This window comes from Homalodisca vitripennis, chromosome 8, assembly GCF_021130785.1.
Source record: "Homalodisca vitripennis isolate AUS2020 chromosome 8, UT_GWSS_2.1, whole genome shotgun sequence".
Lineage (NCBI taxonomy): Eukaryota > Metazoa > Arthropoda > Insecta > Hemiptera > Cicadellidae > Homalodisca > Homalodisca vitripennis.
In genome coordinates this window covers 125,106,360-126,259,792 of record NC_060214.1, presented here as the reverse complement: position 1 = coordinate 126,259,792, position 1,153,433 = coordinate 125,106,360, and the positions used below count along the sequence as shown (strand labels likewise).

Here is a 1,153,433-nt window from a genome sequence, read left to right as displayed (position 1 = left end):
CAGTGTCAACACATCAGGGTGCGTGCAGCAGAACAGTCTAGCACTTGAGATCCTGCCCGTGGCGGCTGCCAATCTCTGTCTCCATAATCAGTGTCAACACATCAGGGTGCGTGCTACAGAACAATCTGGCCCTTGAGATCCTGCCCGTGGCGGCTGCCAATCTCTGTCTCCATAATCAGTGTCAACACATCAGGGTGCGTGCTACAGAACAGTCTGGCACTTGAGATCCTGCCCGTGGCGGCTGCCAATCTCTGTCTCCATAATCAGTGTCAACACATCAGGGTGCGTGCTACAGAACAGTCTGGCACTTGAGATCCTGCCCGTGGCGGCTGCCAATCTCTGTCTCCATAATCAGTGTCATCACATCAGGGTGCGTGCTACAGAACAGTCTGGCACTTGAGATCCTGCCCGTGGCGGCTGCCAATCTCTGTCTCCATAATCAGTGTCATCACATCAGGGTGCGTGCTACAGAACAGTCTGGCACTTGAGATCCTGCCCGTGGCGGCTGCCAATCTCTGACACTCCATAATCAGTGTCAACACATCAGGGCGCGTAATACAGAACTGTTCGACACTTGGGCTACCTGCTCGTAGTAACTGATAATCTCTGTCACTATCACCGTTGTTAACAAGCTAGGGTGCGTGCAGCTGAACAATGTTTTACAGAAAAACTTTCTATTAAATCCTTCCTCTTTCCGACAGCAGAAGCAGCGAGAGAAGGTTGTTAAAAAAGCCGCCTAGAAGTATTGCCGCCATTAGTTCTACCAGATCCTGGTTTGGGTTTATCAACTAACAAACCCATTTTTAATGTCAGTTCAGCTTGAATCTTCTTTTTAGTTTCCGTCACTGCTTTTTGCTCTTCACTTCTTATTTTCTTATTCAAAATTTCGAATCATGCGTGTAGCGAGGATAACCCATAGTCAAAAAGGTGCTCATACAATTGGAGATTCTTGACGTGGTTTAAATCATTCATGACTTTCGGTGTTGCGCCACAAATCCCGCCCCTTGTGATGAAGAATCCGATGTGCTACACTGAAGGTTTTGCCATCGATCATTTTAAACCTAAAGATATGAGCTACTTTTATGGTTTTATCAAACATGTCAATGCTAGTCGGTAGTATTTCTTATATCTGACAATTTATATTCTCGGTTTCCTTGTTGATTAATTACAGAATAATAATGCAGAACCGTATGGGCCATGCAAGTCTGAGGAAGTTGGAAATAAAATTAGTACTAAATTCCTGGGCATAACAATTGATCAACACCTAAATTAACAACCATATTAGTGAAGTGGAATTTATTCACTTTATGGAATGTCTTTTTTTGTAATCAGAAAACGGTGAGTATAAATGTTTTGAAAATATTCACTCTCGCTTTCTTCTCACTGTCTTTCGGTGTATGTCTTTTTGGTTCGGCAACATAGAAAAATATAGATAGCATTCTAAAACAAAACAAAAAATAGCAATAAGAATTATACTAAAATTAAAATATAATGAAATAACAAAAGAACATTCTAAAACTTTACAAAGTTTAACTGTGTACGGACAATACATCCTTGACTGAAATCCTATTACCAAAATAATCTAATCACTCAAGAGACCCACCTCACCCTTACAATACTAAAAATAAAAGAAGAATTATCACAACAATTTGAAAATGTACGGAAGAAAACCAAGCTTGTGGGAATTAAATTTATGAAACAATTACCTCAGAACATTACATATGAAGCAAACTGGAATATTTTTAAAAAGAGACGGAAATGTTTCCTATTATATAAAATTATATGCTCTTTAGAAGAATATTTTCCACCACCTCATGGAATCAAACGATAAAGTATAAATACTTGAGATTTATTAAATGTGTATAGTTTGCTAAATAGCTTTAAATTAACGCAAAATTAAGTTTAATAATATGTAAATAGTATAGTGCATGTATGACGCTATTCGATTGTATGAATAGTAAGAATAGTAGATTCAGAATAAAGAGAATTTGAATTGAATTCAATATTCAATCTTAAAATAGTTGATACATATTTTAAAGGTTCATTCAGATCCTTTATTAATTGGTTATTTCACACATGAATAATCGTTGCATCAATCTAACTTGAAATAAAATCATTAGAGTTAAAATATCTCCAGATTTAAATTGAAATACAATTTTCGTTGTCTTTAGATCGTTATTACCGAATTTCCTCTTATATTCAAATGAGATTGTTATTTGACTTTTAATATTTTTGTTTTCTTTCAACATGTTTACAATAAAATGTTTCATTTCATCTCTTTGAGTTTTTAGATATGGAGAAATATCAACAACTGATTCATTTGAATTAGGTAGAACAAATTCTTGAAAATATACTTTTATAGAAGATAATATTTGAACATCTACATTATTCTCTTTAGGGTTTTGCTTGTTTCTCAAAACTTTGTATTGTCATCGATCAATTATTTTTGAGATTCTTTTGTACTTTACCACGATTTTGTGGCGGCACTGAGACGTTTGTACCATGAACGGTTGGTCGGGGCGGGTCCGTCCTAGGGGTCTGTAAGTGTGTGGTGCTGGCATTGTGTGTGAGGAGTGTGAGTGAGATAAAACACCATATATATTATTTATTTCTAAAATATTCTGATTATATATTTATATATTATTGTTATTAGGTATTAATTATAGTTTTTGGTTCTTATTAAAAAATGGAAGTTGTAATATTATTTTGTGTTATGATTGTATAATTATATTTTTATTTATTTTTTTAGAAGTATCATATTTATAATTTTTTAGTGTTTAGATTAATGTATTTAGTAAGGTAGGTTAGTATTAATATTAATTTGGTTAATATTTGTTAATAATTATTGTTCAGACAGGTTAAGTGTAAGAAAGGGCCATGAGGCCCTAACTTTGCCTGTTTAAATAAACGAATTTTCATTTCATTTCATTTTGAACATTTAATATTTTCATGTATTTTTTAATTCTTAAACTAAGAAGATTAGGATTTTTCGAACTTTTTATACGTTTTATCAAAGATTCTTGTAATAATTCATGAATTTTTGGAACAGATAATTTGCCAGCCATGCTTTTTTAGTAATTTTTCAGTACTAAATATATGCAAATTAATTTGTTTAAAAGATTTCTTCAGTTCTTTGTGTTTCTACATTTTTCATAGTTATAAATTTGATTTTTTTTAGCCCGATTTTTTAAATTTTGAATTTATTTTCTTTTATGTTTTATTTTCAAGATGTTTCTCAAAGTTGTAATGTCTATTTTAATGTTAAAAACAATTTTTATGGCAAAAAAGGGCAATGAATTTTGATATGGTCCATTTATTTAGAAGAAATTACACAATTTTAATAGTAGTTGGTGAATTTTAATAGGCAATTAAATTTTAATTCTTAAATCGACGTGTTTTACAATTAAAAGTGAAGGAATTTTTACAAGAAACATAAATCTAATTTACTCTGAATATTGTTGTTATTAAATTTATAGAGATTTCGACTATAGTAAACAAAATTGTTATTCATTCGAGAATTTACCTTTGTTTTTACGAACGATGTTGATTTAAAATTTTCAATATTTAGTCATTAGAATAATAGTTTTGTCACAATAACATATTATAAGATTTTCAGTTCTTTGCTGTAGCTTCATTTATGGTATTTTTAACGCATTTTTTTGAATTACAATTAATTACAACAATCCACTAGGCTGTATTGCACAATCCTGTACGAAACTTGAGGTGAGCGAGCCTTAGTTAGTGAAATTAACATAGTTAAGTCAGATTGTATTATGGTCTGTCCTAAACAGACGATCCAGACCAACATTGTATCAAGTACAAGTTTAATGCTACAATATTACAGTGAAACATTTCCCTCTATCTTAAATTTGTAGTAGTACAAATTAACTGAAAATGAAAAGAATTGCCTAAATGTTCAAAAAAGTGTAATAAAAACTACCAAATTTAAATCTGTTTAGTAAAATAACCACATTAATGATATTAATTGCCTGGTTTATGTTACTGTGATTATCTAAACTATTTGATGTTATGAGAAATCCTAAGATTTTATCGAAATAAACTTCTACTTATGATTTGATTAATTAATGTTCCAGAAAATACTTAAAATTGCAAGTAACTCAATTTCATTTATTTTCTAATAATGTAAGACAAGTTTTTTATTAATACAAAAGAAAACATCACATAATGATACATCTTTACACTTCCCACGAAGTACAACACGTAACTATGTAGTTGAAATTATGATATACGATAATCTAATAGTCATTTATATACTGGTAAATTATATGGAGTACTTCCATGTAGTATAATAACCTGTAATTTATTCCTAAGGATTTCTCAATTCGCCTTTGCGCTCCAGACTCTGCCAGACAAAGTCAGAGAATATAGCCGAATTAACTACCGCTCAAGTCGGCTACATGTTCCAGACTGCAGAAACAGTGTTGAGGTTAAGAGAGTGGGTTGGTACGCCTGAAACTAACTTTAAAATAATGTATAATCGACGTTTCTTCGCTTAGTTCGATATTGAACGAATGTTAAATATACCATATATAGTTTTAATATAACAAATAATTAGATTAGATAGTGCGTAGTTATAGTGAATATGGACAAAGATATTGCCTGTATAAGTAAGTATTGCTTGTATAAGTAAGTATTGTCTGTGTAAGTAAGTATTGTCTGTGTAAGTAAGTATTGTCTGTATAAGTAAGTATTGTCTGTATAGGTAAGTATTGTCTGTACAAGTAATTATTGTCTGTATAATTGATTACTGTCTGTATAAGTAATTATTGTCTGTATAAGTAAGTATTGCCTGTATAAGTAAGTATTGTCTGTATAAATAAGTACTGTCTGTATAAGCAAGTATTGTCTGTATAAGCAAGTATTGTCTGTATAAGTAAGTATTGTCTGTATAAGTAATTATTGTCTGTCTAAGGACGTGTTGCCTGTATAAGTAAGTATTGTCTGTATAAGTAAGTATTGTCTGTATAAGCAAGTAGCCTATTGTCTGTATAAGCAAGTAGCCTATTGTCTGTATAAGTACTGGTGGCGAGAGAAAAGAAGAGACCTGGCCGTGCCGGCGCACAGCTGTGTACTAGTGTGTTGCCGCGCGGTAATTTCAGGCGCTTCGCCCTACAGCCAACCCTGCGAATTGTTTATCCTAGCAATGGAGTTATTTGTTTTCAGTAATGTGGCATTCCTGCAGAGTGTGACTCATCTTAGACGCGCCCATTATTTCAGTCTTGTTAATTTCAACATTACTAACAGTAATTTTTTTATGTTATCTTCTGAAACATGCTTACCATTGGAGGATTAAACTGTGTTCTCTCGGTTTCATATTCAACAATTTACAACTTTAGAAAAATATAAATATTTTCTTTTGACGTGGTATTTGTAAAGCTGTTGAAGCAAATTTTTTTATCCAATTACAAATGTTCCTATATTTTTGCGTAAGAGATTTTTTGTTTACTGTATATTCAATATTGTGTTAGTCAGTAAGGTATCAATGTTAAATTTTATATACATAAAAGCAATACATTTATATTATACATAATTATATGAACATTAGTAATTGTTATCTTAACAATAAAAAACCTTCAATTTCAGCAATTCATTCCTTCAATTATTGTTTTCTTTACAACCACTGTAGAGCCTAATTATTAGAATGTATTACAAACATAATTTTTTCTAAATTTTAATTGATCAAAACAGTACCGTCATTTAAATTATCTTATAAAACATAACGATTAGACCGCAAATCAATCAAAACAGTGAAAAAATAATGGAATTACGAAACAAGGCGCGGCAACATAGTAGTAATAGCGCCTGCAATTTTCTGATAGGCCAGAATCCAGGTCTCTTCTTTTCTCTCGCCATCAGTAATTATTGTCTGTATAAGTGATTATTTTCTGTCTAAGTAAGTATTGCCTGTATAAGTAAGTATTGCCTGTATAAGTAAGTATTGTCTGTATAAGTAAAGTATTGTCCTGTATAAGTAAGTATTGTCTGTATAAGTAATTATTGTCTGTATAAGTAAGTATTGCCTGTATAAGTAAGTATTGTCTGTATAAGTAAGTATTGTCTGTATAAGTAAGTATTGTCTGTATAAGTAAGTACTGTCTGTATAAGTAAGTATTGTCTGTATAAGTAAGTATTGTCTGTATATGTTAACCATCCGACTACCACGGTTAACCTCGCACACACTAACGGTACAGTACAGCGATGCTCTTCCACTTAACTACGGAGCGCCTATACTTATCACAGCTGCGGTGGAGTTATCGTTAACGTCTCGGCCAGTGACACTATAGTTCATCTTTCTATTATTAGCATCTGAAGAACTTTCTATTTTTCTATCTTTCTATTTTTTACCATCAAGAAAGCATATTTTAACTTCTATAAGTTATTGCTTGTCGATTTCTTTCTGATTTTTAAAATTTTTATTGTTGTTTTAATTTTATTGTTATTGTTGTTATTTTTATTTACACTTCTTTTATATCTGAATTATTTATTATAGAAAAGTTGTTTTCAATTGAAAAACACAAGTCTGATAAACCCTGCACCCTCTTATTCTCTACTATTAAGTAGGGAATTTTGGCAAGTACTTTGTTATTTTGTATTGAGCGTAAATCCTGCAGGATAAAATTAAATTTTGATCGCTTTCTGTCCGTTTGTTTAATCATCGAGGTTTTAAATCGTAGTGCACATTCATAGAATAGAGCGTATACTTGAATAACTGTTATGTCATTTTAGGTTCATTATATCACGAAAAATAGGTGATTCTAAATATGGCGCTGGTATGTTTTATACAACAAAATTGTACCGTCTATCGCCCATCTTGAGTTAGAATTAATACATCGTAAATTGAATTCTCGTACAGTATACTGTTTAATAGAAGTGACGGAGCGGCGATGGCGGACATTATAATTTGATAGCAGTGCTGCCAACCGTGAACATAAATAGTCTCACGTCTTACACTAGAGGTTCTCCAGTTGGTACGCTGGTCCTATCTTAGAACCTACCTTTCAGTTATAAAGGCTTTACTTATAACTAAATTATTTATTTATGAATATCACATATTTCTTATAAAGATTTCAATATAAATGGTGTAGGCAGTACATTTTTATTTACGATTTCATTTAATTATGCTGAATGATAATAAAGCAGACTAGTTCTAAAGTTGGAATTTCTATTATTTTATAGTGAGGTTTCGTAATCCACAATATGAGTGACATTACATATAATTGTGTATATAAATAAATAATTGACGATAAAAACAAACTGTGACCGTACATTCCAATCTTGTTTTAACTTCGATGTTTTCAACATACTATAATAATAATTTTAACACAATTAATACGCCTTTTAAAAGTATAAAAATGTCTATAATTTGATGTTATGTTTATGTTAAGAAGAGACTGTAAAGTGGGTGGAACACGCGCTGCGCTGTCTGACTCAATATTGACATTTTGTACATCTTAGAGCATGATGATATGATGAAATTGTTTTATAAATGACAAATGTTAACATTTATTCCGTAGAACTGTAAAAACTTGTAGAAAAACACAAGTATCTCTAAATATTTATTGTGGTGTATGTTATTATTCGAAATACTGTAAGAGACTGCATACATTATAGATGGTATCTTCTTAGTTTAAAGACTAATGGGTTTATATGATTTTTATATCGATTTTTCTCCAGTACAATAACATTACAGTAAATGTAAATCACCGGAACTGATACCAATATTAAAACATTATTTTATTATTATTATAACTTAATAATACTAACTTACATAACGGATTTAGTTATAAACTCTAAACGGTTTAAATGCTAGTAAAAGTTATTTTTTAAACAAATATGCTACAAATATGTCAAGTTTGCTGTGTTTTTGAGACTGAAGCTAAACATAGTTATTAATAGTAATTCAGAATGAGTAAAGTATAATTTCTTGTCTTCAAAGTTGGCAGCCCTTTCATTTGCTGTTAAGTTCTTTGATTTAAATAATTTTTTGGTCTGGTAAAAATCTGGATCAGCATACTGATCAGCGGTTCTATTTAAAATTTTTACGCAACAATAATTGAACAAATACAATTTTAAAAATATTCTCTTCTTGATTAATTAATTTCCTTTTACAAACAGTATTAACAAATATAAAGCGTGATGGAGCATGTGTTAAGATACAACTATTTGTCAAAAAACTTAAATTCTCAATATTAAACTTAGGCGAAACTGCAATATACCAGATCAATGTCATTTTACCGAGAATTTGCATTTTCCTAAAGTAAAATAAGTACAATACCGAATTTTCAATTAAATAAACGATAGTTATTATTTCTTTGTAATTAAATTATTTGTTCTCATTTTACTATGTACATGTATTATCGCAACCCTGTTACTCGTAAATAAAATCTTGGGGAATAGTAGCCAAATTTGCCACTGTTCAATGATACAAAAATCAGTAACACTACGTTTCGAGATCTGCAATCTGAACTCTTCTTCAGGTAAATAACTAACTTAACACATAATTAAAATCTACGTTAAAATAGAAAATCATACCAGAGCTTTGTGACACGCATAGGTCAGTAATCACTGCCTTCTGGTCAGTCGTAGGTGGTTAGTCGGCGAATGCAGACGTATTGTGACCTGTATTCTGTAGTCCAGTTTTAATAATTAGTGTTGTGTTTTGTTTTTATTAAGTACATGTTATAGAGTTATTGAAGTTGACATACAACATGGTGGTTGTATTATCTGATTTATGCGTGTCACAATGCTCTGGTATGATTTCTTTATTTTAACCTAGATTGTAATTATGTATTAGGTTAGTTATTTACCTGAAGAAGAGATCAGGTATTGCAGATGTTGAAACGAAGTGTTACTGATTTTTTGGGATCAATTAGCGATGGCAAATGTCCGGAAAATCCTGTTTCCTTCACAATTCTTCCATCTTCAAAAACAAACTTCAAACAAATGAGTAATCTAATTGTCGCGCGTAGTAATCTTTTCTAGATTGAACTTTGTAACCGACAACTGCCTACCGGGACAGACATCGCGCGCATTGTCCGCAATTAATTAATATTTTGCGTATCATAAATTGACATATATTTTAATGCTAGACATATATTTTAAATTTAATCTTTATATATACATATATATATATATATATATATATATATATATATATATATATATGTATATATATATATATATCTTGTGGTATGTGACTGAACTCCTCCTAAACGACTGGACCGATTTTGATGAAATTTTGTGTGTGTGTTGAAGGGGATTCGAGAATGGTTTAGATTCACAATTAGGACGACTGGAAAATTTTTTAAAATTAATTTTTAATTTGTAAGTAGTAGTTGTAGATTTTGGAGTGTTTTACCCTCGATACGGCAGATTGCGCTACGACACGTAATACAAAGTGAAATGATACTTATCAGCTGTGAATACTTTCAGCTGAAGTTCATCAAAGAGGCATACAAATTTGTTTACATTTAACATTTCGAAAATTATTATTGTAAAGTGCTTGGTGATTAGTCCAATGCAGATTGCATAGAAAAGTTATTGCCTAATTTTAAAATTTGATTGCACCAATTATCAATATACTATCTAATGCAATAGAAATACTATTAAACGCTATTATGAAAACAACCTCATTGTAAAAAAGCCGTGAATGTTTGCACATAAGTTAATCGAATTTGGTTAGATCGAAGGTAAATGAAAAGAGCCGAAAGAAGACGCTTTATGATCGAAATTGGTTTCGTTGATAGACTACATTTTCCACAATAATACTGGAAATGCACTAATATACTGGTAATAATGGAAATACACAGACATTTTAACAGGCCGAATTTGATTATTTATATAACATAATTAGTTTATCAAGATTCATCCATATATTGTACTGAATAACTTCTCAACACCTAGCAAAAACCACGAAATATAGAGGCAGGAAATGTGGTACATGTCTTCATAATGCGCCCAAGAGGTGCATTACCTTAGGAGTGCTTATAACGTGATAGAAAAAGAATAAGTGAAAATAGAGTACTGTTTTTCAACAGGAAATTGCGTGCGAAACCGCGGGCAACTGCTAGTATTAAGTAAATTTGTAAATTAAATTATTTTTGTTAGTCTGTTATTTACCAGATTAGAATAGATAAAAGTTGTGGTGATGTCCTTCTGACAAGATCACGTTACCATTTTGGAAAAGTTGTCTCGATACATGGTTAATCATTTAGACCAGTTTAGTTCTCTTTTCTCCTCACTTCGAGTCCACAAACTGATGAGCTCTGATGTCTGAAGTCGATGTCGAGCCCAGTTTACCAACTTCGTAGTTTGCCAGTCAACGTCTTCATTAGAGAGGCATCAATTCTCGTGTTTTGTTAATGATTAAGTTTCGTAGATAATATTATAAAGAGCATTGGAATCACTGGACCCACCCTCCAGATAACATTTGAGTTAATTTTTTCTGTTTTGGCAATAGGGTGCTAGTTATATTTTTTATTTAAGACCTCGTAATGGTGCGTGTAAATTCTCTTGCCAAAATTTCATTTGTATGTAAAATTTGCAATTTCAAGTATTTATTAATCTGATCTCAGACATCACCACCTCATGTTTTTCGTCCATTCGGTACAAAATACAAAGTACTTGAGAAACTCCCCTACTATTATCCCCTAAGGTTAGTAAGAGAAACGATCAAAAGCGAAAATAAATTAAATTAGGAAGATAGTGTGAAAACTGGCAACCAGTTATACAAAAGCCATATTGATCGGAACTGGTCGGAGGTAAAGCTGAAATTGAGAGTAATGGAATAACCTATTTAATTACTTTTTCTAACAATTTAACAGAAATAAAGTGTTATTTATAATTCAGTTAGTAATTTACTCGTCTTCAAAACTGGATGTTAAAGACTGGTTTTGTATCTTACTCGTAAAATTGCTTATTAACGAAATTATAATTCTTCTCATTTACTTGGTTTATCAACGTTTGCTCTCAAACTAAACATATGTACTAATATTTTTGGTTCATCTGTTGAATTTCTACTGAAGATAGAAACATTTATTATAAAATATACACAGTTGATAGAAAGGAGTATTATTATTACACTGTTTTTCAGTTTAGGACATAAGTATACAAAAAATTTGCGTTAGGTGGTCACCATTACCGCAATATGTGGCCAATTTATAATTAGTCAGACTGCCAGAAAAGAATGAGGAGAAGTTAGCTACCTTGACTGTTGAGCGAAAGTAACTTTTTAACAATATTTAGGTACTGGATGCTGACGTGAAGTGTCTGAAGGAGGAGATAGTGCAACTGGAGTCGAGGGCAAGGGAGAATCAGGCCTATACAGACCTATGCTCTGCTACTGTACTGTATATGCCGACCGGCGACATTCTACACACAGCACCTACGTGCCGACCATATAAGTACTACTACCCCCCATTGAGGAGTACTATCTTCGATCAGCTAGCAGTGGGGTCAGCTTGCCAGCATCTCAAACCACTACAGTTTTATCCTCTACATGCCGACCATATAAGTACTACTACCCACTATCATCAATCGGCTAGCAGTGACATCAGCTTGCCAGCATCTCAAACCACTACAGTTTTATCCCCTACATGCCGACCATATAAGTACTACTACCCCCTTTGTGGAGGATTACCATCGATCGGCTAGCAGTGACATCAGCTTGCCAGCATCTCAAACCACTACAGTTTTATCCCCTACATGCCGACCATATAAGTACTACCAACCCCATCGGGGAGTAATATCATTGATCGGCTAGCAGTTAGTCAGCTTGCCAGCATCTCAAACCGCTACAGTTGTATCCCCTGCATGCCGACCATATAATCTTATGTTATCTTCTTCAACACTAAATACCGGTATAGAAAACGTTTTAATAATCGGGAGACCCATACTTGCGCTATGCAAATAGGAACTGTCTCGTTAGGGGAGTTAATTTGCAAAGTTTCCGGGAGGATGATAATAGATATTAAGGGCAGATTTTTGTACAATATTATTACTAAACCGTCAGTAATTTATTTCTATATACAAACAAACAATCTGAAGATAGGGACAAAACGATCAGTGGGTTGAGGTATGGAACACGGGGTTGGGTATAAATAGCATTTCAAAATCCAGAAATACTTTTGAACAGTGTCTTATTCGGCGTTATATCGGTTATTACGCCCTCTTTAACTTTAATTTTCAGTTGGAGTTAATGTGTAACACTTGTGTTGTAATTTATTTAGAGGCAAGTAGTTCTGTTTAGCTCCCGAGATGGCATCCATTTGAACGGTAAAGGGGTTTCTCTGCTCAGTTTGATATTCCAAAACGTTATATATACTGTCTTGCAGAGTCTGGATGCTGTACACCGTACAATCAGGGTAAGGTCACGTCAGGGCCGGTTTGTTCCTGAGAATGAGTATGAGGTATCCATCCTTGTTCTTGTTCCTTGTGTTAGCCAACTTTCCCCTCATCTCTCGGGATAATTCCTGTCCTCGGGGGGAAAATAACTAAGTGAGAATCTCTCACCTAAATGTAAGTTTCCTTAATACGGGTTTTGATGAACTGAATGCATTGGTGGGTTTGATATATTTGGTGTAACTGAAACGTGTCTGCAACTGACACTCCTGACAACTACTCTATGCCGGGTTATAATATCTCGCAATGCGATCGCAATTACCGGGCTGTTTGTTATGGCGGTCGGGTAGGCGGTGGTGTCGCTATCTAATCAAGCGCGCTGTTGTGTTTAAGTTGCATTTCTTGTCAGTCGATATTGACCCTGGTATGATCTATATATCTGCGATGTCTTAAACTTTAGTGGAATAAAGATCGGTGATTGTGTGAGCTATCGACCTCCGAATGTGATAAAATCTTCTTTTTGGGTGACACTATTATAGATATGCTCTCGAAGTCAGACATCAAGACTAAGTTTTTAAGCCGACTATTGAGAGAATCGAATGTAGTTCAATTGATACAAGAGCCCACACGAGTCACAGCTTATTCGGCCATTTTGATGGACCGATTATAGTGGATCGGTCGTTCGAACGAGTGGAACAGCATTATTGATGGATCAGACATTACCGACCCCAGAGGTGTAAAGATTGATGTATTAAATGGATTTCTCCAGGTTTGATGTTTACAAAGCGATATATTGAACGATATGCAAGATGTCGATGAAATAGAAAAATGTTTTACTCTTAATATAAGAAAGGTTTTTGACGAAAATGCTCCAAAATCATTTGCAAGAGAGTGACAAAAAGAAAAGCATCTTGCATAAACAGTGAAATTGTAAAGATGACCAAATTAAAAAAAAAACGCGAAAAAATATTGAAAAATACGAAATGTTGAAATTTGGTAAGAACAAAAGCGTATTAGAATTAGAAATGAGGACTGATATGTAGAGCTAAAATGGCGAACTTTGCAGAGAATCTGCTTCCTCTAAAAACCACTGATATTCTAGAAGTGTTTAAAAGAATTTGATATCGTACGCAATACTAATGGAAGTTTTTATATCCCCAGGTTTGACGGTCGGTAAAATAAACTAGTTTTTTTATTCGTATGGGGAATAATGTAGCCTAATGTCAACTAAAATTGGTAATACAGGGTGTTTATAATTGAATATCAGAGCTTTAAAACTGCAGGTTTTTCATGTAACTTAAAATAATAATTCATACATCAAATCAAAGAGCAACTCAAATAGTTTTGTTTTTTTGCCATCTGAACGCAAGCGGGCGCAATGTTTCCTCCGCTATCCGTTAGAAAGCGCTAGCAGCAAAAATAACGAAACGCAAACAGAAAGCTTTTTTGTGTTGTGCAGTTTGCTAAGACCGAATCTATAATAACTGTGCAAAGTGCATTCCGTATACATTTCTGTTGTGATCATCCAAGTGATAATGACATACGTAGATGGTATCATCAGCGTGAAGATACTGGCTGCCTTTTGCAAAGGGAAGAGTACGGGATGACCAACGGTTAGGGAAGAGAGTGTTGAGCGAGTGAGAAAAACATTTACGGGTAGCTCACGAAATCAGTTCGGAAGACTAGTCGTAAATTAGAAATTTCAGTGTCAACTGTTGGGAGAGTTTTACGGAAACGCTTACAACTACGTCCTTATCGTTTGCAGTTGTGTACAATTACAGCGAGACTTCCCTAAATTGAATGTTTTGTGTGTCATCGGAAGGTGGAAAGTTAATGGGTTTAACTTTTTTGGAGAAGGAACTGTAACTGGTATTTCATATCTTGATGCTCTAAAATTACGGATGTTTCCTGAATTGGAAGAAGATGTACCACAGAAACTCCATTTGGCAGCAAGATGGTGCACTGGTGGAACTCAGTAAGCGATCGGTCGAACGTCACACTATACCCGACCGCTGGTAATGACAGAGCTTGTTTTGCATGGTCTCCACGTTTACCCGATCTGACGCCTTGGGATTTCTACTTTTGGGGATTCATAAAGGATTGTGTGATGTGCTTCCACTTCCAGCTGACCTACTCGACTTATGGAACAGGAGTGAAGCACCTGCTACAACAATCTCTCCATCTCAAACCATTAAACAACATTGACTGGACTATCCACTTAAGTGTGCTGTGTGACGAATGAAGCTCACATTGAAAACTTGTAAGCTTGTAGGTATAACTATTTGATTTGCTCTTTAATTTAATATATTAATTGTAATTTTAAGTGTTATATAATATATACTAAAAAACGTTTAAAACTTATATGTATTTAACACCCGGTATTGAGAAATAATTCCAATTTAAAGCTGTGACTAACACAGGAATTAATTTAAAAATGAATGAGATAAAATCTAGTGCGGTTGGTATTGACAGTATTTTAATAAATATGTTAAAAGCTGTGAGCCCCTTTATTCTTGGAGCGTTGACCTATTTAATCACTACGTCTCTTAAAACTGGACATTTCACTACAAATTGGAAAACCAGAATTGTTTACCCGTTGCCAAAAGTGTCGACCTCTGCAAATGTAAAGTATCTGAGGCCTATTTCAATCCTTCCAACTATATAAGTTTCGGAAAAAATAGTAGTTGACCATCTAAGCAAACATATCAAAACGAATGATGTATTGGCAGCATTGCAATTTAGATTTAGAGAAACTCATAGTACCAGCACTGCCCTCACAAACATGTTTAGTGATCTGGTGGATGAGAGGGGCAGAGGTAGAGTGAGCTCTGTTGTTTTCCTTGATTATTCGTAAGCTTTTGACTCTATCAGTCATGAATGTTGTTGGCTAAGATGAATTAGAATTGTTTTGGACAAAATGTCTTGAACTGGATACGTTCATATCTCGGTGAAAGACAGCAGATAACCAGAATTGGTATTGACTCGTCATTGCCGCTTGCCAGAGATTGAGGTGTTTTCCAAGGCGTCTTTATAGGTCCAATTCTGTTAAATCTGTACACTTCTTACTTTCCCAGGTGTGTGCAGTATTGTACTCCTCATTTATTCGCGGATGATTGTCAGCTGCACTTGTCATATGACCCGGACAGGTTGTGCGAGGCTATTGGTCACCTCAACCCAAAACAGTGTGGGCCTTTGGTCAGTGACTCAGCACACCCCCGTGCACACTTCATCACGTGGCCACTCCCACTTTTGTACAGATCCTTGGTGAGAACAATCTACAGATCAGGCTTTGTGGCAGTAGTCTGGCAGTGTGTGACAAAGTGAAATGTTTGGGAGTCATACCGGATTCAGGCCTCATGTTTAGTGACCATGTAAAAATGCTACACAGCGTGCCTTGGGTGGACTGAGAGGTCTGTATAGACTTTAGGCATATGCTTCTAAAGTCAACATGGGAGATTGCTTCTAGAATTTCAAAGTGTAAAACTCAGCTGTTAGGGTCATGTTTTGCCTGAATCGGCAGGAACACACACACACACAAACAAACACACACACCTTTTTTAGAGAGAAAGTCAGTTTGGCTCAAATGGAAGGCGCATGCAGGGTCATAATAAACTGCATGACTCACAAAGTCTTGGAGAGCCTCGATGTCTTGTAAAGAAGCTCTTGTCGTATTAGGAAGAGATCACTCAAAGGAGCACCGCCAAAATCGAAAACATCACTTTCCTCAAGTGCGGCTTGAGGTCAGGAGGAGAAACTTCAGCTACTTTGGCCTCCTTGACGCTTTAGAGACTCATGCTATTAGCATGTTCTAAATTAAATATAAAAATTTATACAACAGCAGTATGAAACTTATGATGAAACTTAGGGACTTGCTTGTTAAGTAGGCATTTTCTTAATTATTTTGTAGGTTTCCGAACGTATATATATTATTTACAATAATGTGTATTTCTGTTTCTATCTTTGACGTAAATACGTTTAAATCACAGTGTTTTAAATGTTTGTATAATATTTCTTATAGTTGGCATGCTGTTATGTATGTTATTGTTATTTTGTTGTTAAGCATTTATTAGGCATCTACCGAAAAATCGTATTTAATTACTATGTTTATAGTATATGTAACTGTTTTATTATTGAATTTATATTTACAAAAGTTATTATTTATAATAATAATAATAATAAATTATTTATTGCGTAGAACATAAAAACAATGTTATAGCAATCGTCACGTATATCGAGCTAAATTTTCCACCCGTTCTACCATCGAAGTCCCTTCCATACATACAATTTTTGCGTTCACTCTATCTCACTCATTCGAATTGATCCACCACTTCCCCGGTCAGTCAGCCAATTGAGAGGTCTCCCAATTGTGTGCCATAAACTCGTCTATACTGTAGAACGCATGTGTAATCAATGTTGTTTTTAGACGAGCTTTGAATGCCTTCAGCATGGGGACACATTTAATCGAGTTCGGCAAGTTGTTGACAATTCGAACTCCTGCCTGAGAAGGCAAACGCTCGTGAGCTACCGTCCTGTGTCTTCCAGTTCGGTAGTCATCCCTGCCTCTAGTTGCATAAGAGTGTAAATCACTACCTCTTGTGTGTTCGCATTTGGATTTGAAAAAAAGACACGTTTCCAAGACGTAGAGGCAAGGTAATGTCAACAATTTTAGATTTTTGAAAGCTGGCCTGCACGACTCTCTCCATTGCAGTTTTGCAATTGTTCGAACTGCTTTTTTTTGAAGGATGAAAATTCTGGAAAATTTTGCGGTTGTGCAACCTCCCCACAATGCCAATCCGTAAGAAAGGTGTGGGTAGATCAGTCCATAATATGCCGTCATCAGTACCTGCGTTGGGCAGTATTCGGACAGCTTCCTCAAGACATAAATGCCTGAGGATAACTTTGAACAAACATAGTCTACATGACAATCCCAAGTCAAACCTCGATCTAGGTGTATTCCAAGGAATTTCATTGAGTACACTTCAGTGATTTCAGATTCGTCTAACATGACTGTAGGACTACAATCTGAATCTGTTTGTCGCAAACTAAATTGAATGAATTTTGATTTCAAAGGATTTGTTTTGAGATTGAGCTCATTGAAATGTTGAACTGCACTGTTTAGCTCAATGAACGTAATTTTTTCAAGTTCTTCTTGTGATTTTGAGTTGAGACAGAGAGTCGTGTCATCTGCGTACTGGACGAGTCGCCCTTGTTGTACCGATGAACCAACATCATTTACGTAGATCAAGAAGAGTAAAGGGCTAAGTATGGAGCCCTGAGGAACACCATAGCTCAGACCCTCCTCTCCCGATTTGACGCCTGAAATGCCTACAAATTGTGTTCGATCACTGAGATACGATTTGAGCCACTTGAGCGACACTCCTCGCATCCCGTAATACTCCAGTTTGCGAATGAGGATTTGTATTAAAGTTATACATTCAAGTATTGTATTATTATTGTTGTGTTTTAATATGTAAACCACAATCATACTTTTAAAAATCTATTCGTGGGTTTTTTTTACATACTTAGTATTATGAACAGTTATTTAATTTATATAAACTACGTGGCATGTTTTTGGAAGGAAGGTCATTGGAAGCCACAAAGAACTTATTAAAGTTCGATTTTGAAACATTTGAAACAGGACAAAGAGACTGCGCTAGAAGAGCCGCGGGGTTTCCGATATCATTAAAGTCTCTACAAAAGCGAAGAAACACAAAAGATATATTCTCTGCTGTTGCAGTATAAAGCCTTTACCATTGATGGCTGGAAAACCGTAGCGGTCTGTGTCATTAGTGAACATGAATCATCTGGCAGAATAAACAGTTAAAATTGTAATTATATTAAATTTATATAATAGATTTTGTAAACCGAATTAAATTTGTCAAGAAGCTACTGCGTAAACTTAAATATATTTTACGTTTAAACAAATTTAATATATGATAATTATGTGGAAATATTCTTATCCACTCCTAGGTGTTTAAATACTCTTATGGATTGCTTGAATGAAACACTTGGCTAATATTGAATCCATCAAGTATCCATTAACGTTACAAATAAATTAAAATATAATATGTACTTAAAACTAACGTATCATTTAAATAAATTCCTTGTTTAAATAACTCACTAACTTTCTCTAATCTCTCACAATCCTCTATTACCTTAATTACCAATCTAACTACACATGAGTCTATTTAACACTGACACAGTCAATAGTTATTAAAACAAAACCATCTTTCACGAGTATTATCACTAGTTCTATCACTTCACAAGTTCACTTCTGGAGCGCAACTCGCTTTACAGTACCTTATAAGCCCACTGGCACTTCCAGAACATTCACGTGGAAGAGTCCAGAACCCACTAGACGAGTACAGAAGGATCACAGCACACGGCTGGTTCAGCAGTGTAAACAATAAATCTCAGTTGGCCATGTACGCTACCAACTCGGTGGATAATTGAGTGTACGCAAGTAATCCCAGTTGGCCATGTATAAACAACAGTAAGTTTGTATCCTTCGATATAACAATACAGTACAAATTTTACACAAATGTTCCAATCCAAGAAACAATGCTTATAATTAAAAATAATTTAACAGAACAGAACATTCTAAATACACAAGAAATTGAAGAAATACTTGAACTCACAAAAGTAACTCTAAGACAAAATTACTTTACATTTAACAACAATTACTACATACAACATGAAGGATTACCAATGGGATCACCACTATCCGGATTATTGGCTGATATATTCCTTGACAACATAGAAGACAAATTCATACTAAGCGATAAAAACAAACATCTAACACAAATCATTTATTATTACAGATACGTTGATGATATAATATGTCTATTCAAAGGAAATGAAAGACAAATAGACATGTTCAAAAACTACTTAAACCAAATCCATCATAATCTAAATTTTACCAGTGAAATTGAAGAAAATAATGCAATAAACTACCTTGATTTGACTATAACCAAGATCAATAAAAAACACAATTTCAAAATTTACAGAAAACCGACATACACAGATTTAGTTATTCCTTCCTCATCGAATCACCCATATCACCAAAAAATGGCTGCATTCAAATCAATGATCGACAGATTACACAAAATTCCAATGACAACTGAAGATTTTTATAAAGAATTAAACATTATTAAATACATAGCCCAAAATAATGGATATAAACCAAGCATGATTGATATATTATTGAAGAACTACAAAAAGAAAGAAAACAAGAAGAAAGAAGAAAGAGATATCAAATACATTCAATCAGACTACCTTGGTAAACATTGTCACAAAATTAACAAATCATTTTATAAACAAGGATATCAATTGGCATTCAAAACATCGAACAACATTGGACTTTTAATCAAAAACAAAAGCAATTCAACAAACCAAAATCAAAATTTAAAATTCAACAATAGTGGAGTATACAAATTAAATTGCAACGATTGTCAATCCCACTATATTGGACAAACCGGCCGATCATTCAAAATTAGATTTAATGAACACATAAAGGCATTGAAAACATCATCAAATTCAAAATATGCAGACCATTTAAATAACACCGGCCATACATACACTAACATCGAAAACAATCTTGAAATTTTACACACAAGCAAAAAAAGTCGCTTATTATCTACTTTAGAACATTTTGAAATTTACAAAAGTGCCAAAATTAATCATAATATATTATTAAATGACAAAGATTTTCTAACAAAAAATTTATTATTCGATAGACTTTTAAACAATATACAATGATCTCACATAAAATTAAATACAACAAATTTAGCCACCAAGGTAGTAAAAGACACATGACAAATTGATTTTAATTATTTATTTTTATAATTAACTTAACCTTATTTTGTACCTGAAGATGGAATCAATGATTCCGAAATGTACATAGTAAAGAAAAATAAAAGTTTAAAAGTGTTAAAAGTTTATTAATATTATGTTATTTATTTCAGAAGTGTCTTGCCACTCTGAAAAGGATGTGCAGAGCGTTCTGAAACTGTACAGCCAGTGCCTCCTGCAGCCGCAATAACACTTACATGAACTATATAAAGACGAGTGTAGCCTACATGAGCCGGGGAGATAACTGGGCTCAAGACTTTGAACCGACTCTACTTGTATTTGTTCTATATTAATCTAATTCTCTTAAATATAACAACTACATCAATTAATTATGGAATAAGAATCAAAATATTCTCTAATGCTATGAAGCACCTTTGGTTTTCATGAAAACTTGGAATATTTTGAATTGTCAATCAAAGAATTATATTCTAACGTAAACTTCGTCTCTCAAACAAAATATGTCAATCTCTTTGGATCGAATTTCAATATTTTAAAAGTACAGTGTACTCTCCAATAATGTACAATAACAATTATGATTGTCTACAGCAACAAAAATTAAGAAAATGTTTCATTATACCAACGCAAAAGAAAACTCATGAATTATAACAACACTGAGACCATTTGTTCAGCAGTGGGCAGGCTTGTGCATGACCGGAAACTATAGAAGCAATAAATATAACTTTTTTCCTGCGCAATGCGTATTTTTAAATATATTAGACGACTAACCAGTCGTCAACCGAAATGTTCCAGAATAGTTTCGCAATTGATACATTCACTATTTTTTACAAAATGTATCAGAAACATATAGCTTTGATAGTTCAGTGAATAACGTACCGTAATAATGTAATTAGCAGTACCAACCAACACTAAGAGGAATTTGCGGTTTCTCATCATAGTTTGTGGTACACCGACAGGTACCTATGCTGTAACACTGGCTTACTTGCTTGTATCGGAGAGTATCCTTGTAATCTGCTGTTTCCATAAATTCTACGCATAACATAAATAAACCATAGTTAAATATTGTAACTATAGCTTATATAATTTTTAAACACAACGATAATAGAAGCTCTTTCTACATGCTCGTTTAAAGTATTTTTTTGCAAAGGGATTGTAAAAATGCATGTAAGGAACTTTACTGCTGGCTTTCTACGTATCTCCACTCTTCCAGCTTGGAGTTGGATGGCTTTAGGTATTATTTCCCGTGTGAGCAGAACCAACTCATTTCAGTCGCTATTGTTAGCCCATGTTCTCGTAGCTATGATCCCACCATGTTCAGCACCAACTTTGCATCTTCTGTGCTAGGAGCAACAATGACTGCAGCGATGTCATCTGAATATCCGACCAGTAAAATCTCCGGGGGCATCTGCAATCTCAAAATTTCATCCTAGGAAACATTCCACAGGTCGGGGCCCAAGATGGAACCCTGAGCAGCCCCGCTTGTAACCTCCCTCCTACGTTCGCCATCTGGTATCATAAAGACACCAGCTGCTGATCTGTCTGGTAAATTTGCACACCCTGAGTAGATATTCCAGGATCCTGAAATGTTTCCAAGGCTTCCAGCATGTCAATCCATTCTTGATGTCCAGAGTAGCCAACATACTATGTCCCTGGAATAGTAGTTTCTCTGCGGTGCCATCTGAAATGTACTTCCCACTTCTTTGATGGCACCAGTGGTTGGTTCCCCTGCCTGAAGTCATACGCGAGGTCACCAGCTTCCTTTAAAAGTAATAGAAAATTTAAATAGAATATCCTATGTGAAATTCACAATCGATCAAAATTTTATATACGTGGAATAGGCAGAAAACTCCCTGATGGATTACTGAATACTGTGGGTTATTGAAATCCATTCTCCATCCTCTATTGCTAGCAATACGCAAATCAAGTAACTTGGATATATGAATTTCAGTCTAAATTACCTAAGCATTTGATTCATCCATCATTATAGAACAAATTTATGGATAGTGATATAACAACAAAGTGATTTCTCTTTAAGCTCCTTTTTAGAAGTTAAACATTCTAGAATATTTTTTAAACTCTATCTATATAAATAGGTTTTCAGAAATTTCCCCTCGTTATGATAAAGAAAACACTGAATTTTTAGAATTGAAATTCGTCAATTTTTCAGGTCATAAGCCCTAAATGTAGGGTTTTACAGACTTTGGTGAGATAACCACTACATGTAGATTTTTGCTTGCTTAGCTTAATGAATTTTGAAACTTTACAAAGATGATACATTCCAATCTTCGAAACATATTGTTCAATTTTTTTAAACATATATAATGATGGCAAATGAAAAATCACGTGAAGAAATCATGTATTCTGTATTAAACCGTCATTCAAAGAATTAAATACAACCATCGACATTAATAGTATAATGCATCTAAAATAGGCCAAAACGTCTTAGACCAAATAAGAAGAAGAAAATCTTTCACTTAAAACACTTCAGACAAGAAAAATATCCATGTGAAAATAACACTAATGCAAGTAAAATGATGTGTTAATCATTCACTGTAGGCCTACTGTGTGAAACTAAATAAGCTTCTGAAACGAGTTAATCTTTGGAGAGAGTAAAAGTCTAGTAAATAAAATTACTAGATTTTGTAGCTGTGACTGTCGGTTGTTTCCTAGTTACTTGTGATACAGAATTATAGGCTCATTTCTTACTGAGGAAAATGCCTTCCTCCAAACCCAGTTTTAATAAGAAGGAATACAGCGCTGTATCGTTCCTTGAGGAAGGGGACACAATCAAATTGCTGCTGTCAGTCAGACCAAGAATAACACTGATGTACCAAATACAGAATCTTCTCTAATATTGACTGAATTAATATTTGATTCATATAAATAGTAGTTCTCTCTCCACTTGCCTAACAAATATCTTTTTGGATGCATCTATTGTAAGTAATATCCATTTTTACAGTCCACTTTATCAAAGGAAGTACTTAAATCCACAATAATCAGTACAGTATTTCAATTTTCAGTCAAATCATCAGAAACCTATAAAAAATTAATACTTATTATTTAACAGACTAAGAGCTTATTAGTGCTCATACACAAACGGATATGACATTACAATATGAATTGCATCTCACACAGGATGTGTACTATCATTATCTCGTAAATATGTGCTAAACTGAAGATACAATACATAAATATTTACTAACAAAAAGATAATTAAAATTACCCCTAAAAACCTAGAGATAAAAGATTTTTTGCTAAACCCTTTATGTTCTGGAATATTATTGGAGTAAATTTGAAAGATATTAACAACATATAAAGTTAGAAAAATTAGCCTTAGGCAAAACATTTTAATAATAGCTTAAGGGCACAATGTCAGTATTTTTCTCGCATCCTCGTATTAATTGGGATGAAGGTAATTCACAGTTTGGTATGGTTTGTTTATTTTAACTTGGTATCTTTATTTTACCACGGACATAAGAAGCCTAATATAGATCATATCTTTAATTCATTATATTTCAGTGATGGTAGCTATCAATACCTAAAATAAAATATTTATCTGCAACGCTAAGTAAATAATGATACTTAGTACTACATGTGTATTAAAACACCTGTACTTAGTTTTACAATTTTAATGGGTGAAAATATTACAAATTGATACATTCCTTGTAAGCTACCTAAGTAATGAAGGTCTCTTATGGGTGTAGCAATATATTGAAAAATAGCTAATAGAAATAAAAACATAAAGAAATAAAAACTGATTACGTAAAAAAGAATAAAACTTGTGATGGCTCTAGTTAACCGATATATAGACTCATTCTATATAATGAAAAATATAACGAGACTGTACCAATATCAGAGTTGCTGAGACATAAAGAATTAATTAATTAACGCCTCAATGAGATCCTTTTACACCACAGAAAGTTTGAAAGCATTTAATTACAAAGTGCGAGTAAAAGCGGCTGGAAGCTCTTTGGAAATTACTTATAAATTTTCTTGATTCTCTTTACTAATATCATGCTTTAAATTCAAGTTTTTTACTTAAATGTTTGTAGCATAAGGATATGAACCAAAAATTCGTTAAGGTAAATGTTTATTTACCTAATTATCAATGACGAATACGTTTAAAATTTTAGTTTGAATTACAATTAAGTATAATACCGTTTTTAATTAAAACACATATACATTGAAACTTGTGTAAACATGTTTGATTACAAATTCAAATTAGAAAAATCGAGACCTATTTATTTCATGACCAACTTGGGCGACATTGTACTGAGACAAGTTCTGTCAATTATTAAAGTAAAATAATATAAATAACAACATATCTTTCATCTCAAATTTTCTAAAATTAGCTGCCATACAGCTTCGTTATTATTATCACAGTCAGTTTAATAGTCAAATATCAATATTAGATAACATTGCAGCTGAAATTGTCCGTATTTTGTGCTTGTCCTGAACATATTTAGGTAAATATTGGAAGGGAAGAAGATAAAATATTTGTTAACTTTTTCAACCACATTATCATTTCTCAATCGAAAGGGTTTTGTTAAGGTACAAAATTAAAACTGTTCCTGGTTGGAAATTCTCAACAAACTCCAACCAACAGTGTGGTTAAGGAAACCTCAAGGCGCAAGTAACAACAATACGATCAGGTAGACAGGGTGAAAATAACTTGTTAGATAATTCATTCAATTATAAAATAAATTATTTCTCATGGACACTGGGTGAGTCACAGAAGAAACTCTGGATAGTAAAAGGATGCAAGGAAGAAAACCTTGTTAAAATAAACCAGATCTGGTTATCTCGGTTGATACGTTCAGCTGACAAGCAACTAAAATGTTTCAGACGGCCGCACCGAGTAGAGATACGCAAGTTAATAGACTGTCACGTTATCATTAATTCATTAAAATGTTTTCGAATCTTGTTAGTTCATGTGACATGACATATACGAGGGCTATCCAGAAAGTTATTATAAGTTAATATTGACATAACGTTTCGTTATGTAGCCGCTAAGGATGGGACTCGCAGCCATTTTAATATCAGGGCGTTTCTCTGTTCAGTGGCGTGCAGCCGTGCTAGTGAGAGGTTACTGTCGCTCGTTGTTGTAAAATACCGGTTTAAAATGTGTAACAAAGTTGAAAATCCCGTGATTTGTGAAGGTCGGTAATATGGTTTTAAGCACAATAAACCAGTTGAAATGTATCGCGAACTCGTGCAGTTTATCGGAACGATGTGAGTACTGAGTGCGTCAGTGGTGCATTAGGTTTAAAAATTGTTCATGATAAGGAAAGAAGTGGACGGCCAAGCATTGTGACTGATGAAATTGTCCCGTGAGTCGATGAGAGCATTAAAGAAGACAGTTGATTAACAATAACATTACTTAGTTTTCCACAAATTTCAAGGAGTTTGGTACACGAAATTGTTTCGCAGAATTTCTGTTACTCAAAAGTTTGTGCAAGATGGGTACCGACCACACACGGTAAATCGAACTGTTTTTAAGTTACACCTTACAGTCCAGACCTTGCACCCAGCGACTACCTCCTGACTCCAGCAGTGAAGACATTGCTTGTGAACCAGCGCTTTGAAAACGACGTGGAACTGCAGGAGGGTGTGACTACCTTGTTGAAGTCTCTGGCGACAATATAACGCTGGAATGTCAATGCTTGTTCACCGCTATGACAAATGCCTAAATTCGTATAGTGACTATGTTAAAAATAGTATTTTAGTGTCATTTTCAAATGTATGTAGTACATTTTTTCTAATACATTGTTTTGAAATGTAATATACTCTCTAGATAGCCCTAGTATAACAGCATTTTTTAAATCATTGATGTTCGAGTTTTTAGCTTGTTATTGCTATATTGGTCATAAACCATAAACTGACGTGCGTTTCGCGTCGGTATATGTTCACAATTATTGCAAACGGGATAAGTGCGCATGCCTAGTAAATATTAATTAACTCGAAATAATAGAACTACTCGTATATATATATATATATATATATATATATATATATATATATATATATATGACTTTAATTCGATGGCTCTAACTCTCTCAATACTTTATCTGAACTTATTGCTATAAATTAAATTTTAATTATGCCATCGCTTACGATCTTCTAGTTGAAATCGTTGAAGAAAACGTTTTTCAATAATTACTTTTTCTTCTAGGTTAGAATATAATATTGACATACGAGACAACGACGGAAACTGGTGTCAGTAGCAGAGGTGCCGTGGCACTTGTGACACAGCCGTGGCCTCAATATATATAAACCAATACTCTCGATACAGTTTAATTAGCATATACTATTTGTGTCTAAGACTCATTATGAATTGCATCGCACAAAATTTCGTATAGATTATTTTTCACCTATTAAGTTATAGTAATGTAATTCGAGCAGTGATCTGTATTTATTGTGAGGTTCAAAATAAAATTTCTGCAAAATAAAGTACAGAGCCAATTTAAAAATTAATTTTTTAATTGCAAGTTAAGATAATATTAATGGTTTTACGTTGTCAGTTTATGATTGTATTATTTTAACTGCCTTTTCTATTTAAACTACCTTCATACTTTAATGTATTTTTAGACTTACTTATTAAATTAGGATTACTATTAATCTCAACGTAGCTGTTTTGAAAAATAAATCATACTTATATTTACGTACCTACGCCATCAAGAGGACAAGAGCTCAGAAGCTGTTCGCGAGGTGCTGATCATGTGTCGTACCAGCCAACCTCCTCATTGTAGATTTGGCTGATCATTTCCAAACATTGAAATTGTTTTTAAATCTCTGTATTCCGATATTTATTCAGCTTATCATGCTTTGTTCAATGTTTCCCTTTTCTGAATTTAATTTGAAGAAACATAGGTGATATAATATCTGGATTTTCAATGTCGTTATGCAAAAACTAAAATGTATCTACAGATTTCTTCAGCGGTGCACAGACAACACACATCTTTTCATTAATGTAATGCAGTGTTAAACACACATTTAACCCATCAATATTTATGGAGGTTTCCCAATTACCGATAAGCGTGCAATATTTACTAAATCATGACTGAAGCAGAGAGCAGGCTTACAAAATTTACATGATTAATTACAGTACCTAAACCCACAAAAATTATTAGCTATTGGGACTTTTCAGCACTTAAAGTTTGAACATTCATGTACATGAACATTCATGTAGTATACTATGAACATTTAAAATATTGCCTATCATATTCAGTATATCATTTCAAGACTAAATACTATTGAGAAAAAACAAAGTGATGATTAATGAAACAAAAACGTTTAATCATAAATGTTTATCTCACACCTGAAATCTAAAACTTCTTCTCATATTTTACATGTATCACAGATTCAATTATTCAACGTCTAATGTTTCTCAACAATTAGCACCAGCCCGCGGAAGGAGTGAGATGAAGCGTGCAATAGAAGGGGGTCAAGTATTCAAGAAGCCATTAGCTGCACCTGCAGTCGCGTTTTGGTAATAAAAACGTCTTAAAAGATTTGCTCTGATTACACCATTTAATGTCCAATGTTAACAGAAAAAGTTCATGCGTGTCATTTATCATCGTTCAATGATACAATACAAACAGTAACGCCTACGTTTCGAGATCTGATCTGATCCCTTCTTCAGATAATCACGAAACTAATGCATTACTACAATATAGTTAAAGTAAACCAAACATATCAGAGCGTTGTTAGATTAGTCAGAGTGTTTTATTATATGGGGGAGTTATTAAGACTCTTACAATTCAAAATAATTTGATCGCAATATCCATTGTTTTATTACTTAACTTATTACAGTAAAACACATTTATTTCGATTGATAATATCTATTTCAGTAGAATGTAAAACAATGAAATGAATCTCTAAAAGTTCGGAATTAGTTCGTTATTAATTTAACAACCAAATGTCTTGTATTATTACACGAAGTTATAGCAATCATAATAACTTAGCACTTGTCATCCCGACTCGCAATAAGCCCATCGTACAACTGACCTGGATAACAAGCTCTTTGTGTTTCATATCTCCCTACAGATGAAAAGTTACAGGAGGACTTAGCGTTGTTCATTACTAATGTAATGCTTGTTGTCACGAAATGCATTAGTTTTGGATTTGAATCAAGCTATTTAATTACTCAGATAATTAGGTTTTCTGGACATTTTTTCTAATTTTTCCAAATCGTGTAATTTCCCTCTTCTGTAGCTCTAGACTTGCGGTTACAAGAATCCTTCCTGGCCTATCCACGGGGGGTTTTCATTCATGCCAACCATTTATAATTTCTTAAATCTCTGATTGGATACCAGTATGACTAGTTTGCTTTTTAGGTATGAAGCCTCTGGCAGGATCTTTGTATGCGACCTGTAGTGACAAGAATCCCAATGTTCTCAGCTTACAAGGGTCTTGTAGTACAAATATATATATTCAATGGTTTTTGCACTCAGTAGATATCCATTTACTTCAGTCTTTGAACCTCTACTTATCTTAAATCTCTTATGAGTAGTAAAGGTTCACGAAAGTTTAGAGTAAAAGTTTAATCACTAAAGTCTTATGCTGAACCAATACTCCCTGTTACTATAGTTCGATTTCTAAAATTTCAGTTCGACACTCATTTCTCATTTTCTCTACTCGTCCTTGGTTGAGTTTGTATAATTCACTTTATTGACATTCATCACACCTAGTGGTCACAAATATCTTGTTCTGCTTATGTTTAACAGTGCGTGGGTAATAGTGTAAAACAATATTTCTCTTTCCATTAATTTCTTTAAAAAAGCGCTTGCTTTGTAACATAAAGTCTTAATCGGGCCCCTCAGTCCTAGGAACATTAGTTATTAATGTAAAATTTTTTGCAGCTCCAGAATGAGGTATCTAGATTTTCAGTCTTTGAAGGAAATGAACACATAAAACTTTCTTCCACTATATAATATTATTAGATTTAATATTACCAGCCAATAAGATAAACAAAAGCACAGTGCATGAATATAACATTTATTTCAACACATTTCACGTTGTAAACAACATTTTGTAAATGTAAGGAAATTTAATCAAAGACTGAAATATTAATATTAAGCTTTTTACATGTTATCCTACAGTTATAATTTTAGCTTTACGCACGTTGTACAACAAATAAAGTTCGTTAAACCAATACATCTCAGGAGTTTACTTTCTGCGATAAGTCTCAATAGCTTATAACGAAGTGGATTTGTTTAGTTTCGAGATTCTTCTTGATCATACTTCGTTCATAGCGCACTGTAGAACATTACTTAAATGGACCATCTATATATATAAAAATGAATGTTTGTATGTTTGTCCTTTATGGAATCGTGAACTATTTGACCGATCATGATGAAAATTTGTACGTATATGTATTTTTCCACGGAGAAGGTTTATAAGCTATGCCCATACCTTTCCCGATTCAGGATTCCGCCCCACTGGTTACAGAAATACCCATAAGAAATGCATTGCAGCAAACATATGTTAACGTCTTTTCAAATTTTTAATCAGCTGTTCTTTGTAAACATATATTACACTTATAGTTTTAAAGCATAGAGTAAGCTTAAGAGAAACGACAAATTTTGTTTAAACTGTTTTTGCAATCACTGTTAAACATAGACTTTACTATCCAGATAATACAATTCAAATTTGACGTAAAAATTCACCTTTAACTGCAATATTTATTTAATATAAACCATGCTCATGCTTGATCAGAAGAGTAATGCAGATATCATAATTACTATCTTACGTTGGCTACAAATATAAAGAATGTTATAAAATCAACCTTAGTTGTTTTTTTTGACAGAAGTATGGTTCTCAAAACTCCGTGTGTACATATTCTCTCGATCGAGACAACAAAGCAAGCTCAATCGTGGCATCGGAGATATAACTAATTTAATCTAAAATCTATTTATTATAGTAAAAAAAATTTACTAAGTAATATAAGGACTTCGGTTCTTAAGATTTGCGTGCGAAGCCGTGGGTAACAGCTAGATAGAGGCAGGAATATGGTACATACCTTCATAATACGCCCAAGAGGCTCACGATGGAACGACTATCAATTATCTCAGCAATGTTTAGAATGTGATAGAAAAAGAATAAGTGAATATAGTGTACTGTTTTCAACGGGAAATTGCGTGCGAAGCCGCGGGCAACTTTTGCAAAAAATTATTGAAATGCGCAGCAAAGCGCGCCGGGCCCGCTAGTAAGTTATAAACTAAAATTAATCATATGTTGAAATAGAAGCACACTATACCCTCTTAACTATTCCTTTAGCAACACAACAAATAGACGGTAATTGATAAAAATAACACACTTTATTTAATTAGTGGTAGGGGAAAATGTGTGATACATTTAAATATTGTACAAGATAATGTGGAAATTTAATAACTGAATGTATAAAATATTTTACAATTGATATTAAGCATACAGTAATTTAATGTTCATGTTATAAACAACATGAACATTATGGTTATTAATACGTGCAGCGAGTATAGAATGGTTCCAGTATAAACTAACGTTGTATTAAATAAATATATAATTCTTACAAGGAAATGTTTTATGTGAATAAAAGGTGTACGAAGTCGTTGCATTATTTTTCGATCGCCTTCCCTATGCTCTTTTTAAATGTACTTATTTCTTCTTCCAAAGGGTATAATTTATGAACAACGTAACCATTTACTTGAAAAAAATATTATATTAGAAATACTATTCTAACTAATTTTGGTTATCATATATGACTTACGAAACACCATTTGGTGTTGGCTGAGCGTTATCAAAGGCTACCAATTAATTGTAGGGCTAGAAGTAATCAAATGTCTGTAGGTCTGATTACCTTTCTGCACGATATCTCAAGAAGGAACTGACTTACTTGAAATTTTGCATGAAGCTTCATCTACATATACGCAACATCCATTCTGATGGTGTATATCACTCCATGGCTGAGCGTAAACGAAATGTTTACATTGGTTCTATGGGTAATTCATGATGACAATACGAAAATTGCAGAATCAATAAATTAATACAAACGCTAAAAAAAGTTCTATAAGTGATGTTATTCATAGTAACAAAAGTAGTTTAACTATTGGCAAGGCATCTGGAGAAACTGTTCATTTGTAAACGTTAAATGTAGTATTTTATTTCTACTTAGATAAGAATGGATTCGATAATAGTACACGTCCATCCATGGAATTTGGCTGAGCGTCATTGAAGTAGACTCACATCACTCAGTAGACTGGGCAATTCTCTGTTTTGTCTGAGAGGAATGATGTAAATATTTCTTGTCTCTATGATTGTCTGCATGTCTGTCCGCAAGAATGAAATTGAGTTACAGTCTTGTAATATTGCATGCGACCTAAGCGAAGTCTGTGGCATGGCATTCTTCCAGTACTTTTATAATACGCTACACTAAGAAAAACTAATTTAATTTAATCAATTATTTTGAAGTTTATAAACTTAAATTGTCATAATCAGTAGCACTTTAACCTAAAATCTCTAGTCTTTGCATTAAATCAACGTTCAACCCATTTTTTCTAACCGATCTGGAACACAGTGATCGTAGTATTAAATATTCGCTTCGCTAGTTGGCTGAGTATAATATTATATATAAATAATTACTTTTATTTTCAGTGAATTTATGTTAATAAGTACATACTTCCAAGAAGAAGTTCTACATCAATGGACACAACAACAAAACATTGCTATATCATCTCACGAGTTATTCAATAGTAAATAAATATATCCTACTGGTACCCGAGGTGTTACTGTCATAAAATTATTATCTTGTAATATTTAGTTTTCATGTAAATTGCGTAGAGAGGCTTTAATGTAATAATTTAGTCTAAATTAGGAACTAATTAACTTGCATCATAAAATCTAAAAGTCCCAAATCGGTACCTATATCAGAAATATTACATCATAATATAGTTGAAATTAAGAGCAACTCGCAAAATTATTGGAAATGAGGGCAAAGCATCTGAACCCCTTACGCGTGTAAGACATGTATGTCCCTAAATTGGTTGTTCTGAAATTGATTGAGTAACATTTATTTCCAATTAAATGCAATTTTAATAACGCTTGTTCTAATATGGGCTCATTGCATTATAACTTTTCATAAGAAATAGATAATGTTTTTAGTCTGTAGGTTCATCCCAATTCCAACCAGTTTAAAGAAAGTATTTTCAAATGTGAAAGGTTTTCCATACAAAATTGGGTATATCCAGTCGTGTAGCTGGACGCTTCATTAATTGGCCAGTTGATTGGCCCAGCACTAATGATGCCGACCGCTAGGGCTTGTCCCACCATCGCCAATCACAATTGTTGAGACTTTAGACTACAACAGCGGCAGAAATTCCATCCTTTGTGTTTCTTCGCTTTGTCTAGACTTTAATGATACCGGACACCCCGCGGTTTTTCTAATGCAGTCTCTTTGTTTCACTTAAAATGCAGTACAAGAAACGGAAAATTATCAAGTAGTAGTATCTCATTCCCTTCACGAATACTTTACTGCTCATTTTATTTTGAAACTGTTTGAAACTTATAAACATGAATAAAATGTAATATATTGTTTACCTCTAAATCTACTTGATATACACACGTCCGTACATATTTACTTACCATATAAAATGCATTATTTACTGAGTACATCATTAATATGATCAATTTCAATGATGGAATTAATAGTTTTTTCAACAATTCAATTGTTAACATTATATTGTAAAAACCTGTGTCCTCCATCGAGAATAATAAAGAGAATAGATCAGACAAATTATCCCTCAGTACTAGTAAAGGCTTCCTCACTAATAAATAACTATTACTGACTTTGATATTCCGGTACGTTATCATAAAGTTGACTGACAACTAAATAATTATATTTTAATGTTGATTTTAGTTCCAGTTCATCTTCCTAACTGAACCTTGAGACCTTGCAGCATCTGGTATGTGACGCCACCTCAGACTTGACTCCTGGAATCTGGAGTCATGTTCGTCTGAAGAGATCCAAGGAAAGGAAAGTCGATGACGACGAAGCTCAAAATGAACCTGCATATTGTTTCGACATCAAAGACTCAAGTCAAGTCAGATACCAGACGCTGCAATAACAGGAAGGAGAACTGGAGCTAAAATCAACATTCAAATTGAATGAACCCTTCCTACCATAGCTAAGTTATGTGTAATTAATTGTAAGTGCAGTATAATTTAAAAAAGGTAAAGTGATTAAAAATGTTAGAGTTAATCTCAATGACAGAATATCTTGTAAATAACACGTTCAAAATTCAGCTATACTTGCTCGCACGCACATTTTATACGCTTAAAGATTTTTGCCCAGCAATAATCCTTCACCAAATGTATTTTCTCTTATGCATTCTAAACTAGAATATATACTTTCTGTTGTGTTCATAAATTTGAAGCCTATTATTAATATTCTCGTAGCTTTTTGGGGGATTATAAGTGGAAAGTGGCAGACTTACTTGCCATCCATTATTATTATTCTTCAAATTTCAACTTTTCTGCATTACTAACACTCTGCACTGTACAAATTATGATGTACGGTTAATACATCAATCCTCACATACTATAATTACACACATTATGTTACATTACTATTTTATACACTGAATCCCCGTAGTTAGAGTAGTCATGTATAATCCTCACATACTATAATTACACACATTATGTTACATTACTATTTTATACACTGAATCCCCGTAGTTAGAGTAGTCATGTATAATCCTCACATACTACCTATACTTACACACATTATGTTACATTACTATTTTATACACTGAATCCCCGTAGTTAGAGTAGTCATGTATAATCCTCACATACTACCTATAATTACACACATTATGTTACATTACTATTTTATACACTGAATCCCCGTAGTTAGAGTAGTCATGTATAATCCTCACATACTATATTTACACACATTATGTTACATTACTATTTTATACACTGAATCCCCGTAGTTAGAGTAGTCATGTATAATCCTCACATACTATAATTACACACATTATGTTACATTTTATACACTGAATCCCGTAGTTAGAGTAGTCATGTATAATCCTCACATACTATAATTACACACATTATGTTACATTACTATTTTATACACTGAATCCCGTAGTTAGAGTAGTCATGTATAATCCTCACATACTATAATTACACACATTATGTTACATTACTATTTTATACACTGAATCCCCGTAGTTAGAGTAGTCATGTATAATCCTCACATACTATAATTACACACATTATGTTACATTACTATTTTATACACTGAATCCCCGTAGTTAGAGTAGTCATGTATAATCCTCACATACTATACTTACACACATTATGTTACATTACTATTTTATACACTGAATCCCCGTAGTTAGAGTAGTCATGTATAATCCTCAAATACTATAATTACACACATTATGTTACATTACTATTTTATACACTGAATCCCCGTAGTTAGAGTAGTCATGTATAATCCTCACATACTACCTATAATTACACACATTATGTTACATTACTATTTTATACACTGAATCCCCGTAGTTAGAGTAGTCATGTATAATCCTCACATACTACCTATAATTACACACATTATGTTACATTACTATTTTATACACTGAATCCCCGTAGTTAGAGTAGTCATGTATAATCCTCACATACTACCTATAATTACACACATTATGTTACATTACTATTTTATACACTGAATCCCCGTAGTTAGAGTAGTCATGTATAATCCTCACATACTATAATTACACACATTATGTTACATTACTATTTTATACACTGAATCCCCGTAGTTAGAGTAGTCATGTATAATCCTCACATACTACCTATAATTACACACATTATGTTACATTACTATTTTATACACTGAATCCCCGTAGTTAGAGTAGTCATGTATAATCCTCACATACTACCTATAATTACACACATTATGTTACATTACTATTTTATACACTGAATCCCCGTAGTTAGAGTAGTCATGTATAATCCTCACATACTACCTATAATTACACACATTATGTTACATTACTATTTTATACACTGAATCCCCGTAGTTAGAGTAGTCATGTATAATCCTCACATACTATAATTACACACATTATGTTACATTACTATTTTATACACTGAATCCCCGTAGTTAGAGTAGTCATGTATAATCCTCACATACTATAATTACACACATTATGTTACATTACTATTTTATACACTGAATCCCCGTAGTTAGAGTAGTCATGTATAATCCTCACATACTACCTATAATTACACACATTATGTTACATTACTATTTTATACACTGAATCCCCGTAGTTAGAGTAGTCATGTATAATCCTCACATACTACCTATAATTACACACATTATGTTACATTACTATTTTATACACTGAATCCCCGTAGTTAGAGTAGTCATGTATAATCCTCACATACTACCTATAATTACACACATTATGTTACATTACTATTTTATACACTGAATCCCCGTAGTTAGAGTAGTCATGTATAATCCTCACATACTACCTATAATTACACACATTATGTTACATTACTATTTTATACACTGAATCCCCGTAGTTAGAGTAGTCATGTATAATCCTCACATACTACCTATAATTACACACATTATGTTACATTACTATTTTATACACTGAATCCCCGTAGTTAGAGTAGTCATGTATAATCCTCACATACTACCTATAATTACACACATTATGTTACATTACTATTTTATACACTGAATCCCCGTAGTTAGAGTAGTCATGTATAATCCTCACATACTATAATTACACACATTATGTTACATTACTATTTTATACACTGAATCCCCGTAGTTAGAGTAGTCATGTATAATCCTCACATACTATAATTACACACATTATGTTACATTACTATTTTATACACTGAATCCCGTAGTTAGAGTAGTCATGTATAATCCTCAAATACTATAATTACACACATTATGTTACATTACTATTTTATACACTGGATCCCCGTAGTTAGAGTAGTCATGTATAATCCTCACATACTATACTTACACACATTATGTTACATTACTATTTTTATACACTGAATCCCCGTAGTTAGAGTAGTCATGTATAATCCTCACATACTATACTTACACACATTATGTTACATTACTATTTTATACACTGAATCCCCGTAGTTAGAGTAGTCATGTATAATCCTCACATACTATAATTACACACATTATGTTACATTACTATTTTATACACTGAATCCCCGTAGTTAGAGTAGTCATGTATAATCCTCACATACTATAATTACACACATTATGTTACATTACTATTTTATACACTGAATCCCCGTAGTTAGAGTAGTCATGTATAATCCAGTATGAAGCATGAGGTGAGCTTTAGTTAGTTAGCAACACAGTTTGTGTTACGGACTGTCCTAAACAACCACCCGGGTCTCACTTCGTAACTAATATTAATTTCTCTCCAAAAGTTCATTAAAACCTTTACCTAGACCACACTTCGTAAGAAGTACACATCAATATGTATCACACTTTAGTTTACTGTTAAATATGTTACACAGAAACGTCTAAAAATAAAGTTTTTATCAATTATTCATCTGTTAGCTGGGAAGTCGTGACAGTTACCAAGATTACCAGTTTCCCTGCCGAGAGCCTGCTGATTCTACTTTCTATTTTCATACATTCAGTCTGTTTCTTTACTTTTATTGATCTTTACAATTTTCCAATTTATACCCACAATTTTGAAACTAGGCAAAAGAGTAATCTTGTCAAACCTGTGTTTTGGACTAGCATATTTAAAAAATCAATTCAGTGCCTTGGACCCAAATTTTTCAACAGCTTTCCTGAAACAGTAAGAGATTGCGAAAGTGCAACTTTACTCAAAAAAGTCTTAAAGATGTTGTGCCGTAAAGGCTACTACTCAATAGAAGAGTATTTAGGAGACTTATGCTAGCTTAGTTTTCTTATTACACTCCTTAGCTCTTTCATAGATTATAACAGTCTGTTTTAAATTCTAAAGTTATGGTGAATTAATGTGTTCGTATTTGTTTATTATCGTACAACTATGTTCTATGCAGTGTTTTGTCTATGATTCAATATATTATTTGATTTTGACTTTGAATGGAAACAATTGCTGACGTTATTTATTTCATTTCTGATCTAAAATCTGTTATTCGCCAACACTTAGTGTTAGCATATCATATACAGCCAATAAGGTTGGGGAAATTGTATTCACAGAACGGTGATTTTCAGAACGTTTCTGCCCTGTCTCAAGAAAGTCAAGGAAGAAGTCAAGGAAATTAGCAGTAACACGAGTTTAGTTTATTTTGAAGAGTACAAGAAGACAAAGCACTAATATGACAAACAAGACACGTAGATGAACGTACAGAATGGCGGTTAATTACAGTGCTGAAAGCTGGCAGAGAGATTGGCTTCATCGCACAGAAGCGGTTATATCGTAACAAATTGATATTACTTACGTACAAGCACTGTTGGCAATAATTACTACAGTTTGAAACGTAAATATAAAAGACATGTCAATTAAATTTAAAATCAAGAACGCAATATTTAAAGATTCTTCGAGCATTGGAAAGATATTAATTTATTATCACTAGTAAATTATTACACATTTTCCAATCTAAACTATATTCCTGCGAGGCCTTTCAGAATCGAAGATTCCATCATCAACTTTCCAAACAATAAACATCAAACTAACATATGGTAAAGGATTTGGAAATATAGTTAGCCAGTACAGAATTACATTTTAAATTTGTTGTAAATTGTGATGAGAGTAGAATTGAATTTTGAGTAGGTCCATCTTCATTATTGATAACTGTTTTTTGGTTTTTGTTGATGTAAAATGTTTCTCAAGCAATAAAGTTTGCTATATTTGTAATTTCCCATAATTTAAAGAGAGACTGAGATGTCTCATTTCCAAACTCATCGACATGCTGCATTTCGTCTAAATATGATTTTATCACTCCCTCATTAAATCCATAATAATTCATCTATATATAATCATTATTTCATTATTATTTATCATTATTTCATCTTTGCTAGTGAACCTCATGACTATTGAGATTCAAAAGTTAATAGTAATTTAGCAAAACAAGAGAGCTGATCTGTCCTTTATCTCTTGCTTCAATTAGTCCCTAAATACGAGCAAGTTGGTAAGAGTTGTGGATATGCAATAGTTTCGTCGAAATATTTTAATTTTGGTAAGAAAAGTTCTTTTTTTAACATAGTCAGTGATTGGCTTATCGGCTCTATTTCCGACAAGCATTGATCTTGTGGGTAATATTAATATAGGTCTCAACTGCTCTTCTCTGTTTGGTACGGTAATTTAGTGCGTTGTTAAAAATTTAAAATTATGTACTCAATTAACAGATATCAACCAGGGAATTCCTAATATTCCTACAGGGAGTTTGCCGAGAGGAAAATGAACAACGAGGAGCAGAAACAGGATTACAACTAATTGGGAACTCATCAGCGAGACGATTGGATTCCTTTCAGAAAAACTGAGTTTACAATCAACAGGAATTACTCTGGCTTGTCTCTGTTGGTTGAAGGAATTGCGTAATAGAATCACTAACAGAATCATTTGATTGTGTTAAAACACAGGAAACGTGCTATAAAAGCAGAGGGCCGACAGCATAAATACGTTCTAAAACTTGTAATTGTTACAAATACATATTACAAAACCTATTTGAAAGAGAAACACTTACAAAGGATCTGTCTACCGATACAATATTTAAACTGGGTAACTTTGGAAGGACACTAAAATAATATTTATACTTCTTAGGTTTAAAAGGTGTGTCCAAACACATGTACACACCAATAGATAAACTACTGTGATTGCAAAGAATCTATGTAGGCTAGTATTCACAGATTACTGGTTATGACAAACTTAGTCATATTATGACAAATTTGAAAAAAAACGCGATATACAGGGTGTCCCATGAAGAAACGTAGAAACTGTCAGGACTTGTTCTTACGGTGAAAATAACGAAAAAAGTTTATATACACATGGGTCCAGAAACGCTTAGTTAGCGAGCTATACAGGGTGAAAGATTTCGCCCAGATTTCAGTGCCACCGTTAAAAGGGAGCCCTATTAAATTATTTTGGACGTTACCCAGGACGTAAAATTTAATGTATATTATGCAAATTGAACTGAAAAATTGAATAAAATTGGTACCAGACCTCTAGCTGCAGTAATTTTTAAGATATCTGAAGAAATACGCAAAATTCGGTGTCCAAAAACAAGTTTCATTTAGGTTTCAAGTAGATTAACTTTGTTAAATGTGTAACAAACACGTAAAATTCTTTAACAAAACTTGTAAAGAATTCATTTCTTAAGATAATGATGTAAAATAAGCCAATAAAAATTATACGTAAACTTTAAGAAAATCAAAAGTCCTGACAGTTTCTCCGTTTCTTCATGGGACACCCTGTATTTTACGAGGATTTTGTATAAATAATCAGCCAATTGCAATTGACCCGAGAACCACCCCTGTTTAAGTTACATACGGGGTGAATAAAAAGTCAGAATCCCCTCTATACTTTGTTATAAAGATTATATAAGGAGATATTTTTGGGTAGTAGTGCAATGTGGAAATGAGGTTCCATTTGGTGATTTTGAAAACTTTTTGTTTCCCCCAAAAATTTGGGATTTTGGGAGCAACTTAAACATTTTAAACGTTAACACCTCGCAAGAGACTCCTCATTTTGAAGAGCATAAGAATACTTAAAGAATTGTGAACTAGATATCGCTATCTATTTCTCATCCAAAATAATAGCCAGAGTTACCAGAACAATATTTCTTAATAACTCGCCGCGTTGCCTAGTCAAACCAAATGTTCAAACTGAAGTCCTCCTACTATTTGGCAGTGAGACAAGCGTAGTGTTAGCTCATCTCTCACGTTTTCAAGAGTCTGAAGTTGTATTCGGTTACAGGCCTCTTCAATCCTTAAATCTTCTTTTCGCGTTTCTTAAAATAATATTCAAAGTTTTCTACTGGTGTTTTGTAAATTATGGATTTAATGTGACCCCATAGAAAAAGTTAATGGGTGTAAAGTCCGGGTACCGAGCATTCTATTCTATTAGACCACGCCTACCAATCCACTGACCGTGTAGTTGAGTTCCTAGGCAATGTCGCACAGCACGATCAAAATGTGCTGAACCACCATCCTGCTGGAAGTGAACGATGTCTTCATCAAATTCAAGTTTATTTTCCTTAATAACAGTAGTTATTGCGGAGAAAATTGATTCTTGTAAGAATTGCAAATACAGTTCTGGATTAAGTTACTCAATAATAAAAAAAATTATCCTAACACGTGATTCCCAAAATTCACCGGCCCACACATTTACTTTTTCTGGGTATTGGGTGCAGGATTCACGAATAAAATGGGGATTTTACATGTACCAGTACCTACACTTGTGTTTGTTTGCATCCCCATTGATAAAATATGCATTCAACACAAAGTTTCTAACAAAAATGGATGAGCAGAAATGAGTTCTTCCATTTCCTCTCAAAATTGTACACGACGGGACAGAATGGATCGTCTTCATTTAAGTCATGTACAAGCGGAATTTTATAAGGGTGAAATTTATATGTTTCAGTAAGCGTACCACAGAGCCTGGGAAACGTCACAAAGATTTGCTACTCATCTGGTGGACTGCTGCGGATCTCCAATAAGTTGTGCTACAATTTTAAACTGTTTGTCTTCGTCTAAAGGAGGCCGTGGAGCATCTGAAATGGATCCAGATACTCAAAACTTATTTACTAAAGTTCTTAAGTATTTACTTCTCACATGTCTATCAGGATGTGCAACATTAAACCGTCATACTGCCTCATGATAATTTTCATCTGTACCGTTATTTAGTTGTACTTCATATAGTACATATTTTCGCAACCCAGTTACTTGTTAGTTTAGTATAAGTTACATCCGATGTTCTTGGAACTAAATTCTTGGCGGATTGATAACCTAATTGGCACGCGTGTTAGTTGTCTCGATAAATGGCTAATACCATAAATCCAATGTATAAATCAAATGAATTTACAATCAAATCTAACTACAGGCCTATTTCATTATTGAGCGTTTTCACTAAGGTAATTGAGAAGATAGTAAACGAACAGTTAACTGAATATTTAAATACCAATAATATATTAACAGACTCCCAGTATGGTTTCAGAAAATCTAGAAACACTGCAGATGCACTTTTTTGTTTGAATAAAGATATCAACGAGGCTGTTAGTAGCAACAGGCGTTGTCTGTTGGTGTTTCTGGATCTCGCAAAAGCGTTTAATTCGGTAGATAGGGTCAAACTGCTAAGTAAGTTAGAGTTAATTGGAGTTAAAGGAAATTCATTGAATTGGTTTAAATCTTATTTAGAAAATAGGAAGCAGTTTGTTACAATTAATGGCGTCAATAGTAGGGAAACCACCGTAGATTATGGCGCCATTAAAGGGAGTACGCTCGGCCCTACACTATTCCTCATATACGCGAATAACCTTGCTAAAATAAATATAACGGGTAATCTTTATCTCTTTGCCGATGATACAGCAATATTCTTTGATGGTAAGAGTTGGGAGGAAGTGAGAGGCAAGGCCACCGAAGATATTGAGTCTGTTAAAAAATGGCTAGACCACAACCTACTCACACTTAATGTTCCAAAAAACAAAATTCCTGCCGATATCATTAAGAGGCAGAGGAGACATACCTATCCAAAACATTAAACTACATAGTTGTGGAAATTTCGACAACAAAAACGTGTAAATGTGAGGAAATTAAAAGTGTGACGAGTTATAAATATCTGGGTGTTTTTTGATCGCAAGTTAAGTAAAGTTTAGTAAAGTTAACAGAACACATAGATTATTTAAATAAAAAAGTTAGAAAATTTATTTATGCGTTTAGACAAATTAGTCACTTTTTAAATTAAGAGGAAATTAGAATGGCCTATTGCGCGTATGTACAGTCTATTTTAGAAAGTGGAGTGATAGCATATGGTGGAGCTTATAAAACAATTATACAACCGTTGTTAGTAACACAAAAGGCAATAGTTAAAGCAGCTCTAAGAGTAAATAGGCGATACCCTACAGATGCCGTTTTTGACAAAACACATACGACAGTTATTTGTTAGGACATTTTTGATGCATTCGACGAAATCTTCGAGGAAGTAACTCACGACTACAACACTAGAAATGCGGAAATTGTTGGAATACGTGTACTTTCAAGGTTGGAAGGCTTTCAAGGACTTACTCGACCACTAATCCGTTCATTATAGCCCACTATTTATACAGAAATATACCTGAAGACCTACAGCACAACAACTTTTATACAAGCACGACATATAAAAAAAGTTAATACATGGTTACTGAAGGTTGGAAGGGACAGAACTGAACAAATTATAACATCAATCTATAGATAAAAAACAATTATTATAAACTTAACTTTCGACCTACCGTAGTACAAATGTGTTGTGCGCGCGCGCGCGCGCGCGTGTGTGTGTGTGTGTGTGTTGGGTGTATGTGAGTGCGAGTGATTGGGGACGTACGAGTTATTAGGTAGGGGTTGGGGGGTGGGGGGTGGGAGGGTTGCAGCTGCCATAGTGTTCTCCCGTGTAACCAAACAAATCTTTAGTACATTCTTTTTAAATTATTAAAAACATAATCAATTAATAATTTTTGTTTTTGAATATTTATATATTTATTTTTACAGAAATTTTAATTATTTTTATAGAAATTCTATTTATTTTTTGTTGTAATTAAGCTACAGTAAAATATTGAGTAACAATGCGGTACATTACAAGAGACTCATTCTCAAAACAGAAGTTTTTACTTAGTTTGGGAATTAATTTCTAAATTTTATTTTATAAAGTTTTATAGCAACCTAACCAGTTATTGTAGTATATTTTATTTCACCTAAGGAAATGCATGTAAATTAGATGGAAATGTTTTTTGATGAAGAAATAAATACTTTTTGACTTGACGTGACTTGAGGAACAATTAGCTAAGAACTTGCTACCAAATGTGGATGTAGGACATCTTAAAGAACTAGAAGCTAGATTAAATAACTCAATACAAGAGGATGAGGCTATGGAGGAAGCAGTAAATAAAATCTAGGACAGCTTGCCCCAGAGGAACAAATAGAACAAATAGGCCCCATTTCTGTGCAACAACCAACAACTAACTACGCAGCCTACTGCCAGTACTCCCACATCACCTTTAATACCTAATTGTAATGCAATAATCATGGTATAAGTCCTACTATGTATAATTTAAATATTTTTAATAAGTTAAACAACCCTGTAGAACGTTACTTACAAAAGTTCACAGTAACAAGTGGTCTAGTAATCCTTGACCTGATACATTTTTTGAAACTTAAATCAGAAACCAGCTTATCTGATAATGAAATATTAGCTTTGTTACCATGCTATGCAGAAGTTCCCCTGTTAGCCAAAATAATACAGTGTAAATCCGTCAGGCCAAATGTCAACTACCTACACAGGGAAATAGTAAATTCATTCACCCTGTAGGTCCACCCTTGAAAGAATTAGACTAGATCTAATATTTAAACCACAAAGGCATGATGAGCCTCTTTATGAATATATTTACAGTGTTAAAGAGCACAGCCAAGTATTATTGTGTAACATAAGTGAACAGGACTTGGTAACTTGCATAAAAAGCGGGCCGTCAAATAGAAATAAGTTGATTTTTGAAAATAACCCTATTTTTTCAGTGATTTGGAAAATTTATGTGTAGCTAGTATTAACATAGCTTTTAATGACAACTTAAGGGAAACTTTAAATAAGACATATGATAATAACATGTACCCACAACATGTTCAGCCTAAAATAGGTACTGTACAAAATTCAAAATTATGTTTCAACTGTAATAGGCCTGGTCACTTGGCCAAAAATGTTTTTAAAAAGCCAAAAAACTAGTTTGTATTAGACAAGTATTACACACAACAAATCAAAATATTCCTACCCGGTTTCAGAAGTCTAAAAATAATAAGTTTGTAAATAAGCATGCAGTGAGAAAAGAAAAACGCTATTTTATGAAAATGTATGCTAATGTAATAAAACATTGGAATAAGCTAAATAATAGAAAACCTAATCTAAGACTAAATGTAAGAGATTGTAACATCATGCCTTTAATTGAAGCCACGATAGTGGGTAAAAATGTAAAAACTAAATGCTTATTAGACACCGGAGCTACTAGAGATATAGTGAGTAAAGAATTTTATGATAGCCTATTATTAAACAAATGTGTGTAAAAGTTAATGAAGTCAAGTGAGAGAATGTTTGCTGACAATAACACTGAAATTAAATATTTTCGTTACTGTTATGTTAAATTTAAAATTTCCAAATTTGTTGGAAAATAAAACTTATTGTATTAAATAATTTAAAATGGGACATTGTATTAGGGAACCCATTTATAACTAACAGTAAAAAAATCTTAAATCTTAGTGGAGACTCCTGTTATTTTTTGAATTAAATTGTAATGGAAACATACATATTAGGGGAGACCACTGCCCGAAACAGCTGATTGTGAGTCAATGACCTAAATAGAACAACTTATTGATCGCCGAATGTAGGTCAAACTATTCTCGACGGCGAAAATCAAAACAAACAATTTTTTTAAGTTACATTCTTTAGTGTGGATAAGAACTCAGTACTTAAGTAATAAAATAGAAAAATGTAGTGCAAATTAGTGTCTACGTATAAAGGAATTTATAGAATTGTATACTTCTTAACTTGTATAATTCAACACACTGAAAATATTTACGATGTCAAAAAGGTGCATATTGTAGATCTGAAATTAAATTAAGAAATTTGTATTGTTGTTAATTAAATTGCAGCGTTTATAGTTTAATGAACCACTTGCTGCCAAGGTTAAAATTAAAATAAATAAACCCTAGAATGTTAATGATTTGGTAACTTCTAACCAATAAGTCAAAATGAAATGAATTAAGGGAAATGAATTTTGAAATAGATTTTGTAAAAAGAAAGGAAACAATAAAATCCTGCCTGTTTGTCAAAGGAAGGAAACGAACACGAAAAGTTTTGTCTGTCTTTTGTCTGTATGTTAAAATGAAAGTTTTGAATTTTGAATATTGAAAGCGGTAATAAATGTCATAGTTGTAAATATTTGAATTGTATGATATATTATACTTGTAAAATGTAATACTTAACTTCCCAGAAGTGTAATACTTAACATCCCAGAAGTGTAATACTTCTGTAATACTTCCATCAAGTAGTATTCCAACTGAATCTGTTTCTCTGCCATGATATCGAGTCTCAGAGTAACTTAAATGCGAGCGAGTTTTGCACTGAACACTTTACAAAAACACTTGGAATGAATGTATACACTGTATGAATGCTGGGCCCTAATTACACGAACATTACACTACACACATCTACGATTTTATCGCTTGCTTTAAATACAATGATCCACGCGAACTGTAGCGAAATGGAAACTGTACTAATCGGTTCTGAGTGGTATATTTTGGGAAGTTTCCTATACAGCTGGCTCGATAACAAAGATAGTGGCAGTGATTAGAAAAGTGCATTGCTATGCCATCTATCGTAAATTTGTTGAAGCTCTAGTATTACCCGCGCTGTATGATTATTGTTATTATATTTGAATATGGGTAGTGTATTAAAGTAATTTTTATTTGATTATTTAGAATGTATGTATGTATTTTAAAGTAACCGGGTTTGCGAAAACAAAAAGCGGGAGAAATCTGTACAGTTATTTAGTTGTACTGTATATAGTACATATTTTCGCACCCCAGTTACTTGTTACTGGTTAGTATAAGTTACATCCGATGTTCTTGGAACTAAATTCTTGGCGGATTGATAACCTAATTGGCAAGCCTATTAATTTTTTCTCTCGGGAACTTTGTAGCCGCCGAATCTTACTACCGAAGCTACATATCGCGCGTCTTGTCCGTAAGTAAAAATTAATATTTTCGTATCATAAGTTAGCCCTTTCATGCGAGACATCTAAATTTGAATGTAATGTAAAGTAAAATTATAACTTGTAATGTAACTTACCTTGAAAGTATTTTATTTGCAGATCAACTTGGATAACATTTATGGTGATGTCCTTCTGACGAGACCACGTTGTCATGGTTATAAGTTGTCTCGATAAATGGCTAATACCGTCGCGATTTTGTTTTAGACGAGTTGGAGTTCACTCTTCGAGCTCACTTCTTGAGTTCAAGCCCAATTACTTTATGTTTTAGACTTCCAGTCTACTAATCTTCCCCTTTTTCCCACTACAGCTGCATTGTCGAGCCAAGAATGCTGACGCCCACGTTTGTGAGTCAAGTTCGCTGTAAAGGGAAGTTATTTTTAAAGTTTTAATAATTATTAACTTCGAGGGTACAATCCATACAACATTGGAATATTTAGACCCATCCCAAGGTATCATATTTTAGTTCATTCATACTCTATTTGGCAGCAACGTGACAATACTATATTTTATTTTACCAACTAGAAGTGGTGCTTTTATGTTTATTTGCCAGTATTAAACATATACGTAAACTTCGAATTTCGAGTATTCATTATTACGACTTCAGCCGTATCCAACCCCATGTGTATTGTCCATTCGGTACACATTCAAAGCCCTGGAAAGAAATATCAATTCCACTTTATTGCTGTGACTACGGGGTATTATTATTCATAGGCAGTAATAATTTCAGAATGTTATTTAAAAGTAAAAATGACATAAAGTGATTCAAAATCAATAAAGGTAATAATACTAAAACACACAAACATTTCTCAAAACACTTTACGAAACAGTAACGACACAATAATGATGCCACTGAATAATAATGATCCACTGGATAATAATGATCCACTGGATAATAATGATCCACTGGATAGTAATGATCCACTAGATAATAACCACTCTAAAAGTATGATCTGTTCTGACAAGATTGAAACAAAGAAGGGACTTGTTCGTACTGATTCGTAGTTGGAACCAGGAAAGCCCGGTCACTCTTTAAAGAAGCAAATAAACTTCTTATCAGTGCACTTTATAAACTTCATTTGACCGTTCATCCATTGAATTTCTAATTGATTCAGAACACAAACGACCGATAAACCGGTTTCCACGCAGTCAGTAACTTTACAACAAAAAAGGAATTTTAAACACCTAATTAAAGTTTTGAGGACCTATTATTTTGTATTGGAAAGGGATAGTGGTTTCTGGTTTTCACCATACTTTATTTTTTTAATGATCTTCAAAATGAAGGGTCACTTGAAAGGGATTTATGCGTTAAAAGTTGTTGTGTTGCCTCCAAAATCCCACATTTTCAAAATCACCAAATGAAACTTGCCTTATACATTATACCATTATCCAAAGGATATCTCCTCATGTAAAATTTAGAACAAAATTTAGTGAGGGGGCAGGCTCCTGATTATTTTCACCCTGTGTATACAGAATGTCCATAAATTACTATATCAAACTTTACCTTTTGATTTTTCAGGTCAAAATAAGTAAAATATCGTATAAAGTGTAGTTGTATCTTACTTAGTTTTCCACATATGTCTCTTTGTGTTTTTAGTAAAACATTAAATCTTGAAACGGAATAAAGGTTTAAAAATCAAACTTTGCTCAGTGTTTTCTAATTAAGGACTGTTTAACTTTGAACAAATGAAGTTTCAATAAAAAATCGGGAGATTCTGTGAAAACTTTAGAAGAATATTGTATTACGTGTTACCTTTAGATGACCATTTTGGTGCCAAGTTCATTTCGCTTCATTAAATGAGCACGGAGCAGTAAGGTTTTATTGAGCACTACCTATAACTGACATACGCTAATACATACTTTACAGTATATACGTTATGTTTGCTCATAAAGCGTACACAACCTGACTATTATTATTATAAGGCCAAAACGCTACGTACTTAGTCGTTTATTTTTAGGGATTACTATAAAAAACAAAATAGACAGTTGGATATGTACAAGCTGTGCGTTTAAACTAAAAAATAGTAAAGTAGTTTAGATGATGGTGTTCGTATAAATACCTCAAAGCCGCTTCAACGATTAAGGGTAACAATTGTATTATTATCAACCTATAAATTTACTTAATTTGCCTAATTCGAGTTGTTTTCCGTATACAGTCACAAGGAAGTAATCATATTCGTTTTTCTAATCGTATTTTAAGGGTAAAAAGCTGAAGCGATGTAAATTATCTAGGAGTATCTAGTAGCTCCTTGTTTAATTTAATAAGAGAGGGAAGCAAATGACAATACTGCTTGAGTCATATAAACAGTTTAATTCAAAGAAATATTTGTAAGCATTTAAAACAAAAAAAACAGAGTACAATATAAACCACGTAAACTTAGCAGTTCATCTAAGTTACAGAGAACAGCACTGAGAATCGTTTATATCATAGCACCTGTGTTGTTTCAAGTAACAAGTTTATACTAAAATAATATACCAAACTCATTAGGTTTTAGTCAAGAATAAATCTGGGATAATTAAAATCTCTGATTGTATATTGACACTAACCTGAGATAAAATTTGAAACATAAATGTTTATAACTCAACTCATAAAATATTTTTTACACTTTAGAAAACGTTGTTTGATGACAATTTATTGAAATTACTAAAATGCAGCATAGTATATAATATTTCATCTTTGTATATATGATGCAATGTTAGAATTTGTTGTACTTCAATATAATAAGTATTCTTAAAATTTCCTATAACCCTTGCAAGGGTTTAAAAATTATTAATTACGAAAAGGAATGTTAACAAAAACTTACATAAACCCCAGTTAACCCAGTTTAATAAAAGTAAAGGTTTGAAAAGATTAAAAACCAATTAGTTGCATAAAATACAACCTAAACCAGCTTTGATGTTATAGGAGTACTTTTTGATGTTCAATTTTATTAACGATAACTAAATAGCCTAACATCTGAAGGAAGTCTAATTGTATATAGAGTTCGATGATGGTTCATGTCTCTAATAGAATCAGTCCACATTACATCCCGATAATTATATAAGCCATAGACTTGAGCAAAGGCTAGTACTCGGGTCCTTTGATACTCGGTTGTACGGCTTAATTGTATATAGAGTTCGATGATGGTTCATGTCCCTAATAGAATCAGTCCACATTACATCCCGATAATTATATAAGCCATAGACTTGAGCAAAGGCTAGTACTCGGGTCCTTTGATACTCGGTTGTACGGCTTAATTGTATATAGAGTTCGATGATGGTTCATGTCTCTAATAGAATCAGTCCACATTACATCCCCGATAATTATATAAGCCATAGACTTGAGCAAAGGCTAGTACTCGGGTCCTTTGATACTCGGTTGTATGGCTTAATTGTATATAGAGTTCGATGATGGTTCATGTCCCTAATAGAATCAGTCCACATTACATCCCCGATAATTATATAAGCCATAGACTTGAGCAAAGGCTAGTACTCGGGTCCTTTGATACTCGGTTGTACGACGTAATTGTATATAGAGTTCGATGATGGTTCATGTCCCTAATAGAATCAGTCCACATTACATCCCGAGAATTATATAAGCCATAGACTTGAGCAAAGGCTAGTACTCGGGTCCTTTGATACTCGGTTGTACGGCTTAATTGTATATAGAGTTCGATGATGGTTCATGTCTCTAATAGAATCAGTCCACATTACATCCCCGAGAATTATATAAGCCATAGACTTGAGCAAAGGCTAGTACTCGGGTCCTTTGATACTCGGTTGTACGGCTTAATTGTATATAGAGTTCGATGATGGTTCATGTCTCTAATAGAATCAGTCCACATTACATCCCCGAGAATTATATAAGCCATAGACTTGAGCAAAGGCTAGTACTCGGGTCCTTTGATACTCGGTTGTACGGCTTAATTGTATACAGAGTTCGATGATGGTTCGAATCAGTCCACATTACGATTATATAAGCCATAGACTTGAGCAAAGGCTAGTCCTATAATAGAATCAGTCCACATTACATCCCCGATAATTATATAAGCCATAGACTTGAGCAAAGGCTAGTACTCGGGTCCTCTGATACTCGGTTGTACGGCTTAATTGTATACAGAGTTCGATGATGGTTCATGTCTCTAATAGAATCAGTCCACATTACATCCCCGATAATTATATAAGCCATAGACTTGAGCAAAGGCTAGTACTCGGGTCCTTTGATACTCGGTTGTACGGCTTAATTGTATACAGAGTTCGATGATGGTTCATGTCCCTAATAGAATCAGTCCACATTACATCCCGATAATTATATAAGCCATATAGACTTGAGCAAAGGCTAGTACTCGGGTCCTTTGATACTCGGTTGTACGGCTTAATTGTATATAGAGTTCGATGATGGTTCATGTCTCTAATAGAATCAGTCCACATTACATCCCGATAATTATATAAGCCATAGACTTGAGCAAAGGCTAGTACTCGGGTCCTTTGATACTCGGTTGTACGGCTTAATTGTATATAGAGTTCGATGATGGTTCATGTCCCTAATAGAATCAGTCCACATTACATCCCGATAATTATATAAGCCATAGACTTGAGCAAAGGCTAGTACTCGGGTCCTTTGATACTCGGTTGTACGGCTTAATTGTATATAGAGTTCGATGATGGTTCATGTCCCTAATAGAATCAGTCCACATTACATCCCCGATAATTATATAAGCCATAGACTTGAGCAAAGGCTAGTACTCGGGTCCTTTGATACTCGGTTGTACGGCTTAATTGTATATAGAGTTCGATGATGGTTCATATCCCTAATAGAATCAGTCCACATTACATCCCCGATAATTATATAAGCCATAGACTTGAGCAAAGGCTAGTACTCGGGTCCTTTGATACTCGGTTGTACGGCTTAATTGTATATAGAGTTCGATGATGGTTCATGTCCCTAATAGAATCAGTCCACATTACATCCCGATAATTATATAAGCCATAGACTTGAGCAAAGGCTAGTACTCGGGTCCTTTGATACTCGGTTGTACGACGTAATTGTATATAGAGTTCGATGATGGTTCATGTCCCTAATAGAATCAGTCCACATTACATCCCCGAGAATTATATAAGCCATAGACTTGAGCAAAGGCTAGTACTCGGGTCCTTTGATACTCGGTTGTACGGCTTAATTGTATATAGAGTTCGATGATGGTTCATATCTCTAATAGAATCAGTCCACATTACATCCCGAGAATTATATAAGCCATAGACTTGAGCAAAGGCTAGTACTCGGGTCCTTTGATACTCGGTTGTACGGCTTAATTGTATATAGAGTTCGATGATGGTTCATGTCTCTAATAGAATCAGTCCACATTACATCCCCGATAATTATATAAGCCATAGACTTGAGCAAAGGCTAGTACTCGGGTCCTTTGATACTCGGTTGTACGGCTTAATTGTATATAGAGTTCGATGATGGTTCATGTCCCTAATAGAATCAGTCCACATTACATCCCCGATAATTATATAAGCCATAGACTTGAGCAAAGGCTAGTACTCGGGTCCTTTGATACTCGGTTGTACGGCTTAATTGTATACAGAGTTCGATGATGGTTCATGTCCCTAATAGAATCAGTCCACATTACATCCCCGATAATTATATAAGCCATAGACTTGAGCAAAGGCTAGTACTCGGGTCCTTTGATACTCGGTTGTACGGCTTAATTGTATACAGAGTTCGATGATGGTTCATGTCCCTAATAGAATCAGTCCACATTACATCCCCGATAATTATATAAGCCATAGACTTGAGCAAAGGCTAGTACTCGGGTCCTCTGATACTCGGTTGTACGGCTTAATTGTATACAGAGTTCGATGATGGTTCATGTCCCTAATAGAATTAAAAATATTATATTATTAATTAACTTCATCAAAAATATTGTTAAATTAAAGGTATTTATTCGTAAGTTACGGTGAGGGCGAAACTTTTGGGTCCCCCTGTGTAAAAAACTGAGCCTTTCACACATTTAAAATAACCAAAATATATCCCTGTAATAACTATAATATAGTACAAAAAATAACTTCTTACATATTTACGTGAAAGTTTGTTACGGTGTATTGCGTGTTCTTTAAATTATATAAAGTGAAATATTGAGAAATATGTACATATTATAGAGATAAAGTTACCATTGACGATTTTCAAAACCTTGTGTTACTGTAGGAAGTAATAGTATAGAGTTTGTATACTGAGAAGAAGTGGGGAGGGAGAAACAATTTATTATTACAACCATTAATTTCTTAGAGTGCATCTAAAGATTTATCTTACGTCACCCCATCCTTTGGTCTAAAAATAAGTTATTTGCTATTTTGTAAATTACTTGAGAAGAGCGAAGAATTTGATTAAACTGTATAAAGTCAAAAGATAATAATTACAATACTATTATCTTTGTTGCAAAAGAACTGCATACAGATTAAATAAAGATCTGCTATGAGTTATTCACTTATTGTTGTTTAACTTCATTGTTATTATCAGCAATGATAAATAAAAGTGAAAGATTAATAATTAAATATTAATTTTATACGTAAAATTTTAAGGACTTTGGTGTACATTTACCTGTACAGAACTAAATATTGCCTAATTTAACCTTTTTTACGAGCCACACGCACAAGTATTGCAAGCAATAAGAAGTCAAGAGAGGAAAACGATCCTTATTATTTATATCTTATCCTTCAATTTTGAAGAAAAATTATTTCCTATGCCGTTATTTTCTTGTGGTAGGTGATTAAGAATTATGTTTAATGTGTTTTGTGCATGGTTGGATTCAAGGTCACTAACCGAGAGCTCAGGATAAGGGATGGAATGTCTGGAAGTTCTGGTACAAGGTTCGTGTCCTCCAAGAGGTCCCAGCTATGTTGCAAAATGAAACCGAATAAATTTGTTATGACCGAATATTAAAAGTGCTAAGCACTCTAGATTAACACTCGATTAATATTACTCGATGTGTGGTGCTACTCTCATAAAGAGTGAGAATTTCCCTTTATCATTTAATATTTTTACCCTAAGTACAGATTTAATTTTAGGTAGCTCCTCGGTTCACATCCGGAAAGGAATTCGACCGAATCTTACAAGTTCGGTTCCGAAGGTAAAAGCGGTTACATCTCCGTAAAAGCCGTTGTGTTCGATATTTGTCGCATCACTTAAATTCAAGAATCGATTGTTACATATTGCTATCGAAACGTTGAATGGCACAGTTCCCGTCACAGCCGTGACTCTAGGTCCCTGAAGGCTACCTCCAGAGAATGAACATCATGTCACGTGACAAGCACCATGTGACTAATGTGATGAGAAATGTTGGAAGACATCTCGATCTCGGACGCACAGCACCACCTGTCGGTTCTGAAAAATCATTTAAAATTTGAAGTGAGTTAATAATGAGTTACTTAGAGTAGGTTCTTTGACATGCTTAGTTTTATAGCTATTTTAGAAAATATTAAGGTTGTTTGAATATCCCATGTTTTAGTCATACGTATTATGGTTAGTTGACAAATAAATGATATGTATTAAATGTCGTGTTACAGCTAAATTTAGCTACATTACGTGATGCAAACATCGCACCGAGGCTTGGAGGCGCTGTGGGGCCGAGGACCGGCGCTATGTGAGGAGTGTCCTCGTGTATGTCGAGCTCGGCACTGCGCCGGTACAGAGTGTACTGCGTCGCCACACAGCGCAGGCGCAGTCGACCGTCGTGGAACAGCCTGGGCATCGCCTCAATCTCTAGCCTCAACACAGAGGTGTCCATGTCCTCTAGCCTCGTCCCGGGCACTACTACGAACTGGACCCGGGCTGTCGATGAGGGCTTCACCTGTATACAGACCTGCATCGTAGCACTACCGTCTGTGTCGACTACCGAAACTATACAAATTAGATGTGCGTTTTAGCACTGACAGGAAATATAAACACTGAGCGTTATGAGGAAATAGGAAAAAATAAATACTAAAATAATAAAATTGGTCAAATTTTGGGTTTGCAACTTTTAAACATACTTCACATTCATATTTATTGTGACATCTCCAAACACAAAGATAAATTTAAAATGGCTATGTATATATATAAATGTGTGTGTGTGTGTGTGTGTGTGTGTGTGTGTGTGTGTGTGTGTGTGTGTGTGTGTGTGTGTGTGTGTGTGTGTGTGTGTGTGTGTGTGTGTGTGTGTGTGTGTTTTATATAAACTAATAACATCAACATACATTAATAGGTTACAATATATTCAAAACTTTTACGACACTTCTCAAATAAAGAAATACAAATTAAACAACAGGCCTTGTACAGTAAATTACATCGCAACAATGTCCAATTAGTAGAGGCACTGCTGTCCAAGAAAAAACATGTACATGACACTTCAGAGAAAACCAATCAAACGAGTATAGTGTACATAATTGAACATATATGTACTATCATCAAATTAAGTCTATTATTAATAAGACATTATTTCATAATTTGTTGACCAATTCCATTATTTCATAATAAATAGTCACACATATGCATTATGAACTTGTCAGTGTTTACTTGAGAATATTTTACCCACGCTACTTTGGCAATAAATTGTTGTGAGATTGTATTCTATTTTACAAAGTATACTATTTTCAATACCGTTCCTTCAATTTCTTTGTTTTAATTAGTTATATGTTTCCATAAATTTCTTAACATTTGTTTGGTCAATCCCAGAATACAAAACGTTAAATGAATAGCGGAATACAGAATAAAAAACGTTAAATGAATAGCATAATGAACAGAAACGGACCGCGTAATTTATTTATGTTATAAATATAATAATTTTAAAAAGTAATATAAAACTGAGTTACCAATTCATCAATTATAATTTTGAAATTTGGGCTTTCAGGTCATTTTATGAGTAAAAGGTTAATTATTTAAGAGTAAATTCAAAATTTCAAAAAAGATAAAAATTGTAATAAGTAAGAAATACATTTCAAAAGTGGTTTATTAAAGTAAATAAATAAAGTAAAAAAAAGGTTTTAAAAAAGCATTTCTATTTTTATTAAATTCTTTACCTTAAGGTGCAAACATTGTGTAAATGACAATTGATTTAAAGAATAAGTGTGCTTGTGTTATATTGTTGTTATTTGTCTCCTAGACTATACGTGTAATAAATATGTCAGTACAGTTACCTGTTTGCCGTTGATATACCACGTGAGGTTGGCGAGAGGGTAACCTCCTAGAGATGTACAGTTAGCCCGTATCTTGTCTCCTAGACTATACGTGTAATAAATATGTCAGTACAGTTACCTGTTTGCCGTTGATATACCACGTGAGGTTGGCGAGAGGGTAACCTCCTAGAGATGTACAGTTAGCCCGTATCTTGTCTCCTAGACTATACTTGTAATAAATATGTCAGTACAGTTACCTGTTTGCCGTTGATATACCACGTGAGGTTGGCGAGAGGGTAACCTCCTAGAGATGTACAGTTAGCCCGTATCTTGTCTCCTAGACTATACTTGTAATAAATATGTCAGTACAGTTACCTGTTTGCCGTTGATATACCACGTGAGGTTGGCGAGAGGGTAACCTCCTAGAGATGTACAGTTAGCCCGTATCTTGTCTCCTAGACTATACTTGTAATAAATATGTCAGTACAGTTACCTGTTTGCCGTTGATATACCACGTGAGGTTGGCGAGAGGGTAGCCTCCTAGAGATGTACAGTTAGCCCGTATCTTGTCTCCTAGACTATACGTGTAATAAATATGTCAGTACAGTTACCTGTTTGCCGTTGATATACCACGTGAGGTTGGCGAGAGGGTAACCTCCTAGAGATGTACAGTTAGCCCGTATCTTGTCTCCTAGACTATACTTGTAATAAATATGTCAGTACAGTTACCTGTTGGCCGTTGATATACCACGTGAGGTTGGCGAGAGAGGGTAGCCTCCTAGAGATGTACAGTTAGCCCGTATCTTGTCTCCTAGACTATACTTGTAATAAATATGTCAGTACAGTTACCTGTTTGCGTTGATATACCACGTGAGGTTGGCGAGAGGGTAGCCTCCTAGAGATGTACAGTTAGCCCGTATCTTGTCTCCTAGACTATACTTGTAATAAATATGTCAGTACAGTTACCTGTTTGCCGTTGATATACCACGTGAGGTTGGCGAGAGGGTAACCTCCTAGAGATGTACAGTTAGCCCGTATCTTGTCTCCTAGACTATACTTGTAATAAATATGTCAGTACAGTTACCTGTTTGCCGTTGATATACCACGTGAGGTTGGCGAGAGGGTAGCCTCCTAGAGATGTACAGTTAGCCCGTATCTTGTCTCCTAGACTATACTTGTAATAAATATGTCAGTACAGTTACCTGTTTGCCGTTGATATACCACGTGAGGTTGGCGAGAGGGTAACCTCCTAGAGATGTACAGTTAGCCCGTATCTTGTCTCCTAGACTATACTTGTAATAAATATGTCAGTACAGTTACCTGTTTGCCGTTGATATACCACGTGAGGTTGGCGAGAGGGTAGCCTCCTAGAGATGTACAGTTAGCCCGTATCTTGTCTCCTAGACTATACTTGTAATAAATATGTCAGTACAGTTACCTGTTTGCCGTTGATATACCACGTGAGGTTGGCGAGAGGGTAACCTCCTAGAGATGTACAGTTAGCCCGTATCTTGTCTCCTAGACTATACTTGTAATAAATATGTCAGTACAGTTACCTGTTTGCCGTTGATATACCACGTGAGGTTGGCGAGAGGGTAACCTCCTAGAGATGTACAGTTAGCCCGTATCTTGTCTCCTAGACTATACTTGTAATAAATATGTCAGTACAGTTACCTGTTTGCCGTTGATATACCACGTGAGGTTGGCGAGAGGGTAACCTCCTAGAGATGTACAGTTAGCCCGTATCTTGTCTCCTAGACTATACTTGTAATAAATATGTCAGTACAGTTACCTGTTTGCCGTTGATATACCACGTGAGGTTGGCGAGAGGGTAACCTCCTAGAGATGTACAGTTAGCCCGTATCTTGTCTCCTAGACTATACTTGTAATAAATATGTCAGTACAGTTACCTGTTTGCCGTTGATATACCACGTGAGGTTGGCGAGAGGGTAACCTCCTAGAGATGTACAGTTAGCCCGTATCTTGTCTCCTAGACTATACTTGTAATAAATATGTCAGTACAGTTACCTGTTTGCCGTTGATATACCACGTGAGGTTGGCGAGAGGGTAGCCTCCTAGAGAAGTACAGTTAGCCCGTATCTTGTCTCCTAGACTATACTTGTAATAAATATGTCAGTACAGTTACCTGTTTGCCGTTGATATACCACGTGAGGTTGGCGAGAGGGTAGCCTCCTAGAGATGTACAGTTAGCCCGTATCTTGTCTCCTAGACTATACTTGTAATAAATATGTCAGTACAGTTACCTGTTTGCCGTTGATATACCACGTGAGGTTGGCGAGAGGGTAACCTCCTAGAGATGTACAGTTAGCCCGTATCTTGTCTCCTAGACTATACTTGTAATAAATATGTCAGTACAGTTACCTGTTTGCCGTTGATATACCACGTGAGGTTGGCGAGAGGGTAACCTCCTAGAGATGTACAGTTAGCCCGTATCTTGTCTCCTAGACTATACTTGTAATAAATATGTCAGTACAGTTACCTGTTTGCCGTTGATATACCACGTGAGGTTGGCGAGAGGGTAGCCTCCTAGAGATGTACAGTTAGCCCGTATCTTGTCTCCTAGACTATACTTGTAATAAATATGTCAGTACAGTTACCTGTTTGCCGTTGATATACCACGTGAGGTTGGCGAGAGGGTAACCTCCTAGAGAAGTACAGTTAGCCCGTATCTTGTCTCCTAGACTATACTTGTAATAAATATGTCAGTACAGTTACCTGTTTGCCGTTGATATACCACGTGAGGTTGGCGAGAGGGTAACCTCCTAGAGAAGTACAGTTAGCCCGTATCTTGTCTCCTAGACTATACTTGTAATAAATATGTCAGTACAGTTACCTGTTTGCCGTTGATATACCACGTGAGGTTGGCGAGAGGGTAACCTCCTAGAGATGTACAGTTAGCCCGTATCTTGTCTCCTAGACTATACTTGTAATAAATATGTCAGTACAGTTACCTGTTTGCCGTTGATATACCACGTGAGGTTGGCGAGAGGGTAACCTCCTAGAGAAGTACAGTTAGCCCGTATCTTGTCTCCTAGACTATACTTGTAATAAATATGTCAGTACAGTTACCTGTTTGCCGTTGATATACCACGTGAGGTTGGCGAGAGGGTAGCCTCCTAGAGAAGAAGTGTAGCAGTAGCAGTACAGTTAGTATCTTGTCTCCTAGACTATACTTATTAAGTATATATGTCAGTACAGTTACCTGTTTGCCATGATATATGAGGTGGCGAGAGGGGTTGCCTCCTAGAGAAGTTACAATGTTAGCCTGTTTCTTGTCTCCTAGACTATACTTATATATGTCAGTACAGTTACCTGTTTGGCCATTGCCACGTGAGGTCGGCGAGGTAGTCTCCTAGGACTATTCTTATAATAAATATGTCAGATACAGTTACCTGTTTGCCCATGTGATATACCTAGGTTGGCGAGAGGGTAACCTCCTAGAGAAGTACAGTTAGTCGTATCTTGTCTCCTAGACTATAGTTATAATAAATATGTCAGTACAGTTACCTGTTTTGCCATTGATATGCCACATGAGGTTGGCGAGAGGGTAGCCTCCTAGAGATGTACAGTTAGCCCGTATCTTGTCTCCTAGACTATACTTGTAATAAATATGTCAGTACAGTTTTACCTGTTTGCCATTGATATATCACGTTAGGTTGGCGAGAGGGTTAGCCATCCTAGAGAAGTACAGTTAGCCCGTATCTTGTCTCCCTAGACTATACTTATAATAAATATGTCAGTACAGTTACCTGTTTGCCATTGAATTGATACCACGTGAGGTTGGCGAGAGGGTAACCTCCTAGAGAATTACAGTTAGACCCGTATCTTGTTTCTCCTAGACTATAGTTATAATAAATATGTCAGTACAGTTTACCTGTTTGCCATTGATTATACCACGTGAGGTTGGCGAGAGGGTAACCTCCTAGAGATGTACAGTTAGCCCGTATCTTGTCTCCTAGACTATACTTATAATAAATATGTCAGTACAGTTACCTGTTTGCCGTTGATATATCACGTGAGGTTGGCGAGGAGGGTAGCCTCCTAGAGAAGTACAGTTAGCCCGTATCTTGTCTCCTAGACTATACTTATAATAAATATGTCAGTACAGTTACCTGTTTGCCATTGATATATCACGTGAGGTTGGCGAGAGGGTAGCCTCCTAGAGAAGTTACAGTTAGCCCCGTATCTTGTCTCCTAGACTATACTTATAATAAATTATGTCAGTACAGTTACCTGTTTGCCATTGATTATATCACGTGAGGTTGGCCGAGAGGGTAGCCTCCTAGAGAAGTACAGTTAGCCCGTATCTTGTCTCCTAGACTATACTTAATAATAAATATGTCAGTACAGTTACCTGTTTGCCATTGATATATCACATGAGGTTGGCGAGAGGGTAGCCTCCTAGAGAAGTACAGTTAGCCCGTATCTTGTCTCCTAGACTATACTTATAATAAATATGTCAGTACAGTTTACCCCGTTTGCCATTGATATACCACATGAGGTTGGCGAGAGGGGTAACCTCCTAGAGAATTACAGTTTAGCCCGTATCTTGTCTCCTAGACTATAGTTATAATAAATATGTCAGTACAGTTACCTGTTTGCCATTTGATATGCCACATGAGGTTGGCGAGAGGGTAGCCTCCTAGAGATGTACAGTTAGCCCGTATCTTGTCTCCTAGACTATACTTGTAATAAATATGTCAGTACAGTTACCTGTTTGCCGTTGATATACCACGTGAGGTTGGCGAGAGGGTAACCTCCTAGAGATGTACAGTTAGCTCGTATCTTGTCTCCTAGACTATACTTGTAATAAATATGTTAGTACAGTTACCTGTTTGCCGTTGATATACCACGTGAGGTTGGCGAGAGGGTAACCTCCTAGAGATGTACAGTTAGCCCGTATCTTGTCTCCTAGACTATACTTGTAATAAATATGTCAGTACAGTTACCTGTTTGCCGTTGATATACCACGTGAGGTTGGCGAGAGGGTAACCTCCTAGAGATGTACAGTTAGCCCGTATCTTGTCTCCTAGACTATACTTGTAATAAATATGTCAGTACAGTTACCTGTTTGCCGTTGATATACCACGTGAGGTTGGCGAGAGGGTAACCTCCTAGAGATGTACAGTTAGCCCGTATCTTGTCTCCTAGACTATACTTGTAATAAATATGTCAGTACAGTTACCTGTTTGCCGTTGATATACCACGTGAGGTTGGCGAGAGGGTAGCCTCCTAGAGATGTACAGTTAGCCCGTATCTTGTCTCCTAGACTATACTTGGACTTTTCTGCAGTGAGGACAGGCAGTGTCCAGGGTTCCTCTAAAACACAAACTTAATATCTCAAAACTTTCATCAACTAACCTTATTTTTATAAATATTAAAATAACTCTATACATTAAATAATCTTGAAAAACTTTCTAGTAAATACGTGTGCGTTTATAATTATCATAAAACATATTTCTACTCTTGCAAGAAGCACAGGAAGAACAAAATGTAGAAAGCCTATTTGAATTAGACTAATTAAATAAACATAGTTACACTAAACACTTAAACCAAATTTATTTTATGATAATGTTGTATTTAAATTTGGTTTGTATTGTGTCTTTATCAACTTTGAGCTTAATATCATTATACAATTTTTATATTGAAGTAATGAAGATTATTACTATTAAGTTATTATTGAAGAAGAGCTTTCTTATTTTTTTTTTTTTAGACGATTTTGACATTAACAACTACAAGTACGAATTCTTATACTTGTTAATCAACTAGAACCGATGTAGTCTATATTTAGAAATGTGCTATCAAATGAGTAAATGAGTAAATGTAGTATGTGTAGTAAATGAGTATTTTAGCCCTTGTTGTAAATATTCATACGAAGGGTAATTAATTTCATTTCACTAAAATTTAGTCCATGTTGAACCATCACTTCCTGTAGTGTGTTTGGCCAGACAAAATGTCTGTGTTTATGTGATGTATAATCAAAAATGTTCTATCCGTTTTCGTTTCGTGCCTTCGGTTTTTATAGCACTGATCGTAATCCACTGAAACGCTAATATTTTATAGGATTGCGCAGACCAAGACACTTCTACAGTTAGCTTCGTGCTAACAAACCTGAAGTAGTACGAATTTACAGTATGAAAAATCACTTCAAGCGTTTCAGGAAAATTGAATTAATTATGACATTTTATATATTGCGAGTACAACAATACAAGTTCTTTTTTGAAATTAGAATACATTACGGGACACACAATAAGGGCAGACGAGTGTGCCGCGGTTTTAATGGACATTAATAATGCAGAACAATCGAGATAGAGTTGGCTGACGGTTTACATTTACTACTCGGGGATTGACACAGATAATGTTCCGCTTGTCATACAATGGGGCTTCACGTCATCCCACAGGGATGGAACGGCATATTGCCACTAGGGTTTGATTGCTTTGGGAACTACAGCTACTTCTACGCTGGGCTAATCACTGTAATTCAGGGAGAACATTAGTGAGCGGAATGGATCACATATCGTCATGATTTTCTTACACTAGGAGTGAACGCATTAAGCAGTAAATGTACACAATACACTGCGGATTATCTAATAAATTTTAATCTTCAGTTATTTTAAAAAGCAACATATTCGTTTATTTATGAAACGAATCATTAATATATTTTCGTAAGAGATTTGAGATTTGTAGATTTGTAGATTAAATTGTACAGTGAAAAGTACATTAGCAATGTATTTATTTCTTTATAAACTGAACAATAATTTTAATATTTAGAACTGGAGATGGTACATCAGCTCAAAAGAACAGTCCAGCGAACTTTCATCAAGCGTAGTTCTTGCCGACTACTTCAAGGGAGTCCTCGGAGTAAAATGCTCACCATATTATGTCCTAGAACATTTTCCAATGTAGAGTACTTACAGAATCGCTGCAATCTAAAAACGGCGTGAAAAATAATGGTTACTCCTTAGAGAATTGACACACTATAAATGTAAACAAATTGAAAATAGTGAAAAAATTTACTTTTAATGGTTGAAAAGTGGTGGCAAACACTAATTTCCAAGACGTTTCATTGCATTTAATACGCCGTTGTGTTCCTTTTCCTTTATGGACATTTTATTAAAAATTCATACCTAGCTATTAGATTTGTTTAAGTTTTACTTGTTTGAAATATTCAAAATGTTAACTATTTAAAAAATTGGAAATGTGAAGAAAAGTAATAACTGTATTATAGTTTTAGAAAGAGTATTTCTATAACGAGGTTACAGTAAAAAATTTTCATATACTTAAAATATTACAAAAATTACCCCTATCCCCCCAAAATGGCATTTTGGGGAATGTTTTGATGTTTAAAATTATTTTCCGCTATACATCGCGGATGGGTGGTTTGCCTCACACTGTATACATAAATAAAAGGTGTACATAATCCCTTTAAAATGTAAATTCTGGGAGGTTTATTCTTTTTCAAGGATATATACCAATTTTTTGCGAAAAAAATAGTTTGAGTTATAAATAAAACGTTACTTAAACATGTACCAAAAGTTACAGTTATCTGACTACATTGAATATTTCACTCAAACTCTAAGAGATTAATTTCTCTGTTATAAATAAAATAAAAAAATAAACGCCTATCGTTTATTTAATGTACAACAAGTATTTATATCATGTTTAAAACATCATAATTTTATCTTGTAAATTGTGCTACTGTTTCAAAATGATATTTACGAAACTATTGGACCTACATTAGCTTTTAGGCAAATAAATGTAGTAAATGACTACCCACAAATTGTGGATTTGTCCATAGTACAAAACGCTGTCATCCAAGCAGTTGAAATATTTGTTATTGTCATCTGGATTCTAAATCTAATTATATATGAGCGCATACGCTAGATTGAATGGGATATTATAATGCATGTATTATAAAATAATAACTGTGAATAAAGCATTTTCGAATAGAAAGATGAAATGATATTTTTCAGAAATTTTTATAAGTAGAATATATATTCTTGTCAGTTGTATAAGGCTTGTTACAATGTTTTGTGCATATAAAGTACACTTACCTGCCACAGTTACGTAAGATGTTTTAATACCGGTGTGGAAAAGAGGAGCATCAGCTGAGACCTCACATTTGTAGTATCCCGTCATGTCTCTATGTACATCACTGAGAGTAACTAATGAGTTGTTAGATCTGGAGATCTGAAACATGTTTTATACCTTTGCTGAAACATCACTTCTAGTATCGCATCATATCAGTATAGAAGAGAGGAGCATCAGCTGAGACCTCACATTTGTAGTATCCCGTCATGTCTCTATGTACATCACTGAGAGTAACTAATGAGTTGTTAGATCTGGAGATCTGAAACATGTTTTAAACCTTTGCTGAAACATCACTTCTAGTATCGCATCATATCAGTATAGAAGAGAGGAACATCAGCTGAGACCTCACATTTGTAGTATCCCGTCATGTCTCTATGTACATCACTGAGAGTAACTAATGAGTTGTTAGATCTGGAGATCTGAAACATGTTTTATACCTTTGCTGAAACATCACTTCTAGTATCGCATCATATCAGTATAGAAGAGAGGAGCATCAGCTGAGACCTCACATTTGTAGTATCCCGTCATGTCTCTATGTACATCACTGAGAGTAACTAATGAGTTGTTAGATCTGGAGATCTGAAACATGTTTTATACCTTTGCTGAAACATCACTTCTAGTATCGCATCATATCAGTATAGAAGAGAGGAACATCAGCTGAGACCTCACATTTGTAGTATCCCGTCATGTCTCTATGTACATCACTGAGAGTAACTAATGAGTTGTTAGATCTGGAGATCTGAAACATGTTTTATACCTTTGCTGAAACATCACTTCTAGTATCGCATCATATCAGTATAGAAGAGAGGAACATCAGCTGAGACCTCACATTTGTAGTATCCCGTCATGTCTCTATGTACATCACTGAGAGTAACTAATGAGTTGTTAGATCTGGAGATCTGAAACATGTTTTATACCTTTGCTGAAACATCACTTCTAGTATCGCATCATATCAGTATAGAAGAGAGGAACATCAGCTGAGACCTCACATTTGTAGTATCCCGTCATGTCTCTATGTACATCACTGAGAGTAACTAATGAGTTGTTAGATCTGGAGATCTGAAACATGTTTTATACCTTTGCTGAAACATCACTTCTAGTATCGCATCATATCAGTATAGAAGAGAGGAGCATCAGCTGAGACCTCACATTTGTAGTATCCCGTCATGTCTCTATGTACATCACTGAGAGTAACTAATGAGTTGTTAGATCTGGAGATCTGAAACATGTTTTATACCTTTGCTGAAACATCACTTCTAGTATCGCATCATATCAGTATAGAAGAGAGGAGCATCAGCTGAGACCTCACATTTGTAGTATCCCGTCATGTCTCTATGTACATCACTGAGAGTAACTAATGAGTTGTTAGATCTGGAGATCTGAAACATGTTTTATACCTTTGCTGAAACATCACTTCTAGTATCGCATCATATCAGTATAGAAGAGAGGAACATCAGCTGAGACCTCACATTTGTAGTATCCCGTCATGTCTCTATGTACATCACTGAGAGTAACTAATGAGTTGTTAGATCTGGAGATCTGAAACATGTTTTATACCTTTGCTGAAACATCACTTCTAGTATCACATCATATCAGTATAGAAGAGAGGAGCATCAGCTGAGACCTCACATTTGTAGTATCCCGTCATGTCTCTATGTACATCACTGAGAGTAACTAATGAGTTGTTAGATCTGGAGATCTGAAACATGTTTTATACCTTTGCTGAAACATCACTTCTAGTATCGCATCATATCAGTATAGAAGAGAGGAACATCAGCTGAGACCTCACATTTGTAGTATCCCGTCATGTCTCTATGTACATCACTGAGAGTAACTAATGAGTTGTTAGATCTGGAGATCTGAAACATGTTTTATACCTTTGCTGAAACATCACTTCTAGTATCGCATCATATCAGTATAGAAGAGAGGAGCATCAGCTGAGACCTCACATTTGTAGTATCCCGTCATGTCTCTATGTACATCACTGAGAGTAACTAATGAGTTGTTAGATCTGGAGATCTGAAACATGTTTTATACCTTTGCTGAAACATCACTTCTAGTATCGCATCATATCAGTATAGAAGAGAGGAGCATCAGCTGAGACCTCACATTTGTAGTATCCCGTCATGTCTCTATGTACATCACTGAGAGTAACTAATGAGTTGTTAGATCTGGAGATCTGAAACATGTTTTATACCTTTGCTGAAACATCACTTCTAGTATCGCATCATATCAGTATAGAAGAGAGGAACATCAGCTGAGACCTCACATTTGTAGTATCCCGTCATGTCTCTATGTACATCACTGAGAGTAACTAATGAGTTGTTAGATCTGGAGATCTGAAACATGTTTTATACCTTTGCTGAAACATCACTTCTAGTATCGCATCATATCAGTATAGAAGAGAGGAGCATCAGCTGAGACCTCACATTTGTAGTATCCCGTCATGTCTCTATGTACATCACTGAGAGTAACTAATGAGTTGTTAGATCTGGAGATCTGAAACATGTTTTATACCTTTGCTGAAACATCACTTCTAGTATCGCATCATATCAGTATAGAAGAGAGGAACATCAGCTGAGACCTCACATTTGTAGTATCCCGTCATGTCTCTATGTACATCACTGAGAGTAACTAATGAGTTGTTAGATCTGGAGATCTGAAACATGTTTTATACCTTTGCTGAAACATCACTTCTAGTATCGCATCATATCAGTATAGAAGAGAGGAGCATCAGCTGAGACCTCACATTTGTAGTATCCCGTCATGTCTCTATGTACATCACTGAGAGTAACTAATGAGTTGTTAGATCTGGAGATCTGAAACATGTTTTATACCTTTGCTGAAACATCACTTCTAGTATCGCATCATATCAGTATAGAAGAGAGGAGCATCAGCTGAGACCTCACATTTGTAGTATCCCGTCATGTCTCTATGTACATCACTGAGAGTAACTAATGAGTTGTTAGATCTGGAGATCTGAAACATGTTTTATACCTTTGCTGAAACATCACTTCTAGTATCGCATCATATCAGTATAGAAGAGAGGAACATCAGCTGAGACCTCACATTTGTAGTATCCCGTCATGTCTCTATGTACATCACTGAGAGTAACTAATGAGTTGTTAGATCTGGAGATCTGAAACATGTTTTAAACCTTTGCTGAAACATCACTTCTAGTATCGCATCATATCAGTATAGAAGAGAGGAGCATCAGCTGAGACCTCACATTTGTAGTATCCCGTCATGTCTCTATGTACATCACTGAGAGTAACTAATGAGTTGTTAGATCTGGAGATCTGAAACATGTTTTATACCTTTGCTGAAACATCACTTCTAGTATCGCATCATATCAGTATAGAAGAGAGGAGCATCAGCTGAGACCTCACATTTGTAGTATCCCGTCATGTCTCTATGTACATCACTGAGAGTAACTAATGAGTTGTTAGATCTGGAGATCTGAAACATGTTTTATACCTTTGCTGAAACATCACTTCTAGTATCGCATCATATCAGTATAGAAGAGAGGAACATCAGCTGAGACCTCACATTTGTAGTATCCCGTCATGTCTCTATGTACATCACTGAGAGTAACTAATGAGTTGTTAGATCTGGAGATCTGAAACATGTTTTATACCTTTGCTGAAACATCACTTCTAGTATCGCATCATATCAGTATAGAAGAGAGGAGCATCAGCTGAGACCTCACATTTGTAGTATCCCGTCATGTCTCTATGTACATCACTGAGAGTAACTAATGAGTTGTTAGATCTGGAGATCTGAAACATGTTTTATACCTTTGCTGAAACATCACTTCTAGTATCGCATCATATCAGTATAGAAGAGAGGAGCATCAGCTGAGACCTCACATTTGTAGTATCCCGTCATGTCTCTATGTACATCACTGAGAGTAACTAATGAGTTGTTAGATCTGGAGATCTGAAACATGTTTTATACCTTTGCTGAAACATCACTTCTAGTATCGCATCATATCAGTATAGAAGAGAGGAGCATCAGCTGAGACCTCACATTTGTAGTATCCCGTCATGTCTCTATGTACATCACTGAGAGTAACTAATGAGTTGTTAGATCTGGAGATCTGAAACATGTTTTATACCTTTGCTGAAACATCACTTCTAGTATCGCATCATATCAGTATAGAAGAGAGGAGCATCAGCTGAGACCTCACATTTGTAGTATCCCGTCATGTCTCTATGTACATCACTGAGAGTAACTAATGAGTTGTTAGATCTGGAGATCTGAAACATGTTTTAAAACCTTTGCTGAAACATCACTTCTAGTATCGCATCATATCAGTATAGAAGAGAGGAGCATCAGCTGAGACCTCACATTTGTAGTATCCCGTCATGTCTCTATGTACATCACTGAGAGTAACTAATGAGTTGTTAGATCTGGAGATCTGAAACATGTTTTAAACCTTTGCTGAAACATCACTTCTAGTATCGCATCATATCAGTATAGAAGAGAGGAGCATCAGCTGAGACCTCACATTTGTAGTATCCCGTCATGTCTCTATGTACATCACTGAGAGTAACTAATGAGTTGTTAGATCTGGAGATCTGAAACATGTTTTATACCTTTGCTGAAACATCACTTCTAGTATCGCATCATATCAGTATAGAAGAGAGGAGCATCAGCTGAGACCTCACATTTGTAGTATCCCGTCATGTCTCTATGTACATCACTGAGAGTAACTAATGAGTTGTTAGATCTGGAGATCTGAAACATGTTTTAAACCTTTGCTGAAACATCACTTCTAGTATCGCATCATATCAGTATAGAAGAGAGGAGCATCAGCTGAGACCTCACATTTGTAGTATCCCGTCATGTCTCTATGTACATCACTGAGAGTAACTAATGAGTTGTTAGATCTGGAGATCTGAAACATGTTTTATACCTTTGCTGAAACATCACTTCTAGTATCGCATCATATCAGTATAGAAGAGAGGAGCATCAGCTGAGACCTCACATTTGTAGTATCCCGTCATGTCTCTATGTACATCACTGAGAGTAACTAATGAGTTGTTAGATCTGGAGATCTGAAACATGTTTTATACCTTTGCTGAAACATCACTTCTAGTATCGCATCATATCAGTATAGAAGAGAGGAGCATCAGCTGAGACCTCACATTTGTAGTATCCCGTCATGTCTCTATGTACATCACTGAGAGTAACTAATGAGTTGTTAGATCTGGAGATCTGAAACATGTTTTATACCTTTGCTGAAACATCACTTCTAGTATCGCATCATTCCTACGTGTCGTCACTTAAACAGATAAAACCATGTATCCTGCTTTCAAACTGATTTGTCCCATTCAGATCGTAATTCAAATTTGTAATAATAATTTTTTATAGATATGAAAACATTTCTAACACTAAAAAGGAAAGATGTAGGCTATGAAACTGATAATTAACAACCATGCATCCCACACCGTTTTGTTTCAGATGTTACAATGTGAGAAACGTCTACTAATCCAGTATCCCAAATTGGATATTATTGCAATGTCATCCAGTTTTCAGGTATGTTCAAAATTTCAAATCTTTAGTTCTTCACTACAAATAAATTACAACATTTATACTTAACAGAGAGAATAGGAAAATAATTAATATAGTTTTCGCTTTCGAACTATTTGGAATGAGATTAATACTCCGACCATCCAATTTTCCTCCAAATAATGAGAATGGACTGGGAAAGAAAAGAAATATAAAGATAAAGGTTATCTCATCCATATAAGTTTTACCTTGTTTACAATCAGTGGTAGAAAAAGATATAGAATGTTGTTGATTTTCAAACATTCAGATAAAACCCAATGTTATAGCCTAAGAGTTTAATTGAATGTCTTTCTGCTAAAACTGTTTGTATTGTTGAACTCTACACTATTTTTGTCATATTTCATAATACTGTACAAAGTTAAATTGTATTTGTATAGTTGTAATTCATTAAGGATTTGTTTACTGTGCTTTCACATGCATATAATAATTATCATGCGCCAGTAAAAAAAGTATTAACAAAATATATTAAGAAAAGTTGTTGGCGAGTTTTAAAGAATTTCTGATTTTCCCAGAAAGACTGACATGTTGGACACTGTGTGATTTGACTGACTAGAGTGAGATTTGGTAGTTTCGAGTTATTTACAGGTAAATAAATAGCAGAGAAAATGCAGAAGTGTTTTAACACCGAGGTTTATCCATTGTAACGAATTTTTATGTGTGAAAACATTAGACAACTGTGTGAACCAATTCGAGTTAAACCAAAGAACGTTACAATGTTAGATTTATGTTGAAAACGTTAAATATTGTAATACCTCGAAAACAATAAATGTTTACATGCCATGTTTTGGTTATTTAGCTACACCTGGGGGTTGCTACCTCTGTGCTTATGCCTGACTCTAATTTTTGGGACAAGTAAGTAGTCTCCTTATACAACATAGGTACACATCGTATCAAGTATAAAACTAAAGCATAGGTAACAGAAATTTTTTAAATGTTAGCCTATATTAGACGATCCTTTTTCAATATATATAAAATTTGGAAAAAAACCATAAATATTGTACATTAATTGTTTTTTTTCTTGTTACCAGTATGGTATTAAAATACATTTAAATATACCAAAAAAGTGACAAGTGAGCTTACGTCGACTTTGATCCCATCAAGAGCGAAAACTCTCGTGGGCGGCGTCTCTCCCGGCACGAACCTGTAGAACTCCGTGTCTCCTTGGTAGAACTTGACCGAGTAAAGGCGTTCTTGCTCTAGACTGAAGTCACATGAGAGGGTGAGGCTCTCCCCTACTCTGACTGCGACTGGGACCTTGAGAGTGACGTCTCGCAGACACCAGTGACCTGAAACACGCAAGTGGTGAGGTATGATCAGGAGTCGCCATACTGCACATGCTTTTTTTATATTCCAGACAATGAATTTTACAGTTCATTGGGGTTACATTGAGTTCTGAGATGTGGCATCAATAGGAGTCTTACTAGTATTTTAAAACCCTAAGGAGAAAGTACAAATGTAAATTCGAAAGAGTTTAAGAAAAATTAAAAACTTATTTATAAAATCATAAATTACGAAAATTGATTTCAAATTTCCTTTTGATTAATACAAAATAAGTAGGTCGTTCGCTAGAGAAAGAATAAGATGTTTCATTGTGAGAAAACAAATTTTAAGAGCGAATTCAGTCATAGATAATTTTACCACTATCTTCTTCGTCTGTCTTCGTATTGTTAATCAATTCGTAGGCAGAGGCCAGCCAACAAACCAACATCTTGTAGCTCAGATTCCCTACTTCATCAGGGTTGACATGAACTAAAGAGTGTTGGTCACTTCCTTATCTCGAGTCACGTTAATCCACGGTCTTACCCTGTCAGGTATCTTAAGTTTGTTGAATATTTTTATTAAATATTTTATTAATATTTTGTACATTTTTCATTCATTTTTGAGTGGTTCCACTTTTAAGATTTATTTTTACTCTACTATATATGGGATGTTTCATTAATGTTTTGCTGCCTCCGAAAAGTCGTACAAACATGATTATTAGGACTGTATATTGTATTTTAGACAGTAATTATTTGGACAGAACTTTTAATGGCTCCGAAGGTGGCGTTAGAATAACAACTTTAAAATAATACACACCCTAATTTCTTAGAATTGCTAAGTTTACATTTCCCATATTCCTTAACACATTTTATACAATATGCAACATGCTAAATGGTCTTATTCGCCTACAAAACTAAAAACTCTAAATTTTGAATAGTATCTGTTCATTATGTACTCGTAGTCTATAATGGCAAGTTGCTTTATTTTTTCTAAACGTAGATAAAATTAACTCTTTGGTATGTAAATTAAATTAAACAAACAACCAATCGCAATGTAAGCATTAAAACAGGTATCATGTTTGAGATTTAAATTTAACCTTTGATCATAGCTATTTTGTCTTATCAAGGTATCTGAACTGATATATATATATATATATAACTTAAACTATGTTTACAAGCTAGTCGTGGGATAACCCTGAGCATCCTTAACAGTAACTGGTGATATAATATCATTGTTTTACGTGAACCATAATCTCCAGGATCGTGTATCACCATCCCAGAGTCGTGTACCCTTATCACCAAGTCATGTACTATATTTCCAGAATGGTGTACCACCATTTCCAGAGTCGTGTGCCATCATCATCAGAGTCGTGTACCATACCTTCAGAATCGTGTACCACCATTTCCAGAGTCGTGCCCCGTCATCACCAGAGTCGCTCACCATCACCACCAAGTCGTGTACCATATCTCCAGAATTGTATACCACCTTCGCAAGGGTCGTGTACCATATCTCCTGAATCGTGTACCACCATCCCAGAGTCGTGTGCCCTTATCACCAAGTCGTGTACCATATTTCCAGAATTGTGTACCACCATTTCCAGAGTCGTGTGCCATCATCATCAGAGTCGCGTACCATCATCTCCAAGTCGTGTACCATATCTCCAGAGTCGTGTAACATATCTCCAGAGTCTTTACGTTTGATGAGTCGGGTTTCTTAGCGATGGATTAGATTCTGCTGTACATAAAGTCAATAGTTTTTATTCGATGACAATACCGTATTTTTAACTCTCGTAATATACCTTTTGTATATGCAATTACATGATAAATCACTTTCCCTTTGTATTTGTAACATTTACTGTAAGCTTGGTATATAAGAACAAATAAGAATGAAATAGACATGGGGTGATCTAAAACAACGTCTCAAGGCACAGCTCGTAGTAACTGAAGAAAGTCTCAGAAAAGGCTATGTTTCCCTCCAACCATTAGCAAACTGTGTACAGAGTGGCAAAGCTATGACGGTGAAAATCGAAGTGCGAAGTCTGGAAGCCACGTGATTATTGAAACTTTTCATTAGTTCGTGTTTATCCGACGAGGCAGGAACTGACTGTATCGAGTTTTAATTAAACTCGCATCAGTAGCGTCATTATAATAATAGAGTCAGTCTCGTTTGTGATAATCGTGGCAACATTTCTGTCTCATAAATCATTCTACAGCACAGTGTGTTTGAAAACTAGCAGTATGTTTCAGGCTGTAATGTATAACATAATTTAAAAAGTAGTGCTCACTTATTACAAATCAAAGGAATAAAATCTCCAATTAGAGAAAACTTATTTTCTCAATCGCAATACAGAAATTACGGTATTGTCTACGATTAGTTCCATATATTATTCACTACTAATAGTTTACTTACCCGTTAGTTGTCTACGATTAGTTCCATATATTATTCACTACTAATAGTTTACTTACCCGTTAGTTGTCTACGATTAGTTCCATATATTATTCACTACTAATAGTTTACTTACCCGTTAGTTGTCTACGATTAGTTCCATATATTATTCACTACTAATAGTTTACTTACCCGTTAGTTGTCTACGATTAGTTCCATATATTATTCACTACTAATAGTTTACTTACCCGTTAGTTGTCTACGATTAGTTCCATATATTATTCACTACTAATAGTTTACTTACCCGTTAGTTGTCTACGATTAGTTCCATATATTATTCACTACTAATAGTTTACTTACCCATTAGTTGTCTATGATTAGTTGCATATATTATTCACAACTAATAGTTTACTTACCCATTAGTTGTCTACGATTAGTTCCATATATTATTCACAACTAATAGTTTACTTACCCATTAGTTGTCTACGATTAGTTCCATATATTATTCACTACTAATAGTTTACTTACCCATTAGTTGTCTATGATTAGTTGCATATATTATTCACAACTAATAGTTTACTTACCCATTAGTTGTCTACGATTAGTTCCATATATTATTCACAACTAATAGTTTACTTACCCATTAGTTGTCTACGATTAGTTCCATATATTATTCACTACTAACAGTTTACTTACCCGTTAGTTGTCTATGATTAGTTGCATATATTATTCACAACTAACAGTTTACTTACCCATTAGTTGTCTACGATTAGTTCCATATATTATTCACTACTAATAGTTTACTTACCCGTTAGTTGTCTACGATTAGTTCCATATATTATTCACTACTAATAGTTTACTTACCCGTTAGTTGTCTACGATTAGTTCCATATATTATTCACTACTAATAGTTTACTTACCCGTTAGTTGTCTACGATTAGTTCCATATATTATTCACTACTAATAGTTTACTTACCCGTTAGTTGTCTATGATTAGTTGCATATATTATTCACTACTAATAGTTTACTTACCCGTTAGTTTTCTGTTACTTTAAGTGAGCTGAATTACTGATTACATATTTTTAAATTGTAAAACCATCGTGAGTGGCAAAGGGTTCGCAATGTAAAATTCTTAAGAAAAATATAAAATGTAGCTTTTCTTATATGCATGATATTTAGATGTGTAAATCAAAACTTTTCAATATCAGAATTGTAAGACGTACAATTTGTGAACAATGAAAATGATAAGTACTTTTCATTATGGTTAATGTCATAACAAGATTAAATTAAAATTATTAAAAAATTTGAAATTTAATCCATTACTGTCGAAATTTAAATGTATGATCTCTGAGCCAAACATTGGCTTTAGAGTGAATAACACTAATGTACTTGAATGAGGGTATTAAATTGAATAAACATTATGTATGTATCAGCAGTATTTAAATTGAATTAATTACCTGTCATGTTGAAATAATAGCTTGTGAATACTGGGGACTGAATTTTAAAGGTGCTTTTAAAATCAGAAAATCTTTGAAAATCTTTTTAATCTTAGTTTTTTTAAACCGTATTTTTATTTCCAGGACTCACTAATGTACACATTTTTTATGCTTTCTAATAAATTTAATTACGTTGGAACATTTCTCAATTGGACATTCAATAAAATATACAGTAATAAAGGCCTGAAAGAGTGAGAAGCATTGAAGTGTTTTAAAACATAATTGATCGGAATATATAATTAGAGCTGTACTCTCTCAACTACCGGAGGCCTTTTATTGACATTATTTTTATTTCGTTAATCTATTTAAATAAGTTTATTAGTTTTGGTTCAAGAGTACACGATGCAACGGTAGTACCTACCTACACTCTAAAAAATAAAACCGTAATGCAGTAAAAACATTACAAGTCATATTGTATCGTAATGTCCTTATTCAAACATTTAAGCTTCAAATCCAATAAAATCAATTAATAAATGACTGATTTTTCCCTAAGTATGATAAGTTAAAATAAATAATCCACAAGCCTACTTGCCAAGTTTCATCAAAATCAGTTGTTCAGATTTTTACTTACGTTTTTTTACTTTAAATGGTCAAATTTTCCATTATTATAATTACCATTGTAGCACAGAATAACAATGCTTTACGAGTATTAGTGAACGTAGAATATACCGCTTTTATAATGGTATTAGGATAACAGAATATTCAGTTGATAGTACAGCTAGTATTGCTAAACTGATTTGAATCTCTCTAAACTAAAATGCTAATAATTAATGTTTAATACCAATCTTTAAGTTACAAAAATCATAAAATATCTTCTGTGAAATTAATAAAAACGGAGAGGTGTTGTCAAAAGTTATATATTTCGGTAATATATTTAGATAACACTACATAATCAGACTACGGTACACAATGAACCAGCAGGATGGCTGTTCTATGCTGTTATATCGCTCAAACACACACTCAGATAACAACGACACATAAAACTTAGTAGATGTACAACTCCCGCCACAACAACAGACCACGACATGTGCAATTAGGCTGAGGTTACGTAATCCTCACCCCCACAATAAACTCTACGTTATCAGTTGTGACGGTAGGAATATCTGACATCTGATCCTGATTGAAGATGGTATTATACTTATGTTGAAACGGAAATATTAAATTTTGCATCTGTGTACATTTGGTATTCCTCTAATATGTTTGCGCATTTCCTTTCCCACAAATGTGTAGTACTTTTAGACTTTAGTTTGTTTCATGATTTGTTTCGTATTATAAAACATGACTTTGCTCACACTTTATCGATGTTCTTTATTACGTGTGTTAAACAACTGACCAGTCTGTCGTATATACATTATTTGGGTAACTTGAACATTCAATTTGACATAAGCCAGTTTTTAAATTTTTCACTTTTATTTTGTGTAGTTTATCAGTCAGAATGTTACGTGTTGTATTTCTAGTTCTATAAGCAAGACCATGAACCATGTTTACTAATTCCGTATGGAATACTGTTTTGTACGGTGTGGCCTGTATTCAACGCATATATTTTTTCTCTTGTTGAGTTTAATTGTTTTTCATTTTATTATTGATCTAATTTACAAGCTTGGCCTCCATACTAGTTTTGTAGTCATTGGATCGTGTTATATCTTTTATTACATTTAATGGTTACTATAATTCCCGGGACTCAATGGGACTTAACTCTTAAAAACGTAACTTGTGACACAACTGCACCAGTTACTTTTTCATTTAACGGAGGTAAATATACCTCATTATTTATCAATGTAATCCATTATTAATGAATTTAAATTTTAAATTTACTCTTGTCTAATATTACAAAGAATGTCTACATAAGCTATTGATTGTTGTATGAGTACTGATTGATATCAAACTTTTTTGAATATTTGCATGTACAATGTAAAGGAGAGTGGCCACACCACAACCATAGATTTTGTTCTAGTGGTGTAGTACAAATTGTTCTCTATTTTTTTAATTTCTCTTCCCTACATTGTCTAAATTAAGAATCCTGTAATATAGATGGCAAAAATATTCTTGTCAAAATACAGAGAGAGAGTAAGAAGAACATTAAAATGAATTAAAAGTAAAGTATCAAAAAGAGTATTATTATTTTTTTAGTTTATACAATACAAATTATTTGTTACTGTAAACTTTCGTGATAAGTAACAAACTTCGATGTGTAACATATTTGGCATTAGAGTACCCACTTTAGACAACAGCCAGCGCGCCTAGACCGTCACAGACATGGTTCATGGACTCTTTGTGTCTGAGGTTCCCTGCCGCCACAAGCGCAGTTAAATATCGAAGCCTGGACGGTCAATATCAGTTAATGTCTTCTGCTTTTACATGAGACAACCGGTTTATCGCTTTCGTGAAACGCGTCTGAGGATCAGGTCACTCGGTACCCAGCAGTTCATGATATATGAACTATCTTTCCACCAGTTACTGACTATCTGACTTAATATCACGATGTCTAAACTATCCACCAGTAACTGACTATCTGACCTCATATCACGATGTCTAAACTATCCACCAGTAACTGACTATCTGACCTCATATCACATGTCTAAACTATCCACCAGTAACTGACTATCTGACTTCATATCACGATGTCTAAACTATCTTTTCACCAGTAAACTGACTATCTGACTTAATATCACGATGTATAAACTATCCACCAGTAACTGACTATCTGACCTCATATCACGATGTCTAAACTATCTTTTCACCAGTAACTGACTATCTGACTTAATATCACGATGTCTAAACTATCCACCAGTAACTGACTATCTGACCTCATACACGATGTCTAAACTATCCACCAGTAACTGACTATCTGACCTCATATCACGATGTCTAAACTATCTTTTCACCAGTAACTGACTATCTGACTTAATATCACGATGTCTAAACTATCCACCAGTAACTGACTATCTGACCTCATATCACGATGTCTAAACTATCTTTTCACCAGTAACTGACTATCTGACTTAATATCACGATGTCTAAACTATCTTTTCACCAGTAACTGACTATCTGACCTCATATCACGATGTCTAAACTATCTTTTCACCAGTAACTGACTATCTGACTTAATATCACGATGTCTAAACTATCCACCAGTAACTGACTATCTGACCTCATACACGATGTCTAAACTATCCACCAGTAACTGACTATCTGACCTCATATCACGATGTCTAAACTATCTTTTCACCAGTAACTGACTATCTGACTTAAATCACGATGTCTAAACTATCCACCAGTAACTGACTATCTGACCTCATACACGATGTCTAAACTATCCACCAGTAACTGACTATCTGACCTCATATCACGATGTCTAAACTATCTTTTCACCAGTAACTGACTATCTGACTTAAATCACGATGTCTAAACTATCCACCAGTAACTGACTATCTGACCTCATATCACGATGTCTAAACTATCCACCAGTAACTGACTATCTGACCTCATATCACGATGTCTAAACTATCTTTTCACCAGTAACTGACTGACTATCTGACTTAATATCACGATGTCTAAACTATCCACCAGTAACTGACTATCTGACCTCATACACGATGTCTAAACTATCCACCAGTAACTGACTACTATCTGACCTCATATCACGATGTCTAAACTATCTTTTCACCAGTAACTGACTATCTGACTTAAATCACGATGTCTAAACTATCCACCAGTAACTGACTATCTGACCTCATATCACGATGTCTAAACTATCCACCAGTAACTGACTATCTGACCTCATATCACGATGTCTAAACTATCTTTTCACCAGTAACTGACTATCTGACTTCATATCACGATGTCTAAACTATCTTTTCACCAGTAACTGACTATCTGACTTAATATCACGATGTCTAAACTATCCACCAGTAACTGACTATCTGACCTCATATCACGATGTCTAAACTATCTTTTCACCAGTAACTGACTATCTGACTTAATATCACGATGTCTAAACTATCCACCAGTAACTGACTATCTGACCTCATATCACGATGTCTAAACTATCTTTTCACCAGTAACTGAATATCTGACTTCATATCTCGATGTCTGAAGTATCTTTCCTCCAGTTACTGAATATCTGACTTAATAATACGATGTCTAAACTATCTTTTCACCAGTAACTGGCTATCTGACTTAATATCACGATGTCTAAACTATCCACCAGTAACTGACTATCTGACTTAATATAGATATTATATATTATAGACCCTGTCTAAACTGGGTCACTTGGTACCCAGCAGTTCATGATATATGAACTATCTTTCCACCAGTTACTGACTACCTGACTTCATATCACGATGTCTGAAGTATCTTTCCTCCAGTTACTGAATATCTGACTTAATAATACGATGTCTAAACTATCACCAGTAACTGACTATCTGACCTCATATCACGATGTCTAAACTACCTTTTCACCGGTAACTGACTATCTGACCTCATATCACGATGTCTGAAGTATCTTTCCTCCAGTTACTGAATGTCTGACTTAATAATACGATGTCTAAACTATCCATCAGTAACTGACTATCTGACCTCATATCACGATGTCTAAACTATCTTTCCACCAGTAACTGACTATCTGACCTCATATCACGATGTCTAAACTATCTTTTCACCAGTCACTGACTATCTGACTTAATATCACGGTGTCTAAACTATCTTTTCACGAACTGGTGTCTACTTGACCCCTATCACGACATCTGAACTAATTTTGCACCATTTTCTGACTGCCTGACCTTGCCAACTATCACAATGTCTGAACTATGCTTGCACTGGCTGTTTTATCTTAACTTGTGGTTGAGCAGGGAACCATACACGAAACGGTGGAATGTTTATCAGTTTCTTTACGAGCATATCTTAAATGCCTTTGATTCATCACTTTTGAACACACTCACACTGTAAAATCACTTCCCATACAACTTTTAGAATTTTTCTTAGGTTTTAATAGTTTTAAAATGTATAAATAATTGCTACACTTAAAATAAATTACTATTTATTGATTTTTAATTAATTTATTATCACTTACACAAATTGAATGAATACAATGACTTGTTTGACAAATATTATTGGTCTTCCGATCACATCATAGTTTGGTTATTTAAAAACGTGTGACAGACAAACAACCAAATACAGAATACTAGAAGGACAAACAAGGGCATTCTTGAGGGCAAGGGAAAGATCCGGGTTGTGATCCCAGTGCATAAAGTAACTTTTGTTCCTGAATATGATTGGCATCTAATAAAACTAAGCAGAAGTTATAAGCAAACTTTGTAACAGGAGATCAGTAACTTGTACAAAAGCAGTTATCATTTTGTAAATACTGTACAGTTATATAATATTGCGTAGACTATTATTATTATTATATCATATGCTTTAGAATATTCCCAAGACTGGTGAATACTCGTATGCAATGTTCAAGATTTTTGTTCACATGTATCCATTACCGGTCATAATTTATATAAAAATGTTTGCTTCTTTTTTTTAAGAATTCCATTTTATGTAAACTCATGTTCAGATTTTAAGATTTAGCTTTTAGATATGTTCTAGCTGCCATAAAAGACTTTAGACCTCAATAAATATCACAAGTAACAGGCTATATCAATTTTTTAAGCAATTCCTGTACGAATAAACTTATATCTCAAAACCATACAGTCTAGTAAGTAAAGTAATTAAACAAAAAATCTAAAGTTGATGATTGATGGATTTTATATGAACTTTTTATTTGTAAGCGGCTGACAGCGTACGTATTGAGTTTAACATGTTTTAATTAAACATAGAGACAGTAGCTTTATTCCATTTCCAATCGAAACCTATCATTAGTGACTTTAATGGCAATTACGTAATGGCGTTATATTGAATAATAATGATTACCGTACCACAGCACTTTCTATTCATAATGTTTTCGACTAAATATATAATCCCAATTAATTTCTATGAACTAAATACTAAATATTTAATCATTTATTAGTAGTTTCAAATAGAACTAAAAAAATAATTATGAGAAACGTGTCGTTTTCTTGCTTGCTAAAGCATAAAGCTTACTAGCAGGAAATGAAAAATTGTATAAGACAACGTTTATACAGGGTGTCTCGTAAAGCGCGGAGATAATATAAGTGGTTGTAAGGATTAAAGTAGAGTAAATTAATTGTATGATAAAGGACTTAGAACTCATAATCACGTGGTATTAACTTAGTTTTAAAAAAGAACTTTGTAATTTGTTGAAATAAATTAAGAAAACAATATGTTTTGTATTGCTAGTTATCTGTTAATTTGTAAAAATTAACGGCTCGACCAATAAGGATAACTCCATTTATTAATATTCGTTGAAGTCCGAGGAAGGTTTTGATGAAGAACAATTAGGAAAAGGTTACAGAATATTTAATACTTTGGGAAAATAATTTAAATATTTACGACACGTAACCAAAAGTGAGTGTCCCTAACATCTATTGACACTTTTAGCTGAAGTTCATCAATGATGCAGAAAGATTCCTTTAAATTTAAATAGTGCCTGATTAGTAGTGTAATGCAGATTGAAGGCGCACTAGTAGATAGAAGCGTTACTAGTTTTTAATTTAGAATGGACCAATGACGGATAAATCATATAATGCATTGGAAATACTATTTAAACGCTGTTATTGTACCGTTATTTAATTGTATTTTATATAATACATATTTCCACAACCCTTTTACTCGTTACTGGTTAATATAAGTTACATCCAATGTTCTTGGAACTAAATTCTTGGTGGCAATGTGGCAATACATTATGTTATTTTTAACATCTAGACTAGAAGCGGTGCTTTATTGTTTATTTGCCACAGTAAAACATTTAAGTAAACTTTGCAAATCGAGTATTCATTACTACAACCTCAGCGGTATCCAACCCCATGTGTTTCGTCCATTCGGTACATTATAAAACCCACATTTACGAACAAAGTTGTGCATGTTTACACACAAGGTAATCGAATCAAAGAATGAAAGCATTTATTCGTTCAAAACACATTTTACAAGTGAACAAGTCATAAATACAATGGTTGGATTAAACAATGCTAGTTAAAATAAAGAATAGTACAAAAAACATATTGACGTTATTAAATGTAGTAAGTTGCTACAAACATAGATCCTCAATCGTGTATGGCAATATTTACAGGAAGAAACGCAGGCTCTGAATTTTCAATCTTGATATCAGAAGGCAAGACGTTATAAATCCTTACGCATAGGTGATAAAGCCCTTCTCCATACCCCGTGTACCCCGTGGTAGAATGCTGTGAACTGCCAACATGGTCCTGCCTCTCGTATTGTGCGAGTGATAGGATCCTTCTTCATACCCCGTGGTGGAATGCTGTGAACTGCCAACATGGTCCTGCCTCTCGTATTGTGCGAGTGATAGGATCCTTCTTCATACCCCGTGGTGGAATGCTGTGAACTGCCAACATGGTCCTGCCTCTCGTATTGTGCGAGTGATAGGATCCTTCTTCATACCCCGTGGTGGAATGCTGTGAACTGCCAACATGGTCCTGCCTCTCGTATTGTGCGAGTGATAGGATCCTTCTTCATACCCCGTGGTGGAATGCTGTGAACTGCCAACATGGTCCTGCCTCTCGTATTGTGCGAGTGATAGGATCCTTCTTCATACCCCGTGGTGGAATGCTGTGAACTGCCAACATGGTCCTGCCTCTCGTATTGTGCGAGTGATAGGATCCTTCTTCATACCCCGTGGTGGAATGCTGTGAACTGCCAACATGACCCTGCCTCTCGTATTGTGCGAGTGATAGGATCCTTCTTCATACCCCGTGGTGGAATGCTGTGAACTGCCAACATGGTCCCTGCCTCTCGTATTGTGCGAGTGATAAGATCCCTTCTCATACCCCGTGGTGGAATGCTGTGAACTGCCAACATGGCCCTGCCTCTCGTATTGTGCGAGTGATAGGATCCTTCTTCATACCCCGTGGTGGAATGCTGTGAACTGCCAACATGGCCCTGCCTCTCGTATTGTGCGAGTGATAGGATCCTTCTTCATACCCCGTGGTGGAATGCTGTGAACTGCCAACATGACCCTGCCTCTCGTATTGTGCGAGTGATAGGATCCTTCTTCATACCCCGTGGTGGAATGCTGTGAACTGCCAACATGGCCCTGCCTCTCGTATTGTGCGAGTGATAGGATCCTTCTTCATACCCCGTGGTGGAATGCTGTGAACTGCCAACATGGCCCTGCCTCTCGTATTGTGCGAGTGATAAGGATCCTTCTTCATACCCCGTGGTGGAATGCTGTGAACTGCCAACATAGCCCTGCCTCTCGTATTGTGCGAGTGATAAGACCCTTCTTCATACCCCGTGGTGGAATGCTGTGAACTGCCAACATGACCCTGCCTCTCGTATTGTGCGAGTGATAAGATCCTTCTTCATACCCCGTGGTGGAATGCTGTGAACTGCCAACATGGCCCTGCCTCTCGTATTGTGCGAGTGATAAGACCCTTCTTCATACCCCGTGGTGGAATGCTGTGAACTGCCAACATGGCCCTGCCTCTCGTATTGTGCGAGTGATAAGATCCCTCTTCATACCCCGTGGTGGAATGCTGTGAACTGCCAACATGGCCCTGCCTCTCGTATTGTGCGAGTGATAAGATCCTTCTTCATACCCCGTGGTGGAATGCTGTGAACTGCCAACATGGCCCTGCCTCTCGTATTGTGCGAGTGATAAGATCCCTCTTCATACCCCGTGGTGGAATGCTGTGAACTGCCAACATAGCCCTGCCTCTCGTATTGTGCGAGTGATAAGATCCTTCTTCATACCCCGTGGTGGAATGCTGTGAACTGCCAACATGGCCCTGCCTCTCGTATTGTGCGAGTGATAAGATCCTTCTTCATACCCCGTGGTGGAATGCTGTGAACTGCCAACATGGCCCTGCCTCTCGTATTGTGCGAGTGATAAGATCCTTCTTCATACCCCGTGGTGGAATGCTGTGAACTGCCAACATGGCCCTGCCTCTCGTATTGTGCGAGTGATAAGATCCTTCTTCATACCCCGTGGTGGAATGCTGTGAACTGCCAACATGGCCCTGCCTCTCGTATTGTGCGAGTGATAAGATCCCTCTTCATACCCCGTGGTGGAATGCTGTGAACTGCCAACATGGCCCTGCCTCTCGTATTGTGCGAGTGATAAGATCCTTCTTCATACCCCGTGGTGGAATGCTGTGAACTGCCAACATGGCCCTGCCTCTCGTATTGTGCGAGTGATAAGATCCTTCTTCATACCCCGTGGTGGAATGCTGTGAACCGCCAACATAGCCCTGCCTCTCGTATTGTGCGAGTGATAAGATCCTTCTTCATACCCCGTGGTGGAATGCTGTGAACTGCCAACATGGCCCTGCCTTTCGTATTGTACTAGTGATAAGACCTACTGACAGTGAAGAGTCTAGGGTTCTTTCTAACAAAACTGCAGCACTCACAACCCATCAAGCCTACAATGGTCATATTTTAAGTGATTTAAAATGAGGCCTGTTAAGCTTTAAAACAGTTCTAATGCACAATTTCTGCTTTCTACAAATTCTAATAACATTCTTGCCATTTGGGAACCCCAAAATATTACCCCATATCGTAGTATAGATTCTACGTTGGAGAGGTATACGCTAAGGAATACCCGAAGACTACAGACTCGGGAGAGGCGGTCCAGAGTAAAGTACATGGAACGAAGACGCCGAAAAACGTGTTCTACGTGGTGTCCCAACTGGGTGACTTATCCACGTAGAGACCAAGAAGCACGGTAGAAAAGTGACGATTTATCGGTAGGAAATTGAAGATGATCCACTACGTTCTGCTACAGTTCAGGGATAGCCCACTCAATTTTTCTGACTGGATGACTGAAGAGTATGATGACTGAGGTACCTGAAGCGTGCAGTCATCAGCGTACGTGACCATTTGGCCCTGTTTAATATGTAGAGACGGATCGTTCATGTAGATCACAAAAAGTATTGGCCCAAGAATGGAACCCTGAGGAACTCCATGACTAAAAACTCTAGTTTCTGACTGATACACACATTTTTATCACTTGCGAGTTGCACAAGTTACATAGTCAGGGCGGTGCCACGCACACCGTAACGCTCAAGTTTGCCCAACAAGACTTCGTGTATAACGCAATCGAACGCCTAGCTGAGATAAAAAAATATTCTAACGGAAACCATTTTGTTGTCTCACGAAGTAAGGACAGAGTTAATGCATTGAAACATGGCTGTATTTAGACTTGATGAAACCGTACTGCTGAGGGCTGAAATAATTGTTTCTCTGAAGAAAAGAAACCAACTTTTCACATATAACTACAAAACTTTAGAAAATACGGACTGAACCGAGATACACAGCACAAATACATACAAAAACCGTACATTAATTAGACTGGAAGTAAGTTTAATCGGCTGAAACAGTCTCTTTATTATCGCAGTATTCTTTTAGTTGTACGTAAGTTATACATTTTCTTCATTGGGACAAAAAGGCAAACTATCACTACCTATGGCGTTTGAACAATCTTGCGCAGAAAGTACTGTAAATCAAAAGAGCCGAAAGTAGACGCTTTTTGATCGTAATTGGTTTTGTCCGTATGTATTATCATGATTGAGGCTCAAGGCATTTAGAAGATCACAGTTTTCAAAGCGCCTACATATTTGAAACTGCAAATACGAGACAGTTCGTTTGTTATATAGCCAAACACTATTTGAAGGCGCTAAGTTAAGATGTATATTTTGTGTTAAAAAAAATATCTATGGTTGAACTTAAAGCTTCAATTTTAGATCACTTTATAATAAAATACATTTTTTATTCAACCATAAACTATTCAAGCGACTGCGCTGCAATTTGATATGGAGATTCTTAAGGTCCCTGGGATGAATATATTATGGATATTCTTATTTCTAAAGTCCCTCCGGGCTACGCCCCACTGGTCTTTTAAGTAGCCACATAATCCTCTAAAGTTTTGAAATATTAAGTAAAAGAGCATTTCTAATGTTATCAACTGTTCTGTGTAAACATTGTTTATTATTTTAAATTTATTTACATTTATAGTGAGAGAAAATATTTTTTACGTCGTTTTAGATTCCAGCGATTAGGTAAGTACTTATCTATTTTACAAAACATCCCAAAACATAAGATGGTCAGAATTTGACTCCAGATACTCCCTTTCAAGCAGTCGGCAAGAACTATGCTAGATGAAAATTCGCTGGACTGTGCTTTTGTACTAATGTACTAATTCCAGTTCTAAATGTTCTGAAATATTAACAGTGTTTTTCAGTTAAAAAGGAAACAAACGCGTAGTGTCATTATTAACGTACTTTTAGTTGTACATTTTAAGCAAATATCAAGTATTAGATCTAAAAGATAATGTTACTATCTAACAAAGTAAATTAGAATAACCATAACATAAATATAAACTTTTAACGTATTTTCTTGATCGTGACAACAAGGAAAACTCAACATCGACATCGGAAATCAAATTTACTCAAACCAGTAGTGGTCATACCCGTGCAACGCCTACTAAATTGCGTACAAAGGAGCGGGTAACTGCTAGAAGTGCAGATATAAGAGACAATGTAGTCTGGCACTTACTTTACATTTAAACACTGTTATTAAACCTAAATTATTTGTATTTTTACAAAAGTGGGGTTATCAGAGCTGTGTATGTATGTATAATTTTTGATCAGAAAATAGGCTAAATCAGCAATGAAAAAACACTAGTATGAAAGTACATTACAATTACCATAAATATACCAGTTTTAAAATCTTTTCTTGATCTAAGGAAGAGGGGAAACTTAACATTAGCATCGGAAATATAATTCACACGAACCAAAAGTCTTCATACAGGTTTGCACCGTAGGTTGTATAAAAGCATCCGTGTAGAAGTATTGCTTTTCACACGGGCAATTAAATGTGGCATGGTCTCGAGTGGGCAGACCATTCAGTTTGTTTGTGTTAGCTAAATATTGGCTAGCAAACAATATTGTAGTATACACTGCGTTAAGGGATTGGTGTTGTAATTAGTAATATTATCATTTGGATCATATATGATAATTATTTATACAGAATAAATTATATTAAATGAGAAATTATGAATGTTTAATGTTTTGTAATTTTTATATTCCGTCATTATTTGTAGCGCTCCTTCTTCCACTCATACACCACGTTCGCACATACTAATAAAAATTTATATGGCAAAACAACATTTGCCCGGTCAGATAGTGTTTTATAACTAGACATTTGTATAAAAATTACATTTTCTGGTAGAACGTACAGTTTATTGTAACTAGATCGTAAAAATTCAAATTCAAATTAGTTTATTTTTATCATATACTAGCTGTTTCCCGCGGCTTCGCACGCGTCTCTTAAGCTTTGCCCGTATATTTCTTTGCCTTCAAATAGTGTTTGGATATTTTAATATATGTAACTACTGTGTTGTAATTGCAGTTTATAATGTGCAGGCGCTTTGATAACTTTTATATCTTGCAGTACAGCCTGGTGGTTAGTTACATCAATGGGCATTGCGTATAAACCTTCTACATAGAAAAATACAAATTTTCATAGTGATCGGTCCAATAGTTTCTGAGTCTATAAAGGACAAACACACAAACATTCATTTTTATATATTATGATTGCAGAAACAGTTTAAACGAAATTTGTCGTTTCTCTTAAGCTTACTCTATGCTTTAAAACTATAAGTGTAAAGAAATTTATATATAAATATATTTTTTGTCGCATTATATATGTTTACAAAGAACAGCTGATTAAAAATTTGAAAAGACTCTTTCACTTAATAACATATGTTTGCTGCAATGCATTTCTTACGGGTATTTCTGTAACCAGTGGGGCGGAATCCTGAATCGGGAAAGGGATAAAAAGTATCCTATAACCTTCTACAGATCAAGACGAACAAATTAAAAAAAAAATTAGGCGAATCCGTCCAGCCGTTTGTGAGTGATGCTGTTACACACGAACAGTTTCATTTTTATATATATAGATAATGTACAAAAGGGCGAATTTAGAGCCATAAGGCCCTGTATTACAATTGAACCTGTAGTACAATTGACCCTGTATTACAATTGACCCTGTAGTACAATTGACCCTGTAGTACAATTGACCCTGTAGTACAATTGACCCTGTAGTACAATTGACCCTGTATTACAATTGACCCTGTAGTACAATTGACCCTGTAGTACAATTGACCCTGTAGTACAATTGACCCTGTCTTACAATTAAAAATTACAACAGTAAGAAAGTGGCTGTGAGGTGTTTTTCACGATGCAGATTTAGCGGGCCAATTTCACTAATATCTCATGACCACTATATGATATGATATGATGTTGTATCAAAAATAACTACAAACTTACACTATTACTCCAATTTAAATTGAAATAATAATATTTGTAGATAATGCAGTTTGAGTTATTTTACTTAGCATTTAATGAGCACATGAGTAGTTTTTCATATCGATATTGAAAACTATAATGGTCATTTTGTGAACAATCTGTATCTTTAAATATTACTAAATGTTAATAAAAACACTACTTTTTTCAAATTGTTTATTTTTTGGACGAGGCCTTTCGAAACCAAAGGTGTCATCTTCAGGCAACTCCACCTGAAGATGAAACCTTTGGTTTCGAAAGGCTTCGTCCAAAAAATAAACAATTTGGAAAAAAAGTAATGTTTTTATTAACATTTAGTAATATTTAAAGAATTTTCCAATTGCTCCAAGAGTCTACAACCTGTATCTTAATAAAACTCAATGTTTAGTTTTTTAAAACCATTAAAGATATATTAAAAAATAATTGTACCTGATTGATTGTAACCTTTATACAGGAGAAATGCCATTAGAGTAGAACAATTAATGTGATTCTCAGTTATGCTTTTTTATGCGTGAAGTATAAAATTATAATAATAATGATTATTATATTACGTACTTACATCTGCAATAACAATCGGAATGTAAAATCTGAGCCATCAATCAGACAAACAGAGAAAGATAGACTAAAATAATAAAATAAATTTCTTTCTAATTTCACACGTGCTTTGTGAAGCACATGAAATGTATAAATGCATGTAATACAATAAAATTATTGAATAAAGACTTTCTGAACTTTGAACTATGACTACAGACAGACAGACAGACGGGCAGAGTATACTTCTCTCTATGGCATTTCTATGTTTGTAATATTTGAAGAGTGAAAACATAAATACTTTTAATTTAATTAATTTTAGCGCTGTAAAGGCGTAGGAGAGTAACAATCTTGATAAGCCTCATCGCCTGTTATTGCTAGTGAGAATAACATCATGCAGCAAACTCACCCTGCACTGCGAGTATCAACAACCAAAAAACTTCCATGAGCAAAGTTTTGTGGAGTACCCAGTTTCAACAAAACTTCATTAAACTCATAGTCTGACTTGGTTGAAGAGTTTAGCAGTAGTATTGCAGACAAAATTGTGTTTGCGTATTTATAAATGCGTAACTATATTGTACCACACTAACCACGTATTTGCCCCCACTTTAAATAATCACACATAATTCGTCACCTCATGCTGAGGGCGCGATACACGAAACCTCCCCTCCGACATCCAGTGTTCGACTGAGAAGTGAAGAGAGGAACAGAGGAGAGTACAGCAGCTCTCTCTCCTCCCCCAGACCCACAACCACCCTTCCCACTAACACGTTCTGTTAACGAGACACTACTTCTCACGCACGGCTAGCGCTCAAACAAGCGATTCCAGGAGCGTTCGAATTAAAACCTGTCGCCGATTTCCCATTGTGGTATGGCGACTAGGGTTCAAAAAGTGTAAATAAATGATCTCGCTGAATTTGAGTTTAAAACATGCGTTGTAGTGTATTTCATTTTTGAGACTTTTATTTGGCCACATATACTCTCTGTCTGCTATGGGTATTTGAATTCATTGGCTGAGCGGCAGCAAATCCTATCACTTAGTAGGACATATCGAGAACGAATGTTGAGATAGACATTTTGCAGGCAACTCCATTTAGTATGCAAGATGAAGTTTGGAAGGACGTGGCTCATGCTGTTCATAGGGAAGCAGCCTCTTACTAAAATTTGTGATCTGGTGAATTCCTTTCTTGCATTAGAATTTCACGGATTAAAACAATACCATAACGTGAAAAACTCGTGTCAATCCGTTGAAGATTTATAATTTCAAATACTGAAAATATAAGAGGCTTCATAATTACAATAAGGTAAATATTTATTTACGATTTCCATGAATAAAACATTAAATGTACCAATAAAAGTCGTTAATTTATCAACTACCTCCTTCTCCAGAATGTTGGATAAGATGGTAAAATTGATATACGCCTAAAGTGGGATACGAAATGGGGGTTCTTTGAGTATGGGTGTAATGATACTGTGCTTCCAAGTTGTAGGAAAGAGACCTGACATAAGCGACAGGTTGACCAAATGAGTAGCTAGTATATAAATTTATTGTTGTAGCTTATACAACGGTGACTAGAGGTTACAAAATTATTGTTTGGAAACGTGACCGAAACTACTCGTATAAAATCATGTGTAAACTACAAAGAATAAGAACTTATTTGAAATGCGTGAAAATAGATTGTGAATGGCTTGGGTACAAAGTTTTGATTGCATACAAACCTGAAATGTATTTATACGCAATAACACGTGCAATAAACATTATTCGCTAAAGTTTTTAAGTGTAATATTCATAGCATTTTATAACTTACAGTGTAGTATGGCAAAGCTGATATCATTTATTTCAACTTGGCCATTCGACGTCTGGTGGAAAGAGGCGTGTGTTTACAGCCTGGTGTAAATTGTGAGTTATCGTCTGACAGCAAACATATAGCAACCCAAATATATCAAAAAGTTTGTCCAGTTGTTTCAGACAGTATAGCAACCGAAATATATCAAAAGGTTTGTCCAGTTGTTTCAGACACCATGGCAACCCAAATATATCAAAAGGTTTGTCCAGTTGTTTCAGACACCATGGCAACCTAAATATATCAAAATACTTGTCCAGTTGTTTCAGACACCATGGCAACCCAAATACATCAAAACTTTTGTCCAGTTGTTTCAGACACCATGGCAACCCAAATACATCAAAAGGCTTGTCCCGTTATTTCAGACACCATGGCAACCCAAATACATCAAAACGTTTGTCCAGTTGTTTCAGGCACCATGGCAACCCAAATATATCAAAAGGTTTGTCCAGTTATTTCAGACACCATGGCAACCCAAATACATCAAAACGTTTGTCCAGTTGTTTCAGACACAATGGCAACCCAAATACATCAAAACGTTTGTCCAGTTGTTTCAGACACCATGGCAACCCAAATAAATCAAAACGTTTGTCCAGTTGTTTCAGACACTATGGCAACCCAAATACATCAAAACGTTTGTCCAGTTGTTTCAGACACAATGGCAACCCAAATACATCAAAAGGTTTGTCCAGTTGTTTCAGACACAATGGCAACCCAAATATATCAAAAGGCTTGTCCAGTTATTTCAGACACCATGGCAACCCAAATACATCAAAACGTTTGTCCAGTTGTTTCAGGCACCATGGCAACCCAAATATATCAAAAGGTTTGTTTAGTTGTTTCAGACACCATGGCAACCCAAATAAATCAAAACGTTTGTCCAGTTGTTTCAGACACTATGGCAACCCAAATACATCAAAACGTTTGTCCAGTTGTTTCAGACACAATGGCAACCCAAATACATCAAAACGTTTGTCCAGTTGTTTCAGACACCATGGCAACCCAAATACATCAAAACGTTTGTCCAGTTGTTTCAGACACAATGGCAACCCAAATATATCAAAAGGCTTGTCCAGTTGTTTCAGACACCATGGCAACCCAAATACATCAAAACGTTTGTCCAGTTGTTTCAGGCACCATGGCAACCCAAATATATCAAAAGGTTTGTTTAGTTGTTTCAGACACCATGGCAACCCAAATAAATCAAAACGTTTGTCCAGTTGTTTCAGACACTATGGCAACCCAAATATATAAAAAACGTTTGTCCAGTTGTTTCAGATACCATGGCAACCCAAATATATAAAAACGTTTGTCTAGTTGTTTCAGACACCATGAAGTAGTAGAAGACTTTGTTGGTTTCACTTCAATCCACTTCATATGAAAATCAACTATGATAAAAACCACAAGGACTCGGTCCTACTGGGCTGGTGTCTGTATCAAAAGAAAGGTTTCATATACTTTGATTCCTTTTGGAGTGCTCAAAAACATCGTTTTAGATTTTCTGTATTCATAGAGGCGATAATAAACTATTATAAATTTAAAATAAAGAAATAACTTCACCACCGAAAATCAATAGTACCAGCTTAAAACTATGTAATCGAATGCAAAATAATCTGGAAATCGGTTATTAGAACTGAAGATTTGTAACTATCAGAACAAAGTAGACCTATTTTGTTTGGAAATAAATTCGGTACAGTTGGACGAAATCAGTGAACTAAAGCGTAGTCTTCGTTACGACGACAAACAATGAGGAACTGCTACTCGTGTGAGTGAGACTCATCAGCTGACTTCCGGTTACGTCTCGCCAGTTTCTCTCATTGTTTCCGGTTTCTCGTGTTAGAGTTTCTGTTTATATTATGTTTTATTTCTCTTCTGGATTTTACAACAGTATTGTATTTCTATCTTTAAAATGCAACGACATATTTTTAGAGAAATAATATTTAATTCCTTAACAAAGCCATTTCTAACTATGTTTAAAACTAGCAGTTGCCCTCGGGTTCGCACGCAGTTTCACAAGTTTTGTAGCAGTACGAGCATATCTAGTTCGAGTTAATTTTATTTTTAACGCCAATGTTGAGTTTACCTTTTTTCCACGACCAAGAAAATATGTTTAAAAGTGTATATTTATGGAGATTTTAATTTACTCCTTTCTTAGTATTTTTGTTCCATAGCTTGCATAGTTTTGCTTTGCCTCTTTTCCGACAAGTTAGACTATATTGTCTCTTATATTTGGACTGCTAGCAGTTACCCGCAGTTACGCGCTAGTTAGTAGGCGTTGCACGTGTATGGCCACTGCTGGTTCGAATGAATTATATTTCCGACGCCAACTTTGAATTTGCTTTGTTGCCATGGTCAATGAAATACGTCAAAAAGTTTATAGATATGGCCATTGTAATATACTTATTCTTATTATGATTTGTTCTATACTTGATTTTGCCTTGTTTCCTGATTCCTGATATATATATATATATATATATATATATATATATATATATATATATATATATATATATATATATAACTGATCGGTGATGCCCTCTTCTGTCAAAAGTGAATTAAGATGAATTTTATACCAGTTTTTAATTTACAGTAAAAGATAGGATAGTAACATTGTATTTTAGATATAATACTTATTATATGATAAAGATGTACAGTTAAAAATACATTCACAATGAAACCACGCTGTTTTTGTTTCTTTATAAAATGAATAATATTGTTAACAGTTTTGAACATTTACAGCTGAAATTGGTACATTAGTTCAAAAGCACACTCCAGTAAACTTTTGCCAAAGTTATGTTTTACCAAACTGAAATCAAATTTTGTTCATTGCAACTGGTGGGAGAGGCTTCTCTACACACTCCAACAAGTGTGTAATAATGTACAAATCTCGCAGCTTTACTGTCGAGGAGCGGAAATAAATCTAATATTATTTTATTTTGATGGTTCGTATTCTAGAACTGGATTAATATTTGATTGGATAATTTCATTTCAGTGAAATACTGTTTAATATGTAAAATCAATGAAGTCCCATTCAATTAAATAAGATTATAACCCCTATTCCTCTTAAAACTTAATTGAATCACACACACACACACACACACAAAATAGATAGGGATTTAGCTAAGGTGTCAGAATGGTTAATTCAAAACAGATTGTTATTAAATGTATCCAAGACTAAGTGTATTTTGTTTTTTGATAGTGATAAGCCCAAGTCGGATCTACATGATATGTTTAACTTATTTTGTCATAGTCACCAATGCCTGTATGAATGTAAATGTTCCAATATAGAAATAGTTGACAGTGTTAAATACCTAGGCATGTATGTTGACTGTAAGTTAAAGTGGGAAACTCATATACAGTATTTAGCAAAGAAATTGAGAAAAATAAATTATTCCCTATACCACATGAAACAGTTTATAAAAAGTGAATATTTGAAACAGTTATACATGTCATGGTTTGAAAGCACATTGAGATACGGCATTATACATTATGGGGGTACTTACATTACCCTACTTCAACCTTTAATAATGTGTCAACGGCATGCTGTGCGAACAATCTATGGTCTAAAGCGTATGGATAGAGTAAGTTATCTGTTTAATGACAATAATATTCTATCATTTACTCAATTATATAAGTTGGCCGCAATCATGTACATTCATAAACATTTGCAAAAATATCCTGTGAAAACACTACATAGAGAAACAAGAGCTACCCAATTCTATCGTTTGCAAGTACCTAATTATTTTAAAGAAACTGCTAGACATCAATGTTCCTATCTTGGTCCAACATTATTTAACAAACTGGTTGAAACATATGGTAACAACATACTGTTTGAGGGAAAACCTAAGTTTAAGATGAAGTGTTTACAATTTGTTCTAGACACCGTATAGTGTTAACAGAGTTTTTCCCATACCTACCAATGTTTTCTCACATCATTTTTTTCATTTGTATTTTTTAATTAATTATTTATAATGTTTTGCTTATTTATTACTGTTAATACCATATGCATGTATGTGTGTATGTATATATGTATATGTGTGTATATATATATCGTTATCATTTTGTTATTGTTAGTTAATTCTTTTTTTATGATCTAGATGTTATTTATACTGTTATTTTATTATGTTATATTTATGATTGTTATCTATTCAGATATTTATTCTTGCTATTGATTGTTTAATGTATATATTGCTGCATTGAGGTGCACTGTTATTGTACGATTGATGGTTGCTGTTTCTCATAAAATGATCATAATAATGTGTTAAGGTTTTTAATCTTGGTTAACTGCCTCTTGTGACTGCCAAATTTAAAATTAATGCCAACTTGCCTCCCGCACGCGCCTTTTCGGGTGCATTGGGAGTGTTTTTAAGCTGCATAATGTATTAATTGATTTAAAGTAATGTACTAATTTGATTACAGTATCTGCATGAAATTGTATAATAATGCATGTATTATTATAATATTTTTTTCTGAATAAAGATGTTTGAACTTGAACACACACACACACACACACACACACACACACACACACACACACACACACACACACACACACACACACACACACACACACACGCACGCACGCACGCACACGCACACGCACACGCACACGCGCACACACACACACACACAGTTATATACTTCAGTCTACAAGGTATAGCGCAACAGTTGCCGGAACTCGTTGTCTGGAACTGGCCGGAAATTGGCCGGATGTATTCTAAGCTTGTGATCCTTTTGCACTGGGCCGAAAGGAATATCATTAGCCTCGTAACACGAAAAATCTCTAAACCTAAAATACAAATAATTAATAATATCACATGTTATAGTATTCTGTACGCAATAACATTCGTTACTTAGACCCTAATCATTTTCGTTACAATACCCATTAGAATCGAGGTTTATAAAATGATTTTACATTTTCAAAAAATATCTCAATCTTATTTTACGTTGTGAAATTGTCAGCACAAAGTATCTGGATGGTTTAATGTATTTCTACTAGGTACATTGGCTAAATATCCCTAGGCTTGCATCAGTACTATCTCGTACCATGTTGAAATTGAGTAATTCAGAAATCAAGGCATTTATTGCGTGAACTCATACTATGTCCTCTTATTGTTGCCTATAGCTAAATCTGTTGAAGCACCTATCTCGAAAGCTTATGCAAAACAAAACTACTCATAATAATAAGAGTTGTAAATGATTTCACTATCCTATAACTCTTTTTTCAATCATGATCTATAATCCTTAAAAGCTGAGATATTATCATTATTTGTTCACAATTTCACAAACACCTACCAGCTTGGAGCTGACAATTTTTTAGCATTGTTTTACATTTCAAATAAAATATTTAATTGTTGGTCTTTATTGTGAAATAACTGAGTTACAAATATTTCATAAAGGATAATGCTGACACAATGAAACTTTTGTTAATCGATCGACTTTGTCTAAGGAACTTATGCGAGATTTCACTAGTCCTATCTCTGTAACAGGTTCAGTTATAGTATTTATCTTGTTCAGATTCTATAGTTGTATTACATTTCTTTGTTCAGCAATACCTTTAATTTTAATTTTTTATAGGCTATTAATTGTATTTTTAAAATATTCAGTTACCTCAATCCCCAATGTTGTGTGTGGAGAGAGATAACTGTGAAATCTCTGAAAGCATCCCCACTGATGATATTACACATCCTAAAATAAGACTTTTGTAACATCCTGTAACAGTACATTATGGCGAATCATGTGTAAAAACACATGACGTAACAACAGTAAGAGAGTAACTTTTTGTAATTTGAAGGGCATTTGGAAGAATAAAATTACGCATATTACATCATCAAAGTAGAAATTCGTCTAAAATATTAATTATATTTAAATTAACATATTAAAAATTACCTTGAGTAAACCATGCACAAACAGAATTTTGTAAGACATAACGATACCGAGTTTACAAATTTTGTAAGACATAACGATACCGAGTTTACAAATTTTGTAAGACATAACGATACCGAGTTTACAAATTTTGTAAGACATAACGATACCGAGTTTACAAATTTTTGTAAGACATAACGATACCGAGTTTACAAATTTTGTAAGACATAACGATACCGAGTTTACAAATTTTGTAAGACATAACGATACCGAGTTTACAAATTTTGTAAGACGTAACGATACCGAGTTTACAAATTTTGTAGGACATAACAATACCGAGTTTACAAATTTTACACGTTTCGGGCGATAAAAACCTGGATACATTGCTTTACAATCAATAAAGTAAAGTTTACATCCATAAAATATACGGAGTAGCCATGACCTAGTGTTAAAATGTTTATGGGTGGTACAATATAAATGTGACTCAAATACTAAAATTAAAAGTTTCTACTACTGGCGCGGTGTTGTACTGATGATTAAAAACGGAACTACAGAATACAGGTCGCAATACGTCTGCATTCGTCGACCAACCAGCTACGTTGCGAGAACAACCGTTCTGCTTAAACAACTGAAATATAAATCTAAATTAAGAAATTAGTCTTTATTTAACAGTCGTAGGTGGTTTGTCGACGAATGCAGACAAATTATGACCTATATTCTGTAGTTCATATTTAATAATTTGTGTTGTGTTTAGTTAGTTTTTTATTAAGTGCATGTTTTAGAGTTAGTGAAATTGGCACACAACATGGTGGTTGTGATTTCTGACTTGGCGTGTAACAACGCTCTAGTATGATTTGTTTATTTTAACCTAGTTTGTAATTATGTGTTAGGTTACTTATTTACCTGAAGAAGAGATCAGATTGCAGATCTCGAAACGTAGTGTTAGACTACTGATTCTTTGATTCACTGAACAATAGAAAATGTCCGGAAAAAATTATATATTTTTATGTTAAGAAGATAGCAGATTTTACATTTTTAAAGAGTACTTTTATGGAACAAACCTATAACTTATATAATGATTCCATCGCTTACACTGTTGCCGAAAGTGTTTCCGTTTTAGAATCTTTAAATACTTAACGCCACAAAAGTATATATCAATCTTATTTCCGTGATTATTACGTCGTTAATCTATTTTGTTCCAGTATATTTGTATTTATAGTTTGTGCAAAGTATTTATAGCGTGTTGAGAGTTGTGTATTTACAGTTAGTCATGCAACCTTTTTTGATTAACAGCAATTCAAACTTAAACATGTTTCTACGGTCTAGTTTACAGATATGGCAACCAATATTATCACTAATCTAATCAATTTATACCATGAAATCCGTCTGCAAGAAGTTCCGTTAGGATTATTATGTAAATAAAAACAATTTATTCCAATAAAGTGTATAAATGGAAGTTCCCTCCGTAAATATTTGAACGTCAAATAGAGTCCCTGGAGTCGAGGTCGGCCAAGCAGTGTTGACTTGAACTCTAACAGTCTCTCAGATGTTCCCATATATAAATATTCTTCTTCAAAATAATTTATTCTTTTTGTTGAATACTATTAGGTAATTTTTTTATATAAAATATTAGTACAAGATAAGCACATGTTGACACGAGGGCTGTTTAATTGTTTTAAGCCTAACCTTTTACTTATGTTTTTACAAAAGTATTTGTAATGAAAATTAAAAACGTTTCTTGTTGTTTTCATTTCTCAGGTGTGATCGCGCCTTATCCTTGTTATTACTTCAAAGGGTTTGTAATAACTAAATCAAGAGGAAGCATTCCAAAAACCTAAAAACAGATTAGACAGTGGCTGATTCTAATGACAAGATGTACAATTACTCGAGTATATGTAATCTATACACCTGTCACTTTAACAGGCGTTAGTTTTTTCTAAAATGAGTTCAATTTTCAATTACTTAGCTTATAACAATTTAATGCGAACTTTAACTAGATTATATACGGTATACCCTTAGCACTGACACTCCTTAAAGATATGGTAAATATCTTTATTGTTCTAGTGTATTTTGCGATTTAATAGGATATATATATTAGATCAGGGGGAAAACACGTTCCATAAAGTACAATTCATTGTAATTCAATTCGTTTATATATTTTAACTAGCTGACCTGACCATGTTTCGCTGTGGCTTGATTATTGTATGTATAACTTATTGCGCGGATGATTTTCCGTCTTTATTGGTCTTATTCTCTACAATATGTATTTACATGCTAGCAGTTACCCGAGGCTTCGTACGCGATTTTATACGCTTTGCACGTGTATGAGCACTTTTGGTTTGAGTGAATTATATTTCCGTCTCTAATGCTGAGTTTGCCTTGTTGTCAGCATGATTATTGCATTTTACTCTGGCCTTTGCATGTTTGTTACATAGTCGATTTGACTCGGTTTCCCAATCAAGAAAATATATATTAAAACACAGAAAAGAGAATCCTGTACTTCTGGCAAAAGACAAATAATATGGATTTTATAACAGACTTTAAGTACTGTGTATTAAAAGTTAGATAGTAACTTTGTATTAAAAAAGCATTACAGTATTACATTAGTATTTTAATTGAAGTGTGGATAATCACTTCATATTAAAATGTCCAGTTAAAACTATAGTATTATTAATATGTTTAATGTTCTTATCTGGATATTTTCTAACTCTATGCTAAACAGTGGTTGCAGGAAAGGTTGATATAAGAAGTACTGCTACTGCTTACGCCATGCTTTCAAAATTATACATGTAAACAAATTTGAAAATAATACGGTTGTTATGTTTATATAATGTAATGTTTACACAGAACAGATAATTACATTTGAACAAGCTCTAGAAGAGAAATTCAACCCTTTATTTATTAAAAAAAACCTTAAATTCGAAATAAAACACTGACGTTTATTCATCTAGATAAAAACTATCCTATCTTTTACACAGGACCAAACAATATATCTATTAAATTTCATTGAAAACGGTTAATTGGTTTTGGAATTTAGCGTAAACGAACGTCGTGACACGATATTTCTGTACATACAAATATTTATCTTATTATGGAGATATTCAAACTTCGACACTCAGTTTCTAAGATCAATTGGTACGTTTTCATTGATCTCCCGTAATGATTGAAGTTCCTACCCCATTTTCAACCATTTATCTTTCTGATACAATAGTATTTTGATTTGCAATAGTTTGGGTATAATCATCATTATTTACATTGTTTTCAATGTTACACTTGTTTGTTTTCATTTGACAACTGTCCCAAAGCTTCATGTACCAGTATTTTAGATGTTTCATAATACATCGATGGCACCTCAACGAAGGAGCATTTTTTACTTTTATACTGATTGAAAGTTGGCATTGCATCTAGAACATATCTTGCAGTTACAATAATTATACAAATTTTTCTACACCAAGGATTTAGCCACGACGTGCTAGGTCCTCTTTTAAATTTCGTAAGGGAAAAGGGGAAGGAGGAGTAAATCCTAAAGGGGGAGAAGGGAGGGTTGTAGGTCCTGTGGGGAACTGTAATATTTAGTGCTAATATCTGTTGTACCAAAATACTGCCCAATTCGATATGTTGATTAGAACTTCACGATCACTGAGACTAAACCAAACAAGTGCCCGCAATGGAACTTTGTACACAGGTGCTCAAAAACATGAATTTGAATATACCTGACGTTGGTATACGCTCTCAGGAGCGCGTTTTAGTCGAGAACGCACGTCTAACGGTGCATTTAATTTATATTAGACGATATGACCTCTGACAGTCGACAGCACGTTTTTGACGTTGATATAAATTCAGGTTATTGAGCACCTTTGTACAAAGTTTCATTATGGGCATTTGTTTTGTTTAGTTTTAAGACCGATTTTAAATCGAGAACGCTTGTTTAACGATACATTTTCTACGGTCGAATTCTTATATTTGGGGTTTTTATTTAGTATACATCTAACAGAAAACTTTGTGGAAAATTTTTAATACGAAAAAACTGTGCAGATTTTGTGAAAGATCGCTTTTTAATAATTAGTTTTTTATAATTTATATCAGTATTTGAATTTTTGGCAGCTCCTTCAGGTTGAGTACTGCAACATTGTCGCACAGACTACAAAGTACCGATAACTTGACGGTCTTAACGATAAAGTGACGCTAGCTACTACGCTTCACGCTAACCTTTGTTACTCTGAACTGTTTACTGTCATTTTTGTGTTGTTTACACTATAGGTTATGTTGTGTTTGAAAAATTGTAAACTGCTTTTTTAATGGATTTGATTAGCTTCATTAAACAGACTGAAGGACTCGAAAATTCCATAAATTTTGCAATTAATCATGGTCTTATTCCTGACAAAACACCAAAAGATTGTGTAAAATGTGGTCTGGAAGGTGGTTTGAGATGGACAAAAAATTCCAGGACTGTGAACATTCCGTTTATGTTTGTATGTGTCCAAAGAAATTGTAGGTCAACAATTTCAGTCAGCAGAAATACATTGTTTGATCATCTTACATTCTCATTATCACAAGCTTTGAGGTTGATATACTTTTGGTTGTTAAAAATCTCTGTTCAAGAAACAGCTAGCCAATTAGAGGTGGGTATGAGATAGGTTACAGCTTTTATAGTAGATAGAAGTAACTCCTTTATCTAGAGCGACAAAAAAGTTTTCTGTGACACACATTCAGTGTACTTTTATCTGGTTCATTTAAGGCCAATAGCATTTTAATTGAATGTAGGCTTCGGCTACCAAAATTTGGGAAGGGAAAACTGTTTAAATTTGCAAATTTTTGTGTTATTTATTGCTTCCTTATTGCCTAAAATGATTTTAAATAACAGTTAAAAATGTTCTATAATTGTATTTCTAGGCCTATTACTACTGCAAATTATAGGCTACTTAAGGCACAATTTGTAAACAATTTCGCCCTAACATTTTTATTTTGTAAATATGAAATCAATGACTGGTGTGGCAAAATAGAAGTTATATGTTATGAATCTATTGATGTCGTTCTGTGGATCAAGACAATAGCCTATAAGGCTTCACACAGTGGAAATGACAAATAACAAAGTTATACAACATTAAAATTGGAACTATTTTTGTCGCACAACGTAATATTTCCTTGTCCATCTATGGTGTTGTAATCGTGAGTTAACCTCATATGGGTTGCTGCTGATGTCAGCGATTGTGCTATCTTTGGATACGTAAAATAACAGTAATACGAACTCACGAAAAACATCCTTCTACATAGTAGCCAACCTATCGCTGAAAGATAAAATTCTGAAGGAACTGACCGCAAATGCCTTTGGCCATTACTGCTAGCTAGGAACACAACTTGACAAAGCAAACAAATATTGTGGTATCAATTTACAATAACGTGACCAAGGAAAGGTATGTTCATTTTTTTTTCCTGAAAACTACAATTTTTCCTGAAAACATAGTGAAGAAAAAATTCGTCGGCAACGAAAATCAAAGGAGTTACGATTTTTTGAAATCCTCTGAAAACTCTGTTTTTGACAGTACCTCTGGCAATTTTACTGAAATGATGCTGACTAGTACGTTAATCCTGTCAACGATGCCTGCCCGCTGCGCAGTGCTGCACACTGCTTGCTCTTTTAGAAAAAAAATTAACTCGAGCTTGCAAAAGTCGAATCCCAGATCACGTTCGATGCCCCTGCTCCTTAATCCTCCAAGTGTTGTTCGACAAAATTTTGTCGGTTATTTTCCATCCTTAACGCAATAATGCCCGAAAGGCATCAATATAATACAATAATATACTTTCCCCCCAGTTTATATGCACCTGTGATAATAATACTTGGCTATAAATGCTCAACCCATGAAAAAAGTCCATTTTCCATGGTCACGCTATTGTAAATAAATACCAATATTGTAAATACATCTGACCATAACTTCCTAATATCTTGTAATAAAAGTATTTCTACCTGTAATGGTCTACTACTTCATTATTTGTAATTTTCATCCCTTAACTCTGGATCTTGCAGTTAAAATTCCTGTAATGGCAGGCACTATCAAGGTAGTTGTGAACACCTTCATTCAAACCTATGTAGAATGTTAAATATTGAAGTAAAGAATCAAGAAATCTTTATTGTCTTTAAGCACTTATGACAATGCAATGGACAACGACACTTTTTGGCCTATTCCTATCACACCTTTAAAATCCCATAAAACAAGTGTAATGATTAGAAATATTCATAATAAGTAAAAGTAAATGTTATATATACATGGTAAATGTGAATAATGCCACAATTTGCTCATTAAAAAGAAAAAAAGTAAATATGGTGTTAGGAGCATCTCGTTAAATGTATATAACATATCAAAAACATTATAAACCATATAAATTAAATAATAAATAAATAAAAATAAATATAGATAACAATAAAACAAATAAAAAGTAACAATAAATAAATAATAGTACAACAAATAAAAATAACAATAAAATAAATTTAACAACAATAAATAAATAAAAATAAATATAACTATTAACAAAATTTTAATTATTAAAAAATTGAACTACTAATATCACAGGTTATGTAGTCATTTAAAGAATAAAATGTGTTATCAACAAGCCAATTACTTACAACATTTTAAAATCTACTAATAGACACATGCCATACTTTTTCAGGAAATTTATTAAAAAGTTCAATTCTCATATAGATAAAAGTGCCATTGGTTTTCTCCAATCGAACATTCATCTGTTCCAGCATATAATTTTTTTCTAGTACAGTAGGAGTGTATTTCTTGTCTACTAATAAAACTGTCTAATTTTTCTTTGATGCTAAGAATAATACAATAAATATACAGGGATGGAAGAAAATTCGACAAATAAGAGTCAAGAAGTTAATAATACTTGCATGTCTCCCAGAGAAATGTGGCATTAGAAAAATAATGCGGGAATTGAATGCACTAAATTATATGGTCAGATAGGCAACAAAAATATTAAAAAAAAGGTATTTTAGAAAGCCTTAACATAATTTAAATCCTAAGTAATTTAAAAAAATTGAAAATTTAAGGGGAGGGGTCCGGACCCCCTCGCTGATTACGCCTTGACCAGATTCATTGGACCAAATGGCCAGGAGAGATTTAAGCCTATAGGTAGACTATATCAGTCAATAAATAAAGTTCATGTACAGTTGTAAATGAATAATTAGCAGTATTTAAATCACTTCAATTTATTAATTAGAATAATTCTGTTGTTTCAGTTGGCAGAAAGCGTGGTGAATGTCTGGTTCCAGTTCTTCAGGGAAGTATGTGCGTTTGTCATTATAAACTACACAAAGGCGATTGGGGGGCCAGGTCACATTGTGGACATTTGTGAGCATCAGCTCCAAAGCGAGGAAGAATCTTACGATGTTTGGATGTTAGCAGGAGTCGATCGAAACACGGGACAGAACTTCGCTATCCACGTTGAAGATCTAGATTGCGAGACTTTGCTGCCAGTTTTAAAGAACTACCTTCTGCCTGGGACAGTGGTGGCTACAGAGAGATACGAAGAGTTTACAAACAACGGCTCTCTAACTTTTGTCCACCCCAATAAGTATCCTGGAAGTGATGGGGACTATCGTCTTGACGCAATGTGGGACGCTCTTTCGCAATACATAGCGAGCGAAGTGTCTAACAATGGCAAGATTTGCAAGGAGCTGTTTGCTTACCAGTTCTTGTACTTTCACAGGGATGGATTTTTCAACAGACCCGTCAGCCAGCTCATTTCTGTGTTCTTTGATGATGTGAAGCACGTATATCCGGGATTTAATAAGTGAGACAATGTGCAGTTTAAAACTTGGAAAATCAAAGTTAAGGTTAAAAGTGACAAAACTTAGTATTTTTATTCTTAAGAAAATTAAAAAAATCTATTCTGTTCTATTGAGTTCTATTTCTGTGTATAAATGTTAAAAAATACAGTATATATTGTACATACAGTAAAATAAACAAACGCTTTGGTATCATTTGTTTATTTTAACCTAGTTTGTAATTATGTATTAGGTTAGTTATACCTGAAGAAGAGATCAGATTGCAGATCTCGAAACGTAGTGTTACTGATTTCTTGTTTCCACTGAACAATTGTAAATGTCCGGAAAAATCCTGTTTCCTTCATAACAATTAAAGTTGATCACACATAGGACAGAGCCTATAAGAGTGCTACAGTTTGTAAAGACCTATTTCCGGACCAACTATGTTGTATTTTTATTTAGCAACTGCTGTAACCACAAATCACACCTGGTTCCTTTGGGAACATACGTATTGGTTATATAACACTTTCCACCAATTTACTCCGGCATTAATTTACTAGCACTGATTTTTACTAGTGCAACCAAAGCTTTAAGTCCATAATACAACTTACATTTATGGTATTTAGTTCAAATATACAACTGCTGCTTTTGCTCATATGCTGCTGTGTTACCATTATTTCATATGGCCAGTGGTTCCTTTATCATCCATCTTTTTGTCCTTCAGTAAATTAAGTGAATATTCAAAGGCTTCAGATATTTTAAGTAACAACCCTACTGTTTACTACTGAAAATATGAACAGAGTATATACTGTTAGTTAACACCATGTTATCTAGATACGTCTACATTGTTCATAACTAAAGTAAAAACTCAAATTACCATACTTTGTTGTCTGTAATAGACATGCTCCTCTACCACAAGTATGTTGTTTTTTGCTGTTGCCAGGGTTTTGCAAGAAAACATCTCAGAATTTTATTTTTCACTAATTCTCTCTATTTTGCATACCCACCTCATTTAAAATTTACGTTACATTCCCTGCTCCGTAGTAATTAGCCAGAAGTGTAATATAACACAGTATTTTGATTACTTTAAAATTGTGCTCTTGTCTCTTCATTTCAAAAACATCCTGTGCAAGGCAACAGGGTCATATCTAATTTTTACTGTAACAAGATCATTTAATTTAACTGTTGTTGCAAACTCACATCCCTCGATATTTTGCTAGTCAGTGTTTTTAGAGACAAAGTTTATTATTTTTATTAATGATTTGTTAAAACAAAATTTTAATGGCACAATCAGTGCCTTTGCTGACGATGTTGCTTATTTATATTTAGATACATGTAGAAATAACTTATGGGAAAAAATAAATAATGATCTTAGACTGTTAAGAGCCTGGTCTAATAAAAATAAAATGTTAATAAATGTAAATAAGACTAAGTTTATCAATTTTGATTTTAAGGGCTTTGGTTTTGACGTGCCTGTGAAGTATCACGAAGAAACTTGTACAACCTTTATTACATGTAAATGTATTGAATTAGAAGAGGTAAATTTTTTTAAGTATTTAGGTGTATATTTTGACCAGAAAATAAATTGGAAAAAACACATATTTTTCATCCAAAATCAAAATTAGAAGTAATGTTAGGAAGTTTTATTTTTTGAGAAATTTTTGTGACGAAAAGCTGTTACGTACTCTGTATTATGCACTAATTTACTCTAGGTTACAGTACGGTATTGTATGCTGGGGAGCAGCTCCAAAAACAAAAACAGACGAAATTAGAGTAACACAAAACACTTTTATACGTTTAATCTTAAGGAAAAAAAGGTGCGACTCTTCTTATCCTCTTTACCAACAATTACAAACTTTTCCCATACATTATATTTTTATTTATAAAGTATTAAGATTATTTTTTATAAGAAGTGGAAATAGAAATAATATTGAACAACAAAAACAATATGTCACAAGAAATTTGCAAAGAGGTCTTATCCAAAAACCCAAAGTTAATAAACTAGCTTTCAGGCGTTCGTTCGTTTTCCTACATGGGTCCACATTTGTTTAATAAAATTCCAAATAAAATTAAAAAAATTAAAACCTTAAATTCTTTTTGTAATGCTATAACTAATTGGTTACTTAGTCAAACTGAACAGATAGATATTATACACAACAGATTAGTCTAAAATATTCTTAACTGAATTCTTTCTTTTTCTCATATGCAAACTAAAATTCGTTCCCTTTATAGACAATTATTTTATTTTATTGTATTCTCTATTAATTAGTAACCAATATAACGAAAACATTTTGTAGAATCTTAATATTATTTCCATTAGTCTAAAATGTTAAGATAATATTGTCATTAGATAAATTGTATTTTTTACATAGATGATTTAAAGTCTTCAATATATTAGTCTTTTATGTATATTTAAACATTGTATGTAAGAATAAGATTGACTAGAGTTTAAATTGATTAAGTTGTGCTCTTATCAACGTTAATGTATTTTTATTTTAACGTTAATTTTAGTTAAATATAGTGAGAAACTTTCAGTATACCGCAGTGATCTGCACATCAAGTCCTTTTCAGAGAAAACCGGACTGTTATCAGACCTTTCCTTGTTTATTGTTTAGTTTTATCTAACCACGCAACTTGTTAATGTGGTTAGATTATATTCCTTAATAATCTTGTTTGTAAAGTTTATATTTTTTTGGAATAAATCTCACTATCTCAGTTGTCTCAATCTCAAGCTGGACACGATTCTGGCACTTTGCCTGCTAGGTGGTAAGCCACACCTGGTTGTCAACTAAGTCAATTGTCTCGATTAGTCGTAGAAACTCAGTAGTTTCCTTGCTTAGAAGATATAAGTCTATGCAGTTGTTTATAAACTGCTAGTATCATCCACAAACCAGAAGAAAATGTAGACAAACCTAACAGTTTAGAAACACTCTAAAAAAACTAAGTGAATTGCTGATCTCTGCCTTTTGAGGTAAGTGGATTGCTGTTCTCGGCCTTTGAGGTAAGTGGATTGCTGTTCTTGGCCTTCGAGGTAAGTGGATTGCTGTTCTTGGCCTTCGAGGTAAGTGGATTGCTGATCTTGGCCTTCGAGGTAAGTGGATTGCTGTTCTTGGCCTTCGAGGTAAGTGGATTGCTGTTCTTGGCCTTCGAGGTAAGTGGATTGCTGTTCTTGGCCTTCGAGGTACTTGGATTGCTGTTCTCTGCCTTCGAGGTAAGTGGATTGCTGTTCTTGGCCTTCGAGGTAAGTGGATTGCTGATCTTGGCCTTTGAGGTAAGTGGATTGCTGTTCTTGGCCTTCGAGGTACTTGGATTGCTGTTCTCGGCCTTCGAGGTAAGTGGATTGCTGTTCTTGGCCTTCGAGGTAAGTGGATTGCTGATCTCGGTCTTCGAGGCCTCATGTCCTGTGAGGTAGCAAACTGGAAAGTTCATTGGCAGAATAAGGATATACGAAATAAAATAAAACACGAGAAGGCTCTTTAAGTGCACTGGTAGGTGGGAGAGTACCAAAAATCCCTTACCAGCTACAACCTTGAATTGAGAGGGTCAAATAGGAGGACCTGGCTGAGCTTCTGTGAAAGTGTTAAAAGGTCAGATTACTGTAGCTCGTCTCCAAAAAGTAATCTCAGAAAACTCTCAGGATGGAATTTCCACTGAGAGCAGCCGGGAGAATGGAGTCACTTCTTAGTATTCACTTTTCCAGCCCGATTTTCACCAGCAACACGCCTACTAATGGATTGGACTGAGTATTGGATGCACATGGCCCACCAGTAGAACGTTAGTCTGGGGAGGAAAGTTTTCTGTGAAGACAAGATAAGATGGGCAATTCTATCTTTTAAACCCTACTGATCTCCCGAGGGGATGGTATTTTTTCAGCTATAACACAAAATTGCATTTATGACATTGTTCAAATAGTAATAAATCTGCGCAAGGCAATTCTAGTTTTTGGCTATATTCCCAGCGACTGGTGAAAAGTTAATGTCGTCTTTATAGACAAGGCAGGAAGGTGTTCTAGCAACCTACCAAAATCGAGCCCAATCACTGTTATCTCCTTCATGTTGAATGGCATGGAGAAGGTGGTAGACCAATTTATTAGTGGGACAATATGACTCGGCTAATATTCTGTCCATTAGTGACTGTAAATATGTTTAATGCTTTTCTCAATTTTTTTTATTGGATAAGTGTTTTTTCACACCAGAGAAAGCATTTTCCTTCTCCTGCCACCAAACGCAAAAACTGGTACACTCCGGAGCTTGGCCAGATGAAGGATTTAGTGATGGCTCTCTTTAATCGCGATTCACTTACAAACTCTCCTATTGATAGACAACTACTTCAGGCTGAGGAGTGAGTATAAAAGGAAACTTTCTGATGCCAAGTTATTTGCCAATAGAATTTTTATTGAGAGTGCCTCTAACATCAATAATGCTGTGTGGTAGGTCATCAAACAAGAGACTGGATCCTCTACTACCCCTGTTGCTCTTCCGGTGGCCGAAGAGTTCAGCAAGTATTTTCCAACATCGTTGAAGAGGTACGACATAAGATACCAGATACTGACGGGAATGATCCTTGTGCCTACTTTGTAAATAGTAGTTTTAAATTTAGTTGGAGTAATATTACCAGCAGTGAAATTGTAAATATAGTGTACAGTTTCAAGTTATCAAATTCATCGGATGTATATGATATATCTAATAAACTAGTCAAGAATGTAATTAGTACTGTGGCTCAACCTCTTGCTGATTGTTTAAACACTTGTGTCAAGGAAGGGAAATTTCCAGATTGTCTTAAGATAGCCAAAGTGGTTCCTATTCATAAGAAAGGGAGCAGGGAAAGTGTTGACAGCTATGTGGTTCTTGTTTTCTCAAAAATATTTGAATTGGCATTACAAATTCAGGTGAGTGAATTTTTTGAATCCAACAACCTCTTTTCTCCACACCAGTTTGGATTTAGCCCTGGCTGTCCACGGGGAATGCAGTCGAGAGACTTGTATCAGCCATCATTGCTAGCTTTGAGGAAGGTTCTGTAACAACTGCTGTTTTATGTGATCTGAGCAAGGCTTTCGACTGTGTCGACCATGCATTCTGTTGAAAATACTCAAGTTTTATGGAGTAATCGGCAGTGAAATAGATTTTGCTGGTTACTTTTTAAATAACAGACATTAGAAGGTTTTTGTTAATGGCATTTTCTGAAGTGCCACTGAAGTGGTTTATGGTGTTCCACAGGGATCGGTCCTTGTTCCATTTCTGTTTCTTGTCATGATCAATGATTTAATTGGTATCGTGGCTTCTAAATCTATTATGTTTGATGATGATTTCCTTAGTTAATTTGAATCTGTTTATGAGTAATGTTCTTGATAAAGCAACTAGTTCAAGTTTTTACTTAAGACGGACAAGACTCAAATTATTAGCTTTGCTCACAAACAGATATGGATTATTCTGTAGACAATATCAAACTTTTAAGTATAACATTGGATAGTAAGTTAACATAACTACCCCATATTGACAACCTTTATAATAAGTTAGCTCGTACTATATATTTAATTAGACATTTGAGAAATTGTGTCTCTGACAACTACTTAAAAAATGTGTACTTCGCTTTATTCCATAGCTACTTGTCTTATGGATTACTCTTTTGGGGCAATGCTCAGGGAATAGAAAGAGTTTTGTTACTGCAAAAAAAACATTATTAGAATCTTATTATTCTCAGCATTAAATGACCATTGTAAGCCTTTGTTAGAATATTAAGAATCTTAACTGTTGTAAACCAGTATATATTGTTACTTTACTGCGTGTTAAACGTAATTTACACACACTTAAACTCAATAGCAACTTCCATTGTTACAATACTAGAAATTCTCACTTAGTCCACCTAGAGTACAGTAAACTCAGCCTAACCCTGTCCTCCTTAGAACATGTTGGAATAACTTTATTTAATAAATTGCCTCTAGTGGTTCATAAAGTAGACTATGACAGGTTCCAAAAGGCACTTTATATGTGGTTGACTGATAATCCTTTCTATAACTTGAAAGAATATTATCATAGTGGCATTGGTAGCATTGCCTGTTGAATGTGCTTAATGATCAGATAAATTTGAATTCAAATATTAGAAGTGAACTCAAATCAAGCTCACCGCTTCATAAGTATAATTATTTATTAGCTTCACATGTGTTTAAATACACATGTAAATGTGAATTTTTAGTCAGTATATAAATAAATATGTTATATCTGGTATATACAATAACCATAAAAACTCTAGAAACTAATTTACACAAACTAACTAATTATCCATAATTTAAAAATTCAGCCACAGAGCAAAACTTTTTGCTTATGAGACAGTGTCTGAGGGAAGCTTTAAAATATCTCAAATTGTCATCACACTTCTGATGGATTGGAAGACTATTAAGAAGTTTCATGGTGGACTAATGAGTTCCTTACTTGTATAGTTTAAGTGTGTGTATTGGATACACAACAGAACTGGATAGGAACAGCAAAAAACAAAAAATAATTGAATCGCAAAAAGTAAGAACCCTGTAGTGTAGTGGTAGCGCAATCTCCTAGCAAGTGAGAGATCCAGGTTCGAGTCCCGTTGGAGCAAGTACTTTTTGTGACTCAATATATATTAAAATTAAATTAAGCTATTGCCATTTATATAAATTTAATGAATGTATACAGTATATTTAGTGTATTGTGTAACCAGTACCATTATAGGGAAACAGTTTCAATGCTCTCTTTCATTTAGGCAATACTAAAAATGTCGTTCATAGTAAACATGATTAGAAAGTGTATATCAAACTTTCAGTAGAATAATCGTAATTGCTAATGACGAAAATTATTCCAAACATTTGCAAAATTAAATTTATTCATTGTTATTTGGAAATTGCCTGTGAAATTTTAAGACATCCACAAACTGTTTTGATGAGTTACTGCAACACAAGACATTTCAATAATGAGATTTGAAGTAAGCAGTCTCAGCGATGTTATTGTTAGTTAGGACTCAGGGAAACTGTAGCGATGATAATTAGAAAAGTGTGAGTGGTGCACCGCACAGCATTAAGGTGAGCCGTGTTGCCACCGCCTTGTTATAGTTCCTCTATGGTGGTGGTACAGACAGTGATCCAGCATCCTATGTACGAGGGCTATCCAGAAACTAGATTACGTTTCGATATAAACAAAATAATAAAGTACAAGAAAAAAATTTGTATTATATACATTTGAAAGTGACACTAAAATACTATTTTTCAACATAGTCACGATACAAATTTATGCACTTATTATAGAGGTGAACTAGTTTTGAAATTCCAGCATTATAAAAATCTGCCGCCTGAGACTTCAACCAGATTGTCACATCCTCCCGCAGTTCCACGATGTGCCGCAATTTCCCTTTTTACCAAAGTCTCGTCTCCTGTAATGATTCGATCCAGCAGCCATACGCTGACTTTTATTGGTTTCTGTTCAGATTTTCGGTACCCATTTTGCACAAAATTTATGGTAACCTAACTTCTGTGCAACAGTTTCGTGTAATAAACTCCTCCTCAAACAACGTGATCGTTCTATTATTGAGAATCGAAGGTCTTCTTTACTCTTCTTATCAACTTTAGAGACAATTTCATCGGTCACAATGCTTGACCGTCCACTTCATTCGTCATCATGCACATTGGTTTGACTATTTTTAAAACCTAATGCACCACTGACGCACTCCACCTTCAGTAATCACATCGTTTCCACAAACGTTACGATAAATCTCAATTGGTTTATTTTGCTTAGCCAACACAAACCATATTATCGACTGCTTTTCACAACTTGTGGGGTTTTCAACTGCTATTTTCACACATTTTAAAACATCTATTATAAAACAACAAAAAGCAACAGTAACCAACCTCTCACTAACAAGGCTAGATAGCCACTGAACGGAGAAATGCCCTGACATCAAAATGGCTGCGATAGTCCCACTCCCTTTTTTTTTCTTCCTTCCTGAGGGAAAAGGACAGTTTGTCCCCGCACTTAGTCCTAAAAGGACCTTTGCGCCTCCCTTACTTTAATTTTGTGTCCTCAAAGTCCGAGGCTTTTGCAAAAACCAGTCAGATTTGAGGACTCCTGTTCTCTGATATCCTTGGGGCTGAGGAGATATGCTCCCAGGAATCTTTTCAGAGTTTCTAAGATGGCAGGACAATCTAACCAGATATGCTCTGCTGATTCCTCCTCTTCTCCACAGAGTCTACTTTCGTCAGTCTGGCTAAGGCCCACCCTCATAAGATGTTTCCTTAGGGGGACATGTCCTGTCAACATTCCTAATAATAGTCTTGTATCTACTTATTCTGAACTAAGAGAGCTGCCCACCCTTTAACGTAAGGAGAGATAAACATTTTGGATAGTCTTAATCCTGAGGCTCTACTCCAATTAATGTTTCTTATCCTCTTTTCCCAATCTTTGACCAGAGCTTTACTGTTGGAGAAGGCTATCCTGCAACCTGGCTCAGGCCACACCGTTATGGACTCCGCTCCCTTTTTGGTGAGGATGTCTCCTTTTTCATTACCATGAATGCCTCCATGACCCGACACCCAACCGAGTGTTACTCTGTTATTCGTTGCCAGCTCAACTAGAGCATTCTTACATTCCCAGACTGCGTTCGAGTCAACCGAACAGGTATCTAGTGCCTTTAGTGCAGCCTGACTATCAGAAAGTATTAAGTATTTTAATCCTTTTGTCCTCATTTGTATGAGCCTTCTGGAACATAAGTCTATTGCCATGACCTCCGCCTGAAAAATCGTGGCATGTCTTCCCAGGAGAACAGCCATGTCAACTCCTGGTCCGTAGGGTAGGCCACCTTTTTAATCCATTTCTCCCTACTTTTCATCATTCAAACCTCAACAACTTATAAGTGATGTGGATGTAATGAATCAGAAAGACTTGGGAAACGCGTTCACTTCAGAAAATGGAAGACCAGCTTGAACAGTCACAAAACCTTATCTACAGAAGAAGTTGGCCTCAACATAAATAGATATCATAAAATAAAAAAATATGTCATGTTATATAAGTAGTAAAAATGTAATAAACATTACACCACTTAATTTAGTTCACTTAAATATTCAGTCATTAAGAAAAAAAGTTGGAATTTTAGAAGTAATGTTGAATGAATTTAATTGTAATGTTGTCAGTTTAAATGAGCACTGGCTTAACTCATATGAAAAATTACTTTATGTACCTGAAGGTTTTGTTGTGGCTGACATGTATTGTAGAGAAGAACCTCATAGAGGTGGGGGCTGTTCCATATTTATTAATGAAAGCATCGATTTTGAAATACTAAATGTTAATTGTTTTTGTGTTTTAAGTATTTTTGAAGTAGTTGCTATTGTTTTAAAAAGTTACCACATAGTTTTAGTTAGTATATATCGTACTCCTCAGTCTGATAATAACTTATTCTTGACAAAATTAGACAATTTTTTAAGTTTTCTTACCAGAAGGTTTATGCCTGAATATGACTTAGTTATCACAGGTGACTTCAATGTAAATATTTCAGAAAACTCACAAGAGTCTCAAAATTTTCTTAACCTTCTGACATCTTATAATTTATTTTGTTTAACAAAAATCCTACCAGAGGATTGGCTTGTATTGACAACATCATAACTAATGTACATAATGTAAGTGAATGCAAAGTTTTCAAACCACATATATCAGATCATGATGGCCTTTATTGTCAGATACTTAGGGAGAATATAGAAAGCAAACAGAAAGATGCATCACCTTGTAGTTTTAGAGTGCTATCTGTAAAGGCTATCAATTCTCTTAAATACATATTAAGTGAGACTGACTGGAGCTATATGATCTGTGAGCGGAATGTAGAATTGCTATTTACAAATGTGTTAGGTTATCTTAGAAATACCTTTGAGCAATGCTGTCCTATAAAAACTAACAAATTCAAACATAATAAAACAAAGCAAACAAATAAGTGGTACAACAATGAGTTGAAAAAAATTAAAGAAAGAGTAATTTGTACGCTATAACTTATATGTCCAATGTAGTAATGATGAGTTGGACAAAAAAAAAACAATTAAAAGAACTGTATCAGAAGGAAAAAAACATTACAGATATAAAATGAATGAGGCTAAAATGTTACACAATAATGAATTTATTGCAAATTCTAAAAACAAGTGCAAAGCAGCATGGAAGGTAGTTAAAGAAGAATCTGGTGGAAACAGTAGAAATCTTGAGTGTCCAATTAAGTCTAATGATTTTAATGACTACTTCATTAATGCACCAACAGAAATGAACATTAACAAACCTATTGATGTCATGGGAGCAACCTTACTTGTAAATCAATACTTACATAATAATAATCTAATAATGCAAAATAAAACATTTTTCTGGCATGCAATAACTGAACAACAGGTAAAAAAGATTGTCAGTAATTTTAGCACATCTAATAGTGAAGACATAATATGGGTTATCAAATAGAATAATCAAAGAAGTGATTTTAAGTGATTTTAATAACATTGAATGTTGAATTTTAAACTAGTTTTAAGGAATTTTAATTAGTTGTAAATGTTGAATTTTAAACTGGTTTTAAGGAATTTAAATTAGTTATAAGAAATGTGACAATTGATGTAGCCTAACTCATACCAGCTCTGACATTGTTAATACTTTTAAGTGGGACAACAATAAAGATTCTTGATTCTTGAAATCATTGATTTTATAATTAAGCCATTGGTTTTCTTGTTCAATCGAGCCTTAACTGAAGGTGTGTTCCCAGATGTGTTAAAATTTACAAAGGTAATACCAATCTATAAGAAAGGAAAAAAGTCTGATCCATCAAGTTACAGACCAATATCATTAATCCCCATAATAAGTAAAGTTTTTGAAGCATGTATTAAAGATCAATTATATAATTTTTTTGTTAATAATAATTTGCTTTGTGTTGAACAGTTTGGTTTTATACCAGGTTTGAATACAATTAAGGCCTTTGAATGTGTTGTTAATTATGTTTTGAACGGTTTTGAAGATAAAATATTGACATATGCTACTCTGATTGACCTGACCAAAGCTTTTGATTGTGTCTCTCATGAAATATTATTGGAAAAATTGCAATGTTATGGTTTGGCGGGTGTGGAACTTGGCTTAATGACATCCTACTTGTGTAACAGGAAACAAATGGTATATCAAAATAATGATGGATCTAATTTTCAATTAATTAAATCTGGTGTTCCCCAGGGATCTGTCTTGGGACCATTCTTATTTTTAATAGCAATAAATGATTTCCCAGGTAATATACCATGCAAATCGGTATTATATGCAGACGATACTACTTTAGTTTGGAGTGGAAAAGACATGAGAAAATTGCAAGTAGATCAGAATGTATCAATGAATATTGCAGAGAGCTGGTTTAAAACAAATTATTTAAATATAAATAAAAAAAGACATAATCAATTATTTTTTCACTAACTAAATTAACTGAAGCAGAGTCTATTAAACTACTTGGCCTATACTTAGACAGCAGTTTGAAATGGGATGTACATATAAAATACCTTTGCAAAAAGCTATCTAAAATCATTTATTTACTAAGAAAACTTAAACTGTGTGTTAGTGGTGATATGTTGATCAATGCGTATTACGCTTTTTTTCACTCTCAGATTGTATATGGTGTTACTTTATGGGGAAATAGTACTTATATGGAACAAGTTTTTAGATGGCAAAAAAATGCTTTATGGACCATAAAAGGACTGGAAAATCGTGAATCTTGTTTTCCCATTTTCGAAGAATTAAAAATAATGACACTCCCATGTTTATATATATATATATATATTTCTGTCTAATAAACGTAAAAGAAAATTTGCATAAATATAAAATTAGATCTGATATACATAATTATAACACAAGAAATAACTATGCCCTAGATTTACTACCTGCTAGACTTACAAAAAAATAACAGCATATTTTGCATGAAAAATCGATTATTTAACAAATTGCCACAATCCACTCACACTGTCACTGTTAATAAATTCAAATATTGCTTGAAAAAGTGGTTAAAGGAACAAGTTTTCAACAAGGTTGATGACTATCTAGCTACTGATTATGGTAAACTTAAGGACATCTTAACACACAAAAGGACAACTTAAGGACACTGTGTGTGTGTGATGTGAAAGTGACAATGACAGTTTAAAACACAGTGCCAGTTTTTTTCGCTTAAAAAACACCTTTCTTGCAGGATATATTATATTAAAACAATGGAAAAAGCTTGTGATAAGTACTTAGAATAGACAGAAATATAACATTTCATCTTAACAGCATTAATAGTCTAAATAATATAAAAAATAAATACATACATTTTCAGTGTGTTTTAGGCACATGTTTTTTTCTGCAGAGCAAAAACTGGTAAATAATAGCAAAAAAGCACTGAAAACAAATAAAACCACAACAGATGAGTGACTATTTTGTTACAAATTAAAATAACAACCAGGTTGTTGTATGAAAGACTGCCTCAAATAATTTTTTCTGAAATGCAGAAGGCAGTAATGTATGATAACCTGAGATTGACTGCAGTAGTCTTTTCCTGTTGAGAACTGTCACTCCCACCACTACCAAACCTGCCCAACATTGCAGCTGCAGACAGCTTTTACCAACTAGGCTCTTATCCACCAGCTGTCAATCAACAATGTAAACAACAACTTACTGGGCCACAGATAAGATCATTGCATGCTATATAATATTGATGCTTGACTCCAATAAGTTATGATAATTATTAAGTGTAATATACTGTATATTATATAGTAGTAACAAACTATGCATATACTATTTATTATCAGCAACTCATGATTAAAAGAATATTGGCAAAGACTCTCAATTAGCCTAGATCTCCTCTAAAATAAATTGATACATTGATTTTTCAGCTACTCTACTCTGCCTTGTGCACAGTTCACTGAACACAATGAGTAAATACCCTTGTGGTATTTGCAAAATTGGTTTTGCAAATATAAATCAATATGCTGCTTTGCTTGCTTCGAATTGGTTTCATATAAAATGCATCAATATGCCTGATGATGAATACAAGAGGCTATTAAAAAAAGAAATAAAGAATTGGGGAGTGCTGCAGTTGCATTTACAACTCAGAAAATCAGTGGAGCTAGTCCAGAATACAGTATATGTGGTAGAGAGGAGGTATACTCCAACCATAATCAGTCAAATGAGTTTGAACTCAGCCAAAATATTATTGAACTCTCAGAGACAATTAATCAAATTCAGTTTGAAAAGAAAAACGCTGAAACATCATTACAACATTTAGCCGAGGAAGCGGAACAACAACATTTTGAGGCTACAAAGGGAGATTGAAAGCACTGAAAAAAAGAGATTTTATTTATGAAAGAAAACAATAGACAAAAGGATAAAGAGATTGAACAACTCAAACTGGAATGCTTAACTAGAAGTCAAGTAAGTGTGGCCGCTCAATGCCAACTTAAACAATGAAACAGATTATAAGAATTTACATTTTTTTATTCAAGAATGTGGTAACAGTGTGAAACAAATAGCACAACTTCGTAACAAAATTGAAGTGCTTGAAAAAGAGAAATGTTTGATAATGGAAACTATTCAGCCATATCCTCCTTCCAACCAACCCTGAATTATTAAATACAATAGATTTTGAATGGATGAAAAATTTGAAAAACTTGAGCGCAAATACAAAGAAGATACAGAAAATTATTTTTAAATTATTGAAGCCTTAAATTCTGAACTGGCTCGCTTAGAAACTGAAATTGATAAGCTTCATACCAAAAATCTACCTGAAACTAATTTAGTTGATAATAAATCTGAACGTACACTGGGATTTAATGAGGTACGGAATAAAAAGGGAAAATTGCACAAACAACATAATAAAACATCAGAACAAAACAACTTTGAAGAGAATTTGATTCATTCAAATCGTTATCACTGCCTGATAGAATCTTCAGACACTTCAAGCCATGTACCTCGTGATCCAAGACCTGCAAAACATAATTCAAGGCTGGCTAATAAGCCAACCTTGAAGCCTAAAAGTAAAACAACCAATGGTCCTAGAAACCATAAAGATAAAAACTCGGTTGGGCTACCAGTTTTGGTTCTCAGCGATTCAATGCTGAAATACATTCATTTCCCAAATGCTGACACCAGGGTTTACAGAGGAATAAAAGCCAACCAACTGTGCTCTGAAATAAAGGCTCAAGCTAACTCAGAATTGAACCCCGAGCTAATTTTTTTATCAATGTGGGCACAAACGATTTGGCTGTCTCACAGAATCCTGACGATGTTATGGGAGCACTTTGTAATTTACTTAACACAACAAAAAAAATGCTTCCCTAAATCACTTATTGTTGTAAACAGTATAGTGAAGAGACGTGACATTCAACACACATTGATCGAGAAAACCAATTCTAACATTAGATGGATATGTCGTCAACATCTGGCTATTTTCCTAGACACAAATAAATACTTTAATTTTGCTTGCTTGGCCAGGGATGGAATACACCCAAACCGAAGAGGGACTACAGTTCTGGGTAAGGTCATGACCAATGTGTATTCTCTATTCAAAAATCAAAATACTGATAAAATATCAGGGACTGGCCTTCATTACAATCAACCACTAACTAAGGAAAGTATAAATAGAATAAGGTCAATGCAACCCCTGGACCGACAAAAACAGAAGGCTGAACATACACCTGACAAAACTAAAAAATCATCGACAGCAGCTAAGAAGCAGACTGACAATTCAGGCTGCATTTTAGACATTTCGACAAATAAAAAATAATTTTTTAGTACAAAACAAAGCAAAGAAATCCCGCTACAAAAGTTTATCTGAATACAAAACTCAAAAGAAATTGAAAATCTTTTCACCACAATATTGACAGACTTAAAAACGAAATCGACAGATTGAATCGCTTTTTAAAAATCGAACAGCCGGACATAGTTATTCTTACAGAGCATGGCCTAAGCTCTTCTGAAGTGCAAAATGTTCGCTTGATTGATTACTCACTTGTAGCTGCGTATTGCAGGAAAAAACCATCTAAAGGGAGGCACAGCTATTTACAAACACCACAAATTGGCCAATGAAGTGGAATGTCTCAACACATCAAGTCACAGCATTGAACTTATGTGCGAAATGGCAGGGATAAAAATATCTGTTAGCAAAAAACAGGTACTGAATGTGATTGGGGTATACCGTTCCCCTTCTGCACCATTAGACGAGGCTCTCACACAGTTGGCCAATGCACTGGGGGACGTTCCAAGCATGAACTGTGGATCTGCATCTTAGGGGACATCAATGTCAATAGTCCTTGTGCAAACAAAAGAAAGCACTGCTGTTTGGTGAGTTACTTGCCTCATTCAGCATTTCAAGAGTTTCTTTGCCTCCAACAAGAGTAACTCCAACATCTGCTACCTCAATCGATATGGTATGCACAGACCTCGATGAAGACAAAATTGATGTAAAAGTATTACAAACATATCTTTCAGACCATACTGGCCAAATCTGTGATTTAGACATATCGTGTGAAACAAGAAAACCTCAGATGGCACTGACAAGACATTTTGGACAAGAACACCTGTTGAACCTTAAAAGACTCCTTGATTTACAATCCTGGGAAAAAGTTTATTCAGCACCTGACCCAGAGGAAGCCTACTCTACTTTTATTGGCATTTTCACAACTGCACTTGATGTCGCCTGTCCACTGAAGAAAACCCCGAAACAAGAAAAGGAAACACAACAACTGCGTGGTTAGCAATCCAGAGGCTGATAACTTAAGATCTTATTTTCATTATAGCCCACAACAAATATTTGTTAATTGGAAAAGTAGAGGATAAAGTTGATGCATTTCAAAAGAAAAAGGCATATGATCTTAAGTTAAAAAACCTCAGGAAACAAGCAAATGAAGAGGCTATTGCCCAATCAGATAACAAAAGCAGGACGATCTGGAATATAATCAACAGTGAAAGGGCATCAAAAAGACATGTCTCAGATGTAATGTGGCAGTTAAACGTTGCAGATGAGACCATTTGAGGATCTGGGAAAAATTGCAGAATATTTTAATAAGCATTTCATAAATGCTGCAGAGATGACCCTGTCCAACAACATCCCGATAAGGGCTCTCCTGCCGCCCATAAACCAAAATTCCATGCAGCAACAACATTATTCGAATATCAACCTTCCAACAATAGAAGAAATACTTAAAATAATTGTATCACTCAAATCAAAAACATCTAGTGGGATTGATGGGATAAGTTCTAAAGTACTGAAGTTTTCTGTAGAAGTGAAATCAGTCAACCTCTCGTCAATATTCAACAAGTCGCTGACTCGAGGTGTCTTCCCAACAGAATTTAAAAATTTCAAAAATCTATCCTTTACACAAGCAAGGAAGTAGAAAGGAATTAAAGAAATTCAGGCCCATTTCCTTAGTTCCAACAATATCGAAAATAATTGAAAAGGTAGTGCTTTTCACGTCTCTTGCAACACCTTGAAACAAACAACCTCCTACCTCCAAGGCAATGGCTTCATCTCAGGAAGATCAACTACGAGTGCTCTTATTGATCTAATTGAACATCTTATGGACAACCTGGAAGATGGGAATACGGCTGCTGGTGTTTTCTTGGACCTGAGCAAGGCTTTTGATAGCCTTGACCATGCAGTGCTTCTGTCCAAGATCAATTCCCTAGGTATTGTAGGAACACCACTCAGGAGGTTTCAAAGTTATTTGCACGAAAGAAAGCAGATCGTTGAAATAAAAAAAGTTGTTGAGGAAACTTGAAAAATCTAAGCCAATGACTATGAGGAGAGGGGTTCCACAGGGGTCAGTGTTGGGACCTGTGTTATTTGTACTTTTCACTGGTGACCTGCCTGACTACTTGGGGAACCACTGTTACCTGTCTCTTATGCAGACGACACAGTTTTAATAAGCAAACAGCAAGTCAGTTCCAGACTAGAAATGAACACCATAACATCTGTAAATATGGCTCAGGAATACTGCCTTAGGAACGATTTAATTTTCAACGCATCAAAAACAAAATGCCTTACTTTTGGTAAAAATAAGGATGAAGTTCATGCTCCACCCAACCTTGAAAGAGTACGAACCACAAAACACCTTAGGGTAGTGATCGATGACCGGTTTGACTTGGAACTGCCACATAGACGGCTATGCAAAAAAACTCAGCTCAGCACTCTGTGCTAAAGAGGATAAAATCAATTGGTACACCTACTGCAACAAGAACCGCATACCATGCTCTGTTTGAGACCCACATTCGTTATGGTAATAGTACTGTGGGGTGGATCATCTGCAGGGAATCTCCAGCGAGTGTTGGTTTTACAGAAGCGTGCAATACGAATCATGGCTGATCTAGACTTTCGAGATAGCTGCAAAGAGGCTTTCAAGACCTTGGGAATTCCTACAGTGATAACTCTGTACATTACTGAAGTGATTTCTACACGCCTACACACAACGTCCCGAGAGGAATGGTGACATCCATGATTACAACACAAGGCGGGCCAATGACTTCAGTGCTTCCCTTACATCACTCAGCTCTTTTTGCCAAGAAGCCGTCTTATGCTGGAGCGAAGCTTTATAATATGCTTCCGAAGAACTTCAAAACCAGCACTCTGCAGGTTCTGAAGAAAAGACTTATTAAGTGGCTTGTTGGAAGGTCAATATATAGTGTTGAAGAGTTCAAGAATATAACCAATGTAAATATGTAAATTATATGTGTATTTTGTAATTGTTATTTTGGTAAAACTTTTATCATGTTTTAAAGAAATAGCTACCTAAACTGTGTCATTAAACATGTTAATTGTTAATGTAGTTAGCAACTTTTATCTACAATTAATTGACTATATGTCTTATCATATTTGACGCAATTTCTGTTCTTAATGAATACGAAAATAAAGCAATTGTCTATTGTCCATCTCTTACTAATTTTGAATCAAAGCTAAATTCAGATTAGATAGTTAAATGTATGTATTTTTATAAATTTTGATGTAATGTATATACGCTATTCATTGTTCATTGTTTTAAATTTTATTAGTTTATTTTTTTAAATGTTTTTAACTGTTGTCTAATTATTTATTCATAAATGTATGTCTTTTAGTCTATTAATAATTTACGTTTTTAATGTTGAATCTATTACAGTGTAGTTTATATAGTGTTATAACTATTTATAATGTTTTATATTTGTTTTAGTTTTCACTTAAATATAGTGGTTATATAGTATGTCTTTTAACCTATTGATAATCTATGTTTTTAATGTTAAAACTATTACAGTGTACTGTATATAGTGTTGTAGCTATTTATTATGTGATTCTACATTTATTTTTCTATATTTATTTAAACTTTCACTTAAATATAGTAGTTACAAACAACTCAACAAGCAATAAAAAAGTAAAATTATGTTGTATTGCTATTGAAGAAATCTATTGCATCACTGTATGATTAATGATGAATAAAATCTTGAATCTTTTGATAGAGACCGTATATAGGTTATCAAAGGAGTATTTCTTAACCATTGCATCTGACACATTGGTTAGCATTTCAGCATCAGGAAATACCTGCAATATCTTCATGTGGCCTTCTAAGGAGGTAGTATTTATTACCTTTGTTCATTGCACTTAGAGCGGCTGTTCTCATCACCTTCTGCCCCAGAGGAGTGTATCCCAGAACCGCTTTAATTGCTAGTGTTGGGCGGGAGCTCATCGCTCCTGTGATGCTTAAGCAAGCTAGCCTTTGAAGACTGTAGTCTTTTAGCAGATGTTATTTGTTCTACTTTTGGCCACCACACTAGGGCAGCATATGTGACCATTGGTTTTATTATGGTTTCATAGATCCAATATATCATTCTGGGTTTCAATCCCCATTAAAATCTAAACAGTCTCTTACAGGCCCCAAGGGCCATTGTCGCTTTGGATATTCTGTTTTCAATATGTGAGTTCCAAGTGAGCTTCTGATCCAGGATTAAAACCAGGTATTTCACTTCTTTTGATTGGTTTATGCTGATTCCCTCCAGGACAGGTTGTGTAAGCTGGAACTTTCTTTTTCTGGTAAAGGTTATCATATTTGTTTTAGATGGGTTGATCCGTTGACTTTCCACATGACAACAGTTGCTTATGAGGTTTAGTTCTTCTTGAATTAGGAGTTCCAACGTGCCTTTGTTTTTTCCTTTGACCATAAGCACTAGGTCATCCGCATAACATAGTAGCCTTGTTCCCCTGTCTCTGCTTTGCTAAGAAGATCATCTACCACCATCGCCCACAGGAGAGGAGACAGAACTCCCCCCTGGGGGCAGCCTTTCTGGGCCATGATTGCGGGAGATTTGTCTCCGTACTTTGCTTTTACTTGTCTGCTTTTTAGGAGGGCTACTATCCATTTGACTACATCTGGGGGAAATCCAAAACGTTCCATAGCAGTCTCCATGGATTGATATGTTACTCGGTTGAAAGCTCCTTTAATGTCCATGAAGACGCTGACTAGGGCTTCCTTTTCGTCGAAGGTGTTCTCCAGCGCTTCCGCTAATCTATGTAGAGCGGTGGTAGTTAATTTACTTTATATAAATTACTTTATAAGCGTGTTGAGTGGGACTAAGTGGGTAATATTACATCCCTTATGTGTAGGCAGTTGTTAGCCTAGACATGAGGTCGAGATAGTAAGGTGCAAGGGTGGATCGATAGGTCTAGTCTACTGTGGTGGATGACTGTTGGAGTTGATGGGGCTCCCTCACTGTTGTAGGCAGTTATTAGCCTGGACATAAGGTCGAGATAGTAAGGTGCAAGGGTGGATCGATAGGTCTAGTCTACTGTGGTGGATGACTGTTGGAGTTGATGGGGCTCCCTCACTGTTGTAGGCAGTTATCAGCCTGGACATAAGGTCGAGATAGTAAGGTGCAAGGGTGGATCGATAGGTCTAGTCTACTGTGGTGGATGACTGTTGGAGTTGATGGGGCTCCTCACTGTTGTAGGCAGTTATTATCCTGGACATAAAGTCGAGATAGTAAGGTGCAAGGGTGGATCGATAGGTCTAGTCTACTGTGGTGGATTGCTGTTGGGGCTCCCTCACTGTTTTAGGCAGTTGTTAGCCTGGACATAAGGTCGAGATAGTAAGGTGCAAGGGTGGATCGATAGGTCTAGTCTACTGTGGGTGGATGACTGTTGGGGCTCCCTCACTGTTTTAGGCAGTTGTTAGCCTGGACATAAGGTCGAGATAGTAAGGTGCAAGGGTGGATCGATAGGTCTAGTCTACTGTGGTGGATGACTGTTGGGGCTCCCTCACTGTTGTAGGCAGTTATTAGCCTGGACATAAAGTCGAGATAGTAAGGTGCAAGGGTGGATCGATAGGTCTAGTCTACTGTGGTGGATGACTGTTGGGGCTCCCTCACTGTTGTAGGCAGTTGTTAGCCTGGACATAAAGTCGAGATAGTAAGGTGCAAGGGTGGATCGATAGGTCTAGTCTACTGTGGTGGATGACTGTTGGAGTTGATAGGGCTCCCTCACTGTTATAGGCAGTTATTAGCCTGGACATAAGGTCGAGATAGTAAGGTGCAAGGGTGGATCGATAGGTCTAGTCTACTGTGGTGGATTGCTGTTGGGGCTCCCTCACTGTTTTAGGCAGTTATTAGCCTGGACATAAGGTCGAGATAGTAAGGTGCAAGGGTGGATCGATAGGTCTAGTCTACTGTGGTGGATTGCTGTTGGGGCTCCCTCACTGTTTTAGGCAGTTGTTAGTCTGGACATAAGGTCGAGATAGTAAGGTGCAAGGGTGGATCGATAGGTCTAGTCTACTGTGGTGGATGACTGTTGGAGTTGATAGGGCTCCCTCACTGTTATAGGCAGTTATTAGCCTGGACATAAGGTCGAGATAGTAAGGTGCAAGGGTGGATCGATAGGTCTAGTCTACTGTGGTGGATGACTGTTGGAGTTGATGGGGCTCCCTCACTGTTGTAGGCAGTTATCAGCCTGGACATAAGGTCGAGATAGTAAGGTGCAAGGGTGGATCGATAGGTCTAGTCTACTGTGGTGGATGACTGTTGGAGTTGATGGGGCTCCCTCACTGTTGTAGGCAGTTATTAGCCTGGACATAAGGTCGAGATAGTAAGGTGCAAGGGTGGATCGATAGGTCTAGTCTACTGTGGTGGATGACTGTTGGAGTTGATGGGGCTCCCTCACTGTTGTAGGCAGTTGTTAGCCTGGACATAAGGTCGAGATAGTAAGGTGCAAGGGTGGATCGATAGGTCTAGTCTACTGTGGTGGATGACTGTTGGAGTTGATGGGGCTCCCTCACTGTTGTAGGCAGTTATCAGCCTGGACATAAGGTCGAGATAGTAAGGTGCAAGGGTGGATCGATAGGTCTAGTCTACTGTGGTGGATGACTGTTGGAGTTGATGGGGCTCCTTCACTGTTGTAGGCAGTTGTTAGCCTGGACATAAGGTCGAGATAGTCCTGCTTAGATTGCTACATTTGTTAATTTGGTTACGTATCTACCCTTTATTAAACACCAAATATTTTAGCAGTCAGCAATTTGCGAAATGCTGATGAGACTATAATCAGTAACACAGCCTATATCTGCAGTTTGACTCTTGAATGTCATCGATAGATTCTTAAATCTGAATCTTTATTGAAGTTTCGGCTTAGACATATCACTAACTCCCAGTGTCCTTAGACATTATATGGATTTTAAATGCTTAAGGCGGTATATGAGGGGAAAATACGATGAAAGATCCTAGTTTGCTTACAATGTTTCCTTAGCAAGTTATGTTCTCCATGTTGTTATTTTATACGGATAAGTAAAACAGGTTGTATGAAGTAAATTTCACAAAGTATAATGTATTACATTAACAGATTTACGATGGTGTGGTCCACCACCTTCTATTGAAAACGTGTGTTGTGATCCACATGTGAGAGCAATGAAATGTAAAGGCTAAAAAATGGTAATGAAAACCACAGCAGTTTAGTATTATGAGAAGTTCCTACTAAGTCATTATCAGGTGATCAAGGAAAAATAAATTGACAAATACAATAAAACATTATATAATTGACTCCTGAGCAAAAATATACTATGCAACAAATAAAAAAATGTTCTATGATTATTTATAAAACTAGTTCACACTATACAGAGGCTAAAAGAAGTTTATCAGTGAAACAGAGAAGACTGAATACGTGAATTAGGCAATTAAATGAGTTTTCATGCTTTTAAAAAGTTTAAATAAATTTGTACTAGCAAACAACAAAGGGTAATGTTTAATATAAAACAGCCATAAGGTTGGTGTTGTGTTCAGATATCTGACTTAGAAGTACACTGTGACGACCAAAACAGTTCAACGATATAAACACGCTCTGTATATCATGAGAAATGGTAAAAAAATATCTGAAAACATTTCAGCCCTTATAAACAACATCACACTAACATCGATAGAACTACTATAGAATAGAAGTTTGCCAGTCAGAATAAAACTACAGAAAATATGAAGGGAAATTTTAAAGTTAACATGCTGAAAATAATTAAGTATAATATCCTGGGAAAGCTGCTTAGAAGACACAACAATCAAAGTTATTTACTGGGTAAACTAAAAATATAAGAATAAAATTACAATAAAGGAGATCTCTTAACATTAACTTACAACTCTGCTGTCTACTAACTTACCGTTACTGTACAAATTTGGCACATTTACTAAAGTAATGTTGATTCATTCAAAATAATGTACATCAAAAAGCTAATGTAGGTGCGAAATCAGTATGAGACTGAATGAATAAAAACGGCATTGATAAAATAAACCGATCCAATTAAGGTGCTAATAAGACTTCACACCAAATTGAGGCGTTGATAATCTACTATAATGTTAATGTACAATATTTTTTGTTGTGAATTACATATAAAATTTATATATAGTCCTTACGACTCACTCGTAACATACGAGCGGTTAAACTTAACGTAAGATTCTGAAAAGTAAAGTATTTTATCACAGCACAAAAATTCCCATATCACTGACGCTATCCTTTCTTACAAACAAGCAGACAATCCTGATGTGATATTTATTACTTGCTCTTAAAACGCTGGTAGTAAATATTCATAAATCACACGTATAATTAAAATTTGTACCACCATACCAAATAACAATACAGTAAATAACTAATTAACCATATGTATAACAGTTACAATAACTTTTACTATGACTAAAATATAATCTGTTATTTAAAATCATCTGTTAAATCTCAACAAATAACAACGTATTTAGAGAGATACAAAGAATTAGTTCATTGACAACGTAACTGGCACAACGTACTAAAACCAACAATTAATAAACAACGTGAATATGTTCAACCAATTAAAAAAAGAAAATATAATAAAAACATTGAACAAACTTAACAGTTCCAACTAGTGCTACGCTACACAATGTACTACTATTTTACTCATATACATGTATAAAATTACAAAGTCATACATCAGAGAAATCGTTAACCAGGTTCCACTTGTGGTTAACTCATAAGTAATAAAAAAACAATATACTTAAGTAAAATATTCCATAATATTTACTCAAGAACTGTGATAAAACTGTCATGAAACAAAAATAAAATTCCCTTCCTTTACTGCGTACTTGGTATTAGTAGAAAAATAAATCTTTAATAGCAAAACGGGTTTGTGATCATTTAGACCTTATTTCTGTTACGATTATATTGAAATCATATTTATTAAAACAACATATTTTTTCTACATTCTCAATAGTAGGTTTTGCAATTTAATGTACTGAAGTCCTTAATGTATAATCGTTGTATAAAACAATTTTTACGTCCTACTATCATACTACTATTTGTAACCTCGGTCTTTGTACTTATGTATGATACTCGATAATTTAACAACCAACTGAAATCATAATCTGTAACAATAATGTATAAAAATTATACCTATTATATCGTGGTAATATATGTATGTGTTGTGTTATTGTAGAAGAAACACAAAACAGTAAACAGGACCTCCATATTCTTTTGTGGAGGTCACATAGTTACTGGTGATAAACAAACTCTCTTAGAATTGAAGACATATATTATACTTCCACATAATTTATACATATAAGTTTTTTGGGAAGATAAACATATTTTCAATTCTACAACCTTACCATTTCCATCAAGAATGCAATGCAGAAAACCAAAATTCTCAATAGAATTCAACAAATTGGGATTCTTCCTATCAGATTGAAATAAATCCTAATAATTTATACTAACTTGAAATTAGATTTATAAAAGCGTAAACCACAAAAAAAATGTATTTGAAATCTCTGCAGAATGGATGCGTGGAAACGTATTTTAAAATCAGCTGATTCCTGCTCAATTGACTAAAATAATGGCTAACAGAAAATACTTAACAGTGCACAGGAAACAGTATTCAAGAATAATTAAAACTTCTGATATGGTAGACGTATCACCTAAATTTAAAATTCCAACAAAATAGAAAAATTGTAAGTGTAATATTTTTTACTTATTCCTTATTATTGGTATTCTACGTTAGTTTAACGTCCTCGGACATATTTTTAGGTGGAAGCCTGATGGAGGTTAAAATTTACAAACTGCATAAAGTACCGTACCAAGGGATTGTAAGCTCTAATTTAAAAATCTGCGTCGACTCGGTGATGACCAGCAACAAACTGTTGTTACGGTAAACTCGGCCGTGTCGATGAGGTGTGGTGGAACCGTAGTGAAATGCCCAGCGGGTCGTGACACGATACTAACTGGAGGGAGGCCGACCAGATGGCTTACTGACCGCAGCGCGCGCTTCCGCAGGCAACCGGCTCGGATCTGTCAGCATGTCCGTCGTCGTACACAGGTGCCGCAGGGCGTTCGACATAACTATAATAAATACAACAGTTAGGTTCTACGATAGTATTATCTATACTACTTTATACAAATCTAATCGTGTCAGTCTGTGTGTATGTGTTAATCATGTAAAAACTATTGGACTGAATGAGTTAAAATTTGACATGGACATTCTTAGGGTCCCTGCTTAACAAATGTGCATATTTTTATCTCAAAAACCCCTCCAGACTATCCCCCACTGGCCTCTAAATTGCAAAAATATTCCATCTTGATCTTTGAAGTTGCTTTACATCAAACAAATGTTATGAATTGAAAGTGTTAAATGTATCAACTGTTCTCTATAAACACTGTTTTATGACAGCACGACCATATGTTTAATTAATTTAACCACTATTTTGAATGTGTTTACATTTATAGTTTTGAAACATAGAGAAAGCTTGATATTAACAACACTTCTTGTTGAGCACAGAGTAAGAAAAATATCCAATAAGAAAATTTAAAAGTTTTCATTTTAGCAAATATTAAGTAGGCAGAGCTGTAATGCAGACATCATAGAAAAAGTTCTGGATTTGGCCGTCACTATTCCACACTACTCCAGTAATAACTTATGATGGTTGTAAGCAATATTGTGTCTAATGTACTAGACAGAAATTGTACACAGTTGTCTAATAATTTTAAATTTAATAAATAAGGCCTATCAACATCAAAAGTGCTATCGTAAAGTGTTAATCGAAAAAATTTGAAACTATAAATATTGTTACAAGTTAAAAACAATGATCATCTGAATAAAAGTAAATAAAATATTTGTATCAGTAGAGGTCCTTATCACTCAAAGGTACATGTAAAATAAAGGTATATCTTAATTTGAAGGTTTAGAGTTGGAACTAGTGATAAATAGTGGAATCGTAATAGTTGAGTTAGAATAACTAGAGTAATCACTTCAAGCATATAATGATTGATATAAAAAATATCAGATTACAAAGAATAACACAAATTGAGAATTTTCTACTGTCTAAAATTCTGTTGAATTTTTCAAATCACCCATTTTATTTCAAATAGACTTACTGATAAAAAATATAAATATGCATACAATGAATAATGTCATTACCGTAAATCGTACATCAGTGGCTTTAAATCAGGTTATGAATATGCCGAAAATTTAACAAACTTTTGGGATTTAATTTAAATAAGACTGTTGAAAAATGTTTTAGATTCTAGAACACTGCAACTTGGCTTAAAATAATTTGGTGCAACCTGATAAGTTTGATGTCACACTGCAGTTTACATCCAGATCGTACAAATGATAAAAAATAAACAGAATGGAGCCCAAGCCTGATCCCTGGGGTACACCCCACTATGTACTCACGTGGCCTGAGAACGCTGAGAGTGCAGTGCTGCTCCACCCAGCCGAGAGTGGTGCGGTACATCTCCTCCAGACTCTGGGTGGAGACCTGTGCATTGAATGAGGCCAGAAGTGGCTCACAGAGGAGGCTCAGCTGGAGAGGAGGTTAAGAAACAGTTGCTGACAGTTTGGTAATGAACAAGTTACAACAAGACCCCGAGGAGTTATGCAAGTCCTTTTAATAAAACAAGATTTTTTACAATCCAGCTATTTTAGATTATTTAAATTATTTAATACGATAAAGCTAATCTGGATAAATTTTATTTAAACCAAATACACTAACCTGCTAAAATCTGCATCCTTCACTAGACTTTCCATTTATGAATATGGATCTCATCATACAGCATTAAAACTCTTTCCTCACATCTATTCAGACATTGAAACGGTTTCTTAAATTAGCCCTACATCATTACCTACTTGACTAGACATACTGTAGAAAATTTTTTTAATTAACCAACCAATTTTAACATGTTTATCATTAAAAATAAAAAATGTAGGATTTTTATTTTGTAACATATAAGTAATCTTAATAACATTCTCCATTATAATCTCTTTAACCCTTTAACTAGTAATCCCACAACGCAAATGTAAGCGCCTGCAATAATCCCGATAGCCGTGCGGGAAGCGCTATGACGCTAAGCAGTCTTCATAATAATGTTTCTTGATGAATAATCTCTCGCTTGAATACAAATGCGATCTAGCAGAATAAATAAGAAACATTCTAGTAGTTTTTTTTTATCCCACTAGATCGCAGTTGTTCTTTTATTTATTTATTTCAGACTGAATTGACAGTATTCAGGCCTTATAACAGTATCCAATCAGTTGTTCCAAGTAATCAGCGGATTCTATTTCTGTTTGTGTAGTGAATACAGGTTTTAATCTCACGTTTACGTTACCGGTTGCCTTGATTGTAAACGTTTTGTAGTGTTTACCATGAGTAAATAAACGTGGCTGTTTGTGTAATTACTGATTACGTAAAATGGCACAAGAAAGACTTACAGACAAATTTTTGGTTAAGATGCTCCCCTGAGAGTTACTGCTCGGCAATTTTCCACTACCAAACCTCCTACAGATAACAAGGACAAGCCGAAGAGAGCATGCCACGTAATCAGATAGACCAGCGTCGACGAGCAGCGGTGCCAGGACACAATGTGCCGGGACTGCACCATTCCGCTTTGTGTGACCGACTGTTTTGCGCCTTTTTTACCATCAAAGATTTTTGAGACCAGTGTTTTTACTAACTTGTACCTAACCTGTACTTATGTTAATGTTTTGTATGTTAATGAGAACATGCTGAATATTTTATTTTATGCTCATATTTTGTAAATATAACAACTTTTATGCATAATTAGATTAATTTCTGTAAAAACAAGAAAAAACATCAAAAACGTTTAATTGAGTGTTTTTCATAACACATCTACTACTGTAGTAAACCCAAAGCACCTAAAAAAACAAAATTTAAAATTTAAAAAACTCACTTTTTAGTGCACTGAGGAAAAACCCATCAGTAAGAGTTAAAACAAATTAATTTTCATAGTAGGAGAAAAGTAACAAAAGAAAATTGCCTAAACTTTTATATGGAGAAAAGACTGGTTTTCAGAGGAGATAATCATTATTTCAACTCATTTTCATATTGACCACAAACAACATATTGACAATCTTTAATAGTTTAAATAAGAAATCATACTACAAATACTAATTTTTACAGTTGAATTTCAAAGCTTTTCAGAATCAGAAAATCTTGTAGGACACATACAAAAAGTTTGATAGCAAAAGGATACGAGCCAGAACTTCCAGTTCTCCTGTGTGCGGATGCGCACGTACTCGTCAAACATCTCCTTCATTTTGTTGTTACGGTGGCGAGATATGGGCGCCCCAGTGGCCGGTAGCAGTGCTTGACAATTGCTGTAAAATGACAAATTTATTTACAGGCTCCACTAACAGATTTTTTTTTATTACTTAAAATTCCAAATGATTAAACAATATTTTATCAACTATATGAAGAATCTAGTTGTTTTACTCTAATGCCAAAAAAACTAAATGAAGTAAATGAAAGTAAACTAAATAAAGTTTTTAATTAAACTAGATTCAATATAAAGAGTGGCTTTTATAAATGAAAATTCTGTTTAAAAATAGCTCTTTACAGTTTAGAGCAATCAAATGATATCTATTTAAAATGGCATTTTCTCAATGTTAAATTCCATAAGGAATCTCAACACTTTGAGGTCTTATGTCTCCGCTATTGAGGAGATATAAAGATTGACATGAGTAAAAAAGACTTAAAATTACTTTTGCTAAAAAAATACTAATAAAATACATGGTGTTCCATAAGAAAAACAAAGTTGACCGCCTTTTGATTTACTTATTTTTAAATGTCTCTAAAATCAACGAAAGGTCCCCCCCTTAAAAAATGTCAGATTTATATTTTCTAAGATCACAATGGTGGCCTAATTAAAAAAGCCGCCCTGTAGAAGCAAGATGTTACCTGATGGCAGAGTTGAGAGAGTCCACCTGCAGACGGAGACTGTCTATTTCATCCTTGAGAGCCATTCTCTCGTTGCGCAGCTGTCGTATGTACTCAGCTCCCTTCTGTAGCATGGCCGCCTTGCTCAGCTGAAACATGTTCCTCACCATAAACTTACGTAAAATAGTACCTAAATGTATTACTTCATCATAATGAAGAAAATATAAAGAAACATACGAAAACTGATATTTAAAATAAGACAGGAAAGCTGTATGCTATATAATACGAATTAACATTATTGATAAACTTATATTAGAAGGAATGCCTACATGGGCAGCATAGCATGTGCAATGGCATGAGTTGTATAACATTGACCTCTACAAATATAACTACACTTAAAAAATTGTGTTAAATTCCAGATATACCATTTTTACATTTAAAAGTGTGAGTCGTTCTCGATGCTTAAACTGGCTATCAATACGCTATCCGATAGAGATACTATAAAATCAGTAGATGGTATTGTTGATTTTAAATATGTTGAACTAGTAAATACCATGCCGAAAGAACAAGTGTTAAGTTTGCCAACAACATTTATGAAAATAAGTGATGAACGTAGTTGTTATCACAATACTAATATAAATGTGAAGCTTGCTGCACAAACCCTAAGTGCTGGTGTTGCTAATGCAATTGCATTTCTAATAACCACACAGAATTCAGAATTTGTTGAAGCAAAACCCACTGTTTAATATTTTAGAGTCATAGATAAGTTGTTTGAGTTTCTCAACAGCAGAGACCCGAATGGACCACTCATAAGAAACAAAAATGAGAACTGTTAAAATGAAATGTTGGAAAAATGCTCCCAATACTTAAAATGATTTAAAACTGAAGGGATTAAGATTCTGCTGCATCCCAGAAAAACCTTAGCGTTCGGTTTTATAATGGTGAAAATTCTATATACATTATTACTTGTTGTACAAACTTCTAAGTTGCACCAATGAAAGTATCCATTTCTGGAACGAATACGGACAATTATATGTTTTTATGTAGGAGTTATATAGTTTACATGCAACACATTTTCAAATTATGTCTTTATTTGAAAAATTTCAAAAAAAAACAAAAGTTTCATCAGTTGGAAAACTGACCAATTTAATTTGATTTAGTGCATCTGATATAAAACAGTTTTTAGTAATGTTATTTATATTACAATAAGATCTGAACTCTTGTTGGCCTATCTTTGTAATAGTTGTCAGTCAGCAGACATAATGACACAGCTGTTAACCTGTTGAGTCCCGGGTTATGGCAGCACAGGGGCATCTGCTGGCCCGGGTTTTTTTCTGGCACTTGGTTACTACTTTGCATTATAGTTATTTTTTGCATCTGCATAATCATATACTCATAAGTTTTATTTTTATGTTTATTTTTATTTTATGTTTATGTTTATTATGTGCGGAATAAAGTTGGTATCATTCACCCAGGGATAGGTAATTGGAGGTAGCTTTCTACGTTTGGGGTTAGGCCTACATTCAGTTCCTTCATTACCAGTAAAGTCATTTCTGGGATTATAATTTTGAACTACCTCGTTTATTACCAAGTCAACACTATCCAAAGTAGGCTTATTTGGACGATTATTAGAATAAACAGTATCACCTGATGGTCCTGGTACTGGTTCATCGAGATAACCTAAATCGTGGTTGAAGTCTGCATCACGAACTAGTTCACTAAAAATAAAATCACCACTTCTTACACGACTGAAAATATCCACATCACTTTCGTCGTCACTATCAGATAGTTCACTAAACTCACTGCCCAATAATTCATTAATATCTTGATCAAACAACTCATGCTTACGCGAAGCCATAATTATTGTGTACAAACAACAGCAACCGGCTGAAACGCCTCGACGTTTAGAGTAAAAACAGGCTGCCAAGTATCGTAGCGCGAAACAAAATATACCTCACGAGAAAGCCAGTGTTCTCCCGAGTAACCCGGTATATTGAACGTCATTTAATTTAGCGAATTGAGTTGAAGAAAACGCAAAAATAAAACGCTCTGCGCACGGCCGCAACAGTACGGCAACGGGCCACGACTGCACACTTGCCTCAGTCGCAACTGTGCGGCTACGGGATCCAACAGGTTAAAAAGCAACCATTTTGTTGGTGGTTGCAATACCCTACGCAAAAACTTCCGAGTCAGTCCGAGTTCTTTATTGTTTGGTGCGCCTGTTGATGTTGTTATAAAACAGTAATTTTCTTTTATTATAACACATAATTTAGAGAATGAAATCATATTGTTCAATATATTCAGTGTGTCCACAGTCACAGCACACTTTTAATTGGTTATAGCTACTTTAATATTTATCGTAGGTCTATAAAACAGTTGAAAACTAAAACAATTGTTTATAATGCTTTGTTTTAATTAATTGAGTTACCCATTGTTTTCATCTGTAGTTTCCGTTTTTACGAAAACAGCCATAGTGGCAACTTTGTAAAGAAGAGTTCAATATATTTTGTAGCTAGCAAAGTTTTTACTGTGATTTCAGTGCAACGTATCATCGAGTGTTTCATGAAAATTCCCTTGACAGATACATAATTTATTGATGGGATAAGACGTTTAAGAAATCAGGCAGCTTATTGGACAAAACGCGGACAGGTCGGCTATAAACATAAGATCAAAGCGCCAAAAACATCAAAAAATGCTTTGTAAGAAGTCCAAAAACATCTGAGCTGCAACATAGACGTGGATGTCCCTGAGAATGCAGTTTAAAAATTTTTGAAGAAAAGATAAATTTATTCACTAAAAATCTAAATTATTGCATGCTTTAAAGCCAGATGAAAAATTACAAGAGGTATGATTTTGCTGTTGTTATTCTGTATAAAAATGGACTGGATCAGCATTTTTCAAACCAAATTGTTTTTAGTGTTGAAGGTACCTTTCACTTCTCTGGAAATGTGCATCATCATAACGTTCTTATATTGAACACTTAGAGCAATGAATCACAGCTGGGATTGAATCAGTTACATCAGAAGTACCCCAAGAAGGAGATCAAAGTTCGCTACATCTACAGGGTGATTCATGGTGCTCATGTTGAGCTCAGATAATCTGGTGGAAAACTATTAAAAATACTCTTTAATCCTTCTTAAACTGTGTATACTTTTGGAAATAAATTTATTTAAAAGCATGACATGAGTTTATGGACACATTGTATTTATAATAACTGTAAGGGTTTAGTAGGGTACTGGCTCAGCTGGGGTATCAGGCTGTGCAGCATGTCAAAGCCGTTCTTGATGTTACACCTTCTCTTCTGCTCTGCTCTTACTAAACTTTAAATTCTATTCTGTTAAAACTAGGGATTCAGTAGTGTGTGTTACCTTGGCATTAGGATTCTGGCTCAGCTGGGGAATCAGGCTGTGCAGCATGTCAAAGCTGTTCTTGATGTTACACCTTCTCTTCTGCTCTGCTCTTACTAAACTTTAAATTCTATTCTGTTAAAACTAGGGATTCAGTAGTGTGTGTTACCTTGGCATTAGGATTCTGGCTCAGCTGGGGTGTCAGGCTGTGCAGCATGTCAAAGCTGTTCTTGATGTTACACCTTCTCTTCTGCTCTGCTCTTACTAAACTTTAAATTCTATTCTGTTAAAACTAGGGATTCAGTAGTGTGTGTTACCTTGGCATTAGGATTCTGGCTCAGCTGGGGAATCAGGCTGTGCAGCATGTCAAAGCTGTTCTTGATGTTACACCTTCTCTTCTGCTCTGCTCTTACTAAACTTTAAATTCTATTCTGTTAAAACTAGGGATTCAGTAGTGTGTGTTACCTTGGCATTAGGATTCTGGCTCAGCTGGGGTGTCAGGCTGTGCAGCATGTCAAAGCTGTTCTTGATGTTACACCTTCTCTTCTGCTCTGCTCTTACTAAACTTTAAATTCTATTCTGTTAAAACTAGGGATTCAGTAGTGTGTGTTACCTTGGCATTAGGATTCTGGCTCAGCTGGGGAATCAGGCTGTGCAGCATGTCAAAGCTGTTCTTGATGTTACACCTTCTCTTCTGCTCTGCTCTTACTAAACTTTAAATTCTATTCTGTTAAAACTAGGGATTCAGTAGTGTGTGTTACCTTGGCATTAGGATTCTGGCTCAGCTGGGGTGTCAGGCTGTGCAGCATGTCAAAGCTGTTCTTGATGTTACACCTTCTCTTCTGCTCTGCTCTTACTAAACTTTAAATTCTATTCTGTTAAAACTAGGGATTCAGTAGTGTGTGTTACCTTGGCATTAGGATTCTGGCTCAGCTGGGGAATCAGGCTGTGCAGCATGTCAAAGCTGTTCTTGATGTTACACCTTCTCTTCTGCTCTGCTCTTACTAAACTTTAAATTCTATTCTGTTAAAACTAGGGATTCAGTAGTGTGTGTTACCTTGGCATTAGGATTCTGGCTCAGCTGGGGTGTCAGGCTGTGCAGCATGTCAAAGCTGTTCTTGATGTTACACCTTCTCTTCTGCTCTGCTCTTACTAAACTTTAAATTCTATTCTGTTAAAACTAGGGATTCAGTAGTGTGTGTTACCTTGGCATTAGGATTCTGGCTCAGCTGGGGTGTCAGGCTGTGCAGCATGTCAAAGCCGTTCTTGATGTTACACCTTCTCTTCTGCTCTGCTCTTACTAAACTTTAAATTCTATTCTGTTTAAACTAGGGATTCAGTAGTGTGTGTTACCTTGGCATTAGGATTCTGGCTCAGCTGGGGTATCAGGCTGTGCAGCATGTCAAAGCCGTTCTTGATGTTACACCTCCTCTTCTGCTCTGCGTTGATGTGACTCACTCGCCGGTGTTCCTGCAACCCAGCTACAGTTTAAGCTTTTGAGCAGTTCTACTCGCCACAGGATACCATTCTAAAATCCCCTTCCTCTCTCCAACTTTATAATGAAATAGAGATTTGGTTTTTCTTTTGATTTGCTCAATGCCTGATGTTGAATTTTGAGAGACACCGATAAAGTCTTTATAAAGTATTTATTAATCCTTTTAGGATGACAAAAAATTTGGTAATTTTTTCTGGGACATGCTTCTGTAGTTACTACTTTTTCCTGATGGGTGTACTGAAGAAAACAAAGAAAAAAAATATGGAAAACGCAAAAAGATTATTATTCTATTACACTAGAGATATACGTGCAAAATAAGTGCAGTGATAAATTATACGATTCTGTTTGAATATTTCACTAAGAAACGTAGTGTTGTTTCAATACAACAAACAGATTCAGTAATTAATTGCATAATATTCATAAATAACCTCTGGGATATTAAATAACATATAAATAAGTATAGTACTAAAAATGTTTGACATATAATGTTTTTATCCTATGGTTCACAATCAAATTGTGCACAAATAACATTGTTTAGTAATCATTTTATTGGGTATAAAATTCAAAACACTTTTCTTTGCCCTTTTCATTTTAAATTTTTGTATACCATTAAATTACTAAAAGAACAATAATTTTACTGTGTGGAACAACACTTTTCAGTTTATTATCTATATGAGAAGACAATTTGATGCTGATTGGATGGAAAATAAGGATAAAAACACAATTACACAACACAATCATATGTGTGATGACATAGCTGAAGTGAGATGAAGCGATAGAAAATCATGATTTTAAGATTTTTTGTGACTTATAAACTTTAAAAAGTGGGCTATGGATAGACCTTTGGATAGTCCAGTTCTGCTTGGAGAATGAACTTTGCAGGCTATAAATAGCCTGCTCATCCTAAAAGGGTTCATAATTTCTATAGGTATTTACTAGGCATAGCCTCATCTCAGAGCTTTGAACCGCTGGACCTGACATTTGAGTCCCAGCAAAACCAGATATGAACCAGAATCCACATAAACAAATTAGTTAGTGTAAGGCAGGAATTTTAACATGAGAAGAAAATTATAAAAAATTCTCAAACTAACTACTAATTAATAATCAAATGATTTCCACAAACAATTTTTAAAATGCCTCGAGGCATTGGGATAATGAAAAAGAACTTTGGGTGATATGATACTTGAAATAGCCTATATAGACACAAATTTTGTTATTACCCATTTCATTATAACCGGGTAATAAATAACAAAAACAAAACTTTCAGTATCCTCTAAAACATAAATATGTCTAGAAACTTATAAAGGGTGAAAACTTTATTTCAGACTCAAGATATTTGAAGGTCAAAGAATAACACACATTTTCATAAATTCACTTCCATTTGGTTTAGTATTTTTTTTTTATCTAAATATTTCCTAAAAATAAAATTTGTTTCTACAAAACCCTAATACAACAGCACATTTGACACTGTGTGTCACAAGATAATTTAAGGGTAAAGAGATATATTGTAACAATTTTTATTTGAAAAACAATATAATAAATTATCCAACAAATTAACACACTGACTGCGGTTGACACACATTATTAAGAAGAAAACTACAAAATGGAAAACAGGCCAACTGAAATATGTCTCAAGAGTGTTCATAAACTCAGCTTTAAAAAAACATAAATTGTCCACCAAAATGTTGACCGTCTCAATAACAAGATTGAGAGACTAAATCACTTTCTGACTCTAACGAAACCTCATATAACTGTTCTTACTGAACATGGCCTAACTCCATCCTCCATTGCCAACACAAGACTTACAGACTACTCACTGGTGGCTGCCTTTGGTGTGTAGCCATCTACAAACTCAATAGCCTGGCTAATACAGTTGAGAGTCTGAACATCGAGGGACTTAGCACAGAACTAGTGTGTGAATCAGCAGCAGTAAAACTATCAATCAGTAGGGGACGACACTTGTACATCATTGGCATTTATCGGCCTCCAAGTGCTCTACTTCAAAGGGCACTTGATCTTCTGTCCAGTATTCTAGACACCATGCCTGCAAATAACGGTGGCGTATGTATTGTTGGAGACCTCAATGTAGATGGCTTGGAACACTCAAATAAAAAAAACGACAATATTAGTTTGAGGGAAATGTTGGCCACCTACAACATTAATATATTTAACCTTCCACCTACAAGAATCACCAAGATCTCCAGAACATCAATTGACATTGTGGGCACTAATCTCAACAACCGTATGGTTCATGTTGACGTGATAAACAACGGGATATCTGATCACACTGCGCAACTAACAAGTATTGATGTCCAGTCCAAAATAACAAAGAACTCCTCTTCTTATAGACGTCACTTCAGCACACAGAACCTAATAGCACTTAAGAATCTTCTAGCTGAGCAAGACTAGCTTGAGGTTTACGACACTGAAAGTGCTGATTTAGCATACAATAGCTTCATTAACACATAACTCATGGCGCTGAACACAACTTGTCCCTACAAGCTCACCCGAAGAAAGCAAAACAAACGAGGTATTACTGAACCAGAGTCCGAAGAACTAAGGAAAACATTTATTAGAGTCCAAGAAAGGTTTATCATCAGTGGCACTCAAGAAGACAAAATAGATGCTTCCCTGAAGAAAAAGGAATACGACCTGAAGCTGAAATTGATCAGACAAGAAGCCAGTGAAGACCTTATATCAAATGCCACAGATAAGAGTAAAGCAATATGGAGCATCATTAATAGTGAAAGAGCACCACGCCGAGAGGACAGGAACATGAATTGGGAGTTAGAGATCATAGGGAAAACTACACAGGACATCAATAAAGTAGCAGACCACTGTAATGACTTCTTTGTTAATGTTGCTGATGCCACAATCAGAAATGCTAGCCCTATTGACGGTTCAATGTCTGTTGTAAGTACCATAACTGATCTTAGGCCCAACATAATACTCTCCATTTTTCAGCCGACAAATACTGAAGAGGTAATTAAGACCATTAAAGCACTGAAACCAAAGCTTTCTACAGGGTTCGATGATATCTCGTCTAAGTTGATAAAGATCTGTAAAGAAGAAGTCTGCTTGCCACTAACAAACATAATAAATAAATCCCTAGTCCAAGGTGTTTTTCCATCAAAATTAACAATTTCAAAAGTGCACCCTCTTCACAAAAAGGGAAGTAAAAAGGAATTACAAAACTATAGGCCAATATCACTTGTCCCGGTGGTATCCAAAATTATCGAGAAAGTAGTGTTATCCAGCTACTAAACCACCTACAGCAAAATTCTCTTGTTCCCAAAAACCAACATGGTTTCATTTCTGGAAGGCCAACAACGACTGCCCTGGTGGATCTGGTTGAGTGCATTATTGACAGTTTGGAAGCTGGAAATACTGTGGCTAATGTATTCCTAGATCTTAGCAAGGCCTTTGACTGCCTCGACCATGTAAAACACAGAGAAAAAAAAACAGAGACAACAAAAACAACAAACAGTAGAAAAACTTAGATCACTGGGAATAACAGACACAGCCTTGAACTGGTTTGGAGATTACCTTCACGACCACAAACAAATAGTAGAGCTGAAGCAACTCAAAAATGGACAAACAAAAACAGCTAGATCATCTCCCCTGAGAGTAAATAGGGGTGTTCCTCAAGGTTCGGTACTGGGTCCAGTGCTGTTTGTGCTCTATACTGAAGACCTTACTAGATACTTAGAGGCCTTCTGCCTCCCTATCATGTATGCTGATGACAACGCCCTGATCACTAACAACAGATCAGTTAAAGCATTGGAGATATCAACCTACATTGCGATGAATATGGCACATGAATATTGTATTAATAATGACTTTGTACTTAATGAAGACAAAACAAAACAACTGTCAATAGGGCGACATAAGAATGATGCATCTGACCTACCCAACTTACAATCTGTAACATCCATTAAACACCTGGGTTTAATCTTGGATGACCGGCTCTCATGGCGTAGCCAAATCGACTCCTTATGCCAGAAGCTGAGTTCCTCTCTATTTGCTCTAAAAAGAGTCAAAGCAACCTGCACCAGTCCAGCGATTCGAGACCCACATCAAGTATGGGATCATTCTTTGGGGTGCCTCCTCTGCCAGTAACCTCCAGCGGGTGATGGTACTCCAGAAGAAGGCAGTTAGGTGCATGGCCAGTCTTCAATATCGAGAGAGCTGCAGGATTGCTTTTAAGCAATTAGGAATTTTAACTGTTACATCTTTATACATAATGGAAGTCATCCTGGATCTGGTCATGGACAAGATCAAGTCACAGACTGATGGCTTCGAGTCTGCTCGCTCCCTCTTGCCACAAGGCTATGAACAAGCCCACTCCAGGTACCAACAGATCAGTCCATTCTAGAGCCTTGGGTTGCCCAGGAACGCCAATGCTCACAACCACAACACCAGATTTGCGCATGATTTTGTCCTTCCAGCACACAGAATGAGCCTTTTCGCCATGAAACCGTCCTACGCTGGTGCAAAGCTATACAACTTACTACCACCTGAAATCAAGAAGGGGAATCACATTTCCTTAAAGCAGAGACTACGTAGCTGGCTCATGTCCGAAACCATCTACAGCCTGGATGAATTTGTTGAGAGAGCAAGGAGTGCATATCTCAGATGAACTTTTCCAAAATTGCTCTACTTATCTCTTCTAAAGTTTATATCTGAGTTATGACTGTTTTAAATATTTGACGCTATACTGATCTTTACGATCATGTAAATAAAGAGATTTGTCTATTGTCTAATATTCCGGTTGTGCCAAAGTCGGTACATGACTCGTGTCACAGTGAAGGTGTGTTAATAAAAAGATTAACAGAGCTCAAAACAGAATAAAATATTAATATATAATGAATTAATCTTGTAACAAGCCCTAAATTATACAAAAAAATTTAAAAACATTGGGTATCTACTTAACACTTATATGGCCATAAGATTTGTTAAATGTTTGACCTTGTTATATAATGTTAGATATTATGATGTAAATTTTACGGATATCACATGCTCCCAACCATGTTATAAAGCAAAATGAATTGTTAGTTTTAAGCAAAATCTGTCTACAAAATCTCTACTTATTCAATATATAACCAAATACGTAACTAATCAAATCACAAAGACTGTTTAATGTTTTATAATTTAATTTGATTATTAACATAAAATTAAGAAAATATCACAAGTAAGATTCAATCAAAGTTAAAAAAATAAAGAGCAAACTTGTAACATATTTGTATACAATTTTCAAAACCGAAATAAGAGATTAGAAATACAAATTAACTATGAAACACAAATATGATATATGTAAATTAAAAAAGTATATGTTGTACAGAGACACTAATTACAAAATGGTCTTGTTCAAAGAAACACTACAATACTACATTAAAAATATCTATATTTTGTAATCAATTTTACATTTATGAAATAGTTGATTTAAATTTGGCTACACCTGCAAAAAACAAAAAAAGCAGCATAAATAGCACTTGTTTTACAAAAAGCTATTGTGTTACTCTACAATAATACAGTTATTTCATAAAATAAGTTTAGAAAACAGTAAAACTTTTTGGTTGAAAAGTGTCAAAATGCATAAAAAATATATTCTATAGAATACTAGAATATTACTAATAATATTAATGGACAAGTCATTTTACCCCTTATGCAATAATAATTGTTTTAATACTTGGAAAAATTAAATGTGATTGGTGTTCTCATTTCATATGTCAGATATATTGAGGCAAATAGAATATGGAAATGATCTAGTAAAGCTAATGGAGTGTCAATATTAAAAATTTGCAGCCAGCTGAATAATGTCAAAATAAGTGAAGTTTATAGGCTTGGTACAGTAATTTTGTATGTGAATGTGCACCATATATTTGTTTTGACGGTTTCACATAAAAATTAAATTGGTATGGTTTTGTTTTAACCTGATGGATGTATCCGCAAATCACCAGCTAAGAACATAGTCTTTAGCGGATGTATCCATGTCTGTCCGCAAAGGGTTAATCACAAAAGAGTAGCAATGTGCAGATGTGCCGATCTGTGGTGCTTGGCCAGAATAGGGTTAACACATCGAATGGAACGCAAACTACTTGTTAAGTTAAGTTCATTGGATTGTTATGTAACGTGAAGGTTGTGAGTGCAAATTACCTTATAAATACCAACCGTGCCTGAGGGTGACTGAGGACTACCCACGTTGACGTTGAGGGGTGACAAGCTGAGGCAGTCGTTGGTTCCGGGTGAGTCGGGATGCTTCGGACTGTTACTTGCACTGCTGATTACCTGTACATAGACACAAAACCTTTCGTTGATATCCGTTCACATTAAAACTCATCAGAGCAACATGGTTACACCTTTTCCGATACTGACTAATATCCCTAAGCCTAAAAAACAAAATTGAAGAAGCTTTTTATGATTTTAACTTTTATGGCTTTATCCATTTGAAAAATAATTATTTAAGAGATTAATGTTTTAGTGCTCATCTTATTCGTATTCTAAGAAAATGTAAAATTTTAGCACTTTGGAACTGATGGTTGACTTCATTGTATTTTTCATCAAAAGCTAGAATGTCATTAATCTACCCCTAATTTGGAGCAAGCAATTAAGAGGACAAATACACCCTTACTTGGGGTTGGCAGTTGACTTTATGTCAATCACAGTATTTTTTCATCTTCTAATGGTTTGAATAGTATTCAAAAATTATAGTATAAAGCTGTGAATTAACTGAATGTAAACAACATTATGCAATGAAACCTTAAGATTAAACCATTTGACTACTTTATTTCATATCATAGAGTTTTGCAAGATATCTTGTTTAAAAGGTATGAGTCATACCCATGTAACTAAATTTTAGTTTTCGTGATACTGTTTTGGTTGTTAACACACTCCCTGCGGGTGACGACAATTGTTGTCATGGAAAACTGGCGTGCCATGCGGATGATAACAATAACAGCGTGCCATGCGGATGATAACAATAACAGACATCTTCTCGCTTGGCCCCCATTGTCTCAGTGTGAGCCTAGCAGTGGAAATGTTCCGTTTGCCGCGTGTTGTGCCTATTTCATACGTTGTTTATTCCCTTTCCGTTCGTGGTCCGCAATTTTCGTTCGCTGGCTGTGCTGTATTGTTTTCTGTGTGGTGTATGGTGTAAGGTGACTGTGTATGTGTGTTTATTATTGTATTTATGCAATATGGAGGACAACAATGAACTAGTGAAAGACTATGAGTGAATAGGACAATTCCTATTCAAGATCTATTTTTCCATGTTTATGGACTGTTTTCAGTTTTTTACACAAAACAATTTTTTTTACTATTTGTGCAATGTCTTCCGTGAGTGACAGTGCCATTCGGGAGTAATATACCCAGTGTCCTACAGTACTGACTAAGCGGGGACCAGCGCCAGGTACAGCTGCCAACAATTGTTGTTACAGTTATAATGTCACCAAATCTGGCAATGGGGTTTACCTGGACAACCTTTTTGGCTGCTCTGACTTCATTTTGGGTAAGTTAAAAAAATATATATATTTTCTCGCATTAACCATGACCAGTCAAATTTGTCTCAGCAGCGGGTGTGTTAATAACAATAATCAGAAGTATATTTAATAAGAAAATAATATAGACAAAAAATGCAACATTGAGTGAGCAGTTTACCTGTGATGTGTTTGGCGACATCTGCTGTAACATCATTCCACTGGTGGAGGGGTGGGGCAGCATCGCCACACTGGACTTGCCCTTCCTGCCAGCGCTGCCAGGCGTCGCGGTAAATGTGAACGTCTCGTAGATTGGAGCTATCCGGTTGTCTGGCCGGTTTGACGATAGGTTCAGAGATCCGTTGTCCCTGCAAGAAGAAATATGCATCCTGATCCACTTTTGTTCCATCATTAACACAGTGTTGAAACTCGCACACACAAAAATGTGTACACTGCTGTACAAATAGATCCGCATTAATTTAATATGCACAAATGAGATCTACAGTAAACAAATTTAACCCTAGATCTGTGCAATGTTAAATGTTCAAAATTCAAAATAAAATAATAAATATGAACTTTAAAAACTGTTAACACAAGATAAATGAAGTTTTTTTTAATTGTACATAAAGTTCTTTCTAGCATTATTTTAGTATCATCATAAATGTTTTAAAGGAAATCTAAAATATATAAAAACTGCCCAATTTTATAAGGAATACAGAGATATAAATGATTTTGTAAATATACTCAAACAACCCATCAAAGTTTGGCAAATTGTTAACTGCGTAGCGGTAAAATTTAAAGGTGAACAAACTTTTCTTACTATTTCTTTAAAAGAAACACAAAAACCTCCAATACTTCTTAATTTTGTACACAAGGCCTTTCAACATCTAAGATGTCATGGTTAAGTGTGAATCAAACAATATGAAACAGTATAAATAATTTTACAATTTAAATACAGTTATCAACTGAATAAAGTTTAATAAAAGATTTGTATATTTAAAAGCGTAGTAAATATGTATAAAAGTTTGGGTTAAAAACAATTTAGTTCTATTTGAAAGGAAAGGTGAATTTTGAATCTGTCCAAAATTATTGTTTAATATTTTATCTTCATGTTTTTTTATGTATAATGTTTCATAAGCGTCAAGTTCTTCTTGTTTGCAAACTGATTTTTTATAATATGACATTTTTAGAGGGGTGATTCGTTTCTAATGCATTTTTGACAATATCTGATTTGTGAGTTTGTCCGTATTTTTTAATTTGTCTTTAAAACTTTTTTTAATGACTCTTTTTGTTTGGCCAAAATTAGCTAAAGAGTTGAATGTGTATAATAAAGTAGCTGTAAAAGATACGTATAATGTACGTATATTAACGTAACTTACGTTTGCGTAGAGTATATCACAGAACGATGTGTGCTCTTCTCCATGTGCCTGTCTGTGGGCTTGTAGTATGGAGAGCTGAGGGAGGGACTCGACCCAGGCATTTTCAGACTTTCTGGACCACTGTAGATGGCACCCTGGTTGTTGTACGTCTGAGTCACTGTGCTAGCTTTGGGCAGAAATATCACATTAGCCTAGTCGCTGTGGTAGCTTTGAGCAGAAATATCACAGTTAACCTAGTCACTTTGCTAGCTTTGGGCAGAAATATCACATTAGCCTAGTCACTGTGCTAGCTTTGAGCAGAAATATCACAGTTAACCTAGTCAATTTGCTAGCTATGGGCAGAAATATCACATTAGCCTAGTCACTTTGCTAGCTTTGAGCAGAAATATCACATTAGCCTAGTCACTGTGCTAGCTTTGAGCAGAAATATCACAGTTAACCTAGTCAATTTGCTAGCTATGGGCAGAAATATTACAGTTAGCCTAGTCACTTTGCTTTCTTTGGGCAGAAATATCACATTAGCCTAGTCACTTTGCTAGCTTTGAGCAGAAATATCACAGTTAACCTAGTCACTTTGCTAGCTATGGGCAGAAATATCACAGTTAGCCTAGTCACTTTGCTAGCTTTGGGCAGAAATATCACAGTTAACCTAGTCACTTTGCTAGCTATGGGCAGAAATATCACAGTTAGCTTAGTCACTTTGCTAGCTTTGGGCAGAAATATCACATTTATCCTATTAGTTACATAACACATATACAAGACTTAATAAAATTGGCAACAGTGATAGGTACCAACAACACTTCAAATTAACGAAAATTGTATAACAGTGATAGGTACCAACAACACTTCAAATTAACGAAAATTGTATTTTGCCACTTCATCAACAGCTTTTAAAATGTATCCAAAGTGCTTCTTTTTGTATTAATTTAATAACTTAAGCTAGCAATAAGTGTAGAAATGTAATTAGTGTTAATAGCCTACATTGACCATAATAGAACAATGCTTTATCTTTCTTTAATTTATTGGCATGTTTAGAAACTTATAAGAATATGAAAACAAATGTATTTACAGCTGAATTAAACACTACATACAACTTCAGCAGCTGTGTACCATTATTAATAGTAGCAGTACTACTAGATATTTCAGAAGGGAACAATGTAAAGTAGTAAAGTGTTTGTATATCACAGTTACAGCACTGGTAGCGCCATTTCCACTTCACTGTATTGGCATCAACTGCCATACCCTAGTTCTTAAGTTTACATAACCAATATATGAGTTCTTTTTAATGGCATATTATTACGTGACTGGCCTTCTCAGATTGATTTTGAGGATAGAGGGGGGACTCTTCTTCGTAGACTACCGCCAGACATTCCCTACTCTCGGACCTGTCCGTGAGTAACAACACTCTGCTTTGTATGTTACTACCTACGTGCTAGTGTCACATTTCACAATGAGCACAGAGTTTGTAGAACCTGGTTCAGAGATAACATCCGTGATACTCAAAGCTTTTGACGTTAACATGGGTGGTACTCAGATAAAAATAGTGGTTTGGGTGATTCAAAATGGCTGCATTTCAGCGGAGAATAAACCACGGTCTGGTAGGCCTGTAATGAGCACGAGTACTGAAACACTGATCATTTTCAAATCTTCATAATAATTTTGTAATTAAAAATCTTGTAAAAATGCCAAAGCAAAAATATGAAAGTCTGCTAAGAAAAAAATTAAACAAGAATACATAACAAATAACATTTTGAATTCAAAAAACTTAAATGCTGATACGTAGAAAATCATGCATTTTTTTAATCTCAACTGTTTTATGGTATTGAAATATAGTTAAATACATTTAAAAAGATCATTAATGAAGTTGTATTAATACAAAAAAAAAGCAGTACGTAATATTTCTGTTATTGGTTATAAAGATTCATGTAAACAAAAATTTCAAGAATTTCATATTACAACAGTCCCTTGTTTAGTTGTGTATAAACTGTTGCTTTATATGGCTAGGTCAAACAACTTAACACATCAAAACATCCATAGTAAATATTGGCTATATCCAATATAACACAAAAACTATATTGTAATCAAAAAACCAACTTCCAAACAATATTCATTAGCAAAATTATCTCTTGGACTAAAATTATGGAATGCACTACCAAATAGATTAAGATCACTGCCATTTGGTATATTCAAAAGACAAATTAGCTTTTTCCTCTTTGAACACCCATTTTATGAAGTGGATGAAGTTTTTGGGATTAATGATGACCGTTGTTGATTATTGTTGATCCTAGGAAACTCTTTTATCAGTGTTGTAAAGATGTTTTTAATTAACTTGTTTTAATTGATTTTTTAATTTATTTTATGTATTGCTTCTTTTTTTAAATTTGGACAAACATTGCTCTTAATGAAGGAGGAGGAGCTCTTCTTATTGGAATATAAATTTTCTATTATTTCACAAAAGAAAACTCACAATTATCCAATAAATTATTGATAATTGTGAGTTTTCTTTTGTGAAATAATAGAAAATTGCTCTTAATATTAAAAATGTATAATAAGTGTGTGTTCAATGTGACAATGTATGACAAATTGCCATGTAATCTTTACCAGTAATAAATGTGTATCATTCTTGTGAAATGTGACAAAACGCAGGTTTGAGATCCCAAGATCTTTTTCCGACTCCCGTACAATCGGATGTAGATTACCGGACACACAACTTCAGTTTAGCCATCACTGGACGTTAATGCGTGCCAGATCACTGTCCACTCTCCACTCCAATGCTGCCATCTTAGGACTGCCTAAATTACTCTTTATATCAATATAACTGGTAAACGCATCACCTAAAGCTTTTTGTATCATAGAGATTATATCTGAAGCAGATGGCCAAATTTATAGCAAAACATCAAAGAGTTAGTTCTTTGCGGAATGTGTTCAGTTGTAGTGACTCACTGACAGGCCGGAGCACAGCAGTTTGCTAGTGGTGGTGTTAGAAGAGCTCCTCCTCCACCACCCTCAAACTATCTGAGATGATCAGTTCGTGCAATAATAGGCCAGCAAACAGAGGTAATATAACAGAGGTTATATTTTTCAAACAAACCTTGTACGAATTTCTTCTGAGTTTTCCTGTTTACACCACATCAAATCATTGCTAATACAATCACAATCTAATAATATATCGGTCTCACTGTGGAGAGACATGTTCAGCCAATAGATGTTCAATTCATATTAGGTGGGTCACAGAATTTTGTGATCCAATGATGGGCGCTCCTAAATTCCCAAGAAATATGAATTTTTACAGTTTGTGTGACTTTTTAGCACAGCCTATGTTGGTAACTAGAATACATCTCAGACAGACATTGGAATTGTATAACAAATAAATATTCAGTAAATATTTTGGCAAATCTTTCAGTTTGACATTTCTTAATGGAATCCGTCCAGAGATCCACACCACATTGTGTTACACATATTGTGTAATACTTCACAATACAAATCAAATTTCAAGATTTATTAATACTACTCAATTAAGAGTAAATTTCTTAAACTAAATGTCCTTCTTTAAAAAAAAAAAAAAAACATTACAAACTAACAGAATTACTAGTAACCAACATGTAGTTCTTATTTTCTTAAAGATTAATTCATAACAACTACATTCTATAATATGAATACAAATATATGAAAGGTAATATAGTTGGTTAATTACACATTACAAACCAATGCATTTTGGAAAATACATTATTGTTGGGAACGTTTTTTTATAATTTGATATTACAGGTCTTTGAACTACTGTAATGTTTAACTTTAATTGTAGATTAACTGATGTAGAACTTGAAATATATAACAAAAAGTGGCTGAGCTGAATGAAAACAGATTGTTTTTTTAGCACGACCTGCCTGATACTTTGTTACACTACCTTAAAGCAGAGATCTATATGGAACGTGCCCAGTCGAACCCAGACCTCAATGACAAGATTGTGTCAGTTCAAGAGCAGACATCATTTCCCTAACTGAAGTAATTTTTATCTATTTTCAGAATTGATTCAATCTGTGTTTTATCAGCTGAGAGACACTGTTGATATGCTCATTAAGAGCCAGAGCTATAATAAAATAATCTTGAGTTTTCCCAATAAGAACAATCTTAAGTTTTATATTTTCACCTTCAGTCATAGAAGGATGGGATATCTTGTTTTAAAGATTTAATCCAAACGTCTTTAGTTTCACTCGTTATTTTTTATTGTTATTTATTAATAAAAAATCTAAACTTTGCTATACCTCATTGTTTAAATATTTAAATATTAACAAGTGTACACTTGAAAAAAAAAAACTAAATAGCGTTTCAATGCATATTTAATCAATCAAATAATCAATCAAGCTTTATTTGTCGGTCACATTATTTCAACAATGTATGACAAGGTTCAAAAGATTTTACATTAGGCTACATTATTTATTTCAGCCAAAGTCACTTAAGCCTAAAATTCTTCTATACTCTACAGTATTCTATAACTTCTATTCTTCTATAGATAAAGTTCTTTAATAATATGTTTTAAACATTGCTTGAATATGTTCAGAGTATTCATTGTATACATTCTTGAACACATTGCAGTGTAAGAACTCCAAGTTTGATAAAATGTGGTTTACAATGTTCACAGGAATGAATATTACAAATTATTCTGTTATCCTGTTTTTTGTAAAATAGAGTCTTTTGGCAGATAGAGAATTTCCCCATAAAGAAATTCCATAACTTAAATGACTAAAAATATGACATTTTTATGACAAATACATTATTTTTCAACACTCTTAACAAAAACAAACCCTTGGCCACTCGAGTAGCAACATGGTCAATATGCGTAACTCATCTTAAATTATCTTGATTTTCTGTAGAATCTGTTAATACATGTATTTATTGTTGATTGTTCATGCTTAGTTAAACATAAGATATTATTGTTTCATCTCGGCCAGTCAGGTTTTCACTTGAATTAACAGTTAATTTAATATATTGTGACCTAATATTCTATTTAAGCTTTGGTGATGATGTGAAGATGAATTATGAAGATCAATCTGTAAAATTGTTGGGTTTTCATCTTGACAGCAAGCTTAATTGGAAATCACACATTGACCATGTATGTAGAAAAATATCTAGAGTCTTGTATCTAATGTGGAAACTGAGGGATTTTGTTAGCTGTGAATATTTGAGAGTGGCATATTTTGCCTTTTTTCAATCACACATTTCCTATGGCATTGTTTTGTGGGGTCACTCCAATGCTGTGAATGATATTCTTCTCATTCAAAAAAAAGTAGTTAGAACCATCAGTAGAAGCAGCTCTCTAGAACATTGCAAACCACTTTTTATCAATCTCAAATTCATGACAGTTATTAACCTTTACATTTTTCATATACTAGTCTATACAAAATTACAAATTACAGATTTCAATACCAGACAAGATTTTCATCAACACAATACCAGGGGTAAAAACAAATTAGATCTCCCTCAGCACAGGCTAGTCAAAACCGGCAACTCTTTTAAATTCAATTGCATAACTTTTTATAATAAGCTGCCTGCATCTGCTACAATGACTCCTTTCAATATTTTTAAACTAAAGATAAGTAACTGGCTCATATGCAATCCATTATACTCTTTAAAAGAATTTTTAGATTCTGACATAAATATCATTTTTTGATTAGTTTGATTTGTAGATTTCTGATTTTTTCTATACTGTATTAGCTATAACGTAATTAACAAACCATGTGCACACTCTTCATAGATTATATTAAACCTGTTACTTGGTCATAAAATTAGTATAATTATAGTACAATATTGTAATAACTAATTTTGTTGTTGTAAATATCAGTGCTGTATATTTTGACGATGCCTATTTCATATTGTTGTGACCAATGGCTAATAAACTTCTTGACTTCTTGACTTCTTGACATGTCAATGCATTTTAATGATGTTTTGATGACTAATAAAGATTTTTGATTCTTATCTTGAATATTGATACCCAGAAACTTTGCGGATTTAAAATTACTTACGTTATTACAAATAATAAATTCAAGATCAATAATTTTATATTGATTCAAACAAAGTTTGTTGGCAGCACACCAATCAACAATCTCACCAGTTTGTTATTCATTAATCTCTAATTATCAATTTCCAAGTCACTACAAACATTCAGACCTAGATCGTCGGCAGACATATAACTGCTGACCCCCTAGCCAATGAGGATAGTAGGTCATTAACTTACAGTATGAAAAGAGAAGGCCCCAGGATAGAGCCTTGGGGTACACCTTGTGACACTGGAATAATTTTTGAAAAACATCTGTTTAGAAAGACAGACTGGTGGCGATCAGCAAGATAGGGTATAAAAAAAAGTAGAACAGTAGCAAAACCATACTGAGATAGCTTAGAGACTAGTATGTTGTGGTCAACAGTGTTGAAAACTTTTAATAAATCAAGGGACCTAAAAATAACACTATTTTAAATTTGAATATTATTTAAATAATTATTTACAAACTTTAGGCACATTGATATTACATCGGTTTTTTTCTAAAGCCTTACTGAGAATACATTATTGTCCTTCAAAAAGGTAACAACTCGTTTATATAGCAGAATTTCAAAACTTTTGATATCATAGGTATTACAGATATAGGCCTAAAACTTACTTTAAAATTCATAGGATCTTTCTTACATACAGGTACTACTTTGTTAACCTTCAAGATTTTTGGGAAGTTAAACAAGTATGCAAGTACTACAGCAATATCAGTGGAGGCTAACTTTATAGGACCATTCAGACCATACAGACCCAAGCATGTAGCTTTGTATACATCATCAGACCCAAGCATGTAGCTTTGTATACATCATCAACACAGAATTGCTTAAAATTAAAATTATTTAACATTTCAATTCTACAAGAAACATGTTTTGTCAAATAAAAGTTACTATCGTTGTTTCCAGCAAGAATATTGGAACTAAACTCGTCAACACTACTAATAAAATATTCATTAAACTAGTTTGTATTCAAATCTCGGTTCATTTCATTCTGTACAGGTTTACTATTTTTGGTTTCATGGTTTTATTTATAAGACTCTGTGGCCTTGGTTTTCTTAGATAACTTATTTATTACATTGTTGTTGTACTTTGGCTAAGCAAATCTCTGCTTTTGTATTCTTTTTTGAGTCATTTATACTTGTTAAGTTGTAGAGGAGGAAAAAATACCTTAAGTGTTTACAACCTAGTGCCGGTTTTGCGCTTTGATATGCCCTCAAAATTGAGCAATTATTATCTGAAATTGCTGTTATGGAACACCCAAAGTGTAACTAATAAACTTGACCTATTTCACTACATTGCCTTCTTGCCATGATTGCAATGTTTTGTGCTATTAATGACCAATGAAAATGTTGTTTTATTAATTATATATTTAAAATTAAACAGGTCCCACAGTGCTACAAACCGAAATAAGAGCATAAATCTTCACGAGGTTTAACATTGTTTTCATAGGGGAATACTGAAGATAATTTTATTGCAGCCTACACTAATAGAGTCATAGAACTCAAACTGATCTGATCCTTCTGATTTAAAAGTAAAATCATTTTACGAAGCACATTAGTTTTAAAATAAATATTCTTATTATTACTGTAGATACAAGAGTTAATCACATTTTACTTCAATATATTTGATTTGTTTGTTCCTGAACTCTTTCTACTAAAGAACGCGAGAAAGCTCTGATACACGACAATAAAATCATAATCAATGATGCCGGGCCACTCATTACTCGCCATTTTAATGCACTTTGATTGTATTTAAATAAACTTAGTTCCTTATTTTACATCTGTTGCAACCTGCAGATTGTTTCTAGTTCCTCGTTATATCTGTTACCCCAAAGAGATGTTAGCTCACAATGACACTGTCATCTTCATAGTGAGATGTATTTATTGTTTACATACTCTAATAGAACTTTTAATTCTTAATTCAGTTCCTATTTATTTTATTCAGCTATAACAAGAAAATGGTTTTTGAGTATGGAATAAAACGAGTGATGAAATCAACAGTTTTTCATAAAATCACAAACTTGCCAATAAAACTTTGATTTTAAACAGTGATTTTTATGTTCTCTTTAAAACATTTCTTTAACTCATTGGTCTGCCTCTTAAATAGAAATTTTGAAATAAACGTTTTTTATTATGTATAATTGCAAGATCTAAAAAAATTACATTTCTCACCAGTGTCAATGCAAATAATGGTGTTACAAAACAACCAAGTAAAAGAAATTTGGTAGTTGATTTTTCTTTTGCAGGTTTTAATAAAACTTTAATAAGAATCCATTTGTCTGCATAAAAAACTAAGAATAAATATATTTTATACATTTTTGATGGATTTTTTTTTCATAGAGTAGTTTATGCTATTTTGTTCACAATTAATGAAGTTATTATATAAACAGTGGAAATTAATCAAAACCTTAAGTTTTTGTACAATATTTATGTCTGCCTATGTCATATATGTCTTATTTTATATAGCTCCAATAAGCTACATTAACTGGCACACACCCAACTGCATTGAGCTGCCATAATGCAGCTACTATTGAAACTGCTAATGGAAATATCTATTAACAGCATTGTTGTCCTCAATCATTGAATGTTTTTATTCCTATGAATGCTATCTAGGAGTAACATACAAAACCCTTTATCAATCTCTTCATTGGCAATGCTTTGGTCGTTTTTCATCATGACTCCTTTTAAAAAACGACATAATACACCTGTTTGTTATAGCTTAACATAATTATTGGAAACTATTTGTAATTTTCTGCAACTACTATTTTACTGATGTCATATTGTTATGTTCTTTTCACAGTTTGCTGTTAGTTTATTCATTATTTACTACTAAGATGGCAGGTCCAGTCAGAGTTTGCATAATAATGATAAAACTTACAAATTTTTCAAATATCAGTATATAGAGAATGTAATAATCTTTACAATGTTGTATCGTAAATAACAGTTTTTTTTTTTTATAGGGTTGTCAAAATTATAAAAACGGAATACTGTTCTCCCATTCGTAGAGGAGGTGAATCAATTCAGCTCGGTAGCACCAGAAGCCACGATTGGGAGAGGGTTAATATCCCATTTATTGTGCTTCAGCTGATGAGAATAATCTAAAACAAACAAAAATGTGAACCAGAGTAGGCACCTACTGGATGTCAGCAGTTTGGCGAGCAAGGCACTGGAGTGGTGAGGGTGGGAGGACTGTGAAGGCACCGACAACTGGGGGTCACTGTTGGCGGACACTAGAGGCGGGGGGTGCTTGACCGTGCTGGACAGACATGAGCCGCTGCGAGATCGGTTGAAAGCCTTCACCTACATACAAGAGCAAAAGGTGTGAATGTAAAATTAGGGAAATGGCACAAGGTTCACCTACACACAACGTGGCTATAGTTGATACAATCTGAATGTTGAGTTCAGCTACATTTCACCTTCCACTTAGCGCAGCGTCTGATATCTGACTGTGAAATCCGAAAAGTCAGCCTGATTCCAAATTCCAGGAATGAAATCTGTGACAGCATCAGATTTCGGACGCTGCACTAGGCGATAGATGACATGGAGCTGAACCCAACATTTGCAAGGTTCAAATGTTGTAAAGATTAGATTAGTGAAGGAATGAGATATCCTTCACTTCCATTGAAATAAAATTATAAATTAGTTTGGAATTTCTAATGGGTATGAGTATTTACAGATTCTATATGGGGAATCTGTTTCACATTTTCTGAAAAAGCCTCAGGTATCTTCCTGGATTTTTATAAAGTTCCAATTCTCATTTAGTAACGGAAACCGACATGAATTTAGTAGGGCTGCTTTCTATAATGTAACAATGCCTACATTAGTCTATCTTGGTTGAGAAATTCAAATAAACAGACTAATCTTTATTTATACTCATAAAATTCCCAATTTACCAAACAATTTATGAATGATTAAAATAGAATTTTGGTTTCTGAATAAAGAATATTTATTATAATTGATAAATGTTTTGTGCAAACTTAATGCGATGCCATATGTTTTTGGCATTAAATTTGTTCAGTGGAAGAAAAATCTCATTTAAAATATATACAATTTATACTAGATTTGAATTTTTTCAAACCATTTATGAATTTGAATTTAATATTTATTATAAAAACTTCACATACGTTTTTCAAAGTATTATGGTTGACATTTAAAGTATTTTATGAAGAGGTCATGGATTTGAATCACATGGAGGGCAATACAAATTTTCATATGGCTTACATTTGCTTTCCTTAAAAATATTAAAAATCCTAAATAAACATTGCCATTAATGTAGAAAACTCCTCCCCTACATTTGTAGTTTTCATCAATAAAACAAAAGTGGTTGTTTCAGTAAGCAATTGTGTTTTACAAACAAGTAAAAGCCAAGGTCATAGAAACAAATACATGTGTCAAAAGAAAGTTTTCTGTATGGTGACAGTAATTTTTATCAAACGGAAAACAAAATTTAAACTTACACATTTTGTCTGATTTTTATTAAATAAAAACTGAGCATAGTCATAATGTCAAGTTGACGAATGAAAAACGGCTGTTATTTTACTTATTCTAAAACAATGTGAACATTTTAGATTAACTCACTAAAGAGCTTAAATTGTGCACCACATGATTTTTCAGATCCCTGTCATAAGGTAACAAAAAAAAATCACTTCATAGACCAACTAAAGTATCAATAACAGTGGTTTTTGAGCGTTATGATAAAAAAATTGTGGTCATGTTTTAACTTTATTTCTTCCTTGAAAGTCATCTTATCTGGTTTTAAAAGCCAAAATGAAATAAAATTTTGATATTATATAATAGGAGAAATATTTATATTGGTTGTTAAATCTTTGTTTATTGATTACTTAACACGTTTAAAAATTTTACCCAACAGACTAAAGGGATTTTAAGGGAATTCAGAGTAAATGGTTACACCACTTCAATTTGAAGAGGATCTAGTAACAATAGAAAGCTCTGAGTCAGTTCTCTGACTTAACAATCAACGTTTCGATAGTCACGATTGCCAACTAAACATTTTTTAGTGAATGACTGACGTTTAAAAAACGTAAACTAGACCACTCAAGATTCTGTGAAAGTTATTGTTATTTAAAATCTTATCTTCATAATTTTTAAGCACTCAGAACAAAAATGAAATTCCCTTGAAAATGTACACACTGGCAGACATTCTGTCTTCGTTTATCTTATCAAAACACATCATAAATCAAGAGGAATAATACATACTTGAGGTGAGATAAAAGTATCGCAAACTGTTCTTAACTTGCAAAAGACAAAAAAAGAGGATTAGATCACCTATTTTCATACCAGTTCAATCCAGTTCATCAGGTAAAAAAAGTTGAGAAAATTCCAAATAGGGACTAGCATTATTACAACATTTTGGATATTATAATATGTTTTAGTTTAGTTATAGTGTTATGATAATAGATCTGTACCTACTATTGAATATGAATATGAATTTAAGTATGTTAGTGACATGCCAATACTGCTAAGTAAGGATAACTTTGTCAATGGTTTTGTAAGTCTGAACAACAATAAAAATATTCTTATTCTTAATAAATTAATTTTAAGCCCTGTTAATAAGCTTTTTCTAAGCATGATTGAAAATTAGTAATACTAAAACCAAAAGCACTGTAATACCTGCAATAAAATAATACAGTTTTGCCAGGTTTATTGGTGAATATAAATTTGACATTACAGTTTGAAGCAACTAAAATGCCACCAACTATGCTTGGCTACAACGTTACACGTTCAGTTTGAAATATCAATAAAATTTCAATTCAACAAATTAATTAATCAATTGTAAATAAAAGTAAAATTTCAACAACATCACACTGCATATTATCTAAAATTAAAACCTTTATCACAAGATTCCTTTATTGAATTCAAATAAATCTGATTTAATTTTAATTAAACCTTCCATACTACTTTATAACAGTAATACAGTGACAGTGCTATATAAATATATATCAACAGAGAAAGTGTGATGCCCATTCAAAAAGATATACATATATAAAACTTTAGTAAGTGGTACAAATTAAAATTAGTCAGAATATGAGAAGTTTACGATAATTCTGAAGTGGTAAATGCTATTTAAGTTGATTGATATTGTTGTTAATATACTCTCACATAATACACAGTGATGAGTACAAACTGAATGTAGAATTGAAATGTTTAGGTGAACAAAAAATTGGTCTATAATATGTATCTCTATTATCCACAGTTATCTATTAATAATTGTGTTCCCCTTATTTGTATACAAATAATCACTCTTAGTCATTGTGATTTCTTATGATCCTTTATGAAAAAAAAAAACCAAGAAAACTTTATGACCCAACTAGTGATTGCAGATTAAAAATTGGAGATTTGGATATTAGAATCATGAAAGGTGCAGGGCAGAAGGAAATCTTTTTTCCAAAGGCATTTCATAATTTTCAAAATGTGGACCAAGTCACAATGAAATACCAATTATGTTACTTTCTTGACAGTGTTAACATTACATGATTGCTCTTTATTCTGCAGGATCACAACCACAAAAATGTTGCGGCCACCATTTCTGTGTTCATTGAGAGATGTGTACAACACGGTCACATACGGACTATATGAAAGTGTCTATATGTTCAGAATTGAGTACACAAATAAATTTACGAATTAATACAGTAAGAATGATGACACACATGGAACACACAAGTAATACACTGATCATATTCTACTAAAATACTAGTGGGGATTATAAATGATCTATGAGATTCCAAATCTAGTTTTCTACTTAGGATGCAAAATGGATGTGAGCAAAAGTTAAAAATGAATGAGAAAGTCACACTGACTGATGATAATTTGGACTAGAGACAATGACGTATGTATATAACCACTTTTTACCGCCAAAGCGTCCATTTACACATAACCCCTCAAGTTTTATGGTTACCTTAGGCATGGCGAACAGTTCCTCCTCTCGCCGCTGTGGTGGGTTGCCCGCCAATGGAAGACTTTTGGACCGCATAGGCACATGGGGATAGGTGATGGCAGGGGTGGGTGCAGGTGGTGGGGGATGAGGCAACACGTACTCCTGTCGTGGAGGTGAGGGTGAGGTACGCTGTGGGGGTGGCGGGGGAGACAGCTGCTGGTATTGTGTGGGTATGTTGTACATAGGGTAGCTGGGAGGAGGCGGGGCGGGCTGGTGGGACTTGGGCGGAGGCTGGTACTGGTAGTAAGAGGTCGGAGGCGGGGCAGGTGGTGACGGAGTCTGGTACGATGAGGACATCTCTCGTTTGGGTTCGGACAGGTAGCTCGGACCACCCAGACTGCGATACAAGTTCTCGGCAGTAAGGGTCTCTTCAGGCACTGGCGGTAATTTATTGTTAAAAAACTCTGAAAATAAACAAATCAAAACTTAAGTGACACATTAAAATATACTACAAAAAAGGAATTAAAAAGTTAACGCTAATTTAGAGCTACTTATAATTATTATATATAAATAATGTGTAACAGTATTTCAGACTTTTGCCATTGTTACAATATGTTATAAAAGTAGAACACTATATAGTCTATTAAGTGTTGGATTTGGAAACATTTTTAATCGTTTGAATGCTAGTACCCAAGGCAGCTTTACTACCCAAAACCGCCATGGCTTACTTACACATTTTACAATGCCTTACGTTTTAAAATGCATTACGTTTCACAATAGACTTTGTTTTTAGGCAAATCCAATTATTTTTATTTTGTTTTGTAGCTAATTATATGTAGTAGTAAATACGAGGCAATGCGAAACAGAATCATTTTTTTTAATAGAAATTTACTTTAGACTAACAAATCGGTACTAAACAAAGTTTTTATAATGTCGAAAACATATTTATTCTATAGAGTTCTGCAACACTCATCATCAAATTTGAGAACTCTATTTTGAGAAGCAGTTCAACAATTCTTTGGAAGGAGTTAATATTGGACAAATGTATATTACAAGAACTACGTTTACAATAGCACAGATGTTTTAATACTTACATGTTATAACATGATACTGTATTATAAAATTATTAGACAATGGCCATTCCACTATTAATTGTTATTTTTAGAGTTTCCATATGTTTAGGACAGCTTAATGGATGGGAAATTTTCTTGTAGCTTTTGAAAAGTACCTTAGTCTTCTATCTTTTGCCTGCCTTGGGCTGTACTCACTCTACTGCATACAAAACAATTTTGTTAAATAATTTTCATAATTAAAAACAAACAGCTGGTACAATGTAATCTAAACTGGCAACTTAATTATTGTTTACAAGCAGTCTTATTTACTTTAATAGAAGTTCAAAACAGTAGAAACTTTAAAAGTTAATAAATGAATGTTTTAATTTGTTTGTTACTGAATGACTGATGAGTAGGGTGTTGGTGGTTTTCGTCTAAACCTTAGTCATTTGACCAGTTTAACGTTGGTGTTGTCCGACTGAATCTCATCGGTCCAGTCAATCGGACGTTGGCGGATGAAGGGTTAATGGAAATTGATACAAGTGGGTCTGTTGACTAAAATTAAATCCTTGAGTAAATCATTTTTGTAATTTTGTGATGTTTTATGACAAAACTGAATTGTACACTTGCTACAAGATTTTTACAATAAAAATAGTAATAAAAAGATACAATGCTGGATAAAAAAAACTGCCAATTTGTGTTTCTTCGTCAAAATGTAAATAAATGGTTTTGAAATTCCAAAATGAAGCACATAACATCATATATTTCTGTGTTCATAGTAAAATTGTATTAAATTTGCCAAGGCTAAATATTTTGTGAAGTTAATATACAAGGTGTGGCTATTAAATAACAAGACTGACATCGTAAACAATTGAATTTTAACTTTATATATAATCACTTATTGTCACCTTTAATATACACTTCTTCTCTATCTCTACAATGCTCCATATGAACTTTCCATTGTTGGAAATAGTGCTGGAAGTCATCTTCAGTCAGCTCCTTCAGGACACATGCCCCTTCTCTTTTAGAGTTTCTCTACAGACTCAAATATTGTCCCTTTTAATGCTGATTTCACCTTAGAGAACAAGTAGAAGTCACATGGTGCAAGATCTGGTGAGTAAGGTGTATGTTCTAACGTTGGGATGCTGTACTTGGTTAGGAATCTCTTGACAGAAACCCCAGAATGAGCTGACGCATTGTCTTGGTGGAGAACCCATGATTTGTACTTCCAAATTTCGGAGCATTTTTTCCTTAATCTTTGGCATAGTTTAGAAAGTACCTCTAATTGTTTGACCTTCAGAAACCCAGTGAAGCTGCACAATCCTATGGATATATAAAATCAATCATCATTGCTTTAAATTTTGACTTGCTCATTCAATATTTTTTGGCTCTCAGCACTAAGAAGTTGGGCTCTTCCAGTGCATGGATTGGCATTTCAATTACGGACCATAAGCAAAAAAACCACATTTTATCGCATGTTATTATCGTTTTCAAAAATTTTGGGTCATTTTTAATAGCGTACAAAGTATTAGTAGATAAATTTTGGTGAATTTCTTGCTATTCAAACGTTAGAACTTTAGGCACCATTTTCCCACATACTTTTCACATGTTAAAATTTTCATATCAAATTTTCCGTACATTCTTTATTAATACCTACAGTTTTACCAATTGCATGAATACTTAATCGATGGTCAAACCAAATCAAATTACCGACTTTTTCAACATTTTCGTCTGCTTTTAATGTTGAAGAGCGATATCGCCACAAATCTTCATCTTATCTGCCATCTTTAAAACACTTAAACCATTCAAAAACATGTGCCAGGGATAAACGTTCACTGCCATACACTTTTTTCAGTAAATTATTAGTTTAAGTAGCAGTTTTTTCAAGCTTAAAGTAAAATGTCACAATAATTCAATGCTCTACTATTACACTAACCATTTTATCCGGCAAAAAATCACGTGAACATCGGCTCTGATTAAACGGTGCTGTTTACAGAAGCGAGACTAGCTGCATAGTAAAGAGAAAGGTTCACACTAAACAGCTGTTGATTAATGGCGGTTGACACATGCCTCCTAGATCCACAGCAGCATTAGCCTTGTTATTTAATAGCGCACACCTCGTATGTATATGTAGCACTCTGGTTTGCATTTATGTTAAAGTTTTCAAAACTTAACAAAAAGTTGAAAAAAATTAAAGTTTGAAATTTGTATGGTTTGACTCTCTAAGTCATGAGAAGAAAAATAATACAAAATACTTTATATAGTACATGTAAAATCTAAAATTTAAGAGTTTTTTTTAGAAAGTGAGTCTGTAAACCAATTTCTAAAACAGTGCACATTTTATAATTTGTCTAATAGTCTAATTGACAATTATAATTTGTCTAATTGACAATCAGTCTATTGCCTATTTCTTACAAACGCTTGAAAAAATAAATGTATTTCTTGGCCTTTCACTCACAGCATAATGTTTTACTCCTCATTTACCTTGCAGAGGCTCTAAGGTATCCATGAAATCGTCTAGATTTGGTTGAAGTTGCACTAAGCTGGGCTGGATGAAGTCAGCCAAATTTGCTCCCCGGGCTGAAATTAGAAAAACAAACCCTTAAATTTTAAATATGTGAACCTAACATATACTCATATATGGGAAACACAATAAGTAAAAGGGTTCACCTTACAATTAACATAAATCAGCTGTATACTTAATTAATGCTGCATATGATAAGTTAAAAAAAAAAAAACTGTTGATTCAATGGCATTTAAAGATTCAAATATTGCAGAATCATTTATCAACAATATTTAACCTAACAGTTTCATTCAGTCACACAATCAATGCATAAACATCTATAATGACAAATTATTGCAATAAACAAATTTGACCTAGAAGAAAATCTAAGTTTTTTTTTCTAACAGAAGTTTTTTTTAAGTTACAAACACAAAACGTACATTATGTTACAGATATTTATAAATCAATATTTTAATTACTAAAGCAACAATTGTTGATTGTGAAATGTTCTGCTTCAACCATTTTTCTCTGATACCTGAAAAAACAATGCCTTTTGCTATGTTTACTTTGTTGAGGAGATGTAAAAAGTGTACATGTCAATTTGTATACATTTCATAAGTTCCCAACAAGTTGGCAACTTCACAGCAAAACATTCTATATTAGTTAACGATAGTTATATTTTACAATGAAAACGTTACTTTTTTACATTGCAAAATATATGTATGAAATTTTAAAATGTTGTTATTTACAGTCATTGAACTGTAAACACATTCAGCATTAAAACATAAAGTATTTGTATTCCATTTTCAAAAGTTTCTGTCCAGGATGAAATATTAATAATTAGAAGACAATGTCAAGGTGAATTCAAATATAAAAATAATAAAAGTGAATTGTTTTGGATATTTGCCATACTTGTATAGTGGTCCAGGAGCTGAGAGCTGATTTACTATGTTTTAGCACACAACCTGAATTTGCTTCAACTTGAAGTTTTGGTGGGGGTTAAAATGGGAAGTTATGAAAAGGGTTAAAAATATTTGTCTCAGATGATCACATTGTTTTCTTAGTGTGACACAATATAAACCAATCGTCAGCACATCAAATAACCACAGTCTCTTTATCTGGCTGGCTGATAGTAATATAACTATTACACAGGGTGTCACTAACTTCTGTGGGTGATAGTAATATAACTATTACACAGGGTGTCACTAACTTCTGTGGATGAAAGTATTCTTCATTTCAAGTAAAAAGTCCTATAAATATAAATTTAAAAATGTGTTGTTTAGCCGCTGGTCGCCATTTTGTATTTTTTATAAAAAAAGTAATATCTCTAGAACTATTTAAGCTAAAGAAACCAAATTTGGCACATAGGTTTGAATAGATAAAAAAAAACAATAATTGTCTTATTTTCTTTGATATTAACAAAATGGCGTATATTGAAAATATTTAAAGACAAATAAAAAAATCCATATAGTTATACAAAATATATAAAATGGCAGCTAGTATCTAAACAAGACATTTTTTGACCTATGTTTGTATGACATTTTTTGTTTGAAATGATCAGTACTATCAGCCACATAAGTTTGTGACACCCTTTTATAAACACCCTGGTCTGTATACATATACACACATGCCTGACAGTCGGTTTAAAATATATCAAGATAGGAAAATATAATCTGAGAAAAAATATTATTACATCTTCTTAAACCTTTTGATACCCCCATTTCGTCTTCTACCAAAACTAGCACACTATTTTCAGTGTACATTAAACCTCTTAAAATAAATAAACAAATGAGTAAATGGAACATCCAAACATATGTTTAATTTCTCCACTTTAAATTTTATAATTATATCGCCTCCTGTCTGCATTCTCCATAGTCAATATTGCTTAAATATAAAGATTACATGTGTTTTGCCTCTCCAGTGAAACAAATGAAACACGTAACTGCATATAAAAAAAAATCAATACGGAAAGGCTATAAATTAAAACTTTTTTTATCGAACATAAAGCAGGGAGAATTGGAAAGTGCGTCCATTTGTGAGTGTTTATAAAATAACACCCTACAAAGTGCTTTAGGACTAATACTACCAACTTCCCAAGCCAATATTTCACTCGTACGATTCATAACTGTCATGCAAATTGACACTCATCTGGAGTGGACGAGAAGGCGAAGGTACAAAGTGCTAGGTTGTAGTTTATTAGAAGATTAGTGATATTACATAGGGAGAGTAGACATGCGATAGCAGTTATCAGGAGATAACGTTTACAGAGCTGTCGAGAATATTGGCTATGCTGGCCACGTGATCATGCTTTACGATCAAGGAGCTCTGAAATGCCCTCAACCTCTCCGCAAATTAATTGATCTTGTATATCCAACTTGTCCGTAATTAATTTTCGAGTACTCGATTTGAGTAGTTTTATTTTAATATTGTTAATTTTAATTGTTATAATAAAGAGGGAAAGTACCAGTAGGAGATGTAAATAACAATAAAAGAAAATTAGGACTTATTTTTTATGCTCATTATAGATTACCTAATCCCCACTACAATATCAATAGCGAAATAGCTAATACCTAAAGAAACTCTTAGATTTTCCTCTACAGTTAAATAATATTAATTCTTGAATACCAAATAAATTTTAAAATATGACTAGCTGTAGAGGTCCAAACATTCGAATATCCTAACTTTTATAGTATGATGAATATTTTTGGGCTGAATCTCAAATTCGCTGTAGTAAAATGACTTTTGTTATTGTGTGTTATTGTTTTGTTATGTGTCTCTACCAGACAACCAGTGCAATATTTTATATTACTAATGTTGTAACAATCATGATCATTGATTTTCTACCATAACTGACCAATATAATACAAAAAAATTGTATGAAAGTGTCCCTTAGTAGATTTAAAAAGTTACCACCATAATAAGCTGACAGCAGAAACTGACAAAGTTTCCATTTAGGCACTGAAACAAGTTCGTCAATTGTCCATGTCTGTCCATGAAATAAGTCCTAAGCTTCAAACTTGCATTAAAGTAAGCATGTGAATGTTGAGTTTAACTCCAGTTCACCTTCCCCTTACCTTAGTGCATCGTCTGGAATCTGGAGCCATGTTTGTCTGAAGAGATCCAAAAAAAGTCGGCAACGAAGGTCAAAATGAACTATCTACATAGTTTCAATATCAGAGACACCAAGACTACAAAATATAGTGTAATCTAGTTTTCATTAATTCATTTTGAGCTTCATTGTCACCAACCTTTTAGTTCTCTTCAACTAGATTACACTATATTTTGTAATCTTGGATGTGAAAACGAGGGAGATAGTTCATTTTGAGCTTCTTCGTTGCTGACTTTTTTATGGATCTCTTTAGATGATCATCGACTACAGATTCCAGGATGTCTGTGATAGCATCAGATTCCAGACTAAGAGGAAGATGAACTGGAGCTAAACTCAACATTCACATTGAATTAACCCTTTCCACAATAGGTAATTTAAAATAAAACATATTCATTTCAGCTTTGTGCGGTAGTTGTTTGTAGGATTACTATGATTAAGCGTTGTATCCATATTAATAAAAGCATATGCACCTATCCATCAATCATTATATTTCTTGTGTATTTAAAGTATGAAGAGTGTTAATTATGTTCGGAACCAACTCTACATCAGTTTTAATTGTTCTTGTTATAAAATTGAAACTTAAACTCGTGTGCTATTGTTATATTTTACAATAATATTCTATTACTATTCTTCTATAACATAATGTACTCTAGAACATAGTATACTATAGATTTACTTTAGTGTTCCTATAGCATAATACTAATGCTTATTCTTCATCTCTAAAGATGAGTAATAGTATTATTAAATTTATTATGAAATATTAAATGAAAGTATAGAACAAGCTGCATGTTAATCTGAACATCATAATGACAAGGAAAGCGTGACTAAAATTAAAATAACACAATCAATGACGCAAATTTAATTTGAACCACCCTGAATAAATTATTATTATTTAAATGTTTAGGATACCAGACATAAATTAGACCATATCATTCTGTAAATACAGATTACAAAAGTTTGAGTTGTAAGTAAGTGCGGATGCTAGAGACAAAAAATAAATAAAACTAAAAAAAGAGAACAAAATGCTTCCATTTAAAATTGTCTACTAACACCTAAATGGTTGTCACATTGAGGATGAAGAATTATAATAGCAAAAGAAATAGTACGTAAATCATAGAAGTGATCTGAAGTAAATCATAAGAATTTAATTTTCTTTCATAATCTACTAGCTACTGATGTAAACCCATTTCAAAACAAAAAAAATTATCCAACTTATTATTGTCACAGAGTAATAAGGTACTTATTACTCTGTGTTATTGTTCTATACATTATTATAATAACAAAATCGTACCACTGTACTAAAAAATATATTTCACAACATCTTATGGCGGTAGACAAGTCACAAATAATTGCTGCTAGAAATCAAACTCAAATGTTTCCATAAACAGCCAAACTTTAGGTTATTATTTTATTATTATTATTACATATTATTTTACAAACAACATTTATTGTTGAATTTTTATAGAGACTACTATGCATTTTTTCCTTTGTTGAAGCCTCTTGAAGAAAGTGTTCACATAGAAAACAAAACAAAATTTGAAAACACAGTTTTTAAAATATATTATTAGTATATTCCTGAAAACAAAACAATATATAAAGAAATACACACCTTGACACCAAAGAATTCTTAATGGACATTACAAAAAAATGTAGTAGAGGAATGGAAATTCAACAACTGCATCTTGAGTTACTTGAAAACTGTGCCTTTATAACCAAAACCATGTGGTGAGTCTTAGATTTCCGCATTTTTTAGTGTTAGGCCGCATGGTCTTGTAGACCCCTTCTTGGCTTTCAGCTCTCCTCTAGAGGTACTCTGCATTTTCCCAACTTTTTTAGTTTCTGAGAAGAGGCTATTGCTGTGAATAATGATCAAAGCTGGCGTTTGTGCTTCCTTAATGTCCCGGCATGGGGTCCATGTACCTCTATGAGTCAATTATCACTTCTACAGTTTCCAAATTCGGTGCACTTTATACCCTTTGATGCTTAACTGTATCATCCTCATGGTTCAACTGAGTCAGACGTAAACTTATTTATGTAATATCTAAAGGTAAAATTACCCTTCTAAAACCTATTTCACAATTTGATTTATTGAAAACCTGTAAAAATTGCACACAGTCCAGATAAAAACTACAAAGTAATTAAAGAATGCAGAGGAGTGTCACAATGATTCAATAAAATGTATATCAGATAGTTTTATTGGACGTTGTACCCTCACATGAAAACATACAGACACACATACACAAAACGCCTTACGGTAATAGCAGCTGAAGGCAACCGGACGTCTGCTCAGAGTGTCCATAGAAACTGGTGATGATAGATGAGCCGACGGCACTCTGGTTCATCCACTGCAAGAGAAGAAATTGTTAAAGCACCAGCAAAAGGAAAAAAATGTAAGTACTATTTCAAAACTATTGAACTATGACAAGTCAAAAGGAATTGTTATAATGGTTTGCTGTACTAGAAATTTCACTTCCAGGAGTTGGCAACACTAGTGGTGAAAGTTTGTTCCTAACCCAATTCTATGTTTTTTGTTAAACTTTGAAACCTTTCATAGACTGATGTTTTGAGTGAGTGTCGTAAGGAAACTCGATGTTTCATCATTTGTTAACACTTACTTTAAGAAATTGTCATCTTCATCTGCCACATTGATCACGTCCTCGAATTTATTTACTCTCACTACTTGTCAATCAAGTAGTAATGTGGTGCGAAGCCAGCGTAAAAAGAGTGCATTATGAAGAGTACTGTAAATGCACACAGTACAATTTCCTCATGACATTCCAAGTCATTGATGAAATTACAGTTCAAAGCGAACAGCATCAATAGTATTTGACTGTTTGAGCAAACGATTCTTGAATAGATGAACACCATCATTTGTGGTGGAAATGGCACTAGCATCCGAGGTCATCTTGATATTTGTGTGACCTTTACAAAAACATTAATGCATTTGAAAGCTTTTTTTGCACTCTGCTATGTTTTGTTATTATATTCTTTTCCTCTGTTCTCTACGCCACACGATCTTCCCTCAGATGGTGGTTTATAATGTAAATAACAGAACACTATAAAAATTACATTTCAAAATTTGACAAAAAAAACCCAGATCTATCAGACAATACCTAAAGATTTCAATGGTAATAATGGAAACTGACATGTGGCTTGGTGCTTTTACCAACAAGTTCTGCCAATTTCAGAAAGAGGTATGTCACTCCTACTTTAATAACATCTCCAGAACTCTTTTGAATTCAATTCATACACAAGTTTGTCTCGAATTAAAAAGTAACGGAACCCAAAAGATTGTCCAAAATAAAATTTAAGTGTGCTTTTGGGAGTTAGCTGTTAAAATTTTACCAATTTTGTGTCAATGGAGTGTGAACAAGAAAGGTTGAGTAATTAATAACCTAAATATCATGATTATCTTTTTAAACGTAGACATGTTTAAAAAAATTGTTGCTGTACTATAAAAAAACCCTTGCTTTATAGTATTACACTTTTAATAACAATATAACTGAATGTTAATGGAATTAATAAAAAAAAATCTTATTATTCATATATCCTTAAGAAAAAATAAGTAACCTCACACCCCCACCATAGAAAATTCCCAAAACCAGTATATTTTAATAAACAGTGGGATTTTAAATAAATTAAAATATGCTATATTATAAATCCTGTCAATTAATGTCAAAATAAGCACATTTAAAACATTTCCATAACAATTAATGGTTTACTTGATAGTTACAAAAAATAAAGGCCTGTAAATCTCTATAAATAAAACATACTAGATTTTTAAATTGACTGATGATAACTTTTAATGCAATATTTGCTTTGTTTTTAAAATCTGATTTTAAATTTTATATAGATTTTAGATTATGGATTTATTCAAATCGCTTGATATTTGTAAAGAAGGCACTGCTATTAATATTAACCAAGGTTTAACTTGTAGACTTTGTCTTAAACAAAGAAATAGTCAAAATTGATACTTGTAATGAAAGTATTGCTATTAATATTAACCAAGATTTAACTTATAGAATTTGTGTTAAAAAAAGAAATAGTACAAATTAGTGACAGTTTTCAATGCTATATTTCTGTCCCATGATCCCGTAAAAGAACTGTAGGAACTGAGGAATAGGCACAAAATGTCGGTTTGTCAACGATAGTTCACTATGTATTGAAAACCAATACTGTGTAAATTTGTATCTTTACTAAGTATCCATAGTTATATTCCATCCGGTTGTCTTAATGCTGCAACCTTTGTTTTCCGTAGCACTTAGCCAAGGTGCTTCATACCAAACCACACGGTTGGCTGCCAGTTTAAATTCGAAAGACGAGATCCAATTTACACTTTATAAGGACATAATCTAGTTTTTCATAAAATCAATGGGGGTATTTCCTTAAGAAAGGGATTGACCGTAAACTGCACTAATTTTGGTGTTGGTCGTAATGGAAGTTTTACAAAAAGGTTAAAAGCAACCAAACGATCAATTTCTTTGTTAGTCACATATTTTACCTTGATAACTTAAACCCAGTTAGCTGACACATACATAATATTTTATCGGAATCAGCTAACAAGGTAAAGGGACTAATAGTCACCATTTTCATTTTTTTATTTATCTTGTTGGTTTACAACATCTTTAGCCATCCCACAACAATGGTCACCAACATTAATACAGCTGTCATCAATTTATTTATATAGAGGATATCTTTCGATTGACTACTACTCGATTGACTGTGTAGAAAGTTTTAAATATTTGGGTGTAACAATAAACAGCAAAAACGTGGAGGATATAGAGATACAAAGCAAATTAGCTAATGCAAATAGGTGTCTTGGGGCGTGTACAAGACTCTTTACGTCAAGATTGTTGTCACAATGCTCCAAAATAAGAATTTATAAAACAATCATTCAACCAGTCCTAATGTATGGAAGTGAAACATGGACATTAACGAAGAAAAATGAGGGGCGGTTGATTGTTTTTTGAGAATAAAGTTCTCCGAAAAATATTTGGACCAATATGTGATGAAGGGGTGTGGCGAATAAGAAAAAATAGAGAATTACGCAATGTATACCAAGATCCTGATATTGTGGCTTTGGTGAAGGCAAAGAGAATTAGCTGGCTAGGACATGTACATCGGAGACAGGAGGGCACAAGGTTAAAAGAGGTCTACCAGGCGGTACCCGACAGGAAGGCGCCCTTTGGGTAGGCCAAAGATAAGATGGTGCGATCAAGTGGTCGAAGATGTGACCCGGTGTGGAGGGTCTGTGGATCTGGCGGAAGACAGGGTGGCGTGGAAGAGGCTCATAGACGAGGCAAAGAATCGACTGAGATTTGTTACGCCCCGGCAGTAAGTAAGTAAGTAAGAGGATATCTTTCTCTTGATTCCTTGAAACGGTAGGTTGTTTATCATATACAGCGCAATTTAGTTTTCACGTCTCAGACTATTGGCTTTTCTCATTATTTATCTCAATGTGCCACGTTCATTGGCGATTAGTTGGTAATTTATTACCATAATACCATGCCATGTTTGTTAGCTGCCCGTTTGCCGCCGCATAATTTATTACCATAATACTATGCCATGTTTGTTAGCTGCCCCGTTTGCCGCCGTGTAATTTATTATCTTAATACCATGCCATGTTTTTTAGCTGCCCGTTTGCCGCCGCATAATTTATTACCATAATACTATGCCATGTTTGTTAGCTGCCCCGTTTGCCGCCGTGTAATTTATTATCTTAATACCATGCCATGTTTTTTAGCTGCCCGTTTGCCGCTGCGTAATTTACTATCATTACACGATGCTGTGTTTTTGCCGCTCGTTTGCCGCCGAGAACTTTATCATCATTACTCGGTACCATTTTTGTTGGCTGCCCGTTTGCCGCCGCGTACTTTAATATCATTACACAAAGCTGTGTTTTTGCCGCTCGTTTGCCGCCGCGTACTTTAATATCGTTACACGATGCTGTGTTTTTGCCGCCGCGAACTTTATCATCATTACTCGGTACCATTTTTGTTGGCTGCCCGTTTGCCGCCGCGTACTTTAATATCATTACACAAAGCTGTGTTTTTTGCCGCTCGTTTGCCGCCGCGTACTTTAATATCGTTACACGATTCTGTGTTTTTGCCGCCGCGAACTTTATCATCATTACTCGGTACCATTTTGTTGGCTGCCCGTTTGCCGCCGCGTACTTTAATATCGTTACACGATTCTGTGTTTTTGCCACCGCGAACTTTATCATCATTACTCGGTACCATTTTTGTTGGCTGCCCGTTTGCCGCCGCGTACTTTAATATCATTACACAAAGCTGTATTTTTGCCGCTCGATTGCCGCCGCGTACTTTAATATCGTTACACGATGCTGTGTTTTTGCCGCTCATTTGCCGCCGCGAACTTTATCATCATTACTCGGTACCATTTTTGTTGGCCGCCCGTTTGCCGCTGCATCATTTATTAGAGCCAGATTTGTCTTGTTCGCTGTAATTAGAAAATACACTGGTTTGTTTTCCAAAACTCAGGTTTATTTGTAATTTTATTTATTTATCGACTGGAAATTATTAACATCAGAACAAAACAATTATTTGAACATAACTCTTTACTTTCTGGGCAACATAATTGGGTTTGATCAATTTGTAATTGTTTACAATAATTTAGAATTTTAAGAGCATTTAATTTTTGTGTATTTCATATTTGTATTTTGGTTGGTAACTAACGAAAGGATACAGTAGAGCACATTACTTACTATCATATATTTAATATTGAAGAGTCAACATACCAAAACTAATAACTCATCCATTTAAATTATAAACATTATTGGGTTTGATCAATTTGTAATTGTTTACAATAATTTAGAATTTTAAGAGCATTTAATTTTTGTGTATTTCATATTTGTATTTTGGTTGGTAACTAACGAAAGGATACAGTAAAGCATATTACTTACTATCATATATTTAATATTGAAGAGTCAACATACCAAAACTAATAACTCATCCATTTAAATTATAAACATTATTGGGTTTGATCAATTTGTAATTGTTTACAATAATTTAGAATTTTAAGAGCATTTAATTTTTGTGTATTTCATATTTGTATTTTGGTTGGTAACTAACGAAAGGATACAGTAGAAGCATATTACTTACTATCATATATTTAATATTGAAGAGTCAACATACCAAAACTAATAGCTCATCCATTTAAATTATAAACATTATTGGGTTTGATCAATTTGTAATTGTTTACAATAATTTAGAATTTTAAGAGCATTTAATTTTTGTGTATTTCATATTTGTATTTTGGTTGGTAACTAACGAAAGGATACAGTAAAGCACATTACTTACTATCATATATTTAATATTGAAGAGTCAACATACCAAAACTAATAGCTCATCCATTTAAATTATAAACATTATTGGGTTTGATCAATTTGTAATTGTTTACAATAATTTAGAATTTTAAGAGCATTTAATTTTTGTGTATTTCATATTTGTATTTTGGTTGGTAACTAACGAAAGGATACAGTAAAGCATATTACTTACTATCATATATTTAATATTGAAGAGTCAACATACCAAAACTAATAACTCATCCATTTAAATTATAAACATTATTGGGTTTGATCAATTTGTAATTGTTTACAATAATTTAGAATATTAAGAGCATTTAATTTTTGTGTATTTCATATTTGTATTTTGGTTGGTAACTAACGAAAGGATACAGTAAAGCACATTACTTACTATCATATATTTAATATTGAAGAGTCAACATACCAAAACTAATAGCTCATCCATTTAAATTATAAACATTATTGGGTTTGATCAATTTGTAATTGTTTACAATAATTTAGAATATTAAGAGCATTTAATTTTTGTGTATTTCATATTTGTATTTTGGTTGGTAACTAACGAAAGGATACAGTAAAGCACATTACTTACTATCATATATTTAATATTGAAGAGTCAACATACCAAAACTAATAGCTCATCCATTTAAATTATAAACATTATTGGGTTTGATCAATTTGTAATTGTTTACAATAATTTAGAATTTTAAGAGCATTTAATTTTTGTGTATTTCATATTTGTATTTTGGTTGGTAACTAACGAAAGGATACAGTAAAGCACATTACTTACTATCATATATTTAATATTGAAGAGTCAACATACCAAAACTAATAGCTCATCCATTTAAATTATAAACATTATTGGGTTTGATCAATTTGTAATTGTTTACAATAATTTAGAATTTTAAGAGCATTTAATTTTTGTGTATTTCATATTTGTATTTTGGTTGGTAACTAACGAAAGGATACAGTAAAGCACATTACTTACTATCATATATTTAATATTGAAGAGTCAACATACCAAAACTAATAGCTCATCCATTTAAATTATAAACATTATTGGGTTTGATCAATTTGTAATTGTTTACAATAATTTAGAATTTTAAGAGCATTTAATTTTTGTGTATTTCATATTTGTATTTTGGTTGGTAACTAACGAAAGGATACAGTAAAGCACATTACTTACTATCATATATTTAATATTGAAGAGTCAACATACCAAAACTAATAGCTCATCCATTTAAATTATAAACATTATTGGGTTTGATCAATTTGTAATTGTTTACAATAATTTAGAATTTTAAGAGCATTTAATTTTTGTGTATTTCATATTTGTATTTTGGTTGGTAACTAACGAAAGGATACAGTAAAGCACATTACTTACTATCATATATTTAATATTGAAGAGTCAACATACCAAAACTAATAGCTCATCCATTTAAATTATAAACATTATTGGGTTTGATCAATTTGTAATTGTTTACAATAATTTAGAATTTTAAGAGCATTTAATTTTTGTGTATTTCACATTTGTATTTTGGTTGGTAACGAACGAGGAAGGATACAGTAAAGCACATTACTTACTATCATATATTTAATATTGAAGAGTCAACATACCAAAACTAATAGCTCATCCATTTAAATTATAAACATTATTGGGTTTGATCAATTTGTAATTGTTTACAATAATTTAGAATTTTAAGAGCATTTAATTTTTGTGTATTTCATATTTGTATTTTGGTTGGTAACTAACGAAAGGATACAGTAAAGCACATTACTTACTATCATATATTTAATATTGAAGAGTCAACATACCAAAACTAATAGCTCATCCATTTAAATTATAAACATTATTGGGTTTGATCAATTTGTAATTGTTTACAATAATTTAGAATTTTAAGAGCATTTAATTTTTGTGTATTTCACATTTGTATTTTGGTTGGTAATTAACGAAAGGATACAGTAAAGCACATTACTTACTATCATATATTTAATATTGAAGAGTCAACATACCAAAACTAATAGCTCATCCATTTAAATTATAAACATTATTGGGTTTGATCAATTTGTAATTGTTTACAATAATTTAGAATTTTAAGAGCATTTAATTTTTGTGTATTTCATATTTGTATTTTGGTTGGTAACTAACGAAAGGATACAGTAGAGCACATTACTTACTATCATATATTTAATATTGAAGAGTCAACATACCAAAACTAATAGCTCATCCATTTAAATTATAAACATTATTGGGTTTGATCAATTTGTAATTGTTTACAATAATTTAGAATTTTAAGAGCATTTAATTTTTGTGTATTTCATATTTGTATTTTGGTTGGTAACTAACGAAAGGATACAGTAGAGCACATTACTTACTATCATATATTTAATATTGAAGAGTCAACATACCAAAACTAATAGCTCATCCATTTAAATTATAAACATTATTGGGTTTGATCAATTTGTAATTGTTTACAATAATTTAGAATTTTAAGAGCATTTAATTTTTGTGTATTTCATATTTGTATTTTGGTTGGTAACTAACGAAAGGATACAGTAAAGCACATTACTTACTATCATATATTTAATATTGAAGAGTCAACATACCAAAACTAATAGCTCATCCATTTAAATTATAAACATTATTGGGTTTGATCAATTTGTAATTGTTTACAATAATTTAGAATTTTAAGAGCATTTAATTTTTGTGTATTTCATATTTGTATTTTGGTTGGTAACTAACGAAAGGATACAGTAAAGCACATTACTTACTATCATATATTTAATATTGAAGAGTCAACATACCAAAACTAATAGCTCATCCATTTAAATTATAAACATTATTGGGTTTGATCAATTTGTAATTGTTTACAATAATTTAGAATTTTAAGAGCATTTAATTTTTGTGTATTTCATATTTGTATTTTGGTTGGTAACTAACGAAAGGATACAGTAGAGCACATTACTTACTATCATATATTTAATATTGAAGAGTCAACATACCAAAACTAATAGCTCATCCATTTAAATTATAAACATTATTGGGTTTGATCAATTTGTAATTGTTTACAATAATTTAGAATTTTAAGAGCATTTAATTTTTGTGTATTTCATATTAAATTTGTATTTTGGTTGGTAACTAACGAAAGGATACAGTAAAGCACATTACTTACTATCATATATTTAATATTGAAGAGTCAACATACCAAAACTAATAGCTCATCCATTTAAATTATAAACATTATTGGGTTTGATCAATTTGTAATTGTTTACAATAATTTAGAATTTTAAGAGCATTTAATTTTTGTGTATTTCATATTTGTATTTTGGTTGGTAACTAACGAAAGGATACAGTAGAGCACATTACTTACTATCATATATTTAATATTGAAGAGTCAACATACCAAAACTAATAGCTCATCCATTTAAATTATAAACATTATTGGGTTTGAATTTTTTTATTTAGTCAAGTGTTAAGCTAACCTAAGTGTTAAGTGTTAACCTTTGGAGTATGACCCTAGACTTGAAGTTAAACATTGTGTTAGTTGGCCGTATCTCAAACTGTTGACAAAGTGACATTGGCCTCAGAGCTGCTATGTGGAATCAGATTGAATAAGTGAGATTCTGTTACATACTATTGTTTGAAAACATTCTCTTTCTTTCTAATGAACATCAGATAAAATAGTAGAGTGGGTCTCTTCCATAAACAACCAACAGAGAAATTTGTTTATCCAACTGTGACCAATATGAAGAGGTTAACTTGTTAATGACCAATTAATGATAACCCTGTTGACTGGATTAAGGGCTGCTTATCTTTGTAGAAAACCAGTACAAATATTTATGTCCGTTTTTATGCTGCAAACAAATCAAAAGACTCCTAAGACATTTGAAAAGTGATGAACTGTCAATCATACCAAAAGAAAAAGCCAAATTCTGTTATAAGGAAATTATGTTTGTTTCTATGTTATTATTGTTCACAATACCCTCTAAAGTTCCTTTGCTGTGTTCAGTTCAAGTAGCTTTCAATGCACAATTTATCAACTAATGTGTTCATTTATAGAAACTAGTAAAAGTACAATAAATAAATTTAGAAGTGTATCAGTACTGGATGAATAAAATGACAACATAAAAATTGAAATTGGTAGATACAGTTTTGCTTTATGACAAGATCAAAATATAACAGTTCAAATTTTGGAATTCCTTTTTCACTTAATGTCACATATGGTTATTTTAGAATCCAGAAAATGTTTTAACTGACGAGTTTGATCAAATATTTACCTAAAATTCCAGTAAAAGATGAATTATGAAAAATATTTGGCAAACTATATTTTTTTAACCCATCTTTCGAAAATTTCAATTAAGATTTTCACTCTTAAAATTGTGAACACTCTTCACAATAGTTAAATCAGGAGAGAATGTATTTGACACCCGATTTTGGAAGGTGAAATAACGTTTTCAACACTCCAAGAGATTATTTATGTGTGGGATAAAGTACACTTCATTTTGTTCAACGGTAAGATTCACAGCCACAAATAAACAAAAGATTAGATTGAAAAGTGACCTAAAACCGTCATTGTTTCTGGAAACAAACAAAGAAATTGCATACAATCTTTGTTCAGATAATGTAGGGCAAACAACTTTGTCACAAGACTGTTTCAGAAGTGAGTCACTCAATCTCATTTTGAAAACTGCTACAATCATAATAAGGGAAAACCAGAGTATAAATTTTGTATTCAATAGCTAACAAAATAGAAATTTTTAAATATACTTTTCATTTATAAAAGTGAAAATCCAAATTTTGTGACACCCAATAAATTACATGACAACAAAAGAATATTTTTATCCAATTGGATTGAAGTTGTCCAGAAACTAATAATGAAACACAAGATAAAAACACGGTCTAGTTTTGTAACATACAATTAACAACATTAAATTATTAAAAAATGTCATACTATTTAAATACACTTAACTTGAAAAAGTAATAATAATACAATAGTTAAACTCCCATTGTATGTTCATAGTACTTTTTATTGTTATATTAAAAAAATGTGGTTTTTATGTCAAAATTATTCTGAGTTTTAACTGAAAGTAGAGAGCTTTACAGTGAAGTAGAATAACTGACTGAGTTTTTAAAAACTCAACTCAAGTATTTGTTAAACTCATAAAAAAACTGTATTTGTTTTAAACCTAAAATTAATTTTTATTTTATACTTATTTATTACACACTAAAGGATACAATTTTGCAAGAATTTAATAAAAAATATTTTATTAATAACTTAAGTGAGTTTTAATTATTTTATTTAAGAAAGATATCTTCCCTTACATTTTTTTACACAAATAATATATGTGTAAGTACCGGCAATTTATTACGTACTTGTATCCTTTCCTAACGACGGTGTAAGTCTTTTAATTCGTAATACATAGCAAGAAAATAGTTTTAAATCTTAGTTTATTTAGTGCTTGCAAAACCACTTAAGTGCTTTATTTACTATTGTTACAGACAACAAGTGAATGTTAAATAAATTGAAAGGTTTTAAATCTGTCTCCTCATAATGTGCGAAACCAACAATGGAACCTAAACCAGTATTAGCACTCAATTTGAAACAACTTTAATTTACATTTTCTGACAAATAAATCCGTTAACGTAACTAGTAACTCGTCTGGTACTTACATCTGAAGATGGAAGGTTGTCTTGATCTTCAGAAGTGCCTGGAGCCGCTCTAAAGACACCAGCAACGGTGCGGAACTGTCACAAACTTTGCAGTTGACGATCAAACAGAGGTTCAAAAAGAAACGCCTTAATGGCATTACTTGCAATTACTTTACCACCTGGAAGAATCAAATGGACAGTGGCCACTCGGTAAGAACATTGAATGTCGACAGAGAGGGACTTTGGTCCTGATAGCAGCTCAGCTCACTCTAGACTGATAAGCTCTGACTCCGCTCTGCTCTAGCACTGCAGTCAGGTGAGCAAACATTCAACTTTTGTCCCCACAACTGACACTTGACATTCTCTAGTGTTCTTTATTGGGAATTGTTATATAAGGCAACTAAATTATAATCAATTCAACTTATGACAATACACAGTGCACCATGATTTATTTATTACTTTCAAAGAACCAGTAAATTATCATTTAGACCTTTAAATCTCAAGAATCAAGAATGTTTATTGTTGTCCCACATTAAGCATTAACAATGTCACAGAATTGACATGAATTATGCTACATAATTTGTCATATTTCATTAAAAATAGTTTCTTATAACTAAATTAAAATTTCTTTATAACTAGTTTAAAGTTTCCTTAGAACTAGTTTCTTTCACCTAGATAAAAATTTTGTTATAACTAGATTAAAAATTCCTTATAACTAGATTAAACATTCCTTATAACTAATTTAAAATTTCCTTATAACTATTTTAAATTTCCTTATAACTGGTTTAAAATTTCTTTAAAATTCAATACCATTAAAATCATTTAGGTGAACCTCTTCAACTGAATAAAAAGCTTTCATTTTCAGCCACTTAACATTCCTAAAGTTCTTAGTGCACACTGTTTTGGCATTATGAGTTAACTTATTGAAGACATTTGTACCAATGTGGACAAAGCTATTTTGGGACTTGCTTACCAAGTGGTTACCAAGTGTATCTCACATCAATTAGATTTGCAGATCTGGTATTATCAAATTATATCTGCAGATCCGGTATTATTAGAGTGTACAGAACTTCTTAAACCCAACGAGGTCAGATTTTCTTTGATATAAACTAGGCTCTGTAAATATAGATACTAGGCAATGTTAGTATGCCTAATTCTATAAAGAAAGGTCTGCAAAAATCTCTCTCATTAATGTTCATGAGACAGCAGATAGCTTTTTTTGACATTTAAAAACTTCCTTTGCACCAGTAGAGTTGCCTCAAAGAATAGTGCCATACAAAAGGTGACAGTGAAAAATAGGCATTGCTAAGTAAACTAGAACTTGTACATAACTTAAGTTTCTTTAGACAAAAAATAACTCTGAAAAGGCGGGAGCAGAGAGAGTTGGTTTAAGCACCACAGATAAGTGTACAATCTAAATTCCTATCTGATATTATAAAGTTATAAAAAATGTCACAAAAAATACACAAGTTCTACAATTTTTAATGAACCAGTAAACTATTATTTATAACCAACATTATACCAAATGTAATTTATGAAAATATAAATATTCTATAGTTTAATTAGTGTTTTAAAATTACCTAGTAGAATAATTACCAATTACGAGGATCTAAGATTATATAAAAATATAGTAAAACTAACTTATGATAATCAATACAAAGGTTCCACAATTTATTATAGTTTTTAATCAACCAGTAAATCATCACTGTATAAAATTATAAAAAATTAATTGTGTCCAAAACCTGATATCATTCAGTCATATATAGAAGTACAAGAAGTGCAAAACACTTAAAGATTATTTAAAATACAAACCAATATGGAATACTGTAGCACTCACAATAGTGTTAGTTATTGGGGCCTATAATTATTTTATACATTATCAAAGGATATCTGATCTTTGCCTTTAAAAAAGTTAAGATCAATTTTAATATCTACATGTATCTACAATGTCCAAGATTATTATAGTGTTAATTTTAATTAACTGTAATTTTATTTATTGTCTTGTTGACTTTGTAATGCAACTTTTCTATACAATACAGATACTTGATTGAAACGTATTTTTTTAACTCATTTTCATAATATAGATAGGATATACTGAATGTATACTTATACTTCTCAGAAAGGTAGACCTCACTTGCATTGCTTTTTACGTATAACAAACACATATGTGAATGTTGAGTTTAGCTCCAGTTCACCTTCCTTTTAGTGCAGTATCTGGAATCTGACGCTGTCACAGACTTGACTCCTGGAACTCAGTCATGTTCGTCAGAAGAAAACCAAAAAGCGTTGGTGAGAAGAATTTCAAAATGATGCTCTTTACATTGTTTTGACATCAGAGACGAACATGATTCTAGATTCCAGGAGTCAAGTCTGTGACAGTATCAGACTGCAGACACTGCACTAAGAGGGAGGTGAACTGGAGCTAAAATCAACATTCACACTGAACCAACCCTCCCACCATAGCGACACACATATGGCTGTAACAGGGCTAACAGATATACAAACCGATACACATGCACAAGAGTGGATGTTAAATAAATGCTTTACTTTGAGGATGCCCCTACCTCTAATCCTGCGGAAGCAGCATATGACACCATTCTAATCTTGAAGATTATGAATCAAGAATTTTGTCTATTGTCTATTGTCTAATCTGACGATTTTGATCCAAAACATTTATTTGTCTCACCTAAATGTTGAGTTGTATGATATAATTTCAAACTAATCTTTTTCGCCAAACAGTAAGAATGTTGCAGCAATGGTTTTCGTTTATGTTCATTCATTCTCAAGATGTTATTAATTTAAGACAACAATAAACTTTGCTCTATATTATTACCAATAAAATTGGTATAATTTGTATATATTTAATATAATTATAATGATCATAAAACCAATAGTTTCATACATATATGCCTAAGACCATAAAGTTTAAAAATTCAACCGCTGTAGAATAAATCCTCTTGATTACTGTTAACAATAATACGTATCTTTGTAGGACTGTTTAACTGATAGTACTTGGAGTACTACGATGCACGTTGATTGTTAACTCACATCACGTTTAACAAGTGGGCAAAGTAGATACTGAATAACATGATTACATTACAATAACAATGCAACAATAAAACTGTATGAGTTCCTAAAAGAAAAGAAAATTACCTTTAAAATAACATATTTGAGGATGACAAAGGATAAAAGATGATCTTCTGTATCAAATGTAGAGTGAATTCATGTATCTCTTATTTAGCCTAATACATAAGTTACTTTTAACATGATTGATCCGAAATAGTGGTTGAAAATATTAAAATTTAAAAAGTAAAGTACCTCAATAAATGTAACAAAAGTAGGGACGGATCTTTTTAACCCTTTGACTGGTGGGGGCCTTCTCTTTAAGAGTGCCCTAAAAAGTGAAATATTTTTAGATTTTAGATTTTGTTGCGTTATGAAAAAAAAAAAATTTAACACGTACGAAGTTTTTTGTGTATTTATAGAAAAATTATTCCAATTATGCACGACAGTTATTATATTTACAAATATGAATATAAAATAAAATATTGTTATGTGAAAAATATATAACCGGTAACGTAAAAGTAAGGTTACAACATGTATCCAGAATTGTACACAAGCAGAAATAGAATCAGCTTATTACTTGGAACAACTGATTGAATACTGTTGTATGGTAGTAAATTGGGCCTAAAAAGAAATAAACATAAGAGTAACTGCAATTTACACCCAGCAGGGATCACTTCTGGCTGGTTTATACCTACCAGTTAAACCCACCACTGGGCACAGCAAAAACCGATGTGCCATTTCAATCTGGGCAACCTTATGGATGTCCAGTAGCGGTACATCACTAACCGCAAATGTTGAGATTCTGGGGTTCATTGGCAATTCGATAGGTCTAGTCTACTGTGGAAAATGACTGTTGGAGTTGGTGGGGTTTGTTCCCTTACCTCAGAGGTTCTTGTTAACCTCAACAAGGGTGTGACACCCCCTGCCTACTTTGACTGGAGAGGCTGGTTCAGAGCTGGCCTCCCCTTCTTCCGGGATGACTTTGAGATGTAGTGCCCTAATTCTTCCTCATGGATCTCGATAGGAGGCGGCCCCTACTCCCTAACCTTACCTATCCTGAATATCCTATCACTCCGGAAGCAGCCCAAAGGTTCTTACAGGACTAAGTGCAATTTATAAGCTTCTTGTCCTAAGAGAACAAACAAAAAAAAACTGCAATCTAGTGGGAACAACGAAAACTACTAGAAAGTATTTCTTATCTATTTTGCTAGATTGCAACATATTTAGGTGAGAGGATATTCATCACAAAACATTACTGTGAAAACTGTTTAGCAACATAGCGCTTCCTGCACAAATATCAGGATTGTGAAGGAAACAGGATTTTTGTGGACATTTGCCATTGTTCAGTGATACAAGGAACCAGTAACACTATGTTTCGAGATCTGCAATCTGATCTCTTCTTCAGGTAAATGACTAACCCAACACATAATTACAAACTAGGCTAAAATAAACAAATCATACCAGAGCATTGTGACACGCGTAAGTCAGGAATCACAACCACCATGTTGTGTGTCAACTTCACTGACTAACACTAAAACATGCACTTAATAAAAAACTAAACACAACATTAATAATTAAAACTAAACTACAGGATACAGGTCACAAAAGATCTGCATTCGCCAACCATCCACTTACGGTTGACTAGAGGGCAATAGCAAATGGCAATCGTTACGGCAGAAACAAGATGGCAACAAAAAAAGGAAGGGAACAGGAATGGGCCCTTATTTATTTATTTTTCTTTTATTATTGGTTCATGCTAGATGAACTTCTTAAAACTATACTGTGATTTCGCATTGGTTTATTACAAATATCTGATCTGTTTGATACTTTTGGTTTTCTTTTTAGTTAATTTTCCAGAATTTGGCAACCAAAGCAGCCTAATCTCGACTGATGGTTGACTGATTGGTTAGTCTGCCAAGTTAATGTACGTTGCCTCTATTAATTTCCTAGCTAATAGCCCACGACCTCTCCCTTAACTGCTAGGGAAAAATAATAAATTACCCTGACAGTTTAATATATAATGTTTTTAAGGAGAGGCTGATACAGTTTTTAGCCTTCTTCTGCCCATCCTCATGAATACTGGCCTGAACAAGGATCTTTTGAAACAGAATAAGGAGAAGATTCAATACAGTACAAGGTTGATAATGTCACAGACAAACAGAATTTGAAGGTGCTATCAGTAACTCGGATCCAGGACTGTGACACCACTGTCCTACCTCACACTGATAATGTCAAGTGTTAATCAAAGTGTGCATTGAATGCATTTCAAGTTTTTTATCAAAAATTTACATTTGTAGTGGTTACTTCTATTCAACCCTAAGAATGAGAAAAATCAGCTGAGATAGTAAAGTTGTGATCTACTCAGAAGTACCCAGATGTGCGTGTTGACTTGTAGTTTTTCAACATAATAAAGGAATAAAGTATGCTTGTGTATTTAGTAATTGTGTCAAAACCCTTCCTTTTTACAAACTACGGGAGGGGTTGATTCAATGTGAATTTTGAGTTTAGCTCCAGTTTACCTTCTTCTTAATCCAGTGTCTGGAATCTGACACTGACACAGCCTTGATTACTGGAATAATGGAATCTGGAATAATGATCGTCTGAAGAGATTAAAAAATTTAGCAATGAAGAAGCTCAAAATGAACTCTTCACGTCGGAGACATCTAGATTACAAAATATTGTGTAATATAGGTGAAAAAGTATTCTCAAAGTACGCCTACTCAACTAGACTACACAATATTTTATAGTCTAGATGTCTCTGATGTCAAAACACTGTAAAGAGTTCATTTTGAGCTTCTCTGTTGCCAAATTCTTTTTTATCCTTCCTTTCATTATAAAAAAATTAGTATGGATATAATAGAAATAAATTTAGATAATAGTTAAAGTCTACTGATCTCCACCCCTGTTTGCTCATTGATAATTGCAACGCTTAAAAGTTAAAAGGAAATGCCTGGGTTGATTACAAAATAAAAGATTAGGGGAAGTAACTATGCTAGTTTTGTAGTTCTTCATAACAGCAGATAGTAATTTAGTTTCAAATGTATTGTCAAACAGATTATGATTTGTAAAAATAATTAAAGAAACATTTTTTTAACAAATTCATTTAACCACTTCATGAAGTGTTTGTTAAATGTTTTCGTAACATTGTGGGCCTTTACCGTATAGAGCTAAAAAGTGATAAATCTAACCTTTTCTCCCTTGCCACAAAATACAAGATTATGGATTTGGGCCACCCAAAAACAAATTCTGGATATGCCACTGACCAAAAGTAATAAATGTTAAAAAATAATAAAATCAAAGAGAACTGCTGGTTTCTCAGAAGAGTGCATACTGTAAGTCAAATTAAGATTTTATTTCTGTCTATTAAAAGTGTTTTACTATAGTTAATAGTGTGTATTGGTAAACAATTTTTATTCTTTATTTTTTCAATAAGGAATACTTTGTTTTGCTGGCTGAAAGTTAGCAAAGGCTATCACTTAAGAGACCGGAAAAAATGCATTTTGGTCTGTTTGTCTATAAGCACGATATCAAGAAAATGACCTACCTATAGATTAGAAAATTTGCGTGAAGCTACATTTTTATATAGGCAACACTGAGTTAGATGATAGTGCATGTCATTCCATAGGAATTCGCTGAGTGTTAGCGAATATTTTTACATTGCTCTTATGGGTAACCATGATGGCAACAAGAAAATATCAGAATAAATAAATTTGTAGAAAAACTGAGTCCAATCCTATAGGATTTAAAACAAGCGACTTTTATTCATAGACTAAAACGAAAAACATAATACAATGAAAAGTCCATGTTTGAAAAGTAAGTGATAAGATTTGATTTCAATGCTCTTGTTTCTTATCCTCCCTACCACACCAGAACTTTTATTATATTTAAACACTCTGTTGTGAAACCTAACTTAATAAACAAAAATATTAATGTATCATACGGCAAAACATCTCAAAAAAAAATTTCTACTGAATTTCAGACTGGAAAGTTTCTATTGAATCCCAGCAAAGCCTGTTACATGACACAGTGTGGTGTACTCCTACCTTGAATAAAGTGAAGAAAGAAAAATTTTAAACTACTAACCACTAAAAAAAAAGAGTTTAAAAAATGCTCTATATATTCAGATATGGAGTAAACTATAAATTAATTGTTCTATGGAAAGAGTCATTGATTACGTAAACATTTAAGCAATTACAAAGTTAAAATATTGCAAATGTCAAGTTCAGCTCTATTTAAACCTTACTCTCAGTGCAGTGCCCGAAATCTTAAAAATATTCTAGAACATAAACATGTTACACCATAAACATTGTATTATGTTGCAATACTCTCAGAGTTTTCTATCAATTAAAAAAACATTTTCTTGTTAATAAGATTGTTTACACCAACCTCAGTAAAAGAAAACTGAGTATTTGAGAGCAAATGGATACACTGTAGTGGCAAACCAGTTAACCGAAACTGTTACTTCAGTTATAATCATGAGGGAAAGGAGAATGAGATAAACTGGCTTTAACTGGATACAGGAAACCTCTCAGACAAAAATTACCAAATTAACTTATTTATACTGTATGGGAGTTCCAACAGTATCGTAACTTGAATAAAACGTTAAAACGTTAAATGCCAGTCAATATTGACAACACAGCACATTACCCAGTCAACAAAACATCTACAATGAAGATGTAACTGTAATGTGTTTGTTATATAATTATTGGTTTAACTGTTTGTATGTGACCATTTCCAAGAAATGTTACAATCATATGCGTTTACAATAGTAACAAAGCATTTTTGAATCATTATTGTTAATTTGGTCTTTAAAAGAAAAAAAAAAAAAAACAATATTAGCCAAAACAAAATTTTGGCTAAATATTAGTTAACTGTACTGATCATCCTACACACAGTGTTATTATTGAATTATTTTTGTAATATTTCTCCATAAATCAAATTTGTATTTTTAAAACCACAAGTAAATTTAATTTCCTATTAAATAGACGTGGAAAGAAAAAATTACAGTGCAACATCAAGAGATATTGCAAAATGTCTCAACATTCAAATAATTGAATTTATTACCACTTGAAATGTATTGTAGGCACTGTAATATCCATGTGACTAAATTCTGTTATATCATTGAAAAGCTGTAAAGTAAATCAGATAAGTTTATCTGAAGCCTCCCAAGGTGATATAAACTTTTATTTAAACAAGATAACAAGAACAAGATAACAAATGTAAATGAACTCAATTAAAGCTCAAATTAAATAACAGCTTGAGGTTTAGTCCTACTTAAACTATACTTTTTCTTGAGCTCAAAGAGCCTTTTGATAGAAGATAACATAATACATATTTATATAAGAAGTTGAAGGTAGAATAAAGTAAAGTTCTTGTACCTTTTGCTTCTTTACTGTATGACGAAGAGACATAATTTTTATGGGCAACTTAAAGCAAGATAGCAGAGGTTAGCAACATGAGGCCATGAGGTTTTCCAGCCCCATAACCTTCCCAACAGTTTTATACCATAAAAACATTACTGCACAAAAATCTTGTTCAAATAATCAAAATAATTTTTACAATATTGATTTACATTATTACTATTTTTATTAAGATGATTGATTGTTAGGCCAAGGACAACATTAATTTATAGTGCAAAATGTACCTACTCCAGTTGCAGGTCTAATACTCTCGGATAAAAAAGTTTTGATAAACTAGTTTGAAAGAAAATTAACCACAAACTAACCAGTTGAATGCATCAGTAATAGAAATCTTAGATCAGTTACAATTTAGATTTTCTTACATCTGCATTTAGACAAATAAAATAAAGTAAATTATTTACAAACAATAATTCCTTGTTGATAACAATGATAAAGGGTTTTTGGCGGTTTTCAACCAAACTGCAACTGTGAGAATTTATAACTCGGGAACTTATGATCCAATTAAGATCCAAATTTGAATACTAGATAGTTACAAGGGTACTGCTTTTTAATATGAAATGTTGGAGTTATATAAAAAAGTTATCAAATTACCATCTTAACATTTGTTTTTGACCGGCACGGTTAACAAATCTGGCATTGGTCTTGTTATGGACCTCTTAAAGCTATTTATTATCTTGGGCATGTAATTTTATAAACCACTATTATGTAAAATATTTAATTTTTAATACTGATATGATTGATTAAGTTTTGTTAATTTACCTGCTTGTCTGAACATGCAAACCACCTGAATATCCACAGCAGTGTTGCTTCAACCATGATTTTAATTTCTTTCCTCAACCTGACTATATAGCCTTCAAGCTCAAACCAAATCTTAAATGGCCCTTTGACTTTCAAAAGTTGCTGATCCCTGCGTTAGTTATGTGTTTTGGTGAGAAAGGAGTAGCGATGTACCGATATCTATTTGCATGGCCTAAAGGAGTGAAGACGTAACGAGACGTCTTTAAAAGTAATTTGAACAGCTGTTGCTTTATTCATATTGAACAAGAACAATATTTTTGTTGAGGATTGGCATTGGTTGGGGAGTCGGCATGTCTAATCTGTAATGCACTATCACAGCTGTTGTCCACTACTTGTGTTTGGTGGCATGCATAGTAACAACCTCAGTTCACTTGTGACTGGCAGACGTAAGTATATGCTTGTGTATTGAAAGTACTACTAGGAAACTCAGTGTGCTAAAACATTTCTTTCTGTATAATAATGTGGACAACCCACATTGTATAGAGTTTATACAATAGCCACTAGTTTTGGGAGGAGTAAAAGTGAGTGGACACAGAAACAGACAGACAGATGCACAAAACGACTCCTCAGCTAATCAATTGTGCCAATGCACACAGAAATCCATTTCAAAGTAAATCATTTAACTGCTGTACATCAAACAAGTAGGATTGCTGCTATACAAACATTTGTAATTTTTATAGGGAAGTTGGTGGGAGGGGTTCTATGCTGCCCCTCATCCCGTCACCCTAGTTACACCACTGAATCTAAAAATATATGATCTGTGAAAAAGTGTATTATTTGAAATTTGTAAAGTTTCCAACATATCCCCATTTTGATCTTCACCAAAACTAGAGAGTTTTTAAATATTGTAATTTGAATACGCCAGCAACTGCAAGTTTAGAATTTTAAACCAGTATGTGCTCTCAGCCCAAGTCTAGAGTATGGAGTATTCACAAGTGCTCTCACATTACACACATTTTTCACTGAGAACAAGCAACTTTCCGCTACATCTTCGACAAAAAACACTTGGCTCTATATTTAATGCTAGCTTCATCTGGTGCTTCCCAACACTCAAACTCATCTTACATCCCTCCTCCTCCTCAGGTAAAGTGTTTTTACATTTCGCAAGAAGCTCTGAACAATTCATGGCCATTCTTTATGTCAAAATTGCTGTGATCTGACAGGATCAGCTAATCCAGCTGTCAAGTATTAAATAAAATAATTTAAAATTAAAAGTATAAGATAATAATAATTTAATTTCAATAAACACTGAATCACAAAAAATACATGAGAGATCCGGGTTCGAGTTCTGGCGGAGCAAGTATTTTTTTGTGATTCAATTTTTATTGAAATTTAATTCGGCTATTGCCATTTGTACAAATTTAATTCATGTAAATAATGTATACTAAATTAAATAATTTAATATTATCATCTTTATTTTCCAATTATCATTTTTATCTCATGGCCATATATATATAAATATCCACACTACACTATTATAATATGTATCTAACTTGCTCTCACTAATATTTATTGCGTCACTATCTGTGTAAGATGTGTGGTATTCGATAATCTTCTCATGTAAAGGATGATTACGGAACATCCTCCATCACATTGTCACTTTCACTACATCTACCAGATAAATAACCTTGAGGAACCCAAGTCATGACTCGCCTACACAGCCAAGACGTGTCCAAACACACCGATAACTCCATAATTTCAGATAACCAGACAGAATAATTTTTTAGAAGGTTTTCCATTGTTCCTCTTCAAGAGTAGCAAAATTCCTCGGATCTTCAAGGATCACATAGAGTTAAGTCATGGTGTTATTACGCCTTCAACGATGCTTTTTTTCTGTTGTAATGGCCTACCACACTTAGGCTTTACATATATTTCTCATTATCACAGAGTTATACTATTTTGTATATTAGCCAATATTTTGGTGCAATCCAATATTTTTAATTCAAAATATTTCTTTACTAATTAGCTAAAACACCAATTGAAGCTACTGCAGTTTGGTATGTGAAAGGATAAATCGATAAAGATAAGTCTGTCCTTGGTTTAAGGTAAGGCTTACTTAAATTTAGGCCGTCATTGGACTACCTTTATAGATGGAGTCTGCGTGATGTCTACTTATGGTTCAATGGGACTAAGAGTGAGTAATCATAGTAACCATGTCCTAATTGTCTCCGACAACCGAAGCAGTTCAGACGACTTCACCCAGATTGCCTAAATTTCAGCATGTTCATTCCTAAATGATGTCAGCCCATCTAGCTGTGATAGTTACCTGATCACAGAATTCACAATGGCTGGCCTTCTAGCCTAAATAGAAGCTCCGACAATCAATACCAATAATAAATGAGCTTATATAAAATGTGAAACAGAATTGGGCTATAATATTATTATTGGGCTACAAACTTTAAAGATCGTTTCTTGACAGTTTCAATACTGTATTTGCCCTTTTATTGTGTGATCATAAGAACTGACCTACAAAGAGTTAACTAGACGTAAGATCTGATCGGCAGATGGGATTTTCAGACCAATGGATCCACACTATCTATCTTGAACAGTCTGAACCAAATTAGGTTTCACAAAAGTCCGATGATAATCTGGATGCAATGCAAATAAATTAGGCTCTTAAGTAATAAAACTGTAGTTGGGACACAATTAGTCCAAATATTATTATAATGTGAAGCTGGCATTTGTGTAGCGACGTGTGATCACAAAAATGGATCACACGAGTAGAGGGATAGAGTTCTTGCACAAGTAGTTTTTATTGACATTGCCTCACATGAGGGTTGGTAAGTCAGACAAAAAGATAACAAAAATTCAATTTTGTAGAAAATTCACCCTATTTCTCAACATGAACTCTGTCCGTGGATATTCACTTCAGCGAGTTTTCAATTTTTTTTTACCTACCAGAAGGAAAGATTTTGTCACCCTCACAAAATATTCTACCATAACCATGATTGCTTCCTTATCTGAGGAAAATTTCTCCCTACGAGCCAAATTTTCTAGTTCGGAAACAAGATGAAGACACTTAATGTTAAATCTGGTGAATAACGTAGACAAGAATCCAATTTGAATCTCAACGAGTGCACTTTCACCATTAATACTGCTGCTGTGTGGACCACAGCTTGTCTTGGTGAAAAAAGCACTTTCTTAGACGCCAATATTAGTCATTTTTCAATGACGTTTTATTTCAAATTATCCAAAAGAACAGCAAAATAAAGCCTAATTATGGTTCTGCCTTTATCCAAGAAATCTATTAGGATTATACACTGAGAATACCAAAATACAGTGGCTGTCTGCTAGTTGATGAAATGGTCTTTTATTTGCACTTTCGCCAGAGTTTGTCCACTCTATGCTTTGACTGTTCTTTGGGCTCTAGAGCGTAGTGACGATCCAAGTTTCATCAAAAATTATGAAAAAGCGCAAAATGTATTGGGGAATATGACTGAACATTGCTAGATTCATGTTTAAATGTATTTTCAAATCAGTTTCAGTCCAATGTCAACCATCATGGAACGTATTGCACACAAAGATTGTTCATAGCAGTTTAACATGTAGGATGAAAAAAAACTCTTTCAGTTGAGATATCTAAGGCATTACTTATAGTTTTCGCACTTTTATTTTGCCATTAATAAACTTAAGCAATGGTTTCCTAAGTGGTGACCACAATTAATTGATCGTTTCATCTTCTGAGTGAGCTTCTGCGATCATGTTTAAACTCTTTAATCCAGAAGTAACTTGCCGACATACGAGTGGTATATGTTTCAAACAAGTGACACATATTCAAACTTTAAGTACTAGATTTAAAAAGAATTATGTTTACCAGCAACGGTGTCAAAATAAAAAATGCCCTACTCTTTCATAAAAATGTACGAGACTTAACGAACAGCCCTCATAATACGAGTCCATTTATTTCATAACTTTTGATTTGTATACATTTTTAATATGTTAACCTTCAAAATGGTAATCCTTTTATTGATATACACTCAAAGCACAGCCTCATGTGCCACTAAAAATTCGACTAATTATGATGCGACTAATATTGAGGATTCATGGAGAGCTAGAAAGGAGTTGTTGGAGATGATGGTTGTCAGTCTACTACCATCTTTCTATTTAGATTGTTGAAAAGGCACACATTGTAGTACGATTTCATATACAACACAATCATCATGTTCTTTCAGGAATTGGAATGTAGACGTAGATAAAACCTTGAAACAAACTTGAACAATTTTGGGCTGACCTCAGTGTTGTGGAAAACAGTTATATAACTGTTTTTAAACAGCGTAATACCAATCTCAGTTATGCAACTTGTCACTCTGGATTCTCAGCTAGTTATGTAAAAAGCAAAGACAAGAACGGATGCTTCAGAGACACTCTCGGAGAAGGAATAGAGACACTCGCAAACCTTTATTGAAGGTGATCACGCAAAGAGAGACAGAAGGGTGCTCCAACTGGCCACAAATGCAAAGAGAAAAGAAAACACCTCTTAATTACCTCTGTAAATGGGTTTTGTACGAAAATCATCAAATTAGAAATTTATACTTGAAGTAGCTACAGTACTAGTATAAATTCTCATCTCATTCCCATTATCTGCAATGTCCTGATTCACAAATTTCATCACTAAAATAACCGAGTCAAGCAACAACGAGATTGAGTCACACTTGAATTGACAATCACTACGCTATACATAACATTGCTATGGTAGGAAAGTGATTCAATGCAAATGTTGAGTTTAGCTTCGTTTCACCTTCCACAGAGTGCAGCTTCTTTTTTTGCATCTCTTCAGATGACGTAGATCCAGGAATCCACTCGGTGACAGGGTTAGATTTAAAACACTGCACTGAACGGAAGCAAAAAATTAAGCTAAACTCAATATGCACCAAGCTAGCCTGTCCTTGTAAGCAGAGGTTTCGCCTTTGGTCTTTGAAATAAGTATTGGAAAACATGGTAATTGTGAACAATCACACTGTCACTTTTAAATCTTTTCATACTGAGGTGTTTTTAACAAAGGAAGAATATTATACATTACAAATCTGTTAAGTGCTGAAAGTTTATTAATTACAGAGCGATGTTAGTCAAGAAGATATAGGTACACTGTGTGCTTATTAAATATTGTAAATAGTAAATACATACGGTAATAAGTACTCTTTAGTAATATGGGGTTGATGATCCATGCAAACTACACAAAATCAATATTTAGTCTATTGTGGTTAGAATTATTTGTGAAAAATGAAAATGTAACTCAAGCAAGTGTATTTTGAAAAAGAACAATATATTGACATTTCCCTCAATATATGTACTGGAAGCCACAATTGTGTATAAACAAACACCGCACAATTTTCTATAACACCACCAAACAAAGAAATATAATCTACATCATCATTAGAAACATAATATACAGAACCAATTAATATAAAAAAATTATCCTGCAATAGCATAAAATTATACAAGTAAATTTCTGATTACATAAAAACGACAACAAGTTGAATAAATTAGTCTACAAACTTTGGGATCATTTTATTTGCTTCCATAGTCTTTCCGCTACGCAGGATATCTTGTACAAAAATTTACCAGAAATTAGAAGGAAGTGTTACAAAATTAATTTGTCAAATCAGTCGGAATTGAATTAAATATAGGATTCAAATGTACTATGTTTCATTTTTTAACAATACATAGCTCCATTTAGAGACATAACTATATATGTATGACGTTACTAAAATGAAACTTTCAACACTCCTTAAACTGAGTCCAGATCCAAAAATATCAGGATCCAAAAGATTCTGTATCTGTAGAGATTAGCACATATCTTCGACTAGACCACTTTGGGAATCACTTGACAAAGGTATGTGAAAACAAAGATTCTTTTGTCCATGTCAATGGAAAACTGAATCTGCAAAATATATCCTCTCTATAACTGCACATCAGTTGCATCATAGAGTTCAGTTGCAGACGCTCTTGGAAGTTCAATATCCAAGAGTGCACCTACTCTGAGAACTCATTTTTCAATGTTGAGAGAACTGAGCCCGATATCCGCTCCAGATCATCTCTTTGCAATGATATATTTGCTACATGAGTTTTTCAACTGAAGAAGTAATACATCCAATCTTTGGACAGTGAAAGGATTTCATTTAGAATGTCTTCAACCTGTCTTATCCTTAATCTACACTGTTAATTTGTTACACAATATTGAATAACTTAAACTTAGAGCTTATCTATTTAGAAATTGTAAAACAAGTTCCCCACATTTCCTTATATTGAAGAGTGCCTCACTGAAAAATAATAACAATTAAAACCATGTATATATTTTTAGTGTTCTACTTGATTTCAACTCTATTCATCCAACACTGGTCTTCTACTTTTATTATAAACCAAATTCGAAACTGAGCACAACTAACTTCGATAAAAGTCAATTTAAATGCCATTGAATCAACATTATTTTATATAATAAAGTTTTTTATATAGATCCACAAAATATTACTAGACACATATCTTACAAACTTAACAGAATAAATATATACAAATACCATAAACGCCAAAAACTCTTTATATGTTTTCAACACTTTCTGTTTGGACTTTGGGGATGACAAGAGGAACGCCTCAACACGTAACAATGGTCTCTGAAAGGACTGGGAGGGATTTTAGGGGTGGATCTCTAACCCACACCTCTAACTGGAGGATGGTTGGAGATTAGCATGGATAGGAACCGTCCCATCTGTCTAATGTCGACACCACACCTGTGGATAACATGGAGCGGACTTTAGCTGTGCATGTGGTCGTAATGTGCCATTTTATGCCTGGGGCATCGACAGTATTTGTAGGGTTAAAGCAACTACGGATGACACTTCTACAATGCGGATCAAAGTCCTTTCAAAACTCAAATATGACAATTATTTAAGTTTGTGTGATTGTCAAGCTAAATACAAACTTCAGAAAACTGTTAAACTTTATCAATCTATAACGACAACCTATTCATTTATAAATAAATTTACACCTGTGAGATTCGTGTAAACTTTCTTTTTGTATTCCACCATGTCAGCCTTTCTTGAAAGCAAGTAATAATCAGCAGTAGTTAAATAAAATAACGGTGGGAGCAAATAAATACGGTTTTAATATCTTTAGTCAATAAATAATTGCACAAGAAACAATTACGTTTCAAACATCACTTAAAATTTGCACTGCATAAAATATAACTAATGTGTCAGTAGTAAATCACTTGATTTTTCCTTGGAGAGCACATTCTACACTTTTCACCTAATGTAAAGTGCTGGGAGCAACCCGCACACACAGCTTAAGTCTTCTGGGAATCCATGTCATCCTTGGGTATGGCAAGGGTTTAATGCTAATATTGGAAATTGGATTTATACCCAAGGAAATCTGCGGTTCATTGCCGATGTAAACTAAAAGACTACTTACGTCAGAAGTGTGACAATTAAAGACTCACTTTAGGAAGAAAGACACTCTGATGATACAATAAAAATACGAGACTAGTTCTAAAGCAAGAAAGCAACTTGGGATGCAAGACTACAACTATAACTTACCAATTTCCCTAGTGTCCGGAAAGGCGAAAGGCTGGTTGGCAGTGATCGTGGAGAACAGCGTGTCTGTCATGAACTCCATGTAATCCTCATCCACCATCATGTGACAGTCGTCCCCAGGTGACTGCCATTCCAGCATCTCCAGGTCTGACAACTGTACAGAGACAAATATATGACTGCAATGATCACGGAAGCTAGCAATTCACTTGTGAAATTCATCCACTCCTTGTTCACCATCATTCTAATGCCTCAGTCAACTGCCACTCGAGCATCTCCAGATATGACAACTGCAAAAAATAAATAAGATATGAAATGATTGTAGAGGGAATTGTGTCTTTCATGAGCTCCATTCAATTCTTGTCCATTACCAAGTCTGACAACTGTACAAGTATGTAAACGAGTATGTATAGCTCATTAAAGGACATTTCCTTAAAAGATTCACCTTATCCTTGTTACCATAATGTAACTCAAATCAAATTAAATAAAATCAAAATCAAATCTTTTTTATTGCGAAGACAATATTTACATTGTATGGCAAACGTCATGGGGTTTTTTTTAAAATTTCTAACACTCATACAACAATACACACTCACACATACAATTTTACAGTTACGCCTCTTTCATCCATCACCAATGCTACCCACTTAGTACAGCGGAGGCAGTCTTCTAATTGGGCGGTCTCCCAGTCGAATGCCAAAAACTCACCTGCATTATAGAATGCTTGTGACACCAATAGGCGTTTAAGGCGAGTCTTTAACGCCTTAGGCGTTGGGGCATCTTTAATTGAATTGGGCAGTCTGTTGAGGAAATGAACACCCGCCTGCGAGAGCAGGCGTTCATAAACCACCGTTCTGTGTCTCCCAGTTCGGTAGTTAGCACTCCCACGTGTCTCATACATGTGTATGTCTCGGCCTCTGGTTAAGGCACATTTACTCATACAAAAAAAAGTTGTTTCCAAAATGTAGAGGCACGGCAGAGTCAACAACTGCAATTTCTTGAAAGCTTCCCTGCACGACTCTAAATTTGATTTTGGCGATTATTCGAATTGCTTTTTTTTGAAGTCTGAATACTCTTTGAAACTGTGTGTTTGCGCAAGCTCCCCAAAGGACCACGCCGTAAGACAGATGGGGGTAAATCAGTCCATAATACGCCGTAATCAGTACCTGACTCGGGCAGTATTTGGCTAAAGATCTCAGAACAAAAATTCCAGAGCAGACTTTGGCGCAAACATAGTCAATATGCTCATTCCAAGTCAGCCACATGATATCCAATTACGGTTTTTGGTCATTAATACTGAAAAATACGTCAGCAAATAAAAAAGTGCTGAATATCGGTCATTACGAACGTGTTAATACCGTCACTTGTCAATTGAGACAGTAGGAAAGTGAGGAAAACCAATGTTTTGATAAGCAGAATCATCATGTGGTAAACTAGAAAATGTCTCTTCTGCATACGAACTGATGGAAATATCTTTTCAGCATATCTATAAAAGCGTATTAGTGACCAACAGAGAGGTGTTTTCCTGCATCTACAATACAGTCTGTACTTGGTGTAAACGTTTTCTTTTGTTCATAGATATGAAAGCGTAGTTTCACTTTAACGATTTGACATCCCACAATGTTATAAGACGCTTAGATCCCACCCATGTAACAACTTTCGTAAAACATCTACATGCTTGAATTTTTATACTAACAAATACAGTTGTGGTTCAACCTCATTCAAAAGTACTAAATGGTGTATTGTATTTCATCCATGCCAAACCAGGAATCATCAAATAGTCATCTGAAACCAATTCCAATGGGTCTAGACCAACAGATTTCCAAGCTTAAATGGTTTTACAGAAACTTAAAAAGAATTAACTTTTCAGAAGTGACACTTAGAATGGAACAAACACATGTCTTGTCCTACATAAAACAAGACCAAAACATTACTTTAACAAGTAAAAATGATAGAAAATATAACACACTGTTTAAGATGATTTGATAGTAACTTAAAAATGTAGCCAGTGAACCAGTTAATAACAAAAGCGAAATGAAGACTAAAAATAAAAACTAAAAAATAAATAATAAAACCTAAAACGTTCATGCTAGCAGATAAACATGAGAAAACCTCAGTACTCTGGTACAACAATGGTACCTATAAAGGATGTACGTTCTTAAGTAAGATGTAGAGTGAGATTTCGACAGATGAAAGGGTAAGTAAGAAGAACGCTAAAGATAACAATTTTGAGTTAATAATCACAAGGTTCATGGAAAATATGCAAAAAAAAATTTTATAAATCAATAAATAATACAAAACACACAGACTTCCAACTGCTTACATTACCTACCAGAGTGCAGGAAACTGTATTCAAAAACTGCAAAAATTGGGTCTAATTGAGAGCTTTGTTGAAACTGACAAAGATATCTTGAAACTTCTCCCTCTTCCTATCTGCTACATTAAACCTGTTTGCAGCACAGTGATCAAATATATAAAGAAGAAGTAAAATATACGCTTAAAAAAACAAAGGCTCGTTATAAAGCAAGACATTGTCCGAAGCCTTCTTGACTACAGCAGAAGAGAATTGACAGACATTTATGTATATTTTTATACAAGAGAGATCAATACTGAAGAATGGTGGCGTCCAGTCTGGTTGGTTTGACATCCTCCCGAAATTGAACTTCCAGCAGTCTCTTTCTCTTGGATGCCAGTGCTACATAGTCCGAGAGGATATGCTCAAAAGTTGCAGTTTCTGGGCTGCAAAGACGACATAAGCATTCATTGTTATAGAAACTTATATTTGTCAAATGCCTTCTGAAGTGGCCTTGTCCAGTCAGGAAAGCCTTGACGATACTCACAAGGATAGCAGAGTTTTTGGAGATGATATCTCTCATATCAAGTGTTTCTGAATTATTAATAATGATTTTTATTTTTACCGAAACAAAAGTTAAGTTAGTTCATAATATCTTCCTAATATATTAGAGAGTTAAAAGTTTTTCACTGAGTCTGTAAAAAATGAGGGCTATCCAGAAAGTAGACTATGTTTGCTCTGTAGCCGCTAGGGGCAGGACTATCATGGCCATTTTGATGTGAGGGCGTCTCTCCATTCAGTGGCTATCCAGCCGTGCTAGTGAGAGGTTACTGTTGCTCTTTGTTGACTTACAATAGCAGTTTAAAATGTGTGATGCAATTAAAAATCCACGAGTTCTGAAGTGCAGTCAGTAATACAGTTTTTGTTGGCTAAGCACAATAAACCAATTGAGATTTATTGCCAACTCTGTGAATTTTATGGGAACGATGTGAAAAGGTGCGTCAGTAATGCATTCGATTTTAAAATGGCCAAACTAATGTATATAATGATGAACAAAGTGAACGGCAAGCACTCTGTGAAGTGTCTCTAAAGACGATGAGAAGATTAAAGAAGACTGCAAGAAGTTATGCAGGATATTGACCACACATGGGAAATCAGACTCGAGAAGTCCTGGATGTTTCCAAGAGGGAGGTGTTTCCACATCCACCTTACAGTCCTGACCTTGCACCCAGAGACTACCACCTGTTCCCAGCAATGAAGACCTGGCTTGCGACTTAGCACTTTGATGATGACATGGAATTGCGGGAAGGTTGCACCTGGTTGAAGTCTCAGGCAGCAGAATTGTATAACGTTGGAATTTAAAACCTTGGTTACCGACATGATAAGTGCCTAAATTTGTATGGTAACTGTGTTGAAAAATAGTATTTTAGTTTAACTTCCAAACATATATGATAAAATTTGTTTGTACTTTGCTTTTTGTTTATATCTAAACGTAATCCAACTTTCTGGATAGTCCTCATAGATTCATCCCCCCAAAACCAAGTCCTAGTTACGCCACTGCACCTTACACACTAAATAAGCGCAATTTACCACATCATGAGGATCCTGCTCGTCCTTGTGGCCCCAACCGAGCAGACGATTCCTGTAGAAGAGTCGCCATTTTTTGTACTCTGCGGTGACAGCATGTAGCTTCCGTTTCCAGTATTTCCCTTCCAGAACTATGGCCTGCAACACATAATGTGTGAGTTTTTATTCAGAATATGTAGGTTTTCACACTTTCTTAAACATGTTCTATAAACACCCTTGGTTGCTTAGGAAATGAAACCGTCATAATCTTTGGCATAGTTTATTAAATTATCGGAAACGTTATTTTTATTATATTTTTAAAACAATTAATTCAGAATGGTATAAGAGTGTTACACCTGCCTACGTACTATACTAAATAATGTTGGAATTGAAACATAAGCATTCCCCTTATGAAATTTTCATAATATTGATTATTTTAATACACATTCTTGGTACCAAAATTGCTTTTTTTCTCTTCACCAACATCATAAATACTAGGCTTCCTATTATTCCTGTGTTTAAAAATCAATTTGGAAGCAATGTTACTGTTGATTGCTGTGGAAGGAAATTTTTTAATGGACAGTTCTTATCTGTAGTTTCTGCGTTGCATTTGATATTTTAGCAGTCTGTTTTTATTGAATTGTAAAAGAAAAACTAAGTTACAAATTGTCAAATAAAACAATTTTTCAAATCATATTTTAAATTTCACTATAATAAAATCAATATATTACGTAAGGTTTTCTTTGCATTTTGAAAGCATGAAAACATTTATGGCTTATTTATAGTAATAATCAATAACTTCAGTATTCACGTCCAACAAAAAGTTTCTCATAAGACAGTTATACCCCAAAACTCTCAGAGCTATAATTTCTTCTTACGGATTATGACCATGCAGGACTATACAAAAAAACAACAAGTCTACCACAACCACAATATGAGCAGCTGAAAGAAGAGGAACTCAAAGGTCATTTCTTTAAATCTACTACAACCAGGTCAGCAAACTTCCAGATAATCCACAAGAAGAATTTCCTCTGCACAGTGCACAGCATCAAATGCTGCATTTTTATAGACTTGATCCTCCATTTCAGACAACAGTGTTCCAGATAAGACTGTGTTGGAATTAGTTTCTGTTAATCATTAACAAGAATGTCATTCTTGAAAAAAATGGATGATCCTCATCGAGTGAAATGGTCTATTACTTCAACAATTAGAAGAGAGATCTTAATATTATAAACATGAAGTTGGATGTCACAGTGTTGTCATTAATGAAAAACAATAAAAACAGAGTGCCCAAATTGGAGCCTTGAGGCAGTCCTGAATTTACTATTACACTCTCAGAATTACACTATGCCAAATTGTTCTCTAAATGTCATGTCTGATGGGAAAGGATTTGATTCCAGCCAATATGATCAGACAAAATCCTTAACCCTTTGGCTGCTATGCAACGATATGTCGTTTTTGGTAATCGTGCCGAAACATGCTATGCAACAATATATCGTAGTTGGCCTTTGTTCCGAAAAATGCTATGGAATAATATTTCGTTTGTTGTGAATTTTTTTTTCAGCGCTAAATATTACGTTATTTACATGCGGATTGCGGTAAATGACAGTTGAATAAGTTTACTTTTCCTTAAAAATAATAACAACACTTGTATTTGCTAGTTTTTTGTGTTTTTTTCATTATATAAGTAAAAATCTATATTTTTGCATGAAAATTTCAGTATGTACTCAAAACAACATATGGTTTTAGGTAAAAATGTATTTAAAAAATAAACGTTAAATTTAATTATGTTTTTTGTGTCAAAGCTGAAAAAAAAACAAAAAACAAACAAAAATATTTATTTATTTGTTTACATAGTTTTGTATTTTTCAAAATGTATTATTTTTTATTTTCTTACATATATTATACTACAAAACAAAACATAAATCAATGAAATAGGTTAAAATTTGAGGAACTTATGATTTTTTAGTAAAACTCTACAAATTCACCATGACCCCAAAGCACTTTTGGCTTAGCACTTTTGGGATAAAATCCGATAAAAACCTGAGCACTTTTGGGATAACATGTCAAAAAATTCTTAGCAGCCAAAGGGTTAAGGTGGAAGCTTTCTTAAAAAAAGGGATGGAAGAGATTTTCAAATGCCTTTTTGAAATCAGGGTATCAAACTAATCTCGTTGCTCAACCACAGGAGCAGCACTGCTACAAACAATATTGTTTGTCAAACAAGCTCCGATGAAGCTGTGCTGGTGTGGGAAGGTAGGATGGCAAACCTTGGAAGACAAAGACAAATATTGCACACCAAATTTTTAAACATCTCTTATACAACACACAAACAGAAATTAGTCTAACATTTCTAAATTTAAGTTTTCCATATGGACAACGAATATTCAATACATTAACTTCATATGAAATATGACTAAAAAAATATGTAGAAACTACGATATCAGATATAACTTTCATAGTACTTAGGACTATTGTTAATCCCATAAGATTTTATATACTTAGCAAACTGAGCTGCTTTAATAGATACAGGCGGAATCTTAACAGTTAATATACAGATATTCACTATCTCAGATTGTTGCTCACAACTCTTTCATAAAAACATTGCTATACGGAACCAAAGTACTCTCCAAATTTAACAGGTGCATCACTCTCATCAATGGTGGTGACAACTGAAGGAGAATCGTAACACAATATGCCTATTAATAAAATTCCGAACAACCACAAGCCTGTTAATTTGACAAACTCATCTAAAATGTGCAAATTACATCACGTAACTTAATGAGTTCACAGCTTTGGACTCAACAAGCTGCGAAATACTAGCAAAACTCTTCACGGGATGCTTATCTAGTTTGAGCTCAGTTCTCTTTTCATACTTCTTTCCTTAAATTACTCAACCAATTTGTTCTTATGTGTTTCTGAAGATATTAAATTGGAAAAACTCAAAATAACATAACAATAATATTTAAACATATAGCAATAACAGATATAGAAATTCATAGGCAAAAGAAAATATTTCAAACAACTAATTCAAAGTGTTAAGATGTTAAATAGATTTCATTTTTAATTAATACTCTTTATTATAGAGTTTTCCTGATACTATAGATTGCTTAAAACATTCAAGACTTAAAAGGGTTCTAGCCCTTTTTGCGCCATCACTTATTTGGGTGGTATGGCCAAAAACGCCAAGGCCTATTTTAGCCAAAATGCATGGTTTTACATTAACCATTATAACTTTTTTATTTTTAGAGATAATTTCAATAAGTTTGTTTTGTTTTTTAATTTAATAAATTGTATTTAATTAAATACCATAAGACTACATACATTTTCAACAAAAATAAAATAAAATAATAAAAAAACTATAAAAAAATAATAAAAAAAAATTTTTTTTTTTTTCAATTTAATTTTTAACTTGGATTGGCACAAACATATTTCCAAAAAAATATGAGCCAGGCTTGAACAACTTCCCTTTAGTCCTAACATACTTTCTAATATGGTTACCAAATTTGAAGGCCTTACCTTGAAATATTCAGCAGATATTATGGGTTTTGTAAAATCAGTCCAAAATTGAAATTTTTGTCAATGTCAGGATATTCTTGAAAATTTCACTGATTGAATACACAAGAATGAAATAAATTTATTTACACACTATCACTATGTACAGGAGATATTCAAAAGTATTTACACTATTTTACAAGACTATTTTTAGGATTAACACTTATTTTAAACATTTGTGACGAGCAAAGCACACTACGTGAACTCCCTTTTCACAGCACACACAAATGGTTCTGGATCTTATATATAAATATTAATATATATGGATAAATATATAACCTTATACTGCACTAACAACAGACGAAATAAATCGCTATAGAAACTCCAGCCAATCGGAGTCAGAGCAGCTGGGCACAGACCAAAAACAAAACTTACAAAGCTGTCATCTAAAGACACGAAAACCAAAAGGGGTGGAAATATTTTCTCCATGTAGCCCGTATCCTTGTGTATCGATTCATGTAATATCACGTTATTTGAGCGGCAGCAAGTATGAAAATAAAAATAAAAGCGAGCGATTCGACATATCGGATTGCAGCGTTTTTTGAAGGTATAGGGTGGTCCGATATTTCGGACCGTGGCGCTAAAAGGGCTAGACATGTTTTAAAATGTTGGTTTTGTATAGACGTATACAGCATTAATTCAATAACAGTTTGAATAAAGAAATAAAAATTAAGAACCATCTCATCATTCATTCTCAATTTCTTACATTTGCATCTTTCATTTTCTTTTGTTTTTTGTCAGAAAATGTTTACAAAAATATGCATATTTAAAAAGTATATTTCGAACTTAGCAAGTATAAAACCATTAAAAAAAAATTTATTAGTAAAATATAATAATTTTTTAACAAAAATTAAATACATTGATTTAGTTTGAACAGCCTTTAAGCAAGAGGAGAAACTCTTAAATCTTAATAGGCTGGTAATTACAGTAATTGTGGGCTATGAATTTTCGACTACAAGAGACTTTTGTGCAAACAAAGCTAAGAGTATGAAGTGCCAGTTTGCAAAATAATTCTTAAGTAAAATGATCAAGATTTTACTCTTTTTAAAATTACTCTAAATAAACCACAACAGTGATGGTGGTTTATAAACCTCAAAGAAATCAAAAGTTAACTGGAATACTTCTAGAGATTTGCATATACTTCAATTTAGTAATGTTCAAAAATTAAAAACTTTTTGAGATAGCAAATATTATTTTCCTTATTGATTTATTTTGGTTGCAGCATAAAAAGAATAGACAAAGTGAATCTCAACAGGAAATAGATCTAAGTAATATCTTCATGATGTGTCAATCCATAAAAGTTTTAATTAGTATCTAAAAGTAGTAGGAAGCCCCTCACCATTGTTTACGTCCGCCCACTCTTTCTCGACTGGACTTCACTCCTCAGAGTGAACACATCATTATTATGTGTCTATCTACACACCAATGTCATAAAAACTATTAATAGAATCAGAATCTATTACTGTCGGTCAAGATATTGCAGTGCACCGACAGACATGATTATTTTGGCCACTGATGCCAAAACACTAATACAATCAGAGGTCATTATTGAAATTCAACAGATTATGGCATTAAATATATCACACCATGTAACTGTTCTTCCCTTTCTTATGAAATAAATTTTAATTTTTCCTGGGGTTTTTATCTGTGTACAACCAAACAAAGTTTTCTCCAGTATCGATCATTTCTCTTTTGCCAGCCTAAACAACAATACTAAGAATACAACATAACTGCCACGACAATTGTAAACTTTTTACTTAAGTTCCAATCCAAAGTTGGAACAACAAGTTGAGCAACAAGTTTAGAGCAATACTATTTACCTTAACTACTAAAGTGTTTTTTTAAGTTCTCACGTGACCTCATTTTGAGTAAACCTCCAGTATTGAATACATTTAAATACATTTTAGTGCAGTACATTTTGAGGGTTTCATTGCCAGTTCAGAAGTGCTTCAAGGCTTCAATTTGGGTCCTCTTATTTCTTGTTATGTCAATGATAAAGTAAGTAACATGAACATTAACCTCAAACTTTATGCTGATGATATTCAAATTTCTATAACGATTGTGGTGATGACTAATCATTTAGTTCTGCAATCAGCCTATGCTTCTGCTGTGGGATAGGCTGAAATCAGTCACATATCCCTGAATCTCAACAAAACAAGTACATTTACTCCTAAAACAAATGCTTTGTTCCTTTCACTATGAGATTACAGGCAGTAGGATTTAGGGAAGCAGATCGTACACGTGTTGATGTTATACATTCCAAGTTCATTTTCAAATATGTTCTTTTAAAAGCTAGGTGGAACTTAGATCTTGTAATTTAGATCGCCAGACTTTATAAGAACATAATTTTTTGTACGATTCATAGTTGATTTTAAGTATATCATCACTAAATTGAATAAGGACAAAGATGTCCAGATTTAGTGACTGAAGGTGTGCAGCGGAGGTTTCCTTCAAGATTCATTCTGATTGGATCAACTAATTGATACACCTTCCCTAAATTCAAACAGCAGTTGAGGCAAAATAACCTTCCCCAAGGAACTTCAGGCTTATCTAAATCAGTCCAAAGTTATATGAAAGAGAATTCAGACACTAATTTCAGTTCTTTATTAAAAGGTACATTACAATATCATTGACCTTGCCTAAGTCTACATGTCTTCAAGACATTTCTTTCTTCAAACAAAACTGTTTTATGGAAGTACCAACAGGAAAAAGAAGTGAATTTTCACATTCAAGATTTTATTTTCATATGAAAATGAAATTATTATTTCATGTACTTTAACCTCACAAGACTAATAATTGAGTTAATACCACCACATCTCAGAGATTTCAATAATCTTAATACTGATATACGACGTGAAACATTTCATTTTGAACACACAATAGCTGCCTGCACTGTGCGACTACAGCGAACTCACCAAGGTGCAAACACTCATGACAGAGGACCAAGAAAGTGCTGACATCTAGTTGAAAACACCAGAACTACTTGCGCGACACACGGTTGTTATAGAAATGCTTCTTGCACAATATTACAGAACAAAACAGGAACGATATAACGATTAGTTATATTACATGAGTAGCATACTTTAACGCAATCGTCACGAAAATAATGTTACGTCAAGACCAGTGAAGGAGTTAAGAAACTTACCATCCTTATCCACAGTGAGAAAGATGGCAAAACCATCCTTGGCTATGTAATATACATTTATAGTCACTAATTGAAACATCAGAACAAAGAAATTTCAGTACCTCTGGTTTGTTGTGGGTGTCCGTGTCCAGAGGTGACGCGAACTGGCACACCAGCGAGTTCTTCTTGGTGATGACTGTAACATCACGACATGTAACGTCACGACACATTGGGATTGTGTGCTTATGCAGAATACAAGTATTAATACAATAATTTTAAATCACAGATAGTACAACACATAATAAAGCTAAAGACCAATTATAATAATAATAATAAATCTTTATTGTTGTTCACAAATTTAAGCAAATTGTATACAATCGTCAATATACATGTATTAAAAATGAATTAAACTAATAAAATAAATCAATTTAAATGCAAGTCAATTCATCATTAAAAAGTTTTCAGGTATGCTGATTACAATTTAGAACAGAACTAAAGGACTAGCCCAATTTATTTTCAATTAACTTCAAATTTAATCCCAGCGGCTCATCATAAACTCTTCAACAGAGTAGAACACCCTCGACACCAATAGGTTTCTCAATCGAGCTTTGAATTTTTTAGGATCATTTAAATTTTTTATCTCATCAGGGAGCTTATTTATGAACCTTACGCCAACCCTCGGATGGTAGACGTTTCGAACATGGCAGTTCTGTGCTGTGCTGTTGAATACGAAATTGTCCCCGGCCTCTAGTCCCGTATTGGTGAACGTCCCTGCCCTTGGACCAACTCACACTTGAATCGGCAGTACAGAGCAACCTCAAGGATATAGAGACAGGCAAAGTCAGTAATTCAAGCTCCCTAAAGGAATTTTTTACATGAATCTCTGAATTTCATATTTTGAAATTAGTCGGACCGCTTTCTTTTGAATTGTAAATACTCTTTCAAATTTGTATTTAGAACAGCTGCCCCACAGTCTCAGCCCGTATGTTATATGAGGATATACAAGGCCAAAATAGGCCGTTCTTAGTAAGTCCAAGAGCAAAACTTGGAGAGATTTCGTAAAGCATAAATGCCCGAAGAAACCTTTGAACAGATGCTTTCTATGTGATCGTCCCATGTCAGGCCTCGATCAAGGCACATCCCTAGGAACTTGGGTAGAATCATTTTCCTCTAGGAGGGACATCATCCACCATCACAGCAACGCAATCCTCGGGCTCATATTGTCGAAGGCAAAAATTTAACACATTTGATTTGGAACTGTTTCGCTCTCAGATTCAATGTTGAGAAATACTGAATACATGAATTCAGTTCTAAAAAAGTATTGATTTCTAATTGGGTTCTTTGTTTTAGCTTTGAAACAGAGCGTTGTATCGTCAGCGTATTGAACCATTTTACCTGTTAGGAGCGACGAAATTCAACCCGTTGACGTACACAAAGAAATAGTACTGGTCCAAGGACAGATCCTTGCGGGACACCATAGGCCATTTTTACCTCTTTTGACAGGGAATTCGCAATCTGCACACACTGGCTCCTATCTCTGAGATAAGACGAAAGCCATTCGTGCGGCAGAACCTCGAACACCACATGTCTTCAACTGGCACAACAATGTCTCATGATGTACACAGTCGAATGCTTTGGAAAGATCAAGGAATATGCCTTAGCACATGTTCCCGTCTCTCCAGTCCATCGACAACGGTTTCAATTAAATTTGTGACGGCATCGATAGTGGATTTATTTTTTCTGAAGCCGAATTGATGAGAACAAAGAACATCAAAACGCTCAAAGAACCCCTCTAATCTCGACAGAAAAAGCTTTTCAAAAATTTTGCTTATGACTGGAAGGATTGAAATAGGACGATAGTTTGCTTGCAAGGCAAGGATCGTCTTTTTTTGAAAATTGGCGTGACTTTCGCTGTTTTCAGGGTGGAAGGAAAAATGCCTTGAGCGAAAGACATGTTGATCAAATTTTTCAGTGGAGTCAAAATGTGCTTAAAGCAGCGTTTGAGCAGCCCACATAGACATGCCGTTAATGTCACATGAATGTTTTTGGTTTGCATCTCTTGTATCAGACGAGACACCTCCTCCTCACTCACTGGAGACAGTGCCATGGAAGAGACCGGTCCCCCACCAATGACACTTGGTTGGAGCATTTGAAAGATGGATCGGATAACGCAAACCGACGAAAAAAAAGCGTTGAATTCACCTGCTACTTTTTAATGGATCTGTAATTAATTCATTCTGTATTAAGAGTTTTGGAATTTTATATTGTTTTGATTCATTGGGCTGTGTCGTTAAATTTTTTATGATGCTCCAAGCAGTTTTGGAAAAATTTTCAGAATTTGATAGCTTCTTTTCGATTTCAAGTACTTTTGCAGTATTTTATTGCTTTTCGATAATTGGTCTTGAAATTTCTATAAAAAGCTTTGAATTGTTCGTTTTTTTTGTTTGCACGTAGATGGAATTGTAAAATTTCAAACGTTCACGTAATTTCAAAATATCTTGAGTCATCCACGAATTAGATTTTGTCTTTTTTCGCTCTCTAAAGTATTTAAACGTGCAAGCTATGTTCAAAAGAAAAACAAAACGTTCGTGGAACGCGGAAAAAGCTTTATCGACATTTTCAATTTGATCTAAAAACGTCCATGACTCATTTTTTAAAAATGAATTCATAAGGGCGATGTTTTCCGAACTCAAGTCCCTTTTCATTTTTGGCTGAATGAGTTATAATTTTGGGCCTGAAATTATTAATATGGTCTCCTGAGCATAGTGGTCAGATATGGCTACATCCAGTACAGAGATTGTGGCGTTTCGAATGTTTGTGATGACGTTGTCGATGGCTGTGCTCGATGTGGTGGTCACTCGTGTTGGCGTGTTTACTGACCAGATTATAGCAAAAGAATTAAGAATATCACGTAGCCGCTGGGTTAAGGGGTTAGTGTGGTCCCAAAACGTCGATATTGAAATCGCCAGTTATAATAAACTTGGACGACTTTAAACTGAGAGAATTTAGAAGAATTTCAAATTTTTCAAAAAAAGGTGTTGCTGCATCCATTGGGGAGCGATATAAAACCAATTATGATAATTTTGTTTTCGGGATTTAGGTTGATTTTTACTCCAACCACTTCAAAATCTAAATCACAACTATGATCGATCCTGAAGGGAAGGAATTCCATACCAAGTTTTACGAAAATTGCCACACCTCCCCCTTTAAAAAGTTCTCGATTAAAAAGATGTTGCCAATTCATAGTTGTCAATCCTGAAATTTCCGACTGTTTCAGATCTGAAACTGTGCTCTGTAATTACAAAGACATCAGGACTCAACTCGCCTGCCATAAAGTGACAACTCGTCAGCTTTATTGGTGGCACACTGTGCATTTTGGTGTACCACCGATAAATTTTGGGTTGAATTTGGAATTTGGTTTTTGTTTTGATTTTGACACTTTAGTTCTGCTTCTACCTTGTTTTTACATTTTTTATGAACATACAGTTTTTTTGTTCAGGAATGTCAGTGTTCACTATGTGGCTTTTTAGTGCCTCAGCATAAGTTTCAAAGGAATATCAGTATACAGAATGATATCCGGTTTAACGTAAAAATGTCCCATTTCTTGTATTTTATTGTACATATTGAAAATTCTTTAAAACTTTTTTCACAATAGTAGCAGCTTGAGAGATTGCCTCGTCCGTACTCATAATTTTAGACATCATCATTTTCGTGTCGCCAATGGTTATATTTTTCTCTTACCCAACACTAACTTCGTAACGGTTCCTTTCATGCAAACTATAGTAGCATAAATAAAATCATTAATTCATAATATTTTACAGATCTTATTTTGCATTCTATTCTCTACTATACGAGGGGGTACCCAAAAAAAACCGGAATTATTTTATAAAAATTATATATTATCAAATTTTTTACAATAAGACCTTATCTCCTTCAAAATAATCTCCATTACAACTAATACACTTGTCCCAACGGTATTTCCATTGATCAAAACATTTTTTGTAGTCATCTTTAGAAATGGCTGCAAGCTCGAGCTTCGTTTTTTTCTTAACCTCTTCAACGCTGTCAAATCGTTGACCTTTCAAGCCTCTTTTCATGTGTGGAAATTAAAAAAAAGTCGCATGGAGCGAGGTCAGGCAAGTAAGGTGCGTGGGGCAGTGGAACCATACCGTTTTTGGCTAAAAACTGCCTAACTGAGATGGCTGTGTGTGCCGTTGCGTTGTCGTGGTGGAAGAACCAGTCTCCTGTCTGCCACAAATCGGGTCTTTTCTGGCGAACACTGTTGCGCAATCTTCTGAAAATCTCCAAATAAAATGTTTGGTTGACAGTCTGACCTGGGGGAACAAACTCAGAATGAACAATGCCTTTAGCATCAAAAAAGCAAATCAACATGGTTTTGATGTTTGATTTGACTTGCCGACATTTTTTTTGGACGAGGTGAAGATGGCGACTTCCATTGGCTTGACTGTTGCTTCGTTTCTGGGTCATAACCATAGCACCATGACTCATCACCAGTAATTACCTTTTCCAGAAAATCGGGATCATTTTCGAGATGTTCTTTCAGAAGGCGGCAAGTTTCAACTCGATGTGCCTTTTGATGGTCAGTCAGAAGTCGAGGAACAAATTTGGCAGCAACCCTTTTCAGTCCTAAATCTCCTGTTAAAATTCGCTGAACCGAGCTCCAAGTTAACCCACTACTCTCTGATAGTTCCTCAATTGTCTGTCGACGGTCGGTGAGCACAAGTTCACGAATTTTCTCAACATTTTTGTCCGTTCGAGAGGTTGATGGACGTCCAGAACGAGGTTTGTCTTCAATCGGCATGTCGCCATTTTTAAATCAAGCGAACCACTCGTAGACCTGAGTTTTCCCCATAGCATCATCATTGTAAGCTGTATTCAACATTAAAATAGTTTCTGCAGCATTTTTACCAAGTAAAAAACAAAATTTCACAGATGCACGTTGTTCACTTAAACTTGCCATGACAAAAAACGAAACAAGAACAAAACAGGGTTAGCGAAAACAGTCACTACAAACGAACAGAATGCACTAGGACAACGGAACTGGGGTCACTGAGCTCGCAATGGATTGCGCGACACACGCCTAGCGGCAGGAATGTGTACTACACGTTGCCGGCTGCCAGCAATACAATTCCGGTTACTTTTGGGTACCCCCTCGTACATATATTTCTCTATTTATAAACAATCTTTTAAAAATGTTTTAAACACAAGCAGCACATTTCCTACACATTTTTAATTTAATATTTTATTTCACTTGGCTACAAGCTGTTATTTATAGACTTAGTCAGATACTATAAAGTTGCCTCACAATAAGAAACATCACACAATTTCTTTTATGGTGTAAATTTTATATCTCATTGTACAACACTTTTAAGGAATTTCTAATAGACAGAGTTTTACATAGGATATTAATGATATAACTCCATGCAAAAATACAAAGAAAAGAGAATGAAGAGAATTAGTTTTTTTGGAGAGTTTTACCGCTAATAACAAAATTATAAATGATAAAACAGTAAACATGGACAATTTTCCTTTGCAATACCACTAGTGTCCAAAAATGTGTAATAACTCTACTAATTGATTGTATCTAGCACCACTCATTTATCTGATTGTGAGAGAAATTGCTTGCTCACTCTATCAACAATATATTTTGTTGCATTAGCCAATCTATCACAGACAATCTGTCAACTGGATTGATTGTATAACGTAAGATTAAAGTATAGAGTTAGTGAAGTTGACAAACAACATGGTGGTTGTGATTTCTGACCTAGGCGTGCCACAACGCTTTGGTAAGATTTGTTTATTTTAACCTAGTTTGTAATTATGTATTAGGTTAGTTCTTTACCTGAAGAAGAGATCAGATTGCAGATCTCAAAACGTAGTGTTACTGATTTCATGTTTCACTGAACGATTGTTCTTACGTACTTTTTAATATTTGTAATTTTTAATTTATTTATTTATGGATAGCTGCCTTTGTCCCCTATACGATATATATATATATACTGATGGCAAATGTCCGGAAAAATCCTGTTTCCTTCACTTACTTTTTATATATCTAAGTGAGTGATATGTTTGTGTATCGTGAATCTTTAAAAATGTGTTTAAGTATGTTTCCGTAATATACCTCTAAAACTTCATCAAAATTAGGACTGGTGGTATTGTCCTGTAATCTGGTGGATATTGAAAAATCGGAATCCCGTGGTTCAAAATCCACATAAAACTGTATGACAGCCTTTCCCATTGATCTATTAATTATTGACAGTTGCTAAGATACAGTCAATCATAGGACTTGGCTAGAAGAGGCTACACCTTAATAACAAAATATGTTTATCCTTCATTTACATTTATAATTTACAAACATTACTTGGTAATGTATATGTTTCAGTGTGGTGATAATAATGGTTGATACCACATGAAATTATTTTCCAATCTTTCTACTCTCTAAATATATTAGGAGTCAAGGCAAAGAGATTATAACAAGATTATACAAGAGACTATAACAAGAAGTTAATGAAAATTGTCGGGACCAACAATTTAAAAATAACCTTATTTAACCTTTGATAGTGACCCGAGCTGCTTTGTGCCACAGTCTAACAAGAAGCACTATAAGAAAATGTTTGTTTTACATGTTTTAGCATTCATAAATTCATTTGACGAGATAAATTTAGAAGTTTTTTTTTGTTCTTTAGTAAATTAACTGTGCTATATCAAAATGTAACCAAAAAACAATTGTGTTAAATCATTACTATCTCTCAAAATCATTCTAAATTTACAACAAATCTTAAAAAGTTCCAAATCTATTTTCAATTATGAGTAACTTTAGTTACATAAAAAAGATTTTATGCACAGCAAAATATTTAATTTCAATAGATTTAAAACTAAAGTTATTCCATCTCTTTTTATGATGTCTGTTTGACTATTAAAGTATAAAACAGATAAAAAACATGTAAATCAAATAGGTCATACAAAATATTTTAAAAAACATCATTTTTATTTTGTAACATGTTTTGCATTTTATGATATTAAACTTTCTAAATTGCCAATAGAAATTGTGATTTTTAAACTCACGAAAACATGTTTGATATATGTTAATTCTAAAACTAATTAAGAGGATAAAGAATACTAAACAAATCGAACTTTACTTGAAATAAAAGGATACAAATGTAATAGTTTAAACAAAATTTAAAACTTTAAGCTTTAGTTTTTATACAATAATGACAGTGTAATTTGGTAAACACAGAGAGTAAACACATTCATGTCTTACAAATAAAAATATTTTTTTCTTTCTTTGTCCTAGGATGGTACAAATTTGCTTCAATATACTACAATTTGAAACATGGTAACGCAAAACTCAGCTGTTATCTAAGAAACTGATAACTATCAAGGTGATCATCTATAACAATGACTTGTTAAATATATCTGACCATTAAATATTATATACAAAGCCTTATTTTAAATTGAATAGTAAATTACAAATGAAAAAAAATTTATTTTTGTAATAAACTTCGGTATTAAACTTCCTCCTGTTAGAACTAGATCATTCAAAGGTTTAATAAATTAACAAATAGTCTATAAATTAAAGCTGTATCCTACACATAGTAATCTTCTTTACGTCTAAATGTGACCTCATTAGAGGTCATGACATTGATATCGCAGAACCAGTGGCAGTGATAACTTCCGGACTGGACTACCCAGGTTAGTAGTTTATAAACGCCTGCTTTCACAAGCAAGTGTTAAATTCATGAAAAGCCTTGCAAGGCTCAATACAGATTTCTTTAATGCTGGAGACATTTAATAATTGTCAACAAAAACCATTGATTTCAAAGTGTATGTATAACGTACACAGTTTTTAACTAGTAGTGTACAATAATACAAAAACTAAAATATTAATTAATTAATTGTCTTAAAGCCCCAAGGCTGAAGATCAAAATTTGTTCATCCTTGTCACCTTTGTCATGGACACTAAGCAACATCAGTATGCTCCTTTAGATCACTATAAAACAACAAGCCCTAAAATAGTAGAATCACACTCTGATGATAGACAGCTTACTAATACAGACAGTGGTCCAAACTTTGCAATTGAAGTACTTTTATATGATCATATTTTTTAAATCGTTTGATGATATTTAAAAAACACTGTACGAAACAAATGAAAGCTAAGTTAAAAAACCCACTATTAGATGCTGCCCGAGCTGTACTTCAGCTAAAACCCCCAGCATTGGGCTTCTGCCAGTTTCTGGGGTTTACATCCTGACAACTGCAGTGGATTACCATTCCCGAGTGCGTAAGCTATTGCTACTTCTATAGACCTTCAACGTAGTCTAGGTGTAATGCTATGGCCCTATATCCGAGAGGTTACCGCTTTAATATCAGATGAGGTCAATACAAACTTACAAATAGGACTGAACATATTTCCTTTAAAAATGTTCAAAAACCTGAATTTAAATTCTATTGTATTGCATTGTATTAAGCTCTTGAAGTCAAGACGTGCTTTATACTTCCATCAAATTGTAATACAACAGTGATTTTACTGGTTAGGACATCATCGGTTACGAAATATAAACAGAAAAAGTAAAAAAAAAAAAAAAACATTATAACGCAGCATAAATAAAATAAAACTAATTATCGTAATTGTAAAGATAAAAAACTAATAAATTATTAAAGTATTATGTAGTAAAATATAAAAATGGTTTAGGATTAAATTTATAATTTTTTACTTAATTTCTTCTTTTACCAAAATGTAGAAAAATATCACTGAAAATTATAGATAGTCTTATAAACATTTATCTTTTAAAACGCCACGTAATGTATTTTCAATTTGGTTTCTTATGGTGCATAACTACAACTGATGAATCAAAATTGATGTAATGATTTTCTTTTCAAATACATTCCTCTTTCAGTATTTTCTTTTGTATAGTTATAAACATGTTCTTTTATTCTCGTTGGAAAAAGTCTTGAAATTTGTCCAATACAAGATTCATGCATCCTCAGTCACTTTTATAGACCACATGATCGGTTTGTTGTTGGTTTTTTACAGGTTTTAATTAAGTTAAGAAACTTACAGATTATTAAATGAATTAAAAAGAAAATACGGATGTTAAATCTTATACTACTTCCATCAAGAATACAATGCAAAACACTGTTATTATTTCTCACTGATAGAAAGGTCAGAAACTCACACTGCATGTGCCAACACCTCCAGATCACGTTGTTCAGTCTTATCTTGTCCTTCCATCTTAGTCGGATGCCCTTGAAGCGGTTCCATTTAGGCGACGTCAACTTTTGTCTGTAACAATCACAACAACGTGTGAATGTAACTCTATAACCTATAACAATACAGTAATAGGTCTTTCCATTTAAATTTTGTTTCAGCAGATATCACTTACAAAAGCGTTGTGAATATCTGCCATATGAATGTGTTCTAATTTGGTAAAATAGAATATATTTATTGCCTTGACAATATATATTACATTGTATTGCAACAGCCAATAATAATACCAATTTTTTTACTATATTTATATTAAAAACTAAATCTATTGTCTAATCTTTCCATACAGTTGTATGCCGGCACACATACAAAAAAAAAATTTGTGGGATCAACCCGCAGGACTGCAACACTGCCACGAATATCGGTCCTGAGTGTGCTTCATGAACTCGCCAACTGAGTAAAAAGAACAAAACGCCAAGTAGTGTTTTAATCGGGTTTAAAATTTTTTTGATTGGTTTCTAAATTTAGTCTTTCAGGGAGTGTTAATGAGTTTGATCCCAGCTTGAGAAGGGAGGCGTTCAAATGCTGCTGTCAGGCTCGAAAGTACTCTCAAGCTCTTGCTCTTGTTTCATATCTATCATACTTCACTCTTGTGCTTGCAAATCATTCCAGTGTCTTTAAAAAAATTTCAATTCATCACTCACTGTTTTACAATTTCAAACACTAGTAGATTAGATTACATTACAAGAAAGTAACAAAGTCTAGTTCCTAACGTGTCAACCTAGCACACAACCAGGCCTGTCTAACCCTGTACCTTAAAACGAGACCCAAGAGCTTCTGCCCAATACTGATATCAAATTCATCACCTGGCTGTGAGGTTCAAAATAGATTTCTTCTCCTAACTTCAAGCCTCTCACAATACAAAACAATTTGTTTAGCTGTCTCCTCCAACTGGTCACACAGTTTACTCCTAGGGTCTTCAGTAGTGAGTTCTAGGTATACAAGTGTTTCCAGGATTGAACATGTCCAGTAATATGATAAAGAACCTGTGACAATGTAGCAAATGACCCATGTTTTTTTTTATATCTTTATTTATGTTAGTACACAAACAGTATATGAATGGTGTCAAGCATTTACAATCAAATAACAATTTTATATTTTGACTAAGGATTATACTATTATTGTGTATTGACTAATATGTTCTTACGCCATACAATGCAGCAAAAACAAATTCAATAGTACCCTACTTTACAATACTTAAAATCTCATAAACAACGCAAAGCTATGCTTCAAACTCATCAAAATTATATAAAGTTTTGCTAATAAAGTAACCTTGTAGCTTCATCAACCAGTTCATGACCTAGATATTAATGTCTCTGATGATGTTTGCCCAGAGAAAATCTGTCACCGAAGAAAGTGTTTATCTCTAAACAATTTCCTCAGACTTGTTTTCTTTATTTTTAACTCCCTTCTTTGGAATTAATATAGTAAAATTTAAGAAGTTTAAAGATATTAATAAAGAATAATTACATTTTAATTTAAAATACTATACATTTTTATTTTATTATTGCACATATCTCAATACATTTTGTTTTCAACAACTGATTTTTATCTTATTTTAACAGACTGAGATAATATTATTTTTTTGCAATTTGGAAGTTTAATCCAGAATTTTAGTTTGAGATATAAAATATGAATTTTATGGTCCAAATGTTAGCGGTTGTTAAAGACTTCTACCTTGTAAGGGATGTTCCAATTATAATAAAAAGAATAGATAGAAGTTTCTCATCACAGTTACAATTCTGAAACTATTATTAGTTAACAAAGAATTACGTACATGGTATTCAGAGTTAACAATGATAATCAGTGTAAGGAAAGATCAACAAACACAATTTTTACACTTAAAGTAGACAAGCCGGTTCTGGTTGTCAGCTGCAAGTCAGGGCTAACAATGAGACTATTAATTAACAATGTTGGCTGACATGATATATCAACCTATACTGCATATCAACGTGAGATCTTCTGTGAAGACAATAGACAAGTAATCTTCATTCTTCCTCACCAGTCCACACATTGAATAGTATCAGAATAGTAAACTAGTAACAAACACAACTATAATGATAGCCCTATGTCTAACAATACAGTTCATCCAAAGAGTCCAGAGCTTCACAAATTATGTAATCCTTTAACATCTGTGTTAAATGTATTGCCTTTAATATCAGGAATTTATCTAAAAAAATAATTTCTGGAATAAACACTTCTTTTATATAGTATAAATTTTGTTTCTCATATACTACTAATATTGTTAGTCAAGCAACTTTTCAGAGAAATGCTGTTTCTTTCCGTACAAAATACATTCTAAGAAATATAAATCGTAAAATGTAAGTAGAACAATTATTAAAGGTACGTTAGGCGTGTGAGTATACGGATTCAATCAACTCTAGCACACGGGGATGGGTAGATCACCAAGACTTGGTCAGTCAGTTTAAAGAAACCCGAATGATAAGTATGTAGTAAGTAGTATTCTGTTGCTTTAACTCATATATGCCCACCACTTAATAATAAACCCAGAAAGTTACTGGTGTACTGGTATTGTTGAGCAGTGACACAGTGTCAAAGTTTGCCAAAACCATTGATGATTGACACTGAAACCATTCAGACAGCTCTACAGGTTTTTCAGTGTAAGAATGTATTCATGCTACAGCAGAAAAGTGTGGTAAGTTCAACGTAGAGTCAAACTCTCATGATGACTAAATTTAATAAGATTAGAGAATCAACAACTATTTAGGTGTTCTCCATAGCCTAAATTAAATTATGGTGCGTGGTCTAATGTTTCTGATTTATAGAAAAAAAATCTGGCAACTCCAACAGAATGACGTATTTCTGTGCATTCTTTACACCTTACTCAAATCTTCTCGGGCAGAAAAAACAATCCAATGTTATTTGAGTATACAGTATTGAGGGACTTCTGGTTCTACATTTACTTGAAGATGACTAATAGAGTCTTGATTCAGGTGCAAAAGTTGACATCATACTAAATGCAATAAATTGCTTAAAGTCTACTCCAAAAAAGTCATTCCAAACCTTCTTCCAAAATTAGCAAGAAGAGCACTGGACTAGGTATGCAAGCCACTGATCAAAGAAACACTCTGACATCAAAATGGCCACGATAGTCCCGCCCCTAGTGGTTACAGAGCAAAAGGTAATCTACTCTCTGGATAGCCCTTGTATTATTTATTTAAGGACCTAACAGGTCCTTCTTATAATTGTGTCACTGTCTGTCTGTGCAGTAACTCTTGATAGAGACTTGAAAATTGGTACATAGTTTCCTCTTTTTTTCAAAAGAAGGACATTATTAATTTGGGACGGAAAGCTCAAAGATCAGCAAAGTAACAAATAGTCAAATTCTAAAATTTGTATATTGATCTTATGTGTAACCATGAATGTAACAAAATAACCGCGAAATAAACAAAATAGAGAAACAAACAAAGTATACTGTAAAGTTGATCATGATACTTTTCAGCATGTTACTAATAAATGTGATGAAATTTTTTTTGATTGGTTAGAATTATATGGAGATGGAACATTTTAAATTAACCTGCAATGTCTTTAAGTTCTGTCAGGTTCTTTGATGTTCTATTGTATTGGTACATTACTTCCCGATTTATGTTCTTAATCACTTCCATTTCCATTTAAGTTGGTGGCATTGCTATATATGTATCATTGTAAAACTAAAATTTGATATTGTCAAGAGAACACAATTTCACTGATGCTAAGCCATCTACATAGTATATTACAATTGCATTGTGTGGCCTTATATTGAAAAGAAATATTGGAATATTGTTACCAGCTGTATCAACACAAAGCGCTACACACTGTTAGAACATCTCTTTATGAGCTGCTGAACTAACGACACATACCACTCAATACAACCCACGTACTACTTCAGTTCTGTGTTGTTAGAACATTCAAATGTTTCAAAAATACTTCATTTACTAAGTTTATTGGAGATAATATTTATTTAATGGTAACTGACAGTTCCGTTAAGCAAATACAGATTAACAATGCTTCAATAACAAACAGTATGCTACTTGCCTATGAGCGAAAACTCTTCTTCGGAAAGAAAGCTTTATGTAAGAAATTCTTTGTATCAGATCTAAATTATTAGTAAATAGTGGAAAAAGCAAGTTCCGTTCTGTAATGTATCAAAACACACATTATTTTCTGTTAAATATAGAAAGGAATTTATCTCCAGTCACGTTAGTTTTGACAGAGGTCTAAAAAGAATTTTAAAAAGTGTCAAAAATGCCAAAAAAAAAAACAATTTTTAATCTTATCACTTAAAAGCAATTGAGAAATGTAAATTATTAGATGCAGCATCACTAACTAGATAAGGAGACCAAAAGTAATGATTTGCAGTTTCTTTGTCTTGTTTGCTGACACTATTCTGTGCATGTCTGATAGTTGGTTTGAAATATATATTACTAAAAATCTATGAAAAATGTTAATAATTGGTATTTTTAATTGATCCTGTTTAAAACCCTCCATTTTCACTCTCACTAACACTAGTACAGCTGATTTTTTTTTATAAGGGGCGAAAAACGCTGCGGTTATCATCGCCATAGTACAGCTGATAATTCATTCACTTCTTAAGGAAAATTCTCATATATACTGTATTTCATTAATTTATTCTGTCAAAAATAAATTTAAAGATTTATAAATTTTAACTATTTATGTTCAACATATACCAATGTAAAATGTGTAAAAGAACTCGACATACTTTTAACGGGGGCAAGAAACAGGTCTCTTGGTATTAAAAACGATTTTACTGTTGAGTGTTACGGACTTGAACTTTAAAATAGACAAAACCGACCACTATAGAGAAATAGAATTTTTAAAGCGTGTTCCAGATGAACTAAAATCAATTCAATGTTTTCCAAAATTTACATAACAACTAAAGAAATTTCTTCTGGATCATCCCCTATTCTCTTTTGAAGACTTACCGCCAATGTGTGAAAACACAAAGTCACATAATGAGTTCTGTTTTTAATTAATATCATGCTTTTTTGTTGCTCTCTAAGGACAAGAAGTTTAGACATTGCACCTAGTCCTATAAGGACCTTTGCGCTGCTTCCAGAGTGACAGGATGGGTAAGGAGGTTAGGGGGAGGGGCCGCCTCCTGTCAAGATCCACGAGGAAGAATTTAGGGCACTAATCTCAAGTCATGTCTCCTCGGAAGAAGGGAAAGCCAGCTCCGAACTAACCTCTCCAGTCAAAGTAGGCAGGGGGTGGCCCACTCTTTTATGTCTAGGCTAGCAAGAACCTTTGATACTTAGGGAACAAACCTCACCAACTCTAACACATATCCCGCACTAGACTAGACATATTGAATCACCCTTGCACCCCAGAATCTCAACATTTGCAGTTAGTGAAATAAGGTTGGCCAGATTTAAGTGACCACATCGGTTTCTCTGTGCCCAGTGTGGGTTCACCTGGAAAATATAAACCAGCCAGAAGTGACCTCTGCTGGGTAATAATATCATGCTTAGTATGTGTTTTATAAGTTTCCACTTTGTGAGAATTGCCAACAGTATTCACAGAAGATGATTTGATGTAATGTAACTGTACAAAACATGAATAAATACATTTTGAATTTGAAATCATTAGGTTGTGTTGTTGTACAATGGTTTTGAACATAAAGTGTCATTTATATCAAAAGATAATTCATCATTTCTATATACTATTAATTAGACCTCAACATGTACAGCATATATTTCCTATTAACATGCAGCCTTTACAAGGGTAATCTTCATGAAGTTTTCTTTCATTCTAAAAGTGAAGCCATTGCTCTCAGATGAAGCAAAGTCTATAGAGTTTGCATTAACAAGAATAGTCAACAAAATACAAATGGCTGAACTTTCCTGTCATCTCATACATCAGAAGGGAACACTTGTGTTTTTAACCAGTGTTATAAAGCTAAAAATACAGTGATAAATTATAAGCTTTTTCTAATAATCACCTTTTTGTTTCCATTATTAAATAGATAAAGGTGCCACTTTTAAAGAATAAAAGTGGTACCTTTATAATAAGGATAGGGAAAGGTATAAAGATAAACGATAAGGAACAGTACATCCAACTAGGGAATAAAGACTAGACCTAAATAACTGGATATAAAGATACTATTTACCTGGATCTGAATAGAATTATCAGGATGGAAAGAAGAAATAGATTCTGTTCATGAGTTAATTGTGTTAAATTATTATCTGCTGTTATCTAATGCTTTCTGCTTCTGACAGACAACTTCTAAGTAAATGTCTGTTTGTTTACAAACAACTGTATTTTGACAACTATTTCAAGCCTGCTCTATTTATTGACTTGAAATTTATACTTTAATTTTCATTACTAATCTATTAAATTAAGTTGGTTGGTTGTTAATTATTATTATTATTCCTATTATTTTATTAATACAGCCTTATTAAAGACCACCACTTATTCTCAGGGTTATATTTTATCTGTTATCAAATCCAATAATGTGCTGCAATGCAAGAAAAGTTACGTAAATGAATTTTTGGGCAATAACTAGCTAACAGACATCACAATTAATACACATATTATTTTCTTAAACAGAGTAAAAGATAAACAGTGCACAAGACTGAATCCTCTAATTGTTCACAAAATCACAAATATGGATAACGAGGAATACCTAACTCCGTTTAACATCCAAAATTTAAAATATTTTACTATTGCCAAACAATTTTGTCCAAAAGGTTGGTACTCACTGGACAGCCCTTATTGCAAGCCTGTCAATCGAGGGGCTGGAAAAATTTCATTTCTGTCTATCTGTCTATAACATCTACAAAACAAACTGACCGATAGATGAAATTTTGCATTAAGTTTCATTTCTATACAAGCTACACTGTGTTGACGTTTTCAATAAGAAACAGTTACTGATGATAAAATCTGAGCAAAATAGTTTATTAACCTAACTGAACATTACAATGTTAAACAACTTGTTGAGATTATTTAAGAATATTTAATACTAATTAACGATAAATTACTAACCAAAATATTAGGTACAAAAGTTAAAACAAAATATATATAACATTCTTTCAGACTTCAATCATTTTCTCACTACCAAACACATACATTTTCAGATTAAAGAGATGTTCCTTTAAAAGGTTTTGAAGGTCTTGCTTGCATATTGAAATCGACAATAAAACATCATCCATGTTCCTTCAATTCCAAAGTTAATGTACAAATCAATTCACTTATTGTTATAAGGAAATACTATTTAAAAATTGTTTGTTTCATGTATTTTCACAGGGATTGTGATAGTGTATGAATAACGAATGTATCTCTGAAAAATGTATTTATAAACTAAACACAATAGTAATTTTATTATTTTTTCTTTCTATTTATCTGCATAACAATTAGGGTAATATGACTTCAGTTGAAAAGTAACAGTCAACACAAAGTTTAGAATTTATGTATAGTGACAAATCATTTTCAAAGCGATGTTACATGAATTGGTAAAAACCTCCGCAAACAAAGATAACAAGAGAAAGAGAGAGAGGACACATCAATAAAAATGACCACAATAATAGAAACTGTTTAGAATAACATTTGATGAAAATTACTTGAAAATCTATTGCTTATGAGTACGAAGGTTAGTGAGCCGAGCCGTCATGTCTTATCAACGATGACCCGAGCCAGTTCATACAGAGATAACACTTTATTATAGTTGCTCGATTGCAAATTACTTGATCAAAACAACTAACTGTGCCCTCCATTTGTGGACTAATGGAGGCTGTCAATAGTTCATTACGGTTTTAATTGAATACTTGTTGCCTGCTACCGCATAACTATTTTTACACATGAGGTACTCAAACAAAATTACAGACAGCTCATTGTTGAAGAGGCTGAAAGAATTTTCATTGTCTAAACCATGAATGTTTCTTTACAATTATGATACAATAAGCCAACACAAAAAGCATCTATAGTCTATTAATTGAGGCTGTACAAATTCTGGCTTTAACAAGAGAGAAATTTTATAGTGAATCAAATTTACCTAATAAATTATTTTAATTCAACCAATTTTCCCGATTCTGATAAATCTGATTTGGAAAAATTGAAATGCTTTTAGTATATAAAAGATTTTACGTCTTTTCTCTTTTTAATGCTCTGTTGTGAATGTTGTTTTGAGAGCATTAGTCTGATATAGCCTTTGAGATCAAGAGCCATGAGGTAAATTCTTTCACTTATGCTGATAATTCTTTCTCATTTGTTGACCTGAGGAGGGGTCTTTGGACAACTGTGGATCAGGCGAAAGTAAACCAGTAAAAATAATAAAATCAACATGTTCTGTGTACTTATAGCCATTCACCTTTGAGATTTAGGACATGATGTATTTAAGATGATGTCAGATGCTTTTGGTGAATGGTGCTACCTAACTATGGACAAGCTTCCAAAAATGAAGAAAATGTGTGGTTTTTCACCTGTATCTTAATAACATTGCAAAGGCTTCATTGAAACCCCAGGATCATTTAAAGATGTGTCACCTTCCATCAATTGATCACTCTGTCTGTATTTGCTTCAGTTCGGTTATGGATGGCCTGATTGACCATACTATATGGCCTTCACCAAATTTGATGACTGCAAAGTCTTGCAATGACTTGCAAACTGCAAAAAGATTGCAAAGGTTGTATCCTCACCAGTGATTGTAGTGGTCAATCAATCAATGTAAATTGAGAAGAAGATTGCTTAGAAATGGAACATCCTTACTCATGATGGTGGAGATTTACAAAATATCTAAATGAGAAGTAGAGGTCTAGAGAACTTCAGGATCCAATGGACATTTTTGAACTTAAGGAAATCTGAATATTACTGGGTCAACTGTACAGGTTGACTCAAGCTTCCATCAAATTCCTGGCCGAGATTATGAATCACTTCATGTTTAGATAAACAGTCTTCTAACAAGACTAGGCATGACGAGAAAAAAGGTCCTGGCAACCTAGGCAGTTGGCAGACTGCCGCTTACGTAATTCATATGGTCATACTGAATACTACGACCCTGCTTTATAAGATGTTGGTAGGATCGTGGCACTCATTTGTATGTCATTGAAATTCAAGAGATAAAGGAACGCTTATGTTGAGTGGTTTGGATGCTTTAAAGACGGCCAAGTATTAAGACTAGTTCTATCTCAACAGCAAGGTTGGTATCATTGCTTTCTCATAGTGAAATATCTCTTGGCACAGTATCTGGTCATTTTAGGTAGTAACCTCGGTTATAGTCTACAATCTGAGAGCCAGTTTCCATTCTATAAGCAAACACCCTGTTTTTACAAATCAATCGTCAACTGTGTTAAATTGGCGGTAGTCAAAGTGGGAGGATATCGAAAAGGTTAAAAACGCCAAATGATAATTTTTGCTTCAGATTATATGTTTCTTAGCTTAATTAACACTATTAAAACCAACTATCAAACACATAAATAATAGGAATATCCTCATCATACACCTAGATAACGAGATTAATTGAAAGAAGTCATTACTTTCAGTACCTGTATACGGTTAGCTGACACTGATTTAAAATTGATTTGTTTCTGATAGTTGGACTTATGTCTATCAAGCTAAGAAAATGTGAACTGAAAAACATTCATTGTTTCATGTTTTTAACTCTTTTAATACCTTCTCATTTTGACTACCACCAAAATTAGTGCAATCGATGATCAATTTCTTTCTTGGGGAAAATTTGTCTATCAATTTACAAAATACCCCAGATTGTGTGCTTCTATAATACAAATTGGCTTTCAACTCCTAGATTATTGATTTAAATCTAAATTCTCACTTGTTAGTGGAATCATGTAAATAATTGTCAGGAGGAAATGTTACGAGCTATAGGTTGAAATAGATGATCACTTAAGCTCCGATTAATGTGTGTGGTGTAGTGTCTCTTCATTATAATACTTGTTAATTATATTACTCCTGTCTTTTTTTACTTTCACATCTTTTGTCCATTTCATTTCCTGGAAATGTAAAAAGGCAGTAAATATTGACAGAACGCTTATATAAAACGTGTTATTAACAGCTGTGTATACTGGTGGCTTACTTAACCTGTTGACGAGTGCAGCAAAACATACCCAAATGAGTGTGCACGGCATTTGCCGTTTGGTCCCATATGAGGGAGCACGGCATTTTCCGTTGCAGACTAATGACTGTCAGTTCGTTCTCACTGACTTACTGTGACGTCTAGCGGAGATTTTTGGAACTTTTCAGTTGTTCCTAATAGTGTTGCTAGTCCTGTATCGTGGTGGCACCTGGTGATAAGTTTTAAAACTATTTTACGGAGGCGGGACACACAAGACCCGCTACGCCTCCAAGGTCGCCATTTTATAAGGCCACTCCCCCATGATGACACAAAAATGCGTAAACTACTACTCAGGCAGTGCTATGTGTGCAAACACACACCACTCGAACTGGACAAAGAAGAAAAGAAACCAGCTATGAATGTTCAACATGTGAGGTCGCCCTTTGTATATATCCTTGTTTTGAGCAGTATCACACATTAGCAAAAGTTTTAAAACGAGATTATTGCTTTTAACAATCTACAATGTATTTTTATATACATTTAAATTATACTAAACAAGTTTATTAACATTTAAAAGTTTTTTTATTTTACTCCCTAAAAGTCTGTCACTGGTCAATGAGGCACTCAGTATGGACCGTCATTGCTGTGCGCACTCGTCAACAGGTTAACCATGAGATGTTAAAATGTTAAACTAGAAACACGTTCACTACTTTATTTTTAATCACATAACTAAGGAATATTTAATTTCAAGATATAATTAATAATTACACGCACTCGTCAACAGGTTAACCATGAGATGTTAAAATGTTAAACTAGAAACACGTTTACTACTTTATTTTTAATCACATAACTAATGAATATTTAATTTCAAGATATAATTAATAATTACACGCACTCGTCAACAGGTTAACCATGAGATGTTAAAATGTTAAACTAGAAACACGTTTACTACTTTATTTTTAATCACATAACTAAGGAATATTTAATTTCAAGATATAATTAATAATTACACGCACTCGTCAACAGGTTAACCATGAGATGTTAAAATGTTAAACTAGAAACACACGTTTACTACTTTATTTCTAATCACATAACTAAGGAATATTTAATTTCAAGATATAATTAATAATTACACGCACTCGTCAACAGGTTAACCATGAGATGTTAAAATGTTAAACTAGAAACACGTTTACTACTTTATTTCTAATGACATAACTAAGGAATATTTAATTTCAAGATATAATTAATAATTACACGCACTCGTCAACAGGTTAACCATGAGATGTTAAAATGTTAAACTAGAAACACGTTTACTACTTTATTTCTAATGACATAACTAATGAATATTTAATTTCAAGATATAATTAATAATTACACGCACTCGTCAACAGGTTAACCATGAGATGTTAAAATGTTAAACTAGAAACACGTTTACTACTTTATTTCTAATGACATAACTAAGGAATATTTCATTTCAAGATATAATTAATAATTACACGCACTCGTCAACAGGTTAACCATGAGATGTTAAAATGTTAAACTAGAAACACGTTTACTACTTTATTTCTAATGACATAACTAAGGAATATTTCAATTTCAAGATATAATTAATAATTACACGCACTCGTCAACAGGTTAACCATGAGATGTTAAAATGTTAAAACTAGAAACACGTTTACTACTTTATTTTTAATCACATAACTAAGGAATATTTCATTTCAAGATATAATTAATAATTACACGCACTCGTCAACAGGTTAACCATGAGATGTTAAAATGTTAAACTAGAAACACGTTTACTACTTTATTTTTAATCACATAACTAAGGAATATTTCATTTCAAGATATAATTAATAATCATCCTAATAATTACACTATACAAGAAAAACTATCAAGCATTTGGATACGTATTAATCATATTCTTAAAATGAGACATCCCCAAAATTCTAAGTCCAAAAATGAGGGTGTAAAGGTGCTTGAAGTTTATCACTTTTCTCATGGGATTGTTTCTCCACAGCTGTAAGATAAATTATAAGTTAACGTAAAATTTTGGTACATATTTACATACAAGTACTTCACACTTAATGAGCCAAAGATTTTTTATAAAAGGTTGCATTTAGTCCAAACAATCCATCACAAAAATTCTTGATACTCTATGAGCTAACCAAGGACCTTCTTCTATACAAGTTAATTTATATAAAGTGCCACACTTCTCACACACGTGCCACAATTTACTATTTATTTTCAATGAGCATTCAAAATGCCAAGATAAAATCTCTTAACATTCTTTACTCCTCTGTATTATTTCTGGGATATTGTTATCTAATCATTGATTTATTATTATACTAAGTACAAGATCTACAAGCATCACCAGTAAAGGAAGTATTGCTTCATTATGTGACCATAAATAGTATGGAGAATAAGCGAATCGCGCTATCAAAGGTCTCGTGATAGTCGAGTTAATCTACTATCACACGACTTGCCTCTTCGCTGTACTTAACTATAAATTGTGTTGCGTAACCAATATGTTTATAAGTGTCTACGAGGCATCTTAGTCAAATATATAATGGTGTTGTACTGCTCTACACAGTTTTCTTAAAATCAAAGCTGTTTTAAATTAAACATAAATACTCCTATAACGTTAACACTAGAACTTTGGAAGCCCATGGAGCAAAACCTGAAGTATATAAACATATTAATTTTAATTAACTAAAATTGCTGTACAAAAATCAAGAAATTCTTTTAAAAATACAGATTATACAATTTTTAAAGTCAACTATCATAAAACATTAATTTTCTAAATATGAAGGATCTGCAGATAAATTAAAATAAATTTACTTCAATTTAATGAAATCAAATTAAAACTTGTACCATGAATCAAAATATCTTTTACCGTTGGAATATAATTCATCTGGCATGTTTCAGACCTTAGTGATAAATTGTCAGAAATAGAATTATGTTTTATATTTCACATTTTATTTAGTGCTACTCATTTTATATGTATTAAAGTGTATCCTTAACTCTATATCCACGTATAATGTAAAACATTATACACTTAGACCAAAAATTAATCTGTAAATGGTGATCTTGAACTGTGTTTTTATTTGTTTTACTTTATTTTAAAATCCACTTTTGGTGCAAAGGGACTGTTTCTATATGGAATTAAGGGAAAAACTGATTCCTAGTCAAATATAATTCTGGTTCATTTCAGAGCAAGTCCACAAAAGGTAGGTCTAACAAAATTGAATGCATGAAACTGCTCATTTTTAATTGAAACACAGTTGTCTTGTAAACATTTTGTAGTGCAATAAGTGATTAAAATATCACTGTTATTAACATATATGGAATTTGTATTTAACTTTAAGCAATAAATACTATATTACTTTGGTACTCTGACTAAAATTAAAATGAAAAGCCTCAGAATCAATTCAAAGGATCTCAGAATAAAAATCATTCTTATTTATAATATAATATCAGGAGTTGTAATAATTTCTGAGATGTCAGTAATTTAAAAAAAAAAAAACTCATATACAAAATTACATGGCTTATTTAGTTATAGTACGAAATAAATCAATGCAAACCTGAGTTGGATGAAAAACGATGTTGTCTAATGCACTTAGACCTGAGATACATCATTTAAACTTCATATGAGTATGAGTAGAGATAGTTTCTTGCAATAAAACTAATATGAAAACTATATTGATTGCAACCTCTTTACATTATTAACAGATAATAAAGTCAAACAACCAAACTTGCAATAATGTGTTCTGTACTATAATAAGAATCATTCAAATACTTAAATGGTCACCACTGTTTTAAGTTCATCCAAATTTTATTTCTTTATACATTAAATTTTAGGAATATATGTTTTATAATATTTAATGAGGAATCCATGAAAACAATGTATGTCAGTATATTTATCAATCAAACTAGTTAAAATATTATATTTTAAAACATGTTTAAGGTATATTTTATCCAAGAGTATTTAAAAACAAGTAGAAATCATGCATAAAACATAATAACAGAATATATATATATATATATATATATATATATATATATATATATATATATATATATAAAATCGATAACATTTTTTTATTTGTGAAGTTGTCTGAATGGAATATTCAAAATTTGAAATAATTGACTAGTGATAATAACAAATAGTGTTTAAAATGTTCACCTTTAACCCATTTCTAGAAATGTTACAGAATCAAAGCTTTGAACAATAAACAATTCCATTTTTTGTACATTTTTCATGACACTAGCAAGGAAGTGTATCTTTGATTGCAGAATCTTGTTCTGGCAGTGATGATTCACTTTGAGTAAGGTTACATGAAATTTAATATTATTGTTTTCTTGTCACTGTCTCCTAACAAGTCTTTCATCCATTTTTAACTAATATCATATCAAAACAACTTAATACAATACGTTAGCCGACACAACAAAACAACACACAGTTCAAACAGCTTCTGTCCAACAGTTATTTTTATTGGTTATATCTGCAAACAGAGCATGGAAAAAATACTAGAGTTTATCAATAGGCATTTCTTAATGGCATTACAAGCCATTACAGGTATTAATGAGAGAGATTCTGTCTATCAATTATTGTAACATAACAATATTGTATGTAACATTACAATATTGCTACCTGAAATGTTTGTAGATGTAAATTTCCAACACATACGTAAAAAGAGAATTTACTAAACTTTTTTTTCCTTAATTAAATAACCCCAAGAGGTCACTAGAGAATTTCCAAAAAAAACTCTGTACATAAAAATCATTTTATCATCTGGTTAGTGAGGATTAAGTATAGAAAAAGTAGATGAGAAGAGGAGAGATTTTGATTGGTTACAACAAATGTTGGCAACATAAATTTTGCTAACATAAACAACATGATTTATCTTCTTTTAATATGTTTTTTTGTCTTGTGTTATTTTTATTGTCTTGAAAATATTATAACACTTTGCTACCAACCACTCAAGAGTTAAATTCACAAACTGGAATGTGTATATAATACATTAAAAATTGCAACAATTTAACAAATCTCAAAGTAAAAAAATTTCAAAGTATATCTATTGAGATAATTTAGAAAATTATTTAAATTTCAACCATTTAAGAACAGTGATAACATAGAATACAACAATTGCATTGTAATAACTATGTTTGGATATTAATGTTTCCTACAATGTTATTCACCAAACAACAACTAACTGCATTAAAAAATGTCTCATAAAGTATATTAAATTTCAACCATTTAAGAACAGTGATAACATAGAATACAACAATTGCATTGTAATAACTATGTTTGGATATTAATGTTTCCTACAATGTTATTCACCAAACAACAACTAACTGCATTAAAAAATGTCTCATGAAGTATATCAAAGAGAAAATATTACTGAATAGTAAATAGTTATTTTAAAATTAAATTTGTACTATACATTCATACTTTTACTTGTTTGTACCATTCTGGGGAAACAACTGACGCAGCATTGAACCATTACTGAATCAAATTCCAAGTAGTTCTGTTACATTTCCAAGTGGCAGACCGAACTACGGACAGAACAGGTTAGGCGAGGCGAGGTGAGTCAAGGCCTCAGTGTAAACTGTTGACAGCAGAGTGTAAACAGCTCAACTCGCTCTGCCTTAGCTGTTTTCTATCTCGAGTGTGCAAACACTCTCATTCCGCAAACATTCTAAAGGTACACAGTGTGATAACACATGTTACGCTAGTCATAGACAAGTATATCAATTTAATTGTGTACAGTGTGTAATAACACATGTTACACCAGTTGTACATAAATATATCAATATAATTGTGTACACTGTAATAACACATGCTGCACCAGTCATGAGTATATCAATATAACTGTGTACAGTGTGTAATAACACGTTACGCCAGTCATACACAAGTGTATCAATTTAATTGTGTACAGTGTAATAACACATGTTACACCAGTTGTACATAAATATATCAATATAATTGTGTACACTGTAATAACACATTCTGCACCAGTCATGAGTATATCAATATAACTGTGTACAGTGTGTAATAACACGTTACACCAGTTACATACAAGTGTATCAATTTAATTGTGTACACTATAATAACACATGTTACACCAGTTGTACATAAGTATATCAATATAATCGTGTACACTGTAATAACACATTCTGCACCAGTCATGAGTATATCAATATAACTGTGTACAGTGTGTAATAACACGTTACGCCAGTCATACATAAGTATATCAATTTAATTGTGTACACTATAATAACACATGTTACACCAGTTGTACATAAGTATATCAATTTAATTGTGTACACTGTAATAACACATTGCTTACACCAGTTGTACATAAGTATATCAATATAATTGTGTACACTGTAATAACACATGCTGCACCAGTTGTACATAAGTATATCAATATAATTGTGTACACTGTAATAACACATGCTGCACCAGTTGTACATAAGTATATCAATATAATTGTGTACACTGTAATAACACATGCTACACCAGTCGTACATAAGTATATCAATATAATTGTGTACACTGTAATAACACATGTTACACCAGTTGTACATAAGTATATCAATATAATTGTGTACACTGTAATAACACATGCTGCACCAGTCGTACATAAGTATATCAATATAATTGTGTACACTGTAATAACACATGCTACACCAGTTGTACATAAGTATATCAATATAATTGTGTACAGTGTGTAATAACACATGTTACGCCAGTCATAAATAAGTGTATAAATTTAATTGTGTACACTGTAATAACACATGTACATCAGCTGTGCACAAATAAATCAATGTAATTGAGAATGCTATGTAATAACACAGTCATACACCAAATACATCAATGCTATTAAGAAAGCTGTGTAATATCACATGTAAATCAGTTGTACACAAGTATATCAATGTAATTGTGTACACTATGTCATAACATATGCTGCACCAGTGGTACCTAAGTAAATCAATGTAATTGAATACACTGTGTACTAATACATGTTACGCCAGTCACACTCTAAGTACATCAATGTAATTGCGTATGCTGTGTAATATGACATGTAATATGACCAATGACATATAGATTCTTTGGGGGACCTCTAGGTTGTACAGACCCTATTATAATCTAAAGCCCTAATGTTTACATCAAGCTGAGAGGAGCCTGGTGGCTAGGCTAATCAAGTCATTTAAAGTGTGACGTCTGTCTGTGTGGGTCAGAAACGGGTCTAATTCAATGTGCTGCTGACATAAACACCACTCGGCCACCGCTGTCCAGTGTCCAACCTTACTCACACTTCCAACACGACCTGACAATGCTATTCTTCCGTTTAGAAGTCAAATGGTCAAACTAAGTACTGTAGACTTACAAATCAACAAAAACTCACCATTGTGCTTAAAATTTATATGGTATTCAATTATGCATAGTAGCTAGTATACTACAGGGTGTCACAGAACTCTCTTCCTATCTTTTCAGGTTTCACTCATGAAAGAAAGACAAATCAAAATATCATTCAAACTTTCAGAAATTCAATAAATACCTAAACGGCTGCCATTTTGTAATTTTCACTTATTCATTTTTTATTTGAGAGCGGCTTGTTGTAATAAGTTGAAATTTAGTAAATAGCTTTATAACCTCAAGGTATAATTAAGGTAAAGATAATAACTTTTAGACGCCTTATTTTCAAAATGGCAGCACCTTAAAACCTTTAAGTGTAAATATCTTAAAAACAACATATGATAAAAAGTTTACAGTAATTACATTTTATTCTAAACATTTAAAATTTAATACCTAGTTTATGAAAATCGTTTGAGAAATAGGTGAGATAATTCAATTTTAAAAAGCAATGTACTACTTAAACAATATAAAACCACTAACCAAAATTTGATTGAAAAGAACTCTTACAAATTTATTAAAAGTATGATTGTACGATAATACATAGTTATTGGGAACGTATATAAAGCAAAAGATCATCTGAACCTTGGAAAAGATAATCAAATGTTTTCATGAAATCTGACCAGACATTTATTTGGTCTCCATGGCTATGTCAATCTAATTTCAGTCTTCATTCAATTTTTTTTCCTGTTTTAAGAGTATTTTTCCTGAAATTATTAATTTTGTACACAATCTATAAAATGTAACAAAGATTTACTATCAAAACAGTATTTTAGAAATTTTAATTTTTTGACAAAGCTATGATTGTTTGGTGATAAACTAAAAAGGCAAACAAAATTAACAACTTTACATAATGTGCATTTATCAGTCAGTCTATCTACAGAGAAAATACAGCATTATGATAATCAGTTAGCAAATCTGCCAGTGATTGTGGATACACAGACAGACACACAGAGCTAAAATTCCATATAGAAGTGAAACAAAACCATTCTGATATTCTTTGATCATTTTACTGCTAACACATACTATGTGCTATACACACACATAAAACAATATCTATTTTTATAAATAGCATATTCCTACATACAACTAAAAATCCACAAACTTAAATGAAGATTTATAAATAAAAAATTTTAGTTCAGTATTTGCGTTTATATTTTACTATACACAATTTTATCTATTAATAAATCATCTAAAATAACTAGTCAATAACTAACAACTATTTTTAAATTACTGTACAGCTAACAAATATTATTAAAGCTCTCTTGCTACACATTTATTTTATTTATTTATCAACGGTTCCACCATTTTTACATTAAAGTACTTATTTGCTATATATTAACATTTCAAGACAGCTTAAATATCTTACAAAAATTACATAAAACAATGCAACAGTAATAGTTAGATGATAATGAGTAGCACTTATTCAGTGAGTAAACTATCGTAGCAACAGGTGACCAAATATTTATAAATAATACATGGTTATATAAAATACTTAGAGTCTGCAATAATAATCATATACAACTAGAAAACAACAATGAGAACAATAATAATTTTCCTTAGAACAATAATAATGATAATACACTCGTCTGAGCAGTTGTTCCAGCTGAGTAATCAGCGTAAAACCGATACACATAATCATTAAGTAACCCATAATAACTATGTCTATATTAAGTCTTGACTAAAACATTTAATGAATAATATTTAAGTGACTACATCAAGTATTTTAAGTCTAACCTACTGCATTTTATTTATTGAGGCCTAATTCATTGTCACTAATATTTAAGTGGATAGTACATTAGCTTATAACTCCATGAGCCCAAGTTTGAATCCCAGATTGAGCACCAATATGATAATCACGCTCTGGGCTAAGACTTCAGATCATCCTAACTAAAAGCATTTTTACACAATAACATATAAATGAACTAAACCTAGACAAAAACAATATGATAATCAGCTTGTGAGCTAAGACTTCAAATCATCCTAACTAAAAGCATTTTTACACAATAACATATAAATCAACTAAACCTAGACAAAAACAATATGATAATCAGCTTCTGGACTGACAAATCATCCACGCAAAAACTAAGACCAATTGACTACATCTATTGAATAACGTAATAATCCATATATTTATTACACAAGGCAGGTTTTATATGATAGGAACATAAATTAATCTGATGTATTGCGCTGCGCACCCAGCTGTGAGAAACCTGCTGCGATATAAACGAGTTTGTAATGAATCTTCCCATCATCCCTTATGGTATAGGCAGTCTCATTGGGGGGTAACATGTTCAAACAGTTCTTGATTTTGAGAATTTTCTAACTTAAAAAATAAATGACAGTGATTGACAGTTAGACTAGAAGAACTTTTACAACAATAATCAAATGGTATATTGTGGAATTAAAGAAAAAACATACAAAAAGATACATTCATTTGTGAGGTATTTAACTGGAATCCACAACAACAGTTGTATGCGTGATAAAGATACACAAAACGTAATTTACTACAAAACGTAGTTCCAAATAATTGATTTATAAACTGCACTATTCTATAAAGTTTATTTGGCCCAATATGAATCATGTTTGTAAATTAACAAAACTTTGTCAGGACAATGTTTATTTTTTGTTTGATTTACTCCCATTGCTTCATAGTGTTAAATTGCGATAAATATCAATAGTTAGGTCTAAATTTTAATCAGCTTGTAACCAGTTGCACTGATCAGATTTTGTTTAGCCAGATTAAAATGCATTACTGGTTAACAAACAAATATTACAGATCTGATTATTTCCTAAACTTAGACAACAATACTCTGTAGTACCGAGCATGTGAAACAGTAGTAACTGATTTGTGGACTCGGTTCATTCGCTCTATAGTGATAATGAGAGCCATTCAAGAGATGTGGCTTCTCTGCCCATCTGAAACACATAGCCGGTGTTCCTTGTCCAAAATTTACACTAAAAATTTGTCCAAAGTTTACCTTGCATCTTACGGTTTAGTTTGTTTATAAAACTAGTTTTTTATAAATAAAAAGTATATTCCAATTAAATATATTTCAGGACTCAATACATTTGCTTGATGTAAAAGATTTCATATAATAAAAACTTATTTGGATCCTAGATGCATTTAAAGAGATTAAATTTTCAGTATTACAGGCTAACCCAAAGGTAGTTTGCATTAGATAAATAAATTATGGGCTTAAATTTTGTTGTAAAATTTATAGATTAGTGTTCAAAATTTTGTCAACGAAATCCTTTGAAATGACTTTATTACAAAACAAGACACTTCGTTTAGTGGAAAAAACCTAAGTGTAAAAAATAAACAAACTAAAAGTTAAACCAAAATTTTATACAAGTGGTCACGTGATGAGTGCTGTGGGTGTACATTCTAATACCACTGTGTGGCCGTCCGCTCTTCAAACACGAGTACTCCACACACTCACAACTTGTGCCGAAAGCTTTTACCTGTTACAGGTTCTCAGCCTATAACCGTAATGGAAAATTCAAACTATAATTTGTTTTTAGTTTGAGTAAGTATATAAATTTGTTAACAAAGTTTACATCCAACCAACAAAAATTGTTTTAAATTTTATAGTAGCGTACAAAATCTGCTTCATAAAAATATAACATATACAACTAAAATCGTCTTAGAGATCGATAAGTGGAAGTACCGGTACGTAAAAATCCAATTTTCTCTGTGTGTCTCAAAACTGTTGCATTCCAATGTGTTTGAGCTAGGAAGTAAAAAAAAAAATTATTATTGATAAAAGTTTTTTTTTTAATTTTGCTAAAAGAAGATAATTTTAATATCACTCTTTACTCTATAGAAAACAGTGTAACAGATTTTATCTTGCTCGAGTAAAGGGAAAAGTGACTTAATTGAAGTGTTTGTACACAGGCTGACTTGTATCAAAGAGTATCATTTTTAATAAGTTCAATGAACTGCCACTTTACAACCATGAGCGCTGTTTCCAATCTGTCGTCTGATAAAGTTTCACAACAGATAACTACTAAATAAATGCCACCCAGTTTCGTCATGAGTATGAACGTTTACGTTAACTGTTGACGTTACAACTAATACTCCTCATAATGACTAGTGTTATATCTTTATTACATAACCCGAGTGGTGTTTACTAACCGAGCAAATATGTTTACATTTGCGTACTTTTATTGATTGCAGGACAGTGAAGTAAAAAAATTCCTTATAAATCAAGTTAAAAATACATTTTTCATTTCTCTGAAATAATCACAATTACCAAGTATGTAGCAAACACGTATAATTTCCTTATATAAATTGTGTCAAATAATGTAAATTGTAATTACTTGTATATGTTTGCACCAAAGAGATGTACAGTAAACTGAAAACATAAATCACATTTCAGAGACACCATATTTCTTGGTAATTACCTAAAACTGCTCAGACGTATTTATTAATTTGGAATATACAGTTTCACATAAACTACTGAAAGTCATGTAATTTGTTATGAAAACCATTATGTTATTTAACTGTAGGTAATTAAATAAGACTTTCCCAAGAATTCAAAAATATAAAAGGCATTTACCCTGACAGGTCTTACTTAAACCGTGATGACATTGTCTGACCGTCTGTGTGATCTTGACCAAACACGTTATAGATACTTAAAACTTGAAACATAGTTCCTCTTGGTCAAAGAAAGAACCGTACTGTGAATAACTTGTAACATCGTAAAGAAACGCTGTGAAGACATTATATTCTGTCTCATTCTGGGATATTCAATTGTATTTGTTTTTTCTTATATTTAAATATTTTACACACTTTAAAAAATTATGACGTATTTGTGTTGAATTTCTATATATACAAGGAAGAAGTTCACCACACTATGTGTCGTGACAGATATTGCTAATGTTGCACGCAACATTTCAAATCTATCGCTCATTTCACTCTCCAGAAGTCCTGTGGACAGGCAGACAGAAAGACAATCATACAAAAAAAGAAGTTGACATTTAAATGATGCATCATAGAAGTCATTAATGTAGAAAGGAATTTTCATGCTAAATTTAGTCTACACATGAAATTGTCCTCGTCATATTTTGCCATATTCAGATTTTTGTTCATTAAATTCAGTTTCATGTCAGTGTTTAAATAATAAAAGTCTACACACCAAATCACTACAAAATTATGTTCATGTGCTGTAATAGTAAGGCTACTGTGTCAATATGTCACATGTTACCTATGGTTACCATAAGGCCAATGTAAAAATATTCACTAATCCTCAGCTAAATCCCATGGAGAGACTTGCATCATCATCTAACTCAAGTGTTCCTAATATTAAAATAAAGCACCACCCACAATTTCAAGTCTATGGGTCAGTTAAGATATCATAGGGATACACAGACAGACAGACAGACATGACAAATTTATTGCCCCGTGAGCTTCACTATAAAGGTCAGCCAATTAAGGTCTTTTCAAATTACTTTACTAAGGCTACGGATGATATGGAATGTTACGTAAATGTATAACATACTGTTACAAAACAACATATTCACATGTCAATATAGATATTGATTTCTAAGTAATTGTTGTTGAATATACCATAGAACTAATCTGGACATAAATTAGTTTGTTTTACGTGTTTTTACACGTACCAGCAAGAGTTATTAACGTAAAACTGCCTTTGAGAAGCTGACACTGGTTGAGCTCGTTGGTGAAAACAACAACACTTATCTCAACTGATACCACACTCACTGTTATCACCCAGAGTGGGATCTTTCAGGGTTTTATTTTTAGCGAAAACACCCATCAACCAATCCAGTTTCATCTAGATCTCAATAAACATGTATATCGGAACAACCGAGATAGCCACTAGGACATTAATTAAATAAGAGTATAACAGTACAGTAGTTGAGTAGTTCTATTAGGTTTAGATAACGTAAGCTTTATAGATCAATTGAAATTATGAGACTAACACACCACAGAATGTATTTTGACCTCTTGAGAACCACGGAGGCAATACATTGATCAACAAAATGTAATAAAGGTGATTATGTTTATTACATTTTTGTCTATTAAACGGTGGTTATAGTTCAATGGTTATAACCTTATAAAATATCCCTTTGGCTCAGTAAGAAGAAATACACATTTGTCATGTGGCCGTCATCTCTAAATGTCAAAATAAAGATGCATCATTAATTAAGATTTTTAATTTTCACAATACTGATGGGCATTAACTCTTAATGATGGCATGTTAGTACAATCGTAATATTTTCAAACAAATAAAAACACTCCATAATCATGAAACCTTACAAGATAAAAATTGTTGTAAGCATAACATTTTTTATATAAATGTAGACTTGATTTAGTTATCAATTATCCGAAGTTACATTTGTAATTTTACATATCCGCTTACAACGGTTCAATTGTATACTTATATAATTTTAAACGGTCATCGTCTTGAAACCTTAAGAGCTATAGAAAATTAAATAAGAAGAAATGCTGTTGGCAATTTTATGAAAAGTGTAAAATTTTGATTTATGTTATTGAATACCTCAGACAAAATTTACTGCCCAAATGCGAATGACCGCCATCTTGAAACATTGTATTGGTTAACACTGACTAACAAACTTGACCAAACTATGCATAAATGTTGTGTCTGTACCAAGTTTAGTATGAATCTACTATGAACTACGGTACTTAATGTGTTCACATCTATTCCTGCAATGTTGTATACTACTTAAAAATTTGTATACCTGCTATCTGGAAATCTTACGAAATATAAAAAATAAATAAAAACATTATTGTACATTACCTGAGAATTCTATACCACTGCTTTGTTTTGGGCTATAATGAATAGTAACTTATTTATAATCATCCCTCTTCAAAACTTTCAACGGCCAAAATATTGAAACCTTAAGAGATATCAAAAAGTGAAAGAATAAAAGTTTTTTATAATTACCGTTAATACATTTACAAAATTTATCGTTTTTATCAATGTTAGGAATTTGTTAAATTACAGTTTTTGCTGGAATCAGAATGGCCCCCATTTTTAAACTTTTGTTTTTTTGTTTTTGTATTTTTAGACTGCTTAACAAACTCAACCAAGCTACGAGCAAATACTGCCTTTGTACCAAGTTTATTGATATTTTAAAAATTATGGCACTTATCGTGTTCACAAGCTCGTGTTATATTGTATAAGCCCAAACACACACCATTCAAACTAATTTGATACTGCTTCCAAAAAGTATTATGAATACATATTCAGCCTCTTTCTCCCCCAGCTAAACTGACCACACTACACACAAAGTAGCTATGGTGGGAAGGGTTGATTCAATGTAAATGTGAGTTAGGTAATACTGTTGCAGCGGCATTTTTTATTCATTATTACTAATGTAATTTAATGGTACTAATAACTATAAAGAACATAAACTATAATATAAATTTAAAATACTACTTAAAGGTATTTTTTTATTTCAAAATTAATTATAAGGCTGCTTTTTATTAACAAAATCCATGAGGGAATAGAAAAATCTGATAGAGATGTAATTTAGCATTCTATAACAATTTTAGTAAATTATAGAGACTTTTAAAGCCACGTAGACCAGAAGAGGAAAGGTGAATTGGTTAGTTTTTTGTAGTTAAATCCAAGATTTGTCTTTATACATTTGGCAAAACTTCATATGCTACAATACATGTCATTCACTTGGCTGTGCTGAAGACTTACAGAAGTATAGTTACAGTAGTACATCATAAATCTCACGAGATAAGTCATAATTTTCAGCCAATTAGTCGATATTTATCACGTTGGCTGACACTGATTTGACTTTTATTTGTGTATCTGATGGTTGATGGTGTGGCATGCTATAAAAATACTTGTGAAAAAGTTAATTGATATTTTTAAATCTCCAGATACCCTCTAATTTCGAAGCCCATCAGAATTGATTAATGTCTTTCTTAAGGAAAATTTCTTTGTTGATTTCATGAAAAACTGGTTTTTTAGCAAGCTGGCACTCGGGTCTCAGACTATAAACGGACCCAGCTTGAATTAATAAATATTTCTTCAGTGAATTAATTTCATTACATTTATTTTAGTTCAGCGTATTGTGAATTCAGTTTGAATTAAATTATTCAGTCCGAAACTTTTTTTATTACTAACATGTTAATTCTTTTACATTAGTGAAATTTTTAGATATAAAATCAGATTTGAATTTAAATTAGGCCAACGATTATCGCCACTGATTGACTAATACTGCATCTGTTTTAAGTTCGAATGTACTTTCATTGCCTGCAATCTGATCCAGACATTTTCAGAAACAACCATATCTCTCGTAAGATTACAGAAAGTAAACATACTGATTAGTTCACGTTATCCGTCGCAATATAGCAGATATGAATATCTATTGTACAACGTAGAACATGAGAAGGGTATTTTATAAATGTTAAAGAATCATTCCTTTTTCACCATAACCTTGGTACATCGCTCAATGTTTTGTCTACATTTTCAAAATGCCCTGTATTTATTACACAAGCTATTCAGAAAAATATATAACATAGAAACCTTGGTCAAACATATGCTGTTGGCTGTACGATTTTTTCCAGTGTCAGAACCATGGGGGTTGGAAATAGAAATTATAAACTCGTTAAGAAAAGGGGATTTTTAACTCACTTGGCTGACCCCAGTATTTCAAAATCTATTCAGAGATTTGACTTATGAATACCCCAAACCATGGAGAGACACAGGCAGATGAGATTTGTAAGCCTCTGTATTTTTATACAAGGAAGGTACAAATGGATTCATATTGGCCATAGGGGAATGTCTTCGCATCCAGATCAACCAGATCAGCGTCTTATAAAGTTTTTCTCTGTAAATAATTCTGAACGAGCAGGTTTTGGACTATGAGAGAAGGAGTTAGTTGATGTTAGAGTTCAGCCCCATTTCACCTTCTGAGCGTCTGAAACCTGCCACTGTCACAGCCTTGACTCCTGGAATCTGGAGACCACGTCTGTCTGAAGAGATCCAAAAAAGTTGGCAATGTAGATGTGGAATAAACTCTGCATCATTTCAACATCAGAAAGAGACATCTACACTAAAAAATCAAATGTAATCTAGAATCCCTTTTCCAACAGAGAACAACATTTTCCAATCCACACACCATCCGTGATTCAGCTATTAAAGAGATGGCGTTCAGTGAAAAAACATTAGATGTATACCAACAGTATCAGTTATACCCATGTCCTACAGGTAATATGTTGAAATGATGTAAGAACACTTTGGAAGATACCAAGTACTCATTTTATCATTGAAATATTCTTCTTGTGATGTAGCGAGGCTGTTTATCAATTGTTTATCTACGGAAAACAGCTTCAGAAGACAACACTGGACTGCACTAGTGTTGGCGCGAGAGAACTTTACTCGGCATACAATTACTAGAGAGTTATCAATCTCGACCGATATGTACGAGTAATTTTCCAACACTAGGTCTTGAAACAGATAAACAATTGAGATCTCGCAGTAAATCATCACTATTGCAAAACACCACTTTGAGGTCGGGTTCAAGTTGAACCGGTTCTTGATAAATTGAGTACGATAACATTATCGAGGGACTTTAACCCTACAGTGATAGGTTCCAGACTAACGTTACATTAGATGTAAAAATCTTTATGAACGTTCGAGGAAAAATAACGGTCTCAGATTTAAAAATTGTATTTTAAGTTTAAAAAATCAGACGAATAAACAATCTTGGAAATAAATCATTGTACGATTTTTAAGAAATTATGGAAGCAAAATGTCAATCTGAATAATGTGGTAGTTCCTCATTTCATTACAAACTAGAGTACTTGAATAGCACGAAATACAGGAAAAACCTTGTTCCCTTGAATACTATAAGTTGTATTTCGCCACTCCGACACTTTTGTTTTACTCTACAAGATGTCAAATGTTTTTTGCACTAAACAAGAATAAAATATGTTTTTCACAGCATTTTTTTTAATAGTTCACTTAAGATATTCACACTTTAGACTCGAATGTCAAATTTCATCAAAATGGTCATCTCTATATGGTCCAACTATCATGTTAAATTTTTAATATGTTTAATTAAAAATTTAAATTAAATTCTAAATAGGTTTTGACCTCAAATGTTTATAGTGATCAAGCTTGTACCGTTTTGTTATGAATCAAAAGTATATCTAAATTTTGAAAGTACCTAAATACAGATATGAACGTTGAACATTCTCTCTGCTTTTGAGGAAGGTTCCAAAAATACTTCTGGTACTTTGGTAAAATCCCAAGACCCTTTGGAAGAATTGTTCTTATAGCGGACCAAAAAGAAATCTACACTTTCCGACATTAGATCATGTTGGATGATCTGGCACATGATCTGAGGTTTGAAAAGTACTGATCGGAAATGTCCCTGGCCATCATTGTGGGCTTTGGTGGCGCACCAAGGATGTTCTTCTTCTTCCGCCAGATGTATGAAATGGCACCAATGGCCCCAGTGAGAAAAACTTGTAAAAATAGAGGCCTCCGGAAAACACCAATGTAATGGATTGGGACCATCCCAGATATACGGGTACATAGCTTGTTGATGTTCATGTAAACAAACATGAATAATTGTTTAGTAGAAGTTGTGTTTGCTTAGTTTTTTTTTTTATTGTTATGTCATGAACATACCCCACTCCGAGGATGAATGAATCTTATTAGGCAATGATTATGAAGATTCAGACTTTGAAAATGCTATGGTATATATTTATTTTCTTCATTATTTTTTCTAAACTATAATGAAAAATACCTAAATAGTTTTCAACCACAAAAACCACGTAGTTATAAGAAATTCTTTTATATGGCTACATATGCATTATATATTATAGAAAAGTTTTATAGGTAATAAGAAATATTAGAACTCAACTTGTAAATAATTTAATTGTGAAGTAGAAGATGAAAACCAACATTAATTACAACATTCCTGACTAAAACTACAATGATTTCAATAGAATGCTGTTTATTTTGGTCATTATTTTGCCAGGCTTCAAACAACATCCAGGCCAATGGGTTAAACAGAACGGAATAAGCTTTATTGCAGCATACAAAAACAAAAAAACAATACCTTATTTTGTAATCTAAATAGTCAAATCAAACTTTAGAAATGGACTATTACAATACGCAGGAACAAAATCAATTTGACTTAAATAATTACTTCTTGAGAAAAAACAACTAAACACGAACAAACTGTTTATAAACATTCACATGATTGATAACAAACCAGGTTAGATTGTGTAATCATAAAAGTTACAGAAGAGGATCAAGTCTAATTATTAGTAACAGATCATTATAGAAAAAGAAAACTACACTGCAATTATGACATAACCAGTTCAATTAGCACAATGCTCAATTCTTACACTACAATGCTATCATTTCGTTATGCACAGGCAATTTAGCCAAATGTGATCAACTCCAACAATTAATTAAAATGTTATTTAATATACTATTACCAACTAAAATACTATGTCCACTACATGATTTTACAGTTTCTCAGAACTCGCTATCACCAAATTCTAAAACAGTTGTACAATTAATAAATAGGACTTCATTTGGAAAACTAGAATCTCTTTTTATACCATCAGTACACATAATTAAAGTGGCCAATAGGTGAAAAGATGAAAACAAGTGATAGGAAGGACGCACAACATCAACTCAACATGGACAATTTTTAAAGTTCATCCAATGTGACAGAGGAACAACTACTATTGACAACCCACACACATACCACATCCACAAAGTGTGCGAATGGCTGGTGGTGCTCACAGCTACAAAATTATTGGAAAACAAGATTTTTAAAGTTTTTAGATATATCTCTCTTACAAATAATACATGTTACATTAAATTAAGATATTTATTTTCATGGACAATCGTTTTCCTGTAGCACAAAAAGAATATAATTCATTCCATCAAAGTTCAAAACTTTGAATAACATTATTTTAAAACATATATCTTCTCATTGCACATTGGTGGAACAATTTGTGAACCAAAAATGTAACTGGGATAACTGAACTTCTCTGAGCTTAGCCTTTTAAGAGGGACATTTAATGGTTAAAATGTACTTTGTCTTTACACATTTAACATTTTTAGGCTGAAGGAAGAAAATATTTTAAACCCCAGGAAATTATAATAAAGAGATCTCATTAAAACAGATAAAACTTGTTTTATGAAAAATTTTATTAATTTGTATTAATTTCTTAAAATTTTAAACTACAAGACACTCTAAAATAAGGTTGAAAACCACTTATTCACAACGATGCTTTAAAATAGAATTAATTAAATGAAACCGAAAAAAAAAAACATTGACATAAGCAATGGCAACTGTGAATCACTGTTAACTTTGGCTCAGCTTGCCACTCTATTTATACCGACTCATTACAGGTTCTGATAATCTTATGCTATGTTAACACTTCTCCGGGAGCAATGAACAGCTGGTGGTTATTATCTTTTTGTGTTTTATCAATTAAAAGATTTAATCTTAGTTTATAAAACCGAATTGTCAGGAAATATGCTAAACTTTTTAACTAGTATTTCCTACATGTTAATAAAACGGGTTTACTTACTATTTCAATAATTCTTACACATTTAAGTTAAACACAGTCTTTATAGGCAAAGGATGTTCAACAAGCTTGATAGAGAGGCTCTAACAGACATTCTAATTTGCGTGTTTCCCAGTATTTTTAGCTGGTGTTGCCGACAATTCAATAGCTAAATTATAGTTAATGGAGTAGAATATTCCTGGGATCAAATATGGTTGTTGATTCTATTACACGTTAGAAGTACACCACACCACGTGTCGAAACAGGTTTTGCAGAGGTTGCATGCAAAATTTCAAATGTATAGTGATTATCGTTCTCGAGATGTCCTGCGGACAGATAGGCAAAAAGACGACGATCATACAAAGAAAAAGTTGACACAAAACTTACACATCATGAACTTATTCATGCAGAAATGAAGTTTCATGCTAAATATAAAAAGTCTACATATGACATCTTCCCCAACATCTTATCACATGATACCTTCAGAATTTTGTTCATTAAATTAGATTTCATTCAGCATTTAAATACTAAAAGTTTACACACTAAGTCATTATAAAATTATGTGCAATGTGTTGGGCTAGTTGGGCTACATGTTTAATATGACACATATTTAAATCTCTTATGGGTGTATTGAGTTTGATTAAAAATTTAATTATTCTGCAATCATGGTTACCTATAAGTCGATGTAAAAATATTCGCTAATGCTCAACCAAATCTTAAGTAGTGACATGCACCACCATCGAACTCGAATGTTCCTAATATGGAAATAACACTTCATGTACAATTTCAAGTATATAGGTCAGTTCGCTCTCAAGATATCGTGCAGACAGACAGAAATTAAATTTGTCCAACCCAACGAGAGTGATAGGCTTCGCTAAAGCTCAGACAAGTAAAGGGTTAGTTTATTTAAAAAGAATTCCAAAGCAAACCTGTTATCTTCATTTCTCAATAATCACCGCAATTTGGATTATTCTTCCCTCCAAAAAAGTTTACATTTGTCAGTTACAGCCATTCCTACCTAGTTCGACATTCTAATATTGTTGAATTGATGCAATACTACTGCTTAGGAACTGAAGAGCTCCACAGATTATAGCCCCCTTTTTTTGTAGAAACTTTATATCTTCCAAGTGGTAGAAACTGTGTCTCCTTAGCATACGCTTCTAAATCTTGTAAAAACTGACGATCAATGGGTTTGACTCCCGTGCTCCGAAACCACTTCGAAGAGACGAAGAATGCTATTTCCCAGGTACTAGTTAGCTCTCACCATGTTTTACTATAATGTAACACTGAGTATTAATACTAAAATTTGGATAATACTAAAGTTGGCAAAAATAATATTGGAAGCTGCTTATTTGAGAACTCAGTTGAAAAATGAGACCAGCGGTGTCGGCTACATTTTAGGTAGGACAAATGAACAGCTCTCCAAAATTTATCAATCAGAAAAGAAACTCTAGTCATTTATTTTAAATAAAGTTTGGGTCTACCAACAAGCTGTTAAGAATAGACTATTTCTTTTACTAATTTGTCTTCTGATTGGGTAACAGAAAAAATTTATCTGTTCATTTTAATTCAGTTATATTTGAATAATCGATACTATTCTGGGTGTAACAAAAAATACAAAATTGCTTTACTACCAGAGAATAACATATTAAAATATAGCAGTTGAATAAAAGAATGTAGAGGGGAAATTCCACTTGTGAGAAGTCATTTCAGTTGTGAGTCACCTTACACAGTATTCTTATCCAGGGCTTTTTCCTCTATTCCCTTTCCTACTCCTGTATCATTCAGTTACTAAACTATAATACCCAGGATAAAGAATGATTGGAAGGATTTGAATTCAAATATGAATGAGAAGAATTTAAATCTGGTCTGAATATCCAAGTACAGGAAAGTTTTTCTCAAGGCCAACAGAGGTATTTTCTGATACATATAAAGCAGAATATAAATTATGCAACACAGTCAGAGAACTCGAATGAAAATTTCTGTGTTATAGAAGTCTCCCAATGTTTTCTGTTCTTGAAAGATTTTATAACATTCATTTAGCATGTTGCATCTTTTTTTCAGCACTAAAAGTATGGATAAGTTTTTCTAATGTTTCTCACGGATGAAATATCTTCTAATTTTGTTTCTTTTATAAAATAAGGTATAGGAAAATGTTGATTCATATTTTATTCCCTATCCTGCCACCCTTCAGATGAAAGAACACTGAAAGTAAACCTGATTTTGTATCTTGCTCATTCAAAAATTCCACGGGATTAAAAGAAAATTGTATGGAATTGTGAGACCACCACAAGAAACTTGCATTTGAACCTAACTCCACAGCTAGGGTTTGGAAGAGGATATTTTAAAATCTAACATCAGATGACTTTAGATTTAAGAGATAAACAACTTTTTGGAGGCAGTATTGGATTTGGTATTTCTTGACTTGCAATTTTAGTGCTCACAAAAATTTGTTTAAAGTTCCACTCCCATTTTGGACTGTATTCCAAGTATTCTCAATCAACATACATCACAAAAAAATGTTTATATTAATTTTATAAAAATTATAAATTAAAATATTATAAGGGGAGAATGCTTATTTTTAGCTTATATACATTTTCATCAACCTATTATTTTAGCCTATACGCAGTAATTACCGCAAATCATTTGAATAATCCATTATTCCTATTTAATTGTTCAAATACATGTTTGTTCCTTAAATTAAAACAAATGTTTGATCTTCTTAGTTAACCAGCCAGAGTGTTTTTCCCATTGTTTTAATTATCACATTAAACCTCCATTGAGAGCTACATGTATTGAAATAATATCTAGTTTTAGTCTATAAGAACAGTATTAAACATTTAAATATTTTAAAATGAGACATACTATGCAAGGAATAAAAATGTTTAAAAGTTTAGTATTGTATTGTGGGATGTAAATCAATATTTTTGCCAGTACAGCAGTATCTTGACTCTCATACTCAATAAAACCTCTTCTACAACAATAGGTGATTAAGACACGCTTTAAAACTAAGTAATTAGCCAACGTATCTGATTCTGAACTTCGGAACTCCATACACTTTTATTTTATCCTTTCAGCATGAAACTTTTCCAAATATCGGCAGCTAAGGATCAAAATTTTAAAATTTGATGACACTTGGGATACAAGTATTTCTGAAGAAAAGGTTTGAAATAGTGATGATGAGAATTAATTCCTAAATAACCTTGAGAGAGACTTGTCCAAGCCAAATTAATTTAAGAGTTTATAATGTAGAGAACCAAATGCCATTACATTTTGCATGTATAATCACATTATCTAGGAATGTTCTCAATTTGAGAACAGTTTTGTTCTTTAACGTTAAAGATTACCTAAATCTAAGGAAGTCTTTCCTTTTGTCAATATAAAATTTTGCGTTAAGTAAATAATAATAAACCGATACAACAGAGTATCAAAGGATCCCCGTGAATGTAACAAAAGTTATTGCTCAGACGGATGGACTGCCATCCATTACATTTTACTACAGTATCTCTACGGTCTTTCTAAAAGAGTTATCACAAAGGCTGACTACTATTTCATCCTAAAATCAGTTCTTCCTTGGACTACGAGCAACCTATGTACCAAGTTTCAAGTCTTTCAAGAGTTGACAGACAGATGGGCGAAACGACTTTAACACGTTCACAAATTAATGCTGTTGTGTACCCAATTGGATACACAACGGACTTTTCGTAAAAAGCGTTGTGTGGTAGATGGAGTACACCTTGCTATGCATCTCATTATTGAGATTTTTGTTTTGTTTGCCTGTCTTGGTGGTTTGTTAAATGTGATCCTGCACTTTGTGTACACCCTCAGACACATGATTCCTTAACTTTTAAGAGAGATAAATCTTTTAGGTAAGTTAATTTTTTAGGTACCTTTTGGGTTCATGGAGAAACATTGAAAAAAACAATGAAATAATTTTGTTGAGCAAAACTGCGAAGCCTACATACATTTTTGCTATAGTAAGACCTTAAATGCTTAAAAAAGCAGTTACGGCCACTATTAATGAAAAATTCAACACAAATAAATGTCCAGAAATAAGCCATCGTTGTCAACATGTTAAGAAGGCTTGCTGGATGCTTAGTAGTAAATTACTCTAGTAATAGAATAGAGAATTCATGTTATTTCAAAGGTGCTATTACGTTTTCCATTTCCAAAGATCTGAACGCCAACCCACTTGCATTTAAGTTGGATATTCAAAAATCCAAAAGTGGTTCTAGATGAAAAGAAATCAAGAAAGATAACATACAATTGTCAAAGGATAATTTAATTTTGTTGTAAGTTTATGAGATAGGGATTTATTTAAATAACAATCACTCTCAATTTATAGTAAACCTTGTGATGTCATTTTAATAAGTACATGACTATAATACACCTATTATCCTGTGGTAAAATGTGTACAAGACAACAGTAACAGCTTGGAGCTCTTTTCAGTAATGTATGGTAGCTAAAAACAGTCAACTATTTTACTACCAATGCTTGATTATTCAGATGTTAAAAAACTGTGCACAAACTGCCAGCATAAGAAAAATTACAAACGGTAATCCCGTTACCAGGCATCGGTTACTTGTTTTGCCTAAGAAACAAATGTACGTTTAGTAATCAGAGGTATTAAAACCAAACAAAACTACTCTCATAAGATTAACATTGAAACTAGTCACCTATAGGGTAGACCCATATAGTCAGAATTATTTCAAATTCACAAAAGGCAAATCTAGAGCAAAATAGTTTTCAACTGACACCAAATATGTATAAGAAATAATAACTTTAGACACCCAAAATTGCTGTACAAAAATAACGAAATTTTTGTAATAATACAGATAGATTTGAAGTCACTTCACCAGTAATTTAAAACATGTCATGTCCATAATTAAACACTTTATACATAAATAAATCAACACAATGCAGTATCACAGGATCCGACAGAATATAATGAAAGTCTTTACCAAACTGCTTTTCAATAATACAAGTGCATTTCTAAATTATAAAATCAGACCAAATAATTATATTCATGAAACACAATTTGTTTCAGCATAAAACTCTTAATATTGAAAATAAATTAATATTTATGTTTTAGTTATCTTTTATATAACACTGATAACGAATACAAGTGCATTTTAAATTTACAAATGCATGGGACAGAAATTTCTTTGTGAGAACTATTTACTATGTCGTTTACATGTGAATTTTAAAATTGGGCACAAAAATGGGCACAACACGTTATTTAAACAGGTACTGAATGTTCACATTTTTTTTAATAATTTGGAGAAAATATCGAGGAAAATTTTCCATGTTCTGTATCAAGTTAGACCGAAAAAAATTCCAAAAGGGAATCCTATTTCCTATGTTAAACATTGTTTCCAATACTAATTTCGTTTAAAACAAAAGCAAGCAAATTCTGTATTCATTCATGAATAATAATACTGACAAAAAGTTTAGTAAAACTGAAAAATGTCCAAAACTGGACTGCCAGCTAGAAGATGTGTCTAGTAAAAGGCATTTCAGTATGGGAATACATAGTAAGAAAATTTTCTGGCACTAAAAGGGTTAATACGGTTAATTATCTTTACCTCTCCTAAAATCTGTATAAAAATTGTATTCGTTTTACTCACATTATCAGGTAGTGCTCTAGAATAATCAACTTGCCACTTAATACAGGTATGATTATTCATCATCTGTGAAGTCAATACTAATTTATTGTTCTTATTACTTGTATTAATACCTTATCAGTTGTTGCTTTATATCTTTCAAAATAATGAATCAACACTGTTTTCAATATTTTTTTCAAACAACAGTTGTGGAAATAAGGAATGACTCTGATTAAAATAGATGCAAAAAATTAATGAAGAAATTAACATTTAGACTGTAAAAAGTAACAGCTGAATGCTGACCAAGTAATAGCACAACAAATTAGTAGCTACTTTACAAAGTTCTGCAAATTACGGCTAGAAGAGTGTTGACATATATCATGTTCACTGCCTCAAACTACAGCAGTGGACTGTTAAAAAGTTCACAAAAATAGTCACTGCGCCGCTTGTTAGCCAGCGTGTTAATTAAGTGGCACTTTCGGACGGTCTTCACAAAATTATATACTTGTCACATATATTTCTAATTACGTTTCTAATACGTAATTTTATCGTAATAAAGATAATTACATAATACATGATATACTATATTTCATTAAGTTCTTCAATACTTTTTAATAGATAAAAGCACCTTCCCAAAATGTTACTTAAAATAAAAACATCTTTGAGCTATTCTTGGTTTAATGTTTGTAATTGACAATGTATAATTTGATAGATAATACGATACTGTACATTTGCTATTATTATATATATAAAACTATAATTATATAATCTATTTTAATTATTAATTATACGTTTTATCATATAGCAAATATCCTAAGTTCTATTATCTTTGAGCTAGTTTTGCTCAAATATACTACAAATCTAACTGTTTAGTTACAGAATGACTAACTTTTTAAATTGATACTATCAGGAGGTCATGATTAAAGAATGTTGAACAAAAGTGTTTGGTAATGAAATATGATCTCAATAAAAAATATGACCTCATAAAAAATATGATATCAATAAAAAATATGATCTGAAACTTTATGTGAGACCAAAAGGGAGTGTAGGAAGAGCTTAGTTGTACTTCTCACTTTTTACACACTTTTGTTGTTCTGCAATACGGATTTAAAGGAACTAATTTATAGGTTAGCCTCATACTTTATTCCTTGGATTTAAATCATATAAAGTTTTCATTTGACAGTTTTAAATTATTCTTTAGCTGAGTTATTAGCTTCAGTGGTGTAACTATGAGGGTGATAGAAACCCCACCCTCATTCCAAGAAACATTTTTAAAATTTGTAAATCAACGATCTAATTTGTTTGAAGTACAACATGTAATGTTTTTTCTTTGAATTAAACCTGTCTAAATTTTTTTAAATTTATATTTGTTCATATTATTCCATATCACCCGGTGTGGTGTATTCTTCAATTAGATTCAAGAACCCCCTCCCCATCAAAGTCAGGTCCTACTCCGCCATTGGTTACCTTTAGAAGATCTTTTAGACAATTCCCAGACAATATAAATGTTAAAAATACCTATGTTGTAAAGATTTAAAAGATTAAAAAAGACACAGCTAGAGGGCTATATTACTACTACAAAAATCAATAACAAGAGCTTATTTTAAGTTGCTTACCTGCAGCACAGACAAGACTTCGTCTGTACTACTAGCCATAAGCTCATTCTTTCCCTACCCCAATGTCTATCGTCATGGTCTTTCAGAAGGATTCCACTCGTTAAGAATCAATGAAGACAAGATTAAAAGTAAAAACAAAAGATAAGTCTAAAAAACTTAGATAAGTCTTAGCCATAGTCATACTCAAACCATTTTATTCCATAATATGCACAAGGTACAAAGAATACTGTCACTAAAATAAAACTAAATTGTAAAACTTCAACATTATTCACGACTTGATCCATAATTGTTTACGCCTAACTTGCATATTTTTAATTTTTGTAATAGTGATGGACACAGTTAAAAATAATTTAATTTTTCTTGTTCCTAACAACACCGACCTTGAATTTTGGGTAATACCCACAGTAATATTCTCATTAAGGTATATACCCTTGAGTGATCAAAGTTATTTACATTTTGGGATTGGGTTTTTCGATACAAAATATGAGTAGATGAGCAAAACTGTGTACATAGCGCTAAACTTAGAATTCGGCTTGGTCAATATAGGAAGGCATTCCCTGAAAGATGACTCTTCTGGCTGATGATAGTTGTGTCACTCAATTGATCCCAAAGTGGTTAAGTTTGCTATATTTACTAAAACAATCTAAGTGTTCCATCTTTTTCTTACAAAATAGTACAACTGGCCCATCATTCTAGATAATGACACTTATGTAAAACGGAAACATTACAAAATGTTTGCTATTTAGGTTTAGATCAATGTAGATTGTAGAGGCTTCTATAATTGCAGTATTGTATTGTATTGTGTACACCTTATAACAATAATTGGTGATATCAGAGGACGTGACAGAAATGTTACTATGTCACATGATAAAATGTCGTGATTGTAGTCAGTTTGTGTTTATGAATTTGAAATTTCCTTGTTACATTAGAACAATGTAAAAATGTTCAAATTTTATTTTACCTTTAACCTTTTAACTCAAAATCAATAGAGCTGTTCCTTGAGCCAAGAGGAACATGTGTACCAATTTCAAGTCCACAGTACCTTTTTATCAAGAGTTATTGTACAGACAGACTGACAAACAACGACATGATTTTAAGAAGACCCTATTGGATCCTTAATAAGGTTATATTATTCTGTTACACACTCTCACATAATAAAAGGTATATCCCAGAACTGTCAGATATCCAGATGATCCATCAAATGATGCAGAAATCTATATAAAAAGATGCTGAATATAAGAATAGAATATTTATGTTGCTGAAAAATAAGGTGATCCACATAATAGACCCAAGTTACTCGAAACTTTCAAACATTTTTTTAGTTTTATGTAGTGAATTAAGAGCAAAGTAGAAGAGATGCTGTTATCAATTATTTTTTCAAACTTACTAAGCAAATAAAAGTATAGCTGTATAACAGTGCATCTAGCACCAAAATAGGTGGCAAAATGAAAATGTTAAGTACCATTTGTAGAAAGTGGAAAATAGGTTTACACACAAAGTGCTATATGCTTTTTCATACTGTACTTTTATACAATGTTATATTTTTAAATATAACAACTTTTTAACTATATGTTATTTTTATTTAATTGTAACGTACAGAAGAACTTTGTATATCAGGATTTCCAGATTACCCAAATTGATTGTTGGGTGAGAAAAAATGTACTGATATTCTGATAAGGTTTTTAAATATCGGTCAAAATTACAGTAAATTATTGAACGTTAACTAAAGTAATTAAAGTACATAATTAATTTATTATGGAATATAGTACAGTATAACTAACTATAAATAAAAATTTGAGCTAGGAACTGCTTTTAGGAAAAATATTAAATAAAATCTCTTCTGGAATTTTGTTTTAAAAATAAATGTAATTTTTTACAACGTTAAGACATTGAAAACAATACACTTCTCTCTAAATAAAGTAACATACCTGTATAGCCTTATGGTGTTACTGTCAATAGAGCTACTACTAAAACAAACCTAGACAAAATTTTTATTGCAAAAAAAAAACCAATTCGTATTATGCTCGAACTTAAGTGGGATGACTCTGTGGGGGATGCTTTTGTTGATCTTGGCAACATGATATTTATGGCTTGTATATTTATCAAACTATTTTACATTTCAAGGTAAGCCAAGAATAATTAATTACAGAAGTCAACACAAATCATCATCATTATTATAACACTCGAAATTGTTCCTTTGTATAACAAACAAACCAAATTTTGAAAAAAAAAAAACCAACCTATATTGGACAATATTTTCTTATCAAAATTACCAAACATTATAAAAAAAGAAGATAGTAAATATTTTTGTAAAGAAACTAAAAATACATCTTACAAGTCACCCTTTTTATAGCACTGATGAGTTTTTGATGAAGTTAAATTAAGATGTGTGCTTAGTCCTGTTTCAATGTCTTGTCTAGTATAAAAAAAAATAATAATATCTAATTATGTAATATTAGTTTTATTGACACTACTCCTGTACAAATGTATAAACATTGGAATAAAGATATTTTCGAGCCGTCTCCAAACATGCAGTTCATTATGTTGCATAAGTAAATAAAAAGTAGACTACTGCTTGTGCTTTTGTTATCGTTATGAATTGTCGTACAGTGAATTGTCGTACAGTGAATATGGCTACAGGAAATGTAGTGGAAGGAAGGGTGTAGGTTAAGTTCTCATCTCTCAATGATTAGTCTCACTGTTTAGTGCAGTAGTTAGACTGTGAATTACTGAAACTACGCAACAAGATAACTCAGTCCTGAAAAGTTGATATCTAAGACGCATTTATATATGGGTTCTAGATAACAGATGAAGACGTCCTTGCAGTGGCAACATCAGGAGGCAGAGAGCAAAGTGGTGGGGGAAGAAGGGCATGTAATAGTTAGAATTCCAGTTATAGAGATCTAAAGTTGGTCACCTCAGAAAGAAACTGATCAGTACATTTACGTTAGTTCCCATCAATTGACCATATACCTGCCATTAAGTTTAGCCACAACTTTACTTCAGAAAAATTGCGACAACAACAGAAGGCATCAATGGTCTAATACCGTATCTCGGTATTGATCAGGATTAATATGCCAGATGGCTAATTATGTAAGTGGTGCCACCTCCGGCTTGCCTCTGATCCTAATACACTTACAAACAAAATTAATAACCTGATTGCGGTTGGATCAACATGCTCTCGTCAATTTCTAGACTTCAATCTGGAATTTATATAAAACTTCAGAGAATTTTGGTCGAACCAACCAAAAATACTAAATGAGCGGCATTACAACCTAGTGACAATCAAGCTTGGAAGCACCTAATTAGGAATCACCAAAACCGGTAAATCTATTTATAGATTGTTCACCTCCCATCACTCTATAGTAGAATTACTGTTGAACTCCGATCCTCTATGATTCGTTAACACTGATTAAAAGTGATTATTATCATTAATAGAGTCAACTCGACCAGGACAATAAATTTGGATTCTGTATTGGTAAGGTGTCCAAACATCCTGAAAAACCTATATTGTTCCGGTTTATTACCATGGCATACTCTCTAGGAAAATTGCCTCAGGAAACTCAAAATCCAAGAATTTAGTATTTAAATAGGTTTTAACTAATTTTTACCAAGCTGAGTTTTACCAGGTTTCTTTGATTTTTCTGCAGTTTAACTGCACTGTTTCATTGCGATTTTTTATCAATAAACATGTTGACTAGCACCATCTGCTATCAAAGCTCTCATAATCATCACATTCCCGTAAAAACAGTGTGTTGTTGAGATCGTTATGTCAGTCAGATTAGTAAATTCCAAGGTCTTGGAACATTTTTTTGAAAAAAATATTATAATTATATTTATAAATAAAACATATATTGTAATTGAATTAATATATTAGAGTGGTTTTTTCCATCCTATGAACTATCAAGGCAATTGGCCAGAAGAGGGGCAGGGGTTTACAAATTTGGAGGTGTCCCGGTACACTCAGAATGATTTGGTCATTGAATGTATTACAAACCAGTTTATCAGAACAATAAGAGACGAATTAAATAGATGGGAAATGGCATTACATTTTAAAATGTTAATAAGCTGTCTATTTATAAGTGTACATTTATTTTTGTTGTCTTGGAGTTCACGCTTAGAATGAAAAGTTACAAGGTCTTCATTTAAAGGTGGCTACCACAATTAATTTAAAAAGGATTTAAAAATGAAATTTAAGAGTAACCAGTAAGAGCCGAGGCCATTTTGTGCAAACAATGAGACTAGGAATGGAAATATACTATGGAATGTTATTATGCTATATAAGTAGATTTAGATTATGTTTCGTAAATATGTTACTAGTAGTAACAAAGTTACAGATAACCTTTACAAGTGCACATGTGGTCTGAGCTTGAATTTGGGTACTATCTCGAGAGTATTTTTCTTTTTCTTGCTAGAAGTGTAGGGTGGCACCTAAACCCGCACTGATGGTCAGAGGCATTTCCGTTCGGTACTTTCTCGACCTCAAATCACAACCCAGATTGTCCAATTCTCCGACATCACACCAATTTGCACAATCTAGGACATGATATGAGATCAGGAAAGTACTGGTCATTAGCACGGGCTTCAGTGGACGCCATCCCGCACTTCTGGCAAAAAAAGAAAAACATCCTTCGAGGCAGCAGTACCGACAAATTTTAATCAAATTTTAAAAGTTTAGATCAAATGAGCACTTGTAAAGATTATCTTTAACTTTTTATATTTATAATATAAAAATATGTATAGCCTAAAAACAAATAGTACATAAGGATTGAGTAGTGCCCAATAATTAATTTGTATAGTGAAATTTTGAATTAATCCGTTTATAACTTTATCAGTCTAATGTTACATTATAGTACAGTAAATTTCTTTATACTAACCAAGGTAACAGATTACTGGAACGTAATACGTCATCACGTTATTTTTAATAGGTTATTGACAGAGGTATCTGATCCGGAGGTCACTATTTTTTTAACAGTTTTTGTTACCAATGGCCTACATAAACTACATTATTAAAAAGAACAGACTTTATTTGTTACTATGCAAATCTAAACAGGTTTAGATAGGGTTACATAAATATGGTGCTAGTAGTAACAAAGTTAAAAATAATTTTTACAAGCACTCGCGTAATCTGAGCTTGAATTTCGGTACCATCTTGAGGAATGTTTTTTTTGCCAGAAGTGCAGGGTGGTGCCAAGAACTTTCCTGACCTCAGATCATTTCTCGAATCGTTTAACTATCTCCAACAAAAGATTGTGTTAGCCTAGGCGATCTGAAGTCATGTAAGTACTAATCGGAAATGCCCTATGTTCGTATGTATAGCCCTTGATTATGAATCCTTCTGAGGATCAAGGCCTGTAACAAGTAGTAGATAGAGTGCTGCCATCTCGCCGACACTATCATAATGACATGCAATTTTTCAGTAAGTCAAATAAAGTCTGTTCTTTCTAATAATGTATTTTTGTAGTTACTCTGTAACCAAAACTGTTAAAAATTAGTAGTCTCCAGATAATATCAAAGTACCTTAACAAACAACAGTATTTCCATCTCTAGCGGCCATTACTCAAATACCATACACGATTTAACTTTGTTTGAGTTAATTTCCAAGACTTAAATAAGCGGCCTACACTCGTTATTCGATTGCTAGTCTCGAATGGTTCGGTTGTGTTCATCTGAAGGATAATTCGATATTACAATTTATTTAACTAATCATATGATTACAACTTATTAGTTATAGTAATTTTAATGTAAACAATAAACAACAAGAAGTTACTAGGTAATATTCTGAGACTTTGAAAATGGCGATAAATACAAAGAAAATATGCAAGATATTTCTCACAAGTGACGAGATTTGTTTAAGTACCTTCATGACAGTACATTAAATAAATAAATAAACATGTGGGTTTGGCTCCTGATAACACATGGGAAGAATTCCTTCCTCCATTTCACACAAAAACAGTTACTTATTAATATCGAGCTGAGCTAGTTATAAATATTGTAAAGTTTCACTGATATTTATGTCTAGGCCATACTTGGTTTTGTTGTTTTGTAATGTTATTGTAAAATTTGTGTATTAAAAATTGTTAATGTACGAGATTCTTCTTGTTACGGTAATTTATTATAACTCTTATTGTGTACGATTTTTACATACGTCGAAGTTGGATAATATATCGAATTGGGGTAGGGTACAATAAGCAGACCCGGATCCGCTTATCGTACCCTACCCACCAGCCCTTATGAGTTTGAAGGTTGTTGATTAGTAGCCTATTAATGATATCATAAATCGTGATTACTAAAAATTGATTATTTTAGGGGTAGCCTACCCGTTAATAAAGTTAAGCTGCCATGAAAAACTGAAGAACTGCATAATCCCATGAACAAAAATTAATAATAGGTTTTTAATCCAGAGTTTGGTGTAATTTTGAAAAGGATACAAAAATAAAGATTGAGGTTGGAGCAAAATTTCATTTAGAGACCTTACAGGTTTGAAGATTATTACAGAATTGGGGTAGGGTACGATAAGCGGACCCGGTTTTTTATATTGAAGAATGTAACCATCGATACCTAATATTCGCATCTCAAATCCTAGACTATCAATCGATATAAAAGTATCTAGAGTCCTATATGAATACTAATTTAATATTTACAGTGGTCAAACAAATTGTTATAACCAAAATTAGGAAAACTGAAGACGACCATATTTGCTACTCTCACAGTTACAGTTGTTTCTTTCCCACAAATTTCACATAATGGGTTTTTCGGTACGAATAGGTACAACATGTTGAAGCCACGAAAAACATATCTTATTTCAAAGCAATGTGGTGTAGTTTTCTAAAATTGACTGCTATTTTTAATAATCAATTAGGCTAATGTTAATTATGTAAAATTGAAATATTACCTTACGTGTATTATTTGAAAGTGTTTACAGCTGTTGATATAGATTATTTAAGTTAATTATTCAAAATAATTAATCAGATTGATTATATCGATGGTTATGATTAAATAAGGTATCAATTTACAATAACGTGACCATGGAAAGGTATGTTCATTTTTTTCCCCTGAAAACTACAATTTTTCCTGAAAACAATAGTGAAGAAAAAATTTGTCGGCAACGAAAATCAAAGGAGTTACGATTTTTTGAAATCCTCTGAAAACTCTGTTTTTGACAGTACCTCTGGCAATTTTACTGAAATGATGCTGACTAGTACGTTAATCCTGTCAACGATGCCTGCCCGCTGCGCAGTGCTGCGCACTGCTTGCTCTTTTAGAAAAAAAATTAACTCGAGCTTGCAAAAGTCGAATCCCAGATCACGTGATGCCCCTGATCCTTAACCCTCCAAGTGTTGTTCGACAAAATTTTGTCGGTTATTTTCCATCCTTAACGCAATAATGCCCGAAAGGCATCAATATAATACAATAATATACTTTCCCCCCAGTTTATATGCACCTGTGATAATAATACTTGGCTATAAATGCCCAACCCATGAAAAAAAGTACATTTTTCATGGTCACGCTATTGTAAATAAATACCTTAAATAATATCCTTTGCCAATTTCGATATAAAAAACCGGGTCCGCTTATCGTACCCTACCCCAGAATTGTAAAACAACCTGTGCAATCATAGTAAACATTGACCTTCAAGTTATTATAAAATTAGTTATACACACTTGATATGAATAGCTTTCTAGGTGTTAAACTCACTTACCTGTATGCAAGAGACATGCACTGGAAAAGTTTAGTTAGTGATGTTTCAATTGAAATATGTTGAACATTTGTTTTGGTTCTTTGAACCCAGTTTATGGTTGAACCTGATAAACTATTTTCACTTGATGGATTTAAAATAACACCACCAGATGAATTTTTTTGCTTTGCAAATTCTGAATTACTTTCGTACACATCTTCCTCTTCTTCTTCAATGTTTGACACCATAAAATGTCCTGAGTGAATTATTTCCTTCTCAGGGGGTATCTTTGACAATAACCTATCACTTGCCTCAATCAAGCCCATATTTTGAGCCATGATTGTCATAATATGCCTTTGTTTCAACCCAAAATCACTGCACTGCATTTAATCACTTAATAAAGTTAACTTTACACATCAAACATACACAAAAATATGAACAAATAATTAACACATTTTCAAAATAAAGGCTTGCTTATTATTGTTCTTTCAGTAGCACTAAACTAAGTACATGGTCATTGGTCACAAATTTTATCAGCTGGTATGTAGCCATATTTACAATTACATGACGTAAACAAAGTTTGCTACGTGTTTTGAAAAAAAGTGATAAGAGGCTCACTAGTCACTGTAAGTAATGTAGCACTTTGGATTACATAGAATAAAAAAGAGCATATATTGGTTTTAAAATATGTATAACTTTGGGAAATGCTTTGAATAATTAAAAAGTAATTTAATTCAGTATTCATTCTAATGTTTAATATGAACTTTTATTAAAAACTCGAGCTTTAAGATGAGTCGAATAATGAAAAACACAAAAATAGTTGATATTTCTTTCTTAACTTATACATTTAGGCCAATTTTGATACTTGACATTATTCTATGTCGTTACTAATTAAAAAAAGTCATGATATAAAAAGTAAGTGCGTTCAAACGATGTCCTCGCTAAATATTAATGTTATTTTGCCAAATACGACTTTCAAACCGTACACATTTATTTTACTCTGGTCATATATTTGTAGGGTTATGTTGGCAGTATATGGATGGAACAATTAAAGCCTATATTCAAGGACTTGGCAAACGCTGCCCCGCAGATGGTTACATGGTTCAACTAAAAATGCTGCAGAGTCGCTAAATAGCGTAATATGTAAGGGGTGCCAAAAAGCACTTTTGTGTGAAAAAGTACACATGAATTAGGTGTCTATGAAGGCATAGATTAATACAACCAAGAAAACATAATAAATGTAAGATTCGGAAGAAAATAGGAATTTGTCCTGGAATGAACTGCAATGAGCTTATGAAGATATTGTAAAAAAAATGGAAGAAAATCGTTGGCTAAAAGGAAAAATGAGTATTATTACGAAAAGCAGGAGAACCCATTATATGGTCCAAGAATGTAGTTATTTATAGAAATAATAATGGAGGTTCCACATTAGCGAAGGCAATGTTTAAAGATGATCTTGGTTCCCCAAATTCTACAGCAGCATTAGTAGTGATATCATATCCTTTCAGTATATCAGTACATATAGTCTTTCAATAACAAGTAATTTGATTTATATGTAGATTATGCATTTATATATATATATATATATATATATATATATATATATATATATATATATATATATATATATATATATGCATAATCCGGATTTCCGGATACAATTGCTTTAAATAATACTTTGGGTATTACTGCTTATTATGTACCACAACATGTTGTAAAAGAGGCTAAATTTATTTGACAATTTTTTAAGTTTCTTAGATAAACAAACTCTGGGGAGATGGCCAGTTTTAGAGCAACCTTTACAGATACCATCTTTTGCAGGACAATCATCTCTTTAAATGTGTTTTGACCATCCACAAAAGTAACAATTCTGTTGGGAACTGTGTGCTGATACAGCAGCAGTAGTAGAATTGTATTTTTGAGTTCCTAGTTTGTCTGTAGGAATCTTTAAAGCTCTATCAGCATTGTGACAATATGATTAAGGTACACGTGAAATCATGGAAGCGTCTTAATGTATCCAAGCCGTGTTTACGGAACAACCTATTTCTTCAACTTTTTATACTCCAAGGTTATTATAGAATACGTTAACTGATTTGAGATGAATGTACAGGTAAACCACTAGCAAAGGCATTCTGATTGACTCTTCACTATAGATATTAGCATCAACATTTACAAAGTCACAATCCTTACTAAGATCTACAACCCTTACTAAACATCTTCAAATAGTGATTTATTGATTCTCCTTCTTGTTTAAGATTAGCAAGCGTCTAGCAAAGAGTACATTTTTCTTAGGTATGAATGTTTCTAATGTTTTTATAGCATTGTTCAATATTTACACTCACTGATAAATTCATAGGACAGAAAATGTACTAATAGGTACTCCAAGCTTATCCTCTTTAACTCCAGCATTCTACATAAACCGATAGATTTTTGAAAATTAAATTTTCCATTGTTTACAAAGTACGTTAAACTTTAAACCTTACATGTAAATCTTAAACTATTTTCTGTTATTATTTTAATTGGTACGTTGCTTCTAATGAAAGTTACTCCAGATTTCTTTTCTATTGTGTAAGGGAGTGTTATGTTTTAGATCATACACACTGAATGAAAATATTTTATTAGTGAGTAACACCATACAAATGGAGGTATTAGGTACTGGACTTTATTAGCTAAGTTTTATGAAGCAGTGGGTACTTCAACGCACATATGCAATGACTTCTTATTTATTCGACATTTCATAAACTGTCATGGTCAGTACATTTTTGCAAACTATAATGTTAAATTAAAATTGAATATATAAAATTGTCTGTAAATGACATAAGTGATTGCGGAGAGCTTGATTGAGTGGCATTTTGATTTAAAAATTAAAAAATCCATAAATTACATGATTTGTAAAATAATAAATAAAATATTGAAATGCAACAAAGAATTGGTGTCCAGCAAAAGGTTTTTAAAGAAAATAAAAAAAACTTTGTTAATGAAAGCATAATATTCAGTAAATGAATTTTTTTATGACCTCTTCATATAAAATAGGGGTTTTATTATTATTTTAAATTGTAATAGTAGTTTTAGATTCTGATAGTTTATAGTCAAAAATATTAGTGAAGACCTTAAGACTTTATATTGAAATCCATGACAATTCTCTATGTACACTATATATTGACTGAGAAATATATTGTCTATTTGGAATCAATGTATAGAGGAGAGCTACAGCCATAGTGGTCAGAGAGGCCTCTGCTCAGTCAACATGTTAAACTACTGTACAAAAACTGCCTAGCTATAAGACATTCAGTAAATACCTTCACTGTCGGTCCATGCTGAGTTAGACCAGCCACCCTGAATTTGGTGCTGCGCCGTAAGGCCTCTGCGCAGTCAACATGTTAAACTACTGTACAAAAACTGTCTAGCTATAAGACATGCAGTAAATACCTTCACTGTCGGTCCATGCTGAGTTAGACCAGCCACTCTGAATTTGGTGCTGCGCCGTAAGGCCTCTGCGCAGTCAACATGTTAAACTACTGTACAAAAACTGTCTAGCTATAAGACATGCAGTAAATACCTTCACTGTCGGTCCATGCTGAGTTAGACCAGCCACTCTGAATTTGGTGCTGCGCCGTAAGGCCTCTGCGCAGTCAACATGTTAAACTACTGTACAAAAACTGTCTAGCTATAAGACATGCAGTAAATACCTTCACTGTCGGTCCATGCTGAGTTAGACCAGCCACTCTGAATTTGGTGCTGCGCCGTAAGGCCTCTGCGCAGTCAACATGTTAAACTACTGTACAAAAATTGTCTAGCTATAAGACATGCAGTAAATACCTTCACTGTCGGTCCATGCTGAGTTAGACCAGCCACTCTGAAATTGGTGCTGCGCCGTAAGGCCTCTGCGCAGTCAACATGTTAAACTACTGTACAAAAACTGTCTAGCTATAAGATATACAGTAAATACCTTCACTGTCGGTCCATGCTGAGTTAGACCAGCCACTCTGAATTTGGTGCTGTGCCGTAAGGCCTCTGCGCAGTCAATGTGTTAAGAGCCATTGTGTGAACAATTTCAATCATAAGAAATAGAGAATGATGTTATTCTTAAGTGAACTATGAGTATTGTGTTTAAATTAAGTAATAAAACAATAATGTAATTGATAAATCACCAACATTAGTATAAGAATTGTATACTAATAAAATAATGACTTTAATTATGGCCGACAAACAAATCCGGTATACAGGAACAATGTTATAGTTTTTGAACCATTGCAGATGAAACAGTAAAAATCTACTTATAATACTATACCTAAATATCTACTTTTTGAAGGCAAAATATTATTGTTCATCACATTAAGGGACGGCCCTTAGGAGTAGGGAGTCCGAACGAAAATCTTAAATGAGAACATAGTTCAACTGGTATATAAATTTACTGGTCTCTATTAGAATATAATACTATATCGGACCTCAAACAGGGCACTCTTCACAAATTGTAGGCTTATATTGTTTCTTGCATTCAGTTTAGTTTGAAGGGTTTTACTATATAAGCTAATTAAAATAATGAAAACAAAGCATCCTTTGCAACTTTGCTATTAAAAGAAAGAAATTTCAACAAACTGTTGGTCCCAAAGATGAACCTAAACAACCTGTAAGAAATGTTATACCTTATGACTGTAATTTAATAAGCAATTTTTCATGGAAAGCGCTATCAAAATGCTATTGTCTATGTGATCTTTTCTTTAGTGCACAATGGAAATTGATAGCATGTGATTTTAACATGACTGTCTGAAACATTATGCTTGTCGCTAAGGAAAAGGTTTATTTTAAATCCAAAATTACTTTCATTGCAGATATATATTAATTTATTTATTGCTTTTTAGTGCATATCATTTTCTAAATTTCAGTATATCTTGGAAACATTTAGTGTAAGAATTATATTTTTATAAATTTTTCAAATAAAAATAAAAATATGAGTAAGTGTTGAGGTGCCAAACAATGGGAACATACCATTAAAATTAGTTGAACACCATCTTTGACCCAGGAGATTGTATGACTGTCCACTGGCTATGAAACAGATGATTTTGTTTTACATGACACTGATTTCAGGTAATTTATTTTAAGAAGAGTAATGATTGCTCAGCAGTTGTATGACTGGTGTATAGAGTGGGCTCAATTATAAAACCATTGTAAATAATTTCAAATTTAATGTTTAAGAACAGTTATAGCTTTATCTATTACCATACGATGATGCATTGCCTTTAATGTTATGTTCAGACAACAAATTTATATAATAACATTTGAATCTAAATGTTACAATATCAAAAATAATGATTTATTTTTAGCGATTTTAACATAGTCAAAACATCAATGTTATAAAGAAATATTAATTTTTAAACATTTGTAAAAGCGATTTCACTGGTACTGGTATGGTTGTTGTTGAATAGTAAGCAACAATGTGTTTATGCTACATAAGAAAACACGACTATCAAGGATTTGTTATCCTAAACATTCTAGTGCTTGACCTTGGCACGAAGAGGAGTGTAACCAGGTCAGTCCAGTAGGTGACAGTGAAGGGTCAGATGATGTGGTTACAACTGGGGACTTGGTTACTTGTGAATGTGTGTTTCTTCCATGCTTTAGCAGACGAGACGTGCCAACTCAGTGATGAGCCTTCCTGCAGTATCAACCCCGCTCTCTGTTCGTGCCCTCTGACTCCGAGCCACTCCAGAGTCATTCGCTCCACAAAACCGAAGAACTGTTTACATAACTTAGGTTGTGGCAGAGCTACGAGTTGCAATCGACACGACCATTATCACTGTTCAGGTTGTTCACGATTTGCCCGGTCAGTCAATCTCCAGAATTACTATCAAGATCCGGCTTATTCAAAGTTCGTTCAAACTACCGTGCAGAACCAAGATCACTCAAGATTCCAGAGAGAATCTGGTCAGCAGGAGCCTGATGCCGGTATTGAAGCTTCTTTGAGGCAACCAAAATATCCGACTCCTCATCACGGATATGATGACTCGTCTACTAAAGATACACCACAGGAAGACGTAGAGACTGACACAAATAAAAAAGCATCAGCTGTGAATTCTCCTTCAAAAACAAAGTATTATCAGCAGTACAGGAAATTAAAGTCTACACAGCCCGTGATTTACCAACAACAAAGAGATCCGAGGTTACTGCGCCAGTTACCTCAGCGGAGTTCACAGATTTTGCCACAGCCTATAAACACACATCAGCCAACAATTCAGAACTACAATAGATTTCCAAGCACTGAACCAACTTTGAAAAACGGTTCTCCACCCAGCACAGAAGAAAAATGTCCCTACAGCAGTGGTGTACCAGAAGAAGAAGGGGAAGAAGAAATTGTCATTGAAAATTCCCCAAGTGTTGTCATCAGTGAAACAGGTGGCCAGGTGTATAAAGATAGAACGATGGAAGGAAAACAACCAGCTGATCTTGAGGAAGAAGATCCGTCTATTATGGCTGACATGTTTTCAATGTCTCCACCTCCTACTCAGACTCACCCGAATCTGCCTTCAAGACTTCCATCTTCAGCATTACCACAACAAAACCTCTACGCTGCAGAGATACCAAGACAAAGAGGAGAAGGACATTGGTAGAGAAGAAGCCACTGTGAAACACATGTTAATTTGTAAGCTACAGGTACCAATTTTAAACATGTTACAAGATTTTCTGTCTTAATAAATCTTTTAAAAGTGTAATTATTTTTAGTTAGGAAACTAATTTAAATTGAAACAGTCTGAAGAAGGAAATAAAGACCTAAAGAACCTTAAATCCGTGGGCGGATTTAAGTTGTGATCTTTGGGATCCACACATAATGGTCAAAGATGTTCTAGTTTTTAATGCAAACATAAACAGCACATTTTACCTTAAACAGACCAACTAATTTTTAGTAGCATAGATACATGCACAAACAATGTCAGTACAGTCATAACATTATCTACATACTGGTTGTTTTACACACACATCTCACATACATGTGCTGTCTAAAGCATTTGACAGTGTGAATCATTCACTGCTATTGCTGAAGCTGCAAGAGTTGGGTATAAAAAACAATGCATTAAGTTGGTTTGAATCATATCTTTCTAATAGAAAACAATTTGTTCAAATTAACCACATTACTGAAAAAAATTATGTAGTTAAATTTCAATCCAATCTTGAATCAATAAATGTAGGGGTACCGCAAGGCTCCATTTTAGGACCTCTCCTTTTTTTGTGTTATTTAAATAACATAGCAAAATGTTTAAATTTTGAGCCTTATTCAGGACTATGTCTCTATGCTGACGACTCTAACTTGAAAGTTTCAGGGAAGACAGTAGAAGAGATAGAGTTACTGACCTGAATCGAATTGGCTTGTATTGAACAATTTTTTCAAAACCACAATTTAACTCTAAATTCTGATAAAACCAAGCTTGTAAATTTTAAAACAAAACAATCCAATCAAATTTTAGATTTAAATATTGAAATTAATGACAGTGTAATTGAGAGGGTTGATCAGATAAAATTTCTAGGATTATTGGTTGATAGTAATTTGTCATGGGATGAACATACTAAATTGGTTTTAAACAAAATAAATTCAGGCCTATTTGCAATTCGAAAGATGTTAAATTTGTGTAGTTTGGAAACTTTAAAATTGATTTATTATTCTCATATCCAGTCTCACATAGCCTATGGCATTTGTGTATATGGAACAACAAAAATGGAAAACCTCACGGAAATATTGAAAGTCCAAAAAAGAGCAGTCAGAGTCATGTTACATCTGAATTTTAATGATTCTGTCAAAGAAAAGTTCAAAGAATTAAAAATATTGACCGTTTATGGGCTATTTATTTATGAGTGCATAATGTTCCTAAGATACAACCCACTAAGGGATCAACATTATTTTATTCACTCATACAATACACGACACAAAAATGAGTCTAATTTTCCAAGTTACCGTCTGGAGTTCTACAAAAAAAAACAACATTTGCAGGAAATAAATTTTTGAAAAAGTTACCAGAAGAAATTAAAAAAGAGGACAATTGTAATATATTTAAGAAAAAGTTAAAAGCATTTTTGACAGGTTTAGCTTTGTACTCTATAGAGGAATTTGAAAAGGGTATTTCTTAATAATAACAATTGATTTTTAGATTTAGTTTTGGATGTAGTCTTTATTTTATATTATTGAAACTTGACACTATTCTAATGTAAGAAATGTACTATATGTTTTTGAATAAAGAATATTTGACTATTGACTATTGACTATTGCAACATTTTAGATCCAAATTTTGGGGGTGTGGTGCACCCTAATAAATCCCCCATGCTTAACATCTGATAGATTAGTTGAAATATATGAAAAAGGCAAAAATACTCAAGACATATTCATAATATTTAGGATCATGATTTTTTTAAATGAACCTGTGCTTAATTATTTTAAAGACTTCCAGAATGTTCTCAGATTTTGTTTAGTTGAAAAGTAGTCACTATAGAAAATGGTTTTAACACAATATATATTTAAACGATTTACTTCATTCATAATCTTCATATAAGTAAACCATTAGTTCTAAGTAAACGGATATCCTGTCCTCCAGTTTAACAGGATATACCGGTACTAAACTCCTTGTGGAAACTGCATCAAACATGATGCTGTATATGACAAAGTGGTTGGAATGTTTTTTTATGTTCCACGTTCTGAGAGCCAGTTTGCACTGTACACTATACGCACACAACCTGGTTTTTCTTGAAATCAGTAGAAGAATTAAAACAAAACATTTATTGTCAGCAACATTGTTTTGGTAGAGTTCAAATTTTTTTTAAAGGAGAGACCAATCCCCTTTTAAGCCTTATTCTGTCCGTCCCCATGGGCCACTGGCCTGTGCAAGGGTCTTATCAATCAGAATAAGGGGAAGAGTTGATACAGTATGAGATTGATGGTACTGATAAAAAGTGCAACTGTCACAGACAGGATTTGAACCTGCGTTATCTCTAACTCAGACCCAAAGTCCAACGACTTAGACAGCTCGGCCATCGGCACTCCCAATGGAATAGTATCAAAAGGGTAAAAAATATGAAATGATAGTTTTTTCTCAGATTATGTTTTTCTTAGATTAACACATAAAACCAACCATTAGACATATTAATAAACATTACATAAACAATATACAGTACCTTGTGTGACAATCTCCAATGGATTATGATCCTTAACAAGAAAACTGTTAGGATTAAGGCCAATTTGAAGCCACATGACAATAATCGAGAGACTTTAACATCATGCCACCGACTTCTCTATACATCCTGGAAGTGATTCTGTATGCCTCAGGACTTAAATTGCCAAAAAATAAGGACACCCACAGACGAAACACCTGACAAGATAGTGAGTGACTTCTACCTACCAACTCTCAGGACAGCTTTGAGAAAGCCTGGATATGCTGGTGGCTCTTCAATGTACTTCCTATAAAACTAAAAATATAAAACTCCAACAAACTGAAACTATCTCTGCATCACTGTCTCATAGATAAATCAATCTACTGGTTTAGCGAGTTCCTCAACTGTGCAAGTGGTCAAACGCACTTCTAAATAAATTATACATACTTTGACTAAAATTTCTTAAGTTTTACAAACACTAACACGTTCACATTTTTTTATAACACAAACATTCTTTTGATTTGTGTTCTATTCTCCAAGAATATGTTCAATAATGAATCAATCTGATTTCAAGTTCAATCTTCTTTATTTTCTAAAAATACATACAATTTATCTCCCAGTGCACCTCAAGTGGCACGTGCGGTAGTTCAGTGGAATCATACTTTCAATTATCTTTAGTGGTCATTGTCCAATTTATATTCCTATAAAATTGTCTTCACTTAAACTAAATTTACAAACCAGCAACAAGCAGTTTAAATGTAATAAATAATATACCAGGATAATAATATAATATAGCTTAGAATAAAGCAGCATTAACAACAATACATACAGAAACAATGTAATGACAAGCATTACAAATTTACAAGCAATAATAAATAAATATATACAGTAGGTATATATACAAGCAATATAATTTGAAATTTAATAACTAATACATTAACATTTAAATGTATTATGTATTTTTTGTATGTATGTATTCGGGTGGAAGTCGAGGCCGGGAATTCGAAAAGTGAAGTTCGGGAGTGTTTGTGTTCGTGTGCGGAAAAATATCTCTAGGCGTAATAAGTGTGATGTGAAATAAAATGTAAGTAATTTTAAGAACTTAGTACATTTTAGGGTTCATTAATCATTTTCAATTCCATATCTATTTAAATGTTTACAATTTCGAAAATGTAAATTCATGTAAATGTTTAGCTATTTCAAAGAAAGTTTCTCACGTTAGTCCATGAACTCATAATTATTGCAACATACAAAATTTACTAGTAAATGTTATAATGAATTAAATTTAAAATAAATTGTAATGAGTAAATTAATATGAAATATGTCTTCAAAGTATTAAGGTATTAAAATTTGTGCTTAATATATCGGTTGACCCAATCAATTGTTAATTAAAATTTTTAATCAATTTAAAGAGATGTTGTCAAAATAAAATATGTGTTGGCTCATTTGAGGGTATTTGTACTGCCAATCTAACCTATTATTAAATCCTCTCACAGCAACCCTTGCTCATAGTATGTCACAAGCTTAATCTTAAACTAAACCAAACTTAAAAACCTTACAGTGACTACAAACAATAAATAAATAGATATAAAATAAATAATGTAGTGATAATAATAACAAGTAATCAATCTTAGTGTTTACCTAGGCAGCCTAATGGTCTTCAGAAGGTGGAATAAAATTACTACCAGAGCTGTAGGGGCTGCATAGTTCAGGTAATCCACCCACATCTCTCATGTGTGTACACATCTCTTAATGTTTGGAACATGCTTATGTACTTAAGATCTAAGTTATTTTTATTAGCGTTTTTCAAGATAATTTATTTGAATTAGTAACTAGTAAGCTGTAATCAATATTATTTATAATTTCTATACTGAGTTATTTGTGCTTATGATCTGAGAGGAACAGTGCTAACATATTTATAAAATAAGTAATCAGTAAGTGAGTTAGAGAAACTAAGAGACCTACTTTACATTGGCTCCCAACTTCGTTTATGTTTATATATGTCTGATTTGATTGGTCAGTTGGCAGAGCTGACCTGTAATTCTTACTTTGGCCAAAATTCAATTATGCCAATCTGGACATATCAGACTTCTCTAGTAGTATCTGTCCATATTAACTGGAAAGGTTAATCAGACATATAGACATTATGAAGACACAATAGTGATATCTTAATTGTCTTAAATCTGAAAATTAACATGTCAAGAAGGAACATGTTGGTGGTTTTACAATATCCCTAATGGGAAATTATTGGGTTGAAAGCTCTCTTCTAATCCAAATCAGCTCTAGATTTTTCAGCTAGTTGTGTCACACTCCACATGTGTGTAAATATGTCAGATGTGGTGGTTTCACAGTAAAAATAACACCACAAACACAAGCGATAGAGCATATGAAGGATATTCTTCATAGAGCAAATGCTTACTGACCAGTAACTAAATCAACTGTCCTCAAAGTTATGAGGGGTGTTTTTATCAATTTGCTTGCTTTAAAGAGAGTGTAAATTTACAAAGAGAGTAAGGGTCCCATCTACCCAGTAGGGATCACTTCTGGCTGGTTTATACCTTTCAGTTGAACCCTCCTGGGCACAGCAAAAACAGATGTGTCATTTAAATCTGGGCAACCTTATGGATGTACAGGAGCGGCACATCACTAACCGTAAATGTCGAGATTCTGGGGTTCATGGGCAATTCGATAGATCTAGTCTACTGTGGGAGATGACTGTTGGAGTTGGTGGGGTTTGTCCCCTAAACTCAGAGGTTCTTGCTAGCCTCAACAAGGGTGTGCCACCCCCTGCCTACTTTGACTGGAGAGGCTGGTTCAGATCTAGCCTCCCCTTCTTCCAGGGAGACATGACTTTGAGATGTAGTGCCCTTATTATTATTATTATTTGTTGCTTTTTATAAACCTTTTGTGTTATACGATATATATACTGTATATATATATATATATATATATATATATATATATATATATATGTATGATTATGTTATCTTAGGTTTTAGGTATTTTAAGTGTAATTGTCTTAAGTTTTTAATTATTAATTGTTAAATTATCATTGACTGGTATATATTGACTTGCACAAAACACTGAATTTTCAACTGTATGAATAAAGATTCAATTCAACTCTAACCAAAAATGTCGAGATTTGGAATAAATGCGTAATTTTATCGGTAGCTATAGTACATTGATTGTATGTATACTATACTTAAGTGGGACTTAACTAAGATATATATTTAAGTAAAATTCTTTCAAATAGAACTATGAAAAATGTACTATTCTAATTATTTTTTTGAAAATATTTGCAGCAAATGTTTAGTGAAAATTGAAAGAAAGTTTTTCTATGTTATACTTTTGACATTGGTTTTGCAAACTACTTTCAAGTTCACTGCTGTAAGTTGCCATTCTTCACAGTATATTCTTTTCCGAAATTCTAATCAATCTATGACTTCAGAAATTGCATAAGCCTTCAGCTTCAACAACTGTCTTTTAACAAAGTTTTGCTATGGTGACCAAGAATGTATTTCTTATCCATGGGTTTACAATTGTTAATTTTGCAAGAACTCATGAATCATTAATCTTATTAGGTCAGTATCATGCTCATGTAAACATGTGTCTATTAATTTGTATGGATCTCTCAATTAGCGCTGCATCCGTAATTATGTAATAACTTGCCCACCAGTGGATTAGTATATAACTACTTAGTACTAATCAATTTTGTATGCTCATCCTCTTGTCATTACACTTCCAATAATTTTAGTTTAATTCAGCCTGATTAATTATATGCCATTACATTATTTGTTTTAACTGTGTTGAAATATTTTATGATCTTTGATTAGTTTTATAATTTCTTGTTGACTTATAAGTAAGTTGTTTCTATGCATATTATATGAGTAATACTTACAAAATCTTGTATTAAAAAAGTACGAGCATCAACAAAATTTAGTGAAAGAGTTATTGAGCAGAAGATAGATTGTCCTTTGGCCTCTAACTTCAAAATCAATAGACTTTTTCTTGTACCAAAAAGAACCTATATATCAAATTTGAAGTTTCTAGGACCTTTCTACCAAGAGTTATCGCATAGAATGATAGATGAACAGACCTTGCTGAGATTCCATGTTGGAATCTACATTCAGTTTGATGACAGCTACTAATCTACCATTTCACTAGACCATCGAGACATGAATCTCTGATAATCTTAGTATGACTTTACTCAGACAAATGAAACAATTAGAAGTTATAAAATCTGCAATAGAATTAAACATTTCTGAGTTCTGAATTTTACTATTATAATAGTGATAATCTAATCCAATCTTCAATCAGCTTTCTGTCATCAGTAGTCTCCCTGCCTTATTAATTAAGATTATAGTTCTTGATCAGTTTGTATTTCTATAAATATTGTAAGTGCAAAACAATTATATGTACTACCGTATAATTGTTACTAAACTATATTTAAATTTATTTAAATTCTTTATTGAACATATTCTTAGAGAATAGTACAATTTAAAAATTCATTTATCGTGTAAAATGGATGGTCTTGAAGCCAGAGTTTTAGTTTGTGTCCAAACTGCAGCCGGTCTCTCCTCCTCTTCAGTTCTAGTGGGAGGGCGTTCCACAGCTTTGCTCCGACATACGTTGGCTTCTTCTCCGTGGGCGCTAGGCGGTGAGCTGGAATATGGTAGTTTGCAGCATGCCGAGTGTTGTAGTCATGTTGCTGTGCTCCAGTCATCACTTCATCGGGTGATTTCAGGTGTACGTAGGTCACAGCTTCTAGGATGTATAGGTTGACCACAGTGAGAATCTTCAGTTCTTGAAAGGCTTGCCTGCATGATTCTCTTGTGCGTAGGCTTGTAAGGATCCGAATTGCTCTCTTTTGGTGTATTAGGACCCGTTGCAGGTTGCCTAGTGTGGTACCTCCCCAGACTGCAATACCGTATCGAAGATGTGATTCGTAGAGAGCATAGTATGCAGTTTTAGCTGTTCTTAGGTCGCTGATATGTTTCATCCTGCGGATCACGTACAGTCCTGCGCTAAGCCTTTTACAGAGGTTGTCAATGTGGTGTGTCCACGTCAGAGAGTCATCTATTGTCACTCCAAGATACTTTGAAGTGCTGATTTCCTCCAGTTCAGGCAGTCCTCCTACAGTGTCTTTGTGTCTTCCAAAGAATAGCTGTTTTGTTTTTGTCTCGTTTACAACAAGGTCCAATATATTATTTAGATGTCCACAACAAGTAATAATTTTGGTTGGAAATTAAAAGTAAAAAATATTCACTATGCATTTAATTTATGATACATCATTTATCATCTTATTTTAGATTCCAACGGAAATCTCCATTTTTAAAGTTTGAACAAAGCAATTAGAGAAGTAAATATATACAAAATATATTATGGTAGGGTATAACATGTAAAAGAATCCTAACCATTAATCAACAATGCAGATGAAAATTTAAATAGTGAATATTTGGTATGAATAAAGGATAATAAACAGAACAAACAATAAAAACAATGAATACAAATATATAATAATAGAGCAGCGTACTGCTGTAGATAATAAATTATCTGGATATATAAATTGAAGCCTCAAAATAATTTTTCCTCAACTTGATTGTCCTCTTTGTTTGAAGGTTATTTTTGACGATGGAAGGATTGTGAAGGAAACAGGATTTTTCCGGACATTTGCCATCGTTCAGTGAAACAAGAAATCAGTAACACTACGTTTCAAGATCTGCAATCTGATCTCTTCTTCAGGTAAAGAACTAACCTAATACATAATTACAAACTAGGTTAAAATAAACAAATCTTACCAAAGCGTTGTGGCACGCCTAGTCAGGAATCACAACCTACATGTTGTTTGTCATATTCACTAACTCTATAAACATGCACTTAATAAAAAAACTATACAAAACACTAATCATTAAAACTGAACTACGGAATACAGGTCACAATACGTCTTCACTCGTCTACTAACCACCTACGACTGACCAGAGGGTCTAGCCAATGGTGATCGTCACGGCTGGCTAAAACAAGATGGCGGAAATAAAATTGAATGTCCTGCGATTTTTGTCTGGAGCACCGACTCTGCCCTAGAAAGTCAACAACTTCAGCAACACTGTTTCCAGATCTTTGAAGTTGGGCCATCAATCTGCTATATAGTTAGTGCATTGGTGTTGCCTGACGAACAGGTCGCTGGATCGAGTGGATGTTGGAGTTCTGAATTGGACCAGATGCATTAAGTCAGGACAGTCAACCTTGCCCTTAAGGATCTTATGTTGTAGCACACCAGCAGAAAAACTGTGGTTCCCATGAGAGTGGAGCCCCAGATATTGAGACAGGTCTTCAATGGGAACTTGCTGGTAGGGAAACCCCTTCCTAATTCCTACTACGCTGACAAATCTCCTTTGAACACTCTCCAGTTCCTCAATGAGAAATTTCTAATGAGGATTCCACACTGGTGAGCCATATTGGAGCCATAAGTGTCTTGAGAAGCGAAGAATGAATCTAAGCATTCTGTTTGCTCTACTGCAGATCTTCAGTACATGGGATTCAGAACTTAATGAGGGTGTCAATATGACACCAAGTCCTTTACCTCTTAAACACGAGCTATGGGTTCACCACATACTGTATTTTTAAAAATTACTGGAGAGTGACTACGGTGAAAGGTTATCGCTTGGCACTTCTTAGTATTGAGGTTCATTCTATTGGCCTCACACCAGTGATCAAGTTTATATACATCCTCCTAGATCTATAGGCTTGCATAGATATGATATAGAAAATCTTCACATCACCAGCGAAAAGAAGTGAATTCCCCTAAAGTGCCTCGGGCAGATCATTTATGAAAAATGAGAAAGGATATGGTCCAAGCAATGATCCCTGAGGAACTTCCAAGCAAGAAACCAATTCAGAGGAAATAGCTGATGCAAATTATAGTCACCGGTCTGAGAGGTAATTTGTCAACCACTTTAATTCAGTGTTTCCAAAACTTTGGACAAGCATTTTTTTTTAGAAAAAGAGTGTGATCCACTGTGTTAAATGCCTTAGAGAAAACTAGATACACTGCATCCAACTAATGATTAGAGACAAAAGCTTCTTGAAACTTTGATTAAAAAAGTGTTAAATTTGATATGGTAGTTCTTCTATCAGTCAAAACATGCTTTTGAGAGCAGATTATGCAAGCAGTTTGAGCTTGATGAAACTAAGGAGGAGGTCTTTGAAAACTTTGAACGTAGCTGACACAATTGATATAGGTCTGTAATTAGTAATATCATCAATAGGTTCAGTTTTTTAAATACATATGCCGACTTGAAGGCATCTGGAAAAACACCAGTGGCCAGTGATGTGTTAAACAAAACACAAAAATGGTCCAGCTAATAAACTTCCTCAATACTTTAAGACCATTTTTTTGTTCTCTTAGGACAAGAAGCTTATAAATTGCACCTAGTCTTATAAGGACCTTTGTGCTGCTTCCGGAGTGACAAGATATTCTAGATGGATAAGGTTGGGGGCATGGGCTGCTTCCAATCGAGATACATCAGGAAGAATTTACGGCACTAATCTAAAGTCATGCCCTCTTGAAAAAAAGAGATGCCAGCTTCGAACCAGCCTCTCCAGTCAAAGCAGACAGGAGTGACACACCCTTATGTTGAGTCTAGCAAGAACCTCTGAGGTTAGGAAGCGAACTCCACCAATAGTCTTCCCTTGCAGAAATCTTGCAAAATGCTCTTGCATTAGAAAAGCCCAGGTAATTACAGGTTGTAGGTTGCTCCTTGTATTGTTTGTGAGGAATTATTTTTAGTTATCAACAGATTTTTTGAGCTGCTAGGGAACAATCTGGGGAAGAGTGAAGCACCAAACCTCCTCATTGGTGAATCAAGCTAAACTGCAGCAGCAATTGCAGATATAACATTTTCATTTGCTTCATTGAGGTTGGGAGAACTCAGAATGGATGTAAAGTCAATGACTGAAAGAGAGTTGTAGGTATTATGTAAATTGCATCTTTTACAGTCATATTTTGTACTATTTGGAATAGCCTTTTGTAGTTTTCTTCTGCAAGGTATCATACAAAAAGAGGAAGGTGATTCCTCTCTTCCTCAAGCAGAAGAGCATAAATTTACAAAGAAACAACAGGACTTTTATTTGAGCATAAGACTAGGTTGAATATGACATCTCTTTTGTTATAAATAGGGTTAACTTGATAAGGATTATATATCTCCATTAGAGAAAGTATGATTTTCGATGCAGGAGTGTGGACATATTGAAAGGATCAGCCCAATCAACAACAGGTAGAATAAATCCCCAATTACTATAATGCCATTGAAGTCATGATCAGTCAATACTTCCATTAAGGAGTTGGGTTGGGAAGAGCCAGTTAATGTCTTTATAGGGCTCTATCTTGACTAACAAGTGCTCAATATGATTAACACCAGATATCAGGCGATATGACGCAATATTGCTTTTAACAGCAACCAATCACACCGCCCTTGTAGAATTTAGAACTGGTTAGAGAGACCTGCCACAACGATAGTATAGTTGTCATAGTATGTGTACACATCATGTACATCATCAGAAAGATTGGTTTCAGTAACGATTATAATATCAAATCTAGACATGGTTATAGATAATTTAAGTTCAACAAGTTTGCTTTACATTCCTTAGGCATTTTCATAGTAAGCCAAGAGATTTCTGTTGATTGAAGCTAGTTTTTTGAAGACTGAACAATTTTTGGATTAATAAATTATGTTTTCTGAGTATGATTGTATGTGATTAAATGAGTAATAATATGAGATTATACATGAAACTATTTATATATATATATATATATATATATATATATATATATATATATATATATATATATATATATATATATATAAGGAAAGTTGTATTAATTTAAAAAGCCTTGGGAATTATTGTAGACAGTGCTCTATCTTGGACACCTCATGTTGATTTGGTCTGCCCTCAAATTGAGTACTGCCCTGTATGTGCTCAAAAGAGTTAGAGCTGTCACAGACCTCGCAACAGCTAAAGTTGCTTATTTCTCACTATTTGAATCCCACATAACATATGGACTGCTTGTTTGGGGTGGATCAACTGCAGGAAATCTGAATAGAGTCCTAATAATGCAGAAAAAGGCTGTGAGAGTGCTAGCAAGCTTGGGACCAAGAGACACTTGTAGAAGTGCCTTTAAAGACCTTGGTATCCAAACTGTTCCTGCCTTGTTTATCTTTCAGTCCATCATTCACATTCTCACAAGCAATGCTGAACGATTCATTGACATCCATACCCACAACACCAGAAACGCAGTAAATTTCAACCTTCAATCCCACAGACTTGCAATGTTTGCCAAAAAACCTTCCTATGCAGGAGCAAAATTTTTCAATCTACTGCCAAGACATCTCAAAGAAGAGAAGAGACTATTCCCAATCAGGACACGTCTCACCACCTGGCTGGCCGACAAGACATTCTACTCCGTTGAAGAATTTTCAAATTGGAGAGATTTGTCAGCCTAATTTATAATTACTTTTATGTATTGACACATATTCTATACTCTACGTTCACGAATAAAGTTTGCTTTGACTTTGACTTGACTTTGTTCATATTAAGTTTGTTTAAAAATTAATGGACTTGTTTTAATTGTATTATAAAAATATTGATTATGCTAATAGTGTAGTTTTTGTTTTCAAATGTTTAAAATGATTGTGAAGTTTAATGCTATTTCAGACACCTCAGAGAGTGGACAGAATTATTTTATTGAACGCAAAAAGTATTGTATTTAGTTTTTATTAATTCAATACCTAATCATGCAACTCAATATGTGGTTAGGTTATACCTAATAATTTACCGATATAATGTATGTACTTATACATTTATATGAAGGAATAAATCATTATTCTCATTTGTGTAATTAGTTTAACGTTTAACATTATAAAATCAGAAAAATCTTGAAATTATATGATCAAGCAAAGGGGAATGCCAACTAGAACATCCTAACTAGTATATAAATGAAAGAGTGAGTTATACTGAAATGTTACATGGACATTCTTAGGATTCCCTGGTTAACATATAGGATTAATCTTATTTCAAAAATCTCATTGGGCCCACTGTTTTCTAGCATTGCAAAATATCCCATCTTAATCTCTAAAATTGCATTACAGCAAACAATAATATGACCTGAAACTAAATAAAAATAATTGAAAGAGTCTGTTAAAAGTAGTCAACTGTTTGGTGTAAACATTGTTTTATGACAGCACAACTATAATTATGTTTAATTCATTTAACCACTATTTTCAATTTGTTTATATTAATAGTCTTAAAAGCATAGAATAACCTTGATAAAAACAGTACTTTTTATTTCAACCTTTTCTACAACCGCTGTTTTGTACAGAGTAAAAAAAACCAGATAAGAAAATTAAAGTTTTAGAAAAATATACCTACGTTTTTTTCTGTATGTTTTAGCAAATATTAAGTATACAGTTCTTGGTTAGTAACTTAATGCTGATATCAAAGACAAAGTTACTGTCTAACTTTTAGTATAAATTTAAAGATTGTTAAACCCATTAGTTGTCTTTTGGCAGAAGTAGGTTTCTCAAACCTGTAAATCTATATTTTTTTTCTTGACCGGGAAACAAGGTAAAATCATCTTTGCCATCAGAAATATAACTCACTTGAGTCAGAAGTGCCCATACATGTACAAAGTGTACTAAATTGCATACAAAGCTGCGGATAACTACAATAGATTTAAACAATCAAATCAGGTTCTTTTCAGCTGAAAAAACAATCCACATAGTTGTACTCAAAAGACAAGTTCATGTACTTGAAATACTGCACAGTTTTCACTTCAAGTACCATTACTTGAAGGTTTTTTAATGTCTTATCCGTATAAAAATCCCGATAAAAATATTAAAAAATGTAAAATACCTTTGGATGTGTATTAATTATATCTTAAAATGATACATCTCTCAAGCATGGTCAGAGAGTGCCGGGAGCTGAGTTGTCTGAGACATCTGGCTTTTAGTCTAAGTTAGATATACTGCATGTTCAAATGCTGTCTACCAATGCAGCACTTTTGATAAGAACAATTGATTTTGCACTCAGAAATCAGAAATCAGAAAATTTATTTGTCATTTAACACAAGAAACAGTGCAATAGACATCGTCACAGCCTAAGTTATGATTAAAACCTTTTCGTATAAACTACAATGACTAGACTACTTTAAAAACACAACATGTAGCAATAAAACTTTAAAAGACACATAACATATAGACTTAAAAAATAACATCAATGTCAGGCATATTAAAAAATTCTTGTACATGATAAAATGGGTTTTCTTTTAACCAGGCATATAACACTCTTTTAAATCTACTTATAGGCACAGATCGGGCACTAGAAGGTAATCTATTAAAAAATTTGATGCTTATAACTTTATGTGATGCTTGAGTTTTTGCTAACCTAACATATGGTAAATCTAACAGTGTATCGAATATCATGTTTTCCCCTTATTTTGTTGGATAATATCCTTGCTCATTACAATGGTCCATGAACATGGGTAGGATAAGGTTTAAAAAGGTCTCCTCATGTATGGTTTTTAAATAAATAGTTCTATAACTGAAAATAAGGATGTAAAATTGTTTTAAACCTAATATTGTTGTGAAGGGTATACTACTGGTATTAGGGTTGTTGCAGAACATGGCCTCCATAGGAAACAACTGATGAAGGTGGGTCTAAGCCAGACTGATGAATGCAGACTCTGCGGAGAAGCAGAAGAGTCAGCGGGACATATATGGCTAAATTGTCCTGCCATATGTATAATTAGGAAAATAGGGGTGTATCTTATCAGCCCCAAGGATGTCAACCTTTACCTACTTGACGCCAATTCTGTAACTCTATGTACATGAATAAAGAAACTGTCTATTGTCTATTGTCTATTGTCAGAGAACAGGAGCTCTTAAATTTGATTAACTTTTGTAAAAGTCTCAGAGCCCTTTGAGGACTACATGCAGAGACTATTGATTCTTTCTCTCTAGACAGAAAAAAAATTGTTGTTCTTACGGGATTCAAATCAAGATGGCTGCCATTAAGTTTCTTGAGTGGGCTGGAATATTCTGAACTTCTGTCATCACTCAATGGGTTGTGCAAGAAGTAGTTTTAGATGACGTACTTAGTTTTTTGGGACTATCCCTTTTTAATGAATGAAATAAATGAACTACAAGCTTTTGTGCAGAAAACAAATGAGATTAGGTTTATTGAGTAGAGGGTCTACATATACTGAAGTTATACATAGACAATGTTATAATATTGAACAAATGTGGAGGATTAAAAAGAACTATAAAAAAATATTCAAAATTCATTACCTTCAATATTTTATAAATTTGTAACACATAACATAAACAATGAAATAGTATAAAACAGAAGTTATATCAACATGAGAAATGTTTTATTGTATCACTTATGTTTGTTGAAATAATGAAGACACGTAGGGCAGTCTGGAAAGTATTCTCAGAAAGCTATCACCTTTTTAATACTTTTTGTTGGATCTTTAATCCCACACTCATCCATGAATTCTTCATAATAAAATTAACCCCTTTTTCAGGATTTTTTATTGCAATAAATACTACAAATTCATATTGTGTATCTGGTGGGATATCCATTTAATAGCCAAACTATCCTAAAACTATTATTTTCCAACTGAATTTATACTATTTTTGAAAACAAATTACAATTATTTGACATTGTTGGTCGAAATTACTTAATAATAATGATTGTCTCTTCAAATCTTTTAAACTTAAACCTTCTCTACTACGCTACTAAGTATCTTTCATTAAATGCTAAAATTGATTTATACTGTTCAAATTCAATAAAAGGTAAAAGATAAAAATTAAAAAAATTGTCTACTGTGAGTGCTGAGCAGTGTATAATGTATAATGTGAAATAGATGTGGTGACTGGAGGTGAAATATAATTTTTTATTCTAATATACAGGGTGTAGCAACAATCTTTGCAGGCTTCAGGATACTGCTTCATGAACCAAAAGAAGCTACAAACTAAATACAACAAATGATCTATCTATTTTCATTTACGGCCTGCATGTCTGTATCTGTTTTTATTTTTATTTGAGAAATCAGTAGAAATAAAAACTCAAATTTAATACAATTATTTTTCTTACAGTTTCAAATCTATACAAAAATCAATATTATATTATTGTATAAAGTTTCAAGATGGCGAAGTTTTTAAAGTTTAATACCATAAAATCTAATAAGATTATAAAAGTATTTAAAGATTAATGAAAGTTGTTAAATGTAAATAGGCACATTTTGTCACATAAATCATAAAAATCAGCTAGTAAATAATGTATACATAAGCTTTTAACTGTTCTAATGCAGATTTTATGATCCTGTAAAGATAAGAATAATGACAATTTTGAAGTCCATTACAACTGTTGAAAGCTTATATCTACCTTATTTACTGACTGATTTTTACGGTTTAGGTGACAAAATGTGCCTATTTACTGAATAATTTTTGGTATCTAGGGATCAAAATGTTTGTAATCGAATGCAGCAACTTGTATTATTCTTTACAAAGTTTCATAATTGTATTAGTTTTTACAGCATGAAGCTTTATGCATTTTAACCGGTTGTTGTCTTGAAATTTGTATGATAAAGTAATTAAAAATTGTTCTCTTGGTTTGAGACGGCAAGAAAAATAATTGCACAAAATTGCAGTTAAAAAAAAATATCTACTGGTTTCTGAAATTAAAAAATTAAAAAAAGGACAAACGGATGGTAGACAAAGAGAGAAAGACTATTGGTTGTATTTAGTTTGTAGCTCCTCTTGGTTGATGGAACAGTATCCTGAAGTTTTTGAATGGCGTTTTGTTACACCCTGTATATGTGAAACATTTTTCATAGTAACCAATGAAATTAAGACAGGATGTTTATTAAAAATAAATACAGATTGCTGAATGTTTTAATATACATGTCATGGACTAGAGTTAATGTACTGAATAAATATCACAGTATTTGAAAATTTGGTTAGAGCGTTTATTAGTTCAACCGTGGTAACATATACCACACTAATCTTGCGAGTTAAAATTTTATCTCTCCAATAATTTGGAAACAATATTTCGCATGTTAGCCAAACACGTATTTGCATAATGTTACTCTATAAAACTTGTCAAAATAGAAATTAATGCAAACAATACGCAGCGGTGATCACTTGGAATAAATCGGACATTACTGCAGTCGGCTAATATTGACAAATGATGATCCCCTGGGCGACCGGTGCAGATTTGTCAAACACAAATTCATTTTGACACGGCTTCTGTCAGATATATGGCTTACTGTTTCCCCTTCATTAATTAAAACTGTTAAAACCGCTGTAAAATTATTTACTCACTGGAAAATACTTATTAATTGTAAATTTACCTTGGAATTTTTTCAGGCTTGTGTTAGTCCAAGTGAATAAAAGATGAAAATAATTCAGCAATTTTAAAATTATCCATTTGAATTTATTATTTAAATTCTCATTACAAATTTAATTAATTATAGTAAATAGTGTTAAACATGTGTCGCTACAAAACGAGTCAACTCGTAAAAAATTTCCACATTGAGTAAGTTTTTAAACCACTAATTTATTTTTATTAATTAAGTTTCAAATTTAATCAGGTAGTGAATGCCCTGTAGTCAGCAGCAATGTATTACATTACATGTAATTATACTCAGTCCTGATGGAATAGACATGTATACCTATATTGCATCGGAGCTAATCTTATTTGCTAAAACGATCCAGTGAACAGTGGTATGTAAACGGGAATTTTATATAATATTTTATAATTACATATATTACATATGATTATTGAAACCATTTTCAGCTTGTATCTCTCTGTACAGTGTGTTCCAAATTTTATGCAAACTGAAGAATCTTGGAAACTGTAAAAGATACAGCAAAGATTAAATGGACAAAGTTGTTTGTAATAACAAGACTGATTTTGGTCAAAAATGCCAAACTGTAACAGCTCCCTTATAAGTACCTATATTGAAATTATTTTACATAAAATCTGCATAAACTTTCTTCTAGTTAAAATAAATTTGGAACACACTGTATATTAAAAGGGAAAGCCCTCATTCACTCACTCATCACTAAATCTCCAACTTTTCGGTATCTCAGAAAGTTGAAATTTGTCCCACTTATGCCTCACGACTAGCATAGAAAAACTAAAGCGTTTTTATAAAGGTTTAAATGAAGGATTAAAGGCAAGCACTGGATATTTGAGGAGTATATGAATACTGGACTTAATAAATAGTTTTTAAGATAGTAGACATCCAATGAAGAATGGTCTATAAGGCTATAAGGAGTTTTTACCATAAGCTTAGCTCAAGATGTACAGCATTATAAAGGTGTTGTTTAGCACAGAGAATGCTAAAGGGAAAAAAACTGGTATCAGTTATTATTATAGAAAATTCTTATTTTTAGGTTGTGCTTTGGACTTCATGTGATGTACATCTTACATGACACTTTAAAAAAATGTACTTCTTGACCTATGCTTACATTAAATTTTTTTGCCGAACTCCTTGTTTCTTGTAGACCATCCTCCAGTGGATGTGAAGAGTCACTAACTACCTTAAAAACTAATTCATAAGTCTAGTATTCATTTCCTAAGTTTAACTTTCACAACTTGAGCTAAGACAAGAATAGTAAACCATCTAGAACAGGACCTACGTTGTAAATGTTTCAAACTTTAAACCAGCATATTTTTTTAAAGAGTGAACCCTTTGAGGTTGGATTTGTGGCATTGTACTCTACTAATAAAGACTTTTAATTAGATGTACTACATGACCTATGCTTTCCTTTAAGATTTCCTTCTGACCCCTTGAGGGCCATCTCCCTGATATGAAAAAAGGTAGTTATTTTAAAAAGTACATATTTGTAGGTGCAGTAATGATGTACCAAGCTTTATTGTTTTACCTGTAATAGTTCGGGAATCGACCTCTCCAAACCTGGATGACCGAAATCGGCTACAAACCATTGTCCCTCAACAAGAAATGTTCCTCAAATATTAGGTATATCTCAAACATCAGTTTGTAAAGTTTTACATGACAGTGGTTATTAAACGTAAGTGAAGTTTGGTTCCAGCAGGATGGAGCACCTCCACAATATGGCCTGCATGTCCGCGAGTATTTAAACAATATTTATCCAAATCGCTGCATAGGCAGAAGATGAAGTATTGAGTGACCACCAAGATCGCCAGATCTATCTCCACTTGACTACTTTGTGTGGGGTCACATTAAAAACAACTTCTACAAAACGAAACCTGTTGTTTCTCTTAGGACAAGAAGCTAATAAATTGCACTTAGTCCTGTAAGAACCTTTGCGCTGCTTCCGGAGTGATGAGTGCTTCAGGATGGGTAGGGTTAGGGAGTAGGGGCCGCCTCCTATCGAGATCCATGAGGAAGAATTAGGGCACTACATCTCAAAGTCATCCCGGAAGAAGGGGGGGCCAGCTCTGAACCAGCCTCTCCAGTCAAAGTAGGCAGGGGATGGCACACCCTTGTTGAGGTTAACAAGAGCCTCTGAGGTAAGGGAACAAACCCCACCAACTCCAACAGTCATCTTCCACAGTAGATTAGACCTATCGAATTGCCCATGAACACCAGTGCCCAGTGGTGGGTTCAACTGGTAGGTATAAACCAGCCAGAAGTGATCCCTGCTGGGTTCATTAATGACCTTAGTAATAAAGTATCACAAAGTATTTTTGTGATACTTTATTACATTGAAATGTAGTGTTTGGGTGAACAAGAGCGTATTATGATCCTGATTATTGCAAGGCTACGGAGACCGGGTGAGATCTTATGATGAATTAAGGGATTTATTTAATGACATTTATCTCAGTTTGATAGATATTGATATACAAAGAAGAACAGTGAAAACTAGAGCTTTCTATCTCATCCCAGTAAAACCTGGCAGCTCATTGAGATAGAAAGCTCTAGTTTTCACTGTTCTCCTTTTATAAAGACCTTTCAAATGAGGTGTCATTTAACGGGTCTTTACATTTAACATTTTTAAGTCCCCCACAAATCCCATTTTGGGAAATGGGAAAAGTTGTAACAGTTACTAAAAGGTTCACTTCTATTTCCTATAAAGGTGTCTCGAGTTCTATCCCTCCATCTTTATACACAAAAACTAAACAGAGTGTATCCATACTTCTAACTCACACTGTATTACGTTTACCATTAAACATATTTTTGGACCTATCAATACAGTTGTTTGTTGAATCGTTATAATTACACACAAAATTGAATATATAATGCACCGTTTTTGTCAGGAAATTTTACAGTATCATGTACGTAAAAGTCAATTTGTACCTTAAAAGAAACAACTTAGTTTTTCAAAAACCGATAGAAGAATTTTCCCTAAGAAGGGAATCGATTTTCAGCAGCTTACTCGTTAATTCTGGCGAAGGTCTAAATTGAAGGGTAACAAAAGGGTCATATTACCAAAATGTTCAAATTTGTACAGCAAGATTTTGTAGTTGACCAAATGATTGTGAGTTTCGCATATAACAGTTATATTATTTCTCATTGGGGTAATATTAAGTTATATTATTTAATTGTGAAGGCAAAGAAACTTTAAATCACCATTATGTATCTCTTCATGTGTTGTTACAACATGTAACCACAATTTCCGTTTCTGATTATAAGATTTAAGTATGTCCAGGTTAAAAAAATACCTTACAAAAGAATAATGATTTTTTTAGTTTGAAACCCTTTGTTACCACCCCTTTTAGATCCCTCCATAGTTACCGCACTGAGCTACACAGGTATATTCCAATTAAAAAAAAAAAAACTCCTCCTTAAAATTAATGAACAATTGGGGATGTGTACCCAAGGGAAAGTCTGCTTAGTTCATTATATTACTGTTCTGATCTTCTTTGGCCTGTGTATATAACCTATAAATATAAATGTAAATTTAAGTTTTCCACAAATTTTTTCATTGCCCAAAGAGAAAGTGACGTTAATAATAACACATTAGTGACTTTTCCTTTAATATTTTGACGTGCAGAATTAGACTTTCTTGTGCACTTACAAATGGCCAAAAGAAAGAAATGAAAATCAACATCATTCAATTGTAGGGCAAACAATTGAAAGGCGAATGTATGGACAGTTCCCGGATTGTTTAGCGATGAGCAATCACTGATGTCATGCCACCACTGCAGTACAGTCTGAGCTATAAACAATGGTTTGGTCGCAATTCTGATATGCAAGTTATGCACATTACATAACTCATGGCCTACATGTAGGTCCACACTGTGCTGTATGGCAATAGATTCTCGTCAACCACTCCTACACAGACATGTGATCATGACAGCTGTTACGTTACTGTAGTACTGTCTGAGCTATAAACAATGGTTTGGTCGCAATTCTGATATGCAAGTTATGCACATTACATAACTCATGGCCTACATGTAGGTCCACACTGTGCTGTATGGCAATAGATTCTCGTCAACCACTCCTACACAGACATGTGATCATGACAGCTGTTACGTTACTGTAGTACTGTCTGAGCTATAGACAATGGTTTGGTCGCAATTCTGATATGCAAGTTATGCACATTACATAACTCATGGCCTACATGTAGGTCCACACTGTGCTGTATGGCAACAGATTCTCGTCAACCACTCCTACACAGACATGTGTTCATGACAGCTGTTACGTTACTGTAGTACTGTCTGAGCTATAAACAATGGTTTGGTCGCAATTCTGATATGCAAGTTATGCACATTACATAACTCATGGCCTACATGTAGGTCCACACTGTGCTGTATGGCAACAGATTCTCGTCAACCACTCCTACACAGACATGTGATCATGACAGCTGTTACGTTACTGTAGTACTGTCTGAGCTATAAACAATGGTTTGGTCGCAATTCTGATATGCAAGTTATGCACATTACATAACTCATGGCCTACATGTAGGTCCACACTGTGCTGTATGGCAACAGATTCTCGTCAACCACTCCTACACAGACATGTGATCATGACAGCTGTTACGTTACTGTAGTACTGTCTGAGCTATAAACAATGGTTTGGTCGCAATTCTGATATGCAAGTTATGCACATTACATAACTCATGGCCTACATGCAGGTCCACACTGTGCTGTATGGCAACAGATTCTCGTCAACCACTCCTACACAGACATGTGATCATGACAACTGTTATGATACTATAGTACAATATAAAATATAAACAATTGTTCGGTCACAGTTTCTGATATGCAAGTTATACACGGTACATAACTCATAGCCTAAATGCATGTTTACACAGTACTCTATGGCAACATATTCTCGCCAACCACTCCTACATAGGCATGTGATCATGACAGCTGTTCCGTTACTGCAGTTCTATCTAGGCTATAAACAATTGTTCGGTCACATACATGATACATCACTCATGGGTTACATGCAGGTCCACACAGTACTGTATGGCAACATATTCTCGTCAACCACTCCTATACATGAATGTGATCATGACAGCTGTTACGTTACTGCAGTTCTATCTAGGCTATAAACAATATTGTTCGGTCACATACATGATACATAACTCATGGGCTACATGCAAGTCCACACAGTACTGTATGGCAACATATTCTCGTCAACCACTCCTATACATGAATGTGATCATGGCAGCTGTTACGTTACTGCAGTTCTATCTAGGCTATAAACAATTGTTTGGTCACAGTGCTAATACTTAAAAAAAATACCATAAAATGATCGAGCTATACTTTTGACGGAAGTAGATTCCTGGAAAGTAAATAGTAATATACGATAAACAGTTATATCTTTATATACATACGGTACTGTTTTATATCCCATATGCAGCCTTTTTTCATGTTGGTATAGATTAAAGACTAATCATAATTTATATTATTGCTACAGATTTGAAAGATCTATAGTAAAATTTTAATTTTTTGTCCTGTTTTCAGAGGTTCAGCCATCATGTACTTCCATATATAATCGTGGCTAAGAAATTGAAAGATCATTAAAATCAAACGCATACCAAGCTTACCAACTTGGAAACGTTTCTGTAAAAATTAGTTTTAAATGATTTGTTAGCGATACTTAATCAACCCCCTACTACTAAAAATTACGTAGTAAAAACGTCATAACAGGATAAGACTGTTCTATCAAATTGAAAGGAAATATAAACAGCCGATTACATATATAGTATTTTGCGGGATTGATTTGCAGATAAGGGGATGAGCACAGTGGCTTTTAAGAAAATTATTTCGGGTGGCTGAAACACTGGATGGTTAAGGAAATATAAAATATCCTCAAAAATAGAGACTCAGGAGTATTCCCATTGGAAATTTTGAGCTTTAAAACCTCATAAATTTGTTCTAAATCGAAAACTAAACCCCCTACTACTAAAAATTACATAGTAAAAACGTCATAACGGGTTAAGACTGTTCTATTCAATTGAAAGGAAATATAAACAGCCGATCAGATAAGATAAGGGGTTGAGCACAGTGGCTTATATAGAAAATTATTTCGGGTGGCGAAAACACTGGATGGTTCTGGAAATATAAAATATCCTCAAAAATAGAGACTCAGGAATCTTTTCATTGGAAATTTTGAGCTTTAAAACCTCATAAATTTGTTCTAAATCGAAACGAAATGCTAATCGTAATTTTAATGCTTGACGTTCAACATTTATGGGGGTGGGCTTGAAACCCTTAGTTACCCCTTATATACGTCATGATAAAGAGCTTAAATTCTTAGAAAAATACAAATGAAGCAACACTATATTACTAGTAAACCACATAAATTATATTTAGTTTTATTGGAAACAGTTGAAGCTATGAGGAAAACACTCTATATCTGTGACCGCCAGCCACAAGCGCCAAAGAAGTGATACTGTCGGGTGTCCGGTCACACTCTACAGATAAGATAAAATGCTGATAAGAACTAAATCGGTTTTTCTCACCACACATGTAGACGGAGATAATGCGCAAAGTGTTTAGAATCAACAGTGAAGGAGTGAAGTGACCGAGGAATTCGACCCAAAATGCAACAAGGCTCTACTTGTCGAACTGAGTTGGCACATGAAAAGTTCCGTGAATACTGTATTCTATTTTTGGATGAACAAACGAACACATGGTAACTCTTTTGAGAAGTCGATAATAAATAGTTGAACCAGTTATTAGTGTTCCTTTCTCAACAATCTTTGCTTGGCATTGTCCTACTATAAGGGAACTCTACAGAGATATTATGTGTTATTTTTTAAAACATCAGGATAACGTTAGATCAGTGGCGTAAATAGACCTTCGTTTTTTTTTGGGGGGGGGGGGGGATGAATGTGATTGAAAAGTTTTGTTTTATTTCAAATAAGTTGTATTTGAGTTTCTGGTTATCCCCACCCCCCCCCCCCATTCATTTCCCCCTTAGTCAAGCCACTGCGTTATATAAACTGCAGTACCTACTGTGAAGGTGAACTCTGAAATACACGTAATTAACCAGGACGTCAATGAAAAATGCATTGAATTACAATGAATGTAAGCCTACCCTACGCGTACGGTTACGTTAAGAATTGCAAAAACTTACTGAAGCATTAATTTTTTCAGTTTATTTAATTAATGAACTATATTTATTATTGAAATTTTAGGGTTGCGTTTTTTCAGGTAAATGTTAATCGAAGAACTTAGATTACAAAGTTGAGAGTGAAATTGATATTGTTCGTATATATATTTACAACATTTAAAAATAAAAACTGTCGGATGTTTAGTATGTTATAAAATTTGGATCATAAGTGAGCCGGAAGTCGCCCGCGTAATGGGTAAGAGTGCCCCCCCCCCTCTACAAGATAGGATTACGCCACACAAAGTGTCAACGCTTCGCTGAGGTTGCTTGTACAGTTTTATATCTCTAGCTCACTTCAGTCTCGAAATATCCTTTGGATGGAGAGACTCACAGAAAATTCCACAGGAAAGACAGTTTTATCACTCCGCCACTGTGCAAAGGACCATGCTGCACTATGGCTTTGTTATGTTTAGTGTGTGAGAGGGGCCGCCGAAACCCGACTAGGGCAGGGATCTCCTTTAGAAAAACAAACTATGGATTTCGTTTTTTGTTCCCAGAACTTCAACTTTTTTCTAGTAAGTTTAGCGAGTTTATTCGTGATCAGACCCTCTAAGTATGTTATCTTTTACGTGAAATATCTCGATGAAGTATGTTTTCCGCCCATCGCCATCAATTTCAAACGTGCTACCATACCCCGCACTGATGGCGAAAAGCATAAGTTTCAACCCTCTATATTCCAAAAGATAACAGTTTGGAAACTAAAATTACGTTCTTTTCTTGGTAAAAGTACCATAAAGATTATTCTGTGTTTTGAAGTTTGTTTTTGACGATGGAAGGATTGTGAAGGAAACAGGATTTTCACCGACATTTGCTATCGTTCAGTGATAGAAAAAAATCAGTAACACTATGCTTCGATATCTCCAATCTGATCTCTTCTTCAAGTAAAATAACTAACCTAACACATAATTACAAACTAGGTTAAAATAAACAAATCATATCAGAGGGTTGTAACACGCCTAAGTCAGGAATCACAACCACCATGTTGTGTGTCAACTTCACTAACTCTAAAATATGCACCTAATAAAAAAACTAAACACAACACTAATTATTAAAACCGAACTACAGAATATAGGTCACAATGTTTGCATTCATCGACCAACCACCTACGACTGTTAAATAAAGATTAATCTCTTGATTTAAATTTATATTTCAGTTATTTAAGCAGTAAAGTTAGATAAAGAGACTGGAAGTCGGCACTTTCAACCAAATAGTCGGTCTGTATTATGGTTAATTTACGCTAATTTAACATACAATTAGCCTACGTGTCGGAAGGTTGCTTTCAGTGTATCAAACGATGAAAGAAGTACCCCGAAGTAAAAGTAATATTTTAACATTTTTTACCCCTTTGGAACTTTCTCATTTCGCTTCCACCAAAACTAGCGTTTGGTCGATTGATCGTTAATCGATTTTTTCTTAGTTGAAAATTCCTCTATGGATTTCAAGAAAGAACCAGGCTGTGTCCTTATACATGTCAACTTGGCTCTCGGACTCCTTGTCTAGGGGATTTTCCCCCCATCCTTGAAACGTTATTAAATCGCTGAACAGCCAGAAAGAAGAGTATACATACGTATGCTGAATCCACATTTATTCTCCGATAGAGAATGTCATCAGAAATATTTACATAAGTATAATGACTGACGCCGATTTAGTTACACAATTATTAATATTGCTTGGATGGAGAGCATCTATTGGGACTGAACCTAGGTCTTATTATCATCATCAATAAAACTAGTCAGTGACGTAACTAAACTCTGGACTCCGGGGGAGGGAGAGGGGTTAGGAGAGGAGATTTATGAATCTGAGTGAATAGCACACCACACCAGGGGTTATTTAATAAATCTGACAAAATCCAAATTTATATCAATTAGATAGGTCTGATTCAAAACAAACTATTTAACTGTATTAACTGCTGTAAACAAGTTGTATTGCTGTTATATGTATATTGTAATGGGGGGTGGGGGGGGGGGGGGGTGGGGGGGGGGGGGGGTGGGGGGGGGGGGGGGTGGGGGGGGGGGGGGGTGGGGGGGGGGGGGGGTGGGGGGGGGGGGACATCCTTGTTTGTCAAGAAAGAAGAGGAGAAGGGCCTAGCCCGGCTGAACCTGGTGAAGTCTCATCGAAGAAACAGGTCTTCACTACACCGCAGACACAAACCTGATTTCCCAGGCGAATAAACCTTGCGAAAGGACTGTTGAAGTCGAAGTTGGTTGAGTGGTATCTTCGACCCAGCAGATCTCGACGATCTTGTGTTTGCCGGAACTCTGAGGTCGATTTCAGCAAGGAGATCTGGACAGTTCATGCGACCATTCACTATCTTCCAGAGAAGGACAACATCAGCCACGTCACGTCGCAGGGCAAGAGGTGACAAGTTCAGATTGCTGGACAGTTCCTCCACAGGCACATCAAGATAGGCAAAACCCAGCCGGACACCAATCAAGCGAAGAAAACACCTTTGTAGAGCCTCCAGTCTCGTCCTATTGCCAACAGTGTAAGGCGACCACACGGGACTTGCATATTCCACAAGCTGTCTCACAAGGGAACAATACAGAGAGCGAAGAGCAGAAGGGTTTGTCGATGCCTCTGGAGAATCTTGCTATGAAACCAAGCATCTTGTTTGCTTTGCTACTGATGTGGTCTATATGTCCAGAAAATCCCATGTCGCTGGCAAATATAACGCCTAGGTCTTTTATACACTGAGACCGTGGAATGGATGTACCAGAAATGGAGTATACGTATTGTTTATAGTATATCAATTGTTTATAAATTCAGACACTGTTCTAATTGTCAAACCCCAATTACTCCGAACAATGTTAAAAATCAGTTCTAAATTAATGTTGGTTTTTGTGAATTTGGTCTGTGAGAATATGGATGATCATTCTGCTTGAATTTTTCGTACTCCGCTAAATAAATCCATTGTTTTCCACATAACGCCAAGACAACTAAAAATTATTTTTTAAGTTCAAAGCTAATTTTTATTATAATAAAGTTATAAAAGGTAAACACAAAAAGTATAAAAGGCTTAATAAATATTTAAATAATGTAGTATATTTACTTTAATTTGCATGCATGACACTATAACTATAATAATCAATGGAATATTTATTGAGCATACCATATTAGTGTTAGTTGTAAAAAGTTTTCAATTTTTAATTTTAGAACCAGTATTGAATTTGTTGACGATTTAAAAGGAAAACAGAATTAAGGACATTTGCCACTTTGCATGTTACAAAATAGTTCACTTCATTTTGAGGACTGAAATCTATTCTCTTCTTCGGGAGTCAAAAAACCTTAAGGCATATGATAAAACAAACACACAAAAATTTAAAACTAATCAATGTACAGTAATGAACATTTTAAATTTAAATTCTATAGGAAAACAAATAATAAGTAAAAAACTTCAAGCATATAATGTCCAATTTGGTAAATGTAAAAAACAAATAACATGTTACTGCTGAAACAGGCACAATGCACACATCAAAGGAGAGAGGCTTGTCACCTTGTCAAATTTAACTTTGGCACATTCATTGTCATACATTGATTATATTTTGACATTTTGTGCTTATCTTATACCTTATCTTAAGAGGATGATTTCCAACCCAGAAAACATAGTGTTCTATTTATGTAACATATAATGAAGAAATTTTTGAATTCTTGTCTTCCTTCCACTATTAAAGTTTAGAATCAAGAAATGCCTACAATATTGTAGCAAACAATTAATTATGTAAAATATTTAAAAAATAAAACTAGTGCTAAAATGCCAGAAGAAAAATTAAAGATAAAACCAAAACTAACTTGAGAACATTGATCTCAGCCGCCAGACTGTTCTCTAGCTGCTGTCTTTGCTGCTGCTCCGCCTCACTCTGGCTGAGGTACAGCTGGGCTTCCTCTCTCTGGGTGGCTGCCACTGCTTCAGCTCTCTCCTGGCCCACCCTTGCTGCGATAAGATCTTCTCTACACTTCAGTACCATCTCCTGTAGCTCCTGGTCACAACAAAACTAACTTGAGAACATTGATCTCAGCTGCCAGACTGTTCTCTAGCTGCTGTCTTTGCTGCTGCTCCACCTCACTCTGGCTGAGATGACAGCTGGGCTTCCTCTCTCTGGGTGGCTGCTACTGCTTCAGCTCTCTCCTGGCCCGCCCTTGCTGCGATAAGATCCTTCTCTACACTTCAGTACCATCTCCTGTAGCTCCTGGTCACAACAAAACTAACTTGAGAACATTGATCTCAGCTGCCAGACTGTTCTCTAGCTGCTGTCTTTGCTGCTGCTCCACCTCACTCTGGCTGAGATAAAGCGGGCCTCCTCTCTCTGAGTGGCATCCTGGTCACAGCTATACATTTTATTATTTCCAGATTTCACACCAGTAGTGATACTGAAAGACTTACATAGTGCTTGTAGTCAGAGTTAAACATATTAACCCTTTAAGGTGCGGTATAAAGATACATCTATAATTATAGAATCACACTAAACGCAACATATAGTAATATCCGTATTGCCTTATTCTAGTTTAATATGTACGTTCTTCTTCTTCTAAGAGGCAGCCTATTGCCATGCACTTGAGCCTCAAGGGCCTTTTTGCATACCATGAAGCCAGCCAGTTTACAGTTAATTTCTACAAACCGCCGAAAACAACTGATCTGGTCCTTCTAGGGAAATTCACCACCCCTTTTAGCCACCAGTAACAAAGATGGCTTAGCGCCTCCTTGCCATTGCAGAACAATCAAATAACAGTTTCCTTTTGTCCGTCACATAATCTAAACAGCGGATCCCCCAGAAGATTGCAGACTCTGTAAAGATGCTTCCTCAGGTTCCTATAACCCATAATTAGACCCACAATCTGAGAAGACACTAATCTATCTAAGGGAAAAAGATCAGTTGCCACCCTGGGTAAAGGCGACTGCAGGACAAATCTACTTATACTCAGACCTGGATACAGTCCCCATCCTCTTTCATGTTCATTGTGAACCTACAAGACATTTCATCCTCCCAAAGGATTTACATCTAGAAAAACCACAGAACGGTTGAGGCTCCAACTTGTAGAATTCTCTGCCCAAGTTAGCCAAGGCATCAGCTCTTTCATTCCTCATGACCAAGTAACCAACAAACAGTCACATCATTGATTCTCAAGGGAAGAAAGAACTTGATAACAATCCAAGACAAGTTTGGAGTTGAACACACAATAGTCCCAACGCCTTCAATGTCACATGGCAATCTGTGAAAATGTGAATTTTTCCTACTCGTATACCGCAGACGAAGATTATTAAGAGCACATTCCATAATGGTTGTGACTTCTGACTGAAAAATTCCAGGATAAGCAAATTGGAGTGTGTGACTCAAAAATAAATCAATAACCTGTGGTTATTTTATTGTCGTTTCATATAACGATGCATAATGCAGCAAGAAGATATGCCTGTATCAGGTGAAGCTTTTATCAAAAAATATGTTATTGTTGATCATGTCTTTTTCCTAAAAGAAAAATTAAATTAAATTTTTGGAAAAACGGATTGTTTGTAAATCTTAAATTCACACTAATTGTAAACAGGACAAATTTTCTCTAGCACTCTATGGTTTAAGAACACCAGCCCATAGAGCTGTGCACAACTCTTATTTATAATGAGCACCAATGAATTTCATCATTCCTAATTTTTTTTTTATTAAAAAAAGCAAGCTGTAACTCAGGGCCTAGTATCAAGGACTGCACCATATTGCCTGCCAGTGTGACCCCCTGGTCACGTGACCGCATACGTCACAGAACCTGAACGTTCTGCCGGCATACTATACCCCGCTTTTGTCATCTGATGGGAGCGCTTACTGGTTTACGAAGCTCATTACACATCACAGATAGACATAACTATAATATAAGGGACATCCTTATATATTCTTAAAACTGTGTGATCTGCCTGAAAACTAGAGCAGTTATAAATATATTTACGATTTATATATCGATTTGAAAATTGTAACAACCCACAAAAAGGCGTGCTTGAAACCTCACGAAATGCAATATACATTGAAAGTTTTTTAAGCCTTATTTTTTTTGTGTTAAAAAACTAAACTTTTAGCGGCAAAGGTTGAAAGGTAAATTAGTTTATCTATATGTTTTTCATTGGAAGAATTGGATAAAAATATTATTAATACTCCCCTTTAGACTTTTCATATCACAAATGAGAATAAATAGAATAAGTTATTAGAAAGAAATAATTATCTAGGTCGAATCTACTTTTTTTCAATTTTCACACAATTCTATTGGTTAATAACTTATTTAAATAATTTGTAATTAGGATATGTTTGAAAATAATTTTGTGACTTAACTTAGGCCAATGTAAATTTCTAGTAGAACCCAATGAACGAAAAGATTGCAAAGTCCAAATAAAATTAGTTCGTTCATTTTACATGCATTATTTTGTTTACTGTTTTTGTATTATAGACGTCAAATACCTAAATCTACAATTTATTGAGCATGTTTAATAGATTGATCACCACTTAATGAGTTACAGCACTCATTTATTCTAGTTCTATACACTGTTCTTCAGTTCTTTTTTTTATTGAATCCACTTCTTAGTCTTATTTTAAGCTTGTTTCCTCTTGCATTCTAAGTTACGTATTAACGTTCTTTAATCTAATATAAAGTTCGTCTACTCTGGCATAGTACGTAGTATGGCTTGCTATTGTCAAAAACAAATTAAAGATTTTTGTCCCTCAGGGTTTAGAAACAGTATTTTGCATGCCATTCTTAAGATTTTTAGAATTGCCATTTTCGCTATTATTTTCGACACATGGGGATGTTATGCAATATATATCATGTTATGTCTTCTCAGATATAGTTATTTTATTTGTTCTAAAACATCAATGGGAAGATTTCAGATTGGTTGTGTTAAATCTTCTTAAATATTCCTCCGCGTTTTTCGCAAACAGACACTCACGGGTTGTATCGAGGTTACTTTTTATTACCGTCTTAAAAAATTCGGTCCTGTATTTTACGCGGAGCTCAATTCGAGGTTTTTTTTGGACTTTAAAACTGGTCTAATTCATTCAATTGCGTTTTTACAAACACGTCGTTTTTCTATCCGTTCATTGCGTACATCAGTCATCTGTCATTACTGATAGTGGGGAAGTTTTATTTGGACGGAAAAAACAAAGGGCTTTAATAACAATTTTCTGAGCCCTAATAAGCGATTTTTCAATGTCATCAATGTAATCAGAATAATGCGATCACTACACACATAGGCATACTTACAATTTAACACTTTGATAACCAATTTTTACAACAAGATCTCACTGTCGCTTTCTTGGGAATACTGTATAGTAACAATACTCGCTGTTCAACAATTTCCTTTAGTACTTTTTTAGAGTTATTTGGACAAGTAGCCACAGCACAACAGACTCATTTTGGACACTGCAATAAATTAGACTAAATCCACATCAAAATCACTGAGGATCAACCTTCAATATAAAATCACTTCGGCATGTGCAGACAGCGTGTAAAACTGAACCAGTGGGGCGCCAATGTAACACATGTTTCAACCGCCAAACATGTGCCAGTCTCCCCCTGGCAAGTTTGCAACGCGGTGCAGAGTGTGAGTGGCGGTATCTTGGCCTGATCAGGCCAGCGACGTCAACGGCCCACCGGGCCCCCTCCCACCAACTTTACCGGCGCTGCCTCGTGGCTAGGCACACGCACGCTGAAGATCAACAGAGAATGGGCTCAAGCCCTTGTTACTCCCAGGGCCACTGGCTGTAACTAGCCTGCTCTAGAATTTTAAAATTCCTTCAGGGGTTATTACTGATTGTACATCTCACTGTTTATCTGCAGATTAATAAATACATTAGGATCACAATCAGCCCATGTCTTTCCCATTATTCCCTTCTCTGCAGTTCTTATTCCTTTAGTTCTCTTCTGAATACATTTTTGGGAATGTAATATTTTTCTAATTCCTTACATACTAAGTTAACAATAACATTTGAATTATAGAGCTGAAAAACCAGGGATTGTTACTAGTGATAGGAAAATCAGCAAGCTTACCTTGAAATCTATCTTTCATGGTCCACTGATTTGAAAGAAACACATAAAAGTATGCATAGTGAAATATGTGTACTTTTATGTGTTCTTTCAAATCAGTGGATCCTTGAAGGTAGTTTTCAAGGTCAACCTAAGTTAATTATGATTTTCCTAAGTTAAACATTACAATTATACAAGTTTTTTTTTTATTAAGTGTAGTTTGATTTAATTGTATTGCTTCAAAAACCGCCCAAAACTGAGAAGAGAACTCACCTCTACTTTATCAGGCAAATCGATGAACGCATCCTGAAGTTCCTGAGAGTGAGCGTTGTAGCGTCCGACCAGTTTCTCATTTTCAAGTTGTATGCTGTAACAACAGTTTTGTACAATAAGCAATAACAATTCAGTTTTTTCTGTAGTTCAGTACATTCAACTGACTTTTCTCAAAGTGTCTTGTAAACCTTATTTTTTAGCAAAACACATGATACCGAAAATATTCACTTCTAGTCTCTAGGTTTGCTATCACTAGGAAAGTGAGAGAGATCCACTCTTGACTCTTATAACTCTTAATATGAGTTCATAATATTTAAGCAAAACTCCAACAAAACTAACTAATTATCAGCAATTTAAACAAATTTTTTAAAGACAGGATTAGATTGTATTGTTAGCCTTATGTTATTAAATTATAGGATCACAGCTTTGAAGCTGAAAAAGTTTTCTGAGTCAACAAGAATAGATCCATAAAGTAAATCTGATTTGGCAAACAATCGGTAACCACAAAGAGTTAATTTTTGCCTAGGTTATATCAATTTGGTACAATATAAACTTGATTCAGCAGAACTGATGCGATTTGCAAATCCTGACAGATAGGTGTCTGTAACAGGTGTGGCATGTTACAAATGTAGGACACTTGGGAAAGGACCACTGTATACTACTGAAAAGTGGATGGGCTTCCTGGAAGAGATGTTTCCTTCCTGTCAACTTTGACTAGTAAAAGCTTGGCATCCTCTCTTTTCTCAAAAGAAGCAAATGGTGGAAAAACACTACAATCTTCTAATCTATACACTTCTTCCTCCAAAAAAGCAATAAAATGTAATCAGTACATGAAATTCTTACAATGTGGTGCAGAAGGAAGACTTAAGGCCAAAATTGAATTAAATGTGTTAAGTCTAACTGCAAAGAATCCCTCAATCAATGAAATCTATACTAGTTCTAGTGCACAATTTGATGGATCCCAAAGTCAAAACTCCAAACATCAGGTCTGACAAATCCTACAATAAAGATGTTCTAAAGTAAACTTGAACATACTATATAAACTAGGTTTTCATTCTTACAATACACACCATGTTAACTGGTGGTAGGCTATTAACAAATTAACGGCATCTTTAACTTTTTTATTTTTAAACTAATTTATTTCTCTCTTTGATCTTACAAATTCTGCACCTTTTTTCACACGAATTACTTAAGTGAATAGATTTATTTTTTTGTAACCATCATTTTACTAAAACAAAAGTAGTTATTGCACAATGTTTTACTGCTTTCTAAGTCTTGGCTCTATTATAACAATTACAAAACAAGACTTTTTGTATGTTTATCAAAATTTGAGTCTCTATAACGGTTTTTTGAGGATAAGTTGAATGTACACGCTACCTGTCCAGATCCCTCTGTGACTGCTCTCTCTGCGCTCGCAGCCTGTCCAGTTCTCGGGTCAGGGAGGTGGTCATCTGACCGAAGTTGGCTTCTCAACTCCTTCAGAGCAGCCTCACTGCTTGTCACCCTCTGCAGCAGCTCGCTCACACCTAGCACAGCACACAATACAAAATAATAATCTTGAAGATGTAAACTCATTAGCAAATAAAAAGTTATTAAATTTACTATTAAATAACATTTAATTTGTCAATTTATTTTTATATTTCAAATACAGTAAATTGTGCTGTTTCTTACTTAAAAAATAACACAATATTTTATAATCAATACAATTCTACTAAATCTCCAGAAAAAAATTGTATTTTGCAGCAGTGTGGTGTAGAGTTGAACTTATTCTCCAAATAACCAAATTTAAGTTTACAAAACAGTTTAGAGAATACTGTTTAGTGCCGTAGTAGCTCCTCCGTGGTAATCAGGAACACTGCTGATAGTACATCTGCATGCTTCTGTGTCATTCTTAAGGTCACTAGCCAAGCACTGTAAAGTTTAGGGTTAAGAGTCAGAGAATAATTGAGGATTTATCAAATTCAGGCAGAAATTTTCTTATTCAGCTCACTGTTAGTTTTGAAAACTCAGAAGGTTTCTAAATCTTATAAATGATCGGTTGACAAACCACATTCAATTAAAAAGATGGACCTTTAATGCTCCCCTTGCTAATCACAGCCTTATGTATCTTTCAGTTTGCTACCAAAGTAACAGTGTGGCTAGGTATTTTAAGAAACTCATAGCTTTATAGAGCAAAAAAGGTATTCCGTGATTAGTTTCACACCAAGTGCAATTGTACTTGTTGCCTTTAATATCTAGTTCTTAGCAACGGAGAAAGAGGATTACCTACACAGATGTGAAAAAAATATTCCCCAACTTAATTAATTAATCTCTAAATAACTTATTGGTGACAAACTAGCCCTACCTGCGCCTTGTGTTCCTCCTTGTTCTCGTTCACACTTCTGTTCCATGTCCTTCCGGTTGGCCATCTCCTTCTGGAGATCGTCACGGCAACGCTCTAACAGCCCCAGCTGCCTTGGTTAGCTCGGCCACTCGCTTTTGCTCGTTCACCAGCTGTGTCTCGTAGTTGAGGCACATATCACACTCGGTAGCCTTGCCTGACTCAGGTGACGTGTCTTAAGGTCATAAGGCATTTATTAGTGAACAACTCCTTAGATAATTAAAAAATCCTTAATAAGGATTTAACTCATTAAGTATTAGAATTATTGTTCCCAAGAGACTGTTTCTAAATTGTTAGTCTAGAAAATTACTGCTCTCTATGTAAACAGTATAACTTACCAAGTTTAAAAAAGTAAGAATCTGTAATACTGAGTATGACTTTTTCTCTAAAATTACTGCAAAATATTAAAAATCTGCACTTGCATAAAAGTTGTCTATAATATTGGCAAATAGCTTTTACCAACTGTAAAAATCAAATCAAGATAAATAATCTATGTTTATTTGACTTATTATGTAAAAAATGAGACTAAGCACAATGAAATATCTCAAAATGTAGTGACAGAATAGTAAATATTTAAAAAAAATTATTTAATCGGCCCTCAGCACTTTCTGATAAAACCCCGTAGGGTAATCACATTGGCTTTCGACACTCAGAGGTAAAGGCATATATTCTGAAAGCCCATAATATATCAGATTAGCGTATTATAATGTATCAATCTAAAGTAGAAAGTAGGGGATATGACTTTGTCTCTAAAATATAGTTATTTCTCTAAACCTATACAAATCCCTTGACAATACTGAGTGCTATTCTTGAGTTACTTTTTACATTATCAGACAGTATCCAAAGGTTTAAAACGACCAAAAACTGGATTGTTGGTGATTTTGTTTAAATCACACTTAGGTTATAAAAGTTGTTAGGACTCAAAATTCAAAGATTCGGAATTGGATTTGAGAATTCTGGATTCACCCTTTACTAATGGATACTTGGTATTACTAAAAATGTTAAAATGTTCACGACAACATACAAGGTCTGTCCAAAAAGTATCCGACCGCTGACCAGTAGGCGGGCGCGGTGTAACCGACCGGCTCGAATTGGTTATTGGAAGGGAGGGGTGAGCCTACTCCTTCCCATATTAGGCATTGAATACGATCCGGTCACTCAGTGAGTCACAGCGCTCTGTTCCGTACAGTACTGCCGTGTGTGTGTGTGTGTGTGTCGCATTTCAATATGACTGAACGTGATGAGCAGCGCATTTGCATTAAATTTTGCCAAAAACTTGGCCATTCAGCATTAGAGACAATTACTATGATACGGAAAGTTTATGGTGACATTTCTATGGGTGATACACAAATAAAAGAGTGGTTTAGGCGGTTTAATAATGGCCGCATATCAGTGGAGAGTGATGACCGATCTGGCAGGCCTTCAACAGCCAGAAACGCTGAAAATGTTGAACGTGTTCGTGCAGCAATTAATGAAAACCGTCGAATGACTGTCCGAGAGCTGGAAGAAGATTTAGGAATACAATCGTCAGTTTGTAACATTTTAAATGAAGACTTAAAAATTAACCGTGTTTCTTGGCTGCTGACAGAAGACCAAAAGAACTGTCGACTTGATATCGCACAGGACAATCTGGATTTGATCAAAAGTGACCCAGGGCTATTTAAAAAAAGTTATTACTGGTGTTGAGTCATGGGTTTATGGCTACGACCCTGAAACAACGGCTCAACCTTCACAGTGGAAAACTCGCGAGGAGCAACAGCCGAAAAAAGCAAGACAAAGTCGAAAGCAATGTCAAGACAATGCTGACAGTTTTTTTTTTACTAGGACGGCGTTGTTCATCATGAATATGCTCCAAGAGGCCAGACAGTGAATAAGGAGTATTATCTTGAGGTCCTAAGGCGGCTACGAGATGCAGTGCGAAGGAAACGACCTGAACTGTGGACAAGCCGTGACTGGATCGTGCACCATGACAATGCGCCAGCTCATTCCTCAATTCTTATTCAGCGTTTTTTGGTCAAACACGACATCAACCAACTACAACAGCCTACCTACAGTCCTGACATAGCTCCTTGTGACTTCTGGTTATTTCCTAAATTAAAAATTCCTTTGAAAAGAAAAAGATTTGAAGATATTGAGCACATAAAACAAAATGCGACGAAGGACCTGTTAGCCATTCTGCAAAATGAATTTAAGGATTGTTTCCGGAAGTAGGAGGAGCGTTGGAATAAGCTAGTGGCTTGTGGAGGGGAGTACTTTGAAGGGGACCAGATTGCCGTTGCCGCCGAGTAACGTCAGTTCATGCCAGACGTCAAGGTCAGATACTTTTTGGACACACCTCGTATACCCCATCAGGTACATGCAATCTTTCACAATTTCTGTTGTGTACCCGTTCAGTTATACACCGGGCTTTCGTAAAGCGTGTTAATATTCATTTCCTTACTGCGTTTTTATTGCTTGCCTGTCTTAGTGATTTGTCTAATTTGGTACCGCGCTTAAATAAATACATCAGATTATCGTGTACCCCTTCGGGTGCACGATTACTTAATTTGAAAGTAAATTAATTTTTTAGGTACCCCGTGCATTTACACAGAAAAACATTAAAAAAACATGTCAAAATAATTTGTTTGAGCAAAACTGTGAAATCTATATACTTTTCTCGTTATTCTTAGATGATTAACGTTAAAAAAACTATTACGGCTTTTTGCCAATATTATTGAGAAGTTCAATGACAATTAAAAAAGTCTGGAAATAAGCTGTCGCTGTGAACGGTTAATAAATGTGGATTAGTGGCAATATTCAGATTGATAAATGAATGTTTAATTAAAATTAACTTTGAGCATATTTATTCTCAACCATACACAGTATGCAATTTTGGCTAATTTATTGCAAACAGTCTGCCAAGGATCAGTGATCTGATACATTAAATAAATGAGGAGAAATTAAAATAGGAGTATCTTTACTACAGTTTATAAACTAGTGTCAAATATAGTAGGCTATATACAATTGTATTAAAAATATGAGACTGTAGCACCTCAGTCTCTAACAACCTTTAACGAATGCAGGCATTTTTAAAAATTAACAAAGATCTGAATGAAATAACCAAACTTACCGAACAGTTTTCCCTCCACTGAATTTCGCAGAGGTGAACTAGGAACTTTGGACTGACTAGACGTTAAATTGTTTCCTTCTGTAAAAACAGCAAGTTTTCCTTTAGGCTTATTATTCTTTCAAAAGTGATTTTTATTTAGATTTTAGGAGGGTTACCTAGAAAGCAAGCTCTGTTTTAAAATAAAAAGTAAAAACAGTGAAGATACAACAATTTTATTACATACATCTAAAAACTATAACTTTTTTCTTCTACATAATCGTCAAACAATTGCAAGTGCTTGTAACATCTTTAAACAGTCTTTGAAATACCGTCTGGTTATAAAAATGGTGCCTTTGAAGAAAAAGCCAAGGTGTCACGGTGTTTAGAATTTCTTCATCACTGAAAACCCACTGATACAAGCCACTGCTTCATGTTTAACAACAGATGAAGCTCGCTGCAAACTAAGCTCGGATTGTTCTTCTCCTTCAAAGTCACACCAAGAAATTTTATGACAGAACTCCTTTTTGTTTTATAGTCGTTGATAAGCGGTTTTGGTACCCAAGAACAAAACTTGTGGTAGTCTAGTTTTTCTGTAACTATCTCATGAGAAGGACTCAGAAAAATTGATTGTACGGTTCCGAAATTGTGAAACAATGGTTTTCATAAACTTTTTCATTTGATCTGATCAGTACTGTAGGTCATATCTGACAAGAATACCTTATAATGTCTGGACCATGAACTGCACACAATTCACAATAAATCCCAACTACTGGGCGATATTTGCTCAAAGAAATCTTATAACACCATGGCACTTCACACTTTGCGGGATTTTTATTACAGCACTTACGTTTCAAGACTGGACAAAACATGAACATACAACGGTCCACCTTGCACAATTAGAACCGTCCTGAAACCACTGTACTCACCAATGTCGACATGGTGCCGTTACCTCCACTACTTCTGCTATGTATAAAAAGTGGTTACTTTCAGGATAACGCTCGTAGATTTTGTAGATTAAGTGGCACTAAGACTGGAAGTAACATAACTCTTTAAAAGTACTCTAAACACTAACTCTAGTCATCTTTTTAATATATTGTAAATTTGTTATAATAAGAAATGTTATCATTTACCACATGGTGTAAAATTTAATATTTAAATATGTAACAAATCAATATTGGTTAAATTTACATTCAAACGGTCCGCACCAATAACGGTATGTGGAAATTGAAATATAACCTGTGAGCAGTAATAAATTTAAGCAAGGATGTTTGTCATTCAAATTAAAGATATTGGTTTGGGTTGGAGGTTAAAGAGCTGCCAGTTTCCCTTCATTTCCGGTTTGTGGACTCCATGTGTAAGCCAGCATGTTGTTGAAAAGATCTCAGCCTGATTCCTTCTTCTGAATACCGAGACCACAAGGGAAGCACGTGTTGAAATTCATTCTGTTACTTTACATGTAATCTATAAATTTTAATTGATGAAATCTTGAATAGTGATAATTGACTGTGTTTGAATGCATTTGGTGTGCTGGAATAATAAGTTAAATATTAAATTTTTATTTAACCCATTGCGGATTGTATTATTTTGGCGCGCGGGCACCAGCTGTCACGAACTAATTTACGGTCAGCGGCTGCACGAACAGCAATGGTGCGCCACAGTATCGCTCGCTATCCTACACTAGAAAATTCAGCTGTGAAGGTGTTCAGATAGAACATGGGCCTGCTGGGGTATCTGTGATGTAGGAACGATAACACGCGAGCAAGGTTCCGGGGTGGCAGGGATGATGTCTGAATCGTAGTCTAAATAAAGCGGCTCGGGCGAAGCGATTACATCATCGGGGCCATTGTCTAGACTAAACCCGCCAACATGTAACGTCTGCGTCTTTTCGTTGTGTCACTAACCTCAAAAGTATTATAATAACAACTGAGGAAAACACCCAATCAGAAGCGCTAAAAAGCAGAGAGTAAACTCATATGAATGATTTTTCAACTTCGACACACAACTGCGATCTGTAGGATATTTATAAAACTTTTGAAAACTCTAAACGTAGACCGTTGTTAAATACTCTTAGTTGACAAGTGAAGACGATCGCCCAATCTATCAGACATTATAAGAACTATTTGGAGGGAAATTTAAAAGCAGACCGCTTTTGCGACCTGGGCTCGTCATCGTGCCGTTAGGCCCGGCCGCTGCGTGACGAGCCCAGCTCGTCAGTGATCTGTAATGGGTTAATTTCAAATTAGAGTGCAGAATCTAAGTTTGGTGTACACATGCTGAGTGTGTTGTATTTAGAACATTTCACAAGATGTTTGAAGTATTCTATTCAACTAATAAACTGATGAGTTGAATGCTGATTTAAAGGCATTGTAAGTGATTTATTTTTGCTGTGAGTGAAATCAGTTCTATGAAATTCAACTGGTATATTGGAATATATCTCCTTTTATAAAACAGAATATTCCAGCAATAGAAAAACTACAGGTGAGTCTTACACAGATAATATAAAGTGTTATTACACTATATAAAACAGTGAACATCATCATATGACACAAACAATGTGGTGCTAAATATTGTTAAAATTTGGCCAACACACACGATCTTCATAAATGACAATTAACTTCTGATCTTTTTCATTATGATACAATAAGGAACCATAAACATTAACACAAAATCCAGATTGATCTACCACATATGACGCTACAATGAGGGGCAATTAACAAAAAATTATAAAACGGATCTTCTTCAAATATACATTTTTAAAAAGATAGTACTAGAGAGAAAACTAACTTCTCTTAATATTTATTACGTATAAAATGTAAAAGAAATACCCAAATAGAAAAAAGAACACCAAAACTCTCCTAATAATATAAAGTGTGTGAGTTCATATCAATGGTGAGATGTTTTGAATCACCTGACTGATGCAGCCCAGTCGATCTCGTTAACTGCCACAACCGGTTTAAAAGACCCATTCAATTGACCCAGTCAATGCAGAGTTACTGAGCCTTCCCGCTAGAGCGTGTCATGCCGGTCATCGTGTGAACTAAATGAACGAGCGAACGGAATGACCGAGTGAACAAAAAGATCTTCCAAAAAACAAGTGAACGAATAAAGGAAGAAACAGCACATGGTACAGTGAATATATAGATAATGTATAGATTAAAATAAATGTATTGTTTCCGGAATCAGTAAATTAATTTTAAAAATTGCACTGTAATAACAAATGAATATTTTAAATAATTAATAAATATTTTAAAATACTAATACTTATGAACAATGGACTTTATTGATTGATATGCCTTTAATTTATTAGGATAGAGTATTAAATTATATTAGGTTAGATTATTCTCTAAAATATGTTTTAAATAAATTACTAAAACATCAAAACAGACACATTGTTTCAAAATAATTTATTTTTAGAAATATCAACATATTTTAGACATCTAAACCCAACACTTTCATAATACCCAGGCTCCATACTTCCCCCGTCACGTATTACGGTTATGGTTTTTATTGAACGAAACAGTGAACGGAAGAATGACTGAATGAAATGAACAAACTGAACAAGATGACCAGCTGAACGAAATGAACAAATGAACGATTTTGGGGACCTATTGTAACCTATAATGCATAGAATCTATAGTTTTAGTTAGCTGAATATAATGTTAGGTATTTTTTCTATAGATAAGGGTTATAAAATAAACTTAATTCTAATATTATAAGTTTTAAAGATTCTTAAAAATAATATATCTGATTTAGAAGAATATATAAAATTGATTCATTTGGCGAGAACAAGTGAACAAAAACGTTCGGGGTGAACAGGTCTTTTGAAACACATTGATTTGGATCACTCGTTCGCCTGGCTGACCTATTCGAATTGAACATTTCATGACCAAATGGCACACCTCTAGTTTATATATAACATAGATTCATACATATAAATTCCTGATACACTTACTTATATTTTCTTGACCAGAGATACTTGCTGTGTCCACAGCAGGAGACTCCAACTGAAAATTAAGTGAAAACCATATTACTTAAAAGTAGTATTAATTTCATATACTCTGTATTTTATATACGTATTACAATATGTTTTGTTTATGATCAGTTTTAAAGAGTGTTGTAGTCCCACGTTGGCTGTGTCTTTTCTCCGAATCAGTGTTTAAAAAATGTTCAAACTTCCAATTCCCACGTCGATGTGTCCTATGCTGTGGAAATTGTATGTAGTGTTGTTGGAAGTATACTGAGTGTTAGTGAAAGTATACGTTATATGTCACTAGGACTAGGCCTATATTCATCTCAGGTTTTAAATAGGTTAAATGATAGTGCAAATTAAATATCACTGCACTGAAGGCTCACACTTCTTCACAGATGGGATAGTCAATCATATTAAAACAAAGCAAATCACTTTGATACGTTAATGTATTTTGATGTAACACAAACAACTAATTGTACTCACTTTGCTTTGTTGTTAATTTATTCACTAAAAACAATATCCTATCGCCCAGTTATAACTTTTAATACACTATTGCACAATTCCGTATTGCATCACTGCCAGGTGGATCTACACGTCTGACGTCCTCTCTCTGCTTCAGGTCTCGAAACAGCAGGAAGATTCTGGGGCCAAAACCTTGTGTACTGTCTCAAAACAATGCTCAACCCCCTCTCCCGTTCAAATTAGCGTCTTCACGATTAAATATAAGTTAATTTTTTTCTCATAATTATCGAATTTTATCACGTTTACTATAATTGATCAATTTAAGTCTTTCTATTTTCTTTAACTATTTTTCTATCACTTTTTATTTAAATTTTTGCAACATGTGCTTTCTGATGTCATCAATACGCAAGTCATTTTATCCCACTATTGGCTTTTTTGAGTAATTTTATTTGGTACTTTTAGTAAAAACAAATTTTGGTTATGTTTAGCTTAGTTTAATTATTTGAATTTGTTCCTGTATAAAGTTTAACATATTTCTCTATTATTAATTAAATAAATCTCAATTCCAATAACATGTGATTTACTTAATAACACGGTCATTTGGTTCACCGTCTGCTAATTCCCCACGAATATTTAAATGTCGTAATTTGACCTGTCACAGTTTAATGTGCACATCAAAAACAATACAAATTTTAAATGTAATTATCAAGACAACACAAAAGACATTGTTCATTAAGACAAACTTCTGTCACAAGCTTATTGGGCTATACCATTTTGACTTGGGTTTTCATCTGTATACAATTACTACAAACCATAATTAATTGTTCTTGTAATGCTTAAAATAGTATTTTTCCATACCTAATGCTTTTACTTTTTTATAAAAATTTAACAAACCACCAAGACAGACAATCAATAAAAACTCAATAGTGAATTGCAAAGCAACGTGTACTCCATCGGGCGCACAAGCTTTACAAAAACCCGGCATGTACATGACCCCAATTGGGTACATGACGGCAGTTTTGAAAGATTGCTAAATCTAAACTTCAGTTCTTCTAATTTCAAAATATATTAGTTTCAACCTAAAAGGGTGTATTCAAACAATGCGACTACTTTATAAGTTGCTAAACCCTAGCGGTAAGAAAGAGAAATTTAAATATCTTTTTGGAATAAGTTAATTCATTTGAAACATGTAGATATCAATTTTGTCTGAATTAAAGTGTCATTTGATGGTGAAATACATCAAAGAATTGGAGATGATAAAGTGATTCAAAATGAGTGGCTGGCCATTACAGAGTGAATCTAGAGGAACTCAAAATGAGTCGCTGGCCATTATAGATTGAACCTAGAGGAATTCAAAATGTGTTGCTGGCCATTACAGATTGAACCTAGAGGAATTCAAAATGCGTTGCTGGCCATTACAGAGTGAAAATAGAGGAAGTCAAAATGAATTGCTGGCCATTACAGAGTGAACCTAAAGGAACTCAAAATGAGTTTGCTGGCCATTACAGAGTGAACCTAGAGGAACTCAAAATGAGTCGATGGCCATTATAGATTGAACCTAGAGGAATTCAAAATGTGTTGCTGGCCATTACAGAGTGAACCTAAAGGAACTCAAAATGAGTTGCTGGCCATTACAGAGTTCACCTAGATGAACTAAAAATGAGTTTGCTGGCCATTACAGAGTGAACCTAGAGGAACTCAAAATGAGTCGCTGGCCATTATAGAGTGAACATAGAGGAACTCAAAAGAAGGAGGGTTAATTTTTGAGTCCTATGAATATCTGTGATTGAGATGGAAATCAATTTTGATTGAGATTTGATTTTCTTTTAAATTTTTCAGACTTAGTTCAATTTTGTATGCGCGAATGTGTTTTGAAAAAAGGACAAAAATTTGTAAACTCTCAAGATTCAAGATTCAAGATGTCTTTATTAGTCATTAAGTAACATAATTAGTTACAATAGACTTCGTCACATTATTGGGCAGTAATACTTAAAAAATTAACAATTTTATAATTGGAGACTTATTTTAAAATTAACAGGAATGTTGCAAGATATAGGAACTTACAAAACTAATAATTGGTATAAATAGAGAGCGGTTGTATAAAAATTATTTAAGAAATAAGAAAGCATTGTAGGGTAAATATATATATAAAAAACACAGACTGGACAAGAAACACAAATAACACATACAATTAAAACCCAATGAAAAATGTAACAATATAAATATTTAAAATATGTAAGTCAGGTGGTTAAAACATAAAATCTCCAAACTATAAAATAAAGGTTAAAAAACTTAAAACTTGACTAGACAAAATTATAAACTTAAGGAACTAATATCACAGGCCAAATATTCATTCACAGAGTAAAATGCTTTTTCTTTAAGCCATTTGCTTACAACTCGTTTAAACCTATTTATATTTACAATCCATCCTCCTTTTGGTAATTTATTAAATAGTTTTATTTTCATATAGATATGACTACCTTTTGTTTTTTCAAGCCTGGTCCTTGGCAGCTCTAACATGTACTTTTTTCTAGTTTTATAAGTATGTATGGTTTCTCTAACAGTATAACTTTGCAGATTTGCTTTCACATCCAGTAAACAATAATATATATACAAACAGGGCAATGTCATGATATTTAAATCCCTAAAAGCTTGCAGGCAAGATTCCCTTTCATTAAGATTTTTTATAATTCTTATTGCTTTTTTTTGCCAGACAAACACTTTATTTGAATGGCAACTATTTCCCCATAAAGAAATTCCATAGACTAAGTGGGAGTGGAAAAAGGCATAGTAGGAGGTTATTAGCATTTCTTCGGTGATGCAGAGTTTCAATTTGCGCAATAGGAAAAATTACTCTCGCCAATTTAGTACAAAGATTTTCTATATGGCTTTCCCAGCTTAGTCTACTGTCTAAAAAGATTCCTAATAGTTTAACAGGCTTAAAACATTTGTAAATTACATGGTCCATTGAAAAAATTATATTTTCTGTTTTGCTATTGTTTACAACAAGCCTGTTAGCCTGAAACCACTCAGTTGCTACCTTCATTGCATTTTCTTGTATTTTTATTAAACCATTAAGTGTACTATGGTGATTTAGAAGAGTAGTATCATCAGCAAACAAAACTGACATACAGGGTAAATTGAAAGGAAAATCATTAAACTGCAACGATAAATAAAAAAGGACCTAAAACTGAGCCTTGTGGCACACACCAATTTGAATTGTTTTTATGAGAGACGAATTAGAACCCTGAACAACCATTTGTTTTCTATTATTCAAATAAGATACCAACAAATTCAATTCACTACCTTGCACACCATAGCAATAAAGTTTACTTATAAGTAACTCATGAGGTATGCTGTCGAAGGCTTTAGACAAATCAATTAAGGTTGCAGATGATGTTGTTTTATACTCAAAATTATGAATAACATTACCAACTAGAGTTTCTACAGCTTTTGTAGTATTCAGTCCTGGTAAAAACCCAAACTGCTCTTTACATAAGAGACCATTTAGCATGAAAAAGTTTTGTAATTGGTTTTTGATACAATATTCAAATATTTTGCTAAAAATAGGTATTAAAGATATGGGACGATAACTGGAAGGGTTTGTTTTATCACCCTTCTTATAGATAGGAACTACTTTTGCTATTTTTAAACATTGAGGAAATGTGCCTTCAATTAACATTCGATTAAATAGATAAGTTAGTGGTTCAGCTATGACACTGATAATCTGTTTAGTAAATCTTATTCGAAAAACCATAGTAATCTTCACTACCCGATAGATTTAATTCAGAAGCACACTTTAGGACATCTTCAACAACAATTACTTTCCAATATAACGTATTTCTTGGAGTACAACTATTTACATAATTATTTACTAAGCTAAGAGCTACACTAAAATCATCAGGTACTTGAGTTTTATTCATATCTAGTGCTACATTTATAAAATAATCATTAAAAAACATTAGAATCAATATAAGACTCATTAGATTGCGATTCTGTGCTTTTTTCAGCTTTGATAATATTCCATGCAGCTTTACATTTATTTTTAGACCTCTTAATGTAATCTTCATTTGCCAATAGCTTTTCTTCCTTAATCAAGGCTTTATACTGTTTTCTAGCTTCCTTGTACACTGATTTAGCCAACAGTTCTCTTTCTGTACCTTTACTATTTTTTAAATTGTCATAACAAACTAAAACAAAAACTTCTAAAATTCTTAAGTTTTGGCGTAAACCATTGAATATTTGGCCTTTTGAATTTTTAACTATAACTTCTTTTAAATAACATGTTTCTTCATATAAACTAGTCAATAAATTAATAAAATAAGAAAATGCCTCGTCAACAGTATAAAAAAACTTAAGCCTAGTCCAATCTACTTCAAGAAGTAGTTTTTTTAAAACTATCAATGGTGATAGGCGTCATCACTCTTATTTTTTTGTACATGTCATTCGTTTTTACAGCACATTGTATGTTTGTCAGATTAGATTTATATAAGCTAGCTAAGATGCCAGCATGGTCAGACAGGTGAGGTTCTACTACTTTACATTTAAGTTTTCTTGTATTTATATTAGTGATAATGTTGTCTAAACATGCCTCTCCTCTTGTGTTTTCCAGGTTCAAGCAATACATATTGTAAGTGCGTAATAAATTAAGAAAGGACTTTCCTTTTCAAATGAATTTTTAGTTATATTTATGTTAAAATCTCCTGACAAAACTATGGTTTCTTTGTATGTTTTTGATAAAAAATTGTAAAAGTGTATCCAGTAAACAGAAGAAAATCTTAACATCAGAATCAGGTGTGCGATAAATAGTTACAATTAAGAAATTTTCTTTTTTTAGTAAAAATTGCTGAAGCTTCAAATACAAGAGGAAAACAATAATTTTCCAAGCTAATTATTTGAAATTCCATCCCTACCCTGGCATATACACTGCTTCCTCCTCTTATAAGGGGAGGTTTTCTACAATAACTACTGGCTAAATTAAAACCTAGTGGAGGATATAAAAGTAATTCCTCCTCAACAAGCCAATGTTCATTAATTGTTATTATGTCGATAGTTATATTAAGTTCATTTATCCAAATATTTAACATGTCTAGTTTATTTTTGATCGACTGGATATTCAAATGAAAGATATTAAATCCCATGAAGTCTGTTACTGTGTTGTCATCAGTGGCGAGGGCGGGTGGCGACTTGGGACTGGAGATGGTGAGTTTTCCCGAGTTGTTGACTTTGTTTGTTTGGGCTGACTGCAGCACTGGCGATTCAGTACTTAGAGATGATGTGGGTCGCTTTTCTGGATTGTCTCTTACTGCTTGTATTATTTCATGAGCCAGCCACCTTTTACCACTAACACTAAGGTGTAAACCATGTCTAGTATGCAAGTGTTTATTTGCTTTACTGGCTTCAACTAGTGTCACATTAGGATACTTCTCAGAGAGCTTCTTCAGAATTTCATTGGTTTTCTTTGTCTCTTCATTAACACACGACCACTCAGCCAGGTATGTGTGGTACACAATCATTAAAATAGGGAATAAATAAAGGAGTGACTTTAATACAGGTTTAATTATTACTGTCGTGATTGACTGAACATTTAAAAATTGTGAATTAGTTGATGAACTTGAACACTTTATTTTATTGCTTTAATTGGTGCGTTATCATGAATAAAATTCAATAAAATGCACAAATGATGATAAATTTGTTATTATAACTTAAAAAATCTCAACTTCGCTGTAGTCACCACTGTATCACAGCTACAAGTGATTATTTTTTAGAGTGGCTAACTGATCTAACAATATCAGCTGAGGGTGGTAAAATGTTAGTCTTGATTTTTTATGTTGATGCTCATCAACGGTTCCATCTTTTGTATATTATATCTACAAACATCAGTTTCTTTACTTACACAGGGTTGCTACAGGAGTCCAATAATGAAATTCCCTGACTTTTCCCTGATTTCCAGACCAAATTTTTCATTTTTTCCCTGACTTTTTTCGACGCAATCCCCAGGGTTTTTGGCGTTTTTGGGGAGCCGCCTTGGCTGCCTGCTTCATGCGCCGCGTCGTCTGCAGGCTTGGACTCGGCGCGGCGGCAGTAAGTTTATTTGTGTAAAGGGATTTTTATATTTTTCCCTGACTTGAGACCGGATTCCCTGACTTTTCCCTGATTTCCAGTCCTGTTTTTTCCCCTGACTTTTCCCTGACTTCCCTGACCTGTAGCATCCCTGTTACATGATGAGTCCAAGAGTCAAACAATCTTTATTCGTGATAATCATGTTACATGGAATAGTGTCAAAAATTAGTTTTAGAGTAAACAGTAAATTACATACAAAGAAATAATAATTGTTATACATTATTCAAAAAGATGTATAATATCAAAAAACTCCAAATAACTGTAAATTGGGTTGTTGGTAAGAAATATTTTGAGCTTTTGTCTGAAGTGCTTTAAAGACAACAGTCTTGTCTCAACAGGTAAGAGATTGAAAAGCTTCACTGATACCACCTCAAAACTTTTTTGAGTTCTTGCGTATTTATGAAATTTATTAAGAGATCCTGTCTATGTCTGGTATTATGCTCATGTATATTTTCAAAGGCTGAAAAGTTTCCAATATTGCATCTGACATAACTTAAACAGTCAAGTACAAACATTGCTAGCAAGGTCAAAATTCCAAGTTCTTTGAAGATTGGTCTACAATGTGCTCTAGTTGGGGGCTTCTGTCATTACCCTTAATGCTCTCTTTTGAAGAACCAGTAGACGAATAGCAGTAGAATGGTTTCCCCAGAGAATGGTTCCATATGCCAAGTGGCTATGAATATGGGCATAGTATACGGTAAGCAAGGCCTGAATTGAGATGGTGCGATAAAGGACTCTGAGAGTAAATATTCCGCTACAGATTTTCTTGACGAGCAAACTAATGTGTGTCTCCCATCCCAAATTAGATTCAAGGTGGACACCAAGGAACTTGACAGCTTCAGAATGCATATTTCTAGTGTGATTTGATGTAAATTTGATGTCCACCATTTTAGCGTTATTGAGGCAGAGATTATTGGAAGTATAAATAAAAAAAATTGACTCAAAAACCACTAATTCTACAACACTGTTCACATAAAACATTATTGTCATACTGCATTTTTTTTAGGATAAATAATGCCTCTCTGAGCTCGTTCCTACTTTAAAACCCCCGTTGTTTGTTCATCCCTAAATAAATTACAGATTTTCATGTGTACTTACGATGCTGCTAGTTGTGTCAAGAGACTCAGCATGGGATCCTTCCTCCTGCAAATAAAAAGTACACCTTTTAGACACTCCATCACAAAGTACAGCTGATGTAGTATCAAATGTCAATGTCGTCATGCAACCCTTCAACAATCGCTTCATAGCTCAAGAGCTAATGTCACGTCAGTAATACATTCACTTTCTCTACACAGTAACCACTCTCACTTGGTGAAATTATACAAAATGTTACTTTTTTAAGTCACTCTCTATTACTATAAAAACATCACATGGAAACCACACATAGTTCCTCCCAAGAGAAGCATGACATAGTGAACTGAACCAGACGTAACAAATGATGACAAAATGCAGTTGAACCAACACAAATGATGAAAACAGCTGACTCAAATATTCAGTCATAGATTCTTCAAACACAACACTGACCCAATAGATGTGAAGTTTAACTTGATTTTAATTTAATGAAGTTTAATTTGATTCATTTATTGCTTTATAAAGTACAAGTTCACTGACTAAGTCTTTACTTCTATAGCTGATATCCAAGTTTAAAATAAGATGATATAAGTACAAATTAACAATATCCTATATTATAATAACACATTTATATTGCAACATATTAATTGATCACTACAGAATAGTACACAACGTTTTTTTAAAGCGCAACATGTTTTGTACAGTATAAACCACAACAATAATATCAATACAATTGGAGAGACATACATTGGATTAATGTAACTTAAAATTTAATGGTAATTAAAATTAAACAGATTTTATAGAAAACAATAATATATTTTAATTAATCCTTTTACACCTTTAATTTGAATTCTGTCTACTCATACAACAGTTATTGGCATTTCAGTCTACTAGAGTTTTGTATTGTACACATGTATGGACAGATGAGCAGACAGACACACCCAGTGGATAAACGTATGCACATCGAATCCACTTACTGAATGTGTTTAACTCACTGGCTTTAAGTCATACACTTACATGTTAAATGTAATAAATAACAATCGAGATTCTAGCTTAACACCCGAAAATAAATTTTTCTTGTTTAATTCACAAGAATAATACAAAAATATAGCACTCAGTTTAAAGCGTTATTATAAATTAATTAATGTAATAAAGAAACAGACAGTTACACTGCTACATTTGTGCTGTAAGCAGACAGACATACAGACCTACGTAGATACACTCAATCTATGCATAAGGAACAACCGTATGAAAAATCATATGTTTCCACAAATTTGGCCATAAACACAGACATACAGACCTACATAGATACACTCAATCTATGCATAAGGAACAACCGTATGAAAAATCATATGTTTCCACAAATTTGGCCATAAACACAGACATACAGACCTACATAGATACACTCAATCTATGCATAAGGAACAACCGAATGAAAAATCATATGTTTCCACAAATTTGGCCATAAACACAGAACAGTCAGACAGACAAAATACCAATCAATTTAATAGAGAAACTTACTTTCACACAGAGAATTCGACAGCTGATATTTTTAAATTCAGTACTGTTTAACACAGTACAGTCCCAATTTCATTGTTCTTGATAAATTCATTAACCCCTTAATTCAAAGTGATGCTTATTTCAAATGTGTACTCTCCCCTGGCTGGGTTTTTTGGTCCCAAATGAACTAGCTAATTTAAAAATTCATAATTTTTTAACTTATGATAGAGGCTTTATATAGTTATAAAAATTGTCCTAAAGTTATAAAACTCTGTATTTACAGAAAATTTATTGATATCTCCATTTTTACTGGAATAAAAGCATGTGCCAGTAAAATTTGTTTAATAATCAATTACAAGAAATTCCTGCACTATATTATTCATATCCTCATCAGGTGAAGACACTCATGAAGTTGAAGTTTAATTCACCAAATATTCATTACGTGACTAATTCAATAAAATTTATAGCATTTCAAAACCAATTACTAAACAGTCGTTATCAAAATTTAAGAATGTTGGTTTAGGTAGCTCTTGGATAATCGATTCTATAAATTGAATTAATAGTTTGATCTTAAAAAATATTACACTTAAAGCTTTGTGATACACTTGTTTTGTATTTGTTTATTATTTAAATAAAATGTTAGCTACATAAATATTAGTACAGAATTTTATGGTGATACAGACCTTGTTTATCATTTCAACTGATCTAAAAGACAATTAAAGAATTTTATTTGTTTATTTATGAGTAACTGCAACACTATTTAATAACAACCAACTAATTATACAATTGAAATGTTTTAATAAATCGAACTGTAAAATATTCATTAATTATTTACCATATTAGCTAAAAGTATACGAAAGCTGATTTCTCTCAAAAAATTCTATAAAAAAGTAAAGTAAAAAAACAATTTCTACATTAAAACTTTAAGTTCACAAAGAAATTAAATAATTAATTAAATCTCAAATAACTACATTGATAAAATCAGCTAAACTAAGCATACATATTTTAATTAATAAATAAAAACAATGAATTTTACATTGAAGCACTCTAGATAAGTGATTATCGTAGCGTTATAAATGTAAGAGTTAATCTCAATAATTACCAAGAATCAATCAATTAATAACAAAGCAACAAGCAATCTCACACTGTGAGAACATGTTGCCGGTGAACATGTACATTTCAAACAAGAGTGAACAATTTTATAAGATAATTCGCCCGATATCCCTGCTTCTCAAGTTTTTGGAATTCTTCCCTTTCCAAAATCCGAGCAGCAATAATGGACTGGACCTGAGCTACGATAAATTCAATGGCTACATCCACTTAACCGCTACTGTTCTGATATACACAGTTCCATCAATTTACATCATTATCAATGGTGAAAACTACTACATTTTACTGAGTGTGGCAACGTTAGCGTTGATCATCACAGTTTGGATTCTCGCCTGCTTCCGGACGGATGAGATCCTGCTGGAGATCATACACTGTTTTGAAAAACACGATGAACTGTATATCAAATCTAAACTCACCGCAAACTGCAACCGATTTAAGTACAGAGGATTTGTACTCTTCATTTTCATATTAATTTGGATTATTTTCAACATCAACACAATAGAATACCTGAACGATTACAAGAACATTGTGTTTAAACAAAACGATAATGGTGGTATGGATGCATTTCATCCAGAACGCTGCGTGGCTAGCGATGTTCGGTGGATTTTACGTCGCTCTATCCTGGGAGCTGTCCATCCGCTTTCAAGAACTCCAACAAAGCATCTCAACAGACTTGACGGTGGCAAAGATCGAGGAGTTAAGATTAATGCACGGCCGGCTGAAGGACATCAACGACAAGATCAACTCGTGTTTCGGCTTCAGACTCAGCCTTTTCTATCTCCACTTCCTGCATGGGTTTTCTGTACCAGGTCTACACAGTTGTCGTGGCAACACATACCATCACTGTAGCAGTGCTCCTTGCTCAGCTGAAAATATTTACAGTGCTCTATCTTGTCTGCTACAGCTCAGAGTTGGCTGTTATTCAGGTATGTAGGGGGCAGATGGGGGGAGAGAAAGCAAACAAAGGTCTTTCAATAATATATAGTGAACTCTGCTTAAGTAGCCATGTGCAGCCAATTCCTGATACCTGAATATAACACAATTCCTTCATTAATTTGTATATGCTATACATTGTTTTTTTTTAAATTACAGTTTTAGTTGGATTTTGTTTTAGATCACCTTTTATTTCATACATTTAAAAATACTGGCTGCAAAATTTCTTGAACCTTTTTGATAAAAAGCAAAAACCGAAGAACTAAAATTCAAAAAAACTTAAAAAAGTATAAAATTTAATTGCTGTATTTAAAGAGTAATAATGTTATTATAATTATTTTTATACCTATAAAAGCTTACATTACGGAAATTCTTTATTATTTAGAATTATACACTAAGATTACAAATGCACTAAAGGGACAAGATCACTTCAAGTATTGGGGTGGCTGGCCCAAGATAAAAATCCCCCAAATGTATCACGCATAGGAAGTACAGAGAGGCATTAATAAAAAAAGGCAAAAAACCTATTTTTATTTCCATGCTCAAGAATGCAAAGAGAGGAAGAAGTATGGTTCTCCCACTGAATTAAAAGTATTAAGTCCAAAGATCATTTTATATGTGGTACTTTGAAATCGTAACACATCATTATCTTTTTTTTGGTTTGTTGTTGGCATTCTTTCCTGAGAAATAATGTATGTGTATCGAGTATTAAAATACAAATGAGTGGTTAAGTTTTTTGTTCATTTCTTAATTCATTTGTCGTAAATAAACAATTATTGGTGAATTGAGAAATCACATATTTCAGATTTTCTTGAATAAACCAAGGTGGTTTGTAGGCCTCCAACATCAATTCCTCCATGTCAACAGTTCACATCAACAGGGGAACGGAACTCTTCCTACCTTCATTTGGAACAACACTTCACTGCAGTCTGAAGTCAAAAACCTGCTTTTTGTCATGAGTTGGTTCTAATGTTCAATTCACTGAAGCTGTTTGGTGTTCGTGATGTAGGCAATCAATGATCAGAAGACGTAGCACTTTAGTTACAAATTAATAAAAAGTAAATACACAGAGCACTTTGAAACTAAATAGGCCCAAAACAGTAACTTTCTATCAGTCTTGTATGTTATGGATTTTATAATTACTTTACAATGAACAGCTTATTTAGAAAGTGAAGAACATACACCAGTGCTACCAGGTGTTCAATGACATTAACACTGTCCTATTTCAATCCAATCTGGAGCGGTTCAATATCTCAATGACAGCAAAGTCTCATTCCAGGTCTCGTTTCAGTACCAGAATCCACTGTATCGGCAGCCATTTGTTGCAATGTTCACGTTGTTATGACTGTTACAGTGGAACGTTACTTTATCATTGTTGCTGTTCCCTAACTGTTCCAGTCGCAGTACATAGCAGAGAGTGAGTTCCACTTTCATGCTTCAGCAAAGTCCACTAGTATTTTCTGAAGGTGTTTGAATTGGGAAGGAACAATACAAGTAAAAAAAACAAATTTCTAAAGCACATCTCTAAGGCATAATTGGAGCCATTGTTTGTGGGGTGTGATAGCCTTTGGGGTGAGTGTTGTGAAGGAAGAGTTGTCATCAAATAAGAAAAGTACTTTAACCCTCTATGCCAGGTCTCCAGTCTGGGCCACTCTCTTTTCATTGGTGGACCACCTCTGTCATCAAGGGGTGATTCCACCACTTTAGAGCTTGTTTTACCTTGTTCCTGTTACACTTTGAAGTTTTTACTAGACTAAAGAATTGTAATTACGCAAAGATTTAATATCAGCAAATGACACAAAGTTCTTTAATAGGAAAATATATATATTATTAAAATACTATAATATAGGAATAGATCACAATTATTTATTCTATAATATTTGTTTCAGAACAGAAAACTTCTGCAGCATCTACAGTCTATATCAAGAATTGAAATGACGTCAGCTGTTAAATTTCAGGTTCTCGATTTACTTACTTATAACTATCATTTTTTGTTTTATACTTGCACTAATTTAAAAAAAAAAGTAATTGAATTGTGTTTTAAAGTAATTTACTGATTAATATTCCCTTCCATTTTTATTCGATTATTGCAATGGTGTTTGCTTATAACCTATCTAAACTGGACACCTTCAAGATACCTGCATTAGGCCTAACTGAGAATTGGAAGGAGATAAGTCCTATTCAACCAGAACCTTCCAGATTCAGCGAGGTCGCAAAGGAAAAGATGATATACATATCATATATATACATATTGATCATAAAACTTGCAAAAGGCGTAGCTGAGAATTGGAAGGAGCTGCTTCCTATTCAACTGGGACCTTCCAGCTTCAGAGGGGATCACAAAAGATCAGATGAATAATCTATATTATTGAATACGTTTAAGAAACCTGCCTAAGTAAACCTTGGTACCCGAATAGAAACATGCTACACGTGCCTTCTGGTTTCAGGTCCAATAGTTATGGGAACCTCCAAGACCATTGCATACAATTATAGGGTATTATTATGTAATGTTTCTATCTATTGACTTTAATAAGCACATGACTAATACCAAGTCCAAGATATGTCCAATGTGAAGAGGAAAATGGTAGTAGCTCCTTCCGTTACTTCATCACAAAGTAGGGAAGAGTTACAAGACACCAGTGCCTACCCCTAGCACACTAGAGGTCATCCTTGAGGTATAAGAGGAAGAATAAATTTGATTTGCTCCTGTATAATTTATCCTTGTAACTTTCTGTGATACTTTTATTTTAGTTGAAATTAATATTATAGTTGAATTTGTGGTTTTCTGTCTCTTGAATTTTAGCATGGTAGGTGTAGGCTTACCCATCAACAAGTTAAATTCATTACAGCGATTTTTAGCAGACCTCTTCTCTATTGGTTACAAATCGTCTTGGCCTGCTTCACTTAATACACTGATCCCCTCAGTTAAAAAAATGTAAATGGTTTGAAAATTTACAATAATAAAATTCACAGTTATAGTTTTAGCTAACGAAAGAGTCAAATATATTTTTAAATCATTTAAAGTATAAATGTTTTATGTAATTTCATAGAAATTTCTGTTTTAATCACCCTCTTTAAGAGTTTCTAGGCAACTTATGTATGAGCATGATCGTTTTAAATCCAAGTCAGTCCAGACAGTGACAATGTAAGAGGTCTAAAAAAGATTGTTCTGTTGCCTTATAAATTTGACAATATACATTTTTTACTGTACTATTAAATTTTACAGATGGAACTGTTCATACTGGAGGCAGAAACTACTTCATTCAGTATTTCAGCTTGGGGCTTGTTTAAAGTTGACAGAGAAACATATGCAACGGTAAGTCAAACTTGCGTTAGATCAGTAATTTAAATTACTACTGAGTTTTTGCTTTACACATCAGGAATTATTTTGAGTTTGAGTTCATTTCTGTAGATATATTTTATGAATCAATAAGAAAAAGAAATTCAATAATATATTTATTAATAGCCTAATGAATTATATCTTTACTAAAAAAAAAAACAATATCTGCAAAAACAAGACCTGCATTTACTTAATTCTTTGATGATCATGCTACTGTTCTTTTAAACTCACATTTAAATACTTGTTGCTACTTTGATGATATCTCAAATTTTAATGTATAGTACTAAACACATCTTATGGTCACATGTAGACAAAATTTATTTATATTGGTGAACATTTTTAATTTCTATTTTCAGTGTGACATTTATTTTAGAATCTCTGCCTTTGAAAAAGTATTTTTTTTGTAAAAACTTCTTCTTGAAAACTCCACACAACCATAAAAAAATTAATTGGTGCAAATTTATACTAACATACTAAGTACTAAGTGGAACATACTAAGTTCCCATCAAAATGAATCAGATAAATATGTTTCTATAAACAATTTTTTTCCTGGGCCTTAAAAAACTTATTTATTTTGTTGATATATTGCTGTCCATAAAGAGATCAAATGGCTCAAACCATTCTCATAAAAAAATTCTCAATCTTTTGGACCTCAAACCAAAATATTGATGATAGAAAAAACATACTTGAAAATTGCAAAATGCAATGTCTAATATATTATGGGTTCAAGTTGTCTATGTTGGCATTATTTATTTCATTATATTTTTAATCCATTACAAATTTAATTCCGTTAGGTAATTACCAGAAATGTTGTAATATTTTTAAACAGTAAGTTAAATTAATGTCTGTAAATATGCTTTATCTTTAACTATCTAGACATAGAATAATTGGTTGACTTATTTCAGGTGTTCGTGGTGGTAGTCACTTATGTGATAACAGTTCTGCAGATATCGCCAGAATACAACGAGTACCTTCTGCAGAAACGTCATTGAACTCAGCTGTAAAGATATAATAGGACGTAGTTTATGAATTAAGTTAAGTTAGGGCAACTTAAATTTCAGACCACCGCCTACAATAGGACAGATGAACAGATTCCAAACACAGGATTGCCCAAACGGTCAACTACCCAAGAGAGAATTACTCTTATTTCTTAACATTAGGTATCTTGGACACAATGCAGAAGTTCGCCGCTCTGCAAATCCATGGAGTGACCATCATAACAAGTGTTCTCTGAGTTGCATGCGAAATTTCAAATCCATAGCTCATTTCATTCTCTAGATGTCCAGCAGATAAGACAGACAGACAGTTATAAAAAAAAGAATATGACATGTAAAAGAAGCAATCATTCTTGTAGAAATGAAGTATCAAACAACATTTAAAGTCTACATGAACAATCTTTCTTACATATATTGCCTCAAGATACATTCAAACTTTTTTCATTAAATTGGGTTTTATGCCAGGGTTTAAATAATAAAGGTCTACACACCAAATCACTATAACATGATGTTGTATAAGTTGGGATATTTAGACTACATGGGTTAATATGTCACATGTTTGAATCTCTTATGGATGTATTAAGTTTGTTTATAAATTGATTTATTCTGCTATTTTCTTGTCATCACGGTTACCAATAAGACTAATGTAAAAATATTTTGCTAACGCTCAGCCAAATCCCATGGAGTAATATGCACCATCATTAAACTCAGTGCTTCTCATATAAAAATAAAGCTTCATGCACAATGTCAAGTCTATAGGTTACTTTGTTCACGAGATATCGTGTTGACAGAGAGACAAGCAGACACAATTTTCTGCTTCTTGACCCATTGGAAGTGGAACAATTCAATTAAAAATGTGGAGATTTTCTATACACTTATTTTAAATTCAATTGTAGTAGGTAAAGATAAACTAAGCTACGGGAGGAGGCTAGAATATGCTCTAATTTCTAGAAAGCTAGTGATTATTAATTAATTTAAACCAGCATTATTAGTATTAAACATTGCATATTGATATACAATTTCATTCATTAACCTCAGTTTTAACATCTAAAGTCTTCAGCATCTGGCCAGCCCAGCTGGTTATTGATTATTCTTGTTATTGTAAAGAACTTTCCATGCTTGCTAGCAATGATTTCTGTACAACAAGGACTATAGCCAGTCTGATATGTATCGCAGTCTCATATACACTTTGTAACCGGGTCAGAATCAAATGTTCAAAGTCAATTGTCAAAGTCCATAGCATGTCTCTGACTTACATCCCTACTTTTTTTGTAGTGTTCACATAAACAAAAACTGCTGATAATTTACCATAAACCACTGGTGATGATTGTAAGTAGTAACTAAATATTTAGTTTCAAATTAAAGAACAATAAGACCTTTAAAATTAATTAGAGAAATTTAATACTCTAGAGACCTCAAGAGCAAATTGATTAAATAGTATTATTTTTGCTTTAATTTACTGATTATAGCAATTGCATGTATTTATTTATTACCAGTTTCACTGCCGACAACGTCATTTGATGTCGCCCATGGAATTCTATAAACTGCTGATGTCTTTTAACAGCGCCAACTTTTACAGTAATAAAAAGGCATTTAAACGTATTCAGACTTCAGCATTGATAGTTATTCACTAATTCCATGTTTTATTTTTATTTCTTACTCTAAAAGGATTATGCTTTATGAAATACTTTTAACAGTCATCTAAAGTATCGGAAAAAGTGGTTTGTTTACAAACTCATCGTGTCGCATCGGCTGTTTCCTGCCATTCTGCTAAATCATTGTCTGCGTTGTTATTGTTTTGCTTGCTATTACTTTAGTAAACCAAATAGAACAAAACAAAAACACTCATTTTCTGGGGGTATGACTATTGTAAAAACCTCAGTAGCTAAAAGGTTAAATACACATTTTATTGTGTAATAGCTCCAATTAATATTTAAAAGCAATACAAGTAAAATTCTTTGAAGTAAGTAAAAACACACTTGTTTAAAACAGAAAGATTAAATCATAGAATTTATTAATATTGGTCAATACTGATGTGCCGTAGCCATTCAATTTAATTATACCATAGGCTTTGCACAAAGAAAATAATTATCATTCTACAACAAAGAATCAACTCTAAAAATAATTTTTTTTTTTTTTTTTTTCAAAACATGACAATTTTTAGTTAAATAAACATAAGCATACAAAATTTCAAGATTAATTTAAAGATATTACTTTATGCTTTAGTTAAAGTTTTTAAATACAAAGAAGTTTCATTTCTATATTATTTTAATTACAATATAGATAGAAAAATCTCACCAGATTCATCTTTTTGCAGTTTTTATTTCTTTATGTAGGATACTATAAAAAGGCCAAATTACCCAAATACAGGTAAAATATAAAATCACAAAACCTTTAATTCTAACAATCAATAAGACACATTATACAACTTTGGCAGACAAAAGCAAGTGACACTCATTCTCACTGAATCACATTTCAGTTGAAAAACAAACAGCTGATTAGTCAGTTGGCTTTAGACAACAAAACAATCAAAGGCAACTTGTGTACACGGAGGCATTATCTGATACCAAAACAAATTACATTGACTATATCTGCATAAAAACAAGACCGAGCTCTGCTTGCGACTAACTCTACCTCAATGAATTACACTCAGCAAAATTTAGTATAAATTTATCTTCAAATCTAAGTCTAATTTTGTTCATTTTACCTGGTATTTTCGAAGAAGCAGATCATTAGCTCGTAATTTTTCCTTAAGAGCATTAATTTCTTCTTCCAATGGAATTACCAACGATCGGAGAACCTCAGCATCTTCTTTAGCCTGAAAAATGAAGAGCCGTACGTTAGGTAATAAAACAATGTTATGATGTATCACATTTCTAATTATTTCTCATTTGTATTACCATTCTCTCTTTCTTTGTGAACACTCATTAGATTCTAACCATTCAGAAACAGTATGAGACTGTTTGCTCTTCCACAAAACGAGAAATATGAGAAAACAGATATTTCTGAGCTATGGACAGAATCACTTGACAACACAACAACAAAAAACTAAACACAACAAAAGCATTACTGCAAACTACCACTTTACACTTAACTTTCTTAGCTGCTCGACTTTAATGAATTATAATAGAATTTTTGTATAAAAATATATATTGGCCAATTCAAATCCTAAATCAAAAGATAAATCAATTCTTAGCAGCACCCACTTCATATTCTATTCCAATACTAACTATATTATAGAACTTACTAGTATTCCAACTATAATAAAGGTTATTGATGAGCTGTTATTTGAGGATTTTAGTGTAACCAACCAAACCATTTGTAATTATACAACCACTAGCACAGTTTTTAACATCTATACTGAATATTTATGTACATGCCAATGAAAGAGTGGCAAAGATCAATTTAACTGTATTTATTTATTTTATGTGTAAAATTAATCAAGGTTACTTTTGTCTTCATGGGAATCGGGTTGGTACACTGTAAAGCTTGATTCCTCTTCTTTTTTATTCAACCCAGCTGTACATCTCAAACAATTGACTGAGAAATTGGTGTTCAAAATTTACTTTGAAACCATGACTTGACAGCTTACATTTATTGTTTAACTTTAAAAAAATCCAGTTCAATTGTTCACTGTTGTTATATTTACTTATATTTTAAATATTCTACTTGTTTTGCTAGATACCAATGAGTAATTAATTGTCTAGAGACTATCTCATCGTAATGAAATAATTGTTCTAAAAAATTGATTCCCTTGAAAATAAACATACAATGTACAGTTACAGTAAGAATATTATTGAAATAAACACATTATATTTTTTTTAATACACCAGTAGTTAGAAGGAGACTACCTACATGTTACATAGGTACAATCACACAGACAGCAGTATCTAAGACTATCTGTTATAGATGGATCTTGTGGACTGAGATCCACTTTATGCACACAGAATCTAATATAATGATAAGCCTTTAATGATCATGTTGTAATACTGCTGTTAACACAGTACGACACTCTTAAACAAATTTCACTTGTGAAACCCTCAGTATCCACTTCTATATTCCAAGTGTAGCAACATTTCTACACAGGATACCAACACTCATTCTACACACCACTCTTCCCATACACAGGATTTTGACCATTCCGTGCCGTAAATTTTAAAATATTTGCCTGCACAACAAAATACAAACCAATACTAAAATACATGTACATTGGCATGCAACTATGCCATGTGCGACTTGAACTGACGGCTACATTTGTTTGACAGTTATTTCTGATATTGCCTGAGTTTTCTGGCGGTACAGATTTTTGTTGAACCACAATGAAATAACAATATTTGGTGAAAAAATCAGGTATTCAAAACAACTCAAAAATATAAACAAAGAAGTTTAAAATAGATAGTGATGATGGACTACCACTATGGCCTTTCTTGCATAAGAACTGACTAAGAAAATTCATCACTCATTTACAGCAGATTAATAAATACTGACTTATTTACCTTATGTAAATCCCTCTGTACATGATGTACAAATAAAATCTTAATATGTGCCATAGGTGCCAAAAATTGCTTTGAATCAATAATATAAATTTAGTTTCAAAGTACAACAGTTAGAAAAATTCTGGACTTTTAATACCATAACATTTACCTAGTCATAAACTTTTATTGCAGTAGGGCTACTGATTAATTACCTCATCTTCCAATATGTTTTTTTTTATTATATTCTTTGCAGAGTGTTGCATTTAAATAGCTGAGAATTGTAAATTAGTTTCCTTTTTCACCACAAGATGCCATGGGTTCGTAATTTTGCTTCTAGTGGGTACATGCTGATAAACTTTTATATACATATATATATATAACATACTTGGCATTTACCTAAGAGTAAAGTTTGTAGATCTGAAGTGCATTTTTGATTTGTGGTTATGACCAATACGAAGGTCATTAAATAATTTTATGCTGCAGATAATGTTACTACATATTTAATTTATTCTGCAGTGCAGAATTGAATAAGAAAATCCCATTACTATGATCCAATGTTTATGATTTTATGCTCCATAAAATTGTTTTGTTAGCAGGATTATAACTGCACTTAATCTTAATAAAAGACTTGAAATCATGAGGTTTTCAAATATGGTTTAAAATGATTTAGCGACAACTGGTTATTTAGATTTTAGAAAAGAAATACATATGATCGATGAACCCATCACCAATTAAGCTATATGAGTATGCGAGTGTTAGGTTTTCCAAGTTACAGACTATCCTGGAAGTTGTGCACTACTAAATCGAGAAACATAAACAGATGGTGCAATAATCTTAAAGTTTAGTTTCAATCAAAATACTTAGAAGAATATGACATTTTTAAAGTAGAAAAATCGTATCAGAATTTCTTAATATCATTCAAAACATTAATTTCGTGCAAAGTAGTTAAGAAACTTTCCATCGTTAAAGAATCCATCAAACAAAACATACACTCAAACTCGTCACCATCACCGATTCAAACAGCAAAATACCAAAACTGGATCCAACAGCAGCAAACACAGCGGGTACCAAGAAGCGTAAAAGAAACACAGTGATCAACGAAAAGACTTTCTACAGGCGTGTGGCATTATGTGCGGAGGAGAAATCCAAACGAAAGTAGACTACATTAGTAGTGAGAAATCCAGTGAAAATAATGATGGAGTGCGTACCTACATATTTGTTTACCTTCCTCATGCTCTCCTCGAGGTTGTCGGCTGGCGGTGGCAATGACAGGGGCCGGTGGGGGGGCGGGGGCTGCAGAGTCCGCCCCCAGCTGGCTGGCTACACGGCGAGCCAGAGTGGAGATCATGGCACCGGGAGCTGCTAGCAGTGGAGCCTCATGCGACTGCCCTCGCAACTCCGTCACTTCGGCCTCCAACCGCTCGTTGGTCCTCCGGAGATCCTTCAACTCCGACTCGTAGCGACTTGATTCCTCTACTGTCTCTGCGCACAGAAGTGAACAGTTGACACCCCACATAATACACTTATACAAATCACTGTAAAAAAGTATCAATACACATAGACGTTTAAATTAAAATATTGCATACTAACTAAGGACCTTTTTCCAATGTTTTCCTCCTTAACAATGTAACCATCTTTACAGGATATATTTGTGTATAAGGTTTTTTAAATATTTTTTTATTTATATCTGCTAACACAACTGACCAAACTTACAAGTCTAAATTACGCAGTGTGACAAATATTTTGCACCCAAACCAAGAAGAATATATTACTTAACTGCCTTAATGTTACTAAATAATTTGAATTACTTCTTTGCCAAAATGTTTTAAATTGTATTTATTTAATACAAAAGATGCAGAAAATTAGTTCAATGTTATTTAGTAAAACATGAACCCAAAACGGTAAGCACACACTTTATATAACTCTATAACTTTATAACTCTCAAGATATTTTCATATTTATGACGAACCTGAAGGATAAATACCTATCAATATAAATTACTGATTTCAGACTTTAAGGAATCAAAAACCTTTCTACTAGTTTAAATAGCATTGTTTTAACAACCTTTCAACAGAAATTAGAAGTTAGTAATAATATATACAGTCAAAACTTGGATAATTTTAATCAAAACTACCTACACTCCAAAGTTTTGGATTAGTTCCTTCAAAATTGTATATTATCAATGTAAAATAATCATGGATAATTCAAAGTTATACTTCTTTAATTCCAAGTTTTTTCCTCGAAGTTAAAAGTAAAATCTTATAGAGTAACGCACTGTGAACAAACTTGCCTTCAGAAATTTTCCCACTACCCTAAGTATTTGCCGCATTATTTGGACATATGTTGTCTAGGTGCGCTGTCATTCAACCGAAGCCATTCCGGCACAAGAATCAATCGAGCAATCAGTTCAGCCTTTATTCAGTAATTCGCCTCCAGTTGTCACAGTTGTGTTTTGTTTGTGCGAGTGATCATAATAGCTTTGAGTTAAGGACATGTTCCATTTTTTTTTTAAGTCACTCTTATTCTTGAAGTAAAGCAAAGTAAACTAACTAAAATTGATAGACCATATTTAATACGACACATTAGAGCCTAATCTATAGATTCCATATACAAGCTTTTGATCCAGGACTCACAATTTCATGTAATGTTGTAATACATTCAGAAGAACATATTTATCCATTAGCCTATAATCGCTAAAACTACGATGAATAACCGTTAAATTGGTTTAAATCAATGAAAATTTTCAATAAAATTCGTTTCATCTTACTTCCCGATGTTATGTATCATTTGAATTTATAACAATAAACTAATTCCCGATGTTATGTATCATTTGAATTTATAACAATACACTAATTCCCGAAGTTATGTATCATTTGAATTTATAACAATACACTAATTCCCGATGTTATGTATCATTTTAATTTATAAACATACAATAATTACGTGATTTGATGAACTATATGCAGACTAACTAACTCTATAACTAAATTAATTCAATACTTCTCATCACAACAATCACGACTAAATTGAACTCTACTCTTAATTATTTGACAAACAAATATATATATATATAACTTTTACTATAACTAGTACTCGACACATTCGTAAGCATCGAGGAATTATTATTTTAGATTTCTTTTAATAATTTTATTTGTGAAAAACAGTGAACAGTTTAAAGTGTGTGTTTTGCCATGGCCAATCTTTCTCCTTGTTGACAATTAACCCTCCAAGTGATGACTAAACCACTTCAAAGTGCTAGGCCATTTTCGAGCATATGACATTTATTTATTTTTTAAACAACTTTTTATATACAAATATATGTTCAAATTGCATGTATTACATATGATTTTTTCACAAACATGTGTTCTATAAGATCAAGTAAAAATAAAAAGGCTTATCTTTTATCATAAAAAAATCTGGTCCTTCTAACCGGTTGTGTAGTTTTTTATATTTTTATTTTTCAAAATCCTTGACATATAGTTTTTACAAAATGTAGTAGTCCTAATTCTAAAAACTATGCAAAATGTCCCAAACTTAATGCTGAATAAGAAAAATATCACTTCATAACCTTTTGCACAACATATCACAATATTAATTGGTAAAAAACAAAACAATTTTTTTTCGCCCAAATTTTACTAAAATGTTTACCACATCAAAAAGTGTCGGTAAGTAGTTGAATAGTGAGTATTGTCTCAAAATAAACACATATTTAGTTACTGGTATGAGTAAAAGTAAGAAAAATGACAGATAAAGTATTAAAAATACAGAAAAATGGCTTATATACATATTTACATTAGACTAAAAAAAATTAGTCTGAGTCACTCTCTGGTGGGGGTGCTGCTTTCATCGCTATCATTTCCACTCAAATCGTCATCAAAACAGCGCCTAATAGCACTTGAATTACTAAGTTCACTAATAGCACAAATAATTACTCAATAAACAATAATATAAGTCACTTACAAATCAAAAGAACGAAGCAAAACAACAACGTCACGATCACAGAGCGTCGGCCGCGAGACGACCGTAACAGACAAACACGCATCAAATCAGCTGACTATTCTTCTTACTCTTCCTCGCAACCTTCTGAATTACATAGTTCTAATTACGTTACTAGATAGGGAATTTATTCCTACATGTAGCCTTATAAACCATGTCATTATTGAACGAACCGTTCGTCTGTGATATGAAAAAATCGAACATATCGCACAGTGCGATAGTAGCACTTTGAGGGTTAAGATATGCTTTATGTTCTTTAACTCTCTTTTTTTCCTAGTTGTTTGGCCAATGTATTTTTAATTACAGTTATCACAATTAATATGATGAAATCCAGACTTGTCTTCATCACTTATTGTAGCCTTTGGATTACCAAATATAAGTTTTCATTTAACTTTGGAATTTAATAATACATTAATATTGGCATGATTTTTAAAACTTTCAGTAATTTCTTTAGTTAAATTGTTGTAGTAAACAGATATACATTTTTCAAAATTCACGGTTACTGCCTTTAATGTAATGAAATATAAATTTTTTTACATATGCATTAGACATACTTCCTGGTCTTTAAAAATTGTATCTCCTTCTTGTTTTAATTACGTACTAACTATTTATACTATTACTTTTATCATTTTTATTTCAGTTATGTGGGTCTGATGATGTTTTCTTTGAAAATGAAAGGCCTCCCAGAAATAAAATTGAATTATTATTGGAGTGTTTGTTTTAAAATTAAGTACTAATTTATAATTCACAAAATATAAATAACAGAACGAGTGCCCTAGATTTAGGAATATTCATTTTATAATGTAGGCTCTATGAAATCACCTTCAATATAATTATTTGTACCATTACGGACAGACTTACAATATCAGAATCATACTTCCGTTTGTAATTACTTTAATTACCTGATTAACAATAACACAGATGGAAAAAATTATTCTACGTATTGATTATAGAAGATCAACACACATAACTTTTCGATCCTGATTAATACATTCAATTTATATCCTAGAACTTACCTTTCTTCCATTTTGCATATTTTAAAACATCAAAAGTTTGTGAGTATTTCGATATCATTTCGTCCATTAGCTACAGTGCTGGCCAAATTATTAGACTAAAGTATATTTTTTTGTTTTTTCTTCTCAATTTTTACTAAATAAATTTTAAAATTTCATGTTGGTATATGTTAAAGTATATACCCTCATTCGTGTGTTACTTTAGAATAGTATTAGCAGAAAATTTGGTAATTTTATGTTGGCGGGTGGCAACACTGCCTGTTTTGTTTTTCATCTGCCTTTACAAATCTACCAGCTGCATAAACAAAATCAGGTTACAGTTAATTTTTCATGTGTTTAACATGTTTTAGGTTCAGTAGATCTTTCTATTAGTGTGTTCTGTTATTATTAAAGTAAGTTTAAGGTCATTTGTGAGTATATGAAACCACTTTTTTACTTCCTTATTGGCTATTTATAAAATTATCAGGAAATGGGTAAAAAGAGGACCTTTCATCAAGGAAATGTACTGTGGCCAAGGCTCGTTTGGAAGAACAACATTACACACAAACTGAAATAGCACACTGACTAAATATTTCACAGATGTCAGTTAGTAGGATCAAGAAAACACTTGATATCAATGGTATTTATAAATCCAGCCGTATCGGAAAATGTAACCGGAAGAAAGCGTTAAGTCCAAGGATGGCCAGAAAGTTTAAAAACATGACATTAGTCAATAGAAAAATGACCAGTAAAGGTTCTTATTGACCAGTTAAGAGATTATGGCACAAATGCTTCGCCCAGGACCATCAGAAGAACCTTGAATGAACAAGGTCTTCGCACATTAAGGCCTACAAAAAAACAAAAATAACACTAGCAATGGCTAAGAAGAGATTGGAATGGGCCAAAGGGATTCAGTTCACTGATAATGATTGGAACAAGGTACAGTACCCTCAGGATTCAGTAGTGAACTGAATCCCTTTGACACATTCCAATCTCTTCTTAGCCATTGCTGGTGTTATTTTTGTTTTTTTGTAGGCCTTAATGCGCGAAGACCTTGTTCATTCAAGGTTCTTCTGATGGTCCTGGGCGAAGCATTTGTGCCATAATCTCTTAACTGGTCAATAAGAACCTTTACTGGTCATTTTTTCTATTGACTAATGTCATGTTTTTAAACTTTCTGGCCATCCTTGGACTTAACGCTTTCTTCCGGCCACATTTTCCGATACGGCTGGATTTATAAATACCATTGATATCAAGTGTTTTCTTGATCCTACTAACTGACTTCTGTGAAATATTTAGTCGGTGTGCTATTTCAGTTTGTGTGTAATGTTGTTCTTCCAAACGAGCCTTGGCCACAGCACATTTCCTTGATGAAAGGTCCTCTTTTTACCCATTTCCTGATAATTTTATAAATAGCCAATAAGGAAGTAAAAAAGTGGTTTCATATACTCACAAATGACCTTAAACTTACTTTAATAATAACAGAACACACTAATAGAAAGATCTACTGAACCTAAAACATGTTAAACACATGAAAAATTAACTGTAACCTGATTTTGATTATGCAGCTGGTAGATTTGTAAATGCAGATGATAAACAAAACAGGCAGTGTTGCCACCCGCCAACATAAAATTACCAAATTTTCTGCTAATACTGTTCTAAAGTAACACACAAATGAGGGTATATACTTTAACATATACCAACATGAAATTAAAAATTTTTTTAGTAAAAATTGAGAAGAAAAGACAAAAAAAATGTGCTTTAGTCTAATAATTTGGCCAGCACTGTATTTGTTATGCTTCTTTTTCGAACTCACATGTAATTAAACCGCATTCTAGCAGATCCTAAATAACCCTTCGATCATCCCACCGTATCTACACAGAATCCAAAGGACGTCACACTTCGCACCCTGCTGAATACCACCATCTGAGACATTCAATCTATCATCGTCTGATTACAAGCAGCTCTCCCACATCATCATCAGTATTTGTGAGCTCTATCCTTTATTAATATTAGTATTTTATTGATTATTCAAAATTTAATAATTACTAAAGATTTTTCCATTTTACAAAATTATATATTGGTTCTTTTGCTTAAAAGCCCAAAACCCACAATATTGATGTTGATGTCATATCTTGTTTCTTGTTGTTCAAAAGTGTACCACATTTCACAAGTTTAGGAAATGTTATAAGCATTCTAAAACACTTTTTTCTATATTAAAAATAACAAAATGGTTTTAAAGTTTAGATGGCCATCATAATGGAACAAAATGAAGTTGGCCAAACTGGCCAAAGAACTTAGTAGAGATATTAATAGTGTCAAGTTTTTTATACCAAATTTCAACTTGTTTTAGGATTTCTTTGGAACAGTCATCATTTCCATATACCGCTATATATATCGCATATATATATATACTTTTAAAAGGGTGATTTTGGGTTCTGTGGGCCATGATCATTGAAGTTATTCAGTAATTTTCTGTTAGTGCTACCACAAGGCAATAAATTGATTTTGTATACAAAATCTAATCTACCTAAAAGTATTGGATAGCACCCAACACAAGGATAAAATATTTAACAGTGAGTGGAAAGAACTGTAAAAGAGCCAGATAATGAACACCAGATAATCCAGAAGTGGATGAATGTGAACTGGTTTAAGCAAGCTTTGGATTGAGACAAAAGTGTTATCTGGATCCCTTTATTGAACAAAAGCTGGATTTGCTGTATATTTGGGAAAAAGTTATTTTAAGAAGTGCCAGTTGGTTAGACTGTTTTAAGGAGGGAAACAACATTACATTCATGTCTGTGTGCGGTGGACATGGCAGTGTAAACCACAAAGTTGCAAGTAGGAAAAGCTGTTCTATAAATGATTTTCTCGGTGAAAGAAATTTTTAAAATAGACGAAACCGGTTTGTTTTTTAATGTACTCCGAACAAAAGATGACTGGCAGCAAAGGAAAAAGTAATACAGAGTGAGTAATATTATAAATTAAGAGACAATATGGATGGTACCGAAAAATTGCCTTTACTGGAAATAGGCAAATCTAATAATCCAAGATATTTAAAAACATTAAATCCTAATCAATTTAATTTAAATCAAATAAAAACTTGAATGACATCAGAGCTATTTGAAGAGTGGCTGATAAAAGTCGACAAAAACTTCTAAAACCGGAGAAAAACAATCATCTCATCAATGTTTTCCAGTTGAACATATCATCAATGTCATCTAGTTTGAACATATCATCAATGTCATCCAGTTTGAATATAAGCACTTTCCTAATCTGAGGAAGGCCGTTGACAAACAAAATCCTCCACAACATCCCAACAATAACCAAGAATACATGAAAATTACTTTAGACTTAAGATATCAAATTGATCAACAAATCAAAGATTCAAAAAGCATAATACATGTTGATTTTCAAAATGATCTGTCTCTAAGAACCCTGTCTACCACTGAAAATATTTGGCCTCTAGTCCCCAAATAAAAATACCCAATTTTGGTTCGAGTTGCATTTAGATTGAAAGTTATATTCAGTTCTACTCACTTGAGTAAAAGCATCTTTTTCAAGTATGAAGTTTATAAACAAAACATATAGTAACAGACTGACAATTAACATTTGGATAACTGCATCAAACTGGTGGCTACAACATACTTTCCAAACTTCAAGAAAATACTTGATGGCCAAAAAGAGTTCCACTCTTCTCATTAAAATGTGTATTTGAACTTTTTTGTTACACTTATTATCTATTTTGATTAATACCATAAATAAATGTATGTTTGTGAGCAATAAATGGTTGTTATTTCCATTTTGCGTACTTTCTTTGATCCAATATTTCTTCAGGCTCGGTAGAAGATTTATAAATGCTATGTTGATTCACTGGCTCAAAATTTTGGTGACCACTGGTCTAATACATCACTGAACATTTATAAATGGAATGAAAAGTGCTATAATTTTAATTAAGAATGAAAGTAAACAAGACTTTAGTGATATAAATAAAAGTTACAGCTGATTTTGAGTTTGACTGCCAACCTCTCACATTTTAACTGAATAGCTATTTCGATCTGTAGCATAAAAAAGAAGGTACTTTAAAACTAAAACCTTTTGAGTTTTATATTATTACATACTAATCTTCCATATCACTTATTTCAAATGTTTACTAATATTTTCATTAAAGGTAATCTTTCTGCTATCAATCTGTCTGTATACCAAGATAAAAATAGAAGATCAAATTCTTCTACTAAGATATATTATTGAAGCTACTAAATACTTTATAAAGGAAACAATGTTGCATTATGAATTAAATTTGAATTTTTTAACCCTCAACTCACAGAGAATATCGTACAGCTTTAGATGTTTTGTATACCAGATTGCTACACGGATTGTATTTTTTCATGTTTTAACCTATACATAGATATACTCTGTTAAAAAACATTATTATACTATAACAAATATCATAAATGGCTTTTGAGACTTCTATGCAATAATGGAAATGGGACAATACTGAAATTAATTTTCTTTTAGGTGCAAGGCAACTCGGAACATGTTATCTACAATCACCTGTGACGAGTTGCTGCAGCGAGGCCACCTCATCCTGGAACTTGCGTTTCTCCTCCTCCTCCAAGTCGAGTCTAGCGAGTGTTGCTTGTACTCGAGCCTCGTCCAACTCGCTCTGCAAGCGTTTCAACTCACCGGTGAGCCTTGTCTGCTCCGACGAACCACGCTTTATCTCCTCTACACCGACCAATAAAAAAGAACATACATTACACAAGGATATTTCTAACTCAAATTCCACAACAGACATGAAAATGACTACACTATTTTATGAAAAGCAGTCGATAAGTGAGATTCGATTCTGTTTGAAACACAAATGAGTGCAGTGGTGCTTTTTTTGCATAACCCAGTTCATAACGTGTTTGATAGTGCCTATTACAAGATCAATCAAACATTTTTTGCTCTGTTACAGGCTATTAAAAATGCCAGTTTGATTTTTAAATCCACCAACTGTGTGCAATCTGATTCAATGGGCGATAAAATTGAATTCTGTAGACATCCACTACAAACTATTCGTGCAGAATGTGTAAGGGCATTAACAACGTTATATCTGGGAAAGATGGACAAACCTCCATAATAGAAAAGAAGTCGACTACGATCTGATGTGACAAACGCGTTCAAAAAAATAAATAATAAAATCAGAGAAAATCGTCAGTTTACAATAACAGAATTATTGCACCTTTCATTTTGTGAAATTGTGGGCAATTTTGTACGATATTGTGAATAATGAACCACAGATGGTGGAATTATACAAGAGTATTGAAATGCCCTCACTTAATAACATTACAAGTGCCACAATACACTTGGTAGTCAATAGCTGTGTGTTAAAGCAACAAATTGTATATTTAATTCAAAATCTCTTAATGTATTGACTCATTTTATAAGTAAATTAAACTTATTTCCCAAACAACCCTTGTGGTTAAGCGTTGCAATGAAGGAACATGGTGAAAAAGCTCACAACACAACAAGGAGTTGAAAAATTAAAGTGTAAGAACAAAGAATTGCATATTAGATACATATATGTGTGGAATGTACAGTACACAATGAATGTTACTTAACATGTAAATATTTTATTTCTAATATGCTTGAAAAAAAAACAACTCTTTCATATTTCCAGTTAATACATTGGTTTGCAAATAATTTATTAGCACTAAATCTGACAATCTTATTTTGGATAAAAAAAACAATTAACAGACTAGCAAAATTATACTAAAATTTATCACCATTAACGTCTTAAGACTTTCTGTTTATTGGTCATTGCTCAGAAAAAATATTTTAAACGACAGCAGGAACAGGTATATCCAATTTTATATGTCATAAAATAATTTAAATATGGTGTTTCATGAACAAATAGTAATTTTTTTCCCATTTTTTTAATTTGAAAAATGTACAATATAATGATAAAATCTTCCCTGATACCCAAACAATGAAATAAAAAGACAATATTTTTCTTCAGAAACTCATGTGAAATTACACACAAGACCATGATTTTTAACATTGATACTTTTTTAAAATAATGTAATTATAAAAAATGTTAAAAATCACAGAGTTTTATTTCTTATTTTTCAACTCCAAAGCAAACATCACACAATTACAAGGATACATATCAGACTGTTTTCTAGTTGCAATGACTTAGTTCTTATAATGACTTTTTATGTTTGATGATTAATAATTGTTACAATCTGTTACAAAAATTCCTACTGATTAAAAATAACATAGTTTCCCAACTGAATAAAATAAAATCCCAACTATCATTATTAAAAAGTTCCAAAAATGAAACCACGAGAAAACCAATACTAGTCCAAAAATTAGTGAGTTTTTACCAGTGTGAGTGGTGCAATCCCAAAAGCAAATTGTGCCAAAAGGATAATGAAATATATATATATATATATATATATATATATATATATATAAAATAAAATAAACAGGAGAAGAAGTATTTTATAGAGTCAACGCAATTCCCTTAAGGGATTCATTATATATATTTACAATACTATATGAATGTCAATTGCTATTAATATCTTTCATTTTAAAATACATTATGTTATTAATTTGTCATCATTTTTTCAAAATTTTGTACAAATGTATTAAATATTTGATACACGTAAAACTTATAGACACAATGATAAAATAAAAAAGTAACATAATTATTTAAAACTTACACATTATTTGTAAATAATTACGTACTTACTTGTAGAACTTACTAATAGAAACAGAATAGCTGTGTGACTGTTATGTTCAACTTAAATTTGTAATTGAACTGATAACAACACATACAATCTAACACCGAAACTAACCTCAACACAGTTAACAGTTGACGATAATGAAACCAACAAAGTGATTAGCTCTATGGTTGACAACAGGCCCGAAACAAATGCAGACAAACACACTTTGATCTGCTGGATTGTGACACGACATTAGTAAAGTTTGTTATCAAACTCAGTAATTGTATGCAAGCCGAACGGCCGGGTGGATGTGCCTGTGCCATGCCATACTGCCTATTGTTATCAAGCTGGAGAGATAACAATTCTGTTGCAAAGAGAAAGTGGAATAACAATTGTTGACTATTGTAGACCAACAGCGTGGCATAATTCATCGGAATGTGTATTCCAGCTCATTAACACAGTTTAAAATCTACTATTATACAGATCAATAGAGTTAAACTTTATACACATTAAAATACATGCTCAATAATTTTGTCTATTTAAAAAAAGTAGTAATTACTTTCTTGCAGTGTTCAACATTCGTAGTAACCAAATTGCTTTTTATCAATGTAACATTGTTGGTACCACACATTTTAATTTGTGATGTATGAGAATTGAAAAAGGTCACAATTGTAAAAAACGCACAGTTTACAAAACTGTTATGGATCTTTCCATTTTTCGACGCAAAAATGTAGTTTTGTACAACAGTCAACTGGTGTTCATTTTTATCTTGATTCAAAAGAATTTTAGTTTGAAGCCATTTGAAAGATTAAAATTATTTTAACTTTGGCAGTAGTTTCATTTTAAGGAATACCTAATAAGTTAGATATAACAAATTTTAAAATGATGATCTCGAAGTAAGATGCAGAGTGTTATTTTACATAGACTACAGCTATGTTTCGAATCGAATCTACTATATTGTCTTTAATCAAATTGATGTATTGGCTCGAAGTAAGATGCAGAGTGTTATTTTACATAGACTACAGCTATGTTTAGAATCGAATCTACTATATTGTCTTTAATCAAATTGATGTATTGGCTCGAAGTAAGATGCAGAGTGTTATTTTACATAGACTACAGCTATGTTTAGAATCGAATCTACTATATTGTCTTTAATCAAATTGATGTATTGGCTCGAAGTAAGATGCAGAGTGTTATTTTACATAGACTACAGCTATGTTTAGAATCGAATCTACTATATTGTCTTTAATCAAATTGATGTATTGGCTCGAAGTAAGATGCAGAGTGTTATTTTACATAGACTACAGCTATGTTTAGAATCGAATCTACTATATTGTCTTTAATCAAATTGATGTATTGGCTCGAAGTAAGATGCAGAGTGTTATTTTACATAGACTACAGCTATGTTTAGAATCGAATCTACTATATTGTCTTTAATCAAATTGATTGTATTGGCTCGAAGTAAGATGCAGAGTGTTATTTTACATAGACTACAGCTATGTTTAGAATCGAATCTACTATATTGTCTTTAATCAAATTGATGTATTGGCTCGAAGTAAGATGCAGAGTGTTATTTTACATAGACTACAGCTATGTTTAGAATCGAATCTACTATATTGTCTTTAATCAAATTGATGTATTGGCTCGAAGTAAGATGCAGAGTGTTATTTTACATAGACTACAGCTATGTTTAGAATCGAATCTACTATATTGTCTTTAATCAAATTGATGTATTGGCTCGAAGTAAGATGCAGAGTGTTATTTTACATAGACTACAGCTATGTTTAGAATCGAATCTACTATATTGTCTTTAATCAAATTGATGTATTGGCTCGAAGTAAGATGCAGAGTGTTATTTTACATAGACTACAGCTATGTTTAGAATCGAATCTACTATATTGTCTTTAATCAAATTGATGTATTGGCTCGAAGTAAGATGCAGAGTGTTATTTTACATAGACTACAGCTATGTTTAGAATCGAATCTACTATATTGTCTTTAATCAAATTGATGTATTGGCTCGAAGTAAGATGCAGAGTGTTATTTTACATAGACTACAGCTATGTTTAGAATCGAATCTACTATATTGTCTTTAATCAAATTGATGTATTGGCTCGAAGTAAGATGCAGAGTGTTATTTTACATAGACTACAGCTATGTTTAGAATCGAATCTACTATATTGTCTTTAATCAAATTGATGTATTGGCTCGAAGTAAGATGCAGAGTGTTATTTTACATAGACTACAGCTATGTTTAGAATCGAATCTACTATATTGTCTTTAATCAAATTGATGTATTGGCTCGAAGTAAGATGCAGAGTGTTATTTTACATAGACTACAGCTATGTTTAGAATCGAATCTACTATATTGTCTTTAATCAAATTGATGTATTGGCTCGAAGTAAGATGCAGAGTGTTATTTTACATAGACTACAGCTATGTTTAGAATCGAATCTACTATATTGTCTTTAATCAAATTGATGTATTGGCTCGAAGTAAGATGCAGAGTGTTATTTTACATAGACTACAGCTATGTTTAGAATCGAATCTACTATATTGTCTTAAATCAAATTGATGTATTGGCTGCTCGAAGTAAGATGGCAGAGTGTTATTTTATCCAGACTAAAGTTATGTTTAGAATCGAATCTACTATATTGTGTTAAATAAAATTGATGTATACATTTAACATATAACATTGTAAAAGTATTGTAAAAAAGTATGTAATTCTTTTTGAGTACATATATAACTGTTATTTTAATATCAATTAAGATGGTTGATTATTGCCACTCGTCCTTTTACCCATTACTGGACTGGCTAAATTCACAATTCAGTTTAATTAAATTAAAATTAATTCAATTTTTCCACTAACAAAGAGGAACTATGTTCCAAGTTTCAGTAGGACCTTTCTGTCAATAAATATCTGTCACACAGACGGACAGACAAATGGGCTATCTTCTAATCTTTTAGTGCAAAAAAATACAGTTCTTCTATGTACCCAGAGGACTGAGTTTAAGATTTAAAAATATAAAATAATAGATTATTATATGACAACAGTTGGTTATAGGTGGATGAAGACAGAAAAAAATAAAATGTGAAAACAAGTTTTTCATATTTTAACCCTTTTGATGCCCTTCCATTTCGACCACTATTAAAACTAGCAAAATGAAGTTCGTTTTCATTTTTGGAAAACGTTTTTTCATTTAATGAAAAACTGTGTTGCATGCTTGCTTTACATCGTACAAACTGACTTCCTACGCCTTGATTATTATTTAACCAATAAATCTATACTCACGGATTTCCACAGTGAAAACACAAACTCTGTATTTGCTAATGTGGGCATTACCTCACATTTGTTGTAGAGCACCACACAACTCAATATTGTATTGACAGTGAGTGATTTATTGTGAATATCTATTACCTGAACAGTCTGATTTTTTTTCTTAGGTACTGGAAATAATCTAATTTTAAAATGTTTCAATATTGTGCTTTACAAATCAAGGCAAAAGGTTCAGTGCAGGGGTGTAACCAATGGAGAGAAATAAGGGGAATCAATCACCCTTGAAATTTTGAAATAACTAGGTCAAAAATAATAATTTAGAATCCTAGTGCTGTGTTTATGTAACTTGTACATGTGTGTCTGCGTTGTAATTTGTAAACAACACTTAGTGTATAATTGATCATTATAACAATAAGAACTAATACAAACTAGTTATTACTTAGGTATATTCACTCACCACCCCGTTAAAATTACTAACAATTATATTGGGAAAATTAAAATTCAGACGGAAACTTATTAATGACACCTTTAATACACCGTTGTCATGGTCATCAGTACATCTGCCTGTGACAAATCCAATTTCTTCCTAACATTCAAATGCCTTCATGTCAGCTTAGAGGTCCAAACTTTCCTAATGATATTTACATGTACAGGTATTGCATGCAACATTGTATAAAAATCTTAAATAACACTTTACAATAACAACATTTCTAAATCATTGCCTCAGGGAAGTTGTATGGTGCAGTTATACATTCCAAGTACTGGTGAATATTATTGTTTGGTGTGGAGATATAGCAAAGAATATGATTAATGAAAATTGTTTAACATATTAAGAAACTAAACTTGCAGAGTATATCCAAAAATTTTGTAAAATTGACTTACTAATTTCAGTGTTATAATTTATAAAATGATTTAAATTTCTGTAACTCTTTTAATAGGTTACACTGATGCCTTCAATGCATCTTTAAGTTTTTCTTTCCAATTTGCAATTATTTATTACAACATTAAAAAAAAATAAGATTCACAAAACAAGAAATACTCACTTCAGGCACAGGCAATGTGAGGAACATGCAGTTTATAAAAACGTGTACCTGAATATTTACATGCCTTAATGTATTATGGTCAGTCTTGCTCACAACTATTAGCAACTGACATATGATGTGTGTTGTTGAACGTAAAATGTTACTACCGGTCATAGACTCGGAACTTCAAAATTCCTGGAAGGAGAATAGGCAACACTGACACAGTTGCCTTTCAGAGGGGAGGCTGTTAATGGGTTAAATTATATGTGACACAAGTCATTTAAGATTTAGGAAATCTTATGAGCGAAAGATGGCACAGTACATAGTAAATCTCGATTAACAATTGTAATCCTTAAAAAAGATAAAAAAATTAAGTTTTGATATTTACATTGCAGAGTAAAAATTCTAGAGGGTTGGTTGTATACTTTTATCTTACACAATACTAAATATTTTTCAGTCAAAGTTTATTTTTTCATGAAACTTATTATAATTGCTTTTATCATGTGAAATCAAAACTTTAACCCTGAATTATGTCTATACATAAGTAATATTTACATAAAACAATTCCTAATGAATTATCAAGTAATAAATCAGGAGCTTTTTTAATTTTTTTTTAACTTGGGCAAACAAGCTGAGGAAATCTTTCATGGCATTCAGTCCTAAAATAACCTTTGCGCTGGATCTTCAAGTGACAGGATATTCAGGATGGGTGAGATTGGTGGTAGGGGCCACCTCCTGTCAAGATCCCATACAGTTGTCCTCTGTAGTAGACTAGAGCTATCGATCAACCCTTTCACTCCAATATCTCAACATTTGTGGTTAGTGAAGTGCCGCTCCTAGACACTCATGGGATTGCCCAGATGTAAGTGACACGTCGGTTTTTGCTGTACCCAGTACTTGTAAAAATTGTTGAGCACTCCTTTTTGAGGTCATCCTATTGGAATTTTAAATGTGTCAAAGTAAGTCCTGTTGATCTAAAAATATCCTATGATTTTCTCTTTTTACATCCAATGGTTCAAAAATTGGCAGCAAAGAATAATCTGTTTGATTTTGCCTTGAGTAAATTGCATTTTACTGGTGAGATTTGATACATGAAAAGGAAATTTAAAATAAAACAAAACATCACACTATTTTTTACCTCTAGACTAACGGCCCTAACTGTCGGGAAATAGTACGTGGCCTGACATACCATATATGTAATAAGAACCTTCTATAATTAAATCAAGTAGGCCCTAACCCAGTCATACAATATAACTTTGTCAATTTTGCAGCAGGAGATGGACATTTTTACATTTTTTCAATGTTTCCAGTGTATATAAACTAAATCTTGATGCAGATACTACTCTGTGTATTTCTTAATTGAACTGTTTCCTTTGCCATCTATTTTGGTGCTGACTGAACTGCCCAACAGAAATTTTTAAGACATTTGTGTAGTTTAAAAAAAAGAGATCTAAGCTCCCAATTACTCTAACCAAATCAAACTAAAAAATCATCATTGATATATCAGATGGAAAGTACTGAGAACTACTAACTTTGAAAACCTGTTCATTATAAGTACTCTAAATAATAAGTATATTTTAATTTAATTGTATTCCAAAATATTTGTGAATGTTTTCAAAATAGGATGATGATGTAAACTTGTGATCAACACTTTAATCGGCTTTGTTGAGACAACCTTTACAAAGTAAAAAATAGTCCAGTGGGTGCAATAAGCATGAAAGCAAGGGGTACTCAAGTCTGCAATCTTTAAGATGAACATGGCTTCTACAACGCTGACCCTAAAGTTGAGAGTGTGTCTATCATCATTAAAGTGATGATATATACAAATATCATAAAATAAACAAGCCAACAAAGCTAAATGAAAACGTCAAAGAAAGCAGTGAACGACGAGCAAATTATAGAAGCAACAAAAGCTTTAGGTTTCACTACTTACCCTCTTTCTGGAGATAAAGTTCCTTCATTTTGGCTCTCTGAAGTCCAAACTCCTCGCGCATCTGCTGTTTTTCCGTCTCGTGCTGCGCGGCGCGGTCCGTCAGCTGTTGCAGTTTGAGGAACACATCTGCGTAAAGCAAAGAAAAGTGCAGCTGCAGCAGCGTCGCGTGCAACCCGTCACACCTACATGCGCTCACACTCAGCCAGCAGCCCAGAAACACCTTTCATTTTGTTTTTTGTTGTACGTTTTACAACTTGATTTAATTTTTCCGGTCAAACTACTACATTCATTTCTTGCAAATTCAACAGTAAAGGTTTTATTTTGTGGTTAAGCATACCATTATATCTGGATTATTATCCTTTAATTACAAAAGAAACCTTTTATTCTGCAAGCCGTTTCCGAGCAATTTATTATAAAAATAGTTTTGTGGTTATTAACATATATGACACTGCTACACCAATAAAAAAAACATCAATATTAAAAAAAAACATGTATATTTTTTGCTAAATGAGGTTTATGAAGTATTTTATAATTAGTAAAAAACAAATTAGATCAAGGGACAACAGAAATAAAAAAATTATTATTGGTTGAATTAATACAAAAATTACACAAAAATTCAAAATTATAAAAATCTATTCAGTATACTGTAATAAGGTCTCTCTGTTTATAACCAATGTGTCCAACAAACGTTGATATCAAAAAATTACTGATAATATCACACGTTTTATACTTTGCTTACTATTAAACATAAACGGGCCATGGAGTAAAATTTTCATTCCCCAATTTTTATGTGTTAAGCCATACTTACTTTTTAATCTCAAATGGTTAATTTTTAATCCTCAATAACAAATACTTTGTAATGGAGATTTTTTTAATATATGATCTTACACTTCATGACAATACCAGTGTGTTTTGAAATAAAATAACAAACATTGATAAGAGAAACTAAATTTTAATAGGCTACGTACATATTTCAAAAAGGCATTTTTCTTAGAAGTGTCCACAACAATGAAGCACTTCCATACCACTGAATTACTTTATCCAATGCTATTACAACAGAACAGTACTGCCTGCAACATCCACCAGAAAAGTAAGTAACTATCCGCCACAAAACTAGCAAAGTTGTTGTGGATAACAGGTTTTCGAACATTTGCTATTGTTCATGTTACAAACATAAAACACTAATTTTCAAGTATTGGAATCTATCTTCTTCTTCAAGTTTCAAAAAAACAAGGACACTTGAAGAAACATCAGTTTTGATACCTGAAGAAGGGGATGGATTCCAGATAATGTTCTATCTTTTTAAACATTAAAGATAGCAAATGCCGGAAAAACCTGCTGCCCTTTCAAATTATCTATTGCCAATAATAAACTTCAATCTCTTACCAGCACAATAGGCTTTACATTTTAATCCACACACCACCACAGGCCAATCCAATAGGCTATCAGATTTGATTCCAAGTGTGTCACTGGCCGATGTGCTCGGTTCAGGCACTCAGACAAAGAAACAGTACGGGCTGATTAGATCAGCTTTGCGCATTTTTTGTGCTATGTGATTATGTATTTCCGATAAACGTAAATTTACACCTAAATATAACTAAAGAACCATTCTAAATAGTTGATTTGTGTAAAATTACAAAATTAACATCCTTAAGACTGAAAAACCAACAAAAAATATGAAGTGCGCCATGATGCAGAAGCTGTATGCTTTAGTCAGCTGATTAACATTATTTGTAAATACGTTTAAATAGAACTAAAAACTATTTTTATCTCCTCATTGTTTTCACTGTATAACTTGAAATTAGGATTGTTTGCTCTTTGGATTATTGGGATAGCAATAATAGACACACTGTAATTTCAAAATGTTAAATAAATGTTACTTTTCCAGACATAAGGTTATAAGTCATTGTTATAAACTGTGTGTTTATATATTTAAATGTAATTTTCATTACTAACAATGTTGCCCCACCGTAGTTTGGAAGTGTCAGAAACATTGTTGTGCACTAAATTGTGCACCTGATGAGACAATGAGATACCTCTTCACCTAGATAAAATTACCCTTTATTTTATAGTCTATCTGTCTCTAATGTTGAAACAATGCAAAGAGTTCGTCACCGATTTTTTTTTATCTCTTCAGACAAACTTGACTTAAATCTGTGACAGCGTCAGATTTCAGACGCTACACTGGGAGGAGGGTGAATTAGAGCTAAACTCAACATTCACATTGAATTAAACCTTCCCACCATAGTTTTGTGAAGTAGATAGTGTTGAACTCATTTCCTTTGGTTTAATATTATAGAGATACAATATACAATAAAACTAACTGACTTAAATAAGAATTAACAAATGTGATAAATAAACATCTGCAACAGTCATAGGGTAGCTCAATCACAAAGGCTGTGAGTACATATGTCAAAGCACTTCTAGCTAACAAGGATCCATTAACTCAAAGATCGCCCTCTGGACTGAATATGAAAACTTTTTTTTAATTCTTCTTTGGGTTAATACAAAATTTAAAAAATAACAGTATTTCCTTTACATATGCATTCCATTGTGTCTAATTTACAACATTAGCTAAATTGTATATGTCACATGAGGTAAATTAAAAAATAATATCACTGGCTTTGAATAGAACAGTAAACAAGAAATAAAAATAGGATGTATCAGATCTATTCGTTTCAGCATAAGAATTTAAGTTTTTGAGATTAAAAAGCGCATATAATGAGATTAAAGGTCAATCTTTGGCTTTAATCATATAGATATGGAGGAAAGCATTACTCAATGGACCTGTCAGGCTTTTATAGAAAGCAACTTCCTTATCACAATATAGTCTTTTACAACATCCATTTAATTAAAGAATGCATGTGATTGTAGTATTTCACCAGTTTGATAATAAAGACAAGTGTTTTGATATCAGCTTTTTTTTAGTAATGCTTGTAAAGCTTAAAGAAAGTTAAAACTACTTTAAAATCTGGTTATACTTGTTTGACTTATTTAAATCTGGTGTAACAGCAGTTTTAGAATAAGTTTTTATATTAGTAGATTCCCGTTAAGTACTATGAGGTAAATTCAAAGTATTACACTCATTTAAAAGCTACTCACTTTGTGGCTACACTCATTTTGCTTGGTAGGATTATTTCATACAAAAATAATTGTAATAATGAAAAAATCTGCAGATCTGCACAACTTCTGGTCTATATATTTTTAAATAACCATTTTACTTTAGGAGCAGGGTGGGGGCATATTATAGAGCTCAAACTGACCAAATTTTAATGTGGGCCTATTGGACAAATATATTGTTTAGGCTAATTTTATAGTTAATAGTTGGTTAAGCTTGAGAACGATTAATGTTTGTTTCTAATAACTTTTTCTAACAACCACATTAATTCTGACATTACAACCGACACAGGCAAAGAAAGTCTCCTGACTATATACAAACAAAATGAAAGGTGTTTCTTTTGCTAAAAAAGTATACTCTGAATTATAACCTATTCAATTTCAATATAAAAACTATATTTTTCTTTCTAATTTGAATATCAGTTTGACTGTGACTGAAAGCTTTGTGTCTCTTCTGGTACTGAAATCTGTTACAATACAGATTTTACAGTACAATACCAACCACTACCTTATTAATTACAGTAACTTTTAAAGAACAACAGTAACTGTGGCTGATTAAAATAATAAAATACAATACTCCACACTTCCTGTACATTAAATTATTAATACAATATTTGTTGGAATTATTACTAATTTTGTTCATAACAAATAAAACAAACCTTCACCGTTCTTAAGTTAACTAATAATAAAGTTAAAGGTTAACTAAATCTTCCTCTAGACTGGTTTATGTTTGTTTCACTGGTACTGTACATAAAACATTAAAACTACTATTTACAGTTGGAATAATGTGAACACTCGCGCAGTGTATCTTTTTAATTGGCACATATGCCTTATACAATTAGTACGTAGAGATAAAATACTGAAAGGAAGAAATCAGTTTGTTGACACCTGCTGCATAATAACGTGTTAAGCATTGACAATGCTTTTTTCTTATATCCATTTTAAGTAAAATTTACACAGTACCTAGAAATAGAAATTTTCACCGATTACACATTTGTTTTACCATTTGTTGTAGATTTATACTTATATTTTTCTTATAATGAAATTTTAATTAAAACTCAATTTCATCACCATAAGAATCAATATAAATCAAGTTGAGTTTTTCCTAAATGAGGCAAAAAGAGTTCAAAGCAAGGTCTTAACTGTCTATGTGACAATATATACTGTTTAAGCAAAAACACTATCAATGTAAATTTACCTCAACAAATCCATAAGCAAAATAACTTCAAATTAAGAATAAAATGTTTTAGTCTTCTTACAAACTTTTGGTTAACTATTTTATTAATAAGATAAGATGAAAATCAGATATAATAATATTCAACTAGGCTACATGGCACATTGAAAAGAAAAATCACTATCAAGAGAATATCACATTTGAAAGACATCACTTGAAAATTGAATTTATTCATATTAATTTACAGACGCAATGAATCACAACTGAGTCAGAAGTAACTTTTACAATTACTCTAGGGCAACTGAAAATTTTTCTAAAGATCCCTGATAGAGCCGGGTCCCCGCGACCTCTCTCACACTCTAAATATCTCACTTAAAACGTACAACATATAAAATATACACTTAAATTGCCTCGAAAATAATTTTTTGCTGATTGGGTAGTATTCACCCATGTATTCGAGTAAAAGAACAACAATTAATAAAGTAATTAAAACTACCTACCCTACCCCCCCCTACCACCCTACCTACCTAGTAGGTAGTATTTAGCTACATAGTAGTAGTAGTATTAGGTACTTAGTACTTAAGTAGTTAAGTTAGGTAATTTTGTGTGTTATTGTGAAATATGGTAACCAAAAATATGAAGAAAAACACGATTGTCTGTTTACAATTTAAGCTTTCTCCAAGTTTTAAGTGAGATGTTTAGTGTGTGAGAGAGATCGCCAGGACCAAGCTTCGCCAGGGATTTTCTTTAGAAAAACAAACTATAACGATTTCATCACTATAAAGAACTGCACTAAAGAACTAGGGGGAAATTTTGCTATAAATTACAGTAAATAATGAAACTACAATAAAATAAAACAAAATCATGCAATTTAAAGCTTTGAACTGTATAGACTGATTTTTTTAAATTTCAACCTATAATATTGAAATATATTTGAAGCCTACTTACAAATTAACTTCATTACCACTAACTTAAAGGTTATGAAAATTCTACAAAAAAAGTTTAGATGCTTTAACTACAATCCTACACCAAAAAGAAAGGAGAAAGAGCTACAATTGCCCTACACCAAACCAACAAGCTGTACATTATAATAAAAAATCTAACTTAATGATGAGATAAATGGATTTTTACATTTACCTAACTTATTATATATTTAATTTTTTAGGTACACTCAAGCGTCAAATCATAAAAAAATACGAGATGCTGAAAGGATGTTTTTGTGCACACTTTCCTCATCGCAAGATCCTCTGTTACAATGGTGCGGACGGTTCCGACTGAAAGCCCAGTCTCCTCACTAAGAAAGGCAATTGTTAAACGCCTGTCAGAGTCCAAAACTGTTTTCACTTTGGCCACATGAGCATCGGTTCAAGTAGTCGTTGGGCGTCCAACGCAGTTAAATAATCGCCAATATCGTCATCCCCATAAGCCCGTTTAATGAGTTCAAGGTTCTCAGACATGGATTTCCTGAGTTTAAAGTAAAACTTCACAGCGTGGCATTGCTCGAACAGTCCACTCCATGCTGGCGCAATGATACCATAAAAAATCTCATTTCACAAAAATCCACCTCCTGCCTCAACACTGCTCGCAGGCGACTGAATTAAAGTGTGCTTGAGTTGTGGTGGACCCCCTACCGAAGCCAACCGCTCGAACCCCCCTCCACCGCTCCATTGAGGAGACAGTGAACCAATCCTGATACTTATTGAACAGACCCTGTATTGCTATTATCTACGAGTTTTTTCCTATTTCAAGTTCTAATTGTTTGTTTGATCATTATGGTTCATTTGCTATTTATGAGAATGTCACTGTGTATATTACATTATTTGAATTTTTTTCAATAAAAAACCAAAATCATGAACCAAATTACGCTATAGGTACTTCATAATATATTATAGTATAGTATGGTTTTATATCTAAAGTATCTAATAATACTTAAATGAGTTAAAAGGTATCAATGTTTAAATTATTTACTAAATGCAACAAAGCAATGTAAAACTTACTTACAAATAACGCATGTTCAAAGCCGTTCTAGTAGCGGCCATTTCTCAAATACCACACAAACGATCTTATTTTGTTTGAGTTAACAATTTGTTATAATGGATCAATTAAAAATGGGTATCAATATTTAATTGTAGATAATTATAATTAGAGTGTTTTAGTCCTTGGCTGACTCTGCTATTTTAAACAACAACCCTCTAAAGAACAGAACTCCTAGTCCTATTCAGCAGCTTGACACTTGCTCTTTTTATCTCTATGACACAACAATTGAAGAAGTCATCAAAACGATCAACTCACTGCCAGCTAAAGTCTCTGCAGGTATTGACGAAATCTCACCAAAGTTGTTGAAGGCTTGTAAACATGAAATAGCCTACCCTTTAACCACTCTAATAAACATGTCCTTCCAATCTGGTAGATTTCCACATCAACTAAAACTATCTAAAGTAATCCCCATTTTTAAACAAGGTGATCAGTCTGAAGCATCAAACTATCGCCCAATCTCGCAAATTTCAACATTCTCTAAAGTTATTGAAAAGATTGTGCTTAATCGTCTCCTAAACTACATGACATACAATAATCTGCTTACTGATCAACAGCACGGTTTCACCAAAAATAAATCTACATCGACAGCTTTAATTAGTTTTATTGAATACGTAATAGATCAAATAGAAGCTAAAAATACAACAACAGCAATATTCTTAGATTTAAGCAAAGCCTTTGACACCCTTGACCATGAACAACTGCTGACCAAACTAAATACCATGGGAGTACGGGGCACTGAAGCTGAGTGGTTCAGGAGTTACCTAACCAATAGAGAACAGGTAGTTGAAATCCGGCATACTCAAAACAATAAAATTGCACACATCAGATCCAGTCCACTTCCAGTTCTAAGGGGCGTCCCCCAAGGATCAGTTCTGGGTCCTGTACTCTTTACTCTATTTACGAACGATTTACCTAAGTACTTAGATGAATTTGCTACAACTCTGATGTATGCAGATGATACCGTTCTACTTTTAGCCGATAGAACCCCAGAAAACCTGGAGATAGAGTCATTCACTGCAATGAACATGGCGGTACAGTACTGCCATATTAATAACCTGGTAGTTAATGAAGCTAAAACCCAGCAACTCATATTGGGCCCAAAAAAGGAACAAACTGTGCACCTGCCTAACGTCCAAGCAGCATCAGAGGCAAAGTACTTGGGAGTGACAATAGATGAAGATCTCAAATGGACAACGCACATTGACAACCTGTGCAGGAAATTAGGTACTGGACTGTATGTTGTTAAAAGAATAAAATCAATAAGTGATGTACCCTCTGCAAAAACAGCCTACTTTGCTTTATTTGAATCGAACCTTCGCTATGGTCTCCTGGTCTGGGGTAATTCATCTGCAGGAAATCTCCAACGTGTGCTGGTAACACAGAAAAAAGCAGTGAGAACACTTGCTGACTTACAGCCAAGAGAGAGTTGTCGACCAGCTTTTATCAACCTCTCAATTCTGACGGTTGTATCCTTGTACGTGCTGGAGGCAGTAACCTGTGTGCACGAGAGAGGTTTTCCCAGAGGATGTAACACACATCATTACAACACAAGACGAGCGACAGATTTTCATCTTCCTGGGCATCGACTTTCTCTATTTGAGGAGAAGCCCTCTTACATGGGTTTAAAACTGTGGAACCACCTGCCAGAAGACCTGAAGGGACATGGTGCGGCAAAATTCAAGAAGGAGGTGAAGCTGTGGCTGCTGCAAAATCCATTCTACTCGTTAGAAGAATACCTGAACAGAGAGAGCAAAACTAACAACCAAACTGGACATTTACCTGTAAATTCATTGTTTGTAAACTACGCAATTGTATTTATATGATCTGTAACAAATTTTGACGAGTTACAATTCTCAAAGAATTTGTAAATAAAGAATTTGTCTATTGTCTATTGTCTATTGCCTTTGATCACTTATGAATTTCTAATCAATACTTTGGTTTCCTGATTCAATTGTCATGGTAATCACTTATTATACTACAGCCATAAACTGAATCATGATGATAAATGGACTAACCCCAGACATTTTATGTAGCCATAGATATCATTCTCTTATGTGTTACTAATCAAATGGACAGAATTTGTTCTACTGATAAAATAAAATCAATAAAAGGCATATAAAAAATAAACTTTCACTCTAGCTTAACATACTAATATGCACGTTAGGATTGCTATGTAGAATTGATACACTGATAAAATTGTTTAATTAAGAAACTTCATACTTTCTTTATACTAAACAATAAAACAAAATCTTCTCATTTTGGGGATAATGTACACCAAATCATCCTTAATCCACAAGTTTTCTATTAGAATTGCCATAATGTGCACAGACTTCACTGATTGAACAAATGCACAAGTTATTCTAGACAGTTTATTAAATCCTTCTCTAATTATAAGCTTTGCCTAATAGCCTCACTTCCTATGATCAGCACTTTGATTCTGTAGGTTAGTTTTAAAACCTAATATTTAGTTTATGAATAATGAATGCATGCAACGGCTGCAGTATAAGTGGCCACCAACACAATTGAATTACAAACGGATCATGATTATCGAACTCATGACCATCTAAAAATACTTAAAATTGAGTATGAGTTAAAAATTTTACTTTGAATTAATTTGGAGCAATAATGCCAAATTGAATTAAGTTTTACGCTTATTGCTTATTACAAAACCGTATTATAGTGAAGCTATACTTTTATATGTAAAAGTATTTGTTTCAAATTATATAAAATAACTAAACTTTATATAAACTACATTTGAGCAGCGCAGTAGGGCCTACTTACAATTACTTTAGCCAATCTGAAATGGTATTTCTGCAGGTACTAATACCGTCAAAAGAACATTCATTAATTAAAAAGTTATAGTTTGACTTTAACTATAACTACATAATTTCCCATTATATTCATAATACCAAATTTAGAATGTTCAAAAAGTTTTCTTAAGTGGGGTTTATGATACGTTGTTTGTGACTTTTCTTGCAGGGAAACATTATTTGATTTCCACCTTTAATTCTAGTTTTAATCTCCTAAAGACTCAACATCTTAAAATCATTTAAAACATTCTGCAATGTTTAACCTAAGGACTGGCGACTAAATTACCTCTAATATTAACCCCCCCCCCCGGGGATTTCCTGGTATGACCTGATAACCTCCTGTACATTCAACCCCCTGATGTGTTAACCCCCCTGGTAACATTAAACCCCCCCAGGGAATTTCCTGCCATGACCTCATGTCCGAATTTTACCAGTCACCAAATCTCTTAACCCCCCCCCCCCTGGGAAGATCCTGGTATGACCAGATAACCCCCTGGAGACTTATCCCCCGGTAACGTTAACCCCCCCTGGGAATTTGTTCATATGACCAGACAATATCCTGACGAAATTAAACCCCCTCTTGTCTTAACCTCCTTAACATTAATCACCCACCCAGGGAATTTCTCTCGCCTTGACTAGATAGTCTCCTGGTGATATTAAACCCCCTGTTCGACTTAAAATACTGCCTTGAGGTCGGTTTTTATTATGTTTATACTAAACAATTCAAGATAGCTGACCCGTGCAGACTTTTCTCCCGAGCTCATTTCTGGCTAAACCATAGGTCGTAGATCAGATCTGAGGGCACAATCGAAAGACAAAATTAAATTTCCAACAAGAAAGGTCCAGTCACTTTTTGTCGTATCTCTAACGGTTTTAAAACCGCCCGAGCTCATTTCTGGCTAAACCATAGGTCGTAGATCAGATCTGAGGGCACAATCGAAAGACAAAATTAAATTTCCAACAAGAAAGGTCCAGTCACTTTTTGTCGTATCTCTAACGGTTTAACCGCAAAATGCCCTCAAAGTCAAAAGTTTTTACGAATCCGGAAAAAAATCTATGAAAAAGGTCAATTTTTAAATCCCTTGTCATTTACTTAATGTCCGGACTTAACCAGTCACCGAATTCCGCTTAATCCCCGAATTTGCAAGCGTTTACTTTGGGGGCCTGGGGGCGTAGCCCCCAGCGAGCCGAAGGCGAGTTACCTCTATTGGCAGACCACTATTCCAGGTTTTGCAAAGGTATTTTCTAAAGAATATAAGAAATACTTAAAGTTATTTTTTTATGCATTGTCATATCATTTTTTCATAAAATGTATTTTATATATGCATGTACTTTTACTATGCATACTTTCATAATTAAATTGTTTTGGTTTTTTCCCATTTTATAAAGAAGTGGTATATTTGTACTAAATCAAAATTCCAAGATATATCAATTATTCATAAATGTTTCTAGTTTCAGAAAATATATAGCTTGATGGACATATTTTATAAACTTTATTTTTATTTTATAAAACGTGCAACAGAGCATTAGTTATGAAAATTAGCATTACTCTGGTAACATACTATATTACAACAATAATAGTTTTCCCTTACATGAAACAGTATTATATCACATCAAGAATTAGTAACAACCTATAATTTATTAATAACAAGTACAAGGGCAAAATTATGTAGCATAACTCATATTCATGAATCTGGAAAACATTAATTATTTCATATAAAACTTTTATACCTTCAAAGTTAGAAGCAATGTTATAATTTTCTTCTCATTTTGAAAAAATAAAATGTTATTTATCCACTAAACACATTCTGTATTGTGAATACATAGGCTAATCACTAATTGTTATAAAAATGTACAATGATAAACCTAGTCTCGGTTGCGGCACTGAGATCTTACAGTAGGCCTAATCAGATTTAATACAGCTGTTATGGTCTACTGGTTACTATTTAACAACTCTCTTACATCACTAGATCGATCTAAATAGTTCCTATCCATTTCAAACGCACATAAGTTGCATTTTACCTAATGTATGTAAAATTCAACATATAAAATAAATAACATTTGCTATAATACAAACTTGACACTTCTAACCTAGGCCTACACAGATTTTGAAACTTGGGTTATTTTGAAACAAAACACTAATTATTTGTTTCACAACATCAGTCCTGTGAAAGAGAAATACTTTTTACAAGTTTATACCACTTGACTAAATAATAACTTCAAATAATAATACATACTTCCAACAAGAAATGTAAACAAACAAACTAACCAATATGTCAACAACAGTAAAGAAATTACAAGAATGAAAATTAAATATAATATTCTTATTCTCTCCGACTTGTATCAAAGATCGAAAAGTACTAAACTTCACATTAATCGATAAATAGATTTATTCGCTATTGAATGACTACCATTACTTTCGTCAAAAAGCATTATAGTTACTTTGGGTTGTGTACGATAAGCACACCTGGTTTTTTGTATTGATATTGGCAAACGATAATACTTAATTAAAATAACTTTCAATATAACCAACTGATACTAATTTTTAACAATGACTAGCATAACTTGTATAAACTATAAACACTTTTTTATATAATAAACGTATTTTTTATGAGTAATAAGAGTCAAAAGCTCATGAAGGACCGTGAAACGAAATTTTAAAAGTGGCATATCAGCCGACATGCTTGCAGATCTTCTCTGTGAGTAGACTACTTGTACAGAAGAGAAGTACGGTTTTCTAGAGAAGATGTTTTCGACTTCTCAAAAGTGGTTAATCATTGCTACCCAGGAGAAAAAATATAAATAATTATGCATACTATTTCATATTTCCTGTTATGAATGTTCGTTATATTATTATAATTTCATTATTATTTATGAGTTCTTTTCTATAATTACAGTTATAATTGTTTATTTGATTTATTATATATAGCATTATAACTATGAGCATTAGGCCTATATAAATTATTTTAATTGAATTATGATTTCTATTATGACTATAGATATATTGATATGATTTATAAACACGTATTCAATAAATGAATATTAAGTATCGTTATCGATGTACTAATCGGTATAAAAAAAGGGTCTGCTTATCGAACTCTACCTGTTACTTAATAAAGTGGCTTTTTTATAGCGATGTTTGACTGTCATTGCAACATAAAATGGTACACAGTTGGAAATAAATTAGATAAACAACAGCCTCGGTTAAAAATACATTTTAAGCTAATAACTGCATGTTCATTGCCATTGTTTTTGCCAGTGTCACTAGCCTACTCACTATGTTAATGAAATCAAACCGCTAGCAATGATGTCACTAGCCTACTCGGTACCTAAATGAAATAAAAACTGTTGACAATTATTAATTATAAATGTTGTATTCAATAGCCTAGTATCGGTATTTATATTTGATTCAATTGTATTGGTGGCCACTTATTATACTGCAGCCCATGCAACAATTCACCCAATGAATATAAAACCCAAATAACATGACATATTTACCATTATCATCAGCAACACTGTCCTTGGAAGGATGGGTAGATTCATTTTCTGGGCTTTCCATTGTTGATATCCTAATTCTAATCAATTTAAGTTTAATATTAGCTTTAAAAATCACACTTCTTAAATTTGTTCATTACATGTAATTAAATTAAGGAGTCTATTAATTTCATTCAAATTAGCCTATCATGCCTAGAATTTTAATAGTGAAAAAATATACAGGCTTAATGCTTCAAATATAAGGCTTCCAGCATTGCAGACAACTGTCAATAAATTGATGCCGACATTATTTAAGAAATAAGTTTACATAACCTTCTTCTTACTCAAGAATGATTCTTAATGTTTTGAAAACCATTTGTGAACACTGTAATTAACAATAAATACACTTAAATATGAATAATTAGGCTGCAGAAACTTCTTCGAATCACTAAATTTGACTACTGTACGAAACTCTCAGAAATGACACTCATTTTGTGATTTTACAACATTATCAGCTGATTCCCAGCCACCTCTTGTGAGGTAGGTCAAAAATACCCACGGACAGTGGAAACAGACAAATATGTATGTATTGTGTTAAATGAGATTTCAACAACAACGTCTGAAATATTCTATCTTGTGTTCTATAATATGTTCCATATATAGTAATTTGAATTATAGCAAGTGGATATAAATCGTCAATTTAAAAAGTTCCATTCCTAATTTTGTCATATTTTTGTAGGGGGGATAAAGTTGTGTTTATCGGTTTTCAGAAAAAATCTTCGGAACTAAAAGGAACCAGAACTATTTAAGCATTTCCTATGAAAACACTAATTTACATTACATTTTAAATAAAATAAGTGTTTGTATGTGTATTTTTGTACTGCTATGCAGATACAAAATTATGAAAAAAGTATAATTACTTTTTTCGAGTTATTGAATTTTTTAAATATCTCATTGTGATGTACGTCCTGAACTCAGACCAAAGCATGATCACCTCCAGGGTATAGAAATAGTTAAAAATCAGCAATTCAACCGTCTTAAATGCTTGGATTGATTTAACCACAATACAGGGAGCTTTGTCGTCAGTGTATTGAACTACTACTCCGTTGTGGACTGATCAGCTCAAGTCGATAACGTAAATGAGAATAAGTATTGGCCTAAGAGTCAACCCCTTGGAACTCTATACGACATGTTGGTATTCTCTGATCGGAGGTTTGTGAACTGTAAATACTGATCTCTTTCACTCAAATATAACGAAAGCCACTCATGAGACAGACAACTACCACCACAAGACTCGAACTAGAGCGGCAATTTCTCATGACGCACAGTCAAAAAAACCTTAGAGAAGTCAAAATTAAACTAAACACTTGTCCCCTCCTTTTCAACCCATCGACAATGGCATCCAAGAGGTGTGTTGCTTCCTCAACCGTTGACCTATTCTACCTGAAACAAAATAGCAGAGCCGTCTTGGAAACTTATATCTCACTAGGAAAACTTTTTCCAAAATTTTCCTTAGCACAGGAAGAACTGCCGTCGACGGAAATTGCTATCTAGGTGTGATTTTAGCTGTCTTTAGACTGAATATATTAGTTCCTTTATGGAAATAAAAATTTATCAATGTTTCCAGTGGCGTTATGTGTGCTTAAAAAGCTTTTTAGTAACCACATTGACATATCATTTATATCACAAGACTTTTTCGGCCTCAGGCCCTGTATCACATGAGCCAACTCCGACTCATAAACTCCACCAATGCTATGCATGACACATGATTTCTAAAAGTACCTGTATGATTGAGGTTTACTTTAAATTACGGATCGGGTTAAGCGACAGAAGGAGCAATCTATTGAATTCCACATCTACATGGTCTACAATCAACTTTATTTGATGGTTGATTTTTATGTGCGCGGAACTATTTTTTATGATTCTCAAAATATAAGTTTTTTTTAATTTTTTTACAGTTCTGCAGTGTTTTATCGCTATCATATGTTTTAGCAGCACTTTTAACTTTTCTATAGATGCTCTTATTATTGCGGTAACGTTTTGTAAAAATTTTTATTATCAGAGATTATATGGATTTTAATGATATAATTTGAGTTTTTCTTCTAAAGGTAAAGATTCCACGCATAATCTAGGCAATGTTTTTAATGTTGTGTTTTTGCTTTACTAAGACACGCAACGTAGAATGCCCTACACATTTCATCTGAGCACCCGAAACCACTTTAAAACCCCAATATTCACGCATCAGGCCATTATTTAGATCTTGAATATTCTGAAGCCGGAAAAACTCTTACTAATTCTGAGAAACTGCGTTCTTGTATAGTCACGCATCCTGTATCCACGACCTCCAGTGTAAAATAGTCAGAGAAAGCAAAATTCAGTTAAGAACCTGAGGTATTTGGCAAGATAGCGATGAGATATTTTTAGGAGATTGTACGTATTTGTAGAATAATATTATACGTACAATAGATAACCGTATTTTACTGCTTTCATAAGCCACCTAAATGTTGAGGTAATGATTTTTCAAATAGTACATTAAACATTACTCTTTCAATGTTTATTTCTAAACTTCAATCCTCGATGTATTACCCAAAATCTTTTGTTTCGATATACCTGTCAGTTAATAATAACCATTAAATAAGTCAATTACATTTTACCTCACCAGTTGCTAGCCTAAAGAAATTTATGGACCTGTTTTGCTTATACAAACTTTCAAGCCGTTGATTATGTGACTATACCTGGCATCCATGACATCCTAAAACCACTAATACACTTGATTGGCGACTCGCTTGGGAAATTTGTAATATGCTACCCATTAACTGTTAAAGAGAATAGACCTTGCATTCTTATGAGGGTTGTGTGTGGCAAACAGTTTGTTCGGTAAGCTAGTTCAGCTCAATGACGTGTAGACAGCGCTTCCATAAAAGATCTATATAAATATTTAAAATAGTTGCATTTCATTTTAAATTCTAGTCATTGTCATGATATGATTGTTAGTAATAACATTTAAAGTGGTGGATGGTTTTTTATTACATTCATATTTTAATGATGTTTAATAATTTTGTATCATACATTTATAAATATCCTATTTTTCATTTACCGTTACGTAAAGCGCAACCACAAGTGACAGCATATTTTAAAATTAGACGCAATGTCTTCTTATATGCCGTTAAATAATAAAAGATATTATGTTGAACTGGTGTAGTTATTACAATCAGATAATGGCAGATGAGAGTTGTCAACAAAAATTAATTTCCAATTTCTTTCAACAACTGCCTTTTGGTTTATATAATATAACCAGCCAACCACAAATATATATATATATATATAAATATATATATATATATATATATATATATATATATATATGTGTGTGTATATATATGTGTGTGTGTGTGTGTGTGTGTATATATATATTTGAAGCAATTTAGATATCACGCCAACAAAATTGCCTAGTTAAATTGTCACATTATTTTTTGACAGCTTGCCTATCCTTAGGTCTTACACCACGTGGCTTGCAATCCAAATTTCCACTAACTGGCTTTCCTTCTGGAATTCAAAGTAGTGTTTCGCCATAAAAACTAATTAACTAATCTAGTTTTGAATTTACACAAGACTCTTGCCCAGCACCATGGAAAACAACTTAAGCTGCTATATTTGGAAATGTCAAATAAGTATCAAAATGCAAACTTATGATCTTAATATAATATTATCAAGCCCACAGAAATTTATAACTGAAACTCCATTCGTTGCTTCTTAAGCTGTCAACTCTGCAAGCGAATTCTAAAAACTATTGCAATTCGGCTGATAGATACCAAAATAATAGTTTAATTTCGCATCATTTTTGAGCCGGTAATAGTTCAATTTATGATAAAAATGACCTACCTCACTCCCCATATCAATTAAAATGTTAATCCTTGTATTCAACAACAAACCTTTCCGCAAATATCTTCATGTGTTACTGAAAACATTCTCAATCATTTACGTATACTTCCTACCTTTCCAATAATGTCTACGTCTTCCTTTGAAATCCCTTCGACAACTATCCTTCAAATTCTTCCGATAACACTCCTCTGCAAACTACGAAATCTATTAATACCATAAATACCAAGAATACCATGGATGCTACCAATATTAAGCCAAATCAACAGTCTTCATCCAATTACAACTATCAACTTACGTCTGACAATAACAGCTCATATCCCTTTAACTACAGCGATGAAGAAACCTTGCGAATTGAAAATCTGTCTAACTATTCGCCAAATGTTTATGATAAATTAATATTAGAAAAAGGCCTGACGTTTTCACCTACGCCGATTTGACCATTTTAAACTTGTTACAGATGATGCTCTTAATTTTGCACGCAGTATAGGACTAAAATACTTTTTACTGTCCAAAAAACAGGAAATCAAAATATGACTGAAAATTCTTGACTGCCTATATATTCAAAACTAATCCAAGTTGGAAACCTCCAACTTGGAAACTTTACCAACTAATTATCCTGTTGAAAAATTCATAAACGTCGTCCTAGCCAATCTATCAAATTCCTCGTTTTGTAATATACTACTAAAATCACTATGTGAAAACAAAGACATAATTATTTTACCAAGCGACAAAGGTAAGTCTGTCGTTCTGATGAATCTATATATATAAAAATGAATGTTTGTATGTTTGTCCTTTATGGAATCGTGAACTATTGGACCGATCATGATGAAAATTTGTACGTATATGTATTTTTCCACGGAGAAGGTTTATAAGCTATGCCCATTCCTTTCCCGATTCAGGATTCCGCCCCACTGGTTACAGAAATACCCATAAGAAATGCATTGCAGCAAACATATGTTAACGTCTTTTCAAATTTTTAATCAGCTGTTCTTTGTAAACATATATTACACTTATAGTTTTAAAGCATAGAGTAAGCTTAAGAGAAACGACAAATTTTGTTTTAAACTGTTTTTGCAATCACTGTTAAACATAGACTTTACTATCCAGATAATACAATTCAAATTTGACGTAAAAATTCACCTTTAACTGCAATATTTATTTAATATAAACCATGCTCATGCTTGATCAGAAGAGTAATGCAGATATCATAATTACTATCTTACGTTGGCTACAAATATATAGAATGTTATAAAATCAACCTTAGTTGTTTTTTTTGACAGAAGTATGGTTCTCAAAACTCCGTGTGTACATATTCTCTCGATCGAGACAACAAAGCAAGCTCAATCGTGGCATCGGAGATATAAACTAATTTAATCTAAAATTTATTATAGTAAAAAAAAAAAATTTACTAAGTAATATAAGGACTTCGGTTCTTAAGATTTGCGTGCGAAGCCGTGGGTAACAGCTAGATAGAGGCAGGAATATGGTACATACCTTCATAATACGCCCAAGAGGCTCACGATGCAACGACTATCAATTATCTCAGCAATGTTTAGAATGTGATAGAAAAAGAATAAGTGAATATAGGTGTACTGTTTTCAACGGGAAATTGCGTGCGAAGCCGCGGGCAACTTTTGCAAAAAAATTATTGAAATGCGCAGCAAAGCGCGCCGGGCCCGCTAGTTCTTTATATTATATTGGTGAATCACCAAGGCAACTGAATGACACATCAAATAATATGAAAAATTAGATGAAGATACGTCTCCTCAACATAACGAACAAATCCAAAACTACCTTATGAACGGTCCTCAAGAGAGATTGACTCAGAAAGCTATTGAACTGCTAAGACCTAGATATCCTACAACTTCGGTGTTTTAGACTTTGCCGAAAACACAAGCCTACCTGACCACCTCCTGGCAGGCCTATCATCTCCAGCTATGGATGTCCTACGGAAAGGATATCTGCTTATGTTGACGCCATCTTGCAGCCGAGTGTAAGAACATTTCCTTCTTGTATCAAGAACACTATATAATGACTTTTTAACTAAATTAGCTCAAATTCCTTGACTGAAAATGTCTTATTATGTACTGTCGATGTAGAATCTTTGTATACAAATATGCCTACAAATGATGGTCTCAGCGCTGCTCGAAATTACCTTGATTCACGCTCAAACGACACCAAACCTAGTACTAATTTTATTCTTAAACTTATAGCCATGATTTTAACACTAAATAATTTTAAATTTCAACACCAAAATTACCTTCAAACTAAAAGAACTGCTATGGGAACACGGATGGCTCCCTCTTACGCCATCTTTTCATGGGACTATTCAAAAAGAATTTTTTAACTAGTCAAAATTACAAACCTCTATTTTGGTCCAGGTTCATAGATGATATTTTTATAATATGACAGCATGGTATCAAAACACAACGAATTTCCTTTTAATCACAATAAATTTAGTATTATAAAATTGTACATGGCCTATTTCATCAGATTCAGTAACATTCTGGGATACTGATTTATTTATTGAAAATCATAACTTGAAAACAAAAATTCATATCAAAGACAGCAACAAAAATGTAATATTTGCATTTCACCAGCTGTCATCCAAGTCACATAAAAAAATCTATCCCTAAGAGTCTATCAATAAGGGCAAAAAATCTATGTAGCAATCAATCTAACTTTCATAAATACTTTAATAGACTCTAATGTACTTTTTGAAAGGGGGTTTCCAAAACATCTTGTTGATAAACAAATCAGAGCATTTAAAAACAAGTGCTGTTAATACTAATGACCCTAAATTTATTATTCAATATTTTCCTAGCCTTCATAAAATCAACAAAGTTCTGAGGGTTTCTTTTCCTTTTTTTGGAATCTTCCTCTGAAACTAGAAATTTATTTTCTAAAATAATCCTCATAAAACCTGCAAATTTACAAAAAATTCTCTCTAGACCGAAATTAAACTATGAAGGCAATCCAAAAAGTAATAATATCAAATGTAACGAGTGCAATCCTTGTAAAAAGCCAAGATGCGACATTTGTAAGATGTTAATACATTCTAAATCTTTTGAAAGTAGTACAACTGAAAATGAATATCTCATTAAAGGTAACATTGATTGCACCACAAAACACGTCATTTACCAACCAACCTGTAAATTCTGTCCTAAAGATTAAATTGGAAAAACCATCACTCCATTAATAGTGAGAATGACCAATCATCGGTTTGATGTTTTTCGTCAAAATTATGAGAGACCATTATCTGCTCATGCGATTCAACACAATAAAAATAAATTAGAAAATTGCTTCGGCCTGAAAGGAATTTACCATTTAGAGCCAAATCCCAACCAAAATACTAATCTGATAAATTTAAGAAATGTTGAAATCGCACATCAATTAATTTTATGATCAAGGCAACCAGATTGGTTCAACCTAAGGCGATTCTCTTTTCCTTCTTCTATACATTTTTAGTTCTAAATATTCTACATACAGCTGATTGAGCCATAAATACCGTTGGTAAACTATTGGTAATATTTATTCTATCCTGACTGATTACAATTTGGGATAGTGTATATTTTTCTTATTCTTTTATGTTATCAGAGAAAACGATGTTTCATTATTCTTTTACGCTATCGAAAAAAGAATGCAAAATTTGAAAGCATGTAGCCCAGAAGTATTGAAGTATAGTCGATCCAATGTAATTTTCACATATAACTATGTTTTGAATGGTTTAGTCATTTGAAACGTATTAGTACAACATTATCTTCATTCAGAATTTTATTAAATAAGCGTGTTCAGCACAAGCAAGACTCAGTTGATCAGCCTTGTTGTAAAATTATTTGTTTGATTATGATAGAGCCGGGAACGGAGACATCGTGCAGAGCGAAGGAAGAGAGGAACTGATGGGCTGGAGGGGTAGGGGACTGCTGTTGGTGGGGGGAAGGGTGAGTGCACTCCTGCTCGTGCATCTACGAGCAGCGCGACAGAAAGTAGACTGAAAATCCGAAGGCGCACGGTGACTTTTTAAGAATCAACACAGATTCCATATGGATGCGTTTTTATAATTTAAAACTCAAAATTTTATATGTTATTCTCCCAGAGGGAATAACATATTTTTAATTCTTAAATATATAAAATTAATATTTTATGTAAAATTTTAAACATAGGGGGAAAAATTAACTCCTATTTTCCAAAATAAAAAATATGATAATCCCTCCGATCATATTTTACATACTAACTGTAAAAATTTAAATCCTTATCATCAGACGTTTTCCATTGGGCCTAATTATAAAAAGACCCAAAATTACTACTTTAAATGTCTACAATTTCTCGTGAAGTGACAAAAAAGTGTTTTGTTCTTTTTCTATCTTTAGGAAGGGCATCTTGAAGGATTGTGACGATTATTTTTTTTTAATAGTATTCAACCCAAAACTGATTTTCATCGCATTAAGACAATTTACTAGCTATTAACAAAACTAAGACACAACTGTTTATGAAATCCGCATTAAAGCGTTATAATAAATTACCACGTGTAAAAAACAGAATTGTTATTTTTGAGCTTAATAGAATTGAACTTTTTAAGATTTTTGGCCGCAAATATATTGTTTACGTCAAATGAGATTGTTATGCTCTTTGATGTTCAGTTGGTATGGTACTTAAACTTGTTACTGTTGCATAGCGCTTCTTAAATAATTTTTAATTAACTTCAGCTGTAATCAAGTATGGACTAAATTATTGTTCATTTCATTGTATGTTTGCCTTTACCATTACCAAAAGTTTGCCATCATATACCAATTCGCTGATATATTCTTTTGACGTTTTGAAAGCAACACACGACACAAACAAACATGACTACAGTAAGGTTAGGTTACTCTGCCGTTGTACGCGCATGTTCGGACCTTTTGCTTCCGACGGTTGTAGTGAATAAAACTTGACTTAGGCGTCCGATACTGTCTCAAGAGGCTCACGACGACCTGAGACAGGCGGTCACGTGGTCTCGACACAGACGCCCTCAGTGTGAGGCAGCCCATGCGAATGAATGGAGAAATTGGTGTTCGACAAAATTTTAGGAGCAAATTGACTCGCGACACTTGCTTTCGATGGTTTGCTCCTCCAATGTGCGTCCATCCCTAATAATTAAGGCAGCCTAGCTTCGACATAAGGGCTTGAAACAACTGCCTGCTTCGACTGAAGAGGCTGGTGCAGAGCTAACCGCGTATTTCAAGGTGACATTACTGAGATTTTAAAGTGTCCGTAATTCCTCCTCATTATTCTCGACAGGAGGCGGCCCCATCCCCATCCTGTCACTTCGGAAGCAAGCACAAAGGTCTTTTGGACTGAGTGTAATGAGAGGTTTCTTAACTTCTTATCCTAAAAGGAAAATATATAAAAAAATGTTAATATTTTATTAAATTGAAAATATTTTACACATAGTTAAGGATTAAAATTTCAAAAAACATAAAGAATGAAATTTTAAATAATAAAAAAAACTCTTCTACTATAAATGTGTATAAAATATTTTAAATTTGTTGATCTAACAACATGTTGCTATTTTACAATAATTACAATTACTAGCAATAATTTGTTACTATGAATTTAAAAGAGGGGAGTATAACATTTAAACTCGTGTCATCTTGAAAGAATAAGAAACGATGCTGATCTTATCTACAATCAATCGATATCAATGTGTCTAAAATACAAAATTAAAGTCACATGTTTCAAATTAATAGAAATATAGGGTTTTTCATTTTGGAGATGAAATAAAACAAGCTATGCATTATATATTAACGAAACTTATTTTTCCGATGAAAGGCCCATGTATGTCATTATTTATGGAATATGACATCGTTCAAATGTCCACCACGGTTTCTCACAATGGTACGGATTCGAGTGGTCTAAATTTTCAATTGCGCTGCCGCATAAATTCGATTGAATTTGAGCGATGGCCTGGGTTATGTTAATCTTAAGTTCATCGGTTGTTAAGGCCTTTTGCCATAGACCTGCAACTTCAGAAAACACCATAAATTCTAGGGGCGTCAAATCGCACGATCTTGGTGGACAGTTCACGTCACTTCTGCGAGAGTTCACGTCACTTCACCATACCCTCAAATTGTTCATGCAAAATGTTCATAGTGTCGTTCACCAACGTTGTTTTCAAAAAAATAAGGACCAATCACACCACCAGCCCAAAATCCGCAGCAAACAGTAACTTTTTGTGGATGCATCGCTACTTGTTGAACCTCATGTGGGTTGGCGTTGTCCTTGGCAATTATTGTTAACATAGTAATTCATCCAGAAATGTGCTTCGTCGCTGAAGATAATTTTTCGGCCGAAGTTAGGGTTCTCTTCCAAACGCTCCAAAGCCCACTCGGCGAGCAAACGGCGTTGTGTATGGTCATAAACTTTGAGCTCCTTGGTCAGTTGAATTTTGTAGGATGCAGGCCTAAAGCCAGACGCAAAATTCGCCAAGTTGTAGTTTGCGAAAGACAGAAATCTTGTGCACGGCGAGGAATTGACTTCCTCGGGTTCCTCTGCACACTTTCACGGACAGCGGCGATGTTCTCGATAGATCTGCTGTTCCTTTGACGTCTGGGTAGGCTGGTTGTTTACCGAACCGGTCTTCTCGAATTTGGCTACCAAACGTTGAAGAGTTGACATTGAAGGGCCTCCGCATCTGCAGTAAAATGGTCGCAACGCACGTAACGTTTTAACTAGTGAACACTCATTTTGATAATAAAGTTTAAATCAACTGACTGTGCTGATCAAATCGTGTAACTTGTCATATTGAAATAACTTGTCATGAAATTGCAGCACTCACTGAACAATACACAAATGAAGCAGCTGACACCAAAACAACATGGTCGCCACAGGCTGCCAACATCTACCCGCCCAAAATGAAAAACCCTTTAGTTTAAACAATTATGTAATGTCATAAATTCTAAAGGAACCATAACTATTAATCAAGTGATAGAATTAAGACAGGTGTCAGGAAAAATATAATTTAAATAATAAAGAAAATGTAACAACTAAACAAACGTCTTGAAACCGAGAAAGACACAGTAAATCGTCTTTAATTATTTTTTTGTTTATTTTCCTAAAGTTAACTATCTTTTCTTATTTAAAAGAAGTAACTTATCAATCAAAATTGTGTTTAGAATATGAAATTGTGTATACAGTTGGTGCAAATGATTTATGTATTGTTCAGATTAATTACTATTGGTTGATTATACCAATGTGTTTATTAATTAAATATACTTTTATAATTTTTATACAAAAAACCAGCTCTACTTATCGTACTCTACCCTAGTGATTTACAAAATTACAAGCCTAAGATAATGACTCTTAAGAACTCCATTTAACCTGATCAATAACGACTTTTTTAACCACCCCGTCAAGAATAAGATGGTAATTTAATAACAACTTTGTGCATTCTAAAATTATATACTCAAAAACAGTACACTTGTACGTATTTTGTACAAAAATTTGGTCTTGATTGAAGATTAAGTTTCAGAGTTAAGAATTTTCAAAGTTGCAGTTTGGTTGAAATTTATAATTTGCTTCATACTCTTATGTCTAAATGAAGAAATAAACGAGCTTTAATTAAAACTCCCAATATTGTAGCTCTACTATTTAGCCCATGGTTTACGTTCAAACTCAGGTATCTATACTTTTTTATCCTCGAGTAGAGCAATTCTGGCAGGGACTGAAATACTAAACGTAAACAGTTGTGACACGACAAAACCTTCTATATTTTTGCCGCCCAGTCCAAACGATCTCCCCTATATTTGCGGTCCTACCATGAATAAAATGAAAATAGTACTATTAGGATGCAATTTGACCTAAATCTGCTGTTTTTATTAATTATTTCGATGAATAAAATATAAGTTCATGTAAACGTCAAAGTTTTACGACCAGTTTTTTATTAATTAGTTATCTTACCTCTGTCAAACCCAAACACAATCAGTGAGATGTTGCATAAGTTACATGTGTTGGAGATAACACCCCATTTTAAGGCTACAGTATTGAAATAAATAAGTTGAAGAGCTTATTTTTTGTAGTTAAAACTGAATTATACACTTAACAAAAACTACCCTTTTCTCATAAACACATTAACACCTTCACTGTGACACGAGACATGTACAGACTTTAGGACAGTCAGGGTCGTCGAGAGGAGTGCCAGCGATACTGCAATCAATGTGTTAAAACTTTGTAGGGTTACAACAGAACGAAACAGCTGATTGTGAGGTGAACATTTCGATGACCTGCCGTATAATTACCAAATCTACACTTTGTTTGGATTATTTTAATCATGAATAGGTTGTGAAGGAAACAGGATTTTTCCGGACATTTGCCATCGTTCAGTGAAACAATAAATCAGTTCAGTGAAACAAACTGTTTATTGTTTCACTGAACGATGGCAAATGTCCGGAAAAATCCTGTTTCCTTCACAATCCTTCCATCGTCAAAAATAACCTTCAAACAAAGAAACGAATAGGTTAATTGAAGTGAAAAATTGGCTTTAGTCTCTATGATGTCTACACATGGCATTACAACTGCACTTTTGTGTGGAATATACGTACATTCCACGTTGGCACTAAATAGGCATTAACATTGTCAGCATCCACCTCTTTCCATTCTATGGAAGACTTTAGATCAAAAGGGAACAGTTAATAAATAGAATAACACGGACAATTTAAATCCTCTTTATTATCATGAAACATACCTTACACCAAAATGTACTGAAGTAGTATTACAAATTTGGAATACATTACCGGTATGAGGTGAAAAGTAAAATTTCTATTATGAAGTACGGTAGGAGACTTTTTAAATCCCTATGGTATCTGCAAGCAATATACTGTAATTTGGCATATTCACATAAATACAACAAGAGTTCATTTACAGTAACAAATTATTTTAACATTGATACGGACCCAAATTAAATTAAAAGGATTTTGCTTCAAAATCAAAGGTTAGTCTACGATAAGATTATTTATCATACATAACGTTTAACACCCACTTTGTAACAGTAAATAGCTTATGTACTCTCCCAGTTACATAAATTCGTAGAAAGTTACAGGAATCCAAAGGAGTTTAAATCATAATTTCATCACATAAGATCACAATAAAATTACAATATAAATAAAAAATGACTACAATAGAAGACTAGTTTACTCACAGCACAGGATAGCCAGCTTTGGAGTTCGTAATCGCATAAAATATAACAATTCAATGCATTAAACGAACATTATACTATGTAATATGGCCTTCTAATTAGTTTTTAAAGCTTTGACAACACCTTAATTGTTTGTAAATCAAAATGATTCACGATTTCATAAAAAACCTCGCAAACAAAGCAATCATATCTTACTCTGAAAAGTAATTTTATGACAAAAATAAAAGAAACCTACAAAATCAAAGGTAACTCTCATGAAGTGGTTCTCAAACCTTCAAAAGAATCTTCTATTAGACAAACATTGGTGTAAAAGAATATTACCAGATATAACAGTTTTGAAACAAATTAATTAATCTTTTTCAAATGCTTACATGTTGTATCTAAAAGAATATAGCAAATACAATTCAAGATGTTTATTATTTTTCCAGCTTTTATAAACATTTTTGTCATCATTGGTAACCACAGAACATTACTTTTGAATGCATTGTATTCACATAAAGCCATATTTATTTAGTGGAATATATTTTGGTATTTAGTTGTTCATCAGCTGTTAACGATTTAGGTGAATACATCTCCGAGTGATTGACCGAGAGTGCAGAGGGATAAATTTTATTCAACTTCACTTCCACAGTTTAGTTGTACAAAATTAATTGTATTCTTTGGTACATTAAGCAAATTGGTTTATTTAGATCAAAAGTTTTAAAAATCACTCTTTTATTTTCACACGTTGCATTTAGAAAGAAAACTTACTTCAAGCAGTTTGATCACAAACCATGTTCGAAATGTAACCAATATAAGCATAATCACGTAATTGTTACATATTTTGTCACAAAATTGGTCACGATTCTTGTAGCTGACATACTGATAGACATGGGTGTATATCAGGGAGGTTCAGTGGGCGCCTCCCCCACCCGAAATTTTGAAAGACAAACATTAAAATTGCACCCATTATTTGTCGTAAGCTAGAACACATTGATGAGGTCCTGAAGATCAACAATTTCCCTGAAGATTCCTGCTTTTGCAGAAAAACAGGGACAGGTAGTATAGCATTGATGTCAACCAGTCAATGGAAAAATAACACAGTTTTCTCTGTGAACTATTTTTTTACAATTTTTTTCTGACTAGACTTTAACACTAAGATAGCTCCACCCACTCCAACAGTCATCTCACACAGTAAACTAGACCTATCGATCCACCCTTCCACCCCAATTATCAGTTATATACGTTAGCAGTTTTCCGGTTGAAAAGATCAAGTAGCAGTCCCTGAATTAAATACAATGCGAATGTATCTCGATTTTCTGGTAAACCCTTCACCTTACAACGTGCCACAGCTTGAGAACCACTCTTACAATTCACATTAAAAGTAAACAGAACTAAACTATCATGAAAATGTTTTATCAAATAACAAGCCACATAATATAATAATCTATAAAATAAACACAAATTTATAACATTTCCTAATAGAATAAAACAAAATATGGTAGTGAAATACGTATTAGTATAAAGCCATAAAACTGATAAACAAGTAAAAACAGTAGGAAATTCTTAAGGCTAAAATAATTCAAACAATTAACAATATTTACTCTAATAAAAAAAAGAAAATACTGAGGTGAAATATTTATTATTATAGGTATGAAACTGATAAAAATTATGCACAGTAGTATTGACAAGAAACTCAAATCAGACAAATTTTAATTCATGTAAATTAAACTATGATCTAAATTTAAATATAATTAATACAAGTTTAACATACAATAATTATTACGTTATAAAACGTAAATAGACAGAGCTTACTTAGGACAGTTATTTTAACATTAAAAATAAAAAATAAATACAAAAATACAAGGATGTCAACCTTATGTATTCCACTTTTCCATTGTAACTCTTACAATTCAGAAACAACTCAGAGAAATTCTAGTTACAGAATACATTTTATGTTAAATCTGACTACAAACCATTCTCGTAGCTTTCCATTAGAAAACGTTATATCTGATAAGTACTTCTCAATTACGGTATATCACTGATATTAAACAATAAAAACATCAACAAATTCAAAGTAACAAATCTAAAACAACCTCCAACGCATTGCACAGTTTAAAATGAACCCGGACTGACTAAAACATCAATTATTCAAAGGCATAACAACAAACATAACAATGAAACAATAATGCTATACACTATTGACACTTAATCGTAACGGAAAACTACTGCTTGGCATGGCATGAGTCGGGCGAGTCGTCCAACAAACAGAACCAACTGGAGACAATTTACAAAATATTCAGCAGTTACATACAATACCTAGACGATCGATATAGGGGCTACAATATACAGTCTGGCGGTAGTACAAAACTATGATACAGATGTACAAACAAACACTTTACACGGGTCTGGGGGGTGCCCAGACGGGAGGGGGGGTTCATATGGGGGTCGGTAGCACAGTGAAGTCCTGCAACGCTGACTTGACTGTCTCGTAAAGCGGACGATTGTTCTCGTCACAGTATCCGGGCCCGTCCACGCCACTACCGCACAGCGTCTGCAGTCTGCTCAGGTAACTGTCGAAGTTGTCGTGGCCCATCTTCTCGGGCGGTCCACCGGCTGTGCCGTTCGGTATCCTCACGTGTTCTAGCAGCGTGATCACGTTGTTGCGCAAACTCTCGTAATACTCGTTGAGATTGTTGCTTCGTTGTGTTATTTGCTGGGTTTCCTAGGACGGAAAACCATTTTTACAAATAATTTCAAACATGGTAAATAAGAAGACTAAAATAGTTGGCAACAAACTTCAACATGCTCTAACAACAAGATATTTAAAGTCAAAGATCACAACAACATATATAGTGTGTTCCAATTTTATGTGCAATGAAGGGATCTTGGAATCCATAAGAGATACAGCAAAGATTAAATGGACAAAGTTGTGCGTAATAACAACACCAAAAAAATTAACGTGGTTAAGTTAATTATTGGTTGTGTCGTTCACTCGCTGCGCTCAAAAAATTGGTTTTGATCAAAATCTTCAAACATTACAATACAGGTACTAATAAGAGAACTGTGACAGTTTTTATATTTTGCCCAAAAACAATTTTTTGAGCACAGCAAGTGAACGACGCAACCAATTGATTTTACTTAACAATTAACTTAACCCATTGGCTTATACATATTTTTACTATCAGCTCAACTGGAGTTATCCTATTAAAAATGCTAAAAACGTAAGAGTTTTGTTATATTTTTATAAAAAATTTATTTTTCAAGTTATTTAGTTATATTTTATATCTTTTTGGATTAACATGAAATGGGCTTTAATAATAAATAGATAGTGATATATTTGGTCATAATTTAAAAATAATAATGCTGTACACACTAAAAAAGTTTTGGAATTTTTTAAATTAAAAATTTTTGTACTCAAATAATATAAAATAAAATACCCCATTGTTGCTTTTATTTTATTTTAAATGTATTTCTCTACCTAGCAATACTAGAATATGTGTGTGCATATATATATATGCATAGCATAGTTTGTCAGAATAAACGTTTTTCCTAAATACTGAAAATTCCAAGAATATTGATTTTTTTCTCTTGTAGTACACTAATATTCTTATAGTAACTTATTATTCATTTAAATTTCAATTAACTGTAGTATTGCAGTTTTTCTTATGTGTTATAACAATATTAGTCTAATTTATACTAACATTTGGTTGAAAAAGGAGTTTACAAAAAATTATTTCGATGGCGCTGTACTTGTCACGGAACCGTTCCGTGATACAAGGTCAATGGGTTAACCAGATTGATTTTTTAGTCTTGTTATTACACACAACTTTGTCCATTTAATCTTGGCTGTATCTGTCATGGTGTCCAAGATCCCTTCATTGTACATAAATTTTGGTACACAGAGTATATATAATATAATAGTTTGAAAAAATAACAATATACGGCCAACCAAACCAAAAAGCAAAACAAAAAAATATACATGTATATAACATAAACGTAAAATACAAAAAAATATAATAATCATATATATTATAAAACAACAGAGTAAAATAACAAGACAACATTATGTAACAAGGATAACAACTAAAATAAATAAATCATAAGGATATAACATCCAACTATATGAGAGATACTGATGAAAATATTATTTAGATAACATGTATTAGAATATATAACCAAAAGGTAACAATAATAAATAGATACTTAATCAGAAGTAATAAATGGAGAAAAAAGAACTAAAAACTGAGAAAAAGAAACCTCAACTACTAATAAATATCATGACATTTTGCAAGCATCAGGGCACATTCCTGTTGTTTTTGTCATTGTATTAGTAGTAATACAAACAAATGATTTTATGGAGTTACTAAAAGGTTACATCTATAACAAATCTTGATTTGTTAAATTTTTAAATAATATAGAGTATTTTACTTAATAACTAAGAGACAAGCATGCCCACTTTGCATTTTATTTCCAGTTTTCTGGGCTTGCTGATTTTTTCTCATTATTTGACCTTGAAAAGTTTGTTGTATACTTAAAAACATTTTGTACTTTGTACTTTATTTTATAAACAATGATATTTATTATTAGGTACATCAAGGTATTAACTTAATTCCTGGATTTGTGACTAAATCACAGGAATATATTTGATTAGCAATTGTTTGATTAAATACAACACTATCATTTAAAATGTAATATATACCTCATTAATTAAAGAAGCAAAAAGGTAAGAATAAAGTAGCTTTAGAAAAACCTTCAAGCAACTACTTTTATGGGTACAATGAACACAGCAGTTATGTGTTGAAAGGTGTTAGCAAATTTAAATTGGGTATTAGGGGTTTAATTGATATTTTATCCAATTAAATATAAATTGATTATGTTAAATGCGAATAAATAACAAATATAGGATCCCTCAGTGATAGTGACCAGAATATTTTTAACAACATAATTGTATATCTAAGAGAATACAAGTGTTTACTATGGTTTGAAAATACATTAAATAATTAAAAACTGCAAACTATATACAATGTAATGCTTGAAAATGTATGACAAACTGACAGTTGCACAGTTGTAATTAGATTATGTAACAATTGCGTGATTATGCTTATATTGGTTACATTTCAAACATGGTTTGTGATCAAACTGCTTGAAGTAAGTTTTCTTTCTAATTGTAACATGTGAAAATAAAAGAGTGATTTTTAAAACTTTGGATCTAAATGAACCAGTGTGCTTAATGTATCTAAGATTTGAGAACATGTTTAATTCACTAATTAATAATTTTTATTAAAATTATTAATTATTTGAAATGCTAATTAATATGTTTAGTTACAAAAAACGACCACTAGTTAGTATTTCTAGGTGAACTTTTCAAATTCTTAAACATGACATTTCTATTAGCTTAAGTATTTAAACAGCTTTTGATAATATGATAAAACACAAGATTTGATTATTGAGTTTATCGGCTTACCTTTTCTCCTTGTCTTAAATGAGCCTCCATTGCGCTTATATCAGTCTTCAGTCGTAGCATCTGTGATTCTACTCTAGCATTTTCTCGTTGTAATTCTGTAATTTCTGCTTCTAGGGTAAACAAATCTTCTCCACCTCCCCCACTGCCATCTAAATCTGAAAATACAAATGTTCCTATGAAATACCATATTATAATAAATCATTTTTACTGACTATTAATTTTAGCTTAATATAATCATGCAATACAACAAACCGTATTGTTAAACTCTAAATGTATTACTAAATGAGAAATTATTACAACAAAATAGAGCTAGCTATTGTATGATACATATGATTCATATTAAATGTGCATGTACTTGTATAACTTGACAGGTTCAGAATAAAATATAAGCATTGTTTGTAAATTTTTTACATTTCTACAAACAGATACATTTTTTAGAATATAATCAAGAATTACCCGAGCAAAAACATTATAACCAATATCTATTGGAGGTATGATTTCAAAAAAGATTTCTCTTGCAGCTGTGCAGTATAATCTGTGTCTCATAACAAAATCAATACTGGGTTGCAGCAGCTGGGTCATTATAATCTGTGCAACACCCTCAGTATGTTCTGTGATTAATCAATACTGGGCCCCATCCCATTAGGGTTGTTGGCTTACTGTCCTAACCTAACTATTCTTTATTAGAATTAAATATTTATTTTTTAATATTTAGTATTGTTGATTCCAAGGATTCATGTTCATCAGATAACTGACTTTAATTTCTTAAAAAAAAAGAAAACCTAAATTGTATATTTATAAATATTACTGACCAGATAAACTGTTGACTTTTTTCCATTGTAAATGCCATACATTTTTTTTGGAATCAAAGTGATAAAACGCATTTAACAAGAAAGATGTATTGATTGGAATATTTAGTAATAATAATAATTGTACTACTCTACAAACATAACCTCAAATTCTTTAGTGGTGAAACATTTACATGGAACAAAACATCAAGAACAGTTTAGGTGGTAGTGTAGTAGTAGTAGTAGTAGTAGAAAAACTACCAACAAAAACAATACGTAAACAGATCAATGTTACGTAAAATAAAAAATTGACATGCAGACATAATGTAACAAGAATGGGAAAGTACCTACACTATACGTGGGAGAACGGCCCGTCGGCCTAACTGCAATATTGATTGAATAACAAGAGATCCGGGTAGAAGTCCCGGTCCAAGACATAACCTTTCCCATTCTTGTTATCAAATATGTCTGATAAGATGAGCCCTGGAACCAACAACAATAATATCATTTACAGTTTCATGACAAAGTTGGAAATCACCTGCATCGTAAAAAACCGTAAATTATATTCTAAACTGTATGCCTAATTTCTTTATTTTCCTACTGAAGTCCAAGAAACAAACAAAATCAGTAACAGAAACATGATTAAAGTAAGCATTAAATATAATGGTAGGTTTTAAATATATAAATGTTAAAACCATTTAGTAGCTTCCAAATGTAAAATTAATAAGACTAAAACAAAATCAGATTCAAATATACTAAACTAAAACTCTAAAGAAAACAACAATTGGCTTAAATACTTTTCTACTAATTTTACTGAACTAGTAGAGTAAATAAAACAAAATTATATTATACAATTCTTTGAAGCAATAACCAAAAATTTGTAAACTTATTGATTATTTTCAACTGAACAAAAAGACTCAGTTAAACCCATAAATCTTTCTTCTGTGCCCTTATCTCACAACATAGAATACTATATTATACTACTCAATCACACTGGCAAATGCTCCAATTCAAATGCTTTACAGACAACAATTTTGTAATGTTTTGTAGAATTACAATTTACATTAGAAAAATTGGTTGCAAGTTAAATTGTATTGCATGGAAGATTTATAAATACTGGTGGTACTCAGAGAAATATTTTGACAAAAAAAAGAAACTTCAGTCCTTGCATAATATAATGTCTATAGATTATACAGTTCATGATTTATACATATCAAAATGAAAATAAAGCATTTTCATAACTTTTAAGATCACTTTCAGTGATGAAGAAGAACACAACTCAAAGTATATATATATATATAAATTATCAATAATTCACACAAATTTACAGTTAGCAATATAATACGTTAGCAATAGCAGCAGCCTAATTATTACTATTTGAGCAGATACTCACGGTTGGGCGGTTTCGAGTACATGTGGCACATATCATCACTGCTGTACTTGTGTTGTGGTTTCTTGGGCGGAACGGTGAGCGGGTTGGTAGCCGTGGGGCAGCCACTTAGCGAACGGTGGGTGAGGAAAGACCCGTTGATATGTCCCGCCCCGTCACACCCCGGTGTCGGACAGTTGATTCCGTCCAGTTTCGCAGCAGCTGTCACCGCAGCGAGAGCCGCCTTGTGCTGCTCTACAGTGCCGCCACTCTCCAGCACTCGCATCTTGTTGCGGTTGGCAATGGGACAACCTGATGCGCTAAAAGAATAACACAGTTGTCAATGTACTGTAACAGTCTGTATGGCCTGTTCAATCGGTAACCATCAAGTATTAGGTAACAGATACATTGTGGATGACAGTTTAAAAACTTTTATACAATTTTTTTTTTTTTGCCCTAAAAGAGAACTTAAAAGCACTGCTTTGTGAGGGAATCAGTGGCTGTTTTCATTAACTGTGGTGGTATTTCTGACCATTATTGGGTCAACTTCAATTTCTTTCAAATATTAGTATGACAATCAGGCAATGCTTTAAAGTAAGAAATATGATAAAGCCATCTTTCACAGTGCTGAGTGATAAGGAGGTTCAGAGTCCATGTGTTATCACTGGCATACAAGACACTGTCAAATCAGTCCTGTCCATGATAGTGAGTCTATTATAGATGTATATCAGTGTAAATTTATCCTTACCTTATTTAATTAACAGATGCAATACCCACTGAGATTGAAGTGTTAATGTGATCGAAGCATAAATTTGGGTACTATTTGATGGATTTGTCTCATTCTGTCAGAAATGTAGGATAGGATCGAAGGTACTGCCGAAGCCCGTAGTACTGATGGCTAGGAGCATTTGTGATTGGTACTTTCTTGTGTCAATCATTCTATGGTAACTTCTATGATGCTACTTCGCAATTCTGGCGGAAAAATAAAAAAATTATTGAGATAATATATAAAAACCAAGCTCAGATCGTGTTAACACACCTCAACCCCTCTTCAGATTGGGTGAGATAAGAAGTAGCACTCTTGTACATTGTACTCTGTACTCTTGTACATCTTATCACTCAGTAACGTCGACAATGGCTTTCCGTCACTTACTTTTCGTGTTTGTTACTTTTAACGACTGCCTGATCGTCATATGTCATATGAAATAAATTGAAGTTGATCAAATAAGTGTTCAGAATTACGGTTGGGGCAATTGCATACACATCTAGAGGTGTTTGCGGCTGATGTATACGGTGCTTTGACATTCTATGTAACTAAGCATTCACGAGATTATAAACTATAAATACAATAGATGAGCATAGGAAATAAAATTTTACAATTCAGTTGTTAATTGGTACTAAACAGAGGGAAACCCTAAACACAACGCTTTGTCCGATTACTTGGTTTGATTTACAGAATGGAAACTAGTCTCCAGAAATGGTCTTTTTGGCATGAATATAAGAAAACATAAGCTACTGTTCGTACCAGTATGACATGTTCTGTAATTAGTGCACTGGCTTATCTACAAGAAATCATTTCTAAATCCTTGTTAAATGATTTTGATTCATACTTATGTATTTTACGAAATATACATAATTATAAAACTGTGGTATTCTGTTGATGTGCGTGTCAATATATTTCTTTTTAACATTACTGTACCAATTCATGATAACGATGAAAAAACTTTGGACTTTTTATTTTGAGGTTGGTAATGTTGATAACTGTTATGATACTTTTTTATTCTCCTCAGCATGTATAAAGATGTGTCCAAAATACGAGGGAGTACCCTAAAGTAATTGGAGTAACAATGTGATCGGTCAGGATATGTAGTACACATTCCTGCCACTAGACGTATTACACAACTAATTGACAATTCAACGCCACCTGTGTTGTCCACCTGGCTTGTCTGTTTATTTGTAGTGACAATTTTTTCTAGTGCTGTTTTGTTCTTGTTTAGTTTTTTTTATAATGGCAAACTTAAGTGATCAACTCGTAGTTGTGAAATACAATTTTTTATTTAGTAAAAATGCTGCTAAAAGTGTTTTAATGTTGAAAAGAGCTATGGGAAAAACTCAAGTACAGGAATGGTTTGCTCGATTTCAAAATGGCGATGTCGATTATGACAAATCTCATTCTGGACATTTTCTAATTTTCTCATTGCCATCACGGTTACTGTAACACCAATTAAAACATGTTAACAAATGTTCAACAAAATCCCGTGGAGCGATACGCACCGTCATTGGACTTAATGTTCCTTGTGTAGGAATCAAGCTTCATGCAAAATCCAAAGTCTACAGGCATATTTGTTTGTGAGATATTGTGCATACAGGCAGACTAACAAGACTTGTTCGTGCACAAAAACAAAACTATAACCACAAACTGCACAAAAATATCACCAGTAAGTAACATTACAGGTAACCGTCAGCCACGTCAAGTGAGTGACAGCTCGGGAAATCAGCTCCTCCGAGAATGACGTCAGCACATGTGCAATGGCATAATTATTTCTTTTTCCACCATGACATGATGCGGTGTATTCAATTTAAAAATTAAAACACAGTTAAAATAAAAGGACACCTCCCAAAGTTTCAACTCATAACCATATAATATAATATGGTAATATGGGGATATGTTATTATGCAGAGAAATATTAGTTTTACTTTCATTTTTAAATAATTTAAAAATATTACAAACAAATTTAAGTTGATACATTTTATTACTGGAGTTATCTATTTGTTTAGTAATTGAGTTTTGTTACGGTTAAATGTAAGAAAGAGCCATGCGGCCCTAATTTCGCCTCTGTACTCGTGTACAAATAAAGAAATTATGCCTGTTATTACTATGACTCGTGTAAATAGTATCATACTCAATGTGAATGTTGAATTCAGCTCTAGTTCACTTTCATCTTAGTGCAATATTAATCCTTTATGAAATGACATACAAGTCTACAATCAAGCTCTTGCCGGATCTTTACAAGTGTTTCTGTTGATACTAGGTTTAGTAGTTTCTGTGATAAGTTGCTGGGGTTCTTATATGCAATGTTGTTGTACAGGTATTATGATGTATTAATGCCATTAAGTACAATGAGCACAGAGGGTGGTGCACATTTTGACAATATCTAGTACAACCTATGCTAATAAATAAGAAGCACCTCAGGCTTTTCCCAAAGTTCAATAACGATCAAAAACAAATATTTATTATTATTCAAATAACGATCGTCACAGCAAAAACAAGAAGGCAGCAATAAAGGAGGGACGGAAGTGGGACTTTTTTATTATTGGTTCATTCTAAATGAATTTCGTGATAATCACCATTTACTATTAGCCTCTTGTCAGTTCTATGTGGTTGGCTGGTGTGTGCAGACCTATTTTAACCTGTATTCTGTAGTTTAATTTTAATAATTAGCGTTTAGTTGTTATTAAGGGCATGTTTTAGAGCTATTGTGCATGGATATTGTGTGTTACAACTTTCTGGTATCTTTAACCTAGATTGTAGTCATGCATTAGTTTAGTCATTTACCTGAAGAACAGATCAGACTGCAGATCTTGAATCTTAGTGTTCCTGATTAATTGTAATACTGAACGATCGTATATGTCCGGAAAAATCCTGTTTCCTTCACACTAACTAATATTGTCATTTCTTTTTATATGACAATTGACAGAATTATAGACAATTTTTTATAAATATTATAATTCTTCATTTCATAGTGAAAAAACCCTTAACCAAGTATATTTTTGAGTGAAACCATACCTGAAATATGATAAAAAGCATTGTTGCAAATCAACCCAAATAATCCTGCGAGCATAGGACAAATACATGCCCAGTTCTAAGGTAAAGCATGCTATATTAATTATTCATCTATTACTAACACATAAACTCAGCCCAAGCATTGTTAACTATTAGACCACTGAAAAACACAATTCTTCCTCAACTCACATTCTTGGTTCTACAAACCAGAAAAATCAGCAGAATGGAATCGAGGTTTGAATGTATTTTACACCGTAAAACGCAGCATGATTGAGAGACAATCGTTAATTATGATTTTGATTTAAAATGCACCGCAACAGTTAAACAAGCAAATTTGTTAAATCATGAAGGAAAGGAGCAATCAGTCGGTCAGGGTGGACAACTGTGGGATCCAGAAACACTGGTTAACGTGCCAAAGAGAATAGACGTGCGGCAAACCCAATAGAGAACACAAGACTGCAACGTACCTCCTGTGGGAGAGAAACTTTCCCGTAGCATGTCCTGAGCCATCGCATCCCGGAATAGGACATCTGTATTAGTAAGCAAGGGAGAATAAAAGGAATTAGTGGACATACCATACAGATCCAAAACCTTCAAGGGAATAGCCCTAGTCCAACTAATACTATTAAAGGTAAACAGTGCATGCGAATAGTTCTCAATATTTTAGTCTCCCAGAATAGTCCTAGCCCAGAATTTTCATGCATAAGATTTATTATTATTTTAATACACTTAAGTGATAAAAACATACACCACTGTAATTTGTAGCTAATGTGTTCTCTACAGGGGATAAATCATCCATACAGACAAGGTGTTCTGAGGTCCGGAGGTTAGTTCAGTTACTTCTGAAATCAGATGCTGGGGCTGTACCATGTAACTTTGATTGTTATTGTTCCAATTATTTCCTACCTGAGCCTCTCACTTTATAGAGGGCAGTCTTAGCACTCACTTTTTTCATGCCTCAACTTAGAGCATTAGCGAGTTAAATCTCTTTTGTAACTAATTTGAAATCAAAGGTAATAGTTAATAATAACAATCAAGTGTTTCTAAAAAATTCTATTAGACCAAGGTTTACCTAAATTATTATCATTCAGTAAAAACACTGATAGAGAAGTAGGCCTACATTGAAAATTCATCATGGGAAATGAAAAATGCATAAAGACATATAAATTGAAAGTGTCATCTTATAAGTAAAAATAAAAATTCTAAATGTGTTCCTAAGTGCTACTCTCAAGAACAAAAAAACCAATTTGCCTAATTATTACTATTTTTTTTTCTTTGAAGTCTGACAAGGGCTTTTATGGGGAAGCAAAATTAGAAAACTTTCCCGGAATATTTTAGATTTGGAATAATAATGGTAATTTTTACGAAACATGATCCAAATTGTACTGACAGTAAAAAGTTGTCGACACTCAGCCAAAGTTCGCCGTAGAGTCACAAACATTTGTTTATATTTAAAATTTAGAAAACTGAAATATAATACTTCTTCAGTAGTGTAATACAGATTGAAAAGACAACATTATTATCTATTTTTTACAATAGATTAGTAGTGACAAAATCAAACCAACTAAGGTGAAGTTTTGCACCTAAGTTACTCTGAATTGGTTTGCTCCGTTGACATTGTGCATGATATTTTTACTGTGATGGTTTAAGGAACGCAGAGTTTCTTTACAGTTACAAACACTAACATAACATAACAAACCATTCTTTTTGATCGAAGTAGATTTAAAAAAGCAACATTTATATATATTTTCTTGGCAACTTGGCCCATTTTACTGTGTCAATGTAAATAAATTAGACAGTTAGTGAATTTCAACGGCTGGAATAGACACTTCTCTGAGACCATTCTTTGATAAATAAGAAATTCACTATGTTCTATCCAGTCAGTGAGTGACAGCTTGTACATTTCACTTTGACTTAATGTCTTGGGCAAAGATTTAACATCAAGTTTTGCCAGAAACCTGTCTATTAAGCTTCAGAGATCATCTCTATGATTGAAAAAAGTTCTTTGTAATGAGTTTATGGGTGATACTCAGATAAAACAGTGGTTTAGTCCATTCAAAGATGGCTGCATATGAGTAGAGAAAATCCATAACCAGGCAGGCCGTAACGGCCAGAAATCTTACAAAAATTGAACGTGTTGTGTGTGACAATCAACAATACACCGCTGATAAGACTGTAGGGCATTCAGAAGATCACGGCATCTAAAATTCTGCAGTTTGTGAAGTTTTCATGAAAACTTGAAAATAAACTGTGTTTCTATGGCCTTTAAAGGCTCACGGGTATCTCTCCACTTAAATATGAATCGTCTAAGCCATTATTTTATCTGAACGTCACCCAATGCGAAAGCTTTATGTGTCACAGATGTGATTTCTGAAGCAGAATAGTCAAGTTTTTGCAAACTCCAAAGAGTCTTGATCAGAATCTCTGTGAATTGCTGTGCTAGCATACATAATAACATATGAAATAAAGCGTTGTAACTCAAGGACTAAGCAGACTACAAGGAATACTAGGTTGTAGTCTTGGAAGGGTATAACAACCGATCTGAGACGGTTGATCATTTAATAATCAGCCAGAAAAGGGGAACTCAGCTAGTTTTCAGGCAAACTTTGTATACTTCATAAACAAAGGAAACTGTCACCAATTTGAGCGATATAAGCGACACAATCAGTCATCCAAGTCACTGTAGCAGGAACTGTTAAGTTATATGTGAACCAATGGGAGTTGTCATCATTTATATGGTAGTGGTTGTATTGAATTACTTCACATGTATATTGAACAGAATTTGTATATATTATTAAAGGGGCTTTTTAAATACCAGTTATGATAAAATACTGAACAGCAATGTTTATTTTCAATTTATACTACACTGGAGTATACAATGTGAAAGTCAGGCTTGCAACTATGGGAAATTATACAAGAAAGGTTCATTAACATTTCATATTGTATCCTATATTGAACTTCTACTTTCAGCTTGAATTATTTCAATCGAAAATTAAAACCCTACTGGCAGCAATAAACAGGACAAATAACTCTCAAAGTGAATTCTGGTCTTTAGAACAGTCACTAATTTAACTTACGGTAATGGTGTGGATCAAAATGAAAGTCACCTCAGAGGTTCTGAATCCTGGCCATCGCGAGGTTTACTTTTAGGCTTGTTGGCGCGAGGACAGCCGGAGAGACTACGGTGTGACGAGTAGTTGCCAGTGACGTGTCCAGACCCGTCACACCCGGGGGTAGGACACTTGAGCTCCTGCGAGTGCGGGTGAATCTGTGACCTGTCAGCCCTCGGACACCCAGATAAGCTGCAATACACGAGTTCACTGTATTTGTCTGCTTTTTTCATATAATAATAATCTTTATTGCAGATTGACAATATGTACATTGTATTGCAAACATCATTTGTTTTAACTCCCATAGCTAAGGCATTCTCACATACATTCAAACATACATAAGTGATAATTCATTCTCTCATTCAGTACTATTAGGACCGTCAGACCCGCACAGAAATTACAAAATAATTATCCCAGCGGCATGTCAGGAACTCATCGACAGAGTAAAACGCATTTGACACTAAAAGGTGTTTCAACTAAGCTTTGTAATGATTAAAATTTTTAATGCATTTTAGCTCTTCAGGGAGCCCGTTAATTAATTTGACACCAACTTGTTTGGGAAGGTTCACAAAAGTAACAGTTCTGTGTTGCTGAAGACGTAAGATATCTCTGCCTCTAGTCCCATAAATTGTGAACCTCCCTGCCCTGCACTAAAGTACAACATGAGATGCAGTATAATACCACTTTATGAATATAGAGGCAGGGTAATGTCAACAACCCAAGCTCTGTGAAAGCATATATGTTGGAGGAGTGGTTGGACCTAGATTATATTTTACAGACACATACTCAATAATGAATAGGTGATTTATAGATATATGTTTAAGGAGTCACAATATTTTTAAATGGTCCAGCCGCATTAGTTGTTTTACTACTGTATATGTATCTGGCAAGTAGAATCAATTTATTAGAACTTTCCGTGTAGATGTAAAATACATAAATGACACATTTAATATGGTTTTCTTCTTTTGACTGTTCCATAAAACCATTAGAACACCGATTTCTACCCAAGAGAAGAATGCTAAACAAGAATAGGATGGAAACAGAAAAAAAGAGCGCATAATTTATTAAAATAGAGAGCTAGTGTAAAGCAAGACATGTTAAAAAGAAAATTCCTCAAATTATATATACAAACAAGACATGAAAAGTACAAAATTAGGGTTCTTTAGGTAAATTTTGAGTCAAAATCAATGTTAAGTAGAGTGAAGTTGTTTATTTCTAGACTTAAAATGATGCAAAAATGATTTTAATTTCTGAAGCTATCTATATGAACTGCAGTAAACCAAAAGTGAAATCTTGTATATGTTAACACAAATATACATTCAAGGAATCTTTTTGAACAATTAAGACAGTGTTATCTCTGTGAAGAATATACTACTCAGAAATTTGGAATTCCAAATGGTCAAGACAGTAAACAAGAAGGGATCCAAGACTGGCTCCATGAGAATACCTCCTCACCCTCCCAATTTTTTTTGCTATTGTTTGCTACAGTTATAAATATCTCTCCAAGAAATTAATGCATGTTCTGTAATTCCCTTTTTTGTCATAAAATGCATTGTTTTTTTAACTGTTTCTTTCCAATTGATTAGATATTTGCTGTTTAGGTATATATTTGCAGCCTTATATAACTTAAAGATTTTCAGCCAATATAAGCAAATGTTCTAGATCACATTACTAGTTCAATTTATTACGATATTCTCAGTTTGGACATCAACTATCATTCAATTACATAATTTTTGTTACTTTAAACAAAATCTATATATTCACCTACTTTGATAGCTTGCAAAACATACATAAAAGGAATAACATAACAACTCCTTCACATTCAAGGAATAATACCTCCTTCAAGGAATAACATAACCTTCTATATCTCTTTTTACAAAAAGCTCACTCACTCACTAACAATTCTCCAAATTGCTGATACCTTAGAAAGCTAAAATTTAGCATGTGTTTTCCTCATAGCTTAAATAGAAAGCTAAAGAATTTTCATTAACAAAAATCTATACTAATTGAAGTTGAAACCTCCAGTTCATAATACAACTTTTGATTTGATTCCAGATAATGTAAAATATCAAAATGTTGGCTTAGTTTTCGTTATGGTTTTCACAGGGAAACATTTCACATGTATAAAAGAAATGGAGCATAGGAGGAGGACCACAAATTGTAACCTAAAATAAACAATTAACACAAACAGTTGGATTGTTGAAGTTTTGAGCCAATCAAATAAATTAGGCCTACTTAAATCTTTCAATAAACAATTCAATCTATTCACACCAATAAAATTTTCATTAAATAATCAAAGGGTTTCTTATTTTGGGATAAGCCTCCATAATTTATGACAAATACCTTATAAGGATGTTTTAAGGGATCAACTGAATATTTGATACAACTCCCAAGCCACATGAACATTATCATGAAACTGTACGCATCAGACGACACCCAACTCTTGTCTGCAGAAATAAAACTCAATCGAAGGAACAGGAAATCCAGACATCTATACAGATCAACTAGATACTCAAATGCAATGAACTACTGCAGCCTACACACTAACACCATGATGCAAGACAACAGTCAGGGGCAGTGCCATAGAGGGAACATCCGTAGAATGAAGTGAGAGCGATAGGATAGATAGATAGATACAGACAGTAGTACTGTAAGCCACCAGACATTGACTAATCAAGCGTCTTGCCTTCTGTGCGTTCCATAGCTTCCGGAGAGGTGACCCAAACCGTCACAACCCTGCGTAGGACAATGAACCAGCTCCTTCCCACCCCTGCCTTGTGACCCACTCCGCACACTACTTCCGATATTCGTACTGTGCAAGAAAGCACAAACCTCAGTATACATGTAGCTGCCAATATATACTTGACAATTTTTATTGCATCGTAAGTATTATTTTATATTCAATTTAGTTACAGAGCAATTTAACGTGGAAGAAACGTACGGAACAACAACCAAAAGCGTTACAATATAACAGGAAAACAGAAAAGAGAAATCAATCGCTGTTTATAAAATCAAAGGAATTATTTTCATAACAACAGTGTTAAATGCCTAGACGATACAATGGCCACACATTTCCTGCCACCACTTAAAAAAATATATAATTGATCTCTGATCACTACATAACAGTGCTCTAATTAACTTATCAGAGAGCCAATCATACTATCCAAGAGCAAAAGTTGACTACCGTACCAAAGTGTGGTGTGTCACCCTACTCGCCTTTGCCTGTTGAAATAATAGAAACTATCACAACAATCAAAGAATATATTTATTCTCATTCAATATATATATGTTTCTTTAATTACAGTTAGGTAAGTTTTTGTTATTCTAGAAAACATACAACAACAAAAATGTGGTCAGAAAATGTAAAAGTACCTTAGATAATTTATGCTTTAAATGTCATGTATAGATCACAAGAAAATTATATAAGTAAAAATGTTGTTTGGATTCTTTACAATACTGACTGCAGTAGACGAATTCCTACGTCAGACTTCAGCTAAGTAAGTTACTTTCATTCAGGATAAATTTGCAGTGAAGATGTTAAAGTCAATAAATAAATAAAATTGTAAACTGGTGTTAACCTATTAATTTCCAAATCCTGGTTATATTATTGATCTAACATCTACCAGGAATCACACTCCTAGACCTACTGGATATTTGGACTGTCAAGATTGAAATCTTACACTATTGCTATTTATATATTTATTACTGTTTAGTTGATATTAAAGAACATCTATCAACAAATAAGATTAGGCAAAAGATACAGAACTATACTACTACAAAGAACCATATGATAGAAATGATACCAGTAAAACTGGAAAAAACTAGAAGTAGTCATTTCATTATGAAAGTAAGGATGCTCAATAAATTACCACGAGAAGCATAGCAAGTACCATTAGGAATATTCAAAGAAATGGCTTGAAGATAAAGCCTTTTACTCTTTAAAAAGTTTTTTGACCTGTGATACCTTAAGATTTTAAATTGAGTAATACCTGTTTATTTGTTGGTTATTGTTTTTTACAATAATTTATTATCAATATTTTTATATAAAAAAATTGTTTTTATTATTGTTGTCTTTGTTGCCATTTTAAGTTTTTGTATTTTATAATCATGTTGTGATTAATTTGAACAGATATCAGGAATGCATTTTTTAATATTGACTGTTATGTTATTTCCTATACTGATTGAACACATTAGGAAAACATGTATTTCATGATAGGCTAAGTGACTGTAAAAGATCTGTATTTCATCTTACTGTGAAAGATGACTTTGTCGATCGCATGATTTATGTTTAAAGAAAATAAACTCTCTGATTTCTGCTGGTTTAATATCTAAGTAAAGTTTAGTTAAGTACAGTTTATTGTTTCCTTCCTGCAGTAGTATTAGATAGAATATTAAGCAGGTTTGAACAGATCAAGTGAACATTGAACTAAACATGAAAAAACATCTGTTTAGCCCCCTCTACCATTTTAGTACAACATAAACTCAACATACAAATCACATTGGGACGTTTCAAATATTTGAAAATATAATATAATTAATGTAAGTTTTAGCTTAGAACAGACAAAATGTTTAGTTTTTAACTATGGAGACCACTAACATAATTCGGTTGGAAGCAGTGTTCCAAGAGGATATCATTGATGACATAGAAGACATTCTCGAAATATAATTATACATAATTTGTCTGAGAATGCTAGAAAAGATGTTAAGGCTAAAATCCTGCATCAATCGGTCAACCAACGTTAATAAACTTCAATGATGACATAGATAATTTCAAAGCTCATAGAATTGGCAAGACTCATCCGATGAAAGTTATTCTTACCAGTTCTGAAGAGGTCAAAATATTTTTGAATTATTTTAAGGGTTGATCTGAGGAATTCTAATTCATTTTTCTCTTCTACTGGCATCACTAAGGACAAAACAGATTGTCCCTAAAGGCATGTCCTTAGACGATGAAGACAACCTACAGAAACTATACAGCACAGAAATGGTGCACATGTCATGACCAGTTTCAAAAACCAAAGAATTCTGACTATTGGTCACTTAATGTCTACTGCTAGAATCTGAGCTTAGTACGAAGTTGGTTGATCTCAATATAACCTGGTTGTCTCTAAAAGCATGTATAAAGTAATAATTCTGAAACAATTATCGCCCTGAAATTAGAGAATCACAATTGGGGTTTGATATTTATGTTGCATTTCAAAAAGACAGGAAGAAGCTATAATGCAGTACAAACTATGTTGATCCACAGACTTCTGCAAGCATTCAAAACATCTGAATTGAATTGGAGAGCTTTAAAAATGTCTTCCACTTTGCTGAATATACAAAAACATTCTATGTACAGGAAGTGGTGATTATCAGTGATCCAAACAGTATATTTTTGTGATATTATTCAGTAATTTTTACTACCAGAACGAACGATGATTTGATTGTTTTGTTGGCCGTTTATTATATTGCAGCCTACATTTATAGGATTAATAAATATTATGTGGGCCTTTAGAACTTTACATGTAAATATTTAATATTTAAGTTGATAGAATAGGCCTATTCTATTTTTATTTGTAATTTTTCTACTACAATTAATAACTTAAGACAACATAGTAATATATACACATTTCCCGCAATGCAGCTCAGTTAAGTGTAACCCCTTTGTAACAGAATTAGAAGTACTGTACTAGCATAGACTTCCAAGCACGAAGTGACAGTGAACTAAAAACGTTACTATCATACAGTTTCCATCTCTCTTCCTCACATTACTTCTTTTACATCAAAATTTCGTTTAAATATTCGAGTATTTTAAAAAGTGTTGTTGAACTGAGTCATCTTCATCCTCCTTCCCTGTGTCTTGTATTGGGAAGTGCATCTCTAGATGTATAAGGTGCAGTACAATAGGCAGCCACCACTAAAATCGAATCAGGGAACCAAATTATCAATCAGAAATACATAATCCTTTGAATACAATTACTGCCAGTTTCTTTTATTTATTAAAAAACAATATGTTTAAAATAAACTCAAAGTAGGCTAAAATTATTTGTATGGTATTTTAGTAATGGCTGCAAGTACAATAGCGATGAACGTGTTATTTGTGTCACAAGTGAAAACAAACACACTATTTTCACATTTGTTATCTAGGTTGCTAGAGGTGCAGCGCTGATGGCCGGAGGCACTTGTATCTGGCTGATATGAAATTTTATTCTCAGGTTATTATTTATATTTTATTAACAAAATCGTCTTTTATTGGATGAAGTTCTCTTGATTTTAGTATTATTATTATTTTACATATTCAAATATGGCACGGCTTCGGCTTACATCAGCAGCAACACATACGAGGTTCACTCACAGTCATAACTAAACCTTGTTTTGATATTTTTCATCCTATTAAGTTTTGCTCTGTATTATCTTTGGTTTTTATGTAGCCTTGTTTTTTGTTGAATGTTTTTTGTTCAGTTTTGTTTCAGATTACATGGACTATCGAGTAGTGTTAATATGAATAAGTTAGCATTTCGCATAGAACATTAGATAGAACATAGATTTATGGTCTGGTAATGGCCAAAACATTTTGTTAACACAAAGTATTCACATCAGACTTAAATATTGGTACAAAAAAAATATTTGTATTCAATAGAGATATTATAGCCTATCTAACACTACTCAGAAAAATTCAGAACTTGAATTTGAAAAATAATTCAGAAGAGTTTTCTCAAGTTTTAAAAAGTGTTCTCTATAAAATTTTTATCGAGAAACAGTTTTTCCTGTATGTCCATCTACATGCGACAAAATGAACTCAAGATCTCATGACAGCATTCTACAAGGAACAACTTTATAATCCCCCAAACAACCCTAATTTAGCTCCCATTTTTTACCATTTGTTTTTGAAGGGCAACACCACACCAACGACATATAGCATCAAAAGATTGCGTTCAGTTGCTGTTAAATCTGTTGGCAATCTTCTATGACGACGATGTACTAAAGGTTGTTTTTAGATATGATAAGTGCCCTAATATTGATGGCAATTATGTAGAAAAGTACATAAAAGTGTGGGCTTTCATACCAAAATAAAATTGTTACAAAAAGTTTACTTAATTTTTTTTATATAGGAAAATTGTACTTACTTAAAAAATCATGCCTTGTTGATGGACAGTCAAAGTTATTACGAAAGAATATGTGTGTTTTAAAATGCAAATGTGGTCCTTTAAAGGCACCACCAAGAGAAGAGCTAGGTAAGGGAGGTTACCCTGTTAATGGTTTCCATCGTTATCTACTAGGCAGTGAAAACAACTGCACGATAGCTATCGGGCGCAGATAATGCTGAAAATCATAGATAACAAGAAGCACAGTACACAAATAAACTACTAAAGGACATTTCCATTTCAATTATTAAAAAACATGTTGAAATTTTGATTGCTAACTAAGGCTGTTAAGGGGAGACTTTAATAAGCAGCCTACACTCGTTATTTGGTTGTTTTTATTGGACAATTGGATATGTACAAATCGTACACAATAAGTTTTAATAAAATACAGGAACTAGATGAACATTATAAGTTAAAAAAAAAACTAAATTTAACACTAACGTTACAAAGCAACAAAACCAACTATGGCCTAGACTTAGATATCAAAGAAACCTTACAATATTAATAACTTTCCCAGCTAGATATCAATAAATAACCGCTTTTGTAAAATGGAGGAAGAATTCTCACCATGGGTTACCAAGAGCCAAACCCACATGTTTAAACAAATCTCATCACTTGTGACAAATATCTCACATATTTTCCTAATTAATCGCCATTTCCATAGTCTCAAAATATTAGTTACTTCTTGCTGTTTATTGCTTACATTAAAATAAATATAACTAATAAGTTGAAATCATATGCTAAGATAAATAAAACAGTAACAAAGTAATTCGGTTCAAAATTTTGGTTTTGTATTGTTCGATAGTTTAGATCAGAAATATTGCAGAATAAATTTTCATATTGGCCACTTAGGCTAATATACTGCAGCCACGACCAATGGTTAATATTATACTATCTCTATTAACCCTACGAAACTATAAGCATTATAATTAAGCTTCAAACAATTAATTATTGATAAATCAGACCTATAATTATTAAATTGAACAATTTAAGACATTTGTAGCCTACTGTATCCATAAATATATTGTTTTATCTTACGTCTGCAGCTCTAGGCCTACATGCAAACTAAAACAACCTCAATCCTTGACACATTATTACTAGGCTACCTATTATTACGTTTTACACTATTAAATTATTAAGTTTAGCCTACCTTTGCTCAAGTGCAAGATTTTCTAGTAAATCCTGTATGTCACAAGATTCAGAATCACTGTCATCTGTTAAAGACTCATCCATCTCGCTAATTGGATATAACTTCTAGTTAGCCAAGACTAGCCAAAAGGCTGTCAATTTATAGGTTAAGGTTACCAAAGTTTACAGTACCATACATTTTCTTTGACTATATAAGAGTTTCCAATTCACTAAATGTACAGTTGTTGCTGATAAACTTCATTAAAACGAAATCATTAATTGATAAGATAGGTATACTGCTGATTTTATATATCATCCGTTAAGTTTTTCTCTTTGAAACTCTTTTTACATGTAAATTATGCTAGTTTTAAGAATTTTGCTTAATTGGAGAATTGTAGAACATATTTAAATTTAAATTGTTATACTTGGAAAAGTAATAAGACTTAGTAAACCTAATAGGCTAAAAGTAATACAACCTTAGGCAAGTATTCAATCATTATATAAAAAAGAATTTATATTCAAATAGAGATTTAATAATATTTCATTTATCTTGATAGTGTTAAAACACTTCTCCAACTAATAAAGTGTTGGTAAATCAATTTATAAACTCATACAAAGTTTAACAAACTATCAAACAAGTATTTAACAAAAATTAACCTCCCCAGCCAGACAGACGACAAACGAACTCAATTGACGAGCGCAAAAAAGCCAGAAAAAAGGCAAAGACTGTTAAACGAGCAATCTGACATTATACCATTACCGTATTATATGTAAAATAACAATAATAATACTTAAATCGAGAGAACTTGATCCAATAAAAGACGATTTTGTTAATTTAGACCTTCTGAAAGTAAAATATCTCTATAATTTTTTTATGTAGATCATGCGAACCTCTCTCAAGACCTAAGAAAACCAGTCTGACTATGGCACTATCCTGAAGACGGCTTTATAGCCCTCGCTTGGTGGAATAATACATTCTTTAACTTTTTACATTTTACTACGTAATATCGATGAAACTATACTGACCATGCTCACCAACAGTAACAGTCTTTAAACAGAGTTTAACAAAGGAAATTCTTATCAATCTTGCTAATTATACAAGGAGCTCAATCTGTGTTTTGGAAAAATAAAAAGCTCTGCTTGAATTCACAGGCTATTTCATAAGTACAGTTCCTTTTTAATATGTTCCTCTTTTCTCCAGTTATTGTAAATATTTGCAAGCACATGCAATATTCAGTCAAGCCAGTGACTGAATGTCATGATATGACCTATATCTAGTATTATTTTAAGAAATATTTTATAAAATACATACATTTGCTACTGTAACCTAGTCTATGATTGAGCTTATGTTTACGAAAGTTTATGAATTGGATTGAAAACGTAGGAAATTAGGTTCACAATGAGCACCTAAGTAAAGATTTAATATAGGCTCCAGTATTTGAAGTGAAAACTTCTTTAGGCGCGTTGAGCGTTTTGGTAGAGGGTAAAATCCTCGGTTCGCGTCACCGACATGCTAATGATACTAACCTGCATGAAAAAGTCAGTCTCGCTGTGTTTTTTAACCGTAGACTTGGCCGCGGACTACTAACCTGCATGAAAAAGTCAGTCTCGCTGTGTTAAAACTGTCCCGGCGGAGTATGAAAACAGACTGCGAAAATCAGTGACCTTTACGGCTTCCTCTCGCGATTTAAAAGTGAAGCCAATGTCGTACAATTCTGTAAGATGCGTCAAATTAAAGCTCTTAATATTGGCAATCTATTGGTTACATTTTTAAATATTAAAAAAATTTCGAAATAATTTTGATTATTGTTTACATTTTACATAGCGTTTACAATGACAAGAAAAAAGTAGTAAGCGAGGATTTTTTTATTTTTTGGTCAGACAAAATTTGTCAGCGAGAAAGTTGTGTTAAAATAGATGAATATTTTTTTGTAATTTATCATTTTTTTATTGGAAGTTTAGTTTAGCCTGTAGTAGCGTATGAAGTGATGAGTGAACGTTTCTGCCGGAACTGTAGTTGGCGCATTCAAGATGGCTCACTCATTGGCTCACTGATACCGTATTAACTCAATAAATTAGTTTATTGTGCAATAAAAATACCTTTACGAAAGAACCAAGTTAATTTAACTAATTTATTAGTTTTAAAAATATTGTGGGTTTAATTGTTATTGCAATTATATACTTTATCCGTAGCAATAACTGTATTATTTACAACGGTGTTCAACTCACTGTTGTTCACTCGGTGTTTACTCACTTGTATTCTATGTTTAACTAACTATTAATATTGAGCAATTACAACATATTTTTATACAGATAAATGAATAATGAAAACAACGAATATATTTTTAAACATTTTTAATATTTGTACGAATATTTGTATTTAAAATTTAGCATTATTCATTTTAATTATGTTTTTAATATTTAACCTCTTCATCATGAAATGAGTATTATTACGGTATAAGATTTATCTTACTACGTGGTAAAATAGATTTCTAGTTATTTGATAATATTTTTTCGTGGATTTTAAAATTGGAAAATTAAAAACGCGTCACATTTACAATTACAGATGTACTGCTACTATAACGCATTGTTAATTACTCTCAACTTAATAGTTCCGTTTTCACTTCTATCGGCAGTCCCACGACTGCTACTGTTTTTTTTTTGTATCTACGATGGTGTGAAGGTGAAAGTGTGTTATGGTTGTGTAAATTTAAGTATTACAGAGTATTTGGGTTTATGAGAGAGTTTGAAAACAACTTTTACACTGCTAAATAATTGATACAGTGTGACTAAAGAGGTCCAGCCTGATTCAGATAATCCACTGATCAATAATCCTTTATCAACGGTTAAAGGAGCAATATTTTTTCAGCGACACCATACAGTTATAAAAAACAAACTAGATTGTAAACTCACAAAAAGAGGTTTCGTTGGGGGAGTTTTTAATAGATTTCTGACAAATAATGTAAACTAGGGCTATTATTTGGGAACTGATGGCTCCAGTGTTTGAAATTATATCTTTTATAAATGAGTGAATAAAAATAGTTTTAAACCTTATTAAAGTTTAAAAATATTTAAAACTAATTAGCATCTTTAATGGCATTACATGTCCCACACAAAACATATGTATCTAGCTGTAAAACACAAAACACTGGATTAGGTGATTGTATACCTGTCATCTTTGGAGGAGGCAGGTAGTTTGTCATGCTGTGGGGGGCCCATGGGGTAGCAGGTGGCAGGAGAGTAGCCTGGGCCGGGAGGGTAGCTGCCTGCAGGGTAGCCACAAGAGTAGGCGGAGGGTGGATACGGTGTGTAACTATTGGCAGGGTATTCCGCCCCACTCATGGCATAACCTGGGTGTGGGCTCATACCGGTGTATCCTGAAAACACAGTTTGGTGTTTTGTACAGTTATTATATCAAGGTGTAAAAATAATAATCTTTTCCTATTTAGCCTATCTTCTCATCCTATTTTTGTAGATTTTATTAAGGAGAATGAGAAAATGGATTAAATTTCTCTCTCTGAGATGCTGTTAAAGCCCTTTATTAAATATATCTAGATATTTTCCATTGTCTGAAACACTTGTTCCTTCATGCTCCTATTCAAAACTGAGAAGCAGGTGGGACTTTTGTTGAAGCCAACCTTAACTGTCTTATCTATAAATTAAATTTATCTTTATTTAAAAAAGCATTCTTTATAAATGTTTCAGGGTACTTTAATTAGATTTTTAGTTTGAGATAAACATGTACTCATGTGTACAATTAATTATCGTGCTGTAAGTGTTAAAAACAGGTTACATCCATTTACATTGTACCAGCACTTTACATCCAAGTAAATTTGAGGTTATACAAATAGTGGATACACTGGTTTACAATTAAAATAAAGTAAATTATAGAAACATATAAATCTTGGCTAAATAACAAACAATAATAACAAATACACAATGTTAAAATGCATTGAGTTTCCATTTTAATAATTAATACAAAGGATTAAGTTACAGGAACAAAGATAATAAATAGAGGTAATATGAAGATAAAAAATTTGTTCATGCAACTATGATACGATAGTATCTGTTTATGATTAAACTGGTATGACGTTTCTACTGTTGTTTATTGCTTTGTTTCTTCATGTAATGGATTATTGGCAATAATGAAGGAAACAACAAGTCATTCTTTACTTGTTCTGTTTTTTGTAGAATATATGAGCCACTGAAACTAATTACTTTGCATAACGGTACTTACAACGGTGGTCTGAAAAGTTTCCGACCTAACAAAGATACAAGTAATTTTTTCTGGAAAGTAAAAATTTCAACATAGTCTCCTTGTAACTCTACTCACTTCTCCCAGCGATGCTCTCATCTATGTAACCCATGCAAATAGTAGTCTGCATTTTTCTCTGCAAAAAAACTGTTCATGAAGGCCTCTTCATTTGACGAAAAGCTTGATCCTCTTTATCCTTTGTAGATGAGGGAACCAAAAAAAATCACTTGGGGCTAGATCTGGTGATTAAAGCAGATGGTCAAGCAGTTCAAACCGTAATTTGTGGATTTTCGCCATGCCAACTGCTGAGGTGTGAGACGGTTGTCTTGATGAAACGGGATTTTCTTTTCCTGCAAATGTGGCCATTTTTCCTTCAGTTCTGTCTTCAGCTTGTCAAGTAATGATGCATAGTATGTTCCTGTAATTGTTTTTCCTTTTAGAAGATAATCGATTGAAATAACTCTATGACTATTCCAAAAGTCGCCATCACTTTCCTAGCAAAAAAAAAAACAGTTTTTGCTTTCTTTGGAATCGGTTCCTCCTTTGCCAAAAACAGTGGACTGTATTTTTGTTTCGGATATATAATGGTGTATCCAAGTTTCATCTACAGTAATTAATCAGCGCAAAAAATATCGAATTTATTTCCTCTAAACTGTGCCAAAAGAGCTTTAGAAATGTTCATTCGAACATGTTTTTGGTCCCAAATGTTCATCGTCTCCCAAGCCCTTATGGCCAAGTTTAAATTCAGCAGCCCAAAATTTCACTGTGGCGAATGATGGTGCAGAGTCCCCATACACAGAATCCAACTCATCTTTGATTTGCAAAGGCGTATTGCCTTAAAAAAATAAATATGTAATGACAGATCGATACTCAATCATGTCTGTTTTCACAAAAAAAACTTACATCAACGCACTCAAACGACTGTTACATAAACACTAAACATCCAAAAAGGCTGAAACTTTGGTGAATAACTGTTGATAACAGATGAACAACAAAATTCAGTAGCTTTTATTTACGAGTACTACCATCTTCACATGAGGTCGGAAACTTTTCAGACCACCCTTGTATCATCATCTTTACCAAGCCGAGTTCAGCTGCCTGGTGGTCCGTAAATTAGATGGACAAAACCAGTAAGACTGCTTCATGAACAGACACTTTCAACAGTATTCAAAGAGATTTTTGTATTTTTTATCACTTCATATATGTTTTTGAGTGGAATCCAAAACAGTGTGTCCTATTTTCGATCGTTCTCATAATAATAGCTGATCCCTACCACACCTGCGTTTCTATTAATAAGTACTTTTCATTTCAAAGTAATGATAAATAAAAAAATTCTCATGATTTACTATAGATTCTACAAAATTTACTTACTCATAACAATAAAAAATAGAAACTTCTAACATTTTTCTAATTACTCTGTATAATAGATTATAATTTAATTTATACTTTAAATAAAAATATAAAATTCATTTTCTATATTTCCTTAATTTCTTTACTTGTTTTTTGAAAATGTTACAGTGATAAATAGATAATAAATTGTGTTTGTGAAATTCTACAACTAAATCAGTGAATCAATATAACGTATATTGTAAGTGATATAAAAATAGTATTATATCAAAATGACTCAAAACAACATGTTTATGGGCTTTAAACCATTTACAAGAATAGACAGTATTAACGTGAATAATTAACAACCAAACGTTAAATGTTTGAATTTCATCAACGAAACAAGTAAATTCACCTTTCAGCCCTGTAAAATGATCAAGGGGTGTGTATTGGCTCGGGGTACACAACAAACCGTTTCCAATTATTGCAAGAATTGAGTGGGGTTGAAGCCATCAGGGAATCGTTCACCAAGTATTGGAATACACAATTAGTGCCTCCACGTTTCATTCACAGAATCGCCATCAAAAGTGCTTCCTCTTTGATGTGCTTAAATACTGTTCATCATGACGATGAAATATTTTTAAGATAGAACGGTATTGGTTTAAATAAGTTGTGGGTTATTACCAATTACATTAGGTTTTCCAATTTTAGAAAATTATATGTCCATCTTCTGTTTGTCACAAAATAATGAAAAACAATGTCATTTGCAAAGAATCAAGGATTTCTTACTAGAATGGTTCTTTGAATAAGAATTGAAATAAACATGACATAAATTTAAAACCATTAAAATAATGTTATAACTTATTTTAGAAAGATTTTGTTTGAGTCTAAATTCTCTTTCAAGATTGTATTCCAAAGTCTTATCTGATAAGATAAATCTAGTATGATAAGACCGAAAAGGTCATTTACAATACTTGTGAAGAGGAAAGTTTTGCTAATTTATGCAAGACATGTATATCTGAAGTAACCCTAAAATACACTATATGAATATTATGGTTTCAGATCAAAACAACATATAGAGATACTCTTTTGGTACGATATCCTCAAAGTTTAATTTTTCTGCTGCCTCAGACAGAACTGCATGACATTGAACTTAGAAATCATTGAAAGCAGGAACTGAGAGCAATGAAAGATTTGATTTCCAAACTCTTTTTTGCAGATAATTTAATACAAAGAGTCGTGTCATCTGCATACTGAATCAATAAAAAAAAGAAGAGAAAACCGGCACATAAACAAATAATGCAGGACTCCACAAATAATTTTTACTTTTTCCAGAATATTTAATATACAAACAAACACACTGCTCTGTCTTTGAGATGAGATAAAGAGTGTAATGTTTGTGGTAGACTTCAGGATGCTGAACGTCTCTTACTGATTTTTTTTTTTTTTGTGGCTCATGCAGCGCACACATAAAGTTGATGTCTTTGAAAAGTTTAGAAAGATTTAGAAATATTGTAAACAAATCTTGTCCACATCAATGAAACTGTTTCCAAAAGATTTGTGACTGCCAATTGTGGGTGAATTTATCTATCCAAGATAAAGTTTTCAAGATAGTTACTGACGTGTAAGATGTTACTTAGCTGGACAGATATACTTGTGTTTGCAGGTTTTGTATCCACTAACCATGACCTGAACAACATGGTGTCTGCACTAAACACAGAGACAGACATGTGGAATGTTTCTGATAATTTTTCAATGGGTTTGTTTGACATTTAGTTAGCTCGATTTAGTAATTTCAAGGATGAATTCAGGCAACAGAAACGGTGTCATGGAGCCTTAGGGTTGAAAATTGGTAAGATTCATGATTTTGAAATCACCAATAAAACAATGTTTGGAGACCTTCAAATTTAAAGGAAATGAGATTAAACTAGGTCACTAGGGATCTGTATACTTTTATTACAATAATTTTATTTATACAATTATTACAAGTTTACCATGTGATTCACAGTTTTCAGTTTGCAGTTTTATCAGGTTCAGCTTCAAAGTCAAATGCAATTTTCATTTTGAGTGATTTTTTTCTTCATCAGAGATCGATATGATGGTGACTTACCATTGACGTCCCGGTAGGAATCCAGGTAGTGTCCTCCTCCGTTGTCAGGAGTAGACTCCCGGCTGTACCCTCCAGGACCTCCGGGAACACAGGTCGTCCAGGAACCCTAAACAGATGCCACCTAGTTCTCAGCAAACTAAAAGTAACAATGTGATAAAACATTGTCAGTAGGAAAATTATTATCTGCAAACTCCAGTAATGAGTTCTTCATGAAATTCCTGGATGAGTTTGAGCACCTTATTTAATTAGCTTTTTCTCAAAATGCTTAAGTTTCTAAATTGGTTTAGGAGTAATATCTGTCTTTAGATACCAAACCATTGTATTTCATTACACCACTAATTTATACCTTATGATCTAATCAGAATAAATTAAAGCTCTTAGTTTTCAAAACTACTCTACCAAATCGGTTTGTAGTGTTTTTAATCAAACCGGTTCTTACGAAAGTTGAATATTTATCTTACAAACGACTGCCAGCAAATCAGTCAGTTATGAAAGAATGTTTAACAGAAATATTTCACTATTTGCTTACAAAAGTAAAACAATGTTGAATGCTTCAAGTTGAGAAGGAAACAGTAAAATTGTTTTTTCCCATGTCATTTACATTGGGTTTGGTTGAACAATAATGACACAAAACATAAAGCGACATTTATAAATACTAGAACTAAAGATGCACAAGTATATTGCATACAAAATAAACGATAGAATAACACTTTAAAGCATCATTTATACTGTACAGCTGATAAAAACTATTAGTTGTGTACACATGAAAAACACAATACATATATCCAAGATTATCATTAAATAATACTCACACATCCAGTTATCAGCAGAACAAAACAAAATTATAGCAATAATAATATTAAATACAAATGGTATCAAATACATTTCAATTATGGTACGAAAATAAGGCAGTCCAGCAGTTATTTAACAAAATTCTGCTAAGTTGAATTTTAATCATAGCTGAATGCACAGTAAAGCATTTAAATTGTGAAATAGACACCAAACATTTTTGAAATCCTTTGAATAAATAGTGTTGACAATAAATAACTATTTATTTATAAGTACCACACATAGTTCTTATACAAACCTGAAGGAACACCACTACCGTACATAAAACTAAATAAATACATAAACATGCGATTGTAATTAAATGATAAGATTATGTACTGTGGAATATGAACTCACCTAGTGACACTCAAGTCCAAGGTTTGTTGTTGAGGGCTCGGAGCCTGGGGGCTGCCTGTGGGGTGGGGGCTGTTGGCTGAGGTGGGGCTGCCCCGCTGGCCTCCATATTGAGCGGGGCTCGATCCATATTGTCCGCCCTGGAGACATAAATCATTATTTAACCAGGCAAAAAAGATTCACTAATAAATAGTTTTTGAAAATATCTTCGCATCTTAGTACCTACTCAATGAATTATTTCGGGATAGAAACTCTCCCCCAAAAGCCCTAGAAAAACAACAACAGTAATCCAACTTTTTTGAAATATGGCTGTACAATTTTTAACTTTGAGTTAGGCCTATCTATCGAAAAAGATGTATTCCATAACCTCAGTCAAGAACACAGCGAGGAAAAGTTTTGTGAGGGGTCAAGACAATTGATGTTTTCAGAAGGTTTCAATTGCAGTCAACCACTCATTCTACATTTTGTTCCTTAAACAGTTCTTGGCCAGTTTCAATGTTGAGAATGATCTTTCAGAATTACATGTCAGTATATTGAACTGAATTATCTAAAAACAATAATCAGTTTGCTAAATAAAAACAATATAGTTTGCTAAAAAGTAATAGAAAAATTGAAAACTGGGGGTCTGGACCCCTTAGACCCTCTGGCTACGCCCTTGCCCTCAGTATGGTATGCTTTTCAATCAGAATCACCCCCCTCCAACTATCTCCCTTAAAAAAAGAAGAAACCAAGAACTAGTTACACCATTGAATGATTTTATAACATATAACTCACAAATAAATAAAATAATGTGAACATATCACAATAAAGTCATCTAGTTATAGTTTCAAATAACAGCGATACAATTTGATTAGAGCTATTAATTTGAAAAATTTAACACCAAGAATAAAAATATCTAGAAAACCAATAAAATTATCAATAAAGTTCTAGAAATATTTGTGAAACACATGCAACAATTTTTTATAAATTATGTAAACTCACTTGTAATTTCTTTAAGAAGTCTAGAGTCTCATATTTTTTATAAGGGAGTTCTATGTATACTGATGGCAAATTTAATCAATTGATTATACTTAGCATTATTAAGTGGCAATCATTCAAATCCACTTGAAAATTTGAATTACCTTTCTGAGAGTTGATGTAAGAAGAGAGTCACAATCTCTTGTCTATGGCAAAGGTCTAAAGTTTCCAGAGAACATTAAGTATAATTTGTCTTTTGTGTGTCTGTTTCCTTTGTATCCTTGATGCAAACAAGCTAGCTTTGGCAATTTCTTGTCTGTGGCAGTGGAGTTGTTCCAAATTTAACAGTTTATAGTCCCTATATTGAAATGTTTGTATAATATGGAAGAATCCAAACATTGGGAAAACCTTTTACTAATTAAAGCTGTGCATGTTTCAGAATACAGCCAATCTTTTGATGTCCCAACACTTGACAAGAAACTGAAAATCACAAAATGAATACTTCCAGGTAAGTTTGGTTCTTGTGTCTGATGGTTCACAACTATGGTTTTCTGAGGCAGACATATGAAGTTATTAAAGTGTCTTGTTCTACTTATAAAAGTGGGGGAAGATTATCATCAGATATCTAGGAGGTTTGCAGGACTGGACAAATTTCCCACGAATACAATATAGTTATGAAAACTGGATAAATTTCAAGAGTTCAATAATGATAACCCACCCCATTATTTCATTTCACTTCCATTCTCTTCTAGTTTGTTTTGTTCATATTGATGGTAGAGTAATAAAAAACTACTTAGACAAACCTCATTCTTCTATGATGAACATTTATGATTTCTAAATCATTAACCTGATGAGTAAAATTTTGAAGTCGAGGAAAAAACAACTCCAAAGAAATCAACAACATGAACCTAAACTTTAGAAAATCTACATCACTCACTTTTTCTATAGCTCTTTTCCTTCAATTTCTGTCCTTTTCCTTAATACTACACATAAAATTATGACTAATTGACTATATATGATCATTTGCAAATATTCTTTGCTATCTTTTCTTCAAAGTCTGGACAATCTTTATCCATCTGGAAATGCTAATGTTTCCACAAGAGTATGATATCTCCGTCTGTATCAGATATGTTTGAAGGTTAGGCTGTTTAAGTGCTTAGATGTTTACGTTTGAGACGTCTATCAAAGATTTTTGAGTGATAGAGATCAAACCAACCAACTTTTAGAACTAATGCAAGAAAAACATTTTAATACAATAGAGTGATTATTACATAACCATAGTGATATAGTTATGGAGTGAACTACTCATTAAAATACACAAAATATAAGTATATGAATTTGGCATGTTTAGTTATTAAAAGAATGAATCAATTGTAAATACTTAAAATGGTTGTAACAAATATTCAGAATGGCTACAGTACTATGCTTACTAGCACAGTTAAACATTTTACTATTCAATATTTTGCATTGGAAGTTTTGTCAGTTTATCTTCTCATGTACCTGAGGGCTGGTAGAAGTAACATTAGATGTGGACAAATCCATGACTGAAGCTCCTCCTGGTGATCTGGGCTCTCCTGTCTTCATCTGGCCAGCAGCTATACACTTAACGGACAAGTTAATAGCGGCAGAGGAAAACCCTGCAGGAATCGTACCAGTAGCCGGGTCATAATGGTACATAGGCCTGAAACAGTTACCACTAGAGTCACATTAGAAATGGACCGAGAAAAGGTTTCATCTACAGTTATCATTAGTTCTAGAACACAAAAACTGGTCATGTATGATTCTTGAAGCATTCAACATTATCGAAAATATTTCTGTTTTGCGTCTTTTGGTTTGCTGGCTTTTTTAAACTGCAACAGTGCAATAGTTGTGATTTTAGGGATGGGTTTTATGACAAAAATGAAAATACCTTGGATATAAACTGCTCTCGGAAGATTCGCTCTCGGATGGGTGTTCCGGTTTCATGATTGTGGACATCTGGTGATGCTGTTGGTCATAAGCTCTCATCTCGTGCTCTTGGTAGTCAGGATAGCGAGGGGTGGGAGGGCAGGGCTGGGGTGTTGTGTCGTACCGTTCGTAGTTCGCTGTACTGCCAGGATCATAAGGCCTGTGACTCGCAACCTCGTAGGCGTGAGCAGTGATTTCAGTCGAGTAAGACGGTACAGGACGGTTTATGCTAGAACTATTACTAATGGGATAGGAACGAGCTGAATTTTCAGGCCGATGGTAGACGTCTTCGGAAGAGTTTATAGAAGTGGGTTCGTAAGGGGAACGGTGTTGAACGGAAGATCTTGATTCTTCAATTCCTTTAGTGAGGTAAGCCGGAGGAGCAGGCATGTGGTGGGAACCGACAGGAGCAGGTACCACAGGCAGATGGGTTGTGGGATGTAGCTGATGGTGGTGACCCATAGCGTCCATGCTGGAGACTGAAGAAGAATTGGAGTCATGATTCATGTAGGACTCGTACGAGTTCACCCAACCTTGAGGAGGGGGTGGGGGCGTGTTGGATCTGCAGGAGTTCACTGAGGGTATTTCTGGTTTCACAACTATCTCGGTTTTTGTTGGAACAAGATTACAACAAATACTGTTGTTGTTGGTTGAAGAAGACTCTGTTTTTGGAACGACAGTGAACGAACTGGTCTCTGGCTCCTCCTTCTTGAGGATCTTGGTCGGTTTGATGGTAGGCTTGGCAGCTGAGAAGTAGGGGGAGGGTGTGTGCGAAGGGTAAGATGGTACAGGGTAGTGAGGTTTGACATCAGCTGGGGGCGTGGGGCTGGTCATCGTGAACGAAGACGGTTGCGGCTTGAACTCTGCAGTACAACTCGTTGGTACTGGAAGTAAAAAGACTTAATTAACTAATCAATTAGTAATGCATTTTGTTTCAGTACGTTCTTTGTTTGTTTGCTTTCAAAACATTTCTAAAATGTTACCCCTAAATAATAAGATTTAGAACATTCATCTTCTAGCTAAGAATTATGTTGAGGGGCCCAAAAAATTAAACCACATCCATCCTTATTGATGGAATAAAATGCTACGATCGCATTACAAAGAACATTTATAAATGCTGGTAACTGTGGTAGGTGAGTTAAACATATTTACATTACTGATCATTTAAATATATTATTTTAGTTTTGTTCAATGTTAACATCTTCAATGCGGGTCTATCTTGAGTGATGATCAGTATTCTAACAAGACAGTAAGCGCACTAGGGCATCGGCTACAGTCAACATGCTAATTGGTCTTTCATAATTAATTAATAAATATAGCATAAATGTTTGAAATTAAGAAACTACTAAATACTAAACTACTAAACTGATTTTTATAGTTCAGAAAGAGGATTTCCATGATACAATATTACCACCAAAGGACATATGGTAGTTTATTCACTAGTTACTTTTTATGGTGGAAACACTAATTATAATAAGAAGTGACCAATATTACTTACGATTGTATCAATTTACTATTGTATTTATTTTGAATTTCAGCATTTTATATAATACTACTAATAGCTAGACTTGAAGATAAATTTGTTAGGTAAATATTGACACTTGACAAACCACCTCTTTCTGTTATAACACATGGTTCAATAACATTAGATTTAAGCGTATTGTTATATTAAAGGTAAATTTAGTTATGTAATAGTCGAGTTATTTCCCCATGAATAGAAAAACGTAAAATAATAGCTACTAGTAAAAATTAGTAAAAAGCTTACACAAGTCTGATGCAAAGAGCCAACTAAACATAGTGATTCTATACCACCTGTGTTTATCCAACTGATTAGATTATCTTATCATAGAGGGCTTTGATAATCAGTATAGCTCAACATGTAGAAAGCCAAATCGCCCATTGACATGAAGTGGTTCACAATGCCTTATTATATCGTTTAAACTATTAATAGTATGGGGAATAGATGATTTAATTTAGAGAAAGCAACTAATTTCATAACTTGAATGAATATCAAAAGGCTTAGTAGGCTATATTAATTGTACACATTCTTTTAAGATTTCTTATAACAATAAATCATGTTATACATTTTAATCAGCTGTTCTGTTGAAACTTCTATTAAACTCAATTAATTTTTATGGTAAACAATATACATTTAACTTTAATTAAAAACAATACACTAAGTATAGCACATCACTCTACTTTAGGATTTCAAAGCTACAGTGTTATTTGAAACAAAATATTTTACACCATGTAGGATTTAGAAAAAGTATGTAATATTTATTTTTCTTTGATTTTACCATGTCTGTCCAGGAATATTTTAAAATTTCTTAAACCATTTTTTCAAATGTTTTCAATTCTAAATTATAAGTAATATTAATTATGATGATTTATACTATTGAACTTATTTTGCTACCTCTCACATTCTTGAATTCCAGACGTTATTCTTTTAAGTTATATTACCACCAAAGTAAGACCTTACGAGTTCGTAAAATTGTTATTGTCATATATCTCCAAAATATTTTAAAAATTCATGAACCGTTTTTGTAGAATATTTTTGAAATTCTGAGGTTACAGGCAAAATCACATAAGATATGTAGAATTGTCTCATGTGTATATCTTTTTTAAGTACAGCGTAGGAGACAACATGACTAAGTCAATCCTCACAATGAGGCTGTGAGACCATGCTCTGACTTAAGATTATTTTAAGGTTTGTTTTGAATCAATTGAATGTAAAAATAAAAAAAAAATCAAGTTTATGAGTAGTTAAGTTTAGAAACATTTTTTATTTGATAAGTGAATTAAATCTAATATATAATAACAATAACAAATTACATAAAAAGGTCTCTAAAAATAATTTTACACTTACCTTGAGATGATTGAAGAAAATTTGGAACAATTTAATATATTTAAAACTGATATAATACTACAAAAAAGATAACACTAAAGACTAAAAATGTTGGTTTACCATGTTGATTTGCATTCTGATGTTTAGGTAAAAGCCGTTATGGACTACATTAAAGTTTAACATAAATTTCAAATTTATTATAGAAAATCAATTTTGTACCAATTGACTACAACCTATCCCGTTGACTGTTTTAGACAAGGTTGATTATTTTGGATACTTTTTTTAGATTTTCTACTTTTATGCAGTAAACGATTAAAAAGAACTTATTGTTTATTTCCCCTCAGTAGGCTATATTATGCATAATTTTAAAGTGAGGAAAAAGAACAAACTTTTCCATGAAAAATATAATAATCTTCACAGAAATAACAGTGGAATAATTATTCATAGCACAATGCTACGGCCAAGCTTAGTACTACCATTTATGGTATCTGGGTCAACAATAGTGAATTCTGTTGGATGTTGGATTCTGTTAGTTACCTTAGTGGGACAGCTATCTCGGGACTTTCTTTGTACTTTACTCTTGTCAATCATTGCTGACGGCTTATTTAAAAAAAGGAATGATTATTTATTCTCAATACGTTTACTGACACCAAGAGTTATCAGAATCTACTACAGTTGGAGGAATTTAGCTGTGCTTGTAGGGCCCTATTACTACCCTTTCAACAAATAAACGCTATTTGTGTGGCGGGTTGCGCCTACGTGCTAGCCGCTGAGATAAAGGTGCAACAATAGCTTTAACGACTTTAAACTCGCGATTTCTATTTGCAGATTAGTATTGACAAATACGTTATTTTCAAACACACTTTAAACAACACTATAACAACTGAAAAACAAGGATAAGCCCTATTATTGCTATTATTTGGTATTATCTTATTATTTAATTCCACCACAATCAGCACTGTCACAAAACAGACTGATTTTAGCGAGTGTGGTGGGTTATTTGGGCCAATACGATTCCTGAAAGGAGGGTTTTACCCACGAGTCAAAGGAAATGTTTTCGGGACGCAGCGCATAAAGCTACCCCGCCACCCCTCCCGCCTATCACCACACACTCAAGGTCACGCGCACAGCTAAAGTCCTCGAACTGTATCTAACTGTACTTCAGGTAAAAACCTTTAAGCATACCTACTGTTATATGATTCTACTGGTACTGTCTTATGGCATGTTTTACGCTGTCTTAGTCTGCGGAAATGGTTTCAAAATTAATGTGATTCTAGTTCTAATACTTGATTACAATAATTAAGAGACAGATTTAGTATAGAATTTGAGGAGGGATTGTGTCTGGATTGTATAGAATACTGCCAATAAAACAAATGAGTGGGATCCCTTCCCTGGAAAATTAAAAAAACGCACACCTCACAAAAACTTTTTAATGCACTTCAGAGTATAAAAACTACTTTTTTTAAAACAAGATTAAAAATGTTTGGGAAGGATTCCTTTCTGCCCCCACCCCCTCTAAATCCGCTATTACAACCATTTAGTTTTTATACCTTAAATACATAAATTGTTGTGTAGGTTAGATAGCATAATAGTTTTGATAAATTATTGGGAAAAAAATGTATATCATGTTTAAATTAGTGTAATAAATATTCAACTATAACTCTTTTTACATGTTTGTACTGTGTTTACTTATGTAACTGATAAAACTGACCATAAACGACTTAAAAGCACAATTCAGTCTATAACACCACTAGGCAAGACATTTTAAATCTATAATTACCTCATCAATGAGAGCTTAGTACCGGAGTTATTGTAACATATGTACCACCACTGAAAATTCCTTACCTCTGGTCGGAGGTACACTCTGCTTGGCCCTACTCTGACGGAGTGCCTGCTTGGTTGCTGCAGCGATGGGACAACCGGAGAGGCTTCGGTGGGTGTTACGGTTGGTGCTAACATGGCCACGACCATTGCAACCGGGAGTTGGACATTTCAGGATGGTCTCATGCATCGCCAAAACTACAGCGGGTAGAGGCATGTTAGTATATACAGTTCCAAAAACACACCTTCAGTCTGTCAAAGGAATATCCTAGACAATGCAGTGGTCAGACAGGAAAGCGGGTAGAGAGTTGGTGGTCAAATTTAAAAAATCCAAATTGGTCAGAACAATCGTCGACTTCCACTTTTGTATTTAAATATATTCTTTACTTTAAATGGAATTGTATTAAAAAAAAAAACAAATAAAAAACTGGTAAACTCTTTAAATTTCATGACTAACTTCTCAAAATAAATTTTGAAAAGGAACACTTAACATTTTAAAGTCAGAAAATAATTTCTTCATGTGCCTCGCAAGCTGTAAGAAAAAATAAATTGGTTATAACTATCATCTATACTAGTAAAAGAAGACAACTGTAGACCACAATTAAAATATTGTTTCAAAAATCATCCACTGTGTGGATAATTAACAAAAATGCTAGAATATTCCTTGAAAGACTTAGCTAAAGGTCTGCTTCTGTATACTGTGAAGGATCAGGATGAACTAATGAAAGTGATGGTAAGCTCTCTAACCCGCTGTGGCAGGAGAAGGAGGGGGAGTCAAGCGCTACAGGAGGGGTAACAGACAATACTTACTCTCAGGAGTCACCTTGTCCTTTCTCGGACATCCTGATAGGCTGCACAGAAAACACGTCACAAGAATTGTTAGTAATGCAGAAGGGGATTGATTAAAGCCTGTTAATTTTATACCTACCATCACATTACTGGTTTTTATTTAACATGAAAAATTATTTAAAAAAATATATATTTATTCAACAAAATTAAATAGTTTAAAAGCAGATATGAAAAGATCCCACTACAAAATTTATTTAATGCTATTTAGCCTAAATATATTTAATTTTATTACTTGCATTTAAAGACTTATTAAGAAGGGGAAGTATGAAATATTTTACTTCAGTGTTTTGTCTTCCCAATAATAAATACTATTGGTAACTGAAAATTTCATGCGTAACAGTTCACAATAATTCTCGGATATCAGTAACTCATTAAATTTATTTTCTTTGTTATAAATTTAACAATATGAGTACTATATGTATAAGAAAGCTAAGTTATAAGACGATATTATGATTATAAATTGAAATATATGATATTTCACAGTTTAACTAGCTAAATCGTTTTACTCTTTTGTTGTTTTGGTTTTTTCGAAATTATTCAACAGAAAGTATATTCAACTGCATCTAAAATTTAAAACGCACACAATTCAATAAGGGTTCCTTGACTGACAGCAAGAGCTTATTTCAAGATTGTAAAAAAAAACCTTTTTAAAAATTTATTTCTAAATGAATGTATTGATTTTGGTCCGATTTCTATATTGGTGTACAAATAGAATAAATACTTGGCTACACTGCCTTTAGTCTTTTCTTGTTTGATTACCAAAATTCTATATAACTTTCATATGCTGGGAGCTCGTTTCAAAATGTCATAAATATTGGTGTTGTATACAATTACAAGCTTTTCCTTTCTGTGTTTTTAATACAGTTTGGTTAGCGGTTTGTTAGTAATTTCCAGTCCACTTAACACGTTCACGACGATGTATACACCATCGGGTACAGGCGATCTTTCAGAACTGCCATCGTGTACTCAACGGTTACACATTGGGCTTTTGCATTGTGCGCACGATGGGGCACACGTTGCTATGCACTTCATTACTGCGTTTTCATTGTTTGCGTATCTTGGTGGTTTGTTAAATTTTATCACGCACTTAAATAAATATCTCAGACTATCGTGTACCCTGTCGGGGACACGTTTGCTTAATTTTTAAGGTACATTAATTTTTTGGTACCTCTTGGGGTACACGGTTAAAAATTGAAATAAGTGTTTTTGTGCAAGATTACAAAAGCTTATATACCTTTTTCGTTACACTTACACATTTGACGTACAAAAACCGAATACTGTTTTTACCATTACTATTGAAAAATTCAATGGCAAATAAAAAAGTCCGGAAAAACGTTGACGTCGTGAACGTGTTTAGTAAAGTTAACGCTATGAAAAAGCCAATGAACATGCTGATAGAACTGGTATATGTCCCTGTTTAAACCTTAGCCCTGTATTTGTTGCTGTTTCTCAGTACATTGTTTATTACCTGCGATGATGGGGATATAATCCTGTAACGTGTCCCTCTCCTAGACATCCGGGTGTGGGACACTTAGCTCCATCTGCAAAAACAAAATTGCTTTAATTTGAGGAGTCTGGGAGATCCAAAACTGAAGTATAAACTGGATTAAAATTAAAGAAATATTAAAAATTATGAAAAAATAACTTATGCCTCAGTTGTTAAAATGTATAGATTTTGCAATTATTGTCAATTAAGCAATAATTTATTGCTTAAGCGATTTACATGTAATTTATATTTCAAAACCCGTTCAAGATATAACAAATTGCCTATTAACAAAAGTTTAGGAATTGTTGTAAGCATTCCAGAAAAAATTGTTATTTTTCTTTATGCTCATATATAAAGTAGTTGTGAATATTTTAAAAGAATGCTGCAATGTCAGAATGAAATTGAGCATTAGAATAGCATGGAATTAATTTTGACATGTTATTTATTTCTATTTGTAATGAAAACTGCTTATATTTTGATTAAAAGTCAACAAATTTACAGTAATAACATTTTTTATTTAAATCGATTTTAATATTTTGAAATTTCAGAGCTTAGCAAGACTATTCAGTTTCTAATGACCCAGCTTTATTTTGTAATGCACGGTTAAGTACCGATCGAAGAACAATTTATAACCTCAAACACTCTGCTCCCTAGGGTCTGCGAAATCTTCCAGTCGCGGAAGAGGAGGCAGAAAGGTGTTCAAGGCCCAATGAAGACTGATGGATCCGATTTAAGGAAGCTAAACGGAACCGCAAACAAAGTGAATGTGAACGCAGGGCCTAACGGAAACGGCAGACAAATGGCTCAGATTACGCCCGTTTCGTTCCCGCCCTGTCAATTTTCGCGTCAACGTTTTCATTTGTTTCGGTCTCCTGTTGAAGGTTGTCTGTCGATTTTCAGGATTAGCTTTCATTATTCTCTCTCACCCTTTCACGCCCCACATAGATCTTTTTAACGAATCTAGTTGAAGCAGTAAACGATACACGAAGTAACTATTTATAAAAAAATCTAGTAAACAAACCTAATCAATTAAGCGAAATTTTGATAAATATCCAACGATATTTCTACTCAGACTACACTGCTGAGCAAAGTGAAGTTAGTTTCTTTTCTCCTGTTACTGAATATTGTTCTACATGTGCTTTAAATTGCCTTGGAGAGAGCCTTAAACATTGTCACGATTTTTTACTTTTTACAAAACAGCTGTGCGATGAAATAACAAGAATTTTCGTGACTTTCGTAATTAAAATTTTTAATTGATCCCTTGAGTTTTGAGTGATTAAGTTCCACTTTAATTTGATGCTCTACATTACGTTGAATATCTTTAGGAGATTCTTCGAAAAAGCTGAACTCCGCCAATACGGTTAAGTCGATGAAACAAACTATTACTTTTTCTTAAAGCGCAGTATGGGATAAGTATGGTTATGTGTATCATTCATTTCTTTGGTTTTTACGGCGCGGCGATCCACTGACGTCAACCATAAATAATGTTACTCGTTACAGTAGTCCAATGCGGAACTATGCACAGAGGGTGGTTCGGCGTCTAAACATTATTAAAAGTTTGTAAGAGCAAATCAGTGGTTTGGTGGTGTGCTGGGAGGAGGGGAGAGGATTGGATTAGAGACGTGACGTCATTAGCGTTATATATATATGACGTCTGGTGGGCACGTGAGCCCAGCTGACTGGCTTGGCGCAGTCGTTATCCTTATCTCCGAGATTCGAGTCATTGGAGAACAGAGATAAAGTGGGCTGGGCACACATCATTTTTTCAAACTCAATTACAGTAAATTAGCGTAGCGTCAAGTTTGATAAAAAATTGTGCACTAGGTAGTTTACTTGTAGATTTAAATTAGTTGATGTAACAATACGGATCAAAACCAAATATTTTAATTTCAATACATATACTGTACAATAATTGGCTGAGTGTTGGCGAAGCCTGTCTGATATATCGAGGAAAAAGCAACTAATATACTTGGAATTTTGCACAGAACTTTATTTCTATACAGACAACAAAGAGTTTAATGATTGTGCTTTTTTACTCCATGGAATGCGGCAGAGCGTTGGTGCACATTTTTATTATGCCATGATTACAAAGAGTAATAACCTCATAATAAATAAATTTGTAAGCAGATAGAGTAGGCCTACAATCATATAGCATTTTAACCTGTGACATAGAGATACGTAGCTATAAGTTTGAAATTACGTATGAAACATCAACGAAGCCTGTACCTTGTATACATTAATACTACCATTTTATTGTTTATCGTGCATTTAAAAATTAATTTTTGTGTGATATATTAACTATGCAATGATGGTTTTGTATGGTATGAATGCAATCTTTGCTGTATAAAACCAGGTTGCTGAAGCAGAAATAAATAAAATCACTAAAGCATCGATTTAAATCGCATTTTAATAAAGTAAGGAGGAATATTATTGTTTTTGCAGAGTGAGTTTGGAATTTTTCCAGATTCAAGATTGCACACCTGAACGCATACAAGAACGAGATCTCAAATGAAATCTCCCCAAATCAAAAGAGGACCCATCTGTCGTTGACGAAGGGAAATCCATACTCGGTGATCAAACTGATGAAAGCCGAGGCGCCTCTCCCCTCGCACAGCGGGGTGAAAAACTGTCAACTCATAAAAATTAAGGAAAACCACCGAGAAATTACAAAACGGTGGCGACATGATTGCTCTGTGTTTATGGCGGGAACGGCTTTGTTTGCGCGGGAATTAATTGCGCCAGATATAACAGCGCGATCCGCATCTACAAATTGGTCCGCCACTGCTGTTATCATCTTAAATATTGCATCCTTTGTCCCCGACTGATAACTGAGCCGCAACCCCTTGTTTTCACTTACTTCCCTCTTTATTACTCCTCTGTGTACTGCACAACAGCTGATTATAAATTTCTATGTTTTCCAAAAGCGCTTTACAGTAACGTAAATTGGATTACGTTTGTGATTATGAGTATCATATAATAAATATACACTTTCCTGAGACACAGTTTCTCGTACTGTACATTTACTTTTTGTAAAATATACATATTTAAATCTGTTATTAGATCCTTAAACCCAACATCGGTAAAACTGACTATTAGAATTAAATAATGTTTTTCTCTACGAATACTGGGTAGTGTTAAAACTGTTTCTAACCACTTTTATCTCTAAATGAACAATATTTGAATCAATTATTGACATCATATGAAAATATACACACAAATTTGGAAACCTTTCGGTCAAATAGATGAATTTTATACTTGCGTTATCATTATGTATTATAATTTGTACTTAATTTTTAATAGACACAATTAATTATGAACTTTTTTGAGTCTTGTAGTATACTGAATTTGTATTCTATGTTATATTATAAGTACTGAAGAGTTTGCGAACTACTAGTTTTTAAAATCGTACAGAGATTGATTTAATCTTACAAAGTCAAAATATTAAAATCCGGTAGTTTAACATTATCAGCTAGTAAGATCTTTAACGTGTTAGATTTATTTTAAGGTTTACTCACAATTATGTGCACAATTAGTCTAAATGTATCGGACCTATGGGTCGAATAATCTTGGATAATGAAATATTAATATCAATTTATTATTGAAGTAGCAAGAGTACTGGAGGAAGTACTGCAGTAGAACTTGGATAATCCAAAGCTTAAGGGACAAATACAAAATTGAAATTATAAAAAATTTTGAATTAAAATGTTCGTGTCATCCTAATGTTACTGATAAATAATCGACTTCTGTAGGCATTTTTAAAATTTTGTTCACCGATTGGCCCAACTAATTCAAATGAGTAATTTATTGTAAAACTGCGGATTCTTCATTTCTTATATTGTAATCAAATATTGGTTATACTGATGTCTTTATTGTTGTCGATCATGTTTTCATCTGACTGTTGCAACATCCAGACCATACAAAGTCAATCCCTCCCCTCACCTCTCTGCCCAGACAAATCGACTCACTTCAACCCTTCAAGGTGCCATTTAAAGTGCAAAAATCCGGTCGAAACTGCCACTTAAGTAATAACCCCCACTTTATGGACCATAAAGGGCTGAGATGGGCAAAATTAGCATGAGCGTCTAAGACGGTTTAATCAATGTGAAGACCGGTCCAAGTATGGGCTGTGGGGTCTTAATGGGCTGTAGGGCTCGACCAGCTGTTGCCCGTCTTAGGTCGGCGCGGCGCGGCGTGTGACGCGAATGCTAAGTCACCCTCTTTAATCTTCTGACGGGAAACAGTAATAAATTTAAGGGTAGTTTGTCGAAACGGCCGCTAACTTGTCAAGGCTGGAAGGTTACCTTCACCCCACCGCTGGTGATCGAAGTAGCCAGTAGCTGCTACGAGAAGAATTCAAAATCTCGAGGAGCCTACAAGTAATTCACAAGATATTTTTACAGCTTTGAACTAAAAATAATAATATTCATTAAATGGAAGGACTCAGGTGAGGTAGTTCTGATAGCTATCAATCTCTTAAAATTTTAAATTGGACGACAAACGAATGTCACAAAAATTCCCGCAAAATCAATGAAATTATCTTTCCCATACAGAGATAAATTAAGCGGTCGATTTTTTAACCAGATTGTTAAGAGGTTGGGGGAAGTTCTAGATTTATCTTTGAGTCAAAATGGACTGAATCCAGGAAGTTATTAGTTAACCATGAATCAGGAAATCGTGGTACGCCATTCTTTTGCTTTATATAATATATTCTGGCAATATTCTGCAATACTGCTTCAATTAAGGTTTGAAATATAATTTTAAACTTCACATTTTCGAGGGAAATGCTCTAAACTCATTAGCCTAATTCCCTTCACCTGAGATGGATCCTGGATGATTAATTTCTAACTTATTTGGTCTCTATAAACTAAATTTGATGGTGGTGATGAAGCAAATTTACGTAATTTCTTAAAGTTTGTAAATCATTATAATAACACTAAACAATAAAACTATGTTAAATGTTATTCTTGTTTCCTATATTATAAATAACTCAGTAATGCCATGAAACAGTTCAAAGTCCACATGCTACAACTCTTACCCAATCTAGTCCCAAGTCGCTCAGTGTTCTCCAGCCCGCGTTTTTCATACACAATGGGAATTTTTCCACCTGTAATTTTTGCGTCCACTAATGGAATGGTGCGAATTATGAAAAGCGCCTCGCCCTGCGTCCTGTTCCGGCTGACTTTCCGGCCCTGGTGGACTCCCCCCCATCCTGTCTCAACCCCGAGGCCAATGTCTGTCTGCGTGGCGCCCACCCAACTTCAACCCGTCCGGAAACACGGGTAAGCGGTATAGCTTTGTCTCACTGTACGCAATACGATTTCTACAATTGCAAGCTTTATAAACGTTAAAAAACCGTGATGTGCTAAACTCTATGGTCGTAACGCTCAGCACCAAAAAGGAATCGCAAGTTCTTAGAATAGTTTCGTTGTCTATCAGCCCACCTTTGTGTGATAGCTCCTGATATAAAGGTATACTCGAAAATTGGTACACAGCTTGCTCTTGGTCTAAGGAAGAACGCTATTGATTTTGGAATCCCAAAGTTAAAAGATACAAGTAAAGTAGTCAGTAAAAAAGTCAAAGGACTGTGCTCCTAGTTTCTATGCAATACCCTCATTACAGTCGTCCGATGGCGTTGCGGACACTGGATAGAAGGCGCTCGTACTTGTTAGAAAAGAGTTACGGCAAGTTCGGGGAAAGACTTCCTTTACATTCTGGGTCCTTCGATACTCCAGCGTATTTGTCTTTTTTATAAATAAAATAGCCTACTGGGATTTATTCAATAAAATTACAGAACAACTATAATAAGTCAAGTTTTTGTCCCTATATAAATTAATAAAATCGAAACACAAATTTTCGAGAACTAAAGTCTGCTGCTTTCTTTAGTACTAATCTCTAAAACGTAAAATAAGGAAAAAATATTTATTTTATATTCTACTTTGCAGATAAAATGTCACAGTTGATGTTAGCAATGGAGAAGTTCTATGACAAAAACAAAACAGATACACAAAACCCAACACAACGAAGGAAGAAAAAACAAATAACAAACTCTGTTCTAAAAAGAACACAGTCACCAGTTTTCGAAAATTCGTACTCCAATTCCAGTTTCATATTTCATATATAACATATTTCATAACTATGACAAGTAACCGTAATCCTATTGTTCTTACAAATTAATCAATATGGACTTTGAAAATTTGATTCAATTTATAAACTATATTCGTTTATTTCAACAACTCAAAATCTGGTGGAAAAACCATCGAAAATACAAAAACAATTGACTTCTTAAACTGCATAAACGCCAATCTTGTGATTTAATTAAAAATTGAGTTCTCTTTTAAAGTTAATAATTGGTCTATCTAGAGTTACAAAAAATTATTAATGAGAATAAAAGTTAAATGTCAGCGTCACATTGCCGTTTTCGATTAAGCATTACACGAAGAGCTATTTTTAAATGTTCTAAATAATAGTGTTTAAACTAAAAGAAATGTAATGCATTAACAATTTGTGTTTACTCCAACAAAATAAAATAAATGTGGACAGTATAGTCTTCGTATTATTTTTTAAACAAACGTGGAGGAATCGATAATGTGAAATTTCTGATAAAAACAAATCCAAATCAAAGAAAATTTTGTTTCCAATGTAGCCTTTTAATCATTAACTCCACTAAAGGCACAGACATGACCTAAAGTCATTACGGATACAACCGGAAAGGTTCCGTTCCGGGGGGTGAGCGAAAGAACGTTTGGTTGCGACTAACTCATTAGGTGGCAATTAAACTTGGCATTAGACGTCAAAAGCGACTCGGGCGCGGAGAAAAATGCAAATGTGTGTATCTCCACCGAGCCCGGGCTGAGTCGGAGAGGCTAATTACTCAAGAAAGTCGACTTGTTAAAAGTAACTCGCAACTCTTCTTGGATCCGTCAACATGACGCTAATAAGTCGCACTTTATTTGAACGAACGTTCCCCGCCTCCACAGAGCGGCAGCGGCTCCTACGGTCTTTCGCTAACAGCTTTCATCTCGCGGGTAAATATTGTGCAGGATCCCTGGGATTGATTGAGTTTTTAGTGCGAACAGCAAAAGTACCGGGAACTTTCAGTGCTTGTGTCGTTGGAAACGTTTTACCCACACACCCGTTTCGTTGAGTTCGGTTGGGGAGGATTGAACAGGTTTTGGAATCCAAACGCCAATGGAAATTATTAAATCAATTCATTGGTAGCTGCATCAAAAACTGGAATAAATTTTCAATTTTTATAGTTGTGGTATTTGAAAATTAGTAGCCTACCTTTTCCAATCGCCGAAGGTGATAAGGATCCGACGCTCCTGCTGCTGTCCTTGGAGCCGGAAGAGGAATCGGCGCTAGCTATGATCTGGGAGCTCGAGACGACAGCAGTGGTGCTACTCACAGCAGGGACTCCTAGGACTCCTTCCCGTGTCACGTCCTGGATGGCAGAGGCAGCCCTGGAGCCTGCACCGGCAGGCTGGAGAATTGTGTATTGCTTGGAGGCTGGATTCTCTGGAGAAGCTACGGAGATCTTACTGGAGGTCACACCAGTGGTTACATCCTCCGGTTCGACTTTAGTTGTCGTCGGCTTTAGAGGAAGAAGACAAACTGTAGAGGGTTTTTCCTCGGGGGGAATTCTAGTTACAGGAGCTGCACCTGAAGGAGGATACCCTACAAACGTTGCACCCGCAGGGAAAGGCCCTATCGTTGATGTTTGTAGGTCCAAATTGTTAGATGGCATTCTGGGTTGTTCTTTGCCATCTCGGAATGACGTTGGTGTCGTGAAAGCAGTTGGAGAATTTGATGATTTGTTCTTTTCTGCTTTTTGTTGATTGTTGTAAGAATTTCCGAAGGTTTTGCCTCCTTTTCCTTCTTTCTTATCGTCGTTATCTTTTTTCTTCTGCTTGTCCCCTTTACCGTTTCGATCATCAGCTTCAGACATATCTATTTCCAGTTCGTTCGACGAGTCATCTACCAACTCGTTGAAGTCGGGCTCATATCTTTGACCGTTCGTGGGGAATTTGTCACCACTCTTTAGAGTGTCAGTGCCGTCAGCTTTGTTTTTAGACTTTGCTTGAGACTGGATCGAAGCACATTCGTTTTCGATTTTGATCAGGCTTTCCAGATAATTTCTTTCTTGGACTGGTTTCTGTTGCTGGTCCTTTTCGTCTCTTTGGGATTTCACAGAATTCTTGGAACTTTGTGTGGATTTCGAGTTCTCCTGCTTACCCTGGTTTCCATTCGAAGAGCGAAGTTCTTGTTTGATATTCTTCGCATCCTGTTGGTCCCTCAGTGTTATCACGTCTTTCAGCGAGCAAGACGAGTTGTCGCTGTTGGCCAGCATGGCTGCCGACGCCGAAGAATTCGCTAGGCTGTTCTTTTTCTCTTCGAATAAGTTCTCAAAGCCTGGTGACTCGAACCTGTCTTCGGCTTCGGCAATTCCTCGGTTATAGAACGCCAACCGAGGACCCGGCCAACTCCCTGACAAACTCTTCAAGTCGGCTTCCGTTTCTCTGATAAGTGTTTCATTGTCAACGTTTTCATCACCTCCTTGACCGCTGTTTGACTTTAGAGTCTTCTTTGCCGGACTCTGGCCAGGGGAGGAGTTGGACACGAAGGCTCTTTTCTTCTGTGGCAACAAGACGTGTTTAGAATCATAATCGAGGTCTTCGCCGTTCTGGTCTCCTCCTTTTGCACTTTTTCTTCTCCTCTTCACCGACGTTTCGTCCACCGTTACTTCTTCTTTCTTCACCATGTTCTTTCTACTGGCGACATCAGCGTTTTTGTTCTTCTGAGCTTCCGCTCTTCTCTTGGCCGCTTGTGTGAGGGGGCTGGAGCCAGGGAGGGCTGTGACGGTTGACAGAGGCCTGAAACACAACAAAATAATTAAGTTTACGCAATAAACACAACTACAGATACCTTTTCCAACTTAAATTTATACGATTGTTCATTTCCATCATGCCTTAGCCCGGCTATGTCTTAAGCTCCAGCAACATAAGTTAGGCTGGGCGTAGGTAGGTCAGTACGATCACCGGTTATATGTCATCGAGCAAAGGTCGTATGCTGAGCGGACGATTTCTTGCTGAGGCGTGGCACCCACTACGAGGTGATGGAATTTACCACAGTTAATTAGATTTAAATAAATTAAATTATTTTAGATCTTTCACGAAGTCCTATATAATTCAAATATACATTAGGCAAGTGATCCGCAGAGTTTTCGGGGGTTAGGGTTTATCAACTTGAAGCATCCGTAGTTTTGTATAATCAAGTGGGGTTGGCCAGATAATTACATATTTATTATTATTATAAGCGTAAAACAGAATATACGAATACATAAACTATCCACATTATAATGAGCTAGCGAGGGGACTCAAACTAAATTCATCCTCTGGGTGTAATACCGCAGCTAATTATGTTAACACAACTCATGATTGGGAGTGTCAGCTGTAAAATAGTAATTTTCACCCCCTTCGCATCACCTGTCACTTGAAATTTAATATATTCGCTGTTCTTTCCCGTGTTTTGTAAAGTCTGTATCACAAACTCATTCGTCACTAACGTCTATTATTTCTGAAAATATTCTGCAGACAGACAGAAGATATCGTCCTCTTTCTTTGATGAAGGTTAGATAAATAATAATAAAATTGCGTAATTTAATATTTATTCATTGAATTTCTAAGAAACCGAAATAATGACATTCAAGGTTCGCATCTTGCAGGAAATGAAAACCTGTACCAAGGCGAGACAATCCGACTAATGGCGCTCAAAACAATTGATCCAGCGCCGAGAAAGGGTTGTTTTTGCAAGACGCGCTCGCATTGATTAATAGCCTCTCGTGGTCCGGAAGCTAAAGGGACATGACTCCGGGTCGGGGCCGGAGATAATGAATAAATTGGGTGATACATGGTCGCCCGGAAGGCGAAATTTATGATCGGGAGCCGATAGGGCCGGGTAGACCGGTCTAATGAACACGAGGGTGTCGGGAATTAGATAATCCCTCCCCCTCGACTTTAAACAAGAAGAAAGACTATCGTGGCCCCGCAGATCGCGCTATAATCCGACTCTAAGCACTCTAAGACAGACAGACACACAGACAGACGGACAGACAGACGGACTGAATCAAAGAAATTTAACGAGGTTTTCACAGCCGCGCCGCGCCGCCCAGCTACCCACCAACAACTCAATTAGGTTCAGCTTTAGTGCTTCCTCGTCTTGCTCGCTGTTGAAATGTTACCTGAAGAAATAAAACATTGAATAATCACTCGAAGTATTCATTTGTTGTGTAAACACTCCATATAGCAATTAGTTCCGAAGTCTCATTACGTTTGATCCAAACGACATGACATTTACGATATTTTATGTTACTTTTTAATTAGCATGATCGTAGTATAACCAGAGATTAAGCATAGAAGTAACTGATTTCAGTTTTAACAGCACGTAATAGAAGAGTGTCAAAAATTGTTTTCTAAAACCTTTTCAGTCTCGTCATTGCTGAATATATTCACATTTATGAATGAAATTTATTTATTTACTTATAAATAACTATGACACCGTAGTAGAACAGGCCAACTGATCAACAATTTTTGAGTTTTAACTGGCTAGTAGTGGAAAATTTGAGATTTCTTTGACGAGCTGAACTTTTAGACATAAATTGAACAAAATATTCGACTCCGAGGCGATCAAATCCCTCACCAAATGATCGTGCACACATGAAGATAGTACTATTATAGGAACGAGGTGGGTTGTTGTAGGGGTGGGGAATGTTAAAATTGGTGAAAGTTAATTAAAAAATATTCGTAGCTATAAAGCAAACCATGACTTAATCGTGTGCCTTTGCCATAATTCCTGTGAGATTTTAAACTCGATACTGCACAAGGTCAGAGACGATCGTTACGATATAATTGAACAACGGGGGCACGAGGTACCTGTAGACTTATTGGGTAGACAGGGTTGCGACATGCTACCCCCCATCGAACCCGTAGTTCCGTCCCCGCTCGCTCATAACCCAGCTAATTCCCCGAGATGGGGCCCCGTCACGCGATCCATATTTAAGGGATACGTCCCATAATTGAGTGACAACCCGCACTTAAGGACACCTTAATCCGTACATTTTCGTCACACCGTATTAAATCCGTATGGGGCGGGTCACGCAGGTCGGACCGCTTGGAACGCTTGGGTGCGTGTGCGTGTGCGTGCGTGACTCAGGCGATACTAGCGCCCCGCGGACAGGTCGTGTACCACTTGAGGGTCCACCTTAAATTGTACGTTCTCACCCGTTACACGTCACTTAGTACAGAGATCGTACAGTTGGTGCCTGCAATGCCTGAGGGTGGAGTCTAGCCTGGAGAATATATAGGGTAAGCCAGAAGCCCATACTTGGACCCATCGCACCAAACACTCGAAAATGGCAACCATTCATTTGTAAAATAGGAATTTTACTGAAAAACGAATAAACCCCCGAGTATTGTGAGGGTAATCGGATTTTTTGGAAATTAACCATTGTTTAGTGAAACTACGTTTCGAAATTACAGTCTTCTCTCTTCCTCAGGCGCATAAATAACCCAACTACAAACTAGGTACAATCTAAAAAAGGTTTTAAACAATTTTTTACATGTATCATTGAACAAACAATGGCAAAGTCCGATACCACCCTGTCACAATATTTCCGTCGTCAAAAACGAACTTTATACTCCAAGAATTGATGAGACAAATTAGCTCTATGCTTCGCCACTCAAAACATGGTTTATGTAAACACCAGAGAGCAATAAAATGCGACGATTTGATTGTTCAGTGGTAAATGAAATAAATTCGAAATTCGAATAGAGGTTTGTATTGTTTTCCACCTCTAAAGCGTTTAGAATGGATTTATACCCTTTACCAAATACCAAGCTGCAAATTCTAGATTATTAAGGCACCGTATTGAAATTTTTTGAACTTAAATATACAGCAAAGGAAAATACCAAGCGTGTTGCATTATTCATTGTTTGCGTTTCCTTCGTTACAATTACATTATTATACATATTAATGTTCAGTTGTTTAGTTCCACGTTTTGAAAATTTTTTTGTACAAGGAACTTGATTTTTTTCCAGCACAGTGTCACAGTAAGTGTATGAAAACACAAGGTTCTTGAGTTAAGTACGCAACATTTTGTGTTCGCATTCTGCAACTTTGATCGTTACACTATATTTAGGGAAAGCGATGAAGCTCTTGCTTTAAATCGGGTTAAGACAAAATTACACTTCTCTGGATGGTATAACTAGAGATTATCCCTGTCGAACACCTCCCCCCTCCCCTCCCTCAGCCCAGGGAGGTACAAGACATCCGTCCGTGTAAAGCGATGTGATCCTCCTACAGACTCGACAATATCGCTACCCGGTCCCAGGAGCTTAGGCTTACCTGACTCACTAAGTCACGTCAGCCCCTAACACGACTGTATTTATCGCCTAATATAGCTGGCTCCGTCTAGTTAACTCCGGGCGCCGAAAAACTTACCCGGTTTTGGCGAAGTTTTCAATTAAAATAACGATTTTGAGGTGACCTAATGCACTTTGGCGTTTGAAGAACGTTTTGCGCAAATAAAAGAATGTATACATTTTATTTAGCGTACGCCACTTTGGCCATTTCCCCCTAAATTACACTGCTCTGTAGGTAAAAACGTATTCGGTTTTATTTTATTTTGAAAGCACATTCCTTTGACACATCGTCCTTTCTTCAATACAGGAAAATAGGCAAACATTTTGATCAGTCCAATTTTTATACAATTCCTGCGGATAATATAGACAACATAAAATACAAAAATTTCATGTATTCAAGAAAATTATCTAAGAGGGAGTGGGTAATGTTCATTCATCCGCGAGTCTATGGCACCTTAATATAGTTATACCGGTAGTTCTGTTTACTCTAATTTTTGTTAGGTATTTCGGTTCTTACCAGTTCCATTACAATCCAATTCTTGCTAAAATTAATATGATTGGTTTAAAACTTTCCACAAACATTCTGAAAGATCATCATCGCACTTAAGATTCAAGACGATCATTTCGAAAATTGCTCCAATCTAAAAAGTATCATTTAGAACCAAATTCTGAATTTAATTTGAATCTAATAATTTAGCGGCATGTTAAAATCGCACATAAACTAATTAAGATGTTGGCAACCGAACTATCTAAGTGTTAGATCGATATCTATTCTTCCTTTTTAAAGATGTACTATGAATTTTAAATTCACATTGAAATGTATCCAGTTCTATTATAAACAGAAAGCTTATTTACTGTACTGATATTACATTTTGATGAAATATAAGTAATTTGTTCAAGAAATTTTCACCTCAAATATATTTTATCCCATTAAACTCATTGAGTTAGGAAATATATAAGCAACAATTATGCAGTATTTTATTATCATACTCTTGTTAAATGTGAATGGTAAGTACCAACAATACAAACTTCCTGTAAAAACTGCAGGAATGGAAGTTGACAGCCGGTCTCTGAGGGTGTATATGGTGTTGAGGGGGGAGGGGGTGTCCATCTTGGGCAGGGGCCAAATTAATGGATGGCTTGAAAAACACACCACCGTCTGAAAAATTTATGCATTAATTAGCATTTGGCGAAAATTGGAATGTCGTGTAGGGGACGCCCCTCGGCCAGCCTACCTCTCATTTTTAATTGCAAATGACATTTTTGCAGATGATAAGTCGGCCCTCAGTGAGGATAGTATTCATTAATTTGTTGCTCCCCAGCTCCCCAAGAATCCTCACAATTGAATAATTCATCTTTCCGATCTGATTGTTTAAAACAATTCTCTCGTATTTGTTCCGTTTTTATTCCATCGCGGTAGCAGGGTGGCGCAGTCGCCATTGTAAACAGGGGAGAGGTTAAGTCAGTCAACCCTTTCTGATCGAGGTGGAATTTTCTTTAAAGATTTTCCTGTATATTTTTGTAATCAATTGTCAATGCAAAGTAGCTATTGAATATTTTCCAAAAACTAGTTAGTAGCAACTAAAAATAAAAACTCCATTATTTACTCAATAGTCTTATGAATAAGAATTTCATCCCTTAAAGAAATATCCTACTGGATTGTGTGTATAGAATATTACTATAAACCACAGAGAATATAAAACAAAGGACACTATTCACAGAGCGATCTGATGGTCGGCTCTAGGCGGTACCACTGGTGGATTGGAATTCACTATGAATTCTGTTCCTAGTCAGACGCCTGAATTGGGATTGTATTTATTAAAACAGATTTTTGAAAAAATGCAGTCGGAATTTTAATTATACAATTACAGTTTGGTCTTCTACGATAAATTTGAACAACACTAAAAACGAGGTCAATTATGTGACTTTCACCAGGTTTTTGTATGTAAACAATTCAACAAATGTAATCGGAATTTGTACCAGTGTTGAACATTAGTAAATAACAGTGCCTGAAAAGTAGCAAATGATTTACTAAGAAGAGATTTCTGATGCATTTCTGGTAATTTATTACTGTTTTTATAAAATAGAAACGAAAATTTTAATAAAAAATCACCAATAAACTAATGGTCTATCAGTAAAATGTGTATATGAATAGCCTATGATGTCACGGTTGACACTAAACTTATTAAACACAATATATTGTAATGCGATATTACGTGTAAAATGCATACAAACTGTCCATTGTGGCGTCACTTTGCTTTAATTTTTTTTTTTTATTTATCTAAATATTTGGAAAATTTATAGATTTTTAGAACAGAGAGCTTGTTTTGTTATCTACTGAACGTATATGTCCAGGGAATTTAACAGATTAAATTTTAAAGTCCGTTATTAATAATGGGTGATTAGAAAAGGTAACAGAATTTCGGACATATGCCATAGTTATGCAATATAAAGATTAAACACAACGTTTCGATTTGGGATTTAACCTCTTCCTTAGGTGTAAAAAACCTTAAGGCGTAAAGTTTAAAAAAATTAAACTACAGAAGCCTGTGTTAACCTTGCCTTAAGGTTTTTAACAGCTGAAGAAGAGGATGGATCGCATTCCTCGAAACGTAGTGTTCTATCTTTGTAACGCATACAGATAACACGATTATAAGTAATACAAGTCCGTTGGACTGTGGCAGACGCCAATATCCCATCTTGCGCCGAAGACATGTCGTCATTGTAGGGGTAGATTTGGCTAAGGGGTGAGAGAGAGGGGCCACTTTGTACCGGCCTATAATTAGCTACGTTCTAGCCGTAATGACTGAACATCTCCGGCGAACTGTGGCGTGCTCTGCTCTCTTTAATTATATCTACCCCTTCCCCTTCCATTCTGCCCCCTCCCCACCTCGCCCTGTCGATGACGTATGACTTGCCCTGGAGACAAATCAACATAAGCATGATTTATCATGCTGCGAGCCGAGAGAAACTTACGTCTTTCTACCCTTCAACACCGCCGCTAGAGGTCGCGTTTTTACAGCCAACAAGAAGGCACAACTACAAGGTTATCTTTCAAATTGGCGCAGTTCAAATTATATTCATCATCAACTCTAATGCAGAAACGCTTAACATACAGTCACGGAGCAGCTCAAACTTCTTTGTTCTAAAACTTGTATTATGTTTTACCCTAAAGTCTATACATATCATTGAGATCAATGTTCTTTTATGAGTGAGAAATTAGGACCAGAAAAATCCAATGAGTGTAATTGCATATGAACGTTAATCATGTAATTAGCACAAATATTGATACTTTTATCTAAGGAGAAGCCGATCCCCTTGTATACCTTATAATGCCCGTCCTCATAAGCCAATGGCCTGTGCAATAATCTTATCAAACAGAATAAGGGGGGAGTCGATACAGTACAAGGTCGATGGTACTGATAAAAAGTGCAAGACAGGATTCGAACCTGAGCTATCTCTAACTTAGACTCAAAGTCCAACGTCTTAGACCTCTCGCCATCGGCACTTGAAACTCGGTAGAGAATGTTTCAATGACGACAGACAGATAAAAGAGGTAAGGTGGTATTAAATAGCAAAGTAATTTGTATTGTTTATTAAACACGTTCTATCGTCATTTATTTTATTCCGCTTTACAATTTATTGTTTGTTACTAGAGTATTATCCATAATCAAAGATTGTATCACTGGAATTATGGAAAACATTGATCATCTCAAAGTACCGCTTGAAATCGTGTAAGCACCAGCCGCTTGATGCCGCGGAGTGCTGAGAAACGTCAAGTACAAAACTATAAACTGTAGATCAATAATAAACTTTAAAATACATGTTTTCGAAAAAGTGTAATACTTGTACTTACTTATCGTTCGAAACAATAATGTTAAAACGGCTCTTACTGGCAGTTGTCACATATTTTTATGCTGCTTAAATGCTATAACTACCTCTTTTTATAATATAGATATGGACTATATACGCAAGTATTGAAGGATCCGCAGAGCGATTAAACAGAACGAACTATAGCACAAACAGTTAGACTTCCATTTCAGCTTTTGACCCCATCAGTAGACTTCTTCCTTAGACCAAGAGGAAGCTGTATATCAACTTTCAAGTCTCAGTGACTTTCCTATCAAGAGTTATTGGACAGACGGCCAGACAAATAGTTGGAGTGTCTTTTGAACCCAACATCAATAGTGTTCTTCTTTGGTCCCAAAAGAACCAGTGTACCATGGTTCAAATCTCTAGAACCATTCTATCAACAGCTATTGCACAGACAGTCGGATAGACAGACGGACAGATGGAGTGCCGTTTGACATATTGACCCCAAAATGCACATCGAAGATTATTTTTCTTGAGAGAGGAATCTAAGTTGTAAGTTTCAAATCTATAGAACCTTCTATCAAAAGTTATTGCACAGACATCAGACGGACAGATGGATAGACAGTCAGACAGCCTTTGACCTTTTGACCCCCTACAAATACGACGTAAACGTTTTTTCGGATGGATAATTAAACGTTCACCAATAGGACGTCTCCACGAAAAATTTATAATCGTAAAACATATGTTTAGAACATAATCATTATTCATGTTTTAATACAGTCTACACAATCAGTGCGAGAATAACGAAGGTCTGCAGAAGTGGGGTCGGCGAAGAGGAGTAAACAATAAGATGAACAGTCCGGAAGGTGACTGGGGTAATGTATTTGAAACAGTCGGCCAAAAACACCTCCGTCCTTTTTTTAGGTTACGGTTCAGTGGAATGGTGTTGTAATCTCAACATTCTCGAGGCTGGGGCTATAAATCCCCCCTCGACCCTCCCCCGACCCTCAAGGGCTGATAAAACCGCAGAGATGAAGACACGCGCTTAACCATAAACCCACTCGCTACCGAACATTCTTCAACTTCTTACAGGGGCGGTGTGCCGCCGAGAGGTCATCTTGTCTGCCATTAACCACGTTACATTTTAAGAACATCATCATAATTTTCTCTATTCTACTACTTCCTACATTTATCCTGAGTTCAATATTGCAATCCTCGCCTTATCGTTAACACCAAATGTTAAACTTGTACACAGAATATTTGTAATTTTCTAGACTTTTAGTTTACTGATAGTTAGTTGCTCATTGTAATTACTTTCTGTTGATAATGAGATCTGGATGTTTGCAATTGTTAAATGTTACAAAACTTATTAAGAAATAATTTCGTTTCTCATCACCGATATTTGATCTGTAGCCTCTAGGGGCGGGACTATTTCGGCCATTTTGATGTCAGTGCGTTTCTCCGTTCAGTTGTCACAGTGTATATCCAGGCGTGCTAGTGAGAGGTTACTGTCGCTCCTTGTTGAAGTGACTACTTCTTTTGGCAAGCTATGAATGTACGTTTTGCACGGGGAAAGAATTTAGTCCTGGAAGAAAATTAGTCTTTCTATTGATTATAATTCTAACCTCTACTCAATTACATTGGGTCTTACGTTTACTTAAAAGAAAAATTACGAAAAAACAGATTTCAACACAAAATTTTGCTGAAGAAACGTCAAAACCATTAATTGACTTTTTAAAAGATAAATGAAATTTAACAATGTCAAACCACAAAAACAAAAGTTCAACAAGAGTGGAACAACAATAGATGCTGTGTTTACAAAATATTTAGCAAAATTTTATCCCATAATTTTTATTTCTTATTTCAGTTATCATAAATCAATCATTTCATTTTCAGAATATATTGACAAGTATAAAATAGAAAATATAAAGCTTTTTTATGTAAAAGAATTTAGTGTTCATATTATTATAAAATATAAAAAATAACGATTTCATAATTAGGGATATATATATTCAATGTACTTTCCAAATATATATATTCACAGCCCGTTGTAAGAAGTAGTCACTTCTGTGGTAAGTGCCACGAACGCCTTTCCATTTTTATTACCAAATCACCCATCGTCTATAACAAACCATAAACAATGGGGTGATGTCTATTTTAGTGGTGTAGAAAAGTTTATCTTACATTAGAGCCTCCATTCTAATAGTGTCTTGATAACTTCTCGTTGGACCTTGAGCAGGTTTTCCTTTTCATCGAGGTATTACTGTCTAGGACAGTTGAGATAGTTGTAGCTAACACGGTAATTCATGGTGGAGAATGTAGAAGTTTGGGGATGTTCCATGAAAATGGAATCTAAATAAGTAATAAGACTGTGGTTAGAACAGAGTGAAATAAATGTTAATATTATAACACAAGTTAAGAATTTGAAAACATTCTCCTAAAATTCTAGTATTCCGTAATTGTTACGTCTTGAAAAGTGAATTAAAAAATTCAAATTTGACATTGGGGACCCCCGAGATTCCCATTTCTGCCATTTAGAAGGTCGACCGCGACAAACCCAAGGCAGGCCCACCACTAGAATGCTCAAACGTGTAGACGGTTCGGCTCAAAAGAATTCTTTCAAAACAAGCATAAAAACTTGGGAAGTGAAACAGAAAAGTGGTATTGATCTAGACATTGTTGAGATACCTGGAGAGACAAGGGTTTGGGCGAGTCGGGGGCGGGACTCGTGGGAGGGGGGGGGGTTGTTTGAGAGTTTTGAAATTAAAAGTTGGACGTCCAGGAGAGGCTCAGTCATAACGCCTCGCCTCCCTGAAGCACCGGGAGTGTTGCTCCACCAAGGAACTGGGTTTATTACACGTCACAAGAACAACGTGGGATTGGTTGGTAAAATTGTGATTGAAACGCTATAAATCCGATTGCCTTTCCTTTGGATTTGATTTAAATGACTTTGATGGGTTTCCGTATTTTCAAAACTTCACAGTAAACTGCTATAAGATGGGCTACAAAAACATTTACCTGCTACTGACTCGCCCTCTGTTTCCGACACCTGTTTTACACTATTCATTGTCGTTTTCCCCATCCATTGGATCCTTCTTATGTTCGTCTGATGAGTCCCCATGAAAGGTCTAGAAAGGCCTTGGATTTGGAAGGAACTTAGTAGTCTATCAGTTATGCTGCGAAATGTGGGTTCATATCCTTGACGAAAAATGTGGAATGTGTAAAAAGAGACTATGACCTTTATTCTACTAGGAGGGTCGATTAATTGATTAGGTTTTAGAATAAGCAAATTCAAAGTCAACATTTTTTATTCCATTGATCAGTGCATAATTGAAATAGGAATCGTCAACAAATATAATTAATTTAACACTGACAATTCACTGATCAGGGCGATTCTTACTAGAAAATCCTTAGATGAATTTGTCATATTTATAGAAAGATAGTTCACAGGGACACTTTAAAAAGGAACAAATTTTGAAAATAGTAGTAAAAAAATACATATATCGTTTCCAATTAAGAAAAGCTTATAAAAAGTCTGCAACGTGTTATAATTTTGTGCCAGTGTGAATGGCCTAAGCTCGAAATATCGCTTATCCTAAAACTTTAGTTAATTGTGACATTCGATTTGCAGAATTAAAATATAGGATTAGTTTGGTAACAAAAAGGTTGGTAACAAAAGGACTCAAATATAACGTAAATTGATTTCTCAAACCATAAATAAGAATATTCATATTATAAGGGTATTCATTAAATTTCCAAGAACCAAATCTTTGTCTAATGGCAAAAACAGATGGTACAGACCGCGAAACGATCCGTCAGTATTTTTACAGATACTTATTCAGTTGTTTCTGGTTGCTTATAAACCCAATATTAACATTTAATATAATATTTGTTTAATTTACTATTACCAAAATGAAAGGTTTGCTGGAGTTACCATACCAATAAATTTAAAAGCTTGAAGCCGTTATTCTGAGAATTTTGGCAAAGTACTTGAATTGAATTTTGAAATACATTTAGCATTATATTACCCCATATTATAGTTCATCGTAGATTCTACAAACAATAGTGAACAAGAAAATGAATTAGGAAATAAACTCCGATCCAGGTGTATAAAGCCGTGGAGGTAAAATGTCAGGACAAAATATCCTATTTTGTGTCAAATAAAGTGTCAAATATTGCAATTATTGGTTGATTATAATAATAAAACAACAGTAGGGAAGTAGGTGAGTAGGCTGAGTAGTATGGAGTAGCGTCAGCAGAGGCAAGAGTAGGAGCAGCAGTATTGGCGCGGGCTCTGTATTGATCGCCGCCTGGACCAGCAAACTTTTAACTAACTTTTTCTGGGGAGTTGGAAACTTGCTAAGAAAGCTGAGGCCGGGAAGTCTGCCTCGATGTACAAATTTTCTCTTTCTCCAAAACATCAGGCTTCGCGTGGACCAACATCAAAACACACACCTTGTTTTTCGCCTTATATGAGATTTGTCTCCACCGCCCGTTTTGTTAACTAGAAATTATCGGGTAGTCAAAATAATAGGTTGTTCTACTAGCATGTAATGAAATATATAGAATACTGTGTTGTATTTATTGAAAACAGACCCTTTTTATTTTTTCATTAAACACGGTTTAATAGAATCACAATTTTGTAGAAGAAACTAAAAGTTCAAATTTTACATTTCTTAATACTAATAACTGTTTAAAGACCAGAATCCGAGTGCCAATCTGCATTTTATAAGTACAGAATATTGATTTTTTAAAAATAAATAAACAATTTTCGCTTAGTAAAGAAATTGATCGTCAGTCGCGCTAGTTTAGGGGGAGGTCGAAATAACAGGGTATTGAAAGGGTTAACAAATTAAAACGATATATTATTTTTAGCTTTGTACACTTAAAACCAATCGTCGGACGCTTAAATAAATGTTAAATTATAGCAAAACTGACTGAATGCACACTTAAATTCACGACATTCAGTCTCTTTATATATTTGTCTAACGGTGATACAATTATGTGTGTATCAGTCGGTTGGTTTTAAATGTATCAATCTATGGAAAATAATAACCATCATGTCCTTTCTTAGAAAATTATTTCTATTTAAAACAATATCTTTCGCATTCCAAGAAAACCCAGGTTATGTGCTTATGCGGTAAAAATGGTCTCGGCTCATACACTAAAACTACGCAAGTCCACAACAGTTTTATCTGATGATTTATCTGCCATTTTAATAGGTACACTTTGTATAGATATTTTTAATACTGATTTTACGTTTTAATTTACAATCTCGCATTGTTATTTTAAGGAACGATGCTGCAATTTATTTTAAAGCAAATATTTTCCACTGTAGAAATTATTTATAATTTACTTTGACTTTGTAATTCCTAATGAGCCATACGATGAAACAGTGGGGATATTTTTCTAACAATACTAAAACATAGTACATCTTTTTTCTGTTCAGCTCCGAGAGTAAATCGTAACATCTTTCTGTTTTTCATTTATTTTATATATCGTAAGGTTTGCTTTAATAACAGTAAATTCAAGAAGTAATCCTTCAAAAGCGTTATCCAAAGGGAAATAACAAGGACAGAACAGCACGGCGGAATAAGCCATGAGTTTAGGAAACAGAGCATTTGGCTATCGGCTGTTCCAAAGTGAGTTTGACTCGCAACAACAGGAAGGAAGGGCGATTCCGTTCCGGGGTAGATGCGATCAGAAGGACCAGGACCCTCGAGTATCCCGCGTTATCGAGCCCATAAATCCTTCATACCTGAAGTGGCCTTCGATTAAACAGAGATTGCAAGTTTCTTTGCGAGTCCTAAATCAAGCAAACATATCTGACAACGATAAATCCTGCCTTGCCGATTCCGCACCCCAGCCGTCGCGCCCCGGCCGGGGTCTCCCCGCGCGCCGCGCCTACCGGAAGTCCATAAAGTGCTGAATACACAGCCGGAAGTGTGGGGAATAAAGTGTCAAGAAATGTTTGGAAACAGGTAGGATGTCGGACATCATGGGATCGGAGAGCTGATAAAATATTTAACAGCACTGAAACACGTTTTGATTTAGTAAAGAGTGGCTCTGGAGTTTTACGCTAAGTACAACCTTATGTAACCCAAATTTGATATTTTTGTATTCTTCTGTAGAGTTGACTAGATTATTACTTGAAATAATGGCATCCCCTGACATACTCTGCATTTGTTTAATTTTTTAATATAACGAGTTATTTTATTTTGGGTGAACCAAATTTAAATAACAATAATGTAACCAGAATCAAACGAATACAAATCTTTTTTGGCTGAAGTGCAGTGAAATCCAGTCAGAACAATATGACTTCCATTAAACTAGTTAATGGGTCCTCCCATTTCCACATACGCCGGATCTAACGCGGCTGATAACCGATAACTTCCTTAAAAAAGTTAAGTTTAAAGCTGTAAACGTTGTTTTTATTGTAAAGTAATTTTTTGGACTTGTTTTGCACCAAGTAGGCCGTAAATATTTATTTTATTTGATATTTTAACATAACTTATTTAGGAAACACGTAATTTTATTCCTAGTGTTACAAAACAATCAATGTACAATTAAAGATTTAATTTTGGATTATTGAGTTATTTTCTATATCTTTAAACTGATCTTCCTTTTTGTGTGCTCTGTCTTGGGCCTTATTACCTGTTTCAGGATGTAAATCTGTAAGGTCTCGCCTGGAATAGAACCCGTCTCCTTCCGTTAGAGAGCCGCAGTCTTATCCCTACGCTACGCTGGAGCCTTGTGGCCAGTTTGTGATCTAGAAAAAACGTACTATTTTTTTATCAACTTATAGGCTTACTAAAAGAAATAGCATTGTAAGGCTGTGATGGTGCACAAGATTCTTTTCTACGGAACTGCTAAACGGAAAATTAACACTTCGATATTTGCCTTACATACAAGAAAAGTTGTTTTTGCAATTATGTTCCGCAAACTTCTACCCTCCCCCCACCACGGGATAAATCAGGAACTGTCATGGCAGCGTGTGGCAGCTTGTTCCCTTGTTCCCTGTTCCAGTCCGGTCCTGGAAGGGAATGGTAAGGAGACTATCGCCTTGGGAGTAACTGGAAAGCTCTAGAGAACGCATTCTTAAGCTAGGATTGATTTTGTGTGTATTTCGATTTAATCAGTAACTTGCAACTGCCTGTAGAGTATTGGGACCTTGACGACCATAGACAACTGTCCAGTTCCTTAGTGTCCAATCTAGGTACCAGCAGATAATGTAGGTCGAGGAAGGATGGTTTTAGGCCCCAACTACATTCACCATGGTAGACACAATAGTTGTTAACTTCAATTAGATCAATTGAATTTTGATCAAATTCCCATCAAATTTTATTCCAGGAAAGTAGGGCTTGGTTTTGGAGAGAGGGAAAAGAATTTGATGTAGATCTTAGTGTATACCGGATGGAGGTATGGAATAGATTTGCATAAATCTAAATTTAAATAAATTAGATGTTCCTCATTCAAAGTAAACATTTAACCGCTGTTTTTCCCAAAAAGTTTGATTCGTGTTATACACATACACTTTATTTATTTAAATCTTGGGGGAGGGGGTTATCCCCTTATATCCTCCCATAGATACGCCACTGGTGCTTAAAACTATAAACTCGAAGGTCCATGAAAAAATATTCGTTGAATCAACAATTGCTTTAAAAGAAGAATGAAAGTTTTAGCAATTTACGGATAAAACTAAAATACATGATAATTAGACCTCCCCCGTCCGATTTGTGTTCAAATTGACGTCAGTCAAACTAAATCTCTCAATAAGGAAGAAAGAATACATTCAAGAAATAAACTCTATACATAAATCAAGCGCAACGCATTTAGCTTGGCCTTTTTATTTGAAAGAAGGGAGAACGTTTTCGTAAAGTTGTTCAAATTCATTTGAGGACTTCAAGAAATAATGTGGGTACTGCAAAAAAATAGTTGATTTCAAGTAACTATTTTCGTTATTGTCAATCACAATTTTAATGCGTCGGTGTGAATAATCTGTAGTCACCTCTAACGGTTATTGTAGTTTTTATTCAATAAAGATGATTTTACCTTCCTTTTTAGTGCACTTTCAATTCTTGATATAACATTGGCCATTAACGTACTGTATAGGAAATCATTAAGAAGGTATCGGTCAAATCGAAGTACTTTTGTACCTTTGAATAGATCGATAAGTTTTGTTCTTCCAGGGCAACAATGAAGGATCTGAGCAGCGTTGACCTTTCCCTAATACTACTTTGTAAACAAAACTCTAAGTCGTAAATAATTACCAGCGTTCTGTGACATAAAACGCGCGCCCCAGTCGTTATTCCCGATTGATTCAAAGGCGGTGCATTTCCATAATTTACGGCCGGTTTTACGCCTTTTGCCCGCGATACTTTTACACCGAGGAGCTGTCGCAACACGGTATTACTGGGTCGTAACGCCGTGACTGTTTTGCATTTACGGCCGCGATGATGGTCTAAGAAGTACGCAGACTTCATAATCGACACCGCGATCTCTTTATTCAACTCTTGGAAGAGACACTTTGTTGCACTTAAATCTCATTCAGTGAAAAAGCACCTTTTGTTCGTCCGGGAAGTCGTCAACTTTGCCGTTTTGTGTATTTTCGCAAAACTTTTACAGTTCCTCAATTCATTGTTTAAAGTTTTTCATTGACGATGGACGATTTAAAAAGGATAACAGGATTTCTGACATTTGCCATCGTTATATGTTAGAAAAATTGGAACAGTACATCTCAAGACTTGAAATCTACTTTCATCTTCAGGTGACAAACGCGTAATTACACAGCGTGGCAAAGAACTGCTACCCAAAAATCTAAGAAATCCCTGACTGGAACACCAACAGCTCACTGTACATGTCTCTATACATAACTAAGAGCTCTACATACGTATGTGAAACGTATCAACGAGGGTGTAAGACCTAACACTGAATCCTCTAAAAAATGTAGTGTTACATTCTATGTAACATATAGCGTCACACTATTCAGTATTGTTTTTATTTATAACATATAGTTTTTTATTAAGTGTATGTTTTAGAGTTAGTGAAGTTGACACACAACATAGTGGTTGTGATTCCTGACTTTAGGCGTGTCACAACGAACTGATATGATTTTTTTTATTTTAACCTAGTTTGTAATTATGTTTAAGGATAGTTATTTACCTGAAGAAGAGATCAGATTGTAGATCTCGAAACGTAGTGTTACTGATTTTTTGTTTCACTGAACGATGGCAAATGTTCGGAAAATCCAGTTTCCTTCACAATCCTTCCATCGTCAAAAATAAACTTCAAATTGTGTATAAGAAGCGTGTAAAATAATTCCCCTTACCACTATCCTATTAAGAACTCTTTAATGGTATACGTTTTACAAGGCCGTTTGAACTTCACATATGTTTAATATTAATATTATACTCTCCAATAATTGCAACTCTAAAATTGTTGCCACTTACATATGCTTACATTGAATAAATCATGTTTAATTCGTGTACCTGTAAGTAAAGGCCATTATTTGGTTTTGGCTTATCTCGCATTTTAACACTTGCCGTTTATGAATAAAACAATCATCATTGGTTCTGCTTGTTTTGAGGTATTTTATGTTATTTATATAAAATTTAAATACAATGTTATTGGGTTAAGAGCCGTGCTTAGCGTGTATGTATATTGCGCATAACGTTTTACTTAAGTGATGGCATCTAAAAATGTTCCTAAACATCCAAAGGTTTAATGTACATATCATATTAATAATTACGGTTTCATACACTAAAGTCTCGTTTAACCGAATTGACGGGACCGAGGTAATTCGGTTAAATGGAATTAGGTTAAAATGAAAGTAAACCATTTTTTAATGGAGAAAAAGTACTAAGTATCTGCAGATCTATTATATTGCAATGTGAATAGACTAATCTATGAGTTATGTTTCATTTTATTACGATCGTTATTTATTTATATTAATTAAATATTAAACATATTATTCTTGAATTCGATTCCGTTAATCCGGAAACTCGGTTAACCAACTTTCGATAAATCGAGACTGTAGTTAGACTTTTTCTTATCTAATATATATTTCATCCCTACTTACCTTGGATAGAAATGCACCTTAATAAATCTATGTTATTGCTACTTCATTCATAAAATTGAAAAAGAGTTAAAAAAACTACTTACTGGTCTTCGTGTAATCGATTATTTTGATTCCTCTTTTCATCAGCCTGCAACAGATCACAAAAGAAATTAATAAGTTTTAACAGTTTATTAATGAGTAGTTTATACAGTTTTATAGAACTCAAATTGTTGTGCAATAGTTCCAAATCGCAACCAACGTGCTCGTTTTCCTCATAGATAAACGAGAGAAAAGAACGAGGACGAGACACAAAACTGTCAAAGGAGATTTTCCACATTGTCAGGAACCTTTTATTGAAAGAGAAAACATATTTTTATGTCTCCGAGAAGAAAGAAGTGGAGTGCGGATTTAAGTGATTCGGTTTTCCAAGCGATCGCACACCGGAACCAATAGACATTGACACGATCACGCGATTGGCGCGCTGATGGATATCTGACGTCATATCCGGCTGTTTCCGCCGTATTTCCGCCTCGCACACACGCGCACACACCGACAATTAATACACCCCCGGGTCGTTCGAGGGTCCTTGTGTTTTATCAACTTTCCCAGGCACTTGACAACCTCTTTCCTACACTCGGTTTATGTCGATTGCCACAAGTTTCGATAGGTTTACCTTTTCTGACTTTGCGGCAAGATTTCGTGGAAAGAACGGAGAACGTCAAACTGTTAATTGTCAACCCTAAATAAGTTTATTTATGGATTAAACTTGAGCTTAACTTAGTAAGCATTTCTGTTTGATGTTTTAATATCATACAAAGAAAAGAGAACTAGTTAAAAGTTTTATGTTGTCCACTAAGCGTTAAAAGCGAGTGGTTTACATGAAACTGATTATATAAAAGTTAGATAATAAATTTGGCTCCCTTATCTTTGACTTAAAATAGACCTATTTGCCTTAATGACAATACATGACTGTCTAAAATATAGAACTTTAATTTTATGAGCCTTAGACAACAGTTTGGTGAAAATAGTATTTCATATTAAATTCAACCATGGTCCTGAATCGTACAGTGGGTTACATAATTTAACTGGATAGCTTAAATTTACAACGTTTGATACAAAAACCAGACGAACTAAATAATGGTGCACGAAATGCCAATATCTGACTAACTAAAATTAATTAGAATTTTATACAATAGCAAATGAGTAGTATATAATATTAGGTGACAATATCTGACTAGCTAGAACTAATTACAATATAATGTTTAATAGCACCTGGGTAGTACATAATATTACGCGACAATATCTGACTAGCTAGAACTAATTACAATATAATATTTAATAGCACCTGGGTAGTACATAATATTAGGTGATAATATATGACTAGCTAGAACTAATTACAATATAATATTTAATAGCACCTGGGTAGTACATAATATTAGGTGATAATATATGACTAGCTAGAACTAATTACAATATAATATTTAATAGCACCTGGGTAGTACATAATATTACGCGACAATATCTGACTAGCTAGAACTAATTACAATATAATATTTAATAGCACCTGGGTAGTACATAATATTAGGTGATAATATCTGACTAGCTAGAACAAATTACAATATAATATTTAATAGCACCTGGGTAGTACATAATATTACGCGACAATATCTGACTAGCTAGAACTAATTACAATATAATATTTAATAGCACCTGGGTAGTACATAATATTAGGTGATAATATCTGACTAGCTAGAACAAATTACAATATAATGTTTAATAGCACCTGGGTAGTACATAATATTACGCGACAATATCTGACTAGCTAGAACTAATTACAATATAATATTTAATAGCACCTGGGTAGTACATAATATTACGCGACAATGTCTGACTAGCTAGAACTAATTACAATATAATGTTTTAATAGCACCTGGGTAGTACATAATATTACGCGACAATGTCTGACTAGCTAGAACTAATTACAATATAATATTTAATAGCACCTGGGTAGTACATAATATTACGCGACAATGTCTGACTAGCTAGAACTAATTACAATATAATATTTAATAGCACCTGGGTAGTACATAATATTACGCGACAATGTCTGACTAGCTAGAACTAATTACAATATAATATTTAATAGCACCTGGGTAGTACATAATATTACGCGACAATGTCTGACTAGCTAGAACTAATTACAATATAATATTTAATAGCACCTGGGTAGTACATAATATTACGCGACAATGTCTGATTAGCTAGAGTTTATGAGTCTATAAAGGACTGTTAAAACTACACATACTGACACACAAACACATGGTTCTGGTGGCCATGTAAATCTAAATATACACGATTCAATATAAAGTGAATCAGTTGATTGAGGAAACCAGAGCGTAGTCTGTTACGCAACACGTAGGGTAGCGTACTCCGAACTTTTTTATTATTTACTATATGAGTAAATGTACGGGTAAAAAAGAATAAATAGAAGCAATAGAAATCGAAAGTGGGGCAAATGCTGCTGCAAGAGTTAATGTGCGTCGACCACTGAAGGCGCAGATTTCAGCTATCAATTACCCATTAGACGCTTTGTTTTGGGGTCGCCTTTTTATAGGCGCGCTTGTTAATGCACGGTAGTATAAGTACATGGGCCATGTAATCAGATGGCTTTGCGGCCCATTGTCAAACAGGGCTGTCTCACCCCCCCCCCCTCATACTACACCTCCTCCCCTCCCACCGCAATACTCGTTACAGTTTAATCGTGCAAGTCAACCGCTCAGCCACTTGTACGTGGCGCCTACACCGGGTAATCTACTTCAAAATCAGGATCCTGGCTTTGTCTCCTTCAAGGATTCTCACCCCCTCGGTAATGGGTCTGCGCATAAACTTTGTGATTTCAAAATTAGAACTTTTTGTATTTTATTATTTTTCGAGTAAGAAATTCAACAATGCCATAGTTAATAACGCGTAGACCCCACAACCGTATACCATATTCCTCCTTTGGTCAAGGACAAATACAGTGATTGTAAGTTTTAAGGGGGTGCAATCGATTTTGGCGCGGAATAAGATCCAGGAGGAGTGGTAGACATTTGAAGCAGAACTAAGGGCTATTCTTACTCAGACCAAAAGAAACACTGCTGAACAGAATATGTGTAAGATGACCGGAATTACTGACTTTTTTATTCATAAGAAATTATTTTTCTTAAAAAATTATGTATTGTTGTAAAATGTTGACAATATTTAATTAAAAATGAATTTCCTTTAGTCGCAAATGAATAAAAAAATCACCAATTAAAGCTATTGCTTCTATAAATAATGTTAAAAATCCTACAATTTTATCTTCAGTAGTATTTATTTGGACATAAATAAAAAAATTGTCATAACTTCCTACTTTAAAAGTATGTTCTGCCTTGCTGAGTGATCAAATAAAAAATGTTTTCCCTACACCCCCCCCCCCACAGAGAAGGTATTTTAAAAAGTTGTAAATAAAAAAAACATTTTTCCAACAAAAAATCGATTTTGCTACCTCTAAGCTTAACAAAAATCTGTATACTATATCCCTACTTTGATCAAAGGCAAAGATTAAAGATAATTATTATTGAATTATTTTAGAAAGGTAAAAACTTTACCGATAGGTTTTTAAATTTCTATTTTATTTCCAATATCAACCATATCTTGAATGAACGAAACAGGCTTAGATTATTTATTACGTATGATGCAGTTTTGTTCGTTCGAACAATACGAGGACCACCCAAAACTTTCAAGATGGATGCGACCCAAATATAAAGTATAATTTTTAGTAGGATGATATCATTTATGAAAAAACTACAATTTAGGTCTTGAAAATAAAAAAATATCAAAAATAAAAAAGGACAGATTGCTACAACATATGCGTGTTAGTTATCTAAGCAATATGATATATAGCTTACACACTATAATACCACAACAAAAGAGCCACTAGACCTACATTCATTGTCTTAAACAATGAGTACTAAAAAAATTCAAGTAATGTTGTATATAAAGCAAGTAAAGAAATATACATAAATACGCCTATAATTTATTACCACTCATTTATTTTATTTTGTATGTGATACAAATGAATTTATAGAGACAACAGAAGAAGATTTTTTTCTAATTGTTGTTCTGCTCAAGTTTTGGCCTGAGTGTCCTTGCTTTCAAACCAAGAATACTGTGGCTTCAGTGAAGCAAAACTTAAGTAACACGCATGGACACGCAGAGAGAAAATCTTTTACGAATCGAAGGTTTTAATTAATTAAAATTGTTAAGTAAAGGACTTCAATGTGATCGCTGAGAGGTCAAAAATACGCTGTTATCTTCATTTGAAGGGCGCAAAGACTTGGGGGTGACCAAGGTGACGTGGTGCGGGGGAAAACAAAAAGGAACGGATCCAAAATTTGTAATCCGCCGGACAAAGAAGCGGCCCGTCACGAGAGTGGAGGGCTTTTGTAACAAGAAGAGATTAAAAAGTTGACAACACTTGCAAGCCCTCTAGTACTTAGCCAAAGAGGATTTTAAAAACCACATTGGACTGTCTTCCACCTCAAATCACCGAATGGATCCGGTCCGGTTCTTTGTCGCAAATAATACCCTTTGTTCCTCCTCGAGGTGTATTTTTATTTTACTGTTGGAATCTGATTTAATAATTGTGGCGAGAAAGACCCGGTGAACCGAGTGATCATTGGGTGTCTGGGATGTTATACGAACTGAAAACAACAGATGTTTGTACAAAGAGGTTACTGTAATGTCGATTATTGTCTTCATTGTGACAACAGTATATTTTCTGAATCATTTTGGCATTTTTAATTGTCTATGGAATAAATTTCGTTGAATATGCTTGTTAGTTTACTAGGCTTTAAACTCGGAATGCATAGCATAGCGTAATGTTTTATGTAATGCCATGCGGACTCTATGTTTGAGCCGATCTTATTGCTTTTGTCGCTCTATCTTGCATACTCTGTCTTTGTAAATCGGTTTAGCTCGCATTTATTTTGCATTACGATCAAAATTTGAACATATTAAGAGTGACTACAACTGTTGGAATTGACTTGGTTGTTTTAATTAAAAAAGTGTTGTATTGCTTAATCAGGGCACATCAAAACTACATCATACCTTAGATTAAAGAACTAAAACTAAACTGAGCTGAAAATATCTAAAATATCGTGCAGTTTCATAATATCACGCGCTGCTCTGGTCGTTTCAAACCGTACCAGTTGTATTATCAAGGGCCCGATATGACCCTTGATAATACAACGAAAACGTAACGATGATCGTTCGACTATCCGAGAATTAGTGTATATAGATTCCGCACGGTTCATGGAAGCAAATCCTTTTATATTGTGGACAAAGGTCAAAGGTTAGTTCGTCCGTCTGGCCATATGCGGGGTAAATCTTTGTAAATATCACAAAAAATTTGAAACTCGGCCTGTGTGTTTCTCTTTATCCAAGAAAGAACAGAAAGTCAAAGAACCCGTCCGTCTGTCCAACGCCCTCGTTACGAGCTTTTGGGCCTTCCGATAATTGTCCATTGTATCGTTTGATTTATCTCACTTTAAAATAATTGTTATTTTATTAAATTGATATTTTAGACATTAGACATTCATTGATTTGTACATTGTATGAACGCTACGATAGGATTTGTTTATTTTATCTTAGTTTGTGGATAAGTGTTAGGTTAGTTATTTATCCACGTGAGGAAGAGATCAAATTGCATATCTCGATACGTAGTGGTACTGGATATTTATATCACTAGATGATGGACGATGTGCATATACCTCCCTCACTCAGTGAAAATACCATTTGGTGAAAAAAAGATGCAGTTGTTGGAATGTAAAACTCCATGAACAACTTGTTGAGGTTGAACGGATTCAGTTCGTGCTGAATTCCGTACATGATGATGAGTCAATCGCCGAATAATCGGCAATCAGAGGCGGGCGACGCGGGTCTACCCCGTCGGGTCGACTCGGATCGCACCCCACGGACAACGATTGATGTTCTTCTGATAGCTCTACGCCTCCCCGGAGAGTCGTTGTTTTCTTTCTATTTCCTCATCTTAGCTTCGCGCGCAATTCGCATTTTCCGCTCCGATAAACGGGCCCGCTCTAATGCCATTTCCGGTCGTTCACAAGCCGGGCAGGTACTCAGCTGTCTTTGAGCCGATTTATCGCCGGTGGAATCATCGGGGGAATTTCGAGGATTGTTTTCGAGATGTTAAGTTTGAATTAATGAAATCTTCGAAGTATATAATAAACGCTGCAAATGTCTATTGAGAATGGAATGGAAATGAAACGTTATTAATAAAATAAAACATTGGGATATATGTTTAATGTTTTTGATACATTTAAAATTATAAATATTTTCCAATGTTACTGGAAAACATGGATGATTTTTTTCTTTTAAATCGTAGCCATTATACTTAGGTTTTAGATTTAAGTTACTCATTGTTAAAAAAAGATCGTAAAGGATTTATTTATGTAAATATTTTTACACTTCGGATCTTTTGATTAGCAATTGGTTGTTTAGTATAAAGTAGGGGGGAGGCCACACGATTGTTCCATTCAGAACTCAGGCTTCTTTGATATCCAATTCATCTAAGAAATAACTGGGGGTACTTTGAAATGGAGTATTATAATTATGATAAAAATAAATAATGATTAAAAAACTTTTCTGATTATAAAAATACATATTTGTAGTAAATACCGCACGCGTACACATTACCAATATAAAAAGGTATGCCTAAGAATGACTTTCTAATTCTGTTTCGAATACATTACACGTTAATACAATTTCTATAAAGTATCTAAACTTGGGCCGAAATGAACGAAAATAACAAATAAATAATTACTATTTAACTGTTACTAAATACGGGGTCAGTGAAGAATTTGAATAGGACTATTAAACCGAGAACAAGTAGTATATTTACGTTTTTTTAACACTAATATTGCTATAATTTATGAATTGATAAGCTTAACATTGGACCTAATGTATTAGGCCATGCTCGGATACGTCAATTGTTACAAAAGAATGGATTAATGCAATTTGATGTTTTTGTTTGAAGTCAACACAACGTAGCTTTTTATTGGCTGAGGGTTAGCGAAGCCTGTTACTCGCGAGGCTAGGAAATGTCATTTCTGTCTGCCTCCCCACATGATATTTCGAGAAGGCACTTACTTACAGACTTGAAATTTTGCAAAAAGCTTCATATCTGTATAGCCAATATTGAGTTCGATGATGGTGCATGTTACTCCTGAGTTTGCCTGGGATTTAGCGAATATTTTTACATTGGTATCAATGTTGCCATGATAGCAATGAGACAATCGCAGATAAATAAATGATACATACAATAATATGACATTTGAAAAGTGCTACAGTAACAAATGTAACCCAATGAAATGAACTATAGACTTAAACGTTTGCATGAAACCTTAGTGAAGCCTGTTACGGGACGTGCAGTATGGCGTAGGAATAGCAAACACAAATACTGGAGTAATACAGCATTTTAAGTTCATTGTTTTAATTGCTTATTCATCAGTTGCTCATATAGGTATATGTTTAATGGTATTACTATCAATGTTTATGCAAAGGGTTTTTTTTGTACAAATAAAATGTAAAAATATCGTATTTGTTTTTATGAGAAGTTGACTATTTAACAGTTAAAAATGTTTTATAAAAATCTGGAGCTACTTATTTATGACGGTTTCGGAATTAATTTGGTGTACGCTCCGGACAATATAACTCCATATTCAATGAGGCCGGGACTAAATGTGGGCCAACAATCACATAGAGGTGTCCCGATCCCACAGCTTGCATGCAGTGTGGTCTACGGCCGTTCCACAGGTGGTTGGTCAGTCCGAGGGGGGGAGGGGGGAGGAGGGCTCTTTACGCGATACTTTACATTTATTGACAAGGGGTAGCCTATCTGATGCCGTTATCCCCCTTCCCCCTTGTAACACGACCGTTACAAATCACGTTCACTCATTGCCCCGTTTGTTCGGGGATAAATAATTGGCCGGATATGCAGATCGGGGTTATTGGGCCACGGGAAATCCCTCTGTTACGGAAAAACCAGGGAATAGGAATAACCGTTTATTAATAAGCGCACTTTTAGCACGCCATAGTGTATTGGCTATTATTGTCCATTCTCACACTTAGGCTATATCACTAGGAATATAACATATAAACTAAAAAGTTTCGGAATAAAACTTTATTGGTGAGTTTCAAACGTTTTTACTTGAACGATATAAAACTATACAAAGGGTATACCTCAAACGGATGTACAATGGATGACACAATGTGAACACCTCTTCATCTTGATTACACTTATTTATGAACTCATTGCATCATTTTTTTCGTCACCGACAATTTTACTTCTTTAGACGGACTTTGAATTCAGATGCCGGGAGTCGAGTCTGTGACAGCGTCAGATTTCAGACGCTTCACTAAGCGTAAGATGAAATGGAGCTTAAATCAACATTCGTATTTAATCAATCTTTCCCAACATGGTTACGTTAAGTTTTGAAAAATTAACGGTCGTCGATTGAACAACGGTGGTTTGGAATCATGCCTAAAACTTTTTAGTGTACTTAATTGTCCACCTGATGAGACAATGAAAGGACCTCTTCATCTGGATTACACGTTTTTCAGGTGTATCTGATGTCGAAACGATGCAAAGAGTTCCTTTGAACTTCTTCGTCGCCGACGTTTTTGGATCTCTTCAGGCGGACGTTGCTCCAGATTCCAGGATTCAGGTCGGTGTTAGCGTTAGATTTCAGCGCAGGGTGAAAAGGAGCTGAACTAAACATTCGTATTGAATCAACCCTTCCAACCTACGTCATGTGTAGAAGACTTGGTTGTAGACGATTTGGGATTGTAAAAGTGTCAATACAAAATTAAAAATTTTTAATATATCATAGGAAGCCGGATTTATAAACTTCGTAGGAAGAAGGACACGATAATGTCGACTGGTGAAGAATTCGCAACTCTCCTGGAGCGCTTATATTTAATATACCTTGAAGGAATTTAAAGCCATGCGTTATCTATTCAGTTAAAAGTTTGACTATGGTGGTCATTTGTATTAATTATTACACAGTATATTTATTATGTGGTTGAAAGTGGTAGGCTATACAGAAGTTTTAGAGGAAATTTTGGAGCAGCAAAGAAATGCGTGGATATTGCTGTGTCTATATCTTATAGAGTAAGCGTGCTGCTGCAGAACCCTAAAATGATAGTCGAATTGAGGCAGAATTCAGTGTTTCAGTTTCGTTAGTTTTCTTATTCATTATTGTTGTTATATAATCGTTAGTCCACATCGTTACTATATTTCGATGTTGCTTTTTTCTCTAGTTTTATTATTGATATAATAATACTGTTATTATTCTTCATTGTTGCATTTTGTTAGTTTATTACTATTGTTATTGTTACTTTATACATTTGTACGGTCTTTGTTAATTGGATGTTTCTAATACTGATCTTTATTGTTCCATATTATCGTTGGTCTATCAACTGTTGATATGAATTTACTTGTTCTATTAATTTCTCTTTTATGATGCTAGTTATTACCTTTTCTTCTTATGTTGATATTTTGTTTTATCAATCTATATCTTTCATGTTTATTGTCTAGTTATCATAGCATTCTGTCTTGCTCTGGTAGATGTTCATGCATTTTTTGTTTTGTAATGATGCTTTGACCCTTAGTCCTATATCATGTTTAGCCACATTGCCTTTGTACTCTAGCCATCTAAAACTTATTATTGTATGTAAATTTGTGTTACAGCGTTGGAATTTAAATAAATAAATAAGGTATTGCAATATAAGTACATTAAAACTATTAGTATGCAACTTAAATAAAAAATTACAACGGCGTTTTTTTTTTTCTAAAAGTACATAGGGGTTATTTTTGGTATACAGTAAAGCGAAAGAGTTGCGATCATGACCAAATACAAACACCTCCAGTTTCCCCAGTTTTCAGAGTCGGGGAACATCTCAAGAAAGCCACTAACAACCTTCCCCCGGTGGATCGACGGAAGCTCCTGTTAATTCCTGATCCAGACTGATCCAGGGAGTGACGTCAGACGCAGCCTGAGCGGTTAGCGGTACTGCGCTGCTGTGACACTCTCAGGATGGTAATCAACTTTGAATATTTCATTAGGTTTCTTTGCTCCCCTCGCTCCCTCCCTTTGTCCTACCCCTAATTTATTCTCTGATTCTCTGCAGAGTCATTCATTATATACAAAGCAAACCCTGGCCTAGCATGGCGGTCAGGTGCGACCTCATCAAGGGCTCCCTTGACACCCTTGACGCCCTTATCGCCCGTCACCTACGTCATTTTCTGCTCATGGAGTATTTGGAAAAATACCTTGCCAAGAGGATGATGTAAAGAAGTTGATACAACTTAGTCCTTTTTTGAATTTCAGTTGGAAAGTGTAACACCCTATTTTTGTTCAATACTTATTGATGAATTTGAATTTTTTAGGGGGATTATTTCTACGCCAATGGAAGTTTAATAGTTCACGCTAGACTTTTTACGAGAAAAAGATCTAAACCTTTTCGAAATTTTTATTGGCTTTTACAGAACTTGCGATCTAGGTTAGGCTGCAGGTGAATGTCAAAGATTTAAAAGGAAAACAGGATTCCGGGGTTTTCATTATCATTCAAGTTTCAAGAACTTGTATCTGTGTTCTTCTTCAAGTGTGAAATGTATAATTTGAGAATTAACAAAAATATAAATAAACATGTCAGAATAAGAACCAAACATGACGAAAAAAATCAAAATCAAACTTATACCTCGAACTCATTATCAGAGTTAAAACAGTTCATAAAAATAGCACTATAAAGAAAATGTGTATGGTTATAACCATTACGCACATATTAATGTAGATAAGTAAAGAATGGTCATCTCTACGTTTTTTCTGAATTGTTAATATCGCACTTGTTTATTCTTAAGTCTTAGATTTCTAAACCTGAGAAAGTATACATAAACATGTTTGAAACATACTATTTAAGACATTCTTAACATATAATACTGAAAAAATTAAATGAAAATTTCTATATTTAAATAAGCAAAGTTAAGAACTTTCTTATATACATTTGAAAAAAAAAAAAAAACAAACAAATAGAATACGTACAAACACAAGAAATTGTAAAATGTCCTTTTTGATTTGAAGAGCTAATGTAATATTATAATTCCCCAAAAAAGTATTACAGCGTTGATTAAATATGTTTTATACGCCATTGGAATTTTAATGGGAAATATTCAGCATTTTCTGAGAGAAATGGTCAAAATTCATTTATAAATTATATTGACCTCCCCGGGAATCGAACCCGTGACGTCTCGGTCAGACAGCCGCTGCCTTACCTCCACGCTAAGGCGAAGGTCAAGTTGTATTGTTCGTGAAATACAAGTGTGTGCTGGCTGCAGCTGATATGAATTCAAAAGTACTTTCAAATGCAGAATTCAAAGGCGGTTTTGATCCGTATCGAGTGTAGGTTAAACCTTGAACACGCGCTCGAACAAAAATCAAAGGGTGCCGTGTCAGAGCCCGTATCAATGTACCGAGTTAAGACGAAACTTCATAAATCATAAATCAGACGTCAGCTCCAGGAAATTGGAAAGCCAGCCACAAGTTTTCTGGCTTTCTTGTCAGGATGTAATGTTTTGAGCTGAGTTTGCCCCCACCACCCCCCACCCCACATTCTCTGTCGGATCTCCTCTTCAAGACGTGTGGCAGCAAGATTTATGAATTCCGTAAAATGTTGTGCATACTAAATGCCAAAGAAACTTGTTAGCAACATTTACTACCGTTTGGTTCCATCTTGAATACTACGATTTGCGGTAATTTTTGAGAACAGTGCGTATAAAATGAAATTGGAAAGTTGGTTTTATCACAATTTTAAGTACGTTTAGGTGTAGAATAAATGTTGCACTAAAATAGTAAGTGATTCGATCTGCCCACACTATTCCCATCAGGTCTAACTGACCTATCTTGTCAACAATTTGTATATATCATGCCTTTTTATAAATTACGTCTTGCATTTATGAGAGTAATCTATAGCCGTTATAATCAAACGTTGAAAGAATCACTCGCCTACTTTCAAAAACAAAACAATTTTCTAATAGATAAAAGTATTAATCCGTTAACATTAATCTAACACTGCTGTAGGCTATGGCCATATTTCAATTAAGTTTGGCGCCTTGCAAAATGAACAAAGTAACATTCTAGAAATTATAGTAAATAAAGCTATAATTGACTTACGAGGTTATAAATGAAAGGGTGAGGATTCTTGGAAAATATCTAACATAAATATATATTTTGGACGAGGCATTTTGAAGTCAAAGCTTTAATCTTGAGAGTACTCAAAAAGTTAAAGAAATTGTGATTTACAACTTTACCAAATAATAACATATGTAAATAATACATACAGTTTCAAAATACGTTTAACTTCTTCAGAAATAAAAATATGTTTAGCAGTTACATATTTTGTATTTAGGTAAGTGTAGTTCAAAATTAAAAAGAGATTATAAATATATTAAGTTTTGACTGTATATTACAGGTTTTTATATATATATATATATATATATATATATATATATATATATATATATATATATATACGTAAATACTGATAAAAACGTGAATGTAATTCGGATATATTAAAAAAATACTTTTTGAGCCCAACGGGCAAACATTCGATCGAAATTATAAAAGAAAATAATCTATATTAAAATCATTTAATCATTTCAATGCAGAAGATGTGACCACTTTCAAATTAAACATATGTTCCGTTAGTCGATTAACTTATTTTTTTTTATTTAATAGTCTTAGTCGTTAATTAATAAAAAAAATAAAAAAGATCAAAGAAATAGTTTTTACCGAATACAATTAAACGTGCACCTAACTGAATTCAGGTGTAGCCGTCTCCGAGGACTCAAGTCGGCAGTGGCTGGCTCACAGGAAGCCACAGCAGAGAGGAAGAAGAAACCAGGTGGCAGTGGCATGTCATTACCTCAAAACTTTGTCAATATGGCTTCCTCAGATTTATTGTTTGATGTGGATTTAATTTCTGCCTTGCAGTACAAGTTCTTACTTATCCGCCAACCACGTAGGAAATTTAACTTTCAAATAGGTTTGAACGCACAGTAATCAGTGTTAATTGATTTTTAAATGAGCAATGTTCCTTTTATAAATAAGTAAAAAATTAATTTGATCATATCAACAATGAAATACAAAAACAAATTAAATAGAGTTTTTTCTAAAAACGTCTAAAAAACATTTTATATACAGTAGGAAAATAAAATAAAGAAAAAATATATAGCGTTTGCATGGATTTATATTGTGATTGTTACTAGTTAACAAAACGAAAGAACTCAAAGAAGCTAAATACTTAATACATAGTATCCGGAATCATTTAACTTCTCTAACATTGGACCGCTCGAGCGGTCTAAGACGTCGGACTATACAGGTACATCTGACTAAGATCTGCGTTAGCCATAGCGCAGGTTCAGATCCTGTCTTTGACTGTAGCAAGTTTTATCAGTACCATCGACCTTGCACTGTATCGACTCTCCCCCTTATTCTGTTTGATAAGATCCTCGCACAGGCCAGTGGCCCATGAGGACGGGCAGAATTAAGGTAAAAGGTGAATGCTATGAATATAAAATTATGAATATTACATTAACCCGAATCAGAAACGTGGAAAAATTATGTTTTGTGCTCGACTTTAAAATGTTTACGAAAGAGTTAAAGTATTAAATTTGTAAAGTACCTTTGAACGTTGAGAGTTCATAACGGTTGTGTTTGCTGAGAGACTAAAATATAAATCTAGGGTTAAATATATATATATATATATATATATATATATATATATATATATATATATTTGTGTATGATAAATACATGACTACTCTTTTTAATTTTTTGAGCTTTACGTCATTTTCAGTCTCGTACGCCCTCGCATTCAGAGGGGGAACAAGTTCAAACGTTTACGAGTCACGAAAAATCCTGTAAAGTAAATTTGTACAAGGCGAATTATGGTTAAGTGCGCTTCATAATTTATCTGCTTTGCACTGTATAAATGAAAGATCTTCGCTGAGTATCAATATTATGTGTTATGCGTGAACAATATGCACTAACTCTGATGTATCAGAAGCAAAATAAATGAACTGGATGTAAATACTGATAATTTGACGAGAAAATAGAATATTATTTTTTTGATATAATCGTGTATTTGTTTGACGATTACAAAAATAAAATGAAGCAGTAGCCAAAGATATGACGAATTTTCAGGTGATAACACTGAAGGCATTACAAGCTTTCTTTAGTTCATAATTAAAAAATTCGAAAATTTTAATTGGTATCTTCTCTTACAAACATTTATTCTTTATTATAAAATGCATGAAAAAAAATTATGGTTGCCTGTAAAGTCGGTTTTACGGGCGAAGATTTTACGTGACAACGTCTTTTTCTCGGTAGAATATTTATTGATATGAATATTATTAAATTGCACAATAGGAACAAGGAATTGAATGAAAATAAGAATTGCACAAATTTTAACTATAGAAATATATTTTGTTTACTAAAAACATTGTACATAATTTGAAATTAATTAAAATTTGTTATTGTAAATGGTAAAGTTGAATAAAACATTTACTAAAATTGGAATTTGAAAATTCTTGCTAAACACAGTTAAATTCTAACTCCGCGCGTGGTGATTGGTCGGTTTAGTTCGTTTGTTTGGTCGCACTGTTATGACAGGTTAGAGGTTATAATTTGTTATTTTAAATGTTTGACTAGCAATACGCGCTGTTTCTTCTCAATCGACTGAATTACGATTGATTGCAGAGTGATTTAAACTAATAATTTACTTAACACTATCAACATTTGTCAATAGTATGACATAACCTATAAACTCAGTTTCTCAACTTTTGTGTCAATCTAACAATTAATCAATCAATCATAGTTTACGATAATGAAATATCAGTGTACAATTATTTACCTTTATTGTTGTAGTTGTTGTAAATGACGAATCTAAGCACTCCACATTTTCACGAATAAACATAGTTATCTGCTTTATCCCGTGCGGCGGACCCACAGTTATCTGCTTTATCCCGTGCGGATCCCGTGCGGCGGACCCACTGGACGGGCATCGTAACGTTACCGGGCGTTACACTTTTTCATGAGTGACTCCGAGCCGCAACCTAATTTAAGACGTTGTCACGTCAAAAAAACAAAGTAAAATTTTACATTTAATTATAAAATTTCGTTTTAAATATATTTACCGATTATTATATAAAAGTATTCATTTTTTACTAATGGACTGATGTTAGGTAAGAAATGGTTAAAACACAATTAATTAAATTTAATGATCATAATTATTGAATAATGCCGTAATGCAATACTTTTCTGTTTTCCATCCGATTATGAAGAAACGAATGCGGTTGAAATTGAAATCTAAAAGCGTAAAATTAGTATCATCGTAAAACTAGCCATTCTTAATGTATTTCGGCAAGCAAAATATTAACGACCGGCATTGTAAACAGTGTACAAATATGTTATAGTTATTTATTCTTATAAAGATAAATCAAATATTAATACAACCACTAATATTGATAACTATAGTATTAATGATTTAAAATGAATACACTTCTATATGTATACACATGTATACAGGTAGAGAGTAGTGAAGCTGTAGGTGTCTAAAATGAACATTTTTGATAATTCTTACGTCCCAAAATTTTGGAACACTCTTAATGAACACCTTGTATTTTGAAATACTGTAACATACGGGTAGAAGGTAGGAATACGTCATATCTGTTATGTCGTGTAACAGACTTTATTGAGGCTTCATGCAAATTTGAAGTATGAAGGTCAGTTCACTATTTAGATATCGTACAGACAGACTCTTGAGTGACAGCCTTCTCAAAGTACAACCAATTAATTCTCAGACAAATTATTTTCACAAAAAAAAGAGAAAGTCATAGGTAACAGATAAAAATAATAGAAGCACTCTAAAATGAATATTTGGTGAAATATGAAATCGTGGTTATAAAAATGGATTTTGAATAGTTTAGGAATTAGATAAATGACCGATCTTAGACATAAGCGTTTACGACTGTCGTGCGTGAACAAAACAAACTTGTTTGCAGCTGACCTGTAACCTCACGACCACTGGAAATTCACAATCACGTGACCTCAAAAAAATGTCCATTCATAACTAGCCAGTCATGAATGAAGTGGCAAGTGCGTTGACGGTATGAAGTGGTGGGTTAGGGGTAGGCGGCGCATTATAGGTTGGCAATTAGAGGATGAACTGTGCGGTGGGGCGGCGGTGGAATGTGGAATCACACCAAGGGGCTGAATAAATTAGCGGCTAAAAACTAAGGAACGCGGGCGGCGAGGGGTGGATTTTAAATTTTGAATATGAATGGGGAATTTTGCATCCGTAATAAGCGAAGGGGCCGTCTTTGAGATTTCGGCGAACATATGTAGATGAAGAGCCGCGCCAGGTTAACACCGCTATTGATTTATTGCATTCATTTGTGGGTTTCACAGCTTCCCCCAATCCGAGGGTTAAGCTCCTCTTCGAATTTCTCACTTCTGATTAAAGCCGTTTATTTATATTACCATTCGAATATGTTTATTAAGGTATAAAAATAGGAATTGTGAATAATCTACTATTGTAATTTCTTTACGCCACACTTTAAAATCAAATTTTATGTAGGTAGGAATATGCCACGCCACTTGTCGCGTACCAAGCTTCACTGAAGTGGCGTGCAAAGTTTCAAGTCTTTAGCACGTTTCGTTAGACTACATGTATACGATTTTACAGTGTCATAAGATTGTACTCAGTTTGTTTACAAATTTATTTATGCTGTGATTTTCATGGTCACCCATAAGACCAATGTCACAAAGGGTCGCTAACGCCGAGCCAAACCCTATGGAGTGACATGGACTATCATCGAACTTGATACAGAAATGAAGCAAGTCTGTACCTCTGTTTGTTCTCGAGATACAGAGAGATGATGGAACAGTTTTGAAACCTGATTTATTTTTAAGTTGTGACTTATGACGTAAGTTAACTCCATTGTTAACTTATAGTATAGTAGCTAACACATTGTAAGGTTAGCTCAGCCGTCCTTTGGAACCGTGTATAAAACATCGTAGTGCACTCATTTGTGTACCTGATGAGACAATGAATCTCTTGTTCTAGACTAACTACACCGGATAGCTGCTGGGTGATCATCTCTTTGGGTACAGATCTCTTGAGATTTACGTGAACTCTAAATTCCAGGTGTTAATCTGTACCAGTATCAGAATCCAGACGCTGCACTAAGTGGAAACTAAACTTAACATTTCCATTGTGACATTTAATAAAGCTTATTTTTGTCCTCTGTGTGTTTATTTGTCTTGTTTTATTGAGTTTAATTACTCTCTGAGTTTGAATAATAAATGTCGAAGGTGTGATAACCAATAAAATAACAAATAGTCAATAGAAAAGCGCTGTTATGTATAAGCAAAGGACTCAAAGTGGAAAAATGGTTTATAGAGGTTTAGCTGTGAAAAACTTTTATACTTAGAATTATAACATTTTTAAATACTCGGATTGAATTAATATATAATAATAATATAATACTATATTTATTTTATCAATCAAGCATTACAAGAGTACATACCAATTACAATAGTTCAAAATTAACTTAATCTAAATGCCAAGTCTTACCAGTACAACGCAGCTGAATATAATAATATAACAATGATATAAAAACACATAAAAAAGCTTGAAGAGAAAATAAAGGTGACCCTCCAAGGAAAAGCCAAAAAAATTGAAATAGGCTTAAATAGTAACACACTTATAAAACAATGTTATTATAAAAATACAAGAAAAAACTCCCAAAAATTAAATAAGTTTATTGAATTTTATATTGCATTACTCATTATTTCGATTGTCATTAACAAAGAGCCACTAGGCCTATATACAAATAATTCGTTAAATACTTTCAGTCAAAGATGTAATGAAAGGTACATCTTAAAAAACAATTAATAACGAATAAAATTTGTCTTTTAAAAAAATCTTAATTTTTGAACATGTACTTTTAAGATAAATAAAATTATAATTTTAATAACAACGGTGAAGCAATCGAAATGACATCCGCGTTGTATTCCCGGTAGTCTACAATTAATAGTTTCATGTTTGTCTGAGAAAACTAACGTAAACCATATTTAGTGCTTGTACAACGTAAAAGCGTAGCGTTTAATAATTTCACATCGACGTTTCCGGATCACTCGTGATTGCCAAGTTACATAGTTTTTAGCAGCTTAAGCGGGGCGTATCGACGCTTTGCATAGGTAATGAGTATGAATTATGCATATCCTAGTGAAGAAACCCTCAGCGAAATCTCCTCATGTTTTCTTTCGGTAAAACTTAAGTTGCAGATAATAAACGGAGAGTTTGCTTGTTTCGTTTACCCCTTCGGCATTGTTGGATGAGCAAAAATAACAGCAGCAAGCAAGTCTTGCGGATGCTTGTCGGTTATAATTATAAATGTGGAAACAACAGTGGAGTGGTGTGTTGTCGGTCTGACAAAACATTGTTTTAGAATCATAAAAACTCTGAGAATACTTGAAATGTAAATGTTTATTCTCAGGTTAATTACATTATATCAATTAATTTACTTTAAAGTGGTAGGAATAAATTTAATTTTGTGGATAACTCCTTGACACCTACTTTTGTGTAGCGAATAACCCCCTTAACACAAACCGTTACTTTTGATGTCCCCAAAATCATTTAATTTTTACAGTTCTACTTGTTAAATGTGTATAACGTATTTATTGCTTGTAGTTATAACTGTATTGGAACGCAAAGCTGTTCTTTCCTAAAGCTGTTTTGGAGTATTTGGTAGTCTTATTAAGTATATTCCATTTTTAATTATTTTAAATGATTACACGTCTTTAAAATTGTTCAGAATGATTCGCAAATAGAAGAACTATATTTCCGATTTTCGACCAATTTCGTTTCTTCAAATTGTTTGTTCTTACGTTTGGTTCATGACATTTTAAAATGAATCCCCCTTCATTTTGAAACCAGTGAGAATACTTTATTTGTTTTGGGCAGTGAGCTATTTTAAAATAAGATAAATATTCATGCCAAATTACAACAATATAGTTTAACCCGTTTCCTAGTTAAGAATGTTTAAAGTAAGATCCAAATCTTCAGAAAAACACTAAAAGGACCGAACTAGTATATGTTATAAGGCAAAGGAAATGTTGTGTGTGTGTGTGTGTGTGTGTGTGTGTGTGTGTTCAACCCGTTTCATCACTGACCAAAGTTTTTGCCATACATTTTTCGAACACCCTGTACACACGTACATGTGGCAAACACAAGAAGGATGGCCTGTGGAGAGCAATCCCTCTGCCTGCTGTCGCAGTGGAGGCGGGGAGACGTAGGGCCCTCCAGGGGCTCGGCCCTGTGTAACACCCGTGTAACAGGGCTAAGTGATCGGCCACGGATTCGTCTTCATAAGGCTGACGTCGGACTCGACCAACCTTTTAGGGCCGCACTTCACCCCGAGGTATAAATAAAGGTATACATTCATAAACATCGGTATAATAAAATGATGAAAACCGTGTCACAGGAAATTATGAAAAATACTCACATCTTGTGTATTCAATCTTGTTCAGGTGCAGTACTGTTGTTTAAAATTGTAAAATGTGAAATGCAATGAAAAAGTACTTTAACAGAAAAGCAGATAGGATTGTTAAGCCATTTTATACTATTATTAACACTTAGAAATTTGAAAACCATGTATACATGTACCATGTGAACATCTCCTAGCATAACATCCTATTTATTATTTAGGTGAGTTTATTATTATGGTAGTGTTACGCACGTTAAACTAAGAGGTTGTCATGTGTCTGAAACTTAGTATGTAAGGAAGAACGCTCGCTGTTGATTTAGGGGTGAAAAGGTCAACGTTAACTGAGTCCTCCTGTGCGGTAACTCTTGATGGTAAGTTCATAGACTTGAAGCTTAGTGCAAAGGAAGCTTAGTTCCTCTTGGTCCAAGAAAGAACGCTGTTGATTTTGGGACCAAAGGGTCAATGTTAACTGAGTCCGACTGTGCGGTAACTCTTGATGGTAAGTTCATAGACTTGAAGCTTAGTGCAAAGGAAGCTTAATTCCTCTTGGTCCAAGAAAGAACGCTGTTGATTTTGGGACCAAAAGGGTCAATGTTAACTGAGTCCGACTGTGCGGTAACTCTTGATGGTAAGTTCGTAGAGACTTGAAGCTTAGTGCAAAGGAAGCTTAGTTCCTCTTGGTCCAAGAAAGAACGCTGTTGATTTTGGGACCAAAAGGTCAATGTTAACCAAGTCCGTCTGTGCGGTAACTCTTGATGGTAAGTTCCTAGAGAATTGAAGCTTAGTGCAAAGGAAGCTTAGTTTCTCTTGGTCCACGGAAGAACTCAATTGGTTTCTGGGTCTAAACTCAAAGCCAGGAAAGCCATCGATTATCAATTTTACTAATCGGGGAATGTACCAGTCAGTTTGGGAAGGACTTTCGTACCGTCCTGTCAGATATCTGGTTCTTCAATTCTTATTTTGTATTATTAGCTCTAATTATTTTTGAACCAATCAATGCTTTGTCTGTTTGTAGGGGTTCATTTTAAAAAGTATAGGTTTTTTTACTAAACGTTTGTGTTTTGAAAATATTTATTAGTAACATTTTTTGTTTAAATGGAGAGGCACATCTTCTTTAAGCCTCATTCCGCCAATCCTCGAGGACCAGTGGCCTGTGCGAGGATCTTATCAAACAGAATAAGGAGGAGAGTCGATACAGTACAAGGTACTGATGAAAAGTGCTTCGGTCACAGACAGGGTATGAACCCGCCCCATCTTTAACTCAGATCCTAAGTCTGATCATCGTCACTCACAAAAAAGTAAATCAGTTAATATTAATTTTAATCGAATATTTCAAAGTAAATAAAATCACATTAAATTTGTGTCATTGATAATAATAGATAGAATATGTAAAATCGGTTGGGTTTTGATGCAAAGTTGCTTACGCGGAAATGATTTTTGCGGGAGGATCTTCAATTGCCAATCCCCTAAAGATCAGTCGTTGAAAGACCGACCGAAATGTTTCCTCTACCCCATCACTGTATTGCGGGGCTCCGCCGAAGTGAAGGCGGTAAAGAAGTGAAACTGCCCCGGCGGGAGGCTGTGCTTGTCATTAGGCACTTATTGATACATAAGGGGTGGTGGGAGGGGGAGGGGTGTATGTATTGTATTGCGGGATTGCATTAGGGCCCGATCGAACGCTAAACTCAGAAATTACCCGCAGCGACACGGTCTAAGAGAATTTCCGTGTCCCGCCCGCAGCGGCGGTGGTGCACGTATGCTAATAAAGAAGTAAGACGGGAGTAACGACATCGCTATATCTAATTGAGTGGTGGGGGAGGGGGAGGGGTGTGGGGGGAGGCCAGGTGCGGCGATATTACAAGGCCATCAATCACCGCGCTGTAAGAATTACAGAACTTGAGTTACTCTTGGTAATTACTCGGTAATGCATCTCGTAATTCTTGAACTTATATGTACGAACATAAAAATTTGATTATGTGTTTGAGAACAGGAAACTGTTTTAACCGTACAATTGTATATGTGCATTTTATGAGTAATTTTTTTACTTACACTCTTGTCTTTTAGAAGATATTTGTTATTATCCCAGAAAACATTATCTGTCGCCTGAAATAATTTTCTTTGATAAGTATAAAAGCGGCTTTGGTGCGCTATTAAGATCGGGAAGGTTGTTGACAAAATATCCATATCACCACATTACACACGTGTACTTCTCAAGTTGAGGGTATTAAACCAATATTTAGGGATCTTGACTAAGTTCTTTGAAATGTGTTTGTAGGGTAAGACTCAAAATTCTAGTAAGTCCAACAATAATTCGATAAGTCTAAAAATTTCTAAAAGAGTCTTCCTTACCTTATAAGCACTGAGTCTTTTGTAAAGTTTAAATTTTTACTTTTAGCTTCAAAAAGTAAGATAAAAAATGGTAGGCTACACCTAGGCCTTGAAAGAGGTATAAAAAATCTTAGAGGAACCTGTTTTTTGCAAGAAAAAGATAGGGAAACTCAAGATTTTAAAAGAAAACCTGGGAGCACTAAAAAAAAAAAAATAGAGGTCATGTTTAAGGAGGAGAAAGATCCGGAGAAACCTTCTTAGGACACAGATTCCCTCTGCTGGATTACAACTAACCCAGTCTTGATGAGAGTTTGAGTTCCCAAAAACTATTTTTCTTAACTTTCATGCAATTTTCATACTTCATATAAGATATATTAAGATTGTTATGGAGTTACAAAACTTGATTAGGGGGAAATAAAATATTTTTAATTATAATTTTTGTAAATACAAAAATGCATATTAAAAAATCAGTACTAGAAAAAGAATTGTAGTATTAAAAAAGTAAAAACTTTCATTTACTTTATTGATGATTATTGTCACGAATAGGGATTACATGTCTGTTTAAGTAATAAAAATGGTTTATTTAACATTTTACTGAATTTAATTAAATACATAATTTTTATCACTTGTGTCACTAAATTACAATTTTAGCACGAAAATTACTCTCGGCCTTATATACAGGGGAGCAGGTGCGAGTCATGTCGCACAAACATCAATCACGTTAATTACTTCAAACTTTGAAAACTTCTCGTTTAAACTGCTGCATGCGTTCTGGTGCGTGCTTACTTCCTGCTAGTGCGCGAGCCTAACTTGCCAGAACCTTTAATAAACAAAAAATTATGAGAGGCAGCAAAAAGTTTTGAAAATTGCATCCACAAATGAAGGAAATCTTGTGTTTGACAGTAGTTTCTTGTTCTGATAAAAATATAAAATATGTTAATCGGCACGCTGCAGACCTTGTATTTGAATTACGGAGTGTAAGATTCATCAGGCACAGTGTTTAATACATTAAACTATTCTACAAATATTAAATTTTATCAAATAAACTAATTTTAATTCTTGAACCTTCGTGGTTTAAAAACATGTTTCCAAACAGTTTTCAAGAACAAGAAAATTTTGTTATAAAAGGGTGGTTGAAATATACTTTTCTAGAATTTTGAAAATTTCGGTGTACATCTCGGTAATTGTAAAATATCTATTGAGCTGTTTTTCTTTAAATTATTTTTGTCAGTGTTTAATTTATACACTTTAGTAGTATAATTGTTATATATGGTACCACATTTACTTGTATTAATAAGACCTAACGTCGTGCATATTATGTTTATACTTCTCTCAACACGGTAGCAAATACAAGTGTATATTTAAATATCCAAAAAAAATTACATTTTAATAAACCGTTACGACAGAGAATAGCTCAAAATTAAGATAAAAACTATAGTACTCCGGACCTTACATATAAGACTAGATAAAAACACAGTTAAATCATATTATTACTAATTTCGTTATATTAAATTAAATTAAATTAATTTTAGTTTACTTGTTAGTTTTCGTGTTACTTTGTTATCGTTATTATTACAAACATAAAACACATCCAGTTTTTAGAACGCACCCAGCCTTTATGTGTCAAAAAGGATGCTTTAAGGTTTTTAACACTTGAAGAAGAGATTAGATCTAATTCTTGAAACATATTCGAAAACCTTATTTAAAAAAAAATTGACACAAAATATAAAAAAAGACTAAATGTAACAAACCACTTTAAATAATCATAATAAAAATTATTTGACTTATCAGTTTCAATAAACGGCACTACATGTAAAAATGAGAGAAAAAAATGTTTCGATTATTAATTTTATATGAAATTATGTATGATAATAATAATGCTATAAATTAACAGGCATTTTAAAAAAAGCCTATATTCAGTATATGGATGTTAAAACAATTTTGTTATATAAAATTTAGAAAGATATTTTTAACTCTATGAAGGAAGCGATCCAGTTACACTTGACGTGGATGTACAAAGTGTGCTGTGTGCAGAAGCCGAGCGACAAATGGCTACAATCAAACCCCCATGTCGAACAAATGGCAACCACTCGGTTGGTGGGAGGGGGGTAACGGCTCGACAAATGGGCCAATGATAATATTGCCGGTAATTAGAAGCGTATGATTCCTCGCAGACGGATCCACGTCTTGTGCACGTCACAGGGATAAATTATGCGCGATTTGCTACCTCCCCCCGTGCGCCCCGCAGCCCCAGACCCCGATTACACGTGTGTCTTGAGTACAATCAATCCCGCTGATCAATCATTGCGCCCCAAATTGTTTCCGCGGGATAAGTTTGGTTTTTGTGCCCCTCTTAAAGCAAGCCGTCAAAGTCAGCCGCAACGATGCGTGGTTTCCTTATGTCGTCAGTTACAAGGAAGTGCGTATTCGTTTCTCATCTATATGCTGAAACATGCTGGCAACATCAAGTATGCACAGATCAATTTTAGATTGATTTTATATTTTATCTGATCAAACCTATGAACATAATCCCGGTGATTTCATGTAAATAAGGTGCAAAATTTCAAGATTATAGCTCATTTCGTTTCCGAGATATCCTGTGGACAGACTGACATACAATTATACAGCATCCTGTGGATGGATATACATTATCATCGAAATAATTCTTGCCTATGTAGAAACGAAGTTTCATGAAAAATGTAAAGTCTACATATGGAATCTTGCACGGTATATCTTGCGGATAGTTAGGGTACACGTGGGGTTAAAATATCATACTGGTGTATTACTGTACTTAGTTTGCTTACAAATCTGTGTGAACAATTTTTCCATTGCCATCATGGTTACCCATAAAAGCAAAGTAACGATTTTGGCTAACACTGTGAAAAATTACATTGAGTGACATGCACCATGATTGAAGTTGATGCTGCCTTCATAGGACTGAAGCTTCATGCAAACTTTCAAGTCTATAATATCAGTTTGTTCTCGATATATCGTGCGGACAGAAGTGACATTTTTTTTAATCCCTCGAGTGGTATGCTTTGCTAAAAGCATAGTCAGCCAATAAATAGTAACGAAGTTCCGTTAAATGAAATTTTGGATAATACGGAATAATATTTAAAAATATCCTTTATAAAGCTATAACGTATGTTGTGCATAGTGCGCACCTGCAAATCCAAGTTACAACACTGGAAGTACACTAAGTTTTGTTTTATAGAACGGTCATAATTTATTTATAAAAATGGAAGAAACATTCCTGCTGGGAAATATATTTAGTTAATCAGGAAATCTGGATAATCGGAGTTCGTTAATTGAAACTTTGGTGTAATAAGAATAGTAATAGGTGAATGCTATATGAAGATCACGAATTACATCTCAATAAGTCAAGTTTCCTTTGGAATTTTAACACTCCTACACCGCGATAAAAGCCAGCTTAGGTTATTGAGTTAAATGGATCTCTAGGGTCTTTCACTGGATTAGCTTAGATCTAATGACCGAAGACCTCCACCACTTGACCTATCGTTACCTGACCAATTACTAAGATACACAACCCGAACACTCTACCCTCTGCCGCTACGTAATAGCCGTTGACAGAAGGTATTAGCCTATGTGCTCAGGCCAGAGTACTTGCGGACATGCCCAAACATGACGACCCTTATCCTGCTCCTTTCCCGGCCAATTGGTTAAGGAGCTCCTGCAAATATTAGCTCTAGTCGGCCCGTCCGAGTCCTCCTCATTTGCTCAGGGCACCCATCGGATTACAAGGGTTGACCTATTATAACAGTGTTTGCCCGACCTGTTATTCCGATAGTCTGTATGATGTCAGTTGGTCAAATATTGAACGCTATACATTGTGTTTATGTTACATACTCAAACCATGGGTCATGGGTTCGATTGGTGGACTTTTCTTCTAAAACGTTTAGTATATTCAATTTAAAATGACTCTGGCATTGAAAGAACGCAATGATTATACTCTACTCCGGGTGAAAACTTGCAATGACCATAAGATTTTAATCTAGTTTATTATTACTCCAAAACTGATAATTAGTTTATGAGAGACTATCTTGTGTGGGTTCCAATTTGAACGAAATCAAATTAACTTTTGCTAATTTTATTAAGAAGTATTTTAAACTTCTTATGCAGTTACATACTACATTTTCGAATTAAAATTGGCAAAATTTATTTTGTTAGGTAGGCTTTTATAGCGATTTTGGCGTAGATGTTCAAATCCAGATTCAGTGAAATTAACATTTTCCAACTTGTCAATCTTTTAAATTCTACACATTTTAAAAAGTTAAATAGAAACCAATCTATCTGTTAAAGAATGCACTTCCAAACTGCATACAATAAAAAAAATATTTGTTCCAAATTTCAAATAAAACTGTTTCTAAATGATGAGAAATTTTGTTTTACAAAGGAATTAGAACTTGAATTACAGGTTCTAGTATTTATATGTGTAAAAGTGGAAGTTAATTTGCAAAAGAAGGCAAAGAAGAAAGGGTGAGGGGGTATGTAAGGTTTATGATGATGGAGACAGGTAATGAAGAGGGGGTCGGAGACTTCTGGTCGGCAAGAGGGTCACTAACACAATCACACGGGATGGGGATACAGTGTACGTGGCGCTGGGCAGCCCTTCGCCCTACAATTACATCACTTCTGCAGCAGCAGGGCTGTACAATAGTGGCCCTTAGGTAGTCACATCGGCCCTTCACTTCCTTACAATGGTCATAGAGGAAAAAAATGGCGAGATCTTGATTTTATAACATGTGAATATCTTGAAAGAATAACACGATTACGGAGATTTGCCATCGTTATATGTTGCAAAATGGACAACACAAAGTTTCGAGGAATGGAATCTATCCTCTTCGTCAGTTGGGGAGGTATTAAACAAAAGGGTCAAACATACCCAAAAGCTGCTTGGATCCAGTCCCGGCGTTGAATAACTTGATTAAAAATCTATTGCTTGCATTGATTAATTTTTCAGTGATATCAATATGTAATAATAATGCCTATCTCTATTGATTGCAAACCAAATTACATCCTAAAACAAATATGAATTCAGGCTCGATTTCAACTTCATTGGGTCTGATCAAGGTCAGGTATTGTTGGATGGAGTTCAGGTCGTTTCTCATTTGAAATTTCAGTATTCTCATTACGTCTAGAAAGAATAAATTTATTTTCATATAACGTGGAATTGGTTGATGCCAGAGCAAACATCAATTCCGGGTGGGATACGAAATTCTGTTGTCTAAAGTGTTCATAGAAATAGACATAGTACACTTCTAAAGTAAGTATTTTTGACAGATCTTCTTGAATATTTATTATATTAAGGATGTGTTAAATGGCTAATGCAGAATAACATTAATAAGAACAAGGAACCGCCTTCAATAATTCCATTCTTTGTAAGAACTATAGTTAATGGATTCTGCCCTCCACTCTTCAGCACTCTAAACGTGAGAACATTGGGATATGATAAAGATTTACTTTGACATAAACGACAGACGTAACCGAGAAACGAAGCATAATGGGTTCAGCTGTCCTCCCCCACCCATCCAGAAAAGAGAAACTAAATATTTGGTTTTGATAGTCATAAGATCAGGAATTTCCTACTGAATAAAAATGTTCGAGCCAAACAAGGCAAATCTCTTGGAGCTTTCTTAAAGTTAAGGGCTAAAAAACTAATAGAAATGCGTGACCGAATTCTAATTTAATTTAGTGACTAATTCATAAAACCCTCCAATATAAAATATTCCATATGGAGATCCAATTTCAAAAGACTGAAAATCCCGTGTACGAAAATTAATGTAACATGATTTTGCCCAGACATTGTAATAACATATTGGTGAACAAGGCAGTATACGATCAAACAATTTTCCTTGCCAATTCTTACTTTGTTTGGACTAGACCACACACATTCTAGTGTTGTTTTATATTTGTAAAGACTAATACATGGTAATAGTACAGCGTGTTTTCCCCAGCTCTATCCGTGTGGTGGTGCCTGCCTAACCATGTAACTGATGCGGCGGTGCTCTCAACAGGGTCGAGTCGACAGTTTAGCGGCAAGGGGAGATTACAGGAGTATACAGCTCCCCGGAGTCCCCGCATATTGCTTCCCGTTCCCGCGACACATTCTGAACCCAAACTTTGCCCATTTTGCCGTTTCGATACATTTTGATTCCACAGCCAGCGGCGGCGGGCTAATAGAGGGTTAATGGGACACAAACACAGAGGGTGGAACGAGTGAAATATAAAAAAAAAATGTTTATCAGTAAACTGGGCTGATTGTGAAATTCAACCAGAATATAATAATTATTCTAAACTAAAGGAAAAGAAAATAAGAGAGAAACCATCTGATTACGAGATTTTTAAAACGTCCCTACAGAGAACAATTCTCATCGAGTTGTACGTGTGATCTTAAAAAATGTTTTGAATGAGGAGGAACATCAGTACAATACGGCATTTAGGGACCTGAAGTATTACATACATTCATACTATCGAACTACTCGTATATCCATATTGCAACATGGCACCGAGTACCGATATGCCCTAGAACGTTATTACTGTAAATTTTGTATCTTTTGACCTTTTGACCCCAAAATCAATAGGATTCTTCCTTGGGTCAAGAACAACCTATGTACCAAGTTTCAAGTCTCTATGGCCTTTCTACCAAGAGTTATCGGTGAACAAACAAATTGACAGACAGTGGCACAGATTTAGGAAAGATATGTCGGGTTTTAGAAATGAATTTGCAAATTTTACAAGGCACACTTAGCAAAAACCATGCGGACTTAGCGTAAATATGACAAAAAGCCAGCGGGGACTTATTTTTGCATTGGGTACAAAATAAATTTTGAATTATGAACCAAACAATTCCCCCCTTATTACCTTTATTTGCTTGAATTTGTTGTTAAAATCGATATTTTTTAAATGCAGAACATTTAATAAATGCACATACGTTGAGTTATAATTTTAAGGTAAAAATGGGGTTTCCCATGTATGGTAACTTTTTTGGTTTTAATTGCTTCATAAAAGTTTATTACAACACGATTTATTTTTGTATTAAATACTATGATAAGCATTTAGGGTATATTAAATACATTAAGATGGTAATAAATATTTTGTAAAGTATTTATAAATACAGCAAAACTTGGATAGTTCGAAGTTAAAAGAAATAATACAATTTTTAATTATTTAATAATTTTCAACCTGCAGATAATTACTTTATTATTATTATTGGGAATTTCAAGAGACCCGGAGAGTAAATCAATGTGACCGAAATTCCGAATAAAATATGTTTGTATTATCAATGTTCTGTTTATTAATTTCCAGTCGGTAGTAAATTTCACACGCAACCTTCTTTCCGGCATTTTAAAATTGTTGAGAGTCTAAATCAGAGCGATGACGTATATTGGAAAGCGTCAAAACGCGAGTTTATTCATTAGTAAAATCAAATTTAGTAATTAATTATGGGGAGGAAGGAAGGAATGGCCCTGAGCGATTCAGAGACCCGCACTGCCCGTCAAGAATATAAACAATCTGAAACAAATATTTATCCCAATGAGCTCTAATTAAATTAAGGGAATTGAGAAAGGGTGAATTGGCAGCACTGCGGGCCTAAATAACTGCAGCCTTATTAGAAAATAGCTGTTAGCTAAATGAAATTATTGACATAAAACATCGATTTTGCAATATAATTCAATACGAAATTTCTATCCTTTTAGCTGAACTGTTATTATTACTTTTTTTTTTTTTTAATTTTTACCACCATTCCCGTAGTTACGACAAAACCTTTACCGATCATAAGCTCTTGAACACTTTTTGAGCAATTTTCAAGAGTTGACGGTGTTGTAGAAGATTATGTGCACTATTTATTATTTACAAACATTTTAACGCTTGATTTGCTTTCTCTTAGCTTTTTTCTATCTATCGGTTGCAAAAAATAAATATATTTATTAATCCCTCATTTGTCTAAACACGATGAAATTATAGAAATGCAATTCATGACTCTACGAATGTATGGATCTGTGGAGTTCTGCCCACATTTAAAGTAAGACAGTTATCAGGTAGATGTTTAATCTATATATTAGAGAACACGTGACGGATGTATTGTGTTACATTTCACATAGCTGTTTGTGTATATCTAAATTTAATTTAATAATTAGATAATATTACGTCAGCGTTTATGAACTGTGAATTATTTTCAATATGAAAACTAATACATATTTAGTATAAATAGAACTTACCTTGCTCATAGCTTGGCGAGGAATCGTCCTCCGCACAGATAAATCTGAAATAGAAAAAATAAGTCAGTTTTTAATTGGACATACTGCAACTACCTTACGGTTACTTAATTATTAGAGCTTTGTTATTTGATTGAAATAATCTGACCAATGTTATTTCAATTTTCAAGCACACCTTTATCTAACTTAAGCACAATACTATATAAGTGTTTTTACATTTGTTATGTTTGTTTTTTTAATTTTAGTTGGTGATAATTTTTACTCGTTACGTATCAGAACTCTTTACCTTACGAAGGCCTTTCAAATAAAAAATCTAAGTTGAAGAAACACACAATCTTAGGAATTGAAGGAAAACTAAATTTGGCAATGTTGGTATTTTTAATGCAGTTTTAGACCACCAAGGTTGTCATTACACTCTTAGGCCAAGTTGAATAACGTATTAATAAAACATAAGCGCGTAACTGGTGTTTTATTTTTATACACACACTTAAAGGTAAACACAAGGCTTTCTGTAAATATATACGCACATAAGCAAAGTGAAAAAGCTTTTAAAAGTTTTATAGGCTTATAGGTTTTTACAACTAAACAAAATACAATTTATCACAAGGGGAAACATTAAAGTAGATTAAGCCTAGACCTACTAAAGGTTTACGTACAGCGCAAAAAGCAGCAGCACTTCTGGGGTAATGACAGTTAATTCATAGCAACTAACAACAGCTGTTGCAAAATATTATTTCACTGATAGTAATAAACAATACAAACACGCGTAGCCAACATAAGAAAATAAATAGTTAAACTTCATTATATGTCATCACACATGGGGCTGCATAAACCACTTTAAGTCACATCGTTCCAAAATACAAAAACACATATTTGTTATGCTTTGTATGTGGCAATAAACATAAAAACAGTTGATATAGATATCCTTTGTCATAATTTATCTTAATAGTCATCAAATAACCTTTTTAGTTATACCACGATGGTATTCTGGCATTGATTATCCATTGCAAAATATGGCACGCAATACGACGCAAATAAATCCCAATTTATCTTTTGAATTATAAACTCATTTGCCTTATCTTTCGAGAACTGTAACCAATTAGATTATTTGCGAATTTGCATTGAGATTAAGAACTATATAAAATGCTCGTGTTATACTTAATTTCGGGATTATGAAATTTGTACGGATCCAGACTTCTAGATCATGGTTCAGTTGATGGTTTAAAACTGTTTTTTTGTATAGAAACATTACAGACGTACTTTCGAACCAATACAACCTTGCTTTCTGAATCAAAAAGGGAGTTTTCAAGAACGATTTGTAACAGAAATAAAACGTTTTATGTTTTCTACCACAGAAAACCTTTTATAGAGCAGTGAAATAAGAAAAATGCGTCCATTGAACTTATCCTCCTATTTTAACTCACTCACAATCGGTTAAACGGGTCTATCACGTCTTCCACTAACAGCTTATCAGTTTCCAAAGGAAACAACATATAGTTCATCTATAAAAATCCTACTTCCAAAGTTACAGAAGAGTTAATTTTCATATTGAGTAAAAGTTTATATTGTAGTAGTAATGGAGAAAATATCTAAATGGGTTGGTTTTCGGCTTAAGAACGTTTCCTTTACTAAATATTCTTCAGAATAATTTTTATAATTTTGTAGTTTACAATTCAATTCTAATACATAGTAACTTTTTATCTGCAAGTTATGATTTGAAATATAAGTTTTTATAAAGAGCAAAAACAAATTTTCATATAGCATATAGTAAGATTATCATATTGCATTTTCATAAAATGTATGATGAACATCTTAAGACTGTTACTGTACAAAAAACGTAATATAAAGCATTGAGATTGAAATAACGATACAAGAAATTTGATCTTCAAAGAACTCTAAGGAACGATATAAAACAATATAAGACTTTTAAACAGACTAAGTTTAAACTTTTGACACGGTTTACTGTCTTTTTTTGAATGTTTTGACTGTCATATATGACGACACAGCCAAGCGACAGTGCAGTATTGTGAAAGCAGTAGTTCCAAAGATTTGTGGAATGCCGAGGGGGTCCGTTTCCCTGTAGAAAGGTGATGTGATGATCAGGACGTTAGGGCCGTTCCTTGGCAGGCTGTTACCCGGCCATAAACTGCTGAGTGGCCTGTTGATATCAACCCTCTCCCGCCCCGCAGCGTTGGAGGCCTACCGTTCTGTCTTAGCCGCTTGTATAACCATTCAGTTCACTCTCCTGGAAAATATCTATAGACAGCTTCGGAATAATGTTTTTTCTGTTTGAACATACAAAAAATGCAGTTTTGTTGTATTTAAAATATGTACGATGGGTGTTTTGATATAGAAATAATGCTCAAAAAGGAGTACCGCAAGGTCCTGTTCTTGGACCTATTTTCTTTATATCATTCTGACAAACAATTTTCCTAAATTCGAAGTCTTGTGTAATTAAAAAAAAGATTGGAAGATTAAAAATAAATTGAGAAAGACATAGAGGCAGCATGGTCTGGTATCGAACATTTTTTCACTACTTTACTGATTGTCTCTTATTATCTTCGGTAAGATCATTCAACAGGCAGTGACCAATCGAGAAGTATTAAAAAGACTGAGCTATCGAAAAATCGATGTTGTATTATAATTGATTGTTCTTATTAGGCGTACTACTAGTGGAATATAAATATAAATTTATAAACAACAAACAATACTACTTACAAGTATATATTTTAATGTGTTCCATTTTCGAACAAATGATGAAACAAGTATATATTTATAATAAAAGTTAAAGTAAAACAATGCTTTTTCTCTTCATACTTTTAAACTAGTAATTGAGAAAATTAAAATTTTTTTAGTCGTGTCGTAGCAATCTCCAGTACGAATGTGTACTAATCATAACCTCTGGAACATTTTTAAATAGATAAAAATGATATAGGTCTACAGTCCATTCATTATTAAAAATTCAATTATTTTCCATTTCGTGCGTGCATAAATGTACCTTTATGAATTATATTGATTAATTTCTTTAAGTAAAATATATTCATGGGAAAGTTTCGTATGAGCAAACATTTTCCTGTACATTGAAAATAGAATATGATTCAATGATTCAGTCGAGTGTTTTTTTTTAAATTTCATTACTAGTAGTATTAACAGTACTTTTGCCTTTGGCTTCCAAAAATTGGAGGACAAGAATTGTATTAGTACTCTATTATGCGAGTATAAACAAAAACAGCATTGATATTGACATTGCATGCATAATTTGGTACTATGTCACATGTTAAAACTTCATTTGGTTGTACCCAGTTCACAAATTTATTTATTCTCGTTGCCATGGTTATCCATAATACCAATTTTAAGACACTCAGCCAAAGACCAATGTTAAGCCATAAGACGCTCAGCCAAATCCGATGGAGTGATAGGCCCCATCATCAAAGTCGATGTTTGCTTGTAACGAGTAGAAGCTTTATGCACAATTTCAAGTCTATAGCCAGTTCGTTCTCGAGATTTTGTGTGAACAAAGAAACGGACAGAAATTAATTTTTTAGCCCTTAAAAATATGGGCTTTGCTTGCTTTCAGCCAACAAGTAAATGCATTACTGTGTTGTAAATGTTTGGGAGCAAACGTGATTTAACCCATGAATGTGAATTTCTGTAAGACGCAAGAGCGCTGTAGCAAGACGAGTTATGTTTTCTTTGCTACATATCAGTCGCAAAAGTGATTAATCTGCCATAACTGACAGTTCTACTCCAACTCAAAAAATTGAAATATAAAAAAGAAATAAATGAAGCAGTTAAAAAATTTTTTAACACTTTAAATACGGATGTTTTTTCAATTTGCTAACCGTCATTTCCGGTACTTATAGTAACAAAAGGCGTCCGGTGAAGACAAGGCCGGATGTTTTCGGAACAGCCATCACAGTATGTAGTGTGTCCGTGGATTCCTCCGCTAATTAAGACTACGGGGGAGTTTCTGGGGGCGAAGTCGAGGGAGAGGGAGAGATATCGATCAAATAGCTGATACGATATGCAAACTTCTTGGTCATCTTGGTTAATATCGAGCGGCCCTTCTGTTTATCGGTTTCCTCGCTATGTTTACGTTAACATTGTTTACGCAAATTTTGTCCGTGTTGATTTGTTTGGACCGTGGTGCGTTAACGGAGGAGTAAAATTCTGAAGGTTCAAAGTAGCTTGCAATTTGTTTAAGGCATCGATAACGAAAACATGATATAGGCCTAAATAATAAATTACTCTCAACTGACTCAAGATCAGTAAGAAAAGATGTCACTAACATTTTATTTTATCTTCCTTGGAAATGGAAAATGACTAGTCCCTTTTTTTAGGCACCTACTTAATAAATGTTTGCTATTGAACATTAAGTTCAAAAAGCAATTAGTCATATTATACATAAGATTAATGGGATATTTTTATGTATAAGGTTATCGAATTATTATGAATACAGATAGTGAAAATATAGAATGTTGTAATGGAAACTTTGATTTTCCATCTATGCTCACCTCAAAAATGTACCTATTTCAAAAAATAATAATTTATGTTTTGTAAAAGTAGGATATTTCTAACGTTTTGTATAGAAGAAATTTTTAGAATCATTTTTATATCTTGAAAATATTAAAATAATTAAACAATGGTTTTTATTGATTAATAAATTGTACAATAGAATATGTTAGTCCAATAATTATAATTCTATAGATTTTAAATAATGACCTGCACAACTAACAAAATGGTGCCTGCCATTACAAGTTTTGTATAACTGCCACTTCCAGAGTTAAAGATAAATTGCATTTAACTCAGTTTATAGTAATATTAACTTCTTTTTCTTAACTTTACGATAATCACATTCCAAATTTTCGTTAATTTAAGTGCTCCAATTTATATGTGTTACTATACAAGACTGACTGTCAGAAGAATCACTGATTAATTAGTAAATTTGTTAAAGGTGAGGCAGCATAATAAGTGGACTCCCCACTAGAATAGGTAAACGGGTTAAAGGATAACAATAAACCTTATAGAGTGCTGTTATAGGGTAGGAATTCAAATTAGTTACAACAATTAGAAACACATTTTGGCTACTCAACAATGACCACAATGAAGATGGTAACGACGATATTGTGTATCTGAGCCAGTACCAGGAAAATAAAACATTAGGCCGCGGAGAAGCAATAACCCTGAAAATGAGCTGTTTGGGGAGTGTGGGTGAGGGGGGGAGGAGTTTGAGGAGTGGGAAGCGAAAGCCCACCGGCAAACGAATGTGTGCCTTGAACGTTCGGGGTCAACCTCTTCAAACCATCCTTATAGGTTTAATATAGGTAGCATTATTGGGCTCAGCTCCCAGCTCAGCGCAATATGAGGAAACAATAGGGCGAGGCGATCTTCAGCCTCTCCCTTGAGTGGGGAATAAACCTCTTCTGACTTTTAATTACCCAGGATCCCTCACGAATGTAAATACAGAAGGTAACTAACCCCCCCCCCCCACCGACAACGTCAGGAGCGCCGCATAAAAAATTGACAGACCTTGAGGCAGTAAAAACAGATAATCTCAGAGGTGATCTCAAAATGTCATTAGGGAAGAGGACTTACTGGTAAGTTGCCGGATCCACGAGATTTCGTCGTTAGGTCCTCCAGGATTATAAAGAAGTTCCGCGAGCAGGTGAGCCATTAATATTGCGGATTTAATCCTGTATTGATCAGTGCCTCGTTTAGTTACAAATTACAAAGTTCTTTTATCTTAATGTTTATATTTTTATTTGTCTTTAAAATTACATATATACGAATATTTTGTAAGCAGAACTAAATATCTGAATGAGAACTAAAAACTTGACAGGAAAATGACGTAGTCTGTTAAAGTATGAAGATGCAAAAAAGTAAATGCAGTTGATAATGCAAGAATTCTAATGATTCAAATAAACAAAATAGTTGAACCATTCATAGATAAGTATATATAGTACAGTCCCTCAATATACAGGGAGTTCACAAACTGGTGTCACGAACTTCTGTAGGCGAGGATAGTAAAAATAGCTAATACCTCTCAACTATGGCATGTTCGTTGCCCTGGCTTGTGCAAGCATGCGTATAAAGTGATTTCGCTTATACGTTGTCGGATTCCAGCAAAAAAAAAAAAAAAAAGGTACCGTTGGAAGTTTTATAAAAAATACTAAATAGTTGGGAGCTTGTGCATTTTGTATAAGTATACTGAGATTTTTTGTTATTTTACTTTTAAAATTTTCAACAGGCGCCATTTTGTTAATATTAAAGCAAATAGCACCATGATAACAAAATTGCCTACGCGCCAAGTTTGATAGCTCTAGCTTTAATAGCTGTTATAGAGATATTACTTTTTAATACAAAATACAAATTGGTGGCTAGCGGCTAAAAGACACATTTATCAACCTATGTTTATATGACATTTTTTTGTTTTAAATTATATGTACTGTCACACGAGTAACTTTTTGTAATTATTCTGTATATATTATGGATAATGTGAAAGACTGATCGTTGAAAAATGTCGGAAAAATTATTTGGTATCAATTTACAATAACGTGACCATGGAAAGGTATGTTCATTTTTTTTCCTGAAAACTACAATTTTTCCTGAAAACAATAGTGAAGAAAAAATTCGTCGGCAACGAAAATCAGAGTTACGATTTTTTGAAATCCTCTGAAAACTCTGTTTTTGACAGTACCTCTGGAAATTTTACTGAAATGATGCTGACTAGTACGTTAATCCTGTCAACGATGCCTGCCCGCTGCGCAGTGCTGCGCACTGCTTTCTCTTTTAGGAAAAAAAAAATTAACTCGAGCTTGCAAAAGTCGAATCCCAGATCACGTGATGCCCCTGATCCTTAACCCTCCAAGTGTTGTTCGACAAAATTTTGTTGTTGTTCGGTTTATTTTCCATCCTTAACGCAATAATGCCCGGAAGGCATCAATATAATACAATAATATACTTTCCCCCCAGTTTATATGCACCTGTGATAATAATACTTGGCTATAAATGCCCAACCCATGAAAAAGTCCATTTTTCATGGTCACGCTATTGTAAATAAATACCCATTATTTACATTTTATATTGGATTCTTCCTTTCTTCATATTTATATTGGATTCACACTAGAAATGTTTTTGTCTTGATAATTTTCTTTGAATTGGGGACGAATTTTTCTTCTACAAAATAAACAAACTTTACCCGATTTCGAGTAAGTTTTGAAATTATGTTGAAACAAAAAACTGTACCTACTGGAACTCGGATAGATCATACACAAGATATTTTTACAATTTGAAATAACTATTAAGTGAATTTTCCTAGAGATTTAGGAGTTTCGAATTTCAAAAATTCAAGACAATACAAAGTGAAGCACATAGGGCCAACATCCTGGCTCGGAGAGCTACTACCAATAAACCGATGTGTTTCATTTTGCAATGCAGATGTTGAGGAAGTACAGGTAGAATTTCACTCCAGATTGCAACCCTCTAGGTCAAGATGTGGTACTTTCGTGTTATCCCGAGAACACTCTGTATAAATAGGTAAATACATAAGTACATTAATAGGAAAAAGTTCACATTAAGATTTACAAACTACTGCCACTACCAGAGTTAAAGTTAAGCTTTACGAGCGCTCACGTGATCTGAGCTTGAACTTAGGTACTTAGGAACTTAGGGGTGTTTCCTTTTTCGCCAAAAGTGCGGGGTGGGGCCGGCCATCGAAGCCTGCACTGATGTCCTGCGGCATTTCTGATCAGTACTTTCCCGACCTCAGATCACGTCTCAGATCGTCCAAATTTTCGACGTCAGATCACGTTGGACGATCCAGGACGTAAATCTGAGGTCGGGAAAGTACCGATCGGAAATGCCTCTTGCCATCAGTGGATAGTACCCAGATTCAAGCTTAGTTCACGTGAGCGCTCGTACAGGTTAACATTAACTTTGGTACTACTAGTAACATGTTTATGACGTAAGCAAAACCTATCCACATCGCGTGATAACAAATAGTAGGTGGGACAGAGTGGCGTCCGGATAATACTAAGCTACTAAGCAAGATGTTCGACAGTATCCAGAATGAAGAAACAGAAATCGGATTTTCGTCATTAGCAATTCAATACCTTAAGCAATTTTACTACCAAAAACTTTAATAATAGTATTAAATTTGAAGCATTGTGCAACTGCGTTGTAAAACAAGAAAACAGACCGTTGCAAGATCCAACACGGATGTAAACTGTAACCGAGCAGGTAAGTCAACAGACTGGAGGAGATAATGTAATCAGCCGACCCAGAAGAGACGGGGTCAAGGAGGACAAGTCAGGGGCCGGTGTTATTGTAGAGAGAGCTGAGGCTGACTACCTGTTGCTTGATTGTTCTCCAAATATTGCTGTGAAAAATCTGCCTTTTGAACGTCGCGGCGCTGTGAGTCGGGAGGGCGAGGGGAGAAGTGGCATCTCTGCGGGGAACAATTCTTTGCAAGAGGTGTCTCTTTAGCGGGCGAGTTTAGCGGGGCACCCTGCAGAGAATATCATCTCGATCTGAATTCTCTTTTGTAATTTTTCATTACTGCAGATGAATATTTGTTGAGATACTTTTCCTGCTCTTATTAATCATACAATACTAGTGGGAAACGCTTGGGGTTTAAAAATCCAAAATACTTTTAGCATATCTAAAAACGTTTAGAGTTATGTATTACAATTTTTATTGAAACATTCATTAACTAATATATATATATATATATATATATATATATATATATATATATATATATATATATAGTTTTATAATAAAAAAAATACAAATTACAAAATTTTATGCAATTTTTATGAAGAAAAAGAATGTTGGGTCAAATTAATAGTAAAGATTGACAGATGCTATTGTAAATGATGATATGTTAATATCACCATCATGATGTATGTAACATGTGTATAAAGTATTATTAAGGACACAACGCGCTACTAAAATAGTTTTTATTAGTCTGCATATCTGCCCGTTCGTGTCTAACCCTTGGTAGAGATACCCTAGAGACTTGAAAATTGGTGCATAGGTTCTTCTTTATCCAAGAAAGTACTCTATTAATTTTGGTATAACAATTTCAAAATTAAAGGTAAAAAAGTATATAAAACATTTTTAAGGTCCTATGGGTAACCATGACGGTAATAAAAAATCATAAACTGAGCACAACCACATGCCATTTTATCACATGATATAGTAACATATGTGATGAAGTACCTTGTTGGGCTGGTCAGTATGACTTTCATTCTTCAGGTCCTTCGATAATCCGTTGTTTTGGTTTGACGCTAAATAAAAGTATTGTTAATCCAGTTAGGGCTAATACAGTTTGTGAAATATTTAATTCAACATTGAAAATAACTTGAGAGTGGAAGTATTTTCGGACGAAATACAACGAGGCGATTATGGTCAGTTCTACCTAACTTATAGAGCTGGGGAACAGATTTTGTGTGGGTTAAGCTGAATAATCGTGACAAGGTATCAGAAATACAGCTGCTGTGATCGCAGCGACCAACAAACGTCAACCTGCGAGGGGTGTGTCAATTACTGAATCAGGGAGTTAATGCGCATATGTGCGTGTAATACCCACCATTGGCACACGCCTCTAATAATCTCAATGTGTCGTGCCTCGGTGTGTTCGTCGTCAATGAGTGGCGCAGCTATGGTGAGGGGAGGGGAGGGGGGCGTTTAACCCGCACACAGTAGGTGTAAGGAAAATGTCAACGCTACTTATGAAGCCACTTTTAGTGGAGAAATGGGGTGGCTTGATTTTCCTCTAAACGCCATCTTGAGGGATTTTCATTATAGGAAATTTTCTAATGGGTATAAGATATTAGAATTTTTGAAATTCAGTATAAGTTCTTAATAGTACACAAATTGTTGGTAATTTACAAATATGTGAAACTTACCACACCACACCGCGTGTCGCGTAACATGTTACGCTGAACATGTCTGGAAAATTTCAACTCTACATCTGATTCCATTAGGCTAAACGAGTTACTATTTCACATTAAATGTCATTTGATTATATTCAGTTTGCTTACTCTTTTATTTGTTCTGATATTTTCTCATCGGCCCATAAAATCAATGTAAAAATGTTTCCTAATGCTCAGCCAAATCCCATGGACTAGCAAGACAAGCCTGTATAGAAATGAAGCTTAAAAAAGTACTTATATATTCATATATGAAGGCTGACGAGGAACATGCTTCGATAGCGCTCGGAAAGTAACAAGTACTGTCAATAGATTTAAGTACTTGATGTGAAAATCAGTTCAAAATTTAATAATTCTATATGTTAAACTTCAAACACATTTTTTGAACAAAGCTTATGAATTTTCTGGGTTTATTAAGAAATATATATATATATATATATATATATAAATATAATTGCAGATATTCTCTATTGTTATTTAGAGTTATTGTTGATAAGTTTGAGTTAATTAATTTAGATTTTGAATTTCAAATAAGCTGAAATTTATCAGTTGGCCATAACTTTTGGAAAAGTTCTGTATAGTATCGTTTTGAAATATATTTAAACTGCTATGATTAATATTAAATTATCACAAATTATTCCTAAAACTGGGATGAAAACGAGTTTTTATCATATACTAAAAATAAGGCATAATTTTAACACATGCAGCCGTTAAATATTCTAAAATGTAAACTGTAGAAATTTGCTTAATTTAAAATTGTAAGCTCTTAAACTTGTGGTGTCCATTAAATTCGTGCAGTATATTTTACACTGCCTAATGCCTTAATAACTGTTACAAGGACGTGGGCATCTTGAAAGCCAATGATAAGCGCTGTAACTTAAACTAAGGCTTTACTCGAGGTAAGCATAGACAGAGCGCTGCCTCCTCACCCTGTTGTCACGCATAAAACAGCAGTTTAAGAAAGGGTTGGATCTGCAGCTGATGTCAAGGGTCCTCTCACTGAAGGGATTCTTTCAACAACCCTGTTTCACTCTTTCTCCGCTTCATTCACAAATTAAAACGCACCCTTTAAGTGTTGCAGCGACACCCTAATGGAGCCCTAACAATAATGGATAACCCCGTGCTCGAGTCATTCTCAGAATTCAGTCTTATAGAACGCGTTGTTCAGACATTACACATCGTGACACCTAGAACTAAAATGTGTTTGTCTACTACGTGTATAACGTGTTAAAAATATTCTATGTAATACATTAGAAAATGTTCCCTATCGAAAGGAGATTTCATTTGCGTGTTACGTTGTGTAAAAACATTTTTACAACACAAGATGTGAAGCGTGCTATAATACTTATAGTTTTATTCATCTGAACGGTGTAAAACATTGCCCTCGTATGAAATACAATTACATACATATTTTATTACTTTAAGTAATCAAAATCGTGAGATTTGATGTAACATTCTAAATGGACCAATGTGAATTTTTCTGAGAATGTTAAGCCCGTATCTATTTTTAATGGACTGCACCAGCTGACGATACCAATAATATGTACTAAACCATTTAGTATAGGTACCTGTAGAAGTAAAGTACTGGAAGAGAAAGTAATGATTAAAATTGTGCTTGTTCAACTGGCAAAGTTTTTCTTGTTTTCAGATTGACAATAACATTATTCTGTAATGAATGTGTGTCTCTTTTCATCATAGTGATCCAGATCTGTAAGTTATCCGTGGGATGAGATGGATTACGATCCGTCTGTAGTGACACGGCCTTCAGATTTTCCCCATGAGACCAATAATAAACTTCGAACATTATCGCAACATAATTTCTGATCGTCACATTTTAGAAGATGTCTCATTTTAATATTTAATGAGCATGCAAATATTTGTTTTAATTTATTGTAAAGTGGATATTTTTTTATATTTCAACTATGAAGTACAATAATGTTTTTTACAATTGACAATAAATAATAGAATAAAGAGTTTGAATTCGGTCTAACAAAATCATTAAGCCGTTTGAAGCGAAACATTGATTTTATGGGCCTATAATAAAGCCAGTACAAAATTAGTTTTTTAAAATTTTTATTTATTTTTATACATTAAAACATACAAGCAAACAAAAATAAGAAAATACGAAAGGATTTGAAACACTAAAGGATGAAATATAGGCCGATAAAGGTGAGAAAGGTGAAACACACTGGCGGGAACAATTTGGCGCGAAACGAACCCTAAAGAGGTGCTGGGAGCAGCCAAGTGGGCAGAGGAGACAAGCGGAAGTCGACGTGGGTAATTTCCATATCAGGAACCACATTGGCGTGACGTCACTTCCGGATCTGGGAAGGGAGCGAAGAAAGAGAGAGAGATTTAATTAAGGTGAGGTTTAGAAAAACTGCGAGGGAGAAGAAGAGGGTCGGTTTGCATATAGCCAGCAGGTGTAGGGGCAGGGTGTAGGGCGTCCCTTAAACGCCGGGATCTTCTGTTTATCGTGTTTATACGGTGGAACACCTCCGCAGAAAAACACCCGGTTTGATAATCCCCACAGCGGTGATGGGGTTTACCGCCCGTTATAGTCGTTTTCCTTTGGGAAAAATTATCGTTTCTCCTTTTTTTTGGTTACTACGTAGATCATACTCCGAGTATTATATAAGTCTGGGAGTCAAGTCAAGAGTTAGTTCTTAGTGTGAAATAAGAACTAGTATGCATGTCTGTGTTGTCTATTCAAGTAATAGACCAAGAGCCGTCTATTACTACAGTATTACAGTATATTATATTATCTGTATTACAGTATATCCTATTAGCAGAGGATAATAGTGTAGACGTTCTATTAATTTTGCCGTAAAGTCAGTTAAAGTCGGAGTCTCCATTTTGTTCTGAGAAGTTTAATCTACATCTTAGCAAAAGAAATAATCACAATGGTTGACTAGCAGTACAAAAAGAACGAATAAGTTCATTTGCATAAACTAAACCCCATATTTTTGTAATATACAGAATAATTGTAATATCCGGATTTTTTGTATTTCCCAGAACACCTAGACATTTTATATGTAGTACCAGTGATATTGAAAAGGTACGGAAAAAAGTGATTTTTTTACAATTCGTTAACAAAACCACAACCTAACCTAACCTAACATAGCCCGATCTAACTTAACCTAGTTTAAAATGACAATGAAGTTATGCAACATAATATAACCTGAAACTGATCCAGAATTCTTATGTAGAATATATTTTCTTGGCGTTTTCGATAAAAAACACACACACACACACAAACAAACACACACGTATGTATGTATATTATAGACGTATTCACAGTCGGCCAAAGGTCAATAGTCCTTGTACGTATATACAGGCAAGTGAAACATGTATTTAAAACAGCAGATTTCTCTCACTATACAAATAACCTAATCATTTTATATCATGAGATCTATATTTTTTACTCTTTTTAAAATTATGTTTTACCAAATTGAAAATTTATATCAAGCAAATTTTATAACTCCTCCCTAATTGTAAAACGGTTACACTTTACACCCCTCGCCGGTCTTACATAATATCTCAATACGAAGTTTCTTCCAATCTGTTTCAACTGATTGAGAAATTGATTTGTGTTTTCGACCGGGTTCTAATTGTACCCTCCCTTAGCCCCTCCCCGCCCTCACAAACCAATTCAATCCGAACTCCAGTTAACCTCAACTCCGCACAAAAATAACAAACCCTCTCGCGGGGTTCGGCGTCTCCGTGCGCGCCATCCCTGTTTCTAATGCCGCCAAAGTTAAATTGAGAGTCGTAGCTGAACGCAATATGCTCCCTGGGTATCTCAGAATTCTGTGTGCATTTCTCACAGAGAATTGTATATACGTAAATCTAAACCAGTAATTTATCTATTTAGCTCCCTACAACAGTATTTCTAAAAAAAAACTGTAATTTTAATTTAAATTGACATTTCAAGACGCACTGTGCATTTTTAGAACTGTTGAGTATTGAGTTGTATATATATATTACTGTATATAGAATATATATATATATATATATATATATATCTGCACTATATATACAAATACACAATTATATTATTTACCTGCAATACAATTTTTTCACGCCCACAATGGTAAATATATTCAGTCTCATGACTAACACTAGTTCTATGAAATTTGGAACCACGCTAAAAACAAATAATGGAATAATTTTTTTTGTATGTACAATAATTTTTTTTACTTAAAGGAAAGGTAAATTTCCTTTAAAGCATTATTCTGTCCGTTCTCATAGGCCACTGGTCTGTGCGAGGATCTTATCAAACAGAATAAAGGGGAATGTCAATATAGTAAAAGGCCAATGGTACTGATAAAAAGTGCTTAGGTCACAGACAGGATTTGGACCTGTGATGTTTAACTCAGACTCAAAGTCCAAAGATAGACCGCTCGGCCATCGACAATCCCAATATTAAATGAAATACAATCGTCAAACATTCCATTCCTTGTGAAATACCTATTAGTAGTATATATAGGTCATTTCAAAACCACATTTATTACATGTTTTTCGCAACTTATAAATAATTAAAGACAGTTCAGTAAGAAAATTTGTAAAAAATATATCCTGTAATACAATTTAGAAAAGTAAACACTCAAACGTGTAGTGGTTAGGATGGATTCGCTTTTCCCCAAACCTGTTTCTACGAAATCATGAATCAGATATTCATCAAGATGTCAGATAAAGGTGTTATATAACCGGACACGGGAATGCTGATAGAACAAGCACGATAACCGCACACCTTGACCACCATAACGGAATGGCTGTTGGACCCCCACAAGCCGCTATAAACCGTTCTAATGTCCACCATCAACAATTGGAGGTGCCTGTAATAAGTATTCACAGAGGATCCGCAACGGGCGTTGTAATGGGTGCATAAAATACGTCCACGGTAACCTCCGGGGCACATAAAAAGACGGGCGTAAAGAAGGGTTGTCCCGCACGGAGTTGTCACATAGCCGCCATTATTCTTAGTGTTTTTGTCGAGGGAAGGAAGTACTTATGACGGCTACTGGCTTTTATTGCTCCCTGATTGCCTCTAAAAAAGGGTTACCAGTGATAATTCAGAGGGCGTCTCGACAACCCCACCCCCAACCCCCGCACCCCACAGTCAGATCCGACACCCCGGATTAAATCATTCTGCGGATTCGTGATTTGTCTTTTGCCCGACGAAATTCAGATTGTTCCCAAAACGAAACCCTAAGTCTTCGCTGGGGTCGGTTTTCACATAGGGAAATCCTGATTGCTTTCATTTACATGCAAATATTAAGTCTCTCTGAAACGTTATGGATTCCTTAATGCCTCATGTGTATTCAAATAATACTCATATGAGTTTAATGAATGTCATTCGTTTCTCAATCTAAGTATTAGAAAAGGTACTTGAAATATGAGTGGTAAAAATGATTTAAGCTTCATAAAATGGAACTCATAATGTTTGAAGTGGGTAATAAAAGTAGTAAAAATAAATACGTTTTGATTTAGATCAAGTGTCATAACGCATTTATTGAACAGAAAACGTATATTCATTCCTTTTTTTAATTTATCAGAGAAAATAATTCCTGTGAATAAAAGCAGTGAGATAAATCAGAACGAATTACAGCAAAATGAATGAATGGCAGTCAGGCCAATCATTTAGAAGTTAATTTTAAAAATGTACTGTTATACAATGGTTACCTTTCAAATTGAGAAGTCATATTAATTTTGAATCTTTATTTTATATGTTATAATACAGATATAAGCTTTGGCGACACTATTATGCATATAATGTTGACTAACATATCGGAGAAGATTACTTTGGAAAGTTAAATTTCAGTCCAATACAAAATGTTATACTATTAAAACCAATACTTTGGTGGAAATTTTGTAATTGCCTGAGCGTAAGCGAAGCCCATCACTCGAAGAGCTGGGCCAGAGCAATTATTTCTTTTCTGCGTGTTTGTCTTTATGTTTGCCTGCACGATATTTCGAGAGCGAACTGACATAAAGCCTTAAAATTTTGCATGAAGCTCCATCTCAATAGTTTACATCGAATTCGATTATGTATATCTTGTTATAATCAATATTTTGTGTAAAAATATTATAATATTAATACAATCTAGTAAGCATAAAATTCAAGGTGGGAAAGAGCAGATTTTTAACATTGTCTCAGAACAACAGCAGTTCTAGGCACCAAAAGGCAATGGAGGAATATACACTTGTGAATGAACTGCGGAGGGCGAGGGAAGCAGTATTTAAGAAAACAGATAGCGGCAGAAAAAGTTAGCGGGGAGGTTATCTATTTGTTGGGACACGCTACCCGGTTTATTGCCAGAGTAACGGGGCTACTGCCGAAACTCTTATCTCCACAATCGGACACACGCTTGTACATCACCTTAAAATTACAGATTCAGACCAGGAGCCATTTTTAATAACCGCGTTGAAAAATTGTTTCCGTTTTTTCTACCCTCTCTGATGTTGTTACCTGTGTGATTACAACAACTATAGGGGCTTTTCACGGACGAGTTGGGGTTAAATTAGTCTTATTTTTTCTCGTTTTTATATGACAGTTGAACTAATAATAGGCATACGGTCCTATAAGAATGTAAAAGTAATTTATTTTGACTCACACGAGTGTTAGTTGATAATTTGGTAGTTTTGACTCATCCAAACTTCGACCTTGAATGTAACACGAAGGGACTTTCGACTCACACAAATTGTGTTGCTCACAACTCATGGTGGAATTTTTTAATTAGAAATAGTTTATGCTTCTACAGGGTTGACTCGCAAAAACTTCGCGTTTCTAATAAACCACGATGAGAGGTTGCACCCTTGATTAATGCTTGTAATACATCACGATAGGAGTTTTGTCTCGCTTAAACTTCGCGATGTTATAAATAACGATGGGAGTTTCGACTCACACATAATTTGTGATTCTATATTCGCAGAAGTGTCTTCTTTTGAAGGGTTGACTCACGAACTTTGTGTGACTAATATATCGCGATAGTAGTTTTTGATTTTACGTAACATAAAAGCAATACAAATGCAGCCGCTTCGGAATTAATAAAACAAACTAAGTTCAAAATTTCAGCTCCAATTCTATAGGTTATCAATACCTTTCAGAAGACCACCGAAACATATTCAATATACAAAGAAATCTAATTGGATTCTTGATAAAATCGAGATAAACGGTGTGACAAAACACACAGTGATAAGACGTGACAAACAGTATCATCGGCCTGAAGCAGTGGAGGGTCGCAAACAGAACCACAATATAAGCTGGGGGGGGGGGGGGCGTGAGTTACGATACTGTAACAGTTATCCGGAAGCACAATCACTTAGGCGGGGAAAATAAAAAGCTAGAGTCCGGCAAATATTTGGACCATAAAGCTCGGACACAATTGTGGGGGGGGGGGGAATCAGTTCAATTAAACGGTCACGTTGTCGCCTGTTCGACCCTGCCGCTGTGCCGTAGACGTTGTACTTCGTCACCCCAGCCTATTGTCACCCCCTCCTATGGCCACCCCTGATAAATTCTGATACAACTATCCTCTGTGTAGATTATCCAAATGCAACCTTAAATTATATTTATACTTTTTATAATTTTTTAAAGTATATTTCTGAAAGTTAAATTATTCTTACTGAATAGCCTGAAAATGAATTATTTTCCAATATTAAATAGAATACGAACATTTTTATTTTTAAGGATGAATCTAAAATATCTAACGTCAGATTTTGGATGCGAGTTTGAGAACATGTTCAAATCCTGAGAGCACTTATTATTAATATCGATGAAGAACGACAAAATAAGGCTTAAAAGGGAACCGTCCTATCCTTTTTTTTGTAATTATTGTGTCAATTTAACGGTCAATTGCGATTTTAAACTGCAGGTTATTTCTTAAAACAGTTTAGCTAAATTGACACTGGGAAAAGAAAGCATTACGTCAAAAAACATCAGACATGTACCTGTAACTCCAGAGAGGTTCATGTCAGGGAAGGTAAGAGGCTGGCTTAAAATGGATTTTTGACGTACGACTGTTTCTAATTGTTAGTTCCTGCTTAATCATATGCATTTAAGGGTTTCGGTATCTGAAAAAGACAACAGATCCCTATCTTCGAAACGCAGTGTTCTATTTTTTGTAACATACAACGATGAAACATTATTTTCTATTATTATATTAATTATTTTTATTGATTTTTTTCTATCTCTCATATATGATGCAATACGTGTAAAAATCTGTGTTTAAAGTGATCATTCTGTGATGTCACAAAACAAGGCTGAAGTTGTGGTATCTGAATACGGTATCACTGATTTCCAAGAAACGTTTTCAAGGAACAGCACCGCACCGTCCTGGAACAGCGACGTTGCAAGGCCCGATATAAAACGTTTTCCTGCCCCGAGTAGAAGTCGGGCCGCAAGCAAATTAACATCGGAAAGAGTGACAGCACCGAAGGGTTGAGCGGGAAGGAGAGAAGGGGTTGCTGAATTAGTAGCGAAACTTTGAGTGGAGCCTGCGGCCCTGTCGGGGTAGACACTCAGTCTCTCTCCGCTCGCTGCGTCATTTTTCCGCCCGGAAATTCATTCATTTCGGTAAAGTTTAAAGTTAAGAGTTGAGAGACCGCGGTGGGGACTTGAAGACAAGCCGCAGAGCATGCCTGGGAACCGCAATCCAGCCTCCGACCCGGGCGAGAGTACAAGTATGTACATAGTCACACACGCCCTCAGGCTGCTGAGGCTTGTAGCTCACACACATGTATCACAGTCACTACATCGTTAGCTGGGCTACGTTAAACACATTGGAAAACTATTTTATTGATGTGAAACAATTTGATTATTCGTTTCTTTAATGGCGTATTATTTTATGACAGAAAAATGTAGTGTAAAAATGGGTCACAAATACGTAGCTTATCGTCTGTCTGTCTGTGTGCATTTTTCAAATTTTACTTTTTTATTTCAGAAAATTAAAAAACTCAAATTGGGCATGATTATTGTTGTCTCTTAAAACGTCCAAAATCTCAATTATTCGCCATCTTGAAACGTGATACGATAATATGATATTAATTTTCCTCCTGATTTGAGACGGGAAGAAATATAATTCTGCCAAATTTGATGTTTTATATCTCAAAACATAAAATCAAGACAAGAAAATATTATTGTCTCTTAAAAGAAGCCTGTTGAGCGGCACATATTGTGACATACTCCTACCTTATCCTGCAACATTACTTGGATAGCATTAGTTTTACTGACTAGATGCACCACACCGCATAACTATTTAATATTTTTAACTCTTATTTTTATCCCATGACGGACAATACACAATCTTTAAACGTTTGCTATATTTATATGTTTGGTGAGAGAACATTCACGTATAGAAAATTTTAACTAGGTTTATAATCTTAGAATTAAAATTAACTTTTTGCAAGCGAGCAAATATCTTAACAATTATTAACACATTTAAACTAGGCATGTAACTATCAAAGAGCTTTTTAGCATTTCAAATTTGAATTCGGTTACTTACCCTCCAAAAATTAGGAATTTAAATGTTTTGATAGACCTTTATGCGTAAAAGCATATTATTTTAAAATTTCCAAAAGTGTACCAGATTTTCAGATATTTTTATAGAATGATGAATGTTTCTGGTAAGCGAAATGCAGCATGAAATGTATTAAAATTATGAAATTAGTAATTTCAGCGTCAGGATTTGAATCGAGTCTAAGAAACTCAGAGTTGGGTACAGTTTGAATCTGGAAACACCCAAAGCAAAAGAAAATGTGAGATTTAATTCTGTTTCCAAACTAACCTTTTATGAGCACCATCCATCATTAAACCTAGCCGACCTTCCTCTTCATCATAATTGATGGGATCTTCGCACAGATAGGCCTTTCCGTTCCAAGGAACAACGTTTTAAAAACAAATTTGTACTGGAACGTAACCAATTAACGCAAAGATACCCTCGTCAAACACGAGCACACAAAACAATACGTGCTCATGAATAGAAACCGAGGTAATTAAATCAGGTGGTCAATGTGTGTTTAACACTTACCCTCGCGCGGGGTGGAGGTGTCGGAGAGAAAACAAATCGTGAAATCGCACACAAAGCCGCTATCAAAAGAAGTGACACCGACCGACGTGGTGGGGTGTGAGGAGCTTCTCCACAAAAGAAAGGTAAATATTTCGTTTGTCGAGATAAATGTGTTAATAGGTTCTCTCACATGGTGACCGAGGGAAGGGGAGGTTTTTAAAGGGCACGGACGCGCGCGGTCCCTTACGTCACTTGTCATCCCTTTTCAACAACCTTAATTAATTACAGATGATGGCAGGTCCGTCTGGGGGAGGATGGCGGTTCCGGTAACAGCTGGCTCTGACTTCCCGCTCCACCCTCCCTCTCTTAGTTACGCCTTCAGATTTTCCATATTCCACACGAAAAGAGAATTCGGCGAAGACCGTTTTCACATATTAATTAAAAGTTTTTATTCAGCCCGTTATGAATGTTTTGACAGAAGCTCTCCTCGGCGACAATTTCTGATTTTCTCCCTCCGGGTTAAGATGGAAATACTTTGTTTTACTCTGGTCTGGGATGGTTCAGCCGGTGGTTTAATAAAAGCTGTTTTACCAATCGTGACCTCGTCGCTTTCTTCACAGATTAACTGTGAACTGTTCTTTACGAACAAAATATTTGTAAACGGTTTAAAGCGCACTACAACTGTTATTCTAAAATTAACTAGTGGCAGAGTGAAAAATACTGCTCCCAATTTACTGGAAAAATCTATACGTAGTTTTACAGATATGTACATGAAAACACATTAGGATACACAATATCACATACTTTTGAAACGGTAACAATTTTAAGGCAACGATCTTTAGGACTAAAACTTTTCAATATGGGCGTAGCATACGGTACCGTAAAATAAATATATGGACGAGGGAAAACCATATTTCAGTCATAGAAAACATGAGCACACCTGTTAATGTTTCAATATATCCTATTTCTGAAAACGCACAAGAAATAGTCGCAGTATAAACAATGTAAGAGTAAAACATACCGCTTGCCACTTAAAGGAGCTTTGCTGGGGTTGCATGCAAATTTTTGTGTCTGTGTTTGTGTCTCATTTCATTAGGATGCATGAGATATTGTAGCATGTTAAAACGTTTTATCATTGCACTTAGTTTGTTTACAACTGTAATTACTTTGCGATTTTCCCGATGCCATTATGATTACCGATAAGATCAATGTAAAAATGTTCACTAACGCTCAGCAAAATTCCATGGAGTGGCATGCTTCATGACCTTGATGTTGCTTATAGAGAAATGAAGCTTCATGAAAGTTTCAAATTTATACGTCAGTTCTTCCCGAGATATCTTGCGGAAATGGAATTTTCCCAATCACTCGAGTGATAAGCTTCGCTAATGCTCAGCCAATTACAATTTGAGGAATAAAATTGATACTGCACATAACGGAATAGCAGGTAATAGCATATTTATTAACTTATTTATGTATATCGATAGCATTTTAAACTATCTCAGCAATGAGAACACGATTTATTTTTTTTTTTTTTTTTTTTTTTTTTTTTTTTTTTTTTTTTACATTTTCCAGGAAGGCAGCAAATTGTTACAAGAAGATTAGAATTAACTGTCGCATGTTCGCCCGAAAACAAGGCATTTTATTTATCCTCCTGTCTTAATTGACTCAATATAATAAACATTAAATACTTTGAAGCTCTACACGTTATAATGTGTAGATTATGACTCTCAGTATAGATTGGACTACTCAGGCTAAAATATGGATGTCTTTCAGTAAAACGAAATAAAATCGAAAAAAGTGTTTTATTTTCTAATATCCTTGAAAGAATATTGAAATAAATCATCCAATTTAGGACCAGAAAAGTTTCCAATATGAGATTTTAGAATTATTAAAAAATACTGAGCGCAAGGTATTTTATTTTCCGAATTCAGCCTGCAAACCTTTTATTAAAGGAAACAAATCAACTTAACGACAAAGTACAAGTCTTAAGGCGATTGTCTTATTTAGTGAAATATTTACAGTTTGAAGGCTGGAGCCGAGCCATTATTTAGGGAAGACAGAAGCTGATTATGTGCTGAGAGAAGAGTACGAGGGGACGCGGCGGCGGTACTTGGGCATCTTTTGTCGCACGCCTACGTGTAACAGCCTTGTACATTACGCTGTTTAGTCCTTCACGCCTTGGTAGCTTGTCACTGGCATAGTCCTCACTGAGTAAGTGTCTTTTATCAATATACATGTTTGTATTAATAATTCAGCAACGTTTATTTTTTATTTTAATACACACCGTAGGATAAGCTGTAGTGGTAAAATACTAAATTTAAACTTTACAGTCTACATCTTACTTAATAGAAATGTAATTAAAATAAGTGTCCGTATGATTACTGTACACTCTTGTGTACATCTATGTGTGAATGTTTTCCATGAGTTTATTTTCAATGATTTTCTTTTAGATTGGAAATTAAATCTAACAAACAAGGTAGAAGTACGCCACATTACGTGTTGCGTAAGACTTTGCTGAGATTGTATGTGAATTTAATGTCAATAACTCATTTTATTACTGACAGATGACTGACAATAATACGGAAAGTAATGTGTACGTCCTCCAACAAACAAAACATAAATTGTGTCAGCCTACCATGTCAATGTTACTCGCTTCAACGGCGCTCAGTAAACTCCATCATGGAACATGCAACATCACAGAACTACTTCTTATCTATGTAAAGGTGCACATGTTTCATGTCTACAGATGAAACCTTTCTCGAAATATCTTGCTACATGACACATTTCCATTTTTGTTCCTTAAAATTAATAATAAAAGTCTACTACTCACCTAGTCATCATAAAATAATTTTTTAATAAGTATGTTTATGTATGTAATTTTGTCCTCATATAGAAATGAAGTTTCGTGCATAATTTTAAGTCTATATGTCAGTTTTTCTAGGTATTGTGCGGGCAGACAGACAGAAACTCACGAGTTGAAAGCTCAGCCAATAAATACAACCAAAGGGAATTTTCGTGACTGATGCAAAGTTTAAATTTTAAGAGCCAGCTGTAGTTGGTCATCGTGATTTTATTCTCATAAGAACAATTTTCTAAACTCATGCACGTTTACGGCACATTTTTAGTCCCAGAAGTATAGGAGGTGACTCATTTTAAAGATATAACAAAACACATCCAATCGCTCCTTTAATTTTTCGATATTGTTTTTGCTATTTAGAAAATAATATCGAACATTTTGGTTCGTCATCATTTAAACGTTAATAAAGTATAAACTGTAAACTTAAAAAGCGTTTGTGCGCGTAATGTTAAGATCTTTAAAATGAGACATCACTCTGATTGCTACGATAAAAATAAGAGCAGAAAAGGGGATGAGACTTAACATTGTCTTATGGGAAAAACTCCAAGATTGTTTTACATCTGGTACTTTTATTCGCAAGGAAGTAAACAGTGAGAACAATTAATTCTGTGAATGATGCAAGAATAAGGCGCTTGATACGCAATATAGATGTTTTCTCGAAATGTATCCAAACTTTTTGAAGGCGCTCATTGTAAGGACACTTGGTGTGCGTGGTCTGTGTAAAACTTTATTATCCCTACAATTTACACAATTTACAATCTGGATGTTTTATTGAACGATTATTTTATTGACGTATTATTTTACCTATTAACGATTATTATCGAACTTCAGTATGTAAAGTAAGCTATTGTAACGGGGATTAAATGTGTACATATTCTAACTTATAGAACACGTTTAGGAAATTGTTAACAACTTTGTATATTGAGTGTGTGTGTGAGAAGACTTTATAGTCTGCATTTTGAACAGTTGTTATACACTCGGTAGATTAATTTATTTCTCAACAATATATTATGAGTTCGCAATCAATCAGATCAGAACTGGAGGGGTTATGTGAATTATAGGTCATAAGAAAAAATTACAGCTTTTAGAATTATTCTGTTAGATAATGTTTCTTAATTCCCTTGCATTTTATAATTTAAAACGCATTGAATAATTTTATTACTTCAAACATATTTCAAGAAAATTTAAATTGAATTTCAAAGTATTGAAAAGAATGTGGGATCATACTGAAGGAGTTTAAAGGAGAATTTAAACCATCGATTGTTCCTTTTTTTGTACGGATAAATGTTTTGAAATATTAACAATAAATTTATCGGATTCAAATTCCAAACTAATAAATGTTTGGAATTGTATTCCGAGCATAAGAATGATCCAATATGAGTTCCAAATTCACAGTTTTGGTCCTGAAATTTGAGCAAATCTGATTTATAAAGCTAAGAATGCATTAAATACTGAACCGATACGAGTTTAATTTCCTTTTGTAGTGTAACTTCACAACCACAACGACTCAGTGGCTATTGTTTTCATTGGGCAGTCCATATGAAGCCGTAGTTCCGCGGAGGTAAGCGGCTCACGTCGGACAAGCCCGTTCCAAGCAGTTCGGAACAGCTTATTTTTACTGAGTCAACACGCCGTATTCAGCCCTGAACCGGATATTGGCTGCGTGATTCAGTTCTCGGACACGACGATAATCCGTAAGACGAATATTGCTCCGCTACGCTATCGCTGGTATTACGAGCTATTGCCTTCAGATTACGCGCTACCGAGGTATTATAACGAGCGAATGTAATTAGACGCTGTCAGCCCCAGTGCGGACACATCACCCCAACCCCACCCCCACTCCAACCCTTCCACCACCCTCCGGAAACTTTGGTCCTAAAAACAATAACACACTTTTCGGCCAACTTTCCGGTCACGTGGTGTTCCAGAGAACAGTGCTCGACGGAAAATATTCCTTCTATCAGGGAAAATATGAGTTCCAAAAAAGGAATCCAGATAAAAAAACGTGCAATATTCCTCTGAAGAAGTGGACTACCAAAAGTGCATTTCCAAAAAATGTGATAAACATGATGGTAAGAAAAAAGTAGGATGGTAATAAAAATAACTTATATGAAACATTACGTTGGAAATTTGAACCTGTACCTTTATTTAATATTTTACAATCATCTTTATAGTGTTTATGGCAATATATTTTTATTTTAGTAAGTCAATTACGTAGCTGTATATAAGGCTAAGGATACAGTAGTGAGAGGTGGACCCTAAATTGTTATATCTAATGTTGAGAGAAATGTTCGTCCATTTGTCGAGAATGAATAATTTCTTTATTTGTACATGAGTACAGAAGCAAAACTAGATCACATGGCCTTTTCTTAGATTTATCTTCAAAAAGGAAACCAAGTTCCAAATAGATAACTTCAGGCAACAAACTTAACATATTAAATCTGGTTACTGGTGTAAATCATACAATAATTAAAATGAAACTAAAACTAAATATTACTTTGCACCTTAACAACAAAATATTTTAACACCCATTTACTCAGATATTCATTCCACCCACTTACACCCATGTCCACGCCATCGGTGTCGGCTGCCGCGGTCATCGGATCCAAGAAGAGTTCTATCAAAACTTAATTGAATTGAACGTGATGATACAATTTAATGTTAATTTTATTTTTTTTTATTAAATAAAACAATGCACAATATTTCATTAGTTCAAGAACCAGTGACAATCGACAAGACAGCTTTTGAGGGTTCCAATAGTTTTGAGCTTTAAGCAACCATCATTATTTAATCTTAGTTCATCAATCTTAATTTTCCTGTATGCAGAGAACGACTGACGCCATATGATCAGACTCAGCTCCTATAATAAGGTCCACTTAGTTTATAAAATTAACTTGTATGTCCTGCAGTGTTTATGAATTTTTCAGTATTTTTAAAATACTGCAGGGTTGGTTCCGAAGTGTACACGCATATATATGATGAGGCATATAATCGGGAAATACATATGTGATTAAACCATATGAATTGTTGATAAACCTTATGGTGATCATTCTGCAGTTTGAAAGGAGGTGTGACTTTTAAAGGCGGAAAGATTATTTAATGAGCTGTTGTGAAAGACCTCGAGTATTAATTGCGATTATGTGAGTATTTTTATTTATTTTTATATTAAATTTTATAATTACAATATTTCAGTAGCTAGATGTGTTTTTAAAGTTTCACTGATATTATATAATTGCCCACAATAAATAATTTGTAAATATCACTTTTAAGTACACTACTAAGACCTAAATAAAAAATAGCATTGCAATGTAATATTTTACTTACCTAAAAACACTGAGTTCTGATTGATGGTTCAGTATTTAAATTCTTCAGGACATTTTATTAATAACAAACGTAATTAAATACTTAAAAGGATATAAACTCAGATAATGTGCTTAAAACATACTAAGAAAGAAATGTATTTGCCAAATTTCGTGTTTTAAGTCATAGCTTAAATATTTACCATTGAGATAAATTCTCGTGGAAGGAAAACATTTTGGACTACAAAATTAACAACCTCAACATAAACCGAAGCTTATGGCTGTCACCGTCATGAATATACAAAAATGTGTGGAGGACATTCGTATTCATTATATGTCATTAAAATTGCATCTTATAAATAAGTTCCATTATTATCGATCATAAATAATATTGATGAACGATAATAAATACACAAAATATACTTTTAAAAATGTATGTAATAAAATACCAAATTAGGCTTTTATGAAGAGAGTGACTAATATTTATAATATATAACTATAACAAGTATTATAACAGAAATATTTTTGAAACCAAACTCTTTTACCATATGACGTGTTTAGCATAATTACTTTACATCTGTTCATTTTAGCAAATCGCACTCCACTTTGCAAAACTTAATCTTTAATGTCGAGTATTTATTTTGCTAAACTTAAATAATAGGTATTCATAACACTTCAGAAGGTAAATTGAAGTGAGTAATTATTAAAGGTGATATTTAAATTGAAACTTTAATAATGTGGACTAATATTGTTCCAATGTTGTTTTCCCACAATTGTAGGAAGCTCCTTAAGGAATTTATGCATACATTTAATGAAACAGACTTTGATTGTGCAATGTTCTTGAAAACCTCCTTTGGAGACTCACATATAACCGAAAAATGAAAATAATACTATAGAGAAAAATACGCCATGTTGGAATGAAAATTATTCTATTGACCCATGAACACTCCCACGCGTCTATATTCTGTTTTAAAACTAACAAGGAGAAAAATGGTGGTATTATTTTAGACATATGCCATTGTTACATTAATGTCACATGTGTGTCTCATTTAAACTGTGTTTCGTTGTCAAATTCTCACCTTTAATCTTAGATATTATGGGTTTTGAGACCTGATAAAGAGGGTAAATTTTAGCTATCGAAACGTAGTGTTCTGTATTTTTAATATTTAACAACGTTAAAAGTCCGAAATCCAGCCATTTGTTCAAATAATCCATCTTCGATAACAACATTTAAAACGTAAGAGGAAATACCGATTTTACTATGATGCAACGCCAGTTACAACTATCGATAGAAGAACGTTACAACTTACGAACAGAAAGGGTAAACTTAAAGATTAATAGTGGAAACGCCCTAATCGAGCGAGGAGGTCCCGGAGGAATCACTGGGAGATGACGGAACCGAAGATAAGCATAATGGCCTCACATCGCAATCCGGCATCAAGGGGAATCTCGTTAATAGCGGCATAAGGCTGTGGCGGTTAAGTCGTAATAATAAAGGTCGGAACGAGCGGAGCGTTGAATCCAATCGTGTTGGTCCGTATGCTGTACACGCACTCGGGCTTATGCGTAATCCGGGACCGTCACGCACGGTCTTAATGAGCTGCGGACTGACGTACACGTCTCGCTCGGATTAGAGGTATGGACTACCGCAGGGACTCGCATTTGTCCGTTGCTATTTCTTCTATATTTTGTAGTGTTACATGTAGTCAACCTTCATAAAATGTAATTTTATTTAATTCCACCAAATGTTATTTGAAAATAAATGGTATAATGATGTTGAGCGGTAAGAGTATTGATGTTGTTATTTTAGCACTGGTATATTTATTTTTAGTTATGATTGAGCGTGATCAATTCCAGTAATAACATTGTAAATAATATTCGCTTATGGTACTGACTATTATTTTATTTGAATTTCTTTGTAATGATTATTTTTGTATGAATAAGTATTATATAATAATGTTTCCTTCTGTTTGTTTTAAAGATTAATTTTATTTGTGTAAGAGAAAATAAATATTATTATGTATTATATATTTTTATCATGGAATCTATTTATACATAATATTTTGTGCGTTGTAGTAAAAAACATACGTATAAAAGTTGTAGAAAAATATTTAATAGCGCTTTTGTAAATCGTTGCAAATACTGTAGTTTGTTTTGAGGATTTAAATTACCAATTAAAAATCGCAATATGGAAAAACATGTACTAAATACTTGACAATATATTATAAAATTAGTTTAATTGTTCCAATCATTACGAGAAAACTCATATCCACTAATTGAAAACAGTTTAGTAGTATATTTTGAAATCTATTTAAAGCAAGTTAAGAAATAAAAGATTAAATAACGGGTCACCAGCTTGTAGGTTTCTTTTCATATTTCACCGGAGAAGCCACACTAATACACCAAGAGTTCTAAGCTGTCATTAAAACACAGCAAAACTTATTATACATAAATCAGTTAAGTTGAAACAACATGAAGTAAACTCTCAAGTGAGCAAGTAGGAATTGAACAGACACTTCTTTATTTTCATAATTTCCCAGGGAAGCCAAACTGTTATATCTGAGCCGTAACACATTATGAAAAATGCCGGAACTCATTAACCTTGTCACGTTAATGTTAGAAGATGATAATTTGACTAATTAAGTCAATTTCCACCAAAAATGCTTGTAAATCACCGGCGTTAGTTTGATGGACAGGTAAGACGGATCGTTGAGGAGTGAAAATGACTTTGATAAATGAAGGAATGGAAGTTCAAGTGGGAGTAATCATTCATGAAGGAAAGTTACGGGACGTTCACAGATAATTTCCTACATTTGTCGCACCTAGAGGTATTTCTCTGTTGTAAAGTTGTGCCTGAGAATAACGCCCGTAGGATGGCGCCGATTAAAGATTTCCTATTCAAGTATTTGAAAGATTTGTGGAATTGTATCGTTTCGCAACTGGCCTCTCCCTCATTTACGCTTTCTTAGGGCCGGGTTATCCGAGCGGAAAAGCCTAATGTGACCCGTCAACGCCACTCGCGGGTATTTTTTCACTCCCCTCCCGGACCGTGGTGACACCGCGAGGGAAAAATGAGGATTCGTGAAGGTTGGCCGCACTGAGCTGGGGCATAGCAAGATTAATGATCTTCTTGGAAACTGAGCGTTGGATTCAGCCTTTGAATCTGATACGAAGCGGTCGACGGAATCGTATTGTGATGAAAACAGTAAATTGTCCTACAGGTTTTTTGTGGATATAATTTCTGTAGAAGATACAGAGTTGTATTAAAGAGAGAAAATTAAGGTAAAATATGATTGTCTCACATAGAGAAAGCTAATTATTGCATTAATAATAAAACATTAATTGCTTAACTTTATTAATGTAGAAAAAATGATTTACTTTACAATATCATCTTAGTATATAAAATATGCCAAAATTTGACTTGACTATTAAAAATTATTATGTTATTTAAGCTTTGTGAATAGCATATTACCAAACTAAAGGTTTTTAAAGACCATTCAATGTGCTATGCTAAAACTTTTCTTATTCATGCACACTTATAGATGGATAGCTCAAACACAGTCTTCTTTCTGACCAAATACTATTAAATTTAAAATTTTGATTCCCTCCGGAGTTTGCGAAACATGAATTATTTACAATTTAATTTTTTTAGTAATACTAATTCTGACGCACAGTCAAAAGCGTGCCTTTATGTATTTAGAGTTTGAACACAGTAACAGATAAAATATGGAAAGTGCTCGTGTAGTATTGAGAAAGGCAGGAATAATTGCGCAATAACCCTTTCAGACGGAGTATGAGGGGAAATATGATAATGTTTCTCAGTTGTCGGGGAGGTACCGCGCTGTAGATGATCCCCGGTTAAGTGCCAGAGTAGATAAAACAAAGCCTACACAACGTATGATGTGTGGGCGGGGGGGAGGGAGGGGAGGCACTTGCATGGTTCTACACGTAAAGTATTGTTGCCTGTTGTATAATTGAGTTTGCAGTGAGCGGAGCCGAGCTGAGAACGCGGAGTTCCTCAGACGTCGGGCAAATATTCAAATGGATTTGCGACTGAAGAGTGAGTGGTACAAAGAGGAAAAAGGACCAAGTTCGACAATAACTCCTCCCCCGCCCCACCCCTCACTACGACACAAGCTGATTCTAATGAGAAACTTTGTCCTTCCCCTTCCTCCGCCTTATCTACCAGTTCTCGTTCACTGTTTTGAAACCAATTTTAAATAAAATTAAACCACTCTGGAAAGACAAAGCGGTGACGAAGACGACGATTGCTTGCAATACACTCGCTTGATTGCAGACTGATGAGCGTTGAAGGCGGGTTCCGCTGGAGTTTGGGGAATGTTGGGGCATCCGGGGGACAGATATGAGGCAGTAGGTGGAATCGATTTGTGCAGTTCGGAAAATGCGATCGACTGGAAGTACTACATTACTTGGAATAAAAGTGAGAATTCTGAGACACATTCATTTCTACCAGCCCGTGTGAAATCAGACTTACAGGCTAATAAAAACTTGAAATCATGTTTTTAATTAGTAGTTTTGTGTGTTTTACTAGATGGTATATAATAATATATATTTGCTTTTACGCAATTCCATGACAAATGCTTTACTTGAATATGACCTCTTAATGTTCGGGAGAGACTATAGCCTCATGGCCTGCGACTTTAAAAAATCTATAACCTAAATCTGTTCAATATTTTGGTTTCAGTAGTTATAATATCTATGATACGGTTGTACTGGTGACCGCATATTATACTGAAGCCATAAATCGCCGTGGAGTAAAGAAACAAATGATTTTTTTACTAACCAGACTCTGAGTTAAATATAGCACAGGTTCAAATCCTGTATGTTACCGTAGCACTTTTTATCAGTACCATCGACTATACTATATCTGTACTATACTGTACTATACTGTACTATATCGACTCCTATCTGTTTGATACGACCCTCTCATAGACCAGTGGCCTTGAGGACAAGTAGAATAAGGCTCAAAAAGTAATCGGTTTAAAAGTTATGCTCAGATATTGTATCAATAGGATGTTTTGGACGCTGAATAAAATAAAGCACAACAGACCTTTAAAATTTCGTGGAAGTGCTATAAGATTTTTGTCAAAATAAACAATGATTAACGACTATTTTATATATGTAACGACCATTGTCCAGCATATGTTTTCTTAAAATACTCAATCGTGCATATTAAAATGTTTAAGACAACTCAAAAAAGGACCGAATGGTCTTACTCCACTGACAAATTAAAGAGTGCACATTTATTTTACATGTCACAGCCTACCAGAAGACGCTCCAAAGAAGGTGCGATAAAAAAGGGAAAAAGAATTTCAAGAGAGAAGGTGTGGTTACTTTAATGGATAATTTCAAGGGTGGTCTAAAACCGATCCGGGGTGGCTCCCCAGCCGCCCGCGCAAATTATCCCCCATATTGGTTGATGAAGTAAAAAGCCATCGATCATCCAATTAGCACAGAGATCAATCACCCCCCCCCCCTCAACTTTCAGTCAAGAGCTCGGTTTTTAAATGACACAAAAAGAACTGCGCCGAGCGGTGATGAGGGGTTAATGGACACGCAACAAGTTGGCTCTCGAAAAATACACAATATCCTATTAAGCGGTTGTATTAGTTATACTGTGGTTTATCTTCACTTATTCAAGAATAGAACTTTTTTCTTCCAAAGGTGTAGATTTTTAACTACGATTTTGTCTAAATAGAAGGATGCAATTTCCTGCTAATCAATATACTGCGAGGTAGTGTTCTGTTCACTAGATTTTCACTAAAACACAATAAATTTGTCTTTTTGGCAAAATTTGGAAAGCGAAATGGATAGATTGGACCAGAAAAGTTAAAAAATATAAAGTTTTTGAAAATTCTTGACATTTTAATTGATGTGATTGTTCTGTATTTATTGTCCACTTCTATTTTCTTGTTGTTTATAACTACTACTTTGTTTTTGTGCAATGTATAATTTGAAATTTTCTGTGTATTAGAATATAAAGAGAAACATGTGATGTTAATGGTTAAAAATAAGTTTCACAGCATTTGTGGTGTTAACAATGAATCCAAAGGTGTCCACACTAATAATAAAATTAAAAATCTGCTTTATTTCCAAAACACAAGTAAACCTTTGCTGTTGTATAGTTTCTCTGGAAGTATCTCCATGTATATAACAATAGTTTATTCCACTGTAATCAACTCGGTTATAGACAAACTCTTCCATTGTAATCCTCAAGAGAGAAGAGTCAAAGTTTATTTTTAAAATGTACACATAATTTAGCTTAAAGAAACGCTTACCGTAAGTTTTACTCTTACTGTAAAATACCGCCCTAAACTTTACAATCCACCTGGTATGGTGATTTCAGGCACATTTGTAAAAGAGATTGCAGGAAGTAATATAATGCAATCGATATTGGTTTGTTTAGTAAAAGAATAATTTGTCTCTAAGATACCTTTCATGGAGGCAAAACAAATTTATTCATTTTTTTACTCCACGGCGATTTATGGCTGCAGTATAATACGCGGCCACCACTACAACCGAATCATGTATATTATAAGTACCGAAATCAAAATATCGAACCGAATTAGGTTATAGGTATTAACAATTATAGTATATAAGTAGGAATTGAAATGTGTCTGACAGCCTGAGACACAAATAACACATGGGCATTGCCATTGTACTTGCGGTCATTATTCGATACCATACAAATAATTTTAACTTTGTTTGAATTATTTTGGAACAACATTGCTATTCTATACATTGAAAAAGGTGGCAAAATTCATTGTAAATATATATTATTAGAAAGATTATTTATTTGATAGTTTTTGTATTTTTAATAGATGATTTGGTATCTTGATTCTGTTGTGGTGCTGGTCGCTTACTATATTGCAATCCGACTTATAAACTTTTCAAGTTAGACATTTTTAGTTTAGGATTTTAGTTAGACAACTTTTATTAACAGATAAAATGAAAAATAATGAAGATATTTTACAATATGTAGTATATAAGATAATATACTTCAAGAGCTTTTTATAATAACGGAAGAAAATGCTATATTTTTAATAAAACATCATTCAAGAAGATGGCATATTTTAATAGACAATTACTTGAATAGATTACTTTTTTTTATAAATAAGCAATGTCGAAGTACTACGCCAATGTCACAATTCCTTGTGAAATTGCGAACAGACGTTTTCTCACCTACCTCAAAGGTACACAAAAGGACTGCGACAAAACAGTATTTTCTTCAAAAGATATTAGTACTTTTCTTAATATACTGTACACATGAGTATGGAAAGCAATGTGGCATTAAAGACCACTTTTTAAAACATAAAGTAAAGTAAAATCATTGAAAAGTGTCAAAGTAATAATCATGTTGAATGAAATGGGTATTTAATGTAAAAGAAAAAAGCATATAAATTATAAAAAAATATGCATGTTCCATGTTTATATTGGTATTTTATTTATTTCTATATTTTATGTAATTTACTGAAGAGGTCATTTCTAATTTTATTTGTTTTTATTGGGTTTGGTCCTGTAACTTAATTTTTCTATAGGAATTAAATTTCAATGCCAAATTAAAATTTTCTAAAACTTTTCTGATTCAACTAGTAAAACACATAAAACCGTTCAAATGCACTACCTCAGTACAAATGGATGGAACTAGATGTTAAATATTAGTTTAATTACTCCCACACCGCGGGCTCGCCGAGAGGCAACAAATTGTCAGATTCAACCCCATTTCCCAATCGGCGGTTCCCGCCGCAAGTTTACTGACATAATTCGTGTACTGAAATTAGCTGTAGGGCGCGGGAGCGGCGCGGGGCTGCCCCTAAATATTGCGTAAGGCACTAACGATGTGCGAGTTGATAAGAATTTATGCTCGGCAGCGCAATTTCCCTACAGAGCAGTAGTGACAATGGCTAGGTGGGCACGATGGTTGATAGGTCAAGAAGCGGGGGTGTGGGGGGAGGGGGAGGGACCGGTCCCACGGGTCTCTTACATCCCCTTGAAGACGTTTTACTTGCAAATATCTCCGACATCCTGTATGTCAATGTAACACAGGAGATCCTCCTCCTGTCTCTCTCATAGTGCTTCGCCGACAAGGATTGTGCAGAATATTTTCTTTGTTATACACATCCAGAAGTATCGTGATGCTGTGGATACGACAAACGTAAGCACAAAAATTTATAATTATTTGTTAGCGTATCCATACGCGCATTTAAGTTTATTTTTATACTTTAGGCTTGCCTTACAAACTCAAATTTTTATTTACCAGATTCATTAAGGCCTATTTAGGGTATAAATTCGCTGTTGCCGTAAAATTTTGTCATATTTTGAACCCTTTCGATACCTTTAACACAATCGATCCCTACTAAAATAAGCGCGGGTGATAATCGATTTCTTGCGTACGGAAAATGTATGTATCGATTTAATAAAAAGATATGTTTATCAGCCAACTGAGTGATGGTCAGTCAAATTCAATCGTTGAATATGTACAATTATGTTTATTTCTTGTCTGTAGATATGAAGTTTCATGTAAAATTTAGTTTTAACAGATAAAACCATTCTAAATATATCGCGTCACAAGATAAATAATCATGTTTGTTCATTAAGTTACATTTCATAGCAGTATATAAATAATAAATGTTCAGGTGAGCTAGGAAGTGTGCTGTAACCAAAGAGCAATATAAATATATTCGATTTTTGCAACGAACGCTGTAGTATGAAGTTTCACTTTCATATAATCAACATCGAGTTCGATGCTTGTGTATGCCACTCCATGAGATTAAGACGATCCAGTTTGTTTAAAAATGTATGTATCCTGCTTCTCCCTTGTTACCATCACGGTTTCCAATAAAAGAGTGCAAAATGTTAGGTACGGATCCTCTAAATCCATTGCATGCACCAATATTGAGCTTAATCTTGCCTGTACACAAATGAAGCTTCCGGAAATATTTCAAGTATTAAAGACACAGTGCGGACAAACAAACCAAAACATTTTTCTATTCCCTCGAGTGATGGTCTTCGCTAACGTTCAGCCCAGTAAAAAAATTAGTTCTAAAGTTTAAATTTATTCTAACGTGCATATCAACAATGGAGTTAGTGGATCTACGGTGGAGGACGAACTGGACAGCAATCCTTGACAATCTAGATTAATTTTTCATCAGGGGGATGATAAATCCTCTAAAAACGATTGAGCTCCTCCATTCTTTCCAATATTTATCGCCCAGGATTGACACAAGTGGGGCAATCAGTTGCCGGTTCCCCAGCAATGAGCATAACGAGCGTCGGAACAACGCACGGAGTCGCTCGCGGGGGCGATCCAATCTTACAGGACTGCTCTCGTCTCTGAGTCGACCAATTTGTCCCTGTTTCTTTTACGGGCTGGATTATTCCGAAAAATGTTATTACCCCACCTTGTTTGTAGGGAATGCAGATGAGATTGCTTTTTTTAACTACATTATTAGCTGCAGCAGACAGGTTATTTACCTCCATACTTTTCTTTCTCTCCTTAACGAAGTGCCGACCGAGGGAAGAAACATCTTCGGGAGGACGTTTTAAAAGCGGATGTTTCACTTTTAAACTTTAGTTTAGGAAAAGTTACGGATTGTTAATGAAACTATGTGTTTAGTACAGTTCTATGGCAGCAAACGAGCTATTGAGAGGCAGTTTACATGGTATAAGCAGATAATCTGATTTTTCTTTTAATTATAAGAATTTTCCCTAAAAAATCAACCATCAGCCACACTAATTTTGATAAATGTCAAAATGGAAGGGTATGAAAAGGGTATCAAAATATGAAATTATATTTTTCTCAGAGTATATTTTTATTAGCTTTTTTTAAGGAGAGACCTGTTTCTTTATACGCCTTATTCTGTCCATCCTCGTGGACCACTAGACTGTGCGAGGATCTCATAAAAAAGAATAATGGGAAAGAGTCGATGTAGAACAATTTTGATGGTAATGATAAAAAGTGCTACGGTCACAGACAGGACATGAACCTGCTCTATCACTTACACAGATCATAAGTCCGACTTCTTATACACCTCGGACATCGGCACTTCATGAGTTTTAAGTTTGACACAATTAAAAAAACAGTGACGTTAATAAATGTTAAATCAACGTCAAATAACATATAATAGCCCTTAAAGTCTTTATCTAGTTGTCTGACAATGATATAACTATAGTTATTCTAGTAGCAGTAAACCCTTGTGGAGAGGGAGTGTATGTATGAAATATACAAAGATTACAGTTATTTGTGTAGAGCACTTGATGGGTGTATTTCAAGTGTTTGTACATAAATCAAGAATACTAAACAACGAGAAACTGATTTTGAATTCGAATTATTTAAACTTTTCAGTAGATGTCTTCCTTTAACTACAACTTTGAATATGAACAGTTACACTATCTCATTATAATTAATACATAAATAAGGTATAGATGTCTTTTATTCTTTATATTTATACTTAAGACAAGTTTATGCAAGCAGAAATAAATTCGTTGATCAATTTACATTAGTTGTGATTTAACATTATGTTTTAAGCTTATCCACGCCTGAAGGCCTCGAGAGGCTAGATTTCAATCTTTGAAACGTATCGCTCTATTTTTGTAACACGACTACTACTCAGCACAGAGTCCAAAACTCGCAATGAAGTTATTCTCCGTTAGTAATACGTTTAAAACAAGTAATGTTTAACAGTTTTAATTTTTATTTAAAATAATTCGAAACTGTGCAGTCCTTTAATGAAATATCATAATGACCCTTTGATTTAAAAAACAATCAGCAACATTCAAGCAACTACACCACTTAAAGGAAATAAATCCATTAAACTATTTACTTGTAAATAATGTAGGTTATAACTTCATTAATTGGACAAACGATCTAAATGTATCTCGAGTACAATCTAGACGATGAGAGAAGACAGAAGCCGAAACGTGAAATTAGGTTAAAATTACTTAAGGATGAAGCAGTGCTTTGTAATATTTCAAGAACAATAGAGCCAACAAAGTTTCAAGAGTTACTAGGCGGAACTATCAAACTGCAGCCATCTTGGAGCTCGAAACAACTGCCACAAAGTTTCTACACATTGGCAAAACGCGGTGATGTCGAACCCAAGCCGGTGAGTATATTTTACAGTTCCTAAAACGGTTCAAGTAAAACATTAAAAACATCAAATTATTGTAAAATGAAGTTTTAATTCTCTTTTACGACTGGTAAGCGCGAATGTCTCTCACTAAGCTGAAAAACAGACGCTTTTGTAAGAGATGCTGCTCACAAAATAACGGATAAGAAACAACTGGGAAAGAATCTCCGATTTAGCAAAGTCTAAACAGTAAGTTAGAGGTATATTTAGGAAGAACATTAAAAGTCGAGCGGTTTGTCAAAGCTTAGGTTATTCTTTGGATCTAGTTGGAGAGAAGAATCTTTATAAACTTTGTAGCCTCATTGATTCCTCTGACTTAGTTTAAAACTTGGGAATTGTTGAGATTAGAGTTTCAGCTAATTTGGCACGTATACGAAGCTCATTGATTTGTATGTGAGTTAGCTCTACGTTAGCATAGCTAGTATATGCCTGATTGTATGCAGAGTGGTATATAACAATACATGCATCGCAAAGAATATGAGAATTAACTGTAAGAAATTGTTTGTGAAGTCTCATACCCATTCTATAATGATGTTGTTCTATTTGAAAACTGCAACAATTTAGGTATTTCTTGAGTAATCGTAAGCTGAATCGCTATATAACAGCATGCACTATTTAATTTGAACATTTATTGTTATTAAATATTATTTGGAAAAATTAGACATTGCAATTTGTTTCATGGCAATATTAAAATCCGAGATTTAAAAAAATATTAATAATTACACCCTTAACACATTTTGAATTCTTGTTCAATAACACAAAACCAGCTAAAATTTGGTGCTTTATATTTGGTAAAATGTTTACATGCAGTCCTCTCATTCCATAAAAATAATGCGTGCACAAACCTTTTTTAGAGGACACCAAAAGGCGGAGTCTCACAAGACAAGTACCATGACCGTATCTTAATGTGAAAGTAAGGCTATGTTAAAACGAATCAAGGTTCTATTAGTCTTTAGTTAGACTTCGGTAATCACACAATGTGAATGGACTGAAAATTGTTCAAACTACCGCTTTAACATCTTCGTTTAAGGTTTTTTGTTATTGGCAATGGATCATATAAAGGATAAAACCATTTCGGTAAAGAACATATGTTTTATTGCTCTCTGATTACGTACATTTTAAATATTTTATCGCTTTTAATAGATAAGATTTTTATCAGTACAAGTTTGCTTTAATTTGTTCTGACAATTGTTTAGAACCTCGACAGGCTCTTTTTAAGAGCCGCCAGTAGTTAAAAGCTTGAAATTTCCTCATAAGAACTATGTAGAACCTCATACACTTTTAAGTCCTTATTTTTAATCGTAGTTTTATATGAGATATCTCATTTTAAATATATAATTAATACGCATTTAGATGCATTTTATTTGTGTTTTGCAAAGTGCATACTTTTTGAATGTTTACACGAAAAAAACAACGAATGTTTTATAACTGTCCTACAAAGTTAATAAATAAAACTAAAAGGTCCTCTCAAGCGTATTAATTACTTTTTTTAAATGAGACATCACCTATAACTTTAAGACGAATGAGGTTTAAAATTGTTCTTATGTGCTCAAAACCAAGATGACCGTCAGTGCAGCAGGTTCTTAAAATTGTCATTGTCTTGATATGCACGTGTTAGAGAATTTGTACATATGTTTCTTTAGCTCCAAGGAACAGCTTTATCGAATTTTGAGGTCAAAAGGTGAAAAGGCAGCAGAGCTGCAAGAAAGCCCGTGAAGAAATGGAGTGAAGACTTCAAATTCGTACTTCATTACGTTCTCTCTGGTCCTTGAAACATTTATTGTATCGGCGGATTATATATTTTTGAACATCGATTAATATAAAATCCTCATTTTGAACCATGCGAGGTGCCATTATAAGGTGGATACTTTCAGGGCGTTTATCTCAGAAAGCCTCCCCTCCCCTCCCTCTGTAAAGCGCCACCGTTGAAAGCATTCAGTTTACGATATCGCCGATTATCGTGCCTACGATGTATAAAGACAATATCGCATGGGCGGGCGGCATAAAAACAGACACCGGTGCCAAAACAGGTGCCAGGCGGAGTAATTAGGTAATATTTTTCACCTCACGCCACGCTATCACCGCCGGAATTTCCCAGGGTAACCGTATCCCTTACTTCTACTATCTGGTAGCATTACCCCCTCCCCTCCCCTCCTCGCAACCCCTCCCCCCTGAGGGTGTTATGTTACTGTCAACCGCTGTTTCGTCTTCACGTCCACCATTTGTTTGCTGACATGTGCTACAAACCCCTAAACGCCTGTTGACGCCTGTTTACAGGAGCTCACTTTGTAAATTTCCTCAGAGGTTGAAGTACTTTTCAGGTTTTTATATGATTGTATTACGTGATCAAAGTAGATTTTTCACCATAACGTTTCAAAAAATATCTTCCGATAACGACAAAATAGCCACCGATAAAATCTTTGCTGGGTGGTAAATATATTGTTCTGACATTTTCGCCCCCCCCCCCTCCCAGCTTACGTCATTAGCTGAGCGTTAGCGAAGCCTGTCATCGGATGGACCTTATAAATTGCATGTATGTATGTCTGTGCTCACGATAGCTCAAGAACGAACCAACAGAATTCGACGATGGTGCATGTCGTTCCATGGGATTTGGCTAAGCGTTAGCCAACATTCCTTACATTGATTTTTGGATAAACCAGATGGCTATGATAATCCTGCAGGATAAATCAATTTGCAAACAAACATGTGACTTAGTATCTAAAGTAGACTTCAAATTCCCATGCTACCTCAGCGAAACCTGTTACGTGATATGCGGTGAAGCGTAATCCTATCTTGTCTACTCTGAAATTAAATTTTTTTGACACAATTCTTTGACTAATCTATATTCCAGATATGGAGTTACGAATAAGCAAAACACCTTTTACAATGGTTGTGAAATCCATTCTTCGAAATAAAGATAAGATAGTTACTTTTAGCAGGAGATACCGGACAAAGATGGGAGTCATAGTTATTCATTAGATTGATGTTTATCCTTATCAGGATTATGTGCTGATTTAGTTATGCATGTATGTTTGCTTTGTATACATGTATTACCAAATCAGTAAAGTATTTATGCTAAATGCACAATTTTATGTGGAGAGATGTTAAGTAAAACTGTATACAATTTTAGGTTCACATAAAATACAGAATTATTAATAAAGCACTAGGGCTGAGGCTTATTATTATATTAATTCAAGGTTATCACCTTAAACCAATTCAAAGCTTTGATTGAATATCTTTACAATATATTATTTCTATAAATTAATAGGTCTTAAGAAACAATTGAGATCATCTTTATTGGATAAACTAAGTAATAATTACCACGTTTATTTAAATCTGTAGTTATTTTGAATTGGATAAAAGAATTTCACAACGCTTACACTAATCTATCGATAAAATTTGGGATTTAATTAAAAAAAAAAACAAAAAAAAAACAAAAAAAACGACTCTTATGGACTTAAACGACCATGATAATTTTGTATGCAAATTTAAACACACCTAAAAGTACAAGCAAGTTTAGTACGTAACCTATTACGATTCACAACATTAACCTTCTAAGCGGTATGTTGCCATGTGTTCGTGATGAAAATTATAATAGTGCAGCTACCACAGCATGTTTGTGAGAATTTATTAACATGTAGGACCGAAATTGGTCGAAAATAATATTTTATTTTCGGTTCTAAGTCAGTTACTTAGAGCAGATTTTGGAATCCTCGTTTTCGTAATTAAAAGTTTTAAAATACTTTAATACACCTTCATTTGGTAAATTTCAAAACTTAGGGGTTTTAAATTAGCGGTACATGTCTAATAATGTTCATAATGCTCCGAGGTAATCATGGAATCAACCTCTAGCCAAACTCGTCTTTCCAGTACATCTTATTACCACCCGATGAGGTAAAATAACATCTTTTGGTTAGAAAAGAACGAGGGGCGCTTTGATAGACGCGAACAAGGCATCTAGCAATATTAGCCCAAGGTGCGTTCACAAAGGGACGGTTTTTATATTGCAGCATAATATCCCCCCTAAACTGATAATTTAATTAAGCAATCTCCTAGTGCGGAAAAGAAAAATAAATCAACCATCCAAGAAGAAAGAGAGAGAAAGAGAGAGCAATAGTAGAGGCTATGGAGCGAGAGAGAGGGTGTACATTAGGGAATAAAACAAAGAAGGTAATCGACCCCTTTAGGTGTACACAGCCCTTAACCTGTAAGATATACACCAAGTTGTCGGCGTTTTTTCCTGGCGTCTTTTAATTTCCCATCAAAGCCGGTTCTTTGTGCGGCACCACAATATTTTATGAGGTAATGTCGAGATCTACCAAGAAAAGATCAAAGGTTCTTCGTCAAATTAAAATATTCCAAGATTTTTTATTGCGTGCGCCAGGTAATAAACGTGTTTTGCTTCGTATTGATCTTATCCGAGTTTGCTGTACTCATCCTCAAAATGAATACCGTGGAAACAACCGACATTCAACTATCGACATACGTACGTATTGCGATGTAGGAATCGAATGGTGGTTGACAGTGATGTATCCGACTGGTGAATCCTTATTAAATAAGACCAAATACTTCTTAGTAATTATCCTTAGCCATAATCCGAGCAATCAACAGTTTTACGTGGTGTAACAAATACAGAGGTCTCAAATTTGGTAGAATGGAAGTCTGTTGAAGTAGAATTGTAATGCAGAATTCATGCCCTCTTCATCTTGAACCATTTATAAGACTCTCCATGACTTTACTGTGGGAACTCCAACATCGGAGACACCGGGGAAAACTATTTCACTTTACGTGGCTTTAAAATATCCGATATTAAAATATCTACTATGCGTACAATCTAGTGAATCAAACAAAAGGAAAGTTATAATTTGGATTTTTTAGTGATAAACTATCTTAATATGTTCTGCGAGAGTTGTAAAGTATAAGTGAAAGTCTAAATTGTAAACATGTGAAATAAACATGGGAAATATTTGGGTAGGCAATTTACATAGTTTAGCAACAAACCTCTAAGGATGAACTAAATCTGTCACCGTACCCCTAATAACCAGTGTTGCAAAAGGAAACCCCAAGATTGAATACGAGAAATATTATAGTTTTAGCAATAGTTTTAGCGCTATAGTGTTTGTTTTTACTGTTGATTCAGATTGTTGTAACACAATGAAATATGCGATCTTAGGTGGTCTACATTGGTACCAAATGGCGTGTTCTTAAAATAGACCGGATAAGAATAGAGCCTAAATAAAAATGGCGTTGCCAAAGTAAATTCCTCTACCGCATTCTTGGAGTGACTCTAGATGGCCTTAAGTGGTAATTTTGTAACATATGTCCCAAATTAGGAACTTTTAAGGTTATTGAAATAATAATAATCAGTAACATTTGCTAGTTTTGTGATTTGTTTTGGCTGATTTGTAGGACATAGCCCATTTTATACAGACCGTATTATATAGCAAAGGGAGCTTATTGAAATGTTTTTATTTAGGGAATACATTGATGTTAAACGGACATTGACAATATGACGCGAAATAATAAAAAATATACAGATACAGCGAAATTATAATAAGTGATTGATCTGATATTAAAACGAAAATCTATTTACTTTTTTAAGAGGCCGTTGTCCTTTTCCTTTTTCAGTTCGTCCTCAAAAGCCACTGGCCTATGCAAGAGTTTACTTATCAGATAAAAAGTGCAAAATCACAAACAGGATTATGAACCTGCGCTATCTCTATCTCGGATCAAAAGTCAGATGCCTTAAACCTAATGGTCATCAACTCTCCACAAATAATGAAGTAGTATTGACTATAAAACTAAGCTATTACCTTACTAACTTGGTTAGTATATTTCAAAGCTTATAAAATTGATAATATGGTTTACTGCCATATCATGGTATCAAGTTTTGTACTGCAAATAATAAAACACTCAAATTAATCTACATCCAATAAACAGTGCCTATTTGATCCAATTAAGATATACGAGAATTTGTATTTTTCAATAGCATTTTCGGCATGAATGGTTGACTCGAACATTTTTAAACGTAGGCCCACACTTTTTTATATTATTAAAGATAATGAGATATTTTGGTGTTAGTGTAATTTGGAACTTAAATTAAAAACTTTGTCTTGAAAGAGTTAAACAATTCAAGATAGGATAATGGAACAGTTTTCGAGATTTCCTCTCAAGAGTAAGGAACCAAAATAATAAAATTTCATGTAATACTTACCGTATAAAAACCCTCCGAGCGTCCATCATATTTTGTAAAATGCATACCCGTTTAGTAAGGTTTTTCAAACTGTACTTCATCTAAATATTCTTAAATACAATGTGTTATATACCACTGTTTTTGCAAAGAACTGTGCTTTTAGACTGTGTAAATTTCAAGTTAGAAAAAACAATTTCTTAGTTTAGAAATTAAAAAAGTTTAAAGAATAATATAATTTGCAATAAAGTATGCATATGTATTTGAAATATTACAAATATTCAAAATTCAGAATAACCAAATTATAGGGAATTTTGTCCTAAAGATAGAAATGTATAATTAAGCTGTTTATATTATACATTTTTTTGAACAAGATCTTTTCATGATTAAGTGTAAATTTGAAATGTTATCCTAATTGCGGTACTTATAACAACTACCTACACATTGATATAACAATGTTATTTATTTTAATATTATATTAAATATTGTAGCAATACAAAATTTAGAATAGCCAACTTGTAACACATTTTGCCATGAACACAGAAATATACAATGCTGTAAGTATGTTTAGCATTTCATAATATTCACGTATATAGAGGAAATTCAAAATAGTGATTATCTTTTATGAAAAACATAAACAATATTTACATGCAATAACATAATTTCTAACAATATTAGTAACTACATAACAACGAACTAAAATGAAAACAAGGACAAAATAGACTGTAAACAGCGAAATTCACACGTACGTATCTAAGCAACAACAAACAACGTTACACTTTGCTGGAAACAACAGCTGATGAAAATGACGTAGACTAATGTTTGGTACACAGCACGAGAAATCGGAAACCCATTAAAAATAAATAAAAACTCGTGGAGTTTCGAACGGTATAGGTTAATGCGATTTGATCGGTATTAGCATCGGTAAAATGAGTTTAAAGACATGAATATTTATCATAAAATTTTTTTTGATGACGTTTGATGATGATGAAAGTCCGAGGCGTCAAAAACGGACGCTTGGAGAGTTAAATACGGTTTTCTGCCGCACAAACTTCTATTCATTTGAATTTGTAGTGATTGATGTTTTATTTCTACCATAAACCAAAGTCGTATGTCCAAAAGGTAGGGTTCCCCTAAAGCCTCAAAACTTTACTCGGCGGAGAGAAGAAGACGCTCTGCCAAGAAAGCCAAGCTCGGCCACAGACGAGAGGAGAGTGGTGATTATAATGCAAGGAGCGCCGCGGTCCCTCCCTCCGTTTAAGAAACTTCCCACACTAAGCTATTTAGCCGTGTTTGTTTTCCTTAAGAATTAGTCGTTCAAAGAGAAGCCGTTAGTGGTTTCGGCGTCAACGTCTTTATCAGTATTCCTGCCCAGCCCCTCACCCGCCGAGCCGAGCAGCGCTGCGAGAATACGAAACCCTTCAGAGTCACTTGCGGCAAAGGTCGTCGCCTTCAAAGAACCCGGTCGAGGTCACTTAGCAGACCTCGCTCTTGAAAGGTTTGTCAGGGCGGAGCGAACCGTGGTGTAACTTTCAACTTTGGTTTCGTAGCTGGCTTATAAATTAAGAGCAATCACTGCGTGAAGTTTAGGCGTGTTACATGGATAAGCTGGTATGAATTAATAACCTACAGTTTACGCACAGAGAGGAGAACTTGATTGAAGGAATAATGTGGAATTTTAGCAGGAAGGAATGTATTGTGTCACAGTATTGATTAAAAACAATACACCTTTGAACCCGAAAACGTTGAGTGTTTAAAACTAAGTAAACGAGATAGGCCTATAAAAATACATTTTAGTATGATTCTTACAGTACTTTTCCAAAAAAGAGTCCTATCCATGTTTAAGCTATATTCTTCCCGTCTTCATAGACCAATAGCCTCTTTAAGGATCTTATCAAACAGAATAAGGGAGTGTTGATACAGTAAAAAATGCTATGTTCAGAGACAGGATTTGAACCTCTGCTACCTCTGACTTAGATTCATTCAAAGTCCAATGACTTTGACCACTCGGATATCTACACTCCCAAATCTGAAAGGAAACTTAAATCCAACCTTAAATATTTTTACTAACAAGAACAGTATTGAAACAATGTTTATTTTGGGCCTGAAGATTTTATCTGTGTTTACTTATTACACATTAAAAACTTGATGTTTACTATTTAAAGTATAAATCCAGTTACATTTTTATCAATAATTATAACTTGATTCAACCAATTCAAAATTATTCTTAACAATTGTTGGAAATTGACTTAAATAATTTTAAGTGGGTATGGCAATATAAGGGAACATATCACTGGACTTGTTCTCAAGCTAGAGCCGGCAGTATTAAAATGAATATTCAAACGCTTTTTAGTTTTACTCAATATTTTTATGGGTTATTAAGAAAACAGAAATTGTTGTCTTTCATTGTAAAAATATTAAAAAAGTATTGACTTTACAAAAAAAAGCGTTCAGATGCACATTAGTTATATATTTAAAACTCCATAACATTCCGATCTAAAAAAGAGCATAAACTGTACGAGATGTTATATTGTTCTTATGGACAAAAACTCAAGGACATTTTACCACAGCCCTTAAGGCTAGCGAATCTTGATAAATTTTCCAAATGGGAAACCCTTGTGGGTTATCGGCAGTAGGGGAAATTCACCATTTCCAGACATTAGACCCCAGACAAGAGAGCGGTAGTTGATGACACTTAATTTCCTGGACCGGACCTCTTTCATTTGCAAGCTGCGTTATTCTTATCGTGGCTCAACCTCCGAGACGAGTGGAGGTGAGTAGGGGGGAGGGGGATCTGTAGGGAAGGAAGTGGTGACAGAACTGTCACACGTGCTGATATTTAATTAAATTCACATTTTGAGAAAATCAGGGAAAGGAACTCAACGTGGTTCCTAATTTAATGACAATTGACATTAAATACATTTATTTTGTTTTATGAAGATTTGTAAGTTCAGTTTATGGGAAATCCTTCGTAGTATATCGTATCAAAATAATTTGTTGTAAGATTTAAAACTTTTGACAAAAAGTAAATTCATTATTAATACAACGTGTCACGTAACAGGCTTCGTTGAGGGTGCGTGTAAAGTTACAAGTCTGTAGCTACGTGTTACTATGGCACATGTTAAAATGTAACGTTAATTCACTCAGATTGTTTAAAAAATTATTAAAACTACGATTTTCTTGTTGCTATCATCCCATGGAGTGACATACACCATAATTCATTTAGATGTTGCCCATATATAAATAAAGCTTCATGCAAAAAATTGAAGTCGTTCTCTAGATATCGAGCGGACAGACAGACAGACAGAAATGAAAATTTCCCAATCCCTCGAGTGAGTCACTTAACAGTTATGACTTGAGATATGTCAATGACATAATCATCAGTAATAACAAAAACGGCCCTTTAATTAATTGACGCACTAGAGCAAAAATGTCAATGAATTTCAATGAATATGTAACCAATAATAATTATGTTATTTTTCACATGAAATGTTCTCTTCCGGTAACATACAACTTATGGCGGTTCTAGAGGGATTATAAATCCAAAAAAGATAAGATTAAACCAAATCGGAAGAAATCGTTAGGAAGTTGGAAAAACAATCAGGTGAGGAAATTACAATACTCCTTCCACACTGTCGTGTAAAAAATGGTACAGTTAATAAAATTTACCAAGTGTACTATATAATTATTTAAGGCTTAATTGTCTGAGCGTTAGTGAAGGAACTGAAAAAAAACCATCTATGACTGTCTATCTCTCCGTCGGCTATATCTTAAGAACGAATTGTGTTATAGCTTAAAATTTTGCATAAGGATTCAATTTCTAGATAAGCAAAATCGAGTTCAATATTGGTGTATTCTACTCCATGAGATTTGGCTGAGAGTTAGTGAAAGTGTTTTACAATTGTCTTATGGATAAACATGATTGCAACAAGAAAATAACAGAATAAATAGATTTTTTTAATAAACTGAGTACAATTATATGACATTTTAACATGTGATATAGCAACACATGTTGCTTAATGAAATGAGCTGTAGAATTGAAACTTTGCATGCAACGTCAGCGAAGCTGTTCTGCGTCACATGGTGTCACATACTCCTCAATAATAACCATTAGGTACTTTAGCAAGATTCTGAAATTAGTATCTTTATTTAATCTTTGTAATATTCAGAAATCGATGGTAACAAGCTATAGAAAGAGTTGAACAAAATAACATAAAGTAATAACTGTTGTTTTTAAATTTCAAAGGGAACGTTTTATAGTTTTTATACATAAAAGTATGAATTTTAATTTCATTTTGATTAGATAAAGTTGTTAAATCCATTGCCATTGCATTACTGTATTTAATTGTACAGTAAATTCTCCAGACAATGGCGGTAGTCAATTCCTAAACAAGACTGTTGAGACTTACCAGCAGACTCCCCTCTACGTTTATGAGGAGACAATTACCATAAGAAATACCACAAGACTTATCGGGCCTATACACTCGCATGCACGTTGTGTTCTCATATAACACCCACATCTTACATAAATATTACCTAACGAGGCGTCGCCTATTGAAAAATTGAGTCAGTTAAATATGTTTGTATTTGTTAAACTGGTTTCACACTGGTTTGTTAACTTTTAAGGCAATCACAATTTTTATATTTCCAAAAAGTTCATTTTTTCTTTAATCTTCGTAGCTCGTGTTATTTTGCTCATTTAGAAATGTTACAGTATAGATTTAGATATCAAAATTTAGCTTGACGGTAGGCTTCTATTGAACGAATTGTTTTAAACTTTACAGTAGTACCAACAGCTTAAGGTACTGATCGTATTGAACGTACATTTTGATTCAAGCTGCTGCTAATGCTTAGTTGTTCCTACAATTTCAGAATATGTTACAGTAACAACCGTTCAGTATGGTACTGTCGTTCTTGTACTGTACCTACTCGCCTAATTATTCTGTCATTTAAGTAACCTCGCACAGACCAGAGATCCAGGGGAATGCGCACAGTACAGTTTAAAATGTGATTGGCCACTCCTTAAAAGAAGAAAGAAAATAAAATATAAGTTATACATTTTACAACACCTCTCTAAGATGGTGCAAGAAATTGTTGGTTAAAATTATTTTTATATTGCAACAAATTTGGTTAAAAAAATTTGGATTTATTTTGAGACAGGCTAAAATAGAAATAGCTGTTATCATTCTACGTGCTTTATGGATCTATTCATAAAAAAAATTCCTTGAGAAAAATATGACTAACACATTGTAAGCTTTGAAAAGTAAAATGTAATTTTCTTAAGTCATAAATCATGTTATTGCCTGAAACTATAAAGATTGCACATACAATAAAAATTCGCATGTTTATCTTTAGCCTTTTCGATTTTTGCCTGGTTTCACACTTTCCTAAGCTTTTCACTATAAATACATATTTTTTAATTTAATAAAAAAACTTATACTTTTTATTACCAAATAAGTTATGATAAAGGGATAAGATTTTAAATGTTTAAAATACTAACATTAAAAAAAAACTGATTGCACAATAATTCCAACATTACGATGGCTGCAAATAATTCAGCACTCCTTTTACAACCCAGACCTGCCACAAAATATACTCCGATATCCGCTAAATTGTGGAGAAATATTCGATCTCAACGGGGATTCTTATAAAAGGAACGATAAAATAATTCAAGGCAAAAGTGACCCAATAGCCGCGGACACGCAGATAAAAGTGAAACCAACATATTCGGTACGGTGAAGTACCGTCCGCGTCGACCGATTGTTAATAAAACGGGCCTGTCGCCCATACTCGTATAGCGCGTGCCGGCCCCGAGCAACAAAAAACTGACACGTCACCACGCGATATTTCTCCTTGTGGACCACTCAAAGAGGCGGCGAAAATTAAAAATAAAAACTCGTGTGTTCCAAATAACAATAAGCGGGGGAGTGAAAAATTAAAAGCGTGTAGCCGGCCACCCGGGTGACGTATGTACATAGGGCTTGTCCTCCCTCTCTCTCCCATATCCGAGTGGCCCTAGTCTCCCCTCTCTGTCTGACACATTGGAGCACCCTGTAACACACCTGTATCTCCCTCTCTGTCACACTCGCAGTATTACCGCTCTCTGATTGACCTGTTTTCACTGTCGCGTTTCACCCCGGCGGGCTTTTACCGAGGATTGGGTTTTTGTAGCGGGCTTGGCCCACGTTAATGGAACAAAAGTAGTGTTAAGTACAAAACATGTGGAACTCCCTATTTACTGTAAAGTTAAGATGAACAAATCTGGAGTTTCCCTATTTCAGAATTTAAAATTAGTGGCGAATAGCAGTAGTGCATGAATTGAAATTATAATTTCATTAATAGTTATACTCGAAATTAAAGTTAAAAAATCAATAAAACCTAATGAATATTTCTGTGATTGTACTAAAACATACAAAATGCGAAGGAGTTACAAACCCATTTTGTTCTCTAAACCCTTTTAATATGGTAGGGTTGTATTACACTATCCACTATTTTTCTTCATACAATTGTTATATGGAGTAAGTAAGGAATGCGTTCCTAACGATGCCCAAATTTTGATGGCTTGTGCAATACTTTGAATGCAATGATTGAAACTGAACCATACTTGTATAAGCATATTACGTATAAACGTTGTGTGGATTTTGGATATTTCTTTTTTTGCACCGATTAAATGAAGATTTGATAATATGATTCACTAATTGCAGTATATCTTTGGGTATAAATTGTTAAAACATTTATACGTTTGGTTGAAACTTTACGTTGTAAGAGTAGAACAATCGTAAGCACAACTGGTTTGATTTCTTCACTGAAATAAATATCTCGTCATGGTTTCCTATAAGATAAAACTATTCATAAGATTAATCATAACCGCAACAATTTAACGGGCCGTTTCACTCTAGAGACCATTTGATTTGAAGCGCATTTTATTCTTTCGGAGGGAATCTGTTTTGAAAGTAGTGAAAAACATTGGTTTTCTTAAAAAATTCTTTTTTTAAACAAATATAAATTTTACCGCGAGTGAATACTATAGTACAAAGTAGATAGCGCTATAAGAGCAAAAAATAGAAAAGTCTTAAAAATAAATTAATACACTTTTGATACATATCCGGCAATTTATTCCTCTTTGGAGAACCAGAGTACAAAATTCTTCCTCCACTAATACATAGCTGTTCGCATAAAACATGAGGGAGATAAAAGTTGACAAAAGTAGGGGCCAAGATGGCAGACATCAAATACCTGAAGACACGTGGCATTAGCATTTAAATTGTGCGTTGCGGAGAGCCTATCTTTGAGCTGCAAAGGGCGACTTAGCATCTGATCATTATCGCTACATCCTGATAAGTATCCTCATTGTGTTGTAAAATATTCTCTAAATACATTTCACCTCAATTAGCATCTATTTCACCCACAATACATTTAAATCAGAATCAACTGAGAATGTTAAATCAGGTAAATATAAAATATTATAAATTATTTAACATTGGATACAAGCGGTTGTCTGTGATTCTCGAGATTAGCGCTTAGCAATACATGTAGCGATTCATTTTTATGTATAAGAGATGTATTTCTTAATTGTACTGTATTAGCATATACACTATGAACTGTGGTGTGAATTCAGTATTTAATAATTAGTATCAGGTTTCTGAAATATATTTTGGAAATAGTACGCACAAAATACTTTGGTTATGATTTCTGAGTGTAGTGTATAATAAATAACTTATCTGTCTAACTGAGGAAGAGGTTGTAGTTTTATCTCCAGACGTAGCGTTACTATTCTGTATCAACTTATTGACGAACAGTGTTCAAGAGGATCGCTACTTTCACAAACCATTCGCAGTAAAATAGTAATCTTAGTTTTAAATAAATATAACATAATCAAAAGAGATATATTACTTTTCTAAATGCTAGTTTACACAGAATGAAATTTCTAAATTAATAACTTTGAGCATACAGCACACTTATACCGACCTCTGAGCTTATTTAGTACAAATTTTTTCTTTGCATAAAATAAAAATAAAACTCGGGAAACTACAAAACTAAATAGAACCATTAAAAAGTTAGTGTCTTATTTATAAAAATTCTTCTTTCCAGTTTAGGTAACAACGTAATTCAGGTTAAATATTTAAATACATGTTTCTAAAGTATTATTGTAATTGAATAACTTCGCCCACCAATTTACGGTCGCAAAAGTCAAGTTGTCACTATATTTTAATTATTTAAAACAGTCCTTGAACAGATAATTTGATAAGTAATTTCAATTATAGATGGGAAATTTCTTTTAAGAATGGAAAGGAGGGTCTTGACCGTTATACCCTCCCTCGGCTGGCCGGAAGTGACCCGGTCGGAAACGGAAGTCGAGAGAACTGGCGGCCGAGGACTCTCTAATTGATTTAAAGTCAATCGGGCCCATTGATTGACCTCTTCGTGGGACAGCGGGAATCAAAAATTTAGATTGCATTAGCAGTGGCGAAGTGCTCTGGAAGGGACTCACTACAAATCAACTAATTAGTTACCCTCGGCTTGTTTACTGACCTCACCCTCTCCCCCCCACTCCCTTCCCACTTCCTTTCATCACGTCTTCATACAGCTTTTAGCAACCCCCGCCTTCTTTGGAACACACAAAGTACCTTCTTGAAAATTAAAAAAGCCAATTTGCCGCCCCATGCCTCTTATTACGGAACTCGTCACTGTAAACGGCTCTATTTCAATTAAACGCCAGCCTCTACGTCCCCCCCCCCTGTGATGTTTTTTATTTGTATTTATAACGGTTTATCAGCCATTATTAATTATCAGTTTACATACCAACAAGGTAAGGGTAATATGTTCGCTAAGGTTAAATGCAAAATTTCTTCACATGTTAAAATGTTTTATGATTGTACTATTTTTACAAGTCTATTTACTCTGCGATTTTCTTCTGCCAAATCCTATTGCGATGTACACCATCATCAAACACGGTATTGCTTATAAAGAAATGAAGATTCATGCAAAATTTCTTCACATGTTAAAATGTTTTATGATTGTACTATTTTTACAAGTCTATTTACTCTGCGATTTTCTTCTGCCAAATCCTATTGCGATGTACACCATCATCAAACACGGTATTGCTTATAAAGAAATGAAGATTCATGCAAAATTTCTTCACATGTTAAAATGTTTTATGATTGTACTATTTTTACAAGTCTATTTACTCTGCGATTTTCTTCTGCCAAATCCTATTGCGATGTACACCATCATCAAACACGGTATTGCTTATAAAGAAATGAAGATTCATGCAAAATTTCTTCACATGTTAAAATGTTTTATGATTGTACTATTTTTACAAGTCTATTTACTCTGCGATTTTCTTCTGCCAAATCCTATTGCGATGTACACCATCATCAAACACGGTATTGCTTATAAAGAAATGAAGATTCATGCAAAATTTCTTCACATGTTAAAATGTTTTATGATTGTACTATTTTTACAAGTCTATTTACTCTGCGATTTTCTTCTGCCAAATCCTATTGCGATGTACACCACCATCAAACACGGTATTGCTTATAAAGAAATGAAGATTCATGCAAAATTTCTTCACATGTTAAAATGTTTTATGATTGTACTATTTTTACAAGTCTATTTACTCTGCGATTTTCTTCTGCCAAATCCTATTGCGATGTACACCATCATCAAACACGGTATTGCATATAAAGAAATGAAGATTCATGCAAAATTTCTTCACATGTTAAAATGTTTTATGATTGTACTATTTTTACAAGTCTATTTACTCTGCGATTTTCTTCTGCCAAATCCTATTGCGATGTACACCATCATCAAACACGGTATTGCTTATAAAGAAATGAAGATTCATGCAAAATTTCTTCACATGTTAAAATGTTTTATGATTGTACTATTTTTACAAGTCTATTTACTCTGCGATTTTCTTCTGCCAAATCCTATTGCGATGTACACCATCATCAAACACGGTATTGCTTATAAAGAAATGAAGATTCATGCAAAATTTCAATTCTACAGGTGATTTATTCTCGAAATTTTTTTCGACATATACTGACAGACAGCAAATGAAACGGTTCCAACTTCTTGAATAAAAGGCTTCGCTAACGCTCAGCCAGTTAATTGTAACAAAGATAGTAATCTTCTTACGAGCACAAGAGTTGAGGCAATCTTTGAGTTCTATTCATCTTCAGTGTATTAATTTAATCAGGCAATATTGCTTGTTTACGGGTTCATTTTCGTTTAGTACATGTTTTTAAAACATTTTCAAACTCGGAATGAATTAAGATTTTGGAGTTCTTGAAATGTTTCATAGATAAAATAACATTCAAGTTACACTTCCAGTTATCCGCGTCACTCATAAATTCGAGCGTGATGAATAAATAATGAACGAGACACAGTATGTGTAAAAAATTGTCACTTCACTGTAATATGTACTACATTAACATGGATGAACAACCGAATCAATAATTAATCATCTATTCTACTTTAAAAACTGATCTTTTCTATACATCAAAACTTTATAATTTGGCTTATTTATTTAACATATCGCTAACGACAAGTGTAAATTTACGCAATATACGTAGATATTACAAAATATTAAGATGTCATCACAGCTTATTATCTCATCCCTCGCTTGGGGCGATTTCAGTTCAACTGAAGAGTTAATTGCGCGTGTACAATAGATAAGGGGTTATATTGAATAACATGTTTTCTCTAAATATAATTTGTTTTAATCTCATGAAGTAAGAGATTTTTTACAAATCCCTGTTTTACTTCTATTTTGTGGTTTTAGTATAACCAGTATTTTTGTCATCTAAAACTGTAATGTTAAGAAAAATAAAATTAATGGCCTGTATTAGACGTTGGATAAAGTATTATGAAGGTATAAAGTTGTTATTTAACGCTAGTAAACAAATAAATGTTAATTACCTTTGAAGAACATATACAATTTAACGAAAAAATTATGTCTTGCATTCGTCTATGTAGAAGTAATCTGTTCTTCAAAAGATTACCAGTAGTTGTAACTAATCCAACGGTATTGTTTTATTCACAAGTGTTAAAACAAACATTCATTGAGTGGTTTAATATTTTAAGTTTAATACATTCAGAACTCTTATTTATAAATTCGTTCAAAAAAGTAATGGATAATGTAGTTATCTCAAATCAAGATCTCCTAACTGATGCTACATACACCAACAGCTCGTATTGGACCATGCAAAAATTGGAAGACAAAAGGACAAAAGGTGGTTTCTTAACTGTAATCACTGTTATGTTCCTCTCAATATCTGGAAGAGCTTCCTAATGTTTATCCAAGTGCTGATTGAAGTGTTTGAAGACGTATCCACTACTTCGGCCGAGGGGTTGAAGTAAAGTTTCTCGGTGCTTTTGTGCATTCTAAGAAGCAGTTGGATCAGGGTGGGAGTCGCTCATCAAACCCGAGTGATGGAGGCACCTGTGATCAAACGCTGACAACTACAGAATGAGTGCTACTTTAAACACTCAAAATCAGTTCAGAAATGTTTTCATTGTTTGCATAATGTTTTCATTACTGGAAGTATAAAGTATCCTCTTTACTGGAAATCTTCATCATCAAAGGATTTGATTGATAGTTACAATTGAAAGCAGAAATGTCTCAGTTTTGGGATTATATATAGGGAAAGATTAATTAATTTACTTGAAGTTTTATTTCTAACAATAAAATACTTACAAGGCTAAACTAAAAGTGATAAGTTGCAAACTAAGAACATGCCATAAGAAGAATAATGGTCACTGAAACTTATATAAAAGTAATAAAATTCCTTTTCTCCAAGAAAAGATATTTTGGAAATATCAATAATTTAAAGCAATACAGAGTATTTTTGAAAGTAAAACAGCTTTTCAGGTTAACATTTATAGTTTTCAGGTTAAAATTTATGATTTTGCAAAAGTCTGAATGTAATTAGTTAATGTTTTATACTCTTATTTTTCTCTGCAGAGAATAGCTTCCAACAGCTGAGTTATAATTTTATTGATTATCAATTCAAACGTTATTATGTAACATAAAATATTAAGAAACTTTGTTATAATAACTTTTTAGACGAAAACCCAACTCGATTTTTTCGTGGTAGATGACACGAATTTCCGACACAAATTTTAAATAATTACCGAATTTTAAAACCCTTTGTTCGTTCTGCCATACTCTTCAGGGGGTAGTCTAGTCTGGAAAAGCAATTCGGGCGAACTCCAGTAGCCCTGTTTTATCTCTCACAAACACCGACGTCTTAAGGTAACACCCACTACAATCTCATTAACCCTTTGCGCCGCGGCCCTAATTCTTTCCCGCCCTTCCTCCCTTACAACCGAATTACGCGCACATCCTTGAATATTTTACGAACTTTTTACGAAGGTGATTAAAAATGGTGTTATTAAAAGCCTGAAGGAGAAGGGCCCTCTGATCTGTAATAGTGCGAGATAATGCTGTTGTGACGCACAGACCTTCAGCGCCTTCATTAGAATTATGTTCTAGCTTAGCGCTTCATAATAATTAAAAGGGGATGAAAATTCTTTGAGTAATCCCTTCAAGTGGATGCCCGTTCTCTCCCAAGGGCTCATTTTTCTCACTTAAATCAACCTCCTAGAAGGTGCGAAACGTTACGTTTATCCTAATTGAAATTATTAATTGAGTAACCGGAAATTAATTTTCCAGCCAAGAATAAACTCAAACGTAATAACTAATAAAAGTCGCTTTATTTGGACAACAATAGATTTACATGGTTATAGGAAAAACATGGTCACAAGCTTTAGGATAGAATAATTATTTTATACCGCTTATGAATAATTATCTTATACACGCTGTGTCCCCTATATGTCTCGCCTACTATATCTACTAGACAATTTTACAGCACAAGTCACTGACTCCCGTTGGAGTTGGGAGGATGGTATCTGAAATAATAATAAAAACCAATATCTGAAATATATTTAAAATTTACACAATAGCAACGATGATAGTATACACTGGTGGCGAGAGAAAAGAAGAGACCTGGCCCGTGCCGGCGCACACATGTGTACTAGTGTGTTGCCGCGCGGTAATTTCAGGCGCTTCGCCCCACAGCCAACCCTGCGAATTGTTTATCCTAGCAATGGAGTTATTTGTTTTCAGTAATGTGGCAATATTCAATATTGTGTTAGTCAGTAAGGTATCAATGTTAAATTTTATATACATGAAAGCACTACATTTACATTATACATATATGAACATTAGTAATTGTTATATTAACAATAAAAAAATCTTCAATTTCAGCAATACATTCCTTTAATTATTGTTTGTTTACAACCACTGTAGAGCCTAATTATTAGAATTTATTACAAACATAAATTTTGCTCAATTTTAATTGATCAAAACAGTACCGTCATTTAAATTATCTTATAAAACATAACAATTAGGCCGCAAATCAATCAAAACAGTGCAACAATAATGGAATTACGAAACTAGGCGCGGCAACATATTAGTAGTAGCGCCTGCAATTTTCAGATAGGCCATAATCCAGGTCTCTTCTTTTCTCTCGCCATCAGTACTGCAATGCCAATTCACATGTGTCGTTCATGCCATTATTTTGTGTACAGCTATTACGGTTGGTAAGTATACAATGAACAAAATTCAATAAATTTCGGAAGACAATGTAAAATCAAAATTTTTTATATGTTGACTATGTTATTATTTGGTTATTTTTTCAAAGTCAAACTCTACAGTCATAAAAATGAAAATAAAATTAGTAGTATATATACTGGTATAAAATGGTTTCATGGGAAATAATTCTTAAATATAAATACAGGGAATATACGCTATTTGAAGGGGTTTGTGAACTATGTTGTTTTAGAAGTGTAATTTTTGTAATGTTTGAAAATTTAGAGATTATACATTAAATATGCATTGAAATTTATTATTATTTAACACTAGCAGTTACTCGCGACTTTGCACACAATTACGTAGGCTTTTCACTTGTATGACTACTTTTGGTTCCAGTGACTTTTTTCAGACACCATAATTGTTACCCTTGTTCCATGATCGTGAAAACCTGTCAAAAGTGTATATTATGGGCATTGTAATTTATTCCCGTCTTAGAAGTCTTTGCTCCACAGTTATTTTGCCTCAATTGTTCCCCGGTCAAGGAAATATAAATAGCTACTCAGGCCTAAGAAACCTACTGTCAAAAGAACTAAGATAAGTTGTATAACAGTCTTAAAATATTTAGTAGAAGTTTGATAGTAATTTTGTCTTTTATATCTACATTATAGTACTAACAAAGCACTACATATTTAATATTTAAAACTTTTAACTTTCTTATCTGAATATTTTGTTACTCTATGCTCAACAGTTGCAGAAAAGTTTAAAATAACAATATTGCTACTATCAAGCTTACTCTATTCTTTTACACTATAAATTTAAACAACTTAATAAACTCTCATTTAGTATTGTGAACACAGTAGAGTGAGTAATCACTTGTCTTTTGGAAAGTCTGGTAATTTCCTTGGACGGCAATCACTCCATATTCAAGCATTCAAAAAGGAAACTTTTCAAATTTTGTTTGCTTTTCTCTGTGCCTAAACTTATCTTTTAAGATGTTACACATGAATAAGAGGGCAGACAGTAGTTGTCGAAATGTCGAGGTCGTGATTCTGTTGTATTTGGAAATGTCCTGTTATCCTTTCAGTAACAATAGACTTCTATAATTCTTCTCTATCCGTTTTTGTGTACTGAATCTTAACAGAATACAAGAACATTTACATTTTAAAACTTGGTTTTCTTCAACTCCAATATATATGAAACTGATTCCTCTTTCTCCAGGAGTCGAAGTACCCAGGCGTGTAAGACGGAATCGACCCTGCAGAATTTACGACAGCCGGGGCGAGAAGCGATAACGCCTTAGGGGCAAAAACAGAGACTCTTAATTTGTATTTTAATTAGTGCCGTTATGGTAATCGGGTGTCGGGAGGTGAGTCGTTACGGACGGCCGACGTTACGGCGTTCTCCGCTTTAACGTCAGCTATAATTATCATCATTACTGAGGCCCTCATACCGGATTTACTGCTTCACAGAGAAAATGGATCAATTGGATCACGGAATAACAGAACACCGGTGTGGAGCCAAACGGAGATTTAAAAACATGAAAACTGGAAGATGCTCAACAACGAGCATTGGAAAATATTTGCAATTGTTCCCAAGGTTTGTGGATACAAGGAGAAATGGCAATGACATTACAACATATACCTTACTATTCACTATTATTTTTTGAATATTAAAAATTTTATTACAAAATTACTTTCTAAAGATTTTTTTTTAATTTCACCAGATTTATTTTTTCCATAAGAAATGTATAAAGTATAATTAATAATTACTAATTTATAATCACTTATTGTTTAATTTACAAGTTATTTAGAATTTATATTTGTATTCATAATTTTTTCATACAGATTCTAAAACCGTTGGAACAGAGTTTTAGATAATTAGAAAATAAAAACTAAAAAATATAAAACAAATTCCTTCGAAAGTTACTCTAACTAGTTTTATGATTAAAATATCAGATTGTAATTAATTAAAAAATCGAAATACTATATTTTTGGTATATACCAAATAATATTATTTTCCAGTGAGAAGGTACTGAAATTTCAGTATTCTCAAAATATGTTCAAAATGTAAATTTTAGAATAAATGTTGGATTTATTTTAATCAACAATTTAAAAATATTGATTTGTACCTTTTATAGCTTGTTAGGTCTAGCACTTATTAAAAATAACTTTGTATGTTTAAGAAAGCTCCAATTCAGAATTTACAAAATATTGAATGTTATATTTAGGATAAAAATAATAATCATAACGATATATGATGCATAAGAACTAAATATGTTTAAAATGTTTACAAATCGAAATGCATATACAAATAATTCATAATAATCACCTTATTCTTTTAAAAAAGGTTGTTTTCAAAATTTAGCCGCAACTAATCAGCATCGAAAGAAATTAATTATGATCAATTTTTAACAACATACAGTAGGATTATATCCGTTTATTCTTATTTCAAATCACAATACTCATTATACAGTCAATAATAACATGGACGCATTAAAGTATTTATACATTTGTGTTTATAATTAATAAACCTCCATGTGACATAAAGCTAAAACTTAATAGGGAGGCTGAGACGTTATAAAACATATCAAGGTATGATTTTTATATTACAAACTTGTGGTTTGTAACAAAAATTGCCTTTTCTAGTATTGCAACTTGGACCTTTATACAATACTATAACTTTAGTATAAATTTAGTAACCGTTTTCATTTAAATATTGTTCAGTTCGATGTAATATTAAACAAAACTTAAATGCTCTTAAATTACGTGAAGTATTCAATACAGTTGAATTGTCTCAATGAAATGAAACACAGCACAGCGTTTTATTCGAGTCCAATACAACCACACATACATTAGATTGCTTAAGTTTGACAAACTTGATATTTAATTACCGGCTTGAACGGAGCTCTCCAACTTTAAAACCCGACCTGAGAAAATTAATTACCGTAATATAATACGGTGAAGTGCATTCGCGACGGGTCGGCTTAGGTAGTGAACCAGTCGACCGTTAACGCCGGCCAAAGCGTTAGAACACAAAAAGGGACATTTCAATGAAAGCTACATTCATAAAGATATTAATTTGTGACCATTTAATTACATTTAGGGACTGAGTAGCAGTAATTACTCGCGGAGATCTGAGCGCGAAAGGGTTTTTACACAAAGACGGAAATGACGGTGGAAAAATGTAAATACATAAAAGTACAAGTAGAAGCTCGGCGTTTGATTCATCCAGTGCATTAGAGCGGTGATTTAGACTCTGGCCTTCTGCTAATTAAGCTCCAGTCACCAAACGACGATTTGGCCCCTGCTCTTTTTATCCCCTTAACCCTTCCCCTCCGCTACTCCCCCCTCCTTACAATTTGCTGCTTCAGATCCCCGCCAAGATACGGCCCTGTTTACTGCCGTTATTCATTTCGCACATTTTGATATTGCTAAGTGCAGTTAACGCTCAAAAGGGCGTGTGAGATCGAGAATTCCGCAGTTTTAACAGCACTGGGGCAAATCGGAGGGGAAGCGCTAAAAACAAAGGGTTGCTTGCGATATGAATCTGAAGGTTAAGAAAGTGTTAATTTAATGGCCTCTTGGGACGAGAACATTGGATATTAAAGTAAAAGAATGAATAGGTGACGTTTTAGACCACAAATAAAATGTATAAATCTGTACATTTTGCATTTGTTCAATACGTTGGTTAGGTGAAATTGGTCGGAGAATAGCACCTACATCAGTTGTTGATCACATTATTTTATTTTCCTCAATGTGCCTTTTTGCATCGTATTGCATAGTCTAATAAATGAACTAGACAAGTAGGGTTATTGTGACAAATGTATTAATTAGAAATGGACATTTTTCATTTTTGTTGCTAGATTATAATTATACACCTCCATTTTTAGTTTCCCTTTACTTCATTTCAGTGTTTGAGAATTAATTTTTATCACCTAAATCTTTGCACAAGTTAACATAAATATGTAATATGTAGTTTACAACCGTAATGCGTAGATTAAGCAAAATAATTTTTAGATCATTCTAAAATTGATTATTAATATCAGAAAAAGGAAACAAAATGTTCTTAAACAGTTAACTTTATTACAACCAAATATATCCGATCCTGACTCTTTTTGCAGGTTGTCCCTTCTCAATCTCTTGACCAGTTTTGACTAAAATGTATATATTACATTTTAATTTATTACTTTGTTATTGAAATAAAGTAGTACATTCCATTGCTGGTCTCGTTCGTAGTAATGCGTGGAAAATACCATCGAACTCCGCACTTTCGAAACAAGTACTGAACGATCTATTCCTGATGTCCTAAAACACACGAAAACTTATCTGAAATGTCAGAGTCAAGTAATTATCCTTCCATAAGGAAACGTAAAACTATTTTATAATTAATTTAGATGGTAAAACCAGCTGTTTGAATATAGGGCTGTCAAAAAAATCTCAACTGCATTCCAGTGAAAGAGATGTTTACGTAGGGTAAGAGTTGTTTACATAGGGAAAATAATATTTGGGAGGGGAAATAACAGGAAATCAGCTGACTTAACAACGAGGGAAACGATGATTTTCGCAGCTCTTGGATGTATCGGAAAATAGCCCATTACCATATAGAGTGATGAAATAAATATTTAAACTTTAAGATTTGGATCACACACGGCTACAGCCTTCATAGTTTTCCTAAGTGCACAATGCCTTTTGCCTGGGGGCATTTGCTGAATACACTTTATGGTTCTGGCTTAATACCGCATAGAGTGTCAAACTACACCCTTTGTTGAAACTTTACTAGATTGTGTTCTTTTATATAAGAAAAACAGAAGTTGATTTGGTAGTCAGCAAAATGCTGAAATTTGCAATTCAGTTATAAATTAACGATAAATTAATATATCTTACCGTTAACCTGTGGTAAACCTAAAAGAGTAAGGACTAAACAGTTACATTTTTAAGTGTCACCACCTATCGTATTTTAACCGGTTCAAAGAAGGTATTTTATTTTGAAGAGCTTTGTATGAAATTTTGATATTGTAGGGCTTAATATTACAATCCAGAGCAGCTGTAACAAAACGTTTTCGGGGATTAATAATAAAATGAGCCAAATAAAAAAAATTTTAATGTTAAACTTTTCGTGAAAGACTAAAGTTTTGCTGAATTTAGGCATAGATTTCACTAAAGGATTTTCACATCAGAAGTTTGATATTGATATAAAATAGTACTAACAAGTGATAGTATTTTTTTAAATTCGTTCCTTCGACACTAGAATGTAAGGTTATGAAGTGAAACATCTATGTATTTGAGATGAGTTTCTATTTACAACACAGTAAAACTTAGTTCCCGTATTAAAAACGGTGTCTAAGATAGGCGACCGGCAGCTAACCAGTGCGCACTCTTAAAACCAGTATGAATTAGGTACTTTACATGGATATAACCCAAAGTAATAAATAAATAAATAAAAATTAAATGTAGCGACACAGTAAGAGAGCTCACGTATGCCCAATTTACGACGCAGGGAGAGATCGTGAGCGTGTGAGGAGGAAGTTATAACGGCAGCTGAAAGCAAAAGCACGGCTTTCTCATTAAGCTTAGTTAGTTTTATTTCTAAAATGGGCTTCTCTGGTAAAGCAGGGCGCGGGATTGTATTTTGACATCTAAGTGTGATTCCATTACGTTGCATGCAAGGGTTAGGGCCCCCTCCCTCCCCCCCCCCCCTCAAATCGGGCCGTGGTCTGTCGCATTACTCAAGACGAAATCGCCAAATACAAATTATTCATTAGATTGGCGGAAATTAGCTTCCCCTCGACTTTTTTCTCCCCTCGCTACAAGTCTCAATGTACCAATAAAGTTTTAGTGCCCTTCTTATTAAGGGCCGGAATGCTTCGCACTCAGTTCTTTCCTTGAATTAGAGAAACGTTGGATTTGCTTCCTAAATCTTTGCTGTTGTTGGGTCTTACTCTCCCCTCGCCAAGAAAGATTTCAGATCAAGTTTTATCTTTTTCCTAAGTACAGTTGTGTTTTCTGGTGATTTGAGTTTGACCAAACGGGAAATTAATGAGATTGTATGTTCTAAACGACAAGGAGTATCTTAGAAGTGGTGTTTGCAATCAGAAAATCTCATAAGTTTGTCGTTAACTGCGGTTATTAGCAATCATCGGGGACGTAATTGACAACTATTATGATAGCTGTTATGGCACTTACTAAATTATGAAACTGTATTGTATAGGCATATATTATATAAATGGTACAATACTTGGATGTAGAATAATGTAGGAGTACACCATACCACGTATAACAACAACATTTAACGAACTGCGCTAACTGTTAATGAAACTGTTAATCATTTTATTAGACTACATATATTACTATTTCACACATTAAAATGTCAAATGATTGTACTCAGTTAATCTCGTTGCCATCATAGCTATCCAAGACCATTCTAAATTCACTAATGCTCAACTAAATTCCATGCAGTGACATTGAAAATAATTAAACTCGAAACTTGAAAGTCTATAGGCTGGTTCGTTCTCGTGACTTTTAGCAGACAGATAGACATATCGACAGACTTAAGGTGTTTACAGCTCCTCGACTGAAAGGCTTCGTTAACCCTCAGCCAATACTCAGAGAATATTTTCACTATGGAAATAGAGTTACAGTATAGGGTAACATAATATATATTAGAAAAACTCTATTACTTGTTTAGTAAATTTTAAATTATAAGATGGAATCGATCTGTATTCGCACTTACTAATACTACAAACATGTTCCATATGACTATTTTTGCTGTGTTTTAAATTTGATTTTGATAAAGATAACGTTCTTGGAATGCAAAAAAGTTGTGTCCTGTGATTCCTCATTAGTGAAAATCACTTCGGTGATCGGACAAGAAGTGGTATATGCACGTGATATGGCTGTTAGATCATGTTTTGATAACACAGCATTCGCGTATAGTGTTTGCCAACTACAGTAGGGGCCACGAAACAATGCAGTTGGCAAACGCTAACTGCTGCCTGACACAAACCGTACTGTACAAACCTCAAACTAATGTAGTTAATTCGTTATCTAGTCCTCATTGGCTGCACCAAGGTCACGCGCCAAATAGGCTCTTCCCTCAACTGCACTCTGTAGTAGTTCCTACTGTAGTCCAAACACAGTTATTTCACAGGAAATTGGAGTCCAATCTGCCTATTTTCGTCACATTAACGAAAATAGCTGAATATAGCCATATAGCTGAATATGACCATGTTTTCTATATATACTTTAAATACCACTTACAAATCTGCTGCACTTTCGTATAGCGCATTTACGTACCAGTAAATAAAATCCATTAAAAAAAAAAATAGTTAAACCTCTGTGAGCCCTCTGAGCCACCAAATCGTCCAGCAGAAACCGCGATTTGTTCGGGAATAATTAAAATCTCAGAAGATGCCTATATTCAAAACTCAGCAAAACAACTCCCCACGTTTCCCGTAAACGCTGCAAACTTCCGTATTCTTTGAGGCCCGGAACAATAAACAATCCGACCTCACTTGTCAAGGAGACTACCAAACTTCACTCAAGTAAATGTAAATTAACACTGCCTCGTACCAGCGGGCGGGACAAACAGTATAATGAAAGTTGGCAAGTCCGTTGCGGCAGCGCGGAGTGGGCTGTCACAGGAATATCAAATGGGCCCACTTAAATATCGCTCCATAAGAAGCGAACTTTGCGCCAACTTTGAGCCCGCTATTGTATTTCAATTCCTGTACTCTAAGCAGCTTCCTTACTTAGCCAACTCCGAGCTGACGACGTGGACGCGTGTTTCCTTTGTGTCGGCGGAAGGTTCTCTCCTTTCCCGGCTTACGCGGTCTTAGACGCGGACTTGGGCTTAATTAAATCGTTCCTTCATGAAATACTCGGATCATTCATACGTTCAAGAGAAACTGAAACTGGGTTTGTGTTTCAAAGAAGTATTGCTATCGCCAGTTTCTACCCAATTTGTTATCGACTAACAGCACGCTGCTTTAATATAAAAGACATTTTATTCTTCCGCAATTTTAATTTTTTTCAAAAGCGCTTTCGCCCGTTAAGGCATTATCAGTTATTGTTTACAGAAAAACATATGTACAAAATAGAAAAAAATACATGATAAAATAGAATAAAATTTAAAACTAATTGTGAAGACCAAAAACTAACAGATTATAAAAGTATTATGTAGGAAAATATGGGTTATAATACATATTTTTTGAATGGATTTCTTCTTTTCCTAATGGTAGAAAATTACATTGAAATGTAAGGAAGGTTGGAAATTAGTTTCAAAATTTTATTCTATTTTGTCATAATTAATGTTGTTGTTAACAATTTGACTACTGAGAGTAACAGTTTAAAATCTTAGCAATAGTCTACACAATGTTACTCTCACAATTAACAACAAAAGTGTTATTTTTGAGTTATATTATATTTAAAACGTATTGATGTGGTTTTAAACAGCAGCAACATTTACAAATGAAAACCAATAGTTAGTTAATTGAAATTTTGATGTTTTAAGTTTGGACGGAAATGTTTACAAGTGCAATAATACATTTCGAAGCCGAATTTGTTAGATCATTTGTAGTTTTAGTGATATATTTTGATTCGAGCGCGCATTATCTAATTTTGGCAAAATGCAACGATGCTACTTTATAAAATGTGTTAGTTTTGATTAGTTCAATATGTATGTTTTTACTTCACTAAGCGGCTTACACGCTTTTACAATTCTAATATCTGTGGACGGATATTGCTAAATTTCAAACTTAATTTCTCCAGTTTGGCAGTGGTTAGTGTTTAACCAACAAGAAAAGGAATATCATAGTCAGTAACAGATTAAACAAGAAATATAATTTAAATTTTGATGGTGGGGATTGTGTTAATTTATTTTAGAGATATACATATTTGTGCTTAATACTTTGGTATAACATTATTTGATGTAATAAGGTCAGGAAAAGGTCAGTGAACGTTTTAAACTGATAGGTTGACAATGTTTTTCGAAGAAGAAGAAGATCATTTTCTAAAATAATGTGTTCTATTGACTGAAATCGTAATACTTCCGTTTCGTCCAAATATTTACTTGGAGGATCCAGTGTGGAAGCGTCATTTATAAATAGGTCCCGTCTCCATTCAGAGCCGATCACCCGGACAGGAATCACTCAGCGACACCAGTCGAAGAATACCGCTGTATACAAAGGTGGGTGGCTCGCTCAGCACAAAGCGCGATGCAATTTTTCTCCCCACCGCTCAGAAAAAGTCAAAGCGCCCCAGGTCTCATTGACGGGATCAAGTTTTTAATCACCGCCTAACACGATTGCTCCAGAAATCTTCTCGCAATGAGAAAAAACGCCGATTAGAGCCTGGAGCGTCGTCGCTAAATGAGGGATCGGCCGCTTAATGCCACGTTTCAGAATAAAAAACCTCCCGCCGGGCCCCAAGGGTGAGTGCGGGAAGTTGTAAGTGGCTGCTATTCATCCTTCACTGGAGGGATTATTTTGACGGGTTTAATTCCTGCTGTCTGAGGCAAGGTACCGTCCCAACACCGACAGTCCCGCGGGCTGTGTTACGTAGTCGCGACACATTACGAAGTTACATCGTTACAAAGCTGTAGCCCCAGCTACAACAGTCGTAACGGTCCATTACCGAAATTATGGCTTCATTCTTATTGCGCGCTTTCGTGTGAATCAGTGTATGGCGTTTTGGTGAATCTGCTAATCTCCTATAAATATTACAAAACAACAAAATATACTTTGAATGTCTAGCTCCAGTTCACCTTCCTTTTACTACATCGTCTGGTATCTGATGCTGTCTCAGACTTGACTCCCTATGTTCGTCTGAAGAGATCCAAAGAAAGTCGGTGACGAAGAAGCTCAAAACACTTATAAATAGGTGAAGTGGGAGTCACAATTTCTCATCAGGTGCACAGTTGAGTGCACTACGATGTTTCTGATATGATCTTTAAGCACGGTGGAGCAACCGAGTTTTCTACACGTAACGTATGGTATAAAGGGTTGATACCTTATGTGAACAAAATGTAATATATATCCCATGAGAACTGAAAAAAAACATGTGCAAATACTAAATCTACTACAAGTACATCTTTCGAGGACAGATAAAGTATTCTTCTTTACTGGACAAATAGTTATTTATTTCTCCTCTGCCAATGAGAATAAACTAGGAATAATTAAGACATTTTTGCATTCGAATACTACCAGAAATGTATCAAGTATAATGCCAATTCATAAATATGCACATTCATGTGGTAAATGTTACGTTTAAATGCTTAATGTAGCATGCCGTATAAAAATAGTTGAAAATGTGAAATTACATGCCTTACAATAATTTATAAAAATAAAGTAATCCAAACCTGATATTCAGTCAATTTTATAGTTTCTTTCCAAATTAAAGAGTAAGAAACTTGATTCAAACTTATGTACAATACCCTTTCAAATTATTTAGTTAGTGAACTTATTTATAAAATGCCATGTCACGATTATAACGATTTAAATACTTTCTATCACATGAATGAATTTCATTAGATTTATTCACACAAGATCTATGAATGAAAATAATGTTCAAATAGTTTTCTAGTACTATTATTTATTATAACTTTGCACAGTATGTTGTCTAAAAATAAAAACAATTAGAGGAATAAATTAGTATTGCATGTAACTAAGTTTATAACAGGTTTATTAGTCAGAGTATAAAAAAAACTTTAGGACAAACAGCCTAATGAGGGTAAATAATTAAGGCAGCTTTTAAGGGAGTAAAATGGAAGCAGCCGAGCCGAAATGAGTAAAACGTAGAGAACGAATACAGTAAGAGAACGATGAGGAAGTTGGCATCGCAAACAAGGTGCAAACGTTCACAAAGGTGGTGCGGGCAATGAATTTAACGCAATTTGATGGTTCCTCCTAAGTTGGGCCAAAGTTGGCGGCAAATGTGATTAAACCGGAAGTTTAAAGCAGACAGAGACAAACAACATCACACACTTGGGGAGATGTGGAGATCTCGAGATAGGATCGACACTAGAATGGTTAGGTTAGGACCAAGTGTTACTTTACATGTCTGAATATGTCATTATAGGTTTATTTTTTAGTAAAACTTAATATCGTGGTGCTAGCCTTGTTTGGGGAATATAAAAAAAACATTATTTATATCAGATTCAGTGTATCGTGATGGTTTTCACAGTTGAGAGAGGAAAACTCCATCGTTGAAATGGTTTAGTAGAATAAAAAAAGAAAGTAATTACTGTAAAAGCAGGTCCTATTTTTGCCTATCCCAAACAGCTATCTTACTGTGCTGTTGTATATGTTATCCATTGCAAACACTTACATTAGTTATACAATAAACGGAGGTTAAATATCTATAATTTAATGATAATATTTCATACTTTTACATTGTAAATTCCAGTGTCAGATTGGTGATACAATGTTGAAAAGGCTAAATCAATGTTTCAGTGTTATTTGCGCTAAAAACATTGAAAGTCTTGACAATGACACATTACAGACGGGGAAGAATTTAAATTTAACATTTAATTTACATACCGCTCAAAATGAAAAAGATACATACACAGTATGATTGTTTTTTCACAGTTTGGTGCTGAAATGTTACGTATGCATATTAGTTTAAATAATTACATGTAATTGTCATAGTGCACAGCATATTACAGTTCAATGAAAGAAAGAAAAGAGAAACTTAACTCAGAGGAATTTTTCAATAGGAGATTTATAACAGATTTAGAGATACGGAGAACTAGTTAAAATTATAATGAAAATAACGCATGGGTATCAAAAGTAATAACAAATTTCATTATCTAAGTTGAGATTTTAATCACCTGTTTAGAAATAGTTTTTAGAAATGAGTGATTCACAAAGGAAAATAAAAAACTTATTCAGTGGAAACATTAATTGTAGAAAGTGCTGTTTTAAGAAATAAGTATGGATTACTGTATAGTTAAACCGAAACTGTCCCATTCATTGATTGGTTTGAAAGTTGAAAATTATGTAAGAAGGAAAATAGTTTCAGATACAAATACTTCGATACTTTATAGTTTGATGAGCTTATATGTGAAGGTGAAACACGAGGAAAACGTCGTCGTCTCAATATCGCCTTACACAAATGGTGATTTCATTAGTTTATTTCCGGTGTAAGTCTTGTATGTTAATTCCCCTTAATGTCGTTTGGCCTTGGAAGGCCGGAAGGATGAGGTGGGGCGGGGGAGGGGGAGAAGAAGGCGTGGGGCTTATCCGATTAAGGGAGATCTTCCTCAAGAAGCCACTAAGGAGGCAGTAGCTAAGTCCTTAGGGGAGCGGGGGCAGGCAGTTACAAATATTGTAAGATCTTACCCCGTCTCTATCAGTTTAAACACAGTTCGATCCTTGAGTCCTGTAATCGCCATATCAGCCTTTTGACCTTGAAATCAATTCACGTACTGAAATTAACCGGTAAAGGTGCAGTCAGTTCGATTTTGATGACTTTCACATTTGTAATATCTTTAAAATGGTCCATAACAATGTTCTCGGTTTAGAGAGAATGATCTTTATTTTGTCGAAAGAAATCAAAAAGTGCTCAAAAATTTATCGTGTAGACAGGCATGACATTTTCCAGCCCCTCGAATAATCAGCCAATTGTGTCTACAGATTTATTTTTTTAACCAAAGCTATTCTTTCATATTTGTTTGCAGCTTTATTAATGTTTTGCAAGGCCAATCAAATTCTTAATAAATTTATTCTGAAATTGTGTATCAAATCCTTTTATGTCAATCTTTAATATATTCTCAATTCCTATTTAAGATTAAGTGATAGGCTGATAATTTTCTTGAGAAGGGCGGTATCATTTTCAAAAAATTCCACGTAAAGACTCTCATATCTAATATTTGAATGAATTAGAACCAGTTAATTTCCAAACACAAGAATTTGAGAAAAGTGTAGTTTGAAGTAAGTGCCAATATATGTACACAATATAAAAAGGAATACCCGATAATTCTTGATTAGCAATAGAATAATAAGCAGATTCTCAGTCTAACACTGCCATGCACTTAGGTATAGAGCGATCTTATATCAAGAGAGAAAAACAGTTCAGAGTTAAAGCAGAATTTCTCAGTTTAGGACTAGCATTGTTCTAAATACAACTATTGTCTGTTTTAACTCAACCGACCAATCTGTGTCATACTAGTGAAGTTGATGTCCTTGGAATCAACAAGGAGACCTTTTCCATCTACAAAATGAGAAGCATACTTAGTTTTTATGAACAATCTTATATCATCGCCCATTATTATAGATATACTAAGTGAATAAATGGCTTGAAATATTTAATAAAAATTAGAATAACACGAATGTCAGGACGAGGGAGGGTGTCGCTACTGATCATATTATCAGGAGTTCATCGAAACAAAGCCTGGCGAATTGTGATGCATATGGCGGAGACATTAACAGTTTTCCGCCAACCGACTCTGAGCGCGGGAAAGCCTGAAATTTCCGCGGGAAACGCAGCTGGAGTGTATGCAAATACGCGAGTTCCGACTGCACGGTGCGTAGGCGCCCGCCTTATTTTACTTTCGTAAATGGAAATACAATGACTGCGGAACCATGTGTGGGACAAAGTTCACGCGGGCGGGTGAATCTGTAATGTTTGCCAGCCTGAAATACGTTATAAAACCATTAGCAGTGTCGCCAACCCCCGTATTGACACGAATCAAATTGACTTGATAAATCGACGGTACGTGCATCAAATACGCTGATACCTCGCTTCCCCTGTCTGAGACATTTTTACACAGCTGTGCTGTAGATTCATTTATCCTACCACCATTTATGATCATAGTGTTGTCTAGTTGTGTTATAATGAAACATGCTATAGTAGATTGATTGTACCGGCCCAGCAAGAATTGTGACAAATGGTTTATAAAATATTCAACTTTTATTATTGCCGAATAAAAATCATATAGACATTACACTCTGTAAACATGTGTAACATTCCAGCCCCAGAAAAGAGATTCGAAATGGCGTCAGAGAGTTTTAAATATTAAATTCGCTTTCAGCAACAGCGACCGAGTCTTGAGTGAGAGAGATAAAAACCCTTTGACCCAAGGAAGGGTCGCAACCCTTAACCGAGATGGGTGGGGAAGCTCAAGTAAATATGCCGTTGTGGGCCGAAGCCAGGGTGCGGCCGACCGCTATGCCGTTCTCCACGACGTTGCTGGTAACGTCTCGGAGATAACGGCACATTAACGTTGGTAACATCTGCCGTTACCGTTCTGCGCTATGAGCAATGGCTACAATGCTTCTTAATCCTAATGTAATGTTCTTCTCACTCCTATAATCTACAATTACCGTTAGGGTAACCCGCTGTTAATGTTACTAATAGTGGTAATTGCTGTGGGTGGAGGGATGCTCCTTCTAGATGAGTGTTTGAATGCAAAGTGTAAGTTGTCCCAGTATTGTAAATTAGCGAACAATGTTCCACTGAAAAGTATTTAAGTTAGAGTATAAATTTACTGCACAGTTGTAACCTGTTTGTAAGAAAGGAATTAAAACACCTTTGACACAAAAAAGAAGTTTGACCGCGCAATGTGTGATCAAGGATAGCAACCCTGTCCAGAGGGTGACCGGAAAATTTATATGAGGATTTAGGCAATTTTTCCCAACCGTTTTACATAAGTGAAGTTTTTAACAAATTTTGCCATTAAAAACAATAATTTGCACGTGAAAACACGGACAACATTGTCCCCTGGTGATAACTAATTGATTATTTTAGTTCTTTTTGGTTTATTTTTGTATAAATTACCATAACTAAGATTCAGTGTTTTGAAAATTAAAATTGCCAATTTGTTTTAGAGAAAGCTCTTTGTATATCTCGACTTATCAAAATACGTTTGTATACGATTGTAAGACATTTTCCCAAATTGCAGCAGTCCACGTTTCTATGAGTAACCGAGAAACGCTGATTTGGTGGAAGTAGAAAATCTCGTTATCTTTAACGTGTGGTGTTGTATTAAATCAAAATATGTTTGCCTAGGATTGTAGGACTTTTGTTGTAGCTATGATATGCCGTATTCCTAGTAATAGTGGAGAAACACTGATTTTATGAATCTAGGAAATTTGCGGATGTTTCAATTGTGAAGGTATGTATATTACCCTGTACAAAAGTAAATTATTGAAAGTATTATAGTACTTTCACACTCTCAAATAGTTTACCAGATAAATGAAGAGTCTATAAAGGATCGGTGAACAAGTGACTTGCAAAAGTGACCTACATAAAGCCACTTTCAGCAAGTGACTTACAGAAGTGACTTTCCACAAGTTACTTCCAGCAAGTGAATCAGGTTCAGAATTAACGAGGAGTCCCCGTTTCCAGCACTGCAGTCTAAATCGCTCCGCGGGAGAGGAGTAAGGTACATCCTCGTACAATTAGATATGTTTGAGCAATAACTCACCGTAATCTCAGCCGCGTTAGTTAACCTGCGCGGGTAAGCCCGCTCCGCTCGGGTAACTGAAACATTGGATCAGGGCGGTTTAATTTTGCACCTCACCCCGAGTTAGACGCTCGTATAACTTTGTACCGTGTCAATACAGCTCTCGCGTTCAATATGTAAATCAAGCGTATTGCTACCGTACGGAACGCGAGGCTATATATAATATTTTTCTTTAAGCAAATTCATTGTATTGCAGTGGGACCTTCATCAGTTACACTAAACGTTTTTAAAAGAAAATGGCCCAAAACCAATTTTCAAATTAAAATTTACCGCCCTAGCAACCGAACCAGGGTAGCACATTTCCCCTTTCATTTGATAGCATTACTTTGCCAAATTAAATAGTTTAATTTACTGAATAACCACTATCCGTAATTATTAAAAAAATACAACGCCTTAAAAATTCGAATAAATGTCTGTATTTTGGAACCACCCACTCAAGAAATGCTGAAGAAAACAGCTCTCAGGAAGTTACCCGAAGTGTGATGGAAGTTGGTTGTTTATCACGTACAACAACTGGGGGAGGGATATCCGCGTTGTAAAAGTTGGTACACCTGCTGGCTCGACGAAGGCTTAGGCGTTTCTTAGCTTGGTGATTGCATTGCCTTGTTTTCAGATTCAATTACCCGGTACACGGTTACTCCATGTATGCGTGGTTAGTTAGCGGCGGCGCGCCTTTATATCCGTGTTCCTACCTCGTTCCGATCCTTAGTCGTGGCTCCCGCGCTCCTCCAACACCTTAATTGATCCGCCTTATCCTTATCTTGAAATGAATATGAAAAGGTTTAGGTTGAGCTTTTAAGATTGGCTGAGGATTTGGAGATGTACTTATATCAACCTATGTTGATGTAGGTGAACCATAGAACAGTGTAAAAGAGATTGGTAAGATATGAGTGTGATGCAAATTTGCAAGGTATGAGTGTGAAGAAAATTCGTAAGGAATGGGTTTGAAGGAAATTTGTAAGGAATGAATGTGTAGCAAGTTTTCAAGGTATGATTCTAAAAGAGATTTTCAAGTCATTAGTGTGAAGGAGAGATGTGTGTAGGGTATGAGTGTGAAGCAAGATTTCAAGATATGAGTGTGAAGCAAATTTGCAAGGTATGAGTATGAAACAAATTTGTAAGGTATGGGTGTTAAGGAGATTTTCAAGGTTTCAGTGTGAAGCAAATTTGATAGCGAAGCATGTGAAGGAGATTTGCAAGTTTTGGGTATGACGGATATTCTTAAGGTATGAGTGTGAAGCAAGTATTCAAGGTATGAGTGTGAAGGAGATTCGAAATGAATGAGTGTAAACGAGATTTTTGGAGATAGTCTATAGTCATTTGTATATTTTGCTGTGTTGTAACATTTTAATTTTATGACAAAGCCATCCACCAACACGGCTAGTAAGGTCCGACGATAAAGGTTAACCTTCGGAACGTGTCACAATAAGACCACAACAAATTGGATTAAATTGACGGTAGGATCTCAAACCTATTATTTCAGTAAAATCTTAGTTATTCAATATTGGCAGATATAAATCAATTATTTACAGGGCAAATTCATAAATTTTTCTAGCCTATCTGAATTTGTGCGCCTAAATTAATACTAATACGAGACGGGCTTTCTGTTTTGTTTAGTTTCACAATAAATGCAGTGGAACCGTGAAGTCAAGTAGTCGGAGAATACTTTAATTTATTGATCAATGTCTTCGTACCAAAAATTCCTACTTTTGGTTTGACCCCCTGCAATTTCACTGATATTTGGGTGAGAATTAAAGAACTGGCTTGACAGTAATATGGTACGATAAATTTTCTCTTACATTTGTACAATATTTGGAGAGAAATTGATCTTGAATCTGTGAATCATTGAATTGAATTCAATCATATCAAATACAAATTGTACTGGCTTTTAAGAGGAAAACGCAGCATTAGAACTCGCTAAGGAGAGCCAGTTTAAATCGTGACCAAGTGAGCAATGCGGCTGCAGGTGTCTCTGTAACAATGAGGGTGGTTGGGAGAAGGAAGTGCGGGGCATTGTATAATGAAAATACTCGCAATATCTTAACACTAGAGGGAGCACCGAGTGTCAACAGATAATGCGCACCCCCTCCCCTCTCCCGGACATTTTTTACCAAAACGTTTCCTGCCTATCGCACCTTGAGGTCTCGTTGGATTCAACGACTCGATTGTTTTGCCAAATTAGGAACCACAATTTGAAATAAAATAAGCACGCAATCTGATTTTCTTGAAATCGTTAGAATAGTTTCTTCTAAGAAATTGATCGTCTAAAATATGTTTTTCTTAGTTTGCTACACTTAAAAATACCCGTTAGATATGTAAATAAATGTGGAAAAATCACTAAAATTATTTTTTGTTATACTATATTTTTTAGCTTAGTACACTTAAAACCGACCACCGGACACATAAATAATAGTTATAACACTGTCACGACAATTACATAAATAGACTGAAATTTATCACTTTAAAGTTCTGCATACAGTACAGTTCGCTTATGCTGGTTTGAGTCTGTGAAACTAGGCAAAGTATAATATGAGAAAAGTTTTTTTATTTTTAGCCCTATCGACACCCTCCCATGTAGATTCCTACCAAAATCAGTACGACTGCCACCCAATTCCTTTCTTGTGAAAAATTCATCCACTGAAGAAATACGAGATTGCGTGCTTATAAATTGCAAAATGGCTTTAGGCTCCTAGAATAAGGATAAAAATACAATATATGTAGGGACATAAAGTTTAGCAACCGTTTTTATATTTGTTGTACATTAGGAGTTATCAGGGATTTCGCACGAATTTGAGCATTTCTGATTTGAGTAAATTATATTTCCGACTCTGATTTTGAGTTTACCTTATTTCCCCGATTAACAATACATAAGTACACAGGTCTGAGGAGCCTACTTTGATCATAAAGAGTCTACTTTCGGCTAATGCTTCAGGTGCCAATATAGAGTATTATTTGTTGCCCTGACCAACATATATAAGCAAGTCTGAGGAGTCTACTTTTGTAAAAAAAAACAGCTCAGATGGGTGAAGGAAACAGGATTTTTCCGGACATTTGCCATCGTTCAGTGAAACAAGAAAACAGTAACACTACGTTTCGAGATCTGCAATCTGATCTCTTCTTCAGGTAAAGAACAAACCTAACACATAATTACAAACTAGGTTAAAATAAACAAAAGTCTCGTAAAAACAAAACCAAAAAATGGCACACAGGATTCCAAAAACTGTGTTTACAGTATAAAATGTAGCTGCAATAGGGAATACATAGGCGAGACAAAAAGACCACTAAACGTAAGGATAAAAGAACACAAAGAAAAGACGAGAAAGGGCTTCACAGAAAAGTCAAAAATTGCACACCATTGTTGGTCCGAAGACCATCATATGAATTGGGATGAAGCCCACATAATACATCGGGAACCACATTTCTTCAAAAGGAAATTAATTGAGGCAACATACATTAAATTGGCAGACCAACCAATCAGTCAACCATCAGTCGAGATTAGGCCGCTTTGGTTGCCAATTCTAAAAAATGAACTAAAGAGAAAACCAAAAGTATCAAACGGATCGGATATTAGTAATAAACCAATGCGGAGTCACAATATGGTTTTAAGAAGTTCATCTCGCATGAACCAATAATAACGAAAGGGCCCATTCCTGTTCCCCTTCCCTTGTATTTCCGCCATCTTGTTTTAGCCAGCCGTCACGATTGCCATTGGCTAGTCCCTCTGGTCAGTCGTAGGTGGTTAGTAGACGAGTGAAGACGTATTGTGACCTATATTCCGTAGTTTAGTTTTAATGATTAGTGTTTTGTATAGTTTTGTATTAAGTGCATGTCTTTAGTGTTAGTGAAGTTGACAACAACATGTAGGTTGTGATTCCTGACTTAGGCGTGCCACAACGCTTTAGTAAGATTTGTTTATTTTAACCTAGTTTGTAATTATGTGTTAGGTTAGTTCTTTACCTGAAGAAGAGATCAGATTGCAGATCTCGAAACGTAGTGTTACTGTTTTCTTGTTTCACTGAACGATGGCAAATGTCCGGAAAAATCCTGTTTCCTTCACAATCCTTCCATCGTCAAAAATAACCTTTAAACTCAGATGGGTATTATAACAGTCTTTAAGTGTATATAAAAAATTAGATGGAAACTTAGTTTTTGATATCCGTATTACAGTTATAATTAATTACTTTAAACTTAATTTGTGCTAAAATTTACAATTACAAATATATTTGTACTAAACATTTCTAGTTTACCATCTGGATAAACTCTGTGCTCTAATCGATTTTAGCAAATTTTAAAATAAAAGGTGACGTTACAGTTTAATTTATGGTATATAAATAAAAACAAATTTGAAATGATAGTTAAATTAAATAAACATATGTTTTTTTTCTGTTATAACACAATATTACGCTACAGATTAATTAAATGACTAGCCTGAAATTATAAGTGGCTCCGCAGTAAAACCTTATCAAGCCTTTACTTTCTATTGCAATATTAACTGTGCTGAACGATATTCAAAAAGTAATATTAGTCATTAAACGATTAAAATAGTTTTGATTTTTTAGCGCGAATATTTGCGAGTATTTTACAGAAAAACAGTCATCCTTGGTAGGTTATTCAAAGTACTTAATTCGACTGAATCTAGCCTTTAAACAATCACGAAGGGGTTCCTCGAATTCTCAAACTCGCCTTACCGGATTGATCGTACAAAGAGTCCAGTATCTGGGATCTGGGGTCCAGGGGAACATCAATCGAGCGCCGGAGAGGTTTCAGTTATTGGAATCAAAGGCGGTTGCCAGAGACAATCAGACCGTTGTGACTGTGGTCGGTATCAAATTAGGTCCAGTCAGGTATTTGTACAAAGCCGTACTCGGGAGTCACAAATTGTAGACCACGCCGGTAAACAAACAGAACCGGTCTCCATGGCAACCCGGTTACGGGTGCGGTTTTCTCCTTCCACAGCTAATTATGCTCATGCAAATCACACAAAGCATATTCTTAGTGAACCGCAGGCCGCAAATTTCTCCCCCCCCCACGTGTCTTTCCCCTCCTTTGTTCTCCTTCCTTATCTTACATTTTTCGCTAAAGGGCAGGCGAACGCGAAGGGCTTAAGGTGGAGCACTGGATTTTGGGTTTGGAAAATAATTTTTAATGCGAAATTCATGATTTACTTTTAAGATAAATTTCCTGAATAAAAAAAATTGTAGAAACATTTTTGATCACTCCTAGTGAAATTACAGGTATTTAGAGTAGACAATTCTGATAGGTTTGTTATCAGCTACGCCAATTATAGTATGCAGGTAAGAGAGGGCCATGTTTTAATTGATAGGACATAATTTTCTTATAAATATTAAAAAAATGCAATTTTCTTAAATTACATTCAATAAAATATATAATTTCTTTACATTATAAATGTTTAACACATGTTACTATGCAAGACATATTTCATGGATAGCTTCATACTGTAAATATTTCAAATTTGTATCTTCGTTTATTTTTATTTGTGCCTACTTACAAATTGGTCTCATTGCCTTCTTTCATTCCTCGTAATTTCACGAGAAATAATCAAAAACATTTTTCAACTTTAGGTTTTTAGCGAGGTCATTTAAAGATGCTTAATATTAATAATTTAGTATGAAGTAATATTTTTCAAACCCAACTGGACAGCATTATCTTTAGCTTCCTCTGTGATGCTTTTCCAGCCTGGATTAAATAGTGTACATTAGTACACAGGTACAGGTTTGAATTGGAGGCAAGGAAACGTTGAGTGTTGATACAAAAATAACATCAAGGAACTGTAACTGTGTGGTAATGAATTATTTTGTTACTTTCCACCCTTATGTTTTGAAATAAAGAAATAACCAATCTATAAATAAGTTGCATGGAAATTTCGTAAAATAAAACAACACTATAAATCGTAAACCAAAAATACTAGTGTGTTACAGTGAAATTATAGTCTAATTTGATACAAATTTTGTTGCCTAATACAAATAATACATTACAATCTAACAAAAAGAATATAAAACATTTCTGCAACACGTTATTTTATCAAAGATTACACAAAAAAAAAAAAATTGTTTAATGATATTTAGGTTATTTAACACTTACACTTGTTTTTATTTCAGAGAAATTACTTTAACAATTACTTTAAACTTCAAACGTATATATATATATATATATTCATATTTAAAGTTTATAAAGTTGAAACGGTACCCTTAAGTATAAAATAAAAATGAAACATAATTTTGTGTCTGTAGGTTTTAGCAACGCAAAATAAACCCAAATAAACAAAAATATGTTATTGTGTGAGTCTATAGTATTGGAAATTAATTATGAAATCAACTCCAACTGCCCAACCGTTTTTGAAACATTTAGAGGAGGATATTTGCTAATACTCTAAATATAGTGTTCTATTAGCAACATTACCGATTGCAAATACCAAAAATTTTGTAATTTCCATAGTATAAAAGAGTTAAATATTGCATAGTTCTTTAATAATGTAGGCTTATTGACAAGTTGACGTCTGAGAAAACTTGTAGCAATTTACCAAAAGATTAAGCCAAAACCAAAGAGCGAAGCACCGCTCTTAACGACAAAGGGGAAGCCTTTGTAACTGGCAACAATATGTGGTTGACTTGGACCAGGAGCTAGACAATTTGTCCGCGATCATTCTTGAGCTGTTAATTAATTTCACATTATTGTTGCCTTTGATGTGGCCCCACACTGGCAGACTATATGGCGACTTCTAATGGCCGGATTGTATTTGAAAAGGCCCAAAGGCTACCGGCAATACACCTTTTACCTTATTTGTAATATTTTAATATTATTAATAATATTTTGTTTATTTAAATTTTACAACAACAAATGAAAAATATACTTTTAATAATTTGCTAGGAATAGTAGCCATATTGGAAATAAACGTGATATTAAGAATTAACACATTGGATTGAATTATTTTATCGTTTTATAGAAAATTCAATCTACTATAAGTCTGTGTTCGGTAATAAAGATAATTATTTTACATAGTTTAACACGTTAGAAGTGGAATAATTAAAGTGCTATGTAATTAATTCACACTTTTAAAGGTTCTTAATCTGTTCTAGCATTGCGCATAATATTGTATTCTTACTGTATCACAATAATAATTTATTAAATTATCAAGTCCACGTCTGTTAGAAAGTGTTTAACTATAACAACTATTTTAACAAATTTCAATTTAAATTATATTTTTGTACATGAATAATAAACGGTGATAAATGATGAAAATTAGAAAAATTAGGAGTCGTAACTAAAATTGGCACTGATAATTAGAAACCTTAAACATGTCTAAAGACGCCAACTATTGAAACTAATATTAAACGTGTGAGGCGGAAAATGTTAAGAGAGAGGAGAAATAAGACCAGCAAGTGATTAGCCCACTCCTCGTGACGCGTTGGATTTCAAGATCTTGGGATTTCTCAACAGTGATTGGGTGGTGGTGAATATTTAATATTAATTACAAACCAAATATTCGTTGACTCCGGGCCTGAAGATGATTAAATTCAAAACGTCGAGAGTGAGCCTGTCAGGATGACGGGCTGACTGCACTCTTCTGCCGAGATTCGTTTACTCCCCGCGACTCGCGTCAGCCCACTTCTCCTGATTATTGAAATGGGGCGCGCCACAGCCTCGAATGAATTGCGCCTTGTTTTCTGACGATAATACAGACTCGGATCTTCATTAGACTCGGCTCCCTTCATCTTCCAAATTACCGACTTGAGATGTCGTCTTTTGTCTGAGTCGGCGAACATTTTTGTCTCCTAATCTAGTGAAATATTTGCGGTTATGGATTGTCTCCTTGGAGTTTCGCGAGGAGCGCCGCGCTACTTTGCGGGAAACTTGTTCCAAGTTGTCTTCTCTTTGCTTTGAAGATGCTCTCGTTGTTTCAGAGAGCAAACCTCAAAATGGAATTGGTTCCTAAGTCTGGAATAGTGAGTGGTGTTTCAGACAGTCTTCAACAAATTGAAGCCAAGAAAAAGACAAATTCTAATTTTATGTTACATCTTTAAATTTCAAAAATACTTTTATCCGATATTTATTATTCGTTATATAAAATATATTTTACCTTACTAGGGCATTTTTGTATTTACGATTAAAAAAGTGCTGTTACTTTAAGGGCTAGCTATTTCGTGCATCAGTCCATCTCAAAATCTAAATTAAATTAGATTATTTAATTTCAAAAACCAACACTTAAATACTGGCTCTTATAAGAATAACTCAAAACTAACTGAAACGTAATTCAAATATATAATTAGTACTGAGTATTGTGCCAAAGACTACCTATGTATTGTAATACCAGTATTGCATGAACATATTAAATGTATTTATGCAGTTTCTTTAACGAAAGGAGCAACAATAATAGATTTTGGATCAGGTTCAAACAAGTCTGCAGAGATCGATTGCAGGCTCATTCCCCATGCACTGCCCGTTCTTGCTTGTGTTTCTCATTATTTTGCTAATCATAAAATGTATAGCCTTTTTATCCCTTGGAGCGATAGCATTAGGGCCTAATTTCAAATCAGTTGGGATAGCTCACCCTCTTGTATTTAAATTTCTTTCTGTTCCAGAACATTGAGGGGGATTAGAAGAGGCCTGATTACAATAGGAGTAAGATTTCTCTTGATTTATTGCAGTTGCAATACCGGCATATTTTGTTTAAGAATCGACGGAGTTGAGGTATATTAGTTTTAACCTATAGTATTGTATAACTTCAACGTCTTCACTCTTTACTCATCTTGACCTTATTTCGAAGCAGAAATAAGGATAGTTGAGACCGGAGTAAATAACTTCTTAATTATATTGACTATAATTTTCACTTGACTTAATATCAGCAACTTTTAAATATTTAAACATTGAAATCCCAAATATTCAAAATTGGTTTTTATCATTCAGAAAATTTGTATCATTCAGATATCGAAAGGATTAAAAATGTCAAAGTATCAAGTTCCTTATTTGTTGTACGCTTAATCTTGAGACACTTAAAACAACTGTCAGATCTATAAATCAGTGTAAGATACAAAATAAAAATTGCATGTTTCACATAAAACTCTTAGTTTCATTAACCCGTTGCCTGACGGTATACCGTAGACCTAATATTTTAACTGTTATTAAGATATACGTTTCTTTATACATTCTTTAAGTGTACAGGCTAATATACATGAATAATGCAAAATTGCTTTGTTGATACCGCCCCATTCCGACTCACATTGAAACTACAATGTAAAATGACTGACAACTAATATCTTTCTTTTATGATATTCCCCAATACATTCAAGGTTCTGTGTACAATGAAAATTTACTCTTCGATCTCGGTCTAAAGACGCTCTAACACCATTGTAAGTTTCAAAGTTGTGTCATAAAAACAAACTACTCGATAGATTTATTAATGGAATTGTTTTGTTAAAATTATATTCAATTTCCAGATTCTGCTCGTTTAGTAGAGCGAAGCTCGTGGTCACACCCCAGCGGTGGCAACAATGGCGGGAATCTTAACAATGCGCTCGTTCGAGTACACCAACATTGTGCTTGGAACGGCGGAACACGGACCGGAACTCGGACAGACTCCAGCCGTTCCTCTTCCGGTCCGTTCTCCCTGCGCTTTGTTGTTTGCCCGTTTCCTCCCGTTTCTCCTTTATCCGTTTGCTCTGATATAATTGGCCGTCCTTCGTTCCATTAGAAATGAGCAAAACGTTTAATTAGGTTTGCGTCGGACGGTTTAAACAATGGGTTTCAATTCCATTTGAGTCCATTTTCAAGAGTTTATGTCATTGTTACAAACAAACGCTAGTGTTTGGGCAGTCGAAGGATCGTCATGATTTGCAAATTGATTATATCGTTCAAAAATAATCCACATATGCCATACCTTCGCTAGACCAGGATATTTCTAACAATCCTTATAAGGTCCTTATAAGAATATCCAGTACCCATTGTGATAACTATAGAACAGCCGAACCAATTCATACATTTTGAATAATTTAGTTAGCTTCCAAATTATTTAGAATTATAATACATAAAATTATATATATATATAAGATATTTTTTACCTTTTTAAAAATAAGATATATAAAGACTAAGAATAAAAATATAATAATTAATGAATACATTTCCGAAGGAGGCAGCGATACCCAGAGAAGTACAACGGGAAAATACTAGGAAGTACTACATGTACAGTACGAGCTTGTTTAGACAGTCTAGACCTAGAACTCATTGAATAATTTTATTATGAGAAAATTTAACTTGAGAAAAAATGTAAAATGTATTGACTGAACTGAAATTTCACCTGAAATTAGATTCTTTTTCGCTCATTATATACATAATCTGTGCACCACTTTTTTTACTAGGGATAAATATGTCGGGATATAATTAAAATGCCAGGAAAAATTGTGTTGGCGTATTAATTAAATTTGGATATTTAATAAGAAAATTATATTAAATTAAAATATATTTGCTGCTTACTAACTAAATTCTAAAAACTTATGTATTGAAGTCACAAAATTCAATTATTGAAAAGACTACTTTTTTTAACTAAAGCACTAATATATTTATTTGATACGTTTTTCTATTTATGATGATACTATTGCACAAATACAAACAGTAAAACATTTCTTCACTAAATCACAGAGCACGAACAAACCGCATAACATGTGACAAGTGTGTAAAGAACCTATCTGATATTGTGGTGCGTGCCTTGGAAAAAGAGGGTTATGTAAATGGAAACCGGTGTAGCGTAAATATTACAAAAGCACAATAAAATGACGATGATCGTATACGCGGGGCGCCTAATATTTTATAAAGGGTTGTTTGTGCGGCGTGGCGATGTCGGGCCCGCGTAACCACCTGTTGGCGCATTTTTGTGCGTGCGGCGGTAAAAAGCCTCTCGACACGCCAAGGCACGGAGAGGCCCGTCCCGCATCTGAGTGTGTTAATCCACCGTGATATCTGTCATTGGGCGCTCACCATGACCTCACCCTGCTCCCTACTCGCGATATGTTCTGACATATTTGCCTCCTGCTCCATTTCACACCTTAACAACCCTTGTCTCTGTCAGGTGGAGTGGTTGTTACCGCGAGTTCCCCTATTTGCACTTGACGGAAATAAACACATCTTTTTAACTCGTATCAACGTACAATATTGATTTTATATTTTATTTTTCGGATACTCTGAGAACAACCCTCTCTGTTTGAATGAGTTTGATAACTTGTGAGGTTACACGACATGTACATCCAGACTATCATTACGGTACTTATCAGACGGTACTTTTCTATTTTTTCTAGATATGTACTAAAAATAAGTTTAGTTAAAAAATTATTTAAGTCTAAAAATGGATTTGACAATTATTTCAATTACACCATTGACGATGCCCAACTAATATCCTAAAGAATTTATCAATTAATTAGGCTTACTTTGTTCAAAAATGAAAAATTGTTAAATGGTAATATTAAACACTGTGTTGTATGCTGAAAACGTAACAATTGCACAGTTTTTAATGGCTGAAAGCCAATGTTATGGCTAATGATTATGTACAAATCATTATCTTATTTTTAATGTACAAATTTTTAAATCTACAATTTAAAAGTTTATGTAACACCAGAGTTTTCTCAAAATAAATCATACAAAATTTCGAATTTCTATAAGTAGGCAAGATAAGTGTTTTATTTCAACTAATTTTTATGAAATACTGTACACTAAAGATTTTTATTATACCTTCACTAAAAACAGGAAAATGAAAGTTTGCACTATTGTTGCACAGGGAGTTAAGGGCATTTAAAGTGAGCAAATGTGGAAATCTTGTAATTTCCCTACAGTACAACGTCTGAAAACGAGTATTTATATATGGAACCTATTTAAAACAAATGATTTATATATAAACGTGATTTTCCTACGATAATTAATAAAAGCATAATTTTAACCTTCATAATCATGTATAATGTATATACTGTACATACTCTACAATTACCCATTATTATTTATTATTCGAGTAATTTTTCTTGGCCTTATTTAAAAGAATTCTAAGAATATAATATAAATACTCATAACTCATAGTAGTAGAGGATTTTAATTTTATTTCAGGAATATAGTTTTGAAATACAAAAGGCGCTCTAATGTATAAAGAATCCCAGAGACTCTAAACGCTTTAGAACTGATTAATTGTGACAAAAACCGAATGCATTGCTTACTACTGAAAGGAAGAGAGCTATTGTAAACTTTTGAATTGTTTGGATAAAAAATATAAGCTTTATTTTCCTCTTACACAGATTTTTATTTCCAAGTAAATCATCCTCAAAATTCCATGTTTAATTAAATATAACATTTTTAAATTTACAACATTGAACACACTGAAATATTAAGTGAATTATAAAACTACTTTAAACACGTTTCGGATTTTATCTTTCAGTTTGAGATGGATACATACATAGCATACTCCTTCATGAGAAATGCTGCCACGAAATGACATCAAATAATTATTGTTTAGGAAGGGAAATTTGCGTTGTAAAATGTAAAATCTTTACAGAAACAATTGGTTTAGATAGTAAAATGTATTAGTTACAATTTTTCATAAAAAAGTAAATTTTAAAATACAAAATAAAGAAAGCGTTAGTAATTGAGAGATGTTTAGATTCGTTGCTAAGTAAACACAATGGAACAAAGCAGCATAGCAAAATGGTAAGGGTTAAATTAAGCTTTTTGGAGAATGTAAAAAGGTTCAGTTAGTAATAGATTTTAATCAGAAAGGTCTCTCTTTATAGATTACCTTTGAATCATGTACATTTTAATGCTAGAATTTCAACGCAACTAATATCACCAACTAGGTACATATAGGGTAAAAAGATTTCTTGGAGTTATAGATATAAAACTCGTGTTGACTAAAACATAGAGTACATGTAGCCTCTATTTGCTCGGGACCGCTAACATGCAGCCTGGTTGAAGTTACCCCGGGCTGTCGGGAAGTGGCGGTATGGCCAGAGTTTACAGTATATGGGGTGTTGCCGTCTTACATAATGGAGCCCACATTCCTCTCAGAGCCTGAAGACAATCACCCCCTCCTCCCCCGCTCACCATCCCTTCAAAACTGAAACTGTTGGAAACTTGGGCTCGCAGCATGTCCATGCGGGCCAGGCCGGGCTGTTCCCTTATTATTTGTTCGCTCCGCTCTCCTCCTCGCCATCTTGTGTGTGTCTAACGATTGTTTCAAGTTGACATTCTGATTGACCCCCTGCTGCTGGCGCAATTATTCCACTAATGGTGTCGTACAGCTTATAGCCTGTCGCTCAACACTCACTCTCTCTCTCTCTTCGCGCGCGCTCTCTCTCTAAAAATAACAGGAAATAAAAATCTCTTACGCACTGGAAATAGTTTTAAAATACTAGCATGTACGTAAGCTTTAATGGATTTGATGAGGTAAATGGCAAAAGAATTAATAATAAAACACTTGCTAAAAGGCTGTGTATAGATTATTACACATATAAGTATAATAAGTTACACATAATTAGTAGCTTAGTATATTATTATGATATTATAATATGTTTACAAATAAGTATATATTTACTTATGTTTTCTTTGTTTAAAGGTTATTTTTGACGATGGAAGGATTGTGAAGGAAACAGGATTTTTCCGGACATTTGCCATCGTTCAGTGTTTTCTTGTTTCACTGAACGATGGCAAATGTCCGGAAAAATACTTATGTTTGTTGTATCTAATAAGTGGCGATAGTTAAAAGGTATCGAACTGTGCCATGGGAAAGCCGATGAACTTTTGTGAGTCGTCGGTTTTTGGATCTGAGATAAAAGTAGCGCAGGTTCAAATCCTGCCTACTATATTCGTATTTTTTATCAGCACCATCGAACTTGTACTATATAGACTTGCCCCTTATTCTGTTTGATAAGATCCACGCACCGGCTACTGGCTTAAAAGGCTTCACCTTAAATAAAATGTGTAATATCCTAGACTAAATCACTAATGTATTATGTTTGTATGTCTTTAATACAATCTTTTAATGCTAGCAAGACGAATTTATGTTGTAAATAGGCTTCGTGTTATATTTAATTCGTTAATGACACTTGTACATCCCATTCTTATACTTATCTTATATAGACGAGTTTCTTTCCCACTCTGCTTGCCTATTCACGTATGTAAGTACAATGACGTATGATGTCATAGCTAATGAGAACAGGTACAATGATGAAAACTGTTATAATTACGTCAAGAGTTGATTTGGGAGTTGAAGTGAAACTCTAACTTACTATGTTTGTGCTATATTTAAATTAATCGATCCGATTCTTCTACGCGATTTACCAATATACCTGTTTGTAGTGAAATATAACTTATTCGTCTTTCTTTATAATGGCGTAAAAGACAAAACATGAACTGACTTATTTGAATAGTTCTATTGTAAAGGTGAAATTTATTTTGCACTCACAATTATTTTTCAGTAGTGAATAGTAAATATTTTCGATGACACAAAATATTCGAAAGTAATTGGCGTGTTTGTTATTTTTGTAAAACAGCCTTACACTGTGAATTGTTAAGAAATGAAAGGCTTCTAATACTAGATCCATTAGATTTTTTACATTAGTAGACAATAACAACGAGGTTGTAAATGGCCATTAAGTGAAAATTGTTTACTTTGCGAGAGGCAGATGATAAGTGATAAGGTTTTGAAATAGGCTGTAATATTTAGCTTTAATATCATTTTAATATTTATATATTTTATGAAACGTTATTGCTTATTGTTGAAACGCCTCCTTATTAAATGGTGACGGACTTTTTCTTCACAAAATTAACTGGTAATCGGTAATCACTTTGAGGGTCAGAGTTGAGTTTACCCACTATCCACAAAGTACGAGGCGGGTTATGTTTTATTAACCCTCCCCAAAATGAAGTTGGACCGGGGAGGGAGGCAACAATAGAAGTGGTGTTTGCCAGGTGATCGACGTTGCGGCGGCCGGTCGACGTGTGACAACAGCCGTTGTGATCGCTACAAGAGTCCAACAATGGGGAGGTAATTAATGTACAACACAAATCCAGGCTGACCGACGCTACAAGTTGCCCTCTAAATTGGCGGCGAGCCGGCTCGAGCCGAGTAGGACAAAGGCCCAATTGAGCCCGGTTATTACCGCCCTAACATATTTATGAGAGAACTCGGAACTGAGTGTATTGCCGGGATTTGGCCACCAATAATGTATCGGTTTGCTCTCTGAGACACCCCCGGAGGCGTCGGTGAGAGGCGGTGGGGGGAGGAAGGGGGGGCAAGTGGCTTAGTGAGATATAAATATAAACATCCCCCGGCCCCTTGAGCCTCCCCAGTGCTTAGGCTTTAGGGAGATCGCCGTCTTAGAGGCGACACCTTGTGTGAACGCTTTATTACTAGTAAATACACCTGGTGAATCTGCTTTGGTGGAGATTTACTCTAGTGTTTCACATAATATATATTTTAATTTCATTAATAGACCATTTATTTTACTTTTATTAAATTACTGTTACTTATATTTCATTACACAAATAAATATTTTAAATTGCGTATAGTAATTTGCTCTTCTTGGTAATAATATTTCAAGAATGTACACATTTCAACGTTCCTAAAAAGTACAATAATAATTAGTGCCGATTTCAATAAAATTTGCTTAAAGTTTGTTATTGACGATGGAAGGTTAGAAAGAATAACATTATTTTGGACATTTGCCGTGTTATAGGTTATGAAAGGAATTCAAATCCTCGAAACATTATGTTATACCTTTTATAACCTATATAATGGCAAATGTCCGAAATCCTATTACGATTTCAATTATTATTTAATTATTTTTAGTCTATTCTTAAAAAGACGAATTGATGAGACAGAATAGCAATTTAAACAGAAAACAATGTTAATGTAATACACACTGTATCAGATATTTATCAAACAATATCTAGAAGGTTTATCTATGAATAGAAAAAATTGACGTTCAAACATTTAGTAATACACTAACACAATGAACGGATTTACATCAATTTTGGCCGTTAGGTCTGTTTATACTTTTGTTTTTTGTACGTAATTAAAAGAACAGCATACCGTATAAGGGAAACATAGAAAGTATTATTTTCATTATATTTTAAAATTTGCCCCCTTCATAGAAAACATTCTAAAAACTGTATACACATTAAATTATACAGGGTGTAACAAATAAGGTTACACCACATTCAACAGGTGGAAAAAAGTAAAAAATGTTTTGCCATAATATACCATTTTGTAATTTTTAAATTTAACTATTTCAAATCCTCGTCTAGGCATTTGTATGAAACTTGTTAGATATTTCAATAACCGTTATATTCAACATTTAGGTATTTTTCTTTTTTATCAGATTTCAGGTTTTATACTTTTACGGCTAAAAAAAATATTTTTGGAATAAATAGATATCTGAGTTAATAAAACAACTGGCAAGGTTCACAAAGATTTCTTGAATGACTTTAAAACAACAATAATAACAAAAAAATGGCGGGTTATGTTTAAACTAAGCCGAACCACTGTCTAACCTTTTTCAGGGGTTTTCACGTGTACATGGTGGTTTTGGGTAGCCAGCTCAATGGTTTTTTGACAACTTGCATAAATAATTAAGGTAATTTAATAATGAGAAAATTCAGTAACGGTATTGTTATAAAGATATTTTACACATACACAGTAAAATATATTTTTATAATGATTAAATATTCCTTAGTACAATAATTACAATCTCTGGTTTTCATCAACATACTGAAATTTTTCCGAAACTTCTCAAGTTCCTTCATTAATTATAATTGCAGAATAGCCATTTTAATCAAATTGCTTAATGAAAGGCTGAATTTTCTCACGATTAAAATTTTGATCTTGGCGCTTGGGAATTATATTATACCGGGCGGTCGGGGCTGGGAACTCTCAGACTCCGAGGGGTTGTCGGGGTTCGGCCAAATATTTGGCGGCGGAGCGAGCGCGGACCACAAGGCCCGGGGCTCCGTGCTAAATAACCCGGCATGATTCGATATCTGGGTTGGGATCGCAGCTTCACCGTTCCGTCTTGGCTCATCAGACGGTCCTTTCACAGTCAATTGTGTGCCATTCAATCAATGCCCTCTGTTAATGTTAATAGTCGTCGCATTAACACGATTAACCCGCGGACCGTTCCGAGTCAGCCCTTCATTCCCCTCGGATTGTTACCGGCCAGAACAAGTGATTGGAAGAGATTTGACACGCGTGAATCTGGAGATTGAACCGTACTGAGTCTACTTCAACACGGCAATAAATGGTAGGAAACCTCTCTACTGGGTTTGTTTTTAAAATGGGACAATAATAACACTGATTAAAATAATAAATATGCGGATTAGTATATCTCTTAACTGTACTAAAAAAAACGCTTGTTCAGTTTTCCACTCTGTTTGCAAGTACTGTAACTTAAAATAAATGTACAAAATCGATTCAAATGGACTTCATTTGCAATTTTCTTTAGGGTTGTGCGTTTTATTAACTAAATGCTTGACTAAAGAATGTGCAAAATTACTCGTCTCGTAGCAAATTTTGCTTAGGCTTGGTGTAAAATGTCAAGTCTAGAGCTTATGGCCAGACAGACAGACAGTCATACGGAAAAGAAACTTTTACATCCCCCGACAGCAAAGGACATATTGTGCCATCCTATTGAAGGATGACTTTACTAACGCTCAGCCAAATCCCATGGAGGGGCATTGACCATAATTGAACTCGATGTTGCCTATGTAGAAAAAGCTCCGTTTAAAATTTAAACTCTATAGGCCATTTAATTATCGATATATCGTGTGGACAAAGACAAACAGAGAAGTAGAAATGAAATTTCCAGCCCTTTGAATAATAGGCTTCGCTAACGCTCAGCTAAAGTAAGTTTGACTTGTTATTTTCATCCATTAAACACACTACCTACGACTGAAGAAACTATGTAACTCTTTACTAAAACAAGTATAATGTGCAGGACTCAAATGCACCAATAGTACCTTTGATCACAAAGAAGGCGATTTTGTGAAGAAGGAGGAGAGCATCGGGGTTAATAATGTAGCAAAAAATAATAACAATAACGATGTAAAACGAGTTGACTTCTTGATTGCCTTAAAACTTGCTATAAAACTCTTCAGAGAGGGGAGTGTTAAAAGGTTCCCTGGCGCATCCTGCGAACAATTGTTACTTACAATACACCCAGGCCGTTACTTACTGCTAGTAGAGCAAAGTTCTTTGTCCATTCAGAATGCAAAGTAAGTATAATGCTTTTTTAAGTATAATAATATATGTATATCATAAGGACTCACCTTGCGGTTGCAGGCAATTATCGTCCTTATTGATATCACTCTGTGAATTGAGCTGGTTCACACTGCGGGCGATAAACTGAAAAACAGAAAAGCTTTAATAATTATAGTTAGGTGTGCTTTTTATTCCTTAACTAACTAGGAACTAACTGAAATTAATTAACAGGCATAAATGTAAGTATTTAACTTACTAGAATATATGGTCACTACTTAAACTATTTTTGAAATTCGAAATGACGATAAAGTGATAAATATATACATATTATCTAGTTTATCTAGTCTATTACTTAAAAGGATAATACAATTTCAGACATTTGCCATTATTGTTTGTTAAAACAAAAGAACATTACGTTTCGAGGACTGAAAGGTGTCCTCTTCTCTCCGTGGTGTTCTTTGTAACATGTAACGATGGCAAATGTCCGAAATCCTATAATGCTTTAAAATTATTCTTCACTAATAACAAACCTTTAACTCAGGAACTGTACATAATACAATATTATATTATTGTCGATGTACAGCAAACTACCAAATACTACTGCAATCGCAATTGAAATCTCAAGCAATACATATTTATATTGAGCGATAGAAATAAGACTTGTCCCATTAATAAAAGCTATATTATTTTTGTTTTAATAAAGCAAAAGAAATATTTCGTTTTGTGTCTTATTTAAAAGAATGTTCGGATACAAAAGACAGTTCGTGAATTCTGATAAAGATTATTAAAATAGTTGTATTTGTATAAAATAACAAATAACCCTATATGTGCGAGTGTTTGGTAAAACATGTTACCAATATATAGACTAAAACCTGTTTTGAAGATGTGAATTGAATGTCATAATGTTTAAGTATTTTACTTAACTATTTGGCAGTAGACCAATCCAAATAGTTTGCCTTGTAATTCGTAAAATAAATGTGAGATAAAATAGTAACTGAAACCGGAATTTATCTCAGATTTTCAAATTGTACTTTATATACGTTATATAAAATCCGGTGTGGTAATATAGGCATATTGTTGGTGGCCACAGAGAAGTTTAAAGTATACATAGAATTGAAAAGAAGGATCTAGTACATAACAGCTAGAAAGTATAGTTTTATATGGATCTCTACTCACAATTACTATTACAAAAAGAATTCAAGAAATACCCCAAACTAATTGCAGATATATTAATGCCAGTTCCATATATTATGATAAGTGTTCTTCAAAGGATAAAATTTAAAGAAAACAATTAATTTATCTCAATTAGTATGACTGGAACAAACACAATTCACACACCTGAACGTAAAGAAACATAACTTTAGTAAAATTACGAGTAAATTTAAAATATTTTACCAAAATGGATAAACAAATACACTATCATACAAAATATAAATCCTTTTAACTGTCCCTTCAGAACAAGTTGCCTGCGTTCGGTTAACATTTGAGACGGTTTCCCGCCACAACCCTTATGTAGAGCGTATATTTGAGCAATGGTTTTGTTGTGTGTACTCTGCTCACTTCAAAGGAGCTTAAACACATAGATGGCTCGGTCTGTCTGTCTGTCTGTCTGTCTGAGAGCTATATTTCTGGCATCGTCGCCCCTCAATCTTACCCCAGAGTGAAATTGAGAATCCGGTCTCTACACGGATATATCAACGATCATAATGGATAAGTTGGATTAATTTTTAATACTGATGGATTTTAAAACGAGAAAGTGAGTATCTTCCGTTATGCTCAGCTAAAAAATGTGAATAGTTTTATGATCTCATTTATAGTGAATACGAAATTTTTCCATATTCTATTACTGTGCTGTATGTGATGATGATAATCTAACTGAATATATGTTACATCTTCCATTTTTTGATTTTGGAGTACCACAAGGAATACAATTATACCCTTAAATTTTTATTTCTTAAATATCACCATGTAATTAAAATATAGATTTTAAACACAAAGTATTACCAAACATGCAAAGTGGATACATAGAACAATGTTATACGCTCGTAAAAGTAGCGTATTTACGATATACCGGATGGAAAATCTTAAAGCGAAACCTAAGGTGATTGAGTAATATCCAAGAACCAAAATGCGAATTACCCATAATTCAAGCCGTCAAAACAGGTTCGCAAACACTTGTATTGATCGTGCCCGCTCCCAATTATAAAACAAAAGTTCGCCGCCCAACTTTCTATTGTTTTCCGAAAGGGCCAATAAAAACAAATTGAATGCAAAAAGTTGTACGGGCTGTATCGACGATACCCAGCAATACGTCTGCAGCTTTGCTCGGCGTTTGGGTGGATGTAGCTTTGTTATGCTTACCAAAAATGATTTGACGAGACGTTATTTAAAATGCAATCTACCAATACCATTAAGAATGGTACAACAGCTTACGTATAGAATGAAAAATTAGCATCTTAGCCGTTCAAATCTTATTGAGTTCTCAAAGTGTTATCAAGTAAGAATTCATTTTTATGTATTATCAAAATAGTTTTAAAAGAGACCTTTCCTAGTACAGAAAACAGAAAAAAACTGTAATTTTATGGCCTACATAAGAGTTTTGAAGATTGAGCTTGTAGAGTCCAAGATAAGATTATAAAATTTTATAGTATGGAATCCAGCCATCAAATCGTACAGGGAATGAGACAATGTAAACAAGGTCATAATCTTTTAAACTTTAATGAATTCAAATTTATTGAAGTTCAATGTGTTATCTCTCTTAATTATTTATTACCAATGTAGTTAAATACCTCGTAAATATTTTCATAATTTTAACATTTTTAATGTAAAAAATGCGTTAAAGGTTCCAAAGTGGCTTGATTAGAATGTCCAGAACACAACAAAAAAATTTCTTCAGATTTTTATTGGAACTTTCACAACATGCATCTAGTTTCAATTTATTGGTTTGTTTTTTAAAATCTATGTCGATAAATAATGAATAAATATCGGTAAATGTTGAGATTTTCTTACATATTTCTCAAAAAACCCAGCAAGGTCGGTCCAAAGGTGGTTTACAGGAAAACCACAATGAAGAACTGTTTGACCTAACAATTAAAAACTACTTGTTTTGGTTTTTTATTTAATTGAAATACTGACACAGGTTTATTGCAAAATTCAATTTCAATGAAAAGCAATCCTAGTAAATAGATTAGAACCTGGGTTACACATCTCGGCAGGCTCGGCGGGGAACATCCCACAAGTAAACCCGTCACGCACACGCTCTAATCAAGATCTGCCATCGGTAATATGGTGCAGACTCCGGGGCGAATCGAACCTTGAGGGGACGAAAGGTTGGCGGAGACTCGGTTGGATTGAACCGTCGACCCTGATAACTAATTTTCGGACCTTCGGTGAACAGGTAAATTGAACAACAGTCAATCCCAATACAACCATTTCCTTGTATAACTGAGTAGAGTAGTTAAACGATGTATAAGTATAACAAATTATGTTGTGTAATGTGTTATAGGTGAATATGGATATTATGAAAAGACTTCAGTATTTGTGTACATGTCGACGATTTAATAAATGCACTCCTGTATTAAGTTCACTTAACAATATCGTCCTTCGCTGGTTATTGACATTTGAAATCACTTCCTTTAATGTTTTTATATTTAGCTTGGCATAAACAATTCTTGGCAATATCTCATAATCAATAAATCTCCAACTTGCAGAACCATTTTAATATTTCTCGATACATTTGAAAATGTTACAACATTTCAATGTTTTGAACTCATGTTTGTAATGGTTACTGAAAAGTTCTTAAATTATAAATATTTACAAATTTATTAGGTTTTCGATACCAAGGTATCACAAATAAAGTGAACACTCTGAATGATCTATCAATGGTCAACAAACATTATTGTAATATTGAACGTTATGTAGCTTTGGTGATACACATATTTTTTATCTATACACATTTTTAAAAATATATACTTTTTATATATTATTGATTGGCAGACGCGTGCAATCCATAAACCATCAGTACGCGCCGAGCTCTAGCAGTGTTGAAAAGATTCGCGTTCTGCCCACACAATTACGGTTTTCAATTTGGTTTACGTTACTTCGCACCGAATAACACATTTTTCAGTAAGGTAATGAGTTTTACTGTAAAAGTTGCTCTAGTTGAGTTGATAAGAATTTGTTATTATTCCGGGTACCAAGTATTAAAAATCATTTCAAATTTTGTAAGAACATTTTCTGAAAGTTTCACAAAGATAATTGAAACCGTCCCAGAGCTAGCTTTGTACAAGTATGCACAAGCGCGAACATCTTTTACGGCTAAAAACCATTAAAAATGTTTAGAAATCGGCTTAAAGTCAGTGTTGATAATCAGGAGGACATATAAAATCCATACAGTAATCAAACATCCTTGAGAACGCCGCTTGCTTAGAGAAATAATGACTAAACGAAGCTTTTCCAAAATAAAGGCAGAGGATTTTATCATCAAACGCTAATCCAAAATCCATTTAGGGATCCAATTGAAGTTGTCGAATCTTTTCAAGAGTTGTAAATTACGACGGAGGGAATCTTAAAGTGAACCCAAAGTGTCTGAATGAGCTCCGACTGAATAGCGCTCTTTGCTTTCTCTATAAATTGCTATCCTCGAATCGTCTTTTCGTCCGTAATTAACATTTACTCTTGCCATTACTGTAATTAAAGTGGAATACCATAACGTCGGTTACACAGCCTTATCTTATCAGTACCTCCCCTCTGCTCTGCCCGGAGGGGAAATGTCGCGCAAAGGGCGGGGGGAGAGGGGAAGGGGTAGCGCTGAAGGAAGCCCGGGTCATCAGGGAATAGCTAATATCTACCCTTCTAATTCCTATACGCCGCTATTTCTATTTAATCATCGTGTCTCGCTTTTCTCGTCGTTGCTATTAACCCCCATTAGTGTTTGAAGGGCTGCGTGCTCAGTATCTACCCACTTATTGCCCTGTCAAAATACTACCTTCTGGTACCTTATTGCTTTATATTCGGCTGACGTGGCTCTTTATACCCCCACCCCTCCGACTCATCCCACCCGCTGCGGAAGGTTAAGCCAATTTACTATATCCCTGCAGGAGGCTTCCTGGTGAGACGAGGGTATACGGGAAAGCGTTTGTGTTCAATATCATTTGGTATGGGAAAGCGACGAAAATAAGGACTAAAAGAGTTAAATGTATTTTCTTTAAATGGTTTGAAAGTAACGTCAATACCTAAAGCTAAAGTTTGAAACTTATTTTTACGTAGGTTAAGTCAGAACAATCAAAACATTCCAGGACATTTTTGATAAAACATCTGTACAACAAAAGAGTCGAACATAAGTAACTTAAAATAACCCAAAGTATCGAATATAATTAATTTCAATAACTTACATGTCATGTTCAGGTGTTAAAAGTACTTTATAAATATAAATTGAATATTATTTGAAAGTGATTTTGAATATCCACTTAATAAGCAGAATACTCTTAATGCTTGTTCTTAAACATTAAGGAAATATTTTTATATCTCAAGTTTACTTAAGAGAATTTCTGACTCTAAATACTGAATCGGAAGAGCCATACTGAATTTACAAAAATTACAAACTGACAATTCCATTCCAATTTGTAACCCCATTAATGATTCACTAAAAGAACATAACAAGCAAAATTGAGACACCACAACAAGGAATTTGGTGACGGTAAAGCGAACCCTACAAAGATCAGAGATCCGCTTGACTCATCCGGTTGAAACCATCCGGTTATTAGGAGCACTCCATAAAACGCTGTGAAAGGGCACTTTGAAAAAACACTCCGCTAAATGAAAGGCCTAAAGAAGTGATAGCCTGGTGTTAACATACTTTAAAGCGAACAAAGGCCGTAATCTGTTTATTTGCGTTTTTCTTGTTCAACAATCAAAAGCCGGCGAGTCATTTAAAAAGAGGGGCAATGAAAAAAGACAGGCAAACACCGAGGGGAAGCTTCAAAGAGAAAAGAATTCCGCCCATTTCCGTCGACAGTATCATCAGCTGTTGCGCAATTGCAGTAATTTCCGTATCTTGGCTCTGTTGTTTTAACTTGCCGGAGATGAGGTTACGATTGCTTCTCTCCAGTTTATTTTTCTTGAATAATTTCTGCCGAATTTTCTTTATTCAAATGTCTGATCGGCCAGCTTGAAAATTTCTGATTGTTTCTCGATCGTCCCCAGCATTTTGTCTTTGACTTGGTTTTTTTTCCTAATTACACCTCTCGAATGACTGCCTTATTTGCTTTCTGTATGCAGATATTTCATAGTATTTAATTATTATTAAGTACCAGGCAGGCCCTTATCGAAATCGTGTCTTCCGTTTGTGTAACAACCCCTAATAGAAATGTCGTATAGTCCTACAACTTGGTATATAGGGTCTTCTTGTCCCAAAGAATGACCATGTTTATTTTGGGGTTAAACACGCCAATTTTAACACGGGGTAAAAGTAAAGTTTTTACTTCAGGAACATAAATTTCAGTGACTCAATGCTAATGTATTCAAAAGATTATGGATAATGTTTTACCATTTGTATAATGTTTATTTCTATTGGGAAAATCTATACTGCATTATAAACTATAATTAATTCCTATTAAGAAATAGTATTTTAAAACATTCATTGGAATTTAGAAACTAAACTTTATGTTTGTGAGGTGAATGATTTTTGGATTTATAACGCAGTTTTATACTGTCCCCGTGTTAAAAACGGAGCCATAAATACGCGGCCGGCAACAGGCTAGACAAGACTTGACCATGACGCCTTCAATTTGAAATCGGCAACTTTATTTCTGTTTTCATATTGCATAGCTGCGCCTTTTTTATTGTAAAAAAATTTTGGTCCAACCAATCGTTATGTAACGATAATGTAATCGCAACGTTACATGCATTATTGAATTAAGATGACGTTTGTTGCAAGATCTTTTTGTAAAAGTCTAGTCCAATAAATTAAAAATTGACTGAAAGTTATTAAAAGTACAACAATATTTTGATAACTATTCACCCCATAAATGTGTCTTATTTTATCAAGTATTCATTCCATCCACAATCATTTCACTTATTAATGCCATCCTTGTATTAATAGTTTTTTTTCATAGCTGATGCCATTAGAAATGATAAATTTTGAATACAAGTATTATAACTGTGCATAAAATAAAGTAAAATATTACATATTATATGGAAGACATTTGACAATCTTCCGCTTCTCCACGGTTGGTTGAACTTTAAAAACGCTTATCAGTAGTAAAGTTTCGACAGAACAATACCTATTTAAACAGTCGGTCTGATGGCAACGCGCCTCGCGCCACAGCGCTCGGTCGACGCAGGGAAGCTTTTCTATGTTTTATGCGCGAAAAGTCACAAACAAAGCAGTTCGACAGATAAGGCCCGAAACGGAGCCTCCCCCTACACTCCCATTGAAGAAACGTCTGCTTAAATTCACTTCTGATTATGGCCCGCCAGCATATCTTTTATCCCCATTGCTTCAGTCACATCTAATATCTTTGGAGGTCTTTTGTTCCCGATGCATCTACTCTGTCTGATTGCCTAGTTACATCAAAGACCCCGCGTTGCTGTCTGTCTGTCTCTCTCTCTCTCTCTCTCTCTCACCGCGCGATTAAAGCTAATTACTGAAGTAACACCCACATGAGTACTTCGAGGGGTTGTAAGTAAAGTCTACCTCTGAAATGTATGTAATTTGTTCACGAATCACCGCCACAAATGCTTTCTTGCAGAACACCGACATAAGTTTTGTTGTTGTTAGATCTTTTTTAGTTTTAAAAATTGTTTTGGAAGTGATTGATTTTTGCCATCTTATCAAAGGATTCTGAAAAATCAGTCTCCGCGCAAATTACGTTTTCAAGTGCGCTAGCTTCGAACTTTTTATGTCATTGCTTCAGTACAAGTATGTGTATTGTTAGTGTATTTAATAGGCAAACTCGACAGTACGACTATGTTGAGGTATTACGAATAACTTTTACATTTCTTTCCTTATGATAAGCAACGTGGAGCACATGGAGCCGAAGTATCTATTGTTGCTTAATCAAATTTCTTACTTCGGATTCATCTCTTTCGTAATACAAAATAGAATCCAAATTTAAAAGTTACATAAAGTTGAAGATTTAACTATATTTGTAAGATCCGGTGCCTGGGTGGTCCAAGGCGTCGGACTTGGATCGGATTTAGAGATAACGCAGGATTAAATCTGTGACCATTGCACTTTTTATCAATATTACCACCGAATACATTCCTTGTGCAGATCCTGGTGCAGATCAATATTCCGAGGGAACAGGAAAAATACGGGTAAAAGGAGGATCGGCCTCTCTGAAAAAATCTTTCGCAAGTTACTTCTTTTACTCTTTATGTGTACGTTAAAAGCATTATAAACACTAAAACATACAGTATATTTAGCACATTCTGCTAAAAAGAGTTCCGAAAGAAAAACACAAACAAAGCAATAGTTTAGTTAAAAGTCGGTTATATTTTCAGTAATTTTGTATTGGCCAACCACATCAATCTCATTTAATTACATTAACAACATGCAATACTTGGAATGGGATTGATCATTTGTACAGATTACTAATGGTAGGAGTGAAAATGGTAGGTGGCACAGAACAGAGTCCTGGAGGTGACCACCGTTCGCACAATGTTCGCACGTCTTCTGCTGTCACACTGACGTGCCGGACCTCGTTATCTTTCCCCTTTCATCCCCACCTCTCCTCACCCCTGCCCCTCCGACAGCTCATTATTACACAAACGTCATCAGTTGTCCATTAGTGTGTGCCAAACTTTGGGCGTTAGCGGCGCTCCCCGGCCATCCTGAATAGCAACAAGCTTTCCCACCGGTCTCTTGCGGTCGGTTTCTGTGGACGGGAAGGAGAAGGGTTTGGATTGTTTTGGAGGCAAGGACAGCCGTGTACAATTTGGCAGTAACAGAACTCATGCACCGTAAGGGTTATGGTGTAAACATTTCAAAAAGAACATCTGAATGAATAGGAATTCTAATAGGAAAATTTTAACTTTATCAGTGCAAAGCTTGTGACCATGGGATCAGCCTCTATTTTAGTTTTGGATATTTTCAACAGCAGGAAAACTGTTTGACCGAAAACGGTAGATTATCCCAACAAATTGTTCGTTATGTCACACTGCAAAAACATGAACGACTTAAGGCCAGATCGGATTTGGGACAAAATACCTGAAATTTAAATTCCAAAAGTTTAATAAATATCTGGGAGGGGGCATTAATCCTGATCTTGTGAGTCAAAGATGACATGAATGTTCAGAACTGTTTAAACCAAGGGCATATTTACCGGCCTTAAATTTGGATCTTATGATAATTGTGCAATGGACAGGAGGTATATTACTCAGTGCCTACGCCATCTGTTAATTAAAAGTGACCCATTAAAATATTCTTACTCAGGCTTGATTCTTAAAGACATTGCTGATTTGGGAGTTTTAGATCTCCTAAAACCGGTGTTAAGTCCAAACCTTACTTAAAATCAATAACTGCATTGTGGGCATGATGTTAAAGATTTTAAAACAATTATTCATTAATATGGCATAAACTAGTTGTTCTTTAATATGCAATTCACAAGGAAACCGTGCAAAAACTTTAACTATAATTCTTTTATAAGGATAAGATTTTTTCACTACGAGGTAGTGCTTATAAAATATTTACTTTCTTTAAAAATAGTACGACATTTTAAAAATTCATTTTCAATTACTTCACTAAATTATTTTATGCTGTAATGGATATTCACTTTCTACATATTACAATAAGATTATCATTTAGAATTTGCTGATTTACTAAACCATATGAAAGTCAATCATTTTGGAGAGGAAAATAAATGTGAGCAATTTTAATACCTAACAGTGAGGTATACTTAAAACAATAAATAGTGCCTAACTTTAATATTATTTCTTACATTATTTGTTACGTTTCTCCTTCACACACATGTAAGAAGTTTAACCAATGCCCAATGCTGTTAGGCCCGTAGACAATAAAAGATTTTTTCATTTCACATCACCACGATCTCTCTGATCGTTTCAACAGTTATAGAGCGAGCGATGTGCGGGACGACGGGTAGGTGACGTCAAGAATGGACGGGATCAATGAGTGAAGGTCCCGAGAGAAGGAGGGAAGCTCACCAATTATCGGCCAAGAGAGCGCACAATTGACAAGGGGCAGCGGTTCGAGGCTCTGCGAGGCGCGTGCATTATTTACCGTGCTGAGTGGCGCGTCTTACTGCAAATATTGAGTGTTCTCGTCTCTAAGCGCAGGACGTTCCGATCAACTCACCGGAACCATACTTAAAGGTACAATTGGCAACAAAGTGATAACGCACTCTTGAAAAATTGCTAGGGGTAGTAATAAAAAGATATTTAAAGTTGTGATAAGTAAAAAGTAATAATTTAAAAACTTTTTCCAAATTCGAAAAAAACATAAATTAAACATTTGGCTCCTTAGTAAATCGAAATAAATAGATTTACTATTGGCTATCGATAATGCTAAAACATATTAGAATTTCGGAAGATTTTTATTATTTAATATATACTACGTTTCAAGAAGTTGAATCCATCACCTTCCTCAGGTGCCAAAATACATCAGAAATATTGTTTTCTTTAAACATTTTAACTATTACGAAGTTGAAATGCATTGTTCAGATTCTTAAAGAGCATGAAATATTTCCAGCGTTCAAAATGTCCGTGATTTATACGTCACTGTGTCTAGCACAACATGGTGTTACCTTTGTCGGATGGTAGTATTTTGACTGTGTATTCCATAGTACTTTACATACATAGTTTTTGTCCGTTTTAGACATCTGAAGAAGAGGATAGATTGCAATACTTGAAACTTTGTATTATATTTTTGTAATATATAACCATGATGAATATCCAAAATCCTAATACGTTATTTAATGTCAAAGTTTTAAAACGCTTTCTTACCAAGAACAGTCTTCATAAATTAACACAGGAAATAATGTTTTCACATACCCTTTCAAGAAGTGCCAAACACATTAACAATCTACCGATGTAGTGGAGCATCGGTCCCGACAGAAAATAAAGGAGTTACAGTCGAGCAAACAGAGGAAATGCTATTTGACCTTTGACTCCAAAATTAATACAGTTCTTCCTTGATAAACCTAAGTACCAAGATTCACATTTCTAGACATCTAGATTAAGAATTGTCGCACAGTCAGGTACACAGACGGGTTGCCCTTTAATTTTTTGACACAGAAATCAATAGTTTCCTTGGACCAAGCGGTTGAAAGCCTGTATAACCGTTCTACCAAGAGTTGTCGCACGTAACATTATCCGGAGTACGGTGACTAAGAAGGCCTTGTTGGTTCCATAATAATTCATTTCTACAATCCATTTAGAAATGAATTGTAGAAATTAAAAGAAAAGTTGTAAATGTTCGTAATTTTCACACTTTCTCTTACAACTTGCCACTGATAGGATCTAAATTTCCATTTCTCTGAACTCAGTGCGGTGGCGTTATAAGCTGAGCTCGGATCGCCCAAAGGACCAAGTGAAATATCAGCCGGGAGAAGTCACGAGCTTCGGTCACGTAAACGGTTTAGGCGGTCACAAACAAGATTCGCCTCTGTACGGTTTAATTGTCGGATTGAGAAGAGGCGAAGGAAGGGCCAAAGCAATAATATAATATTTGACATCGCAGGACAAAGGGGCTCGTTAGCCCGACAGAGGCGTGCTCGTCCGCTACCACTCGCTGCCCGCGCCGCTACCCTGTTCTGTCCCTGTCCACGGGCGGGGATTAAAAGTTGTGAATACGAGTCCTTCAGTTGACCGCAGGATGTCTATTCATAATGAGCGGCCGGTCACCTCCCCCCCTCGTTATCCTTCTTGTCTTACCCCCCCCCCACACTCCGCACACTCTTCCAGCATCCCAGTCTCCCCTGTCCACGTCATCCAGTGTGTGTTGGAGACGAGATGATTTGACGTTCATACACCATCGTTCTATCGTTGATAGAAAAACGATAAAAATACTGAATGGTTATTGTTGATAACCACAGAAAAAAGGGACAACAACATCTCAATTGTGGTAAAAATATTTTCAAATTAACAAAAAGTTTACTAAAAAAGGACGATATGCCTTCCTGATTTGTCATAATCAAGTGCTGGTTGGTTACTTTTTATAACTCGTTACATGGAAAATGTACATTCTGAAAAAGAATTTTAAAATTAATTTAATTAACAAAAATTATTTTCTTAGTGTTTATTATATTTATTGCTAATGTTTGTGCATATTTTATTCTTCAAAATATCTTATACAATGTAATTGTATTATTATATACAAAATACATTTTTTATTATATAAAAAGGGTTTTAGTTACTACTACTATTATTACTCTAGTATAACGATAACCCTGTAATGTGGAGTTAGTAACATTATATATTTATTTTTTTCTTACCTTTTTAACAATAAAGTATTTAAGTGCATTAAGTGTGTTTTTGTCTGTTTCCATGTATACATTACATAATATATGTTGCATCCTATACAGGATATGTTACATCGCAAAGTCTGAAAGAGTAATTACTATAGATAATTGTAATTTACCAAGGAATAAAAATGAATTAATTTGAACACTTGCAGATGCTACCTTATAGACGTATATGTGAGTAACACAATGAATCTATAACCATACAACTATAGAGTATACAATTCTAGAGGTATTTGATATCATCTGTACAAGGCACTCCTCCCTCCCCCCTTGCTGGCGGAGGGCCGATTATCATTTAAAGCGCAATACCATAAACCGAAACGGCCGCACTGCTTTATTTGGCCCATTATGGAGACTCGCCTCAGAAGGAGGCCTTGTTATTGAATCCTGCCAAGGAGGTATTAGTATTCCAGGGGCTGGCCTGCGACAAATACGCCAGCTTTCGTGGGATTTATGTGCCAATCCGCCCGGCCTCTGCTTTATGCACTGGACCTTCCATACATATGTAAGCGGGGCCTTATGCTCATGTCCCCTCTTCCAGTATAACCTACGTGTGCGACATGTGACCTTTCTTTAATACAAGACACTAAAAAAATATATATTGATAAATATTGTTATGTTACAAATAATGAAAATTATTGTGGAGGAGTATTCTTGGGCATTCTTGAAATTCTTTGAAAATGGAATGATAAAGTTTAAAAATAAGTGCACTAAAGAATAAAAACACATAGTACATGAACAATTCTTCTTCTTACATTGACATTAATTTGTCAAGCATAAACGTAGTAAAACTTTTAATATATTTAGAATGATATTTCTTTATTATTCAATTAGTCTGGAAAGTATTCTTTGTTTGTTTTTGACGATGGAAGGATTGTGAAGGAAACAGGATTTTCCGGACATTTAGCACTACTGATTTTTTTGTATCACTGAACGATGGCAAATGTCCGGAAAAAATCATGTTTACTGGAAAGGATGTTTAAAAATTAAAAAATATACTTACATTGAGTAATTTAATTTAAAATACGTCTACTGCTAATGCACGGAATAAACAAATTAATAGTTAGAGATTGTCACAAGAGAGCTTCGATTCCCATAAATTAGTCGGGGTGGACGCAAACATGCAGAGGGAAGAAAAAGGGTCTCGGTAAAAAGTCCTTTTCAGTTGGCAACCCTGGTCAGGGCGGAAGTGGGTTGACCAATCTGAAGAAACGTACAATTTCCGGCAGGGTGCCATTTCCTGGTTTGCATAAGCAAATTTCCAGGAAATTCAATAAGATCCAGAGCCTGACTCCGTCTTCCGCCGAGTCTGACTAGACATTTAGTAGCTTGCCAACTGCTGATATTCTAAAGTTGTGAATATTAATGAAAGCAAGTAATAGATTTAGATAATTAAAGTTAGAATTCATAAAGTATTCAATTTGACTATACATGTTGCAAGGTTTGTAAGATTTTATTTCCACTCAAGCCTGGTTGGGAATAGAATACAGAAAAAGTCTATCTGGAACATGGAAATTTATCAAAAAATGCAAAGACTTGTCTCTTAGTATAGTATATATATATATATATGTATATATATATATATATATACAGGGTGTATATTATGTCTGGAAACACCCAAATATATCCTGTAATAATTTAAATATAAATTTGAAACCTCTTACAATCGTGATAGAGATTGGGCATCTACTTTTTGGAACAATGTTTTGTTATGTCACACCAACGGGGGACGTTCCTGCCGAGGGTATCGTGAATATTCTTAATGGAAGCCTATACCTTGTGATACATAATTTTAAAGGTAATAGCTTACTGAATTGAATGCCACAAACCGCATCTCAAGGGAATTATTCTATCAGAAAATAGAGCATTTTTAGTATTGAAAAATTTACTGATGTTCAACAATGTAATTTTAACATGGTTCTTGCCACAAAATGTGTTACCACTAATTTTTTTAGCATTTTTTTTAAATGTTCAATTAAATAAAACAAAAATTTCATTTTAAGCTGGTTCTATTAGCACAAATTTGCCAGTTTTTTATTACAGTACAATTATGGAAATACTTATGTTATTGATTTCTTATTACAAATTAAAAAAATTAATGTATGCTGTTAGAAAAGTCTTACAACAAACGTTTTACCTGCATTTGGTGTCAAAGCAATTGTTCGAACTGTGTTCCTTCTACGGTTTGACAATGAGCCAATCTTGTGTAAAATGATTCGACAGAGTTGCCTAACATTTCTTCAGTTATCAAAGCAATCTCCTCTATAATCCTGTTTGTTAGGTCTTCCCAAATTATGAGGCTTTCTTCTATAAACATTGGATTTTAAATGACCCCATAGGAAATAATCGATTGGTGACAAATCCGGAGATCTTGGAGGCCATTCGATTTCTCCTCTTCGGCCAATCCATTTTATGAGGAAACCTTAAATCCAAATACTCTCTTACCTGTCTCCCATAATGGGGTGGAGCACCATCCTGCTGAAAACCATACATTATCAAAGTAATTCTCCTGATGCAATTTGAATAGCTGGGATTATTTCATTTTGGAGCATATTGTAGTAAAGTTCGGCATTTAAATTTCCATTGATGAAAAAGGGTCCAACAATTTTGTTACCTAAAATTCCACACCATACGTTCAGTTTTTGTGGTTGCTGTGAATGGGACTCAGTAATCCATATGTGGGTTTTCACTAGCCCAGTAACGGCAATTGTGCCTGTTAACATTGCCATTTAGGAAAAAAAGTTTGCCTCATCAGAAAAATAGTATGTTGGTCAGAAAATCTCTATTGTCATCACATTTGCGCATCAACCAAGTTCACAAACTCAACTCTTCTGTCGTAATCATCCTCACTTAACTGTTGGACTAAATGAACTTTAAATGGTTTGTATTTATTAATTTTCAAAATCTTACTCACAGACATAGGGTGCATATCATGTTGCTGTGCAGCTTTTCTGAGCGATGTATGTGGGTCTTCAATAAATGTTTGCAAAACATCTAGTGCATGTTCTTCATCTGTTGCAAGATTGTATCCTACCCGACTTTGGCCGATTACGTACACTCCCTGTCATTTCAAAACGCTCAATAGTTTTTTGATATTGTTGAAACACTTATGGATTCCTTTCTGGGAAAGTGTCATTAAACAAATTACAAACTTCCCGATAAGATCTTTGACGATCGCCATATCCTCGCATCATCAACAGAGTAATTCGTTCTCTTTCAGACAATTCCATTAAAATGCCAAATAATAACTGAACTACTGTAATTAGATAACTTGTTGACAGCAATGCTTCAGAGACACTGATTAACTCGACAGGAATGATATGACCTTTGTCCATTTGTAATTCCCAAGCTTAGACCTGTCTAGTGGAAAGCTCCATGCTCAACAAACTGAAACCTGTAGACCAGATGATTAATAACACAATAATGTTTCTCATAGGCTAGTGACCTTTGTCTCTTTAAACCTTCCTGCTGACTGGAAAACACCAAGTACAGATTCATAAGTAATCAGAGAAAGTGACTCATAAGTTTTATTCATTGTAATAAAAACTGGTAAATTTGTACTAATGAAACCAGCTTAAAAATAAATTGTTTATTTTATTTTAATTGAACATTAAAAAAATGCTAAAAAATTAGTGTAACACATTTTGTGGCAAGAACCATGTTTAAAAATTACATTGTTGAACATCAGTAAATTTTCAATACTAAAAATGCTCTATTTTCTGATAGAATAATTCCTTTGAGATGCGGTTTGTGGCATTCAATTCAGTAAGCTATTACCTTTAAAATTATGTATCACAAGGTATAGGCTTCCATTAAGAATATTCACGATACCCTCGGCAGGACGTCCCCCGTTGGTGTGACATAACAAAACATTGTTCCAAAAAGTAGATGCCCAATCTCTATCACGATTGTAAGAGGTTTCAAATTTATATTTAAATTATTAAAGGATATATTTGGGTGTTTCCAGACATAATATACACCCTGTATATATATATATATATATATATATATATATATATATATATATTACATTAAATTTGTATAAAATGGCAATAGCCTTATGTATATTGAAATTATATATATATATATATATATATATACCAGATAGTAGATCCAACTAAAAATAAAGTATTGAGGTACTATAGAATTTTATAAACCAATTTGCATTTAAAAAATGGAAAAATAACCCATTTCATACTACAAGCTGCTCTCTTTACTTCCTTGCTTGTGCACTTCCACATTATTTCAAACACTTAAATTTTGGTATGAATTTTAATTTTTAAGCTACCAGCTTCTGGTTAAATAATAAAATAATAATTGTTCCTATATTTGCAGCACAACATTAAAGATGTATAATTGCAAATTAGTTTCCACAGGCTAAAGGCGTGAAAATAAGAATTTTAAATACACTTTATGAAATTTAATTCATACGCTAATGTTTAACATATTATATTGTTAAAAATATCGAAAGTAAATATGTTATAAATGTAATATTATTCCAATAAATGAAATTGTAATATTGAGATAGAATGTTAGTTTAAAGATTATGTAAGATTGGTACAATTTATTAATTTATAATATATTACTATTGTATAAACTTAAACTCGTCGCCATATTACTATATTTTAAAAAATTACCTTCATTTTGCTTTAAGTTGATGTTTACTAAAACTCCAACATTGCATTTATTTCGTACTTTTCATGGGCTTGAATAATTCAAACATATTGATAAAAACGCAATGCCCCATGAATTCCTGTGCTTCCTCATTACATTTGCATTTATTGCCGTCTTTCTAGTGTCCCCTCGCCGAATTTGCATACGGACTTCTCGGTCACAGCCTAATGGAGTTCTAAGATTTACTTCAGGACTCTTCTCCTGCTCTCGGCCCGGGGGCAGTTTTTGCATAATGGCCCCAACGCACGGTCCGACTCCGCGGACTGCTCGGTTCTCACGCCGGATCATCCCTTCTGCCGTCCCCCCTCCCCCATTACACCCACCCTTCACTTGTCCGCACTTGCACGGTCAATGGTCCTTCCACCTTGTTATCTTCCAGTAGATTTGACCTTCTTCAGGAAAGAACAATTTTTATCGTTCAAAACAAACGTTCATATTTTGAGCATTAAGGATGTGATATAAATACAAGGCATACGGATTTGAACAGTTATAAAAATAAGGGCCGCTGATTCATATAATGAGTTATAGAACCAGAATTGGTTAAAATAATATAAGAAAAATTCCTTAATTTTATCCCAAAGTATGTCGTTAAGTAGTGTTGGTAGTTTCGAAAACGTAATAAAGAACTGATAGGACCCGTTTACAATCGCGTCCTTGTCTGTATGATAACTCGTGAAGAACATTCCTAGAGATTTGATAATTGTTATTAGATTCCTCTTGGCCCATATAAAATTATATTGATTTTGACCAAAAATTCAAATTACAGTCTGTTTGTCCATCTACGCGATAACTCTTTCGTAACGTTCATCGATTCCTGTGGCACTTTTTATATGATTAAAAGTGTAAATAAATATAAGTTTATGTCGAATGTGAACAGTTTCTTAGGCGTCTTGCTCCTGTACCAACGAAAACAGAATTTCTTGTCAAACAGATTTTTCCATAAGCCAATAAAAGCGATATAACATAGTCTTTAAATTACTCGAACGTAGTTTGGATTGGTGTAATTTTACGGAGTGTCCCTCAAAAAGGATACATTAACATAACGTGGCAGGAGGGAAACGAATCCCCATGACACTGCGGAGAAGTTTGCTCAAATCAGCAATGATTTGTGGTCCAGGGGCAAAGTTAGACGGCCGCCGACCGCACGACTTGACCCGTGTCACTCACAATAATAAAAACAAAGTGTCGGATTTTGAAATGCTCGGCCCCTACCCGGGTGACAAATGGTATTGGTGATCACATCGGAGTGGTAGATATTCAGTGTCATTGTCACTCACATGTCCACCCTCCACCGCCGACAAACTGACTGTTGGCTTCATTTCCATACATCTCTTTCAAAACTGCAAGGCATTTGGATATAAATATTGAAATAAAAAATATTTTAAAATGTATTGACATATTTCTTAGTGAGTAATACCTTTAGAAACAAATTGCAGTACATTACGATTTATTTATTTTTCTGCCTAGAAAATAGAAAATCTGTTTAAAGTACAACAAAATCACAGAGTAAACTAAGAAATATGTAAATTTATGGGCTCTGCTGTATTACATAAGGTATGAGTACAGCATGCGTGACCCATAGGAGGCGTCGTTGAGTTTGTAAGCAAAATCTTTGTATCTTAAATATGTGACTGTCACATGTTAAAATGTCTTATGATTGTGCTTGGTTTGTTTATACATTTATTTATTATGCGATTCTTTCGCTACCATCATGATTATCTGTTAGACTTGATTAAACTTTATTCATTTTGCTAACGCTCAGCAAAATCCTACAAAGCTTCATGACAGATTCCAAGTGTACATGTGGGTTCGCTCTTGATATATAGTGCAGAGAGCCAGACTGAAATGAAATTTCTCCAGCCCCTCGAGTGATAAGCTTCGCTAATTCTTAGATAATAGAACACAATATGGTTAAAACAATTAGAAAATCTGCAGGACTGTTTAAACTTATCGTATTGCCATATAATACAAACACCAAATACGTAGGAATATGTATTATTGTAATTTACAATTATGAAGTTGATTTTTCTATTTTTTCCAATCAATTTTACTTTGGAACAGTATTTAGAAAATTGATTAATTTGTTTTAAAATTTCAAAAGTACATTTAACATTTGGAAATTAATATTATTATATTGTGATATAAAAATATGTACTGTAATTTAGATGCCATGGATTATCCGTAAAGCGGATAAAGCCGTTGCGGATAGTCGACAGTGGAATACATTTTCTAAGAATATATTTAATGGTATAATTAAATTATGATTAATCGCTAATAGTTGATACCGTGTTGGTTCATTAATATTATGTAATAAATGAAACTATCAGTGAGACAGATCTAAATCTCTTTCTCTTCCTGATTTGTTACTTAATTTTACAGCACATTTAACGTATATACTTCACAAAGGATGAAATGCTGATGAGATTTCTCGTCTTTCATCCCTCCGAAGGGAATGTATAAATACTTGGCTGAGGCCTGAGAAGTGGACGAGTAATAATCGGGGATGCAAGGGTTAAAACCCCAGCCTGCCCTCAGGTGTGGGGTTGTGGTCTGGTGTCGCAGGGGATATCTTGCCCCAACATCTACATCTCATAGTGAACCCCAGCGCCTGCCTTATCGGCTGTAATATAATTATGCGTATTACACTTTATATAGTATATAAAATAAGTTAAATATAATATTAAAGACTTGATACAAAAATGTTTACTCTACGTGAGAAGATCACTAAAATACGGTGACTAGTATTTAGTAATCCAAAAATATAATAAAGAAACATATTTCGTGATTATATTTTGTGCATAAACAGTTTATCTTACTGTTAAGATTTAATCATTTGCTAAAATATATAAAAATGCAATACAAGGTTTAACCATTTTTATACTAAGAGAAATTAACTACTTCAATGTGATTTAAAAATTGGTAGGTCAATGGCAGGAACAGTTAAAATATTAATTATTTCAATACATCTGACAATATTTTTTGTTTCGTAAAAGAATTAGCTATTATATTATCATGGTTTTACAAGTTATTATTTTTAACTTTTGTGACCAATAATAGAAGTGATAATACGATGAATAAATACGATTCATGCTACTATTTCCTTTTCTTCTTCCATGGGGTGTAAGAGATGTTAAAATTTTAGGATGATTATACATAAAAGTACTTATTATCTAGAAACAAAATTGGAAACAACACTGCGCAGATTTAGGCGGTTGTCTGTGCGAGCGGACTAGTTAATATTATCTGTTTCAAATACATCCGCTCTGTTGCATTGGTACTGCACAGATCAATGTTTAAATTTCTTTTAGGTGAGCAATGTTTTTAGAACGGGGCAAATTGAAATCTGTGCGCTCAAATTACTGCGTATTTTTTACCTCTAAATAAAAGAACAGAATCACTATATTGATTAGTTGTATTTTAGTACTATAGAATGCTATTGTTACTTATATCGCACTTATATACGTTGCCTTTAACACATTTTATAATTAGCTTATTATAACCATTCTAACGTGAAATCCACTCACAAGCGCAAACACACAGACAAGAACTTTTAGAACGGGCCCGATTTACTACCTACACTTTGCTTATCCAATTAAAAATTATAACAGAAAAGCGAGAGAATATATTTTTCATCGGAAAACCACAACACGAGTAAAGGTTGTACAATATTATTTAATTTGTTTGAGGGTGCGCTGAGATTAAACTGTATCTATTGTTAAATGTTAGCTTGTTACAACAGGCCAGAAGCCAGTGACGGCCACGCGGGGGTGTGTTAACTGCGGCGGCTGAAGTGTGTTGGTGGTGGGGTTTTTTACACCTCTTTAACACCCCTAAGCTCTTGACTCTCTTTATTGGCAGCGCTAAAGCAACATTAAGTGAGGCTCCCTTGTTTTAACACATACAATTAGAGCTTAAGCCTACAACACCAGTTTCGCCCTCACATGTGAAAAATCACCTCCCCCACACACGTTGCTTTGGGCGGTTACAAACAATACGGTTAAAACGTTCTATACCATGTATGTCTTTTAAGGTATGAAAATCTCGATATTGCATGACAGTTTAAGTGTTTTTTTTAACACACACTGCATGGTTAAGAAACCCAAGTAATTACACGATAAACTTTTTGCTATATATTTAGTCTCTCAGGCTGGTGGGCTAACACTGATACTATTATTATTTTGGTGCCAAGCTGTTGGTTTTAAGTCTGTGGAAAAATTTGCCAGGTACATTTTTATCTTGTTGTATTTTAAGCCATTAATTTCCTCCCATTTTAAAACTCAATGGGGGGTAAACCCATTTTTTTTGTATGAAAAGTGTTCTAATTCGGTAAATTATATTGCGTAAAATAACTTATCTACTTTAGGAGATGCCTTTTGATGTCAAAACATGTTTTAAATTTTATTGTACCATTGTCTTTAAGTTTAAAATTAAAAATTTTCATTGCCCAACTAAAACAGTTTTATGCAATTTATAAATAACCCTGAAAGAAATAAGGAGGTATAAAAGTACGCTCATGGAACTTAATAACTGTCTCATTACCTACTACAATAAATCATTATTATTTTTATAAAACATATCTATAACATAATTTTTATATCATTATTTTTTTATGTATGAAGTATAGATGATTTAAAACAGTGTATTATAGCAACCAAAAAGACATACTGTGGTTAAAATGTAATGAAACATTTTGTAAACTGACCTAATGCCATTGTCAGGGTTACCTTTTACATACATTACTCTCTCTAAGGAGTACATAAACAAATCTAACGAGAAAATTGAAACACTTTCTTCAGATAACGGCGGGCGACGAACAACGCAATAAATTAGATAAAAAACCGTGTAGAAGGCGTTCCGGAGCCCATAAAGTGCTTCCATACGTGAGGGGTCGCTCCACAGGTAGGGGAGACCCCCGCCACCCCCTCCCGGGCTGCAATCGTATTAAGTGTAATGGACCTGAAGTTATTGTGCCAATTTTGATCAAAATAAAACGTCGAAGGAAATCTTCCGAAAGAGAGCTGAGCTGGAGTCTCGAAATAAACAACTTCTCCCGCTGAGGGTAAATACCTTTGTTATCTCGCCGGAACCTCCGGCGTCGCCGATTGTTTACTAATAAAAACAGAGGAATAAAACCTCGCCTCTATCGGCCGCCAGCTAACAGTAGCCGGCGGTCTTCATTCTCCAGATATAGCCCTGAGACAATTCGCCGGTTTACGTCTTCTATCCAGTCAGTTCTACATTTCACCAAAAGTACTAATATGGAATATTTGGGGATTTATGCAAATTTACACACATTAAATACTTACAGCACGAAATTGACAACGTATTTTTAGAAGAAAATCTAATGAATCACCTCATACTTTTTGTAGCCACAATATTATTAGACATCAGATTTCTGCTGGAGAACCACAAATAATTCATTTTCGACAAATTATACATGAAGGGTCAATATGGGTGTACATAAAAAACTGCATAAAATATATAGGTAAAAGTATTTTTGCAGTTTTCTATATGTTTTTGATTAATAGATGCTGCCCTGTTTTGGTACTACCGAGTTGTTATAATGTCCTAGGAGCTGATAAATTTTTAAAAGGTTTGATTTAAAAAAAAAATAGCACACTGCTCCTTTTGTATGGTACCAGTGACTCTTCTTCTCATTTTAAGAGAAGGTTCCAAGCCTCCAAACACTTTTAATGTGATCAGAGACTCGTTACATTATCATTTAAAGATCTTCAAGACACAAAAATGGTATAACAGTTAAGTGTTGGATGATCCTGAAATAAAGTGGTTATTGTGTCATTCAAATATTGCACAATAAATAGCCTACGTACGCGATGTTCATAACAAGAGTTAAAAACCAAACTAAAAAATGAACTTAGTTTAACCAGAGATGAAGAACTGTGCATCATAAGGGGAAACACTGGGAAAAATATATTTAAGAACTTTATGATCTGGAGACAGATGGTAAAAAGTGTTTAGAAAAATAAATGTGTGACAAATTAATATTTTGCTGTATAATAGATATAAGATTTATTTAGTCTTACGTATAAAATTGTATGGACTTATTAGATACCAGTGTTCAATATTTTTTTATCATGGAGGACCGATGCTCTTATAAGCATTATTATGCCCGTCCTCACGAGTCACTAGTCTGCACTAGGATCTTATCAAGCAGAATAAGGACGAGGGTCGATAAAGTCCAAGGTTGATTGTAAGGATAAAAAGTTCAACAGTCACAGACATTATTTGAATCCACGCTATCTCTAATCCAGATCCAAAGTTTGTTGCCTTAGATTGCTCGAATTGCTATTCCCAAATCGCTACAATTTTATTATGAATGTTTTAAATGGGCTTTTTTAGTTGATATCATTTTATCAATGTCTTCAACAGTTTAAAAACATAGATCTTTGCATACCGTTAGAAATACATTTAATTATATTTAAATTAATAATGTTCTACTGATTACTCGTGGGAAGCCCCAGATCGAAGTCGAACTGTCGGTCATAGGACAAAGTTTTGAGGTTAAAATGTAAATCACGCCGTTTATAGTTGATAATTTTTACAGTTTTGTATGTACTTGAAATGATGAAATAACATTTTCCACATCTAAAACACAATTTATTCGTACCTATTCAATTGTACGAGAAAATAAACGGATGCAATTATTTATTCGACAAACGTAAAGACAGTTAGAGGCAAGCAGAAGCAGGCAACAACAGTCTGGCAAGACGGTACCCTGTGGCACGCCCGTTCTGACCCGTGTACAATAAAGAACAACTCCACTCCCCCCGGATATAAATTGGATTTAAGCAGTTCTTACGCTGCTCCCCGTAATCTAGCCGGCGGAGATTTGTTGGCTCACCTTTTTAACGATACCTCGGCGACTTATGACTCCGCCGCGTTCTAAATTACGCAACATTTTTACACCGGCAGCTGTCGCCAGGTGAAGTATACGACGCTAAATCACATCCACTTGCCTCTCCCTACAATTAGGAGACAATGTCTCCCTCATACAGTCTGCAGTTATTTATTCTCTTCGCATGCTCCCTTTATGATGCTCATTGTGTGAATGTACCTCTCATTCCGAACTGCCTTTGGGTTTCTCCCTTCGCCTTTGGAAACTTATGAGTGTACAGGTGTTTTAGAAACACCCTTGTACTGTGACAAGTAAAAAAATAAAGCTTTAAGATTTGTAAGTAATTGAGATGTACAGGGTAAATATTGGAAAACAATTTATGGCCTAATGTTTGCTGTTAATATATTGAGCAAACGATTATGTCTTAATAGAACATTTCAAGGTGTAAAGAGCTTAAAGTTAAAACATTTCTATCCACCCCTCATGTGATTTAGTAATCATGTTTCTGTGATTTGGAAAAGCCTACCTTAAAGTTATTAAAAAACAATCGTTTCACGAACAAACGTCTTATATAAATAAAATAACTAGAAATAAAATCTTAAAAAGTTCCTACTGATTGTTTAAAATGTATCATGTGTTCAATAATTAGTAATTAAAATAAATAATTCAATACGTTTTCCCGTTGCAGTTTGCAGAATATGTAGCTACACAACTGGAGAGAACAATCAAATCAGTGTTTGTACAAACAGACAAATTATACACCCAGCAGTCTGACACGCAAAGTACAAGGTTGCAAGGAATCAATAAAAAATAAAGACATTTCACATAGTAAACCTATAGATGAAGATAAACAAAGTCCTATAGAGAAGTGACTATCAGTTATATTTTCTAACAAGTAGACAAACCGACGTAGGTTTTTTGAAGTGAAAACTTCTTTAGGCGCTTTGAGCGTTTTGGTAGAGGGTAAAATCCTCGGTTCGCGTCACCGACATGCTAATGATACTAACCTGCATGAAAAAGTCAGTCTCGCTGTGTTTTTTAACCGTAGACTTGGCCGCGGACTACTAACCTGCATGAAAAAGTCAGTCTCGCTGTGTTAAAAACTGTCCCGGCGGAGTATGAAAACAGACTGCGAAAATCAGTGACCTTTACGGCTTCCTCTCGCGATTTAAAAGTGAAGCCAATGTCGTACAATTCTGTAAGATGCGTCAAATTAAAGCTCTTAATATTGGCAATCTATTGGTTACATTTTTAAATATTAAAAAAATTTAGAAATAATTTTGATTATTGTTTACATTTTACATAGCGTTTACAATGACAAGAAAAAAGTAGTAAGCGAGGGAATTTTTTTATTTTTTGGTCAGACAAAATTTGTCAGCGAGAAAGTTGTGTGAAAATAGATGAATATTTTTTTTGTAATTTATCATTTTTTTTATTGGAAGTTTAGTTTAGCCTGTAGTAGCGTATGAAGTGATGAGTGAACGTTTCTGCCGGAACTGTAGTTGGCGCATTGGCTCACTGATACCGTATTAACTCAATAAATTAGTTTATTGTGCAATAAAAATACCTTTACGAAAGAACCAAGTTAATTTAACTAATTTATTAGTTTTTAAAAATATTGTGGGTTTAATTGTTATTGCAATTATATACTTTATCCGTAGCAATAACTGTATTATTTACAACGGTGTTCAACTCACTGTTGTTCACTCGGTGTTTACTCACTTGTATTCTACGTATATTAATATTTAACCTCTTCATCATGAAATGAGTATTATTAAGGTATAAGATTTATCTTACTAGCGTGGTAAAATAGATTTATAGTTATTTGATAATATTTTTTCGTGGATTTTAAAATTGGAAAATTAAAAAAAATGTTATAATAATTTTAGATTTTATGAAATATGTTCATTTATTGTTTTTATTAAGATATTGTTAAGATAATTGTATATTAATTATTTTTTCAACCACTTTGTATTTATATTTTGTTCATGATTTGTTTAACCCATCATATGTAACTAATAAATAAAACATAAAAAATTTCATATAATTTTTGCATATAGTTTTAATTACTCTCAACTTAATAGTTCCGTTTTCACTTCTATCGGCAGTCCCACGACTGCTACTGTTTTTTTTAATTTGTACAATTTTCACTAAAGTTGTAACCAAAATAATGGCTATACAGATAAAGTAGAAATTCTTGAGAAGATTTCGGAATAATTTAGTGTAAAAATTACTAAAACGTTAAAATAAATTTTAAGAATATCTTGTTATTAACTTTTCCTATAAAGTACTATGATTCTTGCTATAAAGTGCACGAGATATTTTCCATAATGTAACAGAGATACAACTGAAACTCAGTTGTGCAGTGAAGAACTGAACCCACAAGTCAAAGTGCAGTCGACATTGAGAGACTGTATGAGAGGAGAACGTGGCGCGGACGGCTCGGACAGCACTGATGTGTTTACCGACATTGTTTGTTGAGAGGCGGACCTCAAAGCCAGCATGTTACCCGTTTATTAGTTTAGCTCTGCAAACGGTGCTCTAAAAGCTCCCACCTTCGCCTAATTTGGTTGATTCGACCACTTACCTCAGAGTGCACAAGACGAAGAACGCGGAGGCCACTGAGGCGTAAAGTTGCCCGGGGCTGTAGTTACTGCGCGAGTCATCGAACACCGGCTTTGTCGGAATTGTTAAAGGCTAGGGGATCATGATCGGTCAGGTGAATCGAGCGGGTATTTTATAGCGATTAAAGAAGTTGGTAACAGTGAGTAAAGGGCATCCTGTTACACTGTTACAATGTACTGTTTGATGGTTGAATAATAAGTATCTTTTAAATATATGAGTAATAAAAACTGTATTAATCAAATAGTATATTCAGATAGTTTACGAATAACAATACTTAAAAAATGATAATTAATTTTTACCGATTTAAAAAAAAACCCAATGTTTTATATATGATATTCATTTATGTATAAAAACTGTAACTTAAAATATTTTATTTTTTGAACAAATTTCTTCTAATAAAACCTAAAAAAACAACTTGGAATATTTGAGTGTATCAAAATATTCACACAGATTCAATATTTTATTTCTTACCACATTATGTGTAAATATATTTTAAATTTTAAAGTTGTAAATTAAAAGAACGAAGGAGATATATTTAAATTCTCGTAACGTAATTTGCATTTTACAAATGTAGTGTCATACATTTCGTAACATATAACGATGGAGATAATCGAACTCATATTTATTTACGATACTGTAACAATTTCTTGTATATTCATACGGAAAAACACGTTTGAACTTTTTAATATATTTACAAAAGTTTTAATCGTATTTGCTGGATTTCCCACTGTCAAATGACGAGTAAACCAATTTTTCACCTTAATTCAGATGGAAGCATACAGCAATTCTGTGAGTTTCTAAAATTTATTCTTAAAAACACAACTATTTTGGATGATTAAAAAAACCTCTTCATCTTAACATTACTCCTTTCAATTTACATAAGAAAACTAGATATTGCAAAATGTGAGCTTGGTTCTCTAACAGTTCATACTCTTATATTAATAAGTTCCGAGACTGCGGAAAGTCGGAGAGCAAGAGAGAGGAGAACGGCAGTTAAAAGCAAGAGGGAACACACGCCGGGGAATAAATCTTTGTAAACAGAGACGCTAAATACGGCGGGAGTTAGTAAAAACCGCACCTCCTCACACCTTCATTCTGTCTTTAATTGTCTCGTCAGATATTGTTCGGCTTAGACTACTATGGATCTCTTGTACTGACTGTATATGTATTGATGATGACAGAATAAGGCATGGTTCGTAGAGGAAGATTCACAAACAATTTTGTATAAAAAATTATTGCATTTCTAAATTTAATAATGATATTAAACGATACGAAGAGATTCATATCAAACACATAATTTAAATTTACCAAATTAAAATAATCAATTTATTGATGAATTCACTTTAAACAGTTAATGATATTTTATTTTATTTTTATATATGAACCCAAATAAAAACAACATTAAAATAAGAAAATATGTTTTGGATTTTTGTAAGATATATGTTTAAAGGAGGTATTCATTTGTAATTTAGGCCCACATGGTCGTAAGAAGGTATGTTGGTATTTGGTTGGAATATTTTTTTATTTATAAAGAAGATTTTGGTCAGAGCCCCTTAAGATTTGTTTAACGCTATATTAGTCTTTAACATGAAAAATACAAAACATTGATTACTCTACGAATTTTGTGACATATTTTGATCAGACCCAAAGAAACCCGGTTTAAAATAAATGTATGCACTTTTACATCATATAAATGAAAGGTGGAGGGAATGACATAGATTTTTATTTACAACAAAACAGTCTAAAGAAAACAATAATTTTAAGACAATTTATATAATTATTCTTTAAATTATGAATGAATCAATGATATGTTACTCCGTGACGCTATAAGTCATGTACGTACATACAATAAAGGTGTTTAATTTGTTTAAATCTCAGCCGTATTAGTGTGGGCCTGATTTCAGAACTGCTAACATTTACTAGTTATAATGGAGTGATAATAATACGTCCTTTCTTTATTTTTGTCCTCAAACAATTGTCTTGAAGGGCTAAGAATTAAAACTATAAAAATTTATTTCTATCTAAAAATCGATTTCACTAATTTCTAAGATCATCCCATTGATCGTATTTGTAACCGATATTAAGTTATTTGTACATCCATTATTCCAGAGCCTCACTTGCTAATTACATAGTCACAAAACAATTGGAGAAAATTATCGCATTTAATGTAAAATAGCAATTATGCCGTTATAGCAATTGTGGTATATTAAATCAATACATGGTTTCTAGTAATCCTTAAGAAAGAAACTTTCAGAAAACTGCACTTCGTTAGTTTAGAATCACCATGGCGGTAAAATTAGATTCGGCCGGTATACGCAATCACTCCCTGTTTTTATTAGAGAGCTCTGCGGGTAATATTACAATGAAAAGTGTAGCAGGAAACTTTGCACGATACAACATGGCCGCCAGGCAAACTTTGTAGACGGGTGCGGAGGCACCATCCGGTCCACCCCTAGCGCGGCGAGCTTCTGTTCCACTCTGCACAGCCTTCCCAGTTTAAATACGTTTAAACATTACGTTTAACATTTTACTGTTACTATTCCAACGGTTTACTACTCATTTTAACGACGAATTACGTGTACTACTTATTGTATGAAGAATGATAATGTAGTAGATCCCTACGGCGTGAGTTCAACGTTTTATTCAAAATTTAAACGAACTTAAAATAAAATGTTTGTGTAACTTTGAGTACAAATTAAGAGAAATACAGTTTAATAGAAACATAGTACCAAATTTTTCGAAATGTTCTTCATTAGTCGGTATTAATATACCGAAGAGAATGTTTTCTGTAAATGATAAGTTTCACAATTATACTTATTTCAGATTATTGCAAATTAAATTGAAATCTTATTAATTTTATTTTTATACATCGTGCAAATAATTTAACACTATGTAAGCCCGACAAATATAGTGAGTATGGTTTGGTTATATGATAAAATTCGGATAATTCTCAAATTTTTAATTCAAACTGGAAACTTTTCTCCTTGAAATCTATATATTTGTGATTGCATTGTTAAAAATAATGGATTGTCCCAATTTCTTACAGCTCTCTTGAGTTTCAAGTTATTCCAGTTCCACTGTAACAATATAAAAGTAGTACCCAGACCTTGTGCTGCGTAAGAAGTTTTGTTGCAATTGCATACATAATTTCAGTCCATAGTTCATGATTGAGATGTCATGCGGATAAGCAGATAGACATAACAGAAATTGTTATATCCCACCCGGTAAGCAAAAAAGAAATTGTACAAGCCAAATATATCCCTGATATCTTGCGGGAAGTTAGGCCACATGTGTTGCTATGTAAAGTGATAAAATATCATATGCCTTTACACGGTTTATTGTATCGCTCTTCCAAATTCCATACAGTGACGTGCACCACCACCAAACTCGACATTGCCCACATAGATATGAAGCTTCATACAGTTGTATAAATTCAAGTCTATACACTCGTATTGTCGTGCGGACACACAAATAGACAGTATTACATTTGTTCTGCCCCTCTAGTGATAAACTTCAATAACGCTGAATGAACCAAGCCTCATTCTGACTTAAGGATCCAATTATTTTGGTTAGTATTTTACACATCATTGGCATTATATTTTAGTTGGTCAAAAGATATTTCTAAATTTATAATTCTTCTTTAGATGACACAATGATGCCATCATTGTTCTGCCAACAATAGTCACTCAGATCGGTTGTTGTCATCATGATGCTGAAAGGGTGGCAGGAGGGGGGAGATCTTCAAACCGTGACAGACGCGGGGCTTGGACAAGTACAAAGCCCTATAGAACTTCGCAAGCGTCGGCCGCCGAGGTACAAAGGCGCCGGGACGCAGACTTGATGGCACCGGAAGTAACTGGGGTAGAGGAAATGGAGTCACTTGTCTGACTGGAAACTGCAGTGGAAATATTGGGAAATTTTGTTCCAACTGAAGTTTATAATGTTTATAGGTTGATATGCAAAGGTAAGTAAAGAGCAATTATAAGCCGAACAGTTAAGTCGTGGACTGAAAGTCCAGTTAGCTCATTCGCCTACTTACTCAACTGTAGATACGCATAACATATTGTAAGAGGTGGAAGTTGAGAGTTCTTTCGAAAACATATTGAATTACAAATGTGAGCCCACGTTTACAGCAATTTCTCTTTGAAATTGGAGACACGGAGAAATACTTAAATGCTTGTATACGGAAATGTGTTTAATAATAATAATTATGTTTAATAATTTCATAATTCATAATTATAAGCGCTCAGAAAGTAAAAATGTGTTAGTGTGTATTTTAAAACGTTCAGATGATGCTCAAATTTACTGTATTTACAGTTTGTATATTCTTTGATTTTACAAAAATGTTTTACTATTTTTCAAAACGAAACTTCGAACTATTAAAGGTAGTAAGAAGTATATTTTTTGAAAATATTCCATAACCTTATTTGAACTTATTTTCCTTATATAAGTATTGCATCCATTATTTTATAAGATAAATACAGATAAAAATTGATAACCCACCACCATTTCGGTACAAACAGGAGGTCTAAAGCAAGGAGTCAATACGGAAAATTCAAGGAGCCAAATTCTCAACAGATAATTCATCAAAATCATTGCTATGATGAACATTATTAGAAAACTTGGTGATCACAGTCTTATCTCATGACTCTGTTAGTTCCGCGCTTAACAATCATGCGGATCCTAAGAGCCTGATAGCATGGTAATCGAAGCAAGATGGCGGCCCAGGGAAGGGGCACCGCAGACCCCTGGGAGTGGCGCTTAAATCTTTCATCGAGTCCGGCGAGCTCGGGCCAGGTGTGCTTTCACACAAGTTCCAAGTTGCCAAGTTTTACAAGAAGGGCGGAGCCGTGTTTGTCCTCACCTCAGTAATGTGAACGCTGTAATATTCATTTACAAAGTGCTTCCTGAGCTACAACAATTGGCCCTGGAACGATCTGCGCCTTGCAGCCTCGTGACGCTACCCGCAGTACACGACCGCATTCTACCCCCATATTGTCAGCTCTGAGCATAACCAAGCCCCAAGCGGAGATGTTGGCGCTTTTATTGGATTGGACTTGTCTTCTCTCTTCTGCTTTTGACCTACTTTCGTAATTACCGTTATGGTCGTCGCTTCTGCGAAACAAAAACACTATTACAGACGATAAATTATACTATTAGGTACTGACGTTATAAAATCAATTCCTTTTTATATATAGGCACCTCGGTATGGTTTAACTTTGGCTTTAGTCATGCTAGGTCTAGAGAGACATGTGAGCTAATACAAAAACTGTTTGTTTTATATGTGACCTTCACTCGAATACAAAATGTACAGCTATTATAAAGATTCAAACTTAGAATTTGTAATTGGTACACAATTGGTTCATTGGAGATTGTCAAGTTTAACCATTTAAAATTTTGCTTAAATTCATATTTATTTACAAAGGTAATTATCTTACTATTTTATAAGTTTTTAATGTTTACGTTATACGTGCTTCTGGATTATTAACATATTCTCATTGGTTATAAAAAATTACCTTCACCATAATTTTCATGAAGTAAAATCTTTATTTACCTTTTTAGGTTTCTTTGCTTTACAATTTTAAAAGTTTCCTTGTTTTCTGGAATGCGTTCATAGTTGTTGCTTATAATTTTCTGATATTTAACTCTAAACCTTATATAAATTATTTAACGATCTCATAATATTTATAACATTGTTGTAATATTTATGGAAATTACAAAGTAATGTATAGAAATTTGGTTTGTAGGGGAAAAAATAAATTATTTTTAACGAATTAATGAAGGATGCAAGCTCATAGTTTGAGATTCAAATTAAGGTCAAACAGTGGCATTTGTTCTTATGTACAAAAGGGCTGTTTGCGCCCCGACTCCCGACACCCTCTCAGAATCCGATCCACATTGTGCGGCAAAAAGCCCGAGGCGTGTTTTGTCCTGTTGAGAGGACAGTGGGGGAGGGTCGTGTTTACAGACGGGCGATGATTGTCATTTAGCCCGTTGTAATCGTTAATTGAGCGGCGGCAGGAGCCCTTAACAAGGTGCCCGGTCATTCTCATTTGGCGCCGGTTCTTGGCCGGACACCAGATTTATCGCCGGCCCCCCTCGGACAAGTGTTAATGAAATCCAAGACGAGCCAAGAGGCGTTTTTGGCCGGCCATAATCGTGAATCACGCCGCCGGTGTCCCAGATTGTTGACGCTGGACCAGCTTCGCGGCGCCCGGGCTAATGGATACAGTTAATTAGCCGACGTCCTCTTCTTTCTTGACGCCTTCTTCGCTTTGGAGTAACTTTGTTGCTCTTACCAGCGTGTGGACTTAAAGATTAATTAATCGGTTCTCCCAGTATTTGGGAGTTCTCATCATCTTATGGCAACGAATTATGCGTTATTCCACGAAACACTGCAAATTAATATGGTAAATTATCAACGATATTGAAAGAATTTCTTGATTTTGTAACCAAGTTTGATGTGACCAAAAATATTATTTTAAATTCATATTCAGTTCAGTTGAAAGCTCTTACACTCTCGGACGAAAAATCACATATACCCGAGTTTTGACACGTTACCCATAAACTAGTAGAGCTACAATAACGGAAGTTAAATAAACATTTTGCAATAGAATACATTAATAAATTAAAATGGTAATTCATAAATAACTGTTATATTAAAAAGTTCGAAAATTTAACACACACAAACACACACATACACACACAAACACACACACACAAACACACACACACACAAACAATATACTTTTACCTATCTTGTATAACAATGTATCTTAATCACGTATTACAAATTTCCAACTTATGAATTTTCAGTTGCATTTTGGTTGAATAGCGCCAAAAACCGATATCCTTTCTCGTTCTTAATGACATAAAAACATAAAATAATTCAATTAAATGTCTAAACGCAGAACTAAGCAAGCTTCTTTTTAATTTAACTCCCGTTATTATAGTTCTACTAGTTAGTTAGTGGTTAAAGTTCAACCATACTTATTCTTCTATCCGATTATTAAAAAGTAACTATTGCTATCGTAGTTATTCCTAATCCACTACTCAACTTAGTATCATATCATCTTTATGATGTTTTACACTAGTAACATTTTATATTATATAATAACCTTATTCATATTACACGACAGGCTGATGGTGATTAAGGATAAACTAAATATTTATGTTCATAAATAATCTAAAACATAAAAACTAAAATAATTTTTTACCCCTACAGTAAATAGGGCTAACAGGTTCAGAGTACACTTTCCAGAAGGGATAACCATTAATTTGTCTTAATTGTGAAGGAAATACACGAAAATTAGATATAGTAGTTGTATTTAAAAAAAAACTTTAATTATATGGATTTTCTCGATAGCGACATTGCCAAGTTTCCAAGAATTTGGAATTTGAGTTGGAGACACGATTGAGATTCTCCACTTCTTTGAAGTGCAATCTATTGTTTCTAGATTGGGCATTTGGTTGCTTTCATACATTTATTTTTGAGGGTTTTAGTTTTCACCGTCTTTGACCAATAGGAGAAGTGGTCAAGGGAAAAAGTGAATGAGTGGATAGAACAAGTACAAAACTCATCATGGCACGTTCTGAAAATCTATGAAAAGACAATGGGAGATAGTTACTTAGACTTGGGAAGAAATCCGAACGTATCACCACTGTAAATCCAAAATCCCTGTCTAAGGGGTTGCGAGTGCAGGGGTTGTCACTTACGAGGGGCGAGAGAGCGGGTGTGACCCGGCACCTGTACACGTATCTCAGTCAATGGCGACACTTTACACGGCATAAAGCGTCTTCGACACCTCGCCTTCACGACGCTAACCACTCGGAAAATTGGCCGGAGACCTGACTGGCACTTTGTGAAGCACTTTATTTATTTTTGTCCCTCGAAAATCTCACCATACAGTTGTATCATCCAGAAATATTTTAATTAAATAAAACAAATACTAATTATAAAATGACAAAACTTCTTTAAAACCTATAAAGTAGTTATTTTTGGCTACGAAAGAACATCTTTCTTGCCCTTGTAATCTGCAGCCTTTAAATTTACTGATGTGTGAGTCTTTTATCATGCAAAGTCAAATCTGTATATTCTGTTATGGTTGCGAATTATTAGTATCTACTCTAACTATTTAGTCTTGTAGTAATTTCTCGTTTAAACCTTGTGAATCGACGAATCCTTTAGGATTGACAGAACAGTAAATGTATAAATTGATCACATTCAATTCTTGGTTCACACTTTCCGTATGATTTAAATTTAAGAACTCCTAAAAACTTTCTACAAAAATACTTTTCAGCTCATGAAATTTTGGCTCTACATAGTCTCTGGAGTATGGATAAACATATGTTTCTACGTGGTAGAATCCATTAAATAGTTTTATACTGAATGTAACTAAATTAGTTTGTCCTCAATTCATTTTTGCTCACTCTTTCCGCATGTTTTAAATTTAATAACTCTCAAAGTTATCACAGCTAAGAATTGTTACTCTTATTTTAAAAAGTAACATCCATTACAAATTTATTAAGTCCATGAATAATTGGAATCTATGTTTTCGTATTGCTCATTATAAAAGCTATTTGCGTACTTTCCTCTCTGGAATCATTTTCAAACGGGACATCTTTTTCTAAACAAATTATATATTCCGGGGGAATTTTCCTCGTTGACCTTTCAGCTTCCAAATCCCCAGCTGTGACTCTGCAACAAACGTGGTGGACTACCAGCATTAACCTAATGAATCCAGGGGTTCTCGCGCCAAGACGCCTCGGAACAATACAAGGACACCTCGCTTCAAAGCCGGGGAGGTGATTGCCGAGGGTGGCGGGGTGTTGAGGGGGAGACAGAGAGGTATTACCCGGTGACAAGACGTCACAATGGACAGGAAACGGTCTGAATTCGGGGTCTGAGACGTCTGCGGCCAGCAGCAATGCTTTGTAGCTCCCGAGTGGTCTGAGTGACTCGATATACTTCAACGGACAGCAGTCTTTATAGTTATACAGCCTACTTTGTGGCAGAGGAAAATGGGAGCTTCAACGTAACACGCAAAAACTAACTAATAAAAGACTACGGTTTTCTGGCCTGGTTTAAATTTCTGTAACAAGTACTTAAACTATATCTTATCTTTAGAAACCCCAATAAGCGAAAATTTCGTTCCAAAGCCTCCTTTTTCCTTTTGTATAGTGGTCCGTCAGTACAATGCATTTATTTTTGGTCAACGAATATTTATAAAATGACACTTGGGTCAAGTCAGTCGTTGTGTCAATAGTTAATTATTTACATAATCATGTTTGTTGGTGCTATAGTTTACATTGATGTTAAGTTTATTATCGTTGGTTATGTTTATTGTTGCTAATTATATCATATTTTGTTATAGTGATTATTCAAGGTAAATAGCACTGTGAAATAATATTATAAAATTAGTTTATTATTTGATCATGAATTTATTTGTAATTGGCATGATAAAAACAAATAGTAATAGGTCTGAACAATAGTTTTGTCCGAATATAAACTACATTTCAAGTTCAGCTTGGTCTCGTAAAGTAGTCTATTAATCCGCGAGGTTTTAATATTCGTACTTCAATAAATTAATAGTCAATATTATTATTTTCGTATAAGGAATAAATAAATTTTCAAGTGTAGAATTGACGGATCAGTTAGAAAAATGATTAAAACTGTCACATAATTTAGCAGAACTCAAAAGAGTAAATTATGATATTCAACAAGCTCTTAAGAGTTGAAACAAGTGGGTCGATTAATAAGCAGCAACTTCAATCATCTGCTCAGGACGTGTACGGTGTACTCGGTGGGCGGTGACGTTTGTTTTATTCAGATCACGGTCGAGTCGGGACCGAATCGGGTGAATACCAATCGGCACCGAGCGATCTTGGGGGAACTAAACGGCCTAAGAATAATAGAGCCGTTTAGCATCGCATCGGCCCACAATTACAGGTCAGAGGCGGTGAATGCGCGTTGCCGCCACACCCACGCTATTCACCACCTCACGGTTTTAAATGGAAATCATACAGCGAGGGGAAAGATTCAACCCCTTGAAGATGTAGAACCGGCGAAGAATGGGTGTGGACGTGATTTGTGTTGGAAGTTAGGCGGACCAAGTTGATAATGTCGGCGGCTCCGCAGCATCTATAATAGCGGCGGCTCCTCCTTGTTTCATCGCCTAGAACAGTATTCATGATCCACGAGAGTGAGGCGATCTGCATGAAATATGAGCGAGCGAAGTGTCCTGAGGGCTGCCGTTTTGAGGAACCGTTTACGAGAACACGTTTAACTGTTTTGAATCTTTAAGTTACTGCTAAGAATTAAAACTTTTTTATATGTAGAGAAAGAATAGAGAAATATGTTACTCTATATGCTATTTTTATGTAACATATGGAAATTAGTTACATTTTTCCGGTCATAAAATTTTGGCTCTACATAGGTCTCTGGAGTATGGATAAAGATACGTTTGTACGTCGTAGAATCCATTACATAGTTTTATACTAATTTGTAACTAAATTAGTTTATTCTCAATTCTTTTTCGCTCACTCTTTCCGCATGATTCAAATTTAATAGCTCTCAAAGTTATCAGAGCTCAATTACATTTTTGTAATTTTAATAATTTAATATTTAATTTTAAACTGAGACTACTAAATACAAATGTTTTATTATACTTATTTTTATTGGTAAAGACAGTATTAAAATTCTTTGTTTAAAGTTTGTTATTGGCGCCTGGACTGAACTCCAAGCAGCTTTGGAGTATGTTTTAACCCTTTTCTTTCCTTCTTTTCTTCTTTAGGTTCTTTATTTTTGTATGTATTAATACCTCCCCCACTTGACGAAGAGGATAGATTCCAATCCTCGAAACGTTGTGTTATACATTTTTAACATAACGATGGCAAATGTCCGAAATCCTGTTATCCTTTCAGTATTAATTTAAAGATATGCAGAGTTAAAAATTACATGTATTATTGTTAATTGCAGTAGTTTTGAAGAAAACTTCATAATTTGAACAAAATTTATATTTAATATCTTAAATAATTTGTCACTCCCTGCGATGTGGCATTGTGATTTTATAACACAAGATTACCAACCTTAGGGGAACACGTTTATTTTAGGTTACAAAAATAGAACACCGTTTCGTAAATTTAAATCCATCCTTTACATCAGGTATCAAACAACGCCAAGGCATAATATTAAGCAAACAATAAACTATAAAAACATATTTAATATACATTTACTAGATTTTAAAATGTCGGTGTGTGCTTAACCTTATGTATTTTTGACACCTAATGAAGAGGATAGAGTCGAATCATGAGACATAGTGTTCAATATTTATAACATTTAATTTGACATATGTCTAAAATCCTTTTATCCTATCAAGTCATTCATAATCAATAATAAGTTCTTATCAATTAATTGTCATTGTATTGATATAAAAGGTTTAAACTTTACATGGAATAAAAATTAACTAATAAAAATGGTTCAATTCGAAAGTAACATTTCAAAACACGATTTCAGCAAACGAAACAATTTACAAGGAGTTCTTTTAAGCGCAGGGGTGGAATCGGACTTCAAATCAAGGAAAACATCCCCACAACCGACCCGAAGTTTGGCGCTTTCACATAATCCTGTAAGAGGCCTAATAGTTCCTTTCAAAAAAGGGCAAAATCAGTGTAGTAAGTACGGTATTGGTGTAAGAATCGATATGTTGCGAGGGTGGCACCCCTGTTTGTTCAGTAAGGGAGCGTTTGTCCTACATACAGCCCCTGTCTCGCCCTACAAATAAAAATCGTGAGGGAGACAACTGGATTGGCAGATGCCTCCGCGCGCTTCCTCTTCACACCGCGTATGATAAAGAACATCTTAGATTTTGTGTTTTAGATAGTTAAAATACAGGACCATTCCTCATTTTATTTTCATTCCAAGAATTCTGCGTTCCACAGCAATGAGCAAGTAAGATATGAGGCGAAGTGAAGACAGACTTTTCGTCAAAAAATGTATATCAATATATTACATATTTATTTTATGTTTTATTTACTACATATAAATATAAATCGGTGATTTGTATAGGGCAATATACTAAATAGTAACCAAGAACCATAGGGAGGAAGAAAATACTGAAACCTATTTCCCTAACTTTGGCATTATCCGTTTTGTTTCTCAGAGCTGAAATAGTCCAAATTTTAGTTAAGAAGAAAGTAAAGGGGTTGGTTTCAAAAATCTCATAACTAAATAACATGGAATTTAAAATAAAACATTTTTTCGTATTACTAAGGATGTGGCAGGTACTAATTAAATTTGTGTCGTTGTCTGCTACTTATTTGTGAGGTAACTCTGAATAGGTTGGCCCTAAGTACTACTTGAAAACACAGTAAACAGATTTCTCTCGACGCAAGGAAAAACATTTCACTTTAAGGTCAAAATATCAAAGAGTCGTTTATTTGTCTGTTAAGTTAGTATTTATGTGCTTCTGTGAGATACATCTTAATTGAGGTCATACAGACTTTAAATTTGCTGCGTAGGTTGCTCTGTTGCAAACAAATGATTTTGGGGTCAAAAGGTTAAAAGGCAGTCTTGCGTTTAAGCTAAAATTGTTCTTAACGTAATGTCAGATCCTGCGATTCACCGTTGCCTCGGTTTATTTTATATTCTGCTCTATAGGCACACATTCCTTCTGTAGTTATAATATGGTTCATTGAAGAACCAAGTTTAGACATATTATGAAAATTTCTGTACATATTATTTTATTCTGCTGTATAAAGTGTATTTTTATAATTTTTACCAAAGCATTCACTTTTAGTAACATTAGTATGTCTTTCTTTTAGGCTTTTCTTACAAATAATTTTCAAAACCGACCGATCTTTTATGAAACGAGACTAAAATATTTAGTGTGACCGTCCCTCGCGTTGTAGGGGGAGATGAGTTCACTCGATAACCGAAATAAATTTTTGCAGAACGACAAACTACCTCGGGCCCACAAATCATAGTGTGGACAGAGGGGAGAGAGGCAATAAAATATAAAACGCTCAACGGCAAAGGCCATTCTAGAAGTCTTAAAAATGATATAATAAGGAACGGTTTTAGCCACAGATCGTTCGTTTTCGGCAGGAATAGGGGAGGAATGAATGTACAGTGTTATGAACTTACTCCAAAAAGAATAATTGTTATTATTAACCAATCGATTGATTTTAAAGAAAATTGTTTTAGTACATTGATCAAAAAAGACATTCTAGGTTATAGCGCATTTTCTGTAAATGCCTGTAATACCTTACATCTCTACGACAATATTGATCGTATGTCTACTACTGAACGGAAAGTTTAGAGTCAATGAAGCATATAATTTAAAACGTTGCTTGTTTATAATGGAATATTAATTATTTTACTGGTTAAAACACAATAATATACACATTTCGTATTCACATTGTTATACGTATTACAACTGATAAATTAGGATTGTTGTCCGAAATATGAATTTTTTACAAAGAAGGGTCTCTACCATCACTTCTGGTTGTGACACGGAAGTTGAGTTTGATACTATTTGTAATCAAGAAAAAATTATCATGTTTAATAACATTGGAACCTTTATTTACAACAATAAATACGATTGATTTACTTAACTTCTTGTCAAAGATGTGAGAATAACAAGATATGTAATACAAGATGATGGGAAGTTTGCTAGTCACAACTAGCAATCAAGTAGGTGTTCATTGTGGGGTGCGACATGACAAACATTTCTCCAATGTTGGACTTAGTAAGATCATTGGAGAGGAAATTCAAATCACAAAATTAGTAAGTATGGGATAGAAATTAATATGATAGGATAAATGTAACATCAAGGAAGCCTGTGGTTGGAGAAAAACTTCAAAATTTAGATGGTTGGGTAGTTTTTGACTTCAGAAAGACCTAGAAGACCAACCTTCAGATTGTGGGAAGACTGAGTAGTATGACCTGATGGACACTCCTCCACTATAGTATCTTATACAACCACTGGTTAGGAAATTCAGTCCTCAAGTGGTAACAAGAAGCGGAAAGGTAATACCGCCCAGCCGCATGAGGCTTTCGGGATTCCTGCTAAGAATCCAAGAGTTTTTTTAATGCTATGGAAAATCCTTCACGTTTATTCGGGCTGGTCAAATGACTTCATTGATAGATTCAGAGCTCCCAAATGATATTCCAAAAATATCACATCAATGGATCAAAATCTGCAGCCATAATTTAGGGAGCCATTCTACTGCTGAAGTCCTAAATCTTATGGGTAGCTCATCTAGACCAATATTAGAAAGTAAACCCTACAAAGTAACCAATGAGGGACCAAAGTGAAATGGTTGCTTTCATTTCAGGATGACTACAGAACTATCTATCACTGTTTAGGATCATCAATTGTACCAACCTTGGTAACCTGAACAGGTTAAGAACATAAAGGATCTACACATCACATCTAAGGGGTTATGTAAAGATCTTTAGAGATATTTCTGAATGACACAATATCATACGGTGTTGTGACAAATACAAAAATAAGAACAATATTTAAAAGACTTGAATGCATTAAAGTTTGACATACCTGATAGATTTTTAATGATTTTTTTAGAAAATGGAGACGTCATTTAAAAAATTAAGTTCAAAACGCCATCACGCAAATCTTTAGAGCAAGAATTCTTTGTTGTGAGACGTTTTCATTTTGTTGTTATTGTAAAAAAGGTTCAAAAGGACGTCAATTACAATATAATCGTTTTAGATTTTAAGAAAAAAAACACGGGAGTCTGTTTATGTATCAAAGATTACGTGATAAATACCGTAATAATTTTAGGTATAATATAAGCATTTAGTAAATCATTTTTTAATCCTTACTTTCCAAAATAAGGTCCAGAATTACTCAAATACGGCGACGACAGAAAATGGCAAACACAAGACATGACAAACAAAACGAGAAAAACAGGACATTACCAAGCTGTCTCCTTCCTTTGAAAAAATCACAAGGCGTATTAAATCAAAGAGATCGTCCTTATAACGGCGGCCCGTAGCAAAACACTGGAGATACGGCCTCGGTAATCGCAGCGTTATAGACATGTAGGCCCGTTTTATTATTGGAGACGGCGAGAGCTTGTAAAGAAGGGATCAGGGGATCGGGGAAGAGAAGCTATTTCCCACGGAGATTTTCACACACACAGGCACACATACGCGTGCGCCCGACGCGGCGCGCTCTCTCCGTCGAGTGTTCTTTCCCCGAGCGAGAAATTAAAATTAGTTGTGTCGCGAGATTTGCATGAAGTAATAGAAGAGTTGAGGGAGGGTGTTTGCCTCATCCATCAGCCGTTGAGGGCGTCTCAACACTTTATTAACCGCCACCTCAGCGCGAGAGAGTCCTCAGCTGTCAAAAGTCACAGCTTGTTTTTGAAAATCATTTCCAAACTCAGATATACTAAATGATACGCTAAAATATTTCTGCAAACACAAATTCTAATTGGGTATTCAATTATAATTATTTAGTGTGTTTTTAATATTTTATATCATATCATATTATATACATAATCGATCGCATATAATATCTATAATATAAAGTAGTTACTATTTATTTTGGCGTGAAAAATAATTTTAAGTATATAGCCTAAGCTTAAGCAAATAACACGAGCATCTAAAAATAAGGTAAATTTTATTTCTAAGAGCTTTTTAATCGGGTTATTTTCACAGAAACCTAACATTACCTATGTTACTTGATTACTCATCCATAAAAATCACAAATTGATAAATTGATTCAATGTCTAACAGTTACTATAGTCTATAAGTTGTTTGAAGGAAGGATGATTTATTTTGTTTCGTTTTTTGTAGAATGTATTGTTAGTATCAAGAATGCATCGTTGTTAAAGATAAATTCTCTTCAAGAATGAGTTCTATCACTTACATTACTGTTGTAACTGTAGTTAGTCCGTTATTTTAGTAGTCGGATATCTATTCATGTTTAGGCTAATAGGGAGTTCTGTTACCTTTCGTGGAGTGCTACGTTATTGCTCTACTCTAAATTTAAGTAAAAACTATTTATATTTAATAGAACAAGTTTTGTTGCATTACTCACTTTTCTGGTCAAGCTTTACTTAGTTTTGGATAGCTTACGTTTTGGCTGTCATCCAAAACAGATGGTCTAGGTAGCAATAGTTTCCAATGCGCATTGGGAAAAGGTGATACACTTTTTATCTAAACTTCACCTTAACTTCAATAAGTTATGTGTTTTTACTTTAGATACTTTTTATTTTTTCTAATATAAGCGTATTAAGCTATTTATTTCACATTCATATATTTTAAATTAGCTACCTCTTGCCAGTTTTTGAGAACTTTTATGAACATGGAGAATGGTAAAGAATATTAATTGGGCGATAAACGTTAAAATACGGTTTATACAAAAAGTGCAAACCAAAAATAGATGTCGATTTTAACACACAGCAAACAAAATGATCCGAATGATTTGAGAAGCAAACACATATTTGTGTTGAACTTGAAGTGGACGGTAAGGATAAGAACAATTATACTATATGTCGTTAATTCGTTATTTGTGCTTATTATTTGGATATACATAACTGCTAATTCTGAAATAACAGTCTCTTACGCGTTGTACTCGATTATATATCCGATTCAGAATCGTGTTCAAGGGCAAGATGGATTCGGTGAATCGCTGATCCTGCAAAGTAAAGGCGGATGAAGAGGTGGTGGAGAAACAAATGGCGGCTCTGCAGCGTTGGGCGAGTTTATGCCGGGATCAGAGGAAGTGGGTAAGGAAGGCTTGGGTAGTTATTTTGTTGGGAAACTTGGGTAATAAACAAGAAGTAGACGAACTGCCGGCTCAGAGACTGAGTGGGTCGGGCGAACTTCCACCGTACCGATGTATGACACCAACAACTTCAATTTCCTCCTCACTCTTCTGAAATATTGTGTTTTAAAGAGGAGCGCTCCTGGCGGCCGATAGCGGAGTCATCCGTCATATGACGTCATAACTTTGCTGCCGCTTTTCGTGTTCTCCGCGTCATTATCTGGAGACATTGACGGATAAATGTGACGATGTTCTAGAGAGATTAATTTTACAGAAGCGTGTTGTTGGCGATCTAGGTAATATCAATAATGTAAAAGGTTTAAAACAGTTGTTGGTAACGAATGTTCTTAAATCGTATGATTTCAAATATTAGTTCTCCATAACTTACATGTTACTTTTAAACTGTTTTTTTGCCTCAGTAAAACTTTAAACCCTAACTATTTATGATTATAAATAATGCAGTTCAAAATGTCTGTGGAATTTTCTCATATGGAGTCAAAATAAACTGGACTTATGTGCAATCACCAAGAACCCAACAGTTCCTTCTTACAATTGTGTCCTATAACGCTTGATAGGAAGGTCTTAATTGATAGGATGTTTAAAACTTGGAGCACATGCTCCTTACGGCACAAGAGAGAATTATATTAATTTTGGGCTCGAAAGGGGAAAAAAATTCCATCAGACAGACGGTCTGACCGTCTTTATTGCTTTATACATTCTGTTTGTTATTTCGACACTCTGTTGTATAGATTTATTCTTGATAAATTTCAACAATCCTTATAAAGGCAATTGGAATAGTGATTTCCGGTATTTTCTTTTATGAATTCTGATTTTAGTAATACAAAATTTAAACTTATGCTTGGTTCTGATAGAAATTTTATTTATTATTTCCAGAAACATAAAAAAAACTTGTGGGCGTCAAAAAGTAAAAGAACATAAAAAAGTTTGCATTAAAACGTGAAAAGGCTGTCGATCATTAATTAAGTTTGTAAATTACTTTCATTACGTTGTGTTGGGTATTTGATACCCCATTGTGTTGGTTTTCTGGCACAGAATCACCAGCTAGGTAAGTGATATTGTGTGTTTTTCAAGAACCAAATAAAAAGTTCCAAAGCTCTCCAGAGTAACAACAACACTACTAGAGGAGCCAGTATCTATCACACAAATAGCTACAACACTTAGGCAACACTGTTTTCCTACGAAACGTAACAGTTGTGTTGACGTCAATAGCCGCAGTTACGTTGTGTCTGCCTATCGCTACCGGGTCAATAGAGTGTGAGGGGCGACAACTCGGTCTGGTTAGCATTTTTACAGTGTGGACCCCCGCTACCTTGCTCTCAACAGCTTCTGTATGGCCCTAGGGTGACTCGTAGGGAAGCAAATATTGCTTGTTGTTTCTGCTCGATGCCGCTGTTTTGTGATTTTTATAATACTTCGGAGTGTTTCTTTCAACTCTGCATTCTCTACTCAATCGCAAACTATATCATATATATATATTACTGAAGATTCTATTATTTTTTTATTCATGTATACAGGAATATTGAGTGACTCAAAAACTACCTCTTCCAAATTGACGGAACGATCGCAGGTCTATCCTTTTACATTCTTTTATCTACTTCATAAATCAAAGATCTTCAAAATCATTAACGATACTCAGTACAAATGAACAAGGTCGTGTGCCGCGTAACAGGTTATGCTGAGGCTGTATGCAAAATCTAAACTCAATAGCTACACAAATATTGTCATATGACACAAATTCATAAGGAGTCATATGATCGTATTCAGATTTCCTAATGAAAGATGTATTTATTCTGCGATTCTATCGTTGTCTTCGTAGTTACCTATAAGACGAATGTAGCTCACTAACGCTCAGCGTTACGTTAAACGGACTCACCATCACCGAACTTGATATTGCCTATATAAAAAAAAACTTGATGGACGATTTCAAATTTATAAGTCATTTCGTTCTCGAGATGACGTGCAAACAGACCGATAGAAAGAAAAGAAATTTCTCCAGGTCATAGACTGATAGGCTTTGCCAAGCTCAGCCAACAGCAGTAAATATAACTTAGAAAGCAGTTCTCTGAACAGTATACCAGTAAATCGTTCATACTTTTCACATCTCCCTATTGCAGGAACTCCAGAGCATTCAGTCCAAAAGTTTTTGAACCATAAATTGGCTAAAAATTATAATTTGTACTATTTATTTTGTTATTAAAGTGTAGTGAAAATTTTCAATACATACAGATTATAAATAATTTTGGTCGTAAAAGTATGTCATAATTCCTTTAATCTGTCTGCGTATTTTACTTAACATTTATAACTTTTTTTACTTAATAAGAAGTAAATAAGGACAAAAACAAGTACATTATAATAGACGCATAGTATCCACGTTATATTTACCAGCGATGTTTTAAAATGGGAATTAAATTAAATATTCTATTGAGGCCAAATAAATACAAGAATACTATACTAGTTTTAAATATTTGTAAAAATCGAGCAATCAAATATTGTGACTGACTACACTTACTTTGTAGTGAAACACATAATGCGTCATTCAAACTCAACTTCAATGCGGCTTGTTTGCGTTTCCGGAGCTCTCGTCAAAAACAGAATGAATCTGTTATCCAAACATTTCCCTCCTCACGTACCCGCTAAGACGGGAAATACAATCCTTGCTAAAAGGAAACGGCTGAGATGCAGAAGGGGTACACCAATAATGAATTCAAATAATCGGCAGCCCCAGCACAGAGTGAGTGATCCCACAGCCAATTTTGAAAAGTCAATAAGAGGGTTGAACAGTGTAATTATTGCCGTGTCAGGTGGCTTGGCGAGCTTTGCTAATTATTTTTGGAACGTTGAAATCTAACGTTTACAGAATTTTCTTCTCCCCGTTTGGCAAGATGGGTAAAATGACGTTTCTGTAGTGCGTTGAAACGTTCACGAAAATCACAATTAATCTAAAAATAATTCAGTAGTAAATCAAAATCAATAAAAGATATGTCCAGAAATCCATTAAATTTGGTTGATAAAAATTGGCAAAAACATCTTGGAAGGAAGAAACAGCTGGAGTAAGTAATCTACTCAATCAATCAAACTTGTATCACTATTTTATATAAGGTCCGATTTTTTGTACGGAATCTCCTACTACAGATAAAAAAGTGCTGTACCCACATTTTTACATTTTAAACGTTTTGGTTTTCGTCTTCCATTTTGAACAAGCTAACACACTCCTCTAAGAAAACACGTTTAATTAATTCTTAACGCATTTCCCACCTACTGTGTTATCCCCAAGCAGTAATCTCCGTTGTATAAGGTTAAAATGTCTCAAAATGGAACGACACATACAAGTCTGATTGTTTATCTCACGAAAATCACAGAGCAAAGGGGTCATATAATACTTAAGAAGTTTGAAATATTTTGTAAATAACCTTATTACGTCCAAATGAGCATTTTATATATTGTTGGAAACCAGTGTTTGATTGAATTAACTGAATCATCAAAGTGTTTTAATGATAGAGGACCCTAATTTAATGGAAAATCTTGGAGATATATCGGAAAACCAGCGGTGGCCAAGAAGCAAAGTTCGATCTCTAAGACGGAGGCCAGTCAAAGACGGAGGACGCGGTCATCAAAGGCGCCGGGGGCGATGATTGTGATTGTAATTGTGTGAACCGGCCGCCGACGGCCACCAGATTTGTTTGCGCCACAATCATGTTAATTACTGTCGAGTGTCGGGAGCAGAACCCGCAGCATGTGGGTTTTCCCAAACTAATTTCAAGTGCCGGGAGGAGAGGCCAAGTCTTTCAAAGTGGCAAGTCTTGCGTTAATTCATCGGCCAAAGTTATGTCCTTTGGAAAGTTGTCTGCCCCTTCCCTAGGATTTGATTAAATAAGAGCTCCTCGGAGCATGCTTATCTATATACTCAGCATGTATTACCCCCCTCCCCCCAGCCACCCTCTAGGCATTAGGTCGCGCTGACCGGCCCTTTGAGACACCCGACAAGTTGGAGTGATTGGAAAATTCCGCCCAAGATTTGATGTCGTCTTGAAGTACTATTGGGTTGTGCTGGATTCAGATTGGATTGAGAGTCTGATTTAACGGGCTTTGATTTATCATCGGATAAGTGAAGGGTTTAGGGTTGCCCTACTGTATAAAGTTTCAACATAGTATTAATGTAATGGATTCCAAATTGAAATAACACAACCCACGAAAATTAAAATAGAATAAATTTTTACAAAGTTAAAAAAGGAACAACATTATTTATTAAAGTCAATATGTAGTTTAACCAGCCTGTAAACTGTCAGAATCCAGATAGAAATACAAATGCATAAGTATGAATGATTATTATTTTTGCCAATTATATGGAAATGTAACTGATTGCTTACCTTTTTATACCTCGTAAATTTAATAGATTTTACCTAATTAAAAAAAATAAATCAAACTCGCATTGGCGACCCAGAAACGTTATATAGGACTTCCTGTATGTACATACCAATAATTTAAAAAACGAAGTAAAAAACCATTTTGAAGTAAAAAATAATTTTATTTCTATTCCAGAATTAGTTACAGCTTAAAGTTCAAAATTATAAGTTGTTACTATTCTTATGCAAATTTGAGTGACTATTTTAAACGTTTAAAAGCTAACATACGTTGTAGATTTCAACATGTATAAATTTTTATTGATCAAAGTTACACTGAACAAAGGCTGTTTAGTAAACAATCTAAATGTAGGCTTTAAATCTGCTGCAGCTTACGATGTTGAATAAAAAAACTCTGTTAAGCTGTTATTAGTTTACATTAACGTCCCAAAACACTTGCTATGTTTTTACCAAAACTATTCTTCTAGAAATTAACACACATTTCCATTAAAAACAACATCCCTCATATTTCCTTAGAAGTAGTTTTTGATCACTTAATAAGTAAAATGTGGGCGATTCTTAGTTAATTCTCCATTACTGAATTAAATATGCTTAAATAGGTGCAATATAAAGATATATAGTAAAAAAAAGGATTAACTTGAATAAAGGTAGAAAAAACCTAATTAATTGTTATACATGATGTTTTATATAAAAGCATTAAAAGGGATATTTGGGTTGTTAAAAGTAATGGAATAATTTATCACATTAAAAAAATAGTTAACTATAACGTTGATACATTTAAAAAACAATCTATAATTGTATCGATAACTTTTCACAAATTAACAGCTTGAGAAGGTAAAAAAAACCATTAACAGGAATAGCTCCTACAGTCTACCTGCAGAGAGCCATTTGTACACTTATAACAGCGCCATCCAGTGGTAACTGTAACAAACACGGTTAACTGTAACCGCCGTTACGTAACACAGTTGGCGCTGTACCAGCAAGACGTGTGCGAGGGCACCGGAGGTGTAGAAGGAGATGTAAATCGGCTCCTCAGGGAGCAGTACTAGCGCCGCACTTGTTCCTCACCTCGAGTCTGACTTATTGGCCTCTTACATCCTCTGTGTCTTGTACTTTACCTCCTTGGCACAACTACACTCAAACTGAGGCTTATCTTTATGGTGGTTCATATGTCGGTGTTAATACTAGTGAATGAAACCCAATATAGGAAATTAGAAGACCAAGTTAGATCATTGAGGGTGTGTATTCTAGTAGGGTCAGTAAAATGAGTTTTAAATATCGCTAACGGCATTGGATGCAACGATGAATTTAGAAAAGAAGCCATATTGGATAATAACTTATATTGGAGGTTTTTTTTAGATTTTATGGTGGAATCCTAGTTCTGATATTTAGAGAGACATTCTGAGGATGATTTGACACTGTTTTTCAATTGCAACACAACAGGTAAAATAGAATATTGTCTAAGTCACCTTTTGGACATTCGAAAATGTATTTTGGAAGTGTGGTAGTATGTCCAAGACTGGAGGTTTGGTGGTTCGGACACCTATGAAAAGTATGAAAACACCTTCATCGCCATAGGATATTGGGCTATTAATAGGGTCTAACCTTATTAAAAAGCTTGGCCAGTGCGTTAGTCGACCAAGTTTAGCACAATTTATTCTTCCTCATCCCTCTCTTGGCCCTTCATGGTATCATATGTTTTTACTTTTATTAGGCTCTCCTTCTAAACCTCATTATGCCCGTTCTCATGGTCTTCTGGTCTGTGCGAGGATTTATCAAACATAATAAGAAATAGTCTTTACAGTACAATGACGAAGGTACATATAAACATTGCTACGCTCACAGACAGTATTTGAAATTGCAGTAACAAATTTAAGTCCGACATCTCAGACCGCTCGCTCTCGGCTCTCCAAGGCAATGCGTATTCTGGTCATGTCTTCATGATAACCTCTTCTGGTAAAGGTATCTAAACGGGTACAATGGACCAAGGGTTAAATCGAATACCCTCGGTACCAAAATGAGCTGAAGTGGGATCAATATAAAAATTGCTTCCCTTGTTTCCTTTTTCAAACAGCCCTACATAGGGGAAAATTCTATTTGAATGTGGGATAAGTGAAAACCAACAGATGTAAACTCAGAACAATTCTGGTCTCAACACGACTGCATTTATCACTTCCACTCTCAGGTTCCATTTCTCAGCGCCTTTTTAAAAATTTTTTCCGACATCACAGCTGGGTTGTAAGGAACACCCGGAAGCGAGTTCACCTCCAGAGCCTCGCCGGCGGAAGCGGTCGCGAGAGGCAGATAACGTAATTACAGATGATATATCGCCGTTATATTCGCTTTTTAGCCGCATCTCGCGCTGCGGTCTGCGTGCGTTTAATGAACGCATCCAATAAATCACGAGTGCCAGTTTTAAGAAGAGGGAGCAGCGCCGTTTCCTTGTCTTTATTCCCGCGCACATGGTGGCTCGCCCCCCGCATATTTCATCTTAATACACCTGCACCGCGCCGCGACGGATTGGCTAAGTACTTGTTCCCCGGACTGGGGGACTGCCGCTGTTTACTTCCGTACACTCTCATTTTCTTCTGATATTTTTCACCTTAAATGTGTTGCAACAAATGCTTCGTTTTTGCTCTATAGACTTAACGAACAGCATTCGTTGCACAAATGCCGAAATAAGTAAGCATCAAATTTTATTTTAATTTCATGGCGCATCTGCAGCTATCCTTTTTACGTTTTAGAGTGACCAACATAGACTTAGTCTATAGACCTCTATAGACTTAACGAACAGCATTCGTTGCACAAATGCCGAAATAAGTAAGCATCAAATTTTATTTTAATTTCATGGCGCTTCAGCAGCTATCCTTTTTACGTTTTAGAGTGACCATCCTGATTTTAACCGCGTAAGAACAATTTTTAACTCATCCTCAGTCCTAGAATTATGGGAGATGTCTCATTTTAAAGATTAAGTAGAATACATAAATTCACTTTTTTTGGTTGTTCAGAACAACCAAACTTGTTAGTACTTTAATCATTAATCCTAAAACTGATAAAATGTCCAAGAACAACTAAACAACTTTTGGATACGTAAGATCTTGTATTATACTAGTTACATAAAACTATTATAACCAAAAGGTATTAGTAAGATATTAAAAAAATTACGGCATAAAATACATTACTTAAAATAGTCATTACGGGGAAATTGTAAGGTCGTTTCTCTATAGTGAGCTCTCAAAAATTGTTTTGTGTAATAGGGATGAAATTTTTACGTGCACGTAAGATTGCGTTAAGTGTACCAGACCGTATAGTAACATTTGAAATTCGGAAATTTAGTACTTTACGTTACGTTGATGTGTTCATGGACCATTCAGTTTAAAATAATGACTTTAAATTAAAATCTATCGACGAATATAATTTAAAACCCATTGAAACAGAAAATGTCTAAAATATTTCTCCATATTTTACATCTCAAGACACAATTTATGGATGGAGTTTTAAAGTTTTACACTGGCAATGCACTATTCTTCTTTTTCAAACTTTAAGAGTATAAATAATTGTTGTAAGAATAGCCTTATGGTAGTCCTGAAAGTATGGAACTGTTATTTTGGAATGTTACTTTTCACATGGTCCTCAGAATTGCAGAGTTTGGCTCTACGAAATTTTTGTTACACATAAACCTACTAGCGACTGATAAACATGTATATAGTTTTTATTTTTCACACGTATTGTATGTTCTTACTAATATGATGTACTCTAAGTATTTGAAAAATAAATGTAAGAGAAGAACGATGAATTCGTGCTCGATATTTCCTAATACTCCAATTCACTGTAAATAAAATGCGAAGACCACCGCGTTAAAACCTGATACGCAGCTTTCAGAGTATTAATACATAATGAGATAAGTACATTTCAACAAATCGTGGATGATGAAATTCTTAAATCAGTATTTTCACTGTAGGGATTCATGTATGCCGGAAGTAGACGGAAGGGTTCCGGAAGTGTCCCAGGCGGTAATGAGATGTAGAGTTGGCCAGGCCAAGAAGGGTCGGTTCAATCAAGGAGTCCAACAACGACACTTATACATTATTCAGGGCCGGGTCACATCTATTAGTAATCTACCGGCCGGGGGGCGTGAAACAGGCCGATAATTATTATTGTCGAACCCTTGCCCGCGCCCGGTCACGACAAGATCGCCGATCACACGCCACTTGTGCCCTGAATTATTAGCGAGCACTTGTCCTACCTTTGTGAGCGAAGAACAAAGGCCACGGCACACCGGTGCATCATACTCAACCAACCAATACTCATCAAATATCATCTTTGTCTTCCAAACTCAGTTGCTTCATTAAAATAAAAGAACGGGGCACCTGGATAAGTTGAATATTTTTTGCAAAATTTTGTATAGTTAGGAATCGGATTTCCCTAGCTCCAATGCACTATACACTTTAAACCACAGTACACATTTAATAAGACTTGAAGGATATCGTTGTTTGTATCAAATTTTGATGACCTTCCTACAGGTTGTAATCAAGCGGAATGATGAAGATTTAAAATCCTGAAAGTATGAAAAATGTAACAATAAGTTTTTTTTTTAAAATTTAACATCAATTTCCTGCTTTGAACGTTTAGCAGTTCGCTCTCTCTTAAAGTGAGTAAACGACACGTTATCTAAAAAAAATTAAACTGTATTTTCCAAAATTTTTGAAATGTTTTCGAAAACCTATTAATGATGTAATCTTGTGATCAAACGCATGTTTTAACACTTAGTTATGAAGATAAGTAGTTTTATTAATTTAGTAATACTTCAGAATTATTTAAAAATATTCAGTGTGAATTCGAAAACAGTATTAATTTTGAATATGAAACAACTAACACCATTAGTTAACTTTGTTCGCAAATTAGTGTCCAACACATTATAAATTAATTTATATTTTCTTATTCAAATGTACTCTGTATAATTAAATACGCTTTTGTTGTTAAATACATCGTATTATTTCTGTACTAGCTTATACACTTCCTGCTTTAGCACCGTCACAACGACCGCTTCGTTATCAACACATATTCGCTGGGGAATTGACAACGTTGTGTAGTTATAAAGAGGGGAGTGTTTCTTTATTTCGTGTTTCTTCTGTCGCAGAAGTGGGTTTTAAAAGTTTTTATCAAAAATGAAATGGTAATACTAAAGGTTTTAAAGCAGGATAGAAGACGATATTTTGAAGCATGAGTTGGTGTAAAGGAAATCAAATGAACAACAGTTTGAGTTAAATTGTACGTGATTGTGAATAAAATGTATTATAAACATAATTACAACATTTCAGTTAGTAATTTTTATGTTTATTGTTTTGGGGAAATAATCACTAGATCTCCCGATGATAGTATACTTTAACGAGTACAATGATATCAAAAAACTGTATGAATCCGATTAAAAATAACGTCAGTATGACTATTTGAATTTAGCATTGGTTATATGGCACTAAACTCAAGGTCATCGAGGTTTGCACCCTTTTAAATTTAGTATGATTTGTTAAGCAATAATGTTAGTTGAATGGCCAATGTATTTTTTTAATACAGGACGAATTGTATCATCTTTATAATGACAAGAAAGTAATAGATTAAAGGCATTTTTGTTTGTTATGCAAACTTCAACTGGTAATCATGGGATTATTATGACAGATATTTCTGTAAAAATAAATTAGTAAAAAAGAATGACAAAAAATGAATGAAAATAGTTATTTAAATAGACCAAAAACATTCGACCTTTTTTCAACACGAACCTAGCGCTGAATTTGCAGGACATTTTTTTATTTCTCTCTACAGAAAACTTTATAAATTGATAATGACAAAGTGATCCACTCAATATGCTATTCTGTGATTATTAACCTTACTCCGTGGCGGGTGGGTAACAAACTGGCCATCTTGCTGAAAAATGGGCCATCAGCTGATTAATTTTTTAATAATTCAATTTATTATGATCCTCATACTGGATCATTTGAATTCTGGACCATATCAGGAAAAGTAGACCATGCAAGTGGACTAGGTGGTAAAATCTCTTATTTGTACAGTGGGCCATTTTGTAACAACTACGTCATAGGGTACAAATGTAATACATATATTTGACCCATATCCATTTAATGAATAGGTTGTAAGCAAAAGTAAACAAATGTTTTGAATGAGTATTCTTGGAATGAGTATACATATTCGGAGGAAAATAAAATCATAAACAAGTATATTTTGAATACTTATTTGTTTAGTTAGTTAATTATTAATATAATATTGGTGCTGACTTAAAAATGAGTTGCTTGTGCAACCTTTATCTATGATGCGGTACATTTTCATACTATGATAAATTAAACCTTAAAATAGCTCACTAACTAATTTAGAAACATGCTCCAACCCGTTGATTTTATAAATTATATTCTGTTGTATAGCTTCAAACAGTGCACCGCCATCACCATCAGAGTTTGATACCCTCGCAGGCCATATCGTGGTGAAGGAGGGTCACGCTAGCGCAAGGTCTATTATCGCATGCGGCCAAACTGTCGTATGCATGCAAAGACAAATAATGTGCTCAATTTATGACACGGAAAAATGAAACTAATGAGCACCTTCTTCTAACTGGTGGTGCGCCTCTTCTCGTTAATAAATCACGATATCCAGAAGTTCCTGTCCTGCAGGAGTTTAATCATGTGTTACTGGAGCTTAGCATGAACAGTTTAATTGACCCTCGTTATCTGTAATCACCCTCATTTTTAACAAATGTGTGCTAATAGTACCTGTCGTTTGTGGATATAATTTTCCTTTCATCGCTCGAATTGCTTACAGTAATTAAGTTAATAGCCCTATCATTCTGATATTAAATGTTTAATTTCCTTCCCCTCTCTTTAGCTCGAGGTTGGGAAACATATGTCAATCTAATAGCCAATCATTGTAGGAAGCACCTTTCCTCGGGACACAAAAAATAGAATCAACTTAATGATCATTCAAACAAATAATTAAAGGAATTAGAAATATGAATTTTGTAAGATCTTTTAACCATATCCAAGGAAAACGCCCAGAGAATTGATAGGAAGGATGGGAATACGAATTTTACAATATTTATATATGAATTATGACTTTACAAGTGCAAATATTCTATTGATTTTTGACCTGAAAAAATAACTTTTTTAATTAAATGCAATTAAGAAAATCTCATGGTTTGAAATAATATATTGCTTATTTTAAAACACGTTTTTATGAACAAAATAATATAATTGTCATTGTTATGTGCATATTACAACTTTTATTACCCTTATATGAGCAACCGTTTTTCTATGAGCCTGATTACAAAATATCCTAAAATACTAGAAATTAAATAAATAAATGATTTTTTCCTATTTTTCACACCCTCAAGAAAGGTATATTTTAAATCTGTAACTGAATAATTAAAATAACTAAACTTATTCCAATTACACCACCTTAAAATATTCCATATTTCTGGAAAACATTTTAAATAATCATTTCAATGCAGGCAATTTTTTGGAATGCAAAAAATGCGAGGAAAAATTTTGAATCAGCCATTCCCTGAGTTAAAAGATAGAAGTTCTCTCACGCAATGAAGCCAGTAATTTGAGGCAAATCAAAACACGAGCGTCACCGCAAAGTTAGCCACTTCATCAAATTAACTACCGCGCACGGAGGGATACCAAGACGGAAAATAAGAAACGGCGAGCGCCTTAGGCGCAATGGAGTGGAATCCTCGCATATTTGAGAGGAGACGGCCTAATCAATAACGTGCACGGCTAGGTCTTGGAGGCAATGGTTAATAGCAATTTCGGTGACGTTTTTATAGTCTCGTGAGCGGGAGAACGTTATTGGTTGATAAGTAGCTCGTATATTCTGCTCGCCTTCGCCACACGCTGGGAGCGGAGACTGAAGTAAGCGCTTCCTCATTTACACCCCGTGTTGGCGTTTCAACAATCAGTAAGATCTGTCGGTAAGTATTAATAGCTAAGTATTGATAGGTAAGTATTGACGAGATGGATAGCTCTGGTCATTGTTAAAATACGATTCCTTATTCCTTTATTCATTTTTGCACGAAATTGTAGGAAATGCTCCCAGGTACCTGAGGATATTGGGGTATCTATCCTGACTCGCATAAACTTTGGGTTTCAAAGACGTATTCGAGGAGATACTCCATGTGCTGCGATACCCCGAAGCGTCTCTGAGGTAAATTATATTTCTGGAAAGATATCCTTATCTCTGGAGAAATTTCAGTCACATTGCTCTATATCCAGAATTTTGTGCCTTCTAATAAGAATGCCAAGTTGAGGAATGGCTTAAGCGGTGATAATCCTCAGGTTTGAAACGGTCCACCGTCCAAATCAATCCTGGTGGAGGAGCGTTATCGGACTTTGCCTGGGTGACAAGATGTCTGCAGAACCACTAATTCCGTACTGATGATTTGAGCACTGTTATACAAATAGATTTTTGACGATATTACTACACAAATGTTAGTAATTACGGGGCATGTAAAATAAGAGCATGACAGGAAATGTAGGAAATGGACCAACACCACTACAAGGAAAACGTGGTGTAATATAAACACATCAGATCCAACAGATAGAGTACACAGCGGTGTTATATCAACCAAGTATGCACAAGCTGCGACCGCTGTTGCACGAACACTATCAGATTTATTTATCACACCAGATCCAAGCGGCGCGGCGGTGGTGAAACACCGATAAACACCCCTACTTCATGCCACCTTACCGGGCAATAAAGTGCATTTATTGCACCGTTATGCCAAATCTTGCGGCTATAAAGCACATTTTTACGGCCACAAGCTTGTGCTACATGCAATGGCACGTGTAAATCAATCTCAGACCATACTTCACGTCAATGGGGTTGGAAATATTCAACTCTTGCAATGAAATCTCACCTGACGACCTAATACTTTAGTATTGTTTAAACCTATGACAACATATTTTCATGCTAGGGGTGAATCCAGAATAGTTGCATGAATAAATGAAATTACTTCGTCATTGTCACAATTTAAATACCTGTTTCAAAAATAGCCCCTGAACCCTGTCACCTACCTTGATTTTAGTTTGTGTTACAAATTGGATTTCACAAAATTTCAAGCATTAATATTAGGTTTTGGGGAGATATATCACCACAGAGTGATATACATTATATTATTTAAGTTTGTATTAACGATGGAAGGATTGTTAAAGGAACATGATTTTTTCCGGACATTTGCCATCCTTCAGTGACACAAACATCCTGTATGTGATTGTACTGATTGATGATTTTTTTGTGTGTGACTGAACGATGGCTAATGTCTGGGAAAATCCTGTTTCCTTCATAAATTCTCTATTAGCGACTGAAATTCACAAGAATTCCTTTTTTATTATTGGTGTGTTAGTTGTTACATATTCATATTGGCTCACACACTTGTGTTTAATCACGCACATAATTTTTTAAATTGCCATTGTAATATCGCTTACAGTTAGTGAAGTTAAACTCAAAAAGAATCTGTTGAAAATCCTCTCTATGGCTTTAACCCAATCACAGTCCCCGAAAGTAGCAATGCCGTTTTGAAGGTCAACATATCCAGCAATAAGATAACTATTTTAAGTGATGTATCCCAAAAACTGCAATTCATTTGTCAAAAGAATAGTCTTAGTTTCCATTCTTTTTGCCACGAAAAATACAAAGACACCATTCACTTTGCAGGAAGTTATGTGATACCAGCAAAGTGACAGCTTTGTGGAAAGTCCACGTTCAGAGAACGGTAAAACACCAAAACCATGCGAGCGCCAGAGGCTGAGGGAACCCATAAATTCGTGTCGCGTGTCATCTCGTGGTGACGTCACTAAATGTTAACTACCGACGACAAGCGGCCGCCTCTCGTATATAACACGCAGCGGCTGTAGTGGGACAGTAAACCACGGAGCCAGGCGTGTACTGCTGCAAGGTGATTAATACCCTAGGCTACGAACACGCATGCACGCGAGAGACTACTGAAGCATTCCTGGCTGACGTGCAGCGAGCTTGCAACACGAGCTATCAGCTTTCAGCAGCACGCTGAGCTTCAGCATGAAAGCGGTTCAGCTGATACCGTAGTCATCTAAAATAATTCATAATCAGAAAATTCAATTCGTTTTTCAGAAACAAACAGATTAAATGAAGGCAAAAATATTATAGCTGTACAAGAAATATAAGCTATCAATATTGGGTGGAATTTGGAAGACGAGGAGCAATTAAATAACAACGTCTACAGTAGGGAGCACCAAAGTGTGGAGTTGAGGGAGAGCCTATTCGCACGTGACCTTGGAGCAGCCAACGAGGACTGAGTTAACGAATTAACTAGGTTAGTTAGAGGTTTGTACAGTATGGTCAGCCGCAGCGCACCGTGCCAGTTGCACTCTTTCGTGGCTCCTACTGTAGAACATATATTTGTTTTTAATTCCGTTATCAAGGACCCTCTTATAATCGTATCGTTGTCTGTACACCCGTTCGATACCTCCTGACAGGAACTTCCTAGAGAATTGAAACAGGGTACATTGTTTCTTCTTGATCAAAGAAAAAAATAAAATTCTATTATTTTCACATTACGCGTATGGGTAACCATGATGGCAAGGGGAACATCGTAGATTAAAAAAGCTGAGTGGAGTCATATGACATTATATCACGTGTCATAGTAACACATATTTTGAAACTAATAGAACTTATGGACTTAATTGTTTCTGTATCCCGCTTGGCTATTACGTGTCATTGATTTTAAGGAAGATGGTAAAAAGTTGATCTGTCCATTGCCTCCTCTACATTATAGTATACTTTTACATCCATTATAAAATATTGACTGCTGTTTTGAAAACATAAAAACTAGTTAGTACTTGCTCTTGCAGTTTGGAAATATTATAATTATTTTTTAATAACACGCAAATATGACTTAGCAATTGTATTGTATAAATAAATAAATGCAGCTAATACAGTATTATAAAATTCAATCTGGTTCAATCTATACATTTTTCTATACTATTATATTACTACCCCAGCGGAGTAGTACAAGATCTCAAAATACTGAATGGGAATGTGTACACGGCGTTTCGGAAATCCTTAATTAGGAAAATAATAATTCATTTTGTTAAGAACAAGGAGAGGTCGATCCCCTTTTAACTCTTTTTTTGGCCCGTGCAAAGATCTTATCAAACAGAATACGGGAGAGACTATAAACCGTACAAAGTCGATAGTACTGATAACAAGTGTAAAGGTCACATACAGGATGTAAATTTGCGCTGTATATACGTCCAACCATCGACACTCCCTGGATGGTAAATTCTCGAAGGTCATAGTTACTCAATAGTTCTATGTTATAGTTACATAAAGCGCAAGTAAAATTAAAATGAAACAAAAAAATATAAAAAAGCGTTTTTTTAATTTCCTGTCGATATTATGTTAGGTAATTTTGGACTGTGTAAATTCATATATGTTGAAAACAGACATAGGCATAAATAGGCATTTTTGCGAAGCATTTGTTGTATAGCTCTCAACTGAATGCTGATGTACTGTCGGAGAAAAAAAGTCTTAAAATTTTAAATAATTTATGTCAATTTAGAGAAGTTTTATGAATAAAAACTGCTACTTATTACCCATCATAAAAGGATTTAGTAAGTGAATGTATTCAAACCAAACGCGATTCCGAAATGAATAAATTAAATTTTTACGAGGAACAGTTATTTTACGCATACGCTCTTACATTAAAATTTTTCATCAAAGCGATGGGTACGGCGGTAATGCCATTAGGCACTCGTGCTGTGTGGCCCGCCCTGGAAATTGCCGGAGCCCGCAAACGTTTGTTGAAACTTGTATAATTTGTTTCCGTATGCAACTCTCCGGAGGCAGGCTGACATATTCCTTGCCTCTTAGGGTTTTAAAACTTGTTTTCTAATTTGAGAAGGCGTACGCTACTCCCTCGCCCGGGGGCCTCTCGACTGCTACATATTTCATGAGTGAAGAATTAACCTGCGCGGCGGCATATGCAATTAGGCCGTGTCAACAGGGTCGGCGTCGTCTAGCGTCGCGGCGCTCTGCGCTCAGCGTGCCACAGCCAGATTGATTACATTTGTATGCGATCGGGCCGGGTTTGCGAAATTATCACCTTCATATTGTGTATCTATCGCCGCAGTTAATTCTTCGCTTGTAACGCTAATAGGCTAGGAGCTGAGAGCCAATTTACACTGTATCCTTTCAAGAAAGAATGTCGAATTGGAAGGATATGAAAAGGATTAAAATTTGATATGATAATGTTGTCTCAGATTTTAATTTTGCTTAGCTTCATACACTTCAAACTTCAAAGCAACCGTCACATTATGTCAAAGAATTTTGAAAGTGTTAGCTAGCCATAAGACCTTTAAAGTGACGACTTAAGTATCCTTATTTAGTGAATAAATGTATATATATATATATATATATATATATATATATATATATATATATATATATATATACAGGGTGGAAAAAAAGTATGGAAAACGCTTTCACTAATTTTGTATGGCTTCACTTATACAAATTAAATTTTGTACATCACCACTTGTATTAAGAACCTAGTTTTTTGAGACCAGTGGGGACATTTTTATCTTTTCAGGGGGACGGCCCGTGAGGAGTCGGACGAAAATATTAAATGTAAGCATAGGCCGAGTTTGGTATCAAATTAAAGGTCTAGTAAAGAGAAACTCATTACCGCAAACCGCACTTAAAAAGGTTGACCCTATCCAGAGTACGGACCGTTTGAATTTCATAAGTAACGTTTGATTAATTATTATTTCTCCGCAATTTCACAGTCTCAAGTAAACTGTTCTGACTGAAAATGACACTTTATGGAACACAATTATCCAAAAGAATTAAAATTAAAAATTATCTATGTATTACCAAAAATAACCATACCTTTTAAATGAGGTGCTCAAAACTCCTCTCCGAACACTTGTTGGCAATGATCTAGTCTATTATAAAAAACCTACTGCAGTCACATTTTGAAGCATCTCGGGTGTAATTCTTCTTGCTTCTTCTAATAAACGATTTGTCAGCTCCTCAACGTTGGCTGGTATAGTTTTATACACATTATCTTTTAAGAAGCCCCACAAAAAGAAATCTAGTGGATTAAGATCCGGAGACCTAGCCGGCCACTCAACGGTACCCCTGCGACCAATCCAACGGTTAGGAAACACTTCATCTAACAGATTGCGCACCCGCAAATAGTAATGGGGCGGTGCTCCATCTTGCTGAAAACCATACTGCATTAAAATTTGCCCCAAGAAGAGCACGCACTGCTGGCAAAATGTTATTTGACAACTTATTGAAATAAATTTCGCCTGTTAGATTTTCCATGTATCACAAACGGTCCTACAATGTTATTGTTTAATTATTTCCAGCCCACATATTCACATTCTGAGGCCTTTGTGTGTGGCCTTCTATCATCCAGTGTGGATTATGGTCGGCCCAGTAACGGCAATTATGCCTATTAACTTGTCCATTAACAAAAGAATGTAGGTTCATCTGAAAACAATATCGAACTTAAAAAAGTTTTAAATTTCGTCACACTTTCTCATCATTATTTCGCAAAAATTCAGTCCTTCGATCAAAATCATCCTCTGCAAGTTCTTGGGTTATGGTTAATTTATTTATTTTTCAATTTTACATGATAGCTACAGGACATGATATAGCATGATTTAAAAGGGTGATACTTGTTTTTGTGTAAAACATTCAAAACTGAGGTATGGCTCATATCAAGATCTTCTGCAAGCCACTTCTGGCCCGAGGTGCTGGGATTTTCAAACAAATGTTTGGAGTACATTCAAAGATTTTTGTTCATTTGTTGCCGATTTAGGCTGCCACTTCTTTCGCGATCTTTGACTGTTCTAGTTTCTTCAAATCTTTATACTGTCTCTTATAACACTGTTGACTTTACTAATTGGGGGTCTATCAAGAAAAGTGTCACTAAACAAATGCGCTGTTTCTTCATAGGGACGAACTAGATATCCATACCCACGCATCATAAGCAGCGTGATTCTCTCAAACTCACTAAGTGACATTGCTTTTAAAACTAGTAGAATAAAATGTAAACACTTAAGTAAAAAAAAATTATTAACTATCGCAGTACCTTCTAGTGAAGACTTTCAACTTTATCTTACGTGGGCGAAATTATAACGTAGACTAAAAACCAAGCTGATATTAAAAATACAAAACTGTGGAGTTTTGCTGTGACAGTACTGTTTGTATTGCCTAAACCAGTTTATGTTTGCCTGAGATAAAAGGGCTGGAGGGACTGGACCTTGACCTCATGTTGATAAGGAGTTACGGTTGGTATTATTGAATACTCTCAGTTTCTTGAAGATAAGACAGGAAAACCCCTATTTTACTGTTATCCAACAAAATGTAGGGGTAAAAAAATATTTTTATTTTGGAAATTGTTTTTCAAATTTACATAACCGACATAAAACATACTACTGAAAGTAAATTAGTTACTTCAGAAGACAAAATTACTAAATTTTCTTTGTCATGAAATTCATACGGCCCGTACTTCTGGATAGAGTCAACCTTTTTAAGTGCGGTTTGCGGTAATGAGTTTCTCTTTACTAGGACCTTTAATTTGATACCAAACTCGGCCTATGCTTACATTTAAGATTTTCGGTCCGACTCCTCACGGGCCGTCCCCCTGAAAAGATAAAATGTCCCTACTGGTCTCAAAAAACTAGGTTCTTAATACAAGTGGTTGATGTACAAAATTTAATTTGTATAAGTGAAGCCATACAAAATTAGTGAAAGCGTTTCCATACTTTTTTTCCACCCTGTATATATATATATATATATATATATATAATGTGTCTTACGGTCGATTTTAACTGTATTGAGGTAGACAAATTATAATCTGAGAAAAAAATTATAGTGTCAAGTGTAAGATTATTTTTTACCCTTGGGCAACGATGGATTCTTTCTCAAATTTCACAACTGATTTAAAGAAAGAAAAAACAGGTTGTATGTCTATATAGTAAAAATTAGCTCTCGGTTCCTCGGCTAGACTAGGAAAGGGTCGAGTGCAAGACAGTAGCCGAAAATATTTTGGGGTGATCAAAACGCAAGGCAATTGCATCAACTGCTCATTCCCCATTTTTCCATAAGAATTTCAATCTTGAGAACGATCTTTCAGCGGTATATATATATAAGTGATACTGAGTTATTTCAATAGTTATAATAGTTAATAACTCAAAAATTAATTGAATAAAATTGAAAATTTGAGTAGGTCCGGACCCCTTGCACCCCCTCGCTGGCTAAGTCCTTGGTCTACAGATTCAACCATTACACATTTTATACATAATGAAGAAATTAATAATCCTTTAATAACTATTAAAGTAATTGGACATCCATGATAACATGTTTTGAGATTAAACAAAAATTACGTTGCTGGGTATCCTATTTAGAATATAGTAGAATATAGAATTTCGTAGTTCTCAGTTTGAAGGTTGGGATTCACAAAATTCGAAATAAATTACTGGACAATATAATGGTGCGATCCCTTTCTTAAAAGATTTGGTATTTTGAAAAGTCAAAAACCACACTTGCAAGAACTGGTCATTGAGTTATCTGCAATTATAATAAGTGATAACATAATTAATTGTGTACTGCCTACGAAAAACTAATTACTATAGCATATAAGTATTACATATTTAGTAATATTAAAAATAATAAATAATGCCTCACAAGCAGTTCTCTTCATATAACGATATTTATAACTTTTACCAGGCTTGTGGTTGAAACATGCCTTGAACAGCTAGAAGTATTATATTTAGATTACTGTCCAGAAACTGAGCCTCCAACTCATATTGTTGAAAGTTGTCTCTTTAAATTTATCAGAACAATATGTTTAAAACAATTTGAGCAACAATAGTTGAATTATTTTAGATATCTTTAGGGATCCAAGGAAAAACTAACATGTGAAAAGATTTAAAAAAACAGTTGTCGAAGGTAAAGTAATGAACAAAAGTTTTAATATCCTAAAAGCTTTGTTTATACACGAAATGTATATATCTAGTTGTCACAGGGTACGAGTTGTATTAGGACAATTACGGTTTTCTGTTGTTTCTTTCGGGTATTGGAAAGTTCTAAAAATATTTCACTTATTCCTGAAAGCTAATCAATTACTCGCGACTCGTATCCCAAATTTTATCTTGATCAATTTTACTGCCAGCCTTGAGAACTTAGCCTATAATCGTCCGCCAACTTAATAAAGTATGTCAGTTTACGACGGGGTTTACCATATAAACAAGACGGCGCGGCGAAGTGTATTGTCCCCACTTATTGAATGCTGCCTGCCAGGCTGCCGAGCTGTTAAAGAGTGCACTGTTCTCTGTTGTGGCGGAGACCATAAAAATATGCATTTTGCGAGCGCCGATTTAATCAAAAGTTGAGCGCGGTGCCGATGTCGGAGAATACCTGGGGGGATTCGGTCGTGAGGGGGTGTAAAGAGAGGGGGGGTGAACATATGAACGGACTGGGAGTCGTCAGCTCCCGGTGCAACTGCTGATTGGCGAGGGCATCAGCACTGATATCAGAAATCAATCATAACCGTACGTTGTTGGGGAATAAATAGGGGTTATCACTTTGACAAAGGTATTAGAAATCTTCAAGCGATGTTTGGAAGGGACGGCAAGAAGGTATAGCAGATCTATTCCATGTACAGTTTATTAATGAAGATGGTTGATTTAACAAGAAGCATTACTATAAACGATATGCACGTAGTATTTTACAGTACTATGAAAAATTCACCCCAACTAATGTTTTTTTAATATTTACAGATTAAAAATGTTCTAAATATACAGCCAAAATTCATGATACAAGGCAGTGAAACAATAAAACATCAAGAGTTTTATAAATCCGTAATCAAAAAGCTCACTTATTTTCCGCAGAGCAATCCAGTTTACATCTCAAAGAATTAGAAATTAGGGTTATACCATCGTACATAATAATAAAATAGGTCAATACCATTTTAATTAACACATAATACTTAAAAGATTAATAAAGTATTAAAATATGCATGTATACAAAATTGTTTTGAAGGGAGAGAGGTTCTTTCAGATTAAAAATGTCAAATGACACAGTAAAAATGTGTAACAGATGGCAAAGAACATCTTAAAGAAAAAAAATTTGGTGTAATCCAAATGCCTAAAATTTTATTTGTGTTGCAACGATATTCAATTTTTAAACCTCAAAACTTTGAAATTCATATTGTAAAATCGTTCGAAAAATTACAAACATTTGTAAAAGTTTAGTTACAGTAAAAAACATATAAATTAGTACATTACAGTAGGGCTTTTAATTTAAAAATTCAAAATATTTTGTAGACATAAACTTGAAAATTTAAATATAATCCTAAAAAAACGAAAAAAAACAAGAGCCCAAATAATTTTAGTCTCTCTGTCTAGTGTTAAGCAATATATTAGTAATGTAACTGAAAAGTAATAACTTTATAGTTTTTACTACTCGTACATTTAAGAACACAACGCCGAATTCCTTTGTCTTTTCCACGTTCTCTGTCGGAGTACTAGTTGAGCCACTCCGCCCTTTGTTAATCGAATCAGCTCGCAATGAACGTCTCTCTCGCCACTCTACTAGTTTTGACAGTGACGGAACTCAATAACGGTGACTGAGGTGTATTGTTACTTAGATGGAACGAATTACACCGGAGCGGTGACACGAGCGACGCGTCGGGCCTGCGGTCGCCTAACGCTGTTACTTTGACAGCGCCTTAAAAGCGTTCCTCGACTGCAGACAGGATTAACATCAGAATAATCCGAATGTGTGAAAAGCGTTTCTCAAGCGAACCTGCATCCTTACCTCTGCTTGGAGTGAGACCGTTTAAGGCTAGTTGTAGAATAAAACAGTAAAATATTATTAGAAACAACACATTTTAAGATCATTAAGAAGTATAAATGGGCACTTTTAGTTATATATAGCAATTTTTATTAATAATTTGGTGAGAAACTGTTACCTCCATGAAAGCATATTTTAGGAAATAAATTTTAAAAACTGTTGTAAAAATAATACAAAGACCCATTTTATATTCAAATTAAAAATGACGTGTCTAAGATCACCACATAATTTGTAATCTCTTTTTCGGTATTTACGATCCTAAAAGTTTCCATTACATTTTAAATATTAATGGGCAAAACATGATTTGCAAAAGCACGCATTACTTGTCCTAAACTTAAAACTTTATAAAAAAAAATCATTTTAATTTTCAATGGCACAACAATTGGAGCCATGACAGTGTGAACAAAACCCAAAGGTAATCAAAATCTTCTAGATTCTCTAGTAAGGTGAAATATGGGGATTCAGTGTCTCTTGTATAAGGAGAAAAGTGTTATGCTTATTTTGGTTATATTTAACAATACTGCCATAGCGACATCCTCCTCTAAATGGCTTGCTATTTTGTGAACATTCCAAACAGGTTAAGGACTGTTACGTTGAGTATCCTGCCATTACATAATTTTGTGTCAGACATAATACATGCTCTAGAACAGTTATCAGATAGGATATCAGAAATGACGGACTCCCGTGTCAGAAGGGGCCCGGGGCGTGACTCCGTGCGGAAGTCGGGACGGTCCGTGCCAGGCACGGGGATCCGCCGGCCGCGCCGCGTCGCTGGATAATTAGAAAAACGATTAAACGGCCAAGAGCTCTCGCGTGACGCGATCGGAGGCCGATCAAACGGCAGATCGGCTCGTGCCGGCGGGATTGCCGATATCAGCCACATGGCAAATTGTTTGCGGATTGAATTGTACGGTCTCTCATCATGCTTTGCTACTGTATTTTCCAGAGGGACCACGAACTAGTTCACACTCACCCAATTACTGCAATATTTTAAATCACATCCACCGCCGTCGTTGGATGTTTGAACCAGTGTCGTGTTAGCCAATAATAACTCGCTTCCTCTAAATAAAACTTCCAAATCACACAGTTCACATTGGTAACACATGGCAAAGAAAAGATTACAGAAAAAAAATTTGGCGTAAACGAGATGCTCAAAATTTTGATTCATGTTCCGTTGAATTCCCAGTTTCAAACCTCAAATATTTTATATTCATATTGTAAAATCGTGCAAAAAGTTACAAAAAGTTTATTTATAGTATAAAAAATACAAATTAGTTGATTAATGTATCGCTTTTAATTTAAAAATTCAAAATTCGACTAATTTATTTTGAAATTTTAAGTCGTTGTCTTAAACGAATACATTTGTTTTTGACGATTTATATATTCTTATAAGTTTTTTTTCTTAATGGTTGATATGCAATTCGAAAAGAAAATTCATGTTATTCTGAAAGATAATTGTGGTGAAGTCCCGGGTAACAGTTAGTAATGGTAATAAATTATACAAGTAGAAATTATTTCAAAAATAAAAGTCGTAAATGTAATAAACCGATACACCGGTACTACAGTACTGAAAGGGCCGGCCTGCAAACTGAATTCCGTTACAATAGACGTGGCAGTGAAAGGGTGATATAACAATGCCGTACTAGCTATAGTATATTAGCCAAACCTCTCACCAACAACGTCTGCAAGGACAATTTATAAACTTGTAATTACAATTTTCTTCTAACGGACGTAGAAGTGTTCAAAATGGTTATAAACGCAATATAGCGAATAATACGAAATTAATAAAGCATGAATGTAGATCCAATCGGTCACATTTTATGTATGGAGAGAGTTTAAATTAAAATTTATTCTAACTGTTTTAAAAGTATAGTAATATCGGGAAGAAAGGAAAACGTTATGTTGAATTAACGATTATAAGAAGTGTTTGTGGAAGAGAACATCAGGATATTATCTGTCACAGCCACTACAATATCTGCAGAATGTAATCAATCCGGAGGTTATTGGCAATAACGAGACGGAATCTCGCTGATCACCGACATTATCTAGATGGCAGTCTTGATTGTGTCTGCTAAACGGACAGCGACAGTCGGGACTGGCCGCCGCCATCTTGAACCTTGGCACACATGGTTTCTGTCCCAGGCCCAATATACGACATCTGTCAGCTGATATTACAACTACGGCTGCACTCTGTAATGGTGTTTCGGAAACTCTTCACTTCGAGCGAAATGTGACAATGAGGTGTTGTACAATGTTTCATTTCATTACCTAATAGTAACCTCTACAACAGTCACATTAAGTAGTAAAATTGTGGCAAATCTTGAGTTTTACTCATAATATGTGATTATTTTTAAAGATTGGATTTAAATAAATAGTCCTAAAAACAACAAAACTATTAATGTACGATTATACTTATAAGATATATAAATAGTGAAGATGTATTATATGCAATACTGGCAATTACATATGAAGTACAGTATTATATTAACCTATACCGAAAATACTTAATAAATAAAAAAATAAATAAATAAATTTCAATATAAGTTACCTATAAAATTTACAAATAGAAACACTTGATGGATTGTATAAAATAAACATCGTTACTAAAACACACAGAAATTAATATCATAAGGAAAATCTAAAAATATATTCGCTACTTGAACAATATTAATTTATGGGAAACAAATTTCAAACTAAATTGATGAAATTAATTTTTTTATTTAATGTAGGTAAGAGTTTTTAAAGTGTAAGAGTACAAAAGTAAACGTTTGTAATTAATTGGTATCTTACAATATTAATATTTAAAATTTCTGTAGGTCACATTAAATCATGGTACATGCAAACAAATTTTAAAACCTACCACTTAAAAATATTACTATTCAAAAACAGATTAATCATTACGTAGCCTACATAAGTCGGTTCATAGATTTGTCAACAAATCTACTGGATTGGATCCTAAATTCTTTGATTAATTGAAAACATTTATTGGTTACGCTTGATACGGGGAAACAAAAAACAATAAAAACCTCAATCACGCCAATTAAAAAAGAGCGTACGCGGTCAGTTGATTTTTCAAAGAACCGTTCCAGCCAGGTGTGTTTAACTCTTTACCGACAAAAATTTAATTTCCTCCCCTAACCTAAATAACATTCCATTTCATTTGTTTTAAATTTAAATGAAGCAGGTTTTCCACTCCCCCATGTATCGGACACACTCTCGTTCAATCCTTTACACAATTGTTTCCAATTACCAGCCCTTTTCGATCTTAAACCCTTTATTAAACGATGTTTTCTGTAACGATGAAGTGACGTTACAATGTTTTGTTTGTGTGAAAATAAACACAAACTTGCAATGATGATGTGGTAATTTATCAATGTGTAATACATATTGTGTTTGTAGATTTGTTTGTCTAATGTACTAATAAAGTAATTGATCTAGTATTGATTAAAGATGGCCTTATTTTGCGTGGTTGCCATCTTGCAAGTTATAAGTAGTAGTATAGCTGAGATAAAATACGGTTAAAAAGATGATAATTTAAACCCTTTATTACAAGTAAAAGTGTATTAAATTAACAAAAATGAATAAAAATGAATGGTTACAGTTCAAAATAGTTAAATTATAAGGAGAACATCTAAATATGTGTATATTTATTTGTACATTTATCTATGGACGAAAGCTTATTTGCATATGATGTTTTACAAACACCTAATGATGTATTGAGACTTATTTTTATGTTCCTGAGTTTATTTAATTTTACACTTATTATTAATAATGCTAGTTTTACGTCTATGAAATTTGAATAAATTTTACCAAACGTTGTTGAGCAAAAATTAGGACCGTTTTGAAAATCTAAATTTTACTCCTAGGGAATCGAACCAGATGTCTCTCAGTTAAATAGCGACAGCTTTAAACTTACGCTACGGTAAAGTTAACATGTTACATAGATTTTCTAGTTACATCTATCAATCAGCTATTACAAATATGTATATTGACAATTACGTATAAGAAGCACTCACTATGTTTCTGTTTTATATTTGTAAATAAAAGGAGGTAATGTTTAAATATTACTAAATGTTAACGAAAACAATACTTTTCCAAATGGTTTATTTTTTGGACGAGGCATTTCAAAACCAAAAGTTTCATCATCAGGCAAAAAATAAAAAAAGTCATTAAAAAAATTCCAATTGCTACAAGAGTCTTCAATCAGATAATGTTTACTTTCATACGAGCATATATAGATATATGTGATAATGATCTAAAAGTGTAAATCAGATAATATAAGAATCTAATATGATCATATAGTTGATAAAGTTGCAGATGATACATTTTTATCGCTGGTAAGATAACGTCGCATCACACGGCGGGAAAGTGGGTCAAGCCTGCCCCGCTCCAATCTCAAGCAGGCCCCGAAGGCGCGCCGTGATTCAATTTGGGCGGTAATTCAGAAAAAAGGTGGCGGGCGGCACCGAGCCGCTGCGGTGGTAATGAAGATATTTATGCATGAGTTGCAGTGAGGGGCATACATACTGAGTAGCACCGAGACCTCCCTTAGAGTCCCGACGCTGGACAATCTACCGTCGAATAACAACCCATCATCGATACAACCCCTGTACCCTCTCGCCACGCCGCAACGCTAATCACTGTGACACCGCCTGTGTAAATAGTCATATGTTCTGGGGACCGGTCGGTAAATGTTGGATCTGTTTGGGGAAGGTTCTGATTGCTCAGAGTAAAATTAGGTCTAAGAAAGATTCACGTTTTACGCAAATGGTTGGGTAACAACCTATATACTTGTTTGAACATTTTAAACTCGACATTTTGGGTGGTTTGAATTTTCTCCCAACCCGTTAACATCCCTGTCCACGTAATAAAGTCTGATGAAACTGGAAATTTTTGTTTAATTCGAGTTTTTATAGGACCCTGTGAATTACCGAAGTTCCACTGCAAATATAAAAAAAATTCTTGAACAAAAAATATTCTCGGATGGTGAATAAAAAATACAAATGTCATGCTATAGCGTTTATATAAATTAATCATTACCATTTCGCTTCTTACTAATAATAATTTTAAATAATATTCATGATTGACAAGTATTAAAACAAGAAACACAGTACTACACTTAACCAAACAACTGTTTTCAAAGCAAGATTATACGACATATCGTACGTGGCTTAGACACAAATTGGGAAACAAAATTAAGATGTTTCATTTTAATCTTTTTGTACAGAATACAGTTTTAATAAACGAAACGGGTAGTTCTGTCAACTGGTCATAATTAAAATTTGTAAATGATAGCAAAGTTTACATTTTGAGTTTATTTAAAACTGCATCAGAATGGTTATAATGAGATTAACTAATATTCATTTAGGTAGTACATACATATAACTACATCCATCGTATGTGCATGATATGCAAGATGAATCTTTACGCCTTCTGCTACGAGCGACATATATGCAATAAATTTGTAACATATTGATTAACGTAAGAAATAGTAATGTAGAAATTACAATCGCATCTCAATATCCAAATTATTGCGTTATAACTAATACTTGTTTAATAGTTTATTGAAAACCACCAGCAACATTTTAACTACATTATAATAGATTCTAAAACATGATAAGATTTGTCACGACTTATATTTAAATTTAGGAATTGGATGAATCTGTTTTGATTTTAAATAAAATTTTACTGATATCTGGCTTGAAATTGAGCAATAAATTGGCTCATACTTTTAAATAATATAAATAGTAATTATTTAATGATCCATTTTTTAAAAATCCCAACGATTTGAATGTAATATTAGGTATTTATATTTTTATTGAAAGCTTTATTAAAATCACAGTCCTTTTTTATGTGCAGCTCAGTATAAATATACTGTATGTATAGTACAGTCGATTTTCTGGGTATTAAATGTAGTTTAGAGAGTACAAATTACAAGCTATAAAGTGTTTGTATACAATTTTAATCGGGTTTCAACATTATCCTCTTTGTACAACTTTTGTAGACTTGTATTAATCTTATTAAAGAGTTGTATTTTTGAGGAGTTACATTAAATAATTGTATTCATAAACGCGTTTTTAATTTCAACTTTAGGCCTTTTCATCTGACCACCCGACCAAACATGATTTTATAATACAAAAGGATATGGCTTCTGGACTTTTCGAGGATTCTTTTCTTTCAAAGTTGCTTCTCTGTTATGCGATACGATGAAAGGAATCGTTCCTGAAACGCAGATCGAACAAACGGTCGCTTTAGTTGTTTGCTCGAATTTCTGTCACCGTCTTCGTTACAGCTATTAATCTTAAAAGCATTTTATAGAAATTTTAGAAATTTTTTGGAGAATCAAACCTTTTTGATAATGAGCTTTCTTGTTGAACTTGGCAAGTGTGACACTAACATTGTACATATGAAGGTGACATTTTATAAATTATTTGCTCTAGCATTCCTGTGGTTGGAGAATGATGACTCAGCGCGATGGCCATAAAAACAAAAACGCAATCATCGAACCCTTCAACACGTGCCATTGAACCGTCAAGAATTATTCGGTGCTTCAGACGGTTTCCGGGACCACAAAAGGTTCTTGATCTAAACCGTAATGATGTCACCGCTCGAGATCGGGATTAGAAATAATTGGTGAGCGAGCAGGAACGGGTCCACGATGCTGATGACGTGCCCTCTTCATTAACAGCTAAAGTGCGCTATTTCCATTCCAATGGGGCGCGGAATTGCAGATGTCACCGATTGCGATCAGGTCTCCTTGGCGCGTCTCACACTCCTCGATATATAACGGAGAAAACTCCCCCTCTCCCCCCTCGCCCTTCCTTACTTTTTAACTATTGATTTCACCTTCTTTCCACAGCGATGGGATTCGGCAAGGGGCGAAATTGGACCACTGGAGGATTAGTTGATTTGTGCAGTTTATAATTTAGAGTTCCTTATTTTTAACTTAAGACTATAAACACGTAGTATTGAGGAAATTATGAAATTTCAGCTTCATGTATATGCTTATATTATTTAAATAATTAAAGTAGCCTGGATACGTCACTAAGATGATTATTGATATAGCTCCAATAATTCAATGAAATATTAAATTGAATTTGATTTGTTAAATGTAGAACGATTAAGCCGTACAAAAATAAAATAATGATTTCTTCATAACTGCACGCATATTAAATATATATTTGTGTTATTTTCATATTTAATTTGCTGATTATGAACTATGATTATTAAATAGCTATACTAAATTTCAATTAAATGAAATATAAAATTTACTTTAATAACTTAACGTTATTTAGTATTATCGGACCAATTTTTAATAAAACAATTATAACTTCATCGTCGCACACTCATTAGGTTTCTGTTTTCTTATTTTAGAATTACATTTTGAAGTAAATTAATTTTTTTAGCCATAATGAGATATATGATTTAAAAAGGAATATAACGTTAAATTTGAAACTGTCATAAAAAAGTGTGAGGTTAAAAAAAGAAAGAAGAAAAAATAAATTTTCAAATTATAAATAAATAATTTGAAATTAACCATAGTATTAAAAACGATGCTCGCCGTACTCTAAAATTCACGCTACTTCATTTAAAACAAATACTTTTTAGTCCGACTTGTAGGTTCAAGAATGTAATAGGGTTAATTCAAAGAAGCTTAGTAAAACGTAGGTTCTTTAAAAGGCTGCTTAAAAAATAGTACGAGTAATCTAAAAAAAACGATTCTGCCGCTTTATTTGAAAAACCACAACTTAGACTGTTTCAGCCCTTAAATTTAATTGATATCCAGAAAATAAGCTGTCTTAGAAATATATATTTCGTTTAAAGAGTTTATAATTTAAGTCCAACGTTTTCAGTCACTTGGGGTAACTTCTAATAATAAGAGAACATATATAAAATTAGTACTTAGAATGAATATATATATAAAAAAAAACTGTAATAGTTATGTAATTAATGGATTGGTTATGAATACATTAAACAGCCAATATGATCTTAGTGATTAAATTGGAAACTTTAAATATATTTATTAATAATTTAGATACGAAAAACATAAATAGGTTTTCAACAAAAAAGGAACACAAATTGTAGTAAGGAGTAGAACCTGATTAACAAAGTAATAAGCGAATGTAGTTAAGTAGAATATATTACCAGGAATAAATTCATAAGTGACAGAAACACCAGCGTATATTTATAGCATTGCACTCTGAGGCAAACGATGAGAACAAAACTGTTCGCTGAATTTCCATTAGAAAAGCATACTTCTGTGGTTATTTCATTTCGCAACTCTCTAAACAACATAAGGAAACATAGAGAAGAATGAGTATATGCCTTGCCTTATAGATAGGTTACAATCTTCAAAAAGATACATGCATCCGTAAAGCGAAAGAAACATTAGGATAGATTTAAAGTTTAACAATTAAACCTACTACGAAATAATCCAGATGTATATAATCGAGGCACGTATTTCGCTTTGTAACCGTCCGTAAATTCTGGGATAAGCGATAACAATTGATATCATAAAAATACGGCTGGATATAAAATTTAGTTGTACTTTTTGAAGGTGTATACTTATTTTCATACTTTTTGAATATGTAAACCCTTAGTATTAGGACTCTTAAATTTAAAAGAACTGAAATGTAAATTTATAAAAATATGTTAGTTTTATTATTTACATTTTGTAGTTTATTTTTAGTAATCAACGTCAAAAAAGGATCAAAGAATTGTTTTAATTATATACAACAGTTGAGTAAGTCTTATTAATAAATATACGAAATCTTAATCTCATAACAAAAAGTAGTAATATACAAACACCATATAAATGTTTTCCTCCAATTGACTTTTCGAAACTTCCCTACCCTCTATCCATTGTGGTAACTTCATTTGAAAATTTCCAAAACAAACCTTTTACACAGGGAACGAAGAGAAGAATGTGTATGTGTTGCCTTATAGACAGATTACAATCTTCAAAAAGATACATGCATTCATTAAGCGAATAAAAAATTAGGATAGGTTTAAAGTTTAACAATTTACCTACTACGACATAATCGAGCTGTATATAATCGAAGCACGTATTCCGCTGTGTAACCGTCCAGAAGTTGTGGGATAAGCGAGTATTTAGGAGTAGGCAGGGGTCATGAATAGCACGGAATGAAATCTCAGCAACAGACCACGCTGTGGGCACAAGAACGACAATCATTCAACATTTCTGCTTGTGCCGGGCAGAGGGAAACAAAAACCGGGGCAGACCCCGGCACGCCGCGGCGGCAGTGTCATGTCCTTAACGCACAGCTCTTCCCCTCTCAAAGGAGATGAGCACTTGATTACGCCTCCACCACGTCAGGGTCTGGGGACTTTAAAATTATGTACACAGCCATTCAAAATGTACACAATATCCCCCATCTTTGATTTTAATTTATAAAAGCCCTTTTTAATCTCACCAGCCGGTTAAATATTACATGTCCTTTTGTAAAAGTAAAATATGGCGTATTAAAAAAAGTGGAATATAAAAAACGCAAAGTACATTGTAATACATCCACTCATAAAATATCTGTCTTTTTAAGTTGCTATGTCAGTCATGATTTTATTGGTTGAATAAATAAATGAAAGGCAAACATACTTGACGGTCACAATTTCTCAGTTGTTTGAAGCGAAATATTTTTAGTGATTACTCGAATTTGTATGAAATACTATAAGAAAAGAAGAATATAAGTATTTACCACTACAATACATTTCATTGAAGAATCCATTGTTTGTCCATATTACATTTTATTATTAATGATTAATTACGAACTGTATAATGTATTATCAATGTTTAAAAAAACAGCATGTAAATTTTAGAAGTAAAATATTCATTTATTGTAACAAAAGCAAAGAAAATAGAATGAACTAATATGATAGAGAACAGCAATATATACTACACCAAAGTGATATATAAAAAATACTATATTTTAAAAGTTGTTGTATAATATATTTGCGTAAACATTACAATTATTTTGTAAGAAAACAGAAACTTTTATAAGTAAAATTACTTTAATTACCAGCTTACCGATTAACAATTTATATTATAAAAATACGGTTGGATACCAATTTAAACTGTGGGCCCAATATATTAAAAAAATCACGTTAAAATCTGCTTTTCGTAATATTTTTTTGAATATATCCACTCTTGGTGGTGGGACTTTGAAAGAATTCAAATATAGATTTATAAAATCAGGTTGGTTTTGTTATTTATATTTTATAGTTTATTTGCAATAATAAACAATATAAAAAAGGAGCAAAGAGTGGTTTAACGATATAAAACAACAATTGAGTAAGTTGTTTGATAAAAAGTAAATAAATACAACCTAGTTCTCATAATGTAACGAAAAGTAATAATACAAAGGCACAACTTTAAATATTTTACTCAAACTGATTTTTAAAAATTTACCTATCCTGTCTCTTAACCAAAGAAATATTTACTATACAAGAAAAACCGTATTTTTTAATTATATATATTTACGTAACCATTCAAAAATTGACGGATAGGATATTTAGCAGTAATTAGTAATAGTATTCCCAGTATCTATGTTTAACTAATATAAATCACATCAAATAATAACAAGCACACCTTATGTTTAACAGAATAATAAATACACTAAATATATCGTTTAACTTTAGCACAATTATACTCGATTGTTGAACGTACAGTTTTCAAACATTGACATATATTGAAAGATTGAAAAAAGGAACACAATTCAAACGTATTAATTTAAAGTAACGATTCTAAAATCCTAAAATTTTGTCAAATAGAAATTATCACACCACACTTCGTGAGGAAACATATACAAGTTTGTTCTATTGCGTTTAAGCTTCGATGTCTCCGTGTATGATATGTAAATATTTGTTATGTTAATATATTAACAGTGTGATTCAATCATATATTAACATAACAATATTTATTTTGTAAAACTAAAAAGTAAATAAGACGTCAGTAGAAAAATGTATTCTTTATCAGAATGTGGAATAATAACAAAATATATCATTGTTATTGTTATCATCGTAGTTAAAACAAGTTTATTTAAATACATGTACCAATTAATAATTATTGTAATTAAAAATGGTGTTTACATTAGTTAATATGTTTTTAACGCATGTGTACTATTAATGATTATTGCCGAAAGTAGTTCCTAAATATATTTAAATACTACCAAACTAATTAATTTATAATATTCGAAGTCTTCTTCAGATGTAAAATTGGTGTAAATTTATGATTTCTACTTTGTAAATATTAATCGATGTATATGCTTTGTTTCAGACCATTCACAGATTCAATGAAATCCGTCTCCAACATCTTTCATTATGTATTAAAAGGCAGTGTTTTCAAAATACTGTCGTATTTTAAAATATTGCATTCAAGGAAATGTTCTTAAGAAGTTGACATGTTATCAGAATCAGATGATAAATTATTTAGTTTTAGTGAATTATTATTGCATTTACTATTTTGTGTTTACAATTATAGATAGTAAAATAAAAATCAGTTATTTAATTAATAATAAATTAAAAATGTAAATGCTTTCTCATGATTATGCTACAAGAAAAAAGTAATAAGTTTCATTAATAAAAGGCACAAATCATATTTATAGATTAATATGTATTGCTACTAGATTTCTAAAAATTAAGTATTTATATCTTCTTATACACCTTATCTGAATAACTTCTCTACACTTATTTTTACTCTATATTAATTTTTGAAAATAAATTGATCGAGATTACTTGAAATTTAATGTTCATTTCACGGATAGGTTATTTACTATATTAGTATTAAAGTATAAACATTACATCATTATTTACGATAAAAAATTATAAATAAATTTGCACAAATCTAAAAATGATATTAATAAAGGGTGCGTTATTTGTAATATTATATTTGTTTGTTTGAATACTGTGTATTGTTTCTCTTGTATCCAATGTTACAAAAATTAAGTAGTTTATTTATATACCACTGTATATTTTATGTAATGGATAAATTTGTTGGAAAATTCATTTTAAAATGGTTTTATAATTACAATTTGATAATACAAATTCTTAGAAAATTTTTTTGAAATAAAGATTTTATTGTTAATTTGAGGGAGTGAAGAGATGAAAGGTAAGTGGCGGAGACGGCAGTTGCGGTAACACACGTGAAAGAGCATTCAACATCTGACGTCATTAGTACTGTTACGATTCTCGGGGAGAACAATCGGAGCGCACTTCAGCCGTCAACACTACCTGTCTTTATTAACCTACACTAATTATGTCAATTACACTCCGTCGGTTCTATTTCATTCATTATACGACTTTAACTTATAGATTTAGGAATTATTTCAGTACCAATATTTGTATTAAAGACAAAAACAGTTTATTTTAATTATAAGATTTAATGGTCAAAGTTTTTCTAACACATGTTAATCTATTCAACTAAAAATGTTTTTCGAATTCTCGAAAATATTTGTAAAATATTGTCGTATGATCATCATATTGTTTTGTTTGGCGTGGTTAAGTATTTATAAAGGTTGTAAAGCATAGTGTAATAAATAAAAAAAACATGGTTAAAACAGTTGCAAAGTTACTTTGGTATTTACACACGTTGTAAAGCATAGTATAATATATACAAAAACAACATTTTAAAAACAGTTACAAAGTTACTTTGGTTCTTTCAATAAAGTTGTATGTACAAAGGTGATAATTGTTAGTTTAATGTTTCAATTCATATACAAATGCTATTAAAATATGAAATAAGTTATCTTTCATAATAAACAACTAAATATATCAACATCCATACAAATTCTGTAATGTTTACAGTTGCATCTAAATGTTTTGGATTACAAATATTGTCTATCTACGACATGTGACCTATATAAATGTAACAAGTGGAAAATTGTTATTTTTAATGAAATTAAAATTAATGAATGTTTATATTTACTTCATTATGGATTAAATAGTTTTGGTTTCGAATCTCACAAAATATTAAACGACTACTTGTAACCATATGTTCAGTTTCACCTTTAACAATTTTAACACACAATAATTGTTTTGTAACATTTTATAAAGATAAATAAATTACTGATTACTAGCATTATGGACGTTTATCGTATTTAAATTGAGTTTTGCTCTATAAATGTGAGTAAATAAACAGTATACTACTTACCGGATAAATAATACACGGACATACGTTTACAGACCGTTTGCTACAATGTGAAGCGTGTTTGTATCAGAGCGTGTCACCAGAGCAGAGAGAGAACAAGTGCGGATGTAGCGGACGGAGCGGCAAGAAGTATTGTTGAGCGCGTGGTTCCCGGCAACAATGTGAGCCGGCACGCGGACTTCTCCAGCTACCCTGGTGTCAACTGTAACCCAGTGCGTGGCACATAGTTATACTCGGGACCTCCCGCACACGACTGTTACTAGTAATCACTCGGGGGTCCACCGCTTACTTAATTCCCGTATAGTCCTAGCCCGCCGGTGGTGGGGAGCGGCTATCCTTTTTTCTCAACTGCCATAAACTAAAGTGAGGCTCACGAACCCCTATTAGTCCAACTTCGCATGCGGAAGTTCCCGGAACTTTTATCCGGACAAAACTACTCCGGTGAAAAAACCGCGGGGCGAAGTCAGTTACACTAAGAAGAAGCCGAGGAGGGGGGGAGGGGGCAACCGACAATTTTCCACAGACTTAAGTCGAGTCAAACAACAAAGTATAAAATCCCATCAAAAACAAAGTTTGTTCTGGCCAGTTTTATGAGTATCCGAGTTCGAACTTACCTCCAGAAGAGCTGTCCCGGCCGTCCGTGGAGTTGCTCTGGGAAGTCTTCCGCCGGTCGAGGTCCGAGCTGGGAGCCGGAAAAGCACGAGGGTAGCCGAAGATGGAGCGCCGCGCGGGGACGTCTAGCCGCGAACGAGGACGGGATAGCTTTGCGGGGGCGCGGGACGGGACGGGCTGGGTGGACGCCCTTATTGATTCTGAGGGGAGGATTACACACAACTTTTTTCTACTTTTGCCCCCTCCATCGCAGGGCGGAGACGCGGCGAGGCGGCTGAAAGAAGGGGTTGAGACGGTACCCAATCGCAGCCGCTCTTGCTACCTATATTTTTTTCTCCTCACCAGGTACGTCGGCCACTCAGGGCTTTCTTGTACCCGATATTAATCAACTCTTTCCACACTGAGCATTGTTTTATCAACTATTCCTTTGTAAAAATATTTTGAATCCCTAAAAGCTAAGAGAAACGTGTATATTTAATGCATTTGGGGAATTTAAAATAATTATGGCGCAAGGGGAAGAATGTAAACATATATGTTCCGCGTTGGGATAATTATTTTATTTTGCTGTGACAGAGATTAAATTGCAAGAAAAGTAGAAGTTTTTGCAGTACAGTACGTATTTTGACGGTTTTAAATATACCAAATCAGCACACCAGAACAGAAATATTTTAATTGTCTCAAAATGTCTAAGCCCTGCTTGACGCCTGAAATGATACTAAACCCGCAACACCTCTTTGTACGTCGATTGCCGTTTGTGCCGTAAAAGACTTCCATCAATAATTTTATACTGGTACCCAAGTGTAAATGATTTATTATTATTGTATTTTTGAAAATTAATTAAAATTATTCATATTGTTGATAAATTTTGAATATCAGCTTATACATAATGGAAAGTTGTATAAATTTATTCATATTTTAATAGCACTATTTTTTACACTAAACTTATTTAAATATTAGAAAAGAACCCACTGTGGATAATAAAAAATACAACACATTCAACATTACAACATTCACAAATTTTAACAAACAAAAAAACTATGTGCATTATTTAATGCATATAATAAATAGACGAACAATTTTTAACTATACATCAAAAATAAATACTGACAATGGTATGAAACATTAAATAACACACGCTTAAAGACGCATGTGCAGAGTTTTAGTATAAAGAACTAATGATGTTACCATTTAAAACTATATAAAATTAATCCAAAGTCATCTAATTTGTGGAAAACCAAATACTTGAGTGTTACAATAATACAAATCAGTTTAAAAAAACAATCGCAAAGGCAACAAGTAAGCTCGAAGGGATCCTGAGTGCTCCTGGAGCATAAACCAGTTCGGCTTAGCACCAGGTTAATAAAGCAGCCCTAGGAGGCTCTCCGGAATTAAAAGGATTTGGGAAGAAAATATCTGCGTAAGAAAGGGCGAGAGGGTTAGCTGAGTGGTTCAGGAAAGGGTTGGAATCGTCTGCCTTCATTGGCAGTTAAGCCTCTTAATAGATTCGCACTAAGTCCAGGATTTCCATCTTCCGGCCAAGGGAGTCCAATCCATATCATCAACATGTCCCTGTGCGGGCATTGAGATCCGGTCTAGCGTCCGTCGCTAATGTGCGCGTATGTGGTGTAACATTGCTTCTCTTCTGCCATCTTTCCTTACTCAATAAAAAATAATAATAACATTAAACATATTGTTTTATATGTTTTAAATTTATTTTACACCAGGACATAAGTGAACGTTTTACAATTTGTATAACGGTTACTTCGTTAATTCTTTTACATAATTTAAAATTTTATGAGAAACAATTTAATATTACCCTAATTCTATATTGCATGTACTGCATGATTAAAAAATTAATGGCTTTTAACACCAAAGATAACTGTTAGAAAATATAAAAGGGATCTTATATAGTCAACGTCGATTCTGGAACATCGCCCTTATGTATTACAATTTATTAGATGACATTAAAAAAAATATAAGGGTAAGTTATATTGTTATTAAACAAAAATTGTTTTGGTTAATAACAATTGCAATGCTTATTCAAATAGCAAATGAACTTATGATACAGATGGGTTCAAATTATTTTATTAATTTCTGAATTTAATTACTTACCAACTCTGTTAATATTTCAATACATTTAATTGCCTTATTTGACAGAAACACCCTATTTTACAGAACTGATCTGCGTTATAGGATTAGCTGAGTTAGCAATGATAGTAACAAACATTTTCCTTTTACATGTCGGTTACTAAGGAAAAATACAATATTTTAAATTGTAACCATTCAGAAATAAAATTTGTTAATGCATATTACTGCTTATTATTGTATTTATAACACGTTTACTTAAAACATATATAGTATTCATTTAATATAGGAAAACAATAGAAAATAATAGAAAAGCAATGTTTTATTTTGTATGTTCTGTGTATTTTGACGATCAAGCAATAGAGTACAGTGGAACCTCGTTAATTCGGACTCATTTATGTCGGATCTCCGGTTAACCAGGGACAGTTCAGGAAATTTTAAAATTAGCTTTTGTCCTGCACACAGGCTGTCGAGCGTGGGACGGTTGTTTTTTATACTGTTCGTAGAACTCAATAATTACATGCATTGCGACTTGTTGCAGGTAATGGTAACAGGGAGGATACTGAGAAAACATTGAAATAATTTGGGCCAGTTAATGGTTTATTCGACCAACAAGAAGAGGCAACACCGGCCAAGCTTCTCATTTTGAAAAGAATGCGTGACCGCATGGCACGGAAACTACATTCAAAGGCGACGCAACTCAAATTAACAAAATTCTTTAAGAAAATTAAAACTAAATGCAATGTATTATACTTTATTGTGATGTGTATTTTAAGTGTTTTCCACAGTAAAAAAATATTGTAATGTCTGTACACATGGTTCTTTTTTCAACTTCTCCGTTTAACCTGGATTTTCGTAATGTCGGATCGGCCGGGGTCGCGGCTAGCCCGAATTAACGAGGTTGTACTGTACTTACAAATCAAGAAAGTCTATTTATCAATAAAGCCTGTCTAGTTTACAAAGACAAAGTAAAGTCGCTCCAGACGAAGTTTTGACTGCTGAAACAGGACTTGACCACCTTCAATAATGACCAGTCCAAAATTTATTCTATGGTTACAACGGGTTAAATAGCAAACAATTTAAAGTTTTCTCCTTAAGATATCAGATTTTGGTTATAAAATAGTAATCCATGTTAACTAACGTTACACTTGAAGGGTTTTAAAAATAAATAGAATTAAAAAATTAAAATTTATTTAAAAATTTGTTTGGTTTCTTTCATTCAGTTTTACTGAGCGTCACCGAAGCCTTTTAGTCGGGGAATTCGAAAACTCTTCTGTCCCTCTGTGTCTATTTCAGGATACCTCGAAAGAAAATTAAGCTACATATTTAAAATTATGGAAAATCGTTCATTATACAAAGGCAAAATCGAGTTCAATAATGGTGTATATTCCGCCAAGAGATGTGGCTGAGCGTTAGCGAAGCCTATCATTCGCGTGACTCGAAAACTATGCTTTGTCCGTAAATCTGGATATATAAAAATAATTAAGCTATAGATTTTGCATGTAAATTTATAAATTTTGCATGAATATTTATTTATACATAGATCAGATCAAGTTCCATAATAATGTACTGTATGTCCCTCCGTGAAATTTGGATGAGTGCTCTCATTGAAGCAGATATTTCGATAACCAATTTAGGTTTAGCCTTGGAAATTTGCATGAAGGTTATTTCTACAAAATTGGTATGAGTTTGGTGTTGGTGTATGTTCCTCTCTGGTATATGTCTCAATCAGTTATCAGCGTTGTCTGCAACGCGACTCGTGATTTGTATAGCTGGACTGTATGATGTGTTGGGAAATTTTGAAAATATTAAGTTCCCGTAATTTACATCACTCCTAAAACCGGTTTATAAATGTAGAAGAGTAGAATATTGAAAATAGAACTGAGAAATGTGATTCTGATTCCAATGCAGTGTGTGAAAAAATGTTGTACATGTTATAAATGTATTTCCTTTACTAATAAATTGGATCTTCCACATATCTTGAGCATTTTTATTATCTTTGTATAAGGGCAAGGAAATGGAAACAGAAATTTCCAGCTATCCAAAAGAGTGGTTCAAACGCAACTTCCATAGTATTGATCACTTAAACCAAAGGCATTCATTAATATTAATAAACCTGTATTAATTATTTCACCATACACAACACCACGAAAAAGGAAATTTCCCAATCCACACATACCATTTTTTTTGAAATTAATGTAATACTAGGAGAGGTAAGTTCTATATACAACTACCATCGATTCATTGGTTTAGTCTCGTCTTTTGATTCAGTTAACAATCGCTATTTAGGTAAAAAAATACCTGTGGAGCGTACCGCGGTTAAAACATTATTCTAATAGGTTTAAAAATCACATGTACTAAACTTAATTTATTTTAGTATGAAAAGAATGATAAAGGATAAGGACCTCAACCAGATACATGTGAAAACCAATCTGTCAATAATTGTGTATCTGTGTTCTTGCCATACACCATGAGATATTCTATTTACCCAGAATATATTATGAAGACACATTATACGAACATATAGTTGATCTTTGTAATTTTCACTACATCTATAAAAACAGTGTAGTGGTACTAAATTGTGTTATAGATATTGATATAAACAATCATTTTGGTATAGTTAGATTATTAGAGAATGAACATGTGACGTGGAACACTCCTGTACACAACATAAAAAACAGACGGTGATCCAGTATTGGTGACATCGGCTTTATTCAACTTCTGCTTTCGCAGTAGTTTACGTGCGTCCCCAACACGTATTGAATAATCATTTAAAAATATTATTTAAAACACCGTTTTTTTGTAATTGTCCACATTTTTCAACAAAATTCAACATGTAGAGCTCATTTGATACAAAGGTAAACACGGAAATACTGATGCGGTGAACAGCAAATTAGAGTATAAATTCAAAAATAATAAAAATAAAAAAAAACACAATTTAATATAAACACTTAAGTTAAATACTGGGTTTTGGTATGAAATAAAAACATAAAAAAGTTTAAAGTCTGTTATTTACAATGGAAGGTTTGCTAGGACAATACGATTTCGGACATTTGTCATTGTTACATGTTACAAAACGTAAAACTCAGTGTTTCGAGGATTGAAATCTATCTTCTTCACTACGAGGGAAAGTAATAAAAACATAACCATAAAAACATAAAAAGAAATAATTTTATTTTTTTCTTTTTCTTTTCAGTCTTTTGTTATATATTAATTACCTTCCCAACTGAAGAAGGGAATGGATTTAAACTTTCTAAACGTTGAGTTTTGGATGAAATTTAGTGTAACTTGGTACAGTGTTCTGGAAGCATTGAGGCTATAACACTTATAATAGATCTATATGCTTGTCCGACCTATACGCATACTTAATGTTTTACTTAAAGATACACCTGTATGTTACAGAGTTCTGACGTCAATATACCGAGGTAGGAGTACGCCACACCACGTGTCACGTGACAGGCTTCGCTGTGGCTGCATGTAAAACTACAAGTATAGCTACATGTTTTACTTAAAGATACACCTGTATGTTACAGAGTTCTGACGTCAATATACCGAGGTAGGAGTACGCCACACCACGTGTCACGTGACAGGCTTCGCTGTGGCTGCATGTAAAACTACAAGTATAGCTACATGTTTTACTTAAAGATACACCTGTATGTTACAGAGTTCTGACGTCAATATACCGAGGTAGGAGTACGCCACACCACGTGTCACGTGACAGGCTTCGCTGTGGCTGCATGTAAAACTACAAGTATAGCTACATGTTTTACTTAAAGATACACCTGTATGTTACAGAGTTCTGACGTCAATATACCGAGGTAGGAGTACGCCACACCACGTGTCACGTGACAGGCTTCGCTGTGGCTGCATGTAAAACTACAAGTATAGCTACATGTTTTACTTAAAGATACACCTGTATGTTACAGAGTTCTGACGTCAATATACCGAGGTAGGAGTACGCCACACCACGTGTCACGTGACAGGCTTCGCTGTGGCTGCATGTAAAACTACAAGTATAGCTACATGTTTTACTTAAAGATACACCTGTATGTTACAGAGTTCTGACGTCAATATACCGAGGTAGGAGTACGCCACACCACGTGTCACGTGACAGGCTTCGCTGTGGCTGCATGTAAAACTACAAGTATAGCTACATGTTTTACTTAAAGATACACCTGTATGTTACAGAGTTCTGACATCAATATACCGAGGTAGGAGTACGCCACACCACGTGTCACGTGACAGGCTTCGCTGAGGCTGCATGTAAAACTACAAGTATAGCTACATGTTTTACTTAAAGATACACCTGTATGTTACAGAGTTCTGACGTCAATATACCGAGGTAGGAGTACGCCACACCACGTGTCACGTGACAGGCTTCGCTGAGGCTGCATGTAAAACTACAAGTATAGCTACATGTTTTACTTAAAGATACACCTGTATGTTACAGAGTTCTGACGTCAATATACCGAGGTAGGAGTACGCCACACCACGTGTCACGTGACAGGCTTCGCTGAGGCTGCATGTAAAACTACAAGTATAGCTACATGTTTTACTTAAAGATACACCTGTATGTTACAGAGTTCTGACGTCAATATACCGAGGTAGGAGTACGCCACACCACGTGTCACGTGACAGGCTTCGCTGAGGCTGCATGTAGAAAAGCTACAAGTATAGCTACATGTTTTACTTAAAAGATACACCAGTATAGTTACAGAGTTCAGACCTCATAATACCGTGGTAGGAGTACGCCACACACTGTCACGTGACAAGCTTCGCTGTGGCTGCATGTAAAAACTACAAGTATAGCTACAGGTTTTTAACTAAAGATACATCCTGTTATGTTACAGAGTTCTGACGTATCAATAACCGAGGCAGGAGTACGCCACACCAAGTGTCACGCCTGACAGGCTATCCGCTGGAGGGCTGCAATGTAAAACTACAAGTATAAGCTACATGTTTTTTTCTTAAAGATACCACCGTATGTTAACAGAGTTCAGGTTTACTGACATCAAATATACCGAGGGTAGGAGTCACGCCACACGCAACGTGTCACGTGACACAGTGCTTCGCTGTGCTATGCATGTAAAACTACAAGTATAGCTACATGTTTTACTACAAGAAACACCTGCATTGTTACAGAGTTCTGACATCAATATAGCCGAGTAGGTGTACGCCACACCACGTAGTCACGTGCCAAGGCTTCGCTTGTGGCTGCATGTAAAACTACTAAGTATAGCTACATGATTTTACTTAAAGTACTACACCTGTTTGTTACAGAGTTCTGACATCTAATATACCTGAGGTAGGTAGTATCGCCACACTATGCCCACCACGTGTCACGTGCACGAGGCTTCGCTGGTGGCTAGCAATGTAAAACTACAAGTATAGCTACATGATTTACTTAAAGAATACACCTGCATGTTACAGAGATTCCTGACATCAAATATACCGAGGTAGGCAGTACGCCACACAGCCACGTGTCCACGTGACAGGCTTCGCATGAGGCCTGCAATGTAAAACTACAAGTATACCGCTACATGTTTATACTTAAAGATACACCTGTATGTTACAGAATGTTTCTGACATCAATCATACCGAGGTAGGAGAGTACGCCCACACCAACGTGTCACGTGACAGTGCTTCGAGTTCTGAGGCTAGCATGTACAAACTACAAGTATATGCTTACATTGTTTTACTTAAAGATACAAACCTGTATGTTACAGAGTTCTGACATCAATATACCGAGGTAGGAGTCACGCCACACCACGTGTCACGTGACAGGCATTCGCGTGGCTGCATGTATAAACTACAAGTATAGCTAACAAGTTTTAACTTAAAGATAACCACCTATATGTTACAGAGTTCTGACATCCAATATACCGAGTGTAGGAGTACGACCCACAACCACGTGTCCACGTGACACGTCCTTTCGCTGAGGTCTGCATGTTAAAAACTACAAGTAAAGCTAACAAATGATTTAACTTAAAGATACACCCTGTATGTTACAGAGTTTCTGACATGCAAATATACCGAGTTAGGAAGTTACGCAACACCACGTGTCACGTGACAGGGCGTACGCTGATGCTGCAATGGTAAAACTACAAGTATAGCTAACAATGTTTTACACTTAAAGATACACCTGCATGTTACAGATGTTCTAGACATACAATAACTACCGAGGATAGGAGTACGCCACAACCACGTGTCACGTGACATCTAGTCTATCGCTGAGGGCTGCATGTAAAACTACAAGTATAAGCTACATGTTTTTACTTAAAGATACACCTGTATGTTACAGAGGTTTCTGACGTCAATATACCGAGAGTAGGAGTACGCCACACCACGTGTGCACGTGACAAGCTTCGCTGAGGCTGCATAGTAAAACTACAAGTATAGCTACACATGTTTTTACTTACAAGATGCACCAGTATGTTACAGAGTTCTGACGTCAATATATCCGAGAGTAGGAGTACGTAAGGCCAACCACCGACACCACGTGTCACGTGACAGGCTTCGCTGATGTGCTGCATGTAAAACTACAAGTATAGCTACATGATTTTACTCTTAAAGAATACACCTGCATGGATTTTATGTATACGCAAGAAGGTTTTTTTTCCTGACATCAATATACCGAGGTAGAGTAACGCCACAGCATCAACGTGTCACTTGTACAGGCGCTTCCGCTGTGGACTGCAATGTTAAAACTACAAGTAAAGCTACATGGTTGTTACTTAAAGATACACCTGTATGTTACAGAGTTCTGACATCAATATACCGGAGGGTAGGAGTACGTTACGACCCACACCAACGGTGTCACGTGACAGGCTCTCGCTTGTGGCTGCATGTAAAACCTACAAGTATATGCCTACATGTTTTACTTAACAGGATACAGCCTGTATGTTAACCAGAGTTTCTGACGATCAATATACGAGGTAGGAAGTGACGCGCCACACCACGTGTCACGTGACAGGCTTGTCAGCTGCTGGCTGCATGTAAATACTACAAGTATAAGCTACATGATTATTACTTAAAGATACCACCTGGTAAAGGTTACAAGAGTTCTGACTCAATATAACCGAGGTAAGGTAGTAACAGCCCACTCCACTCGTGTCACGTGACAGGCTTTCGCCTGAGGTTGCATGTAAAAACCTACAAGTATAAAACTACATTTATTTTTACTTAAAGCTACACCTGTTATGTTACAGAGTTCTGACGTCAAATATACCCCGAGTGTAGGAGTACGCCCACACCACGTGACACGTGACAGGCTTTCGCAGAGGCTGCATGTAAAACTACAAGTATAGCTACATGTATTACTTAAAGATACACCTGCATGTTAACAGAGTATCTGAGCATCAATAAACCGAGGTAGGAGTAAGCCACACTCACGTGTCATACGTGAACAGGCATCGCTGTGGCTTGCATAGTAAAACCTAAAACAATTATCAGCTACATGTTTTTTACTTAAAGATACACCTGTAATGTTAAACAGGAGGTTTCTGACGCGTCAATATACCCGAGGTAGAGTACCGCCACAAGCCACGTAGTCCACGTGACAAGGCATTCGCTGTGGCTGCATGTAAAACTACAAGTATAGCTACATGTTTTACTTAAAGATACACGCTGTATGTACAAGAGTTTCTGTACATCAATATTACCGGGGTAGTGGAGTAACGCCACCACCATCGTGTCCAACGTGGACATGCTTATTCGCTGTTGGGCTGCATGTAAAATCTACAAAGTTATAGCTTACATGTTTTTTTAACTTAAAGATACACCTGTATAGTTACAGAGTTCTGACATTCAAATATACCCGAGGTAGGAGTACCCATCACCACGTGTCACGTGACAGGCTTTCGCTGTGGCTGCATGTAAAACGTACAAGTACATAGCTACAATGTTTTACCTTAAAGATACACCTGCATGTTACAGAGTATTCTGATAACATAAAATATAACCCGAGGTAGGAGTCTCCGACACCTAGCGTGTCACGTGACAGGCTTCGCTGAGAGGCTTGCCATGTAAAAACTACAAGGTATAGCTACATGTGTTTTACTTAAAAGAATAACACCTGTATGTTACAAGAGTTCTGACGTCAATATACTACCGAGGTAGGAGTACTGCACACACCACGGTGTCCACGTGACAGGCGTTCGCTGTGCTGCATGTAAATAACTACAATGTCATAGCTACATGCGAATTTTACTTAAAGATACACCTGTATGTTATTACAGAGTTTCTGACGTCAATATACCGAGGTAGGAGTAAGCCACACCACGTGTCACGTGACAGGCTTCGCTGTGGCTGCATGTAAAACTACAAGTATAGCTACATGTTTTACTTAAAGATACACCTGTATGTTACAGAGTTCTGACGTCAATATACCGAGGTAGGAGTACGCCACACCACGTGTCACGTGACAGGCTTCGCTGTGGCTGCATGTAAAACTACAAGTATAGCTACATGTTTTACTTAAAGATACACCTGTATGTTACAGAGTTCTGACATCAATATACCGAGGTAGGAGTACGCCACACCACGTGTCACGTGACAGGCTTCGCTGTGGCTGCATGTAAAACTACAAGTATAGCTACATGTTTTACTGTGTTACGTGTAGCAATGTCGTATAGTTGTACTAGAATGTACAAGTTTATTTATTCCATGATATCTTCCTTGCAGCCATGATAAACGCAGACTAATAGGTATAGGACGAATGCAAAGCCTAACGCTCAGCCAAACCCTATGGAGAGTATGCGTGTTGCCAAACTCGATGTTGCCTGTATGAAAATAAAGCTTCATGGAAAATTTTAAGTCAGTTTCTAAGTTCAGTTTGATTTCGATATACTGTGTGGACAGACATACTTAATGAAATAAAAACTTTCTAGCACTTGGAGTAATAGGCTTTGCTAACGCTCAGGCAATAATTACAATTACATAACCTTGCAAGACCTTGCAACATTTTTGTAAGCATATAAATGTATCTGCAAAATTGTGAATTCAATTTAGTTGCAATTAATCCGAAATTATGTTTGTAAACATATTAAATATAACGGATAAATTGTAAACTTCTATATCTTTAAACGCCCATCATCTTGAAACTTTATGAATGATCGAAACATACGTAAACATAATTGTTTTTAGAAATTGCTTCACAGTTTTAAGAAATATATCAATTTATACTTATACTCGAGATAAAAATTTGGCACGAATGGGACGTGATTGCCATATTGTAATATTTATTGCTTAAGACTGGCAAAGAAACCCAAGCAAGCTGTGTGTAACTACTGTCTCTTCACCGCGTTTAGTCAAAATCGATTAAGAACTGCATAAAGACTATCTAACAATATATACACTAAACTTTGTATGCTTACTATTTATTTTCGAATCATACAAATTAAAATTTGGATAACTTTTAGAACAGTCAGACAATCTCATTTGATCTGCATCACATAGGACTCATTTTGGACGAAGTTTTGAAACTGTTGTAAGTTGATTTATCAGTCCATCTGATTTGTTCATAATCAGATTTTAGTTTGGACTAGCTTCAATGCTACGCGATTCTAAGGACTACAGACTATATTTTATTTACAATTTTCTCATATTCTTTATTGTTAAGCAATTAATGGTTGTCGTTAGTTTTTATTCAGAATACTTAATTTTTTCATTACAATATTATCGATTATTGACAAACGTGAACAATATCGATCATTGTTACGTGAATTTTTTTGTAGTAAATTATCAATTAAATGTCCATTATTTCGAATTGATAAATTCTTTTGAAATTAATTTTAATACAGGGGTTCGAATTTGTTCTAAGAATTATAGATTTGCTTACAACATATGTGTGGATCCAAAAAGTGACTCGATCCTCAAGTATATTCTTACAACCAGATGGCAGAAGAAAAAGATCGCGTTTGTAGGAGGTAGAGGTGTTGCGGGTAGTAAGGCAAGCCAGGCAGTGCTGAACTGGGGTCGAGATAACGCCTTATATACCGGGGCTGCAACCCGCCGCGCACGCCCGCCCGCCCACAGCTCCGACTAACTTTCGGCCGTCTCTCTCTAACACGAAAATAAAAAAGTTTGGCAGTTTCCCGTCCGACCCACCCCACTCACTCGTTCCTCTCCACCCCTCCCCTTCCCGCCCACCGCACCGCTGACAAACTTTCTCCCCTTTCTTTCGTTTGCTTAGCATCGCTGTAATTGAAAAATAAGTATATAGGTTATGTGGACAGCGGCTGGTCGATACAGACTGCCGTTGCGTCGGTGACGGCCTACATCACTCGCAGGGACTAGAGCAAAGCAGTTCCAGTATACCGGGGAAGTGTGTAACTGTGGCCAACTTGCCGATGGCAACATCGTAAATCCTACATCACAATCAACAATAAGGTATAAAATGTCATTGCGCATACTGCATGTGCATCAGTCGTTCGGTAAATAATCATTCCCAAGCTAATACGGGGCAAAGGGTCACAAGCTACAAAAATCGAATTGAACTACATTACTTACCATGGCGGAAGATAAGGAGGATAAGGATAATAAACTTAGCAAGGATGATACGCTAAGGATATTCTGTAGCAACGTATCACGCGAAGGTTGTCATATAAGAGGTCATGTCATTTTTCTCTTCTGCACCCATAATAAAAAGTTTACAAAGGAATTTTCTTAGCAGTTCATTAATTTCTAGGTAAACACTCTATCGTAACACGTATAGAGAATATTCTCTTGGCAGCCAATGAATTCTTAAAATAAGGAATGAAGTATACGTACAATATTGGTAAAATAATACTGTAGCAACAACCTTAAAACAGTATAAAATAGTAATTTTATACTTGCAGCTGTCACCTTATTATCGTAATTCTAACTAAAACAAGATAAAATTAATTTGCCAACATGTAATTATATATTAAATATTAATTAAAACAAAAAGTTCGACTTCTAAAAAATAAACTCAACTTTACCTATGCGCTATAATATCAGTAATTTTGAACTGTTGTATATGGCAAAACATAATTTTACTAACAATTATAATAATAATATCGTATAGTAGTTCTACATCGTTCCGACGAGGCATAAAGTCGTACTACAATTTTGTGGCCGTTTGGATTGAAACGTGGTATACTTACATATATATGAGTTAGTAGATTGACATAAATATTATTTTAGATAGCAATCCAGGATAATTATTCAATGCCTTTTTGGCCGAGGGGAATCGCTAGCTCATAACTATCTCAGATTTAGCAAGCAATTTTTATGGACGGTTTTTCCAACAAAAAACGCAGCTCTGTGGGATGAACCGTTTTCTATTCAACTAGTAAAGACATCATACGAATGAATAAAATTTGATGCAAGTTGGTATGGACGTTATATGTTACATATTTATACGAAAAACAATTAGTAAGCTCCTTTAGACTCAAGGATTGACCTTCTGAGCCACAAATTGTTTTTCATGTGACAACTGTTTTGCGAGTCTTTTATGAATGGATGGATTTCAATAAGTTAGCACAAATATTATATGGAACATTTTTAAATGGTCCACATGTGTATATATTTAATTGTTTATTATTTATTTAGAGGTTATTGTACACTGATGATGGTTGAATACCGAAACAAGTGTATGGCAATAGAAACATTCTTTAAAGGGTTTTAGTTGAATTTTCATTATACTAATATATGGAACGTGTTAGTCAAATAATAATATTCATGCGCATTTTCAGAGTTCCACGGTAAAAATTGTCCTTAATTTAATAGAACCTACCGACTTCATAAGGGTTGGCCTGTTGCAGATGCCAGGAGCTTTGAAGATCAGTGACTTCCAGAGGCTAGTGACTGAGAATCTAAAATCTTTCATGTGCCAAAGTTTTAAAAGGTTTGGTTTTTTTTAGAATTTAAAAGTTTCAGAATACGGGGGTTTTGGTCGCAGGGAAATACGGTTATTGACTCTATTGTGAGTTACGTCTCAATAAACCAAACTGTTAGGAGATTTACATTAAATAAAAAACATACTGACAGCAGCTAAGTAAAGTGACAGGGGATTTTTAACATTTCCCTTTATTTTGATATAAAGAACGCATTCTCTCTCTTTGTTGTTACCATTCAAAAAGCCCGTAGAGTCTCAGTTGCGACGTCAATTCCATTCCGGTGATTGCTAGGGGCAAGCGATGAATCAAAAGATGTTCAGAAAACAACAAGACAGCAAGAAAGACAATAAAGAGATAAGTAGAACATAAAGCGGAGCGGAGCGGCGGCACATCGCAATGCCAGTTGTAAACAGCAATCAGAGTTCAGTTCGGAGAGTACGGTATATGGTTGGCCCATAAATACAGGGTTGTATACTGCCGACTGCCACCGCTGTATCGCTCGCTCGCGCCGTATATTCCGCCGCTCGCCGCATTGCCTCCGCATAAATGTGGATGGTGGTCGAGAACTGGGTGATTTTTTAAAAACCGAGAGGTCACGGGTTCGATTCTCGATAAAATAGCAAATTGGTCCATTTTCTCTTAAAGACCAAAAATCCATTTTCTATCAGATCAAAAATCATTAAAAACTTTTACTGATTTCGAGATCATGTGATCCCAACTAATTTGGTGCAGTTAATAATTCTTATCATTACTGCGTGGTATATCGTCCATAATAAAATCTTAGATGACCTACAACAGGAAAATTCTTTCCAGATTACCTTCTTTGGTGAAGGGTTGCAATTTGCAAATGAAAACCCACTGAAATAGGAAATGCCGTAGTTTGAAGTCGTACTATGCAGGAAAACTACGACCCATGTGTTATTAAACTCCAGGTGAGCTGAAATTCCCTGCAGATTGGCTTTCGCTCAAAGAAGGTGAGGCGGCTATGTATAAGAAAATTCAGTCTTTGAAACTTTTTTTATACCTTTCCTCATGTTTGATTTGGTTTTAAACTGCATCACAATCCACTGTGTCCTTAAGAGCTCCACTCTTATTTTTTCATTACAATAAATTACTTTTTTAATTTTTGAGTAAAAGCTATTTAAGTTATACTCTTAAATAGAACAGGGAGAGAGAAGATTTGAATCAGTCCATGAGACTTTACGTACTTTTAAGTTAGAAATTTAGGTCATTTTTTAGTTTCAGTGAGTCATATGGATTTTAATGGTTTATAAGTGGTTCGTTGAACATAAATGATTGTATCAATCAAATTTTTCTGAAAGTAAATACATTTTTGAATAAATAAAAAAGGCAAGAAAACTCCTCCATCTATCTCTTAATTACATACTGTAAACTCATATATTTTACCTTCTGGGCGCAATTATAAATGCCCAGCAATTCGAATGCCTAACTCCTCCCCTGGAATAATCATAAAGATTGTAAATATTTTACAGTCTGTTTTCAATAAAGTCATCTTAAAGGCCTGGTCCAAGTTTTGTTTCAAGTTAAAAAATATTATTCCAACCGGTAACCGATTACATCGCCTTAAATTATGACTCTCCTCAGCTGATAAAGGGAATTGCCATTACATTTGAGGTATTTCATGAATTTTCTTGATCGATCAAAATGACCACCAAAGCTGAGGCCGATGTGGTAGATCGGATAGTAAGATAGCGCGTGTGGGACGAATTAAATAATATAATTAGGAGGGTCAACTTCTTTACTATTACCATATTTTTTTTCAATTTTACATTTTTTTCAGTTTACGTTCCTGGCAATTAGAAAAATATAAGATTTTTTGGATGCCACTAATTATTGTCACTATACTTACTTTGATATTTATACTCGCCTTGTAATTTGAAAATAAAGTATTTAATAGCGTCTCAGGTCGAGAACTTCTATTTAAAGATGCTGTATATAATATTTTTTATGTGATAATATTTAAGCTTAAGCTTTTTTTTAGCATATTTTGTGATGTTTAGATAATGTTTATTGTAGGAAGAGATAAGCACAATGTAATATAAAATAAATATTTTATTAATGATATAATTTTAGTATTAGAAAAGTCAAGTAGAAAAATCCTCCGTATCTGGCAATCGTAAATAAATCAATCTGTATTGTGTGTAATTGTAAAAAATTATGGAATACCTAAACAGTAATAGCACTGAAATTGTATTTCGACTCGTGTAAAATAAAATATATTAACGAACATATTTTATCAAAAGAGGAGCTCAACCTTGTGTGGAATTGCACTTGTAATAAAAATTACTGTACAGTTTGAAGTAACGTTTCTAGTCGTGCACAATGTAGTTATTTCTTCGATAAAATGTCTTTAAAACTATTAAAGTAGTAGCGTAGTTTTTCTGTAGTATTTAATTAGTAATTTTAATAAAAATTGTTCTTTTTGCCAAATTTAATTAATTAATGATATCAAATAACCAGATATTTATAATAACCATATTTAATTGTAAAACATGTTTCATACCATGTCTTCAAACCCTTGTTAAACATATATATTATATTTGTATGAGCATTAGTGAAAAACATATGCTGCTTGATACGCATATTCTAGAAACCATGGTTAATTTATCGAAAATATTTTACTGTAAATCAAATAGTAACAGCAAAAAGTACAGGCATGGTGGTCAATACATTATTACATTATTACTTGTGGTTTAGAAATTTCATGTAAGAAAAATAAAGATTTGAGAAGAAGTAAGTTAAACTAACTCTAGAGTGAATTGAGGACATGGGAACGCAATCAAAGGACCCTTATCACTCTTCATTATAGGACAATGAGGATTTAAATAATGCACCGAAGGTGACCTGGAGCAGGAATTGTGTTTTAACCTTGTCCGAGTCGAAGAGGCGACAAGCGAAACCACTCATACTGTGTCTATCGCCACCCCTGCTCGCTCCCTGGGGACACCGGACAGACAGACAGACTCTCCTTCGATTGATCAAGGCGGTCGCATTTCTACAGACATCTGGAGGACACAGTTGAAAAATAATTGTGGATTTTATGACATGTTACTAACTAAATCCTCTGATCAACAGCCTAACCCACATCGCTATGTCTGTTACAAAAGGCACAAACCTACAACTATAAATATATTAAGATGTTTTCAAGTTTTTTAATTCCAATTTATTACTTTGAACATTACCAAGAGATTTTTTAAACAAATAGAATTTATTTATTGTAGAGACAGTTCACAGATCGATTACTCCGTATTTTTCTTAGGATACCCATTAAAAGGTAAAAAACAAAATTATAATTTGGTTATAAATTATAAGCTTTCAATTTTACTATGTACAACACCTAACAAGGATGCATTTTCTGGGGAAACTAGTTCCGTACTTATTTTTACAGAGTACGAGATAACTCTTAAATTTAATTATTAAAAACGTAATCTAATTATTAAATATGACTATCAAACATAAGGCAAAAGAATATAAAAACGACTCTTATATGATCTTATACACAAATTAGAAAAAGAGTATGAAAAGTAACAATAGATTTATTCAACTACCTTACAAAACTTAATTAAGTACAACTCCTATGTTATAAAAAATGCGACAATTTAAAATGTGGGAACATTCAACGCTATAGCCAACCCATTTATTAATAACTAATGAATGTATTTATTGCCCCTAATTTTATAAATGTTTTATTTGTTGATTTTCGGGACTAACTACTGATGACCTTAATTCAAAACAACTTGGTAAATATTAGTTTAATATTTGAGTTTATTTTTATTTTACGTAATTTCGTTTTTAATAATAAAATAAATAATGATAATAAATAGCTTTGATAAATTAGCATTAAACTTTTTTAAATAGTATTTTGACATACTGAAACTTTACTTAGTCCATATATTATTTTAATCTTAATACATACATTCTGGTAAATAATAGTTGATCTTTGCTTATAAAATCCAAGTTAAAAATTAAGCCCCGGGAAAGAATGCTTTAATCAAGCCGACCGGCATTATGTAATTAAGTAGTGAAAGTATATATCACAAGCTACTCCTTGAGGTAAAATAATATTCCTTCCCCTCCCCACAGCAACACTTTCAGGACCTCTTCATTGTATCATCAGTAAACAAAGCAATCTCGTTTTTACTGCCGCTTTATTCCCGTTTAATAACCGAGCCTCGCGCCGCCGAGCTGTGCTTGATATACGCTCACCTCGCCGCAACGTGCTTGCCAGGTTGTAACTTTGGCCGGGCGTCTTGATGCATTATGTATGACGTGTGATTTGCGGATCATACGGTGTGAATGATTTGAATTCCAGCGACAGGGGCAAGGTTAAAATTCGGTTGACTTTCGACAGAATGTTAAATAATGCTGTATGCATTGTTTTACGATATTGGAATCCAAAATTACAAACAATACGGGCATACAGCTAGGAATTGCAAACGTCTTTGACTAATCAACTGTTTTTGTATTGAAAAAAAAAACATCGATCTCCTTTTCAGCCTTATACTGCCTGGCCTAATTGGATGCTGGCCTGAGCGAGTTCTTGTCTACAGGAAAGCGTGTCGTTACACTACAAGATCGGCAGTACTGATAAAATAGACACAAGGCGCTCTATTGCCTTCGGTATCTATTTAGTTTGTTAAACAAAGAAACGTTAAAAGTTGTATATTTTGGACAAACACACCCTGTTCTCAGCTGTGGAGTCACGTTTTGGGGGTGGTTTCTGAATCATCTTTCTCGAGAGTTTTTGGGCTTCAAAAAGATCCTCTTAGGATCATTTGCGGTCTCAGACAAAGAGAAAGTTGCAGAAGATATTTCCTTCTAGAGGGAATCTTAACTTTGACCTCCCTTTTTGTTAAATCTATTTCTATTTCTGTTTTCAATAATAAAAGCGTATTTCATCAACATTCCAACCAGTATAATACAAGAAACAAAAACAGTTGCATAACTCCTAAATAGTTTAAAGCTCTCCAAAAATCATTACTATATATCTGAAACCAAATAATATATTTAGTTTCTTAAAGAACTGTCCTGACATCCGTCCTTTTAAATCCTTATTGGTATCCTTTCTTATGAATGAGGAATTTGATAACTTACCTGAATTTTTAACCTCCCTTTTACCCTTAACCTTTTTTCCTTCCCTTTTTTAACCTCTTTTTACCTTGTATAGTTTCTCATAATTGTAATACTTTTTAACAGCAGTATTATTCATAAAAAATTAAGAAATTTTATTAATCATACGTTATGATTATATCCGAAACGCTGTAATATGTCTATGAACAATAAAGTATTTTATTGTATTCTAAAAAGGTGCAACAGTCACAGACAGGATTTGAACTCGCGATACCTCTAACTCAGATTCAAAGACAGGCGTCTTAGACCACTCGGACATCGGCTCCTATAACCGACCTACATGGATCATTCATTTAAACATAAAAATTATTCTATGTGTCAAACAACTGACGAAGCGTAGAATGGTATCATGCACCAAGCTCCGTGTGCTCTGAGTGCCGAACTGAAAAACCGAACATCATGTGCACTGAGTACCGAACTGAAAACCTTGCACCGAACATCATGTGCTCTGAGTGCCGAACTGAAAACCTTGCACCGAACATCATGTGCTCTGAGTGCCGAACTGAAAACCTTGCACCGAACATCATGTGCTCTGAGTACCGAACTGAAAACCGTGCACCGAACATCATGTGCTCTGAGTACCGAACTGAAAAACCATGCACCGAACATCATGTGCTCTGAGTACCGAACTGAAAAACCATGCACCGAACATCATGTGCTCTGAGTACCGAACTGAAAACCATGCACCGAACATCATGTGCTCTGAGTACCGAACTGAAAACCATGCACCGAACATCATGTGCTCTGAGTGCCGAACTGAAAACCATGCACCGAACATCATGTGCTCTGAGTACCGAACTGAAAAACCATGCACCGAACATCATGTGCTCTTAGTGCCGAACTGAAAAAACCATGCACCGAACATCATATGCTCTGAGTACCGAACTGAAAATAGTGCACCGAGCCCCGTACTGAAAACCCTGCAACGAGCATCGAAGTCTTCAATTTGACCTGTCAAGCAAAGTGATGAGGGTAACCAGCGCTGAAGTTGTTGGCTAAGCACTAGTATAATGAAAATATAGCAAACATATACCTTCCTTTTATAAAGCAAGTAATAATTTTTAATTTAAAACTCTTAATTTTCATTATATGGATTTTAATATAATGTTCTTTTTTAAGTTTAATTATTTTTCTTTCCTTTTATTTTATTCACCTGACTAAGTGTAAAACGTTCCCTTGCTAATCATATATGAATATAAAAATCATACTAATCAGTACGATTTCTCAAATAATTTTGTTTCAGTCTTCGTTTGATAGTAGTCTAGCTATTTTGGAACACTGTGGTGTGGTATAATAAATCAAGTAATGGATTAATAATAATGAGAGTGCAATAAATTTTACTTACTTAAAGAGATTTAAAATTGCATTTACACTCGTTACAAGATAATTCAAGCTGTATTGAGTTGGTTTTCCAATGATCCACTTCTATCTTTTTATCTTTGCTTTTTCCTTTTACTGTCAATGGATTTTATAAAATGGCAAATTAAAGAAATATTATTCAATAAAGTGGACACGATGTTTTACATATCGTATGCTAAGAGCTTCACTTGAAAATACTTTTTAAACTTACTAAGTTTAAAATATTTAAATGGCAGCAATTTTGAAATTTTGTTGAATAAAAGGTATTTTTGGAAATATTAGATAGCGGTTCTGAATATGCCCGCAAAAGCTCTGAATATATGTGGTAACTCACGAGAAACATGGTTTCAAAACTTTGCCATGTTTAAAAGCGAGATACAGGCGAAATGTTTTTAGTAAATCGCATTTGAGAAAGAGGAAATTCCAAGAATTGGCCATATTTCTTAATGGACAACTAATAGAACGGATACGTTCCACCTACTCTCGTGGATTGGCTTTATAAATCAGTAGGGCAGATGGCGAGGGGTTGGCCGTATGTGAGGACTGCTGCAACATCAAACCTCAGAGATGCTGCATTACACTATTAGTTTTGGAATACATTATTGATTTTTAACAATTTCAAATTTATTTCAGTTTTGTCAAAATAATTAAACTAAGATACTTGTTGAAATATGTAATTATTATTGCTATTAATACGGGATAAATGTCTTACTAATAACTGTTTATAAATTTAGATTTAACGTAAAAGGTATTTATTTTTCAAGCTCCTTAAATTTTCATATATGTGAAATTCAGGAATAAATAGATTACCAACTGCACATCCGATACATTAGTATTAAACAGTAAATTTTTACACTAGATCAATCTTTTCTTTCGGTTACAGTATTAAATTGTTCTACTAGTTTATATATTGAGTTAAATTCTAATGTTGTATCTCCTGAGGTATACATCTATATATTGCTACTATTAAAGTTTATTACGATGCAACCATTTAATTTAGTAACTATCCGCTAAATACTTGTTGCATAGGATATTGGGTTCAAGTTCACGAGAAATCATCAAATGCTTCCAGGAATGTTAGAGATTTTCCTCCCTGGCCCTTTTGCCTTAAGCATCTTGCATAATCAAGGAAAAATAACATAAGTATTATCTATTACTGCCTAATTATTAAGATTTTACGAAAGAATAAATTGATTTTACAACAAAATTTTTAAGCTCAGTATTGTTTTCAATCGATCTTCATTTTTCATTTAGAATACGTTAATTTTACCATCCTGAAACCCACAGGGTACCTTTAATCTATTAATGCAAATTTATCTATAGATATCCTAGAACATGTAATCGGAAGATAAAAATCATTGAAGGCCAGAATGACTACCTACTCGGTTACAGGCGTACATGCATTTTACCTTTAAAATATTTCTTTTAATAAAAACACTATTAATTGTAATTTTTGTACACTGTTACATTTGAAAAATATTTTCCATTTTTTTTTCAAACGAATAGTCTAGGATCTGAGAGTAAATTTTCACTGCATAGCACATATTATGTTTCTTGCAATCGATGGAGAAAGTTCCCCTAAGAGAGAAAAAATTGATAATATTTTGCTTAGCTTGACACACTTATCATTGTCACACACATGTTAATTAAGCGTCGTATAACTGTACAGACCCTTTAAGTGGTGATGTTCAGTCTCTTTACCTAGTTGTCTGACAGTGATACAAGTATCATTTACGTGTGTGACTGTCCGTGTTCCACTTGTCAAGGCTGGAACATCTGACAGTCACACACATGTTAATTAAGCGTCGTATAACTGTACAGATCCTTTAAGTGGTGATGTTCAGTCTCTTTACCTAGTTGTCTGACAGTGATACAAGTATCATTTACGTGTGTGACTGTCCGTGTTCCACTTGTCAAGGCTGGAACATCTGACAGTCACACACATGTTAATTAAGCGTCGTATAACTGTACAGACCCTTTAAGTGGTGATGTTCAGTCTCTTTACCTAGTTGTCTGACAGTGATACAAGTATCATTTACGTGTGTGACTGTCCGTGTTCCACTTGTCAAGGCTGGAACATCTGACAGTCACACACATGTTAATTAAGCGTCGTATAACTGTACAGACCCTTTAAGTGGTGATGTTCAGTCTCTTTACCTAGTTGTCTGACAGTGATACAAGTATCATGTACGTGTGTGACTGTCCGTGTTCCACTTGTCAAGGCTGGAACATCTGACAGTCACACACATGTTAGTTAAGCGTCGTATAACTGTACAGACCCTTTAAGTGGTGATGTTCAGTCTCTTTACCTAGTTGTCTGACAGTGATACAAGTATCATTTACGTGTGTGACTGTCCGTGTTCCACTTGTCAAGGCTGGAACATCTGACAGTCACACACATGTTAATTAAGCGTCGTATAACTGTACAGACCCTTTAAGTGGTGATGTTCAGTCTCTTTACCTAGTTGTCTGACAGTGATACAAGTATCATTTACGTGTGTGACTGTCCGTGTTCCACTTGTCAAGGCTGGAACATCTGACAGTCACACACATGTTAATTAAGCGTCGTATAACTGTACAGACCCTTTAAGTGGTGATGTTCAGTCTCTTTACCTAGTTGTCTGACAGTGATACAAGTATCATTTACGTGTGTGACTGTCCGTGTTCCACTTGTCAAGGCTGGAACATCTGACAGTCACACACATGTTAATTAAGCGTCGTATAACTGTACAGACCCTTTAAGTGGTGATGTTCAGTCTCTTTACCTAGTTGTCTGACAGTGATACAAGTATCATTTACGTGTGTGACTGTCCGTGTTCCACTTGTCAAGGCTGGAACATCTGACAAAAAATATCGTTTAATTTCTCACCACTTTTGATGCCCTTCAATTTCTACATTCACCAAAAGTAGTGTAACCGACGATCGATTTTTTTCTTAGGAATAATTCCTTTATAGGATTCAAGAAAGTCTTGGTTGTGAGCTGTACAGTACAGTTGGCTCCGACTAATTGATGAGAACTTTAATCGCCTGCTCTAGTGACAAAGTCTGTAATTCGCTCTCAGAATATCTACCACTAAATTTTGTAAGCTTCGTCCTCCTCAGAAGTAAATAAGAATTGCTTGTAAGTCGAATGTTTCTGCATGCCTCTTTACAGTGACAAAATCCAATTTAAAAGAGGGTAAAGAAAGGTCTTATTTTACCATCCGCGATGATTCCTCTGAAACATTTAACCTGAGACCAACGGCTTAAAGGTAACTTCCGAACCACCATCAATGGCCGGGTAGGCCCGCTTGCAACATAGACTAACCAAAATCAGCAAAACACCACAAATTATGGGGGCTGAACTTTTTAATACACTTCTAGAAAACTCGAAATGTATAAAAAACACTAAAACTATACTAAAACAACTCAAAGAATATCTCTTAACTAAACCCTACTACAACATAAACGAATTTTTTGAAGACCACCCCCGACTGACAAACCAACACACATACTAACACACGTACACATGACACCATCAAGATTGTTTTTGACGATTCCCTAGTCTTCAAGACTACGGTGAAGAGTACCAAGGTAAAAGGTAAAAGTCAAGTACAAGGTCACTCTGCGGTCACCAATCCAAGGAGGAAGAGCCTTGCTCGACATTGCTTGAATCGGTATACGCGTACGCTACACTGCGTTATTGGCAATCCATATTTTTACTTCGAATTATCTGTACAATATGCGTCACTAATGCCTCGAATATCACTAAAATCAGCTGGGTGTGCTTTTTTGTATTTGCAAGTAAAAATAAACCTCAAAATGAGATCTCACTTTAATAACGTTCCTGTAATAAACAATGGAGAGCGACGAGCAATGGGAGCTTTTACCATGAAATCTCAACATTTTGATAATTTTAAGAGCCCCTTCCGGGCTAGCCATGAATTATTTGAGTGAAGGGGTTTTAAGGGCGCGGGCTGGCGCGATAATTAAGGCGAGATTACCCCGGGGTTGAAGGGCCGGACGGGATGAGGGGGAGGGGGTGCGGGCAGGGCCCGTCCGCGTCTTGAGACACGAGCAAGACAAATTACCAGATAATCGTCGTGCCCTTGCCGCTGCCGCCCTTCGCACCCTGTACATGACGAAGCCTGCTGTGTTACAATAACTATTGTCACGTCTCTAGCTAAATTTAATTGGATATAATTTGGATCAATACGATTTTTATTCCCAATCGTGACATCCTGCATGGTGAAATTTGTAGTATTAGCAATTAGTGATTGCGGTGACGGGCCAGGTGCTCGCCTCGTACTTACGTACCCCACACACAGGAGCGCAGCCCGACACCTGCTGCTTTCCATTCTATCAACATAGTGATACTGCTCGGGTTACTCAGTAACATCTTAGACGACCAAGCAGCATTCTGAGACAATTTCATTGTATTATATGTTGTTTGGTATCGTTTTTCTGGTCATGGTGTTTACATGGTAGTCTATACATGCTAATCACATCAGACTAAAATTACAAATAAAAAATAATGATTTGATTGAGGAAATACGCTGGGTGACTAACATAGCGGAAATACGACCGCTCTTAATTCCTCGCTCTTGTTCATATGAAAATGTCTAAGACCAGCCAGATACGGCCATTTTAAAAATCTAGATATGTCTTGATAAGATTTTATCCGGCCATATATGGCTTGATATAACCAGAAATGGAGCCCTTTATCTGGTTAGATATGCCAGATAAGGCCAGACGTGGAAAACCTTATTTGGCTTTTCGTGTTCATATCTACCCAGATGGAATCCCATATCTGGCAACATAGTCAGATAGGGGTTGTGTGGGGGTCTGCGTGTGTGAATTTACCAGCGTTCCTAATCGCCAGTTAATTAATTCAGAATTTTGAATCCCGAAACCACTTGGATGGTGATTGAACCCCGTTAGTTGCCGAGCGCTAGTGAATGATTCCAGCCCAAACTTGACCGAAAGTCGCCGCTTTCACTCACAACTTCCGTCGGTCACCTCCATTACCCCATGCTAATCACATTACTTTAACCCGGTTGCGGCTACTTTTATTTTCCAACTCATCTGGACTTACGGTAATCCAATGACTGCGCCTCGCCCTCCCCTAAATGTTTCCTTTACCCTTTCGTGGCCCCCGAATAATCCAATCTCAAGGAAAAAGGCCGTCTGACTCTTCCACCTTTGAGATCATTACACGCTGGGGGCGACCACGTCGGGGAGAGAGGGGGTGGAGACGGTTTCAGTCAGAGTTAACTAACGTTAAGCCAGTTACGTCACCGAGGAAGTGTGAAACGCGTTTTTCGACTGTCATTACAAATTACTTTGATGTATAACTCACAACTGTATTGTTGTTATTTCTAATAGCTTTGGCAGTGTTATATTTTATCTTTGTATCTGTAAAATACTTAGAGAAAAACGTATAATCAATAAATAGTTGTATGGGCAAAAAGTACCACAATTTTGTACTGAAGAAACGTGTCTTTATGCCGCCCTGAACTTTCTTCTTCAAACACGAGGTAAACTACCTAAAATAAGTAATCTTTGATTAATTATCTTATCTTTCTTTTAATTTATGCTATATTTTGTATATTATATTTGAATTCCGTACTCAGTGGTTAAACGTGTATTCTCACAATTGCTTCTTCTTATTTTGGAAAAAAATTAGAAAGAATAATTTATTTGCAAATAATAATTCTTATGTATATTTTGGTATTTTTCTTTTAAAGCTTTACAAACGATTTTTCCAAAAGCTAGATGATATTAGATTGATGAGTGCCAAAATGAAAATACCACTTCATGTCCAATTATAGTTACCGCCTATTTTGAGATTACAATGGTCTACCTAAGACTATTTAGTATTATTTCGACACGTCGTTGAAACTAAAAGTTTTGGACTTTGTGAAGCAGTTTTAAGACTGCATGGAAAACTTCTTGTTATAAAAAAAAAATATGAATATTATTTTACTAATTTTATTGTAACGTAAACATTTCATCTATCCTGTTTAAATGGGACTTATGAGATATTGTAAATAAAAATTTAATTTTTATCGGAAATGACACAATGGTTGCACTAAAATTTGTATTTTAATGTTCTAAAAATATCAAAAGAATTTTATTTGAACCTTTTAAGTTGAAGGTAAGCAGGGCTCACACTTTAAATTTTAATATTACAAATAATGGACACTGTTGATCAATAAAAACTTTCATTTAAAACTAAAAAAAAAAAATACAAATGTTTCATTTATCTATTTACAATTGTCAAAAATGAACAGTCAAGGGGGAGAAACCCTGTTTAATCAATACAGAGAAAGGCTATCTGGAAATTGTAATAATGTGTCGACTTTGCTGTCTCCTGGCTCAGGATCAATATGTAAGTAAATTTGTAAGCTGAGCTTTCATCAACTATTAGAACGCCCGAGTCAACAGGCCCAAGTCCGCGTTAAACCACTTAAGAAGGGCGCAAGGGTTGAAGTGTCAAAGTGACGTCTTGACCAAGGCTGGCGCAAGACAAACAGAGCAAGTTGCGGCGGTCAGCGCTATCAGCTCGGTCCAGGCGTTATTAATAGACTAAGCATACTGATTAAACCGTCACCGGGGGTAAAAATGTCGCCGGAGATAGAGCACGTTAATAGACCGCTGATTAATGGGGCAAACATCGGCTAAATACGTGTCCGGCCCTAAACATCGGGGTCGGTCATCCATCACGGGCCTGGGCGTGCGTGAGTGTGCGACTTTACACGTCTTACACATACGTCAGAGCGCTGTCTAGTGGCAGATGTCGCGCCGTGTAGACACGTCACAGTTGCTCGGACGGGGTTGATTTATGATCGGGGACGTCGGAGCGATGCTATGACGGAAGTTCCGGACATTTCGATGGTATTGATGATTTTCTCGGAAGATTTCGCTTGAATTTTAGATACATTATTATTCAGCAACAAATAATGAAGTTTATTCTTTTAGCCTACGCTTGTTTACATTATGGTTTTTTGGGTAGGCTACGTCAGTTATATAAATAATATATTAATGGATATCAATATTCAATAAATAATTATTAGCAATTACATTTTATGTCAAATAATCTTAAAAGATATTCAAACTATGAAGCTTTTCCGACCAGATAAATGAATTCCTCTTAGATTTTCCTAAATAATATTACACTACGAAGTGTTTTTACGAGTAGGTGGGAGGCAGAGATGGAGAATATTGGACCAATATATAGAATATTTTTTTATAACTGGGTTTTGATTCCATTGTTATAGCTACAGATATTTTTAAATTTAGAAAAAATCTACATAATGATCATTTAATAAAAATGGGGTGTTGATATATGCCATCTGAAAAAAAAACAGTGTCCTTGGCTCTCCCGCAGTCTGAGACCTAACGATCCGCATACATGTTCTGCAGAATGAATCTTCTATTAAAATCTTGCAGATTCTTAACATGTAACAGTATTGTTATAGAAATCTATTCGTCTTAGAAACAAAAATAACACCAGATTACCAATATTGTACCCTTCATCACCATGAAGATATCCTTTGTTTAGCACACATTTGAAACGAATATGTACGAGTACTGGACATATATCGTATATGATATAAGTCCAGTTATTATGAAGAGGATCAGGAGAGTGCATGTGGAAGACATGCCAAGGAGATGCCTATGACGTACCTATTATCCATTATGAAATCGCGCGCAAAGACGCGTGAAACTACTACTTAAGTGATAATGTGAATTCAAAATAATCACAAAATCCTCTCGATAGTACTCAAATTAAAGTCACAGAACAGTCCTAAATTAGCGTGGTTCCATTTCAAACTCCTGGTTAAAAACCACTAAAACTCTATTTCAATCGTATTAAAAAAAGAAAAATTTTGAGAGTGATTACATTGTTGCTTTTGGACACATGGATCATTTAATAAAAATTACAAACATCACACTTTCTTCGCTCATTATATTGTTTTAATCTTTTCTAAATGAATCCTCTTTAACTTGTTCATTAACCAAAATAACAATATTTATTATTCACCAAAAAATCTATAAATTATAAATATTGTTTCACTTTTCTTATTTGTAAATCGCCAATCGCTGCCAATGGCGCAGTGTAGCGGGTACAACGGTTTATCGCAAGTTAACAGGATCAAGCAACGTCGAGCGTGGCTGCTGCTTGGATGGGTGACCGCTAAACGATCCTGTCCTTGCAAGCAGCCCGCCTGCCCGGCCTTTTGGTGGTGGTCCTGAAGTCACCTCCAAGCCGTTGGTCCCCAGGTTAAGTGTTAGAGATGACTTCTTAGCCCTAAGTTCGTCCAGTAAATAAAACATCTTTACTTTACTTTACGCATTGCATATATAATAACTTCTTGAATAACAACCTTCACATAAAGAAGCGCCAGACATTCATCCCAGAATTAATTCATAATGAAATAATATTAAAAACAAATATACAAATAAAACGCAGACCTCTGATGAGTAAGCTGCAATATATTAGATGTTTTAATTATGTTTGTTTTATTTTAAACAGCACTTTTCATTTGGCTTCGGCCACTATTAAAAGTTAGTAAAATGCTGATTAGCAAATGATGTTTAAGCATTTACAACTTGAGTCAAATAACTATCAATACAGTTTCTATTGAATAACCATGCTTAGAACTCATTGTAAATGCTGAAATGCAAAATGACATTTTTATAAATATATACTGATTTGTAGGAAACATAAATAATACATTTTTACGCGTTATTTTATAATGCTAAGTGAATATTAAAACCCATTTTACTTCCTTGAAAACATTACGGATATTTAACATTTACAATGGATCTTTTAGAAATGAAATCTTCATAAGTTTAGTTTCTTCCAGATTAAAATCAAAGGGGTTTTCCGAATATACCGTTACCTAGGTCAAAAGACGAGTTCAGCTACCTGTCTTCAATTCGTTTGTAAAATTATAGAATCATCATAAACATAGTCATGTTAAAGAGCCCTTTTTGTTAATATAACAGCATAAAAATAATACATGTTAAAATATTTAATGCTGTGCGATTGGTTTTTTAATAGAGTTAGTTTAAAGTATGTTGAAGTCAAAGTGCTGTAAGATAAATATTTGACGAGACCCAACGAAAACAGACTGAAGGTAATATTATGGTTTTACGTAGTAAGTGTATTTATGAAGTATATAACTCAAGAAAATTACGAATTTTTATATTTTCAATAGGTTATAATTTAACGAAATATATTTTTAAAATTAAATTAAAGGAGAAAGTTAAAACATATTTTATGAAATAAATGAGTAAATTAATTAAAAAAAAATAAAACGTAATTCTATTAAGTAATATTTCTTATATACCGGGCAGACCGAAAAGCGAAATTGTTTATATCTCTGCATCACTGATTTTCTAATCTAGGATGTAGTGTAGGTTTATTTTTTCTCCTAATATCTGAAGAGTTACAGTTTGGGCCAGCATATTTACAATTTACAGATAAGCGGTATTTTCTAATAACTAAATTAATGTTGTCATCTCTTTATGCTAAAAACATATACTTCTTCAGTAATCTTTCTTTTTGTCTGTATTCAAGATGGTCAAAAATCCACTGTTTCAAATTCAAAAAGATTTTTTGGGGAAAGGTAACAAAAAAAAATATATGTTACTGTTTTTTTTTTTAGAAAAAATATTTAAAGTGCTGTGTAAAATTAGAAACCTAATCTCTTAATAACACACACAACTTCAAGAATACACTACACCGACAGCGCATAAACCATTACTGTACGAGTAGTTTGACACGAGGGGATGATCGAAAGACTGAAGGGTTACTGCCACATTCCGGAGCAAGGGTTTCATTTATCAACGCGCATTCTCCGTTATGAACAGACACCAGAGACGCTCTCTTTAGCCCCAGAAAGAAGCTGCTAATGACTCCGCACTCCCGATGATCTATGGACTTTTGATGGTTCCTTGGACGTTTCACGTCGGATGCGGTCGGGTGATTTGTCTGCCGCACGACAACACGCTGTTCATTTCGTGGAAACAATTCAGACAGGTTGTTTCCAGAATGTTTGTATATATGGCTTTTGCGAATCGTAAATTATATAGCCAACCGTGAATTAATATGTATTCAATCCGTAAAATATATTTTTATTAAAGTCCAACGTATGACTTTTAAGAGAATAGACAAAGCATCCCAACGGGGATTGTGTGGCAGAAATGTTTTTGGTAAAGCTAGTACTGTTCTTCAGAGCATACACAGCGCTACTACACAAAGTCTTGTACCTTTTAGTACATCTTATAGTAATTACTTTTTATGAAGTAAATTTAAAATTTGATGCATTTTTATTATTGTCTACGTTTACAAAAAATAATATATTTTTAATCTTTTTCTGTAATATACTTATAATTGCTGTTTCACTCATTTGCCGATAGACAGCGCACAATTTCAAAGTTTGCAGAGAATATATTTTGACATTGAGTGCAATATCATCTTATACAGTTATACATAATTGAAACTTCTAAATAATATTGTAGTGCTTGAAGTAGTTTTAAAACAATTAAAATAATATTTTATTTTATGCCCCAAATATTTCTGGAAAAATGTACATTTTTATATATACTTAAGTATAAGTTATCCTAATTGTTTTGAAAGCATTAAACATTTTAAATAGAAGCTATTCCGAAAACCACGTGAGAGCCCAACAATGACAAAATTATCCGATTTTAGTTCTGTTCAATTAGCATAATGGAGACTTGACGATTTGATAAGACCAAGCCATATGCCACTTATTCTTAAAATATGGTTAATCGACATAGCATAAGACGTTTATTTAACACACATTTTCATTCCTGAATGACAGTAATACACACTTTCGTTAGATTACTCAAAATGTAATTTGTTATATGGATATAGCTCCCTCAAGACCTTTTAATTTATTATAGGTATTCACACATGCAGACACAATTTTCGGATATCTATGTTACTGTTTTTACTATAGCTCGAACTTAATGAAATATTGAAGTACAAAACAATTTTTGAAAAAATTTAACTTTTAATAAAAAGGTACGCCAGACCATATTTCGTGTAACAGGCTTCGCTGAATTTGCATGCATTTCATTCTCGAGATAGATAGAAATATTTAAAGCCCCCAGTTAGATAAAGAAATTTTGCCAGCCTAATGAAAGATAATCTTCGAAAACGCTCAGCAAAATACCATGGATAGTCATGCAACACTATTAAACTCTTATCTTCTCTATATAATAAATAAATCGTTACAACGGAATTTGAAAGGCAAAACATACAGTACACATTACCGATCAATAGAGCAATGTAACTCATTACATGTGTTAATATATCACATATTAAAAATGTCACATTAATGCTCTCAATTTTTTTACAGTTTTGTTTATAATACAATTTTCTCATCACCATCATCGTTACCCATTAACTAATGTAAAATGTTTTGCTAACGCTCAGCCAAATCCCATGGAGTGACATAATCAGTTATTGAAATCAATTTTGCATATTGAAATGAAGCTTCATGCAAAATTTAAGTTCTATAGGTCATTCCCAAGAGAATGTATGGTTAGGCTGACAGATAGATATACTAAGTTAGATAATAAAACACATATTACTTATCTAACAGAACAAGTTGTAATGTTTGGTGAATATTCTTCATACAAGCACGGTACTACTTCAACTCGCGGAGGAATTTACCTTTTCAATTACTGTTAATTTCACCCACATACTCCTTAATTAACCCCTACACGAGTGGCTTACAGGGAAAGAGTAAACTTCATTTATGGCAGCAAACTTTAATTTTGTCAAAATGTTTGCCCTACCAAATCACTAACACAATGCTTTGGAGTTTGTTAACATATTTTATATTAAGGTACTTTACGGTCCAAGCCTGAATGTATAATAAGTTTCATTCTTAGTTATTAGTTAAAATAAAAGCCTTAAATAAAGCTACATCGTCCATTGAGCAGAAAAATAACAGATTCACTTCTCATAAATTCTAAAGTTGAAAAGAGAATATTACGACTCTCATTGAATCACGACCTGAGTTGAATCAGGAATTTATGCCGATTAACTTAAACTGGCGAATATTGAAGGCGAGGAATTGTGCATTTCCTTTCTCAGTTTACAAATGTGAAAACTGTGCTGAGACAAGAAAAGCTCAAGAGTGAGTAAGAAAAAGATTTAAAGTATTTCATTTTTTTGCATATTACAAAACTCGGGAAAATCGGGAACTTATCTTTCCACTTTAGTTTCGTACTTAGAGAATAAAATAATTAAGTATGAATAAAGCATAAAAAATAGTTATGACCTGATAGTCATCCCGCCGTAGTCTATCTTCGAACTTACCATAGTTGTGACACTTTTCAAAGCATTCCTGTATTTATGGATGATTTAAAAAAATAAAATAAATTCTTTGACCTTTCACAGGGCGTCATCTGGTACTCTTAGGAAAACTAACTTGTCCCTAGACAGCTATAAAAATATGGAAGCTTCTTCATCACTGAAGCCTAGCTTCATCTCACTGGTCTAGAACAAATGTCTGAGGCGTACCACAGGGATGCCATTTAGACCCCTTACTGTTCAACTACACATGTATTTAAGATTTGAGTGTAGAGGACAAGAAAAAAACATATTTGCGAAATGCTTGGTTTTATACACTGAAAATCATGATGCACAGACAAATTTACACACATCGTACACGGTCACATAACATCAGGAACGGTGGGTTAAAAAGCGAGTCAAGTTGTCGAGCACTGCGACAGGGCGACCCTGAGACGAACTCCATTCCCCAATGCAAATGCTCGCGGCCCGTTTACAATACGCGAGGACGCAGATTTACCATGTAAATTGCATCAGACGCCGATAATCGAGTTCTTAGACTCTTTGGTTTTCCAATTACATTCCTCCGGCTTTTTACAAACAATGCTATTAGCGAGTGAGCAATTATCGGACCACTCTCAAAGCTTTCACCCCGCTTGCCGTTGATGAGCGGTTTTTATTTTCTTTATTCCTCAGCCCTAAATTAGCCCAGCAAGCCTAGCCTTTGTTCTGACGTGAATTATTGTTTCTTCAAAGCATTCGTGGATGTGGAATAAAAACAAGACGCCGACTCGGTTCTTTCCACCTGAACTTTTAATGTTGGCTTAATTTTATTTTAGAACGGACGGGTTTTGTTAAGACATTTGTTAATTGCGACTTGGAGTTCCGTTTCTCCCTCCTCCGCCCTGAAAGAACTAATGGCCTCGTTGAAAACATTGATTGTGATTAGTACAAATGGAGATTACTTACTATCATCTTAAACTATTAAAGAATGATTGGACAATAATATTTGAACAATGACTAAAATTTAGGTTATATTGTTGTTTAATGTTTTATTAATAAAACTGATTGAACAACAGATCAATGCTTACTTATATATTAAATTAATAGATTAAATAATTAAATATATTAAACCGTCAGTACAGCATTTATTAGTAACAGTACGTTTCAAATCAAAAACCTTTCAAATAGTAATAATGTTTTTTTGCTATACAAATTTTTATAAATCATTTACAAAGTCATATGACAGTTTTAATACGAAGTCAGTACATAATAAAAAAAATATACAAAGATTTAATCCAAAACAAATGTAACAAGATCTGTTGGAAGTTAACTTTGAAAAATTTAAAACAATAATAAAAATATTATTATTCTTATATTATAAAATTAGATAAAAAAATATGCACTTATTAATACGGTAATAAATATATACAATTTTATGAACTATTATGGAGCTTAATAAAACCAAATATTCAACATAAAATCAACTGTGAAATGGCTATGAAAGTTCGTAGGTAACTTGTCAAATTTATTACTTTAAAAATAACTTCAACTGCTTAATGAAGTCATATTTATTAATTTTTCATTGATTCAACCTTATTTAAGTTAATTCAGCTCTTTCAAGCAGAATTTTCCAAACCCAAAAATATTTGTTTAATACTCTTAATGAGTACTTATTTATTTTGATAACAAAATCAATGCTAAGTGCTAAGGTGCTAAGTGTTGATGATAACATAGCGTGATTGTTTAAAAATTTCGAATACGTGTCAAAACTGTATAGGCGCTTCGTTTTTATTGTGTGTACTATAGCTACGAATACTGTGATTATGTGTTAAAATATAGAAATTATTTCATCCATACATAAATAAATCGTAAATACTTCAACTTATTATTGATTGTATTCATACAATTATTTTCAACTGCGTATTAGGATTAGTATTATTGGGGGAAATATATGCCTTTTACAGAAATAAATCCTGATAATTGTTTAAATAGCCATATTTTCATATTTGTTTGTGTTATGTAAAAATTCAAGGATGAATGGTTGATACACCCTTAGGTTTCTTCACCATCCCCAGAGCCAAATCTAAAGTGTTATGAGTATAAACACTTGAGCACTAGCCTCATGAATGTTGTCTCAGGACTCACGTAGAGCTCGAGATGTTGGCACTCCTTTATCATCTATCATTTATGACTCCCCTTTCATTTTTATTCCCCCCATTTTTTATACCATCCATAGCCGTAAAAACGCCATATTACATATTTTTGCATTTATGTTTTGTATATTTTCACACGTACGCGTTTACTGCCTCATGGTTACCTTATCAAATTTTCAATGAACGGCTCTAAAATACCTAATTATGTATTAATTTTTTATAATAATCAATATGTAATAATTGATGTGTGGTATTTATGGTAAAGTTAACAATTCTTAGTTATATTCCTCAAAAGGTTTCTACTAACACCGTTCGCGGCTCAACTAAAAACAATTATAAAGTCTCAAAATAAGTTTATAAAAATAGATTGGACATATAGTTTAGTATTCATAAATTATAATAATTTTCTTTTTTTCTTCACACAATTTATTTTCATTTGGATAGAACAAAGAGGAAAATAGAGTGTCTTATGGGGAAATATATACTCGATACAAATTATTAAAAAAACTAGTATTAACAAATAATCGCATTTTTAACAATTCATTAGCACTGAGACTCTTAAGTCTATGCTTCTGAAAAGAAACTATTAGGGATTCCAGAGCAGTTTCTATTTATAGCGTAGTTTTAAACTTTAGCCCGAAGCTAAAAACAGATGCGCTGAACCCCAGCGTCCCCCATTACTTAACATATTCATTACTTAACGTCATTGTTAAGTAATGAATACATGTTAATGTCGTTCCTTTAGTCGTCAGGATCATTTTTTTCAGACTGACACCAAAACATTGCTACTAACGTTTCGTTACTAATCAATTTACGACGGTGACATAATTAATTAAATAATCACTACATTACTGATGTAAGTTCAAATTTAATTAATTCTGTATGGTTTATGCCTTATGTTTTAGAAACTTTTGAGGATCTCCATAATCTTCAGTCAAATAATTTTTGTTATTACTCAATTGATTTATTTTTATATATTATATCAATGAATTGACAGTTAGGGTGATAGGATTTCGGATAATAGGCATTATTATATGTTACAACAAACATAACAGTACGGTCCGATAGCTGAAATCTACCCTCTTCTTTATGTGTCAAAAGCCCTTAGTACATAAAGATGCATAATAACTTAAAAAATAAAACTGTGAGGCTAGACTGCAATTCAAAATGTACACGTAATTCCTGACTGGTAAACCAGAACAGATAGCATAATTCAGCAATGTCGCCGCACAAAAGCCAAAGCACAAACAACACGTCACATGCACCAGCAAAAGTGGAAGACTGACAGGAAAATCAATGTTGGTATTTCTTATTAATCCAACTATTCTTTTTACTTGCCCATCGTCATAGCAAATTTAAATAAAAAGCTGCAAACTGTTGATATTCGATAATTACTACGTTTAAGCATTCCGGTTGCTAAATATTGTTAATTTAGATAACTGTTTTGGTGATATGCAAAATATTGGTAACTTACGTTTCAAATACTGTGTAAGTTAACGCCTTAGTGTACTGACAGTTGGACTTTATGCCTCACGCTGTCTTATGTTCTTATATGGTTACCTAACTTTTGCTTATGCCTTACTATACTCGTGTGAATTTCAAATGAACTATTGTATACATTTGTAAAAGGTGTACTTTTTTAATTAAACATTTAATATTATTCCGTTAATGATTTCCCCTAATCAAGATATTTAATTTGATACGTAATTTAAATTGTCATATTATAGTAAAAAGTTTTCACTGATTACAGACTGTTCGCAAATATAAATATGCCAACCCAAATGGTTCTCAAGATCTTGCGGAAAGACAATAACAATAAATAATTAAATAGTTTATGAAACCAAGCTATTTATGAAGTTGTTTAATCAATTATGTCTGAAAGCAGACGACAGAAATAAGATCCAATATCTTCCCAGAACGTTTGCCCTGTTTAAAATACAAAGTGGCAAGTAAAAATGTACAATTAGCATTATCCTCGCACCAAATGAATTCACCCTTTAGAGGCTGTGAAAATGCGAACCAAGGGGAGCCAGCACACATGTACATTACCATAAGTAGCAGTACGCGAGGCTTGTCTATTTATACAGGATCAGCCTGGGCGAGGGAGGGTACTTTACTTTCCGCATGCAAACCCGTGAAAACCTTTTGGATGACATCTGGCTTTATTAATGCGTAGATATTGCTTCATGTCAGAATTAATAATTGTAAGACAATCTTCACTGTTATTTGTGTATATATTTAAATGTCAATAGAACTGCACGAAAGTGAAATTCAGTTATTGTGTGTTTGGACGCGCCTGCTTTTTACTAGAATGAAATAGTTACGATTATTTATAATTTCTGTAAAGAGTTTGGGTCACAGAAATCTGAGTATACTGAATTTGAAACTGTAAATCTGGGTGTTAATATGTTAACTATTATTTCCCAACATTAACCCATCCTGAAAATTGCAAGTAACCAAAAGTGTTGGTATCAGATACTACAAAAGACCAAACTCAAACTCAAATTCTTTATTGTTGTTGACAATGTAAATTGCATAAGAGTCGTCAGTACAAAAACTTACTATAGCTAAATAAAATACCTTAAATCTAAAAGTTTTAATCAATTAAAAAACCCATCTATGCTGTAGTATTCTTTAGAATTAGAACTTTTTAACTTATTCCTAAAAGAGTGTAAATTAGTGGCCTTTTTGAACCTTGCGGGCAAGTTGTTAAAATGCTTGATGCAAGAATAAAACGTATGTTTTCAAAGAAGGATGTCCTATGTTTTGGAAGGGCCAAGGATTATTATCTCGGAGGTTATAAGTTGTTTGTTTTATTGGAAAAAAGTCTTTACTTTTCAACTTTTCAAGAACTCCAAACTAGGACGACCAAATCTCACATCAAGTGATCGTGCACGACAAAAATACGTTACATATACTGCTCTTGAAGTTAATGCAGGTGTATTGATACATTGTCGCGATACTTGCTACTTTTACACAATTCTTGTCAAATCTAAAAAATCTAAGAACTTTTCTCGAAGATGACCACATCTCAAATTACGTTATCGTGTTCAACCATGTTATAAATTTTACTCTTGAGGAAGTACTAATCAGATTGATTAATTGTTCTTGGTACTTAGCCTCTTTTGAAGAATTCAAATTATTACCAAATCCAAACTTATTAAGATAGATGTCACATAAAATGAAAGTACACGGTACATTCCCGATTTTACTGGTCAAACTCTTGAGAGCTCTACTGGTTAAACTCTCAATAATAAATTTTCTCGATATTTGCCAACATTAGCCGCATACAACACACGAAACACACTTACCTACCACATTAGAGCCAATTACCAAAGTTCATCGCTTCTTTTCAAATCAAATTGGTCTTACGGTGACCTTCTTCAGTCTCGAGCATCCTTTTTTGCTCTTCATTTCAACCTATAACACGTAAAGAAGCTACAACCATCATGTCATTTCATGTTATAACATTAAGTTCAATACGAAATCTGCCACAAATGTGGCACTCTCAAGTGAGACCCTGTTTGGAATTGGACATCCGAATGTCGCCTTCGTATTTTACTGCTTATTACTGTAGGAAAGTATTTGATTCTGAAGTAAATGGTTTGATGATAATGCATTCTAGAAACTCACATTAAAGAAGTGTGTGATTCTACATTTAAAGCAGTGACACTTGAACTGTTCCTAAGTTCAATAAAGCTCATCTTCCATCGGTATGTGAACTGCCCTGGCCCTCAACATCTTTTACAAATATTTAGTGAGAATATGTCTCTGCATTATTGTAGTGGCATTTAGATTGTCACTAAGATCAAAAGATTTCAATGCTCGTGATACTGTAACCCATTCTGTTCCTCCACTTCTTTTGCAGTTATTCGAATTTGAGAATCGCAATCATTGTTTTTCAGTAATTAAACGATATAAATTGCGAAGGATGTCAAAACGTGTGTCGCAAAACCAAATAAACTCGTCAGAAAATATGTGAATATTATATATTCATCATGTACGCGTTATACACTGCACCATATGTACGGAAACGTTAATGCCATTCTACGAATATGTAAACTGTCCAGGGAGACCGCAATAAACAGTTTGATTTCTGTCGGGTGCGATCGACCGGTTGGCAGGGGAGGTTATCACTAGGCTATTGGAAATGCAAAGATCAGAACGGGGCCGGATCCTCACCGCGGCGCGCGGTCGCCGCCAGGTCGTCTCAGATATGAGACACACCGTCTCACATTTGTTGTGATCCATGTGATAAATGGAGCAGGGACTGGTGAATGGTTTATTGAAACGCCTCGCGTTGTCACCGAGCTCTAATGGAGCTCGCCAAGCCATGTTTTATTTATGCTGGCCCAACTCGCGCCTTCTTCACTCCATTAGCCTCACGGTGAAGATATTGTTTGCAAGTAAACGGCGATATCAATCTTATAGTTTATAGTCATTTTTGGATTTTCGTTACGTGGACTCAACTAGAAAAATTAATAAACTGTCCGTGTACAAGCGCAATTTATTCCAATGTAAAGTTTACTGACAGTAGTTCACATTAATATTGTAAAATTAGCTTCATTTAATGTGGTATTATAAAGTGTTACTACCTTTAATTTAATATCTGTCGTGATAAACACGATCCAAATTCTTTGTGTAAGGTTAGTTATCGACGAAGGGTAATATGTTAAGATGATAGGATTTCGGACATTTCACATCGTAACGATAATCGTCACACTGCGTTTCAAGGATCGGGACCACCTCACTGTTAAGGTGTAAACAATCATAATACACGACAAACTTACTAAAAATGTAGCAAAGGACTGCCATTAGTGATATCTGACTGGTAGGAAAACGGCATCAAGTCCAGACTACAAAGAATGATCCCAAGTGCTGTTACTGTTGAGGAGCCAACATCACAATACGTCACACCTGCACTAAGAAAGGTGGAACACTGACAGTCAAAAGGCTCTCTGACGTAATTAACGGACGAAACGCTGTTTTTCTAAGTCAACTGCTACTAATTGAATTTTAATTAGTTGGTTTTGGTTTCTTACGGGTAAATTATTGCTAAAGGAAGTCATAAAACATAACTGGCAACGTTTTATGTACCTTGTGAGCAATGTGCTACGAAAAATCGTCTCAGTGGCATCGTTTCAGTGCTACCACTGAAATTCAGAGCATTTCTGTGAATTAAGCTAAATTAATTATCCGTTATGGTGGACGTAATAGTATGTAATTAAACATTAATAATTAAAACGTGGAGTTTTAATCGAATTTATTCGATATATAAGGAGATAAGATTGAACACAATTTGCAAATATGTCATCACTATAAAAATTCACTACCTGCATTCACTGATTGTTGGAACCCACACGTAAAATTATATGAATAAACAATGTAGGAGTATACCATATCAAGTGTCGAGTCACAGGCTTCGCTGAGAATGCGTACACAATTCCAAGCGTTTTTGTTTATTTCATTACACTATATATTGTTACTATGTCACCTGTTAAAATGCCAGGTTGTACTCACTTTGTTTACTTTTTCATTCTAAGATTTCCTCGTTACCATCATGGTCATACTTAAGACCAAATTAAAAATATTCACTAACGCTCAGCCAAATCCCATGTACCATCATCGATGTTGAAATGAAGTTTTTTTATTTATAGAGGTGAAGTTAGGACTGAAAAGTCCACTATTCCACATAACCTCTAAACACAAATAAAGAAAATAAAATTATTCCTACTACAGTACCGCAAACTAAAACATGTTAAAACTGGCATGTACAACTAAAATACGTTTAAGAATTAATTAAGATTTAACATAAAAATGTAAATTTAAAAATTAAAAATTCAGTGGCGTTAGACTCATCTACAGATAACGTAGCTGTGGTAGGAAGGGTTGATTCAATTAAATTTGGAGTTTACCTTCCTCTTATTGCTGCGTATTTTATTTGACACTGCCTCATACTTGACTCATGGAATCTGGAGTCATTTTGGTCTGAAGAGATCCAAAGAAAGTCAACGACGAATAAGATCAAAACAAAATATTTACATTTTTCCTACATCAGACACACCTATGAATAGGCGAAGGCATTCAGAAAATAGGTAGTACACTCAACTGTGTACCTGATGAGACAATGAGACTACGTCTTCATCTAGTTGTCTGACGGTGATATAACCATTATTTCTGTGTCGAGTCGCAAGGGCATCTCGCTAGAAAAATATAATGTGAGCAAAATTGTCAATTCATCATTTTAACCTTTTCAATTCGACATTTGAAACACTAATTTGGCTGATAATCAATTTATTTTTTAAGGGAAATTCCTCTATAGATTTAAAAAATAATCTGTTTGCTTTTAAAATGCAAAATGGCTCTCGGATCATATATTTCCCAATTATACAATTACTCAGGTAAGCGGACAGACAGACACACATTATCGTCTTATATTACGAGATAATGGGACACTTGAAATTCCCGATCACAATGGGCACATTAGATTAGATGGAGGCACAATCCGATGGCCCTAACTTTGTACAACACCGCCGACACCAAGTTGCGCTCTGTGGATGACTTATTAGGCCATAAAGTCGGGACAAGCCATAGAATTGATTTTATTGCTTCGGTTATTGGGATAGCCACCTGCCACGGCGGTCATTAATCCGAGAACTGCCTCCGGCCCTATGTCGGATCTCTGAGGACCTCAAGTACCTGACATGATAACTGGCTCTAATATGATTAATTCCACGTAATTACTAGAGGAGTCTTATTGGCTGAGCGTCAGCGAAGCCTACTACTCAGGGGGTTGGAAAAAGTTTTATTTCAGTATGCTTTAAACCGACCGGCAGACATAACAATTTTTATCACCTTCAAGATTACTACACAAAGAAAGTAAAAGTCGCTGCATTACGGGTCTGTGTGTGGCTGACGGTGATTTTAATATTTATTCACGCGGTTGGTTTTAAATGTGACAAGTTAATAAAATTAAGATCTGAGAAAAAATTATGATTTCATATTAATTTGATGATTTTTGTAAGTCTCATTTAGCTTGACTGACAATAGAAATCGATTTCTTAAGGGAAATCTTTCTGTCGATAAAAAAACTAGAACGTGTCTTTTAAAGATTCTGTTGTTGACACTGACGTGCCTCTACATTTTGAAAACAACTTTATTTTGTACGAGTAAATGGGCCTTAACCTGAGGCTCAAAACCCAAGACATACACATATATGAGCCACGTGGCAGAGCAAACTACGGACTGGGAGGCACAGAACCGTGGTTTACGAACGCCGACCCTCGCAAGCGAGTATGCATTTCTTCAACAGAGTGCTCCAATTCAATTAAAGATGCTCCATTGCTTAAGGCGTTAAACACTAACCTCGAACGCTTCTTGGTGTCTGAAGCATTCTATAATGCGAGTGAGTTTTTTGCATTTGACTGGAAGACTGCTCAATTAGAAGACTGACTCTGCTGTACTAAGTGGGTTGCATTGGCGATGAAAGAAAGACGCGTGATTGTAAAATGTATGTATGAATGTGTATTGTTTGTATAAATGACTGGAATGTTAGAAAACCCGTATTGACGTTTACCATACAATGTAAATATTGTTGTTGCAATAAAAAATATTTTGATTTTGATACAGTAGATTAGTTCTCGGTTCTCTGACTATTATGACGTTTCCCTTTTAAGTAGCAAAATAATTAAGGCGTCATGCTAATCACAGTTTCACGTATTAACCAATAATTAATTTGTGTTATCTATCATTGTCGTGGATCAATCAACTCCTTGAAGCACCTAAAGTTGTCCTAATATGTTGAAAGACATTTTTGTAGGTCGAAAAAAATAATTGGATGCCTAGAATAGAACATAATAATTGGTCCTGATATCCCACAAAAGGGGATGGAGGGCATAATCTTGAAACACATAGACTATTGTTTTGTGCATAGAGCAATAAACCAAGATAAAGCCAGACAAAGAGGAAGGTATTTATGATTACTCGGTGGTTTTCCGCTGCAGAAAGGGTTGCGGAAACACCACCGGAACCCGCTATAAACCTTCATAAACGACTTTTTCAGCGAAAAATAATTGTTTCTTTTGTTGTCAACCCCTTAACTTCCGGTGTTTTGTCTCGCGTTGCCAAGACACAGCATCGGAACTGGAGCTGCATCTTACCTAATTAAATCTGTAATTATTTTTCTTTGTGAAATTTGCTTCAATAAATCTTTCAAGTAATGAATGGACGTCGTAGAGAGGGGTGGAGCGGTGGGGGAATGTGTTATTGTTTCAGGGATGTCGTTATTCATAATAAATAGTAGGACAGTAAAATACTTTTTATTGATTGAAAATTATAGTTATTTCACTATAGAATACTAATTTAGTGATTCACAATTATCATCTCTATTTGGCTTGTGGTTATATTGGGAGTGACTGCTAACCACAGTTCAGGACTGAGTCATCTTTGCTAGTCGTATTGAGTCTGGCGTGCTAGGCTTCACCGCAGTCAACATGTTAAGAACTGATCTACTATTTGAGTGAACAACATTAGATAAAACAACTATTGTTAAACTGCAATACATATGTAATGTTAATTAAAATATATTAATCTATTTTGTTAATTACAGGATTTAACTGTATTAATAAAATATTAAGATTTAACTGTAATCTGTTTTCATTAATAAGAGAAAAAATACCCAACCTAAAAAATTTTCGGACTTAGATTTGTTCCCTATAATACTTGAAAAACATATTGGTGGACTTACCAACAACTAGAACTGCACTGGTGCTGTAATGAGTTAATGCAAGTTAAGTTTGAACTATTCTGAATTACGAATATCATTTCATAAAATGGTCAGAACATCTGTTCTGCTTTCTGTAAGAGTCCATGTTAACATGTTTTTACATAATGGTTTATATAAAATTAAAATTAGTTTCGAAATGTTTGAAATCAAACCAATATTTCGAGTTGTACTCTAAAATATCCATTTTTTAACTCTTTCACAGTAGGGTTCAGGTTTAGGTTCGATTCATTGTATACAAAGTAGGAGTACGCTACACCGGATGTCGCGTAGCGCTGGAGCTGCAAGTATAATTGCTATTCTATAGCCCATGTGATATGTTGCACGTAGTATTATATGTACCATGTTAAAATGTCGTAAAATAGTACTCAGTTTGGTTAGAAATTTAATTATTCTACAATTTTCATATTGCAATCTAGGTCACTCATAGGACTAATATGAATTTTTTGCTAGAGCTCAACCAAATCCCTTGGAGTGTCAAGCACAATCATGAAAATCGATATTGCTTATATAGAAATTAAGTTTCGTGCACAATTAAAAGCCTATTTTAGTTTATATTTAATATATCGTATGGACAGACAGATATACATTTTTTTAGTCACTAAGACCAATGTTAAAATGTTCGCTAACGCTCAGCAAAATCCCTTGGAGAGACATGCACTATCATCGAACTCAACGTTGCTTCATAAAAAATTGAAAGTCTATAGGTCAGTTAATTCACCAAATATCAAGCGCACAGACAGACAGATAGACATTATTTTTCCAGCCCCTTAAGTGGTAAGCATCGCTAACCCTCTGTGAATATTAATTTGCTATTTATGTCGCTAGAACACGACTCTGCATTGTTGTCACACTTGTGTTTACATTTCCATAAGTTGGTATAATTCCATAAACCTGTTTCACCTGTCCTGTGAAAAAGTTTAGCACCACAGCTCCTCTATCTGTAACCTACTATTCTCAGGAGACGGGGCGACCACTTGAGCTGAACTAAAGAGGTCGTACACTTGTGTGCCGTGTGAAGTAATCAAGGTAGGGACTCTGGGAGGTGTAAATCCTGGAAGGGTCTGGTTTATGTGGGTACAAGGACACGGTGGCCGGGTGCACGGGCCATTGACTCGCTGGACGACCGCTGCCGTCACCCCGTGTCGTACTCTCGTCCCATCGGTGTGTCGCGGTGGCTGTGAAAAATTGAGTGGAAGTGGACAATGAAGATGCACGCCTTGGTGACATATATCACCAACCTACCCTCAGCTTAGTAAACACATTTATTAGCTGAGCTTTAGCGAAAACAATCACTTTATACTTCTGACTGTCTGTCCGTTTGCATGATCTCGTGATCGAACTAACTTAAAGACGAAATTTCATATAAAGTTTCATTTTTTTATGAGCAACATCGAGTTCGATGATGGTGCATGTCATTCCATTGGAGTTGGGTGAGCATTAGCGAATATTTTTAAAATGATCGTTTGAAAATTTAAACAAAATAGCTGTTACAAGAAAAACTAAAAAGCGTTTGGATGCCATAACCATAACGCTACGATAAAAATAAGGACGTATAAATGCATAAGGTTAAACATTTTTCTTATAGGAAGAAAAATTATGGTAGCTTCACTACAACGCTCTTAAATCGTAAAATTCCATGGGTAAATCCCGATGGCATCCAGAAGGTAAATTTTAAGCCTTTTAGGTACTTACAAAGTATAGAGAACTCACAAAGATTTACTTTATTTCACTACACAATGTACTTTTCATATGCAACTGTCGGTAATTTAATCTGTTTCACTTCTGATCACTATCACGGTAATATGCCATTATGGTAGGCAAATTATGATTTTCAAAAAACAAAAAAAGTATTAATACACTATAGAAAAAATGTTTCATCCCAGTTTAGAAAATTACAATTATTTCAGTATTGTGCACCATCAGTTACTTTATAATGATTAAGAATTTCCAGAGTAAGAAGAAAAATTGCGAGGAAAAAGACCGCCACTTGAAAGAAGACCTTTTAGCCCAAATTACGTGTGATACTGCTCTTATGAGTGCCTTGCAAGATTAAAGTAAGAATGATAGTCGCCGCGGAGTCCAGTGCGAGGGGTTATAATTTCATTAGTGCGATAAACCACCTTCATACTGCCCTTTACCTAGATGCCCTTTTATTTCTTCAAGCTGTTGCTAGATCCTTTCCGTTCCTATGTAGCATATTGTTTTGGTGCGAGTAACCGCTAGAAAAATATAACTTTGTAAAAACATGATTAATAAAAAAATTAATAATTAATTTTCTGGAAGTTGAATACGAAACAAAAGTCTTCAATTTAATACCCTGTATAATTTCTGCCAATTATGCGATGGAGAAAATGCAGAAAAATAATTCCTTCCTATTCAGACGGAAGAATATATGTATATTTATCATCAACACTGAAACATTATTATTTTGATCTTAAGGGGATCTACATAACATATCATACACTTTTATATTATATGAACTGCCATATAGGATGCAAGCTGGCAAATGAAACTTAGATATATTATAAGATCAGTTTTTTTGTACCAATTCAGGTTTTTAGGTTTTTTGGGACATCTGTCGTTTCTAAATAGAGTGGGTATTGTTTTGGGCCCTGTGGGGATCATGAATTTACACATGAACCCGTGGTACATCTGACGTCTACTGAGTGGTGTTTTTGGTCGATTGGATGAATAATGAAAACACAATGAGAAGAGCTGCATTAGGCTGATTACGGACCCTAAAATAGTATGGAGGTTACGCAACATATTATTGTATCTTCGCGCATTACGGTATGTAAGAAAACACAATTTTGAATAGCTCCATAATATTTTTTGGAGCATCTGCGTAACATTCAAAATGCAGAGAATTAAGCTCACTCAAAGGTTATGTAAATCAGAGAATTTAAGTTTATCATCCTTTTTTAAGTAGAAACCAGTGCTTTTTAGCCTTATCCTAAAACCTCCTCATAAGACATTGGTCTATGTGAGAATCTTCACAGGCGCGGGAGATCTTCAGAGACAGGATCTGTATCTGTGCTGTCTCTAACTCAACCCACCCAAAGTTCCATATTTCACGGTGCTTTATATATACTATTTATTGTGAATTTTTGAAGAATAAAAGGTTGGGTGGCTCCACCAAGATTTGGGGTGGCCTCCACCAAAGTTTGGACTCTATACAACGATATGCCAGTCAGTGCTGCTATTTTGGTTAGTTCTCATTATTTAAACTAATTATCGTCATTAATTGTTATTGCTTTGTTGCGAATATCGTTACAATGCATAGCATTTTTATGTATTCATTGTTATTGCCTTGGTGACATTTATTATCCATTACATTTCTCTGTTTATGTCAAGTTTTTAAGCTCCTCACATATTGTTATTGTTTAATGCCTATTGTTTCAATTTATCCTGGTCTAGTTTACAGTGTCATTACTTTCGTGTAAATACTATCGCTTTGCTATTCATTATATCATTACTGTTATGATTTTCATAATGTAATCGCAATATTATATTATGGATAGTTGCTAATTTTACAGATCTATTGTACGGTACTGATTACTACATCGTAGGTAATTTGCTATGTTTTTACTGCTGTTTATTTAAACACAGTGTAAAAGCAGAAATAAATAAAGCGAAGGTAAATAAACGAGTAAATTAAGTATAAAAATGTCGTTATGTGGAAATTTTAACTAGAACGCTGAAAGGATCCCACTAGAGGACACTGAGACATGGTAAATGACATCAGAAGGACGATAGTAAAAGTTATAACCGAAGGAAAATGTCCTCACTCAGTGTACCACTTGGACGAGTTGGACTATAGAGCGAGAAGTTCGCGGATGGGTCAGGTGAGAGCTTGGGGACAGATATTGTTTTGGCAAACGGAAGAAAAACAGTCGCGAAATTAATGTGTGGGGAGCAAAGTTTGGATAGGGTCTGGACCAATAAAGTGTATCGAGTTAGTGATAATTTCAGAGAGCAATACCGGAGACAGATCGGCTGCAATTCGGAGTTGTAATATCTTACTTTGCTACATGTGTCCTTCTGGGGTCTCGTATTGTTTTGTACCTTCCTATAATGGCAGAGCTGTTTATTGCAGAACTGTTAATAAATGCACAATTATAACAGTTAATTTCAAAAATGTCAGTTTTATAGCAATATTTTAGAAGGTTATATGGTCAATAGCCCTGAATTGACTGATATAATAGACCTAACCTAAACAAGCGAAGCGACCTTACAATTGAAGAGCCAATATTTGTCGTGACCTTCCTGCCTGAGCCTTGGAACTCTAATTATTTTCTGTCCTTTGTAACGGAGATCCTGAACATCCTTGACTACGCATTATTGTCATTCCGTTGTTTTCCGAGCACTTTCTTCTTTTATTGAAGCGCCTGTAATTCCACTATTTACCTTTTGAAAGATAAAGGTCGGGAAACTTTACCTTTGAACATATGTGTTTTTAAACATAACAAACGTTTAAATAGTAAAAGATTACTCTTAATGTATACAGTAATTCGAAATAAATGGTTAAAAAATGATGGCGTTAAAAATAATTTAAAAACATTTTAAGAGCATCGTGTAAAACACAGTTTTATTTCTTGATTTTAAATTAATTATGTTTTATTTTTATACGTTATGGTCAAAGTACTATGCAGTACCCTTACACATTCTAAGCATTCTGGCATTAGCTTGTAGGGGTCTATTAGTATTACTTTTCACCGATGTATGTATCAGACTCATTATAAGATACCCAGTTGTTTTAAAGAAATGCTTTTCTAAAAAAATGTATTTTACACATTTATATGTAATGTGTAAATAAACCCATTCATTAGATCATTATATTATCATATTTAGTTCTAGCTTATTAATTTCAAATCAACCATTGCAATCATAAAATATTCATTAAATTTCAAGACATATTCTTAATACAATTGGCTGTAATTTGGCTGAGTGTTAGCGAACATTTTTACATTATTCACTTGTGCAACTGCGATGACAAATAGAAAAAAAGGCATTTGTAAGCAAAGTGAGTACAATCGTATAATGTTTTAAGATTTTATTTTTCAAATTTAAGAAAATAATAATAAATTTAAAAAGTTTATTTTAAAAGCCGGTGACAAGATTTTATTTCAGCGCACTCTTTAGGATCCTCTATAACCCACCAGAACTGCTATTTAAACACTGCTGTAAACCCTAACTAAAAAAAAAAATAACCTGAATGTATCATATAGCAAGATATGTCGAGAAAGATTTCACATGTCGACTTTTGCATGAAACTTCATTTCCACATAGGCAAGAATGAATGAGTTGTATGGTGCATTTCAAACTATGGAATTTAGCTGACTTCGTCAAAGCCTATTACTCAGTAGGCTGACGCAATATTTCTTGTCTGCTAGGTAAATGTAACACTGTCTTTTCTTGAGAGAATGTAATACTTGTTTATCTGGCACAGGCATGAAATCAGCAATACGAGTAGATTTTGATGATTTACACCAACCTCAGCAAAGCCTATTACGTGACTCATGATGCAGCACACTCCTACGCTGTAATAGTTTTGGCGACTAAAACAATATTTTGCATTTTTATAATAATTTGACTCATTTAAGATGGGAGCCAATAAGAAGCTACTGATAGGCACATCGCTCCGACAAACCGTTTGGTCTCCTTATTAGCATTAAATAAGTACCTTCAGTGTGATAAGTACTTTGTATACGATACTAAAATAATTTATTAATTACATTGTTATAATTAAATATAAACTCATTTTCATCCAATATGGCCTCCTGACTGAAAATAAGTTATGAAGAAAGAATTAAGAAAACTTTACTTAAATTAAAGCATGATTGCTATTTAAGAAAACAACATAGCTCTTAGTTTAAACAATAGTATTAGATGCATGTAAATATAATACATTCTTACGCTTCCGGTATAATTATATTTAATTTCATACTATATTATTTATGTTATTTCATGTCAATTCATATTATGAGATTCTAATCAAGTTTTCATATTTATCACCTTTTTTAACCTTAATGAAATAGTACAAGTTTAGATACTAAATTATAAAAAATTAGCAAATAAAACATACTACACTACGAAATACTGTGTTAAAAAATCACAATTTTATGTTATTCAAAATTCCTTGTGCTGTCTAATAATTTAAAAATCTTACCTGAAGTAACTTAACTTCTTAACAAAATTAACCCATTGCAGGCAAGAGGATGCTGCATTGAATGACTGCACAAACTATGAAATATGAGTTTCATTGCTTTAATTGTTGAATTAAAAAGTAAATTATGTAATGCCTTACATAAAATGCCATAATAATACATGTTATGAAGCATTGTCTGAGTATAAACCAAAAACAAATATTGATATGCACAATATTAACAAAATTATAATCATACTCATATACTTATACTTACTTATATACTTACAAGATATTCTAACACGTATCGAAGGAAGAGGGCGAAAAATTAGGAGACGGAAACGTCATTAATCATTAGTCGTAGTAGAAAACTGCAATTATTCCAACTAATGGGAATTACTTTGGAGCAAAAAATACATGAGGAAGTGAAGGAAAGTTAAAAAGACACCCGTTTTTCATCACCAACCTGACTGCAGGTCTTTAAAAGTTTGCGCTTGCTCTGAGCAGATTTTGCCAATTAAAGCTGTCTTCTTGAGCGAAAACGAGAATAGCGGTACAATCCATTGGTGTAACGAGTCACCCGGCGCCCACATTCATGCTGTGTAACTCGACAGTGGGATACAGCACACGCAGTGGGTGTAACAAGCCGTGGGTTAATTGTTACAATACGATTAGATTACGCTTAAGCTGTTATCACTTTGTATCCGCAACTATCTAAATTTTGATTGGGTTATTTTTTAAATTATTTTGAGTCTAAAGTGGTACAATTGATTTTTGTATTTTAAATTTATAGCTCTTTAAAATAACTTATCTAGGGATAGAATAAAAAAAATTTGTATAACTCACAAGGTATTTTATAGGGATTTAAATTTTGAAATATATCAACAAACTTTAATGTCCAGGAGCGGCACATCACTATCCGCAAATTGATGAGACTGTCGAGTTTAGCTCTAGTTCACCTTACTATTACGTGCAACATCTGAAATCTGATGCTGTTGCAGACTTGACTCCTGAAATTGGGAGTCATGTTCGTCTGGAGGCATCCAAAAATAGTCGGCGACGAAGACCGAAGGAGTTCAAAACGAACCCCTCCCACCCCGGGCATCGTTTCGATATCGGAGGCACCTACACTAGGAAATAGTGCAATCTAGGTGAAGAGATATTCTCATTGTCTCATCAGGTGCACAATTGAGCGCACTACGATGTTGACTGACACGATCCCAAAACACAGTAAAGCAACCGAGTCTTCTACACATAAAGCAGCTATGGCGGGAAGGGCTGATGTGATGCGAATTTTGAGTTTAACTCCAGTTTACCTTCTTCTTACATGCAGTATCTGAAATCTGATGTTGTTTCAGACTTGACTCCTGAAATCTGGAGTCATGTTCGTCTGAGGTGATCCAAATATAGTCGGCATCGAAGAACGCAGTTAGTTTGCATCGAATACACCCTTTCCACCACAGCTGCTGTGTGTAGAAAACTACATAGTGGAGCTGGTGAATGACAATATATTTAGTTTAAAGAAATTTCGCCTTCCTAGTTTATATTTATATGAAAGATTTTACTTATCATGTCTGTATCAACATATAATTACATAACAGGCTGAGTGTTAGCAAAGCCTATTACTCAGGGGACTGAACAAACTTTTCTTCTAAGTATCCGCTCTATATTTCGAGAATTATTTGAGATATAGACTTGCAATTAAGAGTTAAGCTTAATTTATATGTAGTCTGTAGGATATCTTTTAAAACGAATTGTCACTTGGATAAGAATATTCTCGAATAGATTTGAAATTTTGCTTATCATTCAGGTTGTGGTAACCTGGATACGTTTCTATCTGTCTGTCTGTCTGTCAATGTGTCTACGCTTCTCTTCCGCAGGATAACTCTGAATTTAAAAAATAAAAGTTTGCAGAATACATCGTTTCTACTTGGACATAATCGAGTTCGATGAATAAAATGTTTTGCTATGGGATTTGGCTAAACTTTAGTGAAACTGCTACGAGGCACAAGGTGTCGCTATCTTCTATGTTACAAATCGATATGGATTACCAGTTATTAAAATTATTCCTAAATATATTTGGTTAAGGTTTTCAGGATTTATTTAAAATTTCCTATTACTGATAATTATTTAGTTGTGAGAATCCAGATCAGTGTCATTATTTGATGTATAGTAGTTATGGTTTATATTATACGGGGTGATTCATGAAAGTTCTCCCCCCACTTCTACAGCACATTTTACTAGTAAAAAATAATGAAAAATAATTTTATATAACATAGATGTCCGAAAACGCCTCGTTAGCGGTATACAGCTAGCGAAAACGATTTCGCCTGCATATTCCTGGGTTAAAGAGTAAAATAACGCCATACTGAACTTTTGGAAGGAAAAGGTTAATAGTAAGAAATATCGTGGATTTTATGTAATTTTACATGTTATAATGCTAATTATAAAAAAGGTTTCAAACTGTACTGTAGTAGTTTTTGCGGGAGAGTCAGGCGTTCTTAAATGCAACAAACATAGGGGACGAAACAATGTTTTTTTAAGTTTGCTGTACAATACTTTGTTTAATTGGTTATTCAATACTATAAAATCACAAAAATGTAACTGTAGAGAATTTAATTTCCTGAAGAAAAATTGATATAAAGCAAGAAGGCTAAAATAAAACAGAATGAAAAGTACCAACAAAATCGATTTTATTTCAGTATAATACATTACTAGCTGTAAAGAAATACCGTACGGTATTTAGTTAAAATAAATACAAAAACAGAATGTTTTGTTCATTAATGATGATGATAACATTGAGAAAACAAGATTAACTGTTAATAAATTTGTTTGTAATAAAAATATATGTTTTATTATGTTGTATTTTTTTTTATAAACATTTTACGTCATAATTGTTCGGTAAATAATGAAGCACAAACATTTTTTCCCTTATTGTTTACTAATCATCGAAATGCAGTTTTTTTTTTATTAATTTCTAAAGTTGCTAACGCACGATAACAGCTGATCAACATGGAATTTCTCTGTACTGTTACGTTAGAACCTGTGTATTAGTGGTGTTTTTGCAAGCTACAGCAGGAGATCGGGGTTCTGTGAATGTAGTATTAAATGCAATTTCTATCTGTGGAGTTATAATTCGATTGTTTATTCAGCGAAAAAAATGCTCTTACTTTATTTACCATCAGAGGAATACGCTGATATGTTTTATTTTGGCGTTACTGTAATGGTAATGCGAGAGCTGCTGTATTAGAAGAATATGAACTACGTTACCTAATAGGAGGTTCAGATACCAAAACAATTTCAGGAACTTTTTCGTTACTCTTCAGGGAACTGAAATCCACTCCAGTCACTAGAACCAATTATAGAACGAGCTGTCCAACTTGATGATGATTTTGTTATTTAATGCTGTTCTTCGCCGGTCCAGGTGTAAGTACAAGACGTATTTTAGGCGGGATGGATAGGAGTTTCGCAGATCCAGTTGTGGAGGTCACTTAATCGTAACAGAATTTTATTCGTTTCATAAAGAAAATGGTTCAACATCTACAGCATAGGGGATGGTCCGTTTTCGCTTGAAGTTTTGCACTTTTTGAATATTAATAATAACTCTCTACAAGCGTGTTTTGTTTACGGATGAGGCACAATTCACTCGGCGGAATGGTGTCAATAAACTGTGCACATGGAACACTCATGGCAGATGGAAAAAATCCAACATGAGGTAGTGGAAAGAACTTTCCAACACCGATTTAGCGGCAATGTCTGGTGTGGCCATTTTGCACAATCGCTTGATTGGACCTTTCATATTTACTGGACGCCTAATGCTGAGTTCTATTTGTATTTCTTCACGAAGAGTTGCCGCAGCTGTTAGAGAGGTTCCTTTACACTCAAACAAAAATTTGTTACTTCCAGATGACGGAGCACCTCCCCACTTTTCTCGAGCCGTTTTGATGTACTTAATTTCATCAATTTCTGTACACTGGATTGGTCGTTGGAGGGCATCCACCCTTGGCCACCAGTCACCAGATCTATTCCATTGGATTATTGCATCTGGGGATGGATGAAAGGACATTGTATTACAGCAAAAAGTGAATTCTCGTGATGAATTAATTGCCCCGTATTATGGATTCGGTGTGGCAGAGATACAGGGGAAGTACCTGAAATATTAAGAAACGCAACAAAAGCAATACACAAACGTGCATGCAAAAAATGGTATTGATAATGATGGCCTCATTTTCGAACATCTATTATAAAAAGGTGCGTACGTTGGCCAACCTGATTAATTTTGATTAAAAACTAGTAATGTATTATCACTGAATAAAATCGATTTTTTGGTTACTTATTTAGTTTTATTTTAGATCTTTGTATATAAATTTTTCTCAGAATTGTAAATTCTCTACAATTAATTTTTTGTTGATTTTATTGTAATTTATTACCAATTTAACAAAAGTTCTAGTACATCAAAACTTAACAAAAAACATTGTTTCGTGCCCCAAATGTTTTGCAATTTAACCCTGGAATCCCTTCAAAAAACTTATACAGGTACAGTTTCCTGAACCTATTTTATTAGTCTTTTATCAGGTAAACAATACATAAAGAATCCACGTTATTTCATATTAATTAAACCTTTCATAAAAAGTTTCAGTATGGCTTTATTTTACTCTTTACAGGGAATACAGGCGAAATCTTTTCGCTAGCTGTAACTCGATAACGAAGCGTTTTCGGACTATGTTTATATAACATATTTTTCATCTATATTTTTACTAGTACAATGTAGCTTGTGAAAAGTGGGGGGGAGAGAGGGGGAGGCGGCGGGGAGAAAGAAGGGGGGGGGGTGGGGGGGGAGAGGGGAGAAATGAGGGAGGGGGGGAGAAGGAGTGGGGGGTCGGAGGGAGAAGGAAGGGGGGGGAGAAAGGGGGGAGTGAGGGTGAGAAGGGAGAAGGGACGGGAGGGGAGGGGGGGGAGAAAGCGAGAGAGAGGGTCGAGAAGAGAGGGGAGCGAGAGCGGGAGAGTGGGGGGGAGGTGGGGAGAAGGGAGAGGGGGTGGGAGAAGGGGGGAGGGGGGGGAGCGGGAGAGAGAAAGGGACGGTGAGGGAGAGGAGGAGGGGGGGGGAGAGAGGGGGGGTGCGGGGGGAGGGGAGAAAGGGGGAGGGAGAAAAGAAGAGAGGAGAATTGAGGGGAGGTGGTGGAGAAAGGGGGAGGAGAAGAGGAGGGGGGGGGGGGGGAGAAGAGGGGGGGGGGTGGGGGAAGCGGAGGGGGCGTCGACGGGGAGAAAGGAGGGGAAGGAGAAGAGAGGAGAGGGAGGGATCGGGGGGTGAAAAAGGTTGGGAGAAGGGGGGAGAGAACGGGAGAGAAGGTAGGGGGGTGGGGGAGGGGCGGAGGAGAAGGGGGTGAGAAAGGGAGGGCGGAGGGCGAGGTGAGGGAGGAAAGAAAAGGGAGGAGAGAGGGGGAGGGGGGGGAGGGGGAGAAGAGAGGAGATTGTGGGGGAGAACTTCATGAATCACCTTGTTATGTAAGAAGAATGATCTCTAAAGCGAGTTAGTGAACGAAACAGCAATTGCGCAGTCATAATTACTCACTGAGCCAAGATCTGAGGTAAAGAGCGGCTTAGCGAGGAACCGTTTTGCCTTTGTGCCATCCGGCAGTCTGCGGGCTTCCGCCGCGACAGGCGGAGGCTGACGGATTAGAGCTTTAAAATTGAATAGAAATAATTGTGAGACGTAATGTCGGAGAGGAGATGTCGTGGCGGAGAGGGGGTGTCTTGGGGCCTCGGTGGATTTTATCTCCCACCGCCCGAGCCACCCCCTGCCTCCAGGGCTAATGTGGTATCATTGCCTGTAATTAGGCGACTGAGGCTACAAGATAATGTACTTCGCCTGCATAAATCTTTGCAACATCCTTCCTGTTCCTCCCCCCCCCCTCCCACCTAGCGCCATATGTATTGTGGTACAACAATGCCTAGGCTCCCGCTACACTGAGACGCACGCACGCACCTCGCCTTACACGCGCACGCACGTTAAGTTACGGCCGGCCGATACAATGGATATTTAAATTTTGATTTGTGAACTGAGCTGTTAATAAGGTTTCAATTATTTCGCGTGTTGTTTACTATCTAACAAGTGTTTGATGGCGTCTTTTATTCATGAAAAATGATTTGACATTTTATAATTTTAGAGAAGCCACTCTCCAAATGCTAAGTATCTATAATTTTAAAATAACTTAAAGTGCGTTTTAAGTGTTGTAAAACAACGTGTAATATTTTCTTCTAACCATGCGGGAGTAAAGTATAAAACGGCTAGTATCTTGCTAGTATCACGTCATGCTAGTAGTGTGGATAGTGGTTCACAACATAGGTCTAAATATACCATTTATTAAAACTGCAGTTGAAAGGGGTCATATTTATAACACGGGAGGAGGTTCCATATCAGCCCCAAGTACAGTGCAACACCACGTGAGGTCAAACTACTTGTGACAGACAAAATGGCACTGTTGTCACCTGAAATAAAAACTATAAAATATATAAATTTAAAGTGACAGTCATTATTCATGTTAAATACAAATAATACATACACTATAAAATCACAAATAAATCCTATCTAGCGCTGGTGTACAGAAAACGTTATTCTACTTGAACACCCTCTCTAATAAACCAGCGTTAGGATTTCCTTTATTCTTAACACCGCTGTGAAATAATATGAGATATATTTATTTGAATTATGTTACATGTTTAAATATATCAAGTGAAATTTTGCTAAAAATATATTTTAAATAAAATTATTTTCAGCTAAATGTTTGTATTTCTCGATGACTGACATTTTTATTTAAGTTTCTAACCATTGTCTTTTGATATAATCTGTGCGAAAGATTTATCTTGAGATACATTTACCCTTTTGGTGCCGTCCCATTCCAGAGGGCCTGTTTCTTGGGAGAAATTGCAATATCTATTTCACATTCAAAAACTAGTGTAAGTTCTCATAGAATGGAGATTGGCTTTCGACTTCGTTCTTTATAACTAAAACGATTATGCTTCAATACAATTTAAAACTATATTATTGGCAGAAATATAGCGAAGCCTATCATCCGTAGGCTGGAGAAATTTTCGTTTCTGTCTGTCTACGTTTGTCCTCCGATCTGCCTGTCTCTAAAACAAACTCACCTATAGAGGTGAAACTTGTACATGAAGCTTCAGTTCTTTATGAGGAGCACTAGGAACACTTGTTTGATGATGGTGCATGTCCCTCGACGGGATTTTGCTGTGCGTTAGCAATTATTTATATATTAGTCCTATGAATAACCATGATTGCAACAAGAAAATAGCAGAGTAAATGTATTTGTAAACAAACACAATACACCAAACGAAAGTCAAACACATGACATGTAGCCTGACTATGCCAAAACGTCATCCTCATTTAATAATGACTTTGAGTGTAGAATATTATTATTTAAACACTGATATGAAACCTTATAGAATAAAAAGAATCGGAACGTACAATGTCACAAGTCACAAAATCTTTACTAAAAAATGACAGGATAATTTACAGTCCACATGCACCACAAGAGTGCGTGCGGGGAAAATTAATTTTTAAATATATAATTCATTAATTTCTGACAGTCTTGTGAAAGTTCTAAGCTATACACTTTCCATTAATACCACACTGAAACCTCTGTATATTCATTAACAACGTTATATTTTAAGTAAGTGATGAATCACTTTTAAATTTATATGAACTAATTCATACAATATTTTAAGTATGTATTATAAACTTTCCCAGACAAATAAGGAATAAAATATAAACAGAGTAACGAAACTATATAAATAAAGAAGCATTAAGATGTAAATTGAATATCAAGCAATAAACATTTCTTAAATACAAATATATCAGGAATCAACAATATTTAATGTATAATTTACCAGGCACCACAAAACTACTAGCAAATAAATGTATAATAAATACTGTACGCCATAATAGTCCAACACTCAGGCAAGATATACCGAGAAGTGTGTCATATGTAGGCTTTAAATTTCAACAAGAATGAGTTCTAAGGTTTATCATTTTTTTTCAACTTCTTTTTTTATGACTGTATGTCTGTACGCCTCAGGACATTTCGAGGTGGAAATGAGCAATAGGTTTTATTATGAGAGAAGTCCTGTTTCGACACATGGTGTGAAATACTTCTACCTTGTTTCAAATACACCCGTCGTCTATATTAATTCATCTTAAAATATAATTAGAGTACTGAGGAATTGCTCAATAAAACCATAAATCCTGTAGGATATTCTCCGTAAGTAAATGATCGAGTTGTTTTCAACCCCCCCCCCCACAACCCCCGATGTCTACGCAGTGGTGAGTGGAGGTGTGCAGTTTTAACGCCATCATTACTACGCGTTAGTGCCTCTAATGCACCAAGCTAAGAAGCTTAGCCAACTTGCCGACTGATGGGAGGACTTAAGTCGCTTTGACTTCCTCCAAACACAAGCTGGACGGCCCATAATCCCCGAGTAACCCTTCGCTGCCCTTCCTCTGCCCAGGACCACCCTTTCTGGATAATGCGGTTAAAATGTCACACACGGAATTTTGTACTCGTCCGTACGTACAGGAATATATGCAACGTTGCTGGAACTTTTACAGCACTCTGTGCTTTTTGGTAAACTTATTAACTGATAGGTAATACATACAATGTTTATTTTTCTGTATGTATTTTAATTCCAGGTATGGTAGAAGTTTATAATAATTATACATGTATTGCTATGCTTGTATGTATGATGATTTTTTTCCAATTTAATGTCTCAATCAAGGATCATTGAAAGGTGTAAAAATAGAATATTTTTGATAACAGAATGATACGGCAAAAATTTATGAACGATCTTAAAAAATAGCGGTAGATCGTTATGATGCGTACAAAAAATATAAATGCACCCTTAAAACAACATTGTTTCTATTAATTTTAAACTCTTAAAGGTGTTTTATGACACTTAAAGGTAAATATGATGATACAAATTTCATCCAAATCTCAGTCATAATCTTTACAGTTTTATGTAAGTTAATATACAGTCGGTTTGCGAAAATTAGTTGAAATGTGTACAAAAGTAAGAGATCTACTCAAATTGAGTAATTTTAAAATGTGTTCACTTGCTTCCTTGCAAAATTAGTCATGGCAATTTAAACATTCATTGATTATGACCTTTTTGGATAAGTTTCCACATTGTAAACTTGGTAGGTGTGACTTTTGTATAATGTAGTGTGGAAAAGTGGTGTGTGCCTCCGAACACATAACAAGTGACCAAGCCTGTTCGGTTGATTTGGGATTTGACGCAAGTAAAAGGGTACTTAATTAAGGTCATGGTTGAACCAACTATCTTATTAAAGGATAGTTATTAGTATAGTTTTGGAGACAAGTTGCAGGGAAAATGATAAGCTTAGAAAATGTATTATACTTCAATAATTATGGGTTGCTCTTTTATAACTTGAGTAGTTTCTCGTCGCGCCCATCGTGAATGTAAAGAGCCCATTGCCTGCTTGCGGTAAAATTGTGCACCGCAAGAAATCAACTGAGGCTCCCCAAAACAATAAATTTTTTAAAGTGGAATAACATACGTACTAACGTGGCCACCACGAGTGGTTCGAGCTGTACTTCTTGTTGTGCCAGAGATAATCGATTGTGGAAACCCTCGTTGAGAGCTCTTTAAGCGATATGAATTGAATGGAAATCAGAACGTATCTGATTTTCATATTTTCGGATATAAAAGCCATCCAGCTCATTTATTGACACCAAAAATGGTGTCAGAGATGTGGAAAACAAATTTTTTTGAAGTGATTCCGCCTCTTTTAAACCACATGCAAGGAGTTTTAGTCGTGGTCCACAGATATTCACGTTCATGAATATTGTATCAAGATACACAAAGACTTGTGAATAAGTTATCTAACACTTGTGGAAAAGTCAAGTTAAACTAATAAACCAACAAGAAATTCAGTGAACTGATCGATATAGTAATAACGATTGTTGAGCTGTCATATAAAACAGTGTTGCATATATACCGAAGCATGCAAGGGTTAAAAACTAAAATCATGAAAAATTAACCTTAGGATTTCCCTTAAAACTTTTGGAACTTTACAAAATTATTCCGTAATTCAGATTCAAATAAACTGATTGATCCACCACGCTGGACTGAATTAAGTTAAAGTAAGATTTATACTTACTATAATTTACTACGATTATTTAAGAGCCCGCTGTACCGCTTGGCTATCTCGATTTTAGCTCCATAAGTACAACAACGTTTACTAAATAATATAAGCTTTAAACCTAAAACACCTTTACGCCATTCTTTGAGATGAGATGAGAATTATGAGTCTCTCTTTACAAAAAAACAACAACTAAAATACGCATTCAATCACCTTTTTGTCATAATTTTAATAGTGATTTTTTAATTTTGTCGATAGATAAAAATTACAAGAAAAACTAAAAAATTGTTTTGATGGATACCAATAATTACAATCTTTAAAATGTAATCATCCATAATTAACGCATAATAAAAAACCGGCCCGAAATATCATTCTATGTCCTGAAAAAGAGCGAAGTAATATGTTATAGAGAAGTGGTGTTTACACATAATGTAGATTAAGAACAAGTTAATTCGTTTAAACTAATCTTTGGTTAATGCGGTACAACGTACAAAACTATTATTTTTAAAGGGAAAAGTGTGTTAGGCACGTATAGATTTATGTTACATCGAAAATTGTTAAAATACTGGGCTTTATTATAAGTTTATTAATTTATGCAAATCTAAGCAATGTACAGTATTTCATTGAATAAGCTTAGAATAAACTCGATGGATACAGAAATTCGGTTAATCGGGCTTCGGATAATCGAGATATTTTAAAATATTCTAAATTCAGCTTTTAGTACAACTAAACATAGATTTTGTTTTCTACTGTGAAATGAGAAAATATTTCTTGAGGATTTTGGCTTAGAATGCATTTGGTGACCACGGAAATCCGGTAAATCGGGTTTTCGGTTAACCGAGATTTTCTGAAATACACAATATATGACTTTAAGGGAAGACAACGCTGAAGACATTTATAACGATTGAAAAATATTTTAAGAACGATTTTGTTATTATCAGATTCTTAGATTTATAATTATAACTGAAACACATTTTCTACGCGAGGAAGCAAAGAGGGGCTGACAACGTCAGCAGCAGTCGCTCGGCGGAGTGATGTGGTGGGTTTAGGGGGGGGGGGTGACCGCAAAGAGGTCGTCAAACAGTGTGGAATGCGGTGCATTGTAATTTGGTAAGTACAAAGTAAGATCTGTCATTAGGCGCGTAGTGGTTAGCTAATAACGTCACATCAGAGAAGCCTCCGCGCTCGCTCACTGGGGCAAACCGGCGCGTAATTTTCTCCAGATCTATCTATAACTCTCAGTTTAACAAAATAAAACATGCTAGCTGAAAACCTACTTACTCAAAATTAAAACTCTAAAAAATAATAAGAAATATGTCTAAGTAACCGTTTTACCGAACAATACCTTAGCCATGTAATTGTTTACAGGTGACTCCATTGTATCAAATAGCATTCAAAATATAACCAGTCTGCGTATGTACTACGTTAAATTGTTTGATGGTTATGAATGCTGACTTTGGTACAAGGTAGAAGTATACCACAACACTTAGCGCGTAACTGGCATCGATGGGGTAACAAATAAAAATTCAAGTCTATAGTAATAGACATTTCATTACACTACCTGTGTTACTACAAGTTAAAATTGTAATTATGTAATTGTAATTATCTTGTTTTAGAATTGATTTATTTTGCAATTCTCTCGCTATCTTCATGCTTACTCATAACAAAAATTTAGGAACTTTCATTAAAACTCAATAAAAATACATGATATGACATATTATGTCATAATCGAACTCTATGTTGCCTATATAGAAATTAAGCTTCATACAAAATTTAAATTCCACAGGTTAGTTCGTTTTAAAGATGTTGTGTGCAAAAACAGAGGGACAGAAATGAAATAAATGTTTCTAGCCTTTTTAGCGATAATCTCCGCTAACGCCCAGCTACGTTTGTGACTATTATTTACGATTTAGAGTGATGCTAGTTTAAATAAAATTTATATTTCTGTAAATACTATGAAATTCGCTATTTTACTGCTGAACATACCTTAGTAAGAACTATACTCAGACGATCAAAAAAGGCGTTGCCGCCTCATTGTTTAATAGGGAAAATATAGTGATAATGACATATAAGGAAGGTTTAATCCGTAACGGACTAGTGTGCCAATGTGGATACAAGGATAAGTTGAGTGCACGCACACTGTTCATTTCTCACTTTATTTTCTGATAGGGATTAAAGGATGAATTAGAAAAGTTGAATCAGATCTGGGTCAAAATCTATACTCTCAGTCGGTTAGAGACGAAAACAAGTTTAAACGAAAAACATTAAAGTCTTTCAGTTAGAAAAACATTCTTTATGTTAATTCGCTATGAGCTAGGGGTCTTTGGAGAAAAACGTAAGGATAGGCAGTAGCTTCAAATTTATAACAAAATTTGCAGTATACACCAGTCTGATACAGTCTACCAGGACCAAACAAAAATGGCTGGCCGGATTAAAAAAAGGAGTTTAAAGTATACAGTAAGATTTATTTGTAACCGGAAATAAATACCCAAAAAAACCATAGACCTTAAAACACAAGGAAAAACGAAGAATCAATAAAGAGCCGAAGATTGTTTGGGATATGGCTGCTTACTATATAGGTCTGTTGAAATTAGCTTTGATTGCCAAGAATAGAAAATAAAACGTGAACAGTAAAAGGTAGCAGATTTAAATAAATTCATGCGGAGTCACATATGAGAAGAATGTCATCTAGAATAAAATTACAAAATCAGGAACCCAAGGCTTTTGATTGCCCACCTCTTTATTGTGCCATGACGATCACCATGATTTCAAGCCTCAGTCCGTTATCAATAAAGGCCTGTTACAAGCCATCGCAACGTTTGGTCGCCTATGTTATTTAGTTTAATTTATAACAGTTAGTATCAATGTAGTTCCATTTAATGTATTTTTAATTTATACTGTGATTTTTGTAATTTTAGCGTCTTAACGTTCTGTTATGTACTGCTCACTTTTATGTGTTAGGGTAGTTATCGACAAAGAGATTAGATTGCTGATCTAGAAATGTAGTGCAACGTTTAGCTTCAATTAATGATGGCTAATTTTCATAGAAATCCCATTAACTTTATTGTTTCTTATCATACTTAGGAAGGATTGTTGTGTCTATTGTCCACTAAACGTAAACATTTATGGGTGAATACCCGATCGTTTTGTTTAAGAAACAACGTGTAACAACAATACTGGCGCGTTAAAAACAAAAACAACACACAAAAGGTGGAGAGGCTCGGAGAGACCGGGTAGGTACACACAGACGGACACAATAACGGGTCATCAATAATGCATCGGTCTTGCTTGTTTCCAATATCGTCTATCAGCTGATTGAATTTTTGCAGGGTTGAAATATGCAGAGGCCCTGCAACCCTCGCTACCTCAGGCGTTTTGTGTGGAGGCGCTACCTTTTACTTGTGGGGGCATTATGGAGTCGACCATTCGATGAAAATCCACCGAGCTGAAGCTTATGACCGATACTGGGTGTTCACAAACTCTCCGATGGTTTTGGGGATTTTTCTTACTGACAAAAAATGTGTGTCTGTCTATCTCAATTTCCATGGTTTACATATTTAATCGCGTTTTACAATTACTCACATACATCATCAATCATTGCATATCGATCAATCTTATGTATTAGATTACATGATTGTAACCTAATTTACAACAATTTATTATTAAAACAATATCACAATCTTATTATAATTTTCGTTCTAAAGTTTAAAAACCATCTTCCGCAATTTTTTTAAATTATTAAAATCGTGGTTTTATTTGTGATTCAAGATTAATTTGTTTCTTGATTTAACACTGGAATAACAATAATTGTGCAAAAAATATTTATCTTTACATGTTCTTAAATAAAATTAAAATTGCAAAGAAACAGTTGTAAACTAAGCATTTCTGACCCATGCTTATATGCTAGTTCCGGTTTGCAATTGCCTAAAATATTTCTCTGAGAGGTCGGTGGAGAGTTCGTGAACACCATATGTATCCCTTATACCACCATTTCATCCGCTGTGAAATATTGTTTCCTTTTTTCTGGATATTAGTTTCCAGTAGTAAGCCAACTAGAAGACAATCTTAGAAAAGAACAGCACTCTGCAGGTGAAAGTTCCTGATACACTAAGTCGGCTTAAATTGGGCGAGCGGTGTGGTTACGAAGTTCAACGATCTTTAAATTAATCCGAAGAAACTCCAGAGGAAACTAGTGAACTTGGCTGATAATCCACAAATATAAATACAGTTTCAACAGGTTGGCCTAGTTAGATGCAAGTTTCCGACGGCCAAACTCAGTTGATCACTTTAACTTCTTTCCTTGACTTTGAAACAAGTCGTGTTAAACTTCTTTGCAAGAACATCTGCCGAACTTCGTAAAATGCACCATAATCAATAGTTCCGACTGTATTAATAATTCATACAACTTTTCGACGACTCGCTGTTGCTTTTCCGAATACATGTGTCGGATTGAGATGTCATTCGCATGTCTCGTTGCATTTTTATTTTGTTAAAGTTTAAGGGTAAGTTAAGAAAATAAAAACACGGCGAAGAAAAAAGAAATAAATGTACTTATAAACTCCAACAGTTTCTAGTTGAATGAGTTTTATTTTTAGTTTTGAGTACTGATATAACCATTTTATAATTAAAAACAGTTTGCATCTCCAAAAGAGATGATAATACTTAATTTTAAAATCTCTCATTGCATTCATAAAGGATGGTTGATCTTGCTTTTCTTTCTTATTGAACTGCGTATAATGCTGTTTCAGCAGCCAATCGATCAGTGTATCGGGAACGGCTGTTACCCCAAGACTGCAAAGTCAAGCAACACCGAGCGTGGCTGCTGCTTGGATGGGTGACCGCTGAGCGATCCGGACCTTGCAAGCAGTCAGCCTTCCCGGTTATCGGCGTTCTTCGGAATTTTAAACCGTTGGTTACCAGGTTGTGTCAGAGACTGTTTCTTCCCTCATATTAAACACGAGTGTCTCCCCTGGAAAGATTTGTCTGATTGAAATATATCTCTATTTCTTGTGCAACAATATTTGGTCCTGTATATGTCACTCCATTTTTGAAATTGTTCAAATGGTTTTAATGGCTAAACAATTTGGATAGTCCCTAAAGATGGTGGTAAGAATACTCACAGACTAAATGTTGTGCGTTGTGAATAGGCTACTTAAGACTTGATAACAAAAATAAAGATAATAAAGAATAAAACAAATAAGTGGGTTTGAAATTCATAAATTTGCTACAAGTTTGCAAGTATTCCGTATATTCTTGTCACCTTATATAAGGAGTATTCCACATCACTTTGTTGCAAAGCCCTCAGCCCTCTTCCCGACAAATTCAGTGTTCTCCATTCATGGTCTAAAAGAGAATCAAAAACACTCATCTTTAAGGGTAGATAACGCTTATGAACTATAAGTATATCTTTATTAAGTACCATTTCTTGAATCGATTCTTCAATTTCAAAATAGAGATAGTTTTAAACCAATCTTCTATACATATAATTAAATCTTCTATGCATGAAAATTTTCTACATAGAGAAGAATGAGTTCTATAATGCCGTAGCTAGCAACAAATCTCGGGAAAGGTGTCATCTGTGGAATTTAAATGTTGCATGAAAATTTTCTACATAGAGAAGAATGAGTTCTATAATGCCGTAGCTAGCAACAAATCTCGGGAAAGGTGTCATCTGTGGAATTTAAATGTTGCATGAAAATTTCCTACATAGAGAAGAATGAGTTCTATCATGCCGTAGCTAGCAACAAATCTCGGGAAAGGTGTCATCTGTGGAATTTAAATGTTGCATGAAAATTTCCTACATAGAGAAGAATGAGTTCTATCATGCCGTAGCTAGCAACAAATCTCGGGAAAGGTGTCATCTGTGGAATTTAAATGTTGCATGAATATTTCCTACATAGAGAAGAATGAGTTCTATCATGCCGTAGCTAGCAACAAATCTCGGGAAAGGTGTCATCTGTGGAATTTAAATGTTGCATGAAAATTTCCTACATAGAGAAGAATGAGTTCTATCATGCCGTAGCTAGCAACAAATCTCGGGAAAGGTGTCATCTGTGGAATTTAAATGTTGCATGAAAATTTTCTACATGAGTTCTCTCATTCGGGACGACGTTAGAAAGATATTTCAGCACTCAAACTGAGGGAATAGTTTACAACACATGTCAATTAATTGCATAGAATTTCCCACACTTCCATTCCAGCGAGACGTGCCGGTAAGGGAAGATCGTACGGGTAGTGGGATCTACACAGGTGGCTGAGGATTTATACAGGCACAGTTGGCCAAAGTTGGGCGCCGGGAGCCCTGTTCACGTCTAGTTACAATGCGGCCGGCTGCCCCCAACTTTATAAATACAGCCGCTGATATAACCCAGTGTTTGTACGCACAGAGCGTTTCTGACTGACTGCACTCGCCCAGCTCAAGAAGTGTTGGGTCGTCGTTTGATGTGTTTACAGAAGTGCCGTGCCGTCTGTAACATCGATACGTTGTACTGGTCTGCTCGCTTACTGGGTGGAACGAAAACAGGAGAAAACAGTCAATTAGCTCCTTCTCTGTTTGATGTGATGGTTACTCAATGCAACCCCTAGGTGCCGTAAATCCTGTAGGATGACAGACATACAGAATTTATTGATAGCAATGAAATTCATTGATTTCTATGTGAAATGTTTCGTATGTAGATATTAAATGAGACAGATAGTATCGATCGAACAAGTCGATTCTCTCTCTTTCTTAAAAATTAAAGATGCACTTCGTTTAAAAAGATGTACTATTTGAAGGTCGTAAATATGAAATATTACTATGGTGCTGTACTTTTTTGTCCACAAGAAGGTTGGGAGCAAGGAAAGGGTATTAGTTATTTAGAGATAATCTACATGAATGTTCAAAATATAGTTTTTTTCGTTGGCAGACCAGACTTGTATACAAATTAAGGATACACCACACTGCGGGTCGCACAGGCTTCGCTGAGGTTGCATGCAAAGCTTAAAATCTATAGTTAATTTCATCCTTGACAGGCAGACCGTGATAGAAAAAAATTCATTTACACCCTCGCTCACCCAAAGGACAAAAGAAAAATTGTGCCGGCTTGTTGAGTGAAAGGCTTCAAATTATGTTCAGCCAAGTATTTTTGGATGGGCACCATCATAAAATCAATTCCTACCTACGTGAATAATAAATCTCAATAAAGTCTAGAGATTAAATCTTTCTCAATATATTTTACGGATAGTTAAGCAACGTCAGTCAGTACAGCACATTTTAGAAGTCACACGATTATAGATTCGATTATAGTCACAGGAGAATTCATATTGTGAGAAAAACAGGATTTCCGAATATTTGCCATCATTCAGTCATACAGTAAATCAGTAACACTACGTTTCGAGATCTGGAATCTGATCTCTTCCTCAGGTGAATAGCCAATAGAACACACAAGCTCGATCTAGGTTAAAATAAACAAATCATATCGGAGCGTTGTGACACGCATAAGTCAAGATCACAACGTCAATGTTGTATGTCAAACCCATACAGAATAACTATAAGACATGCACTTAATAATAAGAAAACTGTAATCATTATAACTGAATTACAGAACACAGGTTGAAATAGGTCTGCACTCACCGACCTACCACATAGAAGTGATCAGAAGCCAATGTCTGGAAATATCCTGTTTCCTTCACAATCCTCCCATTGTCAAAAACAATACCAAAAAATTTAACTCTTAGTTTTTAACAAATTTATTTATTCTTGATTTATGATTATCCACAACACCGATGTAAAAATATTCAATAATGTTCAGCCAAATCCCATGGAGTGACATGCACCACCATCGAACTTGATTTTGCTCATATAGAAATTAAGCTACTTGCATAATTTGAAGTCTATAGGCCAGTTCGTTCTTGGAATATCATGCGGACAGACAAGCAGACGGAGGAGGGAAATATAATTTTTCAAGCTCCTCGATTGGTGAGCTCCACTAACGTTCAGCCAATTATTTTACTTCATACGGTAATCTATCCAAAATTGACGCATAGAATATGCATACTCTATATTGATTTAAGAGAGCTTAGTAAACATTGACTGAAGATCATCAGTCTACAATCTGAGGTCATTCACATCATTATTCATAAGTAGACTTCACTTTACGCTAAATTAGGCATCTCACGTTCACTTGGGATAAGTAGTCTTTAGCAGTTAACACAATTAGTTTGAAAACTTCTTTAAAATCTTTTGTGCTAAGGGTAATGAAGGTAACTTACTGATTAAAAAATAATTTTACTATTTCATGCTTGATAAATAGTGGAATGAATAATACTTTGTGATTGCATTATGTTATAATCAAAATACGATGCCTAATAGAAATAGTTGTGTACGTCCATATTTTGTACTTAAATGATTTCCAAGATTGAATTATGTAACTTGTTACTTATACTTATCTTAGTATTTATAGAAACTAAAATTAGTAAACTCTTAATCCTTAATCTTAATAATTATGTACTTATACTTTTTACAAAATGAAACAAACCGAAGTCATATAAGTTTTGCTCTGATTTACTCTGCATACAGTGCTAAATTATTATGAAACAGACAGAAATAAAGAGATAGCAGAATTGTAAGTAAAAGCTGATGTAGCAAATGATAGCGTACATAGTTTATACTCTGTTCATCTTTCTTAGAAAACTTTTGTACTTTAGAAAAACCCTTAGCATTGTTTTAGAAAATAATACCATTGTTTATCAATCCATCCGGATGTGGCGAGGATTCCGGACATGCAAAGAGGACTCAGGTTGTCCGATAAACCTACAGGAAAGGAGTTAATGTACATCCAAAAACACGATGATCACTGACATAATGATTGATCGCGTTTTAATTTTGATCCATCTCGATATAACCGTGCTATTAAAACCTTTCACAATTTCACCCCTTAACCGTCCACTCTCTCATGATGACGCAACAGCTAGTTGGCAATGTTTTAAAGTGATTAATAGATGCATTTGTCAATAGTGAACTGCTCAAGATCTACTTTACTTACTGACGTAAATTGCTCTTTCCACTCTTGGTTGCATTCCGCGATCGCTGGAGTTTCTAACTCTACTTAGAACATACTTTGCTTTCCGAAGAGATGATTTGTGTGCTGAGCACTTTACTAAGTTTAGAATTAAGTGGTAGAAAACTCAAAATTTCTTTTAAATAAATATAAATATATCTCAATATATACATACACATAAATATAAATGAAATCGTCTACGGTAGCCTATGCTCCTAATACATTTTTGTACAGTTTACCATTTTTTATATTTCTGATTTAGTCCTGAATAGCTTGTAGTTCCTGTACTAGTATACAATCCTGTATGAATAACTTGGGATGAGGCACCATTCTTTTCACACATCCATATAAATCTTTATATGAAATTTGCCCTTTTTTATAGTTTTATATGATTTTATGTTTCATACATTTTCAACCGAAATATGATACAAAAATATAGGTTATTATTTCTTAAATATATCAAATATCATATTTTTAGTTACATTTATCGAAAAGTGTATCTTTAATAGAGATATAATAAACCTTTCAGTGACAAATTCATGAGCACAGCTGGACTGTACAAGGTGTCCCGTAACTCTTACACACTATTTGCAGAGTTATTTTTCGGGTAGCGACAAAAATATTTAAACACGAACATGATGGGTCTATGATGATTAATTTTTATCTGCCTAAATACTTGTGTTTTCTTACAAACTTATATCCATAAAACGGACCAAGTTATGGTTTCAAATTGGGTACAAATATTGGTCTTACTTTGTCTGCTTATAGTTAAAAATTAAAATATACTTCTATTAGTTTAAAAATAAGGGAAGTTTATCAAACATTTGACGAAAACGCACGTAAGAACGAAACAAAGTTGCCATTATATAAATACGCTCGCTATATTATAATCGCAAAATGTTCAGAATATCGTTTGATAGGATTGAAAGAAATATTACTGGAAAAATGCAGTGTCAGTTAAATAAACGTAGCAAGAACAGTTAAATGGATTTTCTCGATCTTTCATAGCCAATGCTTAGAAATGAAGTGCTGTATGTTTTTTTTCTTTATAAACTGTATTTTTTAAAGGAACTCAAATGTTGCAAAAATCAAAATTGTGGACGATACCGTTATTTATAATACCTTGAAACTGTTTATCAGTTTGCCAAAATGTATTGAGACGTAAAATTCTGTTACGTACTGTACTGCAATATTTCCCTTCAAAAGTTTCGAATTTATAATTGAACAATGGTTTTTTTTACGATTTTCTTCCCACCTATACGTCCTCTACATAATGTGGTTTTGGTAGCATAATGGGGAAAAATAACTAAGTAGTGAAGTGGAGAAACAGAATATTTTGTGATTTATACAGATCTGACTTTCCGAACGGTTTCGATCTCCGCGCAATTATTTACCGCAGGAAATGATCAGGTCCGATCTGTATAGTATGATGTAAATGTTAGATTACAGCATTGTCATGTACGAATTGTAGTGGCACGAGCTGCTGTGACAGGCACATCTAGTTTCCGCACCCGTCTGGAGACAATTTCATTATAAATTCGGCAGCTATGAATCCATACGGCTGCCGTTGATGAGATAGTGACCACGTGACCAGGGGTGAGGAGGGTCAGAGTGTGAGGGGTAACGGGGGGGGGCAGTCACGTCTCGGCGCCGAACGTCGCCAGATTAGCGCAACTTACGGCATTAGAGGCAGATGGACACCCCATTACCCCAAATAGCCTTCCCGCCGCCGCGCCTAGGTGTTCGGGTAACTAAGGAACAGCTATCGAAAAGTCCGGCCACCTCGGGATCAGGAACATGGCAGACTTATGGATATTGCGCCTTCATCAGGGTTAATGTTAAGTAATAACAATGTTCAAACTGCTAACAAAATAAATAATTATTACTAGTACATATTCCATTTATAAAAATAATAAAATAAATTTTGTTACGTGATTCACTCGGAGACTTTTCACGTTTCAATAAGTTTTCTTTTAATTAATATACGTGCGCATTTTTGGCAAAAGTGCGACGTATGATTAAGTTTGAACATTTGATAAAAACACTTATAATTGTTGTGCAAGATAGCAAATACATCGAGATAATTTTTGATAATATATAGGGTGTCTCCAAACTCAATAATTCAAACATAAAAAACTCAATAATTATTCAAACAGACGCTATTTTGCATTGTATAACAAATCAATGTTTAAAAGCCTCATTTTCAAATTAGCGTCTCTTGAAAACCTTGTTAGATTTTATCCAATAACAGAAATAGTTTCCATATTCCGAATTCTAACTTATTGCAACACATTAAGTGGAGGTTTCAAAAACAAAATAACGACTATACGAGTAATCATCATTTTAAAAGTTTGAATACGATATTTTGGTTTGTCTTATGTCCAGAAATGATACCTGAAAAGTTTGGTAGAGTTAGGGGACACTCTGTATAACATTCCTTAAAGAATTTTAATTTAAAATAATAATTTATTATATTATGTATATAAGATTGAATTGATCGATTTCTCTTCCGAATTACGCTATTTCAGTTCAAATATTTCTTCTTTCATGCCCAGCGCATTTGGAAATGTTTAGTTTGGATCGAAAACCATACGTATTTTAAAGTTAGGTATACAAAATATTAATGGGTGTTTTATTTGAACTTTGGGTGGTTAGTTGTAAAACTGTATGAAATAAGTATGAAGACGGATTTGATACAAGGATTTATTTGTTCATATTAATGTTACGTTGATGACAGTGCGGTTAACACGATTTATTTAAATAATCTCTTGTCTCCTTTAATGAAAGGACGGAGTGTTATTCATTTTTCTTAATTGTGTGATTGTGTTTTCCTTTAAGAAACGATTCGAACTTTCTCGTCATCAAACCCAGTTCATCGACGTCTCAGCGAGCGGTAATGTCAGACGTGATGGCTTATTACTGGTAAGGCACGGTCAAGTTCCCCGGACAATGCAGACAGTATTTCCCCAGACAACGCCGGGCCGCGCCGCAGTGACGGAGCCCCTGTATGAGCCATTATCTCTGAGCGGCCCCAGGAGGACTGGATGTGTGGCATTTCTTCATCTGACCCCAGCCCGAGACGGCTTTTACTCTTCGCAATAATTACAAGTGACTTATCAACGTTTATTCCAACAAAAGGCTGTGCATTTCCCATCTCAATTTCATAAATATTTGTTTTTTGAAGCCGTTAACTATTGCTAGACAATCCCTATTAATTATTATAAATCACTGGAGAGGAAGAAATAATTTAAGTTTTTCCGTCTGTCTGTCAGTGCGTTATATCGAAAATGAACTTACCTATATACTTGAAATGTTGCATGAAGCTTCGTTTATATATATGCAACAATTCAATGATAGTGAAAATGACACTTCACTGGTTTTGGCTGAGCATTAGCGAATATTTGTAAATTGTTACTGTGGGTAACCATGATATCAATGAGAAAATATCAGAATAAATGAATTGTTGAACAGACTTAACACAATCACAGTAAAAAACAGTAGAGTCGAAAGTTCATTTTGAAAGTTGGTGGCAAGATTTGATTTCAGCGCACTCTTGCGTTGTAGAGACCTCCCTAGCTCACCGGAACAATATTCTGGGATCTGCTATGAAACCTAACTTACCAAAAAAATTTCATCTCTACACATCTAATTTTTCTGTCTACGTAGATAAAAAAAGAGTATTAGAGATGTAGCCTCGAAAAGTGTTTAGAAAAAATATACAATAATAATTAGTAATTATTTGTTACTTTCTTTTCAGTATAATATCCCGCCTGTATTTCTGTTCACAGAACATTTCCAGAATGAAATGAACTATAGAGAATGAATGGTTGGCATGCAACGTAATTGAAGCTTGTTACGTACCAAGTGGTTTAGCGTATTACTACTTTGTTATAATAACCTAATAAAGAAACACAATATTTTTATCAGTAAAGTGTATAATGGCTGGTTATTTAAAATCACATTTTAGATAGAATTAACTAAGATAGTGACAAACAAATGTGTATAATTTGTTAACATATTTTGGGTACCACAGGAGAGTAAAAAAAATAGTCTTTTACTCTTGAGAAGTTGAAATAGAATCCCACTTCACAGTATATTGATATGGACCGATATTTTACATATTTTGAAAGATTTTTTGCTTTTATCTTTAAACCATTGATTGCTATCATATTGCACTATATTTTGGCAGCATTTGATTAAAACTTTACTGTATATCTCATAAATCGCCACATCCTTACTAGTTTGGTCATACGTTTGTGACTAAAATATTAACATATTTACGATTATTTATAGTTAGTAATCAGAGTAATAAGAGTATCTTGGCCAAAAAGTTTCCACTTCAATATAAGTACTTGGCATTGTTACCTCGGATGGCGTAAGGTGCAATGCAAGTCTTGACTTAATTCAGTAATTCTAGCTACTCAAATATTAAACGGTTTCAATTCATGTCATAGAACAGTAATATTATGTCTTTGAACTCACTATTAATCTGTTTCGCTTGCCACGTATAAGGTTGTAACGAAAACTACTAGGGTTTAACAAAAACATAGAGAAACGCCATTCCTTAAAATTATCACATAAACGGAATATGATAGGAGAAGAGTCAATATTAAGAAAGCACGGTAATGTTGATAGGAAGGGCCCCGGTGTCCAAAACACAAGCTAAAATTTAATGTGTAATTATTTCCAAAGTACAAACAAATATGATTCAGTAACTTAACTAGTATATCTGCATGTAAAGCCTACCGGTGCAAAATAATCCTGCAAGGCGAAGAATGATCCTGATCAAAGATGGTGATAGTAACCTAGCATACTCTTGTGAACACGCAAGAACATCAGTGAATGTCACAACTGACAGTTTAGCCCACAGAGATAGTCTGTTAGACGTAATTCATCTCTTGTGAATAATATCGTGTATATGAAGTCCCCATTATTAGAATTCACTATCTGTTCTGGATAGGCACAGTCCAGGAATGATGGAATAAGTCTACTATCACTTATCTTCTGAATCATCATGATGCATAAACCGTTTTGGGGTTAATGCCGTCAGCAATTTTGGCACATGTGTTCACCCTCAAGTGTTCTTTTAGGTTAGGATTGATCAAACAGACAATCCTTAACTAGTATTCCAATGGAAGCAGAATCCGCCCTGGCTGTTGTAACATTTCCTTCGGATCTTCACTGTGGTCAATCCAGTCTACTGACATGTGACGTACTTTGCCCCCAATCCTTCTGCCACTGGTTTTTGTAGATTCTTTTTTCTGCAGAATTAAGAGAGTGTATTAAAAATCTCCTTTTCACTTCTTGGAAAGGGTCACTGCTGTAATAAGCGTGGGTAGTCATATATATGCACGAAACTTGCCAAGCATTACACTAAATGGTTTAGTCTCAAATTTAGGATAATGGTGGAAGGATCGAAGAAAGATTACAGAGTTAAGGGATCACGAATTCAGTTGATATAGTAGTTATGGGGAGGGGGGGAGTTGATGATAAAGTCACGGAATTGTGGAAGTTGAAGACTCCTTAGGGTCCTTGGTAGACGATAAGAGGCACAGGTGGAAAATGAAGCTGAAGAAGCCACTCAGTCAGCTTCAAGGATGCAAGGTACATTTTTGAAGAGCATTCTAAGATCAAAAAGTTATAACCGTTGCTATTGACACATAACGTAGCTATGGCTGGTAGGTTTGACTCAATTTTATCAACATTAAACCTTAACCTTTCAGAACCTTAAACCTGTTGAAATCTCTGGAGGTTTCCTTTGAACCTCCAAGTTCGCCTTGCTTTTTTTGCTGCATCTTGTATCTGTCTCAGACTCGAGTTCTGGAATCGGGAATCATTATCTTCTGAAGAGATCCGAGCAAGTCGGCGACGAAGAAGCTCAACACGAACCTTTACGTCGTTTCGACATCAGAGACATAAATATAAATAGGTGAAGTGGCAGTCACATTGTCCCATCAATGAACAATTAAGAGACAATTTGGCTCCATAATTAAACATTCTAATCGGTGCTGAGTTATAAGCTTATATAAAATTACCATTAGTTAAAATTAAACATTAATCTTTTCTCAATAAAATATGTAATTAATTTAGTGTTGTTACGGCACAACCACAAATTACCAATACGGTAAGTTTGGACATAGTTGACAATCCTATCAATTTCCATAAAGGAACGCCACTTCCTGCGATTGAGCATCTACTCGTCACGTATTGTGAGGCACACAGACACTAATGATGCGCTCGCATGTGTGTATTATTGGGCGAGAGCTGGCTTTGTGTCCACGCGAGCACGTGACGGCCATGCCGAGCGCCAATCTACATCCCACATACTCGCTTTCTTTGCCGAACTTATTCTTCCCAATTTCGCCCCTTTGCATATCCAACGCCCCCTACAAATATCCCACCTTTTGATAAATTCAAACTGAATGCCAATAACACTCCTCTACGTGCCGTTTTTGTACTCTGTAGTACCCGAAGTGAGGCCCATTGTTGAAAGTGGAGTTTTGTACATTGGGATTGAATCTCTTTTTGGGATTTAGGAATATTAAACGAAAGCTCAAGTAAATTACCTTAACACTCAAAATGAGTGCTAAAAAATGACATAGCTATAGGTAAATATAATGTATATAAAATTTATAATTTTTCTTTAGTGGTTTATTGTTTAATAAAGAAATAAAACAAATAAATTAATCTGTTTTCACACAGACTGAATTTTACTTACAATTATTCAGATATGTACTACGGTACTATACATTGCAGTCTACCTGTTCAAACTTTTAAATTAGAAAAATAACTTTTATTATTCAATGTAGTTTAGAAGTTTTTAATAAGTGGAACAGGTTTTATAAACATTTAAATATTAATGTAAACAGCAATACACATTTACAGAAAATATTTCAAGAACATAATTATACTTAATTGCCAAACATGAGCGAACTATTATTTAAAGTCCGTATATTACAGCTAGAGAGTACATTACATGTATTATACGGGTAGTACATTAGTTTATCACGGTTATCACGGCCTTACGGCCCAGAGGCTGTATATCGGTATAGATCAGCAAACATTGTGCTATTAAATTAACAAATTATTGTGATTTTCCAATAAAGTGAAAAACATATGATAAAGTTCTTAATATTGAAAACTGTGTTCCCTCTATGTACCCTATTTATGCTGAGGTCGGTCAGCTCACACACGAACAGTTCGAACGCCGCAGAAAATCTGCACAAGGAGCCGGAAAAGCTTTTGGCACATTATCAACCCTTTCAGGAATTCAAGGAGTTTATCCACTCAAGGCCCGTTATTAGGAGGTTCCCTCGTAACGACTCAGGAATTAGTTTAATTTTCAAGTGTTTTTGGAAAGGAAAGTGAAGAATCTGTGTTAAAGTGAGCCCCTCCCCCGTTGTAGGCCTTTAATGAGGATTGATGATGATAGAGGCACCCCTCCCTGGCGGAGCTTTGATTAACTATAGTGGCTATGTTACAGTGAGCTACAGTGACACCTCCCCACCCCTCCTCCCCACCATCAGTGTTTTAACGACACCTCATATCTCGCTGCTGGAGGTTAGTGTTATTGTTACCTGAGGTTAGTGTTTTATACCAAATCTCAGAGAGCACGCGTGTGCCCAAGTGGAACCGTAAAAGCGATCTTAAGTTCTCTCAGTGAACATTCTTCAGTCCACCCCCTACTTGTTAAAAAGGTTTTAAACATATATAAACGATATAAAAATGTAATATAATCATTTTATGTAATTTCTTTGCTAACCTTATTAATGCTAATAATGTTACCTTGGGGTGCTAATGAATGTGTGTATGAATGTACGTGTACTTCGAATTCGTATTAAATTATTAAAGAGATCTATAGTTTTTTTAATGTAAATGTAGTAGTTTTATTTGACTTAGTAAGTAATATTGTATTAAGGTTAATTAAATACAACCCCTGGATAATTTAGGTGGCCCTAAATTCGCCTTTTTTACATTGTGTATATGATACAAATAAAGTTATTTGATTGACTAATATAATTTTTAATTGCTTGGTTACAGGATATTTCATGTTCAGCAACAAGGAATTATTAATTTCTTCATATTTAAATATGTGATTAACCTTCATTAATGCCTCTAAATAGCGTAGATTATCTAAATGGTTAAAACATATTTACCTGCAAATGTTTCCAAAACATATATGAATTTGGTTTGGGAACAATTACTCAATGATATATTTCTAACATAAGTTTTCTATTGACTTATCGTGACGCTTTAGCATGATTTGTTTATTTTAACCCTGATTATAATTACTTGTTAGCTTACTAATCCACCTAAGGAAGAGATCAGATTGCAGATATTGAAACGTTGGCATTCTATTTTTTTTAAATAGTACTTCATTAAGTTCAAATATGCAACTAAAAAAAAAAACAACCAGAACCTAATATTTTAAAACACAGGTTATTTTAAGTACAATAACTTCTCACAAATAAAAAAACATAACTGATAAGATTTTCAACAAAAAATAATTAATTCTTTTAATGTATTTATTCCAGAATATCTCAAAATATTTCAGTTCACAATTCGGTACTTGTATTTATAAACGATTTAATTAAAAATACACAATATATGTAATACATTTAGAACACGAGTAATCTTAAAGTTACTGCTAATTAAGAACTGTTTTGGTTCGTGAAGTCCAAAAATTGCCTTAATTGTTCAATGACTTGTATTCCCAATATTTTAATATTGATATTATTGAACAATGTTACAATTATAACTTTCACTGTATCGTTCGATGCATTTACATTTAATCAGTGCTTCAAAGACGTTATAGGAAGGAAGAAATCTATATAAAAATATTACATAAATACAGATTACTTTATTATAACATTATATACAAAAGAGCGAAACATTATGTTCCCATTTTATTATTTTTCTTACAATTCAGAAACACAAATGTGGTAAAACTTATGGCATGTAATAATATCACTAATATTTGTAAACACTTTAATTGGTCACAGTTCATTCTTTTAAAAGTTATTACATCTTGGATTCTAATCAAAGCGTAAATATCCATACAAACACTATAGCACAAACGATGAATTGTGTTTTAAAACATATTTTATTTGATTTCAACAATTAATTATTTCACTTCAATAATCTCAACATATCAATTAAATATTAAGGAATAATTTTTTAAATAATATGCCATTTATTTTATTTTTAAAATTAGTATTTGATTTAAAATATATTTATGTGATAGAAAAATAATAATTGTTGTAATTTGACATGATGGGAAATAAAACATATTGACAAAAGAATGCCGCACTGTTGAATGTCGAAGCTAAGTTGAGTGTATATATGTGTAAGTGTATGTGTGTGTATATCAAAATCTATGTGTACATGTTGCCGGCAGGATTCTAATGTACCTAATGGGATGGAATGGATGATACGCGGCAGCTCCCAAAGTTTCAGACGTCAAAATTCGATATTGTAGAAAGTTTTGCGGGGCGCGCACGTCTGTCTGTCTGACTGTTAGTTAATTAATAACAAGGGCTTTGCTCTTTCAGCCGTCGCAATTACGTTTAATAAAATAGCTCCAAAACAATATCACATTCGAGGACTTGGGTTTCCCGTCGTCTCTAATTTATCATATGACACCACAGCGCTAACACGTTATTCATCAGAATTATTAACAGACTTTAAGGAATTAGGATTCAGGTGGCTTTAGGAGTCTTTGATCATGAAAATTAAATGTATGAGAAGCAAATGTTTACTAGGCGTTTTAAATACACGTCCACCTGTCTTGCTATGAGCAAAGTGTAATTTTAATACTTTAAATTATTTATTATTCTTTTAAATATCGCCGTAAACCAAATTGACACTCAAAATACTATTTTATATTACGTATATGTATTTTACTGAAGCCAAACACTTCCAGTTTTATTGAAAATAATATATTAAGTACAATAACTTAAATTGTTTATTAATATTATGATGTTCTCCACTTAATTTAAATATTTGCATTATATTCTCTAACGCCAGCTTAAAAACGGAGAACTTATTTTCTGCCAAAAACAAAACAATATCTGACATTTTTCGTACTATATAATACAAATTCGGTATGAAAATAAGGTAAGAGCTGATTTTTAACGAGTACATAAATTACAAAAAATACATAGCATAACTCTTAGAACTATATTTGATTTAAAATACGTTTTTAATATAGTTTAACACATTTTGTTAAGGGCTTCTGACCATTATTGATAAGAAAGCTTTGAAACTATGAAGATTGTTCAATCTAGTCAATAATAATTTTCCTCGTGAATTGAAAATCACAAATATTTTTTGTAAATAATAGTCTTGAGAATAGCAATGTGTGAAGTGTTCACATAAGACAGAAATAAGTATGCAAAAATAGATATGGACCGTTGATTTTAGAAGTAGTGAAAAGGCTGCAAAACTTTTTCATTTTATACTAAAATGAAACTTTTAAAAGTTAGTAAGTAAAACTTTGCTAAAGATGTAAATATTACAATGTATAATCAAAATAAACCAATTACAACAAGAAATATCACAAAATAACAATTACTGAGTACTTTTTTGCCACTTTCATAGTTCTGTTACTGACGATAAAAAAAATTAAGAATATTAAATTATGATTTTTTAATAATTTACATGCAATACTAGTCATAGCTAATCATATCCAATGACAAAGCATTAAAATTTAGGTAGGCTATTTAACTGTCGTTGGTATAATTAAAATATATTAATATAGATATAGTGGGAAGGGTTTCATGTGGATTTTGATTTTAGCTTCCTCTTAGTGCAGCTTCTGTAGTCTGACGCTGTTACAGATGTGACTCCTGAAATCTGGAGTCATGTTCGTCTGATCCAGAAAGGCGGCAACGAAAAAGCTCAAAATGAATTTGTTACATCGTTTCGACATCAGAGACGCATACACCATAAGATATAGCGGAGATGTCTATCTTTTTGTGCTTTTGTTAGAAAGACGCTCTCAAGATACTTCTATGCATTTCCTGCACAAAAGTCGTAATGATGATTATTACGATAGCGTACCTATAGTAGGAAGGGTTGATTCAATTTGAACGTTGAACTTAGCTTCAATTCACCTTCAAAAAGTGCAACGGTCACAGACAAGATTTTTGAACCTCCTCTGTCTCTAACTCAGACCCAAAGTTCAACGTTTTAGACCGCTCAGCCATCGTGAATCCCAAGAGTGTTGTCAGGATTCTAGAGTCAACAGTGCCATCAACTCGTCAGTTAGTCGATACCACCCTCTAATCAGTGGTTACCCATTGCCTGTCATCTAATTTTAAGAGCAGGGAAAGAATTTTTAAGGTGAGAGCAATGTCTGTACAACTGTTTTAGAAGTTTCCAGTTTTAGTTCCATTTAAATTTCTGTATGTCCAGCGTGCATTCGGATATTTCAGTTCTTCCCTCTCATTGCTGTTCTACTTATTAGAACGCTAGAACGTGTTCTAAGTGGCCAACTTATCAGGAGGTATAATAAAATTACGTATACGAGTGTTATACGCATAACTAAATCCACGTTTGAACAATTAAAGCCCATTCCACACACGACACTTCAGTAATTTTAAATGGACGCTGCGGATTATTGGCGGGAATAATCGCATCGGAATCACACGTGGGGGAGACGCTGAACGATTCTCCGAACTTGCGACAAGTATCACCCGCCAACGAGACAAAGAAGCCTCCGCTGAGACAATAGCGACAAACGGTGAGACAACAATGTACCTGGCGAAGCGATACGTCTCTGTGGCAACCGCTTCATTATCAGGCTAATCTGAACTTCCTGTTGCGCAGCGGACAGGAAGTAGAGCGTTCATTAAATTCGTTCATTATCCGATATCGAACAGCCAGTGAATGACGTCAGTGGTGCAAGAGCGCAACATCCGCGCACTTTGTACCCACCAAGCCATTCTGCCGTGTACAGGACAAAGTGGTGCGAACTTCGCTAATTAGAGTGAGCTACGCTTTTTACACGGCATGTGAGCCGTTTGCTTTTATTTCCATTTATGACTCCTGAATTTCGGGCTGGCAAATTTAATGAGGAAAAACGCAATTATCACTTAGTGTAACGCCGGTATAGATTTAAAATGTTACCAGTTTGTTAGGATCCAAAAGTGTACTTTTATGAACAGCGTATTTTCCTCATTAATAATTCCAGAACAATGCACAACTTAACCAATGTTGAAATTCCAGTTAGACCTTTCCTGAATTAGTAAACGTGTATAAAGAATTATACAAACTTTCCATTATTTATATTTTTAATTAATAAAGTTTTTCCATAGCAACTTTTAACTTAACAAATATTTTGAATTATTATTATCTTTGGAGAATTTTAGCATAAAAAAGATATATCAACAGTTATCATCATTTAAATAATAACTTTGGTACAAAATATAATGGTAGAAAATGTATGATTGATGTAGACAACAAGAGTGGTGTTTTCACCCATTGTTCTCACTGAAGGAAAATTTCCTCACCGGTATATATTTTGATAAAGCAGATACCCAAAGTAAGAACTTTAATTCAATTGGAGATTTTTAAATTCTCATTAATTCCCAGAGTCAAATACCACACAACTTGCATTGTTGTTAAACCTTTTTCTAGTGTAATCGTGTAATCCCTAAATATAATGTATAAATCTACTCAACAAAGTCAGCACAACAAAGCTCAAAGAGTATTGAATATTTCAAGAGGTTAGTTGAGGTGCCTCCTCCAAAAACAAAACTGGTGTCTGACCAAATCCAAACAGATAATGTTTTGGTATATGGGTGGTATTGATTTTAAGAGTGAATTTGATTCCTGGAAATGTAGTATCATACATTTTGTAGCTTATACATATCAAATTCCCGAAATCTTAATACTATTTTGCTATACAATAATAGTACAAAAAAAGGCACCTATTGTCAACTTCAGAAAATTTTGAAATTGATAAAAGTGCCAAAATTAATCCTAATGCACCATTAAACGACAAAGATTTTTTAACAAAAAATTTATTATTCGATTGACTTTTAAACGATATAAATTGATTACATATAACATCAAATACAAAAATGTAGGTAGTTAAATCATATGACAATTTGCTTTCAATTATTTATTTAATTCATTTATATTAACCTACAAGTATCTGATGATGAATGCATTGAATTCGAAAAGTACATTGTACAATACAAATATATTAACAGTGAAAAGGTTTATTATTGTAGATTATATCAAACACGGTATACGAGGCTACTTTTTAAATATTATTTTGCTTTTTTACGTCTATTCCTTAATGGTCTATTATCTTGCGATCATAAAGCTCAAGAGGTGAAGAAATCCTCATCATCATAGAAGATGGTACTTAAAGGATAAGTACTAATAAGAAATTCAAAACTAACACGATCAATCCTCTGGTTCTGGTGTGGCAGTGGCAGGGTTGTCTGGTGAGGATGAAGATGAGAGTGAATGAGAGAAACATGTGACTGTGTGCGTGAGTGAATGAAGCGTAGGCCTACCTTTTTATTATTTAATATTTTTGACGTTTGTATGCAATTTTATAATTGTTACCACAATAAAGCGATATTATTATATATTATTATTATTACTATTTGTAGAAATTATAAATTCAGAAAAACAAACATAATTTTTTGTGCGTGTTATGATTATTGAGACTATACATTTATATATAGTTGTAAAAATTCGTATACACTGTTTAAAACGGTTTAGTTTCGTAATAATCTTTTGCAAGGCCAATAAAAATAGTGAAATCCACAAACGAAGCGCCGAAGGGAGAAACTCGCTACGGCTCAGGACGATTATCGTTGTGAGATGCAAATCGTGATCGTTCCATGCCGATCACGTATGTCCGCCTGTCTGTCTGTCTGTCTGTGTACGTCTTCATCCGAGGTGTTTCTGCTAACCCAGTCTTGCTTGAAGCACGTACCGCCAGTTTTGTCAGCTGTTAGGTGTTTTAAATTTATTGAAATATAATTTATTTATACTCGTTATTCTTATTATTCAACAGTAAATCATTGTATTATTGTTGAACAAAATTAGAAATTTTCATCTAAAAATGTATACTATACATATGATAAAGAAACTCTATGAAATAAAAGTAATTTTAAAGAAGTTTCCAAATGTTGACTATGTAAAAACATCCATACAGATTTCGTAGACACTCCTTTGCAAAACACATTTATTGTTGTTGCGAATGAGCAATAATAGACAGCTATTTAGCAAGGAATATGAAACAAATATTTAAAACGGCTATTACAAAATACTACTATTTGAACAAATATTAAAAAATGTTCACAAACTAAACATTTCTTAAAACACATTGACTTTTTTTCATAAAATGTACGTTTAAAAAGCGCACAAAGATTTAAAATTCTACATGCAGGATCTTAAATTATGGTAAGAATTTATTAAAAAGTATTTATTTATTAAATACATCCATATTCAGTACGTGGTGGTTCTTCTAATTAATTCACATAAACATTCGTTGAACAATAGAATGATATGAAACTGTTTTCCTAACGATATATTGTATATAATATATTTTGTTGTTTATAATATATAAAAGGATATTCTTGTACATTATTATTGTAAACCGGTAAATTTATGTTTGCTAGCACGGATGTTTGCAAACACCATATTGTACCATTACACCACATCTTATATAATAAAGGTTGTTCATAAAAAGAGGAATCAGTTTATAAATTTTTAAATAAAAATAAAAAGTACCATAAAACTATTAGGAAATAAAAATAACCATATAAATAATTTGGCAATCTCATGGAGGCGTCGGCCACCAATGGTGCTACTTCGATGGAAGACATTTTATTTACTTAAATACCTTAATCAATCAAATATTACCAGCGGTTTCGTAAACAATTTTGTAGGCCCTCAAAAAGGTGTCACTTAATGGACCTTTACATTTAAAAATTTTGAGCGGCTCCCCCCCAATACCTATTTTAGGGAAATGTGCAAAGTACTAAGTGACAAAAAAGTTCACTTCTATTTCCTAGAAAGGTGCCTCAAGATCATTCCTTCCATCTTTATCCATCAAAAACTAAAAAGAGTGTATCCATACTTTTAACTCACACTGTATATGTATGAGAGGTCTACATTATATATTGTGTCATATATACATTCTTGATCATGTTAACCAGGGAGACTAAGAACGTCCATCTAAAATTTCATTACAAATGGTCCTGTAGTTTTTACGCGATTGAGTAACACAGACACCAATGGAATGTTACATATTAGTAGGCTATAGATTATTACTATCAATTCTGAAAGGTTGATAATATTATTACGTTGTATATACATAGATTAAATTCACGTCATATCCAAAGTAAGCTTCTTTTATACAATAGGAATACGTCACACCACATGTAGCAGGTCTTGATGAGGTTGCATGCATAATATAAAATGTATATTATTAAATTTATTTAATTTCCTGTGAATAGATAGATATACACAAGATAATGAGAAATTATGTTACTCAACTGAGTGGTATACTTCAATAACGCGCAGCCAAACTTCATTGTTGGACGTGCACCATAAACCCATTCTTGTCTAATTATAAATGAATAATTATAATTTCATGCTTCATAACATAATAGAAATTTTTGCAGCCCCCATCATCCGTATCACTTACCAATCATCATTATAACTTGTAGTATGATTATTTATTTAAAGACATTTTAAATTAGTTTCAAACATTTTAGATCTACTAGAACTTGTTATCTTAGCGTCAGATAACTGGTAATAAAGTTACTACAGCACCTATGCCACTTGCATCAACGGTGTTTTTATCCCCGAAACCAATCACGAAACGTCTGTCCCAACTCACGACTGGGAGGTGCGAAGTCTTTAAAAACTATAAAGACAACGGGGAAGGCTCGATGAAGCAGTTCGCGCCCGAGTGGGCAATGTCTCGGCACAATAGGGCTAACTTAATTGAAAGTGTAATATGGGCGTTAATTTTTTCACTCTTTCAATTTCCCCACCCCGTCCGATCCATTGTCTTTGCAAACATTTCTTCTCCAATCGTTCGAGGGGGAGGAAAACAATGACGCGAAAAACACAAGGACCCTCTTCGTTACTCAACTTTTTACACAAAATAATAATCATTAAAATTCAAAATTACAACTCTTCCGAGGACTTCCACTTGCGAGGGGGTAGGCACCGTGGGGGGGTAGGAGGGGAGGTTCACGCACAACTCGCCGATCTCGACTGCCATGTAATTAGCCGACCTCTTGTCCTGAGCCACTGTCGACTTTTTGCCCCTTGTTGCTAATAATCAGCTATTAAGCTCGGTCGACCCAGTAGTGACCTGAAGTGCTTTACGTACTTGCATGTCAGAGTTCACTTCGTTGCTCATGAATAAGTTTTAATTCGAGTGTACACATTCATCAGAGCGCAACTTGCAGGAAATAAACAATACAAACCACGATTACTGACATGTTTATCGCGCATATGTACTCATAGTTTTAATACACGTTACGTTTTTGTTCTTCTTAACATACCCTAGGTCCATAACTAATTTAGTGATATTATGAGACCAGCTTTCAGAAAAGTGTGCCGGTTCACGCATGCTTTTTGATCATGATCCTCCGATCAAGATACAACTATATGGGATGCGCGGAGATTTGGATTCTACCCGTAAATGAGATGGGCTCAGAACAACTTACATATGTCTCATCATTCATATAAAATCACTAAATAAATTACTGAAAAGAATCCAGTTGGGGTCTTACTTCAAAATTTTCTGAGATGGATAATCCAGTAAGTTCCCCTTATATAGTTTCTTTAGAATTTGGTAATAGGGAAATCACAAAATTCTAAAGAAGTAGTGTCTTTTTGAAGCTTGCGTTACTCAAACTTTGACCAGCTTCAGCTTCATCTCTTTGGGTTGAGGCCAGTATACTATCAACATCCTCGAGATATTTATATCTGGCAGGTCTAACATATAATAGAAAAATCCAACATTTGATGGAAATAGGAGAAGATAACTGAGGCTATTAACTAACCCGCTAACCAGTGGGAGTATAACCCTGCCCCTTATCCTCCACCAAGACAAGAGGCAACTACAAATCACAAATCCAACCCAATACTGAAATGCTGCAAATGAAGAGGGAATGCTGTGGCACCTTAATACCGGTTTTCGCGGGGGTGATGAAATACAAAGTAATCCTTTACGTCAAAAATTTAATTAATTAATTCGCTGGTGGGCCAGCATTGAGGCCTGATACTCCGTAACGGCAATACTCAATCATGTGTTTCTTACTCTTGACACCTTGAGAGCAAGAGGAAGAAGGATGGAAGTCAGAGTCGGCTAAGTATCACCTAAATCTAACTATCTAAGAATCTAACTGGTCCCATTTCCAAGACCAGTACTCCTCCTGTCAATCATAATCAGTTTCAAACTTGCCTGGATAATGAAAACAGACTATGAGAGACTGAAATTGCGATGTATTGACTATTTCAGCCAATTTTCCAGCTGTTCTAACAAACAATTAGAGACATCTTGCCTTCAGAAATGAAAAAGTGACAAAATTTTTATTTTTATTTATGTGGGAACTGTATTGAGAGGAAATGAGTGTACGAGGATGCACAGAATTCATTATCCAAGAATATGTGCCTGATAACATTTAGAATGCCTTCAACTTGGACATTATGTATTGTGGAGGTGAAGATTTGTAATAATAACCATCACGAACAAATCCAAGTAAGGAAATACTAATTTTTTAAGCATGTTGTGTAAGATGAGGCTGGATACCGTAATTTGAATGTTGAATTTAACTCCAATTCACTTTCTTTATATTGCAAGGTCTGGTATCTGACGCCGTCTCAGACGTGACTCCTGGAATCTGGAGGTATGTACGTCTGGAGAGATCCAAAGAAAGTTGGCGACGAAGAATCTAAAAATGAACCATTAAATCGTTACGACACCAGAGACACATAGACTACAATATACAGTAATATAGTGTAATCTAATATAGTGTGACAGTCTCATTGTCTCATCAGGGGCAAACTGGTACCAATGGGCGACAATGAGACTGCCACTCCAACTAGGTTACACTATATTATTGTATATTGTAGTCTAAGTGTCTCTGATGTCGGAACGGTGTAAAGATTTGTTTTGAGCTTATTCGTCGCCGACTTTCTTCGGATCTCTTTATACGAACATGACTCCTGGAATCTGTCTGAGACCCTGCAATAAAAGGGTGGTGATTGGGTGCTATGCTCAACATTTAAATTGGATCATCTCTTCCCACCATAGCTACGCTGTCGTAATAATCATTGAGGATCCATAAAACATGTTGGCGTAGTTCCTTCAATACAACAGGAACTTCCACTGCTTGAAAATACCACCTCTAAATATAAAAAATATATGGGTTTAAAATGAGATCTTAGGACGGCATAGGCATACAACCCTCATCATCAGTAGAGTGCTATAGGTCATCTGAGCATGTAGGTCCTTCTTTGTACTTGACGCCAACAGATGAATTTGAAGTTTTGAAAGTAATCAAATCACTACGCACGAGTAACTCCTCAGGAAAAGATGGGATATCATCAAAAATTCTAAAGTCCTGTGCCGAAACTTTTGGCTGTGCCTCTAGCTCATTTAACAAATGCATCCTTCCAAACTGGAGTTTTTCCTCAACCTCTCAAAACAGCAATTGTGAAGCCTTTGTTTAAAAATGGAAATCATCAGGACCCAGAAAACTACAGGCCAATATCTATACTCTCCACATTTTCTAAGGTCTTGGAAAGGCTCTTTCTTATCCGTCTTGAATCTTTCCTTGAATTGAACAAGGTGGTCTGTCACCAACAATTTGGGTTTAGAAAGGGTGTTTCTACTACAGATGCAATATTTAATTTTGTATCAGAGATTGTTTCTTCGTTTGATGATCACAGGTACACCTTTGCTCTGTTTTTGGACCAAAGTAAGGCGTTCGATGTAGTACCTCACAATTTGTTACTTGAAAAAGTCCGACAGGTCGGTATTAGAGGCAGGGCTTATGATTGGGTTTCATCTTTTGTGCTCAACCGAAAACAAGTGGTGGCTGTTCCATATATTGACAGTTCGGATTGCCTGGGCACATACGAGTCGAAGGAGTTGTCTACTTTGACAGGTGTGCCACAGGGTTCCGTTCTCGGACCTATACTTTTTCTCTTATTTGTGAATGATATCCCTACAGCTGTAAATATGGGTAACTTATGTCTTTTTGCTGATGACACATCCTTCAGCATTTCCAATGGAAACAGAGAGCGACTAGAAACTGATATATTTATTCAGAGTAGTTCTTTGTTGCAATGGCTGGAAAAAAACCAACTTCATGTAAATGTAAAGAAGACAAAAACTTGTTGAATTCTATTTAAGATCGTCTCGAACAGATGCAAACTCTTCTGATATAGTCATTGGCGACTTTCGTCTTAGTCCTAGTCCCAGCGCTGATTTTCTGGGTCTGGTAATTGATTGTAATTTGTCCTTTCACAATCACATCGACAAAGTAATTAAAAAATTAAGCAGCAGTCTGTTCATCTTACGAAGATTGGCTACTTTCTCTAGTAAAGATGTTTTGCTGACAGCTTACTATGGGTGCTTCTACACTTACATGAGTTATGGCTTGATCATATGGGGTCATGAATCCACTAAGACTAAAGCCTTGTTTACCCTCCAGAAGAAAGCCATAAGAGTGATATGTGGACTCAATCGTTCTCAGTCATGTAGAGGTTTTTTTTAGACAAAATCAATTGTTGACGTTTCTTAGTCTATATATACTGGAATGTTTGACATTTGTCTTTAAAAACAAACACCTTTTTCCAGTACAACAGTCAAATTATAATCTCCGCGGTACAAAATTCCTTAAACTCTTCCAAAACATTCAACAACATTCTTTGAAAAACAAACCCTTTACTCTTGCATAAAATTTTTCAATAACTTGCCATCTGGGTTCAAGGAGGCCAACACTTCAATATCATTTAGGAGGAAGATAAAGTGCTTGTTATCTGAAAAGGAATATTATAGTACTAATTGTTTTCTAATTGATAAGGACCTTTAGTTATTTTAGAAACTAGGCTAGTTCATTTTCAATGTACACTGACGATTGTTATGCATGTAAATGTCTTCAACAATAAAATAATTTGATTTGATTTGATTTGATACGATTAAATAATTTACCTAGGTGAACTTAAAACCGTATACACAGAAAATAATGTAATCTTGAAATGATCATACTGGAATAGCCGAAATCTAGTGTTAGACATTAGGATTCAACCGTAAGCTGGGATAATTAAAGCGGTCTGTTTACATCCGATATGGTACAACAGCCTAATCCTGCAGTATTGGCAGCATGAGCCGTTGTCAAAACAGTGTTTCCGGGATGACCACTTGGGGGCGGAGAAGCATTTTTCATTTCCCTGATACGCTGTATATTTTTCACAAGAAACAAAGCTGTAATAAAGTGCATAACATTTATCATTAGTTACATGTTCATTTCTTAAAAAAAGGAAGAAAGAGTACCACATTAATGAATTGACGTTTTATTTGTATTTTTGAAACTGACTTCAATTAGATTATTTAACATTATAACCTACGAAGCTAAATTTTTATGACTGATTTCGGATTTTTCATTTTGCATCTTAAAGTCATATAAATGTTTATTTTTCAATTCAGACCATTCTAGGACGGGATCTAAAAACACACAATCGTTTCTCCCTTTATTAAACAGACCTAACAAAGGAGCTTACAACCGAAAGGGGTGTATCAAAATGGACCTAGTCTACAGTTTATGTATCACATACGTATTAAAAAAAAACATTATATTTAGATTTAAGGCTATTTTGAGGTACCGTATGACCTTGTCATTTATTGGTTACTTACGCTATTATTATATAAACTAAAATCTAGTAGATACATCACACGATATCGTAACATAATTTCACCATTTTCTGAATCTATGTCGTAGGTCGGAACTTATATAAATATTATTTATGTGTATTATTGGATTTAAGGGTGATAAGAAACAATACATGACTCGTGAAAAAATTATTTATAGTTAAACATTTTTAAACGTTTCGCTGCCCTCAAATTTTGATCCGTTCCATTTCTGACTATATTAGATATTAGGATAAATTCCCTTACCAATGTTCTTAACGAAAAACTGCAGATTGGATGTCGTTTCACAAACTAAATGTTTCATATAATTCTAAACTACACTAACTTTCCCCACGACTCAAATTGGCACTTAAGGGGCGTATAATTGGGAGTGCCGATGGCCGAGTGATATTATAAGACACGGACTTTGAATCTGAGTTGGAGATAGCTTAAGGAGATAGTTAAGGATAAAATCTCGTATGTAACCGTAGCACATTATCCTTGTACTTTTATTCAAAGGAAATCGGTCACTCCTCCTTTTCATCAAAATTTCACTAAGCACGTTTCTAGACAATCAATTCCAGTACTCAGTACTGTTCATCTTGATAATGGCGATTACTAAATATTTAAAAGAATCTCAATAAAAGTTTTTTTTTTCAGAATTAAATATTTCACTAAACACTGAAATCAATTACAGAATGAAACCGAGGGATCACTAAAGTTCGAGAGTTATTTAAATTTGGAAATATAAATCTCGCAGGGGCAGGGGCACATGGGTGGCTGTCCGATCCCAGCCGGAGTGAGCAGCACTTGGTCGACAGTTTGACACGAAGTAAGCCGCTGCCAACCATCGCCATCCTGACGTTCAACGTTCAACGTTCTGACGTTCGGAATTCTGACATTCGAATAATTACGGACGTCAAATCGTCGACACAATGTGAAAACTTTCCGGCAGCCCACGTCTGAACGGGAAAGCTATTCAGGACTTCCCCGACTGTTCCACGTGTATAAAAGATCACGCCTTTCTTTCTCCAGAAAAATAATACCCTTTCGCTCAAGACTGTAGAAAGTTGTGTAAGATATAGGCTAAATAAAACTGGGGTGGGGTTGCCGGTCCATATCTCACCCCCTGTCCCCGACCCACCCCCACCGAGCGACTCACTCTGCGAAGTATTTTTAAAGAAAACTTTCTGAAAGACAGGCAGTGAGAATTGCGCGTCGTATGTCTCAGCTTTGGCAAGGAATTGTGTGCTGCTGCGCTGCATGTTCTCAACTCTCTCGCCTTCCTCCGTGCTCGTTTTGCCAATTTCAGGACAACTTACAGCCACCTCACCTGTCTAGAAATGTTTTAAATTAACGCTCTACTTCAATTAAATTATCTTGTATCAATAAATGTACACTTATGAAGCGTTCTTATTCCAGTACTATTAGTAGTTAATAATCATATCTGAATTAATCAAATAGGAAAATTGTATTAGTTATTTTTGAAAATAAACTTTACAATAGGACAAATCCAATCAGGAAATAAAATATTACGGTTCGATTAATACATATTCCTTAGGTGAAGAGGGTGCATTGTAAACTTCAAAAACAGATAGTTTTAGCTCTTATGTTCTATATTTACAAAGCTGTTTAATTTCAACTGACATTTTTAGAAAATGTAGATTTTGTGATAGCACGGTGGATAAAGAATATCCATTCTATTAGTCAGCTAAAACTTAGTTTTTTGTTATTTTTTATAATTCTATTAATGATCTAAAATAGATAAAAAGTGGTGTTTTAGGATTTGTTTATTAGAAACTATTGCAGTTAAGGAATTATTTTTATTCCGTTTGAATAGAAAAATTTTTAAATATAGTTTTTATTTTATCCGTCAGAAATAGATGTACAGAACATATAAATATTATTTTAACTGGTCGAAAAGAGATAAATGGTAAAATTGGACTCTTTATGGCAAATGATATTTAATCTAACTTCTTTAACCGCTTGGCTAATTCAAAACTGTTATGAGTGAACTAAATTATATTTATTTAGCCTATAACAACAGCTTTTCTCCACAATTTAGCGAGAGTAGAAAGTTAATGAAACATAACTAATTAATGAAATATTAAAGGGTTAAATATGAAATGATAATTTTTGTCAGATCATAATTTTCTTACGTTCATACTTAAAACCAATCGCCAAACGCGTAACTAAATTTTAGATCAGCGTCCGCTAACCATATCGAGATCCTTCAATTACCGACTTTCAGTTTCTATAGCTTTTGTTTGATGGTAATATAATCTTAGCTAAAAATGGTCGTTTTATTTGGCAACCCTGTTGTTACCTTTCCACTTTGACTTCCAAAACTAACGAAGCTGGCGATCGATATTTTCTTACGACAATTTACAAACAATTATTATTTTGCTTCCCTCTGTTCTGTTTATTTAATCAAATTTTACAAATATTTTTAAGATATGCTACGTCGTTTATTCAGATTTTTTTAAATATTATGTGGAACAAAATTAACTTTGGATACCTCTTCTGTGCACCCTTTCTCGTACAGGTTTTTTTCTTTTGATTGGGCTTGTTCCTCTAAAATGTAATTGTAAGGAACATACCATAAGAATGTGTGAAGTGTACAAGGATAGTTTATCTTCTACTACCACTTTACAATAATGAAATATTGAAAATGGGTTTATCCTATATGAGATTAACTTCACGACTTTAAGACATAATTACCTTTTAACTTGAGGAAAGTAATCTTCGTTTGTCATCTGTGATTTTTCTTGTTGGGTTACATAAGTTAGTTTTACAATAAATCCCTATACTTAAACCAATTAACACATCTCGATGATTAGCGAAATAAACTTAATATAACTAATGAATCTGTCTTAATACCCTTTGTCCTGGGGATAGTACAGATTAATGCCAGTAGAGCGTTATTATCAAAGCAAGTGGTATTGTGATTGACCGTGTTTTGTTTTATACTGTTTAAGTTTCTTGTCTTTTTGGTTTTTTTGTGCTCTGATTGGGGAATTTCCTCTTCCTTACTTTGAATTCGGGCTGCTAAGCAAATTTAAATTCTTATTAAATTTTCAGTTTGGCAAATGTCAATCATCCTTTACATTAGCGGGTAAACTATGCATTCCAGTGAAATGTAAAGGCAAGCTATTATTATTAGTTACGTTCAAAAAAAGGAAGATTGACAAGGAAAATATAACTGATTGACAGCACACCGAGAGGCCCTCTCTCAGGCCTTGACAATGTATACAATGAAAAGCGGTCTGGAGGGAAATGCGTGAAGTAGGTGCCACAGGGCGGCGACAACTTGAAGAATGGGAATGTGGAAAAGTGGGCGAATAAGAATAAATACGGGTGATATGAAGCGGTCTGCAGTGGGAGCGAAGGGAGGGGTAAATTTCAATATCAGATATTGTCGCTGCCCCGGGCCACCCCCCCCCCCACACCACACCGCCCTCCGGCCTGCAACGGACTATATTTTCCGAATTGAATTCGCCCACCCTAAGAAACATATCTAAATTATGGATTCAAAGTGTGACTCCGGCTGACCGTAACTTTGCCCGATTTGTGAGCTTCGGTTTCCATGAGAAGCCGGAATAAATCCCGGCACTCGCGAGTTTATGTTTGATTTCGGACTCAGTGGTCCGTGTGATCTCCGGAGATTCTCCTTCCGCGTCTTTTGTTACTTTTTTCTATCATCTGTTTAGTCCGGCTTTTAATTCAAATATTTTACGTCGTTAATATGAAAAACTACGTTTTGTTATGATTAGTTTATTTACAAGTTTCAAATCAAGTTACTTCAAACATACAATCCATCTGGCGTTATCTGAGTATACCTTCTCGATGAGATGAATAAACTACTACTCTTGATGAATATAGTGTCATCACTGTTGACGTTGTAACATTAAATTCGTACATTAACTCTGTATAGTGCATTAAGCCTATTATGATTACACATGCCATGCTGAGTTGTCCTGTATATACACTAGTAGGATGATATAGTTAAGTCAAGATACTAGAATTCTTACCTATAACTACTAAAATGGAAAATAAGTTTTGTAATCATCCCTATAGTAAACTGTGACTTTGCCGATCATAACCTCTAGTTCACGTGTTTTGTTTTGTTTTATCAATCACATAGTGAGTTCATTCTGCACGTTAAAGTCTTAGAAGAACTCTACAAACATACTGTGACTAAAAACGTAGTTTTTGGCAAACGTAAAAATTATCTGTGTTCGAATTGAAAACTAATACTGAAATCGGTCTAAGACTTGAATTATATAGACAATTCATTTGAATATGAAAATCTTTTAAAATTGATATACTTCCTTGTTACATTTTATGTTCTAAAAACACGGAACAATGCATATTAATCTTATCACTGTCAGATGAATGTACGACTTTCATGTAATTGATAATAAATAAAATAAAAATATTAAATTAGCATGAAAAACAAAATGGCTATCTTAGATTCCAATGTTTATTGTATTATTACAATTTACCAGTTGCAGTTCCATCAGTGTTCAAAAATTTAAAAAAAATCTTATAGTTAAAATTATTTATGCACATTTTTAGGCAATAATTATCTCCACAATATCAAGAAAAATAACGTATTACATAAGTATGTTTATAGTATAAATTTATCTTTTAAAAACTCTTTCTTTCTTTTAACTGTCTTTTAAAATACAGGTACAAAACACTCTAGGGCCCACCATCAAGGGACAAATGAAAGCCAGTTCGAGGGTTAAAATAATTAGGACACATATTACATGCATACTAATATACAGTAAGGATATTACATTTCTGTATGAACAGTAAGGATAAGTAAGTGCCTTCTATGCTTAAAACTGCACAATAAAGCTGTTAGTTCATCGGCTGTTCAATTATACTCCTTAAGTGTTTTAGTCCTTGATTAAACTATTTTCCGTCCACAACTTAAATAACGTAATCAACTATTTTCTTAATTGTAGATAACAATTTAAAGTTAAATCTTTCCTCTACTAACTTAAGAAAAAAGAACTGTTGGATTGCGATAAAACTGAACCAAAGCGTAAATTAAAACAAAAATTTTAACTAATTTAAAATTGTTATCAATATCTTTTACTTTTGTCAATATTGTATAAGAACAAATTGAAATAAAATATCAAATCATATTGAAGCACATAACTAATACAAGTTTTTAAACATTGTAATAGCTCTAAACTAATAACAGTTTAACAGTAACCACACAGTTTTTTATAATATTATATTGACAGTTGTAAAGAATCTGACTAACAGATCTAGGACTGGATCAACTAGAGGTCTGTATTAGTGACGAGGCCCTCGGGGAGCTGTAGTGTTGTAAACCGAGATAAGTCTGACTCAGCATGATAAGGGGGTCATCAGGCTTATCTGGCCACCCCGCGCCCCCCGCAACCCCTCCCAGACACCCACGACTTCTGTCCACACAAACAACGTCAACAGACCACCCTAGTTCTGGCTAGTTCAGTTCACTACTGTATAAAAATGTCAAACTGGTTTTGTTGCAAATGACTTCTATCCAAATGGTTGAATAAAATCTTTAACAACATTTATATTTGACTTTTAAACCGGTTTAACACATATCATCACAAGTGCATTATTATATATGTATGGCATCAGCTTAGTTCGCGTTATCCAACTGGTACATATAAAGGTACCCTCAGTACGGTGTCAATACTCTACACACAGATGTGATTTGGTATGAACCAAATTTGTTTTGTTGGAACTATTACAGGCTAAATTAAAGCTGTGATTTCTTAAGAGGTGGCCACTCCAGTACGCTATTACAAAAGCAAGATTAATAAGAAGTGGGAATTGCCAGAATTATGTAATAAACAATTCTCTTGATGGTAATAATTCAGCAGAAGAATTTTGTTATCATCTTAATCATGAGGGTTTTATGGGTTTGAAAACCATAAGTTCATACACAATTGTGGAATAAACAGTTTAGTATTGAAACAAGCTAATGTGTTTATATATACCCTTTATATTTATTTTTTTTTTACCTACAAATGCAATTATGTACTTTTATGATTAGTCGAAAAGTTTGGTTTAATCTGCATAATCGACTTTCTACAAAAGGAAATTCCCGGAGTGTAGCACGATCGTCGTATATTGTATATAGCTGTAATGCAAGGAATATTTAATAGAAAAAACTCGGCCCGTATGTACGTTTATTAAAATTTAGTTTAATTAATTTAATTTAACAGTTTGTGCAAAATGTATTAATCTATTTAAAAATGTTATGTTGTATGGGTAGTAATAATTTTTTACTTAACTGAGAACAGTACTTTCTTTAATTGGGTTCAATATATTTATTTTGGATACAGACGATTTTATTTTCACTCCTCTCGTCTATTCGAAGTATTAAATTTCTTCACATTTGTCCCTTTTACATTTTTAAACGAGTTTTATTCTTTTAGTACCTTCCTAGAAATATGACCTCTGAAGATACTAAGGATCGAGGACAAAGTGGCTTCCAGTCTTCCGTTCAAGCCCAAGAAGATAAGGGTAAGATTGTGTCGGCGAGTCAGTGGGTTGGTGAGGGGGGGCGAGTGGTGAGGGAGTGGTTTGGCTCGTTCAGGTGGAAAGATACTCAGGGCATTGATTAACACACCACGAAAGGGTTACATTTCCGACCGCTCTACTGGTAGACACCCTTACTCGTCTTCACCGAGAAGTCGGTTGATTATTGCCATAATAAATGTAAATTGTTTAATTTTCAAATAAAAATTGTTTTTGGAAATTAATTTTTTAGAGGTACACTTGGATTACAAAATAATTTTTAAAGAATTATATCACAGTAGTTGATTAGTTATAATATGTACACCATCCTTGTGACTAAATCAGTGACAATACATCAACGCAATAAAAACATGTTCCAAAGTACATTTTTTAATATTCTATTGAGTCTAAGGACCCGTCAGAACACAATGACACAAACTTCATCACATGTGTCACTATATCACATAAACGTCTTATAGTGATACTCGGATTGTTTATAGATTTGTTCGTTCTGGGATTTTCTGGTTGCCATCTCGGTTACCCATAATTTCATTTACCTTTGACCTTTTCGCCAAGATGAAGGTATCTATGTATCAAGTTTCAAGATTTTGGGCTGTATCTAAAGAGTTATTGAACTGACAGACAGACGGACGGGTAGTCAACGACACTATAATGATAAGGTCCTGCTGAGACCTTAATAATGTTTGAAAAAGTGGAACCATGTCAATACTAAAGTATTAAAACCATCATTTTGACTCGATTTGTGTCTTAACACTGTATAAAATAGTTTCTATTCACACCAAAAAAGTGTTTTACTATATTTTCAACCCGTTTTGTGTCAAAGAAACTTTTAGAAAGGTTAGGCAAGAATTTGATAATAGTTCATTTTTTGCTTGAACAACAATGGGTACCAATTTGAACATTTTATTTGAAGTTTACAAAGGATTTACAAAAGTATTCATTGTTTGAAGTAATTTTGTCGTTATTTACAGAAGTACAGTAGTTTGTAGACTAATAATTGTTGTGTAAGAAATTACATTATTGACTGTTGACACCAAACGGCTTGGCCGATTTCAATTTATTTTAAACTAAAATACAGAATTTTTATGAGCTTCAATTTGAGATGTCACAAGGTATAAGTTATTATTTCAAAACTTTGACTTTAGGTACGGGGGGGACATGGGGGTGTGCACTCCCAGTTTGAAAATAGTTTTTTTTCTCCCAATTAGTACTATACACACGCGGTTATGAAGTGGATATTCAATCAATATGCTCTCCTAGCGCAATTGTGCTGTAACATAAACGTTCTGCCAGCACATCTGGAATATCTTGTATCTGGAGCATGTTTTAATGCAGATTATTTTGCTCAGGAGCTGTTTGCAAAGGGTGTACACAATACTATCGATCGGAGCAAGAAACTGAAATAATCTGCTGTAGGGCCGACGTGACGTGGCGAGAAACGAGGTCAAACTGAGGGCAGGGGGCGGGGAAAAACTCCCGAGAAACTTTTTCCCACCCAGAAACTTTAGCCCGCGTGCGCCGGTGCCCCCGCCCCGCCGAGGTATTGGTGCCCCACTCCGCCCCCAGACCGCCCCCTGCCCCCGGCCCCCTTGCCCCCCGGGTTCCCGGACGACCCCCGCTCCGTACCCGACGGCTCGGTATACATACACTTCAGACAAGAATAGTTACACTTTATTGACCACTTGGACAATATGAACGTCTCCGAGCTCGATGTGACTCCATGACCTTGAAAAGTTGCAGCATAAATTATGCTGTTAAATTTCTGTTCCTAAAGTAATAACTTTCCACTTCCGGAATAAAGATTGTTCCTGACCTTCGGTACGTTGAGTTAGGAGTTTTCCTGCGTGTGATGGCTGAGATTTCTTTACTGTTGTACTTCTCACACCGCCTACAACCAGCCGAGCAGGAGTAAATATGTCACTACTTCACATTCACTGCGAGGGAAATATGAATCAGATACTTATAAATATGGGCATACATTCGAAATTCCGTAGCCATAGTTTACAAAACTAGATTGATTTCTAAAAGACTGGATCGGCTATTCTGAATCTAACGAGATTATTGAGTAAGCTCGCAGCAGCTGTTTTTGTAATCAATTTTGACCAATGGCAACACTTTCCATATCAAAATTCCTTTTTAGCAATATTTAACTGACATAGTCCGTTTCACAAGACACAACGATCTGTGCCAAATATTACAAACGGGACATTTCGTAATTGGTTACAGTTATTGTTACTGATTATACCTCTACACAATTACTGTAACTGATTACAATAAGGTTTCCATAAAGTATTTTTGAAAGTAATTCCCCTTTTTTTAGTTACGTGTAGTATAATGGGATTATAGATATACAGACACAGACATAATGTTCCGCAACAGATTCTCCAAAGAACGCCTTCAATTATATTCAAACGCAAGATCTGCCAGTCATTACTGTATCTAAATTGCATCCGTCACTGAAATTTAGAAAAAGTACAAGTAAATGCGTACAAAGAACCAATAACAATTAGGTTACGTGATTTTCAAATTAATAATTTAATTTTTCGCATCAAAGGCAATAATTAATGCGAAAATAAACTATCGTATATGTAAAAAACTATCCTACATGATACTCATAATGTATACATAATAAGTTTGGTGTGTTAAGTACTCATTGCGTTGACCCTACCATGTAAATATTAGACTCACATTGAACCTTAATTTTTCCTGTATTACCAAGAATGCTTTTAGTACATTGACAAACTGTAATTAACAATATTTAGGAAAACAACTTGTGAAAGTCAATAATATATCTCAATCAGACAAAAAATACGTTAAAAAAATATTTCAGTTGTTGCTATACAATTTTGCATAACATATTACTTGGGTGTTTGTTCATAAAACGTCGAATAATTATTACTCCCATTCTTGGTTAGTTAATGAACTATATAAACGTTCATTTTCCTGAGATTGTAAATATTTTAAGCATTCGTCTACTAGATATTATAAAATTCCAAAAGAATATTTCCAGAGATCACGAGTACGTGAAAAGTGTGGTAAGAACTCGAGGGTGGTGTACAAAGCGGACAGGTGCATCCCCTAGTCAGTATATACAAATTAAATAAATAATTTAAAATTTTCTAAGCTACAAACAGTGAAGCGAGGTCACCGACTCGACAAGGGCAGGTATATCCGCTAGTCAGTATATATACAAATTAAAATAATAATTTAAAATATTTCTAAGCTACAAACAGTGAAGCAAGGTCCAACCGTGACTCGACAACGGCAGGTGTATCCCCTAGTCAATATATACAAATTAAATAAATAATTTTAACAATTTTCTAAGCTACAAACAGTGAACCGAGGGTCACCGACTCGACAACGGCAGGTGTAATCCCCTATTCAATATATCTACAAATTAAATAAATAATTTACAATTTATCTAAGCTACAAACAGTGAACCGAGGTCACCGACTCGACAACGGCCAGGTGTATCCCCTACGTCAATATATACAAATTAAATAAAATAATTTATCAATTTTTCTAAGCTACAAACATAGTGAACCGAGGTCACCGACTCGACAACGGCAAGGTGGTATCCCTAGTCAATATATACAAATTAAATAAATAATTTACAATTTTCCGGCGCCTATTTATTGTTCTAAGCAAATACAGTGAACCGAGGTCACCCACGACTCGACACAACGGCAGGTGTATCCCCAATTGTCAATATATACAAAAGTAAATAAATAATTTACAATTTTCTAAGCTACAAAACAGTGAAACCGAGGTCACCGACTCGACAACGGCAGGTGTATCCCCTAGTCAATATATATACAAATTAAATAAATAATTTACAATTTTCTAAGCTACAAACAGTGATCCGAGGTCACCGACTCGACAACGGCAGGTGTATCCCCTAGTCAATATATACAAATTAAATAAATAATTTACAATTTTTTCTAAGCTACAAAACAGTGAACCGAGGTCACCGACTCGACAACGGCAGGTGTATCCCCTAGTCAATATATACAAAATTAAATAAATAATTTACAATTTTCAGTCTAAGAGCTACAAACAGTGAACCATGAACCGAGGTCACCGACTCGACAACGGCAGGTGTATCCCCTAGTCAATATATACAAAATAAATAAATAATTTACAATTTCTCTAAGCTAACAAACAGTGAACCGAGGTCACCGACTCGACAACGGCAGGTGTATCCCCTAGTCAATATATACAAATTAAATAAATAATATTACAATTTTCCTTCGGGGTGGGGGGGGGGGGGGTAAGCTACAAACAGTGAACCGACGGTCACCGACTCGACAACGGCAGGTGTATCCCCTAGTCAATATATACAAATTAAATAAATAATTTAACAAATTTTTCTAAGCTACAAACAGTGAACCGAGGTCACCGACTACGAACAACGGCAGGGTGTATCCCCCTAGCTCAATATATACAAATTAATTAAATAAAATAATTTACAATTTTCTAAGCTACAAAGAGAGTGAACCGAGGTCACCGACTCGGAACAACGGCAGGTGTATCCCCCTAGTCAAATATATACAAATTTTAAATAAATAATTTACAATTTTCTAAGCTAACAAACAGAGAACCGAGGTCACCGACATCGACAAGGGCAGGTGTATCCCCTAGTCAATATAGTACAAATTAAATAAATAATTTACAATTTTTCTAAGCTACAAACAGTGAACCGAGGTCACCGACTCGACAAACGGACCAGGTGTATCCCCAAGTCAATATATACAAATTTAAATAAATAATTTAACTGATTTTCCATAAGCTACAAACAGTGAACCGAGGTCCACCGGGGGGGGGGGGGACTCGACAAACGGCAGGTGTATACCCCCCCTAGTCAATATATACAAATTAAATAAATAATTTACAATTTTCTAAGCTACAAACAGTGAACCGAGGTCTCCGACTCGACAACGGGCAGGTGTATCCCCTAGTCAATATATACAAAATTAAAATTAAATAATTTACAATTTTCTAAGCTACAAACAGTGGAACCGAGGTCACCGACTCGACAACGGCAGGTGTATCCCCTAGTCACTATATACAAATTAAATAAATAAATTTACAATTTTCTAAGCTACAAAGAGTGAAGGTGAACCGAGGTCATCCGACTCGACCAACGGCAGGTGTATCCCCTAGTCAAAATATATACAAATTAAATAAATAATTTACAATTTTCTAAGCTACAAACAGTGAACCGAGGTCACGACTCGACAAGGGCGGGTGTATCCCCTAGTCAATATATACAAATTAAATAAATAAATTAATTTACAATTTTCTAAGCTACAAACAGTGAACCGAGGTCACCGACTCGACAACGGCAGGTGTATCCCTAGTCAATATATACAAATTAAATAAAATAATATACATTTTCTAAGCTACAAACACGTGAACCCGAGATCACCGACTCGACAACGGCAGAGGTGTATCCCCTAGTCAATATATACAAATTAAAATAAATACAATTTACAATTTTCTAAGCTACAAACAGTGAACCGAGCGTCACCGACTCGAACAACGGCAGGTGTATCCCCTAGTCAATATATACAAATTAAATAAATAATTTACAATTTTCTAAGCTACAATCAGTGAACCGAGTCACCGACTCGACAACGGCAGGTGTATCCCCTAGTCAATATATACAAATTAAATAAATAATTTTACAATTTTCTAAGCTACAAACAGTGAACCGAGGTCACCGACTCGACAACCGGCAGGTGTATCCCTAGTCAAGTATATACAAATTAACATAAATATTTACAATTTTCTAAGCTAAATGGGGGGGGGGGGGGGACAAACAGTGAACCGAGGTTACCGACTCGACAAGGGCAGGTGTATCCCCTAGTCAATATATGGCAAATTAATTAAATAATTTAAAATTTTCTAAGCAACAAAGAGTGAACCGAGGTCACCCGACCTCGACAACGGCAGGTGTATCCCCTAGTCAATATTATACAAATTAAATAAATATTTACAATTTTTCTAAGCAACAAACAGTGAACCGAGGTCACCGACTCGACAAGGGCAGGTGTATCCCCTAGTCAATATATGCAAATTAATTAAATAATTTAAAATTTTCTAAGCTACAAAGAGTGAACCGAGGGTCACCGACTCGACAACGGCAGGTGTATCCCTAGGTCAATATATACAAATTAAATAAATAATTTACAATTTTTTTCTAAGCTACAAACAGTGAACCGAGGTCACCGACTCGACAACGGCAGGTGTATCCCCTAGTCAATATATACAAATTAAATAAATAATTTATAAAATTTTTCCTAAGCTACAAACAGTGAACCGAGGTCACCGACTCGACAAGGGCAGGTGTATCCCCTAGTCAATATATACAAATTAAACAAATAATTTACAATTTTCTAAGCTACAAACAGTGAACCGAGGTCACCGACTCGACAAGGGCAGGTGTATCCCCTAGTCAATATATACAAATTAAATAAATAATTTACAATTTTCTAAGCTACAAACAGTGAACCGAGGTCACCGACTCGACAAGGGCGGGAGGAAAGTGCGAGCAGGTTCAGAAAAAAGGTCAGTGACTTTGAAACTGGGGGCTGAAGTTTAGCATTTATAAGTAAACTCCGGAACAAGTGAAGTCCCCGACTCTCGCCCCACCGCCAAGTTGGACTAGCCCAACTTAACTTGTGCCCATCAGCTGTAGTTTATTGTTTTATCAACCCACTTCCTGTCTGGCTGCCTGTCTGCTTGGCTGGAGAAGACGCGATAAAACTACTTGTGCACGTCACCACGACCGCGTTGCACTTCCACAAGTATTTTGACAGAGGGTAGGAACTATTAGGGCAAGAATTTGCAGTTTCAATCTTTATCTGTGTGAGTCACTATACCAGTGCAGACTTCAACTTTGTCTCCCTTTCCGTGGGGTTTTGAAATTAAGAGCTTCAAAAATTAACTAGAACTATATTTTTTTACTTTTTAATCAATGACACAAATATAAAGAACTTTTTTAAATGCTAACTTTACTGACTAGTAAATTTTTCCCCAGTGCATAAAAACACATTAAATCGTAACCACCATATGAATAAGCACTAAATACTACAAGAAGTGCTATCAACTACATAGCGGCCAAGAGGAAAAGAGGAGGCGGATTAAATGCCAAAAAGGAGTCAAAGTGTTTCCTAAGAGATCCGGTTATCGGTTTGGGTTCTGTCATATTTTGGGAATGAGAATTGAGCAGAGGTGAGAGAGGAAACATTAAAACTTAATCCACAAATTAAGATATTCGTTGTTCATAAAAACACTTAGTTACCTGGATTTTACAAAATATTAAGGTTACTGATGAGGATGGTTGGGAGTTTGACCTCATAAGAAACGTTCAGGAAGTACTGAGTCACTAAGCGGACTGTACATTCGTTAATGCAGAGTCATATTTTAGGGTCCAACGAATCATCTCTGGTTGGACAGTCTAGCCATCTTGAAACGTTGATCGGAGAGGATCGAAACACTTGTCCTTACTCTTGGTTAAGAAAGGGGGCCAAACCACAAATAGCAGACTATTACCAGTCTGCAACTGAATGAAGACTGATATGGTGTTTTATGTTAGAAAAACAAAAAGTACCTCATGTTGCAGTAATATGGGCTATAAACTATAAACACTTTCAGAAAGAAACGTTGCGCAGTGACAATGATTAGAACTTATAAAATAAGAAATAAAATTTTTTACCAACAAACTCTAAATATCATGACTTAATTGACTCACTTGACACTAAAATTCAAAAATCTTACAAAAATATGATGTATATAAATATTATGTTTAATTTATTCTGTTTTTTATCGAAAACTAAAATTTTGATGTTAGTATATTATCAAAGTGGATTTCTCTATTCTAAATTTTTATAATAACTGAAGGTTATTCAAAACTAGTCATCTTGTTTCTAGTAAAAATGAAGGAAAAAGACTTGGTTTTTATTTAATTCAATCAATTTTATTTATTCAATATTTTCATTGACTTAATTCAACCAATAAAATACATTACAAAGGAAATAATTTCATATTGTGCCATTATGATATGACAAGTTTTTATATATATAAATAGTTGCAGATCAGGTTAGCTAGGAAACCTAGCTAACCTGATCCCTTTAGGCTTTTAGATTATATTATTAAATTTGTTACTTAATGATAATTTTTTGATAGGAGGTGTTTCAAATTATGAAAAAAGGATTTCTTACCTGGACTTTTTAGGATTTGATTTTGAAAAATCGCGGGTTCAAATCCTGTCTGTAACTGGGGAACTTTTATTTGTGTGCCTATCTCAAAAAAAGTCCTCACTGCCACAGTTATAGGAAAAAATAAGCTGAACCCATCATTACATGTTTGCTGTTATTTTAATTATTTTGATGTAGTGCAACGATAACAAAAGATTGCGTACAAGGCGTATGTAAACAAGATCTAAGACAATTTCTTTGTTTAAAAATAGTTTTTTACGATGGAATAATTATGAAGTAAAAAGGATTTGTCCTAACATTTACTACCGTTCAGTGACTTTTTGTATCAGTGAATGATGGCAAATATATATCCGGAGAAATTCTGTTTCCATCGAAGATGAGATGTGCGATACGTCAACGTTACCAGGTCTCGACTACAATAATTCAAATTAATATTCGCAATTGTTCAAACACCCATTGACGGAAGCTGCCCAATAGGTCCGGGTGGGGTGGTTGCAAATAGGTAATTGAAAGGGTGGGATGTTGACATAAACCAGAGTGGCGGGAACATATGGCGGCGTGGCGGGAAACCCCGTACCTAACCTAACAAACTTAGAACAAAGCGTTAATCAAACCAAGATGGCGCCGCCGCTATGCGAGTTGTTGTTGCCTGCGCGATTATTTTCGACTGAATGTGGGCCGAGTAAATCTAAATAATTGCTGGTGCTTAGACAATGGACCCGAATAGTTGAAGTTTGGACTGCGTGTGCTAATGCTGTCGTTGTGTCGGCAAATGGTCGGCCAACATGCGACGCACGGGTTGTCTTTGACGTTTACTACAAACACAACACTATGTCCCTACTATTATACCGAGGGGTGGAATATAATTATACCTTATAGGCATCAACACATTCATATATCATATATCAAACTAGTGAGTTATACTTATTCTAACACATATATTTTATTTGTTTACCAACACCACTGACAAAAGAATTAAATTCCCTTCGATATCATAAGAACATCAAAGCCGAGGAGGATGAAACGTGGACCGGTCCTAACCCTTAGAACAAGTATTGATTTTAAGATGATTGGCTGAGCGTTAGCGAAGCCTATTATTATTCGAAGAGCTGAAAAAATCATTTCTGTTTTTCTGTCTTTCCATTCGATATTTTGAGGAATAAGTGACATACAGACTTGAAATTTGGCATGCAGCTTCATTTCTACATAAGCAACATCTCGTTCGATGATGGTTCATAATATTTCGACGGTATTTAGCTGAGCGTTAGTGAAATTTTTACCGCTGGTATTATGAATAACCACGATGGCAACGCAAACAGTTTATTTATAAACAAACCGAGTGAAGACTAAATGACATTTTTACTGTTACTTACATGTCTATTTTTATAACTGAGAAAGCGGATGGATTTCTATCCTAGAAACGTAATGTTTTAGAATTTTGTAATATACAAGGTAAAACTACGCCACACCAAGTGTTGTAACAGGCTTCGCTTCGGTTGCATGCAGATGTGGTTCATTCTCCATATGTTCTGCGGCCAGACAGGCAATGATACAAAAAAGAAGTGACAAACCACAAAATTTATTCTCGTAGAAGTTTCATGAAAATTTTAAAATCTACAAATTAAGTCCTCGACATATCTTCCCACATGGTATATTCAGATTATTTTTCATTGAATTAGGTTTCATATCAGTGTTTAAATAATAACAATGTACACACCAAGTCATTATAAAGTTATGTTGTACGTGTTGCGATAGTTAGGCTACATGTATTAATGTCACATATGTTTGAATCTTTTATGGTGGTTGTATTTCTTAAGTTTACTTACATATTAATTAATCGTCTGTTATCGTTGCCATCAGAAGTACCCATAAGCCCAATTCACAATTATTCGCTAACGCTCAGCCAAATCCCATGGATTGACATGCAACATCATCGAACTCAGTGGTCCTTTTTAAGCCTATAAGTCAGTTTGTTTTCGTGATATCGTGCGGAAAAACAGGAAAATATGCAGACAGACAAATGAAATTTTCTAGCCACACGAGTGATAGGCTTCGCTAAGGTTCAGCCAATAAACATGGCAAATGTCCGAAACCATATGTTCCGTATATCAAGAAGAGTTGTAACACTTTATCGCGGCTTGAGTGAAATAATAAGAAGGTAAATGGATAAAAAATTCCAATATTAATTTTATTACTGCGCAAGACCTTTCAGAATCAATAATTCCATCATCATGCACTTCACCTTTTTTTAATTAATTTTTTCCGTGAAGTGCCAGATGGAATCAATGATTCCGAAAGGCCTTGCGCAGTAAATAAAATAAATTAATATTGGAAATTATTTTATTAATTTACCAGTGATAGCAAATTGCACTTTTTTTCCAACGCTCCAAGATTCTTTATAATAAGGTCACAAAAAATGCGCAATAAACTCAAATTTACAAATCACTAAAGAAGGACATCTGGGATGGAATCAAATATAAGGAATACGAATAACCAAATTCCTCCTTGAAACAAAACTTCCGTAGGCGCATAACCCACTTAAGACAACCATCTCCGGTCCAATCTTAACAGCATTCCACAACCAAGTAATGTTTGGGTCATATCAGTGCCGGCTTGATAACGAGATCACCACAATCCCATCAAGATATTTGCATTGTATATGCAGGACGGAATGCCCCCCCTCACCCTTCGCGGTGGCGACTTTTCAATCGGCCAAGGCTCCCAAGACGCTGGCTGGCGGCCTCCCCTCCGTAATGAAATATCGTATTCATGGGGGCGCATTAGGACGCCAGCTGCGCCTTACAACATCGTTTACATATTAACACAAATCAGGCGCAGAGTTTGTGCGGCCAGTCTCGGCAGCGCCTAAGTGTGCTGTAAACACAGGCGCGCACGTGGGCCGTTATAGTTACGGTTGTAGTTCGGTTGTATCTACATACATTAGGTTTATTGTGCGACACTCAGGTTCAACTTCGGTAATCGTCGGTCGTTTACTCGAACACTGGCAAATTAACAGCGAGTTCTGATCGGTGCAGTTTGAGTCCGGCTTTGCTCTTCGTGTGGTTTAAAACTAATTCATGAGTTATGAATGAAAAGTGGTTTAAGTTATTAAACTGTTTCTTAAGGGATAAGTTCTTCATACCTTCAAAAATCGGTTTGTTGCCACTTTTTGTGGTGGATAAGTTGACTGTCGTAGACTTGTACCGAATACTAAAATTATAAAAGCAACCATAGGCTTAACGTTAGCAAAGTCAGCAAATTAGATGGCCAATCAAATTACGGATAATTTGGCCAATCAATTATGGAATTAAGTACGCCCGTCTGTCTATCCTTCAATCCGTCAGTATGTCCGTCAACCTGTCCTTCAGACCGCCTGTCAATATGTTTCTGTCAGCGCGATATCTCAATTATCGGTGGATATATATAATTTTATAATTTAGCTTGAAGTTAATTTCTCTACAAGGAGAAAGGATAACTTGTACATTACATAACAGTTTTAGTGCATAAAATGAGTACTACTGAGGTCTAGAAACAACTGTAAGGACCAAACTGTTTTAAATCCCGAAGATTCACACGTAAACATGAAAAATAGTGTATATATATATATATATATATATATATATATATGTGTGTGTGTGTGTCTTTACAAAAAATATTAGTTATTGGAAATGTCGAAGTACATAAAAATTTGGGCTTTTCAGTCAAACTTTGCGTATTAACTTCGGGCTGGAACTCGTCATTTCTTATGTATATCAGCTGAGGGTATTTTTAATTAATACAATTTTTAATCTTCTAACTGAGAGGTACTTCACAACAACAAACAACTTTTATGAACACTTTTGAATGCCATAGAGGTCCGAAAACTGCAAGATTTGGTTTAATAGTATACCAATTATAGTTGTAGTTACAATGGCGACATTAAGAGCAAATCTTTTTAAGATGAGACCATTTAAAACATATTTTAAATGAAATATACATTTTATTTTATCCTAAGGTTGTCTAGACTTTTGATTGCGTGTTTACGTTTTTAACACTGACAGAAACTTACGAACATTATCCAGATGGAATGTATAAGCTTATATCTAAAATGGACGTCACCAACATCAGAGTTTAACCTGAACAACTAAGAAACAGGCAGAAAACACTGCCTATTACGGGAAGAATGAACGTAACGAAAATTGCCGATACAGGATCCAATTCCATTAAAAATCCTACGGTTTATTTTACATTTTAATGTAGTAACGATAAACCGATAGTAGTCCAACGAAGCTGCTAAGTACGCAAGCCAACGTACAGGACATTAGGTTCACCTGTTGCATACTCCGGCGGTTGCGAAAATTTGCCATGGAAAAGGTGGGAGTATGTCAATAGGTCAATCGACTAACGGAATGTCACCCACATGACCGACTAGATTTGCCAATGACTCGTTTGGCACCCAATAAGACCTCGCCTGTATGTTTCCAAAAGCAAACATACCAACATAGCAAATAGTCTTTGCAAAGGGCAATATCTCACTAGACAGAAATTATCCTTAATTAATATGTTTTATTGACATAATGTCCTAGGCAGCCACCAAATACATAATTTCCCTAACAAACATAAGAAATTGAATACGCCTATACACACCCAGCTATTCTAACTAGGCTTGTAAAAAGATAACATCAGGAGGTAAAGAGGTAAGAAATTGTCATGGCATGTTTTCATGTCACCAGGAATACCCATCATGGGCCATCTTTCAGTCCTCAAACACCCGCACATTCTGCTTGTGTCCTTTCAACCAGGATATAACTATTTCTCTCAATCTTCCCAGGATCACCAAATCATGTGGGAAAAGCTAGTAACACATCAAGGACAAGAATTAATTACTTTTATTATGGGTTTTGAAAGATCTGTCCTATAATTAACTCCTTCAAAGTTTGTTACTGCGCCCAAGCATGTAAAACCAAGAAAATTCATTAGTGACAGTATTTTTAATAGACTAGGCCTAAGTAGGAGTACGCTAAACACGCTTAGGCTACATGCAACACTCCAAGTCTATAGCTCATTTCACTACGCTATATGTGTTACTATGTCACACATTAAAATGACGTCATATATACTCAGTTTGCTTAAAATTAATTTACTGTCCGATTTTCTTGTTGCCATAATGGTTACTTACAAGAACAATGTCAGATTGTTCACTAACGCTTAGCAAAACTTCCATGGAGTGACAAGCATATTATTGAACTTAAACTTGCTTATATATAAGCTTTATGCAAAATCTCAAATGCATAGGCGAGTTCGTTTACGCAAATTTTCCAGTCCCTTATATAGGCTTCACTAACGCACATCCGATGAAGAAGGGCTTTAATTTCAACACTAATGTGGAGCATTTTGGCGTGAAAGTTTTATTGTTTTTCATCATTAGCATGAAAAAATAATAATTAAAATTCGTACGGTTGAGTATCTTCTACGCATACCGTTGAATCACAATTCTTTAATGTTATATTTTATAATGGAAGATGTATTTGGAGCGGAATAAAAGAACCTGTGGATGTTTAGGCTATTATTGTCCTATAATAATTAATATTTTAGCTTAACTTGTATGATTTATAATAAAACGTCCATTTGTTTAAACATTTTAACGGTTGTAAAATTTTCTTTTTTAAAGGGAAGCATGAAGCTAATTAATGAATGTGAGGTTTTCATACTGTAAAAGAGAATTGAAAACAGAAATTATATCAATGTATCAATGTAGACTTGTAATGTCATGTTTCTACTTCCAGCACCGTTTTAGTTGCAGTCACAGAATCCGGGATCCAACCTACTTAGATGCGGACGTAAGGGGTGGGGAACATGTAAATATCCCGAAGTCCAAGAGAGATGTTATCTTTTTCTTATCCATATTCAGTCGACTTGTCCCAACCATCTGTGGAGTTACCCTGCTGTTTATGTATGCAGACAAACACAGCCCGGCCTGTAATGTATGCTCCAATTGCGTAACTCCGCCTGCTCTACTTCGTGGAGTCGAAGGGTTACCAAATTGAGGGTGGGTTTTAAAAAGGATAATTTGATTTCGTTTGGAGTCACATGGCATAAGCTGCAGTTTCAAAGCAAATGTACGTTGGATATTATTAACAAAGAAAATTAATATTCATTTAGGTGTAACTAAATATGTTACAATTCTGGAATATGATTGCAAAAATTTTAACAATAACATTAGAAACTTTTCAAATAGTATTCAGTGTTTTACTAAAATTCTAATTTTTAAAACTCATAAGTTATAAAATTCTGAATAACTTAATCTGTTTAACAGGTTTTTGGATTTATTGATATACTAGATTCGTACACCGAATACTATCCAAATCCGACATTTCGTTTTAAATTCCCAAAAACTTTCATTGCTTACGAAGTTAAAATGAAATCATTCATCACATTGAGAGCACAATTGTTCCAAAACCCAGTTTATCATTTCGTCAAGAATTTAAAGGACTATGAACATAAGCAGTGTATTAATGACACTATGGGTTTGCCTACATATTTCAAAACCTGTCAGAGTATAACAAATAATATTTAAAATAAAACGAATTTACAGCTATTAACTGACCGTTAGCATAGCCTATCACTCAGAGGGCAGCAAATATTTAATTTATATCTGTCTGTCTACCTGTACGGTATCTCTAAAACTGACCTATAGACTGGAAACTTTGTATGCAAGCCTCATTTCTTTACCAATAACGTCGAGTTCCATGATGGTAAAAGTCACTAAATAGCATTTTGCTGAACGTTAACGAATATTTTATATTTGTTTTACGAATATTCATGATGGTAACGAAAAAATTGCAGGATAAAATAAATTTGTGAACAAATAGAATACATTCATATTACATTTTAACTCTTGACATAGTAATATATGTAGACTAGTGAAATGGTTTATAGATTATATCTTGTATGCAGCCCCAGCCGGTTACGCAACATGTAGTGTGGCGTGTTCCTACATTGTCTCTTAAAATTATTTCCACTAGTGCTTGGTTGCAGCTGGGTTCTTAAGTCCTTGGATGCAGTCATTAACATTGAATTAAATAACATGTCGTTAATCGCAAAACAGTTATTTAAAAACCTAACATAATTACTTCTTGTCCTTATTGTCTCACCAGCTTTTCCAAGATGATTTTAGGATCCTGGCGAAATCGTTATATCCTGGTTGAAAGGACATAACCAGAATGTCCAGCACTGAAACTGACTAGCTAGTAATTTGAAGATTGCTTACCATAGGGTGTTATATAACTTGTTCTTTAACTGAACTTGCACTCTACATCCTGTCCAGTTATGACCATTGCTTATGTACATACACAAGCGTACAGTATTAAACATACACACTTGTCCAGTTATAACGTACACAAGCGCACGCGGGCAAACTCAAATTAATGATGGGCTGTTTTCCGAAAACGAGTTTTTTTATTAAGGGTATTCTTAACCTATATGTCCACCGAGAACCTAAACTCGAATTTTAACATCTTAAGCCAATTTTAAGTTTTTTTAATATTATGATTTTTGAATTAACCAATAAAAACTAAAAGCTCGTACATATAGACAGACGGTAAACTAAGCATTTCTGACCCACACTTATATTACATATTTGTCTATCGATACGATGAACAAATTTCCAAATAACTTCCAGAGAGTTCGTAAATACCCAGATAAACTAGCTTGCATATGGACTCTTCAATTCGTCTCATCTCGTATACAAATAAACGACGGTCCCCAAACGAGCGCTTCGGTCGGATCATAAACTCGAGTCGTCTGATTAGAAGAGTTTGCGGGTCTGTCGCTGATTGATAATGAGTTTGGAAAGATACAATCAGGTCCGAGACTGGAGACGGTTTGATGTTTGTCAAGGTGGTGGAGGGGAGGGCGGGAGGGTTGCTTTGTTGGCCAATTACAAGCTCTTGTAATGAGAACAGTAATGAACCGTACAGGCGGAACGACAAAAACCAACGATGCCGGTTCATGCTAATGCACATCGGTAATCACTTTAGGGCCCCGGCCGCGGGCAAGAACACGATTAGACGTTTCGAAAACCTCAAGACCCGATAGCTAAAAGTTATCCTTAGCGGAGTTATTATTGACTCAAAAGCATCAAAGGGAGTTCAAATGGAGAGTGTATTTAATATTAAGTTTAGAAGTGCATTCTAGATGGCACTCTTATTTTAGTGAGGAATAGTTGTACACCATTCATTTAAAATTAGCATTCATGAAACACTGATTTTTATTAACCGAGCCAAGTTAGATCTCTGTTTTATCTGGGTTCAGCCAGAAATTTTGGTATAATACTAGCACTTTCAGTATAAAAGGCTTGTTAATAGGACAACACACATACTCGTAGGTATTAAGTAGATTTACGTCTGCCTGATGTAGACCTTAAGTGATGTCCATGGTTATGAAGTTGATAAATTTCTAACAATTTGTGACGTGAGTTTAATAAATAATCTTCATACCTATGTATAAGCCTGACTACTAATGCATATATTTGATATACTTTATGAGTTATGAATACCACGCTAGCACACAACCACGTTACCGAATCTATGTTTCTTTGCATGAATGACTTAAGAATGGATGAACTAAAACACATAAATACGTGTCTTCTAAATAGTCAGTCTTCTTCTTTATATTTCTGACTAACTTCTTGATTAAAGATAATGAGTGATTGTGTATTCAACAATGGTAGAAAACCCATGACAGACGTCCACAAGGTTAGCATGAATGCTTTATGTGAACAAGCCTATAGGCATGTATTACAACATCGTCATGCAGATATATTTATCAATAGTGTATTCATCCAAATGAATGTGCTGAGGCCTTTTTGAGAGTACGTATTAACTTATCATTAGAGATCTTAAATAATCAAGACTTGTGTTTTTTATACAACTTGATATTAAATTAGTTATCACGTGACTAATTTAAGAAGGGTAGTATTAAAACTATAAGTATATAGTTTTAATACTTTTTTTGAGATAATACAGTAGTATTATCTCAAAATACATACATAAATGTTTTCTAAATATCATCAGTCTTATATAAGTTTAAATTAAACTTCTCCCATTTACTTTAAGGGAACCACAGACGGAGAGTTTTCACGTAGGAAGGGCTCGAGACACATTATGATGAATACAACGCAGCCGGAAAACACAAGGAAATATTGAATAAAAATGTGGGCAGATGGCGAATTGATATACGGTCAGGGCCGTGACGTATGAAGCCCAAGGGGCCGTGGTCAAGGCATCTTAACATTCATGGGAGATGGATGGGATGCGGGCACATGTGCGATCTCGTATGCGTGTCAAATCACACGTCAGGCTTGAAAAATTGAAAACATCTCGAAAATTGGTTCCCACTGACCATGCCCACCCCCATGCGGCGCACTCCGCCTGTTATTGCTAACTGAACCCGCACAGAATAACATTTTCTTGGCTTAATTAAACGTATTATAAGGGTATGATCATCATAATTGATGTAGTACTCTATTTTAATTTTTAATAAAATATGTTTTCCATAAGAAAGAAGGAAACTTGATGTATTCAGAACTTATATAGCCTGTTATACAATACTTGCAATTTTTCCTTTTTTTGCATATAACTAATTTTGTATTGTGAATCGCCTATCATTCGACTACACCATATCTATTGGAAATAGTGTTTTAGGTATTTTAGGCAAGTGATATATTTGATAATTTTATATTTACGGAGTAAAGTGTTACTTTTAATTTTTATGATCATGTAGAGTATATATATTATTTCTATACAAGTTTTCAATATAGTTACGATACTTTTAAGTTCATCTTTTATTTTATTTTGAATAATTACATTTTTATTGAATTTTATATATTTTTACTATGAAATGTATTTTAAATAAAAATAATTATGTTAATATATATATTGGCAGAGATTGTTTAAGAAAGAGCCTTAATGGTCACAAATTCGCCTATCAAATTAAAGACCTAATACATTCAATCCAAGCTTGTTATTTTTTCATTCGAAGCATTTTTATAAAGTTAAATGATCTTTTATACGCATTTTAGTAAACGAAATCTAATATAAAGTTCACGGTTTAACTTATATGAAACACTGTTATGTTAAAGATTTTTTTTATGTCTAGCCAGTAGAAAATGTAGTTTGTATTAGCCTAAAAAATCGGGGAAACCTTGGCTGTTTGAAAATTTGGCACATATTAAACTTATTCTAATTGTTTACGCCTATAACGAGAGCTTACCAAATATTCATAGAATAAACGGGAAACCATTATATCTCTGAGAGGAAATGACTTTGAATGTTATAATAATGTCATTGTAGTGACATAAATTACCTATTGTTCTTTACAGTGTGAACATTTTTCGTTTCCCCAAAATACGTGGTTATAACAGTGAAATAGGTGATTGATTGGGTTAATTTCTTAAGATAAAAAAGATGAAATGTTTACTAAATGGAAAATTACCGAAGGAAGTAACAATGTTTACGTGCTGCTTCACGCGCAATTTTGTTGTTTTTGGCTTTGCATTGCTGGTTATTTCCCGACTAAGAAAAATATATATACATACACAAATCTGAGAACCCTACTTCTGGGAAAAGACAAATAAATAGGTTTTATGAAAGCCTTTAAATATACATCTTGTCAGACAGTAACTTTGTCTTTTATATCTAATACTTAATATTTGATAAAGATGTGCAGTTAAAAGTATATTTTTAGCATAAATTTTAATTTTATTACCTAGATATTTTCTTATTCTGCGCTCAACAATGATTACAGGGAAAGAGGAATAAAAAGTATTGTTCATATTGAGCATTATCTATGCCTTCACTTTATAAATGTAAACAAATTTAAAATTGTGGGGAATTATAAATAACACAGAACACATGAATTTCAAACTTTAGACATCAAGACAGGATATTTCGCTACCTCAGAGACCAGTGGGACGTTGCCGGAGGGATTCTAGAAATAATAATAGGGTTATAACCATACCAAGGACACTAAGATTGTCAAGTTCCCTACAATCGGTTGAATACTTTACGCACGAAAACAAAACAAACAAACACAGGCACTTTCGCACTTATAATGTTACTAGGCTTAGAATGTAATCCCCTTAAATAATATTGTTTTAAACACATTTTATTTTTAGAACTATACTTTATTGAAACGCATAATTCCTCGAAGTTATAACTTATAAACACATTGTAAAAGATTAACTTTGAATAAAAAAATGCCCAAATTCCTACTTGACGAGCCTATAAATCTTCACGAATGATAAAAAATCTTAAATATCTTTCCATCTTCAGGAAAGTTTTCTTAAATTGATATGACTTTGGTGTTACAAAATTAAAGTAAAAACTTATGCAACCAACTTTGAGATAAAATTAGGAATTGGGCTCCGTCTAAAAGCTCAATGGTTAATTTAGATTTGTACAAGACATAAAGTGTTAAAGAAAACTAAAATAACATAACCATCGCACTGATAGCAATCAGCTGACACGAAGCAGCGCGTTCTACACGGGACTCTGAGAACTAATCCGAGCTCGACCTGTAAGATCACGCTTACCCCCGGTACGAGGAAAGCCATCAACTTTGCACTCTCAACTTGTGGCCTCGGCTTGCGCATTTTGTTTACTTTGCGCTTCCGTAATTTGTTTTAATCCGAAAAGGTAAATCCGCCGCCTCCAACCCGAGCTGTGGTGAACGCCATCGCCATCGTCTGGGCGAAGTGGAGTGAGCTATTTCAGGACGTGGAGTTTGTTTCGGATCATAACAATGTAGGTTTATTTGTAAAATTTGTTGTATCATCAAAGCAACAACTATAGCTGTAAAGCATTTCAAAACAAATTGCAAAATAAGTAAGCAGTATTGGGGATTAAATATTTGTAAGTGTTACAATTTTACCTAATTTCAAAGCTTTTAAATGATGTCCATTCAGGAAAATTCTCTCGTCTAAAGATAACCATTGAGTCAAGATCATAAAGATTCTAGCAAGTTTCTTTGTGGAAGTAAGCCAGTTTTGAACATTTGAACATTTGACTGAGATGACATAAAGATATGAAGAAAATCTCACACAGTATAATTGTTTATTGTTGATAAAAAAATATGAAATGGTCCTTCACGAGAAATAGCATTCCTAACTGTCATACTTGAAAACTGCTGACATTCTATTACACATATATTTCATTCAATTCCATAAACAATTTAAGCAAATTTCAGTTTTGAAATTGCATCCCAATCCACTTGAACCTACTCACATAACGTAGTACTATTTTAGTCTCTGTATATTTATGAATTAAAGTTTCATAAACATGCATGTGGAAAGTAAGAGACCTAGAAAATTGGTTCTTTGCGACGAATGCGAAATTAAATGACGACATTTATTCATACATTTAATAATGAAGGTAAAAAATCAAGTTGTTGAAACAATTGTGTTTGGTAAGGATTCGTAGTTTTGTGTTTTTTTTAATTATTGCAGAATTCACGTTATTGTTTATTTGTTAAGCTACATTTAACACCCATTTTGAGAATAAGGGTTACGTATTAATTTAATTTAACGTAATGCCTATATATATCATTACTGGTCTTCAATTTAGTTCAAAAATCACATGAAGCCACAAAGTAAACTGATATTTTAATAATAATAATAATAATAAACTTTATTGTGAACAGTCAATGCACACATTGTATCACAATCGTCCTACCTAACCTAATCATTCATTCTGACATTTCAGACATACTTTATATCACTCACGCCTCTTTCACACGATTTACAGACCCGGCAAATTGATTTATTTTGCTGGTCTTTGAGAATTTTATATGGTAATGTATACCAGATCTTAAAAATAAATACACGTTTAACTGAATGTCTTCATAAATACTGCCTAATCTGATTTCTTCTGATATAAAAAGAAAATGACTGTTACTTAAAAGTAATTTTTATTTTTTTCGTATATGTTAATTGATTGACTGATAGTGATACTATAAACCAATCAGAAATAGTGTATGATTCTCAAAGCTAAACTGCAAATTTTGAACTCATCATTCATTGGTCACCAACTCACTTTGCACAATCTATATTGATTCTGTACGATAAAGGATGGTCTCTATTTACTAACAATACTTAATTGCTTTTATTGCTTTTGCTTCCATTTTGTACAAAGCATGTAATAAACACATGGTTTCCATAAGATGAAAAAATGAAAACTTTACTCTTAGAAAACCATCACAGATCTCAACAGTAATCGAAACAATTTCATACAAGTAAAGTAAAACTTTTACCGACGACTAGAAGTATAGATTAATCACGGCAGTTATCGAGGGAGTCAGCCCTGATTTCTGAAGGACATTTACATGAAATCTACTTAAAATTAAAAGAGAAGAAATATTTCCAGCACCCACAGCACTAAATCAATTTACATATAACTCCTTAACGTAGCGATTGTAATCAAAAAATGGGTTGATTTTCACTCAAATTTGTAAACGCTAATTCAAACAAATTACATAGCACTATCATACAAAAGTAGAATGAACGATATAAATTAAAAGACTTATTGAGAGCAATTGGTAAGTTTTTGAGGGATAAATTAATTGCACCAATGAGTTCATCCGTCTGTAAGTATTACTTGTAATGACAGGATGTGACGTTTCCAGTCCTCCTTTGTTTCCTAAGGACTTCACGGGGCCAGCCACTCACTACCTTATAGGCCGTCTCGGGCTAAATCTAATCAAAGAGGTCGGGGCAAGAATGCGTTGTGGCACCCAAGGGCGAGAGGCTCTCCCGATTCGTTCACGGATGAGGTTTTCTAATCAAGAGGCGTTTGTTAACTACGGTGCCCCGAACCTGTCTCGCGACAGTTTCCGCTAATGAAAGAGGCTCGCATGCATTTTTCAGCTGTTCATTAATTAATTGACTCGCAAGGGGTGAGGTGCACCCCATTCTTCTCCTCCGTTGGTAAAATTTCATAAAATTATTAAGACGCAGGATCGCATATCGCGCGCGGAGGAGTTTGCCAAGAAATCTCAACTTCCCTCTGTTTTGTTTTCATTTTCACTTATGAGAATTAGCCTTTTTGCCGCCAGGCTGGCGCATAATTAATACCCACCCCCTCCCCACGCCTTCCTCTATTTATGCGCATTAAATAATTACATTGGCACCGATAACTCTGCCGGCTTACTCATCTTAATTACCTCGGAAGAAATTGTTAGCATAGGACTCGATTGCAAATTACAATCGAAATTAATTAAAGAAACAAATTGTACATAAGACATGATATGGATTTAGTTTATAGATAAAAACATTATGTGTAAAATATATTATGTATTACAAAATTGTATTAGTGTTTCTTGAATATAGTACACATCAATATTATACCTTCGATAAAAGTATAAATTATATTTTTCCTCCTATTACTCTAAATGTTTGCGAGGAATTCTGTTCTAATTTCATCAATAAATTAATACTATGACATATTTCCTTATACAACTATCTACTGGACGATTAAGTTCCATTCACCAAATCTCTCCCTCTCTACATACAGTAATAAAAGTATGTAGAGTATTTTAAGTAATAGTCTCAGTTTTTAATGATTGTATTCTAGTATGGATGTAGTCGTATGTTGTAAATGTTAAGACTTTATATACCGGTTAATACCTTTGGTTCAGAAAGAAACATAGCTGAAGCAATTAAAAATAAATAAAAAAACTATAAATATGTTCAGTTATAGTAGGCCTAATTGATGCAAAGCTAGTCACTCGAGGGGCTGACATAGTTTTTATTTCTTTCGGCACTATATCTCAGTGAAAATTTAGCTATTGACTTGACATTTTGCACGAAGCGTCTTTTCTATATACGTAACGTGGAGTTTGGTGATGGTGCATGTCACTCCATGGGATTTGTCTGAGCGTTAGCAAACATGTTCAAATTGGCGTTATGGATAACTATAATGTAACGAGAAATTCACAAATTAATTTTGTAAGCAAACTGAGTACAATAACGTGTTACTTTAACTTATTACGGCAGAGTAAAATATGAAATTTAACTATCCGCAATACATCTCGGGAAAGATGACATCCGTAGACTTAACACTTTGCACGGAACTTTATTTCTACATAGACAAAAACATGAGTTCTATGAAGGTGCTTACCGTCCATTGGATTTAGCTGAGCGTCATTGAAGCATATGATTCAGTATTTAAATTTTTTTGCTGGAGAATCTCAAACATTATGTTTGTCTGTCGGAAGGACGCCGCAAGAATGAAATAAGCTATAATTTGAAATTCTATAAGGAACCTCATTAAAGCCTGTTTGCGACACATAGTCTGGTGTACACTGTTATAAAACAAAGAAGGTGTAATAGTTACCTAGGCTCCTCATCATACAACAAACGTTTTTCAGTTCATAAACGCTAATAAATTAATTCAAATTAAAACCTATTTATTCGTAATCTGTGCATATATGCATTTTAAGTTAAGAACTTTCCTTAAAATGTATTAATATTAGGTTCATTTGTTACAAAATTAAATATATATTTAAAAAATCCTAATCCAATGTATGTTGTTTTTCGTTTTGTTTAAGAACTTAATCAGTGAAGAGTATGATTTAATTCCTTCTTCTAGTGTTGCTAGAATAAATTTAACTATTTAAAATTGATATTTTAATAAAGTTTATACAACACATTATTGCATCAAAAATTTACTGTCTATAAACTGTCAGAATTTTTAGATTTATGGATTGCTCTTTAACTGAATCTTGTTTGCCTGGTCTCAACATAAATAACTGATTTTTTTTCTTTTTAAAATTCGATCTATGTTGTTCTTTTTAGCTGATTCATAGATACATATGCCGTGTATTGAAAACTTTCTGAAGTAAGAATGCTGATTGTTTTTATACATCAGTATAAAGTACTCGAAAAGTTTTACCGAAAGTGCTTTTAAATGACTGTTTTACGAATACCTCAAGTTGTAACTAAGCTCTATCAAATTAATTCATAAGCCAATCAGTTTTACAAATCGGTTATTCTAATTTCGACCTACGGAAGCAAGCAGCAGACGCATTCCAAGACTAACTCGTATGGGGAAGTAATTATCGATATCCATATAAAGCCGAACGGCGTGGCGAGGGGCCGAGACCGATATTACAGTAATCGCAGCATCTCCATGGAAACCCAGACTTAATTATCGAAAGGAAGAGGGCCCCTGATAAATATCCCCGCGTCCCGCTCCCGGTCGATTTTTATATATCGATTTAATTTACCGTTGATCGTACCGACGACTTCCGGCACTATTTTATTTGACGGAAGCAGAACCGTTCCATTAGGCAGGTAATTACCAGCGAGATTTACGCCATCTATTGGGAAGTGTCTCAACTGTGATACTTTATCTCCCGCCAAGATTTAACCCTTCCTGCGCCACGCCGCGCTCTGCCGGGGTGAAATGGCGCGTTCATTAAAGATATCCTAATGTAGTTCATGGAGTGTAGTAGATGTAACGTGTGAGTCTCATACGGCTGCTGTAACACATGAATGGTTTCTTCTACAGTTTAGTGGATAACTTTCCACTTCCCCGCCACACCAAAGGGGGAACTGATAAGATAGTACTGATTGGGCCCGAAAATTGAAAATCAGTACAACGTAAAAATACTAGGACGTCCTAGTCAAAAAGAGGGTTTCGTAAGAATGTCCACCCGTACGTATATGAATGCGTGCGTGCGCGTTTTCATGTGTAATGCTTAAGTATCGACTATGAATAAATCGCAGGTGTTTCGGACAAAATTCTCGTCTATTCAATCTGTTTACTTTTTACCTAAAAACAAAAAGCTACTATACCTTTTACTATTTGTAATCAAAGTGGTGTTGCATAAAACACACTAACGGTAGGTATGTTTCTTCTAGAAGGTGTTTTTGTGGATGGCGGGGGGAGGGGGTATTTATGTGAATTTTCGAAGAGTTCAACTTTTCGGCATTTTAAAAGTTTTTGGAGTGATTTATAACGATTTTGGAAACGTTTAATTAACCATTTCCGTGGTTGAAACGGGTCAATAAAATTGACCCACTGAGCGTTGTTGGAGCACTGAATTTAGTTATCTTAGTGCTCAGTTTTTGCCGACAATAATTCGTTGCACTGTAAGGGAATGAAGGAATGTATGTTATATACAATGGTGTTCCATGAAAGAGGTTCTAATTAAATCATATTTACTTCTAGTGATTTTATCACATTTTTACAGCTTATTGAGATTTTCAAGGCTTAAAATATACATTTGAAGTGAAACAAATCAACTTTTTATAACACAAAATTTTCCTTTCCAAACTTTATTATCCCAACGTAATTTGTGTACTAAGTAACTACTGAAATTCCAAGGTAAGGGGTTTTACTTATATTATCTGGATTTCTAGGGATAGTGATCAATTTTCTCCACCACATTATGCATTTTAACGTTTTCAATAGACATTTAAGAAATGCAAGTACCACTATTACACCTCAGTTACCTTCCTAATGGACACATTTTATAAGAATTTGTTACAATACTACGTGATAAAGCCAATTACATTGAAAAGTAACCTTTTGTTACTAAAAATGTATGCGTAACAAATGCCACATAAATTGTTGGTGCCATTTACTTAGGTATTGGATGTACATAATTGTTTCTAAATCAGGTTATTCTTATGTTTAAAGGTAACAAGATATAGGAACAGTAGTTGTACTTTAGCATCAATCCAAAGTGGTGAGTTACGTAGAATGGGGAATGTGTTGTTGTAACCCACAATTGTCGGACCGACAACATCCTGGGACAATGTCGCTCTGAACCCTTTCAGCGCACGACCGCGGAGCATATCGACTGCAGAGGCACTCACAATAGTCTAATTTTGTTAGTGCTGGAGGCAATAAAGACGGCTGTCAGTGTCGAGAGAGTTGGCGAACTTTTTGACGAGCTCCGCTCCGCTCCCGGGTCGCGCAGCGCCGGGCATATGTCGCCTCATACCGTTAAGTGCAAAGTACGCCACCACTTCACTTCACTCTCGCTCAGACAACCTCCCGGGTCCGGGTACCGGGTACAACACTACTCGCGCTCGTATCCACTGATTAAATGTTGTTCTTAATGTCTACCGACTTGTAGTCACTTTTATCCTCCATTTCATGGATTGAAACATATTGTTTCTTTTAGTTCAAACTAAAAGTCAAACTTTTTATTGCCTGTTTAATTTTACATTCTGTAGAGTAAAAATGTAGACTCTCAATGCGAGGGCAGGTGTTTATAAACTACCGTTCTGTGTCTCGGTCCATTGTCAGGGCACATTTAGACATACAAAATAGTATTGTTTCCAAAATTTAAATACTTGGCAGAGTCAACAGTTGCATTTTTTGAAAGCTGGTCAGCTTTTGAGTCTCTAAAATTCATGTTTGCTATTATTCGAGTTATTTCTTTACTTGAAAGCTCTCAGAAATTGATTTTCAAGCCCCCCCCCCATAACCGCTCCGTAGGAGAGGTGTGGGTGAATTAGTCCATACTATCTCGTCATAAGAACGTAAACTGGGCAGTATTTGGCTAAAGGATCGAAAACCCAAATGCTCAAGGCTAATTTTGTGCAAACTGACTCGACGTGATCATTCCATTTTAAATTTCGATTTACTTGTATACTAAGGAATTGGATGTTATACATCCTTTATTATGGAGTCTGATAACATGACGGCAGGCCCACATTCCAAGTCAATTTGTCGTAAAAAATTATTAACAAATTTAGTTTTTGAAGGATTTGTTGTGAGATTGAGGCTATGGAATTGTTGGACTTTTCGTTCCAACTCCTTGTTTGATTTATCATTAAAGCAGAGAGTCATATCATCAGCGTGCTGCACGAGGCTCACATGCAGAAGTGATGACCCAATGTCATAGACATAGACCAGAAAAAGAATAATACTAAGTACGGAACCTTGAAGAATCCCATATCTTATTTCAATTGTAACTGAATATTGATTTGGAATTCGGACAATTTGGGATTTGTGACTCAGAAATGAACCAATCCATGATAGGGGTACGTCACTAACGATATTCCAGTTTATCAAGCAGTATCTTATTGTCAACACAACCGAATGACTTAGATAAGTGCAGGAACACTGGTTTAAAAAAGGAATTTCTTATTAGGGTTTGAAGTTATAAAAATCTCATTGACTCCGTAATTGCAAATATCCGTTCAGGTTCGCGAGTCATCAAGTATTGGAGAGTTTCTTAGCTCTGACTTTACTTCTTCACCTTATTTAACTTTTTTGGTAGAAAGGTGTGAGTACGCCACACTACGTGTTGAGTAACGGACTTCGCTAAGGCTGCTTGCAAAATTGTAAGCCTAAAACTAAATGCGTTACTTTTACAATATCATACAATTGTATTCAATTTGTTTACAAATTTATGTATTTTGCGATCTTATCATTCAGCTAAAGGCCATCGCGTGTCATGCACCATTGTCGAACTAGATGTTGTCTATCTAGAAATGAAGCTTTATTTATAATTGAAGTCTACAATTCTGTGTGTTTTTGTAAAAAAATTTTATATAAAATGTAAAAAATATTGTAAATACAGTCAGAGAGAAAGACATAATAACAATTTTCAGCCCCTCGGGTGGTAGGCTGACGCTCAGCCAAAGAAGATCGAATTTTAAATTAGCAACACCTTGGTATGATTGCACTCAACGTCCGAGGAGCACCCCAGAAGAATTTACAGCGTCTATATATAACGTTGTATAGTAGTTAATGGATTTTTTCCCCAAACGAATAGATAACAAGGTAATCTTTAGCGATGAAATAAAAAAATAGTGGAATCCACTATAATTTCATACTGCGATGTTCATACTAAATTACCAATAAACTACAATAACTTAAAACTTTTATTTTTCCTAAAAAGTTAAATTTTATAAATATTTACATTAATTTCCAAGTTGATTTTACTCCATATGCGTTGCTTTAAAACTGTTCTTATTATAAATTAGAAAAACTAAAAAAATTCTACACAATTTCAAATGTGCAATAAAAATCTACACAATTTCCAACCAAATACTTCAACAAATGTATTCATTGCGTCAGCAAATTATACATTTTATAAATGTCGATATTTTGTCCATTTGTTTTTTTTTTTACTGTTTAATATATGGCATTCAGTATAAATAGATGATTTGATTAATTAATTATTTGTGTAGACGGTATGGTATAATTTTTATGGTTTAAATTTTTACGGCTTCATTAACTAGGCATTACAGCAGTTAAAGGTTATATGTACAATATTTACAGGCCGAAATTTATTTTCAATGAGTCAAAAGTCTTGTAATAAAATTTAAAAACTGGATAGTTTGATTTTACTCTACTTTATATAAATTATATGTTTTGAATTTTTGCATAATATTATTATTTTTACGTTAAAAAGCTTTAATAGTCCGACATTTTGAAACTTGATATAAGTTAATGATCTAACAACTATTTTTCTTTCAATTTGAAACTGCAAGAACAATAACCGTGACAAATACAGACAGATAGATAGTATACAGTACTAAGCTTTTACTTCCATGTTTATTCAACATATTTATTTGACTTTGTCCGACCCAAATTTACTAAAGGTGATCGGATTTTCATTATCAGCTTGTATATGAGTATAAGTCTGCAATTTCCTGTGCACAATGTTTACAGATTTTAATCTTGGTTTTCTTTAAGAAAGGCGTTTTAAGGAGTTGTGATTAAAATAATGAAAATATTAAACCAGTCAAACATTTATTAATTACCTTAATGCGTTAATCTAGAAATGTCTCCAACTACGCTAGCGTATGCGAGCTGCATATTATTTTAATTTCTAATTACACTCTGCGACAAAGATCAAAATATTGGACTATTTTTAACATTTCATCCAAGAAATTCCCCTTCCATACTCAATGTTTTCGCTTCCTTGCACCCGACCTTACATTGTTGACTCCCCACAACCAACGACCGCCAAGATATATAGGATGCGGATGCATGACGCGAGACTGTCAGTTTTGACAACCATAAAGGCTCGAGACGGCTAACGACTTGTTTATCGGAAATCACAAGACCTCTCCTGACGTCATTTGAATGTTGGATCATGTGCGTCATAAAAGTATACGATCCCTGAGATGTCCCCTCTGTGGCCCTCACTACGATTCCCGAATACGATATGTCATCAAATGCATTCATGAGTTTTTAAGAAGACCAGTGTACTACGTAAACTAATAATAAATTTTCAGAAAGTACAATTTAATTTGTTAATAAAAATAATAAGCTTTCAGGTAATTTTTTCCAAACCCAAATTCACGTATCTAAGCACTCTAACATCTTTTAGTAGTTCCAGGTGAGCTTGGAGTATTCTTTAGTCTTCTTTTTGATTTTTCACATATTACTCAAAATTCATTCCATTCATAGTGGAGAATCCCCTATGAAATTGAATGAACTGAATACAACTATGACATTAAGCAGCTGTGGTGGGAAGGGCTGGTTCTATGAGAATGTTGAATTTAGCTCCAGTTCACTTTCCATGTTCATGTTCGTTGAAAGGATCCAAACATTGTCGGTGAAGAAGAACGAAGATGTTCAAAACGACTCCTCGCATATTTTTTACATCAGAGTCACGTTGACTACAAAAAAGTAGTGCTATCTAGGTGAAGAGGCATTCTCATTGTCTCATCAGGTGCACAATTGAAAGAACTACGACGTTGACTGACACGATTCCAAAGCACGGTGGAGCAACCGAGTCTTCTACACATAAAGCGACGAACATGACTCCATATATAAGGAGTCAAGTCTGTAACAGCATCAGATTTCAGATGCTTCGCGTATGAGGAAGGCGTACTGGAGCTAAATTCAACATTCACGTTGAAATTAATTAGCTTCAAAGTTGTTTTTATAAAATAAGTTAGATACTTTTTTCATACAGTCAATGTACTCGTAATAGATTATGTTGTATAGATTCTTTAGAAGATTTTTGTCACCAGAAATAATTGACATATAGAATTATACCAAAATAAACTTCTGTTGAACTACGTACTCGCTTTTATAAACCTTACACAAGAAATTTAGTAATAAGTTGACCTACAAATGAATCTGGAATTCTGAAAAGTTTTGTCTTCAAGGAAAGAAATTTGTAAGAAAAAATTAGGTATATGATACAGAATTTACATCTCCAATGAAATATAAGAAAACTATTGGATTCGCTGTTTCATCTCTTGTAATTCACCTGATTCTAGCTCGGTAGTAAATGGGATAATCGCAATGCCCTGTGGAGTACTACAACTGATTGCTTTTTCTATGCATTTGGCAATTGATTGTACTTACTGTACAGCGCACATAAGTTTTTAATGTGACTTCACTAAGGAAACTAGAAGTGACCTGACAAAATCATGCTCTGAAACAATCAGAATGATTGCTCGATGATTGTCCACGACGGGATAAGATCGTGGAATTCGTCTTGATAATTATTTGAGAAACAAATGAAACTAACCCCATAATGTTTACTGTGACCCGCATCCAGCGTAGACGCGATGATTCACAAGACAGGGGTTGTTGTTTGAACAATTTCTATCATCCCTTTCGCAGTTTATTTTGTTACTGAGGAGGAGCAAAATTATCTCAAAACAATTCTGAAGAGGCTTGATAAACAAAAATTCAGTAAGCACAAACTGCATTATGACAAGTCGATTGTTACTTTAGTTTAACCTGTACTTACACATGAGTTAACATGTAGCAACAATTCGTCATTGCACTTATTAAGTTTCTTATTAACTTTCTCCTCAAGGTTTTTCTGAATATGCCTTTATAAATACCATACATGCAAAAATTAATAACGCTCAAACAATGGGTATATTATTATTTTACATTTTCTTTCGAATTAATTTTACGTGTTAAATAAAGTAAGAAACGTTGTTTAATCAAACAAAATTAACAAGGCAACTGCTTGTATATTTACTACAGTACAGTTATCAACATAAGGGCACAGATCCACAAGGTCTAAATGTAATACTTGCTAAAATCCTGTTCTCTTCTTTTTATCTCGAACAATATATACTACTAGCAATAAAGCCTTTTACGGTAAAGTACTTAAACCGCACTATCTAAAAAGAGGTTTGTTTTTTAAATAAACCAAGTAAAACATTAAAATAACCGTCAATTTGAATTGATTTTCCCAATTGTGTGCGCTTTGTCTGCCTTAATTTGGGACGCACTCGATGGAATCGCCTATCAAAATCATCTTGAGAATCACTATTATTAGCATGTATATTTATTTTTCCCCTTTGTCTCTATTTAGGCTCTATTTGTCTCCTCTCGGTCCATTTTAGAACCTACCAACGGTTCCTAATGTGGGCCAGCCCCGATCAGGCACTTTTCACAGTAATCCGAATCAACAACACAAAATCGACACTATAATGCTAGGTGTTCCCATCGCCTTGTTTAAAGATGACTAAAACCTATTAAATTTCGGTTATCTTCCTGCCTAACGTCTTAAGCAACGTTTCTCACGTTTGTTATACAATCACTCAACCAATCAAATCCATACATCAATCCAATCATATTGACATTATTTTATAAAAACAAATATTTCGTTCTCTGCGAAGTTGTTATAATATCCATAACACGTTTAATTAATTGTTTCTATAATACTTTAAAAAGTCATTCTTTTATAATTTTAGACAGATCTGAGGGGAACAGCGTATTTTTTATGACACGTCTATTATTAAAAGTCAGTCGATTGGAATTCAATATTTGTAGCTAAATAAACCCCAGTTCTTGTAAACTATTACTAATCTCTGATAAACTTCATATTGGAGTTTATATACTATACTGAAATAAACCTTCTTCTCCCGCATTCCTTAACTTTACGTGACAGTCTTCAAATTCGCAATGTTTCACAAGACCCTTGACCAGGAACAAGGTCTTAGAGAATTAGGGAAATAAACTAAAACCGTTTGAGAATACTTGATGAGATTTAAAAAATTTTTATTGAGTCATATGTATATAAATATCAGTTTATAAAATTATGTAATTTACATTATACACAACATTGTCCGTTTTTGCAAGACCAGTAGAAGTTACAGAGTAGGGGAAGGAAACAGGATTTTCCGGACATTTGCCATCGTTCAGTGAAACAAAAAATCAGTAACACTACGATTCGAGATCTGCAATCTGATCTCTTCTTCAGGTAGAAGTGGTCAGATTGCAGATCTCGAAACATAGTGTTACTGATTTTTTGTACCATTGAACGATAGCAAATTCAGGAAAAATCCTGTTTCCTTCACAATCTTTCCATCGTCAAAAGAAAACTTCAGACAAAGAAGTGAGGGGACGTTGTCTTTTAAATTTGATGAATGGAATATTTAAATAAGAGAACTACGTAAAGTGAGACCAGAATTACACCAGAAAGTAACATAATTCCGCTTTCTTGGTGGACATTTTTGTATAGAACAATATTTTAAAATTTACCATTATTAAAGAATTGCAAAGCCAATCCAACTTGTAGTTCAAAACGAATATAAAATTCTTAGATTGCATCGAGGACTCACCGACATATTCAATCCCACAGCGAACTAACCGTGTTTCCCCGAGAATCTTGTTTACCGGAACCATTACACAGCATTAGCTAACTAGCAGTCGGAGCGGCCCATAACTCTTCTAAGACGTACCGCCCGAAAACATGTAAGAAGATTAACCCGGGCCTGGCCGGGCGGGCTGGCGGGACAAACATAATACGGGGGCTGACTGGTGTTAACAAGGTGGTGGCCATAAATCGGACAAGTTGTGTCGATCTATTGTCGTCGGAGTCGACTTCTCGCTCATCGATCACTCGGAAAAACTACCGGGAGCGGTGCGCGTGGGGTACGACTGAACCGACCGAGTGTGAAATTTATTGCACATCTTCTCCCCCGGTCGCCGAGCGCGCCGTGCCGCCAAAGCACAGGTTAAATGTCTTGTAATAGGTTATGACTCTATAAAAATCGGATCCGCGGAGAAGACTTCACGTTAATGGACGAACCACAATTACGGGGGGTGCACTAAGTGGTTTATTTTTATCCCGCTCCCTCCTCGGAGTGACGTTTAGTGAGGTAGCTTGATGGATAATCAAGTGTTTAAAGTAGAATCATATATTATAGAAAAAACCTTAATAATGAATAAATTTAAGAATGAAAATCATAATTGGATTGTTCTTATTCAAAATATTTTTTGACATGATTATCCTATCCACTGAATACAACATATGTTTTTGTACCAACAATTCATTTTAGTGAACAAAAATATTGTCTGCCATTGTAAATTTTATTGGAAATGGAGTTTGAGATTATATTGGTTAAAGTGTGTGAATAGACACTAATAAGTTTGCTACCCAAACTTTGACTAGATCTCCTAATGATCATAATAAATAAATTGTAACAATTCCAAGAAAGGGTTAAATATATAAAATGATATTATTTTTTAGCCTGAATTGTTAAAATTCAGCCTTGAGACAAGTACATTATAGATCAGCGTCAACCAATGAGATGGAGATGTTACATCTTCTATGGTTCGTAAGCCAGACGTTTAATTTAATGTAACTTATGTTTTCATGTGTTAGACATTAAGTTAAACATATAAACCCTAAATGCAGATCTTGAGACCGTATTATGAGTAATTAATAATGATTTTATTTAAAATATAGAATTTTGGATGAACTAGTTCAAAAGCACAAAACACACAATACATATTTTTGTAAGTGAACATAGTTTGGTATTATTGGGTTCCAAACAAAACGGTATACATAGTAAGCAAGATGCAACTAAATAATAACACTATATTTTCTACATATCTTGTTGTTGTATAAGAAAAAAAGAAAAATGTGTGAATTTACAGTAATACCAAAATGTTTGGATGGTTATTTTATGTTGTGAAATGTCTCCAAAGCAGTTTTTATTTGATGAAAAATTGTATAGCTCACAAAATTGCACTATATGAAACTTAACATATTTAGGTAATTATGAAATATTAAATAGTAATAGCACAGACCACCAAAATGTATATTTATAAAACTATGATATTACTTCCAAAAACAGCAGTAAGACGAACCTTGTCTGAGACCCAAGAAGAAATAAGTGTAGGCTAATAAAATCTTGAATAATCTACGAAGCATACATGACAAGAAACCTTCCGGAGCTTTATAGCAGATAAAATCAGCGAAAAGCGCTTTAGAGAGGTAAACAATATCATAAGGAAATGCTATTGGTTCTTTTTATGCCTTAATAAATACTCAGTAGAACTACTATATCATTAGCTATAGAGATTCTGGATTTAAAAGCTATATATGTTTAAGAATATTTACGTAATGGGACTATACGTACATTTGTTTATGTGAGTAATAATAATAAACAATTGGACGCTGCGCGCTATGTTCGCTTAATTCCTGGCCTTCGGGAATTCTAAGTTCAGGAAATGAAGGCTATATTAAAGCCCAAATCCAATATAATCTTGTGAATCACTGCAAGTATTGACTTGTATGAATTTAATTTTCCTTTTTTGTCCCTACTTAGGCTCTCTATCTACCCGGTCCATTTTAGAACCTACCAACCGTTTCCAATGTGGGCCACCAGCGATCAGGAAATTTGTACAATAATCCGAATCAACAACCAAAAGAATCTCCAGTGTCAAGATTAATCATTTTTTTCCCATATACACGATAGCAAGTAAAAGTAAACAAATCAATTGATCCCAGTAACCGACAATTAGAAGAGTAAAGGTTAACATTACATTTTGCAGATAGTGAGGGTTTTTAAAAGATAATTTTAAAATCAGCCTTGAAGTTATGTCTTCGTTAAATCACTATCAAAGAGCCAACACATAAAATAGTTTTTATTGAAAGTTATAGAGGAGCTTTCCATTAGTATTAAATCGATGCTAGTTTTTCTCTGAGCATTTAACTTTTACTGTGACAAACTTAAAAAAAACACACACACGCGCGCGCGCACGCGTAATTAATACTTATATCGCTGTCGGTTAACGCGATAAAGGGAAAGAAATTCACCATTTATAAGTAAATACTCAGTCTTCTATGGTTGGCAATTTATATTAATTTAACCCTTTCTACTATACATCCTCGCATTACAATTCCCACAGTTGATTTATTTATCAGAAGAAATTTTCTGTCGATTTCAAGAAAAACTGTGTGCGTCCAAAACGAACTACAATGGTACCACGGAAACTGACTGTTGGTGTATGAGTGTTTTTCTAGTGATTCAAACAGTATTTAAAATTCTAGAAATCACTAGATTTAAAACTCTAAATTAAAATACATACTTCAATTAAATGTATATGAACTTTACCAAAACAGTTCACAGGACTCACTATATATACTCTTATTGGTCAATTTTTTCAATCTCCAAACCTCTTATAAATTAGCATTTTCAGAGTTTAATTCAGAGATTCCCAAAGTTTGCGCCTCCAAATCCTGCCAGGGGCGCCATAGTTGAGTGAAAATATTTAAGAAAATATAATTTCATGTGAAAAAGAATAAACATATAATTTGTTATTGCCTTTACGCTAGATTAGATTTATAACGTCATATAAAATTATTTACTCATCATTAATATAACTACAGGTTCATAAATTACTGAAAATTACTGTTATATTAAAACATTAAATCATAAACAAAATATATTGCTACGCCATCGCATGAATAGCGTTATGGCCACTATGTCTTGGAACGAGTTACCTTGGCCCTACACATCACTCCATCCAGACAACCCAATAAGCATGACATTGACTGGAAAAAATGTGTTGCAATATGTAGCCTATTGATAGAGGCAATTCAATGGCGGGTTGAAAAAGGGGGCTTATCAATTTTTTTTTTTCAAGCGAAAGCGGCAAGTGCGATTTGGACCCATTGAATGATCCATAGAGAAACATTAGCCGCTGAACATCTCATTAAGGAACTTCCAGATATACCTAAAATTGGTATGGGTGCAACCAACTACATTAAAACACTCCAAAGAAGTAAGATTTTTTAAATGTACAAGGACATGGGATCTGACCGCTCATGTTTATTCTGCAGTAGTTCTTGTTGGTTGTATTACGGTATTCTTCTAGAGTGTTTTATCTGAGACACGAAATATATGCTTTTCAAAAAGAAAAAAACCATGCCATTGCCGATATTGGTAAGAACTTTCTCAACTTTTCTTACTGAATTCTTTGAAAGGTTAAACATACTAAGTAAGTAAGTACAAGTAAAGAACACAAATATCTTAAACCTGTCAGAGAAAGTAGAAGTTAGGTCTAAATGTTACTTTTTGGGGCGGAGTTAGCTAACTTTTTATTTAATATTTGCAGCACACCAAGTGTTTAAAGCATACATCATTCAGAAAAGTCTATTTTACACATTATTAGCTTCGAACAACAGCCCTTCTGCTACAATTAAGTTAGCATTGGATGAATACTATTGCATTTAACCTTCACCGTAGCGAAGGGATAACGCTCGGGCTTTCTTAACCAAGATGTCACGGGTTCGATTTCGTGGTGATCAATTCAAATTTCAAATAAGGTTTTGCCCCTAAAACATTTAGTGTAATAAATATAAAATACCATTGGTGGTCAAAGTAACAACACAGAAGCAATACGGTGAAACTATACGCATTTTATGAGTTTAAAATTAAGTTATATGGAACCCGGGCAATATTACTATACTCGTACTATTCTTCAAAGACATCCGCAACTTGCGATCGAGATAACCGTATTATTTTCTCATTCCGAGATACATTCGGCGCATTAATTTCCCGTGAGCTTCGTCGACGTCACCGGGCCGAATGGAGAATAAACTATTTAAGAACATTAAGACGGTGAAAAGCGGCAAGATTCCAATTCCGTAATCCCATTAAAAGTTGGGCCCAGGCGGTGGTGGAGTGTACAATGCAGGGCAGGTAATGTGGCGCTATCAGGCGGCAGGCGACGTAGTCACTCATTATTCCCGCCAGTCTGTCTGTCCGTCTGTCTGCTTTGTGAAGACGTTAAGTGGTGCAAGTAACAAGAGCTCATTTGAGTCCCGTTGGAGCGAGTTTCCCCGTCCTCGAAGTGGGAATGAATAAGTCCTGTGAGTTTTATTCGCTTAAGAAACCGCGCTTTAGTCGCTGTGCCGTCAGGACGTGGTTTCTTCATTCTTATGTTGAGGGGATCAAGAATGACTTTTAATATAAATAAGTCTTAAAGCCTAAAAAATGTAAACTGTTACGCATTTTCCTGTGTAAAACACGATATTTACAATGGTTGAATATAATATTGTTAGAAAAACACTTTTATGGACAAATTTGCTACAACTAAAATAGGATGTACAAAAAATGTAATTCATCACTTGATATCTACGATTTTTACTGTATACTTGTTTTATTGAAGGTAGGGCAAACTTTGTATTTCTCAGTTTTCAGTTCCTTAAAATAATATTTATAAACTCTTTGGGTATTTTCTAAATTAGTTTATTTTATTTCGTTGTAGCAGGAGTTTCAAAATGAAAAATACTGGAAAACACTAAAACATCCAATTACAGTATTGGCGTAGTTAAAGTTTTCAATTCACATAATTTAGAATTGCCAAAGTAATAGATGCACCAACTAAAAAATTCAAATAGATGACCAACCAAAATTCGAGTAGAGTAACGGACCTTTTTGAATCTATGCTAACCTCGGAAATTAAAATATGATTTAACCATTCATGCATTCAGGAGACATTAATGTCTGTCGCAAATATTTATTAACTATTAACATCAGTTCGTCTCCGAAAATATCCAAGAAAACAATATTTGTCTTAAAAGCTCTTCAGCAATCGCCTTAGACTTTATATCGTCATAAATCAAGTACCGTAAAAGTAATTTCTGACTTACTCTCAATTATGAGCACTTTCATGTACACAAATCTTCAATAATGTGGAATTTGTTTCAAATGACGTGCTCTGGGCAAATAGCTGTTTATTTTTCTAACCCCCTACCCCTCCGCCCACGGATGGCGGTAAGTACCTAAGTAAGTAAGGTCCGACACGAGTTGAGAACTTCGCTAATCACTGGGGGCCTATCTCATCAATTCCGTCCAAGTCCGCGCCAAGTTTCCGCCACGTCCCGGTCGAACTGGAGACACATGATGCAAATTCAGTTAGGTGAGGACATGTTTGTGTTAGACGTAAGATCCACGTCTCGTCCGACCGTGCGGCCGGAATACCGGATGAGGCTCATAACTCGATATTCCTCTGTGGTTCGCCGGTGTCAAAGTTGAAGACGGTGGACTTCCCCCTCTCGCCGCTCCTGTCAGCTACCTACCAACCTTCAACTCAACCTAATTCTATTTCAACTTCTGTTTAACTGGCTTGCCTCTGTAGACTAAAAACACCGCAAATTCATTACCGACCGTCAAGGAATGTGGGATTAATAGTTTGTGTGGCCTTAAAAATAATTGTCGTCCCAGTTTATATAATCATGTGCATGTTTTGTGAGTTTTTAAATTCCTTAAATTAGCTCCCTCCCCCCTCCATCTCTCCCCCCTACTCCCCCCTCTCTCTCACTCACAGGGTGTCCTCACGTGTCACGTAACAGGCTTCGCTGGAATCGCATGGAAAATTTCAAGTCTGTAGCTTATTTCATTCTCGGGATGTTCTGCGTACAGATAGGCAGTCAGACTGAACAGAAATATTCACAGCCCTCAGATGCACATAAGAGTGGTATACTTCTGTGACGCTCTGTCAAACATTCATTGAACTGATTCTTACTCGTGGAAATAAAGTTCCGTGCAAAATTGTAAATCTATAGGTCAGTTCGTTCTCGACATATCGTGTGAACATACAGACAAATACACAGACATACAAATAACCAATTATTATAACTAATTATTGCTAATAAATGGTGCAGTGTAGCAAGTCCAAAGGTTATCGCAAGATAACAGGATCAAGCAACGTCGAGCGTGGTTGCTTTCTTGGATGAGTGACCGCTAAGCGATCCTGTCCTTGCAAGCAGCCCGCCTGCCCGGTCGTTGGTGGCGGTTCGGAAGTGACCTTTAAGTTATTGGTCCCCAGGTTAAGTGTTAGATAGTGCTTCTTAGCCCTGACTTCACCTGGCAAAATAAGACATCTTTACTTTACTTTTTTTACATTACTTATTTCTGTGGCGGTTATTCACTACTGGGTAGTGAAGAAATTAAACCTTCCTTTATCACAAGTCTAGTGGAAATTGTGGATTTGGAAGGATAAAAGCATTGTTCACTGATCACTGAAATACGTAATGCAGATATCCCAAAGACCCGGTACTTCGGTAAGAACCAGCCGATGTTTTCGGAAACGGACGTACACGTCGGAGAAAAGTCCTCCGAACTCGCACAAAAGTTTCTATAGAGACGCAACAGCCATTGTTTGCCGGAAAGTTGGCAAGACAAAGCATGCTCTGGATATGTGCTCATTAGAAGCGACAGGGTTGTATTGAGATGCGTCCCGATATGTCTGCCTCGACATCCATCACTGCTTGCGAACTCCTCGCAGGGACGATCGGGTGCAAACTCGATTATTAGCGACTGGAGTTAATTGTAATACCGCTGCAGTAATACTCTGTGTCCCGACTTATACTTAGATCAATTCGACGTCATATCAAGGTGTAATGTAATGTCATTATGTACGTCCTTAAATAAGGTCTGGTCGATGCGTGTGTGAAACGTCTCTAGGAATAGTAACTACTTTTACAACCATAAATTGAAAATTGCAGTACCATAATGGAGTATTTCCGATTGTTATCACTTAGTGCGTAAAATGGTTACAATGACACTCAACACGATGAAACGTCTAATTGGGTCTAAAGAACGTCAGATGATTAACAATAAATTATTGCCAATAATAGTGATTATAAAATTCACTAAATAGCCTTATTTAAATTAAAATAATTTTAAAACTAGTAACAGTTCATTGTGATGGTAGTTACCGTAGTACACACCATCAATAAATCTCTAATTGGATCAGGAAAACTTCAAATGATTGAACGATTGCCTTAGAGCAAACTACCAAGAGACTTCTAATTGGATCTAAAGAACTTTTGATAATACTATTGTTGGCTAAAGAGTAACCATGACACTCACTATCCCGAAAGTTCTTATTAGATTAGATCAAATTCAGATGATTAATAATTAGTGCGTGCATTATTACCATAGCACAAACAGAAAGCATACAATTGAATCGAAAAAATTTGAGATAACTAACAATGAGTGTTTAAGATTTCCTGTAACGCTAGAAAAATCTCCACAAGAAAATGTCCACAAGAACTTCTCATGATTCCATTTAGTCTGTAGAGAGTTACCGAAAGGCTTACTGTCAGAAAACTTGTTATTGCTTTATAAGACATTACATATGACTATCAATTAGTACATAAATGGTTACCGTAACACGCACTGCAGGAAACCTTCTAATTAGGTCCAACATACTTCAAATGATTAGCAATTAATTAGTATGTAAGGGGTTACCTTAACACTCTTTACCAAGAAATTTCTAATTTATCCAGAAAAACAATCTGTGTGTAAACCATAACTCACCATCAGAGACTTTCTTACTTGTTTACAAATATTAATATAATTAACAATTGGTATAGAAACTCTCACCATAAACCCAATCACTAAAATGGGATTCAAACAATTATTTTGCAAGCAGCTACGGAAAAATCCACTGCTAGGAACCTTCTGAGGAAATTTAAAGATTTCAGGTGATTAGAAGTCAGTATTAAAACAGTCACCATAATTATCTTGTTAAATAAATGACTCAGATACTGTCACAACAAGAAAAATAACGTGTATTGAATAAGGTTATATGATTAACAATTATTGTGTAAGAAGACAGAGTATAAATCTGGTTATTACATAAGGATTAATACATTTTATTTACATTTAACAAAACAAATGTAACAAATTTAATATTCTATAAGAATAAGGTTTTAAAAATATCATCAAAATTATCATTCCAAATAAAAATTATTTTATTCCCAAAGTCCCGTTGAAAAATTATTATTAATTATTTGAATTAGAACTCCCTTAAAAAATGCAATACGAATCTAAATATTCTTGACAGGTGCAATTTTTCACGTTTTTAAATTTGTCTGATTACGAGTATAAATTAAAATAGAGGTACGCAAACAGAACAGTCTCGATTATGATTGTTCACCACCTTCTCATTGATTTTTGAATAATCGCTGTTGATAAGATGATGAACGTGTCGAGATATGACGATGATTTGAGTTCTAGTTCTGTAAGGTATGTCATTGGTACGTTATTATTAATTAAGATCGTTTAATTTCAAGAAACTCTGTATATGAGAAACACGGAATCAGTACAGGAGTGGCTTGGGGTTCAGTCTTTGATACCGGAACGGTATAACCGAAGGAGAAGCAAAGCAGGTCCGAGAGAACCTCACGGGGCGATGTTTCAATAAGGAAGCCTATATAAGGCGGCTAATTGTTTCGCTAATAACGTGGGCCATGCATCATACCATTGTTCGTGTTTCTTGGCGGGCTAAGAAATCGAGTAGGGTGTCGTGTTGTGCCCCCCCTCCCCCACCAACCCCCCGGGGGTCAACCCCGACTTAGCAACTATGCGCAACAATGAAGAAGTCTTAGGGAGGTTGTTTGAATAGTGAGTTGTATGGATTCGAGTAATCAGGGTTCCGGCCGTAAGACAATACTGGGCCGCCTGCGGGCTCGGCTGGCTAATGCATTCAGACCCCTTCCCATCGACAATTTACAGCCGCGCCGCGCCGGTCAAGGCACTAGCTCTCCTGCAAGTGCTTTGTGTTGTGATCGATAACAATAAGCTATGAGATTTTTGGGTTTAAGATTAAGGGTTATGATGCCGTAAGCGTGTAAAGATTGCAACCGTTAAGAGCCTACACCAAAATTATGAATTGACCTATTTTTACGATCTATACCTAAAAATGTTTATAATTAGATTTATAAATTTTTGTTATTCTTAACAGTTTCAAAATTTTGTCAGTTTTTACAGTGTTAAGCTTTAAAAGCTTAAACCAATCGCAATTTTGAAACTTGATATGATAATATAATATTCATTTTTATATTCATTTTAGACTGCTAAAAAGTAATTGAGCCAATTGTCAGTTTTCCTATTTTACTGGTTTTTGAAATAAAAACTAACAAACACATACAGATAGACACGAAAAGAAACGAAAAGAGATAGAACATTAGCGCATTTACTTTTTCGCTCCTCTTGCTTCATGGAACAATATCTTACAGTTTGATTAGAGAGTTTTCTTACAGCCTATATAAGGTCAAGTTCATTTGTTTTTAAAAGTTTCTATTCTTTTCCTTAGCAACCTTGAATATCATACCCAGTATCTTCCATAGATTACGGTGCAGATTCTATGAGGATTTCATGAGTGTATCAATGAAACGCGTATTATTTATACCTCATTATTTCATTACAATCATATTTATTCATGAAAATCTAGACTTACTCGCGGAAAATTTTGTTTCAAAATATCAAAATATTGAAACATACTTCTATTTGCACATAGAAGGCCATTGAAAATGTTCTAACCACCAAAAAAAATTTAATATACACCATCATAGAAACATTACAAACAAAGCCTGTCAATATGAAAAAACTACCCTACAACAGAACACAATCAAGCAATACAGAAAATAAATTCATTACGTAAAGTTAATAAAAAAATACATTGAGTGAACAATATCCAACCTTTATTAATTGTATTGCTATTCTCAGAATGAATATTAATATTATCCCACGATTTAATATTCAGAAATTGTTAAACTAGTATCATACATAATATTGTTAAGCCTATATGATGTAAATTATCCTGAGAACAAATTTAATTTAATTTATTTATATTTGTGATTATACAGTAATTATAAAATTAGATTTTAGTGTTTGTAAATTGTAGTTGAATAAATTAAGCGTTTATAATTGTACAGTTACGTAAAATGCTTTAGTGAATAACGAATCGTACACACTGTTGTATAGCTTTGTTCCAGTTGGCTATTTTAATTTAGTTGTAAAATTACCCATTCTGCAACATCAATACACCGATAAATATGATGCAACGAAAACAGTATTGTTTACTACTCAGTTCTATTTTATGTTAATGTTCTTTGAAAGCGTTCTAAATATATTTACTAATAAAAGTTTAAAAGGAATTTCTTCACAGATTTTTAGACTATCAATACTCTTTCCTACGCATACGAGTATTAATTTAATGTTTGAATACACGTATTAAACGTCAGAGAAAAGTTCAAAATGTCATGGTTTGCATGGAGCTTTCAATGCCTTCTCCATCTCAAGTTCTGACATCAGTTTTGCAGCCCTATTAAGAGTAGTGATGAGGGCAAGGAATGCAAGGGCTAAGAGGGCACTTCTAGGGCCAGAGAGATAACATTGTCTTTCACATCAAGAGAGCAAAACTGCCGTTATCTCACCATCTTGTCCATCTGTAGGGTCAGCCATTGTCCCTCAAATACCAAACACAAACTTGTACATGAGTCGAGTTGTATAGAACCGTTCAGCTCTCACTTTCCTCGCAACGTTACATTAATTCTCGTACTTTTGTAGGTTACATAAAGTTTAGATACAAATTTCACTGCAAATAATTCAATAATTTTGATTTCGTTATGACTTGCTGCAGAGTTCTGTACTATTGGGTTTAGAGGGATAGGAATATTTACAAAAGAGTAGTAAAAATATTGACGTTTGCCATCGCGTGCATAAAGTTTAATATGAAAAAACAAAAACCGCTCAATAGGGGAAAGTACAGCTTGAAGCAATCGCTTTGCCACCAAATACTAAATAATTTATTGTAACCTTACATAATGGTGTTTTTTTTTATTTTTAGGGCAAAAAGTACACAATATATAGTTCAAAAATTTACTCGTAATCTATAAAAAAGAAACACAATTTTAATGTTAAAACATATATTGAAGAACATTTTATTTTCCTCTTAATTATTTTACTTTTTGATAAAACTGAAAAATAAAGTTTTTCTAGTTTGTAATGACTAGTAGAACATATTAAACATGACCTAAAGTTTTTGTAAAATAATTAATAAAAAAATTCACTAAAGATGTTTATTTTTTACTCCCCAAAACTTTTTTCGTTCAGGTTGCACAAAAAGGAGTCGAGGAACAGCTGACGAAAAAGCACTTAGTAGCAAAGATAGTTGCGGTACCGCCATTTTAATGTTAACTAAAAGAATTAACTGACATACCCAACAAATTTACAAAGTAATCCAATGGAATTTACACCCTCGAGACGACTTTGACGTACAAAATACAAGATAGCAGTATACAATATACTGAAAGCGTAAGTACATGAATCCTTCTCCTCACCTATGCCAGCATGCTTTAGTCGGATGTACGGTTTACCTAGTTGCTGAGACCATCATGATAACCAGGAAAGTGCTGTGAAGACATTAATCTTCTAACCCTATTTGCACACATCACGTACTTCACTACGTGGCAAAACTAGGTTTGGTCATTTTATGCAAGGTTCAGATGTTCCCTACATGTTTTGTTTTTTCTATTCAACATGTTCTTTTGAACTAAATCCTTCACGGTTTATTGCACATTTGGTTTAGTAGGAAAGGATACCTGAAGAAGAGGACAGATACCAACTTTCGAAACGTTACATTTATGTTGTTGTAAACTATAACGATAGCACATACCAATAATCTTGTTATCCTTATAATTAACCCACTGTAAATAATTATCGTTAAAAAAGTCCAACATGTTATTTTGTTACAAACTGTAACTTAATTGCTGTAAAGTGTTATTATTATATTCGTTATTACCTCCGGGAAAACATAGGAATAGATCGGTATATAAGTAAATTAAGAAAGGATAGCTCAGCTGTCACCCATCCAAGCAGGAACTTCGCTCAGTATTGCTTGGGTGGTTATATTTTGGTTAGACTATGTTTTGTGTAAGACACAAAACTATAGAATTTGTAAATAGCAGGTAAAATACCTCAAAAAGAAAAATTACACCGAGAATTTTGCAATTCAGAAGGAAAGTACTACTCGTCTTCAAAGTTTTTCTGTTAGTCCTTACGGTATTTTACGAGTCGTATGTTCTTCCTACTAATTATTAATCGTTAGATATGAGTTTTTTATTTGATTTTTTTATTTTTCAAATTTTTGGTAGACTACATATCTGCTATCTCTACAGGATAAAAGTAACATTACTTTCCAAGGAAACATTTTGTCGTATATCATAAAAGCTGTCTATAATTTAAATGCACGAAAATGAAATTTAAATCTATGTTACTCCTATGATCAACGTATTTTGTAACATGTTTTTTTTATTCAATGTTTTGTTATATTAGCGTAATATAAGTAGCAACATGTAGCCCAGCTTACTTCTCTTGGCGCTCTTATTTAATTGATTTTGATAAGTCATATGAATAACCGCCGTGTGAATAAAATATAATTAACATCGATTATTCGAATCACAGTTGGATGTTTTAAAATTATTTTAGGGTCCCCTGATATAAAATACTCTAGTTTGATATATTAATACGTACGTACTTAAAGAAGTGTATGTGTGTTTTACTACAGTCAAATTCCTTAAGACCGTAAATATATTTAGCCAAAATATCCCTTGGCCTTTTCACAAGAATGTTTTCATTATTTCAATATTTTATTTTCTTAAGTTATCCCTTATACGACAGCTACTGTTTGATAACATTACATAGTTTGAATTCATGTTACTGTTAGGTTTATAAATGCTCTAAAGTTAATAACGCAAGAAAAGAAATGTTTATCATACTGCACTAATAACAACTGTATTGATACTTAAGTTATCCCTTATACGACAGCTACTGTTTGATAACATTACATAGTTTGAATTCATGTTACTGTTAGGTTTATAAATGCTCTAAAGTTAATAACGCAAGAAAAGAAATGTTTATCATACTGCACTATTAACAATAGTATATGATACTTAGTTATCCCTTATAACAACAGTATTGATACTTAAGTAATCCCGTATTCACAGCTACTGTTTGATCGTTTGAATTCATGTTTACTTGATACGTTTCTTAATTCGAAAAGAAATGTTTATCATACTGCACTAATAACAACTGCATGAAGTAACACTTATACAACAGCTACTTTTGATGTTCGTTTTAAAATGCCCCTAAAGTTAATAACGCAAGAAAAGAATGTTTAACATACTGCACTAATAACAACTGTATTGATACTTAAGTTATCCCTTATACGACAGCTTTGTTTGATAACATTACATAGTTTGGAATTCATGTTACTGTTAGGTTTATAAATGCTCTAAAGTTAATAACGCAAGAAAAGACAATGTTTATCATACTGCACTAATAACCAACTGTATTGATACTTAAGTTAGATCCCTTATACGACAGCTACTTGTTTGATATGATTACATAATTTTAATTCCTGTTACTGTGTTTTATAAATGCTCTAAAGTTTATAACGCAAGAAAAGAAATGTTTATCTACTGCAACTAATAACAACTGTATTGATACATTAGGGGAAAGTTTATCCTTAAACGACAGCTACTGTTTGATAACATTACATAGTTTGAATAATTCATGTTTACTCTTAGGTTTAAAAAATTAAATGCTCTAAAGTTAATAACGCAAGAAAAGAAATGTTTATCATACTGCACTAATAACAACTGTATTGATACTTAAGTTATCCCTTATACGACAGCTACTGTTTGATAACATTACATAATTTGTTAATTTATATGTTACTGTTAGGTTTATAAATGCTCCAAAGTTAATAACGCAAGAAAAGAAATGTTTATCATACTGCACTAATAACAACTGTATTGATACTTAAGTTTATCCCTTATACGACAGTACTATTTGATAATATTACATATTTGAATTCATGTTACTGTTAGGTTTATAAATGCTCTAAAGTTTAATAACGCAAGAAAAGAAATGTTTATCATACTGCACTAATAACAACTGTATTGATACTTAAGTTATCCCTTATACGACAGCTACTGTTTGATAACATTACATAGTTTGAATTCATGTTACTGTATTAGGTTTATAAATGCTCTAAAAGTTAATAACGCAAGAAAAGAAATGTTTATCATACTGCACTAATAACAACTGTATTGATACTTAAGTTACTTCCCTTATACGACAGCTACTGTTTGATAACATTACATAATTTGAATTCATGTTACTGTTAAGGTTTTTATAAATGCTCTAAAAGTTAATAACGCAAGAAAGAAGATGTTTATCATACTGCTTTTTTTTTCCTACTAATAACAACTGTATTGATACTTAAAGTTATCCTTATACGACAGCTATTGTTTGATAACATTACATAATTTGAATTTCATGTTACTGTTAAGTTTATAAATGCTCTAAACAAGTTTAATAACGCAAGAAAAGAAATGTTTATCATACTGCACTAATAACAACCTGTATTGATACTTAAGTTATCCCTTATACGACAGCTACTGTTTGATAACATTACATAATTTGAATTCACGTTACTGTTAAGGTTTATAAATGCTCTAAAGTTAATAACGCAAGAAAAGAAATGTTTATCATACTGCACTAATAACAACTGTATTGATACTTAAGTTATCCCTTATATCACGACAGCTACTGTTTGATAACATTACATTACATAGTTTGAATTCATGTTACTGTTAGGTTTATAAATGCTCTAAAAGTTAATAACGCAAGAAAAGAAATGTTTATCATACTGCACTAATAACAACTGTATTGATACTTAATTATCCCTTATACGACAGCTAACTGTTTGATAATATTAACATAATTTGAATTCATGTTACTGTTAGGTTTATAAATGCTCTAAAGTTAATAACGCAAGAAAAGATATGTTTTATCATACTGCACTAATAACAACTGTATTGATACTTAAGTTATCCTTATACGACAGCTACTGTTTGATAACATTACATAATTTGAATTCAAAATACTGTTAGGTTTATAAATGCTCTAAAGTTAATAACGCAAGAAAAGAAATGTTTATCATACTGCACTAATAACAACTGTATTGATACTTAAGTTATCCCTTACACGACAAGCTACTGTTGATAACATTACATAGTTTGAATTCATTTTACTGTTAGGTTATAAATGCTCTAAAGTTAATAACGCAAGAAAAGAAATGTTTATCATACTGCACTAATAACAACTGTATTGATACTTAAGTTATCCCTTATACGACAGCTACTGTTTGATAATATTACATATATTTGAATTCATGTTACTGTTAGGTTTATAAATGCTCTAAAGTTAATAACGCAAGAAAAGAAGTGTTTATCATACTGCACTAATAACAACTGTATTGATACTTAAGTTATCCCTTAGTACGACAGCTACTGTTTTGATAACATTACAAAGTTTGAATTCATGTTATGTTAGGTTTATAAAATTCTCTAAAGTTAATAACGCAAGAAAAGAAATGTTTATCATACTGCACTAATAACAACTGTAAATTGATACTTAAGTTATCCCTTATACGGAAAGCTACTGTTTGATAACATTACATAATTTTAATTTATGTTACTGTTAGGTTTATAAATGCTCTAAAGTTAATAACGCAAGAAAAGATGTGTTTATCATACCTGCACTAATAACAACTGTATTGATACTTAAGTTATCCCTTTATACGACAGCTACTGTTTTTGATAACATTACATAGTTTGAATTCATGTTACTGTTAGGTTTGTAAATGCTCTAAAGTTAATAACGCAAGAAAAAGAAAATGTTTATCATACTGCACTAATAACAAACTGTATTGATACTTAAGTTATTCCCTTATACGACAGCTACTGTTTTGATAACATTACATATTATTTGAATTTATGTTACTGTTAGTGTTTATAAATGCTCTAAAGTTAATAAACGCAAGAAAAGAAATGTTTATCATGCTGCACTAATAACAACTGTATTGATACTTAAGTTATCCCTTATAACGACAGCTACTGTTTGATAATATTACATAATTTGAATTCATGTTACTGTTAGGTTTATAAATGCTCTAAAAGTTAATAACGCAAGAAAAGAAGTGTTTATCATACTGCACTAATAACAACTGTATTGATACTTAAGTTATCCCTTATACGACAGCTACTGTGTTGATAACATTACATAGTTTGAATTCATGTTACTGTTAGGTTTATAAATGCTCTAAAGTTAATAACGCAAGAAAAGGTGTTTATCATTACTGCAATAATAACAACTGTATTGATACTTAAGTTATCCTTATACGACAGCTACTGTTTGATAACATTACATAGTTTGAATTTCATGTTACTGTTAGGTTTTTAAATGCTCTAAAGTTAATAACGCAAGAAAATAGAAATGTTTATCATACTGCACTAATAACAACTGTATTGATACTTAAAGTTTATCCCTTATAACGACAGCTTAATGTTTGATAACATTACATAGTTTGAATTCATGTTACTGTTAGGTTTATAAATGCTCTAAAGTTAATAACGCAAGAAAAGAATTGTTGTATCGTATACTGCAACTTATAACAACTGTCTTGATACGTAAGTTATCCCTTATACGACAGCTACTGTTTGATAACATTACATTAGTTTGAATTCATGTTACTCTTAGGTTTATAAATGCTCTAAAGTTAATAACGCAAGAAAAGAAGTGTTTATCGTACTGCACTAATAACAACTGTCTTGATACTTAATAAGTTATCCCTTATACGACAGCTAATGTTGATAACATTACATAGTTTGAATTCATGTTACTGTAGGTTTATAAATGCTCTAAAGTTAATAACGCAAGAAAAGAAATGTTTATCATACTGCACTAATAACAACTGTCTTGATACTTAAGTTATCCCTTATACGACAGCTACTGTTTGATAACATTACATAATTTGAATTCATGTTACTCTTTAGGTTTATAAATGCTCTATAAGTTAATAACGCAAGAAAAGAAAATGTTTATCATACTGCACTAATAACAACTGTTTTGATACTTAAGTTATCCCTTATACGACAGCTACTGTTTGATAACATTACATAGTTTGAATTCATGTTTACTGTTAGGTTTATAAATGCTCTAAAGTTTAATAACGCAAGAAAAGAAATGTTTATCATACTGCACTAATAAACAACTGTATTGATACTTAAGTTATCCTTATACGACAGCTACTGTTTGATAACATTACATAATTTGAATTCATGTTACTCTTAGGTTTATAAATGCTCTAAAGTTAATAACGCAAGAAAAGAAATGTTTATCATACTGCACTAATAACAACTGTAATGATTACTTAAGTTATCCCTTATACGACAGCTACTGTTTGATAACATTACATAGTTTGAATTCATGTTACTCTTAGGTTTATAAATGCTCTAAAGTTAATAACGCAAGAAAAGAAATGTTTATCATACTGCACTAATAACAACTGTATTGATACTTAAGTTATCAACTTATACGACAGCTACTGTTTGATAACATTACATAGTTTGAAATTCATGTTACTCTTAGGTTTATAAATGCTCCAAAGTTAATAACGCAAGAAAAGAAATGTTTATCATACTGCACTAATAACAACTGTATTGAATACTTAAGTTATCCCTTATACGACAGCTACTGTTTGATAACATTAACATAGTTTGAATTCATGTTACTGTTACGGTTTATAAATGCTCTAAAGTTAATAACGCAAGAAAAGAAATGTTATCATACTGCACTAATAACAACTGTATTGATACTTAAGTTACCACTTATACGACAGCACTGTTTGATAACATTACATAGTTTGAATTCATTTTACTCTTAGGTTTATAAATGCTCTAAAGTTAATAACGCAAGAAAAGAAATGTTTATCATACTGCACTAATAACAACTGTATTGATACTTAAGTTATCCCTTATACGACAGCTACTGTTTGATAACATTACATAGTTTGAATTCATTTTACTGTCTAGGTTTATAAATGCTCTAAAGTTAATAACGCAAGAAAAGAAATGTTTATCATACTGCACTAATAACAACTGTATTGATACTTAAGTTATCCCTTATACGACAGCCACTGTTTGATAACATTACATAGTTTGAATTCATTTTACTGTTAGGTTTATAAATGCTCTAAAGTTAATAACGCAAGAAAAGAAGTGTTTATCGTACTGCACTAATAACAACTGTATTGATACTTAAGTTATCCTTTTATACGACAGCTAATGTTTGATAACATTAACATAGTTTGAATTCATGTTACTGTTAGGTTTATAAATGCTCTAAAGTTAATAACGCAAGAAAGAAATGTTTATCACACTGCACTAATAACAACTGTATTGATACTTAAGTTTGTCCCTTAAAGTGATTGTTTTTCGTTACCTCATAACAGATGTGAAAAATCCACTGGCGAACTATTCAAGTTTTTCAGTGCACTAACTCAAACCTTGTTATTGTTTCAGTAAAAGTAAATGCAAAAACTCAGTAATTAATATAATTAGTATTATTTGTATTTTATGAATGGAAATAAACTAATTATTTCTTTTTATTGTTTTGGTGTATGATATGAATCTTTAGGAGGTATAATATTTTGGCTCTGGTTTAAGTTTTAAATTTCGGCTTAATTTATAAAATTATTTAAAAGTGCCTTGGGGATGCCATAAAATCTCAAGCTCATACAAACAATAATGCACACTGCAATGTTTATTGTTCAGCCAGTACAATTTTAAATTTTGAATTAAATTATAAAATTTGTTTAGAATGTTCACGAGATGCCAACTTTCAAGATCATTTTAAAAATACTCCATACTGCAATGTTTAGATATGAAATTGTTTAAAAGAGTTCCTTGGATGCCATAAAATTTCAAGATTATATACACATTACTTCAAACTGCAATGATTATTGTAACGACAATAAAATTTTAAATTTGAACTTTAATTATAAAATGATTAAAATTGTACTTGCGTTGCCATAAAATCTCAAGATAATATTAATAATACTCTACACTGACATTTTCAGTGGGCCAATTGTGCAATTTTAAATTTTGACTTAAATTATAAAACCATTTAAAGGTATCCTTGTAATGACCATAAAATCTCAAGATCATGTAAACAATACTGCAAATTGCAATGTTTATTTTACCACCAATACAATTTTAAATTTCGACTTAAATCGTACAGTTTTTTAAAATTGTTCTTGGGATGCCATAAAATCTGAAGATCATATAAACAACACTGCAAACTGCAATGTTAATTGTACCGCCAGTCGTGACGTATGACTTGATGGTCCGAGAGTTGCAAACAGCCATTCTGCAGTAGTGAGGTCTCGATGGGTTTACAACGGGTTTACTCTATTGCTTATTGCCCAACTAGAACGCCATGTATTGTAAATGTTATTGTTATTGCCCAAGGGGTCGCAGGAATCATCAACATCTGGACAATAACCCGCTGCACTCCGACACTAGCCGACTTGACATCTCGAGAGCCAACCTCATTCTGCTATGAATTTAATAAAGTATCATACTTTATATTGAGTTTGAGTAATCACACTCTAAATATGCTCTAAAATAAGGGTAACTGGAAGAACATAAGACTCGTAAAATAGATGTTCAATTTATATTTGCAGATTTACATCGTATTACGCAATACTTTACAATAATATGTTATTTTAGTTATTCTTGATAAGCCATTAACTTATCAAAGGCGACAGCAAAACATTTTCCAAGGCCAATTTAAATTTAAAGTGTTTTCTTTTCTTGGTGGTTTTTCTATAGTAAGCAACTAAAATTACAGTTGTCTGTATTACAATTTCATAAATAAATACGTATCTTCCTTTGGAATTATTAATTCCTCCTGTATTGCTTATATATTCGTTCTTCTCCATTAAAAATCCATTTACTTACTAGTTTAAACAATAACGTAGCCAGATAACTTTAGGGGGGGGGGGTCCAGAAAGTTGATATTTTTCCGTAGTGGACAGAGAGTAAGGCCCTATTTTGTTCCTTAACAAGTTCTTGACCAGTGTCTTTGTTGAGAACGATCTTTCAGCAATACATTTCAGTAATACTGAATTATTTAAATAATAATAATCGTTTACTACAAATGTTATTGAAAAAATTGAAAATTTGGGGACGGTCTGGACCCCTTGGACCCCCTCGCTGGCTATGTCCTTGGTTTTAACCCTTTATGCTCAGTTTAAGTAATGAGCTAGCTATTTTGAGTAGATTTGTTTATTCATTTGTCAGTTTTAAGGCTGAATGAACGTAGCCATTGTGCTTGTTTCACTAATAAGTAAGTTTGGGTACATTTTCTACCGTTGTTAAAGTGAAAATTAATAAATATTAATTTATATAACACTATTAATAGGTGAACTTATAACACAATTTATAAATTTATGTCAGTTTCAACAATAAAATTAAAGCGATTCGCTGACAGGTAGTAAAGTATGTGATATCTACCTTTTTCTCTCTTTCCCACCCACAACGTAATGAAATTTTAACTATGATGATTATATTTAAGTGCGGTATACAAAGCATTTATCATGTCTCTGTATACAGAAATCTGTTCGACGAAAAAAATGAACTGTTAAGAAATTCTTTGATTGTTAAAGGACATCGCTGGCGTGGTGGCAGGGGTGGACCCTAGTTTCTGTTTAGACAGCTCTATTCGGGCGCAAAGGATGTATAATCCAATACTCAGAGTGCATGTGGTGCCTGCCAACACACAACTTATCATGAAATATGATGAGTTTTCAACAGCCAATTATTTTGTCGCAAGTGCTCCGTGCATGCGAATGTTGCCGCAGACGTGACGACTCGCTCGCTTGTACAACTTACCTAATCATCTCGCGGCTCTGGCGCTGCGTTTTGTCTCAGTCGTACGTATGTTGTTTCACTAATTGTTTTCTCGCTAGTTTTAACTTCTACTCCACACATAGATACGTAAAAATTATGGCGATTGAGGCATCTGTCGATATGAGTGTGTTTGTAAGTGCGTCCTTATAAAGTCGTAGCAAACGAAGTGAATTAACTAATTTCGTTTACTTGTATATGAAAACTGAGTATAAAAAGCAAAATCATGTGTTTATATTTTAATCTTCATTAGGTATTTTTGGGTGTTAATAATTAAGAAGAACCCTTTAGGGAAGTATAATAAATTTTTGTTATGAAAATCTGTAAGTAAACATATGTATTTTTAAATTGTTTAAACCATTATAAATACAATAAGTTAATATGCTATTAAAGTGTATTTACACATTACAAATATTAATAAAAGTTTAAATTGTATTTAAAACAAAAAATAAAAATAAATAGTAATTAAGCTTTAATTTATAGGAAACTAGCTGTTTCCCGCGGCTTCGCACGCGTCTCTTAAGCTTTGCCCGTATATTTCTTTGCCTTCAAATAGTGTTTGGATATTTTAATATACGTAACTACTGTGTTGTAATTGCAGTTTATAATGTGCAGGCGCTTTGATAACTTTTATATCTTGCAGTACAGCCTGGTGGTTAGTTACATCAATGGGCATTGCGTATAAACCTTCTACATAGAAAAATACAAATTTTCATAGTGATCGGTCCAATAGTTTCTGAGTCTATAAAGGACAAACACACAAACATTCATTTTTATATATTATGATTGCAGAAACAGTTTAAACAAAATTTGTCGTTTCTCTTAAGCTTACTCTATGCTTTAAAAACTATAAGTGTAAAGAAATTTATATATAAATATATTTTTTGTCGCATTATATATGTTTACAAAGAACAGCTGATTAAAAATTTGAAAAGACTCTTTCACTTAATAACATATGTTTGCTGCAATGCATTTCTTACGGGTATTTCTGTAACCAGTGGGGCGGAATCCTGAATCGGGAAAGGGATAAAAAGTATCCTATAACCTTCTACAGATCAAGACGAACAAATTAAAAAAAAAATTAGGCGAATCCGTCCAGCCGTTTGTGAGTGATGCTGTTACACACGAACAGTTTCATTTTTATATTATAGATTAAAGTATTTATAAAAATAAATACTATTTTTAAATTGTTAATTATTTACTAATTTTAAATTACCTAAATTATCGCCAAAAAAACTTTAAAAATTGACATAAGTAAAACTAAATATTTACAGAAATCATTAGTAAATTGATGCACACTGAAATCTCGACCAGCCAACAGTCAATTAACAGAATTTCCGGTACAACCGAATCAATTCTCGTTAAAAAATAACAATGTATCATCTACCAGATCGCATTTGTAAACTTTATTGTGTAAATTTGTAAGCGTTCATAGTGACCGATGACTGTAGTAAAGTCATGTAATTCAGTTGAGGATCATTTTGAGACTAAATGTAGGGATGTATACTTATGTAGGTACCTATTATAATGAATAATGCATATTATATGCCACTGATAAGAAAGATAACGAGGTCGGGTCAAGCAGGTATGATGTGCGTGCCACATTGTCAGGGTACGCGGTCTTGTATACTTATGTAGGTTCCTAGTATAATGAATAATGCATATTATATGCCACTGATAAGAAAGATAACGAGGTCGGGTCGAGCAGGTATGATGTGCGTGCCACATTGTCAGGGTACACGCGGTCTTGTATACTTATGTAGGTTCCTAGTATAATGAATAATGCATATTATATGCCACTGATAAGAAAGATAACGAGGTCGGGTCGAGCAGGTATGATGTGCGTGCCACATTGTCAGGGTACGCGGTCTTGTATACTTATGTAGGTTCCTAGTATAATGAATAATGCATATTATATGCCACTGATAAGAAAGATAACGAGGTCGGGTCGAGCAGGTATGATGTGCGTGCCACATTGTCAGGGTACGCGGTCTTGTATACTTATGTAGGTTCCTAGTATAATGAATAATGCATATTATATGCCACTGATAAGAAAGATAACGAGGTCGGGTCGAGCAGGTATGATGTGCGTGCCACATTGTCAGGGTACGCGGTCTTGTATACTTATGTAGGTTCCTAGTATAATGAATAATGCATATTATATGCCACTGATAAGAAAGATAACGAGGTCGGGTCAAGCAGGTATGATGTGCGTGCCACATTGTCAGGGTACGCGGTCTTGTATACTTATGTAGGTTCCTAGTATAATGAATAATGCATATTATATGCCACTGATAAGAAAGATAACGAGGTCGGGTCAAGCAGGTATGATGTGCGTGCCACATTGTCAGGGTACGCGGTCTTGTATACTTATGTAGGTTCCTAGTATAATGAATAATGCATATTATATGCCACTGATAAGAAAGATAACGAGGTCGGGTCGAGCAGGTATGATGTGCGTGCCACATTGTCAGGGTACGCGGTCTTGTCACTGTCCAAACTTTATATTAATGTGGCCCTGACGTGCGCCCACCTCTGATACTACAGATACTTCATTACGAATAATGGCCACATTAGTCCGCTCGACCCGTAATGGCGGACATCATAGCGACTAGCTGCAAAACCTCACCATCATAATCGACTCTTAGAATGTCTGGCGTTGAAAAATGTACAGTTAACAAACTCAACGATAGTAGGCTATTTATAAATTAAAATACCCATATTCCTCTTAACATCAATACTTTATTATTTAACAGCGTTAAAACACTGTTAAACATGTCAAATTAATACATGGTTATTTATTCTGTACTGTGGTAGGTCTATGCTGCATCCATTTCATAGTAGTTACTTATCATTACATTAATTTTACCTAATTAAAGAATTTTACAACAACAAAGAAATTATATTTTTTCCTTTCTTCATTAAAAGTCTGTTCTAATCTCTGGAAATTCAAAACTTCTATGAGGTATACGAGTAAAAGCGAGTAGTCGTTTAAAATTTAATTAAAATAATAAATTAAAAATAAATACAGTACTAAAATCCTTGTTTTATTTTATTTTTATTATTTTTCTTTTTTTATGGGAGTATTTAGTTTCATATTCACACACATCCACAATAACTTCCTTGGTGGTAGAAAAGTTGCTTGACCAGTCCAAGTGGAATTCTAGGTACTTTGAGTAGAAATGAACGACCATTTTGTAACTAAACCCTAAGATAAATGATCGAAAGAGGGATGTGAAATTTGTTCTGCATGTTTGTGATTTCGCTTTGTTTTGAAGAAATCAAAAGATTTAAAATAAAGCATTACTTAAGGTAATTACATTTATACATACATACATATATATATATATATATATATATATATATATATATATATATATAAAACACTCGGAATTCACTTCAATCATAATTCGAATACATACTTTAAAATTCATATCCCAGTCGTGTTTCTGCGGGGCTCATGTCCAAGTACTCACAAATACAGCTTTTATTTGCTAACAATTCTATGTGGAATGGTTACAGAATATAAATTTTCAGAAAAATGGTCTTAGATAGCATTCATGGATACAGATACATCACCACGACAGTGTCTACTCTTATTTATGTAACTCATTCACTATATACTTACAAACTATAAGTATTTAATTCAAAACCTAATCCAGCCAGAAACCCACCACCACACTAATGTACCATTGCAACAACATGTAACAACAATTTACAGCTAACAATCGGTTACAGCCGCTGTTAGGACACTCCACGGTAACAGAGCACTCCATATCCTGATGACTAGTGAGGGTGGCATTAAAAGGGTAGAGTTAACCGACGAAAAAATGCACGCAATATGTTGTTCTCCCGGTCCGGTGGTGGAATGCTTTGACAGTCAAAGGGTTTTACCTATTGGGCTCTCCCTTTGTGGACTAATCAAATCAATTCCATCCGTCTTGTCCGGCCGCGCTCACGTTCAATTATCCGAACCGGAAGTCAAACCTCTCCTTGGGCTGAGCCACCGGATACGCCTAGGGTGCCCATTTTATCTCAAGGAATCCTTTTATATCCTGTTCATACCATGGAATTCTGGCATGGGGAGGCACATCGAAGGAATGTTTCACCAAACTAATATATTTTTTAATTTCTACGATCCTTATGTGCTGATTTGTTTCCTCTTTGTTGGAAATAACAAAATAAGGCATTTGTATCCAACTTTGTTTATTGAACATTATTTTCAACTTAGAATTTTCAAATCTTGAAGGAAAGTACATTCTAGCTCATATTATTATCTTTGGCATTAAGTCGTATCTCAGTGCGTCAAAAAACCTAGAACCAAACCTAAAGAAAGGAAAGTACACTCTATCTCACTATATTATCTTTGGCAATAATAAGTATCTCAGTGCGTAAAAACCATTGAAATCTGTATCTTACATCAATTTTCGTGATAACATTACTTGATAGTCAGCCACGAGAATGCTGATAGAGATTAAAATGGGAGAGTATCGGAAAGTGTTAAAAAATGAAGTGGTGATTCTTTCCTAGCCTAATAAGTTTTAAAACAACACAAATACTTCAGCAATATGTACATTACCGGCGGACAACTAAATGAAGTGACTAAAATTCGCCACTATAAGCGTCTATACCCGGTTAGTTGATGCTGATTTTTTATGTTTCTGATGGTTGCTTTAAATTAAGTAAAGCTAAAAAAATATGATTTGAGAAAAAATTATTATTTTATATTTTTAACCCTTTTGGTACCATACCTTTTTGACCCTAAATAGTAGTATGGTTGACGATCCCTATATTTTGCGGGAAAAATTGTTCTTCTGATTTCAAGAAAATAAGATTGTGTGTTAATGTTCAAATTCAAATTGTCTCTCGACTCTTAAAATTACGTATTCTGGATGGAAATAAAAAAGCACAGCCCTATGGCCCTTCCTACCAAAAATAAGTAGTGTCATACTTATTATCAGGTTTTTAGTTCAGGATTACTTCATCCACAGCGTATGAAATATTCAGATATGCTAAGCCACAGATACAGTATAATGTTACGTGCAAGCATGGAGCCGCGGCGGTGAGCAGACATATTGTGGGAGACAAGGGTTAGATCTTATCCCATCCCCTCATCAGAGGGCTCGTATTTACAGGGTTTACAATGCCCCTGGTAGCAATAGTGAGCACTACGTCTTAAGGCGGGCAATAAGACAACCCCTCTCTGGCGTGATTAGCACACGCACCCACACCCGCAACCGCGACGCAGTCCGTCGGCTCAAAACATCGCGCCCGGTCTAGATTACATTTAAGTCATTCTTTGTGGTGAAGGACAATAAATCATACATTACTCAGTTCCAAATACTAGTTTACTAGAGTGAAATAATATTCTTGGAATAAATATTGTCATAGAAACAAAGAATATTATATCATTTATTTAACTATTTTTTTCACCTTATGATTCTAAGAAGTGGCGGTTTTTAACTAGCAAGATAACTAATTTAGACATATAAACTCAAACTAAATTTTAATTCATTATTTTATTGCGAAGATTTTAACTCATTGAAATATTTTTAATAATAATCAAGAATAATCTCATTCCTTTAAAATATTTGTCTATCGCCATTCTCAATTATTACCAGCATGATATGAAGTATAATTCATTACCTACCTAAAATCAAAATTTTGGTACTCAAATGAATTTTTTGCAGCAAGAGGAAGGAGAGAATTTACAAATGGTGTATTTACCTCCATTGGATTTGGCTGAGCGTTAGCAAAGCCTATAACTCACGGTGATATTTCGAGAATAAAATTAATCCAAGACTTGAAAGTTTGCATGCAATTTCAGAAAGCCATTTATGCGAAATATGGTCTGGCGCACTCCTACATTATATTTATTTAATAGGTTATTGAAATAATAGTTTTTTCTAGGGTAATCATATTTAAACCCCTATGAGTAGCAAATCTTCGTAATTTTGTTTCATATTTAGGTGATAATATGTGTGTGAAATGTCATCTTTATAGGGACTACAATCCCATTTCAACCCATATGGGTGGTTGATATTAATGATAACACTTTTATTTGTCTGTTGAGAACATAAAAGAATTGCGAGTCAAATTTCACGCTGCAGGAAATCGGGAAGTGTAAATACAAAATATAGTTCTTGTAGGGGTGGTAAGCCTCTGTGAATATTTGGTCTTTATGAAATTTCTTTCGGTTTTCTATGTAAGTCATCAAATTTCATATCTCTAAGACGTTGGAATTAGAGAAAAAAATAATGATTGTTCTTCTAGGGTTGTGACTCCTTTTCGACCCATTCGGTGGTTAATCTTAATGAAAAATCTTATATGTATAAGTTGACAGCTTAGCTGTGTGTTAAATTTAATTTGTCAAGGACATCGAGGAGTTAAGACACTAACTATATTTGTTTCTTGGGTTGCAACCTGTTTCGTTTTTCAACCCCTATGGGTGTTCCGTGTATATGAAAATACTGTAGTTTTTCAATTTAAGTCATGAGGCATACGTGTACCAAATTTCAACTTTCTGGGATATTGAGAAGATGTAGAATTAGTGATGAGTGAGTGAGGGCTGTGCCTTTTATATATAGAGATTTACATTGGTCGACAGAATGTCAACAATTAAGCAAGCACCAGCAGGTGGAACTCCCCCCTCCACAACTGCAAACAACCCACCGAACTGAGCCTGCACTTGATTTTATACATCCGAGTTTTACGGCGGGTAAACTTGAAAAAGCCAGCGACCCGAGGAGGAGAAGTGGACGAATTAAAATTAACCACAGTCAGAGGGGGAGGGGGAAAGTTAAGTGCCCGTGAGAAGTGCCAATGAGGATTTCCAAGTACGGCACTGTGGATGCTGACCAGCCCACCGCCATACAGAGTCATCTGGCAGTGTTAATTGGAGGAGATCATATGACTGAATGACTCTGTTAGGTTATAAAACGTTAACACAGGCCACTTGGACATGGGATAAAATGGAAATGACGATTTATTTTTTGCTAAACCCCACATTTTGTTTTCTACGTATACGACTACACTGAGAGAGAGTAATGCTGCCATGGCAAAATAATTTAGAAGTTGTTAAAGAGTTTAAATAAATTTTAGTGCCCCTTACAATAAAAATGTGTTTATTGTTTGTGTTTATAGATTTACTGTAGTAGGTCTAATCAACTGGCCCTCAACTGAAAGTTGGCTTATCCGTGTAGAGCATTTATACCACTAGATACTTTTTGGGTTGAACAGATTCTTAACCTAAAAAACGTTCTAATAAAAATCCATGTTCTTTCAAAAGCATTAAAGAAAGATTTGTTTTTGTATTACTATATCCTTTAGTTTTCACTCACAAAAAAAAAAACAAATCATAAAAGTTCCAATTAAAAAAATTATTAGCTACCAAATTTTGTATTTTGAGTAGCAAATTACTTTAGAACCGAAACTGTTAAATACATTTAAGTAAATACATGAACTTAAAATAACAATTATTACAAAATAAATCTGCAGCACTTTTTATCTTCTCTGTCACTGGACATGAAATTATTTGTCAAGAACGTTATATCAAACGTCTTTATGTCAAAGTATGCTTGATAATACCTACAAATATTCGTGAATAAATTAGGCAAAACACATCAACATACGGAATAATCTGTCACAGTTATAAAACAATACTCGCCTTCAGCTCGCTGGGGACTACGATCCCAGGACCCTTAGCGACGTGTTGGTAAAATTCTGGAATAAATTAGAATCCGTTAATGGTTGGTATTGGAGAGTCTTGTCAGCCTGGGAGTTGACAGACCATGGAGTATTTCAATCGTAGAATTGAGTTGAAGAGAGAGTAAATTATTTATACATCTATCAACGGTACAACCATTTTGCAAACATTAACATTTTTAATTCAACAAGAATAATTTGAATTACAATAAGATCAAGAGGCAGACGCTAAAACAATTTAGCAATGCAATTCCAGTCAAAATAAGGTAAGAGTCTTCACTCACGTGCGATTCAAAAACTGGAGAACCCTCCTCTTAAAAGTGATGACACTCATTTCTTCTAATAAACCCAATTCAAGGGAAACGAAAATGTCATATACAAAAGGTGATACATTATTCATTTGTTACATATGTACCAAGTTTAACGGAACATTAATAAACAATGGAATCTTGTTAGTATAAGTGGTGTATGATAAACGTTCCTTATGGTAACGTTTATAGTATTCGTAAAATTCTCTGAAGACAGCACATTTTCAGAGATGACGAAAGTATGAGCATAAATTTGTTCAGATTTTCCAAACAATAAACAAATAATATATACTTATTTCTAAACATATACGGTACATAGGTTGTAAAAAGGTTTATTGCAAATAAATATTGGTATTAGAGTGACAGTTTAAACTTATTTAGAGTGATCGATTCAATTGTCCAAGGATTATAAGAGGAAACTTAGTAATAATTAAGAAGGATAGTAATTACATCAAAGACATTAGCATCACACTATCGAAAATATAGCAGCCTGTGGAGTTTTGGCCTGGAATGAATCATCAAGTATAACTGTGTGTTGTTATATAAAATTGAAACTGTAAACTTCAAATTCAATTCAAGTAACTACAGTGATGGTTTGTGTTTAACTGAAACCCGCATTTCTATCAAAAACATATTAATTGATCCCAATTACTGACATACTACATTAAATTTTCCCTGCAACAACAAAAATTGTTCCCTGTAATTATTTATTAGGTGTTATTTCTTATAATATTTCATAGAAGTATAAACTTAAATAGTGTATAAAATAGTATAAAACCCGTATGAAGACGTTATTTCAAAGATCAAAGTTTACTGTTTATTTATATGACCACATTTTCTAATGGCTTTGCAGTGTGATCACATTTGTTCCCAGTGTGACTTTAAATGTCACGTCAAGCCTACATAGTCATTGGAAAAAAATTCCCTAACCAGCCTAGAGTCCTTGAATGTATAAAAGCCACTGTTTTGAGGATCCAATACTCAAGACATGTTTCAGATTGAAAGCCTATATTCAATTATGAAATGTCCGATCCTTGTTTGTGAAAATGGATTCGACAGATTTATCAATTGATCGAAAAACCATAAATCCGATGGATCTTGAAAATATATCATAAATATAACACAATTTTAAGCCACTTTTGTCAACCTATGTCGGTATAATTATATCACCCTTACAATTTTACTGCTTTATTATTTCATAAGAAGCGCTTTAATACGTGTAAGAGTAGATATAATTTACATATTCGATACTTATAAGTTTCTTTTAGATACTTACTAAAATTGGCCATAAGGCCAATACTTCTATTTACTCTTAAGAAGTTTCTGCGTAGCATAAATAATGGTCTATCTGAGAAAACAGTCAATTTAAAAGAAAATAAATGTAAACTTAGTTTAAAGTTTTTACATCTCTTATGAAATGAAAATCACTTCATATTATTGGTATTGAGTTGTAATGGCGTGAGTTATTGTAAAATCACAAGGAATTCTAATAAAGCCAGGCCGACTGCTCGTTCCAGGAATGTTATTGCAGGCGGGGTACAACAGTGATGCCTTGTTACCAGCCCCTGCCTGACTCCTGCATCCAATTAAAGAATTACCCGACTTTCTTCACTTTTTAATTATTCCGGCCAATTGTCATGAATGGGCTCCACATCAACAAATTGGAGCCATTCTGCCAGCCGGGGGTCGATACTCCTCTGAGTTTGTTAATTGTACAGCTCACTTCGCTCGCATCGCGCTCCGCGTAACTAATGTGTAACCGTATTGCTTTCTTGCTCTCGAAGGCAGGAGGGAGCAGACGTAGTAAATATTTCTAGTTAGGTTGCTTTTTCCAGATTATGAAGAGTACCAAGAATTAATTGTGATCGAGATTATTTCAAACCATAGTTTCCTTCAAGATAGTTTTCACTTTTCAGAACTTTCAGCGGTAGAGAAAATTACCGAACCAGGAGACAGGACGGTAGTTCATGAACGTTTACCCTCACAGGCAGGAGTTCATCTCATCAACAGCTTGCCAAATTAAATTAAAAATTCGTTTTCGCATAAAGCTGTTTAGTGTCCAACGCTTTTTATAACGTGAACGAGTTTATGGCGTATAACTGGGAGACCGGACAATCAAAAGACTTACTCTCGAATTGAGGTGGGAAAAATTGGCGATGAATGGAGCAGAATGAGTGTCAAAATGTATGTATAAATGAGAGTTCGATGTAGCATGTGTGTCAAAATTATTAGATACTTGACGTTTCTATACAAATGTACTTCTCGTCCCCGCAATAAATACTTGACTATTGATTATTGACTATTGGCTATTATTCATTGGATTCAGCTTGAAATTTTCTCACAATTGAACCCCAAATACTGAAATACTTTTGGAACCCTGGACAAAATACTATTAAATATTTTCAAAAACAAACTATAATTTTACAACGCGAATTTGGATTATATGAACTTGTTCGAGAACAAGACAAGAGCAATTCCTGCAGTCCACAACACACCACAAGCAGTACACAAATAATGTCGCCATTTGATTTTTCTCGTGACTCGGTGACAATAGGTAACGAACTAAAATAATAAAACCTAATGAAAAAACTCTTTGGAACAAAGAACCAACTAAAAATGTTGTTGTTAATGGCAATTACATTAAGAATAAACTATTGAGTTTATTTTTAAAGACATACCACGAAAACTTCAAGTTAAAGGTACATTATAATTTAAAAACTTAACCGCCTATTTTTTTAGTCAATGGATCTTATAAATTCCAATATATTCTGTTCAATATACAATGATGGATTAAAAAATATTAAATCGAACAGCTCATATTGTTTATTAGGTAACCACTAGATTACGAAATGGTAGAAATTTTTATGGACTATTATAATTACTTTAGTACTTTTATACTGCAGAGCCAAAACCAGAGCTCTTGTGGATTTAGAGTTGGTTGCTAATAATCAGTCAATGCTAGCCAATAGCCTTTTAACTAAACCTACTTCAAATGTAATTCTCACCAATTTTCCATTGATTTCAATAAATTAATCAATGAACATTTTAAAAAACGTATTTAATGTATGTTTACCCACACATTAACGAATAATCAAAGTAAATAGTTGTATACATAGAGAATTTAATATAAAAGTTTACTGACAAAACTTTGGTAAAACTACACTAAACTCAAATCTTGCTGTCTTATTTAAACTGAAATGCCTAAACATAGTTTAACATTAATGTTTAGGTTAAAACAGCAGCAAATTGCACAAAGCAACCGATGGAGCCCGGTCTGTCGGGTTGATCGACAGCTGAACGCTGTTCTAAGGAACTTAGAAACAAAGCTACATCAACATTCAACACTCAGCAATCAACACTTGGAGGGAAGATATTTTTGCAATGCAGCTTAATTAGGCGCTGATTGAGCAAAGATTCGGTTTACCTTCGAACCTCCAGAGCTCCATCATCTCCCCGCCTACAAGACACATGAGTGGAAATCTGCTTTGGAGCTACACTGCTTACTTATTACTCTATGTAGGAGACTATTAATGCTGGAGCTGTTCTACTTACATTCAGTAACATTAATTTTTAATTTGAGACAGTAACATAGTTATGAATAAACTCTTTATTTTACAAGGTGAAGTTAGGATTACATAGCCCATTTTTAATCTTACACTCAACCGACTCACCTTAACTCAATATGAAGGTGATTATGAGGGAATTATATAGTCAGTAATCTAACAAAATTATAGTCAACAGATATTATGTTATGTTTTTTTTAGCAATTTGACCCATTTTCTTTCTCTTTCTTTTTTTGTATTGCAATAACATTGCCACCTGATGAAGAGGATAGATATAATCATCGAAACGTTGTTTTATAAATTTCATAACTGAACGACGATGGCAAATGTCAGAAATCCTGTTATTACCTTTAAAATCACATTCCATCGTCAATATCAAACTTTAAACAAAGTATCTTACTTGACTTAAATGGCTAGTACCTTTTTGCGTTATACCTTAGTGCTGTAGAAGGAAATTTTTTTAAACGCTGTAATTTTAAATATAAAAACCAGTAATATTTTTTAAAATTAATTCACATATCATATTTTTTTTATTTTACGATATTATTTAAATCAATCTTCGAGCATTATAATGCATATCACACGTTTTGTCAGTACAAGACATTCCAGGATTTTTATTTTCCTAGAATGTTAGAAATAAGTTAAAGATACACAATTTTAAGTAGTTCTTATTCATTAGTAGTTTAAAATGAAATACAAATTTGATTAAACATGACAAGTTGCATGACTGACAGTCGACTTTAAAGACTAGCCAAGACCAACTTATTAAACACAACCACGTAAGGTACTCTATTTTGCTATTACACATTTGAGTTATCGCAAGACTCATTTTATTACACACATTTAAAATCCTCATAATTAAAAAGTACTAAGTGTAAGAGGTACCAGTCACAAAACAGAACTAAAACCAATTAAAATTGTGTTATATTTTAGTGCTTAAATTTAGTTCATAGTTTTTGGGTCAGGTTGTAATATGTAATATTGAGAATACAAAGAAGTTTAAAAATAGTTCGTAACGATGTAACTGTCAATAATTATTAAGGAAATAAACCTTATTTATCCGTTAATATGAAGGAGATAGTTTATATACCTTTACAACCACAATAAGAGAGCCTTCATAAATTCGGAATGTTTAAAAAAATTAGTTTTAACATTACTAACTGTAGTATCATGTAAACATTTATAATAGTTCGTATTTGTATCAGTAAATAATTATTTTGAAAGTTATATTAAATTAAAAAATAAATTATGCTATAACTGTATTTTCATAAGACTAATAATTCAGCAAAATAATAAATAAATAATAAACAGGAATGTGTTTATTTTTAAAAAGTGTCTCTCAGTTACACACTAGGACAGAGGAGCCTAATTACAAATTAATGTCAGCAATTATATTTCCAATTATGCTTAATTAATCGCTGGATATGCTTCGTAGCGAAGTATTCGAAACAACTTGCTGAGTGAGTTTTAAGGAATACGTACAAATAGAAAGAAGAAAAATGTTTTTAGTTATATTATTCTTAGCTTTAACATTAAAAACTTGTGGGATCGAAATAATGTCAGGTTAATTTAAGACAAACCATGGAAGTTAGTTAAACACAAGAGAGCATCTCTCACACGTACGCCTGTACGAAGATCACGTAAGGTGCAAAGTTAAGTGGGTGGCAGGATTTCCTTAAACCCAGAAGTTTGCGGGATCTCGAAAAGCATACGTAATTATAGACACGTACTCAGATCTTACTTTGGATTATCCTTGCAGTGTAGTTAGACGGAAAACCGAACCTTTTTAAGAGAAGATTCTGGGAAATCCAGGTATAACGCAGAGGTTTGTTACTAATTGTGATTGGCAAAAAGTTGACAAATACCGGCAAGTTTGTAATTCGTAACTTGTAGAAATACTTGCCCTTCTATCACGGGACTTTACCGGGTGTTGTGACATAAATAATGCTCCTGCTAGGCCTGAGTTACATCGTAATAATAATTAAAGAGGCTACCGATATATACATTTTCTTTTTGTATAGTAATCTCTATAAATTGCTAGCTCCTTAAGCGTATGTATCAAAACAAATTCCTTTTGCACTATTAAAAAAAATAAATGCACCAAAAACTAAAAAATAAAAATTATACTATACAATTTTGTAGCTAATTGCAAAAATTAATTTAAAATGTTAATAAGTTTTAATTATCTATAAATAGACAGTATTGTAAGTTATGCCAATATATTTTGGAGCGTATAACAACAAATATTTATAATATGATTATTGCGACAATAAGGATATAGATGCTATAATGTATTGTGTAGTCCAAACTAAATAAACAAGAGAGCAGTAGGATTAATTACTGCCAACAAACCTTACTTAGAACTTGAAAAATTATAAAAATTATATTATTAATTTAAATCTTCACATTGATTTTGAGCAATGCTGTCTTAACCAAACTTCCCAAATAAAAATATAAGAAGTTTGTTTCCTTATAAAGCATAAATTATTTGGTTATAATATTAAATTACTGTATACTGTTCAGTTTGTAATGTTGTAACTGAAAATTAAAAACTATTTCAATGTAAAAGTTAGGATATTATTTCGTATTCTTACTTAAAATTAAGCAAGGTTTTAATATTCTATGTTTACTTGATTTCTTCAGTATGTTTCCTATACTTTTTAATATCAAGATGTGGTAGCATAAATATCTCAATAATTTTAAATTTTGTTTTGAAATACTGTGTCCACTCTGCTCTATTGATGTAAATGTTAACTATTACAAATTAGTCTTCTCTATTAAACTTTATATAACAGACCTTAATCATGTATCTGTATTTAAACTTTGTTTGCATTTCATATTGTGTTCATAATATGCAACTTACATGATTATTCATATTAGATTTTGATTATTTTAACACCTTTTGAGTTTATGATGTAAGCAATGTTTTATGTAATTGTTATGTATTGTTTTAATGTAATTTAAGTTTGAAATCTTTTATTTATCTTTCTAGAACCAATATTTTACCGATATACGTATAGTTTTTGACCCTTTTTAATGCTTACTTTTGCTTTTTAAAGTACACTGAAAACTAAAAATCCCACTCTGCTGTATTTATTTCAAATCTATTAGAAAAGAAAGATTTGTTATATGATTTGGTAGTTAAGAATCTTTCTGCGGATAAAAGAAAATGTATTAACCTAAAAGTAAATAATTCGAAGACTGCTCTTTTTATGACCCTCGATACCAGAATACCATGTCCATTTAGAGCACACCGTATTATTGTTACACTATGCGAAATACGTGTCTGAAGTTGGTGGGTATTTTTCACGGCATTTTTTCACTAAAGCGGACTTTGTAAATATTCCTCAACAAGCATATCTGTGATTGAAACTTATAAAACGTCTATTGTGGATTCTTCACAGGATCTTTATGGCTGTAATACGGCACGCTGGCCACACACTAGGCGCCGCGCTAGCGTGTTCGGGCGTGCTGCAATTACGGAAAAGTTGGCCAGGTGGAGACGTACACGCGCCAACATCGATTTCCTATAAGCCCAACTTCTTACCTCCAGGTATTGGTCCAGCGATAGCTAGTACATTTAAGTCTTCTAACCTGTCTTGGAAGTGAAAAGTATTACGTGTTTCAATTTGAACATTAAAATGTTTTGATGTATGTTTCTCTAATGAAAAACAACACAGGTTATAATTCAGGGATGTTCTAAGTCCTGCTGTATCTTATTGTTTACCTAAAATATTTAACTTTTTCATAAATTTAATTAGAAATGAGAAGAAAACAAATAATGCAAATCCTTTCATATTATACATTTTCGACGTAGTTGTTATCAGTGCATATTTTGTTGTTTTGGTGTTAATACAGGATTGTGGAAAATTTGGGATAGCAGAGAATCTTGTGCAGAAGTCTATAGCTGTTAATAACACTGGAATAAAGAAAATAATATATTGTGGGTTAGCGTTAGAATTCAAGAGAACATGTATTGCATAACTCCACACAAGGAAGCTTCCAGGGAGATAATTGAACGAAATATGCACGGTGTGTGTGTGTGTGTGTGTGTGTGTGTGTGTGTGTGTGTGTGTGTGTGTGTGTGTGTGTGTGTGTGTGTTCTCAGCCCTGTTACTCATTACTGGTTACAGGTATTTTTTTATCTCCGATGCTCTTGGAACTAAATTCTTGGCAGTATAATAACCTAATCGGCACGCTTAGTATTTTCTCTCTCTCTCTCGGACTTTGTAGCCGCTCGACAGTTCACCACCAGTTACCAACTCACGCGAATTAACCGTAAGTCAAAATTACATTAAATTGTAACTATTAAAGTAACTTACCGATGATCATGTTTTATTTTCCTGATTAATACAGATATAAGTTTTGGTGATGTCCTGCTGTTGAGACCACGTGGCCATTATAAGTTGTGTCTTAATAAACAGGCTAATACCGTCCCGATTTTGTTTTAGGCGAGTTCTTGAGTCCTAGAATTATTCTTTTTTGAGGACTACTTTAACCTAATCTTCCTATTTGTGAGACAGCAGATGCAATGTCGAGCCAAACACTATATTGAAGTTATGACGAGATTAGGTTTGTAGTTAAATTTCAAATAAAATTGGAACCACTAGGCCCATCCTCCAGATATAATTTTAATTCATTGTTGATCTATTTTTGGTAGCAACGTGGCGATTCATATTTTATTTTAACATTTAAAAGTGCTTATAGGTTTTTACCATAGTTAAAAATATGAATAAACTTTAAAATCTCGAGCATTTATTACTACTACCTTAGACCTATAACCCCAATGTTTTTCGTCTATTCCTTTCAACTGAAACTCAAAATTTAAAAAAATCTGTAATGATATTCACTTTAGAATGTATGCACTTTAACTATATGACGTATATGTTACGACATCATATGTAACGCTTTCTACCGATAATAGACAATCAGAATTACGATAATTTGTAATGCATTACTGAAATTAATTTATGAAAATTAAAAAAACAAACTTGATGTTAAAGTGCAATAGTTGTTACACAGTGAGTCCTAAGTGGTCAAAGTTTAAGTATGATTGCAAATAATAAATTAGTTAATAAAATGTACTTGTTTCTATTTTATTATGCTTAAAATACTATAATTTTCCTTGCTGTTCATTCAACAATTAGACCCATACAGGTAAAAATAAATACATCTTAGTTTTTAATGAAACAAATTTTAGATTTATTTTTATTGCGTAACATATAACATTAAAAGCACGATTGTACTAAATACAATATCAAGTAATTTAGTTATCCAGTGTTATGGGGTACATTTATCGTAATAGTTTAATAAATTATTTCTGCAGAAACTTTTCATTTATTCAGGCAGCATTCTGAAATAATAACTCATATGCTAAATACTTGGCTTAGTTTCATATTGCGAAAAAAATAAAAAATAATTTGATACATACGTGTTTTAGGAGTATACTAAAGGAGATTTACTATTTAAAGCTGTATCCATTGCAAAAATTTGTTGTTTTCTCTGTGGCCGTTTATTGACTTAAAGTTATATAAATATATTATTACTCATTTTATTAAAGCAATAAGTGTGAAATCAAACCGTAACATTTTTAGTATTATTTATTTTTCACGTTAATGAAATTAATGGTGCAGACGTGTACAGTAATTCGAGTAATTGACATGTTTTAAAGTATTATTGCTGAATACAAGACATGCAACGCACTCTGTGATGTCTCACGCGAAGTTGTTCAGCAAGTCGGTAGAGACAGTACCATTATTGTGTTCACGGCGTTTCAAGTATTCCACCTTCTGAATGTTATTTTGTAGCAAGATTGATTTTTCTACTTTTTTTCTTTAAAAATTGTAAACAATACTATTGATTTATATTGGTTTACATCATTGTATTGATATTTAAAGTAATATTTCAATATTAATATCTTTACTAAACAATATAGGTACTGTACACATTGAAATCATATTACTTCTACAATAATATTCACGAAACTCCTTCAAGGATTTTTTACATAGCAATTCATGCAGATTTATTATAACGATATATGTTGATTTCAAAGACATCTTCTTTGCGTTGTTCATCATCTTTTTGTTTTCATCCAAATATTTCTGGATTTATACTATACGCGATAACAATGGTTTTATTTGTGCTTCTATGAAAATAATGTTTTTTTTTTTTTACTTATAACTTTATTTATAAGTTATAATTTATAATTTTATTTGAACTTATATCTTTAATGCCTACCATTTCTAAAAGAGGGATATTTTACAATTTTAGGTTCATTATGAACGATATCTTACTTCGTACGTACGTACGATACTGTCGAACGAATTGACCTAGAGGGTTAACCTTTGTTTTGAAAGTCGATCTCCGTTACCTACACATTGGTATTGAACATGGTACTCATCGGTCCATTTGGAATCGTAATTTCTACCTTTAAAAAGTGACTCGGTTACATTAGTCTTAGTTAGAAAACACAAGAGTTGAAAGAACTTTGTTAGATTGGTCGACTTCATACAAAGATTGGACATTTTAGACTGAGGCGTGCTAGTTAAAATTTACTATTAACTCACTTTCATGTGTGTCTGTCAATTATAATATTGACTTCAAATTAACTTTGCAAAAACCTATACTGTCTTGAAACTTTGTAACGCGCTAAGCCATTTACTGCTTTACATAAAAATAAAAATTGGGTCATTACTCATAAAAGTGTTGTACATGCCTTGAAGCAGAAGGGATACTTTCTGTCACAGTACAATCAATCAATCTGAATGTTCAGTGTAGCTCCAGTTCACTTACCTCTTAGTTCTGAACTTGACTCCTGGAATCTGGAGTAATGTTCGTCTGACAAGAATCAAAAAGGAATCGGCTACAAAGAAGCTGAAAACGAGCTCTCTGCATTGTTACGACATCAGAGAACTCTCTATGCTACAAAATATAGCGTAATCTAGACACAAATAGAATGTCTCTTCATCTAAATTACATTATTTCTAGTTTAGGTGTCTCTAACTTCGAAACAATGAAGAATGAACTTCGAGTTTCTTTCCGAGCTGATTATCAGCCGATTATTTTGGATCTCTTCAGGTAAACATGACTCTAGATTCCAGAGTCCGTGACAGCGTCAGATCCACACGCTGCAATTAAGAATAAGTGGAGCTAAACCGGAACATTCATGTGGAATAAACTATTTCCGAAATTGCTAGGTTATGAGTAGGAAATCTATGGGTGGTTTTCATTGTTTTGGAGACGCATTTTGTTTTCTACTTAGTATATTGTGTCTACTTAGTACATTTCCATGTACATGGAAAATATTATAATGAACTATTATATTTTAAAATGTAGGTTGTGACTTAAAATGTATTGATATATATATTTTTAGTTTTTAAATAGAGGAAAAGGAAAGAACGTTTTTTATCACTTCCTATTTTTCGGGAGATTTAATACCCTCATCTGCAGGAAGTTTAAAATATAAAATTTATACACATTTGTAAAACAGTTATTTTCAATTTAGTCTTAATGTTTAGTCTAACCTTCAGGCGTTTACATTTTAATCTGTTATAATTTTAATGTAACAGGACATGTATTTTGTGTATTTCTTTTAATGTAAAACACTGTTTAATTTTGTATTTTTTGTGTTGTAGACAATGTCTTGCCAAAGGGTTTTTCTTTATCTTGATGGAAAATATCAAACCTAATTCAAAGGAATTCTTAATCGGTTAGATGTTTGGCCAATATATTGTTTGGAGCAAAACTTTCAGTTAATTTTGTATATTATATTTGTAGAATTACAGTGTATGTTACCAATCATATATAAGTTTTTTTACGTAGGGGGAATGCATTTGCGCACGGAGTGTGGGACTCCCTTGCGGACTACCCACTAAACCCCCTACGGGCCTCGGAGGGCCCAGGCCGGAACCCTTTCGGATGACATCTTGCCTGGTCCGTGTGTCTTATGTCCCATCCAGAACCAAAACTACTTGTTTCGGAAGCTAGGGGTCAATCAGGCATCCGTCTTCACGCTTCTGATGAAGGATCGCATGTACATGCGTGGTAACTGCATTCCATGCGTCCTCACTCTGCAGCATCAGCTCCACAATGTTGTCTGCCGAAACATCGCCAACTGTGGTGGCGAGCGTTCATCATATATAAGTAGCCACTACTATGTTTAATTGTCTAAGCGTTTAGCCGGGGTCTCTTACACAAGTTGGTAACGTACGCAGATTTCCGTCTTTGTGTGTGTGTCTATTGTATACACGATAACTTGAGAATGAGTTAACTTATGGGGTTGAAATTAGGTGTGAAATTCTGCCTTTGTATCAAAACTGAGAATAGTAAACATCCGTTCATTAGGATACGGATTCCGGGCCAGAATAATGCTAAAATTCCTGCGAAATGACGATGATCCGTAGTCTGGCATTCGTTTAATCTAGTTTTTCAACCTTTTAATCTCGACAGATACAACTTTTGAGCTATTGCTTAAAAACAACTCAGAATACCAGAACTAAACTTTGTACATAAATTGCATTTCAACTCAATTTCAATATTACTAATGTGTTTACCGCAAAACAGTAGTAACACATGAGATTCTTTCAGCCATTCATGACATCGTCGCAGAAAGATCCTGAGTCCTTTGAGGAAGAGTTCGAGGAACTGCGATCCGACCAGGGTTTTTTTGCAGTAGTGAACTATAGAAGGCTGGTTCATATTACAAATCTATTCTGTATAATATCTATCTCAAACCTACTCGGAAGATTATTAATAAAGCCCAAAATTTTGCATTTAGAGATTGTTCAGGACCACTGTCGACAAATAATATATACATAGTGGAATACATACGGGTTCAATATCAGTAAAATTTAAGTTACATTAAGAAAAAAAATAAAAGTTTATATTTGATATATACTTAGTTTTACTGAAGATATTCTTACTTGCGTTGGAAAACTTCCTGGATTTGGGGTTCATTTTATTTAGCTGCAAATGTTATAAAAAAACAAAATTAGGTGTACGCTCGGTAGCATGAAGCGTAAATGTCAAACAAAAATTGAATTATATAGATAATTTCAACTCGATATGCTATTCTGCTTTGCTAACACTATGACAAATTCCATTGAAGAACACTTTTCATCTTCAGACTTTATCTTATCTATATGGATTAATAAATCGATACAACTTATTCTTAAAGGACGCGACAAACGTGAAAATGGCTTACTGGCCAACTGAACGATGTAATTGATTACGTGTGTAACTGTGTCGCATGTTATGATGTCAAGACTGTACACGTTGCCACGATGGTTACACCAAAGACCAATGTAAAAATGTCAGCTAACGCTCAGCCAACCCAAGGAGTGGAATCACCATCATCAAACTCGATGCTGTCTTTATAAGTATAGAAATAGTGCTTCATGCTTTTTCAAGTCTGTAGGTCACATATCGTAGTTATGGTAGGAAGTGTCGATTCAATTGATTGTTGAGCTTAGCTCCAGTTCACCTTCCTTCTATTGCAGCGTCTGGTATCTGACGCTGTCTCAGACTTGACTCCTGGAATAGTCTCATTGTTTCATCAGGTACACCACTGAGTGCACAACGATGTGATAGACGCGATCTCTAAGCACGGTCGAGCAACCGAGTTTTATACACATAACGTACCTATAGTAGGAAGGGTTTATTCATTTGAATGTTGAGCTTAGCTCCAGTTCACCTTCCTTCTATTGCAGCGTATCTGACGCTGTCTCAGACTTGACTCCTGGAATAGTCTCATTGTTTCATCAGGTACACCACTGAGTGCACAACGAAGTGATAAACGCGATCTCTAAGCACGGTCGAGCAAACGAGTTTTCTACACATAACGTACCTATAGTAGGAATTATTTATTCATTTGAATGTTGAGCTTAGCTCCAGTTCACCTTCCTTCTATTGCAGCGTCTGGTATCTGACACTGTCTTATACTCCTGGAATAGTCTCATTGTTTCATCAGGTACACCACTGAGTGCACAACGAAGTGATAGACGCGATCTCTAAGCACGGTCGAGCAAACAAGTTTTCTACACATAACGTACCTATAGTAGGAAGTATTTATTCATTTGAATGTTGAGCTTAGCTCCAGTTCACCTTCCTTCTATTGCAGCGTCTGGTATCTGACACTGTCTTATACTCCTGGAATAGTCTCATTGTTTCATCAGGTACACCACTGAGTGCACAACGAAGTGATAGACGCGATCTCTAAGCACGGTCGAGCAAACGAGTTTTATACACATAACGTACCTATAGTAGGAAGTATTTATTCATTTGAATGTTGAGCTTAGCTCCAGTTCACCTTCCTTCTATTGCAGCGTCTGGTATCTGACGCTGTCTTATACTCCTGGAATAGTCTCATTGTTTCATCAGGTACACCACTGAGTGCACAACGATGTGATAGACGCGATCTCTAAGCACGGTCGAGCAAACCGAGTTTTTCTACACATAACGTACCTATAGTAGGAAGGGTTTTTTCATTTGAATGTTGAGTTTAGCTCCAGTTATGTGTCTATCACATCGTAGTGCACTCAATTGTGTTCCTAATGACACAATGAGATTACTAATTCACCTATTTGTAGGTGCGTCTGATGTCGAAACTATGTAAATGTTTCGTTTTGAGCTTTTTCGTCGTCGACTATCTTTGGATCTCTTCAAACGAACATGATTTCCGATTTCAGGAGTCAATTTTACAAAAGCATCAGATTTCAGATGCTGCACGTAAGAGGAAGGTGAACTAGCGCTAAACTCAACATTCAATTGAATCAACAATTTCTACCATAGGGTTGTGTGTATAATTTAATAACTCATAAAATACAGGGTGTCAATTAAGTCTGGAACCTCATTTTTAATTTTTGAACCACAATAGAAAGAAATACCAAAGTTCACACGTGCTTACTGGTGATAGTAACGTACACATCTGCCCCAATTACCGACCGGATAATCCCTTTGGGGGACGGTCCACAAGGAGTCAGACAAAATTCTTAAATAACAGCATAGGTCAAGTTTGGTATCACATTAAAGGTCTTACTTAGCAGAGTACAATGCCGCAAACCGGACTTCAAAAAGGTGGATTCATTCAGTAGTTATAGCTATTTGAATTTTAAAACAATTGAACAATGTAAATTATTAAGTATTACAAGTAAACAACAATTTTTAAGTACCTGTGATCAAAGTAAGTGTTCAAAATGTTCCCCTCCCATCATCTGACAATGTAGTAATCGAAGCCAGGAATCAATAATTATTACCAATAACAGAACTACTGTTAGAATGTGAAAGTGGCAGATAGAGTCATACACAGCATCCACTGAAACTTAACGTTTGGGCAGGTATTACAGGAAATCAAATTATGGGCCCATTATTTATCAATGGTAATTTAAATGGTGACTCGTATCTAGCAATGCTCCAAAATGAGACAATTCCTGCACTACAAGCTGCTCTTGGTCGTCAATTTCAAAGAATTTATTTCCAACAAGATGGCGCGCCACCACACTTTGCTCTCCTAGTTAGAGAATACTTGGATACAATATTCCTTCACAGATGGATTGGAAGACATGGTGCAGTAGAGTGGCCTGCTCGTTCCCCTGATTTTATCTCCGCTGGATTTTTTTTCTTTGGGGATACCTCAAAGATAAAGTTTATCGTACTAAGCCTCGAGATTTGGCGCACCTAAGAAATCTCATAGTCCAAGAAGCTCAAGATATTCCTCGTGACTCCCTTCAAAATGCAGTGGATGGCTTTTACAACCGCCTAGGACATTGTCAGACGATGGGAGGGGAACATTTTGAACACTTACTTTGATCACAGGTACTTAAAATTAGTGTTTACTTGTAATACTTAATAATTTACATTGTTTAATTGTTTTAAAATTCAAATAGCTATAACTACTGAATAAATCCACCTTTTGAAGTCCGGTTTGCGGCATTGTACTCTGCTAAGTTGACCTTATGCTGCTATTTAAGAATTTTGTCTGACTCCTTGTGGACAGTCCCCCAAAGGGATTATCCGGTCGGTAATTGGGCAGATGTATGCGTTACTAGCACCAGTAAGCACGTGTGAACTTTGGTATTTTTTTATATTGTGATTTAAAAATTAAAAAAGAGGTTCCAGACTTAATTGACACCCTGTACATTTAAATGATAATAAACTACGTTATGTGTATAAGTTAGGAGTTACCTAGCTGTGTTTTTAAGTATGACGTCGTATTGTTACATGATGGATAGAAGCATGGGCTCTTAAGTCAATACAAGGCTCAATCGTGAGTAACAAATGGTGGCCTTAACTATTTTGCCAGAATATACAAGGTCTTGTGACAAAATCTGATGCGTCTCCGATCTTAGACTTGTACTAATTGTTTCATTATTTACTCAGCTACCAAAATATATATAGGGTAAAAACTGAATGTATATGTGGTTTTCTGGATATCTGGTCTGGAATTTTTCCTGGAAAGTGTTTTGGTTAAGGTACTGGAAATGCTGTTTGAAAGTTAAATTCATTAAATAGAGCGTCCTGATCATACGTGACTTTACTAGTGATTTGGACTATGACTGGAAGGAGCGAACGGTATGTTTGTTTTTTACACACATAAAAGCACAATACATAAAAAACAGATATTAGCTCTATGAGTCATAATTTACAGTAGAAAATGCAGTTTTACTTGCAGTCAGACTACTTGTATTGCATTTCATTTTTGTAATAAATAAAAAAATTTCAATTGCTGTTCAAAGAAACTGTTTTTCAGTAAGTTAAAAATACACAAATTTTGATAAAATTGAGAATTAACCTAAAAAATGAACATATTTTTATTAAAAATTCAAAAATACTCATTAAATTAAATCATTCCTAAGATGTATGTTTTCTTGTGTGTACATCTCTCAATTAAACTTTTAACTTGCGAGGGGCATTTATTAAACAATTTTGGGCCTAAATACGAAAATTTCCTCCTCCTGATTTCAAGGCATACTTTGGGAAAACGGAGTTTACGGGGGATACTTTTGGAGACCTCCTCCCGGCATAAGAGCCTGCTTAAGTACTGTGGCTCTAAGAATACGAGCTTTGTGAATCATTCAACATGTCAGCATTTCGCATACTCCTACCATGGATATAATGTTGCCATGTCTGCTGTCTCTCGGCGGAGGAAAATATGGTTAACGCATTTTATAATTAATAACAAATGTATTTTTGAGTTTGGTTGTTTTTATTTTGGATTCAACGTAGGAATATGTCAGGTTGTGTCACGTCACAGGCTTCGCTGATGTTTCGTGCACGATATCAAATCTATAGCTTATCTTCTAAAGATATTCTGCAGACACACAAACAGAGGGAAGGGAATTTTCACAGGTACATAAGTTAAGCTTCGATGACGCACAGCCTTATTCCATGGAGGGGTATAATACACATTCATCAATTTCGTATTGCATATGTAGAAATGAGTCCACAGTTCCATGTCTATAGCCCAATTACTTTTTTGGGATATCCTACGGAAGATCAGAGACAGAATTACTGTTCTTCACTAGCGGTCAGCCAATAAATAGTGTTCCTAAAATACAACAATAAAATACAAAAAGCAATCTTAAATTAATACTCACAATACAAAGATACTAATAAAATGGTATCAATAAGGTATTTTCTCAAATTTATTGACAAAACATTTTAGATATAAATGATTTTCTTCTAGTTTTATGCACTTTTTGTGAATGTATTACCATAATTAGCAGCCCGTGCTTTATATTTAAAATCGTGTTGAACGAAGAATTAATTTGATTTTTAATACGCGAAGGATGCTTAGCATTCAGCGTATAATTTAGATGTAGTTATTAAATTTTGATAATTAATAAAGTAAAACAGTGATTGGCTATATAAGTTAAACGACGTTATTATCCCATGCACTATTTTTATTATTGATTCTATTATTTTATTTTTTTATTATTTGGAGGTTAAGTGGTAGAGAGGACTTTTAAGTCCGAACATCGCCTCTGTAAATAAAGACATTTTTCATTTCATTTATTATGTAAAACTAAACATGTCATGGAGAAGATTTATCTGATGTCCCATCCCCAATGTACACTTGCAGCTATATTAGATTTTTAAAGTTCCCCACCTAACAAGGATTTTCGAAAAGACTATTTTTACATGACATAGTTCATGTCCCTGGACTCCATCCCCTGCTTCGTTGGACCTCTTCGAGGAAAATTCTGCATGTTTCCAATATCCAAAAAACGTTAAATATTCAAGCTTAATTTTATCTTAAGTTACAACAATGCTCTTCTGTACTGTATCGACTTTAGTTTGTCATATTTTTAATTTAAGTATTTTCTGCACAATACTATGAATAAATTTATAATTGTGGTACAGTTTAAAAATACAGGTACAAAAGATTTTCAAGTCTGCAGAGATCACGTGACAAAATATGCCGAGAAAAACAGATACGCGCCAATTAATAAAGGGGAATGAGAGCGGAGACCATCCCGGAGACAAATTCGGGAAGGGTTGTGCCGCCTTGGACAAGTTGTAAGACGACAATTATGACACTAAGCCACCTGCCCTACGTGACACATTGGTACACATAAATCTCAACTTGTAACACTGGACATTCCTGGGGCGATTAACCAACTTGGGCACTACATCAGCCGATAAACCGTCCGTAGGCCACATTTGTCAGGGAGATTACTGGACGGTGTATTTCATATCGGTTGTCACTAATTATATACAGCACTCGCTAAGTAACATTTAAAACAAAGTTGGAGTACAGGCTTCTCTGAGATTGCACGCAAACCTTAAGTGTTACTATGTCGCAGATTAAAGTGCCATATTATTTTACTCAGTCCATTGTGGTTTCCCATAAAACATGTATGGTTTCCACAATGTAATAATGGTCTGGCATGTACCAGATCAAGCCTAATTTCACCTATGTAAACATTTAGGTCCATACAAAATTTGAATTTTATGGATCAGTTCGTGCTCAAGATGTCGTGCGGAAAGATAGACAGAAATGGAATTTATTGAGCCCCTCAAGTAATACATTTCGCTGACGCTCAGCCAATGATTTTCGTGTTATAGGTTTTTGTTAATGTTAGAAAAGGAAATAATCTCTACAATTCTAGAACTAGAATAATTTTTTTTGGTACCAAAACATTTAAAAACAAGGTTAAACACAAGTGTTGCTGTGTAGCGGGTACAGCGGTTATCGGGAGAATATCTAATCGAGACAACCAACGTCGAAAGTCGCTGTTGCTTGGATGGGTGACCGCTGAGCGATCCTGTTCTTAAAAGCATCCCGCCTGCCTGGGCATTGGTGGCGGTTCGGAAGAATCCCTTCAAGTCTCCAGGTGAAGTACGAGAGAGGTCTTATAAGCAATAAATTTGACTGGTAAAATAAGAATTACTTATTAATTTACCTTTTTACAAATGTTAAAAAAACATGTGGCGATGAGCTTGAGCAAATCATAGTTAACAACAGAACAATGTCTCACCGTCTTCAAGTGGGAAAAGGATTATTTGTAATAATTTCAGTTTCATGGATTCTCTTTAAAAAGGCATTAAATATCTTTGAACACGAAACAATCTTAAGGATTTGTCAGAAATCAGTCACTTTTTTGCAAAATATTAGCAACACAGCTGGTATCTAGCTAAATAAATTCGTCATATTTCAAACAAGCTGTTTCACTTGTTTCTCACTGTAATAAAAGTTGCAGTATAGTTTAGACTTTTAGACATTGTTAAACTGTAAGTCAATAAAAACATTTTTTATCAAAACACAATGCAAAAAGAGCAATTTACAGCACTAAATATATATACAGTATATATATATATACTTTTTGTGATTCAATGTTTATTGAAATATATATATATATATATATATATATATATATATATTGTATTTTTTTAACTATAGATCATCTGTCACATAATTCCGAAATATCTTCTTTCAAAATTATTTTTGTTAATAATTTTATTTAGAATATTGTTTGATGATCGATCATTTGCCAGATAAAAGTATTGTATCATTTGATAATTTTGAAATAATTTAGATTAACTACTAAGTTATATTATATGAAAGATTGTAGATATCTTGAACTGCAATGCCATGATAAATAGATACTTTCATAAGAGCAAGCCCACAAACTGTTTCTCATTCTGTACAATAGCTAGAGGATATTACAGTCCCAGACAACGTATAATCGTTACTTGCACTTCAGTAAATGTAGCCGTTCATGTCATTGCTATTTAAAACGAATTTAAAGGAGGCTGTCTGAATTTTTTGGAGTCTATGAAAGAAAACCTGTTTAAAGAAAGTTTATAATTATGTAGAAAGAAGCTGAACATGTATATGTAGAAACTGAACATGTATGTGTAGAAGCTGAAGATTTACATATAAAAGCTGAACATTTATATGACCCGAATATTTTGGTGCTGAAGGCTATTCCGTTTTTTTTTTTATACTTTTCCTTAATTAATACGAGGTCTTCTAAGTTAAATACGTTAATATAGTAATCGTAGGAAAAACTGCGGTATTAATTCCAAGCATATTTTATTCGCTTTCTTATAATCGATCTCACAGTTGGTTAAAAAGTCGACGCTGAAGTGAGAAGAGCAATTACACTTGCTAAGAGTGGCTGTCCAAGGGGAATCACTTGGGCTTGTCATTATCTGGTTGATTACAGGCCTAACTCTCTTGGCCTGGTATTAATTTGAGGTCCGTCTGGAGAATTACTGAGCGCATCTTCCGCCACTTTGATCCGTCCGAATATCTGAGCCCACATTAATAATATGGAGCTGACGCACTTAGTTCGCTGCTCGATATGTCAAACTAAGTTAGTCGGGGATTTCGACTCTGCAGCCGCACATGGGGGCCTTCAGTGAGCCGATTGGCGAATATACACTCTAAGTATTATGGGATGAAACTTAATTATATTCATCTCGAGGATAAGTACTTTTAAAACTGTCGTTTTCTTCTGCAGAGCTTTCTCTAAATCCCTATAAATTTCAAGAACACTGGAAAACTGATAAAAATGTGTTGCCTGAGGAACTACCGGAACTAGAGGCTTCGAAAGTTTGTACTAAATGGACGAAAAACGTAGGGTTGGATACAGCTGAGGTCGTGTAATAAATACTCGATTTACAAAGTTTAATTATATGTTTAACTATGGAAAATAAACATAAAAGCGCCACTTATAGATGTTAAAACTAAAATAATGTATTGCCACGTTGCTACCAAATATAGTGATAATGAACTAAATGATAATATGGGGGGGCCTAATGGTTCCTATATCCTATGGGAGTTTTGCATACGTTCGTAATAATTATTAAGACTGACATAATAGTTTTAATAATTATTTTTAAGAGCGCGGGCGCCAGCATATTGGCTTGACATTGCAGCTGTAGACGGAAAAAGAGAATATTAGTAAACTAGAAGTCTAAAACATGAATGCTAGAAGCAATCGAAGTTGGAATTAGAGACTCGAAGTTGGAGAAGTCGCGGACATGGCGCGAGAGGTGTTTTACGACAGCAAGATGGGCAGCTACAAAATTCACGAGAGAAAAAAAATAATACTCGTGCCAGTTAGGTTATTAATCCGCCAAGAATTTAGTTCCAAGAACATCGGATTTAACTTGTATTAACCAGTAACGAGTAACAGGGTTGCGAAAATGTGTACTATATAAAATACAAATAAATAACGGTACAAAGTTTAAAATACAAATACTGTTACAGATGATAATTAATATATTAAAATATTAGTAATGTTCCTCTCAATTAAATTCCACTTTCCGCTTAGCGCAGCGTCTGAAACCGATGCAAAGAGATCATTTTGGGCCTCTTCGTCGCCGACTTTTTGGATCTCTCTTCCATCTCTCTGAATGGCGAAACGAACTCTTTGCATCGTCTCAACATCAGAGTCACCTAGACTACAATAAAAGTTATTCTAGATGAAGAGGTGTTAATCGAGAAGCCTTCTTCTGTCAAAAGGCAACTAAGATGGGTTTTACAACAGTCTTTAAATTTATAGTAAAATTTAGATAGTAACTATGTCTTTTATATGCAATGCTACATATTTTCTAAACTCTACTGTTATAAGTATATTTATACTACAAATTTAGTTTTATATTTGGATATTCTTTTATTTTCTGTACAATGGCGGATGAAGAAAAGGTTAAAACAAGAAGTGTTGTTACTATCAAGCTTACTATATGCTTTCACACTATAAATGTAAACAAATTAAAATAATGATTAAATTAATTAAACTTATGGTTATGGTGCCTTAAAACAACGATTACACAGAATAGTTATTACATTTAACAGGCTTTTTCAATCTACATTAATACATCACAACTTCAGAGACATAGATGGGAGTTTTTGTTACTTTAGAGACCAGTGGAGCGTAGCACAAGGGATTTTCTAAATAATGATAAGCTCTATATCGTAACCAGGGATTCTACTAATATCCATGTAAGATTTCAGTACAATCGGTTGAATATTTTACATGTGAAAGCGTCACTTTTGCAATTACAATATTTTTAGGATGTCTTAAGGACATAAATTTGAAGCCAATATAAGCTGCAATTGAAGTATCTCTACTTGATATTGACATTTTAGCTTTTTAAATTTAGAATTCCTTTTTGGTCCAAATATGGTTGATTTGTGTATTAGGCAATAACAAGATTGTCGTTTTTTAATTAATGAGTATCGTACATAAGAGGCTCAGCATTAATGAACAAATTTGCTTCACTTCGTTTTTAGGATCTTGAGAACAAGTTGAGGTCTTGAATTAAAATTTGACGTGAAACTTATTTTCTACAAAGGCTAAATATGGTTTTATAACAGTGTTTGTTCGGCCATAGTGTTTCTGAGCGTTAGTGAAGCCTATAACTAAGGGGGTTATCCCGATAACAAATTAAGCTATAGACTTCTATTTCTGCATAGATAAAACAGGGTTTGGTGATGGTACATATACCTTCCATGGAATTGGCTGAGCGTTAACTAAGTCTATAACTTGTCGGAAACATCAAAGAGACTTTGTGTTTCCGCCTGTGCGGCAGTAGCGTATACAGAAGATTATTTCAGGGGGGCAGACACACTAACTGATTTAGTAAGTCTAAAATACCTTTAAAATAGAGACAAGGGATCCATCCTCCAGGAAGTTAATATAATAAAATAATCCTCCATTATAAAATAAATGTATTCTAGCTTGAAATACTACTGTGTGCAACTTGAATGTTTGTCTTTAAAAATTTGGAGGGGGGGCCATACAAATAGGGGGGGCTTTTGATTGATACATTCTGTCGGTTAATCGATATAAGGCATGTCGAGTTTCTATTTAATAAATAAAAATCTTTATAGTTTTACCTTAATTTATAGTCTAGTGATGCCAAACTCAATGTTTTCTATTACTTAAATTTAGAAATTCAGGCTCACTTAGAAAATAATCAATGTAATTACTGAAACTTATCAGTGTAAAATATCAGTAAATAGAACGCTGATGTCAAGTCTAATAATTTGCTAGTTACTTTCTCCAAAAAACAAAAAGTGGAAACAGTAAATTTAACATTTATTGATAAAATTAAGTATGTATATATATATATATATATATATATATATATATATATATATATATTATATACACAATAACGGACTCATCCGACAAGTGATAGTAACGAGTTCGAGTCCCGGCGGAGTAAATTTTGTGATTCAATGTTCATTGAAATTAAATTAGGATATTGCAATTTATATACATATGTGGATTGTTTTGTTATATAGTTGTGTTCGTAAATATACATATATATATATATATATATATATATATATATATATATATTACATGTTTTAGCTGAAAGTCAAGAAATCTGAAAAGCTGTCATTTTCTGAAGAAGGCGAAACTACAACATTTTTCTATATACATCCCAAAAATTTAGGCTATTACAAAATTTTTATCAAACATTTTTACTTCATCCATATATTTTTATATGATTTATGCCTAAATAGATACTTTGGTTTATAATAGATTTTAACCTAAAATAGGTTACAACTAAAAAGTTTTTATTTTTTATCAAATTTTGGAAATATTAATATTGGCAATATTAGGTCAGTATTAAATATCATTATATACCGAATAGTAAGTAGGAAAATTGTAAATACAACAAAATGTCCCTATCGGTGGCGCGATCTGGCAGCAACACTTGTGAGTAGTTCATATTCAAAATAGCTAGTATACCAAATATTGTTCATAGGCAATTAGAGCCTAGAAAGATAGTCGGTGACAACAAAATGTCCCTATCGGTGGCGAGATCTGGCAGCAACACTTGTGAGTAGTACATATTCAAAATAGCTAGAATTGTATACCAAATATTGTTCATAGGCAATTAGAGCCTAGAAAGATAGTCGGTGACAACAAAATGTCCCTATCGGTGGCGAGATCTGGCAGCAACACTTGTGAGTAGTACATATTCAAAATAGCTAGAATTGTATACCAAATATTGTTCATAGGCAATTAGAGCCTAGAAAGATAGTCGGTGACAACAAAATGTCCCTATCGGTGGCGCGATCTGGCAGCAACACTTGTGAGTAGTTCATATTCAAAATAGCTAGAATTGTATACCAAGATATTGTTCATAGGCAATTAGAGCCTAGAAAGATAGTCGGTGACAACAAAATGTCCCTATCGGTGGCGCGATCTGGCAGCAACACTTGTGAGTAGTACATATTCAAAATAGCTAGAATTGTATACCAAGATATTGTTCATAGGCAATTAGAGCCTAGAAAGATAGTCGGTGACAACAAAATGTCCCTATCGGTGGCGCGATCTGGCAGCAACACTTGTGAGTAGTTCATATTCAAAATAGCTAGAATTGTATACCAAGATATTGTTCATAGGCAATTAGAGCCTAGAAAGATAGTCGGTGACAACAAAATGTCCCTATCGGTGGCGCGATCTGGCAGCAACACTTGTGAGTAGTTCATATTCAAAATAGCTAGAATTGTATACCAAGATATTGTTCATAGGCAATTAGAGCCTAGAAAGATAGTCGGTGACAACAAAATGTCCCTATCGGTGGCGCGATCTGGCAGCAACACTTGTGAGTAGTACATATTCAAAATAGCTAGAATTGTATACCAAATATTGTTCATAGGCAATTAGAGCCTAGAAAGATAGTCGGTGACAACAAAATGTCCCTATCGGTGGCGCGATCTGGCAGCAACACTTGTGAGTAGTACATATTCAAAATAGCTAGAATTGTATACAAATATTGTTCATAGGCAATTAGAGCCTAGAAAGATAGTCGGTGACAACAAAATGTCCCTATCGGTGGCGCGATCTGGCAGCAACACTTGTGAGTAGTACATATTCAAAATAGCTAGAATTGTATACAAGATATTGTTCATAGGCAATTAGAGCCTAGAAAGATAGTCGGTGACAACAAAATGTCCCTATCGGTGGCGCGATCTGGCAGCAACACTTGTGAGTAGTACATATTCAAAATAGCTAGAATTGTATACCAAGATATTGTTCATAGGCAATTAGAGCCTAGAAAGATAGTCGGTGACAACAAAATGTCCCTATCGGTGGCGCGATCTGGCAGCAACACTTGTGAGTAGTACATATTCAAAATAGCTAGAATTGTATACAAGATATTGTTCATAGGCAATTAGAGCCTAGAAAGATAGTCGGTGACAACAAAATGTCCCTATCGGTGGCGAGATCTGGCAGCAACACTTGTGAGTAGTACATATTCAAAATAGCTAGAATTGTATACCAAATATTGTTCATAGGCAATTAGAGCCTAGAAACATAGTCGGTGACAACAAAATGTCCCTATCGGTGGCGCGATCTGGCAGCAACACTTGTGAGTAGTACATATTCAAAATAGCTAGAATTGTATACCAAATATTGTTCATAGGCAATTAGAGCCTAGAAAGATAGTCGGTGACAACAAAATGTCCCTATCGGTGGCGAGATCTGGCAGCAACACTTGTGAGTAGTACATATTCAAAATAGCTAGAATTGTATACCAAATATTGTTCATAGGCAATTAGAGCCTAGAAACATAGTCGGTGACAACAAAATGTCCCTATCGGTGGCGCGATCTGGCAGCAACACTTGTGAGTAGTACATATTCAAAATAGCTAGAATTGTATACCAAATATTGTTCATAGGCAATTAGAGCCTAGAAACATAGTCGGTGACAACAAAATGTCCCTATCGGTGGCGCGATCTGGCAGCAACACTTGTGAGTAGTACATATTCAAAATAGCTAGAATTGTATACAAGATATTGTTCATAGGCAATTAGAGCCTAGAAAGATAGTCGGTGACAACAAAATGTCCCTATCGGTGGCGAGATCTGGCAGCAACACTTGTGAGTAGTACATATTCAAAATAGCTAGAATTGTATACCAAATATTGTTCATAGGCAATTAGAGCCTAGAAAGATAGTCGGTGACAACAAAATGTCCCTATCGGTGGCGAGATCTGGCAGCAACACTTGTGAGTAGTACATATTCAAAATAGCTAGAATTGTATACCAAATATTGTTCATAGGCAATTAGAGCCTAGAAAGATAGTCGGTGACAACAAAATGTCCCTATCGGTGGCGAGATCTGGCAGCAACACTTGTGAGTAGTACATATTCAAAATAGCTAGAATTGTATACCAAATATTGTTCATAGGCAATTAGAGCCTAGAAACATAGTCGGTGACAACAAAATGTCCCTATCGGTGGCGCGATCTGGCAGCAACACTTGTGAGTAGTACATATTCAAAATAGCTAGAATTGTATACCAAATATTGTTCATAGGCAATTAGAGCCTAGAAACATAGTCGGTGACAAGAAATCCCAATAAAGAAAATTCAACCTGTTCTGTATTCACACTTGAAAAATACAATAATCAATAAATTACCATAATTATTGTCCATGTACGATAGTCAATTTAATGTGTAAATTAAATTATCTACTGCTTGAAGTATAGGAGCTGACAACTTATTTATACTGAATAAGTAAACAACCTGGGTTTTTATAAATATAGATATTTTTCCTAAGAAATAAACGGACCGTTAGCCGTTGCTTTGGTAAAGGTTAAAAAATGGGAGATCGTCGAAAAGCTTAAAAATATTAAATGATGACTGTTACTGATTATATTTGTTTTAGCTTGATATAACAAAAGTAGTTATAGGCTAACATTTAGATAACACTAGACAACTAGTTAAATCCCCTTGAGGTTACCATTACAAGGGACTGACGCTGATCCAACATTTATTTACATGTGCTATGGTTTGTTTTATTTGTTAAGCAAAAAATACAATTTGATAAAAGACTAACATGTTATATTGTTAACCCTTTTATATCCTTCCATATCCCCCTCCATCGACATTAGCGCGACACGATCGATTTCCTTCTTAGTGATAATTCTCCTATCGATCTGAAGAAAAAGCAGGTTACTTGCTTACGTAACACAAATCTGCTATCGGTTCCTGGAATATTGGATTTTATAGTTTAGGATGTATTCAATTATAAAAGTCTGTAGCACTACATTAGCCAACTAAATATACATAAATATACTCAGCACATTAAATGACAAAAGGTCATCCCAGAAAACAGTTAAACAGGGGTATCCAACTTTACCCATGATAAACAAGACTAGTGGCTGTATTTATTAAATTTCTACTCTCCGATAAGGTTTTCGAACATTGTTTAGCATTCATACACACACTTTAAACATTTTATAGCCTCTATACCATAAGCAAATGAAGTAAATGAGCTGCGAAATGAAATGTAATTAAAGATTTTACAAAATACATTTTTGCTTACACTGTGAAAATATGTAATTTTAGTACTCATAATTAGAACACATTTTCAAGAAGCCTATAAAGTGTACAATTTGAACGATGTTTAAAGTTGAAATCTATGACGGTTTTTATATCAGACTGTTTGATATTTTTTTGATTAAGGCATAACACGCAAGAACTTAGTGGTTTGGACCGCAATTTCGTTTGGAAATATAACAATTAATTATGGTCTTGTAACATTTGCCTATTGTTCAGTTACATTCTTGTTTGTGGTACCCAGACTAAATCAAAATTTGATTGTTTTCTCTATAAGCAATAAAAATACTACTTCAGATAAAGAATACACAGTTTACACTTATGTATTACAGTTGTTTAAATCATTCTGTGTATTCTGGCATTGCCATCAGTATTATAACTGAATGGAGGACAATGCTTATTAATTAAGAATTTACAAAACAAATAATGTTTTATGTACTAATATAAATTTTTATGTTTATTCATTATGATTATATGTGATTTTTTAAGATTTCCAAATTATTATAGTTTAAAGTTTTTATATGACTAAAGAATTTATTACTAATTAATTATAGCTACAGTATTGTTTCAATTTTTAACTTCGCGGACCGAGAAGTACAGTGTATGCGCTCTGTAGGAATTCATGGGAACTATCTATGGAGTTTCCAACTCGCTGTCACAGAGCGCAGCACTAGACGACAGCCTTGCAGCGCCCCTAGCGGCAAGACGCGGAACCACCTGAGTTGACACTGTTATTCACTAAAGCTACAAGTTGCCTCTAAGCGAATCAACTTGAGAGGAAAATCGTTATGAAAGTCAACTAAAGACGAGCGCAGGTCCTGATTTACACTGTAAACAGCTACTTTTCTTATTCGAGTATGTTTGAGTTGCAAATGAGAGCTCAGATCGCTTCGCTCTAATTATGTCTTGTTGAAATTATTGCAAGATACGCGATATGTGATGTTTATTTGAAATAAATGTCGCAAACTAATAATCACCTGAAATTATTGAGACATTAGAACATTGTAGAAATTACATCGGATCTTTTTGTGTTGCATTGATTGATAACAAAACAAAACTTGTTAATTAATATTTTAGAGAAACATTTACAGTTATACTGAAAATGAAAAATCAAAGGTCGTAACGATAAATTTGGAATGTTCCTTACAACAATGATATCTAAAGTATTTGTAAAGATTTGATCTTTAAAAATTTGAAAAATACCTAATTAATTATTAAACGTCATAACATTTTCCTTGTTTTATTTGAAATACCAAAGGTATCAGTTAGAACTAGTAAACCAGTGAAATTGAATAAATTACAATAGACAAATTCTTTATACCTGATGTGAATTGAAGAAAATGAGGATGTGTTAATTCAAAAATAGATTTTTGAAAATAATATATACCCATATTTTCCTGTGATATTCCAAAACCATTATGAAAAACGTCAATAGCTAATGTAATATTGAGTTTCAAAAGAACAGAGCAAACTTAAATTTAGTCAGAAGTTCTGATAAACATAAACTAGAGACAGGGCCAACTCAGCTTTGGCGGGGCCCGGAAAAGATACTCGGCCGGGCCCTGTCAAGTCCCCCCAACGCCGTCCGTCATCACAGTCCCTTAAACAGACGTCTGGCGGGGCCCCGGTAAAATTGTCCGAATAAACCTGACCTGAGTATGGACCTGACTAGATACTATACTATGCAATGTGTATTAGCTTCTTAGAGGAGAGTATTAGACTATTTATATATTATTAGAAAATGTAACACTTGCTTACGTAGCATAGCTAAAATCTGTACCATATACATGCTTTGGTTTAGTACCTTTGACTATAGATAGCTCGCCAGTAAATACATTATTACAAGAAAAACATTATCAAATTATCAGGAAAAATACTTGTTGTACAATATAAGATTTAATTACCCTCTACAACTGCATAAATCCCAGGATTCGGCTCTGTAACACTAAGCTACGGTTCGTCTACAATGTAAAGCAAGACCTTAATTATTATACGCCCGGTTTTAGAGGTTGAATATGTTACTACTTATATGTTATCGAAATGGTTTCGTATTTTTTGCCCAAAAGGAGTATTGTTTTCCGGCGTATTGCACCATAACTTACCGACAGCTTTTCCGACTTGGATCTACTATAGCTGGTTGGATTCCTCGTTTCATCGAAAATGTCATAGGCAATATGTTACAGGAAGTGCACTTCAGGTTTTACCGGAAGTGGATATAAGAAATGAATGGCTCATTGCACTTTCTCATAATACCTTGCCAATGATGTCTTGATGAACCGTATACGTGCAACATGCCATATATCATATGAAGTCACATTTAAAAATGTGTGATAATTATGTGAAGATAACGCCCCAGGGTTCACATTAAGATGTCTTTTTTTCGAAAATTATTTATTTATCAGTCTTAATTTTGTCCCCTTCAAAGTAATCCCCAATAGACATTATACACTTGTGCTAACATCTCTTCCAATCCTGGAAGGACTTCAAAAAGTCGTTTTTTTGTATCTTGTTCCGCTCCTCCTTCGATGCCGTCTCTATCTCGTCAATCGTGGCGTAGGTCGTCCTTTCATGGGCCTCTTTAGTTTCGGGAACAAGAAAAAGTCACAGGGGGCCAGATCTGGGGAATACGGTGGCTGCGGCATCATGATGTTTTTGGCGGATTGCTTCGCTCAAATTGCGCCATAAATTGCTGATAAAATTTGAACTCTTTATTCATCACGTCCCTGCAATCAAAAAACACTGTTAACAAAACTTTCACATTGCACCAAACTTGACGCGCTTTTTCCGGTCTTGGCTCGTGCGGTAGCTTCCATACGGATAATATTTCCTACGTCATAACCATAAACTCATGATTCATCACATGTTATGACCCCCTGGAGAAAATATTCGTCATCGCGGACAGTCCAACAGTTCATTAAAAATGCTAATGCGCTGTTATTTCTGGTGAAATGGAGCATTCTTTTGTACAAATTTCGCGACAACCCGTCTCGTGCCCAAAACGAAAGACACGAGCCAATCGATATTTCCAGGTCCTCGGGAACTTCTCTAATGGTGATTAGACAGTTGGCCAATACTATTTTCTTCACTTCATCAATGTTTTCGTCTGTTCAGAGCGTCCGACACACTGTTTGTAGTTTACATCTTCTCGAGCTTTTCAGAAGGTTTTTTACCACCGTTAAACGTTGCTTCGGCCCAAGGCAACTTCTCTAATGGTGATTAGACAGTTGGCCAATACTATTTTCTTCACTTCATCAATGTTTTCGTCTGTTCAGAGCGTCCGACACGCTGTTTGTAGTTTACATCTTCTCGAGCTTTTCAGAAGGTTTTTTACCACCGATAAACGTTGCTTCGGCCCAAGGCAACTTCTCTAATGGTGATTAGACAGTTGGCCAATACTATTTTCTTCACTTCATCAATGTTTTCGTCTGTTCAGAGCGTCCGACACGCTGTTTGTAGTTTACATCTTCTCGAGCTTTTCAGAAGGTTTTTTTACCACCGATAAACGTTGCTTCGGCCCAAGGCAACTTCTCTAATGGTGATTAGACAGTTGGCCAATACTATTTTCTTCACTTCATCAATGTTTTCGTCTGTTCAGAGCGTCCGACACGCTGTTTGTAGTTTACATCTTCTCGAGCTTTTCAGAAGGTTTTTTACCACCGATAAACGTTGCTTCGGCCCAAGGCAACTTCTCTAATGGTGATTAGACAGTTGGCCAATACTATTTTCTTCACTTCATCAATGTTTTCGTCTGTTCAGAGCGTCCGACACGCTGTTTGTAGTTTACATCTTCTCGAGCTTTTCAGAAGGTTTTTTACCACCGATAAACGTTGCTTCGGCCCAAGGCAACTTCTCTAATGGTGATTAGACAGTTGGCCAATACTATTTTCTTCACTTCATCAATGTTTTCGTCTGTTCAGAGCGTCCGGCACACTGTTTGTAGTTTACATCTTCTCGAGCTTTTCAGAAGGTTTTTTACCACCGTTAAACGTTGCTTCGGCCCAAGGCAACTTCTCTAATGGTGATTAGACAGTTGGCCAATACTATTTTCTTCACTTCATCAATGTTTTCGTCTGTTCAGAGCGTCCGACACGCTGTTTGTAGTTTACATCTTCTCGAGCTTTTCAGAAGGTTTTTTACCACCGTTAAACGTTGCTTCGGCCCAAGGCAACTTCTCTATAAGCCACAGTCAACATTCGGAATGCGTGCGCGCACTTAAAGTTCGTTGTCAACACAAAATTCGATTTAGATTCTTTGATCCATTTTTTCGAAAAGGCACAAATCGAAGACGAGCCATGACACTTTCAAGCAAATCAGCTTTCAACAATTAACTACTGCTATCCTGCATACGGAAATAGTATTAAAAAGGAGGACACTAGCAGAATTCAAAGGCTGCAAAATTTTGCTATAAGATTTATCTTCAGCCTCATATCATCGCAATGCAGGACGTGAGCAGAATGATGACCTGCTGCATGGTCCACAAGGCACTAACAACCGGGGAGCCCGAGTATCTTAGCGAGAGACTCCTTCGTCGGGAGGATGTGTCTGAGCGGAGCACACGGCAACGTAGATTGCTCCACGTCCCTCAAGTACGTCTTGAGGTTGGGCGAAAGGGTTTTGACTATTTAGGTCCGACCATGTTCAACGGTCTTCCTGTTAACCTCAAACAAATTAGATCTGTTCCTAATTTCAAACTTAAACTTAAGGAACATTTTAGCCATAGGTAGTTAGCCATAGGATTGTTTGTGTAAAGCTTTATGTCGTGTTGTGATATTTAAGTATTAATTTATTGTGTATTTGTATATTTATGAATTTATTGACCTGAGTTGATTTGAAAAACAATTTGTAAAATTGAAATACGCTCGTGTAATAAAGGCATTTTTATTTATTTATTATTCAAAATTACCAAAATTTTTGGCATATATCACCGACATGTGTACCAACATAACGCCACAAAAAACTAAAAAACGAATATACTTAACCCGCCGAAATTAAAAAGCTTTATTTTTTTATCGGACCTAGTATGACACATATGCAAACATTATCGCGGATCTTCTCAGTTGATTATACGTCAATTATGGTCGAAGTTTCCTTGTTCAGTACTCGACGTTATAAAAGTGCAATGTCACCCTTGTTTCTCAACCAATTATCTGAAATATGGCATCGTGGGATTATAATTAAATTATCTAACTAAAATTTAATAACTGTAACTTTCTTATCACGTGTAATTTAAGACAAAAAAAAACAAATGGCATGTAAAAATTTTGTTTCTGTAATTAGGTATTTAGGTTATACAGATATATAATAAACGTAAGCCGCTTTCAAATTTAAAATAGTTAAGTGAAAAAAACTAAATGGCGGGTGTTGGAGTAACTATTAAGTTTCGGAAATTTTAATATATTTCAGTTTGTCTCTGGTTCATGATTAATACCTCAAAATGTTGGTAGAGACTTTTGGGACATCTTGCATAATAATATTTTCATTTTAAAAAGATTTATGCTGAAGTACTAAAATTTGGTGCTTATTTTGTAAGTCCTTTTAAGTATAATAAAAAAATTAAGATGTAAGGTTGCTACGTACACACAAAAAACAATTAAAAATGCAATATAATTAAAACACCAATAAAACTAAAATGTGGGTGCATTATCACGTTTTAAAAATATTAGTTGTGTTTTAGAATTCCTAACTCTTAATTATATTTCGAATTATAACAAGATAATCAAATTACATCACTCTGTCATATTATAATTAATTAACAATTATGTTTGAGGATAAAAAATTCAGATTTGTCACAAAATAGTTGAGAACTTCAGGAGACTTCAGTGTTCAAACAATATTTATTAAATATATTGTTCCAGCGTTTGAAACTTTAAACAAACAATACAGTAACTTTATTGTAAGTCTAACCCGATCCAGGTATATACGATATTTATTATAGTGTCTAAGAGATAAATCAGAAGTTTGTTTTGTAAAACATATTTTTCTCTCCGTAAAGAAAACAAATAAGAACAATAAGAACGTTTTATAAAATTCATAAATCCATATCACGGTCTAAAATACATTAAGGTGTTAAATTTTATCCATTTTAATTGTGTTACATTTTATCAACTGGAATTTACCTCAGCTTTATCAACCTGTTGTGTTTACTGATTATTTAAAACTGTTTACGTCATTTTCATGTATCGATTAATAAGAAGTGTTGCAAGAAAATTACTACTTTAATTAACTTGTAAGCACACAAAGAGAGGGTCGTTGCAGAATGTTATATTCTGTCAGACAAAATCCCTTTATTTTTCTTTATCTCGACTTAGTAAGAATAGTTGTTACCAGGAAAAAGTTAACAGGTGTAACCATGACAACAAGTCTCTCTCACAATCGGCACGAAAAACTTAGACGCACTTTCTGGTTAAGAAACACTTATCGAGATACATCTTATGTTTATTTGTATCTTGACCCTCATTTTTTGGTTTTATTAGTTTTGATATTTTTATTTCTTTTATCTGGCACATAGTTTGTTGTATACTATAAATATTGTTAATTTTTCACAATTGTCTCTGTGGTTGTTTAGTTGTAATTGTATATCTACAGTCATTATTTAGTGTGCTACTGTTATTTATTTTTATTTTTAGCTTGTTTACCTTTTATTTATGAACTATGCACCCAAGAATATATTACATGCAATGGGTTATGCCGTTGACATAATAAACAATTAAGAGATAAGATAAGACAATTCAAAGTGTCAATAATTTTAAAAATGCCGTATAAGTGTAATAGTTTTATGGCCTTCTGTACTTCCATCGTACAAAAACTACTGAACTGATTGATTGAGTTGAACATTTAATCAAGTTCATTTGAGCATGGAAATATTGTCAGGTCTATTTTTTCACAATTACTATGCTCAACCTCCGGCATGTTCTATTTTGCATGCCAGATGTTCTATTGATTCATCCACCATATAGATAATCATGCCTTTCTATTTTAAAAAACAAAATCAAATTATGTATTACGCAACTTTCTGTATATATTATGTATCACTAGAGTCCGTTCAAGTATACGATAATAGAGACAAATGAACGTTTGTACTGATGGCGAGAGAAAAGAAGAGACCTGGCCCGTGCCGGCGCACAGCTGTGTACTAGTGTGTTGCCGCGCAATAATTTCAGGCGCTTCGCCCCACAGCCAACCCTGCGAATTGTTTATCCTAGCAATGGAACAGTGAAACAATAATGGAATTACGAAACAAGGCGCGGCAACATACTAGTAGTAGCGCCTGCAAATTTCAGATAGGCCAAAATCCAGGTCTCTTCTTTTCTCTCGCCATCAGTATTGTAGGAAAGGTTCGCACTGAAAACCTTCGTGTCAATACTTTCTAGAGATACTGAGTTACTATAAGCCCAAATTAAAAGTAATCCTAAAATATCAAACGGATTATAACCAATAAACCAATCCGAAGTCAGATTTGGTCCGTGGTTTTTAAAAGTTCATCTACATTGAATCAACAATAAACGGCCCAATGCCGATTCCTATTTTGCCGCTACCTTGTTTCTGGTGACGTTTGCTATTACTATTGGACTCGGGCCAGTTTTCCGTGGTTGGACCTGTTGTGAGTTGTATTCTTTAGTTTGGTTTTAATAATAATTAGGGTTTGATTTTTATTAAGATAACGTTTTACAGATAGTGTGCATGGAGTTGACACACAAAACGGTTGTTGTGATTCCTGAGTTGATTTGAATGACTTGTGTGCTCTGGTCAAGTTGTTATCAACCTAGGGAAGAAATCAGAGTACAGATGTCAAAACGTAATTGTGATGATATTTTGTATCAGGAAACACTAGCAAAAATAAAAAAAATCTTTTTCGTTCGTAATTCCAAAGAAAAGCAATAACATACAGTAAGTTTACTCCGACCAGCTTTGTCAAATTTTAAATTTATTAATTTTATTTTATATTGACTTTATTTTCCATTTAAGCTGTTACGGACCAAGGATAGTAAGTTGTAATTATTTAAGTCTTAGTATGGGATATTTCATAATTGCAACAATTCAAATATATTTATTGTAATAAGACAATATCTTAAATGACAGACTGACATTTAATTAAGTACAAAAATACACAAGTATCATATTTAGAAAGACATATGTCCCAAGATAAAGATATGTTGTTAATGATAAAGAATACTTGTGTCAACAAACATGGAAAAACCAGCTATAGACATGCACACTTACCTTTCTAGAGCAGGAAGACGCTGGGGAGTTTGTGAGGTGGGCGTGCGGAGGCGGGGAGTCTCTGCTGGACGGAGGAGTTGTAGGGGACATCTCCAGAAGATGGCGGATGGAGTAACAAGACTGACGGGTTTTACGGCCGGACATCTTCACCTGGACAAATTTTGGCAAACGTGATTCATCTATAAAGACAAAGGTGGGACCAAAGTAAGTGATTATAGGCAGAGCGTTAGGTCTGAAAAAGTTAATTTCTATATGTCTGTCTGTCCGCACGATATCTCGAAAGCGGACTGAACTACAGGTGTGAAATTTTGCATGACGCTTCATTTCTAGTGTAGGGGCAAAACTGTGTTAGATGATGTAACCCTCAAGGGATTTGGCTAAATACTAGTGAATACTTTTATGGATAAATATTAGTCTTATGGATAACAGTGGTAGGAATGAGAAAATAGCAGGATAAAGTATTTTTAAGCAAATTGAGTACAAGCATACGACATTTCAAAATGTGACCAAGAAATTAAGCCCAACTACCACACACGTATGAAATCATATTTTGGTGACTTGGTGAGTAGACTTTAACTATTTACACATTGCTATGAAATCCAAGTAAACATTAAAAAATGTGAATGGCAGGATATTTATAGAAAGATTTCATTTGTAGAATTTAAATGTTGCTTGAAACTTTATTTATACATAGACAAGAATTTGGCTAAACCTCATTGAACCCTATATAAACCAATAAGCCTATAATTGACTGACACAATTTCTCTTTTGTCTGACGTGGGTAGTACAAATTATTTTTCGTCACGGTTATCTGTCCATCTGCGCAGAGGATATATCGAGAGTAAAATTATCTACATACTTGACATTTTGCAGGTAGCCTTTACGAGACACGTGGTGTGGCGTACTGCTACCTTGTAGAAGTAAACAAGGGGCAATGCAGCCTTAAATTTGCACTTGAAGACATTAAATATAATTTAAATGTATATGATTCGTGCAATAAAAATAATCAGTAGCGACCATGCTGAAACAACCCTCCATGTTCTCATGTGACGCGTATCTTGTTATTTTTGACGTAAAATGGTATTAGGACGAGAGGATTTCATTTTATCATTAATTTATTCTACTTAAAGGGTAGTATTAGTAACAATAGCCACTTTCTTCGTTTAAAGTTTGCTATTAATGGGGGATGATTTTAAGGGAAAGTAGGATTTAAATTTTCCACAGTTTAATATATTTTTCGTATATAAGAAGCCAATATTTTTTCAACACTAAATTAAATTTTTGCCTTAAGCTTTATTTTGATATGATAGGTTTCTGAGACCTGAAGAAGAAGGGTAACTTTTAATCCTCGAAACGTAGTGCTATACCTTTTGTAGCTATACGATGACAACAGTCCGAATCCTATTATTCATTCAGTAACGACATTCCATTTTATGTAATAGAATTTATGAATTAAAACATTCCATTCTTACTTTTATTAACTATCCAAATCTAAACCGCCATGATGATTTTGTTAGAGAAAGATACTTATCGGCATCCATTCCCATCTCACTGAAAACGAAGGTTTGTTGGGGATGACGCATGTCTCTAAGCATTCCCGGAATCTGTCGGTTCAGGAGGATTGTCGGTTCAGTACACGTTTTACAGTAATGGCTAAACCGGCCTCCTAAGACTAAGTTACAGATACTGGGGAGTAATCCTCCTTCGAAGATGTCTTTCTGACCGTACCACATTCATAAAATTAAGCCTCCTTAAAGTGTATCAAAGGGGAATTGGCTCGATCACCAACCTGCGCAATTACATAAAATCGTTTTTGTGTTCCACAGACTAAAAAAGGTCAACGATCATTTAAAAAACTGTCTGCAACGAGGAGCGGGCTGAAGGCCAAATTTCAAGCACCGCTCTAATAATAACAAGCTTTTTAAGAACTGACATAAACTTTATTCAATATTGAATAAATTTACGGCAGATTTTTATGTACCACTTATAGTGCATAACCGTTTTAACCCACAATGTCATTGGATTTATTAAACAGGTTTTAGTAAGCCCTCAGTAAGAACTTTAATATCTATCGCTAAAGTTTTAAATCACCATAAGGTTTTGTTGTCAAAAATAAGTACCTTTTTTATACAGGACCTGTCTCGTCAACACCTACAAAACATATACTCATGATGTATGTTTTTGTATTTGTAGGCTAGGGGTAAGACTGCTGCTCTGTCACTAAGAGGTCCTGGCTTCGATTACTTGGGAGGTCAATAACAATTTCCAAACGAGTTTGGACCGTTTCCCCTTAAAACACTTTTTAAAATCAATAAAAATAGATTTTCATCCACTTCAAAACAAGTGGACCATTAGGCTATGAAGTAAAATAAATTTTATCCTCTCAAATGAATATCTAGATTCTCAATTTTATAACATGAACCAATAAACTTGATCCAGCCGTGTACACGTGACGAAAATTGAATCTGTATTTAAACAATCTTTATATTAATTAAAACACGTCAATAGCGAATCTTATTAGCGTCGGAGTTTGTATAATGATGCAGTGTTTCTAAACACAAAACAAAGATAATAATTTGAAAGAAATCCCCGTTTTCTTCCAGCATCGATTAAACGTCCAAGCTGTAATACGTTCATACCAGAAACTTTGCTTGTGTTTCACGGAAACTTTCCAAGTGCTATTAAAACTTTTAGAATAACAACCTGAGTTGCTACTAGGACCGGAGTGTGTTTTCTTAATGTAAGTCAACTGTATTAATAATGTAAATTTGCCCTTTCAAAGTCCTTCTCAAAGATGCAGAGTTTTCTATTGATTAATAAATCACTTTGACGTTTCTAGTAAGTGTAGTGGTTTATACAGAACACCTACTTAACACAGAACATGTATTTAATAACCGATTTCTGTTTAAATGTCAAAACGAAGAAATACGCGGTAAAATAATCTAAACTACGATCAATCTTCTCGTAATAGGCTAAATGCTCAGTTTGGTTCTGCTATTGTGTGGGTTATAACAATATCTTCAAGCTTACATTTGATAAAAGCTTCATTTTCATTCTCCAAACTTTCACTCTGTGCTTATAGATTTATGTAACAATCAATGACAGCAAAAGAAAAACTATATTAAATGTTGCATGTAATATTGACTAAAATTTAGCTCAAAAATAAAGCTAGTTGTCAGTTTCTTACATGAAAATTTATTTTTTCAAATATCAAAGTAAAAATAGTTGGTAGTAATAATAACACATAAATAATAAAATGAACAGATGTAGTTGCAAATACATGTAACTTATTGTGATGCTTGTAAAATACACATTTTATTTTTCTTTCACTACTGTAATGGAACCAACGTCATGACAGTAGACAGGACTTTTGTCCGGAAATTTGCTTAAATACATTAATTTTGCCAACTTAAAAATTGCAATCTGTTTTCTTCATTAGGTGAATAATTGAAACATAGATTAAATCCAGGTTAAAATAAAACAAATCATAACAATGCTTTGTGAAACAAATATTAATATACAGAAACTGTGAGAGTTCATTGTAAATGTAAAAGGAATTTAAAAAGTTTATATAATAATGGGTCCAGAAATGCTTCGTTTGTGAGTTACGAGTAGTGAAAGATTTCGCCCGGATTTCAGCTCACCATGTAAAACGAAGTCTTCCTGAAATCATAGTAAGGTAGACTAAGTGGCGAATTCAATAGTTCCTCAAGTTTTTAACCTTATAGATTAAATCAGTCCTACAACTATAAGTGAAGTAGATTTGAGAAGATCATTGTCAATGAGAAAAACTGAAGTACAAAAACATATTTTTTCAACTTTGGGCAACAATAAATTTGTTGTTTTAACAAGAAATAGATCCAAATTTTGAATAAAACTTGTAAAATTTCTTTTCTGGACGAAACGATGTAAATAAAATACACAGATAGTGAACATATGTTGAAATGAATTTTTATTCATAAATTTTAGATTGAAAAAATAAAGAGCTACACCAAACATGTGCTTGTTTAATTGGCTGGTAATTGCAAGCAAACGTATTGTGACCTGTATTATTCAGCTCAGTTTCTATAATTACTATTAGTTTCATTTAGTATATGTTACAGGCACAGTATATAAGATGGTAAAATACAAAATATTGAAAACCGAAATGTTCTGTTCCTTGTGTTTTGTGTCACTGAATGATGGTAAACGTTCAAAAAAAGTCTTATAACTTTCAATAACTATCAAACAAACTGTAACAAAACTATTTCACAAAATGTATTTTTAATATAAATCTTATTTACTAAATAACGCCATTTGTGAACGATATCTACGTTACCGAACTGAAAATAGTGAGAGACTCTCCTTGCATTTCAGTCTATTGTATTCTGTTCTTAAACCAAACCACAAAATGATTCAGAAGAGTGTTCAATTTTCGATTTCGATTTTGTTACTGTTTCCTTTACCTTCTGTGGAAGTGAATCTCTGAACACATCAGATTAGTAGACAATGGCGCTTGCATAGTGTAGTTACTCAGGAATATTTTATGAGAGACAATCTGTTTTGGCGAACCGTTCAACAGCACCGTGTATTTGCACTTGTTGTTACAGCAAACTTCAAATTAACTATAGAAATAATCAAATCTGACATACATTTATGTTATGAAAACAGTTATTGGCTGTATTTTCGAAATTATGGCAGTTATGTATGTCTGTTTATCCGCTCGACATTAAAGAATGAAGTAACCTCTTTATAATTTCATCTTTTTCTTTGTTTTAGTGTTCTTCTTAACATTTTGCACTCAAGTAACGTAGAGCTCGATAAAGGTGTATGTGCCCCACGGGATTTGATTCATTTTTACATTGGCCTTATGGGTAACAAAAACGTTAAACTTATTAGAGCCCGCAGAATAAACATATTTACAAACGGATTTGAGTACGATAATATGATATCTTAACACGTGTTTTTAGTGGACTTTCTTGGTACGATATCGCTACATTGATAGCGAACTACCGGCCCTTTAATATTCCGACAGAAATACAGATGAGATTATTTGTTTAAAGACAAGTCAGACTTCGATGATGGTGAATGTTCTTCCATGGCGGGCTAAGTGCCTACAATTCAAGGTGATATTTAGAGTATTTATAAATAGCTATAAACTTGAAATGTGTATATTTTGCTTAGCTTTCATTAAGGGTTCTGGCCAAATTCCTGCTCTGTCTACCTGTGTCTGTTTCTGCAGATTTGTTCAAATGAGAGTTGAGCAATGAACTTGAATTTTGCATGTGACGAAATTTCTACTCAGGCAACATCGTGATTGATGATGGGCGCAGATGTCTGTGGAATTTATCTGAGCCTTTACGTATCAGGATATCTGGATATTTAGGCATACACTTTCCATGTAACTTAATTTTTATATACATCTGAATAATTTCAATGGAGATGCAACTTCAGTGAGTCTATCCATTCATTTTACTGAGCGTTATCTATTATTCAGTAGACTGGACGATTTAAAGATGGGTATTGGAGAAGGTTTTCTAGTAGTGTAGGAAACAATCCTTATTTCTAAAACTCTCGCGACCTCGCTGCTTTAAGTATGGCATATCATGAACTCAGACTCGAGTTTCTTTTAGGTGCTAATTTAGGAAGGTGATGCTACTTTGATCTATAATGATTGTTTGTGCTTATTCATGGTAGCTGGTGTTATTATCATGTAGTTAACCAATTAAATAAACTTCCGACAACTGTTTTAAACACATCAACTTCATATCAACGATGGTATCTGGGCTCGGTACTGTTGGGAATTAAATGTAGTAGATTAATTCCTGGATTGCTTTCATGATGGAATTCAGAGATTGTGACCTTATGTGTCAGAAACGCGATCGAAGTTGAATCAGATTCAAGTTATTTCTTTAGATACCACAAGCATTTGGTGGAAATGGATTTAAGGGAATTTTAAACCTTGATGAGCAGAGTTTGACAGTTTTGAAGAGGTAGGCGGGAGGTCCCGGAATGTTTCTATGGGCTGCGGCATAAGGAAGATCTGTAGTAAAAATTGTTTTCACCTTGTTGCTTATGTTGTTGTGTTACCTGTAGCCCGAGGTGTGTGGTTTTGGGATTGGGAACCAGCAAGTCTATTCTGTGTATTATCATGTTATTTCTTCCATTCTGTAGAATAGAAATAGATTCTACTGACGACTGTGGAATTGGGGTGAATTTAATGCCACAGCTCAGGAGCTAATTCGTAATGAGGGTGAGCAATGTGTTTTATTTCGTATCTTAGTATACAGGTTTGAGAAAAATTTAGTTAATCCTATATTTGTTTAGGAGAAAATGCGATCTTCTCGCAGATATCTGTTTCAGGGAAATGGCGTTAACTTCAACGTGAATATAAACATTCACTCCTTTCGTTACATAACGAAGACTTTGAAAACTCAACAGCAACATAATATGAACCATCGTTATTGGAGCCAAGGTGTAAGAGCTTAAAGCTATCCCCCTTTTCTTCAAAACTATTCTGGACATAATTGAAGTCAATGAATTTGCAACCAAATGTGGCATACATACACCATGGAAGAAATGTTAATAACACTTTTAATTAATTAAAGTTACTCATTTCTCTTTGTAAGAGAAGTGTTAGAGAAGGGTCAGGATTTCTTAAAATACAATCGCCATGTAAGTCTTGTATCAGTACTTACTGGAAATTGATTCCAGTCATTAGAAATCCTCGAGTATGGAGTTGTAGAGAACTTAAGCATTAACTGGATGATTCAGATAGCCAATATGTATGTGCCTGGTATCTCTCAACCAGATAGATTGTTATCAAATAATCGTTCAGTGGCAGACGGTATGTTCACTTCACATTACACTGCATATAGTTGTCCAAAAGTGGTTATCTTCCCTTCATAAACCTTAAAATAAATGGATTATCCAAAAAATATTGATTTATTTGAATGTTATTTTTGCACCCGTTGGTTAGATAGCTTCCAAATCCTCTCCCACCAGATTAACTCTTTAGAAAGTTTTGAGAATTGCGAAACAGTTGTCGTTCAATGCAACTACATGACAATCTATCTCCAAGCACTCGGGTTAACCCACTTAACGGTTTTATTTTTGTAACTAAAATTGTGTAATTTTGCTTAATTTTTGCTTATTTACAGAGAGGTTTTTAAATTTTACACATCTATTCTTTTATTAAAAAAGATATTTTTAGTGTATTTCCAAAATGTTTGTTATTTTTATAAATTATAAACTAAGTCAGTTTCACTATCCTTGTCCGTATCATCATCACGGAAACCAAGTCGGCTATTTGTGTTTCGGATAATTTCATGGCAAAATAAACAATATAAATAAGACCATAAAATGTTCCAGTACGAGTGACAGTAACTGCACACGGCATTATGCACTGTGACACTACAGCAAACTCACCAAGGTGCAAACACTCATGCCAGAGGGCCAAGGAAGTACAGAAATCTAGTAGAAAATGCCAGAACTATTTAATTTGTGCGAAGCTCAGTTGTCATACAAATACTTCTTGCGTAATATTACGGTAGACATCAGAATAAAACATGAATGGTATAACGATGCGTAATACTACGTACGTCAGCAGTACACGTAATTGTTTTAAACTTAATATTACGTCAAAAGCCGTGAAAGGGTTTGTGATGATTAATTAGAGAAACCCCAATTTGATACAAACTTTTAACACTCCGTATCTTCTTACTATAATGAGCACTTAAAAATTTGTATGTGATCAAAAGGCTCTTAAAATTTAATGGTATTATACCCTAATATTAGGCAAACACGGGGGTGGTGGTACTTAGAAGAATGTTTATTTATTCCATCCCATCTCACTGTGCCAGGCCTAGAATTTCTGGAATAAAATTTCTTCAGGCTGACAGAAATTACTTCTGGCGACATTTCTTCAGTCTGCCCTGAGGCTATTCCTGGAACAATAGAATAATCTCCTATACTTGCAACCCATTTTCCGTATCTTCAGAAGGCACGAAACATCTGATTGACTTCGGATACGTTTGCTTGACTAATCAGATTTGAGGTCTTTATCAGTTATTTAAAGAAATAGTCTCTAATATCCTCTCACCATATTGATTGACTCTGCTCGAAAATATAATTCCACCATCAGGAGATATCACATTGGTTAGAAAATTTGAATAATTAAAAAAACACATACAAAAGTATCGATTAGACAAGCCCGTCTATTAGAAAGAGTGGAAGAAAATGCGTTACTCACTCAACTAGATCATCTTTTCCCCTACGTTCTTATATGCCTAATAGTGAAGAACTTCCATCTTTAAATTAGGCTTAGTATTTTTACCATCCCAGATTAACTCTTTGTTAAACTTCATACTATATTTTTTTTAATTTGACATGTATTAGTCACAATATTATTTAAAATTGGTCGTGTATCTTAAAAAAATTGTATTTAAACAGAAAAAGACTAAAAAACTTACCAAAAGATTGCTTATATTGCTATTAAACTTTGTAAGAGATCTGGACTTATTATTAAACAAATGTAATAATTAATCCATAGGGCACTGAATCTAAAGGTTCTTAAAAAGCTCTTCTATTTGAGTTTCTCAACATTAATAACCTGTATAATGTTTCAGCTTTCATAACAAATGTGTATCTAGTATTCCCCAGTTTTGGATCTTCATAGTCTCAGAAGTGTCTTTTAAAAATGATCACTTAATCTAAGAGAGTTTTCACCCTCAAAAACGTTATGAATATGGGAACATTCACTTCTGGAATTTCCATCCTAATTATCTGAATCCTATTCCTAGAAACTTTCACAAACTAGGCTCTGACAATCCCTAAGGAGAAGTAGATCTACGGCTCAGGCTTCTAGATGTCTCTAACTTCTGGGATTACTCATATTCTGGAAGTCTTATCTAAAACTAGGTAATAGGAAGATTGAGAATCATAATATCTGGCGTCTATTTTTGGTATAAGAGAGTGACAGTCTTTGTAATATCTCTGATCATTGGAACTAAACATATGGTCTCTGAATGATTGTTGGTCTTTGAAAACTCAATCCGTTTCCTACCTCAGAACCAACAACTTCGACCTGATAACTTGCAGTGACTAGAAGCTTCAAACCTTTAAATAATAATAATAATATTTTTTATTGCGGTAACAATTATAAAATTGCATACAAACGTCATAAATAAATATTTAAATAGTAAAAAGGTAGGCCTAAACTTCATTCACTCACGCACACAGTCACATGGTTCTCTCATTCATTCTCACCAGACAATCCTGCCACTGCCACACCAGAACCAGAGGATTGATGGTGTTAGTTTTGAATTTCGTCACAGCGGCTCTCCATAAACTCGTCAACCGAGTAAAACACCCTCGACAGCAAAAGATGTCTTAGTCGAGTTTTAAATTTTTTTTGGTCATTCAATTGTTTGATCTCTTCAGGGAGCTTATTGATTAGCTTGACACCAACCTCAGACGGCAAACGTTCGAATGCTGCAGTTCTGTGTTGTTGAACGCGGAAGTTGTCCCTGCCTCTAGTCCCATACTGGTGAACGTCCCTGCCTTGAACCAAGTTACACCAAGTGAATCCAAGCTCCCTGAAGGTGTTTTTGCATGAATCTCTGAAGTTCAATTTTGAAATGATTCGGACAGCTTTCTTTTGACTTCTAAATACACGTTCGAATTTGTATTTAGAACAGCTGCCCCACAGTCTCAAACCGTATGTCAGATGTGGATATACCAAGCCAAAGTAGGCCGTTCTTAGTATATCCAAAGAGCAGAATTTTGCAAGGTTCCGTAAGGCATAAATGCCTGAGGAAACCTTTGAACAAATGCCGTCAATGTGATCGTCCCAAGTCAGCCCTCGATCTAGGTGCATTCCGAGGAACTTGGTGGAATCAGTTTCTTCTATTAGAACATCATCCGCCATCACGACAGCGAAGTTGTCAGGTTCTTGCTGCCGGAGAAAAAAATTGACGACGCTTGATTTGGAACTGTTGGCCCTCAGATTTAGTGTTGACAAATACTGAATACATAAATTCAGTTCTAAAAATGAGTTGATTTCTAATTCATCTTTTGTTTTTGCTCTGATGCAGAGAGCTGTATCGTCAGCATACTGAACCATCCTACCCGTAAGGATCGATGAGTTCAATCTGTTGACGTACACAAGGAAAAGGACAGGTCCAAGGATAGATCCCTGTGGGACACCATAAGTCATTTGAACCTTTCCTGACAGGGTATTCGCAATCTGCACACACTGGCTTCTATCCCTGAGGTAAGACGAGATCCATTCGTGCGGCAGACCTCGAACACCACATGTCGTCAACTGGTACAACAGTGTTTCGTGATTTACACAGTCGAATGCTTTAGAGAGGTCTAGAAATATGCTTAACACATGTTCTCTTCTCTCCAGGCCATCGACAACTGTATCGATTAGGTCTGTGACCGCATCGATTGTTGATTTGTTTTTTCTGAAACCAAATTGTTCGGAACAGAGGATTTCAAAACGATCAAGAAAATTTTCAAATCTGACAAGAAAAATCTTTTCAAAAACTTTGCTCATAACTGGGAGGATTGATATTGGACGATAGTTGATTGCAAGGCAAGGATCGTCTTTTTTGAAAATGGGTGTGACTTTCGCAGATTTCAAAAGGGAGGGGAAAATGCCTTGTGCGAAAGACAAGTTGATCAAATTTGTGAGTGGAGCCAAAATATGCTTAGAGCAACGTTTGAGCAGCCACACAGACATGCCGTTGATGTCACATGATTTTTTTGGTTTCAATCCCTGTATCACGCGGGCCACCTCTTCCTCACTCACAGGAGACAGTGCCATGGATGAGACCGGTCCCATCGATGACACTTCGCTGCAATTGAGGCCTTTGAATGATGGGTCAAGTGATGCAACAGATGAATAAATGAGTTGAATTCACTTGCCACTTTAGAGGGATCTGAAATAATTTCGTCCTGGATTTTGAGCTTTGGAATTTGGAAGTTTTTTGAGCAATTTGGCTGTGTTGTTACATTTTTAATAATGCCCCAAGCAGTTTTGGAAAAGTTTTCGCAATTTTTCAATTTTGTTTCAATTTCACGTGCTTTTGCAGATTTTATTGTTTTCCAATATTTGCTCTTGCAATTTCTAAAAAAAGTTTTAAATTGTTCATTTTCGGTGCTAATGTAAATCGAATGGTAAAATTTGAGCAGTTCACGTAATTCTAAAATTTCCTTCGTCACCCAAGAATTTTGTTTTGCTTGTTTGCGCTCTTTAAAATTTTTCAAAGGACAAGTTACATTTAAGTGATAAACAAAAAGATTATGAAACGCGGTGTAAGCTTCATCTACGCTTTCAAGATCGTCTAAAAACGACCAGGACTCATTTTTTAAAAACGTATTCAAAAGGGCAATGTTTTCCGAGCTAGTGTCTCTTTTGATTTTGGATGACGGGTGTTCAATTTCTGGCTGAAAGTTACTGATAGTGGTCTCCTGAGCGAAGTGGTCAAATATGGCCGCATTGAAAACAGTGACTGAGGCGTTTGGAATATTTGTGATGACGTTGTCGATGGCTTTAATCGATGTGGCGGTCACTCGTGTTGGCGTGTTTACTGACCAGATCAATCCGAAAGAATTTAGGCATTCGCGTAGCCGCTGGGTCAGGGGGTTGGTGTGGTCTAAAACATCAATGTTAAGGTCACCAGTTATGATAAACTTGGACGACTTAAAAAAGATAGAATTTAGAAGATTTTCAAAATATTTATTATATTTATTTATATTTATAACGGATAAATATTTATTTATTACGGATGCAGCAATATTTATTGCTGCATCCGTTTGGAGAACGATATAAACCGATAATTGTAATTTTATCATCAGAATTCAGGCCGATTTTTATTCCATCCACTTCAAAATCTAAATCACAACTGTGAGTCAACTTGTGTGGAAGGAATTCAATATCAGATTTTACGAAAATTTCCACACCTCCCCCTTTAAAATGAGTTCGATCGTAAGATGTTGCCAATTTATAGTTGTCAATCCTGAACAGTCTGACTGTTTCAGGTTTGAAACCATGTTCAGAAATAACAAAAACGTCAGGATGCAGTTCGCGTGCCATGAGCGACAGCTCGTCTGCTTTGTTGGTGGCAGTCTGTGCATTTTGATGCACAACCGAGAAAATTTTGGTTGAATTTTGAATTTTGTTGGTTTGATGTTTTCTGTGGAATGTTTGACGCAAATTTTGACGCTCTGTTTCTGATGTGTCTATCCTTCTTTTACATTGGTTAAAAACCGACAGTTTTATATTGGCTAAATAAAAATACCTCGGGCTCCACTATGCCCCTTGAAGAGTCCACTGATTTCCAGACCAGTTTTTAACATTAATAGCCCGCTGATTCTGTACTTCAGGACACCAAGGAGTTTCTCACCTCTTCTAAAGTGGTTTTCTCTATAACTTAACGTCTATCATAATGCAAATCTACATCCTGTGTAATGAATGTATTTCCATGTATAAGGCTAGCATCATGCCAGTATTTAAATACATGATCGAATAACCACTCCAAATAAACAGACTGACTTTGGAGTGTTACACTCTTTTCTTATACCAACCTCTTGACATGCTATTATCATAAGGAAGAAAAACATTGCAAAAGTTACAAGAACAAGGAAAATAATAGTGTGAACTAACGGTTCTGCTACTGTTTCAGGTTGATCTCTCAATCTGTAAAGACCTCACAGAGTGCTAAATGCAATATTGTCCGAGAAATTGCGGTCTTTGTGTAGAGCACGAGACATAAAATGGAAATCCCTGATTTGCTAGACAAAAGTATAAAAAATATTGTTACTATAAGAAGTGACATTGTTTTGACTTAGAAACAACAGGCAGTATCAAATAAGAAAATACCCTTGTATAGTATCATTAAAAACCGTCGACTGTATATTAAATAATCAACTTTAAAAACAACATCGCATAACACGAAAAGAGCAATACGAGGAGAATACGCTTATTTCAGTAATAAGTTACACAAAACCATAATATATCCACCAAGCATAACTTTGTCAATAACCCTCTTTCTAGCATTGAGTTTAAAACCATTAAAATGAGAACATTTATGCTAATACTTTATAATTCTAAACTAAGCATAGCATATGCGTCCTCTGTGTTTGAAGAATTATATGACAAGTGCGACTGGGGTTAATAGTAATAAATGACTCCACTGCCTCCACAACTTGTAATCAGAAGTTTTTAGTTTGAAGAAACAACAAAGGCAAGGATAATAGAATTTCGAACATTTACAATCATAATATTTTACAAAATCTAAAGGACAACGTTTCGAGTATAGAAATCTACCCTCATCCTCAGGCGTAAAAAGAAACCAAGGTGAATAAATATCAAATTCACATTAGCCTTGGCCTCAGAGATATTCTGATATATATGGAACTTTCCAGCCTCTGGAAGCTATTGGCGTTTGGAAATAGACAATTTCAATATTGATCCCCTTGAACCTAACCCTAACATTTTTGGAACTGTGCAGATATCCTGATCCTAAAAGTTCACCAGATCCTCCTGGATTTATATTCATGCTCTAGGTGGACTTTTCGTAAAAACCTATTCGACTTACATAAGACTCATCATAGTCCAAAATTCCCCACCTAATGTAAACCATCACCTTCAAGGGACAAAAGAGACCCACGTTTAGCATTTATCGTACAGAATAACTTTGTGGAATATAGTTCAGTCCATTCAATCATAATAACTAAATACTATTAGATAAGTGGTGGTGAAAGTGTATATTCCTCTGAGTTCCTCTACCAGTTTCAGAGCCACTTACTTGAACTATCTTCTAAACATGCCAATTTTGTTTTCAATTCAAGCATCTATATGACACTTGGGATGTCTGTCTAGAAAATAATTTTAGGTCTTATCATCAACAGTACATTGAATAAGATGTCTGTCAAATGTTTATTTGGTTATATTTGATTTTATTTGTCTTTGCGACCATTTTTTTATAACACATGTAATCAAAAGACTTCCAGAGTAACTTTAATGTTAAAACCTGAGGCTAGAGTGTTCGATGATAGTGTATTTAACTCCATCTGATTTGGCTGAGGGTTAGCGAATATATTTACATTGCTCTTATGGCAACAATAAAATTGTAGAAGAAACGGATTTGTAAAGAATCTGAGTAAAAACCTATGACATTTTCATACTTCACAGTAACGCATGTATGAGGTTACTTTAGTGGATCGGTTAATAAGAATTCTGTTAGTTCTGTTGGTTAATAGGAGATTGATTTCAATCATGGCAATTAATTACATGATATTTAGCTGAACGTTAGCGAAAGTTTTTATATTGGTCTTATGGGTTACCATGGTAGCAACGTGAAAATTGCAGAATAGCTTTGTAAACGAAATCAGTACGATCATATGAAATTTTAACATAGTAACACATGTTGCTTAACTCTCCACGAGGTATCTAGAAAAAGATTGCATCTGTAATCTTTAAATGGTTCATGAAATTTATAAATAGACAAGAATGGGTGAGATAATGGTGCATGCGGTGTGGCTCAGCTATTACTTCGTAGGTTATAAAAATTTTTCTTCTGTCTGATTGTCTGTCTATCTCAGGCCATCTCAAGAACGAATGAGCTTTAGGCTTGAAAGTTTGCATGAAAACCCCCTATGATGCAACATCAGGTCTGGAGTTTTCCTGCCATTTAGTTCTCGTAACGTTATAATATTGTTAAAGTTCAGGAATAATTGCCGTCAATCTTTAATAAAATTCTTATACACGGTGACCATTAAGTCTTAGGACGACATTATAACTTTTAAGAGACAAGAGATATCATAACCAAATTTTGTGTACCGTTACTAGAAATTGTAAGCTACTTTTCTGTGTACATAGTGGCTTTGGGGGACGGCTCGTCGTGGGTCATAAGAAAATCTTTAATGACAGCCTATGTTGAGTTTTAAATCATGTTAAATGTCTACTTGAACTGAAAACAATGCCGCAAACCGGATTTCAAAAGGTTGATCCAGTCGGAAGAAATAGCTGTTCAAAGTTTTTAAAAAATTGTAATACCATTATTACATAAGAAATCACTAATACTGTAGCTGTTAGAAGTTAAGGGGAATACTTAGTGAACTCATTTAAAAATAGATGTTCAAAATGTTTCCTTTCGTTCGTCTGACAATGTCCTACGTGTAATCAGAAAAACCCTGTAAAAAGTGAAAACTGTTCCTCTGGGTCAGGGTTTCCCATCCACTGGACTTCCCCATAATGGCTGTTATCTGTCTATCAGTTCACTGTCAAAGGTGAAATCCGACCACTATGTACACAGAAAAGTAGCTTACAGTTTACTATACCAAATTTGGTTGCGATATTTCTTGTCGTTTAAAAGTTATAAAGTCGTCCTAAGACTTAATGGTCACCCTGTATAGGTTGGCAGACCTCTGAGTATATTTCATATTTATTAAAAACATTTTAGCCCTGGCAATACACTAAACTCCCGGGTCAAAAGCATGTTTGGAAATGTTATATACTTTTACCAACGTCTAATTATTTTTATATGTTGTTTCCTGGTTTAAATAAACTGAATGCATTATAAAAAAAGTATAAAAAAGCATAAATTTTGGCTGAGGGTTAGCAAAGGCTATCACTCAAGAGGCTGGAAAATGTCTTTTCTCTCTCTCTGTATGCCTAAATGTATATTCGCACGATGTATCGAGAGCGAACTATAGAATGTACTTAAAATTATGCATCACGTTTTATTTCTATATAAGCAACATCGAGTTTGATGAAGGTGCACGTCACTCTATGGGGATTTCAGGGGGGAGGGGTGTGCAGCAAACATTTTTACATCGCACTTATGGGTAACATGATGGCAATGAAAAAATCACTAAATAAATAAATTTTTAAAAACCTGAGTGCAGTCATATGGCATGTTAACATGTGACAGTAACACATGTAGCCTAATGAAATGAGCTGTAGACTTGATATCTCGTGTGCAACTTCAGAGAAGCCTGTTACGCAACGCATGGTGCAGCATAACCGTATGTTGTGTGTACACTTATTGATAAGAAAGATATTGTAATTCCAAATGCAACGAATTTTTAAAAGCGCAATGATGAAATTAATCGGAGCGAGTGGCAGCAATCAACAATAAATAATCATAGACTATTGCCCTGGTATGTTCTGGTACAGAATGTAATACAGCTTGGATTGTCCTTGGCCGATTTTACTGTCGAGACTTGTCGAGTCACGTATTGATTGACGATCTATCCGATTGTAGAGAAAAATAGCGACGAGTCTTCAAATATAAATCAATCAATCAATAAAGTCACATTTATTCCCCTTATCGTTGTTCTTTCCAGTAGAAAAGTAACATGTTTAAGCGTTATAAATTCGCTAAAATGTTTAGTGAATAAATCTGATATTTCAAAAGTGATTCTAAGATATAGCTTTCTATAGGTTTTATTTATTAAAATCAAAATGCACACGTCATTATAGAGACTACGAAACTTCTAAATTAGTGCCTCTTAGTTTTCTTACAGGAAAAGTTCATGAATACTCTGAGAAAAGATCATAAATGTACGTATTGGTCGTTTTACGTACTTGATCAAATGAAAACAAAACTTAAAAATACACATTTTACTGTTATAAATAATTTAACCCTGTAATTGTATAAATGAGTTATCACGAACATAGAGACGATTCAGAACGAAGTTTGTACAACAAGAGTAATAGAATTAAGAGTCAAATATGTCACCAGGACAATTATGACTATATACTATTTGAAGAAAGAGAACATGTGCTTAGCATATTCCTCGACATAACCTAAGCTTTTTGTCTGTGTGCATCATAAGACACTCTCTGTTGCACCAGTTGGAGAAACGCGGCGTGCGGAGTCTCTAGCACGAGTGGCTCACTTACTAACTCAAGGATCGAAACCAATGCGTGGATATCTCGAACGCGGTTTCAAATAAAATTAAAATGACCTACGGTATCCCTCAAGGCTCCATCCATAGGCCTCTCTTGTGCCTAGTTAACGTCTGTAGATTGAAATCGTGATCCAGCATGGAAACCTGGTTCAGTATGCTGACGCCACTACACTCTGTCTCATAAACAGATCAACGCAAGATCTGGTAATCAATTCCTTCATGGAATTGAATGCACGCATTCAGTACTTTGATGAAATAAACCTAAAAACAAATCAGACATAATCAAATTTTTCACATTTTAGTCTTCCACAAAATATTCACGCAGCGTGGGCTGCTGTGTTTGTGGATGATGTCTTTTAGAGGAAACCGATTCCACTAGTTTTTGGGAATGCTCCTAGGTAGAGGACTGATTTGGGCCTATCATGTGGACAATGTATGTGCTAGAGTGGCATATATGCCGTGCGGCAATTAGCAAAGTTCTGTTCCCTGAGAGTTTTAAAAAAGCGTCAACTTTAGCTTAATCCACCTACGCTTTGCGTATGGAGTCAGGCTCTAGGGTAATTGAGTCAGAAACAAAATGGAAAACGTTTTTAAGTTACAAAAAGAAGCAATCAGAATCATTGCAAAGCTGAATTATAGAGAGTCGAGCAGGGAGTCTTTCGGGGACTTGGGTTTGATAACTTTGCCCTGCCTATACATTCTAGAGGTGATAACGTACTGCAAATCAATATGTTATTTGGTTCGTGGCGGTGACGTTAACCAACATGAGACAAAGCCTTTCGGTCAACTTCGAACTCAGCAATACAAACTGAAGTTATCACAACACCTCCCACAACAAGATGGTGTCAGACTAATCAACAAGCTCCTGCAATAAATTCCATTTGGTGTCAAAAGCGTTTTATTCTGTCGATGAATTCATGATGAGCCGCTGGCATGACTAGATTTGTACTTTGAAGTCAGTTTGATTGTTTCTGAGCGAATGTATGAATTATAAATGTGAATATGTATGGATGTCTATATACTACAACTGCTTTTATTTATAACGAGTGTGATTGAGTGTATGAAGGTTGTTCTAATAAAATTCACCGGCGGTTTGCTAAATTTTATGATGAGGAATGTAATGAATGATGGAAATGTACGAAATGGTGTAGGAATTTTAATGAAAGAGGGACACATGTTCAATACGAAAGTAGGACGTCCAGGACGATGTACTGTCATTCATGAAGACTTGACACAAAATTATGAGGATATTTCCAAACAGGCGCTTTACTATTGTCAAACATCGGCAGAAATGTCCATAAGTTTCAAGGTATGTAGTTTATAGTATTGCTACTGATAGACTCCGTTACAAAAAATGTATGCGAGATGGGTGCTTAAAATATTAACAGAAGATCATAAAGCGTATGGCACATTCTTTGACATCTTTAGAGCGCTATCACAAAGATGGTGAGGAGTTCTCTAGTCATATTCGGACTGGTGATGAGACTTGGGTTGCGTACTATACTCCAGAGACTACACGTCAGCCCAGTGAGTGGCATCATCCAAACTCCCCGACGAAACCACGGAAATTGAAGCAAGAACCTTCAACAAGGAAAATAGTGGCTGTAATTTTTGGGACATGAAATGCACACTATTGATAGGCTTTTTGCTGCAAGGGATGACAATTTATTTTGCATTTAGCAGAAAGATACTATGAGCCGTTATTGAAGCTTTGGCACGATATTCAAAACCGCCAGCGAGGCCTGCTCTCTAGTGGAGTCGTTCTGCTCCACAACAATGCTCGACCTCACGTTATGGTAAGAACACAGACGCAGTTGGACAAGTTTCGTTGGGATGGTAGGAAACGCTTTTAAAACTATTACCTGTTGAAAGAAACAACTACTAACTGGTCATGAGGTAGAGTTCTTTGATGATGAGATTCAAATCTAGTGGAACGACTACAAAAATGTTTAACAGTTCATGTTGACTATGTAGAGAAATGAATAAATTTGAATAATTTAGTTTGTGATACAATTTAAGTTCATAAATAAAGTTTCCCTTGATGAACCCTTGAACAAACCGGTTCTTACTTAAAAAATTACCTCTCTTAGTTTATAAAAACATTAAAAGTTTCCACTGATTCCTCCATCACGAAATAATCTTGAGAAGATGCTGAGTCATTCATTGCACATTAGTGTTTTATTCCTGTCCATATCTTAAAAAATAGACACGTTAAAAAATGCAATAGCTTTCCAAAAAAAATGAAAACTAAGCTTGATACTAAGGCTTAAAAAGAAGGCCAAATTTGTCTCATATACATTTTGTGGCCAGTTTGATTTAAAAAATGTTTTAAGGTAGCAGATGGTCACATTAGTGAAAAATGTTTATTTCGACTATTGTAAGTTGTAAACTTAGGAAAAAAATTATTTGAATATAAGCAACTAAAACCATGTTTACTTCCAAATATTCTTTGATATATCTTGAGGTTCAGCAGTTAGGGTTTAAAATGGAATAACTATTGTATGGGCCAATAGCACCGTGTAGCGTACGGGGGATTATCGTAAGATAACCGAAACAAGCAACGTCGAGCGTGTCTGCCGCTTGGGTGGGTGACCGATAAGAGTTCCTGTCCTTGCAAGCAGTCTGCCTGCCTGGTTATTGGTGGTGGTCACCCTAAAGCCGTTGGCCCACAGGTTGTGTTAGATGGTTTGTAGGCCCTAACTTCACCTGATAAAATAAGACATTCCTTAACATTGCTTTTCAAGATATAAATCTTAATCGATTTGCGATTTCATATTTTCGGGATAACAACAGCTCAATTCTTTTAAATATAAAAGGAATAATTTAGAATAACTACAGCAAAATCTATTTTTGTTTGAAGAGTATTTGGATGTAAACAGTTTTGCATAAATATTGATTAATGAAAATATCAATAATTTCTGTTTTCAAGTAACTTGGTGATTTAAAAAAAAAGTGAGCCGCGATTTAATATTGACTATTCTTATTTAATTTGTTCGATACTGGATCAAGTAAATTTACAAATATATAACTTGTTAATTTCCCTTTTCCTAACTATTTTAAATATACACCAGGTATTCATTGTCCTGTATGATTATTATTTAAGTATCTTTGTAAAATACAAAGCTGGTGATTTAATTTTAAACTATACAAAGTGGAAAACACTGTTTTGTTATCAGTACACCATTATTTTTCTAAATCATATTTTACCCTATAAATCTGTTAAGTACATATTACTCGTATTCAGTGACCAAAGTAAACAAAATTTTCTATAACATTTTATCACTATACATGTTATAAGCATTCTTCACACATATATCCTCACCTTTTTCTGTAAACAACGGTGCGTTAATTTAGCGAGTTTTGACTTCAACTAACAATGTATTTATGCGAATTTATAAAAAAAACTAGAATAATCAAGGTGTCAAAATATACGATCTCGTTGATTTACTCGGCTTATAATTTAAAACGCCGTAAGGATTCCCATATGTAAGAGAGATATGTTCTGCCACTAACTATTACCAAACTTTCTACACAAAAAAGGCCTTATAAAATGTCATATAATTATTTAATGGTTTTAAAATTACCTAGTAATATCATTTCCCACTTATGAAATCCAACAATGTAAAATGTTTCTTTGGATGGAAATCAGTTAAACCAGCCAATATTCTATTTCGGTAAAAACATAACATTTCGAATTTGATATTTAAAAAATTGACTCCCTTAATTAAAACATTTAAAAACGTGTATTTAATTAAAATTAAAACTTGTATTAAATTGCTCATATAATAGTTCGAGTAATTATGTAACATAATACTGTATTTCTTAACAGCAGCAGACGGCGTTACCATCACTCAAAATAGAGCTGCAGTGAAGATGATCAATGTGCATTATAGCTAGAAGTAATCTTAGAGTAGTTTAAAGAAAATTTGAACTTCTTCAATTACAGAGAAGGAAAATCTCCCCCCAACTTAAATTAATTTAAACAATTACTTAGTCACTGTTTTGGCGAAAATATATTTTCTACGATGTATATATCGCAGGAAATATATATATATATATATATATATATATATATAAGTAGATATGAATGTAAGGGTTCTAGCGCACTTTTTGGAGTAAACAGAAAATCAACGTAAAATACTGTTTAAAGGGCAATAAACTAATCTGTAACTCACGAATGAAAAATTAACCGAATCTATAGCTGTTTTACTGTTCATTGTAGGCTTCTAATTTCTAAGCTGTTTTAATGAAAAAATCCAGAAATCTTCGAAATCTTTATTCCACGAAGTTAATTGTAACACAGTCTTTATCTTTAATAGTCTTCTTTCCAGTAACAACCAAGTGTAATTTTTCATTTTTGTTCAATTCTTTAATCTTTTTTTCATCCAAAACAGTCAAAAATCTGTTCGGCAAGTGTACTTTATAATCTTCTAACTCGGCAATTAAAGTCATCCCAAATTAATCTTTCAGTTTCTCCAAATTCAAAATCTTATATTTCTTTTTTTCTTCTAATTCCATTAATTTCTTATACTCTTTGAATCTTAGTTCACCAACTTCATTCAGCTCCTTTAGTAGCTCCATTATTTAGTAGGAAGAAAATTTAGTAACAAAATTGAAAATCTACATTTTTTAAATACAAAATCCTGGGGTTTTGACCCTAAAAACACGGTTTTTAGGGTCAAAATCGCGCATCTTAATGTGCAAACACACTAGAGTTTTTTGAAAAATCCTTAAAATCTACTGAATTATTGCGGATTTTAACCATAAAAGTTGATTTTTCCTTAATAAAAAAGATATTTTTACTAAATAGTGAAAATTGAAGCATTCAAAATTTTCCTTAATAAATGGCGGGTGACAAAATGTCATGTCCATTCTGCAAAAAAGAAATTTTAAGAAGAAACTTCGATCGACATTACAACTCAAAGATTCACTTAAAGAACAAAGACATTTACTACAAGGAATTGAATCATTTAAGACAATGGGCCAAAGAAAATCAAATTGACGATCACGAAAAGATGTTCAATATTGAACAATTACGAGAATTAAAGAGAAATTTCAAAGTTGAAAAGAAAAATCTCAATCTATTTAATGATGAAAAAATTAATTCAATCGCTGAAAAATTGGCTATCGAAACTAATGATAAAACAAAGTCTGAAATGATCGAAGAAATTGATAAACACAAATCTGAAAATATCATTGATGTAGAAGTTTTATCGTCTATACACGGTCTTTTCAAGCAATACATTTTAACGAATTTAAACGATAATTTCATACCACTTTACAAATATCTTTCTATTTTGCGGCCAGAGATTAAGAGTTTAATAGAAAAATTTCAAGAAACTGTGAAAAACAGTAAAGGATATATCTCTTTGGAATGTGAATATGAACGAACTTTAGTGAACGGTGAAACACAAACTTGTCCAATGTACTTTACTATAAAAGCAGACGAGATCTTTGACATAAACGACTTTATTTCTAAACAATTTAATAAATTTAAAACGCTGTAAACAACTGATTTTGAGCCTTAATAAACACGAATTTATGAACGCAGGATCATATATCGATTTACCAAAGAAAATCAAAGATAAGAAAGCTTGTATAAATATCAAAAATAAAGATGATTATTGCTTTATTTATTCTATCCGATGTGCTATTGAAAAACCCGAAAGAGACTGCGAAAGATCAAAACAATATGAAAAATTTGTAAATGACGAGATATTTTCAGGTTTCGAGTATCCAATGTCTTTAAAAGATATACAATTATTTGAAAAACGAAGCAGTAAAGCAAAGTATAATTATCCGAAAATGTCTGTAAATGTCTATAGTTTTGATGAAAAACTCAATATTGTTCCGTTGCAAATTTCAGAAGTTTATGACGCCAAATTAGAAATCAATTTATTGTATGTAAAACAAGATGAAAAATCTCATTATGTTTTGATAACAGATTTAAACAAACTTGTATTTTCTCAGTTATCTAAGTGTAAAAATAAAAAATTTCTATGCAGAAGATGTTTAAGCCATTTCTACAAATCTGGAGATTTAACAGACCATTTAGAAATTTGTAAAAATCACGAAGTTTGTAAGCCAATTATGCCGTTTCCAGGTCAAACAACAACATTTATTAATTATCAAAAGAAATTTTCTCATCCTTACGTTATTTATATGGATTTTGAAAGCATATTAGAGAAGATTCCCACATGCAAAAACAATCCGCAAAAGTCGACTACAACCAAGATTCAGAAGCACATTCCTTATGGTTTTACTCTATATTTAGTGTCTAATGTGACCAATCGTATGTACAAGCCGATATGTTATCGAGCAAAAAATGAAGAAGATTTGCCAAATGTTCCTGTAAAATTGTTTGAAGAACTTAATAAATTATCGATATACATAGCTAAAAAGTATAATTCTAAGAATAAAATACCTATGAAATTGACTGAAGAAGAAGAAATTTCATACCAAAATGCAAACGTTTGTCATATTTGCGAATGTGATGGTTTTGATAATCAAACAAGAAAAAAAGTACGAGATCATTGTCATTTAACAGGTAAATTTAGAGGTTCAGCTCATTTATCTTGTAACTTGAATCTCAAATTTCCTCAAAATATTCCAGTTTTCTGTCACAATATGTCAAATTACGATTCTCATTTGTACATAAAAGAATTGGCAAAACAGTATGGTAATGTTGATTTGATCGCAAACACAGATGAGAAATATATAAATTATTCTGTAAATTCTGGATATGGATATGAGTTTGAAGATGATAAACCAAGAAAGTTCATCAAGTTTTCTTTCGTAGATACGTTCAGATTTATGGCATCGTCTATAGAAAAGTTAGCTAAAAACCTCAAAAAAGATGATTTCAAACATACAAATCATTTTATACAAGATGGTCTGAACGCAATTCTAGATAGACAACCAAATGACGAAGAAGAAATCTTTAAAATTCTATCTGGAAAAGGAATATTTCCCTATGAATTTATCGACAGTATTGAAAAACTTGATTACACAGAAGAATTGAGAATTCAAGATTTCTATTCACTTTTGACAGATGAGAGCATATCTGAGAAAGATTTTCAACACTACTTAAATGTATGGAACAAATTAAAAGAGAAAAATCTAGGAAATTACTCTGATCTCTATAACATTCAAGATGTTCTATTGCTCGCTGATATCTTTGAAAATTTTAGGAATATTTGTTTGAATTGCTATAAGCTTGATCCAGCACACTATCTAACAGCTCCCAGTCTTGCATGGGATGCTATGTTAAAATTAACGAAGATAGAATTACAATTAATTAGTGATTATAATATGTATTTGATGATCGAAAAAGGTATTCGCGGAGGCATTTCTCAGTGTATTAAACGATATGTGAAAGCAAATAACAAATATTTAAAAGATTTTGATAAGACAAAGCCCGAAAACTATTTGTTGTACGTCGATGCAAACAACCTTTATGGGTATGGACTTATGCAAAATTTACCATATAACGAAATCAAGTGGATGGATCCTAAAACGTATACAACAGCAGAATGGAAAGAAACAATTTTGGAACTCACTGGCGACGAAGATTATGGATATATTTTAGAAGTTGATCTTGAATATCCAACAAATTTGCATGAACATCACAAAGATTTACCTCTTGCTCCAGAACATTATAACAACAAACTTTGCACAACTCTACTGGATAAAACTGAATACGTTGTTCATTCGAGAAATTTGAAATTCTATCTGGAACAAGGAATGGTGTTAAAACATGTGAATAGAGTTATCGCATTCGATCAGAAGCCTTTTATGAAAGAATACATTGATTTTAACACAAACATGAGAACCAAAGCTACAAGCGACTTTGAAAAGGACTTTTACAAGTTAATGAACAACTCTGTTTTTGGAAAAAGTATGGAATATGTGCGAAATAGATGTGATATTAGACTAGGAAATGAAGAATTTTCAATGAAACAAGCTAAGAAAACAAATTTCAAATGCTTTAACATCTTTGACGACAACTGTATAGCGAGTCACATGTACAAACAAAAGGTTAAATTTAACAAACCGATTTACATAGGATTTTCAGTTCTCGACCTCTCAAAATTGCTAATGTACGAGTTTTATTACAACAAATTAAAGAAGTTTGATCCAGATTTGAATCTGTGTTACATGGATACAGACAGTTATTTCCTAGAATTGAAACGAGATCCTTTTAAAATTATTAAAGAAAATATAGATGATTTCGATACGAGCGACTATCCAAAAGATCATGAATGTTTCACTACTAAAAATAAGAAGGTAATAGGGAAATTCAAAGACGAATTGAACGGCGAGATATTAGAAGAATTTTGTGGTTTAAGATCAAAGATGTACTCGTACAAATATCTAGACAAAAATCCAGTTAAGTGTAAAGGAATTAAGAGAAGCGTTGTAAATAAAACAATAAATATCGAAAACTTAAAGAGATGTTTGTTCGAAGATAAAGAAGAATTTAGGGAGATGACTGTAATAAAAAGCTATAAACATGAATTGTACACCGTCACTATAAACAAGTTAGCACTGAACGCTAAAGATGATAAGAGAATCGTTCTAGAAAATAAGATCGATACAGTACCTTATGGCTATAAAAATGAAGCAAAATCTGATATATTAGATGAGTTAAATAAACTTGGAAACTTTGACATGTAAATGGAAGATGATTTGATTCACTGCCACAAATGCAAGAAAAAAACGAAAAATATAGATTCTAAAATCGTTCAAACTCAAAACGGATTGTATAGAATTGCAGCAAAATGTTCAAAATGTAAGACAAATAAGAGTAAATTTATAAAGAATCCAAATGAAAAACAAGTAAAGAAAGAATCTAAGAATAAGGAAGAAATCGAAATTGAAGCTAGAGAAATTCATGCACCAGTACGAAAGAAGTTTAAAAAGAGAAAAATTATAACATTAGGAATTGACGATTTATGGGCAGCAGATTTAGTTATAATGTCTAACTATTCGGATCAAAATGATGGATTTAAGTATATGTTAAATGTTATTGATACTTTCTCAAAATATGCTTGGTCAAGAGCTATCAAAAGAAAAAACGGCAAGGATATTTCAAAAGCTTTCGAAGATATAGTAAAAGATGCCATAAGGATCAATCACAAACCTCCAAACTTACTTCATACAGATAAGGGTTTAGAGTTTAAAAATAAAGAATTTAACGATGTTTTGAGAAAATACAACATTAAGATTTATCATACTGAAAACGAAGAGAAATCAAGTATTGTAGAGAGATATAACAGAACTCAAAATGAGAGAATGAAAGTAATTTTTGAGATTAATAAAAACTTTAAATTGATCGATATTCTTCAAGAAATCGTAAAGAAATATAACGATACTGTTCATAGCACAATCAAAATGAAGCCTAAAGACGTAGATAAGGATGCAGAAAAGGAGTTTTTAGAGACCGTTTTCAAGTATGTTCCACCTGAAATTCACACGAAACTAAATTTAAAATCAATGATCATGTAAGAATTGTTAGTAAAAAAACAACATTTTCGAACAAATATAAGAACAATTGGTCAAGAGAAATCTTTGTGATTTATCAAATTAATAACACAGATCCTGTAACTTATAGTATAAAAGATTTAAATAATGAAGAAATAACCGGAAAGTTTTATGAATATGAATTGAGAAAGTCAAAGATTTTTTCTATATAAATGGAGGCCCAAAAGAAATGTTCAATGTGCAAAGAATTAAAAGGTTTTGAAGAATTTTATAAAGATAAGACTAGAAAAGATGGAATTATTTATAATTGTAAAGATTGTTATAGGAAGTATCATAAAGAGCTGTATGATAAAATAGAAAAATTAACTTTGGAAGAGAAAGAATGTCTTAAATGTAAAGAAACTAAAAAAATTTCAGAGTTTAATAGTCATCACTATAGTAGAGATAAGAAAGACTCATATTGTAAAGATTGTGTAAAGAAGAATCACCATAGATTATATTATGAAGATACTCAATGTGAATGTGGAAGAACTATAAAATGGTTAAATAATTATCAAAAACATTTACAAACAAAATATCATAATTCAAGAGTTTAACATTTTCATCGTGTAATAATTTGTTCTATATAAATGGAGTCTCAAAAGAAATGTACAAAGCGTCAAGAAGAGAATAGAAAAGACTGTTATTGTAAGGAATTATATGATAAAATGAACAAATTAACTTTAGAAGAGAAAAAGTGTTACTTTTGTAAAGAAATTTAAAATATTTCTGAATTTAATAACTGGCAGTATAGTAAAGATAGAAAAGATGCTTTTTGCAAAGATTGTGCTAAAAAAATTTTCAGCGAAAGTTATAAAAACGAAATGCCTTGTGAATATGAAAAAAAATTCTACGATGGTTACCTAGTTATGCTAAACATTTACAAACAAAATATAATAAATCGAGAGTTTTTAGTAAAATTTAGAAACATTTTCATCGTGTAATTTAGATATTCTATAAATCAGTCGAGATTCTGCCATATTTGTAGTAAAATGATTTCCGTTGTGTAAAATATTCAAAGATTCTTTCATTTGGTTGTAGAGATTTATACTATTTGGATCTCCTTGTCTTAATAAAATTTCCATTTCTGGGTAATCAATTTCAAGTTCTTTCAATCTTTTCGGTATTTCTCTCTTTTGAGCTCTGATAACGTAATAAGGCCATTCCCACATGTGATTCTTCTTAATTAACACAAAAACATGGTGTTTTTTCTTATCAAAATCTTTACAAACAAGATCTGGTTTCATTAAGTCAATTTTTACACTTTGTTTTGCAATTATTTCCGTTTTGATTTCATCTTTAATTTGCAAGTGCTTAACTTTGTCCTCTAAATATTTAATCTTGTTTTCAAGTTTGTACACACCAAATTTACGAATGCTTGGTAAAACATCTCTCGTAACCCATTGTTGAAAGCTTTTTGCTTCTATTTTATGAGATCTTAAAATTAACGAATAAAGTCCTGATTCATTAATGAAAATAGTATCTTTGTGAATATTTGCGAGGTGGCCCTCGAGGGCTACCTTATCTTTTAGATAAAAGTATTGAGATTTGTCACCTTCATCGACATTATTTCTAATCGCTTTTTCTGTATTGTTATATTCCAATATTTCTGCAACATCTTTTGCTTTGAACCAGATCACATTGTTTTCGTCTACAATCGTTAAGATATTCGTGTTATCGAATGTAAGTTGATTATTTCTTAGATCTATGACTGACTCCATTTAGATAGAAAAAAATTTAACAAGCTATTATTTGAGTGTAAAGGTCGAAAATAGTGTCTGGATGTAATTTTTGTAAGAGTCGCGATTCGATACCCTTGAAAATGTATATCTTCTAGTCTTTTCTTGAAAGTTTAAAGGTAGTCTATTCAATAGACCCCCTTGATTCATGTCCGTTGCTTCAACAATCTTAAGTAAATTGTAGTTTTACTCTCATTTTTCAATAAATTTCCTTCAGAGTCTTGAACAGTTAAGACGATTTTTTGAATTCTTTTCATATTTTTTCTAATTGGAATATAGTCTATTTCATTCGGTTTTTCACTAATTTTTGATCCATAAGCAACATTTGGGAAAAATGTGTACAAAATTTCAGATTCTTTGTGTAAATGTTCGGTATGATTTTCAAAACTAGGTTCAACGAGATTACAATGTACTTCAATTACATCAAACGGTCTAAATTTTGGCGTTTTATTTCCTAAATATACCTGATTTGGCTCAATAGTTTCTTGAACAAACCCTAACAAATCTACAATAATTGCTGAAAACATTATTCTTACTGGTGATTTTATTTGAATTTTATTAGAGAGATAATTTTTTTGCATTTCAAACTTGTTTTCGTCAAAGTTTAAAGATTTATCTGATTGTTTGAATGTTTTCAGATAATTTTTAAGGGAATTTTTTATTTGATCGAAAGTATAATATCCTTTGTTTAAACCATAGTATTTTGTTATGTTCTTCTCACTAAATCCTATGCAATAAGGAGAACTTTCACTAATATTTATTACAAAATTGTCAGAATAAAAACCGCTTAAACCGATAAAATAATTTGATTCTTCCTCTAAGTGTATAGGATGTTCCAAGTTTAAAACTAATTTAGAGCTTTCTGAAGTCAACTTGAACAGCTTCATTTTCGCAAGCGTTGCTTCAAGATGAAAATCTTCTATTTAAATGGAGAAATTTTTAAAGCAAAAAGATCAGATAAAACTTCAAACGTTTGAAGAAAATAAGAAAGATCAACCAATCAGATTGTTAATTGTTGGTTCAAGTGGATGTGGAAAAACAACTTTATTATTGAATTTTATCTACAATAGGTTGATTCCTTATTCCAATTTGTACGTTTTTAGTAAATCTTTAGAACAAGACGCCTATAAAAAATTACAAGAAAGATTTGAAAATATTGAGAAAAACTTAAACAAAAAAATATCACATTTTTATAATGCTTCTGAGGACATAGTTCCGTTAAGCGAATGTAAACCCAATTCGTTAATCGTTTTTGATGATTGTATTTTGGAAAATCAGGACGTTATTAAGGAATATTTCGTAATGTCTCGTCACAAAAACATATCTTGTATCTATCTTTCCCAATGCTTTTCAAAGGTTGATAAACAAGTTATAAGAAATAACCTGAATATGTTGTGTATTTTTAAGCAAGATGATCACTATTCGAGAAAGATTTATAACAATTATGTGGGATCTGATATGAGTTTTAACCACTTTATTGAGTTATGTGATAAAATTTGGAAGGAAGACTACGGATTTTTAACTATTAATCTAACTTTGAAGCCTAAAAATGGCAAATATTTGAATAAATTTTCCAATATAAACGTGTGATAATCTAGTTGTTTTCATGTTTTTACGTTCACGTTCATGTTTCACGTTCATGTTTCACGTTCATGTTTCACGTTCACGTTTTACGTTCCACGTTTCGTGTTCTCGTTTCGTGTTCACGTTTCCACGTTCCACGTTCACGTTTCACGTTCACGTTTTACGTTCCACGTTTCGTGTTCTCGTTTCGTGTTCACGTTTCCACGTTCCACGTTCACGTTTTACGTTCCGTGTTCACGTTTTACGTTCCACGTTTCGTGTTCTCGTTTCGTGTTCACGTTTCCACGTTCCACGTTCACGTTTCACGTTCACGTTTTACGTTCCACGTTTCGTGTTCTCGTTTCGTGTTCACGTTTCCACGTTCCACGTTCACGTTTTACGTTCCGTGTTCACGTTTTACGTTCCACGTTTCGTGTTCTCGTTTCGTGTTCACGTTTCCACGTTCCACGTTCACGTTTCAAAATTTTCCTAAATAAATGGCGAACGTAACTTCAGAAGAAGCAAAAAAACTTGATCAAATAGAAAAGAAATTAATCAAAGAATTTAAAGAACAGATTCGAATTGATGAAAAAGAACAAGAATTTATTCAAAAAATTAATCAACCTGTAACATCTGCAATAAAAAATGTTGAGGGCAAAATTGAAAATGTTTTAAGCGATAATCAAAATTTGATGAATTTGGTTCCAGTTGTACGACAATTTGCTGATATTTCGATACCAGAATCTGAGTTTGAATTGCCAAAATTACCATCTTCAACACCATTTAGACCTCGAATCATTGAAGAATCTACAATAGTTGAACCAATAAGTCCTGGAACAACGGATATAATAATTGGTGAAATTGGTAAAAAATTTCTTCCTAGAGCAAAGGATGATAAATTTGGTTTGTATTGGGACAGAAAAAAGAAAAGTTTTATGATTGGAAATTTGCCCGTGAATTTTGAGCATAATGATATCATTATTAATGAAAAAACATATGAAGGAACTCAAGGTTTATGGAGATTATTAACAGGCACTGATGTTCCAAAAGACGGTTTATATTCTGAAGAAGACTTGAAAAAGTATACTGAAATTTTATGGAAATCTGATTCAATTTACAAAAATAATGATCCATCAACTAAGAAACCAAAGTCAAGTAAAGGTAAAAAATATCTCAATTTGATTAAACCAATTTGGGAAAAAACGAATCGAAGGATCAGGTGTGAGAAAATACAGTGATAATAAGATTGAATACAGATATATCGACGATTTGACAAAACTCGATGGAATTATTAATTATATTTATGCTCAAGAAAAGGCTGGAAACAACAATTTTTTGAACGAAAAGAAAGCGATTAAAGATTTTATTTCGAACAAACTTGATGAAATGATTGAAAAACCTGATGGAATTAAATATTTAAAACGAGTTTTGCCGGCAATAAGTTCATCTATGATTGAGGGTAGTGGACTTTTGAATGATTTTATCAACAATTTACCTTTTGAATTACACGTACCAACTTATCAGTATCTGGGGCCCGGCACAAAACTCGAAAAAAGACTAAAAAGAGGAGATACTGGTATAAATAAATTAGATCAAGCTGCTATGGAACACGATATTTTTTATGCAAAACATAGAGACACAAATTCCAGACATATCGCAGATAAAGTTTTGCAAGATAAGGCAATGGATAGATTTTTATCAAAAGATGCTAGTTTAGGTGAAAGATTTGTTGCGCTTCCAACAGCTGGAGCAATGTTTTTGAAGAGAAAACTAGGAATGGGAATCGAAGAGAACTTGAAATTTTAACTATATAAATGGAGGTGAATGTAAATTTCAGCAAAAATCAGAAAGAAAAAATAAAATCCGCTTTTAAGAAGAAAATACCCGTTAGTATTCAATTTAAAATAGATCAACTAAAAAATGGCGAAGATAAGATATTTTTAACAAATAGACAATACAATAAACTCGAAAAACATAAGAAAAACAATAAAGGAACCAGAATAGAATTTTCTTATAATCAGTTGAAAGAACTTAAAAATGGTGGACTTTTGAAAGATTTATTAGATTTTGGAGAAAATATTCCAGTTGTTAAAAATGTTGTTCCTTATGTTCGTAAAGCTGCTCCAATCGTTAAAAAAGATGTGATTCCTATTGTTCGAAACATTTTAAATTGGTTAGATAAAGAGTTGGAAGATGTTACAGGATCTGGATTAGATGAAAAAACTTTGAATTACGTGATATCAAACATCGGAAAAAAAATTTGAACCTTTAACATTCGGAGAATTGGAAGGAATCTGCAAAAATATTAAACATTTTAGAGGAATCTTCATGAGAGATACATTACCTGAAAAAGTTAAGAAATTTGAATGTGGAATTGTGAATTTAGACTCGATTATGGGAAGTGGAACACATTGGATTTGTTATTATAAAAATGATAAGAATGCATATTATTTTGATTCGTATGGAAGAATTGAGGACAAACCACCTATAGAATTGATTAAATATTTGAAAAAATCAAGCGTTTATTATAACGATTCTCAAATTCAAGACTACAAAGATCCCCCAATTTGTGGTCATTTATGTGTTTTTGTGTTGAATGAACTGAGTACTGGTAAAGATTTTAAAGAAGTTGTTAACAAATTATTGCTTAATAAATATGGATTCACAAAATATTTTTGACGTATTTGGAACACAAATTATTCAAAATGTAGATAATAGTTTGAATTTTGATAGTTTGAGAAATGAGTTTGATAACAAGTTAGAAAATTTATTACAAAACCTTCCAGATTCAGATATGTTTGCTGTCGAGATTGAAGATTTTAAAGCAGAATATGATAACAAACTTGCAAATTTCATGAGTTCAAATGAAGTTGCTGATAAAATAAAAACATTGGAAAAAGAAGTTGATGATGGTGTAAAAAAATTATTTACCAATTTAATGTCTCATATCGAAAAAGCTGATAAAATTACTGAAGCGATCAAAGTTGAAAAGAATTATGTTAGTTTGGCTAATAAAAAAAGAATTGTCGGTGTTCGACCTGGTATTGACAAACATGATGTTGTTGTTAAAGAACAAATTTTAAAACCTCTAAAATTATCAGAAAACATCGATATTGTTGATTTACATGATCCGAATGTTAAAAATGCCTTAGATTTTAAAGGAAAAAGAATTAGCAGTGTTAGTAAAGGAATTAATCCATTTGATGTTGTTGTAATGATTCAATTAGAAGATCCTATTAAAATGTTTAATGAACTAAAACAAAATTATGAGAATCATAAACAGCATGTTAAAGATTTTACAACAGAAGTCTATGAAAAACTTGATGAAAGAAGTAAAAGATCAGTAGACGATGTTGGTGAAATTAATGAAAAACTTACTAAATTTAAAGAGTCTTTTGATAAGTTTAGTTTAGATGCTACGAAAACTTTTGAGAATATTGGTCATAAATTTGTTGAATACAATGATTCTTATGCTGTCAAATTTCAAAAATTAGAAGAAAACTTTAATAAATTTAAAGAAGATGTTGTTATAAGTTTTAGAGCCATCGACCTCAGATTTAATGGATTAGGCGGCTATGATGACAAAATTTCTCCTTTATAAATGGCGCTCATATACTGTGTGAGGTGTAAGGCAAAAACTGAAACAAATGATATAAAATACTATGCAAATATCAATGGAGTTAAAAGAATTTCTGGAAAATGTGCTGAATGTAACGCAAAAAAGAGCCAATTTATAAAAACTTGAAATTTTTTCTTAATAAATAGAGATGGCGGGACATTACAGTGCTTTCGATCTTTTTATAATGCAACACGAAAGAGATTTGAAAAAAGAACATTGGGATGATATTTCTCAAAAATATGAATTATCCGAAGATATGATGAGATTATACGTAAACAAATTGAATTGGTATAACATTGCTAAATATCAAACTTTATCATCAGAGTTCATTCAAGAAAATATACATTATCAATTAAAAGATCATATGTCTGTTCTTTGCCTCTATCAACACTTGAGTATAAAGTTTTTGGATGAAAATAAAGATACAGTTGATTGGAACAATATTATAGATAGCGGTTACTATCCTGTGCAGATTTTATTGAAATATGTGACCGAGATCGCAAAATTTAAGGAAGAGAATCCTGAATATGACGAAGTAGATCATTAAAAATGACTCTAATCTTTATAATTATTTTACTAAAATTTATATCTTTTCTTATAAAAACGTACATTAGATCGATGAAAAAATGATACACGATGTTTAAATTTTCTCTTATTAAATGGTGGACTACAGAAAGTATGCTAGTGATATTGAAAGGGCGGAGTTTAAAAATTTCTATCCAATTAGTAAACAACATTTGAATGAACCGAATAAAAGAACTGAGTTTAATATTGATTTTGGAGATAACTTTTGCTCGTCTAACTTCCAGTTTTATATTTCTGGAACTTTAACAAAACAAGATGGTCAAGCATATCTTGGAACTGATAATGTTAGATTAATCGATAATTTTATACCGTTTTTATTTTCTAAGATTGAAGTAAGAAAACACAATAAATTGATAGAAGAAGTCGAAAACTGTGGCCAATTAAGCACAATTAAAGGAACTATTTGTTATTCCAAAAGTGATGTATTTTCAAACAGTTTTGAATCAACTTTTAAATTTGGACAATTTGAAGCGGTCGGTGATTTAGCACATTTCGGCTTAGGATTTTTTGAAAATGTTACTATTCCGATCTATAAAGGAGGATTTTATCTAAGTTTTATAAGAGCAGAAGACGATGATGTGATTCTGAAGACTGCAACTGGAAATGTTATGCCTGTTGATGGCAAAATTACAATTAACGAGTTTTTCATTAGAGTTCCGATGATTGATTACAAAACCACGAGTAAAATTCAGTTGATTGATGAAATTATAAAATCTCAAAACATCACGTTTAATTTTCTAGATTGGCAATGTATTGAGCAAAAAGGTATTTCCGGAACAACTTATTCGTTCGATATCACAAATATTTATAGAAATATCTTCAATCCCAAGTTCGTTATCATAGGTTTTCAAACAGATAGACAGAATAATCAAGAGAAAAATCCTTCAAAGTTCGATAGTTTGAATGTGAAAAATATCAGAGTAAAATTGAATGGTTCTTATTATCCAGATGAATTACAAAATTTAAACATTTCCGGTGGTCTTTTCAGAATCATGTATCAGATGTATCAAGATTTTAAGAAAGTTTACTACAAAAATATGGAAATGTATTACAACCCCAAAGAATTTATAGCAAATAGACCCATTTATGTCATTGATACAACAAAGAGTTTGACAAATATTTCTAGTTCAAAGAACGATATAATTATCAATATGGATTTTCAAAATGCTGTTACAAACGCGATTTGTTATGTGGTTGTGGTTTCTGAGAAATTTTTATCATATGACGTGATTAAGAACGATATTAGAGAAATTCAGTAGTTAATGATGTTCATATTGTTCTCTTTCATTCCTTCTAAAACTTCAAAAATATACTCTTTCGCTGATGAAAAATCTCGATTTCTTCCGGAATAATCTTTGTAATCATAAACAAAATATCCTAAATAGTTGTACAATAGAATGAAATTATTTCTTTTTATCTCGGTAGTTGAAATATAAACATAAACATTTGCGCTGAAAAATTTATATCTCGGCAGACTTAGTTCCATAGCTTCCATTTATTCTTTTTGTAAAATGGAAGAGTATAATGCCAACTGTTACAAGTGTTATAATAGAGGAGAAATTATTGATAAAAGATTAGTTTGTAGAGATTGTAATTTAATTTTGTACGAAAGACCTAAACCTAGGAAATTTCGAAATAAATTAACATATTTGAATAACCTGCTTATGAAATTACAATACGGAGACAAGAAGCAAACACATTTTGTTACAGAATTTAGAAAACAGAACAAAAATTTTTACTTATCTCTTGGAACCGTTGACAAAATTATTTTCCTTTTCAAAGAATACATTAGGTTTGTAGGTTTAAATACACACGTTTATTATGAGAAGATTTTACCTATAATCTTTCACTATTTGGACATTGAATTTGACTACGATTTTAAACCTGAAATCTTTGATGATTTTATAGTACATTTGGAGAAAGTAAATGAAGAACCTCGTGAAAAGAATGCGGTTTTACTCACATTCTCCCCGACTTCTCGAGTGATTGTTAGCAAATTTCATTATTTCCGTTTATAGATTTTTTATTAAGATTTCTGGATTTTTTCATTAAAACAGCTTAGAAATTAGAAGCCTACAATGAACAGTAAAACAGCTATAGATTCGGTTAATTTTTCATTCGTGAGTTACAGATTAGTTTATTGCCCTTTAAACAGTATTTTACGTTGATTTTCTGTTTACTCCAAAAAGTGCGCTAGAACCCTTACATTCATATCTACTTATATATATATATATATATATATATATATATATATATATATATATATACTTATACATATATCAAAAGAATTACTATACAAGGATGGAGTGTGTTACGCAACGTGTTAGGTAACAAGCTTCACTAAGGTTGTATGTAAGATTAATCATCTTGCATTGAGTTTGTTTATGAATTTATTTATTCTGCGGTTTTCTCATTGCTCTTATCGTAATACTCTTAAACCAATGTCATGTACTGTCATCAAACACGATCTTGCTTATACAGTATTGAACCCTCAAGCAAGATTTTTCAAATTCAAATCAACATTTATTTCTTTTAACAAATGCACATTAAAAAAAAAATACAAATTGAAATACAGGAATAATCTCCGCAAGGACTGTAGGTCTATGAGCGGGGAGAGTTCAACGGAACAGTTGCACACATTAATCTAAAAATACAAAACCAAAACTTCGTACACATGGTACTTAATTAAATATACATTGTAGGTTTTTAATTAAAAAAAGTTAACTAGTATAAAATTATGGTCTAAATTATATAATAACTTTTTACTATTTAGAATAATTAGATTAACAAGTGTGGAGTATCCATCAGAATATGCGATGTTGACATGTTACTAGTAATTATACTAAAAGAAACTAAAATTGTGTAAAAAATAAGGAGAACGCAACAGCCTCTCAGCAGCCCCCCAGCTAATGCGGTACAACCATCGACTCACCCTCTGTTTGTAGACAGCCACTCTTTCACTCTCCATTTTTAATTCCTCTGGCACGTTTCTAAAGATGATTTGAGCAAGATAAAAAGAGTTAATAAGTTCTGAACCATGATTTAATCTAGGGGTAATGGATCCGTAGTTAGTCTTGTGCCTTGTTGTATAGCCATGCTGTATTTCTCATAAAATTTCAATCTTATTGATTTTGATGTATAATAATAAATTTTTTATATATAACTGCCTCACATTTAATACTGGAAATTCGTTAAAAAGAGTTTTAGTAGAAAAACAATGATTTTTCTTAAGTACAGTTTTGATGAGAGACCTCTATGCGACCGCGAGTGGTTCTAAGACATTGGCTGACACCCCTACCCACGCCAGGATACCATACTACAAGACTGACTGCACGTAGGCAAAATAAGCAGACCTGCACTGATCAACGGTCAACATCTGGCTTAACTGTGTGAACCCGTATATTAGCTTTCTAAGTTTAGATTTAACGTTTTGGACGTGTGGACACTAATAAAGTTTATGATCTATTATTACACCTAAATATTTATATTGGTCCACACGCTCTATAAGACCACAGTCACAGGCAGCCGAACGCGGATCACTGCAGGAATGCATTCTTAATACTCTCTCCCTCTTAATTTTTTTATTTTCGTTAGTCCGCCGATGCATTATAATAAGCTCATCCCAAGTGCAGCCAGAAGAAACCACAGCCGTGTCATCAGCAAACAGAAATATGCTACCCTGTAAGACCAGCTTGGAAATATTATTTATATATATATATATATATATATATATATATATATATATATATATATTACAAATAATAGAGGCCCCAGAGTACTCCCTTGCACGACTCCATAAGATACTTCAATAGTGTCACTAGTATTTCCGTTTATATAAACCATCTGTTGTCGATTTTGAAAGTAACTCTTAAACCACTCTAATGAGGTATTTTTTACCCCAATCATATCTAACTTAAAAAATAGCTTACATCTATTAACTGAGTCAAAAGCTTTAGCTTAGTTTTCGAGATATTACGTGCACAGACAAACATAAATCTTATTTTCCACTCTCTCTCTAATTAGGAACCTACACGATATCTAGTAGAACATCTTATAATTTTGCTATTTGTTGTCTTTAGATTTATTTATTAAAATAGGCTAGGTTTAATATATCACTTATATTTATCTTGTAGTGTGCCAAAATTAGATTAATGTAGGATATTTATTCTTTGTAACAGTTAATAGTAATAATGACATAATTGCATGCTTTCTATTTATTTTTAATATATATTTAAAAATATATAAATTATTTAAATTCTATATATATATATATATATATATATATATATATATATATATATATATATATATATATAGGCTACAATAGTAAACCTTTTTGAATTAATGATTTTTATAATTTACCTTAACCTAATAGTAGCCTACCTAAAGATGCATTCCTAGAATTTTAAATGTACATAGTACGAAATAAAAAAGATCAAAAAGTGTTAAAAAGGTTTATTATTGCATATATTTATCAAACACTTTTCGAGGCTACATCTCTAATATGTATTTATATATTTAAAAGAACAAAGAATTATAAACTGATAATGAATCGGCAGCTGCACAAAAGCGATACTTAGGCGGGGGGTAATTTGTGGACGATTGGTAAGTAAAGACCTGTGTGTCCCGGAATAAAACAGCGATTTCACTCTCAACTCTGTTGTTAGAGTTATTGAGCGCCTCCCCTCCCCTCCCCCAACATCCCCCTCGCAGAACTTGGCGCCGAGCCCGGCAAACTTTTATCATTCAGCCAAGTTTGCGAGGGAAACTTTGACAAAGTTTGTCTTATGAAACAGTTAGAAAGTTAGAACCGGCGATGTCTGGGTGGCCGATACATCACGTTTATAGGACTGCCAGGTAACTCCGCAACACAACCTTATCACGTGTTGACTCCTGTCACACGTTATGTTACTAATTAACTCCGAGTTACTTCCTTTCACTCGATACATCACGTTTACAGGACTGCCAGGTAACTCCGCAACACAACCTTATCACGTGTTGACTCCTGTCACACGTTATGTTACTAATTAACTCCGAGTTACTTCCTTTCACTCGATACATCACGTTTAAAGGACTGCCAGGTAACTCCGCAACACAACCTTATCACGTGTTGACTCCTGTCACACGTTATGTTACTAATTAACTCCGAGTTACTTCCTTTCACTCGATACATCACGTTTACAGGACTGCCAGGTAACTCCGCAACACAACCTTATCACGTGTTGACTCCTGTCACACGTTATGTTACTAATTAACTCCGAGTTACTTCCTTTCACTCGATACATCACGTTTATAGGACTGCCAGGTAACTCCGCAACACAACCTTATCACGTGTTGACTCCTGTCACACGTTATGTTACTAATTAACTCCGAGTTACTTCCTTTCACTCGATACATCACGTTTATAGGACTGCCAGGTAACTCCGCAACACAACCTTATCACGTGTTGACTCCTGTCACACGTTATGTTACTAATTAACTCCGAGTTACTTCCTTTCACTCGATACATCACGTTTACAGGACTGCCAGGTAACTCCGCAACACAACCTTATCACGTGTTGACTCCTGTCACACGTTATGTTACTAATTAACTCCGAGTTACTTCCTTTCACTCGATACATCACGTTTATAGGACTGCCAGGTAACTCCGCAACACAACCTTATCACGTGTTGACTCCTGTCACACGTTATGTTACTAATTAACTCCGAGTTACTTCCTTTCACTCGATACATCACGTTTATAGGACTGCCAGGTAACTCCGCAACACAACCTTATCACGTGTTGACTCCTGTCACACGTTATGTTACTAATTAACTCCGAGTTACTTCCTTTCACTCGATACCTTTACAAATCCGGTCCAATAACCGAATAATCTCTTCACAGCTGGTTCTTATTTAGATTCTCTTTGGTGAAACACAAACGCGTTCGGGATGTTATATTCTTTGAAAACCATTAACACGATAACCTTTCTTTCAAAAATGTATCTTTCGATGCTAAAATTTTATTCAGATTGGAAAACTCATCTTAATTTCCTTTTCAAGCCAAATGTCCGTGTATATACGTATATTAAAAATCAATCGATCTTTGAAATAAAGCTCTGAACTAATCTTTTAAAATAAAAAAAAATGCTTTAGGACATAACAATTTATTGATTTGCAGTTTACTACAAATGTACATGTAAATTAGCTGTAAGTCCCAACTAACTACGGAATTTATTGTAGAGTTTAGTATTGCATTGTTGTTTGAGTTTTGTACTATAGTTGTACTTATATAGTTTCCATCGTGTCAGTGTTTTTACTTAATTTTATCCCTATTTAGCGTGACTTTTACTATTATAATAAATAAAGTGAATTCGTTTAAAAAATCATGTAAGTACTTACCATGTTTTATATGTACCTCAAATGAAAAAACAGTAAAATATGTATTTAGGCATGTTATTTTTACCATGAAAATATATCAAGAGTGATTTTATAACAGTCATTATTGTCTAATTTAAAATATATTTCAAACTAAATAAAAATATCTGCAAAGCGACAAAAAAGCGCTAGGAATTTTTGAAGATATATCTCAGCATATTGTTTGGGGGTTTTTCGGAGATATTTTCAATAAAATGGCCGGATCAAAAGTGTGCGCACAGTGACAAAATTTGACAAGCTGTATCACTTCCCACAGCGAGTAAAATGATTTAGTGTAAAAATAAAACTATATAATAGTGTTTTAATCAATGCCACTAAAAACTGAATAAATAAAATAGTAGATCAAATTATCTGATCACCCCGCCAACCTCCTTCATAGCTATTTGCTTGCTTTCCTGCTTTTGGTGTTACACAAACGTTTTAAGGGTAGATATGATGGGGAGGGTTGATTCAATGTGAAAGTTAAATTTAGTCCCAGTTCATCTTCCTCTCATTCCAGGAATCAGATTCCACACGCTGTACTAAGTGGAAGGTGGACTGGTGCTAAACTCAACATTTACACAATCTTTAAGTTGATGGTTCTTAAACACATGAAAAAATACATTTTAGTTTTGTAACTAAACGAAATTATTTACAATTGCTCTGTTAAAAGCTATGCAAATAATTATAAATGTAAATTATAAAGCCTAAAAATATATTAGAATTGTTACAAAAGAACTATTCAACATGAATATACCTTTTGGCACACCTCAAAATTAAAATAAGCTATATTTTAAACCTAGCCTAAATTGAAATAAATAAATCATAATTGTTTCTAAGATTTTCTACTAGATATCGTGTACGTTCCTTCCTAACTCGAGAAAGATGGAAAATACGATTTATGTCTGTCTGTCTGTCCGTTTACACGATATCTCGAAAACTTAACCACAAACTTGCTTGAACGTTCAATACTATCTTAGCAAGATAGTATTTGAAGACAGTATATGACATTGGTTTAAGAATATGATAGCAATGTAAAAATCGCAGAAGAAATAAATTTATAAACGAACTAATTGCAATATTATAGTACCATGTTTACATGTAACCTTAGCAAAGCTTACTACCTGACAAGTCGCGTAGCACACTCCCTCCTTGTATAGTAATTCTTTTGTTATATAAATATAGTTGTGCCTGTTTTTCATGCCTATTTCGTATCTTGATTTATTGAAAGTGCACCTTTTTCTTAAATGCTAATGAACGTGATTGTAAGCCAGCTTAGAGAGAAGAAAATAATGTCCGTTAATGTGTTACAGTTTCTTGAAATGAAAAGTAGAACATGTTTTAATTTTAAAACTAAAAAAATGTTAAAGACTGTAACTACATGCATCTATTACATCCAGCTGACTTGGTCCCATTAAAGCTGTGTCGCATCTCATTATAAACTTAATTTGATGGATTTATTTATAACGATTTATACAACCTTACTCTCACTTATTGTTAAAAAATCAACAATCATGTCCCTGATACAACGAAATATTTTATTACTTTCTTCATCACTCAGTGAACTCACAACGTATTATTATTGCTTTAACAATTAACTAACATTAATGTTACAGATTTAGTTGTTTAATATAAAATAATATGTTGCATTACATTATATATAACTAATAAATTTGTATACGTAACGATTTTGTTTTTGTCATTGGCAGTTTTTAGAATGTGTATATAATTATGTTTATTAGTTTACAATTATTAAATTTTACGTAGAAGAACTACAGTATTTAAAGTACAAGCATATTTTGAATATTTTTACAGTACATTTCAACCGGTAGCCATTTCAATTAATTTTGTTTCAACCAGCCGCCATTTTAACCATTAACATTTTAACCGGGTGTAAATTTAAGTGTACACGCTTCAACAGTACGCAGTTCCGTCTACGATTTTACTAGGTGCCGGGCGGTTTAACCGTCCGCGATTCAACTGCCCATTATTTTAACCGTGTACGATCAAATCAAATAAAAGCAGATTTTTATTGCCGGAACATTATACAACGCATGGCAAATGTCAAATTTGTACTTTTAACTTGCTATTTTTTTTTTGTCAAACACACTACAAGAAATCTCATTCAAACCTACAGTTTTACAAACGTACTTACATCCATTCATTCGCCAATTATTCCCACTTCCAGCGACAAATTTTGTCAGTCTTTTTAATTGGGGGTTTCCCAATCATAAGCAAAAAACTCGTCAATATTATAAAATTTTTGAGACACTAAAAAGCGTTTCAAACAAGTTTTTAACACTTTGAGCGTTGGAGTGTTTTTAATTGAATCTGGTAAATTATTGACGAAATGAACAACTGCCTGTGAAGGCAAGCGTTCATAAACCACCGTCTTGTGTCTACCAGTTCGGTAGTTATCTCTGCCTCTAGTCTCATACACATGTAAGTCTCGGCCATTCGTTATGACACATTTAGACATACAAACCAGAGTTGTTTCCAAGATGTAGAGACTCGGCAGCGTCAACAGTTGCAAATTTTTACCTGGTGCCGGTTTAGCCGTCCACGATTCAACTGCCCATTATTTTAACCGTCCACGATTTAACTGGTTGCCGGTTTAACCATCCACGATTCAATTGCCCACTATTTTAACCGTCTACGATTTTAACACGAGTGATTTCTTGTGTTTGTAATCTAATTAAGATTACGATACGTCTTTACAGAAACTACTGTTTTTTTGCTTTGGTTGTTACAGGGTTATTCCTACATATGGCATATAATGGTGACCACCATTACATTTTTACTCGATTCCAATTAAATTTTATTTCACGAGTTATATTTAATCCATTTAAATCGATAAACCCTAAAACAATTTCTAAATTGATCTATTCTAAGGGAGCTACAAAAAAGTCTTGCAGTAAATGTGTTTCTTATTTTGAAAATTATATTTTTATCGTATATATTATGATTAAGCATGGCTATACATAGCCTAGTTATGTAACATTTTTTAATAAAAAATAAATTGAACTGTATACTGATTCTTAATTTTTATTGACTTTTGAATAACCACACCTGAGATAATTTATAATATATTTTATAAATGTACAGTATATTTTTTTTAAAAATGTATAACATTATAATTTAATTCATAATTGCATTTTGAAAATATACCCTATGGATGTGATAGGTTTTTTAAATTACTATTTCAAGAGATCTGAGCAATTTGAGACAACTGGTATTGACGTGTGATCCAATACCACCTCCAAATCCTCTATATTAGATTGTTAATTATCAACATACCTATATTTTTTTAAACCCATTATAACCATCATTAACTTTTTGCCGAAGACAGTACTTTTATCTCAAAGCGTCGAAGTAAGCAAAATACGTCAAGGTTTATTGGTACCGATAAAACTTAACTCACCACTTGAAAGAATGGTTACGTAACACAAGTTAGGGGTACGCCGCACAACGTGCAGAGGTAGCGTAACAGGCTTCATTGACTGAGGTTGTATTAACGTCCAGGTCTATAGCTACATGTGTTACCCTGTCACATGGTTACGTAACACAAGTTAGGGGTACGCCGCACAACGTGCAGAGGTAGCGTAACAGGCTTCATTGACTGAGGTTGTATTAACGTCCAGGTCTATAGCTACATGTGTTACCCTGTCACATGGTTATGTAACAACACAAGTTAGGGGTACGCCGCACAACGTGCAGAGGTAGCGTAACAGGCTTCATTGACTGAGGTTGTATTAACGTCCAGGTCTATAGCTACATGTGTTACCCTGTCACATGGTTATGTAACAACACAAGTTAGGGGTACGCCGCACAACGTGCAGAGGTAGCGTAACAGGCTTCATTGACTGAGGTTGTATTAACGTCCAGGTCTATAGCTACATGTGTTACCCTGTCACATGGTTACGTAACACAAGTTAGGGGTACGCCGCACAACGTGCAGAGGTAGCGTAACAGGCTTCATTGACTGAGGTTGTATTAACGTCCAGGTCTATAGCTACATGTGTTACCCTGTCACATGGTTATGTAACAACACAAGTTAGGGGTACGCCGCACAACGTGCAGAGGTAGCGTAACAGGCTTCATTGACTGAGGTTGTATTAACGTCCAGGTCTATAGCTACATGTGTTACCCTGTCACATGGTTATGTAACAACACAAGTTAGGGGTACGCCGCACAACGTGCAGAGGTAGCGTAACAGGCTTCATTGACTGAGGTTGTATTAACGTCCAGGTCTATAGCTACATGTGTTACCCTGTCACATGGTTACGTAACACAAGTTAGGGGTACGCCGCACAACGTGCAGAGGTAGCGTAACAGGCTTCATTGACTGAGGTTGTATTAACGTCCAGGTCTATAGCTACATGTGTTACCCTGTCACATGGTTACGTAACACAAGTTAGGGGTACGCCGCACAACGTGCAGAGGTAGCGTAACAGGCTTCATTGACTGAGGTTGTATTAACGTCCAGGTCTATAGCTACATGTGTTACCCTGTCACATGGTTATGTAACAACACAAGTTAGGGGTACGCCGCACAACGTGCAGAGGTAGCGTAACAGGCTTCATTGACTGAGGTTGTATTAACGTCCAGGTCTATAGCTACATGTGTTACCCTGTCACATGGTTACGTAACACAAGTTAGGGGTACGCCGCACAACGTGCAGAGGTAGCGTAACAGGCTTCATTGACTGAGGTTGTATTAACGTCCAGGTCTATAGCTACATGTGTTACCCTGTCACATGGTTATGTAACAACACAAGTTAGGGGTACGCCGCACAACGTGCAGAGGTAGTGTAACAGGCTTCATTGACTGAGGTTGTATTAACGTCCAGGTCTATAGCTACATGTGTTACCCTGTCACATGGTTACGTAACACAAGTTAGGGGTACGCCGCACAACGTGCAGAGGTAGCGTAACAGGCTTCATTGACTGAGGTTGTATTAACGTCCAGGTCTATAGCTACATGTGTTACCCTGTCACATGGTTACGTAACAACACAAGTTAGGGGTACGCCGCACAACGTGCAGAGGTAGCGTAACAGGCTTCATTGACTGAGGTTGTATTAACGTCCAGGTCTATAGCTACATGTGTTACCCTGTCACATGGTTATGTAACAACACAAGTTAGGGGTACGCCGCACAACGTGCAGAGGTAGCGTAACAGGCTTCATTGACTGAGGTTGTATTAACGTCCAGGTCTATAGCTACATGTGTTACCCTGTCACATGGTTATGTAACAACACAAGTTAGGGGTACGCCGCACAACGTGCAGAGGTAGCGTAACAGGCTTCATTGACTGAGGTTGTATTAACGTCCAGGTCTATAGCTACATGTGTTACCCACTCACATGTTAATGTGTCGTATGTTTGTACTCACTTTGCTAACAAATTTAGTTATTTGCGATTACCTTGCTACTATCATGGACAACCATTTGACCCATGTAAATGTATTTTATGTTAGCTTAACTGTGGTTTTTACCATCATAGATCGCGATGTTACTTAAATAAATGAATTTGCATGCATAATTTGTATTAAAGTAAGCCTGCAAACCGGTTCCTTCTTGAAATATAGTATTAACAGACAGATAAACATCTATACAGAAATGAAATCCGTCCAACCCCTAACACTCAGCAAATGAAATGCACTACCAGCAGAAGACAACACACAGGTAGAAAAGTTGGCTATTTTTATTAGAAGACAATTGATTATTTTATGAACCTGTAAACTTTTGTCATAGCTCCCAAATCTTTTGTTATCAAGAAGAAATAAAAAAGCTATATTTGGCACTAAAATTAGATACCGCATTATTACAATTTTTGAAAACTTAGGAACTTCCAAAGTTAACGGAGTCTTCCAAAGTTAACGTAAATCTTGAGGACTCATTTATGGATCTGTCCATGACTGTATCTTCCCAATAAACTAACTTTGCAAAATATCTGACTATAAAGTTGTAAGTTTAAATAATTTAACTATTATTTTAATAGTGACTATGTTTATGTGTAAGCGCTTTGAAACGTGTTAGCTTTTAATGCAAATAAATTCTCCATTACAAAATACATTTTGACGAAGTTAAAGGAGAGCTTTATTAGGTTCCAAATTAAGATTTCAATATTCATCATGTATGGATAGTAGAGTTTAAACTCCTGAATCATCCATAAACACAAGAAATATAGTTGCGTAATTATTTAACTATACAGAGTCTTCACATGTTTTCATAAAAGAAAGCATGTTTATTTTTATATACCTATTTTTATCCTTTCTTCGCGAACTGGCTCGGGCTGCATTTGCATTATTAATGTCCCCGAGGTGGTCTGAGACGGTTGAGGGACTACTTGCCTAAAAAATGTATTCTCTCTAAACTGAAAATGGTGTTAAATCTATTTTTCTAGTGAGGTATACTAATACCTTATTGGGTCTTTTCATCTCTTCCCCACTATGATTTCCAGAATAGTAGATTTTATGGAATACTTATTTGAAAAGATATAACCATATTTCAAAAAGTAGAAATACAACATGTAAAACATTTCTACCACCTCCAACATTTCCACTCAGTTTCATTCCTTAATTATATTTAATGGCTTGTGCTATGAAAATAAATATGCGGAGATTACATAGACTATGTACAAATTTCCAAAAATATGCATGCGACCATTGTGGAATGTTCGATTTTAACACATACTTATATTCACTCATACCTCTCAGCATGTTTTAACTTTCAACACAACTTACGACCATATGCCTTGAAGTCCAATAATATCCTGCATGTGACCATTCTGTGATGTTCGATTTTACACCACACTTATATTCACTCATGCCATTCAGCAGGTTTTAACTTTCATCAAAGGTTATGACCATATGCCTTGTAGTCCAATAATATCCTGCATGTGACCATTCTGTGATGTTCGATTTTACACCACACTTATATTCACTCATGCCATTCAGCAGGTTTTAACTTCCATCAAAGGTTATGACCATATGCCTTGTAGTCCAATAATATCCTGCATGTGACCATTCTGTGATGTTCGATTTTACACCATACTTATATTCACTCATGCCATTCAGCAGGTTTTAACTTCCATCAAAGGTTATGACCATATGCCTTGTAGTCCAATAATATCCTGCATGTGACCATTCTGTGATGTTCGATTTTACACCACACTTATATTCACTCATGCCATTCAGCAGGTTTTAACTTCCATCAAAGGTTATGACCATATGCCTTGTAGTCCAATAATATCCTGCATGTGACCATTCTGTGATGTTCGATTTTACACCACACTTATATTCACTCATGCCATTCAGCAGGTTTTAACTTCCATCAAAGGTTATGACCATATGCCTTGTAGTCCAATAATATCCTGCATGTGACCATTCTGTGATGTTCGATTTTACACCACACTTATATTCACTCATGCCATTCAGTAGGTTTTAACTTTCATCAAAGGTGATGACCATATGCCTTGTAGTCCAATAATATCTGCATGTGACCATTCTGTGATGTTCGATTTTACACCACACTTATAATCACTCCTGCCATTCAGCAGGTTTTAACTTCCATCAAAGGTCATGACCATATGCCTTGTAGTCCAATAATATCCTGCATGTGACCATTCTGTGATGTTCGATTTTACACCACACACTTATATTCACTCCTGCCATTCAGCAGGTTTTAACTTTCATCAAAGGTTATGACCACATGCCTTGTAGTCCAATAATATCCTGCATGTGACCATTCTGTGATGTTCGATTTTACACCACACTTATATTCACTCATGCCATTCAGCAGGTTTTAACTTCCATCAAAGGTTATGACCATATGCCTTGTAGTCCAATAATATCCTGCATGTGACCATTCTGTAATTTTATCCGTTCATGCCACTTAAGGGTGGCGATTTTTACTAAAAAACATTACTTGAAAAGCATTAATTAATCCAGTTTACATAATTATCTTAACGTTTCGTGCTACAGAGAACAATGATGTTTATTTTGTTTCAGTTACAATATTAATGATATTATTTTAGTCATTCCTAGGTAATTCAAAAGCAAAGATATAAAATAATATTTCGAAAATTAAGCTGCAGCTCTGATTGCAATATATACCATATTTTGAAATGTAAATCAAAAGTAATAGTCGCATACCTGAAACCCAATGTGCATTTCATAAGGATAAAACATGGTTTTCCTGAGATCGATAGAGAATTACCTTCTAAGAAAGTAATCAATCGTTACGCTAGGTTTAGTGGGGGTCGAAATGGGAAGGTACCAAAAGGGTTAAAAATATGAAACGATAATTTAATGTCATATTATATTTTCCCTAGATGAATAACTTAAACCATCAGGTATACGAATAGGAGGTATATCACCGTCAGTTATCTAACTAGATAATCATACAGACAGTCGCAATTTAAAGGGTTAGTTAGTTGACGCTAATTTAATATCTATTTACATGCCTGGCCGTTGATTTTAAATTTGTCAAGCTATAAAAATATGATCTGAACAAATTATAATATTTCAAACTAATTTCATACCTTCTAATTTTGTCCCCTACCAAAACTAGTGCGGTTGACGATCTATTTCTTTCTTACGAAAAGTTTCTCTATCTATTTTCAGGATTTGGGCTTGTAAAGTTTGACTCGGCTCTCGGATCCTGGGAAAACATTAGGAAGTTAGGTAAAACATAACAGAATGTCCAGAAATACTCGTCAATAACGGGAATGAGTTTTTTCCTGTATAATAGCTTAACCAGCTACTTACTGGTATTAGGAAGAAAAGGACCTAGTTGTTATAATTAACTGTTAAATATAATTTATTAATATGTGTAAGTCTATAATAATTTGTTTAGATTTTCCTATTTTTGATATTTCATAAACAAAAAAATACTTTTCAATATAAATCATTCTTAAATTCTATCGATTCGGTTTGGGTTTTTCCTATTTGTGTTATAGAAAATGGTTGTAAACAGCTTTAACCACTTATAAATGAAAAAATCGCAAAGGCCCAAGGAGTGAAACTTCCCACTAACTCAAGTGTAGGTTTCAAAACATTCTTCCACATAACTTTAATTTATGAAACTTTAACAAGTAAATGGGGATTAGGGGGAGAGATTTTTATATATTTAACTTTTTAAATATATTCCAAGTCTGGTTCCCTTTAAATAAGAAAATAAAATGTTTAGGTTCTACGAGTGTCTTTATGACGTAAATACGTGATTCTTATTGAACGGACATTTTGTTATTGAATTTTGTAGTATAAAAAAATATATACCAAAAATAACTGTGCGGTGTGTTTCATTGATTTCTTTATTGAATGCTTCAACAGTAAACAAAAAAGGATCAATTGTTGGTGGATTAAAAAATTCCAGCAACATGTTAAGTTACAAAGTCTAAGAAAACTTGAGTTAAATGTGGGTTACTGTACTATACTGTTCGTTTGTGAGTTTACTCCAATCGGGCAAGCATTACTGACAACTTATGTTGTTCCAATGTACATTGTCGTACACGTGGTGTTTTCCACAGTTGCGTTTTCCAACAGTTATACTGTCTGTTAACTGGATTCTAATAACCAAATTTGGAGAGGAAATTGTCATTTCAGGGGAGTGTAAAAGTGCAGGGACGAATTGTTGGGGAGATGAAATGTACTTGAATTCGTAAACTCGGCGAGTAATGGATTTATCAGATCTAAATTGATGCCAGGATTTCTTAATTAAAGCGCATTACATCACTGCGTTGCATTTGTGTACGAGAAAAACGTAGCCATTTCCACACTCATACGATGAATGGTACAAGTGTAAAGTGAATCATAGAAGTATAGTGTGTTCTCAAAGTAATATCACACGTTTAACTGTTTTTTTTTTTTTTTTTTTTTTTTTTTTTTTTTTTTTTTTTTTTTTTTTTTTTTTTTTTTTTTTTTTAAGAAAGAAAGAAATTTATTTCTCAAACAACACCTTACATACATACATACATTTAATAAATATATCGTGAGAAATAATTAATCCTCCAAGGCTTAGCCTGATTGGAGGTTTTTACTACAATTTTAAATATCACCGTTCATATGGCAACTAAATTATATAAACAAAAATAAAGTAATTATACTTAAATCTATAATACACAATCAAAATATATACAATAAATACTACTCTTCCAAACTACTACAATTTATAATACAAACACTTACAAAATCATTAGACAGAACAACTTAAATACTTATTGAGAGATTTTATGATTTAATAACTATAATACTTATCATAACTATAATAATTATAATACAAGGCAATATACAGTAAGTAAAGCAAAGTACAGTGGAGTAAAGTAGGAGGGAAAACTAAAACAACTATTTACAAATATAAAAAAATAAATCTTCAATATTCTGAATTGTAAACAACCATAGTCTTAATTTTTTTAAGAAAAACATTTATATTACTTAAATCTTTTATGTTGTTTTGGCAATTTGTTAAAAAATGTAGGTGCTAAAAAATTAAATGATTTTGTAAAATACGTGTTTGTTGGCTTCGGTACGAACACATTTTTATTACTACGCAGTCTGTTAATATACTCATAATTTTCCCTACAGTTTCTACTTCTTAAGAAAAAAATTTTGAGTACCTTATATACATAAATGTATCTTAAAGGAAGAACTTTTAAGGAACAAAAAATTGGGAAAGAATGTTCAAATCGATTACTTTTAGTTATTATTCTCATAAACTTTTTCTGTGCTGTAATTATGGGTTTTAAGTTTGAGACATATGTGCCTCCCCAACACACAATTCCGTATTCTAACCTACTATGAACTAATGAAAGATATAATGTTCTTAATAAACTATCACTACACATACTTCGAATGTAATAGAAGAGTCTTGTTGTATTATTTATTTTTTGTTTGAGGTGTGTTATGTGATCTTTCCAATTTAAATTTTCATCTAATATAATTCCTAAATATTTCACGCTCCGTTTATACCTACTCTACATATGAAACATAATGTAAATTAAAACAACTGTTCATAAAGTTTTATTTTTATTAGCTCAGTTACCTATAATGCCATCTAGTACTAATGTGTGGTGATCGGTTTTAGAAAACAGTCGTCATGGTAACTTTAAAATTAAAAGTTCAGTGTATTTTGTAGCTAGCTTAGTTTCTTCTGCGATTTCAGTGGAACTTGACTATCGTCAAGAGTCTTATAAAAAATCTCTCTGACAGAGCTTTTATCGATGAAATAAGAAGTTTAAGGAAAAAGGCAACTTATTGGACAAAACGCAGACAGGTAGGCTAAAACCAGGATATGAAACCGCCGTGAACATTCAAAACAGTGTCATAAGTACAAAATGTCTGTGCGGAAACGTGGTCTTAAGTTGAATGAATCTAAGTCTATAGTGCTTGTTTTGAAGAAAATGTATTTAACTGTTATTAACCTCAACTATTTAAACCTTTTATTTTGATTTCTTTCAATCCGGATGACAAATTAAAGATATATGTATTTACTATGATATTACTCCGTATGAAAATGGGAAGGATAAAAATTTTATGAACCGCATCGTGTTTATTGTTGAGACAACGTTACACTTTTCTGAAAATGTGTACCATAATAACGTACGTAATCGTATATTGAACACATAAATCGTATAATCTGAGCTGTGATGAATCAGTTAACGCAGAAAGCCTTTGCAAAGTATGGGAGATCAATATTCGCTCGATCGCCTGCAGGGCGATTCATGGTGCTAATGATGAGCTCAAATAATCTGGCTGAAAACTATTAAAATTTCGCTTTAATCCTATGTTAATCTCACTCTTGTGCTGTATATACTTTTGTAAATAACATTATTAAAACATGCGATATGACTTTGTGGACACGATGCACAGGGTTAATAAAACTTCTGGAGACACCTCTTAATATTGTAATGGCTCACACCAGAACTAAAATCTGAACATCCTTCTGTCATGTTATGAATTATTTTTCGCGTATAGTCACTACTTTGTTCAAAAACTCAAAATGGGAAATTTTGGGTGGAACTAAAAAATTTCAAATGACAAGCCCCATCGAGGAGGTCTGTCAAATTACAAGCCCCTCACCATAAAGAAAACTAACAACGCAAACTAGAGGTCTGTATCTTAACCCAGAACAAGTTGGCCAATTGAAAGTTTTAAAATTTACAATTAACTCTTACAACCTAAGTAAAAGTAGCCTTTTAGAGCAGCTTAAATTTTAAGCACCACGCAATAGGCTCTTATATTTATAAAAGGTTACAGACCAAGGAAATTAGAGACTTTGTAACCCGTATTTTAATGCTGCCAAAGAAGGAAAAGAAAAGATATGTAATAACAGTGTTCTATCATTGTTATGAATTCTTGAAGTGGTAGATTGTCATTCCTTACCGGCGTAACATTTCACACGAAATGTTCAAATTGCTTCCCCTCAGATGTTTGACAATCTGCCAGTGTGGTGTAAACATGTGACACAACCCGCTACAATGTTTATTCCCGCTATTTTGCACTGGGTTAATATAGACGCATCTAGTTTGCTTTGTTAGTTTTTTTTTAGACTCGCTGAGGCTTGTCATTTGAAATTTTAAGTTGCTTCTAAGTTGAATTTGTGAATGAAGTAGTAATTATGCCCCTAAATGTACTTCACACCATGACATAAAGATATTAAGAGTTAAGTTCTCTAGGGCGAGCCATTACAATATAAACCGGGTGTTTCCAGACTTTTTATTAACCCCTTATAAATAATATAGTAGCAGCAAAATGGTGTAGAAGCGTTGTGATCAATATGGCAGAGTTACAACTACACGTGTTTAAATGAAATAATATGTTGACATGAAAAAAAGTACTGCTACTATTTTAAAGACTCATATTGATCTAATTCACTTATATGAATTATTATTTGCTGAGCGTTATCGAAGCTTATAATTTGAGAGGCTAGAAAATTTTGTGCCTCTCTGGTTAACTTTCCGCTACTATTTTAAAGACTCATATTGATCTATTCACTAATATGAATTATTATTTGCGGAGCGTTAGCGAAGCTTATAATTTGAGAGGCTAGAAAATTTTGTGCCTCTCTGGTTAACTTTCCGCACGATATCTCGAGTATGAACTGACCTATTGATTGAACCTTCATTATTCTATAAGAAAAAAATCGAGTTTTATGAATTTTAATGTCAATCCAGGAGACTTTGCTAAGCAGTAGTATATATTAGTATATATACTATATATATATGTATTGGTCTTGTAGATAACCATGGTGGCAACGACAAATTGTAGAATAAATAAGTCTGCAACGGACTTACAGACATATTATGACATTTTTACATTGTACCACATTTAGTTTAATTAAATGAGCCAGAACTTTTGCCTGCAGTACCAGCATTAAGGTGACCGGCAGTATCCTATCTTGTCATTTAATAATTTTAGGATAAATTGTATTCTAAAAAGTATAAATTCATATAGAAAAATTGATATAGATATATTTCTCAGTCAACTGAAACACAGAAGAGATAACGCTAGTCAAAATTCTTCCATTCAAACACCCCGACTCTCTTGTCTTGATTTCTCGTTTGATTTTTTGATCTTTGATTTAATTGTATTAAAGACTGTTTTTTCCCTACAGTTTTATATTCGATGTGTGTGATTCAAACCTTACGCCACTGGAGTGGGAACATTCACGGGGGAGAACAATTTCATACTTATGCACATGATTGTTGTACTGTACATCTATAACGTTAACACATCTGTTGAGTGGTCTACGTCATAAAGATGAGTTGCTTTGTATTGAGACATTTTAGTCGAGTTTAGAGAAGAGCTTAATGTAAAGCCATTCACGGTCCTTTCGTCTTTCATCTGAACCCTGCAGTCTTTAATTCAAGAATAAACAAGAATAACATTCATGTCCGATTCAAATTATCCGTGACTGGGTTTCAGTGATGTGAAATTTCTTTAAATACATCTGGTGTCTTTTCACATAAGAAACCATACAGTCAATCACGATAATATAAAACTTATAACTGTGCTTTTTTGTTATACACTTTGATAAAAACACCTGAATATAACTATTGGACAAGTTAGGCGTACGCAAGACTGTATATCGCGTAACAAACATCCCTGAATATTGAAGCAAAATTTGGAATCTTAAGGCTTATTATGTTCTTGAAATCAGTCTAAAGTAATAATCATTCATACAAAATTACTACTCTAAATCTTGAAATTGAAATCTCTCGTAACAAAGCAGACATGGAGGAGTTTTTCCAGTCGCGCTAAGGAATAAAAAAGTATACTAATTTAGATTCTATTACTACATTTGTTCTAAATATATCCAAAAGGCATCGTTAAATGTCTGCAAAATCTCTTGGAGGAACGTTCCCCATCACCAAACTTGATCTTAACTAAGTATACATGAAACTTAGTGCAAAATTGAATTGTATAGCTCAATTCGTTCTCAAGATAACCAGCGGAGACAGACAGAGAAAACTTGTGCAGGTCTTGTGAATACTAACACAATATGGCCCATTCCGATCTGGAGATGTCTATAGCTCAATTAGCTATTGAGATATCCTGTGGATAGACAGACAGATAAAACTTGTGCAGGTCTCGTGAATACTAACACAATATGGCCCATTCCGATCTGGAGATGTCTATAGCTCAATTAGCTATTGAGATATCCTGTGGATAGACAGACAGAGAAAACTTGTGCAGGTCTCGTGAATACTAACACAATATGGCCCATTCCGATCTGGAGATGTCTATAGCTCAATTAGCTATTGAGATATCCTGTGGATAGACAGACAGAGAAAACTTGTGCAGGTCTCGTGAATACTAACACAATATGGCCCATTCCGATCTGGAGATGTCTATAGCTCAATTAGCTATTGAGATATCCTGTGGATAGACAGACAGAGAAAACTTGTGCAGGTCTCGTGAATACTAACACAATATGGCCCATTCCGATCTGGAGATGTCTATAGCTCAATTAGCTATTGAGATATCCTGTGGATAGACAGACAGAGAAAACTTGTGCAGGTCTCGTGAATACTAACACAATATGGCCCATTCCGATCTGGAGATGTCTATAGCTCAATTAGCTATTGAGATATCCTGTGGATAGACAGACAGAGAAAACTTGTGCAGGTCTCGTGAATACTAACACAATATGGCCCATTCCGATCTGGAGATGTCTATAGCTCAATTAGCTATTGAGATATCCTGTGGATAGACAGACAGAGAAAACTTGTGCAGGTCTCGTGAATACTAACACAATATGGCCCATTCTGATCTGGAGATGTCTATAGCTCAATTATCTATTGAGATATCCTGTGGATAGACAGACAGATAAAACTTGTGCAGGTCTCGTGAATACTAACACAATATGGCTCATTTCGATCTGGAGATGTCTATAGCTCAATTAGCTATTGAGATATCCTGTGGATAGACAGACAGAGAAAACTTGTGCAGGTCTCGTGAATACTAACACAATATGGCCCATTCCGATCTGGAGATGTCTATAGCTCAATTAGCTATTGAGATATCCTGTGGATAGACAGACAGAGAAAACTTGTGCAGGTCTCGTGAATACTAACACAATATGCCCATTTCGATCTGGAGATGTCTATAGCTCAATTAGCTATTGAGATATCCTGTGGATAGACAGACAGACAGAAGAGAAGCTTCCTGCACCGTGAGTCACAGGTTTTGCTGACGTTCGACCAATAACATATCCAAGAGTAGTATATTGTTCTTATTTGACACTCTATAAATTCTATCTATGTAAGAGACTTCACATAGAAATTTACTTTAGGTAAGAGCCTTAAACATGACAAATTAACACTTACATCTAACTGTGCTCGGAAAATAGGTCCGTGGCAGACTTCATGACCGCATTTTTCGTTGTAAATCTAGCAACATTAGCAAAAGAGGCTGTGCACTTCTGAGATTAAATATTTAGTATTGGGCTCTATCTAGGAGAATAATTAGGTAAGACGTTGGCCAGGGTATCATTAGAGTGACAAAATTGATAAATCATAGTAGAAGAAAAATCAGTGGTGTTTCAAACTACTCGTACTTATAATAATAAAATAGATATATTGTCCACTGTCATTCACGATTACTTTTGCTATGGTTTTCTGATGTTTACATGTACCTTCATAAAAGCTCAAACAAAGCCACGAGGTGAAAGACAGAATAATTTCATATGACCTTAAGGTTTTATTTATTCATCTTGAAAAGTAAAAAGGTGTTGCGCCAAACATTTAAAAATTATCCTATTTTTGTAAATAAATTATCCCAACATCGTTTGTAGAAATCAAAGGTTGATTGTGAAATCGCCATAAACAGTTTTGTAAAGAAAGATTGAGTTGAATTTTAAGTTCACTGCACAAGTGAACATAAATTTGCATATATAAAAGAATCGGTTCCCATAACATGTTTCTAAGATGGTACCTGCAATTTTCTTTGTGGCAATCCTCTATTAATTACTGTTGCCCACTCGAAATACCACATTACTCTTTAACTTGAGAAAACCTGAATTTGCTGCAATTTTTACTTTTCTTAACTTTAAGCTGAAGTAATATGATAAGTAGAAGAACATAGTAGGAATATTACTTAAGAAAGAAGAAACATAGACGAATACTTAGTAAATAAGAATCAGGCATATTTATTTGCTACGACATTAACTATTATTACTGAGCGTCAGTGAAGCCTATCACTCAAGTTGCTGGACAACTGCATTTTTTGCGAATCTGTCAGTCTATTATTATCCTCACAATATCTCGATAAATAATTTACCTGCGGACTTTATATTTCGCATGAATCTTAACTTCTGTATAAATAGCATCGAATTCTATGAAGGTTCATGCCAATCAATGATATTTTAGCGACAAACAAATACATTTCTAAACAAACTGAGTATGATCATAATACATTTTAACATGTGACATAGTGAAAACCTACATTAAACAGTAGCGAATCTTTGTACGGTATACTGGAATAATAACTATAAATGACAGGATGACAGGTTTTCGAACATTTGCCAACGTACTATAGTATGTACTAATTCCCTTCTCCACCTGACGAAGAGGATAGATTACAATCCTCGAAACGTTTTGTTATACCTTTCGTAACCATAACAATGGCAAATGTCCGAAATCCTGTTATCCTGTCAAACCTTCCAACGTCAATAACAAACATTTAAACAAAGAACAATAGATGGTCCAAATTTTTAATCTTATCAATAATTGATATGTATCGATCCACTGTTTAGACTTCGATTCCTTTTGGAAAAGCTTAATGGCTAGGCATAAACACAGCCTCGAGATATTTATGATAATCTGATTTACTCTTCAAATAAACAGTGGTAAGTACCGTAAGTTAAACTCATTGAACTAAATAATCCTAAGACATGCTCACTACTACTACTACTACTACTACTACACAAATCCAATTTCCTCATTCACTGAAATTATAAACTTGCCAAAGTGATCATAACAATCTCACAGTGATGTATGACATAAACTCCAATAACAAGAAAATCAACTCAGGAAAAGGTGCATACGTTAGAATACTTGAAGCTTCCAAATACATTCACTGTCTGAAAATCCATAAGGGCATTTTCTGCTAAGAACACCTCACTATACAATACTCAATAGAAGAACGGATTAGATACAGTTCGATGAGCTGAAAGAGCTGATAGGTGAAGTTTCTGACGCACAGATAGTTTACTCCACCAAGTTCGAGAACTTTCTGACCACCCGTGAGAGTAAATTCCTTCGTAAAGTTTGCTTAGGTTGTGTAATTTTAATCCAATGCGCAATAGATATTTCGTTAAGTTCAGACTTTAACAACGAGTAAGCTGTCTGACAAGAAACCCTAAAATCAGATAGTGATCAAAGTAGTAAAGGGTCCGCTAATCTTGGGTTCAGTGACAGCATTCACTGTATATCCGCTAGTAAGACGACAGGATACCAATTTTACTCGGTACATGTTACCTTAACACTTTAAATCACTCACTTTACTTACATTTAGAGTTTTTTACCATACCCAATATACTCGTATCTTTGAATGTAATGTTACATCAAAATATAGTGTTTGGTTCTATAAGCATGTGACAAACTCAACCTTAATCAAGTTAAGGTTGTCCGTTTTCCTTATTTCGTAATAGACGATGTAGGCCATTGTGACTGCATCCAATTTAAAATGCTTCTTGGCCATTACTTGGTTAAACAAACTACATATATTTTAAAATAGTCTATATTTACATGAAAAACAGCAATGAAATCTTTCATTCATAGATTTTTTTAAATTTGGTTCACCACCCATGAAAAATTTATAAATAGGAACTAATAAAAACAAACAATGATTTCAAGAATTTCAAGCCTGCAATAGTCCTTTTTTAACCAAGATATTTAGAAACCTAATCTTCGCTAGCGATCAGCCAAATACCACGCAGGGATATGAAACATCATCCAATTCAATCTTGCATTTATACAAATGAACTTTCTTGCAAAATTTCAATATGTACTTGCAAAAGCTTAGCTTTTTTAGCGCGCAGCCAATCGTATGAAGCAAAACAAATTGATCATAATCCCATACAATCTTGCCTACGAAGATTGGATAGGTACAAAACCTATAGGTCGATTTATTCTCAAGATACCCTCCTGAGTGAAAAGCTTTGCTAATGGCAATTCGTTTACGATCAAATTTTCCTCCTAAGAATCAAACTAACGACAAGAAAAAGGGCACAGTTTCGGTGCCTATGTTGATTTCCATGTCTTATATTGCTTCCCAAGTAGGCTAATAAAATGTTGCCACCAAACACATATTGATTACATTTAAATTGTCGAAGCTGTACGCGACACGATAACTGCTGTTTTATTTCGGGAAAAGTGGGCTGTAGCAGGAACGTACTTGAACGACACTGAAGATGAGACAAGAACATATATGTCATTAACACTTAATTGATAGCTGGAGTGCTTGAGATAAGTGGTTTGCATGCCGAAAATGTGCCCAAGATTTTAGGTAAGCAAAGGTCTGTGATGTAAGACGTACAGGCCAATTACATAATCCTCTCATCTGGGAAGATCCCTTAGTACAGACGCTGAAAAATATCCAATAAACTTTGCCATTGACGTTATAACTGGAGTGCCTGTAATAATTGGTTTGCATACCACAAAGGCTCCAAGCTTATATGTGAACATAATAAATGTCGTACGACATGCAGTGTTAGGTCAATCCCATCTTATCCTGTGAAATCTCTTGGTACAGGTCTGGGTCATCTTAGAAGCTTTAATAAGTTGGATAAGCTTTAATATATGAATTCAAAGTCAAGCATTAGAGCCGCTAGGGCTAACTTGAGTCATAAGATATCTGTCCATCTCTCCCACATGTAAGAGGATGGGAGCTTTGGACAGAGGTTATTATTGAGGGTACCTGCGCCCATTATTTTATTCCTTTCGTATTTATTTCCCTGATCACCATCATTTTCATTCATGTTGCTGGGAATGTAACATTGCTTTTGGCTCAGATAAAAGGCAAGACACTATATTAACTTATCTGAAATGCATGATTCTCCACCGATACCGTGGCAGGAGCGTCTACACTACCTGATTCTGAGTTATCTGAAAGACCCAACCTTGATCCTGAAAATACTATGTATCAATAGTATATCGTCAGCAAAGCCAAAATATTTACTCACTTACTACCTCAAAGTCCACCAAATCTTGGGCAACGACCCTCAAATCATTATTGACAATAATAGGTCTTCCTGTCTAACATCATGGCCCACACGATCTCTCGCCAGTTACTTAAAACACTATCGAACTCTTACACAAGTCCAGCATGTTATCGTTAATTGAATTTTGGAATTTGTAATTCTATCAAAGTTGTAACTACGGAATAGTGAAATAGAAAGATTCTTGGATCAATCGGAAATAAATTTAAGCTAGTTTTAGTTGTTACGCAATAGCAACTATTTTCCAATGGAGTTTTTAACTGTGGGATAAGAACTTCTATAATTTTGGGACAAGTTGTGTGCTATTTCGAAACCTCGACTACACAACACATCCTTCATCTAAGTAACGCTGAGAAGAATCGAATACATTCGCTTTGCGGTAATGCAGAGCAAAGATCTCATGCACATCCCTAAAAACCAATAATTCAAAAGCCTATTACTCAACAGAATTTTTTTTCAATAAAATTAGGCCCACTAAAAAAATTATGGTAAGAGGAGAGTCACCAGAATCGCAAAAATGTATATCGTATCTAATGAAAGAGTCCTAATGTGTTTAGAATTGTATCCCACTGCTTACGTCCAATGCTACAACATCAAGCAATGCTAACGAGAGAAGGATTCACCTAATAAACATCAGGAAGACGCCACAAAACCTGAGGTACCAACTTAACCTGGGAAAGATGTTTGGCTAAGAAACGAATATCAATGTTTCGACGCCACCTTTACGGCAAGGCTTTCTTTCATCACAATATCAACACATTTTTTTGCAGTTATGACCTCATCTTTTCTGCATTATCTTTAAATTTCTTCGTCCTCTCATCGTATAAACATATTATTTTGGGCATCATAAAGAATAACTCACAAGTGGCAGTGACAGTTTACCACATATAAATGCCTTAAATAATTATAAAGAAATTACTACCACACAGAACGTAATAAATAAGTGTACCAACTACGTTTCTTGATAAAGCCACTAAGAAAAAAGTATCGAAGCGAAGATTCTTTTACATGATACTTAGCTAGCTATTTTTGAAGATTACATTATAGTTTAGGGCGTGTCTTTATGGTTTTTGCACTAAAATGGAAACCGAAAACCGTCAGATGGCGAGAGAGAATAGATATCTTAAGCTTTTCCCAGGTGTTAAAGTGATAGCTCGACCAAGAATGTTCAGGAATAACCAAAGATAAGAGGATATGTTTTTCTAAATCACCACATCTAGTCCATTCCCAATTCCCTGTCCATAATTATTATGGGGTTTCAAAGTCATAAATATCTTCTTTCACACGATTTGTATACACTCTTTGAGGATTAAAAGACAATCCAATCTTATTGTGAAAGCTTTTAAGAAGTTTAAATACACGGACACGTCAATAGCTGAGGAGATGTAATGCAATCTAGTATGAAGAAACAGGCGAGTAGAAGAAAGGGTCGAATCCTTTGCGAGAGCATCTCCAAATCCTTATTTTCTTCAAAGACAAATAAAAGTGAGCAATTTAGGAACGATCGTGTAAGCCACCATACCGGCTCACACTTCTGCGTTAGTCAGCGTTACCTCTAATCATGAAGCCAAAAGACGCTATGACCAGTTTAAGCACAGTAGGCTAACCACCACTACCAAGTTTCAAATAGGCCTATCCTTAGGGAACTCCTGGTCCGTGTTCCGTCCCCATAATCTACAGGTAGTAGGGCAGCACACTACGAATCGCGTATTGAGGTTACATCTAACGTTCAAGTAAGGTTACATCTAACGTTCAAGTACATAGTTTATTTCATTAGGCTACATTTCTTACTATTTCACGTGTTCAAATTCCATATGATTGTGCTCAGTTTGCTTACTAATTTATTTATTCTGCAATGTTTGTATTGCTATCACGATTACTCACAAGACCAATATCAAAATGTTCACTAACAATTACATAAATACCAAAGAGTGACAGGCACCATCATCAAACTCCATTCTGCCTGTATTTAAATAACGCTTCATGCAATAATGACGGTGAGTCACATATGAAGTTTTTCCAGACCTCGAGCTCCTTCGCTAACGCTCAGCCAAACTAACTCAACCCGGTAACAAGTAACGATGTAAATATTAATTTAGAAACAAACAAACAATACAAATATATTAAAGATATTATTAAAAGCCACAGTTCATCACTAGACACAGTTATTGCAAGGGAAATAATTCACAGATGGTGAGTATTTCAATTGCGTTTGTACCTATAGGCTTGCCTGACGTCCGTAGTTTATTTCATTATATTACATGTTTTACTCTTTAAAGTGTTAAACTTCCATTATGATGTATTTTACATTGGCCTGTTCTAAAATTTTCTCGTTGTCCGTACGGTGAATGTAAAAATGTTCACTAACTCTTAGCCAAATCCCATGGAGTTACATGAACCATCATCAAACTCGCTGATGATTATATATAAATGAAGAAGTCTAAAGGTCAGATCATCCTGGACATATCGTGAGAGTAGGCAAACAGGTATCACTATCGAGAGGTAGGCTTCACTGTTACTCAGCCAATGAAACTAAACATTTGAAATAAAACAATATAACTATGTATACAGTGGCATACACGTTGTGTTAATACAGGTGAAAAATTGCGCTAAAAATCTCTAAAATGATCGCAGTCCAAAAACAGCATCTCAATTGAAAGCAATAACAAATTGTCATATTCGTAAATAGTCTTAATATATCTGGTAACGACGTTGGTTATGGAAATAACTTATATCGTTATTTAAACTAAATATAGCAACTCTTTCATTGAGTATATTTATAATTAAATAAGATGGAGATATAATAAATAAAACACTTGACATGCCAGGTGAATAATGTATTTTAGACTCGTGGAGTTCAGTTCAAAGCTTGGATTGATTTCCTTTACTTAATGTAGTCAATGGCAAAACTTTTAATTAAACTTTGGACGCGAAGCTTATAAGATTAACTTATTATCCATCAGAGAGTTTTCAACTTCTTAAAAGGCTTAAACAAAACTTACTTTTTATGAATTTATTGCTACGAAAAGAATGTTTTAATGGCATTTTCGCAACTCTTGGCGAGTTCCCAAAATAAATACACTTATTAAGGCGTTCACCAGATCACACGATTTATTTTGCATTGGTATATCGGTATTCTACCAAATTTATTTTAAGAGATTAATCACAGACATTTATACAGAAATCAGTTTAGTGTCTTCTTACAGCGGTTTTTAGTAATTCGCTCACAGTTGAACACTCGAAAAGAAATCTAAAACTAATCTTTTTCACAAAAGTTATTGTGGGCGAGAGTAAATGCTCGAATCAATGTTTAATATATATGTTTGTTGATAGATTGTTGCACTGATAAAAGGTGCTTAGGTCACAGACAGAATTTGAACTTGCACTATCTCTAGATCCAAAGCCAGTCTTAGAGCACTCGGCCATAGGTATTACAACCTTAGTAAGACTTTTTAGACAAGTTTGAACACCAAAATCATTGTACTTCGTTTTTGTTTGGTTTTAATTGGATATTATAAGTTATTTCACAAGTGAGCAGACTGGCTTCAAAACCGATTGAAACACATTGAGAAATTTACTGATCAGAGACATGTTAAAAAAACAAAAACAAAACAATCATCACATGCGTGGGAACTGTGTCAGATGCAGAGATCGTTGGAGGCACGACAACATTCAATCACTCAAAGAGAATCAGCACTAAAACAGGGTTTGAAGACTATTTGTGACAGTTTTATTACAAATCCGAAAATTGTGATTTTTGTAAACTGATAATGATTGTGAAGAGTACGGTAAGCCACCAATGCTGACCCGAAGGCGAGCACGCACTTACCTGTTCCTTGTTGAGTAATCGTAGTATAATCCTCTTTTGCAAGTTATCGAAAAGGTCAACACCGATTGTTTGCCATTTTAAATGTTTCACGAATCCTCTACCCGCCTCTATTTGGAAGGAATTTATCAATATATTATGAACAGGAAAGAACAATATTTTGGCAAATAGTATTCTTTGAAAAATTAATTGGAATGCTTGTAAAAGTGAACTTTGGGTTAGCTTCCCAGTTCTGAACTCTTCGCTCTCCAACTCGTCTTACTCTAATGTCAATTTCATTATTCTTTACTGTTACAGATCTGGCTCAAAAATGTTTTCACTTCGCTGATGCTTTTATTTGGCATACTGTTTTGGGCATCAGTTAGGTGGTGTTCATATTATCTCTGTACACGGAAAGGAATGTAGCTTCCAACTCGTTTCCATTTCGTTTTTACATAACTTGTAAATAACGTTATAAGATATTCTAACCCTTTCAATACCCTCCCATTTCGACCTCCTCCACGACTAAAGCGGCTGACGAAAACTTTCTTTCATAAAGGTAATTCTTTAAATTATATCTCTCCCAAGAATAACCAGGTAGTGTGCTTATACAATGGAAATTTTTCACTTCTACGGGAGTACACCCGCTTTAAAAATGCAACCTACTATGTTTGGATGTATGTATGTATGATATGGTGACTGTTTAGATCAAATTTTTGTGGCGCAACCTACTATTAGACTTCTAAGTATACAACTGGTGAAGTAGGGATTTATGGATTTAACAATTGCACATACTCACAAAAACATAATTTTATCATGTTTTTTAAGTATATAAAGCAATATACATGTGTCCACCATTTTCCATTCGTCAGCAAAATTATTCAAAGAATATTGCAACAGTTGAAAAAAGAACCTTTTGGATCAAAAATGTAAAACAGTTCTACTTCTTACATCACCAGATGGGTTAATTTTGATTTTATTTAATACTAAACTCACAAACTTAATGAAAAAACTACATTTAATTCCGTATGTTTACTTCTATGTGGTTAATAAGACAGAAAACCATTCAAAGTTTGTTTGAACAAAAACTATTGCAGGGTGGTTTAATGGAGCGAGCCTCAGGAATCTCACGTAAGACCGTTCGGAGGGCAATGAGGGAAAATAAAACTAATTAGTAAGATAACTGAGAAGTTCTTTGAGAAGTAGAGCAATTACAGCGGGTTATCGCGATCATTCAGTTAGGGAATCTAAAACGCTGACGAACGCAAATTAAACTTCCGCTGAATTTAGAAAACATTTCCGTTCCAGTCTATCTAGAAATCCCCACCTCCCCGACCGCCGCCCCCGCCCCCGCACTCCGCCGCCCCCGTAGACGGAACAACTCGGCTTGACGCGGACGCCAAACTTCTATCCAACAAAGTACTTATGAAAACCGTGTTAAAAGTTTGCGTTGAGTAACAACAGTGGCTGCCTCTTTTCTCTCTCGGGTTCCAGCATTCTTGTCTGTTCTCGCAGCAGAATGTAACTTCGCACCGTGCCGCTACTGTAATCCTGCTGTCAAATCAAACACGAGTGTTTCAACTCTGTCGTTTTAACTTGCATTCGCGATGAAACACGCACTTTAGGGGTTACTTTCATCTGGTTGCAATTTATAATTGAGGACGATATCGAATTGGTGAATCGGAATGTGAACAGTAACGAGCAAAATTGAAAAGTGAGGTTATGTTTGAAAACAGCTTAGTGCTCTAAACCGGTTTCCGTGACCACTAATAAAGATGATATCTTTCTTTTAACCTCTGGACATAATCACTTGGATTGTTGAAAGGCTAACAAAACCGAACCGAAATAAATTAAAATTGTACAGTAACCAAACGTAATCAGAATCAGAACTGGTAGCGGTACCTATCATAGTGAGAGACGATTTCAGATCGCTTTATTTAAGGTTACTAAAATCGGCAAACTCAACTCTAAAATCCAGTTTAATTATACAGTAATCAGCATATGTTTTTGATAAATTTACCATTTTAATCCAAAGTTACAAATATTGAATGCGCTTCATGGACTAATGGGGCATAACCAAAATTGTTTCTCTTGCGTCAATCACCACATGACTAACGACCAAACTGAGTGGTAAGGCAAAAAAAATCAAAAATAGTCCATCTTGTTTAACAATTCGGAGTGACAGCTCAAGTTTTATTTAGTGGTAAGAACATAACCTATACATAAACGGCAAACGAAATTATAACAGAATTACTCCAAATGGCAGTTGATTTGATATTCCAAAGGAAACATATTTTTTTGGAATCAAGTCAATAAAATTGCTAATCATGTGAAATTGTTGTAATAAAAATCGAGAAAATATAAGGAATGCCGATTACTGCTTGTTAAAATACCGACCTTAAATCATAAATAATTCACATAGCTATCAATTAATTAGATCGGAATCAGAATTCCATGGTATTATTCGTTTAATGTTATGAGTGCTTCTAAGGTATTTAATCCATTTTACACAGTAACCTATTGGTTATTCAAAATAGCAAGAGCTAAATTTTGGTTTATTGAATTTTTACAATGTTGAAAGTTTGCATTTATTATTTTTTTAGTTTTCCATTGCATCATTATTTTCAAATAGGAACTTACCTTCACTACGTCAAAGGACTCTTTAATCGGGAGGTCACAGGTTCGATTATCGGAGAGGTAATACCAATTTTAAGTGGGTTAAATATTTTCCTTTAAAAATGGTTGTTTTTTATAAGAAATTAAAATTCCACTAGCTTAAAAATTACTTATTCTAAAAACAGTTACTATGCTTATTTACAACTGTCTTAGAGAAATAAAATGTTTCAATTCTTTAAAAAGTAACGGAAGAAAGTCAACATAATTTATGGAACCTAAAAACACAGAAAACATGGTTTTATAATTAATTGGTTGTAATAAATATAAAACATTTCAGTGATTTTGTAAATAAGCGGGAAAGTATTCAAAGAGTTTTATTATTTTTAATGGTATAAAATGTATGTAGTAAAATTTAGAAAAATCAAATATAATCTTTTCTTATCTTATATTAATAAATATAAATCTTTGCAAAGTCTTATTAAATTAAGCTGCAAGAAACGGTAGATTCTTCGAAGTACTTGGCTGAAGTATTTAACTCTCTGTAGAGTGTTTAAGGGCATGAGTAAAACGGTGTACGCCTGTAACGAGCATTAGGAATAAAGTAAAGCTGTAGCATCAGCTATGCATGCTAGGCTTTACGATAGGAGATTTATGAAAGATAATTTGATCTAAATATAATAAATATGGCCGTGGACCCAATTTTAGTTGAACTCGTGTCATTAGTTAGGAATATCTAGGATGATTAAACATTCGTTTAGTATCGTAAAAGCTATAACTGGGTAAAAGATAAGTTTTAATTATTTGATTTCTCAAAGTTCAATAGTTACAACCGTAGGTTACAAGTTACAAGCTAGGGTACAACCGTATTCAAAAATTTTTTTAAAGTACTTCAAAGGCAAAATATACTACATTTATTAATATAATTCGTAAGTTAAATACGAAAATTATAACGCTATCGCAAATACAACTGTGGAAAGGTTGATAGAAACGGTTGTACAAAATATTGGAACAAATATCAATATTTACCCTTAAAATACTGTTTAAACTGATAGTTTCTGCTAATATTGGAATATGATACCCTGAAAATAATGATAGCTGTTGTGTTTAACATTATATGGCAGGACGTGTAGGACAGTATTAGTATGATCAGAAATTCGATCTTGCGGTAAACGATATTGTATTTAATTTTAGGTTTTAGGCCATGTCTATTTCTGAAAGATATATTAAGATATATAAATACTGATTATAAATTAATTAATCACTTCAATTAAATATCAAACGACCGGGCAAAACTTAAAAAAGATTATCGCACAGTTGGATAGTCAGACGGACGTAGTACAGTTTGGCGTAATATCAGTAGTGTTTTCCGTGGTAAGTTTCAAGTTCCTAGGATATCTATGTCAATAGTTATCAAAGGGACGGATATGCAGACGGACGTAATACAGTTTGACAAAGTATCAGTAGTGTTTTCCGTGGTAAGTTTTCAAGTTTCTAGGATATCTATGTCAATAGTTATCAAAGGGACGGATATGCAGACGGACGTAATACAGTTTGACAAAGTATCAGTAGTGTTTTCCGTGGTAAGTTTCAAGTTTCTAGGATATTTATGTCAATAGTTATCAAAGGGACGGATATGCAGACGGACGTAATACAGTTTGACAAAGTATCAGTAGTGTTTTCCGTGGTAAGTTTCAAGTTTCTAGGATATTTATGTCAATAGTTATCAAAGAGACGGATATGCAGACGGACGTAATACAGTTTGACAAAGTATCAGTAGTGTTTTCCGTGGTAAGTTTCAAGTTTCTAGGATATTTATGTCAATAGTTATCAAAGAGACGGATATGCAGACGGACGTAATACAGTTTGAAAAAGTATCAGTAGTGTTTTCCGTGGTAAGTTTCAAGTTTCTAGGATATTTATGTCAATAGTTATCAAAGAGACGGATATGCAGACGGACGTAATACAGTTTGACAAAGTATCAGTAGTGTTTTCCGTGGTAAGTTTCAAGTTTCTAGGATATTTATGTCAATAGTTATCAAAGAGACGGATATGCAGACGGACGTAATACAGTTTGACAAAGTATCAGTAGTGTTTTCCGTGGTAAGTTTCAAGTTTCTAGGATATTTATGTCAATAGTTATCAAAGAGACGGATATGCAGACGGACGTAATACAGTTTGACAAAGTATCAGTAGTGTTTTCCGTGGTAAGTTTCAAGTTCCTAGGATATCTATGTCAATAGTTATCAAAGGGACGGATATGCAGACGGACGTAATACAGTTTTGACAAAGTATCAGTAGTGTTTTCCGTGGTAAGTTTCAAGTTTCTAGGATATTTATGTCAATAGTTATCAAAGAGACGGATATGCAGACGGACGTAATACAGTTTAACAAAGTATCAGTAGTGTTTTCCGTGGTAAGTTTCAAGTTTCTATGATATTTATGTCAATAGCTTCAAAGAGACATATATGCAGACGGACGTAATACAGTTTGACAAAGTATCAGTAGTGTTTTCCGTGGTAAGTTTCAAGTTTCTAGGATATTTATGTCAATAGTTATCAAAGAGACGGATATGCAGACGGACGTAATACAGTTTGAAAAAGTATCAGTAGTGTTTTCCGTGGTAAGTTTCAAGTTTCTAGGATATTTATGTCAATAGTTTCAAAGAGACGGATATGCAGACGGACGTAATACAGTTTGACAAAGTGTCAGTAGTGTTATTCTGTGGTCCAATACGAGTCTATGTTCCAAGTTTCGAGTTTATAGGATATTTATGTAAAGAGTCATCGCACAGAATGATAGGCAACATACGTAGTACAGATTTAATACATTTACATATTGTTTTATATTTATAATATTCCTGATACCCCCTCTCCCCCTCATTTCGACTCCCAAAACAACTATCACGGCGTACAATAAATTTCTTTCTTAGGTGAAATGACTATCGATTTATCGAAAAACTGTATTGTATAAAATGCAAATTTCTCTCGGCTTCAGGATTTTAAGAGCATAAGCACAGACCATACAACTTTCGCTTGAGTTTCATTACTTTTTAAATGAACACCAAAGGTAAGGTGCGGATTTTATTATAAGTTTTTCAGAACTGTCTTAATTATGGAAGTTCTTCTGGCATGTTTCAGGGGATAAAATATTGGCAACACTGGTACAGGCTGGTTCCTCGTTTCGTGATTAGACCGTTGCTCCTCTGAAATGTTTGGTCAAAGGCAGTTTTGCCACTTTTGAAAGTGGTTCAGCATGCGTTTGTTGAGCATCTGACTGTTATAATGATCCCTCATAGCAATTATTGCATTCTATACTATTTCAAATCTTGCGTTAAGTACGTTATTACCTTACCATGAAGATTTAGCTGAATAATCTATAAAAATCCCCCTGGAATTAGAAACAAGGTTCATTATAAGTGTTCTAGTTCTATATTTAACAGTGAAATCTTAAATTTTCATCCTTTTCAATCAACACAGCTTTAGATCTGTTCTTAGAGTATTCGATGCAAACTAGTTATCCCCCAACTTACTGCTGTATAACCTGTTTACATTTCAGATGAGCTAAAATTAATCCCAAAGGTGGTTTTACGATACAATATCGCATTTTCACTGTTTGAAACTCTAATGTTCCTGTCATACCGAAATGTCCAGAACACGCAAGTTTTGGAAAATCACGTATAGCATCACTCTAACAAAACTTAATAACATATAACGTTCTTTGGACACGGTTCCTGTCCTAGCAAATATTCCGGCTACCTGGTCTTTGGACACGGTTCCTGTCCTAACAAACACTCCGGCTGCCTGGTCTTTGGACACGGTTCCTGTCCTAACAAACATTCCGGCTGCCTGGTATTTGGACACGGTTCCTGTCCTAGCAAACATTCCGGCTGCCTAACCTTTGGACACGGTTCCTGTCCTAGCCAAACATTTCCGGCTGCCTGGTCTTTGGACACGGTTCCTGTCCTAACAAACATTCCGGCTGCCTGGTATTTGGACACGGTTCCTGTCCTAGCAAACATTCCGGCTGCCTAACCTTTGGACACGGTTCCTGTTCCTAGCAAACATTCCGGCTGCCTGGTCTTTGGACACGGTTCCTGTCCTAGCAAAAATTCCGGCTGCCTGGTCTTTGGACACGGTTCCTGTCCTACCAAACATTCCGGCTGCCTGACCTTTGGACACGGTTCCTGTCCTAGCAAACATTCCGGATGCCTGGTCCTTTGGACACGGTTCCTGTCCTAGCAAAAACTCCGGCTGCCTGGTCTTTGGACACGGTTGCTGTCCTAGCAAACATTCCTGCTGCCTGGTCTTTGGACACGGTTCCTGTTCTACCAAACATTCCTGGCTGCCTGGTCTTTGGACACGGTTCCTGTCCTAGCAAAAATTCCGGCTGCCTGGTCTTTGGACACGGTTCCTGTCCTAGCAAACATTCCGCCTGCCTGGCTTTTGGACACGGTTACTGTCCTAGCAAACATTCCGGCTGCCTGCTCTTTGGAGGAGGATCGAAAGTACCCTTTTGATTCGTATATCCCAGGTTGTATCATAGAGGGTTTCTTGGCCCTAACTTCATCTGGTGAAAAAAATATATTTTTTTATCTTTTACTTGTTTGACTTTTTTGCCTTTTAACATTTTTACTTCAACGCAAACACTATTGTAGAGATATTATTTTATACAATACGCAGAGTTAATAATTTAAAAACTTGGCCGGTAACACAGATACATATTTTGTAATTAAGAGTTCTGTAACGAAACAGAACGTCTAAATGTCTGTTAAAATACCAGGCCACTACATTCTTTTCCGAGCCGATCGACGAGTCCTGTTGATTTCTTGATGACTAGCTTATAGCTTTACTGAGATTATATTAACTGACTATTTCCTTACAGTAATGCTTTATCTGAAACACTCAGTTCATAGCGTGCAAAATTGTACTATGAATTTCCTTGGTTAGCTTTTATTTTTGGGTAGTTCTTGACTTAATAGTTGCTGCAGCTGCTTTTTAACTGGAACTATAGTTTGTTTCGGAGTAAGAGCATTATTACATCCTCATAATTGGGACGGTTATGAGTTAGACATACTTGATGTATAAATGCATAGTTTATTTCCTCTAACTCTATGTCATTTTCAAATTTCCGAGATTATGTTGAATTGTTCCTGGATTACAGACAGAAAGATCTGCCTGGAGAAATATTGGTGACAATTAATCACAATTTTCAGTTTTAATAGCCTGCAGCATTGTCTTATGATTTCGATCATACAGCGTTACCAACAAAAAGAATAGTTTATAAATCACTAAAGCCCATTTTAAAGCTTCGCGCTCAATATTTGCGTATTTCTTTTCTTTTTAATACTAGGCAAACGTAAACTATCAGATTTTATTAGTATTACCTTCTTTTAGGAAAACAGCTCATCTCTAAAATGATTCATTATAGGACACGAACTCACTGGCTTATGCATAGTTAAAAAGGTGCTGAAGAGAGATGGATCTTTAATTTATCGAAAGCATATTAATTATCTAAATACATTCTTCACAAAGCAAAGTTTCACTAAATACAAAGCAAATGCATTTTTCATACTGTCAAGATTAGTTACTTGCAACATTATTTCACCCGTATGTTTGGTTAATTTATTTAAATTGTAGCCATTCCCATTTGTACTTCTCTTTTCCTCTTTTAGGTTTATTGAGGGTTCCGCTTATGCTATGATTTTAATTTTTCTAGATATGCAAAACCTTACATCTTTTGACAGCACATAGACAAATTAAATAATCGCTCTGTTTGCCAAATTATGTTTTTTTTTATTCAGATCCATTCATACGTCCAATATCTTCAAGAGCATTTCGAAGACTGTTCCAACTTTAGTATCAACGTCTTCCTCAATCACCCACATCAAAAATGGTCCGTTTGGCCCCATCTGGTGTTCTTGTTACCTAATGTTAAATTTCTTCAAAGGCAAATTTTATTTAAAGTGGAGATTTTTAAACTAAAACTGTCAAACAAAGTTGTGTGATATGCGTACCAACGAGAATATTATGTAAGGGTTTTATCCCAGAATCCATCGTTTGAATTCCGTTTGCTAAAATATTCAGTCAGCCTCACTGAGTTTAATTGAGACAGCTTTATTCTCAGTATTGAATGAAACTGTTCATCCATACTTTTGTTTATTTTACGAAGATCAAATGACAAATTCAATTCTAATAGATTAGAATAGAATTAGATTGCACTTAGTTTTTTAATGGTCATGGCCACTGGAGTACTAGTGAAGAGCGTTTAAGTGGAACTTGTATTACTAGGCTTAGACTGAAAATTCATCTGGTTTAAATGTCAGATAATCCGTTATGAAAGAAGATACAGTAAATGTTTCTCCCCTTCATGTGGATTTAGTACGAAATTTATCTGATTGAAGTTGAATATTTTTCAACCCTACAATGTACTCGCGTTACTGTTGCATAAAATTTAAATTTAAAACAACAAAGCAATATTTTTTTATGTATAACGTTGGATAGACCTCAATTTGTGGAAGAATATAATAGTTACTAATGTCGGATATATGTAAATTGAGTGTAAGTGTCCTGTGTAGTGTAACTAACATTCCAATATGATTGACTCTTACACAGTGTAATTTGATATCCTTCGTGTATCAACTGAGATGAGTGTTCAAACGGACACACATACTTTAAAGCAGCCGTTAGCACAGGTTTCCGTTTCCACAGGGTTCAGAAGCGCATCACTTGGGTTTGGATTTCTTTTGCTCGTAATGATGAAGAACAGTTATTAACAAATATCTGTGGAGAAAAGATGCGCCAGAGAAATTCACAGTTTGAAGAACAGTTTTGACCTCAAGAAAAGTCATTTGTCATTGAATGAATCAATTGGTTATACTCAACTCCATTGAAACTTCAAGAGAGTTAGCTATGGTGGGAAGGTTTAATTCAATGTGAATGTAGAGTTTAGCTCCAGTTCACCATCCTCTGATATCTCACGCTGTCACAGACTTCACTCCTCGAATCTGAGTTTATGTTCCTTTGAAGAGATCCAAAAACAAGTCATCTGGTCTTTGATGTCTAAAACGATGTAAAGAGCTCATTTTGAGTTTCTTCGTCACCGTCTTTTTTTGGATATCTTTAAACGAACATGACTTCAGATTCCAGAAGTCAAGTCTGTGACAGCGTCATATTCCAGACACTACATTAAGATGGAGGTGAACTGGGACTAAACTGTACATTAAATTTACACTCCATTGTGGGTTTTAATGTCTCCTTTTTCAATTCAATTGCTTGTAAGCAATAATATAAATTACAAGGCACAATATAACATTTTGATGTCAAGTATCGAGCTAGATGCTGCACGTGTAATACAATCCTGCCAGTATTAAGCATTAGGCGTCAAGATGCTGGTTAAACTACGGCATAGCCTTCCACTGTACGTATTATCAGCGTAAACTTCAGTCAAACCTAAACAATTTTTAAAATCTAAAGCCATAAATCACTATTAACTTCAAAACTGAAACGAAAAACTTGTCAGAGCTCTCTAAGATCTTGCATGACCTTCTTAACAACTCCTTAGTTTCTTAGTTTACATTGTTTGAAGGAATATTGCTAAAAGGATCACGTTTATATTCTTACCTTGAATCGTTACACCTAAATAACTATATGACCAAAGCGAAATGCATAAAAATATCGAACATCTAGTAAATGGCTATGAAAATTGTTCTAATGTTAAGCTATCTTCGACCCTCATTATTTGTTAGAGTTTCGATCCATGACGTCGGAGAGTTCATCGTCATATATTTACTAGGTTCGTTTTAATTACTGTACATGCTTAACCTTCTGCCGTACGGTTCTTAGGACCTGACGAAGAGGATAGATTCCAATCTTTGAAACTTCCAATGTTCCATTTTTCTAACATAAAGCAATGGCAAATGTCCAAAATCCTATTATCATCTCGAGTGATTAATCGCTAATAATTTTGAACAAACCATTGATAACTGAAATTCACGCTATTACTATAGTTTTTAGGGGGGAGGAGTTAAGTTTTATTTTGGTGTTATAATGTTATCGTCGGCCCCTGAGGAGAAAGATGGATATCGTAGCCAACACACTACTCAATTGCAGTGTAAAGAGGTGCTACAAAATAATAAAGTATATTTACAGAATTTAAGTTCTTGTACATATAAAAATTTTTATTTTGATCTAATAACAACCCAATAAAGTATTTACCGAAAAAAATTTTTAATATATTATAAATGTTACTGTTTTACCACAACAAAATTATATTAAACCCTTTTAAATATTAAGGTATAAACAAACTTTAAACATTTCAATGACATGTATCCTAAGAGTATTATAAAGCAATAACATTGTTTAAGGGGAGTCTGACTCCCATAAGAACGCAATGTTAACTATATGTTGCATAACTTGAAAACTATTTAAGATAGCTTACTGCTTTTGGTTTTATTTTGAAGATCATGTATTTTTGTAGGGCCCTAGGAGAGGATTTTAGTTTTTTCTTTTCATAAATAAATTATGAATTTTTAAAATTTTGGTGTTTAAAATTTAAAATTTTAATATATAAATATTTTTAAAATCAAATTAGGATAATTATATCCCAAAACCCTCTCCTAGGGCACTAGTATTTTAGCCAAGGAATGTGTGTTAAAAAGTTCATTAAGATATCTCAATCGGTGTAGGTTTTATACAGTTACAGTTTTAAAAAAGTTTAAGTTTCGGTAAACAGCAAAAAACAAAAAATATATGTAATAAATAAATTTTCTTACTTTTAATAATGTCCAGCACAGTAACTAGGATTGTCTGCATCATCTTCTGCCTCATACAAGTACTCTATCTTCCTTTTGGCAACATTTATTGACTGTCTATTTTTTTTCCATATCGGAAACAGCTTTTTCAGCTTTGGAAACACGGTCGAAATCGAGACGTCTTGCAGTTTGAAGTAAATTCCTTCCAATTTGTAGGCCTAAATGTTCCATTAATTTTACTTTAGCTAAGTGTCCACTGTTGAATGTCAAAACAGCTTCAAATACACCAAATTTCAGGGTTTCAAGATTTACAAATGTTCTTTTAGGTATTTTACTCCAGATAACATTGTTCAAAGATTCATTGGGGTTTTGGGATTTACCTCTGAGACATTTTTGCAACAGTTCTGGCTTGGCAAGATCCCTGAATATAGGTTTTATCTCTTGAAGTATCACCTCAGGCAAATGGAAGTGCTTGGTGTGGTCATAGGTATCATTTTCACGGGTTGCTTTTATGAGTCTGACTATAGTAGCGGGGCTGGATCGACTTTTTGGTGTGCAAGGTTATTTTAAATAATTTTTTTCACTTATTTAGAATTTTCTGTACCATATGTGTTATATATCGTTAGAAAGAGGAGATTTCAAAGAAAAATAAAGTGTTATAAACTAAAAATCACAAAAAAAATTTCTTCTGTCAGACTGCCCTTAAACAAACAAGATAGGAGTACGGCATACCACGTGCGCGTTACACGATTCTGTGAAGCCGCTGTGAAATTTTAAGTCTATAATTACATATGTTGCTATAACACATTTGATATATCACATGATTGCACTCAGTTTATTTACAAATGTATTTATTCTGTGATTTTTTCGTTGTCATTATGGTAACCCAAAACACCAAATGTAAAAATGTTCACTAACGCTCAGCCAAATCCCATGTACTATCATCATACGCACGGGATCATCATCATTGCTGCCTGTATAGAAATAAAACTCCATACAGAAGATCAAATGTGAAGGTCAATTCGTTTCCGATACAGAACGATACAGAGAGAGAAATGAAGTTATTCCAGTCCCTCGATAATGCGCAGCCAATAAAAAGTAACACAATGCAGTAACAAAATGTAACAACGATGTCACTATTTATTAATAAAACCCAAATATTTTTATTAAAATAAACCAGTGTTTTTAAATATATATTATCATATAAAACCAGTGTCACTGCACTCAGCTATTTAAAACTAAATGATTTATAGATAGTGCATGTTTAAACTGCATTTATAAGCGTTGTTAAACAATAATATCTTCATTCCCTTGTTAATTGCCTTAAATGTTACAGTTAGGTTAACATTTGGGTTAGGAGGGGAGTATTTGTTAATCAAGTTGCCCTTGCCTCCCTTTCGGAAAGAAGACCCAAGACAAGTTTTACATTATTTTATTAGTTAATGGTCTAATATGTAAATAATTTTAAAAGGTGGTCATACATCCAAAAGTCAAATAACATTAAGAGCTAAGTTCTACTGATGTTGATCCTGTAATTTAAGAATGTTGTACGATTTACTAAAAATAGATAAATAGCCTATAAATAAACCTTCATGCAAAATTTCAAGTATATAAGTCAGAACGTCAGACAGACAGACATAAATGAAATATTTTAAGCCTCACAAGTAATACACTCCGCTAACGCTCAGCCAACTAATTATTTGTGCATACTATACAATGATTTATCCTTGCTAACAGCTATCTTTTCCTTAAACCTGTTTTTAATACGGCACAAATTACTATTTTAATTGCCAAAACTTCCTGATGGAACTATAACACATTTCCAGTCTTCATATCATGTATCTTAAATTGTGCTTTAAAAAAACATACACCCAACTGAAAGTCGCCTGTAACACCTTAAAAGGCTTCCCATGTATCCTTCTTAAAAGTTGACTAATCCTTATATTTAATCTCATAAGCATTTACAGAATATTGCTTCCTTACAGATTTACATACTATCATCTAAATGATAAAACAACTCGCATGGGTGAAACCTGTCACAAAGCTGATGCTTTGTGCAATCTAGCGATATATTTCACTATTTGTATTGCATACAGTTGATAGCTTTATTCTTGTATCTTCTTCACTTTATCGTCTCTACAATATATATGTACCAAAAACAACTATATGATCCAGAAACTTTTACTTAAGAGACTTTTATTATGTAACAGTATTTGATCATTGTTTACACGTTAGGTTGCATTGGTAATGGATATAAATTCGGATTTGACGATTTTTATAAAATTACGTCATGGATTTTCTAAGGGTATAAATGTCAACAGGTTTAAGGATGTTACAAAATTTTGATGAGAAATGTTGTAAAGTTTTTTAAACAATTTCCCAAAACATGGATTCGTATCTAAAGACACAAATTATTAGGCATTGTTCTGTAAGATATAGTACACTTAAATAAAACTAGAAATGAGGTAAAAAAGCGTTTAAATGCTACTAAAATATTTTGATCAGGTAAAATAGATATTCTGCACACATTTTGATCATAAACACTATAATTTTAAAGTAGTTTAAATGTTTTACCAATGGACGTGTAACATAATACAAATTTAATACTTCGTACAAAACAACTATGTGTTTATAAGGTAAATCTATAACGAATATATGTAAGTATATGTTATTGAAAATATGCAGACGCAAGTATTGTAAAATACAAATGAAAATGTCTGTCGCTTCGGCACTATGTATATCTAAATATAAACACTCCTAAAATTAATTTTATTAAAATTAACTTTTACCAGTGGGTGGGTAGTAGCAGTAAAATGGAATCTAATTAATAAATTTATTTCTTATTAAAAAATCACTCTTGTTGATAGAAAATACGCGCATGTAGTAAAACCATCGTTAGTTCAAACAAAACTAATGTGAAAACAACATAGAATAAAATAAGTAAAAGCATAGGCAATAGAAGATGGAAAATGAATGAAAATTGTTAGAGGTAACATAATTATGGCATTAGTATCACTGTATTTTTAACTTACTTGTTAAAATAGAGCTTAACCTTCTAATGCTCTAATAAGACGAAAGGTCACACCTGATTGCCATGATGCCTCCTAACTTATATGACGCAGTTATTTTTTATTTGATGGTAGTCTCACCTTATTTGAGTGATGCCTCCAAAACCGTAGTAAAATTGCACGTGCTTAACTGTTGTGGTGAAACCCTTTATATTTTATTAATTAATATTTTCATTTAAAGTTAATTAGTTTGGGGTTGTTTAACGGGGTGGGGAAGAGTAACTTGCCGATTTGAATTTCGCGCCGTGAAGGTAGGTGTAAGCACATTCAACAGAGCGGATCGTAAGGTTGCTGATCCACTCAGTTTAGTGGATTTATAGGCACACGCAGCGAGTGCCAATGGCTATTTTGTAGCAACACTTCCCAGGACATCTTACATTCATAAGGGTTTATCTGTGTTGGACAGCAGAGTCGCCTGATTTTGCCCCCTGCGATTACTAAATAAGCAAGTTTCTCTGCCCCAACCTGTAAGTGGGTCCGTGGTCACACACTATTGATCAAGGATTTCGAGGGCAACATTTTGTGACAGCAACACTTCGTGGTCAACATTTCGAGGTTATCAGCAAGTATTTATATTTGGAAAATTACTTAGGGTTAGTTTACGAAACCAAGTGAGACCATATGACTATGCTTTCAAAAGGCTACGTAACTTTAAAGTCAGTGAGCTATCCCGGATAAAATATGTCAGTATCTGATGTCAGATTGGAACAATAAATCAGATTTATTAAGCTAAAAAGATTAAGCTTTATTCTTTTACTGTAAACATCCTGTACTGTGGTATAAATTATTAGTTGAAATTCCGATCAACTTAACCAATAACAATTTACTGGAATAACCGTTAAACCACAACTGCTCCAATAAGGAGGAAAGGCTCACCTAAATAGAGTGATGCCTCGCAGTGTACGTGACGCAAGTTACGAGTATATACAAAATGAGGTACGATAGGTTTAGAATCGAAGCGGCCTATTCGAACACAACTTGCGGACTAGCCCTTTATCCTCCACAGCTCGAATAGAAACCCGGAACTCTGGAGAGGTGAGGTGGACTCACTTAGTCAAAGGCAACACTACCAAGGTTCAAGCAAGACAGCTACCAGTAGCAACACAACCAGAATTATCTGTCCTTGATTGAAGAACTGAGAGTAACCATCAGCCTAAGCAAGAAATAGCAAACCAAGATAAACGGACTATGAATCAATGTCGCAAAACAGTCGTGACGATTTCTTTCATACTTTCCAGACTGAACAAAGGGATTGAATGTACATCATAGGTCTGAGATCCACCGCCCGAGTCACGGAGGTTGACCCCATGTACTGCAGGTTTTCATTTAAAGTGAACTTCAATTTTAGGTTAATTAAGTGTTATTATTATTTCTTCATAATCGATTCAACTCTCGCTCAAAAAAATGTTACCAACTTGTCTAGCGGTACGGTATGTATAAAAATATTAGTTGATTAATAACTTTCAACTTGTAAGAAGTTTACTGGTTTATATCAGAATGTCATGGAATTATGTATATCACTGTAGATAAGATAATACCTATTCAATCATTGGTTTTTCGATCTAGCAACGATGTTTAAAGCCTCAACCATTCTGCGGCATACCTGGCTGTGAATCCTTTAGGGCTGTCTCGAAGAGGGTTTTCTAAGATTCTTACTGAACTTGTAAGAGGGAGGAATCTATATTTTCCAGACCAAATTTCCCCGGGGTAGCGTCATATATTCTCTCTTTAGGTATACCTGTGTCTTCTCAGGTTGTGGGTCTAATTACGGGACATATGAACCTGAGGAAGCTTCTTTAAAGATGCAGCATTTTACGGAAGGACAGCTCTGTAGATTATGACGCGAAAAGGAGGAAACTGTTGAGCACAGGTACAATTTTTACAGGTATTTATTATTTTAGCATCTTTATAGCTCGTAGTAACGGAATAAAACAGTTAGAGCGCCCCGCAACAAAATAGACCGCGACTGGTGTTTACGCATCCCCCTGTACACGCTGCGCCCAACACTGTTGCCAGATTTACGTGTACAAAAAATTACTGACAAATCCTATCATCTGATGCAATAACCAAACGGCAAACGCTGCTACCATAAATAAAAATATGAAACACCTTTATTTTCAATCATATGTTTAAAACACAAACTGTAAATCAATCGAACAATAGTGCCCATGGCTACGTCATAGCGGGAACTGTTTGTAGAGTAGCAATATGGCAACAGCGCCTCAAATATCATCAGACTGTTTTGCTGTGGGCTGTTCTAGTAACAGATTGGGCCTACGTAACGACTGAATATTCTTTAATCTAATCCCAGTTCTCTGAATAAGAATAGTTTGATCAGATATTAAACATACATTGATAAAATATTAAAAGTAATGGCTTCAATTTTAGACAATATTTCCCCACATAGTCTTTTCGACAAATAATTATTTAAAAATTAACAACTTTGAAGAAAAGATGAATGTGTATGTCTTGTATATTCAGGGTATAAATTAAGTCCTGATACACCTGGATATATTCCAAACGGATTGAGATATCGTTGTAGAAACTTCACCATACTTATTAAGATACTTTTTTGAATGATAGAAAACATTTCCCCTCTCCTTTTCGAAGGGAGGTACGAGGGGGTAACTTTAAATTTTCAAATTGCAACCCCTATCTTGTGACATATCATTTTAATGGCCTATATAATATAAACACAATAGCATGAATAAAACATATCTATGACGTTCGTAGCAAAAAGGTACGTGCAACTAACCCATTACATTGTAATGCCACCTAGAAAAAGACATCAAATCAAACCTTGCAAGAAGCAAAGAACCAAAACTACGCACACCAGAAACATTAGTACTACGTAAAGGGATAAGCTGGGCACCCCAAAATCTTACTAAAAGATATCACGCATGCATTGTTGAAATGTGCAAGACATTGGCCATCTCTACAGATTATTATTTTTTTGTGTTATTTGCCCACAACATTTACTATACATAGCGTAGAGGTATTTTCTTAGTGTCATTGTGTTTCTATTAAATATAACTTAAAATGACATGTCATAAAGTAAGGGGTTGCAATTTGAAAATTTTAAGTTACCCCCTCGTAACCCTCTTAGAAAGAGGAGGGAACATTTTTTACCATTAAAAAAAATCCAAAAAAGTACCTATTTTAATAAGTATGGTGAAGATTGTACATAGATATCTCAATCCGTTTGGAATATATCCATACAATCAGGACTTATTGTACTCCCTGAGATGTGAGGGGTTATTAGCCCATAACTTTTGCTAGGAATGTCGTACAGATGTATTATTCATGTCATTTTATTTATATTAAATAGGCCACTAAAATTATATGTCACAAGATAGGGGTTGCATTTTAAATTGTTACGTACTCCTTTGAAAAGGGGTGGATTTTTTATCATTCATCATCAGATGTGTTTTCCTAGTGTCATTGTGTTTCTATTAAATATGCCTTAAAATGACGTGTCATACACAAGATAGGGGTTGCAATTTGAAAATTTAAAGTTACCCCCTCGTAACCCCTTTGAAAAGGGGAGAACATATTTTTATCATTCAAATAAATCCAAAAAGTATTTTAATAACTATGATGAAGGTTGTGCATCGATATCCAATCCGTTTGGAATGTGTCGAGGCATATCAGGACTTAATTTACAACCAGGTATAACTAGCAGTTATCCGCACATTAGCACGCAATTTTGTACTGACAAACAGGGTTATCGTGGGCATATTCATTTTAAATTACATTCTTAACACTCGCGAGTTAGATCATATCACTAAACAATACTTATTCAATCTTCTGATACGTATTAGATTTAAGTTTACAGAACAGTGTTTGGGGCCCTCAAGTCTAAGAATGAAACAGTTTTTGTTAGTACCGTACAATAACTCGAATCTTTCTCTAGTATTTCATGATAAAAGATTTTAGATACAACTGAACTATTTTAGGCCTGAGTGAATGTATCCTAATTTCGAAATCTTTTCAGTTAAAACATATAATTTAATGAATAATGGTTCTCTGTATCGTTTTGAAACGGAAGTTGACTTGAATAACTCTTCATGTTTAAACATTAATTGGAATATTAATCACAAAACCGACACTATTTTGTATTCTAGAAGTTTTTCTAGAAAATCACATTTTAAAAAGGAAAATACCTGTTAAGGGTACTAATAAAATGAATTACCTACATTACAGTGGTTGCCATTAAAATCATGACAAAAAGTCCATACCTAAAAGTTTTTTCCATTAGAGCCAAATCTTTATGTACAAACACTTCAGATTTCAAAATTTACAAAAAAAAAAAACTTACTAAATCTCTTAATAACCGAGGATACCCTAAAAACTTTTGAACCGGCAGCTCAGACAACCAAAAAAGGTTACAAATATTCCAAATCACTTCCAAAATGATCCTAAATTTATAACAACATTTTATCCTGGTTTGCACAAATTCAATAGAGTTATGAAAATTGGCTGCAAAATTTTAATAAACCCACCCTTAACTGACAAATTATTGTCCAGGCCACCTAAAATATATTTAAGAGACTTCAAAATTTGAAGCATATGCCTGTAAGGCCCAAAATTCATGTTGGAAAAAATTCTCAACATTTATCTTTTGGCTGTGAATCATGTAATACACCACGTTGTGGTATTTGAAATATTATGAATAAGAGCGATCAATTCAAAAGTATTGTCACTAAGAAAACTTATCCAATAGCTGGTAAATTGAACTGTACCTCAAACGATTCAATTTACCAGCTAACCTGTAGATTTTGCTCCAAGGACTACATTGGACAAACCTCAAATTCTTTGCGGGTAAGAATGACCGGTCACCGTTTTTCAATTAATCACAAAGATGAAAAAATCAGTAGCCTTACACGTTATTCAACACAATAATGCTTTGAGGATTTCTATCAACTTAAAGGTATAAGCAGAATTAAACCTTGTGAAAATAGCTCTCGAAATAATTTGAATCTGAGAAATTATGAATTGGCACTCATATTAAAATCGAAATAACCATATGGACTCAATGTTAAGTCCATATGGTTGTTTCGATTAATATTAACTAAATTATTACATTCTGATCTACAAAATTTACCTAAATTCAAAATTTAATTGTGCTATATTACATTTAGAAATCAGCAACTAATAAAATTTGTTTGGATGCCAAAACTGTTATTAACATTTAGAAAGTTTGTTATCAGTCAAGTGTGTTTTCTTTTGTTTGTTTATTTTCATTCAGTGTACTTTTATACTTGTGCACTTGAGAAAGTTGTAATCACAATAAAATATTGTACAATTAATGATTGTAGTTTTCTTTTAAAAGTGCTCACAACTAGTATATATATATATATTGATAGATATTGGAGATATGTATTGAATGAGCTATCTATAATTAAACCCGATAATATAGCGTAGTCGTTATTGTAGTTTATATTTGCTAGTAGTATTATAAGGAAGATAATATAGTCTTTATTATTACTAGAATAATTTAATATTACAGACATTGAGCTTCACGGATTGATCAGCGATACCATAGAGTTACCGAGCCCACGCGAAAACATTCACCAACCATCTGAATGCGGTACTACCAACAATCCAACCATAATTGTGCTATTTCTCGAGGTATGTCACTGCCTATCATATGTACATTTATGGCAGAATCCGGAGTTTAAATGCTGTTATTGTGCAATTTAGATTTGGCTTTGAAGATCTCCAGTTAATACGGTCCGTTATAACGGATTAGGCCTGTAACATCTCATTTTTACCGGTTATTAGCCTAGCGTTAGCAAAGTGTGAAGTATATCATGTGGCAAGAGGATAAAAATAAATCATCTGTGGACTTTAAATTTGGCATGAAACTTCATTTCCATCTAGACAATAGTGATTTGCATGACTAACCGTAGAATTCGATACCCAGTAGTCAGTAGGTTGATACAATTTATCTGTCAGAAATATGTTTGTTTACAAATGTATTTGATTTATTTTGCAATCTTCTCTTTTCCATCATGTTACCCTTAGAACCAATTTAATAATATTCGATAACGCTCAGCCAAATCGTATATAATGACATGCACCATCTTCGATATCAATGGTCCCTTTGTAAAAATGAAGCTTCATGCATAGTTTAATGTGTATAGGTCAGTTCGTTATCCAGAAGTCGAGAGAGAAAGAAATTATATTTTTCCAGACTCTCGAATGATAGGCTTCGATAACGTTCAGCAAATACACACAATATAAATTCACTGTAATAGTTATTCGAACTCTGATAAGGTTTTAAGAGTAAAGATATTATTTTCACGGTCTGCCAATTCAGGGATGTATAATTTTAACAACTTCCTTAAAATAGTAATATTTAATAATACTCTGTGCATAAACTGTTTTTACGAACAATCAAGTTAATGTGTTATTCTGGATGTATAGTAAATGCAGATTATAAAGAATTAAATAACCAAATTCATAGCGTAACTATAAATTGAATAACATTAAATTGAATTTAAAAGAAGAATAACGTAAAGATTCTTGGAAACAAAAACTAATAAATATTTGTTACATATTTGATTTAATTCATAATACTATATTGATGAAAATTCAACTTAAATATAATTCAGTAATTTAAGTATTTTTCATCACACTTAAATTTCTCCGTATATTTCCAACTGGACGTTTCCCATATTAATATCTTATGAGCTTGATTAGTTTTAAATATTTCTGTAGTTAGTTGTGTTTACATGACTGGAACCTCGTTAAGTTCTAAAAGACTTAATCATTTAAAGTGCAAGGCACATTTGTTTCTCAAATTTCTACATGCATTTATGCACCCCATTGTATGAACCATAACTTTTTAACTGTTAGGTTGTTTAATTAAACATAAATTATTTTAACATAACGTGAAATCCTATTTTAATCTTTGACCTCATTAAATGTATTGTACTAAACATTTAGACAAATTACATAGAGTGGTAAGTACAATAACTCTATTGACTTTTGAGATGGGTCCTAAATCATTGAATGATCTCTTATTCCTCCTTGTTAGTCCTATCTAGTTGTGTGATATTAAATTATATAATAAATATGATTTAAAACGAATTTCACTATTTATTAGATTAACTAAATAAAATATATTTACTAACGCAACATAAACTGCTCATAGTATTGGGACGAACTGTAGAGTTTTTATCGCCGCTTTTTACATTTAGAAATATTTTCAACAAAGTATGACTTAAAATAACATTTGATTAATATCTGACGTTTTGCAAAAACACATACAAGGACATGGATCTTTGCTAGGAACATTTACAGTATTACTCGTTTTCTCACAATACAAACATGATGATTTAAATCATTACGATTATTTAAGGTATCATTGAACGATATCGTATTACGAGATAACGATAACTCCAGTTCTTAGTTTCCTTGCATCATCCTCCTATCGTTTGCCCTACAACCGCACACACAGGATTTTCCTTTCTTTCTATGTTACCACAATATAGATTATGCTATATAGCGATGTATAGTTAAAACTACACATAAAATTTGCTTTGTTTGAACTGTAATTTCACTACTCTTTGGTTCAAAACTCACAAAACCGTGGGAAACTGTCAAATCAGCCCAATAACAAGCCTAATAGTAAAAATAATTACGACCTGAGTGTGTTAATATTATAACTACGTATTTGTACCAGAGTTAGTGTCCAATTAAATTAATGCCGCTATTAGGCTACAATAAAAGCACAGTAAGGAACTCATTTACTGCAATAGGCCGAGAAATACATTATTTTTCATTATAAATAATATTTATTTATTTATAAATAAGTTTTCATTGCAATATAATTTAATCAATGAAGTTAATAAAATCTGTAGTTTATTTGTTTATTTATTTTTCTTTATCTAAATAATTATTATAAGTTTAGACGTTAAATAATTTTATGTAACCAGTATTTTAAAACATGCAGATGTTTTATTTAACAGGTATATTTCAGTATAATATATTTTTTGCAAAGGAAAACAATGATAGTTATTTCTGTATTTTCTGTCAAAATTAACAATATAAATTTTTTAGGTTAAGAAAGATTTTATGAACCGTGTTTAGAAGTAAATTACGCAGTTAGACATATTTGAGATATTATCATTTTTTATGAACCCTTCATTTTAATGAGAAATATATTTTATTCGTTCAAATTTTGAATATAAATAATTTATTGTTACTTTACTTCGCAATAAAATGTAATCCAAAAAATGTAAGACATTTTGTCCAGATCTAGTTACAAATTAAGGTACATAATAATAAAGTACCGCTTAGCTCTTTTAAAAATAATTTTTTTTTAAACTCAAGATTTGCTCTAAACGTTAACGACAAAAAGAACGAGTGAAACAAAACCAGTGGCAACCAATTACACGGTAAGAATCACTAATGAGCAACGGAAGGTTTAGAGTCAACAAGTCAAGCAGTAACCGTGTCGTGAGAAGACTGAACAGCTGATGTGCTAAGGCGATAGAATCATTGATCGCGTGCAAGATGGAACACATGTAATCACGGTGCATGTTGTGACAGGACATTGTGACATGTGGGTCACACGTGACAATATTCTGTTGGTGTCACATGTGGTGACAGCCTCACAAGCTCACAATAGGTACAGGCACGCTGGGACCAGGTGACGTTTTGAGGTTATGTTTACATCCTCACTACTACACTTTGTGGCATTCAGTTAAAACAATTAATTTCGTGTTTAGTTGTAAATAATTGATTTTATAATGTGTTAACCTAAAACAGAAACAGTTATCAGGGTTAAAGGAAGATTTGCTATTTTTAAAGTGTATTTTCCTCGTATCGTGAGTAGCATGCCTTATCACAAACATTCTTTTCTAGGTTACGTTCAAAAAAAGGACGGACTTACGTGTGTTTTAATCCTTAAAGCGGGAGCACACAACACTCAAGTCCGCACGGGACGACTCACAGTCTTCACTGGCAATTTTTCAAACATTCTCAGGGAAAAGAAAATAAAAGAATAAAGCGGGGAGGAAAACTTTATCAATATAGACAATGTTTATTCGCGGGTATAATCGAAGAATTAAATCCCGCCAGGTCGTGGAGGGGGTGGAGCCGGAGTGGGGATGATTCATGGACGCAATTTAAAAATGAAGTGTAAAAAGTTTTAGCGCACGCTAGAATCTTTTTATCGAAAATACTTTAGTGTTATGTAAAGAGGTTTGAGCGTGCGTCGGCCGGGACCCCTTCCAGAGGCGCGCGCCCGTCGTGCGCGTGCGCCAACAAACCCTCACAGGCGAAGAGGAGAAGAAGAAGGAAAATCAATAACTCACGGCAATATAGACAATCGAGCACTCGCTTGATGTCGTTAAGTGTTTAGTTCTCGGGCAGTGACTGGGATGACGGTAAGGACCAGGACACCGTCTGGCGGCATGGCAGAATCGCTCGACTGTCCTCACACCTTCGGCACGTCCTGAGGCGAACTTTAGGCGCCTTGGCCGCCGTGTGCGAGCGCCGGGCAAGCAACAAGCGCAGCAAACTTTCCCAAAGTGGGTGGAAGGGGGGGGGGCAAACACGGCTGAAGTAATGCTCAAAGGAAAGAGTGGGAACTGTCGAGTTATTGTGTTGTGTTATTGTATTGAATAACACCAGCTGTTAATCTCTCTTTCGCTCCTCGCTCTCTCGCACCCCTCCACTGCCGCCTCCCCCACCAGACACTGTTGCAGATAAACTCTCTTAAATTGCTTAACCCGCTGCTTTCTTTCCCCTTGAAAACAAAGTAAAACATAAAGAGTTCGCCCTTTTCTAATTAACTTTTATTCCCTAACTAAGGCGGAATTTCACTAAATGGTCGATAAAAGCGATACCCAGCCGTGTTTATATTCTGGATAATTTGTTTTAGTAGCAAATTATTTAAATGATTGAAAATAAAATAAAATACTTGTGAATGTTTCTCACCCAAATTATTCTGTCAAAGATAAATAAAAACTTAAAATTACACGATTTATAAACTATTTTCATCTAATATTCAAAACAGTCGTGTGTTACACCTCCCCCCCCTCAACCCAGAAATAATCGAACCGAAAAATGAAACTACATGTCTACAATAAATAAAATAAAACTGGACTACGTTAAACAAATGTATCGTATTATTTTGTTGAATACACTTAGTACTGAAAAATTTGAAAAAAATGAACTACGTTCATTCAGCCTTAAGACTGACAAATGAATAAACAAATCTACTCAAAGTAGCTAGCTCATTACTTAAACTGAGCATAAAGGGTTAATTTAAAAAGATGTTGATTAGAACAAACTTAGCAGCATATATATTATAACACTATAATTATTTTCTATAATAAGAAATCTAGTAGTATAAATTTCTAAGTATCATCACTAATTCGGTTTTAGACATATTTAATAATATGATTAATATATCTTAAAATCGGATACAATCTAGGACCAAACATGTTACCTACTGTGATAAACTTGACCACTCTTGATTGGATGGATTTAAATCGAAATTAGCATTAGAGTTCAATGTACCGATTGGTAACTTATGATAGTGATTACCTTTACTGCCAAGGAGGTGGAGCACCAAGTAAAAACTTATATAATTTAAAACAATCCTGGAAGTTTTAGTAATCAATCGATTATATGGACATAGTAAGAAATAAATGTTGAATCACAAACCATGTTTTAGCATATTTTATACCAAAAAAGTAACACCGCTCCAAAGTAAGAATAGTCTTCCCCAGCAACAACTGGCTTTCAAGGTCTATAAATACAATGGTTCCAAACCAGAAATTTATATCAAAATTCTGTTGAAGAAATGTTAAGCAAAGCATGTTTTTTAACACACTACATGGATTTTATGCTCAAGTTTCAGGATCGAGATACATTTATATAAGATCTCCAGTACTTCTTTCGTAAATGTGGACTGTAAATGAATATGGCATGGACAAAACAAGTTGGCGAAACAAGTATTAATCAAAGGGAGTTAACTTATTCCTTTGGATGAGAGCAGAAGCCTTTCCACACATACAATTTTTAAAACCACTCTTATGAATGCCTTGCGTCATGCTGTTCTTTTTTTCCAACGGAAGCTTCTTCTATAGGTCAGAGTTCTTAGAGACCTGGAGTTTCCAAAGGTCAAAAGCAACTCCTAAAGATTGTAGAGGCAAGAAGTTTCCAGATGTCGTGAGCTCTTAGAAACCAAAACGATTTCTAAGGCTAGATGGTCTCAGAGGTCAAGATCTGACAGAGAACAGGTACTATTATAATCTTTTTTTAGACACCAGTAATCAATAGCTCCAACAATCTTTACAGGCCTGTTACTAACTCACTTCCAGGTTTCTGAAACAGACATGAATTATTTTCCCGTAGGTGGGAGATCCCACTTAAAGGCTTATAGCTCCTAGATTCAGAATTTCCATAGATTAGGATCCTATGTAGGTGGGTGTTTTAGAAGCTTATATCGGTTACAGAAGCCAGAACATTCCTGGGACAGATAGCTTTTTAGTACAGAGTGTTCCAGAACTCTCTACCAATATTTTCAGGTATTATTCCTGGACAAAATACAAAACATTTTCATTATTTTATTTTATTTTCATTTCATTCAAACTTTCTAAACCTGGATAATTAACCGAATAGCCGTCATTTTTTTTTTACACTGAACTATCTTTCATTTGAGAACGGTTCGTTGAATTGAGCTGAAATTCGGTATATAGCTTTATAACCTAAAGGACTAATTATAGACACAAGTCCAATTAACTACAAGACAGCACTCTTTGTGAGCCACGACAATCAGCTGTTTTAATTTTAGCTGGTCTAATCAGCTGATTATAACATTACATTGTTGAACTGTTATAGCACGATTTAGGTTTATTTTGATTTAAAACATAAGAAAATTTGTTTATAATACACAAAATAATAAGTTTATTTAAATAAGGCTGCTAATAAATCCTAAGGTTTTTTTTATAAAGAAAAGCACCTAATCAAATTTAGATATTTGGGGAAAACTTTACTGACACGATTTATGAGGTGCAATCAAACTGGCTGTAGGAACATTGAACACATAGGTAAGGATATTGTGGCCACAGTTCAACAATGTAGTGTTAAATCAGGTGATTACAGCAGCCAAAATTAAACAGCTGATTGTTGTGGCTCACAAATAGCCCTGTAACATAATCACAGTGGTTATTGTTTACTGCTGGAGTTTTTAAAAGCGCATAATCTCCCTTATTTATCAATCGATTTCCTTAAACATGGTATAGTTTAATCTGTTATCAAATTTTGTAACTAAAACGTAATAATTGTAAATGTATACATAATATATACAATTTTTAAGATATTTACTCTTAAATATTCATTATATCATAAAACTATACAATACATTTCAGCTCATTTCATCAATGGTATTTGCACAGAGGTAAATAATAACGATCTTGCGCTGACTGCTTCGGAAGTCATGAGTACAGTCAAGTATCGGAATAAACAAATCTTTGAGACTTGTTCTAACCTGTCAAATACGCTAAATCCATCGTCTGTAACTTCTTGAATAACTCGCCTTGCTGCTGATTATCTTAATTGCGTTAATCAAGGGATGTGCTAAGTAATTTGGTAAGTTTTATTTAACGTCAAGCGATCTCAATAGTGGCAGATTATAGGATAAGAAGTTATAGTACGTTGAAATTGCTTTATAGTATTTCCACATTACGTTGATATACCGTTCTTAATGAATTATAATAGATTACGATTAAAAATCATCAATCGCGAAGCACATCACTCATGGTTTTGGAGTTTTTGGCACTGGAGCTCAAACTTTTTATTTCCGTCTGTCTGCTGATCTATGATTCAGTTTTTATGACTTTGTGTCCGCATGATATCTCGTAACCGAACTGACCTATAGAATCGAAATTGTGCATGAAGCTCCATTTATATATGAGGAACACTGAGATCGATGATGGTGCATTTCACCCCAAGGGATTTGACTGGTGGTCTTTCTCTCTTTCTCTATGCAGGACATCTTGAGAAATGGGTTATAGATTTGAAATAGCAAGCTTAGCGAAAAACGTGTTGTGGCGTGCTTTTACCTAGTATTATGTAACTTGACGAAAAAAGTCATACTGAACGCTTTCTTTCTGTGCGTGTGCGTGCGTGCATGTGTGTTTGAGTTAAAACCCCACTTCCGGCATAAGTGTTCTGTTAGTCTAAATTGGAACATCTGAACCACGAAGCCCAGATCCCACTAGATCTATTCGTAAGCATTTAATTTTGCGAGTAGATTAGTTATTATTTATATTAATAGTAGTGAAGGAAACAGGATTTTTCCGGACATTTGCCATCGTTCAGTGAAACAAGAAATCAGTAACACTACGTTTCGAGATCTGCAATCTGATCTCTTCTTCAGGTAAAGAACTAACCTAATACATAATTACAAACTAGGTTAAAATAAACAAATCTTACCAAAGCGTTGTGGCACGCCTAAGTCAGGAATCACAACCTACATGTTGTTTGTCAAATTCACTAACTCTATAAACATGCACTTAATAAACAACTATACATAACACTAATCATTAAAACAGCACTACGGAATACAGGTCACAATACGTCTTCACTCGTCTACGTGGTTGGTAGGTGGTTAGTACATGCATTTAATAAACAACTATACATAACACTAATCATTAAAACAGAACTACGGAATACAGGTCACAATACGTCTTCACTCGTCTACGTGGTTGGTAGGTGGTTAGTACATGCACTTAATAAACAACTATACAAAACACTAATCATTAAAACAGAACTACGGAATACAGGTCACAATTCGTCTTCACTCGTCTACTAACCACCTACCAACCACGTAGACGAGTGAAGACGAATTGTGACCTGTATTCCGTAGTTCTGTTTTAATGATTAGTGTTTTGTATAGTTGTTTATTAAGTGCATGTTTATAGTTAGTGAATTTAACAAACAACATGTAGGTTGTGATTCCTGACTTAGGCGTGCCACAACGCTTTGGTAAGATTTGTTTATTTTAACCTAGTTTGTAATTATGTATTCGGTTAGTTCTTTACCTGAAGAAGAGATCAGACTGCAGATCTCGAAACGTAGTGTTACTGATTTCTTGTTTCACTGCACGATGGCAAATGTCCGGAAAAATCCTGTTTCCTTCACAATCCTTCCATTGTCAAAAATAACCTTCAAACAAAGAATTACTAGTAGTATTAACGCACGCTATGGAATTGTATGATTGTTTATCAAATCGTTTAATAGCTCATCATAATTAACATTGCATGGCAAACGACATTTTCCATTCAATTATGCAATGAAGGATATTATTATTACAAGTCGAAAAACATCTGTAAATTGTTACTTTAATGTATTATAGTGGTCAGTGATAAAGTAGTTCTATTATTACCTTTTATTTTCTGTTATTATAGCCAGTCTTGTAAAAGTTGTACATGCTTAACACTGATGAAGCAGTTTTTATTTGAAGAAAGGGTTCAGGATTAAGACTGTGTTGTCTATGCAAGTCTGTCAGCTATATCTGCCCTAGACAAAAGTTTAGTATAATATATCAGTGTTACAATAAACTATTATTATTAGCTCTGAAAGGTTAATGTTTATTTATTAATGTACGCTACCCTGTACTTCCGTACATTGTATGTAATAAATATAGTCTCTTTTAAAGACGGAAAGGGTCAAAAGGAAAACGGTATGGTTTTGCTTGAAATGTGTAATTCAATGTCTAAATTTAAATAGTTTCCCTCTAATTGTTCACTGTCAACCCTTTCTTAGGAGAGCTCTATCTACATGATTGCCTGAACTTCAGCGAAGCTTATACTCAAGAGACTGGAAAAAATATATGTATGTAAATATAAAAATGTATGTCTGTCTGTCCGCACGATATCTCGAAATGAGATACAGACTTCAAATTTAAACTGTGACAGGCCTATAGATTTTAAATTGTTCATGAAGCTTCATTTCTATAAAAGAAACACTGAATTCGATGACGGTTCATGTAAGTCCATGGGATTTGGCTCAGTGTTAGCAAATATTGTTGCATAGGTTTTATGGTTAACTATGTAGGCAACAAGAAAATAGCAGAATAAATAAATTTGTAAGCAAACTGCAAAAAATCATATATGATATTTTGTTCTAAGAGTAAATTCTCTTCAATTGAGTGGAAAGTCAAATTTGAAAGTCGTTGTCAAGATTTAATTTCAGCACACACTACCGTTGAGTACTCTCCCTAGTCACCATAACTTTTATTATTTTAACATTGCTATGGAACCTAACTTAATGAATAAAAGTTTTAACGTATTTATATATCTTGATAAGATTTCTTGAGGCAAGATCTTGAGAAAGATTTCATCAAATGCAGCATTAAACATAATTTCTAAATACAGTAATAGCAAATAGTGACTGCGGCTGAAGCGCGGGTAGTTTTATACTAAAACACGCGCGTACCTCCACACACATGTGCAGGGGATAGGGCCGGCCGCATTTTCGCCCTATTAGTTACCTAATGCATTTCCAAAATCAAACCTAGACCTTTGTTATTTGTGGAGCAAACATTTAAACTGTTCTTTCTCCTTCAGATGTTGTTTTCCATGAAGTATAAAAATGAATACACAAAAATTAAACTGTATTAAGGATTGTTTTATTTGTTTATTATACTATATGTTATATTTTATTTGTATTACTCGTAATTATGATAAATTTAAGCCTTAGATGAGGTATTAAACCTAAATTTACCAGAAAAATATAATTTACATTAGGAGAAAAATTGTTTCATCGAAATATGATAAAATAAACTAAATTGGGCCACAATCAATATTTCATTTGTGAGCACATGAATTATTAAGTAAACAATTAGATTGTATACTAAATAAAGTAACTGATTATGGTAGTTGCCTTTGTCTATCATAACATAACCCAGTAACGCTTCAGCAAACTAAACTTAATTCTTTGTTTGTAAAAATCGAAGTATTGTGATGGAAATAGTATTTTCCGGACATTTGCCATCGTTCAGTGATACAATACAATCAGTTACGAGATCTGCAAGAAGAAGAGATCAGATTGCAGATCTCGTAACGTAGTTTTACTGATTATATTGTATCGCTGAACGACAGCAAATGTCCGGATAAATCCTGTTCCAGAACTTAATAAATTACCATACACTCAAAGAATACATCACCATATTAGCTGACGGCTTAGGATTATATAACAAAAAAGATAACCTTGATTGGCTTGCTGGAGATATCACTGTTTGATTGAACGGCCCATTTGAATACAACGCGTTTTGATTTAGGATCGCGTGACAATAAAGGACGGCCCTGAGTGCATTGCTGGAGATATCACTGTTTGATTGAACGGCCCCTTTGAATACAACGCGTTTTGATTTAGGATCGCGTGACAAAAAAGGACGGCCCTGAGTGCATTGCTGGAGATATCACTGTTTGATTGAACGGCCCATTTGAATACAACGCGTTTTGATTTAGGATCGCGTGACAATAAAGGACAGCCCTGAGTGCATTGCTGGAGATATCACTGTTTGATTTAACGGCCCCTTTGAATACAACGCGTTTTGATTTAGGATCGCGTGACAATAAAGGACGGCCCTGAGTGCATTGCTGGAGATATCACTGTTTGATTGAACGGCCCCTTTGAATACAACGCGTTTTGATTTAGGATCGCGTGACAATAAAGGACAGCCCTGAGTGCATTGCTGGAGATATCACTGTTTGATTGAACGGCCCCTTTGAATACAACGCGTTTTGATTTAGGATCGCGTGACAATAAAGGACGGCCCTGAGTGCATTGCTGGAGATATCACTGTTTGATTGAACGGCCCATTTGAATACAACGCGTTTTGATTTAGGATCGCGTGACAATAAAGGACAGCCCTGAGTGCATTGCTGGAGATATCACTGTTTGATTGAACGGCCCATTTGAATACAACGCGTTTTGATTTTGGATCGCGTGACAATAAAGGACGGCCTTGAGTGCATTGCTGGAGATATCACTGTTTGATTGAACGGCCCCTTTGAATACAACGCGTTTTGATTTAGGATCGCGTGACAAAAAATGACGGCCCTGAGTGCATTGCTAGAAATATCACTATTTGATTGAACGACCCTTTGAATAAAACGCGCTGTTATTTAGGATCACATGACCAAAGGATTGTGATAAAGCACATTATAAAGCAATATAAAGGATTATGATTCAATCAAAACGTGTGTTCTTCAAAGGGTCCATTCAATCAAACAGTGATTTCTCCAGCAATTCAAACAGGGTTGTCCTTTTTGGTCGTCGAGCTTTTGGGAGCTATATCTCTTGTATGTTTCCTGATAGTAGGATCTCTTGGTCTCTGGAAAATACTTGTTATGGCAATTCCAGGCCTCTAGAAGCTAACTGGCATACAGGCTCCTGAATCCTAAAATCTTCCTCCCTTTAGGATTTTCCAGCCTCTGAAATTCTCGGCTTCTTGATATCTTGCAGCTTTTTGTACTCTAGAAAGTTTTGGCACTGGGAACTCCCATCCTCTGGAATATCTCGGAGACTGGAATGTCCGGGCCTATGAAATGTCTCGACCACTGGATTCATCTGACGTGTGGGATGCCTCGATTACTAGAAGCTTCGTAAAATATTGAGATCTACGAGTGAAATCTTTTATCTTTAGAATCAAACACTCCATCTTCCATTTGTTGCTCTAATCTAGAAAGTAGAATCTCTGGGCCTATGGGTGTTTCCGGAAATTCGGGAAAAGTTCTTCTCGGAAATGTTATATTTTTCAATGTATGGGATATTAAATCTAAGGTCTCCTTCTAGATTTCTGAATTATACCAACTTTGATCTATCTACCTTTGAACTAGGAGCTACCTACGGAAATTTATGGTATCTGGGGGGAACTCCGGAAGCTCTGGGAAGTCTGGAGACTGAACTCTTCTGTCGCTTGGAAGATCATAATAACTGAAACATCCATGCCTCTACAGGTTCCCAGATTCTCAAAGGCTCAGGTAATTTTCGGTAAGCGGTAGCGCCCGGATACGGATATTCTCGCCTCATCAGGGAGTCCCAGAAATCTCTACCAATATTTTCAGGTATTATTCCTAGTCAAAGAAAAACCAAAATTTTATATTAAAAAATTCCAGAACTTCCCGAATATACGCCATTTTTTACCCTTAATTATTTTTCATATGAGAACGGCCTGTTTAAATGAGTTGAAATTTGGTACATAGCTTTATAACCTGAAGGTGTAATTTCTTAAATAATTTCTATATTTAGAAGTTTTATTTCAAAATAACGGTTTCCTTAAACATTTAAGCGTAAATATCTTAAAAATTTTATATTGTAAAAAAGTCACAATTATTACATTTTAGTTAAAAAATTTAATTACAGATTGAACGAAACAAAGTTTAAGAAAATTGGTTGATACATAAGAGAGGTTGTGCGCTTTTAAAACCTCCAGTAGTAAACAATATCCACTGTGATTACGTTACAGCGTTGTTTGTGAGCCACAACAATCAGCTGTTTTACTTTTACCTGCTGAACACTACATTGTTGAACTGTGGTCACAATATCCTTAACTATATGTTCAATGTTCCTACAGCTACTTTGATTGCACATCATGAACCCAAATGCCCAAATTTGATTTGATGATTTTCTTAATAAAAATATACTCATTAGCAGCATTGCTGAAAGATTTCGATGCTGATGATGATACGAATGACTAGAGATCTGAAATTAGATGTGAAGGCAGCTTCAAAAATGACGACAGGTGAAGATTTTGAGTAGGTATTTATATTAGGGTACTGATCACAAAATTGTGGGAAGAGACACTAAATTCAGATACCATTCCTGTGAGCGAGAACAGCTTGTCGCTTTAAGGTTTTTTAGCAAGAAGTGGTTCTTACTCGATTAAATTAATAATTTTGTCCCTGTCCCACACACCGTCACAACCTTCCATTTCAAATCGATTCAGAACAAGACAAACAAAACAGTACACAAACTAAGCACATTGTTCTCGTTACTTAACTAACAGCGAATGCTAGACTACATATAGTAGATGCTAGACGAAAATACTGCGTATAAAACCTCTAAATCTAGCAAAAGCTGGAATGGGTTTATTTGATCTTTACCGACATTTAATGTATAGCAGAAGTTTTGCTAAATGTAGCAAAATCTGCTAAATTTAGCATGTTGTATGTAGCACTTTTCAAACTGAGATTTTCTATTTGTAGCAAATGTTATATGTATCATATTCTACTATAAGTAATTTTTCTAACTTTTAGCGAATGTTATATAACTTGTGCTTTATGTAACTTTTAGCAGGTTTTTGCTACAAAGGGTAAACCCGCCTATATCTTGTTGTTATAGTACACTATATTATCATTTCTACCGCCAGCTTCCGTCACTGTAGTTTTACTGAGACGTTTATATATTCTGTATCTGCTACTGGAAGTATCGATGAAATGTAAAAGGCCGTTAGATACAATCTCTGGGTTTTAAGACCACCGATAAGAAAGCGGCGTAAACCTGCTTACGGTCTGGAAAAGAGATGACGAACGTTATAATTCATGAAATACAGCATTACAAACTGTATTGAAGTGTTGACTTAAACATATTTATAAATTTGTTCAAGGAAATAGTCAATTCATTAATGTGTTTCAATTATTCAATTCATAACTACCAGTATGTTGATGTGTAAATTTACAATAAATCAAAATTAGTGACTTATTACAATAAGTCAATATTGTCAGCTTTACATATAATTGCTAATATATCATCATTACAATACATTGCAGTAGCGTAACATTTAGACATTATCATGGTGCTACAGCTTTTGACTGTAATTTTTTTAAACAAAGACGTAACATTCATTAATACAACTGTATATTATCTTATCCCTTGATCGTGTTGTTTTTTTTTTTTTTTTTTGGCGGGCCCCTTTATGTTCCGCCCCCAGCCCTCGTCATCCCGTAGACGTGTGCCCTCTCTCCCCTGAGGGCCCGGATCCCGGTTAAATTTTATAAATAAACCAGTCTAAGTGTGGGCCTGCCAAATATTAAATATATGTCAAAATCTCTTCAAATTAGAATGCTTCTGTAACACTTTCTTTTAACAGTAAAACTTTGTAAAAACTAACACAGTTCACAGAATATTGATATGCTGTTTCTCAGTGATATGCAAAACTTATCTTACTTAAAGATTACATTTAAACGTGTACGCAAGGGGATAGAATAAAGTTTGGGGTCAAACTCGAGTTCGAATTATCACAGGGACTCTTAATAATGGACTCCTTATCAGTCAACAAATCTAGGTTGTGTAAATATTAAAACACCAGCCTTTCGTTATACCACTTCACTTTACTATTTTTAAATTTTATTATAGTAATATGCAAATGATTTACTTTTATAAAAACTTGAAATATGTTTGCATTTTTCAAGTAAGCCTCTCATTGTTCTTACTAGTTTTACCTCTATATAGTTTTTATGAAGATTCAATATAGGTGTAGGCCTATACTAACATTCACCGTACAGGACGTCGTTTAGGGAGGGGCGCCAAATTATAGGGAATATTACATTTTATACTATAGAGATGGGTGTCACTTTTTAATTAAATCTATATGGAGAGTTGATACTGCGTCATAGCACAGCTAATATAATGGATTCCGAGAAGCTTCTGAGTTACAAACACTGTTTTCCTCCCTGTCTATCTGGGCGTTTATAATAGACTACTCTGGTAATTCAACGTAACTACTCCGGTCCTTCCCGGTTCGTGGTTTGGACATTGATGATATCTGTTGTGTTTGGAATGCACTCAGTTTTTTTTAATCTCCAAACTGTTTGAATGTATTATACATTCTCTGACAAGGGGTAAATTTTTACATGTAATTTTTCCTGTGATTTGTCATTTAAGTGAAATAAAACGGAACATTGTATGAGTCTTAGCTTCAAGAACTAAAATCTCTTTACACAACCGGAGGAATCTTTACCGGTTTCGGAGGAATACGTTTGCGTTAGTTAATTCGTTACGATTCTAAGATCCGGTTCACATGAGCAAGCCGAGCTGCACGATTGTAGCCGACCTCAGTGTGCACGCGCGACGATCTCAAATATCCGCCACCACTACTAGATTATAGCCGACCTCAGCGTGCAGGCGCGACGATCTCAAATAACCGCCACCACTACTACTAGATTGTAGCCGACCTCAGCGTGCAGGCGCGACGATCTCAAACAACCGCCACCACTACCACTACTAGATTCTAGCCGACCTCAGCGTGTAGGCCCAACGATCTCAAACAACCGCCACCACTACCACTACTAGATTATAGCCAACCTCAGCGTGTAGGCCCAACGATCTCAAACAACCGCCACCACTACCACTACTAGATTATAGCCAACCTCAGCGTGTAGGCCCAACGATCTCAAACAACCGCCACCACTACCACTACTAGATTGTAGCCGACCTCAGCGTGCAGGCGCGACGATCTTAAATAACCGCCACCACTACTAGATTGTAGCCGATCTTAGCGTGCAGGCGCGACGATCTCAAACAACCGCCACCACTACTACTAGATTCTAGCCGACCTCAGCGTGCAGGCGCGACAATCTCAAATAACCGCCACCACTACTAGATTGTAGCCGACCTCAGCGTGCAGGCGCGACGATCTCAAACAACCGCCACCACTACCACTACTAGATTCTAGCCGACCTCAGCGTGCAGGCGCGACGATCTTAAATAACCGCCACCACTACTAGATTATAGCCAACCTCAGCGTGTAGGCCCGACGATCTCAAACAACCGCCACCACTACCACTACTAGATTCTAGCCGACCTCAGCGTGCAGGCGCGACGATCTCAAATAACCGCCACCACTACTAGATTGTAGCCAACCTCAGCGTGCAGGCGCAACGATCTCAAACAACCGCCACCACTACCACTACTAGATTCTAGCCGACCTCAGCGTGCAGGCGCGACGATCTTAAATAACCGCCACCACTACTAGATTGTAGCCAACCTCAGCGTGTAGGCCCAACGATTCTCAAACAACCGCCACCACTACCACTACTAGATTGTAGCCGACCTCAGCGTGCAGGCGCGACGATCTCAAATAACCGCCACCACTACTAGATTGTAGCCGACCTCAGCGTGCAGGCGCGACGATCTCAAACAACCGCCACCACTACTAGATTGTAGCCGACCTCAGCGTGCAGGCGCGACGATCTCAAATATCCGCCACCACTACTAGATTGTAGCCGACCTCAGCGTGCAGGCGCGACGATCTCAAACAACCGCCACCACTACCACTACTAGATTCTAGCCGACCTCAGCGTGCAGGCGCGACGATCTCAAACAACCGCCACCACTACTAGATTGTAGCCGACCTCAGCGTGCAGGCGCGACGATCTCAAACAACCGCCACCACTACTAGATTGCAGCCGATCTCAGCTTCCAGGCCCGACGATCTCAAACAACCGCCACCACTACCACTACTAGATTCTAGCCGACCTCAGCGTGCAGGCGCGACGATCTCAACCAACCGCCACCACTACTAGATTGTAGCCGACCTCAGCGTGCAGGCGCGACGATCTCAAACAACCGCCACCACTACTAGATTGTAGCCGACCTCAGCGTGCAGGCGCGACGATCTCAAATATCCGCCACCACTACTAGATTGTAGCCGACCTCAGCGTGCAGGCGCGACGATCTCAAACAACCGCCACCACTACTAGATTGTAGCCGACCTCAGCGTGCAGGCGCGACGATCTCAACCAACCGCCACCACTACTAGATTGTAGCCGACCTCAGCGTGCAGGCGCGACGATCTCAAACAACCGCCACCACTACCACTACTAGATTGTAGCCGACCTCAGCGTGCAGGCGCGACGATCTCAAACAACCGCCACCACTACTAGATTATAGCCGACCTCAGCGTGCAGGCGCGACGATCTCAAACAACCGCCACCACTACCACTACTAGATTGTAGCCGACCTCAGCGTGCAGGCGCGACGATCTCAAACAACCGCCACCACTACTAGATTATAGCCGACCTCAGCGTGCAGGCGCGACGATCTCAAATAACCGCCACCACTACCACTACTAGATTGTAGCCGACCTCAGCGTGCAGGCGCGACGATCTCAACCAACCGCCACCACTACTAGATTATAGCCGACCTCAGCGTGCAGGCGCGACGATCTCAAATAACCGCCACCACTACTAGATTGTAGCCGACCTCAGCGTGCAGGCGCGACGATCTCAAACAACCGCCACCACTACTAGATTATAGCCGACCTCAGCGTGCAGGCGCGACGATCTCAAATAACCGCCACCACTACTAGATTGTAGCCGACCTCAGCGTGCAGGCGCGACGATCTCAACCAACCGCCACCACTACTAGATTATAGCCGACCTCAGCGTGCAGGCGCGACGATCTCAAACAACCGCCACCACTACTAGATTGCAGCCGATCTCAGCGTGCAGGCCCGACGATCTCAAACAACCGCCACCACTACCACTACTAGATTCTAGCCGACCTCAGCGTGCAGGCGCGACGATCTCAAACCAACCGCCACCACTACTAGATTGTAGCCGACCTCAGCGTGCAGGCGCGACGATCTCAAACAACCGCCACCACTACTAGATTGTAGCTGATCTCAGCGTGCAGCGCGACGATCTCAACCAACCGCCACCACACCGACCACAACCTCAGTACCTCAGCGAACAACCGCCATCACTACTAGATTGTAGCCAACCTCAGCGTGCACGTGCGACGATCTCAAACAACCGCCATCACTACTAGATTGTAGTGCATTGGAATCGATTGCAATCTACATTTCTTTATTTTGCTTTCATGCGTAAGCTATTCAATCGGTTTTACTAAAATTTAATATGCCATTCTTAAGGTTCCTGGGATGAATTCCCATTTCGAAAATCCCTCCGAGCTACTCTACATTGGTTTCTAAAGTAGCGAAAATCCCATCTTTGTCTCTAGAATTGTAAAATGTTAATTAAGAAATGCATTCCTAATATAATCAACTGTTCCACTTGAACATCGTTTATATATTTTTTTTACATTTCAAGTTAGTATATTTTGTAAGGTGTACAAAATATTTTTAATTGCGTATTTAAATTTCAGCAATTAGGTAAGTACTGATCTACCTTACAAAATGCTCTTAAACATAGTATGATGTAAGGATTTGGCACCGAAGACTCCCTTTGAAACAGTCAGCAAGAACTATGCTGGATGAAAGTTCGCTGGGCTATGCTGTTGAACTAATGTACAAATTCGAGCTCTAATTGTTATAAACTTAATAAACTGTAAAATATTAACAATATGCTTTGGGTGACTGCTATGATGCTATTTATGTATTTATATACCTTAATACATGAATGTATGAATTGAAATTTATTTTACACTAAAAATGTTTGATATAACCATGTGTAATAATGAATATTCGTGTATTAGTACCACTTAAAGTGAAATAAAAATGTTTGATTTCAGTGCTTGTATTGTTCAATATCAGATAAATTAAATATAAACTTACCTTTGCAATGCTGTACATAATTTTGTCTTATTTCAGGAGTTTTATACAAGACAAACTGGGTCCAGGAGGTATCAAGATTGTAGCTGAGAGAAAATGGACCATTGCCAAAACACCATAACGAACAAAGAAATAAGCCAGCAGCAAAGATTTATAGAACACCTCGTCAAACTTTTATCAACAAATTGAGATTCATTGATGGTCAGAAGCAAAAAATGCCAAATTATTAGCAAATATTTAGTGAAGAGGAGAAAAGCGTCTTTGAAAAATGTGTTAATGGATTCATTGAATTGGGTTTCTCAGTGTTTGATTTAAGAATGATTGTACATTCATACTTGAGCAGACTTGGTAGAACATTCATTAGGTTCATAAACAATGTCCCTGGTGTGGAATGGGCTCATTCCTTCTTTAAGAGGCAACCAAACCTCAACGGGTCTAGATTGGGTTCTAAAACAAAGATGAGTTGAGCAGCGATACATGAAACTGCTTTGAGTGATTACATCACAAACTCATCTTCTGTCATTGCTGATGTACCAACAGCGATGCTGATGTACCAACAGCAATGCTGATGTACATCAGCAATGATGCGTCCAACATATTCAATTATGATGAATTAAGGAATTTGTAACAGCACTTAAACAAGTATATCACTGATGCTTTGTGGCAATGCAGCAAGAGATTTGCTTCCGCCATATGTTGTTCACAGATAAAAAAAAGTAATATGTGGGATTTATGGTCTGAAAATGGTCCTATCCAAACCTGATCCAATAACACCACTTCTGGACACCAATGTTTCTACTGATAGGTTTCAAACCTTTCCACTGCCAAAGTTGAAGAAACTGGAAGGACGAAAGATTTTGATTTTAGGTCTTTCATCCCATATTAATCATGCCAAAGTTGAAGAAATTGGAAGGAAGAAAGATTTTGATTTTAAATCTTTCATCCCATATTAATCATTCAGTCTTAAAGCCTTGTGAAAAAACTAAATACCATTACTCTGCCTCCCACTGAATAGCACACATCTAACCTGGCCAATTGATGTGGCATTTTTCACTCTAATAAAGAAAGCTTGGGAAGTTCCTACAAAATTTGAAAGAAATAGCTGATCTCAAAAGGGTAAGTTTGGATGTCACAGTTTCCTAGCCTCTTAAAGAAACTAATGAGTGTGTGTAGAACCAACTTCAAATCAAAATTTGGTTTTTGGTTATAGAAATGTGGTATATCTCCAATAACCTTAGATGAACAAATGGCTGCTCCAAACTATCTTGGATCCCAAAGTAATAATTGAAGATATTCGTTCCTAAAATTCCTGGAGGAGCGAAATCTATGGACAGGAACTAGGAAGAAACAAAGAAAACACAATTAAAGGTACTGGCTGGGTAAATGGGTAAAGTATTGGACTGGATGACTTACCAAAAATCCAAACTGATGCATCTGCTAGCACTTCAGGCAATACAAAATGGGCCACTGGTGCTGAAGAAAACCGGAACAAAGATATGTGCTCTGTAAATACACAGAAAACAAAAACATTTTTAAGTGACTGCAAAGGTAACTGTGATTTTGATGTACATAGTGATGTAACAAAGTCTAAGTCACCAAGCACTAAGCTCGGAACGTTTTTGGAGTTTAAAGAAGTTACCTTGTTTAATTAGTATACATTGTCACCACGTATGAGGGAGAGCCGTTTTCCAGAAAAATCGTTTCAATGATTATGAGGTCAATATTAGCTGCTTGCAACAGGCTTTGAGGGTGTGGAAGTGGCTTCACCCAGAAGACACACATAACTATGATTGGGAATATTTACTCGGGGAAATAAATCCACTGAAACAAGTGTCCAGTAGAGAGCTTATATCATGTTCCGCAATTGAACAATATAAAAAAAACCAATAAAAATATATGTATATAGATATAATAACTACTATGAGTAATTTATCTCTAATTTAATGTCAGAGTAATGATGTCATAAGGCAAAACATGAAACCATATATTGTTTACATTTGATCTTTTAGTTTTAATAAGAAAAACCAGCTTGTTAAAGTTTTCTGACACATTAACAAAGAAGGTAACCAGTTATTCTCAAATATATATATATTTAAATATATATATATATATATATATATATATATATATATATATATATAAATATATACATATATATTTGATTATGATGCAATATATATATATATATATTAATTTTGGTTTTGCCCATTCACAATTGCCATAAAATTCACCACTGTATAAATCGTTCTTTTCTTGATCTACAGTATTTTTTATTCTACCAGGCCACAATGAAAAACCCTTTTGCAAACACCATGTCTCCAGCAGCAAAAATCTTTTCAATACTTTTTATGATTGTTATGTACTGTTTAGTGGTTTAATTATTTAATAACATTATGTATATTTTTTTAATAAAATTATTGTTCTTGATACATAAAGTTATAGATAGACAAATTAAGATATATGCTATAATTTAAAATACAACTGAATAATTGTTTGTCAAAAACATAAATCACAGACAGAAATCAGTACATTAAAAGTTCAAGCAAAGGCAGAGTCCAGTGGCTATGCTAGAGATAAGATTTTATTGCTGCTCTTAAGCGAGAAGAGTAGCCTAGCAACAATGGAGTGTTGTTGATCAATCAGTTGCTATTTAGATATCAATCAGCACTATCTCCAATCAGGTTATTCATTGATACTGAACTCCAGTGACAAGCACACTTGTGTGCAGATTAACAATTCACTAACAATTCAGAATATAGTTCTATGAAAATTATTCATATGTTTCACACTTACATATGTTCAAAATTGTTGAAGTTCCAAAATAAATCCTACACCTTTATTATACAAAGTTGTTTTAACTATCAGTGACAACAGTCAAATTAGTTTGAAAATTTTGAACTATGTGCTCTCTTGTACTAGTAAATTTATACTTTATTAACAAATGTAAAACCTAATATGTGTTTTATTAGTTCAAGCAGTTAAAAATGTAGACATTTTTGTAACTCACAAATTAGTACACGAAATCCAACTTTAAAATTGTAAATAACTGTTTAGTTATGAGCATTAGAATTACAGAACACTAACTCATCTACTGTTTAAAATTTGAGTAAAAATTGTCATAGCAACCACTATCAAGAGATGTCTTATTTTGAAGATATTAAAACAAGAAAATTCTAGGGATCTCTAGTGTTATCCTAGTCTACACGTGATGTTTAATTGAAGTTGGAGTTCTTTCTAACAACCCCTCATTAACACATTAACTGCTGTTCTATATTAAATAAGACAAACCATATTCTTAAGGAGCGAGCTTCTGCTTCATATGGGATCTGTTGCAGATAAGGTGTTAATAAATCATACTGTAGTGGTTAAATCATACAAACACACCTATAATTTCACTCTGATACAAAATTACTACCATTTACTTAAAACACATATACATTTGCTCTAAAAAAAAGTTATTGATGTGGGTTTGCTACATAATTTGCTAAAACTTAAATTTGAAATTCTTTTGTTGTAATGGAATGGTGCCCTGATCTTAGATCATCTTACTGCTAATCTATCTAGATAAGCAGCATTGAATAAACATACTGCTCTGTAAAATTTCTCCTAGCCTCACCATTTCATCCATCAAAACAAAACATCTATCTTCACATCATCTTCATTTTACCGAGCCATTTTTATTTGTAGTAAATATTTACTAGCACGGTAACTGGCCTGAATGTTTCTCACAGATTATTTAATTCACAATAAGATATAAAATGCAAAAGCAAGACTGGTATTTTCAGGTACTGAACTTGGATCAGAGATAACTAAATTTGATAGGATAACAGGATTTCGGACTTTTGCCATTATATAGGTTATAAAAGGTATAACATAATGTTTCGAGGATTTGAATTCCTTTCATAACCTATAACAATGGCAAATGTCCAAAGTCCTATTATGCTTTCAAACCTTTCATCATCAATAACAAACTTTAAACAAAAAATCTGATAAATACTAAGCTATTTGTGTTTGTTTATTCTTTTTTAATTTGTATTACATCTAGATTTGGCCTCAATAACTTCTCAAAATACTGATGAATAAATGTTTTATCTGTTTTAAAATAACTAAGGACAAAATAAGACTTAAAATGGAATCGTGCTCTCAAAAATTTTAAATTTTACTTTAAATGAGGGAGTTCTAGCCACAACATTAGATAGGTTACTTAGAGAATTCAAGTTTTGAGCCACCCTTTTTCTTCTTTGACCTTGAAAATTAAGTTTCACTTGATAGATTCATATTTAAATTTTTCACTTACCCCCAAACTGCCATGGACGGATACATACATACATAAAAAGCTATTTGGTGGGCTGTATAAACATTCCCCTAAGTAGATCTCTTACTTATATAATGTATTTATAAAAAACAGTTTATTGGTAGTGGATCATTTAAGACACCATGTATAAAAAATAGATCTGCTCTTTGGAATATTTGTGGTTTTTGTGATTTTTCATGTATTGTTGTGTAACTTAATGACAAGTGTTTGGATACTTATTTTACTCCAACACATCTCATACGTCTATTGTTTGGCCCTGTTGATATATTAACTTTATAGATAAAATTGTTTTCAACATCTCCTTTTCTGATGTTATACAATAAATTAATATTTACTTGTATGATTATATCATTGGTTTTATTGATATTTAAGACAAAGTTACTGAGTTTATGAAACATTTCTTTAAAGTTTTCATTTTAAGTCTTTCAAGTAACTTTGTTACTTCAAATCACTTTCTTTGTAGTATTTTTCATTGCATAATATTATAACACTATGTCTAAAGTACTATATTAAATACAGGAGCATTATCTTCTTTAAGAGATAACAAATTAGAATTCTAAGATTTCTTTGGTTCATTGTAATTTCCACAAAGGGGTCTTGTGCAGTCATTAAATACACTATAGGTTATGTTGACTTTTTGCCGATGTTTATAAGCATCACAGTGCTGTTTTACAGGTTATTTTAATATTAGTGCTATTTGAAGTTTAGGCATAGCTTTATAAATCATATTTTTAAATGTAGAAGAGTTTTTGAGTAAATATTTTAATTCTCAAAGTTGAAATTTTAAAACTGTTTTAATAGGCTAATAGAAAAATATTGGAAACTTACTGACTAACCTAAAATAGAAGATTTGTTTATTTAATTTTAATTATATCAGTAATTTTATTAAAAGTTGATTTCAATACTTACAATTATAACCAATAACATTTTTATAGTAAAATAATGTTCATGTTAACTTCCACTTTTTTGTTGTATACTGCAGTAATGTTATCACAACAGGTTATTACCCTATCTGGATTGTGAGTGAGCAGGTTCAGTTGATGCTGAGTGACTATTGTTATCACATCAAGTACTGATAGCTCAGTGGATAAGCAAGGTCAATAACTCTCAGGGTTCAATTCCAGATCAGTTGTTCAAATCACTCACTGAGCATTTCTTTTTGCTTATTGATTTTAATTTCTAATTTATCCAGGTATATCTTGTTTGTTTTGTACTTTTTTGACAAAATTTTGTGGAAATATTAAAAGATTTTTAATCAATATATTTATAGACATTTTCTTTTGTATTAGCAGTTTTATATAGATCATTCCAGTACTTAATAGTAGATACATTTTTAAATAACTTAGATATGTTGTGTAATAATAAATTCAGTGATACATTCAAATATGTGATTTTGGCTGGATATATAAACATACATATATTAAAACAAGATATAATTTACACTAAATTTAGTAACATATTAAAGGAGTATAATATGTCAAATTTGGTGGACTTCCCAACTAGAGTCACAGCTGATTCTCAGACAGCCATAGATAACTTCATCACAAATATAGATTGTACAGAATTAATTATATTAAGTACCATAACTCAAATATCAGATCATGATGGTCAACACCTAGAGTTTTTAGAATTAAAGCTTTGTAATTGTAACATTAATATAAAAGAACTATATAGACAATTTACTTTGAATAACACAAACACTTTTTAGAGTTATAGCAAGGAAAACACGAATAGAAGTTAATGAAGCACCAGATATGAAATATTAACTATTTCATAGTAATTTTAGTTATATTTTTTTAAATACATTTCCCTGAAACTAGTCAAACGGTTAAAAACATTTCTTAGGACAAAACTGTATTACTAATGATATAAAAATAAAAAAGAATGAAATAGTTGAACTTGAGGAAAAAATTAGTTTCCAAAAACAAAAATTTTAAAGTACTCATATAAGCAATGAAAAATGTATTAAAAGAGTTTGTGAATAAGAAAAAAAAAATTAGATGATAAAATTCTATACTATAACATAAGACCTAAAACAACTTAAAAATGATTAAATATGAGTCAAACATTCCAATACAATTCATAATAAGAATATTATTGTAAATGGAGTATTATTAAGTAATCCTGTTACTGTAGGAAACACTTTTAATGATTTTTTGTCACAGTCATTGACTTGTTAACCTTACCTAACATACCTCAGCACAATCCCATTTGTACCAATGGTGAACATGTGACCTGTGTTACATGTTTTAGATTTCAATGTGTTTGAATATCAGTTAAAAAAATGTTTTATCATTTTGAACTAAGTTTTATATGGGGAATCATGATATATCAATTGATATTGTTAAAAATCTGTTAATTTCATTTTAAACCCATTGTTTTGTCCATTTAATGAATTCTTCTTTAATTTCTGGAATATTTCCTGATATTTTTAAAGTTTCCAGAGTGATTCCTCTTTTTAAAAAAGGTGATGTGACTGATCCAGCTAGCTTCAGGTCAGTGTCATTGCTCCCAAATATTCTAAAATATTTTAAAAGTGGCTTATGATCAAGTTTTAAAACATTTAGAGTCTAATGAACTGTTGAACAAAAACAACATGGGTTTTGTGATAGAAAATCAAAAACATGGGCTGGGGCTGGTATGGAATTTATACAGTCCATTATCAACTCTGTCAGATAAAAGAGAAAAATTAGTTAAGATTTTGTTAGATCTTATCAGAGCATTTGATAGATTAATTTAAAAAGATATGAAGATAAAATAGTTGAAATTTAAGTTTTTATCATTTCAATGAACTAATGTTACCATTTACTAAATTTATTTATTTTTAAATTAAGATTAATATTTAGTTTTATTGTAATGACACTATTCTTTTTACCTTGTACATATAATGAAATAAAGTTGTTTGACCATTGAATATAAGTTAAAGGTGCACAAAAATTTATGGGCCATGAACTTAACATGCAAAATGTTTACAACAGAAAAAGTTGTATGTCGAAAAACCAAGCATATCACTGCCCAAAACGTCCTGCAAACAACAATAAAAGACCTTAATACAAATGTAAAAAATCCTGATCCTTTAAATCCTCCACTGTCTATAATACATTTTAAACAAAAATTGTTTTTTCACCATGCACGATAAGTGTCATCTCAAAGCAAGGAGTTCCATTTTTAGACATTGTCAGTAACATTATAAAGGCAGCAAACAAGAAATAGGATTACAATAGGAGAGGAAAGGGTTTATAGAACGATTCTGGTATTCACAATACTAACTCTCTTTGTTGTCTTTGTTGTTGTCCTCTGTGTGCATGGACTACCTTACCTTACAACTGTGTTGGTAATAATGAATGAACATTCATGTGATCTCTTTAATCTTACTGGCAAAGTTAGGATCATTAGAGTACTATAACTTTTATAACTTGATACATGAATGTGTGAAATAATATCTATACATGATTGTTAAAACTGAAACTAACAATTTCTTTATATAAAAATGACAAAAGTTACACCTCCTAATTTGAAATACATTACTGATCACAACTTCTAATAAACGTAGAAAATAACATAATGTAATAACATTTATGAAAATAACCTAAAAAAATAGGAATGAAAACAAGTAAAGAATTAGTCCCCTTGATAGAAATACATATACATGCTTCAGAGAAACCTACTGTTATTCTCAAAAGCAGCTAAGCTTGCTAAGAGCCCTCTGTGACAACCAAAAGCCAAGCCAAATCATGCCTGTAAAACAAAAAGACGTGGTTGTTGGTCTTCCGAGACAGAACTAGGCTTAATGACAGGTTATATCTACATTTGACCCTTTTCAACACAAAAACTAGTATGAACTCCACTTACTGTTTCAGTGTCAGACTTACAGAATCATATAAAACCATAGTATTCCACGTTGCATCAAATATCATGATTTCTGGAGTGACCACTATTGGTTAGATGGAGATTCTGTATAACTTGAGAAGCAGTATCTGTCACATGGCAAACCAGTTTGACACAGCCAATGCCTTCTTTATGTTGTGTGTCCTTGTTTGAAGCCAGTTGACTTAAAACATAGAAGAACAGAACATAATCCTGAGGCAGGATTCCAAAAGAAGCAGAGTACAGTCATGCGGATGAGGCGGTAATAGTGAGTATAAAACCAATAACACTCTCTGATGAACTGTTTATTTTCACCAAGTCTTCTGCAGGTTTTTATTAAATAGTTTTTTTTAGTGAGGCCATTCAGAGCACAAGCAATCCACTTGGAATGTGAAAAAGCAGTACAGCTGGTATACTGACATACAAGCTTTGCAACATGCCAAGGGTGAAAGTAAAAAAAGAGATGCCTAATCCATTATCATGTACTGGCCATTGTCGAACTAAATAATTCCATGATTTCAGTATAGTATTTCTACTTACATAACCAAGCACAAAACTGTGATACAAACTTAGAAGGATTTTTGTTATTCAACCTTGAAATGATTGCAAATAAAAGCAGTCAAGATATAAGTGAATGTCTCATTCAACCCTGTTAGATCAGACAAAGCCTTCAAATGTATGTCAAGATAACACTGTTGTGCAGAAGCAGATATATGAAAATAAACAAATCTCTCAAGGCGAATAAAAGAGGTATAATCATTCATCTTATTTGGTGGCCAGAACAGATACAAGAAGACACTGCACTTAGCTGAATTAAAGACAAGGATGTTAACGATTTCTTCCTGCAACTCTGAGTTATTTGAAAGTCCCCTTTCATTCTGCAAGGAAGATTATGCTGTCAGATAAAGGCAAACATTGAGCCCACATTTTGGGATACAACCCTGAAAACATCATCTGCAAAAAGACAAAAGAGAACTGATTACAATAGATACCTTGCCTTATATTGCAGCCAACAAAAATTTAATTTGTGTCGTCTCACCTGCCAAAATTGCAATAGTAGAAAGTTAGTAAGTACTCTCAAAGCTAACTTTCCTTTAAGTTAGCAGTGGTAACAATACTCAAGTCAAAAGTCTTTGCAGCATTAGAGATGGCAACCCTGTGTCCAAAGCAGAGTATGTTTGCTATCTAAATTTGCTGAGCCAAGGTCATATGTAAGTGCCTTAATATCAGTTAGTAATGCTGATTGGTCAAAAGCTGGCTGGCTGGAAAGTTGTATCAATAAATTTAGACTTAAAAACAAAAAATTCTTATGACCAAGAACAAGGTTGAACAAAAAGGCTATAAAAGATGCTGGAACTGCATTTAACTTCATATGGGTTACACCATCAGGAGTAGAAGAAGATAAGAAGGGTCTTAAAATTAGCAACTTCCTGATATGTCATCAGATTCTAGAAGAAAACCAAACATTCTTCTGAAGTATTCCTAAACATTTTGGAACAGAGAATGATGGTTGAACAACAAAAGAGACCCAATATTCCATCATAGCTTTCACAAGAGGAACTTCTGTCTCTATAGTCGCACCATTAAACGTACCTCGCTTGCACTTCTGTTCATATTTTTCCTGCATCATTTTGCTTGTGTCTACTTTCATAACACAAATTGCTCTTAACCGATATGTCACAGTATGGACAGTATGTAACATGTTGCAACCAACCTACCAAACTACCAAGGCCCTTGTCTAAATGATTATTCAACAATCACAATCTTGCGGATGAAAGAAATCTTGCGTGCACCTGCAGCTAGTTGAACTACCAGCAACAAACAACGGTAGCAGCAGGTGACATTGGTGAAGATCACTGAAAGTTTATTGTACAAATAAACCGGGCTAATGATTGGTGTTAAATTTCACTATTTGAAGCCATTGTTCAAAGACAATTGAGAAAATTTTACAAAATGCATATTTTACAAATTCTCAATCAAAAGTAGCAAAGAATTGAATTCATGTCTATTTTAAAATATTTGCAATAAACTTAAGTTTTTAATTAGCCATCTTACGGTTTATCTCAATACTTCATCACCTGAACAGAATGAAAACCACTCAGCAAAGGAAATTCTCCTAAAACCTCAGAGTCAGTATCACAATGGTCATTGTCTTTTTTCAGACACTTGACCTCACAGTCAAATAACCTTTCTTAATCATTAAGTATTGGGAAAATCTATGATGTGTGGAATAACGATTTGAGTTCAATGGGAATTCTGAAAAACCTGAATAGCATTGAAAATAATTGAAATGTTGACATAATTGATTGTCCCTGAAAGCTGGAAAGTTTGCTTCTCAGTTTATCACCACTAAGACCCATTTGAATTCTGATTGGGTATGAAACTTTCAAATGCTAAAAAAATATCATTTGAGCCCAGTGAAGCACAAAGTAATCAGATGGATGAGTGATTCTGAGCTAGTACTTCAGATCATCGAACTACACATTCTGTTCTCACTCATACTCCTATTCGGAGACAGTTGAGGATTAACTATCATAGCCGTCATTCAGTGATCCAAGGGAAACAGAAGCAAATTCTACCCAAGCAGTAACATTCACACTTTCACTCCATTCAAAATTATTGTTGAACTTTGAAGTACTTCTCATCTCACTTGAAAAAGAGTTTCTCCACTGTCACAGCATGTTTATAAAGAAGCCAGAGAGGGAAAATCAATACCGCCTTTGTGCATGTTAGTGTAAAAAGAAAACCCTAGGAAATGGAGCTTCTTCAAACTACGGTATTTATGAGGCCTTTAGATGTGGGTGGTTATGGAGGGACTCAAAAATAATATTACTAAACACTTCACCACTCACCAATTACATGGCCGAAGTCCAGAAAAATTACAGGGTGGGACGGATGAACCTGTTTATTTGAATTGGGTGTCATAAAGCAATGGTGATTTTGAATAGGGTGAGGGTAGGCACATTCGAGAGAGCACATAGTAAGGTTATCAATCCACCAGTTTAGTCTGTTTCATGAAGTGGACATACGTGGAGCATGCATTTGCTATTGAAGCAGTTTTCAAACATATGCTTAATCATCGCCAGTTGTATTTCTGGCTGACAGTTCATTATTCCATAGTTAAACAACCAGAGAATCTGGTGATGTCACAAAAATTTAATTAATCCATGGTTTTTTTAAAGAAAGCGAACAGGTGGTTTCTGGGATTGTGACCAGTACATCCGTATGAATCAAAAGTTTTTCTTACCAACACTCAATAAAATGGATATGAGAAGTGTGTGATTCAAGTATGAAAGTGAAACAGCACAAGTATAAATGGCAGTTTTGCGATATCAATAAGGGTTGACCTGCATTGGTCAGCACAGTTGCCGGATTTAGCCCCGTGGGATTATTATTTTATGGAGGATCTTTCAAATCACTGGTTTACACTGTCATCCCAAGACCATGGTTCACCTGAAAAATATTCTTGAAGCTATCACCAACATGTCGCTCAATATGCTGGAAAGTGGCGAATGAAACTTCAGAGTCCGTTTAACGCAGTATATTATTGGCTACAATGGGTGCCATCTGCCTAATTTCATATTCAAAATTAAATTGAAATAAAGTTTAAATAATACATTCCATGATATAAAAAAAATAACTTTGTATCTTCATTACTTTTTAAGTTTAGTTTCTAAATAAGCAAGTTTCTCTACACCACCCTATAATATATTATAAAGGTAATTTTAATCTTTTCTAACAATTTATACAAACTAGATTTACATTATGTTGTATGATGTGTGTCTTATTTTATAATTATTGTCAGCTGTACAATTTGTATCATGGATGTAGAGATGCAGTTTTTTTTTATCCTGTATCTGAATTTTTGATTAAAAAGAACTCAACAATTATTTTAAACAAGATATTGACAGATGAGCAATGCTGAATGGGTGATGTTTTGTGCCGTCGGCATAACATCAAAAAATCAATTCTAAATCATTTCAATTTACAGTCTTCTAGCATCCACAAATGTCAAGATATTGGGATGGAACGATGGATCGATAGGTCTAGTGTACTGAGAAAAATAACTGTTGGAGTGGGTAAAACTCCATAGTGTTAAAGGGCGTTGCTAACCTAAACATGAGGGAGTACTTTTTTCCCCTACTGGAACAGTTCTGGCCTCCCCTTCTTCCAAGGTTACATGACTGAGATACAGTGCTGCTAATTGGATATCCAAAGGCACAAGGATCCATTTATTACTAATTGCAATATCTCAGCTTCTTGGTAAATAAAAAAATTGAAAATAAGTTTAACAAGAATAAGTAAGAGGTCACAGAGCCATGATGTTAAGACCGGCCAGTTCCGAGAAGTACCTTTCCCCCATAGATGGGAGAGCAGAATCAAAGTCTATTAGTCTTGTTTTTAGTCTAAGTAGTAGGCCAACAGACTGAAAATAAATCAGTTAAGCTTTTAGGACTTAATTTAAATTTTACACTTACCTGGAGTGCTCATACCAACTCTCTCTGCTCCCGCCTTTCCAGAATCATTTTTTTGTCTAAAGAAACTTAAGTTATCTACAAGTTCTAGTTTAATCATCAGTTCCTATTTTCACTGTCACCTTTTGTATGACACTATTCTTTGGGGCAACTCTGCTGCTGCAAAAGAAGTTTTTAATTATCAAACAAAGCGATCTGCTGCCTCATGAACATTAATGATATTCTTGCAGACCTGTATTTATAAAATTAGGCATACTAACATTGCCCAGTATCTACATTTTACAGAGCCTAGTTTATATCAAAAGAAAATCTTGCCTTGTTTAGTTTAAGAAATTCTGTACACTCATAATACCAAATCTAATTGGTGTGAGATACGTACACTAGGTTAAGTAAGTCCCAATATAGTTTTGTCTACATTGGTACAAATGTCTTCAGTAAGTTACCTCATAACAGTGTGCACTAAGAACTTTAAGAAAGTTTTGGTTAAGTGGCTGAAAATGAAAGCTTTTTATTCAGTTGAAGAGATGTAGATAAATGATTGTTATGATATTGAATTTTAGGCTAATATAAAAGAAATTTTTAACTAGTTATAAGGAAATTTTAATCTAGCTACCGGGTTACGCATTGCCTGATAGAATAAAGGAGGACATCCATCAACTGGAGTAATGTCCCTGAGACTGTATCAAAGACATTAGCCTTCGCTTGTATGCCAACAGAAAAGAAAGCAGCATTTGTAGACAGTGCCATGTTTGCAGGCGTCAATCAAAGAGGTGGGAAACACTCTACATGAGCACTGACTGTAGAGTAGCTCTGTGTGGGTCGCCTTGCTTCGCTACCACTCGCTCAAAATCACTAAGAAGAGTGAAGCTGTAAATTGTGTAAAATAATAATACTTTTAGTGCGTAAAAACTTCTATTTCAACTTTAAAATTACAAGGGTAAGATAAATAAATGTTTTTTTATTCCCCCAATTTTTTTTTTTTGCAGAGGTGTAAAGAATGCATAGACTGTACGAATGCTTGGCCTTACTGTAATCAAGCAAACATGTGTGGGGCTCTCCGACAAGTATATTCCTGAAGGCATACCCACTAAAACAATCACCCCATCCTCTTCTTCGACCAGCCTGGAAATGGTGCTCCCAATACTTAGGACCAGGCCTTTTATGTGAGCCTATTCACGCTCTCATCTGGTTTCCTTTTTTCTTAGATGTTCAAGATCTAGAGTCACCTTTAGGATTTTCTCCACTTATTTGGCCACCATATTCCAGCATTCCTGTCCTCAGAGCAGCATAACTTCAATGATAGTCTGCAGCAAGAAGGTATGTCCCTCCCCCAAAATTAGAGTAACGACTCATTCATGCATTATCTATTTCTAGCTTCTTTCATGTTTTCATTGTTAGTAAATACCTCAAACAATTGTCTTTAATAAATCTTAAAGTACTCAGCAGAGAGCCATTAGACTACAGCCTAAAACTTGACAGTTAATATACTCGTAAGGGAGCCCCATATATTATATGCTCAACTTAGGCGAGGGTTTACTTTATACTGAGTTGTATGGTAAATTTTGTTACCTATTTAAAATTAATCTGAGTTTGCAGACGAGACATTCACTTTTATCATGATTTTATTATAAAAGTACTGGTTCTTCCAAACTATCAGTCGTTTTATAGGTACCAAAGTTAGTAAGTAATCATCCCATAACTTTCCTACCCCATGTGGATTGAGATGTGAATCACTTCAGATTTGAATGCCCTTACTCATTGTGGAAGGCAAATACTAGTACATGAGAGATCGTATTCACTTTCTAGACATGGGATATCGAGAAGGAAATTTGCTCATGTTTACTTTAATATTTGTAATTTTTCTTCAAAAGGAAACCAATTTCGAAAGAAGCCAATAATTAATTGGAATACCACTCTCAGAATACACTAAATAAAAACACATTACAAATATTGTATAATCTGACACAAGTTCACACTATGCTGGATATCACATGTGAATAAATTGCCACATCTACTTTTTAAAGCATATAAATAATAAAAATATTTATGCTTCAAAAGAAAATGTGTCAAATCAAAGAATAACATGCAAGGAAGAAATTTTCAACTTCTGTCTCAGAGAATATTGCCAAAATGGGTACCAGGGGACCTAGAAAAATGATAATTATTGTTATAACTGTTTTTTTATAATTAAGTATTTGAACGATTATGGACCATGTCACAACTAATGATTAAAATCGGTGGGAAGAGTGGTGGCAAAAATACTTTACATTTCAAAGGATGGTTTTTAACTCAAAAAGATCATAATCACAATGTAAATAAAATCTCATCATCAACTTAGGTGGACCGTTTCATTTGGATTTTTACACTGAATTATGTTTCATTTATCCAATCAACAGGTTCAAAATAACAATAAATACCAATAGAAGAGAAAATTGTACTCGGATGTACAGTGCTGGCTGCCATGTATCGTGTAACCTTGTCGTATTGAAACTGGAAGAAGCCCACTTTTCCAAAGAATTAGTTACGATTTTAATGTGGATCTGGATCACTACTCTCAGGTCAAAAAGTTTAGGTGCCCCGAGTTTGAATGGTAACCACAAACTCATCATCATCATCATCATCGTCAGACGTTTCCGTTCTCACGGGTTGTCGTACACAGCCTCCTCCACTTTAGTCTATCGTTCCAGGTCTCCTCTTCATCCACCTGTATTTTCTGTAGTCCCCTTCTCTCTATGTCTTTCCACACTTGGTCCTCCCATCTTCCTCTTGGTCTTCTTCCTCCTTCTCCAGTGCTATTCTAGGCAACCACAAACTATCAGAGCTAAAATGCGGGTATTATATTAAAATTTAGCTTGTTTGTTTCTTTGTTCAGATATTAAAGCAAATTATTTACAAATAATAATTTCAACTTTTAAGATTGCCAAGAATAAAAAAAGATTGAAATCATTGTTAGGCTGCAATTCTAATAGAAAATAAGTACGAGTATTCTGGTTTTGAGTTTTAAATTTGAGAATTATATGAAAAAATTCTAATTAAATTACAATCTACGCCTTAGTTTTTGACCGGATGGTCCAACAATTTTTTCAGTTATCTTGAGTGTGGAATTTCGTTAACCATTATTAATGTTAAGTATTTAACACAGATTTAATTGAACAGGTTTTGTTCATTTGCCTGCCAGTGCCAGCTCGTTTTAAACGCGCAAACCACCAGCTGCTCAGAATGGTGTTGCTTTGGCAGTCTGCATGTAGTAAAACAGCAAAAACCGTTACCTTTTATCATTCTTACTTACACAAAAACTGCAAGTTAATGTAAATAATTTGCTTAATATGTATAAACGTAGAAATAAACAATCAAAATTTTAACTCTACTGGTAAGTTTGTGGTTAAAGTTCAAACTCAGATATATATACTTTTTGATGCGAGAGTCGATTCCCTCCTTTATCCTAACATAACCAGTTTTTATGAGTTACTTTATCTAATAACTGATATATAATGCTGAAAATTTGTATAATAATACAAACTAGGGCCTAGATGATTGCTATTACCTTTCACGATAGCTTCACAACTCTAGCACACATTGTCATCTCTTCTAGGTTGCTCTGGTCGGCAGGAATATGCCTAAATGAACCTGTACTGAAGTATTCCAGACTGTGGCAGGCTAATTAAACAATTAGTAATGGATAAATGTAACTAATTAAATACCCCAACTACTATTGTGTCCATGGTGACGAATCACTGACATGTAAAATTAAAATTTATAGTGGAATTTGTCACGTATGATACAATTTTTTTTGCTCTCTTAGGACAAGAAGCTTATTAATTGCACTTAGTCCTATAAGGACCTTAGCGCTGTTTCCGGAGGGACAGGATAGGAAGGGATAGGGGGTAGGGGCCGCCTCCTATCGAGGTTCATGAGGAAGAATTAAGGCACTATTCTTTAAAGAAAGTTATATCTCCCTGGAAGAAGGGGAGGCCAGCTCTGAACCAGCCTCTCCAGTCAAAGTAGGCAGGGGGTGGCACACCCTTGTTGAGGCTAGCAATAACCTCTGAGGGAACGAACCCCACCAACTCCAACAGTCATCTACTACAGTAGACTGGACCTATCGAACTATCCTTGCATCCCAGAATCTCGACATTTGCAATTAGTGATGTGCCGCTCCTGGACATCCATAAGGTTGCCCAGATTTAAGTGACACATTGATTTTTGCTGTGCCCAGTGGTAGGGGTTCAACTGGAAGGTGTAAACCAGCCAGAAGAGATCCCTGCTGGGTTCAACTGATATAATAGTTTACATAGAAAACCACGTGGTTAGCAACTTGATGTTGTATATAACTTTATAGCAGGCTTCATTTGATACTATCTTGACTGTGGTTATTGACGTGATATTATACAGTCTGTAAAAGTCGGTCTGTCAAGTCTTGTTGACATTCCACAAGGGTGCCTCTCCAAGGGGGTGAAGGGGTTATCAGGATATCTTTGAGACTTTGAGACCCAAGCAATCAAGATTCAATTATTCTGTAGTGGAACCTCATGTTGTGTAATCTAACTACAGTAGAGTCCCGTTAATCCGACCTAATTGGGACCGAGCCCTATTCGGATTATGTGATTGTTCGGATTAGCCAGAATTACAGAAAAATACGGTTTTAAACTTGAGATGGGTCTATTTTGTTATAGAATTATCAACATTGTTTATTAAAACATGTTTTCTGACTGTTGCATTGTATTTCTTGACAAATAAAAGTGTTTGCGAATACTAAGCACATTTACCGTATTTAGTGTGAGAGTTCTATTGTTAAGCAATGTGAGCGTACTGGATATTGTACGGGTCCACGCTACGCGTCATCCAATAGACTCTCTTCAATGCGACAGAAGGCAATAACTGAATTTATGTCTTTTAACAATTAATATTGTACTCAATAATAATATCAGTACTATACGTCCAATTTTAGTTTGATTTCACTTCTTAATACAGTAATTTAACTCATACTTAACCTATAAGTTTCAATTTGATACTTTATTTAACTTAATTATTTATGTACTGTACCGTACACAATTTGTCTTAATAAAATACTGTACAGTATGTCTATTTAATTAAAGTTTTCTTTGTTTATGTACGAAATGATGCACCCATTTTCATTTTTTATGTAATTAGTTCCTATAACTGTTCATTATCGTTATAAATAACTCCTCCTGGACCTGTTCGGATTAACCGACGTTCGGATTACACGTGTTCGGATTAGCGGGACTCACTCCACTGTATCTCAGAACAGAATTTTTGACGAAAACAAGTTAGACCCATGTCTTGTCTGTTTGGGGTGGATTGGGTTAATTTACCCATCCCACAGCTGAACAAATAAAGGTCAGTATTGTGGATACACTTGTTATCATTCCTTTAGTTTACATTTCACAACTTTTTCCCTTTTATAATTTACATGTTGTTGACAATATTAGACAAAATATATGCATTAAATAAAACATATCTTTATGAAGTAAAGGAAAACAGTGAATCACCGAACAAACTCTTTAATAACGAGAAAAACAACATGGTAACAGTAGATCCAGTCATTTTGGACAAAGAGGTATCAGCTGTATTAAGACAGATTAGCGTACACACAGAGAATCAATTATTGTCTTTCTTCATATATCGTGTTCAGCAACTTATTCATACAGAGTCTACAAGATGCAGAAAACAGAACAGAAAACATTATACAAGTAGTATATTTCTTGCTAAAAGTTTATTTTTGATTCTTAAAAAGGTCAGAAAATAAATAAAAAACTAAATTGTACAAAATTTCAATTTTTATTTTTTGACTGTTTTATATTACTCACTGATCACATATAAAACACAGTCGTATAAAATCTATGCGAACAAAAATCACAGATTTGTTTTTTATATCCTAAATTTTAAATGTTCAAAAATTAAATTATAACAAAACATGAGCAATGGTTTAGGATTTTTGTAAAATTAATTCAAGCTTGTTCCTATATAAAAATAAAACATTGTTTAAAATTCAAACTCCCATGACTTCAGGCCAAAGAAATAATTTATTTACGGATAAATTAATTAAACTGATTAACTGTAAAAATAATTCATAGTGATGTTTAAACTGATGCTGCAGGATTACCCCTATTTAGATTACAAGTATAATTCAGTTTTAATCATAGCATATCTGCAAAAAGAATTTACATTTATTAAACTAAGTGAAAGAAATAAAAAAAAACTCTTCTCATTGTCATTATAATGTCATCATAAAGTCTGTTACATTTGGATCACAAAATTACTACCAACACAAATGGTCAGAAATAGTTTCTATGAGATTTTCTAGAAATCAACTGAGCTAAACAGTCATCTTTGCTTCCGATTTCCCGTTCATTGATTGCATATGGTGAATCCGGCTCAAATACAGTTCAAAAAATGTTTAAATCAGTTTTAATTTTAGCCGGATTTACCAACAGGAATCCGGCAATCAATGAACGGGAACTCGGAAGCAAAGTTTTGTATCGTTTTTTTTAGCTCAGTTGATTTCTAGACAATCTCATAGAAACTATTTTTGACCACTTGTGTTGGTAGTAATTTTGTGATCCAAATTTAACAGACAGTATTGTTTACATTATAATAACTACGAGAAGAGTTTTTTTTTATTTCTTTCACTTAGTTTAATAAATGTAAATTCTTTTTGCAGATATGCTATGATTGAAACTGACTTTAAAAATTTCAGTTTAAAAAAAAAGTTCTAAAAATTAATACAGATCCGGACCAAATAAACCATCTTAACGCATCCTGTAATGGTTGGCCTCGTGCACCTCACACAGTTCGCCCCTGAACTCGATGTCAATGGTGAAATCCAGATCCCTGTTATTGCGCTTGTTGGGCTTCATCGAAAACACGCCGTAGATCTCCTCGTTCCTCTTCACCGTCATGTAGTCGTCCATGTAGAAGACAGTCTGCTTCCAGTGGGTGTAGGGAGCTTCTGGAGCCGTGCTCAGTCCTATCCTCTTGTGACACTTGGTGAATTCGATGGTAAAGAAGGTGACCAATGCTTGGATGTAATCATTGCGACGGACTTGGAGATGGAATGGAGCTTGGAAGTCCAGATCTTCCTTAGTGACTGTGTAGAGATCCACCTCTTTTATCAGACAGGCGTTGGTTACCACCTATTAAAAAAATAAATATAAATTAACTGTCACAAAAAACATTTATATCAACTCTTTGAACCACAGCAGACTATAATGGCTGCCGTAGAAGCAATCCTACCTAGTCTTCAACTCTTAGGCTTACATGGCAGGTGCCATAACTAACATCAGTCTTACAGCTCATACCAATGACAGATGGCTCTCCAAACTGAGGCAAAAATATCTCAAGAAGCTATCGTGTGATCAATTTTTTGACAGGGTGTGAACCACAAAACTTTGATATTAATTCTATCCGAAAATAACATTACCAAGCAAATATTATACAAGACGCTAACTTACCTAAACCAAGATATTATTGGAGAATATAAATAAAATATTATTTCATAATGCATTTGGTGGATAGGAGTGATGTGACTGTCTGTAGTAAATTTTTCCTATTGTAGACAGTACTGTGTTGACCAATGATACACCACTTTCTTGATAATCCCTCATAAACGTTGGATGGAAAACCACAAGGGACTTAGATGTGTACAGGAAATATACAATCTGGGAGCAGTGAGAGTTGCTTGGTGGTGAAAAGAGAGACAGGTAGTTTCTTCTGGAGTAGCTGTGATGACAAGAGGAATGGGAGATCTCTTTGTTCCAGCTGTTTTATTAGTGTCATGAATATATGACTGGTGTCTTGAGATGCAGGACCTTTATATTGTCTTAATTTGGTATTGATTGCATTAAACTGAAGTATTGTGATCAAAGTCCAACACCTATTATAATTCTCTTATAGTTTGCCTTGGTGACGTTCTTGATAATACAGGGTCTGTATAATAAGTAACCGGACTGAGCCTGCCCCGCTCCGTCAAAGCGTCTGCTAACCGGTATCTGGTGCTGTAGTGGTTGTGGGGGGTCTAGTGAAAGGGAACCGGGCTGCAGCAGTTGCCTCCAAGCGCTTGGAGAGTTAGTATCGAGCGAGAGCGGAGTGCATGTTCAGTTACCCCGTCGGAGTGAAAATGGAGAGTACGATCGAACAACGTTTTAGCATTAAATTTTGTGTCAAACTCAAGAAAATGGCCACGGAAACTCTTCAAATGATTCAAGAGGCTTACGGTGAGGATGCTCTGTCCAGAACTCAGGTGTTTCAGTGGCACAAAAATTTCCGGGAGGGCAGCGATGACGTCCATGACAAACAGCGTGTCGGTCCTCCATCAACGCGTCACACGGACACAAATGTGCAAAAAGTGTTGAACAGTGATCGTCGTCTGAGCATTCGGGCTATCGCAGATGAGGTCAGAATTGATAAGATGACCGTTCAAAACATTATTAAGAACGATCTGGGCTAAGGAAGATCTGCGCGAAGCTGGTACCCAAACACCTGACTGATGAGCAAAAGAAGCGTGGTGTTGCTGTCGCTTCGGAAATCCTTGATCGACTGCAAACCGAACCAGAGTTTTTCAACCACATTATTACAGGAGACGAGACGTGGGTTTTTGAATACGATCCTGAGACGAAGCGGCAGAGTTCGGAGTGGCACACACCGGCGTCACCACGACCGAAAAAAAAACGCGCATGATCAAATTGAAGGTGAAGTCGATGCTCATTGCTTTCTTTGACGTGAAAGGCATTGTTCACAAAGAGTTTGTGCCACCCGGTCAAACTGTAAACGGCCAGTACTACAGAGAGGTGCTCCGTCGACTAACCGCCCGGGTTCACCGAGTCTGTCCGGAGATTGCCGATTTGTGGATTCTCCATCACGACAATGCACCGTCGCACACCTGCCTGCTCGTCACCGAACAGTTGGCAAAACAGTCGAGGGCAACGTTGCCACAGCCTCCTTACAGCCCAGATATGGCACCACCGGACTTCTTTCTGTTCCCCAAGATCAAGAGACACCTTAAGGGGACACGGTTTGGGACTCTGGAAAACATTGAACTTGCTACGACGAGGGCTCTAGACAACATCGAGGTTGCCGACTTCCAGGGAGCGTTCAGGGATTGGAAAATACGGTATCAGCGTGTTATCGACTCCAATGGGGACTACTTTGAAGATTTCTAAAGAAAAATTGTACATATTTTGCCAATAAAAAATTTCCTGAAGTCAGTCTGGTTACTTATTATACAGACCCTGTATATTACCCAGTTAAAATATTGTCATTGCAAAAAACCTGATTCTGTCTCAGTGTTTTACCTCACAACTACAAAGGTCAGTATCCCATCTCTCTACCAGTCAAACCATGCTTTCTCGCAATACCTGTGTTTAGCCATAATTTTCTTAATGCATGCATCAATCAAAGTAAATGCGTTTACAAATTGAAGCCAATAAAATTGTCCTTTCGTCGTGCTCAATCTCTTATTTCTCTCAGTCCAATGTTAATAATAAGTTAGAGCCTCACGTCTCAGATACTCATGAGAATCCCCACATAGAGTCAATTAGTCCATCTATCCACTCAAAAAATGGTTTAGTACAAACAAGGAATCATTTCATTCCTCTCCATTTTCATGCCTTTCCCTTCAATTTTCATTTCTAAAGGTAGTTCAAAAGAAGAACAAATATAATAAAATAGTAAACATATAGATAAACAATGAATGAATAATATGAATCTATTTGAAATAATTAAAGATTGTTGTTCCATCCTTTTCATTTCAAGTCACTAATTTGTGTAAAGTCATGATCTTCTCTTATTAATCCTTTCAGGAGTTAATAAGTAATGACTACTAAGTTGTTTCTGACCAACTTCAATTTTAAAATTATAAAGCACCAGAGTTTGCCAAAACTGTTGTTGTTCATTAAAGACAAGAACCTGAGAACCCTCCCTCACTTTGCACCTAGTCCTAAAGACCTCTGTTCCACTTCCAGAGTGATAGGAAATGCAATTTTTTTTATGAAAATATCAATGAGCTTGACACTTCCTTCAATCGACACTAATGTAGCGGTGCAAAATTATCTGAGCCAACTTCTGTTACCGACATGACTTTAATAGTGAGCTGAACAGTGTAACATTCATGAGACAGAACTGTATATCCCTAAACAAACTTTCTCAGCTATAGAGGAATTACTTCTATGCTCATATATTTATCTCAACAAATGTTCTATAAACATGTTCTGAGACGAAAAATATAGTAATCATTGCACAAAAGTTTTTACTTAACAGCCTTATAGAAAAATGATTATTTCTTTTAATATTCTGTTAAAATATTTACAATGTATATATATGGAAAGGTATACAATGCATATATGTGTATGTACACTACTGTGGTCTTCTCTGAACAGTATAGGATGAGATTGAACTTTATTTTCCCTTTACCAACTTTCCCAGCAATACCTTACTTTGTAAACCTTAAATAATTACCTAGGCCCATATTGAAATGCAGGAATTACTTCTATGCTCATATATTTATCTCAACAAATGTTCTATAAACATGTTCTGAGACGAAAAATATAGTAATCATTGCACAGAAGTTTTTACTATATTTAATTACAAAACGCTCAGCCACTAAGCTGTAGTTAAAGCTTGAAAAACCTAGCAACTTGCTTTTGGAAGAAGTATGAAGGTCCATCATTACCAAATATGTAACTGGATAACAATAAACAACTTGCAATGGAGTGATCACATTGATACTCTCTCTAGAAAATTGAATTCATGTTTGCAATTTTAACCATTCCCACGCCGTACTCTGATATATTTGAATGATAGACATTGACCTAAACGCTAAACACGATTATATCTGAAATTATACATTGTGTCTCTTAGTTCACAAAAAGCCTTTGAAAAAGCTCTGTGCTTATTGCGATTGACTAGGAATACTTTTAGACGACTGGCAAGGAGAGGGAGGCATCCTTTGTTTAGCCCTTTGACTTGCTTGTCTGCCTTGTGAGCGCTACAGAGCTATAACCAAATATATCCATTGTCTGCAGTTGGCGTGTATTACTGCTTCGTCGGTTGTCATGAGTATGGAGTGTGTTAACTATGTATCTTATTACTTTTCTTCATCACATGGTAGTATTGTGATAAATTATTTATCTTGTTTTATACTGGCGAGGTAGTGTATTTTATTTTTTGAGTAGAATTGGATTTTGTAGTGAAATAGAAAGTCTGAGAAGGTGACAAGATACAAGATAGATCCTATCTACGAAACTTTATATAAGAAAAAAGCTCTAATAATTAGTAATTATATCATTTTTCTGTTTTATTACATTTTACCTTGAATTTAAATTTAGATCAAAATATCAGTAAGGCAAATAATTATTTTTAGATTTTTATCCATGAATATAATTTTAACTAAAATGTCTTGTTTATATATTTGTTGCGTTTACCTCTTACATAAAATTTATAATAAAAATTAGCTTTGAATTTAAAATATATTTTTATAGTTGCCTTGGCGTTAACCCATTGTGGATCACTGACGAGCTGGGCTCGTCACGCGGCGGCCGGGCCTAATGATGATGAGCTCAGGTCGCAAAAGCGGTCTGCTTTTAAGTTTCCCTCCAAATAGTTCTATTAAAGTCTGATAGATTCAATTCAATTATATCTTTATTCACACATTCATCAAGAATGGTTACAGAGTCAAAACATGCAGTAAAAATTGATGTCATCAAGAAGTAGGTAAACTAGTTTAAAACTATTATAAATGCAAAGAGAAAATATCTTTAAAATTTGATATTAACTAACATTTCTGTAAAATAAAATATATATGAGGAGAAAATATATGAATGCATATCGCATATACATACACATACATGTCTTAAATAATAGCATTAACAGAATTAAAAAACTCATTCAAACTATAAATTGTAGAGGCTGTGCAGTCTTTTCTTCAGAGTTTTAGAGTCACATGTTTTGAAGTTTTCTGGAAGCACGTTAAAGAGTCTTGCACCGCTATAGGAAGGCTTCTTGGTGTAAAGGGATGTTCTATGCGCTGGAAGGGATATATCATTTGCCAGTCTTGTTGTGTAGCTGTTGACGTCACCAACCCTTGGTAATCTTTCTCTTGAGGCGTGGGTGATTACCTCGATGATGTATATGGACACTACTGTGAGTATCTCAAAAGATTTAAAAGCCTCTCTACAAGATTCTTGTGGCTGCAGTCCTGCCATGATCCGCATAACCCGCTTCTGTAATACCAGGATCGGGCGATCGTCTTCACTTGTCAACTAAGAGTGTTTAACAACCGGTCTACGTTTAGAGTTTTTAAAAGTTTTATAAATTTCCTACAGATCGCAGTTGTATGTTGAAGTTGAAAAATCATTCATATGAGTTTAACTCTCTGCTTTTTAGCGCTTCTGATTGGGTGTTTTCCTAAGTTGTTATTATAATACTTTTGAGGTTAGTGACAACTAAACGACGCAGGCATACATATTAGCGCGTTTAGTCTAGACAATGGCGCGGATGTTGTAATCGCTTCGCCCGAGCCGCTTTATTTAGACTATGATTCAGACATTATCCCTGCCACCCCGGAACCTTACTCGCGTGTTATCGTTCCAACATCACGGATACCCCAGCAGGTCCTTGTTCCATCTGAACGAAACCTTCATAGCTGAATATTCTAGTATACAATAGCAAGCGGTACGATGTGGCGCACCATTGCTGTTCGGCTGCTGACCGTAAATTAATTCGTGCCCGTGCGCCAAGACAATACAATCCGCAATGGGTTAAAGGAAAATTGTGGAATTTTCATTAGCGATGTGCTAAGGGTTAAAAAGAATTAAGCATATCAGTAATAAAGCCACAACAATAGTCTAATGTACACTATTTGAGTCAAACCTAAAGTTTAGTTTAGCCTTATAGTTGGGGGGGGGGAGCAGCAGGAAACCTCAACCAAATGCTGCTGCTTCAATTAAGAACTATCAAAAAGTAACACCAAGGTGTCAACAATTAATGTTAAGAGGCAAAGCCTCGAGAAAGCTGCAGAAATGTTTCCAAACCTGAAAATTCCAACAATAGTTGGCTTACACATCAAAGAAGTATTCATATATGCTGACAAGGAACTCCTACAACGAGACTACGATATCTAGACACAATACCCGCCATACATAAAATTCCACCTACCACTACACCATAACACACAATATGAAAAGAAATCATCTTACATGGACAGAAAGTTAATCAACCATCTACCAGAATCCATGACGACTCTAAAGGGATGAAGCTGAAGACGACCTTGACGAGATGTTTGACTAGCTGACCATTCTACTCCCTGGAGGAAATTTTGGACTGGTGAGAGAAACCAACACATGGCTGATGGGGCTGGGCAGGGATCAGGTTAAACAAGTGATTGCCTTGATCAGTGGACACGGCCACTTCAGGAAACACCTAAACACTCTAGGTTTACGAAATGAGGACTCGGAGTGTAGACACTGCAATAAGTCTGAAGAGACTGCAAAGCACATAATACTAGACTGTGAGAGCCTGGGAGCAAGGAGAAGGGCTCTTTTCGGTGATAAACAACCAGGCGACGAACCAGATGCTAGTATCGGGGAAAAGCTTCTTAGCCTAATTAAGGGCACAAAGATAGGCTTACCCCTCTAACATCAAAGGGGCACACAATAAGCTCAGGTTGACGTGTGAGGATCTGTGAATCCACCCCAATACCCCAACGCAAAAAAAAAAAAAAAAAAAACCAACACAACTTTATTTTGCATCTAGATTTTAAAATCTTGACGCACATACATTTCTAAAGGAATTGTACTAAAGACTATTGACTCCATCCAACATAATTCACTTTCTACACATTCTCTTATTAAAATAACTATAGACTTTTAGTTAACATTAAAAAAAGTTAACAATTATTCACCATTTTCCAGAGTTTCCAGGAGGATTTGGAAGAATTCAGAGAATGAACAAAAAAGGCCAGTAAATAGTGTACAAATATAAAATGATTTAATTTTGTACAATAGACACTGGACTGCCTCTGGAATCTTAATGTTAACCCACTGAGCACTTACTTATGTTATTTAGTGCTCTGTGAGTTTTCTGCTACCTTTAGACTGTCGAAGACTGTAAATGAAGATTCACTACTCTATCACACCAATAGTCCAATAAGAATCAGTTGATATGTGGTATTTCCGCCTGCAGATTTTTGCACTGCCAATGTTGAGTGTAATATGTCTTAAGTATTATAAAAGATTTCAACTAAACATGTAATGATTTGAGTTGTTTGAAACAAAACTACTTCACTTGAAACTCAACTGATCACATTATTTATGTGTACAATAAACTCTAAACATTATGGGGTATGGCTACTTTTGGAAGTACCTTCACCGGATGGGAAAGATCAGGTCACCTCAGGTGTGAATACTGCCCAGAGGACGATGACGCTCATCATTCGTTCTTCGAGTACGAGCGTTCTACAGAGTACAGAAGAATACTTGTCTTCACAATCTGTGATGTAAGGCAGAAACTGTGGTAGGGATAATGCTGTGAAGCAAGGACAGGTTGTTCTTCGTGTGAAATGAGAAGAGAGTTGCCTGATTGACTCTTAGCCTCCCGGAAAAGTAGCACGGCTCTGTTAGGGTGCAAGACACACGACCGTGCATGAAGTAATAAAGGCCTGGTCCCCTCCACCCTGTAGGGTATTCCCTGTTAAACGGGGCGAGTCACACTCTGTGTGTAAATGAATTCACACTACATAAAAATACCGCTAAACATTAATATGAACAAGTCAGCAACGAATGAAAGCTGATATGGATCTCATGAGATGTATGATTTATAACAATGATATATAAAATGATTTAATTTTGTACAACAGACACAAATTGTTTATGACATATAATAACAGACATTGTTTATGATATATAACAATGCCCACCATCATACTGCTCAAATACAATGACTTCTTTGAAACTGGTAAAAAAGTATTATTTTGTAAGTTTAACAATTTAATTAAATGGCAAGTTAAGTGATTAAATACCCCATGCTCATATTGTTATCTCTACAAATGTATTAAAACATGTTCAGAGACGAAAAAATATAGTAATCACAGCATGTAGGGTGTTAATTCTATTGATTTATCAGTATTTTGATGAAACCATTTTAATGTGATAGTTTAAATGAAAATATTAAACTAATTCAACCATATTCCTAACAATCCAGTTTAACTCCAGTTTTTACAGATGAAATTGATGAACTTTTTGAAATAAGAAGTGCTTGGAACACAGTTGCAACTCTAGGAATCGCAAGGGCTCTAAATTCAGACAGACTTCTATCTCATTCATTAACAAATACAGTAAATAAATAATCAAAAGATGGTTGAGGTCATGAAGTGGAATGACAGTGCAGAATAAAGACAAAAATGAAACCAGAATGGCTTTATAGCTTAATTGTTTGACTCAATTTGTTTCATTTGATTTACCTTACTTTATTATTTTCTACCACCAAAAGGTTAATCTATTTATTTGTTGCATGAAATATTTTGACACAGACTACTAATTTTACGATGAGATGTAAAAATTGTGTTCCAATTGCAAATTTCAAAGATGTAAATTATTGTATTCAGACCGATAATAGTAACAGAGCAATGGCAGCGACAGAAAGATTGTATCAGCAGCTTGTTCTTCAACAACGATAATGGGACAGAGGAAACAATTTTAATAATGAAGAATCAGAAGCGACATACGGCATAGAATGATATTAGGAGCTTGTTTTTCAACAATAATGGGATGGAGAAAACAATATTAACCCTTAACGCTTGAAAGGCCAGCGCAGAACTGGTCACACCAAGGTTGTAGACAGCTCAGGTTAGTTTTGCCATAGTTTGTCCTCGCAACTTATGCGGCCAGTACCGATTGCCGTGCAACTTTCATAGGCAGCTCGGCAGCCATATTTGTTGTTTGTCTTCACAAATCGGAATTATTTATCAATTTCTTCCGCATTTGCATAGTAATTAGTTTAAAAAAGAAATTACAAAAATTTAAAAATTTATTTTTAATCAATCTCTCTATTACACACTTGTATTATCACAGTGACTCACCTGTTTAGGATCAACAACATCGACCAGAGGCTCACTGATGGCTATCTTGCGGATGGCGCTCATGTTGAACCCGTAGACATCGTCCCACCAATTGATCTTGTCGTCCTTGTACTGTCGGTCCTCGATGCCACATACAAACAACGTAGCCCGGTCAGGGAACATGAGACCATCAGTTGCGAGCCACTTGTCCCGAGCGTACAGCACTGTATCCAGCATGCTCTCGTAGAACAAACAGTACCTGCCACAACAGCAAATGTCACTATGGGGAACATGAGACCATCAGCGGCGAGCCACTTGTCCCGAGCGTACAGCACTGTATCCAGCATGCTCTCGTAGAAAAAACAGTACCTACCACAACAGCAAATGTCACTATGGGGAACATGAGACCATCAGTGGCGAGCCACTTGTCCCGAGCGTACAGCACTGTATCCAGCATGCTCTCGTAGAACAAACAGTACCTACCACAACAGCAAATGTCACTATGGGGAACATGAGACCATCAGCGGCGAGCCACTTGTCCCGAGCGTACAGCACTGTATCCAGCATGCTCTCGTAGAACAAACAGTACCTACCACAACAGCAAATGTCACTATGGGGAACATGAGACCATCAGTGGCGAGCCACTTGTCCCGAGCGTACAGCACTGTATCCAGCATGCTCTCGTAGAACAAACAGTACCTGCCACAACAGCAAATGTCACTATGGGGAACATGAGACCATCAGTTGCGAGCCACTTGTCCCGAGCGTACAGCACTGTATCCAGCATGCTCTCGTAGAACAAACAGTACCTGCCACAACAGCAAATGTCACTATGGGGAACATGAGACCATCAGTTGCGAGCCACTTGTCCCGAGCGTACAGCACTGTATCCAGCATGCTCTCGTAGAACAAACAGTACCTGCCACAACAGCAAATGTCACTATGGGGAACATGAGACCATCAGTTGCGAGCCACTTGTCCCGAGCGTACAGCACTGTATCCAGCATGCTCTCGTAGAACAAACAGTACCTACCACAACAGCAAATGTCACTATGGGGAACATGAGACCATCAGTTGCGAGCCACTTGTCCCGAGCGTACAGCACTGTATCCAGCATGCTCTCGTAGAACAAACAGTATATGACGCAAGATGTTGGGACGTGTTTTAGAATTTAAAAGACTAGTATGAAATAACGTACTAACAGCTGACAATAATAACTAATCGATAAAAATGTGTTGTAAACCTAAACAACCACTATGCAAATAAAAAAATTGAGACTAGTAAAACACATATTCTTTTTTCTAATCCTATGTTGGACATTCTCAGGACGTCATGAAATTTCCACTTCTATCAGAAAGTTTATTAGATAGAATAATAAATCTTTCTGTGATGTGTCTGAAGATGATAGCCTCGCTATGGAAAGGCCTCACAAAACAATAAAAGTTTTAAATATTGGTTTTATGTTTTTCATGTAATTTATCAGAAAGTTGTTAGAGGTGTAATTATTTCAGATATTGTCTATGCAGTTGATAAATACCCCAATAAATCGGTGGGCATTCACTTTCCTTAGATTTCTAAAATTAAGACTCTACATCAGCTGTTTTTCTTTATAAGTAACTATACCGATGTAGCTTAAAACATCTGTTTACTACTGCATTTACATGAAAGCTTTATTTTATGATGCAAGATCAAATCTAAGTAAACTAAAGATTGTGCCATATTTAGTCAGCGATCTTTAGTTAGCTGATCTTACAATCAGCGAGAGTTGAAAGATAGAAACCTCTTTGGAAAGAAAACATAATTTAAATTATAAACTGACTCTTGACTCTAAAGGTGGATATAATGTTAATTTAACAGTAATAACAAATCAAGTTGCAATTATAACAACCACAACTACAAAATTACAATGTAAGTAATTGCGAACAATTTCTATTATTCTTGACTATTTCTCAATGCTCTGGAATCAAAAATACCAAGAAATGGATTCGAAAGGGTTAAAATATTGTTTCAACACACTCAAAGAGTAATGCTGAATTTGAGGCGTAAGTGCATGGCAATAGGCCACCCCATAGAAGAAGAAGAATGCTGAATCTCGTTGCAATTAAAATATTGAATATCACTGATGTTGATGAGAAAAGTTCATCTTGAAGCTAAACCGTTTTAAGAATTAACTAAAATCTTACCCCATCCATTCAGAGATAATGATGTCAACTTTCTCAATGCCATCAGGTAAGGTGACCTCTTCGACTTTGCCCTTTACAATAGATATGATATCAGACAGATTGGTTTTCCTCAGGACAAGTTTTTGTAGAATTTAAATGTCACTTGTATTTGTCAAGATGAAGCCTGTCAAAAGTTGCCTCATAAAATCAAATAAACAATTTAAATATATGGTTTTATTTTTTTCTAATTTATATCAAAATTTAAGTTTTATTTAAAACTTGTCTATGCAAGTTGAAAACCAATACCAAACTGGCATAGTCACTTCTAGTTTCAAAATAAGATCTTATAGTTTTATTTTTATCAGTTAAGTCTATAATTAGTAAAAATTTGTATACAACTCTTTCTTAATTTAATTGTATGTGCAAATAAACTATAATAAAATTGCAATTTAAAAGGACTTTATAGCCACACTAATCAGCGAATTTAAAGATAGAACTTTTGAAAGAAACCAAATTATATAACGATTCTATTAAAATAGTTAATTTAACAAAAAAAATTAGTTGCAATTTTAAACAAACAAAAAACTTACAATAACTTTGACAATTACTAATTTACAAATACTATTTTAATAAAAATTTTCAGAAATATTCTTGAAATTAAATTGCAACAATCAACAGACGTTTACAAATTTACTAAGCATCAATACCAACCTTCTAAAAAAGAATTAATTTTGCATTAAAATAAGAATTCAGATTATGAAACATAATTCATGAAGTAACCTTCTAAGTTAACCCAAAATTCTGTCCATTAAATAGTTTCTTTAATTCAAGTAGACCTTTATTATTGCTAACATATAGATATACAGACAATTGTATCACCAAATTTTTTGAATTAGATGTTCAACAACTAAGGCTTTGCAGCAAGTTAACAAACTGGATTAGTTTTGAAATAAATTTGAATCAATTTTAACTATTTTAATTTCTGACATTACTACAACAAAGAATTAGAGTTAATTAAGTTAAATAAAAAGTCATTTCATTAATAGCATCTAATACTTATGTTTACGATTTTAAAAATTCAGTACTTTAATTTTATTGTATCCCATAATATAACCTTTTTACTTTGCTTACTTATGTCAAAAACAATAATGTTATTAAATATAACTATATGACATATTTATTTAAATAAAGTTTTACTCTTTTTTTGTAAATAATCAAATTAAAAGTAATTTAACTTTATAAGATAAATATTTACATAACAGAAAAAGTATAGACATAAAATAATAATGTCTATCAAAAAACCCATTGAAACGTATTGTTGTGAATACGTAGGAATTAACTTATTTTTTTTTCAGACAAAATAAGATAGTTCTACTCATTTGCAATTTAATCATTTCATGTTCATATAAGAATTCTTTCTCTCCAGTCATTTTTAAAAATGTGTTCTTTATTTGCATGTTAAATACATCATTTATACTATAGATTCATTTATCTTTAAATAATCATATTAATTATGAGTTTAGTTAACAAATTATTCGCTTTAAAGATTATTGTTTCACTCAAAATTACCATCTATTCTAATTCATGAATTAAGTTTAATGATTTCACAGACTCAACTTTAACACTAGGACCTTTTGCCTACTAGTTATATAACATATGTGAATTGTCTTTGCAGCTTGTTAATAGCCCATATGAAATTTCAAGAAATTAAACATAAAGTACTGAAAAATTCAATCGAATTAGTAATTTGAAAATCCTCTTAAAAACAAATACTAGTCAGTGTTAAGGATATTGGGTTTACTCACATCGTTTGTCAGCTATTATTGTTAAACTCATTGTTATTCTATACTAGTTCAACTGACATTTGTGTAAATTATTTCTTTGTATTTATTAAATATTTACATATTAATTAAAAATAGTTTAAAAGAAGGTTTAACATTGTTGTTCAACAAACAGGCGGGAATGTTTTGTAATTCGATTTTAAAATGTTTAAATACTAATAATTCAAAACTTTATCGCTTGTAAAATATTTTAAATATGAAAATATTTGAGGACCTAGTGAAGAACTATCAATTCTTTTAGAACTTGATCAGTGAATATTTCGAAGGTATGACTATGGCATCTCAAAGTTGACATATTAGATTCAGGACAATATATTGATTTGATGGCAGTAATATTTCATTCAATTAATATTCATTTGTGAATAGGAATGATCATACCTAAATGTACCTAGTTACATCTTTTGAATATTTAAAAATAATAAATACCAAAGTAGTAGTTAAATTTGTTATCTATAACATAATCAAAATATACAAAATAAAACTTTATTAGAATTTAATAAACAAATCTTCATAACAAAATACCAGAGTTATAAATATTAAAAACATGAATAAGGTAAGTTAATCATATCTACATTTATGACAGAATTATGTTCACTACATTTGTTTAAATCAATAAAGTTATGCTTAAATTAAACTTCAACTATATCCTACATTACAAACATTCTATGTTTTTTGACTATAAAGGATATTATTTTTCATTCTACTTCATGTAAACAACAATAAAATCTCAGTTTAACTGCATAACAGAAAAATTGTAAAATATTAAATAGTAAATAAAAATATAAAAATTATTAAAATAACAATTTCAAAGAAATATAAACAATGTTTGACTCAGTTTACTCAATGTTGGAAATTCAGATCCTGATGATAAAAATATGCAAAAAGCTACTTTACATTCCCAAAACAATCCCTTTTGTAACGCTTCATTATAATCTCAGATAGATGCATAAAAACTTGTAATTTTTATTACATTATTACATTAAAAGTATCAAATTATCTTAGACATGTTTTAATGTTTTTAAAAACATAAACTAGTTTAAGGAATTCAGGTCCAAAAATAAAACTTAATAATATTTTTGAGATCAATGTCAATCTATATATTAAGAAAAATGTTATTCAAACTATGTTTAATATAATAAAATTGCTATGTTACACAATAATAACTCTAATATGAACTGAAGGAGTCTTCAGCACGATGCACATCACAATTAAATTTCTTTTTGATCAATAACAGTCTATTTGACTTTAATGCAAAATAACCATATGGAACATTATATATACATGTTATTTACTAAACAATAAGTATTGAGTTGTAATGATTTCAGTGACAAATAACACGAATCAACATATTAACTACACTTTAGCATTTACAATTTTACAAATGGCATTGTTGAAAAAAATTTTAGCTTGCGCTGTATTCTAATTAACCGCAACTGATCCAAGGTTTCTTTAAGTTACAGGGACTGTTTACTGATGTTAAAATAAGCACAAATGTAATAGTCCTGTTACAAAAATAATACAAATATATAGGACTACCTTTAAAAGTAAATAACGATTCAGGTTAATATGAAAAACTATTCTCTGCAAAAACATTTAAAAATATAAGTTAACAAAAATTACTTTTTCGGTTAGAATAGTCCCTTAATCTACAAATCAAATAACTGCAAAATGCATAATGTCTTAAAGATTTCAGATTGGAACTATCTTTGAAGACAAATAGTAAAAGATATTTTATCGAATGAACTTCTTAAATTATGGACAACAATTATAGCGACAATTTAAGCAGATTTTAAAATGATCATTTTTACTAATTTGAACATGATTTTCTGTAATGAAAAGAATTGTAATTCTCATTCATTCGAAAAATTACATTACTTTAACAAAATAAATCAATTAATGATAAAATAATAAAATTAAAAGTTTGAATAATTCTATTATTGAAATAGATATCAAATAATGATTAACGGATAATGAGTTAAATACTATCTTGAATAATAATATTATATTTAGGCCATTAATTCACAATAGATAATTTTAAGACTTTTTGCTTAATGGATTTAAAATTCAGAGTTTACTTAGCAGGGTTTGTGAATAACTGTTTCGTTGGATAATCTGATCTGAATTTTAGAAAAATATGTATTTACAATACATATTGAAATTAAAAGTATACAAACAAGTGGTAACTAATGGCATTATAAATTGTATTAGAGATCAAATAAATCCTATATAACTTTTGGTTGTGAATTGATAATTAATATATGTTCAGACATTCAATGTTCAGTTAATCATATGAGGATTTGCGATTTCTGATTCAATGTTAAATTCAACTAAATAATTAATAAACTTTTGATCTCATACAACTTAAATCCAAATTATATATTTTTAATTATTTCTCATTAGAATACAAAATGTCACTTATTTCATTTTAAAATTCATATAATTTATTAAAAATTATTTTTCAAATATAACATAATAGTTAATAATGACAAATATAAAAAATTTTATAATATAACATTTTAAATCATTGAAAAAAAATATAACAAATCAAAATCTTTACATTTAAAATCCCAAAACTTACTTAAAACTTATAAATATATACTTAATTTATATTTAAATAATTTTGTTATAAAAATTTAAATTTATCATAAAATTATAAATAATTAATGTAAAACAACAATTTAAGCTAAATTTTTGTTTAACACATAATATGTAAAATAAATAATGATTTAGTATCCTTAATAAAATTTAATATAAAAAGTTTAGAAACAAATTTAAAATTTATTTTCAGACTTTACTAAATACATTTATAATTTAGTCCTTTTGATATGAAATTAAATTTTTCAAAAATTAAACACTATGATCAGAAAGCTTTAATATACTAGTTTATAATAAAAAGTTTTATTAGAACAGGTAAATTATTATTATAAGTGATTAAATAAGTATAGTATGATAATTAGTTATAAAAATAATATTTTTAAAAATTTTACAATTAAATTATTATTAAATTTTAATTTTTATTAAAGACAAATTAATCCTTTAGATTTTACAATCCAATTTAAATTAATAAATTTTTCATAAAACTATAATGACAAAACTTTCAAAAAGTTAAAATATTTTGTACTGATAATTTTTAATTTTTAACTATGAAATAAATTAATAAGTTGTTAAATCATTTATAATTAAAATAATTTTAACTTTAAATAATTTATAATGAATTTAAACCTTAAACAATTTTTAATACATTATCGGGGAATATCAATAACATTTCGTATACAATATTAATTATAATTCTTATATAAATTTTTTACATTGTAATTTGCTTTTGGTTGTTTATCCAAAAAAATTTTAAATTGCCTTTCAAATTTTTATTTTAAAACTTTAATTTACAATTGAAAGATAATATTGGTTTATAAAAATAAATTTTCAAAATCATATTAAAAAAAATTTTAGGGAAAATTCTTTAGATGATGTTTTCCAAACACTTATACTACATAATTTTAAAATAATTACTTATAATTTTTTAACCAGGAAAGATTTAAAATTTAAAGTTTTAAACATATGATTTTTGGAAAAACCAAATTTTATTAATTAAATATTAGGTTTTAAAATTAATTTTAAAATATTATATTTTACAAAATTAAATTTTTTACATTATGGTTAAATATTTTAAAATTAAATAATTAAATTGTTACCAAATTCATTTAATATAAACTTTAATTGAATTTTTTCAAAAAAATAATTAAAATATTAATTTCTTAAGTTAAAATCAATTAGAATTAATTTTTAAATGTTTTTAGACAATACTAAATTTAATTCTAAATTCAGCCTATTTAAAAATGTCCTTTTTGATTATATTAGGTTTATATAACTATTATTATTCATTTATGATTTTCTATTTCCAAAAACCTTTTTTTTAAACAATGAAAAATAAAAATTTTAAATTTTAATATATTTTAATGTTTAATTTCAAATTAAAATTTATAATTTCAAAATAATATTTTAAAAGAAATAATTAATTTCACAATAAGCAATTAAAACATTAAACATTTAAAAAAAAATTAGTTTATTTTAAATTTTTAAATAAAAAATTATTTGCATTAAAAATTAAATATTATATAAATAAAAAATCCATTAAATTGTTTATTGTTTCTATTATTAAAATTAGAATTAAAAAATTTAAAAAATTCAGTTAAGACATTTATAAACAATTTAATTTTTTTTTGATATTTGAAAATTTTTCAATTTAAATAGTACCCTTGAGAATAAATTAAAAATAGTTAATTAAAAAAAATATTCCTATTGAACATTTATATTTGTTATCATGGGAAACTTTTTTTAATTTTTTGTTTGTAAATCTTTTGTATTTTTTATAAATTTATTTCATAATTAAAATTCTAAAAAAGTTATTCTCTTAGACCATTCACTAATTAAAATTTTCCTTAAAAATAAAACAAGATGTTGTAATTTTTAAAGTTTTATTCTGAATTTGTGTTACAATCAAAAAACAAGAATTCTTTTGAAAGCTTAAAAAAAAACACCATATTATTTTTTTCTTAAAAATTCTTTTAAAAATGGAACTTTATGGAATAAATATTGTTTCATTAATCATTAAAAAATTATGATTAAAGAATGTTAATGATGTATATATCCAAAAATCAATATTTAACATGTTACTTTTAAATAGATTTTTACAATGAAATTGTTAAATATTTGATAATTAAATTTAATTGATTTATTCGAATAAACCTCAAAATTCTTATAATTTTCTAAAAGCAGGTTTTCTAATTAATAAAAGATATTTTTGTTGTATAAATCTTAAAAAAAAAATTAAATTGTTTCTTAAAATTTAATTAATTTTACTTATAGAAATTATTGGAATTAATTTATATTTTTTATAAATATTGAGATTTAATATTAAAATTTTAGATAATAATTTTTGATATTTAATAATACAAAATTGACACTTTTATTAATGTTTTTTTAAAATAAGTCATTTTGTTGTAGATCAAATAGTTATAAGATTATTTAATCTTAAAGTATGTAAAGTCCTATTGAATAGAAGGGGTTTAGTTTCGTGAATATTTTTTCAATATATAGGTTTAACGTTTAATGGTATTCTTTATATAAATAATATATTAATCATTAATAAATGATAACATAGTAACAACTATTTTGCATGTTTTAAAAGATTTACATAAATTTAAATTAATTTTTAATTTAAACAAAATAAGAGTTTTTTTATTTGGAATTTTAGAAATTTTATTAGAGTAAAAACGTTTTTATGATAAAATTTCATATTAAATAATACCCTTTGGGTAAAATAAAATTTAAAAAAATTTTTATTTTTAATTTTAATTTTTTATGACTTTAAATATTTAATTTTAAGATTTTTATACTGAAAGGGAAACATTTAAATTTTTTAAAAAAGGTTTAAAAAATTAACACTTTTTTTTGTAGAAGAATTTAATGTTAATTTAAATTTTTTTTTTAATATTTTAAATTAATAAAAAGGGGGAAAATTTAAATTGGAATTTTTTTATTTGGGTTTTCTGAAAAGGTATAACCCTGGATAAGCTTTGTTTTTTCTGTAAGCCCTCTGAACCCTTAAAAATTTATTTTGGTGGTTAAAGAGCTAAAAATTATTTTAAATATTTTAAAACATTATGAAAAAAATAATTATAAATTTAATTTATCTTCGTTTATAATTTTTATTTAAAAAAATTTAAATTGTTTATAATGATTAAGTAGATTAGTTATTTTTTGGGAATAAATTATATGGGGAAACTTAATTTTATTAGGTTTATAATTCAAATAATTTAATTAAAGGGGTGATTAAAATTTAAATTTTAAAAATATTAAAATATGTATTTAAAATTTGTTTTTTTAATATTAATTTTAAGGATATATAATTTAATATTTCAATGTTATATAAGTAGCCTAACATTTGATTATAAAAAATGGCAGTCAATTTTAGAAAACTACACGACATTGCTTTGAAAGATGATGACATGTTTTTCGTGACTTCAACATGTTGGACTTGTACTGAAAACCTCATTATGTGATCATCTTTGAGAAAAAAACAGAGGAGCGAATATGGTCGTCTTCAGTTTTCCTAATTTTGGTTATAATAATTTGTTTGATCACTGTAAATATTAAATTCATAGGAAATTATAAGATTAAATGCTGAAGTGGCAAATCACTAATTTGACGTTATCAACGTATTCTGCTATCCTCCTGAACAAAATATATATATGGTTTTAGGAGGTGCAAATGACAAATAACATAATTTTAGAGGGTAGGCTATATACATAAATAGTTAAGTTCTTAATGTTCTGTTTGTGTGCTGTGTCTGGATATCTGTAAATATTATCTGCAGGTGGGACTGATAGCGTATCTGTTATCTGAGCGCTCTGGAGCAGAAGTCAGAGAAACGTGTACTGTAGGTTGGATCGAGTGAGTGTGTGATGATCATGGATCAACCATCCACTAGTTCGACCAATCGTAGTGAATTGGTATGTCGGGAGTGTTTTATCGGGCATGTTAAGAGTTTATGTTTCGACCGAAACGAGATTATTTAGTTTCTGTACTTTCGGTGGAACACACTAATGGTATGTGTTCCCTATTAATGGCCATTTATATACGTATGATAGATATTAGGGGTATTCATGATTTACGAGGGTCGTCCATAAAGTAACCGCCGTTTGGGTAAGCTGGTGGGCGCGATAAGTAGTGGGGTTAGCCCGCCGGCCCAATACTCACACAACGGTAGTGGCGCAGCCGTTCCAGTCACCGCTTCTAGCTGTGGCAAGGGAGCGCATCGTCGCGATCGCGCATTACTCTTGTAACAACGTAAAAACAAGACCGCTCCCATGATAGAAAATCCCCGCCAAGTGTGAAGTACATGGATGGTAATTGAGATTTTCTGTGGTCGAAAATTTACCATAGCAGCTGAAATTCATTGTGACATTGAGTTGCGGTGTATGGTCCCAAACATGTGTACTGAGTGGAAGGTGGTAGTCCAATAAATGGGTTCGTTTTTTAAAAAAAATTGGAAGAACGAAACGTTTCACGATGAGAACCGGAGTTGGTAGTGGTAGGCCAATCACTCGTCAGTCGATGCCTGGGTACAACACAAAGTGGATGAGAAAATCGTCCAAGAACCGTCCGTTCTTCACAATCTTCTGGAACATGTCGCGATCATTTTTCCTGAAAACCTTTTACTGTGAAACCTTAAAATGGCTAAGACACGAGCGATTCAAAACATCGTCAATGCATGGTCTACTGGACATCTGGTGTTGTAGTTTGTCCATGACGAACGCCCGCCTTTCAAACAGCTCAAAGAACAACAGAACTTTTGGAAACTGTTCAAATGGAGACGTTTTGACCCCACCCCCCCTTGAACAGCCCGGTACCTGGTTCCCAGTGATTTCTATCTTTTGCCTGAACATGAAGCTGTGGCTTGCATATCAAGCAGGTTTAGGGCGACGGTGATGAAGAGGCTTCAAGAAACTGCAGTGACAGGATTAGCTAGCGATATCTCAGTGGTCGTGTTACAGATTATTTATAAAAGACGGAATTTAAAAAAACGGTTTAAAAGATTAGTGATAAGTGCGTCTGGAATTATGGTTAATGGCTGACATATAGCTAAGAAAAGTAAGAGACAAAGCTGTAGTCTTTTAAGCATTTATATAATAAAAAATCCAACTTTTGTAATCAATAGCCAACTGGTTTATTTTTTTTATTTCAAAACGGTAGGGTTATAGATATTTGTGTGGACGTAAAAAGTTATTAAGTTTCTTATAAACACACGGGTAACACACATACTTGACCGTTATGCCACATTACAAAATGTCATCAAATTATATATTATCTGAATACAGCCCCTCTTAGAGATTTGGATATATTTAACTGATAATGGTTTGGGGGATACTGATACACTTGGACAGGAGATGTATATTTTCTTACAATATCGGATGGTCTGGCCGAAGGCGCGCGCGACTGATCACGGCCGGAGGCACGGTCATTGTCAAAACTACGTATACTCAAAACCCGATAAGGCAACGAATTACATTTCTTGTAGCTTGAAATTTTGAAAGAAAAACAATGTTCAGTTATGGATAACAAAATTTGATTTCCCCCTACATTTCAGATAATTATTTTATCCATTTTACGTTTGCAAAGATAGCGCCGCATTCCTCCGATGACGTTAATCACGAGGTTGACATCATGGTCACAAGAGGTTCACGATGGATCGCACTGGAATGTGGCGAATGAATAGAAACAAGAAATATTCTCGCACCGGGCGCAATTGAACAGGTATGATATACAACCATTTATTTGATAGTATTGTATAGAACTCATCGTTATCTGTCTCATCAAATTCACTACTTCCCAACTCATACCCCTTTAAAAAAAAAAAATTATTGATTTGGGGGTGTTCTGTGGGTTGATTCACAGATAAGTTAATGAATGCCGAGAACTCACTATACGATTGCACAGCTCCGGCAACAGTTAATGTGATTACCAGATTACTTCAAATGTCATAGTTCATTCATTTAAACACATGATAGTTATATGTGAGATGTACTATAGATACTTTAATTTTATTGGTCATGTCTAGGATTTGAGATGTCAGAATCATTAGGGTACCGACTGATGGTTACGAATTCCTTCGTATATTAAAAACAAAAAATACCGGGTATCTCAGCGCTTATAGTACCCTACCCCTAACAGGTAATACTTGTCACGCACACAACTTATTTGCTACTAACAGGAAGAAAGACTAGTTATTTGCTAGACCTTAGGATACCTGATGTAAATACTTATAATTCTAGGTTTGATCAACACTCTTTTTCACATGTCTCTCCAATATCAAATATTAGCGAAAAGGCAATAGAGTATGTGGGCACAGAAATTGGGTCAAGGTAGAGTACTGAGGAGTACATATTATCTACTCCCTTTATGAGGGATGCTTGAAAGGTAATGAGTAATAGCCCATTAGAACATAACCTTAGTGGTAATCAAATCAACTAAATATTACACAGACTGACCTCATTAACCTACCTAAGTATGTCCCTTGTCTTGAATAAAACGTACAGGTTGAATGCTTTCAAAAACCATCACTGAACCTAATCACAGACTATGCATAAGATATAGAAGCAACTATTCATATAGCCTCTTCATGTCACTTACGTCTCATAATAGCCTACTGCAAGAACTTGCACGCTGCAGGCGAGAACATGATCACATGCCTAAAGCCCCTAAGATCACTAAACTATTTAACAGTAACTCAAAATATTATAGTTAGTCATACCAAAACCAAAATAGTTGATACCGCATAACGTAACATAAGGAAAATCATACTATCTCTCACTTCACTTATCTTACCAAACATCCTTTACACATTTACAATAATATATCTCCATACTGTAAAACTAAAATAAACTTTAAACCTTACAACGCCATAAGGTCAATAGCTCCACAATCGGAACAAGGTACAAAACACTAGAAAGCCCGGTAGCAGAGTAGTCGGGACGCCTTGCCCATTGCATTTCACCTTTGCACGCATGTGTATTCGGTTCAAGTTCTCGATATCGCCAGTGTTATCAGGGAAGAGATCCGCTAATAAACAATGTACCTTTTAGCCTAGTCAAACATATTCTCAAAAAGCAAAAGAGAGTAGCATACTAATATTTTATACATAAAGTTTAATGAGAATCTAAACTTACTAAATCATACAGAAATCTATTTCGATTTATATTACAAAAAACTAAGCACATGGCGACATCACGCTTTTGTTTGCCACTGTGACGATAGGATATAGTGAGTTTATTCCCCCAGGATGGATCACTATTTTCATTTACGTGTTTATAAAACAGATATTTATGAATTTTTACACCACGATTTCCGACGGTTAAGAAAATCTAACCACTACTGAGACTAAACCGCGACAACATTTATGGATTTTGTATCTTCAAAGTTTTCAAGCTTAATCTTTTGTATTTTGATTTTAAATCATTACAATTTTTTTAAAAGATTTGTCCTAAATTAACATTTTTAAGAGTTTATTATTACTTTTCAAACTTCATTGTTTCTATTATCTTGTAAGAACAATCTAGATAAGAAAAATAAAATTGTATTAATAAATTAACGCACGAACAATTACTGAATTTCACCTGGAAGAAAAAAAACGAATACGATCTCAGTTCCTCATTTTTGATGAGTTACCCTCTAATAGAGTTTATGCCACAGGTTGAACTGTCCGATCAAAAAAAAAACAACTAGGAGGATATACTAAATCTTCGAATAAAAAGTTCCGAGGAAGAGAACTGCATATGAATCTAAGAAAGATATGGAAGAACATATACTCATTGCTAGCATGTTCACTGGACTTGAGTTTGATCATTTGTGATAAGGCTCATTTTCTACTAGCTGGCAAAGTTACCATGTAAGCACGACCAAAGTAGATCAAATAAATACATAATAACAAATTTAGAAAATGGATTCAAATTAAAAGAAAAAGTTAAAATGATTCTTTATCTTATGTAAGTATGTACATAATACCCTATTAGAGACGCTCAAGATCAAGGCTTGTAATATTATACAAGTATAAATAGGAATTACACAATTCAATACAAAGAAGCATCATGATGAGCAAAGTCACATGGGCGTATAACTTATTTCAGACAAATCCAATTTTCATACAGAAACGGTATAATGGGAATAGCTAAATAATATAACAATTTTTAGTGTTCTTGCAATAATATGACGAACCAAATGACCATAGTCCCTACCAAAGGCGAGGCATTGTGATTCGTGCAAAACACTAATTAATCAAAATCAAAATTTGCTTTATTGTCAGTTAGCAAATATGATTCATGACATAGACCAAGGGTCAATTACGATACAAATAACGATCGTAAAAGCAGAGAACCCATTATATGGCCTAACATGACTAAGTGAATTTGATATATCATATGTATAAACTAAACTTAGAGAAAGTCTTACTAAAAAAGTAATTTACAAGTATACACAAATATATTTTTTTTTTACTAACATACATCATCCATTTTCATTTTCGATTACATGAATTGTCTAACATATTTCATACTATTACTATTGCAACGAGACTTTGACAGCTTATATTAACAGATATTAATGACATTGAAAATAATCAATGACATTCATTAAAACAAAGGGTATCTTTAAAGAGCCTGGACACTTCCTAGCAGCGGGTCAAATGATTTCCTGTTGTCGTAAGTACAGAGGCATTTATATGGGGAAATATGAAGGGGTTTTATGAACAAAAAGTTAAGAGACAGCTAAATAAGCTACAAAAAAGGCAAAGGAAATTGACACACAAATATAATTAATCTCTCTCTTGAAAAGTTACCTATGATATGACTTGCACTACCTTGCAAATCCAGCACAAACAACTCGAATGAGGCACACGGTCGTTCTCCAGGTTAAAGAGGAAGACTGGTTATCCTCACATACACTCATAGTCTCATACAAATGGGAAGGCCTAAGAAAAACACCACGTCTGGATCAAAACAAAGGCCAAATCAACGCAACACAGTAAAGCCAAAAAGCAGAATATATTATATTATTGACAAGTGTTATGTCGTAGCGATGAATGAAAATAGAAAATTGCTCAAACCTATTAGACACCATAATGTCGACATAAAAAACCGATCAAAGCGACAAGTTTTTATCAACAGTTAATCACACAACACATCAAAAATCAATGCTAGATAAGAAAGCAAACTCTCAACACCAATGAAACTCATCACATCCCAATGACAAAATTAGCTGCAATAAAGGCCGGTCTTTTTAATATTTAACATGACAGGCACGGGATAAGCCAGTAACTGAAAAGAGCACATTCCGCTATATTAACTAGTTAAAAAGATAATTTTTGACTATCAGTAAACAACCGCTATCATTATGTAGACGACGATGATCTCTAAGTTTGCTATACTACAAGCAAGAAGGTGCACAAGTCAGCAAACAAACCAAAGAGTTATGGATTAATTAAGCATAGTCTGAGAAATGTCACTAATGACAAAACAGAGGAACAAGATTGGTACTAACACTGATAACATTCTGAGGCACACCAGATATTCACAAGGCCATCGATCTGTGATTTATTGATCGAAACACACAGAGCAAAAAAGCCTCTAAACATCTAGCAAATACTGAATTACACTAACCTCAATGACTGTCGCTACACAGAAATATATGAGACTCCAGGGTCAATGATGCAAGAAACCCTCATGAACCCCAAGGCAGACTCTCACTCCTAACTTACTGATGAACAAAATCCTATAGATTCATAGCCACATAACAAAAACAGCTTTGCTCAAATCCATAAAAGAACCAAGACAGTATAGCATTTGTCTAGTCCAAGACGTAATTATAGAGAGTAGAGATAAAATCTACAAGACATGCGACAAATCAACAATGATTGAAACTAATTTCAAAATATGCTGACAAACCTATTTTCAGTTTCGCAAAATCCAGAACAAATCTCCATATAATATCGTGCAAAGATGACACGTAAGCTCATTAAATCAAAAATAACTTTCCAAACAATGTGGAGAATGTAAAACTAGGTGATTAAGATTAGTAGATAACTCTTCACTACCTTACGGACGAGAATCCGATACTTTTTATAGAACTATTGGACTGACGATAGTAGAAGCACCGAACTGTACTTTAAACCAGAGAGAGAGAGATATACCCTGTAGCAAAACACCAGGTCATTCAATAGAAAATGTTTCAGTGGATGAGGAGTAACAGAGCCGAGGCAGTAAGATACGAATAATGCCGGAGACAAAACTATACTATCCAACTTCACCAGTATGAATCCACTACACACTCACACTTGAAATTCTATCAATCTTATATTCAACCACTACTTCAGCAATTGTATCTAGTGAAGAAAAAAAGGTAAATTTTATAACTAAGCACTGCTAGCGAACATAAGTAATCGTTTTCAAGGAAAAAAACCCATACTTTTTTGCATAGATTATATTATTCTCGGTCCTATATGTAAACAAAGAAAGAACTCGCTAGAAATTGATCATGAACTGAACACATTCAGGGTCGCACAGAAGTAAATTGGGGGGGGGGGGGGGTGGGGGGGGGGGGGGGTGGGGGGGGGGGGGGGTGGGGGGGGGGGGGGGTGGGGGGGGGGGGGGGTGGGGGGGGGGGGGGGTGGGGAACTGGAGCTGCATCTTACCTAATTAAATCTGTAATTATTTTTCTTTGTGAAATTTGCTTCAATAAATCTTTCAAGTAATGAATGGACGTCGTAGAGAGGGGTGAGCGGTGGGGGAATGTGTTATTGTTTCAGGGATGTCGTTATTCATAATAAATAGTAGGACAGTAAAATACTTTTTATTGATTGCAAATTATAGTTATTTCACTATAGAATACTAATTTAGTGATTCACAATGATCATCTCTATTTGGCTTGTGGTTATACTGGGAGTGACTGCTAAACCACAGTTCAGGACTGAGTCATCTTTGCTAGACGTATTGAGTCTAGCGCGTGCTAGGCTTCACCGCAGTCAACATGTTAAGAACTGATCTACTATTTGAGTGAACCAACATTAGATAAAACAACTATTGTTTAACTGCAATACATATGTAATGTTAATAAAAATATATTAATTTATTTTGTTAATTACAGGATTTAACTGTATTAATAAAATATTAAGATTTAACTGTAATCGTTTTCATTAATAAGAGAAAAAATACCCAACCTAAAAAATGTTCGGGCTTAGATTTGTTCCCTATAATACTCGAAAAACGTATTGGTGGACTTACCAACAACTAGAACTGCACTGGTGCTGTAATGAGTTAATGCAAGTTAAGTTTGAACTATTGTGAATTACGAATCTCATTTCATAAAATGGTCAGAATATCTGTTCTGCTTTCTGTAAGAGCACATGTTAACATGTTTTTACATAATGGTTTTATATAAAATTAAAATTAGTTTTGAAATGTTTGAAATCAAACCAATATTTCGAGTTGTACTCTAAAATATCCATGTTTTTTTGGAAACTCTTTCACAGTAGGGTTCAGGTTTAGGTTCGATTCATGTATACAAAGTAGAGTACGCTACACCGGATGTCGCGTAGCACTGGTGCTGCAAGTATAATTGCTATTCTATAGCCCATGTGATATATTGCACGTAGTATTATATGTACCATGTTAAAATGTCGTAAAACAGTACTCAGTTTGGTTAGAAATTTAATTATTCTACAATTTTCATATTGCAATCTAGGTCACTCATAGGACTAATATGAATTTTTTGCTAGAGCTCAACCAAATCCCTTGGAGTGTCAAGCACAATCATGAAAATCGATATTGCTTATATAGAAATTAAGTTTCGTGCACAATTAAAAGCCTATTTTAGTTTATATTGTAATATATCGTATGGACAGACAGATGAAAATCTTTTTTAGTCACTAAGACCAATGTTAAAATGTTCGCTAACGCTCAGCCAAATCCCTTTGAGAGACATGCACTGTCATCGAACTCAATGTTGCTTCATAAAAAATTGAAAGTCTATAGGTCAGTTAATTCACCAAATATCAAGCGCACAGACAGACAGATAGACATTATTTTTCCAGCCCCTTAAGTGGTAAAGCATCGCTAACACTCTGTGAATATTAATTTGCTATTTATGTCGCTAGAACACTCTGCATTGTTGTCACACTTGTGTTTACATTTCCATAAGTTGGTATAATTCCATAAACCTGTTTTCACCCTGTCCTGTGAAAAAGTTTAGCACCACAGCTCCTCTATCTGTAACCTACTATTCTCAGGAGACGGGGCGACCACTTGAGCTGAACTAAAGAGGTCGTACACTTGTGTGCCGTGTGAAGTAATCAAGGTAGGGACTCTGGGAGGTGTAAATCCTGGAAGGGTCTGGTTTATGTGGGTACAAGGACACGGTGGCCGGGTGCACGGGCCATTGACTCGCTGGACGACCGCTGCCGTCACCCCGTGTCGTACTCTCGTCCCATCGGTGTGTCGCGGTGGCTGTGAAAAATTGAGTGGAAATGGACAATGAAGATGCACGCCTTGGTGACATATATCACCAACCTACCCTCAGCTTAGTAAACACATTTATTAGCTGAGCATTACCGAAAACAATCACTTTATACTTCGGACTGTCTGTCCGTTTGCATGATCTCGTGATCGACCTAACTTAAAGACGAAAATTTCATATAAAGTTTCATTTTTTTATGAGCAACATCGAGTTCGATGATGGTGCATGTCATTCCATTGGAGTTGGGTGAGCATTAGCGAATATTTTTAAAATGATCGTTTGAAAATTTAAACAATATCGCTGTTACAAGAAAAACTAAAAAGCGTTTTGGATGCAATAACCATAACGCTACGATAAAAATAAGGACGTATAAATGCATAAGGTTAAACATTTTTCTTATAGGAAGAAAAATTATGGTAGCTTTCACTACAACGCTCTTAAATCGTAAAATTCATGGGTAAATCCCGATGGCATCCAGAAGGTAAATTTTAAGCCTTTTAGGTACTTACAAAGTATAGAGAACTCACAAAGATTTACTTTATTTCACTACACAATGTACTTTTCATATGCAACTGTCGGTAATTTAATCTGTTTCACTTCTGATCACTATCACGGTAATATGCCATTATGGTAGGTAAATTATGCTTTTCAGAAAACGAAGTAAAGCATTAATACACTATAGAAAAAATTTTTCATCCCAGTTTAGAAAATTACAATTATTTCAGTATTGTGCACCATCAGTTACTTTATAATGATTAAGAATTTCCAGAGTAAGAAGAAAAATTGCGAGGAAAAAGACCGCCACTTGAAAGAAGACCTTTTAGCCCAAATTACGTGTGATACTGCTCTTATGAGTGCCTTGCAAGATTAAAGTAAGAATGATAGTCGCCGCGGAGTCCAGTGCGAGGGGGTTATAATTTCATTAGTGCGATAAACCACCTTCATACTGCCCTTTACCTAGATGCCCTTTTATTTCTTCAAGCTGTTGCTAGATCCTTTCCGTTCCTATGTAGCATATTGTTTTGGTGCGAGTAACCGCTAGAAAAATATAACTTTGTAAAAAACAAGATTAATAATTAATAATTGAATACATTTTCTGGAAGTACGAAACAAAAGTCTTCAATTTTAAAACCTTATAATTTCTGCCAATTATGCGATGGAGAAAATGCAGAAAAATAATTCCTTCCTATTCAGACGGAAGAAATATGTATATTTTGTCACAACTGAAACATTATTATTTTGATCCTTAAGGGATCTACATAACATGAACACAGGATATGTATCTATGTAGAGCATATCATACCACTTTTATATTATATGAACTGCCATAATGATGCCAAGCTGGCAAATGAACTTAGCCGATATATTTATAAGATCAGTTTTGTACCAAATTCAGGTTTTTAGGTTTTTTGGGACATCTGTCGTTTCTACAATAGAGTGGGTAGTTTTGGGCCCTGTGGGGATCATGAATTTACACATGAATCCGTGGTAAGGGAGGAAGAGCTGCATTAGGCTGATTTCGGAACCCTAAAATAGTATGGAGGTTACGCAACATATTATTGTATCGGCGCATTACGGTATGTAAGAAAACACAATTTTGAATAAAGCTCCATAATATTTTGGAGCATCTGCGTAACATTCAAAATGCAGAGAATTAAGCTCACTCAAAAGGTTATGTAAATCAGAGAATTTAAGTTTATCATCCTTTTTTAAGTAGAAACCAGTGCTTTTTTAGCCTTATCCTAAACCTCCTCATAAGACATTGGTCTATGTGAGAATCTTCACAGGCGCGGGAGATCTTCAGAGACAGGATCTGTATCTGTGCTGTCTCTAACTCACACCCAAAGTTCCATATTTCACGGTGCTTTATATATACTTTTATTGTGAATTTTGGGTGGTTTGGTATGAAGAATAAAAGATTTGGGGTGGCTCCACCAAAGTTTGGACTCTATACAACGATATGCCAGTCAGTGCTGCTATTTTGGTTAGTTCTCATTATTTAAACTAATTATCGTTCATTAATTGTTATTGCTTTGTTGCGAATATCGTTACAATGCATAGCATTTTATGTATTCATTGTTATTGCCTTGGTGACATTTATTATCCATTACATTTCTCTGTTATGTCAAGTTTTAAGCTCCTCACATATTGTTATTGTTTAATGCCTATTGTTTCAATTTATCCTGGTCTAGGTTACAGTGTCATTACTTTCGTGTAAATACTATCGCTTTGCTATTCATTATATCATTACTGTTATGATTTTCATAATGTAATCGCAATATTATATTATGGATAGTTGCTAATTTTACAGATCTATTGTACGGTACTGATTACTACATCGTAGGTAATTTGCTATGTTTTTACTGCTGTTTATTTAAACACAGTGTAAAAGCAGAAATAAATAAAGCGAAGGTAAATAAACGAGTAAATTAAGTATAAAAATGTCGTTATGTGGAAATTTTAACTAGAACGCTGAAAGGATCCCACTAGAGGACACTGAGACATGGTAAATGACATCAGAAGGACGATAGTAAAAGTTATAACCGAAGGAAAATGTCCTCACTCAGTGTACCACTTGGACGAGTTGGACTATAGAGCGAGAAGTTCGCGGATGGGTCAGGTGAGAGCTTGGGGACAGATATTGTTTTGGCAAACGGAAGAAAAACAGTCGCGAAATTAATGTGTGGGGAGCAAAGTTTGGATAGGGTCTGGACCAATAAAGTGTATCGAGTTAGTGATAATTTCAGAGAGCAATACCGGAGACAGATCGGCTGCAATTCGGAGTTGTAATATCTTACTTTGCTACATGTGTCCTTCTGGGGTCTCGTATTGTTTTGTACCTTCCTATAATGGCAGAGCTGTTTATTGCAGAACTGTTAATAAATGCACAATTATAACAGTTAATTTCAAAAATGTCAGTTTTATAGCAATATTTTAGAAGGTTATATGGTCAATAGCCCTGAATTGACTGATATAATAGACCTAACCTAAACAAGCGAAGCGACCTTACAATTGAAGAGCCAATATTTGTCGTGACCTTCCTGCCTGAGCCTTGGAACTCTAATTATTTTCTGTCCTTTGTAACGGAGATCCTGAACATCCTTGACTACGCATTATTGTCATTCCGTTGTTTTCCGAGCACTTTCTTCTTTTATTGAAGCGCCTGTAATTCCACTATTTACCTTTTGAAAGATAAAGGTCGGGAAACTTTACCTTTGAACATATGTGTTTTTAAACATAACAAACGTTTAAATAGTAAAAGATTACTCTTAATGTATACAGTAATTCGAAATAAATGGTTAAAAAATGATGGCGTTAAAAATAATTTAAAACATTTTAAGAGCATCGTGTAAAACACAGTTTTATTTCTTGATTTTAAATTAATTATGTTTTATTTTTTATACGTTATGGTCAAAGTACTATGCAGTACCCTTACACATTCTAAGCATTCTGGCATTAGCTTGTAGGGGTCTATTAGTATTACTTTTCACCGATGTATGTATCAGACTCATTATAAGATACCCAGTTGTTTTTAAAGAAATGCTTTTCGAAAAAAATGTATTTTACACATTTATATGTAATGTTTAAATAAACCCATTCATTAGATTATTATATTATCATATTTAGTTCTTGCTTATTAATTTCAAATCAACCATCGCAATCATAAAATATTCATTAAATTTCAAGACCTATTCTTAATACAATTGGCTGTAATTTGGCTGAGTGTTAGCGAACATTTTTACATTATTCACTTGTGCAACTGCGATGACAAATAGAAAAAAAGGCATTTGTAAACAAAGTGAGTACAATCGTATAATGTTTTAAGATTTTAAATTTTTCAAATTTAAGAAAATAATAATAAATTAAAAAGTTTATTTTAAAAGCCGGTGACAAGATTTTATTTCAGCGCACTCTTTAGGATCCTCTATAACCCACCAGAACTGCTATTTAAACACTGCTGTAAACCCTAACTAAAAAAAAAATAACCTGAATGTATCATATAGCAAGATATGTCGAGAAAGATTTCACATGTCGACTTTTGCATGAAACTTCATTTCCACATAGGCAAGAATGAGTTCTATGATGGTGCATTTCAAACTATGGAATTTAGCTGACTTAATCAAAGCCTATTACTCAGTAGGCTGACGGAATATTTCTTGTCTGCTAGGTAGATGTAACACTGTCTTTTCTTGAGAATGTAATACTTGTTTATCTGGCACAGGCATGAAATCAGCAATACGAGTAGATTTGATGATTTACACCAACCTCAGCAAAGCCTATTACTCAGTAGGCTGACGCAATATTTCTTGTCTGCTAGGTAGATGTAACACTGTCTTTTCTTGAGAATGGAATACTTGTTTATCTGGCACAGGCATGAAATCAGCAATACGAGTAGATTTGATGATTTACACCAACCTCAGCAAAGCCTATTACTCAGTAGGCTGACGCAATATTTCTTGTCTGCTAGGTAGATGTAACACTGTCTTTTCTTGAGAATGGAATACTTGTTTATCTGGCACAGGCATGAAATCAGCAATACGAGTAGATTTGATGATTTACACCAACCTCAGCAAAGCCTATTACTCAGTAGGCTGACGCAATATTTCTTGTCTGCTAGGTAGATGTAACACTGTCTTTTCTTGAGAATGTAATACTTGTTTATCTGGCACAGGCATGAAATCAGCAATACGAGTAGATTTGATGATTTACACCAACCTCAGCAAAGCCTATTACTCAGTAGGCTGACGCAATATTTCTTGTCTGCTAGGTAGATGTAACACTGTCTTTTCTTGAGAATGGAATACTTGTTTATCTGGCACAGGCATGAAATCAGCAATACGAGTAGATTTGATGATTTTAACAACACCAACCTCAGCAAAGCCTATTACGCGACTCATGATGCAGCACACTCCTACGCTGTAATAGTTTTGGCGACTAAAACAATATTTTGCATTTTTATAATAATTTGACTCATTTAAGATGGGAGCCAATAAGAAGCTACTGATAGGCACATCGCTCCGACAAACCGTTTGGTCTCCTTATTAGCATTAAATAAGTACCTTCAGTGTGATAAGTACTTTGTATACGATACTAAAATAATTTATTAATTACATTGTTATAATTAAATATAAACTCATTTTCGTCCAATATGGCCTCCTGACTGAAAATAAGTTATGAAGAAAGAATTAAGAAAACTTTACTTAAATTAAAGCATGATTACTATTTAAGAAAACAACATAGCTCTTAGTTTAAACAATAGTATTAAATGCATGTAAATATAATACATTCTTACGCTTCCGGTATAATTATATTTAATTTCATACTATATTGTTTATGTTATTTCATGTCAATTCATATCATGAGATTTTAATCAAGTTTTCATATTTATCACCTTTTTTAACCTTAATGAAATAGTACAAGTTTAGATACTAAATTATAAAAAATTAGCAAATAAAACATACTACACTACGAAATACTGTGTTAAAAAATCACAATTTTATGTTATTCAAAATTCCTTGTGCTGTCTAATAATTTAAAAATCTTACCTGAAGTAACTTAACTTCTTAACAAAATTAACCCATTGCAGGCAAGAGGATGCTGCATTGAATGACTGCACAAACTATGAAATATGAATTTCATTGCTTTAATTGTTGAATTAAAAAGTAAATTATGTAATGCCTTACATAAAATGCCATAATAATACATGTTATGAAGCATCGTCTGAGTATAAACCAAAACAAATATTGATATGCACAATATGAACAAAATTATAATCATACTCATATACTTATACTTACTTATATACTTACAAGATATTCTAACACGTATCGAAGGAAGAAGGCGAACACTGGGAGACGGAAACGTCATTAATCATTAGTCGTAGTAGAAAACTGCAATTATTCCAACTAATGGGAATTACTTTGGAGCAAAAAATACATGAGGAAGTGAAGGAAAGTTAAAAAGACACCCGTTTTTCATCACCAACCTGACTGCAGGTCTTTAAAAGTTTGCGCTTGCTCTGAGCAGATTTTGCCAATTAAAGCTGTCTTCTTGAGCGAAAACGAGAATAGCGGTACAATCCATTGGTGTAACGAGTCACCCGGCGCCCACATTCATGCTGTGTAACTCGACAGTGGGATACAGCACACGCAGTGGGTGTAACAAGCCGTGGTTAATTGTTACAATACGATTAGATTACGCTTAAGCTGTTATCACTTTGTATCCGCAACTATCTAAATTTTGATTGGGTTATTTTTAAAATTATTTTGAGTCTAAAGTGGTACAATTGATTTTTGTATTTTAAATTTATAGCTCTTTAAAATAACTTATCTAGGGATAGAATAAAAAAAATTGTATAACTCACAAGGTATTTTATAGGGATTTAAATTTTGAAATATATCAACAAACTTGAATGTCCAGGAGCGGCACATCACTATCCGCAAATTGATGAGAATGTCGAGTTTAGCTCTAGTTCACCTTACTATTACGTGCAACATCTGAAATCTGATGCTGTTGCAGACTTGACTCCTGAAATTGGGAGTCATGTTCGTCTGGAGGCATCCAAAAATAGTCGGCGACGAAGACCGAAGGAGTTCAAAACGAACCCCTCCCACCCCGGCATCGTTTCGACATCGGAGGCACCTACACTAGGAAATAGTGCAATCTAGGTGAAGAGATATTCTCATTGTCTCATCAGGTGCACAATTGAGCGCACTACGATGTTGACTGACACGATCCCAAAACACAGTAAAGCAACCGAGTCTTCTACACATAAAGCAGCTATGGCGGGAAGGGCTGATGTGATGCGAATTTTGAGTTTAACTCCAGTTTACCTTCTTCTTACACGCAGCATCTGAAATCTGGAGTCATGTTCGTCTTAAGTGATCCAAATATAGAAGAACGCAGTTAGTTTGCATCGAATAGCCCCTTTCCACCACAGCTGCTGTGTGTAGAAAACTACATAGTGGAGCTGGTGAATGACAATATATTTAGTTTAAAGAAATTTCGCCTTCCTAGTTTATATTTATATGAAAGATTTTACTTATCATGTCTGTATCAACATATAATTACATAACAGGCTGAGTGTTAGCAAAGCCTATTACTCAGGGGACTGAACAAACTTTTCTTCTAAGTATCCGCTCTATATTTCGAGAATTATTTGAGATATAGACTTGCAATTAAGAGTTAAGCTTAATTTATATGTAGTCTGTAGGATATCTTTAAAACGAATTGTCACTTGGATAAGAATATTCTCGAATAGATTTGAAATTTTGCTTATCATTCAGGTTGTGGTAACCTGGATACGTTTCTATCTGTCTGTCTGCTCTACATGTCTGTTCTACATGCCCCTCTTCCGCAGGATAACTCTGAATTTAGAAAATAAAAGTTTGCAGAATACATCGTTTCTACTTGGACATAATCGAGTTCGATGAATAAAATGTTTTCCTATGGGATTTGGCTAAACTTTAGTGAAACTGCTACGAGGCACAAGGTGTGTCGCTATCTTCTATGTTACAAATCGATATGGATTACCAGTTATTAAAATTATTCCTAAAGATATTTGGTTAAGGTTTTCAGGATTTATTTAAAATTTCCTATTACTGATAATTATTTAGTTGTGAGAATCCAGATCAGTGTCATTATTTGATGTATAGTAGTTATTGTTATATTATATATGTAAGAAGAATAATTTCTAAAGCGAGTAGTGAACGAAACAGCAATTGCGCAGTCATAATTACTCACTGAGCCAAGATCTGAGGTAAAGAGCGGCTTAGCGAGGAACCGTTTTGCCTTTGTGCCATCCGGCAGTCTGCGGGCTTCCGCCGCGACAGGCGGAGGCTGACGGATTAGAGCTTTAAAATTGAATAGAAATAATTGTGAGACGTAATGTCGGAGAGGAGATGTCGTGGCGGAGAGGGGGTGTCTTGGGGCCTCGGTGGATTTTATCTCCCACCGCCCGAGCCACCCCCTGCCTCCAGGGCTAATGTGGTATCATTGCCTGTAATTAGGCGACTGAGGCTACAAGATAATGTACTTCGCCTGCATAAATCTTTGCAACATCCTTCCTGTTCCTCCCCCCCCCCACCTAGCGCCATATGTATTGTGGTACAACAATGCCTAGGCTCCCGCTACACTGAGACGCACGCACGCACCTCGCCTTACACACGCACGCACGTAAAGTTACGGCCGGCCGATACAATGGATATTTAAATTTTGATTTGTGGACTAAGCTGTTAATAAGTTTTCAATTATTTCGCGTGTTGTTTACTATCTAACAAGTGTTTGATGGCGTCTTTTATTCATGAAAAATGATTTGACATTTTATAATTATAGAGAAGCCACTCTCCAAATGCTAAGTATCTATAAATTTAAAATAACTTAAAGTGCGTTTTAAGTGTTGTAAAACAACGTGGAATATTTACTTCTAACCATGCGGGAGTAAAGTAATAAACGGCTAGTATCTTGCTAGTATCACGTCATGCTAGTAGTGTGGATAGTGGTTCACAACATAGATCTAAATATACCATTTGTTAAAACTGCAGTTGGAAGGGGTCATATTTATAACACGGGAGAGAGGTTCCATATCAGCCCCAAGTACAGTGCAACACCACGTGAGGTCAAACTACTTGTGACAGACAAAATGGCACTGTTGTCACCTGAAATAAAAACTATAAAATATATAAATTTAAAGTGACAGAGTCATTATTCATGTTAAATACAAATAAATAAATAGATACACTATAAAATCACAAATAAATCCTATCTAGCGCTGGTGTACAGAAAACGTTATTCTACTTGAACACCCTCTCTAATAAACCAGCGTTAGGATTTCCTTTATTCTTAACACCGCTGTGAAATAATATAAGATATATTTATTTGAATTATGTTACATGTTTAAATATATCAAGTGAAATTTTGCTAAAAATATATTTTTAATAAAATTATTTTCAGCTAAATTTTGTATTTCTCGATGACTGACATTTTTATTTAAGTTTCTAACCATTGCCTTTTGATATAATCTGTGCGAAAGATTTATCTTGAGATACATTTACCCTTTTGGTGCCGTCCCATTCCAGAGGGCCTGTTTCTTGGGAGAAATTGCAATATCTATTTCACATTCAAAAACTAGTGTAAGTTCTCATAGAATGGAGATTGGCTTTCGACTTCGTTCTTTATAACTAAAACGATTATGCTTCAATACAATTTAAAACTATATTATTGGCAGAAATATAGCGAAGCCTATCATCCGTAGACTGGAGAAATTTTCATTTCTGTCTGTCTACGTTTGTCCTCCGATCTGCCTGTCTCTAAAACAAACTGACCTATAGAGGTGAAACTTGTACATGAAGCTTCAGTTCTTTATGAGGAGCACTAGGAACACTTAGTTTGATGATGGTGCATGTCCCTCGACGGGATTTTGCTGTGCGTTAGCAATTATTTATATATTAGTCCTATGAATATAACCATGATTGCAACAAGAAAATAGCAGAGTAAATGTATTTGTAAACAAACACAATACACCAAACGAAAGTCAAACACATGACATGTAGCCTGACTATGCCAACACGTACATCCTCATTTAATAATGACTTTGAGTGTAGACTATTATTATTTAAACACTGATATGAAACCTTATAGAATAAAAAGAATCGGAACGTACAATGTCACAAGTCACAAAATCTTTACTAAAAAATGACAGGATATTTACAGTCCACATGCACCACAAGAGTGCGTGCGGGGAAAATTAATTTTTAAATATATAATTCATTAATTTCTGACAGTCTTGTGAAAGTTCTAAGCTATACACTTTCCATTAATACCACACTGAAACCCCTGTATATTCATTAACAACGTTATATTTTAAGTAAGTGATGAATCACTTTTAAATTTATATGAACTAATTCATACAAAATTTTTAATATGTATTATAAACTTCCCAGACAAATAAGGAATAAAATATAAACAGAGTAATGAAACTATATAAATAAAGAAGCATTAAGATGTAAATTGAATATCAAGCAATAAACATTTCTTAAATACAAATATATCAGGAATCAACAATATTTCATGTATAATTTACCAGGCACCACAAAACTACTAGCAAATAAATGTATAATAAATACTGTACGCCATAATAGTCCAACACTCAGGCAAGATATACCGAGAAGTGTGTCATATGTAGGCTTTAAATTTCAACAAGAATGAGTTCTAAGGTTTATCATTTTTTTTCAACTTCTTTTTTTATGACTGTATGTCTGTACGCCTCAGGACATTTCGAGGTGGAAATGAGCAATAGGTTTTATTATGAGAGAAGTCCTGTTTCGACACATGGTGTGGAATACTTCTACCTTGTTTCAAATACACCCGTCGTCTATATTAATTCATCTTAAAATATAATTAGAGTACTGAGGAATTGCTCAATAAAACCATAAATCCTGTAGGATATTCTCCGTAAGTAAATGATCGAGTTGTTTTCAACCCCCCCTCCCCCACAACCCCCGATGTCTACGCAGTGGTGAGTGGAGGTGTGCAGTTTTAACGCCATCATTACTACGCGTTAGTGCCTCTAATGCACCAAGCTAAGAAGCTTAGCCAACTTGCCGACTGATGGGAGGACTTAAGTCGCTTTGACTTCCTCCAAACACAAGCTGGACGGCCCATAATCCCCGAGTAACCCTTCGCTGCCCTTCCTCTGCCCAGGACCACCCTTTCTGGATAATGCGGTTAAAATGTCACACACGGAATTTTGTACTCGTCCGTACGTACAGGAATATGCAACGTTGCTGGAACTTTTACAGCACTGTGTGCTTTTTGGTAAACTTATTAACTGATATGTAATACATACAATGTTTATTTATCCGTGTGTATTTTAATTCCAGGTATGGTAGAAGTTTATAATAATTATACATGTATTGCTATGCTTGTATGTATGATTTTTTCCAATTTAATGTCTCAATCAAGGATCATTGAAAGGTGTAAAAATAGAATATTTTTGATAACAGAATGATACGGCAAAAATTTATGAACGATCTTAAAAAATAGCGGTAGATCGTTATGATGCGTACAAAAAATATAAATGCACTTTTAAAACAACATTTTTTCTATTAATTTTAAACTCTTAAAGGTGTTTTATGACACTTAAAGGTAAATATGATGATACAAATTTCATCCAAATCTCAGTCATAATCTTTACAGTTTTATGTAAGTTAATATGCAGTCGGTTTGAATTATTTTTGCAAAAATTAGTTGAAATGTGTACAAAAGTAAGAGATCTACTCAAATTGAGTAATTTTAAAATGTGTTCACTTGCTTCCTTGCAAAATTAGTCATGGCAATTTAAACATTCATTGATTATGACCTTTTTGGATAAGTTTCTACATTGTAAACTGGGTAGGTGTGACTTTTGTATAATGTAGTGTGGAAAAGGTGTGTGCCTCCGAACACATAACAAGTGACAAGGCCTGTTCGGTTGATTTGGGATTTGACGCAAGTAAGGGTACTTAATTAAGGTCATGGTTGAACCAACTATCTTATTAAAGGATAATTATTAGTATAGTTTTGGAGACAAGTTGCAGGGAAAATGATAAGCTTAGAAAATGTATTATACTTCAATAATTATGGGTTGCTCTTTTATAACTTGAGTAGTTTCTCGTCGCGCCCATCGTGAATGTAAAGAGCCCATTGCCTGCTTGCGGTAAAATTGTGCACCGCAAGAAATCAACTGAGGCTCCCCAAAACAATAAACTTACAATAAACAATAAACAAAGTGGAATAACATACTAACGTGGCCACCACGAGTGGTTCGAGCTGTACTTCTTGTTGTGCCAGAGATAATCGATTGTGGAAACCCTCGTTGAGAGCTCTTTAAGCGATATGAATTGAATGGAAATCAGAACGTATCTGATTTTCATATTTTCGGATATAAAAGCCATCCAGCTCATTTATTGACACCAAAAATGGTGTCAGAGATGTGGAAAAAACAAATTTTTTGAAGTGATTCCGTCTCTTTTAAACCCACATGCAAGGAGTTTTAGTCGTGGTCCACAGATATTCACGTTCATGAATATTGTATCAAGATACACAAAGACTTGTGAATAAGTTATCTAACACTTGTGGAAAGTCAAGTTAAACTAATAAACCAACAAGAAATTCAGTGAACTGATCGATATAGTAATAACGATTGTTGAGCTGTCATATAAAACAGTGTTGCATATATACCGAAGCATGCAAGGGTTAAAAACTAAAATCATGAAAAATTAACCTTAGGATTTCCCTTAAAACTTTTGGAACTTTACAAAATTATTCCGTAATTCAGATTCAAATAAACTGATTGATCCACCACGCTGGACTGAATTAAGTTAAAGTAAGATTTATACTTATATAATTTACTACGATTATTTAAGAGCCCGCTGTACCGCTTGGCTATCTCGATTTTAGCTCCATAAGTACAACAACGTTTACTAAATAATATAAGCTTTAAACCTAAAACACCTTTACGCCCTTCTTTGAGATGAGATGAGAATTATGAGTCTCTCTTTACAAAAAAACAACAACTAAAATACGCATTCAATCACCTTTTTGTCATAATTTTAATAGTGATTTTTTAATTTTGTCGATAGATAAAAATTACAAGAAAAACTAAAAAAGTGTTTTGATGGATACCAATAATTACAATCTTTAAAATGTAATCATCCATAATTAACGCATAATAAAAAAAACCCCCCGAAATAGCATTCTATGTCCTGAAAAAGAGCGAAGTAATATGTTATAGAGAAGTGGTGTTTACACATAATGTAGATTAAGAACAAGTTAATTCGTTTAAACTAATCTTTGGTTAATGCGGTACAACGTACAAAACTATTATTTTTAAAGGGAAACGTGTGCTAGGCACGTATAGATTTATGTTACATCGAAAATTGTTAAAATACTGGGTTTTATTATAAGTTTATTAATTTATGCAAATCTAAGCAATGTACAGTATTTCATTGAATAAGCTTAGAATAAACTCGTTGGATACAGAAATTCGGTTAATCGGGCTTCGGATAATCGAGATATTCTAAAATATTCTAAATTCAGCTTTTAGTACAACTAAACATAGATTTTGTTTTCTACTGTGAAATGAGAAAATATTTCTTGAGGATTTTGGCTTAGAATGCATTTGGTGACCACGGAAATCCGGTAAATCGGGTTTTCGGTTAACCGAGATTTTCTGAAATACACAATATATGACTTTAAGTGAAGACAACGCTGAAGACATTATTATAACGATTGAAAAATATTTTAAGAACGATTTTGTTATTATCAGATTCTTAGATTTATAATTATAACTGAAACACATTTTCTACGCGAGGAAGCAAAGAGGGGCTGACAACGTCAGCAGCAGTCGCTCGGCGGAGTGATGTGGTGGGTTTAGGGGGGGGGGTGACCGCAAAGAGGTCGTCAAACAGTGTGGAATGCGGTGCATTGTAATTTGGTAAGTACAAAGTAAGATCTGTCATTAGGCGCGTAGTGGTTAGCTAATAACGTCACATCAGAGAAGCCTTCGCGCTCGCTCACTGGGGCAAACCGGCGCGTAATTTTCTCCAGATCTATCTATAACTCTCAGTTTAACAAAATAAAACATGCTAGCTGAAAACCTACTTACTCAAAATTAAAACTCTAACAAAATAATAAGAAATATGTCTAATTAACCGTTTTACCGAACAATACCTTAGCCATGTAATTGTTTACAGGTGACTCCATTGTATCAAATAGCATTCAAAATATAACCAGTCTGCGTATGTACTACTTTAAATTGTTTGATGGTTATGAATGCTGACTTTGGTACAAGGTAGAAGTATACCACAACACTTAGCGCGTAACTGGCATCGATGGGGTAACAAATAAAAATTCAAGTCTATAGTAATAGACATTTCATTACACTACCTGTGTTACTACAAGTTAAAATTGTAATTATGTAATTGTAATTATCTTGTTTTAGAATTGATTTATTTTGCAATTCTCTCGCTATCTTCATGCTTACTCATAACAAAAATTTAGGAACTTTCATTAAAACTCAATAAAAATACATGATATGACATATTGTGTCATAATCGAACTCTATGTTGCCTATATAGAAATTAAGCTTCATACAAAATTTAAATTCCACAGGTTAGTTCGTTTTAAAGATGTTGTGTGCAAAAACAGAGGGACAGAAATGAAATAAATGTTTCTAGCCTTTTTAGCGATAATCTCCGCTAACGCCCAGCTACGTTTGTGACTATTATTTATGATTTAGAGTGATGCTAGTTTAAATAAAATTTATATTTCTGTAAATACTATGAAATTCGCTATTTTACTGCTGAATATACCTTAGTAAGAAACTATACTCAGACGATCAAAAAGGCGTTGCCGTCTCATTGTTTAATAGGGAAAATATAGTGATAATGCCATTTAAGGAAGGTTTAATCCGTAACGGACTAGTGTGCCAATGAGGATACAAGGATAAGTTGAGTGCACGCACACTGTTCAATTCTCACTTTATTATCTGATAGGGATTAAAGGATGAATTAGAAAAGTTGAATCAGATCTTGGTCAGAAATCTATACTCTCAGTCGGTTATAGACGAAAACAAGTTTTAAACGAAAAAACAAATTAAAGTCTTTCAGTTAGAAAAAACATTCTTTATGTTAATTCGCTATGAGCTGGGGATCTTTGGAGAAAAAGTTAAGTATAGGCAGTAGCTTTAAATTTATAACAACGTTTGCAGTATACACCAGTCTGAGACAGTCTCCCAGGACCAAACAAAAATGGCTGGCCGGATTAAAAAAAGAGTTTAAAGTATACAGTAAGATTTATTTGTAACCGGAAATAAATACCCAAAAAAACCATAGACCTTAAAACACAAGGAAAAACATTTGAAAAGAATTAACAACCAAATAAAATTACTCATCAATAAAGAGCCGAAGATTGTTTGGGATATGGCTGCTTACTATATAGGTCTGTTGAAATTAGCTTTGATTGCCAAGGATAAAAAATAAATTAGAAACGTAACACGAACAGTAAAAGGTAGCAGATTTAAATAAATTCATGCGGAGTCACATATGAGAAGAATGTCATCTAGAATAAAATTACAAAATCAGGAACCCAAGGCTTTTGATTGCCCACCTCTTTATTGTGCCTTGACGATCACCATGATTTCAAGCCATCAGTCCGTTATCAATAAAGGCCTGTTACAAGCCATCGCAACGTTTGGTCGCCTATGTTATTTAGTTTAATTTATAACAGTTAGTATCAATGTATTTCCATTTAATGTATTTTTAATTTATACTGTGATTTTTGTAATTTTAGCGCCTTAACGTTCTGTTATGTACTGCTCACTTTTATGTGTTAGGGTAGTTATCGACAAAGAGATTAGATTGCTGATCTAGAAACGTAGTGCAACGTTTAGCTTCAATTAATGATGGCTAATTTTCATAGAAACCCCATTAACTTTATTGTTTCTTATCATACTTAGGAAGGATTGTTGTGTCTATTGTCCACTAAATTTGAAACATTTATGGGTGAATACCCGATCGTTTTGTTTAAGAAACAACGTGTAACATCAATACTGGCGCGGTACAAAAAACAAAAACAACACACAAAAGGTGGAGAGGCTCGGAGAGACCGGGTAGGTACACACAGACGGACACAATAACGGGTCATCAATAATGCATCGGTCTTGCTTGTTTCCAATATCGTCTATCAGCTGATTGAATTTTTTGCAGGGTTGAAATATGCAGAGGCCCTGCAACCCTCGCTACCTCAGGCGTTTTGTGTGGAGGCGCTACCTTTTACTTGTGGGGGCATTATGGAGTCGACCATTCGATGAAAATCCACCGAGCTGAAGCTTATGACCGATACTGGGTGTTCACAAACTCTCCGATGGTTTTTGGGATTTTTCTTACTGGCAAAAATTGTGTGTCTGTCTATCTCAATTTGGTCAATTTGGTCTATCTCAATGGTTTACATATTTAATCACGTTTTACAATTACTCACATATATCATCAGTCATTATATTATATCAATCAATCTTATGTATTACATTACATGATTGTAACCTAATTTACAACAATTTATTATTAAAACAATATCACAACCTTATTATAATTTTCGTTCTAAAGTTTAAAAACCATCTTCCGCAATTTTTTTAAATTATTAAAATCATGGTTTTATTTGTGATTCAAGATTAATTTTTTTTCTTGATTTAAACACTGGAATAACAATAATTGTGCAAAAAATATTTATCTTTACATGTTCTTAAATAAAAAATAAAATCTAAAATTGCAAAGAAAACAGTTTTGTAAACTAAGCATTTCTGACCCATGCTTATATGCTAGTTCCGGTTTGCAATTGCCTAAAATATTTCTGAGAGGTCGGTGGAGAGTTCGTGAACACCACATGTATCCCTTATACCACCATTTCATCCGCTGTGAAATATTGTTTCCTTTTTTCTGGATATTAGTTTCCAGTAGTAAGCCAACTGGAAGACAATCTTAGAAAACAACAGCACTCTGCAGGTGAAAGTTCCTGATACACTAAGTCGGCTTAAATTGGGCGAGCGGTGTGGTTACGAAGTTCAACGATCTTTAAATTAATCCGAAGAAACTCCAGAGGAAACTAGTGAACTTGGCTGATAATCCACAAATATAAATACAGTTTCAACAGGTTGGCCTAGTTAGATGCAAGTTTCCGACGGCCAAACTCAGTTGATCACTTTAACTTCTTTCCTTGACTTTGAAACAAGTCGTGTTAAACTTCTTTGCAAGAACATCTGCCGAACTTCGTAAAATGCACCATAATCAATAGTTTCCGACTGTATTAATAATTCATACAACTTTTCGACGACTCGCTGTTGCTTTTTTTCCGAATACATGTGTCGGATTGAGATGTCATTTGAATGCCTGGTTGCGTTTTTATTTTTGTTAAATGTTAAGGGTAAGTTAAGAAAATATAAACACGACGAAGAAAAAAGGAAATAAATTTACTTATCAACTCCAACAGTTTCTAGTTGAATGAGTTTTCTTTTTAGTTTTGAGTACTGATATAACCATTTTATAATTAAAAACAGTTTGCATCTCCGAAAGAGATGATAATACTTAATTTTAAAATCACTCATTGCATTCATAAAGGATGGTTAATCTTGCTTTTCTTTCTCATTGAACCTGCGTATAATGCTGTTTCAGCAGCCAATCGATCAGTGTATCGGGTACGGCTGTTATCGCAAGACAACAAAGTCAAGCAACACCGAGCGTGGTTGCTGCTTGGATGGGTGACCGCTGAGCGATCCAGACCTTGCAAGCAGTCAGCTTGCCCGGTTATCGGCTTTCTTCGGAATTTTAAACCGTTGGTTACCAGGTTGTGTCAGAGACGGTTTCTTTCCTCATATTAAACACGAGTGTCTCCCCTGGAAAGATTTGTCTGATTGAAATATATCTCTATATCTTGTGAAACAATATTTGGTCATGTATATGTCACTCCATTTTTTGAAATTGTTCAAATGGTTTTAATGGCTAAACAATTTAGATAGTCCCTAAAGATGGTGGTAAGAATACTCACAGACTAAATGCTGTGCGTTGTGAATACTTAAGACTTAATAACAAAAATAAAGATAATAAAAGAATAAAACAAATAAGTGGGTTTGAAATTCATAAATTTGCTACAAGTTTTCAAGTATTCCGTATATTCTTGTCACCTTATATAAGGAGTATTCCACATCACTTTATTGCAAAGCCCTCAGCCCTTTTCCCGACAAATTCAGTGTTTCTCCATTCATGGTCTAAAAGAGAATCAAAAAACACTCATCTTTAAGGGTAGATAACGCTTATGAACTTAAGTATAATCTTTATTAAGTACCATTTCTTGAATCGATTCTTCAATTTCAAAATAGAGATAGTTTTAAACCAATCTTCTATACATATAACTAAAGTCGTAAGACTGTAACCGTTTTTGCAGTTAATCGCACCACTAAATTTAGTCTGAAAACCACGAAATCTCATAAATTTTCTTTAATTACAGAATTATATAACGATGTATAATAATAGTCAATTCCTCATAATGTGTACGGGGTTATAAATTTTCCTGATAGACATCTAGTGATGATAAATGTGATAATAGGTAGGAAAACGTGATGTTCCTTCTACATTAATAGTCTAACGATTATTCATATCCACAAAAAATCAATCACCCATGCAAATACCCACAGGATGTAGCAAATGTTTTAGGCATATTCACACGCATGATAAGGGTATAGTGGATATCCACAACAGTATCTTGAAGACATCCCATAGAAATCATTAATGTCGCGGTGGATGGATTTGAATGAATGGGAGGTCAAAAGATTATCTCAATTAGAATTGGTGCTTTCACTGGGAGCATTAATTGTTTGAGTGTTATCGAAGCATTTCTGTCTATCTGCTCGTCTGTCTGCAAGATATTTCGTGAAAGAACTGACCTATGTACTAGAAATTTTGCATGAAGTTTAGTTGCTCTATAGGCGACATCAAGTTCGATTTCTGTACTTATCACATCATGGGATTTGGCTGGGAGTTAGGGAGCATTATGGGTAATCACAAAGGCAATGAGTAATTGCAGAGTAGATAAATTTGTAAGCAAACTGAGTGTAATCGAACTGAAAAGAAATCTCGGGAAAGTTATCATCTGTGGAATTTAAATGACGCATGAACATTTCCTACATACACAGCATGAGTTTTATCGTGCCGTATCTAGCAATAAATTTCGGGAAAAGGTATCATCAGGAATTTAAAGTAGCTTGAACATTTCCTACATAGAGAAGAATGAGTTCTATCATGCCGTATCTAGCAAAGAAATCTCGGGAAAGGTATCATCTGGAATTTAAATGCGCTTGAACATTTCCTACATAGAGAAGAATGAGTTCTATCATGCCTTATCTAGCAAGAAATCTCGGGAAAGGTGTAAATCTGTGGAATTTAAATTTCGCATGAACATTTCCTAAATAGAGAAAAATGAGTTCTATCATCCCGTAGCTAGCAAGAAATCTCGGGAAAGGTATCATCTGGAATTTAAAATTCGCATGAATATTTCCTGCATAGAGAAGAATGAGTTCTACCATGCCGTATCTAGCAAAAAATCTCGGGAAAGGTATCATCTGGAATTTAAATTCGCTTGAACATTTCCTACATAGAGAAGAATGAGTTCTATCATGCCTTATCTAGCAAGAAATCTCGGGAAAGGTGTAATCTGTGGAATTTAAATTCGCATGAACATTTCCTACATAGAGAAAAATGAGTTCTATCATCCCGTAGCTAGCAAGAAATCTCGGGAAAGGTATCATCTGTTGGAATTTAAATTCGCATGAATATTTCCTGCATAGAGAAGAATGAGTTCTACCATGCCGTATCTAGCAAAAAATCTCGGGAAAGGTATCATCTGGAATTTAAATTCGCATGAATATTTCCTGCATAGAGAAAAATGAGTTCTATCATCCCGTAGCTAGCAAGAAATCTCGGGAAAGGTATCATCCGGAATTTAAATTTCGCATGAAAATTTCCTGCATAGAGAAGAATGAGTTCTACCATGCCGTATCTAGCAAAAAATCTCGGGAAAGGTATCATCTGTGGAATTTAAATGTCGCTTGAACATTTCCTACATAGAGAAGAATGAGTTCTATCATGCCGTATCTAGCAAGAAATCTCGGGAAAGGTGTAATCTGTGGAATTTAAATTCGCATGAACATTTCCTACATAGAGGAAAAATGAGTTTCTATCATGCCGTAGCTAGCAACAAATCTCGCGAAAGGTGTCATCTGTGGAATTTAAATGTTGCATGAAAATTTTTCTACATAGAGAAGAATGAGTTCTCTCACTCGGGACGACGTTAGAAAGATATTTCAGCACTCAAACTGAGAGAATAGTTTACAACACATGTCAATTAATTGCATAGAATTTCCCACACTTCCATTCCAGCGAGGACGTGCCGGTAAGGGAAGATCGTACGGGTAGTGGGATCTACACAGGTGGCTGAGGATTTATACAGGCACAGTTGGCCAAAGTTGGGCGCCGGGAGCCCTGTTCACGTCTAGTTACAATGCGGCCGGCTGCCCCCAACTTTATAAATACAGCCGCTGATATAACCCAGTGTTTGTACGCACAGAGCGTTTCTCTGACTGACTGCACTCGCCCAGCTCAAGAAGTGTTGGGTCGTTCGTTTGATGTGTTTACAGAAGTGCTGTGCCGTCTGTAACATCGATACGTTTGTACTGGTCTGCTCGCTTACTGGGTGGAACGGAAACAGGAGAAAACAGTCAATTAGCTCCTTCTCTGTTTGATGTGATGGTTACTCAATGCGACCACTAGGTACCGTAAATCCTGTAGGATGACAGATGTACAGAGTTTATCGATAAACACCTCTGAAATTCATTGATTTTCTATGTCAAATTTTTCGTACGAAATTGACTGCAGATATTCTTATGAGACAGATAGTATCGATCGAACAAGTCGATTCTCTCTCTTTCTTAAAAATTAAAGATGCACTGCGTTTAAAAAGATGTACTATTTGAAGGTCGTAAATATGAAATATTACTATGGTGCTGTACTGTTTTGTCCACAAGAAGGTTGGGAGCAAGGAAAGGGTATTAGTTATTCAGAGATAATCTACATGAATGTACAAAATATAGTTTTTTTCGTTGGCAGACCAGACCTGTATACAAATTAAGGATTACACCACACTGCGGGTCGCATAGGCTTCGCTGAGGTTGCATGCAAAGCTTAAAATCTATAGTTAATTTCATCCTTGACAGGCAGACCGTGATAGAAAAAAATTCATTTACCACCCTCGCTCACCCAAAGGACAACAAGAAAAATTGGTGCCTGCTTGTTGAGTGAAAGGCTTCAAATTATGTTCAGCCAAGTATTTTTGGATGGGCACCATCATAAAAATCAATTCCTACCTACGTGAATAATAAATTTCAATAAAGTCTAGAGATTAAATCTTTCTCAATATATTTTTACGGATAGTTTAAGCAACGGAGTCATGACACGCAACATTTTTAGAAGTCACCACGCATTATAGGACTTCGATTATCAGTCACAGGAGAATTGTTCTCATATTGTGAGAGAAACAGGATTTCCGAATATTTGCCATCATTCAGTTATACAGTAAATCGGTAACACTACGTTTCGAGATCTGGAATCTGATCTCTTCCTCAGGTGAATAGCCAATATAAACACACAAGCTCGATCTAGGTTAAAATAAACAAATCATATCGGAGCGTTGTGACACGCATTAATTAAGCTACTTGCATTAATTTGAAGCCTATAGGACAGTTCATTTATTTTTACTTCATACGGTAATCTATCCAAAATTGACGCATAGAATATGCATACTCTATATTGATGTAAGAGAGCTTAGTAAACATTGACTGAAGATCAGTCTACAATCTGAGGTCATTCACATCATTACTCATCAGTAGACTTCACTTTCCGCTAAATTAGGCCATCTCACATTCACTTGGGATAAGTAGTCTTTAGCAGCTAACATAATTAGTTTATATTTCAAAAACTCCTTTAAAATTGTTTTTGATAAGGAGAATGAACGTAACGTAACGGTTAAAAAATAATTTTGCTATTTCATGCTTGATAGATAGTAGAATGAATGAATTAATAATTTGTGATAAAAACACTATGCCTAATAGAAATAGTTGTGTACGTCCATATTTTGTACTTAAAATGATTACCAAGATTAAATTATGTAACTTGTTACTTATTCTTATCTTAGTATTTAGAGAAACTAAAATTGGTAAACTCTTAATCCTTTCAGCTCCAGAAGTTTGTGGGAGTGAAGTGCACAGGGGTGAGAGGCAGTGTTGTGTCATTTTTTTAATAATTTACAGCTATTTTCAAAAAGTTTTACACATTAGTTTACATAAAAACTGTTTATTATTTACATGTGTATGTGTGTATACATATTCCACATATCTAATAAAGCAGCTGACACACAGTAAGTCAAACTTTCTTGATCTTATATAAGGGCGATGCCGACAAGATCAGCTCTTGGCACTCAAAGGTAAAAAAATTTATGTCAAAGATAAGCCCAATAAAAGAATTAAAAAGTCTAAAAATGTAGTCTTTCAATATAATAAAAAACAATTTGGTGTATATTCTTTATAGTAAACACACATAAATAATAATTCTACTTAGAAGAGCACTAAAAGAACGTTTCTACCACAAAATTTAGCTTTCCTTAGGGATTGCACATAACATAAAATCATTATTTTAAGGGATTAAAGCTCTTAACCAAACAGTTTTCTTCTATATCAGTCCTTTCTCAAATTTCCTGTAATTTGATCACTATGAGCAGTCAACACTGCATTTTTTCTCTCCACAACTCTTGTACCCATAAAACAATAACGACGATGTAATATTTACTTTTATCATAATATTGCCTGTAATCATCACTTTGAATTGTTCAGAGAAATCACACAGTATCGTTTCAATTTCAACTGTGCCATTGAGCGTTAAAGTTCAATTTTTGAACAGTCATGTTTGTTAATTCTCCCAGAACATTTAGGAGGTGTTAGTGAGGAGCAAGATAAGCGTTTTCACGCTTTCAAGATGGATATAAATGCTGTCAAGGCTGCTGCAAAACAACATGATGGGGTATATACTGGCAATTTCATGGAGAAGTCCAGGAAGTGACTCATCGTAGAAAAAGCTACACAGACGTTTTAAAGACAAAGAGAAAGAAAGTATAAACCCAGTCTGAAAGTATAATACCACACTATATCATTGTTTTAAGTAGCCAACTGAAAATTTAACTCATACTTATGATGTATACACAGTGTTCAATAATTTAACTATATACCGTGTTTAGGGTATGTTATACTATATAGTAAAATGCAGGCTGCTCAGAACCTGGGTTTGATAAAAACTAAAGCCAGATTTGAACTCAGTCAAATACGAACATTATGCTTAGTCATGCACTGTACTTTGATGCAGACAGAACAGTAAGGGTATCATCAAAATTACAAATATGAAAAGATAGTTGTTTCTATAGCTATGGCGCCGTCAAATAACTAGAAAGAGAATCTGTAAGCCTATATATGATTATCTGTCGCTGATTCAGAGTTTATTTATTCTTCTTACGGTTCGTTTTATGTTTCTCAAGCTACAAATATACCATCTGAGAAAAAATTTGATTTCATATTTTAAATCCTTTTGATTTAACCACTACAAAAACAAGCAAGGCTGACGAACGATTTTTCTGAGGAGAAATTTATCAATCGATTCCATGAAAACACCGTGTTGTATGCTTATTGCAGTGAAATTGGACCTCAGCACTTGGACTAATACAATTCAGACACTATTTTAGCTTTCAAAACATTTTGACAGTATCAATATTTATATAGACTAAAAATTGGTGCCACCCAAAATTGCACTGGTTAAACATGTGATTGTTTATATAAAAACACACCTGTTGCTCTGTGTTATGTTACTTATACTTTTACAACATGAAACAAACAACCGAAGTCACATAAGTTTTGCTCTGATTTACTCTGCGGTACAGTACTAAATTATTATGAGACAGACAGAAATAAAGAGATAGCAGAATTGTAAGTAAAAGCTGATGTTGTAGCAAATTATAGCGTACATTAGTGTATACTCTGATCAACTTTCTTAGAAAACTTTTGTCCGATAGAAAAAACCCTTAGCTTTGTTTTATTTTAGAAAATAAATACCATTGTTTTTCAATTCATCAGGATGTGGTGAAGATTCCGGACATGCAAAGAGGACTCAGGTTTTCCGATAAACCTACAGGAAATAGGAGTTAATGTACATCGAAAAACACGTTGATCACTGACATAATGATTGATTCGCGTTTTAATTTTGATCCATCTCGATATAACCGTGGCTATTAAAACCTTTCACAATTTCATCCCTTAAAACCGTCCACTCTCTCATGATGACGCAACAGCTAGTTGGCAATGTTTTAAAGTGATTAATAGATGCATTTGTCAATAGTGAACTGCTCAAGATCTACTTTACTTACTGACAGTAAATTGCTCTTTCCACTCTTGGTTGCATTCCGCGATCGCTGGAGTTTCTCTAACTCTACTTAGAAACATACTTTGCATTTCCGAAGAGATGATTTGTGTGCTGAGCACTTTACTAAGTTCAGAATTAAGTGTAGAAAACTCAAAATTTCTTTTTGAAATAAAATAAAAATATATCTCAATATATACATACACATAAATATAAATGAAAATCGGTCCCTACGGTTGCTTATGCTCCTAATACATTTTTGTACAGTTTACCCTTTTTTATATTTCTGGTTTAGTCCTGAATACTTGTTGTGTTCCTGTACTAGTATACAATACTGTATGAATAACTTGGGATGAGGCACCATTCTGTTCACACATCCATATAAATCTTTATATGAAATATGCCCTGTTTTATCGTTTTTGTACTCGTATGATTGCATGTTTTAATACACTTTAAACCAAAATGTAATACAAAAATAGAGACTATTATTTCTCCAAATATCATATTTTTAGTTACATTTATCGAAGAGGTGTATCTAAAATAGAGATATAATAAACCTTTCAGTACCAAATTTATGAGCATAGCTGGACGGTACCCGTACACACACACATTTTTCGGGTAAGCGACAAAAATATTTAAACACGAATCATGATTGGTCTATGATGATTAATTTGTATCATGCCTAAATACTTGTGTTTTTTTACAAACTTATATCCATTAAAACGGACCAAGTTATGGTTTCAAATTGGGTAACAAATATTGATCTTACTTTGTCCTGCTTATAGTTAAAAATTAAAATAATACTTATATTACTTTAAAAATAGGGGACGTTTATAAAACATTTGTCAAAAAGCATGTAAGATCGAAACAAAATTGCCATTATAATAAATACGCTTCGCTTATATTATAATCGCAAAATGTTCAGAATATGATTGATTATAGGATTGAAAGAAATTTTACTGGAAAAATGCAGTGTCAGTTAAATAAACGTAGCAAGAACAGTAAAATGGATTTTCTCGATCTTTCATAGCCAATTGCTTAGAAATGAAGTGCTGTATGTTTTTTTCTTTATAAACTGTATTTTTTAAACGAACTCGAATGTTACAAAAATAAAAATTATGGACGATACCGTTATTTATAATACCTTGAAAACTGTTTATCAGTTTTGCCAAAATGTATTGAGATAGTCTTCAACTACGTTAAAAATTCTGTTACGTACTGTACTGCAATATTTCCCTTCAAAAGTTTCGAACTTATAATTGAACAGTGGTTTTTTTTACGATTTTCTTCCACCTATACGTCCTCTACATAATGTGGTTTTGGTAGCATAATGGGGAAAAATAAGTAAGTAGTGATAGTGGATAAACAGAATATTTTGTGATTTATATAGATCTGGACTTTCCGAACGGTTTTCGATCTCTCCGCGCAATTATTTACGCAGGAAATGATCAGGTCCGACCTGTGTAGTATGATGTAAATGTTAGATTACAGCATTGGTCATGTACGAATTGTAGTGGCCACGAGCTGCTGTGACAGGCACATCTTAGTTTCCGCACGCACCCCGTCTGGAGACAATTTCATTTATAAATTCGGCAGCTATGAATCCATACGGCTGCCGTTGATGAGATAGTGACCACGTGAACCAGGGGTGAGGAGGGTCAGAGTGTGAGTTAGACGGGGGGGGGGCAGTCACGTCTCGGCCGCCGAACGTTCGCCAGATTAGCGCAACTTACGGCAATTAGAGGCAGATGGACACACCCCATTACCCCCAAATAGCCTTCCCACCGCCGCGCCTAGGTTGTTCGGGTTGTAACTAAGGAACAGCTATCGAAAAGTCCGGCCACCTCGGGAACAGGAACATGGCCGACTTATAGATATTGCGCCTTCATCAGGGTTAATGTTAAGTAATAGCAATGTTCAAACTGCTAAAAAAATAAAATAATTATTACTAGTACATGTTCCATTTATAAAAATAATAAAATAAATTGTGTTCCTCTTTGTTTACGTGACTTACTAGGAGACTTTTCACGTTTCAATAAGATTTCTTTTAAGTAATATACGTGCGTATTTTTGGCAAAAGTGCGACGTATGATTAAATCCCAACATTTGATAAAAAGGAAATACATTGAGATAATTTTTGATAATATACAGGGTGTCTCCAAACTCAATAGTTCAATCTAAAGAAAACTCAATAATTATTCAAACAGACGCCATTTTGCATGTAAAATTCAATGGAATTTAATACAGCTTAAAGACTCAAGGACATAATTCTATAAAATAAATCAATGTTTAAAGACCTTATTTTCAAATTGGCGTCTCTTGAAAACCTTGTTAGATTTTATTCAATAACAGAAATAGTTTCCATATTCCAAATTCTAACTTATTGCAACACATTAATGGAGGTTTAAAAAACAAAATAACACGACTATACGAGTAATCATCATTTTAAAAGTTTGATTACGATATTTTTAGGTTTGTCTTATGTCCAGAAAATGATACCTGAAAAGTTTGGTAGAGTTTCGGGGACACTCTGTATAACAGTCCTTAAAGATGTACATTAAAAATAATAATTTTGTTATATTATGTATCTAAAGATTGAAATGATCGATTTCTCTTTTGAATTACGCTATTTCAGTTCTAATATTTCTTCTTTCATGCCCAGCGCATTTGGAAATGTTTAGTTTGGATCGAAAACCATACGTATTTTAAAGTTAGGTAATAAAAAATATTAATGGGTGTTTTATTTGAACTTTGGGTGGTTAGTTGTAAAACTGCTATAAAATAAGTATGAAGACGGATTTGATACAAGTATTTATTTGTTCATATTAATGTAGCTACGGCTGATGACAGTGCGGTTAACACGATTTATTTAAATAATCTCTTGTCTCTTTTCATTGAAAGACGGAAGTGTTATTATTTTTTCTTAATTGTGTGATTGTGTTTTCCTTTAAGAAAGGACTCGAACTTTCTCGTCATCAAAACCCAATTCATCGACGTCTCAGCGAGCGGTAATGTCAGACGTGATGGCTTATTACTGGTAAGGCACGGTCAAGTTCCCCGGACAATGCAGGCAGTATTTCCCCAGACAACGCCGGGCCCGCGCCGCAGTGACGGAGCCCCTGTATGAGCCATTATCTCTGAGCGGCCCCAGGAGGACTGGGATGTGTGGCATTTCTTCATCTGACCCCGGCCCGAGACGGCTTTTTACTCTTCGCAATAATTACAAGTGACTTATCAACGTTTATTCCAACAAAAGGATGTGCATTTTCTACCTCAATTTAAGGAACGTTTGTTTTCGGAAGCCGTTATTTATTCCTTGACAATCCTCATTAATATTATTAATCACTTGAGAGGCTGACCAAAATTTACATTTTTTCTATGTCTGTCGGTAAGATATATCGAAAATGAATTAAACCCTCCAAACGCTCCGTCATCAATATTTTTGACGACACGGCTGTTCACTAAACGTCATTGAAACTTTGATGATAAAATTTCATCTCTGTAAATTCAATTTTCCGACGCCAATACCGGTCAAATTGCTATTATAACCTAAACCATTCAAAAACGCATGAGTTTTTCTTTATTTTTAGTGTTTATTCGAGTTCTCGTACTCTGTATAAAATATTTAGCTCTACATAATTTTCATCAGCTGTTGTTTCCAGCAGAGTGTGATTGCTGTTAACGAAAAAAAGCAGAAAAAATAAATATGCGAACAACCACAAATCTGTTGAGATTTTAAAATGTGAAATATTCGATAAAAACAGTAGAGTTGATTTTGAAAGTTAGTGACATATTTTATTTCAGAGCACTCTTGCGTTGCAGAAACTTCCTAGCTCACCACGGAACATATTCCGGACTCTGCTATATAACCTAACTTAACCAACAAAAATGTGAATGTACCATGTGGTAAGATATCTCGGGAAAGATTTCATCTCTACACTTCCAATTTTGCACGAAACCGTCTACATAGACGAGAATGGGTAGATTATTTGTTACTTTCTTTTCTGCCCGTCTGTCTGCAGAACATTTCGAGAACGAAATACACTGTAGATTTAATGTTTGGCATGCAACCTCAACGAAGCCTGTTACGCGACATGCGGTGTAGCGTATTGCTTCTTTGTTTTAAATAATCTGATACAGAAACACAATATTTATTTCAGTAAAGTGTGTAATGGCTGGTTATTTAAAATCGAATTTTTTACATAAAGTTAACTAAGATACTGATAAACAAAAGTACATGATTTGTTAATATATTTTGGGTACCAACAGGAGATTAAAAAATAGTCTTTTTCCTCTTCAGACTATGTACATTGAATACTCATAATGAGCGAATATTATTATAGCATATTTAGTATTACCTTACAAGATTTGTGTGTTCTTAACTTTTAACTATGTTCATTGCTATCAAATTAAATGATATTTTTGCAACATATAATTAAAACTTGACTCTATGTCTCACACATATATATAAAATATAAACATACTTGGGATTATTTATAGTTACTAATCAGAAGAGTAGCTTGGCCAAAAGGTTTCCACTTCTATATAAGTACTTGGTTATTGTTACCTCAGATGGCGTAAGCTACAATTCTAAACGTCTTTACCTAATTCAGTAATTATAGCTATTAAAATAACCAACCGTCTTAAATTCATGTCATAGAACATTGACAATTTTGTCTTTGAACAACTATTAATCAGTTTCGCCTGCCACGTTTAAGATTTAACGAAAACTACTAGGATTTAACAAGCACATAGAGAAAAGTCATGATTTCCTTAAACTTATCGCATAAACGGAATCGGATAAGAGAAGAGTCAATATTAAGAAAGCACGGTAATGTAGATAGGAAGGCCCCGGTATCCAAAACCATAAATCTAAAATTTTATTATACTCTAAGTTAATTTCCAAAGTACCAAACAAACTTGTAGGCATCTGGTACTTTTTCCGTTTGCCTAGTCCTGTGAGGAACTTTCTGGTATCCACCCCCCAGACCCGAATATAATGAGGCCAAGTTAACTTTAAACTAGGTATATTTCTGCCATGCAAAGACTAACCGAAGTTCTGGTGGCATAAATTAAATCCTGCTAAGAGCGAAGATATGAATCCTGAAATCAAAGATGGTGATAGTAAACCTTTAGCATACCTCTTGTGAGAAACACGCAAGAACCATCATGTAGGCCGTTGTGAATTGTCAACAACTGACAGTTCAGCTTATAAGACACCAGAGATAGTCAGTTAGACGTAATTCATCTCTACAGTGCAAAAGAATATCGTGTATATGAAGTCTCCCATGTATTAATCAGAATGTCACTTATATGTTCTGGATTAGAGCCACAGTCCGAGGAATGATGGAGATCAGTTCTAACTATCCAGCTGTATCTTCTGAATCATCATCGATGAGCATAAACTTGTGTTTTGGGGTTTAATTTTAATAAAAACCCGGTCCCCGAGCCCAGTGCAATTTATTGGCACCTGGTGGGTTCACGCCTCAATTGTTCATGGTGGCGGTTAGGAATTAGGATTAAAATACGGAACACATGCCTTAAACTTGTTATATCCAAAGTGCGAAGCAAATAAAAAAAAATAAAGAATCCACCGAGGGCTGTTCGTGTTTAACAATTCTTTTCTCTTAGTAAAACCTACTTCCCTGACATGTAAACCGTACTTTTGCCCTCATAATCCTTCTGCCTATTTGTCGGTAACTTGTAGATTATTTTGTTCGCATCCCGCAGAAGTAAGAGGAAGATATATTGCCAAATCTCCTTTTCCACTTCTTGGTAAATGGTGTCACTTTGCTGTATGTAACGATGTGGATAGTCAGTATATATAAAATACAAAGGAATTGCACGTACAAACTTTGCCACAGCATTACACTAATATGGTTTTAGTCTCAAAATGTAGAGGATAATGAGGTGGGAAAGGGTCGAAGAGACAGCAAGGATTTATGAAGCAGTGAGTCTTAAGGGATCACGAATTCAGTTTGAATATACTGTAGTTATGGGTGAGGGGGGAGAGTTGATGAGAGATAAAGTCAACGGAATTGTTGGAAGTTGAAAGGACTCCCTTGTGGTGGTAAAAATCGGGTCTCTGGAAGACGATGAAGAGGCACAGAGTGGAAACTGAAGCCTGAAAGAAGCCCTCTTCAGTCAGCTTCTTAAGATCCTGACGGTACATTTTGAAGAGCATCTTCTACAGATCTAAATAAATTTGATAACAGTTGCTACTTCGACAACAATAACGTAGCTATGGCTGATTGTAGTTTGAGACTCAATTTTATCCAACATTAAATCCTTAACCTTCTTCAGAACCTTTAAACTTCCCCCCTGTTTGAAATCTATCTTGGGAGAGTTTACCTTTTGGAACGACTCTCAAGTTTCTGCCTGTCGCTTTTTTAGCTTTTGCCTTGCATCTTGTATCTGTCTCAGACTCGAGTTTTTAATAATTTTTTCTTTTTTATTTTTCGGTTTTGGTTATTTTTTGTTTGTTTTCTGTGTTGGTGGGTATTAGTATTTGTTTGGACCAGAAGAAGGGGTATTTTTTTTGTTTTTCTAGGAATGAGGAATCCATTATCTTCTGATAGAGATGCCGAGCAAGTCGGCGACGAGTAGAAGCTCAACACGCGAATGGTCGCTTACATCCGTTTCGGACATCAGAGACATAAATATAAACTAGGCGGTGATTAGTGGCAGTCACAATTGGTTCACCATTCAAGTTGTCATCCAATTAAGAGATCAATTTGGCTCCATAATTAAACATTCTTAATCGGTGACTGAGTTATATAGAACTTATACTAAAAATTACCATTAGTATAAAATTAAACAATTAATCTGGTTTCTGCAATAAAATATGTAAATTAAGTTTTGAGTGTCTGTTACGGCACAACCACAAACTTAATCGCCAATACGAGTAAGTTTGGACTATAGCTGGACAAATCCTCATCAATTTCCATATAAAGGAACACCATTATACTTCCTGCGATTGAGTGCATCTACTCGTCACGTATTGTGATGTGCACACAGGCACTAATGATGCGCTTGCGCATGTGTGGTTATTATATGGAGCTGAGAGTCTTGCGCGCTTCTCGTGTCCACGCGCTGTCATCAGTCGACTCAGCGCATGCCGTAAAGCGCCAAGTCTAGAACATTTTCCTGCACCATAAACTCAAGCTTTCTTTGCCGAACTTATTCTTCCCAATTTCGCCCCTTTGCATATCCAACGCCCCCTACAAATATCCCACCTTTTGATAAATTCAAACTGAATGCCAATAACACTCCTCTACGTGCCGTTTTTGTACTCTGTAGTACCCGAAGTGAGGCCCATTGTTGAAAGTGGAGTTTTGTACATTGGGATTGAATCTCTTTTTGGGATTTAGGAATATTAATAGAAAGCTCAAGTAAATTACCTTAACACTCAAAATGAGTGCTAAAAAATGACATAGCTATAGGTAAATATAACGTATATAAAATTTATAATTTTTCGTTAGTGGTTTATTGTTTAATAAAGGAATAAACAAATAAATTTATCTGTTTTCACACAGACTGAATTTTACTTACAATTATTCAGATATGTACTACGGTACTATACATTGCAGTCTAAACCTGTTCAAACTTTTAAATTAGAAAAATAACTTTTATTATTCAATGTAGTTTAGAAGTTTTTAATAAGTGGAACAGGTTTTATAAACATTTAAATATTAATATAAACAGCAATACACATTTACAGAAAATATTTCAAGAACATAATTATACTTTTAAATTTCCAAACGTGAGCGAACTAAAGTCCGTATATTACAGCTAGAGAGTACATTACATGTATTATACGGGTAGTACATTAGTTTATCACGGTTATCACGGCCTTACGGCCCAGAGGCTGTATATCGGTATAGATCAGCAAACATTGTGCTATTAAATTAAGAAATTATTGTGATTTTCCAATAAAGTGAAAAACATATGATAAAGTTCTAATATTGAAAACTGTTTTCCTCTACGTACCCTATTTATGCCGAGGTCGGTCAGCTCACACACGAACAGTTCGTACGCTGCAGAAAATCTGCACAAGGAGCCGGAAAAGCTTTTGGCACATTATCAACCCTTTCAGGAATTCAAGGAGTTTATCCACTCAAGGCCCGTTATTAGGAGGTTCCCTCGTAACGACTCAGGAATTAGTTTAATTTTCAAGTGTTTTTTGGGAAGGAAAGTGAAGAATCTGTGTTAAAGTGAACCCCTCTCCCGTTGTAGGCCTTTAATGAGGATTGATGATGATAGAGGCACCCCTCCCTGGCGGAGCTTTGATTAACTATAGTGGCTATGTTACATTGAGCTACAGTGACACCTCCCCACCCCTCCTCCCCACCATCAGTGTTTTAACGACACCTCATATCTCGCTGCTGGAGGTTAGTGTTATTGTTACCTGAGGTTAGTGTTTATATACCAAATCTCAGAGAGCACGCGTGTGCCCAAGTGGAACCGTAAAAGCGATCTTAAGTTCTCTCATGAAAATTCTCCATACCACCCCCTACTTGTTACACAGGTTTTGTAAGTGAGATATATAAACACAATGCACATGTGATATACTCCTTTTATGTATTTCTTATATAAATGACTTTATTATCCCTATTAATATAATTTTTCCCTTCTTGGTTACTGGATATTTCATGTTAACCAACAAGATCTACTAGTTTACTCAAATTTAGATCTTTTATTAACCCTCATTAATTTATCTAAATTGCGTGCATAAATCTAAATGGTTGAAACATTGGGGGGTGGGGGGGGGGGGGGGTGGGGGGGGGGGGGGGTGGGGGGGGGGGGGGGTGGGGGGGGGGGGGGGTGGGGGGGGGGGGGGGTGGGGGGGGGGGGAAATGAACGGGAACTCGGAAGCAAAGTTTTGTATCGTTTTTTTTAGCTCAGTTGATTTCTAGACAATCTCATAGAAACTATTTTTGACCACTTGTGTTGGTAGTAATTTTGTGATCCAAATTTAACAGACAGTATTGTTTACATTATAATAACTACGAGAAGAGTTTTTTTTTATTTCTTTCACTTAGTTTTAATAAATGTAAATTCTTTTTGCAGATATGCTATGATTGAAACTGACTTTAAAAATTTCAGTTTAAAAAAAAAGTTCTAAAAATTAATACAGATCCGGACCAAATAAACCATCTTAACGCATCCTGTAATGGTTGGCCTCGTGCACCTCACACAGTTCGCCCCTGAACTCGATGTCAATGGTGAAATCCAGATCCCTGTTATTGCGCTTGTTGGGCTTCATCGAAAACACGCCGTAGATCTCCTCGTTCCTCTTCACCGTCATGTAGTCGTCCATGTAGAAGACAGTCTGCTTCCAGTGGGTGTAGGGAGCTTCTGGAGCCGTGCTCAGTCCTATCCTCTTGTGACACTTGGTGAATTCGATGGTAAAGAAGGTGACCAATGCTTGGATGTAATCATTGCGACGGACTTGGAGATGGAATGGAGCTTGGAAGTCCAGATCTTCCTTAGTGACTGTGTAGAGATCCACCTCTTTTATCAGACAGGCGTTGGTTACCACCTATTAAAAAAATAAATATAAATTAACTGTCACAAAAAACATTTATATCAACTCTTTGAACCACAGCAGACTATAATGGCTGCCGTAGAAGCAATCCTACCTAGTCTTCAACTCTTAGGCTTACATGGCAGGTGCCATAACTAACATCAGTCTTACAGCTCATACCAATGACAGATGGCTCTCCAAACTGAGGCAAAAATATCTCAAGAAGCTATCGTGTGATCAATTTTTTGACAGGGTGTGAACCACAAAACTTTGATATTAATTCTATCCGAAAATAACATTACCAAGCAAATATTATACAAGACGCTAACTTACCTAAACCAAGATATTATTGGAGAATATAAATAAAATATTATTTCATAATGCATTTGGTGGATAGGAGTGATGTGACTGTCTGTAGTAAATTTTTCCTATTGTAGACAGTACTGTGTTGACCAATGATACACCACTTTCTTGATAATCCCTCATAAACGTTGGATGGAAAACCACAAGGGACTTAGATGTGTACAGGAAATATACAATCTGGGAGCAGTGAGAGTTGCTTGGTGGTGAAAAGAGAGACAGGTAGTTTCTTCTGGAGTAGCTGTGATGACAAGAGGAATGGGAGATCTCTTTGTTCCAGCTGTTTTATTAGTGTCATGAATATATGACTGGTGTCTTGAGATGCAGGACCTTTATATTGTCTTAATTTGGTATTGATTGCATTAAACTGAAGTATTGTGATCAAAGTCCAACACCTATTATAATTCTCTTATAGTTTGCCTTGGTGACGTTCTTGATAATACAGGGTCTGTATAATAAGTAACCGGACTGAGCCTGCCCCGCTCCGTCAAAGCGTCTGCTAACCGGTATCTGGTGCTGTAGTGGTTGTGGGGGGTCTAGTGAAAGGGAACCGGGCTGCAGCAGTTGCCTCCAAGCGCTTGGAGAGTTAGTATCGAGCGAGAGCGGAGTGCATGTTCAGTTACCCCGTCGGAGTGAAAATGGAGAGTACGATCGAACAACGTTTTAGCATTAAATTTTGTGTCAAACTCAAGAAAATGGCCACGGAAACTCTTCAAATGATTCAAGAGGCTTACGGTGAGGATGCTCTGTCCAGAACTCAGGTGTTTCAGTGGCACAAAAATTTCCGGGAGGGCAGCGATGACGTCCATGACAAACAGCGTGTCGGTCCTCCATCAACGCGTCACACGGACACAAATGTGCAAAAAGTGTTGAACAGTGATCGTCGTCTGAGCATTCGGGCTATCGCAGATGAGGTCAGAATTGATAAGATGACCGTTCAAAACATTATTAAGAACAATCTGGGCTAAGGAAGATCTGCGCGAAGCTGGTACCCAAACACCTGACTGATGAGCAAAAGAAGCGTGGTGTTGCTGTCGCTTCGGAAATCCTTGATCGACTGCAAACCGAACCAGAGTTTTTCAACCACATTATTACAGGAGACGAGACGTGGGTTTTTGAATACGATCCTGAGACGAAGCGGCAGAGTTCGGAGTGGCACACACCGGCGTCACCACGACCGAAAAAAAACGCGCATGATCAAATTGAAGGTGAAGTCGATGCTCATTGCTTTCTTTGACGTGAAAGGCATTGTTCACAAAGAGTTTGTGCCACCCGGTCAAACTGTAAACGGCCAGTACTACAGAGAGGTGCTCCGTCGACTAACCGCCCGGGTTCACCGAGTCTGTCCGGAGATTGCCGATTTGTGGATTCTCCATCACGACAATGCACCGTCGCACACCTGCCTGCTCGTCACCGAACAGTTGGCAAAACAGTCGAGGGCAACGTTGCCACAGCCTCCTTACAGCCCAGATATGGCACCACCGGACTTCTTTCTGTTCCCCAAGATCAAGAGACACCTTAAGGGGACACGGTTTGGGACTCTGGAAAACATTGAACTTGCTACGACGAGGGCTCTAGACAACATCGAGGTTGCCGACTTCCAGGGAGCGTTCAGGGATTGGAAAATACGGTATCAGCGTGTTATCGACTCCAATGGGTGTTATCGACTACTTTGAAGATTTCTAAAGAAAAATTGTACATATTTTGCCAATAAAAAATTTCCTGAAGTCAGTCTGGTTACTTATTATACAGACCCTGTATATTACCCAGTTAAAATATTGTCATTGCAAAAAACCTGATTCTGTCTCAGTGTTTTACCTCACAACTACAAAGGTCAGTATCCCATCTCTCTACCAGTCAAACCATGCTTTCTCGCAATACCTGTGTTTAGCCATAATTTTCTTAATGCATGCATCAATCAAAGTAAATGCGTTTACAAATTGAAGCCAATAAAATTGTCCTTTCGTCGTGCTCAATCTCTTATTTCTCTCAGTCCAATGTTAATAATAAGTTAGAGCCTCACGTCTCAGATACTCATGAGAATCCCCACATAGAGTCAATTAGTCCATCTATCCACTCAAAAAATGGTTTAGTACAAACAAGGAATCATTTCATTCCTCTCCATTTTCATGCCTTTCCCTTCAATTTTCATTTCTAAAGGTAGTTATGTTCAAAAGAAGAACAAATATAATAAAATAGTAAACATATAGATAAACAATGAATGAATAATATGAATCTATTTGAAATAATTAAAGATTGTTGTTCCATCCTTTTCATTTCAAGTCACTAATTTGTGTAAAGTCATGATCTTCTCTTATTAATCCTTTCAGGAGTTAATAAGTAATGACTACTAAGTTGTTTCTGACCAACTTCAATTTTAAAATTATAAAGCACCAGAGTTTGCCAAAACTGTTGTTGTTCATTAAAGACAAGAACCTGAGAACCCTCCCTCACTTTGCACCTAGTCCTAAAGACCTCTGTTCCACTTCCAGAGTGATAGGAAATGCAATTTTTTTTATGAAAATATCAATGAGCTTGACACTTCCTTCAATCGACACTAATGTAGCGGTGCAAAATTATCTGAGCCAACTTCTGTTACCGACATGACTTTAATAGTGAGCTGAACAGTGTAACATTCATGAGACAGAACTGTATATCCCTACACAAACTTTCTCAGCTATAGAGGAATTACTTCTATGCTCATATATTTATCTCAACAAATGTTCTATAAACATGTTCTGAGACGAAAAATATAGTAATCATTGCACAAAAGTTTTTACTTAACAGCCTTATAGAAAAATGATTATTTCTTTTAATATTCTGTTAAAATATTTACAATGTATATATGGAAAGGTATACAATGCATATATGTGTATGTACACTACTGTGGTCTTCTCTGAACAGTATAGGATGAGATTGAACTTTATTTTCCCTTTACCAACTTTCCCAGCAATACCTTACTTCGTAAACCTTAAATAATTACCTAGGCCCATATTGAAATGCAGGAATTACTTCTATGCTCATATATTTATCTCAACAAATGTTCTATAAACATGTTCTGAGACGAAAAATATAGTAATCATTGCACAGAAGTTTTTACTATATTTAATTACAAAACGCTCAGCCACTAAGCTGTAGTTAAAGCTTGAAAAACCTAGCAACTTGCTTTTGGAAGAAGTATGAAGGTCCATCATTACCAAATATGTAACTGGATAACAATAAACAACTTGCAATGGAGTGATCACATTGATACTCTCTCTAGAAAATTGAATTCATGTTTGCAATTTTAACCATTCCCACGCCGTACTCTGATATATTTGAATGATAGACATTGACCTAAACGCTAAACACGATTATATCTGAAATTATACATTGTGTCTTTTAGTTCACAAAAAGCCTTTGAAAAAGCTCTGTGCTTATTGCGATTGACTAGGAATACTTTTAGACGACTGGCAAGGAGAGGGAGGCATCCTTTGTTTAGCCCTTTGACTTGCTCGTCTGCCTTGTGAGCGCTACAGAGCTATAACCAAATATATCCATTGTCTGCAGTTGGCGTGTATTACTGCTTCGTCAGTTGTCATGAGTATGGAGTGTGTTAACTATGTATCTTATTACTTTTCTTCATCACATGGTAGTATTGTGATAAATTATTTATCTTGTTTTATACTGGCGAGGTAGTGTATTTTATTTTTTGAGTAGAATTGGATTTTGTAAGTGAAATAGAAAGTCTGAGAAGGTGACAAGATACAAGATAGATCCTATCTACGAAACTTTATATAAGAAAAAAGCTCTAATAATTAGTAATTATATCATTTTTCTGTTTTATTATATTTTACCTTGAATTTAAATTTAGATCAAAATATCAGTAAGGCAAATAATTATTTTTAGATTTTTATCCATGAATATAATTTTAACTAAAATGTCTTGTTTATATATTTGTTGCGTTTACCTCTTACATAAAATTTATAATAAAAATTAGCTTTGAATTTAAAATATATTTTATAGTTGCCTTGGCGTTAACCCATTGTGGATCACTGACGAGCTGGGCTCGTCACGCGGCGGCCGGGCCTAACGATGATGAGCTCAGGTCGCAAAAGCGGTCTGCTTTTAAGTTTCCCTCCAAATAGTTCTATTAAAGTCTGATAGATTCAATTCAATTCAATATATCTTTATTCACACATTCATCAAGAATGGTTACAGAGTCAAAACATGCAGTAAAAAATTGATGTCATCAAGAAGTAGGTAAACTAGTTTAAAACTATTATAAATGCAAAGAGAAAATATCTTTAAAAATTTGATATTAACTAACATTTCTGTAAAATAAAATATATATGAGGAGAAAATATATGAATGCATATACATACACATACATGTCTTAAATAATAGCATTAACAGAATTAAAAAAACTCATTCAAACTATAAATTGTAGAGTTTATCAACAGGCTGTGCAGTCTTTTCTTCAGAGTTTTAGAGTCACATGTTTTGAAGTTTTCTGGAAGCACGTTAAAGAGTCTTGCACCGCTATAGGAAGGCTTCTTGGTGTAAAGGATTGTTCTATGCGCTGGAAGGGATATATCATTTGCCAGTCTTGTTGTGTAGCTGTTGACGTCACCAACCCTTGGTAATCTTTCTCTTGAGGCGTGGGTGATTACCTCGATGATGTATATGGACACTACTGTGAGTATCTCAAAGATTTAAAAGCCTCTCTACAAGATTCTTGTGGCTGCAGTCCTGCCATGATCCGCATAACCCGCTTCTGTAATACCAGGATCGGGCGATCGTCTTCACTTGTCAACTAAGAGTGTTTAACAACGGTCTACGTTTAGAGTTTTTAAAAGTTTTATAAATTTCCTACAGATCGCAGTTGTATGTTGAAGTTGAAAAATCATTCATATGAGTTTAACTCTCTGCTTTTTAGCGCTTCTGATTGGGTGTTTTCCTAAGTTGTTATTATAATACTTTTGAGGTTAGTGACAACTAAACGACGCAGGCATACATATTAGCGCGTTTAGTCTAGACAATGGCGCGGATGTTGTAATCGCTTCGCCCGAGCCGCTTTATTTAGACTATGATTCAGACATTATCCCTGCCACCCCGGAACCTTACTCGCGTGTTATCGTTCCAACATCACGGATACCCCAGCAGGTCCTTGTTCCATCTGAACGAAACCTTCATAGCTGAATATTCTAGTATACAATAGCAAGCGGTACGATGTGGCGCACCATTGCTGTTCGGCTGCTGACCGTAAATTAATTCGTGCCCGTGCGCCAAGACAATACAATCCGCAATGGGTTAAAGGAAAATTGTGGAATTTTCATTAGCGATGTGCTAAGGGTTAAAAAGAATTAAGCATATCAGTAATAAAGCCACAACAATAGTCTAATGTACACTATTTGAGTCAAACCTAAAGTTTAGCCTTATAGTTGGGGGGGGCAGCAGGAAACCTCAACCAAATGCTGCTGCTTCAATTAAGAACTATCAAGAAGTAACACCAAGGTGTCAACAATTAATGTTAAGAGGTAAAGCCTCGAGAAAGCTGCAGAAATGTTTCCAAACCTGAAAATTCCAACAATAGTTGGCTTACACATCAAAGAAGTATTCATATATGCTGACAAGGAACTCCTACAACGAGACTACGATATCTAGACATAATACCCGCCATACATAAAATTCCACCTACCACTACACCATAACACACAATATGAAAAGAAATCATCTTACATGGACAGAAAGTTAATCAACCATCTACCAGAATCCATGACGACTCTAAAGGGATGAAGCTGAAGACGACCTTGACGAGATGTTTGACTAGCTGACCATTCTACTCCCTGGAGGAAATTTTGGACTGGTGAGAGAAACCAACACATGGCTGATGGGGCTGGGCAGGGATCAGGTTAAGCAAGTGATTGCCTTGATCACTGGACACGGCCACTTCAGGAAACATCTAAACACTCTAGGTTTACGAAATGAGGACTCGGAGTGTAGACTCTGCAATAAGTCTGAAGAGACTGCAAAACACATAATACTGGACTGTGAGAGACTGGGAGCAAGGAGAAGGGCTCTTTTCGGTGATAAACAACCAGGCGACGAACCAGATGCTAGTATCGGGGAAAAGCTTCTTAGCCTAATTAAGGGCACAAAGATAGGCTTACCCCTCTAACATCAAAGGGGCACACAATAAGCTCAGGTTGACGTGTGAGGATCTGTGAATCCACCCCAATACCCCAACGCAAAAAAAAAAAAAAAAAAAAAAAAACCAACACAACTTTATTTTGCATCTAGATTTTAAAATCTTGACGCACATACATTTCTAAAGGAATTGTACTAAAGACTATTGACTCCATCCAACATAATTCACTTTCTACACCATTCTCTAGTTAAAATAACTATAGACTTTTAGTTAACATTAAAAAAAAGTTAACAATTATTCACCATTTTCCAGAGTTTCAAGGAGGATTTGGAAGAATTCAGAGAATGAACAAAAAAGGCCAGTGAATAGTGTACAAATATAAAATGATTTAATTTTGTACAATAGACACTGGACTGCCTCTGGAATCTTAATGTTAACCCACTGAGCACTTACTTATGTTATTTAGTGCTCTGTGAGTTTTCTGCTACCTTTAGACTGTCGAAGACTGTAAATGAAGATTCACTACTCTATCACACCAATAGTACAATAAGAATCAGTTGATATGTGGTATTTCCGCCTGCAGATTTTTGCACTGCCAATGTTGAGTGTAATATGTCTTTAAGTATTATAAAAGATTTCAACTAAACATGTAATGATTTGAGTTGTTTGAAACAAAACTACTTCACTTGAAACTCAACTGATCACATTATTTATGTGTACAATAAACTCTAAACATTATGGGGTATGGCTACTTTTGGAAGTACCTTCACCGGATGGGAAAGATCAGGTCACCTCAGGTGTGAATACTGCCCAGAGGACGATGACGCTCATCATTCGTTCTTCGAGTACGAGCGTTCTACAGAGTACAGAAGAATACTTGTCTTCACAATCTGTGATGTAAGGCAGAAACTGTGGTAGGGATAATGCTGTGAAGCAAGGACAGGTTGTTCTTCGTGTGAAATGAGAAGAGAGTTGCCTGATTGACTCTTAGCCTCCCGGAAAAGTAGCACGGCTCTGTTAGGGTGCAAGACACACGACCGTGCATGAAGTAATAAAGGCCTGGTCCCCTCCACCCTGTAGGGTATTCCCTGTTAAACGGGGCGAGTCACACTCTCTGTGTGTAAATGAATTCACACTACATAAAAATACCGCTAAACATTAATATGAACAAGTCAGCAACGAATGAAAGCTGATATGGATCTCATGAGATGTATGATTTATAACAATGATATATAAAATGATTTAATTTTGTACAACAGACACAAATTGTTTATGACATATAATAACAGACATTGTTTATGATATATAACAATGCCCACCATCATACTGCTCAAATACAATGACTTCTTTGAAACTGGTAAAAAAGTATTATTTTGTAAGTTTAACAATTTAATTAAATGGCAAGTTAAGTGATTAAATACCCCATGCTCATATTGTTATCTCTACAAATGTATTAAAACATGTTCAGAGACGAAAAATATAGTAATCACAGCATGTAGGGTGTTGTTAATTCTATTGATTTATCAGTATTTTGATGAAACCATTTTAATGTGATAGTTTAAATGAAAATATTAAACTAATTCAACCATATTCCTAACAATCCAGTTTAACTCCAGTTTTTACAGATGAAATTGATGAACTTTTTGAAATAAGAAGTGCTTGGAACACAGTTGCAACTCTAGGAATCGCAAGGGCTCTAAATTCAGACAGACTTCTATCTCATTCATTAACAAATACAGTAAATAAATAATCAAAAGATGGTTGAGGTCATGAAGTGGAATGACAGTGCAGAATAAAGACAAAAATGAAACCAGAATGGCTTTATAGCTTAATTGTTTGACTCAATTTGTTTCATTTGATTTACCTTACTTTATTATTTTCTACCACCAAAAGGTTAATCTATTTATTTGTTGCATGAAATATTTTGACACAGACTACTAATTTTACGATGAGATGTAAAAATTGTGTTCCAATTGCAAATTTCAAAGATGTAAATTATTGTATTCAGACCGATAATAGTAACAGAGCAATGACAGCGACAGAAAGATTGTATCAGCAGCTTGTTCTTCAACAACGATAATGGGACAGAGGAAACAATTTTAATAATGAAGAATCAGAAGCGACATACGGCATAGAATGATATTAGCAGCTTGTTTTTCAACAATAATGGGATGGAGAAAACAATATTAACCCTTAACGCTTGAAAGGCCAGCGCAGAACTGGTCACACCAAGGTTGTAGACAGCTCAGGTTAGTTTTGCCATAGTTTGTCCTCGCAACTTATGCGGCCAGTACCGATTGCCGTGCAACTTTCATAGGCAGCTCGGCAGCCATATTTGTTGTTTGTCTCCACAAATCGGAATTATTTATCAATTTCTTCCGCATTTGCATAGTAATTAGTTTAAAGAAGAAATTACAAAAATTTAAAAAATTTATTTTTAATCAATCTCTCTATTACACACTTGTATTATCACAGTGACTCACCTGTTTAGGATCAACAACATCGACCAGAGGCTCACTGATGGCTATCTTGCGGATGGCGCTCATGTTGAACCCGTAGACATCGTCCCACCAATTGATCTTGTCGTCCTTGTACTGTCGGTCCTCGATGCCACATACAAACAACGTAGCCCGGTCAGGGAACATGAGACCATCAGTTGCGAGCCACTTGTCCCGAGCGTACAGCACTGTATCCAGCATGCTCTCGTAGAACAAACAGTACCTGCCACAACAGCAAATGTCACTATGGGGAACATGAGACCATCAGTGGCGAGCCACTTGTCCCGAGCGTACAGCACTGTATCCAGCATGCTCTCGTAGAACAAACAGTACCTGCCACAACAGCAAATGTCACTATGGGGAACATGAGACCATCAGTTGCGAGCCACTTGTCCCGAGCGTACAGCACTGTATCCAGCATGCTCTCGTAGAACAAACAGTACCTGCCACAACAGCAAATGTCACTATGGGGAACATGAATACTGAACCCTAACATATTTTTTCTATAACCCCTTATCATGCCAAAATTTACTCAATGACATTTAAGTTATATTTATAAATAATTGAAGTATTTATATTTTTATAATTACCTTTCTCCACCACCTTTCCAAATAATTAATGAACTATAAGCCTACCTAAATTTATTTACACATAAAATCTATGAAGTAATTATTGGGACTAAAATAAAAGTTGAAACGTATGCTTTATTTTCTACCATCTATTATTCTATTCCAGGACTTTTACAATACATTTCATCGTATATGACGCAAGATGTTGGACGTGTTTTAGAATTTAAAGACTAGTATGAAATAACGTACTAACAGCTGACAATAATAACTAATCGATAAAAATGTGTTGTAAACCTAAACAACCACTATGCAAATAAAAAAATTGAGACTAGTAAAACACATATTCTTTTTTCTAATCCTATGTTGGACATTCTCAGACGTCATGAAATTTCCACTTCTATCAGAAAGTTTATTAGATAGAATAATAAATCTTTTTGTGATGTGTCTGAAGATGATAGCCTCGCTATGGAAAGGCCTCACAAAACAATAAAAGTTTTAAATATTGGTTTTATGTTTTTCATGTAATTTATCAGAAAGTTGTTAGAGGTGTAATTATTTCAGATATTGTCTATGCAGTTGATAAATACCCCAATAAATCGGTGGGCATTCACTTTGCTTAGATTTCTAAAATTAAGACTCTACATCAGCTGTTTTTCTTTATAAGTAACTATACCGATGTAGCTTAAAACATCTGTTTACTACTGCATTTACATGAAAGCTTTATTTTATGATGCAAGATCAAATCTAAGTAAACTAAAGATTGTGCCATATTTAGTCAGCGATCTTTAGTTAGCTGATCTTACAATCAGCGAGAGTTGAAAGATAGAAACCTCTTTGGAAAGAAAACATAATTTAAATTATAAACTGACTCTTGACTCTAAAGGTGGATATAATGTTAATTTAACAGTAATAACAAATCAAGTTGCAATTATAACAACCACAACTACAAAATTACAATGTAAGTAATTGCGAACAATTTCTATTATTCTTGACTATTTCTCAATGCTCTGGAATCAAAAATACCAAGAAATGGATTCGAAAGGGTTAAAATATTGTTTCAACACACTCAAAGAGTAATGCTGAATTTGAGGCGTAAGTGCATGGCAATAGGCCACCCCATAGAAGAAGAAGAATGCTGAATCTCGTTGCAATTAAAATATTGAATATCACTGATGTTGATGAGAAAAGTTCATCTTGAAGCTAACCGTTTAAGAATTAACTAAAATCTTACCCCATCCATTCAGAGATAATGATGTCAACTTTCTCAATGCCATCAGGTAAGGTGACCTCTTCGACTTTGCCCTTTACAATAGATATGATATCAGACAGATTGTTATCCTCTACAATCTGTTTGGCGTACTCCACGATGTTCGAACACTCGATACCGATGACCTTGGCGGCACCAGATTTAGCAGCAAACATTGACAGGATTCCAGTTCCACAGCCGATATCCAGTACAATCTTTCCCTGTAATCAGATTTTTTAAACATTAGTCTTTAATTGTAATCTGTCCATTTAGCCTACAACTACAATGAGAAATAAGGAAAAGTTAATTTTACGACAGGCACTTTTAAATTGCAAGAATCATATTTAGCTTTTTATAGATCTATACTGTTTTTGATCCTTGTGATTTTACAAGAAGCTTCCAGTATCTTGTAACTTCTGGTATCTCGTGACTTCCAATACAATAGTAAAAAGACCTTTGTTTCAACTTATGTTCTTATATGCTAGACATGACCAACCAGAATGCAGTTATGTAAAGTACACTATATAAATAATGTTGTAAATATAAGTTTGTACCTCGTTTTTTGTTGTACATAAAATACATTTTAAAACAGCTAGTTACTCACCTAAAACTTTCTATAAATAAATGGTTTTACATATTAATACAGCAAAAAAGTAATTCCGCAGACAGTAACTAAAAAATGCCTCTAGTGAGTAATAAGAAACCCATGCATGTATCCCGCTGGAATACCGTGGTAAACTGTAACGTTCATTTTTCTTTTTTCCAACCAAAAAGTAGTTTTCCTCACATTTGCTTTTGAACTCATTCATTTTCATATCAAGTTTAATGATTTCTTCCTCTTTCTGCAGTACAATTGTTTCTAGTTGGACTTTTTGATTCCTTAAAGTTATGATTTCTTTATTTGCATGGCTTACCTATTCATTTAATGTCCTTAACATAATATTTACATTTTCCAGTTCTTCCCGCACTTCTTTATTTGCATTTATTATTATCTGTTTTTCACTGTTTTCACTTAACAACAAACTCTCACTTTCATCAATTACAACTGGATTATTTGTTTCTAATATTTCACATTGAGTCTCTTGTCTACCATTTAATAACTGCTTCATACTACATTTATTACAAGACCATTCAGTGTTCACTTTGTTTATTTGTTTAAATTCCTTAAGAGAAAGTGTAGTGCATTTAAGATGGTACCACTTCAAACATTGATCTCTACAAAGGACAGCTCGACAATTGCCACTAACGTTTTTGCCACAATTTCCACATGGATATTTGACTTCCTTTTCTTTCATTACTTTCATGTCTAACAAAAATAAAATTCAAGTTTAATGTAGTAATAAGAAAGTAAAATGTATATATTTATTTATGGAAATATAATAATAATAATAAAATAATATATTATCACAAAAATTTATGAAGCAAAAAGTATAATCCCTCAATGAGATTTGAACTCAGGTCTTTTACTCCAGATGTCTAGGACTATGTCAGTGAGCTATACTGCTGATAAGAGAATGTTTGCCAAATAGTCACTTGTATCAGTTGTCAACCAACAGGACTGAACAGGTCCCTTTGTCAAAAACTTGTCTCTCAAATAGAGTATCTCAAGATACAATACAATACAATAAAAATCTGTGGCTAATTTTTTTATTACGTTAATTAATTAAAAATATCAAAATGTTCCACACTTTTGCATTAGAAAGCTTGGTTTAACCTTGTTAGTTAAAACCAAATCACTCAAACTAGTTTATAGGTTAATTGCATGGTCAAAAATAAAATCTTTGATAGTTAATTATTTTTTGAGATCCAAGTCAAGTCTATATATTAAGTAAAAATGTTAGAGTATCAAACTACTTGTCTTAAATTAAAATGTACTCACGACACACAAAAACATATAAAAAATCACACTGAAAAGGGAGCTTCAGCACAGCACAGCACACAACAATCAAACCTGTTAGTACAATGTGTTATATCAGTCAGTCAGTCTATTTATGAGCTTTATTGCAAAAAATAAAACCACAATTAATCGCAACATCTCATATAACAAATGTAAACTTAAAGACAAAAAATATTTTATGTTTGTAATATTCTATGTGAATTAATAAACACGAATAACATCAACTTACAACTACACTTTAAGACATATTACAAACTTTAAAAATAGGCTATTGTTGAAATAAAAATTATAATAGAAACATGACTTAGCATTGCAAATTAAACCGCAACCAGCCACCTCAACAGACGGTCCTAGTTACAAGGGGAGCTGTTGACTAAATTAAAAAAAGCACAAATGCCAACACATCCTGTTACAAAAAAGAATATATAATATTTAGGGCTTACCTTTCAAAAAGATAAAAACGAAGTGTTCAGGTATAATAATGAAAAAATATAATTTCTGCAATAGAAGATTTAAAAATATCAAGTTCAACCAAAAGCAGGTTCTTGTTTGCGACAGTTTGAAATAGTCTTAAAAATCTTATCAACTTCAAATAACTGCAACCATAATCTATAAATTTATTGCAAAAAATATTGAGACAATATTTAGCAAAGAGCATATTATAAAAAATTATCAAATTTTTTAGAATTAATCGTTCCATACAATTTTTTTTAGGTAGGCCTATTTGAAGCAAAGTTGCAAATGTGAATTCATGTTTTTGAAATAACATTGTGGAATACAGTTGTTTTTCATTCTTTTAATTTTTACATGTTGTTAGAAATTAGTAGTCTACTGACAGACCAAAGAATTAAGTTACTTTAACATGTTCACATATAAAGAAATAATATACAACTAAAAGTGTACATTTTCTATTTAAAAAAATATCAAAATATGCATAACGATCAAAAACTTAAAAGATTAAATAACGGTTTTGGAAAATAAATTTCAGTATGTTTTAATTTTGATTGATGAATCTAAATTAATGATTAACCCTTTTAGGACTAGGGACCGATCTGTTTGCCTCTATGTTTTTTGTGAAAAATACCACCGGTTGATCTGTTAGCCCATTAAAATGTCAGCAATAAGAGCCTACTATTGATACAAACTGCTTGTATTTATGGAGTGTTATAAAGATTGTGGTTTGTACATCGGGCGGGGCAGAATTTGAATACACTTTTGTTTAAATCTAATCATAAAATAGTAATTGTAGAAACGAAGTAAATACAGGAAAAATCTTGTAGAAATAAACTAGTATAAAAGAAAGGGTAAACTAAAAGACCATATAAAATTGAATGTAATGGCTATCAACCTACAACCTACCTTAAACAGGTGTTTGTTGTGATACATTGAGTTTCTGTAGGTCAGTGTTCGAACTTCATCTTTCAGCATCTCCTCGTGGATTCCGAAATGAGCATATGAATCAAAGTAGTAGTCTCTTGATGTCATTTCTTCAACTTTAACATTTTCATCTTTCAGATTGTTATCCTTAATTATAACTTCAGTTGTGGGGATGATTCCATTCTCTTGTCCAACTTCCATTGTCTCCATCTTTCCTGAAAAGTCAGTAAGAAATCGATGATTAGGACATGACTGTTATCTATGTGGTTCCATAGATATTAACATTACTTATAGGTGACATAAATCATAACATCCATAAGACAAAATCTTATAAAATTGAATTGAATGTACTATTTTACAACTCTTTGAGGACCGAACGACAAAATATCTTTCAAACATGTTTCATTGAAAGAGATCAATATATCGCTCATTCATGTTTTTAGTTACCAACAAGCAGATTTGAATAAACATTTTTCTCATGGGCTTGTAAACTTTAGGTGAATATCTTTGGGTTTGTTCCCATCACTCAAAAGTTTATGAAACATTTCTGTAAATTTTATTTACATGAATAAATTAAGTGTTAATGTTTTGTGGTCTATACTAGTTTGAAGACATGACCAACAAACAAAAAACAAAAAGATTGTGAAAACAATCTAGGTACATACAAAAATCTCTATTGAACAATATTAAAATTAAATTTTCATTTGAAACAAGTATGTGAAAAATTAGATTGTCTTAAATAGGCAGGATTTCTTGTTAAAGCTCAGACCAATACAATCAAAATTAATATATTTACCATAAAATTTACCAATTTTAAAGTCCAAACCAAAGTACTTTTTGAAAGAAAATTTTAGCAGTGTCACTATATGTACTAGGCCTTCTAGACTTTTTGGCACGCCTCACATTAGGCCTATAAGGTAAATAGGTCTCTCTTGCAAAAACACGGCTACTAGTCAGTGCTTCAATGTTTATATTTGGTGTTATATTTTCTCCAACAATCGGCTCTGAAATAGTCAATGATTTTTCAGTTGTTAAAACTGGACACTGACAACTCATGTCTTCTCCTCAACAAAATCACTACTTCCCTCATGGACATTTGGATCAGCAGTCGTTTCTCCAGTGTTAATCTAATCTAGAGACCGTCTGTCTTTTATTTTATAACTTTCCAATCACAACATAAATATTAACCCACTATAAAATAATTATAACTAATTCAAAACGTAAACAGCGCAATAATATTTACATAACACAGAAAGACGTTTTGAGATGCGTATTATGTTGTCTACAGACAGTACAAAAGCAAATGGAGGGCAAAATGTATAATTCGGACCTTTGTAAAGCAGTTTCCAGAGTTTCAGCTACTATCATCTAGATGTTTAAAATACTTTAAAAATATTATTCCAAAAATCTTATTACGTGATCTTGGCACTTGCCATACAAATTTAATGGGTTGCAAAATGCGATCCTGCTGAACAATATGCTGGATGGGATAGCAGTTCGTAGCCCAATTCATGGATTTTTTTCCATTGTGACTAAACAAGTGTGAACTTGTGCATTGTCTCATCTGTACAAAAGTTCTGAATAATATTCATTGGTGATCATTTTACTCTTCTCAAGGCAATCCATGTGTATGACACCTTGTGCATCTCAAAAACACTGTGGCCATGACTTAGACAGACTGACCTTAAACCTTCTTTGGTTCACATTCACCCGGAGCAACCTATTGTTTTGATTGTTCCTTGGTCTCTGGCATGCTGAGATGAATCAATGTTTCATCTACAATTACAAAACTATCGACAATTTCCGGAGTGATCACTTCTTTGGGGCGACCACAGCGGAACTCTGCAAACCACTTCATAACCAATGAAATTGAAGGTGCCAAGTTCCCGTAGTATTAATAAAGTATTTCCTTAGTCTCAGTGATGGATTGTTTACGCAAGAAGTAATACTTATCAGTACGCAAAATTAGTTTTTCCCATTTTCGTGAAAATTCACAAAGTTATCTGCTTTGAACGGCTATCAAACACCAAATGCACAACGCAGCTTTATCAAAATCCCTATATGAACTTTATTTATCAGAACGTCTTAATAAACAATGCCATCTTTCATTTGAGCCAATATACCTGAGAGTGAGTTCACTATTATTATTATTATTATTATCATCATCATCATCTTATGTATCCAAAAATGGCTATGTCTGATGTCAGTCAGCTTAATGACCATTTAATGATGTTTATTCATTGTTATGACAAGAAATATAAATATATAATTATGTTAAATAGAACAATGTTGTTTAAAATCAATTGAATCAAGTTAAATTATTTATTGCTATTTGAAAATGGCTGAAAGTACCCTAAGAGCTGTCAAACTTCATAATAGCCCTTGAGTCCATCTACAATAGTAAGCATTATTCCTATCGTTATATTTAATAAGTACACATTAGATAATTTATTAGGTTATTATATTAGTTTAAATTAAAATATTATATTTGGTTTATCTCTGCAGCCACTAAACATTTTACAATAAAAATCTACTTTGGTATGATAAAACCTCAAAACATGTATGTATCTGGGCAAAGGCTAGATTTTATCTGGTGTGGTTTGACTGTTTGACTAAATTTTCCATGATTTAAAACATACTAAATAAAAAAATATTTAAAACACAGGACCTAATTAACTTAATCTTAAATTATACACAATTTCAAGACAATTATAAACAATGTTGGCACCAGTTTATCAACTTCACATTGTTTTTTTTTTCTAATGGAAATAACTTCAAGTAAGTGCCTAGAATAGCAATACAAACAAAATAAAGATGAGGAAAGGCAAAAAAGCTAAAAAATACATTCCCCGTCTAAGGAAGAAAGTCCCTCTTGGATAGGGTGGTAAGCGCTCATTAGGGTGAATGGCTCATAAGTAGTATTGTATGTCAGGTAGAATGGTAAACCTTTGGGTAGTATGGTAGGCTCTTGAAGAGGTGAGATAGTCATATAATTAGATCAGGTAAGTTTTTGTTAGCTTCATGAACAAAGTTACACTTCTATTCTGTTAGACTATGCATATTCTTTCAATGATTTATTTATTAAAATATCATTATTTTATGACTAAGATCAAAGAGAGATTAGGGAATTCCCTAAATAAAAGGATTTACTCCCTCATATGAAAATTTTCCTGGTATCAATATTTAGTTAATAGCAGGAGCTAGCAAAAACTATGTCAATGTTATGAATATATTCTGCTCATCGTACAGAATAAACTACCGTTTTCCGAGAGTGGAAACACAAATAACTATGCTTTTTAATATTTTTAAATAATTAATTGTTGTTCTTTTAGTTTTTGTTTTCACTGATTGTCATGTGCTTGATTAATTTATAATGCCATCATGAATAACTATGAACTGAAGAGGAAAGCTCTTTATTAGCAGCAACTGGTTGGTGATGCACTCAACTCCAATCTCGCTAACATGGCTTACTTTTGGGAGGTAGAATACAATAACCATTCCTTCATATTGACTTTTAAGTTTCTGTTCTTTTTAATACTGTAATTTATTTTTGTCCCCGATAAGGAAACATTGTCCAAAAATAGTGGCCTTTACTGTGTGTTTGTTTACTCCTGAGAAGCAGCGACTGTCTCATAGTCCGATCATTGAAGAAGCAGATGGGTGACATTGCATGTATACAGACAGAATAAATATCGAAAAGTCAAATAAGTTATAAAACACTTTGTTACTTTGGTAATCTGTTTAGACTTTTTACATGAAATTTTGATTGAAATGTGTCATTGAATAAATGAAAAACATTTATTACGAAACTAGTTCGCTGTATTCGCTACTATTACTGACTTGCACGATACATGAAAGTTGGTCTCCAAAGGGTTAAATTTCTTGATAATGTTTTATAAGAGCGAGAATATGAGTTTGTTGTGTAATCGTGTGTTGTTTAAAATAAGGACATATTTTTATGTAATATGAAGTTACCAAGAGGTTTTTAAGTAGATTCTATGAACCTAAAATATAAGGGATTAATGGTTTCGTTAATTTGGACAATTTATAAAATAGTGTTTTTTTTTTTTATTTTAACTTATAGAAAGTTTGGTTAGATTTGTTTACATTAGTTTCAAATTTTTTTAGGCAGCGTTAATGAGATTCCAATATTAACGTATTGGTATCATCATCCTGAACAAAACATTATATAACACATTTTATAATGAAAGTGTAGATCAATAATAGTGGAACTACTTTTCTTCCAAGATAGTTAGAATTCATGGTTAGGCTAGGCCTATATATATTTACAATATTTGTTCGTTTTGGTTACATCATGTTCCTAGATTGCAATAATGTCTGGTGGCAATCATGATCAGACCCTTTGGAATATGATCTTTTAGTAATAGGTACTATGATAAGGGTAGGGTACAATAAGCGGACCCTTTTTTTTATATCGAAATTGGCTAACGATACTGCTTAACCCTTTTACTGCCGGACACCTTTTTTTTAGTTTGTTGAAAAATGCCGGGCTGAAATTGACTAAAATGTAATGATTTTTTTAAAAAAATCATGGATTCATTATTTTTTATCATAAATTGATAAACTTTATCTTGTTTTTTTCCTTATAAGTTGTAATTTGCTACAAAAAATAATTTAAACATTTTCTGTCCTTAAAAAAATATATATATTATGTCATGAAACAAAAATTTTAAATAAATAAAAATTATTTTTTGAGTTTGCACTTTAACAACTATATTTAAATATTAAACCACCACCATAATTATAATTTTTTATTGTATAGTAATAATTATATATAAACATTCCCAAAAAGTTTTAGGAACATACCTTGAAAAATACTGAAGCTGTGATGAATTTTTGAAATTGGTGCAATATCCTCGAATTTCAAGATAACACGTTTATTGATACATAACTTTACACTATATCGCTTTATAATACATAAATCACTTTATAATACATAAATCACTTTATAATACATAAATCACTGTCCATTGATATGAAAATATAATACATAATAGAAAATTAAAGTTAAAAGACACTTTGATCAATATTTACAAAAATATATATATACATTTTTAGGTTCATAGGCCTGCTGATTAGCACTTGTGTTCCCCAAAACTTGTGGGATGAACACCTTTTTTACAGTTTTTGCAGACAGTCCTGGTTCTCTTCCTCTTCCCTCCAGTACTCATTTTATTAATCGTAAAAATATGTAGATTTACAAATATAAATGTCAAATAAAGTGTAAAACACGAAACAACACAAGTGGAACTCACAACTAATGAGATCGACCATAACCTCATCAAACCAAACTCGAGTTATAACCAAAGAAGTTCAGTAACAAAAATGGCTTCCATAGATTATAAAACCTGTTTTCTGTGTGTTGTCCATATAGTAATGAATAACACAGCTGAATTTCGATGCATTTGGACAACATTGAAAACCAGTATAAAACAAATACGAGACGGCTTTTATAGCGCACGTTGGCGATTTTCGCACAAACGGCAGCGTGCGCAATCGCGCACGTCGGCAGTAAAAGGGGTTAATCATAACCATCGATTCAATCAATCGATACTGATTAATTATTTCGAACAATTAACTTAAATAATCTATATCAACAGCTGTAAACACTTTCAAATAATACTCGTAATTTAATATTTCAATGTTATATAAGTAGCCTAACATTTGATTATAAAAAATGGCAGTCAATTTTAGAAAACTACACGACATTGCTTTGAAAGATGATGACATGTTTTTCGTGACTTCAACATGTTGGACTTGTACTGAAAACCTCATTATGTGATCATCTTTGAGAAAAAAACAGAGGAGCGAATATGGTCGTCTTCAGTTTTCCTAATTTTGGTTATAATAATTTGTTTGATCACTGTAAATATTAAATTCATAGGAAATTATAAGATTAAATGCTGAAGTGGCAAATCACTAATTTGACGTTATCAACGTATTCTGCTCATCCTCCTGAACAAAATATATATATGGTTTTAGGAGGTGCAAATGACAAATAACATAATTTTAGAGGGTAGGCTATATACATAAATAGTTAAGTTCTTAATGTTCTGTTTGTGTGCTGTGTCTGGATATCTGTAAATATTATCTGCAGGTGGGACTGATAGCGTATCTGTTATCTGAGCGCTCTGGAGCAGAAGTCAGAGATAACGTGTACTGTAGGTTGGATCGAGTGAGTGTGTGATGATCATGGATCAACCATCCACTAGTTCGACCAATCGTAGTGAATTGGTATGTCGGGAGTGTTTTATCGGGCATGTTAAGAGTTTATGTTTCGACCGAAACGAGATTATTTAGTTTCTGTACTTTCGGTGGAACACACTAATGGTATGTGTTCCCTATTAATGGCCATTTATATACGTATTCATATTAGGGGTATTCATGATTTACGAGGGTCGTCCATAAAGTAACCGCCGTTTGGGTGTGGCGCGATAAGTAGTGGGGTTAGCGCCGCCATTCTCACATCGGTGTGCGCAGCCGTTCAGTACGCTTCTAGCTGTGCAAGGGAGAGCATCGTGCGATCGCGCGTTCTCTTGTTACAACGTAAAAACATGAGCGCCATGATAGAAAATCCCGCCAAGTGTGAAGTACGTGGTGTAATAAGATTTCTGTGGTCGAAAATTTTACATAGCAGCTGAAATTCATTGTGAATTGAGTGCGGTGTATGGCCCAAACATTATGAGGGAAGGTGTAGTCCATCAATGGGTTCGTTTTTAAAAAAATGGAAGAACGAACGTTCACGATGAAGACCGGAGTGGTAGGCCATCTCTCGTCAGTGATGACTGGGTAAACAAAGTGGATGAGAAAATTCGCAAGAACCGTCGCTTCACAATCTCGGAACTTTCGGATCATTTTCCTGAAACCTTTTACTGTGAAACCTTAAAATGGCTAAGACGAGCGATTCAAAACAAGCGTCATGGTCTTCTGACATCTGGTGTTGTGTTTGTCCATGACAACGCCCGCCTTCATACAGCTCAAAGAACAACAGAACTTTTGGAAAAGTTCAAATGAGACGTTTTTGACCCACCCCCCCTACAGCCCGGACCTGGTTCCCAGTGATTTCTATCTTTTCCTGTACATGAAGCGGTGGCTTGCATATCAGAGGTTTGCGAGTGATGAAGAGCTTCAAAACGCTGTGACAGGTTAGCTACGTTCTCAGGCGGCAGATTTTTTCAAAGACGGAATTTAAAAAACTGTTAAAAGATATGATAAGTGCTTGAATTTGTATGGTGAATATGTAGAAAAGTAGAGAAAAGCTGTAGTTTTAACATTTATATAATAAACTTTTTGTATCTCAACTGGTTTATTTTTTATTTCAAAACGGAGGTTACTTTGTGGACGACCCTCGTATTAAGTTTTTTACACGGTACACAATTGCCGTTCCATTACAATTCAATTTATATTTCTGATCAGCCCCTCTAGAATTTGATATTTTACTGATAGGTACTATCTTGAGGGATGTTTTTCTTTCGGTGCTGCTGCCGAAGGCCGCGCTGATGGCCGGAGGCACTCGTTTCAACCCGATAACAACTAATTAATTTGTAGCTTGAAATTTAAGAAAAACATTGTTCATTTGGATCAAAATTATGCTCATTTCAGTATTATTTTTCATTTACGTTTGCAAAGATGGCGCCGCATCCGATGACGTAATCACGAGGTTGAATCATGGTCACAAGAGGTCACGTGATGCCTGATGTGGATGTAGAACAAGGAAATATTGCTCCGCGCTTGAACAGTTGTTCCATTTTTGATGTTGTAGAACTTCGTTATTTCTCATTTCCACTCCATCATACCTTACCTTATATTGTTTTGTTCTGTGGGTTGATTCCAATAAGTTAATAATGCGAAACTCTTATGTTGCCGCTCCGGCCGTTAATGTGACAATTACCAATTCATATTTTCATTTAAAACATGATAGTTATTGAGGACTATAGATACTTATATTATTGGTAGTCTAGGATTTGAGATGTGAATATTAGGTATCGATGGTTACATTCTTCTATATAAAAAACCGGGTCCGCTTATAGTACCCTACCCCTACGGTAATCTTGCACACAACTTATTTGCTCTACAGGAAGAAGACAGTTATTTGCTAGACCTAGGATACCTGTGTAAATCTTATAATTCTAGGTTGTCAAACTCTTTTCAATGTCTCAATACAATTTAGCAAAGGAATAGAGTTGTGGGCCAAAATTGTCAAGTAGAGTACTGAGGGTATATTCTACTCCTTTATGAGGGATGCTGAAGGTAATGTATAGCCTTAGAACATAACCTTAGTGTACAAATCAATAAATTACACAGACTACCTCTTAACCTACCTAAGTTGTCCTGTTTATAAAACGTACAGTTAATGTCAAAAACCTCACTGAACCTAATACAGATTATGCATAGTATAGAAGCAACTTTATATTCTTCATGTCATTCTTCAAATAGCCTACTCAGACTTGCACGCTGCAGTGAGAACATGTCCATTCACTAAACTATACAGTAACTCAAATATTATAGTTAGTCTACAAACTAAATATTGATAGGCTAACTTACAAGAAAATATACTATTTACTTACTTATCTAAAACTCCTTTAACTTTACAAATATATTCCTACTGAACTAAATAAACTTACCAGAGTCAATAGCTCACAATCGGACAAGTACAAACACAAGAAGGCCGGTAGCGGTAGTCGGACGCCTTGCCTTGCTTCACTTTGCACGCATTGTGTTCGGTTCAGTTCGATTCGCCAGTGGTTTCAGGAAGTCGCTTATAACATGTCCTTTAGCCTGCAAGTATTCTGAGAGTAGCATACTATATTTTATACATATAGTTTATGAGATCTAAAATTACTAATCATGACATTTTTTTCATTTATTACAAAAATTCACTGGGAATGCTTTGTTTGCCACTGTGACATGGATATAGGAATTTCAAGGATGGTCAATATTTTATTTACGTTATAAAGCAGTTTTTGAATTTTTACACCACGATTTCCAGGTAGAATCTAACCCATTGAGACTACGCCCATTAGGATTTTTTCTTTCAAGTTTTTAACTTAATCTTTTTTATTTGATTTATTATATTTTTTTTAAAGATTTCCTAATTTAATTTTTTGAGTTTTTATTACTTTCTTCATTGTTTCTTTATCTGTAAGGAAAATCTAGATGTAAATAATATTGTTTATAAAAAGAAAAATTATGTTCCCTGGAAGAAAAAAAAACGAATTCGATCTCATCCTCTTTTGATAGTTACTCTAATAATTATCACAGTGACTGTCCGATCACTTCTTCGAAATAAAGTGCCAAGGAAGGACTGCTATGAATCTAAGAAAGAAGTGAACATATACTATTGCTGGCTTCTGGCTTTGGTTTGTCATTTGTGATAGCATTTTCTACAGTGCAATGTTTGTACACGAAAAGTGATCATAAATATACAAATTTAGATATGGATTCAAATTATAGAAAATTAATGATTTTATCTTTTGTAAGTATGTTAATACCCTTTAGACGTCAAGTCTAGCTTGTAATATTATAAAGTATAAATAGGTTACACAATTCAATACAAAGAAGCTCCATGAGCAATCCTGGCGTATTTTTCATAAATCATTTCAGAAGAACGGTATAATGGAATATCTAAATAATATAACAATTTGTGTTCTTGCAATAATAGGACATGACATGTCCCTCCCACGAGCATTTGATTGTGAAATAATTAATCAATCAAAATGCTTTATTGTAGTTAAGATATGTTCATGCGTGACAAGGGTCAATTAATACAATAAGATCTAAAGCAAGAACATTATATGGCCAACATGACAATAATTGATATAATATTAAACTTAACTTAGAGATAGTCTTCTAAAAAGTAATTTACAGTATAATATTTTTTTTTAACTAGCATTCCTTTTATTTCGATTTTGAATTGCTCAATATTTACTATTACTTGCACGGACTGTGACAGCTTATTGAACAATTTAATGCATGAAAATAAGCATTGACATTAAAAAAAGGGTTTTAAGAGCCTGGACCTGCAGGGTAAAAGGATTTCCTGTGGCGTAGTAAGAGGATTTATTGGGGGAAATATGAGGGGTTTTATGAACAAAAATTAGACAGCTAAATATGTACAAAGAAGGAAATGTCAATATATTATTCCTTTGAAAAGTACCTTGTATGACTGCCTTCCTTGCAATCCAAAACCAACTCGAATAGCCCTCTTCTCCAGGTTAAAGAGGAGACTGGTTCCTCCACACTCATGTCTCCAAATGGGAAGGCCATAAACCACGTATGGATCAAAACAACCAAATCAACCAAAGTAAGCCATAAGCAGAATATATTTATTATTGACAAGTGTTTGTGTACGATGAATGAAAATAGAATTGCTCAACCTTTTAGACACCTTGTCGATATAACCGTCAAAGCACAAGTTGTTATCAACAGTTAACCCCAAAAATCAGTGCTAATGCAACTCTCAATGAAATCATCTCCCAATGCAAAATTAGCCTCATAAGGCAGGTCTTTTTAGTTTTTAATATGAAAGCGGATAAGCCAGTAACGAAAAGCCCATTCGTATTTATCTGTTAAAAAGATAATTTGCTTCAGTAAACATGCCTATTTGTAGGCGACGATGATCCCTGTTTGCTATACTCAAAGAGGTGACGTCAGCAAACAAACAAAGGTTTGAATTTTAAGCATAGTTGGAAATGTCACTAATGAAAACGGGAAACAAGATTGGTCCTAACACTGATTCTGAGGCACCCCAGATTTCACAGGCCTCGACTTGGATTTTTGATAACCAAGACAGCCTCTACCATCTACATACTGAATTACACTAACCTCATGACTGTCGCTCAGAAATTATGAGATCCAGTTATGAGCAAGACCTCTAACCCCAAGAGACTCCTACTTACTGAGAACAAAATCATGATTTACCACATCAAACGCCTTTGCTCAAATCCATAAAAGACCAAGATGTATACATTTGTCTGTCCAAGAAAATAGTGAGAGTAGAGATAAAATCAAACATGGCATCCAATGTGAAACTATTTTGCTGAAAACTAATTTTCTTTTGCAAAAAGAACATCATTATTCGTCAAGAATGACCGAAGCTTTATCAAAAATAACTTTCCAAACAATGTGGAGAATGTAAATAGGATTAAGATTAGTAGATAACTCTCAGTCTCTTACGGATCGTCTTTTTTGAATATTGGACTGACTGTAGAAGACGAAGACTTTAAACAAGAGGGAGAGTTTCCTGTAGCAAAACACTCATTCATTAGAAATGTCAGTGGAGGAGTAACAGCCGAGGAGTAAGATCGAATAATGCGGGAGAAAACTCTATCCTCACCAGATGAACCACTAACTCTCAGTGAATTTATAATCTTTATGACCTCTTCAGCAATGGTTCGAGTGAGAAAAAAGTAGATTTTATAACGAAGCTGCTAACTAATCGTTTCGGAAAAATCCCATATTTTTGCATAGTTTTTCGGCTATGTCAAAGAAGAACTCGCTGAATTGATCAGGAACACATTTGGGTCCCGAAGTAAACTTCCATCATCACTTAAAACTTTTACCTCGGAGAATCTAAATGAGCTCTTATCATGAACAAAATTGTTAACAATGTCCCACACAGACTTTATTACATTTTTCGGGCTATTCATGTTAGCTAAGGCTTCAGAGGCTTTAGAGGGCTTTATTCGGTTCCTGAACTCTCTTTTAAGGATAAAATATTCACGCCTCAAGGGATGAAAAGCATGAAGATGTTTAGTACCCATGTACATCTAATGTAAAATATTTCTAATTTCGACTAACTCAGGGTCAAGAGTAACATTCCCAGCTTCTCCCTTTCTGATTCTACACTTCTCCGGATGATAATTCAAAATAGTAATGAATCGTTGACGTAAATACTAGGAAAAGATGCTTTTCTGACGAGCAGATTGTCAAGACGGGTGTGCCACAGGGCTCCATACTTGGACCCTTCCTCTTTATTTTGTATGTGAATGACCTCAGCAGTTGTGTTTCGAGGGGCTTGTTGTGTTTGTTTGCTGACGACACATCACTTGTAATTGATGAGTCTTGTCGTTTCAATATGGAGATAAATACGTTTGTTCAGTGTAATTCAATAGTCCAGTGGTTTCAGAGTAATGGTTTGGCCGTGAATACTGATAAAACTACATTGCTAGATTTTTCAATTTCATCAAGACGCAATGACTCTTTGAGTGTTTGGGTTGGCGATACAGAGGTTTGTTCTGAGCAAATGGTCAAGTTTTTAGGCCTAATTGTCGATAGGAATCTTAGCTTCTCCTTTCATGTAAATCATGTCGCACGTAAAGTCTGTGCTGGTATTTTTGTTCTTCGTAGACTTTCATCTTTCACGGGCACCGATGTGCTTCTAACTTCATATTTTGCATTAGTTTATCCCTACCTTTCATACGCTGTTGAAATTTGGGGTTTTGAAAATTGCAGAACAAACCATGTCTTTCTTTTGCAGAAGAAAGCGGTGAGAGCTATTGCTGGCATCCGTCAATCAGAATCCTGCAAATCACACTTTAAGAACTTCAATCTGCTTACTTTTCCAAGTATATATATTTACCACACATTGGTCTTTTTTTAAGCAAAACCAGGGCATTTTCGAGTCACTAATTCCGCAGTCCGGACACTGTCTCAGGAATAGCAACAAATTAAATATTCCCCCCCATGCAACCTCTTTTTTCAAACATCACTGTTTTTATAATGCCGTAATTTTTTATAATTCTCTTCCTGTGGACCTAAAGAATGTAAATGATATAATGGTCTTTAAGAGAACACTGAAGGCTTTTTTAATAGAAAAATGTTTCTACACCCTCAGTGAATTTATTGGAAATAAATAGTCTGTATGATGTAAAATTAATTAGTTTTAATAATTGATTAATTATAATATATAAATATTAATAATTGATTAATAATAATTTTATAGATACAAAACTGTACATGTGTTTTTTTTTTTTTAATATTTATGACGCAATCCAATGCATGTTACATGTCTGATGGAAATAAAGGATATTTGATTTGATTTGATTAGATTTGAATCACAAAATTGAATCTATAAACCATCTGATTTATCCTATAACATTCGAAAAGCATCTGCCATGATTCGTAATCGAGGAAGTTATTAAATATCCTCATGTTATTATTTGATATGGATCGAGCCAATTTATATTTTGGATTTTCAGATTTCGGGGCAATCAAACTTAAATCACCTACTTGAGCGTCGTGGTCTGATATCCCCGTGACGAGAACAGAAGATCTAAAGGAGTTTGGTGATACATTAGAAAAGACATTGTCGATCAAAGATGACTTCCCACTCTGCACCTTTACGAGTGTAACTCTGTATTATGTATTTTAAGCCATAACAAAACATTAGCTCAGCTAGGCCTCTGGTGGAACGGTCTTGAACTGAAAACTCTATATTCAGGTCACCAAGGACAACAGCCTGTTCATTACACCTCGAACCACAATCAAGACAACTATCAACGAACGGTATCAATATCAGTAACTTTGTTTATCAGAGGACGATACACAGCTAGTAAGAAGTCCCTTTAACCTCCAAGCTGATTGCGGTAAGCTCACAAACTTGTTCAATAAAAAAGGTATCTACATCAACTACCTTAAACACAAGACCATCCTCTACAAGAATAGAAACACATTTTTTATGAGAAGCACTCCGACAACCCCTGTGACTGTGCTAAAACCAGTTATTTTAAAAGCCTCAAGCTCAATCTTTAATAAAAGGTGCGCAGAAAAACACAATACATCAGGTTTATACATATCTGTAAAACATTCAATCTCAAAAACCTTCGACAGCAATCCACGAACATTCTAATGAATTATCCTCAAATTTTCTGGAACAGATTCGTACTTATCCCTATGGGAGCCTATGATCCTCTCCACAGAGGTGGGAAAAATCTATAAAAAACCAGTTTTACCTTTGGAACTTTGACTTAGGGGAAAGGCCATTTAAGGAGGGTCGTATACGGTTGTAATCACTGGTATAGGTTGTGTGTTAGAAATAGAGGGAGTGGGGGTGCGAGCTGAGATTACATCAAATAACATATTTATAAATATCCGCCTACTTTTCCGTCTTAAGTGCAGACTACCCGTAGCAAATTGTCGTGTGTAAAAAATAACTTAAATACAAGAACTCCATCTAAACTGTGCATGTTTGAACACTGATACAGAAGACACAAGCTCAGCATTAATGGCATTCATCATGTCATTTAGTTTGGGTTTATAGTGACTATACGGCACTCCTGCGATTAAAACGTTTGTGTGTGATGTTCTTTCAAGCAAACCCCAAACATCTGGTTTAACACCAGTTGTTCTTCTCTGCTGTTTACATCTTTATTGCAAACAGCCGAGAAGTATTTCTCAGATTGTTCAACCATTGGCAAAGTCACAGATGCAATATTATTCTTAGGCTATGAGACTTTAAAGGGTGGAGAGGGATGAGAATGGTTAACCTTTTTGGGCGGGACATACATGTAGGAGGATATTAAAAGGGCGAGGAGTCAGTCACAGAGGTATCTGCGGTGTCAGAGGCAATAAGCGCTGAATTAGTTAGAAAGGGCTATTTGGTGGTCAGGAGACACTCTTTTTTTTAGAGAGTTTGATTTAACTACTATCCAGCATTGGCCTTGCACTTTCTTAATTAGAATCTTAGGTAGATGAGATGGTAAGGACTTTTGAGGCGATTTTATGAGGGAAGAGAGAGGCTAAAATGTTGTGGGGGAGGAGGCTTTAGCACAGACTCTATTGCAGGTGCCTCCATCTTAACAGTATTTCGGTACCAATCTGCAAAGAAAACGTCATGATCTAAAACAATAAAGAAATCATCAATTATTCTACGGTTGGCCAAAGTGAAAAGACCACACTCAAAATTTTTGGTTTGTTGGGCGCAAAGCATGCTAATATAATTCTCTCTGCTAACACAGAAAGTAAAGGAATACGCCTTTGAATGGTCAAGGTTTTGCAACGTTAAGAGAGACGAAATGGTAGGACCTCTCAACACTATTCTCAATTAGTAGCAAACTCCAATGCGTACCACTACCCCCCGTGTTTTGTACTTATACCCACTGTCATTCACACATAGGAAAATCTACTTATTAGATTTAACATTCAGTTTTCTTAGTTCTAAATCGGTTTCATGAGGCTTGCTAAATTTAATTAAGTGGCAATCAAAAGATTTAATTGCAATAGTATCCTCTCTATGTACAACACTACCCGGGCAACTCCACACAAATGATTGAATGATGTCATCAATCAGCCATTTGTCCTCATAGAAGCCGTTTTCAGCCTTGAGAGACCTTAGGTTGTCAATTAGGTTACTTTAACAATATCGTAATTCAGCGTTGTCAGTCTTGAGTTTACTTATTTTTTCCTCCAGCACCAAACAATTTTCATCCTGGATGGGTTTATGGACATCACGAGACTTCCTAAGGAATTCAGTGAGGCTCTTGACTTTCGACTGCAACAATTCCTTTTCAACGTCCCATTCGTCCTGGATCTTAACGGAGTCGTTCAGCACGGATGTCCTAGCTTCCTATTCGGACAAGAACTTGTCTCTTAAAATTTGATTGTCACAGTTGACTTCATCAAGTTGTTTAACCAAGGTTAAGTGTTCAAGAGACAAGTCACCATAATGAGAACCTACTAAATGACTAGATGATGAAATCAAAATATTAAGGTTACCGAAGTATTGTTTATGGCAATCTTATTTAGTTCGATCTTTAAGACACTGTTCTCTACAGTCTTTAAATACAAAAAGTAAAAAAAGACCCCAGTTCACTGATTTCTTTTACACCCATAATTAGAACGAATGATAAAATACAGTGTACAGCAAGCTGCTACAGCCTTGGTCAGCACATCCAGTAGTTGAAACAGTAGTATAGTTTAACATATTTATGTACTTACAAAAGTCAGTTTAGCCAGTTTAGACCAAAACAATTGTTTTGTGAACAGACTGCACATCTCTAAACTTCGTAACACGTTATCAATAAAATAAAATACTTCTTGTTTAAGAGTCTGGCAAAATAAAGTGAATATATATTTTTAAAGTAAAAAAGTGTAATTAGATAGTTTAATCTTAACTTGTAAAACTGTTCCTTTTAAATAGGCCTAACTCTTTTAAAGTTGAGACTTACGGTTAAAATTTACAATTAATTAGGTACAAATATAGGAATACCAATCCTATGTGTTTGCCATTATTTCGACAAAACTAAACACACACAAATGCATCACACAAAGATCTCTCTTATATTTAGGCCTACATAAACCTTAAATTTTCAGGTTGAAAGTTCTCAAAAGATTGATCAAATAAACATTTAGTAAAACTGCAATTAATCAACTTCAAACTTGTATTACTATGTTAAGATAGTTTATAAACAGTACACTTGTGTATTTAAGTTACATAATCCAAAATATCACTAATTAGATAAAAGGCCAGCAAGACCCACTCATTTTTAAACATGCTAGCAGACGACTCCTCAGATCGTCTAATAGCCTATTTTCGACTACAATAACTTTCAAGTTGGAACTTTTAAATCAATCAATCAGTTTATAAATTCAATTTGTATTCAATTCAATTTATAAATAGTTTATAACTATTTATGAAATACACGGCACTGCACATATGATAATTCAATTTGTACCAAAGAGCCAAATATTTGAATTTCACTGTCACGCAGCAACTACGAAAGTAAGGTTAGTTCTTATTGTTTTTTTGGCTTCTATCTGTACTTCTATAAACTGAACTGGACTGTTCTTCTGTGCTTTTAGTAACTGAGTACAAAATGTACTCGTACTGATTTCGAATCATACGTTACAGAGCACCCCCCAAAATGATACATAATACATATGTTCCAGTTACTGCTAATGTTAAACGGATCCGAGTTCTTCGTACCGGGAACGAAGTATACGTAAGTATCGTAAGTCTGTACCAGGTACTTCCGGTTTGCGGTAACTTGTACTCTCGGGACGGACGAGTACCCAGTATAAAGTATACGAAGAACTATTCTTTGTATAATTCGTTGGTTACAGTAGTCCTGACGTGATCAGTTGTCACATGAGTGAATGGGTTGCAGAGATATGAGCAGTTCTGTACTACGTTAGTTTGTCGTCATTCGTTGTCACAACAAGGCAACACCGCCCTAGGCAGATTGGCAATTTACGCTTTAAAAGAGTGTTGTTCGGTTGCGGTAAATGAACAAAATCTGCTCAATTTAACCTGTGTTAAAACTAAAAATTGAAATTTTACTAAGAGCTCCATAACATGACTAATGGCAAATTTTTGGGACCACACTGTTTTTAATATAAATTTTAGATTAGTATGCAAATAATATTTTTATTTTTCTACTATTCTAATTGACATACTCAATTACAAAACACTTGTATGTATCTTGTATAAAAATTCAGCCTTAATCGGATCACAAGTCTCTGAGTTACCGTATGACTTTTCAAATTTGCAGTTTATTTGAAAAGCGCTAAAACCAGGTATTTTTCTTTGCTATCAAAAGAAAAACTTATTGTTAATAAACAGTTTTATATGTAAAAACTCCGAAATAAACAAGCTAATTTTAGTATATCGTCCATTATTATAGCTCTATTATTTACTTAGTTTTTTGCCAACTTTCAAGCTCGGATATTTATAATTTTTGATCCGAGAGTAGACATCAAGATTTAGCGTTTGTAATTTGTGATTTAAACTTAACATTTCTTCAATATTTTATTAATGCTATTATTACATTTAGTTTTTTTTAAAATATACTTCATATAAACTATATTTGTGGAAGAAGATTTCAACTATCCCTGTATAAGCTGCCAGGCGATTGACCTACCTACTGTTACGGAGGGGGGGGCTCCAAGGTGTTCCGGACACCCCCCAGAGACGATTTCTGTGTGCGCCACTGGTTATAGTAATAAAATAAAGTGACTAAACTTGTCATGCCAATCATTAAGTGAAATTGAAATATTATTCTGAGTTAGTTAAAATGTGATTACACAATCGTTACAATCGTGATAACGAATGAATCTGCCTTACCGACAGTATTGAGCTCCGCATATAAGGTGCTGCTTCCTTTAGGAGAACTAAAGAACTGATAGCTCTATACCATTAAACTGAGTACGGTTGTTTATAAAGGTAAACCCACAACAGGGAAGTGAATGTGCTATTAAATAAAGTAACGCTTATAATAGTTAATATTTTATACATTAATAACAGTTTTATTTTAGTAGTGGGATTAGTAATGTTTCTACTGTAAATGGTGATCTTAATCTACATATTTACAACTCACTATTAATTATGATCAAAGTTGTATTAAAATCAGCATATAGATTGAACGATAAGGTATGACTGGGGACGAACGGATAGAATACAGAGAGGCACCGAGGCTAATTCCACTATTTACAAAGCCATTATAAACCTCTTTTCACAGTAAATTAAAAACTTTATTTGAAATAAACGATAACCAGGAATAGTTGTTTCTTCATTGCACGACTTATGACTGAATAATTAAAAGCGGCGTGCACATTTTGTGGAACCGGTGTTAAACAAAAATGGTTCGTGGAAGCCATTTGAGTTAATGTTGCGGATTCCAGAGCTAAAGACTATCTAAATAACAGACCAATACGTTATAGGGCTCGTTGCATTTTAACCGAAGTTGACGTGTATATTGCAAAGAAATAAATAACAATCATGGATTATTCACTAAACTTTAGAGAAGGTTGCAGAATTCCAGTAACAATATCATAAACTGCTTTCACAAAACTGCCCTTACATTTTTTTATAATGTAAAATTTTTATGAAGAACGTTCAGTGAGATTTTTGAGATAGGGGAAAGAAACGTTTTCTAACTTAACATCTGTTCTTGTTGCTGAATTGTTGATTAATATTGGCATGACCTATGACATTAAGAATGTTAATCAAGTAAATCTATTGGGTGGTTATGAAGCCCACGTGATGGAGTTTAAGGATAAACATTATCTCCTAAAACGCTACTCTTAGCATTTTGTATAAACATTGGTTTTATCAACATTGACATGATCTTTCTGTTGAAGAAATCTTAATCAAGGAAAGTGGATTTATTATGATTATAAGGAGAAGGAGGAGTGAACTTACTTTAATCATAGATTTTATGGATTACTTATAAATACATGGATGATTTAATGTAGTGAAGTGGTCAAACAGACCAATGTCCCAAGAGCAGACATAAGTCGAAGATTGCAAGTGGCTGGAAGTTTCCATATGTCGAAAGATTCTACAAGCTTGGAAATTCCAAAGGGTGAGTATACTAAGAAACTGAGAGTCTTCCAGAGAACGAAAAAAATCATTTTTCTCTGTCTGTCCCTGCGTTATATCGAACACTACCTGACCTATTGACTTGATATTTGCTAATTAGCTTCATTCTATACATGAAACACTGAGTTCCATATTGAAGCGTGTCACCTCACGGGGATTGGCAGAGCGTTAGCTAATATTTTAACATTTTATTGCATACTCGTAGGTAATCATAATTGCAACGAGAAAATAGTATAATAAATAAATTTGTAAACAGACTGGGTACAATCAAGTGAGATTGTAACATGTGAAATTTTTATTTGTAGAGTAACAAGATAAAATTAATAGAGTAAAAATTCAATGTGAAAAGTCAATAACAAGATTTTACTTCAGCGCACTCGAGATATACATAAGTACTCATTATTGCGCACCGGAACATTTACTACTTGAACAAAGCTATGTCTAAATTAATGAACAAAAATGTGAATGAATCATGTGGCAAGATATCTCAGAAGAAATTTCATCTGCAGACGTTAAATTTTGCATAGAAAATATCACTACTAGATGTAGAATTTAAATACTCGTTGGATAGGTCTCAGGAAAAAAATAGAATAGCCACCTATATAGCTTGATCTAATTCCGTTAAGTTATTTCTTGTGGAGATATTTGTACAAAAAGTATATGAAGTAAGCCAGCCAACAAAAGTCAAATAACCTAGAGAAGCTCAACGAGTACCTCCTGGTGTATTAAAAAATGTTACTCAGGAATTTTAACACAGAGTGGCACTGCAAAAAATGGGTTTTAAACATTTATTGTATTTGTGAAGGAACAGGATTTTCCTTCTACGTTTCGAGATCTGCAATCTAATCTCTTCTTCAGGTAAACAACTAACATAACACGTAAATAAAATATAGGTTAAAATAACAAATCAGAGCGTTGTGACACGAACAAGTCAGAAATCACAACTACCGTGTTGTTCGTCAGCTTCACTAACATAATGCACTTAATAAAAATTAAACACAGCACTAATTATGAATGAAATGAGCTATAGACTTGAAAGTTTGTACGAGGCTTTAGCGAAGGCTGTTACGCGATACATGACATGGTATATTCCTACGTTGTACTTATTCCGAATGATTGATGAATACCTAAAATCTAAGGAATCTCAAGTTTACGTGAGATTGAGACCTCCCACACTGCAGTTTTAGTACTGTTTGATTGTAGCATACCCTTCCAAACATTTTATCTTAATTCCTTTTTTTACTAGAATAGAACAATACATCACCATTCCATTGAAACGGACAAATGATTTTAGGCTTAATGCCTTTTGAATTCATTTGCTAGTTTAAATAGGACGAACAGTATCAAAATACTTTTTTCTGGTTCAAAATTTCCCCCAACCCTAACTTCTTGATACAAAATAGTCCTTTTTGTTTGGAATCCTAGAATTAAATTTACTGCTAATACAGCGTATAGTAGTAAAAATATCTAAAGTTAATTTTTGAGGGTGGACTGATACTACGTTTTACTTCAGTCTAGATTTCAGTATCATTTGACATTTGTCCTCATTTCTTACTTCGTTTCTTTTAAAGATTTTCAGGCAAACAACTGGATAGTAAAGAGATGAAATATGGCATTAGTTTCCTAAAATCATTACATTAGGACCAATAATAATTGATTATAAGGAATATGTGTACTCCTAATAATAAATAAAAAAAACATAGGGCCTTTAAAGTGCCCTATGTTACACCAAATGAATTGTATACCGTAGTTCGTAACATGTTGTTTTTGCATTTACGTAACATTTTTGTTCACCAAAATTGTACTGACCAAGTAATCATTATACAGTCCCCTCTATCGCCGACCTTGGAACCACTGTATGATCTCTATCCTTCATACAGGAGATTTGCATAGTATTACTTAGCAGCAATATAGCCTACCTCTAGTCTATCACAGCCCCTCTCCATGTTACCGTTGATTTCTTGACATGGAATGTTCGGGTGTGGGCCAAATTCACTAAAGACCGTTAGTTGTGCATTTTCAAGAAATAATTGAATATGTGTTGAGGATACACCCTGCAGGCTATTCCTGCTGTCATAGACTCGTTAATTACGGATCATCGCACTATCTGCCTGTCTGTATGTGTAGACAATACTGAAAAAAATAATTTGCTTAATAAGCGTAGATATTCACTGACTTAAAACTGCTAAACAATCTGTTAGAGCTTGAATCTTGGGATAGTGTATTTCATGAGCAGTGATGTAAACAGCTCGTTTAATAAGTTTATTGATATTATAAAACGAGGCGATCGCCCTCTCTAAAATTGAGATAAAAAAATAAATTCAACGTAAATAAATCTAAAAAATTGAAACCATGGATGACAAATGGTCTTCTCAGAGCTATGGCTAATCGGGATAGACTGCTTAAATTATTAAAACGCCAGCCAACCAATGAGCGATTAAAAATTAAATTTGACATTTTTAGAAAGGAAAATTGAAAAGTGGATCAAAGGACGCTAAAAAGCGATATTACGAGGGGTTGTTTGATTAATGTTCAAATAACCCACGTCAGCAGTGGAAATATAATTAATAAATTGAGTGGTCTAGTCCCAGCGATGAAATGTGTTGACAAAACATTAACACTAGAGATAGGCAATGAATTGACAAGTAAATCAGCAACAAATTGTGGATGAATTTAACAAATTTTTTTATTAGTGGACCTATTGATCTAGCTGCCTCACTTGAGCAACCAAATGAGCACCAAAGACTTGATCATGAGAGGTTGTTCAGGACTTACTCGCCTCCTCATTCACATTTTTTTGGCTTCCTGTAGCAGAAAATGAATTAGTAAAATTGATAAACTCGATATCTGGAAATAAGGCGCCTGGTGCTGATTCTATCTCTAGTTTCATAGTAAAAAAAATATCTTCATCACATATAGTTCCCAGTTCTAACATATATTTTTTTAATAAGAGTTTGAGTGAGGGGGTGTGTTTCCTGAAAAACTAAAAATTGCCAAAATTGTGCCTGTGTTTAAGAAAGGACAAAGTACGTCCACATCGAAAAAACTATAGGCCAATATCATTACTTTCAGTTTTCTCAAATTATTAGAAAAAATCGTTAAATCAAGACTTATGCCATTTTTAGACCATTATAACTTTATAGCTTCAACACAATTTGGTTTTAGAGAGGGGAATGAAACACGGAAATGGCTCTACAAAATTTTATATCGCAAATTCAATTAAATTTGAATAATCCAAAAAGTTCCAAAGCATCGGGTTTGTTTTTGGATATCAGCAAGGCCTTTGACACAGTCAAACCATGAGCTGTTACTAAAAAAAAGCTGGATAGGGCGGGAGTGCGTGGTGTAGCTCATGAGTGGTTCAGATCATACCTCCGTGAGCGGAAAACAGTTTGTTTGTATTGGTGGCTATGAAAGCTCGACTAGCACAATTATGTGCGGTGTGCCACAAGGATCCGTTTTGGGTCCCATATTATTTTTAATTTTTATTAATGATCTTTTATAGAGGCCCCTTTTTATGGTAAAACTAACTGGGTTCGCTGATGATACAGCTTTATCTTATAGTGCCCCAAACTGAACTACTTCTATGGAATTATATACAAACAAGATCTATACTATCTTCGATTATGGTTTAGTAACAATGGACTTGCATTAAATGCTCAGAAATCACTATATATAAATTTTTCATTAACTCAACTTTCAATTATGATGAACCTTTGAAGTACCATAATTTGAGTTGTCAACAGAATCAATGTGATTGTGTCACCCTTACTCAGGGCAACACTGTGAAGTACTTGGGGACTCCACATTGATGAAAACCTTCTTTGGAAAGTACATATAAAAACAATTAGAACATATTTACTTGTATTTCTTAGAAAGTTTTATTTTATCAGACAACTTTGTCATGACAATGTATTAATAAAAATGTATTTTGCATTTGTTCATTCTAAATTAAACTATGGTCTGTCATGCTGGGGCAGTACATTTAAATCACATTTAAAGAAAATTTACAAGTATTCAAAAAAATCATTCATTAGAATTATTTTTCGGAAAAATAGACGTGAACATGCTTTTCCATTGTTTTTTAGGCTAAGAATACTTCCACTGCGGCATCTATATGTTTTTAAAGTGCTATGGTTATTTTTCCAAATTAGTGGTAATCCAGGAGTCACTGTTGATCTGCAAACAACTCTTGGAGGTTATATTACCAGGCAGATCGGCATGATCAGGCCACCGAGAGTTAATAGCTCTTTGCTACAGAAGTCCCTTTTATATACCTCGGACCTCGGACCCAAGTTTTACAACAGTTTACCTGTTTTATATTAAAAACTCACCCACAATGAATACCTTAAAAATCCGTGTCAAGGATTGGCTCTTGATTTCATGATACTAATCAATTGGAAACAATTGTTTGCTGTATTAAACTAGTTAATAACTACACTTTTCTTAAACAATACTATAATAACCAAACAGGTAAGATAATATGTCCCTCTAAAGAATAAGTAAAAAATCTATTTAAAAAAAAATAAAGTTATAAACAAATTTACTTTTGGGTAAATTATTTTTGCCTCAAATGTACAGTAGTTGCCTCAAGACAGATAATAGATACAGTAATGATATTGCATGTGATAGCTTATGTTTTCATATTGGATGTGTGGATATGTGTGTTTTGTGTGTGTGTGTGTGTGTGTTGTGTGTGTGTGTGTGTGTGTGTGTGTGTTTGGGTTAAACATGAGACAACAGTTAAAATTCCAAAATTGAAAATATAAAATACTGGTAAACTCCCACGCAAAATCAGAAGGAGTTTATCTTCTCTTGCGTGTGTATTTATTCTCTCAGCAGTTTCTGCATCAGCTTATATTTCTGTTTTGTTTAATAATTTCTATTATAACATTTATTTTCAATAATAGAAAAAACACATCCTAATTAGTTAAACACGTTATTTGATCAAACACTAAGTATAGAAGTATAATATTGTTGTTGTTGTTTTGTTACAATTAATTGATTGTGAAGAGAGAATAAACGTTTCATTTCATTTCATTTAAGCTAGTAATTACCTGTATTTTTCCACTTTAAATATATTTTTTATAACGTTGTGAAAGTAAATAAAGAATGAGCCATTTAAGCCTTTCTCTGTGCCAGACGTACGGAACGAGTGATGAATGTCGATAATTCCCGGTTCACTTTATTTGTCCCTCTCCGAAGATAAAATCGATGGCCAGCTGCTCCTAATGGAAAACTGAACCACCATTCACTTTAATGACGGTACTTTTTTGCCAATCCCCTAAGTGGTTCTAACGTGCTACCAAACAAACGGAAGCTGGACAGCTTGCGAGTAAAATATTCCCTGTGTGTGATGATGAACGAAATGGACGCATTACAAAAATGTACGAGTATCGATATATTTAACTTTATCGCAATTGTTTGACCAATGCAAATAGTAAGTGCAAAATAATTGTTATTGCCTGTCTCCTGGCTTGTGTATCTTACATTTTTATTCACTGTATAAATATTTAGCTAGCTTGAAACGTTTTAGATGCACTCTATCTGCTATACAATACAAACTACAGACAATATAACTATAGATAAATTAGGCTTAAAGGAAAATATTAAATTAATACTTATTATATGTGAACTTTGACAGTAAGAATATTATCCCCAATTTTAATTTCATTAATCAAATTTAGCATCAGCTATACGGTTTTATTGCATTACACTTTACAGCAATGGATTATGCCATGGTAGCGCTATCTATAAAGCGCTGCGTTCCGAACAAAACTTCTGCCACACAGTTCTCGTAAGGAAGCTAGTTTAATGTCTCGTGAAGCAAAAGCCCAAGATTGTGCATTGTTATCAATTCTTTCTCGAGATATCACTCATACAAGTTATGGGCTTTGTTAAAGTTGATAAAAGTAAAGTTTCATTCAAAATTTCAAGTCTTTAGGTCAGTAGGTACTCGAGATATTGATGGGATAGACTGACAAAAATGCAATTTTTCTAGCCCTTCCAGTATAATACTTCGCTGACGCTCAGTCAATTGATTTATCACATGCTAAAGATCAATCAGTCTTGGTTACAATTAAACCCAAATCTCAATCACACGTCAAGTCTTCTCCATTCATGTATCTTTAATAATACGCAAGTAGGTATGACGATATCGCAAATTAACAATCATTAATGGTTCTGAACAAAAGTACTTAAACCTCCTAAGAACCGCTGTCTGTAATGTTGTATTTATTGAATTTTGTAAGATGATATTTTGCGTTGCCATTGATACGTATAGTAACATATAACGTTCATATTGCCAATTCCAGAAATGCTAAGTCGACACCAGAGACGTATATTAGAGGGTAGAAGTTCGACTGTGTAATGCGCGAACAATGGGTGAATCATTAACATTGGTAACAGAGGAAGAGTTAGTCATAATTAACAGAAAGTGGCAAGTTATGAGGGTAAGGGAGTGAGTTGCTTCTATTCTGCTGTTGTTAATGAGGAGGTCTGACTGTAAAGCTGTCGCCCCTTTGTATATGAGGGTTATATACTCGGGTTGGTTATACACACGAATAGAGAGAGCTGGAAGCGTTGGTTTGGTATTATGCTAATATGTCTTCAATAGTCTATTATGCAAGGAAGAGATTGTTAATTTAGTATTCATGTCGAAACCTTATCCAGATTCCATTTATAATATCAGCTTTGTACTGTTCAATAAATTATGTTTAACTCATATAATTCGGGAACTTATTTTTCATCAGTATTTAATATTATTATCAGGAACAGCGCAATACTAATTAAAGATATAGGATGAAAGTATTCTAGAATGTTTTTACTGGGGATCGGAATTAATAAACAAGGAACATATGTTTTTTGCAGCATTAGCCTTCATAGAATGTTTTGCCATAAATGACAGTGAAACTGCGTTGTGAGACGGATATTTCATAACAGTTGGTTACAGTTTAGGTAAAGATAACAACTTTTACGTTATGTTCCTTGGAGTAGACCATTCCTTGGAGATATCTTTATACCAATATGCTAAATAAAAAATTAACATTACAACACATTTTTTTGTGCCAAACTCTCATGTAACACTCATATATATGTATATATATTCAGTTGTATGTGATCCTAGCTTGTGCAAGCGCATATTTAAAGCGGTGTAGCTCAAGCGTTTTTATCTGATGTATCTAGAAGTCAAAACAATTAAAAGAGTACATAGAAAGGAAACTTAAGGTCTTGTTAGTGAGTTATTGAAGTAATTAGCAACCTATAATCAAGACTGAAAATGAGAAATCCACACCGACTTCACCTAAACACATTTCACATTTCACATAACGAACACAAAAGCCCACAAACATATTTAGCTTGTTTAAAACTAACATTGGGCTCTATAGCAACGATGGAGTATCTATCTTAAAAGAAGAAGATAACACTTTTATTTTGAATTCTGAACACGTATGCCCAAAGGGCCTTTTCCTAACACCCAACAAGTAAAAGATATTTTAGCTGTGGGTTTTATTAAAAAAATAGAAAGGTTTTGGCTTTGTTATTCGCCTTTTATTAAATGGAGTTTATTGTGAACAATTTTGTTTGTTTGCTGTCAGAACCGATTCTAAATTTAAAGATGCTTAGGGTAAAGTTTTAATTGGCAAGGGTTGAGGAAAAGCGTTCAAGATTACGAAACATTCCATATACACTAAAATTTATGTTTAGAATACAGTACAGTGAAAAGTTGCCATGATGCGAAGCTACTTGTAAAAATATGCACCTGAATAGTGTGACATTCTTAAAAGACCTTTGAATGTGGTAATAACCAAGGCCACTTGTAAAATAGCGTTCAGAGGGCATCGTGCTGAAAACAGTGGATTCTAAAACAGGAAAATTTGGAACATTATTGATTTGTTCTCAAGTTACGAAACTCTTCTACAAAGTCAATTGGAAAACAATCAAAGGAAATTTAAGTATTTATCTCCTACAACCCAAAACGAAATGATTACGTTTATCACGCACGTTTCTAATGAAATTATAAGTGAAATACAAGCAGCTCTTTGTTTCTCTCTCATATTAGAAACCTCTCAAGATACATACAAAACGGATAAACTGTTAATGGTGATACGACATGTGTCAGTTCGCAACGGAAAGCTTGAAATTAAAGACTCAGTCTTAGGTTTCATCGCTCTCGCAGGCCAACATTGGTACCAACACTGAAATTGAAATGTCTAGAGGACAGAGTTATGACGGGGCAGCTGTAATAAGTGGCAAATACTCTGGAATCCAATCTAAAATAAAAAAAAATCATTCAATGCCAAGTACGTACATTGTGTATCCCATAATTTAAATTTGGTACTCAATCACTCATTTACTGACATTACAGAAATGATTGGGTTTTATTATTACCCATCCATATATATATATATATATATATATATATATATATATATATATATATATATATATATGTATGTATATATATATAAATAAATATATATATTTAATTTATATTTATATATATACATGCACACATATATAAATAAATAAATATAAATATATATATTTTTTTAACGAAGGCCTGCCGAGATGGCAAGTCTTAATAGCATAATCTAATGAGTCAGGGGGGCCTATAGTCTGCAAAACAGTCAAAAGATTGTACTCGACTCGACGGTCATCTAGATACGATTTTTGATTGGTTATAAAGTGTAAATTTATTTCTGTTTAAGTTGTTAGACGAATAATATTCTCACTTCCACAAAGAACAGAGAAGTTGTAAAGGAAACAGGACTCAAACAGCAAATGGCTAGTTTCCAATTTGTATTTATGTTAGTTTTTCAAAGTAACGTTTTAGAAAGAATTAATATAACGTCAAAAACGTTAACATCGATCTTTTGACGAAGCTAAAATCCTCCTTGAAAAGTGTTAGATTAACTGAAAGAAGCAACAGAGTTTAAAGGTGTTTTTAAAGAAACTATAACGATTGTTAAGGCATGGAGTCTTCTCTGCCGACTAAGAGATGAAAAGAAGTAAAAAGCTTTTATAGAAAACTGGACAATGATGCTGAATTTTCTGTCCCTTTACAAAACTTTAAAGTAAATGTATTTTACAGGAGCTTAGATACAGTTATTTTTCAAATTACCAGACGTTTTGACACCATGGTAAATATTAAACATCATTTCATCTTTTTAACCCTAAAGCACCTCATTACAAAAATGGCGATTAACTCATTTTTCAGCCAGGTAGTTTTGTGAAAAGTACGATGAGGATGTTTCACATGCCCTAGAGACACAAATAGTCTGCCTCAGAAATATTGCTTCAATGGCATAAAAATAGTGGAATGAAAAAGTCGATAAGTTAGACTCATTTTAGTGGTAGAGAACATTAGTCTATCGAGCAGCCTTCCTGACGTCTATACAGCCGTGATGATGTTCCTGACTCCACCAGTTACGTCAGCGTCAGCTGAAAGGTTTGTAATAACCAAAATGTCGAAAAAACCCTACAGTTTTAAACACTCAATTTTTATGTAATTTCATTCCAAATTTACGTAGGTTGGATGAAACATTTAACAATCTATTAATAATTTTAATTTTGAAAGTGACTTGCTTGTCTACTACAACGTTTTAACCTAATTTGAATTTTTCAGGTCATTTTCAAAACCCAAATATTTGAAAAACACGATGACCAATGCAAGGCTAAAGCTTTAGGAATTTTGAACATAGAGCATCAACAGGCTCGTACTATCGACTTAAATAAGTTGGCTGAAAAAATATTTATATTAAAAGAAAACAACAGGTTTTAAATAGGTGTAAAAAAGAATTACCTACTTGACTATTATTTATATACTACTGGTTTCCTATATGTGATCCTATATATTGTATTTTCTGACTAAGATAGTGCATAAATAAATCTTGATGTTCAATAAGTATTTTAACACCTTCACTGCTGGTCTATTCTGAGTGCTATTGTCTTGTGTCTGAAAGCTACGTGTACTAAGGCGTCTGCCGCTGTCATCGTGTTAAAGTTTTCTCTCCCTTTTTTACAGAATGTATGCATATTAAAACTGTACGTAATATAACATGCGTTTCCACAACTTCAAAGCATATACAATCCTGAGAATAAATGTACTCCGATGAGGAAGTAAGTTGTACATATATAGAAAGATACGAGTAGGTCGGACGATGTTTGGGGGGGGGGGGGTTGGTGAGGACTAAATCAGACATGAAAGGCACATTTCACTACGCTGCAGGGGGCGCGCCACTCTGTCTATAGTTTGTTTTCCTTAGGAAGATCCCTGACGGAGCCGGGTCTCGGCGACCTGTCTCACACACTAAACATCTCACTCAAACGTCTACCGCATTAAAATATACACCTATATTACATCGGAAACAATGTTTTGCTATTTGGGTAGTATACAGAGATATTAAAGTAAAAAAAAAATTGTGTTTATGTGGATTACTGTTACTAAAAATAAGGAAAAATCACAGTTTTCTGTTTAAAATATAAGGCTTCTCCACTTTTAATCCTCATTATTAAAAAATAATGACAGTCACAAATTCTTTAAAAACCTTTAGCTACGCCACTTGTCTCTGATTTTTACATTACAGTACTCTAGCCAAGCAGTGCATACTTTATATTTGCTAAAATGTATAGTTGAATGTATATTTTTGCCTAAACTTTTAATTTTATTATCTACACATTTTTTTACTCTCTGCTCAACAGAGGTTGCAGAAAAGTTTGAAAGAAGAAATGTTGTTCTATTAAGCTTACTCTATGCTTTCACACTATAATGTCAACAAAGAGAAAATAGTGGGTAAATTAATCAAAAAAGAGTTGCTGTGCTGTCATAAAATAATATTCATACAGAACATTACATTTATTACATTCTTTGAATCGATAATATTTGTTTCCGCCATGCAGATTAAAAGACCAAGATGGGATTTTTTGAACATTTAGAGACCAGTGGGCGTAGCCTGGATTGATTTTAGAAATAAGAATAGGCATATGTGTTCAAACAAAGACCCCAAGAATGTCCGTGTAAAATATCAATGACAATGTTTTATTCATTAATCATCATTATTCAATATAATTCAAGATAATTACCTGTTTTAAAATTGTATATTGTTAGAAACTAATGTACTTATATACCGTTGAACCTCTAACGATCTTTGGAATTTTCCAAAATGTCATATTAAAAAAGTTATCACAGTTTTTGTTTCAATCAGAGCTGCCGTTTATTATGTTTTTGTATTGTTAGCTATTCGCTGAGAACCTCAATATGAACCATGTCTTGTCACAGTATATCTGCTCAAAATAAATTGGTTATTATTCGATTTAAATAATTTTGTTGTCATTAGATTTGTGATAAGATACCCTAAAATTGTTATTCATGTAGTTCTTAAGAAAAATTGCTGGTTTTTAAGGTATTCGAAGTTTAAAAATTTTAATGGCCACCTTTTTGAAAATACTAGATAAATTAATGATATTATTTGGGTAATTGACCTTGCTATTATACAAATTTAAACCAAATTTGGTATAATTAAACTTAATAGTTTTTAAGATATTAATTTATTAATGAAAAACACATACAGACAGACAGATGGGAAACTAAGCATCAGAAACACACGTTCATATGGTGAAATAGATTTGTCTTGTCCTAAGATTACATCTATCTAAATCATTACCTATGATTTACTTAGATGTTTTCTCTTAACAGTCACTAAGTAACAATAAGATATTACACATTCGAAACACTTATTGCGTGGGATAAGTTAATATAGCAAGGATGACATGTTCATTTTATAATGAATTCACTAAGCTGATATTACATCAGAGGCTTGGGAGGGACGGGTGAAGGGGGGGGGGTTAAGCCCAAGTTACTGGGAGTGAGTAGAGGGAGAGGAAATTATCAGATTCGTTATTCTGTCAGCAGATAAGAGATAACTTAATTCACCTAAAGTGTGATCTCAATTTGTTGCTGTGTTAGTGTATTTACCTTGTAAATTGTTTCTTAATAAAATAATATTTTAAATGAAATGATATATATCCTACGTGTTTCAAATGATTTGTTATATAGTACCAAAAAAACCTTAATAAAATTAACTAATAAATAAATAAAATAAAACGGAAATGGTAAGATTTAAGTGCAGCTGTCTTATTAATATATAAGCTACAGGTATAATAATATAAGGTAACCGTTAATTAAAGTTAAAACATTAAATTACTATAATAATCCACTTAAGTTTTTCATAATTGATACATGTCAACCTCGATACTGAAGTGGAAATACAAATGTATTGAATATGTTTATTAGTTTTAGGAAGGCAAAGTACAAAATTCTGAGAAATATACAATTGCATAGCAGCAATATGAATGAATTATACCATCCATATAGCACAAATGACAACATAAATCTACTAATATTATGGTGGTAAGGAGGGTAGATAATATTTATGCAGGGTTTGTGACATGTTGGGATTTTTGTTGTTTTGTGTATATGAAATATTTGAAGTCTTCTTATAATAAAATATTCATGTTTTACACACACCACATTCAATATTATCTTGCCATGATAGTTAGCCTAATTTATGGTACACATATTTCATATGCGAGTAATATTGAAAATAGTGTCCCAGGGTTTTGTTTATTATAAAATTTGTATTAATTTGACAACTTTTATTTACTTTATATAAAAATAACAAATACATTTTTATAAATTTTAAAAATATACGTTATACTTTGATAATTACCAAACTTTAAAAAAGTAAAAAACAAAAATTGAATTTTGAAACCCCCCCCATTTAAATTGTTTACTACAGTGTAGGGAACAAACTTGTTTAAATCATCGAGCTATATATTTTAGTATTTTAAATATGGTAGGTATCTATATTTATATAAGAAATGTAAGTTTTTTGGAAACTGAAATTAAATATAAATATTAGTATTTGGATATGTATCGCCTGTCTATGCACCTCAGCACCATATAATAGGTTGCTTATACTCATGCATACTTATGATCCAATCATCTCTTTGCAAATGCTGTGTTCTTGCGTCACAACCTCAATGAACTATCCACTATTCTCTAACACCCACTAATATACTATCAAACTAATCACTAAAAGTCAAAACAAGTTTTAAACTTCATCATTTGAACATAAAACTCATTTATGCTAAAAGTAAAACGCGCTTAGTAAACAAAACAGAAATCAGCTGTTTTATAGTCTTTGAGCAGACGTGCTAACAGCAAAACAAAATTTTTGTCTTGAAAAGCAAACAAAATGAGTATTGTATAAAACTGGGTAATTCTAACTACCACAGCATCACTGAACCTGAAATTGAGTAAGTTACAATGTAGTGCACACACACTTAACAAATTGTCCATAAAACAAAAGGTAGTAAAAAATTAAATTAAAAAATTTTATTGATAAATTAATAAAAGAAAAAAACACATTTTGGACCGTAAATCGACCAATTAACCTTAGAAAACAATATATCCATTTCTTGTCTATAGATGTAAAACTGAAATTATTTCATCGGTTGGTTTCAGTTAATCATCTCTTGACTGAAGATGTTTCTCAAAAGAGAGGCTGAAGTATCAAAAATTAATAAGTAATTATGTTACTAATGGTTTAAACAGATATCAACAAACAATTTTGGAACATAATCATGGCAACGTCTGAGTAAGCCTAAGAACTCTTCTCTTGTAAAGACTGGATGGAAAGGAAGAAGAACTTCTAGAAAAATTTAAATGACTCTGGGAATTTAAAGTCAAATATAGCAAAAACAATTATTTTAATGCGTTTCTATTTGAACATGTGAAAACATTGAATAAAATCCACAAACCATTATCTGAACACCCCTTATACATTTTTGTATTATGTTGTTTGGTTGGTAGCACGTTAGAACCACTTAGGGGATTAGCAAAAAGTACCGTCATTAAAGTGAATGGTGGTTCAGTTTTCCATTAAGAGCACTGGCTATCGATTTTATTTTTGGAGAGGGACAATTAAAGTGTACCAGGAATTATCGACATTCATCACTCGTTCCGTACGTCTGGCACAGAGAAAGGCTTAAATGGCTCATTCTTTATTTTCGTTCCTGTAAATATAAAATATATAATAATAGAAATGAAAAAATACCGGTAATTACTAGACTTAACAGCGGAATTTCACTCAATATATTTTCAAATAACTTCGGAAAAGTACAGAACTAGCGTGTAGGGCCTCACCCTAAAATTCCAAGTCCTGAAATCCACATCTTAACAGAAGATAAAAGATAGACTTTGTTGTAATCATGCCTACAGTGGATTCGGTACCTAAGACACCATGCTGTAGTTTTCGTGGATCTATCGATTACGAATATTTAATCTCCTGTAGGTAGAATAGAGATTCTATAATGGTTCCATGGTTTGTGTCAGAGGGAGCTCTATACTGAGTCACAGTGTATAATATAAATTTCGCAATAGAAAAAATAATTACAGTACGTAAAATGCAAAAAATAGCATGCAAAAGGCTCACTATCATTTTACAGGGCATTTTTTAGGCCATTTTATAGGGCGTAGGCTCAACTTAAATAGGAATAGATATTATTTCTACTAAATTATCATTATTGCAAGCATAAGAATGTGTTTGAAGATAAAATGTTAGCCCATGCTATTAGGCTACAAACAGTATCTATCATTTCTTTTGTTCATGGATTATAAAAATATCTCACCATTACAATGAATCCAATATCAGATTTTAGCCTTTAGTATTTGAACTCATTCATAATTTATTTAGTACGATCAGAATCAATTTTTTAGCTTAATTATTGTGCGCAATTGTGCCTACATCCGGAATTACGGAACTTTAACATGTTCTCTATCGTTTTACAATTGTAATATATTATTTTAAGAAATTGTATTAAAAATTAGTTGTTTAATTTATTATTTTTTAAATTTAATTTGTACATCTTGGAACATACAATAGAGAGCAGAGATTGGAATGTTTAAAAGTACATTAATTTCCCTCACTTTACTCTGGGAAATATTTATTTATTTATTTCATACTTATCTTTGAAAAATTATAGATATATTTTACTTCACTGTTGTTGTGGAACGTTTCCTTAATTGTGCTTGTTGTCGGAGTGATATTCCTGTTGGGAAAGCAGTGATCAAGGTAGTGCTGAGAACATGTTATAGAATTTCAAGTAACATAGCTTGCCTCCGTGGGGAGATGGGAAGAAAACTTCCAACTTTAAATTGGGAATTCCTGTAAGGAGCTCTCGGAATCATGATATGGACCAACGAAAATGTATAGGTTATAGAAATGCAGAATATTAGATGACCTTCACTTACGTGAGGTACGCCAAAAATAATTTTGCTTGTTTTAATAGAGTTCCGAGTGACATGAGACAATTTTTTGGGTCCATATTAGAGCAATGAGAACGGATGTGATCTATAAAATTAAACTAACGGCCATCAGTGTTAATACAGTAGAGGCCACGAAAGAGTGCATTTGGCTGCGACCAATTAAATTGACAAGGACCGTGCGACGTTGCCACACAAACTCACCAACTGCCGCAACGGCACGGCGCGCTGCGATGCAACAGGGAACAAGTTTGGCAACGTTGCTCACTCCCTCATTGGCTGCTCCAAGGTCACACACCAAACAGGCCTCCTCCCTTAGTGCACTTTCTGGTGGTCCTTACTGTAGTGATGTGCTGATTTAGTTACTGTTCGACATAACGCCTCCTTTGGATTGGTCTCCTTAAAGAGGTAGCATTTAATAACCAATTTTGTTTTATGACTATCGTATTTAGGAATAATTGATTCTAATTTTAATTATAATAATTAATAAGGAGTTATTTGATTATTTAAACCGTAATATTGTCTATGTTTCCGTTTATAAATTTAAAACAAAAACTTTAAAATCACTTAGTTTTTTGTTCATCAATTCTCGAATGAAGATGGTCTTCACAGCAATGCCGAAATATCCCTACTTATTAACTAACTGTATTAGTAAAGTTTTTGACGCGATGTGAACCGCAAACTTTGGAACTTAGGCAAACGTCCGAGTAAGCCTTAGAAACTAAGATTAGAAACTTTTGGTTGTCGTCAATTTTACAAGAACTTTTGTAAGTCATTTTAAACAATAGTTGTTTAAAACTGTTGTGTTTTTACTTTCCGTAGTCCACATAAGAGGTTTTGTAATAGAGGGGAGGAATACGTTGCACATATAACATATAATAACATCGATTAAGGCATTCTCCATGAGATTTTGATTATATAAAAAAGGAAGAATAAATTTTAGAAACAATGAAACTGACTTTAGGAATTTAAAGTCAAATATATCAATACAATGCTTTAATGTGTCCATTTTTGGAACATGTAAAACCATTGATAAAAACCACAACAAATTATCTGAACTTCCCCTTATAGGTTTTTTTATGTTCCTTTAAATTTTCCCAGTGAAAGAGTTTTATTTGCTATCTTTTGGCCCCTACATAAGTAATAAATGGAGAAGGAAATGGAATTCGCAGCAAAAACGAACTAACCGTGAGAGTTTAATACAAAAAGCAAATATTTTACTCGCAAGCTGTCCAGTTTCCGTTTTTTTTTTGGTAGCACGTTAGAATCCATTTAGGGATTAGCAAAAAGTACCGTCATTAAAGTGAATGGTGCTTCAGTTTTCCATTAGGAGCAGCTGGCCATCGATTTTATCTTCGGAGAGGGACAAATAAAGTGCATCGGGAATTATCGACATTTATCAAACCTTCCATATGTCTGATGCAGAGAAAGGTTTAAATGGCTCATCCCTTATTTCAGTTCCCGTGATAATAACAAATACATATTCATATGGAAAAATACGGAAAATCACTAGACTAAGCTGCGGATTTTATTCAAAGTTTTTCAAATGTTCTTCGAAAATACAAATGTAGCCGTGCTTGGTGGGTACTTTTAATATTCTAGGTTAAGAAATCCTTGTCATAACATGAAGATAAATAGTAAGCTATTTTGTTGATACTCACCGATGATCATATGCTCATGTCTACAGATAATTCGGTTCCTAGGACAAAATCCTGCAGTTCTGGAGAATTTACTGACTCAGACCATGCAAATCTCCTGTAGGAAGGATAGGGATTCTTCGTTGCGAAGTTCTCATAACTTGTGTGATACTGAATTACACAGTACAATATAAATGTTACAACAGTTATACAAAAAAAGGTCATGTAAAATGCACAAAGAGTACTTGAAAGCAGAGTACATATTACTTCTACTAAATTATAATTAGTCCCCGTATATGTGCTGGACACTAATTTTAAGGTTAAATATTAGCAAAAGCTACTACGCTACAAATATGATCTTAATTTCAATTGTTAATAAATTAGTGTAACATCTCACCTTTCCCATTTAATCGACTTCAGATTTTGGCCCTCGGTTATTTGTATTCTTGGAAAGTTTAGCTTAATTTTCGAGCAAGACATTATAAAGTAGTACTGTACAACCAAATTATGTCGATTCCTCTGCAAAGAAGTATATTTAATGTCAGTGCTGTTAAAGATATATTATATTTGAGAAAGAAAAATGTTATAAAAATCCTTTTCCTCCCAATTCTTCTAATCGTGTCTTGTCAGATGGTAGAACTGTTTTTCTAAACCTAACTATGTGTTTAACATGTTTAACATATTGCATATGTTCAAATTGATATATATATATATATATATATATATATATATATATATTTCTTGTTATATATTGTTTCTTTCTGAAACATTGTTCGCTCGCAAGATTCAGACTTTGACTATTAAGAGTAAAGTAGTACAACCAAATTATATCAATTCCTATACAAAGAAGTACTTTTGATGTTAATGCTCTGAAGGATATGTTGTATTTGTGAAAGATTAAAAAATGTACCGCACATCAGACATCATATTCTATATTTTATAATATATTTGGATGTATTTTAGTAAACTCTGAAAGCATAAGTTATGCTATGCTGCATCAGAATTAGCATTCCATTACTACACCCAAGGCTGAGTCAACATTTATCCGACATCATTTCATTAAAGTCTAACTACATATAATATAATTTAATTAGTTTAATTCGGTTTACAAAAGTCTTTTAGTTTATAAATATGTATTTTCATGATTAAAATCAACTATGGTACATATAATTAACAAAAAGGCAGTAAGTTTGTGTACAACAGCCAGCTTGTATGCAGACTTGGCTGAACCTGCAAAATGCATTAAGATTAAATGTGTTTTTAGCAATACATTTTTGAGATAATTAGAAATGAAAAACCTACTTCCGTTTCTATATAATAGGGATTATGCCTACTTAAGACATCATAGGACTTCATTGTTTAATCAAAAAGATTTCACTAAGAAAACTACGGACTTCGATTTTAGAATTCAATGGTAAAGTATTACTTAAACAGTTGGAGCTATGCAATTAGAGACAAGGAATATAAGAAAATTCAACTTAGTTTTAAGTTGGTTTTTACAAATCTCTAAATTAAGGCGCAAAATTACTGCTTTAAAAATTTAAAGTCTACCTATTCGGGTATGGATCAGGATATTGGAATACCATCCCTACAGCGTTTAATAGGCCATTTAAAACGTCTGTGTCATTCGGAAGGAAAATGCGTGCGAAGCCACAGGCAAGGGGTAGTTTACTATAATTCGATATTACTTTATTATTTTCGAAAGAACAATAAGTAGTGCCATATAAGTGACATATACTTAGTTTATAATGAATTCACTAAGCTGATATTACATCAGCGAGCGGCTTAGGAGGGACGGGTGGAAGGGGGAGAAGGTTAAGCCTAAGTTACTGGGTGTGAGCAAAGCGAGAGGAAATTATCAGATTCATTATTCTGTCAAGAGATTAGAGGGAACCTAAGCCACATAAAAGTTTATCTCAATTTGTATCAGCTCAGTGATTTAAAACAAATTTCTTTGTGAATAGTTTCTAATGATTGTTTTAAAACTGTGTAAGAGCTGCACTAATACTACTTAACACACCATTTAAATATTTAACCAATAATTAAAACATTAACAGTAAAGTCCAAATGTACTTACTATGTAAAACAATTTAAAAAAGCACTTGTAATATTTCAATACAAAACTATTGATAAAGGAAACTAAATAGTGATATTAAATATTAGATCAAATCAGATTCTCGAGCATTTTGAAATAATTACAATAGCGCACACAAGGAACACTACTGTAAAAGTATTTATTTTTTTACTAAATGTGTATACATGTAGGATTAGTTAAACCTTGCTATTTTGCGTTCAGCTTGTGTAAAGAAAGCAATGATTGTAAAATGTCAACGTCAACCACAGTTTTACAATTTTAACTAGACATTTTTAATTACTTAACAGTACAATTCGTGTAATGTGAAAAACCAAACGTTTTCATGATTATCATTGCAGTATAAATTATTATTCGTGCTGAATAAGTTCCTTGATCATGTCCAAATTGATTAAAAATTTCTTGTTACATATTTTGTCTTTCTGAAACATTGATTTCGCACACTATATTCATATTTTGACAATTAAGTGTAAAGGAACACAACCAAATTATGTCGATTCCTCTACAAAGAAGTACCTTTAATGTTACCGTTGTTAAAGACATATATTATATTTGATAAACAGGTTAGGTTAGGTTTGGTTGGGTTACGTTATGTTGGGTTGGGTTAGGTTGAGTTAGGTTGGGTTAGGTTGTGTTAGGTTTGGCAAGGTTAGGTTAGGTAAGGTTAGGTAAGGATAGGTTAGGTTAGGTTAGGCTAGGTTAGTTTAGGTTAGGTTAGGTTAGATTAGGTTAGGTTAGGTTAGATTAGGTTAGGTTAAATTAGGTTAGGTTAGGTTTAAAAATTTTACTATACGTCAAAAATCATTTTGTGATTCATTCTTTGCTTCAGCTGCATGAGAATTCCATTACTTCAGTAATGGTTGAATCAGCATTTCATTACAATATCAACCCGTTCAGATCCCTGTTAAAGCATAGATCTCCTACTTTTTATGACTTTCCTTAGTTATGTAGTATTGGTTATACACAACAGTCAAACCTATTACAATTAACTTATACCACGTTAATATTACACTAATTGTACTGTTAAATAATTAGAAATTTCTAGTTAAAATTGTAAAACTGTAGTGTACGTTGACATTTTACAATCATTGCTTTCTTTACACAAGCTGAACGCAAAATAGCAAGTTTCAACTAATCCTACATGTATACACATTTAGTAAAAAAATAAATAATTAATAAAAAAAAAAAAATAAAAAAAATACATTAAGATCATTACTGGCTCAGAAACTTTCCAACCATGTAAAACACATTGTTGACTATGTTGCCGTGGTAAAAATTAATTGTAATAAGATTGACTGTTGTTATACATGTAAACCATGTCTCAAACAATAAATTGTTTTATATTTTATGTTTATTTAAAAACCGCGAATGAATATAGGCTAATGCTGTCTCAATTTGAAAATAATGAATGACTATAAACAATAAGACTAAGCAATTTGAAACCACTGGCTGTATTATAATTTAAGATAATATTAAATTTTTGTTAATTATTTGTGTATGTACTGATAATTTTCTAGCATGGATATAGTAAAATGAAATGTTTATCTTGATAACTATAGAAATGCTAAGTGGAAACCAGAGACATGTATTAGAGGGTAGAAGTTCGACTGTGTAATGCACGAACAATGGGTGGATCATTAACATTGGTAGCAGAGGAAGAGTTAGTCATAATTAACAGAAAGTGGCAAGTTATGAGGGTAAGGGAGTGAGTTGCTTCTATTCTGCTGTTGTTAATGAGGAGGGCTGAGTGTAAAGCTGTCGCCCCTTTGTATATGAGGGTTATATACTCGGGTTGGTTATACACACGAATAGAGAGAGCTGGAGGCTTTGGTTCTGTAATACATCGGTACATCCTCAATAATATCCTTTGCCATGTGTGTTCATTACGCTATGAATAGTAAATAGGATTAAGTGAATTTGCTGTTCGATAGTCTGCACACAAGTAATGGATTTCGAATTATATACAAAGGAACAGAATCGTCTAAATCTTTCTCTGTGAGGTTTTAAACAGGAAACAAGAAATGCAATATCTTCCAGTTTTTATTTTCTGCAATGCTTGGCTGAAGTGACACCGATTCTCTGGATTTGAAACATAAGAGCCGATGGATTTTGGGAGTGCCGATGGCCGAGCGGTCTAAGACGTCGGACTTTGAGTCTGAGTTAGAGATAGCGCAGGTTCGAATCCTGTCTGTGACCCTTGCACTTTTTATCAGTACCATCGACCTTGTACTGTATCGACTCTCCCCCTTATTCTGTTTGATAAGATCCTCGCACAGGCCAGTGGCCCATGAGGACGGGCAGAATAAGGCTTAAAAGGGGATCGGCTTCTCCTTTAAAAAAAAAAAAAAGCTTTCGAATAACATTTTCGAACACAATTTTTCCTTTTACTTTTTGGCAAATGGAGACATGGAAAATTATTAAAACATCGTAAAAGAGCAAATAAATATGTAGTTAACACAGCCATTAAGATGTACTGAAGTTAAGAAGGTCATCTGCTACGTAAAATAAATACAGATTTTAAGATTTAGAAATTAAATAAAAATTTCAAATTTATGTAAAATTTGAAAGACGTTAGGCATCTATATGAGATTTGATATTAATGATACGGAACTCCTCTGATATGTAGTAATAGCTAATACTAATAAGCAATAAATAGTTAAAAAAAAAACAACCAGTCAACCAACATTTGTAACGGTAAAAGAAATATATAATTGACATCCTATGTCACAAATAAAAATATTCGTATGCAAGTTTTCATAAGCTCAAAACTTATTGTTATTGTTATCTAGAATCCTTTACTTTAATATGTGAGCTACACCCTCAATGAATGAAAGTATATTTACATTTAAATCTTGCTCAAGTGAAGCTGTTTTTTATGAATGCTGTGTTGATAAGGAACTGTGGTATAGATGCGTGTATTGTTCTGATAGATACACGCAGCATGCAGCGCTGCTGATTGTGCAGACAATTTTGTTTGTGACTTTTGCCACAACCATTGACATTCAGTTTTCTTCATATTTTTCAAGTATTCAAATTTTTGTTCATTTTCTGTACTTATTGGAAAATAAATTCAGATATGGTTTTGTAAATTATTACACGTTATTACCCTGAGATGTCAACGACATTCCCGGGGATTGGGGCAATACCGTAAAGTTTAAAGTGTCCGGAAAATCATACGTAAATGTTTAATTACTTTATACGTTACAGTTTGTAGAAAACCTTTCTGGGAAACAATAGGCAAAGGTTTCGAGATAAAATCGAATAATCCAAGCAAAATATCAAAATTACCCTTAAGCGTACGCCATTGCCTCGATCTTCTCTATGGATACTTAAAACGTCATAGGACTGCATCTTATTACATGACTAAGAAAGCTACAAACTTCGATTTTAGAATTCCTTTACATTGTTTAAGTGTTACAGTTGGTGCTATGTAATTGAATACACGGGATATACGGAAACTCGACTTAGTATTTAGCTGGTATTTGTAACTCTTTGAAATAGGGCTCAAAATCACTGTTTTCCAAACGTAAAGTGCACCTATTCGGGTATGGATCGGGAGTTAGGAATATTTTTCAGTCACCATCTCTTAAGCGTTTTGTAGACCATTAAAAAAGTATATTCCTATGACGTCCCTATTATTCGAAAGGAAAAGGCTTGCGAAGCCACGGTATGTGCTGATTTACTATAATTAAATATTACTTTATTATTTTTGGAGAAACTTAAATGTAGTGCCAGGGAAGGACATATACTCATTTTAGAATGAATCCACTACGCTGATATTACATCAGGGGCTTAGGAGGAACGGGTGGAAGGGGGAGAGGTTAAGCCTAAGTTACTGGGTGTGAGTAGAGGGAGAGGAAATTATCAGATTCGTTATTCTGTCAGGAGATAAGAGATAACTTAATACACCTAAAGTGTGATCTCAATTTGTTGCCGTATTAGCTCAGTGACTTGACACAATGTTGCTTATGAAAATTTTGGTAATGCTTGTGTTAAAACTGTTCGCTAAAAGTTCATAAATTACAAACAATTATAAAATAATTTAAATTTTCAGTTGCTTACAGAATTTATATGATTAATAATAAATGAATGTTCAATAAATTAAATTGAAACTTAGTTCAAGAACTAACTCCTTATTCAGATCTCATCTTATAAAATTTAATGGTATATATTAATTAAGGTTAAAACAATAAAAGACCATGAATATACCATATACGTTTGCCTAATGCAATCTTGATCACGTCAGAATATCTGGGAAAATGTTTTTATATTTTGATAATCAATTTAATTTAAAAATCGAACGAATACTTTTGAAAACGATAAGTATCGTAGTTTAATTTGATGTAGGCTAAATATTGAAGCTAGAATGGGGATTACGTATGTAATGGTGTATTTGTTAGTTAGTCCTAAAACACAGTTAGTAGCAAAGTAGTCGTTACGTGCATTGTTTTACTTCATAGTGTAGTACTGTGCTACAATGACTTTGTAAAGGTAATACTACTCTCTCCCAAAATCTATTTTTCTATGAGTGTCAAGATAACGTCATTAACGAATATAATTGTGTCAAATTGTCAAGTTTATGAAACCTCGAAGCGATTAAAATATGTTTTATTTTACACGTTTTTCATTATCTTACAAAGCACAACATTTTTAGAAGAATATAATGACTTGGCAAACCAATGAATACACTATTCTGCACGTATTCCATTATGGAGAAACCAAATTTTGTAAGACAAAAGTACTTAAAAAATGATTAAAGTTTAAAAATGTTCAAAATATAATATTTATATTGTATCTAATAAGTATGGTGAAAAAATTTAAACGTGAACTCGGGAGTTACACTTCCTTATGGGGAAAGTATTAAATATGTATATAGTCTTTTTATATGGCAGTACTTTTATTTGTTTCTATGATCAATTCTTGGATTTTATTCTTGACATAATACTTAATATTCAAGAGCGGTGTTTGGTGTTCATGTATTTACGAAGTATAAAACATAGGCATATTTTCTTAATTGTAATTCTTCTGTGAAAATAAAGCAATTATTTGTAGACGTTAATCTATGACAGGTCAGTTTGAGAGAGTGTTTGAACTGATAACTGCTCCGAACAACTGTGGAAGATACATTTTTTCAAAAGAATCTACGTAATTCCACTGAACGCTTTCCAAATCAGTCCAAACCAGGTGTTGTGTAGCAATATTGTAATGATAACACAGTTCAAGTAAGGTGAACTTCACTAGTGTGAAGTTGAAGTAAGGTAATTTACATTATAACACAACTTCCCTGGTTCCTTTTGTCTCAGCTGTTGATGCCATTCTAACACCTTCACGAGCATATCTCAACTGCTTGTACAAACATAAAGTACACCTCTGCTGCATAAACTTGAACATATCTTCGTCGTTTAATGTTGAAGATAACACATATTTGGCATTATTATTTGGTTTATACGGAGTGTAAACTCTTTGATGCAATACATTCTTAACTTGATAAATCATATTTCAATTTAATCACGAGCAAAATTAGATATCAATGTTACATTATTCTTATTCTAAAACGATTCTAAAATTCTTATTCTTATTTTAAAACGAATAAAACTTATATGTTACCTATACAACAGTGGATAGAAATTAAATCTGCTGTTTGGAGCTTGGAAACATTTCGCTGTTCGTGATAAGGTATTGAAAGACCTAACCATTGGTAAATGACAGACAAACGAGATAGAATAAGTTATCTAAATGTAGTTTTTTTTCCAGTGGACATCATTCTTATCAAAGATGATAGGAAGCCTAGAGTAGCTAAAAATGATAGAGGACGTGTATTAATTTTTTTATATAACCATAGCTTACTCCAGTGAATTACCATATAGTGAATGAGAATTTTCACTATATGTAGGGATTATAGGGATTGAAGCTTGAAATTCCAAGAAATATTTCGTCGTTTTTGATAGCGTTCAGAGTGATGTCGCTGATTGTTTAAATTTGATATTCATCCTAGAGCAGCAATAAAGGATAGAGTGCAAATAAGTTGATTTTTAAGTAAAAATTGTATCCCCCTATATCGCTAGTTAAGTTTCGATGTTCAAATTACGAGATGTTATTAAAGATAACGGTTCCTTTGGAAACGTCAATTACAAATAGTCATTTATCGGTTAAATAGGTAAAGGTTTAACTCCAAATCAGCTCATTTGTCATTTGTTTAGAAGCAATTTATTGAAGTTTAATAATAACAATTAATAAGAAGTTAATTGATTATGTAGGACAATATATTATCCATTTACAGAAAAGAATGTAACCATTATTTATTTCACCATTCATTATTTAACCGTTATTTAGTTTCAATTAAAAATTTGTTGACAAAGGATGGCTCTCCATAGTAAGGGAAATATTTGAACTTAATCATTTAATTGTGTATGTAAATCTTTGACCAAATAAAAACGGAAAACTCAGGAACGTAGTTATGGCATTGTCCAAGTAAGAATACTAACCAAGTTTAGAAACTGGCTGACCGTAGTATTTATTTGGAATTTGTATTAGTATGTTTTAATAAACATTAAATCATTAAAATTAAAATTGTTGTGCTCTTTTATTTCAGCGTAAAAAATATAGGTTTTATATAAGAGGGCAGGTATAGAGGTCGAATGTCAACACATAAGAACACCGAATATAATGCATAAAAAGACAAAATATGGAACATTACTTATACATTTTTTATTTTATTAACTTTCAATTTCAGAGTATGTTCACGAGCTTTTCAACTTCTTGTATATCCTGGATGGGCAAGGGAAAAGGAATTTCCCGCAAAAACTGGAGCAGGCTCTGAGGATTTAAAGCTAAATACAGGATATCAATACAATTTTTTAATGTGTCCATTCCGTTACTCACAAAAAGCAAATATTTTACTCGCAAGCTGTCCAGCTTCCGTTTGTTTGGTAGCACGTTAGAACCACTTAGAGGATTGGCAAAAAGTACCGTCATTAAAGTGAATGGTGGTTCAGTTTTCCATTAGGAGCAGCTGGCTATCGATTTTATCTTCGGAGAGGGACAAATAAAGTGGACCGGGAATTATCGACATTCATCACTCGTTCCGTACGTCTGGCACAGAGAAAAGCTTAAATGGCTCATTCTTTATTAACGTTCATGTTATTTAATAATTATTAAGATGAGTTGAAATTAAACTAAAGTACAGCGACTAGAATAACAAAGGGATTTTTACTTGTCACATTTTCAAATATTCTTTATAAATACAGAACTGGCATTGAATTAAGAAGATACCTCACTCTGTTCAGTAAAAGCTTCTTTCTAACGTACTCGTCTAAGAAATATATCTAATAACATAGAACAAGAGGGTACGCTATTTTGTAGAAACATTAAAAAATCTCAGATTGCTACAGTTAATCGGCCTGTATTCTAGTAACCAATGTGCCACGCATAAGTCGCCACAAATTGACAGATACATAAATTAAATAATTTATATAAATTATAACTAATTTATAATTAATATAAAATCTAAGTGAGGCTATGGAACTACATGAAATATTATATCAATGTTATGAAACCTCTGAATCATAACAAGTAAAGCAAAAGTAATAATAAATAATAAATAATAAATCATAACAACAATGAATGTTTATTCTGCATAAAAAGAAATTATATATATATATATATATATATACATATATATACAGTTTTTTATTTATATAATATTGTTTTATACACCAGAAGCTATATCTTACATACAATTTCTCATTACTTTTTATTATAAAAACAAGTTTACTGGTTATGGCAACTATTATATCGATTGTTAATTAAAAAAATATTTGACTACATAAAATAACAAAGATAACGATCTTTTGTATTAAAAAATAATCTTAAAATTATCATTACCATCATTAAAATACCATCAGAGTGTTTTTATCTACATTAAGTTAATAAGTAACTTTAAAAATTATAATTTCAATTTCGATTTGATGTTTAAATGTGAAAGCCACCGAATATTGAACAAAGTTTCCTTTTGAAAATGGTGGGAATAACTATTTTTCATCAGAATATTAAAAATTTAATTATTATAAAATCAGTTTATATTCATTAATGTTACTTTTATTTAATTAAAATAAACGTATCAGACTATACATGCATACCTGTAGTATCTACAATTGACTATATTGTTTTTCTTGAGATGATACATTTACTATGTTTAAGTTAAAATAATTATATTTTAGAAGCAGATTGTTTGAGACGAGTAAGGTTAGAGAATATTAACATATAATGAATTCACTAAGCTGATAAAATATCAGAGGCTTTAGAAGGACAGGTGGAATGGGGATAATACTAAGTCTAAGTTACTGGCTGTGAGTACAAGATCAGATTCGTTATTTTTTAATTAATTTATTTTGTTTTTAGGAAAAAAGGAGAAGCCGATCCCCTTTTAAGCTTTATTCTGCCCGTCCTCAAGGGCCACTGGCCTGTGCGAGGATCTTATCAAACAGAATAAGGGGGAGAGTCGATACAGTACAAGGTCGATGGTACTGATAAAAAGTGCAAGGGTCACAGACAGGATTCGAACCCGCGCTATCTCTAACTCAGATTCTAAGTCCAACGTCCAAACGATGACCACTCGGCCATCGGCACTCTCTTTCCTTATTCTGTTAAGGGATAAGAGAAAACTTAATATACCCAAACTGTGATCCCAATTTGTGAAGCGACTTAATAAATTCTCTTTGTGAATACTTTCTCAATAAAATTAGATTGTCAATGAGAATGTTTTATATTATACGTGATCGACATTTTGTGAAAGCCCATAAACGAAGATGAGTAACTAAACAGATTTTCAATTATGACATAGTTGTTATATGGTAACAATTAAATATAGGCTATCGAATATAAAAATGCAATACTGCATTTTACGAACTACTTTCTTATTCGGGTATCAACCACTAAAACATACGAGTAACAAATAGTTAAAGTTAAAACATTTGATGAACATGTACATTCCATACATGTTTGCCCATTGCAATCTTGGTCATTATAGAATCCTGGAAAAACTGTTCTTAAATTCGGATATTCACAGTGCCAAAAAGCAACCACATTTAGCAATAGAACGAGAGCTTATAAATAAGATAACTGCCATAATTTATTTATAATTCATGCAGGCCAAAACTGATACTGAAATTGGAATTACGTATGTATTGGAATATGTTCCTCAAACAGTCACATTTAAAAAATTTAAATTAAATTAAATTTCAAAGCACTGTAATTTTTTAAACAGTTGTAATTTGAATGTTTTTAATAGATTATCTAAAAAAATTGTGGTACAACAATTTCGTAAAAACATTTAAAACTGTTGTAACACTACTTTGTCTACTTAGTTATTTCTTTGAGTGCCACGATGACGTCTATTTAACATTATGCAAACGATATATTTATATCTCAGAGTAATCTAATTTTTTGACACTGAACGCTTTCCCAATCAGTTTGAACCCGGCGTTATGTAGTAACCCTGTCCTGTAATGATAACACAATACAAGTAAGGTAAAGCTAGTGTGAGATTGAGCTAAGTTAATTAACATTATAATACAACTTCCCTGGATCCTTTGTCTCTGTTGTTGAAGCCACTCTAATCCTCTCACTGCCTGCATGTCTCTACTGCTTGTACAAGCATAAAGTACACCTCTGCTTCATAAACGTAAATACATTTTCATCGTATAATGCTTAAGATGACACACATTTTGCATTATTACGTATTTTATATAGAGTTTTAAGCCGATAATGACAATTCTTTCCAAGTTTGATCTATTATATTAAACGTTAAAGATGTTAAATTTAATTGAAAACAAAAATTAGTGATATAAGTTATGTAACTGTTATTCTACATTGCAATTCCACCAAATGTTTTATAATGAAGTTGTAATAAATTTAAATGTACTACTAGAAAACAGCAACTTTTTTTAATCGATATGTTAGAAACATCCACTGAAAGGATATTCTTGCAAAAACTCATTTACTCCATAATATAGTATGTGGCATTTGATTATTTAAATAAATATATAGTGTATAAGTTTAATTAGTTAATTACTTTGAGAGACGAATCATCAATAGGTAATTTGAACAAGTATATGAGACTGTTAACAATATTTACATAATTTGTTCCTCAGATTGTACAATTTACTATGTTAAAAAATATAAGCATTATACACAGTGAGTGATTGACATGATCCTAACGTCACCATTCAATCAGTTAGAGTATTTCACTAACAGTTAGCTTTGTTTGTATATTTGTTGTATAGCCAAGTGGATGCTGCCAGTTATTAAGTCTTTTTAGTGTTGGATATTAACTGAGAACCAATGTGGGCCATGTATTTTTACAGTAAATCTGCTCTAAATTAGTTACTTGTTATTCGATTTAAGTAATTTTTGGTGTCGTTAAAATTTCGCTAAGAGCCTTAAAAATATAATTTTTAAATGTTTTTAAGGAAAACTGCTGATTTAAAAAATATTTAAAGTAAAAAATTCAAAACCGCCATTTTGATAGTATACAAGATATTATTAAGATATTGTTATCAGTAACTAGCCTTGTAAACATAAATATTTGAAGCAAATTTAGTATAATTTACTGTATTAGTTTTTATAATATTATTTGTTTAAAAAATCACATACAGACAAATAGATTTTAAACTAAGCATAGGAGACCCATTTTCATTTGGTGAATTTTGTTTGTCTTAACCTGAACATTAACGTAGAGAACCTATGTCCAGAGAGTTACGGACCACTCCGTATAAAACTACAAATGTAAAACAAATTAATCTAAGCGTGAAATCATATGTTATATTATGAAGCTACAGAGTTATAAATATTACTCAGTTTTGATTGTAAAAGTTTTGCAAATAACACATATTTCTAAAGCTGCAGCAATCAGACTGGATCAGACCATGACAGACAAAGGAAAAAGTAACAATTTGTTTCAGTTTACATATTTTGTTTTCATAATACACTATGGTTAAACATAAAAACATGTTATATTTTACATTCGTTCCTACCACTTCTTGACTGTGATTTCAGAATGAACCTACCATATATCTTTTTCAATTGTTTTCATCATTTACTAAATAGTTGAAGGAAAGCTTTAGTTACATTACACAAGTACTGGAGACTTGTTCAGTGAACATACTTGCACTGCGCTTAGCTCTAATATTAAAGTAGAAGATGTTATAAATTAATTAAAATATAGAGAAATATCTGTATGTCATAGGTAATCAATATTATATTTTTCTTTTTCATAAATGAAGTTAATATTGTTGGTCATTAATCATTCATCAACATATAATCATTTATGAAGCTGTTATCTGGTACTAATCCTATTGTCTAACACTTGCTTTGTTGTAACTATGATGTTTAATTTGTTATTGTTTATTATGAGTGTATATATACGTTAAATTAATACATTTTAAAATTAAATTTTATTTTTTCCATCCAAAGAATTTAAAATAGCCTATTTATACTGTTAATTAGTATATTTTCACGCCGCTAATCGCGTCTCGATCTCCACACAGGCTACGCCCATGTGGAGATCATTTCCTGTTTTTGTACACTATATGCTGTGATGTGTGTTAATATGAGGTTATAAAATTCATAATCCATAATTATTATTTTATAACATTTTGAAGCAGAATGTATCCTGTATGTTGCTTTCAATGAATAAAAAGTACTAAAAATCAGTTTAGTCGTCAAATTTTATTTATATGAAAATTATCTACATTATGTTTTGTTATGTTTTTGTAATTTCTATTTGGTGCCTTAATTTTGACAATTTGATAAACTTTAAAAATTATTCCATTATATGATGAAATATCAAACAAAAATGATATTTTTTTCTATTTTTATATTTACTCATCAAATCCCTACTTTACTTGTGTTGAAATTACAACAAAGACAAAAATCTTTTTATATAGACACTATAATAAGAAATGGCTATTAGGAGACATCTTCGCTATGCGGATCCAGCTTACAACCAACGTTTATCACAACAGCGGATCTAAACTTTTGAAAGAGGGAAACCAAATAGCCAGGTGCACCACATTCCTGAACTCTACCATTTGTTCATTCATATGAAGCGCAATGCATGTGTTAGGTTAAGTATATTTACTAACAAAGTTTGCCATTTAACTGTTCTAGTGGTTGTATATTTGCCACCTTTACTTATCACCGTTGGTCAATCATAATTTATAGTTGTTTTTGCGTATAGCTATTTTGTTTCTCAGTATGTTTTATTATTATTGTTTTTATATTGCTTCTGCATTCTGACACTTTAACAGACTTAACTCCTGGAATCTGAAGTCATATTCGTCTGAAGAAAAAAAAGTTGGTGACGAAGAACCTCAAAATGAACTGTTTACATCGTTTCGACATCAGAGACACCCAGATCACAAAATCAATTTTATTTTAGGTGAAGAGCTATTGTCATTCTCTTACCAGGTGCACAGTTGAGTGCAATACTATGTTTTAGATACGATCTCTAAGCAAGGTAGAGCGACCGATATTTCTACACACAAGGTCTCTATGGTGGGAAGAGTAGCTCCATTTCACCTTCCTTGCAGTGCAGCGTGTGTAGTAATCTGACTCTATCTCAGACTTTATTACTGTTATTGCTCATTTAAATTTTTCATATAAAAAGCGTATTTTGTGCGCTGTTAGATTTAGTTGTCGTCTGATGTAAAGTAAGAAATTATAAGTCAGTGTAGAAAATATTTGTGGTTATATAATAGTATTAAGAATGAAAAAGCTGATATAACATTTTGGTACACACCATATAAAAATACAACTCATAAGCGTTTGCAATAAAATACATTTTCTGTTACGCGGGCCTTTGCACAAAGGAACAGCCTGTCTCAAATATCGCTGTCAGGACAACACAAAGGAACTGAACAAGTGTGATGGGGAGACGGGTGGTGATGAAACCTAGCAAAGAGACGTTTAAAGCAACTCCAGCTACAGCACTGCCAACTGTACGCAACATATTAATAACATAATTCTGCCTCCTTTTGATTTACTTAAACGTTATGTAAGATAAAAGGGCAGTAGGATTTTAATTAAGTTATATGATTCAACTGCATAGACAAATAGTGATGAGAAGGAAGTTGTACAGTTTTTATCGTTTCCGGTTTTAAAAAGTAATTCTTGAAAAATTTAACTGAGTTGTACCGTTGAAAAGTTTTACTAGCAGTCTTAATTTTACTAACCGCTCATGCCACATTAAACAGTAGATTTGTGTCAAAAGGTTTAAGGCAACGCTGGAGCTTTGTAATTTACTGTGTTGCGGTAAACTTTTAACCGGAAGTAAGTGGCGTTGTCGGAGCTTTGAGAGCCAAGAAAGTTTCACCTGCTTTGCGTGAATAAACACGATATGTGTAAGTGATAAAAGAATAAAATTATTCTATTTGATAAAACCTAATTTCAGCTAAATGCAAAGTAATGTCTGAATATCAGCTTGTTTGATTATTTGATTATTTGAATTTCTTATTACAAATATAAACATACAGTTATAATTTCAGTTAAAATAACTAACTGAGCGTAAGCGAAATCATAACTAAAACTAATGGAAAGCATTTCAGTACTGTATGTCTGTTTCTCTATACGTATATTCCAAGAACGTAATACTTATATATTTGAAAATATTTATTCAGATTCATTTCTATATGGGCAATATTGAGTTCGATGGTGGTGCATGTCACCCCATGAGATTTGGCTTAGCGTTAGCTAATTCTTTTACATTCTTCTTTTAAGTAACCTTGACGGGAAGAAGAAATTAAAGGAATATATTAATTTTAATATACAATAAGTGAAATCATATGATATTTTGACATTCATTTAACATATGAACGTTAATAACTGGTGTTTTGACGTAGTTGGAGACAATAGTATGCGATCAATTTGAAGTGAGTTTTAGATTTGGAAAGTCGAAAGTGTTAAAACGATGCATGGCGAGTTCAAACGACTAGTTTATAGGTACACAGGGACGTACAAATGCAATTAATTTGTTTAAATCCTGCCAGAATCCTGTCCGGGTGATTCTCTTCATCTTTTACTATAATCAATTTTTTCTGCTCTTCTTCTTGAGCTTTCTTTTCAAATCCACCGTCAATAGTTCTCGAAGAAAACGTAAACCAATTAAAAAAAGATTATCTTTGGGTTAAAAATTCCCACACATGTTTAGGACGCTTATTCTACCTCGAACGAGATAAAAGCAAATATGAGAGGTTGAAGTTGTCCAAAGAGAGGCAAATTCATGAAGGATAACATTTCCAATACACCAAAAGTTTCTTTTTTATCCTGAATCTGAAACCGAGTGTATAGAATAATCAATAAAATAAACTCGATATCATAGCAAAGACCATCGTCCAAAATTGGCAAAATTTGTCAACAAGTAGTAAAGCAGCCATATTGATCCCTGTTGGTCATAGTGGAGGTGGATTTGATTGAGCTTTAGTCAATCACAATACTTATCCTACTACTAGATCTCATCTGTAAATGAGGGCGTTATTAATACGTTATTGGAAGTTTCGGATAGAAATTAGCCTATTTAAGATAAATTTCCACAACGAAGCCGAAATATTTCAAGAATATAATAAGAAGATAACAGTAATAAACCTAAATCAAAGTGGCTTAATTTTTATTCTATTTCAATTTATCGTAGTGTGAAAACTTGTACTCTAACAGAACGTTACACAATCAATATTCCTATTTATGTGTGCGTATTGTATAGTAATTAGGTTTACTGATATTACAGACAATTTAAATAAAAAAAAATTCAAACCACTTTATTTTGAAATGTCCATACTATATTGTACGTTCTCACGAATTTACTTTGTTTTAACAATTTGTTGTGGAACAATGTTAATGTTTGTCATACTTACTTTATAATTGACTCTTAATAAGTCTTATTCAAGTATTTTTCGAGCTGCGATTAAGTTTAATCATATATAAAATTATTGTTCAATTAAGAATGTTTAACGAATTTCATACAAATAATGAAAATATAAAAAAAATCACTTTTTATAAACATACCCACTACGCTACAACGAAAAGTTGTTATTTTTTAGGAATATATGAAATAGGGAATGTAAGACTTTATAAACAGCTGTATTCGTGTTTTGAGAAACTGATATGTCCTAAGTTATCAGTTGTAAATATACAAAACCTTTTTCCAAATTGTTTTTATAATATGATTGTTCAATTGTATAACAGTTATTGATGATCTTGGTGATCTCATACAATTTCCTTATTCATCAGAGTAAGAGATAAATCATTGCAAGCTGACGATTAGCTTTTATTATTTATTAATAATGTGAAGAGATATAAATTAATAAATCTAATACTAGTGTCATCGCAAGAAACTACTATTCTACACTCATACAAAGTATATTTACTTTATCTCAGGCCAAGCGCATTAAAAACAGTTTATTTTTCCACAACCAAGGCTTAAAATGATACGTCTTGTACAATAGTCCACTTTGACACCAATAAAACTGTTACTTTATGTCAATATTTACGCTAGATATTACTGTTGTTTCATAATTTTAATGCCCTTGTCGGTTACTTTTCACAAATCCTCCGTACCAGTGGGAGACGTGAAGAGACCAATAAATCTAAAAAAGTAGCAGTTGATAATTAAGGAAAATGCAAAGTAGGACGTGACGGCACGTTTGTCGATTGTGAAATATTCGTGAATATTGGATACGTGACTTGGCTTCAGCGAGATATATTGCAGTTCCGTAAACACCCTATTTATATTTCACCAGTTTTTCTGAACTTGCAATATCGCGATAAAGTATCTACAGTTAAGCTATTATTTAGGTTAAGTGTTATTCATTAAGGTAAAAGTTATTCATCGATTTACTATAAGGACTCTCAAAAAGTGATATAAAACTTTAACGAAAGAAAGAAAGTGTTCAAATTAACATTTAAAATCTGTGGTATATTTCAAACATACAGGATAATATTCATTAATATTACTCATGAGACTTTAAAATTTTATTCCTGTCTTTTTGTCCACTGACATATCGAGAACTAATTGACCTCTCGACATTAAATTGATACGAAGGTTCGTGTCTGTGTACGGTCCATCTGTCTTTTTGTCCACTGACATATCGAGAACTAATTGACCTCTCGACATTAAATTGATACGAAGGTTCGTGTCTGTGTACGGTCCATCTGTCTTTTTGTCCACTGAAATATCGAGAACTAATTGACCTCTCAACATTAAATTGATACGAAGGTTCGTGTCTGTGTACGGTCCATCTGTCGTTTTGTCCACTGACATATCGAGAACTAATTGACCTCTCAACATTAAATTGATACGAAGGTTCGTGTCTGTGTACGGTCCATCTGTCTTTTTGTCCACTGACATATCGAGAACTAATTGACTTCTCAACATTAAATTGATACGAAGGTTCGTGTCTGTGTACGGTCCATCTGTCGTTTTGTCCACTGACATATCGAGAACTAATTGACCTCTCAACATTAAAGTGATACGAAGGTTCGTGTCTGTGTACGGTCCATCTGTCTTTTTGTCTACTGAAATATCGAGAACTAATTGACCTCTCAACATTAAATTGATACGAAGGTTCGTGTCTGTGTACGGTCCATCTGTCGTTTTGTCCACTGACATATCGAGAACTAATTGACCTCTCGACATTAAATTGCTACGAAGGTTCGTGTCTGTGTACGGTCCATCTGTCGTTTTGTCCACTGACATATCGAGAACTAATTGACCTCTCGACATTAAATTGATACGAAGGTTCGGGTCTGCGTACGGTCCATCTGTCTTTTTGTCCACTGAAATATCGAGAACTAATTGACCTCTCGACATTAAATTGATACGAAGGTTCGTGTCTGTGTACGGTCCATCAAGTTCGATGATGGTGCATTTTACTCCATGATATTTAGCTGGGCATTAGCTAGCATTGTTACGTTGCTTTTATAAGCAACATTGGTGAGGAAGAGAAAATCATAGAATAAATAAACTTGTCAAGAAACTGAATAAAATCGTATGTGTTTTGAACAAGTGAAACAGTAACACGTGTATCCCAACTATCCGTAAAAGATGTCTTGAAAAGAGTTCATCTATAGACTTTAAATTTTACATGCAACTTAATTTCTTCATACCTCCATCTATTATAGTCATATTATGATGAATCTGCCTTATTAAATCATGTCATATCATACGATGGCTTTAATCCATTTTGACTTCCTGGGGTTACAAAATATTGGTGTGAATACTTTTAGCTTATTATAAAGTTTAATATCACTCTCTTGAAAGTACTTTTCTTTTCTATTAATACAGACATGTCAAGAGTTGAGCATTGTGTATTCAACTTTATCAAAATCTGTTACGTGACACGTGGTGTGGCGTTCTCCTATCTTGTGTAGAATATATCTGTCCCAGTTTATGAATGATAGATAAGCCTGATGTTGGAGTTGTCTGAAGGATTTTCATTCAGAAAAAAATATTTACCATTTAAATATTTATGTGATAAAGACGAGAAAGGAATATGGGGCGTAAAAGTTTCTATTCACTGCAGAAACTGCAAAGGAACCCATCTTCTTCGATCCCGTCTTTACTTGTCAACGTGAAATCAACAACAGCCATGAAGTTTATCCACTTTTACCCAGGTTGAAGAAGATTCTGCATCCATCTACCTTGATATTCTAACTTTACTGGACGGTACTATGGACAAAACACTGCACTTAGATTAATGTCAGGCCCATGCGATATCGCCGCCTTCTCAACCTAATCCAAACATGTTTGAAATATCATAGGTTAAAAATAAAATAAAGTAAAATAAAAACATAATTCGCTGATTGTTATAAATAAAAACATAATCTCAAAGGCCAAATATCGCGGCACAATCTTTCTAACACAGTTTTATACCGCGGTTCGCGCAATCAACTGCACGATTACTCGTCTACCACTTAAAGCGCCAAAGGTCTCCTTACAAAAATGCTTGATATGGCCTCCTGAAATCCATTTGGCACTCCTAACTTTACCAAAACACAAACACACACACACACATATATATGTGTATGTATTGGCGAATACTGAATATATATACACAAATTTCATATAGAGACGTAACTGTCAACGAATTCTTGACAGATTACTTTTACGTAAAACAAGATTATATTGTTTTGTAGAAAATATTCAAGACCACCATTCAAATGTGTGGCTGGCCGAATAGAACCAGATATTTTAGAAATAAAGTAGCCTTACTAAGCAAAATATAATCAAGAAGGTTAGAGAAACCGAAATTGATGTTGCATAAAAGGCCAGTAAATAATACTAGAAACTACTTTCAATTGTCCTATGGATTAGTTACATAATTTATTCCTTCTATTCGATCCATTCTTGTGTAGTTACCAATTCTACTAAATAGGAATAACGGCTTCACGCTGTTGTAAATGAAAGAGTGATGTTATAGTTTAGATCCTCCTCTTAGCCCCCCAGATCCTAGAAGAAGCACAAATTACCCATCCAATGTATCGAAAAACCTGCTATGTAGTGATTAAAATAGAGTTGGTGATTAACTAAAAAAATGATAGAGATGTCTATGGAAAGTGGAAAAATTCAGCTGACTGGAAATGTTATCAAGCATCTGCCTCGTAGATTTGCCCATATCTTACTTGTTAAACCTTTTAATGTTCATATAAAAAAACCGGCATGATTTATGCACAATGGTAACTCAAATAGCCGCAGCAATGAATTGGACAAACATTTGGTGCAAATTTACAATTTTAGGAAAACTTCTGAGTCAATGTTTTAATGATACATTTTATTCATTTTTACCTCAAGACTTGAATTTAGGATCTGCAAAAAGCAATTTTTATTTCGTATTAAAAAAAATCAGTTAAGTGGTATATTTTATATTACATTCTTTGAGTACGAGGTTCATCTAACTTTAATGTGTTATTTCATATTTCACATAAAATTGTTTCTTATTTTCTTGTTTAGTACAGGTTATAATATATAATGCTTCATAAAATAAAGAGGAAATGAATATTATCGGAGTGTTTTAAATATCTTAACTCCTTAAAAAGTAGCACATAACTACTCACTAAGGAGGAATTAATATTCTTCACTCTGTTACCACTAATGTTGGGAAGACAATTTATATATCTATCTTTTAGTAGGTATATTGAAACTTTCATTTCAAAAATTCTTCCAAAATTAGTCTGGATATTTTTTCTACATACATATTTCGATCTTAATATAATTAAATTCTGATTATTTAGGCCTCTTATGGAGCCAAGTCGTACAGTTACCTCATCTCACCTAACATAAAACATTAAATTATAGAAGGAAGCATTTGAGTGGTAGTAAGACATTGCATACAGTTTGCATGTGTTTCAAAGACTATTTCTATTTCTATAAATTAAATATGAATTATTATCAAAAATATTATTTGATTATATCATTAATATGTTTTTATAGCTTTGTATATACAAGCAGTGGGTATTTAAAGTTATACTTTCTTTTATAAACAAATATTATTAACAAATATAAAATGCACGTTTCTATGGACAAAATTATGTTTAGGCGAAGAGAAATCCAGACTAGCCGAGTTTACTTGTTCCCTTGTAATTCAGGGTTTAAATTAGGCCACTTTCAGATTGTTGAAGTTAATGTATGCACTCCTTTGAAGTTATTATCACTGTGTTGTTTTCACGGATTTCGTCTAAACAACTATGCCAATCATATTATCTCAACAGAAACCTGGGTCGTTATAATTTTTTCTTCCTTAACTATTTTATCAGACTTTATTTTATCAAGTTCATAATTATTTAACTTCAAAAGCAGAATTACTGAAAATATCTGCGGCTAGGTGTTAATAATTAGTGGAAGTATCTATATAGTGCACGATTATGTAGGAGACTGACTAACATAAGAAGACAAATATAATTAATAAGGAGGAAATAAAATAGTACTGCTAGTATTAAAATTAATTGCTTCATCGTGTGTTTCGAGTATTAACGGTCTAGTGTATTTGGCTAGTGGTAGTTGGGTGCCATTGGCTAGTGTTGGTTGAGTATCTTTGGCTAGTGGGGGTCGTGTGTCTTTGACTAATGGTATTCTTGTATCATTGGCTAGTAGAAAGGATCAGTAAAGTGCACGATTAAGTGGGAGAGTGTCTATAAACAAGAAGACAAATTTAATAAACAACGTGCTTGTATTCAGCATGTAAACTAAATTGGGAGCAAGTAATAAATTACCTGGACCTAGTTGTCATGCAGGAAGCAAGCCAAACGTCGTGCAACCGTACAAATGTAATAAACAACGTGATGTATTCAGCATGTAAACTAAATTGTATTCCTGGAGTTGTCATGCATGTACAAAATGTAATAAACAATGTGATGTATTCAGCATGTAAACTAAATTGGGAGCAAGTAAATTACCTGGACCTAGTTGTCATGCAGGAAGCAAGCCAAACGTCGTGCAACAGTACAAATGTAATAAACAACGTGATGTATTCAGCATGTAAACTAAATTGGGAGCAAGCCATAAATTACCTGGACCTAGTTGTCATGCAGGAAGCAAGCCAAACGTCGTGCAAACCGTACAAATGTAATAAACAACGTGCTTGTATTCAGCATGTAAACTAAATTGGGAGCAAGCCATAAATTACCTGGACCTAGTTGTCATGCAGGAAGCAAGCCAAACGTCGTGCAACCGTACAAATGTAATACACAACGTGCTTGTATTCAGCATGTAAACTAAATTGGGAGCAAGCCATAAATTACCTGGACCTAGTTGTCATGCAGGAAGCAAGCCAAACGTCGTGCAACTGTACAAATGTAATAAACAACGTGCTTGTATTCAGCATGTAAACTAAATTGGGAGCAAGTAATAAATTACCTGGACCTAGTTGTCATGCAGGAAGCAAGCCAAACGTCGTGCAACCGTACAAATGTAATAAACAACGTGCTTGTATTCAGCATGTAAACTAAATTGGGAGCAAGTAATAAATTACCTGGACCTAGTTGTCATGCAGGAAGCAAGCCAAACGTCGTGCAACCGTACAAATGTAATAAACAACGTGCTTGTATTCAGCATGTAAACTAAATTGGGAGCAAGTAATAAATTACCTGGACCTAGTTGTCATGCAGGAAGCAAGCCAAACGTCGTGCAACCGTACAAATGTAATAAACAACGTGCTTGTATTCAGCATGTAAACTAAATTGGGAGCAAGCCATAAATTACCTGGACCTAGTTGTCATGCAGGAAGCAAGCCAAACGTCGTGCAACAGTACAAATGTAATAAACAACGTGCTTGTATTCAGCATGTAAACTAAATTGGGAGCAAGCCATAAATTACCTGGACCTAGTTGTCATGCAGGAAGCAAGCCAAACGTCGGGCAACCGTACAAATGTAATAAACAACGTGCTTGTATTCAGCATGTAAACTAAATTGGGAGCAAGTAATAAATTACCTGGACCTAGTTGTCATGCAGGAAGCAAGCCAAACGTCGTGCAACAGTACAAATGTAATAAACAACGTGCTTGTATTCAGCATGTAAACTAAATTGGGAGCAAGCCATAAATTACCTGGACCTAGTTGTCATGCAGGAAGCAAGCCAAACGTCGAGCAACAGTACAAATTGAATTCTTCAGAAACTAACATCTTTCAACCATGAGTATTTTAATATATTTTACTCGTGAACATATAATATTCGTGAAAACTTCGAGAAACAAATTTTAAAATGTCGGTGACTTTGTGTCGTAATCCACGAGTTCTAATGAGGTTTACCTTAGTTATCAAGAAAATTAATAAACTGAAGAAAATACTATATTAATCCTACTATGATACGAGTAATTTGTACATATATAATTTCTTTAAGTATTAAAAAATGGAACAATCCGTTTCGAGCATTATAATCCATAATGTTCATCAGCTGTCAAAAATCCTCAAGGCGTACGGTTACGCATGGCATTTTTTTACTAACAAAAATGCTGAAAATAACTAACCGAAGACGTAAAAATCAATAAAAAAAACCTTCGTTGGTCCAGAATTCACCATATAATACTCTCTTCATCTATTGCGTTAGTACATATGTGCTGTATATACTTCACAATCTAATGAGTTAAGTATTAAATCAGATTATTTTACAATGTTCTGTTCAAAAACGGCTCTAGTCTTCGGCAATTCTACACTTTATGAACACTTGTATAAGGATGTAATTCAAGATAGGTAGTAAACACAGGAAAGTTCTTTCAGCGACTATTTTATCAAATGAAGCTTATACATTTGTTTCCACTTCTGATTCATTAGGAAAGAAATTTATTTAGCGTCACAAGAATTAGTTTAAACTAATGAGTTTTCTCAGAGATTACAAAATTGCTACGGTTTGAAAACTTTCCACTAATGAGAACTGTGAAGTGTGCTTCTAATCTACAAAACGTTAAGTAAGAAAATTTCATTATATCATATTATTACCATAATTTAAATTAGTAACTATATTTTTATCTAATTGTAACGTGTCTATAGTAAGGCTATCTTCTATAAACCAATTACAACTATTTTTGTTTTAGTATAAGAGCGATCAATTGTGTTCTGAATTAATAACCCTTTATTTTAAGAATGCACAAGTTCCAATGGAATTCAATAATTAACCTCAGTATAAAATAATAGTAATTTTAATTAAATTTAAAATCAATAATACAGCAACGCCAAGCAATCTTTTTTACTTTGAATTTATTCTCAATTATTTCTTATTTTTAACCCATCAAAAGTTCACAAGTCCAGTCTTAAAATCAACAATCAATCAATCATTCAATAATTGTGTCCTTCAAGTTCTCAGTGCTAATGTTTTTCAACACAAACTCAAAATAAAAATCTTCATTAAACTTCAAAATAAAATAATCTTCTTCAAATATAAAATAAAACAAATAATAAAATAAGACTTCTTCTCAAAATAAAAATCAAACAAATTAAGGTAATAATTATATTTAATATATGAACAAAGACAATGTCCAACCAGTTAAACTCAAAATTGTATCAATTTCAAAGTACTTATTTTCTGTAAATTTCCAATTTAAAAATTATTGAATTATCCAGAATTATCCGCTTGGCTTTGAATGTTAAATTCAGGAACTTGTTAAAATATATATAGAATCTCAGAACATAAAATAAATTTTCTTTTTCAGTAGGCTATTCCTGATTTAACCAAATTGAACAGGAAAATATCATCAAGTAATTTTCTATTTAAATGTTAAATTCTAACCTTCACAGTACCTCACACATCTGCTGAAGACTTCACCAACTAACAAAAATAACTATTATAGATTAATCAATTGAAAAAACAAACTTTAAATTTTGAAAAGAATTTTAATCTTAATACTCAACCTTCCTACCGAAAAATCAATACGGCAAGAGTAGGCTATCACTTTACACGAACTTCTCTCTCTGAGCACACAGCAAAGAATCCCCTGAAAACGTGGTTGAATCCACCGGAAGGATCTAGAAGTCCCTCCCACCATCTAATCAACCTAACATTGGCCAATCAAAATTGAGCAAACACAATGTCTGAATTGGATGGTACCTATCCAACCCAGACATGTAACCTATGCTCAATACCTAGATACAAAAGGAAGCTTCTAGCATTCCTCGAACCCGAATCGACAAGAAATTCAGCACTGCCGGAAGGATCACAATCTTACAATTCAGTTATTATATTAATTCACAATTCTCTTAATACAAATATAAAGATTCCTATAAATAATTAAATAATATAGGAAGCATCCTATATCCTCCTTACCTTCAATGCTAGAAGCATGGCTTCTAGCAATAATAAGGACAAATTACTAACATCAATTAGCAAGTAGCAGGGCTTCTAGTAATAATGAAGACAAACTACTAACATCAATTAGCAAGGGGCTTCTAGTAATAATGAGGGCAAACCACTAACATCAATTAGCAAGGGGCTTTAGACCTCACCTACCTTGTACCAGAAATCAAAAATTTTTTTTATACAATATTCACCTTACAAAGTTCAACCTTAAATATCCATTAAACAAAGCAGATCAAAGAATAATTACTTCCTACAATATGTTTACCTACAATTAGCTACAATATGTTTATCTATTTACCTACAATAAAATCAAGTAAAATTCAATTTAAGCTCAGAATATGCAAATTAGTACATCATCAATTAAGGTTACAGTTTAAAACACAAAGTTAATTCTCTAAACATTCTTCAGTTGAGGTATGTTATCAGCATAGCACGTAGTTTCAGTTAAGGAAACATCAATTAGATAGAGGAGAATTGCTCCCATGCCAATTTCATGTTTGAACACTTTCGTTGTTTTTTTTTTGTATTAAAATAAAATGTATAAGCTATCATCTAAAATAGTCTATTTGTCAAAGTTTTTTTCAAATTTGTGATTAAATGTCCGAATTGCGGCTGATAAATCTCAGACCGCCTTTAAAACAATACAGGAAAACTAACCAGAGCAATAGATTTTCGAAAGAGAAAAATTCATAGCATATTAAAAATATTTAAAGTTTATTTGTTATAATGTTTATCATGATACAGAGAGAAAACTTACAACAAGACCTAAACACAAAATCCTAGTTTTGTACAATGATGTCAACTGTTTAGAGCCCAGAGTAAATTAGAGTACAACAGAAGAGCCAATAATTTTAGGCAATTTGTTCTCTATAATGGCTTCTATAGTCACTAGGTGGACTAACGGGCAATCATCTAATTCTTTCTATTGATAAAATCGTTTAATTTGAAATTTTATTAAAGTAAATGTTATTTTTAGTTAAAATTCTTTTATTATAGTAATCCGAAGTATCAAAATGGGATATATTTTAACACTAATAAACCAGTCTTTTGTTCAGTAGATTTACTAATAGGCAAGATGTATAAGAGAATTAATTGAAGAATCAAATGTAAAAAATAGATAACGTGACAAGCATTGGACAATTTATTAACAGAATTATTTTTGAAATTGGGCGTAGGAATGCAGTCGCTTAATCATAATTTTTTTCCGTAGAGTTTGAGTTTTAGAGGTAATCTTGGCCTTAGCAAGTTTCTACAGGGGAAATTATTTCAGTTATTTCCTTCATAGTAAAAACCTATCCAAAGTTTATGAAATGTTATCATTTAAATAATACTCAAAAACATTATGAGGGGTTTTCAAGACCTAAAAAACGTGTAGCACGCATACAGTTTATTACGTTGCTCTATTGCCATTTCGTAGTTTGTGTATGTTATTATGACGCTATTTTCTGCTTCAAGAAAACAGCTATCGTTAATAGTTTCAAAGTGGTGGTTCCAAAATATTTTGAAGTAACAATTTTATGAAACCAGACGAATAGCGAACAAATCTTTAATGTAAATAAAAAAAGCTTGTAAAAGTATACAAAACATTTGTATTTTGAATATGCCAGATTATTTAACGGAACAAATGCTAATGTAAAACTCTCGTGAAATCCTATTCAGTCAGTAAATTTTTTCAATCCAGCGGGTATTTACATTACTTAAATAGGTGAATAAAACACGAATAAGATGGACACTTTCCAGGTTCCTGTTGAAGATCAATGAACCGTAAACCCCTTGCGAGAGCATTGCTTCAAACCGCCCCAAGACCACTCTGTCCCAACACCCCAAGACTTTGTGTAAATGTGAAGGACATAATGGACGAGAGTAAAACTTGTTGAGTGCTTCTTCTCCCTCAAAATTCTGAAGAAATAACATTTAAGTGTTCACAACTTTTGTAATATTATATATCAAATTTTTCCGCTGTCTATAACAAAATTCTTCATAATTTAAAATTAAATATCGCTTTATAAATAAATTATATTTGTCGGTTAACAGTGAAGGCTACAAATATATTTACAGGACAGGAATTTAATTTAAATTTTAAGCATACTTTTATTTCCTTATTTTCCTCATTATAAAATCCAGGCGATTAAAAGAAGTGATTTTTAAAGCACTTTGCCATAAGATTATATATATCTATAAACTCCAATACAAGAAAATTTGAACGTTCTCTTTTGAAGTATTGCACTCATATAACATATTATTGACCAATACAAACTGTATTAAAAAGTGCAATTGTTACCTTGAACATAGCATGACACAATATTGCTTGTAGAGAACTATTTCATAAAATTATAATGCCATCCAAAATAGATAAATAAATATACTATTCCGATCAGCCAGAAGAAAGTTATATTTCACATGCGATCGTTATTTTTTATGTCAATTTGAAGAAGCATTTTTTACTTTTGACTTTTAATTTGCATATTACTAAGAAGTCAATAAGTTTCAAAATATCCGTGTAGGTAATCGTAAGTTTTAGTCATTTAAACACTGCATATTTAAAACCTCACAATACAAAATTTGTGTACGCATATACATTTATTAGCAAACGTGAACTTGATTTAGTTACAATTAAATAGGAATTATGATTATAAATATTCACTGTTCCACTGTATACTGCTAAAAGTTTAAACATAATTTATCTTTAAACCTTAGTCGTTACAGACATAATACAAGTAAGAATAAATGTTACTTGAAATTGGATGATAATTTTAAGAAATACGAGGATTTATTTTATTGTAACCTTCCAACGGCCAGGCTAGCTCAGGGTATAGGGTGGTTCCACCAGAGATAATTATAATATGAAGATTGAATATAAATAAGTATTATTTTAATTGTTTATTTATTTTTTTAAGTAAAATAAATGTTTTCTGAAATAATAATAAATTTTAGTTTACAGTACCAATTTAGATTATTCAACTATGCTCATAAATAGGAAATTGGAGTGTTCAAAGAAAATAATTAAGTTTTAACCAGAAAGGAAATTGATTACGTTATCCTTAATAATTACCATACCAATCCTTTGTAATAGATTTAAGAAATATTATTTTCAATATGAAATCAAATTATTGCACTTAAATCCGCTTTAAACTTTTGTTTTAGACGCTCACATCAGTTACCAAATTTCGTATTATATTAATTTAATCATTAACGCCAAACTGGGGCTGAAACAGTATTTCTCATGGCGCCTTCAGTCCGAAGTAGGCAACGAACATTTATCTGCTCGTATATTGCGTCGTCCTTTTGCAGTGCTAGCTACTTGCAGCGTTAATTAATAAATTTGGTTGTTTAGGCCCAATACGACTACAAATAATAGCAAAAAAATGCCTCATTATGTTATAAAATATTCCAGATAAAAAATTTGCCCAAACGCGAACGGTCGCCATATTGACGCGGTTTATTGGTTAACACTGATTAACAGCTTCGGCCAAGTTATGTGTAAATACTGTTTCTATAGTCTGAATCAACTATAGAACAGTACTTACCGTATTAATAGTTATTCCCACAATATGGTATACCACTTAAAACTACACACAATATGGTATACACCTGCTATATGAAAGTCTTATGAAATTTGAAAAAAACAATATTTGATATGAACTAAGGATTCTAACGCAATTTATTGTATTGTGCTCTAATGCATAATAACTTATAAGGAATGATTACTTTTACAACGTTTGAATGGATGCTCTCTTAAAACCTCTTAAAAGTTATCAAAGCGCCTGAACAAACAGGAAACAGTTGCGTGTATTAAATAGCCAAACACTATTTGAATGCGCTACCATGGATGTCTTGTAAATGTAGGCAAATTTAAATACATCCATTTGAACATATTAAGTAACATTATTCAATCAAGCACAGTTATTGAGTTCCTGTATAAATATAGGTAAAGAGCTTTAGCTGAGCAGCCCAAATTAAACTGAGACGATTGTAGAGGCTTGGAGAAAGTGTAAAGCTATAATTTTTCAGAATGCGGATTCTCCTATAAATCGAAGTTCACGAAGGATTTTTAAGAAACCAAACGTCGCTCAGTACTTGAGATTCAAAAGTGCTCTTAGTAACCGGAAGTTTCTATAGGCCTGGTGATACCAGTAACAGGAGGCTCCCTAAATGTTGGTATCCAGATGTTGGAGGTTTTTTTAAGACCAAAAACATCCAGATTCTGTAAGCTTCAAGAATCTAATAACTGTAAGCAATCCTATGAAAAGGGATTTTCTGGATCCTGGGAGTTCACGGCGCCTGGAAACCCTTGTAAGACTTCCGAGACAGAGAGATCATAGGGCTAGACAGTTCTAAGGGTCGGAAAATTCCAAAGCCTCCAAGTTTCCAAAGGCTAACAGAATTCAGGTGGTGTTTGAGAGATTTCATGAATCATATTTCCCTGTATCAGAGAGCTCTCAAGAGGGAGATGAGCTCTCAGAGTCTGTAACCTGACTTCCAGTGTCTAGAAGATGCTCTTCTTAATCTAGAAGGTCTCTTCAAGTACCGTGATATTTTATATTAAGTTAAGGTTCTGAAAGTTTTAAATATTTGATAGGTTAGGATTCCCCAACATCTCGTGATCCAGGAACTTCTATAAACAAGAAAACAAAAGTTTTGACATGAGAGACACCTAGATTACAAAAATATTAAACCAACCTTTCCAACCATGGCTACGTTGTGTGTAGAAAACTCGGTTGCTCCACTGTGGTAAGTTGTGCAGTTGATTAAACAATGAGATTGCCAAATTCACCTGGATTATTCTATATTATTTTATATTTCATAATCTAGATGTTTCTTCAGACGAACATGCTTCCAGATTCCAGAAGTCAAGTCTTGTCACGTATCAGATTTCAGACGCTGTTTTAAGAAGAAGGTAAACTGGAGCTAAACTCAACATTCTTATTAAACCAACCCTTCTCACCATCGGGGAGAGCTTCAAAATGTTCCATAAGTTATTTTGTTTCTTTGAAACGTGGATGTTAATCTGTACTAAAATAACCTTACGTGTTTTAATATTTTAGTATACATTGTAACAAGCAAAAAATTGGTAAATTGTTTGTGATACCTGTTTTGTATTAAAGAGATAAAATACATCTAGTAATGAAACCGTAATATGGTTTTATTCGTAAAAGACTTTTAAAATAACATTTTATTTGAACTATATAAAGTTATTAAAACAATAAAATTTCATAAATTTTTTAATATACGTGTGGTAAAAACAGAACATTATATACAGTCTACAATTCGCATTCCAGAATTAGTTACTCCTGAATATTACGCATGAATGTTACCTTTACGTGGTATTCAATTGCATTATATTAAAAATTCAAAAAAGAATACTTGTACTTATGATAGAGAAGAAAATATAAAAAATTACATTTTTAAATTTAAAATATTTTCCATAGAAAATAAATTGAAAACAGTGAGATTGAAAGGAAACATCTGGTTTGATGTAGAGCTTCCTATATTTCTACGTTTGTATTTCAATATATCAAGAATACTTGAATATAACCCGTTTGTTTCTGTAAAAATACGATATTTCTCATAAAATGTTGTGTGACAGAATACAGGACAAGTTATTGGTTACTTTAAAGGCGAGCGGGCTTTCTGAAGTTATTTAACGGAGCGAAATACAGTCATTTTTGTTGTATTGACAAAACATCTTTATGAGTTTACTACTTGTATCTTTACTACGTTACAAAACGTTTTGAAAAGTACTGATAAAGCTAATAAATTATTATCAGTAATTTACGCCTTGTGATTCCTTCTTAAATTCTGTTCCATGGACTTCAGGGAGCTTGATTTGCTTGCTTCTACATGTTCAAGGTCATATATAAGGTTTGCCGCTCTATAAATCCTTGTGACTGTTGTTCTAGTGTGTTTTTATGGCAAGGCTCTAGGTCATTGTGGGATTAGAGGGATTGCAAACTGTTCTAAATTAAAATATAGAACAAGAACAAGACAAAATAAAATTCAAATTTTGGAATCTAAAGTATTCTTGTCTGCTGAGGAATTAATGGCAAACTACAAGGAATAAATTATTTTCTATTTGTTTGGAGTAATCATCCCGTTGTGTTGCATTAGAGGACTGATGTGTGACTAATAAAACTTTAAGTAATAATTTGTGAGTACTTGGCTATATTTATTCATTTAATCAGGGAATATTACAGTTGTATTTGGAGTGTAATATGCTTTATTAATAGGATTTAATATTAATTTAGCATTATTTTAAAGTATTTAACACATTTGAGATTATATTTGACTCCTATCGTGGAGTTTTTTGTGACAATGGTTAGCAACAAAATATATTATTATTATTAAAAAATTGTTCATTAAAATATCCTTTGAATTCTTTGTTTATGGAGTTTTACTGGCGATGGAAGGTTTTAAAGGATAATAGGAGTGTAGACATTTGCCATCTTTATATTTTACAAAATGTATAAAAGTACAAGGTAGGCTACGTACTTATTGTTACTAGTATAAAACTACGTTTCGAGGATTATCTTGTTAGTGTTCCACTTTGTCCACTTTGTAACAGTTAATTGTAGCACGTTGCAGGTTTTAAGTAAAAGTGTATGTATTAATTTTATTTATATAAGATGAAGAGGATATATTTAAATCCTCAAAACGTAGTGCTGTACATTTTGTAGCATATAACGATGGCACATAATAAATAAGTAATAAAATAAATAAATAAAAATGCCTTTATTTTGAAGCGTTTCTCAGGTACACTGATTTACAGAACAACTCAAGTCAATACATAGTTACATTAAGATATAAATCAATTACAAGTGACATACTTACTTCCTAATGAGCATTTTTCTTAATCTACGTTTGAAAGTATCTACAGATATGTTTTCTTTAAGGCTATGCGGGAGGTCATTATACAATTTTGGGCCAAAAAATGAAAAACTTTTCCTCCCACACTCTTTTTATACTTTTGGAAAGTGCAGCGCTCCATCATGGCGAATCTCCCTCTGAGACACCTCTGCCCGAAATGAGAGCCTCTCACCTAGGTATCGCGGTTCATTGAGGGAAAGAATTTTGTGGACCATACAGCCGCTGAACATCTTGCACATTTCCTCCATCGGCAACATCTTGATTTCTTCTCTGAAAAAGGATACGTGATCAAAGCGTCTAAGATTGAAAATGAACCCCACGGCAGAGTTCTGAAGTCACTGGATTCGATCCTGATCCTCCCTCAATAAACTGTTGCCGTAGGCAGGATAGCAATAGTAAAATACTGATAGGATCAGTGAATTAACTAGATGTATCTTAGCGGATTCTGGACAAATGCTTCTAAATCTGTACAGACCCTTTAATCTACCCAGTGCTCGCTGAATAGTGTAAGTGACATGGTCTGAAAACGAAAGTTTACTGTCCAACACAAGCCCCAAAGTTTTTGCTTTTTCGCAAACCCTAAGGCTCGTATCGAACAGCACAACCTCCTTCCCATTCACATTCAAGGTCTGTACTAGTTCTGCTGGTGCGGTGTGGAGAACTGTGCACTTACTCACATTCAATTCCAGACCATTGGCAAAGGACCATCTGATAACTCCCTCAAGATCAGAATTTATCCTATCAATGGCGGATCCCATGAGGCTTGGCTCATATGAAATATGCAGCTGTGAATCGTCAGCGTACAAGTGAGCACTGCAACTTTGAAGACAGTTCGGGAAATCAGCCGTGTACAAATAGTACAAAATTGGTCCTAGACAACTACCTTGAGGTACACCTCTTATTTTCAACAGTTGTGTTGAAGATTCGTCCCCCAACTTGGTGATCTGGTGCCGGCAACTCAGGTAAGACCTGATCCATTAAACCACGTCTTCGTCAAAGCCGAAATAACTCAGTTTTGCAGATAACATTTCATGATGTATTGAATCAAAGGATTTAGAATAATCCAGCATTATGAGAGAGCTATATTTTCCTTTGTCCTTTGCATCTATTAAGCCGCATAATAAATTTGTCCGGGCTGTGCATGTATTGTGATTTTTCCTAAAACCTGATTGTAGTTTTGGTAAGATATCTGTTGAGTCAACGTGGGACATTATTTGCCTAATTACGATCTTTTCTAGTACCTTAGACATGGCTGGCAGTATAGAAATAGGTCTCAATTGCTCTACTTTCACAGGCTAAGTAAAATTTTGGTAGTGGTCTTACTACGCTTAGTTTCCAATTTTCAGGAAACACTCCAGATTGAAGAGACATGTTTACAAGATGTGTAACGGCCTCTTTGGCACAAAAACTAACAGAGTGTATCATGTCTATTAATAGAAATATTGTCACTGCCAACTGCCTTAGATTTAATTTCATTCATCACTGATATCACGTCATCTGAACTGACAGGTGTAAACGAAAAATTTTGGTAGCGTTTCATTTAATCTGCTTTGATTGAACATGTTCATTACATCACAATCAATTTCTTGTTTGGATCCCATTTCGGCAAAAATTTTATTTATATCTTCAGCCTTCAAGTGAGGTGCGATGTTTTCTTGTTGACCTTCATTTGAAACAGCGTTGCTTTCTTTCATAACAGACCAGAATTCTTTGGGATTTATTGATGAACAAACTTATTGTCTTTGAAAAAACCGTTTTGCTTTCCACATCAGCCCGTTTAGTCTATTTCTAATCAATCTATAGTTTTCCCAATCATCTTGCTTCCTTGAAGTCCAGTATATTTTGTGACAGTTTTTTTTTTCAATTTACTCAGTTGTTTGATTTCAAAATGACTCAATCACTATGGAATGAAGTTGTAAAAAGAACTAAATGCGTCCCAGACTGATTGTATAAAGGTAAAGATACACTGTGGTGTTATAAAACTGAGAAGATCGGTGTAGTATCTCCTAGATGGAGATAAAGCTGCTAGTAGTTGAGTTAGATTTATTCTCTCAAAAATAAAATAAAATTTTGAATAAAATATATGATTGCAATCAGCATGTTAAGCAGGAAATGAAACAGAATAAATAAATATAATAATTGAACTAGAAATCTATCAGCGCTGGCTTACTTTAGCAATTAAAGAACAATGCCTAGGCATAATACACAGAGTCACATTTTTGTTAAACGTTTAAAAGTTTCAAAATAATAAAAGAAATTAACTGACCAAATAATCACATTCAATATTTTGTTGGGAGCTATGAAGTTGAGTATTATTTTAAATATAAAATGACTAAAAATACATTCCGTCTTATTATTTGTAAATTAAAAGTAAAATAATAGTCAATTATTCCATCACTCGCTATTATTTTTGGATTAAATTTGTTATAGGTCGTCTTTTTCTTAGAATGGTTCATAAATAAAGCATTTATTCTACAACAACAGTTTTTTCTAATTATTTTTTGCTCATTTAAAAATGTATGGATCAACCCCACGATAAAAAAATTCCGTTAAGATTTAAGTATTTACAGATGAAGGACTTGTTTAAAAGGCACGATATTAATATTAACAAATTTTATATAGCACAAAAGTATGAAGTGATTTTATTTAATAAAATTTTATTGATTATTAGTACAGGGCAGTATGAATTTGCGTGAGAAATTATAAATACAATTATAATAAACTCTACCGTTATTTACGGGGTCTGTATAGTAAGTAACCGGACTGACTTCAGGAAATTTTTTATTGGCAAAACATGTACAATTTTTCTTTAGAAATCTTCAAAGTAGTCCCCATTGGAGTCGATAATACGCTGATACCGTATTTACCAATCCTTGAACGCTCCCTGGAAGTCGGCAACCCCGATGTTGTCTAGAGCCCTCGTCGTAGCACGTTGAACGTTTTCCAGTCCCGAACCGCGTCCCCTTAAGGTGTCTCTTGATCTTGGGGAACAGAAAGAAGTCCGGTGGTGCCATATCCGGGCTGTAAGGAGGCTGTGGCAACGTTGCCCTCGACTGTTTTGCCAACTGTTCGGTGACGAGCAGGCAGGTGTGCGACGGTTGCATTGTCGTGATGGAGAATCCACGAATCGGCAATCTCCGGACGGACTCGGTGAACCCGGGCGGTTAGTCGACGGAGCACCTCTCTGTAGTACTGACCGTTTACAGTTTGACCGGATGGCACAAACTCTTTGTGAACAATGCCTTACACGTCAAAGAAAGCAATGAGCTTCACCTTCAAGCAAGCAAGAAAGCAAGAAGTCGACTTCACCTTCGATTTGCTCATCGTGCTTTTTTCGGTCGTGGTGACGCCGGTGTGTGTGCCACTCCGAACTCTGCCGCTTCGTCTCAGGATCGTATTCAAAAACCCACGTCTCGTCTCCTGTAATAACGTGATTGAAAAACTATGGTTCGGTTTGCAGTCGATCAAGGATTTCTGAATCGACAGCAACACGGCGCTTCTTTTGCTTATCAGTCAGGTGTTTTGGTACCAGCTTCGCGCAGATCTTCCTTAGCCTAGATCGTTCTTAATAATGTTTTGAACGGTCATCTTACCAATTCCGACCTTATCTGCGATAGCCCGAATGCTCAGACGACGATCACTGTTCAACACATCACGCACTTTTTGCACATTTGTGTCCGTGTGACTCGTTGATGGAGGACCGACGCGCTGTTTGTCATGGACGTCATCGCGGCCCTCCCGTAAATTTTTGTGCCACTGAAACATCTGAGTTCTGGACAGAGCATCCTCACCGTAAGTCTCTTGAATCATTTGAAGAGTTTCCGTGGCCGTTTTCTTGACACAAAATTTAATGCTAAAATGTTACTCGATCGTACTCTGCATTTTCACTCCGACGGGGTAACTGAACATGCACTCTGCTCTCGCTCGATACTAACTCTCCAAGCGCTTGGAGTCAACTGCTGCAGCCCGGTTCCCTTTCACTAGACCCCCCACCACCACTACAGCACCAGATACCGGTTAGCAGACGCTTTGACGGAGCGGGGCAGGCTCAGTCCGGTTACTTATTATACAGACCCTGTAGTTGTATCTGATATAATACATATTTTCGCAACCCTGTCACTCGTGGCTGGTTAATATAAATTACTTCTGATGTTCTTGGAACTAAATTCTTGGGTAATTAATAACCTAATTGGCACGCGTATTAATTTTTTGTCATGTGAACTTTGTAGCTGCCGTTCCTACTGCTGAGTAAAATTTAGTGTGCTTTACCCGTAAGTAAAATTTATATTTTCGTATTATAAATTAGCCCTTTTACGCGAGACATCTAATTTTTAATGCAATATAAAGTATAGTTGTAAATAGTAAAGTAACGTTGGTTGATGTTTTATTTGGAAGATTAAAACGGATAATAGTGTGGTGATGTCCTTTTGACGAAACCGCGTTGTCACGAATCTTAAGCCGTCTCGATAAATGGCTAATACCATCGTGATTTTGTTTTAGGCGAGTTAAATCGAGTCTCTGAATTTAACTTTAAATCTCTGATTACAACTTCGAGTGCTTTTAGACTTGTAATGTACTAATATTCACTTTTTCCGACTACAGCTGCCAACTGCTGTTTATGTCGAGTCAAGATGCTGACGCCCGCGTTTGTGAGTCTAAATTAACGTGAAGGGAAGTAAATTTTAAAGGTTTAATAATTATTAAGTTCGTATGCAAAAATCCCAAAGAACATTGGGACCATTAGGCCCACAACCATGATATAATTTATTTCATTATCACTCTATTTGGCAGAAAATTGGCAGTAAATTTTTTATTTTTAACATCTAGAAGTGGTGCTTTTATGTTTATTTGCCACAATAAACCTACAAGTAAACTTTGAAAATCGATTATTCATTACTAAGACCTCAGCGGTATCCAAGCCCGTGTTTCGTCCATTCGGTACACTGTGTTGGGTACATTTAAATTACTTGATTAAAAATTTCACTCTTATGTAATAAAATTAATGGTTTTTTTTTCGTTATAATACATAACAACGGGAATTTTATTTAAATGTGTGGTTTTTAGAAGTCAATGCACAAAAAGTGAAAACTATATTTCAGTGGACCTAGTATAAGGATAGAAGTAAACAATCTAAAACCATATTACTGAACTAAACTAAGCAGATTTGCGTCTTTTGATTGACTACTTATACCGATCAATCATGTTTAAAACTCGTTATTTAGCAGCGTGATACCTGAATAATTTGACAATAATATGCCATAAAAATTGTTGTATCTGCTAAAATAATAGAAATACAGTCATATCTCTAGGAAAAATTTACCTATACGTATTCTTACACCTGAATGGACTTGGACATTTATTATGACAGTTTAAATTCCCCTTATTTGTTTAAAGCCTAAAAATTGAGTCTGCACTTTTCCCTCGTTCCAAAAATCCATTCACTCGTGGGGATTGAAAATTTCATTTCTATCTGTTAATCCGAACGTTACAACGAGAATGAACTAACTTATAAAATAATTGAGAAATAATGGGAATAAACTACTTTGCACGAAGTTGTATTCAATATAAGCAACCCAGATTTCGAGAGGTATAAGTTATTCCAGGGGATTTTGAAGAGAAATAGTTTTAACGTACTATTGCACATATAAATTCCGTACCTTAGAAACAGTTGCGGGCTGGGGCCAGAAAGTTGGACAGAAATGCGTGTAAGCTATTCTGATGTATTCTTTCCTTGATTTACTCTGACGTCACCACGCTTATGCAACTGCAACTTTCTTGGCTCCGACTCTTACACTCCGCTGCTTATTTCCGTTTTAAAGTTCTCACAACTCGATAAATTTCAGCGCTGGCAGATTCGCTTTAACTTGGGCCACAAATTCAGTGTTAAATGTGCCTTGATAAGTTGGTAAAATTATTCTTTTGTTTTGGGCGTTTCTGAAAGTAACGACATTAATAAAACGTTCTATTGTATTCCTAACAACAGGAAGTCAGGGTTATGTACACTACTAACCTAAACTGTACGTATCTCTAATGAAACCGAAACATAATAATAACTAACTCTCGTTATTATTGTGGTTGTTATTGATAAAATATTATTGAGAACAATATATTTTTTTATTTTTGTACATTTATTCAAATTTTAATAGCTTATTTGCAGCATTTAGATAGACAATTATTACTTTCACATTCGCGCTTAACTTTTACCAAAATATGGTTTATTATAACATTTGGAGTTCAATTATTTTAATTCGGTGATTAGTAAATGTTTTCTTATCCAGTCGTTGGTGCTACATAAATAAAAATTTTGCATTTTACCTAATACTTAAATATGTACAAATATCAGGTGATCTGTAAGGTTTACCAACCATTCGACTGAGAGACTAAAATTTCTCTTCAAAGGACTAAACAATAACGGGTTTTTATTATTTATTGATGAAAATCACATAGAAAGTATAATATACAGGGTGAGTTTTTTAAAGTGATCCAATAGCTAACTTTTTAATTACACGACATAGCACCACACTTTAAATTTGGAACTTGCTCAATTTTAAGTTTCACTCAGGGATACACTTTCAAATTTTTTGAAGATGGCCGCCATTTTCCAATATAATAAAGTATTTGTTTAATATTATTACTGTGTAACCTATGTGGGATAAGAATAAAATGAATAAATTTCATACACAGTTAAAATAAATCCAGTTATTGACGTTGTAAATGTACACCAGTATGTCGAATAATGTCAACAGCAGAACGTTTGTTTGAGAACAACGACGTTACTAACACGCGCATAAGCACACATAGACTTTTCTAAAACACCTGTTTAACCAAGAATAGTAAAATACTTTTAAAAATCTGAAAACTTAATGATACTGTTTCCATTGCAGTGAAAGAAAAAAAAAAATATTTTGATTTAAAACTGTACATTATAAGCTCAAAATTTCAAGAAGATGTTATGGTTGAATTTTTTATATAAGTAGAAAATTTGTTAAACAATTTCTAAGTTTGTTAATTTAGTAAGCTGTTTATTAGAATAGTAAAAGTATCTATAATTAACTCCCGGTATGAATGGAAGGTTTCAAAATGTTTTAAAATGGTCAATAAGAAATGTACAATCGTAGTGTGATCTTACTAAAGTACATACTGCCAGTAAGTTCAATCTACTCGTATCTCCAGGTGATGTGAAAGTTGAATAAACATCCAATAAAAGTATTCATGAGATTTGGCTTACGTGTTCCCGACAATAGAAGTATTTCTCAATCCGCGTGAGAGACATCACCTGACTATTTACATTCAGATGTTCTGTATGGTTCTCAAGGAAATATACGAAGAGTGGGAATTGTAACCACAGTGTATGTTTATGAGATAAGAAAATATCAATCGATTTTGGTAATAAACAGTTTCAGTACTCGTGCAATGGGATTTGCGTGTATTTGTATAAGAAAAACAAGATGCTACTTTTATGATGAAAAAAGTATTAAAGTGAGATCTCGAACAAAGTCACTTGTACCGTAGGCCAAAATATGTAGCCAAGATACTAGTAGTTCGTGTCCATCACGTCAGCGCTCCTGACCTAAGATATGAATTTAATCTGAAGACCAAACAATAGATTATGTTCATTTGATAATTATACTTCATCATCCATTCGGATTTCAAACTTTAGCTTACTTCTTTGAAAAGATAATTAAGATGGGTTTTATAACATTCTTTAAATTCATAGTATATGTTAGATAATAACTTAGTCTCTGATATCTGTATTACAGTGCAGACCAAGCACTAAATACTTCATATTTTATAAAATGTACAGATAAAATACATCTTTACTAAAAAGTTTGAGTTTGTTTTCTTATCTGAATATTTTCTTACTCTGTGCTCAACAGTAATTGCAGAAAAGATTGAAATAAAAAGCGTTGTTACTATCAAGGTTACTCTATGCTTTCAAGACTATAAATGTATATAAAGAGAAATTACTGGATAATTAATTGAACATACGGTTGAGCTGTCATAAAACAATGTTTACATAGAAAAGTTGATTACATTAATTTATAAAGAAGATAATATATCTATATTATTATACAAATAAATGTTCTTCTTTACAATATTCAACATATCCAAAAAATAAGAGATAATTATTATAATGGTTACAGGCATTGTTGAGTTATAAATTGTGTAAAAAACCTAATTTATTGTATGAATATAGATATAAGCTATTGATGTGTTGATACTTAAAAACGGAAATAACATAGTAGCGCATTAATATTTGCTTTTTAAAAACTCCATATTGTTAGATGAGTGTGAAGGGGGTAACAAAGAATGGGTTATACAAATTCTTCCTCTATTCGTTTATTCGCAGGAATATTAAAATACGACTTAAAGTGTACACTACAACATTCGTACATCTCTGTGTAGACAAGATCCGTTTTGATGGTCATGCATGTTTTCCCATAGTATATCACTTATCCTTTACTTAGCAGAGCGAGCTACACCAAAGTCTGGTGTAATTATTTCGGAAATACAAGATTATAGAGAAAATTATACTAACCAAATTATATAAACTAATATAAAGGATTAAAATAACACTTTTTTATGTTAAATTATTGTTTGTCTCATATTGTTTTGAAATATAAAGAATAAACTTTTAATAATTAGCAAACATACCTTTTGAAGATATATATTCACAGCCCGTTAAAAGAAGTAGTTACTGCTATTGGTCAGTCCCGCGACTGCCTTTCCATAAAAAAAATAATTGTTTGATTTAACAAAGTTATTTTTTTGGAAATTAAATAATTAAAAAAAATGTTTTTCTACATATTTTCATGTTTTAATACATTTTTATTCAAGTTTCATAGAACTTAATAACACAAGATAAATATATTATCTGGTTATTTCTTAGATACTACGCATGTTTACTTCTTTATATTTATCTATCCAGTTTTAATTGGACACATTTATTTTGATATCCTGAATTTATTGTCTTGCTGTTGATCTAATTAAAGGTTAATCATACTTTGTTAGAAGATAACTGTGATGGATCTGGTGACATGACAATTTGAGGTTTGAACTTCATACGTGTTTCAGTTAGGGATATAAATAGTTGATAAATTTTGCTATATCATTATATAATGTCCTTTGTGGCATGGCACAAGCATTGATATAGGTTACTGGAGGCTCTGCTGTCACAGTAATAATCAAATATCTCTGGCACTGAGGCAGGTTGGGCAACATTGTCCTTGTAGACGACAGAGACAATAACTATGTCAGCGTGCAGGGATATTGGCTTTATGATGTTGCAAGCCCTGTAATGATTGTAGTGTACATGTTTAATTATTTTAATAAACTACTCAGCCAAGTTTTTCTTTGAAATTTAAGGTTAAGTATTCATTACTTTTAAATTTATTAGATACATAAAGTTGTTACGAACGTAATCAGAACCAAATGCTTATAATAAATTGTTATATATTTATCGAGCTGTAAAATACTTCCATTTATCTGTTCAGTCATAATAAAATATTGCGTGCGTGAGTGCGAGCGCGCGCGCGCGCGTGTGTGTGTGTAAGTGAAGCTTTATGCACAATTTCTATCGGTCAGTTAGTAATCGAGATAGGTGGCGACAGAAATACATACAGAAACGAAGCATTGTAAATGTATTGTATGTTTTAAATTAAATATTACAGTATTCCATTTTAAGCTATGTTCTATTGTTCAATACACTACGCTTCACAAATGTAGTTTGAAGTTTGTATATTTTTACGGACTGATAAGAAAGTTAATTAATATAAGCTCTTGAACTTCCACACACACATGAGTGTGTCCTCATCACTTTTTGTGTCAGCAAAACAGTGTAGATAAATCTATACCGTTTAGCTTGCTGTGACTCTGAAATTGCAGTGTTCGTTTAACTGTTTAAGCCTTGTATGAAACCAATCACTTTAACAAAGTAACTGGTTTGTTGATGAGTTCCTGGAATTCGTTATAATCTTAGTCACCTTCACTATACACTTTAATCATTTGTTTATTCTGTTTTCCTGGCTTGCTTCTTCCGAATTGCGATCATGGTTACCGATAAGATCGATGTAGTTTTCCTTTGTAAAATTATACCCAATAAATCGTAACTAATTATTTGAGTTAAGACAGAAAGTGCATAACTCCTCTCTCGCTTTGTTTATCGTCTTTCTTTCTATATGTGTTTTTCATTTTTTTAAATCGTATCTCAGAATCCATTGAAGCAAATAACTTGGAAATTGGCAGTTATGTTAAATAAATTGAAAGGAAAAATCTATTATCCATTACCTATTATTCCACTACAAAATTGCGGCATTAACAAGTTTTAAGACTCTGAAATCCCAAAACTGTTAATCCCAGATAAAAAATTGTAAGAATAACTATTTATTGAACATTTACTGAAAAAATCAACAATACCAAATTTGAAATAGGTACCTACACATTGTACCCAATTGTTCCTTAAAGTCTGTTCTAATCGATAATTCTAGAAAATAATTAGATAATCATTTGTTTAAAAAACCTTTCAATAACAATAAAAACGAGCATAATAAAGTTTATACTTTAGAGAAGTGTATAAAAATAAGTGGGTAATACTTAGGGATATTGGAAAGATCCAATGCCAAAAAAATATGTTACAAGAGATCGGAGAGGATTTAAGAATATTTTGTAACCTAAATAATCTGATTACATGAGTTAACGTGATATCTGATAGCCGGTGTTCAGCAGATCAATATTGTATGTTTCATTAACGCAATGTTGATAGACAGTGGTCAGTTGATTACACAACTAATTAAATTATGTATTAGGTTTGATAATGTCCAGCTAACTCTTGACTATGTCATTCTCCACTCACCTATAATTAATTATGAATTAAAAAAATTCGAAATGGTAATGTAAGTTTCATGATTAAATTTACTATATCTGTAGATTTAATAATTTTAAGTAACCATTGTCTAAGATTTGGGTGATTCGGTGACTAATAATAAGAACAATTTAATACAATAATGTGACAAGACTATGTTTGATCGATTTACCATGAAATCCTCTATGCTGTTTTCATGTATATTCTAATCTCATTTTATTGAAATAAAAAAATCATAAATTAGCATACGAAGTCCACATAAAATATTAAACTGCATGTGTAATAATTCGTAGATGTGATATCTTTCGTTGATTGGAACACCAACGCAACGTTTCGAGGGTTACAATCACTCTTCCTCATCAGGTGTCAACAACATTAAGGCTTAGAGTATTAAACTCTAGTAAATAAGCAATAAACTTACCATAGTCATAAATAACAACTGAAATAGAGAAAACTCAAGGATACTTTAAGGGTCTGAGATCGTCGGATCACTAACCATGTCACTAAAGAGAACTAGTGCACTAAAAATCACATCCGTTATATAATACGTCCATAATCCATTAGTGATGAAAAACTGGTGGTTTATATTTTTTATCACGTGATATTTTTCCAGGTGAAAGACCAGTTTTCAGAACGCCATTGGTTCATGTTGTTGAATCTGTGCTTTGGAATCATGTCAATTAACATCAAAGAGTACTCAATTGTACACCTGATGAGATAATGAGAATACCTCTTCACCTAGATTGTGCTATCTTTTTGTAGTCTGAGTGTCTCTAATGTCGAAGCGATGCGCGGGGTTCGTCTTGATATTCTCGTTCGCTGATGGTTTTTTCGATCCCTTCAGAGGATCATGACTCCAGATTTTAGGTGTCAAGTCTGTATCAGCATCAGATTTCGAATGCTGCACATAGAATGAAGGAGCACTGGAGTTAAACTCGACATTCGCATTGAATCAACCCTTCCCACCATGGCTGCGTTATGTGTAGTTTCGAGAACATTTGCTTGTAGAATTTGAATGTACTTGGCAATTTTAAAAATATGCATAGTATGTTGTTCTACTTCTTGCTGTATTTCTGGCTGAGCGTTAGCAAAGCCTATAATTTGAGGAGGTAAAAAATTGATTTCCGTCTGTCTGTAATATTTCCGACTGTCCAAGAGATATCTCAGAATTGACCTTTAAGCTTGAAATTTTGCCCAAAGCTTAATGTTTATACAAAAATGTAGATCGATAATGGAGCTTGACACGCAATGTGTTTTGGATGAGCGTTAGTGAACTTTTCATACCACTATAATGAATAATCTGGATGACAACGTAAACATCCCAAAATAAATACGTATATAAACAAACTGAGTACGTGTCAGTATGTGTCATCGTAGCTTCAGACATAGTTACACATACAGTATAACTATCCGCTAAATATCTCGACCAACATTTCATGTGCAGACTTTAAATGTTGTTAAATACCTCATATCTAGATGAGCAAGAATGGGTTTCAGTGATGGTGCACTGCCATCTGTTGGATCTGGCTAAACATCATTGAAACCTATTTTTTCAGTAGTATGGCACAATGTATTCTCTCTGCCGGGGGAATATACAAATTATTTCTTCTACGATTGATTTTCGAAAATGAAACGATCTTATATATACTTGAATTACTCATACAACCTCAACGTAGCTTTTTTGACACAAAGCGTAAGGACCCAATTGTCGTATAGTTTACACAGCTTGAAATAAGGAAAATACTTCATAATTTAAGATAATACAGCTATTAAACAAAACTAGAAACAGTCTTATCAAATTATAATCTGTGTCAGACTAGGACAGATCATGTGTTGTAACGTTCTTTATATCAATATTCATTATTTAATTAATTCGTAAGTGTATAACTGTATTTGTTCATTATTTAAATGTATTCTAGGTATAATGGGTCCTCACATTTCCCATCATATTATAGGACGTAAGTTAGTGTTTTATGGTTATAAAATTAGTTTTTATTAGTTATACTTTGATATAAAATTGTTGCGGGTGTCTTAAGAACCCTACTCCCATATTACATTTCTTATGAATAGAGATGGATTTGTTTACTTCGGGGTTATTTGATTAGCTGAAAAGTTTTTCGCTGTATGAAAAGTTTTGAGTCTCCAAAAATGTAGTAGCTAGAAGTCTCTAAAGTTAACCTATCAAATTTGGTGACTTGAAATGTTTGAATATTCTCATAAAATCTCCAAAACTTAAGTTACATTTAAAATTATTGTAAGGAACATAAAAATATTCACTCACTAGCTTTTTATATACTTTATTTAATTCTCTATTCAATAACTGTAATAATTGTAGATTTAATTGGCTATATAGCAAAAGTTAGGTTTTTTTACATTTTGTTCATGACTTAGGATATATTTTCATGTGAATAGCACCTGCAAGCAGTTACAGCAGAGAATGTTCCTTTGAGTTATTTGTGAATATTGGGTACGTGACTTGCTGCAGGAAAATACATCAGTTAATCTGCACACAGGCTATTTGTTCTCTTAGATACAATAAATGATGTATTTGTAGGTAGTGTTTTTTTAAATTGAAAAAATGCTCTTCATAATTTGAAAGTATTATTTTTGGTCACGACTGTCTGCAGTAGGGATAACTAAGTCACAATATTGGTGACAAATCACACAACGTATTTTAGTTACTAATTACCAGAATTACTTAATATTTATAATCTTTGACAATTTTTTTAATTAGAAACAGTAAGTAAGATTGGCTGCGAAATACTACAGTCGAAATAATTACTATGTGTGATGGATTTGTTTACATTTACTACTTGATAATACAATGCTAATCAGAAGGAATTCTTTGTTAGTCTGACACCAACTTGTTATTACGGTGATAAATACACAATATATGAATGATATGAATGTTGAGTTTAGCTCCAGTTCTCAGAAAGTGAATAAGCTCATATTGATTTTAGATTAGCATTTAGCATTTGATATCGATAAATTGTATAGCTTAACAGAGAACTCAATATTTTATAAAAGGGTTTTGGATTCTACCACTTTTTATTTATGCTTACAAAAAAGAAAAGCCGCCGTACATTCAGGGTGTCGGGGGAGAAACCCCTCAAGGGCTGAAATAAAACGTCACCTCTCAACAACACGGCGCTGTGAATGGTCCCGTCCCACGCTACGGTCCAGAGGTCACATGATTACTGTTCACGGTTTATTACTAAAATGAACGAGTTTAATTTAGCATCACAATCCTAAATATGCTTTAAAATAATCATCTATTGCATCGCACTGAATTTCGCATGCATTCAATGTCTGAAAACTCAATATTACATAGTGTAAATATCCCCTATCGATCAGTCCTTGTATTAACATGTCTAATAATTTATGAATATGTATTTCATGGATATTTACGAGTGTTCTATTCATTTGATTTTAAATATTCAGCCAACGTATCCATTTTGGGAAAGATATATTTATTATGAATCTTGAGTTTAGCTCAAGTTTAAACGATCTTCTTCTTAATGCAGCGTCTACAATCTGATGTCGTTGCAGACTTGATTCCTGGAATCTGTAGCAATGCTCGTCTTTAATACTTTTAGGAGTGATCAATGTCAATTGCATTATGAATTTATACATTAATTAGGCAATACTTAATAATGTAACAATCTTGGTTTTTTCTTAATTCTGTTTTAGAAAACTTCAGTCTGAGAGATCTATTATTAAGCCTATTCAACATTGGTCTAATGTAGTGTGACTGATCAATTTAATACGATACAGAATACAGCAATCCACAGAGCTATGTCTAATTAGAAATACCTAATAATATTATTTTTAAATAAAAGCTACTAGATAAAAAAAGTACACGAAAATAATGGTACCTCTGTATGCGAAATATTCCACGAGATTCATTAATTTAATAATAATTAAGATTGCCTGTGATTGTCATTAAACTTCAAATGATTTTAGAATTAAATGGATATGCATCTATTAAATAAATATCTGCTATACGTTATTAGACATATTAATATATGGGTTTCTTTATTATGGAATATTGAGTTTTCATACATCGAGGGCAATACAAACGCGAGCGAATGCAGTTGATGATTATGTGAAAACGTACTTTGAATTCGAAAGCTTAATTAAACGCGTTCAGTTTAACTGTAAGCCGTGGAATTTGATCACGTGACCTCTGAACCATAGCGTGGGACGGACCATTCACAGCGCCATGTTGTTGAGAGGTTTCGTTTTATTTCATCCCTTGAGGGGTTTCCCTCGCCATCCTGAAAATACGGTGAGTTTATTGCCTTTTATTTAATCAACCATAAATTTTGAATGGTTAAAATCAAAATCCTTTCATAAAATGTAAACTTCACAGCTATCTAATTGGCCCATCATCGAATGTTAATATGGACACGATGGGAGTATATTCACTTGCTGAGAATCGACAATGTACTACAAATAAAAGTGAACTATTTGTAAATAAATGTAGTACTCATAGTGTTTTAAATTATATATTATATTTTAAATTACATGTTTCCGCGGCTTCGCACGCACTTTTTAAAATCTAAATCCTTATATTAAATAGTAAAATCGCTTTCGATGTAATACGATAGAGTTCAATTATACTTTTCAAACGAAATTAGGCATACAGAAGGCGTGTTCATAATGAAGTAATTAGCTGTATTAGAATTAATGATATTTCTATAATAACAGAAGAGTCTGCCTTGTTGCCCCGATCAAGAAAATGTAAATGCACAGGTCACGGAAACCTAATTTGGTCAAAAAGAGTTTAAAACTAGCCGTGTCATACATTTCCGATTTAAGATTTCTCGTACCATAGTAGTCTTATTTTACCTTATAGCCTCAAAAAAAAAAAAAAAAAAAAAAAAAAAAAAAAAAAAAAAAAAAAAAAAAAAAAAAAAAAAAAAAAAATGGTAGGTAGCTCAAAAAGCGCCTGTTTCCAACTCTTGATATTTACTTTCTGTCTCAAATGTTCTCAATTATATAGTTGAGGTTGTGCATGCCTTGTTGTCCCAATGAAGAAAGCCTTCATACATTCGTACGAGTTTGAAGCCTAAAATGGCCTAAGATGAAATCATACCTACTTCTTATATATTTCTGGTATAAGTGTGAAATTCTTATTAAGTTCATGCAACATTCCATCAAAATCGTTTATAAGATTTTGCGTTGTAGAGTTCTGGTTGTCTGGGAGAGAATGGATCTTTTATGCATGTTTAGTGTTCATTTATTTGTTTTTCCATAAGACCTTGTTAAAATACCATATCACAATGTCAAGAAAGCCGACCAGTTTAGAGTACCTCATGTAACAAAAATTCACAGCCAGGTTCATGAAAGTTAGATTTGCACCAGTGTTTAAATAGTATTCAAATGTTCGATGTTTCAAATTCGTCAGTGGTGCAATCAGGATAAATTTAGATATAAAATTTTATTTAATATTTGCATTATACTACTGGTCAAGTGAAAATTACACTGTATACTCAATATTTTATAAATTTTAAACGTAAACAGATATTTTAGGCAACTTGACGAACTGTATAGCTGAAAGGGTCAACAACTGTTTAATACTAGTTGGATTTGGATGTTAAATCATAAATACAGAATTCTCTACTGAATTCCAAAAAATATTCCAGTTAAGTATTTTAATAATTTTATTGATATACACTTCTTAGGATTTTAATATTTAATTTGTCCAGCCATTCAAAAGATTAAAAACTTAGCAGCATATTTAGCAATTAATTTTTATTATAAGATGAAAAGTGTTCAATATAATTATTATTAAGAAATAAAATACCATAGCATATTTATGCAACTAGCAAATATTATACTTTGAGTGTAAAACATCACATATCAAAGACGCAAATAAAATTGTGTTTCTTTACTTAAATAGATAAATCTTATGATGAATTGTACGAAACTGTAAGCAAGTAAATAATTTTTTTTTTACATAAATTAATATATTTTTCATTACAGTGAAAGATGCGGATGATAATTTTAATGTAAATATTTAACCGTTTCTATAAACACTGAAATGATATGTACCTCGTCTACTTCCAATTTGAAATGATCAAAGTGTTCCATTATATTACAAAGGGTTACAAAGGGTTTTATAAGATTAATAAAAAGTAGAATTCCTCCACTCTAGCCTTAAATAGTTTGTGTTGCTGAAATTGCTAGAGCTATTCATCAAGGAAGGTTGTAGAGTAATTTGTGTTTTTTACTTGTGACGTTGCTTTATAAAAGCTGGTGTGAATTTGATAACCGAAGCACAGCTTATGAATTGTTTCGCTGTTTAATGAATCCTAATACGAGTATAGTGCATGATGTTAATGAGAGCACAAAGACAGCTTTTATTATCCTCCATACGGTCGAAAACAAGATAACTATCATTGGTGTTATCAGTGAGATAGAAAGTAAATGTCTGAATGATCTCATACTCTTAATAGGAAAGAAAATAAAAACTATTAAGAGTTTTTATTTCAGTTCAGTCATGGAAATGAAACTGTCAGCAATTGAAAGAAAAGCACGACCAGTCTAAGTGGAAAGCACTATATCCTAGGATGTGCTGAGAGCAAATGTTTATGTCCAACATTCCGACCTTTTAGTCTACCGTTGTTAAAGGTCAGGGCTTTATGTTTCAACTAAACGCTTGGCCGATAACCCACTATAAAAATATGTCTGCAAGAATGAAACGCGCACACTTTGTAAGAGTGACCCCACCTATACGGCTATTTTATACCTCTAGTACTAATCTTTTCTTTTAGAAGATAGTTTTAGTATCATAAAACAATGCATACTCCTAGGAAGTACATGTTTTTAGTTTCACTTCACAAAACAATAAACTCTTTCTCAGTTGGTTTTGTGTAGTATTTTCTATTATGCAAAATGTCCTCAGTTCATGATCTACCTCAATACCCTTAGTGATTAAATGTGTTAGCTGTTTCCCGCGGCTCCGTACGCTTTTCGTAAACTTTGCCCTTGTATGGAGACTTCTAGTTTGTGACTATTAACAACGCCGATGTAGAGTCTACCTTGTTGCCACGATCAAGAAAATCTGTGAAATGTGTTTGTTTATAGTTATTGTACATGTACATGTACTTTATTATAAAGTGATCTAACACTCAAGCTTTGTGTTCAACCAGAAATTTATTTTAAAGGCAGATTTTCATAAAAACTTAGCGCCTTCAAATAGTGTTAGGCTATGTTTTAGCTGCCTCGTTATTGCAGTTTATAATGTGCAGGCACTTTGGTAACTAATATTTTGCAGCGCCGCTTGGTGGTGATTTACATAAATGCGCATAGCATATAAACCTTTACGTGGAAAAATACATATATATACTAAATTTTTGAATTTTAGGGAGATATTTCGTATTTTTTACATTTTATAATTTTCAGAATCCAAAACTACCACAATCCAATGCCATAAAATATAAACGTTTTGTGAGTTTTTAGAAGCTTTATCTTACGTACAATGAAGAATTTTCATCTATTCATCTTTTATGATTCAACTATTATTAGATTTTAGGATTTTAGGAACAACAATTTTGAAACTATTATTGAAACTATAGCTTTTTTTTCTTGAAGCAGAAAATAGCATCTTGATAACATATACTAACTTCAAAATGGCAACAAAGCAACATCAACTTAATTCATGTTATACATTTTTTAGATCTTTAAAAACCCTAACCACGCTTTTGAAAAATATTCTGAAATGATAACATTTCATCTCCTTTGGAAAGTTTCTTATGAAGGAAAATTCCTTAATTGATATTCCAGTAGAAACTCACTAAAGATAAGATTATTTCTTAAATAAAAACTCTAAAAAAGTTTGTGACTGCATTCCTACACACAAAATTAAAATTAATTTTGCCAATAAATTTTCCAATTCTCATGACGTTACATTTTTTTACTTTATTTGACTTTTAATTTTTCTGATAAATCTCAGCCATTAGTAAATTTAATGAACAAAAAGACTGACTTATTATTGTTAAAATATATAATTTTTTAAAAATTCAGTAATCCGAATTTTAAAAAATTATATATTTTAACTATAATAAGTCAGTCTTTTTGTTCATTAAATAGAATTTTAACTAAAAATAACATTTACTTGAAAAAAACATTCACATTAAACAGAGTTTATCAATAAAAAGAGTCAGATAACTGCCAGTTAGTCCGCTTAGTGACTATAGGAAGCCATTATAGAGAACAAATTGCCGTAAAATTATTGGATCTTCTCTTGTACTTGAATTCACTCTGTGCTCCAAACAGTTGACATTATTCTACAGAACTAGGATTTTGTAATTCAGTTTTTGTTATAAGTTTTCTTTCTGTATCATAATAAACATTATAAATAAAAAAAATAGCAGTCGTGGGACTGCCGATAGAAGTGAAAACGGAACTATTAAGTTTGAGAGTAATTAAAACTATATGCAAAAATTATATGAAATTTTTTATGTTTTATTTATTAGTTACATATGATGGGTTAAACAAATCATGAACAAAATATAAATACAAAGTGGTTGAAAAAAAAATTATATGAAATTTTTTATGTTTTATTTATTAGTTACATATGATGGGTTAAACAAATCATGAACAAAATATAAATACAAAGTGGTTGAAAAAATAATTAATATACAATTATCTTAATTATACATAGTATTTATATTTACACAAATTTCAATGAATTCAAGTTTTGAACATTATTTTCATTATTTACATCATTGTCATCATTATTTCGACAATACTTAGATTATCTGTTCGTTCAATCATTTCGTTGTATTCTAAAAAAGATACAATAGGTTTATGGTAACTGAAATAAGAAATAAAAATGTTTGATTGAAATTTATCTAAATATCGTATAAAAACAGCATCGATAGTCGTTTTATACTTTGTTGTACTGACTTTTCGATCATTAGACATAGTCAAACCTAATGTTTCATTCAAAAATTCAATTAATGATAAATTTTTGTCATCTGCGAAGTTAATATTAAAGTCTCCGCTTAATATCAATGTTTAAAAATATATTCGTTGTTTTCATTATTCATTTATCTGTATAAAAAATATTAATATGTTTCATACTCACTTTTATACTGAAGTCAATGAATTTAAATTCAATAAATAAAACAGTAATCCTTCAATTAAATAATAGTCAAATTAAAAATTCACTTAAATAAACAAAATCCAGTACACACAAGTTGAACTTCCCACGCGGTCAATTCAACTTTACTTATATATTCTACACTCTAATACTTAATGTACAACGCGTCACATTTACAATTACAGATGTAATGCTACTATAACGTATTGTTGATGTGACTCACAAAATTATACTTATCCAAAAAGCGTCCAACGCGCACATAATACAGTCAGAAATAGTTGATGTATTAGTGTATACGTGTACACAGGCTACTGCGCGTGCGCTAGTCTGGCTCTCCATAGCTATAGATATACTATTATCATTAGCATATTACATTGCGTAGATTTAGTATTAGGCGTTTAATATATCATAAATAGCACAAAGTGACTAAAATAGAATAAACAAATTTTCCAAAGATTATTAACGTTTCCATGGAAACCATGGTAGCATGTCGGTGACGCGAACCGAGGATTTTACCCTCTACCAAAACGCTCAACGCGCCTAAAGAAGTTTTCACTTCAAAAGTAAACTCTAAATATTTAATGCTTTACGAATTTCTCCCTTTCAACAATCTGTTTCTCTGGAGTTATTTTCCCCTATTGTTTTAAAAGCTCTCTGAGATTTATTTCTTTTTAACGGCCGCAATTCGGATAATTTATTCACAAATTATCAACCCAAATTTGGCAAATGGAGAAATTATTTCTAAAAACGAAATAAAGAAATCAACAGCGCCTTCACGATGTGAATGCAATCAGCCTACAAATTTTCCGTAGCTAGATTGCATTCTGTCTTACACGGCGTTATGCTATTTAATCATTCAGAATGCTAGAAGGATGTTTCCAGGTTCGTTTGTCAATTTAGTAATTGTAAACTAAATAGGTCTTACAATATTTTTGTTTATCTTCGGAAGGACAAGTGGAAGTGGGAAAAGGTTAAGCCTAAGTTACTGGGTGTGAGCAAAGGGAGAGGAAGTTATCAGATTCATTATTCTGTCATGCGATTAGAAGAAACCTAATTCACACACAGGTTGATCTAAATTTGTTGCCGTATCAGCGCAGTGATTTGAAAGAAATTTCTTTGTGTATACTTTCTAATACTTAGTTTGGAACTGCGTAAGAGCTACACTGATACTAATTAATGCGTTATTTAAATCTTTGAGCATTAATTAAAAAATGAACAGTAAAGTCTACATTTACTTACTATGTAAAATATTTAAAAAAGCACTTGTAACTTTTTAAATTTAAAAATACTGGTACAGAAAATTAGATAATAATAGTAAATATTAGAGTAAATCGCATTTTTGAACATTTTGAAATAATTAAAATAGCGCTCACAAGAAACACTTTTTAAAACAAATTTGTGAAAAACCAAACGTTTTCTTGATTATAATTGCAGTATAAATTATTATTCGTGTCAAATAAGTTCCTGGATAATGTAAAAATTGATTTAATATTTCTTGTTATATATTTTGACTTTCGGAAAGATTGTTTTTGCTCACTAGATTCCGACTTTGACTATTAAGTGTAAAGTAGTACAATTAAATTATATGGATTCCTCAACAAAGAAGTATCTTTAATGTTAATGGTGTTAAATATATATTATATTTTAGAAAGTTAAAAAAATTGTACTATACATCAGATATAATTTCTGTCATGTATAATATCTTTTGCAATAAATCAGTAAACTCTATAGTTATACTATGCTGCAGCAGAATTAGAATGTCATTACTTCAACCAAGTCTGAATCAGAATGTCATTACATTAACAACGCGTCATGTTTACACCATATTCACTCTTATGTAAGGCGACGATGCCCATGATGGAAAATAAATAATAAAAAGAGTTAATATTATTTAATAGATCATCGGTTCAGGTTTATTTTGTGGAAGGAAGTGGTGTACTGTAGTTGTTAGATGAGTAATAAGGTAGAGTTACAATTCTAGAAAAAAGGATATAGATAATACAATGTTTAAGTTGCGAGTAAGAGGAAAAAGCCTACCAGATAACATTTCTTTCGTAAATTATTGTTCCTCATTTCCTTGTAAATCGTAGTGTATCCTTTATCAAATTACCATACATTTACAGTATAGTTGCGCGGATATCAATAGTTGACGTGTTAGATGCACAAATTTACAATTTTCGAGTTAAGTAATTGACAGAACCATTGCCACAGATAACACATTATTGATGATATCACGTGACTAGTTGGTCAGACTTTCAGGATGGTTTATTTTACTCATTAGTTAAATTTTACTTTTCTGTGACATTTTATATCTGATATAACCCCTCCATGGCATTTTATTAGTCCTGATTTGTTAAGGTCTCCAGGTTACCTAGGAGATAGAGAAATAATAAACTTCAGCGCTGAATTCAACAGCATCCTAACATGTGAGCGGTTCAGATCCCTGGTAAAGCATATATCTCCTAGTATTTATGACTTTACTTAGTCATGTAGTATTGATTATACACGTGGACTAAAGTCCAATCCAACTTAGTTAGAGATAAGTCTATATAATTATTTAATTCGTAACTTTTTACAATCCAGATACGGGCAGTTAGAATAATGACTGGTTTACGTAGAGGTCATCATGTCGGCAGGTGTTAAGGGAATTGTCTATTCTTTTCTTGTCATCTCTATTCATACTTCAAGCCACTTTACTTGCCAAGTTTGGAGAGAATGTAGTTCAAAACTCTGATTGGATGGCTATAACACAAGACGTAGACAGGATCTTAGACCTGGAACTTACAGACTGGAGATTTTCACCTCACAACCACAACATTTTGGAAGTCTTATTTAATACATTACCTCATTCCATACAATCAGCTTCCAACCCGGCGGTTTTCAAAAGGCGATTGAGGGATTACCTGGTAAACAATGTGTTTTATAAGGTGGGAGTGTTTCTGAGTTAGTACTGATCTTAATATAATTTTGTATAAAAAATTTATTCTTATTTATTAAATGTTTATATATGTAGAATTAGTAAAACCTTGCTATTTTGTATTCAGTTTGTCTTATAAGGCAAGCAATGATTTTAAAATATAAACCTACACCACAATTTTAAAATTTTAATGAAAAACATTTCATTATGTAACAGTAAAATTCATGTAACATTAACGTAGTATAAATTAATTCTAATAAGACTGACTGTTGCTGTACATGTGGAAAATGTCCCAAACAATAACTCATTTTGTATTTGTATTTGTGTTTTATGTTCATTAAAAACCGCACATGAATATAACGCTGTCTCAATTTGAAAATAATTAATGACTTTAAACCGTACGACTTTTAAATTAATGACTGTATTATCCTTTAAGGAAATATTAAATTTTGTTGTTGATTATTTGCGTTTATAATAATAACATTCCTGCACAGATAATATTCACATGAAATGTTTATCTTGATATCTCTAGAAATGCTAAGTGGAAACCAGAGACATGTATTAGAGGGTGGAAGTTCGACTGTGTAATGCACTAACAATGGTTGGATCATTAACATTGGTAGCAGAGGAAGAGTTAGTCATAATTAACAGAAAGTGGCAAGTTATGAGGGTAAGGGAGTGAGTTGCTTCTATTCTGCTGTTGTTAATGAGGAGGTCTGAGTGTAAAGCTGTCGCCTCTTTGTATATGAGGGTTATATACTCGGGTTGGTTATACACACGAATAGAGAGAGCTGGAGGCTTTGGTTCCGTAATACATCGGTACATCCTCAATAATATCCTTTGCCACGTGTGTTCATTACGCTATGAATAGTAAATAGGATTAAGTGAATATTCGCTGTTCAATGTTTGCAAACGAGTAATGGATTGCGAATTATATCCAAAGGAACAAAATCGCCTAGATATTTCTATTGAAGATTGGAAAAAGGGAACAAGAAATGTAATATATTCCAGTTTTAATTTTCTGTAATGCTTGTCTAAAGTGACACCGATTCTCTTGGTTTTAAACGATTTTAAGTCAAATATTCTAACACAATTCCTCTTAATTAAGGCAACATGGAGAATTATTAAAAACATCGAAAAAATAAATAACTATGTAGTTGTCCCAACCATTAAGATGTACTGAATTTAAAAAGAACATCTCCTACATAAAAGCAATACACATTTTAATATTTAAAATTACATAAAAATTTAAAATGTATGTAAAATTAGAAGTAGGTTATACATCTTTATTAGATTTGATCTTAATTATGGGTAACTCCTCTGAAACCTAACAAAATAAAACAAAAATAGTCATAAGTAATAAATAATTAAAGACAATCAATATTTGTTAAGGTAAAAAGAATTTATAACTGACATACATAAGGATAAATATTCGTATGCGAAATTCCAAGCACAAAACTTAACATTTTTGTTGTCTACAATCCTTAAATTTAATGCATGTGAGCCCCACCCTCAATAATTGAAATTATATTTACATTTAAATCTTGAGCAAGTGAAACTGTCTTATTTATTTCTGACTTCCACAAAAGTGTTGGAAAATGGCTGCAAAAAAGCTGAAAATATAATAGATTTATCTCAGCAAATAATTACCAAATAGCAAACATAAAAGAGTCTTAGAACTAAAGAATCATTATATACTTTTTTAAATATTTTATATTTAGAAAATTTTTTATAGTACTAAAATTATTTCAACTATATTATCAACGAAACGTGGTGTGATTGTATACCTGTCTGTTTAATATTCATTTGTGAAACATTTTTTAAGATGTATACTATTCATTCATTATTTAATTTGGCGAGGGTATTAATTAATACAATATAATAATCTTTAAACCACAATATATGTATAATAAGTAGGGTTGATTTAATTGTAATGTTGAATTTAGCTCAAGTTCACCTGTCTTTCATTGCAGCATCTGGTGTCTGGCGCTGTCTCAGATTTAACTTGCGGTATCTGGAGTCGTGTTCGTCTAAAGAGATCCAAAGAAAGTAGGTTACAAAGAAGCTGAAAACGAAACTTTACATCGTTTCAACATCAAACACTCCTAGACTACAATAATATAGTGTAAATTAGTTGAAGAGTGATTCTCATTGTCTCATCAGGTGCACTGTTGAGTGCACTACGATGTTTCTGACACGATCTTCAAGCACGGTTGAGCAACCCAGTTATCTACACATAACGTATATATGGTAGGAAGGGTTGTATTGGTCAATCACAATTTAGCGCTAGTAGGTGAGTAGGAGTAGGCTGCAGCTGTGTCCTTGAGGTACATTGTTGAATGTCTACAGCGCTGTATGGAAGACCTATGTGACGGCGATGATATGGACGATTTGTATTCTGTAACCTTTGTCAATGCAGCATCAGTATTAAGAGCAGATGCCGATGAAGATGATGTTTGCATATTCTGTGGAGAATTCGGTGTCGATAAGGAACTGTGGTATAGATGCGTCTATTGTTCTGGATGGATACACGCAGCATGCAGCGCTGCTGATTCTGCAGACAATTGTGTTTGTGACTTTTGCCGTGACCATTGAAATTGTTTTCTTCATATTTTCCAAGTGTTATATTTTATTGTTCATTTTCTGTACTTATTGGAAAATAAATTCATATACGGTTTTGTAAAGTATTTGGCATTGCATATAGGGTGATGTGCCCTATGCCTACTTAAAATGTCATAGGATTCCATCGTATTACATCACTAACAAAGCTACGGACTTCGACTTTAGAATTCCTTCACAATGATTAAGTGTTACTGAAATAGTTGGAGCTTTACAATTAAATACACGGAATATATGAAAACTCGATTTAGTTATGTAGCTAGTATTTATAACTCTCTGAATTAGGGCGCAAAATCACTGCTCTCCAACCTTGAAGTACACCTATTCGGTTATGGAGCAGGAAATTGGTATATTGGTCACCATCTCTACAGAGTTTTGTAGACCATTTAAAGAGTATATGCCTATGGCACACCTATTATTCGGAAGGAAAAGGCGTGCGAAGCCACGGGTATGCGCTGTTCACTATAATTTAATTATTACTCTATTATTTTCCTAAAATGTAAAAGTAGTACCAGAGAAGTTACATATACTCAGTTTACAATGAATTCACTAAGCTGATATTACATCAGAAGCTTGGGAGGGACGGTGGAAAGGGGAGAGGTTAAGCCTAAGTTACTGGGAGTGTGTAGAGGGAGAGGAAATTAGCGGATTCGTTATTCTGTCAGCAGATAAGAGAGAACCTAATACTCCTAAAGTGTGATCTCAATTTGCCGTATTAGCTCAGTGACTTGAAAAAATGTTCCTTATATATTTTGCTTGTGTTAAAAATGTTTGCTAAAAGCTATAGATTACAAAAAATTATAAAATAATCTAAATGCTAAATACTTACAGAGTTAATAAGATTAATAACCAATGAAAGTTTTGTAAATGAAACTGAAACTTAATCTCAAGAACTAGCCTACTTTCTTATTGAAATTTGACTTCTAACATTTAATGGTATATATTAACTAAGGTTAAAACACTTACAATATACGTTTGCCTAATACAATGCTGGCCATGAAAGATTATCGGGGAAAATGTTTTTCTATTTTGATAATCAATTTAACTTAAAAATCAATCGCACGGTTTTGAAAACTATAAGTATCGTATTTCAATCTGATGTGGGCCAAAAATGGATGCTAGAATAAGGATTACGTATGTATTGACGTGTTTGTTAGTCAGCAATATATCACAGTGAGTAGCAAAGTAGTGGTAATGTGCATTTATTTTACTTCATAGTGTAGAACTGTGCTACAATGACTTTGTAAAGGTAATATACTCTCTCCAAAAATGTATTAGTGTGTCAAGATAACGCCATTTTAACGTTATTAACGAATATAAATGTAAGTAAACTTGTCACTTTTCTGAAATCTCGAATCGATTAAAATACGATTGATATTATATGTTTTTTTATTATCTTAAAAAGTACAACATTATGAGAAGTATATAATGACAGGATAGACCAATGAATAAACTATTCTAACGTATTGAGAAGCCAAGTCTTATAAGACAAAGTACTTTAAGATGACCAAAGCTTAAAAATATTTAAAAGGGATTATTTATATTGTATCTAATACGTTTGCTGAAACAAATTAAATGTCAGTTCGGGAGGGCTATTTCCTTATGTGGAAATTTTCAAACATGATTGTATCTAGTCTTTTTATATGACAGAACTTCACTTGGTGTGTTTCTCTGATCAATTCTTTAACTTTACTCTTGATATAATATTGTACTATTTTAGAGCTGTGTTCGGTTTTAGTGTATTTACCATGTAAAAAATATAGGCATATCTTTTGAATTATAATTCTTATATAAAAATAAATATATTATTTGTACAGGTTTAACCTACAACCCCTGAAAGATAAATCGTTTTGAAAGGACCTAAGTAATTCCACAGGACGCTTTCCAAATCAGTCCAAACCAGGTGATGTGTAGTAATATTGTAATGATAACTCAGTTCAAGTAAGGTAAAGCAAGTGTGAAGTTGAAGTAAGATAATTTACATTATAACAGAACTTCCCTGGTTCCTTTTGTTTCAGCTGTTGATGCCATTCTAACACCTTCACGAGCATATCTCAACTGCTTGTACAAACTTAAAGTACACCCTCTGCTGCATAAAACCTAAACATATCTTCGTCGTTTAATGTTGAATATAACTCATATTTGGCATTATTATTTGGTTTTTACGGAGTGTACAGTTTTTTATGGCAATACATTATTAACTTGATAAATCATGATTAAAGTTAATCACGAGTAAAATAAGTTATTAATGAAGAATCTTTAAAAATTGAAGAAAAGTTAAATTTACTGTCTCTGGTAAATGAATACATTTTCCAATATTAATTGTTTTATTGTGCAAGGCCTTTCGAAATCAATGATTCCATATATTTTTCTTTGTTTAAGGTTATTTTTGACGATGGAAGGATTGTGAAGGAAACAGGATTTTTTCGGACATTTATGATTAGTGTTTTGTATAGTTTTTTTATTAAGTGCATGTTTATAGAGTTAGTGAAGTTGACAAACAACATGTAGGTTGTGATTCCTGACTTAGGCGTGCCACAACGCTTTGGTAAGATTTGTTTATTTTAACCTAGTTTGTAATTATGTATTAGGTTAGATTTTTTACCTGAAGAAGAGATCAGATTGCAGATCTCGAAACGTAGTGTTACTGATTTATTGTTTCACTGAATGATGGCAAATGTCCCGAAAAAATCCTGTTTCCTTCACGATTCCATATATTTGCGAAGTGCCTGATGATTGAATCATTAATTCCGAAAAAACATTGCACAATAATAACATTAATATTGGACAATTCTTTATTCATTTCCTAGTGATAGTAAATAGAATTAATAATGTGTTACATAGTTCTTATTCTAAATTTTAAAACAAATAAAGCATATACGTTACCTATTCAACAGTGAGGGAAACATAACTTTTGCCAGACATTTTCCATCTTTCAGTGATGCAAAAGATTAATAACACTTATGCAGTATACAACAGAGTATTGAAATTCAATCTGCTGTTTGACGCTAGAAATCATTTCGCTGTTCGTGATGAGGTTTTTTGAAAAACCTACCCATTGATAAATGGCAGACAAACGAGATATAATAAGTTAGCTAAATGTATTTTCTTCTAGTAGACACTATTTATATCAGGATTTCTCTAGGAGGTCTTTGAAACAATACATGGACCAATTAAACGTAATAGATTACTAAGTGACCTTTATTGAAGAGTTGGAATTCCAAGAAATATTCTATCGTTATTGATGGCGCTCAGAGTGATGTCGCTCAATGTTCAAATTTGATATCCATCCTAGAGCAGCAGGACAGGATAGAGTGAAAATATCCTCAATGTATGCTAGTGACGTTTTCGCTGTTCAAGTTACGAGATACGTTATTTGAGATAGCACCTCCTTGGGAACACCATTAAAAACAGTTCATTATCAGTTAAAGATGTAAAGGCTTAACACCAAATAAACAATAATTATACATTTTAATTTTATTTCACTTTCATTTCCAAAGAGTATTTTCACGGTATTTTCGACTTTATGTATATCCTGGATGGGCTCCGAGGATTTAAAGCTAAATACAGGATATCAATACAATTTTTTAATGTGTCCATTCCGTTACTCACAAAAAGCAAATATTTTACTAGCAAGCTTCCGTTTGTTTGGTAGCACGTTATAACCACTTAGAGGATTGGCAAAAAGTACCGTCATTAAAGTGAATGGTGGTTCAGTTTTCCATTAAGAGCAGCTGGCAATCGATTTTATCTTCGGAGAGGGACAAATAAAGTAGACCGGGAATTATCGACATTCATCACTCGTTCCGAACGTCTGACGCAGAGAAAAGCTTAAATGACTCATTCCTTATTAAGATTCACAGTATTTATCAATCATTAAGATGACTTAAATCCAAACAAAAGTAGAGTTACTGTAATAAACAGAGCCCTTTTACTTGGCACATTTTTTAAAATAAATTTTATACATTCCAGAAACAGGTGTGTTAAGAGAGTCCTCACTCTGTTCAGTAGAAGCCTTCTTTCTAACATACTCGCCTAAGAAATATATGTAGTAACATGGGACTAGAGGGTAGGCTATGCTGCAGAAGCATTACACAAATAATCTCAAATTGCAACAGTAATCGGGACTGAATCCCAGTAACTTATGTGCCACGCAAGGTCGCCACAGATTTTACAGATTCATAAATTAAATACTAATTTCTAATTTATAAATAATTATAGTTTTAATGCATCGGAAGCTGTATCTTACATAAAATGAGTCTCTTTCCTTATACAATAAAAATAAGTTTACTAGTTATGAAAGCTTGTATATAGATAGTCCATTTTAAAAATATGTTACTAAAGATAACGATCTTTTTTATTTTAAATATATAATGTTTAAAACCAGCCATCAAAGTGAATATGGAAGTCTGAATTTAGAAACTAAGTTTCCTTTTGAAAATGCGCGGTGAGATTTTTGTTAATTAGACAATTTTAAATTCAAGGATCGGTGATTTTCTATATATGTCTAAGTAGCTTGGAATCGCAAATATTTCCAAGTGAGAGGTTATTTGTTAAGCTGAATATAATTATGAAATATTATTTAATCAGTTAATATTAATCCATGTTTTGCACATTGCAATCTTAATTATGATAGAATCCTGGAAAACTGTCTTAAATTCGAATATTCCTAGTGCAACAATTCAGAAATTATGCAGACCAAAACTGATACTGAAATTGGAATTACATATGTATTGAATATGTCACACAACCAATCTTAAAGCGCTGTAAGTTTTTTTTAAACAGTTGCAATTTGAATTGTTTCAATCAATCGTCTATATTTGTGGTTCAATAATTTCGTAAAATAATTTGAAACTGTTTTATTACTACTTTGATATTTCTTTGAGTGCCACGATGATATCACTTTAACGTTATGTTAAGGATATATTTATATTGCAGATTTTGTAGTAATATCATTTTATAAGGAATAAAAGTGATTACACTGGTCACTTAGCAAATCAGTTTGAACCCGGTGTTGTATAGTAAACCCGGTCCTGTAATGATAACTCAGTACAAGTAAGGTAAAGCTACTATGAGATTGAGCTAAGTTAATTAACATTATAATACAACTTCCCTGGATCCTTTGTCTCTGTTGTTGAAGCCACTCTAATCCTGTCACTGCCTGGCATGTCTCCACTGCTTGTACAAACATAAAGTACACCTCTGCTTCATAAACGTAAATACATTTTCATCGTAAAGTGTTTAAAATGACACACATTTTGGATTATTAAGTATTTTATACAGAGTTTCAAGCCGATAATTTCTTTCCAAATTTGATCAATTACAATAAACGTTAAAAATGTTAAACTTAATTGAAAAACAACAATTAGTGATTTTAAGCTATGTAACTGTTATCCTACATTGCAATTCCACCAAATGTTTCATAATGAAGTTGTAATACATTTAAATGTACTACTGGAAAACAGCAACTTTCCTTAATCGATATGTTAGAAAAAGCCACTGAAAGGATATTTTTGCAGAAACTCATTTACTCCATAATATAGTATGTGACATTTGATTATGTAAATAAATATATAGTGTATAAGTTTAATTAGTTAATTGCTTTGTGTGACGAATCATCAATAGGTAATTTGAACAAGTATATGAGATTGGTAACAATATTTATACATAATTTGTTCCTTAGATTTTACAATTTACTATGTTCAAAAATATAAGCATTCTGCACAGTGAGTGAGTGATATGATCCTAACTTCACAATCCAATCAATTAGAGTATTTCACTAACAGTTTTAGCTTTGTTTGCATATTTGATTATAGCCAAGTGGATGCTGCCAGTTATTAAGTCTTTTTAGTGTTGGATATTCGCTGAGAACCAATGTGGGCCATGTATTTTGAATTGTTTGTTATGAAATAACTATATATTTTTGAAAGATTGCTTAATTAACATTATTCTTTCATACAATACACCTAAGTAGTTGGAGACATTCATTTAGGGATATTAAGAAAGATGACGCTTAGGTCACATTAAAATATAATTTAGAGCCTCATCCTACAAGATAGTTAATAATTCAGCAATATATCTTGCAAGTTTATTGCAAGATGCCATTGGAACTTTTTATTCTTGAACTGATATAATTTCTTTTTTACGAGATTAGGAAGAAAAAGATGAAGAAAAATTATACCTGTACCAATTTGAATAATATTTAAGATGACATTCAACTTAATGGTTTTAGAATTAAATATATATCGTGCACATCTATTGAATATATATCTGCTATACGTTATTGGAAATATTAATATATATAATATATATATATATATATATATATAATATACAATATATTAACAGAAAATGGTCTTCTTCATAATGAATATTGAGTTTTCATACATCGAGGGCAATAAAAATGTAAGCAAATGCAGTTGATGGTTATGTAAATGTACTTTGTGTTTGGACGCTAAATTAAACGCTTTCAGTTTAACTGTAAGCCGTGGAATTTGATCACGTGACCTCTGAGCCGTAGCGTGGGACGGGATCATTCACAGCGCCACGTTGTTGAGAGGTGACGTTTTATTTCAGCCCTTGAGGGGTTTCCCTCGCCATCCTGAAAATAAGGTGAGTTTATTCCCTTTTATTTAACGTCAAGCATAAATTTTGAATGGTTAAAGTAAAAATCCTTTCATAAAATGTAAAATTCACAGCTATCTAACACGTTGGCCCATCATCGAATGTTAATATGGACACGATAGGAGTATACTCACTTGCTGAGAATCGACAATATACTTCAGACAAAATTTAACTATTTGTAAAACATTTAGTACACACAGTGTTTTACATAGCTTTGCGAATTTCTCCCTTTCAACAATCTATTGCTCTGGAGTAATTTTTTTTGCTATTCTTTTAAAAGCTCTCTGATATTTATTTCTTTTTAAAGGCCACAATTTGGATAATTTAATCACAAATTATCAATCCAAGTTTGGCAAATTGATTAATTTATTTCTAGAAACGATATAAAGCAATAATTAACAGCTTAACAGCGCCTACACGACATGAATGCAATCAGCCTACAAGTTTCCTGTAGCTAGATTGCATTCCCTGTTACACGGCGCTACGCTATTTAATCATTCAGAAGAAGTTTGTTTCGAGGTTCGTTTATACTTTTTGTAATTGTAAACAAAATAGGTCTTATCATATTTTTTCATTTTAAAAAGGACAAGTGGAAGTGGGAAAAGGTTTAAGTCTAAGTTACTGGGTTTGAGCAAAGGGAGAGGAAGTTATCAGATTCATTATTCTGTCAAGAGATTACAGGGAACCTAATACACATAAAGGTTGATCTCAAATTGTTGCCGTATCAGCTTAGTGATTTGAAACGAATTTCTTTTTGAATACTTTCTAATAATTATTCTGAATCTGTGTAAGAGCTACACTGATACTAATTAATTCATTATTTAAATCTTTGAGCAATAAATAACAAATGAACAGTAAAGCCCAAATTTACTTTTTATGTAAATTATTTAAAAAATCACTTGTAATTTTTAAATTAAAACATTATCGCTAATGAATACTAAATAATAATAAATAAGTAGTAAATATTAGAGTAAATCGCATTCTCGAACATTTTGAAATAATTGAAATAGCGCACACAAGGAAAACTGTTGTAAAATAAATCTGTAACAAACCAAGCGTTTTTATGATTATAATTTCAGTATAAATTATTATTCGTGTTGAATAAGTTCCTGGATAATGTCTAAATTGATTTAATATTTCTTGTTTTGCATATTTTCTTTTAGAAAGATTGTTTTCGCTGACTAGATTCGGACTTTGACTATTAGTTGTAAAGTAGTGCAATAAAAGTATGTCGACTCCTCAACAAAGAAGTAACTTTAATGTTATTGCTGTTAAATATATATTATATTTGAGAAAGAGAAAAAAATGTACTATACATCAGAAATCATTTCTTTGGTTTATTTTGTGGAAGGAAGAGATGTACTGTGGGTTTTAGATGAGTAATAAGGTAGTAAAAAGAATATAGATAACAAGAATGTTTTATTTGTAAGGTTAAAAGGCCTACCAGATAATTAAGAGAGCATTTCTTCATAAAAAACTATTGTTTCCCTTCGCTTTGTAAATCCTAGTATATCTTACAGGGACCGTTGTCCAGAATCACATAATACACCTGAATCTGAAAGTGTTAATAGACGAATTTTGTTAGGAGGGCTTACTGATATGTGATCTGATAGTATAACAAACAACTCGCCTTCGGCTCGCTGGGGGCTATGCCCCCAGGCCCCCAAAGTAAACGCTTGCAAATTCGGGGATAAGCGGAATTCGGTGACTGGTTAAGTTTCCGGACATTAAGTAAATGACAAGGGATTTAAAAATTGACCTTTTTCATAGATTTTTTCCGGATTCGTAAAAACTTTTGACTTTGAGGGCATTTTGCGGTTAAAAACCGTTAGAGATACGACAAAAAGTGACTGGACCTTTCTTGTTGGAAATTTAATTTTGTGTTTCGATTTTGTCGTCAGATTTTAGCTACGAACTTTTGTTTAGCCAGGAATAAGCTCGGAAGAAAAGTCTGCACTGGTCAGTTATCGTGAATTGTTTATTATAAACATAATAAAAACAGACCTTAAGGCAGTATTTTAAGTCGAACAGGGGGTTTAATATCACCAGGAGACTATCTAGTCAAGGCGAGAAATTCCCTGGGTGGGTGGTTAATGTTAAGGAGGTTAAGACAAGAGGGGGTTTTAATTTCGTCAGGATATTGTCTGGTCATATGAACAAATTCCCAGGGGGGGTTAACGTTACCGGGGGATAAGTCTCCAGGGGGTTATCTGGTCATACCAGGATCTTCCCAGGGGGGGGGGTTTAAGAGATTTGGTGACTGGTAAAATTCGGACATGAGGTCATGGCAGGAAATTTCCCTGGGGGGGTTTAATGTTACCAGGGGGGGTTTAACACATCAGGGGGTTGAATGTACAGGAGGTTATCAGGTCATACCAGGAAATCCCCGGGGGGGGGGGTTAATATTACCGGGGGTTTAATGACACACTTGGGCCTTTTTTAGAGGGTATTGTGTCTGTGAACATAATAAATATTCCTCTGTCCCTATCTACTATTGACGCTTAGCTAACGCTCAGCCAACTCCCGAAGTCACTGAACCTTTTCTGTAGATCACGTGATTTCCTAAATCCCGTTTAAAAATTTGTTTTTGAGTTACGACCAACCGTTTAGCCGCTATCAAGCCCGGAATGTAAATTTTTAGGCGAAAATGTCCAATATTTTCACTTAATCGCGTTTTGCGGTCAAACTAAGGGAAATATAGTAAAAAGTCACTGGGACCTTTTTTGTAGGTCATCTTATTTTCCTAAATAAAACGTTAGTCCTTATTTTGACCCTCCGACCAATGGTTTCGCCGCTATCGACCCCAAAAACAAAAGTTTCGCGTAAAAGTTACAACAAAATTGTACATAATCACGTTTTTCGGCCAAACCAATCGAGATAGGGCAAAAGATTACTGGACCTTTTCTGTAGATCGCGCAATTTGCTAATTTGATGGGTCAATCAGATTTGAGCTACGACCAACGGTTCGGCCGCTATCGGGCTTGAAACATTATTTTTATCGAAAAAAATCTCTGGAATTTCAAATGTTCGAGCGTTTTGTCGCTTAACCATGGAAGATAGAGCAAAAAGTCATTAGACCTTTTTTGTAGTTCACTTCATTCCTGACCATGAATTTTTCCGACAGATCCGAGCTAGCTCCAACGGTTCGCCCGCTATCGGGCTTACAAAAAATGCCTGCAGGGGTGAAGAATGCGCGATTTTTTGGGAATTTTTTTTTTGAGGGGTTGAAAAATGAAAAATTCTCACTTTTCGGGATTTTCCTGGTGGTTACACGTGGAAAGCTATCTGTGTACCAAATTTCAAGTCTCTAACTCATCTGGAAGTAGGTTAGAATTAGTATACGTGAGTGAGTGAGTCAGTCAGTCAGTTACACATGCGGTTGTATATATATTAGATAATTAATTTGCTTATTTCATATTTAAAAATTAAACATATAAAATAATCATTCATAGTTAATAACATGGTCTATTATGTCACTATTCTACAAGGAATGCATGAATTATTTTGAAATGATCGATAAAGAAAACTATGCATATGGATACACTGTCCACTTATGCTACATCTGGTATGAAAGGACCAAAAATTTACAATATAGTAGTGCGGATATCTGCAGTTGACATGTTACATGAAGAAATTAAAAAATTTTCTGGTTAATGAATTGACATAAGATACTGTGTCAGAACTATTGATGAGATCACGTGAGTAGTTGGTCATATGTTGAGGATGGTGTGAGACTGCGTATTAAATTGGACGTTTCTGGGACATTTTATATCTGATATAACCCCTCCATGGCATTGTATTAGTCCTGATTTGTTAAGGTCTCCAGGTTACCTAGGAGATAGAGAAATAATACACTTCAGTACTGAATTCAACAGCATCGCAACATCTCAGCGGATCAGATCCCTGGTAAAGCATAGATCTCCTAGTTTTTAAGACATTCTTTAGTTATGTAGTATTGGTTATACACGTGGACTAAAATCCAATCCAAATTAGTCAGAAATAAGTCTATATAATTAATTGATTCGTAACTTTTTACAATACAGATACGGGCTGTTAGAATACTGGCCGGTTTACGTAGGGATCAATCATATCAGAAGGCGTTTAGGGAATTGTCTATCTTTATTCATACTTGTATCCACTATTATTGCTAAGTATGGAGAGAATGTTGTTCAATACTCTGTTGTACATGGCTATATTACGAGAAGTACACACTACCTTACACCTGGAACTTATAAACTGGAGGTTTCCGCCTCACTACCACAAAATGTTGGCACAGTCTTATTTAATAGATTACCTTATGCCATAAAATCAGCTTCTACCCCTGCGGGTTTCAATAGGCGACTGAGGGAGTACCTGGCCAACAATGTGTTTTATATGGTTGGAGAGTTTCTGAGAGAAATATGTTGAAAAAGATCGGAGAGAATGTAACATATTTTGTAACCTAAATAATCTGATATCCGATAGTCGGTGTTCAGCAGATCGATATTGTATGTTTCATTAACACAATGTTGATAGACAGTGGTCAGTTGATTACCCAACTAATTAAATCATGTATTAGGTTTGATAATGTCCAGCTAACTCTTGATCATATCATTCTCCACTCACCGATAATTAATTATGAATTAACCATTGGAAATGGTAATGTAAGTTTCGCGATTGAACTTAAGAACTTAACAGTTTCGCGTTAGATTGTTATTTAACAATTTTAAGTAATGACTTTATAATATTTGGGTGATTTGGTGACTAATAATATGAAAAATTTCGTATAATAATGTAACAAGACTATGTTTTTTCGATTTATCATAAAATCCTTTATGCTGTTTTCCTGTATATTCTAAGCTTTTATTAAAATAAAAAAATTATAAAGTAGTACACATAGTCTACAAGAAATATGGACTTACATGTGTGAGTATACATAGAGGTGATACGTTTATTTGATCGGAACACTAATGCAACGTTTCGAGAGTTGCAATCACTCTTCTCCATCAGGTGTCAATAACATTGAGGCTTATAGTATAAAACTCTAGTAAATAAACGATAAACTTACCATAGTCATACATAAAAAATGAAATAGTTAGAGATAATAAAAAACTGAAGGATACAGTGAGGGACTGAGGTCGTTGGGCAAGCGCCAACCATGTCACTAAAGAGAAAAAGTGCACTAAAAATCACATCCATTATATAATATGTCCATAACCCATTAGTGATGAAAAACTGGTGGTTCATCTTTATCACGTGACCTGTTTCCAGGTAAAAGACCAGTTTTCAGAACGCCATTGGTTCTTGAAATTTTATCTGTGCTTTCGGATCATGTCAATTAACATCAAAGTGCACTCAACTGTGCACATGATGAGACAATGAGAATACCTAGACCTTCACCTAGATTGTACCACCTTTTTGTAGACTTGGTGTCTCTGATATCGAAGCGATGCGCGGGGTTCGTCTTGAGCTTCTTCGTTCGCTGATGGTTTTTCAATCCCTTCAGAGGATCATGACTCCAGATTTTAGGAGTCAGTCTGCAACGGCATCAGATGCTACACGTAAGTGGAAGGTGAACTGAAGCTAAACTCGATATTCGCATTGAATCAACCCTTCCAACCATGGCAGAGTTATATGTAGTTTCGAGAATATGTGCTTGTAGAACAATAGCTACTTGACAACTATAAAAATATACATAGGATGTGGTTCATCTTATTGCTGTCGTTCTGGCTGAGCGTTAGCAAAGCCTATAAGTCGAGAAGTTGGAAAAATTGATTTCAATCTGTCTGTCAGTCTGACTGTCCACAAGATATCTCAGAATTGACCGTTAACCTTGAAATTTTGCTCAAAGCTTAATTTATGGACACAAATTTAGTTCAATAATGGTAATGGTTGACACACTTTGTGATTTGGCTGAGCATTAGCAAACTTTTCTTCCCAATTTTTAAGTACTATGAATGACAACGAGAAAATATCAAAATAAATGTTGTATAAACAAACTGAATACTATTATGTGTTATCGGAACATGTGACATATTTACTAACTTTCCGCTAAATATCTCGTGAAATATTTCATATGCAGACTTCAAATTTTACAAGAAACCTCATATATAAGGTAAACATGAGTTCAGTGATGGAGCATTACTGTCCGTTGGATTTGGTTGAACGACATTGAATCCTATTATTTAGTACTATGGTCACAATGCTTTTTTTCTGCCGGGGAAATACAAAAATTATTTCTTTTACTATTGTTTGTCGAAGATGAAACGAACTAATATAGACTTGAAATGTCTCAAACCCTCAACGAAGCTTATAGGAGAAACAGTGTGGCGTGTAAATAATCTACACAGCTTGAAATATGAAAATTACCTCTTAATTCCAGACAGATGGGCTGGTAAACTAAACTAGAATCAGTCTTATGAAAACATTATTATCTGTGTCAGGCTAGGACAGAACAACACATTTTCTAACGTCTTTGATATCAATATTCATAAGACTCTGTCATTATTTAGTAAATTGTAAATTTGCAAGTTTATAAATGTATTTGTTTATTATTATTAATGGAGTCTAGATATAACGGATTCTCATATGTTTCCTAATACTTTAGGACATTATTACTGATTTTAATTAGCATAAGTTAGTATGGTACCTAGAATATATATATATATATATATATATATATATATATATTATTTATTAGTTATATTTCGATATACAATTTTACCGGGTGTATTAAGAATTCCCCTCCCCCATTAAGTATTTTATGAATAAAATTAATTTACTTTGGGATTTATATGAGGAGCTGAGGAGTTTTTTTATGTATAAAAAGTTATGACCCCCTCTCCAAAAGATGGAGTAGTTTGAGTAAGTCAAAGCTTTAAATAGCAACACCTAGTAATTTACATTTAATTTTTTAAATGATTTAAAAAGAAGAAAAAATACCTAAACTTGAGGTTTCTGACATTAATCTATTAAATTTGGTGAGTAGTTAATGTTTGAGTTGTTTCATAAAATCACCGCAATTTAAATTATATTTAATGTTATTATAAGGCACATTTAAAATATTCAATCTTTAGATATTTATATATTTTATTTGATGTTCTATTTAATAGCCTAATAAATGTAGATTTATTAGGATATATAGCGATAGTTAATATGTTTTACACTCCATTAATGTCGTGGATATGCGTTTCTGTGAAAAGCACGTGCAAGCAGTTATAGCACTGTATTTCCCTTTGAGTTATTTTTGAATATTGGGTACGTGACTCGCTGCAGGAAAATATATCAGTTTGCAGAAACGACCTGCAAACAGGATATTTTTCCTCTTAGATATTAAAAGTGCTGTATTTGTATGTCGTGTTTTTTTAAATTGAAAAATGCTCTTCATAATAGAAAGTATTATTTTTGGTTCGATAGCGACTGTCTGCAGTAGTGAGAACGTAGTCACAATATTGATAACAGATCACACAAAATATTTTTGTTATTAATTACTAGAATTACTTAAGATTTATAATCTTTGACAATGTTTAACTAGAAGAGTAAGTAAGATTGGCTGCGAGACAGGTAATTACTATGTGGGATGGTTTTACTTACATTAACTGCTTGATATTACGATGCTAATCAGAAGGAATTCTGTCTTAGTCTGACACCAACTTGTTATTACGGTGATAAATACACAAGTGATATAATTGTTGAATTTAGCTCCAGTTCTCAGAAAGTGATCAACTGGTATTGATTCCATATTAGCATTTGCCATTCGACAGCAATAAATTGTATAGTCTAACAGAGCACTCAATATTTTATAAAAGGGTTTGGATTAAAACACTTAATATTTATGCTTGACAAAAAAGAAAAGCCTCCATACTTTCAGGGCGTCGGGGGAGAACCCCCTCAAGGGCTGAAATAAAACGTTTTCGTGACCTGTGTATTTGATACTTAATACACATGCATATTGATCGGAGCGAACAAGGAAGACTCAGCTTTGATGTTATAAATAGAATTAATTTTAACCACAAATGCTCCTATAGATGAAAAAAATATATAATAATCAGGTTTAAGTCTAATACTCTTAACTATGAACACTTAAATAATATATCTTATGTATTTCTAGTTAAGTATCTATTTACTTACTGCACTTACGCTTATCGTATGTTGTATAAGGATTAAGATTTTGGAAAATTGCGTGCGAAGTTGAGGAACATTGCTTTTAAAAATATAATACATAATAAAAACAATGTGTGTACTAAATTTATTTACAAATAGTCAAATTTTGTTTGTAGTATATTTTTGATTCTCAGCAAGAGAATATACTCCCATCGTGTCCATATTAACATTCGATGGTGTTTCATAGCTGTGAATTTTTTAATTTTATGAAAACGGTTTTGATTTTAACCATTCAAAATTTATGCTTTACATTAAAATAAATGGTAATAAACCACCCGTACTCTCAGTATGGCGAGAGAAACCCCTCAAGGGCTGAAATAAAACGACACCTCTCAACAACACGGCGCTGTGAATGGTCCCGTCCCACGCTACGATTCTGTGATCACGTGATCGCTTTTTACGGTTTATTATTAAAACGAAAGCCTTTAATTTAGCATAAGAAATCTAAGTAAGCTTTTAAATAATCACCTACTGCATAGCATGGAATTTTGCTTGCATTCAATGCCTGAAAACTTAATATTTCATAATGTAAATCTCCACTATCGATCTGCCCATGTATTAGGATGTCCAATAATTTATGAATATGTATTTCATGGATATTTACGAGTGTTCTATTCATTTGATTTTAATTATTAAGCCAACGTATTACTTTTGGGAAAGATAGATTTGTTATGAATCTTGAGTTTAGCTCAAGTTTACCTTCTTCTTAATGCAGCGTCTACAATCTGATGTTGTTGCAGACTTGATTCCTGGAATCTGTAGCAATGCTCGTCTTTGTTACTTTTAGGAGTGATGTCAACTGCATTAAGAATGTATACATTGACATTATTGAGGTAATACTTCATAATGTAACAATCTTGGTTTTTTTTAAATTCGGTTTTAGAAAACTTCAGTCTGAGAGATCTATTATTAAGCCTATTCAACATTGGTCTAATGTAGTGTGACTGGTCAATTTAATACGATGCATAATACAGCAATCTACAGAGCAATGCCTAATTAGATATACTATGTAATATTGTGTTTTAATTAAAAGTCAACAGATAAATCAAGTACATGGCACTAATGGTACCTGTGTGTGCAGAAGATTCTTTGAGAGTATATTTGCTGTTATTCTTGGTGAAAAACATGGTTTAAACAAATATTCAGGTTATGTGCAGGTCTGCAGTACCGTCAGATGCCAAAGGCCACATTAAGAGGAAGGTGAACTGGAGCTGAAGTTAACATTCATATTAAATAAACCCTTCTTACCATGACCAAGATGTGTGGCACAAGTGATGTTATTTTCATTTAAAACATTTTGTTGACTATAGTTATCATTTATTCATCCAATCATACAATATTAAATAAAATTGTCCGTTTTTATTTTGTTATATGAAATAAAACCGGATGAAAATATTCCACAGTGAAAACTTCAAAAACTGACAAATCTCAAACGGTAAATTAGAAAAACATCAAAGTGAACAAAAAGTATAAATATTTCAGGAACAGGCGATTGATTTCATGACATCGAGTGGACTTCTGTTATCTATTTCTTGCTGTTATGAAAAAATTGCGATATATTTGTGCTGATATTAGCTGTAAATAATAGAATATGATAAACAACACATAATTATAATATTTCAAGACGTTATTTTCTTTCAAAAAAGATTCTGTAAACAGTGATAATTTTACTATGTATACTATTTTATTATTTTAAATCGGCTTTAAATGAATGTAAATAGTATATATAAATGGTATAAGGTATTTAATATAGTAATTTTTGACGTTATATTTTTTCAGTGATACAATAAATAATACTACAATACGTGATCAGCAATCTGATCTCCTCCTAAGGTGGATAACTTCAAAGTCCTTTTATCACCAAAAGCTAATTTTAAACAACTCTTCGTAGTTGTTTTTATTACGACTAAATTATTACTAGCCGCTTATATAGTTCAACCGTTGTAGGCTGAGCGTAAATTTAAGCCTCTCCCGCCAGTTGCTCATTATCGAAATCTAATTTCTGTATGTCGGTAACTATGAAACGAGTTTATCTAAGATTAGAATTTTTTGATAAAATCTATCTTATTACCTTTACATGGGTATTGAGAACAGTATACATTGATCACTGGAAATTTGTTTAAGTCAAACAGTGACTCTTGCTTTGTTACATTGGTCTCATGGATACCCATGTTCATAAAGATAAATACACATGATAAACAGATTAGTAAACATAGGTAAATGTTAATAATATGAAGTAGTAGCAGTTTCCCGTTGCATTGCACGCGATATCCTATTGAATAACAAAGATTCCTCATAGGTATTTTTAATCGCATAACAAACACTCCTGAGAAGAAATGATGGTGACTGGAAGATAGTCCAATTTCTTACCCCATCTGAGAATAATTGGAATCTAAGTTAAATCAAGTTTTGAAGCTCGTCAATCGGAGAATTTAATAGTGTTTTTAGCAGCAATAAAATACTGCGATTTATCTAGTCAATAGTCAATTATATTTTAACAGTTCTAACAATTTTAGTAACAAATGAATTTATTTAGGCTATTGTAATGAAGTAATGTGATTTAGCACCTTGGCAATTTATAATCAGACGTAGACCTATTATGGTCTATACTATTTCTATTATCATGATCTAGAGCTTCAAAAACTAAACAAAATCACACAAGTATTCTGCGCGAGTAAGAGGATTGCAAGTTAGAATGAATTATTAAAGTCAAAAAACATTATAAATAAATGCAAACGAAATATGTACATTGGTATAAAAAACCGATGTCAGTAAAAAGACTACTGGTATAAGTTATTTTGGAACCGTAGTACATTTTAATTGATTAGAAAATATATAATATTCAATATATACAATATATAGAATTATATTTATTTCTTCTGTTGAGTATTAGTGCATATAATATAATCTTTATAATAAGTTTAAAAGAAATATATAGTACTTCTAATGATTGAAACTCCGTCTAAACACATATGGATATTATATGATCTTTATAAGAATTTTCTATTTAGTTCACGAGGAAAATGTGTGCTACATTTTATTTTCTGGAATATAGGTATGTTGGAGAATTAGTGGTGGGTGTGTATAAGATTTGCATTATAGAGATTCAAGTAGCTTATCAACATATCTAATGAAGTACGTCTAACTTAACCTGCATTTCATCTTCACAGCAAGCTAACATTTCTGTCTATTTGTAGAAATATTTCATAGACTTCGCGAAGACATAATGTTTCGAAATTTAGAGTTTTGCTCAGATATAAAACATGTTTACATATTATTACTTTTTAATGATGCACACTATTATATAATAACACAAGTTTTATCATAGGCCTAGGATAACTCTTGAAACAGAGGGTATGCCATATGTCACCTGTAACTCAGTTGATGTATGATGCAGTTTTGTTGACAAAAAGGAACTAGTTTTATGTTTTCTTGTATACAGTTGATATACAAAGAGATTGGATAGAAAATGTAATTACTTTAAAATCTAGAGGTAAATCCTTAAAAAAATTCGCATGATTAAAATTAGTCATTATTTAAGCTGATATTGGATTTGTGAATGCTTACTTAGATACGCGATAACTTTCAGAATTATTTAACTTACAGAGTTGCAATTTGCTTTAAAACTCCACCTCTACTACCTCTATATCGTAATTGAAATGTTGAAACCTCAGTACATTTGGAGTCGGTATCCGGAACAGGATGTTGCCAGCTCTAAGGAAACGGAAATCCTCCCACGCTGATTTAACACGACGTGCGTTAACACCTCCACTGCCATCCAGTCATGTAACAACTTAAGGAAGTGGGAGTAGTACTGATGTGCACCAACGACAGTTAATGTATTAACCTAGAAATAATGCTATTTCTGTTACTCAGTGTTCGTTGTTAGATTCGCAAATAGCCTGGTAGTACTTGTTTCTCGTATCGATGACGTAGATTTGGCAATTATGACGTATTTTATTTTTATTGCATACTAGCTTTGCCGGTTTGCATATAATTTTCAAAATAATCCTTATTTTCCTTAAAAGTCCTTATTGTCCTTATGTATAGTAAAACACTAATGATGTAATATGTTGGAGCCCTATGAACTTTTTATAACGTATGTAGGCATACATCAGTTAAATATTATTTTCGTGTTTTTATTTTTACACATAACATAGCTATGGTAGAAAGGATTGATTGAAATTTGAGCTTAGTTCCAGTTCAGCTTCCTTTTATTACAGAAGTTGCAGATATCCTATTATTTTTAGAGATCGTGTCTATCACATCGTAGTACAGTGAATTGTATACCTGATGAGAGAATGAGACTACCACTTCACCTATTTATAAGTGACTCTAATGCCAAAACGATGTAAATATTTAGATTTGCGGTTCTTCGTCGTCGACTTTCTTTTTTGAGACAGTGTCAGATCCCAACGCTGCAATAAAAGGAAGGTGAACTGGAGCTAAACTCAAAATTCAAATATTTCGGTTGTTAAGAATATCTCTGTTCAACCTGACAATTATATCCTGTTTTGCACGTGTACAAGTATTACTGGTTAGACAATTATATTTCCGAGCCGCAGCTGATTGTGTCTTGTTGCCCCTTTCTATAAAATACAAATACACAGGTCACGGATACCTAGATCGGTGAAATATCGTTAACAGATAATTGTACCTTTTTAAAGCCTTATAGACTAGGTTAACGTACAATAGCACCTTAAACCCTTATCTTATAGCAATGTTCCTAAAATACTGTTTCCCAATACTTATTGGGTTATCTAGGAGTATAATTTTGGTTTATGAATTATTTGAAAAATATTTAGTTTATGCCAGTATTTTCAATACCTAAACACAAGATAGTGTGAAAAGAGTCTTAATCGTTTACCTTCAAGGGTAAACATAACGATAGTATAACTGTAAAATACTCGGTTTGTGACAACCAAATGAGAATATCACAGGCTGGCAAGGCAGGTGGTGTCACAGCTGGAATATTTACATTCTCATGAAAATATTCATGAGCTCTAACTTTAGTACTTTCACATTACCACTTTAATATTTCACTGTGTTGAAGTACAGTTGTTAGATAAATGAAGCAGTTAATACTTAAAAGTTGCACTAATATGACGATTGATGTTGAACAATATTTAATTAAGATTGACTTTTATACGTATCATAGCATTCGGAATTGTTGGTTTTGAAATAACTATCTATTATTGAACGATTGTTTAGCATTATTCTTTCATACAATACACCCAAGTAGTTGGAGACTTTCGTTCAGAGATATTGAGAAGGATTATGCTTAAGTTACATTAAAAATACCATTTAGAGCATTGATCTACAAGACAGTTAGGATTTCAGCAATGTATCTTGTAAATTTGTTGCACGATGCTATTGCAACTTCTATTCTTAAACTGGGCCTAATTATCTTTTCACGAGATTGGGAGGAAGAGATGAAGAAAAACTATACCTGTATTAATTTATATAATATTTAAGATTGCGTGTGATTTCCATTCAACTTAATGGTTTTAGAATTAAATGTATATCGTGCTCATCTATTGAGTAAATATCTGCTATACATCATTAGAAATATTAATATATCGACAGAAATTGGTTCTCAACATTATGGAATTTTGAGATTTCATGCAACGAGGGCAATAAAAATGCGAGCGAATGCAGTTGATGATTATGTGAAAGCATAGTTTGAGTTCGGAAGCTTAATTAAACGCGTTCAGTTTAACTGTAAGCCGTGGAATTTGATCCGTGACCTCTGAACCGTAGCGTGGGACGGGACCATTCACAGCGCCGTGTTGTTGAGAGGTGTCGTTTTATTTTAGCCCTTGAGGGGTTTCTCCCCCGACGCCCTGAAAGTACAGAGGCTTTTCTTTTTTGTCAAACATAAATATTAAGTGGTTTAATGCAAACCCTTTTATAAAATGTTGAGTGCTCTGTTAGACTATACAATTTATCGCTGTCGAAAAGGGTCTTAATCGTTTACCTTCAAGGCAAACATAACGATAGTATAACTGTAAAATACTCGGTTTGTGACAACCAAATGAGAATATCACAGGCTGGCAAGGCAGGTGGTGTCACAGCTGGAATATTTACATTCTCATGAAAATATTCATGAGCTCTAACTTTAGTACTTTCACATTACCACTTTAATATTTGACTGTGTTGAAGTACAGTTGTTAGATAAATGAAGCAGTTAATACTTAAAAGTTGCACTAATATGACGATTGGTGTTGAACAATATTTAATTAAGATTAACTTTTATACATAGCATTCGGAATTGTTGGTTTGGAAATAAATATCTATTATTGAACGATTGTTTAGCATTATTCTTTCATACAATACACCCAAGTAGTTGGAGACTTTCGTTCAAAGATATTGAGAAGGATTATGCATAAGTTACACTAAAAATACCATTTAGAGCATTCATCTACAAGACAGTTAGGATTTCAGCAATGTATCTTGTAAATTTGTTGCACGATGCTATTGCAACTTCTATTCTTAAACTGGGCCTAATTATCTTTTCACGAGATTGGGAGGAAGAGATGAAGAAAAATTATACCTGTATTAATTTATATAATATTTAAGATTGCGTGTGATTTCCATTCAACTTAATGGTTTTAGAATTAAATGTATATCGTGCTCATCTGCTGAGTAAATACCTGCTATACATCATTAGAAATATTAATATATAGACAGAAAATGATTCTCAAACATTATGGAATTTTGAGAATTCATGCAACGAGGGCAATAAAAATTCGAGCGAATGCAGTTGATGAATATGTGAAAGCGTACTTTGAGTTCGGAAGCTTAATTAACGCGTTCAGTTTAAATGTAAGCCGTGGAATTTGATCACGTGACCTCTGAAACCGTAGCGTGGGACGGGACCATTTACAGCGCTATGTTGTTGAGAGGTGTCGTTTTATTTCAGCCCTTGAGGGGTTTCTCTCGCCATACTGAGAGTACGGGTTGGTTTATTACCATTTATTTAATGTAAAGCATAAATGTTGAATGGTTAAAATCAAAACCTTTTCATAAACTTAAAAATTCACAGCTATGAAACACCATCGAATGTTAATATGGACACGATGGGAGCATATTCTCTTGCTGAGAATCAACAATATACTACAAACAAAATTTAACTATTTGAAAATAAATTTAGTACACACATTGTTTTTATTATATATTATATTTAAAAGAAATGTTCCTCCAACTTCGCACGCAATTTTCAAAATCTTAATCTTTATACAACATAGGATAAGCGTAAGTGCAGTAAGTAAATAGATACTTAACTAGAAATACATAAGATATATTATTTAAGTGTTCATAGTTAAGAGTATTAGACTTAAACCTGATTATTATATATTCTTTTTCATCTATAGGAGCATTTGTGGTTAAAATTAGTTCTATTTATAACATCAAAGCTGAGTCTTCCTTGTTGCTCCGATCAATACGCATGTCTATCATGTATCAAATACAGAGGTCACGGAAACATACTTTTGTCAAAAAGCGTTTAAAAATACGCATTGTCATATAATTCTGGTTTAATATGTTTTTCGTATCATCTTAGTAGATAACTTAGTTAGTTTACCTTACTGCCTCGATCAAATAATCGGATTTGTAAATGTAGCTCTCGGAAATCTACTTCGCTCAAAAAGCGTCTAATTCCGGCTCTCGTTTATCTAATTTCGATCTAAAATATTATCAATGCCATAGTTGAGTTTATCTTATTGCCACGATTAAAAAATTACATTTGTATGTGTAGCTCTCGGAAATCTACTACGGTCAAAAGCGTATGTTTCCATCTCTTATATCTACTATCGCTCTAAAATATTCTAAACTCACTAAATGTTTATTTTAAAGTCTTGAATTGTATATTATTAATCCTATTTAGAACCTTTAAGAGCAGCAAACTCCAGATGAACGGTTTAAGTTAGTGAAATTCCGGAACCTATCCTTTTTAACGAGTTGACGAGGAAGAGGATAAAAAATTTACCTGTAGGATTTTAATTAGTTAGAGGAAATCATACTTCCTATCTACTTCTGGTATAAGTGTGAAGTCCTTATTAGGTTCATGCAACATTCCGACATAATCGTTTATACAGTTTTGCATTGTAGAATTCTTGTTTGTCTGGAGTAGAATGGATCTGCGAAGCATGTTGGTGTTCATTTCTTTGTTTTTTCCATAAGACAATGTTAAAATGCCATATCAAAATGTAAAAGAAAACCGCCAATTTAGAGTACCTTATATAAAAACATTCACAGTTTAGTTCATGAAAGTTATTTACACCACTGTTCAAATTGCACATAAAATGCATTAAGATTTTAAATTCGTCACTGGTGCAATATGGGTAATTGTACATTGTATATATATAAACTTTATTTTCTATCCGCATTATACAACTGATGAAGTGAAAATTACACTGTAAACTACATATTTTATAAATTTTAAATATAAAAAGAGGTTTCCACCAATTTTTCGAGCTATATTGCTGAAAGGGTTAATAATGGTTTAATGCTATTTGAATTAGAATTATATAACGCAGATACATAACTTTTTTCCTGAATTATAAAATATTAAAATTAAATTTTCTATTATTTCTCTTCATATAAACCTTCGTAGGGCCTTAATAATTAATATTGAATCTGTCCAACCCTTTTCAAGATTATCAAGTAACACATTTTTTAAATAATTTTTCTTATAAGAAGGAAAGTTTAAAAAAACATTTATTATCAATAAATAAAACACCATAGTATATTTTTGCAACAAGCAAGTATTATAATTTGAGTGTAAAACATCACCTATAAAAGGCGCTAATAAAATAATGTGACTTTACTTAAATAGATGTCTTATGCTCATTTGTACGAAATAATAAGCATCATTTGTATAAGCAACTAAATAATCTATTTGACATTTAATACTTTGGGTTTAAAATGAACACTAAAACAATAGGTACCTTGTCTACTTCAAATTCGAAATTACCATTGGGCTCCATAATATTACATCGGAAGTGCTTTCATGAGATTACTCCATACTTAGAATCTCTCCAATTTAGCCTAAATTAGTTGTGTTACTGTAATTGTTTACAGTTGAGTTGAGTTGTTCATTAGTTAAGGTTGTAGAATAATTTGCTTTTTACTCGTGGTCAAAAAACTGTTTTACCCTCTATCTTCAGGACACTAAAACATTGGCATTTAGAGTCTACGTATTCTGAAACGGATCAGGAGATTATAATATTTTCGAGAGACCATCATATGTTTTAAGGAGCTTTTATTATACCATTTAAAACGATATGCGTATGACTAAAATCGTGTGAAAAACCGCGGATAACTGCTAGCAAGTTATAAAACGCGCATAACACATACACTCATACACACAAAAATATAAATTTGTATAAGTGGCAATGGTTTGAATTAATTTTTCAATAAACATTGAATAGCAAAAAGTACATGCTCCGCTGAGACTCGAACACGGACCTCTCACTTGCCGGGTGATTGTGCTACCACTACACCATAAGGGCCTTAGATTTTACGATTCAATTATTTTGTGTTTGACCGTTTCTGTTTGTTTAACTGAATAGTAAAAAGTAAGAGCTCCGTGGTGTGGTGGTAACATGCTTACCCAGCAGTGAGAGTCCCGGGTTCGAATCCCAACGGAGTGAGTACATTTGGGATTTCACGTTTCTTGAAAAATAATTAAATACACACAAATATAAAAACATAACTAATATTTTTATATATTATGTTCTTTTACTTTTTACATGCTGGTGTGAATTTAATAATCAAAGCACATGTTAAGAATTGTTTCACTGTTTTAATGAATCCTAGTACGAGTGAAGTGCACAATGAGATTTCAAAGGCAGCTTTTACTATCCTTCACACGTTCAAACAAGATAATTATCATTAATGTTAACAGTGAGATAGAAAGTAAATGTCAGAGTGACCTAATACTCTTAATAATTTTTATTTTATTTCCGGTGATAGAAATGAAACTGTCAGCAATTGACAGCAAAGCACGACCATTCTAAGTGGAAAGCACCATAACCTAGGATGTGCTAAGAGCAAATGTTTATGTCCGCCATTCAGACCTTTTAGTCTACCGTTGTTAAAGGACAGCGCTTTAAGGTTTCAACTAAACGTTTGGCCGATAGCCCACTTTAAAAGTACGTCTGCAAGAATAAAACGTGTACACTTTTTAAGAGTGACCTCTTTTATACAGCTGTTTGTATACCTCTAGTACTAATGTTTTCTTTTATAAACATATTTTTAGTATCATAAAACAATGCATAGTCATAGTAAGTATAATCTTTTAGTTTTACTGCACAAAAAAAAACCCATTATCAGTTGGTTTTTTATGGGTTTTTGTTTCATGCAAAATGATCTCAGTTGATGATTTCCCTCAATACCTGACGCATCTAAAACCAGAATGATATTCTTAAAGAATGTGCAAACGAAACAAATTAACCGATTATAATAAAATACTTACCTACAATAAATTATAATTATTAAATCTTTTTATTTTCCAAATGATCTAGGTATAAGCAAGTCTTTGCAAGTTATTTTGTTGTTATAATATTAGAATTATTACTTTGGTTTTTATGGAATAATTGATTATGAGGAGTATTTTGAGGTATTCTCGCTTGTATTATTATTTGTATAATAATGCTTACCTGTGGGATATAAGTTGGGATACAAGTTGTTAGTATCAGTCCGTTTTGACATCTGTAATCTGATAAGAAATATATGACTGATAACATATAACTACATTCTTGGTTAAAATAAACAAATAATATCAGAGCGTGGTGACAAGCTTAAGCTAGGAATCACAGTTAAGCGTAAATTCTTGCACACTATCTTTAAAATATATACTCAGTAAATATACGTACCGATTATTGAAACAGAACTAAACAATACGATTTAAAATAGGTTTGAACTGAGTGGCCTACCTTTGAAAGTAAATCAGAAGCCAATAATAAAGCCAGATATAAACATTCAATTATATAAATTCAATTTATAACTTTTAGGTACTTTCTTAAAAATTAAAGTTTTATTTCAGTTATTTGTAACAACAAACATTTTTTATATTTTTGTGCTAACTTAAATATAGGAAAGTAATTATACACTAACTTAAGCTGAGTTTATTACAATCCCGCAATTTCTTGAGTAAAATCAAAGAGACAGCTAGATTGTGACCTATTCTCTTTTTCAAACATTTTTGGTCCGTGAAAAGGATACAAGTAAAAGGTGGAAAGGATACAAGATCTTAAGATACTGTCATACTTCATGGTAAATCGCAAACAAATCACTG

General features: G+C 33.9%; 9 protein-coding genes across 10 annotated transcripts; 1 reads left to right on the top strand and 8 right to left on the bottom strand.

Annotated features, from left to right (window-relative positions):
- Window positions 1-50,458: 50,458 nt before the first annotated feature.
- LOC124368361 lies at window positions 50,459-53,996 on the bottom strand. The gene is made up of 2 exons (XM_046825644.1): window positions 53,732-53,996; window positions 50,459-53,512 (listed from the first exon to the last, which is right to left on the bottom strand). The coding sequence occupies exons 1-2, from the start codon at window positions 53,994-53,996 to the stop codon at window positions 53,403-53,405; spliced, it is 375 nt and encodes a 124-aa protein (XP_046681600.1). The 3' UTR covers window positions 50,459-53,402.
- A 6,136-nt stretch (window positions 53,997-60,132) lies between these two features.
- On the bottom strand, window positions 60,133-67,644 carry LOC124368197. Its single transcript, XM_046825473.1, has 2 exons — window positions 63,357-67,644; window positions 60,133-60,621 (listed from the first exon to the last, which is right to left on the bottom strand). Exons 1-2 carry the CDS (start codon window positions 63,499-63,501, stop codon window positions 60,455-60,457), a joined length of 312 nt encoding a protein of 103 aa, XP_046681429.1. The 5' UTR covers window positions 63,502-67,644; the 3' UTR covers window positions 60,133-60,454.
- A 47-nt stretch (window positions 67,645-67,691) lies between these two features.
- LOC124368196 lies at window positions 67,692-88,729 on the bottom strand. The gene is made up of 3 exons (XM_046825471.1): window positions 88,473-88,729; window positions 70,048-70,253; window positions 67,692-68,613 (listed from the first exon to the last, which is right to left on the bottom strand). The coding sequence occupies exons 1-3, from the start codon at window positions 88,507-88,509 to the stop codon at window positions 68,491-68,493; spliced, it is 366 nt and encodes a 121-aa protein (XP_046681427.1). The 5' UTR covers window positions 88,510-88,729; the 3' UTR covers window positions 67,692-68,490.
- An 11,234-nt stretch (window positions 88,730-99,963) lies between these two features.
- On the top strand, window positions 99,964-103,756 carry LOC124368190. The gene is made up of 2 exons (XM_046825465.1): window positions 99,964-100,394; window positions 103,016-103,756. The coding sequence occupies exons 1-2, from the start codon at window positions 100,071-100,073 to the stop codon at window positions 103,571-103,573; spliced, it is 882 nt and encodes a 293-aa protein (XP_046681421.1). The 5' UTR covers window positions 99,964-100,070; the 3' UTR covers window positions 103,574-103,756.
- Window positions 103,757-125,538: 21,782 nt separating this feature from the next.
- Window positions 125,539-260,526, bottom strand: LOC124368177 (MLX-interacting protein). 2 transcript variants are annotated; one of them, XM_046825452.1, is made up of 16 exons: window positions 260,003-260,526; window positions 215,002-215,108; window positions 205,927-206,000; window positions 199,150-199,284; window positions 195,273-195,423; window positions 162,361-162,456; window positions 158,846-159,288; window positions 155,067-155,229; window positions 145,895-146,060; window positions 144,697-144,883; window positions 143,197-143,328; window positions 136,899-137,015; window positions 132,220-132,347; window positions 131,516-131,639; window positions 129,699-129,828; window positions 125,539-128,365 (listed from the first exon to the last, which is right to left on the bottom strand). In XM_046825452.1, exons 1-16 carry the CDS (start codon window positions 260,362-260,364, stop codon window positions 128,244-128,246), a joined length of 2,637 nt encoding a protein of 878 aa, XP_046681408.1. In that variant the 5' UTR covers window positions 260,365-260,526; the 3' UTR covers window positions 125,539-128,243. The 2 variants fall into 2 exon arrangements, with proteins under 2 accessions (XP_046681408.1, XP_046681410.1); XM_046825454.1 differs by having other exon boundaries at window positions 143,212-143,328.
- Window positions 260,527-275,241: 14,715 nt separating this feature from the next.
- On the bottom strand, window positions 275,242-359,477 carry LOC124368360 (rab GTPase-binding effector protein 1-like). Its single transcript, XM_046825643.1, is given in 15 exon segments — window positions 275,242-275,500; window positions 294,519-294,706; window positions 298,995-299,088; window positions 300,372-300,459; window positions 300,809-300,905; window positions 301,437-301,549; window positions 304,484-304,561; window positions 308,415-308,466; window positions 316,116-316,160; window positions 326,674-326,784; window positions 329,654-329,726; window positions 329,728-329,923; window positions 337,984-338,157; window positions 346,375-346,500; window positions 359,011-359,477. Coding segments are annotated over 15 exon segments (1,755 nt in total). The 5' UTR covers window positions 359,072-359,477.
- Window positions 359,478-371,551: 12,074 nt separating this feature from the next.
- Window positions 371,552-942,664, bottom strand: LOC124368162 (myelin transcription factor 1-like protein). The gene is given in 20 exon segments (XM_046825438.1): window positions 371,552-374,741; window positions 377,484-377,638; window positions 379,665-379,960; window positions 383,892-383,954; window positions 386,532-386,726; window positions 397,959-398,166; window positions 402,481-402,601; window positions 403,674-403,802; window positions 406,120-406,300; window positions 406,529-407,450; window positions 411,257-411,430; window positions 412,043-412,083; window positions 413,550-413,622; window positions 420,852-422,437; window positions 439,958-440,001; window positions 470,070-470,113; window positions 560,876-560,951; window positions 834,500-834,649; window positions 938,745-938,834; window positions 942,556-942,664. Coding segments are annotated over 19 exon segments (4,767 nt in total). The 5' UTR covers window positions 938,766-938,834; window positions 942,556-942,664; the 3' UTR covers window positions 371,552-374,453.
- Window positions 942,665-955,768: 13,104 nt separating this feature from the next.
- On the bottom strand, window positions 955,769-976,878 carry LOC124368359 (protein arginine N-methyltransferase 1-like). Its single transcript, XM_046825641.1, has 4 exons — window positions 976,820-976,878; window positions 968,241-968,348; window positions 966,079-966,316; window positions 955,769-957,142 (listed from the first exon to the last, which is right to left on the bottom strand). The coding sequence occupies exons 1-4, from the start codon at window positions 976,876-976,878 to the stop codon at window positions 956,759-956,761; spliced, it is 789 nt and encodes a 262-aa protein (XP_046681597.1). The 3' UTR covers window positions 955,769-956,758.
- A 41,388-nt stretch (window positions 976,879-1,018,266) lies between these two features.
- On the bottom strand, window positions 1,018,267-1,041,555 carry LOC124368153 (protein arginine N-methyltransferase 1-like). The gene is made up of 5 exons (XM_046825428.1): window positions 1,041,410-1,041,555; window positions 1,032,747-1,032,979; window positions 1,029,476-1,029,711; window positions 1,027,661-1,027,898; window positions 1,018,267-1,018,702 (listed from the first exon to the last, which is right to left on the bottom strand). The coding sequence occupies exons 2-5, from the start codon at window positions 1,032,972-1,032,974 to the stop codon at window positions 1,018,319-1,018,321; spliced, it is 1,086 nt and encodes a 361-aa protein (XP_046681384.1). The 5' UTR covers window positions 1,032,975-1,032,979; window positions 1,041,410-1,041,555; the 3' UTR covers window positions 1,018,267-1,018,318.
- Between the last annotated feature and the right edge of the window lie 111,878 nt (window positions 1,041,556-1,153,433).

Coding starts and splice junctions, on each gene's coding strand:
- LOC124368361 (XM_046825644.1), bottom strand. CDS start 53,996: ATGCAGGTCTGTATACAGGTGAAGCCCTCATCGACAGCCCGGGTCCAG. Junction 53,513..53,731: donor CACAGCGCCTCCAAGCCTCG/GTGCGATGTTTG, acceptor ATGATTTTTCAG/AACCGACAGGTGGTGCTGTG.
- LOC124368197 (XM_046825473.1), bottom strand. CDS start 63,501: ATGTTTCAGATCTCCAGATCTAACAACTCATTAGTTACTCTCAGTGAT. Junction 60,622..63,356: donor ATCTTACGTAACTGTGGCAG/GTAAGTGTACTT, acceptor TTTGTGTTTTAG/AGGAACCCTGGACACTGCCT.
- LOC124368196 (XM_046825471.1), bottom strand. CDS start 88,509: ATGGAAGTTTTTTGGTTGTTGATACTCGCAGTGCAGG. Junction 70,254..88,472: donor GTTGATACTCGCAGTGCAGG/GTGAGTTTGCTG, acceptor TGCGTGTTTCAG/GTCACTGGTGTCTGCGAGAC. Junction 68,614..70,047: donor TTGATGGGATCAAAGTCGAC/GTAAGCTCACTT, acceptor AACATGTTTCAG/ATCTCCAGATCTAACAACTC.
- LOC124368190 (XM_046825465.1), top strand. CDS start 100,071: ATGGATTTGATTAGCTTCATTAAACAGACTGAAGGACTCGAAAATTCC. Junction 100,395..103,015: donor AAACAGCTAGCCAATTAGAG/GTGGGTATGAGA, acceptor CTGTTGTTTCAG/TTGGCAGAAAGCGTGGTGAA.
- LOC124368177 (XM_046825452.1), bottom strand. CDS start 260,364: ATGCAGTGCAGTGATTTTGGGTTGAAACAAAGGCATATTATGACAATC. Junction 146,061..155,066: donor CGCCAAACTGCTGACATCCA/GTAGGTGCCTAC, acceptor TTCTGCCCAAAG/CTAGCACAGTGACTCAGACG. Junction 131,640..132,219: donor TCTCTCAACTCTGCCATCAG/GTAACATCTTGC, acceptor GTCATTTTACAG/CAATTGTCAAGCACTGCTAC.
- LOC124368359 (XM_046825641.1), bottom strand. CDS start 976,878: ATGCGCTCCCTTGCCACAGCTAGAAGCGGTGACTGGAACGGCTGCGCC. Junction 966,317..968,240: donor ATTATCTCTGAATGGATGGG/GTAAGATTTTAG, acceptor CTGTTGTGGCAG/GTACTGTTTGTTCTACGAGA. Junction 957,143..966,078: donor ATGTTGTTGATCCTAAACAG/GTGAGTCACTGT, acceptor TTTTTTTAATAG/GTGGTAACCAACGCCTGTCT.
- LOC124368153 (XM_046825428.1), bottom strand. CDS start 1,032,974: ATGGAGACAATGGAAGTTGGACAAGAGAATGGAATCATCCCCACAACT. Junction 1,029,712..1,032,746: donor ACAACAAACACCTGTTTAAG/GTAGGTTGTAGG, acceptor ATCTGATTACAG/GGAAAGATTGTACTGGATAT. Junction 1,027,899..1,029,475: donor ATTATCTCTGAATGGATGGG/GTAAGATTTTAG, acceptor CTGTTGTGGCAG/GTACTGTTTGTTCTACGAGA.